Below are 1153433 nucleotides of genomic sequence, written 5' to 3' on the forward strand. Positions count from 1 at the left end.
AAAGAAGTCTCAGTTGTAGCCTCTTGTTCTGCAATACTTTAAATATTTCTTGCCACTCCCTTCTGGCTTCAAGTGTTTCTTTTGAGAAGTTGTATGTCATCTATTTGGGGGCTCCTTTGTAAGTGATACTCTTTTTTTCTAGCAGCTCTTAATATTTTCTCTTTATCTCTTAGCTTTAGTATTTTAATTATGATGTATCTTGGTGTAGATTTCTTTGGGTTTCTCTTAAATGGAGTTCTCTGTGCTTCTTGAACTTGTGTGACTTTTTCCTGCACCAATTTAGGAAAGTTTTCAGCTATGATTTTATTGAACAAGGTCTCTATCCCTTGTTCTTCTTCTTCTTCTTTAGGAACCTCTATGATGTGGATGTTGTTTCTCTTTAGGTTGTCACAGAGCTCTCTTAGAGTTTCCTCAGATTTTTTTCAGCCTCTTTTCTTTTTGCTGCTCCACTTCCATATTTTCATTTACCTTGTCTTCTAAATTGCTGATTTGATCCTTGGCTTCATCCAGCCTGCTTTAATTGCTTCTAATGTAGTCTTCATTTATGATATTTTATTTGTCATTTCTGACTGCTTCTTCTTTATTATTTCAGTGTTCTTTTTGATGCTTGTTATCTCTTTATTTATGTGCTCATTGTGTCCATCCATTGTTGTTCTAAGATCTCTCAGAATTCTAATAATCATTATTTTAACTCTGCATCCAGTAGTTTGCTTAATTACATCTCACTCATTTAATTTTCTTGGGGTTTCTCTTGTTGATTCACTTGGATTGCACTTCTCTGTCTTCTCATTTTGTCTGTGTATACTCTCCTCGTTTGGTAGTATTGTTTGTAGAACTGGCTAAATCTAGGGCTGGTGTTGTCTGCCTCCAATTTTTAGTTGTCAGCACCTGAAATTTGATATGGGCTAAGCCATGATGCAGAATATCTGGACTTTGGTTTTATACTGGGATTACTGAAGAGTAGACTGGACTTTTTCTTTGATGAAATAGATGAAAATGAGACATTAAATAGCTATCGGCAACCTTTCATCTCAACTTTGAATAAATCTTACTACAACAGTGTAAGTTTCTCCAAGTGCAGGTACAATAAAATGCTTTTATTTTTATATTTTTGTGCATGAAGTATTATTTATTTAAACAATCGTTTTTTAATTTATGATTTTAACTTGTGTTTACATAGATTCAAGTGTCCCATCAAATATATCTCCTTCCTTTATTCATGCTTGCTCCCCTATGCCTCTCCCCCCAAATGCTTTCCCCCCTTCCCTCCAGGATTTGCTGTTCTGTTCTCTATAATGCTGTGTTATGTATATATAATTTCATTAATCTCTTTCCATTCTCTGATCCCATCTTCTCTTATACTTTCCCTTTGACTGCTTTCCCTCTGGTTCCTTTGATTCTGCCTCTGCCTCCATTTCATTGCTCAGTTCACATTGTTCATTGGATTCTTCAAATGAGTGAGGTCATATGGTATTTTTCTTTCTCTGCCTGGCTTATTTCACTTAGCATAATAGTTTCTAGGTCCATACATGTTGTCCCAAAAGGTAAGATTTCCTTCTTCCTCACAGCCACATAATATTCCATTGTGTATATGTACCATGGCTTTTTAATGCACTCATTCACTGATGGACACTTGGGCTGTTTCCAGATCTTGGTTATTGTAAACAATGTTGCAATAAACATGGGGGTGCATTTCTTCTTTTGAATCAGTGATTTGGTGTTCTTAAGATATATTCCTAAAAGTGGGATGGCTCAAAGGGCAGTTCAATTTTTAATTTTTTGAGAAATCTCCGTACTGTTTTCCATGGTGGCTGCACCAGTCTGCATTCCCACAGCAGTGCAGGAGGGTTCCCTTTTCTCTGCACCCTCTCCTGCACTTATTATGTGTTGTTTTGTTAATGAGCGCCATTCTGACAGGTACAACACCATACACAAACATTACCAGAACCAGATTCAGAACAGTATCAGAATCAGGCTGTGCAGAGAGCATGGTTGGATGTCAGAGTGCCCAGACTTCCCAGTTAGACTTCCCAGCTACCCATCCTCATCTGGCTGCCTTTAAAAATTTTTTTTTAATTTACTAATTGATTTTAGAGAGAAAGGAAAGGAGGGAGAGAGAAAGAGTGAAACATTGGTTTGTTGTTTCACTTATTTATGCATTTATTGGTTGACTTTTGTATGTGTCCTGACCAAGGATCAAAACTATATCCTTGACATAGCCAGATGACATATCCAGACAGTGCTCTAACCAACTGAGCCCCCTGGCCAGGTTTGATGCTCAGCCTCCTGGGTCATCCCTTCACCTGGATCAATCTCTACTCTTAACCTCTCTGACCATCTCTCTTTTTGCTCTCATTAAAATTTTTCTTCTAAAGTGCACTGTGTAGTAGTCAATTCACATTAGCATATAATCCACAGTAAGGTGTATTCATTCCCATGACATCTATGTTTTAGGCAAGTCTTAGAAAAGAGTGTTGTCCCTATTAATGAAATTTCAGGTAGTAATGCACTTAGCATGCATCAATTCCTATTGTGCTTTTAGGTTAATGAAAGTGGAAACCATAACCAAGACCATAAGAGAAATTTGCTGAAGACAAAGGCAAAACCTTAGCAATTACCAAGAAGAAAGAAGTTTTCAAAGGAGCAGCCATGGTGCTAGAGACTGACTTTTCAATACAGAGAGGGGAACCAAAGAGAAATGCTGGGAGGGAAAAAAACAGCTCAAGGAGAATGTGTCACTCAAAAATGAAAAAGAAAATTGTCATTTTGCACAAGAAATCTCTAGAACCTGATTTAAAAGGTCAAGAGTAGCCAGAGTATGCATCTCTTTGTATGTAAACCATGCAGGATGTGACTTGGCATAGAAACAAAAGAGTATTGTGTATATAAGGGGCTTGGGCAGAGTAGCACCTGATAATGACATCCAGCCAGTGAGAAGTTAGTGCATGTCAGTCATCAAACAATGACTTAAATGCTAACGAAGAATTCTGTCCTGTTGAATTGGGAGAAAATTTCTTCTTTACAGGGATTAAGTTTCTAAGAGACAAGTTATCACCTATTTAACAGAAGAATGTGAAGGCAACAAAGGAGATGTCACAACTACATGCACTGAAAGTGAACATGAATGGAAATGGCTGAATTTCCAGAGGCCCATGATTTGGTTAATATGTTGTGGCACTGTTAAGTTTTGTTCTTTATAATTCTACTATGGTTTACTAAGATCTAAGCATTAGGGAAAGGGAGTGAGTAGTTATAACACACCCTTTGGCCTAATTTGTAGAGGTGCATCTAAGAATGACTGGTGCCCTGAGCCTGATGAGCCAGACGTTGCCTTACGGACTCACAGCCCTGCTTGCAGTCCCCTTTTGGTTGTTCCCAGCTCTTGCACACTCTCAAGAAACAACCTAACACAGTGTAATAAAATGAAAACATCACTCATAGAACAACATAGCAAGGATCCATGTCCACAGCCCTCCCTTCAACCCTAAGCAGGTCCCAGGCTACAGTCTCCAGAGAGAGGGTTGGAGCAGGCAAACCCAAGCTTGCTGTTCCACTGTCTGGCTATAGGATCTTCAAAGGACCTGGCTGCGGAGGCTCTTATCCTGCCACAACACAAGCAGAACTGTAAGCCAGGGCCGCCTCCTTGTTGTCTTATCTCCCTTACTGATATCTGGCAGAGGGACAGCCAGGTGCTCATGCAGATGCACATAAACAGCAGGGTCTGCATGCATCTCAAAAACTGCCCCTACATTTTTGTCTTCTTGGCAAAGGTGGTTCTTGTAAGACAATAGAGGTGTCAGTTTCAAGACCTTATCATTCACTCTTTGTGTCCTGAGTCATAGAAAATCCATGTGCTGTATTAGGTGGTTTGGGGCTGGGGCTTGGGCTGAAGAAAGGAAATAAGATGGCATCTATCACAACAAAAGTAGACTATTCCCAAGAAGTCCACATGCAAGATTTCCTCACCTCAGGGGCACATGTTAATGATTCCAGCTCACTCTCAGTTTTAGGTCTGTCTTGCAGGTTCCAGTAGGGACTGCTACTGGAACAGCAGTCCCAGTGGAGACTGTTCCTGGTTTATTAAATGATGGGGCTACTAAAACTCTCCATCAGATTATGCCAACACAGGTCTCACCATCCCCAGGACCTCCTGCCAATATGGCACCATGCCATGGAGCTGTGAGTGTCAACAGACCTGGGGCTTATTCTGAAAACACCATTTCCCTCCCTTCCTGCTGACACCTCCTTCCAACACCAGACCCCCTGTGATGGAGCAGTGGGTAACAGCAGAGCCCATGGCAACTGCTCTTGGATTCTTACGGTCTATGTAAAATGAGGTTAGCCTTCTCCCACACTCATTCCCAGAGCTCATTCTTGCACTAAGGAGTCGGTTACCACCAAAGCACAGATGGCCAGGTGAGGCTAAAGATGACCAGATGAAGGCGAATTCCCATACACCATCATGTTTTGGGAAACAGGCAGCCAACAAGAAAAATACATAAAATCTGTAGTCTGTAAAGTGGTGATTAAAAAAATATCCAGAAAAGAGGATAGAGAGTGTTTGCTGGGGATGAAATTTTAGAAAATGTTTCAGGGAGTTCCTCACGGAGAAGGTGAGAGTGGGCTGTGCTGATATCTGAAAGGACAGTGATCCAAGCAAAAAGAATAAGACTTGCAAATGGCAAGAGGTAGAAGTCTCTCTGGTGTGTTCAGGGAATGGCACGAAGGCCCATGGAGCTGAAAGCAGCAAGAGTGGGAGCAGGAGGTGAGGATAGTTATCTTGGAGTGTGAATGGGACAAAGTGTGCAGGATTTTGCAACTGCTGCAGGCAGAACTAATTTTGCTGAGGACAAAGTCAGAGAAGAGTTTGAGCAGAGGAGTGACATGCTTTGGCTGAGCTGTGAGGAGTGAAGAGAAGCAGGGCAAGAGTGGAGGCAGAGATACTAGTGAGGAAGCCACTGCACCAGACCTGGAGAGAAGTGTCGGTCTTCAGCCAGGGTGGGGGTGGCAGTGAGAATAGGTCGAGCTGCCGGCATCATGATGGATCAGATGTGGAGGGTGGAAATGAACAGGGAAGCTAAGTGTTTGGCTTCAATACCATTTACTGAGCAACTACCCTACAGTTATCACAGCCACATGTAAGTAAAGATGCACCATAAAATGTACCTGGAGAAATGCAAACCCAGAGAGATGGAATAATGTAACAATGCTCTATCGAAGATCACAAATATGGCTGGTCCAGTATTAGAACACACCCATCTCACCCGAGAATGCAGGCTCCCATTCTTTGTGGAGAGTATTAGGAAAAGCATGGAAAGCAAGACATTTAAACAGAACACTAACAACAACAAAAATCCGGGCCAGATGGCCTTCTTCATTCTCTTTCAAAGCACGGATGCCACCCAAGTGGCTTCCGAATTATGGAGGACCTAAAAGGAGTGTTTCCTTTTGTCATTTGCAACATTCAAGGGTCACTTTAAAACTGTGTCTTTGCACTCCCTCTTACTTTCTACCACTGTGTCATATTTTAGTATAAAGAAGATAGTATTGGAGGCCCTTGGGGGCTGCTACTGTGGAAGGATGTTTCATTGTATAACCATGAAGATCTGATAAAGGGTGGTGTCTGACACCCTGAAAGAAAAGGACGACAGTATGTACCTGATTTCAGTTCTGAAATGTTAACCCATTCATGCACAGTCACATACATAGCAAAAAGGGGGTCTGGGAAAGTCAGTATTAAAAAAGAGCCATTTGCTCTTCAAACATGTTTGTTAAAATGTCTACCCAATCCTACTTTGCATCCTTTTATGACGTTTTATTGGGACTTAGAAGGTGCCATTTTCTTTCATATAGGCGAGAAAAGTTTATCAAAGGCTGAGCTGAGCAGCAAGTAAATGAAGTTAAAGTGAAAAAAGATCCTGAACTCCACCCCAATTACACTAAATTAAATTATTTGGGCTGAGGTCTGAAACATCTGCATTTTGAATAAGCTCTCCAGATTACTAATATTTTTGTCTTTGAAACAATTTTATTTTAAAAATTATTTTCAGCTCTCCTCTAAACTCAGCTACTCAGGGCTGAAAAAAAAAATAACGAGGAGGAAGTTTTACACTTTAGATGACAGTTGTTTCTTCTTTTTTACACTCTTTCTCAAATGATGTTAATAATTTGTCCATGACATTTGTTTATATATTTATTTAACACTGTATTGTGAGCATTATGTTAGGTACTGAATAAATCTTCTTCATAAAATCATGTGGGTACAAAAAAAAAAAAGGCCCTGGCCGGTTGGCTCAGTGGTAGAGCGTCGGCCTGGCTTGCAGAAGTCCTGGGTTTGATTCCCGGCCAGGGCGCACAGTAGAAGCACCCATCTGCTTCTCCACCCCTCCCCCTCTCCTTTCTCTCTGTCTCTCTCTTCCCCTCCCGTAGTCGAGGCTCCACTGGGGCAAAGTTGGCCCGGGCACTGAGGATGGCTCCATGGCCTCTGTCTCAGGCATTAGAATGGCTCTGGTCGCAACAGAGCGATGCCCCAAATGGGCAGAGCATCACCCCCTGGTGGGCATGCCAGGTGGATCCCAGTCAGGCGCATGCGGGAGTCTGTCTGACTGCCTCCCCATTTACAACTTCAGAAAAATACAAAAAAAAATCATGTGGGGAACTAGATTTTTATAATGAAATGGACTGAAGTGACTTGATAGTCACATCTGCCTGTTGCCCAGATTAGATCTTCCTTGACTTCACATTAAATTTAATCTGAATAAATGCTATAAAAACAGTTTTTTAAAAATTAAATTTATTGATGTAACATTTGTTAATAACCAGATTATTTTGATATACACTAAGTCTGAGATACCAATAAGGCTGGATTAAGAACAAGAAAACTGAAGTTCTAGTCTTGAGAGAGCCTTGTGATTCACTTTTGGACCTTGAGCTGTCATTCTTGTCCCCTGGAACTTGCTGACAGACCTGGCTTTCAAGCAAACAGTGTATCTCCTGACTCAGGTGTAGGGCTTGGAGCTGACCTGTTCAGAGAGCCTACCTTTCCCTTCAGTCTAAACTGATTTTCACTCATCTCTACCCAGCTTGAAGCCTCAGCCCCTTCCCTGACCACAGCAGCTCATGAACTCATTACCTTCCCTGTTGCCACTGACCCATCTTCTTATTCTGAATTGTCTTTTTCATTGCTGATTGACATGGTAGATGTGGTGCTGTGGTGTAGTGTAGACTTGGAGCCAGCAGGCTGGGATGGAAATTGAGGCCTTGTAGGAGAGTATCTACCTCTCAGCATCTCAGGATGTCATCTGTCCCGTGGCAGTGAGACCTCACAGCGTAGTGCAAGGATGCAAAAAAGTAACAGATGGAAACTCCCAACACAGGATGAGAATCATCTGTTCTGCAAAACTTTGTGAGTTTAAGCTATACTAGATAATGCCCTTCTTTTCTATTTCTAGAAGGTTTGACATTAGCTGACATTTTCTGGTTACATGCTGCCTGCTAGGCACTGTGCTAAGTTCTTTAATGTCTTAATTAATTCTGTCATCACAGGCAGGTCCTATTATTATCCCCATTGTAGATAAGGAAAAGAAAGATTGGAGAGGTCAAGCAATATGCCAGAGGTCATATAGCTGTACATGTCAAGGGTCATGGATCAAACTTGAAGGCTCCAACTGGTTCCAGACTCCATGGGCCACTAGTACCTGACCATGATAGGTCAATTACTATGGACTGGCTGACCTTTAAATTTCTGGATGTTTTTTTGCGTCACTGGATACTGTAACAAATCAGCCAAGGTCTTAAGTTTCTATGGTTACTGGTTTCTTCTTCCCACAACCACAATATATGTTCTCATGATTCACTTCGATACCCAAATTATTTTCCTTCTAAAATAAATAGTAGTATAATAATAATAATAGTAATAATAATGATATATTATTTTTAATACTGTTTTTCTTTTCTTTAGTTTCTTGTTAGCAAATAAATATGAGAGTGAAAAAAAGTGGAACAAAAAGCTTGGAGAGCTGATGAGTTTACATTTGGCACCTGTCATCTGTCAGAGACGTCCATCCCACCATTTCAGGGAAAACTGGGGCTCTGGGAGGCTGAGGTATCATATTTGCTCCTCAATATGATTGTGAGAGTAAGGTTCCAATCATGGGAACTTAGCTGCCATCTCAATATTGTGATCATTGGCTCTGTGGCTGCAAATGTTAGTAAATGCTTCTTCCTTTCTACACATGCCAATCTTACCGGCCTCGTAGGGCTCTTAAAAAATAAAATAAACTGGTTCCTGTGAATGAGTTTTGCAAACTCTAACTTGCTTATAAATAACAGGTGTTATTGAATAATTCTAAATTTAGAAAGTGCTTAGTATTTACTTTTGGTTTTAATTTGAAATAAATATTTTAATTCTGTATTATTGAATTTTACATACCTACAGAAAGCAAAATTTTAATTTTTCAGGTTCATTTCCTGTAACATTACATACTCATTTGAATCAAATAATAAAGGATGGATGACAAAGAGATGTCATGACCTTTGCAGAAACACAAGTGCCATAGTCACACTTATTTTGGAGTCGAATTCCTTAACATTTTCCAACAACCAGTTTATATGATCCTCACATTTAGTAGCCATGACATTCTGTAGATGAGGATGTGAAGGAAAACCAGCCTTTTTCAGATAAGCTTGAATAGTACTTATCAAAAGAATTAATAAGAAAGTGCTAACAGCTTTAACTATTGCGTTCCAGAACCCCACCCTTCAGTCTCAGGGACTATGCACCATCATTTTGCAACTCATTCTGTCTAATCTCTTTCCTTGAAAGAATAAGTGTGATAACATAATTGTCAACTCTGTTTATGAGTAATTGTTAAGACAAGAAAAGGAGTTGTTCTACCAGTAGTACATTTATAAGAGTAAAGCATACAGAACTGATTTGAACAATATCCAAAAAATATACCTTTCAAAAAAGTTTACTTTTAACCTGCTAAAGTTTTCTGTTATCAGGATCTGAAAATTAATATCTTTTATAATATAAAAATTGTTTTGCAATTTTCATGTCATAGCAACTAGTTTCCCAGCTGTTTAGTTTCATCGGTGTCTCAGCCTAAACTAACGTGCAGAATTTAAATTTAACTCCATTTAAAGTTTAAACCTATCATAAAACATTTGTGGTGAGAAAAACCCTTTGTATTTAGTCTGGTATATGTTAGCACAAACTCAATTACAAACCAGTGAAATTCCTAAATTTTCTACTATAGACATTTACATATTTTATTGTTGTAATAAACTTTAAAAAGAGCAGAAAATAAAATGTTTGATATATTGTGCTATGCACATAAACAAGATTATCAAAAGTAGATAAAAATGATAATATTTTAATAGAAAATAAAAGTGAATGTACATGAATAATGTATTCTAAATTTACATAAATGTTATACAAAATATGCATAATATTGAGCATTATTATAAAAAGATAAGTAATGTGACTAATGTTCATTCTGGCTCATACATTTTCTAGCTATGTGTGTTGACTATAACATGCACTGCTCAATTAGGCAGCAACTAATTTTTTGAATTTAATTTTCAAGGAAAACAATATTACTGTAATTGCATTTTAAAATTACCTATTATATTACATCTCTTGATAATTCTTTCATGTTTTTTCACTGATTATATAGTTATTATCTTGTAATCCATAAATGAACTAGTAATTTTCAGATTTCCAAAAGAGCCTTCTTATGAGATAGTTATTGAAAACTTACTTTGAAATAAAAAAAACAACAACTCTTGGGCTGAATTTTTTTTAGCAAGCGAGAGAGAAACAGACAGACAGATAGATGGGGACAGATAGATTGGAAGGAAGAGAGATGAGAAGCATCAACTTGTAGTTGTGGCACTTTAGTTGTTCATTGATTACTTTCTCATATGTCTTGATTAGGGGGATCCAGCTGAGCCAGTGACACCTGGCTCAAGCCAGCGACCTTGGGTTCAAATCAGCGACCTTGGGCTTGAAACCAGTGACTTTTGGGCTCAAGTCAGCAACCATGGGGTCATATCTATGATCCCATGTTCAAGCCAGCAACCCTCCGCTCAAGGCTCCACTCTCAAGCCAGATGAGCTCGTGCTCAAGCTGGTGGCCTTGAGGTTTTGAACCTGGGTCTTCAGCATTCCTGAGGTCAACTCTCTATCCACTGCGCCATCACCTGGTCAGGCCCTTGTGTTATATTTTTATTCAAGTGCAAAGACTGCTAATTTGAAAAATGAAGGATAGGTTTCCTAGTTAATCTTTTATGTGCATTTAACCTTCTTAAATGTGACATTTCTATGACAAAAATTGAAAACAAGTTACACTGTTTGAAGACTCAGCTTATTTATGAGTAAATGATACAGCTACATCAGGTTTGCTATCCATTCTTCTAAGAATATTTTGCCAAACTATTATTTTTGAGAGTTCTCAATTTAAGGCTATAATTTAAAAATCTTTTGAAAATTCTTCCTTCTAAGATAACCAACTGTATTAGACACTAAGTAATAAATTTATTCTCATTATCTTTTTCCAAAAAGAATTATTGCACTAGGATGTATTGCATTGCCTTAGTAAAACATACAATTGCACAGATTACGTAAGAACTTCATTTAAGCATGAAAATGCTTGTGGGGAACAGGGAGGGCTGTTGAGAAATGTCAGTAATGAAAAAACCAGTGTGCATGTATCAGGCTGCTCTTGTCAATTTCTTTAACTGTATTTCTTATACCAGCTCATCTGGTTATATTTGTTAATTCATTCTGACATAGTCCAATATATTTTCTAATCCAGATAGTTTTATAAGAAATATATATAATTATGATTAAATTTTCAAAACAGATATTTGAGAAGTGACTTAAAAGCCTTACATTAATTTACTTTTATATTACTTTTTTTTTTAACAGGGACAGAGAGAGAGTCAGAGAGAGTGATAGATAGAGACAGACAGACAGGAACGGAGAGAGATGAGAAGCATCAATCATCATTTTTTCATTGCCATTGCGACACCTTAGTTATTCATTGATTGCTTTCTCATATGTGCCTTGACCTTGGGCCTTCAACAGACCAAGTAACTCCTTGCTCAAGCCAGCAACCTTGGGTCCAAGCTGGTGAGCTTTTTGCTCAAGCCAGATGAGCCCGCACTCAAGCTGGCGACCTCAGTGTCTCAAACCTGGGTCCTCCGCGTCCCAGTCCGACACTCTATTGACTGCGCCACCTCCTGGTCAGGCCATATTACAATTATTAAACAATAGAATTTAAAGGCTATGCTTAAAATACCAGTGGGCTTATCATTTAAAGGACAAACCTTTGTTGTATATTAGTACTTTTGAGTATATATTAGTATTTTTGATTACTGTAGAATAATGGTGAAAAACCTTGGTTTTGAATTTTGATAGATAAATTTCTGTTTCCTAATATGTAAAGTAAAGTAATAATGGTACTTGCTTCATAAAGATATTGAAAGGATTAAATAATATATTAATACTATATGTTAAAGTGCTTATTGTAGTTAGTGTACAATAAACGGTAGTCATTTTTAGTTTATGTTTATATGAGTTTATTAGGGCTACCATAATAAAGTTTTACAAACTGGGTGACTTAAAGAACACAAGTTTATTTTCTCAGTTTTGGAAGCTGGAAGTTCACGATCAAGGTGTTGGCAGTGTTGGTTTTATTCTGAGCTTCTCACCTTGGCTTGTAAATGGTCATATTCTTGTTGTGTTTTCACATGGTTTTTCCTTTGCACAGTTTTCTGTGTCCTAATCTCTTTTCATTAGGACATCAGTTATATAGGATTAGAGCTCACTCATATAACTTCATTTTACCTTAATTACCTCTTTAAAAGCCTATTTCTAAATATTCTCTCAGAAATCCTGAGTGTTAGGGTTTCAACATATGAATTTGGAGGTGAGAGAACATGCTTCAGCCCATAACAATAGTCAACAGTAAAATTTTGTAGTCTGGAGTGATGTGGCCATAGACAACTACTATCAGCCCCCATTTTACAGATAATCAAGCTGAGACCTGAAAGGTAAAGTGTTCAGCCCAACTATATATATATTTGTAGTTGAGCTGAGAATTGAGGCCTTATAATCTGGTCTCCTTTTAGAAACATTCAAAGCACTAAATAATTAATAGTTACTTCACTCAACCATTTTGTATTGTATTTTTCTTAAAAACAATTGAAAACTCTTACTGCTTCTCAACTTCATTTTATTTATTTATTTATTTATTTATTTATTTATTTATAATTTTTTTTTTTCTGAAGCTGGAAACGGGGAAGCAGTCAGACAGACTCCCGCATGCACCCGACAGGGATCCACCCGGCACGCCCACCAGGGGGCGATGCTCTGCTCATCTGGGGTCGCTCTGTTGCAACCAGAGCCATTCTAGTGCCTGAGGCAGAGGCCATGGAGCCATCCTCAGCACCCGGGCCAACTTTGCTCCAATGGAGCCTTGGCTGCGGGAGGGGAAGAGAGAGACAGAGAGGAAGGAGAGGGGGAGGGGTGGAGAAGCAGATGGGCGCTTCTCCTGTGTGCCCTGGCCAGGAATCGAACTCGGGACTTCCGCACGCCAGGCCAACGCTCTACCACTGAGCCAACTGGCCAGGGCTATTTATTTATTTATTTATTTATTTATATTAAATGAGAGTCAGGGACACAGAGACAGGCTCCCGCATGCATCCTAATGAGGATCCACTCAACAAACCTCCTACCACGGGATGCTCTGCCTGTCTGGGCAGCTGCTCTGTTGCTCGGCAACCGAGCTATTTTAGTGTCTGAGGTGAGGCCATGGAGCCATCCTCAGCCAGGATCAACTTTGCTCAAATAATTTGAGCCATGGTTGCAGGAGAGGAAGAGAGAGACAGAGAGAGAAAGAGAGAGAGAGAGAGAGAGAGATGGGAGGGTGGAGGAGCAGAGGGTTGCTTCTCCTGTGTGCCCTGACTGGGAATCAAACCCAGGACTTTCACACACAGGGCTGACGCTCTACCACTGAGCCAAATGGCCAGTGCATGCTCTCAACTTTAAAAGTCCTTTAATTTTTTATTAAAAGCTAATTTGGTGAACATTTGTTCTTACCTAATTTTATCTAATGTCTATGTCCTCCTAATTCATTACCTCGGATCATTTAGGCCCCGATGGTTTTTGCAACCTTAAAGGAAAGTAGTCATTCAGTACAGTTAAAGTAATGTTGGCCAAACAAACTTGTCAGCTCTGTTGCCAATGAGCTGTGTGGTTTGAGCAAATATCTTTCACTTTGTGGGCCTGGTCTTTTCATCTATAAAACCTGAGATTAAAGTTCAATAATTTTGTGAAAAGCTCTTACATTTAAGTGATCATCTGAGTCAATCTGTGGTTTGGTAAGGACCACACCACTACCCAGTTTCAACATTTGTCACCAGCATTTTCTACCCAGTGGATCAGAGCTGGAAGAGTTGTTTTTATTGCCCTTGTTTAGAAAGCCAGGCCAGGCTCAGGCTGTAAAAATATTTTCTCCATGACCACATACAATACTGGAATTCAGATTTTCTGGCTTTACTCAGTATTAGCTTTATTCATTTTGGTTTAAATTATTCTGTTTTTCTCTAAGAATTTTTAGTGTGTATAAAAAGTGGGTATTACCTATTATTTTCACCTTAAAACCCTCAGTCTTTTGGCTGAAAGCAAGGTTTTGTCAGCTACATTCAAAATCTTCTTAGAAATAAACTCTAATGGAAATCATAAGGAGATAATTGTCCAAAATATTTTAATATTTAGTGGAGAAAATCAGCAAATTGAGCTACAATGTTTGATTAAAGGGATTACCAGCTGTTGTACATGAGGGCCAGAAGTAAAGAAAAGAATAAAACATTGAAATTTCAAGCCACTTCTAAAGAGTGTCTTTAAATGCAGAATATTCATTAAGAATATTCATTTTTGCCTCCCAGTCTATGCAGCTGTGTTGGCTGTTCCTTTGACCATTTCATGTTTACATTTAAGATAGTAGTGTTAGTCATTCATCTACTCTCCCAACTTCCTATTAACATACTTATAAAACTGTACAAAGAAAAGCAAAATCTCAATAGTGCAAGAAAGTAGGGCTATTCGCCACATCAGAGAATTTCACTTATTTCATCTGTTGAATGTCTGGATAGATATGTCCTTGATCAAGATGTGAAAATATAGGAAAACTACACAGAAAGAGCTCATTATATTTAAGAGGCAAGAGAAAGGTATATCAGGATAATCATTTTATTGAGAAATATTAGGAAGTTTTAGAAAACATCTGATCATGTTCTTAATAAATCTCAAGAAAAAGGTGAACCTCACAAAGAAAGAGATAAAGGCCAAAAAATGCAAGCTGAGATGAAAAGCATGCTAGCAGTGGTGACTAAATAGGTAATGAAAAAACTTTCAAAAGAAACCCAAAAGGGTCAAGTTCAAGGTGAAGCCTGAGCCTACTTTTCCTTCCGGCCCTAATTCTGTGGCAATTAGTGAGATTTGACAAGAGCAAAATAAATCCATAGTGGGGCTGAATATATTGAGGACATTTTGAGGCCCAAGAGGTTGGACTGGTGGAAAAACCAAACTCTGCCTCATCCTCAGGAGCCAGAGATACTAGTGGAGACACCCAAGATGCTGCCCGCCAAGAGAAGGACGTCACCAGTGAGAGAACTGCATCTTTGGGAACAACTCTGAGTTAGCAAGAGCTCCCTATGGCAGTATTGACTCAAGAGAAAGACTCAAAGGCCTCTATAGGTTAACTTCTGGCTTCTACAGCAGAGACCAAAAAGGATAGAATGACCACTGTCCCCACTCATAACAATGGCAGAAACAAAACTGTGTAAGCCACTCTGTGCAGCAGCAAAGTCATGGAACATCTTCCACTCAGACTTGCCTGGGCTCACATGCTGCACTTGGAGACCAAATCCAAGTATCCTGGGTGCTCCTGGGCTTTAAAGAGGAGCCTGGGCAAGAAGAGCAAGGCACTTACCACTGCAGTAAAATTAAAGGGAGTGTTAAAAAAAACAGTAGCTGACGTCAGAGAAATGGTACTTTGAGGAGTGCTCCCAATACCTCTCCCTGAAACTTCAACAAATTTAACAACTAGAGACAGAAAAACAATCTCAGGAGCACCTGAAATACACATACATCAAAAGAAGGTAAGATTGGGTGAAAAGGTGGCTGAATATATAATCCACTCTGAAGAAAATAAGACGGAGAACAAAGTATTCCGCTTTCCTCACTGACCTGAGCAAGGGCTGCTTTCACTTGGAACTGAGAGAAAGCAAGGGCTGGGGGCATGGAAAAAGCCGGGTTAGGGTAGAGACTTTGAAGCCGAGGAGAGAGTGTGCCTGTGACTCAGCCCACGTGGAGCTAACGCCAGCCACAGACACCGGAGGAGGTGGGCGAGCAGTTGCCTTGTATACTCCTGGTATCCTGGTCGGCTAGCATGGGCAGTGTGTGAGTGGATTCACCTGGCACTTCGAGCATGGGTGCTCGTGTTCCCAAATGGAGGGGCTGAGTCGGAGACTGTCAGTAGTGGCCCTCTGTGTGGGCTGTGACCAGAGTTTCTGAATAATCCCAGCTTCCCAAACAACAGTGTGTGGGAAGTGCATGAAAGCTGGCTTCCCTACATTGGACCTGTCTGGGTGTGTTTTCTCCGCCAGCCATACAGGCTAACAAAGCACACTCCAGGGAAGAGAACTATGGAAGTGGTGGGGGGGAAGGGCATGCAAACAGCTTGCAGAGAGCCTCTGGAGAGCAGACCTGCAGAGTGCTGAGGCATACTAGACATGCCCGGAGGCTCATAGAAAGACACTTGAAAGATAATCAGCTTCCAGCCCTGCCTGATTAAGCTGGTGGCTCGGGCTGGCAAAGCCTTACCCAGAACCCTGTGTTGAGTTGGAATAGAGGGGGGATTTGGCAGCTCTTAGAGCCTCTTGCTCTCCAGGCAGTGGCTGGGGCAACTTCACAGCTGGGGCCCAGGCTGCTGGTTCAGGAAGGAGAAATTTGGGGAGAAGCTCCTAGAAAACGAACTCTCCCATTTTCAGAGCTTGCAAATGCTGACAAGCCCAGCCTAACAACGGGACTGAGGCCTAGTTTATGTCATCACCATAGTGACACTACAGCAAATCTCTGCCTAAGAGTGCCACAAGGGCAGAACCTGGGGTACAGAGCCACTGGCCAAAAAGAGAGAGAAGAAAGGAAAAGGAAGAAGATAACTTCTCAAAACCAGGAAAAATCCACAGTCTTTATAACTTTTTCCATTTTATTTCTTGTATTTTTTACCTTTTTTTTCCTTCCACCTTGGTCATTTGATCTTCTTTCCATTTTATTCTTTTCCTTTCATTTTGAACGTTATTACCTATAGGTGTTATATTTTTCATTCTTCTTTTTTTTCTATGAGTGTTACATTCCAAAATACTTAACTCAATTTTTCTCTCTCTCTCTCTCTTTTTTGCTTTGTCTTTTCTCTTTCACTTTTTCTCTCATTTGAATCTCACCCACGAACAAATTATTTTATTCTGGACTCAAATTATTTCTTTGTGGCACTTTGTGTGCTTTTTACTTCGCTTTTTATCTCTTTAGCATTTCCCTCAACTTCAGCTCTCCATTCTATAGTATTTGTGCCACTTAATACAATAGAATTTTCATTTTTCACTGTATTTTTTTCTTTTTATTTATTTTCTCTTACACTATTTCTCTCATTCAACCATCATTTACAAACAAATTATTTTATTCTTGATCCAAATTTTTTTCTTGTGGCATTTTATGGGTTCTTGACTCGTTTTCTGCCTCTTTGTCGCTCCCCTCCCAACCCAGGCCAACCTTTCTACATATTTTTGTTCCACTTAGCCAATAGAATTTTCTGTTTTTTACTGCATTTTCTCAAAAAATATTTATCAACTCTTATTAGTGTTATTAATAATACCACTCTCAAATGTCATTAAAGAAAAAAAAATAGATTATGAATACAAAAGGCAGTATTGTAGCTCAGGTAGATGAGGAAAAATCTATAAAAAAATTTTAATAGCTTAATAACCTAGGAGTTAAATGACAGAGAATTTAAAATTAAAGTCCTAAAAATACTCAGGGATATACAAGAAAACACAGAAAGGCAATTTAGGGAGCTCAAAGAACAATTCAATGAACAGAAAGAATACTTCACCAAGGAAATTGAAACTATGAAAATGAATCAAAAAGATAAGAAAAACTCAATTCATGAACTGAAAAACGAGGTAACAAGCTTAGCCAATAGAACAGGCCAGATAGAGGAGAGAATTAATGACATAGAAGACAGGCAACAAGAGGTACTACAGAGAGAAGAGGAGAGAGACTCACAAATTTAAAAAAATGAGATAGCCCTACAGAAATTGTCTGACTCCATCAGAAAGAGCAACATAAGAATAGTGGGTATATCAGAAGGAGAAGAGAGAGAAAATGGAATGGAGAACATATTCAAACAAATAATAGACAAGAACTTTTCAAGTCTGTGAAAAGAACTAAAGACTTGAATTCAAGAAGCAACAGAACACTGAGTTATCCTAACCCTAACAAACCTACTCCAAGGCACATCATAATGAAATTGGCACAAACCGATGACAAAGAAAAAATTCTCAAGGCAGCCAGGGAAAAGAAGAATACAACATGTAAAGGAAGGCCCATTTGATTATCAACAGATTTCCCAGCAGGAACTCTACAAGCTAGAAGAGAGTGGACCCAATATTTTAAAGTTCTGAAAGAGAAGAACTTTCAGCCAAGAATATTATGCCCATCAAAGCTATCCTTCAAATACCAAAGAGAAATAAAAATATTCACAGATAAGAAAAGATGAGGGAATTTATCACTAGAAAACCCCCACTTCAGGAAATACTAACAGGGGTTTCTGACCAGACACAAAGAACAAAACACAACAAAATTACAAGTAAGAGCTCCATCAAGATCACAATAAAAACAAGATTAATCTGTGACAAAGAAACAAAAAAGAGGAGAGGACAAAGATTAACAGTAGCAAAGGAGAATGGGGTACAGAAGCACTCATGAGATAATATACTACAATGAACATGATATGTATGCTTTCCATTACATAATGGTAACCACCCCTGAAAAAAACCAACACAGAAGTACATGGTTTGAGAAAAACAAGTAATAGATAAAAGAAGTATGGATTACAACCAAACAAAAACAAATGAGAGAAAAATAAAAGAGAAGAACCAAACAAGATACAAAACTATCAGAAAGCAATATATAAAATGGCAATAAGAAACCCTCAAATGTTAATAATTACACTAAATGTAAATGGATTGAACTCACCAATAAAGACACAGAGTAGCAGAATAGATTAAAAAAGAAAATCCAACTGTATGCTGCCTACAAGAAACACATCTAAGCTACAATGATAAAAACAAATTCAAAATGAAAGGTTGGAAAACAATACTCCAAGCAAATAACATCCAAAGAAAAAAGCAGGTGTAGCAAAACTCATATCTAACAATGCTAACTACAAGACAATAAAGGTAATCAGAGCCAAAAACGTTCATTTCATATTGAATCAAGAAGACATAACACTTCTTAATATATATTCACCAAACCAAGGAGCACCAAAATATATTAAGACAGCTACTGACTGACCTAAAAACAAAAACTGACAACAAAATAAATCATACTTGAAGACCTCAATACACCACTGATGGCTCTAGATTGTTCATCCAAACAGAAAATCAATAAAGAAATGTTGGCCTTAAATGAAACACTAGAACAATTGGATATGATAGACATCTACAGGGCATTTCATCCCAAAGTGCCAGAGTATACATTTTTCTCTAGTGTACATGGAACAGTCTCAAGAATTGACCTATGTTGGGCTACAAAAATAACATCAACAAATTCAGAAAGATTGAAATTCTACCAAGCATATTTTCTGATCATAAAGCCTTGAAACTAGAATTCAACTCCAAAAAAAGAGGTAAAAATCCCACAAATTTGAGGAAACTAAACAACATACTTTTAAAAAATGAGTGGGCCCAGGAAGAAATAAGCGCAGAGATCAAAAGATACATAGAGGCAAACGAAAATAACAATACAACATATCAGAATCTCTGGGATGCAGCAAAAGCAGTAATAAGAGGGAATCACTACCGGCCTATATGAACAAACAAGAGCCCAAGTAAGCCACTTAACTTCACATCTTAAGGAATTAGAAAAAGAAGAACAAAGACAACCCAAAACCAGCAGAAGAAAGGAAATAATAAAAATCAGAGTGGAAATAAATGAAATAGAGGTCAGAAACTACAGAAAAAAATTAATAAAATAAGGAGCTGGTTCTTTGAAAAGATCCACAAAATTGACAAACCCTTGGCAAGACTCACCAAGGAAAAAAGAGAAAGGACTCATATAAACAAAATCCAAAATGAAAGAGGAGAAATCACCACAGATATCATAGATATACAAAGAATTATTGTAGAATAGTATGAAAAACTACATGTTACCAAATTTAACAATATAGAAGAAATGGATAAATTCCTAGAACAATACAATCTTCCTAGACTGAGTCATGAAGAAACAGAAAGCCTAAACAGACCTATAAGCAGGGAGGAAATATAAACAACTATTAATAATCTCCCCCAAAATAAAAGTCCAGGACCAGATGACTATACTAGTGAATTTTATCAAACATTTTAAAAAAACTTGGTTCCTATTTTACTCAAAGTCTTCCAAAAAATTGAAGAAGAAGCAATACTGCCAAACATATTTTATGAGGTCAATATAACCCTCATACCAAAACTTGGCAATAGCAACACAAAAAAACAAAACTACAGACCAGTATCTCTAATGAATACAGATGCTAAAATACTAGCAAATTGTACACAACAACACATTAAAAAAATAATTCATCATGATTAAGTGGGATTCATCCCAGAATCACAAGGATGGTCAACATTCGTAAAACGGTTAACGTAATGCACCATATCAACAAAATAAAGAACAAAAACCATATGATCTTAACAATAGATGCAGAAAAGGCATTCAATAAAATACAACATCATTTTATGTTTAAAACACTTAACAAAATGAGTATAGAAGGAAAATATCTCAACATAATAATGGCCATCTATGATAAACCATCAGCTAACATCATATTAAATGGCATAAAATTGAGGACTTTTCTCCTAAAATCAGGAACAAGACAAGGTTGTCCTCTCTCTCCACTCTTATTCAACATAGTGCTGGAGGTCTTAGCCAGAGCAATCAGACAAGAGACTGAAATCAAAGGTGTTCATATTGGGAAGGAAGTAAAGGTTTCACTTTTTGCAGATGATATGATCCTGTACATCCAAAACCTCAAAAACTCTACAAAGTAAAGACTACTAGAAACAATAAACCAATACAGTAGGTCACAGGATACAAAATTAATATACAAGAGTCCACTGCCTTCCTATATGCCAACAATGAAACATCAGAAAATGAGCTCAAAAAATAATCCCCTTCATGGTTGCAAAAAAATAAAATAAAATACCTAAGAATAAACATAACAAAGGATGTATATAATGAAAACTACAAAGCATTGTTAAGGGAAATCGAAAAAGATATAATGAAATAAAAAATATTTCTTGTTCTTGGATAGGAAGAATAAATATTATCAAAATGACTATATTACCCAAAGCGATATAAAAATTTAATGCAATTCCCATCAAAATTCCAATGTCATTTTTTAAAGAAATGGAACAAAAAATCATTAGGTTTATATGAAACTATAAAAAAACCCAAATAGCCAGAGCAATCCTAAAGAAGAAGAACAAAGCTGGGGGCATTACAATACCTGACTTCAAATTATATTATACAGTCATGATAATCAAAACAGCATGGTATTGGCAGGAAAATAGACACTCAGACGAATGGAACAGAATAGAAAGCCCAGAAATAAAACCACATATATATGGTCAAATAATTTTTGATAAAGGGGCCAACAACACACAATGGAGAAAAGAAAGCCTCTTTAACAAATAGTGCTGGGAAAACTGGAAAACCACATGCAAAAGAATGAAACTCAACTACAATTTGTCCTCTTGTACTAAAATTAATTCAAAATGGATCAAAGACCTAAATATAAGACCTGAAGCAATAAATTACATGGAAGAAAACATAGGTACTAAACTGATGGACCTTGGCCATAAAGAGCATTTTGTGAATTTGACTCCAAAGGCAAGGGAAGGCAAAGATAAATGAATGGGACCACATCAGACTAAAAAGCTTTTGCACAGCAAGAGAAACAACAAAACAAACACCTGTTAGATTAGCTATTATCAACAAGACAGGTAATAGCAAGTGTTGGAGAGGCTGTGGAGAAAAAGGAACTCTCACCCACTGTTGATGGGAATGTAAAGTAATACAACCATTATGGAGAAAGTATGGTTGTTCCTCAAAAAACAACAACACAGATAAGGGCCTAATATCCAAAATATACAAAGAACTCATAAAACTCAACAACAAACAAGCAAACAATCCAATAAAAAAATGGGAAGAGGACATGAACAGACACTTCTCCCAGGAAGAAATACAAATGGCCAACAGATATATGAAAAGATGCTCATCTTCATTAGTTATTAGAGAAATGCAAATCAAAACTACAATGAGATACCACCTCACACCTGTTAGATTAGCTATTATCAACAAGACAGGTAATAACAAGTGTTGGAGAGGCTGTGGAGAAAAAGGAACCCTCATCCACTGTTGGTGGGAATGTAAAGTAGTACAACCACTATGGAAGAAAGTATAGTGGTTCCTCAAAAAATTAATAATAGAACTATCATATGACCCTGCAATCCTTCTACTGGGAATATACCCCCATAACTCAAAAACACTGGTATGTAAAGACACATGCAGCCCCATATTCATTGCAGCATTGTTCACAATGGCCAAGACATGGAAACAACCAAAAAGCCCTTCAATAGATGATTGGATAAAGAAGAAGTGGTACATATATATTATGGAATACTACTCAGCCATAAGAAATGATGACATCAGATCATTTACAACAAGATGGATGGAACTTGATAACATTATACTGAGTGAAATAAGTAAATCAGAAAAAACTAAGAACTATATGATTCCATACATAGGTCGGACATAAAAATGAGACTCAGGGACATGGACAAGAGTGTGTTAACCGGGGTGGGGAGGGGAAGGGAGGGGGTGGAGAGAGAGGAGGGCCACAAAGAAAACCAGATTGAAGGTGACAGAAGACTATATGACTTTGGGTGATGGATATGCAACATAATCAAATGTCAAAATAACCTGGAGATGTTTTCTCTGAACCTATGTACCCTGATTGATTAATGTCACTCCATTAAAATTAATAAAAAATAAATAAAAAAACAGTAATCCAGACAAATTGTATTTTAATGCCATATTTTAAAAGGACTAAATTAATACAAAGAGTGTCATGATGAAGTATCAAAAATTTAAATAAATTTACAATATATTTTAACAATTAAAATTTTTATTTAATAACTTTAATACTTAGTAATAATTCAATAATAACTTTAAATTAATTTAAACATAGACAGGATTTGCTTGTCAGGTCCAGAAATTTTCCCCATTGCAAATTACCTATCGATTTTAATTGTGGGGTCTGTCCATGTCTTTTGACCAAAATGTGGATTTCAGCTCCGGTGTGGGTAGGCTGCTGGCTATTCCCGTAGGAGATAAGCAGGGACAGAAGGGACTGAGGGTCAGGAACAGAACGGAAGTTTCTGCTTGGAGGAGAGAGAGAAATTTGCAGCGCTGCTCTGGCAGGAAGGTGAGGACTAGGTTGTACATAAAACCCCTGCAGCATGTCTATGGGAAAGGATCTGGGAGGAGGGGGGTTGAGAGGGAGGAGTTCAGATCTTGGAATGGTATCATCATGCGAGTGTTGAATATGTGGAGAGTGTGCCTGCACAGACAGCGGTGAGACTCTTTACACACATGCATCTACAAGAGAGCAAAGTGACTTAAATGAAATGCTGAAGAAGAAAATCAGACATTCAGGAGCACACCTGAAGTACACAGGGTGTGCACCCTGCTCCCGCCGCCCTGCACCCTGGCAGGAATCTCAACAAGAAAGGTTCAAGAAAGGGTACAAGTAAGGGCATGGACACATTTCTTGACCTTGAAGGACTTGCAGCTGAAAGAGGCACGAGGCCCCACAAGGAGCATCTGTCGGGGTTCTGTGACTGGAGTACGGCAGGCACCCACACAGCACAGCAAAGGCAGGCATGGTGTGTTCTCCCAGGAGGTGATGGTTTGGAAAAGTTTGTCAATGAGGTGAGTACAGAGGGTGGTAAACAAACTTAAATTGCCTTTACTTGTTAACATCACTTGAGACTCAAATATGCTGTCCACAGACCGAATTTTACTGTAAACAAAAGGTAGTAATTCACATTCTCATAGGTTTATTCAGAAAATCTGGTGGTCCTACATTCAGATTCCCCATGAACCTCCAGTTCTTCATCCTAGGAGTCTTCAGAAATGAAGCCTCAGGTTGAGGGAGAATGCTGTTCATCTTACAACACTGAGAAGCTGAGTCTGCAGCCGGTGTGAATTATTGCAGCAATGAGTACCTTTGGAAGCCCAGACCAGTGGACCTAGGGACAGTTCAGGATGAGTTTGCGGAGATTAGCAGGGTCTGTCACAGACATCTAACAAGGTTTGGTAATTGATGAATGAATACCGGTCTGTTATGTGTATACTGCTTATGCTAAGCCAACCTCAAAAGGGCCTGTGGGTACAATTAAAACTGATAAGAAAAAATAAAAATATATAAAGTCGAAGTGGTGAGATGCAGGGTGACCACCTCTGCTGCTGTCTGCAACCTTTGTGGCACTTGTTTGAATTGTGAGGTCAGTCCGTGCGGTGCCCAAGCATCCTGGAGCTGACCGCAAACCAACCACAGTCTTAAACTCTCTGTGCCCCCCTCTCCCACTGGGTAAAAGGAACAACTGTGCTGAATTGTTGTGATGGTTAAATAAACTTATATGAATCCCATAAAAGTAAAAGTTGTTAGTTTATTTATTTACTGTCTGTCTTCCCCTGAATTATGCACCTCAGTGTGGAATGCCATGTCTATCTGTCTCTCCACTGTTTGCCAGGTGCTTAGAATAGAAAGTATATGATAAATATTTGTTAAAAACCAGGGTTTCAGTTTTAAAACTATCTATTTCATATTGCATGGGTTATAAAAATAAAAAGTAAAAGCCATCATTTCTACGTTTCCTTTTAAGGACCCCTCAATTTTTGTACTTGCCCTCAGTTATGCTCACAGAGCCACATAGAGGGGCCAGGACTCCATGGGCACCATTTGCTTTAATCTGTGAAGTTTAGATTTATTGCTCAATTACAGAGGACACCTCAACCTATTGCCTACAGTGGTCCCTCACCAGTTGCTTTTTCACTAGGCACTCCTTATGGCCCCTCCTGATTCCGTGCTTACAGAGGAGATGGCGGGGCTAATTACTCATATCTGTATGCAATGCTTGCAGGAGAAGTGAGTGCTTCTGGCCCATCTCTGCACTGATGATCCCTTCCAGCCTTTCTCTACATTTGGCTCATGCTTTTTGATTCAGTTTCATTATCTGTGAAAGGAAAGTTTTGGGCTGTATTTCTGATGAGGGGAAGGGCCGGGAGGAGTAAAGAGACCCAAGGAAGAGGGCAGAAGGGTCAATGGCTGGGACCTGACACACCTCTCCGGCCAAAGCTGACACCCCAGGCAAAGCTGTTCTCTATATATGCTATACACATTGAGCTTTCACATGGAAGGAAAGATTATTTTGCTAATTCTTTTAAATCAATCAATTAATTAATTGCCAAAGCCTCTTAACTTGCATGTACTTGACTCAGTCTACTTCTATTTTAGAAATATATATATTTATATTTGTACACGCACACACATATATAAACATTTCTATTTTTCAATTATAGTTGACATACATTATTATATTAGTTTCATGTATACACATTACATAACTTATTAAGTGATCATCCTGATAAATCTCAGTTTTCTTACACCATACATAATTATTAGAATATTATTGACTATATTACCTAAGCCGTACTTTCCATCCCCACGACTACTCTGTAACAGCCAATTTGTACTTCTAAATTCCTTCACCTTTTCACCCCTCCCCTCATCTCCTTCTATCTGGCAACCATCAGTTTGTTCTCTCTATGAGTCTTTCTGTTCTGCTTGTTCATTAATTTTTTTTTGATTCAGCCGTTGATAGATATGTATTTACTGCCATTTTATTTTTTACATTGCTTTTCTTAAAAAAGATCTTTAACATTTCATGTAATACGGGTGATGAACTTCAGCTTTTTCTTGTCTGGGAAGCTCTTTATCTTTTCTTTGGTTCTAAGTGATAGCTTTGCCGGGTAGAGTAATTTTCCCAGCGAAGCTGGGTACACTCTTACTCTTCATCACTCTGAATTTTTCATGCCAATTGCTTCTGGCCTGCAAAGTTTCTGTTGAGAAATCAGCTGACAGTCTTTTGGGAGCCCCCTTGTAGGTAATTAACTGATTTTATCTTGTTGCTTTTTTAGATTCTCTCTCTGTCTTCCATCTTTGGCATTTTAAGTATGATGTGTCTTGGTGTGGGACTCTTTGGATCCATCTTATTTGGGACTCTTTGTGTTTCTTGGACTTGTATGTCTATTTCTTTTTAACCAGGTTAGAAAAGTATTCTGTCATTATTTTTACTAATAAGTTTTTAATTTTTTGCTATCTCTCTTCTCCTTCCACACCCCACGATGTGAATTTTGGAATGCTTAAAGTTGTCTCAGAGGCTCCTTATACTCTCCTCATTTTTTAAAATTTTGTTTCTTTTTCCTGTTCTGACTAAGTGTTTTTTCCTTCCTTACATTCCAAATCACTGATTTGATTTTGGGCTTTATCTACTCTACTGTTGACTCTCTGTAAATTAATTTTCACTTCAGTTAGTGTGTCTTTCATTTCTAACTGGTGCTTCTTTTTTGCTGTTGAGGTTGTCACTAAGTTCATTGAGCATCCTCATAAACAGTGTTTTGAACTCTGCATCTGGTAGATTGCTTGTCTCCATTTTGTTTAGTTCTCTTTCTGGAGTTCTATTCTTTATTTTGGGACATGTTTCTTTGTCTCCTCATATTGGCAACCTCCCTGTGTTTGTTTCTGTGTATTAGATAGAGCTGCTACATCTTCCAGGCTTGGTAGAGTGGCCAAATGTGGTAGATATCCTGTAGGGTCCAGAGGTACAGCCTCCCCTATCACTCATGCTAGGCATTTGAGGTGCACTCGCTGTATGGGCTGTGTGCACTGTCCTCGTGTAGTTGAGCCTTGATCACTACTGTTGGTACATCAATGGGAGGGATTTACTCCCGGGTTGAACAGCTGTAATCACTGGCTGTAACCACCAACCACCAACCTCTGAACACCATGAAGGATGAGCTGTGCGGGGGCCCAACACACAGAATAGGACTTATTTCAAAGAGGCTCTGGTGCCCACTGAGTCTGCTCTTTGAGTGTGGTGTTTGTTGGGGTGGTTGGGCGGAGATGCTTTGACATAGTCTGAAGCTAGCCATCCATTGGGTGCAATGACTCTGAGACCTCCCTGAAATGTAGGCCAAGGTCAGCCTCTGCCTGTATCCTGCCTGTGGTCACCTGGCATAAGCTATGAAGCAGTCTGCCCATGACTGCTACTTGTGATGGGTTTAGAGGTGCCCAGACTAGTCCAAGCTGTGAACCAAGGCTGGCTGCTCCTAGTGCCAAGCTTGGGGACACTGCGCAAGAGGTACAGGGCATGCTGAGGCCAGATGCTACTTGTTTGAGAGATTTTAGGAAAATCTGAAGCATGAGCCAAGACAGACCACTTGTACAAAAAAGCCACTGGAAACAGCTTGGGTGGGCACACAAATTGGATGGGAATGAGGCCTCATGTGGGGAAAACAGTGTGAGCCAGGTTGATGGAGACTTAGATATGGTGCCTGCCTACTGGCTCTGTGAGTGGAGGGCTTAGTAAAGGAACAACGACCTCTCTCATTGCCGCTGTCTGGGAGGAAGCTGTTTCCCTAATCTTGCCCTGATGCCAGAAAAATCCACCTCCTCCCTGTATGTCCCTGGTGCCTTTTGAGATGCTGGTCCAGTGCTGGAGCTCAGAGAAAATGGGTTGGAGTTAGTCCATGTATGGGCTCTTAAGAGGAACTGCTGGGGACTCCAGCAGCCTTCTATGTCACTCAGCCATAATCCCTGATGTTTTTTTACAGCCAGGATTTATGGTGACTTTTCTTCCTGGCATTGGAAACCTAGGCTTAGGGGCCAGGTCTATTCCCAAGCACTCTTCAAGTGAAACCTCCCCAGCCACATTATCCTTATTTTTATCTTCCACATAGAGTGTCAGATTAGCCCATTCTGTGTCTCTCGATGTGGCTTCTTTCATTCCCTAGTGGTAGCACTTCCATTCAGCCAGATTTCAGGTGGTCCTGAATGATGTAGTTTAGTTGTCATTTTGATGTGGTTGTGGGAGGAGATGAGTATCCTATTTACCAATGCTGCCTTCTTTCCCATAAGTCACATACACGTATTTTTATGACTTCAAAAATATGACCACAGGAAAACTGAGTTCAATATATAGTTAAATAGAAATAATGGGGTCATGAAATGATAAGTGATTTTTATCACTTTTGACAACAACATGTATGTACATGGCTATTCTCTTCCCTCCTGCCACCCATTCTAATCCTGTTCTTTATCCTGTATTGATTCTTTAATTTCAGTTAAACACGTCATCTCTGTCACATCCCCAGGTCGGGGCTTGAAGTCATTTTCCTTTCTCTCCCTCCTGCCCCTCTCCCATGCTCCCCCCCCAATCATACCATTTCACTCTGCATTGAAAGCCTCTCAACTTTGTGTGTGGTTTTCTAAATATGCCAAATCCTACCTGTTTTCATAACTCTATTCATATTCCCTTCTCCTGAAAATGGTTTTTTCTCATTGTGTTCCTGTTGAACATTCAGAGAGTTTGTGCTCTGATACCTGGAAACTACTTTTTTTTTATAGCCTCTATCATATTTAATTAGGATGACTTATGTGTCTATTTCTTCTCCTAAACTGTGAGTTCCTCCAAGGCTGTGACCATGTCTTTATTATCTATCGCAAGCACTAAGCAGGCACTAGATACTTAACAAGTGCACAATAAATGTCTGATGTATGCCAAGTGACTAGATGTGGTAACATATATCAACTTTTAAAGTTGATTTCTAGTGTCTGTGTTTGTAGTCCCCCACTAAGAGAAGATGACTTTGATGAGGCAGCTTCATGGGATATCTTGTAAAGTACAGTAATCCAGGGATTAGAAAACACCTGATTCTGAAGAGAAGTGATTTCAGGCAGCCCATGGAGAGCAATGTGGAAGGAGGGTTTTCCTTTTCAGTGTCCCAGAGAAGGAACTAAGAAATAAATTGTAGGAATTACCCAGGGAAATGACAGGTTCGATGAAGAAATGAGAATATTTAAGGGCATTACATTTTCAGATGTTTCGATGGCAACCATGTAAGTGAGAGGGTTTGTTCTACATTGCTCCACATTGCAGAATAAGGACCCATGGTGTTGAAGAATTGGGTGTAATGTAAGGAATACAGTGAAGGAGCGTGCTTCCAATGCACACCATTTGTGCTCGTAACCTCAGAGGGCCACTGTTCAGGACGTTAGCAAGGACACCCAACTTACAGAGCCAAATAGACTCTTTCTCCTCTTCTAGCTTCAGGATTTGGGGTCCAACAATTTGGGAGAAGAGAATTACTGAGCATAGACAACGAACGTAAGAAAATTATCTCTGGGAATTTTGCTATCCACAATGATATTAAATCCCCCATCCTCGAATTCTAAACTTTGCTTGGTTGCTCAAGATAGAAACAATCTGTGGATAAGACTTTGTCATAAAATGAGCTTTTCACTTCCTAAGCTTGTTTGAGCCCCAACCCTCAATCCATGAGATAGCTCAGCATTGTAGTTCTTTTTATTACTTTGGTGCAGGGGTCAGAATTAGTAAAAGGGGAATATCCCTTTTTGGCCCATTTTCAATTATCAGAAGATTTAACAGGCTTTTGGGAGGGACCCTGCTCATCTTTGCTATTCTGCAACATTCTGAGTCAGTCTCTTTTATCTCTTTCTGGATCTCCCACACCCCAGAATGCCACACTGCCCCGATTAAATAAACCCGTAAATCTAGCTTTTGTGTCCTGCTAATCCTTTTATTTCCTAAATCTTATTTAATCCGAAAGGCTTCCTTTCATCTTTTTAGCTGTCCACAGGGTCACTCTCGCATCTTATCTGCAGTCCTTGCAAACCCTGGATAGAACTGAAAAGTTTCCAGAGTCTCCCTGATTCTCATTAGATTCCAGGGGGGCCAGGCGACACCTGCTAAGTGGCACATTGGGGTAAGGTCCAGCCCAGCAGCACCTGCCACAGTCAGTGAGAGTCCTTGCATTGCCCTGCCTGCCAACAGAAGCAGCCACTCTGTTCTGAGTCACTCCAGGGTTACTGAAGGGGAAAAGGGTTACTGAGTCCCTGACCTCCGAAACAGGACCACAGGCTGATGACAAAAATCAGATGGGGCTAAAAGAAACACCAAAATGGCCAATTCAAACTAAATGAATGTTATTTTTATCTAATTTAAATAAGGATGAGCTTTGGGTTTGAGAAAAAAAGAAGAGCAATTAAAATGTCACTGGTTAAAGGGAGCCACCAGGCAAACCTTGTATATAACCCCAAACAAACGTTTCCATTTCAGCTCCTTCTAGATGCTGATTTGGAAAAAGGATGTAATAGAATAATTAGAACACTAGTCATTACAGTTATCACTTTTATTATCAAACTTCTTTTACTGACCTTTGTTTTACACTTTTATGCCCTTGTGCGTGGCCCCAGGCTTGCTTGCCCTCTGTGGTGTCCTATGCTCTTTCCTGTTAGAGATTAGCCCTCCCTGGTCTGTTCATATACTGTCTGGGTCAATTAATACTGTCTTCATGAGAGCAGTGAATGTCCCTGACTCAAAGTTGGGAGTGTGGGAGTCACTTAACTCTAATTTAGGCTTGTACCACCAATCTGTCTTTAGGCTACAGCCATGACAGCTTCCAGCGCTTCAGTTTTTTTCCCTGATAATCTAGAAAAAGTTAGGACTTTGCAGGAGGGCACAAGGGTTAGAGGATATAAAAAATATAAGGCAGCTGAAAACAGTGAGCCCGAAGGTAAAAAACAAACAAACAACAAATGTTAGTTTCTGCTGTCTACAAAGTTTTGTGGGGACTTGTGACATCAATCTCATGTGGAAGAGAATGGTGTTCCCTGTTTGTGTATGCATTGTTTACTCAACTGGATTGTAAAATGTGAGTTTTATGCATGGTAGCGAGGTGTCCTCCCACCCTTGCCTTGCCAAGAACCTGAAAATATACATATTAACGGGTACATGGAGAAATAATATCCCCACGGCCATGTATTTAGCAGCTGGATTCTAGTTTAATCAACCAACCTAAGAAACCAATTTAATGAAAGCCTCTCTTATCAGATGAGCCAATGGGACAGAGAAAATGGGAAAGATGGAGAGGCAGGTTGGCACAGCTCTCCAGGAAGGGAGACACAACCTCTGGAGGACATAAGCTCTCTGACCAACTGCAAAGTTTCATCCCACTCCACTGTTACCTTAGTGCAGTACACGTCAAGATAATTTGCTTCTCCTTTCTTTAAACCCACCATCAACAAGCAACCTTCTGACCACCCGTTCTCTTTTCCAGGCACCTTGGAAAGTGCACCATGGATGACAGTCCAATCCATGTAGAGCAGTGGCCCTCAACCTTTTTTGGGCCACGGACCGGTTTAATGTCAGAAAATATTTTCACGGACTGGCCTTTAGGGTGGGACGGATAAATGTATCATGTGACCAAGACAAGCGTCAAGAGTGAGTCTTAGACAGATGTAACAGAGGGAATCTGGTCATTTTTTAAAAATAAAACATCGTTCAGACTTAAATATAAATAAAACAGAAATGATGTAAGTTATTTATTCTTTCTCTGTGGACTGGTACCAAATGGCTTATGGACCGGTACTGGTCCATGGCCCGGGGGTTGGGGACCACTGATGTAGAGTTCTTCACAGTAAATTAACACTTTGCTGGTTTAGGCTGTAGATGAGTGTCCCTTGAGGTGGATCAGTGAGTCTACTACAGAAAGTCTGATCTTTGCTAGGTGTGCTGTTTCCATGACTGCCAGACTGAGGACCAGAACCAGATGATTGTAGTTCACCATGGTGATGCCATGGTTGGGATCCTTGAGGTAGTACCATATATCTGTCTGGGAGTATTTCTTCAATTTTAGCCAAAGCACTGAAGAAATCAAGACATTAATGTTTAGGTTTCTTGGTATTTCATACCAATTGTGTAGCACAGTGCTCAACATAAATAAGGAGATAAAAATTCCTGGTATGGAATAATACACAGATGACATAGGTGATATGGAGATGTAGGAGAGCTGCTGCTCTTCAGTGTGTTTAGAAGACACCCTGGATGTTCTTCCCTCTCTGAAGTAGAGACATCAGCTGCAAAATTCTTGAGTAATGACTTAATGCAGTGCGTGCCTAGGTCCACCTGTGCTTTGCATGGTGGCTGTCATTGTCATATCAGTGACACTCAGAGGCCTTCCTTAGGCATCTTTCCTACTTGTTTGTGCTAGTGAAACATCTTGATGTCACTTGTTTTGCAGAGCTTATTTTTTTCTTTATTGCTTTGTAAGTAGTTTTTAAAAATATACTTCTAGCTCCCCTTGGTTATCAGCTTCTTGATAAGGTCCACATCATATTCCATCTTGGAAATGCACTATCCAAAAACACAGTAAGAGCTCAACACGTATTTATTGAGGAGAATGATGCCACCTCTTGAATGCAACTCCCTTGGATTTCTCTAGTCTTGATGTTACTTTGTCAAGTATTAAAGCTGGATCTAATTTGTTTAGTGAGACATCAACTCAGGAAAACCTAAATTTGAGAAAAAATAAACAAACAAATCTAACCTATAGAATTCTATGAGAAATACTTGAAGTATATTTAAAGGTAAAACAATTTACTGATAGACTTCAGTACAGAGTGTTTTGCTTGTTTTCCTATTTCCACTGAAATCCTGAGCCATGCTGCAGCACCAGGTGTGGAGAGGCGGGGGGGAGGGGTGAGCAGAGTGGTGGCAACAGCAATTGTCAGTCGGGGGCAGGTCACTCCAAGCCTCCATCAGTCTGGTTGGGGAAAGGCCACACTTTCCCTTAAACTGTTTGTTGGACTGATCAAATTGTTATTTCTAAGGAGTTTTCAAATATCCAAATTTCTAATACTTTGAAGATTTTAATGATTTTTCTCCTAAGAAATAAGTTGTGTTTGTCAAATAAAACATGAAGCCAAAAATTCTCGCTGTATACAGTGTTTTTAAAAGATTTTATTTATTCATTTTAGAGAGAGAAGAGAAGGGGAGGGAGAGCAAGAAGCATCAACTCCCATATGTGCTTTGACTGGGTAAGCCCTGGGTTTCGAACTGGCAACCTCAGTGTTCCAGGTCGATGCTTCATCCACTGTAGCACCACAGGTCAGGCTAAACAGTTTTTTTATTAATAATAAAAGGGGAACTATTATTTAAGAACATACTGCCTCAAAAAGAGAAAGATGTTAACTCCAAAACAATGTACACAACATAGTGACAGCAATCTGCAAGCATGTACATAAATATGACACCTGGACAGAGATGGACACAAAAGTGTTAAGGTTTTTTTTTTAAGGGATTTGAACAACTGGAAACCTTTCTCAAATCCAGCACACGGTAGTCTGAGCAAATCAACCCTTCTAGTCTGACAAAAAGGAAAGCTGGATAGAGGTCCTGTGACCTCACAGAAGATTCCGCTCTGGACCCCGCACCAAGTATGCACATCACATGCCCAGAGGGCGAGAATGTGGGTGTACAGAGAGGGCTGGAGACTTAGGAAGGCTCCCCAGTCCAGACTCCAAGGGGATAGTCATTAAGTAAGTGTCCTCTAAATACCCCAAATAAGCCTGAGATGGGCAAAGCACTCTCATTACCAGTGCTACCAGTCTCATGAACTAGCCCAGTGCCCAAATGTTAATACCCCTTTGAAGAGAAACACATTGCTTTGTAGCTCTACAGTTGACTTAAACCTATTTTGTTATAGATGTAGTATTACTTAAATATCTACGAACACCAAATTATGTACAGTGTCCTTACACTCTTAATGCTGAAACCTGGAGGTGAAAAGACTAAGGTTTTTCAGTATTAAACAGATGAGTGTTCAAAATAAAAGTCAAATGTAGTTATAGAAATATGAAGTTGCATTTTTATACTCAAGTTTATATGACTCTAAAAAGTAAACCTGTATAAGACCTTCTAATACACATATAACCTTTAAAATTTTAAATCATTTTGGGTACCAACCATCGTGGCATGAGTGTCATTTGTTAGGAAATGTTAATTACATGAAAATAAAAGCATTTTTGTCCATAGAAAAGAAAAGTACTCATGGTGGAAAAAATGCATTTACCTGAATTCTTTGGGTTTACCAAGCTACGAAAATATTCTCAGGCATCATATTCCTCTTCTGCAAGATTTTTTTTTATCTCATTTAAGTATTAATCTAGAGAAATCACTTTTATTGGAAACTTTTTGTTTGTTTTAATCTTAAATCTCCACATGACAAGTGAAGGATAAAGCCTCTAGGAGGAGGGAATGGGAAGGGCCAACTTGGGTTTGCAGAATCCTGAGAGCACCACCCAACAGCTGAATGCCAGGCCTCTGCTATATCTGCCGGTGCCCACTGAGAAGATTGCACCACCCACTTCCCTCTGGAGGATCCAGGGTGGGGTCTGCAGGGCTCTGACCGCGGAGGAACTAACTCTCTACCTTCTGTTTCCACATCAGGAAAGGCACAGCTGCCTCTAGACTCATCTCTATTCATCAATGAAAACCTCTGCTTTACAGAAATCATCAACAGATAAATTACAAGTCCATTTTTCCTAGGGCTATTTCTTATTGTTTATATCTGTCCCTAAACTTGTACATTATAGCACCACAAAAATAACAGAATTCGAGTTTTTTTGTTACTATCAGCCACCTAGGAGAATCTTGCATCTTTCTCTTGCTGTTCCTCCTTTCTCCACAAAGTCTTCCCCCTGAAAACTACTGCCTAAAAGTAGCGGTGGGAAATGGAGAGGTCATGGAACGCAAGACTTTGGTATTGGTAGTGTCCAAGGGATGGGCTTCCTATTGCTCAAAAAGCAATGTGGGCACACAGGAAATCACAAACTCTGAGAAGAAGTGGGGTCCACATCCTGGCTTCATCTCTTGGACAAAATACTAACTCTCTCCTGCCTCCTGTTTCCACATCTGTAAAGTGGAGCTCACGGGACTTACAAGACAGTGAGAACATACCCACATGTTCCCTGGCATGCAGTCGGCTCTTGATAAATGCCATCTTCAACTCACAGAATTAATTTCTTTCTCTTTGATGATTACAACTGCTTTGGTCTCTCAAAAGGTATTGGAAATAATTCTTATTCTAAACCTTGTCTCCTAGCTTCACCACCTAAGTGGTCGCCAGCACTGTCACCTCATGTGCCAGAAAGTAAAGAATACTAATGGGGACCAGATCACCTGGAGCCAAGAGCCAGGTTCTTAAGTCAGTTAATACTGGAATATATGGGTACAAGAGGGCAGGGGCACAGCAAGGAAAGGCCAAGCAGTGAGAAGGAGGCCGAGAGAAGGCGTGCGGACAAGCACAAAGAACAAAGGCGGACGTGAAGGGCTTTGTTCACCCAGCACTGCAGTCACAGCTGAAGATCCTTATCCTCACACTTGCGGGGTGTTTGGATTCTGACTGTGAGGATGGGTGTCCAAGAGAGTCAGATGCACTCAGTTCATGTTAAGGGTCAAGCACTTTGCATATATCATTGCTGGCCCTCACTACACCTCTGAACTATTTTTGCCGCAGTGGATACTCAAGAGTTCAGTGATGTATCAAGGTCATGCCAGGTTGTGGCACATGGGGAATTTGAAACCAGAGCTGAGGACAACAGAGATGTTGCTCACACCACGACACCACACTCACTGCCTCTTGTTATGAGAGGCAGTCTCATCTCTCTTTCTTATTTTAAGTTTCTTGTTCTTCATTGGATTCCTAGTCAGTGTCCCATGTCTCCCTAGGAGGCTCTTAAGAAATGAGATGTAAAGTAAGCAACCAGAGAGGCCGTTTCCAATGTGAGTTTTTGAGAAACTATTCACACCCATGAGCATTCATACCAGTATGTGAAAACCAGAGGAATCTGTTCTGAGTGACATCTGCTTTAGACTCGGGGCACCTTGGGCAGAACCAGCCCTTGCACTGCTGGAGAGGCCTGTAGAAACGGCCTTAGCACACCCTCATTTTATACATAACAGAGCTGAGGTCCTCTTCTGGAAAAGGTTTTCCTTTCCACCCAACTTCCTGGGGAATTGACTATTTGTTCAGTGTATGCAACTTAACCTCTTCTTCCCTTTATTAGGGTGTGCAGAAGGCAGTGGCTTGTCCTCTGTCTAATGACAGAGGACAGGACCAAGCCTGTGCTTATGAGGAAACCCATTCCAATCCCCAGCCTTCTGAAGGAAACAAGGAGGAAGAAATAATACAGAGAATGCCAGAAAAATCAGCCCAAGAAGCCAGGAAGCCTGGGGCCATTGCTCAGCCCAGAGGCCACCACACACAGTGCCAGGCAGTTAGAAAGACTTGTGGCAGAGTTGTTGTTTTTCCAAAAGGCTGGGTGCATGGCTGAGAAGTTGCTGGAAGATGTCTCCCTGGCGTAGGGTTTCTCCGGATCACCTCTGTCTGTATCCTGGGTACATGAAGACAACAATGACGATAATATAGCTTGTTATGATGTCTGGGGACAAGGGAGCTCTTGGGTATAGGACCCCACTGCTGCTGAGGACCACTCTCCCCATCTGTCTTGTGACCTGGGAGGGGCCTTATCCACATGAGGTCTGAGATAACACACATTAGCAATGATCCCTGTCCCTCCACACTGGTATGGGGGGGGGCAGGCAACCAGAGACATGTACATGAATTACCTTACCCAGAAGGACCCGGACAGGGGTGACAGAGGGTGCCTGTGTACAAGTCACAAAGGAAAATGCCTCAGTGCCCACACCTCTTGTCCTGTCTGCTGCCCCTAAGTCTTTTCTGCTTCCTCTGCACTTCCAGGGCTGCAGCCTGCAGACAGCCTCCCTTCCCTCTCAGCTCTTACTTTGCCAGTTCCCCACTTCCCACAGGTCCGTGCCCACTCTCCCACTGTCCGCCTACCCTGCCATCCAGGGTGCCCCTGTGTGCACTGTGCCACCCATGTAATTCCCTGCCTTCAACTGCCACTTATAAGTTCAAAGTCCTAAATGCAATGCCCAGCCCAAACTCTTCTGTTGAACCAATGGTAACTCTGTTCTTAAAGGCCAACTGCCACCCCACATGGGGGCATGTGCACGAAGGACATTATCTTCTCCTCTTATACCATCCCTTCCTGTTTTCTGTCTCAGCAAATGTCCCCTTCAAGTACTCAGTCACCCCAGTGAGAGTCTGAGGGGCACGTTTTCTCAGGCTCGTCCTTTCCCACTTTCCTCTCGCATCCAGGGAGTGACTCAGCTGCCAGGGTTTCACTCTGCGCCTCTCACATGGAGCTGGTTGTCCTCTGCATTTTCGTTCTCACCTTGCCTGCCTGAACTGTTCCGGTGACGTGTGTCAGGGAGCATGAGCCTCTGCCTCTGCTGAATGGCCTTGCTCCTCTCCTCTGCGCACAGGACACTTTCCCTTTCATCTTCACGTCCTTGCCGAAGGCCACTTTCATCTTGAAAGCCCACGTTGTCCTCAAGAGCCCCTCCTGGACTTAGATCCTGGGCGCCTTGGGTTGTGAAGATCTGCTTGTGTTGCTGTCTCCCACGAAACGAGGGTCTTCCCCAGAGCCAGGGGCACCCGCTGCTGATCCAGCCATGCAGATGTGTGGCACGTGCTCAGTACATGCTTGTTGCTATGGAAGAACAGATGGTGGGTGGAGGACGTGCTTTTGGATAGAATAGGCACAGGATATAAAAGTGAACATTACAGCTAACACACTAGAGTCACTCCTATAGTTAGGAGTTTTATAATTTCTTATTCATCTGGGAATATTCTGAACACAGTTTCTGCCAGACACTGTTCTGGGCACTGCTGACAGTGATGGATGAAACAGAAACAAATTCCACCCCTTGTGGAACTTCGATTTTAGTGACAAATAATGAAGTAAAACTCTGTCAAATAATGGCAAACCAAGAAGAGGGCTATGCGTGGTGGGGAGGGAATGGAGGTGTTCACTGGGGCCGCCCCTTGGGAGGGGAGGGAGTTGTCACTAGGGCCGCCTCCAGGGAGGAGATGGAGGTGTCACTGGGGCCGGCCCCAGGGAGGAGATGGAGGTGTCACTGGGGCCGGCCCCAGGGAGGAGATGGAGGTGTCACTGGGGCCTGCCCCAGGGAGGAGATGGAGGTGTCACTGGGGCCGCCCTAGGGAGGAGATGGAGGTGTCACTGAGGCCGCCCCCAGGGAGGAGATGGAGGTGTCACTGGGGCTGCCCCCAGGGAGGAGATGGAGGTGTCACTGAGGCCGCCCCCAGGGAGGAGATGGAGGTGTCACTGGGGCCGCCCCCAGGGAGGAGGAGATGGAGGTGTGAGATGGAGATGTTTGCTGGGGCCGCCCCCTGGGGAGGGGACAGAGCTGTTAGTGGGGAGGCCCGCTCATGGGGGCTGCTGAGCCCAGTCTGAAGGAGGGCATACAGCAGGCAGATCTCCCATAGATGAGGCCCAGGTAACAAGCAATGTGGGAATTCGAGGTGCTTGTGTGCCTGTGGTGTTTCTGGAGCAGCGACTTATAGAAAAAGGGCCACTTGTCGTTAAAGTTGTGCAGTACATCAGGGGAAACGCATGCAAAAATGGACCCATTCACCTCGGTTCTCGGAAAGAGAAAATGTTTGTGCGGGGGAGGGAATGGTGAGGAAAAGACAAGGGAGACACTAACTCTCGGGGTGACCACTGGGGGCTGCAATTCCCCTTCCTCTTACCCTCATTACTGGGCAGCTTGCATCCCGGGCTCAGGTGACCACATCACTAGGGATTTTGCTGGAGCCTGGCCTCCTCGTCCAGCGGGGGCCGCCTGGCGGGGCCCATCAGGCTGGGCAGCCGCTCAATCGCTGTCTGTGTGCATCCGCAGGGGTCTGGACAAGAGGGCCTCAGAAAAGGAGTTGGCCACTAGCCCTGCTGTGGCGAAAAGAATTCAAAGGAGGGGAGGGTGGATTATTTCCAGTAAGAGAAGGAAGTGGCTGAAATAGTGAGCGCAGAGGGAGACTGCCCTCTTGGAAGTGTCTGCAGGGATAAGAACGTTCAGGGCCTAGGTCTCCTTACCTCTCTTCCCCAGGAAACCCGTCTGCAGATGGCCTCGGGGTGAGAACAGTCTTGCGTGTCCCAGGGCGCAGTCTCAGCCTCACTCTGTATGCACAGACGGATCGTGGTGCACGTTGTGGGAAACAGACTGGGCCGGTGGGCAAAGATGACAGGGACCCGGCTAAGTGCCACCCCCCCACTCCTACCCAATCCTTTTTATGCAAACCCACCCTTTTGTCCAGCTCTCTGTTCCCGGATGCCCACCCACAAATGACTCTTTTAAAATGCTAATAAATGACAAACATTCGGAATGAAACTCCCCAAGCTCAACTGTCCCCCCATAATTTAGTGTAAACTCATTGAATCAGATTCTTTCCTCAGGGCTCCCGTACCCTGGGGCACTGGGGACTTTACAGCATGGAGGAGAAAAAAGGGACATTTCAACCTTGGGGGAGGGGGGGTCCCAAAGTGAGATCCTGGAGAGGGAATGAGTGTTTCCCGGGTGCGGTCAAGGCCAGGCGGAGGTCCCAGACTGGCAGGCTTGTGTTCATGATTTCCCCAGGCCCCGACAGCAGTGCTTTGGGAGGGAGGGCACTGCTGGCTCCCAGCCCTACTCCATCCAGGGAGGAATGAGGGAGCTCTTGCTGCCTCCTCTTTCTGATGTGTAAACATGAATGCTAGGAGTACCTTTCTCAAAGGGCTACCTTGAAATGCAAAGAAATGATCCTTGCAAATGTTAAGTGTGGTGGGGGGCACTAAGGGAGCCCTGGGGAGGGCCCTGGGGAAGGTCGAGGCAGCCCACGGATAGGAGGAAGCCTGGTTCCACAGCCTGGGAGTGGGCCAGTGGAGCCCAGCCCTGGGGCAGGCCTGAGGCTGCAGTCTGGACCTCTGCCCTCTGGAGTCGGAGAATGTGCGCAGGTGAGTGAGGCTGCTGGTGGTCCTCCAATGGCCATGCGCAGGGGTTTTCTCATTCTACTCCCTCTACTGCCATGCAGACCTTGGCTTCGGCCTTGAGTTCTTCTGACCAGGAGCAGAGAAATCTCAGCTCCAAAAGAGCAAGGACTCCCTTTGAAACACGTGCTTGCAATTATTAAGCTTTAAATAAATTAATTTGGAGTCATTTTATCAAAGCTAAAATGCCTCCTCTCATAGGTATGAAAGACATACCAATATACTATGTTTTGAAAAGGATGAAAATATACTGTTAATTAAATTATAACATGCCACTGATAGGTAGTTGCACCCTAAATTTACAAACGTTAAAATATTAGGGAGGGAGCACATATAAGAATTAAAGAAATATGCTGAATTACATCTGGCTACGTTAGATAGCATCTTATATTACCAGTAATGTTACTGACAGTCATAAAAGTTTTGAAAATGTATAAACCATTTAAATTAAAAATATTTCTTCCAATAAATTTTTCTATGGATGTGAGAACTTTTCTCTCTATCAAGTATTATCAACAGCAGTGGGAATAGCATAATTGCATGAAAACGTGCAGAATTTCTCCCAGGAATAAACAGTCTGGGCGACAGGGGTAACCCATGTATTTAGTCTTGGGGTGGAGGCTTTGTGTCTGGAAGTGACAGAGATCAAGACCTTCAGAGATGAGTCAAGGCTTGGGGCTCCATAGGGCTCTACCAGCCTGACTGTCTGCCTGCACCAGCTCTCGTAGGCTGGGCAGGGGTGACTGAACTCCAGTCCGTTTCTTTCAACCTCTTAGCTGCCAGTACTGAACAGCAGCTTAGGAGATGGCAGACTGATTAAATTCAGGCATGATTGGAGTCAGAGACCAGAAGGCGGAAGACCCCAGAACCCTCTGTGTTTTCCAGACCTTATGCATTATAGAATATTTATAGAACACACACCCCACGCAAACACACACCCACACACACAAATCAGACACACAATTCACACTCGAGCACCTATCTTTACAACCAGCAGAACACTATGGTCTAGTTGAAGAGGAGAAAGGTGTTTCTGATGTCTGAAGATGGGACACTGTAATCATTCTGAAACCTCTTTGTTCTCCCTAACTCAAGGAGCATAAATTGTATCTGCTTTGCAGAAAACTTATTTTCTATTGAAAAAGGAAAAAAACACCTGTTGATAGTCTAAGTTATTGATGGGTTGTGGAAACTCTGAGAGCTGGAAAGAATCTTTGGAATTACACACACTCACACACACACACACACACACACACCTCACTCATGAATTTGTAATCTGAGACTGCCTTTATATTTCTTTCTTTTGATAAATAAATAATTGTTTTCTTCTGGATGCACAAACCTAAAAGCAAGATAGACAATACCAATTTTTAATTGTAGTTCCAGTTATTTTCCCCTTTAACCATAATATTACAAGAAACTTACACTGAAATATACACCATATTTTAATTAAAGAATGTCCATTTTTCTCTTGAGCAAGCAACTTCTCCTTATCTGTTTTCTGCATTTGTACCTGGGAATACAATATTGCTCTCCAAAACCAAACCTGAGACAAGTTAAGTCCTTGAAACAGTTCCTGGTGAGACCTCACCGGTGTGCAGAAGACCCCAGATGACCCAGGTTTGCCCAAGCTGGTGCACCAGGTGCACAAGGAGGCCATCTGGAGAAGGAAACCTTAGGTAGAAAGCGCATTTGGCAGCACCACAGCCAGTGGAGGAAAAGCATAATAAAGCAAGTTCACAGTCTCACGATGAGGCTGCTAGATTTTTACTCATGTTTATGTTTATCCATATTGATAAAATCCCAGTCCCAGGGCTCCAAACCTTTGGGGTCTGAACTTGTGGTGGGGGTAGGAAAGAGGGCAGAATTACAGATGTGGCGTCCTGGCTGAGGGACACGGCACCCTCTTCTGACAACACTTTAGAAACTCAACAATGCCAAATTTCAATCACTTAGTCCACCTGTGCCTTCTCCAGAAAAGAAGGGTCCTTGGGGAAGGTGGCCCGTGGGGCCATGTGTCTCAGTCAACAGTGCTCCTAGTCTTACCTCTGACTTTATTCGGGTTTCTGAGCTTCTGTGTGTACTAGAAGCACCGTGGGAGCAGTTAAAGAGAAATTCCCAGACATTGCCTCTTGAGCTGTTGATTCAGCACATCTCACATTTTTAATAAAGACAATGCACATAGTTCTGACATCGTTTGTTTAGTTCCTGAGTTTGAAATATTTCCTGACATGTAAAAAACTCCTAGAGGGAACAAGAAAAGAAAGATGAGAATCCAAAACAGTCAACAAGCTTCTCCTTGGTAGCAAACTGAACAGGTGAGCTGGTATATTTAACTATAGTTTTCAGTTCCTAATGACCTTCCTTTCCATCCATCTCCATCTAATGCATCTGCATTAAATCCATCAACATTTTACATTATTTACCTGAATGTTTACAGTGGGCTTCATTCAAGAAAGGATTTTAAAGCTTCCTACAAGCTGTATCATATATAAACTGAAATAAAATTTATAATAGTGGATTGAAAAAAACACAGACAAAGATACATAACTGTTGAATTTGAGAAACCAGTTGTTCATAAACTGTTCATTATCAAGTAGAAACATTTCAATTTAAATCTAATACTTCATTACTTCATAAAAATGGTCATCCTATGTACCAAGTATAATCATTTCATAGCACCATCCATATGAGCTAAGTGTTCTAGGAATTTAAAAAACAACAAGCTTTGATAGAGAATTAAGGTATTACCAGTACAGGAAGTTGAAAAATGATAACTTTAAGTGATTTTAGACAATCAACTTTAATATTAAGGCATGTTTCTTTCAATTTGGAGGTATATACAAACATGCAGATTCATAAAAATAAACTATGTCCTGGTAGGGGTTATGCAACAATATGTTTTCTTTCTACTTTACATAAAATGTCCAGAATAGGCAAAGTTATAGAGAAAGAAAGTAGATTAGTGGTTGCCTAGGACAGGGGTAGAGCAAGCCGCTGAGAGTGTCTGGGAAGTGACAGTGAATGGGTAAAAAGTCTCTTATTAGGGTAATAATGTTCTAAAATTATTGTGATGATTGAGCAACTCTGTAAATTTATTAAAAACCATTGAGTTGTTGTATGGCCAGTAGTTGCTGTAGTCACGACCATGCACATGCAGGTTCCCATTTGATTCAGGCAGACAAGTAAAGAAACATTGGAGCCAAAAAATGGTGGGCCATTCTTTTATTCAAGTCTCGGACCAGCCAACAAGCAAACACACAAGGCTCCCAAAGCCACTGACACATTCTCCAGTTCCACAACCAGGAGAATCTTCCCTGGTTTCTCCTAGAGTCAAAGACCCACCAGTCTCAGCGGAGTTTGCCAAAGCCCCTCACCTCTGGTTCCCCATCTGCATATCTTCTCCCTTCTCTCTGCACAAACTCTGCAAAAACATGGCTTCCTCCCTTCTCTTTTCAATACTTTCTAGCACAAAAACCTCTCCTCCAGTAAACATTAGTGAGACAACGGCCCTTCCCAAGCAGGAAGGTAATTTGCAGTTTCACAGATCACATACCTGGCGCTGCCCAGCACCATTTTTTAACACTAAAAGTGAGCAAACTCAAAAAATACAAATTTTACAAACTCATTTGCCCAACAGTTGTATACTTTAATTGCGTGAACTTTATGGTGTGTGAATTATATATCAATAAAGCCATTAAAAACATAAATTCCATATTTTCTTTGCAATTTTCTTTCATCACCTTATGTTAGAGTAAATATCAATTTATGTTAGTTTGTAGATAAAGTGTGAGCTTGTAAGGGAGATCACTTTGTTCCGGTCTGAAAACTTTACAAAATATCTAAAATAAGATGATATATATCATTCCAGAAAAAATTTTTTTTTTCTAAATTAACAAACACAGTAACAGCAGACATGGATTCATTTACTCCTTCATTCAATAACTTCCATTCAGCATGTCCTGCTAGACTTTGAGCACCCAGTGTGAGGCAGAGGACACTAAGGCCCGGCCCAGTGTCCCCAGGCCCTTCTCTCAGGGGCCACAGCAGGTGGAGGCACACAGGCCTGAACCTCCAGCTTCTCTCCTGCCAACCACGAAAGTAATTTGTTAGGCAAAATGTGAAAGGTGCATTTGAAAAGAAATGCTACAGGCAGATATAGATTCATAGAATTTCAAAACCTTAGTGGTCCATTACAACTTTTATAATTTGATCATTTTATGGACATGGAAACTGACCCACAGGAGTTCAGTGATTTGACTGAGGAACTATGTAGCAAAATGCTAACATCTAAAACCCACAGACCCATGTATACAATACAGAAAAACAATCATTTTTCTCTCTTGAGGCATATTTATAAGGCGGATTTTCTGAGAGAGTTCCAATTAGAGGTGGTCTTATTCTTTCCAAAGGCCATTTTAAATGCATAAGTATATAGATTTATTTTTATTCCTTTGTTAAGACTTATAAAAAAAAATAAATTCCTAAGTCAAAAGTGTTGTTTTTTTCAAAACATGTTTTTGATTCTTTTGTCAGGCCATATTTAGAGTTTATAAAAGACAATCATCATAGGCACATTGTTCTCAAGAAGAGTAGGCCATTGTGGCCTTGGAGTTCCGTGTCCTTTGCACTTGCCAATATCATTAACTTGCTAAACCTGAACTTCTGCTTTACTCAAAATTTTTAATTACTCCCTGCTTCTCTCAACCCCTTCATTATTACAAGCAATTAAATTGCAGAAGTAACGTCATCTTTTTTTACATCTGGAAGGTATTACCACACTAGTCTCTTTTCTCTCTAACCAAACTGCAGTCTGAGGCTGAGTGGGACTGTCCAGGCAGGGTCAGCACAGGGAGCTGGCAAGCCCAGAGTCTCCAGGTCACTCTATGAGTGTGGACAGTCACTCCACCTTGGGGCCCCGGATGCTGGCCTGGGAAATGAATGAGTCCGCTACATCTGTATCTCTCAGTCCCGGATGCTCAAGCTTAGGGACATGTGAAGACACAAAGGGCTATGTCTTGTTAGTCTTCCCGAAAAGTCATTATTTAATGGAAAACTGAAAACTATTATTTCATTAAAGCAATCAGATTTATTAAAAATAGAATGTCAGATTTATAAATTATTAAAACTAAAAATATAAGCTTTTTAAAGAAGTTCTACATTCAGCAAAAACTTGTGGTTAAACATGGAGCCTGCTGGGGCCCTTGGGGCAGGGGGGATGCTGTGAGAGCATTCTGAAGCTAGTGGGTTTTTTTTGTTGTTGTTGTTGTTTTATTTAAAGAATTAACTTTAACATGGTGACATTGATCAATAAGAGTACATAGGTAGCAGGTAAACATTTCTACAGCATTTGAACTGTTGATTATGTTGTAAACTCATCACTCAAAGTCAAATCATTTTCCATTACCTTATATTTGTCCCTCTTTACATCCTTACACTCATCCCCTCCTCCAACCCCCTCCCTCACATCCCCTTCCTCCTGGTAACCACTTCACTTTTATCTATGTCCATGAGTCTCAGTTTTACATCCTACCTATGTGTGAAATTATACAGTTCTTAGCTTTTTCTGATTTACTTATTACACTTAGTATAAGGTTCTCAAAGTCTATCCATGTTGTCATAAATGTCACTATGTCATCATTTCTTATGGATGAGTAGTATTCCATTGTATATATGTACCACATCTTCTTTATCCAATCCTCTATTGAGATACATTTTGGCTGTTTCTATGTCTTGGTCACTGAATAATGCTGCGATGAACATGGGAGTGCATATGTCCTTTACATACCAATATTTTTTAGTTTTGGGGGGTAGCTACCCAGTAGAGGGATTGCTGGGTCATATGGTAATTCTATTCTTTGTGTGTGTGTGTGTGTGTGTGTGACAGAGACAGAGAGAGAGACAGATAGGAACAGATAAGGACAGATAGACAGGAAGGGATAGAGATGTGAGACATCAATTCTTCGTTGCAGCTCCTTAGTTACTTATTGATTACTTTCTCATATGTGCCTTGATGGGAAGGGGTGGGGGCTATAGCAGAGTGAATGACCCCTTGTTCAAGCCAGTGACCTTGGACTTCAAACCAGCAACCTTTGGGTTCAAGCCAGCAACCATGGAGTCATGTGTATAATCCCACACTCAAGCCAGGGACCCTGCGCTCAAGCTAGTGAGCCTGTGCTCAAGTGGGTGACCTTGGGATTTTGAACCAGGGTCCTCTGCATCCCAGTCTGATGCTCCTATCTACTGCACCACCACCTGGTCAAGCTGGTAATTCTATTCTTAATTTTTGGAGGAATCACCATACTTTCTTCCATAATGGTTATACTAATTTGCATTCCCACCAACAGTGGATGAGGGTTCCTTTTTCTCCACAGCCTCTCTAACACTTGTTATTACCTGTCTTGTTGATAATATCCAACTTAACAGGTGTGAGGTAGTATCTCATTATAGTTGTGACTTGCATTTCTAGAATAGCTAGTGAAGATGAGCATTTTTTCATATATCTATTGGCCATTTGTATGGTCTCTTGAGAGAAGTATCTGTTCAGGTTTTCTCCCCATTTTTTAATTGAATTGTTTGCTTATTTGTTGCTGAGCTTTGTGAATTCTTTATATATTTTGGATATTAACCTCTTGGAGCTGTTGTTTGCAAATATAATCTCCCACTTTAGTTGGCTGCCTATTTATTTTGTTGTCAGGTTTTTTTTGCTGTGCAGAAGACTTTTAGTTTGATATAGTCCCATTCATTTATTTTTGCCTTTACTTCCCTTGTCTTTGGAATCAAATTCGTAAATTGTTCGCTATAGCAAAGTCCATGAGTTTAGTATCTATGTTTTCTTCTATGAAATTTATTGTTTCAGATCTTATATTTAGACCTTTGATCCATTTTGAATTGATTTTTGTGCAGGAGAACAAATTGAAGTCAACTTTCATTCTTTTGCATAAGGCTTTCTAATTTTCCCAGCACCATGTATTGAAGAGGCTTTCTTTTCTCCATTGTGTGTTTATGGCTCCTTTGTCGAAGATGATTTGTTCATATATATGTGGTTTTATTTCTGGGCTCTTGATTCTGTTCCATTGTCTGTATATCTGTTTTTCTGCCAATACCATGCTGTTTTGATTATCGTGGCTTTATAATATAATTTGAAGTCAGGTAGTATAACACTTCTGGCTTCATTCTTTTTTTTCAGGATTGCTTTGGGTATTTGAATTTTTTTATGGTTCCATACAAACATGGTAATTTTTTGTTCTACTTCTTTAAAAAATGACATTGGAGGCCCTGGCCGGTTGGTTCAGTGGTAGAGCGTCGGCCTGGCGTGCAGGAGTCTTGAGTTTGATTCCCGGCCAGGGCACACAGGAGAAGCACCTAACTGCTTCTCCACCCCTCCCCCTCTCCTTCTTCTCTGTCTCTCTCTTCCCTTCCCGCAGCCAAGGCTCCACTGGAGCAAAGTTGGCCCGGGCACTGAGGATGGCTCTATGGCCTCTGCCTCAGGCACTAGAATGGCTCTGGTTGCGGCAGATGGGCAGAACATCACCCCCTGCTAGGCATGCCGGGTGGATCCCAGTCAGGCGCATGCGGGAGTCTGTCTGACTGCCTCCCCGTTTCCAACTTCAGAAAAATACCAAAAAAAAAAAAATGACATTGGAATTTTGATGAGGATGCATTATATTTGTATATTGCTTTGGGTTATATGGTCATTTTAACTATGTTGATTCTTCCAATCCATGAGTATGTAATATTTTTCCATTTCATTGTGTCTCTTTCAATTTTTTTTAAATAATGTTTTGTAGTTTTCAGTATATAGGTCCTTCACATCCTTTGTAAAGTTTATTCCTAGGTATTTTTTGTTGTTGTTGCAGTTGTAAAAGAATTTTTTTTAGTTCATTTTCCAATATTTCATCTTTGGCATATAGGAAAGCAGTGGACTTCTGTATATTGATTTTGTATTCTGCAACTTTACTGTATTGATTTATTGTTTGAATAGTTTTTTTGGTGGAATCTTTGGAGTTTTCTAAATATAGAATTATGTCATCTGTAAAAAGTGATAACTTTACTTTTTCTTTTCCAATATGTATGTCTTTTATTTCTTTCTTTTGCTTGATTGCTCTGGTTAAAACTTCCAGAGCTATGTTAAATAAAAGTGGACAGAGTTGCCAGCCTTGTCTTGCTCTTGATAGAGGAAAAGCCTTTATTGTTTTATTATTAGTAGTATGATATTAGCTGATGGTTTGTCATACATGGCCTTTATTATGTTGAGGTACTTTCCTTCTATTCTGATTTTATTGAGTGTTTTGAACATAAAGGTATGTTGTATCTTATCAAATGCCTTTTCTATATCTATTGATAGGATCATATAATTTTTGTTCTTTGTTTTGTTGATCTGGTGTATTACATTGATCAATTTCCATATGTGGAACCATCATTGTACTCCTAGAGTAAATCCCACTTGATCATGGTGAATTATTTTTTTTTAATGTATTGTTGTTTTCCATTTGCTAGTGTTTTGTTTAGGATATTTGCATCTGCGTTCATTACAGATATCAGTCTGTGGTTTTCTTTTTTGTGTTATCTTTGCTAGGTTTTGGTATGAGGGTTATGTTGGCCTCATAAAATGTGTTGGAGAGTATTGTTCCTTCTTCTATTATTTGGAAGACTTTGAGACAAATAGGTACCAAATCTTCTTTGAATGTTTGATAGAATTCACCAGTGTAGCCATCTTGTCTTAGACTTTTGTTTTTGGGAGGTTTTTGATAGCTGTTTCTATTTCCTCCCTGTTTAAAGATAGGCTTGTTTAGGTTTTTCACTTCTTCATAACTCAGTCTAGAAAGATTGTATAGTTCTAGGAATTTATCCATTTCCTCTAGGTTGTTGAATTTGGTGTCATATAATCTTTCATAATATTCTACTATGATCTTTTGTATATCTATGATGTCTGTGTTAATTTCTCCTCTTTTATTTGGATTTTGCTTATATGAGTCCTTCCTCTTTTTTTCCTTAGTGAGTCTAGGTCTAGTCAGTGGTTTATTGATTTTATTGATCTTTTCAAAGAACCAGCTCTTTTTTGAATTAATTTTTTCTATAGCTTTTATTTTTGGTTCTATATTTCATTTAGTTCTGCTCTAGTTTTTACTATTTCTTTTCTTTTGCTGACTTTGGGTTGCATTTGTTATTTTTTTTTTGTAGTTCTTTAAGATATGATGTTAAGTTGTTTACTTGGGATTTCTCTCTTTTTTATTTAATATAAGCTTGTAATGATATAAATTTATTACTGCTTTTGCTACATCCCAGAAATTTTGATATGTGTGTTATCATTTTTATTTGTCTGTATATATCTTTTGATTTCTGCTTTTATTTCTTCTTTGACCCAGTCATTTTTTAGGAGTATGTTGTTTAATTTCCATATTTTTGTGTGTTTCTTTACATCCATTTTACAGTTGAATTCTAATTTCAAAGCCTTATGATCAGAAAATATGTTTGGTACAATTTCAATCTTTTTAAATTTGTTGATGTTAGTTTTGTGGCCCCATGTATAATCTGTCCTTAAAAATGTCCAATGCACACTGGAGAAGAAAGTATAATCTGACATTTTTAGACAAAATGTCATATAAATGTCTATTATATCCATTTGGTCCAGAGTGTCATTTAAGGCCATATATTTTTATTGATTTTCTGTCTTAATGATCTATCTAAAGCCATCAATGGTGTGTTGAAATCTCCAAGTATGATAGTATATTTGTCTGCTTCTATTTTTAGATCAGTTAATAGATGTTTTATATATTTTGGTGCTCTCAGGTTTGGTGCATATATAATAAGAAGTGTTATGTCTTCTTGATACAATGTCCCCTTTATCATGAAATTATCATCTTTGTTTCTGGTTACCATTGTTTTGAAGTTAGCATTGTCAGATATGAGGATGGCTACACCTATTTTTCTTTGGAATTATTTGCTTGGAGAATCATTTTCCAACCTTTCACTTTGAATCTACTTTTGTCCTTACATGCAGCTTAGATGTGTCGCATGAAGGTAGCATTTGATTTGGTTTTCCTTTTTGATACAATCTGCTACTCTGTGCCTCTTTATTGGTCCATTTATATTTAGGTAATTATTGATACTTAAGGATTTCCTATAGCCATTTTATGTTTGCTTTCTGATTGCTTTGTGTCTTGTTTGGTTCTTCTCTTTTTTGTTTCTGTCAGTTGTTCTTGTTTGGTGGCATTTTATACTTCTTTCTTCTGTTTCTTTTTATTTTTAGCTGTTCATTTCAGTGATGGTTTTTTGTGGGTGGTTACTACAGTGTGTCCATAAAGTCATGGTGCACTTTTGACCGGTCATAGGAAAGCAATAAAAGACGATAGAAATGTGAAATCTGCACCAAAATAAAAGGAAAACCCTCCCAGTTTCTGTAGGATGATGTGGCAGCATGTGTGTTTGCACAGATGATGATGTAACACTGTGTATACAGCGGGGTAGCCCATGGCCATGCCAGTTAAGATGTGGACAGTACAGAGGAAAGTTCAGTGTGTTCTGTGGCTCACTAAATTAAAACCCATGACCAAAGTGCAACATGAATATTGGCGTGTTTATAATGAAGCATCACCACATAAGAATAACATTACTCGGTGGGATAAGCAGTTGAAGGAAACCGGCGGTTTGGGGGAGAAACCCTGTTCTGGTAGGCCATCAGTCAATGACGAGTCTGTAAAGGCTATACGGGATAGCTACTTAAGGAGCCGTAAAACATCTGTGCGTGAGCCCACATCGAACTGCACTGAATAGGTATGAAACTGGGAGAGTTTTCCTTTTATTTGGTGCAGATTTCACATTTCTATCATCTTTTGTTGCTTTCCTGTGACCAGTCAAATGTGCACCATGACTTTAAGGACAAACTGTATTAGATTATTAAGAGAAAAATGTTCATATGTACAAGAGTCCTTTGTCTTATGAGTGCTTCTGCACTTCATCCCCCTTTGTTACTGAAAATCTTTATCCTCTCCCATTTTATGTTATTGTAGTCACAGATTATCCTTTGTTTTATTATGACCTTGTTGGAGCTTTTACTTGTAGTTTTGATTTGTTTTGTTCTTTATATCTGACCGAATAACCCCCTTGAGTATTTCCTGCAGTGGGGGTTTTCTGGTAATAAATTCCCTCAGCTTCTGTATGTCTGTAATAGTATTTATTTCTCCATCATATTTGAAGGATAACTTTGATGGATATAGTATTCTTGGCTGGTAATTTCTCTCTTTCAGTATTCTGAATGTTTGGGTCCACTTCCTTCAAGCTTGTAGAGTTTCTGTTGAAAATTCTGATGATAACCTAATTGGCTTTCCTTTTTATGTTATGGTCTTCTTTTCCCTAGCTGCTTTGAGGATTCTTTCTTTGTCATTGATTTTTGACATTTTTATTACAATGTGCTTTAGAGTAGGTCTGTTTGGATTGCAGTAACTCGGCATTCTGTTTGCTTCTTGGATTTGAGGTTCTAACTCTTTTCATAGGCTTGGAAAATTCTCACTAATTATTTGTTTTAATAAGCTCTCCATTCTCTTCTCCATCTCTTCTTCTTCTGATATTCCCATTATTCTCATATTTCTCTTTCAGATGGAGTCAGACAATTCTTGTAGAGCTCTCAGTTATTTTTAAATTTATGAGTCTCTCTCCTGTTCTCTTTGTAGCACCTTTAGCACCTCTAATTGCCTATCTTCAATGTCACTGCTTTTTTCCTCTATTAGGCTTGTTCAATTAGCTAAACTTGTTACCTCAGTCTTCAATATATGTATTGAATTCTTCATCTCTGTTTTTAAAGTTTCAATCTCCTTGGTGAGGTATTCATTTTGTTCATTAGTTTGTTTTCTGAGCTCATTAAGTTGCCTATTGGTGTCTTCTTGCATCTCAGTGAGTTTTTTCAGAACTTCAATTTTGAATTCTCTATCATCTAACTACAAGGTTTCCATGCAATTGAATTTTTTTCTGTAGATTTTTTTATTTTCTTTATGAACTATGTCTCTGTCTTATGTAGCCATGGTATTCAATTTATTCTTCATTGATGGCATTTGAGAATGGTATTGTTAAGAATCTTAACAAAAGAAAAAACTTAAAAAATATTAAAAATTAAAATAAAAAATACAGTAAAAATTTTAAAAATTATGACAAGAAGAAAAAACCACAGGAAAAATGATCAAAAGCAAGCAAGAAAAAGTCAAAACAAAAATAAAAAACAAATCATAACAAAAAATAAAATATATAAAATTTAAAGAAGATGAAATTCAGAAAAGAAAAAAATAAGAAGGAGAAAAGGGTAAAAAGAGAAAAAAATCAATGTTGGTTTTGAGAAGTTTCTTCCAGTAAGTGTTGCTATATTACAGCTTTCAGGTCTATGAACTTTCTGAGTTGTCCAATGATATAGATGAGGCTGCAGTTGCATTGGTGGGTGGGATGTGTTGTGAGGGGTTTACCGCTTAGGCCTTACCACTTCAGCTTTACAGCTTCACAGCTCTAGCAAAGGTGATCTCAGGTTCCGTGTGTTCCTTTCCATGTCTCAACAGAGCTGGGGGCTGAATGCGGAGCACCTCTGTTCTTCAGGGGAGGGAGTGGCTCTGGAGAGCTAGCTGTGGGGTTTGTCTCTGCAATTCCTTTTACTGCAAGATGGTGGAGCTGGGATCTGGGAGGCTGGGGGCAACACTTTAGTTTTCTCTGTCTCTGCCAAGTGTGGTCTGCAGGCAGATCATGGAAACACTGGGTGTTTAACCCCACACTCTGGCCACTTTAGTTTCTGCACCTCTATCTGACCGCTCCTCCTGGCAGAAAGAAACCCAGTCACTCCAGGTTTCTCTCTCTGTACCTCTCAAACAAAATTTAAAGAGCTTGAACTTTCTTTCTTCCGTAGTCCAGCAAAGAAAAAAAACCCTAGTCACTACAGGTTTGTGTCCTATCCTCTCCAAAGTCCACCATGAATGCATTTTATCTTCCAAACCTTTTTTTCACCCATCCCACCTTTAGTCCATTCAATGTACGGATATTTCAGGCTTGCCTGTGAGCCCAGCTGGGTTTCTTTCATTGCGTTATATTTATTCAATTTGTTGAAATTTCAAGGGGAGAGATCAAGAGCATCTCTTACGCTGCCATTATTCTGACATCATCTGCTAGTGTTCTTTTAAAGTCTAAGAGTTTACCAAAAAAAAAAAATAGACCTTGCACAGAAACCTTAAGGCAGTCTTCACTTCATTAGAGAATCAGCACCCCTAGAGAACCTCAAGGCATTAGTGCTCTTTCATTAAACTGAGATCTGGGTTTCTATCCAAGGAACAAACCCCTCCCAGCTCAGGGCAAACAGGTTCCCTTTATTCATGGCTTACTTCACTCCAGGTTGGTTCTGGGACTCCAGGCATCCCTGTACCCAGCTTCTCTCCTCTCATCATGGGAAGATTGTTCTGCAACGCCACACTTGGAAGTCTTTTTTGCTGGGCAGTATCCCCACAGTTCTGTGGTTCTTAGCCTCTCAGGCCAGGCTCCCCAGTATGAGCTGGAAAGATGAGAAAGAACCTGGAAGGAAGCAGAAAATAAGAAAAGGTGAAGCTAGCTGGCCTTGCCCTGCAGAACCAAGACACACTTCACTGGGTAGGGGCTGAAAGAGGTATATACCTGCAAGTGAGCTGTCTGCCTAGGTCAGGGGTCCCCAAACTATGGCCCGCGGGCCGCATGCAGCCCCCTGAGGCCATTTATCCGGCCCCTGCCACACTTCCGGAAGGGGCACCTCTTTCATTGATGGTCAGTGAGAGGAGCACATTGACCATCTCATTAGCCAAAAGCAGGCCCATAGTTCCCATTGAAATACTGGTCAGTTTGTTAATTTAAATTTACTTGTTCTTTATTTTAAATATTGTATTTGTTCCCGTTCTGTTTATTTACTTTAAAATAAGATATGTGCAGTGTGCATAGGGATTTGTTCATAGTCTTGTTTTTTTTTATATAGTCCGGCCCTCCAATGGTCTGAGGGACAGTGAACTGGCACCCTGTGTAAAAAGTTTGGAGACTTTCCTGCTGAATAAAGATACACAAGTGAATCTAGGTGACACAAGTCTAAGAAATCATTCAATCAACCCACAGAATTATGAGAAATAATAAAAACTTGTTTTAAACCACCACATTTTGGAGTGCTTTGTAGTAACATAAAGGCTAACTGAAATTAATGGGAAAATTGTGACTTTGACAAATTTACAGTCCCACCCTAGGAACATACCCTAGGAAGTATTAGGCACCAGCAGTCCTGAACACAGGGATTTGTCTGATGGTGGCCAAATGAATGAAGGGACTCGACAGGACAAGAAGGTTATAAAGCATAAGTTCTCATGGTAATCATTTTGAATTACTCACAAAATGATTGTCTCACTGCAAAATGAGAAAAATCAAAGCTCTCAAATGTTAAACAGTATAGGTAATGTTCAAGGTGCTGTCACTAGACAGACGTGAATTTGATATCTATCTCTGCCACAGTTAATGATGTGAGCTTTTCATCTCTCAGTTTGCTTATTTGTAAAATAAAGACAACAATATCAAACTATATTATTCTAATGAGGATTAAATAAGGGAGTATATAAAATACCTAGCCTAGTCCTTGAAAAGGACCCTCACTTTATAAATGATAGCTACTAAGCAACTTGCCAGGGCCGCATAGGTAAAAGTGAAGAATTAGCTTTGTTCTTTCCCCTGTTTGACTCTGAAGTCTGTGTTCCTTCACTGTATTTCATCTTTTATCTCTTTTATTCAGCTGGAAAACCATAAAAAACAGATTTTATTTTGTGTGTCTGCTCATACTCATTTATTTAAAAGATTTTAATTGATAGTTACTAAGAATCAGATATCAAATTTTACTCCAGGATAATGTCACCAATCAACAAAATATGAAGGTGTGTCAGAGGAGACACGTTAATAGCACAGATGACTCTAATTGTAAACCGTAATCAGTTATGGAAAGAATTGGACTACATTCCACAAAGTTGAGGAATAGGAATATTTTACCTAGACTAGGCACAGAACTGACCAAGGGAAGGTTCCCAAGGAAGTGACATCTAAGTTGATATTTCAAGAATAAATGGGAGGTAAAGAGGGTGTTTTGAGACAAGCTGGGACTATTCTAGTCAGAGGACAGCAACTTCAAAGATCCGAAAGCCAAAAGGAATATGGAACTTTGGGGAGCTGGAAAAAAGATAACGTAGCTAGGGGACGGAGAGCAAAGACGAGGCTGGTCTAAGGGGAGCCTGAAGAGGAAGCAGGGTCAGATCTCACAGGGTTTTGGGAGTCACTTTAAAGATTTTGATCTATTCTTACAAAGAGGGAAGCCATTGAAGAATTTCAAGTAGGAGAGTGATATAAACAAATTGATGAGATAACAGCTAGCATCTTGGTTCTTCTCAGAACAGCTAATGACCTATTAGTATCATTGCCCATGATCGTGGAAGATAAGAAATACCAGCAACTCATACCGAGGCTAGGTCATTCTGATTTAGCACACAATAGGCAAAGAATAAAAATCTATCAACAAATAAATGGATAAATGATTCTTTAGTGGTATACTTTCAAGCATCTTGATGGGCTAGCTAGGAAGGAATTTGGGAAGTGTGGGAGCTCTGAGCATGAATTCTCAAATTATATCAACAAGGGCAACTTATGCCGTCGTCTGTGGTTAGAGAAGAACCTGGCATGTCAGAGGCAGTAAGAGAAATGGGAGTATCTTGTGACCAGAGTCTCCCAAACTCTACCAAAAAGTATGTGAGTTATTCTTTGTTTAAATTTATGCTTTCCTCTAGATGTTTTATTTTGTAAATTGTCAGTTAAGTCTTCTTTGAACATGTTTATAAAGTGCTTATACAGTCTGAGATGAAAATCATCACAAAAACACTGGAAGTTGCTGCTTCTCCTCTTTATTGGAGGTGCTCCTGTGATTCTTTCTTTCTACCTCAGCCAATCTTCAAAGGAACGATTTATTGCTTAAAAAATAGAGTTGAACCATCCTGTTTTAGTGCCAGTTCTCCTGAACACAGGGCACTAGAAGAAATAAATGAATGGTAAAGAAAAGGAAATTCTTCAAACATCTTTTGCATGTTCTTCTTAGAGAAACCAGTTTACTTTACTCCCCATATATAACCAAGTGTACACACAGGGAAACATGCAGATAGACATTACAAAAACCCCCACTAAAAATAAACATAGCTCATTCTCCTATATATTTTTAAAGATTTATCTATGTAATTCAAGATCAGGCATTTAGAGGCAGCCACACTCAATGCCACACAGCTCTAAACTCAGCCAGCGTGAGATGAGTCACCCTGTAAGAGCAGGTTGGATGAAGGCCGTGTCAGAAGATACATTCCTCTCGGAAATCTATTCTTTCCATAATGAAAGGGATGTTGAGTTTAAAGTCACCAGTTATGGTGTTCTGAAGTGTTTTCTTGAAATAGAAAAGACGCTGGGAAAAATACACCCAGGGGTTCAAAGACATAAGTGTAGGAGGACTATGAAATTGCCTCTTCTGGGATAATAAGAAGCCAGTCGCATTCCCCTTTACTTGGTGACTTAACCTAAGAGAAAAAGAAAAAGAAAGGGAGGGGAAGCTTTATTTCAGCATCAGGCATATGGCTGGCATTCACCAAGTGTTTATTAATAATAATGACTTATGTATGCCAAACTCCCTTCAGAGCAAATTGTCCCAGATCCAAATTCCACAGTAAGCCAAAAATTTCAATGCCCTGGCAGGAAACTCGAAGGCTTTGGACCAATATATACAGAATGCAAACTCCTGCTTACACCACAGTGCATTTTCTCCACTAGCTCAGCTCTATTCTCCCACTCCCACCTCTAGTGGGGTGGCCCACTGGAGCCCTCTGCCCCATCTCTTTAGTTAATAAAAGGGTGTCTTTTTTTTTTTTGAACCTATATCAGACTTCTCACATTTCCTTCACAAGATAAACTAAGTTCTAAGTGGGTTCTTCCTCCCAAGAACATGCACAAAGAAGTAAGTCTTCATGAATGGGAAAAACAAAACAAAAATGCCTCAGTTGCACCGGCAGCAAGATGGTGGTGGGAAGGTCAGGTTAGTCCATCGGCCTGTTCTCCTCTGCTCCAGGCCCGGCCTCATCTTGATGAGTGTCCAACCCTTGAGATAATATACACTCGACATAGTGTTCCAAGTCTGCAGATGAGCAGACTGAGGCCACAGGTTTTTCCACCTTTTCTGCTTTTCAGAGATAAACACAAGATGATAAACTCCTGGCTTGGGATGGGGGATGAGCTGTATTCACAATGGATAAAACTCTGGACTCAGCTTGCAGAACTTCTGCTCAAACTTCCCCCTACTCCTGCCATGAACAGCATGAGTCACCTTCTCCTCTAAGAAGAGCAGAATAAGGTCCTTATTGTCACTTGGTTTGCCAGACAATAATGGATTTTGCCAACTTTAGTGCCTTTTCTTTCCTAAACACATTTGCTTTTACAAACACATAGAGCTTTTCACACTATCCTTACTATAAGCTGGTTTAATTGCCGTTTGCCAGAGTGAAAAGGGCGTGAAAGCTTTGTTTATAGATACAATAGACAAAGAGTTTGTTTTGTTTTTGTAATTGTTATTTGAACTTATTTTCAATAACACTAATTTTACTAAACTCTGTTGTGTATTAACATACATGGGAGAAATATATTAGTAACAGCCAAGGAAAAAGGAACTTCGTTTTTTACAGATGTGGTTCAATTTATTGCCAGTAAGAGCATGGCTCCTTCTCCTCAATATCAGTCAAAAAAACTCCTTCAACAAATTAGTCCTCTCATTCTGGTAAGACAATCTTATATAACCCTGAAGACACAAGAGCGAACAATAGGGATGCAGTCGTGGAGCTTACCATCAGTTTCATAGCAGGTAGAGCCAAATAAATATAAATAAAATGCAGTTTCAGTGTTCTGTTTCTTGATTTGATGTTGGCTACACAGGTATCTTCAATTAGTAAACATTCAATGATTTATACACGTAGCTGTGGGATATATGTGTGTGTTTATATACATCTACACATACACACACCTATATCTTTATCAAAAAGCTAAAAACACTTTCCAAATCTAATGACTAAATATACATATTATTGTATACCAGGGAAACAGACCTTTTACTGGGTTCTGAAGGTAATTCCCATAAGTCAATCTGTTATGGGGCAGAATATATTGAACAAATACAGAAAAGAGAAAATGCACAAGACAAAGGGCTTTATGTGCAAATAAAATGACCAACTATTATTTTGGTAAATGTAAAATAATAAAAAGGCAAGGGCTCTCTAAGTAATGTTTTGGGGTGTTTCAGAAATGGTCTTAAAGGGAATATGTCTGAAAGCAAGGCCTTCTAGACTGTCTGAAATAATAAAATATGGCGGGGGTGTCTGATGCTAGGCACAGCTCTGTTCTTCGAGACAAAGGGTTGGGGGTGCTGACCTTTAACAAATAAGTGGCAGAATATTTCTCCAGGAAGACTGGATTTGTTCGGGAACAACAAAGAATTGCAATTTTGGACATGCCGTTCTATGGCAAACCACACACAAGTCCCAGAAACAAAGGAGAGGCCACTCTTCTATAGAAGAGAAGAGGAAGTTGAGAGAGCATTTACAGAATTCTTCCTGTTGGGCTCCATGATCAGGTAGGGTGTGAGAGCTCCCTTTCTGGCCTTTTAACTTCATTTTAATTGAGTTTTCTATTTGTTCAATTTTACCATGAGCTTCTTATCTGGTACCTATGCTGGCCTGGACAGATGACCAGGTGAGTCCAAGCAAAGCATCAAGAACCCTGCCATGGTTCAAGGAAAGATCAGAGTCCTGGAATTCAAAGGCCAGAACAGAATGGTGAGAAGTTCCGGGGTGGCTGGTGAAGGGGGCGTTGCACTGTTGTTTTCAGGGGCTCTCTTCTATTTATGCATTTCACCAGTGACAAAGAAGAGTGAAGTCAGATATCAAGGTCGAAGCGTATATATATACTTTAGAGATTCTTGTCTTTGGAATGGGTAGAGGTGGGAGTGTTTCAATCCGTTATATGTTCTGTGTTTAAAGAAAAACACTTATTTATTAATGAAAAATATAACACATATAAATAAGTTGAAAAAGTAGGAAATAGGAGAGGAGGATGAAGGTAAAGCAAACAGGAAGATTATGGAGTGATGGTTAACCCAGAATTCACTCCGGAAGGTTGAGACTTCTGCATCCAGCCTCGATAGACTAGCAGGGATGGGATTTGCACTATCACCAAAATGAAGAAACAAGCAAAACCCAAACCTAAAACACTGAGAAAAATATTTGAAATGAGTTTCCAGACATTACCCAAGAGGAAGGACTGAGAGTGAGAGAGAGAATACACAAACAGACCATGGCCAGACTACAGACAAAAATCCAACTCTGACCCACTACCTGCAGCTACCAGCCCAGGAGGCTAACCTACTATCTGCAGTAACTGGTCCAGGAAGTGAGACCTCTATCTCTAGCAAAGTGTCCAGGATAACCCTTGTAACAATCAGCCCCAAATAGTTAAGTCTTGAGTAATAACTGACAGTTTCCCTGATTTTTGTCCCCACCTCCAACTTAAAACCAATCAGAGAAAGTCAAATTGTGAACCCCTAACCAATCAGACAGGATGTCCCAGTTCTAGTTATCCTGTTCACAGCTTCTGCATACCTACAGCCTCCAAGCAGAGGATTAGCTTGTTCTCATTTGGGTGGTCTTTAGTTATTTCCACACAGGGGAATGATGAGGTGAGGAGAATTTTTAGACCATAGCAAAGGGAGGGCACTGGAGTGGAACAGAGAGAAGGAGATTCTGGGGAGGATAGTCTGACTGGAGTTGATGAAGAAAATCTTGGAGACCAGAGAGCTACACAGAGAGAGAACAATCCGAGTGCAGGATCAGCCATTTGTCATGTGTGGCTCAGTGCCCTAGGAAAATCTGAACGGCATACCTGTATAGAGCATACCTCAATTACCCCTGCCAGAGGGTGAGAAATCTAGAGTATTTATCCTCCCTCTCCCCATTTCTGAGTTGCTATCCTTCCAGGGTTGAGAAAAGCCTAGAAAGACTTATAGCTGGCATATGGATAAGGCATTGATAATGACTGAATTACCTTTCCCTTTCTAATTTGCTAAAAGTTATTTTTTTCCTGAACTGACAATGAACTTTATTAAATGTCTTTTACACATCTATTGCTACGATCATTTTTTTTCATTTTTAGTCTATTAATGTGGTGACAGAGACAGATTTAATGGTGGGTACACTGGGCGTGAGCCCTGGGCCCCAACATCTGAAGGGCCCCGCAAAACCCCAAGTTTATACCTTTTTCTAATGTAAGGGGCCCAATATTTTCTTCTGCGCCTGGGGCCTCAACTGACTTTTTTTTCTCACCCAAAGTCAAATTGTCTTCTGTCACCTTCTATCTGGTTTTCTTTGTGCCCCTCCCTCCCCCCCACCCCCTCCCTCTCTTTCCTCCTCCCCACCCCCATAACCATCACACTCTTGTCCATGTCTCTGAGTATCGTTTTTATGTCCCATCTAATGTATGGAATCATATAGTTCTTAGTTTTTTCTGATTTACTTTTTTCACTCAGTAAAATGTTATCAAGGTCCATCCATGTTATTGTAAATGATCCGATGTCATCATTTCTTATGGCTGAGTAGTATTCCATATTATATATGTACCAAAGCTTTTTAATCCACACGTACTCTGACGGATACTTGGGCTGTTTCCAGATCTTCTCTATTGTGAACAATGCTGCCACAAACATGGGGGTGCATTTCTCCTTTTCAAACTGTGCTATGGTATTCTTGGGGTATATTCCTAAAAGTGGGATGGCTGGGTCAAAAGGCAGTTCAATTTTTAATTTTTTGAGGAATCTCCATACTGTTTTCCACAGTGGCTGCACCAGTCTGCATTCCCACAAACAGTGCAGGAGGGTTCCCTTTTCTCCACATCCTCGCCAGCACTTATTCTGTGTTGTTTTGTTGATAAGCACCATTCTGACTGGTGTGAGGTGATATCTCAATGTGGTTTTAATTTGAATTTCTCTAATAATTAATGATGTTGAGCATTTTTTCATATGCCTATTGGCCATCTGTATGTCCTCTTTGGAGAAGTGTCTATTCATTTCTTTTGTCCATTTTTGATTGGATTGTTTGTCCTGGTGTTGAGTTTTACAAGTTCTTTATATATTTGGTTATTAACCCTTATCAGACATATTGTCGAATATGTTCTCTCATTGTGTAGTTTGTTTTTTTATTCTGTTCTTATTGTCTTTAGCTGTGCATAAGCTTTTAATTTGATATAGTCCCATTTGTTTATCTTGTCTTTTATTTCACTTGCCTGTGGAGATAAATCGGCAAATATATTGCTGCGAGAGATGTCGGAGAGCTTACTGCCTATGTTTTCTTCTAAGATACTTATGGTTTAACAACTTACAGTTAAGTTTTTTATCCATTTTGAATTTATTTTTGTGAATTGTGTAAGTTGGTGGTCTAGTTTCATTTTTTTGCAAGTAGATGTCCAATTTTTCCAACACCATTTATTAAAGAGGCTGTCTTTACTACACTGTACGCTCTTACCTCCTTTGTCAAATATCAGTTGTCCATAAAGCTGTGGGTTAATTTCTGGGTTCTCTTTTCTGTTCCATTGATCTATGTGCCTGGTCTTATACCACCAGTACCAGGCTGTTTTGAGTACAATGGCCTTGTAGTATAACCTGATATTGGGAAATGTGATACCTCCTGCGTTATTCTTCTTTTTCAAGATTGCTGAGGCTATTCGTGCTCTTTCTGGTTCCATATAAAGTTTTGGAATATATGTTCTATATCTTTGAAGTAAGTCATTGGTGTTTTGATTGGTATTGCATTGAATTTATAAATTGCTTTGGGTAATATAGACATTTTATTTATTTATTTATTTATTTATGTATTTTTCCAAAGCTAAAAATGGAGAGAGACAGTCAGACAGACTCCCGCATGCGCCCGACTGGGATACACCCGGCACGCCCACCAGGGGGCAACGCTCTGCCCACCAGGGGGCGATGCTCTGCCCCTCCGGGGTGTCACTCTGCCGCGATCAGAGCCACTCTAGCGCCTGGGGCAGAGGCCAAGGAGCCATCCCCAGCACCGGGGCCATCTTTGCTCCAATGGAGCCTTGGCTGCGGGAGGGGAAGAGAGCGACAGAGAGGAAGGAGAGGGGGAAGGGTGGAGAAGCAGATGGGCACTTCTCCTGTGTGCCCTGTCGGGAATCGAACCTGGGACTTCTACACTCCAGGCCGACGCTCTACCACTAAGCCAACCGGTCAGGGCCAGTATAGACATTTTAATGATGTTTATTCTTCCTAACCATGAGCACGGTATATGCTTCCACTTGTTTGTATCTTCCCTGATTTCTTTTATCAATGTTTTATAATTTTCCAAGTATAAGTCTTTAGTCTCCTTGGTTAAATTTACTCCTAGGTACTTTATTTTTTAGGTTGCAATAGTGAAGGGGATTGTTTCCTTAATTTCTCTTTCTGACAGTTCATTGTTGGTGTATAAAAATGCCTCTGATTTCTGAGTATTGATTTTATATCCTACCACTTTGCTGAATTCATTTATCAGGTCCAGTAGTTTTTTGATTGAGACTTTAAGGTTTTTTATATACAATATCATATCATCTGCAAATAATGATACTTTTACTTCTTTTCCAATTTGGATGCCTTTTATTTCTTCTTCTTGTCTGATTGCTGTGGCGAGGACTTCCAGAACTATGTTGAATAAGAGTGGTGAAAGGGGGCACCCCTGCCTTGTTCCTGATCTTAAGGGGATTGCTTTTAATTTTTACCCATTGAGTATGATGTTGGCTGTGGGTTTGTCATAGATGGCCTTTATGATGTTGACATATGTTCCCTGTATTCCCACTTTGCTGAGAGTTTTGATCATGAATGGATGCTGGATTTTAGTATATGTGCTGCCGAAGCGAGCACAGATGCTGGATTTTATCAAATGCTTTTTCTGCATTTATTGAAATTTTTCTCCTTCCTTTTGTTTATGTGATGAATCACATTGATTGATTTGTGAATATTGTACCAGCCTTGCCTCCCCAGAATAAATCCCACTTGATCATGATGTATAATTTTTTCATATATTGCTAGATCCAGTTTGCTAATATTTTGTTGAGGATTTTAGCATCTATATTCATCAGAGATATTGAACTATAATTTTCTTTTTTTAAATTTTTTTAAATTTATTCATTTTAGAGAGGAGAGAGAGAGAGAGAGAAAGTGGGGAGGAGCAGGAAGCATCAACTCCCATATGTGCCTTGACCAGACAAGTACAGGTTTCAAACCTGCGACCTCAGCATTCCAGGTCGACGCTTTATCCACTGCGCCACCACAGGTCAGGCTGGACTATAATTTTAATTCTTTGTGTTGTCTTTGCTTGGTTCTGAAATCAGAATTATGCTTGCCTCATAAAAGGAGCTTGGAAGTCTTCCTTCCTCTTGAATTTTTTGAAATAGCTTGAGAAGGATAGGAGTTAGTTCTTCTTTGAATATTTGGTATAATTCTTCCAGATTGATTTTTGGAAGATTGTATGTTTCAAAAAATTTGTCCATTTCATCAAAGTTGTCTAGTTTTTTGGCATACAGTTTTTCATAATATTTTCTTACAATATTTTGTATTTCTGTTGTGTCAGTTGTTATTTCTTCACTCTGATTTCTAATTTTATTTATTCGAGTCCTCTCTCTTTTTTTCTTGGTGAGTCTAGTAAAGGTTCATCAAACTTGTTTACCTTTTCAAAGAACCAGCTCCTGGTTTCATTGATCTTCTGTATTGTTTCTTTAGCCTCTATGTCATTTATTTCCTCTCTGATCTTTATTATTTCCTTCCTTCTACTACATCTGGGCTTTACTTGCTGTCCTTTTTCTAGTTTTTTTAGATGCAGGGTTAAGTTGTTTATTTGAGCTTTTTTTTAGCTTCTTAAAGTATGCCTGTAGTGCTATGAACTTCCCTCTCAGTACTGCTTTTGCTGTGTCCCATAAATTTTGAGTTGTTGTATGCTCATTATCATTTGTTTCTAGGAATATTTTTATTTCTTCTTTGATCTCATTCTTAATGCATTTGTTATTTAACAACCTCCTATTTAGTTTCCATGTGTTTGAGAATTTTTGAGTTTTCTGTTGTGGTTGATTTCTACTTTTATGCCATTGTGATCAGAGAAAGTGCTTGATATGATTTCAATCTTCTTAAATTTGTTGAGACCGCTTTTGTGCCCTAACATGTGGTCCATCCTAGAAAATGTACCATGAGCACTTGAAAAGAATGTATATTCTGCTGCTTTAGGATGAAAGGTTCTGAAAATATCTATTAAATCGAGTTGATTTAGTGTGTCCTTTAAGTTTGCTGTTTCTTTGTTAATTTTTTTTCTTGAGGATCTACTAGTGATGTTAGTGGGGTATTGAAATCCACTACTATTATAGTATTGCTGTTGATCTCACCCTTTATATTCATCAAAGTCTGCTTTATATATTTAGGTGCTCCTAAATTAGGTGCGTAGATATTTATAATGCTTATATTTTTCTGTTGGATTGCTCCCTTTATCATTATGTAGTTAGACCTTCTTTATCTCTTAGGCCTTTGTTTAAGTCCATTTTGTTTGACATAAGTATTGCTACCCCAGCTTTTTTTTATTTCCATTGGCATAAAATATTTTTTTCCATCCTTTTACATTCAGTCTATGTGCATTTTTTGTTTTAAGGTGTGTCTCTTATAGACAGCATATTTACATGTCCAGTTTTTTTATCCACGCAGCTACCCTATGTCTTTTGATTGGATCATTTAATTCATTTACATTTAAGGTTATTATTGATATGTAATTGTTTATTGCCACTTTATTCTTTAAAGCTATATTCCTCTTTTGCTATATTCTTTTTCTCCTTTGATCTGTTTACAACAGGCCCCTTAACATTTCCTGCAGCATTGGGTTGGTTGTAATGAATTCTTTGAGTTTGTTTTGTCTTGGAAGCTTTTTATTTCTCCTTCAATTTATATGATAGCCTTGCTGGATAAAGTAGTCTTCGTTATAGGTTCTTATTCTGCATTACTTTGAATATTTCTTGCCATTTCCTTCTGGCCTCAAGTGTTTCTGTTGAGAAGTCAGATGTCATCCTTATGGGGGTTCCTTTGTAGGTGATAGCCTTTTTTTTCTAGCAGTTTTTAATATTTTCTCTTTATCACTTAGCTTTGGTATTTTAATTATGATGTGTCTTGGTGTAGATTTCTTTGGGTTTCTCTTTAATGGAGATCTCTGTGATTCTTAAACTTGTGAGAGTTTTTCCTGCATTAATTTAGGGAAGTTTTCAGCTATGATATGATTGAACAAAGTCTATATCCCTTGTTCTTTCTCTTCTTCTTCAGGAACCCCTATGATGTGGATGTTATTTTTCTTCATGTTGTCACAGAGCTCTCTAAGAGTTTTCTCAGACTTTTTGAGTCTCTTTTTTTTTCTGCTCTGCTTCCATGCCTTTGTTCAACTTGTCTTCCAACTCACTGATTCGATCCTCAGCTTCATCCATCCTGTTTTTAATTCCTTCCATTGTGGTATTCATTTCTGATATTGTATTTGTCATCTCTGACTGATTTTTTTTTAATATTTCAATGTCCTTTTTTATACTTACTATTTCTTTATTTAGGTGTTCATAATGACCATCCATTATTGTTCTAAGATCCCTAAGCATCTTATCAATCATTATTTTAAACTCTGCATCCGGAAGTTTGGTTATTTCCATATCACTCAGTTCATTTCCTGGAGGTTTTTCTTGTGGTTTCATTTGGATTGCACTTCTCTGTCTTCCCATTATGTCTGTGTGTTTGGGTGTATTGTTTGTAGGGCTAATTGAGTCTAGGCTTGATGTTGTCTACCTCCAGTTTTCAGTTGTGTTATTTCTAGGTCTTCTTGGGTTGGCATCAGCTGTTATTTGTAATCCACTGTGGTATTTGGCTTTTCTAGTAGAGCCGCTTTGACGTCTTGATTTGTTTGTTTTCTTCTCAGGTTCCTTAACATGTGGTAGTCTTGTTTACTGATCTCAGCAGTCAACCAACCTTAATTCACCTCTGTGTAGTGAATTTCATCATTTTCAAAGATTAAACCAATCCTATTTCCTAGAATAAATCCGACTTGTTTCTGATCAACTATTATTTTTTTAGATTATTATTTTCATATATTGCAGATATTCTCAATGTACTTCAAAATATACTATCCATCATATAGTATATATGATTTAAAGTATTTGCTAACATTTTATGTAGGGCTTTTGCATCTTTGTTTATGAGGGTACCTAACCTAAAATGTTCTCTTTCTGGTGTTTTTGTCAAGTTTTTGTTAGTTATTCTGGACTTAAAAAATGAGCTAGGAAGTAGGCCAGTGTTTTATATTTTTGGGAAAATTTTATGTAAAAAATGGAAAGAAGAATCTTTCTGGTTCTGGAGATTTGAGGAATGTGTTTAATTACAAATTTGAGTTCTTTCTTAAAAATAGTACTATTCTTATTTTCTACTTTTTCTAGAATCTGCTTTTGGAAAGTTGTATTTATCTAAATTGAAAAATATGTGTAGAGTGAAGGTTGGCAAAATATCAAAGGTAACCAAATTTAATTATTATTGCATATGTCTGAATAATAGGTTGATGACCTAGTAATGTTTTTAGAGGTAAAATGATAAAGACCCATATAATTAATATACTATTATAAATTTATTTTATAAAATTAATTTTTGCTTCCTTTCAGTGGAGTCACTAGTTATGCTTTCATAGCTAAAATTTTTAAATAATTTATATTCTGTTGTCACTAATGCCAAATGAAATAAACTTTCTTGAGTCATTGTAGTTATTGTCTTGACTTTAATTTGTTTCAATCTGGAGAGACTATTCTTCCAAGAGAATAGCAACTGGAATGTCAATAGAAATGTTAAACAAATTTGTACATTCAATAAATTTGACATATCATGGTGTATACATCACAATGGGTTGGAACAATTTCTATTTACAAAAAATTTTATTTTATTATGTAATTAGTGTCATTTATGCTGTGATTTTCACCATCTCTAACTACAAAGTATTTTAATTTTTCTCCAATGTATTCTTAAAAGAAAATTACATGTGAACAGAACACCTAAAATTATTTTATTTCATTCAAAGACCACAATGAGCTTTTTATTTGATAATATTATATATTTTTAAAAATTCTTCTAGTGCATGTCATATATTTTCTAAATTAAATCTAATTTTTGGAGCATTTTATTGGCATTCCAAACATAGAATATATCCAAAAGTGGCCATACAGTCATCTTTTATGTGTTTCATAGAAATGTTTCTCTTCAGCAGGGGCATAAATCAATGAATGAATGAAACAATCCATCAATCAATCATGGATAACTATTAAATTGTTCTGAAGAATGTCATCTACACCCACAAAGTTGCGACAGTGTCTCTGGTAAGACATTTTCTCTAGAAACTTTGTATTAACACAATAATCCTTTTGGATTTATGCTAAAAATTTTGGTGATACCTTTTCTTTTAATGACAGAGCTTTGCACATTCCTAGGCACCCATAGAAAGTCATTTTGTTTTCTCTTTACATTTTTTATTAATTTTAATTTAATGGGTTAAGACAGATTGAAGTGTTCCACTCAATATAACACACACACACACACATCCAGATGTCCCCAATTATATTCCGTTTGCCACCCTCCCCATAACTCCCTCCCTCCTTACCCTCTGGGATTTCCTGTTCCTTTATCTGTATCTCTGTGTTATGTATATATATAAATAGTTTCACAAATCCCTTCACCTTCTCTGACTCCATCCCCTCATCCCCCTTCCCTCTGACAACTGTCCCTCTGCTTCCTGTTACCCTGCCTCTGCCTCTATTCCATTCCTCAGTTTACTTTGTTCATTAGATTCCACATATAAGTGAAATATGATTTTTTTTCTTTCTCTGCCTAATTTATTTCACTTAGCATAATGATATTCAGGTCAATCTATGCTACTGCAAAACGTAAGAGTTCCTTCTTTTTCACAGCCACGTAATGTTCCATTGTGTAGATATACCACTGCTTTTTAATCCACTCATCCACTGATGGGATACATAGGCTGTTTCCAGATCTTAGCTATTGTAAACAGTGCTGCAATAAACATGGGGGTGCATATCTTCTTTTGAATCAGTGATTTGGTGTTCTTAGAATATATTCCTGAAAGTGGGATAGCTGGGTTAAAAGGCAGTTCCATTTTTAATTTTTCTAAAACACACCATACTGTTTTCCACAGTGGCTGCCCCAGTCTGCATTCCCACAAGCAGTGCAGGAGGGTTCCCTTTTTCTCCACATCCTTGCCAGCACTATTGTGTGTTGATTTGTTAATGAGTGCCATTCTGACAGGTATGAGGTGGTACTTCATTGTGGTTTTAATTCACATTTCTCTGATGATTACTGATGTTGAACATTATTTCATTTGCCTATTGGCCATCTGTATGTCCTCTTTGGAGAAGTGTCTATTCATTTCCTTTGACCATACTTTAATTGGATTGTTTACCTACCTGGTGTTGTCTTTTAAAATTTTTTTTATAAATTTTGGTTGTTAATCCCTTATCAGATATATTGGCGTATATGTTCTTCTATTGTGTAGGTTGCCTTTTTATTTTGTTAATGGTGTCTTTTGTTGTGTAAAAGCTTTTTAGTTTGATATAGTCCCTTTTTTTTTTTTTTTCACTTTCCTGTGGAGATAAATCAGCAAAAATATTGCTATGGGAGATATGGGAGAGTGTACTACTTATGATTTCTTCCAAGATGTTTATGGTTTCACAACCTACATTTAAGTCTTTTATCCATTTTGAGTTTATTATTGTGAATGGTGTAAGTTAGTGATCTAGTTTTAGTTTTATTTTTTTACATGTACTTGTCCAATTTTCCCAGAACCATTTTATAAAGAAACTATCTTTATTCCATTGTATGCTCTTACCTCCTTTGTCAAATATCAATTGATCATAATGTTGTGGGTTTACTTCTAGGTTCTTTATTCTGTTCTATTAATCTGTATGTTCATTGTTATGCCAGTACCAAGCTGTTTTGAGTGCAATGACTTTGTAGTATAACTTGATATCAGGAACTGTGCTATCTCCCACTTTATTCTTCATTTTGAAGATTACTGAGGCTATTTGTGTTCTTTTTTGGTTCCATATGAATTTTTGGAATATTTGTTCTATATCTTTGAAGTATGCCATTGGTATTTTAATAGAAATTGCATTGAATTTATAGATTGCTTTGGGTAATATAGACATTTTAATGATGTTTATTATCCATGAACACAGTGTATGCTTCCACTTGTTTGTATCTTCCTTGATTTCTTTTATCAATGTCTTAAAATTTTATGAGTACAAGTCTTTTACCTCCTTCATTAAATTTACTCCTAGGTACTTTATTTTTTTTGTTGCAATAGTGAAAGAGATAGCTTCCTTAATTTTTTTTCAGACAGTTTATTTTTGATGTAAAAAATGCCACTGACTTCTGAATATTAATTTTATAACCTGCCACTTTGTCAAACTTATTTATCAGGTCTAGTAGTTTTTTTTAACTGAGACTTCAGGCTTTTCTGTTTACAGTATTGTGTCAACAGGAAATAATTATAGCTTTACTTCTTCTTTTCCAATTTGGATGCCTTTTATCTCTTCTTCTTGTCTGATTGTTCTGGCTAGGACTTATGTTGAGTAAGAGTGGTGAAAGGGGGCACTCCTGCCTTGTTCCTGATCTTACGGTGATTGTTTTTAATTTTTGCCTATTGAGTATGATGTTGGCTGTGGGTTTGTCATAGATGGCCTTTATTATGTTAAGATATGTTCCCTTTATTCCCACTTAGCTGAGAGTTCTGATCATAAATAGATGCTGGGTTTTGCCCTGGCCGGTTGGCTTAGTGGTAGAGCATCGGCCTGGCATACAGGACTCCCAGGTTCGATTCTCAGCCAGGGCACACAGGAGAAGCGCCCATCTGCTTCTCCACCCCTCCCCCTCTTCTTCCTCTCTGTCTATCTCTTCCCCTCCCGCAGCCAAGGCCCCATGCTAGCAAAGATGGCCCGGGCACAGGGGATGGCTCTACGGCCTCTGCCTCAGGTGGTAGAATGGCTCTGGTTGCAGCAGAGCAACGCCCCGGATGGGCAGAGCATCGCCCCCTGGTGGGCATGCGAGGTGGATCCCGATCGGGCACATGCGGGAGTCTGTCTGACTGCCTCCCTGTTTCCAACTTCAGAAAAATACAAAAATAAAAAAAAACAGATGGTGGGTTTTATCAACTCCTTTTTTTTTTTTTTTTGCATCTATTGATGTTATCATGTGATTTTTATCCTTTCTTTTTTTTATATGATGAATCACATTGATTGATTTGCCAATTTGTACCAGGCTTGCCTCTTCAGAATAAATCCCACTTGATCATAATGTATGATTTTTTTTTCAAGTATTGCTGCATCCGGTTTGTTAATATTTTGTTGAGAATTTCAGCATCTCAGTTTCATCAGGGATATTGACCTATAGTTTTCTTTCTTTATAACATCTTTACCTGGTTTTGGAATGAGTATCATACTTGTCTCATGAAAGGAGCTTGGAAGTCTTCCCTTCTCTTGAATTTTTTGAAATAGTTTGAGAAAGATAGGTGTTATTTCTTCTTTGAATATGTGGTAAAATTTGCCCATTAAGACATCTGGTCCAGAACTTTTGTTTGTTGGGAGGTTTTTTTTGATAACTGTTTCAGTTTCATTTGTTGTAATCAGTCTGTTTAAGTTTTCTAATTCTTTCAGATTGAGTTTCAGAAGTTTATGTTTCTAGGAATTTATCCATTTCACCTAGGTTGTCCAATTTTTTGGCATACAGATCTTCATTGTATTTTCTTACAATCCTTTTTATTTCTGCAATGTCAGTTGTTACTTCTCCACTTTCATTTCTAATTTTATTTATTTGAATCCTCTCTTTTTTTTCCTTGATGAGCCTGGTTAAAGGTTTGTTAATTTTGTTTACCTTTTCAAAGAACCAGCTCTTGGTTTCATTGATCTTTTGTATTATGTTTTTAGGCTCTATGTCATTTATTTCCACTCTGATCTTTATTAATTCCTTTCTTCTACTTTCTCTGGGATTAATTTGTTGTTCTTTTATCTAGTTCTTTAAGATGCAGGTTGAGTTGTTTACCTGAGCTTTTTCTTGCTTCTTAAGGTATGCCTGTAATGCTATAAACCTCCCTGTCATGACTGCTTTTGCTGTGTGTCCCATAAATTTTGAGTTGTTTTATGTTCATTTTCATTTGTTTCAAGGAAATTTTTGGTTTCTTCCTTGATCTCATTCTTAACCCATTCATTATTTAATAACATGCTATTTAGCCTCTAGGTGTTTGAATGTTTTTTTGTTTTTCTATTGTACTATAGTTGATTTCTAGTTTAATACCATTATGATTAGAGAAGATGCTTGATATAATTTCAATCTTCTTAAATTTACTGAGACTCGTTTTGTGTCCTAACATGTGGTCTATCCTAGAGAATTTACCTTGAGACTTAAAAAGAATGTATATTCTGCTGCTTTATGGTGAAATGTCCTGAAGATATCAATTAAATCCAGTTGATCTAGTGTGTCATTTATTTATTTTTATTTTTATTTTATTCATTTTTTAGAGAGGAGAGAGAGAGAAGGGGGGAGGAGCTGGAAGCATCATATGTGCATCACTTCCATATGTGCCTTGACCAGGCAAGCCCAGGATTTTGAACCGGCAACCTCAGCATTTCCAGGTCGACGTTTTATCCACTGCGCCACCACAGGTCAGGCCTTAGTGTGTCATTTAAGGCCACTGTTTCTTTGTTAATTTTCTGTCTGGAGGATCTACCCCTGTTAGTGGGGTATTAAAATCCCCTACTGTTATATATTGCTGTTGATCTCACCCTTTATGTGCTTCAAAATATGCTTTATATATTTAGGTGCTCCTATATTAAGTGCATAAATATTTACAATAGTTATATCTTCTTTTGGATTGCTCCTTTTGTCATTAGGTATCTCTTGTTTTCTTTATCTCTTGTTTTAAAGTCTATTTAGTCAGATATAAGTATTACTACCCCAGCATTTTTTTATTTCCATTTGTCTAAAATAATTTTTCCATCCCTTCAATTTCAGTCTATGTGTTTTTTTTTTTGTTATGAGGTGGGTCTCTTGTAGACAGCAGATGTATGGGTCCTGTATTCTTATTCATGCAGCTACCCTATGTTTTTTGATTGGAGCATTTAATCCATTTACATTTAAAGTTATTATTGATAGTGTACTTATGATTGCCATTTTAGTCTTTAAATCTACATTTCTCTTTTTTCCTATCTTTTTTTATTTTCCTTTGCTCTTTTCACAGCAGGCCCCTTAACATTTCTTGTAGTACTGGTTTGGTTGTAATGAATTTCTAATTTTTGTTGTTTTTTGCCTGGGAATCTTTTCATTTCTCCTTTAATATTAAATGGTAGCCTTGCTGGATAAAGTAGTCTTGGTTGTAGCTTCTTGTTTTGCATCACTTTGAATATTTCTTGCCAATTCCTTGTGACCTCAAGTGTTTCTGTTGAGACTTCGGATGTCATCCTTATGGGGCTCCTCTGTAGGTAATTAACTGCTTTTCTCTTGCAGCTATTAGGAGTCTTTCTTTGTCTCATAAATTTGGCATTTTAATTATGATGTGTCTTGGTGTAGGCCTCTTTGGGTTCCTCTTTAATAGGACTCTCTGTGCTTCTTGAACTTGTGTGACTTTTTCCTTCATTAATATAGGGAAGTTTTCAGCTATGATTTCTTCAAACATGTTCTCTATTCCTTGTTCGTTCTCTTCTCCTTCAGGAACTCCTGTGATGTGGATGTTGTTTCTCTTCATGTTGTCACAGAGGTGTCTTAGAATTTCTTCAGTCTTTTTGTGCCTCTTTTTGTTTTGCTGCTCTACTTCTGTGCTTATGTTTATCTTGTCTTCTAAATCACTGATTTGATCTTCTGCTTCATCTAGCCTGCTCCTAATTCCTTCTAGTGCAGTCTTCATTTCTGATATTGTATTTGTTATTTCTGACTGGTTCTTCTTTATGATTTCAGTGTTCTTTTTTTTTTTTTTTTTTTGTATTTTTCTGAAGCTGGAAACGGGGAGAGACAGTCAGGCAGACTCCCGCATGTGCCCGACCGGGATCCACCCGGCACACCCACCAGGGGCGCTCTGCCCACCAGGGGGCGATGCTCTGCCCCTCCGGGGCATCGCTCTGCCGCAACCAGAGCCACTCTAGCGCCTGGGGCAGAGGCCAAAGAGCCATCCCCAGTGCCCGGGCCATCTTTGCTCCAATGGAGCCTTGGCTGCGGGAGGGGAAGAGAGAGACAGAGAGGAAGGAGGGGGAGAGGGTGGAGAAGCAAATGGGTGCTTCTCTTATGTGCCCTGGCCGGGAATCGAACCCGGGTCCCCCGCATGCCAGGCCGACGCTCTACCGCTGAGCCAACCGGCCAGGGCTGATTTCAATGTTCTTTTTGATGCTGTTTTTACTTATGTGTTCATTATGTCCATCCATTTTTGCTCTAAGATCCTTAAGCATCTTAAATATTATTATTTTAAACTCTGCATCTAATAGGTTGGTTAATTTCATTTCACTTAGTTTTTTTATGGGGATTTCTCTTGTTGATTCATTTGGGTTGCATTTCTCTGTCTTCCCATTTTGTCTGTGTATTAGGTAGTTCTGTCTGACTGAACATTTTTGTGGTGTCATTATGAGGAAGATGGGCTTGGTGGTATTGACCTGTAGGCCACCTGTTTTTCTTGTTCTAGAAATGCTTCCTGAGGATACTATTTTCCATCCTGTTGTCTGTGAGTATTGAATGCAGTTGGTCATTTCACGAGTACAGTTATCCCTTTAGGCTGGCTAGCTCTAAGGGTCAACCTTGATCATGTGTACTACACACTGTGCAATGTCTGTCTTGTTGGGTTTATTTATTATCCACAGTATCTGGTGCCTGCTAGACTCTACCTTTGGGCATGCTGCTTGTGTAGTTAGCTGAGTCTAGGGTTGGTGCTGTCTACCACCCACTACCAGTTGTGTTGGTTCTGGATCTTCTTGGGCTGGCATCAGGTACTTTTTGTAACCTGCTGTGGGCTACCTAGACAGGTACTACTATCTAGACAGGTACTACTACCTAGACAGCTACTGCTCTGTTTGCTGACTGCATTTTCTGTGCCTGATTAATGTGGGAGGGGCCAACCTGTGTATAAGGATTAGCTTCCTCCCATTTAGAGATGACAATAGCTCCATAAAATCCCCATGCTCCATAAGATTTGCCTCACTTTTTAGCTGCTCCAGCTCCTCTTAAAGCTGCCTGGTCTTCCCACAGAGTCTTCTGTAAAAAGACTGAAGTGTGGGCCCAAACCAACATCACCCAACCAACCCCTCTGCAGTTTATAATCTTCTTGGGTTAGGGCAGCTGAGTTTAGGAATACATTATTAGTGGGACTCCCTACTTCAGGGCTCTCTTGGTAACTAGCTCAGTATGGGGATTGTGGCCCCTACTCCAGAGCCTAATCCCTCAGCCACTGCTGGAAACTCAAATTTTACTACTCCCCAACAAGGTGAACAGCAGGTTCAGACTGAAGTGATGCCGACAGTCCTTTCTACAGAAGTTCTTACAGTTGATGAGACCCTGGTCTCAGGGAGGAAGACTGAGAGAGTCTTCTCCTAGAGCTGACTGTGCTCCTTCAGAAAGTGGCTAAGTTTCTTGACCAGATCCAACAATAGGCTCACAGGGACTCACACTTTAAATGTCCATGCTCCATGCCTCTCTCCTTCCTCCTGTGGAATCTAGCCCAGCAGGGCAGGATTATTCAACACCTGGGCTGTTTGACTGTGAAGCTTCACCCTATCCAAAGCACATGATCTGCTGTGCTGGTGCTGATCACAGAGAGCAAAATTCACCTCAGCTGGTCCAGGTTTGAGGAGCCTTTCCTTTGGATACCACTCTAGCAAGGGTTGTTAGAGAGCATCAGCTCTCTGCAGCTGACTACTGGTTGTGTCAGCCCTGGGCCTACCTGGAAGGAACCAGGCACAGACCATTGGGAGACACTGCTTGTGACTTGCCCTCAGCAAACTTCTTGGAGCTACAAGCAATCCAGAGTTTGTGGCAGCTTCTGCTGGGTCCAGATGCACATGGAAATACCAAGCTGCACACCTGGACTGGCTTTTACCCACACTGGGCCTGGGGAAGGTCTGCTTGAAAACCCAATGTTTCCTGAGTCCCATGTCTTGCAGCTTCTGTTTGCTGGCTGCTTGTATGTCTTGGCCACTGAAAGAACCTCTGGTTGAGTCTAGTGCTTGTGGCAATTCAGGGATTAGGAAGGGTGGTGGGTGTGGCTATGACCTCTTCAGGTGTCAGTCTGTCCAGATTTTTTTCACAGACCCCAGTAGGGTGTGGCCCCAGGAATCGAGTGGTGTGGCCTCTGAGAACCAAAAGTATGGTCTGCCTGGAGACCAGACAGTTTGTACTGAGTCTCCTGTGGGGTGGAAGCACCAGTCTTCAACTTGGGAGTGTGTGGGGGAAAGCTCCAGCTTCAATACCAGAAAACTGAGTTACTGAGGTGCCCCTACTTCCTGGCTTCTGAGCACAACTCTGTCTCCATTATTAAGGCAGGAGAGATTCCCAATGGCAGAGCATTTGCTTTTCCCCAGGATGATGCCACTGAGAGGGGACTGCTCCACCTAAGAAAGATTGCCACTGCATCTTTCTTGGAGAATGACTTAACACAGGGGTTCTAGTGGCTGTCCCCCATGGTGTCTCTCCCTGGGCCTCCAACTTTACATTCTTCTTATGCAACTCTAGTCCTCTCAGCTCTTCCTCTGCCAGAACCCTGGGTAAGTGGCTATGAATGAGATTTTCTGTGCTGGCCCTTTAAGATGGAACCTGAATCTCTGAGAGCTTCATCTCTTTCTCACAGACAGAAACTTCAGCTCTTTTTACCTCCAAATGCTGTGAGGATGCCTCTTCTAGGCTCTGGGACTCTAGGCTGGGGCTCCTAGCCTGAGGCTGAGGACCCACACCTTTCAGGCAACCCTCCCTGTCATGAGAGTCCCTCTGGACATTCAGCTGCCATTCGTTCCTGGGAGCAGGGCAACCCTTCTTGCATTTCCACACTTCCTACCAGTCTCAATGTGGCTTCTTCTGTGATCCTTGGTTATAGACTCCTCTTTGTTTAGTCCAAAGTTGGTTTTTTAAGATGATTGTTTTTAAATTAAGTTGTAATTCAATTTGGTCCTGGGAGGTGGTAGTTGGGATGTCTGCCTATTTCGTTGCCATCTTGGACTCCTCTGAAAGTCTTTTAAATCAGCGCTTCATGTTAAGAGGTTGTTTGGTTTTTTTTTAGATTTTAATTAACTCAAACTTGTACTTTTTATAACAAATGTAAAGCCAGTGAACCACTCAAGAATCCCAATATGTGTTTTTTTCCAGTACAACCTAGTTGAAATAAATAATATTTAATTTTTTAAGCTGTTATGCATTTTTTTTCTTGACCAAAAACTGTTTAAATTATATCTTCACAGTTTTTAAATATTTAAGCAAACCATCTTTTTTTTACTTTAAATAATTTTTATTTTTTAATTATGGTTGGCATACAATATTATATTAATATCACATCAGCAACCCAGCAATTAGACATTATATAACTTACTAAGTGATCATCCTGGTAAATCTTGCACTCATTTGACACCATACCTAATTATCAAAATATTATTGACTACACTCTCTGGGCTATACTTTACATCCCGTGACTATTCTGTACTACCAATTGGTACTTCTTAATCTTTTCACTTTTTTCACCCATCTTCCTAGTCTCCTCCCATTTGCAAATTGTCAAAATGTTCTCTGTTCCGAGTTCATGTTTATTCTGCCTGTTCTTTCATTTTGTGTTTTAGATTCAATTGTTGATAAATATGTATCTATTACCATTTTATTATTTATATTTTAATCTATTTTTCTTCTTTTTAAAAGAAGACCCTTTAGGTGTTTTTGTCTGGGAAGCTCTTATATGTTCTTCAATTCTAAATGACAACTTTGCTGAGTAGACTAATTTTAGTTGTATGTCCATGCTTTTCATCTTTGCAAATATTCATGCCAATTCCTTCTGGCCTGCAAAGTTTCTGTCGAGAAATCCTGACTATCTTACGGGAGCTCCCTTGTAGGTAACTAACTGCTTTTCTCTTGTAGCTTTTAAGATTCTCTCTTTGTCTTTAAACTTTTGCATTTTAATTATGATGTATCTTGGTCTGGGCCTCTTTGGGTTCATCTTGTTTGCGTCCCTCTGCACTTCTTGACTTAGTATGTGTATTTCCTTCACCAGGTTAAGGAAGTTTTCTGTCATTATTATTATTATTTTTTTAGTTAGGCTTTCAATTCCTTGCGCTTTCTCTTCTCCTTCCCACTCCCTCATGATGTGTATATTGGTATGCTTGAAGTTCTCCCAGAGGCTCCTTAATTTTGTTCATAATTTTTAGGGCTCTTTTCTTTTTTGCTGTTCTGATTGAGTGTTTTCTACTTTCTCATCTTCCAAATCCCTGATTTGATCATCTGCTTTATCCACCCCAATGTTGATTCCCTATAATATATTCTTCATTTTAGTTCATGTATTCTTCAGTTTCAGTGGGGCTCTAGTGCCCACTGAGTTGGCCCCTTGAGTGTGTTGCTTGTGAAGGTGGTTGGGTAGTGCTTTGACATAGTCTAAGGCTTTCCATAGTGTGCACTGATTCTGAACCCTTCCTGAAGGTGCAGGTTAATGTCAGCCACTGCCTGTGTTCTTCCTGGGGCCACCAGTATGAACTACAAAGTGATCTTCAAATGGCTGCTACGTATGCTGAGCTTGGAGCTGACCAGGAGAGGCTAAACTGTGAACCAAGGCCAACTGCTGCTAGTGTCATATCTGGGGACACTTAATGAAAGGTACAAAGCATGCTGAGGTCAGAAAGATTTTAGCAGAGTCTGAAATGTAGGCCAAAACAGGCCATTCATAAGGGAAAGGCACTGGAACAGCTTGGGTGGGCAGAGTCTCAGGAAATCCCCAGGGTAGGGTCAATAGCGTCAGCCAAGTTGATAGAGACACAGATATGTTGCCTGCTTGCCAGCTTTGTGGAGAGAGGGCTCAGCAAAGGAACAATGGTCTCTGCAAACACTTCTGTCTAAGAAAAAGCTGCCCTTCCAGCTCTTGCCCTGCTGCCAGACTTTTCAGTTTATCCCGGCATGTCTCTGATGCTTTTCAAACTGCTACCCAGTGCTGGAGCTCAGAGCAAGTGAGTCTAGTAAATTCAGGTAGCAGCCCTTTAGGATGAATGCTTAGGACTCCAGCAACCCTTTGTCTCACTCAGCCACAATCTTTGCTGATTTTTACAGCCAGTAGTTATGGAGACTTCTCTTCTGGCACTGGAACCCTAAGCTAGGGGGCCCGGTGTGGGGCTGGGACCCCTCATTTCTAAAGGGGGACATCTGCAGCCAATATATCTCTTCCAATTCTTACTTGTCACACTTAGGTGCGAATCCAGCCCATTCAGTGCCTTCACCCCTCCTACCAGTTTCAATGGGGCTGCTTCTTAATATCTTTAGTTGTAGGTTGCTCATCTACATTTCAGGTGGTTTGGATGATGGTTGCTGTGTAGTTCGGTTGTAATTTTTTTATGTGGTTGTGGGAGAATGTGAGTACCATGTTTGCCTATGCTGCTATCTTGACTGGAAACCCATATGACCTTTTGAAAGTGTTTTGAAAGTATTCTTTTCTTACCTTTTTTGGTCCTGAGCTCTACTTCTGCATTTTATCCCCCTGTTGTATTCATTTATCTAATTGAAAAGTTTAAAAATGTAGTCACTTTCAAATATGAGTAAATCTTCAATATATGTATATACCAGAATGAAATTAAATAAAAAATAAAACATTTTACATTATTTTATATATGTTTTCCAGTTACTTTTTTAAGATATCAAAAATTATCAACTGAAATCTAAAATCAAAATACATGACAATGAATTATAATTAATAAGTATTAATATTCTATATCAAAATGTGTTTTTATTTTATAAAATTTAAATGTTTTAAAATATTTTATTCCAACATTCAATGTTGTTTACCTATTAGTGTTATGTTTAGATGAACATATTTACAAATTTAAGAGTAGTAGAAAAACTTTTATACTGCAAATATTTCTTGATTTTATGCCCAATTCATAGAAATATATTATTAATTTAAGATGGCTTCTGAAATAAAAACATGGAAAGCTAAAAAAAAAATCAAAGCTAAAATGATGCTCAGTACTATTTGGTAATAATACTTCATTATATAAAAATTTGTTCTTTTTGAGAAGACAAATTTGACAAACAAGTTGATTTTTCTTTTTCTTTTAAGTTCTTCCATTCCTAAAATTGTTCCTAACACTTCAAATTAATGTCCTTCTACAAGATCAGCAGCAGCACAAACCAGAAACTTTTATGGAATTTTGAAATAGCTGCATATGGCAAGAGATATGCACAAGTATATTCCTGGGGCTTAAACACTCTCAGTCACTAGAGTGAACGTTTAGGTTAGTAATTTCACCTTTGTGCTTTGTAACATGCAAGGACCTCAAAAGTGTGAGGATCTAGGGTAAAGGAGTTCTTACAAAGTCGATGGATTGTACTGATCATGAAAATACTACTTAACTATATAATTTCATAACATATAGAGTGACAAATGATAGGACCAACATGAGATGTACATAACTCAACACTTTTAGTTAGAGCTTTTGATACACTCTAGTTAGGTCTATTAGATTATGTTAATTTAAGTATAACAAAAGATATATAAGAACTGAAAAATACAACTAATAATCTAAACCTAATAGATATATGTCAAACTTGACTGTATAACAAAGCTTATGGGGAGAAAAAAATAACTACTAACAAAAAAAAAAGTCAGTAAATAAAACTTGATCACTGTGGGGAAGCTGTGTTAGGCTTGCTTGTGGAGTTACCAGCTGCAAGCACTTTGCCTGATTGGTACGTTAAGTGCGTGGCTCTGCCACATGTGTATGGTCCTTTATATAAGGTTAGGGGAGCTTGCACTCAAGAGAGATGGGAGGTTGCAGGTGCACGGATTGCCTGCCCACCACTGTAAGGGGCCATTTTGCTGCTTGTTTGCCTGAGAGGTGGTTTCCCCTGCCTGGGTTCTTGTCTGCCATTGTGAGATTTTATTAAACAGAATTTCCCAACCCTTTCTGGCTCTGCAGTTTTTCTAATGTCTGCCCAAATCCAATGTGAAACTGTCTGGCCTTGGCCACTGGCATTCCAATCACACAAACAAAAATAAGAAAAAGTGGAAGTAATCAGATAGAAGAAATAATATCCATAAATTAATATGTAAGAAATAAAAAAATATTACAATAAACATAAAAAGACTAAATTTCCCTATTACAAACCAGGTATTTCTAGATTTTATTAAAACAAAAAACCCAGACAGATGCTGAAAATTAGAAAATCACTTAAAGCAGTGATTTTCAACCTTTTTTTTTCATGGCACAAACACACTCTAATTCCTAAGGTCAGTGCCCCTGACTAAATAGAACCATTTTCATCTCATGGCACAAATAAATTATAAATTAGTTACTAAAGAAGAAGAGGTCAGGGCCCCTTTTTCTTTAGTAATTAGTTTATGAGTGCGTGAGAAACAAAGGTTGAAAATCACTGACTTAAAGTAACAAAGAAAAATTTAAGATAAAGGGATAAGCAAGAAGATACACAAATGCAAAGAAAAAGATTAGGAGTGAAACCATTCCTTTTAAATTCTTGAACAATTTTATAAGAGCTGTTTTAAAGTCCCCTTTTGCTAATTTCACATGGAGGTCATCCTGGCATTGGTATTTATTTCCTTTTTTTTCCCTTGGTTGTAGGTCATATTTTTTATTTGTATGCCTAGTAAACTTTTATTGTAAATTGAATATTGCAAATGATACATGTAGAGACTCTGGATTTAGTTATGTTCTTTTGAGAAGTGTCAAGTTTTATTCCAGCAGGTCTCCAAACTATCTCTTTTGTGGTGTCCAGTGGTTAAAATATCTCAGGTCTTTTCACTTCTAGCTGCTTCATTTTCCAGGCCTCTTGAAATCTCCAATATATACAAGGTTTAATAGTTAGAAGAGTTTATTATTTGGGAAGAGTTTATATTCATATTTATGAGCTTTGTTTCTCTGGTTTCCTTTCTTCTGAAAATTTCCTCCTAATTTTTCCGTTATCTCATCCAACCTAAACTCTGACTTTTGAGTCCTTGAGCTTATATAAGACTGTCTGTCCTTGTAGTGCAAACTGGGGAGTGCCATCATGCAAAAAAAGCCCAAACATTTAAATTTCACTGTGGTAGGCAGAGTTCTAAGATGGTCACCAAGATTCTCATCCTCAGTGCACATGCCCTAGATCAGTGGTAGTCAACCTGGTCCCTACTGCCCACTAGTGGGCATTCCAGCTTTCATGGTGGGTGGTAGCAGAGCAACCAAAGTATAAATAAAAAGATAGATTTAACTCTAGTAAGTTGTTTTATAAAGATTTATTCTGCCAAACAGTGAAAATATGATGTAAATTACTTGGTAAGTTATTATTATATGCTTTAACTTGCTGTAACTCTGCTTTATAAATTTTATAAAGTAAAGTTACTTCCCTACTTTATAAATCACCATTACTGTGGAACTGGTGGGCGGTTAGAAAATTTTACTACTAACAGAGATACAAAAGTGGGCGGTAGGTATAAAAAGGTTGACTAGATGATCTCCTGCCTTTGTATGTGAGGGCAATGGAGAATATAATGAGATTTCACTTTCATAATTAGATTAAGTATATGAGAAAGATAAGGGAAATTTTTAGAATTAATAATGTTCCTAATAAGTTGATGGTAAATTAATGAGGACATAATCAGGTGAACCCTTACAAGAATTCAGAGAGATAAGAAACAGAGGATGTTCTTTTACTGGTCTTGAAGAAGCATCCTCCATGTTGCGGGAAGGTCACATGGCAGGACACAGTGGGCAGCCTTTAGGGCCTGATCATTTCAGCCCTAGTGCAAATAACTGGCTTGTGCCAACAACCCATGAGCTGGAAGGCAACTCTGGGCCTTGATAAGATTACAACTCTGGCTGTCACTTATTGCAGCCTGGTAGGACCTTAACAGAGGACCCAGCTAACATGTCCCCAGATGCGTTTCCTACAGAAACTATGACATACTAAATTTATATTGTTCTAGGCCACGCAATTTGTGGTGATGTATTATGCAGCAATAGAAAATGAATATATTTACCCAGTTCAGTTCTCATTTTTCAAATGTCAACTTTCCTTCAGTTTCTGCCTGGTTTTGGTAGTTCTCCAGTGGCTTTTAGTTAATTTTTTTTTTTTTGGCAGTATTTTGTGCAGATTTTGTAAATGTTCTCTGCAGGAGCATTCATCTGGTCAAACTATAAGTTGTTACTAGAAGACAAAACTCTTAACTTTTAATGGTTCATATTTATTTGGACTATAGAGAATGCACCTCTTTTTCAATAAAAAAAAACATCCTTATTGAAAAGAAGGTAAAACTAAATATTTGTTTTTAGCCTTATTGACCTTGAGAATACAAAAGAGCTGAAGCTCCAACAAGCACCCTTCAGAACTGAACAGGAGACAGTCCAGGAAAAGTTGACCTATGCACTAATTCTGCCTGAATGCTGACCCTGGAAATTTGATTTTTCTCCAAGAGAATAAACAGTCAACTTTGGTGAGAGTTGCAATCTGTTCGCCTCAGACTTCCCTCCTTACTATTTTTCTCCTGCTTACAAACTCTCCCTTGAGAACCATTTTAGCAGGGACACAAATCAGCGTGTCCTACGAAATGACAGTGGCTTGTTTAGTGAAGCACTTATGAAATTTGGTTTCCCAACAACTTCTTAGGAATAAACAAGTCAAATGTACTTTTCATTTGTGATGATCTATTATTTGGTAGGAAGGGAAACATAGCGTGCCAATGTTTTAGCTGGCTAAACAAATGAATGAGACCAGTCCACATAAATCAGCCCACAGGGGTTTGATAGGCACATTTGTGCGCAGTATGTTGGACACCAAAGAGAACAGTTAGCAAGCAAGAGGACAAGGTCTATAGGAAGCTGGTGGAAGATTCCCAAAGACTTGTCTGTGCTAGGCTTCATGTTATCATGTGTGCAGTAATAACGCTCTATGGCCTCTGCCAGGAAGCTTCTCTCCCAATCTCTTCCAATTGTGCAGGACTTAATGACTTTTTTCATTGGGAAAATGACTTCCATTTTGGCATGTGAAGCATTTGTTTATAGCTGGGCTCGCAAAAAAAAAGAATCTGGAATTATTTATTCGTAATTTGCACGTTACTAAATAACAGATGGTCTGCAAAAGACTATCTCTTTTGCAACTGGAAAAATGGTTGAATTTTAAATGCTTAATGTAGAAGAGTCTCACATTTTATAAAAACCCCTAAAAGGGACACCAAACTGCCAAGGCCAGGCAAATACTGAACCTTCAAGATAGCAAAGATCTACTTAAAAACCAAGAGACCCTCTCTCTTGACTTGGGGTAGTTCTACCCCCCCCTGTGAATCACTGTGTGTGTGATATATAAGAACAGTAACATGCTGGTGAGGTCCTCAAGCTGGAGCTCATCTCTGCATTTCTCCAAAAGGACTGAGTAATCACAATAATAACAGTTCGTTTTAATTCTGTGGACATGCTGCACCTAATGTTCTAACAAGAAGAAAGGGAAGGAAAGGGAAGGGAAGGGAAGGGGAGGGAAGGGAAGGGAAGGGAAGGGAAGGGAAGGGAAGGGAAGGGAAGGGAAGGGAAGGGAAGGGAAGGGAAGGGAGGAGAGGGGAGAGGGGAGAGAGGAGAGAAGAGAGAAGAAATGGAGGAGATGACTAGGAAGGAGAGGGAGGGAAGGGAAGAAAAGAAAAGAGAAGAAAGCAGAACAGAAGAGGCACACCCTGGTTTGTTTTCCCTGCATAGCTGCCTCACCTCTCCTGGTGGGGGTGCTCCTTCTAACCACAACTTATATGTGCGCATGTTGTTTGATGTGCTCTGTCTGTCTCCCTCTCAGTGTCAGCAGTGCTTTTTCAGAAAGCCCTGAAGCTGTGTGTCTACTGGGGACATATGCCTGCTCTCTTAGGAAGAAGCCAGACAACAGCATGCTGGGGGTTCTGAGACAGGACTACTGGAAAGGTGTTAGAGACCAGCTGGAGGGGGTGCCCTAAACACTAATGGGAGTACCTGTGAGATGCAAGAGATAGGGCCTAAGAGGGGAGAAATCTCCTTTCTTGCTTCAACAACATGCTAGTTCTCTGGTTTAGCAGCTTGGGGGAGGGGAAAGAGGAGGAGTGAAAGGAGGGTGAGAATCATCTGGAAAATTAAGAAAGGGCCAGCCCATTTTCTTTCCTTGGAATGGAGAAAACAGACTACAATGGGTTGACTTTTTAAACTGGGAACCCTGCAAGGGCTTAGCCATTAACTAGTAGGCTGGAGTTTTCTCGTTTCAGAAGAAAGAGTCAGTACTGATGTAAGAGGCTAAAATTATTGACAGCTGGCAAGAGGCCCAGTGGGGCTTTTTTTTTAGGCTAAAATATTTCTGATACCAAAAGGAAAAGAACTTGAGGTTGTTCTCAAGGACTTCCAGGATTGGTCAGGACTTCCACTTCTACAAGATTTTAATGGGAATTAGTCCTATTGAAACTACTTGGAATTTGAGGCTTCATGTGACTCTTACACCTCCTGTGTCCTCAGAAGTGTCTCGTTTTTGTAATAACTTACCCACTTATATTCTTAGTGTCTGAAAGACTTCTCTGTCCACTGTTTCACTGCATTGATATCATATTATCTTTAAAACTTTTTTCCAGAACACATTTATAAAATCATTACCACATGGAACACAGTTGAACACATCAGAATATCAGGGGAATGCTGGGATGTACTCCAAGGGTATTTCCAAGCAGAAAAAAAAAGAAAAGGGAAAAAATATATAGAGAAAGAACAAAATAAAGGAAAGGAGGAAGGAAAGAAAGAAGGAAGGAAGGAAGGGAGAAGAAAAAGTCTCTAAAATATACTCTCAGTTAATTCATTAACTAGAAAGGCTAAGTTGTTTCAGCTCTCATCAGCCCTGTGAGCTGGCGGGAAATGGGCTAATTTTATTCCCATTCTACAGATGGGCTAATTTTATTCCCATTCTACAGATCAAAAGGATCCAGGAGCAGAAAAGTGACCTACCTGCCTGGGGTGAGTGCCCTAGTGACACAGCTGGGCCAAGCTTCCATTTTACCAGGGGTGTCCCCAGACAAAATGGCCTGAGAAGTCTCGGAAAGGCGGGTGACATCATCTCGCCATGGGTCATTGAGGAAAGGGCATCTTGGAGCTCCAGGTCTGGAACCAGGAAGAAAGCTGATCGATCGCCTTTGCACCTTGGTGGTGGAGCTCATGACTTCCCACTCATTGAAATGGCAGCGAAGGCAACTTTTAGCATAGGGCTTGTTTTGTCATGCCTAGTCCTGTGGCTTTCATCCGGTGCAGTGGGTGTCTAAGGGAGAGAGAGTGAGGGAGACCCTGCCTCTACGCCAGGGGTCCCCAAACTACGGCCCGCGGGCCGCATGTGGCCCCCTGAGGCCATTTATCTGGCCCCCACCGCACTTCCAGAAGGGGCACCTCTTTCATTGGTGGTCGGTGAAAGGAGCATAGTTCCCATTGAAATACTGGTCAGTTTGTTGATTTAAATTTACTTGTTCTTTATTTTAAATATTGTATTTGTTCTCATTTTGTTTTTTTACTTTAAAATAAGATATGTGCAGTGTGCATAGGGATTTGTTCATAGTTTTTTTTATAGTCTGGCCCTCCAACGGTCTGAGGGACAGTGAACTGGCCCCCTGTGTAAAATGTTTGGGGACCCCTGCTCTATGCTATGCAGCTCCCACTCACTCACTTTCTCAGCCTGTTTCCTTTCTTCCTCCCCTCTCACTCGGGCTATGTTCAGTGGCTCCCGACCAGATCCATGGTCAGGTCCCATCAACAGTCAGTCGTCACGGCAGGGCACCCTCACACTGCCCCTCACCGCTGTGCCAAGCACCCTCCGCCCCGCCATGCCCTGGGTACTGCTCCCGGCCCTCCTCCACCGCAGCACCCCTGTGGCCAGCGCCCTGTTGTCTGGGAGCCACTCCCCCAAAGAGCAGCACATGCAGATTTGTCCCAATGAAGGATTACTGCTGTCCCTTTCCTTTTCCATCTGCAAGCACAGGAAGGAGGTTAAAGTAGGATTGGTTTATTTTGTAGTCCCTCATTATCAACTCTGCTAAACAAATAAACAAACAGAAAAAGGCTTGGCTTGGCATAGAAGGAATTTAAACGATTAGCTCCAATGGAGGTTCGGGGGATTATCTGTGGATTTCCCGTATTTGTTCTCTTTCCTCCTTGGTCGTGGCTAAGCCAAATTTGATGGCAAGTGGGGCATAAACTGTTCCAGAAAGCCCACAGAATACTTCGAAATGCAGAATCCCAGGCTGCTCGTGGGTGTATCTTTGTCACTCCTGGGTGTATTCATGCCCCAAGTCTGTGCCCCTGCTGCTCCATGCATTGTGCTGTTGAGTTTCCTGAGGCCAGATACAAGCAGTTTTTGACCCAAGACAGCTCTTTCAGGCCCACGATGCCAGTTAGCTCCCTCCAGGCGTCCCAGAGCAAGACATAAGTGTACCACAGACCTCTGCTCCCCACCAGCACACACTTCTGTTAGCACCCATGTCTTTCATGGCCCCTGAAGATGAAATAGTGATCCGAATGGTCATTTGCTCTCAGAATTTTGGAGGCTATGCCTGACTTGTGGTGGCGCAGTGGATAAAGTGTCGACCTAGAAATGCTGAGGTTGCCGGTTCAAAACCCTGGGCTTGCCTGGTCAAGGCACATATGGGAGTTGATGCTTCCAGCTCCTCCCCCCTTCTCTATGTCTCTCCTCTCTCTCTCTGTCTCTCCCTCTCCTCTCTAAAATGAATAAATAAATAAATAAACTAAGCTTTAAAAAAAAAAAAAGAATTTTGGAGGCTGGGATCAAAGCCTGTCTCCTGGGAAGGGATGATTCATTCGTTCTTCAGCAATGTCCTGGGCATATCATTAAGAGCTGCACCATGTCCTGCCCAAGATGCCCTTAAAATCTTTACAACTCCAGTTTAAAAATGCAACCCCTCAGAAAAATGTTTTCACAAAGGCAAAAGATAAAACCCACCACTTCCATGTTTTTCTTAAATTTTTTAAATCCCGAGGGCTTGTATGGATTTTCTGAGCATCATTCTGATTTAGCTCCTATGTCAAATCATTTACAACAAAGGTTTTTTTTTCTTTTGAATAGGTGTTATAGTCTTTTAAGCTCTGTGTGAATTACTATTGTTCATGTTTGAAAAAAAAATTTTAACTGTCAGGAAGAGAAAAGCAAGGTTTAATAAGTAAGAAAGACATTTTATTATAAAGTAGAAAGCTAGATCTATGTCATTCAAGAAAAAAAAAAGTATATGCCTGCACTAATTCCATGGTATATTTGAAAGCTGATTTAATTTAATCAGTGAAGAAAGACAGAGATAAAAAGGACTTATTTCTCTCCTAACAAATGAAAATCAACTGTGGATAAAATAAACCAGATGATCAGTTAAACTTTAGAGTTTGCTGGCTCAGGCTTCAGGGAGTGAAGTGAGCTGAGTGTGGGGTGTGTGTCCAGCCCATGTTAGGAAGGCTCTAGGCTCAGGGAACTAACTTTTTTTTTTTAATTTTAAGAACAAAAGTTAGGTTATACAACTGATTTTTGAAAGCAACACTTTCAGAGCTGGAAAAAAAAAACTTTTTTAAGAAAAGTCATGAGATTTTTAATTCTAGTTAAAATCTGTCCTTTAACATTCATGACTTAAAATCCCCTTAAGATACCATTTACAAATTTACAATAATTGCAGCCTTTGAGAGTTTCTGGGAGTGCATGTGAAATAAAAATACAGGCATATCTACTCAGAAATAAATAAATGCACTTTAACCAATTTTCTTTCTTTGTGAAACAATATAAAATGAAGTTATTTGAGGGAAAAAAAATGTAGGCAGCAGTAAAGATTCCAGAGGCCAGTGAAGAATTTACAATAGAAATATCATCATTACACAGTACTTGTTCTTGTTTATGAAACTCGGGTCTCCGCAGTGCTTGAAATGTTCTTCAGGGGCCCCCATCTGCTGGTTGTGCCTGTTGAGTTCAGCACTTTCGTTAATTCCACTCATTCTTTAGAGGCTGTTTGAGCTGTGCTTTAATGAAGGAACATGTACAGATTTTAATTTTTCCCTATGAAGACACCTTGGCATGGTGTGTAAACATTTCGGGGACATTGTTCATTCCACACGTTACACTGATCAATTGAACAGGAGCTGCCTTACTTTTCACAGCTGGGTCCCAAACTCTTGACAAAGGGCCCCAAGGAAAGACCCAGCACATTTTTTGTAACTTGTAGAAAAAATTAAATCACTACTTATTATTTTCTGCCTCCCCATCCCCAAATATCAGGCCACGGGCCATTTAATTCACCAGCGAGAACCTGTTGGATTGCTTGAAGGGACAGGCACTGGACCACACAGGTGAAGAGGAAATTAAGTTCCCTGCTCTTTCTCTGAATGGAAAATCAGAACTGACACCAGGATTTCAACAAACATTAGCAGTCAGTTAGAGTTGAGTCTAGCTTCAGATGTGCCACCACGCCAATATTAGCTGCCCTTCAGTCTGGCAGAAGGTTAAAAAAAAAAAAAAAGTTAACTCTCAGTAATATTAAACTGGAATATAACTTGGTTAGAAAAGGAAAATGATTATTAAGAATTTGAAATATAAATATATATTTCTATGAAACAGAAATATATAGAACTCCAATCTTAAACTCCTTTCAAAGTTGCCAACAGCACCAATCACAGACTCATACAGTCTTAGAATGAAAAAAAACAACAACTTTGAGGTCATTTATTCTCAAGTGCAACTTCTGTAACCAAGGTTTAGTGACCTTCTGGATGGAAAATTCTAACCCAGATTTTGGTCCTGACTTTTTAACACCTTTGCCAATATTTGACACTCCTGGACATCCCTTGTTTCACATTCTGGCTCATCTTGACTCCCACAGCACTGCTCTTGCCTGGAATCCTATGCCATTCTTGCTCACAACCCATCATCCCACGTCAAGGTCTTCTGTTTCTGTCTCCATATCACAGGTGCTGGAATTCACTAGTTCACTACAACTTCACCGGTAACCTTCTTTTCTCACACCATCTAATCTTCCTTGGTGATTTCACTCAGCTCCATGGTTTCAGCTACCCCCTGAAAGCTGGTTCTTCTCTTCTGGCTTTGATACGTGTTACCCAAGGCTTGCTGGATGTCTCCAAAGGATGTCAAACCAAATATGTCAAACTGGACCCATCTTCTTCCTTCACATTCTAGCTTCCCATTCATTTTCTTACTGGTAATGTCACTATGCTCCCCCTTTTACCCAATCCAGAAACCTGGGAGTCTTCTTTTTCCTTTGTACTCTTCAACTAAATGATCTGCAAGTCCCATAACTGTTTTTCCCTGTGCACATGCTGGATTATTTAAGTGGCTTTCTAACTGATCTTTCTTTCTCATTCCCCTCACACCACCATCTATCCCACTGCCTAAGTAATCTTTGTAAGATGCAAACAAGTCTACATCAAAGGTTCCAATAACCCTCCAAGGCTTGTATGATCATTTTCTAGGGTTTAATCTTTCATTACCTGGGTTCCATCTCATCTGTTCAAAAGAGACACCCTGGCCAGCATGTTGAGAATATCTGATCAGTCCCACTTGGTAGACTAAAGCTGCTTCCTGGAACCTGTCTGGCTAGCACAGCATTGCATACGGTGTACAGCAGAAGTAATCTGTATAAGCAAACAGTGCGGCTGCCAGACCAGGAGAAAAAAAGAGGATCCAAAAGAAAAGGTAAATATACATTTCATTATTACTTCATTTGCTGAGGTAAAAATCCTATCTGTTTTATGACTAATCAAACATTCTTGAACAACAAAGAGCAAGAATGCATGACCTCTTAAATCTCATATGGTGATTACATATTATATTTTATAACTCCTCTGCTTTGTGTTTCTAGCAGTTTAGACAGAATCAGTAATGCACCAGAATCTGGTTGTAAAGAGGTAGTGGCTGCAGTTTTGAAAAATAAAAAAATGCGTGCATCAGGACTGAAAGCATCTGAAGAAGGGAAAAAATGCAAGTGGCAGGGCACCCGCAGCAGTGGCCACAGGACACCATGCCAGCTGAGCTGCCAGGCTGGTGTCCCCCCACACCCGGGTGGAGGGCCAGCCCAGGGCGTTTCAGAAGTTCCCGCCAATCACAGTCAGTGTGGGAATAGCCTCCCTGACTGGGGAATGCGATGGCAGTGTAAGCTATGGACCCTTTGTGGGTTTAATATAACTTTTGCTTACATATACTGAGTTTTTAGAGTTTTGGAAATGCTTTCACAAGTAGATTCCAACAACTCATTCTACAAGGAAGGAAAAGCAAGTCTCATAAATAAAAATATCTCACCCAAATTCACCGGGCTGAGCAATGGATGCCCAAGGAAAGAGAAACGAGGGTTTCTGAATCTTACTTTGTAACACATGCAGATGTCTGATTGAACTGTATCACACACAGAAGAGAGGAGCATAGACAATGAAGAATTTGGTGTGTGTTTTATGCTATGTTAACGGGAAGTAAAGGGGCAAGTCGAGGATCATCATGCCCAAGTCTGCCGGTTCGGGCCCCGCTGGCACAGGGGTAGGCAGGGTAGAATGGCCTGGAGGAGATGTGGGCTTGTGCTGGGGGTACCCATTGGACAAGCCAGGGAAGAGAAGCCAGTGCTTTTGTTGTGGAGGGCTGTGGGCATGTCATCCAAAGTCAGAAAGAAAGTGCACCTGGCTTGTCTCGTGGGAGAAGGTCTGCTCTGGCCCATGACAGCATGTGAAACAATCGCATGGGCGCAGTTTCTCTGACAGTGATCAAATTATCATGGAATGACATTAGACCCCATCGAGCATCAGAACTTTATAAACACAGCACAAAGGCCCGCGAGAACTGTCTTCTAATAGTTTGCTTTTCACTCATGATTTTAAACAGTTCATGCCGCTCCCTTTTATCTTGTCATGACTATTTATTTTTCTGTTGTGTTCTGGTGGGAGAGCCTAAGGCAGTGTGATTCAGAGGGAGCTGGTGGCAGGCGAGGACTGCTCGGAACGGCCAAGGCCAAAGGGCACTGCCTTTTCCCAAGAGAGCAAAGAGCACAGTGGATGGTTAGGGCGCTGTTCTGGAGCCAGACAAAGCGGCATTTGAATTGTGCCTTCCTTTATGGAGTGAACTTTTACAAGTTGCTTATCCTTTCTAAGCCTCAGTTTTCTTGTCTGTAATAGCGGTAATTATAGCACCTGGTGTAACCACATCACACTTATATTGTCTTCTGTGATATGCCATTACTTCACTGAAGTCTATCTTCAACACATATTCACACACACACACATGTGCACATGTACACACAAGTGCACACAAGCACACACACACATGCACACTCTGAGTCAATCTAGTTCATCCCAAAAGAACTGCAAGTAAAGTGCAGAGGTTTTTCATGCTGCAGCTAATACCACTGCAGGAGTGAGCTGGACATTTATCTCTTTCTGTACAAGAGACTAGGTGGCAATAATGATGGTAACAGGACCAAAGAAACATTCGAATTCTACAGATTTTCTTGCCTCCCAGTCAGTTGTCAAAATTTATAGGTTTAAATTATTTTTATTTACTTATTCATTTTAGAGGAGAGAGAGAGAGAGAGAGAGAAAGACGGAGGGGAGGAGCAGGAAGCATTAACTCCCGTGTGTGCGTTGACCAGGCAAGCCCAGGGTTTTGAACCGGCGACCTCAGCAGTCCAGGTCGACACTTTATCCACTGCGCCACCGCAGGTCAGGCCAAAATTTATAGGTTTAAATCTAAGCCCTACATAGTTTTTTACAGCCTATGCGCTAAGAATGGTTTTTTACCTTTTTAAATCATTGGAAAAATAAAAAATATTATTCTGTAACATGTGAAAATTATATAAAATTCAATTTCACGTTCATAAATACCTGTTTATTGGTGCATAATTGTTCGTCTGGGTGTTATCTGCAGCTACTTTCACAGGACAGCAGTGAGGGTTGTTGTGACAGACTGCGATTGGCCCGCGCAGTCGGATGTGCTCACAATCTGCTGCTTGGCGGAAAAGGCTTGCCAGCCCTGATGGATGTGCTTAAGTCACTTAACCTTTTTAGGTTTTAGTTTGCTCTTCTGCAGAATGGAGGGAATGATTCCCAACTCAGGAGGCCATACTGAGGATTGGATGAGGTCTGTGTGACCCGTAAGGCAGCCACTGGTGCGTAATGGCCATGAGATGAATCTTGGTCCTTCTCTCTTCACTCTGCCCTACCACCTCCAACCAAGACACATTGCTACACATCCATATTTAGGGGAGGCTGTGCCAGTCTCCTGTGGCTGTGAGGAGTAGGCTGAGTGTGGCCTGGCCAGTGTGTGTGTGTGTGTGTGTGTGTGTGTGTGTGTGGCCAGAATATATATTTTATATATTCTAACTTCTGGAAGCCCAGATGTGGAGGCAGGATCCACATCTCGACCATGGGCCTTTTTCCTCCAGCACACCTGCTATTTATTCCACAGTACCACCACACAACAGGGACCCCAGGCATCAGTGGCATGTGACAATGTACATTTATTTAGCTCCTGAGCTCAAGCCGTTCCATGGATGTGGGTTGTGCTCTCACATCCCTGGGGCTTGGCTTGCTTTGGCCCTAGCATGGCCTCAGCTGGACCAGCAGGGGCTACCCAGGTGTGTGTCTTTCAGTCCCCAGCGGGCTAGCGCCCACGTGTTCTCATGACAATTGCAAAGCTGAAAGAACAATTGAGCGCAATCACCAAAGTGCCTTTCAAGTATTTCATCTGTCCCACTAGCCAAGAGAAGTCACAAGACCAAGCTCAGAATCGAGGGGCTGGTGAGTGGACTCTACCTCTTGATGTGAGAAGCTGCAAGGTCATGTGGGAAAGGGTGTGAATAGATCGACAAACTGACGGGACACTAATACAATGGATCTACCACTCGCGGGGTGGGGGTGGGGGGCTCCTAGACCAGAGCTTTTCTGTTTTCTTCCCCTTCCTCCAATCCATACCTATTTTCAAAGCAGGTTCTAAAGCCCATTCATAAACAAAAATAGGTTTTGAAAGAAGTAACAAAAATGTAAAATACAATACTATACCTATCGGTGGTATTTAAATTTTAACCGGGAATAAATTTTGAGTTGAAGGCGTCGCACTCCAATGGGGGAATTTTAGGTAGGCAGTGAGAAGCAGTAGTTGGTAGAACTGTGGGAGAAGAGAACCTGCCTTCCCGTTTCCTTTGGGGGCAAACAACTTAGGTGGTCCCCTGCTTGGCCAGCTGACAGCAAGAGTGGAAATGGAAGCTATTTACTCAGGGAACTCTGACCGCATGACTATTAAAATCTCTTGGAAACCTTGACAGCGCTCTCCTCGATACCATTAAAATGGCTTGAGCTCCCTTGCCAGCTGGTGGGCCTGGGAGTGACCCTCTTCCCACACCTATTCCCACATTAGAATTCTGCCAAGAAAAACATTTGTCCTTCAATTGTCATAGAATTCATAGAAAAATCTCCAGACATTCAATTCACTGATTCATTTAAAAGCGATCTTTTCGTGTGGCTGTGATTCTGATTTGGAAACCATTGTTCTAGCTGACTCATTTGTTTATCTGTAATGTTTCATTTTCTGTATATGTTCTGCCTCTTTTGGGGTAATATTGCCTTTTTTTTTTTTTTTTTTGCATATTCATGTCCAATAGTGGGAACAGAAACAATCGGTTCTAGGAATTCTGTGTATATGACCAGGAAATCACATACATATTCTTAAATAATTTTTTTTAATTGTGTGGCTGAGAGGTCCCCCAGAACTATTTTTGTGTGTTTTCCATGTCACCCTGAGCTCTTTGTCTTTCATTTTTTTGTTCGCTGAAATCCAGTGCACTTTCATTGGGCAACGGCATGCTTGGTATGTACTGCACTATTGATCCAAAAATTAATAAGGTGTGAATTTGTTCTTTAGAAACATAGTCCATTGACTACATTTTAAGACAATTCTTTCCTACATGGCTAACAGTTCTTCACCTTTCTGGTGTTCAGAGACATTTATCCAACTGAAACTATAGCCTTGCTTCTATCAGGACTGTGAGAAAACTGAAAAAAAAAGTAAGCCATTCCTTCTCTCGGCTTCCTTGGGAAGAGGGAGAATTTTAATCTTCACAGATCCCAAGATAAAGATCTCTCTTTCTCTCTCTCTGCTTATCCATCTAGTTCCCTTTACTGCTTTTTTTTTAGAGAGGATGAAGATGTCCAAACTCAGCCAGAATTCAGCCTAGTCCATTAAGTGAACATGAGGTTCCAGATGTATAGAACATGGTCTCATTGTCTCCAAGATCAGGGTCTGTGCGGGAGATCCAGTGTCCCTACCTAAATGGCAAGGCTGTGAATATACCTAAAATCCTCTAAGGACATAGATGAGGAAGAAATTGATGCTGACGGAGAATTATGGACTTAACGAAATTCCACAAAGCCTTTAGAACCGGCTTTGATTGTTTCCTTTCGTTGAATTCACTCAAACGTTCGGGCATTTATATAAACATCAGTGTTTCTTTCAGCTATTCTTTGGGAATTCTAAAATGTGCATCTATTTAGTCTAAGATGAAATACTGGTTATAGGATGAAAAAAAAAATTACACATGCATTCCTCAGAGCTCAGACCTCAACCACAAACTGAACTAACTAAAAGAGTCATTAAATCACTGTGTGCTTAAAGTAACAAATTTGAAAGAAAAATGTTCCAAGACATTAAACTTCAAAATGATCTCTGATTGTAACCCTTTCTGCACTTGGGTCTGTATGTCATTTGCGCCTCCCTAAAACATCCAGGGAGAGAGACTAGCAGGGGTCCCAGGAGTAGCACACATAGGCTATGTTGAGTGCTTGGTGTCCCCATACAATGCAACATTCTTGACAAATATTTGTGTGTGGACATCAGAGTCTAGCTTCAAAACTCATAGAAAAAAAATTTTTTTTGATGGTTCTGAGAAAGTGAAGAAGCAGATATAAGTGGATTCACTTGGGCTGGAGAGTAGGGATTCTTCTGTGCTGCCCAATGTGGAAATCATAAACTTACGTCCCTTACTTTTTTTTTTAAACCATTTCTTTTTTTTTTAATTTTTTTATTTTATTTATTCATTTTAGAAAGGAGAGAGAGGGAGAGAGAGAGAGAGAGAGAGAGAGAGAGAGAGAGAAGGGGGGAGGAGCAGGAAGCATCAACTCCCATATGTGCCTTGACCAGGCAAGCCCAGGGTATCGAACCGGCGACCTCAGCATTTCCAGGTCGACACTTTATCCACTGCGCCACCACAGGTCAGGCTTGTCCCTTACTTTTTTAATGTTCATCTGTGCAACAGTGCATTCTAAGAGTCCGTAGTAATGTCCATTCCATCCATAGGAGAAAAAAAATTGCAAGTGAGGGTGCCAATCAAGAAGCAATATAGAAATATCTTAAATAACAGTTTTAATGTTTTTTTCAGGTATTATTTAATATTTTTCATTAATATTTTAAAACCCATTCTTATAATCTAGTTTTGTGTATCTCTTATTTTTCTTATTTAAGTATTAAATGCATGATATAATAAACTGCCTTTTGGTATATCATATTTTGTACTTAAAACTATCATTAGAGCAGAGAGACGGTTGTTAAATTATTTGAATCCCACCACTGGTGAGGGGGTGTCCTTGGCTCTGGACCAGCTGAAAACCACGGGCAGGATGGGCAGGCAGCTGGGACAGTGTAAAAACTAGAAACTAGGTCTTAAAATGAATGTTTAAAGAACTAAATGTTTATTTCAGGCAAAAAAACAAAGGGTAGATGCAATGCTTCCTTCAGATGTTTGAAGCTCTATTGTTTGGAGGAGGAAAAAGCTTTGTTTTGTTTGGCTCTAGATGACAGAATTAGAGCAGATAGGAAGAGGTTACAAGGATCCAGGCTTTGAATCAGTAAAAAAGAGCATTCTACCAGAATTTAGAAGAGCAATAGTCATTCCCTAAAGAGGAAGGGATCCCATCTTTTTTTTTTTTTTTTTGTATTTTTTCTGAAGCTGGAAACGGGGAGAGACAGTCAGACAGACTCCTGCATGCGCCTGACCGGGATCCACCCGGCACGCCCACCAGGGGGCAATGCTCTGCCCCTCCGAGGGGTCACTATGTTGCGACCAGAGCCACTCTAGTGCCTGGGGCAGAGGCCAAGGAGCCATCCCCAGCGCCCGGGCCATCTTTGCTCCAATGGAGCCTTGGCTGCGGGAAGAGAGAGACAGAGAGGAAGGAGAGGGGGAGGGGTAGAGAAGCAGATGGGCGCTTCTCCTGTGTGCCCTGGCCGGGAATCGAACCCGGGACTTCTGCACGCCAGGCCGACGCTCTACCACTGAGCCAACCGGCCAGGGCCGGGATCCCATCTTTGAAGTGGTTCAGGAAGAGCTAGAGAAGCGCCTGTCAGGGATGCTGGAGGAGATACCCCTTCACGCCCCCTCCCCACTCAGACTTGGGATGGAAAGGAGAAGCAGAAGGCCTCCAGTGTTCTTTCTAAGACACGAGTTCATTGTTTGGACGTCAGCCATGGAGAGACCAGACCCTTTTCCCTGCTGACCCCTCTCCCCACCCCCAGGGAGAGGAAGGGAGGTTGATTCATCTGTTTGTCTACAGGGTGAGTCCTTTCTGAGCTGGCAAACGAGGATGCTGTAAACATTTTCTTACTCTGTCCCATATTTGTACAAACAAATGTGTTTTTAATGTAAATATGTGCTTACTAATGAATGCTCTTGCCCCAAGCACTAACCAGATTTCTTTTGTCAACCGAAATATCTAAACCCTGTTGTTTAAACATTAACCATTTCTCTTAAGAAATCCATATTTGTCTTAATTTTTAACTACAGAAATGATTGATAACAAATCTGAAGCCATAGCGCCTTCCAGGTGGGCAGGGAGGTAGATGCACTCAGAGCATAACAGAGTCTCAAGACCACACAGTATAGATAAGAGCTCAGCTTGAATGGGGAACTCGCATGGCACAATCCCACAACATAAGAATTGAGGGTTCACCACAAGAATGCTCAGCAATCTGGGTCATTGTTAATCCAATAGACCCACCAGTCACCAGGGAGCCAAGGGGCAGTTATAAGGGCATTGATCAAATCATATCTCAGTCTCCAAGAGAATAATAGAATAAAAGACATTTTGCCTGATAGGCTAAACACCAGAAGCAACCACATACTAGGACCATTCTACAGGGATTTAAAAATGACTAATAATTTTAAAATTTGCACAACTATTTTAAGAGAAGAATAATATGCCATGACTTATGGCTCCTGGTGATGACATAATACACAGGTTGCAAATGACCAGTCCATGACACCCCCTTATCTCTATGTAAGTACGGAAACAGGGACCTAGTGAGATGCATCACAATAGGTCAGAAGTGACTCCATCAAAGACTGGTTCATGTGGTGAGAGTCGTATGCATTTCATCCCCAAATGACCATTTCTTATTGAGCTGATAAGACTCTGGATTCATACAGAAAAGTTGAAAATTGAAACGGAAAGTTGTAGCAAGAGCAAACATAATATTGGCAGATGTGTTTGAAAAAGAAATTCAATCATTTTCCACAAACGTTTTACAACAGATTTGGATGATTAGTGGTCTTGCCAAACCCCTTCTCGTTCATTACACAGATTTCCCAGGAAATATTTCTATATATCTTCTACTATTACATGATGTTTCGGGGACACATATCAGGAATAAGTGAGGATTAAAAATTACAATATTTCAGTGTTAATCTATAAATCGACCTTGTGTGTTGACTTCATGTACACCAGTTTAGAAAGAACTTTTGAGTGGAAGGCCATAAATGTGAGCTTAAGTTTAGGGTCCCCGATTTACTGGGTGAGGAGAACCTAGTCCACATCCTCGTCTGTTAGGGGAGAGAGTAGCATCTAGCGTCCCCACACCTGCAGAGTTGCGTGAAGCAGCGCTGTGTGAGCACAAGAGAGTGTGAGACCGGTGAACTCAAAGAGCGCTGAGCCGCAGCTACTTGGTCTAGAATCCTGCTGCTCACCATTTAGTTACTGCTGATTCTTTCTAATGACACTGAGGTTTTTCAGTTTGAAAAAAATGAAGATTATAATCCTTAACTTTTAGGATTAAATGTAGTAATATTTAGATGCTCCCAGCAGGGTGATTTAAAATGGAAGGTGCTGAACACCAACAACGCATAGTAACTGACATTTATTAAGCACTTAATAAATTTCTGGCACCCTGCTAAGTGCTTTATATACATTCTGTCATTTAGTGTTTATGACAGCCTTGTGACTAGGTAGCATTATTAACCCCACATCATACATGAGGATATCAGGTATAAGAATAGCTTTGTAACTCATTGCACGTCACACCATTATTTCACTTTTTAAAGAAACACACCAGACATTCTTCTCAAAATCAAGCATAGCTACCCGAGGAGCTAGTGAATGGATTCTAACAGTTTACATCTGTTCCTTTTGGGAAGATATTATTAGAACTATTATATTAACCACAAAAAAAATTGAGCTTGTTATTTGACAATTATTTCTTTTTTGTTTTGTTTCTTTCCCAAAATGTTATCACCCAGACTGCTCACCTACCTTTATCACCAGACTCAGCTCAGAGTGAGTTTTTTTTCTACAACAAATGTAGACACCATTAAGAAAGACTTGCCATCACTTTAGGTATTCAGCATAACCTACCTTAGAATCTAAAGACTTTTACATAAGAAAGTTTTGAGCAATGGAAGCAAGGCAGAAATGAATTTAAGCTTCAAGGTGATTTGGATACTAAATATCTGATTTATTCTCTTAAAAATCACACATAAAAGTCCTCATCGTTGAGGTTTCCTATTTTCTTCCTGATGCTGTCGATCACTCCTCCTCTGGAAGCGGGGGTCTTGTCTCCCCTTCCATCCGTGGCTCTTGGCATGAGTCATTTCAAACCCTGACAGGAAGCTTTCCCTCTGAGCTGTGTGAACGTTCTCGGAAGACTTTCCCTTAGATTTTGTTACACTGTTCATACTCCCTTCGAAGTGCCTGTCCAGCTATCCTTAGTTTCAGTATGTATTTGTTTTCATATGCTTATGCCCCCTTAGACTAACATTTGCTATTTTATTTAATTATTTCCCACTGTCAATTTCGTAACATTTCCATTTTAAATGATATAGACCAGTGGTCCCCAACCTGTTTTGGGCCACGGACCAGTTTAATGTCAGAAAATATTTTCATGGACCGGCCTTTAGGGTGGGATGGATAAAGGCATCACGTGACTGAGACAAAAGTCAAGAGTGAGTCTTAGACAGATGTAACAGAGGGAATCTGGTCACTTTTTACATTGTTCAGACTTAAATATAAATAAAACGGAAATAATGTAAGTTATTTATTCTTTCTCTGCGGACTGGTACCAAATGGCCCACGGACCGGTACCGGTCCGTGGTCCGGGGGTTGGGGACCACTGATCTAGACCATCTCACAATAATTCCAATGAGATCAAGTGTTTAGCTCTGAAGAAACTGTTTTCTGGAGGTATGTAGAATTATTATTTTCTAGCTAGACACTTGAGTCCCAGAGAGGTTCAGTGATTGCCCTGAAAAAAAAAAAAGTTAAAACACTACAATAAATAAAATAAAATTTAAAAAAAGCCTGACCTGTGGTGGTGCAGTGGACAAAGCGTCGACCTGGAAATTCTGAGGTCTCTGGTTCAAAACCCTGGGCTTGTCTGGTCAAGGCACATATGGGAGTTGATGCTTCCTGCTCCTCCTCCCTTCTCTCTCTATCTCTCTCCTCTCTCTCTCTCCCTCCCTCTCTCCTTTCTAAAATGAATAAATAAAATTAAAATAAAATTAAAACACTACATGTTTTTAATTCTTACCAACATTCAGCTGCTTTTCTTGAATAAATGCTCTTTAAATTGTTGCAAGAAAATAAAAAAATTAAAAAAAAAGACACACAGCTTCTAAACTGTAGACCCAGAGTCAGCTCCTTCAGGACCTGAGTAAGGGCCTTAGCAAGTTGGCATTGATAATTTTGTATTCTTCACCTTTAGAAGGTCCCCGGAACTTGGTGAGTACTTCAGCAGCCTCTCTGCTTCCTCTGTTTCTCCTGTGCAGAGCTGAGCCCTGCTCTCTGCTGGGACGCGTGCAAATTCACCGCACATTGCGGGGCTATGGGGCCTCTTCCCTGCCGCAGGGATGCCTCCCTTTTTTGTGGGGGTTTTAGTTACAAAGCTCTTCCCATAGTGCTACCTTGTTTGATCCTCTTACCAACTCTGCAAAGTAGATTTAACAGACAGAGTCCTAAGAGAATCTTAGAAGAGGCTAAATGGTTTAGTGTTTTAGAGCTGGGTTTAGAATTATTCAGACAACTGTGGGTTTCTCATCTTACTTGACCTCCCTCCCATCTCTGAGCCTTACTACTTTTGTAAAGAGAATGGAGTTGCCAACAGTAGGTCACACAGGGTCAGTGTGGATTCACTGAAATATGGCTCAGAGAGACTAAATTTTTAGGCCACCCAGCTATTAAATAGTAATTCTGAATGATAGCCAAGTGTCCTCTCCACAGCGCCCTGCTCTCTCTTTGGTCACATCCACTTCCTTTAAGGATGAGGAGTAAGTGACTTGCTTAAGTCACAAACAAACATGGAGCAGATTTACTCTAACCTACATGCATGACAGGTAGTGTTGGGTGTGGTATCACACAACTCCCAGGGCAGTCTCTCTGGGTTTAAATCACAGCTCAATCTTTATTATAAGAAGTGTAACCTTGGCCTGACCAGGAGGTGGGGCAGTGGATAGAGCATCAGACTGAAATGCAGAGGACCCAGGTTCGAAAAGCTGAGCTCGCCAGCTTGAGCGTGGGCTCACCAGCTTGCGTGTGCGGTCATAGACATGACCACATGATTGGTGGCTTGAGCCCAGAGGTCACTGGCTTGAAGCCCAAGGTCACTGGCTTGAGCCCTAAGGTCGCTGGCTTGAGCAAGGTGTCACTCGCTTTGCTGTAGCCCCCAGTAAAAGCACATATGAAAAAGTAATCAATGAACAACTAAGGTGATGCAATGAAGAATTGATGCTTCTCATCTCTCTCCCTTCCTGTCTGTCTTTCCCTATCTGTCCCTCTCTGTCTCTCTCTCTCTGTCTCTGTCACAAAAAAAAAAAAAAGAAGTGTGACCTTGGATGAGTTACCCCTTCCACCTCAGCTTCCTCATATGGGACAATGAAAATGCTCACCCCAAAGGATTTGGAATATTGAATGAGTTATAATGTCGACTCTTATTACTAATCAAAGTGTCATGTATGCTGGAGGGCAGCTATCTGTGAGCTCCGTGGAATACTTTTCTCCCTTCCCGATCTATTCTTTCTGCCCTCACCCCCATGGCAGCCACTTTAGGGTCTTTAAGAATCTTGGGTGGGGGAGGGGAACATAAAATATAGTTACGGAAGGGGAGAGAGGAGAAACTAATTCTAATTCACCACATTTTTTAAAATGTCTGTGATGGATATGGTCAACCGCACTTATGAAGTGTCTGTGGTCATCGCTGGGGGAGGCTAGTGGTAGGGAATTCAGTGGCCATCAGCCACAACCCTGCCTGTCTGGGGAGCCCCAGCCCAGCCTCACAATCTTGTCTCTGGCACGTAGTGATCCCCTGTGGTTATAAGTGGGCTGTAGTCCACAGGCCCTGTGTCAATGTCTGCTTATGAAAAGCTCAGGCTCTCACTGCCCCTGGCTGCCTGGATTCACATATCTAACCTTCCAAGGGCCACCTCTTGCCCCTAAGTCTGTGGTTCCCAGCAGTGGGTGAATTGTGGTTGAACAAAGCAAAGGCCAGTAGTTTGGAAATTTGGGCCCCACTTGTTTCAGACTCTCCCGTACACCAGCCTAAGGCAACAGCCTTTATGGAAATTGTCCCAAGTAGGGCATCCTTTCCTAAAGCTATCTTTTGCCTTGCATAAATATAATTAAATGAGCAAGCCTTAATTTAAATGAAGATTTAACAGCACTTATTTCCTATGGTCATTTTTAATACAGGTAACTTAATATTGCTCATTTTAATATTAAGAGTTATGTTTTTTTTCTCTTACTATTTTAAAATTTTGAATGCACCCCCATAAGCACACTGCTAGTTACAGCTCTGTAAAGAATCCTTGGCACTGGCCAGTTGGTTCAGTGGTAGAGCGTCGGCCCGGCCTGTGAATGTCCTGGGTTCAGTTCTCCATCAGGGCCCACAGGAGAAGCGACCATCTGCTTCTCCACCCTTCCCCCTCTCACTTTTCTGGCAGACTCTTCCCCACCTGTAGCCATGGCTTAATTGGAGCAAGTTGGTGCTGAGTACTGAGGATGGCTCCATGGCCTCCGCCTCAGGCACTAAGACACTAAGAGCTCAATTGCATGGCCCCAGATGGGCAGAACATCGCCCCCTAGTGGACTTGCCAACTGGATCCTGGTTGGAGTGTATGCAGGAGTCTGTCTCTCTGCCTCCCCTCCTCTCACTGAGAAAAAAAAAAAATCCTGTGCTTTTTCCTAAAAGTGGATGGTAATCCAAGTTCTTTAAGTATACTTTTCTTGTCATGTGAATCTTTGTTCAAAGGAAACAATAGCACAAGTCATGCTTTCCTCTATGTTTCTCTTAAGGATACTGTCTTCTTGTCTGCTCAGGCCGCTATAACAAATCACCGTGGACTGGGTGGCTTCATAAACATCTATTTATCACAGTTCCAGAGGCTGAAAGGACAAGATTAAGATGCCAGCAAATCTGGTGTCTGGTGAGCCCTCTTTTTAATTTGTAGATGGCTGTCCTCTTGTTACATGATCACTTGTCAGAGACAGAGAGAGAGAAGGAGGAGAGAACATGTTCTATTCTTCTAAGGGCACCCATCCCATCATGAAGCCTCCCCACCTATAATTAATTACCTCCGGAAATCCTTAGCCTTAATAGTATTCCATGGGCATTAGGGTTTCAACACAAATGTTGGGGGAACGCAAACATGCAGTCTGTAACAGATACCCAATTCTGCATAGCACACCATTCTATAGTGCCAGGAACCAAGGCGTCCAGGGACTGTGCCCCGGGAAGAACTACGAGCAGGCCACTTGTGGGCACTGGTAGGGGTCTGCATTTTCCTCATACTTTCAAGGTCTTGAAATCCTCAGAATGGGGATTACTCACAAGTAAAGCCCGAAGACCTCCTTTCTTTGCTCTTAAAAGAAGAAAGATACACAGAAGAAAAAGCGCTTTTATTTTGAAAAACCTTCCAAATTCTGAGTCTGACAAACACAATATAACATGTCAAATACAGGGGTCCTCTGGTTACAACAGTCTCGACGTACAACGTTTTGAGTTTACCACGCTCACTCCCATAAAAACTTTAAAAAGTTGAGACGTAAATATTTCAGCTCACACGGTTATCATCGTACTTACAGACTACATGGGTGAACTGGCCCCAGACTAGCCTAGAACAATTTTTTTTAAGAAGGTAGGGAGACCTGCAACAGACCCTCTACATCAGCTGCTTCTCGAAATGAAACACTTTTAATACAGGTAGAATTATCTCCAGAGGCTCCTGCGTGTTCCTTAGGCAATCCTGATTCACCTGACCCAGGCTCTCCAGAACCTCCTGCAGGTTCTCCTGCCTCTCCAGCTCCCTCCTCCCAGGAGGCCAGTTTCTCCCACCTTGCAATACCCCTTCCAGTGTGCAAACCAACTACAGGAATAAAGGTAAGACATTTTTTACACTCATTTTTTTCTGTTACTACAGTATAATGTACAGTATATTTATGTCCTTTTCTTTTATTGTGGCTTAGTTGTGTTTTAATGTTCTAGATTGTGATTTTCTTTATTCATTCACACCTGGTTTATTGACTTTAGAAAGAGGGGAAGGCAACAGAGAGAGAGAGAGAGAGAGAGAAAGTCAGGAATAATGAGCTGTTCCTGTATGTGCACTCCTGACCGGGAATCAAACAGATTATGATTTTATAACTGTATTAGGATAGGAAAGTGACTAACGCCAGGGTGTGTTTTGACTTACACCAAAATTTGGGTTATGTCACTGTCATAGGAACAGAACTGTGTTGTAATCCGAGGATCCCCTATATATGTAAAATTACTTGGAGAGAGGTCTTGCCCCTAGAGCAGTTTTTAAAATATGTATGAAGTGGGCTGGGGTGGGAAGAGGAGTAGATAAGGGAAAGAAGAATACAGAGACATCAGAACCTAGGTAGACAATATCAAATACATATTGGAACAGATATAGAAAGAGAGTAGACAGGAAAAATATTTAAAGAGACAGTGGCTGGTAATATTTTTAATTAATGAGAGTCAACAAACTAAAGATTTTAAAAGCTCATGCTTCTGAAGAATGACAGGGTTGTGGAGAAGCCATTACACAGAAAGGAGGAGATCCAACCGCCCTTGCACGGTGTCACTGACCCCCCAGGACCGCTCTCTTTGGAGACGAGGCTGATGGTGAAATACACAGACCCACCTTCTCTGACTCGCATCCCGTGTCCTTGGATGCTCTTTTCTAGCAATTACATCTCTTCAGATTCGTTCTCTCTTTTTTTCTCCAGGGCATCCGCCATCCATAATCGCCACTCCTTGAAGTTTCCAAGTAATTGGTCTCCTATGTTATTTCTGCACTCTCCCTCCATTTTATCTGTTGTCTGAAGTGCAAAAACCTGAAACCCATTCTGCAATGATCTCATCCCTAGCAGTCGTTTCATTTCTGTTATTCATCGGGGGTCAGAGTCACTGTCCTTTTTAATGACATGACTAAAAATTCCAGTCGGTAAGTTTCAACCAACAAGCTCTTCCAAAGTAAATCATAATTGACTTCATGGCTAAACACTCAACGCGTTACTTTCTATGACCCTTAACAGCTGGATCATGGCATAGACAACAGACAACCACCATGTAATGGCCAGGGTCTTTGTAACTATGGCTCTTCCCAGGTAACTCCCATAAGGTTCATCTGACATCCTCTCTAAATCTGAGCCTAATGATCTGTCTCCAGGCCTTTAAACTCTTATTCTTTTTCCAAAACTCACAGCACATTATCTACTCTCTCCTTTGTATTCAAAAGTATATATATTTGGAATAAAATTCAGCTATTGTTTGTGGAGCACCTACCATCTGACAATCACCATGCTAGGTATTTTAACCTCAGGTCTCTGTACTCACACATCTCGATGAGTATTTGGCATTTTCTCACTTTTTAATTGATGTCTCACATTTAAGTAAAAAATGATGTCTCATTATCATTGTAATTCATATTTTCCTAATCAATAATTATTTTTACTATCTCTTTATATTTTTATCAGCCTTTTGCTCTATTCTTCCACAAATTATTTGCTTATATACGTCATTTGTTTATTTCCATGTTAGATCTAATCTTTGACTTATTTTTTTATATATTCTTATTTAGCATAGATATTACTTTATTTTTAGTTCACTTATTGCAAATATCTTCTATCATTCTATCACACTTGCCAGCCTTGTCATTGTTTCATTGTACATAAATCGATAGTGTTAATATAATAATATTAATCATTGCTGTGCCTCTTTCTTCTTTCTTTCTTTTTTTAAGTTGTATATCTGATAGACTGTTTCCCATGTGAAGATCAATAAGGTATTTTTCTACATTCTTAGATTATTTTATAGTTTATGTCTATGTTTTTTTAGGTGTCTTATCCATCTGTAATACATCTTTGTAAATGATATTGAGTCAGAATCAAGCTTTATTTTCTCCATAAAGTAAGCCTTCCACTGATGTTTTGGAACTGGCTTGAACCAGGTGGTAAAAACTGATTGTTAAATATACATATAAAGAAATTTTGCATGCTGGTTGTTAAATTCTTGGTTGTTTGGAATTGGCTGTCATGGGAGAATGGTTTACCAGTACACCATTAAAGTGATCTACTTAATCGTTCTTTTGCCATTAATCTGTATCACTACTTTATCATATATGAAGTTCCCAAATATACAGGGGTCTTTGTCTGAGTTCTGTTATTTCATTAGCCTATTTATCTGTTCTTGACCAAAGGCATACTATTTTTATTACTGTGCCTTTGAACTATATCTTAATAGCTTGTAGAGCAAGATTCTATTTTGTTTTCCCCTTTGTTACAGTTGACTAAACTTTTTGTAGACCATTAAATATTAGAATATTATGCCATGTACACTTTAAAATAAGTTTAAAAGTGCCTTAAAATATATATGTCTGGCATTTGAAGTTGTTTTGAAATTATAGAACAACGTTGAGAGAATTAATATTCTCAAAAACTTCATCATTGCAATCAAAAACAAGATAATTTTGCAATGATTCAAATTCTATTTTACAAAGTTTAATTAAAATACAATATTTTCCTAAACAGCTTTTATTCCTGATTTGTTCATTCTTGAGGCTTCACAGATATTATTACAATTTTGAATAGCGCTTTATTTTTTCTAGTATTTTCAAGTTGATTGTTTATCACCTTGAAAAATGTTATTGATTTTTGAAACTTGACTTTGCTGAACTCTCCCATTTTTTCTGTTGTGTTTTTTTTAATGTTTTATGATCATAGTGTCTGAAAATAATGATAAGTTTATCTCTTTCCTTTCAAACATTATGCTTTTTTTTTTCTTTATAATGACTGTCAGCACCCATAGTACTAGGGTAAGCTGTCACAAAAATAAGCAGTCAAGAAAACGTGACTTAGAAGTGATTCAGATATTAGAACTATCAAAGATTTAAATATGTTAAAGAATCTAGTACAACAGATGGACAACAAGCATAAACTTATGGGGAATTTTGACAGAAAAATGTAAACTATAAAAATATCAAAAAAAAAAGAAGCTAGTACTAAAAACATATCAGAGTTGAGGAACTTCTTCAATGTATTTATCAGTAAACTGAACACACCAGAGGGGAAAAAAATCAGTATAAACAGATTGATAAATAGAAGTTGCACTACATGAAACACAAAGAACAAAGAGAAAAAATATTAGAGTAAAATATATGAGTTGTAGGACAATATCAAATACATAGTGGAACAGATATAGAAAGAGAGTAGACAGAAAAAATATTTAAAGAGACAGTGGCTGGTAATATTTTTAATTAATGAGAGTCAACAAACTTTTAAAGATTTTAAAAGCTCAGGGAAACTGAAGCAGGATAAATAAAAAGAAAAACATATACAGGTACATCATAACAAAACTGCAGAAAACCAAAGATGAAGGCAGCCAGAAAATAAACACAGAGGATAAAAGACAAGAATTTTTTTATATAATTAATTTAATGGGGTGACATTGATAAATCAGGGTACATATGTTCAGAGAAAACATCTCTACGTTATTTTGACATTTGATTATGCTGCATTCCCATCACCCAAAGTCCAACTGTTTTCCATCAAAAAGACAAGAATTATTGTCAACTTCATATCAGAAATTAATTAAGCCTAAAGAAAACTGAGAGATATCTTTAAAGTATTAAAAGAAAAATGAATCAATCCAGCATTTTATATTTAGTGAAAATATTTTGCAGAAATTAAGACAGAACGAAGACTTTTTAAATAAATGAAACCTGAAAGATTAACTTCTAACAAGTATTGCAGATATTTTTTTAGAAAGGAAGAGTAGGATAGCATATGAGAAATTAGATGTACACAAAAAAAAGGATAAAGGGAAAAATAAAAATGATGTTAACTCTAATAGACATATTTCTCACTTTTAATATCTTTAGAAAATAACTGAATATCTAAAGTAAAACTATTAATGACATAGGTAGGAATAAACTGAGAGATAATAAAATTATAAATATACTCATTTTCTCTAAGAGAAGACTTAAATAATATCTAAAATCTTATAACATAATACACAAAATATCCAAGATGTAATTAAAAATCACTTATCATACCATGGGTCAAGAAAATCTTAAATTGAATGAGATAGACATTTAACAGAGGCCAACACTGAAGTGACACAGATGTTGAAATTATTGGAAGGATTTTACAGCAGCCATCACAAAAATGCTTAAACAGAAAATTATGAACATGTTTGAAACAAAAGATATCAAATCTCAACAAAAAAATAGAAAAAATACAAAAAATAAAGAAGAAACACATGGAAATTTTAAAACTTCGAGATTTAATGACAAATTCAAAACTATAGATAAGTTCAATAGACCAGAAAGAACAAAAGAAACGGTGAACTTGAAGAAAAAGCAATAAAAATTACTAAATTCTAATAACAGAGAAAAAAATTTTGAAAGAAACAAAATGAACAGAGCCTGAGGGATTCTAGTACTATAAAAAAGAAATTTAATACTTGTGTCATAACAGTCTTGTAAGAAAAGAAAAAAGAAAATGGGGCTTAAATGGCATTCAAGAGGGGGAGGGGCACAAAGAAAACTAGATAGAAGGTGACAGAGGACAATCTGACTTTGGGTGATGGGTATGCAACATAATTGAACGATAAGATAACCTGGACATGTTTTCTTTGAATATATGTATCCTGATTTATTGATATCACCCCATTAAAAAAGTAAAATTATATTAAAAAAATGGCATTCAAAGAAGTAATGATTAAAATTTGGCAAAAGGCATAAACCTAAAGATTCAAGAAGCTGTCCTGCCTAGTTACAGTATCTCAGTTTGTTCAGAGCGTTGTCCTGAGACAACAAAGTTGCAGGTTCAATCCCCAGTCAGGGGACACACAGGTAGCAACTAAAGAATGCATGACTAAGTGGAACAACAAATGAATGCTTCCCTTCTCCCTCCCCTCTCTCTCCCTTCCTCTCTCTGTCTCTCTGAAGCAATAAAGCAAAAGAAATTAAGCCCTGGCCAGATAGCTAAATTGATTGGAGTGTCATCCTGCAGCATGGAGGTTACCAGTTTGATTTCCTGGTCAGGGCACATACAGGAACAGCTTGATATTCCTGTCTCACTCTGGAAAAAAAAAAAAAAGATTCAAGAAGCTGAGTGAGCTCCAAACAATAAAAACCCCAAACAAATTCATGCCAAGACACAATGTAATCAAACTTTTGAAAACTAAAAAACAAAGAAAATATCTTAAAAGCAGCAAGAAAGAAATAACACCTTACTTATAAAGGAAATAATTTGAATACCAATGGATTTCTTATCCTAAACTGTGGAAGTCAGAAGGAAATGTCACAAGATTTTTCAAATGCTAAAAGAAAATAACTGTCAACCCAGAACAAATGGCATTCAGAAATGAAAGGGAAACCAACATGTTCTCAGATGGAGAAACACTGAGGAATTTGTCACTAGTAAATCTGTCCTGAAAGAATGGCTCACTGAAATTCTTGAAACTGAAAAGGAATGCTGAAAGTGGAAAAATTATGATGGATGAAAGAACATAGGAAAAGTAAAAATACAGGTAAATAGACTTTCCCTTCTCCTTTGAGTTTTTCTAAATGGTGTTGTTATTTAGGCAGATATATAACACTTTCTGATGTGGTTTTTAATGTAGATAGAGAAAGTATTTAAATTCATTCTATTATTAATGGGGAAGGGTAAAAGAACTTAAAGAAAGTAAGGTTTCTACGCTTCACTTAAATTGATAAAATGTCAACATCAATAGACTGTGATGACTTATATATGTATAATATCATACTTAGAGAAACTACTAAAAATCTATACAAAATTATATACTCAAAAACACTATAAATTAATACAGAATCTTAAAAATGTTTCAGCAACACATAGGCAGACAAGAAAATAAAAAACACAAAACCTAGAAGGAACAAAGAGAAAACAAAAAATTAAATAACAAACATTAACATATCAACATTACATTGAATGCAAATGATTTAAGTATACCAATTAAAAGACGGAGATTGGCAGAGTAGATTTTTTTAAATGTCCTAAATATATGCTGTCTAAAAGAAATTTTATTCAGAGCCCTGCCAGTGAGCTCAGTTGGTTAAGAGCGGCATCCTGAAATGACGAGTTTGTGGGTTCGATCGCCGGTCAGGGCACGCATGGGAAGCCACTGATGAATGCACAACTGAGTGGAGCAACAAATGAATGCTTACCTTCCCCTTTCCCTTTCTCCCTTCCACTCTCTGTCTCTCTAAACATCAGTCAATAAATGAAAAAAAAAAAAAAAAAAAACTCCTGGCCATATAGCTGGTAGGTTGGTGTGTCATCCCAAAGTGCAGAGGTTGTTGGTTTGATTCCCAGTCAGGGCACATACAGGAACAGATCAATGTTTCAGTCTCTCTGTTTCTTTCTCCCTGTCCCTCTAAAAAAATAAGAAGAAAGAAATAAAGAAGGAAAGGAAATAAAGACAAAAGAAAGAAAAAAAAGGAAGGAAGGAAGGAAGGAAGGAAGGAAGGAAGGAAGGAAGGAAGGAAGGAAGGAAGGAAGGAAGGAAGGAAGGAAGGAGAAATAAAAAAAATAAAGAAGGAAGGAAAGAAAGAAGGAAATAAATAAATAAATTCAACTATAATATAGGTAGGTTGAAAATAAAAGATATGGAAAATGATATACCATGCAAACTTTACTCAAAATAAAGCAGGAGTTCTTAAAGTATACTTCAGAGCAAAGACAATTACAAGATAGAGATTAGAGCATTATATATAATGATGGAAAGGTCACTTCACCAAGACATAGCAATCCTAAATGTTTAGGCATCAAACAATAGAGTCACAAGTTGTGTAAAACCAAAATTTATAAAACTAAAAGGAGAAAGAGCAAATCCACAATTACAGTCGGAGGCTTTAACACCTCTGTCTCAGCAACTGTTACAACAACTAGACAGACAATCAGAAGGAATATAGACCGACTCAGCAATACCATTGATCAACAGGTTGTAATCAACATTTATCGAACACTTCACCATTTCAGAATACATTTTCAACCTCTCACAAAACACTTAATATATAATGGGCCATAAAATAAACCTTATAAAATTAAAGAACTGAAATAATACAGAGTGTGTTCTCTGGCCACAACAGGATCACTAATAAGAAAATTAACAGAAAAATTTTCAAATACTTGGAAACTAACATGCTTCTAAACAATCCATGGTAAAAGAAGTCTCAGGAAAAAGAAAAACTTTTAAAAATACATTGAAATAAATGACAAAACACACAAAATTTGTGGAACACAGGTAAAGCAATACTGAAAAAAAATTTTATAGCACTACATGTTTACAAGACAACAGTCCAGCAATAGTCCTTGGAATATCATCCAAAAGTGAACATAAGTGGTATTTCAAGTTTGTGCATTTCTCATTTTTCGAGCCCCAGATATTCAAGAGATATTATTCTATAAAATGATCCTGTTCAATAATTTATTTGAATTTAGAAAGGTTTTCCCTGAAGGTTTATCATAGATGAACAAGCAATAGGTTGATTTTAGTAGACTGTTCTGAATCATAAACAAAGATGTAAAAAGATCGCTTTCTACCTGGTGATTTGTTTAGACATTTAAGGAGTTATCAGCTCAGAGTATCATACCCATTGCTAAACCTTGCCAGTGATAGAATGTAAATGTGATTAACTGAGGAAGAACTTACCCAGTAACAGGACGTCTCCATCCTCTACCTAAGGGATGGGTTTCAAGGGTATTTGTAATATCATAGGCCAAAGATTCTCAGTGTGATTGTGTATTTGCTTTGCTTTTCCGTCTAAGCTTAAAGGACAAAATAAGAAGTCTCATTTGATATGGTGGTCACAACACATTCTTAGTCCAGCAGAGAGAGCAATCTCTGACTTTTGGGTCTATTTTGCATTTGATTCAGACCTGATACTTATCAAGAGTTTTTAGTTTTTCAAGAATGCTGTCTAAACTATAGTAATCTCTCAATAAATGACTGCTCTCATTACTGCTATGATTAATGTTGTTATTAAAGATGACCAGCATGTGAGAAAAACTCCTGGCCATGGAACTAGATCAACTGAATGAGGAAAATGAAGTAGGGAGGGAGAAACTTGCCTAGAATCACACATGACCAGTTGGCTCAGCGGTAGAGCGTTGGTCCAGCCTATGGAAGTCTCAGGTATGATCCCCAGTCAGGGCACACAGAAGTGACAATCTGCTTCTCCCCCCTCCCCCTGTCCCCTTTCTCTCTCTCTTCTCTTCCTGCAGACAGTGGCTCAATTGGTTCAAACATCGGTCCCAGAAGGGGTTTCTGGGTGGATCCCAGTCAGGGCACATGCCGGAGTCTGTCTCACTACTCCCCCTCCTCTTAGAGGCGGATTAAGGTCAGTTGAGGCCCGGGTGCAGAAGAAAATATTAAGCCCCTTAAAAAAAGAGAGAGAGAGAGACAGGGAAAATAAAAATACATGTTAACCATATTTTTAAATAAATAAAAAATATTATGTACTATTAATGTTAAAATTGCACATATGAAACCAACTTGATGTCATTAGAAAAAGTGTCAAGTTGGGGTTTTGTGGGGCTCTTCAGGATGCACGCCCGGTGTGCCCGCTGTTAAATCTGCCTCTGCCTCCTCTCACTTGGAAAGGAAGGGAAGGGGAGGGGAGGGGAGGGGAGGGGAGGGAAGGGGAGAGGAGGGAAGAGGAGGGAAGGGGAGGGGAGGGAAGGGAAGGGAAGGGAAGGGAAGGGAAGGGGAGGGGAGGGGAGGGGAAGGGAGGGGAGGGGAGAGAAGGAGAGGAGAGGAGAAGGGAGGGGAGGGAAGGGAAGGGAAGGGAAGGGAAGGGAAGGGAAGGGAAGGGAAGGGGAGGGAAGGGGAGGGAAGGGGAGGGGAGGAGACTAGAGGGGAGGGGAAGGGAGGGGAGGGGAGAAGAGGGGAGGGGAGGAGAGAGGAAGGGAGGGGAGGAGAGAGGAAGGGAGGGAAGGAAAGGGAAGGGAAGGGAAGGGAAGGAAAGGGAAGGGAAGGGAAGGGAAGGGAAGGGAAGGGAAGGGAAGGGAAGGAAAGGGAAGGGAAGGGAAGGGAAGGGAAAGGAAGGAAAGGAAAAAAGAAAAAGGAGCACTGAGGTCAGTGCTCTGAAACCCTGGGCTTTCTGGTCAGGGCACATAAGGGAAGCAACTAGAATAAATTGATGCTTCCTACTCCTCCCCTGCTTCTCTCTATCTCCTCGCTCTAAAATGAATAAAATTTTAAAAATATTTTTAAAAATATGCACGATGCACTTTTAATGAATTTACAGCTTTAATGTAGTGAATAAAGGTTAGAATATGTCTCAAAGAAAACAAAGTAAATGGAAAACATATACAATTGAAATAAGTACAAATATATCCAGTAATCATGTTAAGTATAACTTAATTTAACTCACGTATTAAAAGAGAGATTGATTTTTATAATCCAGTTACATGCTGACTATGTGAATGAAAAGAAATAATTTTGAAAATATGATGTGCAGTTTAAAATATGAAGTTTACTAGGATGACACCATTTATATATAATTTAAAGACAAAACAATACTGTATATTATTTAGGAATATATATGTAATTGAAAAGTAAAAAAGTTAAACTGAGAAACACTCAACAAGTTTGTGACAGTGTTTTTCTGAAAAGGAGGTGAATGAGTTTGTACGTGGGTATCAAAGTTGGAGGCAACTCACTCATCTTCTACATGTTTCATTTTCATAATATTTAGAACAAAAAAAATGACTAAATGTTATCGTGAGTATTTTAAAGATGTATAGAGTCTTTTATAGTGAGTATTTGGGAGTTTCTACTTAAAAAGTTAAACTGGAAAGGAAGAAGACCTTTAGAATGAAAGCAAGCAGGCACTTGAGCACTGCTGAGGGTGGGGTTCAATGGAGAGATGATCTTAGTAATGTTGGGAGTTGGGAGGGTGGCCTTTCAGTGTCTCACCTAAAAGTGGGCATAAATTTGCCTTTTATTACTCTGGACATTAATACAACTGTATTATAGGAAACAGTACTGTACTCACTAGAAATAAAATATATGCAAGAAAAACATAGAGTCAGAGTCTTGTCTAGTTTAAAATTTCATCCCAAAGCACAACACATGCTACAGTGTAACCGTGTGATTCAGACAAAAGGCCCTCACCTCTATGGAAATTTGGGAAATTCACTAACCATTCCAACATTGTTTTATCATCTGAAAAACATTATTATTGATAGTTTGTAGAGTTATATGAGAACCAAGTGACACATTTGCAGAATTTTCTGCATTCACTAAAGTAACATATGTGTAGGTTACCACTTTGCGATTACTAAAGGTTAGAAGTACACAGTGATAGAATAGCCAAATCTTTGATTTCATTTTCATCTGATAATTTCAGATTATGGCCTTCACAAAAGTTATAGAGCACAGAGAACTGGTATTTTTTTGGTTAGTACAGAGAACCTAAAATGAACAAGGAAATAGTTTTTAATATGCCAGTGGCATTTCTGTGTTGCTAAGAAAATGCATTTGGAAAAACTGTATGTAAATGAAAACTCACTGAAAACTGCTTCTCACATCTAGCCAACTTTTCCTGGTTGAACGATTTTTTAGAATCACATTAAAGCCTATTCATTATTTTGATATTGAAGGCCAACTTCTCACAGACTCATCCACCCAGGGAGTCCACCATCAGCTATAAAAGCTAGGGAGATTTGGAACTGAGAAATTGAAGTAATTATCTCTGGCAAAATGTGAGTGTGAACACCATCTGTCCGCTTAGGGTGAGAGAGGGTAATAAAGAATGCTGAGTGAAGATGCAACCCTGGGAAGGGAGAGCAAATGAACCGCCAGCTTCTGCTATGTGATGCAGACACACTCACGCGCACACACACACACACACACACCTCTTCACACACATCAGTGTCCAAGTGTAACACAGAATTATCCAAATTGTCTTGTGTGTTTTTGCTTGTGGATTTGTTCTCATAATTTGATTCAATAATATCAAAGACTATGGTCCTAAACTCTTAATAAATAAAACCTGTTCATTTTTACCAACAGAATTAATGTCACAATGTCACATGTGAATGTATTTTACATGAGAAAATCAAACCCTAAAATATTTTCACTTGTATGCTCTGAAGGTTTCTCCAGGGACTGGAGGTTTCTTCCCCACATGTTGGAGGCACAATGTATAAATATGTGGGCTTCAGAAAAGATTAAAGGACCGCCTGCCCTCTCCCACATCCTGTGCATAGTAAGACATCACTGTACATTTCTCATTTGGGCTATTCAGGCTAATAAGGAGCAGATAACAGAAATAAAGCAATAAAATAGCCAGTTCAAAAACAATTTACATTTAGGTTTGAAATATGTTAAGCAACATTCATTTTATTTCTTAGTGACATGTCGTGACTATTTCAATAGGAAGATATCAATAATTTTGGATGTCATAGGACCTGGGGTCTTATCATACAGACATGGTCTATTCCCAGAAAAGTCCTAGGCCAGCAAAGCTCTGTCTCTTTGCCCAGCTGCTCCCTCAGTTGAGAATGTCATTCTCTACTTGTGTCGACGGGACTCATGCTCACCCATGACCCACACTGTTAAGTCCTGGTAACAACATGAAGGATGCATGTGCTTCTAATGTCAAACTTGAAACAACTAGGGCGTGACCCCAAATCTTCATAGCTCTCCTCAGCAGTACACTATCAATCACCTATTAATGAGTGAAAAAGTGGAGGTGATGCAAAAAAGGAAAGAAAAAATGCAACTTAAATATAAGAAGAAATGTTCAATCTCACTCATAGTAAAGAAAATTCTGGATAAAACAGCACTGAGATGCAATCTCTAATCTAGTAGTAGTTTGACAGTTTTTTCTGACAGTTTGATAAAACAACTATGTTTATTTAGGCTGTAGGGAAGAGGATATTTTCCTATAGAATTGGCAGGTGTATACATATGGAAAACAATTTGGAATGGCTATTTTAAAATATCTATTTAATTATAAATACCTTCATCCTTAGACCTAGAAATCCCATTTCCAAAAATGTATCCTACATATATATTGGAAGATGGGGGAAATAATATATGTACAAAGTTATCTAATACATTGTAACTGCAAAAGAGTGTGAACAACCCCAATGTCCATTAGCAGGGGATTGGTGCATTCACCAATTGTCTAAAATCTGTTATGCTGTATATGTACAACACAGTATGATCCAACTGCAAAAAGTGTAAGGAAGCTCTATATGTACTGACAGGGAATGCAAAATATATTGTTGTGCTAGGTACAAACAGCATAGGCAACATTACTAAAAAGTGGGCATAACGCCTGACCTGTGGTGGCGCAGTGGATAAAGCGTCGACCTGGAAATGCTAAGGTCGCCGTTTCGAAACCCTAGACTTGCCTGGTCAAGGCACATATGGGAGTTGAATCTTCCAGCTCCTCCCCCCCCCTTCTCTCTCTCTGCCCCTCCCTCTCCTCTCTAAAATGAATAAATAAATAAAATTTAAAAAAAATTTTAAAAAGTGGGCATAAGTATCTGTATTTGCTTATGCAAACGTGAAGAAAACTTCAGAAAAGATTCTGGAGAAGTCAATTATTACAGTTACTTGTTGCTTCCTTCTAATTTGGTAAAGGAGAAAACTGGGTAGTGGGGGTAATGTGTTGGAAGGAAGATAATGTATTTCTATATTTTTGGATTTGCAAAATATGTTCATGTATTAGCTAATAGAAATTAAACAAATACATTTTCAAATGTTGAAATAGATTTGCCATTTTGGGTGTTAACTCTAAACACTGGAATTTGCTGCTTGATGTGATGTTCTGAGCCTTCATCTGAGCTCATTGGGAAAAACTGCCTTCTTTTAGACTGAAATAGCTCTTGAAATAATAAGCTAAGCCCTTGCCAGTTGGTTCAGTGGTAGAGCATTGGCCCAGCATGGGGATGTCTCAGGTTTGATTCCCAATCAGGGCACACAGGAGAAGCAACCATCTCCTTCTCCACCCCACCCATCTCCCCTTTCTTTCTCTCTCTCTCTTTCACTCTCTCTCTCTATCTCTATCTCTATCTCTTCCTCTCCTGTGGCCATGGCTCAATTGGTTTGAGCACATTGGCCCAGGCATTGAGGATGGCACTATGGAGCCTCTGCCTCAGGTGTTAAAAATAGCTCAGTTTGGAGCATGACCCTAGATGGGCAAAGCATCGGCCCCAGGTGGGGCTTGACAGGTGGATCCAGGTCGGGGCATATGCAGAAGTCTGTCTCTCTATCTCCCCTCCTCTCACTTGGAAAAGAAGATAAATAAAATAGAATAAAATAAATAAGTTAAATAAATATATTACCATCTGTTTTTCTTTTTATTTAAACAAAAATGACCCATTTTTTAAAGACAAAATGGTATTATTTCATCATAGTGCTCTTGTGATTTGAGAAACAAATACCCAACGATTCATTTAATTCAGAATTGTAATGATAAGACCAATAAAACTGAAGAAAGAACCCGAATTCCCATTCCAGCACAACTGTGGAGGCCTGCTGTGCTGTTGGAAATCACTTAAACCGTCTGAGTTTTTAATTTCTTTTATGAAAAGTAGTAGAGTCAGCTATATATTTCTTGTTCGTCCTGCCAGGGTGTTATCAGATTCCACGTGACAATAGTCTGGGAGAACACCACAGTCAGGTGCCACCTCCCAAAATGCAGTGCCGTGGGTGTACTGGCACAAAGCTGCCCATTCTGGGCCTTTCTTACCTCCCTCAGGACCCTCGGGTGTGGCAGTCAGAGCCTCTCAGTGCCACGGGCAGACACAGTCCCAGCAGAGGGCAAAGTTCTTAGCCTCCTTCTCTTTCTGATAATGCTCAGCTCTCTGTTGGTCTTCCAGAGGATGAGGACGGTAAAACAATGGGCTGATGACTTTCAGAAGCACATTGACAATAAGTTCTAGGGACCAGGAGCTCAGAGGCCATCTAAGATGAAAAGAAAAATCTGCTCCCCAAAAGGCATTATTGTAGACTTTCCACACATAGACTCATTTGCCATGTTTCTCTGGGTTTCAGGGATTGGTGCTTAAATCATCCTTGGTCTTTTCAGCAGACATTATTCACACAGCAGGAGCAGCTACTCCACAGTCTTTAAAACAGACTTCTAAACACCCATGATCTGGCACATGAGTTTCTTTCCACCTGGCTGATGGTACTTCAAAACATCACAAGACAGTCTTGGAATCTTTGAAGCTGACAAAATGTAGAGCTGTACTCTTGAATCCTGATACACACATTATCACAAGGTTAGCGCCCGAGAGGTTTGAGGCTTTCTGTCGGTCTCTCCAGAGTGCATGTCATTGGTAAGATTTACCATCTTCTGACACACAAAACTATACTCTTATCCATAAGCATAAAAGGGAGTAGGAATGAATAAATCCTAGCCAACAAGTTAGGAAAAATTTACTGTTGGCTTTGGAATTTCTCTCACAGATACATCATATATATGCATATGTGCAGTTATTCTTCCAACTTGTACTTTGGTATGTTGAATTCCCTAGCAGACAGGCACCTTGAACTGAAAGAAAGAAAACTGACCAGAATTGAATTGGTGAATAAAATGAATCCCTCACACATTCATCAAAGGAACGCATGTGCTTAGAGAGAATTGATGGTCGCATGCCCCACCTGGAGACCCAGCATCCTTCCTACCTCTAAGATGAATTCCGTTCCTTCCCCTTGGGCACCATAGGCTGTAGGCATCACAGGCCTTGGGCACCACAGGCCGTGGGCATCACAGGCCTCACTCATCACAAACCTAGGGCCCCACAGGCTGTGAGCATCACAGGCCTCGGGCATCACAGGCTGTGGGCATCACAGGCCTTGGGCACCACAGGCCGTGGGCATCACAGGCCTCACTCATCACAAACCTGGGCACCACAGGCTGTGAGCATCACAGGCCTCGGGCATAACAGGTCATGGGCATTTAGAAGGTGACACCCACTGCTCCTCTCAGTGAGATCAGAGCCTGAAGGATTCTGAGGGAATATAATTAGCACCCTGTGTTCTGAAAAGGCCGGTGAAATGTCAGAAGCTTAACAGTGATATTTCCGTAGTGAGAAAGTTTTCCACCACGAGAAAAGAAAAAGTCCCCTCATTTTAGCTTTATGTCCTTCTCCAGTGGTGGGGTCACTGGACACACCATTTTGATTTTCAGATTAAAAGGCCCTGATGCTTTTGTGACTGGCTGAGTAATCCTTTGCCACACAGACCCATTGTCCCACTTGAACTCACCATAAATGAAGAATAAGCCCCTTCCATGAGCTCCTTAATTTCCGCAAAGGCTAAAAAACTCCCTGGCAACCCGGGTCCCCCTCTGCATCCATGCAGGGGGATCTGTGCAGCCAGGCCCCACACCCCTTCGCCTGCACACAAAAAGGCTTCTATTTTTTCAGGGATTACTTGGAGGGCAGAGAAAAGAGCAGCCGAAACACGTGATGCAGGGAGTAGTGTGAATAGCTGGGCCGAGCTGGGCGCTTAAATGAGCCTGTGACTAATTTACTGCATGGGTTTCCTTTCCCGGGGCTTTGAAGGAGTTGGTTGCACTCCACCCATCAAAGTCATAATAATGCTGCATATCCTGAACTGCTTGCTCAGTGTGCTGCTCACCCGGGGAACTCACACGTATTTCTATTTTGACTCATTTGAAATAAATAAAATAAAATACATGCTCATAGAAATGCTTATCCCTAGAGCCTATTGCCTCAAATCGAAGTTTTAGATAAGGCTTTTTTAAAATATCATCTATTTCAGTCGTTAAAGCAACTTCCATGGTGATGCCTGGCTTCGTTCCCAGTGGTCCCAGCGAGCCCGGCTCGTCCGCGCTGAGAGTGGGGAAGCACAGCCTCATCTCTCTGTCCCTAGCTTGGTATCTGGTAAGGGTCGGTCGCCAAGTCTCTCAGGGCCTTTCCGCGGAGCACAGAAGTCCTGAGCAGAAGGGGAAGCTCAGTTTGCTCTTTTGACTATTGATTTGATCGGAGCCAATGCCTTCCTCCGTCCCCGGAGGTTCAGCGCGCTGGAGAGAACAGAGCCTAAGGGGCTTAGACGTCCAGTGAGGACAGATGCTGAAAACCAACTGCGGGAACCGAAGAGAGGAACACAGGGCAGGGAGTCACGCATTTCAAAGGTAGCACCTTATTGTACTTTATCTCATCTCTAATTCTAGTGGAAAATTAGGAAGATGAAGGTGCTGAGTTTTAACTCCAATTCTAAAAGTGTACAGTTACCAGAATCTGCTAACTCCTTTTGCTCACAAATGTGATTCTTGGGGGAAATGGTTTAAACACATGTCAGTCTTCTAAAGTACCTTAAAATACTATTTTATTTATCAGTTTTCAAATTGGCATCGTCATGTCTTGAAATAAAATTAAACTCTATAATGTTGCGTCAGAGTTGCATTTAGAAGAATCAGTCAAGGAAAGACTGCTTATACCTGGGATTAGTGGTCATTCCACACTGTCTTCTACCTCAGAAATAATTTTTAATTGTAAGAGTTATCATTATTAAAGAAAACTAAATTTGGAAGCAAAAGATGGTCGAATTTGTACTGTGGTATTTACAACACGTAGTTATCAGGTATGCTATTTCTTCCTATTCTTCACACATTCTGAACGCTCTCATCTGTCATTTGTGTGACTATACTTTTAACAAAATGAAACTTTCAACAGTGCAATAGAAATAGCATACAGTGTTATTTTTTAATTAGGAGACTTGCATGAAACTTGACAACATGGTGGTAGAACTTCACAAATGCTCCTGATCGTTTGACTTATTTTAACCTTACCCCGTGGTTTGAAGGTGGACTCTGGAAATCAGAGCCTGAACCTAGAGTCCTGGCCACGTGAGAACCAGGGCTTGAGGGCCCCAGGCTCTCAGCTGGCTCAGTTCTCCTGACAGCAGCCTGCATCTGGAAAACATTAAATAGCCTCATCCTATGTGAATCCATTATGTTCTCTCGAATTCATTATCAATTATCAACTGATGGTGAAGAATGTTTTAAATCAAAATGAAGAGGAAATAATTAACGATGAAAAAAGAGATCTAAAATGTAAGCTGAGTTCTGGTGATGGTGACAAGGAGACAAGTTCTATGTGTTTCCTTAAATGCAGTGGCTTTTAGAGGACTTTTTAAATCAGTGGAAGATAAGAAATTAGGCTCTGTTGTATGTGAGAAGAAGCAAGGCCAAAGTCTAAGCTGATGTATATTTCAAATGGCACTCAGAAGGTTTGTGGCGTAGCCACAAAGCCAGGTTTTTGGCATATTGTTATCTACAAAGAGAAAACTTAAAAAAGAACACCCTCTCTGAGAATAAGACCCTCCCCCAAAGCAGTCTGGGCTCTCAAGGAAAAGTTTTCCCACAGACTCTGACCCCCAACTTCCTGACAGACCACTGATCTCAGAGCTGGAACCCCGTCATTCACAGAGGGCCTGCCCTCAAATTCACCCACGAACTGGGGATGGATACGGACCTTCCACAAGATAGCTGTTCCTCCTGTGAATCCACATCTGGCTTCTGAAAACTTTAGAGTTCAGTACCCAGAGCGTGTAGTCCTAGATTGGGCAGTAAGACTGGATTCTGTGCTAGGAAGACTGCTCGGCCCAACATCAGCCTGCAGAAACAAAAGGTGTGTCCACTGGAAGGAGCTAGCCTGAGCTTCCAGACCCTCTCCATGCGTTAACAGATGGTATGTGCATAAATACATGCGGGCCCTGTGGTGGGGAGAGGGAGCCAGCATGTTCCCCTCTTCAACTGGTCAGGAGGGCAAGACAAAAGTGCTTCCACCTCTCAGGCTAAGGAATAAACCGAGAGAGAGAGAGAGAAAGAGAGAGAGAGGGAGAGAGAGAGAGAGAGAGAGAGAGAGAGAGAAAGAGCGTGCCTGCGAGAGCCCTGAGCTTCATTATCAAGATGCCTTTCTTCCCCAGCCAGCTTCAGAGAACCATCTGTTGGTTTGGCCAGGAAATGCTGCCTGCGAGCTGACAAAGGAGCCCAGAGGTGCTGGCCGTCTGGCACCTGTGTAAATGTCTGCCACAGCTAGAGTGACCTACCCTGTAATCACCTTGACCTTGTGCAAGTAAAAGTTCCCCATCAACTGGAGCCTGATTGTAGCAGCCTGTCTGCTCCTTCCCCTCCCTGGGAGGGAGCCAGTGGAATCTCCCAGCTCACTGCATCCCCACAGCCCCGTGGGGGAGCTTCTCCTCCTCTCCCGAGGTGGGGGGAAGGGGACACCCCACTCAGTCCTGACATCAAAGACTTCACTTGGAAATACCCCAGCTGGGAGTTTTCTTCTGACTCGGACTCGTCAGCTCTCTCAGCCAGTGTGCTCAGGAGCCTGGAATCCATTGTTTGTAAAATAAATGCAGAGTCCAAGTTTACACACTCAGAAGAAAGGAGGAGTTTTTAAAGCACCTTTGAACTTCTGTGATTCTCAAATACCACCTTTACAACATTCCCACCTGCCCTGCATCCCCTTTCCTGCCCTCCCTCAGTCACAGGTGAGGTGATGTGTCATTTTTAACACATGTGAGGAGGATTTGTTACGTGCTGAGCTGAGGTAAGAAAATACTCATTAAGCCAATCAGTTAGAAGGCATAGATAAGTGCTCACAAGAAACACACAGGAGTGTGACCTTTCAAGTTTTTGCTTTTCTAACATCACCTATGCTGAGATAAAGAGAATTTTCCCATACAGATTGAACTTTAGAATTTAAAGTTCCATATGCTATTTAAATAAGTACACAGAGACATAAATTTGAAAAGTAAAAGTATCACTCCTCAAACGCAAACAATACCACTAATAATAAAGGAAATGAGAATTTAAGCAACTTTAAGTTATCATTATGATCATTATAAACCTAACCAAAAATCATCTAAAAGTAAACCATTTAGTTTTTGGTAGCACTGTTGTTCAATATTCTTTTTTTTTTTTTTTTTTTTTGTGAGAGGAGGGGAGGCAGAGACAGACTGCTGCATGTGCCTCTACTGGGATCCATCCGGCAAACCCACTAGGGGGCAATGTTCTGTCCATCTGGGGCGTTGCTCCATTGCTCAGCAACTGAGCTTTTCTTAGGGCCTGATGCAGAGGCCATAGAGCCATCCTCAGCACCTGGGGCCAACTTGCTCCAATTGAGCCATGGCTGGAGGAGGAGAAGAGAGAGAGAGAGAGAAAGAAGCAAGAGGGGGGAGAGGTGGAGAAGCAGATGGGCACTTCTCCTGTGTGCCCTGACCGGGAATCAAACCCGGGACATCCACACGCTGGGCTGATGTTTTACCATTGAGCAAACCAGCCAGGGTTTGATATTCCAGATGCTCCATAGATGAAGACTGTTGGGCAAACCAATGTGTTTCACATGTGAAACAAGTGTGTTTAGGTTTGCTTGCTTGTATTGGGGCAGCACCATGTGTGTATAGTTTATGGAAGACTGTGGGTATTTGCCCTCTATGGGGAGGGGTAATTGTTTGCTATTGTTTGCTGGAAAAGGGTATTTTTCCCCTAGCTGGTTTTACTGGAGAGTCAAAAGAGAGAGAGAGAGAGAGAGAGAGAGAGAGAGAGAGAGATATTTTTGAGGGGTTTGGGAGCCCTGCTGAGGCTGGTAGGGGCCTAGAGTCTGGGAGAGTCTGGAGAAGGAGTCAGGGCTTTGGGAGCCCTGAGTAAGAGAGAAGTGCTCTGTCTTGCCTGTTTGCTCATCCGTCATTATGAGACTTTAATAAAGGAATGGCCCACCGTTTTCCGGCTTCACTATTCCTTTATTGTCTGCTCACATCCAATGAGAACCTGCATGGCCACCACGATGGCAGTGGCCACTGGCCTTACAAAGAGACAGCTCATCATGCAGACTTAGCCCTCATCATTCCAAATAACCTACCCTCCACAGGAGTAACCTAAAAAAAATTAAAATGACTTGTGTCAAATTAGAGGAAAATTCTGCCAGACCAGGCGGTGGCGCAGTGGATAGAGCATTGGACTGGGATGCCGAGGACCCAGGTTTGAGACCCCGGGGTCGCCAGCTTGAGTGTGGGCTCACCGGGTTTAAGCAAAAGCTCACCAGCTTGGACCCAAGGTCGCTGGCTTGAGCTAGGGGTTACTCGGTCTGCTGAAGGCCCGCAGTCAAGGCATATATGAGAAAGCAATCAATGAACAACTATGGTGTTGCAATGCGCAACGAAAAACTAATGATTGATGCTTCTCATCTCTCCATTCCAGTTTGTCTGTTCCTGTCTATTCCTCTCTCTGACTCTGTCTCTGTAAAAAAAAAAAAAAAAAAAAATTAGAGGAAAATTCAAATCAACTCAAATATTGTCTAAACTGTTTGAATGAGAATAATGTCTTAGAGCTTTCAAAAGAATGAAAGAGTGAAGGTTCAATAATGAGGACACTGTTAAATGATGGTGTGTCCGGGTGATATAATGCAGTGAAGCAGGGGTGATGTGTATTTTCCAAACGAGCTGTGTCTACCCCACCAGGCCTCTCAAGCTGTGGGCAATAATGCCTATCCCTTCGGTGCTCAAAGTGGGAAGAACTCACTGCCCAGGAGGAGAGTCTAGGCAGCGCTAGGCAGGGGTTAAGAGCACCTGGGTTCCATGTGCTGGCTGTGTGATCGTAGACAATAATCTTGTGCCTCTTTTTTTTTTCTCATATACAGTGTGTCTGTAAAGTCATGGTGCACTTTTGACTGGTCACAGGAAAGCAACAAAAGATGATAGAAATGTGACATCTGCACCAAATAAAAGGAAACCCTCCCAGTTTCTGTAGGATGATAGGGCAGCATGTGCGCATGCGCAGATGATGACGTAACACTGTATACAGCGGAGCAGCCCACGGCCATGCCAGTCGAGATCTGGACGGTACAAAGGAAAGTTCAGTGTGTTCTGTGGCTCGCTAAATTAGAATCCGTGACCAAAGTGAAACATGAATATCGGCATGTTTATAATGAAGCGCCACCACATAGGAATAACATTACTCGGTGGGATAAGCAGTTGAAGGAAACCGGCAGTTTGGTGGAGAAACCCCATTCTGGTAGGCCATCAGTCAGTGACGAGTCTGTAGAGGCTATTCGGAATAGCTACCTAAGGAGCCCTAAAAAATCTGTGCGTGAGCCCACATCAAACTGCATTGAATAGGTATGAGACTGGGAGAGTTTTTCTTTTATTTGGTGCAGATTTCACATTTCTATCATCTTTTGTTGCTTTCCTGTGACCAGTCAAAACTGCACCATGACTTCACGGACACACTGTATAAAATAGCAAGAATAGTGGTGCCTTGTGAAGACTAAATATTTGTGAAGCTTCTAAAAAATTTCTAATCTTACCTAATGTCCTTGTTAAAGAATGTTCATGTAATAAATAAGCAATATTAAGGTAAACAAGATAGACTTTTCCAAATCTCCTCTCACTGGCCAAGAACTGTGGGCAGCCTCTAGGAGCTGAAAGCAGTCACCATCCAACAGCAAGCCTCAAAGCAAAGAACTCAGCTCTACAACAGCAAAGAACTGGATTCCGCCAACAAATGAACAAACCTGGAAGACGACCCTGAGCTCCAAATGAACACCAACGGTGTAGCTAACACCCTGACTGCTGACTTCAAAGACCCGGTGCAGAGGTACCAATCTAGCCACCCACGCAATGCCAGTCCACAGACATGTGAGCTAACAAAGTGTGAGCTAACAAAGGTGCTTTGTTTTAAATAGTTAAGTTTGTCATGATTTGTTACACGGTAATAGATACCTCAAACAAAGCAGGAAAGGTCTCAGCCCTATAAACAGATCTGCCCCTGAGTTCCTGCAAGGGTGAAATAGACAGCTCGTAGTGAGTGAAGAGGCTCCCTGGTAAGATGCAAGTTAACTTTTTCTTTTTTTGGAAAGAAACTTTACCAGCATGAAGGTGCAGAAACTGTCGCTGGTTCCAGTTCCCCAACAACAGAGAGATTTTGCAACTGACACATTAATTCCTATTTCTCATGCCAATGAAATATGAGAAAAAGAAAAAAAACACACAAAGAAAAAAAACAAGAAAAGCCAGTGAAACTAATCAGCAATATCAAAACTATCCTATAACACATCTCCACCGGGTCAAAGCTTCTACACAAATATTTACTTAAGATGAATATATGTAGATTTTAATAGGAACTAAGAGCAAATAATTATTGAATTATCTTTTCATTTTACTTCTTACTTTTATCAATGCTCAGTCATCTATTTTTATTTACTGTCATGTCTACATACTATGTTAATTTTGTTTTCTTTAATTAATGGTATTTCACATACATATACTATTCCATACCTTATTTATTTATTTATAGCAAGAAAGAGAGAGAGATAGACAGGAAGGGAGAGTGATAAGAAGCATCAACTCTTACCTGTGGCACTTTAGTTGTTCATCGATTGTTTCTCATACATGCCTTGACCAGGGGGCTCCAGCCAAGCCAGCAACCTTTGGGCTCAAGCCAGCAACCATGGGTCGTGTCTATGATCCCATATGCTCAAGCCTGAGACTTCACACTCAAGGTGGTGACCTCGGCGTTTTGAACCTGGGTCCTTAGCGTCCCTGGTCGATGCTCTATCCACAGCACCACCACCTGGTCAGGCTATAGTTGTGATCTTTCAAAGCCAGCAACTTAACAGCTCTGAGCTCCTTTCCTGTGCAGTAAGTACAGTCCTAAATGTCAAGTCAATATAGACTTAACGGATCTCCAGCCTTGTGAACTGGTAAGAGGTCTGCAAAGTGTGATTTTTAACTCTCTACAAGAAGTTTGCCAATACACTCAAATAGGATCGGAATAACGTCAGTCCAATGGCTGGGGTTTGTCTGCAGTCAGCAGGCCTCCTGGCAGCTTCCCGCAGTCCTGAACCTCCAAGAAAGAGAGAGCTGGCTAGCTGCACTAAGAGCAGAGGCTGCAGCTCGTGAGTGTGAGCCTTGGGGCTGCAGGTGACGTGTCAGTGCTGAAAGCTGGGGTGGCACCCATGGGCACAGGGTGTGAGCCCATACTCCTTGTCCATGTAGGAGTTCAACTCCCCCATACTCAGCCTACATAAAACATCCTAGCCCCCTGAGACATTTTCCTCTCATCCCCAGAGGGTCTAAAAGGTGAAGAGGAGAATCCTTATGATTCTGAGTGATAGAAACAGTTAGAACTATGAGTCTCAATCTTTCTCCTGTGTGACTGGCCCTTCCCTAATCCATGACACCTAGCAATTACTTTCCCATGTGCCATGAACACCCCACCCCCCATTCCCTGCCCGATGGCATCAGCTCCCACCCCTTCCTTCCCACTTAATGGAGTGAGTGAGAATACATTATCTAAGGGTAATGATGAGGACACTCCACTCACTTTAAAAAGTATATAACTTACAAGGTTTAATGAAATTCAGCTTTGGAATCAGACTCCACAAGTTCAATTCAGCCTTGGCCAGTTGGTTCAATGGTAGAGTGCCAACCCAGCATGTGATGTCCCAGGTTTGATTTCCAGTCAGGGCACACAGCAGAAGCGATCATCTACTTCTCCACCTCTCCCCCTTCCCTTTCTCTCTCTCTCTCTCTCTTTTCCTCTCCCATAGCCATAAATTGGTTTTGGGCACTGAGGATGGCTCAGGCACTAGAAATAGCTCAGTTACGAGCACAGCCCCAGATGAGCAGAGCATCAGCCTCAGACAAGTGTTGCCAGGTGGATCCTGGTTGGGGCGCATGTGGGAGTCTATCCCTCTATCTCCCCTCCTCTCACTTGGAAAAAGAAGAAAAAATAAAAAAAAACTTTAATTCCCAGCTTTTCAGCTTCTAACTACTTGCATTGGACAAACTGTTCATCCTCTCCGTGTCTCAGTTTCCTCTGCAGTAAGTGGGGAAATCAATGGCACTGGTCTCATAGGGTCATTGTGAATGTTAATAAAGACAAATATATACAGTGCTCACAGGTGTGGAGCACGGTAAGTGCTTAATGAATAGCACCATCCATTAGTAGCAGAAGCGTGAATGACGTAGCTGGGCCCACTGGTGTGTCACTGAGATGTGGGTACAATGGCTGTTCTCAGGAGCACCTGCCAAGCGGAGCAGAACCTCTTCCCTAGTGGGGCACTTCAGTCTGCCCTCATCCTAGAGCCCTTGGGCAATGGCTCGTCTCAGCTCTCAGCCACTCATCTTCCTCGGCTCTGTGTGTGTGCCCGAGAACTGGGCAACGCAGTGCAGATGATACGCCTAGAACAGAGAGGAGGGGCGCCGCTGTCTCAGTTCTCCATCTGTTACTGAAATTTACATTAAACAAGCTGCTGCTGGAGACCAGACAGGACCTGGGTGGCTGTTTTAACCGGGGCAGACAGAAACCAGGTTCCCCAGTCAGCGAACCCCTCCTTCTCCCACTTGTTCAGCCCTCAGTCCTCGTCCATCTGAGCAGCAAGTCCCCTCCCTATGGGTCACCTTCACAGCAGTCCCAGCAACACTGAACTTCTGTCGCCATCTCCACTCTCAGACAGCCTGAAAGGCCAGCCCTCAGGTCGTTCCCAAGGCCAGCCCTTTGCCAGGGGAAGGCCCTGCTGTGGCCGGGACTCTCTGGAGGGTGTTAGGAGATTATTTGGGTGGAAGGGAGTCCTCGAGTCCGGAGAGCGGAAATCAAGGAAGAGCTGCCACTCACCCAGTGAGTGCCCTGTGCGTGCGGGCACCGCTCTGTGCTTGTCTGCGCGTGGGTGCGTTGACTCCTCCATACCACAATTCCAAGGTGAGAGCAACGTGCCGTGGCCACACAGTCAGCAGCAGAATTGTGGGATTCAAAGGGCCAAGGGTCTTTTTACAGACTTTCCATTGCTGAGCAGGGCAGGGCAGGAAAAGGACTAGACTTTTTTTGTTTGCTATGTGTCGAAGGTTTTAATGCATGGGTTTTTTTTATTCAATTTTAAAATCTGAGGAGGTAGAAATTTTTACTATAAACCTACACACACACACACAAACAACACACACACACACACACACACAGACTCCTTATGTTCTTTCTCTGCTTTATTGTCCTCAATATATTCGTCACTAATGAGTACAGTGTATGTTCTACTTGGTTCTTTATTCATTCTTCCCCACGAGAATTTTTTCCTTTTTTCCCCCACTCTTGGGTTTCTCATATCTAGAACATGGCATGTGATATATTTATTATGTAATGTATTTATTATTATAATGTAATATGTTTATGTATTGGTGCCTAATAAGAACTGTAGAACAAATTCCCACTTAACAGGTGAGAAAACAAACGCAGAGCAGTCCTAGTGTTTTTCAACCAGTGTGCCGTGAGACGTGGTCAGGTGTGAGTATAAATACATTTAGAAACTATATTATTAACTATATGTATAATATGTACTGTGTTAGAGTGTCACTTTGTGTCATTTTGGCCTCGGATTTGAACGCCGGGCATCCTGACTGGAACCCCACACTCTTTTCTTCCCCTGTTGTAATCATCAGAAAGCACTAGTGTATGTGGAGTTGAACCTTTTTTATGGTATTTCTACTTATCACCACGATTACTATTCAGTGATAAAAATGAGTCCCACCCCCTTTCTCCTTAACAGACTTTGACGTTTGCCAATAGTTACCGTTCCCACTCAGATGTGGCCAGGAAGGACCTCATGTGCAGCCGCTGTTCCACCTTTCCTGTGAACACGATTTAGTTTGTCCTCCTAGAAGCGAGACACAGAGCTCACCTCAGGGTGCAGAGACACAGAAGAGCAGCAAGCCCAGCGGATGACCTCGTCGCTGGCACAGGGGTCCCCCTGCCGTCCCTCCACTCCTGCTGCCCTCCCACCTGCCCTGACAGTGGCCCCGCCCAGCTCTTCGCTGTTTTGCCCACTGACGTGGTAGGTTCAACATCGCAAACCGTGTACTATGTTCTCTGCCAAGACAGCATTACGTGGGCAGAAGGAAGAAAAGCCACTGGCAGCCTGGCAGTCCCATCTGGGAGGCAGAGGGCAGGCCGACCTCCTGCAGCTCCTCCAAAAGCCGAAATCAAGACTGAGCAGGCCTGTGCCAATGTCCTGTCCTCTCTGTGTTCAGACTTGGCGATACTGCATTCCTCACATAATTCCCTGTCCTCGTGCCTGCAAGGCATCGCTGTGTGGGAAGGGCACCCTTGCCTAATGAGCTGAGATCAATCCAGTATTTCATTCATGTGGGTGCCCCTCGCGCCCCTGGGCTCACATTAAAGGTGGCCGTTGAAAGTGGCTGTTGAAACTGTGCAAACAAGTATGAGATGCAAAACTGCTCAGTCAAGTCTGAACCCCGGTGAATCGCACATCACAGTTGTTCCTCTAACTTATAAAGGAGGCTGAAAAATGTTTCCTTTGCCTTTATCTTAGGACGGACGACGTTGCTAGATTTTGCTGGGAACAGGATCCCCACTTAAATTATCTTCCAAACATAGAGGGTGAGGCGAGGTTGCCCGCCCACAGCATGTGAAAGCACTGGGCGCCCCCGAGTTCAGAACGCCCTACCGATCCCCTCCTGTCACCGTTCTGAGAGAACCGTGGCCACGTGCGTACAGTGCTCTGCCTCCTCCACCAAATCTAGAAGCTCTCAGTTCCCCTTCAGTCCCCAACAACAACTCGAGTGGGAGCAGAGCCGAATGGTAGGGGGTATCTTATGCCCCCCAAGAGCGTGGGGTTCCAGTCAGGTGATTCTCAACCTTTTTTGAGCTGCGGCACATTTTTTCAATGCTATTTATTTTTGAGCTTTGCCTCTTTCAGGTAGAGTAGAACTCTGGCTTGGCAGACATTAAAAATATCCATTTTTCTAACAGGGGAAGTAGGTTTTTGGACATTAACAGCATTTAGAAACGACTTGGAAACGGCACCAAAGCAATTATTTTAAGTCGATGCGGCTGTTTTGATCTTGGGAGTCACCTGTGCAGGCCTCGCCAGCAGCTGTGCACACATGAGTCATTACTGCCAGCCTTCCACGGGCTCCTACCTGGCGCAGCTCTGGGCTCCAACCTGCACGTCTCCCAGGGTGGAAATGCCCCTGCCCCTTGGTGAAGCAGCTGGTATATACGTGACATTCTCAAGTTCACCTCAGAAATGGTAGTCTCCCAGTACCGGGTAGTTTGAATTACCCTAAAGCCACAGACTTTGGCTTTCCCTTCCAAAATGGAACACTAAGGAAGCTGCAGAGAAGAATCCAAATACCGTCTGCAGGAGACATGCAAAACATCACCCACACATTGGGCCCAGATCGGAATGTGTGGCCTCCGACCACCTGCAGTTGAGAGCAATTGCTTCTCTGTTGTTTCAGGCACTTCTTCCACTGCCCCTTGAGCAGCGACAGCAACATGGGTCTAGCTGGTCTCTACACTCCCACTTGGCTTCTCCATAATCTTTTTTCTACCCAGCAGCTAGAATCATTTTCTTAACATTTATTTCCTCACACACACCCCCTTCGCCCCTTTTGCTTCAGCTTCCTTTCAGAACACAAGTCACATTCTTCTTTGCCCTGATTTACCAGGTTCTACATGGTGAGACCTTACGCATCTCCCACCCTCCTGGGCTCCTCTCGCCCTGGAGGCCTCAGCACACAGGCTTGCTTTCTTTTTCTTTGAACTTGCCAAGCATATTTTCACCTTAAAGCTTTAACTCGCTATTCCTTTGGCCTAAGAATACCCTTGCCCTTAATCAATGCTACTATAGCGAGGGGATTGTGGCAGCAATGTACAAATATTTACTCATCTTCCCTGATCTTCACACAGTTGCTCTTCTTGCCTCAGTGGACAGGTCAACCCACCGGAGAGGCCTTTCTTGATCCTCCACACAAAGCAACCGAGTCACAGCACCCTGTTTTTATTGTGTGCCTTGCGCTTGCCATTCCGTGTTGTTTTCTTTCTTTGTTTATTATTGTCTCTCTTTCACTAGAAGGGTAAGCTCCATGAACACAGGCCAGTTTTGTCCTTAAGAGTTCAACAATGTCATGTGGCATAAACTCAATCACTCTTTTTTGAAGAACAAATAAACATATAGGACACTAGGCGTATTTCCCCCCAATTTTCAGTGTGCATATCACTCTCAACATGGGTACAATTATTTATTCACAAACTTATAAGACTGTGACTCTCTCCTGGTCACATACAGGAACTAACCTTTCAAACTCAATTGCATAATGTAAATGACCCTTTGAACCCCTAAACTGAAAATATATTCCAAGGACACCATCATAAAGACCATGTTTTTACCTTCAGGTATTAACACAAACATTCTATTCCTTAAGGTCCCCTAGTAGATACTCAATTATTTTGATGTTTAAAAAACAAAACGTGGCCCTGGCTGGTTGGCTCAGTGGTAGAGCATTGGCCTGGCATGCAGGAGTTCCGGGTTCAATTCCCAGCCAGGGCACACAGGAGAGGCACCTAACTGCTTCTCCACCCCTCCCCCTCTCCTTCCTCTCTGTCTCTCTCTTCCCCTCCCACAGACAAGGCTCCATTGGAACAAGGATGGCCTGGGCGCTGAGGATGGCTCTGTGGCCTCTGCCTCAGGTGCTAGAATGGCTCTGGATGCAACAGAGCGACGCCCCAGATGGGCAGAGCATTGCCCCCTGGTGGGCATGCCGGGTGGATCCCGGTCAGGCGCATGCCAGAGTCTGTCTGACTGCCTCCCCGTTTCCAGCTTTGGAAAAATGCAAAAAACAAACAAACAACAACAACAACAATAAACGTGCTTTCATGACAAAAATATATTCCATTTCATGTATCACTGATGTTTATGGGCCTAAAGGTATTTTGGTCTAAAATATATTGATAACTAAGGAACAAACAATTTTTAGGTCTTAAATTATTATTGAACATATAACTAAGAACTGAAAGGAAACGGTTTGTCTTTCGAGCTCAGAGATTATTTTAAACTCTTCTTACTTAACTGAGACACATAGTAAGAATTGCATTTTATATTATAACCTGGTATTCATACATATATGTCATTGAAATTAATGATTCACAGATAATCTGTACGCTTACTATATATAATAATCTCCTGTATTTTGTTGTGTTCTGTTCTACTCTATTACATTCTTCAAAAGGCTGGCCGTGCCCTGGCCGGTTGGCTCAGTGGTAGAGCGTTGGCCTGGCGTGTAGAAGTCCCCGGTTCAATTCCCCACCAGGGCACAAAGGAGAAGCGCCCATCTGCTTCTCCACCCCTCCCCCTCTCCTTCCTCTCTGTCTCTCTCTTCCCCTCCCGCAACCGAGGCTCCATTGGAGCAAAGATGGCCCGGGCGCTGGGGATGGCTCCTTGGCCTCTGCCCCAGGTGCTCAAGTGACTCTGGTCGCAACAGAGCGACGCCCCGGAGGGGCAGAGCGTCGCCCCCTGGTGAACAGAGCGTCGCCCCCTGGTGGGCGTGCCGGGTGGATCCCGGTCGGGCGCATGCGGGAGTCTGTCTGACTGTCTCTCCCCGTTTCCAGCTTTAGAAAAATACCAAAAAAAAAAAAAAAAAAAAAGGCTGGCCGTAAGTCACTAAAGTTGATTTCACAGCCCACTAATGGTTTATAATCCATTGTTTGAAAACACTGATTTGAGTACTACCCCTTTTTCTTGCAAAAAATCAAGTACAGCCCAAAAGTTATGGATCTCCCAGACTTCAATAGCTAGTGCAGAACCGGCCTAGAGGCCAGCATCAGGTTTGCAGTTTCTCTCTGACACCTGCTTCATCCCTCCATGTGCCTCTCTGATCGCCAGGGAAGAAATTCCATTAGTTTAAAGCAGCAATTTTTATACTTTTTTTTTATTTCATTACTAAAATTCTGTGGCACACCAAAAATATATATTTTTTGATCTAACGATAAAAAAAATTATACTTTTGACTCATTCACACCAGACAGCAATTGTACTGGCTGTTACTTTTTTTTTTTTTTTTTACAATTTAAGGAAAAAGAGGTCAGTGCCCTTGACTAAACAGTCAGGTATTGCATGAGCCTCTTGTGGCCTAAGGGTTGAAAATTGCTGAGTTAAAGTGTTGTCTTTTTTTTTAAGCCTGTGAAATTTAAGTAGTGCTCACTGAACAATTAGCAGTGTATAGACAAGGCCCAGTTGTTGACATCACGTATATGATGTCATTTCCTCTTGAACATGATCAGTCCATTTTCTCATCCAGAAGGACCCCCCAGAGTTAATGACACTCCTGAACGGCACAGCAGACCCTGAGCTTGGCAGAGTATGCATACATGCGGAGAGCACTGTGCCCCAGAGGGCTAATTACATTGAAAAACAGTGTGCTTTTTCACATTTTTCTCAAAGATAATGACATGCAGATCTAAGATCTTACACACGGAGGAAAGGCATTTTATGAGATGATAATCCCAGAAGAGAATTCCAAGGTCAAAGTTAAATGGCTAGATATACACTAGAATTAATATACTCATTAGTTCTTAATACGAGGTAAGCCCTAGAATTCAAAAGGGAATGTTTTAAACACTCATAGAAGGAATTCGAACCAATAACATGTCATATTTATTCTAGGTTTACAGGGAGAGCAAGAAATACCAGACTTTACATGTACACTCTTGGTGGGTGGTTTGATTAAAAGCACTTAGGTTCCTAGGAGGACAGATGTTGTCCCTGATTTATTCAGTAAATATGTCCTGAGCTGCCTAAGAGTGGCACCTCTACCTGGGGCAACTTCATACTTAGTAAATAAAAAGCACAAATAGCTGGGAATTGAAAGACACCCCCCCCCCAAAGGAAAAGTCAGCCAGGACAGACAAGCAGCATGAAAATCCCAAAACAACAAATTTGGCTCAGACAACAATGGCCACCAGTTCACCTGGGTCATTCAGAAGTGCCTCTGTACCCTTATCCTTGGCTACTCTGCTCTCCCAGGGTCCACACTCAGGGCTCCAGAGCATGCTTGCCCTGACCCAGGAAGCACGGACTGGATGTCAAGCTGTTCAGTCCAGGAGCTGTGTCACCTACTGTCTGAGCCTTCCTCCCACACAGTAGAGCCTGGGGCGCCGCACCTGAGCTATAGTGGGTGGGGTCCACATGCCAAGTCTGGGTGTAGTTGTTTGGGCAGGACGTGCCCTTGGGTACTGATGTTTAGAGACAAGGGAGCCAGGCAAGAGAAAATACCTTACCTTTTAAAAATCAAAATCAAAGGTGAGACAGTTCTTCCAAGAGAAGAGTAGGACAGACTGAAGAAGCCAGGTTTGAGGGAATCAGAGATGAATGGTAAAACCTGAAAGAATTCCTTGAGCCATGAGAATGCTCAAGGAATGGGATGGGGGGAGGGATGTGACTGGATGACGTGGGATGGGATGGGATGGGATGGGAAGGGAAGGGAAGGGAAGGGAGAGAAGGGATAATATAATATGTAGTAGGACATGGAATGTCCTGTGAAACATTCATTTCAGTCATATGTATGTATAAATACTGGATTATGATGTAAAATGCATCTTCTACTGAGGTTTTGTTAAGGAAAATGGGTTTTGGTCATCCACTGCAGTGTCCTTGGAAAGTTGCTTAGGTGCGCAGTTCCAGGGAATGGGTTCCAGCTAATAGCATGTCCCTAAGAAGTGACCAAATTTCACCAGCAGCGCACTCCTTGTAGCCTCAGAGATCAGGGGCCTTTGTTTAGTGACAGCAGCAGCACCTCCTGTTCCTCAAAGGGCACTTCTCTAGGTTAGCCCGCACTGAAGACAACATGATCGGCCTCTGGCCGACATCCATGTCCCCACCCCCAGGTCCCACAGGGCTGCTGCTTCTCACAGGGGAGGTCTGCACTAGCCAGGGCTAGTGACCTGGCAGTAACGGCCTTGAAGATATGATGCCTGGACCCTATGACACACAGCCACTGACAGGACAATAAGCCAGTGAGAAGTAAATACCTTTTCCCTCTCCGTTATTTTAAATCTTTCTCAATAAATGACTATACCCATGGATCTGCAGTTTTGTAATACCTGTTTAAATCAAGTTGTATCGACAGGGGCTCTACAAAAAATTCTTATCCAGTGTCCTGCAAAGCCTGAAGCCAGTCCTACTGAGGCTAATTTCGGCCTCAATTTTATCTTTAATCCTCCTCTTTGGTGGCCTCCTTCAAATTGTGTCCATCATGCCAGCACAGCACCCAACATCTAGCCCAGGGGTCCCCAAACTACGGCCCGCGGGCCGCATGTGGCCTCCTGAGACCATTTATCCGGTCCCCACCGCACTTCCGGAAGGGGCACCTCTTTCATTGGTGGTCAGTGAGAGGAGCATAGTTCCCATTGAAATACTGGTCAGTTTGTTGATTTAAATTTACTTGTTCTTTATTTAAAATATTGTATTTGTTCCCGTTTTGTTTTTTTTACTTTAAAATAAGATATGTGCAGTGTGCATAGGGATTTGTTCATAGTTTTCTTTATAGTCCGGCCCTCCAATGGTCTGAGGGACAGTGAACTGGCCCCCTGTGTAAAAAGTTTGGGGACCCCTGATCTAGCCAGTCGCCAGTAAGAATGTTCCGGAAAGAAGCAAGAACTGGTGACACTAGTCATCCTCTCGTGGTTTTTTTTTTGGTTTTTTTTAATCTCAAAAGCAGCATGTGATAAGGGACTTATCTTAAGCAGTGAAATAAAAGTGCTTCCAAAAGGAGACGAGTTTAAAGTTCAGATTTTAGGCAGACTTCAAAGTGAAGTTCAACTTTAGATAAAAGTGAGGTTCTCAAGCTAACGCAACTCAGAGACACCGTGAGGCAGGGTGTGGGGGCCAGATGTGCACAGCAGGGCACAGGAGCCTGTGACCTCCACTGAATGGCCGGTTTTACTACTGATTAGGAACGACTCAGGAGCCATAGGGACAGACACATTGGCTAAGGAACAGGTTCCTGAATGGGAACCCCACAAAGGAAAATACAAGTTTAGAAATCATAAGAGTTCCAGACAAGACCGCAGTCTTCAAAAGCAGCATGCATTTCATTACTAAGTGAATTTACTGATTTGTTTCAGTTTATGTCACTGGAAGGCTCTATCTTGGCAGGGTTTTCATGTTCAGATCACTCCGTGCTGTCACTGGTGATTTTTTCCTTCCTCAGCGGTGACCTCTCCCGGAACTGACAGCGAGCCACGCTGTTCCTGCACACGCTGCGATGCCAAGCACAGGCAGTCAGCCACAGGGTTGCTTTTAAAACTTCTCTGATCGCTTTTGTTTTTGAAATTTGAGTTGCATATAGTTTGAGAGCAAAGCACCTTTTATAAGCAGGGACCTAACCAGCACCAGCTTAAATTGCTGAAAAAAGTTGTTCTGGCTAAAAATCTGCGTTTATAAACACGTGCAGTCACAAAATATCTGCTGGGACCGCTGTCACACCCCTGCCTGCAGCCTGACTGCATTTCTGATTACCACTTCCCCTTGTCTGAAAGGCTGATAAACACTTAGCTTCTCAGAATTAAAGGACTGAGTCTCTCTCTTTTTTTTTTTTTTTTTTTTTTTTTTTTTTTACAGGGACAGAGAGAGAGTCAGCGAGAGGGATAGATAGGAACGGAGAGAGATGAGAAACATCAATCATCAGTTTTTCGTTGCGACACCTTAGTTGTTCATTGATTGCTTTCTCATATGTGCCTTGACCGTGGGGCTACAGCAGACTGAGTAACCCCTTGCTCGAGCCAGTGACCTTGGGTCCAAGCTGTGAACTTCTTTTTGCTCAAGCCAGATGAGCCCGCGCTCAAGCTGGCTACCTCGGGGTCTCAAATCTGGGTCCTCTACATCCCAGTCCAACACTCTATCCACTTTGCCACCGCCTGGTCAGGCGAGGACTGAGTTTCTTTTATTAGACAAAATTTCTTCCCAACTTTAAAAATGGTGATGGAGACTGTTGCATTTTCCAGATTGGCAATGATGACTGAAGTGATTTGTAGTGTTTGCCAGCTTCTGCTCATGGAGGCCGTGAATGCCCGTGAGCCTGACCCCTGGTGCAGACACCATTCAGGGTATCTTTGCTGGCAGGGATGATTATTATAATCTATAGTCATGCATTCCCTGAGGGTTTGCCTTTGCAGTGATCAAGAATGTGAGCTGGGGCCCTGGCCAGTTGGCTCAGCGGTAGAGCGTCGGCCTGGCGTGCGGGGGACCCGGGTTCGATTCCTGGCCAGGGCACATAGGAGAGGCGCCTATTCGCTTCTCCACCCCGCCCCCTCCTTCCTCTCTGTCTCTCTCTTCCCTCCCGCAGCCAAGGCTCCATTGGAGCAAAGATGGCCCGGGCGCTGGGGATGGCTCCTTGGCCTCTGCCCCAGGCGCTAGAGTGGCTCTGGTCGCAGCAGAGCGATGCCCCAGAGGGGCAGAGCATTGCCCCCTGGTAGGCAGAGCGTCGCCCCTGGTGGGCGCATGCGGGAGTCTGTCTGACTGTCTCTCCCCGTTTCCAGCTTCAGAAAAAAAAAATACAAAAAAAAAAAAAAAAGAATGTGAGCTGGTTTATGTGTATACATGTTTGTAGAATGAATTAGTGCATGAATTAAAGCAGCCACGGGCAACTCCCTGCCCTCTGGAGGATGAGCTCTATGGACCCTCGGTAGCAGGGCATATGAGGTACACTTGGGAAGAACAGAGGTGGAGCCCATGAGGAAGACGGAACTGTTCCAGCCTTTAGCAGAAACTACTTCCAGAGGTCCTGGGAGAAAGAGCTTACCCCTCTTCCCCTGTCCGTCTCCATGTGATGTCACTGATCCAGGCTGCCCAGTTCCTTCCTTCATGTCCACACAACGCAGCAAGACGCTCTCTGAAGTCTGGGCTGCCAGAGAATTATTTCCCCCAAAGAGATGCACTTCGTGGTGTAGAACAGTTGTGATGACAACTAAACACAAAGCACCCACGCCACACAAGTATTCCAAATCCGGAAAGCAGGGTCATCTGCAGCCTAACCGTCTCGGTGGTGCCTTGAAGCAATGATTCTGTAAAAGCTGAGAATTGTGGAGTTTATAGCTGGAGGAGTGTTATCTAGCCCAACATTCAGGCAGCCCAGGGATTTCCTCTAAAATATCCCTGGCAGGATGTATAAAACCTATGCAAGGATGAGGAGGTATCCAGGCCACACCATCAAAAGCCTTTAACAAGTTAGTAGCTTTCAAGTTAAGTGTTCATTAAGAGATGATTGGAGCCTGACCAGGTGGTGGTGCAGTGGATAGAGCATAGGACTGGGATGCGGAAGGACCCAGGTTCGAGACCCCGAGGTTGCCAGCTTGAGCACGGGATCATCTAGCTTGAGCAAAAAGCTCACTAGCATGGACCCAAGGTCACTGGCTCGAGCGGGGTGTTACTCAGTCTGCTGAAGGCCCGCAGTCATGGCACATATGAGAAGAGATGACTGGATAAAGATGGGGTGCATATACAACGGAATATTACCCGGCCATAAAAAGAAAAAACTTGGCCCTGGCCGGTTGGCTCGGCGGTGGAGCATCGGGCTGGCGTGCGGGGGACCAGGGTTCGATTCCCGGCCAGGGCACATGGGAGAGGCGCCCATTTGCTTCTCCATCCCCCCCCTCTCCTTCCTCTCTGTCTCTCTCTTCCCCTCCCGCAGCCAAGGCTCCATTGGAGCGGAGATGGCCCAGGCGCTGGGGATGACTCCTCGGCCTCTGCCCCAGGCGCTGGAGTGGCTCTGGTCGCAGCGGAGCGACGCCCCGGAGGGGCAGAGCATCGCCCTCTGGTGGGCAGAGCGTCGCCCCTGGTGGGCGTGCCGGGTGGATCCCGGTCGGGCGCATGCGGGAGTCTGTCTGACTGTCTCTCCCTGTTTCCAGCTTCAGAGAAATACAAAGAAAAAAAAAAAAAAGAAGAAGAAGAAACTTTACCATGTGCAACAACACGGATGGACCTGGAGATTGTTATGTTAAATGAAATAAGTCACATGGAGGAAGACAAGTACCCTATGATTTCACTTACATGTGGGATCTAAAGAACAAAATAAATAAGCAAAATAGAAACAGATCCATAGATAACAGAGCACAAACTGATGGTTGCTGCATGTGAAGGGGAGTTGTAAACTCGGTAAAAAAAAAAAAAAAGATGAAGGGATTAAGAAGTACAAATTAGTAGTTACAAAACAGCCTTGGGGGTGCAAAGTACAGCGTAGGGCTGTGATGGTGAACCTTTTTATAAAAACCACCCACTTTTGCAGTGCTGGTCAATCTGGTCCCTCCCGCCCACTAGCGGGCGGTCCAGCTTTCATGGTGGGCCAATTGTGGCGCTGTTTGTTGCTCCACTACCGCCCACCATGAAAGCTGGAACGCCCACTAGTGGGCAGGAGGGACCAGATTGACCAGCACTGCAAAAATGGGCAGTTTTTTATAAAAAGGTTTGCCATCACCCACATAGGGGATATAATCAATATTGTAATAACTGTATATGATATCAGGGGACTATTAGACTTACCAGAGGAAATCACTTCATAAGTTATATAAATGTCTAACCACTATGCTGTACACCTCAAAGTAATATTGAATGTCAATTGTAATTGGAATTTTTTTAAATTAAATATAAAAACTTTAAAAAAATTAGTAGATTGCATTTACTGAGGGCATACTACGTGTCACACATCAGGCTAGGTGCTTTAAGTATACTCTCAGTCTTCATAAGAAGCTTACTACATAGGAACTGCTAATGTATCCATTTCATAGATAAGAAAACTGAGGATCAGACATGCTAATTAACTTATCCTTAGTCACACACCAATATCTAGCACAGCCAGGATTCAAAACAGGTCTGTCTGGCATTAGAGCTAAACAAGTAACATAGGCTGTCCTTCCTCTGTTATGTTGTAGGTCATATAATAATGTCTTAACTTTCTCCTGAGGTCAAGAGGAGCCTGTAAAGGCCTGGAGAGCAAGAACATACCTCCTTCATGAAGATACTTCAGAATGCTGAAAACCTCTCCAAATGGGATATTCAAAATGGCCTGCCATTCTACATATACGACATACCATGGAACTGTTGCTTCCTTTGTTTAAGAAATACTCATAACCTAACTCTTTAATAATTGGCTGTAGAATTTTGTCCTCAATCTTTCTCACCTCTTTTGGAAGTTCAGACCATTTCGAATCTCCAAACTTTTGGCATTTCTCGTATGTTATTATAGGATATTGCCAGTAATATTATCAGTAATGATGTCAAAATCTTACCTTCAATTTTTATGTTTTATGAATAGTGTTATTACAATTATGAAAAAACAAAAAGCTCCTAAGGTGAATTTTTCTCTTCCTCAAGCAGTTAAGACATTTTGAATAGATTTTAACATACTTCCCATTGTGTCGATAAAAAAGTAGGTAACCTGTGCTTGTGTATGAACCATTTCTTTTCCATTAAAAATTTTTAAATTTATTCTACTAAAAATTCTCAGGAAATATGATATATTGTAGACCAACTTCACTTTTGTCAACTTTACTAACACTTAAATTTAAGTCATGGGGCATTTACATTTCAATGGGAATCAAGGTAATGGAACTCACAATTCTGGTCCCAGGGCAATTCTTCCAACAACACCATCAGCCTCCCTCTTGTCTATAGAGTAGTGCAGAATTGTTGATATTTGGAGATTGTTATTCATCCTCAGGAGTCAGGACTTATTTACAATTTGTAGTACATATAGGATGTCAGTGAACATCTGGTATAATCAACTGGGCCACCAAAACTAGCTCAGATAGGAAAAGCTTCCTTTGATGAATAGGTGGAACACAGAGATTTTTTTTCTCATTTTCCAAATTGAGAAGAGGGGAGATAGACAGATTCCCGCATGCGTCCTGACCAGGATCCACTCAGCAACCCGTGTCTGGGGCGGATGCTCTTCCTATCTGGGGCCACACTTGCAATGGAGCTATTTTTAGTGCCTGAGGCAGGGGCTCCATGGAGCCATCCTCAGTGCCTGAGGCCAAAGCACTTGAACCAATGGCTGCAGGAGGCAGAGAGAGAGAGAGGGAGAGTGAGTGAGTGAGAGTGAGTGAGAGAGAATGGGAGGAGGAGGGATGGAGAAGCAGATGGTCACTTTTCCCATGTGCCCTGACTGAACCCAGACTGTACACACGCCAGGCAGACACTACCACTGAGCCAACCAGCCAAAGCCAGAACACAGGATATTTTTAGGGCAGTAAACTATTCTGTATGATACAATGGTGGATACGTGTCTTCATTTGTCAAAGCCTAGAGAATGTGCAACTCAAAGAGTGAACCCTCCTGCAAACATTAGACTTAGTTAATAATGATGTATCAGTGTTGGCTAATCACTGTAGCAAATGTGCCACACCAGCTCAGGATGTTAATAATGGGGGAAATGGCTTGTGGGCAATAGGGAAACTCTCTGTATTTTTCCCTCAATTCTTTTTCTGTAAACTTAAAGCCGCTAAAAGAAAAAAGAATTTTAATTAAGAAAAAAAAAGACCTCCTCTTAGCTGGTGTACAAATTTCAGAGGGGGAGAGCAAGGGAGAGAAGGAAATATGGAAGCATTACATGACAAAGAACCAAATTAGAAAGAACACATAATTTAATAAATGGAAGAAATTCAAATGTAACTTAAGGAAAAGAAGAAATTTCCCAAGTGCTTTACACTACAGAATTTTGAAAACACACGTTATTACATGACCGTAGAATGTGGCTATGATCTAGCCAAGAAAAATGTAAAATAACACTGAATCTAACAAGGCAGTAGTAGAGAGGTTAATTAAATCTCATGTCACAGAATACACGGCAGTAACGTGAGCACAGTGCCGACTCCATCTCTCCGACTGGGATTAGCACCCAGAGAAGAGCAGAACTGGATCCCAGCAGTGAGCGCTCGGGGTGGGGGTGGGGGGGCTGGCTGTCAAGCCAAACCCCGCCTGAAAGTGACCAAACCCTATGAGAAAGGTTGAGCATGTTCTCCTGTGACTTGCGGAGACCACTCACTCTTGACCATGTAAAGTGCCTTTGTACAAATGTGAAAACGTTATCAGCTCTAGGAGAATAAACTGATGAATAAAAAGTCCTTGTGGCAGTTTCAGCCAGAACAAGGCAGCCACTACCAGCGGAACAATTCATGTGAGCACCCCTCCTCTAGGCTGATGTGTTCCCTTGCTAGGGCCATGGCTTGGCAGAGTAAGGCTGGATTTCAGCTTCCATGATACACCCTTGCAGATCCCCCGGTGTAGGGAGCAGCCTGAATATCTGAACCTGACTTCTTTACTTGGATAGCATCATCTTGCAAGGGTGTAATACCCCAGGCCTCCCAAGCACCAGTGCCTGAATCTTAGGCTCAGATCTCTGGTTGATGAGCAACAGTAATGTCTAGAATTTTTGATCCAGGAAACCCCAGTCCACCAGAGAAGGTACAACTACTCCTCTTTGTTGAATATAGAAATGTATTATTACATGGGGCTTTTAAAAATCAAACATAAAGTTATTAAAACTTACATGATTAATTATTTGTGATAAATATATATTTATAAGTAGAACAGTAAGATTTGTGGGTTAAACTTGAAGCCTTAAAATTAGATTTTAACAATTGTAATTTTAATCAAATATTGATTTTTCAGCCAAAAAATTTATAAAGAATTCTTTCTGCACATAAAATCACTGCTCTAACATTTTTTTTTGTTTTGTTTTGTTTTATTTTATTTTATTTATTTATTTTTTTATTTTTATTTTTTATTTATTCATTTGAGAGAGGAGAGAGAGAGAAGAGAGAGACAAGGGGGAGGAGCTGGGAGCATCAACTCCCATATGTGCCTTGACCAGGCAAGCCCAGGGTTTCGAACCGGCGACCTCAGCATTTCCAGGTCGACGCTTTATCCACTGCGCCAACACAGGTCAGGCCACTGCTCTAACATTAAAGAGAACTCCATAAAACAACAGACAAAACAAGGTTTGAAAAAAAACACAGATTGAGGATTATAGAATTGTAGTGCTGAAGAAATAAATTGAGTGTGGAAATAATACCATTACAGAACCAATAAATGGATCAGAAAGAACAAGAAACAAAATAGCTAAGGTCAGAAATCAATTACTAACATAAAAGAATGGCTTCAAATAATCAGAGTAAATAAAAAAGAAAAAGACAAATCAGTTACAACAAAGAGAGTGTAAGAAATAAAAAGTTAGTACCCTCAAATAAAAAAGTTGGCAAATGAAAAACTAAAAGTATTCAAAGACATATCAAGTAAAGAATGCAGGGAGAAGAGAACCTCAGGATCATGGGGCACAATTTCCAGAAAATTGATACAAAATGATGACTATTGAGACTTACTCTGGTTGTTATTAACCTCCAGGCAAAAACAAAAATTCTTCCGTCATTCAAATAGCGAAGCTCTAGGCCCAGGCTGGCCTCAGACTTGCCCACGACAACATTCACAGCCAAACACAGTTAAGCACTGTCATAAGGGGGAAAAGCATGAGCCAAGAATATTACACCCAACCAAGATGTCGTTCAAGTACAGAGTCCCCAGCATGAAAGCACTCAAGAAATACATCAACCTTGGGTCCTTCCTGAAAAGCGATGTATTGCTGTAACCAAGAGTAGATGGAGAAACTGAGGGTTGATATTTAAGGCCAGAAGGTAGTGAAGCAATGTTTACAAGAGTCTAAGGGAAAGTGATCCAGGAATATGACATCAGGCAAGTTTTCTTTCAGGTATTTAAGAATGAAATCTTAACCAGCCAACAAAGTGATAAATTAAAGAGATGGGGAATAGAATAGCTCTCAGGATAGAACTAATGGTGAGCAAGGAATTGTTTACAAAGAGAACTAAGGCTAAACAATCCATGGTTTCAATATGAAATAGAAACAGTATAAAACTTAAAATCACAAAAGAACATAGAAGAGCAGGAGGAAGAAGTGTAAAAACACTCAAATGGCCCATTTTTTCACAGCAAAAGTGAATCTACTCTGCATAAAAATAAAATGTATTTTAAAACAACTAATGACTCCCACTACTTACTGTTTTCCTGATCTTTTCATTAATCATGAAAGAATATCTTAAGAAAGAACCTTTTGGGAAGAAAACAGCAAAACATTGATCTGAATCCCTAAAATCCCTTTATTTTTAAATGTTTCCACTAAAATTTTTTTAAAAGTTAAATTTAATTAATTTACACTATAGCCTCCTGTGTATAAGATGTTGTAAGTCTATGTTTTTATTTATATATGTTCATAGAAAGATGAAAACTTTTTTACATAATGAATTATGTGTGATGAGGTTTGGGATAATTTTTTCTTTGTATTTTTCTGCATTGCTTGAATTTTCATAACAATTATGAATCACTTTTGCAAGAAGAACACAGTTATTGTCTTAAAAGGAAAATACATTGGCCTCAGGGGTGAAAAATTGGTAGATGGGGAGGGGGAGGGTTATACACACCAATAGGAGGGGGACCCTAGAGGCACAAAACTCATCTTTTTTTTTTTTAAAAGCATGATTTTTTTAAAATTCTTTTTTTTAAATGTTTATTTTATTGACTTTATTTTTATTTTATTTATTCATTTTTAGAGAGGACAGATAGAGACAGAAGAGAGAGACAGAGAGAAGGGGGGAGGAGCAGGAAGCATCAAATCCCATATGTGCCTTGACCAGGCGAGCCCAGGGTTTCGAACTGGCAACCTCAGCATTTCCAGGTCGATGCTTTATCCACTGCGCCACCACAGGTCAGGCCCAGAACTTATCTTAAAGGCAAGCAGAGAAGACACTTGCCTACCCTATGTGGTTTGAAGGACACAAGGAGACACCAGCCCATATGAAATTATCATTCTTTTGAATTATCAACTAGGGTTACATTGACATGAGTTCACTCATCAAGTCCCCTTTCAATCTGCAGTGGCGAAAAGACAAAAGTCCAAAGGGATGACAGATGTACAGACAGCCTGGACTGAGCTAGGAAAAGCAATACCCAAGGTCAGCAGGTGCCTGGGGAGCTGGAATCCTGGGAGAATGAAGAGAGAGGGAAGCAAAGAAAGTGGATAGAAGCTAAATTGGTCAAGGAACAGGTATTTGCAATCTAGAGCTTGCCAAAGACTGAATATAGTACAAAAAAAAAAAAAAAAAGGTCAGCTTGAGAACGAATCAGTTAGGAACTAAGAGACTGATAGGATGAAAGAATAAGTTTGAGACAAAGACTCGAAGAATACATTCCTTTGGACAAAAATCATTTGCCAGACCCTTCTTTGGGAGGCCCCAGGCTTCTAGTAAAGGCTCACCTTGCCAGTTGGGCCCCTGAGGTGTGTGGTGATAAGGCTGATATACTAGGAATGCTCTGAGAAGGGCTAAGTTGGATGGGGTCCCCTAAATAGCATGGGAGCAGCAAGAGATAGTTGAGTCTTCCCTGGGAGTGGGGCACAGCGTGGACTTGAAAGGAGGGCGCATGTGGAGGGGGAGGGGCAATGTGTAATTGTAATGCCAGTGGCTAAGGCCAGGTGGGTCCACAGTGGATTTGGGTAGATGGTGGAGGAACTGTGGAGCCAGGAAGCATTGAACCATTACTGTTTTATAGATTCTTGCAATGGTGGATGAGCAGACAGGCAGGGGGAAACCTCTTCTCCAGCAAACAAATAGCAAAAGTGGCCCCTCACAGTGGCAGGCAGGCAACCCACAACCTGCCATCTATAATCCCTCCCGGGTGGAAGCACCCATAGCCTTACATAGGCTATGCACACGTGCCTCTGCCATGCGCTCATGCATTGATCAGGCAAAGTGCTTGCAGCTGGTAAACCAGTGAGCAAGCCTAACACGGCTGTTTTTTCAACATTCCGCCCCTTTTGGCTTTAGGGTTGCTCACTTCATAATCTATGTGACAGGTATCTTCTGCAATGGTCCCTGTGTGAGGAGTGAGGTACTTTACATAAATAAATATAAACAGTGAAGACTACAGCAACCACATTACAAAGACATAAGCTATTACCAAAAATGAGAATTACAAAGGTGCCCTTCACAATGCTCCCTGAGCACTCTCCCCAGGGAGTTAATTGGAGGCCCACCTCTAATTCTGTACCCCACGGTAGATGGGAAGGCCTGTATAGTCCAGGGCCATGTCCACTGAAGAAAGTGTTTTTGGTGCATCTCTGCAACTGGGTGATAGCAGCTTTCCGGTGCAGGAGGGCCTCCACAGGTGCTGTGCCCCCCCAACAGGGTCTCTCATACTGTCCAAAAACAGCACATCCATCCAGCAAGAAAGCCGGTGTCCCCCTCTCGTCACAATCCAAGAGTCCATTACACAGCTCAGTGATCAGTCCATGATAGACAGCCCAGCTCTCTGCGCAAATCACCAAGGTAAAGGTCCATTACAGGCAACTAGCCACACAGTTCTTTATTAATGGACCTCAGCACCTTTCTTTAAGTGCTCTATCCATTGCCACAAGCCCCATCCAAACACCTCAGAGGTCAGGCTTGGAGTCTACTGATGGCAGTTTCATCCTGAACCTTCTCCTCCTCAGAAGAGACGTCAGAAATGCATGCTCCGGCTGACTCAGAGCCACTCCACTGGCATGAACGCAGCTCCATCTTCCACGCCTGCTTTGGCTCCTGCGGTTGACAGCTCTTGGCTCTTGGCCTGAAGCTGGAACTTGAGCTCTTGAACCCACAGTTGTTTCTCCAACATCTGTCACTGCCAATGTTCAGCTTCCAGGACAAATTTCAACTTGCAAACCTGTAACTCCTTTTCCAGAGATTGCTCAAGTTCCAGGTGCACCTTGTGCTCAGCCTGCGTCTCACACTGCATCTCTTGAACCCAGCTGGCCTTCCTCTCCAGTGCTCGGCTCCAGTTCACACTATCACTGGCTCTCAGCCTGCAGCCTGACCTGCAGTTCTCAGATCTGCAGGTCTTCCTTCCATGACTGTTCCAGCTTGTACCATTGTTGCCACACAGTCCACAGCTCACCCTGGAGCTCTCAACCTCAGGCAGCCTCTTGCAAAGAGCTCTTGGTTTCCTCTCACAAGGCTGTAAAAAGCACTCAGCCCACTTTCCGCAAAAGGACAGCCACAGGGAACCATATGCTGGAGAACAGCGACCACTTCTCTACGCCACCCTTCAAGAGTATTGGTGGCTCCATACCCATCTGCTCTGAATCCTGCCCACTATGCCAGATGTAATGCTGGTGGCTGAGGCCAGGCAGGTTCACAGTGGATTTGGATAGATGGTAGAGGAACTGTGGAGCCAGGAAGCGTTGGGCCATTGCTGTTTTATAGATTCTTGCAAAGATGGATGAGCAAACAGGCAGGGGGAAACCTCTTCTCCAGCAAACAAACAGCAAAAATGGCCCCTCACAGTGGCAGGCAGGCAACCCACAATCCGCCATCTGTAATCCCTCCCAAGTGCAAGTACTATAGCCTTAGAGAGGCTGTGCACACTTCCTCTGCCACGTGCTCACACATTAATCAGGCAAAGTGCTTGCAGCCAGTAAACCAGTGACAAGCCTAACACAACTGTTTTTCCAACAGTAATGAAGCCCTAAAGATCAGCTTTACAGTCTTCACCCCTCCCCCTATCTCCAGCTAGTCTCGCTCCGATTGAAACTCGTAAGGACACACCCCTTATGAAAAGTGAAGGCAATGATGCCTATGAGCCACTAGAAAAGGTATGTTCAGGTACCAAGCAGCTGGTGCCCACAGCCGTGTCCAGGACCCTAACCTGTTTCTGAAGTTTAAACTGGTTGATTCTAGCCAAAGGCAGAAAGCCTGCTTGGCCCCTGTGTGCACAGCGGTAGTAGCGTGATTGCACAGAGCTACTATTAAGCAAGCTGAGTCACGCTGAAACCCAGCATTTAGCTCCAATTAGCAGTGATGTTAAGAAGGAGGTGCTCCTCGACCAGCCTTGGAACTCTCCCACTGTGTCAACATGGTTCACAGAGACTGTGTTTGGACACATTCTTACACAGTGGGCCAAAAATGGAGATGAGATTAATTTCAAGCAATAGAAATCAGTTGAAAACCAACATTAGTCACTTTAGTGTACACCCAGAAACTGACAAAGGCCATGTATGCACCCTGCTTCACTGATGAGAAACTTAGAACAAAGACTAGAAAATCAGGCACGCACAGGATCAGATTAGCAGCAGTAAAAAGCCACAAATGAAACATAACATAGTAATGAAATATAATATAAAAATATGTACCCCTGCCCCGAAAAGAGGCAAGACGTCTCCCTTAAAGGAAGTTCAGGCCCAAAAAGATGTTCTGAGCTCAGCTGCTGAAAACAGCTTCTCACTACCGGTCCTGCCCACAGACCCTGTAAGGACCACTATGCAAATACCCTCCCCACCCAGCAGCTATGAGGAGGCAAAAAACCCACTAGATCAATCCTATTTGTAAATGAAAGCGGTAGAGTAGTCTGGTAGAAAAATGGGCGCTGGCAGGAAACGTTTCATTACAGCTCCTTCGCTGGTTTACAGTCTAGCCTTGGCCAATCATTTAAGCTTTCAAAGTCCCATTCTCCTCGTGTGTGAAATGATGCACTGTCTGTCACCACCAGCCACTCAGCCCCAAACCACGGGCCTGGGAGTCATCCTACGGTCTTCAATGCCTGGATTCTTCCGTTGGTCAGCAAGCCTCGTAGATCCCGCCTCTCTCTCCGTGTGGGTTCCTCCTCCCCCATCACACCGCAGACACCTGGCCTCAGGGCATGCCGGCTCTCGCTGGCTTCACCTTCACCACCGCAGCTTCCTCCTTGCCTGACTTCCACCCTCTCTATCATCCCCATGACTTTTAAGACAATTTTCCTAAAACATAAACCTTAATATATTTCCCCTTTGCGGAAGCCCTTTATTGGCTGCCCGTGGCTTTCTGGGTAGAGTTAAAGCCCCTTGACTTGGCCCAGGGGTGATAAGCATGTGAATTATGCTCACCTGTCCGGCAGCATCCCCTGCTGTTACCACGTGATCAACCATTTGGTTGCTTCGGGCCTGTCCTGGTGTTTGTCCTGGTTCTAGTCCTGTCCTGCATTCTAGGAAGCCTCCCAGTCCTTGTCTAACCAGGATAACTGATCTCTTTACTGGGACCCTTCTCTACAGCCCTAAGGACAATTTATAATCCCCAAAGGCCCCTGCATTGGGCCTCATCCTTGGTATTCCATAAACCTAGAATGATCCTTTGTGGGGTTTTTTTCCTCCTATAAAGCTAGATGAGCATCTCTTCTTCCGGCATAGTGGTCTCAAAGAATTAGCTCTCAACCAGCAAGTCCAGCGTTCCCCATAAATTAATTAGAAATGCAAATCCGTGAGCCCACCCCAGACATACTGAATCAGAAACTCTGGGGTGGGGCCCAGCACCCTGTTTTTTGTTTGTTTGGGGTTTTTTTTTTTTTCCTGAAGCTGGAAACGGGGAGAGACAGTCAGACAGATTCCCGCATGCGCCCGACCGGGATCCACCGGCACGCCCACCAGGGGCGACGCTCTGCCCACCAGGGGGCGATGCTCTGCCCCTCTGGGGCGTCGCTCTGCCGAGACCAGAGCCACTCTAGTGCCTGGGGCAGAGGCCAAGGAGCCATCCCCAGCGCCCGGGCCATCTTTGCTCCAATGGAGCCTTTGCTGCGGGAGGGGAAGAGAGAGACAGAGAGGAAGGGGGGGGGGGCGGGCGGAGAAGCAAATGGGCGCTTCTCCTATGTGCCCTGGCCGGGAAGCGAACCCGGGTCCCCTGCACGCCAGGCAGACGCTCAACCGCTGAGCCAACGGGCCAGGGCCCCAGCACCCTGTTTTAACAAGCCCTCCAAGGAATCCTGATGCTCCCTGAAGTGTGAGAACACCTGCCCCAGGAAACCTTCCCAAGTAGTGGCCACTCCCCAGAGCAGCCTGGCCCTTTTCCTCCTATGCACTACCATGAGGCTCATCACACGAAATTGCAATTATTGGCTGACTTATCTACCTCCCCAATCTGACGTCAAGTGTTTTGAAGGCGCTGTTGCACCTTCTGTTGCTTTCCAGGTAATATCAGTCTATGTTTACAAATCCTTGGAGGTTTTATTAACTCTTTTATCAAGGGAACAGACTTATTAAATTATAGTTAGTTTCCTAAGTCAAACTATTTTACAGAGAAGTGTGTAATCCTAGGAGAAAAGAATGTCAGAGAACGACAAAGGAGAAGGTGTTTACACGCTGCCTGCAAGTGTCGGTAGGAATGAGTTTTGCCCTAATTCTTATTAAAAGCCATCAGTCTCATTTAATTGTAATGATAAACATTCTTTTCCTGCTCAAAGTATTATCACTACTTTTCAAAAATACTTTATCCCTTGAGCTCTAAGGCTACACACAGATTCTTAGGCAAAAAAAAAAAAAAAAACTCTGGGAAACTCAAAATTGACATGGAATATTTCACAGCCTCCAAGTTTGCGTTGTCTTTGTACTAGGAAGAACCCACACTTTTGGTCTCAATTTAAAACACCGCCACATGTCTGCTATTAATAATGACAGCAATTTACTTCTGTTGAAATTGAAAGCCTTCAATTCTCTTTGAAAAACCTAAATGTATTTCACATGGTTTACAGACATGTTTCAAAGCTTTCTTCTCCTTTATAGTTTTTCTTTTTGTTTTTTAAAATAGACTTAATTTTCTAAGTGTATGATTGCCATTATTGTCTGAAGATACAGCTCTAAACACACACATACATGTGTGTGTGTGTGTGTGTGTTTACACTGATATTGAGATTTATATGTTGTGGTTAAACAAATAGTTTTGCCTTCTGAGACAACTTGTTATTGTTCATGTGAATATAATTTAACTTTTTTTCCTAGCACTTTTATTTGACATTTTAAGAGCCAGTGAAACTATAAAAAGAAAAAAAAAACTTTTCAATAAAGAAACATAATTGTTTTCAGCAAACCACATGTGACATTTCAGATGTAAGTTTTATATGGTATTGTCTTGAAAGAGTATACATTAGGGAAGACTTCTTAAAGTAAATCATTAGGAAGAAACCTAAAACAACTAATTAACATTTATCAAATACATAAGAAGAAGAGATGTGAGTAGGACCGCATCAAAGGTTCATGTTGTAACGGTCCAGTTTTATAAACTGAAGATTTAAAAATCAGATTCTGATTCAAAAAGATTCTGTCCTCCCCCAAACAAGTGCACGAGGGCTAATGTTGCTGGTGTCGGTCACGAAGACATCTGGAAGCAATCGGGCGAGACTTCCCCCGATACTCCATAGGAAGCGAATTCTATGCCAGGGCCGATTTCTGAAGTACGCAGAAAATTTAGGGTCAAATTTGGATTAAGTAGAAAGTTTTTAAGGCAATAATTTGGAAAATTCATTTAAAAATTTTCTTACAGCCACTAATAACAAAGTTTGGGATTTTGTATGGAATTTGTTCAGTTTGATCATTTTCATTGATCATATTTGTCAAAGTAGCTTAGTCATCCCATTTTGCTGAGTAGGCACAAAGTAAACCCACATGCAATCATGCAATTACCTACAATATAATTCAGCAAAAAGATGTTCTCTGTTTATGATGGATCATGAGCAATTTCACTTATTCATTTATTTGTTCATTACTGAAATGGTGTTTGGTTCTCTATAACAGTGGTCCCCAAACCCCAGGCCACAAACCGGTACCGGTCCATGGGCCATTTGGTACCGACCCGCAGAGAAAGAATAAATAACTTACATTATTTCCATTTCATTTATATTTAAGTCTGAATGATGTTTTATTTTTTTTAAATGACCAGATTCTCTCTGTTACATCTGTCTAAGACTCACTCTTGACGCTTGTCTCGGTCACGTGATACATTTATCCGTCCCACCCTAAAGGCTGGTCCGTGAAAATATTTTCTGACATTAAACCGGTCTGTGGCCCAAAAAAGGTTGGGGACCACTACTCTATAAATGCTCAGTAGATTGGATATTTCTAATTGCTTATAAGCTACTACAAATTCTTAACAGATACTATCCTGCTTGTTTCATTTAACTTTAAGCCTGAGAGTTGAACAGACCAAAGAGTTCAGGATTATCCAGTGCGGCTGTCAGCAGAGACATGACATGAAAGAGCATGCGCATAGATTGGGTGGTTATTCACGAGAAACTAGCTCGAGGTGACAGGAGATTGCTGGGTCAAAAGTAAGCAGGTAAATACATTAAAAATCCAAATGCAGCTGTATTACTAGCTCCCTAGGGTTCTATGATTAAAATTGAGTAAAATATTCATCATAAAGAGGTAAATTAAAATAATAGATTTCACTGAATATGTAGACTACATAAATCTTTGCGATAGAGTTGATGTGGCAAAAACACTCCCCAAACTTCCACTGGAGAGGATATTCGTTACAAAAGCCATTAAAAGAAAAAAGGAAAAAGCTCTGATATTATTTAATAACTCATTATTTAAAATGTATCAAAATGAGAAACTAAAAATAAGTCTTTTAAGAATATAGAAATTAAACAGGCTAGAGTTGCTCTTACTATATTCAACTGGTCATCATTTCTGTATATAATGTCTAATCTATTGCTACTGCCACTATCTATTTTTGATCCTCATTTATTTAAGTAATGTTTGAAAATATATAATAGTCAATATATTTACAAAAAGTTCAACATACATAAAATTATACACACTTTCTCAAGTTGATACTCTAAGCTTTGCGTTAACTTTTTATTTGAGACACAAAATTAGCAAAGTTCAGTAATTCCCTTGAAGTTTTGAATTTTGCTTAAGATGGGGCATGAAAGCAGCCTCTAACCAGTGGAGGAAAGTTCATCTTGCATTTGCCTCATTTGTAGGAAGAATCCAATTTCTTCCAAATTTATAGAACATCTAGAGCTGAAGTCTCTAAAAACAAACAAACAAACAAACAAACAAAAGAACTTTATTATGTTCTTAATAAAACATACAGAAAGACTATGATTTTAAAAGGATAAAACAAAACAATGTCTATTATTAAAGGTACAAAAACCTTTTTGCTTTATGATTATGCTTCTTTAAAAATATTTGCAATCTAGCCCTGGCCGGTTGGCTCAGCGGTTGAGCGTCGGCCTAGCGTGCGGAGGACCCGGGTTCGATTCCCGGCCAGGGCACACAGGAGAAGCGCACATTTGCTTCTCCACCCCTCCGCCGCGCCTTCCTCTCTGTCTCTCTCTTCCCCTCCCGCAGCCAAGGCTCCATTGGAGCAAAGATGGCCCGGGCGCTGGGGATGGCTCTGTGGCCTCTGCCCCAGGCGCTAGAGTGGCTCTGGTCGCAACATGGCGACGCCCAGGATGGGCAGAGCATCGCCCCCTGGTGGGCAGAGCCTCGCCCCTGGTGGGCGTGCCGGGTGAATCCCGGTCGGGCGCATGCGGGAGTCTGTCTGACTGTCTCTCCCTGTTTCCAGCTTCAGAAAAATGAAAAAAAAAAAATATATATTTGCAATCTTTAGTACTGTGTGAGAGAGAGATTTAAAGGTTTATCTTGATTATTCTTGGCTACAATAACTGTGAGGTTGAATACTCAAAATGACTAATTCCAAATGTTCTTAGTTTGTCTCTTTTTATTCAGTTGGAAATGGGTGGAATGGTGAATTGTTGGGTGTTCTAAATCATGACATTCACTTTTCAATCCTATCCACTAATTTATTCAAAGTTTTCATTGAAATTGCCTAAATAATATTAATTTCCTTATGTTCAAGATTTTTTTATGTTCTCATAAAGTGCAAACTAATCAGAAAGTTTTGCACTTTATGTTTGGGCATTAAATTGTACAGTTTAGAAAAATTTTCTCCAAATATTTATGAATAGAGATATGAGAGCTTTTATAGTATTTTAGCAACAAAATCATGTAGTGATTGAAACAATAGCAAATATATATTTTCAGTTTGGGGGAGGTTTTTTGGTAGCAAGAGACCCTTCTGAAAACCAGTTTCTTCCTCATTAATTTTTTAAAGTCACTCTTGCTTTGAGAGTAATATAACAAATACCTGCTATGACTCATTCTTTTGAGAGAGAGACAGACCTACAAGAAGAGAGAGAGATTAGAAGTATCAACTCCTCGTTGCAGCACTCTTAGTTGTTCATTGATTGCCTTTCTTACGTACCTGACTGGGGTGGCTCCAGCTGAGCCAGTGACCTTTGGGCTGAAGCCAGCAACCATGGGGTCATGTCTATGATCCTACACACGGAGTTTCAAACCTGTGTCCTCAGCATCCTAGGTTGACACTCTATGCAATACACCACAGCCTGGTCAGACAATACCTGCTCTTCCTTATTCTTGAGCCACGCTTACTCAAGAGATCATTTCCTTCCACCCCACCAAAATACAATAACAAGACCTGCTAAGTATCCTTCCACTGACATGGATTTATTACCACAGAAAAAGATACAGATGCCTTTTATTAATAAGAAAAAAACATACTACTTATTTTTATATTAGAAAACTCTCCTAATAGCTTTACAGTAAGGTGACAGTACATCTCAGGGTGGTATATAACACAAAATTTTCATGTTAATTCACAATCTCATTACAAAGGTTGGTAAATTTTTCCCATCTGCAGTTCTTAGCTTGTGAAAATGCCAGCTGCCAGCTGCAAGGAGCTGGCAGGGGAGCCAGAGAGAGGCGGAGCCGCTGCCTGCGCAGGGCCACGGGGGCTGTGCCTTTACAGGTGACTTGGGACCTGAAACTTCCCGATGCACAGACCAAATGAGGGTGACGGGTCAGCTTGTGTATGAAAAATTAGGACAACTTAATTTTTTCTTACTTTTAACATAAAAATAAAATCAGTAAAGGTGCTGCTATTTTCTTCTGTCTGCTCTCCCCCACCCCCCCCCCACCCCCGCCATGCCCATGGGGCAGGAAGTGCACCGGGATGCTTTGGAATCCAACCAACATCTTAGTGGCTTTCCTAATATCGTGTCCATGTGGGTCTAGCACCCCGTCTCCAGTCTGAGGTCTGGGAATAGGCAAAAGTACAACCAGGTGTATGATATCAAATCAGCGCAAGCCAGTTACACCCAGGAGAGCAGACGCTGGTAACTCTTTCCATAATAAAGACCTGGGTCAGGGAGGTGCTGGTAATCTTTCATGGACTTTCCTGGCTTCGCTTAACCAAGAGTTGAAGTTCCATGAGCGCCCAGTAGGGGCGCAAGGAGCTTCTTCAACCCTCCTCAGTCCTTTGTCCCTAAGGGTTGAGACAAAGAGTATCCCTGCCAGAGCCACCTGACAAATTATCCGATGCGCTGAGCAGCCCTCCCAGTGTCTCATGGCTCACCTGCTCAGGAGCACAGCCTGTGGTGCTGGGGTTTTGAGGTTGTTCTCTCTGCTAACCATTTTCTCCACATCCAGGGGTCTCTTCTTCCATATCCACCTCCCTCCCTGCTCATGGCTTTCTATTCCCAATTAGTTTTCCCTCCTTTGGTCCGTTAGATGCCTTCTCCTAGGAGGCTCACCAGTTTCTGCCTTCTGAGCTTCCAGGAAGACTGCGGGCGCTACAGGTAGGTGGACCAAAATAAAACTTGTGGGGAATCCAGAGCTTGGCCACCCATCCGGTCCTCAAACATTCCTTCTTAAGCCAAAGCTCCCACGTGCTGCGATCGACTTTGACCCCCACAGTGAATCAGGCAGCCCTGGAGAATAGTAGTGCAGAAAGCCTGAATAGCCCACACTTTCGCAAAGAGGAACTTCAAGAGACCCCCCCAAGGACACAAAACCAACTCACCTCCCCACTCAGCTTTATAACTGAAGCTCATGGTGACAAGAAGCATCCTTTAGGAATCCATTCTGGTTTGAGTGGGCCAGAGGGGCAGCCAGTCGGCACCTTACAGGGAACAGGGGCAGCAGTTCTAGCGGCCGTTTTCAGGGTCAACGGTATCCACAAGGCACTGTCTTTATCAATGCAGCTGTCTGCTTTCTGTTTCAATTAGCTACAGTTGCTCTCCAGCCCACAACCCTAAGTCAGACTGTTAGATTCCAAGACAAATGTGAAGAGTTGTGATCAGCTCTCACAGCAGGGTGCTAGCCCAGGCTGGCTCTGTTAGGGACATGTCTGGTCAGCTTATTTCAAAGGCTGCTCAACTCTTACCACTAACCACTCCTTTACTGACACTCACTAGGTGCCAGGCATCACGGGCAGAGCTTTACATGTCACCGTGTCCAAGCCTCACAATAATCCTATGAGATCCACGCTGCTGTTGCTACCACCTCACAAATGAGAAGACAGGGTTCTTGAAAGACTGGATAATTCCTCCAAGTTGCATCGCCGGAACCCAGGCCCATGGCACCAGAGGTCCATGCTGTGATCCTCCAGCCCCAGGCATTTATCTCCACGTATCATGATGTCTCTGACCCTGACTGGACCTCACAGTTTGATCCAGTATGAGCTAATTTTAAAATGGGTAGCAGTTTTCAACCTAGATTTTGGACCTCTGCTGCCAAAATGCAGGTTTGAGCAACAGCTGTCAAAACAGCCAGTTCCGATCACTGTAGATGTGGTTGTGACTTTCAGGGTAACTGAAAAAAAAAAATTCCTAAACCATTTTGACTCCATACCCGTAAGTCACCAGAAGAGAACCCTGTTTTTCACCATTTAGGGATCTGTGGTATGCTTTTCCGGGAGCCCATTACAGCACGCGGCCTCTGAGGCCAAATACTCCAGCGACGAATAAGGTGGCCTAGTGGTCTTATCTTACCCAACACTCACCAGGAGACACTGTCGGAGCTTTTGCTAAGCCTCTGATTAACTGCCTTTCTGTCTTGTCATAACTAATTCTAATCACATCGGTGCTACAGAATTAAGCAGCTTTTCTGTCATCTGTCTTGATGCTGGGCGCAGCCGTCACTGGGAGTTGGGACAATAGAACGTCAGTGCACTGAATGCTCATTGAATGCAGATACAGCCCCAATCACAACTCCCTACGCACTGGTCTTGAGCAGATGGTTCAGTTTAGTTTTACAAAGCCATGCTGTCCAATCTAGTGACACCATCTACACGCCACACACTTCATAAAAGGGATTGGTTCTAACTATATGGTTTTAATATTTCCTCTCTTTGTAGGAATGTTAAAATGCTCAAAGGAGGTTGTCAATGTAAGAAACATCCAAATCTGTAGAAATTTTTATGAGTTTCTTTGAGCCAAACCGATGACAATTGCTTGGAAGAAAATTTCAACAGATTGAGAAAATGCTCTGAAAAAATGGCAGTTTTAACACTTATTTTATACATCAGAATCAAAGGGGAAGACATAAGAGGGTTACTTGAAATCCACTGGTGACATAATAAGGAGACAGGAGAAAGCAAAACAGGGAAACCTCTAGGATTGAAGAAAACTAACAGACATAAATTTCTTTGACATTGGTGGGTATAGGATAGCTAATAGTTAACAATTAACATGATAATAGTAACAATGAGGGGACTTTTGGTCTGGCTCGGGGCAGTTGGTTGTGCTTTGAGAGGTCTGGAAAAAAGGAAATTACTTTGACATTCCTAAGGTATGTTATTGTACAATAGATACAAAGAAAAAAAAAAAAAAAGAAAGGACAACATACAGGTTCAGTTAAAGGGAAGATCAACTTTTGTTAGGGAAAAATACTGGCCCAGAACATGATTACCCACCATGAACTGCTTTTAGTTAGAACTTTTTACAGAGACAGAGAGAGAGAATCAGAGAGAGGGATAGATAGGGACAGACAGGAACGGAGAGAGATGGGAAGCATCAATCATTAGTTATTTGTTGCGACACCTTAGTTGTTCATTGATTGCTTTCTCATTTGTGCCTTGACCGTAGGCTTTCAGCAGACCGAGTAACCCCTTGCTCAAGCCAGCAACCTTGGGTCCAAGCTGGTGAGCTTTGCTCAAACCAGATGAGCCCGCGCTCCAGCTAGAGACTTTGGGGTCTTGAACCTGGGTCCTCCGCATCCCAGTCTGACGCTCTATCCACTGCACCAACGCCTGGTCAGGCAGTTAGTTTGAATTTTTTAATTTCAGACTATCCTATGTGGTTGGTTACTTTAGGTCTCTGAATTTGTATGACTGTCATGTAGGCCTCCCCTGAACATATCAGGTTTAGTATGTGGCCCCTTTTCGTCCATACTTTTTCCTTTTTGTCATAAATCAATCTAAAGTATTCCTTGATGATCAACTTTTTGGTTGCATAATGCAGTCCCACAATGTTAGGAAGGCTCATTCCTAGGAAGTCTCAGAGTCGGTGTTCGTCTTGCTGAACAACGAACGGCCCATTGGGGATGGGAAAGACCATAATAGTGGATGGAGGTCAAGGCCAAATTTTTCTCAAAAGTTAAAGCAGAGAAATAGGAGGCAGTCAGGTCACACGGGTCTTCATTAACGAAAATACTCTGGATCATTTCTCACCTATAAGTTATTATGATCCAGGTTGTCTGTCTGTCTCACTTCTCCGTGTTTCGCGTCTAGTATAACATTGACTTGCAGTTGAGGGCATATCATACACCTCTTCAGTTTTCCTAATCTGACCACAAGATGGCTTCCCATTTACTATGGCCCATCTATTTCCCATTGGAAGCACTCAAGGGCTATTGTTAATCTGATTTCTGCTAGTTGTGCAATTGGAATCTGCGACCTTAAGGTTTAATCAGAGCCAAGGCATGCTGTAAATTATAATTACCATCTAAAAACTCCAGAGTCCAGGAGGATAGTAAGAGTTTCATAAATAAATGTCCTGTGTCTCAGCAGCAGTTGGAGAGGGCCATGTTTTTATAGCCACCTCAGCTTCCACCTGAGTTGATATAGGTAGTAGTCCTTGTCAGGCTGGGTTCTATCGTTTCCCAATATTTCTTTTCCACTAACCTTATATAAGTTCCCTTGTTCTTAGTTTGTCTCTTTTTATTCAGTTGGAAATAATCAATTTATTAGGACAAACTACTTCCTTTTAACTTCTCTTAAAATATACACATTTCTTTCCTTCCTTTTGCAATAACATTTCTTTTAAATTTCAAAAGAGAAACCATAAAAAAGAGCATTACTGATAGTACAAAATCATTTTATACACCTTCAGCAATTATTAACAGTTGGGCTATATACACAAGGTTTGAAAAAAAAGCCTAAAGAACAAGTGTAACTATTAATATTATGATTGATGTTACCAGGCATGTAAAGACAATCAAAGCAATAAAGTTCAGCATCAATTTGTAGGTATACAGGGCCTTGTCAATGTCTTGGGATCTACCTCTGATGTCGGCGGCTTCTCATGCTTGAGAAGTGTTTGATTTCTGCTGCTGTTGGAGGCAAGTATCTGAGACAGGGGCAAATGTCCATTCATGGTGAGGCACCTGATAAGGTCCCATTTAACAGTGTTGGAGTCTTTAAATGATGTTTCTTCCAATGGACAAAATCTCCTCATTGTGTCATGGTCTTTGAAGTCTTTGTCCTCCAGGAGCACACTGTGAAATAAATGTCACTAATTTATAAGTCCAAACAAGTTGGTTAATAAGCTCTTGATAATAATGCAGAATGTCTCCTTTTAGTCAAGTTGATTCATATGTCCCTTAATCTAGACTCATAAGACAGCTGGTGACTATTTTGTAAGGAAAAAGGCTGTTTACTAAAAGAAGTATATTTTAGTCTGACCAGGTGGTGGCGCAGTGGATAGACTGTCAGACTGGGATGCAGAGGACCCCAGTTCGAGACCCCAAGGCCGCCAGCTTGAGCGTGGGCTTATCTGGTTTGAACAAAGCTCATCAACTTGAATCCAAGGTTGCTGGCTAGAGCAAAGGGTTACTCGGTCTGCTGTGGCCCCACAGTCAAGGCACATATGAGAAAGCAATCAATGAGAAACTAAGGTGTCGCAACAAAAAACTGATGATTGATGCTTCTCGTCTCTCTTTGTTCCTGTCTGTCTGTCCCTATCTATCCCTCTCTCTGACTCTCTCTCTGTCTCTGAAATAAATAAATAAATAAATAAATAAATAAATAAATAAATATAAAAGAAGTATATTTCAGGTTGAGGAGCAGTATAGAGAGAGCTTTGGCCAAGGGAGATTAAAAGCTTCTGAACATTTACCTAGTTGAGTTTTTCTTTTTTAATATATTTTTTTTATTTTTTATTCATTTTAGAAAGGAGAGAGAGAGAGAGGAGAGAGAGAGAGAGAAGGGGGAGGAGCAGGAAGCATCAACTCCCATATGTGCCTTGACCAGGCAAGCCCAGGGTTTCAAACTCACGACCTCAGCATTTCCAGGTCGATGCTTTATCCACTGCGCCACCATAGGTCAGGCTACCTAGTTGAGTTTTAATTATACCATTTATATGTTCCATCAACCAGAGGACTGGGGTGATAGGCATAATGAAAATATTCTATAATAGGATAAATATTACAAATGGATTACATTATTTGCTCAGTCAAATGAGTACCCCACTCACTAACTCAGAGAGAATTTCTTAATTGGGAATTAATTTTTCCCAATAATAATTACCTACCCTTAAGGTTGTTGCTCTCCTGCAAAGGAATGCTTTGACCCAGTCAAAAAAAAAATTCAAATACTAACACATATTTATATCTTTATGATGGTGGCATTTGGATAAGATCGAATCGCTATCCCTTAAATGGAACTAAAGGAGTGGGAAATATTCTTGGGACCCATGGATTGTTTTCCAAATTATATTTTGGACAGATAGAATATCTGCTATATACTGTATGAGTAACAGTAGGAGTAATATTGTTTACTTCGTGAAAGCAGCTTTTTAGGACCCCAATGTACATGTTAAAATAAAGCACAGGTAACTGAACACCTGTAGGTAAGATTGGTTTCTGATGAAGGTCATATCTGTTTGTTTGGGACCAAATTTGCCCCTTTTTGCTGCCATATCCTCTTTTCTTCTTTTGCAACTGTGCATTGGAACTATAAGAGAGAGTTTTTTAGTGATTTAAGAGGAGCAAGGAGCATCCCTGGGTCTGGATCATTTGGCTGTTTATTGCTGCCTGTCATGCTGCAGCATCAGCTAAATGATTTTTTTTTTTTTTTTTTTACTTCTATGGTGGCAACTTTAGAATGTTCTGGAATTCTGGTCATTGCCAATTGTTCCAATTTTTGTATGACATCTAATAATTATGCAGTCTATTTTCCATTCTTTATGGGCTGCCCTGAGAAAGTTAAGCTTCATTGCTTCTACAACATTCTAGAGTTTTGAGTTACACCAAGGGCCAAGCTACTATTGGTGTAAATATTGGCCAGTTGACAAGCCTGAGTTACAACAATTAATTCAGCTTGTTGGGCATATCTTATTCAGGTAAATAAAAAACTTCAATTATGTCCACCACAGAAGTTGTTGCATATCTAGCTCAGTAACACTCCTGTTCAAATTTCATTTATTTATTTTATTTTTTAAGTGAGAGGAGGGGAGATAGTGAGACAGACTCCTGCATGTGCCAGGATCAGGATCCACCCAGCAACCCTGCCTGCAGCTGATGCTCAGATCAACTGAGCTATCCCTTAGCGCTGGGGCTCACGCTCAAACCAATTGAGCCACTGGCTGCAACAAGGGAAGAGGAAGAGAAAGGGGAGAGGGAAAAGGATAGAAGCAGATGTTCACTTTTCTTTTGTGCTTTCACCAGGAATCGAAACCAGAATATCCATACACCAGGCCGACACTCTATCCACTGAGCCAACCGGCTAGGACCTTGGTTCCTATTTCAAAGATCCATCTATAAACCAAATTAAATCAGCTTTATCAATAAGAGCTTTCTGTAAATTATTCCAAGAAACAAGAAGGTGGTCAATAACCAAAACACAACTATGGAAATCTTCATCCCGCAAAGAAAGTAGCAAACTTGCTGGGTTAAGACTGTAACATCAAATTAAAGTAATATTAGGCACAGAAGGCAAGAGCTTGTTGATTGGCAGAGTGTTGAATATGATGGAAATTCGATAGAGATTCAACAGAATGAGGAACATTAACAAAGGAGAACCCATACCTATCTTTTGTTTACTTATATTGATATAATATGTCTATAGCAAAGATGGCTCTCATGCAGGGAGGAAGCCCTTTGGCTACTGAGTCTAGTTGCTAACTGTAATATACTATAGGTCCACGACAGTGGAAGTCAACCTGGTCCCTACCGCCCACTAGTGGGCGTTCCAGCTTTCATGGTGGGCGGTAGTGGAGCAACCAAAGTATAAATAAAAAGATAGATTTAACTATAGCAAGTTGTTTTATAAAGATTTATTCTGCCAAACTTAGCAAAAATCCGACATAAAGTACTTGGTAAGTAATTATTTTTATATGCTTTAACTTGCTGTAACTCTGCTTTATAAATTTTATAAAGTAAAGTTACTTCCCTACTTTATAAATCACCATTACTGTGGAACCGGTGGGCGGTGAGAAAATTTTACTACTAACAGAGATACAAAAGTGGACGGTAGGTATAAAAAGGTTGACTACCCCTGGTCTACAATGATCTCTAAGTTTTTGAGTTAAAACTTCTAAAAGTATTTCCTTTATTTTTATGTATAAAAAGTTAGAAAGTTTATAATTAAGGTGTCCTAGAGGGGGGAGATTTAGATAATTCTCTAGAGACTATATGACTTGTTTCCCTTCTGGGTTCCACTGAATTGGATCCAATTTAATTTTAATAAGACATATAGAGGCTGGGCTGTTAATGAAAAATTTGGAACCCAATTGTGACAGTAGTCAGTCAAACAGTTAGGAACCCTCCAAGCTGGTTTTTTGTTGTTGTTTTCATTTTTAGAAGAGAAAAGGATAATATGCCTCTGAGTCTTTTAGGGTTAATTAGTAACCCATCTTTACATATTAGATTACCAAAGTATTTTTCCTGGGATAATAAAATCAGAGCTTGTCTTTTGATATTCTATGTCCCTTTATGGCTAGCCATTGTAACAGGTAAATTGTGTCCTCTTGGGAGTCTATTATGTTCCAAAGCATTAACCTCGTGGATTAGAGTGAAATCTCTAGAAAATTCAGTGCCATTCAAATCACCTTCAGTATCTAAGACAATAGGTGGGACTCTCAACATATCCCTGAGTCATTACTGTCCAAGTAAACTTGTCATCTTCCCAGGTGAAAGCAAAGAGGCATTTCTGTCTTTTTTTTTTTTAACAGAAAAACTGCAAAAGGCACTACATAAATCTATTATAAAATTTTTGGTAGTCCACAGGAATAGCTAATAGGTTATATGGATTTTGAGTCACAGGATGTTTGGGAATAACTATTTTATTTATAGTTATAAGATTCTGTACAAATATCTAGCCTTTTCCATTGAGTTTCTTTACTTGAAGGATAAGAAAATTACAGGGCCACTTACATGGAATTATAAGCCCTCTTTTTAAAGTAATTTTGTATAATGAGCTTAATTCCAGCTAAAAAATATCAATGACTGGAAAAGTCCTGAGGTAGCACTGGAGCATCCTATAACAAATATTCAGTCAGTTCTTCTTGTGGATTTCCTTTAAAATCATTATTTTCTCTATTATTTTAGCATTTGATTTACAGATTTCTAAACACATTTCCTCTTCTGGAAAAAGATGTGTAAGCATCACTGGTTTCACAAAAATCTTACCCTGGCAGGTGATTTGGAGCAGATTTGGTTAGCAAAAGTATCATTCGAATTGGGAGGGAACAGGTACTGGTTTAAAAATAGTCATCGGTTGATTAAATATCCTTACCATTTGCACGGAAGCTTTCCTCTGAGTGAAGGACAACTTGGTCGATTGTGGGTAGGAACAGATAAAGTAGCCCAGTATCAGTGAGGCTCTAAATAGTTTCTCCTTTTTGTGGTAATTTTAATTGCTCCTAAACTATTAGTAAGAAGCAGTGGAAACGTCTTCTCTTAGTCCTCAGAGCAACCATATGCTTGCCTCTGTCTCTTTTCTCTCCCTAAATCCCTCTTCTGTTTCCCCTAACTGTTTAGGTGAGGTGACCTGGCTTTCTACAGTAAAAACAAACTTCTCTACAGGAATTTTTCCAGCAGACCTTATTCAGTAATTCTGTTGCTTTGCTTCCAGAAACCAGTAGGTATATTAATTGGAAGAGGCCAGAGTACTCAGGATCATATGTTCTGACAGTTAAATTCCTTTGTGAACCCATCAGGGTCCTGGAGAAAATTGGGGAGATTTTTAGGAAGACTCCTTAATTCTGTTGTAGTCCAAGAAACATATACAAGCGCTGGTTCGTCTCTGCCTGAGACCAGCTTTTCCAAAGGGAGCTGCTAGAATTCCTGGATTATTCTTGTCTGAAATCTTATTCTCATTTCCCTTAGGTTAGTAAGGAGTGGTAGAGGAGGAGATACACAGGAGGTTGAAGAGGAGGAAGGAGGAGAGGGCATGTCCAGACAAGGAAGCTCATAGAGCAGTGGTTCTCAACCTTTCTAATGCCGTGACCCCACAATACAGTTCCTCATGTTGCGGTGACCCCAAACCAAAATAATAATTTTGGTGGCTACTTCATAACTGTAATTTTGCTACAGTTACGAATCGGAATGTAAATACCTGATATGCATTATGTGTTTTCCGATGGCTTTAGGCGACCCCGCTGGGGTCGCAACCCACAGGTTGAGAACTGCTGTCATAGAGCAAAAGGTCTAGTGGAGGAGCCACAGAAGGGAAAAGAATGTGGTGTTAGCATGAATTAGCTTCAGCCTTATTTAGTTCCAAAGCAGTCTCTAAAATTTCTTATTAACTTCTTTTTCTTAAAAAAAGAATTTTTTTGGTGCTCCTCCTAGAAGCTTCTAATTTCCAATCAAAATATGCTTCCCATTCATTCAGTTTTAGATTAGACATTTTCTAATTTGGCATGCAAAAATTAATTTAGGTGCCCCCCCCCAAAGAAGCTTTATTTGAGCCATCTTAAGTTGATACGATTTCTAGTTAAACCTTCCCATTTCTGTATTTTCAAGTAAAGGCTTCCTATTTATAATAAAGAAGTATTAATGGGGGCTGGGGCTGTGAGTTGTCAGCCTTGTAAGGCACTATTTTTCATGTTAATTTTAGTTTTCTTTGGATATCTGCAGAGTCAAAACAAATTTCCAGGATAGTGTGTGGTGGATTGAAGTGTGCTCCTTATTCATTGGCTCCAAAGGGCTGTCACTTCCAAAGTCACATTCAACCCTCTTCAGTGTGTCGGATTCTCTCTCCAGCTGTCTAATACAGCCACAAGGACTCAGAGCACTAGGTAACCAGACTTTCTGGGCATGTCTTGGGATGAGTCAATTAAGTAATTACCATTCAGATGCCACCTGACACCTCCACAAAGATTCTCAATCACTTATGCATACCTGAGATTTGGGCTGGAGGGAGAAAGTGCCCCTTATCTTTGAAAGTGGAGTTCAGGGTCACATTTATGCAGTGAAACGTTTCTGTTTAGACTCTCGGAAAGCAATTCCAACTAAAAAGCCAAATTTTAAAAATACCCACCCATTTTTTCCTCACGTTCAGCCTTAGCCTGGGTTCTCTCAACCTTTAACCTTTAGCTCTACCTCAAGGATTAAAAAAAGCAAGCAAACAAACAAACAAACAAAAAAAGCAGCTCACATAAAATCAGAGCCTCTTACCTTACAACGGGAAGGTCCAAAGAAAACTCATCCAAGTTTACCTAATGCAAAAAAAGGAGCCAGTTGGGCACAACGAGCCCCTGCTGTTACCAACCATGGGTCGACAAGGTGGTCCTGGTGCGCTTCTTTGGAATCCTGCTGCGCTAAGCCAAGTAAATGTCAATGTAAGAAATGTCCAAGTCTGTATAAAATTTTTATGAGTTTATTTGAGCAGAACTGATGACAATTTCCTGGAAGCAAAGTATCAATGGATTGAAAGAATGCTCCCAAGAACCCCCAAACGGCAGTTTTACAACCTCTTTTATACATTGCAATCAAAGGAGGAGGTGAAAGAGTCACAATGAAATTCACTGGTGACAGATTAGAGAAGCTGGAGAGAGCGGAGCAGGGGAAATCTTTAGGATTTGGATAAAAAGTAAAACTAATGGACATACGCTTCTTTGACACAGGTGGGTATTAGATAGCTAATAGTTAACAATGAACATGATAATAATAACAGTGAGGGGAACTCGTCTCTCTCTGCTGCAGTCGTACTGTGAGGAATCTGGAAGAAAGGAAATTACTTTGATATTCAAAGGTATATTTTAAAAAAGCAAAAAAAAATGATGGAAGGCTCAATTATAGTAAAGATGAACCTTTGTCAGGGAAAATACCAGTCTAGGACATGACTACCCATCATGATCTGCTTTTAGTTAGAAAGTTTTAATTCCAGGTCATCCCATGTGGTTACCTGAGGTCTCTGAGTTTGTATGGCCCCAAGTTGGCTTCCCCTGAGCTTGTCAGACTTAGTATCTGGCCCACTCTTTTTGTCCACAGGTTGTGAACTGGCTGGCAGTATTAACTTTGTCTTGTTTTGTTTGTTTTCCAGTTTGTTCATATTATCATGTGTATTCTGTGAATATATTTAGATATAGCAGACAGCATACACACACACAAAGCTTGAGTGTTTAGCAGTTGACTGAAGATGGCTCATTGCATAGTAAGATACTCTGTCGGTTAGTACTATTATTATTTTTTGTTTGTGTGTGTCATGGACTGGTTTTTAAGCATTCTGCATATTTTATGAATTGTAAGTAAATCTGCATCCCCAAAAGCAAATGAGTTATTAAAGCTATTCCATTCCTTTTGTGTAACAACTTTTGTCTCTACTTGGAATAAAATTAACTTAATAAATTGAGGATGTCCATCTTTGTATTTCTAGAAGTGGTTCTACTTTGAATGAAGAAAATAAACAAAAAGGCAACTTTAAACAAACACGAACAGCCCACCTCTCAGTGGGACTAAAAGCAACTTTCCTTGCATTTCCTATCTCTTAAAGAGTCACAAGATTTACTGCAGTCAGGCAAAGGATTTTAGGTTTACTGTTTGTTTTCTGTTTTTCTTTCTATTTATTTTCACTTTAAAGGGTTTTGTACCTAAAAGGAGTAAAAATTGTAAAAAAAAAAAATTACTTTGGAACTCTGGCTAAGAAAAATCTCTCTACTTTCACCTGCAATAACAAACCTCTTTCCATAGTAAAAGAGGCAATTATTAGGCATCTGTAGGAGCCTGTCTTGTTGATTTATTTAAGCCAGGTACACTAATTCCTGTAATGAGCTATAAATAAGTTTGTTATAGTTGACATCGAATACCGAAGTCCCATATGTGAAAAATAGACTTATCTTTTCCTTAGGTAATACTGAAATATTAGAGTAATTTTGGGGGGGTCTTGTTTCAGCCATATACCAGCCCTGGACACCGTCACCACATTCAAGGTCTTTGGCCCATCTAGAGCTCTGCCTAGAGCAGGGGTCCCCAAACTCTGGCCCATGGGCCACATGCGGCCCCCTGAGGCCATTTATCTGGCCCCCACCACACTTTTGGAAGAAGCACCTCTTTCATTGGGGGTCAGTGAGAGGAGCACATTGACCATCTCATTAGCCAAAAGCAAACCCATAGTTCCCATTGAAATACTGGTCCGTTTGTTGATTTAAATTTACTTGTTCTTTATTTTAAATATTGTATTTGTTCCCGTTCTGTTTATTTACTTTAAAATAAGATATGTGCAGTGTGCATAGGGATTTATTCATAGTTTTTTTATAGTCCGGCCCTCCAATGGTCTGAGGGACAGTGAACTGGCCCCCTGTGTATAAAGTTTGGGGACCCCTGGCCTAGAGACTGCAAAGTCCCTTACGACACAAAGTGCTGCTTACCGGTGTCTTCAGCATTTTCCCATTCCATCAAGTGTTCTTGGATGTCACGATGGACCAGTAGTACATTCAACTATGGGACCACAGTCTAACTCCTGAAATGCATCAGCATCCCATCTACTCTAGGAGACCTCATCAGTGAGGCCGCTGGCCAGTGGAGAACAGGGACCAGGAATCTTGAATCTTCACCTTGCTGATGATAGAGAAATCACCACCAGAAAATGGAAGATAAGGCTCTCAGGGCAAAGCTTGGAATGAAAAGTATGTAGAGCTTTTGGTTACTGCCCTGAATGTCAAGTCTTGTCCCCAGTGATACCTTATAGAAGGTACTAGGACGGAACAAGTGAGAGGAAAAGAGAGAGGAATGGAAAGGAGAGAGGAGAGAGAAAGAGAGAAGAAAGGAGGAGAGAAGAGAGGAAAGGAGAGGAGATGAGAAGAGGGGAGGGGAGGGGAGGGGAAGGGAGAGGAGAGGGAACCATATGTGAGAAGTAAACAGTCCTATCTAAATAAATATGTATGATGATTATCTGTAACCAAATCCTACCCTTTCTCTTTGCTTTCACACGGGAAAGGGAAGGGTTTTGCAATTTGATTAATGTTTTAGATAATATAGATCCTGAATTTATATTACATAAGGTGGAAAACAGAATAGAACTAGGTAACATTTACAAGTTAGAACAAAACCAAAAGGCAACACTTCAGTGGCATTACCAAATTCTCCACCAGCAACTAAAGATAATAAATAAAACAATCAGAGCCATAAGGTAAATGCAAGAGAAATCTGGCTTCCCTGAGTTCAAAATAAACACCACAAAGCCAAGTCTTCACCACTCCCTCACTCATATTGTGACTGGGGAGTGAACAGCCTCTTAAACACAAGCAGAGGCTCAAGTATTGCAAGTCTTAGCAAAAGTGAGATGCCCCAGGCTTGGGGTGGTTCTTCCAGATGGTGGCTCTTTCACCAGTGCCCTCTACTTCCAACTGATCCCTGAAAGTCCACCTTTCCAGTTTGATTCTAGCTCAGGGTTTCAGCTGCAGTTTAAACGCTAACACTTTTGACTTACTGATTGTTTATATTTGAATGTGGATGAGTTGATGAGATCAACTCTTGTTTTGTTAAAGGATGAGGACAGAGGACATGAGGGCACTCTGGTGTTTCTGGGGAGAATGGGGCAAAGGAAACCCCACCAGAGAGGTGAGTGCCAGGCGTGGCAGAGAGGGGCATGTCTCAGGGCTGCACTGGGGAAGAGATGAGAAATGCATCTTTTTGAGAGTCCCTCCTCTAATCCTGATGCTCTTATGTGCTTTTCTTGTGAAAATCGTGGGCACTTATAGATAATGTCTGAAACACAGTGGCTGCTAAATAAATACCTATTGAATGACACTAAAGTAGACACGAAGGCCCTCCCTTAGCCCTTTGGTTCTGTTCCAAGCAATAATCACACTCAGAGACCCACAATGTGGGAGGATGTGAGAGGTAGTCCAAGCTACAGCCCCTGGGCAACCCCTGCAGGTTCCTGGTGCCTTAACATCCATGAGGTTACTGAGGATAAGCAGTGCGCTGAGTGATTTACATAATTCATGTCCTTGGGCCACCCACCAGCCTGAAGAGGTAACTGTTTCACTCTCATGGCTATTTCACAGATCAGAAGCCTAAGGCTTGGGTTGCGCAGGGCTCAGACACTGAGTGTTAGAGTCACAATTCTAATCTGGTTCTGACAGAACCCAAAGCCTGCCGTGGTAATCACAGGGCTACATTGCCTCTGTTGTTGTTGAAAAAGTAAAAATAACCTACCATGTGTATTATTATGCTTCCTTCTACTGTTATCACATCTGTTTGGAAAGGTCCTAGATATAATTTTAAAGGTCTTCATAGGGAATTTTTGGAAACCAATGTTTTTCAAATCAAGAGTATATCTGCCTCTGCACATTTGACTGTACTTGTATCTGCAGATTTTAATTTTCAAAAATATTCTAAGTGTTACATATATATTATATTTTCTAATGTGTAGATGCATGCATGCATGTATGGCGATGGTGCTCATATGTGTCTCTGTATGCACGTGTAAAGAGGAAGGCAGGAACAGAGAGAGCAAGTGTTGTGCCTTTGGGGACTATGTGTGTCTCATCTTTGACATCACCTCCTTTACAATGAACTGTCATAGGCACTTCTGACAATCATGGGGCACTAGGACTGGCTGATGGACAACGTGCATGGGTGTTCTGCTGGGGCGATCTTTGGCTCCTCGTCGTCCTGTCCTGCAGCAGCCACTTGTTTCTATGAACTGTCTCTCCCATGTGTGCTGCTGGTCTTCCTGCCCTGAAGACAGTTATGGTTTGCTCCATCTCCCAGGGAAGCGTACACGCCTGCGCAAATGCTCCTCGTCTTCCAAGGCCCAGCTCTGTGCCAGGTTGAACCCGTTACAGTGCAGCTGTTAGAGGCCCAGGATCTGGAATCAGAAATCCAAATCCAAATGCTGGTTCGGTCTCTTTTTAGCCTTGAAACTTTGGGCCATTAATACCTGTGGTAATGAATTTCTCTGTGGGTAAGATAGGGATGTTACTAGCTCATCACTCACTAGTTGTAAGAACTGTATCAGTGCTCTGGCCAGGTAGCTTAGTGGATAAAGCATCGAGCCAGTGCACCAGAGGTTGTGAAGGGATGTTAATAGCTCATCACTCACTAGTTGTAAGAACTGGATCAGTGCTCTGGCCAGGTAGCTTAGTGGATAAAGCATCGAGCCAGTGCACCAGAGGTTGTGAAGGGATGTTAATAGCTCATCACTCACTAGTTGTAAGAACTGGATCAGTGCTCTGGCCAGGTAGCTTAGTGGATAAAGCACCGAGCCAGTGCACCAGAGGTTGTGAGTTCGAGCTCTGGTCAGGGCACGTACAGAATCAATCAATGAGTACACAACTAACTGCAACACCTAAGTAGAACAACGAGTTGATGCTTCTCTCCCCCAGCCCCACACCCTGCCTCTCTCTCTCTCGCTCTCTCTCTCTTTGCCTCTCTCTCTCAAAAATCAATGGAAAAATCAAAAATTTTTTTCTTAAAAAAAAAAAAAGTAATTGGATGAGTTAATTCAGGTGCAGCAAGAGCTCAGCATCCAGAGGAACATGAAGGAGAAGGGATCAGATTTACTGAACCTGACTTATATGTAAATGTCACTTCTCTCTCTGACAAGGGGCACTGGGAAATACAGTAGTTCAGCAGGTCACATTCCCACCCCGAATAAAAGGATTCTGATACTAAGTCAAAAGACCAGATGAGTATTAGACAGACACCCAGCCGCTGTCACATTGGGTCCTGTGTTCTCCGTGTCTCCTATGCCCTAGTCATGTATATATAACCTTGATTCTCAACTTAAAGAAGTTGAATAAAAAATATCATTCTCTAACACCAAAAGTGATACCCTTTCCAGAACACAATTCTAAAGATCAGGAGTTCCGCTGTCACTGGCTTTCAAACACTATGTAGCAGAGTGCTGGGAAATGAAGACAACTTTAGAATTGCTCCTAGCTCCACGTTCTCCACCCAGCAATGCCAAAGCCACGTCCACATAAAAACTCTTCTGCTCCTCCCTCAGGACAGGACGCAGTACAGAGAGTGGACTAAGGATGCCCTCATCTCGTAATAGGGAAAGTGTTAGGAGCAGAACTGAAAATAAAACCCCCATTACCTCCTCATTGTCTCCCCGCTTTCACTGTGCCCTCATGTCAGCCCGGCTTAGGTTGTCAACTGAACGTGTCTAGGATTCTCATCGCCTTCTCACACTGGCTGTGAGCCACCAGAAACACATTTTGATTTCTAGCACTTAGCCAGCTATCTGGAACATAATATTCATTATTTCAATTATCTAGCAAACATTTATTTAATACGGAACTGTGCCATACCCTGTCCTGAATGCTGACTTGGGCCCTGCCTTCCCACAGGCATCCAATCATGTCAACAGCCATCATCAACACGGTCAGGGTTGCCATGGGGGGGCAAAGGAGGGACATGTGGCTTGAGAAAGGCTTCCAGGAGGTAGTGACATCTGAACTAAGATAAAAGGGATGTGTAAGAGGACAAATGCAACTTGGTTCTCAATAAGTATTTACCGAATAAAAAAGAAAGGTTTTAAATATTTTCCTTTCTTTTCTGTTTGGCTCTCTCTATATGTCAGCTTTATTCTCAGATTGCTCTGTAATGTAATTTTTCCTTATTCTTTTTTTTTGTTCCTGTTCTTTGACTTATTGGAGACAACATCTATTTGTTTTCAGATCATTTCGCCACAATCTGACTTCAGTGGTTGCCTTTGCAGAAGTCTCTGGTCACAGACATACTCCACCACCAGCTCATCTCTTTGAGTTAACTTGGCCAGCAAATGGAGCATCTAGATCAGCGTCCCTGATTATCCAAGGTGAAGAGTAAAGAGTGTTGGAGCTGGACAAATGCATGCGCAGACTGGTGGTTACTGTAATAACTACTTCTGTCTGCATAGTGCTTTAAGACTCCTCCGGCCCTGCACCCACTTTCCATACCTGGGCTCAGCCCTGCAAAAACAATCCATCTCCATGGTAGGACATTTCTCTGTGGCAGAGCAGTGGACGAGTGTAGGGGAGGGGAGAGGAGAGGGTCGTTATGCAAAGTTTTGTGCAGGGTCTAGATTGTAAACCTGTTACTGAATTCAATACAATACGTGGGGTCAGCCCTTTTCAGATGGCTGTCTCCTAGCAAGCAGCCCCACCCCTAGAAGTGTTATGTGTCATGAGGTCTGTCTGCTACAGTGGCTTCTATGGAATTGGTGACAAGTTAGTACCATGCTAAATTCAGCGTGGGCTGGCAATGCCTTAGTCTCAGTGCTGAGACGTAGGGAACCAGCCGCTACCCCTCTCCCTATCTGCCATGTTCTAGGGCAGTGGTCCCCAACCCCCGGGCCACGGACCAGTACCGGTCCGTGGGCCATTTGGTACTGGTCTGTAGAGAAAGAATAAATAACTTACATTATTTCCGTCTTACTTATATTTAAGTCTGAACAATGTTTTATTTTTTAAAAAAATGACCAGATTCCCTCTGTTGCATCCATCTAAGACTCACTCTTGATGCTTGTCTCGGTCACGTGATACATTTATCCATCCCACCCTAAAGGCTGGTCCGTGAAAATATTTTCTGACATTAAACCGGTCCGTGGCCCAAAAAAGGTTGGGGACCACTGCTCTAGGGGAGCTGCGAGGCCTAACTTCCTCAGCATTTCCAACTGTGCAACAACAGGGACAATGTCTTTCGTATTTCATTCTGCACTAAAATGCGGGAAAGATGTGGCTGATTACCTGGGAAGGTATGGCAGAATATGCATCAGAATGTAGCCTCTAATTTCTGTCCTTTGGCCATCTCTCCCCAGACCCGCTCTGCAGTGACCGTTCAGGAGTACTTCTCCCCGAAGTACTCACCCTCACAGAACCGCAAGGGCTAGACTGTAAAGAGGGGCCCGAGGGAATCAGCCGGTACCACGGAGACAGAGAAGAATCGTGTTACTTATCAGGTTCAGTGGATGAGCTTCACAATGTTAGACACTCGGATAGTGACTATGAACCGCGAACTTGCTGTGAAGTGGAAGATACTTGAGTTTCGGGACAGAAGAACCGAACACATCTCCAGAGCAGCAAAGCCAGGCTGATGCAATGGGAGAAGAATGAGTGATGCAGACATGCACTTAAGAGGAAATCCAAAGTACAATTAATTTAACAAACATCGTGCCTCATAAGGTTCTGCTTCCCAAATTTTTAGTCACTATGAGAGAAAATACAGATTTGTGAGGGGAAGATGCTATACAATGAGATGACGAACCGGGTATCTGCCCAGCTCCAGACCCAGCCTACAGCACGTGTGACTGTGGGCAAGTCTGACTTCAGGTGGCCTCAGTCCCCTCATAGTCAGAGCCCTCTGGCTGAAACCCAAGCTCTTTGCCACTCATCACAGCTAGTCTCCCCGTCCCGAGTTTAAGAGTCTCTGATTGGCTTTTCTCCCATCTACTTTATGGTCAGTTGTTTAACTTCTGACTACTTTGGAGTAGCTCCGCCCTTTTCAGCTTCCAAGATGAAAGGAGTGAGGTGTGTCCTAAATGCCAACAGCCCGACAGTACAGCTTGACCACCTGCTCCATCTCCGGAGCATCTGCGGGCACCAGGTGTGTTGGTGACTGTGAGCCACCCTCACTCACAGCAGTGCCATTCTGTCCCACAGCTGTATGGCCATCCCCATTGACACGGGATCAGACAGCTGGTCAGCATTAGACTCTTACACCCAGAGAATCCCTCCTACACAAGCTGGCCCTTCTGTTCCGGATGACCTTCCATTATGTTGACTCTTGTTCCATGAGCTAGGCTGGTGCACTTGATCCAGTTTCTCACTTCCTTGTATATTTCCCCGCATAATTTTCCCAGCATATGTGCAGCTATCCATTGGACTCAATGGGTCCATTGCAGGAAAATTCTAATCGCTTGAGAGTTTGGGGATAGCTCCTAATGTTGGTATTAGCTAAAGCATATAAATGATTCTAGAGACAAAATGTGAGACAATAATCTACGTATGCACGTGAAGTTTTCCTTGATTGATATGGTTAATTTATTTTCAATTGAACTCTGGTGCTTTTTTAGTGTTTGTGTCAATTTATAAAGATTTCCCCCCTACTGTCTGCCTATAGATAGAGGCGGTAAAAACACCAAGTTTCTGTATAAAAAAAATATAAGTGATTCTAAGTTAGGGCCCGAGGTGCATCCATACGAATAAAGCACACATTGCTAGCACCCGGACACACGGAATTGTGCAGTATTATGTGTCTTGAGGAGATCGTGTGGAGACAGTGTAAACCTCTCCAACCTCCAGCTTGCATCTCTGAATCAGAACAGCCCTGGTTGTCATCTGCCCTTCACAAAAGTGCATGAAGACCAAAAGAGAACAGGCATTCGAAAGCCTTTTGTGAATTACAAAGTGTTAACAAAAACTTGGAGATGAAGTATTGCTATGGAGTCCGTGACTTTGAATTTGGTGGCCCAGAGGATTATTTTGTTTAATCTCAGCTCTGTTTTAGGGACCTAAAGTTTAAGGTGGATGAAATGTGTTTGCACATGGCCATGTCTACTCAGCTCGTTGCTCTGAATATGCACAAGCCAAAACATGATCTTTCAGGCGTGTATGTTCTGAAAGGGCTAGCCAGGTCCTGCACTGCAAAGCTCGGGCCCACAGCAGCCAGCAGCCAGCATTTTAGTGACTATCTGATCCACCCTCGTATTTTATTTGCAATAATCTATCCTTTTTTTTTTTTTTTGCATTTTTCTGAAGCTGGAAACAGGGAGAGACAGTCAGACAGCCTCCCGCATGCGCCCGACCGGGATCCACCCGGCACGCCCACCATGGGGTGACGCTCTGCCCACCAGGGGGCGATGCTCTGCCCATCCTGGGCGTCGCCATGTTGTGACCAGAGCCACTCTAGCGCCTGAGGCAGAGGCCACAGAGCCATCCCCAGCGCCCGGGCCATCTTTGCTCCAATGGAGCCTTGGCTGCAGGAGGGGAAGAGAGAGACAGAGAGGAAGGCGCGGCAGAGGGGTGGAGAAGCAAATGGGCACTTCTCCTGTGTGCCCTGGCCGGGAATCGAACCTGGGTCCTCCGCATGCTAGGCCGACGCTCTACCGCTGAGCCAACTGGCCAGGGCCTGCAATAATCTATTCTAAAAACTAAACTGCTTGGACATTTTCCATATAAGATAGTGATGACACAACACACCTTCAGGTCTTAACTATAATAAAAGTCCAAATAGCCTACACAGCATTTTAGCTTGAATGTCTCAAAACATATCAAAATCAATATTCTACTTCTAAGAGGTAAAAATATTTTTTTTGCACAACCTTGGTGCTGAAAATAGCACCTTCCTGGGAATTAGAAAACCTACTGATTCTATCATATAAGTTGTACGATTTCCAGACAAACCACTGACTCTTTGGTCTTAGCTTTCTTATCTGTAAAGAGAGACTAGTATATTGAAGTATCTAAAGCAAAGATAATAATATTGAATGTGATATTATGTTAGGATGCTAGTCACATAAAATAAAACATATTTGATTTTATATAATAAAAATCTATCCAGTGAATTAAAGAAATTGTTATTATAAATATTTAATATATGATTAATTATAATAAGACTAATCTTATATGTTATTCCTCTAGTACGGTGTTTCTTAAACTCCTTTTCATGATTTTTTTGGAGCCCCCCCCCCCCAGTATCAATTTTTTTTCCTTGGAGGCAATTTCACCAATGTTGAGAATGTATGGTCAAGTCTAAAGTCATCACTATTAGTGAGTTATTTTTTAGGGTACATTTACATAGTGCTTGACTGCACGTAGTACATCCTCCTCCCTCTCATTTGATAGCTGTGTTAGGTAACATGCCTAAGGTCCTCCAGCTGAGAGGCTTGAGCCTGGTGCGTCTGGCTCTTTAACAAATGTGGCATACTGCTCCTCACTTGTCAACATGTTTGAGCGTTGCTATGTGTACTGTAACAGCCCAGGGCGTGCTCGGATTGAATACCAGTGTTTTTGTGTCTTCCTGTGTCTGTAGTTGTGTGCTGCAGTGGCTTTGGGTGGTGCTGGCCTCATAAAGACTCTTTCTTGATGGTCTGATCTTATCCTGCCTCATCTACTAGCCCAACAAATGCCCATTATGGAACGACTTGTGAAGGGGCTGGAGGGAGATGTGAACATAATACCCAATTTTCTTCCCACCCTCAAAGAGCCAAATAATCTAGTTATACAGATAAAGCAGCTGGATATACATGGCAACCGGCACTACAAGGAAGAATTTTATGACAGTCACATGAAAGTACAGACAAAAATGTTTCACCTCCTGCTTGAATTTTCCTCCAGCGATAAGTCTTCTCATCAGCCCCTCTAACAGACCTGTGGCAGAGGGTGAGCAGATGGTTAACCTAAATCACCCTCAGACATAGCTGTCTTTAGTTTTGGATGGTTGCACATGTATACCTGATACACAGTATATGTTGGTTGGATGAATGAATGAATGAATGAATGAACTAACAAATGAATGCTGAGCTTACATTTTTTTTTGTATTTTTTTTTGTTTGTTTTTTGTTTTTTCTGAAGCTGGAAACCGGAGGCAGTCAGACAGACTCCCGCATGCGCCTGACTGGGATCCACCAGGCATGCCCACCAGGGGGCGATGCTCTGCCCATCCGGGGATTCGCTCTGTCGCGACCAGAGCCACTCTAGCGCCTGGGGCAGAGGCCAAGGAGCCATCCCCAGCGCCCGGGCCATCTTTTGCTCCAATAGAGCCTCGGCTGCAGGAGGGGAAGAGAGAGACAGAGATGAAGGAGAGGGGAAGGGGTGGAGAAGCAGATGGGCGCCTCTCCTGTGTGCCCTGGCCGGGAATCGAGCCCAGGACTTCCACACGCCAGGCCGACGCTCTACCACTGAGCCGACCGGCCAGGGCCTGAGCTTACATTTTATTTGTTTTCTCTGATATCCTCCGTGAATTTAAAATGCAATGCAATCTTTACTTTCATAAGTTCAGAAGACTATGCCACTCAAAGATACATCTAAAACGACGTTTTATTTTCCAAATAGAGTTTGTTCTAATTAACATGTTTTTAAAAATATAACGCAGAAGTATGCCCCTTCCTAAAGACTCCTCAGGGTAATTTTATGAGCTCTGCCTCTGAGGAAGAGCTGTAAGATTGTTTTCAATTTACTGTCTTTACCATTTATTAAAGTCTTGCTGTGGGCAAAATACTGAGAATACTGGCATGGGTGTTTTTGTATTTTGAAAATAGGCGCTGAAAGGAGTATGGAGGTGATTAAGCACCACTCCTGTCCTCCAGATGTTTACAGTCTAGAGCAGTGGTAGTCAACCTGGTCCCTACCGCCCACGAGTGGGTGTTCCAGCTTTCATGGTGGGCGGTAGCGGAGCAACCAAAGTATAAATAAAAAGATAGATTTAACTATAGTAAGTTGTTTTATAAAGATTTATTCTGCCAAATTTAGCGAAAATCCAACATAAAGTACTTGGTAAGTAATTATTATTATATGCTTTAACTTGCTATAACTCTGCTTTATAAATTTTATAAAGTAAAGCTACTTCCCCTACTTTATAAATCACCATTACTGTGGAACCGGTGGGCGGTGAGAAAATTTTACTACTAACAGAGATACAAAAGTGGGTGGTAGGTATAAAAAGGTTGACTACTCCTGGTCTAGAGGAACTACCCTAGGTCTTGGGCTTGTACTGACATCTAGCAACTTTCCAGAAAAGTCCATTTATTCCAGTTGCCATATCCCAGCCTCTGAGGATGCAGAGGTAGTAAAATGTTTTCATCCATACACATAGTTAGTTGAGCATGATTTGAAATTAAGGCTTTCATCCCTTCTGACCCTTCTTAATACTATCATTTCCTCAAGGCCCGAAAGACCTGGCCTCTGAAATTCCAGATGATCTGTGTGATGGTACACCTTCAGATTAGCTTTCACAAGGACTGCATTAGGAAACCAAATTGTAACCTGTTTTTAAGGACACTGGTCCTCGTGTCTCCCCAGCATAACAATGTATTGGAGCTCTCTACCACTCTGTGTTCACTGAAGATTGAGACACTTTCCTAAGAAAATCAATCCGAGGTCATCACTCAAGCTCTGCGCCCCATGCAGACATACCAGAAAATCTGCCCGTGATTCAGAATGCCTGTGGAAGAGCAAAACTGGCTCTGACTCAGAGACTGAGCCAATTATTGAGGCTGTTTGTTAAGACCAGCAGGGCTCATGGGAAGGGACCACCTGGTAAACATGTGAGAGGTCTTGTGAGCTGGTGACGGAACAGTCACGGGGATTCCAAGTGTGCCTGTGATGTGCTATGTGGCGGAGAACTCGGCCCCTTTGAGCTTCTTCTTCCACATCAATGTGATAAGAGTTGTTTGTGGGCAGCTCTGAATATTCTAACATACTTACTTATTGATGTTAAGGGAATTCTGTCCAGCTGCCTTGGTCAGGAACTCTTCTGCTACAACCAGGGACTGGCTACACACACTCCTGCTCAATGCTTGGTTCTTATAAGTGGTCCGAGGAGATTCTCTGTAAGGGTTTCAGGTGGCCAGATTCTGAGTTGGAACTCACAATCCCATTCCTGGAAATGCCTTCCTCTCAATTTTATTATTCAAAGCATATATCCACATACAAGCACTCTAAGACAACTTACAGTGTATTTTTTCCCATTATTCTCCTGCAGTACACTAACAGTGAGAGTGAAAAGTCCTGCAGAAAGTGAACCCTTTAACTATAGTGTGCACCTGGTAGACAGGCAGAAGGCGATGGGGTTGTATCTGGGAGTAGCACCCCTGGCAAGATGTTATGTTGAAGGTCAAGAACTTAAATCTAATGACACTACATGTGGAAAATAAACTGGCAAAAGAAATTTGAAACTGGTGACATCATCTAGGCTGTGTTTATACCACACCAGTGAAACCAGTTGAAAAAACAAAAATTGAATCAACTTGACTGTCAGGATGACACAAATTACGGCTGGACTGCTGGTTTTCTTCTTCTTCTTCTTTTTTTAAAATGACTGAATCAAATAATTATTTAAGTAAATGTATTATCTAATTGTTCCGCTAATGTGATAAATGACCTTACATTTCTCAATTACTATCAACCCAGTTGCTTATACATAAACATACCATCTCTAACACTTTCTAATGTTGTTTGCTTCTTTCAAACGTACCCCGATGGACTAGAAGGCATCAAATGACTAAAAGGCCTAGAAAAGCTAGACCTTGCCTTGCTGTGTGCTTGGTGACGAGGCTAATGTTCTGCATAAGCAGCCAAAAGTGCTGTTTACATCATTTTCAACTGCCCCACATTCTCGAGGAAATCAAGTTCCTGCTTTAAGCTCGATTGATCCTTGGGCAACATTCAAACTCATGAGTCATCATCTGCTACCCAAACCTCGAAACAGAGACAAACAAGGACATTGAAGCCATAAGGAACAACGTTGACCTACAGAGATGCTTGAAGAGCAAGCCCAACATAAAAAGATAGCTCCTGATCACAGGCATTATTGTAACAACCTTCCTTTTCCTCACATGCAGGGAGTCTTTCATCTTCAAGATTTGCAAATACTAACACTTTAATCCTCACAACATCCTTGTGAGCTAGGCAGGTGGCATGAGTTATGATCCTCATATTAAAGGTGGAAAGATGATAATGACGGTGATAAAAATTAAAGCACATCAAACAGTATCAGCTCCATGGCATCAATGGATCCGTGGCTTTCTCAGAAAATTAAAAAAGTGAAAACTGTCAAATGTATTCTCATCTATTTTACTAAGTTTCACACCGATGCTTAGGACCCACTACTTTTGAAAGACTAAAAGCACAAGTTTAATTACTACTTTGTTTAAAGTGGCAAAAGACTCTCTTGGGAAGTCAGGCATCGTTTTTCTTAAGTGTTTTTATTTATAAATAACACCAGTACAATTGAGTCAAGAAATGTTCTTTTGATTCCATGTGGTCCTGTGGCTGCTCCTCAGCCTAGAGAGGAGGTGGTGACATTAGCCTAGGTAACTGAAAAAGCCTCTACCTGGTGGTCACAGAATGGCTGGAGGATCTTCCTGGCAGAAGATAGACCTCCAGATAAATTAGAGTCCAGGGCACTTCAGGCCAGCATGGGGGCCACCACTTATGTATGGAAAGCAGCTTGTTTGAGTCCTGGGGAATTAAGAGAGTGGAAGTTGTTTCTGCCTTTGGGTTGTAAAACCCAATGCAAAACTGAACATACACCCACAGACCCACAGAACATAAATAAAAATCAAGACTTGGCCTGGAAGAGAAGACTCACAGAAGGGGCCTGGGTGCACTTTCTTGGGGACTGACAGGGAGTCTTCCTCTAACATTTCTCCTTTGTTTCAACAGGTAATTTGCTTCCCGGAAGGATGGAGGAAGGGAAAGAGCTCCTGCTGCCTACACCATTCCCTTCCCAGACTGGGACCTGTGAGGGCTCTCACGCGCAGCAGAGGAGCCCAGGCACTAACCTATGGGGGGCACTGCAGCGCCCCCACCCTGAGCAACTTTCCAGGCCTCAACTCTTCTCTTTTCTCCTCTTCTTTTCTCTTCTATCTTCTATCCCATCTCTCTCTCCCTCTCTCTCTCTCCCTCTCTCTCTCTCTCTCTCTCTCTCTCTCTCTCACACACACACACACACACACACACACACCAATCTCTACAAACCCATTTTTCTCAGACCTCAAGTGAGACCCCCAGCCTCCCAGCGCCCCCCCCCCGTCCATCCTTTGGAACACCTTTCACAAATGGGGCATCCACCCCTGTCGAGGGGAGAGAAAAGGTCCCAAGTTACCCCGGGTGGAGGCAGGGAGCTAAAGGGCATGTTTTCTTTCCCTGCCGGCGGTGCCAAGGGCTGTAAGCCCTTCGAAGAAAGAAGCTCCCACGGAGTGGGCAGCTGGGGAGGAGGAGAAGGCTGCGCAGAGCCTGGGGCAAGAGAAAGGGGGGACTTTCGGGAGAGGGTGCTAGCAGCGAGGAGGGGAAGGGCAAGGGTGGAGGGAAGTGGGCGGCCGGGGAGGGCGGCGGGGGGAGCAGAGGCAGGAGGGGAGCCGCGGAGGGGGTGGCGGCGGAGGGAAAGGGGGTGGAGAGGGAGGCGAGAGCTGCGAGAGGCGGCGCCCGACACGCCCTTTCAAGTCCCCGCGCCCCCATCCCCCGCGGCGGCCCGGGGGCGGTGGCGCGGCGTCGCCTCCCCGGTCCCTCCCCCAGCCCCTCCTCCGCCTCGCGGCCCGGCCGCCCCGCCGGCGGCGCTCTGGAAATATGAAGAGACGCTGCAGCTGCGGCGGCGGCGGCGGCCACAGCAGCTCCGTGGGGCGCGCGCTGCGGCGGCGGCGGCGACCGGGACGGGACGCGGCGGGTCCGGGCGCAGAGAGAGCCGCAGCGCGCAGAGGGACAGGCCGGGCGCGCGGGGCCCCCCGGCGCCGAGGGAGCGCGCGCCCCGCGGCCCCCGTGCCGCGCCCCCCGGGGATGGGGCCCCGCGCCGCGGCCGTCTGATCGCCGGCCTGGCCCGGCCGCACACGGGCTGGGGCCGAGGAGCGTCCCGCCCCCGTGTCCCCGCGCCGGAGCACTCGCCCTGCTCGCGCCGACGCCTCGCCGTGTGGCCCCAGGCTGGAGGCGGGAGAGCAGCGCGCGCGCGGCGCCGCGGCGCTTCCCGGGGAGCAGGGGCCCCGGACGGCTCGCGGCTCGAGCGGTTCCAGGCGCGCGGGAGGTCCCGGAGGAGGACCGGAGATGTCCTGTCTGTGCCGCCTCCTGCTCACATACCTGTTCCCGGCCCTGCTGCTTCACGGTGAGTCCGAGGCGGGGGTGGCGGCGACTGGCTGCCCGCCGGAGCGGGAGCCGGAGCCGGAGCCGGGGGGCGGGAGCCCCGGGAGCCCCGGGAGCGGCAGAGAGCTCCCGCGGAGCCCGTCTCGGTCGCGGCGCTCCCGTCCCCGCCCGCCGAGCAGCTCCCGCTTCCTCCCGCTCCGCTCTCGACGAGGGGCTGGCGTTGCCTAGGCTCTGAGCTCCTCTCCCCTGGCAGCGCCCGGACCTCTTTGGCTGCTGGAGTTTTCTTTCAGGAAGGTTACAAATGTCACACACAACTTTTATCTCCTGAATCCATTGCCTCAAGTCCTAGGGAAAAGTTTTATCCACTGTTAGGTTTTCAAACTGTAGACTCATGAAATCACAGGCTTTGCGGTCCTGGTTCCAAAGTCTCAGCGCAGGAGGAGCTCTTGATGTGGTCCAAGCTTTTATGAGACTGAAAGAGAAACTACGATTATTTGAGCAGAAGAACAGCACGCGAGTGTATCTGTGTGCCTTTCCTAGGACTAGTGTTTTTTGAAAGGGTGGTGATGGGGTCTTCTCCCAAGTAGACTGGGTGCAGTTACAAGAAGCAAGGGATTCCTAATAGCCACGGTGTAATAATTAAAACCAGTCACCTAAGTTCTCTTGAACTTGATGCCTTATTTTCCTCAAGCCGTTGCTTGATCATTTTGTCTCTGTGCTGCATGTGCTACATTTTCTTAGGAGATCTAGTAAACACACAGAGAACATCCATAGTTTAGAAGAGTTCTGGGAATTGCCCTGAGAAAATCAAAGCAATTGCCTGGGAGTTGCCAAGGCAGATTTTGTGCTAGATTGATGTTCATCATCTGGACAGGCGGTGGCAGAACATATGGAGCCCATTCTGATGTCCTGAGCGAACTTTCCTTAATGGTGGACACCTGACTTCAGCCAAGTGTCTCCACTGGGAGCCTCCACCAGGAGTGTGGCTCTGCTTCCTCAGTACCTACCACAGTCAACCCACATCTCTGCAGATCAGATTACCCTCCAGGTAATCTCGACATTTCTGAGTAGGATCTGCAGCTGATTGGGGAGCTTCAGAATGCTTTGTAGTTAGCCCTGAAGATCAGGCTATGGCCATCGCAGAAGATTGAGGAAGGTTAACCTGCAAGCTGTACATGGCTATTTTGTTGGCTGTTTTGTTTTGTAGTCCTGCTTTAGGCAGGGGGCTTGGGCAGCACAGCCACACAGACCTTGCAAACATGTTGGGCTGGGCCAGACCCGCCTGATTGCCAAGGTGTGTATTCTGAACTCTAGTGATCCCAGACTTTAAAAGTCAGGGTGGAAGGCTTGCAATTCGAGGGCCAAAGAGAGAAGGTATAATTATAGGGTTGCACTCCTAGGCCCATCTGCTTAGAATTACAGAGTAGTTTTAATCTTTGGCTGAAACATGAAACAAATCAGAGCCAATGAACAGATCAAACAGCAGCTGCCACACACACCAGAAAAAAGAGAGCAAGAGAGATGAAACAGAGGAAACTGCTCCTCCTTACAAAAAACCTGTCGTAATATCTGTAAAGAAAAAAAGACAGTATGGTCAAATGACTTTAAAATGAAAAATTACTTGAAATTTGGCAAAAACAGATTTTTTTTTTTTTTTTTTTTGCATAAAACCATTGACTTTTGGACAATAAAAGCAATCCTCAGAGATGCAGCCTGGGCCAGTTTGTACTGAGATTCTTCTCCCTTCCTTGAGAGGTGGGGGTTGTAATTAGACTTCCTACCCCTCTAGTCCCAGCTGGGATTTTAATAGCTGGCAGGTAACAAGAGCTCAAGTGTGTCCCTAGTGAGGTCTGGATATAGCCCCAAATCTCTAAATTCAGATGTGACTTGGCCTGAACTCCTTTGGATCAGGGATTACCCAGACCCAGCTGTGCCTTCTGCCTGGAGAACAGGCTGGGCCGGGGGGAGAGAGAATGGAGGGGCAGCCCATGCCCTGAATGATAAATGGGAGGACTGTGGGGCTAGACCCAGTAGGCTTGTGTGTGCACGTGTGCTCACACTGTGTGTGTGTGTGTGTGTATATCAAAGAGGATAAAAGATTAAAAACAAAGGTTTGCAAAGTGTAATTGGATGACCTGGATAACCCTGCGAAAAGTTATCCTGTTTCAAAGTGAATCTGCGATGACAAAGTAGCACTCAAGTGTCCCGAAGATCTACTTAGATCCTTGTAAGGAATATCCAACTGGAGGGAAGAAAAGACACAGGGACTATTTGTTCACTGTATAAATCCTCGTGATTTAAGAAAGGCTTGTCATAATTCATTTGGATAATGTAAGAAAGACACCAGTAAAGAATTGGGTATTCTCCCTTCCCTTTTATTTATTTATTTATTTTTTGCCTGAATTTTACTTGACTGAAGTAGTTTTAATAGAAAATGGGTGTTAAACTAACCCAAGAGAGTGGCTGTGTTGTACTCTATAGGAAGGGGTTTTACAAGCATTTTAAAATTCAGTAGTAACAGATGGCACTTGATCATATATTGTAATAGATGCTGTAAGTCTGAAAGAAATTACCTGAAATCTCCTTAGGATAGTTGAAGGATTTTTTTTCCCTGATAAATAAGCGTTTTATTTTGCTAACCATAGAACACCATCTGTCTATTAATGGTAGTGATTAGTAGGTAAAAGCACACTTTCTGTGATTATAAATGTACTTGTGACAAACAGTTACGTTTCAGACACAGATTTTTTGTTACACTGATAAGTCACATTAATATGATTAAAAAATGTACAAGACCTTCATGAAGATTCTTTGTGAGGATGCCTTATGTTGGGCGTACAATTTTTGTCCAGATTTTTGGTTACTTTTATTTCAACTAATCGCAAGTTACAAATCACCTTTAGGTCCTGTTAGTGAATACATTAAGTTCCGGCAAGACTCAAGTCCATTGTTTACTTTTGCTATTTTTTTAAAGATGGAAATGCAGTGCAAAACTCAAATTTAAAATTTAATGGCATAAAAAATATATATGTCATTGGTACTGTCCTCTCCCGCAACTCTGAAAACAGTCGCATTTCCTAATCCAGATAAAACCTATTGGACGTTATGAAGGTATGCAGCTGGAAGATGTCCATTATCACTGTTTTCTTTGCTTAGAGGAAAAGCTGCAAAAATCATTCAGCTCTAAAAACACAGATCGGCACGAGGTATTCCAAAATCAGTAGTGCTTAAATGCACAGCAAAGTGCTAACTAACGTCTCTTTGATTTTAAGTTTTGGAGCTGATGTTGAGAGAGATGTTCTTATTCCCCAGTGCTGTTCACTTTTGTTCATTTACTTTTCTGAAAGGTGAAGACAGTTTTGAGCTCTTCCCTTTCATTCGAGCATCTATTCTATCAAAATATTTAAAAACTGTGTATATTACTGAATGATAGCTTAACCAACAAAATGTGAGGAAATATTCTGAGTAGGATAAAAGAAGAATCATTGAAATACCATTTTACGGAAGAGAGTTCTTATAAACAAGAAAACATTGTCTTTTTCATACCGTTTCCTCCTCAGTCATAAAATGAAATGTTGAAAAGAAATATGACTCATCTGTTCATAATGGGGCAAGGTTCTTGGACAGATGTTAATGTTATTTTGTGAAATAAATTGAGTTGCTTTAAACATGTGGCTAAGCAGATCTATGATCACCATGTTTATTCTTTTTCTCTCTAAATGAGAAAAGCACTAAAAATGAGTGGATAATAAGACTATAATTACACACTGTTTAGGGACAGACTGATAACTTTATATAATCAATTAAAGAGAAGCATAAAACGTTAGAACTAGAAACATAAAAAGATAAATTAGGGATTATGTACTCTATTGAAAGCTTGCATAGCAGGACATGTCAATAAACTGCCAGTAGAGTCGAAGTGATTACAGAGAAAACCTCAGTAAAAAACCTGCCATTCTCCAAGTGTGACTTCTCACTGTGTCAAGATTTTACATGTACAAGTTGTTTAGTTCTCTCCAGTTGGGGAATAAAATTATTCTGGAAAGTCACATGATCAGTATTTAGGTTTGAAAAAGAATATGGTGTCACTCCAAAACAATTAACAGTATTTTGTTCTATAGGGTTTTCCAGATTCATTCATTCACTAACCATTCATTCAACAGGTACATTTATTAGAACTGACTTCGTGCCAGGTGTCGCTGCTTGCCAGGGATAGGGGTTGTAAGGAGGAGCCTGAAGAGTCCTGAAGAATATCTAGAGGTTAAGAAAAAAAGCTATTGCAGAGCCCCAGAGCTGGGAGGATGATGTCACCCTATGGTTGACTGCAGTCTTTTCCCTGCTGGGACTCCTAGCATGCATGCACACACACCACAGACATGCACAAACACACCGTGCACACAGTTAGCACATGCACACACCACACATGCACACAGCTGTGCTGAAAAGCATGAATGTGACTGCAGCAGCCAGCTGCAAACCCATCATGCAACTTTAGCACTCAGTGGTTCAACCCCAGTGTTTGGGGACCATGGCATTAGAATAAAAACACAGAGAGAATTACTTCGTGCTCAACTAAAGTTAGATGGAGCCAGGAATTTTAAATATTGATTTCGTGATACATTTCATGAAGGGAAAATTCTTTTAGACATCACGTTTTAAAGATTGGCCAAAGCAGCTCTCTTTGCTTTTATAAAAAATAATAATAATAATAATGGAAATAGAAAGAAGAGGTTGGTAAGCACCGATTTCTGTGTACTAGTAAAATCCAGTATGTCTGTGCTACATACGTGCTTTTATTCCAAAACATGAAAAGCTGCCCTGGAGTTTATCTAGCAGTATCCACTTCAAAGCACACATTTACAGTAATGACTGCTTATTTAATTGGGCAGGGCAATTTCATGGCTAAGTAATTACCTGCATTTAATCTAATCAGTCTCATTTTATCTGCTTTAAGTTTTTAGGTATCGAACCAGTCCTAACTTGAGAATATTTTCTCACTCTGATTATCAAAGGACTACATGTCACATTGTATAAAATACAGAAACATGCAAAATGAGCCAGAAAAGAATCATTTAAAACCTTTTCCCCAGAGAAAACCATTATTCATGTTTTGACATTATACCTATTTAGCCTTTTTTCAGTTTTTTTTTTTAAAGCATTAAAGTACGTATATAAAGGCTAACCTGATCAAAGATTTGTTTTCAAAGTTTGCTTGAAAATTGTTTGCTTTCCAACTAATTTTACATTTCATTATCTGTTTGGAACTTTCGATTCTCAGTCTAGATAAGCAGGTGAAAAACCGCAGAATATATTTGGAAAAATCGGGATGAGGACCCTGGAGTGCGTTGTCCTTTCACTTTTCCTAAAACAGTGCTCCCTGCCTGAAAGATAGGCTCACACATAGTAGGCTCTCCGCTATTTGTTGAATGAATGAATATCAACTTTCAAAAGGCAAGCAGTCACTTAACCTTTCCCTCTTCCCCACCCTTCTGTGTTGTCCCATCAATGGACTGCGTTGTTTTTGAGGGCACCATGGGTTGAGAAACAAGCTTTGCTGTGGATGACTAGTAGAAGTACTGTATTTGTCCCCTTTGAAAACTGCACTAAGCACAGCTCTCTGAATGCATAATCTGGCCAGTTCAGTGATGTAAGTGATGTAAATAGTTACCTGGTCACTAAGCCTTTTTTTTTTTTTTTTAGCGTGTAAATCCCTGCATAAATGGTCAACCCTGTGCTTCCTTTCATTTCATGAAACCTGGTTTTTTGTTTGATAGCATTGGAAATTTTCACTCTCTGAAGAGTAGATTATTGCAATGATGGTAGTAATTAATATTGTTCTATAGTCATTTAGGATTACTGTTGCGGAGTAATTTATTCCTTGGGAGTAAATCACTCGTACAGATGCACACACATGCACGAACTCACACACTAACACACATGCACTCACTTGCATGCACGTGAATAAACTCTCCAGAGCTCCAGGATCTCATTTCATTCGCTGGAAGTGCTAATCTATAAAACTGTACTCTGAAGTCTTCAAGAATGAATTTGTTTTCAACAGGTGAACAATTTCCTTCCAGAGGAGACTTTTTTCTTCCACAGTTGTATTATTATTTGTCATAATAACTTGATCTTGTCCCAGGTCATGGACCCCTGAGGTTGGAGATATTTGATAACCTACCGGTATTTATTCCGAATCCCACTGGACAGGGAGCAGTGTTAGGGAGAGCTTCCAGCTGAGCTGGTATCACAGACTGGCTGTTTGTGTAACTCTTCACATTAAAGTGTGGTTCTCTATTTACTCCTTTCTCTACTCGTATAGTAACTATCATTTGATATATTAGATATAATAGGCATAAAGTGGATTGTCAAGTGTTACACAAATTTTAGTTATCAACACATTTTTTTTTTTACTTTATACAGGGAAAAAAGGCACATATCAGATAACCCAAAGCTACCTCAAAGACTGGAAACTCATAGCTACTTTCTTACTGGATAGTTGTTCATTCTTAGATGCTCTTTTCCTTGGACTTATTTACAGCAAAATCTTAATGAGAACCCAACTAATTAGTCTTCTCAATTAACCAAAACATCTAGAATCTTCAGTTAACCAAAATGTTTGTGTGTGCACTCACACACATGCTTTCACACTCTTGTCTTGTAAGAAAAATAAGGAGGAAAACCTTTCATGGCTTAAACAGAGCTGTTACCTGTTCAGTATCTCTTTATCCACACTACCGTCCCATGGACAATGATGTTTCTAATAATGACCTTGAGCCACTTTAAGAACTGCATCATCTGAGAAAGATCATCATGTCAACTGCACTCAACATACACTGGTAGAATTTTCTACAACCAAATATTATGATTGGCCAACACTTCAAATTATGCAAAAAGTCTAATTAAGTGGTTTAAAAAAGTTATTATATATAATAAGCACTTCTATTATTATAAATTATAGGTATATTCAGACAGGAACTGTCATTGTAGTTAGTTGCCATACCTAAGCACTGCATTAAAAAGTACCAGGATGATTGATGTACACAATTTAAGATGTATTAAAATAGGACATATAGGCCCTGGCCAGTTGGCTCAGTGGTAGAGCGTCGGCCTGGCGTGCGGGGGACCCGGGTTCGATTCCTGGCCAGGGCACATAGGAGAAGCGCCCATTTGCTTCTCCATCCCCCCCCCTTCTCTCTGTCTCTCTCTTCCCCTCCCGCAACCAAGGCTCCATTGGAACAAAGATGGCCCGGGCGCTGGGGATGGCTCCTTGGCCTCTGCCTCAGGCGCTAGAGTGGCTCTTGTCGCGGCAGAGCGACCCCCCGGAGGGGCAGAGCATCGCCACCTGGTGGGCAGAGCTTCGCCCCTGGTGGGCGTGCCGGGTGGATCCCGGTCGGGCACATGCGGGAGTCTGTCTGTCTCTCCCCGTTTCCAGCTTCAGAAAAATACAAAAAAAAAAATAGTACATATAGGTATTTCGCAAGATTTTTCTTCAGGTATAGTGCTAAATTAGTAGAAGATCCTTCTTTTCTCCTTCCCTCCTTCTCCCCATCTTTTTTTCTCTTTTAATATAACTTCTTGATAACACTTCTCTCTACAACCTGCAAAAGATGATCAGTAGCACTCCCAAGACTACAAAAAAAAATTTACTTCTGTTTGTTGAAAGCCGTTCCCTTTTTTGATCTTACTTATTCAGGCAAAATGATACACTGAACCATTACAGAAGCTTCATAATTGAACTTCTTGCTTCCAGTCAGCTTCTCATTCCTCCAGAACAGGGAGAAGCGGTTTTCCCAGTGGGCTTCTTCTCATGCCATTACATTGTTTAAAACCTTGTAGCAGTTCCTCTCTACCTTTCCTGTTGAATCCACTCTCAGTATGACACATGGCCTTCTTCATCCTGACCCTGTCTCTCTCGCTGCTCTTCTGTCCTTGGCCATCCGGTGATCTCCCTTCCCCGAGCCTTGTCTTGTTCCTTCTACACTCCTACCTGTCTCCTTATGTTTGAATGTGCTGTGTATTCTGCCTAGACCACTTCCATTCAGTCTTCAAGGCCTAGTCACCCCTCCATGAACCCCAAAGAGGATGAATTCAAGAGTCTGCTGCCTCTGTCTCTATGAGTCCCTCTGCAAGCCCACCTGGGGCTGGTTTCTTACCCAACTGAGAGAGACTCCCTCTAGGCATAATGTTTGTAGCTTCCATGCCTAGAAGAGTACCTGACACTTCTGAGCCTTTCTGACTTTTTGAATGAATGAATGAATGAATGAATGAGTTGCCAGCTTCGGTCCCACATTGTAGTTAACATACTCCTGGTGACACAGTGAACTCAGGGATCCTTGGGTTGACCAGATATCCAAGTCTGGTCTCTTTGGAGGGCACATCATTGCTGATCCTGAGAAGGAAGTCTTGAGTTATAAACATATATATAGCTGTTACAGTTGGCCTCCTCTCCTGCCATTGAACTTGGTTCTTCAAATGACCTTTAATTCACAAGAAGGCTACCTACATTTTCCACACCAGATGTCAGTGGGAAACCACTATCAGTCGACTGCAGACCTAAGAGGCAGTTTCTCCGACCTGTAGCGACTCCTGCTTTTACTCAACCCATTTAATTTTGCCCCTAAGGGTAATCAAGGTGATGAGTACTTTGAAGGGAAAAAGATAAAAAAAGGGGAAAATAACAACCCCACTTTGTTTTCACCCTGCAAATACAATGTCTCCCTGGAGTGTGAGCCTGAAATCACTGAGTCCTGTGTCCTGAGTACTGTGCTAACCGTGAAGTTCTTTCCCATCTGGCTGCTCACTCTGATATTCTTCTGTCCTGACAGCCTTGCCAGGTTCATGAGCTTTGCTCATTGTCTAATACGGGGGTCCCCAAACTTTTTACACAGGGGGCCAGTTCACTGTCCCTCAGACCATTGGAGGGCCGGACTATAAAAAAAACAACTATGAACAAATCCCTATGCATACTGCACATATCTTATTTTAAAGTAAAAAAACAAAACGGGAACAAATACAATATTTAAAATAAAGAACAAGTAAATTTAAATCAACAAACTGACCAGTATTTCAATGGGAACTATGCTCCTCTCACTGACCACCAATGAAAGAGGTGCCCCTTCTGGAAGTGCAGCGGGGGCCGGATAAATGGCCTCAGGGGGCCGCATGTGGCTCGCAGGCCGTAGTTTGGGGACCCCTGGTCTAATAAATGCAGTAACTAAATGGAGATTTTACTCTAGAAACCCAGAGCAATTTACTTATTTGCCTGCTTTCTGACGTTCTTTATTTCTTCCAACTCTGGGGAAACGCATAACTGTAGGCTTCCTTCCTGTGTGACTAGCCTTGGGAATGACCAGTGCACACCCTGACCTGCTCCTCTTCTGCCTTTGAACTCCCAGCTTCCTTCCTGGAGCCTTCTTCATCATCCCTACCTTTGTTCTCTGACATCTGGGCCACTGAGACCTTAACAGCCTCAAGGTCAGAAAAACTTGTCTTTTTTCTCTTTTATGCTTTTGGCTTCTAAAATACAGTGTGTCCGTAAAGTCATAGTGCACTTTTGACCGGTCACAGGAAAGCAACAAAGACGATAGAAATGTGAAATCTGCACCAAGTAAAAGGAAAACTCTCCCAGTTTCTGTAGGATGATGTGGCAGCATGTGCGCATGTGCAGATGATGATGTAACACCGTGTATACAGCGGAGCAGCCCACGGCCATGCCAGTCGTGATGTGGACGGTCCAGAGGAAAGTTCAGTGTGTTCTGTGGCTCGTTAAATTTGAATCCGTGACCAAAGTGAAACGTGAATATCAGCGCGTTTATAACAAAGCGCCACCACATAGGAATAACATTACTCGGTGGGATAAGCAGTTGAAGGAAACGGGCAGTTTGGTGGAGAAACCCCGTTCTGGTAGGCCATCAGTCAGTGACGAGTCTGTAGAGGCTATACGGGGTAGCTACCTAAGGAGCCCTAAAAAATCTGTGCATGAGCCCACATCGAACTGCACTAAATAGGTATGAAACTGGGAGAGTTTTCCTTTTATTTGGTGCAGATTTCACATTTCTATTGTCTTTTGCTTTCCTGTGACCGGTCAAAAGTGCACCATGACTTTACGGACACACTGTATACAGGGTAATAGTGAATAGGTATTTGTTAAATTTGGAGAACTTGTCAACAACCACAGAGACCCACCCCTTTCTCCTTCAAGGTTACCAAGTGCTCTGGCCCGAGAGCCCTGTGTCCTCATTCTGAATGCTCTGCCCTTCCCAGAACTCAGAGTGAGATGGCTATGGATGATCTTTACCATCATTTTAACTGTGCTGTTAGCTAGGAAAGACTTTTTACGAGCCATCTAAGAGCTTAGTTATTATTTCAAATAACAATGGCTAACATTGAATGAGAACTGTGTGCCACATCCTCTTTTAAAGAAAACAGTCTCTGTTAATCCTAAAACCAAGCCTAAGAGATGGGTAATGTTACTCCCTCTTTACAGATGAGTAAACTGAAGCTTGGAGATGTTAAGTAACTTAAGGTCACAATGCTAGTAGTTTTTCAGTAGTGATAAGACAGATTTTTTTTCATATTTTAAGATCTTTGCGATAGAGGCACATTGATCTTAAGGTGAATGGAGTCCATCCCTGTTAGCGTGCAGACAGCAGGTATGGGAACACTGCTCATCACCACACTCACTTCCTTGATGTGCATCGTTGGGCCTCTGTATCTTCAGTTTAGTTGCAAATAGTTTGGTTTTGAAACTAGAGTAAACATTTGAGCCAAGCATGTTTGGGTTTTTTCTCCATAATTTTTTTTTTTTAATTTATTTATTTTTTTAGATTTTTTTATTTATTCATTTTTATTAGAGAGAGAGGGGAGAGATAGAGAGAGAACAGGGGGAGGAGCAGGAAGCATCAACTCCCATATGTGCCTTGACCAGGCAAGCCCAGGGTTTTGAACCAGCGACCTCAGCATTCCAGGTCGACGCTTTATCCACTGCGCCACCACAGGTCAGACCATAATTTATAAATGACACTCAGCACAGGCCTCTCGACAGAGCACCGGAATGTCACTTGACATCAGTGAAGCAAATATTGATCACTGAAGGAAGAACTTCAATTCCATATCTTCGCACATGGCAACAATCGGTTGCTTAGAAAGGAAGATGCCCACAACGAGATGAGTTTTGTTATTGAGATAGGAGCACAACAGAGGGATTGCCTGTCACCTGTGAAGCAACGCAACTAAAGGCAAGCCATTACCACATCATTTTGAATAGATATCTTTTATCTACTGTCAGAGCAACCAGAGGTTGCTGGCATGGTTCATAAGTATCTCAAGACTGGTAAGGCATTATGCCATCATATAAATGGAAGTGTTTTTGCCCCTGGTAATAAAATGACAATGTATCTTAATTGTTGAAGTCTTGGATTGGAGGAAATCCTTGAGGGTGGCAATCTACTTTCAAACTCAAGAGCCTAACTAGAGATTTTTCACCCATATCCTCCAGCCTACCTTTACAGGAGAACATTTGCAGGGGGTAAAGAGGTTACAGATCATTTTTTAGAACATGGCTTGGTTGATAGTGAGTTGATGACATCTTTACTGAATTCCTAGTGACATATTTAAAGTAGAATCTTCCCCAACTCCCAGCGCCTCGTGACTTCAATTAAAATCTGTTTTAAGCTAGCCACATCATAATTGATCACCAGACAGCAGGTTGTAGTATGTTTTATTGCCTAACAGAGAACTTAGGAAATGCTTCCTATCATTAATTTAAGATAATATAACTGTTGGGATTGGCGGAGGTACCGTGACTAAGTACCCTTTTCACCTCTCTAGTTCAAAGCTAATTGGGAGATCGATACAGGTGTGAGGCAGATGGGGATTAAAACATTGCAAATCATGATAAATACTTGATAAGAAGATACCATACAGACAGCTTGTCCATGGTAGGGTTGCTAATGGTTCATTTCATTCCTGGGTTTCTACCTGGCGCAGTGCCATAACAAAACCCCTGAAGGGGACTCGTCCTTACTACATGGCAAGGAGCTGATCAAAATGCATGTAATTTACAAACAAGTTGGTTTTGAAAAGAGAAAGAAATGGGGCAAACACACTTGTTTCCTCCTTCATCACATACACTACTTCACTTGGAGGGTTGACTGAGGCATGGGGAAGGACCACCCAGAAGATTGCGGGTGGGTGGGAGCGCCTTCCCTGGGATGGAAGTACGAGGCCACAGCATGGGAGGTCGGCCCTTCAGAGCGCGGAGCCCAGTCTCAATGTTTTCTTCTAACTCCCGTCTGAGGCACCTGGTTTGGCTGAACACGTCGGCTTGTAGTGAGATTGCATTTGATTTGAACACAACACCATCATCTTTTACAGTCTCTTTTTTACAGTTTTCAGTTAGTGGAATCATGCACAGATAGAGTCTTTGCTTTGTTGCTTTTCGCTTTATTTAAGATCTTCAAGAACCATGTGAAACTCTTGTTCCATCCCAAGGTAGCATTTTGCTCAGAGGAAGACCCTGAGACTTCCCTGGTGGAGACTTGTCTTAGGGCTTGCAGTGAGACTTTCAGAAGACCCTCGATAGAACTCAGTGCTCTGGTCAACCCTCCAAACCTTGGCAAATGTCTGCCTATTTTACAAATGTCTGCATGTTATCAACCTGCAGGTCTGAGTTTCTTTCTCTAGCATATTTTCATCATGTTGGTGGAAGTCACTGTATTCTGGGTCTAACTTTTCATTTTCAAAAGATCTGTGATAAACCATAATTTCTTTTTTCAGATGTTTATTTAAAAACATATAATTACCTCCTCATAAATAGCATTCTACTGGGTACGTTTTATCTATTTTATTTTTGTGCATACGTCTCACTAATGTATTCCTTGCTAACATGGTGCTGAAAGCATGGTATAGCCCCAATAAAGACCTATCGATTTGTTAATTACTTCAGGAGTGAATCTCAAAGGAAACAGTGGGTTTTCAGATTATAACTCCATTTGTTTTCATTGCTTTGTTCTGAACACTGGACTGTGAGTTTACTGCTATTTGTAGGATAAACTAGTTGTACTGGGAATGAATTTAGATTTCTTATTCCTCTAGCTAATGGAAAATGAAAAAGGCGCAATCTTCTTCGATCACTCTTCATCTGAAGCTCTACACTAGGGGTCCCCAAACTTTTTACACAGGGGGCCAGTTCACTGTCCCTCAGACCGTTGGAGGGCCGGACTATAAAAAAAAAAACTATGAACAAATCCCTATGCACACTGCACATATCTTATTTTAAAGTAAAAAAAAACAAAACGGGAAAAATATAACATTTAAAATAAAGAACAAGTAAATTTAAATCAACAAGCTGACCAGTATTTCAATGGGAACTATGCTCCTCTCACTGACCACCAATGAAAGAGGTGCCCCTTCCGGAAGTGCGGTGGGGGCCGGATAAATGGCCTCAGGGGGCCGCATGTGGCCCGTGGGCCGTAGTTTGGGGACCCCTGCTCTACACTGTACATTTAGTCACTGACTTTGTGGGGATTAGAAGGGGCCAGACCTGGAGGATGGGGGAAATGCCATGCCCTGACTCTGCCGTAGGGCGGGTAGATGGCTTGCACCCACTTAGAGGGTTTGCATGTGGAGACCTGGAAGACCGGAAGGTGCCTGACCTGGTGTGAGTGATGGAACCACACGTGGAAGCAGTCACAGTTGGGAGCTTCAAGAGCTGTTCGCTGGGCCTTTCCCTATTCCATCAAAATTTCACATGCACTACTCAGCCATAAGAAATGATGACATCGGATCATTTACAGCAAAATGGTGGGATCTTGATAACATGATACGGAGTGAAATAAGTAAATCAGAAAAAACCAGGAACTGCATTATTCCATACGTAGGTGGGACATAAAAGTGAAACTAAGAGACATTGATAAGAGTGTGGTGGTTACGGGGGGAGGGGGGAGAGGGAGAGGGAAAGGGGGAGGGGGAGGAGCACAAAGAAAACTAGATAGAAGGTGACAGAGGACAATCTGACTTTGGGTGATGGCTATGCAACATAATTGAAAGACAAGATAACCTGGAGTTGTTATCTTTGAATATATGTATCCTGATTTATTGATGTCGCCCCATTAAAAAAATAAAATTATTTTTAAAAAAATTTCATATGCACTAAGGCTGGTCTCCTCACTCTTTCCCGTACTCACCTAAATGTGTTGCCACACATGTCACCCTTCTTCTCCCTTGAGTCCCATCTCCTCGTGGTACTCTGGAACGTGTCCATTTCTCTGCTTTATATCCCCTTGACTTTCATTTGTCTGCACTGCATGACTGCTCATTTAGATGCATGACCTTTTACCATTTCATAGATGCCTAGATTGGAGCTCAGGCTTTGCGAGGAACCAGCCAAGTGATCTGGTACAAGTCCATGTTCGTTATCACCACGAATCTCCGTGTTCTCACTTGGGAAATGATCTCCCAGGACATTCCCCACTTTGGATGTGTATTTATGGAAGCAGGCGCAGTGACAGAGCCTGGTGGGGCTGGGGTAGGGTAGGTGTGCATTTCCCACCGGCGGTGATTTTCATGCCACAGAGGTGGATGGGATGCGTGTCTGCTGTTACCCACGTTTCTGCTAACTTGCACTGTGTTTTCTTGCAGGGCTGGGAGAGGGTTCTGCCCTCCTTCATCCGGACAGCAGACCACATCCAAGGTCCTTAGAGAAAAGTGCGTGGAGGGCCTTCAAGGAATCGCAGTGTCACCACATGCTCAAGCATCTCCACAATGGTGCCAGGATCACTGTGCAGATGCCGCCAGCGATCGAGGGCCACTGGGTGTCCACTGGGTAAGAGAGCCAGGACAGCGAGGGTGCCTGAAGGACCAGGAGCATCCTCCTGTGGAAGGCCTGTCGTAGGGTCTCTCAGACTCATACAGGCTATACGTAATGTACGATGATGGAAGTGTTGTCTAAATCCTAACCAAGAGCCAAACAATGCTCTGAAATCCCGGTTGGCAAAGAAACAGAGCTCAACACTGTAGAAATCTTAGCTAAAGCAGAGGTGATACTGTACCACTGTTAGCCACAGGGTGTGAGTGAATAGGTCCTTGTTTACTGAACTCTGTGGGACCACTCCAGTATAAAAAGAAACCATTAGCAAGTGAAATTAGGAGTCTGTGTTTCCCCAACCCTGAAACATGACTTGCAAGTTTCTGATGGTCTAAATATTCCAGCTATATTCTGGTAATTGAATATACGGCTTCAGGGTTCTAAGAGCAAGTTAAAAGGTTCTCATGCTACCTCCACTAGCCAGGCTGTAGTTCTTGGATTCTTTTCCAAGGCTGTGGGGCTGAGATTTATCCCAGTTTGAGCTCGGGCTTATCTTCCATTAGAGCTTTTAAAAATAGCCGCCTAGAAGGCAGACTCGCAGTTTTTCTCCTACCCACTAAATGGTTCAGAATCAGCAAGGCTAACTCTGGGATCTGATCGCTTCTCCCCCGAAGTCTCTGGGTACCTTGGGGAGGGATCAAATAAATATGGAGAAGAAGAAAAAGGGATTTTATAAGATGATGAGGACCCAGAGGGGGTTCCCCCCCCCCATAAAAACGGGACTTCTCAAAATAAATACATGATATTTGCACAAGCCATTTTAACATGATGTACTTTTTAAGTCATTTATCATTTCATTGAGCAAATATTTATGTAGTAGACAAGTACTGAGTGTCGAGCATTATTCTAGATTTTGTGTTTATAACAGTGAGCAAAACAAACGTGGTCCCTGTCTTCAGGAATTTTATAAATAAACACACAAAGAAATATTATGATGAGGGAAAAGAACAACAGGTGCTGAAGGAGAATGCCAGGGGGTCCTATTTTAGGATGAGGTGGAGTCAGGAAAGGTTAGCAAAGAAGAGGATGCTGGGCCTGACCTGTGGTGGCGCAGTGGATAAAGCGTCGACCTGGAAATGCTGAGGTCGCCGGTTCGAAACCCTGGGCTTGCCTGGTCAAGGCACATGTGGGAGTTGATGCTTCCAGCTCCTCCCCCTTCTCTCGCTCTGTCTCTCCTCTCTCTCTCTCTCTCTCTCTCTGTCTCTCCCTCTCCTCTCTAAAACGAATAAATGAAATAAAATAAAAAGAAGAAGAGGACGCTGGAGCTGAGTTGTGGTTGGCTTTGCAAGAACTGAGGAAAGAGCTTTCCATCGGGAAGAACGAGAGGGCCTGGGTCGCCGCAGCACCCCATGGCTGGGCGGAGCACCGCAGGCAGAGCAGCTCCCGGTGAGCTGCCAGGCGGGCAGGGTCAGCTCCCCGGGCATCTTGCAAGCCAGCTCTCCTCTCTGAGTTTAGCTTTTTAATCTAAGAGAACTGAGGAGTCATTGAAGGGTGTTCCACAAGGCCCATGTTTAAGATGAGGTTTAACTCTGGCACGCTGGCTGCTGTGTGGCAGGTAGATGGTAGACACAGTGATTTGGGGACGACCAATTAAAAGACTGACAACAGGCCCTGGCCGGTTGGCTCAGCGGTAGAGCGTCGGCCTAGCGTGCGGAGGACCCGGGTTCGATTCCCGGCCGGGGCACACAGGAGAAGCGCCCATTTGCTTCTCCACCCCTCTGCTGCGCTTTCCTCTCTGTCTCTCTCTTCCCCTCCCGCAGCCAAGGCTCCATTGGAGTAAAGATGGCCCGGGCGCTGGGGATGGCTCTGTGGCCTCTGCCCCAGGCGCTAGAGTGGCTCTGGTCGCAACATGGCGACGCCCAGGATGGGCAGAGCATCTCCCCCTGGTGGGCAGAGCGTCGCCCCTGGTGGGCGTGCCGGGTGGATCCCGGTCGGGCGCCTGCGGGAGTCTGTCTGACTGTCTCTCCCCGTTTCCAGCTTCAGAAAAATGAAAAAAAAAAAAAAAAGACTGACAACAGTTCCCACTAGAGATGCAGGAGGCTTAAGGTGAGGATGGCGGCCAGGCCAACAGAGAAGGGAATGGACTCGCCGTGTGCTGAGCTCGGTGGCCAGGTCCGCAGATCAGCGGTGCTCAGATAAAATACTAAAAATAAGAGATCTTCTTAGCTTAATCACTGCTCACGTTAAACCTCTCTTTCCATGGGGCAGAAATTGTGGATCTTCTCTCACTTCTTTTTCACAGGTGATGAGCAGAAGTCCAAGTACCACGAGGGCTTTACATACACGTGGTGTTATTTGACGTCGGTTGACAAATCTTGACCTAGTGAAATGCATCCACTTCAACATAGTGCTAATTTCTTATCAGTTTAACCGAAAATGGGAATGTTAGCAGTTTTGAGAGTCACTGGCTTTTGGGATTCCAAACACCAGTGTTTGATTTAGCAAAGCTGAGTCAACTGACACTAGAATTATTATATATAATATAAATATGTATATGTATAGATATATTGTATATAATAATAATATGTATATTATAGATGTTAGTCAAACTTAATGAGATGAAAGTCATGATGTAACTGATGCTGAGATCTGGTAAAAGGTATGGACAGACGAATTCTGTGGCCAACACATGGAAAGAAAGCTTCACCCCTGCCTGGGTGGGCTGTGCTGCACATCTGAATTGATCACAATTAAAGCAGTATAAGGAACGTACCGAAGTTAGAACCGGCAGAGCCATTTGTGCCTTGTCGACCCAGTCCAAGTCTTCTGGCCCAGGAACAGCATTTATCTAAAGCCACAGCAGAGGACACTGTCATAGGCAACAGCAGAAAACCTTTATAACTTGTTATATTAGCTGTGTTTTAATAATTGCCTCTTTATGAATCTAGAGCAGGCGTCCCCAAACTACGGCCCGTGCAAGCAGCCCCCTGAGGCCGTTTATCCAGCCCCTGCCACACTTCAGGAAGGGACACCTCTTTCATTGGTGGTCAGTGAGAGGAGCACTGTATGTGGCAGCCCTCCAATGGTCTGAGGGACAGTGAACTGGCCCCCTGTGTAAAAAGTTTGGGGACCCCTGATAGAGGGAGAATTGGTTTCGATGGGCTGGGAGGCTGACTTTCTGATTGCCTTTGGGGGACGCCTCTCTAAGACCAGCACGACGGACTTCCAGCACCTGCCTACTCTAGACAAGATCCATAGAACAGAAGTGGTTAGGATATCAGTCATCTCTGAACTTGAATAAGGGAACTTCTTTATAGGCCAGCACTCTACTCTTTTTTCCTATTTCCTACGAGAAAGGAAGAAATTTCCCCGTGCGTTAGGCCCATGGGGGGAACGGCCAGTAGCAGGTTTTACTCTCCTGGCTTGTTCGTGAAGTGAGGGAAAGGCTTCTGGTGTAGTGCGATCGGCTCCTAAGCACAGGGGCACCGGGCCGACTGCGCTGGTTCACCGCCTGGCTCTGATGCTGGCTGGTTGCATGAGCATGTTTTTTCATCTGTTGTGCCTCTGTTTCCCCGTCTATAAAATACAATAATAACACCTACCTCACTCATAGGTTATTGTGAGGATCCAGTGAACTGGTATCTGTACAGGACTTAGGACAGTGTAAGCATTTTGTTGTTATCGTTACTGTAACTCTTTTAACACTGTAACGAATCTCTTATTCATGCCTTTGGACTTAAAAACTTCTTTCTTCCCCTTTTCTTCTTCAGCTGTGAAGTGAGGTCGGGCCCAGAGTTCATCACGAGGTCTTACAGATTCTACCACAACAACACCTTCAAGGCTTACCAGTTCTACTATAGCGGCAACCGCTGCACAAGCCCCACCTACACCCTCATCATCCGGGGCAAGATCCGCCTGCGCCAGGCCTCCTGGATCATCCGCGGGGGCACAGAGGCCGACTACCAGCTGCACAACGTGCAGGTGATCTGCCACACGGAGGCCGTGGCCGAGAGGCTCAGCCGGCTGGTGAACCGCACGTGCCCCGGCTTCATCCCTGCGGGAGGCGCCTGGGCACAGGACGTGCCGTACGACCTGCTGCAGGAGGAGGACGGCTGCGAGTGCACCCGGGCCGTGAACTTCGCCATGCACGAGCTGCAGCTCCTGCGGGTGGAGAAGCAGTACCTGCAGCACCACCTGGACCGCCTGGTGGAGGAGCTCTTCCTCGGGGACATCCACACCGACGCCTCCCAGAGGACTTTCTACCGGCCGTCCAGTTACCAGCCCCCCCTCCAGAACGCTAAGGTAACCCGAGGCCCAGTGCCCTTGCGGACCGGCAGGCTCCTCTGCGTGAAGTAGAATGACGGGCCTAATGGCGTGGGGTGTCAGCGGGGTCCGAGAGACCCCATGACAGGGGGAGAAGATAGAGCTGAGTCCTGAAGGAGAGACTGCTGGGAGGGGAGAGGAGTCTCAGGCCTGAGGGAGAGACCCATGGCCAAGAGTCAGGAGACCTGGATCAGCCACCAACTCGCTCTGTGATTTGGGGGCCTCGATTTTCCTGTTTGATGTGGGGAGTAGTTCTGGGTTTGGTGGTGTGGTCCTAGAAAATTCCTGGCCGGTTGGCTCAGTGGTAGAGCGTCGACCTGGCATGCAGGAGTCCCGGCTTCGATTCCTGGCCAGGGCACACAGGAGAGGCGCCCATCTGCTTCTCCACCCCTCCCCCTCTCCTTCCTCTCTGTCTCTCTCTTCCCCTCCCGCAGCCGAGGCTCCATTGGAGCAAAGATGGCCCGGGCGCTGGGGATGGCTCTGTGGCTTCTGCCTCAGGCGCTAGAATGGCTCTGGTTGCAACAGAGCAACGCCCCAGATGGGCAGAGCATCGCCCCCTGGTGGGCATGCCGGGTGGATCCCGGTCGGGCGCATGCGGGAGTCTGTCTGACTGCCTCCCTGTTTCCAACTTCAGAAAAATACAAAAAAAGAGAGAAAATTCCTGAGGCTGCTTTCAGGCTCACACTCTGGGAACTTTTCCTATGATTCTGAGAGGGAAGTGTGAAGGAAATATGGAGATGTTCTAACCACACATGGGAAAGAGACATGCACAGTGGCGACTCCAGCCCTGGGGGAGGTGGGAGGCCCCGGGGGCACAGCGGCAGTGCTGTTTGCCTAGGGCTGCAGACCCCATGAAGATTCCCCACCTACGCTGTGGCTTTCAGACTCCACAGCGACCCTCTGAGGCAGATATTCCCTCTCTCATAGGCAGGAGAGGCCGCTAAAGTTCAAGAGGTTAACCTCCTGCCCACGGTCCCCCAGTCGGTTTCAGGAAACTCGGACCCAGCCGTCTTTCTCCAGACCCTCCGCTTGACCACATTAAATGTAAAGCCAGTGCGGTCAGAAGGGAGGACGGAGGGATCAGGAAACAATTAAAACCTTCCAATGTTCTTTTCTTGAATGATCGTGCAATAATTATATTTGGAATTCAGAAAGCATTTCTTTCCCACGGTCTCGGTATTCATGTCAGCGTGCAGGGGGATCCTTCCCACCACGGGTGCTGGGGAAACTCGGGGCCGGGTGGACATGTGGGCTCTGGCCGTGGTGGGCCGGGGTGGGCCGGGGTGGCCAGAACTTTTCTCTAGAACGGCAGTTCTAACTGCAGGGCCCTGTTTGACTTTTGTTTGGCAGTTTGTTCATTTTTTTAAAAACGTTTTTCTCTCTCTTAGTTTTCTTAGTCCTTTGAGCTCATTCATGACTAGTGGAGAGATCACAGAATACTTCCCCTGCCAAAGACCACTCAGTGTTATCTTTTTTGCTGTGTTATTGTGAGCTCATGTAATGAGAGTCAGCCTTATTATAATTGTGGGAAATCTGCTGAGGAAGCCTGCTTGGCCGAGGCCGTTTCCTCTGGACGCGGCTGGTCAGGGATGGTCTTGTGAGGTGAGGCCACCTGAGGGCCGAGGGCATGGACCCAGCGCCCCTGGACCCCCCACACGCAGGCAGTAGCTCACCAGCCTGGCACGGGTGCCCACGCTGGGGGCAGCACCGGCGCAGGACAGGAGCCGGCTCCACGGCGCTCCGCCTCGGAAGTGTCATAGGCGCGGAGGGGAACGGTGAGTCAGGGCGGGGAGCAAGAGGGCACGCACGTTCATACCCGCGTCCAGACTTCTCTTGGGATGGGTGAGGAGGGAGGCTAAGCTCTAATCGTCCCACACGTTGAGGCACAGGCATCAGAGGAGAATTTTCCGCGGGGGGGGGGCACCTGGGTGATGGCCTGGTTTACGGAAAACAGGAGTAATGAGCTTCCAATTTCATCGTGGGACCTTTCTGGTGGGTAGCATTCTCCACAGTCTGTGTTGAGTGCTGCAACTGAATAGCACTGCTGTTGAAACCTTGGGTGTGCGATAGCCGGGGCAAGGGGGGTTTCATACGTATGTTTGGCTTCCTCTGAGTGCTGTCTAGCCAACATTTAAATTATCTCTGGTGATGGAAGGTAAGAGTATCATGAATAAAAATGGTCCACAGATAGTACAGAAAACTCACGTGAGCCAAGAACAGCAGCCCCTGGCTCACCCCAGACCTTATGAAGAGTCCGTTTCATCCCTCGTCACCGTGCAGGGGAGACGCTAACGAGCAGCAGAACAGCCAGAGCTCAGGGGCAGTGGGACAGGGGCTGAGGGAGGAGGAAGGAAGGAGGGGGCTGAGTCGCTCAAGGACGAGGCACGCTGCAGCCCAGGAGCCGCAGCTGGAGCTAGGACCCTCTCAGCTCCGAGCCTGACCTTGGGTTGGTCGTGTGCACACACTGCTTCAGATTCCACTTCCTCACCTGCAAGATGCCTGTGTAGGCCCTTTGATCTCTCTTTTTTTTTTTAAAAAAAATTTATTTATTTATTCATTTTAGAAAGGAGAGGGAGAGACAGAGAGAGAGAGAGAGAGAGAGAGAGAAGAGACAGAGAGAGAGAAGGGAGGGAGGAGCTGGAAACATCAACTCCCATATGTGCCTTGACCAGGCAAGCCCAAGGTTTCGAACCGGCAACCTCAGCATTTCCAGGTCAACGCTTTATCCACTGCGCCACCACAGGTCAGGCTTTTTTTTTTTAATTATTTTTATTTATTCATTTTTAGAGAAGAGAGACAGAGGGGAGAAAGAGAGAGATAGAGAGAGAGAGAGAGAAGGGGGAGGAGCTGGAAGCATCAACTCCCATATGTGCCTTGACCAGGCAAGCCCAGGGTTTCGAACCGGCAACCTCAGCATTTCCAGGTCAACACTTTATCCACTGCACCACCACAGGTCAGGCTTTTTTTTTTTAATTATTTTTATTTATTCATTTTTAGAGAAGAGAGACAGAGGGGAGAAAGAGAGAGAGACAGAGAGAGAGAGAGAGAGAAGGGGGAGGAGCAGGAAGCATCAACTCCCATATGTGCCTTGACCAGGCAAGCCCAGGGTTTTGAACCGGCGACCTCAGTGTTCCAGGTCGATGCTTTATCCACTGCGCCACCACAGGCCAGGCTCTTTGATCTCTTAATAGCTTTTTAGGACTCTAAAAAAAAATACTACTATAACCATTTCCTTATCCCTCTCTTTTCTCCCTCAAACTCACTGTTGTACTTCCGGTAGCATGGCTCTTTGGAAAGCCTGACAGGTAAACTCAGTCTCCCCGAGCCTTGTAGCTGCCCCTGGTTCTCTCTCCCTCCCCTCTCCTGGCTCTGGAGGAGGGAGTTCTCCTGGTCAGTGTCCCTTACTAACTAGAGCCTGGTTGTTGGGAGAGCAGAAGCATACAGGTGTGGCTCTAGGAGGAGAAATGTCTTGAAAGTGCGTTATTGGCATTGGCATGGAGAATTCAGGGTGAGAATTGTAAAGGCTGACCTTAGAATTTTTATAAACACAAAGCTGAAGAGTTTTTTTTTGTTGTTTTTTTTTAAACCCTGTGTGGATAAATTGGCGAGAATATGGACTTGGAGATGGTGGCCAGGCCTGGAATCCATGCTCCTGTGGCTGTCAGCGGTGGGCACTGGTGGTGGTATCCGACCTTTGGGAGTCTGCGTTTTTCTTTTCTGTAAAATGTACAAATAGAAGATTCAGTTGGGTTAATGTGCAGAATGCTGTCCGCTCTGGAAAGGGCCCTCACCAAAGCTCCCCGCCCCCGGCCTGGAGTAAGTGACCCTTCTGGGCATGTGGCTCCTAGAGGAAAGAGAAGGACAGTCAAGCAGGGACGACATCAAAGTGTTTTATGCACTTAGCAATAAAACTGTTCCTTCCAGTTTCTCCTCCCCCTTCTGCGAAGCCAGTTTCTTAAGTAAACTCTTTAAAGCCTAGGTCTGATTCCCTTAACTTAATATTCAAGAAATATTAAGGGTGGAAAGAACTTTGGGTCTTAGATATTAGCCAAGATGTACTGTTAAGTAAAAAAGAAAAAAAAAAAAGAGTAACAGAATAGCATGATGAAAAGTGTTTTGCCACTGTTGTAAAAGCTAACCATAAAAGAAGAAGAAAAGCTCACAGACAAATTAGTATTCGTGTTCCTGGAAGGTTACATCAGACATGTAAGGTTGTTTCTGAGGAGGGGGCTGTGTAGCTGGGGGACGAACAGAGACTTGTCACTGTATATCCAGGCGTCCCCAAACTACGGCCCACGGGCCGCATGCAGCCCCCTGAGGCCATTTATCCGGCCCCCCACCGCACTCCCGGAAGGGCCATCTCTTTCATTGGTGGTCAGTGAGAGGAGCACTGTATGTGGCGGCCCTCCAATGGTCTGAGGGACAGTGAACTGGCCCTCTGTGTAAAAAGTTTGGGGACCCCTGGATACCTTTCTGTACCTTTTGAAATTTGTGCCCGGATCTTAAGTTACCTAAATACAGTCACCACACAAAATTAAAATACATTTTAAAAAAAGTCAGGACTCCAAGGCTCAGAGCGCTGTGGCCACAGATGAAGATGGCGGCGGGGATGGGAGGAGGGGGGAGGGGACGCAGGCAGGCGTCCAGGGCCCAGCGTGTGCTCTCCGCGCCAGGACTGCCAGGGGGAGAGGGGCGTCCTTCGAAGATCGGGCCCCGAGGTCTGCGCGGCTCCGAGAGCTGAAAGGGCTCCTTCTTCTCTTGTTGTCCCTGGCATTGTACGTCTTGGCCTGCAGTGCGCGGCAGAGTCTTCAGGAAGTTTTTAGATCCTTTCCCCAGGACAGCTATGAGGAGGAATAAATGGACTTGGCCCCCAGTGCCTTTCCAGACACCAAATGCAAAGCCCCAGGTGCTCGCTCGCTGCCTGCTGGGCCGGCGGGAAGGAGGGGGCTGGGGGCGCATCCGGAAAGACCGTGTGCCCCGTCACCCCCTTCTTTGAACTCCTCGCCTTCTCTAATTGTTGGTCCATAGAGACCTGGCTGAAAATTAGTTTAAATGCTAAATTGAGTTTGAAACCACTAGTCTTGGCCCTTCTGGAAACGGGACACCATGTAAAAATAGAAACTTTAAATCATCTTGTTTTTCTAAGCTTTATACAGCTTTACTGTGAGGTTCAGAGTCCTTTGGCAAATAAATTATGTTTGAAGAAAATCAGGTGTGCTGGGAGTCTTTCAAGATGAAACCAGCTACTCTTCATTAAAAAAAAAAAAAAAGTCAAGGCCACCTAAAATAACCTGGAGAGAAGATGCTTCGCCTGGATTGAGTTTAGCATCTGGGCAGCCATTACCCTGAACCCAGATTCTTGTGCAGTTGAAGCGTTAGAAAGGCGCATTTTTTCCCATGGTAGAATCAAAGTGTAATTAAAAGCAAATGATTGCTGGGGTCGTTGGCAATGCCAAAGTCAGTATCTGACTTGTTAGCAAATGGAATTAGCCTTTCTCCAAAACTCCACACTGATTCAGCCACAGGGTCGTAAATCAAAGGGTTGGTCAGAAAACCAGACAACTTTCCTCAAGCTCTGTGTCTTACATGTTCTGCGCCAGCATGCGTACGTACCACAGTGGGTCTGCTCATTGGAGGCAGGGATGCACCAAGTGGTTTGAAAGTCCCTGGGCAACATACAGGAAGAAGGAAGTACCTGTGCGCTTGCTTGAATTCATGGTAACCTCCAGCTGTGAACAAACAGGCTTGTTCCTGAGGAATCTTGCCTTTCCAGGTCTTTTCAGAGTATGTGAACATGACTGATTAATTGTAAGATGTTCTGATACCTGTGGCATCAGAGGGACTTTGGACCAGGTGGCCACCGGCAGTGGACTTTCAGCTCGGCTCCAGGAGGCAAGTCTGCAGCAGAGCAGGGTCTCTCTCCCTAGGCGCGAGCTTAGTGTGGCCCAGGTGGGAGGGTGAGCGCGTATTGCGGGAGTAAGAGAAGCAGCAGCCAGGTGCTCCTAGAAGAATTTGTGTCCCTTCTCATCCTGTCAGTGCCGGTTAAGGAGAGGGCTTTGCAGAGGTGATTGGAGCAGAGAGAGGTGGTAGAGGATGAGCAGGGTTAGGGAGTTATGACCTAGAATGGTTTCAGAAGCCCCGCTTATATTAAGAATGACTCCTAAAGAAGATGGTGATCCTGCTCCCTGGGATTGAGTGTTTTAACACTGAGGCAGCAAATGTTGCACATTATGTGAGATTGAGGTTGAAGGATGGTTGACTCTGACAGGCTCACACTTATGTGGACATTTTTTTTTTTGCATTTTTCTGAAGCTGGAAACAGGGAGAGACAGTCAGACAGACTCCCGCATGCACCCGACCGGGATCCACCTGGCACGCCCACCATGGGGCGATGCTCTGCCCATCCTGGGCGTCGCCATGTTGTGACCAGAGCCACTCTAGTACCTGAGGCAGAGGCCACAGAGCCATCCCCAGCGCCCGGGCCATCTTTGCTCCAATGGAGCCTTGGCTGCGGGAGGGGAAGAGAGAGACAGAGAGGAAGGCGCGGCGGAGGGGTGGAGAAGCAAATGGGCGCTTCTCCTGTGTGCCCTGGCCGGGAATCGAACCCGGGTCCTCCGCACACTAGGCCGACGCTCTACCGCTGAGCCAACCGGCCAGGGCCTTATGTGGACATTTTATGGGGCCAGGTATGAAGTGTCACACAATTCACACTATGCAGATGCTGGCATATACTTTTTATTATTTTTTATTATACTTTTTTTAATATCAGAAACAGTTTCTTATAGCTTTTTTTTTTAGTTTTTAGTTTTTTGGATTTTTTTTTTAAGTGAGGAGAGGGGAGATAAGACTCCCACAAGTGCCCTGACCAGGATCCACTTGGCAACCCTGTCTGAGGCTGATTGATGGTCAAATCAACTGAGCTCTCCTCAGCGCTGGGGGCCACTCTCCAACCAGTCGAGCCACTGGCTGTGGGAGGGGGAGGCAGAGGGGGAGAGAAGCAGATGGTCACTTCTGTGTGCCGTGACCGGGGATCGAACCCTAGACATCCATACGCCGGGCCGATGCTCTATCCCCTGTGCAAAGTGGCCGGGGCCAGTTTCTTATAGTTCTGGATTCCACAGTATTTCAGCAGATAAACAGGCATGCAAGGTTACTTTATTTAGGGAATTAGCAGACCAGGAAATACTTGTTGTCAGGGACAGGGCAAGTGGTAAACATTTCATCCCTTAAAAGGCAAGAAAGCTGAGAGGACAGACTGGAGGGCTGAGCAAGCAGGAAGTCACCCGTGCAGAAAGCGGTGTGAGCCCCTGCCACGTGGGAGTGCCGGCTCCCAAAGCGGGCAGAGGGTGGAGAGAGGGGTGCACGGTGGGGTCCCCCGCATCTACAGTTTGCTTTAACTATTTAAATAAACTTAAATTAATAGGAGAAGAAGAAACACAAGCAAAAGATAAATAAAAAATTTCCTCTGAAAACATTTTAAACTAATTTCTATTAAAGAACCAGCTTATTATGGTTTCTTTTTATCTGGCTGTGGAGTCTATACACAGTGTTTAGGCATAGGCATGGTGGAGGCAAAACTATCTTTTGTGTGATTTTTTTTTTTTAATATCTTGTAAAACAAGAAAAAGGCCTTTGTGAGCTAATTTCTTAGATTCTAAGCTTCTTAGAAAACTCACTTCTGGAAATGTGTCGCTCCCCAGGGTAGACAGACTGCCTGTTCCCAGTGGTAGCCCCTCAAGCGACAGTTAACAAAACCCAACATGTACGACCGTGGCTATTCACCCTACTTCTTTCAAATGTGGAATCACCATGATCGCTTTAGGTGATCAAAATGAGCTGGAGATCATAAATTCTCAGGATCCCAGATCTGAAAAGCACCCCAAGAGGCTCCTTCTACCAGGCTAGTCAGCTGTCATCATGTGTCATAAATGCTGCCTTACTCTATTCATATTTTTAAATATCCAGTGATGTGTTTCTATGAGTCAGTCAGTTTAGAACAGCAGTTCTCAACCTGTGGGTCGCCACCCCGGCGAGGGTCCAACGACCAAACCACAGGGGTCGCGACCCACAGGTTGAGAACCGCTGGTTTAAAACCTTTGTCATACCCACTGCACTCTCCTAGATGTCATGGAAAATACGGAAAAGAGAGAATATATTGGTCTTGGCCTTAAAGAACTTATAATAAAATGGAGGAAATTTGGGAAGGATATCCGATAGGAATACCTACAACAGAAATTTAATCAAAGACATGGTGAATTGCAGTTGTAAAAAAAATTTTAACATCAATCATTGGCCATGGCAGGTTTGTGCCTGAGAAATATTATGTGTTTTTTTATCCCATGGAACAAAACTCGATAAAAGGAACTTTTTATCCTCTGTTCCCATTTCTCCTCCTCCTTGAACAAAACTTTTAGCCCAAGAAATGCTTTTTATTCAGCCTGCTTCTCTAGTTGATCTATTCACAGCAAGGTCATATCAAGTAATTTCTTCCATTCTGGGAAGATGCTGGAAACAAGTGGATGCTGTCAGCAGATGTTGAAGAACCAACTCTCCAGAAATAAATATTGGCAGGGCTAGGAGAAAGCCTGGAGAATCCCGAACAGTCATCAGCCAGAGAAGACCATTTCCAGGCCCTGGAGTCCTTTATAGGGAGACATGTGTTCTTTTCAGGACCTTGGCCTCAGAGGCAGCCGGGGCCAGGAAGTAGCTCTCAGCAAGCAGCAAGACCAGTTGTGTTCCATTTTCTACTCTGGGCTTACAAAGTGATCTGAGCCATGTTATTCTCTCTCCCTGCCTGGGTGGACTCCTCTGTAAAGTGTACCTGTGGTCTGTTTAGGACAGGGGTCCCCAAACTACGGCCCGCGGGCCACATGCGGCCCCCTGAGGCCATTTATCCGGCCCTCGCAGCACTTCCGGAAGGGGCACCTCTTTCATTGGTGGTCAGTGAGAGGAGCATAGTTCCCATTGAAATACTGGTCAGTTTGTTGATTTAAATTTACTTGTTCTTTATTTTAAATATTGTATTTGTTCCCGTTTTGTTTTTTTACTTTAAAATAAGATATGTGCAGTGTGCATAGGGATTTGTTCATAGTTTTTTTTATATAGTCTGGCCCTCCAACGGTCTGAGGGACAGTGAACTGGCCCCCTGTGTAAAAAGTTTGGGGACCCCTGGTTTAGGAGGTTGTGAAGCTTAAGGAGGCCATGTACTTGGACTCCCGCATGCGCCCAACCGGGATCCACCCGGCACGCCCACCAGGGGCAGCGCTCTGCCCACCAGGGGGCGATGCTCTGCCCCTCCGGGCATCGCACTTGGACTTCCTCAGAATCAAATGCCCTGTCTACGCAAGCTGTGGCTATTCGATATGTTATCAGAACGCTGGGCAGCAGTCAGACAGGAGAGTGGGGAGAACCCCACTCTTTGCCTAGAACATCGTTCACTTATAAAGTTTAAAGTTGATTTCTTGTTTTTAGAATAAGCTTGATTTATTTAAGAGATTAAATGTATAAGAATCTTTTTTCCCCCTCCCCCTTTGGAATTAAACCTTTTTATAGTTGATGAGAAGAATAGCAACAAGGAAACACGTTCTGGCCTGTCTTTTAATCTTCAGAGCTTCTGTGGACAGAAACCCTGACTTTAAAATAGTCCTTTCTAAGATCGGGGGGAGGGGTTGGGGGGGATCTCCCTGCCTGGGAGGCTGGGAGAGCACAGCTTCTCAGATGAGACTCCTTTGTCAGAGCGTGGCCCCCAAACAGAGAGTAACTTCATAAAGCAGATGGTACTTCATGGTAAAAATTACTCTCTGTGTTGAAAAATTCTTCCCTTCTTGAAAGACTACTATTTAAGAAAAGCAGTTTGGGAAAAAGAAACACTCGAGCCAGTATAGAGCACAATGTGGGCTTTTTAACTTCTGCCTCCCGTAGTTGTTCCTCTAGGTGTTTTTGATTTCTTCTGGTACCCACTAGAATAGCTATTAGGAAAAAAATAATAATTATTGATGAGAACATGGAGAAATTAGAACCCTGGTGCACTGCTGGCGGGGATGTGAAATGGCACAGCTGCTGTGGAGAACAGTGTGGTGGTTCCTCAGAAAGTTAAATACAGAATTACCGTATGATCCAGCAATTCCACTTCCGGGTATCTACCCAGAAGAATTGAAAGCAGGGTTTGGAATGGATTGTTTATCCATGCTCACAGTATTATTATTTACAATAATCAAAAAGTAACGGCAACTCAGCTGCCGATTAGCAGATTAATGAGTAAACAAAATGTGGTCTACACATGCCATGGAATACTATTCAGCCGTAAAAAGGAGGGAAGTTCTGACACAGGCTATAACATGCATGAACCTGGAGGACATTATGCTAAGTGAAATAAGCCAGTCACAAAAAAGGGGCAAACACTGTATGATCGCACTTAGATAAGAGACCTAGAGTAGTCAAAGTCATAGAGATAGAAAGTAGGATGGTGGTTGTCAAAGCCTGGGGCGGGGGGAAGAATGGGGAGTCACTGTTAAATGGATACTGAATTTCAGTTTGGGAAGATGAAAAAGTTCTGGAGATAGCCCGGGCCTGATCTCTGGGTTGGTTAGAGCATCATCCTGAAGTGCGTAAGTAGCCAGTTCGATTCCCCAGTCAGGGCAAATGCAAGAACAGATCGGTGTTTCTGTCTCTCTTTCTTCCTTCCTCTCTCTCAAAGCAATAAAATTCATCTCTAAATGAATTTCTAGAGATAGACGGTTGTGGTGGTTGCACTGCAATGTGAGTGTAGTATGCACCACTGAACCATACGTATAAGATGCTTAGGACGGTAAGTTTTATGTTATGTTTATTTTACCACAATAAAAAATAAAGTAAGCTACGTTAGGCATTTGGCATGACCAATACCGAAGGCACCTAAGGTCTTCCCACTCCCTTCCAACTTCTCACAGACCCAACTGAGGATGGCCAGCTTCCCCCGCGCCTTCTGATCAGCTCTTCTGTGCTGAGAAACGGAAACGCTTCGTCTCAAGACCATCACTCCCCTGAGTCAGCCACAGTTCAGCCAGGTCCTCATCTCAGAGCTCAAGACCCTGCCCCCTTGTCCCTTTTTTTTTTTTTTTTTTTTGCTTTATTTATTTATTTATTTATTTATTTTAGTAAGAGGAGGGGAGGCAGAGAGGCAGATTCCTGCATGTGCCCCAACTGGGATCCAGGGGGCAAGCCCACGAGGCGGCGATGCTGTGCCCATCTGGGGCTCCTTTGCTGAGCAATGGAACACCTAAGACACAGGCCACAGAGCCATTCTCAGCGCCTGGGGCTACCTCGCTTGGACCAATGGAGCCAATGGCTGCGGGAGGGGAAGACAGAGGGAAAAACGGGAGGGGTGACTTCTCCTGTGTGCCCTGACTGGGAATCAGACCCAGGAGGACATCCATGCACTGGGCCAACGCTCTACCACTGAATGAACCAGCCAGGGCACCCTGCCCCCTTGTTCTTGAAAATGCCACATGAACACCAGACACTACCAGGTTGAGTGTGGCACCTTTCCAGAACGACGTGGGTCTGACAGCTGCACCACGTCCCCTCCCCGAGCCTGTTTCTTTTTTGAGCTAAGAAGCTCCTGAGCAGCTTCTGAATTGCTGTTGGTATTGGAGGAAACAAACCTTTTCAGGGATTGAGATTCATGCCTTTTTAGAGTGGCCAGAAATGAAGTGGTCACAACTGATGTTTTTAAGTTCCCAAACGGCTGATAGCCAAGCCAGCTGTGGGGGATGGGAGGGAGAGGAGGTGCAGGCCGGGTTGGCCTGTAAGTAAACAGGCTGCCCACTTGGGCTGTTTAGGATGGGCTCGGAGAGCCATGGAGGAGCAGTCAGCAACTGGTTAGCGCCAAGTGGAGGAGCGTGGAGCTCTTCGTGGACCAAAGCTGCTGGCTTGCGCTCTGAGAGGGCCCGCTTGTCTTTGCAAGGTCATCCTGCAGAACTCAGCGTCCCTGTTTACAGGCACCAGAACGCCTCTCTCCTGTCCATGAAGTCTCAGAGATCTGAATCTGAGTACTGGGCTCGTTTTACTCAGATCATGTGGGGCTGGGGTTGGAGGCAGGGACAACAGGTGCAGTTTGATAAATGTGCTAACCCTTATGATGTTTGCTAGCAGTTCGGGGGTTGCTTCCCAGGTGCAGGAGATAATATGACGTGACACCTAAATCGTTAACTTCTCATCTCAGATTTCGAGTGTCAGAACTCCGTTTTAGAGAAAAAACACATTGGAACTTTTACCGCCTGGTAGTTTACCAAGAAAATACATCATGGCAAAATTACTGAATTTAGTGAGGCTTTATTTTAATTAAATGTGTCTTATGGTGGCACACAGACGGTGAGACACTCCCTTTAGTCTTCCTGTGAAGCGCCATGCATGCAGGTGATGCCCCCCCCCCACGCCACTCTGAGAAACCTCTCCTCATAGTGGGGCTGGGTTCAGAGTGGGGAAACTCCTTATCTACTGCTCATTTCTTGCAGCAGTTATGCAGGGTAATATGCGGATCCCCATTTTACATATGAAGAGATAAATAACTTGCCCCAGGATTGGTCATCAGCCATTAAGCGGCATTCCCTGCTGAAAGCTTGGGTCTAGTGCTGGCTGTCAGGACCTGGCTGGAACCCTCGCTTTCTCCCAGTGAGGGTGGGCACAGTGCTGTGGGCGTGTCCCCTCTGTGTCCTCATCGCAGCTTCAGCTCACTGCTGACCACAGGCTGCCCATCTCTTTGTAGGAGACTGTACACCCACAAATGCATTGGGACCCAGGACAGCGCGTCCTCTGCCTTCATCTCTCTCTCTGCCTCCGTCTACTTGATTTCATCATCTACACGTTGCACATGGTGTTAGCAAAGGAGCCCTTATCTCCCATGAGTTACAATGTAGGCTTGTCTAATGAACACAGCAATGAGTGAGTGAGCGCTAGGTCTTAGAGGAGGATGTGGGGGACTGGTGGCTGGAAGCCCCCACCCCCACCCCCCGCTTCCCACTCTCTGAGATGGCCGTGTGACTCACTGAGTGTCCATAGCAATGTCACATTGAGTCAGTGCTGGAGATGGAGAGGGCTTTGAGCTTTTGGGATTTAGAAAACAAGTGTGTGTCTGTCTAGAGTCCCCAGCTACCAGCAACCTTCTGCACCTCATGGACCCCCGGGCAGGGGAGCCCAGGGCTGGGGTCCGTGGCTATCCCCCTGAACGCTGAGCCTCACCTGTCACCCCCACAAGAGCACTGACTGGATTTGAGTCATGCTTCTAGCATGGCCAGTGCCAGCCAGCCCTGGCTTTACAGCCCCGAGTGGGAGGGAGAATGAGGCGACAGATAGATGGTCCCCACTGCCAGGGGAGGCAGGCCCTGGCTTGCAGGAATCTGTGACTGAGGTCACATAGCTGGACAATGGCAGGTATAGGTATGGTCAAGAGCCCAGCTCTCCTGTCCTCCAGACTGCAGCTTTTTATTAATCACTGAGCCCTGCGGGCCACCATCATTTACTTGACTGGCAGTGTCTGGCTACCCGACTAGTAGGTTTTCCAGCCACAAACCTAGAGAACCCCGTTCCAGAGTCTGTGTTAGTGTGGTAAAGCTGACTCAGCAAGAGGGAAGCTCCCGAGAGAGCCACAGCTAGCTTGCACTCATCAGATGGCTTAAAGCAGGGTTCCCCATACTTTTTACACAGGGGGCCAGTTCACTGTCCCTCAGACCGTTGGAGGGCCGGACTATTAAAAAAAACTATGAACAAATCCCTATGCACACTGCACATATCTTATTTTAAAGCAAAAAAAACAAAACAGGAACAAATACAGTATTTAAAATAAAGAACAAGTAAATTTAAATCAACAAACTGACCAGTATTTCAATGGGAACTATGGGCCTTCTTTTGGCTAATGAGATGGTCAATGGCCGGTTCCATATTTGTCACTGCTAGCCCTAACAAGTGATATGACACGCTTCTGGAGCTGTGACATGTGCGTCCTGCGTCACCGGAAGTAGTATTGTACGTGAGCGACGCCACGCTTTGCAGCGCCACCACATACAGTACTCCATCCACATCCTGTGCTACTCTCACTGACCACCAATGAAAGAGGTGCCCCTTCCGGAAGTGCGGCGGGGGCCGGATAAATGGCCTCAGGGGGCTGCAGTTTGGGGACCGCTGGCTTAATGCTATAGAGCAGGAAGCACAGTAAGAGCCCATAAACCTTCCAAACCCCGAGGCCTGCAGACACAAGCGGGTGACCGGTGCACCAGCCCACTTCGGAGGCTCTGCTCCCTCCTTCCGGCCTCCGTCACTCCCTCCTTCACTAGACAGCTCCCTTTCTCATCCTCAGCAGTTGGGTTCTGTCCTTTTTAAAAAATTGTGTCTTCTAATTTTTTTTTTAATGGAAAAAATCTAATTGTCGTAAAATGCACATAAAATATACCATCTTAACCATTTTGAGTGTACAGGTTAGTGGTATTAAGTATATTTTATATTGTTGTAACCATTACCATCATCCATCCACAGAAGTTTTTCATCTGTCTCCAATTGAACTGTGCTCATGAAACACTAACTTTTCCCAGCCTCTGAACCACCATTCATTCTATTGCCTATCCCTATGAATTTGACTACTTTAGGTCTCTCATATAGGTGGGATCACACAGCATTTGTCCTTTTGTCATTGGTTTATTTCACTTAGCATAATATCCTTAAGGTCCATCTGGGCTGTAACGTGTCAGAATTTTCCTCTCTTTAAAATTGAATAGTATTTCACTCAATGAGGATGCACATTTTGTTTAGTCATTCATCAGTCAGTGTGCATTGGATTGTTTCCATGTTTTAGCTCTTCTGAACACTGTAAGAGCTATGAACCTGATGAAAAAATATCTCTCTGAGATGCTCAGTTCAATTCTATTGGATATAACTCAGAGGTGGAATTACTGAATCATATAATAATTAGTTTTCATAGCAGCTGCAACATTTTACATTCCCACCAGCAGTGTGTGCACAAGGGTTCCAGTTTCTCCATATCTTTGTCAACACCGTTTGTGTGTGTTTTTTTATAGTAGCCATTCTAATGGATGTGAGGTGATATGCATCCGCCTTTTCGAAAGAGTGTCCAGCACGCATGGTCTGAAAATGTAATAGGATTCTAAAGAGAGTCCATATCTCTTTTATTTATTTATTTATTTATTTATTTTACAGGGACAGAGAGAGTGTCAGAGAGGGATAGATAGTGACAGACAGACAGGAACAGAGAGAGATGAGAAGCATCAATCATCAGTTTTTCGTTACAACACCTTAGTTCATTGATTGCTTTCTCATATGTGCCTTGACCGCAGGCCTTCAGCAGATCAAGTAACCCCTTGCTTGAACCAGCGACCTTGGGTCCAAGCTGGTGAGCTTTTTGTTCAAGCCAGATGAGCCCGTGCTCAAACTGGTGACCTCGGGGTCTCGAACCTGGGTCCTTCCGCATCCTAGTTCGATGCTCTATCCACTGCGCCACCGCCTGGTCAGGCGAGAGTCCATATCTCTTTATGAAATATTTAGGTAAGTTTCTAATGTCAGCCGAACACGTGTGCACTGTGAGCATACACAAACACGTGCGCGCACACGCGCCCCATCTGTGCCTTATAGCATGGCTCCAGGTGCTTCTTGGGTACTCAAGTCACAAATGATGGTGCTCAGGTCCCTTACCCACCCCTGCTGTGGTGGTCCCCGATTGCAAAAGCACGTGTACACTTCTCTCTTATGAAGACAGGTGGTCTCTCTTTGTGTTTGTGTCTTGACTGCAGAACCATGACCATGCGTGCATAGCCTGTCGAATCATCCACCGGTCGGACGAGCACCACCCTCCCCTCCTGCCCCCCAAGGCTGACCTGACCGTCGGTCTGCATGGCGAGTGGGTGAGCCAGCGCTGTGAGGTGCGGCCCGAAGTCCTCTTTCTCACGCGCCACTTCATCTTCCACGACAACAACAACACCTGGGAGGGACATTACTACCACTACTCCGACCCTGTCTGCAAGCACCCCACCTTCACCATCTATGCCAAGGGCCGGTACAGCCGGGGCGTGCACTCCTCCCGAGTCCTGGGAGGAACTGAGTTTGTGTTCAAAGGTAGGTCTCCTGCCTCTAGCCCAAGACAAACAGCCTAGCAGGTGAGAGTGAGCAGTTTTGTGACTTTTGTTGAAGCAGGACCTGAGGGCAAGGGCCTCTTATCCGCTAGAGATGCTGGAGAAGAGATTAGGGAATACTTTCTGCCCCAAGGTCATCATTTACCATAGCCTCTGAGCTCCGCTGTGCCAGCCAGGGTGAGGGGGCCAACCTGTAGACCGTCGTGCCCAGGAGCCCACCCGCTGTGCACGGCGTCAGATGTGTCCCGGGAAGGTGTTACCAGCAGTGAAATCTCAAGTCAGCTCGTTTCCTTTCTTATGCGCAGCTCGCGGCTTATTCTGAGCTGCCCCGTGATAACATCACACTGGCTGCGTGCACCTGCTTTCTTTAGTGGGAAGTAAAGAGTGGGGATTAGTCGGGGACTCAGAGCTGTCATTTCCAAAGCTGAGTTTGCCCTGCAGGGGGAAGTTTTCACATGCTCGAAGGTGAGAGGAGTAAGGATTTTTCGCTCCATAAGACGTACCTGACCATAAGACACACTTAGGGTTTTAAAGAGGAAAATAAGAAAAAAAAAAATCTGAACCAAATGGTGTGTTAAAATATTTAATAAAATATGGTAAATAGCAAGGAAGGTAAGGAACAAGACTCAGTGGGCTATTATCAGGAAGGGAGGTCTTTTGGTTTTTATGTCTAGATTTTTTTCTAACTGAGAGGAAGGGAGATAGACAGACTCCCGCATGCACCCCGCATGCCAGGATCCACCCGGCAACACTCATCTGGAGCCATGCTCGCAGCTGAACTATTTTTAGCACCTGAGGCAAAGGCTCCACAGAGCCATACTCAGTGCCCAGGGCCAGCGCACTGGAACCAATCAAGCCATGGCTGCAAGAGGGAAAGAGAGAGAAGGGGGAGGCAGAAGGGTAGAGAAGCAGATGGGCGCTTCGCCTGTGTGCCCTGGCCGGGAATCAAACCTGGGGCTTCCACACACCAGGTCGATGCTCTACCACAAAGCCAACCGGCCAGGGCTCTATATCTAGTTTTTTTTTGTTAAAGCTTGTACATCTTTGTAAGGTAGTGTCTGTCAGCCCTGTCATGGCCAAGAAAGACACCCTGGACAGTGGGTATGAACGCTTTCAGTATTCCATAGTTCAGTCTATTTAGTATGAAGTATTTCCGATAATTCAGGTGAGTCCAAGGGCATCTTAGCCCTCCTCATAGGAAGGGGAGATTTGCTCCAAGAAGAATGGAATTTTGATAGTTGTAGCCAAGAGCATGGCCATGTTTATCTGATTCCACCCCGAAGCTCCCTTGTATGCAGATGGCAGTCCCCTGAGAGGGCCTTCAAAAGAGGTGCACTGTCAGTGCTGGCGTTTGTATTTAATATATTTACTCATTTTTCTTGCTTGTAGCCTAATTTGTTTTAGTTGTTCAATTTGTGGGCCAGTATTAACTTTGCAAGACTTTTTAACTAGTATAGGTGTTTGATACCAAATCTATTTAAAAACTTTAACACCTTTTTTATAAAAAACAAAATTCTAGATTTTGTAAATATTTTGTCAATGTCAAAGAGTCATTGTCACCAAAGACAACTGCAGTCGATTGCAGTCTGGGCTCAGGGACTGTCTGCCAAATGTAGTTGTTTTGGGGGTTTTGTTGTGGTTTTTTTTTGACCACACACATTTGGTGTGATGGTCACTCAGGGCAAACACGTTGATCTTTCCACCTGAGAATGCTTTTCTCCGGCTGTGGTCCCGTGGGTGGGTATGGGGGTTGGTTTCAGATCAGAAAGCCTCGAGGAGGTGGCGTGCTGGCAGCGGGCGCTCCGTGGGCTGTCTGCACCGCCCCCTCCCTCCCTGAGGGTCACGGGATTGTCCCTCTCTCCTCTGCAGTGAACCACATGAAGGTTACTCCCATGGATGCAGCCACCGCCTCTCTCCTCAATGTCTTCAATGGGAACGAATGCGGGGCCGAGGGCTCCTGGCAGGTGGGCATCCAGCAGGACGTGACACACACCAATGGCTGTGTGGCCCTGGGAATCAAACTACCTCACACGGAGTACGAGATTTTCAAAATGGAACAGGACGCCCGTGGCCGCTACCTGCTGTTCAACGGCCAGAGGCCCAGTGATGGGTCCAGTCCAGACAGGCCCGAGAAGAGAGCCACTTCCTACCAGATGCCCTTGGTCCAGTGCGCGTCCTCCGTGTCCCGACCTGAGGACTTCTCTGAGGACCACAGGGCTCACCAGCACGGGAGCCAGGCGCCGAGGAGGGGCGCTTGTCCCTGGCTCCTCACCACGCTTGCCAGCCTTTGGACTCTGACGTACTGGAATGTCCTCAGATAGAAATATTTTTAAAAAATTATATTTTTCCAAACCAGGTTTTCCTTACAATTTATAGGTTGTTTTTTTTTTTTCCTCACGAAAAGAGAGGACACTTCTTCCAACGCGCTTGAGTGCCCAAGAATTGTGGTGCCTTTTCCCTCCTCCCGGCCCGCCCTCCCCGCCTGAGTCATGAGCAGCGCCGTTTGAAGATTCTGCTTTGAACTCTGTCCAGTCGGATCCTGGCCTGGGAAGCTCCACAATAGCAATTGCACTTTAAAACCGCAGTGTTTCAGGCTGGTGTGTTTGGTAGAGAGAGGGAGCAGGGTGAGAGCCTGGTCCTCTTCTTTTCTTCCTCTGAATTATTACTAGGTTGCTGAGGAGAACTTAGAAGAAATGAATAACAGCTACAGCTTTGACTGTGGTTTGCTTCCCGTTCTCCTTTGAAACTGTTTCCTCTCCCAAGTTTTTTTTAACCTGAAATCCAGCACAGAGTTGGTTTGGGACGGCGATCAAGACACCTTGTATTAATAAAAGAGACTTGGGTGTAGATAATGTACATAGGTAAAGACACACGATTTAGCTTAACCACCTTGACAGCCTTTAGGCAGAAAAGGAGAGAATCTGAACTTTGCAATGTTGAGTGGAAAAACACCTGTAATTAAAGTTTCAAAGTAATTTAAACTATTGTTTTAGCTTGCTGGGGAAGAGGATGGCGGGTAGACGCTGGTTTCTGGGTGGTTGGGGGCCGCGTGCTGCTCCCCTTCCTGCCGAGGAGACAAGGGAAGCAAGCATTGGACAGACAGGAACACGGGATGGTGGCAGTGTGTGCAATGCCATGTGAATGATAAAGTGCCCATTGTTGCCACAGTTTCCTCTTCGTGGGACCCTCGTCTTGGCTCACTCTGTGTCTGGCTGGGGTGAGCAGTTCTTCAGTCTGGTGTCTCTGCCCGCTTCAAAGATGAATGCTCAGAGAGCAAGCACACTTTGTTATTTATGGGCCCAACTGATCAAAGAGAATGTTGTAAGGCTGAGTGCTCCCTTCGGCCCTTGACTTCTGGGAAACCCAGGCTTTGTGTATAGTCTCCTTACCATGGAACATGCCAGCTTTCTGTCCCGCCATTGCCTTGGCTCTGTCACTGCAGTCTCTGGGTCACCTTACACAGACTCTGCGAGCTGCTTTCTCCCAGACAACGAGAGGGTGCACAAATCATGTCTGATTGTTACTTTGGATTATTACAAATGGTGCTATCTGAATACCAAGATCTATTGCCGGTAGAGACTGATGGAAGTGATAAACAGCGGGAACCCTGGATATAGCTAAAAATAAACATGGCAGCCGTGATCAAGGTCAAGAGTCATACCTGTATTTAAGAAATAAATGTATGAAATGTTATAGCATTCAATGTGGTGTTAAGTTATAAGGATGGCATGGAGTACCAAAATGCTTTATCTTTAGATTAGATTTTAAGTTGTGGTGCAAACTAAAGGGATTTATTCAAATGAAAATACTAACTTAATATCTGCCAAGTTTAATAAACAAAGATGTCAAAAATACTCTTCAGAAAATACATTTTTACCTGTGGATCTATTTAATAAATACTATCTTTAAAGGATATAATAAAATTACGTGGAAAACTAAGTTCACTGATAAAAAAATACCTCAGTGATTTACTATAAAAGTGGTACATTTATAGCCACTTAATTCACAACTATTCACCTAGATTTATGTATCTACTCACACTTTTAAAAAGTACATTACATACATATGTACACACACATATATGCACACATACATACGTATCCCCAAATATTAACATGTACATAGTGTAATATATATAAATGTGATGTAGGGATAGCATGAATTTCACATGGTTATATCACTTCTAATGCAGAGAATGACCAATATAGTTTGTCCACAAATTAGTAACACAATTTGATTTATACCTGTTGCTTACTTTATCACCTACATATACAGTCTTATCTTGCTTATGTCAGTCAGATTAATACCAATAAGTATCTCTGAAAGTAAGTACCCATGTATCCTGTGAAGATCTTTCCAAGTGATTTCCCATCATCTTGAAGAAAAAAAAGTCATTCAGGTTTAAGAGTCAGAAATTTTAACTTAAGACCATGGTGCTATCTCTGAAGATGGTATGACTGAGTCTAGAATATTTTATTGTAACCTTAAAATACCCCATAATATGTACTCAGGTGCTGGCAAGTCTAGCCCTAATTTAGTAACAGGCAGTTCTACTTCTAAATACTAGGTTTGGGGAATGTAGTAAATAATTAAAGGGTGTTCTAGACTTCACTGGCTTTCTGGGACTGGACATCTCTTCCTGGGTAGCAGTCTGATAACAGTAAGGGTTGGAAAGTTGTCCCTTGGGCAATAATAAAATTTGTCAGTGATCTAGGGTTCAAATTCTAAACTCCAAGTTGACCCTAGACTCAAAAAGGAGCTTCCTGGAGTCCAAAGTCTATCCAATACAGAACAAAGGTAGTTTGTTCAGATAGGACAAGTTGTGTCATGTGTTGTAGAGTAAACATCATAGCCAGCATCTGTGAATTCTGGGTGATATATATCCTAAAGAGTCCATCATAGTGCTCCAGTGCTATGGCAGCCCACCCGAATTATTCTGAGCATCCCAATCAAAGGATCTCAAGTAGAGAGGCCCTCGGTCCAGGACATCCTCGATAGGGTCTCTTCACACACTCTTTCTGGATTGGAATGAAAGAATCTTGTGGTTCCTGGTTGAAGGAAAAACCTTTAACAATAATATATTAAAGAGTCATTCTCTATTCCACCAACTTTCATATCTTGAAAACAAAGATGATGTTTGTAGCAGTCCAAGAACATTGCAATGTTTTGTTTTATAATGGTGAACCCAACCTCTGTTAAACTAGACATACGAGGTACCTGGCAGTGGAATATAGAAACCAAGAGGTAGCATCTGATTGAGCATTTCAGGATACTGTCCTCAAAGGAGAAAGCTGAACATCCCGAGGTGGCTTATGGGAGAAGGGGTGGTGGGCGGAGACAGGGAGGGTGAGTCTACTCTGATGCAGAGAACTCTAACCACACAGACCTGGCCTCTTTGAGATGTCTGAACTTTCATGAGTCCAAACAGCTTGCAGAAGGATTTATCTTCATCAAGAACAAAGGTAGCTTGGATAAAATTCCCCCTGATTTCTAGATTCATGAGAAAATGCATAAGTGTTCTTACCAGTAAGATAATCACATGTCCTACCATAGTAAGTGAATTCTTCAAATCCCTGTGGTGGCCCAAGGGTGACTTGCAGGGTAAACAATCTCTGGATGTACAACAGGCTCCTAGTTATTTATCACAACCTCGTTTCCCTAGTGTTCAGTTCAATAGACATACGTAACACTATCATGAGAAAAAATACTGGGGAAGTTATGACCTCCAACTTTTCCATTGGCTCAAGGGGTCATAGCCCTCGAGGGTCACACCCCTCCAGATGAGACCTAAATGACACCAAGTTATTGCCGCCAAGAGTGTGAAACTGCACAAACATATCTTGACTCAAACGCAGTGTCCTACTGGGAAGCAGGTGTCAGGTTCTGACTGGTAGCCTCTCATTCTAAGAACAAGGCTGTGGATTCCGTGGATTCATTTTAGTCTGTTTTACAGCCACCTCCACAGCCCCTGTGCCCTTTGAAACACCATCATATCCACTCCTTCATTTAAGGAATCTCGGGTAGCCATTACATTGGAATTCAGGGGCATGAGAGTTTGGGGAGACTTTGTGAGCACAGAATGCTGCATTTTGCAACCTTGGACCTCCAAAGCTCTGTTGAGCTAGCTCAGTCTCCATCCTGAGCTGGAGGAGCAACTGGCACTTTCGTTAGCATCTAAGGAGCTGCTCCAGCCTTTCTGTCTCTCATGAAGTCACTTTCTCCTAATTGATATTTTCCAAGAACTTTAGGCAGTTGAGACCCAGTCTTTTCTGCAGCTGATAAGGAAAAAATATGTAAGACAATTGAGAAGTTATGACCTTCAGAAAATCAAGGTGGTTGTAAACAAGTGTGGGCCACTGTGTATTAAGAGAGCTCATTTACAGAGTGTTTTCCTGACCTCTAAATAAAATAATCCAGGTTTTCACAGGTTGGGCTCAGGGTAATATACCTGTCCTGGAATCAGTTTATAGATTGAAACTTTTGAGATATCTGTTGCATTTGTGATTTTATTCCAACTTAGCTGAGAGTGAAGCTACGTTATATGTAGGTTCCAGCATTGCTTATGTGAAAGAAAAAAGTTAATTGGCCACATAGCATGCTTAAATCCTAGCTTCTAAGTAAAGCGCGCAAGCGCACACACACACACACACACACACAAATGTTTTAGGAAAAGGTCCATAGTCTCTAATGGGTTTCAGAGTGGAAAGAAAAATAGATTGCATTGTATTAGAAATAAGCAGCTTGGCCGGGTAAACCGGTGCAGGCAACAATGCTGTGAAAGAGACGTGTAGCACCAATACAGCCCTCCCCCACTCTTGCCGCCTTGCAAAATACCTAGAAATAAAAGGTGCCTTAGTAACACATAAAGCCTTATTCCCTGCAAGTACTAAACTTTATTGAAATGAACTCTCTTCCTAATATCAAATGGAGATTGCAGCAATACAAGTAACGGTCTTTTAAAAAGCAATAACATAGAGTTCTCTGCCATTTATGTACAAAGAGAAGCAATCACTGTCTAAATTCAGTGCAGACCTTTATCCATGCTCAATGCTTTTTCCACACTTTATCAATGTGAAGATGTTACTTTCCAATTATATATATATTTTTTCCCTGTACAAATCAATTATGTTGCCCAAGAAATTTGACCGGTGGTTAAATGTTTCTAAAAATAAAGCTAGTGACTAGACCACTGAATTGCTTGGAGATGTCACCCAGACCTAGAGAAAATCAAGATGGTATTATTAATCTCATTTTATAAATGATAAATGAGATGCTTCATGAGGTTAAGGATTAGAGAACCTAAAAGCTTTATTGAGCTGTTCTTTCCTTGCCCCGGAATTTCAGCCTGACTTTCTTAACAACACCGCTATTTCTTGAATGCACACTAAATATGTATATGGCATTGTACTTCGTTCTTTACATACACTGTATCGTTTAATTTTCACAACAGTCTTGAGTGGTACATTACAGTTTTGAATTTCTTACTGAAGAAAAATTTAGTTATGGTTTGCAAGGTGCTCAAGTTTAATTTCCTACAAATAAATGCCTTTATCACTGACCCTTCCGGAAGATGTGAAGATGGAGAGAAGAAGCTTACAAAGCAGATATCGCCTTCCGAACTCTGGGAGGATAATAAAGCGGAAACGAACAAGGCATCAGAGTCAGCGCTTCAGTTTCCCAGTGGGAATCCCCCATCGCTGTCCCCTTGAGCAGGCTTGGGAAAGCCAAGGAGCCTCTTTCCTTCCACACGGCTTCAGGAGCCATCCAGGCAGAACAGTGCGTGTCCCTCTGACACAGGTGGATAATTCCAACCTCCATCCATTTGGGGGCTTGCCTTCCCATTCCTCAGGCAGCCCAAGAAGGATTCCTTCCAGATTTTTCCTCGACTAAGGTCTCCCTAGCCCAGTGAGTGAAGGCGCCTTCAAGATGGGTTCCTGCACACATCAGCACACCCTTGATATTTCAAGTTCAAATGACAGATCTTTGGGCAGCTCAGGTCGGTTGGAGAGAGGTTTAGTTCACTTAATGAAACTCCTTGAAAGAAGCCCGAGTGTGCAGTGTGAAGGCTCCTCTGGGTGGAAGTAGGCAGGCCGAAGTCTGTGGTCTTCCTGGCCACCAACATGCTCCGGTGAATTACCATTCTAGTATTCTCCTTTCACTTTGGTCCTGGATTATCTACAAGTGGGTCAAAGTTGTTCATATGGAACATAAAATAATAATAAATAATAATAGAGGAATAAACTCTGTGTTTCACATACAACTGTGAACCCACCTTTGCCCCACCCTGTCTGTATCTGTCTTCATTCTCCGAGTCTTCCCAGAAAGACTAATGTAGTCACTATGACTTTGAACTAATTAATACTCTTATTTTCAATATAAAAAGCTCAATGCCAAGACATGGAGTATGTTAAACAAATATGTTACATTTTTTTATTGTAATAACATTCAGCAGGAGGTCTGGCCTTTTAACAAAATTTTAAGTGTACAATATAATCTTTGTTAACTATAGATACAATGTTATATAGCAGTTCTCTATAATTTATTAACCTTGGATAACTAAAACTTTATACCTATTGAATAACAACTCCCCATTTTCTCTCCCTGAAGCCCTGGTAATCACCATTCTACTCTCTGCTTCTATGAGTTCGTTTCTTTTAGATACCTCATGTAAATCGAATCACACAATACTTGTCTTTCTGTGACTAGCTAATGTAACAATAAATGTCCTTCTGGTTCACCTGTATTGTTACATTTTGTAGGATTTCCTTATTTTTAAAGGGTGAATAATATTCTATTGTATATATGTACCACATTTTGTTTTTCCATTCATCCATCAATGGACATTTAGATTGTTTCTGTATTTCAGCTATTGTGAATAATGCTGAAATGAACATGGGTGCATACTGATTTCAATTCTTTTAGATAAATACCTAGAAGTGGGATTGCTGGGTCACATGGCAGTTCTATTTTTAATTTTTTTGAGGAGCCACCATATTATTTTCTGTAGTTGTTGCATCATTTTACATTCTCAACATAGTGTGCAACAGTTCTAACTTTTCTGCATATTCTCTAACACTTGCTGTTACTTGTTTTTTTTATAATGGCCATTAGAGTGAAGTGGTTACCAGAGAAGGAGGGGGAGGGGAGTAAAGAGGGACAAATATACAGTGACGGAAAATGATTTAACTTTGGGTAATGGGCACACAACACAATCAACAGTTCAAGTGCCATATAAATGTTTACTTGAAACCTATGTATTCTTATGGACCAATGTCACCCCATTAAAGTTAATTTCTAAATAAAAGAAAGGTAAATGTAAAGTGATATCTCATTGTGGTCTTGAATAAAATTATTGCAATTTACCTAATGATTTTAGTATATTTGTTGGCCATGTGTATGTCTTCTTTGGAGAAATACCTATTGGAGTCTATTACCCATTTAGAAAGTAGAGTTTTTTAGAACAGTTTAAGGTTCATAGTAAAATTGAGGGGAAATTCAGAGATTTTCCATATGCCTCCTGCCTGTCACATAAGGGCCCTCCCCCATTACCCACATCCACCACCAGAACAGTACATTTGATACTAATGATGAACCTCTATTGAGTCATCATAATCACCCAAAGCCCATATTTCCATTATTTTTCACTCTCAGTATTGTACATTCTATGAATTTGGACATATCTCCATGATTATGGCATCATACAAAATATTTTCACTGCCCTAAAAATCCTTTTGTGTCTATTTGTCTCCTCACTCCTTGTCAACACATGGCAACCAGCAATCTTTTTACTGTTTTGCCTTTTCCAGAATGTCACATCTCTATAGTTGGAATCAAAAAAACCTTTTCAGATTGGCTTTTTTCATTTAGTAATAATGCATTTACGTTTCCTCTCATTTTTCTGGCTTGATAGATCATTTCCTTTTAGTGATGAATAATATTCCATTATCTGGATGTGCTACAGTTATTTATCCATTCACCTATGTTAAGATATCTTTGTTGCTTCCAAGTTTTTGCATGAATAAAACTGTTATAAACCTCCATGTGTAGATTTTGTGTAGATATAAGTTTTCAGCTCCTATGGATGGATACCAAAGACTGTGATTGCTGGATCATATGGTGTTTAGCTATTCAAGAATCTGCCCAACTCTCTTGCAAAGTGACTGTATCATTTTGCATCTCACCAGCAGTGAGTGAGAGTTCCTGCTCCTCCATGTCTTTATCGGCATTTGGTGTAGTCAGTGTTCCAGATATTGACCATTCTGATAGGTACAGTACGTAGTGGTATCTTAATGTTGTTTTAATTTGCATTTCAGCAGATGACATATGATATGGAGCATCATTTCATATGCTTATTTGCCATCTGTATATCTTCTTTGGTGAGATGTTCATTAAGGGTTTCATTTAGGCCCTGGCCGGTTGGCTCAGTGGTAGAGCGACAGCCTGGCATGCGGAAGTCCCAGGTTTGATTCCCGGCCAGGGCACACAGGAAAAACACCCATCTGCTTCTCCACCCTTCCCCTTCTCCTTCCTCTCTATCTCTCTCTTCCCCTCCCACAGCCAAGGATCCATTGGAGCAAAGATGGCCCGGGCGCTGGGAATGGCTCCATGGCCTCTGCCTCAGGCGCTAGAGTGCCTCTGGTCGCAACAGAGCGACGCCCTGGATGGGCAGAGCATCGCCCCCTGGTGAGCGTGCCAGGTGGATCCCGGTCAGGCGCATGCGGGAGTCTGTCTGTCTGCCTCCCTGTTTCCAATTTCAGAAAAATACAAAAAAAAAAGGGGGGGTGTTCCTTTATTTTCACGTCAATCTCCAGTTTTTCCAGCATTACTTGTTGCTCCATTGAATTGCCTTTCTGACAAAGATTAGTTGAGTATATATATGTGGGTCTATTTCTTGAATGTCCAGTCTTCTCCATTCATATATTTTTTGATTATTCTTCCCATGCCATGCTGTCTTGATTACTGTAAGTTTAAAGTAGGTCTTGAAATTGGGTAGTGTCAGTCTTCCAACATCGACTATTCTCAGTCTTTCTGCTTGCTATATAAACTTTAGTATCAGTTTGTTGAGATATACAAAATAACCTGTTGATATTTTATTGGAATCACATTGAATCTATAGATCAAGTTGGGAAGAACTGACATATTGACAATATGGAGTCCTCCTAGCCATGCATAATAGAATATCTATTTATTTAGTCATTTTAAAATTTAGTTCATTTTATAGTTTTTCTTTTTTAGATCTTGTACAATTTTGTTAGATTTAGAACTAAGTATTTAATTTTTATTATGTTGATGCAAATGGCATTGCACTTTTAATTACAAATTTTACTTGTTTGTTGCCATTACATACAAAAGTGATTGACTTGTGTATACTAACCTTGTAATCCTATAATTTTGCAATAATTGCTTATTAGTTGCAGAGATTTTATTGTTGATTCTTTTAGATTTTCTACACCGATGGCATGTAACCTACAAACAAATACAGTGTTATGAATATATTTCTTCCCAATCTACATGCATTTTATTTCTCTTTGACTTAATGCATTAGCTAGACCTTCCAGTATAATATGGAAAGGAATGATGAGAGACGATATCCTTGCCTTGTACTTGACTTTAGTAGGAAAACATCAAGTTTCTCACCATTAAGTTTGATGTTATTATAGGGTTTTGAAGTCTTTATCAAATCCTCTATGGCTAGTTTACTAAGAGGTTTTAATCATGAGTGGATGTTGGATTTTGACAAATGCTTTTTCTGTACTGATTAATATGATCATGTGATTTTTTTAAGCCTATTGATGTGATGGACTACATTAATTGTTTTTGCTTTTTGGTTTTTGTTTCTTTTTTTGCAAAAGACAGGGAGACAGACAGATAGGGACAGACAGGGAGAGAGATAAGAAGCATCAATTCTTTGTTGTGACACCTTAGTTGTTCATTGATTGCTTTCTCATATGTGCCTTGACAGGACAGGGGCGGAGGTGCTACAGCAGAGCAACTGAGCCCTTGCTCAAGGCAGTGACTTGGGCTCAAACCAGATGAGCTTGCACTCAAGCCAGTGACCTCTGGGTTTTGAACCTGAGTCCTCCGCCTCCCATGCCAATGCTCTATTTACTGCACCACCACCCAGTGAGGCTACATTAATTGATTTTTGAGTGTCAAACCAGCCTTGCACACCTGGAATAAATCCCACTTAGTCATAGTATAAAATTCCTTTTATCTTTGCTCATTTTGGGGGGTTGTGTAGCCCTTTATTAGCAACTAAAATAGAAAATATCTGTTGCACAACACAAGTAGTAATTGAATATAACTGGAGATTTATTATATTTTAATACAGATCACTTATAAATGCAATTTCTTATGAAAAATTTCCACCTTTTTTGTTTGTGTACAATTTGTAAAACTGTAGCAGAATAAATGGACACAACCCTTCAAAGAGTAGAAATTTAGGCCATGGTAAATGCTTTATAAGTTACTTTCAAAAACTGTCTGCCACAACTAGGCCTTGACACTGCCATTTTTTAAAAAAAAATCAAAATATTTGATGCCAGGTTGCCTTCCACTGACCTAAACTATAAATGTGTGTGGTTTTTTTTTAATGAATCGTAATTAAGGAAGGACTACACCTACTAGAAGAGTAGAAAGTTCTATTAGTTTGAGGTTTCAGAATTCCCCCAAACCAAGACCAGTATCTTGGCAAGAGCTAGGCTGGGATCTGGAGCAGAGCATGCGTACATGCAGGTGACCTCCCTGAGGATTCAGAGCTTCAGGGGACTGTGAGTACTCTAGCTGCATAACTCACTGAACAGTCTTACCAGTTTCTGCCCTGGCTTGACTGGAAACAACTCAAAAAGGAAAAGCTCATATTCATTGTATTCTTCTGTTGCTCTGTGATAGCATTTAATAATTCCCTGGGATGCCTTCCACATGTAGTATTATGGTATTTCTTCAGGTAATTGCTAAAAGATGCGGGTCACTCTATAATACTCATACTCATTTTATCTCGATGTTCAATGGATCTATAAATCTCTCTCTGGAATTTATTGCAGTAATTGTAACAGAACCTTTGACCGTTCCATGGCTTTCTTATAAGGCAAATGCATTTCTATGCTGTGTTCCTGTCATCTGTCTGCAGAAACTTGTGTTCAAACATTCCTGTCATCCATAGTTTTCTAAAAATCATTTGGTCAATACAAGGTCATATAGAGGTGTTCTATATATACCCACATTAGAAAAGTACACATCCGGAGAGAAGCACATCATGAGGGGGCCCAAAGATGAAAATTCTCCAGGTGCTAGATGGACCCATTGTCTGTAAGCGTGAGCAGCACAGGACCCACAGTGTGTATATGCTGTATAGGTACAGTGATGGCCCTAGCGGGTCTTTTTGTGGACTGGACTTGTGAAAGCCCTGCAGTCCTGAGGATGCATACCAGCAGCGGCCCACGGCTCAGTTGGGGAATCTTCATGCCTGCGTCCCAGATGGTGTGAGAGGATGAGTGAGGGGACAGTGCAGCAGGAGCAGCTACTGGAGGGGAGGAGGCACTGTTGGCCCAGCACAGGAGAAGGCGGCAGAGGGGAGGGGAATCATTCTGGCCCAGGGGAGAAGGATGAACAGGTGGCAGAGACGCGGCAGTAGCAATCTTCACAAATTCTGGTGATCATAGGAAGATGGGGACCATGGGGCGTCACTGAAGCCCAGCAAGCTCTAGCCCCGCCCCTGGAGTTGCCTCCGCTCTGCATTCTGGGATGGTTCCACAGAGCTGTTCTCATGCCTCCTACCCTACAGTGGCCTCTAGGAGCCACTGCCAGTGACTTTGGATCTATCCTTCCCCCCACCTCCTGCGGGACTCCTGCCCATTTTTATCTGATTATTATTATTGTTATTGGGTTGTAGAAGTTCTTTATATATTTTGAATATTAACCCCTTGTCAGATATTTTCTCCAATTTTATAAGTTGCCTTTTCACACTAGGAATAAACTAAAGAGGTGAAAACTTGTACATTGGATAACATAAATTAAAGAAGACACAAAAGAATTGAAGAGATCCCATGTTCATAGATTAGAGGAATTAATATTGTTAACATGTTCATATTACTCAGAGATCTACAGATTCAATGTAATTCTTATCAAAATCTCAACAGTATGTTTTGCAGAAAAAGAAAAAACAATCCGGCCCTGGCTGGTTGGCTCAGCGGTAGAGCGTCAGCCTGGCGTGCAGGGGACCCGGGTTCGATTCCCGGCCAGGGCACATAGGAGAAGCGCCCATTTGCTTCTCCACCCCACCTCCTTCCTCTCTGTCTCTCTCTTCCCCTCCCGCAGCCAAGGCTCCATTGGAGTAAAGATGGCCCGGGCACTGGGGATGGCTCCTTGGCCTCTGCCCCAGGCGCTATAGTGGCGCGCTGAGGATGGCTCCTTGACCTCTGCCCCAGGTTCTATAGTGGCTCTGGTCTCAGCAGAGCAACGCCCAGGAGGGGCAGAGCATCGCCCCCTGGTGGGCAGAGCGTCGCCCCTGGTGGGCGTGCCGGGTGGATCCCGGTCGGGCGCATGCGGGAGCCTGTCTGTCTCTACCCGTTTCCAGCTTCAGAAAAATACAAAAAAAAAAAAAAAAAGAAAGAAAGAAAAAGAAAAAACAATCCTAAAATGTATATGGAACTAACTATAGAGGACCCCAAATAACTAAACCTGTCTCAAGAAAGAAAAACAGAGCTGGAAGCATCATACTTTCTGATTTCAAAACATATTGCAAAGGCACAGTAATTAAAATAGTGTATTATAAACCAGTGAAGGAAAATAACCTGGCATAGAGACAAACACATAGACCAGTGGAATAGAATAGAGTCCAGAAATCAACCCACCATATATGGTCCACTGTTCTCTCACAAGGGTGCCAAAATGCATAGGAATACTCTCTTTAACTAATGATCCTGGGAAAACTGAATATCCAGACTTAAAAAATTTGACCTTTACACTATACACAAAAGTCAAATCAAGATGGATTAAAGGCTAATATATGGAGACCTGACACTTTAAAACACCTACCAAGAAAACGTAAAGAAAAGGCTTCATGACATTCGTCTTGGCAATGACTTTTTGGATAAGACTCTAAAAGCACAGGCAACAAAGCAAAACTAAACAAGTGGGACTATGTTAAAACAAAAAAATTCTGCATAGCAAAGAGAACCATTAATAGTGTGCAGAAAAACAACATATGGAGTGGGAAAACATATTGCAGACCATATCTCATAAAGGGTTAATATTCAAAGTATATATAAAAAACTATTACAACTCAATAGAAACAGACAGACAAACAAAAACCCATACACACCAACCTAGATTTTTTAAAACTGAGCAAAGGACTTAAATAGACCTTTTTCAAAAAATATATATATTTTTATTGTCTTCCTTAAATATTTTTTTTTGCCATGGAAACAACCGAATGATGTCACAGATGGATTTCATAAATATGGAAACTGAAGCTTCACCAAAGGGTTGGTTAAAGATGAGAAATAGCTCTAATTTCCAAATATAAATAATTTCAATAGCCAAGAAAACAAAGTCCCTAGTACAATAAAGTGCATTCTCTAAAGAATCTTCTTTGAGCGTGTTCCAGCACAAATATCTGTGTACAGTATTCATAGCAAACTCTAGCCAACCTCTGCATTTCCTTATTAACTTGAAACTAAATGGCAGGAAACACCCAGGGCACCAATAATACTTCAGAATCTTGTGCCAGTTTCAAACTGAGTAGTCTGTACTATGGAGCTAATTTCTAAACATTTTGAAAATTTCCATTGAAATGAGAGATAACGAACTTGAAAGGCAAGTCCTTTTTCTGAATTAATAAATAAAACATCAAAGTGATTATTGAGCCAAACATCCAAAGAAGTCATGTGTAATTTTCAGCATAATAAAGCAGCGAATATGAATTCTAATGAGCAGACTGATTTGAAGGAAAAAAAAAAACAAAACAATACTTTCTATTTCTGGAGTAACCATTCTCCTAGGGAATGCTGTGGGCATTAACATCACTGTACTGTACCCAACTGTTCACTTGTGCCTGGGTTCTGACAACAAAGAGCCAAGAAGTTCACTTTTCACTTTTAATTCACTCAAAGAGCACCAAGATGTTGGAGAGAACGGTGGTGCTAAAAATAATTTTTTTGTTGTTTTCTTTTGTTTTTACAGAGACAGAGAGAGAGTCAGAGAGAGGGATAGACAGGGACAGACAGACAGGAACGGAGAGATGAGAAGCATCAAACATTAGTTTTTCGTTGCGCATTGCGACACCTTGGTTGTTCATTGATTGCTTTCTCATATGTGCCTTGACCGTGGGGCTACAGCAGACCGAGTAACCCCTTGCTCGAGCCAGCGACCTTGGGCCCAAGCTGGTGAGCTTTTCCTCAAACCAGATGAGCCCGTGCTCAAGCTGGTGACCTCAGGGTCTCGAACCTGGGTCCTTGGCATCCCAGTCTGACGCTCTATCCACTGCGCCACCGCCTGGTTAGGCACTGAAAAAATTTAAAAGGAACTGAACTGAAACTCTGGAAGCCCAAAGTTCTTGTGACAATACATAAATTTAAGGACAAGAATATAAATTCTTTTACCTTTAGCTGACCCATCTAATGATTTGTAAGAAATCCTGAAAAACATATCCTGTCTTGAAAACTGCTTTCTCATTGTTGTTTCCTCTGAGCAGACTGGACAGAGCTGTCGTTTCCTATAGCCCTTCCACGCATGCCTCGTGCTCTGTGCTCCAGCTTTCTTAGACGTGTGGTGGAGAGAGTATGGGCTTTGGAGCCACACAGACCTGTGTTTGAATTTCTGCTTGCCTACACCCCTCTGGCCTCCTTTAGATAAGTCCTTTAGCTTCTCTTCGCGTGGCTTCCTCACTTAGTGTAATGAGAATTATAACCTAATAGAACTGCTGCTTTCATAACAGACCTACCTTCATTTACCAGGGTCTTGGATTCATGGACTCTCCGATTTCCTCAGGAAAATATACTGGCTGATGCCCATGGCCTGCTTTAGCACTTTGCTGTCTAGACAGTGAAAGGTCAGCATTGTATCATATGTGCTTTTATTATTATTATTTTTTTTAGATGTGTACATTCTGGTTATGTTTTTCAATCACTTTTATTTTTATAAATAAATTTTTATTAATGTTAATGGGGTGACATCAATAAATCAGGGTACATATATTCAAAGAAAACATGTCCAGGTTATCTTGTCATTCAATTATGTTGCATACCCATCACCCAAAGTCAGATTGTCCTCCGTCACCCTCTATTTAGTTTTCTTTGTGCCCCTCCCCCTCCCCCTTCCCCTCTCCCTCCTTCCCTCTCACGCCCCTCCCTCCCCCCCCAATAACCACCACACTCTTGTCCATGTCTCTTAGTCTCGTTTTTATGTCCCACCAATGTATGGAATCATGTAGTTCTTGTTTTTTTCTGATTTACTTATTTCACTCCGTATAATATTGTAAATACTCAGCCATAAGAAATGATGACATCGGATCATTTACAACAAAATGTACTTTTATTAGATATGCACAATCCCAGGCCCCATTCCAGATCTCCAGAATCAGAATCTGCATTTAAATCAAGCCTTTCTCTCTTTCTAGGTGATTTTTGTGCACACTGAAGTTTGAGAGGTATAACTTCAATTTAATTGCTGCCACCTGCTTAATTGTATGCCTATTACGTTTTTTAAATTCCCAACCTTATTTATGCTGGCTGTTCTTATTGTTGGGATTATAGAAATAATTTCAAAACTGATTTTTAAAAAGAGGGAAAAGAAAAGAAACATTAATAAAGTAATTATTAAAATTTTTAAAAAGAGTGTTGTGTTCTCCATGAAACCACAGTTCCATATGTTAGAAAGATAATATAAAAAGTGACTGTAAATATTTCTGCTGAATAAGCTATAAATAAGAGAACTGTAAGTTACTGGTTAGAATAGAGGACAAAAATATCAAAGGAATTTGTGCTTCAATGATTTCACAAGCATCTCTAAGTACTTTTTCCTCAGTAAAGAAACCAAAATGGAAATTGTGGGCTATGCTTTACAAGTGAGATGTATGCAAGAAATTGCTTCCTTATGAAAAGATTGATGACTAAATATACAGTGTGTCCGTAAAGTCATGGTGCACTTTTGACCGGTCACAGGAAAGCAACAAAAGATGATAGAAATGTGAAATCTGCACCAAATAAAAGGAAAACTCTCCCAGTTACATACCTATTCAGTTCAGTTACATGTGGACTCACACACAGATTTTTTAGGGCTCCTTAGGTAGCTATCCCGTATAGCCTCTACAGACTCGTCACTAACTGATGGCCTACCAAAACGGGGTTTCTCCACCAAATTGCCGGTTTCCTTCAACTGCTTATCCCACTGACTAATGTTATTCCTATGTGGTGGTGCTTCATTATAAACGTGCTAATATTCACGTTGCACTTTGGTAACGGATTTGAATTTAGCGAGCCACAGAACACATTGAACTTCCCTCTGTACCATCCAGATCTCGACTGGCATGGCCGTGGGCTGCTCCGCTGTATAGTGTTACGTCATCATCTGCACATGCGCACATGCTGCCACTTCATCCTACAGAAACTGGGAGGGTTTTCCTTTTATTTGGTGCAGATTTCACATTTCTATTATCTTTTGTTGCTTTCCTGTGACCGGTCAAAAGTGCACTATGACTTTACAGACACACTGTATATTTATATGTTTCTAATCAAAATAAAATATTCAAATTCATAAAAATCTTCCCTTAGGCCAAGGTCCATAAGTTTAGCACCTATGTTTTCTTCTATGTAATTTACTATTTCAGATCTGATATTTAAATCTTTGATCCATTTTGAATTAATTTTTGTGCATGAGTAGTAAACAGTAAAAGAGGCCAAATATATGGCTATGGAAGGTAATTCGACTTTAGATGATGGGCACACAATATACCGGTCATGTATTATAGAAATGTACACTTGAAACCTATTTGATTTTAGTAACCAATGTAATCTCGATAAATTTAAATTAAAAAAATAAATAAAATATGCAAAGTACATTCAGACAATTGTCTATGATAGTCTCACTTTGACTCTTGGTATTAGTTGAACAGCTATCATTCCTTGCACGTGATAACCCTGTCGTACCCACCTTGCAGAATTGTTGTAAAGATTAGAAATGATGAACATGCATGGCTCAGAGTAGTTGCTCAAGAAATAAAAATTATTAGAAGGTGGTCATGCTGCTTGTCAATGTGCGTCTTTGGGCTTTGATGCATCTTTGGAGCCCTTAGCCTTTGTGAGGCATTTTACTTTAAGGACTACTATATGTAAGGCATGGAAAGTGGCATTGTAAAAAATACAAAGAAATTAGTGCACCGACTCCAACTTCCAAGAGTTTGCCATTGACTACTGATAAAGTAACAGAAATAAACATCATTTAAGGCAAGATACTTTCTGTGCATTTTGATAGTTATTCCTTTCAGAAAAATTTTACACACAGTGAGGTGTAGACAGAAAATGGCCACAAATAACTTTTTAAATAAAGATGATTTTATTGTGTTTAAAGTCACATAACCTCAAATTCATCATCGTAACCACTTTAAAGTATACAGTTCAGTGGCTTTTAGTACATTCACAATGTTATGCAAACATAACCACTCTCTGGTTCCAGAACATTTTCATCATCCCAAAAGGGACCGATACCCTTTAAGCAGCCACTCCCATAACCCCTTCCTCCAGCCCCAGGATATCAACAATCTGATTTTGTTCCCTATGGATCTGTCTATTCTGAATATTTTATTTAAATGGAATTGTACAGTATGTTGCTTTTCTCTGCCTGGCTTCTTCATTTATCACGTTTTCCAGGCTATTCCATGTTGTAAAATGTATTAGTGCTTCATTACTTTTTATGGATGAATAATTGCCCACTGTATACCATATTTTGTTTATTCATTCATTGACTTATGGACTTTTGGATTGTTTTCACTCTGAAGAAATTGCAAATAGTTATCATATATATAAGTATACCTTAGAGCTGCTGCAGGTTCAATTCAAGACCACCACAATAAAGTGAATATCACAATAAAGTGATATTTTGGTGATTTGTTTGATTTCTTAGTGCACATAAAATTTATATTTACACTATACTGTAGTCTATTAAGTGTACAATAGCATTATGTTTAAATAAAATATAAATATATGCCTTAATTCAGGTGTCCCCAAACTACGGCCCGTGGGCCACATGCGGCCCCCTGAGGCCATTTATCCACCTCCACCCCCTCCGCACTTCCGGAAGGGGCACCTCCTTCATTGGTGGTCAGTGAGAGGAGCACTGTATGTGGTGGCTCTCCAACCATCTGAGGCCCTCCAACCATCTGAGGCCCCCTGTGTAAAATGTTTGGGGACCCCTGCCTTAATTTAAAGGTACTTTATTGCTAAAAATGTTACTCATCTGAGCCTATAGCTAGTCATAATCTTTTTGCTGTAGAGGATCTTGCCTCAATGTTAATGGGAATAGAGAATTTGTGAAGCCTAATAAAGCAAAGCACAATAAAATAAGGTAATGTCTGCATATAATTTACAAATATTTCCTCTGATCCTGTGGATTTTCTTTTTCTTTCTTGATTGTCTTTGATGCACAAAAGTTTTTAATTTTGATGAAGTCCAATTTATTTGTTTTTTTTCTTTTCTTGCTTGCACTTTTGATATTATATGTAAGAAACCATTTCCAAGTCCAAGGTCATGAAGTTTTACTCGTACCTTTCTTCAAAGAGTTTTATAATTTTAGCTCTTAAATTTAGATCTTCAATGTTTTTGAGTTAATTTTTGGATCTGGTGTGAGATAAAGGTCCAACTTTCTGTTGTGTTGTCTCAGCACAATTTGTCTAAGAAACTTTTTCTAATTGAATGGTCTTGATACACTTGTGAAATCAACAAAAGATGAAAGCTTATTTATAAAGTTTCAATTCTATTCCATGACTTATACATATATAATTTTACATATACCTTTATTTATAATATACCTTTATGCCAATACCATATTATTTTAATCACTGTAGCCTTGTAGAAAGTTTTTCAATGGGAAATATAGGCATTGCAACTTTTCTTTTCTTTTTCAATATTGTTATGGCCGTTTAGGGTCCCCAGCAATTTATGTGAACTTCAGGATTGGTATTTTCCATCTCTAGAAAAAAAAAGTCTATTGGAATTTTTTTTTTTTTTTTTTTTTTGGTATTTTTCCGAAGCTGGAAACGGGGAGAGACAGTCAGACAGACTCCTGCATGCACCCCACCGGCATCCACCTGGCACGCCCACCAGGGGGCGACGCTCTGCCCATCCCCAGCGCCCGGACCATCTTTGCTCCAATGTAGCCTCCACTGCAGGAGGGGAAGAAGAGACAGAGAGGAAGGAGAGGGGGAGGGGTGGAGAAGCAGATGGGCGCTTCTCCTGTGTGCCCTGGCCAGGAATCGAACCAGGACTTCTGCACGCCAGGCCGATGCTCTACCACTGAGCCAACCGGCCAGGGCCTATCTATTGGAATTTTAATAGGGATTTCATTGAATCTTTAAATGCTTTGGGGCATCTTGCCATCTTAACAATATTGTTCAATTTATGAACAAAGAATGTCTTTCCATTTATTTAGCACTTCTTTAATTTCTTTCCCCAATATTTTCTGGATTTTGGTGTACAAGTTTTTCACAGTTTCAGTTGTTTATTCTGAACTATTCTTTTTAATGCTATTATAGATTCAATTGTGGGTTTTTTAAGATTGTTTGTGGCTAGTGTTTAGAAATGTAACTGATTTTTGTGTGTTGATCTTGTGTCGTGCAACTTGCTGAATTCATTTATTAGTTCTAATCATTTTTATGAGGATTTCCAATTTTTTCTATATATAAAATCATGTCACCTGTGAATAAAGATAGTTTTGTTGTTTTTACAATTTAAATGCCTTTTAGTTCCTTTAATTGCTTAATTGTTCTGGATAAAACATCCAGTAAAATTTTGAAATAAGCTTCAAAAGTAAGCATCCCTGTCTTGTTCCTGATATGATGAGGAAAGTTTTCAGTTTTTCATCATTGAATACAATGGTATTTGTGGGATTTTTTCCATAAATACTCTTAATTATTTTGAGAAATTTTCCTTCTATTTATAGTGTAATAAGTGATATTTATCATGAAAAGGTGTCAGAAATCATCAAATGCTTTTTCTTCACCATTTGACATAATCATGTATATGGTTTCTTTCCTTTTTGCTCTATTAATATATTGAATTGATTGCTTTTCTTATTTTGAACCACCCTTGCATTTCTGGAATAAATTCCACTTGGTAATAATGGATAGTGTGTTAGGTATACTGGTAGATTCAGTTTGCTAGTATTTTACTAAGGATAACTGCATCTATATTCATCAGGGATGGAGGACTGTTATTTTCTTTTCTTATACTGTCTTCTTCTGGCTTTAGTGTCAGGGTAATGCTGACTTTATGAATTGATTTAAAAGATGTTCCCTCTCTTCTATTTTTTTTTAAGAATTCAAAAGTTTTGGATTTAATTTCTTAATATTTTGTAAAATTCACCAGTGAAGTCATCTGGTCCTGGGCTTTTCTTTATGCTAAAGTTTTTAATTACCGATTTAGTCTCTTTCCTTATTATACGTCATGAGAGTTTCTATTTCTTCTTCAGTCAGTTTTCATAGTTTGTGTTTCTATGAATCTGTTCATTTTGTCTAAGTTATCTAATTTGTGATGTGTAATTTTTCATAATTCTTTTTATTTCTGTAAGGTTGGTACTTTTCTGATTTTATTAATTTGAATGTTCTCTTTCATTTTTCATTAGTTTGTCAATTTTGCTGGTATTTTGAAAGAACTCTTTCACTCTACTTGTTTTTTTATTTTATTTTTCTCTATATTAATCATTATTATTTTTTCTGCTAGCTTTGATTTTAGGTTTTTTATTCTAGTTCCTAAAAGCAAACAGTTAAGTTACTGATTTAAGATCTTCCTCCTTTTTTAACACAGCTACTCAGTTATAAATTCACCTTGAGTACCGCTTTTACTTAATTCCATAGGTTTTAGCATGTCATGTTTTTGTTTTCATTTGTATCAGAGTATTTTCTTATTTTCTCTTGCAATTTCTTCTTTGATCGATTGGTTTTTAAGAGCTATATGATTCCATACATAGATGGGACATAAAAACGAGACTCAGAGACATGGACAAGAGTGTGATGGTTATGGGGGTGGGGGGGTGGGGAGGGAGCAGAGGGAGGGGGTGGGGGGAGGGGAGGGGCACAAAGAAAACCAGATATAAGGTGACAGAAGACAATTTGACTTGGGTGAGGGGTATGCAACATAATCAAATGTCAAAATAATCTGGACATGTTTTCTCTGAACATATGTACCCTGATTTATCAATGTCACCCCATTAAAATTAATTTAAAAATGTTATTTCTGGAAAAAAAAAGAGTATGTCGTTTAATTTTGACTTATTTGTACATTTTCTAGTTTTTCTTCTGTTATTGATTTATAGTTTCATCCATTGTGGTCACAGGAAATACTTAGCATGATTTCAATATTTTACAACTTATTGCTAGTTATTAGTGGCCTAACATGGCCATTCTGGAGAATGTTCCATGTGTGCTAGAGAAGAATATGTATTCTGCTGTTGTTGGTGGAGTGTTCTAGTCTGTTAGGTCAAACTGTTCATGTCTTCTGCTTCATTACTGATTTTCTGTCTAGTTGTTCCATCCGTTATTGAAAGGGAGGTATTAAAATCTCCAACTATTATTGTAGAACTATCTATTTTTCCCTTCATTTTCATCAGGTATAAGAAAGCCCTGTTGTGAAGTGAGTATAAATTTATGATTGTATCTCCTTAAAGAATAGACACTTTATCAATATTATTTTTGCTCCATGTAGAGTTTTGAGTTTCCCAGGAGGCAACAGGGTACAGCTGGACACCACAGGGCATGCTATGTGGTGTTGGCTCTGTGGGAGGTGTAAGTATGGGTCTTGATGGACAGTCAGGGATAAAATGGGATGGGATGAGCTGAGTGTCAGGGGTGGCTCACAGAATAGCTGAATCAAGATGCTGCAACCGCCTGACCAGGCGGTGGCGCAGTGGATAGAGCGTCGGACTAGGATGTGGAGGACCCGGGTTCGAGACCCCGAGGTTGCCAGCTTGAGTGCGGGCTCATCTGGTTTGAGGAAAAGCCCACCAGCTTGAACCCAAGGTCACTGGCTCCAGCAAGGGTTTACTCGGTCTGCTGAAGGCCCGCAGTCAAGGCACATATGAGAAAGCAATGAATGAACAACTAAGGTGTTGCAATGTGCAATGAAAAACTAATGATTGATGCTTCTCATCTCTCTCCGTTCCTGTCTGTCTGTCCCTATCTATCCCTCTCTCTGATCACTCTCTGTTTCTGTAAAAAAAAAAAAAAAAAAAAAGATGCTGCAACCATGATCACTCTCCCCAGAGAAAGTTCAATTCCGTGGTATCTTGGGAGTTCTATAGGAGTGGTCAGGGAATTTCTAGAATGAGAAAAACCTTGGTGTCCTGGTCACCGGAAGCCCGTTGTCTCAGACTCATCTGTAAAGAGTATGGCTCAGACTACCTGTCAGGTAAACCCCATGTTTTTCTTTCAGAACTTTAACTATATCATCTAATTGCTTTATGTTCTTCATTGTTTATGATGAGAAATAAGTTGTTTAGCTTAGTGAGTTTCCTTGAATGTGAAAATTAGTTTCTCTCATGCTTTTTTCAAAATTATTTCTTTGCCTATGACTTTTTTTTTAACAGAGACAGAGACAGAGACAGAGAGAGTCAGAGAGAGGGATAGATAGGGACAGACAGACAGGAATGGAGAGAGATGAGAAGCATCAATTATCAGTTTTTCGTTGTGGCACTTTAGTTGTTCATTGATTGCTTTCTCATATGTGCCTTGACCATAGGGCTACAGCAGACCCAGTAACCCCTTGCTCAAGCCAGAGACCCTGGGTCCAAGCTGGTGAGCTTTTTGCTCAAACCAGATGAGCCCATGCTCAAGCTGGCGACCTTAGGGTCTCGAACCTGGATCCTCTGCATCCCAGTCCGACGCTCTGTCCACTGGGCCACTGCCTGGTCAGGCTGCCTATGACTTTTGACAGTTTTTTTTATGTATTGACCCTATTTTTTTTATTTATTTTTTGTTTTTTTTACATGCCTCATAAATTTTTGTTGCAAATTGAATATTTGAATGCTGTAATGTCATAACCTTGAAAGTCAGATTTACACATCTGCCAGGGGTCTTTTTTGCTGCATGTTGTGGGTTGGAGTACTCCTTTAGTGAATTTTCTAAAGTATTAGTGGAAAGACTGTATTCATTGTCATACATGGTCACTGAAGTCTCAGTTCTGTTAGCTTTGTCATTAGAGATTTCCTTAAAAGTCTAAAAATTTAAAACAAAACAACAACAACAACAAAACACCACTTCCCTGGATTCACAGATTGGTTTTTGTTGGGATGTTCTTGTCATATTTAGCCAGGCTGTTGACAACTATGTCTGGCTTATCTGGAACCTAAAGGAGTATCAGAGGCGAAAACTCAAGGTCTTCTCAAATCATTTTTGAACAAATGTCTAGCCCTGAGAAAGAATTTGACCTCCTAGATTCCATGGTGATTGTTCATCAATGTTTTCTTCCTTGCCTTTACCTCCCAAAGACTCATGGTCTGTATGCTGTTTGCTTTTTAATGTCTGAAGCTAGCAGTATATTTGCCTTTAAATGCATTTGACAAATACTACCAAAGAGGTTATCCAATCTGACAAAGCTCCAATAGGGGAGCCCAATGCATGAGTTGAAGTTTAGAAATAAGAACAGTTTAGGGGGTTTCCTCTATAGAGAAGGCCTGGTATGTTCTTTGGCTAATCACAGCAAAGGATTTCTTAGGACCCCAGCACCCTCCAGGCATCTGTCATTGTGAGAAGATATGAGCTCTTGGCTACAATCACGTTACTACTTCCTTGAGGTACCCCCCAGGTGTTGTTCTTGGTGGAGACCGCATCTGTCCAGAAAGGCCTTTTCCAGGCCTCTGGCATGCCCTGTGAGCATTGGCCTGGCACACGTACTTGTCACTGGATACCTAATGAAGACTCACCTCAGATGATGGAGAAGACAGTCATCATTAGAAGATTCCTGCTCTGAAGAGTCAAATGGTGAAGCTGGATGATGGATACTCCTCCCCTCTCCCTTACCATGACATGAGGTACCTGCTGGGCCTCTGGAGCTCTGGGGGTGCTCCATGCTTCCTCTGCACGCAGGGCCTACACTCTAGCGCTGGAGGCCTAGCAGGGTACTCAGTAGTCTCCCTCCATCCCCTCCACCTTCCAAAGAGAAGCCTCTGGGGTGTGTTGAAGAACCTCTCTCTTCTGAGTCCTTTCAGTGAAGCTTAGGGTTTCTTTCCACAGGAACCAACAACTTGCATAGGCCTACCAGGTCCCAGGCAAAGCTTTTGACATGCTGGCATTTGGGCAAACAACAGTGCCTCACCTACCCACCATGGTCTCCACAGGAAGGGCTGCTAAGACAGGCCAGGTGCAGAGAATTCTAACCTAGCTACTGTGTCAGGGTTGACACCAGGCATGCGTACAGCTCCTGCACCACTTGGTGTCAAAACTTCTGCCTCCATGGCCTGCTGGGGACTTTGGTGCCTCTCCATAGAGACCTGGGTATGCCTGGACTCTTGAAGGCCTGACACACACCCCTCATCCTGAGAGCAGGACCTGGACCTGCAGCCCCGTACATTGTCCCTGTTTTCTCCAAGGAGGAGCCTGAGGTCTAGGGGGATCAAAGGAACCTGCATGAGGTCACGTGACAGGAAAAAGGCAAGATGCCGTTGAATCTAAGTAGTTTAGGTCTACTGTGAGCTAAAACCCCTGAATAGGGAGAGGAGTTGAGGTCTACAGGGAGAAGGAGATTGGCCTAAAGATATCTAACAGTATCCTAAATCCAGCTTGCATAAGTGAGAGCTAACCGACTGAGAAAGCAAAATCAGACTTGACATTACCACTCTCCAGACTGCTCTGGGGTTCTCCAAGGGCGAGCCTGAGCACCTGTGTGTCTGCCCACCTCCTGCTGTAAGAGAGAGAAGCAGTCTCTCTCCAGGGCAACACTTGGAAACTATAGGAGTCCTAACATTTTTTTTTATTGAGGAGTCTATTCTTACCCCTCATTCTGGATTTTCAAGGTACCCCAAGTCTTGGGATTTATTAGATCTAAGCATTCCTGACAGTGATAATTGTAATCAGTCTTCTCACGAGGATATACGTTGGCCTGTGGTCCACATGGCAAGATGAGTTACAGTGCCAGCAGTCCATTTGAAAGAAATGATAGGCAGCACCCATGGTAAATAAAATAAAAACGCCTCATTTCCACAACCCTGGTACACTAAAGGTGACCCTTCGCCTGTATCCATGTATTCTTCAATCATTGATACTGACACGTACACATGTACATGTATGCATGTGCGCGCGCGCGCACACACACACACACACACACACACAGAGCCATTCCCTTTCTCCTCCCCCTTTCTCTTTCTTCAGACAGGGAACTGGTGGCTGTGGCATGGAGGGTCACAAGCACAAAGCTGGACATCTTCAGGAGTCACAGTCAAAGGCCCTGGCGAAGTAGTTCAGTTAGTCTGAGTGTTGTCCCAATATGCCAAGGGGTCACAATCAAAAGCTTCCATAAAGCCAATACTTCTGTTTTCCTTGGAAGTGCCATTCCCTCAATCTGACTGTCCCTATATTCCTTATTCCACCTTTTTGCTGTTTTTCATTTTTATACATTTCTCTCTAGCCCACAATCTTCATCCATATTTGCCTCCTCCACTTCAGGGAAATATCCCTCTTGCTTTACATCCTAATGAGAATTTTTGATATTCTCCTCTTGAGTCTTGAGATTGTTCAAAGTTTTCTCTTACTCCTTAGGTAGAAGGCCTTTCACCTCCTTTTCAAAGCCTGAGATTTACAGATATTGCTCGTCTTTTCCAATTGTGTTTAGTTCTGACTTTGTTCTACTTTAAGTTCATTGAGCTAGTTGGATCTGGAAATTTATGTATCTCATCTTATTCTGGAACTTTGGCCATTATTTCTTCAAATACTGTTTCTGTGTCTTTCTCTTTATTTAATATTATCAGGCGTCCCCAAACTACGGCCCGCGGGCCGCATGCAGCCCCCTGAGGCCATTTATCCGGCCCCCCACCGCACTTCTGGAAGGGCCACCTTTTTCATTGGTGGTCAGTGAGAGGAGCACTGTATGTGGCGGCCCTCCAACGGTCTGAGGGACAGTGAACAGGCCCTCTGTGTAAAAAGTTTGGGGACCCCTGATTGTTATTTTTAAGACTCTTGTTATGCATATATTGGTATGTTTTATGGCCTCCCACATTTCTTCTCTGTTCATTTTTATTCATTATTTTTCCTTTCTCCTCCTCTGACTGGATTTCAACCAGTATCTTCAAGTTCACTGATTTTTTTTTTTTTGTTCTGTCTCCTCTAATACACTCTTGAAATTCTCTGGTAATACTTTTATTTTTATTGTTATATTTTTAAGCTCCAGGATATTTGTTTGATCTCTTTTTATAATTTCTATTTATAGTCTTTATTTGGTGGGAAATTATTCTTTTTACTTATAGTCTGTATTTTGTGGGAAAGTATTCTTCTGCTTTTTGTTGTTTAATTTTTTGTCCACTATTTTTTTAGTTATATGAGTATATTTAAGAAAGTTGATTCAAACTCTTTGTCTAATAAATTTAATATTTAAATTTTATTAGGGACAGTTTTGTTATTTTTAATTTTTCTTATGGATGGACCCTATGAATGGTTCCTTTACATACTTCATATTTTTTTTCTCTTTGCAAATTGGATATTTTTAACTTTATAATGTGATGATTCTAAAAATCATATTTACCCCCTTCCCTGGGTTTGTTGTTGCTGGAAGTTGTGGGTTGGAGTTACTTGCTTAGTGACTTTTGTAAATTATTTTTGTAAAGATTGTATTCTTTGTCACTCACGGTCACTGATATCTCAGTTCTGTTAGCTTTTTCATGAGGAAGAAATTTTCTTGAATGTCTAGAAAAAGAGGGAAATAATACTTTTCTATGTTTACAGGTAGATTGGCTTTTGTTGGGACACTCTTCATGTTTAGCCAGATGGTTAACAATTATACCTTTCCCTTGACTTCCTGCTTATCTGGAGCATGAAAGTTAGAGTGGAAAGCTGAGGGTCTTCTCGGGTATTTTCTAAACGTGTACCTATCCCTGGGCATGCATGTGGTGTTCTAGATCCCCTGGTGGACATATGAGGGCTTTTTAAAGCTCTTACTCCCCGGTGAATCTCCTTCCTTGGCTATTCCTTCCCAGGATTTTTGGTCTGTCTCTTTCTTGTTTTTTGATGGCTGATGCTAGTAAATCTGCCTTTAGATGTATTTGAAAAATTTGCCTTTAGATGCATTTGTTCACCCAGGAATCCATGCACTCTGAGAAAGCTTCAAGGTGGGAAAACAAAAGTTATCTCCCTGGGCTAATCCCTCAGGGAGCCCCCCAGACAGATAATGCCCACAAATGCAATTCTCTAAGAAAAAGATCGATGCACATTACCCTTGCTTGTGCCCCTGTACTCATGGCTACGTTTGCTGAGGTGCTGGTGATCATGGGTAAGTAAGTCAACATGCCACAATTACCTCTTACTAAATTTCAGAAGCCTTTTTCTTCTTTAAGCATCCCCCTGGTTTTGTGAGCTTTTAATTAGATTACAGAAATACGAAGAGTTAATTCTGACAGATTTTGCCAACTTAAGCATTGCTTTAAGTAGAGGCATCTTTTTCAATCATGTAATATTTTTTTTTAGCTTTCTTTGGAGCAAAAAGCAGACAGGTTTGCCTATGCCCATGATAAAAGGTTTGGATTTCTTAAACTCAGGGATCTTCAGATGTAACATAAACCTATTGCATATATACCATGACATTAATAATGTTTTAATCTGAATTTTTATAGAACTGTTATTCATGTTTTGTATTTAATAGTATAATTTATATTGAGCCCAGAAAAGATCTCCGTGCTGAAAGTCCAAGACCTTGCTAAACCCCTAAATCAAATTTTCTTTCTTTATTTTTTGATGAGCACTGAAATAAGGTGTGCTCCATATTATATTATGTCCTGATTGCCTCAAAATAAATTTATTCATTTATTGACAATGTCTCTAAAACTAAAGTCTTTTTTTTTTCTTATAACAAATATTAGGATCTGGTTCTGTAAAGTAGTATTGTTTACCAACAAAAAGCTGGACATTCTATTTATCATACTCTATCTCTTAGAAAAGATTCAAGAGTAGTCTTAGGAATGGGAATTTGGCTCTTTTAATACCCTGTTACTTATGCCAGGTTTAGGTGATCTATGACTTTGCAACTTTGCCCCTGAATCTGTGATTCTGACATCTTATTACCAGGCACTATGGTTAAGATGAAAGTAGCTCTCGCACAAAATTCTGCCACCCATGCCAACATCCATTAACAAACAAGTGTAAAAACAGTTTCAATCTGTTTTTGTGAGGTCTGTGAAGTGCCAGCGTCTTCCTTCAGGCTAATTACGTGGCCTGACTGCTTTTTAGTGGGAGCCATGCTGCCACACAATGGTGCATGTAGGTTAGTTCACCCTAGGTGTGACATACCTTATTCTAAAGCTTAATATTTATTTTGATAGTTACTCACTTATTTTTTACATGACCAACATTAAGTAAGTAGATTATTAGGCTATATCCTTCCACAAGTTAGAAATAACAAAAATGTTGCAACAAATAGAGGATTTTACATTCACAGGAACTTTGAATCTGTCTAGTCCTATCCCATAACCAACACAGTGGTATCTGCTCCTTGCTGTAACTGATGAGGACTTCCGGTGTCAGCTTGACACTTCCACAGACATGGCTGAAATCTTTGAGGCATGTCATTCCATTTCTGAACACTTGAAGTTAAAAGACATTATTATTGATATTAAGATGAAATCAGTTTGCTTCCACCAATAGTCTTATTTCTGTCAAAATTAATTAGGCTCTTCCCTTAATAAGCTTCTAATTAACTACCTTTCCCAATTTGGTTCTTTGGCAGAAGTGTTTTGGGTTTGTTTTTTTTTTCACACTTTTCTAATATGACTTTGCTACAGTGATTCCAATCCATTCTTTGTTTTTAAATTAAGCTTCAGTTTGACTCATTATTTCTCCTAAAATACTGAATAAAATATCATACACACAGATGGAGCAATGGAAATAATAGTACTGCCACTACTTCTCCTATTCTAGCCCATTCTTGTATAATCAATAAGTTATCATTTGAAAATTAAGACTTACATTCATTTTTGAAATTGGCGTCAAAAACTATACTTTCAGGGATCATTTTTATAGTTTGAAATTGGCATCCTCAGAGATTTGGAAGCTGAAGTTGTTTGTTTTGTGTTGCATTGTTATAAATATAAGGAGTAAAAAACAATTGCTATAGAACTTGAAAAGATTCAGAGTTTTTATAAAGAAATGATATATGTATGTATTTATTGTATCTATCTAGAAGCTATTCCAATGTAACATCAATTTTACCTCCCTCATGTCTGGCATCTAAGGTATGTGTCATATATAATCCCCCCAAAAAGAGATGTTGCATGAAGATACCTATTAAAATATTTACCTTTGACAGATTTTGTGCTTATCAAAAGTCACGGAAGATACTTAATTGTAATGAAGAGTCAGGTCAGTCTGCAGGGCAAGTCATTAGGACATGTTTGAGAATCACTGGAGGCAAGACAACTGGGTTTCATTTCCATAAAAGACCAAGAAGTTTTAAGAGTTTGATGTCTGTTCAGGGGAAGATAAAATAGAGAACATTACCTTGATCTGATAGCAAGAAGCTATATTAAGAGCAGAGTAGTGGTTATAAACTGATTCTCTGGCTCATTTTAGTGCTTTATTGCTTGTGCTTTGAATGGTTGAGCTGTATTCTTGGCTTTGATCTTACTGCATCGGTTCAGAACTTCCTGTATTAGTTTAGTATGCTAAAATTGTTTGTGTTCTTTAATTTGTAATCTGCGTTTATTTACTTATTTTTTTTTATCGCACTTTATTCTAAAAATGATTCAAGGCAGTTAACAGAAATACCTATAATTCAACAAGACCAAATAGAACATAAAAATAGCTGAGTGCATCCAGCCAAACAGAATGTAAGGCTAAGGCTACGAAAATAAGAACAATCCAGAAATGACCTGGATTTTATCAGGATGTGAGAGCAAGTCTTAGATCCTGGTTAAAGGAGAGCCATATTTAATGTCAAGCTTTGTAGAAGCCAAAGTGGCAATATGACTTAAAATTTCACATGACTTGAACAAGTTAATTGCTCAGGAAGAAGAACAACTATTTTTGACAGCAGAGAGAGAGTTTCTTTTGAGAGACTTCCCAATCTACTACACTCCCATTCAAGAATATGAGAGCTAGGTAAACTTTGCATGCTTATTCACTGAGCTGGGTGCCATTTGTATCTTTTAATTGATGTAGTAATAATGCCGGTGTGCGCATTCCGGGTCTGCATCACATTTGTTACCAGTAGTAAGGTTTTCACTTAAATTTAAAACTCTGGGTCCATGTGAAATTAGCCTTCCTTGGTCCAGGGGTCTTTAGAAAACATAATTCTCTTATTTGTGTGTACCTTTGATGTATGTGATTTCAATGTTCAATTATTTTAATAAATACAGTGATCTTCCTTTCTAGGGTTTTTTGTAGCAAAAAGTTGACTTTCATCTTTCAGTTAAATCTCATTAAGAAAATCAACTGAAGGAATGTTCCATAAAAGTGAGATGTTATTATGTGCTAATGAAAGGCAGATTGCCTCCTAGTTACATAAGACATAAACACAAGGTTGCATTTCTATTAAAAGGTCTTAGTTGTCTGTATCCAGAGTGTTCTCATGACAATGACTATTAACAGGTGTTAATAAATGCCCAAACATGCAGTCTGCATGCAGAATGTGTTCTAACAAATATTTAAAATGACAATTTTTGTTAGCCTATCTAAGTTGAAGACCCTAAATTGCTCTACTTCTTTATAGCAAATCTATGTACTTTATAATCTCCATGTACAAGTCTCCTTGCTTTTCTTATATATCCAAGGATGCTCTTAACAAACTCTTGTGGAAAGCCTGACCAAGCAGTGGTGCAGTGGATAGAGCATCAGACTGGGACACAGAGGACCCAGGTTCGAAACCCCAAGGTCGCCAGCTTGAGCGTGGGCTCATCTGGTTTGAACACAGCTCACCAGCTTGAGCAAGGGGTCACTCGGTCTGCTGTAGCCCCCAGTCAAGGCACATATGAGAAAGCAATCAATGAACAACTAAGGTGCCGCAAAGAAGATTGATGCTTCTCATCTCTTTCCCTTCCTATCTGTTCCTATCTGTCTCTCTCTCTCTCTTCTCTCTCTCACACACACACCCTTCAATTTGTAAAAACACAGTATACAATAAAAAAAAAAAAAAACTCTTGTGGAGGGCGGGAGAGTGGGGTGCCAATCAGGTCCATCTTACTGACCTCATCCCAGAAGGGTCTTGCTGTGGCCAGCCTCATGGGTCCCCTCTCTCTACCAAAGTTAATTTTCCTCAGTGTCACCCTTCTTACTCCCATTTCTCTCACACAATGGATGGCTTGGGAAATAACTTTTTTCAGCATTCCCCTGCCTAGACAGTCTAACCATAATCAGTTATACCAGATCTCAATGGTATTATTTTATATAGAGTCACAAAATATTTCCTTGGAATACCTCAAAGTGATGGGCTTTACCAAGACAATCTCTCAAAGGCATGCCATCTCTTTTAACTTCTCTTTCTTTTTTCTTTTTCTTTTTCTTTTTTTTTTTTGCAGAGGACTTTTTAAAAGTTATCAATCCAAACCAACTTCTCTGGGAATTAATTCCCTGCTCTCCCTAAGAGAGGTTTATGTGTGGGTGCATGTGTGTATGTGGGTGTTTATTTTGTATCACAAAGCATTTCTTTATCTTACAAACTACTGTCTTGGGCTTTAAGGAAAGGCTCCTTCTTGGCAGGGTTCCACTCAACTCTCAAACAGGAGGAAAAGGCACTGGCTCCTAAATGAGTGAAAAATGAGTTAAAAAGAGTCCTACACATCCTTTTTATCTTTTGCATCAGCACAAACTGGGGTGGATTTCATCATTTGAAGCAAACACCACGTTGCAAGATGAGCACTGTTTTGTTTTTCTTTTTCTTTTTTTACTGTAGAGTTAAGAAGCATCCAACCCTCCCTTGAAATTGCTAATAATTCAAGAATCAACTCAAGTTAGACTTTTTCTATTTCCAGTCATCTTTCTTTCTTCATTCCCTTCTCCCAATTAAAGTGTTTCCTCAGTTTAGCCTGTGGGGGCGCAGTGGACAAAGCATCAACCTACAATGCTGAGGTCGCCAGTTCAAAACCCTGGACTTGCCTGGTCAAGGCACATGCAAGAAACAACTATGAGTTGATACTTCCTTCTCCTCCTCTGTCTCTTTCTTTCTCTCCCTTCTCTAAAATGAATGAATTAAAAAAAAAAGTCTGACCAGATGGTGGCGCAGTGGATAGAGCATCGGACTGAGATGCGGAGGACCCAGGTTTGAGACCCCGAGGTTGCCAGCTTGAGCGCAGGCTCATCTGGTTTGAGCAAATCTCATCAGCTTGGATCCAAGGTCTCTGGCTCAAGCAAGGGGTTACTCGGTCTGCTGAAGGCCCGCGGTCAAGGCACATATGAGAAAGCAATCAATGAACAACTAAGGTGTCGCAAGAAAAAACATAATTGATGCTTCTCATCTCTCTTTGTTCCTGTCTGTCTGTCCCTATCTATCCCTCTCTCTGACTCTCTATCTCTGACTCTGTAAAAAAAAAAAAAAAAAAGTGTTCCCTCAGTTTATCTTCATGAATTACAATAACCACATATGAATCACAGATTATTCTAAAACCAATCATTTTAAAGAACAACTTTCAACTCTGAAAAATACCAGAGTTACCTGATGTTCTATGCCCCAAGTCTTACAATATTATTCCTCAATTTGCCATATTTTTAGGATTTGAGATGTAACTATAATGTGTGGTGAAGCATCATTTATTCAGTTGATAAGTGTTGAGTACCCGGTCACTTATCAGCAGTCCACATTCACACCTAAAGTAGAGGTGGAGTTCATGGGCACCAAGATCCAGTCTCAGGACCTCGCTTACCAATCCACGCAGTCTCTTCTGTAGAAGCTTATCTCTACATTTTCCCCGAGCTGTTTGAGATACATCATGACCATTCTTCCCTAACCCACCCTCAGACAGGTCCCATTCCCCTGGCAGCAGTTTCCATATTTGTAATTTTGTAAAATGTTATTTAATATCTGTCGCTTTGCTACAGACTGAGGTTCTCCAAGGAAGGTACCATGATTAACTTGCCCATGCTTTGTCTACATTGTGGGCCTCAGGGCTTTGCAACCATGTTCTGGATTAATAAGCAAACACTGAATGTGCTATTTCAGTCCCCGCCCCCCTTCCCCACCAACTATAAAACCTGAATTCATTAAAAACTGCCCTAGACAGAATTCAAAGTTACAGAATATTACTAAATCTGCAAGAGTCAACAGACTTTATTATAACTCTGGCAAATAAAGCCAGCAGGACTCTAGCTTCAAAAACAATCTTTTGATTCAATTCAGAATGTTTGATTATGTTACTCTAATTCCCTATCCAAAACTATTTTCAAGAGCAAAGTTAATCATAAGTGCTTCTCTATGCATATAGACCTTCAGTGTTTGTCTAAAGAACAGAAGGGGATTCTTTATTTCAGAGGCAGAAGAAAGGATCTTGTCTGGGCAAATTAAACACAGATAGTCCCAGCAACAAGTGAGAAGATGTATGTCTTCTCTGTTCAATGCCTGGAGAACAGGGCAACCAAAGCTGGTCTCTGGAAGCCGAGAGGCCTGACTCGGCCAAAGTTAGTCCTCATGAAGCCACCAGCCCTACAGCTTCTAGTGACAACCGAACTGTCTTGATAAATTGATACAAGAAAAATTAATGTTAAGGTTTTCTGTTTTTATAAGTTTGTATTTTTAATTAAAAAGATATAGATTATATAATTGAGTAAGAGAATTTAAATACTAAAGAGCCAATTTTAAATATTAAAGATTTAACCCTGCATTTTAAAGTCACCTGCTAGTTGGTGTTGACCTAACTTATAGGTACAATGTTGGACTTAGACATCAAAACTATAAAACTAAATTTCTACAGTGATAAATGCTGCAGCTTCCAGTAGTGCTTTGAGGTGATCTATTTCTTCAGGTAGATCACTCTTCTCTTATCCCACTGACCATAGGAGTGGGAATCTTTCTCTGTTTCAAGGATAAGCGAACTCTCTGGAAATGAAGAAAGAGTAAGTTGTTGCTAATGTGGAAGCTTCCTAGAGCGACCCTCACTACACCCACTCGTCTGTCTGTGCAGCTATCAGTGGTATATGTGTAGCCTACTAGATGAAAATTTCCAGCTCACTTGTCTTTCTGTCCCCAGAATAACCCGTGGTGGGTGGCAGAAAGCCAACCAAGGGCAACGAAAATCCATGAAAGGGATGCCTTCTAAAGGTAAGGAGGCCAGTGGGGAGATGGGAGTCAGTGGGGGCCTGCGTGCCCGGCCGGCAGAAGCGGCAGGGTCAGGCCTGCGGGAATGTCAGAGATGTGGGTCAGGACGCCGAAGGAAATGGAACACGTCAGAGATGTGGGCCAGGACGCCGAAGGAAACGGAACACATGACCCATAGTGACAGAGGGAGAAAAGGAAGCTTGGTTTTTAGTGGGAAGGAGGAGGACGTTATGGCTACATGGGTGCCCTAAGGAGGAGCTGCGGTCCTTGGGAAACAGAGGATAAGTCTGGAAGTCTCAGCATACAGACTAGAGTGCTGCCCAGTCCCCGCTTTGTTGGGGACACCTGAGTGTTGATTGAAGTCTCTCCCCTCCCAATTTTTGCTGTTTTACTTTTTGCTTTCATCTCTTCCTCCCTTTTTCCAAGCAGTGTGAAAGAACCAGCCGGGAAAGCACATCATGCAGAGCTATTTGTCACCACCCTGGGAACGGATGGACCTCCAGGTTCCCAGCTTGGGGTCCAGAGGTGAATTGTGAGAAACACGAAGAAGCACTGGAGGAGGAGACCCTCCCTTCGGCTCCGAGTTGGGCTCACCTGCTCCCATCGTGTTTCAGTGTGTCACCCCCCACTCATCCTGACCTCCCCTTCTCTTTGGGGCTGGGCAGAGCGTCATCCCCACCCTTCAGTACAGCAGGTGAGGACAAACACAAGGCCTGGCCAGGAAAGCTGGGTATCCTGCCTCTGGGAGTCTTCTTCTCCTTCTTCAATTTTTTTTTTTTTGGTTATGCTTTTTGTTTCTTTTTAGCCTCCATTCTGACTTTATTAACAGTTTTGGTTTTATAACACTTAGTAGGGTAAGCATTCCCCAGCCAGACAGAATATCCATTCCCATGTACAGTGGTCGACAAACTCAGTCAACAGAGCCAAATATCAACAGTACAACGATTGAAATTTCTTTTGAGCGAGCCAAATTTTTTAAACTTATACTATACAGGTAGGTACATTCCCTTTTGAGGTAGCGCCCACACGTGGTATTTTGTGGAAGAGCCACACTCAAGGGGCCAAAGAGCCGCATGTGGCTCGTGAGCCACGGTTTGTCGACCACTGCAAACATTTGAGTGAAGACACAAGTTATCTGCATAAGCCTGTTTAAACATTTCAATTTGCATAATACCATAAGCCCTTCATTAGGAGAATAACCATTATGTTCTCTCAATCTCAGTGTAGCCCGTGACGGGGTTTCACCAGTAGATTTTTGTACCACAGTCCATGTGGCCCCTATGTCAATGAGTCCAGAAGCTTCTCTTCTCACCTCCTGACCCTTTTACCCTTTCTGGTGCAAAGGCTTTGAGTCCCCAGTGAGGGCTTGAGTCAAGGGACCACAGTCTTTTTGTCAGCTTTTTTTTTTATTATTTTTTTTTTAATTTTTATTTTATTTATTCATTTTTTTAGAGAGGAGAGAGGGAGAGACAGAGAGAGAGAGCAAGGAGAGAGAGTCAGAGAGAGAGAAGTGGGGGAGGAGCTGGAAGCATCAACTCTCATATGTGCCTTGACCAGGCAAGCCCAGGGTTTCGAACCGGCGACCTCAGCATTTCCAGGTCGACGCTTTATCCACTGCACCACCACAGGTCAGGCTTGTCGGTTTTCATCTTGATTCATCTCCCTAACCATTACTCAAAGCAATTGCAGGTTAGATTTCTCATTATAGTCTTCAGGATAAGTAGATCGACTTATTCGGGACTCTTTAATCTTTGGGGTTCAGTAAGGGATTCTTTCAACCTGCACCAACTTGGGTAGTACTGTATTAAAATCTTTGCTTAAAGTCTATTTCATTCATACCTAACCATCAAGAGTGTGGGTGTTCATGTTCTGGCTAGGGCTGCTATGGTTGGGTTGGAGCATCGGCTCGTCCTCTGGGGAAGCTCAGTGGCATGGATTCTGAGATTAACCTAAGCAAAGACTGAGGGAATTCTTAGTCGCAAAAGCTTTGGGTGTCCCTGACAGCCACAATGGCTGCTTGGGACCCCAGTGGTGAAGGCTGCTGGGGTCTTCTGCTTGTCTTTTCCTTCACAGGGTGAAGTCACAGCTGAAGGGATCTCTTCTGGTGGCAAGCTATGTATGACTGGAGGATGGACTGACAGGTAAGTGCTGCCTATGCCTTTCTATACAACTGTCTTTGATTTTCATGCTCCACTGGGTGCTGTAGCACCTCCATTGTACTCTTTCAGCAGTAGGTAGCTGTTAACCATTATTTTTCTGAAGGCACAAATGCTGGGACCTCCTATTTCACCAATCTTGCTAATGTCATGCTCTTAAATGTTTGTCGTATCTTCCTGTTTTGTGTAAGAAATAAAGATGGTCCTTGAGGGACAGGAATTTTTACATGGTATTTACTTTAGTTGGGGTGGTATCACGGTGTTAAACTCAATTGGGACAGGCCAGGACCCAAGGAAAACTAGCTGGCTTCCAAAAAATTTGGCTCAGGAGACTCAGAGGACAGAAATTTCAGGCAATGATGAAAGTTAGAGAGATTTCTTCTTATAGAAAAATATAAATAACTGGTCTACTTAAACTGGAGCCCACCCATAGAAGTATTTGGAAATGTCTCTCAGCTTGGCAAGATTTGGATCACAGACCTTTCTCAAGAGCCATAGCTATGTAAGCCATCACGCTGAAGATCAGTCCCAGCCATACCTCCTTAACCAGGACACATTGGGAAGAGGTACTGATCTAGACTGCTGGGGTGATCGTCACCAAGTAAGGCATATAGTTATATAGACTGATTTATGTCATAGCAAATGGAGGCCCAATGAGGATCAGACATACCTAGACATATCTGTTGGAGATTGTAGGGCTGAGAATAGCTATGATGCATTCTACACAGAGACATCAGCCTTTCCAGGCTGTTTGATTTCAGAAGTCTTAGTTGGTCATAGGCATTCATCATCCTGGGATGGGTGTTCACAGAAGTTACAGATAAAGGGGTCTCCTCCTTCACTAAAATGATTGGGTTTGGTGCTTCCACTGCTGGATTTAGCGAAGTTTATAGTCGTTGCTTCCTCCTTTTGAGGCATTAGTTCTTGAACCAAGTCTTCCATAATACCTTTCAGAAGTAGAATGATCCACAGAGTGTTTCTGAGCTCCTGAATTTTGTCTGTCAGGAGTTGCTACATTTTCTTCTATCCATGAGGAACTACTGCAGTTGTTGAAATGGAATGGTGTGCTCACACAATGACATTTGTGCTTTAAGGAGGCTGTGCTGCAGAGTGGATGATGGATCTTAGAGGTCAGAGTGGTGGCTGGATGACTGATCCAGTGGTTCTCAAAGTGTGTGCCCTAGGAAATGTGTAGGTGTGCCCTATGGTCTTCCAGAGAAATATGTGCCTTTTGAAGACCAAAAAACCAACAGCGTTTTTGGAGTTTAGATTTTGGGGGACAGAGGTGTGGGGAATTGACTGTAAGCTAACAGTCTGCCCAAACTCCTCACCTCACTTGCCTGATAAAGTTGCAAAAGGCTGTTAAGCTGTGGTGCTGGATTGTTTACACTACCCCCCATGTACCCCAGAAAGTCAGCAGGCAAGTTTCTTCTATCCTTTGTTTGGTGTAAAGTTAAGATGATATGTATGGTGGGGGTTTTCTGCACTCAACACAATTAAGAGTAAAAAGAGAGGAATTCTTCAATATATTGATGAGGAAATGAGAGTTTGCCTTTCAAATATATGCCCAAACATTGAAGAAATCACTAGGACACATCAGGCTCATATTTCTCATAAACACAAGAATGAAAAAACTTAACACATTTGCACTGCAACCTGCTGAATTTACTAAATCTTACTAAGAATGTATCTATCTATATATATACATAAAAAGATAACATTTTGTCATTTTTAAAATTTTTTAATCCCTCTTTTTTATGAATTCTAAAAAGCATAACTCAAAAAACATAACATAAAAATGTTTTTTAATGTTGGAATAAATTTAATTTTGTTGTATTTACTTCATTTAATTACCATAAAACATGCTCAGACTTTATATTTTTTCTGTAATATTTGACTTAATTATTATAACATATTTCTCAGAAATTTGTATATAGTGCACCTACAATTATTTGTAGAATTTTTTTTTAACAGATACAAAGAGAGAGAGTCAGAGAAAGGGATAGATAGGGACAGACAGACAGGAATGGAGAGGGATGAGAAGCATCAATCATCAGTTTTTCATTGTGGCACTTTAGTTGATTGTTTTCTCATATGTGCCTTGACCATGGGCCTTCAGCAGACTGAGTAACCCTTTGCTTGATCCAGTGACCTTGGGTCCAAGCTGGAGAGCTTTTGCTCAAACCAGATGAGCCCGCGCTCAAGCTGGCAACCTCGGGGGTCTCGAACCTGGGTCCTCTGCATCCCAGTCCGACGCTCTATCCACTGCGCCACCACCTGGTCAGGCATTTCATAGGATTTTAAATGCACCCTGAATTTAAAAAGTTTGAGAACCACTGGACTAATCAGTAAGAGCAGGTTGAGAGGATGCCAATGGCAGCAGGGAAGCAGAGTAATGAGCTTTTACTTGACAGATTAAAGGATCAGCACATAACATGTTTTTGAATTCTGAGTTCTGTAAGTTTACTATGATAAGAATACTTTCTTTCTTCTTTTTTTTTTAAACAACAGTGGGGAGATAGTGAGACAGATTCCCACAAGTGCCCTGACTGGGATCTACCTGGCAATCCCATCTGGGGCCAATGCTTTAATCAGCTGAGCTATCCTCAGTACACGGGGCCGATGCTCAAACAATCTGAGCCATGGCTGTGGGAAGGGAGGAGGGAGAGAAGAGGGATAAGGAGGAGAACAGAAGTAGATGGTCCTTCTCATGTGTGCCCATTAGGAATCAAACCCAGGACATCCATATGCCAGGTTGATGCTTTATCCACTGAGCCAGCTGGACAGGGCCAAGAATACTTTATATTTTAATATTATCAGTACCTCAATGGTCCCAAGAAGTCTAATGCCATCATTGGAAGTGTCTCTTAAATACCTGTGACTGAAAGATAAGATCCCCTGGGGGCTATGGAGACCAGAGGACCATGAGTGCTTGAGAGGTTCTCAGCCTGGCTGGTGAGCTCTCAACTCCCCCATAGAGCCTGGATATCAACAGCTACATTTAAAGATCTTCTCCTTAAACTCAATTGTGCTGCCTGACCAGGTGGTGGTGCAGTGGATAGAGCATCAGACTGGGATGCAGAGGACCCAGGTTCGAGACCCCGAGGTCGCCAGCTTGAGTGTGGGCTCATCTGGCTTGAGCAAAAGCTCACCAGCTTGGACCCAAGGTCACTGGCTCGAGCAAGGGGTTCCTAGGTCTGCTGAAGGCCCTCGGTCAAGGCACATATGAGAACGCAATCAATGAACAACTAAGGTCTCACAACGAAAAACTGATGCTTCTCATCTCTCTCCATTCCTGTCTGTCTGTCCCTGTCTATCCCTCTCTCTGACTCTCTCTCTCTGTCCCTGTACAAAAAAAAAAAAAAATTGTGCTTAGTTGCCTACTGAGTTTCGGTCATCAACAAGATTGACAGGAGAAAAAGAAGACAAGTGTGGAGCTGTGCTAGCCATGCCTCCGGTGTCTCTGGAATGCCGGGCCAGCACGTCTTGCTCACTGAAGAGGCACATGTTTCATGGCAGCGCCGGCAGTGACCGGACTGAGAGGCTCTGCCTGAACCCGACTTGCCTGAGCTAGGGATCTTCGCAATCCTGAAGCCTGGGAACTCCCTCGTGAGTCAGGTCTGAGGGATTCTAACGTTTCTTGTGAGCTCAGAGAGGATTCTCTGCCCACATTTCTAAAAAAGTACCCTATGAAAATTAAATGCAGAGGAAATTAAATGCATTACTTAATGATGATGGTCACTATGTACCGAATGCTCACTATGTGCCAGTTCTGGGTCTGGTGTTTTGAAGGGTTCTTTGTAAAACTAACGTAGCCCCACAAGATAGGCACTTACTGCACTTGCCTGCTGCTGCTTAACCAACGACCCCAAATCTCAGTGGCTTAAAACAGGACTTTATTATAATTGTGTCTGATGATAGTGTGGGCAGGAATTTGGATAGAACACATTCAGAAGAGCTCACCTCTGCTTCCTGGTGTCTGAGACCTCAGCTGGGATGGCTCTAATGGCTGGAGGCTGGAAGAGCTGGGGCTGGTTGGGCACCTCTCCTTCCACACACAGATGTTCCCCCGCAGAGCTCAGGCTTCCTCACATCATGGCAGTCTCAGGGTAGCTGTGCTGTTCAGGGCTCCAAGAATGACAGGAAATAAGAGCTGCTCTAGTCTAAGGCCTGGGCCCTGGAGCAATATCACTTCTTCTATGTTCTGTTGGCCAAAGTCGGTATAGAAACTACAGCCTGGGGGATGTTCAGGGAGGGAACATACATTGCACCTCTCAATGGGGAGAGTTGTAGAGTTTTAACTGCCTCCCCCCCCCCCAGAGAGAGAGAGAGAGAGACACGGAAGGGAGAGAGATGAGAAGCATCAGTTCATCATTGCGGCACCTTAGTTGTTCATTGATTACTTCTCATATGTGCCTTGACTGAGGTGGGGGGCTACAGCAGAATCAGAGTGACCCTTGCTTAAGCCAGCGACCCTGGGCTCAAGCCAGCAACCTTGGGCTCAAGCCAGTCACCATGGGGTCATCTCTATGATCCCACGGTCAAGCCAGTGACCCTGCACTCAAGCTGGTGAGTCTGTGCTCAAGCCAGTGATCTCGGGATTTTGAACTTGCATCCTCAGTGTCCTAGGCTGACCCTTTATCCACTGCGCCACCACCTGGTCAGGCTTAACTACCATTTTTAATTCACCTCATTATTATCACCCTTATTTTATAGAAGAAGATACTGAGGCTGAGTAATTTAAGAGTTTGTGTTTCTATGAGAAACACAGCTGAGTTTGGAAAATATGAGTAACGACAGGTCAGTTCACTTTCCAGTCCACGGCCCTCAACACGTGAGTGAACATTTGGTATAAATAAGGTAAAACTGGTGAGGGGCAAACTGCTCTCTGACAAGATCAGAACCAAGCACAGAAAATCATCTTGCCGCCATCTCTTCTGCCATGTGTCATTACTGACAAGGCCACAGCCCGAGAATCCAAGGCTTCTCTTCGGTTTGAGAGGTTGTTCAAGGTAAAGGAAGAGGAAAAATACAAACGACCACACTCACCAATTTAAAAGAGAAATACCTGGTTTGCTGTAGGTTTCTTCCCCAGAGGATACAAATATATTTACATTATAAAATAAGCTGAATCCAATGGGAACTCTTTGTTATTATTAGATTTCCTCTTGGGAAGGATTTATAAATGGAAACATAACTTGCTATTTTAGTATTTTGTTTTTCAGGGGAGAAAAACCTATTGCAAAAACAAATTTAAAAAAGAAAAACTTACCCATTCAAGCACTTGTTTATTTACTTATCTGCCAGGCTAAAACTGTCTTCTTTCATCTCTGACTTTGTTGGGGGCTGAGAAGAAGAGGGTTGGTTTTTTTGTTTGTTTGTTTTTCTATTTTTTTATTTTTATTTTTCCTTTTTCCAAATCTGGAAAGTCCCTTCTCAAACGTGAGCAGTACTAAATCCTTCCTGGAGACCCGGGTGCTGAGTCCCAGCCTTGCACCCGCCCAGCCACGGCCAAGGGCTCCGTGCTGAGCCGTGGGGGAAGGGAAGGCAGGGCAGAGGGCTTAGGCTCCGGGCTTTCATCCGCGTTTCGGAGGCTTCTCTGCGTTGCTGCCATCAGCTTGCTCTCCAGACCTTTTATATCTCTTGTCTAGGATGTGTCCTGCCAAAGTGTTGCTATTCTATTTCCTCAGCTACATGAGAATCTTGACAAAAACTTTCCTGTCGCTGCTTTTGCAATCCTAGTCTACTTTGTGGGCTGGCCACGTTCATGTCTAAGTAAACTCCATCTCCCGGCCTGTGTGTGCTTCCTTAGCTTCCCTATAAACGTGTTAATTCTCATCTCAGAGGTAGCAGGAAGTAAGAGACGGGCTCCTGAAGATATTCAAACATAATCCAAACTTCGCCTGAATCTAGTCTTGACAAAAGATGTGTGTGTTGGCTCACTTGCTTAAGGGGTCACTCTGCTGTGTCCTCCTGGCCCTCTTGCTCTGTCTGGAATAAGCCAGGCACACCCTGCCCACTGACGTGTGCTGAGCCTATCAGCAACTCTCCCTGTCCCCACGTGCCATGGCCCAGGCCATCAGTTCTGCAGCTCTCATTCAGCTGTCACCTGCGCAGTGAAGTGACTACTCCTCCCCTCACACGCGTGCTGTTCCAGCTCCTCTTCCTTCTGTACACTCCCTGCAGTGTGGGTGCCCTCTAGCACTCCGTCTACATCTCCTGCTTGCCCTCCACCGCCCCCGTACTAGTATGTAAGCTCTGGGAGCAGCAGGAAGGATCCTGTCTCTCTTGTTCATGGATGCATCCCAAGACTGGAACAGTGCCTGCTATGGAGAAGCCAACCCATAAGTGTTTGTTGAATGAATGTTTAAAGAGTGAATAGTATAAGCCCGGTTCACAAGTCTTTATTCCTGACAACTCAAATTGTGCAATTCTTGAGGAATTTTTAATGTGAAAAATGCATGTTATTTTAAAATTTTCATTGATAAATTGAGGCATTATTAATATTTTATATTGTATTATTGAAAATTTGCATAATTTATATTTCCACAAAATGTAACTACATGAATATATTCCCCTGGCAATAAAATTAAATTATTACAATTTAAGACTAAAGTCCCGGCCTGACCTGTGGTGGCGCAGTGGATAAAGTGTTGACCTGGAAATGCTGAGGTCACCGGTTCGAAACCCTGGGCTTGCCTGGTCAAGGCACATATGGGAGTTGATGCTTCCAGCTCCTCCCCCCTTCTCTCTCTCTCTCTCTCTCTCTCTCTGTCTCTCTCTCCTCTCTGTCTCTCTCTCTCCCTCTCTCTCTCCTCTCTAAAAATGAATAAATAAAAAAAAATTAAAAAAAAAAAGACTAAAGTCCCTTTCACAGATATATCTGTGGGATATAGTCTTATCTTAGAAGAGAACATTTACTGGATAGAATTAGGTTATCTGTACATTGTCTAATAAAATATACAGTAGGACACAACTGAGCCAGCTCAGTATATTGGTTTCAACTTTCACTTAAAAATAGCTAACAGAGTAACTTCTATATCCTGTCTCTTTCTTTTTAAAGGTAATATTCATCAAAACAATTGGTTAAAGTGGATGTAAAGCTTGTTATTAAGAATATTAATGAGGCAGATCTTTCTAGTTTTACTGTACTCTAGACTTTTGAGCAACAATGCTTACCTTTGTGTACAAAATAGTGAGAGTTATCAGTTTCATGTAGAAAAGTCGGTTATGAAGGCAAAGGGTTCAAGAATCTCACTGTAATCCAAAGTAGCAATCACCTCTGTTTGATGACTTATGTCTGTAAAATCATGTGCACATGGTGCCACCGTGTGTTTGTTGAGAGAACTACAAGACTACAGGTAAAGAGGAATGGACGCCAGAAAGATGCCGCCTCAGAGGTAGAGACATTCTCAGGACAGTAGGCTCATTATGTTTGTTAAAGATGCTTCTTTCTCAACCATTTGGCAACTTACTTCAGTCATACCTAATAATAAACTCCAAAGTGCAATTATTCAATTATTAGTGAAATTTCAAAATAGTTACAGTACACTGTGGTTTTTTTAAATTTAAAAACATTTGAAAATCTATCATTGGCCCATGCAGCTAAGCAGAGATGCTATGTGAGTTGTTATTAAACTACAAAACAGAGGCCATTTTTCTGTCCATTATAGTGGCTCAGTTACAGATTTGGAGTCAAATGGTTTGGGGTTCCAGTCCTGTCTTCCATTTACTGATTATAAGAGCTTTGGCAAGTTATTTAGCCTCTCTGAGCCTCAAGATCCTTGCATATGAAATGGGATAGTAACAGTACTTCTAAGGTGGAACACATAATACACGCGGCAGAGTTTCTGACTGATGCTAGTTGCTCGATGGCCATTTGTCTCATAATTGCCAGGGAGCCCAGGATCAGAGTCTTAGCTGCTGGCCTCCGTCAGGAGCCTGGTCAGTAAGGCGAGCTGGACAGTGTGGGTCCACTCCCAGTACTGCCGTCACCCACCTCCGCCCCGCTGAAGCAGAGATGACTGTAGGACTAGGCTCCGTTGCTTGGGTTTCGGTTTCGTTACACTGGTCTGCGCTGCCCCGTGCTGAGTGCCGAGGACGGGCACGCCCGGCACGGTCCTGCTGGTCTGTTTTCATTTTCATACCCTCGCTTTCTTACTCTGTGTTTGAAATTCTATTGAAAATATGGCGAATTTAAAAATGATGACTCTGTGAAAGGGTAATGTAGGAGAGACCCAGGAAACCGTGGGGACAGCCCAGAAAGTAGAAGCAGATGACAAGCTAAAGAAATCACTTTGGCCCTGGCCGGTTGGCTCAGTGGTAGGGCGTCGGCCTGGCGTGCGGGGGACCCGGTTCGATTCCCGGCCAGGGCACACAGGAGAAGCGCCCATTTGCTTCTCCACCCCCACCCCCTCCTTCCTCTCTGTCTCTCTCTTCCCCTCCCGCAGCCAAGGCTCCATTGGAGCAGAGATGGCCCGGGCGCTGGGGATGGCTCCTTGGCCTCTACCCCAGGTGCTAGAGTGGCTCTGGTCGCGGCAGAGCGACGCCCCGGAGGGGCAGAGTATCACCCCCTGGTGGGCAGAGCATCGCCCCTGGTGGGCGTGCCGGGTGGATCCCAGTTGGGCGCATGCGGGAGTCTGACTGTCTCTCCCCGTTTCCAGCTTCAGAAAAATTAATAAAAAATAAAAATAAAAAAAATCACTTTGAAGAAGGGTCCCCCCCACACTCCTGAGAAAACAGCCTCAAAATATTTGAAGTCATCTTTCTGTTCTCCCATAATAATGCAGGCGAGTGTGGGGCAGACAGGGCAACCGTCAGACAAGGTAAAAGTTGGCACCATCAGGGTATCATGAAAGGACCCTGCATCTGCCTGTACAAGGGAGCGAGTCATCAGTTAAGACCACAAGCGTGCATTATGTGCCTGTTACCCTGTTACGTGTGAGACATTGTTCCAAACACCAGCAATAAATAAATAAATAAATAAATAAATAAATAAATAAATAAATCCAAAGACACCTAACCTCATGGAGCTTAAATTCCATGGGGAGAGACAATTAATAAAAACGTAATGAAACAAGTAAACGACCTCATGTTAGAAAAGGAACGGTACTATGTGGGGACGTAGGCCAGTAAGCGGACTGAAACTGCGGAGGAGAGGGGGCAGGCCGCAGTTATCCGTGGCCAGCTTCACGGACCAGTGAGGTTTGAGCAAACTGCAGGAAGGTGGGGAATCTTCTAGAAGTTCTCTGGGGAAATGTTCCACAGGAGAAAACATTGGAACAAAGGCTCTAAGGTGAAGTTTTCCTGCTTATTTAAGAAAAGGTGTGGCCAGTGTGAACAAGGGAAAGCCCAAGCCCAAGGCAGACCTGGAGGTCGTGCAGGCTGTTGTCAGGCCTTTGGCTTTTCCTCAGGAAAAAAAAAGGGAGTAATTGGAGAGTGTGCAGCCAGGAGTGATTTGATCTGATATCTTTGAAAAAGTTCCTCTGTGTTGAGAATCATTTGTGTGTCCCAGACAAGAAAAAGCTGAAGAGGTCATCACTCCCAATCCAGTATTACAAGAAATGTCAAGGAGACTTATAAGAAGAAAGAAATAAAATGAAAAATATGAATAATGTAATGGCAATAATTATAAGGTCAACTGGAAAGTTCTGTTGTTTTTGTTTTTTATTTTTATTTTTATTTTTTTATTTTTTCTGAAGCTGGAAACGGGGAGAGACAGTCAGACAGACTCCTGCATGCACCCGACCGGGATCCACCCGGCACGCCCACCAGGGGCGACGCTCTGCCCACCAGGGGGCGATGCTCTGCCCCTCCAGGGCGTCGCTCTGCTGCGACCAGAGCCACTCTAGTGCCTGGGGCAGAGGCCAAGGAGCCATCCCCAGCGCCCGGGCCATCTTTGCTCCAATGGAGCTTTGGCTGTGGGAGGGGAAGAGAGAGACAGAGAGGAAGGAGGGGGGAATGGAGAAGCAAATGGGCGCTTCTCCTATGTGCCCTGGCCGGAGAATCGAACTGGGTCCCCCGCACGCCAGGCCGATGCTTTACCGCTGAGCCAACCAGCCAGGGCAGTTCTGTCCGTTTTTATCACAACAAGTTTCGACACGTAAGCACATGTTTATTTGGCGCATGTGTGCCTCTCTATTTTTATCACTTAATGTATACATACTGACGTAGCAAATTAACTAAAACAAAGTTGATTCACGTCAGTCTTATGTGTGAAGCCATAGTGTACCCATGGCTACTGATAAAGTTCATTTACGCCACTGTAATTTTTTACGAATTTCAACAAGGAAGAAATGCTACAGAAGCATGTCTGTCACATCCACCATATTCCCCGGACTTAGCACCCTCCGACTATCACTTGTTTTTGTCCTTACAAAATTTTTTGAAGGGCAAAAAATTCAAAAATGAAGAAGATATCAAACAAGCACTGGTTCAATTTTTCGCATCAAAAGATAAACCGTTTTTCAAAAATGGGATATACAAATTGCCCTCACACTGGAAAGAAATCATTAATAATAATGGCAATTATATTATTTAATAAAGTTTATTGACAGTAAGAAAAATTCATATTTTGTTTTCTTCCAAAAACGGACAGAACTTTCCAGTAGACCTTACACTTTCCTGTCAATAACCACTGTAAAAGTAAATGGATTAAATGTTCCAATCAAAAATATAGAGTGGCTGAATGAGTAAGAAACAAGACCCTTACACATGCTGCTTACAGCATGCCCAGTTCAGATGATGGAAAAACACACACAAACAAAAAGTAAAGGGATGGGAAAAATATTCCATACAAACGAAAACAAAACAAACAAAACAGCTGACTAGTAGAACCTAAGATAGGTAGGGGAAGAGATTTTTTTCTATCCTACATTCTCTTACTCACTATTTTGTCCTGGGTGTCTAGGCGCAGGGCCTTGTGTGGAGTGGTTGCTCAGGAAATACTTAATAAATGAGTATGTGAACAAGTAAGGATGAGGCTGCAGACTTCTAGTGGAGATAACCTTAGAAAACTATCCGGGCACTTTTAATAGTTTTAGAAGTTGATGGCACTGCATGGTTAATCTAATTTCACTTAAAAATGTAAAGTTTTCCTGTTTGCTGACACAGGCACCAGCAACAGTCAGTCCTCTTGTACTTAACCAGTCATCCCAGAGCTATGTTGGATTGGAAGTCATCACAACCACCATATATTTCTTAAAATGTTCCTATTGATTTGAGAGAGAGAGAAACAGAAGCATCAACTCACTGCTCCACTTGGTTGTTCCATTTAGTTGTGCCCTCATGGGTTGCTTCTTGTATGTGTCCTGACCCAGGGTTGAACAGGGTATAAGTTGTGCAACCTCAGTGTGCTTAGATGACACTCTATCCATTGAGGCATCTGGTCAGGACCTAAGCCACAATATCTTGCGATTTCTTTATTTCCTCAACTCTTGAATCTAGACTTGCTTTGTGACTTAGTGTGGCCAGTAAAATATGGCAGAAGTGATACTGACGTAGTTTTGGGAGCCTAGGCCTTATGAACCTATAACTTCCACTTGTAATGCTGTCTCCTTCATCCAAGGAAGCTCAAGCTAGACTAGAGGGTGATGGAAGGCCTCATGCTTGGGTGGCACTTATACCCATGAGACTAAATAAGAAAGTGAGGCTAGAAAGGGGAGAGGGCCAAGGCCTGTTCAACCATTGACACTGGAGCAAAGGCAGGATATTTTGGAACAGATACAAGTAATTGGTTGATGGGATGATGAGGGAAATGGAAATTCTCTTCTAATTGCTATTTGTTGTTGTTGTTATTATTATTATTAAACAAGAAGTGAGAGCTGGCAGGTGGCAGGCAGGCAGGGAGACTGCACTGGAGTTTTGAGAAGAGAAAGGTGTATACAAGCATCCCGGGGAGTGCTGAGAGACTGACCAGGGAAATGTCGTGCAGCTGCCTGGCAGCACCAAAGGTCTCTGTGACGTTTACCACCATCACAATGAGTAATGTTAGCATCATGCTGGTTTGTTTTTCTCAAGCCACACCTACTTGCCCCAAAGTAGTTCCAGAGTAGGTGAAGAGTTTGGGTTTTTCCAGACAAGGAGAAAGAGGGGAGGTGAGAGGTTGAGGCTCTTTGGACAAACTAGCTAAATTGATGGAGCATGGAATTTATGCCAGATAAAGAGGGAGGGTGAATAAGAGCAGAGGGATAGAAAAAAAGGTGAGAGTTCTGTAGAAGGTGAAGAATTATTGGCACTAGGATAGGTGAGTTGGAATGACAGGAGGAGGTAGAGTGGGCTGCTTGAGGTTGACACTGTGGAGGACAAAGTTATTACAAATTAATAAGGTCTAGGTTATAATCCTGGAAATGGTGGCTGACCCTGTTGGGCTAGAAGCTTGAGAAGCTGCATAGACATTGCAGGAATCATCTAGGTGGATATTGAAATCACCACGAAATATGAACTGAGCCAACTGTATTACTATTATCTCTGCTAGATGGTCTCAAGCCATTCTAACTCCCTAAACTTTTCTTTCAGCTCATTCACCACAGTTTCTATTGGTCGTGTGATTAATTGACAGTAATCAGGAATAACAGTCTGTTTTTGCCTACTGACTGACATATAGTTATATGGTGACCAACTTTTTGACAATGAAAAGGAGGACAAAAATAAACTGAAGAAAACAATATTGTAAATAAAAGAAACATTTTATTCATTGCAACAATAATACACTATAATATGATAAATGCATAATAAAAACATTTGCAATATCTTATAATTATGCTTACATGCCTATTAATTTTTAGTAATAATTGTAAGAATAAATGAATATTTTTGTCAATGTATCATCTTGTAACAATATATTGGAAATATCTGAAGAAATATCCTTCATATTGAATTTTATGGCAAGTGCTGCAGCTAGAGTATCAACATTCAATCTTAATTTCTCACTTGTCCAAAAATCATTAGCAATTGAAAAAGCTCTTTCAACTGCTGCATTAGCTCCAGGGCGGCACAATGTAAATTGAACAAGAATAAATAAATTTTCACATGGAATATGTTCATTTTTGAAATGGCTGAATTCCACCCATCTTTTATCAATTTTGATGTGTTCATTTTCCCATTGTATTAATTTTTCAGAATTTATACGTATTTGGAAATTATTAAATAGATAATAAATTAATAAAATGTGAATTGTACTTAACTGTCTATGATTGAATACTCACTGAGAAAGAAATAATCGTGAGTCTACAATACCGTATGTGCTGTGCTGTGTTTCAATAAGAAGTTTCCAAAGCCATTTGCGAGCTCCGTATATCGCGCACTCTCTCAAGGTCTCATGTGCAGAGCGCATGCGTCTCCTGTCTCATACTCGCGTCTCACCGCACTGTACTGATCCTTGTCAAATCATCACGTCAAGAACAAATACATCACACGCAATGGAGTGACTCTGCATCGATCGAATACAGACATTTACAGATTAATTTTCCAATATCAAAAAGGAGAACATGTAAGAGGACACTTTTCAAGGGAAGACGAAACTTACAAAAGAAGGACTATCCTCCCTAAAGGAGGAAGATTGGCCACCTTAATAGCACTCAAAAGGCAAAATAAAAACTGAATACTCTTAGGTTTCATTTCTTTAACCCTGCCAGTAAGTCTGTTTCAGGGCTTGAAGCAGATGACCAACCGCAAAGGAATGTCTGATGTCACAAGAGAAGTCCTGACAAACTTCCATAAAAGACCCTCTTTGGTCCAGCAGCCAATGGGTTAACGTCCCACGACCCTTCTCACTCCTCCTCCCCCAAACCCTAAAAACCGAAGTCCCAGGGTGTGCCTGGCGCGACTCACCTTGCAAGCCAGCCGGGCAGGTTTTCTTTCAATAAAGCCTGTTACTCTGGTCTTGTCTGACTCCGATTAATTCTAACAAATACTATTCTAGCTATGGAACAAATGTAATAAATTATAACGCCCACGCTTTTTTTCACATGAATAGGGAGGGAAGGCTCCATGAGGGAGGCGGTTTTTGTCTGTTGTACTCCCCGCCGATTTTTCTGGTGCTTAGAGCAGTGCCTGACATACATATATGAGGGGTTCCATAAAAATTTGTTGAATGAACTACCAGTAAACGAGTGAACCACCTTTAGAACCCAGCCGCGCAGGCGCTAAATCCCTGGCGCGCTGCGCTTGCGCAGGGCCTTCCTGCCTTGCGCCCTGACAGGTGTCCGTTCCTCCTTTGCCTTACTAGATTTGAGCCCTGCTGGCCCCTGTAGCCGCTGGGTTGTGGCGCTGCCCTGGTTTCCTCCTCGGCGTTCCCACGCCTACTCAGCCAGCCTTCTCTTCTCCACGTCAGGGGCGGACTGGAGAGATGGCAGCACAGAAGATCAATGACGGGCTGGAGCACCTCGCCAAAGCTGAGAAATAGTGAGTTCGAGACTCTGATGTGGGCCTCTGTACGGGCGCTCGGGTCGTGCCCCTCGCAGGCCGGGTCTTAGCATCGCGGGGGTTGGAAGGAGGGAGTGACGGTGAGGGCGGCGGCGACGGAGGCCTGCGACGGGTCGGAAGCGCGGGCGCTGCGGGGCCGAAGCCCAGTCCCTCTCGGCGCACCCGCGCCGGAAGTCCTCGCGCGTTTTCGGGGTCGGTGGAGTGAAGGCTCAGCCGCTTTGACCCTAGACAAGGTTCCTGAAATTCTCACTGCGGACCCCTGTGCGTGGCGGCATCCCTTACTACGTGCCAGCAGTGTGTCTCCTCCCCCCTATTTGTGACCACCAGCGCTGTTCCTGGGGGAGATCAAGTCGCGCCGCCGAGAACCCCTGCCCTAAAAAGACTGCCTTGTGTTGGGGAGTGGGCTGGATTGACCCTGACGATTCCCCGGTGACCGCTGGTCATGTCCCATTGCCGTCTTCCTGGGGTCGAGAACTTCCTGAGTCATTTCATGTTTGTTTGGCCGGCTTATGATACGTCGGCACCCACAAATATCATATTTGCGGAACTGAATTGAATCTGCCTAATTCACACTCCCCTTCTTCTCGATTGCGTTATTACTCCCAACCAAGTTTTTCTTGGCAGTTCGAGATAATGGAAAGTGTGCATTGGGCTCTATATATCAGATGCTTCACATACCTAATCTGACATCTCCACGGCTTTCTAAATCGATTCTCATTACAGAAGAGAAAATGAGGCTTGGGGAAGCTTCCTAGCTTACCCAGGGCTACACAGTGGGAAGACACAGATTCGGTACTCCACCGGTAAAAAAGCCCAGGCTCTTTCTGTTGTACCACATCACTTCCGGCAGTGTGGAAGGTGCGACTTCCCACAGTGGTCTTGAGAACAAACACAACGTATTATCAGAATAGTGTGTGTGTGTGTGGACCCTGGCCGGATTGCTCAGTGGATCAGGTGTCCTTCCCGGCAGGCCGAGGCTGCAGGTTTGATCCCCCGTCAAGCTACATAGGCGAAGCAATCAATGAATGAACAATTAAATGGAACAACTAAGTGTAGCAAAAAATTGGTGCTTCTTTCTCTTTCTCTGTCCTGCTTCTCCTTCCCCACCCCTACCCCAAATCAATGGAAAAGTTAAAAGAAAAAAGAATAGTGTATGTAATAAGGATCATCCTAAAGCAGTGTTAACTATGCTTTGATAACTCAGAGGGAGAAAGAAGTTTTTTCTGCCTGGGGAAATTTAGAAACATGTATTAACAAAAGGTGATACATGAGCAGGGCCTGAAAAGTAAGACATTTAGAGGTGGGTAAATCCTGTGAGAGAATCTCCGCCCAGGATGTAGAATCTCTGCCTAGGATGTAGTTTGCACACAGGCCTGAAACGTGCTTGGGGAACGGTGAGTAGTTGAGTCCACAGTGTGAGCTAGACTTTGCTTGGATGGTCCTGAATCTTAGCTTTTCTGAGGGTCAAATAACCAGTGGGACATGGTTGGATATATTTTAGGCAAAAGAAATGTGGCATCCCTGGCCGATTGGCTCAGTGGTAGAGTGTCTGCCCAGCACGTGGATGTCTGGATTCAATTCCTGGTCAGGACACACAGGAGAAGCGACCATCTGCTTCTCCATCCCTCTCCTTTCCCCTTTTCTCTCTCTGTTTCTTCTCTCCTGCAGCCATGACTTGATTGGTTTGAGCTCATTGGCCCTGGGCACTGGGAATGGCTCCATTAAGCTTCTGCCTCAGGTGCAAAAATAGTTTGGTTGCCAGCATGGCCCAAGATGGGCAGAGCATTGGCCCTGGATGGGGTTACCTGGTGGATCCTGGTGGAGTGCATGTGGGTATCTGTCTATCTCCCCTCTTCTCATTTGGAAGAGAAGAAAAGAAATATGACAATGTGAAGAATGGACTGGGAGCAGAAAGAGTGAGAACCTTGGCATATTTAGTAAGCAAACATTTACAAAGTTGTCACCGTGTATCTGAACACCAGCTACTGTGGTTACTATGGTAAAAGGTGGTCTCTTCCTCAGATCTTAGTACTCATGGGAGGGTGGGCAAGTAAACAAATGAGGCAAAATCAGGTATTCTGTGCTAGAATAGAAGTACACAGTGGCTTCAGTTGAGATACAACGGAGGAAAGGTTGCTGTCCCCATAGTGGGAGGAATGGAAGAGGAGGGCAGGTGGGGAAGGTGACTTTCCCATTATAGGGCAGTAGGCCCTCCTGGGGAAGGCCTGAAATCCAGCAGCAGTGCAAGGGGCAGGGTTGGACAACATCCCTTAGAATTGAAAAGCTTGATGACTTGACTGGATGTGGAGGGAAAGGCTTGACCCCGGTATTTCTAACTTGGGAAACGAAACAGAGCGATGGAAAGACCTTCAGCAAAGCCAGGAACAGAGAGGTAAATGCATGTGATGGGTGGGCAGGACTAGGGCAGGGAGGTGTCAGATTAAGGCTTGAATGTGTTGTTTAAAGGTTCAGTTGGTGGCCAGTAAAGTGGGCTTGGAATCTAGGAGGGCTTGGAATTTAGGACAGACGATTTGATATTTATCTTCTAATGATAATAAGGTTCAATAGTGCCAAGTAGTTTTATAATTATAAAAAAATTAATCCCCTCAAACAGGTAGTGGGTTTTGTGGGTTTGGGTCCTCTGGAAATTGATTAAACTGTTGGGCCTCAACGGAATTTCTTTATTGAATCTTTTGACGAAAATAGTCAAAACAGATAGCCATTAAACTAAATTAACCAGAGTGCCTTCACACTTCTGTTAAAGATGCTCAGTTGACTGGGTATTTACTGTTTGTAAATCTCTAGCTCTTTCACATGTAGCCCCTTAGCACATGAGTGATTATACCTTGTTTTTTAAGGAATATTCAAAATTCTGTTGATACACAGAATACAGTGTGTCTGTAAAGTCATGTTGCACTTTTTTTTTTTTTTTCTTTTCATTTTTTCATTTTTCTGAAGCTGGAAACGGGGTGAGACAGTCAGACAGACTCCCGCATGCGCCCGACCGGGATCCACCCGGCACGCCCACCAGGGGCGATGCTCTGCCCACCAGGGGGCGATGCTCTGCCCATCCTGGGCGTCGCCATATTGCGACCAGAGCCACTCTAGCGCCTGAGGCAGAGGCCACAGAGCCATCCCCAGCGCCCGGGCCATCTCTGCTCCAATGGAGCCTTGGCTGCGGGAGGGGAAGAGAGAGACAGAGAGGAAAGCGCGGCGGAGGGGTGGAGAAGCAAATGGGCGCTTCTCCTGTGTGCCCTGGCCGGGAATCGAACCCGGGTCCTCCGCACGCTAGGCCGACGCTCTACCGCTGAGCCAACTGGCCAGGGCCATGTTGCACTTTTGACCGATCACAGGAAAGCAACAAAAAATGATAGAAATGTGAAATCTGCACCAAATAAAAGGAAAACCCTCCCAGTTTCTGTAGGATGATGTGGCAGCATGTGCGCATGCGCAGATGATGACATAACACTGTATATAGCGGAGCAGCCCATGGCCATGCCAGTCGAGATGTGGACAGAGGAAAGTTCAGTGTGTTCTGTGGCTCGCTAAATTCAAATCCTTGACCAAAGTGCAACGGGAATATCAATATCGGCGCGTTTATAACGAAGTGCCACCACATAGGAATAACATTACTCGGTGGGATAAGCAGTTGAAGGAAACCGGAAGTTTGATGGAGAAACCCCGTTTTGGTAGGCCATCAGTCAGTGACGAGTCTGTAGAGGCTATACGGGATAGCTACCTAAGGAGCCCTAAAAAATCTGTGCGTGAGCCCACATCGAACTGCACTGAATAGGTAGGAAACTGGGAGAGTTTTCCTTTTATTTGGTGTAGATTTCACATTTCTTTCGTCTTTTGTTGCTTTCCTGTGACCTGTCAAAAGTGCACCATGACTTTACGGACACACTGTATAATAGGTGTTTTGGAGTGGTGGGGGATTAAATTTTTATTGCGTCCTTCCTCAATTTTGTGGATTAGAGTGGACAGGCTGCAATTTAAAGTTTTTGTTCTGAGCAAAAATATTCTTGCTAAGCTTGAAAAATCGCTTTACAGATTTGTGTCTATGCCAGTATATACATGTAAAGCCAGTAGCCACCATCATGGCCATTCACATGCAGGTTCGGAATAGATTCAGACAGATGGTAATGAAACAACGGAGCCAAGAATTGGTGGGCCATTACCTTTAATCCTAGCTTGCACCCTACAGGCAAGTAAAAACACACACTGGGCTCCAAAACCCACTCATTCAGTGCTCACAAAGCTACTGACTTATCGGAGTTTCCTAGAATCAAAGGTTTCTAGCTCACCAGACTTATTCACCTCTGTTCCCCATCTCCTCTCTGCACAAACTCTGCACAAACTGGCTTCTCCTTTAGCATTCTGCCATCTTGGCTGCTTCTCCTGGCCTCCTCCACGTGGCCTTTCTGTACTCTCCTCTCTAATGCTAACCTCAGGAACAGAGAGCAAGCTCCCAGTCTGCCCCACTTTGTAGTGTAGATTCAAAACCTTTAATCCAATATATAAACTAGGAAATCTCTGATACAAAGTCACTTATCTGAGGCATAATGGGATTCCTCATGAGAGTGTACCACCCCACATCAAAAAGGGTGGGAAAGGTTTAGTCTTAAAACTAAGCCTTAGGCTATAAGGATCCTGCCTGCTTACAGCCTGTCCCCCAACACACATTAATATAATCACGCCCATCCCAAGCAAGAAGGGCAACTAATATCCATCTGAGTGACAGGCTTCCACGTGGGCAGCGCTATTTTTAACAAAGTGAGCATAATATATTTTATCTGCTCAACAATACACAAGTACAAATATAAATATATAAATTTAATTGGCAGAAAAATGTTTCTTTAAAGTTAGGGCCTGTGGGCCGTGCACACAGTTGTCTTAAAATGAAAGTGTGCTCCTGAGGGCTCTGGGGTTTCTCCATCTCTCAGGTAAGGCTGGAAGCTAACGCGTTACATTGAATGATGCGAACTGAATTGAAATTTAGAATCTAAGATGATGTTTATTTAGTTATTCTTATGCACACTCAGGCTTTATAGTCCCTAAATTTATGCAAAATTATTTTAAATTAAAGCAAGAAAATAAAATATTGCAGAAAGGGCAAGTAAGGTAAGGACTCAAACCTGAACGACCTTTGGTTTGGCATCTGAGAAGCCCATAGTGATCCTTGAAATCAGCTTATTTTCATAACATCCCTGTCTTTCTGGTATTCTTCCTGTTCACTGGTGGCTCATTTGCATCCTTTTTTGGTGACTCCCTTTGTTGCTCCTCTGAATGTTTGTATTCTATGGTTTTCTGCCCCCTCTCTAAGGTCTCCTTAGGGCAGGGGTCAGGAACCTATGGCTCACGAGCCAGATGTGGCTCTTTTGATGGTTGCATCTGGCTCGCAGACAAATCTTTAATAAAAAAAATGTTAAAAATATAAAACATTCTCATGTATTACAGTCCATTCATTTCTTTCTGCTCATGTTCATGGTTGCAGGTGGCTGGAGCCCATCACAGCTGTCCTCTGGGACAACACCAAATTTTTTTTTTTTTTGTATTTTTCTGAAGTTGGAAAAGGGAGGCAGTCAGGCTCCTGCATGCGCCCGACTGGGATCCACCCGGCATGCCCACCAGGGGGCGATGCTCTGCCCATCTGGGGTGTCGCTCTGCCGCAACCAGTGCCATTCTAGTGCCTGAGGCAGAGGCCACAGAGTCATCCTCAGCGCCCGGGCAAACTTTGCTCCAATGGTGCCTTGGCTGCAGGAGGGGAAGAGAGAGACAGAGAGGAAGGAGAGGGGGAGGGGTAGAGAAGCAGATGGGCGCCTCTCCTGTGTGCCCTGGCCGGGAATCGAACCTGGGACTCCTGCACACCAGGCCGACGCTCTACCACTGAGACAACTGGCCAGGGCCAACACCAAATTTTTATTGGATAATGTGGAATGTACATGGGTCATTGTATGGCTCTCACGGAATTACATTTTAAAATATGTGGCGTTCATGGCTCTCTCAGCCAAAAAGGTTCCCGACCCCTGCCCTAGGGGATCTTAATTGGGCCCTTGGCATAGCATATACTGATAACTCCATATTTAATCTCTGTCCTCTCCTGTGCTTCAGTCTCATAAATCCAAATGCTTGCTTGATGCTGTGCTTCAAGCTTTAATGTGCCCAGGGGCTTGTTACAGCCTGGCTTTTGCTGCCACCGTTTCTGGTTCAGTGGCTCCAGGATGGGACTCAACAATTTCCATTTCTAGCACATTTCCAGGTCTGGGGACCATGCACTGAGATTCTGTGCTATACTTGGATGTTATTCAGGCATTTCAGAATGAGGAAAACCATGTCTATGGCAGTGGAAAGGAAAATGGTGAGGTTGTATTAAATTGTAAAAATGGTTGGATGGAGATTGTCAGGATGGGGACTTGTTACCTGATGGCTCCTCTTCCTCTCTTTTTAATGGCCCATACAGCCGTTATAAGCAGACTTCTGACTTATAAATGTGGTTGGTAACCTCTAAGAGACATGTCTTTCTTTCATTTTAGCCTGAAAACTGGTTTTTTGAAGTGGAAGCCAGATTATGACAGTGCTGCTTCTGAATATGGAAAAGCAGGTATGGGTGACTATAGCCCTGTAACTCCCATGTGTAATCTTAAAGGAGGCTGATAACCTTTTCTTATACTTACTTACTCATAATGCTTCCTCTTAATGCTTCCTATAAGATTCTACTGATTAAACAACCACCAGCACCAGCCCAAGCCCTTGCAGTTTTTACACTTGTTAATTTCAAATGTGTTGAGGGCTGAGTCAGAGGTCTCCATACTTCTGCCTCTCGTAACAGCAGAGATGAGTAGGGTTGGCATAACATGGCTGCAGGTTTCAGCATTGTGTACATTCCTGAACTTCAGTTGTTTGCATATATTTCTAGTTTTGCCATCTCTGTTACTGAATAAAGATTTTAAGATTTTTGTTAATAAATTTTTTTAATTAGCTTATTGTGAACATCTAAAATCAGATGTTTGGTTCATGTTTTTTTTGTTTTTTTTTTTGTGTGTGTGTGTTTTTTTTTTTTAGTGAGTGAGGGAGAGGGAAAGAGACAAGGAAGGGAGAGATGAGAAACATCAACTTGTAGTTATATTATTTATCTCTTCATTGATTCTTTTTTATTTTTTGCCATTTTTCATTTTGTCATGTCACTGACTGAAGCAAAACAACACAACCTGCTGCTGCTTCACCCAAATCAGTGTTTTACTCGGCCCTTTCCTGACAGCTCAGTGAGTCATTAGCAAAAGGCCCAATGATTGCTTTAAAAAGGGGTACATTAATTGTCTCTCATGCGTGCCTTGACTGGAGGGCTCAAGCCAAGGCAGTGACCCCTTGCTCAAGCCAACGACCTTGGGCTTCAAACCAGCAACCTTTGGGCTCAAGTCAGTGACCGTAGGATTATTTTAATGATCCACGCTCAAGTTGGCAACCCCATTCTCAAGCCAGCAATCTTGGGGTTTCGCACCTGTGACCTCAGTGTCCAAGATCAACTATCTTCTGTACCACCACCAGTCAGGCCTTGGCATGTGTTTTTTATGAGCCTCACTTTGAGATATACTGATAACTGTTCATGAGTATTATCTGTATGTAAGATAAAAATGATCTGAAATATACAACAGACAGGCTTTACTAAATTTTTAGCATTTTAAATTATGGAATGATAGCTTTCAGCATATTGGATTATTTGGGGTATAAAGCATAATACGATTTGAAGTACCTGAATATATTTTCAGTTGTGTTTTGGTGATAGCCCTAATTACTTTTGTTATCCTGGCATAGAGATCATGTAGGAACTGTGCTTAATGACAAACTTTAGTTTTAGTATATCACTAAAGGAAAAAGAAATGGGGTAAATTGAAACTAATCAGTACAATGAAGGTGTAATTTTCTAGATAATAAAAGAAATGACAACAAATGAGTCATTAACCCTTTTTTTTTTAACCTTGAGTAAATTATCTCTGGTATTTATATATCATATTTAAAAGGAAAATTATTATTATTTTTTTTTTTAAATGTATTTTTTTAGTTTGCTCACTTTTTTTTTTTAGATTTTTTTTTTATTTATTCATTTTTATTAGAGAGAGAGAGGAGAGAGAGAGAGGGAGAGATAGAGAGAGAACAGGAAGCATCAACTCCCATATGTGCCTTGACCAGGCGAGCCCAGGGTTTTGAACCGGCGACCTCAGCATTCCAGGTCGACGCTTTATCCACTGCGCCACCACAGGTCAGGCAAAAAGGAAAATTATTCAAAGTTCAATCTTTATATAGATTTTATGGACACCTTGTATAAGAAGCCTTCGTAAGTGGAGGGCACAACAGTTTGCAAATTTCTACTAGGGAAATTTGACACAGTTGTTTTAGGAATTTCTGAGACCATGAGCTGCTTTCAAAAATAAATATTTCAGGTCCGATTTCCCTGTTAAAGCATTCTTTGTTTATTTTCTTTAAGAGTTTACACAAAATGTGTTTACAACAGAATAAATGTGGAAGTTCAGAGAGGGGGAAATAGTTTTAGAAGTTTATTTTCAATATCTTATTAAAGAGAATTTTAAGAGTCTTATTTTTTAAATTTTTTATTTATTGATTTTTAGAGAAGAAGAGGGGCAGCAGGAGCATTGGTATGTTGTTCCATCCAGGGGTCCCCAAACTTTTTACACAGAGGGCCAGTTCACTGTCCCTCAGACGGTTGGAGGGCCGCCACATACAGTGCTCCTCTCACTGACCACCAATGATAGAGGTGCCCCTTCTGGAAGTGCTGCAGGGGAGGCCAGATAAATGGCCTCAGGGGGCTGCATGCGGCCCGAGGGCCATAGTTTGGGGACACCTAAATACATTCACTGGTTGATTCTTGTATGTACTTTGACTGGGGATTGACCCCGACAACCTTGGAGTATTGGGGTGACACTCTGAGCTACCCTGCTAGGGCTTAAGAGTGTGTGTTTAATAAATAACTTTTTTTTTTTAAGTTGTATCCTTTTTATGTATTTGTAGCTAACCTTTAGTATGCTTACAAAAATCTCTAATACCATCTTTTATGGCAGTCCTAATTGTTTTGCTCTGATGATGACATTTTAAAACAGTGAGCAATGTATTTTAAGTCTTTAAATATTGAGATTTTTTTTTTCCCCACAGAAACCTATACAATGTAAAAAGCTTTAGTTTTAAAAAGCATTTTTAATTTTTTAGACATATATTTAAAGATTGTGCCAAAGAGGAGGGTTTATTGTAAAAGTAATGTATGTTCATTGGTCTTTGTTTCTAAATCATTGAGAAGATGGAGTAGGCTAGGAGTAGAGCACTGCTGGTGCGCTGTCATTTCTTTTTTATTAAATGTAAAGTCAGTGAAGCGAGGTACTGGTTTTTGTGACAGTACCTGTTATTTGGTGTGACTGATACAGTCTTAGTTTGTCAAAGCTTAGATGTTGGTGTTAGAAAGATTTATTGATTTGAGTGGAAGTATTACTGATTTTAGCAAATAGTCTATAATTAAAAAAACCTTTTGATAATACTTCTGAGTTATTGGTCATCAAAAAGTAAGAAAAATGCTTTTAGAAAAAGTAATACTTTATCATTTTATGAAACCGCCTAAGTATTTGATTAAAATAAGTATACATATTTTCTAATACTTTATACATGATGCAGATTTTGGTAATGATAAATTTGAACTCTTTAAAGTAGTGGAAATAGAAAGTCTTTTTGTTTTCTTTCAGCTGTTGCTTTTAAGAATGCCAAGCAGTTTGAGCAAGCGAAAGACGCCTGCCTGAGAGAAGCTGTCGCCCATGAGAACAACAGGGCGTATCTTTTTCAGCCTCTACAATAAGACTTGACAGTTTGCTGATTTTAAAAAAACACTTTATCTTCCCTTGTTATAAATTTGCTACATGTGGGTACAATGCTGTTAGAAAATGATCAGAAAAATATTCTTCCTTTTTAAACTCTGAAGGAACATTTGTAGAGATTTTTGATCATAGGGTCCACACTGCTTTGCAGAACTACCTTTGAGGGTTTATTTTTGTTTTTTTTCTGGATTTCCTTGACGATAATTTTACTGGGGATGAACTGAGGCGAACCCGTTGACAGGCTCTGAAGACTAAGGAGGAAGCATCAGTGGTAGGGGCGCTTAAGCTGCTGTAGAAGTATTTTTTTGTTTTTTAACAGAGACAGAGAGAGGGATAGACAGGGACAGACAGACAGGAACGGAGAGATGAGAAGCATCAATCATTAGTTTTTCGTTGCGCATTGCGACACCTTAGTTGTTCATTGATTGCTTTGTCATATGTACCTTGACCATGGGCCTTCAGCAGACCGAGGAACCCCTTGCTTGAGCCAGTGACCTTGGGTCCAAGCTGGTGAATTTTTGCTCAAACCAGATGAGCTCACGCTCAAGCTGGCGACCTCCGGGTCTCGAACCTGGGTCTTCTGCATCCCCCAGTCCGACGCTCTATCCACTGCGCCACCACCTGGTCAGGCTGTAGAAGTATTTTTAAAGTACAGTCTGCCTCAGGAACTTGAAATAAGATGTATAAGTCGTTTAAGACAATAACTTTTCCTGAAGGCTTTTAAAACCTATACTGAGAAATGCTTGTGGTGTCTCGCTGGTTACTGATAGCTGCATTTTAGTGAAACTTCAGACGAATGTGGGATGGAACTAGCTTAAAATCTAAGTGGCGTTTCTGTGAATTAGGGGGTTATAAGAGACATCAACAGGCATTAATTTATTTCTTTTTTACCTAATTTTAGGATTTCCTTTTTGGATCACAGCTGGGACACTGATTTAGTTACTTTTGTCTTTTAAATAGCACATATTTAGAAGTGGTTGATTTGCTTTTTTTTTCCTTAATTTTAACTGTTACACATCCATTCAGTCTTTTTCATGCTGCCAAGTAAGTAAATATTCTCCCACATTTTCATATGTTTGCAGATTGTTATGTTTTAAATGTTTTCCATAGGTCAGTAAATTCTTTCTAACATAAATTTGTAAAAGGTGAATTCTTTTGTATTGATTTAAATAAAATCATTTCCATTTATTTCAGTCTTCACCTGAACCTTACAAACTAAGCTCTCCTAAGATAAACATTTTATTCACTTAACACTTTTAGGACCATTTTGTTCAGTAACCTATGAAAAACCAAGTAAATTAGACTCTTTTTTTCCCTCTCTTTCTTGGTAGTCAATAGTGCCTATGAAGAAAAACATGGAGCTTTCTCTCTCCTGCTACTGGGGAGAGAGAGTACTTATTTGTTTCTGAACTTGGAGTTAGGCTTGTGAAATAGAAGCTCATTTAACCTTTCTGAGTCATACTGAATTTTGTATCTGCAAAATAAAATCCCTTCACCTCAGATGCCTGGTGTTTTTAAGGCATTACTGCCCATGAAAATGAAAAATCAGTATGTTGTGTGCTAATCCAAGCCTAAAGCCATATGTAGTGCCTGAGCCAGTTAAGAGTGAAATAACTTCCCTTAGCTGAAGCAGAAAGTTTCTCCTCCTCATTTCTTTAAGATCTCATCCAAGAAACTATATTCTCTTTGCAGAGCTTATGAGCAAGCTGGCATGATGTTGAAGGTCAGTAATGTTCTGTCACAACTGTTATATAGCTAAAAGGAATTAACTACATGGTGTTGAAGTAAACTTATGTTGAAGTTGAAAAGTGTCTTTGCTGTAAGGTAAGAGCTGTTATCCAAAGCATGCTAATTGGACCTGAGGGTGCCTTGTGTGTGTTATAAGATAGGGAGTTTTAAAAGTATATAAAATTTAGGAGAGAAAGTGTTGGAGGAAACTTGGCACCCCAAGGGTCTACATTTTGTAACCAGGAGAGAGCTAAACAAAGTGGGAGGTTTCTCTACTTTTGAGAACTTTAGGACATCTTAATGTAATAAAAATCTACAAGTATTTATTTTTTTACTACCCATGGGTTAGAGAAAGGAGAGATTTTGGCTTATTTTATAAATGTCAGCTGGCATTAAGAGAACCAAAGACTTAAGCTGTTGTTATTTAACTCTTTTTTTTTTTAATTGAATATTTTAATTAATATAGTTATGCTGCTTTTCATATTTCTGCTTATTAATAACAGGTTGGGAATTAACTTCCTGTTGTGAGACAGAACGTATTACGTTATGACATTGACTCTCCAAGTGTGCCAGTGGCAATTGAAATAGAACATTTTCCTTTCTATTTTTGTTCTCTAATATGGTAAACAGTTGTTTTGAATTATTTATTGTAAAGCCTTGTTTTAAGAACTTACTCTGTTTTTAATGTTTACAACTTCCATAATCTTAACTTACTGATTTTTGTAAGTGAATGCATGCTCATTGTAGAACACTTAGAAACAGTGAAATGATTCAGGAATGTTAGTTATTGCTGTTAGCATCTTTAGGTTTTTTCTTCTAGTTTTTTTCACATAAACATTTTCATTTATGGAGAAGACAGATAATGTTTACATACACTTTTATATCTTACAGCTTACAGTTAACCTTTTCAGGAAGGTTTTCTAATGTCATTTAAAAAATACTTTCATAATATATATCAAGGGCTTAAAGAGTTTCCATAGCCTTTGGCCTAGTAATTCTAATTCTAATTCTACCATAAAGAACTAGAGAGATAGCTTCCCCTAAGACAGGAAACTCCAAGATGCCTCATGGAATGGCCTGGACCTTGCGTCTACTATTAGGGTACACTGTCCCAGTACAGAAGTGCTGGAACACTAATCATGCATAATCTTGACAACCTCAGTTTATATTCTAGCAGCTGTACTAAGGCATTAGTTTTTATCAGGCTATTCAGAAATAATTTCCTTTTCTCTAATATCTTTAATGTGAGGATTTGAAAGGCGCTGCTTTGAATGAAGGTAGAAGAAACCTGTGAATAGAGGAAAAGATAAAAGAAAATGCTTTCTGGCATTCTCTTGTGTTTAAATTAAATACCTTTGAACAATCTTGGCACTATTAGGAGGTCTGAGCTACCTGTCCACAGTTCATTCGGAATGATAAAATTTCCACCATTTATCATACAAACCTTCATGTTCACCCCCCAGTGAGGCTCAGGAGGGGGCGGTTTGTAGATGGAGGCACTTGTGATTTCCTGTCCTGTTTGCTTCAGAGAAGCAATAAGGTGACTAAAGCACACAGGCCACTAAAAATAGGCATATTTTAATTTTGTTCTTTATGATTTTGCCATACTAGAAGAACACGTGAAGAGTATAAAATTGTATAACTTTTAAGTAGGCTGCCCGTTTTTTTATGGAGAGGTGTCAGTGTTGTGGTTGGGCCTCTGCTACTCTTAGTCATGCTTGATTTGATGCAAAAGCAGGAAGAGGCACTGAATTAATTTTTAAACACATAACTTAGATAATACTTACTTCATATTGCACTTTCACGTAGTGCTGCTCTGTTTTGTCTGCGAGGGCAGGACTTATGAAGGACAGTAGTGCCCCGTGATCTATTTCTTTAATCCCCCTCATTAGTTTTAGATTCTCGGTAGATATTTATTTAATGGATAAGTAAATCGGGGGAAGAAATGCTCTATAAAAGCCTAAGTAACCGTCAGCACTAAAGTGGGTGAAATAGATTTGTTAAGACTTACCTCCCCTTCCTACCAGATATCCTTCAACATATAAATACCATAGACACTTGAGTCTTTCCTTGATCTCTGGTTTCCATAACAAAAAGATTTTTTCACTGAAGGTCGAAGTTATAACCACTGATACCATTCCACTTGAGTTTGATAGCAATTTATTTTTTAGGATAGTGTTTTTTAGTCTGTTTACTGTTATAGATTTCTATAGCTAAATAATAATAAAAAAACATTTTAAAGTCTAGGAATGAGACCGGCAAGTTTTGCATCCTAAAAAATTTGTCAGCTTAGTGAGGGATTGAATTGGTATTGGTAGATTTGAAAACAATCCATGAGATGTCAGCATGGAATCTACTTTAAGATACAGCATGTCAACCCTGAGTAAATAATGTGTATATACTTTATATTGAGCTTTTAAGTGGATTTTTTAGTTTTTTAAAAAAGATATTAGACGTGAGGTCCACAGGGTGCTGAGGTTTATGGTTTAATGGTACAATATGGAGTGACTCTGTTGATAGCATTTGTCGTGGAAGGCGGTTGCAGACTCACATGAGCTCCAGGAGTCCGGGAGTGCTGCGGTGGGCCTGGGCGGGCAGTGCAGGAGGAACGGGGGGGGGGGGGGGGGGGGGGGGGGGGGGGGGGCACTGGGCGTGTAGCGCAGGAGTGCTGCGGTGGGCCTGGGCGGGCAGCGCAGGAGGACCGTGGGGGGGGGGTGCTGCGGTGGGCCTGGGCGGGTAGCGCAGGAGGACCGTGGGGGGGGGTGCTGCGGTGGGCCTGGGCGGGTAGCGCAGGAGGACCGTGGGGGGGGTGCTGCGGTGGGCCTGGGCGGGTAGCGCAGGAGGACCGTGGGGGGGGGGGTGCTGCGGTGGGCCTGGGCGGGCAGCGCAGGGGGAACGGGGCGGGGGAAGAGGGGGGGTGCTGCGGTGGGCCTGGGCGGGCAGCGCAGGAGGACCGTGGGGGGGGGGTGCTGCGGTGGGCCTGGGCGGGCAGCGCAGGAGGACCGTGGGGGGGGGTGCTGCGGTGGGCCTGGGCGGGTAGCGCAGGAGGACCGTGGGGGGGGTGCTGCGGTGGGCCTGGGAGGGTAGCGCAGGAGGAAGGGGGGGGTGCTGCTGCGGTGGGCCTGGGCGGGTAGCGCAGGGGGAACGGGGGGGGGGGGGGGGGGGGGGCGACGAGGCTGTTGCCAGGAGGTGGTTTGGTGGTATGCCTGCGCAGGACTGCTGCTGCTCAGCCCGGTGTGGGGTTGCTATGCTGGAATTCAAGCCTGCTGATTATATATATATATATTTAAATAGGAAGTCATAAAACAACTTGTTGAAGTATCTGATTTAAAAAATTCTGAATGGTTCAAACAACATGCTCTTAGAAATAAGATACAGCCCTTGGGCTACCAGTTTACAACCTTTGGCATAGGCCTTGTGTATAGTAGGGACTCAGTAGTGTTCAAAGAAGCTTGAATATTTACAACACTATAAAGAGCCAGTGTTTGGGTTCCTACTATTTGTATAGTTCCCTGAAATACTGTAAAGTGATGAGGAATTCTGTGTAGGAATGAACTGATACAGATTTGGTTTGGCTAACTAGAGCTTGATGGGAAAAATAGCCCTGTGAAGGCATTTCATTGCAGTGTATTTATCGTATAAGATTTAAGTCATTTCCTTTCATGAATCAGGGATAAAATAATTGAATTTCAGATGAACGTTGTCTTTCTCAAGTGGAAGCACTCGCTTCTCTGTGTGTGCCCTCCCTACAGGAGCTGCAGAAGCTGCCTGAGGCCGTGCAGCTGATCGAGAAGGCCAGCACCATGTACCTGGAGAACGGCACCCCCGACACGGCCGCCATGGCCCTGGAGCGGGCGGGGAAGTGAGTGTGCGGGCGCTCTCGGCACAGAAGCCAGCCTCTTTTTGTTTTAATGAAGTCCTTTGAAAAGCAAGTTTTCAGTTTCTCTTACGTCAAATTTTCTTGTCTGATTTAGGCTTATAGAAAATGTAGACCCAGAAAAGGCTGTGCAGTTATATCAACAGACAGCTAATGTGTTTGAAGTAAGTTGGAACTTTAGTTTTTCTTTAAGTGTTCTTAGAATGTTCAGAACATGTAGGAAAACAGAAACGCAGCAGCTACTTTTCAGAACTTTTCTGTGCTCATAGCTGTTTTTCCCCTTCGAGAGTTATAAATGGACAGCTGCTTTGGTGTTGCCTCCCAACCTCACCCCTCACCCCCATCTTGAGTGCTGTTATTTTTATTAGACGATGATTGGAGGAAGGAAGATTCCTACGTTAAAGCAGCCAACACTCTTCATTTGGTTCTTTAGAATGAGGAGCGTTTACGACAGGCAGTGGAATTACTAGGAAAAGCCTCCAGACTGCTGGTGCGCGGACGCAGGTGAGTTTCCCAAAACTGTGTTCATGTGTGTCCACACACATTTTTCGTTTGTGTTTGAAACTGTTAAGTAATTTTGGTGACAGCTTGTTAATCTTTTTGGTGTGAACCACAGATGCACCAGGTGACCCAGTAGAAAAATTGATGTCTATAAGATGGCACACTGAGTTAAATAAGAAGATCTGCTGTTTTTCTAAAGTGTATTCTCATGCATTATGCTTTTATTTTTTTTTTAATTTTTTAAAATTCATTTTAGAGAGGAGAGAGAAAGGGAGAGAGAGAGGAGATAGAGAGGAGAGAGAGACAGGAGGGAGGAGCTGGAAGCATCAACTCCCATATGTGCCTTGACCAGGCAAGCCCAGGGTTCGAACCGGCGACCTCAGCATTTCCAGGTCGACGCTTTATCCACTGCGCCACCACAGGTCAGACATGCATTGTGCTTTTATTGGTTAAGACCTGGCTCAGCAGGATGAGAGAGAGCAGATTTCTTGATGGGATAAATTATAATGTCTCTTTCATAAAGTGAAATAGTTATATAGACATGAGTAACAATGTGCCCTAAATGCTCACCCATGAAAACAGACAGCTTTTTGCTAGCCAGACTCATTAAATAGGGTATTTGCTTTTTATCCTTTAAACATATGGCTTAAAGCACAAATAGCTGGATCCCAGAAGCCTAGAATTCCTATTGAATTTTCCTTTGCTCTTACTGTACCTCAATTTAAGCTTAATACACAATTTCTGTCATTCATGAAATTCTGTTATCTGAGATCTCATTTAATAACATTTAAGATAAACACCTTTAGGAGACTCTAAGTCTGAAACTAGATATTTGAACTGAAGTTTGCTCCTAGCTGTCCAGTGGCAGGAAAGACCCCAGACACATTTTGTCAAGGAATTAAAAAGAATGACTGAAGGTCCGTTTCTGAGACAGAATTCAAGTTTTTTCTTCATTAAAACTACAGATTCTAGAATATGATTCAAACATTTAGAGTAGTATCAGAATAAATTAATAATAGAATTAATAACTATTAAATATTCTCAAATACAGCTTTGTAAGACTTTTTTTTAAATTGATTTGGGTGTTTGTTTTGGTCTACACAATAACATTTTTATTTTGCTTTTAAATTAGGACTTTGTATTAAACAATGAAGCAGAATCTAATTTACAGACCAGCCTTGGATCATTATCTTTATTCATCTTGATAATATTGGCTTCCTAGAAATGGAAGGAACTGAGATGCTAACTGGAATTGCCCGCTGATGAAGGGCGGTGTGATAAGTTGAGGCGAGTCTCGGACTGTGTCCTGAGGAACACAGCTGTGTGGTGCTTTCTGGCCGTTGCAGGGCCGCTGAACGGAAGGGTAGATTCGGCTTTGTGAGCAAGCCCCGCAGACCGGGCACGCAGAGACAGGAATGGTGTCTTTGACTCTTTTTAAATTTTCCAATAATAAAAATTGATTACAGTTTACTCAGGAATCTTAAAGAATTTGGTATTTTGAAAAGTGTCACCCGGGTACGTGTAGTATGGAAGAATTAAAAGTCACTGCCATAATAGTTCTATCAGGAGTTTAAGTAGTGCAGGGTAAGAAAACATGGAGAATTACTAATAATCGAAAGATGATTGAGGTAATTTATGTGCTGTTTGAATATCTTGAATTTATACTTTGATTATAATCTGACTTGAGGCTATCAGTTGCCCAAAAGAACTAAAACAGTGCTAATTTTATACTTTATAAATAACATCTGATAGTGTGGCATGAAATTTAAAATTTTGTTATCATTTAGTTAAGATGCTTATATTTTTACATTAACCTGAGACTGTAAGATTTAATTCTAACTAAATAATTTGTGTCTTGATATAGCAAAATTAAGTAACCTATTTAATGCAGTGATATTAGTCTCCTGTCTCTCCATCATTCTGGAGAGTCGTAATGCAGAAATGAGATTTTAGTTTAGGTCGCATCCAGGAGGCCTTAAATCAGTCCTAGATCAGTGTCCTCGTTTCCTCCTGGGAAAGACCTTTCCAACAAGTTGATCTGACTTAGCAGTAAGCCTTTCTGTTTCTGTGCCTTCCAAAGACCTGAGGCAGCTGAGCAGATTGGCACACTGTGTGGTTGGCTCTCAGTGACCCCAATCCAGAGACCTCTTTCCCTGAGCTGTGCTGGATCCCAGTGAGCAAGAGAATATGACGTTCATTTCAGTTTACCACTCTCAACCGTACCTCACTCCCTCTTCTAAGACTCACTTTGCAGAGGAAAGTTCTTTCCACTAATCATCTGAAACAGTCCCTGGATTCTAAACTCAGGGAGGGCTAGGGGCCTGTGGGGGGTTGGGCAGGAGAATACTAGCTGAGGATAATCAATGGGTTTCTATCTTGTGTAACCATCCCGTCCAGTGTGATGCCTAAGTTTGTTGTAGATGAGGATAAGCTTTGTTGGCAATGTGATGAATCAGCTGAAAAATTTTATAGAAAGTTAAAAATGTATCCTGGATTCAGGAAGTAGTGGGGGCCAGAGGAGGACTTTTGAGTCACTGTAAGGGAGGTGTCCATTGAAAGCTGGGTGGAGTGAGGTCCTTGACAGATTCCTGTCATGTGCATATAATTTTTATGGGGCTTACATTTTGTTTTATTTTTGAATTACAGGAAAATAAATTCTCTTTTCTTTCTTTTTTTTTTTTTTTTCATTTTTCCAAAGCTGAAAACAGGGAGACAGTCAGACAGACTCCCACATGCGCCCGACCAGGATCCACCCAGCATGCCCACCAGGGGGTGATGCTTTGCCCCTCTGGGGCGTCGCTCTGTTGCGACCAAAGCCATTCTAGCGCCTGAGGCAGAGGCCACAGAGCCATTCCCAGCGCCCGGGCCATTTTTGCTCCAATGGAGCCTCGCTGCGGGAGGGGAAGAGAGAGACAGAGAGGAAGGAGAGGAAGGAGAAGCAGATGGGCGTCTTTCCTGTGTGCCCTGGCCGGGAATCGAACCCGGGACTCCTGCACGCCAGGCTGACGCTCTACCGCTGAGCCAGCCGGCCAGGGCCTCTCTTTTCAACAAATCAGATACATTTTATTTCTTTAAGCAGAGGAGGGATAGGTGGTGATGGAGGGTGACTTGATATACAGATGATGTGTTGTAGAATTATATACCTGAAACCTATATAATTTTATTAACGTCATCCCAATAAATTCAATAATTTTCTTAAAGAATTAATGCTGTTTTATTATAAGCACTAAATAACTTTCAGTATACATTTGAAAATAGATGACTATATACCAAATTTATGGACTTATAGCAAAGTTGGTCAACTTTTTGTTACTACAAATCTATATAATGTAATGGTATTTTTATGCCATAGAAATAATTCATGTATGCAGAACATAGCCTTTATAGTTAAATTCATGAAAAGCTTAAAATACTGAGATTTCTAAATAGAATGATATAATCGGGACATTGTGAGCATAGAATGTTGTGATATAGTTTATTTTTTAAATCAGGCCTGACCTGTGGTGGCGCAGTGGATAAAGCGTCAACCTGGAAACGCTGAGGTCGCCGGTTCAAAACCCTGGGCTTGCCTGGTCAAGGCACATATGGGAGTTGATGCTTCCTGCTCCTCCTCCCTTCTCTCTCTCTCTCTCTCTCTCTCTCTCTGTCTCCTCTAAAATAAATAAAAAATAAAAATAATTTAAAATAAATCAGGATCTGTGATAAGCTCATGGTCACAATTAAAAATGATTTGGATACGTGTAATTATTCTGTATTGATTCTCCGTTTCTGCCTAACAGATAACCAGAATCCTAGCAGCTTAAAACCCCATTCACTCATCATCTCTCGGGTTTGCAGGCCAGGAGTCCCACACAGTTTAGCCAGATTCCCTGCTCAGGGTCTCTCCAGGCTCATATCACAGTGTCAGGTAGAGCTGTGACTTCATTCCAGGGTCACTGGTTGCTGGCAGAATTCCCTTCCTTGCATCTGTAGGTCACAGATCCCTGTTTCTTGTTGACTTTTGGGCCAGGGGCCACTCTCAGCTCTAGAGTACGTGCAGTTCCTTAGCACATGCCCTCGGAGTGACTTACAACGTGGTAGCTTGCTTCTTCTTTAAGGTTGGCAAGAGCACAGCTCTCTTGAAACCCAATCACTGACCTTTCAAGGGCTCACTGATTAGGTCAGGCCCATCTGGAAAATCTTTCTTTGATTTACTCAAAATCAGTTTAGTATTCTCACAGGAGTGGTATCCCATCGTATTCAGAGGTTGTGCCAGCATTCAAGGGGAGGTTATACAGGGACTGAATATGAGGAGCTAGAGTCTTGGAAGGCAGTGTTAGAATCTGCTACCATGCCCACCTTGTAAGTCAACTTTGTTCCCACAGTATAGCAAGTTGATCTTCGGAAATTCAGAATACATTTCTCTGATGAATACATTCTCTTACTTTATGAGACAGTGAATTGACAAGGCACAGCCCATTAAAATTCAAATTAATTTATAATGTCAGCTATCCCAAGCCACAGTATTTATTTTTGTATGCAGATATTTTTTAAAAAGTGATTAATATAGAAAAATACAGTGTGATGTTTCTGAATGTATGTGTGTTTTTAAAAACGTTTTATTTATTGATTTTACAGAGAGAGGAGGTAGGGAGGAGTGAGAAGTAGCAACCCATAGTTGCTTTACTTTAGTTGTTCATTGGTTGCTTGTCATCCTTGACCGGGCAAACCCAGGGTTTCAACCCAGTGTCCTCAGTGTTCCATGTCGACAGTGTGTCCATTGCGCCACCACAGGCCAGGCTCATTTCTGTGCTTTTAATTTAGTCATAGCAAGGCCTTTTTCTGTATCCTAACAGTACAGACTGCTCTGTTTGGCTGTTGAGATGAGAGAGAGGGGGAAAGACTCAAATTCACCCAGTCACAGATGTTAGGAAGGGAGTCCTGGAACTGAGAGCATACTACGGCTTTACTATGAAGATCTGAGTAGGATGTGATGAGGTATGGGTTGAGGAAGCAAGAAAGGGGGCCGCTTGGAGTGTCGGAGGAAGATTTTGGGGATCCTTTCCTCTCCTTCTGCCATTGGAGTGGGATGGAAGAAAAGGAAAGTGTGTGAGAGTAGACAGAAAGAGATGAGCATTGAGGATCAGACATGGCGGGAAGGACTTTGCTGGCCTCAACTGCCCGCCCTCCGCTGCTGCCCTTGTCTGCACCAGGTGCTGTCAGGGCCACCGAGGCAGCGGTGCGGATGCAACAGTGGGGACAGCGGAGAGGCTCTTCGGCGGGAGGCTGTGCTCTCAGGGATCTGGGTGGCCTTTCAATGGGAGGAAAGAAATCTGGGATGATTAAATTGAAGGCTGTTTTTTTTTTCTTTTTTTTAGCCGCTGGATAACGGCAGTTTTTTGTTTTGTTTTGTTTTGTTTTGTTTTTTGTTTTGTATTTTTTTGAAGCTGGGAACGGGGAGGCAGTCAGACAGACTCCCGCATGCGCCCAACCGGGATCCACCCTATGCCCACCAGGGGGCGATGCTCTGCCCATCTGGGGCGTCGCTCTGTTGTGACCAGAGCCACTCCAGCACCTGAGGCAGAGGCCACGGAGCCATCCTCAGCGCCCGGGCAAACTTTGCTCCCATGGAGCCTTGGCTGTGGGAGGGGAAGAGAGAGACAGAGAGGAAGGAGAGGGGGAGGGGTGGAGAAGCAGATGGGCGCTTCTCCTGTGTGCCCTGGTCAGGAATTGAACCCGGGACTCCCGCACGCCAGGCCGACGCTCTACCACTGAGCCAACTGGCCAGGGCCAAAGGCTGTTTTTTAATATATTTATAAACATTCATAAAGCAAGTGTTGAACTTGGTAGATACTGATTAATGATCGTTACCAAACTTAAAACTGTCCATTTGAAGTAACCCTTCCATAAGTTCTCTTGCTTTGCTGTCTGCTTGATGCCTACAGGAACAAGTTGAACACTTAAAAGACAAGCCAAATGAGCAAGGCTCATGGAAACAGGCTGGGGAGCAGTTGCTATAATGCCTGTTACTGTCTGTTTCTCTGAACACTGTAACATCAAATATGTTACAAGAAGACCTCTGCTACAGGGCATTTAGACCTACCTGCCTTTGTTACATTTCTTTGTTTTGTCTTCAGGTTTGATGAGGCGGCACTCTCTATTCAGAAAGAGAAGAATATTTATAAGGAAATTGAGAATTATCCAACTTGCTATAAGGTATGTTTTGAAAGTTCTTATTTTTGTCTTTATATTAGATAATTTGTCTTTTTTTTTTTAATTGAATTTCTTGAGGTAACATTGATTAATAAAATTACATAGGTTTCAGGTATGCAATTTAGGTATTTCTTATTGGCATAAATATATATTTATCTACAACTAGATTCCATGGCTATTTGTATATTTTTTGAAATAATGCTTTCTGGGTCTCCATTTTTGACCAAGTTGGAGTGAAGCCCATTGTACTGTAGCCTCTCTCTCCTGTTGATTACAACTAAAACTTCCAGACAAAATAGAAGAAGCAGTTCTCTGAAAACTGAATAGAGCAGGACGGCGGAGGGGAGTAAACACTTAGGAGAACCAGCCCAGGGCCGGGTTCCCAGGGTTTCCGCTCTCTCCTCGTGTGGCACTGACTTACAGGAAGCGCAGTCATGAAGCTGGGCAGCAGGGGTCCAGAGCTGAAACTCCCGGAGAGCCCACCCACCTCACTGTCTACGCACAGGAACCGGGAGGAGAGGCCCCATTGTTCTCCCCTCTCTGTCCCTTGGCTTTACTCTGGGGAAGCCCTAGTCATGGGGCTGTGCTGGTGGGCACAGGCTGGTGGGCACAGGCAGATGGCCTGCCAGTGGAAACCCGGGCTCTGTGACCAGAGCAGCTGGGAAGATGAGCTGAGCGAGCAAGGAGAAAACCCCAGAAGGGCGAGCTGGAATAGGGAGTTCTCCAGCGTGTGTGGCCCACACAGTCCTGGGTTTACTCTCCAGCGTGATATCGGGACAGGCCCGGAGGCAGAGCATGGGCTTCAAGAACTGCATTGAGGTTGAACCGCGGCCAGGGCTCCTAGCATCTTTGCCAGGCTCGTGCGGAGGGCAGAGCGCAAGCAGCATGGAGGGACTGAACTGAGACTAGAGCCTCTGCCACCAGGAGCAGACAGAACGCAGTCTGAGCCTGACTGGGCAGTCCCTGCTGGAGATCCAGCTCTCCTGAGAATGACAGGAGAGGCTGTGCAGCATGACATTCACGGGGTCCAGATGCAGTCCCAAATCACTGATGGGAAGAACCAGGAAAACACGACCAGTTTTTAAGAGAAAGACAACTGATGCCAACCCAGAGATGACCCGTGCAGTGCAGTGGTCAGGTCAGGCTTCGCAGCAGCTGTCGTCATTGCTGCATGAGGCAGACGTAATGCAGGTGAATGACTGGAGGACAGATTTTTTATTTTAATAGAAACTGTAAAAATGAACTAAATGAGAATATTAAAACCTTAAAAGCAGTATCTGACAAAATACTAGATGGGCTTAATGGAAATGAGAAGATTCAGGAAACTTAAAGTTAGATCAGTAAGAGTTATCTGAAAAATAGAAAAAAGATTAAAGAGCTATTTTGCCAGCAAGATCTTATCAGTCACGTTTGATCTTATTAATGCTTTTGTTGGCTAATAAATAGTATCATTTCTTTTATCGAAAGTTTTTCTTCTACTTTTTCCTAGTATCTATTTAAGAATTCCAAAGTATAATTATAGAGTTATGTTCCCACCCCCATTTTTATTCTGTTTTCAAAATGAAACCTATATAGGTTTTTAGAAGAAATTTTCTTTAAAATGTGTCATGGTGCCCTGGCCGGTTGGCTCAGTGGTAGAGCGTGGGCCTGGCGTGCAGAAGTCCCAGGTTCGATTCCCGGCCAGGGCACACAGGAGAAGTGCCCATCTGCTTCTCCACCCCTCCCCCTCTCCTTCCTCTCTGTCTCTCTCTTCCCCTCCCGCAGCGAGGCTCCATTGGAGCAAAGATGGCCCGGGCACTGGGGATGGCTCCTTGGCCTCTGCCCCAGGCGCTAGAGTGGCTCTGGTTGCAACAGAGCGATGCCCCGGAGGGGCAGAGCATCGCCCCCTGGTGGGCTGAGCGTCACCCCCTGGTGGGCGTGCCAGGTGGATCCCGGTCGGGCGCATGCGGGAGTCTGACTGTCTCTCCCCGTTTCCAGCTTCAGAAAAATACAAAAAAAAAAAAAAAAAAATGTGTGGTGGTATGGGCCTCAGACTGGCAGTGTCAGGACCACCTGGGAGCTTGTTAGAAACGGCAGGACCTCAGGCTTGCTCTGGGCCTGCTGACTCAAAGCCTTCATTCACTCTAACAAGACCCCGGGGTAGTCTGTGTGCACATTATAGTTCGAGATGAACTAAATTAGGGATCCAATACTTTCAGCCTTTTGTATAGTGCATTTTCACCAATGAAATAAAAGTTGGCTTTGCATCTCATTTGCATATTTGTACATCTTTCTTTGACTTCTCATTTGCTTTTCTGATGTTCTTGTTTAATAAAAAAAAAATTAAATGTTTTTATCGCTTCATATTCATTTTGAAATATCCCCTAATTTTTGTGAGCATCATATTTCAGGGTACTATTTTCTCAGCTGTCGTCTGGAAGTTACTGTAGAATTTGTAAATCTTGCTGTATAAAACCAAAACTTCGAAAGTTAAATTTCAGATGTGGGGAAATTGACTTTATTAAGTAGATACAAATCTGGACCATAATCACTCTTTTCTTTTAGAAGACAATTGCTCAAGTCTTAGTTCACCTGCACAGGAATGACTACGTGGCTGCCGAGAGGTGTGTCAGAGAGAGCTACAGGTATGAGCTGCAGCGCTGTCTTGGCCGGCCGTGGCCTTTGTGTTCATTTGAGATTACTGCCTCGACAAGTAATCCCGGCATGAGAGGAGCTCTGGACTCTATTTCAGTTCTTACAGCAGGGTTTTTACACATTACATTCTTTCTTGTGTTTCTCTCCTGGGAACGTCCATGGAAATGAACGACTTGAATGATTTTGTTATATTTGCTTTCTAAGAAAAAAAGAACAGAAAACAAAAGAAGGAAGGGAGGGAGAAAGGGAGGACAAAAACATCCTCAGAACAGATGTTACAGGAAGATCTGAATAAGTGATTTTCCTGTCAGAGATGTTTGAAGCAAGCAGTCTCAGACTGGGCACTGTTGACATCTTGGGCTGCAGAATTCTTAGGAACAGGTGGAGTGTGTGACTTGTGTTTGCTCCAGCATTCCAGGGTTCAACGGCAGTGAAGACTGTGCTGCCCTGGAGCAGCTTCTTGAAGGGTATGACCAGCAAGACCAGGACCAAGTGTCGGAGGTCTGCAACTCACCGCTCTTCAAGTACATGGACAATGACGTAAGTGGCCTTTTGGCTTGCTTTCTTCTTTCTTCTTTTTTTATTTTTATTTTTTTATTTTTTTACAGAGACAGAGAGTGAGTCAGAGAGAGGGATAGACAGGGACAGACAGACAGGAACGGAGAGAGATGAGAAGCATCAATCATTAGTTTTTCGTTGCACATTGCAACACCTTAGTTGTTCATTGCTTTCTCATTTGTGCCTTGACCGTGGGCTTTCAGCAGACTGAGTAACCCCTTGCTGGAGCCAGCAACCTTGGGTTCAAGCTGGTGGGCTTTTTGCTCAAACCAGATGAGCCCGCGCTCAAGCTGGCGACCTTGGGGTCTCGAACCTGGGTCCTCTGCATCCCAGTCTGATGCTTTATCCACTGCGCCACCGCCTGGTCAGGCTTCTTCTTTCTTTTTGAATGGAGGAGGCCTCTAATGAGATGCTGTCTCATGAACTTGTGAGATTTTTCTCTCTCTACTTTTTACCTGAAGATACTTACAGAAAGGGAACTTAGCATTTGCACTGAATTTCATTATAAGTTTAGGTTGTTTGAATGTTAACCATGTAGATTTACAGCCAGATATTTATGTATCTGTGTTGACCATACATGTATTTTTAAATTCAGCCCTAGTTTTTCAGCTTCTTTCATTCATTGTCCTCTCTAGGTGCTTAGTTTTATTACGTTTCTGTCCCAGTAGAGCCCAAGCTCTACGTCGATCAGGCGTCCCTGATTCGACTTCCCCGTGCAGTGGGACACTCCTGCTTATCAGCAGGGCTGGCAGCCTCTTGAGACTACTCTTGAGGCGGCTATGAGGATACTACTGTTAAGTGCCACCGGAGGAAAGATGCGACCGACACACAAATTAGTGGCAATAATCACACAGGCAATTTATTACTCACAAATCCTTTTGGTGTGCCTGGGTACAGCTTAAGGGGGCCTCGTCGGCTGCTCCTCTCAGCTGGCTTTGGTCAGAGCTCAGAGCAGGTGGAGACAGTCCACATCAACATCGGAGTCTGGGCGACTACCGCAGCAGGGGCCCCCTCAGCTTTAGTACCCTTTCTGGCCAACGCCTTCTAACAGGTGTCAATGTACAGGATTATCACCTCAAACCACCTTTTTGGGAGTTTCTCGCAGGGAACCCCCTCTATGTCAATCTACTGAAATGTTTACATTAAACCACTTTTAAAGATGTTCTTATTTTTATTAATTTACAAAGTTAATATAAATAACACCAAGCCACTTCTTATCTGTGTATAACTTAACACACAGACTACCTGGGCTCTGCTTGAAAGTCAGAGTCTGTTTTTGGTTCTCTCCTCTGCAGTCCCCTCTGGGGTAGATTGCTGAGCACCAGGGCCGTGGTTCTCTCCTCTGCAGTCCCCTCTGGGGTAGATTGCTGAGCACCAGGGCCGTGGTTCTCTCCTCTGCAGTCCCCTCTGGGGTAGATTGCTGAGCACCAGGGCCGTGGTTCTCTCCTCTGCAGTCCCCTCTGGGGTAGATTGCTGAGCACCAGGGCCGTGGTTCTCTCCTCTGCAGTCCCCTCTGGGGTAGATTGCTGAGCACCAGGGTGGTGGTTCTCTCCTCTGCAGTCCCCTCTGGGGTAGATTGCTGAGCACCAGGGTGGTGGTTCTCTCCTCTGCAGTCCCCTCTGGGGTAGATTGCTGAGCACCAGGGCCGTGGTTCTCTCCTCTGCAGTCCCCTCTGGGGTAGATTGCTGAGCACCAGGGCCGTGGTTCTCTCCTCTGCAGTCCCCTCTGGGGTAGATTGCTGAGCACCAGGGCGGTGGTTCTCTCCTCTGCAGTCCCCTCTGGGGTAGATTGCTGAGCACCAGGGCCGTGGTTCTCTCCTCTGCAGTCCCCTCTGGGGTAGATTGCTGAGCACCAGGGCCGTGGTTCTCTCCTCTGCAGTCCCCTCTGGGGTAGATTGCTGAGCACCAGGGTGGTGGTTCTCTCCTCTGCAGTCCCCTCTGGGGTAGATTGCTGAGCACCAGGGTGGTGGTTCTCTCCTCTGCAGTCCCCTCTGGGGTAGATTGCTGAGCACCAGGGCCGTGGTTCTCTCCTCTGCAGTCCCCTCTGGGGTAGATTGCTGAGCACCAGGGCCGTGGTTCTCTCCTCTGCAGTCCCCTCTGGGGTAGATTGCTGAGCACCAGGGCGGTGGTTCTCTCCTCTGCAGTCCCCTCTGGGGTAGATTGCTGAGCACCAGGGCCGTGGTTCTCTCCTCTGCAGTCCCCTCTGGGGTAGATTGCTGAGCACCAGGGCGGTGGTTCTCTCCTCTGCAGTCCCCTCTGGGGTAGATTGCTGAGCACCAGGGCCGTGGTTCTCTCCTCTGCAGTCCCCTCTGGGGTAGATTGCTGAGCACCAGGGCCGTGGTTCTCTCCTCTGCAGTCCCCTCTGGGGTAGATTGCTGAGCACCAGGGCCGTGGTTCTCTCCTCTGCAGTCCCCTCTGGGGTAGATTGCTGAGCACCAGGGCCGTGGTTCTCTCCTCTGCAGTCCCCTCTGGGGTAGATTGCTGAGCACCAGGGCCGTGGTTCTCTCCTCTGCAGTCCCCTCTGGGGTAGATTGCTGAGCACCAGGGCCGTGGTTCTCTCCTCTGCAGTCCCCTCTGGGGTAGATTGCTGAGCACCAGGGCCGTGGTTCTCTCCTCTGCAGTCCCCTCTGGGGTAGATTGCTGAGCACCAGGGCCGTGGTTCTCTCCTCTGCAGTCTCCTCTGCAGTCCCCTCTGGGGTAGATTGCTGAGCACCAGGGCCACAGTCCCCTCCTCTGCAGTCCCCTCTGCGGTAGATTGCTGAGCACCAGGGCCACAGTCCCCTCCTCTGCAGTCCCCTCTGCGGTAGATTGCTGAGTACCAGGGCCACAGTCTCCTCCTCTGCAGTCCCCTCCTCTGCAGTCCCCTCTGTGGTAGATTGCTGAGCACCAGGGCCGTGGTTCTCTCCTCTGCAGTCTCCTCTGCAGTCCCCTCTGCGGTAGATTGCTGAGCACCAGGGCCACAGTCCCCTCCTCTGCAGTCCCCTCTGCGGTAGATTGCTGAGCACCAGGGCCACAGTCTCCTCCTCTGCAGTCCCCTCCTCTGCAGTCCCCTCTGCGGTAGATTGCTGAGCACCAGGGCCACAGTCCCCTCCTCTGCAGTCCCCTCTGCGGTAGGTTGCTGAGCACCAGGGCCCCATTCTCTCCACAGTCCCCTCCTCTGCAGTCCCCTCTGCGGTAGGTTGCTGAGCACCAGGGCCCCATTCTCTCCACAGTCCCCTCCTCTGCAGTCCCCTCTGCGGTAGGTTGCTGAGCACCAGGGCCCCATTCTCTCCACAGTCCCCTCCTCTGCAGTCCCCTCTGCGGTAGGTTGCTGAGCACCAGGGCCCCATTCTCTCCACAGTCCCCTCCTCTGCAGTCCCCTCTGCGGTCCCCTCTGCGGTAGATTGCTGAGCGCCAGTGCATTTGATGTGGTCCTGCAGCTTTAGTCCTATGCTGTCAGGTCAGCTAAGACCTTCATTTTCTTTTAATCACAGTGTATAGAGAGGAACCATTTTTTTCCTGGATAAATTCTTAATAGGCTTTTGTAAATTTGTATGTATTTTTTTAGAATTTGTCCCTAGCTTACACTCTTCATTTACTCAGCATATCTTTATTTCATAGGAACTATGAGTATTACTTAATCAGTATGTCTTGATTATCGTCAGATTCCAAAGTGTGGCCTATAATTGACATTTTTGCTAGTTGTATGCTTGTCACAAGGCCACGAGCCAGATCTGAGGGCAGAGCAGTTGAGGTTGGTTGTGGTTGTGTTTTCCACCGTGTGGTGGTATTGTTTTTTGTGAGGTAGAGCTGAGATCTACCTTTTGTGCGACATCACACGTGGAGACTAGTTACCCAGCTTTTGAGGACATGTTTTTCATTGACAGTACGCCAAGCTGGGCCTGAGCTTGGTGGTGCCAGGAGGCGGAATCAAGAAGAAAGCAGCTGCAGCACCACAGGCCAAGCCTGAGGGTGCCTCTGCCACCGCGGAGGAGGACGAAGATGAGTACGCGGGAGGGCTGTGCTAGGCTCTGCCTCTGTGCCTCTGTGGAGAGGAGGGGACACCTGACATCAAGGACACGGGACTTGCCTAAGGGCATGCAGACTTCCCTGCACCATGGCTTTGAAAGCTAATGAAGACTAATGTTTTAGTTACTGGTTCCCCAAATCACCCATTGTACCCTCTACCTGTAAAATACTTTTTCCCCCAGAGACACCAGGGGGAATTTACAGAAAACAGTACTGTCACATTTTAGTACAGTTAATTTTAAAGTTTGCAGACCAAATTCTGGGCAAAGTATGTTGTAAACAAGAGGGAGAATAATAGGCACAGATGTTCTTTTTCTTATAATTTATTGTTAGAGAATTTTCCTTGCATTCTATTTAATTGCTGCTAAAATTGAAGTTTACTACTTAAACAAAATATTGTAAACATTTTTTATGTTTTGGAAAGAAAATTTATCTCCCATAATGTTAGTTATATTTAAATTATTAAATTAAATCATTTCAGAGGCAAGATTGGGACAGGAAGCTATTTTGATCCTTACAGTATTAATTAACCGAATAAAAGATGCAGTTCAAGTCTTGTATGTACGTTCGGAAGGTAGCATATGAGAGTGATGCTGTAAATGTCTTCAATTATCTGTGAAGTGGGTGTTCTTCCCACCAAAAAAAAACACATAGTGACTGTCTCAAACCCACTTGGTTTTTGACTAAGTGTGAACTGATGTGGGCCTTTTTCTGTGTCCTAACAAAGAGGTAATGTCTTCATCAATTTATTTATACATTTTTTCTCTCCAAAATAATTTGATTCATTTAGCCTTGTAACAGGACAGTAACGTGATACGGGAAATGCTTTATACCACAAGAATTTAGCTGAAATGGGAGAATTGCTTTTGAAGTGCTTACATTTAAAGGACTGCGCTTGCAACATTTTGATCCTTTGTAGGTATTCCTAGAAGGTGATGTTGAAGCATTCCTCTTTCACAGAACGAGGCTCCACACACCAGCCGGGTGCATTCTGCAGGCCATGCTGCCCAGACTGGCTCCCGTTCATTCGCGCCCTGTCTCTCCACATCTGTCTACCTCATGTGGGGGGGGGGGGGCATGGCTGTTAGGGCAGACATCTTGATTGAAGGCCTGATTCAGAACTCTAATAAATTTGATCTTTTGATTCCTTAAGTTGCGTACGTAGTTCAGTGGGTAGCAGCTAATTTTTGATAATTGTTTGGAGATTAACATTGAACAATCTCAGTAAAACTGTTTAGGCAGTTGTAGTTAATGACATTAATATTTCAAAGTTCCTATCATTGCTGTTGTACCCTTTAGTTCCAGGGAGAAACTTCCAGAGTCTTATTGGAGCTAATTAACAATCTGTTTAAACAGACCTGGGAGCACTTCAACAGTATTTGTCTATAGACCATATTACCCATTACAGCCTTGGATGTTTCTTTTTAACTTTTACTCTTTTCTTACATATTAAACAAAACCCAGGCCGGATTCAGTGTATTCTGTAGCAGCAATGCAAGTGAGTCTTCAACAACATAACGGGTTTATGCAGGTGCGACCTCTAACCACCCTCCCTGCCCGCATTTAAGAGCTAATGTGCAGGGCCTGTGGGCGGCAGGGCTATTCTCTGTGGTGTCCAGTAAAAAGCATCGGTTCCACGTGTGCATTTAATTTTCCACTTACTTATGTAAGTCCCTATTTTCAGAGAATAGAGTGGAAAACTTGTGTTTACAAAAGGAAAAATTGTTTTCCAGAACTTATGTCATTACTTTTACCAGAGTGGAAGTCTGCATGAATATGTTCAGAATCTAATATTCAATGTTCTATTAAACTGTAAGTACAGTCAGCCTACAAAATATATATATTAAATATGAAGAATTTATTTGTACATATGCAGAGTATGATATGTGTGCTTTATTCCTATTTTTTTCCAGCTCTTTGATGAATAGAATATTAAATGTTATTATGGAAATGCAATTGTTGCTACCTATGGGGAGATAATTATGAAAATAAAATCTGAAACATAAATGTGATTATTCTTTTTCTAAGACAGTATTTGACTATTGAGTTGCATTTTCTGCTCTCTGGGAGTTAGTTAAGTACCTTTGGGAATTACTTTAAACTATTTGGGATTTTAAGATACCGGTAAGTTCCTGTCATACCACATGACCTACTACATGGTGAGATAGATGACTTCAAAACATCTGCCAAAGAAATAATTGTTTCATGGCGTTAAGTGAGGTAAAAATGCATGATTAGGAGGCTAAGAAAACTTTGTGTGAAATGCCATTGTTTTGCATTTAAGCATAGTTAGCACCTTAATTACCAGTGGATCTACTTATAATTAATCAGATATTTTGAGTGCCTGCTGTGCGATACTTTCTCAGACTGGGAACCAGTATGATGTACTAGCTGACTGCTAGAAGGCAAAGTGCGAGGGGGGGAATGCAGGGAAGGAGCGGCACTTGGACATGATGTGAGTTAGCATTTCTTTCAAGACACCTTGGAACGTTCCGAGTGTACCTGTGGTCACCTTGGTATTTTATAGCAGTGGTCCCCAACCCCCGGGCCATGGACCAGTACCGGTCCATGGGCCATTTGGTACCGGTCCGCAGAGAAAGAATAAATAACTTACATTATTTCCGTTTTATTTATATTGAAGTCTGAACAATGTTTTATTTTTTAAAAATGACCAGATTCCCTCTGTTACATCCGTCTAAGACTCATTCTTGAGGCTTGTCTCGGTCACATGATACATTTATCCATCCCACCCTAAAGGCCAGTCCGTGGAAATATTTTCTGACATTAAACCGGTTCGTGGCCCAAAAAAGGTTGGGGACCACTGTTTTATAGCATTAAGGTGCAACAGCTAGGAAGAATGAACAAACTCCATCTCCCTCCACCTCGCCCTTTGTTTTTAATAGGCTGGTACCCATAAAGGGATTAATATAGACTTTAATTTGATGTTAAATTTAAGGACAGTAAAAATGTCTTGAAAGAAAAAGGACTGAAGCAAATATTAATTTTGAAAGAGGAGAACAAACTTCCATTTGAGGGCTTTTGTTTTTGTTTTTTAACAGACCTTTGTGCATAGGAGGAAATTATAGGTCTTAATTAGCATTCAAAGGCTGTGAGTACGATTTCCCTAAGTAATTAGATCCCATTAATAAACTAGGTTAATTAAATCCCCTTAGATTTTAAGGCTTAAACATTTTAAATTACATTTATAAATATTTTTATATCTGATTCTCCCAAAGCTTTCAAGGGATCTAATTATATGCACGCCTAAGCCGTGTGTATGGATCCTGGTGTAAGTGTCTGTGTGGAGGTGGGACGGGACAGTCAGGGTACGGAGAGGAAACATTCGGGGTGGAGGAAGCTGTTGAAGATGTTAGAAAGCCCAACTCAGCTGCAAAACCATCCCCAAATCCAGGAACATATCAAAACGTGTTGCCAATTCTACACTGTTCTAAACACCACAGCTTAGTTTGCTTAGTATATATGAGTGTATCACCCTGCTCAGTGACATTTTTACAATATCCTTAATTTCAAAAAACCATATTCAATCAAATCCCTAGTATTTGCTAAAAACCAGTTGTAAGGAACTACTGGCAGCAGAATGGAATCTACCCACAACTTCAATTTTGAACAGAAATGTAAAGGTGGAGTTGTACAAGCTGTCTATGCAATAGGCTTCTGCAGCACTGTCTGTCCTTGCGGGCAAGGACCTCAGTGCGAGGAATGTAAGCTGTAGGGTGTTCTACCTCTTGAACCGGAAGCCCAAATTCTAGAAAGGGCTCAAGAAGAACTTTTAACTGAAGAGCAAAGACAAGATTTTTGTGTACAAGTTCTATTATTGAACAGGGCAGTTCAAATCAAAATTGTTTCCGATTTCTTTTTCTCTCCCAATCACCATCCCTCCAACATGTCACCCTTGTGAAATCACAGCCAGATCACATCTTAGCTTCAAGCAATGAAACATTTTTATCGTTGGGCTCTTGACATTTGGAAAGCTTAGAACTCAAGATGCCCTTACTGGGCCCTGGGAGGCTGGGAGCTGGACCCCTTTCCAGGTGCTCACTTATCTCCAAGCACACCCTGAAATCCCAAATGCACCCTGGCCAGAGGTCTGGTCATCAGGTGTGAAGGCTGGGGAAACAAAGAGTTCTGTAAATTAAAGATTTTCATGACCTTAGCAACGTTAGATCAATTTGGTTTGAAAAGTGTTGGATAAATATTGGTTAATAGAAATTCAGAGTGACAAACTTAATTCTCAATAGAAAATCACTAGAGACCAGCCAATTTTAATAAAGTTTATTTGTTGAGTGCTTTTGTTCATGTATGTATTAATATTTATTCAGTGCCTACAATGTGCCAAGCACTGTTCCGGAAGATTCAGTGGTGAGGAAAGAATAAAGGTCTTCCCCCCATCCTGAATGTTTCCATATCCTGGCTATCCCATCCCACCTCCACACAGACCACTTACATCAAGGTCCATATACATGGCTTAGGCGTGCATATAAGTAGGTGAACATCCCACTGCAAACCAGATCATCCAGTCATCTTGCAGGCTTGTTTAAGAGGGATGTCCGGAGTTTATTTTCAGAACATTGGCTTAAATAATTTAAATTTCTTTTTATTTATTTATTCATTTTAGAGAGGAGAAAGAGAAAGGGGGGAGAAACAGGAAGCATCAACTCCCATATATGCCTTGACCAGACAAGTGCAGGGTTTTGAACCAATGACCTCAGTGTTCCCAGGTCGACGCTTTATCCACTGCCAGAGATCAGGCAATAGGCTTAAATAATTGAATGCTAGTTCAAACAGAGTCTCGACAAAAGAGTGGGCTGGTATCTGTGTTATCAGAGAAGAGTAGAAGGCTCAAGAAGAGGAAATGAATGGAAGGGAAGTGTTAGGATTTATCAGGACCTGACTGCCATTGAGACCTTGGAGAATCCTTACATCACTGTCCTTAATCATTCAGTAAACATTGATTGAGATGTTGTTATGTGGCTACAAAAAATCGTGAGCTATGATTCTTGTGCTCAATGTCTAGCAACTTTGGTCCTGCTCCCCATTTTCTGATCCCCTTGTACAAGCTGTGTGCCTTTAGACAGCTGCAGAAAAGACAAAAATAAAACAGCAACAACAACAAAAACCACGTCCAGGCACAGATTGTCCTGATGGTCATCACAAATTCAACTGTGGATAGGGACAGGATAACCTAGAGGAAGTCAGACTGAGCTGGGCGTCTGGAGGGAGTTGTGAATCATCCCTGTGCTGCAGAGCATCCAGGTCCATGGTGTGCACAGAAGCCGTTCACTCCCTGAATGACCTAGAACTTCAGGGTTCCCAACGGTTTCTCCACAGCGGCCTGAGATCACATCACAGTTCTCGTGCCTCCTACCCAGGTCCAGCCAGGCTGGAGTCTGGAGTTTGGAGGTGCTCTCAAGCCAGGACCGGCTATGATTTTGAGGGGCCAGTACAAAATATATAAAAATGCAGGGGCTTTAGAAAAGGGAAAAAGAGACAAAAGTGTTGTTCTTCTCTGTGCCTCTCTCTGCCAGTCAGTATTTTACATTGCTATTCAATGTCAGTCGTTTGGGTGCACGCCCTCCTGGGGACTTGCGCCCTGCCTGCAATGTGGTACAAGATTGCATTCCTCATGCTGACTCCCTACGCCCACGTCACTGGGGCAGAGGCAGCAGCAAGTTGGAGAGCAGGACAAGGAGTGGGAGGCCGAGAACATGACCTGAGGAGGTGGGCCCACAGGAGCCGAGGCTCTGAGCCCTGGCACACCCTCCATTGGCCAACAGACTTTGCTTAAAAAACACAAATATGAGGATAAAATTATTTAAGAAATACACCTGACCTGTGGTGGCGCAAGTGGATAAAGCATCGACCTGAAACGCAGAAGTTGCCGGTTCAAAACCTTTGACTTGCTTGGTCAAGGCACATATGGTAGTTGATACTTCCTGCTCCTCCCCTTCTTCTCTCTCTCTCTTTATATATCTCTAGCTCTCCTCTCTAAAATGAATAAAGTCTTTTAAAAAAATAGAAATGCAAGATGACCCCAGGTGCAGGACCCTCTGAATGTGCCCTGTACGACTACAGTGGTTCCCTGCCAAAGGCCAGAGCAGTGGCCACAGGCTTCAGCTTAGGTAAAATTTCCCCTCCTGATGAAGAGCTTTTACTTTCTTTTAAAATAGAATTCATTGGGGTATAGGTTTCAGGTGTGCACCTCAATAGAACCATGTCTGTGCCCTGGCTGGGTAGTTCAGTTAGTGAGAACGTCATCGTGACACGCTGAGGTTATGGATTTTATCCCCAGTTGGGCACATAGAAGAATGAATCAATGAATGCATGAGTAAGTGGAATGATAAACTGATGTTTCTCTCTCCCAAATTAATAAAAATTAAAAAGACATCTGCACACTGCATCATGCACCCATCGCTCCAAGTGTCTTTTTAATTCCCATTTTCTCCCCCTTTGCCCACGTCCACCTACTCCCCTCCCAATTTTTACATTTGAATGTGGACCAGGGAGTCCCTTTTACCCCCCAGCCTCAATATTCTCCCATTCTGGAGGAGTTCCCCATGGGCCCTGTTCTGTCGCAGGAGGGCAGGGATGGATTCATACCGCCCTAATGCTCAGTCCCAAACAGGAGTAGGTAGAGGCCTTCCAGGCTCTTTGCTGCAGGGTAAATAAGCACAAATAACATTTCTTATGATAATATTGATCCCTTCTCATAATCCAGCTTCCTGAATTATTAAACTAAGAGATACCATTGGGGGTAAAGGGAAAATACAACTATGTGGAGAGGAGAGAGGTTTAAGGAAGCCGATTGTATCGTACTACAGTAGCGGAGCCCTAGTCCAATTAGAAATGCAGAAGAAAGCCTGCTGAAAAGAGACCTGTGTTTATCAATAGATCCTGAGCACCGCTCACAGCTATGATCTAAGCTTGCCGGTGTCCACACATTTCCTTGCTCCCGTTTTGTTTCTCTTTTGCTTTCTCATTTTGATAGGGGAACCCAAAAGTTAGAAATTTGGCTTCAGTTATAAGTAGCCTTTTAGTTATAGTGAATAGGAGATATTTAAGGGTTAGGAAATAGTTAATCTGCTTGTTGTTCTCTCTTTTAATGGCTTCCTGGTCTTTACTTTGAAACGTAGCAAAAACTTACCTTTGTAGGAATACAGTGGTACCTTGAGATATGAGCAGATCAACATACGATCTTTTTAAGATATGAGCTGTGACTCAGTCCATATTTTTGTTCGAGATCCAAGCGAAATTCTGAGATACGAGTCCTGATTTGGGAAGCTGCCACTAGTTGGCGCATTGGCACACGGGTCCAGTATCGGCAGCACAACACCAGCATCTCGTTCTTTCTCACATGTTACCCGCATAATCAAGTTGAATCTCGTGCGCTGTACTCGTTCTTGCATCATTTTTGCATTTTTTACTAACTTTTTCTGTGTGCTATCATGGGGCCGAAGAAAGTGAATATAAAGGACAGTTGTAAGAAGAAGAAGAGAATGATGTCGATAGAAGTAAAGCAAGAAATAATAGAAAAACATGAGCGTGGTGTACGAGTGATTGAACTGGCAAGGCTGTACAACCACAATCCATCTACAATTTGTACCATCCTTAAATAAAAGGATGCCATCAAAAGCGCAAATCCAGTGAAAGGAACTACAATTCTGTCCCAATTAAGTACAAATATCCATGAAGAAATGGAGAAGCTTCTGCTGGTGTGGGTGAAAGAGAAAGAGCTGGCAGGAGATACAGTGATGGAGACTGTAATATGCAAAGAGGCATGTATTATTTACGGGGACTTGAAGAACCATCAACTTCAAAAGAGGCAGAAGATACGTATGTTTAAGGCAAGTCACGGCTGGTTTGAAAATTTCAAGAAGAGATCTGGCATCCACTCGGTGGTGAGGCATGGTGAAGCTGCGAGTGCTGGCATTAAAAGGCAGCTGAGGAGTACATCACACATTTTGCTGCTCTTATCACAAAGGAAGGCTGCATCCCCCAACAAGTGTTCAACTGTGACAAAACAGGATTGTTTTGGAAAAAAATATCCTGGAAGACTTTCATCACCACAGAGGAGAAGAAGCTGCCAGGCCCATGAAGGACCATCTGAACCTTGCATTGTGTGCAAATGCTAGCAGTGTCTGTAAAGTAAAGCCATTGCTAGTGTATCATTCCGAAAATCCTCGGGCCTTTAAGACTCACAAGATTCTTAAAGAAAAACTGCAGGTTATGTGGTGTGCCAATGCTCGGGCATGGGTTACGTGGCAATTTTTTATTGAATGGATAAATCTCATCTTTGGTCCTGCAGTGAAGAAATATCTCCAAGAAAATAAACTCCCGCCTGACCAGGCGGTGGTGCAGTGGATAGAGCGTCGGACTGGGATGTGGAGAACCCAGGTTCAAGACCCCAAGGTCGCCAGCTTGAGCACAGGCTCACCTGGTTTGAGCAAAGGCTCGCCAGCTTGGACCCAAGGTCGCTGGCTCGAGCAAGGGGTTACTTGGTCTGCTGAAGGCCCATGATCAAGGCACATATGAGAAAGCAATCAATGAACAACTAAGGTGTTGCAACAAAAAACTGATGATTGATGCTTCTCATCTCTCTCTGTTCCTGTCTGTCTGTCCCTATCTATCCCTCTGACTCTCTGTCTCTGTAAAACAAAAACAAAAACAAAAACAAAAACAAAAAACTCCCAATGAAAGCATTACTAATCCTTGAAAATGCTCCAGCCCTCCTACCTGGTCTTGAAGATGACATTCTAGATGAGTTCAAATTTGTGAAACTCTTCTACTTCCCACCCAACACGACTTCAATCTTGCAACCTATGGATCAGCAGGTCATTTCCAACTTTAAAAAGCTTTATACAAAGCACTTGTTCCGCTGCTGCTTTGAGGTGACTGAGAATACAATTCTAACCCTTCGAGAGTTTTGGAAAGATCACTACAACATCGTGATATGTTTACACATTATTGACTTGGCATGGTAAGAGGTTACAAGAATAACCTTGAGCTCAGCATGGAAAAAGTTATGGCCTGATGTTGTGGCAGACAGGGACTTCGAAGGATTCGAACCAGAGTTGGAGGAGACTGTGTCCCTCGGAAAGTCGATGGGTCTGGAGGTAGATGAGGGTGATGTAAACAAGCTCATTGAGGAACATGAGGAGGAACTCTCAACTCAGGAGTTGAAGGAGCTACAGATGATGCAACATACGGAGCTTCTGCAAGGAATTAGTAGTAAGGAGAAGGTAGAGTTGGAGGAAGTGATTTCTACAAGTGAAATTAAAGACATGCTGGCAATGTGGGAGAAGCTTTCAAGTTTCATTGAAAGGAAACACCCAGAAAGTTTCAACTGGTCATGCTTCAGCACTTTTTTTTTTTTTTCTGTATTTTTCTGAAGCTGGAAATGGGGAGAGACAGTCAGACAGACTCCCACATGCGCCCAACCGGGATCCACCCGGCACGCCCACCAGGGGGCGACGCTCTGCCCACCAGGGGGCGATGCTCTACCCCTCGGGGGCGTCACTCTGTTGCGACCAGAGCCACTCTAGCGCCTGGGGCAGAGGCCGAGGAGCCATCCCCAGCGCCCTGGCCATCTTTGCTCCAATGGAGCCTCGGCTGCGGGAGGGGAAGAGAGAGACAGAGAGGAAGGAGGGGGGGAGGGGGGGAGAAGCAAATGGGCGCTTCTCCTGTGTGCCCTGGCCAGGAATCGAACCCAGGACTTCTGCATGCCAGGCCGACGCTCTACCACTGAGCCAACAGGCCAGGGCCGCTTCAGCACTTTTTAATGACACCTGTTTGTCATATTTCCGTAACATTTTAAAAGGCAGGCAAAAGCAAACCTCTTTGGATAGATTTTTATTCAAAAGTCCTGCAAGTGAAAGTGTCGAAAGTACAGCCAAAAAGGCAAAAACAGGTGATGATTAAATGAAAAATATGTAATGTTAAGCTTAGGTTAAGTTTAAAGTTAAGAAAGTGCATTTTTTTACAATTAAGTTTTTGTGGTTTCATTTTAAGTAAAGAAAGTGTAGTTTTAGTTTTGTTTAAAGTAAAGAAAATGCAGTTTTAGTTTACATTTACTGTTAAGAAAGTGCAGTTTTAGTTTAGTGTCTACAGTGCCTGCATCCCTTCCTCCCTCCCTCCTCCTCCGCCATTCACCTCCGTTAGCAGCACTTGTCTGTCTCCAAGGTAAGAATACAGTACTAAATAACACTTTTTTCTTTTATTTCATTTATTTTGTTAGGTATTAGTAAAGTATACATGTGTGTTTCTTAATTAAAAACATGTCTTTTTCATAATTTAGGATGTTTTGGGGATGTTTCACAGGGCTGGAACAGATTAAATCTATTTCAGTTATTTTAAATGGGAGAAATTTGTTTGATATAAGAGTTGACTGACTTACGAGCTCAGTTACAGAACGAATTAAACTCGTATCTCAAGGTACCACTGTCTCAGGAAAAGCTTATATTGGGGGGAGGGACCTGACAGAGGAGTTTAAATCAATATTGTTGTTTGTAAAAGCTGAGCCACAGGATTTACAATGAAAACTTAAGGCCTATAAATTAATTAAAAACTTAGCTTACCAATCTTAAATCTTTACTTTGTATCCTAAGAAAATAGGGAGTCTTATCACAGATAATTCCCAGAGGCAGATGATGCCAGAGGCACCAGGCCCTGGCTGCTCCTGGGAGACTCCTGCCCGGCTGTCTTGGAGATTTACCAGGACACCAGAAAGAACCATCCTGATTGGGCTTGAGCTACAGCAGAATAACCTGCAGAGGAGATGTTTCTGCGACTGATCCTCTACCTCCTGTACGTTTGTACATGACTAACTGCACAGACTTTTTACTTCTTTTTCTTTTTTCCTCTGAACCCTATTAAAACTGCCAACATCAAGAGAGTGTTAAGGAAGCTTTGTGGACAGGACTCCCCAGCCTTCCAGGGTACTGGTATTTCGGAATTAAAGCCACTCTTATACTCAGTCTGGTTCATCTCTTTTGATGGGCTGAGTGCAGCGAGCTGCCCCGAACTGGCTTGTTCCAGTGACAATTTGGCCTTCTGGAGATGTCCCCTCCCCCAAGGCCATGCTGCCCCAGACATAGGTCTGTGCCGACACACGGCCTGATCACCCACACCTGTCCATAAGCCACCACTTTACAGGTGAGAGGGAGGAGAACACAGCAGGGAGAATGCATCACAGGTCCAACCGGAAGGAGCCACCACGGGGAAGACCGTAGGAACCTGGAGTGGGAATGAAAAAGCAGAGAGTAAAGAAAGGCCAGGGAAGCTGCCAGCCCATCTGGGAGACAGGAAGCTGGCAGGACCAAGGCAGACTGTGCTCCGCCTCTCCCCAGCAAGCTGGAGGCTAGGAGTACCCCCTGGGAAGCAATGCCACAGGGTTAACATCCCTGACACCTTCCCCAGATCTCACCTTGTGACAGCTCTGAAGACCCACCTCCTGCTGTTAGCCACCAGGAAACAGTTTTGCAATGTTAACCCCTTTATTTGCTGTTTATTCCTTTCCCCTCGTTTTTGGCATAATAATTTAGGTTTATCAAGGAGGGTCTCAGCTTCTTCAGGGTTCCAGTGTTAGAATTTTTGAAGCCGTTAGGTGGAGCTGTGGAGCACATTTAGGGTTTGCTGGGCAGGATACTGCTGGTCACAGGGAACCTCTCTGTTTGTGACCTAGGCCCAGAGTTACTTTACAGAGATCAACGCGAAGTTATTGTTGATAGAGACTGCAAACTACAGGATGGGTGAAGAGTTTTCACCAGATGAAAACTTGCAGCTATGGTGTCTATCTCTTTCTCTCTGCATCACGCACATATGCTTGTGTGCGTGCACACATACAGACACACTCTTTTCACAAAGCCTTGCTTGTACTTACCTATTGTTACTATCCTTGTCCCAAGCCTTACCATGACATCATGCAGTGGACAAGAACTGTCCTGTCCTTTGCTAAGGCTCTGTCCTGGGCTTCTTACATGGGGTTGTGCCGTAAGAATTTGGTCAGGACAATTCTTTGTGTGGACTTGTTTCTCTCATTGCAGGTCATTTAGCTTTCCCTGGCCCTTGCCCAGTAAATGCTAATAGTGTGACCAATCAACAATGCCCTTCCACACATGCGGTGACCCACCAGGGTTGGGGTATATTGTCCCTTGTTGGAAACCAAGACAGTTTTGAGAATACAGTGTCCCTCGGTCCTGCTTTCTAAACACTTACATAACATCACAGCATCCTGGCTCTAGGCCATGCTGTCCTTGGTCACACTAGTCATATCTCAGAAGGCATGCACACAGATAGCATTCTAGCATTGCAGAGAGTGCTGTTGGACAGTGCCAGTCCCGATCATTCTTTTGAAGTACAGCTGAGAACTGTTTCACGCCTGTACCACAGAACCCTGAGTTAGAGGGTCTGTGCAGGTGGAGCACCCGCTGACCAACCCTGGCAATCTGTGAGATGCCAGCTGCAGCCGCAGTCCCTCCCACCTGTGCAGGTGCAGGTACAGGTAAAGCAGTCAGAGTGTCCGTTTCTGCAGCTCTGCAGCCAAGTCTTGCTCATGGTCCTTCATTTGGCTCCCTCTGTCTGGTCCTGAGTCTGACATCCGCCTGGTGCAGGGTACATGTTGTCTGGGACCCCACGAAGCCTACATTTTCTTACCCAACCTCATTGGATTTATTCTTTCTCCTATGGGTTCACAGGTTCACTTCCATGCACAGCCCTTGCCCCTTTCTCCTTTCAGACTGAATTATTCATATCAGAAGAAGGCTTTTGCCTAACCTGTGGTGGCGCAGTGGATAAAGCATCAACCTGGAAACACTGAGGTTGCCGGTTCGAAACCCTGGGCTTGCCTGGCCAAGGCGCATATGGGAGTTGATGCTTCCTGCTCCTCCCCCCTTCTCTATCTCTCTCTCTCTCTCTCTCTCTCTCTCTCTCTCCTCTCTATAAATGAATAAATAAAATCTAAAAAAAAAAAAAGAAGAAGGCTTTCTAGGTTAGCAACCCAGAAACATTCAAAGGATTCTGTCAGAAATACTGTTTCCCCCAATACCAAAAACAGAGGCTCAGTTACACAGAACACATCAGGCATCGGGACGTGGGGGCTGGGACGGTGGGCACTCCTCAGGGAGACACTGTGGTGGCTTCGGAATGTCTGCCACCAAACGCTGCCTGTGTAAGTGGGTTTCCCAGTTACTTCAACAGGAAACCATGATACATGAACGAACCATTAGCAGAGAGAGGAAGACACATGCTTTAAACAGGATAGACATCTCCTTGCCTGGGAAAGGGACTAGGAGCTCCCAGCAGCCCGCTGGTGAGGATGTGAGCCTGCTGTGGAAGCAAGGCCCACCCAGGACTGTTTCATCTCGACTGTTTCTTACAACTTTCCAGCAGGTACCATTTCCTGGGTGTGTCACAGGTCATTATTCCCATGAGGTGCTCCTTGGAAAACGGTTCCCCCAAACAGCTCACAATGTTTAAGAAAAGCTGTGTGGTATCTTATGGAGCTCCACAATGCACTAGCGTATTAAGGGTTCTGAGAAGTTCTAGCAAGAAAAGAGTCGTGAATGTGTAACTCAGCATTCCCTGATGCATTTGACCCTATGACCTTCTCTTGCAGTGAGGGAGGAAGGACTGGAAGGGCTGGCTGAGTTAGTTCGAAAAGTAACAAACCACAGCTGTGCAGCCCCTTTATCAGCTCCTTGAAATAACTTGCAACACAAGCAAGAGAAACAGGATATGTGAACAGTCAAGGACAAATGGTTCGAACCTCCTCTCCTACCCCCACCCCTCCCAGAGCCACAAAAGTCACGTAGGCCTACAGACAAAGAAGTCAAAGAAATCCCTTGTCACGTGCAAACTAAAGCTGTAAAGGAATAAAAGATTTAGAAAAGCTAATTTGCGCCCTGGCCGGTTGGCTCAGTGGTAGAGCGTCGGCCTGGCGTGCGGAGGACCCGGGTTCGATTCCCGGCCAGGGCACACAGGAGAAGCACCCATTTGCTTCTCCACCCCTCCGCCACACTTTCCTCTCTGTCTCTCTCTTCCCCTCCCGAAGCCAAGGCTCCATTGGAGCAAAGATGGCCCGGGCGCTGGGGATGGCTCTGTGGCCTCTGCCTCAGGCGCTAGAGTGGCTCTGGTCGCAACATGGCGACGCCCAGGATGGGCAGAGCATCGCCCCCTGGTGGGCAGAGCGTCGCCCCATGGTGGGCGTGCCAGGTGGATCCCGGTCGGGCGCATGCAGGAGTCTGTCTGCCTGTCTCTCCCTGTTTCCAGCTTCAGAAAAATACAAAAAAAAAAAAAAAAAAAAAAAAAAAAAAAAAAACGAAAAGAAAGAAAAGCTAATTTGCGGGAGCTTGTGTTTTGTTGCCTTTTTTGGGTCACGCTGCTCCAGCAGCTCACAACCCCCACTTCCTCCAGCACTTGTCTGAGCATCTTTGCCCTCCAGGGGTCGCTTCTGTTGTTTCCTGCAACAGCAGAACCCCATCCACATGCTACAAACGAGGTACCTGAAAGACGAGCTGTTGTACGGGAGGTTATCTGCAGGTTGTCAGCCCAGGAGGGCCACGCCTCCCTCGTGATGACCACACTGGAGCCCACCTGCAAGAAACCCACAGATGCGGGTTTTACTGGGTGAGAAGGACCCATTTTAGAACGACCTCGCTGGTGAGGCCACTGACTAGTACAACAGCCATGTAGCACTTTATAATCTAACTCTCCGCAGGGATAGGGAGGACGTTTTTCAATTAGGGTAAGAACAATCCTAAATGTTCAGCAATTTGCCCTAGATCTACATGTCCTGGGCACTCTCATCTTTACCAGTCTGTTGTACAGTGACACCATTTGCTCAGGTTTCTTCTACTCATACGTTGCAGTTCTGTGGTCTAGATCGACAGAATGCAAATCTGTTTCTGTTTGCTGTGGTTGAAAGCAGAAACTTCAGAATTAAAGCAATGAGGATTTAAATTCCAAAGTCGTCCTGGAAAAGTTGCTAAACCCTTCTGAGCCTCAACTTTCTCATCAGTAATACTTTCTACTTTGGCTGGTTTCTGTAAGGACACACTCAAATGGAAGAGAGTATGACACAGTTCTCACTTCGAGGAGTTTAAAGGCCTAAGGGGAATGTGACTGATACTAACTCAGCAAGCAGTATGCATCGGACTGTTGGTGAGACTGGAGCCACTCCACTGGGGCTCAGCTTTGTAGGGCAAGTGACTCAACCTCTCTGGCCTCCGTTTTCTCATCTGTAAATGGGGCTCATATAAGTCCCCACATTCAAGAGTTGTTGGGAGGACAAAAGGAGATAATAATAGATTGTGGGGCAAATAAGTTTGTAAAATTTGTGTTATTTGATTTTGCTCACTTTTATTGTTAAAAATGGCCACTGCGCACAAGAATTGCAGTGCCCAGGTGATACTGATAATTACCTTCTTGTTTGGGAAGGGGCTTTGTTATGCTAATGTGTGCTAGAGGAGGGGTTTTCACGCCAAAATGTTATAAGAAGGAGAAGCGAGGGGAAGGAGGCCATGTTTTTTGCAGAGAGAAAGCAGCCAACATGGCAGGGTGCTGAAGGAGAAGCCAGTTTGTGCAGAGAGGAGAAGCGTGTAGATGGGGAACATGAGGTAACTGAGGCTACTGGGGCCTTTGATTCTCGGAAAACCAGGAGAAAGTCAGTGGCTTTGGGAGCCCTCAATGGAAAGGAAAGTATTTTCCCACTGTGTGTATTTACACTGTGTACCAGTGCGAGGCTGGAATAAAAGCATGGCCCACCAGTTTTCGGCTCTGCTGTTTCTCTGCCGTCTGTCTGAATCTAATGGGAACCTGCACCTGAACAGTGGCCATGGAGGCCACGACTACTGGCCATACATATGTATAAACAACTTAGAATGATGTCTGGCACATTTCAGAGATTTGAAGTAATGGGATGAGGAGGCAGTTTTAGAAAGGACATGGAACTATTGCTGGAAGAAAATAGAATTCTTCCTCAGTATCGCAGGAAAAGCGTTCCAGGGACACAGACATTGGAGGATTGGAGATATAGTGGCAAGATTTAGTGGAGAAAAACAAAAGACTGCCACCAGGTGCCCAGTGCTCATCCACAACCTGGTCGCTCAGCTCTGCATTGCTGCAGAGGTCTAGCCTCTGGGGAGGGGCAAAGGAGCCCCACTTGTCCCCACCAAGCCCAGGAGGAGGGCCAGGACCCCAAGCTTCCATTCCATTAGCCCAGCATCTGAGCCTCCAGTAATCCAGAACAGTCTCTGTTCCCATCTGACCACATGGCTGCTGAAGGCTGCTGAAGAGACAGGGCGCGCTAATACCTCGGGCCTTTGCTAACACTCTGTTTCTTATCAAGCTTGACTTGAAAGGGTGGGCTTTCTTTTGACTATCCAATCTCTCTCTCTCTCTCTTGCCTTTTTATTATTATTTTTTTTTTTTTTTTGGCAAGAGGGATGGGAAGAGAGAGAGATTAGAGGTATCAATCAACTCATATTTGGGGCAGCTTAGCTGTTCACTGATTGCTTCTCATACATTCCTTGACCAGATAGGGGGGAGCCCTCAAACTGAGCCAGTGACCCCTTGCTCTGGCCAGTGACCCTGGACTCAAGCCAGTGACCTTCCCAGTTTAAGCAAGCAACCCCACGCACAAGACTGAGCACAAGCCAGATGAGTCTGTACACAAGCTGGCAACCTTGGGTTTCAAACCTCGGACGTCAGCGTCCTAGGTCAACACTCTATCCACTGCCATACCGGTCAGGTCAAATTATCCAATCTCTTTGCTGGCTTTTCCTGGGACTACTCTGGTGCCTCCCCTTTTCTATTACTTTTCCTGGATTTTCCAGGGTCTCTGCCCTTATCCTATCCAGTCTTTCCCACAGGCTAGCCTCTTACCCTTTATGGCAGGAGTTGGGAACCTTTTTGGCTGAGAGAGCCATGAGCGCCACATAATTTAAAATGTAATTCCGTGAGAGCCATACAACGACCCGTGTACCTTACGCATTATCCAATAAAAATTCAGTGTTGTCCCGGAGGACAGCTGTGATTGGCTCCAGCCACCGCAACCATGGACATGAACGGTAGGAAATGAATGGATTGTAATACATGAGAATGTTTTATATTTTTAATGTTATTATTTTTTTTTATTAAAGATTTGCGAGCCAGATGCAGCCATCAAAAGAGCCATATCTGGCTCGCGAGCCATAAGTTCCCGACCCCTGCTTTACGGTCACCATTTTGGCTCCTACTGCGCATGTCTCACAGTTTTGCTTCATCATCTGACATTTACTGCACATCCGTCTGTGGAGGAATTGCCCCTCTCTGTTTATACTCACTCCCACCCCGTAATCTGGGCAAATGCAGTTGTTCTCAGGGAGATTGGAAAGTCAGTCTTTCTTGTCCACTCTGACACTAATCCTTCTGGCAGAACAATTCCGGCTGTGCCCTGCTGTGTCTGAAGTCTGTTGTTTCCTAGTTAATCTGGCTTAATTAGATACCTGGCTTCCTTCTCTTTCGTAAGTATCTAACTAGCTACATACTGTAACAGATTGAGAAGCAAACCTTGACATTTTTAATCAGTTGGTGAGGTGGAGCTTGGGTGGTGGTTTAGCAGGTATACAACACAGGATCTAGAGCAGGGGTCCCCAAACTATGGCCCGTAGACCACATGCGGCCCCCTGAGGCCATTTATCCGGTCCCCGCCACACTTTCGGAAGGGGCACTTCTTTCACTGGTGGTCAGTGAGAGGCCACAAAGCACAGCATCGCTCACGTACAGTACTACTTCCTGTGACGCGGGACGCATGCGTCAGGGTTCCGGAAGCATGTCATATGACGCACTTCCAGTCTGCGGCTGCGGTGCCCCACATCACCGGAAGCCGTGTGAAATAACAGCAGAAGTAGGAAGAAAGGCAAAGCACTATAACCAATTACTACACAGTACAGTGGCCCCCATACTCCCCCAAATGTACAACATAATGGCTCCTATAACCTCCCTTTGCCCAAAAGTCTCCCCCCACATTACTACACACCATGTTTCCCCTATTATAAGACCCTGTCTTATATTAATTTTACCCCCACAAGACAGGAGCTGTCTTATTTTTAGGAGGTGTCTTATAATAGGGGAAACATGCAGCAGTGGGCTTCCTATAGAGAAGGACCACCGCTGCTGCTGCAGATGTCCAGGACGCTGTATACACAGTGTCACAGGCTGATTACCACCATCCCTGAATACAGCACTGGAGGTGGTGCTGGGCAAGGTGGCATGTTTCCCAGTTGCCAAGCTAATAGCGTGCACTGGCAGACCATTCGTGGAGGGAGAATTTGTTAAAGAGTGCCTTCTTTCTGTTGCCAAAGAGATGTGTCCAGAAAAGGCAGACTTATTTAGTACAGTTAGTCTTTCAGGATCTACAATTACACGAAGGATGGAAGAAATGGGAGACAATTTGCATCAGCATTTGCAAAACTCTGCGAGAAAACTTTCTTATTTTTCCTTGGCACTCGACGAGAGCAATGAGGTTCGTGATTCTGCACAACTTCTAATTTTTATTCTTGGGAAGAATGACAATTTCGAAGTCACAGAAGAGCTTGCTGCACTGCAAAGCATCAAAGGAACAACTACGGGAGAGGATATCTATGAAAAGGTTTCCCAAACTGTGAAGGATTTGGAGCTGGACTGGGCTAAACTATCCAGTATGACAACTGATGGTGCGCCTAGTATGGTGGGGCCTAAGAAAGGAGTAATTGCTCGCATTAACCTAGAGATGGACAAACGTACCATTCTCATCCAATAGCCATACCCTGCCTCATCCACCAACAAGTGCTATGTAGTAAACCACTGAAGTGGGACTCTGTTATGAAAATTGTGGTATCTTGTGTTAACTTCATTAGAACTAATGCACTAAACCACAGACAATTTCAGGAATTTCTGTCTGAGCTAAATGTTGCCTCTGAAGATGTTCTGTACCACACAGAAGTCCATTGGCTGAGTCGAGGGAGAGTTTTGAGACATTTCTATGACTTACTTCCACAGATTACAGCTTTTATGCTTTCAAAAAACAAAGAAGTACCAGAGCTCAATGATGCAGAATGGAAATGGCACGTCGCCTTTCTGACAGATGTAACAGAACTACTCAACAGTTTCAATGTGCAACTTCAAGGAAAAGGGAAGCTCATCTGTGATATACAATCACATGTGAAAGCATTTGAAGTAAAATTAGGCCTCCTTATCAAACAAGTGAAGGAGGAAAATTTCTGCCATCTCCCCTTAACTAAAAATCTTTAAGCGGAAAAACCCTTGATTGCATTCCCAAAAGAAATATGTGTGGATTCACTGGAAAAGTTGCAAAAGGAGTTCCAATTCAGATTTAAAGAGCTTCATCTCCATGAACAGGACATACAGCTTTTCCATAACCCATTTTCTATTGACATTGAAAATGTGGGTACAATTTACCAAATGGAACTGGCTGAACTGCAGAATTGTGACTCTCTGAAAGGCGCATTCAAATCAAGCAGCTTGCCTAATTTCTATGCATCTCTCCCCTCTGAGACATATCCTAATCTCAGGATCTATGCACTCAAAATGGCAACCATCTTTGGCAGCACTTATGTCTGTGAACAGAATTTTTCCAGAATGAAACATCTAAAATCTCCAACCAGATCTAAACTAACTGATGCACACTTGCATCACTTGTTACAGCTAGCAGCGACAAATATGACAAAAGCAGGCCCATAGTTCCCATTGAAATACTGGTCAGTTTGTTGACTTAAATTTACTTGTTCTTTATTTTAAATATTGTATTTGTTCCTGTTTTGTTTTTTTACTTTAAAATAAGATATGTGCAGTGTGCATAGGGATTTTTTTTTTTCAGGGACAAAGAGAGAGAGCCAGAAAGAGAGAGACAGACAGGGACAGACAGACAGAAACGAAGAAAGATGAGAAGCATCAATCATCAGTTTTTCGTTGCAACACCTTAGTTGTTCATTGATTGCTTTCTCATATGTGCCTTGACCGTGGGCCTTCAGCAGACCGAGTAACCCCTTGCTTGAGCCAGCGACCTTGGGTCCAGGCTGGTGAGCTTTTTGCTCAACCCAGATGAGCCCGCGCTCAAGCTGGTGACCTCGGGGTCTTGAACTTGGGTCCTCAGCATGCCAGTTCGACACTGTATCCACTGCACCACCACCAGGTCAGGTGGCATAGGGATTTGTTCATAGTTTTTTTTTTATAGTCCGGCTGTCCAATGGTCTGAGGGACAGTGAACTGACCCCCTGTGTAAAACGTTTGGGGACCTCTGATCTAGAGGCTGATAAAGAGGCTAAGACTGCCCTTTCAGTTTCATGTTTCAAATTCCTGATTTCCAAATGAAAGCATCTGGTCCCTCAAAGGGACAGACGGAGAAGCAGCAGTGGGCTGGTATCTCCCCAAATGGGGGTGAAAATCTGAGGCCTAACCCTGGGCTGACCTGGCGGGCCTCCCTCTACCCAGGAATCTTCTTTTTTTTGTGCTGGACCCAGCTTGGTGCTTCCTGGGCAAAAAGGTTGCCCTCTTGGGCCAAGCATCTGCGAGTGTGGGTCAGCCACTGGCGTGCCTGGTCCCGGGCCGCAGGGAGTGACTGCACGTCCACAGCCAGGAAGAGGGAGCTGTGCTTCGCTGAGGGAGCCGGATGGTGACCATGGAGAGCGGATGCAGAACCAGTCAGGCTGGGAGTGGTGTTCACTGTCCCCTCAAGGGTATCAGTCAAGAGGAGGGGGTGAAGCTCCCTCAGATGCTGTCTCAGTTTCCCTATTCTACCTGTCCTGTCTCACCGGCCTAGTGCACGAAGAGCTGACGTTAAGCATTTCCTACTGCACTGCTGGTGTGGCCACTACCTTCCACCTGCGCTAAGGCAACGGCTCTTGCTTCTCATTCCATTCCACTTTCTACTCAGCAGCAAAAAATATAAGTGAATTTCTAAAAATATAAGTGAACGCATGTTATGTTCTTCCTTAAAGTCTTTTGAGAGCCTCTTTTTTTTTTTTTCTGAAGCTGGAAATGGGGAGAGATAGTCAGACAGACTCCTGCATGCGCCCGACCGGGATCCACCCGGCACGCCCACCAGGGGGGCGACGCTCTGCCCACCAGGGGGTGATGCTCTGCCCCTCCGGGGCGTCGCTCTGTTGCGACCAGAGCCACTCTAGCACCTGGAGCAGAGACCAAGGAGCCATCCCCAGCGCCCGGGCCATCTTTGCTCCAATGGAGCCTCACTGTGGGAGGGGAAGAGAGAGACAGAGAGGAAGGAGAGGGGGAGGGATGGAGAAGCAGATGGGCACTTCTCCTGTGTGCCCTGGCCGGAAATCAAACCCGGGACTTCTGCACGCCAGGCTGACGCTCTACCACTGAGCCAACCAGCCAGGGCCTTGAGAGCCTCTTCTTGAACTTAGAGAAATTCAAACTCCTTTATATGGTTTCATCTTCATTTTGTGCCAGTTGCTTTCAGAAATGAAGTCCATCTGGACTTGGGTGAGGACAGGCCTTACCAAATGAGGATAGTACATGTGTTCCGAGTATGAATTCCGTAGACCTTACTGCCAGGTTGCAGCATGGACACTGTGTATATTTTATAGAACATGCATTAATTTTCAACTTTGAAGCCTCATTCAGTCTGATGAGAAAAACAATCTAGACCAGCACTATCTAATAAAAAATATGATGTGAGTCACATATGCAACTTTAAATGTTCTAGTGTGGTAGGCAGTTAGACAGACATAAGCAGAGCAAGGACAGTGGGCCAGGTACAGCGGGTCACCAGAGCAAGGACGATAGGCCAGGCCTCAGTTCTGTTTCAGTTCTAGGCCCAGAAAAGCAGCAAAACCAGCCAAGTAACTCCAGGGCTGAGCTCAGGACCAACTGCGTTGAATAAAGACGCCCTGCCCTGGTGCCGACCGATCAGTGGAGACCATGACCTGGGGCCTCCCCTAAAACCCCTACCCTTAAAAGCCCTTGGCACAGAACATGCCCACACCTTCCCCTGCCCATCTCCCCATCCCCAGACCCATTTCTCCCTTCCTCCTAAGCCCCCCTCATATTGCCTCTATAACCTGTTTCCTAAAGCCTATTTCTTCTACCTCTGTAACTTCCTTAGTAAACTTTCTTTTGTATTTTGAGTCTTGGCTCTGAATTCTCATCTACTCAGAACTCAAGTACCGAGGCTGTTGAACCCAGGTTCAGTCTGCCCCACTGGTCTAACACCTGGTGCCAATTTCATTCTCACCGCCGCCAACTTTAGTAGTTATATTAAAAACTAAAAAGAAACAGGCAAGATTAAGTTTAATAAAAAAAATTTTTTTTAGCCCTATATGTGTTGCTCCGGATATAACTTGTTCCTATTGGTCCTAAAGTGTGTCCGTAGTTCACGCCAACCCCCTGGCTTGGATCCATCCACTGGCCCTCTGCCCTGTGGCATCCAGAGAGCCATCCAGGATCTCGCCCAGACCCTGGAGACAGGACAGCTGCTTCCCTGCACTGAGGCCCTTTTTGACAACCCCAGGACACTGGAGGCTCTCATCAGGCACTTGCCTGTCCCCAAACTTCTCACAATCTCACAATAATCTTACTTTTGTTGCAAAGCTGCCAATTCTTTTTTTTTTTTTTTGTATTTTTCTGAAGCTGGAAATGGGGAGAGACAGTCAGACAGACTCCCGCATGCGCCCGACCGGGATCCATCCGGCACGCCCACCAGGGGCGACGCTCTGCCCACCAGGGGGCGATGCTCTGCCCCTCCGGGGCATCGCTCTGCCAGGACCAGAGCCACTCTAGTGCCTGGGGCAGAGGCCAAGGAGCCATCCCCAGCGCCCAGGCCATCTTTGCTCCAATGGAGCCTTGGCTGCGGGAGGGGAAGAGAGAGACAGAGAGGAAGGGGGGGGTGGAGAAGCAAATGGGCGCCTCTCCTTATGTGCCCTGGCCGGGAATCGAACCCGGGTCCCCCGCACGCCAGGCCGACGCTCTACCGCTGAGCCAACCGGCCAGGGCACAAAGCTGCCAATTCTGAGGGTCATAATAGATCACTCTAGCCCAGAGGCTAGGGTCCACTGGGCTCTAGCAACCTGTCTTATCTGGGAAACTCCTACTCAGCTTAGAGGTGTCCGGGCAAGACCCAGGCACTGCAATTCCGTGTCCCCTTGTTTCCCCCACTCCCTCCCTGCAGGCTTCAGAACCGGCCGCCCCACTTGGTGCCACCTTGACACGCAGAGCATTTCAAGCTGAAAACAAACAAGGCCTAGAAGGCTCAGAAAGAAACTTGGACCTTTCTCTTTACTGCTGAAAAGACAAAGGACTTGCTCCAGACTGGGAGATACCATCATAGATAACTGCAGGTCAATCTGAAGTGGTGTGATAGACAGGAAGGAACCTGGCAAGGAGACCCGTTGGTCAAAGTCCTCTCCCTGTTCCATTGCTTCAAGATGCCAGACATAGACCCTGGCCGGTTAGCTCAGTGGTAGAGCGTCGGCCTGACGTGCGGGAGTCCCGGGTTCGATTCCCGGCCAGGGCACACAGGAGAAGCGCCCATCTGCTTCTCCACCCCTCCCCCTCTCCTTCCTCTCTGTCTCTCTCTTCCCCTCCCACAGCCAAGGCTCCATTGGAGTAAAAGATGGCCCAGGCGCTGAGGATGGCTCAATGGCCTCTACGTCAGGTGCTAGAATGGCTCTGGTTGCAACAGAGCAATGCCCCAGATGGGCAGAGCATCGCCTCCTGGTGGGCAGAGCGTCGCCCCATGGTGGGCATGCCGGGTGGATCCCGGTCGGGCACATGCGGGAGTCTGTCTGACTGCCTCCCCGTTTCCAACTTCAGAAAAATACAAAAAAAAATATATATGCCAGACATACACTTGTTTACTAAACAATAACTCTTTTCATCTCCCTGGGAAGTGCCCTACTATCCCCTCCTTAGAGCTGAAGGACATGTAAACCTCATTCTGATGCATTGTCTTTGGATTTTTTTTTGTGTGTGTGGCAGAGATAGAGTCAGAGAGAGGGACAGACAGACAGGAAGAGAGAGACAGATGGGAGACATCAATTCTTTGTTGCAGTTCCTTAGTTGTTCATTGATTGATTTCTCATATGTGCCTTGACCAGGGGCTACAGCAGACCGAGTGACCCCTTGCTCAAGCCAATGACCTTGAGCTGAAGCTGGTGAACCTTGCTCAAACCAGATGAGCCTGTGCTCAAGCCAGAGACTCTGGGGTCTCGAACCTGGGTCTTCCGCGTCTCTCTCGCTCTATACACTGCGCCACCACCTGGTCAGGCTGTATTTGGAATTTCATGCAGTGTGAATTCTCTGTGAGCACATACAAAAACTTGGTTTTCTCATCTGAAAATACAGTATGTCATTTTGTTACTGAGCGAGGACCTGTTTCCCAATGTGCATAAGAATCAAAACCATGACATAAGTCTTTGAGAAAAGAATCAGCTGTTGATTTACTGCTGAATCTTGCAGAAAGTGGGAGGCACTGCTCCCCACTGTCTCCTGGATCTGGGGTCTCGGTGAGGGAGAACAGTACAGCATGAAGCCTTGTGGCAGGCCTACGTTTGATTGGAGTGTTTGGGAACTTGACCAGTTATGATATATGGTCTAGAGGCGAAAGAAAGCAAAAAGAAATTTCAATGTGTCAAGGTTTGGTTGGTCAGTTCTATATTCGTCCATGTTTGATCTAAGCCCCACAGACTCTTTACTAAAGGACTCTCGTTTATAAAGGGCTCTGGTGGCCACAATTCTGTTACTTGAGTTCCATGGACTGAAGATTCTTGGTCCCAGGGTCATCTTAAGAATAGGGTGTCACATATGCACACTCTCTCTGTAAAATAACCCAAGGGTTGTATTCATCTCCAGTTTGCTCTAAAGGAATAGAACTAGTGTGCTGTTTCAATAATTTCAATAATCAAATTTCAATTTGATAAGTTAATGAGCCAGAAGAACTAAGAGGGGAAGAAAGAGAGTTCCCTCATTCCCAACAACTCTCTTCCAGATAGGGGTTTTATCTAATCTTAGGAGAGGTCATGGAGGAGGTCAGGCTGGGTGCTGGGTGGCAAGTTCCTTCACTAATTTTCACCAATGGCAGCCCTACTTCCAGCCCGTCTCTGTCCAGAGGCACTGTCCAGGGGTCCCCAAACTACCGCCTGTGGGCCGCATGTGGCCCCCTGAGGCCATTTATCTAGCCCCTGCTGCACTTCCGGAAGGGGCACCTCTTTCATTGGTGGTCAGTGAGAGGAGCATAGTTCCCATAGAAATACTGGTCAGTTTGTTGATTTAAATTTACTTGTTCTATATTTTAAATATTGTATTTGTTCCCATTTTGTTTTTTTTACTTTAAAATAAGATATGTGCAGTGTGCATAGGGATTTGTTCATAGTTTTTTTTTTATAGTCCGGCCCTCCAACGGTCTGAGGGACAGTGAACTGGCCCCCTGTGTAAAAAGTTTGGGGACCCCTGCCCTAGACCCTAGAGTAGGCAGGTCTTTGAACACTAGCTTACCCATGACTCTAGACTCGGTGCCATTTCTTCAAATAATAAACTCTTACTTTCTTGGCTGCAAACTCTTATTCATAGTTGATTGGGCTTTGATGCATGCAGACAAACGAACCTCTTTATTTGGTAGCATTATGTGCACCCTGGGAATGGATCAGAACCGGGGTCAGAGATGTAGGAGATTTACCACCAAGGATCTCTGCATAGCTGCTTGGAGAGTTGGATATTGGAGTGACTGGCATTAGAGATCTGGACACCACTTCCAGAGGCCCCGACCTCACTTCCTTCCCAATCCTTTTGAGCTTCCAGCTCTGTTCCTCTACATATCTTCTTGTAACCCCAGTTTTTTGGCTTTAATTTTTACCTCTAGCCTGACCAGGAGGTGGTGCAGAGGGCGGAGTATTGGCCTGGGATGCAGAGAATCCAGGTTCAAGGTCCTGAGGTCACTGGCTTGAACACCGGCTCATCTGGTTTGTGCAGGCTCACCAGCTGAAGTGTGGGGTTGCTGGCTTGAGTGTGGGATAATTAACATGACCCCATGGTCACTGGCTCCAGCCCAAAGGTCGTTGGCTTGAAGCCCAAGGTTGCTGGCTTGAGCCCAATGTCACTGGCCTTAGCTAGTGGACGCTGGCTCGGCTAGAGCCCCCTAATCAAGGCATATATGAGAGAGCAGTCAGTGAACAACTAAGGAGCTGCAACAAAGAATTGATTCTTCTCATCTCTCTCCCTTCCTGTCTGTCCCTCTCTCTGCCTCTGTTTATCTCTTGCTCTTGCTTAAAACAAATTTTTTCTCACCTCTAAGTGGACTTCTAAAATCTTTATCTTTAACCATGATCTTTCTCCAAAACTTCAACACCAGACATCTGTTGGTGTTGACATAATAGTCCATAGAACTAAGTTCACTTCCTCTTATTTCCTCTGAAATCTACTTATTTACTTCATTCCATGTTTAGTTTTTCCATTTCTTTTCTTGTCCCATTTTTCAAATCTTGATCATTATCACCACCACACTGTGGGCCAGGCATGGAGAGGGACTCAGACACAAGTAATGGGGATCCACTTGTCTTTTGGTGCTTGTATTATCTCTCTTCCTAAACTATGAACTCTCACATGACCTAGAAGAGTCTTTTGAGTAAAATGAGCTTGAACACCTGGGTATGGGTGAATAAAAGAAAAGGAAATTTTCTCCAAGTTCTTAGAGCAGTTGATTGGTGGAGGTTGAAACTCAAAAGAAATGGAGCTGGCCCTGGCCGGTTGGCTCAGTGGTAGAGCGTCGGCCTGGTGTGCAGGGACCCGGGTTCGATTTCCGGCCAGGGCACACAGGAGAAGCGCCCATCTGCTTCTCCACCCCTCCCCCTCTCCTTCCTCTCTGTCTCTCTCTTCCCCTCCCGCAGCCAAGGCTCCACTGGAGCAAAGATGGCCCGGGTGCTGGGGATGGCTCCTTGGCCTCTGCCCCAGGTGCTAGAGTGGCTCTGGTCGCAACAGAACAACGCCCCGGAGGGGCAGAGCATCACCCCCTGGTGGGCAGAGCGTCGCCCCCTGCTGGGCGTGCCGGGTGGATCCCGGTTGGGCACATGCGGGAGTCTGTCTGACTGTCTCTCCCCGTTTCCAGCTTCAGAAAAATACAAAAAAAAAAAAAAAAGAAAAGAAATGGAGCTGACTCACCTCAGTTTGTATGATATTTATACTTCTCCCTAAAAGTGGTGTGAACACCAACTATTTATGAATCAGAAATTCTATTAAAGGAGCACCTTATTCTTCAAAGAAATAATTCATAAAGAAAAGAATCAACTTCATTTTTCTTTGGTTTAAATTTTGGCTTTACAGTAACATCTCAAATTTTTATTTCTGTCAACTTTTTCCTCACAAAAGGTGTGTGTATGCATGTATGGATGTGTGTATAGGTATTATGGATGTATATATTCATCTACCTACATCTCAAAGAGAATAGAAACAAAAATTACCAGGTGCAGTTTTAATGGATTAATTTATGTTGCAAACACTCAATTAGCCCTCCCTGTGTACTAGGCATTATTTAAGAGCTTTACCAATATTACCTGTATTTAACCTTCAGAACAATTTTATGAAGTAGATACCGTTACTGCTTTGGATTTGGAAATGGGAGGAAAGGTAAGAGTCAGAATACCTTTTCCGTTGCCCAATTCATTGCTTATTGCTTGGTTATTGCTTTACTAAAATTTTTATTCATCTTGATCCAAATTCTACTCCCTCAAAACATAAAAAGGAGCACTTGGCATGTGTAAGCAATGCAGGCTGAGCTTCCTAGGAGATGCTACAACAACGTTATTGATTTTCCTGGGTAAAGATTTGATAAGATCTGTAGCAGTTTTATTACCATCATAATTTCCATTAAGAAGCAAATTGTACTTAGATTCAGCAGTTGGAGTACTTTAAGACTGTTCTCATTGCTTTTCATTGTATTTATGCATTAAATCTCATATAATATTGGGAACAAGTTAACAATCAACAACAAATAATAAGGGTAGAGAATAACAACAAATAATGTTGAAATTATTATAAGAATGGAATCAGGATGAGCAGCCTGACCAGGTAGTGGCGAAGTGGATAGAGCATCGGACTAGAATGCAGAGGACCCAGGTTTGAAACCCCGAGGTTGCTGGTTTGAGTGCGGGCTCACCAGCTTGAGCAAGGGGTTGCTGGCTTGAATGTGGGATCATAGACATGACCTCATGGTTGCTGGCTTGAGCCCAAAGGTCTCTGGCTTGAAGGCCAAAGTTCCTGGTTTGAGCTCAAGGTCGCTGGCTTGAGCAAGGGGTTCCTTGCTCTGCTGTAGACTCCCTCCCCAATCAAGGCACATATGAGAGAGCAAACAATGTACAACTAAAGAAGTCGCAACGAAGAATTGATGCTTCTCATCTCTCTCCATTCCCGCCTGTCTGTCCCTATCTGTTCCTGGCTTTCTCTGTCTCTGTCAAAAAAGAAAGAAAGAAAGAAAGAAAGAAAGAAAGAAAGAAAGAAAGAAAGAAGGAAGGAAGGAAGGAAGGAAGGAAGGAAGGAAGGAAGGAAGGAAGGAAGGAAGGAAAGAAAAGAAAGAAAGAAAGAAAGAAAGAAAGAAAGAAAGAAAGAAAGAAAGAAAGAAAGAAAGAAAGAAAGAAAGAAAAGAAAGAAAAAGAAAAGAAAGAAAGAGTCAAGCTGAGCAACTGTTGATTTGCCTGGGTCTGAAAATTTCCCAGGACACGAGAACTTTAGTTTTAAAACCCAGTCAACCCTAGAAAACAGGGCTGGTTATCTGCCCAGCTTTGGGCTCAGGCTTCTGACAGCAGAAGATGCAAAGAAAATTTAGGATCAGTGAGGTTTGTGATCTAAAAAATATGCCCCTAGTCTTCACTTGGGATCCCTATGATTAACTGAAGGATGATGTTGTGCTTAAAATGAATTTCTTGTCTTCTATAAGGTTTTCCTGGCTTTTGCTCCCTCTTGTATTAATGTAGCTATTCTGCATTTTAGATGAAACACATTTTTAAAAATCTTTTCTTAATCATTTTTTAATTTTTATTTTATTATTATTATTTTTTTTTGTGTTTTTCTGAAGCTGGAAACGGGAAGGCAGTCAGACAGATTCCCGCATGTGCCCTACCGGGATCCACCTGGCACGCCCACCAGGGGCGACGCTCTGTTGCGACCAGAGCCACTCTAGCGCCTGGGGCAGAGGCCACAGAGCCATCCCCAGTGCCCGGGCCATCTTTTGCTCCAATGGAGCCTTGGCTGCGGGAGGGGAAGAGAGAGACAGAGGAAGGAGAGGGGGAGGGGTGGAGAAGCAGATGGGTGCTTCTCCTGTGTGCCCTGGCCGGGAATCGAACCTGGGACTCCTGCACGCCAGGCCGACGCTCTACCACTGAGCCAACCGGCCAGGGCCTCTTAATCATTTTTTAACATCTCAGTATGGTTGATATTTGATATGTGGCTTCTTTTTTCAATTTCTGTTCAGCTGGCCTGCCTCTTTCTAAGGAGGTGTATCTCTTCACATGGATGGGTACAGCCAACCTGGAAGAATTTCTTTCAATTCTTCTGGCTTAAAGCTTTTTAATTTGGTTATCCCAAGAAGAAACTCAGCAATTTTTATCTTTCAGGTAAGTTTAAAGAGTCAGTTTTCCACTTTGATCTGATCACATGCATGAACACAACTAATTAGTTGTTTTTGTAGAACTAGAGCTTTTAGTTAAAGTGGCCAGAGAAAAGGAGCCACTAAAACCCAATTAAGAATTACCTCTATCACCTTCTCACTAATGGCTCCATATTCCTCTCTGTCAATCTCTTTCTTCCCCACGTGTCACTTGCTTAAAAAAGGGCAAATATATGCCAGTCACAGGCAAGTTAGAACAGCCCATCTCATCAGTCAGAAAATACATTTAGCCTGAACAGGTGGTGGTGCAGTGGATAGAGTGTCAGACTGGGACATGGAGGTCGCCAGCTTGAGCGCGGGCTCATTGGGTTTGAGCAAGGCTCACCAGCTTGGACCCAAGGTTGCTGGCTCGAGCAAGGGGTTACTCGCTCTGCTGTAGCCCCTTGGTCAAGGCACATATGAGAAAGCAATCAATGAACAACTAAGGTGCCACAACGAGGAATTGATGCTTCTCATCTCTCTCCCTTCTTGTCTGTCTGTTCCTATTTGTCCCTCTCTCTGTCTCTGTCACACACACACACACACACACACACACGCACGCACACACACACACACACACACAAATACAGTTAAAGACCCACTGTCTGGAGACCATCTTTTTCTAATTTTCTCTGTCTTGGTTGGTTGTTTTGGCATCCTGCTAGTGCAGTTTTAGATATTACCCTCATCCCCACCCCAGCACCCCCTGTCCTGGCCCAACAGTGAAGTGCAGCCTTCCTGATATCAAGAAAAACAAGGTAAAGGCAATTAGTTTTGTCAAATGACTGCATCATTTGTTGAAAATATTTAGATATCAGTTTAATCCATGAAACAAATAGAAATTCAAGTTGTGTTTTGGAGATGCTAAAATAATTGTTTTAAATTAGGATAATTCGAATAAACTGGTTTGAAATGATTGATTTTTCTAACTTGTTTTTGTGTGGATTCAACTACCATATTGTTTAACTCTGGACATCTGGCTTCCGATGTCACCTTTAAAATTACTTCAGACAGGAGCGAGTTCAGCTCAAACTTGGGTGAGATCTATAACAGTGAGAGCAACAATTCGGCGTTGCAGGGTTAACCTGGTCTGAAGTGACAGCAGTGGTGGAGGGGATTAGAGCCCAGTGGCTGACCCTCCAGCTGCGACTGTGGGTAGGCCACTGGACCTCTGGGTTTCATTTTTCTTTTCTTTTTTTTTTGTTAATTTTTTTTTGTATTTTTCTGAAGCTGGAAACGGGGAGAGAGAGTCAGACAGACTCCCGCATGCGCCCGACCGGGATCCACCCGGCACGCCCACCAGGGGCGAAGCTCTGCCCACCAGGGGGCGATGCTCTGCCCCTCTGGGGGGTCGCTCTGCCGCGACCAGAGCCATCTCTAGCGCCTGGGGCAGAGGCCAAGGAGCCATCCCCAGCGCCCGGGCCATCTTTGCTCCAATGGAGCCTTGGCTGCGGGAGGGGAAGAGAGAGACAGAGAGGAAGGGGGGGGTGGAGAAGCAAATGGGCGCTTCTCCTATGTGCCCTGGCCGGGAATCGAACCTGGGTCCCCAGCATGCCAGGCCAAACCTCTACCGCTGAGCCAACCGGCCAGGGCCAGGTTTCATTTTTCTTTTCTGTGAAAAGAGGGGGTAGGACCAGGTGCCCTTCAAGGTCTCTAAATATTGAAAACTTAGGTTTTATGAAAAAATGACCTAATGCCCTCTTCCCTTCAGGTTGACTTTAACTCCTTCTCTCTCCACTTTCACAGGTAAAACAATTCCATTTCTTAGATCTCATGTGCAATTATTGCACCTGTAGTCCCTGCGAAGGGAAATTAAGGTTGGCATTAGGCACCATGACAAACTGCTCCATGTTGATGGCTACCAGAAACCTGCTATGAAACCCATTGCTCCCAAAAGAGCTACAGGCTCGTTCTGCAGACTGATAGGTCTTCAGAGCGGTGACTCGGCCATCTAAGGAACTGGGAACACTCTGGTCAGGCTGGCAGAAGGGCCTCCACACCTTTGGTTAGGACTTCCTCATTTTTTTAAGGTCTTGGTCTTTCATCACCTCTTGTCTTCCATGAAGTGTCCAGTTTCTACTTCCCGCACCTGCACCTTCCTCCCTAGAGCATTCGCACATGTGCCCTTCATGGCATTTATCTAATTCTGCTGTCAGACTGGCTGGATGGTCAGTTACTTTAGGACAGGGGCTCGATTTTGCATTCAGACTTTCTTCTCATTGATGCACTCACTCGGAGAGTTTGTGTTGTGGACTCTCATCTGGAGTGTGGTCCCATGAGCCCTGACAACCCAGAGCTTGATCTGTGGTCTGAACCTCATGCAGACAGATGTTCTTCAGAGGCTGGCACTTGGTTTCCAGGCACAGGGACCTAGCTGTTTCCGGAAGCAGCTTATGTTTTGGGCCCTCTAGGACTAAGGGAGAGGCCTCAACAATGTGTTCATGTAAGTTTTTGTAAAATGTTCAAATGTAAATAAAGCACTTTAAAGACAATTGGGTAAGGCTGTCTCTTTCCATTCTGACCTCTCCTCTCCATCACCACCTCCTTGTGGGAAATTTCTGGCCTGGACAATTATAGGGTCCAGACAAGGGGAATGTTGCCTCGTTCCCTAGGGATGCTATAACAAAGGACCATAAGCTGGATGGCTTGAAACAATGGAGGCCCTGGCCAGTTGGCTCAGTGGTAGAGCGTCAGTCCAGTGTGAGGAAATCCTGAGTTCGATTCCCAGTCAGGGCACACAGGAGAAGTGACCATCTGCTTCTCTCCCCTCCCCCTTCTATCTCTCGTTATCTCTTCCCTTCCTGCTGCCATGGCTCAAATGTTCCCAGCACTGAGGATGGCTCCATGGCCTCGCCTCAGGTGCTAAAATAGCTCGGTTGCCAAGCAATGGAGCAGCGGCCCAGACAGGCAGAACATCACCTGGTAGGGGGCTTGCCAGGTGGATTCTGGCCAGGGCACAAGGGGGAATCTGTCTCTGCCTCCCCACTTCTCACTTAATAAAAAAATAAATCAATAAATTAAAAGGAAAAGAAAAAAAAAGAAACTGGAAATTTATTCTCTCGATGCTCTGGAGGCTGAAAGTCCATGATCAAGGTGACAACAGGGATATGGGAAGAAGAGAACTTCCACGCTTTGTTCTATCTTCCAGTGGGCTCTGAGGATGGCGCACCAGACTGAGAACAGGCAGTTGGATATGTGTTGGGATCTTTACAAGGGCATCTGCTCATCACCTGCACACAGCTCCCTCTCCCCTCTCCCTGGCTTGTCTTCCTGTCGCACCTAAATGGTGGCAATTAGTTGTAATGACTTCTTGGTCTGAAAATCTAGACTTCCTTTATACATGACTAGCTAAGCTTAAAAGAACAATGGCCATTTCCTCTTCACTTTGTAGGTAGTGCAATCTTTAAATGTTCTTTTTTTATCAAAATAATCTAGTATATCCAATTTAAATATTAGCATAAACTGTTATTCAAATAGAACATGCTATATTGAATGAGGAATTAGAGAAATATCCTAATAAATAACCACATTCATGTAGAGATATTTCATTTTTCCTTGACTGAGTTGGACAATACCATGACATCCAGAAAACCTTTCTGCTCATATATTCCTTACTAAACAAATTCTGGTTAATTCAAGTGCAAGGGAAAGGTGTTTTGGTTATATGTTACTGTGCTGTTATCTATTTTTATATCAATCTGGCTATCTTTCTGTTCATCACATATCCATATTTTTATCATCTCTTTATCACCATCATCACTACTAATTTTCTCTTCCATTTAACTGAACAGAAAGAGTCCAGAGTTAACCTTTTTGTGTTCCACAGTGCTAAGTCAGATCAGTGTCAGATACAAAATAACTACTAGTCAGTAACTATTTCCAGCTTATTTTTAATGAAAATTATAGAAATTCTTTTTATATAAAAAGCAAAGCATAGCAAACAACCCAAAAAATTCAAAGGAACCCCCTACCCCCGTTATTTCAAGTCTTGTCATTCAGAAGCAAACATTTCTTTTCTTTCTTTCTTTCTTTCTTTTTTTGTTTTTTGGTTTTTTTTGTTACAGAGACAGAGAGAGAGACAGAAAGAGGAACAGACAGACAGGAAGAGAGAGAGATAAGAAGTATCAATTCTTCATTGCAGCATCTTAGTTGTTCATTGATTGCTTTCTTATATGTGCCTTGATCGGGGGCTACAGCAGAGCAAGTAACCCGGAACTCAAGCTGGCAACCTTGGGGTTTTGAACCTGGGTCCTCAGTGTCCCAGTCTGACGCTCTATCCAAGGCACCACTGCCTGGTCAGGCCAGAAGCAAACATTTGTTTAGTGACTCTCACTCTGGTCTTCTGTAGATAATGCTGGTAAAAGGATCACTTGCTGTCCATGGGATCCTTTACTATTTTATTTATTCTTTGAGGTAAATTCTTTAAGTAAAAAATTGGAAATACCTTTAAGACATCATTTTTTTTCCAATTCTAATAAGCTCTAATTGACATACAGTAACTGTATATAAGTTTAAGGTGTATGTACAGCATAATGATTTGATATAAATATTTTGAAATGAGTACCATAACAACTTTAGTTGATTTATGTCATATAGATATATAAAAAAGAAAACAATGTTTCTTTCTCTTATGGGAACGCTAACGATTTACTTTTTAAACAATTTGAAAACATACCATCCAGCAATGTTAAGTACAGTCCTCACGGGCGTTAACTGCCAGGTGTCAAATATCCTGTAGCAGGAGGTTTGTACCCTCCGACCCCCTTCGTTTGATGTCTCCACCCCTCCTCTTATTTACTACTTTAAAATAAAGTCGCAAGACTTGATCTTCACAGGATTTAGTGAGACACGAAAAACTATATAAAGGAGTTGTTGAAATTCAGATACATGTTTCTTCACAAAAGAGATTTATTTTTATAAGATTCCTCTCAAATTTATTTTATTATTTATTTTTAGCAAGAGAAAAAGAGAGGGACAGACAGACAGAAAGGCAGAGAGAGGAGAAGCATCAACTCATAGTTGTGGCACTTTAATTGTTTATTGATTCCGTTCTCATTTGTGTCTTGACCAAGGGGCTACAGCCCAACCACTAACCCCTAGCTCAAGCCAACAAACTTTTGGCTAATGCCAGCAACCATGAGGTCACGTCTACAATCCCACAATCAAGCCAGCAACCTTGGAATTTCGAACCTTGGATCCTCTGGGTCCCAGGCCAATGCTCTACCCACTGCACCACTGCCTGGTCAGGCTTCCTCTTAAATTTGAAGCCAATTGGATTGTCTGTGCTTAACCAAACTTTTCCACTTGAGGCATTTTGTTAATTCCTGCTCTGAGATATGGTGAAATTAACACAACCTTTCATCATTATTCTTTATATGTCTTGATTTTTTAATTATTAATTTTTAAAGTTTATAATGTGTACAATCTATTCTTTAACTTTCAGTTTTTTATTGTTTTATATTAAATGAATTACCATTGTAATTTTTTTTAAAAAAAACAGTGTATACTAAAAGCCATTGTCTTGTACACTTTATTTTTATTTTTTTTTACAGGGACAGAGAGAGAGTCAGAGAGAGGGATAGAAGGGACAGACAGACAGGAACGGAGAGAGATGAGAAGCATCAATCATCAGTTTTTTGTTGCGAGACCTTATTAGTTCATTGATTGCTTTCTTATATGTGCCTTGACCGTGGGCCTTCAGCAGACCGAGTAACCCCTTGCTCGAGCCAGCGACCTTGGGTCCAAGCTAGTGAGCTTTTGCTCAAACCAGATGAGCCTGCACTAAAGCTGGCGACCTCGGGGTCTCAAACCTGGGTCCTCGGCATTCCAGTCCAACGCTCTATCCACTGTGCCACCACCTGGTCATGCGCACACTGTAATTTTTAAACGTAGTTTTTTCTTAAAAAAAATTTTTTTTTGGTTCATCCTTTGATTGGCTAGATTTCATCAAGTTTTTCTTTTTCCAATAAAGACTCACGACTTTCTTGAATTATTGCTACTTGACAGCATCTTTCTTTTGTCTGTTTCTTTATTTATTATTATTTATTTTTTACAGAGACAGAGCTAGAGTCAGAGAGAGGGATAGATAGGGACAGACAGACAGGAACACAGAGCGATGAGAAGCTTCAATCCTCAGTTTTTCGTTGTGGCACTTTAGTTGTTCACTGATTGATTTCTCATATGTGCCTTGACCCAGGGGCTACAGCAGACTGAGTGACCCCTTGCTCAAGGCAGCGACCTTGAGCTCAAACTGGTGAGCTTTTGCTCAAACCAGATGAGCCCGCGCTCAAGCTGGTGACCTCGGGGTCTCGAACCTGGGTCCTCTGCATCCCAGTCCGACGCTCTATCCATTGCGCCACTGCTGGTCAGGCTGTCTGTTTACTTATGTACAACTTGGCTAAGTAGGAAAATCCTGGGTGACACTTCTCCACTCAGAACCTTGTACATTTTGCTTCATCAACATCTGGCACCAACTACTGCATTGGAGGAACCTAAGCCCCGCCCAGTCTTTCCCCTTCTGCGTCATGTGGCTTTTCTGCCTGGATGAACACAGGAATCTTTCTGTGACTTGGAGGTCAGGAACTGTTCTCATATATATGTATATATACACATACATATGAGGTGGGGTAAAAGTAGGTTTACCTACTTGTGAAGCAGAGTGTATTCTCATATGTTATTTATTAATTATTGTATTGTTTTTCATTTGAACACTGTAAACCTACTTTTGCCCCACCTTCTATATGTGTAGTGCAGGATGTGTTTTCCAAGCTATAGAATCAAGTATGTCATTTCAGGAATGTTTAATTCTATTAAATGAGTTTATTATTTTCATCAGTCATATATGCACATCAGTTAAGAGTCAAATATACTCTGCCCTGCACTTTCTCAAGGCTCAATCCTATTGTGCAGACAACAAAATTCATGTTTCTGTTTCTTTTTATAGTTACTTCCATATTTCTAAATAACAGACCTATAATGCTTTCTTGATTTTTAGATTTTAGAAATGATTGAGTTTCTTCTTTTGGTAAAAGTAATTATTTCCTGTTCTCTTTGCAGCCCCCTTCAACTAACAAAGTTTTGATTCATTAGTGTCTTGTGTTTCCATTACTTGATATACGCATATAAATAATGTTTATGGCCTGTAAGTTGTTGCCTCAACTAACCTAGAGGCTTTTCCTATCTTCCTTATTATCTTCCTTACCCTATTCTTTTCTTTTTCTTTTTTATAAACTTCTCTTGTCTTTCCTCTCCTCAGGAACACAACCCAGGGACTTAATCTTAATTTGACTCTTACTGATGTGCATATATGACTGATGAAAATAATAAACTTAATTCGTCTTCTGAGCCTGGAACAATCAATGCCTGTGTAGAAATTGTTCCTCATTAAATTCTTGCCAAATGTGTAAGGGCTGAGAAAATAGAGTGCTATGATTGTATATTCTTTCCTGTGAAACTTTCTGTCTTCCCCTCACCCCACCCCGGATTAATAATTGTCTGGAATAGCTCATTGACTCACTTTTTTATTTCTTTGTAATGGTAATTGATCCATTCCGGAACTCCCAGAGGAGTCATGAGCTCTCTGACTGCTGTTTCTCAGGTCTCTCTGCGCCCCCGCAGCGTCCTGGTGCCCAGGACTGTGCCCAGCTGTGTGCGGGGCGGGGCGCTGCTCCCCGGAGCGCTTCTGGAGCCCCTCCCCACTGGGTCCATGCTTCCCGATCCCCAGTCTCCCTCTTTTTATTTGCTCATTTTAGTGGAGCGCATCTTCCAGTTACTTCCTGAAAAGGCGGGGGGGGGGTACTGTTTTGAGGTATTGTTTGAACTGCTTTTATTGTAATATTTGTGCTTTGGATGGGACTAGAGTTCTAGGTTGGAAATCTTCTTTCCTCAGAAATGTAAAGGCATCTCATGCGGCTGTTGAGAATTCGTAGTAGCCCCACCTCTATCCCTGTCAGGTTATTTAGGATATTCTCTTTAACTCTGGTGCTCTGTGTAGGGTGGTGGGCAATGGGGGACAGTCACATAGGGAATCCAGGCCGGGAACTTTGGCTAGAACCGCCCACAGCCAAGCGCACCAAAAGAAACTCCCCAGGAGTCCTTTGGAAAAAAGCGACCATCTGCCAGGCAGTGAGATTTCACCACGTCATATTAGCTCGACCACCCTAGGGACCGTTTAAATATCTCCCACACAGGTCACCCCATGAGACTTCCCTGGCCTCCATGTCCCCAGGACCAGGGAACCTCATCAGGCGGGATGTACTCTGTACTCAGTAAAGCCTTTTATTATTCCACACTTCGTGGCTCTGGCCCCTTCCTTCTTCCTCGTAGGGAAAAAGTACCTTACATTCTGAAATTTTACAATGATGTGACTTGGGGTTGTTCCTTCCACTTGATCTTACCCAACAAGCCAAGGAGCGATTGGAATAGTTCTTTCCATTGATTGTGCTGGGAAAAGAAATTTCTTCATTTCTGCAATGTTTTCTTTTCTTTTTGAAAAATAGTTTCCATTTTTTTCCCCTTTAGATTGCCTCCTGGTGGGATGTTGCACTTCCTGATTTAATCCTCTCATTTTATTATCTTTTCTCTCTTATTTTTCATCATATTGTTTTACATAATTGAGAATTTTCTCAATTTTATCTTTCACACTTTTTGTGCTTTTTTTTTTAAAGCTGCTATATTTTTTATTTCCACTGAGCCTTTCCCTCGTGTTTTCTAATTGTTCTTTTTTTTTTCTCTCATAACTAAAACTGTTACTAATTTTTTAATGCAATGTCATATTATCTTTTGGAAGATATTAATTAATGAGCTTCTCTGCTTCTGCCTCCGAGTTTCCATTTTTGGGTATGTTTTGGTCTTTCATGTCGGAGCCCCTTCCTGAGTGTCTGGTGATACTTTGTGACTCGAAATTTGAGAGGGAGGCACTAAAAGTTAGCAGGAGGAGTTGTTTGTGGGTGAGGCTTATTGATGAAAGGTTGTGTTGTAAGGAGATTCAGACAAGGATCCCTATATGTTCAGAAACTGAAGAGCTTTCCTCAGGGTCCACCAGGCTTCCCAGCGTTCTGTGAGAGAGTGGAGGAAGGGCGACGTCTCCCAGAGGCTTGTGGACTTGCACGTGGTCTTCCCAGATAGCCCTTCACACTATGTCTACAAATCCAGAGCACCTCTGAGGGGAACAGAGTTTCACCCAGGGCAGCACACCAGGACCAGGAATAGGGGGGTCAAGTAACCTCTCCTTAACCAGCATTTGGATCCATTTCCCTGTTTTCCACCTCTCACCTCACTCATCTGATTCCTAAAACATCTGGCTCCCCAGACTTCATGGGCTTGTGGCTGGACAGGCTCTCTTCTTGTCACCGTCACGTTCTACAGGCACTTAGGGCTCGGCCTCTCTGTGCTTTCTCCTCCTTACTTTCCACACGGCAGACTTTCTTACCATTTCTCCTCCAACACGGTTTCTTTAACATTTCCTTTCTTTGGAGTCTGAGCACTGCTTTACCCTCTCACTCTCCTTTCAGGAAAGCTTGGCAAGGGACCCGTGCTCTAAGTGAGCATTGTCCCCCGCCACGTGTCACCACCAGTGCTTTCATAATTGACTCTTTTCCACTTCGTCTGCTTTCCCGTCTTCTTTAGGAACAGCAGTGTGAGCACGTTGGATTTTCTTCCAAGTCCGCTCATAGCATGATGATCTTTCTGTGTTTTCATGAAGCTCCTGGTCATGCCCACCTTGTTTCTATTTTAAATCAGGCTGTCTGTCTGTCTATTACTTCTAATGCCATTCTCATCTTCAAAATTATTTTTGTCTTTTTTTTTTCTTGAAAAGATTGCTTTGAACCCTAATATCTTTTCATTTCCATGGTATAGCAGCTATAGCCTGTGCGTGTGTGTGTGTGTGTGTGTGTGTGTGTATCTTTAAGACTATGCAGAACTATTTATCTAAATTCAGTCTCTTTCTTATTCAGTATCTCTTATGATATACATTTGTCCTCTGACTTTCACTTACATTAATTTCCTTCTTAAAAATATCTATGAATGATTCTTTCTGATTATTACTCATTTTTAAGTATTACTCAATACTTACCTGAGGAGGGCAGTATTGCCCTTTATGATCTATTGTTGGCCCTGACCGTGGCTTGTGTGTGTGCAGCAGAGCGGCCAGCGTTTCCTACGTGCACTGAGGTTCGAGAGCCCGGCTTCTGCTCCCTGCGTTCTGCTCCGTGAACCCTACGGGAGATTTATTCCATTGGCTTTGTAGTACTTGGCTGTCAGTATTTCCAGAGAGCTGTCTCAGAAATTTGACTCATCGTACTTGAACTCTGGTGAGAAAATCCTACAAAGTATCACATGTGTAAATGTCAATAGGAGGAGTAATGTGATTGGAATGGGTTGGCTGACCTGCTGGCAGCCCTTGGCCGAGGCCTCACCCTCTCCTTCTTCATTCACGTGGGGCCTGAGCCAAAGAAAGGAAACCAGAGAGAGGCCTGTGGAGGGAGGGACCGCGTAAGCTCTGCAGAAGGCTGCTTCAGCCCTCCGAGGTGGCCCTCGGACTTCGCTCTTGTTCCAGTGCAGCACGGGTTGGGGCTGTGGCTACAGGGTGTTGTGAAGCTGGCTGGGCAGCACTTCCCCCACAGAGTAGAGTTGGAATAAAAGTAAGACTGTTCTACTTGTAAGTGGACAGCAGGGGGCATTGTGGCAGGAAGAGCTCCTTAGGGGGTTGGAACGTGCTTCTTCTGAACCAGCCAGAAGATAATAAAAACATATATCTGTCTATTGCTGTGTAACAAGGGACCACAACACTTCCTTAGTCCAGCACGCTATTGTTCTCTCTCCTGGTTCTGTGGATCGACCGGATTCAGCAAGGTGCTCTAACTTGGGGGCCTCTGGGCTTGCAGCTAGAAAGAGGCTGAAGTGGGAGTCAGATCAAGGCTTATCGACGGACTATCAAAAATGGCGCCCCTAGGCCCTGGCCGGTTGGCTCAGCGGTAGAGCGTCGGCCTGGCGTGCAGAAGTCCCGGGTTCGATTCCCGGCCAGGGCACACAGGAGAAGCGCCCATTTGCTTCTCCACTCCCACCCCCCCTTCCTCTCTGTCTCTCTCTTCCCCTCCCGCAGCCAAGGCTCCATTGGAGCAAAGATGGCCCGGGCGCTGGGGATGGCTCCTTGGCCTCTGCCCCAGGCGCTGGAGTGGCTCTGGTCGCGGCAGAGCGACACCCGGGAGGGGCAGAGCATCGCCCCCTGGTGGGCAGAGCGTCGCCCCTGGTGGGCGTGCCGGGTGGATCCCGGTCGGGCACATGCGGGAGTCTGTCTGACTGTCTCTCCCCGTTTCTAGCTTCAGAAATAAAAAAAAAAAGAAAAAGAAAAAAGAAAAAATGGCGCCCCTTCCTTGGCAGTTGATGCTGGCATGGGCTAGGGGCTCAGTTGCAGCTGTGAGCTGGAGCAGCTGCCCATGGCTGCCCACGTGACCCGGCTTTCTAATCACGGTGCTTGTTCCGAGAGGAAGTGGCCGAAGAACAAACATTCCAGGGGACTCCGGTGGGAGCTGTAAAGCTCGTTATAATTTCAGCTCAAAATCCCAAAGTATCACTTTATTTTCACACTATTGGTCAAACAAATGACTAAGTCCAGCCCAGGTATGTGTGGAAGGCAGTTAGATTCCACTTTCAAATGGGGAAACGGCGAGGGCAGATTATAGAAGAGCATGCGGCTGCCACAAGGTAAGACGAGGGAGCAGCCAGGAAAGCTAAGGCCGAGGCTACTTCCTACCTGCCCTCCCACAGCTGGCAGACTTCCAGACCACTCCTTACAGATTCATCCTGGCAGCTGCGCCATGGGAGTGGGCTGGAGCAGGAAATGACTGAGAAGAAGAGCTTGCAGAAGGGTCATTGTTCCTTCCTCTCCAAGACCAGCGTGTTTCCTTGGTTGTACCCACCTCATGAACGCAGAGAAGAACCCTGCTCCGTGACTTCTCCATGTCCGAGTCAGGGGTCTGGGCTCTGCTCACTGCCCTAGCTCTAGCTGCACACTTTGGACTCCGCATTGCATCTCTGGGTACCGAAGGAGAAAAACCACCCATGTTTGGAGTCCATATAGGAATCTGTGGATTTGCCATGGACCCCTTCACCTGCCCCCTGCCCTGTTCTTCTGCTGTTTCTCTAGTTGCATTGCCCATTGGAGGGATCCAACCCAAGGGAACTAAGAGAAATTCTGAACTTATGTAAAGCCAGTTGCCACGGCCACCATCAGAGCCGCCTGGCCCATGCAGATTTGCATTAGATTCGGACAGTCGGTAAAGAAACAACGAAGCCAAGAACTGGTGGGCTATTAGCTTTAATCCTAGCTTGCATCTGGCGGGCAAGTAAAAACACACACTGGGCTCCAAAACCCACTCATTCAGTGCTCACAAAGCTACTGACTTATCCGAGTTTCCTAGAATCAAAGGTTTCTAGCTCACCAGCCCTATTCATCTCTGTTCTCCATCTTCTTCTCTCTGCACAAATTGGCTTCTCCTTCAGCACTCTGCCATCTCGGCTGCTTCTCCTCTCCTCCATGTGGCCTTTCTCTGCTCTCCTCTAGCATGGGCTCCTCCTAGAACATAATCACTCTTCCCTTCAGAACAACGTGATCTCTCTTCCTTTTAAAACCTTTTTGGCTCAAAAGCTGTCCCCCAACACACATTAATATAATCACGTTCATCCCAAGCAAGAAGGGCAATTAATATTATCACCTGGGCAACGGGCTTCCACATGGGCAGCGCCATCTTTAACAAAGTGAGCACAATATATTTTATCTGCCCAATAACTTAACAGAGATCTTTTCTCCAGGGAAATTGGCCAGGATGAGAATGCAGAACCAGTGGTGCATAAGGCAAATATCCCTGGGCCCATCTTCCCAAACTTATTAATGTTATGAAGGCTTGGCCAGAGACAGCTGCATATAGAAATGTCTTATGAACTCAAAAGATGAGTTATTGCTTTGTCCTTTATGGGCAGGTAGAGCATGATGCCACATTCATAAACTAAGACCTGTTGTCATCCCTGGGATCATCTCACCTGGGTACAGGATGTCTTCATGAACAGGAACTGGCAAGCACATGGTTACCCAGGATGGAGGAGGGGGAAATAGAACTAGGTCTCTTTTTTTTTTTTTTTTTTTTTTTTTTTGCATTTTTCTGAAGCTGGAAATGGGGAGAGACAGTCAGACAGACTCCCGCATGCGCCTGACCGGGATCCACCCGGCACGCCCACCAAGGGCGATGCTCTGCCCACCAGGGGGCAATGCTCTGCCCATACGGGGCGTCGCTATGTTGCGACCAGAGCCACTCTAGCGCCTGAGGCAGAGGCCACAGAGTCATCCCCAGCTCCCGGGCCATCTTTGCTCCAATGGAGCCTTGGCTGCGGGAGGGGAAGAGAGAGAGAGAGAGGAAGGAGAGGGGGAGGGGTGGAGAAGCAGATGGGCGCTTCTCCTGTGTGCCCTGGCTGGGAATCAAACCTGGGACTTCTGCACGTTGGCTCTACCACTGAGCCAACCTGCCAGGGCCAAGTCTCTTCTTGGAACAGGGCCATAGACTGGGGGCCAAGGTAAAAAGCCAGCATCAGGAAATGGCATGCTCAGGGCTTAGAGGTGGCACACAGGAGCACCACTGGCAGGGAGGGGCAAGGAGTATAGTCAGCAGTTGTGCATGGCATAGCAAAGCAGCATTTCCAGGGATGCCAGGGTGCCATGTAGGGCTTAGCATCTAGTTCTGAGTCCTTGATTCCTGGGCCAGCCTACGAGAGAGGAGAAGTTTCAGCGAACATCTGATGGTTCTCACATATCATCTTCTGTATTGTCTTGTTAGGTAGGGTAGACAGATACCAGGGCAGGAAAAGGGGGGGAGAGGAAAAAAGGGTTTATCTCACCCACTGAAGGAGGGAGTCAACAATCTTAAGATCTGCGCAAACAAAATCACCAGATGTTCAAATGGCCTTGGCACCCTGTATGTTAGTCGCGATATCAGAGAAGGGGAGCCTTGAAACCCTATACGTTAGACCCAGTAACATCATAACAAAGCCTTGAAGCTAAGAGTATGTAACTCTTAAGACCCCTACAGGTCAGGCGCTCTAACTAGCTGAGTTGCCAGCTTGTGCCTTTTACCAAATGTGTAGCTTTGCTTAATAAACTGCTGGTTTTGCTTGAATGCTGCACCCTGTCTCTCATTTGAAGTCTTTCTTGAGAGCATGACAAGAACCAAGGACAGAGAAGCCTCCTTGGACTTGAACCTTCTCCAGTGACATCTCACCAACTGTTCCTTAGGGTACTTCTTGGTCTTTACTCCAGGAAGAGACAAAAGGGAGGGAGTTATGAAAAGAAAGGTGATCATCACTTAAAAACATTGTCTTGCTGAACATAACTTTCAAAATAAGAAACATTATCTCTATTTTGATCGATTAGAAACTGGGGCTAAAAAGTGCTCATGACTACTCAGCTGTGAAGTACCAGAGTCCTGCTAAGAAGGTAGGAAACTTCCTGTTCCCCGTCCTGACAGGCTGTCAATACCAGACCTGGCCTGAGGGCTGGATGGTGGGGTCAGTTCTTTCGGTTTCACTTCAGGATTGGTTTTCAGCCCCTGGGGAAAAAGAGGTCAGTGAGCCTGGCTGTGGGCTTGAGAGGAGGGGAGCGAGGGGGAGGGCACAGGTGGGACCCAGAAGTGGCCGTTCTGTGCCTCAGCGCCGTAGATGGCTCTGTGCTCCACCATGTCCATGGCTTCGTTTTTATGCTGAGTCTCCTCACTAAGGAAGCAAAGGATGCCCGTGCTCCCCATGTCGTTGGCGGTACAACACACTGAAAACTGATGTGGTTGACTCTCGACAAACAATGGAAATCAGTGAACTGCCCAGTACAGGTATTGATCGACTTATGACCTATGCAACTTGCGACTATTCGACTTTACGACCGACCACAATTGCTAGCCAAGACTGCTCCGCATCTGGCAGTGTAAGCGTTGCCCAGCTGGGCGTAAGACAGTGCGGACCAGCTTCCGGCAGCACTACCATCTCCGCGTGCTCCAATTCAACTGTTATCCCAGACTAGGTACAGCAATTTGTCTTTTGTGTCTTGGATATTTTTCATCAAACCCCTCCCAAGATGTCTACCAAGAGGAAATTGTCTTTGTCTTTGACTTAAAGATTTTTATAACATCATTTCACAGTACTGTACATATAGCCTACTCAACTTACGACCAAATCATGTTACGACTGGTCTGTAGGAACCAATCGTGGTCGTAAGTCAAGCACTTAGCTGTATAAGCTTTTTCTCATCTCTGGCCATCACTTTGGGACTTAATTGAATGTCTGTGGAAAATGAGCCCATGACCAACATGTAAACTTCTCTATCATTTTACCACAAAGAAATTGGTTAATTTGTGAAAATACAAATTCATTTTTTTCAAACTCAAGGTAAAATACCACATTATACTGCCCAGAAAATACAGTTTGGATGAATTCCAAAGCCAGTTAATGGGTTTTTCTTACATGTCTAAATAGTGTTTTGATGGCAAATCCTGCGTTTGGTTTAAAAAACAACATGGTTAACAACTAGAAGAGGGTTGTGAATTCTGTGTAAAAACAGACTCACATTTGGGGAAGTCATGTGAACGTGACAGGGAGAGCACAAGACCTTTAACTGTGGTAAGGTACCAAAGGATAGAAAAATTAATATTAATTTTAAGAGAAAAAGTTAGGTTTCTTATCCTCTCCTTTCTGTAGGGAGTGAGGGGAGAGAAATGTGAAAATTTCCTGGCTTGCGGAGAGATACTGTGTAGGAAACCCCCTTTTACTAGGAAGCTTAAAGGGCATTTTATAATTTGGGCTAAGCATACAGAGAGATTTTGTAAATATGATTTCTATACTTGTGTGTGATTTAAACCAGCTCAGGATGGATGACAGCATTGTGTTGTAAATAGAGAGATTTTGTGCTGGGTTTTGAGTGGAAGTGGAGAAGGAACTTGGATTTCCCCACACACACACCCACACACCTGTGAGGAAGAGGATAAACACTTAGCCAGGTGCAGGGGACGGGAAGAAAGATTAAGCGAGCCCTTTTCCTTCCCCTTTCTTTCTTTCTTTAATGAGCCATTCACAAATGCTTACCCCCTGGCCCCATGTAGGCTCCCCCACCCATCCTGAAGGCGTATAGTTAATGCATACACCTCTAGACAAAGGGGTAGCAGATGAACACTGAAAGATTTGGAAATGTCTTTTGATATGAAAAACAACATTTTTCGCTATTGTGTTACCTTATAAGTTTTAATATGTAAAAATGTTTTTTTTTATAGATCCTGTAGACGAATGTTATAAGCTTAATAATGATTATGTCATGCCCTCCTCTTTTCCCGCCAACCTGTGTGTGATCAAAGGTATATAACCTGCCTCAGGGCTATATTCTGCACGGCACGATTTGGGTCAGCTTTGCCCCGTGTTAGTCATATGCAGGCGGCATATTAGTAATCTCCTCATTTTAATAAAACTCCTTAAAAATTCATTTGGACTTGGTGCCTCTATGTAAACCCCGTGAAAGGTACTTTACAACATAACAAACTGCAAATTATTCTCCAGAGCTTTTAGATCCTCAGAAGAGACAAACCACGCAGGCTGCAGCTGTCTTAGCTGCAGGGCAGATGTGAATAAAAATCTGGACCCGAGAGCAAATCAGAGGCTAGAACTATCAAATAAACCAAGCTTTTTTTTCTCTCCTTTCTCTTTCCCATCCCTCCCTCTCTCCCTCCTGCCTTCTTTTTTCTGTGCTTCTTTGCTTTTTTTTTTTTTTGCTTTCTTTCTCTCCTCTTTCCCTCCCCTCTTCTTTCTCATTCCCCTTTCTTCCTTCTTTCCTATCTCTTTCCCTCTTCTTTTTCCTTTTCCTTTTCCCCATCTTTACCCCTCTTCTCACTTCTACCTCCTTTACCTTGGCAACTAATATTCCGGTTAATGGGAGGAAAACTGTCAAAATAACAAAAACAACTCAACCAACTGAGGCAGAAATATGTATCTCTGTATAGCCTCAAACTAAAGGGCAAAGCAATAAATTACATTTGTATTTTATCAAAGAGGGGCACAGGATCTCAAAATGCTGGGAATGCACCTCTATTTCTTACAATAAAGACTGTTTAATAACTTTAAGCCAACATACCAGTCCATTCTCATTTCTTCAGGAAGTCAAGTGATAGGTGCACAGTTTGGCAGCCAAGAGGCTTTGGACAAAATATTCATTGCTCAGTCCCTTGGAGTGAAGGTAAGCAAGGAACTGGGAGACTCCGAAGTGCAGGACTTGGCGTGTCTGCCCCAAAGAATGAGGGGTTAGTGGCGGGTAGGTTTGGTCCACTTTCTCCCTGTCCTTCATATGCTTTGTAACCTAATTGCCATCACAACCTACAAAGTTCCCAGAAAAACACAGAGTTCCCAGCAGCACCGACAGAGTTGGTTAGATGGATTATAAAGAGGTGTAAAGAAAGAGTTATAGGAAGGGAGTTTAATGTAATTTACCTAGATACCCCTATTATATTTTGAAGCTTTGCACTAAGTTGAGAACTGGTAGGTGCTCATTCACCTATGCCTCATCTATCTTATATATATTTTAAGCATCATCAGCTTAGAATTCAAAAGAAAATACAACAGTGTGATTAAAGAAGACTTCATCCTTTAAGAATGTGGACTAAGCCCTGGCCGGTTGGTTCAGTGGTAGAGCGTTGGCCTCGAGTATAGGAGACCTGGGTTTGATTCCTGGCCAGGGCACACAGGAGAGGCGCCCATCTGCTTCTCCACCCCTCCCCCTCTCCTTCCTCTCTGTCTCTCTCTTCCCCTCCTGCAGCCAAGGCTCCATTGGAGCAAAGTTGGCCTGGGTGCTGAGGATGGATGGTTCTATGGCCTCTGCCTCAGGCACTAGAATGGCTCTGGTTGCAACAGAGCAATGCCCCATATGGGCAGAGCATCGCCCCCTGGTGGGCATGCAGGGTGGATCCCGGTCGGGCACATGCGGGAGTCTGTCTGACTGCCTCCCCCTTTCCAACTTCAGAAAAATACAAAAACAAAAAAAAACAAAAGAATGTGGACTAAACCTCAAGAATGAAGAGGATGTGAACAAAAAAGGCATTGGGGTAGTGAGGCAGCAGAAGGAGGGAAATTTGAGAGGAAATGGCTGGAGCTACTAACCCTTCTATCAGTCTTAAAAAGCCATCTGTCCACATTTCTTTTCTTTTTTTAAGTGAGAGGAAAAGAGATGGACAGATTCCTTCATGCATCTCGACTGGGATCTACCTGGCAACCCCTGTCTGGGGCCAATGCTCAAATTATCTTCAGGGCCCGGACTGATGCTCAGACCATCTGACCTATCCTTAGTGCCCAGGGCCAGTGCTCAGACCAATGAGCCACTGGCTGCAAGAAGGGAAGAGGGAGAAAAGGAGGGTGGAGGGAAGGGACAAGAAGCAGATGATCACTTCTCTTGTGTGCCCTGCACAGGCCGGACTGATGCTCTATCCACTGAACCAAATGGCCAGGGACCACATTTCTAACACTTAGACATTCACACTTTATAATGCATATATTTATTTGTCAGCTCCCAGCCAACTAGTTTTGCTAAGTTTTATTTTTTTTCAAGGATTTGCCTACTTTATCTAGGTTGTCAATGTCTTTCTATATCCATTTTCCCCCTTCTGCAGATTGGATAATTTCTACTAGTCTTTTTTCTTTTTAAGTTTTTTTATTTTAATTTATTGTGTTTACATAGATTCAAGTGTCCCACAGAATATATCTTCCCCTCCATGCCCGTGTTCCCCTCAACACCCCCTTTCCCCCTCCCCCCAACACCTTCCCCCTTCCCTCTAGGATTTGTTGTCCTGCTCTCTATAACGCTATTATGTAGATATAATTTCACCAATCTCTTTCCCTTCTCTGATCTCATCCTCTCATCCCCTTTCCCTCTGACCATTTTCCCTCTGGTCCCTTTGATCCCGCCTCTGCCTCTATTCTGTTCCTCAGTTCACATTGTTCATTAGATTCCTCAAATGAGTGAGGTCATATGATATTTTTCTTTCTCTGCCTGGCTTATTTCACTTAGCATAATAGTTTCCAGGTCCATCCATGTTGCAAAAGGTAAGATTTCCTTCTTTTTCATGACTGGGTAGTATTCCATTGTGTATATGTACCACTGCTTTTTAATCCACTCATCCACTGACGGACACTTGGGCTGTTTTCAGATCTTGGCTATTGTAAACAATGTTGCAGTAAACATGGGGGTGCATTTCTTCTTTTGAATCAATGATTTGGTGTTCCTAGGATGTATTCCTAACAGTGGGATAGCTGGGTCAAAGGGCAGCTCCATTTTTAATTTTTGAGGGATCTCCGTACTGTCTTCCACAGTGGCAGAGGGAATGAAGCAGCTGCGGCAGCCAGGTGCTGGGGCTCCTTCGTTTCCCCCTCCCTGGTATGGGAAATGAGGCCTGACACTCTTAGGTCATAGGAGCCTGTGGGTCTGCATGGCCCAAGTGCAGATGTTGATGAAAAATGGCCTCTCCTGGGCCCCCTCCGCACATCCACCTGCCCGTGCTCATGGGGCACAGTGTGCCTGAGAGTCGGTGAGCGCCAGCCACAGGGAATGCCTCTTCAAAAGTGAAGCCCCACTCAGGGGTAGCTGTGGCAATGACTTGCTGATGCTTTTGTTTGGGAAAAAAGGAAGGGCTGTCCCAGCTCCTGAGTGCTCCACAGGGATCGGCAAATCTCAGCTGCAGCTGTGTGGCTGGGCCAGCTTGTCCCTCTGCCTCATCCTGCCTTCCTTGCTGGCCAGGGTGACTCCTGGGCCACTCACCCCCATGTCCTTGGGTGACAGACCATCTCAGGGGCTGTCTCCTGAGAATCCAGTCAAAGGCAGCAGCCTGCTTTCCTACGGGGCATTCACTGGGGCAGGGCAAGCACTCACCTGAGGTTTAGAATGCGGCTGGTGACAGCCTGATGATCCCTTCATGCTGTCACATAAAAGAAGTTTGGAGAGGGACAGTGACCAGCTGGGCTGAGCCAGAAGCAGAAGTCAGGCAACCTCACTCTGTTCCTGCTCCACTCCAGTGCGTGTCTCTCTGGAAGGGATGCTTTCCTAGTTATTGTATGTTAATCTTCTGTATGTTCATGTGAACAATAAAAAAAGGGGAGGTCTATAGAAAATAACCTCACAGGGTGATATGACCATGCACTACTCACTAGGCAGGTCATGGTGGGTAGTCAGGCTATAAGCCAGGGGTCGGAAACCTTTTTGGCTGAGAAAGCCATGAACGCCACATATTTTAAAATGTAATTCCATGAGAGCCATACAACGACCCGTGTACTTTACGCATTATCCAATAAAAATTTGGTGTTGTCCCGGAGGACAGCTGTGATTGGCTCCAGCCACCAGCAACCATGAACATGAGCGGTAGGAAATGAATGGATTGTAATACATGAGAACGTTGTATATTTTTAACGTTATTTTTATTATTATTAAAGATCTGTCTGCGAGCCAGATGCAGCCATCAAAAGAGCCACATCTGGCTCGCGAGCCATAGGTTCCCGACCCCTGCTGTAGGCATATAACTGCTTTAACTAAAAGGCTTATCTTTGCCTTAAACAAGCCCGGTCCATTGTTTCTGTACATCTAGGTTAACACACCTTTGAAATAACCACACCAAAGCACATAATTCTGTTAACTATCCTGTAATCCAATCCCCACCTGGCTTTCTCCAATCCTCCTCCTGTCCTCTCCTTCATTTCAAATGCATAAAAGAAGCCGTGACACTGTTATTCTCCAGAGCATCTGAGATCCTGCTCCCCAGCATGTGTTTGGCTCAAATAAATTTATAAAAAATTCTCTACAGGTTTGGATGTTTCTTATGTCAACAGCTTCTATATTTCTCCCCTTTATACAATGAGAAGCTTTTTTTTCTTGAAACCCAGAAGTTATTTTCTTGAGGAATGTTACAATTCTGATATACTTTGACCATTATACCTTTTTTATTTTCAGGAGCATTTTCCTATTTTTCTTTTTCCTAAATGTGTCATAATGTACTCTCTGGAAATTCCCTGTTGACATTTTTTAAAAGAAAGAATTCAGGACCAAAAATGTGCACAATGATTCTTCTCATTGTAGGGAAGTCAGAAGGTGGGCCACAATGTAAGTGGTTCAAGTTTAGTGTTTCAGGGTTTGAAGCCATTGATTTCCGCAGACTGGAAGCATGCGGGCTATAACAGTTAAACAAATATCCACTAATTCTCTAGAACACAGTGAACATCATTTGAACTCTGCTATTTTTTTTAAAGCCCCATAATTACTGTAATAGTTTTTTTTTCCCAGAAAGTAATTTGTTTACAGTTGCCTCCTGCTTCTATTATTCACAAAGAGTACTTACATGAGAAAAACACCCCAATCAAACCAATAAGAAGCGAATTCTTCTCTCAGGTGACTTTTAAAAACTCCTTGTACACATTTAAAACAATTTTCTCATTTCGTGCGAAAAGGCAGAATGATGAGTATTCTTAAAATGACTTTGCAAGATGTGCTTTATTTTAAGCCAGTCCTGAACCCCAAACTACATAGGATCATTTTTTGACATATTCTAGTCCATTCAATAATTCTTCTTAGAAACTGTGTTTTAATATGGAATGAAAACTACATTTTAGTCATAAATTTCCATGCTACATTGTTATTTAATGAAGAGGCTGTATTACCAATAACAATAATTTAAGAAAAGGCCTTTTTTTTTTTTATTTCCCCAAGCTCAATATACATATTTCTTTCATAATTATGAACTTAAAAAACCCATCTCGGATGTAAAAATGTGAATTGGAATATGTAAACTCTTTGATATATCTGAAAAACAGGAAGGAAAATTGTCACTTACTGGAAAAACCATTGCCTTAAATCATCGAAATGGGGAAAAGCATGTTAAGGGCTGGGGAAGGTAAATGAGTGCTCATGACCTCACTTAACAGTTACAAAGTCAAAGTACTTCACATCCGCCAGGTGGCGTTTTCCTCTCTCTCATGTCCTGCCTGGGTTTCACTGGGAGCAGTAACTTTCTGAAGTGGAACCGCCACCACCATTGAAGTGGGTCACTAAGCTGGGCCTTAACAAAACCAGTGCCCACATATTTGTTTTGCTGCTTTTTTTTTTCCTGAGAAGTCACTGGTGTTTAATGGAAAAAAATTTTTTTTATTAGTCTTCAGTTAAGATAAGGCAGTAAGAGTGTCACTAAGTTATCTTTTTGCTTAGAATGAGGTGTATCCATCCACTGGCATCTTTGAGGGTTTGGCTCCCTCTTTCTTCTCCTCCTGGGAAAATGTTTAGGAAAACGGTCAGCCTCCTATTGCTGTTGTGTATTTGGGTCGTGCTGAGGCCCATCTGTGTCCTCATAGTGGCTTCCCCCATCGGGGTCAAGCACTGTGGACTGCATTGCAGCGGCTCTTCAGGAAGGCTGCCACCCCCCCCCACAGGAAAACATGGCGTCTTTCCTTCTTACGTCTTCTTTTCTTCTGTTTCTCTGAGGGGGTGGGGGGAGACCATCAACGATTCCTTCACGTAATCTATCGGAATGCAAGACACTATTGATTAAAACATAAACCAAGTAGCCCTGATTTCAGAGAAATGGAAATACAAATAATTTTTTTCAACAGTGCCTTAACTTGCAAGGTAGCTTGGACGACAAAAGGAAGTCAATTCCTTTCAGCCACCTGTCAGAAGAGACACCATTTCCATTGAACTATCAATAGAAATGCTTTAGCTCTTATGAGAATATTGTGCTTTTTTTGGTTTTGTTTTGAAAATGCAAATATTAGCTTGATTTGTAGTCTGTGTCCCAAGGTATCAATTTGTTTTTTCTCTGGTCCATTTGATCATAGTCTCTGGTGAACGGTACAGGAAGATTAATTTGGCATAGAGATCTTCCTCCAGTTCCAGCTCCCCTGTCTCTCGAACTAAAAAAATGTCTGTGCACAACTTCAGAATTCTATCCACATTTGGGAGCTCTTCAAACATGATGGAGTGAGAAATCCCACTGAAGAACTCACGGACGAACTTCCCAATCACAAGGACAACGGAAGCATATAATCCCATGATACTGAAAAAAAAAACAATTAAGTAGAAATTGTATCTAGCAGTTAAATATGGTTAATAGAACAAGTCTTAAAGAAAAACATAGCATTTTCCTTCAAAATCCATACAAGATATAATAAACTTATTAAAGCTTAAAGTTTTTCCCTTTGTTGAAGACATTAATTTTTTCCCCCAGATAAATAAAGGTAATTCATGCTCTTTCTAAAAAAGTTACATATTACAGAACTGTAAGACTTAAAATATCTCACACTTTGGAACTTCCCAATGTTAACAGTTTCATGTACGAACTTTATGTGGTTTTTACCTCATGTAATACATGTACAAACCCCATAGTTTATTTGGTGGAAATCCAATTGTACTATATGTACTTTTCTGTACTTAACACTCTTCATTTTAATAATACTATTTCCCCCAGAGTTTCATTTTTATAATAAAACTTTGGATAGACAATGATTTCTTAAGAGGCTCATTCTGGGAAATGAAAAACTTTCTACCTGGGCTTGTAAGAAATGTAGGTGTCATAGAATTTTAATTATCATAATGTGGTTAAAGGTTAACAATGGACTTGCCTAAAACTGTGGTTTCTAATTGATTCTAGATCTGCTAAGGTCATATGAATATCTAAAAAGAAAGAGATAATTGTATGCCAGTTTCTAAGTTTAAATACTGAAATGCATCAAACTATGCCATAACATGATGATATAGCTAAAAAGTAGGAAATATATCTACTAAGTCCCATTACTAACAGGATTTACACAAAGCATTGTGTCTTTGGGACTCTGGTTCTTCATTTTAAGATGAAGGGTCAAGGATCTGTGAATTTTAATATTTCAGCTATACAACTGGAAAATTTTAAGAAGATAAATGTCTTTCCATCTTCTATTTTATATGATACAGAAGTAGACTTTTTTATGAGAACAAAAATGCTTTCATTTTTTTTTGTATTACCTTAAATTTTGTTTTTCAATTACAGTTTACATTCAATATTATTTTGTGTTAGTTTATGGTGTACAGCATAGTGGTTAGCAGAAGCAGACACTTGCAACTGTTGATTGTTAAATGAGTCCTTACCCATAGCCAGCCAGGAAGCCCAGACTGGGGGGGCTGACTTTGTCATTGAAGACCATCAGCTCTAAGGCCTGGGCATGCTGATTGTATAGCCTAGTTCCAGTCAGATTGAGAACCCACCACTCACTGTTAGATTTAGCTGTATCATCTCTGAACAAAATGATGGTGATATTCATGAAATTATTATCTGGAAGAGAAGAAAATGAAATCAAGCTACCATGAGAATTTTAGGATTTAATGCACATCAACAAGTCTTCAGAAGGCTAAACCTGGTTCCTGTCCATAGCAGTTGATTCCAGGATGTCTACATGGACATGTTAACAGTGTAAGTGGAAAAGAGAGTGAAGGGCCTAGGTGTGAGTGGAGTTTCTCATTTCTACTAAAGAGGTCAGTCACTGTTGTAACACGTGCAGGACAGTCAAATCACAGGAGAGGGAAAGACCCATCATCTGAGCATCTTTGCTGATAATTTCAAACAACTAATTAGGCATTGAAAAACCCAAGCCACTGGCTCTTGATTGAATTGACTGGTTCATTCATATTCCCAGCATTCATGAGTATCTAAGAGAAAGGCACTCTGTTCGGTGCTGAAGAGTTGTAAATTTGCATACAGTGTGGTTCCTTATCTCGATGGGAAAAGGGCATGCATACAAGCACAATTGATGGGTATGTGGAGACCACCGGGAGACCTGCATTGAGAAGCTCTACTAGTGTGGAGGGACCTCTTTTGGTTGGTGTGATCCATGAGGGCTTCTCGGAGAAGCCAACATCTGAGCCGAGTTTTGCTGAAAGAAACCATCAATAGGTAGAGATGGAGTGGGGAGAGCAGACCCTTTCGGGAAATTGCTGGCATGAAGCTCTGCTAGGTTCTGAAAACCCATAATGAACAGTCAGTGACTGCCTAGGGTGAATGTAAAAGAGCAGTAAAAATAGGGTAAACAAGAAATGTAGAGTGACATCGAGTGCAAGTCCTGTGGTGGTCTTTTTAAGGACAAGCAGCCTTTGCTACTGATAATCGGGCCGCCGCTGAGACTCATGATGGGAGGCTGTAAACACTGTGAGCTTAGGACTATCTTTCCATTATTTCATGTCAAATTCCTAGATCATAGGAATCTAGGATATCTGGCAATAAACATCTGTCTGTCGGAAGGAAGGAAGGATGGATGGATGGATGGATGGATGGATGAAGAGTGAGGAATGACAGGAGGCAGGTAAAGATAAAGTCCTTACCCAGAAAACACTATGAATTACCCAGCATGCTCAGGAATAGGAAGAGCCTTGATTCTGAAGTCTAGAGATAGTTCGAAGGAGAAAAATCTGGCCCTGGGCCCACACAGGCCCAGGTTTGGATCTAATTCCTACACATGCTGCTTGTACAACCTCAGCTGAACGTCTCACACCTGAGCCTGTCTTCTGTCTGGTAACCTGGTGATAACCATCAGGTTCTGCTAAATGTACCTGTGGTGAAGATTAGAGGTGACTCAGCCTAAGCTCCTGAGATAAGCAGGTAGGTTGTTGTGGACAGGATCTGAGAGCACCACAGCCATGTGGTCTGAGGAACAAGCCTTCGTAGGCTGGACCTCAGATCACTTCCCCACAGACAAGTCGGGGTGGGGTGAGGACAGACCCCTGAAAAGAGGAGGGGAGAAAGTACACTGTGGGAATGAAGGCAGGGAGGGGATGGGTCCAGGGCACAGGGAGGGGCTGACCTTGTGAGGGAGTAAGGACACGTATTGCTGTGAGGCTGAGAGGAAGGAGGAAGGAAACTATGCAAATATAGGTCATTTGGCCACGGAACAAAAGGAAGCTTAAAAGAACTTCCCTGGCCTGCAGGGTCCCGCTCTGGAAGCAGCAGGGAGGGGCCTGCGGAGGGACAGAAAGGTTTTGCAGAGCAACGGCTGAACAATCTGTACTCTCAGATTAAACACTCATAGAACTACTGTGATCTGGATTGAAAGGGAAATACCAAAGTTCTCAATGCATCTTGCAATTACCTTGTAAGACATACTTATTTCCTGTTGAAGAGAAAAAACACATAGGTGTGGGATCTGGCCAGCACTCCAGGGGTCGTCAAACTTTTTATAAAAACCGCCCACTTTTGCAGTGCTGGTCAACCTGGTCTTTACCGCCCACTAGTGGGCGTTCCAGCTTTCATGGTGGGCCAATTGCAGCGCTGTTTGATTGCTCTGCTACTGGCCCACCATGAAAGCTAAAACGCCCACTAGTGGGCGGTAGGGACTAGGTTGACCAGCACTGCCAAAGTGGGCGGTTTTTATAAAAAGTTTTTTGACCCCTGCTTGGGCCCGCTATTCTGCTTTTATTCCTGGTAATTGCTGTGGGAAATTCTAATTGATTACTTACATACAGTTTCATCTTTACAGTGACTATGGCAAATGAATGAACATGATCTTGCATTGTCCTTCTACCTTGACCAGATGTATTGATTAAGCTAATTGATTAAGTCAAACAGTGCTTGGTTGTTAAAAGAATCCAAAAACATCATTTCGCTCCCATCGTGGTTGTATGGAGAAAATACAGTCCCTCGAGTACTACTGTTTATATTCACTCACCTGGGGGCTAAATCAAGTTTCCTGCTATCTTCACATTACTCTTTTTTTTTTTTTTTGTATTTTTCTAAAGCTGGAAATGGGGAGGCAGTCAGTCAGATTCCCACATGCGCCAACCGGGATCCACCCGGCATGCCCACCAGGGGGTGATGCTCTGCCCATCTGAGGCATCGCTCTGTTGCAACCAGAGCCACTCTAGCACCTGAGGCAGAGGCCACAGAGCCATCCTCAGTGCCCGGGCCAACTTTGCTCCAATGCAGCCTTGGCTGCGGGAGGGGAAGAGAGAGACAGAGAGGAAAGAGAGGGGGAGGGGTGGAGAAGCAGATGGGTGCTTCTCCTGTGTGCCCTGGCCGGGAATCAAACCCGGGACTCCTGCACGCCAGGCCGACGCTCTACCACTGAGCCAACCAGCCAGTTCACATTGCTCTTAGTGTGAGGCCTTCATATTTAATGTGGTATGAGGCAGTTTTCTGCCACAGATATGATTGCCAAGAGAAACAAGCAAACAGACTGACTAAGCAGTAACATAAGACACTAAATATGAATTTGAGTCAATTAAGTTCTATATTAATAAAAAAAAGAAAAGAAAGAGGCCCTGGCCAGTTGGTTCAGTGGTAGAGTGTCGGCCTGGCGTGCTGAAATCCCGGGTTCGATTCCCGGCCAGGGCACACAGGAGAGGCGCCCATCTGCTTCTCCACCCCTCCCCCTCTCCTTCCTCTCTGTCTCTCTCTTCCCCTCCTGCAGCCAAGGCTCCATTGGAGCAAAGTTGGCCCGGGCACTGAGGACGGCTCTGTGGCCTCTGCCTCCGGCGCTAGAATGGCTCTGGTTGCAACAGAGTGATGCCCCAGATGGACAGAGCATCGCCCCCTGGTGGGCGTGCTGGGTGGATCCCGGTCGGGCGCATGCAGGAGTCTGTCTGACTGCCTCCCCATTTCCAGCTTCAGAAAAATACAAAAAAATAAAAATAAATAAATAATAAAATAAAAGAAAGAAAAAGAAATAACATGGCTCCCAGGTGAGTGAACGAGTCTTCTGGCTGATAGCTACAGGCAGGAGCCTTATCCTTGCAAGCCCTGTCACTTAAGAGAAAGGAAACTGGAAAGGAGCTTAATCAAGGCTGAAAAATGTGAGCTGCGAAGTTGACTAAAGAAGGATTAAAAAAGAATTCTGCATGAATTCCTTCCCATTCTTACCAGATAAAAGTTGCTTTATAGGTTTGGAGTTAGAATCACTAGGTGCTCTCACGTAATACGGGTAGATCTTTTCTATGGTCCTGTGCATTAAGAAAAAACAAACAAAAAAATAAGTTTTGTTGTTTTACTCACATAAAATAGATTTTTGTTGTTGTTATTTTGACCTCATATCAAATAAACAATGGTGAGAAACTTCATCTGTCTATGTGATGTATAGTCATCAAAATTTATGGGTTTCTAGTTTAATCAGAATTCTCTGAAGCCAAAAAACTCACCAGGTTCTATCCAACTAACTCATGTAACCGCTATACAGAAGCTAGGTAATGCTACAAAAATGCCCCAGAGATTTCCCCATGTCTGTGACTATTTCTGAAGCAAGGGGCTGCCTTTCTTGATAGGAGCCTATCATTTGTTTGAACAACACTGAACGCTCTTCTCATGTTAAGTTTTGGATTCTAAAAATATCTATATCAGGTGGACTACATTTGATCAGTGATAAGAATGAGGTGTGAGGAGAAACTGGCGACCTGGACCTTTTCCTGCCTCTGCAGATATGAGCTGGCTGACCTGAGAAGGTTATTCCATTATTCTAGACCTGTTTCTGCATCTGGAAAGTGATGGGGGAGGATGTGATGATCTTTAAGGGCCTTTCCGCTTTAGTGATGAACACAGGGTATTTTAGTCAGGGATATGTCTAGGGGCTGCGCATGGTGGTTCCTACATTCAACTCCAACAATGGGGCCCGGGCAGCCTAGACGCTAGACTGGGAGATGCTGGTGGACGTTATGAATAGGAAATACTCCATTGAGCAGTTTGATGGCAATGGCAGTTTTCTCTCTTGCTAGATCTTCCATTAGAATCTAAACATCACGACTTGGATGTGTTTGAAATGGAGCACTTACATGGCAGGATACTATGTTAATATATCATTTTTCTCTCAAATTTCTGTTTATGTTTTGTCCCACCGCCACCCAAAATTCACTAGCTAGGCATTCAGTGACCTTGAAGCAGGAGTAATAAAAAGAGGTCTTGCAGGGTCTTTCCCTGGCTATTGGTGATTATGGTAATAAAAGAGCAAGGCTTGCAACTCAGGGACGAGAGCAATACTCCCTGGCCAGGTGGACAGAGAGTGAGAGGGAAGAGAACACAGCTGCATTAATCTAGCACAATGAGACCTCCAACTAGAAATTCACTGCAGGTACCAAAGAATGACTGAAGTCGCATTTCTTGCACATGATGAATTTGTAGGTAGAGATTCTCTACCAGATACATATACCTAGTAAAGCTATATTAACAGGAACAATCAACTTACACGGGTGTTGTTGAACTTGCTGTGTCATTGCCAGCTATCATTTTAGCTATACTTTCTCGTGTATTATTTTTAAGAGGAAAAGAAAGCTTATCTGTTGCTATTTCTGCTTTTGCACCCAGAGTCATGTTTCTGTGAAGAAAAGAAAAAACAAATTTAAAGTCAATGATTATTCAGAAGTTGGGAAGAGAAATAAAAAAACTCACTTGACTCTTTAATTTTATTAATTTCACCACAGTTTTATTGGGTTCAAAATTGTCAACCCCTACCCTTTCTGTCCATTTTGCTTTTGTGTCCGGCTTCTTAGACAACCAAGTTAGTAAAACCCAGAGAGGCCGCAGACACCTTAAAACAGACAGCAGGTAAGGAGGCACGTTGCTGACCAAAGGAGGGACTATCCTGCTCTCTGATAGGAATTTCTAAAAATGTCTTTATATTAATCCAGTGAGGTTGGCACAGCGGTAAAGTATTGGCCTGATGTGTGGAAGTCCCAGGTTCTATTCCCAGCCAGGGCACACAGGAGAAGTGCCCATCTGCTTCCTCACCCTTTCCCCTCTCCTTTCTCTCTATATCTTTCTTTCCCTCCCACAGCCAAGTCTCCATTGGAGCAAAGTTGGCCCGGGTGCTGAGGATGGCTCTGTGGCCTCTGCCTCAGGCGCTAGAGTGGCTCCAATTGCAACAGAGCAACATCCCAGATGGGCAGAGCATTGCTCCTGAGTGGGCATGCCGGGTAGATCCCAGTTGGGCACATGCAGGAGTCTGTCTGACTCCCCACTGCTTCTCACTTCAGAAAAATACAAAATAATAAACCAGAAAAGAATGTTCAATCAGAAGTTGATTTTTAAGGTTGTTGTTCTTTTTTGGTAGCTCTTGAAAGAAAGACTAAGAAGTAAAATTTTTGGTAGTGCAGAATTCCATATGATGAATTTAGGACATTAAAAGCAGAAAATAAGATGAAAGAAGTTCTTTAAATCTGAACTGCCGCTTTAAAATATATTTTTACTATTTCCTTGTGAATTTACTTGAGATTCTAGCAGGCTTTCTTCTGTACCTATCATATAATTCTTTTTTGATTCTGTGTGAGAAGCTAGAATCATGGATCCAAATGAACCTAAAACTTGACTGACAAATAAACTTGTATAGAGTCCTCAGTCACAACCGTGATGAAAAAAAGCTAAACTAATCCACTGGTATATTGTGTAGAGGCCCGTAAATGGCTTCACTAACATGTTGAGCTTTGGGATGCTGTAAGGCCAGGGGCTGCTGCTGCGGCCGTGCAGATTCTCTTTGGATTTGGGCAGATGGTAAAGGAACTTTGGAGCCAGAAAATGGTAGCCATTCCACTTATTAAATTTTAACGGCAGATGAGCAAACAGGCAGGGAAGATGGCTTCTCTCTTACTCAGGGCACCCAACGCCCTGACTCATTCTCCGCCTTTACCAGATTCATAGGCCCCCACCAGTGTCTGCACTCCCCAGCCAAAACAGGCCAGGCTCTGAAATCCCTCTCTCTCTCTCTCTCTCTCTCTCTCTCCCTCTCTCTCTCTCTCTCTCCCCTCTCCTCTACTCTCCAGCAAAACAGGCTGGGGCATGCTGGGAGGAAAACCCCCTTCTCCAGAAAACAATAGCAAACAATCCATAGACCATACACACATGGCGCTGCCCCAATACAAGCCCCAATACACACATGTTCCTGCCCTAAAAAACACTTGATACAAACCTGTTTGCCCAACAGATACACAATCTTTTCCTAAGATCTGCTCTATCTGAACAGGAGAAGTAGCAGCTGCATGCTGGCCACTGGCTCGGGGCTCCCTCCTGGGTCTGCCCAGCTGCTCGCACACCTCAGAGATCTTTTCTCACTTGGAGAAAAGATGTTGGAGACATGCAGGCAGGTAGGAAACACCCAGCTGGGGTTCCAGAGGCTGCATGTTCTTTATTACGTATTAAGACCAAACTTCAACTTAGAAGTCCTTAGTTTTGTCAACGATTTCCAGGCAAACCATTATTTAATAAACAAGAACATTAGCTGTGGCATTGAGTGAATGTTCCCAAACTGAAATGTGAACTAAGGTCCACATTAATTTAATTGTTCTATCCTTATATGCCCCCACCCCACCCCACGTTTAGACTGGGGAGAAGGGAAATTATGCACGGAAATGCAGTAACTACCTCTGAATACTCCATGAAAAAACAACAGAGAAGCTACTATTGGGGTCCATGAGTTCGTGAATCATTTTCTGCTTACTGGGAGGGCTGATGGTCCATAAAGAATTTGAGTTTCCTTCCAGTTCTGCTACTGTTATGTCTTCTTTTTCATAATTTTCCAGAAATTGCATAGCACCCTGTATGCACACAAATACACATGCATAAATAGATCATATACGTCAGTGGTCCCCAACCCCCAGGCCGCGGACCAGTACCGGTCCGTGGGCCATTTGGTACCGGTCCACAGAGAAAGAATAAATAACTTACATTATTTCCGTTTTATTTATATTTAAGTCTGAACGATGTTTTATTTTTAAAAAAATCACCAGATTCCCTCTGTTACACCTGTCTAAGACTCACTCTTGACGCTTGTCTCGGTCACGTGATACATTTATCCGTCCTACCCTAAAGGCCGGTCCGTGAAAATATTTTCTGACATTAAACCGGTCCGTGGCCCAAAAAAGGTTGGGAACCACTGATATACGTGATGATGTATGTATAAAGAAGGCTATTACTTTTGTAACCCACTGTACAGAAAGACTTTCTTCCTATGAAAGGAAAATTTCTATAACAGATTGTCTGGGTGATTCGCCGCGGCTCCCAGCACCATCGTCAAAGCCCGGTGGTGATGCTGCCGCACCAAAGCAGCTATGGAATCATTCCGATTCAACAGTTAGAAAAATCTAACAATTTAGTGTCTTTCCCCCTTCCCGCTAAGAAGAAAATTTATCAACTAGCGGGAAACGTCCCTTTTGTGAGAGAGTCAGATTGTACCGACCCAGGACATCCCAGCCCTGTCCTCCTAGCTGTTTATCCTCAAGGTTGGTTTTGACAGTGTGCATTATAGACCAATCATTTTACAAAAGAGAAAAGCCTCTGTTTGCCTAATCACTTTAAAAAAAATTAAATACAAAGTATTGTTTGTAAAGCAAACTTTATGTATGAAAAATAATGTTATAATGTTGTTAAAAGTTGGAATGTAGAGAAAAATAACAGCAGCCACAGCTCTGCCTCAGAACTCCAGCTGCTCCATGCTGCAGGGGGTTATATCTTATTTTTTATCATTAAAAAAGTCGACATTTCTTATCACTTATATTTTATCTTGAAAAATGATCATGCCATGTATAGTCTTTGTGATGATTATTACAAAATAAGTTCTTTGGAAACAGAGGTGGATTAAGGTCAGTTGAGGCCCTGGGCACAGAAGAAAATATTGGGCCCCTTAAAAAAAAAAGAGACAGGGAAAATAAAAATACCTGCTAACCATATTTTAAAATAAATAAAAATACTATGCACTATTAATGTTAAAATTGCACATATGAAACCAAACTTGGTGTCATTAGAAAAAAGTGTAAAGTTGGGGTTTTGCCGCGCCCTTCAGAAGTCGGGGTCCAGGGTGCGCGCCCAGTGCATCTGTTGTTAAATCCGCCTCTGCTTGGAAAATATTCAGACAACGTGACATGTAAAGAAAATATAAAGGGAAAATCCCCTTCCTCTCCTATGACCACCCTAGGGAAGCCAGTGCCAATCAGTTCACTTCACACTGTGTGTGTGCTATAACTTAACTAGTTCCTACTTGTTGAATCCAAAAGTTGCTTCCAGTTTTTGCTAATACAGGGAATGCTCTCTGTAAGCTCGGTGGGCAATGGGGAAGGTCACGTGAGGAACCAGACCCAGGAACTTCGGCTGGAACCGCCCACACCCATGCAAGCCAAAAGGAACTTCCCAGGAGCCCTTTGGAAAAGAGCGAGTGTCTGTCAGCCAGTGAGATTTCACCACCTCATATTATTAACTTGACCACCGTAGACGAGACTCTTTAAATGTCCCCCACGCGGTTTCGTCCATGCGACTTCTCTGGCCTCTGTCCCCAGGACCAGAGAACATTGTCCTGGAAGCGCTGTACTAAATAAAGCTTTTACTGTTCCACACTTCGTGGCTACGCCCTTCCTTCTTTCTCGACGGGGAAAAATACCTTACACTATCAGAAGTCAGTACCAACATAGTGCTCTTCCCACATTTTGAATCACTCCTTCGGATAGATTCCCAGAGTAGACCCTCTGGTGAAAAGGATCAATATGTACCACAATTTTTAAAAATTTAAAAATTTAAATGGATCAATACCACTGAGTTTCCTTAAAAGGTTCTGAAATAAAATTATATTTGTTAACACCTATATCCAATAATATAGACGTCTTAGATCCCTGGCTGGCAAACTGCAGCTCGCGAGCCACATACGGCTCTTTGGCCCCTTGAAAGTGGCTCTTCCACAAAATACCACGTGCAGGGACTATCTCGATAAGGAATGTACCTACCTATATAGTTTAAGTTTAAAAAATGTGGCTCTCAAAAGAAATTTCAATCATTGTACTGTTGATACTTGACTCTGTTGACTAGTGAGTTTGCCAACCACTGTCTTAGATGATCAAAGTGGCCAGTGGCTAGGAATCTGCTGGTACAACTAATAATCTGTGAAAAGCCCTTCCCCCCACAGGCTACAGCAAAGCAGTGAGTAATATGACAACCACTCAGTTCACCTAGATGAAAGGTCTTCAGGGAGATTTATTATACATATTTACTTACAGTGTCCTTAGAGAAACGTTTTGAAAATTCAGAAAACTTTGTTTGGTTCATGACTTTCAGCTGGCTTTGCTGGGCGCTCATTGTAAAAATAGGCTGGAAAACAAGATACACAGTATGGTCAATATTCCAAAGCTCTTCTCTGCATCCTGGGTTCTCAGTATACTAACTGCATAGCATGTCACCCACTGAATACCCAGCGGCAACTAGCCTCAGAGATTTCTTTTTGAAGTGGCTATTTTACAATCAAAACCAGAACACACATTCACACACACACACACACACACACACACACTCAACACACACACAACCCAGAACAGAACTATCCTTTCACTGCCTTCTGCACCTTATTTCAAACATCATGTATTTCCTGAGAAGTCAAAATTTAGACAGGAAATATGGATCAGCAAAACCTAACTGAAGGTCCTCTAGGTGGTTATCAGGAAAGATTAATGCACAAGGTGAGGTACTCGTAGGTGACTGAGACCTGGAGGAAGTTCACAGCGATTACCTGGTAACCTCCCAAGGTGATTGTGACCGAGACATCCAGGGGCTGGTTGATCACCCCGGCAACAGATTTGATGAGAGACATGAAGAGAAGAGGAAACCAGACGATACAGATAAGCAGGACGATGATCATGCCCCCCATGCCATACTTCACCACCTTCTTCTTCTTCTGCCCCCGGGGCTGAGGGTATCTCTGCAATGGAAGAGTTTGCACCAGGTTCAGACTACTGTGCCCTGAGAAGCAGACGAAGGGGACGAGTGCTCTTCTCAAGGGGTTGTGACTCGATTCAGTCCTGGTTCTGCTCTGTTTGCTCTGAAGTGGGGAGAGCAGCCTTGTCACAGCCTGGGAACTAAGTTAAGTGGTGACATGAAGCTATAATGAGATTCCCTACATGTCCTCACCGTGGTGCCACAAGACACCAACAGGACCTGAGCAACCTTTTCCTTATAATTCTGGTGTGAGTTTTGCTGGTGATGAATCTAAGGACCGATGGATCAAATATTCTGCTAAATAAAGCTTTGGGTTTTATGGGATCATGTAGGAGAAAGGCATTTTACTTTAAATTCCTGAGTGTTCAAAGCTGTGTCTTTCAACTGACCCCTCCTCCCCTTTGGTAGGTGGAAACACTTTTTCACTTCATTCATCACACACATTGTCAAAACAATGTTGTTCAAATATGATAATAAGATTTGTAGGATCAGGCCAGCCGTGTGTTGGAATTGAACTCCACAGGGGTCCTTGGTTGGGTGCTGTGCTGAGCGGGGAGGGGTAGGCGTGGTGGTAGGTGTGTGTGTCACCCAAGGGACTTGCTCCTTCCTGTACAAGGGCAGTGCACTTGGCAAGGCTGGAATCACTTTCATTCATCTTACCAAGTGCCCACTAAGCTCTGTCTTAGAGGCTATGGGCAAGGTGGAAAGAGCCAGCTTTGCTGCCCAGTATGAAACTGCACCAGCTCTCTATGCATATTTCTTGCTTAAATGTTGCTTCTCAGTGACCTAATTACTTATTCCTTTCCAGGGTGACCCTTGAGGTTAGGCTACGTACATAATGGGGCGGTCATCCCCCTCCCCAACCTGGAGCTCACACTTCCTTGGGATATGTTCATTCAGTAGGTTAAGGAAGGAAAAATAATTCATGTTCTACCTGTAAGCAAAGAGTTCTGGGTTACAAACCTAGAAAGAGAGGTCTCGAAGCCAGCAGAGACCTCCCTGAGGACTTTAAAGGATACTGGTAAAGGGCTCTCTAAGCTTTGACACTCAGTAGCTCCTGAATATGAACTTAGAAACACAGGACATGAAGGGCAGATCAGAGCCAGCATGGAAGCATTATTTACTCAGTGCACAAAAGATAATGTGTTTAAATTACTCTGGGTTGTGAAGTTGCATGAGGTTCATATTAAGGACTATAGTTAATATCTTTGCACTAGGATTTGAGATCATTGCTTAAAATTTTCTAATATGAAAGAAAAATTAGAATATTTGAAATATCTATTCATACACACACAGATTTGCTTTTTCTTTATTTTCTCAACGAGGCAAGCTTAGACAATGGGACATTTTATCCACTCCAATAGCACCATAATATCACATAATGAAGAGTTCTGTGAATTTAAAGAGATACAACTATTCTGTCAAGAACAGTTTGAGTCTCTTCTGCCTGAAGTGAAACCATGTTGGTCCCTCTCCCGAAGGCCAGTGTCCTTGACATTCATGACAACAGCTCCTAGAAGCCCCGAGTGTCCTGCAGAGCATGCACTTCCCAGGGTGGAACAGGGCCGAGACCTCGGGCCTCACTGATTGTGAGACTCTCTCTCCCTTCACTTTCGCAGCAACCTCCTTGCTACCTTCTCGACCTATGCTGCCCCATCACCTCTTTCCTACGTGACTCACTCTCAGCCAGGTTTCCCAGTTGGCAGTTGCTGTCATGCCACATTTCCTGACTGTGTAAAGTGTTTTGGGCAATGGCTGCATGGAAATCATTGTGCAAAATGACTAGGAGGGAGTAGCCTGCACTGTTGCTCATGCTAACGTTGGCCGTTCAGAAAATTGATGTTTCTTCCTAAAGTGCATTAATAAAACCCAAGGAGAGCCCTGGCCGGTTGGCTCAGTGGTAGAGCGTCGGCCTGGCGTGCAGGAGTCCCGGGTTTGGGGCTCCATTGGAGCAAGGTTGGCCCCAGGCGCTGAGGATGGCTCTATGGCCTCTGCCTCAGGTGCTAGAATGGCTCTGGTTGCAGCAGAGCGACACCCCAGATGGGCAGAGCATCACCTCCTTGGTGGGCATGCCGAGTGGATCCTGGTCGGGTGCATGCAGGAGTCTGTCTGACTGCCTCCCCGATTCCAGCTTCGGAAAAATACAAAAAATATATATATATATAAAACCCAAGGAGAATATTACATTCAATATAGACTAATCCACAAGAAAAGTCACTTTTAAAAGGCACTCTTCCGCATCATACTAGACAAGTGATTGCCACTGGTAAGGTTTCAGTCTCTTATGGGATGAAGTAGAAACTAGAGTCAGATTTCCTTAGACTCCCTAATACTTACTTCCCACATACCTACATTTCTCAGGATGTTTGACCATGTTTGATTTAAATAGCCATAGACATAGCATAAGTTAGAAGCACATGCCCTGCCCAGGTGGCTCAGTGGATAAAGTGTCATCCGGGTGTGCTGAGGTCATAAGTTTGATCTCCAGTCAGGGCATGCACGAGAAGCAGTCCATCAGTGCACAACTAAGTGGAACAACGAGTTGATGCTTCTCCCTCCTCTCTTCCCCTCCCCCTCACTCTGTCTCTCTCTTCCTTCTCTCTCTCTCTCTCTCTCAAAACAATAAAAAATTTTACAAAAGGTAAAAAGTTAGAAGCATATATGTAAGTAAAGGCAATACATTAAAATGAGGCATTTATTTTTATTGAGTTTACTGGGGTGACACCGGTTAATAAAATTATATAGGTTTCATGTGTGTAATGCTATAAGACATCATCTGTATATTGTACTGTGTTCACCACCCCAAGTCGAGTCCTCCTTCCATCCCCATTTACCCCCCTGTACCCTCTGCTCCTCCCCCACCCCTTCCCCCTCTGGTAATCACCATACTGTTGTCTGTGTCAATGACTCTTTTTTTGTTTAATCCCTTCACCTTTTTCACCCAGCCTCCGCCAACCCCCTCCCCTCTGACAGCTGTCAGTCTATTCTCTGTATCTATGAGTCTGTTTCTATTTAGTTTGTTAGTTTATTTCTATCATTAGATTCTACATACCAGTGAGATCTCTGCCTGGCTAATTTCACTTAGGATAATACTCTCCACGTTCATGCATGCTGTTGCAAAATATATGATTTCCGTCTTTTCTAGGACTTAGTAGTACTCTACTGTGTAAATGTACCAGAGCTTTTCTTTAGCCACTCATCTACTGATGGGTATGCGGGCTGCTTCGAAACCTTGGCTAAGTCATAGAAAAGGAAATCATATATTTTGCAAATAATACTGCAATGAACATGGGGTACATAGATTCTTTCAAACTCGTATTTTGGGTTTTTTTCGGATATACTCCCAAAATTGTTGGGTGAGGCTTTTATTTCTTAATCATAAATAAAAATGAGAAAAGTATAATTGTAAGTCCTTTGTTGTGTAGAAATACCTACTGTTCTAAGCCAGAATGACCCTGTCCTTTATAAGAAGGATGGCCGTAACACAGAGGCCACAGTACAGTGGGCCCCACAACTATAAAGCAGAAATTCCCAGAAGAAACTGCAAAGCACAGAAATTATATGGACTAGAGGGCACTTTTCCAATAAGGGTATTATGGAGATAAGTAAAGAAAGATTTCATGCCACCTCTGCCAATGTTGCCTGAGTATTTCTATTGCTACTATGCAGCTGGCTCCTGTTTCATGTTAAGCTTGAAAAATCCGACAAAGAATCATAATTCTATCCATACTTAACTTTAATATTCAATCTGGCAGAATAATAAAAAATTTGCACTTCAATTTCTTTTGCAAAAAGCAGTTCTATGTCTATCCCTCATCAAAGAGGACATTAGGTGGTGAGCTTGGGTCCAATCCACCTGACCCCACTTTTCCCCCCTCAAAGCACATTCCCCTCCTGTTCCCAAAAGAGTCATATAAGAATTATTGGGTCATACAGCAGTATGTCATTTCTTGTTTTAAAAATAACTACAATATACAGTTGCCAAAAAAAAAAAAATACATCTGGATGCTATTGTCCAAATTTCCCAACTCCAGTGGGGCGAAAAGCAAAAGACATTTATAGGTCCCAGTATTTTTTTTTTGCCCCATCTCCATTTATTTGGCCACAAAACTTGCAGAAGTTCACAGTAATCTTATAACCAGCCTGTATCTAAGAGACACAAATAAGGAGAAGGGATTCTTTCTTGGCTTACTTTTTCTGACTCCCGCCAACACTTCAGGATGAATATGTGAGCGTAGATGTCCTCCACACAGATCCAGCTGGAGAGGCTCAGAGTCGTGTCTGTCCACACCCAGTCCATCACCGCCCTTAGCTCAGTCAGAAACGGGACGAGGCGGAACCTGGAGGAAACCACGTCTTGTTAGAGCAGTGGTTCTCAACCTTTCTAATGCCGTGACCCTGCAATACAGTTCCTCATGTTGCGGTGACCCCAAACCAAAAAATAATTTTGGTGGCTACTTCATAACTGTAATTTTGCTACAGTTATGATTCGGAATGTAAATACCTGATATGCATTATGTGCGACCCACAGGTTGAGAACCGCTGTGTTAGAGAGACCTTGTGAGATGGCCCCCAATACCTAGCCAACTCTGCGAGCTCATGTAGTTACTTATATTTTTTAGCCCTTAGATCTTAGGAAAAATTCTCAAGGTGATCCACGTGGTAAAATCCAACTTGGCACACAATTGCTTTTCATTAGAAGTCTAATAAATAGATTGGTATTTTTCATTCTTTTTTTTTTTTTTTGGCTGATACAAACTGGAATTCCCTTTTAAAATGTTTAAAGATAATCTTCAAATTTTTTTAATAAGAAATTGGGCAAATCTTTCATTTCTTTGGTTAAGTTCATTTCTAAGTACTTTGTTCTTTTTGATGTTATTGTAATGAGAGAATTTTTCTTCGTTTCATTTTCAGATGTTTTCGTCTTAAAACATAATTGATTTCTGATTTTATATCCTGCCACTTTACAGAATTTGTTGATTAGTTTTAAAGTTTATCAGGTGATGAGTTTTCAGAATTTTCTATATATAAAAATCATATCATGTGTACTCAAAACATGTATAATTTTGTTAATTAATGTCACCTCAATAAATTCAATACAAATTTTAAAAAATTAAAAAATCATATCATTTGCAAATAACCACTATTTACCTTTCAAATGCATTTATTTGTCCATATTACAAGTCTCTGTTGGTCATAAGATTATTGTGTTGTTGGGGCTTTGCTGTCGAATGAGTTGGGAAAGGTAATACACCTGGTAAGTGAAAGGTGAGGGCAAACGAGAGCCATCAGAGGGAAGAGGACGTCATCGGGGGCACACAGGAGGGCCCACGGCCGATAGACCTACTAGATGACTAAGGCTAATAGGACTCTGGCTTAGTCTATTATATTTAAATTGGGTAGGCTGGTCTGGGTTCCTTCTCCAGTCTGGGAAACAGTTCCTCTTTCTTGACTGACATAGAACTTCTCCAGGTTGGAGAACCTGGTTCATCTGACGGCCCTCACAACAGCTTGGGTTACCACTTGGGCTACTCAGCCTTGTCACGAGAGCATTAATTCAATCCCTTGATGAAATATCAGTCCCTCTACCCCTACAGGATGGCACTAAGCAAAACACTGTTCCATATAGGAAGGTTTATAACATCTGAGCATGCTCCACACCTCTTCTATGACTAAGTCCCCAGTCCCGGGGACTGTTTCTAACTAGGAGCCAGCTGTGCCAGGAGAAGACTAACTTTTCATGCCCTAGTCTAATTTCTGAGGGAACAGAGAGGAGTTGCTACCAATGAAATTCTCACATGGAAGACCTATATGCTTCCTTTGACAGCTAACTTACCACTGGGAATTAGACAGTTATGTGACATTCCTATTGATGTTAAAGGGAATAAACAATCTTTTTCGATGGATAAACTTATTGTACATGCAAAATTCCAAAGATAGTTTGGAATAGTCTAGGTTCCAGACATTCGGTTCTATTGTACCCAGAAGCATATTAATACTTAAGGATCATGTATTCCAAAGTATTATCACAGTAATTATACAGGATACAGAAATAGAAAATTAATCCACATGGACGATCCTAGAACAACATCCTGGCCAGGTGTGTGGCAACTACACATAGTATTTCAAAAAGCATAGTTGTTCTTTGCTAAACATTGTAAGAGTTCTATAATGATCTGCATTCTTGTATGTCAGCTTTCTTCCTCTTCCTGTTCCTTCCAGTAGGAAGCAAAATGCCTTTTCATTGCCAGCCCCCGCTCTGTGAGAGGCTGTGATGACAGAGAGTGTGTCCTTACCCTTGAAACAAGAAGAGGTTGACATAATTGTAGCTTTTTGTGAGGAAGTTTCCAAGGACTCGTGTTGGGTAGCCACAACGGATCTGATAGGCAGACAACCCGAAGTAAACACATTTCACAAAATACCAGAGCTGAGCAACCAGGTTCTGGCTGAATTTCCTAAAATACAAAAATTCAGAAAATTGAGAGAATAAAATATTCCTCTAGTAAAAAAGAATACCAGTTTAGGATTTTAGAAAAAGCCTAATTACCCATCTCACATGAAAGTCAATTCAGTCAAGTCTAAGGAATTCACTATACATAGTTGTTTAGGCGATAATTAAAGTAAATTACTGTTAGGAAAACTTACTAATAACATTTTCTCACAATATGGATGGTGATGCTACCCTGGTCCAAATTAAAGACCAGCAAAAACAAACAAACAAAAACAAACAAACAAAAAAACGCACATGCACAGTGTTTTACAGTTCATGAATGTTAGCAATAAGTTCAAGCAAAAACAGTGGAACTAAATATCCCACTAGAAAAAAAATTTTGGAACAGATTTTCAAAGAATGATGAGACATAGTATTTTTTTTTACTCTGATAAATATAGCATTCTTCAAGAGTCTTAAATATGGTCACTACAGATTTAAAAAAAAACTTTGTTTAAATTAAGAGAAATACTTGATATTTCTTTTAATCAAGCAATGTATTACTCAATATTATATTTTGGTTTTGTCTTAGTAGCTTTTAAGTTATTCATTTTTTGTTATTAGGAGAAAACATGTATTATTTTAAAATTGAAAATAGCTATTCTCAGTTGAAAAGCTCTAAGGACAAGCCAGGAATGCATTGGCCCATGTATCTGGAGGACATAGGGACCTCTACATAGATGTCAACAACTAGAGAATTCAAAAAATATACTTATAAATGTCTTTCCTATAGAATAATCCACCTTTGGCATTTCAGAACCTAAGGAATTAATTTAACTATATTGAAACATAATTTAACTATATTGAAGCATGATCTAGCCAGTTATCAATATAAATGTGAGATATTTTATAGAGAGCTCACATATACTACTCATTCCCTCACTCTTTTTACTGTCCTTATTGATAGAGTATTCAGAGAAAATATTCCTTTAGCTCTCCAGGGAAATGCCCTTAGGTATTACAGGCAATTGATATAAAAATGGCATGGGGAAGAATTCTTCTATATCTATCAAAATTATAGTCAAGGACATAAAACTGTATGGCCTTCTATTCCTTAGGAAAGGATCAATCCATGATTCACCCATTAAAAATTTTTCCCTCCCATGACCTTAAAGTGTGTTAAAAAAAGTAATAGTTAATCTGTGGTTTTTGAAGCAATTGTATTACATCTAACTAGGGACATTGAGGGTGGCTTGCACGGGAAGGTTTCTTTGGTGGTCTCCGTGTGTTTTGTTGCTGGAAGTTAGAGTCAACTCTATGTCTTCCATAGCACCTGCTGTGCTGCTTTGTAGACTGCAGGCAATCCTGGGATGTTTGTGGACTAAATAATGGCATATCTACAGAAAAATCCATTTATTGAATTAATTATTAATTAATTATTCAAGACACTAGAGCTTCCTAATGCTCAATATACGACTGGTAGCCATAATATATATATTTTTTTACAGAGACAGAGAGAGAGAGAGAGTCAGGGAGAGGGATAGACAGGGAGGAACAAAGAGAGATGAGAAGCATCAATCATCAGTTTTTTGTTGCGACACCTTAGTTGTTCATTGATTGCTTTCTCATATGTGCCTTGACTGTGGGTCTTCAGCAGACCGAGTAACCCCTTGCTCAAGCCAGCAACCTTGGGTCCAAGCTGGTGAGCTTTGCTCAAACCAGATGAGCCCGCACTCAAGCTGGTGATCTCGGGGTCTTGAACCTGGGTCCTCTGCATCCCAGTCTGATGCTCTATCCACTGAACCACCTCCTGGTCAAACTGGTAGCCATAATTTTTTCCTGTATAGCTTAAAAGACTCCTAATCTATTTTTCCCTTTATTCTTTTATTTGTTTTGAAAAAGACTTAGAAAATATGGCTATTAAGAAATGTTTTCTTTACACAATAAATTTTCGATAACAATATTTGAAAGAAGTAAAATGAATTTGGAATGTTAAGTAACGGCAGCATGATTTGAAATGTCAAGAAATTATGTTGTCATTGATATGCTGGTGATGGAGGCCAAAGGCTCCCAAACCCAATATATCTTAAATTAAATATACAAAAAATAAGTATAAGGTAATCTGTTTCATTAAGAATGGCATTCAGGTGAGGCCCAAAGGTGAGATCTAATAGAGACATGATCGATCTCTGTGGTCATAGTGTCATGAGCTCTGGGAGCCCACTGAGTGGGCCGTCTCACATGGCGATGAGTCCATGCTATATATATATATATTTGTATTTTTCTGAAGCTGGAAATGGGGAGAGACAGTCAGACAGACTCCCGCATGCACCCGACCGGGATCCACCCGGCACGCCCACCAGGGGCGAAGCTCTGCCCACCAGGGAGCGATGCTCTGCCCCTCCGGGGCGTTGCTCTGCCGTGACCAGAGCCACTCTAGCACCTGGGGCAGAGGCCAAGGAGCCATCCCCAGCGCCTGGGCCATCTCTGCTCCAATGGAGCCTCAGCTGCGGGAGGGGAAGAGAGAGACAGAGAGGAAGGAGGGTGGGGGGGTGGAGAAGCAAATGGGTGCTTCTCCTACGTGCCCTGGCCAGGAATCGAACCCGGGTCCCCTGCACGCCAGGCCGACGCTCTACCGCTGAGCCAACCGGCCAGGGCGAGTCCATGCTATATTTATGTTGGTGGTATGCCCCTTTTCACTTGGTCTACTGCCCTGGGCATAATAGGTACTCAATAAATATAAAGTGGGATTGAATAGGCATGATTGTAAATCACCTCAGGAGAAGAAGCTTTTATTCATGGAGTCATTATAACTAACATTTCAGCAATATTTTATTTGGAAGGTGTTGCCGCCAGGCTGCTAATTTCTTCAAAAGCCTGGTACAACCGCATGGAAGACAGAAGGACGGCCCCCCACAAAGATGTGTATGTCCTGATCCTCAGAATATACGAATATGTTACCTTAGATGGCAAAGGCAACTTTGCAGATGAGAGTAAGGTTAAGAACCTTGAGGCAGAGTCCTAGATTATCCCGGTGGCCCCATCTAATCAATGAGTCCTTAAAGGAGAGAGTCTTTGTCAGCTGTGGTCAGAGGGAGACTTGACAACAGAAAGGTCAGAGAGATATGATGAGAGGACCTGACCCTTTGTTACTGGTTTTGAAGATGGAGGAAGGGGCCACGAGTCAAGAAATATGGGCACCTCTAGAAGCTAGAAAAGGCAAGGAAGGGGCTTCTCTCCTAGAGCTTTTAAAAAGAAAAACAGCCTTTGCCAGCACCTTAATTTTAATCAAGTAAGACCTGTGTGGAACTGCTGACCTACAAAACTGGAAGATGATACATTTGCATTTGCATTTTTTTAAGCTCTAAGGGTGCAGCAATTTGTTCCAGCAGCAATAGCAAATTAACACAGGCAGGAGCCAGGGGCGATGAAAATACACTGCTCACAAAAATTAGGGGATCAGAGAACATGCAGATACTCCAGTACTTTCAGCCTTTTGTACAGTGCATCTTCACCGATGAAATAAAAGTTGGTTTTGCATCTCATTTGCATAATTGAACTTTCTTTGACTTGTTTGCTTTTCTGTTCTTCTTGTTTAATAAAGAAAATCAAAATGCTTCTTTTTTTTTTATCACTTCATATTCATTTTGAAATATCCCCTCATTTTTGGGAGCAGTATATTTGGTGGTTTGATCCTGCTAAAAGTGAATCTCTGTAGCTTCACAACTGTGGTATATTTGGAAGCACTGGTCTTTTTGGAGGCTCCCCTGTAAGGACAAGGCAGAGACCCTTGCTCTGGGGGCTCTCTTCTAGGACTGGAATGGTCAAATTCTTGACACTGCACAGTGAAATAGATGGCTATGTGTTTTTAAAAGATCTGCTTGGAAGCAAGTATGAGATGCCTCCCATGAGGAGAGGGGTACCGCATAGAGTAGGTACAGTTACAGTAGGGCCCAGAGGCCTGGGATGGGGAGTCTGGTCTCACCAACAGTTAGCTGAGTGACAAAGAGCTTGCCTTAATCGGAATTATTTTTATTGTCTGAGATACATTTACTCTCTCAAAATACAGTGTGTAACAGAAGACTTACTGGGCTCCTGGGGATCTTCTAGTTAACAATCTTTTGTTTAGTTAGTACTACTTTACACTCCAGAAAAATGATCTTAATTTCTTTTTTTTTTAAGTGAAAGAGAGAGAGAGAGAGAAAGAAACAGAGAGGGAGACAGAGAGGAACAGACAGGGACAGAGACAGGAAGAGAGAGGGATGAGAAGCATAAATTCTTTATTGCAGCACCTTAATTGTTTATTGATTGCTTTTGCATATGTGCCTTGTGGGGGGGGGGCTCCAGCTGAGCCAGTGACCCCTTGATCAAGCCAGTGACCTTGGGCTCAAGGCAGTGACCATGGGGTTATCCCGCGTTCAAGCTGGTGACCCTGTGCTTAAGCCTGGGCTCAGGCAGTAATCTTGGGGTTTCAAACTTGGGTCCTCACTGTCCCAGGCCAATGCTTTATCCACTGCACCACTGCTTGGTCAGACTTAATTTCATTTTTACTTTGAAAATATTTTGCATTGCTACCAGTTATTAATATAAAGCAATACTTTTTATACTAAAATTAAAAGGTCAGAGACTAAACATTCAGTTAAAAACAGACATTTAGCTCCAGCATCATTAGAGCTGGATTTCCTCATTAGGAATTACACTTCAGTCCATTTATGAGCAAGGCAGCTAAAATCCATTTTCATTATTTTCTATTCACACTTCTAAAAAATGGTATTAGTGGCCCTGGCTGGTTGGCTCAGTGGTAGAGCGTTGGCCTGGCGTGCAGAAGTCCCGGGTTTGATTCCCAGCCAGGGCACACAGGAGAAGCGCCCATCTGCTTCTCCACCCCTCCCCCTCTCCTTTCTCTCTGTCTCTCTCTTCCCCTCCCGCAGCCGAGGCTCCACTGGAGCAAAGTTTGCCCGGACACTGAGGATGGCTCTGTGGCCTCTGCCTCAGGCACTAAAATAGCTCTGATTGCAGCAAAGCGATGCCCCAAGATGGGCAGAGCATCCCCCTCTGGTGGGCATGCCAGGTGGATCCCGGTCGGGCGCATGCGGGAGTCTGTCTGACTGCCTCCCCGTTTCCAGCTTTGAAAAAATACAAAAAAAAAAAAAAATGGTATTAGTTCACCTCATTGACACGTTATACATAAGGCTATGAATGACTCTGATTAATGATTCAGTCAAATTAGTGTTGCACATAAAGACTTCTAATAATATGTTTATTAAAAATATCATTCCTATTGCATTAAACGAACACTTCCATGTTCCCCTTCTGTGGGCCCTTTACTTTCATAACCTAACAGAACTGATAGTTCCTGTTTATAGCTGTCTCCCTTGCATTATCAATCAACACATTTATCTGTTCATGCATTAAGAACTCAATTTGTCCCAAATATTATTTTGGGTAGAAGTGAGTGGTGGAAAGACCTGGGGAAAAATGGTATCAGGGTTAAGATGTAATGGGCACTGTGGGTTGGAGGCTGGAGAGAAGGGGTGACAGCAGAAGAGCTTTGAGATTTGGGATGACATGGTACCCTTGGGAAACTGAAGAAGCTCAACACAGAAGATGCTTAGGGTTCCAGGTGATGCAGGGGAAAACGGTGTTAGCAGCCTTCTAGGATCTTAGCAGGCCTCTCACTCTCAGACTTTAGGCTACTCTTTTTAAATCTCCCATCTCTAGCCCGTCTTAACCGGAAGCAGTAGTTGTGGTAACAGCAGCAGTGTCGTGGCTTCTTGGGTCTGCATTCCTCCCTCTCTGTGCGCTGAGACTGTTCCTGGCGCTCCCCAAACGCTGCTACTCGGCCCGCACACTTACCCTGCGTGGCAGACACTAGTATCATCTGCCCTCCACCATCCTCTGCATTTTCTTCTACCAGTTAAACAGTCTGCATTTTTCTCATCCACTTCTCATATGACAGTCTCGTGTCCTCTCTTCCTAAGACTATGTCCCAATACATGCATCTACAAGGCAGCAGTTTGCAACCTGTTTCATCTCACAGCATACATAAACTGATTACTAAAGTTCTTTAGCACACCAACAAATATATTTTTATTGCCGATCTGACAAAAAAAGAAGGTATCATTTTGATTCATTCATACTGAGGAGCTATTGTTGTATTGGCCCTTGTCATTTTTTTATTTGACAGTCTAAGGGAAAAGAGGTCAGTGCACCTGACTAAATAGTTGGGTATCCCATGTTTTAAAAATTCCTGTGGCACACTTGTTGAAGATTGCTGTGTTAATGTGTAGAAACAATCACAACATAATAACCTTTGATTTGCTCTGATCCTTAAGGTTGTCACCTTTGTTGTTCTGAAGACCCTATTTCTTTGAATATATATATATATATATATATATATATATATATATATATATATGCAATGAAAAGATTTTGCAGAATGTGTTTACACTTCGGATGCACATTGAATTTAACAGTTATTAAACGCTCCAGCGTCTCCTGCCCATGGAGCCGCGTTGCCATCCCTCGGCCTGTGCCTGGTGACTCTGCTGTGCATGTGGAGCGATAACCTTCCGAAATTCGTTGCATTGTGGGTCCTTGGCTCCAGCTTCCGAAGATCTTACCTCTCTGTCACACCAGGCAAGATGAAGAACATCCAGAAGTGAATTCCAAACACAAGAATGACCTGGAAAATGACCTTTCCCAATACGGTCTTCCTGAGGTATAGGGCTCGGTCCACCACCATGGTTCCAAACTGGATGAGGACCATCACCAGAAACGGCCCAGGAACTTGGTCTTCAGACAGGGAAGAGGTGATGTCTGCTGCTGCTGAGTGTTTCTGGGGAGAAGTCAACAGATTCGGGCCTGAGTGGCATTTCACACAGAAGCATTGCTATTAGACATTGTCTATGTCAGTGGTTCTCAACCTTTCTAATGCCGTGACCCCGCAATACAGTTCCTCATGTTGCGGTGACCCCAAACCAAAAAATAATTTTGGTGGCTACTTCATAACTATAATTTTGCTACAGTTATGATTCGGAATGTAAATACCTGATATGCATTATGTATTTTCCGATGGCTTTAGGCGACCCCGCTGGGGTCGCGACCCACAGGTTGAGAACCGCTGGTCTATGTGGTGGCCTTCACCTACCCCAAAGGCCCAAAAGCCAAAGACGATGATGATGAAGTCAACAGTGTCAGCCAGGAACATAAGCACATACACGTCTGTCACGGCACTGTAGTCCGGGTGGATGAGGTTGTAGAAGAACTGTCTGATGGGCACATATATTTGCAGTGTCCTGCAAAATAGAGACCCGCCCACTTGCTTCAGGAAAGGCAGAAGTGAAGAGAAGAGCAGATACCACAGTCACTCGGCTTCTCTGCACTTCTCTTTTCAATCAGGCTGAATGTCTCTCTCGGCATCAGGACAGTCCTGCTGGGCGGCGGCTCCCGCTCTAACTAGGTGTATTGTATACAAGCTTACTACCAAGGTGGGAACTACAGCCCTTTTTGATGGTGGGAAGACAGACCTTTTCTCTTGCCTGATATGTAACAGAATGATACAAAGCCCTGAAATTTAAAAGAACAATTTGTCACCTGATTCAATTACACTCCACCTGTGAGACCTTGAGCATGCTATTGAACTCTCCTTGTTTTCATTTTTTCTTCTATAAAATGACAGAAATCCTCAGACCTGAAGCACAGGGCTGGGATGAGAAATCAATGGGAATACTTAGAGCGTAAGTGCTGATCAGGCTCCAGGTCATCGTTAGGAAGCCCTGTCCTCCCCTTTCAGGGTCTTGGGCCTCCCTCGGTTCCCAGGTGGTGCCCTGGGCATTGAGTTCTCCTTGCTCTGTCCTGTGTTACCGTCTCCTCCTGGCCTGGCTTGTCTGCCCAGCTTCTGCCCTATCTTTACTGTGCTCTGGGTTTTGCCTTCAGTTCTAGGCCATGTTCAGGTATAGATGACCCTCCTGGTCTCAGAACCCATATTCACAACCAGCCCTGCTTTGTGTCCTTTATTTTGCCTTCTCAGTGGTTGCTTGTCTGGGTTCTTTTTTTTTTTTTTTCTGAAGTTGGAAACGGGGAGGTAGTCAGACAGACTCCCTCATGCGCCCAACCAGGATCCACCCAGCATGCCTACCAGGGGGCGATGCTCTGCCCATCTGGGGTGTTGCTCTGTTGCGACCAGAGCCATTCTAGTGCCTGAGGCAGAGGCCATAGAGCCATCCTCAGTGCCCGGGCCAACTTTGCTCCAATGGAGCCTTGGCTGCGGGACGGGAAGAGAGAGACAGAGAGGAAGGAGAGGGGGAGGGGTGGAGAAGCAGATGTGTGCTTCTCCTGCGTGCCTTGGCCAGGAATCAAACCCGGGACTTTGTCTGTGTTCTTGACACTTGTGAACAACCTGTATATTTGCTGGAGACCGACTATATGACAATGGACAAACTATTTCTCTACCATGTGCCTCAGTTTCCCCTCACTAGGATGAGATTGTGTGTCTAAAGCTTTGACATCAAATTCTTCTCTGCCCAGTACACTTTCCCATGATAATGCCTGGAATTACATACTGTGAGCTTCTGAAATTACTTATTTATCCTGTTCAAACAGAAAATGTGTGTTTATAAATGCAGTGAATATAAAAATGAATCACACTTATTAAAAATTGATTTTTAAGAATAATATAATAATAAGCCCATTTTTTCATGCCTTAAGAAGATGATATGTGTGATATGAGGAAACACTTCTCTGTTCACTTCAATGAATTGTTATCAATTATTTCCCAAAGTTCCCCAGCCCTAAAATAAAACCTACAACCCAAGGGTTTGCATGCACTCACTTATTTATGGTGAATGCTTTTGCTTTGATTAAATGTTCTTGAAGCTTTTCCATATAAAGTTCTTTTTTGCTTTTTTGCTTGATGCTCAAAACGCTGCTTCCTTTTTGACTGCTGTTGCGGGTGCTCGTGCTGCCTGGAAAGGAAGAGACCGAGACGCACTGTGAGGCACGGGCATGTTGACACGGGGGCCACAGGAGCTCCCGGGGCCCACATGGCAGATGGGTGGCTGGACGCTGTTTCAGAGGGAAGAACACACCAGCCTGTAAGAACAGTGACTGAAAAAGTGGAATCTGCTCTCTCTCTTTTTTTTTTTTTTTTTTTTTTTTTTTTTTTTTGTATTTTTCTGAAGCTGGAAACAGGGAGAGACAGTCAGACAGACTCCCGCATGCGCCCGACCGGGATCCACCCGGCACGCCCACCATGGGGCGACGCTCTGCCCACCAGGGGGCGATGCTCTGCCCATCCTGGGCGTCGCCATGTTGCGACCAGAGCCACTCCAGCGCCTGAGGCAGAGGCCACAGAGCCATCCCCAGCGCCTGGGCCATCTTTGCTCCAATGGAGCCTTGGCTGCGGGAGGGGAAGAGAGAGACAGAGAGGAAGGCGCGGCGGAGGGGTGGAGAAGCAAATAGGCGCTTCTCCTGTGTGCCCTGGCCGGGAATCGAACCCGGGTCCTCCGCACGCTAGGCCGACGCTCTACCGCTGAGCCAACCGGCCAGGGCCCGAAATCTGCTCTCTCAACTGTGTCAGCAGTAAAATGCATCCGGGGTTTTTTATACCCAATGCTGACTTTTCCCTGGATTATTATGTGACCTCTGTCCCCCGGAAGAAATACATTCAAAGAACAGCTTTTGTAGTGCTAACTGGGGTCCTAGGTTGCAGGCTTTTCAGATTGGGTCCGTGACTCAACCCTTTTTTCATGTCCTAATTTCCCTAACTGTAAAAAGCATATGAGATGATGTTCTAGCATCTGCCTGAAAAATATCTTCTGATGAATCCATTCATGCACCAATTAATGACACATTAATTGGGGGTACATTCTGAAAAAATGTATCAGTAGGCAATTTTGTGGTTGTGTAAACAACAGAGAGTGTACACAACTCTAGATGGTACAGCCCCCTACATAGCTAGGCTTTATGGCAGGGGTCCCCAAACTTTTTACACAGGGGGCCAGTTCACTGTCCCTCAGGCCGTTGGAGGGCTGGACTATAAAAAAAAAAACTATGAACAAATCCCTATGCACACTGCACATATCTTATTTTAAAGTAAAAACAAAACAAAACGGGAACAAATACAATATTTAAAATAAAGAACAAGTAAATTTAAATCAACAAACTGACCAGTATTTCAATGGGAACTATGCTCCTCTCACTGACCACCAATGAAAGAGGTGCCCCTTCCGGAAGTGCTGCGAGGGCCGGATAAATGGCCTCAGGGGGCCGCATGTGGCCCGCAGGCCGTAGTTTGGGGACGCCTGCTTTATGGCATACCACCATTGTGTATGTGGTGCATCATTGCCTGAAGAGTCATTATGCATGGCACGACTCTACACAGCATTTGGTAAGTTTCAGACAGAAGTGCTATAAATACAAACAGGCAATCACTCCTAGACTGGCAACTGTAAGGCATATATTCTGATTGTATTCACTGTTTAGTAAGAAATTCATAATTAGGTGGGAAAATTACTAGATAGTGTGGCTAAAAGTTCCAGTCAATAATATCTAAATATGTTCTTGAATTAAATTGTGATTTCCAGCACTCTGGACAGGCTCAGCAGAATGTGTGGTTATGATTTTAAAACTATTGTGGGTCCTACGTTTATTAGGTCCCAAGCTGTACGCTGGTCGCTTTTCACAATTATCTGAACTCCCTGTCCCAGAAGGAATCTGCTATTTGGAGCAATAATATGACTGCCCCAGGTCACATGTGCAACTAATCCAGGATCTGACTGGGGTTTGTCTGATGTCAAAGCACTTTGTTTTCACCTGTCTCCTTGGTAGCACCCAACAAACTCCCCTACCCCAGACATACTGGCACCAGGAAAAGGAGACACCTCGGTTGGCATTTCCAGCCCCGGGATACCTCTTTGGGACCTATTTGAAGAAAAGCTGGATCTCTGGGATATCTGGGAGCCGCTGCCAGAACGCTTCCTTCGGACAGCCGTCGGCTGCTCCGGGAAGGACACGTGCACTGACTCTGTGGACGCGGCCAGGTTGATGGATTTCAGAGAATCAGAGGAAGCCCTTCTGCCGTGACTGAGGGATAGCTCGTCATCCGAGTCTTCCTTGTCGGTGCCGCTGTCGGTAATGTCATCTTCATCCCATAAGCCGTGGCACTGCGGAAGCAGGGGAGGGACACTTCAGAGTGCCATTTCAGGAGAAGGCGCGTGTACTCTGACCTACAATAGCTCATCCAACAAACTGTCTCCCGAGATTAGAAAACCGAAGGTAAAACAGAGTGACTAGAGTTGATTGTGTTGTGTTATTATCTGTTGCTATGTAACAAATTCGTGGAGAGAGTGGAACTTAAATGTTCCTGTTAAAAATAAATTTGTGAGGTGATGAGTGTGTTAATTAACCAGATGGGGGAGTCCTTTCACAATGTATATATTTATCTAATCACCATGATGTACAGTTTAAATATTTTATAATTTTATTTGTCAGTTATACCTCAATAAAGCTGAAATTAAAAAGAAAGGATTAGAAAACCAGCGATGGAGAGGGATTCTGGGAACTCTTATTATATATAATTTTATGCTAGTCTCAGTAGAGTGGAAATGAGTGGGTGTGGATGATAAGAGTTTGGCCGATTAACTGAGATGGAGACAGATGATTTGGGCAGATGGAGAAAAGGCAAAATTATACGTAATCACTTTACTTATTCTTTGAGTGACAGCACTTTCCGGAACACATCTCTATGCTTACAACTAGTATTCCAAGCATCAACTTGAAGTATCAGTGGGTGAATTTAGCCCTGCTGCCCCGTTTACCAAATGTCTGTGCTTGAACAGTGCTACTGTCCCCTCCCAAGCCTGTATAACAAGATGTGAATACCTGAGTCATTCATGGCTGACTCAGAAACAGAGCTGAAATACTTTACTTAAGAAATGTCGGCCCACATGTGAGACAGAGATGATGTTGCATTCTACAGAGCCCAGATTTGCCTCAAAGAAATGGGATAAAAGGGGCTGATTAAGAGGGGAGAATGCAGGAGCCTTGCTGGAGTAAGATGCTTCCTGGACTGAAAGTCACCCTTACAATGATGACCTTGCTGCTGTTGGACAAGGCTCCCCAGTGAGCTAGCTCACCGCCCGACTGCCAGGCTCTGCATCCATTCCCCAACGTTTTGACCAATCCTCCCTCTGACATACTTCTGCAGAGAAGAGCTCCAGGCCAATTTGACAAAATTCAGTTGGTCAAAAAAACCAATTCACGTAATTTAATTATTTTTAAATACATATCTATCTATCTATCTATCTATCTATAGCTATATATCTATATATAGATATTATTATTATTTTTACAGAGACAGAGAGAGAGTCAGAGAGAGGGACAGATAGGGACAGACAGACAGGAATGGAGAGAGATGAGAAGCATCAATCATCAGTTTTTCGTTGCAACACCTTAGTTGTACATTGATTGCTTTCTCATATGTGCCTTGACTGTGGGGCTACAGTGGACCGTGTAACCCCTTTCTCGAGCCAGCGACCTTGGGTCCAAGCTGGTGAGCTTTACTCAAACCGATGAGCCCATGCTCAAGATGGCGACCTCGGGGTCTCAAACCTGGGTCCTCTGCATCCCAGTCTGATGCTCTATCCACTGCACCACCACCTGGTCAGGCTATTTTTAAACATTAAATAAATGCATTTTTATAAATAAACATTTTAGCTATCATTGAGATTTTTTAGTTTATACTGATTTTTTTCAAATCACTTTAAAAGTTGTTTTGTCCTTTGCCAACATTTTAACATTAACATTTTGAGTCTTTCCCTACATTCTTAATAGTATATTTAAGTTTATTAATTCTTCTAATTATTTATAAAATTGCAGCACTTAATACTAAATAGGATAGGTTTAACTACTTTTCAAAGTTTTACATAGTTTTTATTGTTTGGTTTCCATAGCAGCATTTTATAAGAGGTTTTTCTACCAAAAAAATTGGAGGGTAGTTTGGTCTTCTCATGAAAAGAATTATCATTCCAAAAGTATTTTTCATATGATTATCCAAAATTTCAGCATAATACCAGTACCTCAAATCTCATATACATTCACCATGTAAATGAAATTTTCAGTGAAGAAATCAGAGTAAGTATATCAACACAAAACACTAAAATTTTGTTTATTGTATACTTTAAATGTAAAATTGTAACTTTAAAACATTTGACTATTTGCGAAAAGTAGTAAAAGTGCCTAAAGGTTTATAAAAATTTTTAAAGGACATGCAAAATGTTACAAAAGTTGCAAGATAATTATAAAGTGGCCAAATTATATCATTATCTTTTAAATATTGACTATATTTTAAATAATTTCTAGAATGAAAAATATAAGATCAATATATTCAAAATTTAATTAGTAAAGTGGATTAATTCAGAAAATTAACATATTCATCAGCAAAACCAAAGCTTTCGGGAATATTCAATGTTGGCTAACTGGTTTTTTTGAATAACATACCTTTGCAAACCTTGAACTTTGAAATAGAGTAGAACAGAAGTTGAACACACTATTACATATGTATGTGTGCATGTGTATATATGTGTGTATATGTATTAATTTAGGTCAAGCTTGTTCTAAAAAGGAACTAATAAAGATACTACTTATTAAATTAGTTTAAATGTTTTATAAAAGGAGACAAGGTTAAAGTAAAGGAAGAAAAGTAAGGTTGTGACAATAACTACATCAACACATAAAATGTATACTATGCAATAATTTCTAATATTTATCATTGCGTAGCATAGTTTATATATTTACAAGCTTAGCTTATAGTTCATAGTGTACAAGAAGAAAAAAACCTACATAGTTGCTCAGGAGGATGACAAGAGTTACTTAACCTGAGACAGGTCATTCTGAGGGCAAGTCTTGCCAGAGCAGTGTGATAGTTTTCGTAACAGAGAGCTGATAGGAAGTAAGACACAGCACTGGCCACACCAGACCGATTACTGAACAATCTCTCACTAAAGCGAATGGTTTCCCAACAAAGAAAATACCCAGTGAGAGAAATGCTACCAGAAGAAGGCAGGCACAGGATGGGATGGAGATGAAAAGCAATATGATCCACTTCACATTGTAACTCTCTGATGTTTTGCCTGAAACTAGGAGTAGAAATTAGTATATCAGGCATTAATTATTATATGTTTAACACAGGATAGAAATATGGGGAAATCTGCTCCCAGATTCATTATAAGTTCCATTACTGAGCACAGAACATTAGAGAAAATATCCACTAAATGAATAAAATGAATATAACCATTAAAAAAAAAAAAGCATCCAAGAAGATGCCACCCCCTGGTCCCTCAGCACTATCACCAATCCTAGTGTTCACATTCTCTAGGAATATTACAGGGACAGCAACTATCAACATGCCCTGGTTAACTGTTAACGTACAGTACCTTTAAAATTGATCGATGGAAGAACAGAGCCAGGAGCTGAATGAGATCGTAAAGAACATAACCGTCTTTCTTTTCCACACCTATGATATTAGGTGGGTGGTAAGGTTTATCCTTGTGTAACTCCACACGCTTATTCCAGGGGAAAAACCCAAATTGGAAGAAATACTTGACCACAATTGTCACCTACACGTGGATGATAAAAAATAAAATTCTTTGTAAGAATAGTTATATAGTAGAAACAGCAATACAAAAAAGGAAAAGAAAAACTAAGAAAAATCCATTTCACAGTTTTGATGATGGAATGCACACAATTATGTGGAATAATCACATTATTATTCTTATAGATGTCAGAACAGCAGCTAAATCTTACCCTGGGGAGTGCCTTTGATCATAGAAGTATCAGGGTCAGTCAGATTACTCATGACACTGCTAAAATAATTTCCTCTATTTTTGAGGAGTAAGCTCTGATTTAACTGATACATATATAATTATCCAACTATTAAAATACAGTAATTAGGATACAAGAAAAGAATAATGTTTGTCTTCATTTTTTTATGTATTACACTAATTTGTAATCTTTATGAACATATCATACTTTTGATGCACACAATTTTCACTGTACTCCGATCTTTTTCTTCCCACTACTTAATTGTTCACTAGAATTTCTTCTCAAGAATAGAAATAAACAAGACAAACTAGCCAGTTGTGCTGGTGTAAATGTATAAATGTGTAGAAAAGAGGTATGTTGAGAGAGAAGGGCAAATGAGAAAATTGACGGGTTTCATTTAGGCATACCTCTATGTCTATTGGGAGTTCATTGCAACATACACAATTCATCAATAAAAATACTTTTAAAAGCCCTCTCTTCTTCCTACAGCTCTTCTCTCTCTCGTCTTCTTAGTCAAACTTCCGCAAAGAACAGTCCTGTTTTCTTATCTTAGTGAATGACATCCCCACATACCGAATTCCAAAGCAGAAAACTGCAGGCCACCCTTGCCTCTCCCCTTCTCCCCTGCACCCTACCTAGTTTTACTCAATTACTAAAACCTCATATACCCACCCATCTTCAGCCTCATCACCACTGCATCCAGACCTTATTACTTCTCATGCAGGTAGTTACAATGGTGTCCTAGCTGGTCTCCATGTGCTCACTTTCATTCTGTACAAAAACTTGCAAAAACACAAATCCGATTGAGTCATGCCCCTGTTTAAACCCCTCGGTACTGAGGGGATAAGTTCTAAGCATAAACCCTGTGGACTTTCTCAAGCTCCTGCTGCTGCGCTCTCCACTCATAACCTGCCTTCCAGCCATCGTAAACCACCTGTCATTCTGGGCATTTGCCAGGTCGTCATATGCCTGTGTTTCTTTGCATGGGTTATTCCCAATGACTGGTGCTCTCTTTGCTTTTCTTCCTTTGGTGACTTTATACTCATCTCTTAAGATTCAGCTCTAAGCTCTCTTCCACTGAGAAGTCACTCCCGTGCTGTCTAACCTCTCCCCACATTCCCCCAGGCTGCATGAGGCACAGCTCCAGTCTAACTCTGTATCTTCTCTGATAGAGTTTTGCATCAATTGTGGGGCAATTCTTATTTACATCACTTCTGTTTGCCAGAGGAGTTTGTGAGCCATTGGGAAGCAGAAATAGCTTTTTCTTTTTCTTTTTTTTTGTATTTTTCTGAAGCTGGAAACGGGGAGAGACAGTCAGACAGACTCCCGCATGCGCCCGACCGGGATCCACCCAGCACGCCCACCAGGGGCGACGCTCTGCCCACCAGGGGGCGATGCTCTGCCCCTCCGGGGTGTCGCTCTGCCACGACCAGAGCCACTCCAGCGCCTGGGGCAGAGGCCAAGGAGCCATCCCCAGTGCCCGGGCCATCCTTGCTCCAATGGAGCCTTGGCTGCGGGAGGGGAAGAGAGAGACAGGGAAGAAGGAGGGAGGAGGGTGGAGAAGCAAATGGGCACTTCTCCTATGTGCCCTGGCCAGGAATCGAACCCGGGTCCCCCGCACGCCAGGCCAATGCTCTACCGCTGAGCCAACTGGCCAGGGCCAGCTTTTTCTTTTTTAAAAACTCAACATTGTATTCTCATGCTGAGCATAATTCACATTGTGGAGTGAATTAACATCAACTTAATTTTTCACTTCTTCTCTTCTCAAAATGGAGAACCCAAATTTAACTTAACCAGGAAGATTTTTATTTTTATGATGAAAGCTGCATATAAGTAGCTCTTGTCCCATTCTGCATTCTCAGTACCTGCTCTTACCTTACTTCTGGGTGAGAAACTCCCTCTCACTGAGATGTTAGAGGGTGTAGCCATTCTCTAATGAGGGAGTCATTTACATCCTGGATCATAAAATGACGTAATGGAAGTAATATTTAAGAACAATTCTTTTGGCAAGATTGTGATAGGCTAATTAAAGTAATAGATATACATTTGGCTTTACAGCTTTTATTTTATTATGAAAATAAGGTGCACGATATCAATACTTTAAATTGAATACTTTTGAGATGATTTAATATGTAACTTTGTTTTAATTTTACTGTTGAAATACTTATACATCTACACAATTTCTAGACTCAGATGGTACATCCATGCTGAGTACTAGCCTTTAAGAAGAAAGCACCTTTTAGAATTAAGTACCACTGTTAGTGAAAACCCTTTCCTTTTGCATAAACCTAACACAAAGATCCAGCATAGCCCAAGGCATAAAGTCTATAGAGCTTCCTTTTATTTCAGTTTTATGGTTGTCATGGGAATTTCTGATCTTCTCTGCATTTGATAGGGCAGGATAGAAAAGCAGGTACAATTGGATACTGTCTTTTGTCCCCTCACCTGTGATAGAAATAGGCTGGTAATTCTCCATTTTTGTCATTCAGATTATTTCTCTATTTCTTTATTTATGTAGTCATTAAAATTTATTTATTTATTTATTTATTTATTTATTTATTTATTTTTTAAGTGAGAGGAGGGAAGATGAAGATACAGACTCCTGCATGTGCCCTGACCAGGATCCACCTGGCAACCCCCATCTGGGGCCATGCCCACAACCGAGCTATTTTCAGCTCCTGAGGCAGAGGCTCCATGGAACTATCCTCAGCACCTGGGGCAAAGCACTTGAACCAATCGGCCATAGCTGCGGGAGGGAAAGAGAGAGAGAAGGAGGAAAAGAGAGAAAGAGAGAGAGAGAGAGAGAGAGAGAAAAGGGGAAACAGGGGAGAAGAAGCAAATGGTCACCTTTCCTGGGTGCCCTGACCGGGAATAGAACCCAGGACATCCACACGCCAGGTTGACACTCTACCAGGGCAGTCATTCAGATTTTTAAGTGGGTTATTATATAACTTGTGTTTTGATGTACGGAAACTGGCCCAGGTTTGAAAATGGGACCTATCCTCGCTGCTGTTCAAAGCGCTCGCTGCATTGTTTAATTCAGCACGCATTCGGGGAACTGCCCCGGCCCCAGGCACTGTGCTGGGTTCTGCCCTGTACAGCTCCGCTGTTACCTTCGTGGTTCCTGTCGCAGGACAGCCAACCAGGCTCCAGGAGTCCGCCCCGCCACTCACCCGCTGGGTCACTTTGGGCCAATTATTTAACATTATTAGAGCTGGTTCTTATCTACTAAATATGAATGATATTAGCACACCTACCTTGTGTGAGGTATGAAATGTCAAAGATATCTAGAATTACCAGCACTAGATAACTGTCACTGATATTCATTTGTCTATCTAAGACTGTCTATATAACTGATTGTTCTGTGTAACACCATGAGGGGGTCAGGCAGGCTCACCTAGAGGAAATGTCCGAGCAGCATACAGGAGGGGTCTGTTCAAAGCTCACCTCTGTGTAGACAATGGCCATCATCCAGAAGCGTCTGCTGGGCCTGGGGACAGACAGCATGGCCCAGAGGAAGATCAGAATGGGCAGCACCAGGGTGATCATGGAGGCAGAGACCATGTGGTTGAGGATAATCACAAAGTAGCACACCATTTCCGAGCGGGCCACCAGCGTGTTGTACATGGCATAGAAGAGCAGCAGGAACCGGGGCTGGCCCACATAGAACCTCTCCGACTCTTCAAGCTCGTCGTCGTGGAACATCCTGCAGAAGAAATACGACCACCTAGGTGTCTGAATTCTCCAAGGTACTGATCCCCACTTTGCAGCTCCTTCCCCCCTTCCTCTGTTGCAGAGTGCTTCGGAAAACACAGCACTACATCACAGGAAGGAATGTGAGCAAGAGCCTATTGACAGGTCTTGCTGGTTCTACTGCCCAGCGGCAGAGGCACTGGAGCTAGTTTTGTGTTTGCAGAATGATGAATAATGAAGGCTGCATTTGCTGCAAACATGTAGATGAGCATTCTGAACATGTGGGTTTTTCCGTGTGCAACCACCCATGCCCACCCCTGGATGCTCTTACTTGTTCAACAGCAGCTCGCTGGCTGTCAGCTCATGTGTCAGGGGTGGTAAGATGCTGGACTCCAGCCTGTCGGAGCGGCTGTCGTCGGGACTGACAGCCATGCGGCTGGGACCCGCAGAATCATCCCGCGAGTCGAAGGACAGGCGCTCGAAGCTGACCGCCTTGCTGTAGGACGGCGGCACTTCCACGTCGCCCTCCTCGGTGGAGGACCGCCGCAGCGCAGGGTCTGGGGTGAGGCCAGCCTCCTCGGCCTCCTCGGCCTCTTTCTGCCCCTCCTCTTCAGGCCCCTGGAGCCCACCTGAACCCATGTCCACCTCGGCCTCACTGCCCTCGTCGTCGGTGTCTTGGATCCCCACCTCCTGGTCCCGCTCAGCCTCCTCGTCCTGCGTGGCCTCCACCTCATCCTGCTCGGCCTCCACCTCTTCTATGGTTTCCGTGGTCCCCTGGCGTGAATACAGCATGGTGCACTGCGTGGGCTCGCTGTTGGGAGAGAGGGGCGGGCACAGACCTGGCTCAGCAGCAGCTCCTGCGAATCCCTACACTCTCAAGGTACCTTTTTAGAGCTCCCAAAGAAAAACATCAAGACACCACATTTCCTCTTCCTGCGTTCCACCTGCACCGTCCCTTCAGCATAGTCGCATCTGGCCTGCAGACTGCAAGCAAGCTCTCTTAATTTCAAGAGCTGACCGTGTGCACACCGGTGAAAAACCAGAGAAAGTCACATGGCTTGCTAAACCCACCTGTGCATTGAGGTTTCAAACTCATAGCGAGATCCGCAGCCAGGGGTTCCAGTATGTCTCTCCAAATCAGGATGTAGTAGAGCATACCTACTGTTATATACATTTTAAAGCAAGCTGTATATGGGAATGAGCAGCCTTGCCAGTTTGGGTCTGTTGGTGCTGACCAAGTAAATACCACCCTTGGTCCTATGCAGAGGGCCCACCTTGATCCAGAAGAGGATGATAGGAATGACAAAATGTTGGCTAAAGAACTGCATGCTTTATTAAAAAAGGGCACACTTCTTTCATCTTTGTTCCTTCTCCCTGTTTTTTCATCCTTTGCTTTTTTTCTTATTGGTGCTTATTACATTTGACTGAATTTTCACCATCTTCAGCTCCAACCATCTCCCACTGAACTCCTTCTGCACAGGGATATGCCCACCACTTCCCCCGCCCCTGTGATCCCTCGGGGTTGCTGGCTCCACCCTCAGCTCCCTCCTGCTCTCCCTCCTCCCCTCTACTTCAGCTGATCTTCTGCAAGCTCCCTTCCAGTGCTCCCTTCCTGTCAGCTCTCTACCCTTATGTTCACTGTCTCTTTTTGGCCTCTTGTTCTTGTCCCTGGCATGCCTCCTGTCCTTTTTGTGTTTTATTTTCTCACTGTCCCTGCCAGGTCCATGCAGGATAAGGTGGAGATGGAAACAGAGCTGCCACACCAGGGAATGTCATGGCACGTGCTTTTTAATATTGTCTACCTCAGACACATCCAGCCCCCAAAGGGGGGAGGGACAACAGTCATCTGGAGATGTGGAATCTGTGGATATAGAACTATAATTTATTAGATTCTGAAATACACGCTGTTATCTGAATGGCATACACGGGCCGTTTGGGTCCATAAACACTGAGATTCTCAACTGCACAGATTGCATCCATTTTCTTGGCATTGACATCAGTGTAGATATGTGAATGAACAGATGAATGAACAAATGAATGAGACTGGCTGAGTCCTGAGGCTGAAGAATCAGATTAGCGTGAGTTCTTAGTATGTGCTCAGGTGTTTTAATAGTCCCAGGGTTTGGCCCTAAGTGTGCACATGTAGAAGGCTCTTGGAATGCCAAGCCAAGGAGGGTTTTTGCTAAGACTTACCTCTATTAGATACAGTCTCCTGGGAAGGCCATGAAATGGACTGATCACCCCAGGGAATTTCCAGACCACTAGAGCCAACACCACAGGAATGCTCTCTATGGTTTTGGATCTGGTCTGTTCCTGAAGGGATTCAACAAATCCTGGTACCTTCAGGAATCAACAGAGTGGAATAGCACAGCACGTGTCAGCCAGGGGACATCTCCCATTGCCAAGGCATCGTCGCCATTGCCCGGCTCCAGCATACTGCAGCACTGTATTAAGAGTGTAGCTGCCAGCTAAGGGAAGTTAATGACCCTCTGATTTTCCAAAATTGATATTAGTTTTGGATTGGGTTATTTGAGTGGCAGGATAACTACCATTAACTGATGCTTCTGTTCCCTGTTGATCATTCAAAAAAACTCAAAAAAGAGCTTTTGGATCTTATGCAAATAATTTCATTTTTAAACAATTATTATTTTATGGTAGGATTTAATGAGGACACTTAAGCCCAAATTCATCTTTTTCAAACAAAACAAGTTACAGTCTACAAATGTGGCATATATATATATATACACACATACATACATATATATATATTAACATTCTTTTAAAAGAATCAATAGTAACCTATAGTCTGACTTTTTCTGTCAGATATACATATAAAATGTAGGCAGATTTATTCTGTTTCAGAAAATGACCATGTACGGCACATTTTCAGATTTTTTTCCCCCTATGGCATGTATGATTTGATAGAATCATGAGAAAACTGTTTCTTCCTTTTTGGACACATTTTCCCCTGTGAGGACGACCTACATGAGCTCTTAGTCAAGCAGGAAAGATGCTTAGTTCTCTGAAAGTGAAAAGTGTAAAATACTTACGAAATGGAGGACAATGTTTATAAGAATAGTTTTTAAGAAACTTCTAACAGACAAAAACTCAAGAGCGGTTAGTTTACTAGAATGCTGGGAACAACCAGTTATGTCCCAGAAAGGGTAATGGTTATGCTTTGGTTATTCATGCAAATTCTTAAAAAATAAAAGAAAAAGAAAACATACATCACATGAACTTATATTTGCAATGACACAAGGGAGGGGGGACACATATGATAAAATGACAGAACAAAGCATGCACAAGTTAAGCACCTTGATGCTAAACTGCCACTGTCAGCTGATGAGGAGGACATATCCAAGCTGAGCATTTTACGGAGCCTAGGTCGAGCACGCTCACTTGTTTTAGGAACAGTTTCTGGTCCATCTAAATCATCAAGGGTAGACTGCCTTGAGAACAGCATGGTTGCTTCAGTGTAGCAGCTAGCAGCGCAAACAGTTACAGAGACACAGGGTTAAAACACCAGTGGTAAATCAGTTTACACATGGATCAATTGACCAACACACTGCCATGCAGCTAACGACACACGGACACCAACACCGCTGACAATGACGACCGCCACAGCGGGGCTCAAGGACAGGGAGGGACCTGCTTGGCAGGACAATAAAATACAACAGTACTGGATTGACCAAAATATAATGGCTAGTGATACAGTACGAAATGTCACTCTCTGGGTGGGACATGGAAATAAGAATAATTAGAAGTCCTGACACCTTCTCTCACAGAGAATTCATGTTATTATAACTTTGCAAAACTGAATTATTTTAATTGAGGAAAAATATGGTTTATTTGGAGCTCCCTGAGTTCATGGAGAGCATTTTGTAACCAAATTGCTTAAGAAGAAATAGCTTTTCTTCATGTAAAATTTATATAAAAGATTAAAAAATATTTTAACACAGTCTCCAAAATGAGAGAGGGAAGCTCAGGGATGACCACAACAAACTGAATTTTCCACCCCATTTTTCGAGTGATATTCAGTGAAGCCAAACTCGATGCCTTGCATGTTGAAGAGATGCTGGTTTGATATGCAACTGGATATAAACCAACATCAAAAAAAAAAAAAAAAAAAGAAAAGAAAAGAAAGAAATTGGTACAAAGAAAACAACAAAGGAAGTCTCGCAATGGCAGGGTTATTTTGTCTGTTAACTTTTCATTTTGCCTAATGAATTTTATCTTCTGGATGATGTTTTTGGTCTTGATGGATATCTTTAAGCTGAGAACCCATTGGCTGGAACACCCTCAGCTCCTGGTCCCCGATGAAGCAACAATTGGGGAGGGGATGGTGGCAGAGGCAGGACTGAGATGCTACTGAAGGAGAAGAAGCTAAAAGAGTCAGGACATAGACATGATCTCTGTTCAGAAACACAGCTTAACCCCCAAAAGGGTGGTTACTGGAGTACCTATCTTCCGGCTTGAATGCTAATGACTTGGCTGATCCAGGAGAGCAGGCCCCTGTGATACAGGATGGCTGATTTACCAGCTGACACTGTTAAGCTGAACATCTTCAGCAAGCGACCTCACTAGGAGGCCTACTCTATGCCCAATGGGCACAGCCTGATGCCGCCAGGTAATGATTGTGAGGCAGAAATGGACCTCATTCAGGATGGAACCATCGCTGGGAACTGGGGAACAGGGACTCTGAGTCACTCACTGATGGAACCAGTTAAGGGCTTTTTTTTAGGTTTCAGGTGCTTTAGCATAATCCCACTGTGTACCAGTGTGACCATCCTGCTGCACGTGTCATAGCTACGTGGCCAAGACAGGGCCAGGACAATGAGAGAGGTGAGCATATAAGCATCCAAATAGTCTTTAATGACGCAAAGGCTGATTATCTTAAAGAGGGCCATAGTTCCTAAGGATGTCACCATGTCCTGAGCCAAATGGGGAGATGACAACGAGGTAAACTAGAAATGCATGAACAAGCATAGGGAGGACTGGGTTTGAGCCGCCAGCTGGACATTAACTGGCTGTTGAGTGTCAGGTAAGGCAGTCTCTCATTTCGGGTCCCAGTTTTGCCATTTATGAGACGGAGGAACTGGATCTGTGCATTTCGGTATTGCATATTTTAGAGGTACAGCCCCACAGCCTTTTTGGAGTTTGTAGGAAGAGACTTGTGCACGCTCTCCTGCAGCACTGCTCAGATGTTCTGCACAGGAGCCATTCTTTAATAATCCCCACTCATCTCCTTCATTCTTACCTTGAGTTCTATTGTCCCATCAGCCCACCCACCTTCAGAACCCAGGCGATTGGGTTGTTCGGAGTGTGACCTAGTTGCTGTCCAATCCAGGACAGTATTAAACATAAAGGGGAAATGGAGAATCTTTATAAAAACAAGCCCTGATGACAGGTTTAAATGGATGGTTGTCACCTTGCAGGGCCATATAGCAACCTCTAGGTCAGTGGTTTTCATCCTTTTCACACTTGGTGACTGGTACAAACAGAAGAATTATTTGGGGGACCACTAAGGCAGAAATCGTCCTGAGCATAAGCGAATTTAGTGAAGATCATTGGGTCTATAATTGTCACACAGCAGCAGGATGGTTAACTCTCTTTCGCGGACCGGTACGGAGTTTCTGGTGGACCAGTCCGTAGACCGGTGGTTGAAAACACTGCTCTAGGTGACATTCTCAAACAACAATCAGCCCCTTCATATCTAGAAATGCTCTTTAGGATTTCACTAATATTTCTTGCAGGAATTTAAACCAATGTATTTTATGAGAAGGTAATGATTTCTGATTTTCTACAACAACCATTAAAAAAAATGGCCATTTTACACCTGGATTTGAAGGACCTCATGACTATTCTAATAAGTCAAAGGGAATACAAATTCATTTGGTAGGTTCCCACCCAAACCTCATCTACTGTAAGCCCAGATGTAAACATGTGTGACATGGAGGCAGAGCAGGAGCTGTGACAGGTGGGAGGCTCCACCCAGGCTGGGTCTTCTGTAAAAGCGGCGGGGTCACACTGAGCATGTCACACTGGGCGTGTGAGTTCTTACTTGGGAATGACGCTAGGCCTTGCCCAATGGCACAGATATTGAGAACAAGCTTCTATACTCAATACCTTCTAGGGGAGATTACTGCCCTTCCAGCAATCAGTATGCCTTACTGTTGACTCTAATGTAGACAAATGATAGGCAGTTGGAAAATTTCCTAAAGCAAAGAAGCTAGGAATGCAGCTCAGCCGTTAATAAAAGGAAAAATATGTAAATTTATTTCTTTTCTTTTCTTCTTTTTTAGCAAGAGAGAGAGAGACAGACAGACAGACAGAGACAGACAGACAGGAAAGGAGAGATGAGAAGCATCAGTTCTTTGTTGCAGCACCTTAGTTATTCATTGATTGCTTTCTCCTATGACGGGGGGACTCTAGCCGAGCCAGTGACTTGTTGCTGAAGCCAGGGACCAGGGGGTCATGTCTATGATACCATGTTCAAGTCAGTGACCTCGCACTCAAGGTGGTGAGCCCATGCTCAAGCCAGTGATCTCAGGGTTTTCAGCCTGGGTCCTCAGCGTCCTAGGCCTTCACTCTATCCATTGCACCACTGCCTGGTCAGACATGCAAATTCATTTCTTAATGATAGAGATATAATGATATAGTGAACCTCATTGCATTTCCTTTTTCTTTAGGTTGAAAATAAAAAGTGAAAATTAATTTTAAAAATACTGACTTTTTACTAATATATTTATTGATTGGGTGACCCTTTTTAAATTTGGGGGGTATTTTGACAGTCTCTGCTAAAAGGCAATTCATGGATTTAAATATCTTCTATCTCAAAATTTTTGATGATGGATACAGTTTTATATTGTAATTTTGGGTCAGATGAACTGTTTTAAAGGGTTTTTTTTTCTTTTTCTACTATTTTATCTTTTCTGAGTTGTGATCTAGAATTTTAATTAATTTCACATTGCTGACCGCTCACGAGTTAACTCATGTTTGCACTTGCATTAGTTTTTTTCAATTTTTGAAACTCAGGGTAATGAAGGATTGTTGTATTTGTGACTCTTCGCTCTGAGGGTTGAAGTTTGAAAACTAGCACACGGTTCTGTATTCTCACACGGACTCCTTTTCTTCCCACTCTTCCCTCTTCCTCTTCCCACTCCTCCAGGCGTGAGACCGCAACATCGAAGTTACGGTAAACAAACACAGTGTCGAGCCATCTAAACTTGGACTATCTTTTAACCGCTTGCAGTTAGAACATACTACCAAGGATATTGTAAAGTCTTTCCTCGTCGTGTTCAATCCAACGAGAACGTGTAAAGTGTGTGTTTCAAAAGGAAAGTGCAGCGAAACAGATATATTTGCAAAACATGTTATGTACCATTACTAATAGCTGATGGCTACACAGTATACCACACCAAAAAAAAACAAACTACTAAAATGTATAATATGTATAAAATATAATATGTAGCAGATATATACAAAGTTTTATTTAAATTAATTATGTATAAATAAAGTATACTGAAGTTTATTTAGATTGTTTCACTTTCATACTTAATTATGAAAAAAATAGCTGGTGACATGATATAACCTCTGTGTGAAATTGCCGGTCAACAATGTGTTAACTGGCTATATTATTAATTATTGTGCCATTGAATGTTGCTAATACGGGAATTATATCTGTTTATTTCATGGAAGTTTGATTTTCAGTTCACTGTCTACCATTCTCTTTGCTCTCTCTGATTAGTGTGATTCAGAATCTGGCTCTGGAGCCCTTACTCTCCAGCCTGGCTCATGTGTGATATTCAGGAGGCTTGTGAAATCCTCAGAAATTTCTGGAAAAAATTGTATTTCTGTACACTTCTCCCTTTGTGAGAAAGTATATAACTTCATGAAAAATATTTTAAATTATTATTTATTTATTTTTTTATTAAGGGAGTGTCTTTTATTAAGAGAGACAGACTCCCACATGTGCCCCCACAGGGATTCACCTGGCAAGCCCCCTACCAGGCAGTGCTCTGCCCATCTGGGGCCACTGCTCAGTTGCTCTGTAACTGAGCTATTTTAGCGCCTGAGGGAAGTCCATGCAGCCATACTCAGCACTATCCTCAGCATTATCCTCAGTGGCTGGAGCCAACTTGCTTGAGCCATTTGAGCCATGGCTCTGGGAGGAGAAGAAAAAGAGAGGGGGAGGAGTGGAGAAGCAGATGGTCACTTCCCCTGTGTACCCTGGCTGGGACTCAAACCCGAGACTTCCACATGCCAGGCTAATGCTCTACCACAGAGCCAACCAGCCAATCACTGTAAGTGTCATTGCAAGTTAATGAAGAAAGGTTAGTTCATCCAGTCCCCTTTTTACTTGCCAAGTTTAGGGATCAGGTAACAACAACAGCATCCCTATATTATGAAGCAAGGCAAGAAGGGAGGTAAAAAAAATTCATTTCAAAATATTATAATTCGCCTGACCAGGCAGTGGCGCAGAGGATAGAGCATTGGACTGGGATGCGGAGGACCCAGGTTTGAGACCCCGAGGTCACCAGGTTGAGCTCAGGCTCACCTGGCTTGAGCAAAAAGCTCACCAGCTTGGACCCAAGGTTGCTGGTTTGAGCAAGGGGTTACTCGGTCTGCTGAAGGCCCATGGTCAAGGCACATATGAGAAGGCAATCAATAAACAACTAAAGTGTCACAATGGCAAAGAAAAACTGATGATTGATGCTTCTCATCTCTCTCCATTCCTGTCTGTCTGTCCCTATCTGTCCCTCTCTCTGTCCCTGTAAAAGAAAAATTATAATTCACATTATGGAGCATCATGTGTTTTGAAAAACAGATGCAAATATAAAGTAACCAAATATATACTATGCATGTATACAATTGTATTCTTAACTCTGTGGGAGGATATATTTCCAGTAAAATATAAACATGACTTTCAGTTAAGATAAACAGTTATCGTAAGCCGTTTATTTTTAAATTCAGAAAGAGGAAAACACAGTTTGCCCCAGACTTTATCCATATTCTATATATGCAGAGCAGAGCTATCCAAACTTGAGTGTGTGTGTGGGGGAATTAAATATGCTATAGACAAATAAAAAACAAAGGGAATATGTTTTAGAAAATGTACATCTAGAGTATCTCAGCTGTTTTCTTCTTCAGTCTCCCATTTTTAAAAAAATGGTTGTTGAGTCATAAACACATTATAAAGCATGAATTTGGAAACTTTTCGATTCCTCGGTTCATTTTCATTCACCCTATAGCCAGGAAGTAACAGTATCTTGAACATTCACTACATTCAGACAAATATTGCCTCCCTCACCTTGCTGACATGTCCAACCACTTCTGCAAATGTACCTATGCAGTCTCCTCTCATTGTAAAAGAAATAGGCTCTGGCTGCTGGCTCAGTGGATAGAGCTTTGGCCTAGCATATGGACATCCCGGGTTTGAGATGTCCCCTCCCATCCTGTTCTCTTCCTACAGCCTGTGGCTCAATTGGTCTGAACATCGGCCTCAGGCACTGAGGATAGCTCAGTTGATTCAAGCATCAGCCCCAGATGGGGGCTGTCTGGTGGATCCTGGTGAGGGTGCCTGCTGTCTCATTATCTACCCTCCTCTTACTTAAAAATAAATAAATAAATAGAAATAAAAGGAATTGCTACCATGAAATAACTTTAAATATATGAGAGTGGGTGGAATGGGAATGAAAATGAACTTTTACTTTTAGCATGAAAATGAATTAAAGAGAAAATAATTCAGTTTAAATAATTGATCTATATATATATATAGAGAGAGAATTGTTACAAGAAGAACACATTTAAGAAGGCTGGAAACTTCCAAATAAGACAGGTTTTATGGCTTGCAAAAATATAAGAATAAAGTATAAACAAAAGTGACATTCTGTTTCAATGGAGTCTGTCAAAGCAGACTGAATCTCTCCTTTTAAAAATGCTGATTGTGGGTCGCTTTCAGGAAGGCAGCTGGGAGGCTCAGCAGCACTCCCAATGCAAGGACACATGTATGTTCACTCTGTAACTGATATCACCAATAGCTTCAGAAATTAACTATCGAGAAATGTGTAGTTGCTTGGGTAGAAAGAAAGTAAAAATTTAAGTTTTATTACCATGTACAATGTTTTAATAATCCATTATTTTATTCTAGGAATTAAAAGCATTTTAGACAGCATTTCAAATAGCAAATAAATGCTTTGACCTTGAAACTCTTAAGAGTTTCTGTCCTAAGTGTTTCTTCTGTTCACAAAAATATAGAATAGCTGAAATATATCTACTTCTTTGATACTTATAAATAAGCAAGGATTATTTCCAAATTAAATGAAAAAAAAGATTCCTTTTATTATTCCTCAAAGGATTTTAAAAGAATCAATACCTATTTGGGGGGGACTGGAGGGGTTATATCCATGAAGAATTTTATCTGTACAAAAATCAAATTTAAATCAACATATATATATGAGTACATATATTTTTAAAAAAATAAAAATAAGATTTTAGCATATATATTATTTTAAAACTTGAATTTTGTTTTATTAAATATTTATATATTTACTAAATATATATAGATATATGTATAAAACATCTTTCCATACCAATTAATTCAGATCTGCATCAAATAGATTATTAGAATTAAGAACAGGTACAACTGGAGTAGGTTAAATACAGCAATTCAGCAACAACTAAAAATAGCACTTAATGGTAAATTGTTTTTTTACCCACTTCTCCCCATTTATGTTGCAATTTCAACTTCTAGTTACTTATTTTGGGTTTGGTTTCTTGGTATTGATAAAATAGCCTTAGTCCCTTCCCCCGTTTCATCTGTAACATGTTCAGTATTTGTGAAGGACAAATAGTCCTGGTGCCTTGCTCAGCACATGGAGCTTCTAAACCAGCAGTGGGAATGTCCTCACACAGCAGGAATTTTAGTCCAGAATTCCAGAGATAATCTTGTGGGTGAGTCTTTCTTCCCAGGCTCAAATCACTTAGATATGACTTATCTTTATGTGTCTATCTCAGAATCAAGGCCAGGATCTGGCATGGAATCGGTGCTTTTTAACATGTTTAATGAAAACAATAAATAAGTGAATGTCCTCAGTGATAACAATTCTTTACCTATGAAGATGGATACAAGGTGTAATTCATTCAGTCTAGCTAATTACCCTAGGCATGTTATTTTTCTCCTAAGACAGGACTAATGCTTTAAGTCAAAAAGCTAGATCTGTATGCTTGACGGCAGTGATCTAGAACTCAGTGGTGCAGAGAATCCGAGGCTCTTCTGGGGGAGGCAGTAAGAAAGACAGGCCTGGAGTGCAGAAGAGATCATGAGAGGCAGTAGTACACTTGTTACTTTGAGAGGTGGTAGAGAAGTTGGGCTCTGAGCTAAACCAGATGGTTTTGGATTCTGAGTCCATTTATATAAACTTTCAAACTGTGTGACTTTGGGTCTGTAGCTAAACTTGGTCTTCTGTCAGAGGGATGATAACATTGTGCACCTCATAGGGTAAAATAAGGTAACCCACACATAGAACTTGGTGCTGGCCCATGGCGAGTGGTCAGTGTAGAACCACTGTGAGACAATGCACATATTCCCACAACACAGGGAGATGAAAGCTGACAGAACCCCTTCTTGGACTTTCATTATGGACCATGAACTAATAATTCTGAAAGAAAAAGATCAAAGATAACAGCAGATGTAGAAGATTCTAGTATAGGAGACATTTTGTGGAGCAACATTTTAAAAAGAATGAAAGATGCAACCCTTGACACCAACAGTAATTTTGTCATTAAAAAGGTTCATTCTTACTTGCTTCCAGCTTGGAAACCTCTATGCTGTGCCTGTGAATCATACAGGTGTTCCTAATAGCTTTTTCTTTCTTTTTTTTTGTATTTTTTCTGAAGTGAGAAGTGGGGAAGCAGAGAGACAGACTCCCACATGTGCTCCAACCAGGATCCACCTGGAAAGCCCACCAGGGGGCAATGCTCTGCCCATCTGGGGTGTTGCTCTATTGCAACCAGAGCCATTCTAGCACTTGAGGTGGAGGCCATAGAGTCATCCTCAGCACCGGGGCCAACTTTGCTCCAATGGAGCCTCGGCTGCAGGAGGGGAAGAGAGAGACAGAGAGAAAGGAGAGGGGGAAGGGTCGAGAAGCAGATGGGCATTTCACCAGTGTGCCCTGGCCAGGAATCGAACCAGGGACTTCTACACGCTGGGCTGACACTCTACTGCTGAGCTAGCCAACCAGGGCCCTAATAGCTTTTTATTGCTACCTGATTTTATCTGGCTTGGTCAAGGGGAGAACAACATTCCTTTGGCTTGCAGCACACATGGAGATAACTTGAAGAGGACGGGGATCCACATAAGTTTTGATTAACTTTCAACTCACACATTCATTTCTCATACTGATAAGGTCCACCTCTTTTACCTTTGTCAAAACCAAACCCATTGTTTAGAACGTGAAATACCTGGAGATACTGTCATGGGAATCTAAGCTATCCATCCTGTGGGCTGTCTGTGCACCTGAAGCAGCACCAGGACAATCGTCAATTGTGTCCAGTCCAGACTCTCTGGAAAGGTTCATGATGTGGTTCTGATAGTACATGTGGATGCTTTCCCGAGTGGGCACGTTGCCCTGCAGTGAAGGAGAGAGACAGGGCACAGTTCTTATTCACCTCTGCAGCCCCCTGACATTTCTCAATACTGACAACTCTCAGTCACCATGCGCACCTTGAGTAGATTAATACAAAGCTGGTGAGTTGGGCATTGACATCCTCTCATTGAATTAATTGTACTCATTATTGGATTATGCTAAATAATAAATCCCTCTTGTTTATGGCTAAAGACAGTTAAAAACTACAAACTTCAAGTTGTAAAATAAGTTAGTCATGGGAATGTAATATACAACATGGTGACTATAGTTAATCATATTATACTGTATATGGGAGTCCTTTATCCACAAGGGGTACGTTTCAGACCCCCAGTGGAGGCCTGAAATCATAGACAGTACTGACATAGTATGCTTTTTCTTATGCATACATATATATGATAAAGTTCAATTTATAAATAGGTATGCTAAGGTATTAAGAACAATAATAAATTAGAAAAATTATAACAATTTACTATACTAAATGTTATGTCAGTGTGGTTTCTTTATATCTCAGCAAAGTAGCACAGATTTTTTTTCTCTTTCTTCACAATTTCAAAATAGAAGATTTGTTCTTACATAGATCTTAGCAAGCTTAGTATATGATTTTTTTTGTTCCTGATTAAATCAAGAACTCTTTTCCACTAAAAGTAAACACTTTACTGCTTCTATTTGACTTATCTGAATTACCAGCATCTCCATTCTTGCACTGTGGGGCCATTAGTAAGTAAAATAAGGGTCACTTGAACACAGCACTGTGACACCACCACCACAGTGGATCTGATAACCCAGACAGCAACTATGGGATTAATGAGCAGGAAAGTGTACACAGAGTGGACATGCTGGACAAAGAGATGGTTCACATCCTGGGTAGGAGGGGTGAAGGCATGAGATTTCATCACTCTACTCAGCACAACAGGCAATTGAAAATTTATGAATTGTTAATTTCTGGAATTTTCCATTTAGTATTTTTGGATATCAGTTGACCGAGTGTAAACCAGAAAAAGTGAAACCATGAATAAGGGGGACTACTGTATTTGTAAGTTGTTAAGAGAGTAATAGATCTAAAAATTTGCAAGAAAAAACCATCTGTAACAATGTGTAGTAATGAATGTTAAGTGGTGGTCATTTCAAAATATACATAAATATCAAATGATTATGTTTTTTACTTGAAACTAATATAATGTTATATGTTAATTATTTTTCAATTAAAAATTTAAAAGAAATCCCTTCTTATATGTAATTTCATACCTATATATAAATATGTATATAATAGTAACTTTTCCACAAATAAACTATTATTTTTAAATAAAATATAGAAACTTATATAACTATATTTTGTTACTCTTCATATATTCTAAATTTTTGTATGATAAACTTAAGATTAAACTTTTCAGACTAAACAATGTGATCCTTTATGACACATGGCAGTCTGGGCACCTGCAAACTTCAATGAAGTGAGGTGACAGAATGAATAAACTGACCAGTATTCTAAGACTTGCAGGACTGTGTGTATTTGTGTGTAGTGTTTGATTTTAATTTTGAGCATGGAACGGATTTAAATATGTATAAAAAAGGGGGGTTATGTAAAGATGGTCTGGAAAGAAAGGATTTTGACTTTTCATACTTGGAGTTATGGATATTGATTGTCACAATCTTTGTAATGTGAGAAAAAACAAAACCAATTATTCCAAGAGTGTTACCTTTTTAATTTCTCTGGTCAGCATGCATCTTTCAATTCTCAGAACTGTAGATATATCAATGTGCTCCCTTGAAATGGAATTAAGCCAAGTTGTGAAACTATCCACTGTAGCCAGAAAAAGGACCCAGGTAAATTTCAAAATATTAAATATCCTCTTGATGATATTGTCTAGGAGGAAGAAAAAGAAACTAAATTTCAAAAGAACAAAATACCATCAACCATTTTGCAGTGTGTAGCCAGTGATGTTTGACCAAAGGCAGACCCGATTTTGGCCCTGCATACCTCATGCGGAGAGGGGCATGTGACACTCAGTATAAGGGGGAATGGGAGGCCCCTAGAGTATGGGAAGCTACCACTGGTCTTTCTACACATGCAGTGCCAACATCCAAACCAAGGTAGGATAGAATTATTAACCTTTGATCAAAACATCTGTCAGAATACATTCACATACAGAATTAGATTAAAAGAAGAGATTGCATTCAAAGCTATTTCTGTTATTGACACAGGGCTATAAACAGTCTGTGTTTATCCAGGGAATTGGATACTTTATATGGCAATTGCATTTTAATTAAATCATCTTAAAGCTATTCTATAAAGAGTTTAGTACATGTACTGAGAGTATATATCTAACCCTGGCCAGATAACTTGGTTGGTTAGAGCGCTGTCTGGAAGCATAGAGGTTGCTGGTCAGGGCACGTACAGGAACAGATTGATGTTCTTGTTTCTCTCTTCCTTCCTCTCTCACTAAAATCAGTAAATAAAAAATAGAAAAAAAAAAGGGTATATATCTATACCACTGAACTATCATTATTCTTAATTATACTAAACTGTGTTAAATACAAAATACTGCACATGGGACCAAACTTTCCCAAACCAGCAAAAGTCATGAAATTTCTGCCATGCTTGGGTTCTCTTCCTTATCTGTGGCTGTGACTTGGGGAGCCCAGGACAGCTGCCCGGTGTGAGGAGCTCATCTGCAGATCGCCACTGTGTCCCTAATGTGTCCCAATACAGCACATGGTTATCTAGTGCCCTCAGAGAATTCAACACAAGCTACCTGATCATTGATCAGGTTTGGAGAGACACCATAGCTATATGGCTTAACTTTTTTTAAGGTTTGCATCAAAACAAAGGAGGGAAGATTCCATATTAAGTGTTGCTCATTTGTTTGCGTAAGCTAATGGTTTCTCAGCCGGAATACAAGAAACCCTTCAGAACATGCCATCAAATTTTCATCCGTGTGTACTTTTTAAAAATATGGCATTTTAAAAATTTAGTTTATTAACTATTTCAAACATTAATTTCAATAAAGCGAATACTTGGTGAACATGACAATGAATTATCATACTGTTTGTTAAAGACAAATACCAACAAGAAAACAACTCTTATCTCTCACCCTTCCCTTACCAAAAAGAAAAAAGAGAAAGAGAAAAAAGATTCAAGTGTCATAATAAAACCTTAATAAATTTAGAATTAATGGCAATAGTTTAAAATTACAGTTTACAATCATTCAGATAGCATGTAGGAAAGGGTATAAGCCTTTAAGATCTTGTGCAGGGCTCAGCATGTAGGAAAGGGTATAAGCCTTTATGATCTTGTGCAGGGCTCAGCATGTAGGAAAGGGTATAAGCCTTTATGATCTTGTGCAGGGCTCAGCAAGCCTTTTTCTGACTCATGAACACAGAGAACAGTGTGGTGAATGCCGGAGGGCAGGGACGTGTAGGAAGGTATCAGGGGCAAATGGCGATGGATGAAGACTTGACTTGGGGAAGTGAACATACAATACGGTGTACAAGGTGTGTTGTAGAGCTGGGTACCTGTAAACTGCATAATTTTGTTAACCAGTGTCATCCCAATAAATTCAATAAAAAAAACCCTTTCTTCTGGACAGGGCCTAATAGTAAAATATTTTTGGCTTTCCAGGCCATACTGTCTCTATTATAACTAATCACTGCTGTTGTAGTGTGCAAACACCTGTAGACAGTGAATGAATCGTCTATGAACGGGCATGACTGGGTTACCAATAAAACTTCATTTATGGACACTGAAATTTGAATTTCATAATTTTCGTATGCCATAAAATATTCTTCTGTTTTTTTTTCAGTCATTAAAAATATAAAAATCATCCTTTGTTAACCATATAAACACAGGTGGCAAGTGGGACAGTTTCCTGACTTCGAATCCAGTATAATCAGATATGACCTTTGGGAGACTCACCCATGATTTCCGTACTCCTTTCTCTCTGCTTTAATTCTCACACCACAGCATGAGTTAAGGATTAACTTTGCAATGGTGAGAAAGACGAAAGAAAGAAAGAAAGAAAGAGAGGAAGGGAGAGAGAAAAAAAGAAAGAAAAAGAAAGCTAGCTATCTGTGAATCCAGTGGCATAGGACAAAGGCAGTCTTTCTCTAGGTAAATGTTTGCTCTTGTCAAAGGAGAAACTATCAGAGAAAGCATGGCTTTATATGGGATGGCGTCCAGACAGAGTCCAGGTGGACAAGAGGGACAAAGCAGAGTCAAACAGTTCTATCTGTGGGAGCAACAGCATCTAGGAGTGGCCAGTGGGCAGCTGGGAAGAAAACTGGGAATATGGGGAAGGAGATGGGAGAATGATTAAATGAGAAGAACCTGAAGGGATGGGGCCCTGAGCTACAGAGACAGCAGCTGGGGAGAGATCTGATAAGTTGGGTATCTTGATTACTGGCTGACTTTCCCTTTGAGTAATTTCCTGCTGTGAGGGCCACTGCCTCCCACTACCGCCCACCCAAACCTTGGTAAAAACTGGGTTACATCTAACACAGAAATGAGAGAGTAATCTTCACTGAGCAAAGACGCCCAGTAAGGGAGCTGCTGATCTGTGAGTGTGCTGAGTTGTGGGAGACAGCCTGTAAATTGACAAAGTTCTTGGGCTTAGTTTAAGACTAAGCTCTTCCCCACACCCTTTTAAGACTAAGGTCTTCCCCACACCCTTGACTGTTGCATGGTGGGGGGGATGCATTTTTATGAGGATTTCTGTTTATGCCTCAGATGTGTGACTTTGTTATCAGAGACTTCCTTATTTGCATATGGCTCTGCACCATATAATAAAAGATTTGCTTTAGCTCTGGCAAGCTGTGGGCTGTGTGGAGACCTCCTGATTCCATCCTTTTTCTCTCTGAGTTTATTTCTTCATTCCGCACCATTTTCATTCAGGACCTGGACAATTACTAGCCACACTGGTTTGTGGCAAGTGGTGCCTGAACGGGGACAGGACCTGAGGAAGAGAAAACTAAACTAAAGGCAGGTGACGGAACTCCCCAAGTGTGCACAGTGAGTAAAGTTTATAGGGAAAATATAGTCAGGAGTAATAAATTATGGGACAATTAAGGTCAAAAGTAAGGGACCTTTTTTTAAGAATAGTTATGTAGCTAGAATGCTTTTTGCGATATATTCAAGATGTGTGCCCCTGGTTCCCAGAGGGAGGAAATGGTTAGTTCTGCTACAGGGGAGCAAGTAGGTAAAGTTCTGAAAAGGCAGTGGTGTGAGGAGACTATGGCGGGTTGTGCTGTATTTTGTGGTTTGGGGGCCAAGGAACGTGGGACAGTGTAGCTGCTTCTAGTTCTCTCTGGCTGCTTAGTCTGCTGCTCAGCTAAAATTGAGGTAGAGGGGAAGTCTTGTTGCGGTCAACCTGAGCCCCCAGTTACACAACTATGGAATTTGAGAATGGCTAGGAGACTCAGCTATTAAAGTCACAGCTTTTCCTGTTATTGTCTGATTTTCTTTAATGTTTTAGCAACAATCCTCTGAAATATTATTTTGTTTCTTTCTTATTCTTTGCCTGGAAATTTAGGCAGGGGACCCCTGGTGGATTTGACTACAAAATTTCCTGTGCAGCTGCCGAGAGCAAATTTTCTTGGGGAGATTTTGTTTAGTCTCATCCTTCAGTCCCTCTGTCAGAAAATGCCCTGGCTGAGAATAGGCAGGCAACTTTCTGGTCTGGTTGTGCTCTGAAATCCCGGGTTTCTCTCTAGTTTGTCTGATTCTAGTTTCTGTTTAGTTTTTGTCTGATGTTTAAAATGTTATCTTTTAAAGCCTAAATTAAGTTCTTGCATGCAAAAAATTGGAAATGCTGGCTCTTATATTGAAGAAATAAAATAGTTTCATCCCTACATTTTTGCTTTAAAATTGGAACATGTAAAGAGTTCTTATTTAAATTTAAACAGAACGGACTGTAGAGCCTAAAGACTTGCTAATTTAGTTGGTGCTTTGTAAGGTGTGTTCTTTGTTTTCTGAGTTGAGAGTAAAATAGCAACTCATGTATTAGGATTAATCAGATTTAGAGCATGTCCATCAAACACTTAAAAGTCAGTTAAAAAAATAAAAAGGGGGGACTCATACCTTGAAACTCCTGCAAATCTTCTTTATCATGTTCTTTTTACTTTAAAAAAATTTTGAATGCTGATGTACAGGGCCATTCAGTAGCTTAGAGACTCTGGAATCCAGCAAGGAAAGCCTTCCCTGAAGTGCGATGGAAGGACCCGCTCACAGGAATCTGGCAAGGGCCAGACCCTGTTCTCTCATGGGGCCAAGGATATGTTTGTGTTTTTCCTAGGACTGCTGAGGCTCCTTGGTGGGTTGCTGAATGTTTGTTGAGACACCATGAGCCAGGAGGAAGACTTACTCCACAAGCACAATCATATAAGGCTTATTTTACTCCACTCTCATCCCTCTCTCTGTTAAACCTATTCCACCTGGCAAATCCTCTTAGCACACCCCAAACCTCTTCCTCCTGCAAATTATACTGTCTCTCTGTCTTCTTCCAATCAGCCCCTGATATACGGAAAAAGCTTTAAAAGGCAGAGGAGGGCCTTCAAACCCCTCAACAAGCTCTCTTGAGCATGGTTTTTAAGGTCTATAATGACCAAGAGGAACAGGAGAAGGCAGACAGAGCCCAGAGATCAGGCAAAATACCAGCTCTTGGCAGCCACCCTTAAAGGCTCCAATGCCCCTAAGGGCCCTCATAAGACTCCATCTGGGCCCTACTTCAAGTGTAAAAAGGAAGGTCATTGGACTAAAGCCTGTCTGGCTTCTCGGCCCCCACCAGGGCCATGCCCTCATTGTGGGAAAAAGGGACACTGGAAGGTAGATTGCCCCTTTGCTTTTCCAAAGGGTTCAGTCTCTTCCAGCCCTACCCCAGCCACCTCTGACCTAACCTTGCCCAGCCTACTGGAACTCGCCCCTGAAGACTGAAGGTGCCCAGGGCCGTTGGCCCCATCTCATATCATCATTGATGAGCCTAGTGACCATCCAAATAGCAGGTAAGCTGATCTCATTTTGTATAGACATGGGGCCACTACTCTGTTTTGCCCAAATATTTGGGTCCTGCTCAAACCTTAAAGATCTCTGTTGTGGGTGTTGATGGTCTTATTTTCCTCCCTGTTTGCCATGGATCCACTGCCTTATCTAATACATGGTGTCTCCTTTACACACACTTTTTCTTCTCCTGCCTTGGTGCCCCAACTGTATTTTAGGCCAAGACCTACTCTCCAAATTCAGAGCCTTTCTTTTCTTTCACCTCCCATCCTCAGAATCAACCTTGTTGCTATTCTCACCCAGCCAGATTTACCTATTTCTGTTACAAATTTACCTCTACTATGCAGCATAGTGAATCCCAAGGTTCATCTCACCACCCTTAAGGCTGCAAAACTTCAGGAAAAGGCTCCCTGCTTTCATCTCTCCAGGTTAAAGAAAACAAAAATCTCCATCTCCACATATGCCTACACATGGCCCTTTCAGTCTACCTGAATCATTGCCAGAAACCCAGAATTGACATTAAGCTTGTGACAAAAGCTTAATGTGCTGGAAGCAGTGGTCATGGGACTTGGAGGCCAGCTGCAGAGTGTGGAAATGTGACAACAGTTGTTCCAGTGCCATGCAGACTTTCCCTGGATGTGTGTGACTCCTGCTCCTTGTGACAATTTTCAATGGGACTGAAGTGGGGTTTGATTGCATTTGCAGGGAATATGGAACAGTGATGTGTCAGCATGGACTTGGTGAGCATATTAAGGACATTCAAAACAGCAAAATCTTTATTACGGATCCTGCTATATTAGCTAAGAATTTGCTTAATGATCTAAAAGGCTTTAATTCCATTAATGTATTAAGACACTTGTTTTGGTATCTGTTAACATTGGTTATACTAATTTTGTACTTATTCTGTATTTTTCTAATCTGCCTCTGAATTGGAATCTGGGAAATCAGACGAGTGCAAATCTCAGCACATGAGCTAAAATTTAAAAATAAAAAAGAGGCATATATGGGAGACAGGCTGTAAACTGACAAAGTCCTTAGAGCCTAGGGCTTAATTTAAGACTAAGCTCTTCCCCACACCCTTCCAAGACTAAGCCTTCCCTACACTCTTCCAAGACTGAGATCTTCCCCACACCCTTCTAAGACTAAGATCTTCCCCACACCCTTCTAAGACTAAGATCTTCCCCACACCCTTGACTGTTGCATGGTGGGGGCTGGTGCATTCTTATGAAGATTTCTGTTTATGCCTCAGATATGTGATTTTGTGTCAGAGACTTCCTTATTTGCATATGGCTCTGCACTATGTAATAAAGTAGACTGGAGGCCTTGCTTTTGCTCTGGCAAGCTATGGGCTGTGCAGAGACCACCTGATCCCATCCTTTTTCTTCTGAGTTTATTTCTTCATTCTGCACGGTTCTCACTCAGGACCTGGACAATATTAGCCATGCTGGTTTGCAGCACTGAGTGGCTGCAGATTCCACAGAAGAGCAACTCTGAGCAGAGAGCACTGGGAATGCCCACACTTCTCCCTCAGCCCCCAGCTCCTGTTCTCCTCCTTCTGTTTCATTATTGAGCAAGGCATGCATTTCCCCCAGTAATTCGGATGGAACCTCAAGCTGTTTTATACAGACATCAAAGGCAACCTGGATCCCTGGAGGCTGAAGGATTTGAAGTTAGTTACAACTGTACTGCTCACAAAAATTAGGAGATATTTTATCGCTTCATATTCATTTTGAAATATCCCCTAATTTTTATGAGCAGTAGACTAATCAACATTAGCAGCATCTTATATTTTTGGCAACTTAATTTTTTTCTCATATTCACAGTTATTTCCTTAGAAGAGTTAGATAAATATAATATTTATGAAATACATGTATAAAATACAGGTAAATATAAATATAATTATTTCATAGTTTTGCTTATGGTGGTCTTGATGGTAAAACAAATAGTTGTGTTAAAGACATGTATAACATGCACTTTATTAACTTGTGTGATTACAAACTAACATGTGAAATTAGTATTTTTATTTTTACTCAGGGCATTGTCATCAAAGAGCACAAATTCTGGGTTTAGACTCCTTGGGTTCAAATCCTATCTCTACCTCTTAGTAGCTATCTAGACTTGGAAAACTTAGCTAGTCTATTTGTTCCTCAGTTTCTTAACTGTCAGATGAACAAGAGGGTTTTTGAGGTGCTTAAAGAAGTTAATATGCCTAAAGCTCTCGGAAAAGGCTTTGAGCAATATTAGAATACTCGCTTCACAGACCTGTGAGCAGAATTGTCTGGAAACGGAGGCTGGGTTTAAGGATATTAGACAGCCTTCAGAAAGTCTCATTTTGAGCCAGCAGATGGCATCCTTGAAAGTATTTATGTCCAGAGAAAAGAGCTTGAACATCCAGCTTGTGATCTACACAGGAGTTCCAGCCCCGTGCAATAAAGAAAACAGCGTTCTTACAGAACAAGAGAAGCATTTGAGTTCATTTCATGTGGAGATTTTTGTTATGTCTCCCCCACCCCCCTGCATAGAGAAATCCTCCTCCCAATCACATACTATGTGGAGCCCAAATTGTACCACCACTGGGCCAGGAGTTAGAAGACAGGGGTTCTGTCCCTGACCGTAGCTGTGGAATCCTGGGTAAACTCACTGGGATTGGGTTTCGCTCATAAAATGAGGAGGTTGGCTCAAGCATCCAGAATACCTCTCATTTCCCCCATTCTACTTAGCTCCCACTTCTTCCTTCTCTGTTCTTTAAAATTAATTGTCAACATTTTTTGTGTCTCTATTCTGATAGCTTCTATGGGACATTTATAATTGGTGCCCCCACACTCCCTTTCCTAGGTACTTGGATAAAAGATTTAACAAACTCACTCTTTATTTACTCCCACAGTGCAAGGGGCAGATTGATCAACTTTTAGGAGTCAGTTTGCAATTTCACTGGAGATATCAAAGGACACATTATTATTTAGGCATAGTCCAGAAATAGTATTTGATGGATTATTTTTAGGCAGCCTTTCATTACATAAACATTTGGGCAAGTGACATTTTCAAATCTCTGCCAGGTCATATTTGTCTTTATCTTATTACCTGGCCCATCCGACTTCTTTTTGATTGGTTCATCTTCGTGGCTTTCCCACTCCACAGGACCTGCCAAGTGTGTTCAATAAACATGAGTTAGATTCATTTAAAGTATATTAAATTTAAACACGACTCATCTAAATTAAAAGAAATTTTTAAAATTAAGTCTCAGATAGTCAGCCTATTTTAAGAGTTTCTGGGGAAAAGTTGTAAGAATTCACAGCTTTCAGATTCTCTTCCCTCCAGAAGAAGAATCAGGGGCCCCAAGGAGTAGGAAGATTACAGTCCCCTGGCCAGATCTCTCCTGCTTCCTGTTGTTAAAAATGGCCTGTTGGCCTGACCTGTGGTGGCGCAGTGGATAAAGCGTTGACCTGGAATGCTGAGGTCACCGGTTCAAAACCCTGGGCTTGCCTGGTCAAGGCATGTATGGGAGTTGATGCTTCCTGCTCCTCCCCCCTTTCTCTCTCTCTCTCTTTCACTCTAACTCTCTCTCCTCTCTAAAATGAATAAATAAATAAATAAAATTAAAAAAAAAATGGCCTGTTGGGTTTAGAATGGTTTTTATATTTTTAATAGTTGAAAAATCTTAAAAAGGAATATTTTGTGCTCATGAAAATGACATTAAATTCAAATTTTAATGGAACACAGCCAGACCTATTCATTTATGTGTTACTGATGGCTGCTTTCAACCTACAATGGCAGAGTTAAGTTGCAACAGAGACTTATGACCCGCAAAGCTTAAAATAGTTACTACCTGACCCTTTACGAGTTTACTGACCAATGTTAAAAATTTTAGTGTGTCACCCCCTAAAATGACATAGAAGGTGGTCAGATCTAGCAAATACCAATGTAGAATGACCAATTAAATTTTAATTTAAGAAAAACAACAAAAAAATTTTTTTTAATTTATTCATTTTAGAAAGGAGAGAGAGAGAGAGAGAGAGAGAGAGAGAGAGAGAGGAAGGGGGGAGGAGCAGGAAGCATCAACTCTCATATGTGCTTTGACCAGACAAGTGCAGGGTTATGAACAAAATTTTTTTTATAATTTTTTATTTTGTATAAATAAGTCCCATGCAGTATAGCCATATTATTAAGCTAAAATAATATTTGTTGTTTATTTAAAATTTTCAAATTTAATTGGGTTTCTTGGATTTTCTCCAGCAACCCTATCAAAGACCATTAATGATCAAACTGCACTTCATCTTCTCAAACTATTTTTCTCCTCCTCTGTATCACATCTTGTTTCCACCAGCTACGCCGACCTGCTCGTGGTCTTGCTTTATTCTACCAGACTGTCAGGCTCTGTTCATCCGCTGTCTTTTTCAAGAGGTATTACATTCCTTTTTACTCTTTTACTCTCAGTCATCTTTTCTCCTCTGGTCCCACACTATGTTATCTGTACTTGTATTTTAAATGAACCTAGGCAGTTTCTGTGTCATTGGGGTCTCTCCTTTCCCTATACTTGTGTTCCTTACTGGTTAAGATAGAAGGATCTAGAGCCAGGATGCTTGTTTTGAATTCCAGATCCACCGCCCACTGTATGTCTGTGTGACCTTAGGCAAGTTTCTTCATCCTCTTGGACCCTTTTCCTCATCTGTGGGACACAGAGGAGGAAATGGCCTGGGCAGTGGTGAGGACCAGGTGAGTTACTGCATAGAAAGCACCACAGACCTGGCACATCAGACAGAGTGGATGTGCTTTACCTCCCTAGGGGAAACCTGGAAGAGGTGACACCTGGTACCAAGAAGGTGCCGAGTAAAGATTTATTAAATGATTAAGTAAAAAATGATTTCAGTCCCGATATCTTTGAACTGTTGTTGCCTTTGATTTATAGGTAAATGGTGCTCTATCTGCACATGAAATAACCCTCACAATACAGAGTCATGAAACATTTATGATTGAAGGATACATATATATAGAACTGGTCAAATAATTTTGGAAGAACAAATATTTTACTATAGCAAACACAATTGTAAAGGAAATAAAATGGAAAGTGAGGAGAGAATACAACATAATTAGCTCTGTAGTTACTAGACTAAAAAATATATGACATTGATAATATTGTAATAACAGTGTATGGTGCCAGATGGGTACTTGGAATATCAGGGGAACACTTTGTAAAGTATAGATTTTCCAACCACTGCACTGTACATCTGAAACTAATAGAAAATAATATTGAATATAAAATGTCATTGAAAAATTTAAAAAAATTAAATTATAAAAAGTAAAAAAAGAAAAACACCAACCAACCAACTAACAAATATATGACATTGGCCTGGAGTTAGTAGATAGTAAGACAGTGAGTCAGTATTCAGAATCCAGAAACATTTCTAAGAGTAAATGAAAGCATGATATTGACAAAAGTAGCATTGAAATTTAATAGAAAAAAAAGAAGAATCATTTAACCAACAGGGAGTGCATAACTGTCTATCAACCTAAAAGTAAAAAGTAAATAAACTAGATCTCTACTTCATAGAATAAAAAATTCAAAGTATAAATAAAATTAGGAGGAAATAAAGAAAAACATTAGCATAATATTTGGGGGGATTTCCTAAGCAGAGTGGAAACCTAGAAAATGCAAAAAGAAATTTAGACCTACTTGACATCATAAAAAATTAAAAATTGTTTTGATAAGTGCCTGACCTATGGTGGCCCAGTGAATGGGGCATTGACCTGGAATGCTGAGGTTGCCAGGTCAAAATTCTGGGCTTGCCTAGTAAAGGCACATAGGGAAGCAACTGCTGTGATTTTATGTTTCCGTTCCCCACCCTTCCTCTCTCTCAAATCAATAAATAAAATCTTTATTTTTTTTAATGTGAAAGGAGGGGAGACAGAGAAACAGATTCCCACATGCACCCCAACCAGGATCCACCCAGCAACCTCTTCTAGGGCCAGTGCTTGAGTACTGAGCTATCTTTAGCACCTGAGTTGGAGGATCCATGGAACCATCCTCAATGCCAGGGCCAACTCACTTAAACCAATCAAGCCATGGCTATGGGAGGAGGAGAGAGGGAGAGTGAGAGAGAGAAAGAAAGAGAAAGAGAGAAGGGGGAGGAGGAAGGGTGGAAAAGCATACAGTCACTTCTCCTATTTGCCCTGATGGGGAATTGAACCTGGGATATCCACATGCTGGCTGACTGACGTTTTACCACTGAGCCAACCTGCTAAGGCTCGTAATCCCACTTTTGATAACGTATTCTATGGACAGTGCATGTTTTTCCTGACTTTTTGCTATGCATTTTAATATACATGCACGTACATGTATATACATTGTTTTGATCAGGGATATCTATGATAGCATGGATCATTGTTTCAAAATCTGGAAGCAAACTTTTGTCCATTAGTGATGGAACAGTTGAATAAATTATGCATATTCATATTATAGAATATTTTACAACTTAAAAATGATATGGATTTATAAATACTTAATTGGAGAAATGTTCATGATGCATTGCTAATGAACATATAAGAGCAGTTGGTATGACATGAACTCATTTTAAAAAACAAACAAAGGAAACCAAGCCTGCACACATGTGCTATGGCCAAAAGAAAGGAGTGAAAGTGAACATACATATTGGAAGTATTTGGTAGCTTAGTGGATAGGTTTCTTGGGCAGCTTGTGTACTTATCTCTTACTGATGTCTTGTCATCAGTTCTGCCTTAAGTTTATCTTATTAAATCAATAAAATAAAATAAAATGAAAGTTACCAGGAGATAGCAGGGGGCAGAATGATAAAAATGGTGAGAGGCTTTACAATTAGAACTCTATCAGAAATTATATTTTCCTTTTTATTTATTTTTAATATATTTTTGATTTCACAAGGAACATATATACATTTTCTTTATAAAGCATAAAAATGTAACAGATAAGCCTAAAGTTCCCTTTAATCATACCACTTAATTCCAGTCTCTCCACTCCTCCCCCAGAAATAACCACTGTTGATAATTTTCTAAGTATTCCTCCTGATCTTTCTTTTGCATTTATACACTATTATATACAGCCATTAAAATACAAAATATTCTCTTGAGGTTTCCTTTGTTTCATAAATGATTTCATAATGTCTATGACATTTTGCAACATAGTGCTTTTCATTTAACAATATGTCAGGAATTGATCTCCAAGTCAGTTCAAAGTAATCTCGTTTTTTGAAACTACTGAAGAGCATTCCATTATATTTCCATTATATACTGGCGGCATAATTTACTTGAGTCTTCTTCCTGTGAGCATTTAAGACGTTTCTAAGTTTTTGTTATTAACACATAATGTTTGAGAAATACTGATGTATCCTCGTGTGCATGTACAAATCCTGCTTCAGGTTAAGCCACACACCTAGAACTGGCACTGGTATCTAATAGGATATGTACATTTAAATTTTCACAGATATTGACATACTAATCTTCAAAGTGGATGTATAACTCTATAACACCATTCAGAGTCTGTACAAGCACACAACTTGCTACTAGTTCCAAACGGTGATGTTACAAATTGTTTAGTTGCTTGCCAATCCTGGAGGTAAAAAATCAAAATGTCAGAATACTTAGTTTGTGTTTCTCATACTACTAGTGTAGCTGAGCTTCTTTGTAAAGGCCACTTCCGTTTTCTGATTTATGAATTGCCTTCATATTCATTCATACTAACCTTTAGTCAGATTTATATAATGAAAATGTTTTGCCTGAGTGCCCCTGTTGCACTTTAACTTTGCTATTGGAGTGTTTTGTTGTGGTTTGTAGTTTTATCCCCCTTAAAACTGTGTTCCTGTCATTTGCCTTCAAATGCATCAGCATAATGTTGAATACAGCGTTGGTAGTTATGTTCCATTTTTGGTTCCTGAATGCTATTTAAGTGTGCTTTCCCTTTTTTCTTGAGCAAATGTTTATTTTCTTATTAGTTTTTTCTAAAAACAGGTTTTCACATAATGATAAGGTCTTGTCTTGTACATATGCTCTGTAACTTCGTAATATCCCCCTCAAAATTGATTTTTTCTTTCCACTTTCTTTGGGCTTATCTGACCTCTCTTTCCATTTTATAAAATGCACCTTAACTTAAATTCATGTTTTAATTTCTTCCAAGTGTGAGACACAGCAATTAAGGACAAGTAAAAAGCTTTGCCTTCTTTAGAACTTAAGAATTTGATTTCTCCAAAGATTCTGTTTTTGCACTTCCACTGTCTTCCTCCGGGCCACAGAACCTGAGCATGCTGGCTAGACCTGCCCACCCGAGCGAGACCCGCCCACCCGGGCGAGACCCGCCCACCCTGTGACACTCACCCTCCCTAGAGCCTTTTCTCCTTTTCTGTTCTTCTCTGGCAGACCTTTTTTTCTCTTTGCGCCTCTGTCGGAGTGCTGTTTTAGGGTCGGTAATCCAGGCTTGATAAACAAACTGAAGGGAGAGAGTTCGATTATTTTTCTGACTTTATAATAATTTGATGTAAAAGAAAAGGGACCAACACCAAGCGTCCTGACTTCTGGAAACATTTTTTTATTTTTCCCAACACAAACTTAAATCTCCCTCTTTCATATCCTTTCTCCCCCGCTCCTCCCCATAGCCTTTCATATGCTGAGCTGCCCTGTGCTATTTCTTTTGTTAATAACAGATCAATATGGATACATAGAAATATATAGATTTCAGCTGGGATCACAGACGATCATGAGAAACTTCCGGTGTGTACAAACCAGCACTTCTCCCATGTCCTACCACCATCTCTGATACTTAACTAAATCTTTCCCATTCCACACAACAGGAATAAACTGGAAGCCTCACAAAGTATCATTAGAATAGTCTCCCATCAAAAATAAACTTTGAGTCAGGAACAAAATAATATCTTTTACTCCTTTACTTTGGGAAATAGTTTTGCACATTTGATATTTTCACTTGCAAATAACAGCTATTACCAGCAACTTGACAAAGGGTTTTGCAGGCTGATTAGTATTTGGAGAGGAAAAATAGTATGATATTAAGATTAATAAGTTATTTCAGATGGTTTGGAAGAAAAACATGTGCTTTTTGTTTCCTTTTGTCATTTTCATTCAAGAGCTGAAAATAGTTGCATTAATATAAATATTATATATTATAACCGATAACCACGATAGACCCACTTTGAACAGCCCGCCCACCAACAGTTTCCCAAGTCATGCAGAAAAAACAAAAAGAAAATCTAGATATATAAAGTCAGCCACCTAGAACCACGAAGCCAAGCAGGCATGCTCCTCATGCACCCACCGACACACCTGGGTCTCAGGGAAGCTGGGTTTTCTATTATCATCATAGAGTTAAAGCAACATTTCGCAGGGGTGCTTGTAGACCAAAACACTTTCATTTTATTGTATATAATGTTCAGATTTCTGGAATCTTTGAAAAGCACAGTTTTTAAGGACACCATGGGCACTGAGATGTCAGTAAAAATAAAGAGGAATTCAATGTTTCCATATATGGTAATGTAAAATAAATCCAGAAGACAAAAAAAAATATTATTTTATGCCCCCAAATCGCATTTTGAAAAATCAGAAAAACTGGAATTTGAAAAAGAAGGACCAAATAAAGGAATTTATAGTGGATCTTTATTGAGCAGATTAATTGGGAATTCTATCAAGAATATCTTTGAGGCTTAGTATATTAATAAGCAAACTTGTTTTCATAAAATATTCTTTGAAAAAACAGCTATTCTTCTAAACGTAAATAAGTTTTCAGGCTTAAGAGCAAAATATGGTGACATTTTACTTTAAAAAGTTATTAGAGCATTGCTTTTAGAGAATGCAAGAATCCCCAAAATAGAAAAATTTTAAAAAGTTCAGGATTTATGAATGTATTAAATTCACAGCTGGAGTTGTTGTTTTGCTCTGAAGAAAATGAAGACTGGACGAGAAGGTGGGAGAAGAGGAGGTGCTTAGAATAGACTTGCAGAAGTCTTGTAGAATGGCAGAGAGCCACTGAAATCTGACTGCTTTAAAAGGGAACTCCTGGTTCTAGACACACACCTAAACAATTAAGTCTATCAGTTCTTTCTCATTGAGATAAGAATTTAGATAACGCAAATAGGAGAGAAGAAGGGGGGGAGAAAGAATCATATGAAAAGTCCTTATCCATAGGTAAGCTATCTCAATGTTGATGTTTGGAAATGCAAACCTTTTACAGTTCCAGGTACATTTCTCACAGAGGGTCAGTTTGGCCTAAGTTCAACTGTTGGAGGAAAAAGTTGATAAGGAAGGTAGAAGAGGAAACACCTCATTTCTTACTGAGTCAAGAAATGGAAGTTTCTTACTGAAACTTCTCAATTCTGACTTGGTGGCTGTAGCTATCATCCATCTGAAGGGTCTCTAGGTAATCAGACATGAGCAGTGGTCCCCAACCCCTGGGCCATGGACCAGTACCGGTCCGTGGGCCATTTGGTACCGGTCCACAGAGAAAGAATAAATAACTTATATTATTTCTGTTTTATTTATATATAAGTCTGAACGATGTTTTATTTTTTAAAAATGACCAGATTCCTTCTGTTATATCTGTCTAAGACTCACTCTTGACACTTGTCTCGGTCACGTGATACATTTATCTGTCCCACCCTAAAGGCCGGTCTGTGAAAATATTTTCTGACATTAAACTGGTCCATGGCCCAAAAAAGGTTGGGGACCACTGGACATGAGGACTACTAACCTTAAGTAGCAATTTACATGGAAATGTATTTAAATGATCTTTGTCTTCTCCAAACTGCACAGTCACTGTACTCTCAACTTTATAAATTTTATCTTACATGATTTTATCTTAAGTTTTATCATATATATATTAAGGAAAATGGAATTCATTTTACTGAAAAGTTATTATACAAAAAATAATTTAATCTTTAAAACAGGAAAGAACTTCATTGATGTGGAGATCCTCATCTGTAATTGGTTGTGTCATAAACATTCTTTAATTCAGGTGCGGCCCAGAACTAGAATTCTTTATGTTGTCTGTAAGAAGATTTTTTAACCCTTTGAGCAGTACGAATGTTCATGTATGTCCTCGTGCTTCCTGACCAGACAGAGTACGATTGTACAAAAATTTTTTTATATATATATATATATATATATTTTTTTTTTTTTTGCATTTTTCTGAAGCTGGAAACAGGGAGAGACAGTCAGACAGACTCCCGCATGCGCCCGACCGGGATCCACCCGGCACGCCCACCAGGGGCGAAGCTCTGCCCACCAGGGGGCGATGCTCTGCCCATCCTGGGCATCGCCATGTTGCGACCAGAGCCACTCTAGCACCTGAGGCAGAGGCCACAGAGCCATCCCCAGCGCCCGGGCCATCTTTGCTCCAATGGAGCCTTGGCTGCAGGAGGGGAAGAGAGAGACAGAGAGGAAGGCGCGGCGGAGGGGTGGAGAAGCAAATGGGCGCTTCTCCTGTGTGTCCTGGCCGGGAATCGAACCCGGGTCCTCCGCACGCTAGGCCGACGCTCTACCGCTGAGCCAACCGGCCAGGGCCTGTACAAAAATTTTTATTTTAAAAATGTGTAAGGGAGCATTAAAAAAAGGGCAAATGTATGTTCTTCTTGTTTCCATAAATTGGTTATCAAACAAACATGATTTTAAGTTAATAAAACTGTAACTGAAACTAATTTCATTTTTTGAAAAAAAAAACAAACTCACTCCGGGAGGTCAGGGAGCATGAAAAAAACTCACTACTCAAAGGGTTAAAAGAGTAAGATGGGGGATAATTACATTGTAATCTTTCATATAAATGCTTTTATAGGGATGGAGACACTCTTGTGGTAGTCACGAAGGAGAAAAGACAAAGAGTCCTAGGGAAGTGACAACAGTGAACATTAAACTAAGGACTAGAATCCTGGCATTTAAAAAATGGTAGGAACTAGAGTATTATTAGATCATGCTGCTCAAGGGGGACCGGCTGCTTACACTTCACCCAGGAACTTGCTAGTGTTACAGAATTTCAGGTCCCACCCAGGCTTTCATTTAAATGACCTGCATTTAAGTAAGCTCCCCAGGTCCAAACCATTTGCTTAACTCTGAGGAGCATAAAGATCTAAGAGTTTTAGTGCTTGCCTCAGATTAACTCAAGAGAAACAGTTTTCATTCAAGTATAGAGTAATTCATTGCCTATGATTTTCAGCAATGAAGTGACAGCAACAGAGGTAGCTGGACCAAAAGAGTTTATTCAGCGCTGTCACTGAGGACCTGGGAGAGCCGCAGCAGACGGCACAGGGCAGCACACTCTAGTGCAGACATTGTCCGGAACTCCAAATGGGAAACGGAAGAAGACGTCCAGTTTAGGAAGATGGAGACTTTACAGGAAGCCAGAAAGGAGCTGGAGCAACTGAGTCTTTATTAGCTTATTTGTAATTTAACCAGCTTTCTGAGAAAAATCATCAGACTTTTCACACATCATAACTGATGCATGCAACCAGATGTGACCCTTTTAAAGTGAGATGTGACTTAGACAAAACTACACAAAGGACAGAAAGTAGATGTGTATCTGCATTTTCTCTTTCTATTTTTCCATAGGCTCTGGTGTTAACGGAAAAAAACAGGAATAAAATAATAGGAACTTTGGCTTCTCAGAACTCTTTGTGGAAAAGTTTGCCTAGTATTTTAAATTCTTATCATTCCTTCATGGCCTGATCTATAGAACAGGGAAAATGCAGACACAGCACAGGGGTCTGCTTGTCTAAAGATCTACGGAGCAGAGGGTCACACACCACACACCAGGAAAACATCAAATACCTTTGCAGCTCTGATTAAATACTGAAGAATAGTTTTGGGAAGTTTAATGACAGACTTTGGCAAGGCTAAAATGGCTGAAGCAAACTTCCCAATAGCTCTCTATAAAGAAGGACAAAGCAAGAGTAATTAGTAGAAAAAACCAAAAACTAATAATTTAATATAAGACGTCAGTAAGAGTTTGTCTCTACAATTACATCAACTAGGTTCAAATGTGTCAATTATTGAAGCTAGAATAAAATGTGCTCTGCTCATTTAGGAATAAAGAAAATAGTCAATCATTGTAAGTAATCCATAAAAACAGTGAAGATGATCACGGTCTCTCCTTTGCTGCGTGATGAGTGATGGTTAGAATAAAAGTCATTAGAATAGAAATAAACAAGTCAAGTCATTAGTATTTGACAGGACAGCTGTACACGTGCACACAGACAGTCATCGAGAAACACACAAAGTTAGCAATGCGGTCAGTGAGAAAGCAGCACAGCAAAGAGTCTCTGTGAATAATTCAGTTCTTCAGTGTCACTGGGAAAACAAGTAGAGAAGACATGGCTGGCAGATCGGTGGGGGCTTCCTCATTGACATATTATGTAATTCTAGGTGCTTGCAGTATAACAAATGGGAAATGATTCCTAATAGGTGGCTCCTTCATAAAATGTATATACGTTTAAATACATATCAAGCTTCCATTCCATATATAACTCTTCTGACAAATCATCACATTTAGGTAGCATTAATTATACATTCACTGGGTACACTATATTTAGGTTAATGAGCTATTCAACTGAGAATGATCTGGCAGGTTCTAGAAAAAGCAGGGCAGTTAAGCTGAATAAAATCAGAGCTATGCTAGATATTTTCATTTTTCCAATACATTCTCAACTCTTTTGCAATACAAACAAAACTGACTTTCAAAACTAAGTAACATTTAAATGACTATTTGTTTTAAAACAAAGCAAGTATTTTATTTTCATGCTACATATCAAAATATAAATCCATTCAAGCAACCCAGAGCAATGCCAGAGAAGTCTTCTTTATCTCCTACTTTAACAGAAAAATAACATTCACCCAAGGAAGTTTAACTTTTTGTTTATAGGATCAGAAAATGTTTGATGTAAGTGAATGAAGATTGAACTGGAACAGTGTTCTTGCATGGTCGTAATTATGGCAATGCTGAGAGCAAGTAGCATTAGTTTAATGAAGAATAAACTATTTTAGGTGTAGGTTGGAGGCTTGTTGGCACTCTAACATGTATGAACATGGTGAAAGTTTAGGCTTGTAATCATGATCTGTCAAAAAGTAGACTCAACTAGGAAAGGACATGATTTCCCAAATCCTATAATTACCTGGAAAGCTGACTTTCTTGGGGGTTCTTCATCTTCCTTTTTAAATTCTTCCTCTTCCTCCTCTTCACTATCCGTTTCAAACAAATAATAGTCTCCACTCCTGACCACTAAGCAAAACAAAATATTTACTTATTTCTTGAAAGAGATAAAAGATAATCAGAGGCTTATTAATGAAATGCCCCTCGAAGATACACATAAATTGTCCATAAAAGGATCACAGCAAGAGACAGGTAGGGAGGAAAAACAAGAGATGAAGAAAATTCATTCTGGGCTATGCTACGTGTTGCTGGCATGCCTGGGTCTCCAAAGCATGAGGCCTTGTCTATGCCATAAGAGAACTGGCCACTACTGGGTTTATCTGGTATTTTCTTCCTTCTTCATTGCAAATTTTATACAGATGCATCAGATGAACTCTGCAGCAACCAGTTTTGTTACTAAGATGGCCAATATAACTGAAAACTATTTCATCATTCAGCAATCTGGTCCCTTAGAGAAGACCAAAGTAAAGTAGGGGGCTGGTGTTGTCTAAATGGTCCAGACTTGTAAAAAGGCCAATCAGGAAGATTCCAGGCCAAGAATCAGTGTCACCAATCTTCTACTTTATTGTATACTGTGTAGACCTCACTTTTACGCACATGACACAAAGGGACATAACAAACATGGCGTTTATAAAGGAGGTGATTTTTTTGATTGTATGTATTTTTAACAGCACATTGCCATGAGGAAGAAATGGGTGGGTAACATGAAAAGAAGAACACAACCACAATAGCACCCCCCCCAGGCTGTTTATACATGTGGCACGGACAAACTGGGGCACAGCAGACATGGTTTGTACAGTATAGTGCTGTTAGGCTTCTGGTCAACCAGGAGCTCTCCAGTTACTTCCTGACATTTAAGGAGACCTGGATTGAGCATAAGACACAAAGCGCATCAGTATAGATTGTTCTTGCCTTGCTTACTTCTTTCCCTGCAAGAACATATTACGGTGCTAAGATTGAAGAACATATTACTACTGTCCAGAGATTTAAAGAAATTTGAGGATCCAATTTTTATCAGTTTAACCATTATTTTAAGTTTATCAGAGAAAAGAGACCCAGCATATACATTTCTGATGCTACAAGAACTGCACAATCATTGCAGGAAAGGATTTTTTTTTTCAAGCTATGTTCAAGTCTTCAAATGCTGAGTTATCTTTTGGGTGACATAACATAATGTGTTCAGTTATCTTTTGGACTTATCGTAAGATAATGGGGAACCTTGGCTTGTTTAATATTAGTTACTTGAATATCACTAAATATGGTCAAAAGTTAAATAATTTTGCCCGTGATTTCAGACGTATCTGAGGCCTCCATCCATGAAGACACAGAGTGAGTGAATTGGGCCTTATATCCTTGAACAGAAGCACTGTAATTTGTGATTTTTATTTTGAAGAAAGAACAGGGCCCAGGTACTGGGTCCAGGTCTGAGGAAATGAATGCAGTAGAACATAAGGTGAGAGTAAGCAGAAAAAACCAAAGTTACAGCATTACATTTGACAGTGAGAAGACCATTAAAGTAATGCCTTCATGTAAGCTCTGAGATTTGCAGGAAAGTGACATGGACTGTAATCACATAGTCATTGGTAAAAACAAAATATTATAAGATTGAGCATTTTACCCTCATTATAGTCTCTAAAATCAACAGTTGCTTAAATTGTATTCAATCATACCTTCTTTAACTTTCATCCATGTGAACTGGGAGCCTAAACAGCTTTCATCTCAAGTAGTCATAACATTGATTTTATAAATTAAAAGAAACTACTAATTTGTATGTGAGAAGTATAATTAATACATTTAAAAAAACATTAAATGTTTTCTATTCTTTTATAAAAAGTTACTGAAATAAAAGTAGGAAAATAACAGAATATTCTTTAGTGCTATCTGCTAATAAGTGGAGAAGCTCTCATATACGCCTTTGTTAGTTTGGATAGAGAACTTGTCTACAGCCTGCGTCCATATACGTATTGTGGATGTTGATGCTATTGCTGAGCAACTAAGCATGAAAAGAACATTTAAAATCCCGCCTCCTGAAACTGGGCCTTTTATTTCAGATATCTAACAATAGAGATTTCTAATTGATTTAAACAGTACTGAGTTGACATGAAGACATACCACACTGAAACGGAAGGTATCATTGAACAGCAATAATGCAATCGTATGTGTGAACACAGGTTTGGAAGTGGGAGATTTGTTATCTGCAGTCTATGTTAAGATCTTGAGTGCTTACCAATAATATGAACAACATAGAAACATTATTATATTCTCAATGAATTTATATAAGGGTATGCTAACTACACTTATTTTTATATTTGATACCTCTAAGAAATATTTATTCCAAAGCCCAGTTACTTTTAAAGAAATAAGAGCTTTTAATAAAGTGCTTCCAGATCTGAAGATAAGTTTTAGAACTTGTTATGGTCTAAAAATTAAAACCACATATTCATTTCTTTCCTTTTCTCATAAGCTTGTAAAGAAAATGCACTTTGTGAAAAAAATTTAACACTATGCTGAGAATCTGACTCCAATCTATGAATTGCACACACTCATGCATTATTGCACCATACGGTATTGTAACAGGCACGTTTAGTTTAATACCAGTCTTCAAGAATTTGATATAATGAGGGTGAAATGAATCAGAAAATCTAAAGACAACCCTCATAGAAAGTGCTTTAAATTATTCCCAACTTATAAGCTGATTATCAAAGACCATATCCAAATCCTTCCAAAATGCAGTGTTTAGATGAGAAGGGAAATACAACCACAATGATTGCATTGGGAATTTGCCCCAGCTGAAAGAACCAAACATTTAGTATGACACAGTTTTGAAATGGATAGGTCTCTCTAAACTAGCAAAGGACCCTTTAAAAACAGAAAGATAAGCATAGTTTACTTGTGACTTGATAGAAAGAGGCATATACTGCAATGCATTGTTCGATTGTTAACATGACTAACATACCAATGGACAATAAATTAAAGAGTCACATAGAATTTCAATTTGAATCTTTGTCTTTTGACTTGGGAAGCAAATAAAACTCTTAATAACTCATGGATTTTTTTTCCTGCCACAATGCTAAAATTCAATATTTGGAATTAAATTTAATTACATACATGTATACTGAGCACATTTTGAATACTGTTTCATTAAATTTGCTTAGCAATTTCTTTTTTTTTTTTTTTTTTTTTTTTTTGTATTTTTCTGAAGCTGGAAACGGGGAAAGACAATCAGACAGACTCCGCATGCGCCCAACCGGGATCCACCCAGCACCAGGGGGCGATGCTCTGCCCCTCTGGGGCATCGCTCTGTTGCGACCAGAGCCACTCTAGCACCTCGGGAAGAGGCCAAGGAGCCATCCCCAGCGCCCAGGCCATCTTTGCTCCAATGGAGCCTCGGCTGCGGGAGGGGAAGAAAGAGACAGAGAGGAAGGAGAGGGGGAGGGGTGGAGAAGCAGATGGGCACTTCTCCTGTGTGCCCTGGCCGGGAATTGAACCCGGGACTTCTACACGCCAGGCCGACGCTCTACCACTGAGCCAACCGGCCAGGGCTTTGCTTACCAATTTCAAAAATGATTCCTAGAGACAGAGAAGCCAATATGGTATCAAGGTTACACTAAGAATTAGGTATGGAAAAAGAGTCTGATCAATTTGATTTCCTAGTGATTCAAAATATCCCATTAGCAGAGCCCCTTCCATTATCGTGTGATGTTATGGGCCTTGGTGATATTTTTTGTCTGATTATATTAGCTACAGTTATTGAAACACAGTATAAGACATAAAAGACTAAACATACTACAAATCATTTTCAAAATAATTAATAATTATTCAGTATTCTACTCCATTTAAGGAGGGCTAGATTCAAATGGATCATTCCATTAAGATACCATTGGCTAAAAGTGGGTGACAGTTCTTTTGCTAAGCAGAACAAATATAGCCACAGAGTTTCATAATTCCTCATCAGTTTTTGTGATCAGGTGGGAAAAGAACTCATTCTATGGAGATATCAAGTTCTGCTTTTCAAAACTTTGCTCTTAGTTGGTCATGGCTTAGCTGCTGGTGGCTCTGAGACCACAGATTAAGAGTTGGATTTTTTTTGTTGTTGTTGTTATTTTTCTTAAGTTGGAAACAGGGAGGCAGTCAGAACAGACTCCCATATGCGCCCAACTGGGATCCACCCGGCATGCCCACCAGGGCGCAATGCTCTGCCCATCTGGGGCATCGCTCTGCTGCAACCAGGGCCATTCCAGCGCTTGAGGCAGAGGCCATAGAGCCATTCTCAGCGCCCAGGCCAACTTTGCTCCAATGGAGCCTTGGCTGCAGGAGGGGAAGAGACAGACAGAGAGGAAGGAGAGGGGGAGGGGTGGAGAAGCAGATGGGTCCTTCTCCTGTGTGCCCTGGCTGGGAATCGAACCTGGGACTCCCGCACGCCAGGCTGACGCTCTATCACTGAGCCAACTGGCCAGGGCCAGGAGCTGGATTTGAAGTGTGGTTTCAGAGCCTTTTTGAAACTAGAATGAAGACAGAGTGACAAAGTAAATAATTTTAGGTTGTCCTCATTTTTATATTTAATAAATTGCAAAAAAAAATCCTTAACATAAATAAAATCAAAGCTCTGGGATGAGGGTATGGGAGGCTCACTGGCATTCATGCCTAGTGCCTTACAAAGAGGGTCACAACACTTCAGACACAACGGCTGTCCTTAAATCAGAGACTCAAGAGGAGCAGAAACATATTATGGTTAAGGGGTTTAAGCCATAAAACAAACACACATCAGCAGAGATCTGGAGCTCAGACGTGGACAATGGAGTAGTCAATTATTCTTCCGTTTTTAAGCCCATAAATGGTGCTCAGAAGTGTGTAAGCCACACGTTGGGCTTTCTTCAGCCGGGATGCTAATCAGATGATTTATCTGGAAGATTCTGTAGACAGGCTCAGAGACCCATTTATATTACAACTTTCCTATACTCTGACCCCCTATCAAGTCACAAGGATCAAACCATGCATGGAACACACAGGCCATGGGGACGTCTGAATTCTGGTCAAGGATATAAGGGTTAGAATTGATGAAATTGTAAGAGGATTGAGCAAACCTACTGGAAGCATGATCAACCCAAGGCCGCCACCACTGCTTTTTTTTGCCCTTGGCTTTCTGTTTGTCTGCTTCTCCTAAAATAAAATATGTCCAAATATTAATTCTTATGAAGTGAGAAAAACAAATTTTGAAAACTATGCTTTAACAACTCAATTGCCAAAATATAGATAAGTTGCAAAAGTACATCAGAGGTCAGGAAAAAGAACTCTACTGAATCCAAGAAGCTGACATGTTTCAGCAGATAAGTACTGTGTTCTTTTAACATTATGCCACGTTTTCACTTTCTTTTTAGTAACAGAGAAACAATATTAAAAAAGATGGGGTTATCTGTCAAAAACGTATTTCTCACTGACTTGTCTATTAAATTAACAGAAAGGAAGCATCATCCAAAATTTATAGAACAACTTAGTGGCAAATAATTTGTTAAAATGCATATATTCTCATAACCAGACATTTTTCTTATAATTATTTTAATGCATGGTTGAAGAAATATATATTTATTGGTGATTAATAGATACTGTCATGCATTATTTCTTTATTCCCTTTAAATAGAAAAGCATGCAAACATCTATAAGAAGACCTTTAAAACTTAATGGGATATAAAATATATTAGATATAATAAATATATATTTTATCTTATGTTTCATTGGAACAGACAATAATTAAATAATATTTTAATTACCATTATTAAGTACCACATAAATGCATACCTACTTAGCTTTTATATAAAGTTTATAGAAATCAAAGATTATAGTAGATTACATATCTGAAACATCTTCTCTGAAGGAACAAATTAAGTAAATGTATGCCTATTTCCTTTAGAAACATCTGTGAAACAGAAACTAGGTTATGTGTTGATAAAAGTTGTCTGGTTGAAGGGGAGACACTTGTAAAGTTATAGATTCATTAAATATGTACTTTATGAAACAAATAAAGGTATCCTGTTCACTGAGAAGGGAAAAATTAAGGTAAAAAGAATACATTGATAATATTGCCCAAATGAAAAGTTATATATTTTATGCCCTACCCAGTATCATGCTATTATTCAATGTCAAGGTACTTGAATAAGAGGAAAATATCTTGACATACTTTCATCATCTTCTTCAGAGGGTTTTTGGATGTCTTGGCCTTCCCCTGACTCCTGGGTCAAGCTCAGCATCCTCTCCTTACCCTTTTTGTATTTCTGTTGCCTGGCTTTGATGCGATCCATCCTGTAAGATGCAAGAGCAGCAGCAATGCAAGAGCACGGTGGCAGTTATCACACGGTCCTACGTTAGGGTTCACACTTTTATGTGTATAGCTAAAAGCGTGAACAAAGTGGCCAATATTTTGGATTTGTGAATGGTTTCTTATTAGGAACAGTATGTTCATTTTTTTTAATACACCCATGTTAATTTTCACTACACAGATGTTAGTGTTAATACTAGCAATAATAATGGTCTTAATACTGACCAGTAATAATTATGCTAAAGTGTGATATGCGATAGTTTCTGTCTACTTACACCTTGTACCACAGCCATTCTGAACACAGCTTATTATGAAATATAAGTCCTTTATTCTCCCAGGGTTTGCATTTTTATAATATCTGTCTACCCTACACAGTTGTGACTATCATATATATGAATGTGAGAACTGCTTTGTAAACAGCAAGTCACTCCCAAATGTTCTTTAGTATTTTGTTAGAACATATGCCTCTTCTTTATTTCAAATCCAATTTCTTATTGGTTGTCGGAAAATGTATTATTGTATCTTTAATTATTGATGCACTACCTTTATTTTGTCTGCTTATTCAGGAAGTCTCTTCAGAAACTCCAATATTGAACTCTATTTCCCAGATCTGTCCCCTGAAATGTTTCATTGCTTCATTTAATGTCTTAAAATTTTGGATATAGTGCTCAAGTCTTTAAACTGCTTTAAGATTTAAGCACTATTTCTGCTTTGTGCAACTTAAACAACACTTTCAGTTTGTCTTTGCAATGATCACTGCCTCCATTTTATTCTGCCCTTCTATTGGTTAAGCAAATGAACAAATTCAGTGAAGTAAATTGGAGTAACAGGCCTTGCTTATGGGAACACATTCTAAATGGGAGTCCAAATTTGTTTCTCTAGACTTGACTTGCATAGTTAGAAACCACACTAGCAACAGTTGCACTGTATTACACTCTATATCTCATATCTTTGATTGTAAAAATAACCATGCTATGGAATATTGTAATTTATACTAGCAAATATGAGGTCAGAATGGAATGAAGCAGTCTTAGCAAACTCAGAATTCTTCTTGTGGGCTAACAGACGTCTCCATTTTCTTGGGAAAAGTGGTTAGATTCTCCATTCGAGGCCATCAACTCTTAAACCTGGCCCCCAAACACAGGGAGGCTACCAATCCTCAGAAGTTCCATTGATTGCTGGAAATGTCACTCTAAGAGAATTCTTTACAAATGTGTTAAAAACAAAAAAAACAAATATCCCTTCCAAAGAATTCAGAATTCTCAAATCCCTAGGATGAAGTCAGTCCCTTACTGGGCTTCTCCAGAATGTTGTTGTGGAAAAAATCTTAATTGAATCTAGGGAAATATGGGTTTAGTACTGCTTTTAGTTAGTTGTGACTTTTAAGTTATATAATATGGTGTGTCATTATTTCTTCCTGAAAAGAGTCTATTATATTATCTCTAAAGATCCTTCCAGAGCCAGGAGTCTGCATTTGTTCCCTTCACCCACAGATCTAATGATCATTTATTCCAAGTGCCTGCCACTGAGCAAGATGCTATCTCATTCATTAACTTGTTTATTCTTTATAAAAACTTAGGTAGAATTGTGAGCCCTAAACGTAGGACAGAAAATTTAACCTCATAGAATATGAATGACCTGCTTAAGTTTCCAAAGTAAAGAGCCGAACAAAGACTTGACCTTGGCCTTCCCCAAGACGGCTCCCTTCCTACCACCTTGCAGCCATCTTCCTTTCTAACAGCTCCCATTTGCAGTCTATCAGGCACCAGAGTGAGTAAGCACCTAGGAAGTTGTGAAAGTTAACAGGAATACCATATTTTCTGCTCCATAAGATGAACTTCCCCCCCCCCAAACGTGAAGGGGAAAATGCCCGTCTTATGGAGTGAAAAATATGGTATTTTATTAAATATTTTAACACACCATTTGGTTCAGAATATTTTTCTTCTTAAAACCCTCAGTGTGTCTTATGGTCAGGTGCATTTTGTGGAGCGAAAAATATGGTAGCTTTTTTGGGAGGTTGAGTTCTCGAGAGCTGAGTGTGTCTGAGTGGGATCATAGAGACCCAGAGTAAAAGGCAAGGAGGAGAGTAAAGGAAAGCATCCTTACTGCCTCTTCAGCTGATCCATTGACTTCTTCTCTTCCTCAATTCTTGCTTTTACAGCCTTTACAATTGTGGCCTGGAAAAGCTCAGCCCCTCTAAAGGAAACATGGAGACATAGAACAAGTTAGCATTTCTATTGTCATTACTCACCTTCCCCTAAAATGATTACTTAGGACTAGAAAACACTTCTTGCTGGGCTGTTTGTTGACTGAAGTTTCCTGCCTGGGGGTAGGAGTCACATGCCCTTTCTAGAAGCCTCTTCCCTGTGGACAAACATTGTGCCACCTCTCCCAGGAAGGAGTAGCTGCTCACAACCCCGAGAGAGCAGCGAAAATAAAATGGTCTGCATTTTCTAAGACATTAAAAGCCACATGCCTCTTCAAACCTGTCCCACAGAATGTTGTAAGCGAAGTGTTACTCCCCTGACCTTATTCTAATTGCCGCACTAGGGAGTATTTGCAAGCAGTGAGACCAGGTTAGTTTTCTACTCAATAAACAGAAAAGGTTATGTAGCGAGCTAAGGACTCCTTAAGGGAATGTACAAAGTTGGAGTGCAAACACCATCAATGGGATTTTCAGTCTCTGGACTCTTTGATTCTCTTCTTTCTATCCTTCCCCTCCCTTCTGTTTTTTCTGATATTTCAAGCCAACTCATCAATCTCTCTTAACATCCTCAATTCTGTCCCATTGTCATAGGGCACAGTCGCTTGGTAAATTGCTAGTCTGTGGAATCCCAATGGTGGCTAGCCCTGTGCTTGGATGGGCAGTCATCCAGGTGCAAAGAACACATGCTGGGCAGACTGCACCACACTCTGGAAACCCTTCTGTTCCTGTCTAGTGGCTATTTCAAACTCTTCCTTTTCTCAAATCTTGAATTCTGTCAAGGGCTTTTTAATCCCACTAAATGACCTGGCTTCTTCCTTCCCAGGGAGAACATAAGTCATGAAGCAATTATTCGCTCAGCTTATTGTCACCTACCCTGTGGGTGCCCTTTTTTTTTTTTGCAGTGACAGAGAGGTGACATTCTCCTGCCTAAGGCCTGCCTGGTGCTCAGGTCCCTTCCCCACCCACTGCCGAGGGACTCTATACTGCTTTCCTTTCTTCCTTTCTGCATTTTCAACCTTTCCACTGCTATGAAACCTGCTTATAAGCATGCAAATATTGTCAAATCTTAGAAAAACACGTACCCTGTGTTTTTCTATGTACAGCCTTACAGCACTGCCCCCGCACAGGCCAATATCTGGCACTCACTGTCTCCAAGCCTTTACTTTCCACCTCGGCTCACTGGTGCTCAGCTCTGATTCTCACCTGTCAAGGTCACTGATTTCACAATTCAATTGGCCAGCGTCTCTGAGGTGGGTACAGCCGTCAAGGGATCATGTACCCAGCCATTGACACCCCCATCTGAATGGCTTTCCTTTTAATACCTAGTCATCTTCCCAGTCTTTCCCCCTAAACCTACAAGACCAGGGACAGAAACTGGAAGAAGAGTGGAGTCTAGGAGAAGTCTGCCCTACCTCGATGCCAGGATCTGTGAAGCTTTTATATCAGCCACAACATGCAGGAAGTAGTAACTCATAAAAACTCTCCTCTGCAGCAGGAGGAAGGCAAAACATATACTGTCCCAAATAATTCCTGCTTCACCACTGGGGAGTTTACATGAGGAGTCATCATCAGCTGCGGCAAAAAAATAGACAATGATTAAAATGAACATCCATTTGTTGTTATTTTATAAAACCTGGTGTGATCAGGCTTAGAAAATCACACAGGCAGGAAACCAATATTCTGACCCAACAACTCACTTGTGAGTTGATTTATCTACAAGGGAGGCGAGGCACATCATACCCAATATGAACATTGATTCATAAGACTGACCTCAAGCAAACTCATGGCAATGTAAGGAATAGGAGGGGCTCTTTGCCAAGGAGACCTCCTGAGTATGCCTCTCTTTTAGGGAGAAAGGGATCCCTTCCCTCAACCCCCAACAAAGGCCATAAAGAAATAATGTCAGCATGTCTCAATGCTCTGGGACAAGAAAAAACACCCTTTCTGGGAGTGGGTTCTACCCAGAGGTAGGCAGCACAGTGGGGTCTCTTAGAAAAAGAGGTCTTGACAACACATCTGATCCTAAGTCAAAACAAATTCCCAGTGACTCTTCATCCTTGGCAAAGTGTAGCCTGGACTGGCAGACACAGTGTGAGAGCATCAGGATGAAGTTGCCCCCATTCTGGGTATCATGGAGGACCATGTGTGATGTTTCCCTGGGTTCTGGTACTAGAGGCAGAGAGACGGAAATGGGACTTCTGCCTCTGGCTTAGCGGTGTCTAACTCCAGAAATTCTGCAGTCCTCCCCACTTGTTTCCTTAATTTGAGGTTCTATGAGCTACGTAAGGAGAGGAGAGCCTGGAAGTCAGAATTATGTTGATGACTCAAGATTCTAACTGTAACAGCCACAGGTTTAAGTGGGCTTCTGTAACCCCCCCTTTTTTTTGTATTTTTCTGAAGCTGGAAATGGGGAGAGACAGTCAGACTCCCGCATGCGCCCGACCGGGATCCACCTGGCACGCCCACCAGGGGTGACACTCTGCCCACCAGGGGGCGATGCTCTGCCCCATCTGGGGCGTTGCTCTGCCGCGACCAGAGCCACTCTAGCGCCTGGGGCAGCAGCCAAGGAGCCATCCCCAGCGCCCGGGCCATCTTTGCTCCAATGGAGCCTTGGCTGCGGGAGGGGAAGAGAGAGACAGAGAGGAAGGAGGGGGTGGGGGTGGAGAAGCAAATGGGCGCTTCTCCTATGTGCCCTGGCCGGAAATCGAACCCGGGTCCCCTGCACGCCAGGCCGACGCTCTACCGCTGAGCCAACCAGCCAGGGCCAACCCCTTTTTTTTTATTTATTCATTTTAGAGAGGAGAGAGAGAGAGGGAGGGAGGGAGAGAGAGAGAGAGAGAGAGAGAGAGAGAGAAGAGAGAGAAACGGGGGGGGGGGAGGAGCTGGAAGCATCAACTCCCATATGTGCCTTGACCAGGCAAGCCCAGGGTTTCGAACCGGCGACCTCAGCATTTCCAGGTTGATGCTTTATCCACTGCGCCACCACAGGTCAGGCCCGTAACCCTTCTTAATCATAACTCAGAAAAATTTAGGGAGTTACCACAGGCCACACCCAGCCCCAGACCTGCAGGATTTGACATGTTTGGAGATAAGGATCCAAGATGTCTAGAACAGGAGCACTTCCCGTCGTAGACAACAGATTCACAAAGCAGCGCAATCCCATAGCCTCCACGTAGAGATCAAATTGAACTCCACTTTTATCTCTTTTCTTTACATGTTTTGGCTCAACTTTTAAATTAGAACAATACAGCTGTCCTTTCTTCTTTGTTCTTCCACTCCCAAATATGCTTTTTATACTTACGCATTTTATAGCCCTTGACTGTGCAGGCCAGGCTGAAAGCTTGGATCAACCAGCAACTATTTTTAACCAATTTTTCAATGTATCCACATGCTCCAATCTGAAAAGCAAATGGGAAAAGCAAATTCTGAAACTCTGCACTCAGAAATGAAGCTTGATGTCTTTTGATCCCACATATGCAAGAATTCACAAAATCTCAGTGCCAGTGATAGTGGGAAGTACTGATAATACCTAAATTAAAGCCACCACAGGGGCAGTGCAATTGATGCTTCAGAAGCACCATCATTTCCTAAGGAAAATTGAACCCATTAAGTAAAAGGAGAGTTTAGTGTGATGTTTCTTCACTTGGAAGCACCTCTCTTTTCAAAGAGCAAATCTTGAATCATCATAGAGAGAAGCTGAACTCTGTGATAGCAGATGGGTCAGCCTGAACCCAAGGACTTTGATTTTGGTACAGTAATTTCCTGGCAAATCAGACATATTAAACCCATGCTATTTTCCAGGACATCATCACAAATATAAGCTGCATGATACATAATTCTCAGAATAGGAGCAGAGTATGTGTTTTGAGGATTTTTGCTCAATTCTCTGTAAAGCAATAATTTTGTTAATTTGCATGTAGTTGTCTCATATCAATGCTTTATTTTCATACATTAAATTCCATCTTGAGAGAAGAAAATTTTAAATAAAAATTAACCATTGGAAGCCAACACATAAAAGCAATGGCTGAATGATGTATATTTCCCGAGAACATGTGAGATTGAAAAATATAATTAGGATTTGCTCCCAAATCAGCAGTTACTCAGCATTAGTACCCAACCAAACATGCTTTCTGAATTCATGTTTCAGTCCTATACAGCCATGCTTTTGCCCAGGTTCCCTATGTTTGAAATATTCTCTCCATTTTGTCCCCTTGGAAGATACCTTCAATCTCTGATAGGCCCAAATGGCATCACCTCCAAGAAGCCTGTTTCCAACTTATCTAAGTAATATATTAGGTACCCTTTTTTTTGTCTTGTTTTCCTGAACTGTTGTAATAATTAGTATCAAAACATATATTATGCTTATAAGTAGGTTCAGCTTCCCTTTTACAATATGAGTTCCTTCAGCATAAAAATTGAATACTATTTATTTTTAGCTCCTCAAGATATAAAACAATCCCTAGCAAAAAACAGTGCAATATAGGTTCACAGAATAAATGAATGAACGGAGTTTGTAGCTACACTCCGTTCTAAAAATGGCGGCAGGGGTCAGCTTCTAGTAATGGATCCTCATCATCAGACGGGCTTCAGGATGAAATGGTATTCTTTTGTCTTGTCTCATACCCTCTCCTATAGCTCCCAATAGTACCCCAAATGTACACAAATACTGGTGGTAAAAGTGGTAAATAAAAGTCACTTTTCGTATCAACTACAAAATTAATATTTCAGTGGACTATAGACAAAATAAATTATTAAAATACATACTCATGTTTACACTGATTTCCTTTCCAAGACTTCTAAATGCAGCAATGAAAGTGCTGCTCCTCCTGTCCCTCTCAAAAAAAAAAATCAAATGTTTTCAAAATTAAATTGCCTGACTGGTGAGCTCATCTTTAAGTAATTAGGAGGGAAGAAGCAGGAAGTAATTATATACTGTTCTTTTAATGCATTATTAGGTATAGCCTAGGCGTAGCAGGATTAACTTTAAGTTAGGGCTGACTAGAGATGTATTAACTCCTTCAGTTCATGAAAGATTTTTGTTCAATATCCTGAAATAACAAATAACAAATAACTGGTATCCAAGAGTTTTTGTGACTCTGGGATTAGAAGGGGGCAGTCTGATTATTTACCAGATCAGAGGAAAAAACTGTGCAATGTAACATGGAACTTTAAGAGCAGAACAGTTGAACTCTGTGGAAGAAAAAGATGGGTTTTGTTTCAACTCTACGTTGTCTTAGCTGGACCCTGACCAGAATGCCTGTGCTCAGGGCAGCCATGAAGCTGTGACTGCCTCTGTGATTAGCCACATTTTATGTGTACATAAGACATTCATGCTTTCTATTTTCTCCATTGATTTGAGGGGAGTGGAGGGAGTGAGGGAGAGAGAAAGAGAAGCATTAATTCATTGTTTCATTTAGTTGTTCTATTTAGTTGTGCACTCATTGATTGCATCTCATATATGCTCAGATAGGGGTGGGGGAAATCGAACCCATGAACTCTGGCATGCCAGGGTAAGCTTTATCCACTGAGCCACTTGGCCAGGGCCCATTCATGCTTTCAATACCCTATTTCATCTCATTCCCTACCCCACACAGCATTATAGAGAACTATGCTCATTTTATTTAATACTTCTATAACTCTTTCTTTTAGTCAACATGATATGACTTTAAAGAACTTTCATAGTATAGTAAGAATGATGATAAATTATTCCTCAGAAGAGATGAGAGTTTAATAAAATATGTTTTAGAATTTATTCCTATGAATGTATATCCTCTCATCATGTGACCTTGAGATGGTGGGAATAAGCAAAAAGTATTCTGCTTAATATTGCAAAATTAATAAATGGTTTTTGAATTCTGAATTTGCAGCATCTCATTTGGGGCTATTAAGAGAGCAGTGTGATGGACAATGGGTTTTTAATAACTGCTGAACAGACTGTTTACTGTTATACTGCAACCACAAATGTGTTACACGATGGGAGCCACTTACTGACAGTATGTTTTTCATTGTAATCACAAAAACGTTGTATGCAATCAGCCAGTCCCAATAACGCAGGATGCTCTTGATAGGTTTCAATAGCAAATCACCCCCAAAGAGTAGGAAATAGAAGCAGGCCACCAAGTAACCCATGCAAAAGATGCTGATTCTTGTTGTCCCGGTGATGAAGATGATTGTGAGGACAAACCAGAAGAGGTAGCTGAAGATGATCACTTTGGACATGTCTAAGTATGATCTGGAAAACAAAACAAAACCATCGAAGGACAACAACAAAAACAAAAAATTAAATTGAGAGATTCTGCTTTATGGGAAAAGCAGAATCCTTTAACATAGGAGCACTTACTATAAATTTGACTCCACTTAACAAGGCATACTGTGAACTCTTCACTTTTCATTTGGCACTACCTGATCTATAACAAATCTTCATTGAAATAGTATTGGATGAATAGGTAAGTTAGATAAGTTGTAAAAAACTATGTGCATGTTTATCATATCTGATTTGGGCCACATTTCCACAAAACAGCAACATTTTATGTCTACTACTACTTGAGTACACAAAAGTCCTCTCTTTCTATAGGAGGCATGAGTAAAGAATATTCTAAAATACAGATGCCTCCTGGAGCAAGAGAACAGTTAAGAATTTTTTTTTCAAAGCTAAAGGAATTCATCACCACCAAACCAGTAATACAAGAAATATTAAAGGAGTTTCTTTAAGGAAAAAAAAGGGGTGGGGGGGAGGAACATAAAATGGAAATACCTATAACATACCTATATACCTATCAATAATCACTTTAAACATAAATCAATTAAATGCTCCAGTCAAAAGACATAGAGCAGTTGAATAAATAGAGCAAGACTCATCCACATGTTGTCTTTAAGAGACTCACTCAGATTAAAAGACATACACAGACTGAAAGTGAAGGAATAAAAGATATTCCATAAAAATGGAAGGTAAAAGAAGCTATAAAACAAAGACTATAATAAGAGACAAGAAAGGACATCAATAGTGATAAATAAATCAATCCAACAAGAGGATATACACCTTGTATACATTTAGGCACCTAACACAGGAGCATCAAAATAAGTAAAGCAAATATTGATGAACACCAAGGGAGAGATCAGCAGTAATACAGTTATAGTAGGGGACTTTAATACCTCATTGACAGACTCTCCAGATTAAAAATTAAAAAAAAAATAGTTGCCTTAAATGATACACTAGATCAACTGGATTTAATTGATATTTTCCAAACATTTTACCTTAAAACAGCATAACATACATTATTTTCTTTTTTTTTTTATTCATTTTTTTTAGAGGAGAGGGAGAGACAGAGAGGAGAGACAGAGAGAGAGAAGTGGGGGAGGAGCAGGAAGCATCAACTCCCATATGTGCCTTGACCAGGCAAGCCCAGGGTTTCGAACCGGCGACCTCAGCATTTCCAGGTCGACGCTTTATCCACTGCGCCACCACAGGTCAGGCTAACATACATTATTTTCAAGTGCATATGGAACATTATCCAGAATTGAATAGATGTTAGGCCACAAAACAAATCTCAGAAGGTTTAAAAAAATTAAAATCATATCAAGCATTTTCTCCATCTACAATGACATGAAAGTAAAAATCAGTTGTAAGAAGAAAACTGAAAAACACTCAAGCACATGAAGGATAAATTAATGCTACTAAACAATGTATAGGTTAATAATGAGACCAAGAAAGAAATCAAAAGATACCTTGAGACAAATAAAAATGAAAACACAATGACCTAACATCTATGAGACACAGCAAAAGCAATCCTAAGAGATAAATTCATAGCATATAGGTTTACCTAAAGAAACAAGAAAGATCTTAAAAAATAATCTAATCTTATACTGAAAGGAACTAGAAAAAGAACAACAAAGTCCAATGAGAGTAGAAGAAAGGAAATAATTAAGATCAAATTGGAAATAAACAAAATAGAAAAGTAGATCTGAAAAGAACAATACAAAAGGTCAATGAAACCAAGAACTGGTTGTTTGAAAAGATAAACAAAATTTATGAACCCTTAGCCAGAGTCATAAAGAGAGAGAGAGAGAGAGAGAGAGAGAGAACCCAAATAAATAAAATCAGAAAGAGAAGTGACAACAGATACCATAGAAAGACAAAAGATTATAAGAAAAACACTTTGAACAACTATATGCCAACAAATTGGACAACCTGGAAGAAATGGATAAATTTCTAGAAGCATATAAACTTCCAAGACTGAATCAAGAAAAAACAGAAAACATGAACAGACCAATTACTACTATCAACAAAATTGAATCAGTAATAAAAAAACAAACAAACAAAAGACCTGAACTGGATGGCTTCTATAGGTCAATTTTATCAAACATTCAAAGAAGAATTATCATCTACCCTTCTCAAATTATGCCAAAATATTCAAAAGAAAGGAAGGCTCCCAAGCACAATGCCAGCATTACTTTGATTTCAAAACCAGACAAAGGAAAATAGTTATAAGCCAATATCACTGATAAAGGTAATGCAAAAATCCTCAACAAAATATTATCAAACGGAATTCAGCAATACACTAAAAATATCATACACCATGATCAAGTAGGATTTATTCCTGGGATGCAAGGTTGGTTCAATATTCACAAATCAATTATGGTGATACACCACATAAACAAAATCATATCAACAGGTACAGAAGAAGCTTTTGACAAAATCCAGCATCCATTTATGATAAAGTAGGAATAGAGGGAACATATCACAATGAGATAAAAGCCATATATTACAAACCCACAAATAACATCATACTGAATGGGAAAAATCTAAAAATGTTTTCTTTATAATTAGAAACAAGACAAAGTTATCTACTTTTACAGTTTTATTCAACATAGTATTGGATGTCCAGCCACAGCAATCAGAAAAGAAAAAGAAATATAAGGCATCAACATTGGAAAGGAAGAAGTAAAACTCACTATTCACAAATGATATGACACAATACATAACCCTAAAAATTCCACCAAGAAACTATTAAATAAATAAATTCAGTAAAGTAACAGGATACAAAATTGATATTCAGAAATCATTTGTATTTTTTATACCAATAATAAACTATCAGAAAAATAAACTTAAAAAAATGAACTATTTAAATACCTAAAAATAAATTTAACCTGAGAGGTAAAAGACCTGTACTAGAAAAATTATAAGGCATTGAAGAATATACAAATAAATGAAAACATATATATGTTTCTCATAGATAAAAAAAATTAACATCATTAAAATGTCCATACTACTCTAAGCTATCTATATATTCAATGCAACCCCTATCATAATATCAATGGCATTTTTCACAGAACTAGAACAAATAATCCAAAAATCTATATGAAATCACAAAAGACTCTAAATAACGACAACAATCATGAGAAAGAAGAACAAAGTTGAAGGTATCATGCTCCCTAATATCAAACTATAGTATAAAACTATAGTAATCAAACAGCATGGTACTGGCATTAAAATGGACACATATGTCAATGGAACAGAATAGACAGCCCAGCAATAAATCCACGCTTATATGGTTAAGTAATCTATGACAAAGAGTCAAAAACATACAATGAGGAAAAGACAGTCTATCCGATAAATGGTGTTGGAAAAATTGGACAGATACATGCAAAAAATAAAACCATACAGACTTCTTATACCATATCCAAGAATAAACTCAAAATAAATTAAATACTTAAATATAAGACCAAAAACTATAAAATACTAAAGAAATACATAGGCAGTAAACTCTGACATTGCTCCTAGTAACATTTTTTCTGACATACTTCCTCAGGCAAGGAAAATAAAAGAAAAAGAAGCAAATGGGAAGCAAATGGGATTACATCAAAGTAAAACGTTTATGCATGACAAAGGAAACCATCAACAGAACGTAAAGACATTCTACTGAATGGGTATAGATACTCACCAATGACACATCTGTGTTTAATATCCAAACTTTGTAAAGAACTCATACAACTCAACACCAAAAAAAGCAAATAATCCCATTAAAAAATTGGCAGGAGACCTGAATTGACACTTCTCCAAAGAGGACATACAGATGGCCAACAGACATATGAAAAGATGTTTAATGTTACTAATCATCAGAAAAATGTAAAATAAAACTGTAATGAGGTATCACTTCACACCTGTTAGAATGGCTATCATCAATAAATCAACAAACAAGTGTTGGTGAGGATGTGGAGAAAAGGGAACATTGGTGCACTGCTGATGGGATTACAAACTGGTGCAACCACTGTGGAAAACAGTGTGGAGTGTCCTCAAAAAATCAAAAATAGAATTACCTTATGACCCAACAATTTTTCTTTTGGTTATATAGCCAAAGAAATCTAAGACACTAATTTGAAAAGACAAGATGCATCCCTATGCTCATTGCAGTAATTTCTAATAGACAAAATGTGGAAATAACCCAAGTGCCCATCAGTAGATGATTAGATAAAGAAGACGTGGCACATGTAAAGAATGGAATATTAGTTATAAAAAAAAAATAAAATCTTACCATTTGGAGTAGAGGGTTTCATGCTAAGTGAAATAAGTCAGATACAGAAAGACAAATACCATATAATTTTAGTATATGTGGTTCCTAAAAGAACAAAATCAATAAACAAAACAGAAAGAGACCCATCCAGTGAGCAAACTGTGGGTTGCCAGATGGGAGGGAGTTGAGGGTGATGGGTGAGAAAAGTGAAGGCAGTAAGAAACCACAAAATAGTCACACAGATGTAAAGGACAACATAGGGAATACAGTCAATAATATTGTACTAACCGTGTATATTGCCAGGTGGGTAGTAGAGTGATCAGGGAGATCAATTTGTAAATTAAATAATTGTCTAACCACCAGGTTATACACCTGAAACTAATACAAATTATAAAATTAAAATAAAAAAATTATTTTTTGATGACTGAGGAATGAAGAGATTAAACAATTCCATGTTAGATGTAAAGGGTTTACTAGAGATAAAAGGCTCTCCCTGGAGTTAAGACAGCCACATGTCTGACAAAGCAGGTACAGCCACGTGGTGCTCGTATGCTCTGTCCAACACTCTTGTCTTTGCCCATCTCTGGGTAGATTCTAGCTCAGGGGTCGCCAAACTTTTTACACAGGGGGCCAGTTCACTGTCCCTCAGACCGTTGGAGGGCCGGACTATAAAAAAAAACTATGAACAAATCCCTATGCACACTGCACATATCTTATTTTAAAGTAAAACAAACAAACAACAACAAAAAAAACGGGAACAAATACAATATTTAAAATAAAGAACAAGTAAATTTAAAACAACAAACTGACCAGTATTTCAATGGGAACTATGCTCCTCTCACTGACCATCAATGAAAGAGGTGCCCCTTCCAGAAGTGCGGCGGGGGCCGGATAAATAGCCTCAGGGGGCCACATGTGGCCCGCTGGCTGTAGTTTGGGGACTCCTGCTCTAGATTCTTTTTTAGGGGGCCGTTCCTCCGCTACACCTTCCCGAGGGAAGTGAGGCAGACTCAGGGCTCAGTCGCCTTGCTGAGAGTTTCCCTAGCGCAGTTTCCGACACTGACAGATGTCACGCCTGGACCTGCATAATTAGAGTTGTTTGTTTTAGAGGTTTTGCTTTTATTGCTTCTCTTCCCAGGTTTGAAGAGAAACACAGAGGAGCCAAGAGGGGTCAGTTCTTTGATTAAAGAGTTGCTATTTTTTACGGGTTAATAAGTAACCTCTGGATGAAATATGCAGTGCATTTGACATACTTGTTAGACAATAAACTGTGCTTTAAAGGTACAATGTCAGCTAAGTGAACTTTGGAATTTTACTTTTTTTAGAGTACCATCCTCAACACTTAAATGTTTTCGTATTTTTTTCCTAAAGTATATTACACTGTTTCTTGATTTCACCCCCAAGGAAAGTTGACAAAATGTCATTTTTTCTGTTTCCCAGGATCATCGCAGGTAGAGCTAATGATTCAGTCCATTCTTAACATCGGAATGCAGACAGGGTCTTCTGACGTGTGTGTGTGTGTGTGTGTGTGTGTGTGTGTGTGTGTGTGTGTCACACCCATTTGTCAGACTTGCACACTGAGAGTGAAGTTGAGTCTGAAAGGCTTTACAGGATGAAGAAGCTGTGGGGGGCAGATGGGAATGCTCTCCACAGGGGGGTGTCAGGTGACAGAAACTCAGAGGACTTGGGAACCCAGAGACTGCAGAGGGAATTCACAGTGAGAAGTTTATTTGGTTTATACACAAACTCTGTGGAAGGGATGATCAGGCTGCCAAGATCAGCTGTCACAGACAGAGGAGGGCAGAAAACGTGCTACAGAGGGAGCCACGCCCAGTCACGGAGGAGACAGGGCTCCAGGAGGGCGCTAGCACGGGGCAGCGGTGACCAGCTGTCCTCCGTGCCTACTGGATATGGGTGATGAGGCGGAGACAAGGAGGATGAGGATGAAGGACAGAGGATAAGGAGGAAGGACCAGGGGTGAGGAGGAGGGATCCCTGCTAGAGAGCCAGAAAGCAGTATAAGAGTACATGTCAGTTTGTGTATAAATAAAAAAAAAACACCAAATAAATGAGGCATAAAAAAGTGTGGTTAATGGTGACAGAGCAGAAATTGACCTCCAATTCAGAGGCTCAGCTTCCTGACTACTGAGTCACCCTGTCCCATGTTTATTAGTTTCATGTGTACAATAACCTGCCCACGTCCCAAGACTGGCAGAGAGAGTGGAAGTAGAGATACACGACCCTAAGGGAAAGGCAGCACCAAAGCGCTTTGAGACCGCTGCCCTTACCTGCAGTGAATAAAATCCGGCACGGGGTTATGCTGGCTGAAAGAGGCGGCGTCCAGGTTCATGCAGATCTCAACATTGTCCCCGGCCATGATGCGCACTGCCGCTTTGTTTTCGTCCTCAAAGATCTGCCGTTGTAAAGAGGCACACAGAAGGAGCATGAAGTCATCTGGCAAGACAGAGGGGAGACAATGACACCTGGGTTCGCACACGGAGAAACAGTCCCCGCACGGTGTGAGCTGCCCCTTGACTCCTAAGGGAGCTGTGTCCCAAAAATTCCTCCTGGAGTCCAAGGTTGGGGCTCTGTGCCACATTCCCTCCCCTGGGTGTTGCGAGAAGGACTACAGACATTCCAGGGACTCAAAGTGGGACAGTCCCGGACCGTCTGCACATGGGTGAGTGAACAGTGCCAAGTGCTAACTGTTGGCCTTCAAGGCTCTCCTATGCATTCGTCTTTCTCCAAGGTTTTGAGGAGACCATCTGAGCCCCTTCCCCATCTTTAGCTTCTTACATTGGTAGAAGCAGACAATGCTGATTTTTCCTATCCTCTCCACGCCCCTTTTGTATTTGTAATCAAAGACTCTTCCCAGTGCACACACTGTAGCGAAGGAGAGGTGACAGCAGATGACAATTACAGGCCAATCTGCAAGAGTGGAGAAGTCTGACTAGCTGTTCTTGTGTCCAACAGCCCAGAGCAGGCCCTCACTCCAGCTGGGCTGGCAGCCTCCAGCCCAGGTTTCTTTGCTGTTCTTTAAATTAAATCTGAATTTGTTTAGGCAGTGAAGTCGCTCTTTGGTTTTCCATAGCACCCAGCACCCTCTATTGTCTTAGGTGGGGCACCGTAACTTTGACCTTCAGTTTATCAGTCTGCCCTTGGAAGGGCTGGGAGCTGAGGCCCAGCTCAGGAGCATGGGCAATTTGAGTAGCATCTTCCTGGCAGTCTTACCTCCAGATTTGGTCAGCCTGTGGTGGCAGCCAGAAAACAGCCACTTCACACAACCTAAGACCTCCCTCTCCAGTCTACCTTCTGGAAGGTGGGTGTGAAGGGGTGTCAGGTGGGCATGTGTGTGTTGGGAGACAAAATTATGAAAGCAATTATGGCCCATCAATGTTTATTAATTTTGCAAGTATAATAGGGCAAGTAGAAGCCATTAAGGACCTGTGATATTAATGCATTGAAACAAGCCTTTTTGCATGATTATAAAGTGCAGTGGAAGAAGGAACGACACTAATGCATAGAGCATGAAGATGGATTAGCGGACATAAAACCAAATAACAGTGCTCTGTGGCCCCACCCGAGGCTGCAACACTTACAGACGAGAAACACAGGGTTGGGCCGCACAATGAAGTCTGGGAAGTAGAGCCACTTTATGATGTTGTCGTTGAAGCTGGAACCCTTGAATCTCCATGGGTAATCTGCAGGGAGGGAGGTGGTGAGAGCAAAATCAACATGCTTCTTTGCAGCCCTTTGCCCTCTGCGGGCGGGGTAAGGGTGGCCGGGAGAGCAGTGCCCGGGGACGCACGCTCACCTTTGCAGGGAGCCGGGGGGATGCCGATGCAGATGAAATACTGGAACGTGATGATGCACGCCAGGAAGCAGCAGTACTTGGGCCAGATCTCCGCTATGGCTTTTCTTCTGCGTCGATATAAGACAGCGATCAGCCAACAGGCGTGGATCATGGCATAGAAATCCATTCGCTGACCGATTACGTTCACTGACATTAGGAAACAGGTCTGTGTAAGGATGAAAAGAGGCAATAAAATTGGGTTTTTAGGGAAGGGAAGTGCTGTCAGGTGTCAGTCCTCTGCAGGGGCAGAGATCTGCATCTCTAGGATTTCTCTGTAAATGTTCACCAGCTCTTGTCTTTTTGGTGTGTTTTTTTTTTTAACCTGAAGACAGAAATACTGTACAAATTACTTCTGAGGGATAAACTGACTACATCATCACTGACAAAACCCACTGCAAACTATGAAGAGAACTACAGCTACGATCTTTCATGAAAATCACTGTTTAAAATTCATTTTGTGAAGAAGCAGGCACTACCACAACCATTCCAGGTCAAAACAGTTTATTTTGGCTAAGGCAACATTTTCAGAATGCACAAAACAGAAAAAAAAATTACAACTTTTTTTTTTAACAAGGAACTAGTTAAAATGACAAGTGATGGATATCCATGTGTCTATAAGACTACAGGGGTCCAGAGAGGCTGAGTTCACTGTTAGAAGGGGGTCAATGACACTTGATCTTGGAAAACTTCCAATCAGCCCAGGCAAACCCTTCAGCAGAATCTCCTGCTGACCCCTAGGGTCAGTAACCATGGAGATGCACAATGAAACTACAAGCGGCCAACTGGCCAAAAGCAGCGATTGGGATTTTCACAGAAAACCGAGAGAAAACGTGTCACAAGGAAACTCACCTCCAGACCAAACTTGTAGAAGAAGTAATTTATGAAATATTTGGCACAGTTAATAAGTCCATCATCTAGATGGTGTCTCGTGATGTCATGAAAGATAGTTTTCGATACGGGGGCCGTCAGGTTGTTTCGCCCTCGGTAGTACTGCTGATGGCGGTAAACGGTGACCTCGAAGGCCAGAATGGCCAGCATCAGCAGGTTATTCTACGAAGAAGGAAGCAGCTATGTGATACTCACAATAAATACAATAAATCATTTGATTCCATTCTTGATGTCTAATAGGACAATGCTTTATAAAATCCCACCTCTATAAAATACAGTCTTGAAATCAATGTTCATTTTCCCTTGTTTTACGGTAACAAGGTGAGTTATCTCCAAATTAGGATAATATACATAATGCTAAGATCTAGAATCTCCAGACAAAAGCCTGTTCCTGAAAAGGTACACACACCTGTACCAGGAAAAAAAGTGTACAGCCACTTTGGGAAGGCAGTTCAACCTTATTGGGAACTAGAATTATAAAATACTTCTACAGTGTTCTACAAGAACATCCTGGGAAACAGACTGAGATGCAGGAGTGGGATAAACATTTGAGGGGAAAGTTTGGAACACTTCTGAAATCTGGCTAGAGAGAGCAATATTGAGATGCTTGAAGTTAATATAGTAACAATACCAATAGTGATGATAATAATAAAATAGTTAACATTTACAAAAACATATGTGCCAGACACTATTCTAAATACCTTTTTCAAATTTCAGTTTATTTTATACATAAAACAGCTCTTTATGGTAGATATCATTCATATATTACATGGCAGAGATGGTCAATCCCATTTATAAACATTAGAAATGGTATCAGCCATATGGTTTGTCAAATGAAATCTGCCACAGTCAAAGAAAAATGGGCTGTTTAGTACATTTTAAAGTTCCAGGTGTTGAATATAAATGTTTCATTTTTAAGTGCCTTGTCAGCATAATATTACTAAAATTACTCAGATTATCCATCAAAGTAAAATGTGAAAAATTTGAAGTCTATTCCTTTCATTATATTTCTCACAACTGCTTGCGAAATTCCTTTTTCAAAGATATGCTCTTTATTTGATTATCCCCAAATGCCCTCTATTAAAAACTGTAAAGAAACAATTTAGATAGCAAAAAATTATTTTAATGCTATACCTATTTTTCAGAAATAATTATTGCTGATGATTTGGTATATTTTACTCCTTTTTTTTCTTTGTATCTAAAAGAGATTATACTACATACAGTGTTCTAAATTTGTTTTAAACTTAATAGATTTTGGATATCGTTTAATGTCTGATATTACCAATCTCAATCTTGCAGTGGTTCTATAATGTGCCAGTGACTCTATCTGTCATGTTTTATTCAATTAATCACAAAGTACTTGATGAATTTCTTTTCAGCACAATATGATACTGATCTTACTATTTAGTCATTTGTCTAGAAGGTGATTCTCAATGCCACGTAAGATGAGGCTACTATCAAATGCGATTTTCTAGAAAATAACTGCAGAGGCACCCATTCAACACAACAAAGCCTTTACCCTCAGGTAGATGAGCAAAGGTGAAGACTTCCTCAGGCCAACCCACTCCGTGGGATCAACTGGAGCATTGTAGAGTACAGACTTGTTCAACTGGTGGAGGGGTATATCTGTTTCGTTTTCATTTGGCTGAAAAGAAAAGGGAATAGAAAATGGCTCCACAGATTAGGAGAGTTCTGAAAATTCTTCAGTTTTGAGCATAAGAACATTGGGAATAAGGAGGGAAAGACCCATTTCAAAGGGAAAAATCTCATCAGGAATAGAGACTTGAGTCCAGCATGCTGGGTCAGAATACAGCCAACCTGCCAAGGTAACTTAAAGGCCAGGTGGAATGTGCTTGGGGACATAGGTTCCCCAAGATCACCCTTATTTCCCTAAATGCCACTCAGAAAGATTCCCCCATCTGTGAGGCTCACCAAGGAACAGTTAACAGAAAAATTTTCAGGCTTAATGGTTTGCAGCTGGTACAACATTTTGCAGACGATGATCACACATGTCCAGACAGTGCAGATGCTTGAAGCCAGACGGCGTAGCTTGGCGTATGGCAGAGCAAAAGCCCAAGAAATCAAAAATACATAGTTGAACACAGACACCTGAAAACATAAAATCAGAAACGGGGACAAAAATACATAACATGGCATAACACCCATAAACATGGCAATATGATTTATTCAATTCAGCTCAGTGCAGCAGAGGTTGACTGAGCTCTGAGCATGGATAACACATTGTCCTAGGTGCTAAGACAAATCACTTGTATGGCAGACAGATATGTAACCAGATGGTGTCAATATAACGTAGGAGTAATAAACTAGATGCAAAAAGAGAATACCCAGAAGGGGTCCTTGACCCAATCTGGAGCTTCAGGAAACATTTCCTGGAAAAGAAGATGCTGAGCTGAGCCTTGCAGGATGCATAGAGCCAGCCAGGCCATGACAGGTGAAAAGTGCCTTCAAGGTGAAGGGTATGTGGGCAAAGGCGGGACAGCACGAAGGAGCGTGGCAGGAACAGGTGACCACAAACACCTGTGGGCTCTGAAGTTGGAAGTGCTGAACTGCAGCGGTAGTGAGGCCGGAGATGCAGTGGGAGCCGTATTTTGATGAGCCCTTTACATCCATGCTATGGCCCATAACCCCTCGAATAGAGAATAGTGAGCCACCGCAGGGCTCTACGCAGGGAAACTTTAGGCAACGATCAGCATTTTGTTTAGTGACATGTAACTAAAGAATGGGGGTGCATCAATGGGGGTTAGACCAGAGGAAAGGAGACCAGCTCACAGGCACTGTCACCTCCCCCACCCCAAGGAGAACAATGCGAAGGGCCCACACTTGGACAGTGGGGCAGAGCTAGTGGGAGGGATGCATGGATTTGAGGGCGGACGTTAAATTAGCTGGATTTGATGACTTGGAGTGGGTGCTGGGTAAGGGAGAAAGTGTAAGAATGCCTCCCAAGGTTCTGGCCGGGGAGTGAGAGTCTTGAGAGAATTAACCGGGCTGCCACTGAGACAGAATCTGAAGCCAGAGGCAGGTGTGAGAGGGGGGAGGCAATGACTTATTGATCAGGTGAGCTGTTCACTCATTTTTAATAATTCTCTGTCAATAATAGTTCACTGAATGGCGTACGCAGCCATGGAGAATACTCATTTATTCTGGGTATTGTTAAAATAACATCTGAATATTGTTAAAATAATACCCTAGGAATATTTAAAATTCCCAGGTAAAAATAACTGCACAGAGTCCACGGACAGCCTCAAACATGCTCCCAAGTGCTAAGCGCTGTGGGCTCTGGGGATGGCTCCTGTGCGGCTGCAGATCGACACAGGAAGCGTGGAGACTCCAGGACACTATTTACTTTGGCAGTTTGTGACCTACTACTCTTATTACTCTTCTACTTAACTACTTGACACTGTCCAAAGCAAGGAACTTCTTAGAAGTAAGTGCTGAAATATTAGGGTAGTAAGAGATGCCTTATGGAGTTGAGGGTGAAATGTATGGAGAAGTACCTGGTAAAATAGAAAGCACTCACCGACATAAATGCTACATTGACCCAAAGCAATTTATAAATTCAATGCAATACCAATTAAAATACCAATGACATACTTCAAAGATATAGAACACATATTCCCAAAATTTACATGGAACCAAAAAAGAACACGAATAGCCTCAGGAATCTTGAAAAGGAAGAATAAAGTGGGAGGCATCACACTTCCTAATATCAAGTTATACTACAAGGCCATTGTACTCAAAACAGCTTGATACTGGCATAAGAACAGGCAAACAGATCAATGGAACAGAACAGAGAACCCAGAAATAAACCCGCACCTTTATGGACAACTGATATTTGGCAAAAGAGGTAAGCGCATACAATGGAGTAAAGACAGCCTCTTCAACAAATAGTGTTGGAAAAATTGGACAGCTACCTGCAAAAAAATGAAACTAGAACACCAACTTACACCACTCACAAAAATAAACTCAAAATGGATAAAAGACTTAAATGTAAGCCGTGAAACCATAAGCATCTTAGAAGAAAACATAGGCAGCAAGCTCTCCGACATCTCTCGCAGCAACATATTTGCTGATTGATCTCCACGTGCAAGTGAAATAAAAGACAGGATAAACAAATGGGACTATATCAAACTAAAAGGCTTCTGCCAGGAGTCCTGGGTTTGATTCCTGGCCAGGGCACACAGAAGAAGCGCCCATCTGCTTCTCCACCCCTCCCCCTCTCCTTCCTCTCTGTCTCTCTCTTCCCCTCCCGCAGCGAGGCTCCATTGGAGCAAAGATGGCCCGGGCGCTGGGGATGGCTCTGTGGCCTCTGCCTCAGGTGCTAGAATGGCTCTGGCTGCAACAGAGCAATGCCCCAGAGGGGCAGAGCATTGCCCCCTGGTGGGCATGCCAGGTGGATCCCGGTCCGGCGCATGCAGGAGTCTGTCTGACTGCCTCCCCGTTTCCAGCTTCGAAAAAATAAAAAAAAAAAAAAAAAAAAAAAAAAAAGCTTTTGCACAGCTAAAGACAATAAGAACAGAATAAAAAGACAAACTACACAATGGGAGAACATATTCGACAAGACATCTGATAAGGGGTTATTATCCAAAATTTATAAAGAACTTATAAAAAACTCAACACCATGAAGAGAAATAATCCAATCAAAAAATGGGCAAAAGAAATGAATAGACACTTCTACAAAGAAGATATACGGATGGCCAATAGGCAGATGAAAAAATGCTCAACATCACTAATCATTAGAGAAATGCAAATTAAAACCACAATGAGATATCACCTCACACCAGTCAGAATGGCGCTTATCAACAAAACAACACAGAATAAGTGCTGGAGAGGATGTGGAGAAAAGGGAACCCTCCTGCACTGCTGCTGGGAATGCAGACTAGTGCAGCCTCTGTGGAAAACAGTATGGAGATTCCTCAAAAAATTAAAAATCGAACTGCCTTTTGACCCAGCTATCCCAGTTTTAGGAATATACCCCAAGAACACCATAGCACTGTTTCGAAAGGAGAAATGCACCCCTGTGTTTATGGCAGCACAGTTCACAATAGCGAAAATCTGGAAACAGTCCATGAGTCCGTCTGTGGACGAGTGGATTAAAAAGCAGTGGTGCATATACACAATGGAATACTATGGGGCCATGAAAAAGAAGGAAATATTACCTTTTGTGACAACACGGATGAACCTGGCAACTATTATGTTAAGTGAAATAAGCCAGGCAGAAAAAGAAAAATATCATATGACCTTAACCATTTGAGGAATCTAATGAACAAATGGAACTGAGGAATGGAATTGAGACATAGGAGGGATCAAAGGGACCAGAGGAAGAGAGGACAGAGGGGAAGGAGATGAGAGGATGGGATAAACCTGAAGGGAAGGGGGGAGGGTGTAATGGGGAGGGGGGTAAGGGAGATGTTGAGGGGAATATGGGGGAGGGGGGATGCATTCAGGGCAACACTAGAATCTATGTAAACACAATAAATTAAAATCAATAAAAAAATATAAAATAAAATATTTTGACCAGCTAGATTACTCCTCCTCCTTGGTATTCAGCAAGTGGGATGTTAGAAAGCAAATTCTGTTAAGGATACTATGACATTAATTCCCTTTGTTATTTTTATTATTTATTTAAGGCATTAAGTATAAAAACAGTACAAGAAATTTACATAAAACTAAGTTTTTTGTGTGAGAAAGGGAAAAAATTAATATCTTTAGTAAAAGTCCTAAGTTGTGTGGATCCCTGCCCTCCAGAAACACAAAGGGTCATGCAAGTGAGAACTACACGGATGACCTCTGCTAATGGGCTAGGAAGATGACAGGAAGAGCTCTGCTGGGTGAGCCGAGCTGCATGGGTGCACAGAGCTGATCCTCTAACCCAGCATTGGGGGAAACTGCCCAGAGGACTTGAGGTCAAGTAGGAGTTAAACTGGCAGAGGAATTCTGGTCCAAGGCTTTACAGGCAAGACAGAGCATGTGGTGGACATTTTTAGAGCAAGCAAGTGCTTTGCCAAGAGAGCAATGTGAGATGAGGCAGTTTAGAGGGTTTGCAAATTTTCCAGGCAGCTTGGGTGTGTAGAAGAGGAAATGGCGAAGTGGTCTAGGACCAGATCATGAGTTTTATATCATGTTATTGGGAGGAGGACAGAGAGCTGTTGCAAGTTTTCAAGTAGAAGATTAACGCGATCATCATACTCTGAAAAGATTATTCTGACTGTATGACAGAATATGTATTAGAAGGAAGAAGGATTAAAGTAGAGTCAAGAAAATGTTAATTGAAAGGGAACTGCTATAGATAGAGACATTCATGAGTTCAGTCTTAGAGACATTTAGTTAAAAAGGCTTTGGGGACACACAGTCACCTTCAATGGTCACTTGGGGATATGGGGATGGAGCTCAAAGAGGGGATTGGTTGAAGATATAGATTCACAACTCGTTGCGCACAGATGGGAAGTGAACTACAGGAGCTCGTGAGATCACCTAGAGTCCAGTCACAGAAAAGGGGTCTGCACATAGACCTTGAAGAACCCAAAGACAGAAGCTGCAGGAAGAGAAGAAGGAACCCCTGTGAATGAGCTGGAGGGGGGCCAAACAATGGGGAGGGGGGGAACCTGTGCTGATGTGGAAAGGAAGAGAAGGGACAGTTCTGAGGATGAGAACATGATCATTAACATCTGCTGTCACAAAGAATCAAGTGAAACAAGGACTGAGAAGACTCTGTGAGGTGGGTGTTTTTTATTTATTTATTTTTATCAATTTATAAAGTAGAAAACAGGCTCAGATAAATACAATATTTTGTTCAGTGCAAATGTGGTTGCTGATGGTGATAGGAATTCCACAGAATGACATTAAAAAAAAAAGACAAATACCTGGGCCTTGATTAAGACCTGGTAAATCAGAATTCCTAGGAAATGATTGATAATACTATAGAAAAAGTATCCAGGTGACTTTTACTATCACGGAATTTTGGACAATAATTTTATGGTGTAATATCTTCCCAACAAAACATTTTTACACAAATTGTCATTTTATCTGACCATAAACTAGTAAATTGAAGCCACTGCCTTGAGAGAGGAGCCCCTAGCACTGTGGGTCCTGGCCCTCTGCCTACCCAGCCCTGCCCTTCCTTCCTCAGGGAACCCACCATTTCAGTGCCACCTCCTGCACACAAACCCCCTCCCTGTGTGCCCAGAGCTCCTGGGGACATCTGTCACCCAATAGTAAAGGTGACTTTGGTTTTATGACCAGCCATTACTATCAGACTGCAAGCTGAGACAGGAAATGTTTTTAATGCTTTTGCATCAGCATCTAGCACAATATAAACATTCAATTTATTGTAATTTATTGTAAGTGTATAATAAAGGCTAAATGCACACTTAGTGAGACTGAAACTAATAGTGATGAGATATCAACTGACAGCTAAGAAGAATGTCAACAGACGTCTAGGAAGAACCGCAAGTTGTGGTCATTCCTTTTCTTCCCTCAGCCAGCAAACATTCACTGAGTCTCTGCAGCCAGCCTGGTGCTCTGGGGTTACTAAGGACACGAGGAGACATATTTGGTCCCTTTCCTCAGGAACAACTTGGCCTCACAGATCACTCTAGGAACCTTTAGAAATGAAAACCATGCCTGACCTGTGGTGGCACAGTGGATAAAGTGTTGACTTGGAACGCTGAGGTCACCAGTTCAAAACCCCAGGCTTGCCTGGTCAAGGCACATGCAGGAAGCAACTACTATTTCCTGCTCTTCCTTGCACACCCCCCCTCCTTTTCTCTCCTCTCTCTAAAAAAAATCAATAAAATATAAAAAAAATTTCCCATTTAAAAAAAAGAAATGAAAAAGGTAGTTGTGTATAAAAAGAAGAGAACGGTGCATGTATTTTTTAATTAGGTCATTCAGAAATGGTATCACTTCTCAGCAAGAGAGGTTGATAGAAGGCCAAGGTTTCAGTAACAAATTCTTTCTCAGAGAGCTCTTCTCCCCTGGATGAGCCTAATGGTAACCTTGGAAGGCTTAATATTTGTGCCAGAAAGGTTGTGAAAACAAGCACCCTGGCTGATGGCATTGGGTGAGGGAAGTTTGAATCTAAAGCAGGTGGCCACACACCTTGAAGATTTAATAGGGGATTCTGACTTTGTTCTCAGTTTGCCAGGTGTTGATCTGAAAATTTTCAGAAAGGATATATTTTGCATCAATCAATAGTAATAATCTACAAATACATATATATATATATATATATATATATATATATGGTCTACCGGAAAGTTCTGTCCGTTTCTATCACAACAAGTTTTGACACGTAAGCACATGTTTATTTGGCGCATGTGTGCCTCTCTATTTTTATCACTTAATGTATACATACTGATGTAGCAAATTAACTAAAACAAAGTTGATTCACGTTAGTCTTATGTGTGAAGCGACAGTGTACCCATGGCTACTGATAAAGTTTATTTAAGCCACTATAATTTTTACGAATTTCAACAAGGAAGAAATGCTACAGAAGCATGTCTGTCGCATCCACCATATTCCCTGGACTTAGCACCCTCCGACTATCACTTGTTTTTGTCCTTACAAAATTTTTTGAAGGGCAAAAAATTCAAAAATGAATAAGATACCAAACAAGCACTGGTTCAATTTTTCTCATCAAAAGATAAAGCATTTTTCAAAAATGGGATATACATATTGCCCTCTTGCTGGCAAGAAATCATTAATAATAATGGCAATTATATTATTTAATAAAGTTTATTGACGGTAAGAAAAATTTGTATTTTGTTTTATTCCAAAAACGGACAGAACTTTCCGGTAAACCACATATATATATATATATATATATATACATACACACTGCTCAACAAAAATTAGGGGATATTTTATCACATCATATGAAGCTATAAAATATCCCCTAATTTTTGTGAGATATATATACTGTATACACATATACATATACATTGTAAGTGGCATTGCTGGCAGCCTTCTCCCATTGAGAGGAGACAAGCACTGGATGCAGAAGAGGCTCCTGCAGGTATAAACTGGCCTCTCAGGGGTGCACAACCTCAGCACTGTTGTTCACAGGTGAATGTGCCCCTGGAATTGTACAAGATAGCCACCCTGAAGTGGACAGCTATACCCTGTCCCTTGTTATAACTGGGTAAAATACAGACACATCACATGCTAGACTGACATATGGCTCCTTACAAAAACCATATACAAGAGTCAATGTTTGTCTCTCTTCCCCAGTCATACTCGGTAGAGAAAGGTGTTAAGTCAAAGTGTTGTGAGACACCAAGTTATAACAGATGGTGATTTAACATCCCAAAACCAGGTGCTAGTCAACATGTAGAAATTTCAGAACAGTTGATGAGAAACCACTTGGTCGTCTTTAATGCCCTCCAGGAGGAAATAAATGGGGTCAAGATAGTGAAGATGACATTGTGGGGGAAGTGTGAAAAAATTTCTTAGTAGGGAGATGTCGTTGTCCCCCTTACCCAAGGAGGATGGGGTGGTGTAAAGGGAGGCTGCATTCTTTTCCCCAAGTCCTGAGTGAGAAATACGTCAGAGTTTGGGCACAGAGTTTTGTCGCTGAAGTCTAACTTCTACCCAGAGAGTCAGATGGCAAGAAGAGAGGCTGCGGTGGTGGCAGAACACAAGGGACTGACTGCTTCCCTGGGACGCGAGCGGAGCGGACTCCTCAGTGTTGCCCTGGCACCGGACCCGACACAGGAGGGAGAAAGCCACTTCTGCATCTGGCTCAAGTAGACTGCCTGAGTGAGGGCCAGGTCCCCGGCAGCAGGGTCCCAGAGGGAGGGTCCTGGGAAACCGGGCAGAGGAGCCTCCCTGAGAGAAAGGGTAGGTTCAACTCATCCAGCTGGTTTTTATGAAATGGGAAGAAGTTCTAGCTTAGACTGGGGAGCTCAAACTAAGCTTTGTCCCTTAGTTACCTATTTGTGAAACATTTTAGGTTTATGGTTTTGTAGTTATAATATTAATTTATTATGAGACTTTAAAAAATGTATAATTTTTAGAGAGTCAAGACTCTGAACTGTCACTCAAAATAGTCCAGGGAAATTAGAAGTCTGTGAAAACTGTTGATTGAATAAATTGATAAAAAACTAATTTCTCCATCGTAAACATCAAATGATTGTTGGTTGAATGATAACTCTCCTCTTTACAGATGAGAAAACAGATATGCAATTAAAATGTGGAAAGACTTTGTGTCTTAGCTCAAAAAAATCCAGTGACAAACCAGGTGAGCTCTACTAAAAGTTTTATTAAATTTTGGAACCCAAGTTTACTTTTTGGTAACATAAACTATTGTTTTTTTCTCAAAGAGAATTTAGATAGATAGATTCTCACTTGTAGTGCAGAAAAGCAGCTTACTCTCACACACTTCAATTTGAAAATAAATAATCTGTGTGATCTGACCAAGCCAAGTAGGAACTAAGCCAAGAGCCTCTTTCTCCCATTATCTTCCCCTCTTCTCAGGACAATTGTCCTTCATTTTTTTTCTGTAAAATAAAGTGTATGTGCCTATCTTACAGTCTCAATATTCTAATGTAGTAGGAATTGCATTTCAAAAAAATTGTGGACAGTTGGAAAAGTAAAGTAACAACCCACTGCTGTTGTGCTTGCCCTGATGATACAACCAACGTCCACTTGCCTCTTTCACGGAAACCCAGATAATGTATGACGAGACGATTTTGATGATGTGCAGCTCCAAAATCCACCACATGAACACCTGCAGCTTGTGAAAATACTCCAGGAATTTTAAGAAGAGCACAGTGAGGCGGTCAATCACCAGGTGCCATTTGTTTCTTAAATCTGCAAAACAGTCATTTACCCAAGGGCATAATAAGGTTTTTATATTATTTTTAACTGAATTTATTGGGGTGACACCGGTTAACATAATTATACAGGTTTCAGATGCCCAAGATACAACACACCTCTGCACACGATACTGCGTGTTCCTTTCCCTCCCAAGTCGAGTCTTCGTCCATCACGATTTATCTCTCCCACATTCTCCTCCACCTGTCCCCACCCCACAATTACCACAGTTTGTGTGAACACAAGCCTTTCTCTCTCTCGCTCTCTTTTTTTTACTTTTTGGTCCTTTTTGCTCAATCCTTCCACCTCCTCACCGAGCCCCCCATTCCAACAGCTGTCTGCCCGTTCTCTATGTATGAGCCTGTCTGTATTTTTCTTGTTAGTTCCTTTTGCTCATTAGATTCCACACATGAGTAGAATCATACAGTCCTTGTCTTTCTCTGACAGGCTTATTATGGTCCTTGTCTTTCTCTGACAGGCTTATTTTTGGGCATTATTATTTAAAGCATATCTTGTAACTTTCAGTTTGGAATAAAAAAGATATAAAATAAAAGTAGTGGGTGAATTCTAAGACTATCCAAGTCTAATGCAAGGGTGGTCTAAGAATCCCATGTTGTGAAGATGACTTAGACATCCTATACTGAGACTCTGAGGGGCAAGCTTACTTTTAGCTACCTTTTAATTAAATTAGTGTGAAGAATTTGGACTTTATTGATTCTTTATTATTTTTTTTGCTTTAGAAAGGAATTCTTTTATATAAAAATTTAACACTATTAAAAATATGCAAGTATCAATTACTAGAAGATGCTCTAAGACAGGACCATTGCAGGTGGGCATTCACAGGGCAAGACGTGGGCCGTGCATTGCACATGTATCGCCACATATGCCCTGGAGACAAAAAAAAGGGACGCCATGATGGCAGTCGCTGAGTCTCCTCTGTGCCTAGCTAACCACTGAGTCAGGTGTGGAACAGCATAAGGATGAAATGTGCCCTTCTTTTCCGCAAATCTTAGAGCTCAGGCATGCCTGACACAGACAGGTACTTGGATATATGAATATACACATATAATTTAAATTCAGGCATTTCATATACATTTATACATTATAGATGTGCAAAGTATGTGTGTATACTCAGATGTATATCTATTGACAATTATATATACATACAGTTTTATCTAAAGCTTTAGATATGAATACAGCTCACATAGTATATACATAAAGCAGACATACAGAGGTATTTGGGTATATGTATACACACATGACCTTATTTATTGTTAAAGCTGAGCTATCAGTATATTTCCTTAATATCCTGGGAATGTTAAGTAACATGAGCTCCATGTAAATGACATCTTGCTTGCAAAGTATGTAGTGCTTCTGCAAATGTCATTCTCTTTCCAGGGCCTGGGCTGGAGAGTGGGCACAGCCTCCCCGGGGGCTGAGGGTCCAGCTGGGCTGCGCTGCCCCAGGCAGGAGAAGCCTGGTCCTCCGCCAGCTGAAAGCAAACCCAAAGCCTCAGCTCACAGAGTGTGGTCAGACTCATTGTAATCATCACTTTTAATCAAATTAGTCATTTTCTTCTTTCCACCTTGTGCTAGGGAGTATTATTCATTGACTGGGGTAATGCTTCTGCCTGGAAGGACTGTCCTGGTTAATATGAATGACAGTCACCACAGGACTGTTTTGCGAAATCAAACATTACCACATTCATAGGCAAAAGCTCTCAAGCCCAGTCAGATGATGAGAGCTAAGCGCTTCTTGTGTGGTTGAATTAAGTACGGTTTTAGTTACTGTGAAAAAAAGTTCCTTTGCGGCTCTGATGATAGTCCAAAGATTTGCATCATAACTGGGCACAGCGCAGAGGTGCAGATGACAGGTGCAGAGACAATAGGTAAAATCCAAGTGTTGGTGACACTCTGTTAGGAGGGCTCCAACCTGTGCTGAAGCAGTATAATCAGTGGTGGGATTCAAATAATTTAACAACTGGTTCTCTGCTGTAATGACCATTTTAAGTATAAAAAAAAAGATAGAATGGTAGTTTATTATTTCATGCATTTAATATTTAAATAAGAACAACAGGCCCTGGTCAATTGGCTCAGTGGTGGAGCTTCGGCCCAGCATGTGGATGTTCAGGGTTCAATTCCTGGTCAGGGCACACAGGAGAAGTGACCCTCTGTTTCTCCAACCTCCTCCTTTCTCTTTATCTCTCTCTTCTTCCCCTGCAGCCATGACTCAGTTGGAGCAAGTTGGCCCGGGCACTGAGGATGGCTCCATGGCCTTGCCTCAGGCACTAAAATACTTTGGATGCTGAACTATAGATCAATGGCCCCAGATGGGTAGAGGGTTGACCCATAGGGCGCTTGCCGGGTGGGTCCTGGTAGGGGGGCATGTGGGAGTCTGTCTCTCTGCCTCCCCGCTTCTCACTTAAGAAAAAATAGAAAGAAAGAAAGAAAGAAAGAAAGAAAATAAGAAAGGAAGGAAAGAAGGAAGGAAAGAACAATAAAAGAGGTACATAAAATTAGATTATAAGAAAGAGTTTTAAAATATTGAATAATACCTGACAAAAACAATAAAACTATTAAAGGTATTTCCATATTGCTTCTTTGTTTTTCCATATTGCTTCTTGATTGGCATCCTCACTTGCAATTTTTTTCTCCTTTGGAGGGAATGAACATTACTATGGGCGCTTAGAATACGCTGTTGCGCAGATGAACATGAAAAAAGAGTAAGGAATGTAAATTTGTGATTTCCACATTGGGCAGCTGCCCAGGTGTCCACCTTAGAGAGAACCCTGATTAGAAGTGCCATTCTAACACCCAGTTTGCTGAACTTAAAAAAAAATTAGCTATTGGTTCTGCTGAACCAGTGAGAACCAGCTGAATCCCACCACTGAGAGTAATCAAATTCTCACCCTGATTGCTTGGTCCCACAGAGCTTGTTTCTCCCTTTATACTCAGGGAATACATGTTGCTCAGAGACAAAGAACATTCCTGGGCCTCTCCTAGGATATCTCCTGAGACAGGTGGAGTGGATGAAAGGTCCAGGTTTGAGGAAGTTTGTTTTTGGGAGGGATCTCCCACCTCATGCTTTTTTATCGTCAATAATTTATAAAGCACAGAGCACAGCAGAGAAGGGAGCATTTTACTGTCACTGCCCCGGAACATCAACCCAAAGGCTCTATTCTGGTTCCTCCCTCACTTTTTGGAAACTACTGACAAACTAAGCTTGCTCCCTTGCAGACCCCCTGTCATACAATGTGTCATGATCACTGAGGCCATCTAGACTCAGCACGCCCTGTTCAAACATTATTTCAAGTCTATAAGAAAAAAACAGAAAAGAAGAGCCTAAAGAATAAAAGGAAAAGGTCTAAATAACAATGACAACAAAACATCCCTAGAAATTGACCTGAAATGATAATTAGCCAATTGTTCATTTTCTCTCCTCCAGTTCCCATATCCTGAAACATTAGGGCAGGGTGAGAAATATATTGTCAATGATTAGTTTCCTGGAAAAGCCTCAAAATAATTTCTTCCAGCATGCATTTGGAAAAGCCATGTCTAGAACTCTCAGAAATTCCATCTAGCCACCCGGTTCTGCTTCTGCAGGAAACGTCTTGGCCGACACTCCTGTCTGAGTGAGGGTCAGAGCCATGCCCCTCCAGGCTCGTGCCCGGGCCGTACTGCGGAGCGGCAGCTGCTTACCAGCCACCAGTCTGCTTCTGCTGCTCAGTCAGAATTACAAGGAAATCAGTGGAGCAATTGGAACAGAAAAAGTATCACTGTAGCAACCAAAACACCACACCCTAAGTTTCATCTCACTGAATGGGTCATATATATATATATATATATGTGTGTGTGTGTGTGTGTGTGTGTGTGTGTGTGTGTGTGTGTGTTTGGCTCCAAACGCACTGGTCTGTCAGCCACCATTTTCTGAGCAGCGACTGGCAGTGTGGATGGATTACCTGATGTCTCTTCTTCTTCCTCTTCTTCTTCATCCTCCTCATCCTCCTTGCTGCCCTTCCCAAGCTCACCCTTCTCCATGTTTTCGGAGCATCCTTCCGGTTTCTCCTCACCAAACTCGGCCAGCTGCTTGGCCTCCGGCTTCTCCAGGCTGGAGGTCAGGTTCATCATGGCGAGGTCGGGCAGGCTGCCTTCGGGGTGGGCCAGTCTGTTGGCAGAGAGCGGCTGAGTCAGGAGTGGCCAGGGTGCTGGCAGACATTGGAGTGAGGGTCAAGTCAAAGGAGAAGGAACAAAAAATGAACATCAGTGCATGTGCACAGGCCTTGCGATGCGGGCTTGTTGGTGTCTCGTCCCTCTTGTTTTTTTTTTTTAAAGATCTTTCTAAAGACAAACTGTAAATTCACTTAGGTTTCGTTATCTCTTCCAATTCAGGGTGTAGCGATTGGTCAGTATTGAGATCTATCAACACCTAAACTTGGCATTTTTCCCGGAGGAGAAATGGTCAGAGTTTAGGAGGCAGAAGCATGAAACAGCGTCATGTAGAGCAAGCGTTTCATGGCTTCACAGGGGGACTTACTCATTTTGGTGGATTGGTAATTTTTTCTTGATGCTGCTCAAAGTAATTGAAATAGAAAGGGGGGAAAAAAAAAAGGAGATGAGAACAGAAGAATTATAAGGGCTATCAGAGATCACACATCATGCTACACATCATCCACTGGCGCATTCCTGTTTGCCGGTTGCGGTGAAGCCCTGATTCCTGATGCCAGTGCATTCCGGGGTGGCATCAGGGGCGTGCTTTTGCCAGGAGCCCTATGCTTGGCCACTGATGTGAGAGTGGACGGGACTGCAGGTGGTAAGGGAGAGAACGTATAAACTACCGAGGCAGATCAGGTCATGCTTTCTTTAGTGATGCAACAAACCATCCCGCAAGAATCAAGTCATTCACATTTTAAATAGGTTTATACAAAAGTTCTGAACTCAGTCAACTTTTGCATAGCCTCATCCCATTCTGCCATTATGTGCAGTGAACGCAGCGGATGCTAAATGCTTTCCGGAGAAGGAGTCTGCACTACGTCTCCATTCACGGACATGGATGTCGCCTGCTGCACTAGCCATTGAGGATGACATGTGAGCCCAGAGTGAGACGGGGGGAAGGGTGCGGGGGTGCGGGGGGGGAGGGTCAGGGCAGCCTCACTGAGTCTGGTGGCAATCAGGGCACTACAACTTATTTCACAGTGGACAGTAACAAGTGTGATCCTTCTGCTGATTTTTTAAAAAAATTCTTTTTACTCATATTCAAGTGAATGTTTGAAGGAATGTTTGTGGGCAGTAAAGTAGGTATTAGGAAGAGCTCTAGTGGAAACCCTGGTGGCCTTCTCCATTCGTCAGAAGTAATCTATACATATCAGCTTCGCTGCAATGGATGGACAGTTAATGCTGACCTATCTGCATAATTGTGGGCTCTGAGTAAATTATGTAACTCCCTGGAATTTAATTCTTTTTCTATAAAATGGGACAGCTTGGCTAGATAAAAAAATATCTAATCTTACTTACAACTTGTAGGTTTTATATTTGAAACACACCTATGATGTTGGATAACTATTGTAATGAATCTACGTCATCCTTTGACTTTTAGACAGCTTATCATTCAAAAGTAATTCCTTTTAACAGAGTGTTAAGCAGGTAAATTAAATAGTGCCAGAAACAAACTATTCATTGAATGAAGAAATGACATTCTAAGGACGTTTGTTTAAGTATTGGTGGAAGGAGTAGTGCTGATACATTTTATTTTATTTTATTCATTTATTTATTTATTTTGTATTTTTCTGAAGCTGGAAACAGGAAGACAGTCAGACAGACTCCCGCATGTGCCCAACCGGGATCCACCCGGCACGCCCACCAGGGGGCGATGCTCTGCCCATCTGGGGCGTTGCTCTGTTGCAACCAGAGCCATTCTAGTGCCTGAGGCAGAGGCCATGGAGCCATCCTCAGCGCCCAGGCCAACTTTGCTCCAATGGAGCCTTGGCTGTGGGAGGGGAAGAGAGAGATAGAGAAGAAGGAGAGGGAGAGGGGTGGAGAAGCAGGTGGGCGCTTCTCCTGTGTGCTCTGGCGGAGAATTGCACCCGGGATTCCTGCACGCCAGGCTGACACTCTACCACTGAGCCAACCAGCCAGGGAGATACATTTTCTAAAGCTAGTTCAGTGGCCCTTTCTGCCTTTGGGAAAGAAAGTCGCCATTCTTGAAACTGCAGTAGCGACTCTTACATGTCAGCAGTGCACATCACGGCTCAGAGCACATGGTGCTGGTGCTGCTTTGTCAGGACTCTATGTGTTAAATGGTATTAAATGTAAAAGCAGTCAGGAGTTACATATTGTCAATATTTATATGTTCTCTTCAGCATTGCCAGAAGATCGCATTTTGTAAGTGAGAAGATAAACTTTTTCATTATGACAGGCATCTGGTAGCTTTTATTGTAGAAGTATGGCCACCTCAGAGTGCATTTCTAATGTCTACATAGATGCGGCCACGACTTGATACTGACAAAATGACTTTCTAAGAAGTCAGGTTATTTATGGAGTAAAATATAGAGAAGAGGCTGTCTCTGAACCTGCCACTGGGGCTACGTAACAAAAATCGTCAAGCAACGAGGCCCAAAGGTACCCTTCCGCAAGAGGTAGGTTGAGGGGAGACTATTGAATGAAGAATTCAAAGATAAACACTGGAGTTAACCTTTTAAAAGTACATCTAGAAGATGTACTTCTGGAAGCTGGTCTACAAGAGACCTGGGACTAGATAATGCAGTGGGGAAGAGAATGTAATCTCTGGGTCTAATGCTGCTAATTTTTCTCTGCCGTGATCCTTGTGAGAAAACAGGGACTGTGACAGCTGGGGGCCCCTCGTGTAGTCCAGCCTCATGAGCTTGTAATAAATGACAAAAAGACAGAGAGAAAAAAGAAAACATATATCTGTCTAATTATTTACTAATCTAGGAGTTTAACTATCTGAGAAATTTCACTGAGAAAATCTTCATGTAGAAAATGTGGATAGATAAGAATATTTTCAATGCATGATTGGAGTTTATTCTTTTTAAAAGACACCTATGTGAATCCTTTCATTTTTCTTTCTTTCTTTTTTCCATTTATATCAGCATTTTGGAGGTAATACAGAACACTGTTAAAAGCATGTGCTTTGGAGTCAGAAAAACTTAGATTCAAGTCTCAACTAGACAACTTACTAGCTAGGTGACGTGACAGAACTCCTTACACTGTCTGTTAAGCCTCACTTTCCTAATCTGTAAAATGGAATAACAGTGCCTACTTCACAGGATGTCGTGAAAATTATGGTGATTTGTGTTAAGGGCTTAACACAGTGCTTGGTACCCAATATTTTTAATGTAAGAAACTATCTCCTAATGATAGATTTTCATACCCTGTTTTGCTAACCTGCATTGTAAATTCAGGTTAACGAAGAGGCACCATTAGAAACATGCCTTTGAAAGGGACCACAGGGTTCCAGTCACCAGGGAAGGTGCTATGTTCGAATTGTAATTCTGCCATCGGGACATTCTTAAATAAAACTCGTGTATTAAAATACCATTCAGAAGAAAAAGAGTAAATGTTTATTCCTTGGGAATCTGTCTCCAATACTGTCAACGCTCTGAGCACTCTGCTCTCTGTTACCTGTCGCCACTGCATTCTGTGACACAGGTGCTGCCGAGGTGGGTCTGTCTGGGCAATGCTCACAGACCGCTCTAGCTAATAGTGTGCCAACATCTCTATGGCTTATCCAGGAAAGAATGTACACTTTAAGTTAGCTTTTTCCACCCTAGCATATTTTTTAAAAAGGATCCTGATTTTTTTTTTTAAAGCTGTATTAAAAATTTCTCTTTAAGTAATAACATTCTCTGAAATGTCTAGTTAAGGAACTTACAGTGCTGGTTAATTTTCCACTGATTATCATGTACAAATGACCTAATTATCATAGGATGGGTTTCTACTTTGGGCCTCCAAACAGACGTGGTAATAATGAACTGGATTCTCAGAGGAGCCCCTCCCTCCGCCTCCACCCCCCCACCCCCACCCCCATCCCATTGTTTCTCCTGCCTTTCCCTATGGGGAGTTCATTTCAGTTCTGTGTTTTCTACAACCAACGCCTATAACTTTGTTGCCTTGCTTTTATTTTAATACAGGCTCTGAGCTGTCATCCTCTCACTGTTTCCTAAATCAAATAAGATCCTCTCACTGACTGTTTCTCATTTTGCACTCTAACACAACAGATGATATTTATCTGTTTATTCACCCACTCTCTCCTTCATGCTCATCAGTCTTTCTTGTGTGTGTTTCTCTGCATCATTTTATTCTAATGATGGTTCTGAGGACTCTCCCCCTGGAGGGCAAAAATCCAGCCTTACTCTCCTCATCTCCACTGCATAATGTAGCATTGTGCTTGGTATACACTATGACTCACTGAATGTTTGGTGGATAAATTCTACGCCTGGTGAGGCATTCTTATCTGAAACAGAAGAAACCAATTAGGTTACATGGAGAATTGAAGAGGTTTAATGCTATACTGGAAACCTGACTTTGAAAAGCCACATATTAAGCTAGTTACCATGAAAGAAAATGGATATTTTGCCTTTGTAAAATCCCATCTAGATTCCATTTATTTATAACTATTCTGGTTTAGAAAATGTTGTAATGTAAACTTCACTCACCCCATTTTTTAGAATACTAGAAAAAAGATGTGTTTGGAATTTATAGTGTTTATAATATAAGTAGTATTTAAACTAGAATATTTATACTGTTTAAGATTATTTTCTAGAATTTACAGACACTTTTAGAAGACTGTATTCACAGAGGAGCAAATGATTTGTAAATTTAATATCACATCTTAAACGTGTGTGGTACTAATTCCTCCCAAATAATCTACCAGATAGGATGGGGTGGGTGCAAAGCCTTCCATTTCTATTTTTTACAGAGGAGAAATAAACATTAATCCTGTTAAAAGTATTCTAATACATACTGATTACTAATTCATTTGAATCTTCCCCACAATTATTTATATCATCAAACTTTTATTAGTCGCTCACTCTCCTCAACATTGGTCCCATCTCGCACCTTAGATGGTAACACATAATTTAAACAACCCAGAAGTTGAATGTAGCTCACCCTCTTTCATTGAGAACTTGCATTTATAAGCACATTATTCTTCTTATAAAATAAAAATAACAATGAGCATAAAGAAATAAATTATGAAAATAAGTAAAACGTCTTTACTTAATAAAAGCATTCACCTCCCCAATCTAATCAAAAGTAAGCCCTATTCAAAACTGACCACACACACTGCCTTTCAGAAGCACACATTATCTAATGAGAGATGGGTTTGTTTAGCAAGGTTTTCTCTGGGGCGTAGCTCTGGTCTTTATTAACATGCTAACATCAAGGCAAAAATAAGAGATTTAACTAGGAAGAGAATAGTGCCAGTGTTAAAATGCTTCAAGTTTTTAATTATTTTGGATGACTTTGAATCTTAATCATTCTACATCTCCTGAGTTAATTCAATGGCCTTGAAACTTGAGGTAACAGGCGTTGGTTTCTCTCAAGAGGTAAGTCTGGGACAATTAGGGCCAAAATTTGTATCAGGCTCAGCCAACCAGGTCCATCAAACCAACTCCTGTTTTCTTTATTGTCCCAGCCATCTTCCAAAAAGCAAATGGTAAATATGAGAAACACACACAGAGAAAGAGAGGATAGTCCCTTATGTTTGGAGGGATGAGATTTAAATAGTTGCTCAAGATTTCTAGGTAGAGTCTATCTTTTACTTCTGCGTCTATCAGCTAAAAACCTGAGGTTCACTTTGCTCTCTCAGGTTGTCAACAAACTGGCTTCCAAAGGCAACCATCCAGCCCTCATTCCTCCTTTCTGCGATCTGCACAATGAAGCACTGATTTTGCACACGTCTTTTTAGAAGCACTACCTACGAAGGTTTGTGTTTTGGTTGTTAGCCTTAGGATTTTACCTCAGAGATAAGTGAGTAGAATAAAACTTTCAAAGAGTTATATTGTTAATTGAATTTATAGTAAAATAAGTGTTTCTATTACCTAAATTATTGGTTTTATTACTAATTCCATGAGGTTATGGGAGTAGATATTTTAATTCACCTAGTTAATAAGGTAAGAATAGTTTTAGTAAATGAAATCCCAAAGGATCTTTACTCTGTACTCTTGGGGCACTTGAGGACAAATATATACACAATATTATCAATTCCAACTCTTTATTATGTGTGATCATTTGCATTTTTTTCTATCTCCCCAGCTAGGTGACATGCATCTAAGATAGGGTCATATCTTAGTGTTCACCTTGGTGCCTACTGTGGTAAGCAAATAAACTGTGAAACTGGTGATATAAAATACCATTCTTCAATATGTTGATCTTTAAGTAGACACATATTTGAATAAACTGATGTTTTAATTTTCTTTCACCATATATTGTGACTGTTTTCACTTCATTTAGTAAGTATCGACTGAGGGTCAGCTAATTAGGTAAGGCCCCAAGGTAGGTGGTAAGTGGATACCTTGGTGATTTATAGGGGACTCTAGGCCTGAGGAGCTGATACCTCTGGCCAAGGAGATAAGACAAGCAGGCAGCTAGAGGGCTGGGAGGCAAGTGTCAGGAGGCAGCGATGAGAAAGAGCTACAGGAATTCAGAGGAAGGGCAGTGACTTTTAGCAGGGCAAGTTTGTGGAGGAGGTGGTTCTTGAGCTGAGCTCTCAATTTATGTGTCCAATAGAAAGATGAGCTCTCAGGCAAGCCTTGAACTAATTCTACCAAAGAATAAAATTAGTGGTGCATGCATTTGAACCCAGACCAAAGCACCAGCTGAAGAACCCTGTCAACCTCCAAATCTGCTTGGCGGCACCATTTGGTATAAGCACCAAATGGTTTGATTTGCACAATAACATCCATGAGCATACCTGAAGACCATCATCCACTCTCTGATGACATAGTTTTTCATTTACAAAACAGTACAATGTCTTACAGACCCAGAAACCATTTTTAAGAAAATTCAGAGAGAAAACACTGAAGTACCCACCTATTTATTATTAGATAGACACGCCCATTGACTTTGGCATGGCTACGAGGCGAGAGACGGAAGCACAGGTGGCATGCGGTGGCAGTGGGAGACAGGTGGAGAGAAAGAGGAGACTGTTAGGCAGAGGCCAGTGCAGCGGACTGTCTGTGAGCTTTACCCGCTTTACCCGCCCGGCGTGTCTTCATCACGCACGTTCACGCACTCAAGAGTAGTCTAGATAGTGAGATCCAGTAGCAACATAAAGTTAAACACGTTCAGGAAAAATGCTTGAACATAACAAGTCTTTCCATTCTTCTTATCCCTTCCCATCTTACACACGTTATTAAAATTTTATAATGATTAAATTTGCCGGGTACACTGATTAAATAAAATACAATCTTTAATTCTTGTTCCTTTCCCAGAATTTAAAAAAAAAAAAGAAAGTTACTAAGTCACCAAATTCAAGATATTGTTCTCTTAAGTTTTTCTATAACAATTTTAGAAAGTCTTTGTTTTTCTATATGCATCACAATATATTCTAAAATAAATTATGGACCAATCATAGTGATAGATATTTAAATACCTAGTGAATATTTAGCACATTTTTTATTAAGTATATATCAGAATTATATTTGTGGTATAATTATTACATAGTTTATCAATAAGAAAGTCAAATGATAGTCCTGAGAATACCAACTTAAAAATAATACTACTTTCCTCTTATGTATATCATAAGACTTCTTCATAATGCTAAGTTGACAAATTCTGTCACAGTGAGTGGCTCCAGACACGTGACGTTTCCTTGCACTACCCCTGTGAACAAGGCACGCAGCACACACACACCACAGACAGGAACAGGACGGGAAAATAACACCGGATGTTTACAGAAACAATAACGTGTGCATCGACTTAAGGAGCACAGTGAATTGACTGCTCCTGGTTTGTGGGCCCTCTTTGTTAAAGCATCTACCAAGGAAATGGCATTGTGAAAGAAAAGCATGACAGTCATCCCCACACTGAACATATTTCTTTTTCTCCATCATTTCATCTCTAATATAGTCAATCATTAGGACTCCAGAGACAAACAAGAAAAAAAGAAAAGAAAGAAAATACTGTGAGGTGAACATTATTAGTAAGAAAAATACTGCAATGGGAAAGATTTGCTAAAAAGATAAGGGAATATATCATATGTCTGAAGTTAAAATTTGAGGACTTTTAAATTAAACTCTGGTATAAAATCCCAAAATACTAAACCAGAGTGAGTCTTTCAAATTCCTTAAGGTTCCAGAGACTTTTTTCCACAAAAGTAAAAATGAAATTCCATATAACTAAACTCTTCAGATAGCTGACATTATAGGCTCTCTCCTCTCCCTTTAAATTTTATTGGAAAATTACTTGTGAGGGGAGTGCTTAGAGGTAAACTGAAGCGCTCAGGAAGGCAAGCAGAGAGCTCACTCTGCTACAGTTCCTAGACTGTCTTCCCTGGCTGTGGTCTGGGAGGAAGGGCTGGGAACGCAGCAGCTGAGGAAACTGGGAAAATGTATCTTAACATGAGGCTGTAGTCCTTCCCCAGAACACATGACTAAATAATATTCTATATACTTAAAGGGAATTCAGTTTTCACATACCCTTCACCTAAAAAAATTATGATTTCTTAGGCTGGTAAAATCTTTGCTGAGGTGTATTGTTTCCTATAAAAATGTGGTCCTGAAAATCTCTATTTTTCTGGAAAAAAAAGTGACTTATTCTCTATTTGATTGTGTGAGAGAAGACTCAGATGTGTGATAATAAAAATAATGGCAAGTGCCTGACCAGTAGTGGTACAGTGGAAACAGCATCAATCCTGAGATCTCTAACTTGAGGGAGGGCTCATCCAGATTGAACATGGGCTCACCAGCTTGAGTGCAGGGTCACTGGTTTAAGCACAAGGTCACTGGCTTAAGCTCAATATGATCCTGTGGTCACTGGCTTAAGCTCAAGGTTACTGGTTTGAGCAAGGGGTCATAGACTCAGCTGGAGTCCCCTGATCAAGGCATGTATGAGAAGTAATCAATGGATAACTGAAGTAATGCAACTATAAGTTGATGCTTCTTATCTCTCTCCCTTCCTGTCCCTTTCTCACTAAAAGAAAAATAAAATGAAATAATAATAATGACAAGCAACAGCTCCTACAAAGTGGAGAAACTTCTACCAAAAAGAAAAGATGCAAAGGCAAAAGGCATTTAGAAGAAAAAAATTAAAAAGGTATCATTAGCAATTAGTAATAGTTACATTTCTTTCACAATCATTTTAATCTACTCTGCTGACTAAAATATATTTTTTTATTAATGAATATGTTACATTGTCAGAGTTAAATATCAAATACTAGTTCAATCCACAGGTATCACAAGTAATGTCAAAAATCATCAAATAATTTTTATAATTATTGACAACTCACTTTTCTATGCAGGCATTGCTTTTAGAAATTTTTAATCTTAAGGTTATTTCTCTTGCCAACAAGTCTGCCTACAAATAATCTTTCCTAGGGATCTTCAAACATCTTATTTCTTACACTTCTACTTTTTTTAAAATTTATTTTTCAATGACATTAGATATACAATATTGTATTAGTTTCAGATGTACAACATAGTGATTCGACATTTACATTCCTTACAAAATGATTATCCTGATAAACCTAATAATTATTTTATTTTTCTGAATGTCATTGAAGGAAGCCACTTACCCCATTCATACCCTTCTCCTCTTAAAGCATTGAGAGGAGAAAGTTTTAGTTGAGCTTGATTATTTATGGTAGCAAAATAGGATAAGAAATAATGACTGGCTGATACCTCTTGATTCTATTGGTTGGGGGCCATTGACACACTGACAGTCATCTGGAGTTCGCTCAGAAGAAAAACTAAATGAAACCGTAAGTTCAACAAAATGCAATCAGAAAAATCAATGTACTGTTCAGAAGTAAATAGATAAAAATTATAAAATGTTTTTCATAATAAATAAAAATGTTTTGGAATTATCTGTAATTCCAGCTCCTACTACAGCAGAAAATGGAAACTTTGGTATTTTATAAACTGTGCATGATGAAAAACTTCATCTTTTTTTTTTTGATGAACTCATTTTTTCCCTTGAAAAAGAGTTAAGAAGAATTTTCAGCTGTGGCATCTGTGTGCTTTAATGTAGTCCTTGGCTTCCTTAGTTAAGGAACAAGTGTTTTTCCAAACACTGAATGATGGAGTGGAGAAGAACATCCATATTGACATTTATTAGAAGAATGATGGTCATTTTCCTGAGATACAATAGATTGAGGAATTTATAATAACCTATTGTGGTTTCAACACACATGGACAGGGAGAGTAATATCCCCTCTGTTACTTGTAGACAGTTTCTATTTATTTATTGATGCAAAGACAACAACAGAACGCTAATAAAAGATGTTGCCTTCACTTTCTCTTCTTAAACATTATTCTAGTTACTAGTCGACTGCAGATTCTATCCTTTTAGCTAAGGCTCACTTCCGAAAGGAAAGGGAAAATTCTGCCCATCATCTTTTGGTATGCTCTTCCTCACGATGACTCATTACTGGTTGTCAGCACCATAGGAAACCCATTCTTTGAATTAGCTAGATCTTGTAACTTTCCCAAAACACATCGCCAGTCTTGACACAATATGCATCACCAACTCTGAGGTATTTTCGTCTGCACAGCTACTCTGAATCTACTCAATGACTACAATCAAGGTCAATTTAATCAGTCATAAATCACTACCGATTGTTTAAAAAATGTCATTAAATGTCCCATATTTTTTTTTTTCACTCACAGGTTGATACTCAAGGTCGAAACTCTAGGTTAAATTATTGGCTTTTTGCAAGGCAAGCGAGGGAAGGTGGGGAATTAAATAAAGCTGCCTTCCCATCGAGTTCTGTGCTTCCTGCGCTCCCTCACCTGTAGATGGCGCTGTCTTCCTTGCTGGGAATGGAATTAAGGTCTGTGAGTTCCAGGAACCGATCATGGAAATAGTGAAGGTGTAAAATGCACACCAGCAGAAAGGAGGTTGGGATGAATATGCGAGTGAATAGTTCAGCCACAGTGAACTGTTTTAAGCCAAGATCCTCAAGCCTGTAAAACAAAACAAAATAAAAAAAAATCAGGAACTTTCCTTAGGAAATGAAGACACAGTCTCTTCACTATGAATTCCACCCCGGTCTTTCCCCTTCACCAGGCTCACCACTGGGCACATCTTTCACTCCCACACATTCCAATCTGGCTTTCCTTTCCAGAGTCCAATGTACCTGGTGGTCAGTAACAACCCCAGTGTTGCCAAATTCGGTGGCTGCTGCTCTGTCTTTGTTCAGTCTTGCCTTTAGTCCTTGAAACAGTCCTGGTTTTCCTTTTTGTCACTATCTCCTCCTTTGTATCGGACCTCCAGAGGCTGAAGTACTCCCAGGGCTCAGTGCTGAGCTTCTCTAGCTGGTTTTTCTCTAGGAAATCTCCTTCTTCCTGGGGACTAAACACCATCTTTACATCGATGGCTAATGTACATTTAAAGCCCAGGCATTTCCTGTGGATTCTGATACTTAAATGTCCACTGGAAATAAATCAGTTGTTTCATAGTTATTTCATATTTAGTGTTTTCAAAACAGTGTTCTCGATTTCCCTCGTTTCCTCCGCCAAGCTGTTCTCCACCCACTCTCCCTGCTTAATCTCCTCTGGTACAGCCGCCTAATTCCATGAGCCAAATTCCAAAGTCAGGAGGAGGCCTTCCTTGATCCTTTTTTTGCCTTCACATCTCGTTCACCTACTTTTTGCTCACTGCCCAAACCATCTCTGGAAGCTGCGCACTTCTGTTATCCATGTCTACTGCCACCTCTGCTGGGCGAAGCCACCAGCGTGCCTCGCGGTTTCACGGCTATTGCTCACTGAGCAGTCTTCTCGTTTTGATCCTGCCTCCTGACACATCCCTTTTTCTCTGCCAGTTCAGAATGCTTTAAGGACTTAAAAATTTCACCAAGAATGAAATACCAACCACGGCTACCAATTGCCACGTGCGATGTCCTAGGTGCCTGGCTGAACTCTCCCACCTCTTCTCCTCCACTCTCCACCCCTTTGCTCCTGCCAGGAGAACATTCCTTTAGTTCCCCATATCAGCCAAATTCCGTCCTGCCTCAGTGTGTTTGCATTTGCTGTTGTCTTTGCCTGGGATGCTCTCCCACATTTTTCCTAAAGACAAGCTCTTTCTTAGCTTTCAGGTGGGGTTTAAATGACATCCGCTTAGTGAAGCCTGGCCTGACCACTCCACTTATGCCTCGCATTCCTCATTATTTACTAACCCAGCCTGTTTTTTTTTGTTTTTGTTTTTTTTTTTTTTGTATTTTTCTGAAGCTGGAAACAGGGAGGCAGTCAGACAGACTCCCGCATGCACCTGACCGGGATCCACCCGGCACGCCCACCAGGGGGCGATGCTCTGCCTATCTGGGGCATCGCTCTGCTGCAATCACAGCCATTTTAGCGCCTGAGGCAGAGGCCACGGAGCCATTCTCAGAACCCGGGTCAACTTTTGCTCCAATGGAGCCCTGGCTGCGGGAGGGAAAGAGAGAGACAGAGAGGAAGGAGAGGGGGAAGGGTGGAGAAGCAGATGGGTGCTTCTCCTGTGTGCCCTGGCCGGGAATTGAACCTGGGACTCCTGCACGCCAGGCTGACGCTCTACCACTGAGCCAACCGGCCAGGGCCTAACCCAGCCTGTTTCTGTTTCCTTCACAGGCCTGTCATAATTTGTAATGGATTTATTTGCACATCAAGTCTTTTTTTTTATTTGTTTGTTTGTCTCCTCTACCAGAAAACAAACTGCAAAGGGCTCAGATTCTGTGTCGCTGCCTGTTGTGTTCCCAGCACAGAACAGTGTCTGGCATCTGGAGGTCGTCCAATAACTATTTGTTGAATAAATGTTAACTATGTTTCAGTCTAGCTCCTTGGTGATCCTTTCCTTTTAATCTTTTCTCTTAGCCACCAAAGTATATTTACTCTATGCCCAATTCTGGTTGGATTTCTAAATTATTTTCAGAAATTCAAAGAAGCAAACTAAGGGAAAGGATAGAGTGCCATTTATTTCGTGCACAGGAAAAATTATTTCATTTGTCACTAGTCTATACGCACTTAAATTTCTTTTTCCGGTAAGTCAGCTACTCTTTAAAACCTTAGCATAAGCGACACAAATGAGGAGAAGTTGCCACTTTCTCAGTCCATGCGCCTAATGACAGACTGAAGAGCTGAGCTCCAATTTGGAAAGCAGAAAACACGACTGGTTCATACGAAGCAAGTCTGAGTCACATGAAACTGACATTAGAAAATGTCCTTTCATTAAAATGAAGCTAACAATTCCCTTTCAGTCAGTTTGCTGTTCAGTCAATATTCACAAGTTCTTCCTATGTGCCGAGGTCAGGGCTAGATAGAGAAGATACAAAGTGACTAAGACATAAATCCTGTTTTCAAGGGACTTACAGACATTGATGACATCATATTATAGTAAACTCTTCCATAAACATATTTTGAACAAATACTCATTCAGGTCTTCACCCTATTTGTCACTTTGACTCCCATCACACACCAAAATTGCTTACTTTTCTTTTTTCAAGCCAGTCATATTTTGCCACAGGCCTGGGAAGTTTTCAAACTGATATGTGTATATAAAGATAAGCACCAGCATAGTGTAAATAACCACAGACATCCAAAAATATTTCAGAATTTTCCTCCACCATTCATAGTGCACCTGTGAGTCAGATGTTCAAAACAAACAAGAAAAAAATTGGTTATAGGAAAACTCGTAAAACAAACAAACAAACAAACTGGTTTATTCAACTAAGACAGTGATGATATTTACAGATATTTAAAAATAAAGTCTATTTAATTTTTAGTTTTTTCTGTTCCTCGTCAAGTTAAGTGGTTCTGGGTTGGAATCTCAGTACGATCAGAAGTTGCTGATTGTGTCTTTGGGTGGGTAGCTGGGCCATACTGAGCTTCAGTCTCCTCTTCTGTAAGTATCTACTTTGAAAGTTATTAAGACAATAATGTAATATTCATAAAGCTCGCAGCACAAGCTCTGGTCTATAGGAATCATTCAAGGAATGGTATGGTAGATGCTGCCATCACTCTGTTTCTTGCTAGAAGAAAAGTACCGGGGGTTTGATATTCAATGTGCTACTATATGATTAAAAATGTGAAACCACCACGGAGAGAAACATCTCTCTGTAGCACAGCCTGTGGATATTCATTACAGAACACCTTCCTTATTTCAGCTGAGATATTTTTACCTCCACAATAATATACTCTTGTTTATTATAGTTGCTTTGTATCTTTTCTTGGTTGCTCACAAAAATATTTTACTGTTGTACTTGTTTCTATCATTGGGTTAAAACTTCTATTATTGGTTAAAACTGAAATTGTGGAGAGGCTAATTAATTATGATATAATCTTTTATAAATTCTAATTAATGAAATACTAAAGTAGTTGATGCATTACACATATATATGTAGACGCATACCAATATTTTCCAATTCCAGAGTGTAAAATACATGTGAACTGGGTATCGTACAGTATTTTAGATTATTCAGCCACTGTTTTTAAAGTACTATTTAAAATTAATCTAATGATACAGTCTTCTTTTTTTAATTAAGAATTTTTGAAAAAAATCACAAACTATTTTTTTATTTACTTTTTAAGAACCTACAATTTAAAAACAATGAACAAGAGGAAGATAGTCACTTTCCATTTAAGAATTCTTAATATGTAGCGCTTGAATCGCATATCACTTAAATGACATGTGCATAGGATTAAAGTAACTTAGAATGCTAAGGAAGCTCACATATATATATATTCCTGGGGTGGGTGTGAGGATTAGAAATGGAGGACAATGGTTTACGCACCTGATACAAGGCCACACAGAACAGAAACAGCACCATGTAGATGATTTTGTACATCACAATTTTACCCTCGAAGCTGACGAAGAAGAACATCCCTCCACAGACGTAGATCCAGTACTTGATGAACATGGCCACCACCAAATTGCCCAGTACTTTCATGATGTCCTGGTCATCATCTTCTTCTACTTCCTCCTCCTCTTCTTTCTTACTCTCTTGCTTCTCTGTCTTTTCTTCTTCTTCTTCTTCCTCCTCCTCCTCTTCAGCTTCTCCTTCCACTTGTATATCTTGTTCATCATCTTCAAAACAAAAGACCGTGCCATTAATACCTTGCTGGTCCCCATGTCCAAATCCACACTTTGACAAGGGTCATGTGTGGACCATGGAAGCATATATTTTATGTGTTACTGTATATGATTTGAATGATTTTAGACTGTTCTGGTAAACAAGGCAGCATTTATAACTAATCATAGTCAATTTTTAGAACCTCCCTGAGTTACATTTTCAAGGAGATATAGTTGATAATATTTTAATTACTCTTTTCATATAACACTTATTTTATTTTCAAGATCCACAATAGCTTTAAGTATAACAGGTTCTAGAAAAATAAACAGGCACTAATGAACACAAACCAAAACTACTATTTCAATTTTGAACTCTGGTGACTGTCCCAGTGGCACCTCAGAGGCATCATTTCACTTCTCGGAGGCCTATTCCTTCTTCCCTTCAGTGGGAATCACTTTTGTGAGGATCAAGTGATACAATATTTTTCAAAAGCTCCTTTTTTTAAATTTTATTTATTTATTTTTTACAGAGACAGAGAGTGAGTCAGAGAGAGGGATAGACAGGGACAGACAGACAGGAACGGAGAGAGATGAGAAGCATCAATCATTAGTTTTTCATTGCACGTTGCAACACCTTAGTTGTTCATTGATTGCTTTCTCATATGTGCCTTGACCGTGGCCTTCAGCAGACTGAGTAACCCCTTGCTGGAGCCAGCGACCTTGGGTTCAAGCTAGTGGGCGTTTTGCTCAAACCAGATGAGCCTGAGCTCAAGCTGGAGACCTCGGGGTCTTGAACCTGGGTCTTCCACATTCCAGTCCAACGCTCTATCCACTGTGCCACCGCCTGGTCAGGCTCAAAAGCTCCTTGTAAGCTCTCATGTGTACGCTAAACCTTATGCACTCTAACACTGCTATTTATCACTCCAGGTTAATGTCAGCATCCTTCTGTTCTGGAACACAGTGGCTTTTCCTTTGTACTTGAGGGGCTCTTTCTTTGTAATTGTGCTGAGCACAAGATATCTCCCGTCACACACTGTACACACCAATTTACCTTTTTCTTCAGTTTCCTGAGTTTCTATTTTGACTTCAGATAAAAAAGCTTCCTTTTCCCGAAGGGCTTTCTGCTCTGTGAGGTGCTGCCTTAGCAGGAGCCAGAAAGTAATGGTGAAAAGTATCTGCAAGCAGAGAATTAGCACAACAAGAATGAAGCCACTGTTTTAAGTGTAAGTCCATTTCAACAAATACAACATGTTCTCTCCATTTCAGTGGGAGCCGGCTCGGTAAACCTTTGTATTTGAAACAGAATCAGCGCCCGCTTGATTTCAATGGGCTTTCTCAATCCCCTTTCCCGAGGACGCTAGTGTGCATGCTCAGTTGCAGGGTCACATTTGGCACCGTGCAAGGCCCGGGTAAGATGCACTAGACCAGGGGTCCCCAAACTATGGCCCGTGGGCCACATGCGGCCCCCTGAGGCCATTTATCCGGCCCCCGCTGCACTTTCGGAAGGGTACCTCTTTCATTGGTGGTCAATGAAAGGAGCACATTGACCATCTCATTAGCCAAAAGCAGGCCCATAGTTCCCATTGAAATACTGGTCAATTTGTTGATTTAAATTTACTTGTTTTTTTATTTTAAATATTGTATTTGTTTCCGTTTTGTTTTTTTACTTTAAAATAAGATATGTGCAGTGTGCATAGGGATTTGTTCATAGTTTTTTTTATAGTCCGGCCCTCTAATGGTCTGAGGGACAGTGAACTGGCCCCCTGTGTAAAAAGTTTGGGGACCCCTGCACCAGACAGTCTACATTACTTTCATATTGTCCAAAAATCAGTTACGGCAATTGTCCTCATGGAGTTAGCCCTTGATTTCCTGTCCTGACTGTGACATCAGCACAATTGTAACAGGAAGACATACTTCTATAATACTCATTGACTCCACAATTTCCTTATTTTGAAGAATTCTGCAGACAGGAAAAACAGCATTTCATCCTAGAAAATATCCTTCATATTCTCAATTATCTCTCAAAATCAAAGAGAGAATTATTTTATGACATGTACATTACTATTTGTAAATTAATGCGTTTTTTTAGGTCTAAGAGAGAAAAACTTATGATTTGCCAGCTTTGTTCTTCAGAAAATAGAGAGCCTGATAATTTACATGCATACAATTTGCCCATTTAAAGTGTACAGCTCTATGGTTTTTAGCATATTTATAGAGTTGTACAACCATCACTGCGGTCAATTTTAGAATATTTTCATCACTCTCAAAAGAAGCACCATAGTAGTCACCCCTTCTTCTTCCCACCTACCACTAGTGGTAAAATGTCTTCTTCTTAGTTTGTGTTTTTTTTAAAGTGAGAGGAGGGGAGATAGAGAGACAGACTCATGCACACACCCAGACTGGGATCCACCCAGCAATCCCCTGCTTGAATCAACCAAACTATCCTCAGCTTCCGGGCCAATGCTCGAGCCACTGGCTGTGAGAGGGGAAGAGAGAGTGAAGGGGGAGACGGAGGAGAAGAGAAGCAGATGGTCGCTTCTCATCTGTGGCCTGACCAAGGATCAAACCCAGGACGTCTGCATGATGGAGTGATGCTCTATCCACTGAGCAAACCGGCCAGGGAGGGCCTACTTTCGGTCTTCTATAGATTGCCTAATCTGAACTTTTTATATAAATGGAATTATGTATGTATTCTTTTGTAAGTAGCTTTTCCTACTTCATAATGTTTTTAAAGTTTAGCCATGTTGTAACATGAGCTGGTACTTCATTCCATTTTATTATAAAATAATATTCAAGTGTATGAAAGCAACATTTTATTTATCTATTAATCAGTTGATGAACATTTAAGTTGTTACTATTTTGGGGGGACTATTATGAATAACACTGCTATGAGGATTCAAGGATTCAAGGACAAGTTTTTTTGTTTTAGGTTTTGTTTTTTTAGATTACATACTCTCAATTTTACTAAGAAAATGTGGTTTGACATTACTTTTGGCCAAATTATCTATAAAGATAAAATATCTTTATATCTAATCCAACACTAATAACCTATCTGCCCATACACATGCCTAACATACTTCAGTTAGCATTAACTGATTAAATTATCAACTATGCGTACTGAGTAGCAGCCTTTGTGATTCAAGACCTACCCATTTAAAGGAATAGCTTTGTAATTTTTTAAAAAAAATATTGGCTCTGGATGGTGGCTCAGTGGATAGAGCATTGGCCCAGTATATGGATGTCCCAGGTTCAATTCCTGATCAGGGCACACAGGAGAAATAACCATCTGCTTCTTTCCCTCTTCTGCTCCTAAGGCCAGTGAATTATTGGTTCGAGCATGGCCATGGGCACTGAGAATAGCTCCCTCAGAGTGCAATAGCCTCAGGCACTAAAAATAGCTTGGTACTCAAGCACTGGCCCCAGACAGGGTTGCCAAGTGGATCCCAGTCAGGGTGCATGTGGGTGTCTGCCTCACTATCTCCTCTCCTCTCACCTAAAAAATATTATTGAATTTATTGGGGTGACATTGGTCAAGTACAATTTTTTATGTGAACATAAATTTTCAGTTCTCTTGGTTACATACCTAGGAATGAAAAGCTGGGTCACATGGTAACTCTGTGTTACACTTTGAGGAACTGCCACATTATTTTCTAAAGTGGTTGCATCATTTTACATTTCCACTAGCAGTATATGAAGGTTCCAATTTCTCTACCTCCTCATTAACACCTGTTACTGTCTATTTTTAACTCTAGCTATCTTCGTGGGTGGGATGTGGTAACTCATTCTGGTTCATAGGATTTTAATAAATACTTGCCAAAGAAATGAAAAAATAGGCAAACGAGTGGGTCATTTTTCCCTTTGAATAAGTACCCACTTAACCAACCATAACATCCACTTATTAGTTACCTTCAACATAAACCAGTGCCAATTAGTCCTGGTAAACATGCTTAACACCCAGTGAAATCAAGAACTGGCATGCCTATACTCTTGAAAATTTGGAATTAGACTTTTAGAGGTCACAATAAATTAAACTATAGCTGCAAGTTGGGAAAGAAATTGGTTTCTCGAATGCATATGCATGACAGCCTAGGAACAGCTTGGGGCAGATGGGACATCTTTCCTGGGAAGGAGAGTTGAAAGCGAGGCTTTGAAGGCAGTGGTTGGTGGGCTTTGGTGGAGCCAGGAGCGAGAGAATGCTGTGCAGTGGCTGAGTTTGGCTCTACCAGAGGCGTCCAGACCTTTGAGCACCCAGGCCATATTCTTTCTTTCTCTCATTTTCTCTCACAGTAACCCATCCAGTACTCTGCTACCAGTGTGTGTTCAATAATGTCTTTGGCCAATGTTACTGTGATGGAGATTTTATGATCTTAGAGTTGTACTATTATCAATGACAGAGCCTTGCACTTTTTTCTTTCTTTTTTGAGCTCCTGGGTACATTAAAATGTAAATGCAGACCTTAGTCTCTTGAGAATAACCTTTTTTTACGCGTAATATATTTATTTTTCCAAAAATGTCTCCTTCCTCCAAAGAACTTTAATTTTCGGTTAGACAGGGAGATAATTCAACTAGTTAGATGACATGCCATTAATGAGAAGTCTGACCAATATTTTGAGCTGGGTTGTAATGGCTCAGATCACACTATATTATAGTAGGAAGTTAGATAATTAACAAAAAAGGAGGGAACAAATGGAACAACCACCTGGGGATGGCATCAGTCAGCTGTATTAACAGGGGAAAAAATGGCAAGGAAAATTCCTTTTACCAAGTGCATTTGCAGTAGAAGCCAAAATGGTGACTATCAAATGGGGAGGGGAAAACCTAGGAAAATCTGGGAAAGAGATCTGATAGGGTAAGGGCACAAGCCCCCAGGAAATCCAGGAAGGAAACTGGATAGCGGGAAGGCACAGGAAAAGCTTGGGAAAAGCCAGGGAAGATACTGGGTAGTTTGAAAGAAAGCCTGTTCCTTCCCAAACCCCAGCAAACACATGGAAACAAGATGAAGAACCCAGTGCACCCTCCTTGGAGCGTGACCATGCCCTTCATTCTCACAGGCTTGTACTGTCTGCCTTCTTTTCTCATGAACTCTAAGGGTCCCCAACCAGGGGAGCAGCGGCCAGTGGCAGAGGGCTCTCCTTTTGCCTCTGTAACTTCCTTTTTGTGTGTGACAGAGACAGAGAAGGCAGAGAGAGGGAAAGATAGGGACAGACAGGAAGGGAAAGAGATCAGAAGCATCAATTCTTTGTTGTGGCATCTTAGTTGTTCATTGATTGCTTTCTCATACGTGCCTTGAATGGGGGGCTACAGCAGAGCGAGTGACCCCTTGCTCGAGCCAGCAACCTTGGGCTCAAGCTGGTGAGCCTTGCTCAAACCAGATGAGCCCGCACTCAAGCTGGTGACCTCGGAGTTTTGAACCTGGGTCCTCCCAGTCCCAGTCCAATGCTCTATCCACTGTGCCACTGCCTGGTCAGGCTGCAACTTCCTTTTCTGAGTTCACGCAGCTGCTAGCCTACAGTCTTCCCACTCTCTGCTTCTCCAAGAGTGTACTGACTCTAGTCACTTTTTGCTCTGATAAGTCTTGCCGCTATCACTAAACGGCTCCTTGATGAATGTCTCTGAAATTCTTTTCCCTTGACACTACTGAAGAACATATTTTCTCCCCTAACAAGAGGATGAGGGCCCTGGCCGGTTGGCTCAGCGGTAGAGCGTCGGCTTGGCATGCAGGAGTCCCAGGTTGGATTCCCGGCCAGGGCACACAGGAGAAGCGCCCATCTGCTTCTCCACCCCTCCCCCTCTCCTTCCTCTCTATCTCTCTCTTCCCCTCCTGCAGCCAAGGCTCCATTGGAGCAAAGATGGCCCGGGCACTGAGGACAGCTCTGTGGCCTCTGCCTCAGGTGCTAGAATGGCTCTGGATGCAACAGAGTGACGCCCCAGATGGGCAGAGCATCGCCCCTGGTGGGCGTGCCGGGTGGATCCCGGTCGGGCGCATGCGGGAGTCTGTCTGACTGCCTCCCCGTTTCCAACTTCGGAAAATGAAAAAAACAAAACAAAACAACAACAACAAAAAAACGAGGATGAGTTTTTAAATTTCTTTTATAAAAAGACTAACTTGGCAGTTGTGTGTGTGTGTAAAGGGAAAGATGGAAAGGGAAAGAATAAAAAGAATAGAGTGTCAGTTAAGGTGACTTCTGAGTGAGAGTATTATGTGGGCTTTTAGCAGAGAGTAAGGTTTGGGAGAAAAGGTGCAAGTAAGGTAGGTATGGGAGTTTTATGTGACTGAATAAATGAATGAATAAAGTTGTCTTGGTCCATGAACACAGGGGATTATGATCTAATTGTCATCAGCATTCACCTGTTAAGATTTCTTCCTTTATCCCAATAGTCTTTACCAAAAAGTCTGTTACAAGAACCAGTCTTCAGTATAGCCTGCTCAATATCTCATTTATGCCTGAATGCCTTAGTTATGGGCTACTTGGAACATGTAAAAAAGTTGGATTTCATGGGATGTAAGTAAATGTCTCTTTCAGAGAGCCGTTCTCTACCTAGAGAAAGGTTTCCAAGGCTCATTCATAATTACACGGGATTACCTTTCCTGTCCTAACACAGCCATCAGCACAAAGGGGAGATGGATTCCCAGTGTGCTACTCTGTTCACAAAGCAAAACACTGAGGCACCTAATCTTCTGAGGTAGAACTATTCAAATGGGACAAGAAAACAAATGGATAGTGAAAGGTTACAAACTTCCTAACTGCAGATAAAGGCAGAGTGTATGATCAATAGAAAAAAAAGCACATCATATTTGATTTTTGCCGTTAAAAACCATTTTAAGGATGTAATTGGAGAAGAACAATGTTTTCACTAATAATCAGTAAGTGCCTGTAGCAGCCATGCTTTCAGCCTGTTCTGCAAATTAATGTCAAAGTCTTCTAATTCTTTGATACATTTTACATTTTATTTTCCTATTGCCCCATCTAACTTCTACTATGTCATTGATTTTCAACCTTTTTCATATTATGGCACACATTAATTAATTACTAAAATTCCGTGGCACACGAAAAAAGGTAATTTTTGTTGACCTGACCAAAAAAAAAAAAAAAAAGGCATAATTTTGATTTACTCACATTGATGGCTATTGTTGTGTTGGCTGTTGCCATTTTCTTTTATTTGACAATATAAAGGTAAAGAGGTTAGTGACCCTGACTACATAGTCAGCTATTGCATGGTTTAAAAAATCTTGCACCACACCAGTGTGCCTGCCACGACACACCTGTTGAAAATTGCTGTTTTATACTATAATTTATACTAAAAATAATTTAGACTATCTTTTTTTTTCTTTGAGTGGAAAGCACTGTCACTTTAAAATAAAATCTAAAAGCACGATGTAATATTTGTTCAATTTGAAATTTCAGACACCTCAAAGCAATATAGATTATTTCTTATAGATTCACATCTATTCATTTTTGTAAAGCAGTCAATATTTGGTACCTGTTTTTATAAGTGTTTGCTTAGGCATGATTATTATAATTATTGTGGGTATAATGTTTTGTTTTCTTATTTTCCCATTCACTTACTTTTGAGGCAAGTTCTCCTGGCTCTTTCTTTTCTAAAAATCCCGGGACCTTTTTAATTTCCGGAAGTTCAAAACTCCATATATACTGTAATATCAGCAACAGATTTGCATAGACAACCATGAAAGGAGAGCTGATCATAGCGTATTTTCTTCTGTTGCGAATCATCCAAAGAGTGCACGACCAAATTAATAGCACAAAAGTCAACCAGCTGTGATAGGTGATGCTCCAAGCCTTGAGGGAGAAAGGAAGAGAACAAACAATGTTCAATACGATGTATGGCCCCCAACTCTGGTAAATTAAGCTATCCATAGAGAAAAATTTAATAATATAAGAGAGTTGTGCTGAAATCATGGGAAGAGATCCCAACCTGTGGCATGGGGAGAGAAGAGAAGAGAAAGACAAATTCTTCTGAAGAGAACCTGCTTTTCCACTTCCTGTGGGGAATCCAGTTAAAGGCAAGGGGGGGGGTGTCTTTGTTCCATGTCCTTTTCCCTCAAACCTCAAGGGTCTTCATTTTTACCCTACTTTGCAATATTAAAAGCAACTGTAAGGGCCTTCTCCCCTCTATTACCAAACTTGCTTGGAGTCAGCAGTTACTTAAGGGTGCCGAGTGTGGCTCGCAGCTGGGCTCAGAGACGGAAGCTGTGGGAATACCCAGGGTGAGCACACTCGGTGGGCTTCAGAGATCGATCACGCTTAGATGATTCAAAAAGATACACACGTTAGAAATTAGAAAATGTACACGAGGAAGTTGTGTGTTAGGCTTTTGTGCACCCCAAACAAGAAAGCCAAGTTAACTTAAAAACCAGCCTTAGCTTTTGTCCTGTAAGGCAGTGGTCTCCAACCTCCGGGGCCGCGGACCGGTACCAGTCCATAGGCCATTTGGTACCGGTCCACAGAGGAAGAATAAATAACTTACACTATTTCCGTTTTATTTATATTTAAGTCTGAATGATGTTTTATTTTTAAAGAATGACCAGATTTCCTCTGTTACATTCATCTAAGACTCACTCTTGACACTTGTCTCGGTCACATGATACATTTATCTGTCCCACCCTAAAAGGCCGGTCCGTGAAAATATTTTCTGATATAAAATGGGTCCGTGACCCAAAAAAGGGGTAGGACAAAAGAGCCCTCACAACATTTTGACAAATGATCCTCACACTAACCTTTTGAAAATTCAGAAATATATCTCAAAGGGCAGCTACCAGACAATCTGTAAAGCAGGCTCATAATATATATTAATAGTATGAACTTCAGGAAATCTGCATGTTTTATTATAACCTCTGATATAAAATTTTTGTGAAAAGACCTTTAAAAACACCTTCTAGATATATTTTAGGCTAACTATAATCAAAAATATTCCTGAAATATCATTATTATCAGGAATTAGTTATAAAGTCTAAAATATTTTACAAGTTTGTTTTGCTTCTGGAAAATAGGTAAATATCAAGACAAAGAAAGTCATCATGAACAAAGGACTATTTCCTCTTAGCAATTTACAAATTTGTCCTAAAGCACAGCTAGCTTTTTAAGTGACAAATTATTTAAAATTGTTGGTTAAAACACATAGATATAAACTGAAAATTAAATGTTTTTATTAAAATTAAGTTAGTACCTGACCAGGCGGTGGCGCAGTGGATAGAGCATCGGACTGGGATGTGGAGGACCCAGGTTCGAGATCCCCGAGATTGCCAGCTTGAGCTCGGGCTCATCTGGTTTGAGCAAAGCTCACCAGCTTGGACCCAAGGTCACTGGCTTGAGCAAGGGGTTACTCGGTCTGCTGTAGCCCCATGGTCAAGGCATATATGAGAAAGCAACAATGGACAACTAAGGTGTCGCAACAAAAAACTGATGATTGATGCTTCTCATCTCTCTCCGCGTTCCTGTCTGTCTGTCCCTATCTATCCCTCTCTCTGACTCTCTCTGTCTCTGTTAAAAAAATAAATAAATAATTAAGTTAGTGACTGATAACTATGATCAAGTCTGAATTGTTTTCATAAAGATTTTATTTCTTGGAAGTAGTGTTTATCAAAGTTTAGGTAACATTTAATATATATATATATATATATATATATATATATATATATATATATATATCTACATTAAATAATGAATTTAATGCATTTATCCCAGTATGAAAGGCAGATATGACTCCCATGTTTGTGTGTGTGTGACCCAGGAAAATAAGCTCCACAGATATAATTCCCCTGCATGCTGTTCTTGTTTGGGAAGGCGAGAGTGGAAGAGGGAGAAAGGTAAGTGATGAGGATTCTTTACAAACATCCTTCCCCGCTATTGGTTAAGTTACACATGGGAGATGGGAAGTAGCCTCTGCATTATGCTGCTTCCTGTGTTCAGGGTCTGGATTTCCTGAGCATCCAATATTCTGTACTTTGTATTTAAGCAGAAATACACGTATTGTTCTAACAGACACAGCTCCTTGGGCCTCCTCTTCCTGTCTGTGATTCAGTCTGCCGCCCTGGGCGCTTCCTGGAAGGCAGGCGCTTTTGAAACGTTAATACTGTGGCTCTTGCCTGACCTGTGGTGGCGCAGTGGGATAAAGTGTTGACCTGGGACGCTGAGGTCACCTGTTCGATACCCTGGGCTTGCCTGGTCAAGGCACATGTGGGGGTTGATGCTTCCTGCTCCTCCCCTTTCTCTCTCTCTCCTCTCTGAAAATTGAATAAATAAAATCTTTAAAAAAAAATACTGTGGCTCTACTAAAACAACAGAAGTCACATCAGATAAGGGCACGTCTTTAATACGGGCGTGTCTTTCCTGAAGGATATGTCTCTTGTGTTGTTTCCATAATAGATTTTTTTTTTTATAAAACGTGTATTCAAAAAATGTTAAAGCCCTATTTACTTACAAAAAGGGACCAGACTTAACTGGCTTATTTTTAGAAAGAGAGGGGTGAAAGTGTGTATACCCTTTTGAGTTAAGAATCAGATTTGTAAGTTTCATTTATATGTTTGATAGTTTAGAATGAAAAATTTGGGGTAGAGATTGATATATAGAAAACATTAAAAAGTATCCCAAAGAGCCCATAATTAATGTTATTTAGAGAACAGAGTTTGCAGTTGCCAGAAGAGCCACGTTTAAGTTGGTGGGGTTTTCTGTCCCCCAAACCTCTCTCAGATATGTCAGTGTCCTCACCAGAGCCGAAGTTTGGAAGGAACCTGAGTGCCAAGGAAACTGTGTAGGTATTTTCCTCCTCGAGTTATAGAATATTTTCATTTTTATCCTTAAAGATGTCCATGAGATTTCACCACTGACCACAGAATTCGGAAAAGACTTGCGTTAAAGAAGAGTTAGGTCTCTTGAAAATAAATTAGATTTCTCACGAAGGTTTATTTTTAAGAAAGGTAGAAATTAGACTTTCTGTTATCATCCGTGTACAGGCCAGAGATGCAGGACGTACCCACAGGTGAAGAGAAACATGTACCAGCCGAGTGCTCACAGCGGGAAAGGCACTTGGGAACTCTGGTGGCTTGATGTTCATACTGGTAAAAATTTATTGCAGCTAAGATACAAAACAGTCTCACTCAAATCTAAGATACCATGTGAATCCAATTCTCACTTTCTGAAAGAAATATAAGCAATCTGTGTTCATCTTGAACACCTTCAGTATCACTTAGAAAAACTACCCAATACGTCCTTTTAAAATGCCAAAATAGGGGACAAGTGTGACTTGATAGGCTAATTTGGGAGAAATGTATTAAAATTTAAAAGGAGGCTGAGTAGAAGAGGACATGATCTTGAAATCAGTAATATAAAAATCCCATGAAAAATTATATATAAGCAAATATTCTCTGCCAAGACGTTGGGCAGATTAAGGCATCTCTGTTGTCCCCGGGAGGGTGGAGGGGCTCCCAGCCAGCGGGCCACATGGGGTCGCTGCTCCAGCGAGCACTCAGGCCTCCGTACCTACCATCATAGAAATGAGGGCGCAGATGTAACTCTGTTTCATAATAAACTGGAACACGGAGACCATGGCGTGAACTTTCACACTTGTTTTCTCCTCGCAGATCTGTCCCTCTTCAAATTCATCTTTCTCATCCTCTTCTTCCTCTTTCTTTTCTAGATAGACAAATATTTTATATAACTATTAATGCAAGTATATACATTTTATTTAAATGTCCCAAGCAATGCAGCTTATGTATGGTTTTAGCATGGTCTTTTTTTTTTTTTTTTTTAAGACTTTGGAGATTATTCCAATTAACGAAGCCCTTAGCATTCAAACGGATTCATTACGTTCTGCTGGCTGAGTGTGATGTGAGCGGCACTCAGAAATCACAGGAGAAAGGTTCAGATGAGAGAGAGTGGAGGGACGCCTCTCAGCTGGCCGTCAGTGAGCCACCTTCTGCTGTGCATGGCCTGCTCAACTCTCTTTCGACCCGTGGGTGGGACCATGCTGGACTTTTAAAGAACGGAATACTTGAGAAGGGATGGAATACTGCCAAGATGGAGTTAGAAAAGACTAAGGCTTTCATTTGGAGTCCTTTCTCTCCTTCTCTCACTCTGGGCAAAGCCAGCTGCCAAACTGTAACTGCCCTATGGGGGGGGGGGCAGGTGGCAAGGAGCCGATGTCTCTGGTCAGCAGTCAGCAAAGGCTAAGGCCGGTCAATATCCATGTGAATAGCCATGGAAGCAGACCCCGGTCCCTGGATGGGACCAAGGACTTGGCTAGCAGCTGGACTTTAACCTCAGGAGAGACCCTGAGCCAGAGAACGTCAGCCTAGTTACAGAGGATTCCTTATTCACAAAAGCTGTGACATTAAACGTTTTAAACCCCTAAGTTTGTTACTCAGTAATAGATAAGTCATACAAAGAGTATACGGGGTACAGGCACAGAGAAGATGCAGAAAGCCAGGAAAACAGCCAGCCAAGCATCCACTGTGCCAGAGCAAACACGGTGGCCCACAGTTTGCTTCCAGGTCGTACTGAAGCAGAAAAGCAGAGAGAAGTGGAGTCCGCATGGCGCAGACCAGGGTCAGGAAAGCGCTGATGTGGGTGGGAAGGGTTCTCTTCCAGCTCCCCCGCAGCTGTCAGGAGAGCCACTCTGATTCTACGGATGAAGTAATGAGTGACACACTTAAGTAAAATGTCCTGTCTTTCTTTCTTAAATTGAATCGGCTATATAAAAAGGGGTTATATCCCAATTAGGGAGTTGCTTCACACCATGAAGAGGAAGCATACATACATCACCGAAACCCAGTGCCTGAGAAGGCTGAGAAGTGGGCCTCTAATGGAGGCTGCAATGTTTCTTCCTGCAGAAGCCCCTGGCTGCCCACCCCTCCAGTGTGGGGTGGGATGAGCCCAGGGTGTGCTGGGAGGGCCACGGAGACAGCAACAAAGGAACTAAATTGGATGGGTTTTATAATTACTGGCATGCTACTTCTCTAGCAATAACATTTTTTTTTTTTTTGGATATAGAGATTTGAATAAAAAAAATAACCAACTTTTGTTTTACTTTTGAAAGTTCAATTTATGATTTTAGTATGTGTGGGTTTTTGCCTTGTCAGCAAGTCAAAAATTCTCTTCATTTCTTTTCACGTTAAGTAATGTGGAAATAGAAGGCTATTTGGCTGTGACCGGAACTTCTCAAACATTAGAAGTCACAAATGCTGGTTCTTGGGCCTGCCTTTGTGATTCTAATGCCGCAGGTCTGAAGACCACGCTTCAGAAAGTAGTGTGTTTCCCGACACATTAAGTAAGTGAAGACCTGGGTTGCAAACTGAAACATGCATGTAGAAAGGAGAAATGGGCCAGTAATCAGCAGAGTTTGGTGCTCTCCAGAGATTGAAGATGCTTCTTGGGGCTGGGTGAGTGAGGAGGGCCAAGGTGGGGCGGGAGAACTGAACTGATCTGACCTGGCTGAGGAGCGTTGGCTAATGTAACTAACCATTTGCTCTGCGCAGTGGATGCAGGGTCAGAGGCAACTGCGGGGAAGCACAGATAAGGATTAAGCAGAACAGAGCATTAGAATAAGGCCGATAAAGAACGGTGAAAAAAAAAGTACAGAAGAGTCAGCTCAATGTACAGATAATACAGATTGGAGGGTTGCTGGCTGTTTACTAAGCATGGGAGAATTTATAAAAACTCAGTTTTAAGTCCATAAAAACAGAGAGAAAAACCCACTATAACTCTGTAGCCACTTTGCTGCTACCTGCAGGCATCCTGCTTTGCCTTCTCAGTAGTAAATGTAGCCGATTCCGTCGGTACAAGTTGGTGATGGGCGTGGCCTCTAGCAGGGCAGTGACAGCCCGGGTCTGGCCAACTGCTGCCTGGCAGAAACTAGGGACTGCTTTGCCAGACGCTTACTTCTTCAATGGATTCCAGAAATTTTCATTTCTGGGTTAGAGCTTCAGCTTTTAAAATATTGTTTACTAGTTGATTAAAAAAAAAAAAAAAAAAAAAAAAAAAAAAAAGGCCCCGGCCGGTTGGCTCAGCGGTAGAGCGTCGGCCTGGCGTGCGGGGGACCCGGGTTCGATTCCCGGCCAGGGCACACAGGAGAGGTGCCCATTTGCTTCTCCACCCCCCCTTCCTCTCTCTCTCTTCCCCTCCCGCAGCCAAGGCTCCATTGGAGCAAAGATGGCCCGGGTGCTGGGGATGGCTCCTTGGCCTCTGCCCCAGGCGCTAGAGTGGCTCTGGTTGCAGCAGAGCGACGCCCCGGAGGGGCAGAGCATCGCCCCCTGGTGGGCAGAGCATTGCCCCTGGTGGGCGTGCCGGGTGGATCCCGGTCTGGCGCATGCGGGAGTCTGTCTGACTGTCTCTCCCCGTTTTCAGCTTCAGAAAAATACAAAAAAAAAAAAAAAAAAAAAAAAAAAAAGATGCTCTGTAGGCCAGAAAAGCAAGTGTGTGAGAGTAAGACTTCTTCCCCCCCCAGGCCTCCTTTCTGCTTTCCTTCATCATAACAAACTGTGGGGAGAAAGGGGGGGGGGTGGCCTGGACACGTCTGGACCCTCTCTACTTTTTTAATAGACAAAAAGAACAATTGCTGAAAACATTCATCCATTAACCTGGAGAACTATTGATCATGATTTACATTCTCAAATTACGGAAAGACTCAAACATACATACATATACACAAGTTGACATCCTAAAATCATTTTTTACCTTCTGTTTTTCAAAGTTTGCCCTGCTTACGCCTCTTCAGTAAACAAGGATAGAACACACCTAGCCATAGGTTGGGCTAGAATACAGGGAGAACGGAAGGAAATGAGCTTAATTATACCGACCATGGAAGACAACACTTGTTAGAAGAAGGGAAAAAAATCCCAAATCCAGTGAACAATTATAAAAAGACAGTGATGCCAGGCTGAGGCTGTGCCGGGGAGAGACCAATGCCTGGTAGGCCCGCGCCCTGCAGGGCTTGGCCCCTCACCTGTGGAGTCGTCCGAGGGTTCCCACCTGTACTGCGGGGTGGAATACAGCTCGGCTTTGGCGGGGCCGTTTTCCATGGGAAGACTGGGGTGGATGGTGTGGTAATCCACAGGATTGCCATTGACGGTCACCAGCAGGCTCTGTGAGGGAGTGAGGGGCAAAGGCACACCTGTGACCAAGGAGCTGCCATTTTTGATATGGACATCCCGCCTCTTTTCCTTACGCTAAGGCATAGCTCAACAGTGAATTGCTGATTGACAGTTGAAACAACTTACTTAACTATCCACTTTCATGAGATGAAATCACGTCTCTTTCCTCTTCAAACTTATCCTCCACAGAGAGATCGCAATACCATGTGAATCTGACCCTATCCCCCCTCTGCTGAGGCACCCCCTGCTCTCAGCATGCAGTGAGAGCTCTGGGAAAGGCAGGCAGGCAGGCAGGGGCGTGGTGACTTGGTCTGGTCCTCCAGTCTCATGGCTGTCCCCCTCCCAGCCAGTCCTCTAGCTATAAGGAACTCCAGACCTTTCCTGGGCCCTGCCCAGGGGCATCCTGCCCCACCCCTCCCAGTCCTGTGCACAACCCAAGGGGCTTTGCACAGGCTAACAGCACGGGCCTCAGCTTAGATGGCTCCCCCTCTGGCATCTCTGCCTGATGCTTCCAATTTATCTCCTTTACTGCAGCATGTTGTATGCTTAGTACACTTTCTTTTTCTCCCCTCCTCTATTTCTTTGGCTTTACAAATTTAAAGATATACATATAAACATATACATATACGTCTGTGTGTCCACAGACAAGTAAGAGTTCCTATTTAAACTATGTAACAGGTATATCTACAGAGCAAAATGCTTTTAAGAAACCATCCAACATGGCTTTTTAAAAGTTTAAATTCATTTTGTATTATACTCGAGCTCATATGAGCCAGTGTTTTAATAACAATAAACCAGATATAATATTTATAAAATGATTATTCAAAACCTTATAGATATTTTATAGATCACTCAAATATAAGCAAAGGAGCCAATTCCACTTATGTCATTTCTACATCTCTAGTGCACGCACAAATAATAATGCTAAGGATATACTAACATCAGATGGTTTGTAGTCATCTTGGGTCATGGATAAAAGCTGCAAAAAGCAATGCAGGACAGCATGTTAATATATAAGCCGAAAGCACTGTAATGTTTATACACATCTATACGATAATCATATCCATGCTGTTAAACTAAATCAATGTCAGTCTGTTAAAACAGCCATGCAAAATATACAGGAACAAATATTCAGTTGGAATGTTGCTATTTATTATAACCATTTTCCAGCTTCTGATGTTAACTTTTCATTAGAACAGCAAATAAGCCTCAATAAACTACGTCATTACAAAAGTTAATTATATTTTCCAAGTGTTCTAATAGTTTAAACTGCTTGATTTTCTATTCCTAGAACCATCTGAGACAGCTGCAGGATTCTCAGTGTTCACTTTTCAAGAAACAGAAGTTTCATAATGAAGAACTATTAGTTTGTTGTGTGATTTGAGTTTTAAGATTTTCATGCTGTCGCCTGGCCTGTGGTGGCACAGTAGGTAAAGTGTTGACCTGGAAATGCTGAGGTTGCCGGTTCGAAACCCTGGGCTTGCCTGGTCAAGGCACATATGGGAGTTGATGCTTCCAGCTCCTCCCCCCTTCTCTCTCTCTGTCTCTCCTCTCTCTCTCTCTCTCTCTCTCTCTCCTTCTCCTCTCTCAAATGAATAAATAAAAAAAAAGATTTTCATGCTGTCTACAACAAAATAATTATCATATGACTATTTTTTAACTATATGAGTGCCATAGGGTTAGGGCTTGCCCTGAATAATAAGCATTTGCTGTGACAATGCCCTGAGGCTCCCCAGGCCTTTTAAGTCAGGATTCATTTACATTGTAACAAATCACTGGGAGTCCCAAAGTGTTTTTATTTATGTGGGTCTTATTGATCAATATCTGCCACATTAGAAATTAAAATTGAGGCATTTAAGAATATGTATCTATTAGTTAATTAAAAATGAAATAGCTATTATATGTTAACATAAATTTTATTCAAATAGCTATATATTTTTTAAAAAAGCAGTGAAAAGAGTAGCATTGTTTTATGCTTTTGTGTATCTTTATAGTGTCTGATTTAAAAGAAGGCAGCTAGATTCTCATATCTGTTTCTGCAGTCAATCTGTTGTGATATGTAGTTTTGGTCGAAGTGTCTGAAGAAAATCTGGTTCATGGAGACATGCAGTTGGAAAAGAAAGAAGTATTTCAATCATCTATCCAGATAATCGTGGATAGTTTTCTTTGCTACTAGACCAAACTCGTCAAGTAGTAGGAACTTGAAGGTTAATTGAAATGTGAAATTTGAAACCAGATCAACAACCTTAGCAGTTTGTTTCATCACAGCCCACTGATATGCGGGCACACCTGGGAGATATCGCGTGTTTGGTTCCAGACCACATCAATAAAGCGAGTATTGACATAAAGCAAGTCACCCTCTTTCTGCTGGTGGAGGGTCTCGTAAAAAACACCACTTCTGTGAAGTGCAATGAAGCGAAGCACAATAAAGCAAGGTGAGCCTGTATCTTGCACCTTCTGTGGATTTTGTACCCACACATCACAATACTGAGTGTGGCGATTTGCTTCAGTGAGTCTTACAGCCCTATGGAGTACTGACATATATTTCATTACACATTTAAAAAGCACATTGGTTAATGTCACCACTGATTTCATCAAGATAGTCCTTAGCATGGGGAACTTTTCCAGCTCTCAGTAGTAGATAGAAATTTTCCAATATTTGAATTTTCACTCAAAAGTTCAAATTGTATCATTGGCAACAATGTTGTGTGAGTCCATGTCTTGAAATAAAAGGGGTTCATTTCATTTATTTTCCAGGAATTATCTGCCAAATACATATCCCAGTATAGCCACAATCTATCTGTCTGCGGGCTGTTCTTTCAAGTAAACCTGCTGTTGGATGGAACGTGGCCAGTTCAGCCCACACTTCCAGTGATCGGCCGAGTGCTTTTCATTCCACAGTTGTCCTACCTTGGATGTGGCACTCTGTGTGGACTCCCTGTTTTGCCACACAAAATATTAAAAAGACGTGTGCTCTAAGCTTGAGGTTTAAAGAAATGAATAACTATCTCTGGTCATCAAGGCTATATTTAAGTGTAACTGGACTTTCTGCTTTGTGTCCTGTGAGCGTGTGGCCTTGAAGAGCTGACCGTGAATGTAGTGGTTCGCGCCGCTGCCTTGGTTTGTGTTTTTCTACCATCAGAGAAAATATAAGCACAATGAAAGGTAACTATTTTACCAGTTATGACAGTAACAGTTTGGGGCTGGTGAATTGCTCTAAGGGTCTCAGGAATCTCCAGAGGTGCAGAGACCTCTCTTTGGAAACTGCTGATGATATCATCACTTAGGGAAATGGGCAGGATCACCAGAAACAGTGCAATGGGAGAGATGAGGGCCCCCGGGAATCCTCAGACTTCAGGGCACCACATCTGCTCCACTCTGCTGTCCGCTCCCTGAAATAGCGCATCTATTGTCCCCTCCCCTCTCCCAGCACAGGACAACCATGCTCAGAATAAGACCACGTGCCTTAGGGAAACTCACCCACCACCAAAAAATTCAGAGAATCTACTCCTCAATTCTCTAACTTGCTCTAAAGCAAAACACTGACCCTATTTGAGAAACATAAGATTATTTGTCTTTAGAACATTGCAAGTAGACCATTTTTGGTTAAGTCAGTACAGCACTGATTGAGTGGAGTTTAAAATGGTTAAATGTGATCAAAATGTTACATGAATTACCAAATTGTAGATCACACTCCTGCTTCAAAGTAGTAAGAGTCACTTAATTATATTCACATAGATTGTGTTGATCTTCTTAAGTGGTTTCTTGAGTTATTTTTGTGGCTGGCTACTTAATAGAGTGAAAGTATTTTCTGCAATGTATTTCAACACCGACTTTTGCCACCCAGTCCTAACAGAGTACTTCATCATTTTTTTGTTTTTACAAATCTAAGAATGTTCTTTCTCTTTAGAATTAAGAGACTTCACTAGAAAGCACAGAAAATGGCATCTCATAGAGTATGATGGAGCCATGGTATATCTTTTGGAAGCCCTGGGTTCCCATCTTAAAAAGAGCTTTCTGATTCTAAGACTTGGAAATCAAGTTATTTCTATAAACTGAGCAATTTGAGTTTGTATATTATATTATATTATATTATATTATATTATATTATATTATATTATATGACTTATATTCAGCGATATAATATGAAAAGAGGAAGATATGGTAGAAAACAGAAATTCCTTTCTTAGGGACTTACTTTTCTCTCATCGGTTGGGTAATGGGTTGCATACCACAGACTCCGCCTCCTCTCGGCTGTCATTGGGATGGGGCTACAAGCCAGGGCTCTGTCCTCTTCCTTGGTCCTCTCATCCTGCACCTGAGACACAGAGTAACACACAGGATCATTCCTGCTTCCCTTAGCAGTTCACTCAACAACCTGGGTAACCAGTGAAACTTTTCATCTTTGCTTCAATATGATTATGTTTTTTAAATTAATGTATATAATATACAAAATTTTATCAAGATACTTTTAAAAATGACAAAAAAAACCTGTTCTTTAACTGCTAAGCTCATCAATATTAAATGTTCTTGATTGCTATTAAGCCCCATAAATTATAGAGATATGCTCTAATGTATTCATATAGCCTCTCAATGTATATTCTAAACACTAGGAAGTAACTGTACAAACTGTTCTTGGAAGAAGAGTTTTCCAAAAATGTGCACAGTTAACTATGTAATCCAGCCGTGGAAAGTCTTTAAGAAAAAAATCTATTAAAGGCACAATCAACTAGAACTTACATACACTATTAACCAAGAATATATCTTATGCACAAAACTATGATCTTGCCTAATAACACACTGGCCTAAATTAGAGCATTGGTCTGGGAGAGCTGATAGAGGGTATAGGAACAGGAGGCACTTGTGTATTTAGTTTGGCTTCTCAACACTGACGGCCCAATCAAAAGGGCGTTAACACACCACCGCTTCTGGAGCAGGGGGAGGGGACACAGCCTGGTGTGCCAGCAGCAGCTGTGGAAACACTCAGACACACTAGTAGGAATTCACTAGTGTGTCTAGTTTGCCAGCAGGGAGTCCATAGATTATATCTGTCTTGACACTTGCTTCTCTCTCTTTTTCAAATGTGTATCATAGACTTTGACCTCAGAACTTACATTTGCCACTGGCATTGTTCACAAAATGTGCCAGGTCATCTGGAACTGTGATATGAGCTGCCACTCATCTTCCAGCACTGCCTCAGGGGTCATTCCCCTCTAGCTCTGTGCTTCGTGGTTCTGCAACTAACTGTGCAGGCTGGGACTTCGCTTGTCTTCCTCACTGCCTTCCTTTGTCCCCAGATGCCCTGCGGCGGCTAAGGAAGCCCACTGGGCCTGAGGGTCAGTGACAGGCTTCCCCTTCACTACAGCATGACCTCCACAGCTCAGGAGAACGTGAGGTTCCACGAGTCTGCTCGAGACACCAGTAAACGCTAGGGCACTTAGAATGCTGATCAACTCAGATAGCTTCAAGTACTCTCCAACATTTTAAAACATTTTTCGGAAACTATTCCCATAGTATACTGTAATTTTTCACGTTTTTACTCATACATAGATACTATCCATATCCATATGTGGCTCTGTGGCTGAAAGAAACACAATAAACAACTTAAGGAATTTTACCATTTCAGAAGGGAATTGGATAAACAGGTTAATAGATGGCAATTTGGGCCTCCTATGACCCTATAAAGATTCTGCTACTATGCAACTGCCATCAGTGGGCCCCAAAGAAAGGTGAAACACTATGGTTATTTGGGAATGTAGCATCCATTAGTGAGCAGTTAATAGGCATGAACCAGTTCACTCGGAGTTTCCAGGTTACTTTGCAGACAAGATCACAAGAACTTTTTGATCCTTACAAGGGGTTCCTGTAGCCAGATGCGGATCAGAGTTGCCAACGTGTAGTACATCACCAGCAGGAGGATGGGGTTGGCATGGTGGTACCATGACAGCTCTGGGTTTGCTATGATCTTCCACGTGTTGGAACAGTCTATCTGAATTACTGATTTGATGCCAAACAACCTGTTTAAAAATAAAGAAAAATATTAAAAATATATAACAAAGATCCATGTCCCTAACTCAGAAGAGAAAAATCTTGTTTTTAGTACGTTCTGGAGCTCTTCTCAGGTTAATCATCTTATTCGGATAGTTCATTACTCTTCTGTATATGTAACTACATATTTAAATAGTATATTTACTTATATATACTATATATATATATATCCTTAAATCATATATACCAGAATGTTCCTTCTATGATATAATCAGCTTGTATCTAGTTATATAATGGGAATATATGTAAAATATGATTTATTTAAAAATTCATTTTATATGGGTTTTTTTCTAAGGACTCTACTAAATGAATAAAACTTTAATGTTAAGTGAGTTTTCTTTCTGTCATCTGTATCTCATGTGTTCTTCCTTTGATTTTTATGCTACATTATTCATTCAGTTATAAGATCTTTCAAGACTAATTATTTCTCACTTGTAAAACCTTTCAAGTTTATTATTGTTTTCCATAACAAATCAAGTACAGTACTGGTGAATTTATGAACATGTTTTTAAAGTAAGCTACATAGAAATTAAACTTTCTTTAAAGAGAAATTAAGGAAACAATCCCCTTCACTATTACAACCAAAAAAATAAAGTACCTAGGAGTAAACTTAACCAAGGAGACTAAAGACTTGTACTCGGAAAATTACAAAGCATTGATAAAAGAAATCAAGGAAGATACAAACAAGTGGAAGCATATACTGTGCACATGGTTAGGAAGAATAAACATCATTAAAATGTCTATATTACCCAAAGCGATCTATAAATTCAATGCAATACCAATTAAAATACTAATGACATACTTCAAGATATAGATCACATATTCCAAAAATTTATATGGAACCAAAAAAGAACATGAATAGCCTCAGCAATCTTTTTTATTTTTTTTTATAAAAATTTTTTATTTAGCCTCAGCAATCTTAAAAAAGAAGAATGAAGTGGGAGGTATCATACTTCCTGATATCAAGTTATACTACAAGGCCATTGTACTCAAATCAGCCTGGTACTGGCATAAGAACAGGCATATAGATCAATGGAACAGAACAGAGAACCCAGAAATAAACCCACAGCTCTATGGACAACTGATATTTGACAAAGGAGGTAAGGAAATACAATGGAGTAAAGACAGCCTCTTTAACAAATAGTGTTGGGAAAATTGGACAGCTACTTGCAAAAAAATGAAACTAGATCACCAGCTTATACCACTCACAAAAATAAACTCAAAATGGATAAAATACTTAAATGTAGGCCGTGAAACCATAAGCATCTTAGAAGAAAACATAGGCAGTAAGCTCTCGGACATCTCTCAGAGCAATATATTTGCTGATTTATCTCCACGGGGAAGTGAAATAAAAGACAGGATAAACAAATGGGACTATATCAAACAAAAAAGCTTTTGCACAGCTAAAGACAATAAGAACAGAATAAAAAGACAAACTACACAATGGGAGAACATATTTGACAAGACGTCTGATAAGGAGTTAATAACCAAAATTTATAAAGAACTTGTAAATCTCAACACCAGGAAGACAAACAATCCAATCAAAAAATGGGAAAAAGAAATGAATAGACACTTCTCCAAAGGGGACATACAGATGGCCAATAGGCATATGAAAAAATGCTCAACATCACTAATCATTAGAGAAATTCAAATTAAAACCACAATGAGATATCACCTCACACCAGCCAGAATGGCACTCATCAACAAAACAACACAGAATAAGTGCTGGCGAGGATGTGGAGAAAAGGGGACCCTCCTGCACTGCTGGTGGGAATGCAGACTGGTGCAGCCACTGTGGAAAACAGTATGGAGATTCCTCAAAAAACTGAAAATCGAACCGCCTTTTGACCCAGCTATCCCACTTTTAGGAATATACCCCAAGGACACCATAGAACGGCTCGAAAAGGAGAAATGCACCCGCATGTTTGTGGCAGCATTGTTCACAATAGCGAAGATCTGGAAACAGCCCAAGTGTCCGTCAGAGGACGAGTGGATTAAAAAACTTTGGTACATATATACTATGGAATACTACTCAGCCATAAGAAATGATGACATAGTATATCGCTTCTTTTCTGTCTCTCAGCACTAAAGACACTCCCTCCGGGTACACACAGGCACACGCCCTCTCATCTCCTTTCACACTCTCCCTTCTTCAACTCTCACTAAAGACGCTCCCTCCGGGTACACACAGGCACACGCTCTCTCATCTCCTTTCACACTCTCCCTCTTACTAAAGAATCACAGCAACATTTTTTCTTTTACTCTCTCTTCATGTTATTTGTAAATCCAAGAGTGCTTTAAGTTATAATTTATAAATACAATACTGTTAATGTTAAGTGTCAGGTAAAATCAAAAGTTATACACTTTATAATAAAAATAGACTTAATTACAAGTTCAATCACTTTCTACAATGTGTTTCCTTAGCTATCCCTGAGAACTACTTTAAAAAATACCTATCTGCTCTGTACTGATACATTTGTAAAATACAATAAAAACTACTTAGTAGAAAAATAATCATATGCCTGAATAGCACAACAATGTCAAACTGCTATATTTTTTCAATGCTGTCTCTCACTTTCTGTATTTAACTTGTTAAAAACTTGTTTCAGATATTTAATGCATGAGCACATCTGCTCTTTTGAATAGCAATGACTTGGTGTATCCAGACATTCTCATCTTAGAATATTGTCAAGAGTCTTTTATTAATGGCTTGACCATCTTCAATTAATACTTTTCCCCAGCTGTATAATTTAAAATAAACACTTAACATTATTCTTCCCATATAATTGATACTATTAAAATTACCCGTACAATCAATGATAGTGATTAAAATTTCCTTGTGTGTGTATGTGTTGGGGTGGGGAATACCTAAAAATATCTTTGAGGAAACATAATTCCTATCGTGCTTTGTACTGTAAGGGTCTGTGAAGCTAGCCGAAAGGGAACCCCCTGACCTTGTGTTTCATAAGGAATGGTGGCACACAGCACTTCCTGCGAAGTCCAGAGCCTGCAAAGTTCAGGAGAAGCCGGGGCAGGGTCTGCTGGCTCCCACCCGTCTACGCAAACTGCTCTGCTGGGCACCGGAGAAGGAGCAGACTGCGTGACTAGAGAGCTTGCTAACTTTTGTCGTACGTACTTTTCACTGGGGGTTATCAACATTTTTCTTTGCAATTTTGTATTTCATGTGTATTGGTTGAAAAGCACTAAGGTGCTCATTAGTGTCTACTTACCAACTTCTAGAAGGGAGTATAAGCCAAAAGATGGCAAAAAAAAAAAAAAAAAGAAGAATCCCAATACTTTTGATTACACTAGCTTTCATAAATCAAACTTAGACTAATAAATTTGAAGCTCAACAAACTTTTGTAATTCAGCTAGACTGAAATCTGTAGATGTCTTATATGTTCACTATTTTGAAATAAACAGACTACATTTTAATATTAGGATATTTCTGAATGTTATATAATTTTTTCATGACTCAGAAATAAATTAGAATATTTCATGACCTTGCAATCAACTTTAGAAACATCAGTTCCTCCTGACCAGGTGGTGGCACAGTGGATAGAGCGCCGGACTGGGACGTGGAGAACCCAGGTTCAAAACCCCAATGTTGCCAGCTTGAGCGCAGGCTCATCTGGTTTGAGCAAGGCTCACCAGCTTGAGCCCAAGGTCGCTGGCTTGAGCAAGGGGTCACTTGGTCTGCTGTACCTCCTCGGTCAAGGTACATATGAGAGAGCAATCAATGAACAAACAACTAAGGTGCCACAATGAAGAATTGATGCTTCTCATCTCTTTCCCTTCCTGCCTGTCTGTCCCTATCTGTCCCTCTCTCTGTCTCTGTCACACACATACAAAAAAGAAACATCAGTTCCATTATAGGAAACTGCATTGTTATAGAGGTGTAAGAATTTGCACTGACCCTTTAAATATCTGAGAAGTTTGTTTATTTTTTGAGACAAAAAAATCCTGTTAATTAGTTCTAACAGTTTTTTCTTTTTTATTAAAAATTAATTTTCTCTTTCACATTTTTAAATTTTGAATAAGTAGGGATTTTCTGTTGTACATGTGACCCTGAATTACTTATTGCATACTTTGAAGACTCCTTCCAGCAAGAACTACTGGCAGGGTCTGACCTGTGGTGGCGCAGTGGATAAAGCGTCAACCTGGAACACTGAGGTCATGGGTTTGAAACCCAGGGCTTGCCCAGTCAAGGCACATATGGGAGTTGATCCTTCCTGCTCCTCCCCCCTCTTCTCTCTCACTTCTCTCTTTCTCTTTCCTCTCTAAAATAAATAAATAAAATATTTAAAAATAAATAAAACTCTTACTTAAAAACAAAACAACAAAAAAACTACTGGCACTGCTGGCAGCTTCTTCTCCCCCCTTCACAACTCTGATGCATTTTTAAATTGTATACTCAACAATAAAAGTATTTAAGAGAAATAGTACATTTAACTCTGATTTTTTTCTTCACATACACTACTGATAGAATTAAAGCATCATCAGTAATTAGTGTGTGTGGTAAATAAAAGACAGACTCAGAGCTACGTACTATTTTTGGTGAATGCTTTAGGGAATATTATTTTTTGTGTGTGTTAGTTTTCAGTCTCATATGTGGCCTTATTAAATTAAAAAATAAAATAAAAGGAAAGGAATAAGAAAAGAACAAAATGGAGAGAAAAGGGAGAAGAAAATCAACTTAGGTACGATAAGCAAGCACAGATGCAGGCAGAATAAAGTCCATCTCTGAAGTACAGGGGGAAAAAACCCTATAATAACGAAATAACAACAACAACAAAAAAACAAAACAAAAGAAAACTCACCTCATAGCCACAAACAGTATGGTGATTAACACAGAGAAAGGAGGATGGGGGAGGGAGAAGAGGGGAACGGGGGTTAATGGTGATGGAAGGAGACTTCACTTTGGGTAGTGAACATACAATACAATATACAGATGATTTATTATAGAATTGTATCCCTAAAACCTATATAATTTTATTAACCAATGTCACCCCAATAAACATTAAAAATAATATTATAATAATTTGTCAACAATACAAGGAAAGAACTGAATCACATATAAGTAAAATGACTTTAAATTTTAACAAATTAGATGTAAAAGATAGAACTTATAAAACATCCACAGATACCCACTGCTCAGGTTAAAGAAATATTAACATTTAGCCATATTTGTTTCTGCTCTCACACTTAAGAAAAATAAATAAAAAGTTGTTGGCATAGCTGAAGACTTATGCAATATTTTTTTGCTCCTCCTCCCCCTTCCTTATGAACGGAATCCTAAGGGGTTAATGTGTATCATTCACAAGAATGTTCACCCACTTTTTAAATAATTCATATTATCGTTGTATGAATTTTACTTTCTATACATGGTCATATTTGTATATATTCTTTTTTGTTGTTGTTACAGAGACAGAGAGAGGGACAGATAGAGACAGACAGGTAGGAAGGGAGAGAGATGAGAAGCATCAATTCTTCATTGCAGCTCCTTAGTCTCCTTAGTTGTTCATTGATTGATTTCTCATATGTGCCTTGACTGGGGGGCTACAGCAGAGTGAGTGGCCCCTTGCTCAAGTCAGTGACCTTGAGCTTCAAGTCAGCAACCTTGGGTTTCAAGCCACCTTGGGCTCAAGCCAGCAACCATGGGGTCATGTCTGATATCATGCTCAAGCCAGTGACCCCTCGCTCAAGCTAGAGAGCCCTCGCTTAAGCTGGTGACCTCGGGGCTTCAAACCTGGTTCCTCTACATCCCAGTCCGATGCTCTATCCACTGCGCCACCACCTGGTCAGGCTGCATATATTCTTACACACGTATTAAATAAGAGTTCATTTTATTTCTGAGTAGTATTCATTGTATAAATAAACCAACTACTCTAGAAATGGAATAATTTACAGGAGTAAAAAGATAGAAGTATCATTAATGCATGGGGAAATATACTAAAACTAAAGGCAACATAAAAATTATATAAAGGCCTTTAAGAACTCAATATTTTCAGAGCCTTTGTTTCCTATATTTGCATTTCAAAGTTTCTTTAGATTTAATGCTTTAGAAACAGACAAATTCTTGGGAGGAGGGAGGAGAGAGAGGGAGTGGGGGGTGGGGAGGGGCACAAAGAAAACCAGATAGAATGTGACAGAAGACAATTTGACTTTGGGTGATGGGTATACAACATAGTCAACTATCAAAATAACCTGGAGATGTTTGCTCTGAACATATGTGCCCTGATTTATTAATGTAACCCCATTAAAATTAATAAAAGAAAGAAACAGACAAATTCTTGTAGATGTGCATACATCTAAATACCATGGTGGGGGATGTCTAACGAAGTATGTCATGTCTATGTATTTTATGGAATAGTATGTAGCCATTATAAATAATAAGGAATATCTATATATGTTTTTCATAGAAAATATTCCAAAGTATATTTTAAATTTTAGAATAATTTTAAATTTATAGAAAGGTTGCAAAGATTGTACAGAGAATTTCCCACACCCAGTTTTTTCTATTGTGAACATTTTACATTAGCATAGTGAATTTTTTGGCCACTAGTACACCAATCCTGGTACATTGTTAATAACCAAAGTCAATACTTTACTCAGGTTTCCTTAATTTATACCTAATGTTCTTTTCCTTTTCTAGAATCCTATTCAGAATATATAAATAGCATCACTATTAGTCATCATGTCTCCTTAAGATACTCTAGACTGTGACATGTCAGATTTTTTATGACCTTGTGACAGTTTTGAGTATTGATCATGTATTTTGTAAAATGTCTATAAGTTTGGTTTGTTTGTTTGTTTATTCATGGCTAATGAGAGCTATGGATTTGGAGGAAGAACACCACAGAGGTCAAGTGCCACTCTCATCACATCATCTCGAGGATATGTGCTATCAATATATCTTATTGCCTGACCTGTGGTGGCGCAGTGGATAAAGCGTTGACCTGGAAATGCTGAGGTCGCCGGTTCGAAACCCTGGGCTTGCCTGGTCAAGGCACATATGGGAGTTGATGCTTCCTGCTCCTCCCCCATCTCTCTCTCTCTCTCTCTCTCTCTCTCTCTCTCTCTCCCTCTCTCCTCTCTAAAATGAATAAATAAAATTAAAAAAAAGAAAAAGATGAGCATCTTTAAATATATATTATTACTTTTAATAATAACTTTGATCACCCAATACAGGTAGCTTTTACTAAGTTTCTCCACTGTAAAGTTAGGCTTTCCCTTCCTTCCACTTTGCACTTGGGCAGGAAGTTACTATGTATAATCCACATTCAAGGGGTGGGATGTCATGCCCCACCTCCTTAAAGGGTTAGTATCATTACAAATTATTTAGAATTCTTCCATATGGAAAAAATTGTCTCTTCTCCCTCATTTATTTAGTAAACCATTTACCGATATCTATATGGACTCATGGATTTGTATTTTATACCTTGGTTTGTACTCCAGTACTGCTGCTTTATTTATATTGTTGCTCAAATTGTGCCTGTTTGACCATTGGGAACACTTTCAACTTGCTCTTTATTCCTTTGACAAGTCCTATAATTTTGTTTATTTTCTGGCACTAACAGCTGCCCCAAGCTCATTTTGTATAGTCCCGAACCAAAGCTTGGAGCCTGCCTTTCTCCAAGGAATACTGGTTCCATTTTACTGGAAAATGGTATTAAAACCAAGATCTGGACATTCGGTACCCTATTGCTCCTGGGAGGGGGGTCAGTGCCTCTATGCCCTCTGACCGAGCAAGGAAATGCATGTATGCAGACTTCTCCATGCATATACACACATGTGAATTTTTATATATACCATCTGTATTTAGATGAGTTCTCCAACTGTAATTTGTTTTCACAAAGTTCTGCCCTTGCCTATCTGTAACCTTTCATTCAAACAATGAGAAAGTGGCTCTCCTCTCTGTCATCCATTTACTTATTTGTTTAATCCCAGTACACGTGTATAGTGGTCTTAGAATTGTTGCCAGTACCTCCATGGGAAACAATTTTTAATTTTTCCACTCATCTTTTTTAATTTCCACTCATCTTCAAAGTTACTTAAGTAGCATCTTCCTCTTTATCCCCAGTGAGATTATAGCTACATTTGTAATGCAGTTAGATTGTTTCATCACAATCTCAATTCCATGATTTAATCTTCCAACGTCCTAAATTTTTAAATTTGCAGTGAACCTTGACGTTCACTCTTTATGCTATAAAGTTCATTCAGTTTTGACTAATGAATAGTGCCATGCATCCAACATTATTGTATCATACAGAATAATTTCACTACCTTAAAATGTTTCCATCAGGCCCTGGCCGGTTGGCTAGGTGGTGGAGCGTTGGCCTGGCGTGCAGAAGTCCCGGGTTCGATTCCCCGCCAGGGCACACAGGAGAAGCGCCCATCTGCTTCTCCACCCCTCCCCCTCTCCTTCCTCTCTGTCTCTCTCTTCCCCTCCCGCAGCCGAGGCTCCATTGGAGCAAAGATGGCCCTGGCGCTGGGGATGGCTCCTTGGCCTCTGCCCCAGGCGCTAGAGTGGCTCTGGTCGCAACAGAGCGATGCCCCAGAGGGGCAGAGCATTGCCCCCTGGTGGGCAGAGCGTCGCCCCCTGGTGGGCGTGCCGGGTGGATCCCGGTCCAGCGCATGCGGGAGTCTGTCTGACTGTCTCTCCCCGTTTCTAGCTTCAGAAAAATACAAAAAAAAAAAAATGTTTCCATCATTCACCTTTCAACTTTCTACTACTCCTCCCCTCAAATTTCTTGAAAACACTGATATAGTTACTATCCCTATAGTTTTGCCTTTTCCAAAATATCAAATAAATGGAGTAATATAGTATGTAAGCTTTCAGAATGGCTTTTTCACTTAGACATATGTATGTAAGATTTACCCTCCGAACCTTGTTCTGACCTATATATATATTATTATGTGTGGGTAAATATATAAGAAAATATTTGGAAGTATACTTATTATTGACTTCAGCTAACTCTGATAGAAAAGAACTAAATTATGGATAGGGACAAATTAGAGGGGGGAAGCTTACAATTTTACTCTCTCTTTTTCTCTCTCAGATATAGCCTCTATGATTTAGACTTTTTCCAATGAGCATACATTACTACTGTCATTTTAAGATTATTAATATTTCATTCTATGTCACATTTGTTTTCCTTCCTTGTTCATGCCCTTGTATATGTCTTAGGTTTTTATTTCTATAATTTATACAAGTATTTTTTAGTAAAAGCTATTACAATATACAAGCAAAGCTACCACTTCTTTTATCATGCGTTTGCCTATCTCTTGATGTTTAAGAAAATTAAAACTGAGTCCAGTTCTCCTTACTTAAACAAACACTTGCCTCCTTTCTTTATTTTTCTCTCTGATAATTTTTTTTTTTTTTTTTTTTTTTTGTATTTTTCTGAAGCTGGAAACCGGGAGGCAGTCAGACAGACTCCTGCATGCGTCCGACCGGGATCCACCCGGCATGCTCACCAGGGGGCAATGCTCTGCCCATCCGGGGCGTAGCTCTGTTGTGACCAGAGCCACTCTAGCACCTGAGGCAGAGGCCACAGAGCCATCCTCAGTGCCCGGGCCATCTTTCTCCAATGGAGCCTTGGCTGCGGGAGGGGAAGAGAGAGACAGAGAGGAAGGAGAGGGGGAGGGGTGGAGAAGCAGATGGGCGCTTCTCCTGTGTGCCCTGGCGGGGAATCGAACCCGGGACTTCCGCATGCCAGGCCGATGCTCTACCACTGAGCCAACCAGCCGGGGCTCTCTGATAATTTTCTTTTTTCTTATTTTTCTTCTTTTATATTGCCCCCTCTCACCCAAGGCTTACAAAGATGGTTCTCAAAAGTACTACTCTGAGGATTGCCAAAATGTGATTGCATCAACCATTTCAAGACAAAGACATGAAAAATGGCATCATCTTCCAACAGTTTCAAGTACAAGTGTAGGAGCAGTCACAGGTAAAGACCACTACAACCTTGGATGAGACCACAGTCACATTCCCCGCTCTTCTCTCTGCTCCATAAAAATCTCTCAACCCAATTTCAGCCTAGGGAGCTATAGTTTTGAGGAGCTTTTTATACAGTAAATGGAAAAAAAATTTAACATCTATTTGAGTAATTTAACTATTTTTTTCTTGATAATGTTGAAAACAATTTAGTTTCTGCTTAAAAAATAATTTCTCTTATGCAAAAAAACCTAAAAGAACTAAGAAAAAATCAATTAAATATGATGGGCAGGTTAATAGGTAAACAGATTTTATAAGCTTTTTACAAAGGCACAGTAAGGTCATAAAATATTGCTAGCTTTGCAATGAATAAACCTGAGAAAACCTAACTACCTTTTAATTAAAGTAAAAACAATCTCATAAATAGTAACATGTCACTGAACTTTAAACTTCAATTGTTTGAGACAGGATATTGAAGTATTACTTGATATAAACTTTCACCTTTCTAAAAGTTTGGAAATAGGCCCTGGCCGGTTTGCTCAGTGGTAGAGCATCGGCCTGGAGTGCAGAAGTCCCGGGTTCGATTCCCAGCCAGGGCACACAGGAGAAGCGCCCATCTGCTTCTCCACCCCTCCCCCTCTCCTTCCTCTCTGTCTCTCTTTTCCCCTCCCGCAGCTAAGGCTCCACTGGAGCAAAGATGGCCCGGGCGCTGGGGATGGCTCCTTGGCCTCTGCCTCAGGCACTAGAGTGGCTCTTGTCACAACAGAGCGATGCCCCGGAGGGGCAGAGCATCGCCCCCTGATGGGTGTGCCGGGTGGATCCCAGTCGGGCGCATGCAGGAGTCTGTCTGACTATCTCTCCCCATTCCTGGCTTCAGAAAAATACAGAAAAAAAAAAAAGGTTTGGTAATAATTGAACGTTTTCCTAAGCCTTTACAATTCAAAGTTGTTAGGTTTTGGAGACCCACTAACCAAATTGGGTATTGGACAATAAATTCATCAAAATGAGAAATTAAGCTGTTGCCTGTAGAAATCCTTATTTTAACAAAATGGTTGGTGTTTTTGGTGCATGTGATAGCTCTTCTCAATCAAGGGACTCAATTTTTCCTTCCCATTTCCTAAATGATGCTGGAAGAACTGTGAACCAAAGGTAAAACAGGTACAGAGAGAATGAGTTTGAGGTGGACCATGGAATTATTGCAGAGTGTGTAAAATGCTGATGCCCAGACAGGATCCACAATGCCATGTGGTAAACAGCAAACTGTGATTGTCCTCACTACCAAGGTTATACCATTATTATAAACACACAGGTGACAGTACTGGATCACTTGCTCAGAGAAATTCTGACATCTGAAGTCTGAGCACCCATGAAAGTATATATATCAGAGCTTTGCAACGCACTCTCTTCCCTTAGTATCTAAGGCTAAAAGTTGCATCTCATCCCCCTCAGTGCCAGGTGCTATGTCCCCACTGTTCTGCTGGATTCCCCTTGGTGCTTTCAAGAGTTCACTGGATGCTGAAATAAATGACACAGAGGTTGTGGAGCACACGTAAACTTGTTTTTCATGAGCACTAATGAGCGTTCTTTTTCTGTCTGGCCTTCGGTGATTAAGTCCCACCATCTTCTACCTGCTTCCCAAAATGAACCTATATTCCGGTCAGGAAGCCTGGTCACTGTCCCCAACAGCTCTAGGTCTGAGCCATCTCCCCTCGATGACTCACACCATTTCTCCTCACTTGGAATTCCCTGCTCTCTCCATAACAAACCTTCTTCCGGGTCCAAGCTGCTCACTTCCTCCACATAGCACCTCCTGTCTGCATCAGTCTCCTTTTCTCTCAGGGTTTTACCCCTTACTTAGCTCGAATGTTGAGTGTTCCCTTGCATTTTTATTGTTATTTATAATTGGTACCCTAAGTTACTTCACATGCCTATCTTATTCTGTTGGCATTAATTTCATAGGTTTATTGAATTCATCTCAATGATCCCTGAGCTTTTCTTTTTTTTTTTTTTGTATTTTTCTGAAGCTAGAAATGAGGAGAGACAGTCGGACTCCCGCATGCGCCCGACCGGGATCCACCCGGCACGCCCACCAGGGGGCGATGCTCTGCCCACCAGGGGGCGACACTCTGCCCCTCCTGGGCGTCACTCTGCCGCGACCAGAGCCACTCTAGCGCCTGGGGCAGAGGCCAAGGAGCCATCCCCAGCACCCGGGCCATCTTTGCTCCAATGGAGCCTCGGCTGCGGGAGGGGAAGAGAGAGATAGAGAGGAAGGAGAGGGGGAGGGGTGGAGAAGCAGATGGGCGCTTCTCCTGTGTGCCCTGGCCGGGAATCGAACCCAGGACTTCCGCACGCCAGGCCAATGTTCTACCACTGAGCCAACCGGTCAGGGCTTGAAGTTTTCTTAAGGGCAGTGTTTAAAATTTATGCTTGGCATCAACTCAATTTTTCTCCAAGTGGGATGTTTGGGTCACTTGGAGAAGCTGTGGAAAGGCCAAGTTCCAGTTCCCGGCTCCAGGTACTGTGTGTTTTCATCGGAGAGAAGCTACTTTTAAACTTGTCCTTCAGTCCCCAACCTTAGTAATTTTTTTTTTTAAAGAGAGAGAGGAAGGGGGAGAGAGAGAGAGAGAGAGAGAGAAGAGAAGAAAGCATCAATTCATTGTTTCACTTAGTTGTGCCACTTCTCATATGTGCCCCGACTGGGGCTCAAGCTGGTGACCTTGGGGTGTTGAATGTGGGACTTCAGCATCCCAGGTTGATGCTCTATCCACTGAGCCACCACTGGTCAGGCTAGAACATTTCTAATTTCCAATTCTCATTAGAGTTGAGAGGAAGAAGACTACATGTGAAGGAAAGGACTCCTCCATGCAGACAAGGTACTGGGAGTAGCAATACAGGGGTTTTCTTTTATTGCGGCTCTCCAGCATTACTGTCTGTGACCTGTAGGATGGGTACTGTTATTGTACTGATTTTAAATATAAGGGAACTCATTCGCAGGGTGGGTGATTTACCCAGTTCACCTAGCTCCTAGTAAATGGCTGAGCAATGTTTTAATACAGACCAAATTGGCCCTATAAAGAGGGGAGAGGTATTTTATATTAAGATAGATGCTTAATACAGTCATCCCTTGGTTCCTGATATCAAAATTCTTTTTTTTTATTTAATAAAATTTTATTTTTCAAAATGTACAGCTGGTAGGACCTGTTTTCATGCATCTTCACCAGCAGCTGGGGCATCCCTATCTTTGGTGTTTCTGGTGTAAATTACTTGAGCTCCATGCTTTGAAACTAGTTGGTTAAGTCCTTGACTAAGGAGCTCCTGAAAGGCTTGCCAAGGAACCAGGGATCTTTAGTCTCTCAGAAACAACAGCTGTCTTGAATTCTTGAATGCTCAAGTCCCTTAGTCTGCCCTGTGTGTCCGTGGGTTCTGCATCTGCCCATTCAGCCAACCTAGAAACCCGTGGCTACAGAGCTGGCTGGCTCTTGGTGATGGCAGAGGGCTCAGAGCACACTAGTCCAGGGAAACAAGACCCTCAGGGCTGAAGGAGGAGTACAAGTAGGAAACGGACCCCAGGCTCTGATAGGAAACGGTCCCCAGGCTCTGACATCCCTTTCTGTGTGCTTCTTCTCTTTTGCAACTTCAAACCATTATGGCGTCTGTGGTGTCTTTCCCCTCTCCAGTTGGAGTCACCTTGGGATCCTTCAAAGTGCCACTACCTGGCCCTACTTTGGACCACCTGGAATCTCTCTGGGTAGGGCTAAAGGTGACAGAACATCTACAAAGCTCCCCTGTGGGTCTTATTTGCCGTGAAAGTTGAGAGTGACCTCTCCGTGACTAAATTTACTACAAAGATAACTAAAACTATAGTACAAGTTGTACACAAACAAAACAAGTTGAGAAGATATCACTTCATAGAGGCTCCAAGAGCCAGCTCACTAAGTCTATACCCAACCCTTGCTCAGACCAAGCTCACCAAGCTTCTCAGGCCTCTAGGAGAGTCTCCTTCCCCTTTTCCTCAGCTTCAGCTCACATATGTTTTCTTGCCTCAGTTTCAAACTTGAAATTCAAAAACTACTCACAAAAATGTATATGCAAATTCTTTGTTTGGAGAACTCATTAGTTTACTCTTTCCTGAAAGCAAGAGTCCCTTGTAAATATATACATCTTTAGCCCTGGCTGACAGTCCTCTCTGACCCTTGTTTTTACGGCTTCTCTGCAGAGCTCATTGCGTTTCTGTGAGGTAGGAAAGTGGTATAGGCAGTGATTCAGAGCATGGGCTTCAGAGTTAAATTTGAGTTTAAACTCTGGCTTTGCCTTTCCTATTATGTGAGTTGGGGAAATGAGGATAATGAAACCAACCTTATCAAGTTGTTGGGCACATTCAATGAATTAGAACTTGATGCTGATTAGTATTCAAGAAACCATAACTATGCAAATGATCAACCCAGTCCCACTATATAGAGGCGGTGCCTCACTTTCCTCTCACATTTCCTCACGGAGTCATGGAGCCTTCTTGGGAGAACACAACAACTAGGGACTGAGTTTTATCAGATGCCAGGCACTGTACATCCACAATCTGGTAAGCACCTCACTGATTCCATGAAGTAGATATTATTCAACTAAATACAAGATGAAGAAGTCAAAACCATAGTCTCACAATGAGTAAGCCAGGCCAAATGGAAACCCACATCTGTTGGAATTCCAAGGTCCTTCCCCCTCCTGAGGCCAAACTGCCAATAAAAGGTAGAGCGCCTGGAACAGTCACATGAGAAAGACTTTTCCTTCTTGCTTGAGCAAAAAGCACCCAGTTCCCTTTGCTCACACCCTCCTCCACCTCTTTCACTTTTACAAGCACATTATTATAGACTCTCCTAGGATAAGGGCCACATAATGACCTCAGTCTCTTTGGTAAGAAAGTGAAGATACAGCATGAGAAATAGATGTTCTAAAATTAGAATATTGAGCAAGAAGCCACTGAAAAGTGTTTATGGTCAAACATAAAACAGATCTTTCTATAAAGACAGAAAAACTTTCCAGATACCTGTTCTATATTTTTCCAACATTTGTTACATCATCAATTTATTTAAAAATGTACGTAATATTATACTGTCAATATGCCTATGAAAAAACTACACAATAATCTCCCAAACAAGTTCATACATTGATCATTTACATTTTAGAAATTGTTACTAAATCTTACTAAAAGTAGTATCTTTTTTAATTTTAATGGGGTGACACTGATCAATCAGGGTACATAGATTCATCTCCAGGTTATTTTGACATTTGATTATGTTGCGTACCCATCACCCAAAGTCATAGTCTTCCGTCACCTTCTATCTGGTTTTCTTTGTGCCCCTCCTCTTCCCCCACCCCTTCTGTCCACCACCCCCCTAACCACCACATTCTTGTCCATGTCCCTGAGTCTCATTTTTATGTCCCATCTATGTATGATATCATATAGTTCTTAGTTTTTTCGGATTTACTTATTTCACTCAGTATATTGTTATCAAGGTTCATCCATGTTGTTGATGTCATCATTTCTTATGGCCGAGTAGTATTCCATAGTATATATGTACCACATCTTCTTTATCCAATCTTCTATTGAAGGTTTTTTTTGGTTGTTTCCATGTCTTGGCCACTGTGAACAATGCTGCAATGAACATGGGGCTGCATGTGTTTTTACGTACGAGTGTTTTTGAGTTTGGGGGTTATATACCCAGTAGAGGAATTGCTGGGTCATACGGTAGTTCTATTTTTAATTTTTTGAGAAACCACTATACTTTCTTCCATAATGGTTGTACTACTTTACATTCCCACCAACAGTAAATGAGGGTTCCTTTTTCTCCACAGCCTCTCCAACACTTGTTATTACCTGTCTTGTTGATAATAGCTAATCTAACAGGTGTGAGGTAGTATCTCATTGTAGTTTTGATTTGCATTTCTCTAATAGCTAATGAAGATGAGCACCTTTTCATATATCTGTTGGCCATTTGTATTTCTTCCTGGGAGAAGTGTCTGTCCATGTCCTCTTCCCATTTTTTTTATTGGATTGTTTGCTTGTTTGTTGTTGAGTTTTATGAGTTCTTTGTAAATTTTGGATATTAGGCCCTTATCTGTGTTGTAGTTTGAAAACATCATTTCCCATTTAGTTGGCTGTCTGTTTGTTTTGTTGTCCATTTCTTTTGCTGTGCAAAAGCTTCTTAGGCTGATGTAGTCCCATTCATTTATCTTTGCCTTCACTTCTCTTGCCTTTGGAGTCAAATTCATAAAGTGCTCTTTGTAACCAAGTTTAGTATCTATGTTTTCTTCTGTGTAATTTATTGTTTCAGGTCTTATATTTAGGATTTTGATCCATTTTGAATTAATTTTAGTACAAGGGGACAAACTGTAGTTGAGTTTTATTCTTTTGCATGTGGTTTTCCAGTTTTCCTAGCACCATTTGTTGAAGAGGCTTTCTTTTCTCCATTGTGTGTTGTTGGCCCCTTTATCAAAAATTATTTGACCATATATATGTGGTTTTATTTCTGGGCTTTCTATTCTGTTCCATTGGTCTGAGTGTCTATTTTTCTGCCAATGCCATGCTATTTTGATTATTGTGGCTCTATAATATAACTTAAAGTCAGGTATTGTAATGACCCCAGCTTCATTCTTTTTCCTTAGGATTGTTCTGGCTATTCAGGGTTTTTTATAGTTCCATATAAACCTGATGATTTTTTGTTCCATTTCTTTAAAAAATGACATTGGAATTTTGATGGGAATTGCACTAATTTGTATATCACTTTGGGTAATATAGTCATTTTGAGTATTTATTCTTCCTATTGAATATTTATTCTTCCTATTCAAGAACAAGGAATATTTTTCCATTTCATTATATCTTTTTTTATTTCCCTTAACAATGCTTTGTAGTTTTCATTATATAGGTCCTTTACATTCTCTGTTATGTTTATTCCTAGGTATTTTTTTGTTGTTGTTGTTGCAACCATGAAGAAGATTGTTTTTTTGAGTTCATTTCCTGATGTTTCATTGTTGGCATATAGGAAGATAATGGACTTTTGTATATTAATTTTGTATCCTGCAACCTTACTGTATTGGTTTATTCTTTCTAGTAGTCTTTTTGTGGAGTCTTTGGGGTTTTCAACGTATAGGATCATATCATCTGCAAAAAGTGAAAGCTTTACTTCTTCTTTCCCAATATAAATGCCTTTTATTTCTTTCTCTTCTCTGATTGCTCTGGCTAGGACTTCCAGCACTACGTTGAATAAGAGTGGAGAGAGTGGACAACCTTGTCTTGTTCCTGATTTTAAGGGAAAGGTCCTCAGTTTTATGCCACTTAATATGATGGCCTTTATTATGTTGAGATATTTTCCTTCTATTCCCATTTTGTTAACTGTTTTAAACATAAAATGATGTTGTATTTTATCAAAGGCCTTTTCTGCATCTATTGATAAGATCATATTGTTTTTGTTCTTTGTTTTGTTGATATGGTGTATTATGTTAACCGTTTTATGTATGTTGAACCATCCTTGTGATTTTGGGATGAATCCCACTTGATCATGATGAATTATTTTTTTAATGTGTTGTTGTATTCGATTTGCTAGTATTTGTATAGTATTTTAGCATCTGTATTCATTAGCGATATTGGTCTGTAGTTTTCTTTTTTTGTGTTGTCCTTGCCAGGTTTTGGTATGAAGGTTATGTTGGGCTCATAAAATGTGTTTAGCAGTATTGCTTCTTTTTCAATTTTTTGGAAGACATTGAGTAGAATAGGAACCAAGTCTTCTTTGATTGATAAAATTTACTAGTATAGCCGTCTTTTATTTTTGGGGAGGTTATTAATAGTTGTTTCTATTTCCTCCCTGCTTATGGGTCTGTTTAGGCTTTCTGCTTCTTCATGACTCAGTCTAGGAAGACTGTATTATTCTAGGAATTTATCCATTTCTCCTATAGTGTTAAATTTGGGGGCATATACTTCTTCATAGTATTCTACAATAATTCTTTGTATATCTATGATATCTGTGGTGATTTCTCCTCTTTCATTTTAAATTTTGCTTATATGAGTCTTTTCTCTTTTTTCCTTGGTTAGTCTTGCCAAGAGTTTGTCAATTTTGTTGATATTTTCAAAGAACCAGTTCCTTGTTTTACTAATTTTTTCTATAATTTTTCTGTTCTCTATTTCATTTATTTCTGCTCTGATTTTTATTATTTCCTTTCTTCTGCTGGTTTTGGGTTGTCTTTGTTCTTCTTTTTCTAGTTCCTTAAGATGTGAAGTTAAGTGGTTTACTTGGGCTCTCTCTTGTTTGTTCATATAGGCCTGTAGTGATATAAACTTTCCTCTTATTACTGCTTTTGCTGCATCCCAGAGATTCTGATATGTTGTATTGTTCTTTTTGTTTGTTTGTATGTATCTTTTGATCTCTGCATTTATTTCTTCTTTAATCTACTCTTTTAAAATTATGTTTTTTAGTTTCCACATTTTTGTGGGTTTGTTTACTTCTTTTTTGCAGTTGAATTCTAGTTTCAAAGCTTTATGATCAGAAAATATGCTTGGTATAATTTCAATCTTTCTAAATTTGTTGATGTTATTTTTGTGGCCCAACATATGGTCAATTCTTGAGAATGTTCCATGTACACTAGAGAAAAATGTATACTCTGGCACTTTGGGATGAAATGTCCTGTAGATATCTATCATTTCCAATTGTTCTAGAGTTTTATTTAAGGCCAATATTTCTTTATTGATTTTCTGTTTGGATGAACAATCTAGAGCCAGCAGTGGTGTATTGAGGTCTCTAAGTATGATTGTATTTTTGTCAGTTTTTGTTTTTAGGTCAGTCAGTAGCTGTCTTATATATTTTGGTGCTCCCTGGTTTGGTGCATATATATTAAGGATTGTTACGTCTTCTTGATGTAATGTCCCCTTTACCATTATGAAATGACCGTTTTTGTCTCTGATTACCTTTGCTGTCTTGTAGTCAGCATTGTTAGATATGAGTATTGCTACACCTGCTTTTTTTGGATGTTATTTGCTTGGAGTATTGTTTTTCAAACTTTCACTTTGAATTTGTTTTTATCCTTGTAGCTTAGATGTGTTTCTTATAGGCAGCATACAATTGGATTTTCTTTTCTAATCCATTCTGCTACTCTCTGTCCTTTTATTGGTGAGTTCAATCCATTTACATTTAGTGTAATTATTGACATTTGAGGGTTTCTTATCGCCATTTTATATATTGTTTTCTGATAGTTTTGTATCTTGTTTGGTTCTTTTCTTTTATTTTTCGATCATTTGTTTTTGTTTGGTTGTAATCCATACTTCTTTTCTTTGTTACTTCTTTTTTCAAACCATGTGCTTCTGTGGTGGTTTTTTCAGGGGTGGTTACCACTAAGTAATGAAAAGGATACATATCATTGTAGTACATTATCTCATGAGTGCTTCTGCACTCCATTCTCCTTTGGTACTGTTAATCTTTGTCCTCTCTCCTTTTTTGTTTCTTAGTCACAGATTAATCTTGTTTTTATTGCGATCTTGATGGAGCTCTTACTTGTAGTTTTGTTTTGTTTTATTCTTTGTGTCTGGTCAAAAAAACACCTTTAGTATTTCCTGAAGTGGGGTTTTTCTGGTGATAAATTCTCTCATCTTTTTTGTATCTGTGAATGTTTTTATTTCTCCTTAGTATTTGAAGGATAGCTTTCATGGGTATAGTATTCTTGGCTGGAAGTTCCTCTCTTTCAGAACTTTAAATATTGGGGTTCACTCTCTTCTAGCTTGTAGAGTTTCTGCTGAGAAATCTGTTGATAATCTAATGGGCCTTTCTTTATATGTTGTATTCTTCTTTTCCCTGGCTGCCTTGAGAATTTTTTCTTTGTCATTGGTTTGTACCAATTTCATTATGATGTGCCTTGGAGGTTTGTTAGGGTTAAGATAACTTGGTGTTCTGTTTACTTCTTGAATTTGAAGATTTAGTTCTTTCCACAGGCTTTGGAAGTTCTTATCTATTATTTGTTTAAATATGTTCTCCATTCCACTTTCTCTCTTTTCTCCTTCTGATATACCCATTATTCTTATGTTGCTCTTTCTGATGGAATCAGACAATTCTTGTAGGGCTATCTCATTTTTTTTAAATTTGTGAATCTCTCTCCTCTTCTCTCTGTAGTACCTCTAGTTGCCTGTGTTCTATGTCACTAATTTGCTCCTCTACCTGGCCTGTTCTATTGACTAAGCTTGTTACCTTGTTTTTCAGTTCATGAATTGAGTTTTTCATCTCTGTTTGATTCATTTTCATAGTTTCAATTTCCTTGGTTAAGTATTCTTTCTGTTCATTGAATTGTTTTTTGAGCTCCCTAAATTGTTTTTCTGTGCTTTCTTGTATATCCTTGAGTACTTTTAGGACTTCAATTGTAAATTCTCTGTCATTTAACTCCAAGGTCTCTAAGCTATTAAATTTTTTTCTATAGATTTTTCTTCATCTATCTGAGCTACATCTCTGTCCTTTGTATCCATGATATTCGATTTCTTTTTCTTTAATGGTATTTGAGAGTGGTATTGTTAATAACACTAATAAGATTTGATAAAAGAATGTTTTTTGAGAAAATGCAGTGAAAAACTGAAAAATATAGTGTGCTAAGTAGAACAAAAATACATAGAACAGAGGGCCTGGGTTGGAGGGAGTGACAAAGAGGCAAAAAGTGAGGCAAGAACCCACAAAATGCCACAAGGAAAAAACTTGGATCAAGAATAAAATAATTTGTTTGTAAATGATGGTTGAATGAGAGAAATAGTGTAAGAGAAAAGAAAAAATATATACAGTGAAAAATGAAAATTCTATTGCATTAAGTAGCACAAGAACTATAGATTGGAGAGCCAAAGTTGGGGGAAATGTTAAAGGGATAAAAAGCAAAGTAAAAAGCACACAAATTGCCACAAAAATAATTTGTTTGAGGGTGAGATTTGAATGAGAGAAAAAGTGAAAGAGAAAGGAAGAAACAAAGAGAGAGAGAGAGAGAGAGAAAAAAAGAATTGAGTTAAGTTTTTTGGAATGTAACACTAATAGAAAAAAAAGAATGGAAAATGTAACACCTATGGATAATAATGTTCAAAATGAAAAGAATAAAACTGAAAGAGAGTAAAATGGCCAAGGTGGAAGGAAAAAAAAAGATAAAAAACACAAGAAAAAATGGAAAAAGTTATAAAGACTGTGGATTTTTCCTGGTTTTGAGAAGTTATCTTCTTCCTTTTTCTTTCTTCTCTCTCTTTTTGGCTGGTGGCACTGTACCCCAGGTTCTGCCCCTGCGGCACTCTTAGGCAGAGATTTGCTGTTAAGTCGCTATGGTGATGACATAATCTAGGTCTCAGTCCCATTGGTAGGTGGGGCTTGTTAGCGTTTGCAGGCTCTGAGAATGGGAGAGTCCATTTTCCCGGAGCCTCTCCCCAAATCTCTCCTTCCTGATCCAGCAGACTGGGATCCAGCTGTGAAGTTTCCCCAGCCACTGCCTGGAGAGCAAGAGGCTCTAAGAGCTGCCAAATTCCCTCTCTATTCCCACTCAATGCAGGGTTCTGGGTAAGGCTTTGCCAGCCCAAGCTACCAACATAATCAGGCAAGGCTGGGAGCCAACTGCCTTTCAGGTGTCTTTCTATGAGCCTCCGGGCATGTCTAGTATGCCTCAGCACTCTGCAGGTCTGCTCTCCAGAGGCTGTCTGCAAGCTGCCTGTGCACCTTCCCCCCCACCACTTCCTCAGTTCTCTTCCCAGGAGTGTGCTTTGTTAGCCTGTATGGCTGGTGGAGGTGCTGCCAAGTCCAGGTGTAGGGAAGCCAGCTTTCGTGCACTTCCTACGCGCTGTTGTTTGGGAAGCTGGGATTATTCAGAAACTCTGTCACAGCCCACACAGAAGGCCACTACTGACAGTCTCCAGCCCAGCCCCTCTGTTCGGGAATGCGGCACCCATGCCTGAAGTGCCAGGTGGATCCACTCGCACACTGCTCGTGCTCACCAACTGGGAGACCGGGAGTAAACAAGGCAACTGCTTGCCCACTTCTGCTGGTGTCTGCCACTGGCATTAGCTCTGTGTGGGCTGAGCCACGGGCATACTCTCTCCTCAGCTTGAATGTCTCTGCCCTAGCCCAGCTTTTTCTCTCGACCCCAGCCCTCCCTTTCTCTCAGTTCCAAGTGAAAGCAGCCCTTCCTCAGATCAGTGAGGAAAGCAGTTTACTCCATTCTCCGTCTTATTTCCTTCAGAGTGGATTATATATTCAGCCACCTCTTTGCCCAATCGTACCTTTGTTTGATGTATGTGTATTTCAGATGCTCCTGAGATTGTTTTTCTGTCTCTAGTTGTTGACTTTGTTGAAGTTTCAGGGAGAAATATTGGAAGCGCTCTTCATAGTGCCATTTCTTTGACGTCAAACCAAGAGTAGTATCTTAGCAAATGCTTGATTACAAAGATCCAATAGAAATTTTCATATTACTTTCCTTTATGGAAAAAACATCCATTTACTCTGATAGTATAATGAATACCATTGTCAGAAACAGATATAAATGAATCAAAATAAGACAATGTCACTTATGCTTCAATTTCCTTTCTATTTGAATATGAAAGAAAACTGGTTTTCTAAACACTTTGTAAGATTCTCTCAGTTGTTGGGTTACAATAAGAAATTCCCACAAAATAAAATAAAATAAAATAATTCTCATCCAAACTTTATTACTGAAATCATTCCCTTCATTTCAAAATTTAAGAATCCTAACTTTTACTACTTTTCCTGTCCCTGACTGATTATTACTGGAATTTATAATGCTAAATCTCAACAATGAGTAATGAAGCTGCTTCCATAGCAGCAAACAATCTGAAGGCTACTTATGTACTTATTTTAGGGCTTGGAGATCTATGTCAAATCACAAATATTTTTGAGCAAAAAAAATACCTTAGCAATCTCTAATCCCAACCCCATCACTCATATCTCCACCCAATAACCTACCCCCTTTCAGGCTCAGCTATGACTTGCTCAGGTCGTATACTACATTGAAAAAAAGACTAGATCTAGAAAACAGGATTCTTGAAAACAGCTACCAGTCCATTAGTAATGCCAGTACATTGTTGCTAATGACTAGATAAAGGTAATGAAGTATATTATAGAATGCATATAAAGCCATATCACATAATGCATCACATAATAGCTGCTCAAGAAATTCTGGCTATTACTATTATTATTGTTACTGCCATTAAGTATAACATGAACTTGGTTTATGCCAGGTCACAGCTCTTTTTATGATACATACTTCTGTTGCTGGAAAACAAACACAGGTAAATGTCCTCTGTTAAGATGGAATAGAATCTTAATTATCCTCAATAAAAAAAACTGGGTGGTAATATTTGGCACAGGTTTGGAGAGTTTGGGTGAGGTAGTAGGAAAAGTGTGCAAGATTTTACAACATCATGTTATTAGCATTAGGTTATTTATCAAGAAAAATATACTTATTTCATTTGGTAATGTGATTAAAAAAGGGAGAAGACCAGTGAGAATACTCTTACACATTCATAATCCACACATTAGTTTCTGGTATTAAACAAAGAAATGCTGTCGACACAGAAATGACCCACAACTACTTTCTAATCTGAGAAGAAGGTGAATGAGGTCAGGGTGATATAGAGCCTTGTTTGGGATAGTAATGGGACATAGGAATCAATGCTTCTGCTGGGCTTGATTTCAACAGTTTTCATTAACTTTGTTTTTTATGATTTTTCAAGCCTAGAATAGAAAATGTCTGTGGATTCAGTGATCTTCAAGGAGAAAAAGAAGTTCTCTCTCAGGGGAAACACAGAACCTCCTGTGGTCACCTTTTCAAACTGCACCCTCTTTCCTGCTCTCATGCTCCACTTTCATCTTTCTGATAAATTTGCTACACAATGCTCCAGCACCCTTGAACTCCTGGGATGGGTGGTGAAGTGTATATTGGGAAAGGATGATCCCTGAGATTGTTGGGCCATCAAAGAAACTTGAGAACTACCAGGAGATGGTGTCTGAATCTCTTCCCAATCCAAGATTCTATAGTGCTATCAGGACCAGTAAAGTGCTCAAAACTAACTGTCAACTGGGGAAGACAGTTCGTGTTCACGTACGAGTGAAAGCAAGGACACACACTGTCTAAAAGGCAAGGGAAATCAGGTGTCCACAGAAAGCAAGGTTTGTGTTTCCAACCCTTTTAAAACATTTCCTCTACACTAGACAAATGTCTTTGCTGGAACAAGATTGAATCTGGTCCAGCACAGCTCTTTCTTTCTCATGGCATCCCATCCATATGAGCATAATGCTGCTTTTTACACACGAGTTTTTGCTACTTTGGCTTCCAAGTCCATTTTCCCCTGTATTGCATCATATGAAAAACACAGCCAATGTTAACCATCCTTTTTCATTAGTCTCTTACTTATGCTTTAAACACATTTCCATGCCAAACCTTTAGACACTTTTTGTGTGGGAAAATTGAAATCTGACAGGTTTCACACTACATTGTTTTTTTAAGCTTAGAAAAACTTTGCATCGAGTCCCCTGGGCTCTGCATCATGACTTTGAAGTCTTTTTTTTTTTTTTTGGTGCATATATGTCTTAACTATTTTCCAATTTTCTGTAATTGGACTTTATGCTACATGTGCAGAACACTGCCTTACAATAAAAGTACTCTGTCCAAAATACAGTTTTGTACCAGGTAAAAGGTGTCTTGTCTTCAGAACTATGATTGTCGATGGACAAGTTTCAGCCATTTGGAAGTTTCTTTCCATTTAAACTGTTAAAAGCACTCCACCTTCTCTGATGTCACATCCAGGGTTCATAAGAGAACATTTATATTCTATGAGCATTTTAAATATATGGTCTATTTCCTTGCCTGAACACATTTTCACCTCTGAGAGAAATGTGAAAAATCAATCAGGAGCAGTCCTCCCAGGGCCAGTTTCTTGTCCAAGCTCCTTCCTGCACTGCTTCTTATGACAACAAAGCCAAGCTCAACACATCAGCTGTGCAGCCTTCCATGACGGGGGCACAAAATACTGTAAGAAGTAGTAAATGTAGGCACTTCTATTACCTGCAACTATAACTTTCCCCAAAGTAGCTACAATGTAAACATGGACTTAAATACCTCATTTTTAGTCCTATATAGTTCATAATTGATAAAGTTACAAGGCGGGAGAGAAGGAGACCAACACCAAAGAAGTGGTCCCTCTGATGAATCAGGTACTGTTTCTGATGAATCGAGTACTATTTGCTATTGTTTTCATTATACATAAAAATTTTAGGGACAAATGACTGAAAAGGTAATAAGTGGTGAGGCTTATGAAACCAGGTCTGCTAGCTTCAAAGCACGTCATCTTATTTCTTGGAATCAATAAGTGGTCATATAAGAAAACCCTAAGAGTATTAGGAAACCCTAAGGAAAAGGCATTAGTCATAGGGAAGTTCCATTACAGTACTCATTTCATCCTTTTATTTGATGAGTCCCTCAGTCCTGACTCTGTGTTGGGTACTCCAGTTATACCTAGGGGAATTGGCACTGACTTGTTTATCCCATAAGAAGATGATTGTCAATATTTTCCTCCCTTAGAGTTGCTTTGCCTGGATGGTGGGTAGGCAGGGATAATGCGTTGCCTCACCACTTTCTGAGCATCAAAGCAGCAGGAATTAATCACTGTGACGTGATACAAGACCACAGGAGGGGATTTCACTTCCTAAGAGAATAGCTACTTCTCTGCTCTTGCATCTTAATTTATAGGAAGGACACCAATGAGAAACCTGAAAATTAATGACCAAGGAGTTTAATTTAGTGTCAGAAAGGTCACAGAAACATAAAGGAAAAGGCTAGATATCTATTTATAAAGGACTGCTCTGAGGAAAAGCAATAAATCTGTGAGAAAAGTTGTAGCTAAATTAAAGTTACTCAGGGAAGAAACAAACAGAACAATAGGTGATCCAAGACTGTGTCAGAGTAGCTGCCTCTTCCCAGGACCAAAATGGAGATACAACTAAATTTAAGAACAATCATCTTGAACAACCAACTCAAGACTAAATGAAGAGAAATCTTATAACTGAAGATTCACAGAAGAAGCCATATAGAGACTGGTAGAAAGGGCAAAGACACAAAATGGGCCGGCTCTGCTCCCACAAGCAGGAGCTGAGGCTCCCAAGAGATACTGCAGCTGTGGCATGGTGATGGGGTTCACCTTGAGAACGTGGGGTCTAAACCCCAAGCCAGGCTTCTCTGCCCAGGACACCATGCTGGTAAGTGGTACCCACATAGCATTCAGCTGTGAAAAGCAGTGAGGTTTCTGTCTACTAGAAAGAGATAGGAGTCTGCAGAGTCTCATAAAAGGGCTAATGCACAAAATCTCATTCATAGCACTTACTCTGGATTAAGGTAGAAGGATGGCTGAGCAGACTAAAGTCACAAGAGGTGAGTCTAGGGAATGCTTCTCTGGGGAGAGACACAGAAGGGATAGCCACCAAGAGCACTGTGCTGACTCACTGTCCCATATCATAGTCATCACATTTCTTGGGCAGAGTGCTCCTCTCAGTGTGGCATCAGCCTTGAGGAAAGCAATTTCCCCATCCACTAAACTTCCTCTTGCCCCACCCTGTGGAGGTTAGGCCCTGCTGAGGAGTCAGTGCCCTTGGTCAGGGGGTAGAGATCTGGACAGTCTCAGGGGGTGATAGTGACTCAGTTGTCTGGCTTTGAGGTGGGGGCCAAGGCCCCACCTGCTCAATTCTTAGTAGCTCTGCCCTGCTGAGGTCAGAGCAAAATCTGAGACAGACTGAGACCTGAGGCTGTGGGGTGGAAGCCACAACCACCACCTTCCCTGAAGCCTAACAGGAATCTCTCCCTGAGGGGAGATCCATTAGCCTCATCCTATCACCTCCACTAGAGGCTCTTACAATGACAAAGACTAACAGGCAGCCAGCAGGTGGAGGCAGCCAAGGCAGATTTGGGGCGCCTTGGAAATTTTGCTGACCTGCCTCTCCTCACGTCCAGTGCTGGCAAAAGCTGGCATTGGTGTGCAGCTTGGTTCTTCCCAAATGCACCTAAGCCCAGCAGAGTTAGTCATAAGTTTTGGATTGCTTGTGGCTCCAAACAGGTTGCTGAGGGTCAGTCACACACAACATCTTACATTGGCTTGTACCAGGTCCCCTCCCAAGAGGCCCAGAGTCGACATACCCAGTGGCCAGCTTCAGTCCATACCAAAGCAGGATTCAATTAGCTTTATAAGCAGTATATCCAGAGGAAGATCTTATCAGGCAGCAAACCCAGATGAGGTAAATTCTACTGCCTGTGATCGCACCTGCACGCACAGCAGCTTGCATGCTTCGGTTGAGGTAGAGCCTCACAGTGAGCCAGCCTGAGGGCCGATCTCATATACAATGGGTCAATAGCCATCAAGACTCAGTTACAACAGGAGCACCGACAAAATCCACACAAGGAACATTTCTGAAGCACCCAGCTCAGGTGATAAAGGAAACTGCACCACTGGAGCCAACAGAACGCCTACAACAGAAAGATACCCTATGAAGACTGGAAACCATAGCAGAACTCTCTAATAAATGGAAACAAATACACAGAGGCAGCCAAAATGGGGAGAAAATGAAACAGGCCCCAAATGACTGCACAGGAGAAATCTCCAGACAGAGCTGAATTAAATAGAGGCAAGCAATTGATCAGATACAGAGTTCAAAGTAATGGTTGTATGGATGCTTGATGAGCAAAGTGAGAACTTCAACAAAGAGATAGCAAGCATTAAAAAGGTCATATAAATCATAAAAAGGAACTAGACAAAAATGAAGAATAAATATCTGAACTCAAGAAGATGCTGGGAGGATTAAACAGTAGGTTGGGATAAAAAAAAAAGAATCAAATCAGTGATTTGGGGAGACACGGAAGAAAAAAACATGCAATCAAAGCAGCAGAAAGAAAAATGAATTAGAAAGAATGTAGAGAGCTTAAGTGACCTTTGGAACAACATGAAGCATAACAACATCTATATCATAGGGGCACCAGGAGAAGAGAGAGAGCAAGGGATCAAGAAGCTATTGAAAATATATATATAGACCAAAAATTTCCCTAACCTGTTAACAAAAGAAACACACAAGTGTAAGAAGTACATAAAATCTCAAACAAAATGGACCCAAAGAGGTGCACACCAAGATAAATCATAATTAAAAGACAAAATATTTATACAATCGGAAGAGAAACCAGAGTATGACACATCTTAATTAAAAATGGCAGTTTAAAGAAAAAGAATCTTAAAAACAGTGAGAGAAAACCAGTTAGTTACCTACAAGGGTAAGACTGTGAGCTGATTTATACACAGAAATATTTTACCTTGAATTGATTGGGGTAATTAAAAATAAATTAAATAATGAAAAAGAAAAAAGGGAAGAAATAAACATATTTAGAAAGGGAAACAATTGTTAGAAGTCTAAATAAAATCCAGATCTTTTCACTTTAGGTTAAATGTTTCTGTGTTTTCTGGGATAAAGTCCTAAGTTTCTAATGTTCATGTTGTAAGAAATCATCGAAACTTTCCATAAAATATTCTTGTAACATGATTCAACAAAAGTATAAGCTGAATAAATCATTTCTGATAATTTTCTGTTTTAGGAATTCATAAACATATTTTAATCTATAACATGTATCATGAAAATATAGCTCAAAGGAATTTTTTTTAAAAAACAAAGATTATCTTTATGGAAAAAATCACATTCATTAGTAAATGTCTAGTAAGTAAATTGATTTTCCCCAAAATAATTTATTATTTGTTTGCTATTTTAGAAATAAAATTAATATATGATTTACTCTTTCATGTCATGCATATTAGTCTCAGATGGGATTAAAAGGTTTAAAGGAGTCAAATATTGACTTAGTAGCCACATTTAACCAGTTCCAAATCTAAAAAATCATCTTAATAGATGTTAGAACAGTTTTTTTCTTTTTTAGTGTAGCAGTGGTCAGGAAGGTGACTATAAAAATTTTTTATCAATAGTAACTTCAAGCATGATTCCTCAACAATTTAAAATAAAATCAGCCCTTTTAATAATCGATGGGGAAAACTTAGCTCAAAAAGCAAAGTGTCCTGGCTGGTTGGCTCAGTGGTAGAGCATTGGCCTGGTGTGCAGGAGTCTCGGGTTCAATTCCTGGCCAGGGCACACAGGAGAAGCACCCATCTGCTTCTCCACCCCTCCCCCTCTCCTTCCTCTCTGTCTCTCTCTTCCCCTCCTGCAGCCAAGGCTCCATTGGAGCAAAGTTGGCCCAGGTGCTGAGGATGACTCCATGGCCTATGCCTCAGGCGCTAGAATGGCTCTGGTTACAGCAGAGCAACACCCCAGATGGGCAGAGCATCGCCCCTTAATGGGCATGCCGGGTGGATCCCGATTGGGCGCATGCAGGAGTCTCTCTGACTGCCTCCCCATTTCCAACTTAAGAAAAACAACAACAACAAAGTATGTATACTTTGTAAACAAGTACCCTCAATATCTGATTTTGACAATAAAAGGCTAATAATTGCTCATAAATGGTGTGATGGGAAAATACTGGAATTAAATACATTAAGTCACTCTGAATGACATCTACTGAAACAGATTAGATCAGCTGTCTGAACCAAACTTATACCTCCACACTTGCCAGCTTCTCCCTGACAAGTACCTTTAGGGGTTAGAGACCAGATCCTCCAAAATAGTCAGAAAAGTACATACATTTCTGTTGTCGAATAGATTTTCACAAGGTTTTCAGGTTTAGTATACAACTTCTTTGCACCAGTGATGTCACAGATATACTAGTTAAATGTTTGCTGTGAGAAAAACCTGCATGTGACTGATAGAGAGAAAGGCTCCTTCACTTGTTTGCCAGGATTAGGATCTGACATGATCATAGAGGAAGGAACAAACAACATTCAGAACTTCTGTCATCAGCACCAGTATTTACACAAAAATTTGTTTCTTGTCAAGATGAATAAGAGAGATTGAATTAATATTTCTGCAGAGTACAACCCAGTGCACATATGTGAAAAGACTATTTCAGACTGCCAAGAGAACCACCAGAAAGGATTAGAGGCAACAGTACCTGCTGCTCATACATGACAGGGAAGAGTGCCTATCTCAGGAGCCAGAGTAAAAACTTTATGATCAGGGAGCACTGGGTAGAGAACACAGAAGGTCCTTGACTCAATAGTGAGGAAATTCATCTGACATTCAACACTACATTTGTTCCTATTAACAAATCTTAAAAATAAAACCTCAAAGGCTCAAAACTTTTCCATTTAATTTAATTTCCTCCCAGAACACACCTTACAAGTAAATTTAGAAGTAACAAAATATTTTGCACCCAACCAAATAAAAATAGCAATGTCTGGCATCCAAGCTAACATTACCAGGCATACAAAATTACAAGCTATTTAAAGAGTAGAAAAATCAATATTGAAACTTACCCAAATTTGATAGAGTGATAAATCAGTAAACAAAGTTAGCTAGACATATTCATGTATACAAAAAGTTAAGTAGAGACAAGGAAGATAAAAAGATAAAAAGCCCACCACTCACTTCAGCAACACATACACTAAAATTGGAACAATGCAGAGAAGATTAGCATGACACCTGCAAAATGATGACATGCAAATTCATGAAGCATTTTATATTTTTACTGGATAGATACATGCAGAATATTGAAACTAGACCATATTCTTAAACCATATTGAAGATAAATTCAAAATGAATTAGACTTAAATGTAAAACTTGAAAATCTATAACTCCTAGAAGAAAATATAGGCAGTAAACTCTATAATACTTCTCTCAGCATTTTTTTCCTGATATATCTCCTTGGGAAAGGGAGAAAAAGAAAAAAAATAAACATATGGAACTAAATCAAACTAAAAGATTCTGTAGAGAAAAAGAAACCATCAACAAAACAAAATGACAACCTACTAAATGAGAGAAGATATTTGTAAATGAAACAGTTAATACCCCAAATTTATAAAGAATTCACACAACTCAACACCCAAAAACCTTTCAGTCAATTCAACCAAATAGTGGGTAGAGCACCTGAGTAAACAATTGGTCAAAAAGGACATGCAGATGGCCAATAGATATAAGACAGTGCTCAACATCACTAACCATCGGAGAAATGCAAATTAAAATCACAAGGTGATATCACCTCATATCTGAAAGAATGGCTATCATCAATAAATAAACCAAAACAAGTGTTAGTGAGGATATAGAGAAAAGCAAACTCTTGTGCACTCTTTGTGGGGATGTAGATTGGTGCAGCCACTGTGGAAAACAGTAATAGATTCCTCAAAAAATTTTAAAAGCTGGAACTGCATTGTGACATAATCATTCCACTTCTGGGTATATGTCCAAAGAAACCCAAAACACTAATTAGAAAAGATATATGCATCCCTATTTCTACTGCAGCATTATTTACAATAGCCAACATATGGAAGCAACCCAAGTGCCCATCATTAGACCAGTGGATAAAAGAGTGATGTGTGACACATATATACAATGGAATATTAACTGTAAAAACGATGAAAATATTACCCTCTGTGACAACATGGTTGGACTTAGAGTGTATTATGCTAAGTGAAATAAATCAGACAAAAAAATACAAGTAGTACATAATTTCACTTTTAGGCATAATAAAAAGTAAAACAGGAACAGATTCATAGATACAGAGAACAGACTTATGGTTGCCGATGGGGGTGGGGTGGGGGGGGGATCAGGGTGATAAAGGTGAAGGGATTAAGAAGTACAGATTAGTAGTTACAAAATAGTCACAAGTACAACATAAGGAATATAGCAAATAATACTGCAATAACTATGTATGGTGCCAGTTGGGTACTTGAAATATCTGGGGGATCACTGTGTATATTATAAAATATTTGATTGTCTAATCATTATCCTGTATATCTGAAATTAATATAAAATAATACTGAATGTCAACTGTAATTCTAAAATAAAAATAATAAACACCCTAAACTTCTATTGGTAAAAACTTTAATGTGTATGAAGGAAAATATAATATAGTTGATGGTAACAGCAGATTAGGTGTTGCAGGAAAAGTATTAATAAACTTGAAGTAGAAAGTATACTAAATTAATTCAAAGAGAAAAAAAGGAATAATAAAAAAGACATAAACCTACCAAAAAGAAATAACCTGAGTACTCCTATGTCTATTAAAGACATTAAATTGTATTTAAAACTTTCTCATAAAGAAAACTTTAAGCCCATAGGATTTCATTGGTGAATTCTACCAAACATTTGAGAAAGAAATAATAAAAATTCTAAAGAAGCTCTTCCTGGTCATTGCAAAACAAAAAATACTTCCCAAATATTTCTCTCTGGCTAGCATTATCCTATACAAAAACTAAAAATAACCTAATAAAAGATAAGTACTGGTCATTAATGACTATGTCCATGGGTGTAAAAATTCTAAATAAAAATTTTCAATTCAAATTCAACAATATATAAAAAGGATAATACTGCCTGACCAGATATGATATATCTAGAAATACCAGGGTGGTTTAATATTTAAGAAAATCAATTCACCATATTAACAGACTAGAAAAGAGTAAAATATAATGATCTAAATAGAAAACTTTTGACAAAATCTAATATTTGTTGTGTATAAAAATGCTCAGAATAGATGGAGATTTTTGTCAACTTGATAAAGAAAAGCCTACAATCAGTATCATATTTTATGATGAAAGCCTAAATGCTTTTCCTCCCATTGGAGAACAAGACAAGGCTATCTATTCTTGCCACTTAAATTCAATATTAAGCTGGAGTTTTAGAAAGTGTGATACAATAAGAATATATATATATATCTTCAAATTGAAGGGTATCCAAATTGAAAGGATGAAAGTAATGAAGGTAGAATATCTTTTGAAAGTTTAAAGACCTGACAGAATTCATAAAAATTCTTATAGAACCAATACATGTGTTTAGTAAGGTGGCAAGATACAAGATCAATATGCAAAATAAATTATATTTTAATGTACCAACAATGAACAATCAGAAATGGAAATTAAAATTACCATTTACAATGGGCATTAAAATTATGAAATACCTAAGCGATAACTTGAACAACAGCTGTGTAGGACCTGTGTATTAAATTAAAAAGCACTGCTGAAAGAAATTTGAAAAGACCTAAATGAATGGAAAAATATATGTACTCATACATAGAAAGACTTAATGCTATTCAAAAGCATCATACAGATTCAATGCATTCCCAACTAAAATCCCAGTAGGCTTTGCTATAGATATTAAAAAACTGATATGAAATTCATGTGAAAATGTAAATGATTTATGAATGCCTAACCAACTTCAAATTTAAAAACAAAAAGGGGAAGGACTGATCATCTGAGTTCAAGACATTATGAAGCTATAATAATTATGATAGTGGTGTAAAGATGAATAGATCAATCGCATATATATGGACACGATTTTTAACAAAGGTGACAAAAGAATAGTCACTTTAATAAATGATTCTGGAACTATCTGACATAATCAGCAAAAATTAACAAACTTCTAGAGGAAAATACAGAAGATACCTTTGTGAGTTTGGGTTTGGCAAATACTTCTTAAATACCACATCAAAAACATAATTCTTAAGAGAACTACTATAAAGTGAACTTCATCAAAGTTTAAAAGTCTGCTCTTGCAAAGGCAGTGTTAAGAGAATGATAATTCACAGAGGGGGGAAATATCTGCAGAATTATATATCTGATAAATAACTTGTATCTAGATTTTCTAAACTTGCGCAACTCAATACAAACACAGTTTTGATGTTTTTTTTTTGTTTTTTGTTTTGTATTTTTCTGAAGCTGGAAACGGGGAGAGACAGTCAGACGGACTCCCGCATGCGCCCAACCGGGATCCACCCGGCACACCCACCAGGGGGCGACGCTCTGCCCACCAGGGGGCGATGCTCTGCCCCTCCGGGGCGTCTCTCTGTTGCGACCAGAGCCACTCTAGCGCCTGGGGCAGAGGCCAAGGAGCCATCCCCAGTGCCCGGGCCATCTCCGCTCCAATGGAGCCTTGGCTGCAGGAGAGGAAGAGAGAGACAGAGAGGAAGGAGGGGGAGGGGGTGGAGTAGCAAATGGGCGCTTCTCCTATGTGCCCTGGCCGGGAATCGAACCCGGGACTTCTGCACGCCAGGCCGACGCTCTACCACTGAGCCAACCGGCCAGGGCTTGATGTGTTTTTTTTAAAGTAAAATATTTTAATAGACACTTACCAAAAAGATATATGAATATAAATCAGTTCATAAAAAATATTTTCAGCCTCATTATTCATTAGGGAAATGCAAATTAAAACAAAACCAGAGTGAACTGCCAGTCCACATCTACAAGAATGCCTAAAATTTAAAAAGAGCAACCATTACAGAGAGGGGAGAAACCAGAAGAATGCAGGAGAGGGGGCCTGCAACGTCTGTGAGTTTACATTTAAGCCAGTAACCTCAGTGTTTCGGACTGAGGGAGGAAGGGCTGACTGAGAAATTTTGAAAAGTAACAAACCACAGCTATAGTCCCTTTATCAGTTCCTTGAAATAAACTTGCAGCACCAGTAAGAAAAATGGGATATGTGAATAGTCAAGGACAGACAGTCCAAACCTCCCCTCCTACCCCCTCTCCTCCCAGAGACACAAAGGTCATGTAGGTCTGCAGACAAAGAAATCAAAGAAATCAGGCACTTGTCCTGTGAAAACTAAAGCTGTAAAGGCATGTAAGATTCAGAAAAAATAACTTTGGAGAGCTCGTGCTTTGGTGCTACTAGTCTCACATGCTCTGGTAGCTACTAATAAATTCTTCTTCCTCCATCCAGTTGTCTGGACGTCTATTATCCTCCATTGTGGGCCATATCCTGCTGCAATACTGTTAGTGAGGATGTGGAAGAACTGAAACTCTCAACATGGCTAAGTCTCAAACTAACTAGGCATAGTGGAAGAAGCCAAATCTGGCCCCTGCCCCTCACCTCTGGGAAAATTAATAATTATAATAGTCATCATCAATATACTGCATGAGTCCATTTATATAAAATCCTAAAAAATGTAAACAAATCTAGTTACAGGTAGCACATCAATGCTGACCTTGGGGTGGAATCAGTGGTGGCAGTCAGCCGGTTCTCTCCAGTTTGGCAGAATTGATACCTAATTTTTTGTTGAGCTTGGCGAACTGGTTGTTAAAATGGTACTTGAAATCAGGGTTCTCTCTCAGGTGGACACCTGGCCAGCCGCCCAATGTGGACATCACAAATTTACATTCCTTAACTCTTTTTTAACATTCATCTGCACAACAGCGTACTCTAAGCACATGTAATGTTCATTTAGTCCACTGGTAAAGGAATGGGACCCTATTCCTACAGTGAAGAAATGGTTAAGGAAAAATCACTCAGCAGTGATGCTTGGATAAAAGCGAAGAAAATTGCAAGTAAGGATGCCAATCAAGAAGCAATATGGAAATATCTTAAATAACAGTTTTATTGTTTTTTCATCAGGTATTATTTAATATTTTTACATTAATATTTTAAAACTCTTTCTTATACTATAATCTAGTTTTGTCAACCTCCTTTATTGTTCTTACCTAAGTATTAAATGTATGAAATAATAAACTACCTTTCAGTGTATTGTGGTTTTTTTTTTACATTTAAAACAGTCATTAGGGCAGAGAACAGCTTGTTAAACTCTTTGAATCCCACCACTGGGTAGGATGAGGAGAGGACAGAAGGGCAGGAGACAGTGAAATAATAAAGGATGTGAGGAAGCTTGAGGTCTCATAGGTACACTAATTAGCTTGATTGTGGTAACGGTTTCATGGGTATGTTTTTGTTCAAACTTACCAAATTGTATACTTTAAATATATTCAATTTACTGCATATCAATTATATCTCAAGATAGCTATTAAGGAAAGCAATATGCTACTTATACCAATAATGCATAACTAGGAAGTTTATAAAAAACTTTGGTCAATTTTTTTTTCAGCAAAAAGCTCTTTTAGAACAACTCTGAAAGAAAAAAATAAAAAATAAATTATTTCTCATTCTCAGAGCTAATCCTTTGTCCTTGAGTCAGAGTTGCTTAGAACTAAAAAGGAGATGAAATAGCAAATGTTATGCATAAGCAACATTCTGAACCATAATAAGCCAAGCAGTTATGAGGCAATATCATTCACTATTATTTATTTTCAAAATACTTCACAAGTCATCCAGCTTGGCTTATTTACAACCAAACTAAAAATTAATGAGGTGTTGCTGCAATCAATTAAAATCCAGACCATGGATGAGAATCTTAACTGTAATACATAAGATGGTCACACTTTCCAATAAAATGTTTGATAGCTAAATAATTGTTTTGTTCCAAAATGCCCTTTCTCAAAATGATCACTTTAGATTTAATTTTTCATAAGCTGTTATCTTAACTTGAAGGAATAGTCTATCTTTTCACCACAAGAAATTCTATTTGCTATTAATGTTCAAAGTTGAAAGAATCAAAATGTACTATTCCAGGCATAGTTAGTAATATGGTCATTAATACCAATCATTTGGAGTAAATTAAAAATATTTATATAACTTTAACTTATGTCTGGTCTTTATTCCTCTTCATATTGTGAAAGATTAAGTGAAAATGAGTCATTTGTTTGACCTAGCAAGTGGTCACTAGAGCCTGGGGCACGCCAGACATGGTCCCAGATACCAAGGGAACATAAAGATAAATTAGTTACGTGGTTACTACCTTTGAATGCTGGGCAAACCGTCTAACACTGCTCTTTGCCTGGATCCAAAAGCTATGTATCCAGAGGGACTAGCTTAGTCCTTGTACATTACGTCCACACCAATAGGCTACCTCATGTCACTATGGCTACATATGTTCCTCACAGGGGCTCAAATTAGAGTCCCTAAACTTCTAAGAGTGAAAGAAAATACAAAGACTGAGTGACCAACAATTGTTTTAGAACCTGATAGTGTGAGGAGATTGTTTATACGTATTTGAGGAAGACTACAGTTTTACTGATTCGTGAAGGTGGTTATGCTCAGTATAACCAATATAGGACACAAGGTTTGGAGTCAGGTAGGATTAAGCCTAAATCCTGGTCTGTCATTTAATAAACATGTGGCCGCAGTGTGTTACTCAACCTCTGTAAATTTCAGTTTCTGTCTTTTAAAGAGTGAGTATAAAAAGAACAGTACCTACTGCCTCCTAGGGTTATTATGAGAATTAAATTGGAAAAGCAGTTAGCAAAGTGTCTCCTACAAAGTAACTGACAAAAATTATAGCTATTTCTAATCCTGTAACAAACACCTACAATTACATTGCCTAAAACCAAAAGTCTTGTTTGAACTCAAAATTTACAAATAAAATATATAAAAGACTACACTTATATATTGTTATTAAAATTCTAATCAAAGGCTTGAATACCTAATTTACTATTAAGACAACTTATTTAACAAATATATCTAATATTAACCTCTTTACAGTTCTTAATATATTCTAGGATTTGTTTTGCACAAATATTAACTCATTTAATTTTTATTTTATTTATTTTTATTTTATTTATTCATTCTAAAGAGAAAAGAGAGTGAGTGAGAGAGAGAAAGAAGAGAGAGAAAGGGGGAGGAGCAGGAAGCATCAACTCCCATATGTGCCTTGACCAGACAAGTGCAGGGTTTTGAACTGGCGACCTCAGCATTCCAGGTCGACACTTTATCCACTGCACCACCACAGGTCAGGTCTAACTCATTTAATATTGATGACAAATCTGGGAAGGTACCATTATAATTATCCTCATTATATAACATATATATGTTTAAAACACACACACACACACACACACACTTAGGTTTGCTTAAGAAATATGTTTTCTGATATAGAGAGAATACCAAGAAACAAAATTAAATAGTATTAAACTTTTTCAAAGCCCAGACTATGTTTTTTGTATCATTAATAGTGAGACTTTTAGTGGAGGGTGACAGAAGAGTTATTCTGGAATGGATTTTACTGAACTATTAGATGCCACATAAACTGAAAATCAGCAGATACAGGAAAATATTACTCACCAACCATCACATATAACAGTTTATTTAATTTGAAAAATCACACTGTGCATGCTTTCTACACACACATATGCACAGACACACATACACACGCACTACAAAAGAAAGTAGAGCTAACCTTTCTCCATCACCTCTGTGATCGGGCACGGCAGGCCCTCTGTGCATCCTCTCATCGAAGCTCACCACAGCTCTAGAGCAGGGACGGTAGCCCTATTTTTAATACAGGGCCCCCCAAAGTCTCAACAATAAGAGAGAAACCTGGTCCCTGAGAAACATACTGAATATGAATGAAAATCTCTTAATTCCTTCAAAAGTGAAAGCTACTTACTAGTTTAACCATGTTTATTTTAACCATCAGGGATAAAAAAAATACTCTTGAATTTTTAAAATAAATAAATTGGGAACCATCATTTGTCTCAAGTGAAAAGAAATACTTGTCAACACGACACTAACGAAGCCACACTATATACCATAGGCTCTTTCATCTCTCGCTGCACTGGATACTTCATACCTGGAGGACATGCACCACAGTGAGGCTGCGTTAAAACTGGCCGTGACCTTGCTGGGAAATAATCTGCATGTACCTCTCACAGCCAGTGGGCACATCTGGGACTGGGAGTTCAGGAAAACCCTAAGTAAGTTTTACATGATTTTGATATACAAGTAGATAAATGCAAAAATTTTAGAAGACAGCGAGAAAACCATCCCGGACAGGGATTTCCTGAACAGCCAACTGCATGGTCAGCAGTGTCAGAGCCTGGAGTGCCCAGGCCCCGGGCCAGCGCCTGTGGGAAAGGTACATACTTCAGTGGACTACTGTGGCCCATGTAGCAAGTGCTAGAAGCAAGTCTGCATAGGCAATTGCCCAGGAGATAATTCTTATCCCTCATGGAAAAAAAACATGGAAGATTTCAGAAGGTACCAATGCCAGGTGTGAGGAAAGAGTAGGAGCAAGCAAGATGAGGAAGCAGAAGAAGGACATTTCCAGTGGAAAAAATAGCACAGGCGGTCGAGTAGCTCACTATGCTCAGGGAACAACACGGGTGAGGCCAGGGGAGGCCATTAGCAGAAATGGGGAAGTGAGTCTAAATAAGAAAAGTATTTGTGTTAACATGACTACAATAATAAAATCAGTTCCATTTATTTATTTATTTATTTATTTATTTATGTATTTAGTATTTTTCCAAAGTTAGAAGCAGGAAGACAGTCAGACAGACTCCCACATGTGCCTGACGGGGATCCACCTGGTATTGCCACCAGGGGGCGTGTTCTGCCTATCTGGGGTGTTACCCCATTGCAGGCGGAGCCATGGAGGCGTCCTCAGCACCCAGGCCAACTTTGCTCCAATGGAGCCTTGGCTGCGGGAGGGGAAGAGAGAGATAGAGAGGAAGGAGAAAGGGAAGGATAGAGAAGCAGATAGGCGCTTCTCCTGTGTGCCCTGGCTGGGAATCGAACCCAGGACTTCCACCTGCCAGGCTGATGCTTTACCGCTGAGCCAATCAGTTCCTTTTAAATAATCACTCCACATTGTCATGCACTGTGTACCTGTTTTCCTATGTAACACAACACTCACTCTTCTCTTAGAAAGGCACTGTTTTCATTCTCAGTCCTGAGCTGTCCAGCTCCAGAGGATGCACCTTCAAACATCAGCATAATGCCCTCAATGTCACCTTATGAGAGAGTGGACCCCATTTTATCTTTGACAGCACTTGGACAACAGGTCCTGCCCTGTGATTATATGTGTGCAGGTGAGCTGCGCTTGTAGATTTGAAGCCTCTAGAATGAGTCTGCACTGTCAGGTACCAGGGGTTCTAGGTCCCCACAGAGAACAGGGCAAATTCTCCATGAAAACCGAAAGGGAGGCTCCTACTGGGAGCTGCCGTCAACAGGCAAAGGGGAAGAAATCTGAACCACAACAGTGCAGCATGGCCGAAATTCCAGAAGACCAGATTAGAAAGTTTAGTTCTCTAGGTTAGAAAGACAACCTGTGCGTAAGCTTGTCTATCTGGTAGGAAGCGGTAGCTGCTTTGGTATATAAATGGTGGGGTGGGACACCTATTTCTCAGGGTTCCCGGGCCCACAACACAAGTGGCCAGAAGGTTGTAGAGAATTGCTGAAACGGACTCAGGGGTTCCAGTATTCATGTCCTATTGATCTTTCATTCATCTGTGGCAAGTGAATTAATTTTTCTTTAGGCTTCTATTTTTCACCTTTCAGACGAGCACAATGAATTCTGTGTGAAGCCTGCGGAAAAACTCAATCATTAAGGATGTTTTCAAGGTGAAACCAATATTTTGGTTATCAATATATCATCTACCAACTCTACAAAGTCAACAACTATAGACTGACCACGAGTGCCATCTTCTAAAACAATGGTAAGGAAAAGTTTTACCTTTTTCGGTGAATTTACATTCCTTAGCATTAAAACAACCTGCTTTACATTTATTTTTCCTCACATACTGGACTGCTTTCAGGTGAAGTTCTTGCCAACTGTTCTCCATTAAAAACAACTTAGTCTTTCTGGGCTGTTTCTGTTACTAAAGCTCAGATCACTCTAATGCAGCACAAGGCACACCATAACAAGCCTGGCTAGGCTGTAAAAGTACATTCATTTAAATCACCTGGATTACATAACCATTTGCAAAGCAAACTGCAGCAGACCTATCAGAACTGGTCATATTTGTTTCATTTTCTAAAGGACCCACTGGCTTCTCCAAACTAGAAGAAAAAGACATACAGCATCGAAACCTTTACTAACTTGAGATCTTGCACATTACTGACATTTTTATGACTAGTGTAAAATAGCATAGATATAATAAATAATATTGTATTTTTAATATTTGTTTTTTTAAAAAAAACATTTTTCTAACTTGTCAAAGAATAGTTAACTTGTGATGCTGGGATTTGAGCCTTTGCTTTGCTTTTTTACATTTTTTTTTTTTTTGTATTTTTCTGAAGCTGGAAACGGGGAGAGACAGTCAGACAGACTCCCGCATGCGCCCGACGGGGATTCACCCGGCACGCCCACCAGGGGCGACGCTCTGCCCACCAGGGGGCGATGCTCTGCCCATCCTGGGCATCGCCATATTGCGACCAGAGCCACTCTAGCGCCTGAGGGAGAGGCCACAGAGCCATCCCCAGCGCCCGGGCCATCTTTGCTCCAATGGAGCCTTGGCTGTGGGAGGGGAAGAGAGAGACAGAGAGGAAAGCGTGGCGCAGGGGTGGAGAAGCAAATGGGCACTTCTCCTGTGTGCCCTGGCCGGGAATCGAACCCGGGTCCTCCGCACGCTAGGCCGATGCTCTACCGCTGAGCCAACCGGCCAGGGCCTACATTTTTTTAAACACTGAATTAAACAGAAGTTTTTCTTCACTAAACATAGTGCACTTTCTTTTTTTTTTTTTTTTCTGAAGCTGGAAACAGGGAGAGACAGACAGACTCCCACATGTGCCTGATCCCACCTCCCTCACCTCGTGGGGTACACAGAGAGTAACAGAGACAAACCCCACAGCTAGCTCTCCATAGCCACTCTCTCCTCTGAAGAACAGAGGTGCTCCATGTCTGGTACCCAAGTCTATTGAGATGTGGGGATGATCACTCAGAAGCCTGAGATTGCCATTGCTAGAGCCATAATGTGAAAAGCTGAAGGCATAAAGGCAAAGCCTGAAAGCCCCACCCACATAATTGTTACAGCAATATTTCAGCGAAGGACAGCCCAAGAACTTCACAGAGCTACAAGTTGTAATACAGCAACACCTACTGGGAGAAACCTCTCAAAATCAAATTTTATTTTTCTTTTTTCCCCCTTTTTCTTTATTTTATTCTTATTTTTTCTCTTTTTCTTTTGAATTTCATTTTCTTCAAATTTTATATTTTTAATTCTTTTTTATGGGTGTTTTGTTTTTTATTTTTTGTTTGTTTTCAATTCTTTGTGTTTTTTCTTGTCATAATTTTTAAATTTTTTATTGTATTTTTTTATTTTAATTTTTCATATTTTTAGGGGGTTTTTTTGGTTAGAGTTCTTAAAAATACCACTCTAAAATCCCATCAAGGAAGAAGAAATAAAATACCATGGCTATACAAAAAAAGGCATAGTTCAGAAAGAAAATGAAAAATCTCCAGAAAAAAACCTTAATCACATGGTAACCTTCAAGTTAAATGACAGAGAATTCAAAGTTGAAGTCATAAAAATACTCAAGAAAACACTGATAGGCAATTTAATAAGCTCAAAAAACAAATTAATGAACAAAAAGAGTACTTCACTAAGGAGATTGAAACTTTAAAAAAGAACCAGCGATGCAGAATTCAATACATGTATTGAAAAATGAGGTAACAAGTTTAGCTAAAGGAACAGGCCAGATAGAGGAATCAGTGAAATCAAAGATAGGCAACTAGAGATGCTACAGAGAGAAGAGAGAGACTCACAATTAAAAAAAAATGAGAGCACTCTACAAGGACTGTCTGACTCCATCAGGAAGAGCAATATAAGAATAATGGGCATATCAGAGGAAGAAGAGGGAGAAGGGAATGGAGAGCCTATTGAAACACATACCTGATGAGAATTTCCCAAACCTATGGAAAGAGTTAGAGCCTCAAATCAAAGAAGCAAACAGAACACTGAGTTACCACAACCTAAACAGACCTACTCCAAGGCACATTGTCAAAAATTGTCAAAAATCAATGATAAAAAAAAAATCCTCAAGGAAGCTAGGGAAAATACAAAAATAACATATAAAAGAAAGTCCGTTAGGTTATCATCAGACTTCTCAGCAGAAACTCTACAAGCCAGAAGAGAGTAGACCCAAACATTCAGGGTACTGAGGAGAGTAATTACTGGCCAAGAATACTATATCCATCAAAGTTATCCTTCAAATATGAAGGAGAAGTAAAAGCTTTTACAGACATACAGATGCTGAGGGAATTTATCACCAGAAAAAACCCACTGCAGAAAATACTCAAGCGGGTTATTCGACCAGATACAAAGATCAAAACAAATCAAAACTACAAGTAAAAGCTCCAACAAGGTCACAATAAAAACAAGAATAATTTGTGACAAAAATAAAATAAAAGGGGAGAGGATAAAGATCTGCAGTAGCAAAAGAGGATGAAGTGCAGAAACACTCATGAGATAATGGACTCTTGTACATATGAACATTTTTCTCTTAATAACCTAATGGTAACCACCCATGAAAAATCCACTACTGAAATATATAGCTTTATAAAAGAAGAAATAGGGGAAAGAAGTACGGAATACCACCAAATAAAAACAACTGACAGAAACAAACAAACAAAAAGAACCAAACAAGACACAGAGCTACCAGGAAAGAAAACGTAAAATGACTAGGGTATCCTTAAGTGTCAAAAATTACCCTAAATGCAAATAGACTGAACTCAACAATAAAGAGGCACAGAGGAACAGATTGGATCAAAAGTAAAACTTAACCAAATGCTGCCTTCAAGAGACACATCTAAACTGCAAGGACAAAAGTAGATTCAAAGTGAAAGGTTGGAAAACAATTCTCCAAGCAAATAATATACAAAGAAAAGAAGGTGTAGTCAGACTCATATCTGACAATGCTGACTTCAAGACAACAAAGGCAACCAGAGACAAAGATGGACATTTCATAATGATAAAATAGACACTGTAAAAAGAACATAACACTTCTTAATATATATGCACTGAGCCAGGGAGCGCCAAAATATATAAGATATCTACTAACTGATCTAAAAATAGAAGCAGACAAAAACACAATTATACTTGGAGATTTCAACAAACCATTGATGGCTTTAGATAGATCATCCAAACAGAAAATCAATAAAGAAATATCAGCCTTAAACAACACACTAGACCAAATGGACATAATAGACATTGACAGAACATTTCATCCCAAATATACATTCTTCTCCAGTGTGCATGGAACAATCTCAAGGACAGACAATATGTTGGGCCACAAAATTCACAACAACAAATTCAGGAAGACTCAAATTATACCAAGCATATTTCGTGATGATAAGGCTTAGAAATTAGAGTTCAACTGCAAAAAGGAAGTAAAGATACACACAAAAATGTCAAAATTAAACAACATACTTTTAAAAAAATGACAGGTCAAAGAAGAAATAAAAGCAGAAATCCAAAGATATATACAAACAAATGAAAATGACAACACTATGTATCAAAATTTCTGGGATGCAACAAAATAATAAGAGGGAAGTTTGTATCATTACAGGCTTATATCAAGAAACAAGAGAGACCCCCCAAGTAAGCAACCTTACTAACATCACATCTTAAGGAACTAGAAAAAGAAGAACAAAGGTAATCCAAAGTCAGCAGAAGAAAGGAAATAGTAAAAATTAGAACAGAACTAAATGAAATAGAGAACAAAAATAAAAAATTAATATAACAAAGAGCTGGTTCTTTGAAAAGAACAATATAATCAACAAACCACTGGCTAGATTCCCTAAGGAAAAAAAAAGGTAGAGCTCATATAAACAAAATCCAAAATGAAAGAGGAGAAGTTACCACAGATATCTTAGATATACAAAGGATTATAGTAGAATACTTTGAAAAATTATATGCCACCAAGCTCTACAACCTAGAGAAAATGGATAAATTCCTAGAACTATACAATCTTCCTAGACTGAGTCATGAAGAAGTGGAAAACCTAAATACACCTATAAGCAGAGAGGAAATAGAAGCAACTACCTAAACCTCCCAAAAAACAAAAGTCCAGGACCAGATGGCTACACTGGTGAATTTTACCAAAATTCAAAGAAGATTTGGTACCTATCCTTCTTAAAGTCTTCAAAAAAAAATAGAAGAAGCAATACTCCCCAACACATTTTATAAGACCAACATAACCTTGATATCAAAACCCAGCCAGGACAACACAAAAAAAGAAAACTACAGACAAATATCTCTAATGAATACAGACACAAAAATCCTAAACAAAATACTAGTAAATTGAATACAACAACACATTAAAAAAAAATAATACATCACCATCAAGTGGGATTCATTCCAGGAGCACATACGGAAATCGATCAATGTAATACACCACATCAACAAAACAAAGAACAAAAATCATATGATTCTATCAATAGATGCAGAAAAGGCATTTGATAAGATACAATATCCCTTTATGTTTAAACACTCAATAAAATCGGAATAGAAGGAAAGTACCTCAACATAATAAAGGCCATATATGACAAACCATCAGCTAATATCATACTAAATGGTGAAAAAATGAAGGCTTTTCCTCTAAAATCAGGACTAAGACAATGCTGCTTATTCTTTCCACTATTCTTCAACATATTTCTGGGAGTTTCAGCCAGAGCAACCAGGCAAGAGAAAGCAATAAAAGGCATCCAAATCATGAAAGAAGAAAAGGTATCACTTTTTGCAGATGATATAACCCTGTATTGAGAAAACCCCAAAGACTCCAGCACAAAACTATTATAAACAATAAACCAATACAGTAAAGTTGCAGGATACAAAATCAATATACAAAAGTCCACTGCTTTCCTTTATGCCAATGATGAAACACTGAAAACTATTGTACAATGAGATACCACCTCAAGCCATTTGATTAGCTATTATCAGTAAGATAGGTATTAACAAATGTTGGAGAGGCTGTGGAGAAAAAGAAACCCTTATTCACTGTTGGTGGGAATGCAAAGTAGTACAACCATTATGGAAGAAAGTATGGTGGTTCCTCAAAAAATTAAGAATAGAACTTCCATATGACCCAGCAATCCCTCTACTGTGTATCTACCCCCAAAACTTGAAAACGTTGGTATGTAAAGACACATGCACCCCCATATTCATAGTAGCATTATTCACAGTGGCCAAGACATGGAAACACCCAAAGTGTCCCTCAATATCAGATTGGATAAAGAAGATGTGGTACATATATACAATGGAATACTACTCAGCCATAAGAAAAGATGTCATAGCGCCATTTACAACAACATGGATGGACCTTGATAACATTATACCGAGTGAAATAAGTAAATCATAAAAAGCTAAGAACTCTATGATTTCACACATAGGTGTGATATAAGACTGAGCCTGTTGAACACAGATAAGAGTGAAATGGATACCAGGGCGGACAGGGATGTGGGGGAGGTAGACCGCAGAGGGGGAAGGAGGAAGGATATAAAGAGGGACAGATATAAGATGATGAAAAATGATTTGACTTTGGGTGATGGGTATACATAATCAACAGTTGAAATGCTATAGAAATGTTTACCTGATACCAAATCAGTGTCACCCTGCTAAATTTAATATTCTAAAAAAAAAAAAAAGACAAAATATAAAGAAGCTTCTCTACTGAAGTCTAATTACACATAAAATCACAATATATTTAAAGTGTGTAACTTGATTTAATGTAAATATACAGGATGGGGCAATAGTAGGTTTACTGTTGTGAGTATGCAAACCAGTTTATTCTTATATTATATTTATTAATTATTATATTATTTTTCATATGAAGTAAACTTACTTTTGCCTGCCCTGTACATTGTGAAATGATTACCTCAATCAATTTAATCAACTGCCACCTCACATACTTCTTTTGTATGTGAGAATGTTTAAAATCTATTTTTATTTCCAGTATACAATGCCGTATTAATTATAGTCACCCTGCTGGACATAAGATCTTCAGTACTTATTCATCTTAGAACTGAGTTGGTACTTCTACCAACCTCTCCATATGGCCCCCACCCTACTGCCTGGCTACCAGCATTCTGCTGTCTGCTTCGGTGAGTTTGGCTTTTCTGTTCAGATTTCCACATATGTGGGTGGTGCCATACAGGTTATGTCTTTCTCTGTCTGGCTTCCCCCACTTAAGCACCCATACCACTTTACAGAGACATATCAAAGAGAAGACTGGCACGGTTTTTCACCCCACCCTGCCATTCTCTCCTTCCATTTCTTCTTCTTTTGTTCAGTGAGAAGAGGGCAGATAGAAAGACTGACTCCCACAGGCGCCCCGACTGGGATCACCCAGAAACCGCTATCTCTAAGCAACCTAGTCATCCTCAGTGCCTGAGGCTGATGTGCTTGGATTAATGAGCTATCCTCAGCATCTGGAGCTAAGACTCGAACCAGCTGAGACACTGGCTATGGGAGGAGAAGAGGGAGAGAAGTGAAAGAGAAGCAGATGGTTGCTTCTCTTTGCGCCCTGACCAGGAAGCGAACCCAGGGCGTCATAGGCGGGGCTAATGCGCTATCCACTGAGCAACCAGCCAGGGTCTCTCTCTTCTACCATTTCTGTTCCCTTTTATTTTTTTCTGTAACTTTTAATTATGAAATTTTCTACATAAAAATAAAATTTTAAGTAGGACAATGAATAATCCAATGACAGTCAACTAGTTTTTAATACTTTTATTATTTTCTACTATTTACTAAACAGTAGAAAGTGTAGACATCATGATACTTCATTCCCAAATAATTTACCATGTATCTCCTAAAATAGTGACATTTCCCTGTAAAGCCGCAATATAATCATGCATCTAAGAATTAACAAAAAATCTACACTATCAGCACATAATCACTGAATATTGAAATTTCCCCATTTAACTTCAGAATATCTTTTAGAGATTTGTCATGGAAGCAGGACGTAATTTAGAGTCACACTTGTGCTGGTTTTAGAGCAGGCCAGATCATCTGCCTTGTAGAATCCACATTCTGGATTTTATTTTCTTGGGAAGGCATTCAAATTACTATTTGATCTTTTCTATTTTCTGTAAATTGAATGTTAGTTCTAGAGGCTTAACAATACGATGCTGTTTATCACGTACTGCATCACACCTAGGAGTGTGAAATGTTGAACTATCTCATGTTTGGTAATGTAATTTTTGATCAATTGGTTAAGGGGTTGACCACGATCATAAGGGTTTGGCTTTTTTCTTTGCAATTAGCAAATAATCAGTAATGTTATACTTTGTCATTATTGCGAACATCCTTTGTGCCAAGAACCTTTTTAAGTAATGCTTTTAGTTTGTGAGTAGAAACAAGGATTTCATTAAGAATTGATAGGCGGTAATTTTCTAATTCTTTTATTTCTTTACCTTTTATTAGCTGGTGTTATTCTGGAAAGAGGATTTTTCCCTCATTAACTGAGAATGGCCTAGAGTTCCTCTAAAAAGTCAGAGCAAATGCTGGATTCTTTTATCTTTAATTCCCATTTTTACAGTAAGGAGTTGGTGTAATAGTAATCTCTATTTGAAGCAAATTACATTTTTTCTCTCTCTCAGCATAGACTCATTTATTTTTATTTTAAAATTTTAAAATCTATTATTTATTGATTGATTCTCAACATGTTACTTAGTTCAGGAGAGCTCCTTCCAGCTGGATGCTTTAACACAGGTGAGACCATGTATCTATCCACCTTGCTACAAACAGCAGCTTCCCCTCTTTACTGTCCCAGCAGCACGTTCACCTGAACAGACCTTCTACTACTTTCTAGACTGTCATTCAATAAATGTAAAGCACTAGACTGCTTCCCCCACCTCTATCCATCCTTTGCTTTACACACCAACGGCATGAAGAACCCCTGCAAATTCAAGCAAGAGTATAAAAGGAAGGTCAACCCCCCTGGAAATACCTTAATGAATTCTCTTCTCTTACCTCGCATAATAGTCATTGGGTGGAACTGCTTCCTGAAAGAATTGGAACTGGTACAAATAAAGTCCAATCAAGTGTCCTGCAGTAAAAATAGCCAGGAGAACACAGAGACAGCTGAACAGCAACGGATCAAATGTCCGGCACCAGGACCACCAGGTGCACAGACCCAAAAATACAAAGAAGTAGACAGATGAGGTCAAAGATGGCAGCATCATACCTAGGGAAGACGAAATACAATTAGGAAAAATTGCATAGAACTAGAAAATCATTTGCCATTCAGTAATTACTAGTACTGGAGATTACATAAATTTCCTTAATATGGTTTCAGGAATTGATCAGGTCTTTATAACAGTCACATTTTATTTATAAAATCAGAATTGATGCTATTTTTATTATGCCAAAGGTCTCATATAAAGCGATATTTATTAATATGAAGAAATATCAAATGATGAAGAAACTCTACCTATGGTATTTGAGCTGAGTAAACATCTACTTTTCATACCAGTAGAATTCAGCATATTTATTGGCCTATTTCCATCCTCTATTTCTCCCTAAAATTTTTAGGACTACTGTATGTCCATTCCAACTTTCCCTGATACCACTTTTAAAATAATAATTTACATTTTTTTAGTCAAATAGGATTCATAATAATAATAAATTTTGTGGCAGTTAAAGTGTCACTAAAACATTCTATCTGATGAAAACTGATTTTCAGTATTATCAAAAAAGGGAAATATAAATGAGGTAATTACTTTACAGGCATTTCTTTTTTTAAGTGAGAGGAGGGTAATAGAGAAACAGACTCCTGCATGCGCCCCAACCGGGATCCACCTGGGAAAACCCCATCTGGGGCTGATGCTCAAATCAACTGAGCTATCCTCAGCACCTGGGGCTGATGTTCCAACCAATCAAGCCACTGGCTGTGAGAGGGGAATAGAGAGAGAAAGGAGAGAGGGAGGAGGAAGAAGCAGATGGCCGTTTCTTTTGTGTGACCTGACTAGAAATCGAACCTGGGACATCCATGTGCTGGGCCAATGCTCTATCCACTGAGCAAACCGGCCAGGGTCCCTTTACAAGCATTTAAAAATATATTTTTTTGGGGGGGGAGGGTAGGCATTTTGAAGTGTCTCCTTACTAAAATATTGGGTTATATTTTTTGGGATTCTATTCTCTTTTCCACTTTTTAAATTTTTCCATTACAAAAACAACAACAACAAACAAACCAGTTAACTTGTTTCATCTTGTGAAATTTCAAATAGGCAGTACTGAATAAACTTCACAGGGGCACTGAAGCAATAGTGAACAGCAAAATGGAAGGGGAAGAAACCAAGATAACACAGTTATGGTAGAAGGAGTCCAGAGCAAAATTTAAAGGAAGTGAGTGTCTGTGCTGAAAGATTACAACCTCATTTAGGAGGAAAAATAGTAAATCCTGGAGAGTTAAATTATGATTACTAATGAATCAATGTAAACAGACAAGCTCTTGGGATGCACCTATGTAGCTCTGTATGGTTACATAAAATTGTTCACTGTAGGAGGGCACCATTCACAGGCTCTGAGCAAGAATGGTTGGTTTATTTTTTTAATCTACACAGAGAAAATGATGTCACTTAACACAATGGTCCCCAACCCCCGGGGCCGCGAACCGGTACCGGTCCATGGGCCATTTGGTAGTGGTCCACAGAGAAAGAATAAATAACTTACATTATTTTCATTTTATTTATATTTAAGTCTGAATGATGTTTTATTTTTAAAAAATGACCAGATTGCCCTGGCCGGTTGGCTCAGCGGTAGAGCGTCGGCCTGGTGTGCGGGGGACCCGGGTTCGATTCCCAGCCAGGGCACATAGGAGAAGCACCCATTTGCTTCTCCACCCCCACCCCCTCCTTCCTCTCTGTCTCTCTCTTCCCCTCCCGCAGCCAAGGCTCCATTGGAGCAAAGATGGCTCGGGCGCTGGGGATGGCTCCTTGGCCTCTGCCCCAGGCGCTAGAGTGGCTCTGGTCGCAGCAGAGAGACACCCCGGAGGGGCAGAGCATCGCCCCCTGGTGAGCAGAACGTCGCCCCTGGTGGGCGTGCTGGGTGGATCCCGGTCGGGCGCATGCGGGAGTCTGTCTGTCTCTCCCCGTTTCCAGCTTCAGAAAAGAAAAAAAAAATGACCAGATTCCCTCTGTTACATCCGTCTAAGACTCACTCTTGATGCTTGTCTCAGTCATGTGATACATTTATCTGTCCCACCCTAAAGGCCAGTCTGTGAAAATATTTTCTGACATTAAACTGGTCCGTGGCCCAAAAAAGGTTGGGGACCACTGACTTAACAGATATGGATAAAATCTGCTTCATAGAGGTCAACAAAAACCATCTAAAATATAAAAACTAGAACTGCACCAGAAACAATATTTTTGTCTGTGTGGTTTGTACACACGGCCGCTTCTACAAATGCTGTAGTTATTATGTTGGTGTCAAGAAATAGAATTATTTCCTTTATTTTCCCTCTGGCCACTTATTGTTTTCCAAAGCATCTCGTGTGCTCCAGCCGGTCCTGGGAACTCTCACCTGAAGAACCGAGTAAGATCGTCACAACAACCTTTCCAGCAGTGGTTATCATGTTGCCGATAAACTCCTTCAGCCTGGAAGCCACGAAGGCAAGCCTGCGGAAGATTTTTAATTTTGTGCTATCTTCCCTTTCACCTTCAATACCATCTCCTTTGTCGAAATCTTCTTCATAGATTAGTGCCTCCTCTGAGTCGATTTTTTCTCCTCCAGACTAAATTAAAAACAAAAACAGAAAAAAAACTGTAGCCCAGAACATGGCCTATCCATGCAGCAGATTATACAGTGTAGTAATTTATGGGTCAGTCAACGAAGTGATTTCACAAATCTGGAAAAAATGCAGACAATTACTTAAGACCCCCTCCCCCCATTCCCAACACACATACCAGGTTTCTGATAGTTCCTGTATAAGCTTAAGGAACCCTAATCTTTTCTGGTGAAGTAAACAGCAAACATCATTGATCATAGGGCCACTAATTGCATGTCATTTTACCGATGTGAGCTCATTTTTATAGGAAGAAGAAGAAACTGTCTGAAATATCTATTAATAATCTTAGCTTTCATCAATTTGGGTTTGGTTCCTCAAATTTATAGAGTTTTCCAACAAACTGGAGGGAGATTTAAGTATCCAGGGCTTTAGCAGAAGTGGTGGGCCAAATAACTGCTTAGAAAATCATTTGTGTTCCTGAAGTTTATGTTTGTTCACTATTTTAATATTACCTGATCATGAGGGGATAGTCTTGGGCTATTTGGCTAAATATATGGTCACTTCCTACTGTATTCTTTCAGAATATACTGGTTCAATCCTGGACAAGTCAGCAGCTCAGTACAATCATTAGTGATTTAGGGAAGAAATGTATGTACAGAACATATATATATTTACATGTTGTATTTTAAACTGGGTATAATGGGGTGTTTTTGTTTGTTTTATTTTTTTTAAAGACTAGATAGAAATTTTTTGGCAAATTAGAATCTTTCCCTGGAAGGGTTCAGATTTTTGTGGAGGAGGTATAATAAAAACCATGACATTAAGACAAAACGGGGCTATTTAAGATGTCTGAAATCTTGCATTTGACCCTAGGCTGGCAGACCTGTTTCTAGCCACATTGGCTTTAGATGCTGGCTGCAGAATCGGCAGGTCTCCAGGCTCTGTTCACCCATCTATATAAGGCTTAAAGAGTAGAGCCTAGCCCCTGCATTTCCCCATCTTAAAAGTCTTTCTTGATATACACAGTTTAGATATTTACATAATATTCAAGAACAGTATCTGAACTTCTACCAATGTCCAAGTTCACCGGTGTGAGGCAGGCATAGGAAGGCTGGTACAAAGTTTAAGTAAGTGCTGAGTGAACTTGAGGACTCAGAGGGCTTCTGTTTACCTAAGAGGGTACAGACCACTTGTGACTTAAGTTGGCTACTGATGCACTCTACTGCCCTACACACACAAGAACATACACACACACACACACACAGAGATTTAATTCCAGGCCTATTCAAGTTTATACACCAAAATTGGGTTCTATTCTATTCCATCATGACACATTTGTATTTTTTCCTGAAAGAAAAGGAATTTCTCATGCTTATTCATTAAGATTTTTCTATCTGTTCAAAGCCAGGTGTGTGCTAGTATCTCTAGTAAAAGATACAGCAAAGGACATGTAAATAAGTGAAGAATAAACAAGCTAAATATCTCACAGTGATAAAATGCTAATCAGAGACACATAGGGTGATGTGATTGTGAGTGACAGGGTGGCTATTTTAGATTCTGAGGTCAGGGGGGAGCCTCTCTGAGGAGGTGACATTTAAGTTAAGATATGAATGTCACAGAGTCACCAGTCATGTGAGAGATCCTATGTAAGAGCTTTTCAGGAAGAGAAAAGAACTAGTCAGGGTTCCATGGTGAGTTCGAAAAGAAGGCACATGTCCCTAAACTTACTTCTTCTACCTCCTAACCTTCCCATTGTCAGCTGCTGACCCCACTTCTTACTTCACTGAGAGAAGAAGGGTGAGCTTGGGCCAGTTCATCAGCACACCTACCTAAAGCCCACCAGCAATTCTACTTCTGGATATTTGTTCACAGAAAATAAGAACACTAATTCAAAAAGCTGTGTGCACCTCTATGTCAGCTATTGGCATTGTAAATAGCATTATTTACAATAGGAAAGATGTGGAAGCTACCTATTGTCCCTAAATGTATAATAGATAAAGAAAATGTAATTCACGCACATGCACACAGACACAATGGAATATTACACAGCAATAAAAAAGAATGAAATCTTGTCATTTGTGACAACATGGATGGAGAGGGTATTATATTAGCTGATGTAAGTTAGGCAGAGAAAGATAAATAACATATGGTTTCACTTGTATGTGGAATCTCAACCAACCAACCAACCAAACAAACAAAGCAAAAACAAGACTCATAGAAACAGAGACTAAACGGGATGGTTACCAGAAGGGAGTGGGTAGGGGACAGGCGAAGAGGTGAACAGGAATATAGTCAACAATACTGTGATAAGTTTGCATGGTCACAGATGTGTACCAGAATAATGGGGTGATCACACTGTCAGGTATAAAAATGTTAAGTCACTACACTGTACACCTGAAACTAATATAACCAATATAATATTATAGATCAACTACTAAAAAAACAACAATACAGCCCACCTGTGGAGCAGATCTCGGGGCCCTCCCTCCTGTGGCCGTGGATGAGCTGCATGTGCTGGGACGCAAAGGAAGACAGCCCAGCCATTCTCCCCGCTGCCCTGCACCACCCTGGGCTCCATTACTCTGGGTCACAGCGTCAGCAAACAACAAGCCTTCTCATCTCCCTTTAGAAAAACACATTCCTTCCAGCCCACATTCGCCTTGCAAAGCGAAACTAAGAGTGAGCTACTCCCCCACACTGAATTTCTCTCAGACGCACTGGAGCGGGATTTTGATTGCCAGCCACTTCACCTAATGAGGGTTGTGACGGTCTGGTTTACAAGGTAATTCCAAATAACAACCGGCTCAAGGTTATGCTGTGGTCAAGCAGCGGGGAGAAGCGGGACTGGGGAGAGGTCTGCCTCCGCGGTGTCTGGGAGTCCCAGTCAGCTGGACTAGCTGGGACCTGCCACGAAGGAGGGACAGAGAATCAAAGGCAGTTACATGTCTTTATTGATGAAGTGGAGACAATTGGAGTGGGGTGGGTCAGGGAAATCCAACTCTGAGATGCCTTTCAGTGTCCCCCATGGTGTCAGCGGGCAGCCAGTGGAGCAAGCTGGACTGCTACAGAGAGGTCAAACGGGAGACGTGTATTTGAGGCTCACTGGCATAGGGGTGGTTTTAGAGTGGGGTCTGGTGAGATTCCCGAGGTGCTAACACACCCTGGAACCAGTCTGTCTCTCCACCTTTAGGCTCAGCTCTTTGTTGGGAAACGCCATACCTGGAAAACCATTTGGGGAACCCGGAATCCACGGGCTCTTTGCTGGGGAGCATGCTGTCCCTTGCTCGGCTCCTGACCCAGCTCACATGCCAGGTCTTCCCTCCACCCGCCATCTTCCCCAAGCAGAGTCAGGAGGGAGAGGAGGTCAATCCCGCCACACTGTTGCCATGGCACCCATGCTATGTCCCCATATAAAGGACCTGCCCATGGGGCATCTGCTGCTTAATATTCCCTCACAGCAGGTGAGCAACACATTAAAAATCCTTCTGGGAGGGGGAAGTTTGGCCCAAACCTTCAGTCACCACACTTAAAAAAGGAGACAGAGAGAGAGAGAGAGAACCCAGCGAGAGCTGACTGGACCACAGCTGGAAACACACTCATAACTTTCATAATGAATGACTTATTATTCAATTTCAAAATTGCTACAGATGTAGATTAAATCGAGTAAAAATTTCTGGACAAGTACTTCTGTGAGGTTCAACAAATGCATTTTCCTGACCTCTCTTAGGCGGGGACTAGGGCCCCTGTGATTTTTATAAATATACCACTGTACTTGAGGGTTTTCAGCATTTTTGTACCCAAATCCCTGAGACCCTCAGTTGGAAACACTTTTTTAAACCTTTCAAGCTGAGAGAGAGCCTTGAGTGAGGCGTGTCTGACTGTGCTTCCCTGTGTCCCCGCGGGGCCAGACTGCCATGAGTCAGTCCCACTGTCTGGGTGACAGGCGGGCCTTCTTCCCCAAGGCTGCGCAGGTGGAGCAGAAACATGGCCGCCCTGGGGGAACATCGCTCTGGCGTATTCACCAGCAAGCACCTGTGTGTGGCGGTTGTAACCTGTCCACACTGGTGCTCAACTTGGTTCTGGCCTTGACGCTGAGAAGCAGCTGTAAACACTGATTTTGTTCCCCTGGTGTCTAGGGCTACCTTAGAAATGGAAGGCCAAGAGAACCCTTTATAGCAGGAGTCCCCAAACTTTTTACACAGGGGGCCAGTTCACTGTCCCTCAGACCACTGGAGGGCCGGACTATAAAAAAACTATGAACAAATCCCTATGCACACTGCACATATCTTATTTTAAAGTAAAAAAACAAAATGGGAACAAATACAATATTTAAAATAAAGAACAAGTAAATTTAAATCAACAAACTGACCAGTATTTCAGTGGGAACTATGCTCCTCTCACTGACCACCAATGAAAGAGGTGCCCCTTCCGGAAGTGCGGTGGGGGCCGGATAAATGGCCTCAGGGGGCCGCATGCAGCCCGCAGGCCGTAGTTTGGGGACCCCTGCTTTATAGTTTCAAAAGCCCCACAAAGTATTACATATCATTATTGTCTATGGCAACATCTAAAACTCAGTTGAAGAAATGTACGCCCTTCAACTCACCTCCTTTCAAAGTTCCTGACATCGACGTGCTCCCGCACCCATTGTGGTGGCACCTCTCCTTCTGGAGAGGAGCTCTCAGGGGCAGGGATGCTGCAGCCCGGTCAGCTGAGCTGGTCAGGCCCGCAGCAGACCAGACCCTGCATTGCCTCTCACACTGCCATCCCTGACGGCGCATCCCAACAGTCACAGCATTACCAGTCATTTCCACTCAAATTTAGACACAGAAGACACAATATATTACTTTTGGCAGTACCCAAACATCCATATTTTTCCCCCCTTGTATTTTTCTGAAGTTGGAAATGGGGAGGCAGTCAGATAGACTCCTGCATGCGCCTGACCAGGATCCACCCAGCAAGCCCACCAGGGGGCGATGCTCTGCCCATCTGGGGCGTCACTCTGTTGCAACCAGGGCCATTCTAGTGCCTGAGGCAGAGGCCATAGAGCCATCCTCAGTGCCCGGGCCAACTTTGCTCCAATGGAGCCTTGGCTGCGGGAGGGGAAGAGAGAGAGAGGAAGGAGAGGGGAAGGGGTGGAGAAGCAGATGGGTGCTTCTCCTGTGTGCCTTGGCCAGGAATCGAAACCAGGACTCCTGCATGCCAGGCCGACGCTCTACCTACCACTGAGCCAACTGGCCAGGGCCAAACATCCATATTTCTTTACCTCCAAGGGCTTGGAATAAATACTAAGGATCACCTGGGACTCTTTAAGAGGACAGATTACCCAGCTCCATCCTAAATCTGAAATTCTGGGAGTGAATATTCATGAATAAGACGCTGCCTTAGGTGACTCTGAGGCCACCAGCCCAGATCATGCCCTGAGGACATCTGCCACCACTGAGCCACCAACTCTACATTCAGTTGACGAGGCAAAATCTGAAATATTTTGTTGACTCATGTCCATGGCAGACTTCCTTAATTGGAGAATATATCGAAGTGATATTTGTCTGGAGTGTCCTTTAGTTTTCAGATTTTAGACCAGAGCCTTTCAGCCGCCTCATCTCTTACCCTCCTCTTCATGGTTAAAACCAAGCTATTACAAACATTTCAATGAAATTGTATCAGAGGCATAAATAATGAGTCAAAAGATCTGGGAGGCAAGGGGAGTCTTTTTTTAAAAGTACATTTTTTCAGGAGTTGCTTATCCATTGTTTATTATTGAAAGTTAACAATTTATCTCACCAGAATGGGTTCATCTCAACAGAAGAGCCCATGGCATGAAGAGACAAGTGTTGTGACTCACTAAGGAAAATAAATGCCGTCCACAGTGTCCCCACAGGAGTGAGCAGTCAGGGGGAGAAAGTCCCTTGTTTCTGTGGTGTCATGTACGTTATGTAAGCTTAATGTGATAGCATTGGACAGATAAAGCAAATATTTTATTCTGTTGCTACACTTTTTTGATGAAGATTATTTTTCCAAACTTCGAAGAGCAGTTTAAATAGTCTCCTGTTTTATTTAGTAAAAAGTGAGTATGTAGATGTATTTGCTTGACCACCTTCTCCAGAGGAATGAAAATTGAGCAGAGGACAGGTAGAGACAAACTGAACTAGCCAACAATAACCCATGAGGTTAGTCAAGATGGCAGGATCCATGGAGCTTTAAAAAAACTGCCCTAGTTCCGCCCTCCCCGCCTTCTCCTGTCTTCCAGAGATATTGATTATTAAGTCTGGGATGAGCCTGGCATCGGAACCTTAAAAAAGTTCCAGGCCAATTTACTGATGAGAGCCATTCTCACAGATATTACTTTAATTGTCATTCCTCTGATAATCAGTGATGTTGAACATCTTTTCATATGTCTGTTGGCCACCTGTATGTCCTCTTTGGAGAAGTATGTATTCAGATCCTTTGCCCATTTTTTAATTGGACATTTGTTCTGCGTGTGTGTGTGTGTATGTGTGTGTGTGTGCATGTGGTTTTATAAGTTTTTTTTTTGTTCTTTTTGGTAGAGGCAGGGAGAGAGAGACAGGAACATGGAGCTGCTTCAGTATGTGTCCTGACCCGGGAATTGAACTGGCAACCTCCATGCTCCAGGATGATGCTCCAACTGACAGAGTTATCTGGCCAGGGCTTAATTTCTTTTTCATTTTCAGAGAGACAGAGAAAGGAAGGGAGAGAGAGGAGAGGGGGAAGGGAAACATTCATTTGTTATTTTACTCAGTCATGCATTCATTGGTTATATTCTGTGCGTGCCTTAACCTCGGATCAAACCTGCAACATTGTTGTTTAGGAACAATGTTCCTTTTTTTTTTTTCTGAAGTGAGAAGCAGGGAGGCAGAGAGACAGACTCCAGCATGCGCCCGACTGGGATCCAACCGGCATGCCCACCAGGGGGCGATGCTTTGCCCATCTGGGGCGTTGCTCTGTTGCAACCAGAGCCATTCTAGCGCCTGAGGCAGAAGCCATGGAGCCATCCTCAGCTCTTGGGCCAACTTTGCTCCAATGGAGCCTTGGTTGTGGGAGGGGAAGAGAGAGACAGAGAGAAAGGAAAGGAGGAAGGATGGAGAAGCAGATGGACACTTATCCTGTGTGCCCTGGCCAGGAATCAAACCCGGGACTTCCACACGCTGGGCTGATGCTCTACCACTGAGCCAACTGGCCAGGGCAGGAACAACGTTCTTAACTGACTAAGCCTACTGACCAGGGCAGAAGTTTTTTAAAATAAATTTTAACCCTTACTACATGTATTGGCAAATTTATTCTTTCAGTCATGGGTTGTCTTTTCATTTTGTTGATGGTTTCCTTTGCTGTGCAAAAACTTTTTAGTTTGATGTAGTCCCATTTGTTTACTTTTTCTTTTGTTTCTCTTGCCCACAGACATATATCAGAAAAATGTATTGCTATAAGAAATGTCCAAGATTTTATTGCCTATGTTTTCTTCTAGGATAAATCAACAAACAATAAGTATTGGCAAGAGTGTGGAGAAAAGAGAACCTTAATGCAACCTAGGTAGGGATGCAGATTGGTGCAGCCACTGTGGAAGGCAGAATGGAGTTACCTCAAAAAAATTAAAAATGGGCCCTGGCCAGTTGGCTTAGCATCGAGTGTCGGCCTGGCATGTGTATATCTGGAATTCAATTTTCAATTTCCATCAGGGCACACAGGAGAAGTACCCATCTGCTTCTCCACCCCTCCCCCTCTCACTTCTCTCTCTCTCTCTTTTTCTCCTTCTCTCTCTCTTTTTCTGCAGCCATGGCTCAATCGGAGCAAGTTGGTCCCAGGTGCTGAGGATGACTCCATGGTCTCTGCTTCAGGCACTAAAAAAATAGCTCCAGTTGCAATGGAGCAAGGAGCCTAGATGGGAATAACATCGCCCCCTAGTGGGCTTTCCACATGGATCCTGGCCGGGTGCATGCCAGAATCTGTCTCTCTGCCTCCCCTCCTCTCACTGAATTAAAAAAAAAAAGTAAAAATCGAACTGCCTATGACCCAGTGATTCTACTTCTGGGAATATATCCAAAGAAACCTGAAACACTAATTCAAAAGAATATATGCAGTCCTATGTTCATTGCAGCATTATTTTTTTTATTTTTATTTATTTATTTTTATTTTTTCTTTTTCTGAAGCTGGAAACAGGGAGAGACAGTAAGACAGACTCCCGCATGCGCCCAACTGGGATCCACCCGGCACGCCCACCAGGCTCTGTTGCGACCAGAGCCACTCTAGTGCCTGGGGCAGAGCATTGCAGCATTATTTACACTAGCCAAGATATGGAAGCAGCCCAAGTCCCCATCAGTAGATAAGTGGATAAAAAAAGCTGTGGTTCATTTACACAATGGAATACTTGTGAGAGCATGATGGGCCTGGACTGCATTATGCTAAGTGAAATAAGCCAGTCAGAGAAAGACAGTACCATCTGATTTCACTGATAGGTGGAATCTAATGAACAAAATGAACTAACAAGCAAAATAGAGACAGATTCATAGATAGAGAGCAGGCTGACAGCTGTCGGGGGAGGGCAGAGGATTGGCTGGGGAAGTGAAGAAATAGAGTAAAAGTGAAAAAAAAAAGGAGAGAAAACTCATGGACACGGACTGCGGTGTGGTGATCATGGGACTGGGGAAGGTGGAGGAGGGCGTGTGGGGGAGAAATGGGGATGGGCGGAGACTTGACTTGGGGAGGTAAACACACAATGTGGTGTCCAGATGGTGTGTTGTGGAGTTGTGTATGGGAAACATGCATAATTTTGTTAACCAGTCTCACCCCAATAAATTCAATTAAAAGGAAACAAATAAAATAAGTTAAAATAAAACTTCTAGTCTTGTCACCAAGTTAAAGATTGAAAGTCTTTACGTATCATCTGAAATATCATTCGAAAGGGAAATGAACAATGGATATTAGACAAACTGTATTGACCATTTATCTTAATTTCTTTTAATTTATCTTTTATAAATCACTTCATGAAACACTATACAACCAAACTGGCACATACACACACACACACCCCTATATCACCTACTCAACCTTTACCTTTGGTAGCAGAGATTATTACTAACTCTCATCTCTTGTAAGAACCAACTAAGTTTAGCTCTTTCAAATGATACACTTTGGGGCTCCCTCTAGAAATAATTCAGACACTGATGAGAAAAGCAGCATTTTGAGGGCAAGCAAATCCTTCCTGTTGTTCAAAAGTTTTCCAAAAGATTCAAGAGCCATATCATTCCTTGTGATAGAACTAAAGTGCAAGAAAACACACGTCTTTGTTCATGAAATGTTGAACAGCTGAGCGGTGCTGTAGCTGCTCTGGCACGCACAGCACGCCTCTCATCCGCCCATTCCTGGTCTCCCTCCAGCCAGGATTTCTTCAGGGGCACGAGTTCTGCTCTGGGCAATGTGCCAGGTTCAGGGTGGGCTACAAATGTGGATCCACCGTGGAGCTGAGAGGAGCTGCGATTGCACAGAGGAATAAACCTGGTATGTATCAATAACTCTTTCTAAATGAGAATACAAGGTCCTGAGAACACTGAGAGGAAGAAGGAATTACTGCTACTTGCAGGGGTTTGGGATACACTGTTTTAGTTATTCCCAAAGCCCGTGTGATGAATAAAGAGACAAAGGTTTGGAAAGCAAAGCAAGAAAATATAAAATAGTCTTTGTTAGATAATAGTCTTGACCATCCTGACACATAGCAGGTAATGAACAAATAAGCATATCCGTAGATAAACCCGCCTCCTCCATCTGCAATCCTGGCATGGAGAGGTCAATCAAGGCAGACATGTGGGTATGCCCTGCTTCTGCTGAGTGCCCTGTGAGTTCTGGGGGAGAAGCACCTCTTTGCAGACAATCCTGGCCCAAGGCTGACCTTTCATGCTTTGTCACTTTAGTTTTATACTTTGGATTGCTTTGCACAAGCCTCCATGTTAATTAATTGATGGTCAACCAATTAATTTGATAAGTATATGAGCATTACTATGTATACTTTGTAATTTAAGATTTGCTGCAATGGAGAACAGACAGGTGTGACCCTTTCCGTCACGAGCTTATAGCCTGGTGAGGGGTACAGAGAGCAGATCATACAACAAAGCACTACAAAGAGTAACTCACATTGTGATAGCTGCTATGAATATAACAGGGCAGGCACAGTCAGAGGAAATAATCCGGGGGGAGGTCAGCAAAGGCCTCTGTGGGAAGGAGGTAACTGATGACGGAGAAGGAGGCAGCCATGCATTTATCAGGGAGTGAATGGAAGAGCAGAAAAAGAACTTGTCAGCTCTGGGGATGGAGAGGAGGGCAGTGTGACCACAGCCCAGAGAGGGAGAAGGAAAGAGACAGGGTGAGTATGCAAAGCCAAGGCGTGGCCTGGCCGCGCAGAACCACGGCTCTCAGAAGGAGACACCTGCATTTTATTCTTGTTTGATGGGACATCAATGAAGTGTTTCATGAAGGGAAGTGGCATAATTCTATTATACTTTTACAAGAATAATCCAGATGCCGTGTGGGTATCAGTGAGACAGGGTAAGAACTGAAGCTGAGTGTGGGATTTCCGTTTGGACATTATTTCTGGGTCTGACTGAGAAATGGTGGTTGCTGGAACGAAACCCTGGTATAATTCTTGGTTTCTTGAGTCCCTTGCCCATCACCAAGGACAAGTCTTATGGGAACTATGTTCAGACTTTGTCGGATTTTGGTCCTCTTTTCTCCATCTACTACGCCACAACCCGCATCCTACAGTAAAATCTCTGATGTTTCTCTTAGCAATACTTTTTTTCTGATATATCTCCTCAAGCAAGGGAAACAAAATAAAAAAAAATAAACAAATGGAACTAAACCAAATTAAAATGTTTTTGCAGAGCAAAAGAAATCATGAACAGAATGAAAAGACATGGCCAAGACATAGAAACAACTAAAATGTCCCTCGACAGAGGATTGGATAAAAAAGATATGGTGTATATATAATAGAATATTACTCAGCCATTAGAAATGACAATTTATTGTCATTTATGACAACCTGGATGGACCTTGAGAACATTATGCTAAGTGAAATAAGTAAATCAGAAAAAGCTGAGAACTATATAACATCACACATAGGTGGGATATAAAACAGAGACTTGAGGACATAGATAAAAGTAAAGTGGTTACCAGGGGAAGGGGAGTAAAGAGGGACAGATATATGGTGACAGAAAATGATTTGACTTTGGGTGACAGGGACACAACACAATCAACAGTTCAAATGCTGTAGAGATGTTTACCTGAAGCCTATGTATTCTTATTGACCAATGTTAGAAATTTAATTTCTAAACAAAAACTAAAATAGAATCAGTAGAATTAAAAGCTACACCCAAATTGTGAATGGGTTACCCAGAGAAGGCAGTCCAAGTGTGCTATATTCTGAGGGACATATGACAGTTCTGTCCGATTTCTGACAGTGATCTTGAGAGGCAGCAAAAGTACTGAAATTCAGGCTTTGCAGGGCAGCGGGGCAGCCATCCAGAGTCTCACCATTCTGAGTGGTTCGTTTCAGATGATTATGTCTGTGTGCCTGAAGAAGCAGGGCCTACACACTTTAAAGAGGGTGCCTAGCCTAAATCACAGGAAAGCACCGAGCTGAGCAAATGCTAAATGCCCAAGTAGAAGGTGACAATAAAAAGGTTTCTTTTTTTAAAGGAACTTGAACTTCATAGCTAAAATTTGAAGCACAGCCCAGTTGGTCATCATATAAGTATGTGGAAACCCAGGTGCCACCTAATGGACATTATGTATTAGAAAGGCCAGTGCAGTTTTTTTTTTGTTTGTTTGTTTGTTTGTATTTTTCTGAAGCTGGAAATGGGCAGAGACAGTCAGACAGAATCCCGCATGCGCCCAACCGGGATCCACCCGGCACGCCCACCAGAGGCAACGCTCTGCCCACCAGGGGGCGATGCTCTGCCCCTCCGGGGTGTCGCTCTGCCACGACCAGAGCCACTCCAGCACCCGGGGCAGAGACCAAGGAGCCATCCCCAGCGCCCGGGCCATCTTTGCTCCAATGGAGCCCCGGCTGCGGGAGGGGAAGAGAGAGACAGAGAGGAAGGAGGGGGGGTGGAGAAGCAAATGGGCGCTTCTCCTGTGTGCCCTGGCCGGGAATCGAACCCGGGTCCCCCGCACGCCAGGCCGACGCTCTACCGCTGAGCCAACCGGCCAGGGCCGCCAGTGCAGTTTTTGAGGTTCAGAATGAATTTCCAATATTAGCAGGACTTAAATGTTGAATTCCTGAAGTTTTAACAGATCATGAATGACTTATGCTGGCATATTCTTTTTATGCTTCATATTTGATTTGGGAGACTATTTAGAAGATGCTTCTTTAAGCAAACCAATCATGACTAAAATTCCTATTTGAATAAACATTTAATTTATCATAAATTTAGTTTAATAATATATTAAAATACCGTTTGCTTCAAAAATAAGGCCTGAAATCTCATTAAACAGCTGGATAAAGATAGAAGCATAAAAATATACAAGATTAATGTCAGTTGGGTGAAATTTTATCGTGTTTCATCACACAGGTAACCTTTTTCTACACAACTTAATTTTCATAACATAACTCATTTTGTTAAATATTTAAGAAGAGGAATCTTTTCCCCAGCAATGTTTTGTAGATCTGTTTATGAATTAAAATGAACAAACCAACAAGACCACAGACGTGTCAGATGAAAAAAAGAACATTTGATGGCACTTGAATTTGTTCCCTTTCTGAGATCTGCGCTCCGATAATGGAAGGGAAAGTCAGTCTCCCACCTGCTGCTAGTCTCCCTCTCTTCTGGGGCCTTCAGAGGGATCCTTGGGTATGTGATGCCCTTTAAAACAGCAAACTTAGGCCCAGGCCGGTTGGCTCAGCGGTAGAGCGTCGGCCTGGCGTGCAGGGGACCCGGGTTCGATTCCCGGCCAGGGCACATAGGAGAAGTGCCCATTTGCTTCTCCACCCCCCCTTCCTCTCTGTCTCTCTCTTCCCCTCCCGCAGCCAAGGCTCCACTGGAGCAAAGATGGCCCGGGCTAGAGTGGCTCTGGTCGCGGCAGAGCGACGCCCCAGAGGGGCAGAGCATCGCCCCTGGTGGGTGTGCCGGGTGGATCTCGGTTGGGCGCATGCGGGAGTCTGTCTGACTGTCTCTCCCTGTTTCCAGCTTCAGAAAAATACAAAATAACACAAACAAACAAACAAAAAAACCCAGCAAACTTAGGCTCATCATCAAGTCCACAAAGGTTAGGGGAGACTCAAGAATCCTCCACAGGAATTAATTGCTACTTTAAAACAATGCAGAATTTGAAAAGGAACTCTCCCAGGCACCAGTGGATTAATCTTGCCATTTCTCCACTGAGATAAATGAAAGAAGAAACAATGCCAGTAAACACTATTCTTTCAAAGGATCCTCCAAAAACCAAACAATCTAAAGTGCAAACGCCAAGATTTATAAGTAGCAGGAAGGATGTTGGGGCCTTCAAAACAAAATAAATTCTCCTGCTTATTTTGGCTGCGTACTTCTTTCTAGACTTGGACCAGTAAACTCACAAGTAAGAAAACATATCCTTGAGGATTTATCTCAGAAGATTCACTCACCAGCCTGTTCCTGCTAGGTCAACTGGTAGGTTGGAAGATGCTAAGAAAATACAAATTAATATCTAAATAAAATCAGAACAAATATAGCTGATAGGAAATCAACCTCTTAATAATGATGCAATGGTCTATCATTAAAAGCAGGGGTTAGGTTCCGGAACCCCTTACGATAAGCTAAAAATCTGCGAAGTAGCGACTTTATATTTATTTTGTTATTTATATATATTTTAAGGCTTTATAAACGCCCCCCACACTCTTATAAACCTTTCCTACACTGTTGTTAGTCTTTCCCAAACTTATTTTGCTTATTTTACCACAAAAATAATTAAAATAATAAATATATAAAAATATCTGTATATTGCAAACTCCTGCGATATAGTGAAAAATCCGCAATACAAAATTAGACATATACAATTTAAAAATCCGCGATACAGTGAGATCGCGAAAAGTGAACTGGGATACGGCAAGGGATGACTGTATTTAGTATTTTCAAAGCCCCAAATAAGCAATGGTTACAGTACCTATCCCTCTTATTGTCATTATATAATTGATATAATTGTGATTAATAATATACGGGGCGCAGGTACTTAAATTTTAAGAAGGAGAGAGGTGCCACAAGTTTGCCTTTGAGAAAAGAATAAAAGCAGTAAGGAAATATGGTTTGTTATTTCCTCAGTGTAAGAGCTTGGTGTCTCTTCTTCACAAATATGTACACTTCACTATAACATCCATCCTTCTGTTGGTCAATGTAGGTTTTCCCAGCCCTATGGCAAAAGAGCCTTTGTCCTTGCAGACAAAAGTTATTTTAATACAAAGTGTTGTAATTTATTCATGATTGTCTGTTAAGAATAGCATGGAAAGGATTCTTTTGCTGAATGTGATGGCTTCAAACATATTATCCAACTTCCTAACTTCCTAAAAACTCTGAATTTGCAATTTTAAAAATTGCATTATACAGATGATTTATTATTGTTGAATTGTGTGCCTGAAACCTGTATAATTTTATTAACCAATGTCACCCCCCAATAAATTCAATAAAAAAATCAAAAAGAAAAAAATTGCTCTAATGCCTCTCAAATTGGAGAATAGCAGAATGAAGAGCAAGTAGCATTTTATTAAGAAACCCAAAGGAGGAGTCACTGTGTTGATGTTTTTTACTTGAGGTTTCATTCAGTAGTCACAACTCTGTGATGTAGGCATTATTATTTTTGCTTTGCAGAAGAAGAAAGAGATTAAACAATTTATTCAACAGCACACAGCCACTATCAGATAGCTTCTAAGCTGAACGTCAGAGTCAACTCAATTTCCAATAAATATCCTTTATTCTTCACCTATAATATGAGGATCGTTGAAAAGCAAGCTTGCCTTTATAACTTAAAAATGATAAAAATACCAAAAGCTGGAGAGTTTGCGTTAATAGGTTTACTTACACTGAACTTTGACACTTTTTAGGAATGATTATTTAAATGAAATGATTTTTCAAAGCTGTAAGTACTATAAAAAGAAAAATTAAAATGTAAATATAGATATTAAAATTAAAAATTTTCTGTCTTAAAATTGTAAAGTCAACAAGAAGAAACAGCACTTTCATAGTTTTATTCTTAGGGCACTGACAAATTGATAGGTTGCGAACTTGAATGCAAGATGTGGTTGGTTGCTATCATGCTATGATTGTTTTTTACACTGAGTTCCTTTTTAATGTTTGTCTTAAAGATAGCATAATATTGACATGCAATGTTATTGCATACCTTTTACCCTTAAGGGTTTTAGGCAATAATATCATTTCTAGTTTGCATGGGTTTACTGAATTATATACTTTCTTTATTGTTTTGTTTTTGTTAGTATAGAAGACAATTTGCTGCCTAGTTGTAAAGCATGTAAGTCATTTACTGTAACAGAATTTTCTGTATTTGATGTCTTTGTGGTTATCATTCTCAATATAAATTTTAAAACTTCAGTGTTACAAGTTTAGTTTCTGCCAAAGCTTATGAATGAAAATATTTGGTAGTTGGGTCTGTGTCAAATGTCCAAATTAAGTCTTTTTAGAACTTTTTCTTTATAAATTTCATTTAATGACTAAATCAATTACTTTTCAAATCAATGTCACCTAAGCTCACATAACAAAGTACAGTTATAAGAACATTGGGTGTTCCAAAGCAGGTCGGGGGACAGTGTGACATGCTAGCCAATGAGCTCTCTTTCACCAAGGATTGAAATCTGACATGTTCCCTTATTTAAAAGCTCTTCCTGAGACCCTTCCCCATAAAAACATAACTCAAAATTAATATGTATATATTTTACTCAATTTTATTTTACCTTTTAAAAATTCCTATAATTTTTCAAATGTTTATTACCTTTTCTCTGGAGCACTTTAAAATAACTTGATCAAAGCATGCTGAGATGACATAGCTACTCTGAAGAGCAAGGTACAAACACCAAAAAGCTTTCCTTAAAAGTGAAATTAATTTTTTCCCCTAAAACTACAAGGTGTCCCTACTTCTCCAAATAATTTGCAATAACTAAGGTTCTATACCAATGGAGCCTAACACTATGAACTTAAAAGTTTAACCATCTGGCTAATATTAGATGATAATTTGAGATTGTTGAAAGGATGCTGGGTCAAGTCCTGGCCACATGGGATGAATGTCTCATGAAGGGTGGCACTCATGTCCCCTAAACTTGTCCTCATGCCAAGGTATGGATGTGAATGCCTGTTCATCAGGAGTACATGGATTTAAGCCAAGCACAGTAAAGCTTTTAAAGCATAGCGCACACTTAGCTATTACTATTATACTTCTACACCCATTAAAAAGTCAAGGCGGTCGGAAATCAAAGGAAGAGTCACGAAGTCAGACTTACCACTTCTTCACTGTCAAACTCCAGGTTATTCTGAGCTGCTTCTTCTGTCACTGGTTTCTGCACAATGTTTCTGCAGATGAGCCAGATGGCCAGACTAGCAATGAACATCCCGATATCAGGTACAAACACTCTGATCCCGTTGCCGGCATCGGCTCCCTTTAAGCTGTGGAGGGAAAAAAAGGGGGGAGGAATTTAGTTGTTTTTATATTTCTATGGTTAAACTACTGTAAAGTACATTTGAATCTTCTTAATGATTTAAAATAAAAGATATCCAGTTTCTGCTCCAAAAGGTACCAAACAACTTTTCATTGAGTCTTAGGTAATCTAACGTTTAGGAAGACTTCAGGATTCCCTGGAGTTTCAGCAATATTAAAAAGAACCTAAATCAATTCTCATTCTCAAAACATGCGAATGAACTATATTGTTACTAAATAAATCACATGCCTGGCACAGATACAGGTGTTTGCACTCTAGCTGAAGCAATTAAAAACTAGACAGGTATTAGTGGCCTAGGAAGAGATTTTACCTTATCTATAAATTAAAGCTAGAGGGGAAAAAATATGAGAAAATGTTGACGTAATCCTTGAATCCAGGAACCTCTTCATTATTTGTAATACTTAGTTGATTTTGTTTACCTTACTATTCCAAGAAAGGCAGACCTAGTATGTTTGTTTGTTTTTTTGTTTTGTTTTTTTTTGGTTTCAGTCTTGGAGAATTAACAATGAATTTAGCAAATTTGGATTCAAGTGTGAGTACGACACCAACGCCGATTGGCTGCATTCCCCTGAAGGAACTCTCAGCCGTGTGCTCTTCCACTGTGCAAAAGAGATGATACTATTTGCCTTCTTTATTTCATTGAATCAAATGAAAGTGAGTCAGTATTATTAGAAATAAAACTAGTTGAAAGACAGGAAACAGAAAATAGGCATAGATATCATGTAAAGATATGTTTATTCATATATACTTTATGTAATTAAATACATACTGGATTAAATACATAGTCATTTTTATTGTATATGTTATATATTTTGATAAGAACAGAAAAATGGAATAAATAGCAAGACCACTCTCCACCTAGAAATAATCATTGGTATCATTTTGGTAAATTAAAGAAGTAGTAACCATATCTACCACTATGGAGCAATTGCTGTATGCTAAGGGTGTGGCACTTGTTATTTAATGCAACTTACTACCATGTAGAGCAGGGGTCGGGAATCTTTTTGGCTGAGAGAGCCATGAACACTACATATTTTAAAACATAATTCCATGAGAGCCATACAACGACCCGTGTATGTTATGCATTATCCAATAAAAATTTGGTGTTGTCCCGGAGGACAGCTGTGATTGGCTCCAGCCACCCGCAACCATGAACATGAGCGGTAGGAAATGAATGGATTGTAATACGTGAGAATGTTTTTTATTTTTAATGTTATTATTATTTTTTTATTAAAGATTTGTCTGTGAGCCAGATGCAGCCATCAAAAGAGCCACATCTGGCTCGTGAGCCATACCCCTGATGTAGAGTTAGGCGCTATCATCTAACCTTCTCTTAGATATGAAAATACTAAATCTTCAGAATGCAAACTAACTTCCCTAACATCATAGAAATAGTCAGAGAGAGAACAGAAATATATTCAAGTTCCTTGAAGTCCAAATTTTGTGCTTTTAACGACTGTGTTCTCAGGTATGTATCCAATGGCCTTCACTTCCAAACTTCCTTCCATGCATAGATGTGCACAGAGTTCAAACTAACTCCATGCTCTACCTATTGTTTTGAAACTAATTTATACAAATCACATGCAAACATTACCATGCTCATGGTCAGTTAGTAGTATTTATTTAACTAGTCCACTACTGTTATACATTTACCACTTTTCCTACCATAATATACCTAAAAGTAAATATAAATTGAATAAAGAGTATTCTAATGTAGGATATTCTAGGAGAAAATCCTCAGACTAGTCTAATTTTCTTTTTCTTAAAAAAATAAAAGAATGGTCTGGAAAAGGGCATGCCCTGCATAAGCTTCATTTCATGAAAGTAATAAGTGACTCCCTTACCCCATAAATAAAACAAACATGATTGTGTGAGAAGCTTTTTAAGTTGGCAGATTCTTTTCCTTTGGAGCAAGAGTAAGAGAGTTCAATTAAGAAAACCTCTTCCAAACTAAATGTATACTGACATCCGATGGTTGATTTCATCATAGGAAAAATGTAGGTTCATTGTATGCTTTTAACGTGTGCTTGATGTGATCAAAGAGCACAAATGAGAGTTAATATCACTAGAATACGAAGGAAGGGGATCAAGGCAGATTTGGTGGGATAGGTTACTATTGCTCCTTCACAGAAAACAAACTGACCGTGGCGTTTTATGGAAAGCACCAACTGAATGAGTTGAGGGGAAAGAGTTACTAAAGGGAAAGAAAAGAGACCACTTTCTGTGGCCTCAGCTGTTAAGTGCAGCACAGCAGAGACTTAGGAAGCCAGAGAAGAGCCTTATGCCCCTCCACCCCCCCTCCCCCGTGGCCTGCATTCAGCTCCCAATTTGCAAACAGGCCCTTTGAGACAACAGTCTTAGCTTTGTGCTTCTTGATCCCAAAAGAGACATTTTGTAGCATTCATATATTAAGGCAGTAAATGAATGCAGTTTGCAAAAGCAACCACAGACACTGGATCCAGGATTGGGCTGCGATCCCAATTTAGAATGGAATTCAGCCACAGAGGTGCTATCCCATTAACTACTACTCTAGGATCACTGAGTTAACAAAGCAGTGCATTCCTACTACTGCCATGCAGACACAATGAGACTCTGAAGAATCTATTGAAGATATAATGAACGGGTCATAGTCTGAGTGGTATGTCATTTGGGACTGTCTTATCAATAAAATGTCCTTCACTGTTTAGATCAGTGTCTACTAAAGTACATTAATCAGAATGCTCATCCTCAGAAATGCTCTGAATTAAAACAAAAGGCAAAACAAAAGAAAAAAAAAAACAGTCTTTGGTCCAAAAATGTTCTGTAGTAAAACAAATTTAAGTTCATTTAAGTCTCTGTTTCCCAAATTTATTTGACCACAATTGTTTCTTCAGAATTTTATCTAACACCTATTTTATTCTGCAGAGCTAATAATGTTTATGGAATAGCTTTTAAGAAATGCTGGGTGACAGTCTGCTCATGGGTCTAGATATTTGATAGAAATGAATGGGCCCTGGCCAGTAGGCTCAGCGGTAAAGCATTGGCCTGGTGTGTGGATGTTGCAGGTTTGATTCCTGGTCAGGGCACACAGGAGAGGTGATTATCTGTTTCTCCATCCCTCTTCCTCCCCCTTCTCTCTCTCTCTCTCTCTCTCTCTCTCTCTCTCTCTCTCTCTCTTATCCTCTGGCAGCCATGGCTCAATTGGTTTGAGCACATTGGCCCCCAGGCATGGAGGATGGCTCTATGGAAACTCTGCCTCAGGTGCTAAAAATAGCTTGGTTGCAAGCATGGTCCCAGATAGGCAGAGTTTCAGCCCCAGACAGGGGTTTGTAGGTAGATCCCAGTCAGGGTGCATATAGGAGTCTGTCTCTCTATCTCTCCTCTTCTCACTTAGAAAAGAATAAAAAGAAAGAAAGAAATGAACGGGTAATTTGGAAACTATATATTTAACATGTAGCTAATCCTTATACATTTGATTTGCAATAGGCCTGTAACAATTTTAGAAATCAGTGACATCTCATTTCATTTCTTTATCCAATCACCCAAATATCTACCCATATACCCAGTAAATCATTGCAATTATGAAAATGAAAAAGAACTATAAACAGTCTTGTCTATTTTCTCATCTTACATATTATAAACGCCAACGAGGGGAAACGTTAAAGGATTGGCTCAACCACACAGTTAGGGACAAAGCACCTTCTGCTCAGAGACATCTTCTGGGCCAGCCAACACTAACTGCCCCTCCTTACCTGGTGCATCTTCTGCTTCCTGCAACAGGTTCCCTCTCGAGAGCAGAGCTCAGACAATGCCTTGTTGGGGTTACCAGCCATCTCCCAACTGCCAGACCCAAGTGACCCATTCCACCTCTGTGCCACACTTGACAAGCAAGATTACCCCTCTCCGCTCTCAAATCCTTGGTTTTCTCACCTTTCTCATCTAGTTCTCTACCTGCCTCTGAGTATTCCTAAAAAGTCACAGTACTGGAAAATCCCCCTAAGAAGTGCTAGACTGGGTTGTACCCACCACTCTTCTTCCTACCTCCTCCTTAAATATGGATGAGTCTGCAAGGCTCTGCTCTCCACTTAGTTTTCTTCTCGCTCTGCATAGTAAATCCGAACACCACCATCTGTAGGGTTCCAATCAGCATCAACAGGACCTGCAAGTCTACAGATCCAGTCCAAGAGTGTCTCCCGAGACACACCAGCAGATACACACTTCCTACCAGATGTCTTCACATCAGTATTCCATAGCTTTTCAAAGCTAACAGCTCTCTGTATTTCAAAATGTGCTCTTTCTCTTATATGGCAAACCTTAAAAAATGGGGCTTTCCTCCATCTAGCAACCAAAACAGAATCTGGGCCCTTCCATTCTCTCCCTGGAAAACTGGATTCTGTCTTCTTAACATTTCTTTTATCCACCATCCTCTTCTTCCTTATAGCTCGGTTCTGACCCCTGGATTACTGCCATATCATTATTTTGTCCCAGGTTGTTCCCTCTGCCAGCCAGGCCTCCACACTACCACCGAAGTTTAATTTTAGAGGCATCAGCCTGAGCACGTTAAACACACCGCCTACAGGAAAGGTCCACATTCCTGAGCATGAGGTGAGGGGCTCTCTGCTTTCCAGGGCCTGTTTGCCTTATCTCTTGCTATCATGTCCTTGCACCTCAAATTACAGCCATCCAAACTGCGTATGTTCAGAATACGTAAATGTTTTTCCCTCTGAGCTAGTGTGTAATCTTTCCCCTTGTCTAACAATGCCCTTCTTCCACAACACTTTCATCTCCTCCTCATCCTTCAAGGCCCACCTCCCGCATCTCCACTGAGAAGCTCTTCCACCAACCTTCCTGTAACGGGAATCGACCATTTCCTTTCTTAGTGTCTGCCACGCCTTGCACACACCCCGTCATAAAATGTTTTAATAATTTATCTCACTCACTTACTTACAAATCTGCCTGGCAGAGCCTCCTGTCTATTTCCTCTTTGTTTCCATGAGGTCTATATGTGTATGTATAGATATATAATATGTTTGCATCTATACACACACTACATTCTTAGGATGGGCTGGTGGAACACGTGTTATCTCTACATATTTATTCTTTACTTCCTATGACAGTAGTTTGTCAAAGTACCATTGAATCAGAGAAGACATGTCACAGAGAGCCCTGTCATTTAGTTATGGGAAGATAAAATGCAAACATAAAGGGAAGAACGTGTCACTATTTGAGGTGACATGGAAATCAGGGGAGTTCAGGAATAACGTCTCAGTAATTTGGACATAAAGATTTAATTGTCCAGTTGGAAGTTAGACGTCATTAAAATATGCATATTCAAGTTTATTAATACATATATTGGAGAAAACATTTCAAAACCAAGTAATATAAAGCGTGTCTAATGAACATTAAATGATTCAATTTGGCATATATATGTTGATTTATTAAAAAATATTTATTAAGCATCTACCGTGTGCCAATTATTGTCCCTGGACACTGAGTGTTGATTATGAAGGAGTGTAAAAAAGGGTTACAGCCAGGCTCTTCCTGGGCTTGGATTTGGGGCAAATAATTCACATAACCAGAATTACTGAAGGCTTTGGAGCAAAGAAGAAACATGATCATCAGAAAAACTGAGACACAGGAGAGATGATGGAGTGAGGTGTGGAGGTGGTGTTTTCATTTTAAGTGTGAGGTGTGACTTAGAGCAGTGGTCCCCAACCTTTTTTGGGCCACGGACCGGTTTAATGTCAGAAAATAGTTTCACAGACCAGCCGTTAGGGCGGGATGGATAAATGTATCACGTGACCTAGACAAGCATCAAGAGTGAGTTTTAGATGGATATAACAGAGGGAATCTGGTCATTTTTTAAAAATAAAACATCATTCAGACTTAAATATAAATAAAACGGAAATAATGTAAGTTATTTATTCTTTCTCTGCGGACCGGTACCAAATGGCCCACGGACTGGTACCGGTCCGTGGCCCGGGAGTTGGGGACCCCTGACTTCGAGTTCATGCTGGGAGCCACAGGGGACCTCTGCCTGGGAGAGGGCCATGGCTGACGGGGTCAGTGCGAGAGTCTTCTTCTCATATATGTTGGCTAACTCAATACAGTGAATTAGAGTGTCCAGGGACCATGAGTAATATATGTGTAAGGCCCACTAAGCTAATTACAAGTATACATTACAGGGTATTTAACAATAAATTCAGTTTTATTTTGAGTAAATTCTGTGTTTGGAATCAGGATAACCAGGTTTTGCACAGAAGTCCTGTCTTATTAAATTAATAAGATCTATGCAGACATTTCTACATAAAATATCCTAGATCGTGTTGCTTTCCAGGCATATGACAATTACATTGTTTTTATATCTAAAAGCAGGTACTGAACTGCTTAAGACGTCATATTCTCTTAAACAGGTAAAATGTTTCCTCTCTGATTTTGTTATAGTCACATTGATCTCATTTGTTCAGCGTGATTATAGCTCTCAAAAGGGAGTTGCAGGAGGTGGTAATTGGGAATAACCTATATTTCCGTCAAAAGGAGAATGAATAGATTAAGTTAGCATACATGCATGAGATGAAAGAAATACTACAATACATATCAATAACTTAGTGTAAATGTATGTGTGACCTAGGTCTACATCTATGTATCTCACAAACATAATGTTGAGAAAAAAAATATATAAAAAGAAAGACAAAGAAGTAGCAAATATTTAGAATATTAATCACTTAGGAATTTGAACCTAAAAACTACATGTAAATAACAGTTATTTCTGGACAAAGGAGAAGAATAGAGTCAACTGTATTGGTAATATTCCAGCTCTTAAGCTGGTTGAAAGAGAGCTGGTAGGTGCAAAAGTATATCTTTCTTATTTCAAATTTTTCATAGTCAAAACAGTCATTCTGCTTCATTGTACAGAACATATTTGAAAAACATTAAGTCAGTACTCTGTCTGGTAAAAATGATGATCAAATGATGCTATAGTGGTCATGCTTATATTGAATATTTGGTTTGATTGACTCATAAATTAAATTTAGTTACCATTTTCCTATCAAATTCCAGAGAAGAAGAGAGATGGGTATGTATATTCATGGGCAAACTATTTTTCTAAGATTGTTTCCTACTGACAAAATGACTCCAAAGGGTCTTCTCAACTGTAATGTTTCACTATGATTAGAAAAATCCAAAATAAGAAGGCAGTGAGAGTGAGGTGGGGGCCAGGAAGGACTTCGCTTCGGGAAATGCTGACAAGGAGCCTCTAGGTACAAACACAACCACAGCCGCTGTAAGAAGTTCAAAAAGAACACTTCCATTTATACCACTCTTTTTGGAAAACAAGTCCTTTGGTTCAGAATTAGTAGGAAGGTCAACTTCAATTGCATTTCAGTAAAATGATTTAAATATCAAATGAACATCATTAAATGAATATAAACTATTAAAATGGTTGCACTAGTTCACAAGTGGCCTCTGAAGTCCATGCACTGAGAGTTAGTCTACTTTCTTCTGTTTTTTTTTTCTTTCTTTTTTTTTTTAGCAAGACAGACAGGCAGGGAGAGAGATGAGAAGCATCAACTTGTAGTTGTGTTACTTTAGTTGTTCATTGATTGCTTCTCGCATGTGCTTTGATTATGAGGCTCGAGCCAAGCCAGTGAGTGACCCCTTGCTCAAGCCAGTGACCCTGGGGTTTCAAATCTGGGTCGTCAGCGTCCCAGGTGGATGCTCTATCTACTGTGCCACCACGAGTCAGGCTGATCTTGTTTTTTTTTTAAGCTGAAATGTGACTGCATGATTCAGCTTCATCAGTCACTCAGATCTAATAAGTCATCCCAGGAGCAGAGTAAATGTATATCTATCTAATAGCAAAAACAAAGAACTAGGACTCTGATTTCAACTGCTTCCCACTTGTCTTGACAATAGGCACAAAGGCTATTTTTTATTTAATATATTACCTCATACGGTGAATCATATATGGCAGGACTAATATATTTTTATGTGAATGGAGAAACATTTAGATTAGAAACTCTGGAAAGAAATGCACATTTATTGAGAATCACTTTCAATATGCGACTCAAGGGAACTCCCAGTTGATGCATTAGAGAATCCAAACAATTAGCTCATTTTCGTGAACTTCTACCACTAAAATGGCAATTAAATGCCAATTTCCAATTTCCTACAGGTGTGAGTTGGGGCTGGATTTTCAGGATACTTTTACATTAATGGCTGGATTTGTGTACTTTAAAATTCAAACCCCGCTAGTCCATTTTAATCAGATCTCATTGGGAGAAAGTGCTGCAACACACACACTTCATTTTCATACCAGGATACAGCTGGCTTTTCACATTGTTATTTATGAGGTTGAGGGTCAATTAAGAGAGTCCTAAGGTCCTTGCTTTGACTTAAGACACTCCCAGTGCTGAAGGGGAGCGAAGGGGAAGACAAGGCCTTCACATGTTCTTGGCTGTTCAGGAGTGTGCTACACCTGGCTAGTCCAGCTCCGTGTTCAGTAACCGGGTATGACTAGCTCGAAATTGACCACAGTGAGAGTATTTATGTCATGGAAGTTGGATAATGCTGAAAACTGGGCACTTTCCCCCCAGAGAGTTAGTTGTTTAACATTTACCAGTACACCAGCACTGCTATCAAAATACTAGAACAAATAAACAAAAAACAGCCCTGGCCAGATGTCTCGGTGGATAAACATCAACCCAGCATGCCAAAGGTCATGGGTTTGAAACCCCAGCTGGGGCATGTGCGAAAAGCAATCAACGAGTACGCTACTCAATGGAACAACTAAGTGAAACAATGCGTTGATGTTTCTCTCTCTTCTTCTCTGCCTTCTCTCTCTCTCTCTCCCTCTTGGGCTTTCTCTCTCTTTAATCAATGAAAAATGAAAAAAAATAAATAAATAAAACAAAAAGCCCAGAACAGTAAAGATACAACTTACTCCTTTGGCCATGTGACTCTTTTGAGCAAGACTAAAAAATTACCCTAAAACCAATAACATCAAATCCAAACTCCTCTACTTGGTGTTAAATCTTACTTCTTGTTCCCTCACACGTCTACCCCTTTCTCTAGAGCCCGCACCGTCCGGGGACAGTGTCACAGTCATTCCGCCTTCGTATCTTCACCGACGCAGTTTCTACCACTGTGAGCTTTCACCCTCCTTTTCGACACGTAGCCCAATCAAAATAACACATGCGCTCTTTCAAACTTGTTGATGGCAACCTTTGTGTAAAAGGTCATACATTCTATCCTCTTGTCTCATGTTTTGTCAAATCCTTTAGGCCGCTGAGAGGTCCTCACATGCTTCGTCTGTACTGATTCTGTGACCACACGAGGCCCTCACCAGGGAAATCCCCTCAGAAATACTTTCTTACTGTCAGGAGTAAGAATGAACCTGCAAAACCTACTGACCCATGGGCTCTCCATTTCCCTCTGCTCCGTGGTAGGGAACTTGCATGTGCCCTGACTCTTGCATTTGTCTTTTTTTCTTGCTTATTTTCTCTGAGTTTGCAAACAATAGTCCATCTTCCCACAGGGCACAGATTCCTCTAGATCACTGTTTAAAGTCTCCAAATCATGTATTCATAACAGAAGAGAAAACTCTACCATAACACTCGTAAAAACAGAGCTGCGCTGCCCGGAGCACATCCTGCGTGCTCTGCGCTCCAAGTTAAAGACAAAACATTGGTCCAAGAGCCCAACTGTTGAACTATCAGGTTCTGCGGGAGGCGGGGTTACAGGGACAACAGAAAAAAAAAACAACCAGAAATCTTCATTCTTTTAAACCACACTGACAATAAATACAACCTGTCATATCAGGTGTTCCCTCCTTCTTGAATTACAGGTACTGAAATACTTGGAAAAATGGATGACATCAATTTTTTAAAAAAGAAAAAAAATAGACACGTGATGAGTGGCTGCAGCAGGGTGGCTGCTCGTCTTTCATAAACACTGGGTCGGAGATAAACAAGAGGCTTTGTGTGTTACTACGGATGACGGCGCAGGATAAAGAAAACAGCATGAACTCCGGACCTGAAGACCTCAAACTGAACCCTGTGTCTGCTAATCTAATTCAACCAATACGGATGCGTATCTGTGAGGTGACAGGCATGTGGCCAGGTCCCGGGCAGGCAGTGCCGAGTAGTACACCGTGCCTGTCCATAATGAGGTGTTCGCATCATAGGAGAGGCTGAAAAAGGCAAATAAATTCCCGCAGAGTGGTGAAGGCGGTGTGACACTTGTGTGGGAGCTCTGGCGGAAAAGGAACTGTGAACTCTATTTGTCCGGGAGGTGACAGAGACGGTTCCCTCATCTGGCAGAGTGTGAGACAGGTTTTGAAGGATGTGGCCAACAGGATGGCATGCACAGAGAATTGTAAGCAAATTGTTTTTTTTTTCTTTTCTTTTCTTTTTTTTGTATTTTTGTATTTTTCTGAAGCTGGAAACGGGGAAAGATAGTCAGACAGATTCCCGCATGCGCCCGACCGGGATCCACCCGGCACGCCCACCAGGGGCTACGCTCTGCCCCACCAGGGGGCGATGCTCTGCCCCTCCGGGGCGTCGCTCTGCTGTGACCAGAGCCACTCTAGCGCCTGGGGCAGAGGCCAAGGAGTCATCCCCAGCGCCCGGGCCATCTTTGCTCCAATGGAGCCTTGGCTGTGGGAGGGGAAGAGAGAGATAGAGAGGAAGGAGGGGGGTGGGGGTGGAGAAGCAAATGGGCGCTTCTCCTATGTGCCCTGGCCGGGAATTGAACTCGGGTCCCCCACACGCCAGGCCGACACTCTACCGCTGAGCCAACCGGCCAGGGCGCAAATTGGTTTTGTCATGATACAAAAGAGAACAAATGAGAGTAGGTAGGTTTGAAAGACAGTAGGATCCAGGCAGGAAGGCCATTGACCGTCATGTGGACACGGAAATGTTATTGGGAGAGACAGTGCTCAAAATTCATAGTTGACTTGCTTTTATGTGAACATAAGTTATCTAACTTCTCAGTTTCCTAAATTATAAAAAGAAGACAAGACTATGTTCCTTACAAAGGGGTGACAATAAATTGAGATGTTTACTGTGACCCACTCCTGCTGGGCCAATTTTGGGTGAGTGGCAAAAGCTGGACTTAGGAATGCACAGGGCAGAGGACTGGAGTGGAAGAAGACCCAGTGTTTGATCCTATTCGAGTATGTGGGTTTAGAAACAGGGTGAAAGTGAGATGTCAAGTCCAAGGAGTCCAGTGAAGAATGAATCCAGGTCTGAAGAAAATCCTAAGCAAGGGAGAATGCATAAATAGAACAAGCAGTCTTGGAGACTGACGAAATATCAGATTATGCAAGAAGCATGAACACGCACATACCCAGCACAGTGTACATCAGGCAGGCGGAAGCTCAGTCTAGGTACAGGAGTCATGTGCTGATGTTGTTTTGTGCATTTATGTACAATGTGTCAAGACAAGATATTTTCATTTTGTGTCACCTCCTTCTCTGTACACCTGTCTGTACTTCCCCAAATCAAAGCCCCCCAGCCCTCTGCATTCCCACCATGTGTTGTTCCTGATGAGAAACTCCACACGGACACAACACTGTCATCAGATGCACAGACCCTGTTCCAATGTCACCAAACGTGCCAACAACACCTGGTCCTCCTGGTGGGCCAGGGCCCTGCCCAGGTGCACTTAGTTGTCACGTCTCCTCAGTCCTCTCCCACCTGGGACAGCTCATCTTTCTCCATCCTTCACGCCCCACACAGGCTGAACGAGGACAGTTTTCCTTACGTAGAACGACCCTCAGCCTGCCACAGGCTTTACACAGTTACAAGAAGCAACCCCACGCTCCTCTCAGCGCACCAGCTAGGGCGCACGCTTCCACCACGACCCACCCCTCTCACTTTGTCACACTGCTGAGTGCCAGCTTTCTCCACCGTGTTGCCATTTCCCCTTTTGTATTATCATCATATTTTGTGGGGAGATACCCCCAAATTTCATCAATGTCCGATTCCTTGTCAAAGCCCCATCCACCAACCTTAGCCGTCATCAGTAACTCCCTCATGGATTGATCACCATTATGAGGGCGCCAACAATGTTTAAGTACATGCATCGTTATTAATTAGTGTTCTACTGCAAGCTAGCACTTCCCCTTAACTCCAATTAATTAATTACTGGGCTAACTAGTGTCAGTATGGATCCCCGGATTCCTTTGTTAACAGATGGGTTGTATTTTGAAACTACCATTATTATTTTGAGCTCAGACTGAGATAGGAGAGTCAGCCCCTTGAAGTTGGGCCCTGTGACATGTCCCTATCATCCATTAAGCATTTTTGTATTTTCTGATACAGTCAAGTTTTCAGGCTCATCCCCTATTTCCTCTACTTCCAGCCCTTCTCCTTTCAGGAACTGTTTCTCCAAAGAGCCCCTTTTTCAGTGGAGGGCGGTATTCAGAACTGCATCCTCGAGGTCTCATTGTTGCTGGCATCTCATTACTTCTGGGTCCTCTCACTCAATGGAGGGAGGACACTGATGTCTGTATTTATTTTAACACACTCAAAGCTACGTTTATAACTATTTCTATATCTATTTTTTTTTCTGAAGTTGGAAATGGGGAGGCAGTCAGACAGACTCCCACATGCGCCTTACCGGGATCCACCCGGCATGCCCACCGGGGGGCGATGCTCTGCCCATCTTGGGGCATCGCTCTGCCGCAATCAGAGCCATTCTAGTGCCTGAGGCAGAGGCCACAGAGCCATCCTCAGCTCTTGGGCCAACTTTGCTCCAATGGAGCCTTGGCTGCGAGAGGGGAAGAGAGAGACAGAGAGGAAGGAGAGGGGGAGGGGTGGAGAAGCAGATGGGCGCTTCTCCTGTGTGCCTTGGCCGGGAATCGAACCCGGGACCTCTGCACGCCAGGCCGACGCTCTACCACTGAGCCAACCGGCCAGGGCCTATTGCTATATCTTTCTATGCATATATATAAATATTTCCAAAACCGTGAGTTCATTCTAAAACTTCCATTTTTTTCTAGTCTCTGCTTTCCATGTTTATAAATCTTTGCTGAGATGGTAAGAAACCTTCCCTGGATGGATAGCTTGATTGGCTAGAGCTTCGCTCCTAAGAACAGAGGTTGCTGGTTCGATCCTGGGTTAAGGCACATACAGGAACAGACCAATGTTCCTGTCTCTCTCTCCCCCATCTCCTCTTTCTAAAATCAATAAATAAAATTAAAAATAAAAGAAACCTGAAAGTCATATTCTCATTATATTTAGAAGTTCAGTCAATTTTTCTGTTTAATGTAACTAATTTCTAAACCACTCCAGGAACCTCATCCACCTGACGTTTCTGAAATCTGTGCTACAGGATCACTTTGTTACACTGGGGACACCCCCACCATGTCCTCCTGTGACCCTTCCCTAACAGGCTCCCACAGCCAACACCTGAAAGGGACTTCATCCCCTAATGCAGGGGTGAGGAACCTACAGCTCACGACCCGGATGTGGCTCTTTTGATGGCTGCATCTGGCTTGCAGACAAATCTTTAATAAAAAAACCAAAACATTAAAAAATATAAAACATTCTCATGTATTACAATCCATTCATTTCCTACCGCTCATGTTCGTGGCTGCGGGTGGCTGGAGCCAATCACAGCTGTCCTCCAGGACAACACCAAATTTTTATTGGATAATGCGTAACATACACGGGTCATTGTATGGCTCTCATGGAATTACATTTTAAAATATGTGGTGTTCATGGCTCTCTCAGCCAAAAAGTTTCCCGACCCCTGCCCTAATAATGTATGCACTTCATGGACACCAATATCTAAATGCTTGATGGGAACTAGATAAAAAGAAAAATAGGCAATAAAAGATGGAAGGGACTTCACTGATCCGTGAGAACAGGGAGAATGAAAAAGAGGCTACAGTTAGGAGAGGTGAGAACACACCCCACTGAGCCCTTTGTGCCCATGAACTTCTGTCACCTGTCACGCTCTAGGTTCCAAATTCAACTTTGCCTTCCTCCCAAGTATGCTTGGTTTCTCCCCAGTCTGTGCCCTGGCTATTGAATAAAGTACCACTGACTGAATGGTTATGGGGAACAGCAGCAAACGAGTCTGAACCAAAGACTGTCTAATAGAAGTCAGAGTGGTTTGATGAGATTAGACTGAGACATCTATTTTTGTTTTGATAACAAATTATTTTTAAGCTTTGGAACAAATGTTTCACTTCTCTGAACTATAAAATTCGACTATCATGTCTCTGCAAATTGAAGAAATTAATCATGAGCCTTTACAATTAAGTTTCTGAAGACAAAAGGTAAAGATATATAGAATAATAATCAGCAGTTTAGAGTAGCCTCCTAGGTATGAGGTTGGGCTGTATCAACTTTGTTAAAGTGGGGGCTCTTTCCAGAATCCTGACTTTGCAAGCATTCTGAATTAGACATGTCAAAAGAGATAGCTGTGCATGACTCGGAAGGTGTAAGTGCAGCAGGCCCACTGTTCATAAAGGTCTTTTCAGAGCTGGATGCAGTGATGGACTAAGGAAGAGATGTGGAGAGGTCCTTCTTACCACGCTTCTCCTCCACTCCATGCCCAGACTTCTTTCTGAGAGTTGGTCCCTGGGCCACAGCCCACCAGGCGCACGCAGCACCAGATGCCTGACCCACAGAAGTGGGGCAGCACAGACAGAGCGCAGAGCTTCCCCGGGGCCTGCTCCCCACCCCTATCAGGGTCTCCCTTCACCCCCTGGACGCACCCGCCTCCTCAGACCGACCAGGTCACCCCTTCCTTTGCTCTGGGACCTCCACTTCTCGCCACCACCCTCCCCTGTGTCCAGTCCAGCCCTGGAAATCAAGTCTTCCTCTCCGAGCAGAGTAACCCGCTCCCCCTTCGCACACCCTGATTGACACACTTCGACTGTAACTCTCTGACTGGCTCGCAGAGCTCTTGTGAATTATTGCAAAACGTGAAGCAGGTCAAATCTGCTCTGCCTGAAGTGCAGGCCACATCCTGGAGGTCGGCGCTCTACTCCAGGTTACGGGCAGATACAGTCTTGAGGCCTCCGTTGCTTGAGCAGACGTGAGAGGCCTATGACTCTGATCCACACCCAGTCCTGAGGCCCAGCAGCGCTCATCGGTCAATGTGACAGTTGTGAAAGATCACATCCATCATCGCTGCAGGGAAGAGATGACTCACAGTAAGCAACAATCCAGGGATAAACTTCTCATTTGCTTCCCAGCTTACTGCACATCCCGCTGAACTTCGCCCTGCAGCTCAGGGATTCCCAACTGCAGGCCATGACTAATCCATTCATTATGAAGTGAATTTAGTGGCCATGCACCAGCATTTTCTTTTTCATGAAACATAGAAGAATGAAATGAGACAAAAAGTATAGAGAGTCCACTGCATGCAGTAAGAGTACATATTGTGTTTTGATACTGTATATATTTGCATTGAACTGTATTTGTATATCATGACATAAAGTGAACTAGTGTGGTCACAGTGAAAAAATGCTTAAAAATCATTCTCTATGGCCCTGGCCAGTTGGCTCAGCAGTAGAGCGTTGGTCTGGCATGCGGGGGACCCGGGTTCGACTCCCGGCCAGGGCACACAGGAGAAGCGCCCATTTGTTTCTCCCCCCTCCCCCCTCCTTCCTCTCTGTCTCTCTCTTCCCCTCCCGCAGCCAAGGCTCCATTGGAGCAAAGATGGCCCGGGCGCTGGGGATGGCTCCTTGGCCTCTGCCCCAGGCGCTAGAGTGGCTCTGGTCGCGGCAGAGTGACGCCCCGGAGGGGCAGAGCGTCGCCCCCTGGTGGGCATGCCAGGTGGATTCCGGTCGGGCGCATGCGGGAGTCTGTCTGACTGTCTCTCCCCGTTTCCAGCTTCAGAAAAATACAAAAAAAGAAAAATCATTCTCTAGCATCGTAGGACAGTTGTGCCCAGAAGAAGGTAATAAAAATCCTTTCTCCAAATCTCTCAGAGCCCAGTGTATTTCAAAATTTATACTTTTCCATATTTCAGAAAGGCGTCCCTTAGAAGACGAAACCATGCTGGCTGCAGGCACTTAGGCAGGGGACCCGTCCTCACGCACACACCTGGAACAAGTCACACTAACTGCAACGCTCTCTCATCAGCTCCCAGGTAAGTTCAGGTCAGGTAAACCCAGGAAATGAAGAATTCAACTTGTAAAGCACAAATCAGAGTGTGACAGAACTACACTGCAAGCATGATTGCCAAGGAATGTCTCTAAATATACTTCCCAGACAGTTAAAATGTGATTTCGTCTTCAAAAGTTTGTTCAGTAAACATTTTGAGTATTGCAGGATCATTAACTGGCAAGCAGATTGAAAAACAAAATAATTAAGAGATTTTGGGATTAAGAGAAACAAAAATATATGTCCACACAAAATCTACATGCAAATGTTTACAGCAGCTTTATTCATAATCACTAAAAATATGAAAAAAAACCCAAACACCTCCAACTGGTCAATGGCTAACTGTGCCGATCTGTGCAATGGAGTACCATTGGCAATGAGAGGACATGAGGAGGGACGCTTCCCACTCCATGGTCGAACCGAACAAGCATCAAGCTAAGTGAGAGGAGCCTGGTACTAAAGGCCAGATACGTGATGAGTCCACTCACATGACTCCTGGAGAAGATGAAATTGTAGAAACAAATAGCACATCAGTGGTTGCCTGAGTTGGGGGAGAGGGGCGGGACAGAGACTTTCTGGGACAGTGCAGATACATATCTCGAACACAGTGGTGCTTACACGACTATATATGTTTGTCCAATTCACAGAACTACAATCCTAAAATGGGGAAAATTTCACTGCATGTAAATTCTACCTCAATGAAGCTGATGAAAAAAAGAAAAGAGAGCCCTGGCTGGTTGGCTCAGCAGTAGAGCGTCGGCCTGGTGTGTGGGGGGCGGCGGGGGGGGAGACACCTGGATTTGATTCCCGGCCAGGGCATATAGGAGAAGCGCTCATTTGCTTCTCCACCCCCCACCCCCCTCCTTCCTCTCTGTCTCTCTCTTCCCCTCCCACAGCCAAGGCTCCATTGGAGCAAAGATGGCCCGGGCGCTGGGGATGGCTCCTTGGCCTCTGCCCCAGGCGCTAGAGTGGCTCTGGTTGCGGCAGAGCGATGCCCCGGAGGGGCAGAGCATCGCCCCCTGGTGGGCAGAGCGTCACCCCTGGTGGGCGTGCCCGGTGGATCCCAGTCGGGCGCATGCGGGAGTCTGTCTGACTGTCTCTCCCCGTTTCCAGCTTCAGGAAAAAGAGAGAGAGAGAGAGAGAGAGATTGAGGGAGTGCTGGAGTGATCCACTAAGAAATGAGAAAGGCAATCTTGATTTATGGAGAACTAGAGAGGAAAACCAAGTCTGAGACAAAGTAAAAGATAAATGATAAAAGCACTCGATACAAATCAAGCTACATCTGTAAATAATGTAACTGTTGAAAGTAACACCAAAAAATGTTCTAAATGGTAGATGTTATTCTGTGACATCTCAACACTGGAGAAGAAAGATGGTCCCAGAGGCCCTTGAGCATCTCACTGTGATATTTCCACAGGAGCCGCTTCCTTGGCCGCTTCTCCCAGGGGATTTCCCTCCTAGAAAAATTTATGGCAAGGATAAAATTAACAGTGCTGGATGCAGAGGAAATGGTTTCTTTTGTGAATCCCTTTGCTGGAAATTCTGGGAAATTATGTTTCAATAGTTCAAGACCTATTACAAAATCACCGGTTTATGGGATTTATGGCTATGTTATTGAGGGACTTTCTGATAAACAAAGATTTGTGGTTTTATTTTTTTTAAATAAATATAAAGTAAACACTCCTAGCGCTAGCGTGAGCTGTGGCCATTTGAGATTTTGCATGCCTACTAATGTGGACAGTGCATCTTTCTCTCCTGTTCTTGGGATATAAGCCTTCTGCCCTAGTAGAGCCAGATTTCTCAGTGATGTTCATGGAAGTCGTGCTTACTCCTGTCCTTGTTCCCGTCACTGTCCCCCACAAACCCTTCTCTCACCTGTGCAAATATTAAACCCCTTGGATTCACCAAGATGAATCCAGTTTTCCCCATTAGGTCTCTCCCTTCCTGTTCAAACCTATGGTCTCTGATTCAATAATAATTAACACAGATGCTCTCCATGTTGACATGGAGCTTTTGGGTGTCAATTTGAGAACAGGTGAGCGATTCAAGATGAGACTATTTTTTATGCTTCTTTCCCACCCTCTTCATGCCTGCTTCAATGCTGTATATGAGATATTTATATAATAAATACCTCTTTATTGAATGGTACAAGAAATTATCATTTTTTATAGTTAATAAATTTGGTGGGACTGATTGTTTGACGATAGCTGTTTATGCTATAATGAAGTTCTCATCTTTTTATGCAATTTAACAAGCTCTTTAATTAAATATTTTTGGAGTGCCTGTTAAGTACAAGGCATTGTGCTGGCCCTAGAGCTTCCTCCTGGTTACACAGGTATTTTATTTTTATTTATTTATTTGTGTTTTGAGAGGGGCGCAGAAAGGAAGGGACAGAGATGAGAAGCATCAACTCAGAGTTGTGGTCCTTTAGTTGTTCACTGATTGCTTTCTCACATGTGCCTTGACCGGGGGGCTCCTGCTGAGCCAGTGACCCTTTGCTCAAGCCAGAGACCTTGGGCTTCAGGCCAAGACCTTGGGCTTAATGGGTCATGTCCACAATCCCATGCTCAAATCGATGAGCTCACACTCAAGCCGGCGACCTTAGGGTTTACAAACCTGGGACCTCAGCTTCCAGCAAACGTCCCATCCACCGCACCACCGCCTGGTCAGGCATGTACACAGGTATTTTAACATCATATGTCTGTAGATTCCACAATCCCTCTCTCTCTTCCCTGAGAGGAAATTCCCCAATAGAGAACAGAGTGTGGCCCATGCTTCTCCCTGGTTCCTCCTCCCCCTAAAGCTGCAGGCAGCTGTTATTTTCCCAGAGAGGACCTGTGTCCCACAGACACTGACAAGCCACCAGTTCTGGGTTATTCCTGGATTGTTTGGTAGAGAAAGTCAGTGACCTTGTGAGGCTGTTTGGCTCCCACATGAGAACCACCAACAGGATAGGGTGCCGAGGAGGGAGGGTGGTGCTGTTGGTCTAATACATGAGCAGAGTCAGGGTCTGAGCGGGGCTGGTGATTGTGGGGCACCTAACAACCCAGATGGTTACAGAGTGAGAAAGAAACATAGCGTCACCACTGGCATGAGTGCACTCCCTCTGACCTAGATGGTTTCTCTCTACCTCATGCCTTTCAGTAACAGATGGTGTGGGGTTCTGGGCTTCTGTTTATTTATTGGGGGGCCCCTTCCCTAAAAGTAATTCGGGGCAATGTGTGGATGAGTAACACACAACAGCATTCCTGGGGAGAAGGGGAAGTGGTGATGGATATTAACAAGGACCATTTGCTGATCTATCCTCGTAATGAATGAGTCAACAGAAAAACATTTATATCAACACCGTTTTCCTTCAAGAAGTTAAACGCCTGTTTTCTGAAAAGTGCTGGTCACTACCTAACAGCTAGGGGCAAATCATGAGCATTTGGTTTCCGATTTCTGAGGATGAGGCTGTCCTTATCCTTCCCAGAAGATCGTCAGTATCTGTTATCATTCTGATACAAAATACTAGCAAATTCACAAAATGATATCCACTCCAGCATAGAATCAGATTATTTGTGTGGATTTCTGAGTAAATATATTTCACCTGTTAGAGCAGAGAGCCAAGAAGACTTCAAACCCAAACATTTCTCATAATGACCAAGTGAAAACAATTTCCTCTCTGTTTATGGCAAGCGGGTCAATGAACAGCATCCGGTATAAGCCATCTGATGCTCTCTCTGAGATTCCCCTGTCTTCTCTCATTTACTGTTTGTACTACCCAGCGCTGTCAACTCATTAACTTATCGGCGTTTACTATATTTGCTCTGCACAAAACACTCATCAGGTATCTTACTGCTCAGGAGATGAGGGCAGAAATATATGACGCTAGTTACCTGCTCTGCTGTGCTAACACCTACCCTCATGTGTGAAGAGACAGATGTTAGCGTTGTTTGTTTCTGCTCACCATCTACTGTGCCACAAGAGTCGTGGGGAGACAGGTCCGGAATTACATGGTTCTCTGGTATGTTCCACGGAAAAAAATATCTCTCAACCTCTCGGGATAAGATGAGCTGCTCTCCTCTTATGGATGATGCAGTATTAGTTTCAATGCAGAATTAGTCTCAAGCTCTGAGGCCTCATGTGAAAAACTAAAAATACTAAACATCACAGCCATGATTGCTAATGGGTGTGCTACTAGAATAATATTCATGTTTCCCATTTCTAATGGCTTTAAACACGTTTCAGTGTGCACAGATGACTTCTGAAATGGTGCTTTACCGCCAAAGAAAAATACAATCTGTGTTACCATCAAATTGTATTTATTTTATATGTTCTTTCTAAAATGAGAATAACAGCTCTTTTATGTAATAAAATGATTTAAGTATTTTTTAACTACCATCCCTCTTCCATGGGGAGAGATTAAACTTGTTCTTCATAAAGTATTCTGTCATTAGAGCTTTCCCTGCTATAGAATGACATTCAGGCAGGCGGATGCAAACTCTGCAAGTCCTATAAAGAAGAAGCACTTTTTGGATCCAGTTCTAATTATAAACTTGGTATGAAATTCAATACAAGTATTATTTTGTGTCTGCTTTGCATAAGGCATCGTGCTAAGTCCTCAGTCATGAACATAGTACTCTGTTTTGGCATGAATACTATCTAAAAGGTAGAAGTTTTACTGAAGTGAAATCATATATTTATTCAGGATAAAGAGGTGTCAGAATGGGGTGACTTGATACACAGGAGATACTCTAAATGAATGGCAAGATTTTGACAGTAATGCCTGACATCATAGGTGTTCCAGATAAAGAAGAAGGCTAGAAAGTGCAGACTGAATTCAGACTTCAGTTTCAGCAAACTCACATGTGTGCAGAAGGAGCTAGTGAGTGAGACAACTTGACTGCAAACATGGATAAGGACCGAATTTAGAAAAGTTTTGAATATTAAGTTGGAGACTCAGAAATTAATTCAGTAGACAACTGAATGATTTCATTATGACTCTGTTCTAATATAAGTAATTTAGTTTACTGTCTAGCAGAAAGGAACTATGGAGAAATTGGAATAGGGCAGTAAAATAAGGCAGAAGCCATTTCAGATGCCCAAGGAGGGAGGGCCTAACCCTAAATTAGCAATGATTGTAGGCTGTGTGCAGCGGGAGAAGTGGACAGCAGAGAATTTCAAAGTAAGGGAAGAGTTTTTCTCACGTGTAAATCAGCACCATACAGGCGTGAGCAAGAGGACCCGGAGAAAGGTTTACATGGCACGTGGAGGTGGGAGGCCTGCCTGATCAAAGCTACCCTGGGTCCCCTTAGCAATGAGGGATGTGATAAACTGAGGCCAAGAAAGAGGGGGGACAGAGAACACAACCAGTGATGTTTATGCAGAATCACCAGTCTAGATGTCAAGTGTGGTAGGATTGCCCTTGATATATAAAGAGGCCTTCACGATGCCTACACAAGATTAATAAGGAGTGTAGACTTTCCAATAAGAAAGTCCTCACTGCCACCTGCTCATCTGTAAAAAAAGTTACTTAACCATTTTGAATCTTCTTTATAAATTACCTATGCGAATCAAACTACTAGGCTATAGAAAGGCGCAACGTTCTTAATTGCTATTTCGAATAAAGTTAGACAGCTTTGTGTGTACCGATACATCAGAAACAAAGAGCGAGAAGGAACTGTTTCCACTTTGTTCATCGAGGACAATGTACAGTGTGTCCGTACAGTCATGGTGCACTTTGGACCGGTCACAGGAAAGCAACAAAAGACGGTAGAAATGTGAAATCTGCACCAAATAAAAGGAAAACCCTCCCAGTTTCTGTAGGATGATGTGGCAGCATGTGCACATACGCAGATGATGATGTAACACCGTGTATACAGCAGAGCAGCCACGGCCATGCCAGTCGAGATGTGGACGGTACAGAGGAAAGTTCAGTGTGTTCTGTGGCTCACTAAATTTGAATCCGTGACCAAAGTGCAACGTGAATATTGGCGCGTTTATAACAAAATGCCACCACATAGGAATAACATTACTTGGTGGGATAAGCAGTTGAAGGAAACCGGCAGTTTGGTGGAGAAACCCGTTCTGGTAGGCCATCAGTCAGTGACGAGTCTGTAGAGGCTATACGGAATAGCTACCTAAGGAGCCCTAAAAAATCTGTGCGTGAGTCCACATCAAACTGCACTGAATAGGTATGAAACTAGGAGAGTTTTCCTTTTATTTGGTGCAGATTTCACATTTTTGTCGTCTTTTGTTGCTTTCCTGTGGCCGGTCAAAAGTGCACCATGACTTTACGAACACACTGTATTTTCAAATATTCCAGTGGGAAAACTGAAACAGTCCCTAGAAAATATTCCTTTTTTTTTTAATAGAGAATCTTTTATTTTATTTTTTTATTTTATTTATTCATTTTAGAGAGGAGAGAGAGAGAGAGAGAGAGAGAGAGAGAGAGAGGAGAGAGAGAGACAGGGGGGAGGAGCTGGAAGTATCGACTCCCATATGTGCCTTGACCAGGCAAGCCCAGGGTTTCGAACCGGCGACCTCAGCATTTCCAGGTCGACGCTTTATCCACTGCACCACCACAGGTCAGGCAAAATATTCCTATTTTATATGTCACTTTATTTAAGCAATAATGTCTTCGTCCTTAGCTAAACTCGGCTATGAAAAAGACAGTCTATAGTAGTTAGAGCTTGAAAGAGCTAATTTCAGACTCGTGAAATACAAAACCAATAAGAAATCTGAACCCTACACTTGTGAGTATCTGACTATTAGTACAATTCTTCAAAACATACCATTTTATAGACTCAACATCCAAATTTTACCCCCATATCAAACAGCATAAATTTCCTATTATTCATCATGCTGTCTACACCAAGACTTGAAATCATTAAGTGATATATTATACAGTTCATTTGGTCTTGTCACTAATGAAATCTAAAACATTCCTGCTGTTGCCTCTAATTTTGTGTAAAGCAAGGTGCCAAGCAAATCACCCGGAGATGCGGGGGTTTAGTTCAAGAATGCACTGGTCCTCTGTAGGACCTGATCTTTATCATTTGCTAACTCAAACATTGTTTATCTTAGTCATAAGGAAACAAATTAGTAAAAGGGTGGAGAGAACAAATCAGGACACCTCTTCTTCCAGCCACATTTTGAAAGAAAAAGAAGCTTAATGAAAGATTTTATCTTCTTTTTTTTTTCCAGGAGAAAAATGGATTTATTCACCAAATACTTATTAAATGATGTCAACTATGTTTGAATAGAAAAGGTTACTTTTCAAGTCAGAAGCTAAAGTCCCAGGTAAAGCTCTCAACAGCTTAAGAAATGTAAATCACCTACTTCTGTCACACACACATACGTATATTAATCTGTAGCTTTTCATCTGTTTTAGTACACACACGAAATTCTGATAGAGCAAAGAAAACATCAGATTTTATCCATCCTGTGAGAAAAGTTTAATGAGTGTGATTATATGATATTATATAGATATAAAAGTCCCAAATATAAAAACTTTGAACTTTTCTTCTGACTGTGTGGAAATTATCAGCACTTGTTATGGACAGATGCTTGTGTCCTCTTAAAATTATGTTGAAACCCTATCCTAATCTGAATATAATGGTATTAAGGGGGTGAAGCCTTTGGGAAATGATTAGGTCATGAAGGTGGAGCCCTCATGATGGGATTAGTGCCCTTATTAAAGAGACCCCAGGACCCTGGCTAGGTAGCTTGGTTAGAACATCATCCCGATACATCAAGGTTGTGGGTTTGATCCCCTGCCAGGGCTCATACAGGAATCAGCCCATGAATGCATACATAAGTGCAACAACAAATCAATCTCTCTTTCTTTCTCTTCTCTCTAAAATCAACCAATCAAGCAATAAAAATAAAAGAAGAGAGACCCCAGAGCGCTCTCCTGCTTTCTCTTTGCCATGTGAGAACACAGTGGAAGGTGGCCATATGTGAATTGAGAAGCAGGTATCCACTAGACTCTGAATCTACCAGTGCTTTGACTTTGGGCTTCCCTGCCCAAGGACTGTGAGAAATAAGTGTGTGTTGTTAGAGCCTGACCAGGTGGAGGCGTAGTGGATAGAGCATCGGACTGGTTTGTGGAGGACCCAGGTTCAAGACCCCGAGGTTGCCAGCTTGAGTGCAGGCGCATCTGGTTTGAGCAAGACTCACCAGCTTGAGCCCAAGGTCACTGGCTCATGCAAGGGGTCACTTGGTCTGCTGTAGCCCCAGTCAAGGCACATATGAGAAATCAATCAGTGAACAACTAAGAAGACGCAACGAAGAGTTGATGTTTTTCATCTCTCTCCCTTCCTGCCTGTCTGTCTCTATTTGTCCCTCTCTCTGACTCTCTCTGTCTCTGACACACACACACACACACACACACACACACACACACACACACACAAAGTGTGTGTTGTTTGAGCAATTGCAGTCTGTGGCGTTTTGTTACAGCAGCCTAAACAGATAAGACGACACTTAGCAAATGCTTGTGGCAAGAATAAATGACATGTTCATTCATGATAAAATGTGCCGATCTCATGACAATGGGCCTAAATAAAATCTAACTCTCAACCCTTGTCATTTTGCAGGTGTGCTTTGTCAGCCAGAACTTTATCTGGACTAAAGATAAAACCAGTCAGCCGCTCTTAGTCATAACATAGCCATTTTCTTAATGGTGCCTAATGAGACTGCTAGCTACCATATCCTTGCAAATCTTTGGTGTACGCATTGTGACCCCAAATGTTGACCTACCCCTACACGAGGTTGGGCATATGAGGATGATCACCCCGGCGAAGTTCAGAGTATCGCTGGGAATGGAAAATGGAGACAGATGTGCTTCCACTTCTACCTCCACATTCAGGGCAGACATCTGTTCTACGTAACCCCAGCATTCATTTTTACCTTAAAAAATGTTTTATTGATTTTAGAGAGAGAAGAGAGAGAGACAGAGAAAGAGAGAGAAACATCGATTTGTTGTTTCACTTATTTATGCATTCATTGGTTGATTCTTGTACATGCCCTGACCAGGATGGAACCTGAAACTCTGTGGTCTCAGATGATGCTCTAACCAACTGAGCTACCTGACTAGGGCTAAAATTCTTTCAACTGAATGCTCTAGTCAGCCGCTAGCAATGATCTGAGTTGTTTGGATACACGCTTATGCAAAATACTATCATCACTGTGCTTTATTCTAATTTTGTAAAGGAAATAAAAAAGGAAGAGAAAAAATAGATTTCTTTAAAAAACAAAGTCCATTAGTGCAGAGAATATTTGATATATGCACACTAGCCTTGTTTGAGAAAAGTGAATTTTGACTTTATTATAAGCTTAGCAAATGCCAAAGAAAAAGGTGACCAACTTTTTTACAATGAGAAGGAGGACAAAAATAAATCGAAGGAAACAATATCATAAGTAAAAGAAACATGTTATTCATTGCAACAATACACTATAATATGATAAATGCATAATAAAAACATTTGTAATATTTTATATTGTATTATGCTTACATGCCTATTAATTTTTAATAATAATTGTAAGAAAAAACTACTTATTTAGTAAAACTAAATATCAAACAAAACTACTAATTTGGAGTGATATCCGGGTGTATTTATCATTTTCTAATTTAAAAATGTCTGTTTTATGCAACTATTTAATCAAAATATGTTATTAATAGATATGATTTGAAGTAAGATTTCCACTTTAAAACTCAAATTTCAGAAAAATATTTGTAAATAAAATTATATGTATTCGGAAATTATTAAATAGATAATGAATTAATAAAATGTGAATTGTGCTTACCTGTCTATGATTGAATATTCACTGAGAAAGAAATAATCGTGAGTCTACAATGTCATATGTGCCGTATCATGTTTCAGTAAGAAGTGCACAAAGCCATTTACGCCCTCGGTACATCTCGTGCTCTCTCTAGGTCTCCCGTACAGAGCGCATGTGTCTCATAATCGCGTCTCGTCACTCTGTACTGATCCTTGATGAATCGTCATGTCAAATACTAATACGTCACATCACACGCAATGGATCGACTCTGCATCGATCGAATACAGACATTTACAGATTAGTCTCCCAGTATCATGAAGGAGGACGTGTAGGAGGACACTTTTCAAGGGAGGACGAAACTTACAAAAGAATGATTGTCCTCCCTAAAGGAGGACGATTGGTCACCTTACAAAGAATGATGGTGCAATAAAGGAAGAATCAATTCCATGGACTTCTCTGGCATTTTTCCAAGCTTGCTTCATTATATCAAGGCAAAAGAAGTCTAGGTGTTCATTTTATAGGAGGAGGATAGCAATAGAATTGCTGCAAATGCTTGCAACCACAAGAACTATTTCTTCGAATTTCAAGGCTCTCTGTTTGTCCTTTCTGTGGTGTGACAAGCAAAGGCTCTGGACTGTGTATGTGTAGAAGGGCATGAAGCTGGGAATGTGACTCATCTTTTGTTAATACACAAATGCATGTGTAAGCATGCAGAAGCGGAATTTAGAGTAAAGGACATATGACAACTGTCTCTATGATACAAGGCAAGAAAGCAGGTTAAATGTAGTGTTCAGAGTTTAAATCCACTGTTTACTACCGTAGTGACCCCTTTCACTTTCCTAGGTTTCAGTCACCCTAGGTCAAGCATGGTTTGAAAACATTAAGCGGGAAATTCCAAAAAGAAACACTGCATAAGTTTTTAACTGCACAGCATGAGCAGTGTGCTGTGCCGCTCCATCCCACCCAGGGCGGGCCTCTTCCCCATCCAGCCAGCATCTCCATGCCATGTAAACTTCCCGCCTGTCAGTCACTGAGTAGCCATCTCAGCTACCAGGTCTGCTGCTGCAGTATCTCAGTGCTAGTGTTCAAGCGATCCTTATTTTGCTTAATAATGGTCCCAAAGCACAAAAGTGGTGATACTGACAATTTGGATATGTCAAAGAAAAGCCATAAATTGCTTTCTTTAAGTGAAAAGTCTGTATGATGTATGTATGTATAGGAAAAAAACCTGGTGTATATAAGATTCAGTACTATTCATAGTTTTAAACATCCACTGTGGGTCTCAGAATGTATCCTCCCTGGTTAAGGATAGACAGGACCCCCATGACTACCGGGTGGAGGTGCTCTGAGCCTTGGTTTCCATATTCATAAGCTGGATGGTGCTAACAGCCACTTCAGTGTGTTGCAAGTTAAACAACACTGACACAGACACAATATTGTCTGTAGTGCTTGGTTGAATATTATTACTGTTATTATTAATATAATTATTCTTATTAAATGGTGTCAAAACAAATTTATTAGTAGTAAAATTCCATCATTAAATTTATTAAATACAAATTCAGATCCGGATTTTGACCAATCCAGGTTTTCTAAAAAATCCTATTTCCAATAATTCTGCTTAGTTTTTCTGTGTTTCAGGGTAAGCACATGTAAAAGAAAGAAGAGGTTCTGTCTGCCTTCTGGAGCTCTCCAATGGCCTAATTTTGTGACCTATGTTTAATTCCTACTGCCCACCTGCTTCCAGGTCATCGACAGTGAAACTTTTTGTAAAAACCACCCACTTTTGCAGTGCTGGTCAACCTGGTCCCTCCCACCCACTAGTGGGCGTTCCAGCTTTCATGGTGGGCGGTAGCAGAGCAACCAAATGGTGCATGATTGGCCCACCATGAAAGCTGGACCGCCCACTAGTGGGTAGGAGGGACCAGATTGACCAGCACTGCAAAAGTGGGCAGTTTTTATAAAAAGGTTCGCCATCACAGATATAGGGGAAGGAACATTTGTAGATTTTATAATTTGCGAAAGAAACACAATGATGTCCTTATCTAAAACTGGTCTTCTGACAGGTTTGTGTTTCAGAGGCTCTTTGAGTTCCTGAAATTGTATGTAAAATTTTTTTGTTTATGTGTGTATATGCATTTTTCTTCCCTAGGGATCTGTGATATGACACTTGCCCCTCAAAAATAGAATTATGAACCAAGAATTTCTAAAGGTTCATAATTGTTGATCAAAAACAATTATACTACTATAAATAATAGTGTAATTTTGTACTTTTATAGAGTAAACCCAGGCCAAAGGTAAAATCATAATCCAAGAGTTTTAGTTTAGTATCAGTTAGGATAAAGTTTAGAACTAGTATCTTAATTCAGATCCTTGGGGGCAGACAGTTTATTTGGGAAGCCCTCCTGTAAAGGACAAGCAGGAGAATGTGACAGTATTGTAAAAAGAGAAGTCCACAGAGCGTATTGTGTCACTGCTGTAAGGAGTTCTGAGGAAGCTTTTGTAGAACCCGATGGAATGTGCTTGAATAGGGTGGCTGGAGCATCTGTCCACTCACTTCTGCTGCTGAGGATTTCATCTCAGACCCTTCCAGGCTGCTCTAGATGTGGAAGGAGCAAATCTAGAGGACCAGAGAAAGCCGTTGGGCAAACAAGCAAGAGCTGCAGGCACGGGACTGGAAGACAGCAGCAGCTATAGGGTAGAATCGACCCGTTGGGTATGGCCCATTCCAGAACCTTTCTTCTGCTACACAGCAACATTCAATCATTCACCAAGTCGTAACCTCAAATGTCCCTTCCTGAAGGGACACATTTGGTATACATCCTCTCTATCACAGTCAATTGTCATTCTCAGTTCAGACATTTGTAATCACTCTCTTGATAGCCTGCAATGCTTTCTAGCTGGTCTCCTTGCTAACCTAACCCATCTTCTGGTCTCTACTGCTGCCTGTCTGACATTTCTGAAGGGATCTCTTCTAACAATATCTTCCCCAGGCTTGATACCCTTCAACAGCTACCAACACTATCAGATAAGACCCAAACTTCTTGGCATTGTTTGTAAGTTTATTTCTGATGCATTTTCATCCTGTTCTTAGTATCACTTTCATTCTCATTTGTGCCTTCATTGGATGGATCAACTCCAATGTAATCATTTTTCAGAATCCTGCCCAGGCAGCCCCTGATGTCAAGCTTTCACAAGCCCCTTTTTCGCCATAACCAGACAGCCAAGTCTCATTCAGCAGCCCCTCCACCGTCACACCTAGATGCACATGGCCCCATCCTTTTCTCTCCAGTTCTGCACTGCATACATCATCATAATGGTACCTTGTGCATAAATAATTGCACGAAATGGTAGCAGGTAACCCACTATGTTATATTTTATGTTTAGATATTAGTATCTTTTATAAGATCAAGACCATATCCTCCCATTCCCTGACCCCAAGCTGCCATTTAATGTGAGCAAGATATACACCTTTGGTCTTACAAGTCAATGAGGATTGAAGTGGTTAGTTAGCTCAGCATAAGTCAGCAGATCTACACTCTAGAACAGTGGTTCTCAACCTTTCTAATGCTGTGACCCCACAATACAGTTCCTCATGTTGCGGTAACTCTAAACCAAAAAATAATTTTGGTGGCTACTTCATAACTGTAATTTTGCTACAGTTATAATTTGGAATGTAAATACCTAATATGCATTATGTATTTTCCAATGGCTTTAGGTGACCCCACCAGGGTCGCAACCCACAGGTTGAGAACCACTGCTCTAGAATGTTCTCAGAATTAAATTAATCAGATAACGTATTTAGCAGAGGGGCCAGCCGATGATAGGTTTCTCATGATAAAAGTATCTTTCCCTTGTCATGTTGGTTAGAACACCCAAATCAAGCCCAGGAGTGGGCACAGCGTGGATTGACAATATTCAAATGAATGAATAAACAAATAAACGGGGCTTAATTTTAAACACCCAAGTACAGAAACATGTTTTTCCTCTAGTCATTTCCTGAATATAAATCACTGTGACAAAAATTTTATATCATGATTTCGAAAAAGCTTGCTAACATTTCCAGGAATATTCAGATGCAGTCTGAAAGAAAGGAAGCATTAGAAGCTCAGCTTTCAGGAAACCAACACAGCCACAGGGAAATTGTCAAATAAAACCCTGAATTGTGCACCTCTATATTCAAAAACACTGTGGACTTACGGGCTACAGATTTGACAACACATTAGTAAATTCCAACGAAGATTTCCTTTATTTAACTGCCTAAGCCACAAGGTGATAGTAACGGTGTGATTTGAATGTAATATTTTCTCCTTTCTGTATACATCTCAGAGAAGCAATATGTAGAAATATGTGTCTTCATCAAAAGGAATAGGTATTCCAATGATCCATTTTATGCTACAGACTTATAATTTTAACCTAAAAACTTCAGAAAAACATAGCAGTAACTAGAGACATTAATATCTTTATTCCTATCACAACTGATTTAACCATCTCATTTCTTAGATATAAGTTTTCATATAGAAAAGCCTATCAAGAACCATGGTCGGAGTATAGTTTTTCATTATTTCTCAACATTTAACGTAACATTACCTAAAGAAACAGCATGCATTTCCATTGCACAGCTAGTGAGTTATACATAAATCTGGAGGATATAAAATATTTTAACAATTGGCCATAAATTTCGCAAAGAATCCATTCCTTCTTCAAAGGAAAGTACCAATCAATAGAAAAGAAAATTAATCAAGCAAAGTATATTCCATGAAAGTAGATGCTGGGCCAACAAAGAAATGACATACTAATATTTATTTAAAAGGTCATTTATTTATCAAAAATTTATTAAGTGCTTATTTGTCAATCCCTGGGCTGCCACTAGAGGTTGTAAAGTGGCAAGACATATGACCAGTCCTCAGAAGCACAGGTCTAATAAACAGAGTGAGCAAACATGGGTTTGCAGCTGTGAATACACAAAACACAGAGTTTATTCTTATACATATTATTATTTATTAATTTCTGTATTATTTACCATATGAAATGATGTCCCATATGTAGGATATATGTGTCCCAATTATGTAGGACACTAACAAGTCATCTGGTGGCTTTAATCTAAAAGAAGGCAGGAGGTGACAGGAAGACAGAAGAGGGACCCTGAAGAGTGGTGGTTGGTGGAGTACAAGAAAGGTTTTGGGAGGAGGTAGGGTTCTAGCATAAACAACGGCAGTGTCTTGAAGGAAACCGTAGGTAAGAATGGAGGACAGCCAATGAAATGTGGTACCGAAACATTTGCTAAGAATGTGGCCACAGAATCAGCTCCTCACTCCTTTAGTCACTTAAGTGATTTCGGTACAAGATGCCTCAGTAGGAGTGACGTCACGGAAATGGCGCCGTGAGCAGCGCGTCCGACAGCTCTCCCCTAAATCACAACAAATTTATCAACTAGAAACAGAAAAATTTATCTTCGGAGCATTCCGGAGTTCCACACAAACTGATAGCGAAAGGACTGTTATCACTTGAATCTGAGAGACGAGGGTGTGGAGGAATCTACCACAGGGACGTTCTTTCAAACCGCAAGGAAGTCCGCCTGTGGTGAGTCAGTCCATATACTTGGGAACCGCAAGCCGCGAGCGGCCGACGCGAGCCGCCACCGCGAGCCCCCGCGAGCCGCCGCCGTGAACCGCCACCGCGAGCGGCCGCCACGAGCTGCTGCCGTGAGCCACCGCGAGCAGCCGCGCGCGCGCCCGGTACGGTTGAGCACCGCTGACGTTCCCAGCGGCCCGCACACTGTGAGTGGGGGTCGCCGGCCACCGGTGCCCGGAGCGCCCCATTCGCGCCCAGGGCGCCCTGCTGGCCCGCACACCCAGGGGGCTCCATTATCCTGCGCCTGGTGCGGTCCAGCCACCAGCGGCGAGCGGGAGAGGCTTGAGAGATTCTCTCCATGGGCGGGGCACCTCACCCAGCCATTCAAGCTAACAATCAAGCGTTGGGGGAGGGGCACGCGCAGGCAGCCTAAAATACCTTCGGAAGCACAGCTGCGACCCAATCACTGAAATTAGCTTAACCCATAAAATCTGCGCACCCTCGGTTCTAATTGATAAGATCTCTCTCAATTCAGCGTTCCAAGACAAGAGGCGTGATATTTTTTAGTGCCTCTCGCTAAAGGGGCGGGGGCAACTTCTGATTAATAGAGCCTCCATATTTAGGGATAAACGCTAACAAGAAGGACTTGGCAGATAAAAGGTCTATACTACACTAGTCGTAAGCAGAGACTAGTGCCTCTTCTTCCCTGCAAAAACAGGCTACAAAGTGTGGAAAGCCTGGGTTGAGAGGTCCAACTAAATGATAGGCGCTGAACAGTCACCTTGACAACAATTGACTCCCACCCCCGCCTGATTACACTGGAGGCCCTGACTGTCAGAGCCTTTCCCAAAGCCTTGCACTGAGTGGGGATAGAGTGGGGATTTCCCAGCTCTTTGAGCCTCTTACTCCCCAGGCAGAAGCAGTTGCAGCCTTATAGCTGGATCACCAGGCTGCTAATTCAGAAAGGGGGGACTAGGAGAGAGAATCCAGGAAAGCAAACTCTCTCATCGTTGGACCCTGCAAACGCCAACAAGCCTTTACTTCCAGCAAGACTAAAGCCAATTATATGACATTGCCATAGAATCCCATCAACTGCAAATCCCTACCTAAGAGTGACATAGGGGCAGAGCCTGGGGTACAGAGTCACCGACCAGGAAGAGGGAGAGAAAAGAAAAAGGAAGAAGTTAACCTCTCAAAATCAAGAAAAACCCACAGACTTTACAACTTGATCCACTATTTTTTTGTTGTTGTTGTTGTTTGTTTCTTCTATCTTTTTGCCTTTATTTCCTCCACCTCGGTCCTTCTATTCTCTGCCCATCTTATGCTTCCCCTTTCTTGAACTACACTACCCATGAGTGTTGCATTTTATTTTTCTTCTTCATCCTCACCCTCCTTTAAGGTTATACTCCAAAACACTTAACTCTCACTCTCTCCTCTTTTTTTTTTTTTTGTCTTGCTTTATTTTGTTTTTTTCTCTTCCTATTTTATTTCTTCCTTCGTTTTTCTCTTTTTCTTATTTTTTCCTTTCTATTCGTTTTTTCTTTTCTCATTTTACTTTCCTCCCATATAATCCTCAATCACGAACAAATTAGTTAATTTGGGACTCAAGGCTTATTTTTGGCTTTATTTCTCTTTTTTGCTTTTGTTTTTATTTTTTTTTCTTGTTTGTTTATTTTTGTGGCATTTTGGGTCCTCCCAACCCAAGGTCTCCATTGTATTTAGTCTTCGCTCCACTTAATACAACAGATTTTTACTTATTATTTTTATTTTTTCTTCTTTATTATTCTTTTTTGGTCCTTTTTTCTGGTTCCCTCTTATCCCTTTCATTATATCTCTTAGTTGACCATCACATACAAGCAAATCATCTTATGCTTGTCTAAGATTTTCTTCCTTTTTTTTTTTTTTTTTGCATTTAGTAGGTCCCTACTCCCTTTTTTTTTGCCCCTTGAACTCTTCACCCCAAATCAGGCCCTCCATTATAGGCACGATATTTCCCTGAGGAGGGGAGAGGAGGGAAAGAGAAGAGAGAAAAAAAGGGGGAAATAATAAATTATTACTGTTTTTTTTTTGTGGGGTGTTTTACCTTTTTTTTTTTTTTTTTTACTTTGTACTCTTTATTAATTCTAATTAGTGCTATCAATAAGACCACCCTCAGATGCCGATAAGAAAGAGGAAATCGAATATTATGGATACAAAAGAAAGAGAGGTAACACAAATAGATGTGGAAAAATCTATGGAGAAAAGACTTAACATATTGGAAGCCTTGGAGTTAAATGACAGAGAATTTAAAATAGAAATCTTAAAAATACTCAGAGATATACAAGAAAACACAGAAAGGCAATATAGGGAGATCAGAAAACAACTCAATGAACACAAAGAATATATTACCAAGGAAATTGAAACTATAAAAACAAATCAAACAGAAATGAAAAACTCAATTCACGAGCTGAAAAACGAGGTAACAAGCTTAGCTAACAGAACAGCCCAGATTGAGGATAGGATTAGTGAAATAGAAGACAAACAACTTGAGGCACAACAGAGAGAAGAAGAAAGAGACTCAAAAATAATAAAAAACGAGAAAGCCCTACAGGAATTGTCTGACTCCATCAGAAAGAATAACATAAGAATAATAGGTATATCAGAGGGAGAAGAGAAAGAAAATGGAATGGAGAATATACTCAAACAAATAATAGACGAGAACTTCCCAAGCCTGTGGAAGGAACTAAAGCCTCAAATTCAAGAAGCAAAGAGAACACCAAGTTTTCTTAACCCCAACAAACCCACTCCAAGGCACATCATAATAAAGATGACACAAACCAATGACAAAGAAAAAATTCTCAAGGCAGCCAGGGAAAAGAAGAGTACAACATATAAAGGAAGGCCTATTAGAATATCATCAGATTTCTCAGCAGAAACTCTACAAGCTAGAAGAGAGTGGACCCCAATATTTAAAGCCCTGAAAGAGAGGAACTTTCAGCCAAGAATACTATACCCATCAAAGCTATCCTTCAAGTATGAAGGAGATATAAAAACATTCACAAATACAGAAAAGATGAGAGAATTTATCAACAGAAAGCCCCCACTCCAGGAAATACTAAAGGGGGTTTTCCAACCAGATTCAAAGAACAAAAGAAAACAACACCACAAGTAACAGCTCCACCAAGAACACAATAAAACCAAACTTAAACTGTGACAACAAAGGAAAAAAAGGGGGGAGAGGATGGAGATTAACAGTAGCAAAGGATGATGAAGTGCAGAAATACTTATAAGATAGGGTACTACAATGAATATGGTAGGTACCCTTTTCATTACTTAATGGTAACCACCCTTAAAAAAACCACCACAAAAACACTTGACTTAAAAAAGGTAGCAACAGAGGAAAGAAGTATGGAACACAAACAAACAAAAACAAATGATAGAAAAACAAAAAAGAAGAATCAAACTAGATACAAAACTAACAGAAAGCAATTTATAAAATGGCAGTAGGGAACCCACAAGTGTCAATAATTACACTAAATGTAAATGGATTAAACTTACCAATAAAAAGACACAGAGTAGCAGAATGGATTAAAAAAGAAAATCCAACTATATGCTGCCTACAAGAAACACATCTAAGCTACAAAGATAAAAACAAATTCAAAGTGAAAGGCTGGAAAACAATACTCCAAGCAAACAACACCCAAAAAAAAGCAGGCGTAGCAATACTCATATCTAATAATGCTGACTACAAGACAGAAAAAGTACTCAGAGACAAAAATGGTCATTTCATAATGATTAAGGGGAAGTTGAATCAAGAAGACATAACAATCCTTAATATATATGCACCAAACCAAGGAGCACCAAAATATATAAGACAGCTACTTATTGACCTTAAAACAAAAACTAACAAAAATACAATCATACTTGGAGACCTCAATACACCGCTGACGGCTCTAGATCGGTCATCCAAACAGAGAATCAATAAAGATATAGTGGCCTTAAACGAAATACTAGAACACCTGGATATGATAGACATCTACAGGACACTTCATCCCAAAGCGACAGAGTATACATTTTTCTCTAGTGTACATGGAACATTCTCAAGAATTGACCATATGTTGGGCCACAAAGATAATATCAGCAAATTTAGAAAAACTGAAATTGTACCAAGCATATTTTCTGATCATAAAGCCTTGAAACTAGAATTCAACTGCAAAAAAGAGGGGGAAAAACCCACAAAAATGTGGAAACTAAACAACATACTTCTAAAAAATGAATGGGTCAAAGAAGAAATAAGCGCAGAAATCAAAAGATATATACAGACAAATGAAAATGAAAATACGACATATCAGAATCTCTGGGATGCAGCAAAAGCAGTAATAAGAGGAAAGTTCATATCACTTCAGGCCTATATGAACAAACAAGAGAGAGCCGAAGTAAACCACTTAACTTCACACCTTAAGGAACTAGAAAAAGAAGAACAAAGACAACCCAAAACCAGCCGAAGAAAGGAGATAATAAAAATCAGAGCAGAAATAAATGAAATAGAGAACAGAAAAACTATAGAAAAAATCAATAAAACAAGGAGCTGGTTCTTTGAAAAGATCAACAAAATTGACAAACCCTTGGCAAGACTCACCAAGGAAAAAAGACACAGGACTCAAATAAATAAAATCCAAAATGAAAGAGGAGAGATCACCACAGACATCATAGATATACAAAGAATTATTGTAGAATACTATGAAAAATTATATGCCACCAAATACAACAATCTAGAAGAAATGGATAAATTCCTAGAACAATACAACCTTCCTAGACTGAGTCATGAAGAAGCAGAAAGCCTAAACAGACCAATCAGCAGGGAGGAAATAGAAAAAACTATTAAAAATCTCCCCAAAAATAAAAGTCCAGGCCCAGACGGTTATACTAGTGAATTCTATCAAACATTCAAAGAAGACTTGGTTCCTATTCTACTCAAAATCTTCCAAAAAATTGAAGAAGAAGCAATACTTCCAAACACATTTTATGAGGCAAACATAACCCTCATACCAAAACCTGGCAAGGATGGCACAAAGAAAGAAAACTACAGACCAATATCTCTAATGAATACAGATGCTAAAATACTAAACAAAATACTGGCAAATCGAATACAACAACATATTAAAAAAATAATACATCATGATCAAGTGGGATTCATCCCAGAATCTCAAGGATGGTTCAACATACGCAAAATGGTTAACGTAATACACCATATCAACAAAACAAAGAACAAAAACCACATGATCTTATCAATAGATGCAGAAAAGGCTTTTGATAAAATACAACACAATTTTATGTTTAAGACTCTCAACAAAATAGGTATAGAAGGAAAATATCTCAACATGATAAAGGCCATATATGATAAACCATCAGCCAACATCCTATTAAACGGCATAAAACTGAGGACTTTCTACCTTAAATCAGGAACAAGACAGGGTTGTCCACTCTCTCCACTCTTATTCAACGTGGTGCTAGAAGTTCTGGCCAGAGCAATCAGACAAGACAAAGAAATAAAAGGCATCCATATCAGAAAAGAAGAAGTAAAGCTATCACTTTTTGCTGATGATATGATCCTATACATCGAAAACCCGAAGGACTCCACAAAAAGATTATTAGAAACAATAAACCAATACAGTAAGGTCGCAGGATACAAAATTAACATACAAAAGTCCATAGCCTTTCTATATGCCAACAATGAAATATTAGAAAACGAACTCAAAAAAATAATCCCCTTCACGATTGCAACAAAAAAAATAAAATACCTAGGAATAAACATAACAAAGAACGTAAAGGACCTATATAATGAAAATTACAAAGCATTGTTAAGGGAAATCGAAAAAGATACAATGAGATGGAAAAATATTCCTTGTTCTTGGATAGGAAGAATAAATATAATCAAAATGGCCATATTACCCAAAGCAATATACAAATTTAATGCAATTCCCATCAAAATCCCTATGAGATTTTTTAAAGAAATGGAACAAAAAATCATCAGATTTATATGGAACTATAAAAAACCCCGAATAGCCAAAACAATCCTAAGGAAAAAGAATGAAGCTGGGGGTATTACAATACCTGACTTTAAACTATATTATAGGGCCACGATAATCAAAACAGCATGGTATTGGCAAAAAAATAGACACTCAGACCAATGGAACAGAATAGAAAGCCCAGAAATAAAACCACATATATATGGTCAAATAATCTTTGATAAAGGGGCCAACAACACACAATGGAGAAAAGAAAGCCTCTTCAACAAATGGTGTTGGGAAAACTGGAAAGCCACATGCAAAAGAATGAAACTCGACTACAGCCTGTCCCCGTGTACTAAAATTAATTCAAAATGGATCAAAGACCTAAATATAAGACCTGAAACAATAAAGTACATAGAAGAAGACATAGGTACTAAAATCATGGACCTGGGTTTTAAAGAACATTTTACGGACTTGACTCCAATGGCAAGAGAAGTGAAGGCAAAGATAAATGAATGGGACTACATCAGAATTAAAAGTTTTTGCTCTGCAAGAGAAACTGATATCAAAATAAACAGACAGCCAACTATATGGGAACTGATATTTTCAAACGACAGCTCAGATAAGGGCCTAATATCCAAAATTTACAAAGAACTCATAAAACTCAACAACAAACAAACAAGCAATCCAATAAAAAAATTGGAAGAGGACATGAACAGACACTTCTCCCAGGAAGAGATACAAATGGCCAACAGATATATGAAAAGATGCTCAGCTTCATTAGTTATTAGAGAAATGCAAATCAAAACTACAATGAGATACCACCTCACTCCTGTTAGATTAGCTATTATCAACAAGACGGGTAATAGCAAATGTTGGAGAGGCTGTGGAGAAAAAGGAACCCTCATTCACTGTTGGTGGGACTGTAAAGTAGTACAACCATTATGGAGGAAAGTATGGTGGTTCCTCAAAAAACTGCAAATAGAACTACCTTATGACCCAGCAATCCCTCTACTGGGTATATACCCCAAAACCTCAGAAACATTGATACGTGAAGACACATGTAGCCCCATGTTCATTGCAGCACTGTTCACAGTGGCCAAGACATGGAAACAACCAAAAAGCCCTTCAATAGAAGACTGGATAAAGAAGATGTGGCACATATACACTATGGAATACTACTCAGCTATAAGAAATGATGACATCAGATCATTTACAGCAAAATGGTGGGATCTTGATAACATTATAAGGAGTGAAATAAGTAAATCAGAAAAAAACAAGAACTACATGATTCCATACATTGGTGGAACATAAAAATGAGACTAAGAGACATGGACAAGAGTGTGGTGGTTACCAAGGGTGGGGGGGGAGGGAGGATATAGGAGGGAGGGAGGGAGAGAGTTAGGGGGAGGGGGAGGGGCACAGAGAACTAGATGGAGGGTGACGGAGGACAATCTGACTTTGGGCGAGGGGTTTGCAACATAATTTGATGACAAAATAACCTAGACATGTTTTCTTTGAATATATGTACCCTGATTTATTAATGTCATCCCATTACCATTAATAAAAATTTATTAAAAAAAAAAAAAAAAAAAAGATGCCTCAGTAAACAAGACAGACGCAGCCTCTGACCTCATCAGGTCCTCGATCCTGATGCAGGGATTCTAGCCTGGGAAGCAGCCGGTATCCTGCTCAGAACATCAGACTCAGTAGTTTGAGAAGAGAGATTCAAAAATGCTCTGTCGTTGATATGAAGGTCATTGCATTAAGCAATTGTTCACAATGACACACAGAATAGAGCCCTGCCTCCCTCCCTGTACTGTCAGGAGGAGCCAGCGCCACCTGCAGGCTGCCCCATCCTCCCCCCAGGGGCTGCGATGTGGTGATAAAAGACACCAGGCCCTGGTCCCTCACCTCTCTCAGAGGCCCAGTCTTTCACAAGCACTCTTGTTGGTCAAATAAGTTTGTAAAATTTGTGTTATTTGATTTTGCTCACTTTTATTGTTAAAAATGGCTACTGTCTACGTGAATTGCGTTGCCCAGGTGATACTGCTAATTACCTTCCTGCTTGGGAAGGGGCTTTGTTATGCTAATGTGTGCTGGAGGAGGGGTTTTCACACCAAAAAGTTTTAAGAGAAGAAGGAGAAAGGGAAGGAAGGAGGCTACATTTTTTTTCAGAGAAGCAGCCAAGATGGCAGGGTACTGAAGGAGAAGCCGGTTTGCACAGAGTTTGTGCAGAAAGAAGGAGATGGCAAACCAGAGGTGAATAGGCTGGCGGGGGCCTTTGATTCTAGGAAAACCAGGAAGTGTCAGTGGCTTTGGGAGCCCTGAATGGAAAGGGAAGTGTTTTCCCTCTGTGTGTGTTTACTCGTCGGCCGGGTGCGAAGCTAGAATAAAGGATGACCCAACAGCTTTTGGCTCAACTATTTCTTTACCATCTGTCCGAATTCAGTGTGAACTTTCACTTGCTTGGCAGTGACTACTGACCATACAACTCTTCAACCAAACCCACGTACGCTTCTCCATCAAGGATTCAGTCAAGTACCCACCAAAGTCTGGCTAGCCAGCACACGCCTAGCAGTGCCCAGGGCACCAGGGTGTCAGGAGGGCCTGATCCTTCATGTCTCAAAGGAGGAGAAACACAGGACAAGTTCCAACACAAAAGTGTGGTACCATAATAGAAAAATGTAAAAAGTGCGGTGAGGTACAGTCCTGAAGGAAGTCATAAGGAAAGTCTTCAGAAAAGCAATAATGTGTAAAATGTGAAGGGTAGGGCCCTGGCCGGTTGGCTCAGTGGTAGAGCATCGGCCTGGCATGCAGGAGTCCCAGGTTTGATTCCTGGCCAAGGCACACAGGAGAAGCACCCATCTGCTTCTCCACCCCTCCCCCTCTCCTTCCTCTCTGTCTCTCTCTTCCCCTCCCGCAGCCAAGGTTCCATTGGAGCAAAGTTTGCCTGGGCGCTGAGGATGGCTCTGTGGCCTCTGCCTCAGGCACTAGAATGGCTCTGATTGCAGCAGAGCGATGCCCCAGATGGGCAGAGCATCACCCCCTGGTGGGCATGCCAGGTGGATCTCGGTCGGGCGCATGTGGGAGTCTGTCTGACTGCCTCCCCGTTTCCAACTTCAGAAAAATACAAAAAAAAATGTGAAGGGTGGGTGGGAGTTTCCCCAAAATCTATGCAGAAAGATAAGCCTGGCAACACACAGGCTGCAGAGGGTTTGTCAGCACCCGAAAGACAAAGCCATGCCTTTTGAATTATGTCTACACAGGGGAAAAAATTCTAGAAGTATGTGTTTCATCAGAGCAGGCAGTTTTCAGGGTGGTTTACATTTTAACATATTCTTTGAAGGGGCAAGCTATTTCATTATATAATCCAAGTACAACATCAAATAGAATCATGTACAATATTGTTTGTAATGATGTAATCTGAGGCACTACGCTGATTATATAGATTTATTAAAAAATAACTTCATTGCTTTTTAACTAAAAAATGAGAGGTCAGTAAAAGATTGGTATTTTGAAAGAGGCAGCAGTAAGATTTCCCAGCAATAAAAACTTGAAGGTTACTATGCATGAGCTTATTTCCTTGCTGAAATATTTTGTCTCAGATGTAAAGTGTAGCTTTGGAAAGAGAAAACCATGTTCAGACCTTACTCAAAGCTTACTGTCGTAGACACTACTACAGCTTTCTGATATTTCTTCTTGTCCTCTTCCTGCATGCATGGCAAAAGAACATATCTCCTACCTATGCATTAGCAAGGTGACTTGCTTTGGGACAAGCTGTAAGCTTCAGTGACAAATGTCACTTCAAGGTGGAAACATTTAAGGTTCAGTGTGCAATTCTGCAATCTCTCCTTCCAGGCTTACATAAACACGGGAACATCGAGTTGAGAGGAAGCGTTCCAGACTGAAGCCAGACTGGGACCCACGGCACAGGGCTGCTCTTGGGGAGGTGTCCGGCCTCCTCATCAGTTTTTGCATGAGTGAGAAAGAAACACTGAAAATTGGACTATTCCCTAGCTGATAAATTGTTTAGAACCTACAGGGTATTGATACCCACCTGCATTGCCTTAACCCGAATGAATGAATATGATTTGTAAATATTTATACTCATAAATTCAGAAAATCTGCACAGAAAGTTAAGCTTTTTAACTGAAATCAAAATACGTTAGACACAGACATTTTTTTCTCTAAAATAAAAAACAAAAATAGAATAACAACACAACTGAGTCTTCTTTTGTTATGTAGATAGCAATATTGTAACAACTAGAGATGGGAGAGGGTTGTTAGAAGTGCCAACAAAAATATATGACTTTATATCTTTCCTATGTTACAACACACTCCTATAAGGAAGTCCTAAAATAAACTCTTGGTGAACTCACAGAGGCTAGGATGATGGTTCTCATGGTGAACATAACAAATTATCAGGAATTCACCCACAGAATTCAACTGTAACAATGTGTATTTATTCTGAAACAATGCATATAATCACAAGGTTTTTAGAAAGTGAATGGGTGAACACCATCTTACTGCAAGGAGGGAGGGTGGGCAGGGCAGACTCTTAGGTCTTCCGTTCAGTTATAAAATGTACAGTGGAGGACATCTCCACTTTCTTATCCTTGGAGAAAGCTTTGAAGCTTTAGCTGACGCAGTTACATTTTTTCCTTTAGATGTAACCACTTTAAGGTAATCTGCTAGCAAAGAGACTGATGGGGCAAACTTCAAAGGATACAGCAATGAAAGGATCAATATCTCTTAACAACTGCTCTAAAGAATCAGATAGTTTCATTTAAGATATAATTGACATTTCCTTTAAGAGAAAGAAGAGGTTAAACTTGAGGAAAAAAAAGCAAAGCCATATTTGAAAGCACTGCTTAATACGGACTTTGCTACTACAAATGTGCACTAACCCCCAAAAGATCAATATCTCTTCTATGTTTTAAGGTAGCTGGTGTGATGCAGGCAGTACTCTCTGCCCTTAAATAAGAAAACATGGGACGATATGGAAAAACACAGGATGACATTTTCACATAACATCTAAAAATCAGGATGATCACAGAACTGAGATGACAATTCAAAAACAAAAGCATAACACTTCATAGATCCCTTAACAATATTTTTAGCTGTGCATCTATTTGGAAACAAAAATTTTAGGGAGGCACTATAATATGGAATTTATATTGTCTGGATCGATTTAAAATATTCATAATATGAGAACAGCCAATAAAACTTGTGATTTGAGACCATGTCATCAAATATATAGGAATAGAAAAAATAAAACAATACAAAAGAGGAGACCTATAATTCAAAAACCCAGCATAATTTGGTGTAAAATTTCTTAAGTCTTTGAAACCAGGCAAACCTTTACACAGATGGATAGCACTGATTATACGAGTAGACTACTTGGTTTTCTTTGAGATTCTTTATCTGAGAGATGGCGACCATAGTCGATAGTGGCGGTCAGTGGTGGTCAGCAGCCAACTCCTGCCAGTTACCTGTTTTTGTTAATAAAGTTTTATTGGAATACAGGCATACCCAGTATTTACGTTGCTTTCTGTTACAATGGCAAAAGTGAAATTGGACTAAAAATTGTATGGCCTGTGAAGCCTGAAATGTTTACTATCTGTTCTTCACAGTGTCTACAGTACTTGGCACATGGTAGCTGTTTTCATGAAGTCATTATTCAAGTAAACAAAGGTTAAGGTCATGTAAGCTAGGAAGAAAATATTTCCATTGCTGCATCCTGTTGATCAATGCGTCTTTAACCATCTTAGAGGAAGCTCCTGCCCAAAGTGCTTCGCTTAAGAGACAGCACAAATTCTCAACCTGTTCTAGATGAAAATATGACCTAGTTCCTAGGATAAATTCAGGTTAAAAGGACACTGAAATACCATTTCTCACCTGTCAGACTGGCAAAAATCTCAAGGTTGACAGCACACCCTCTGTTGGCAAGGCTCTGGGAAAATAGTTATGCTCATGCCTGGCTGATGTGAAAAATTGTTGAAACTCTAGGGATAAAAACTTGGCAATATTTAAGAAAATATCTTATGAATTTATTGTTTGGTTATATTTGGTAATTTATCCCTAAGATATCTGGCAAAAATACAAGTGTGCCTAAGGTTATTCATTACAACTTTTTTTTTATATAATGGCAAAAGACTGGAAGTAGCCTAAATATCCCTCGTAGAGTATTGAAGGAGGAATTAAAGCAAATGGTCTGTGATTCATTTCCTCCTACTTATCATTAACACACTGGGAATGGGGGGAAAGGTAATTGGCTTGGTTAAACTCCCTGTAAACATATTAACTCGATCCCTGGACAAATAGATTAGTGAATGTTTTGCTCAGGATCTGGTCCTCATCAATGGAATGCTTCAGACAAGGAAATCCCTGGTTTAGCATGTACGGTAAACAAATATTTAATCCACTGAGTTATAAAGCATGACTCCTTAGAGAATATCACATGAGCTATTCCAATTTCTTAGGTATAAAATTGGGGAATGCTGCAAAATTAAATATCCCCGCTATGGGAGGGACCTGCAAACATCATCAGAAACTTTCATCTATCATTCTGAGCCAGAAAACATGGATACAGAGTGAACAAGGAATCCTGGGCTTCTCCCTACAGTACCAGCGTCCCTGAATCACTTGTAGTCTTGAAATTCTTAATAAAACTTGATACTGATAAGATCCCTGACTTGATTAATTTCATTCCTTGTGTTAGCTCCTCCACACAAAGCAATGCCCTCTGCAGGTTAATGAGGTGAAGAACATCTATCTGTACACTCTACTGTAGAATCATCTCTTCGATATACTGTCAGTAAAAGAAGAAACAAAGGGCAGAAGAATGTATTTAATACGACACGCTTCCTGCAAGGACAGTGCATGGATACAGATAAGTATTAGCGTGCATACGCAAAAGCAAACATTGCAAGGTTAAACCAAAAGCTAATAAACATGGTAGCTATAGAAGAAAGAAGGAACAGGGCACGAAGGAAAAGAATGAATGTGACAGTTTTGTGAATAAAACTCTGTCGTATAATTTGTACTTGGAGACCTAGGTTATACATTCAAAAATTAAAAAAAAAAATCTGCTGAAATTAAAAAAGATTCTACAACACATGAACCAAATCATATATAAAATTTATGCTATGACCACACCAACAAAATTAGGCAACTTTAGTTTTCAGTCTTTCACTTGTACATTTTTAATAAAATATAAAATTAAGAAAAAGTGTAAAAATTTAAAACTTCATTCAGTAATCTTATAAGAGGTAATATTAGTGTTAATATTATTTTGAACATATTACAGAGCCATTAAAATGAAACATGTAATCTTAGAGAAATTATTTAAAATATATATATATTTATTAGCTCCATCTATTGAAAAGGCACAGAAACAATGCTATTTCTGAATTAAAAAGCACCCCTAGTATTTAGATTATGGTTTCTAAATACCATTCTCCACAGAGAAGGATGGTCTCCCTAGAGAGGGTGCCTGACTTGGTACCTATCTAGTTGTGCTAGAAACAAGGAAACTATAAAAGATCAAAGGGCCTGTGTCAGAAGGACAAGAAGTCAACATGAATTTGTTTCTAATGCCTGGAAGGGAGCCATTTGAGTTTGCAAGAACAGGGGAACAGAATAACAAGTAAAACAATACCACAAACAGGCAAATCCAGAGTGTGGGACATTAGAATGTCTTGTAGACAAGACAGCTGACCTGGCTTCAACAGGAGTCAATGATGTAAAGAAGAGCAAAATGAACTGGGTAAAACCATCTGAATAAAGAGTAATCAAAATGAAAGGTGCGGGCTTTAGTGGAAGGCTGATTCAAACTAACATCTGTAAGATGACAGTTATGAAATGATCAGAATATTTAAAATTTACTGGGTAATAAAGGATACTAAGGATCTATTGTTATTTGTCTTCAGTAAGATAGTGGCTTTACAGTTTTAGAAGAAAACACCCATTTTTTTTCAGAGATGTATCCTGACCTCTGTAGAAACAAAAGGATATAATGTCTAACATTTTCTTTAAACTATATCAGGCAAAACAATAGGTAAAGCAAACAAGACACATCTTCTAAAAGCTGGGAAATGGATATATGACATTCAATTTGCTTTTCTCTCTCCTTTTGTATATGCTTGACATTTTTTCAGAATTTGAAAGAAGAATCAAGAAAAAGATGCTTTGGAGAAAGATTTCCCAGGAAATGAGGCTGCACAGAATTTTCCGTTCTTTGTTTTAAGTGGCCTTCGGGATCTGCCCATTCAAGCCAATCCCCCCAATAACCATAGGCTTACTGTGAAACCCAAAGCTGAGCATCATTGTTGAGTAGAATTGTGTGTAGAGAAATAAAATAAATCTTTGAATCAACTAAAAAATGGTACCAAAAAATAAATGCTATAACAGCCAGCCTGGTGATGAGCTATTCTCTCTCACTATTGGGGAAATAATGCATTTTAAAATATTTTATTATTTCTTTTGCATGCTGTAAGCACTCTGTCAGCTTGATCAATACACATAAAAAACACCCTTTCAAAATGATGAAAAGAATGAGGCAACATCTACTTTTCAAGAAAAAAATTAAAATTACTTTTCTTTCAACAGCAGTATCAAATCGCAAGTTCAATACAAGATGGCGAATGCCACTGGGAGAACTCTTTCTGATATGTTGCCACTCAGTTACAAGGGCAGGTGGTTTAGTGACCACGGATCCCTCTTCTACATTTTCTGATGTTATAATGAATCGTTTTTTTTTTTTTCTTTTAGGGACATGCAAGTGCAGAAATGTTTAAGAGTGATGTCATTTCAACCTTTCACTTAGAACTAATATCTAATCATTTTAATATTTGGAAAGATATCAGTATCAATATAAATATCTCCGCACTAAAACTATAAAACTGAACTGGACATTTGAGGTGAATAAGTTAGAGGAGAGGAAATTCAAATTCCTATAATTCTTCTAACTATACAACTTACCTTTTTATAAAGTTTTGCAGTTTAAGGAGTGTTTTCAAATAAGTTGCTCCATTTAATCTTCATGCCCACTCTGTAAGCAGGTGAGGATTTTCTAGTGCAAACCTCTACAGAGAAACTGGGTTTCAAGGGGCAAAATGATGACTTCCTCAAGGGCACACACTTACTCACTTACTGAAGTAGTGGTAGCAAAACCATTGACTTGTAATCAATAAATTTACTTAGAATAAAATAGGACATTAGTTGCTAAAAGTGGAGACATGCTAAATCCTGCTTACCTTTCAAAGCCAATCTGCCGAAATGTCTTTTCCCAAGTTGAGCCTGTAACAGAAAGAAGAAACATAATTAGTGCACATCAGGTATTTAGATAGTTTTGTTCTGTTTTTAAACATCCTGCTAGATATTTGGTTTTATTTTTTTATTTTCTTTCTTTTTTTAAAAATATTTTTCTGAAGTTGGAAATGGGGAGGCAGTCAGACAGACTCCTGCATGCGCCCGACCAGGATCCACCCGGCCTGCCCACCAGGAGGCGATGCTCTGCCCATCTGGGGCGCTGCTCTGTTGCAACCAGAGCCATTGTAGCACCTGAGGTGAAGGCAATGGAGCCATCCTCAGCGCCCGTGCCAACTTTGCTCCAAAGGAGCCTTGGCTGCGGGAGGGGAAGAGAGAGACAGAGAGGAAGGAGAGGGGGAGGGGTAGAGAAGCAGATGGGTGCTTCTCCTGTGTGCCCTGGCCAGAAATAGAACCCAGGACTCCTGCATGCCAGGCCAACACTCTACCACTGAGCCAACCGGCCAGAGGCCGATATTTGGTTTTAAATTTAAGTTTTCCCTAGGATGCATCACTGGTTTCCCCCAGCCCCAAATGGCCTTTTAGCATTCCACTGTGGGACTGAATGGGACAAATCTCTACACTACCTTCCTGGGGTAAAGCAGTCCACTAACTCATTCTCTAAACATCTGTGTTTGATTCAGAATAATATGAGCAGAACACCCCTGTCAAAAAATAACAGGCTCAGTGGTAGAACATTGGCCTTGTTTATGGAAGTCTCAGATTCGATTCCCAGTCAGGGCGCACAGGAGAAGTGATCATCTGCTTCTCCATCCTTCCCCATTCTCTCTCTCTCTTCCCCTTCTGCAGCCATGGCTTGAATGGTTTGAGCAAGTTGGCCCCAGACACTGAGTATGGCTCCATGGCCTCGCCTCAGATGCTAAAATAGCTCAGTTGCTGAGCAATGGAGCAGCGGCCTCAGATGGGCAGAGCATCGCCCAGTAGGGGCCTTGCAGGGTGGATCCTGGCCAAGTGCATGCAGGAGCCTGTCTGTCTGCTTCTGCCTCCCCACCTCTCATTTAATTAAAAAATAATAATAATTAAACAGCATACTGCACGTTGTACTCTCTAAAATTCAACTTGTACTTTTGTGCAACAAATAAAGAACTAGATGACACTGTAGGGGAGCATAATCTGCCACTCTCAAATGTGTCACTTTATCATGAAGATAATTTTAGGCTGATTATTTATAAGAAACAGAGGGTACCACAGTTTTTCTTTTTCCTTCCGGTTTTTAGCTGCCTAAAAGAATTTAGACACGCTAGTGCCTACACCTGGAAAAGAGCTATTTCCAATGACAACTTCTTTTTACATCAGAAAAAAATCATCTGCATTTATTTACCAGACATTTGCTCTGCGCTCTTCACATCTCCATGAACTGTCTTCTCCCTGTGAACTCTCAGCCCCATGCCTCCTTCTCCTTCAACCACAATAATATTTAAATTTCTACTACCTAATTGCCTAGGAGCCTCATATCTTTGGGGTTCCAAAATTTATAAAATTAAATTGTTTTTTTTTCTTTTGTTAATTTGTATTATATTAATCTAATTAAACTAGCTCAAAGAACCTCGAAGGATAGAGTAAGATTGTCTTCCTCAACAAATCTCTCAATTTCTAACTCATTATACACTATGCCTTTATCTCACTAATGTTGAACCACAGGATTAATATTTGATGTTTTAAGCTAAATATTTCAATCAGAAGTCTCCTAAATGCAAAAAATGCTGCTTCAAGTGACATAATTTAAAGAGCAGTATATCCAACTCCACAAAAAAGCAGCTGAGTTTAAAAGTGACTTTTTTATACAAAAGTTAAGGGTTTTTGCTTAACCCATAGTTTTACATTTTCATGATGTTCAGTCAGTGGCAAAAATATTTTAATTTTACTAACCACTTCAAGTAAACACCCATCCATCCCCAAATTTATGAGTTGCTCTTTCTACTAGTTGCCTGATAATCACAGCAGATAATTATTGCTTTTCTGTACAATTTAGTTCTGCAAACAGGATGTGGTGGACTCAGCGTTGGTCTGCAGGGACAGCTAAAAAGCTACCCTGCTTCTTTTCCTAAAGTCATAATAAACATGGCTGGTTGCTTATGTTTCTTTCTTGAGAACTCTACCTCACCGGTTTTGTCTTCAGGTAGCCACTCGGTGTCTCCTCAAGGTGAGGTAGACTTTCTGGAAAGATGGAGATTATGCAGCAGTTGTTTCTTTCCTGAGGGCAGAACCAGTCCCAGGAAAGCACAAATACGCTTTTGCTCATGGGGTTTGGGTTCATACTCCTTGGTTATGAGAGAACATTTTAAATACAGTGTGTCCGTAAAGTCATGGTGCACTTTTGACTGGTCACAAGAAAGCAACAAAAGACTATAGAAATGTGAAATCTGCACCAAATAAAAGGAAAACCCTTCCAGTTTCTGTAGGATGATGTGGCAGCATGTACGCATGTGCAGATGATGACGTAATACCGTGTATACAGCGGAGCAGCCCACGGCCATGCCAGTTGAGATGTGGACGGTACAGAGGAAAGTTCAGTGTGTTCTGTGGCTCGCTAAATTCGAATCCATGACCAAAGTGCAACGTGAATATCGGCGCGTTTATAACAAAGTGCCTCCACATAGGAATAACATTACTCGGTGGGATAAGCAGTTGAAGGAAACCGGCAGTTTGGTGGAGAAACCCCATTCTGGTAGGCCATCAGTCAGTGATGAGTCTGTAGAGGCTATACGGGATAGCTACCTAAGGAGCCCTAAAAATTCTGTGCGTGAGCCCACATTGAACTGCACTGAATAGGTATGAAACTAGGAGAGTTTTCCTTTTATTTGGTGCAGATTTCACATTTCTATCGTCTTTTATTGCTTTCCTGTGACTGGTCAAAAGTGCACCATGACTTTACGGACACACTGTATTTTTTATAAATAATAAAGGACTACATTTCATTATGCATTACACACACACACACACACACACACACAAATTTAAAGCAGATTCAAGTCTATCTCCAGCTACTCACTATTATCCAACTGAATTCCAATATGCTTTGCTGAAGAGTAAATGATATGGAATTTTAGTTAATCAGCCCAAGAATTTCTCATGGCCCTGGGCCCAGGGGAGCAGACCCCATATGAATGTTATCTGTCCTGTGAGTCACACGCTCAACAGCTAAGAATCTCTATCTCAGGAATTCTTTGAAGACAATTATACTTGCCCCTAAGAGCCTGGCAATTAAGATGCTGGCGAAGAATACATAACCTGAGTCAGAAACCACATTGTATTCCAGGATAGCTGGCAACTGCCCGGCCTAAACTAAGAAGCAGGAGGGACTGACAGTCTCCTGCCAAGTGAGAACCAGACAGTCTGAATGCCGACCAAGTGGGAATGGTTCAGGGGTAGGTGGGGGGTGGGGGGTAGGTGGAGAATGAGTTTTATATTTTTTGTTGTTGTGGGTTTTTTTTGTATTTTTCTGAAGCTGGAAATGGGGAGAGACAGTCAGACAGGAGAATGAGTTTTAGATGCTACTTTTTTTTTTTTTTTTTTTTTTTTTTTACATTTCTTACTTCCAGTGAGAAACAGAGCACCTTGCATTTTTAAAAATATTTTCTCAGATTTTTTTCAGTAGCTTTCTAAATTAATTTTGAAACGAAATTTAAAGGAAAAGCCCTTTTCAATAGATCCTTTATTTTCAAAGTAAAATAAAAGTAAATGAGTTTGCTACACTGCACTATCAGGCTTTTAGAGCCTGGAGCTTTGATTAAGAAATAGGTTCCACCTTATTTCTGAGAAAAGCAAACAATACAGACGATGAAATAAATTCCTTCTAGTCACTAGAAATCAACTGAATTAATCATTTCAGCATCTTACGTACCATAGGCATCCATCAACATCCACGCTGCTGGTACTCTACTAAGTATCGTGACACGTTAGGTATGGAATGACTACATTGAAATACGGTTTCTAACTCAAACACCACATACCCTAGTAGAGGGTTAAGTTTTTAATGCCTTTTGTGAGCACTTAGTTATGATGAAAAAAAGAAACACACAATAAATGGAACAGACATATCCAGATCCTTTGGCACCCAGAATGTTTTTGGCAGCCCATTATTCAGTTGCTGGGGAATTCTTTTAAAGCCATTAACCATGTTTTACATGGTAAGGTAATATTCTTCTCCTTTGCCAGAGCAGTCCAACATGGAGAGAAACGCCGGGAAAACAAAAGGAGCTGGCAGGTTTCCTTGATTCAACACTTTCAAAGTGAGGTTTAGGACACAGAGAATGCTAACACATGCTACAGTCTTCAGGAAAAAGCAAACAGCAACAACAAAAGGAAAATATATAATGCAGAGAGAGGGATACAGTCCTTAAGAGGGTTTTTTTCCTTTCCATTCCTCCTTGTAGTTAGAAATGACCATGATCCTTAATTTTTATAAAGTTGCCCATTAGAGCACAGCCATCCCAACAGCAAAATTGAAATCAAAATTGTGAAGGATCATAGAGACCAGAGGCTGGAAACAAACCCTGGACTAAATGTCGTTCAGTCTGTGGACCAAGTGCCGGGATCCCAGCCCCTGTGTATAAAGGTGATGAACTATCCCTTCGGCGCTGTCATCCCCAGGACTCCAAGGGGAATGGCCACACCAAGGTGTGGGATGGTCCTTCCTGGACACCAGTATTTGCTCTTTCACTTAAGTGAATGAAGCTCCATCCTTCCATCCTCACTCTCCCACTTCCCCTCTCCCTCCCTCCCGCAAGCTCTCTACCTATTAGCTCCTGTCAGTTTTGGGTTCCCTTCCTCTCTCCATCGCAGAAAGAAGTTATGGAAACTTCCTTCCTTTGGGAACCACTTTCCCCAGGCCGATGAGTTCCTACCGGGTCCCCTAGTCATCCTACCTCTCCTTCCCCGGCCACAGAGGCAGCAGGGCAGGCTGCCACTCCTAGCAGCATCTGTCTTCCAGGCCCCAGGTGATCAGGACGGGCATGTGATTGGCTAGGTCAGGCCGAAATCGGACCTTTCATTGGCTTCATTTGATGGGTAGTGAGCTCTCTCTCTGCTCCCCTGTCAGGAACCAGGATCATCAGGTGAGCCCAGCCCTGACCACATTCACAGAGTGGCCATGTTCCCGCTGCATAGGGAAAGCCCGGGTCAGAGGAGAGGAGATCCTGGGGAGCCTGGGGAGACAGGCGAGGGGCTGCTGATGGCGCCGGCCTGCTCCCAGCTGCTCCGGATGCCCTCACCTTACCGGCCAGTCCAGTTCTCATACAGGAGACAAGCAGTCTGTGTGCTTGGTTTTAGGTCTAAGTTCACTCTAGTCTTATGTCTAGATTTAAGCCTGATGTTTGTTTCTCAAAGAGCACTAAATAGAAACAATAAAAACAAAATTTGAACAATACCTTGAGTATCCAAATTTTAGGTGGGAATAGAAACATTGAAAATACATCCTAGAGGACTATGCTTTCAGGGATCGTTTCTATATAGTTTGTAAAATACATCCTATATGAGTTTGTTTGTTTTTTTTCTTTTTTACCATATTTTAAATCAAGAGAGTAACCATTCTCCCCAAAGTTACCAAGGCAGTAAAAACAGCTTTCACTTCATGCTAACTTCAAATATATTAGCTAATCTAATCCTCCCAGCTACTCCATGAAGTCAGGACTATCATCATACCCCTTTTGCAGGTGAGAAAGTACAGGGTAGAGAGTCGGAACTCCAGAACCAATGCTCCTAACTTCTTTACTCACTATTTTGTCCTATGTTGGGGGTGTACTGTGGTCTTTTCTTCTTTCTTCATTTTCCTTTTCTTATTCTCCTTCTTAACATTTGTCTTTTGCCCCCATTTGGCTACAATAGGGAATTCAATTTTTTTTTAATTCCACACTTTATCTTAGCTAAAAGGCTGAGAAGCAATTTTTTTCATTCCATAGAGTTTTTGTGTCTGTTTATCGATTTTAGAAGCATCGTAGCACCTATAGTTGAAGTATCTGTCATCAAACACCTTCTTCCATCACCTTTCTTTCATCTAGGGCCTATGAGTTTCCTATGTTAACGTTAACACTCTGTATGCCAATCAGGACCCCAGTCTGTACAAATACATGTGCAGAAGAAGGCCATGCACCAGCATGTGACCCGAGGATGATGGAACAGGGCCGATGACTTTTTCTTTGTTCTAGTTCTTCTGTAGTAGTTGTGCAAAATTATAGGGCTTTGTCTGTTACTTAAAACCAGACATTTGCACGCTAACAGGTCTGCCTCTCCTCTGGTCATCTGTATTTCTTTACACAAGTCACTCTTGGGTTTTTCTCTTTCTTTAATATAATGTTAAGGGTTTTTTCATCAAGTCACTCTCTGTTTGTAATTTTATTTTTTCATAAATGCTATTGAAAGCAAAAAGCTTTCTATCTTTATGTTGTAAATTGGCTGCTCACTTTATTAGCACTTTTCCTTATGGGTTGTTACATTTATCCATCATTCTTTCAATCAACTTGTTGCTCAAATTCTAAGACGCAATAAAAGGAAACTTAATTTAATTACAGGTTAGCAGTGGTGAAACTGGTGGTCAAAGGAGGCATAGATTTTCTTCTAATCATACAGTTTTACACCATCTCAGATGTTCAGAGCCACTGAACTTGGATCTGCACCTCTGCTTTTTTCCCAAAATAAATAGAAGAAAATGAGTAATAATTCATGAAAGTTATAGGTTTTTCCCAGCATATTCCTATAAAAAATTATTTTCATATATTTTAGGGGTTGCCAAGCAGCTGGACATGCAACCTGGCACAGCAATTTGTGATGAAACACTCAAATATAAGGAATTATACCACTTACACATTTTCTAATGGAAGCTTCGTTTATATTATCTTTAACTCTCGACAGGAAAAGATTTTCATATCCAATAAGAGTCAAGATTTTATTACGCATTGAATGTTGAACATAATGTGAAATTCTAAGAGAAAAATGGAATTTTCATGATTGTTTACTTTGCAAATATTAAGATGCACTTGTGGTGACCTGTAGCTGAAATCTTTTACACCTCAGACATGGCTGCTCTAATGGATGATAAGCACCCAAGTAATGCAATTTTCCCAGCTAATAAGCAATTTCTGCATTTTGGATTAAATTGTGAGCTCTGTAAAATTTTCTGAGTCTTAATTCCCAGAAGATATTCATCATTAATGGGCTAAAAGTAATTATAAAATATAGTGGTCAAGAAAATCAAAACATGTTTTTACCATCCTTTAATTAATAATTTTCATATTAAATGACCTCTATATTTTTAAAAACATAATTTTCACCTATACTTAATATTCTTGTTTAGTAATGTCCATTATCTCCTGCTCTGATCTATGACACTCTTCTGTGGATATGGTAACTGTCATTAAATTGCATACTTTGATTTTCATCCTACTTATACTTTGTCAGTTCTTTTTATAATATGCCTTAATTTTTCATCATCAGAAGGTGATCACTTCATTTACCTTATTTATATAAATAATATAATCACTACAAAACATAAAAATACTTACATTTTAAAAATTTTTTGCATAAACACCTTCCCAAACACACTAAGTCTCTCACATTCACATATGCACACATAAAATAGGGTCATCCTATTTTTAAACCTACATTAATCACTTAATAATATAAATAAGTGTAACCCTTTCCATGTCAATAAATAGAAGCATGTAATTATTTTAATGCCAGTAAAGTGGTCCATATCTAACAAAATACAAGTACTTATTAATTAATATATAAATTATATCTACATTTTTTTATATCATACATACAATGTGTGGAACATTCTTACCATTTCAACTTTTCAGTTTTCCATTTACAAGTGTGTTGCCCTAATAGGTGGGAAAAAATATTACATTTGTTTCTTTAATCCTCATGAATTCTCTAATATCCAAATATCTCAACTACAGGAGCTCTTGAATGAGCAGAATCCACATTTCATTTTATCATCTCAGTTAACTAGGCCTGGTCTGGGAAACAAACAGACAAACACCACCACAATTCACTCTGTGGTGACTAAGACAAGCCTAGTCACAAACTTTAAACAAGTCTATTCACAAATATGCAACACTCTATGAATGAAGGATGCTACACCATCTTAAAAGATTTTCTTTCAAAGAACTACCTTCAAATTATTCTAAAATAAAATAGAAATTCTAAATAATTATTTTCCTTACCAAATAATATATTTTTAAAGATATCTGATTATAAAATTTCTGGCTTAAGATTGGGTCTGACTGGCAGTCTGTGATGTTGTTTTTTTTTTCTACCAACATAGCACTGACATGGTTATGGACACACTGGAAGGGAGAAACACAAATACACAAGCACACATATACACACAAACTCTGTGTTCAGGAATCTGAGAAGAACTTTCACAGGTAAGTTAATTGAATTGAACTGTTCTATGCATGTGTCTCCCTTGGAAACCAAAAAACCCAGCTAGTCTTAAAGAGAGCAAAATATATAGATACAGATAACAGGACAGCAAAGCCCAGAGGAAAGGGGGAAGGGACCCAGGGAGAGGGGGTAGAGGGGGGTAATAGGGGACATGGGGGTAGGGGGTGAAGGAGCCATATTGAGTGGGACACTTGAATCCATGTTAACACATAAATTAAAATTAATAAAAATTAAATATATATAAATATAGAAGCATGTAATTATTTTAATGCCAGTAAAGTGGTCCATATCTAACAAAATATAAGTCCTTATTAATTAATATATAAATTATATCTACATTTTTTATATCATACATACAATGTGTGGAACATTCTTACCATTTCAACTTTTCAGTTTATATATATATATATAAAGAAAGAAAGAAAAACTACGTTTCATTCTTTTCCCACTGCATTCCTCCTAGTCCAGAGACACAAGATCCATACCAAACAGAAAATGCGCATTGTGCATTTTATGAACAGGATGTCTCTTTCTGAACAAGCCAGACTTTTGTTTCTGTAATTATCATCATCATCACTCTGTCTTCCCCTGACTTCCCTATCTAGTATTATTTGACAACCAGTCCAACTCTCAGAAACAATAGACAATAAGAGTTTTTGTGTGTATATTTGTGTTTGTGTATTTGTTTCTGTCTATGCATGTTTGTATGCGTTTATATTTGCCTATATATGTTTATATTTGTGTATGTGTGTGTTTGTATCTGTGTACACATGTGTGCATACGTGTGTGTGTGTGTGTGTGTGTGTGGAGAGTGACAGACAGGAGGGAAGGGGACAAATGCCCCATAGTTCAATGTCTTTTGGGATATATAGTCCTTGCCAATGAAAAGTTACAGGAATAAAGTCTAAAAATCCCCGGACACTACTCATTCTGAGCACTAGGAATAGCATAAATATGCAATTCTTATAAAATATTTATATACAGTTGAATAGCATGTGACTTTAAAATTAGATTTTGATAAAAAGCATTGAGATAACTGAGACTTGGAATCTTTATGGAACTTAACTGAAATTACAGTTGATACAATGTCACACTCACTCATTTAAATCCAGGTTTCCATGACTCCAAATTATTTTTGCTTCTTTTTCAGCAAGGAGTGTTTAGAGAATAACATGGTCAAGAATAGAATCTGGGAAAAACTAACAATATTTAGAGAGCAGGTCAAGAAAGATGATCTAGTAAAAAAAAGGTATAAGAATGTGAAGGGAACAATTAAAAAGAAGACATCAAACAGAGTAGAGACTAAGTTCAGAAAGAGGCGATTCATGAATTTTAGCCTTTCGGTGAAAAATGGTAAAGTGTGTGAGAAAAGTTTCAGTGAGATTTTAGAAACGGTAATGTGCAGGAGGAGTGAGCTGAGAACTAAATGGAAGATCAAGAATTGCAGACAGGGGCCCTGGCCGGTTGGCTCAGTGGTAGAGCATTGGCCTGGCGTGTGGGGGACCCGGGTTCGATTCCCGGCCAGGGCACATAGGAGAAGCACCCATTTGCTTCTCCACCCCCGCCTCCTTCCTCTCTGTCTCTCTCTTCCCCTCTCGCAGCCAAGGCTCCATTGGAGCAAAGATGGCCCGGGCGCTGGGGATGGCTCCTTGGCCTCTGCCCCAGGCGTTAGAGTGGCTCTGGTCGCAGCAGAGTGACGTCCTGGAGGGGCAGAGCATCGCCCCCTGGTGGGCAGAGCATCGCTCCTGGTGGGCATGCCAGGTGGATCCCGGTCGGGCGCATGCGGGAGTCTGTCTGACTGTCTCTCCCCATTTCCAGCTAAAAGAATTGCAGACAGGGAGGGAAGACTTCTCTTTTTAAAAGACAGGCCATATTGGATGGGGAGGGATGAGAAGGAAGGGAGGAGCTCAGAGTGAGAGCTGGAAGAAGAGGCCAGGACAAAGGATGGCACGGCATCCTTGGGTTAACATTGTGGCAGTTTTAATAAACTAATGAGAAGGAAGCGAGGTGTGAGCAGAGGGTGAAGGCACAGAGAGGAAGGGTATTACAAGATTCCTAAGTGACTCAGAGTGGACCGAAGATCCTGAGACTGGAGGACACAGACAAGAGAGAATGCTGCGGGACCATCTTTGCAGCAGAGGATGGGCAGTCTATGCCCCGCTCCTTAAAGAGGGCAGGGAAGTGAAAAAGAAAGCAATCGGTACATGAAAACACATCCTGGTGGTTGCCTATTTGGATAAATGCAGTTACTGCACAGTCCATATATAGGTTACTCTTTACAAGGAACTGTATCATATAAATCAACAAAATTGTACAAAAAAAAAAGCCATCTTTTTTAGAAAATTTAAATGTTTTATTTATTTATTTATTTTGTATTTTTCTGAAGTTGGAAATGGGGAGGCAGTCAGACAGACTCTCACATGCGCCTGACTGGGATCCACCCGGCTTGCCCACCAGGGGGCGATGCTCTGCCCATCTGGGGTGTTGCTTTGTTGCAACCAGAGCCATTCTAGCACCTGAGGCAGAGGCCATGGAGCCATCCTCAGCACCTGGGCCAACTTTGCCCCAATGAAGCCTTGGCTGCAGGAGGGGAAGAGAGAGACAGAGAGGAAGGAGGGGGGAGGGGTGGAGAAGCAGATGGGCGCTTCTCCTGTGTACCCTGGCCGGGAATCGAACCCGGGACTCCTGCACGCCAGGTCGATGATCTACCACTGAGCCAACCAGCCAGGGCTGTTTTAGAAAATTTAGAAGCGACTTAAAGACACATCCATGTTTTTCATTATAAATAATAAATCTTTATTGTAGAAGTGTGGAATGTCGGGCTGCCTCTGAGCGGGCCCCATGAAATGCTCTGAAATCAACTTTAAATAAACAAACTTCTGATATCCATTTGTTAACTTGTTTTCTGTCTCTTTCTCACAAACGTGACTATAATAGACATTTCTGGTAACTCTAATTTCAGTTGTTTGGAAGCCAGATGAATGGGAGTTTCCTGCATAGTCGCATAAGTATTTATTACATTTGCCCCAAAAAACTGCTTAAACTTGACTTCAGACTTTTAAAACACTATACTCCTTAAACACATCTGTTCTCTAGTTTACTTGAAGTTCTTATGCTTGTATAAGATTTAATCCTGCTCATTTTTATATGAGTTTCATGCTATAGTTTTAATAAAAATTTAATAAGCTAAAAATCTATAGGAAAGTCACTTAATAAGTGGAAAATCACTAGAAAGTGCTGATGGTGAACCACAGTCTGCCATCCACCCCTGGTAGAGTTCAGCTTTTGCGAACAGAGGTGGGACACAATGTACTAACAATTTATAAACAGCCCAGCAGAAGAAAGGCCTGAGACCAAGGAGACCAAGTTAGAGAATCTCCCTAATGTAGGCATCAGGGACCTGCCTAAGTTGATTCATATATGTTACAACATTTTTTTTTTTTTTCATTTTTCCGAAGCTGGAAACGGGGAGGCAGTCAGACAGACTCCTGCATGCGCCCAACCGGGATCCACCCAGCATTCCCACCAGGGGGCGATGCTCTGCCCATCTGGGGCGACGCTCTGTTGCATCCAGAGCCATTCTAGCGCCTAAGGCAGGGGCCACAGAACCATCCCCAGCACCCGGGCCATCTTTGCTCCAATGGAGCCTCGGCTGTGGGAGGGGAAGAGAGAGACAGAGAGGAAGGAGAGGGGGAGGGGTGGAGAAGCAGATGGGTGCTTCTCCTGTGTGCCCTGGCCGGGAATCGAACCCAGGACTCCTGCACGCCAGGCCGACGCTCTACCGCTGAGCCAACTGGCCAGGGCCTACAACATTTTCATAAGTTAATATTTAATTCACATGAATTTATTTTCTCTAACAAAATTTTCTATTCTACTTCATAAATATAAACTATAAAATATACAACATATTTTATATAAAATTTTACATTTCAGTGTCAATGTTACATAGCTTTTATCCTTTCCTTAACTAGTTTGCTATTTCATATATTTTGAGTAGATAATACCAATGATGTTAAATTTCCCTCTACTTCAGGGTGTTATTTTTCTATCAAAACCAAAAATGAAGTACCTGAAAATTCAACAGGGCAGATAGTGATAACTCTCGCATCAAAATAACTTTGGCCTTGAATCTCTGCTCTGCTATTTGTCACGGTCTGCTATGACATTGAGGCATTCACTTTAGGTATATGAGTAGTTAGTCAAGGTATCTTCACAGTGAGGATTAATAGCACCTGCACACAAATACCATAAAGACGTGTATTTCAAGCATCTGTGCAGTAGCTGGCACAAAGTAGATATGTAGTGGAATAATCCATCGTGTGACCTTGAATGGGAACACAGCCAACAAGAAAAGAATGTTTTGCCAAGAGAATTGTTTTGTATTTGAAGGCAAGTCACTGAAACAAGTCTATGTGACCGAAGGCGGTTGCTAGACTCTCTTCTCAGTAAAACATTCTCATAAGATTTTACTGCTCCCTTCCAGGCTATTCCTTGAGATAAAGAAAGGAGTGTTGTGAGAACCACAGAAGCAATAGCAGTTAAGGCCTTTTGATATTGTATTGTTATTAACCTATCATGCAGATGTATTCCATGTATCTTTAAATAAAAGTTATGCTTGATGATATGCCGATTTCTAAGTAAACAAGCTTTTTGAATTCTTGTGAATAAAAATAGGACACAGCATGAACTTGGAGCCATTTGCCTGAGCGAGCTGGGTCCTTTGCTAGTTCACTGACATTTCGTCTGCTGATCTCTCTCTGCACCCCTGACTCACAACAACATAGATGGTAGATAACCGGTAGCCACTACTAATATAAGGCTCTCTACTACTATTTTAAATGAACAATGTTGCAATGTAGGCAATTTTGGGGAGTTTGGGGCCCTTAAATATGCAGAACAACCAGAGCCCAATCTCCCCTCTCTATGTTACAATCTCCCGCCACACACACACAAACACACTTCAACAAAGCGTGCATGTCAGTGTAGAGAAATATGCTTTCAGCTTCATTTCTCTTTCTAATTTGGCATATTGTTTTGTTTGGTGGTTTGTTTCCGTTAATCCATGTTGTATTATACACTTTTCCTTTTAGTGTGTGTTTGCCAAAACTCCCCTAAGCTTACTTTATAGGAAAAGGTATAGAATGTGTATTTAGGTTAACCCCATAAATAACTTCATTCATTTAAACTTAATCTCTTCATAAAAAGCTTACAAAGCTTATAAAAGTATTGTTTGGTGTTTATGAGGTTGTCTCTTAAAAATACACGTGAGCACATGATTGCATGTAAGAAATTCTCTCATTTTTGCAGAAGCCAAAAGAGTAGAATCACTATGCTGCCAAGCCCAGCAGTACACTCCACAGAGGATAAGTGCTGAAATGCAAAGTTGACCAGCAAGGTGTCTTAAAACAAACTGGATAGTTGACCCGTGAACAAGTAGAAGTTAGGGGCGCTGATCCCTGTGCGTTTGAAAATCATATCCACATATAACTAACTCTAACGCCTCAAAATTTAAGTCATTCTTCGGTATCCACCGGGAATTGGTTCCAAGACCCCTCCAGGGGTGCTCAAGTCCCCAATATAAAGTAGTATAGATAGAATGTATACCTCTGGCCCTCTGAATCTGCAGATTTCCAACCACAAGCTGAAAATTCTACAGGTATCTATTTTTAAATATCTAGGCCTTGGCCGGTTGGCTCAGCAGTAGAGCATTGGCCTGGTGTGCGGGGGACCCGGGTTCGATTCCCGGCCAGGGCACATAGGAGAAGTGCCCATTTGCTTCTCCACCCCCCCCCTCCTTCCTCTCTGTCTCTCTCTTCCCCTCCTGCAGCCAAGGCTCTATTGGAGCAAAGATGGCCCAGGTGCTGTGGATGGCTCCTTGGCCTCTGCCTCAGGTGCTAGAGTGGCTCTGGTCGCGGCAGAGCAATGCCCTGGAGGGGCAGAGCATTGCCCCCTGGTGGGCAGAGCGTCGCCCCTGGTGGGCGTGCCAGGTGGATCCCAGTCGGGCGCATGGGGGAGTCTGTCTTTCTCTCCCCGTTTCCAGCTTCAGAAAAATACAAAAAAAAAAAATCTACATATAAGTGGACCTGTAGAGTTCAAACCTGTGATGTCCAATAGTCAACTATATTTTCCCAATAAAAATGCACTTATATTCTTTTGAGAAAAGGAAGACATTCGAGTTCTTTTGTTTTTCGTACTTGCCAGGATTTACAGAACACTGACAAGTACTCCATGGAGGATGCTGAGTTGTGCAGGATAAGGATTTTCACTTTTACGTTCCTGTGGGAATCTCAGGCAGCATTTCAGTCATTCATAGGGTTTGAGGCTTTCTTTACACTAACTGCAAACTCCCCACTGCCAGAAGTATGTGCCAAATAGTGATGTTCACTTGTAAAAATTAAGTAGAAAACCCTGGCAAACATTTTGATAGATGAAAATTTTATGAAAAAGAAAAATTAATGAAGCATATTTAGGTTAAACTTGCAAGAGCGGTTTATTCTTGTTTTCCCCGAACATGGGTCAAATACAAAGTTTAGACAAAAGACAAATATTTATTACATGGAGGGCCAGGTGATTTGTTGTTTTCATATTAACACAGTTGATAAAATATATACTGTGATATATAAAATATTATATGTATATAGAAAAATCTCATCTTACCATGTGTCACACATTTAAATTTTTTTGGCATTTGGATCATATATTTCTTTTTTAAAGTATAGCTGACATACAATATTATATGAGTTTCAGGTATACAACATAGTTACTCAACATTTATATGCATTATAAAGTGATCATTCTGATAAATCCAGTACCCATCCGTCACAGTACAATTATTATGGTACTATTGATGATACTCCCTGTGCTGTAAATTGCATGCCTGTGACCTATTTATAATATTTGATAACTGGAAGTATATAGCTCTCAATCCCCTTCACCTTTTTTGCTCATCACACCTCCCCTCCCCTGGCAACCATCAGTTTGTTTTCTATATCTGTAAGTCTATCTGTTTTGTTTTATATGTTTGTTTTGTTTTTCAGATTCCACATGTAAGTGAAATCATACATAATTTGTCCTTCTCTGCTTGAGTTATTTTATTTAGCACTGTGCCTCTGAGGTCCATCCATGTTGTCACCAATGGCAACATTTCATTCTTCTCACGACTGAGTAATTTTTTATTCTATAAATATATCATATCTTCTTTATCCATTCATCTCTTGATGGGCACTCAGGTGGCTTCCATAGCTTTGTTATTCTTATTTGTTTGTTTTTTTGTTTAGATTTTATTTAGAAAATTAACTTTAAATGTTCTTATTGTGACATTGAACAATAAGAGTACATAGGTTTCGGGTAAACATTTCTATAGCATTTGAACTGTTGATTATGTTGATTATCACTCTAAGTCAAATCATTTTTGTCACCTTATATTTGTCCCTCTTTACACCCTTCTCTCCACTCACTCCCCCATGTGCCCACGTCCCCCTCCCCCTGATAACCACTTCACTTTTATTTATGTCCACGAGTCTCATTTTTATATCCTGCCTGTGTGTGAAATCATACAGGTCTTAGTTTTTTCTGATTTACTTATTTCACTCAATATAATGTTCCCAAGGTCCATCCATGCTGTCATAAATGGCACTGTCAAGGCACATATGGGAAGCAACTACTACAAGTTTGATTCCCGCTTCTCCCCTCACTCCTCTATTTAAACATACATACACACATACATACATATATATACACACATACATAAATAAATAAATAAATAAATAAATAAATAAATAAATAAATAAATTTAACCTATTCATATCTTGACTATTGTGAATAATGCTGCAATGAACATAGAGGTGCATATACCATTTTGAATTAGTGTTTTTATTCTTCTTTGATTGATATCAATTGCTGAGTAAATGATAATTCTATTTTCAGTTTTCTGAGGAACCTCCATACTGTTTCCAATAGTGGATTCACCAATTTACAATCCCAGCAACAGTGCACAAGGGTTCTCTTTACTCTACATCTTCACCAACACTTGATATGTCTTGTCTTTTTGACAACAGCAATTCTGACAGGTGTGAGGTGGTATCTCATTGTGGTTTTGATTTGCATTTCCCTGATTATTAGTGGTGTCGAGCATTTTTCACGTGTCTGTTGGACATCTGTATGTCTTCGTCGGAAAAATATCTATTTAGGTTCTCACCCATATTTCTAGTTGGATTGTTTTTGATGTTGAGTTGTATTAGTTCTTTATATACTTTAGATGTTAACCCCTATTGAATATATCATGTGCAAGTATCCTCTCCCATTCAGTGGGAGAATATCTTTTGCCATTTTCCTTTACTGTACACTGTAAACTTTTCAATTTAATGTAATCCAATTTGTTTATCTTTGCCTTTGTTGTCCTTGTATGAGGGGGCATATCCAAAAAATATTTCTTAGACCAATGTCAAAAAGTTTATTGACTGGTTTCTTTTCTTACTTATAAGTATTTAATGCACTCTGATTTATTTTTGTATTTGGCATAAGAAAGTGGTCCAGATTCCTTGTTTTGCATTTAACTTTATAGTTTTTCCAATACCACTTATTGGAGAAAACTGTATTTTCCCCATTGTATATTTTTGCCTTTAATATAGGTTAATAGGCCATATAAATGTGGGTTTATTGCTGGGCTTTCTATTCTCTTATATTTATCCATGTGTCTGTTTTTGTGTGTGTGTGTGTGTTAAAACATTTACTGTTTTCATTACTATAGTTTAGTAATACAATTTGAAATCAGGAAGTGTGATGCCTGCAATTTTTTATTCTTTCTCAAGATTGCTTTGGCTATTCAGGGTCTTCTGTGATTTTTGTACAATTTTTAAGATTATTTGTTTTAGTTCTTTGAAAATATCAGTAGTATTTTGATAAGGATTGTATTGACTTTGTAGATAGATTTGGGTAGTATGGACATTTTAACATATCAATTCTTTCAATCCAGAACATGGTATATATTTCCATTCATTTGTGTTGTCTTCAAATTCTCTCATCAATGTCTTATAGATTTCAGAGCACAGGTGTTTTGCTTACTAGGTTAAGTTTATTCCTAATTATTTCTAAGTATTTTGTCTTTGCATTTGTAAATGTTACTGTTTTCTTAATTTCTCTTTGATAATTTGCTATTAGTGTATAGAAAAGCAACTCATATTTATATATTACTTTTGTATCCTGAAACATTATTAAATTATTTTATTAGTTCTAATAGTTTTTAGGTAGAGTCTTGAGGATGTTCTATATATGTATAGTTCCATATTATCTACAAATAATGACAGTTTTACTTACTAGAATTTTTTACTTACTAGAATTTCTATGACTATGTTGAATAAAAGGGATGAGAGTAGGCATCTTTATCTTGTTCCTGATCCTAGAGGAAAAGCTTTCAGCTTTTTACCATTGAGTATAACATTAGTTGTGGGTATGTTGTATAAGACCTTTATTTTGTTACAATATGATCCCTTATACCCATTTTGTTGACTTTTTATTATAAATAAATATTGAATTTTGACAAGTCTGTTTTCAATCTCTATTGAGACTATCATGATTTTAATCCTTTGTTTTGTTGATGTGATATATCACATTGATTGATTTACAAATATTGAATAATTCTTGCACTCTTTAAATAAATCACAGTTGATCATAATGTATGAACCTTTTAGTATTGTTGAATTTAAATTGTTAATATTTTGTTGAGAATTTTTTACCTATGTTCATCAGGGACAGTGGCCTATAATTTTCTTTTGTAGTGTTTTTGTTTAGTTTTGTTATCAGAGTAATACTGGCCTCATAGACTGAGTTTGAAAGTGTTCCCTCCTCTTCAACTTGTTTGGAATAGTTTGACAGGTATTAATTCTTATTTAGCCTGACATGTGGTGGCACAGTGGATAAAACATTGACCTGGAATGCTGAGGTTGCCAGTTCGAAACCCCGGGTTTTCTTGGTCCAGGCACATATGGGAGTTGATGCTTTCTGCTCTTCCCCTTTCTCTCTCTCTCTCTCTCTCTTTTTTTTTTTTTTTTTTTTTTTTTTTTGCATTTTTGCATTTTTCTGAAGCTGGAAACAGGGAGAGACAGTCAGACAGACTCCCGCATGCACCCGACCGGGATCCACCCAGCACGCCCACCAGGGGGCGATGCTCTGCCCACCAGGGGGCGATGCTTTGCCCATCCTGGGCATTGCCATGTTGCGACCAGAGCCACTCTAGCACCTGAGGCAGAGGCCACAGAGCCATCCCCAGCGCCCGGGCCATCTTTGCTCCAACAGAGCCTTGGCTGTGGGAGGGGAAGAGAGAGACAGAGAGGAAGGCACGGCGGAGGGGTGGAGAAGCAAATGGGCGCTTCTCCTGTGTGCCCTGGCTGGGAATCGAACCCGGGTCCTCCACACACTAGGCCGACGCTCTACCGCTGAGCCAACCGGCCAGGGCTCTTTCTCTCTCTCTTGCTCCCTCTTTGTCCCTCTCTTTTCCCTCTAAAATGAATAAAGTCTTAAAAATATTTTTTTAAAATTCTTATTTAAATGTTCAGTAGAATTACTCTTTAAAGCTGTTTTGTCCTAAACTTTTGTTTTTTGGGAGTTTTTTGATTACTGATTCAATTTTGTTAATAACAGCCAGTTTGTTTAGAGATTTTCTGTATCTTGCTGATTCAGTCTTGGAAGATTGTATGTTCCTAAAAATGTGTACACTTCTTCTAGGTTGTCCAATTTGTTAGTGTATAATTGTTTTTAGTAGTGTTATGATCCTTTATTTCAGTGGTGTCGAGTATCACTTCTCTTTCATTTTGTATTTTATTTATTGGACCCTTTCTCTTTTTTTCTTGATAAATCTGGCTAAAGGCTTATAAATTTTATCTCTTCAAAGTACCAGCTCTTAGTTTCATTGCTCTTTCCCATTATTTTTTTTTAGACATTATTTCATTTATTTCTGCTCTGATCTTTATTATCTGTCTAGTAATATCTGGCTTGGTTTGTTCTTTTTCCAATTACTTTAGGTGTAAAGTTAAGTTGTTGATTTGAGATTTTTCTTGTTTTTTTTTTTTTTTTTGAGGTTTGCCTGTATTGTTATAAACTTCTCTCTTAGGATGGCTTTTGTTACATCCTATAGATTTTGAAACATTGTCTTTCAGTTTTCATTTATCACAAATTTTTTTTTCCTCTTTGATTTCTTTGTTGACTCATTGATTGTTTAGTAGCATGTTATTTAGCCTCAACCTGTTTGTGTTTTTTTTTTCTGATTTTCTTTTTATAGTTAATTACTAGTTTCTAACATTGTGGTTAGAAAAAATGCTGTAAAAATTTCAATCTTCTTAAAGTAATTGAAACTTGTTTCGTGGCTTAGCATATGATCTATCCTGGAGAATATTCAATGTACATTTGAAAAGAATATATGTTTTCCTGGGATAGAATGTTCTATATGCATCTATGAAGTTCATCTGATCTAATGTGTCTTTTAAGGCCAATATTTCCTTATTTTTTATCTGGAAGAGCTACCCGTTAATAAAAGTAGGGTGTTAAAGACCTCTGGTATTATTATACTACAGTCAATCTCTCCATATATGTCAGTTAGTATTTGTTTTATGTATTTACGTGTTCCTATGTTGGGTAATATTTACACGTGTTCTATCCTCTTGATGGATTAATTCCTTTATCATTATGCCCTTATTTATTTCATGTTACAGTCTTTGTGTTCAAGTATTAAAGCACTGCAACTCCAGGGTTCTTTTCATTTTCATATGCATGATATATCTTTTTTTCATACCTTCACTTTCAGTTTCTGTGTGTCTTTAGATCTGAGTGTGTCTATTGTAGGGAGCATATGAATGGGTGTTTTTTCTTTTTTTAATCTATTCATTCACCCTGTGTCTTTGGCTGCAGTATGTAATACATTTACATTGAAAATAATTATTGAGGAGATGATGTCAGAGTAATGGCGGGGTAGGAAGCGATACCGATAAATCTCCCCCAAAACTCAACAAGATCTTCAACCAGAAACAGAAAAACCTATACTTGGAGCTTCCAGATGCTTCACAATACACCCAAAGGTATGATTGAGTGAAAAATTGGCTAAATATATAACCAAACCCTGAAGGAAATAGGGAGTAAGAAATGCTCCACCTTCCTCACTAACCTAAATAGGGCGGCTTTCTCTGGTAACTGTGAATATCATCAGAAAACCCCCACTCCAGGAATTACTAAAGGGGGTTCTCCAATCAGATACAAAGAACAAAAAAAAAACAGAGCCACAAGTAAAAGCTCCAAGAAGAACACAATAAAACCAAATTTAAACTGTGACAACAACAAAAAGAAAGAGGGGGAGAAGATGGAGATTAACAGCAGCAAAGGATGATGGAGTGCAAAAGTACTCACAAAATAGTTCGCTACAATGAACAGGGTAGGGACCCTTTTCATTACTCAAAGGTAACCACCATTGAAAAAACCACCACAGAAGCACATGAGATAAAAAAGATAGCAACAGAGGAAAGATGTATGGAATACAACCAAATAAAAGCAAAAGATAGAAAAACGAAAGAGAAGGATCAAACAAGACACAAAACTAACAGAAAGCAAGATATAAAATGGCAATAGGGAACTCACAAGTATCAATAATTACACTAAATGTAAACGGATTAAACTCACCAATAAAAAGGCACAGAGTAGCAGAATGGATTAAAAAAGAAAATCCAACTGTATGCTGCCTACAGGAAACTCATCTAAGTAACAAGGATAAAAACAAATTCAAAGTGAAAGGCTGGAAAACAATACTCCAAGCAAATAACATCCAAAAAAAAGCAGGTGTAGCAATACTCATATCGGATAATGCTGACTACAAGACAGGAAAAGTACTCAGAGACAAAAATGGCCATTTCATAATGGCTAAGGGGACACTGAATCAAGAAGACATAACAATTCTTAATATATATGCACCAAACAAAGGAGCACCAAAATATATAAGACAGCTACTTATTGATCTTAAAACAAAAACTGACAAAAATACAATCATACTTGGAGACCTCAATACACCGCTGACGGCTCTAGATCGGTCATCCAAACAGAGAATCAACAAAGACATAGTGGCCTTAAACAAAACACTAGAGCACCTGGATATGATAGACATCTACAGGACATTTCATCCCAAAGTGACTGAGTATACGTTCTTCTCCAGTGTACATGGATCATTCTCAAGAATTGACCATATGTTGGGCCACAAAAACAACATCAGCAAATTCAGAAAAATTGAAGTTGTACCAAGCATATTTTCTGATCATAAAGCCTTGAAACTAGAATTCAACTGCAAAAAAGAGGAAAAAAATCCCACAAAAATGTGGAAACTAAACAACATACTTTTAAAAAATGAATGGGTCAAAGAAGAAATAAGTGCAGAGATCAAAAGATATATACAGACTAATGAAAATGACAATACGACATATCAGAATCTATGGGATGCAGCAAAAGCAGTGATAAGAGGGAAATTCATATCGCTTCAGACATATATGAACAAACAAGAGAGAGCCCAAGTGAACCACTTAACTTCCCACTTTAAGGAACTAGAAAAAGAAGAACAAAGACAACCCAAAACCAGCCGAAGAAAGGAGATAATAAAAATCAGAGCAGAAATAAATGAATTAGAGAACAGAAAAACTATAGAAAAAATTAATAGAACAAAGAGCTGGTTCTTTGAAAAGATCAACAAAATTGACAAACCCTTGGCAAGACTTACCAAGGAAAAAAGAGAAAGATCTCATATAAACAAAATCCAAAATGAAAGAGGAGAAATCACCACAGACACCGTAGATATACAAAGAATTATTGTAGAATACTATGAAAAACTTTATGCCACTAAATTCAACAACCTAGAAGAAATGGATAAATTCCTAGAAAAATACAACCTTCCTAGACTGAGTCAAGAAGAAGCAGAAAGCCTAAACAGACCTATCAGTAGAGAAGAAATAGAAAAAACCATTAAAAACCTCCCCAAAAATAAAAGTCCAGGCCCTGACGGCTATACCAGCAAATTTTATTAAACATTCAAAGAAGACTTGCTTCCTATTCTACTCAAAGTCTTCCAAAAAATTGAAGAAGAAGCAATACTTCCAAACACATTTTATGAGGCCAACATAACCCTCATACCAAAACCAGGCAAGGATGGCACAAAAAAAGAAAACTACAGACCAATATCTCTAATGAATACAGATGCTAAAATACTAAACAAAATACTAGCAAATCGAATACAACAACATATTAAAAAAATAATACATCATGATCAAGTGGGATTCATCCCAGAATCTCAAGGATGGTTCAACATACGTAAAACGGTTAGTGTAATACACCATATCAACAAAACAAAGAACAAAAACCACATGATCTTATCAATAGACGCAGAAAAGACTTTCGATAAAATACAACACAATTTTATGTTTAAGACTCTCAACAAAATGGGTATAGAAGGAAAATATCTCAACATGATAAAGGCCATATATGATAAACCATCAGCTAACATCATATTAAATGGCACTAAACTGAAGGCTTTCCCCCTTAAATCAGGAACAAGACAGGGTTGTCCACTCTCTCCACTCTTATTTAATGTGGTACTAGAGGTTCTAGCCAGAGCAATCAGACAAGACAAAGAAATAAAAGGCATCCATATCGGAAAAGAAGTAAAGGTATCACTTTTTGCAGATGATATGATCCTATACATCGAAAACCCCAAAGAATCCACAAAAAGACTACTAGAAACAATAAGCCAATACAGTAAGGTCGCAGGATACAAAATTAACATACAGAAGTCAATAGCCTTTCTATATGCCAACAATGAAACAACTGAGAAGGAACTCAAAAGAATAATCCCCTTCACGATTGCAACAAAAAAAATAAAATACTTAGGAATAAACATAACAAAGAATGTAAAGGACTTATATAATGAAAACTATAAACCATTGTTAAGGGAAATCGAAAAAGATATAATGAGATGGAAGAATATACCTTGTTCTTGGCTAGGAAGAATAAATATAATCAAGATGGCTATATTACCCAAAGCAATATACAAATTTAATGCAATTCCCATCAAACTTCCAATGACATTTTTTAAAGAAATAGAGCAAAAAATCATCAGATTTATATGGAACTATAAAAAACCCCAAATAGCCAAAGCAATCCTAAAGAAAAAGAATGAAGCTGGGGGCATAACAATACCTGACTTCAAACTCTATTATAGGGCCACGACAATCAAAACAGCATGGTATTGGCAGAAAAATAGACACTCAGACCAATGGAACAGAATAGAAAGTCCAGAAATAAAACCACATATATATAGTCAAATAATTTTTGATAAAGGGGCCAACAACACACAATGGAGAAAAGAAAGCCTCTTCAATAAATGGTGCTGGGAAAACTGGAAAGCCACATGCAAAAAAATGAAACTGGACTACAGTCTCTCCCCCTGTACAAAAATTAACTCAAAATGGATCAAAGATCTAAACATAAGACCTGAAACAATTAAGTACATAGAAGAAGACATAGGTACTCAACTCATGGACCTGGGTTTTAAAGAGCATTTTATGAATTTGACTCCACAGGCAAGAGAAGTGAAGGCAAAAATTAATGAATGGGACTACATCAGACTAAGAAGTTTTTGCTCAGCAAGAGAAACTGATAACAAAAAAAACAGAAAGCCAACTAAATGGGAAATGATATTTTCAAACAACAGCTCAGATAAGGGCCTAATATCCAAAATATACAAAGAACTCATAAAACTCAACAACAAACAAACAAACAATCCAATAAAAAAATTGGAAGAGGATATGAATAGACACTTCTCCCAGGAAGAAATACAAATGGCCAACAGATATATGAAAAGATGCTCATCTTCTTTAGCTATTAGAGAAATGCAAATCAAAACGGCAATGAGATACCACCTCACACCTGTTCGATTAGCTGTTATTAGCAAGTCAGGTAATAGCAAATGTTGGAGAGGCTGTGGAGAAAAAGGAACCCTCATACAATGTTGGTGGGAATGTAAAGTAGTACAACCATTATGGAAGAAAGTATGGTGGTTCCTTAAAAAACTGAAAATAGAACTACCTTATGACCCAGCAATCGCTCTACTGGGTATATATCCCCAAAACTCAGAAACATTGATACGTAAAGACACATGCAGCCCCATGTTTATTGCAGCATTGTTCACAGTGGCCAGGACATGGAAACAACCAAAAAGCCCATCAATAGATGACTGGATAAAGAAGATGTGGCACATATACACTATGGAATACTACTCAGCCATAAGAAATGATGACATCGGAACATTTACAGCAAAATGGTGGGATCTTGATAACATGATAAGAAGCGAAATAAGTAAATCAGAAAAAAACAGGAACTGTATTATTCCATACGTAGGTGGGACATAATAGTGAAACTAAGAGACATTGATAAGAGTGTGGTGGTTACAGGGGGGAGGGGGGAATGGGAGAGGGATAGGGGGTGGGGAGGGGCACAAAGAAAACAAGATAGAGGGTGACAGAGGACAATCTGACTTTGGGTGGTGGGTATGCAATATAATTGAATGACAAGATAACCTGGACTTGTTATCTTTGAATATATGTATCCTGATTTATTGATGTCACCCCATTAAAAAAATAAAATTATAAAAAAAAAAGAAAAGAATTATTGATAGATATGTACTTATTTCCATTTTAAAAATTGTTTTCTTTTTATTTTTGTAGTTCTCCTCTGTTCCTTATTCTATTGCTCTTTGGCCTTGTGTTTTGATTAGTTTCTTTAGTGTTAGGTTTGAATTCTTCTGTCTTCATTTCTTGTGTATCTATTATAGGTTTTTGGTTTGTAGTTACCATGATATTTACATATAATATCCTACATACTGCTCACAAAACTTTGGGGATATTTCAAAATAAATATGAAGTGATAAAAAAAAAAGAAGCATTTGATTTTTTTTTATTAAACAAGAACATTAGAAAAGCAAACGACAAGTCAGAAAAAGTTGTTTGATTATGCAAATGAGATGCAAAACCAACTTTTATTTCATTGGTGAAAATGCACTGTATATAAAAGGCTGAAAGTACTGGAGTATCTGCATGTTCCCTGATCCCTTAATTTTTGTGAGCAGTATATATAACATAGTACTTAAAATTGATGGCCATTTCTGTTCTTAAGCATTTCAAAGCACTGCCTTTATTTTCCCACTTGACATTTTATGTTTTTGACATATTTTACATATTCTGTTTGCACCTCTTTACTAATTGTTGATATGTATGATTTTACTACTTTTCTCTTTTAATCTTCATACTATCTTTATCAGTTCTTGATCTCCTACCTTTACTTTATGTTAGCCATATCAAGAGAAAATTTTCTTTTATATGTGTGTGTGTGTGTGTGTGTGTACACACACACATAAATACATATAGTTTTAGTTTTGACATTTTCTTTTCCCACTAAAGAAGTCTCTTTCACATTTCTTCTAATGCTGGTTTAGTAGTGGTGAACTCTCTTAGCTTGCTTGTCTGGGAAACTATTTCTTTTAAAATTTTGAATGATAACTTTGCCTGGTAGAATATTCTTGGCTACTGGTTTTCTTCTTTCATCACTCTGACTATATTGTGCCACTCCCGTCTGGCCTGCAACATTTCTGCTGAAGAATCAGCTCATTACCTTATGGGGGTTTGCTTGTATATAACTAGTTTGTCTTTCCCTGTTTTGTTGCTGCTTTTATGATTTGCTCTTGGTGTATAACTTGACATTTTAACAATGATTTGTCTTGGTGTGGGTCTCTTTGTGTTCATCTTTGGGACTTTCTGTGCTTCTTGGTCTTAGATGTCTGTTTCTTTTGCCAGGTTAGGGAAATTTTCAGCCACTATCTCTTAGAATAGACTTTTTGTCCCTTTCTCTCTTTTCTTTTTTTTTTTTTTGACCTCTACAATAGCAATGTTAGTATATTTGGTATTGTCCCAGAGGACCCTTATACTCTCTTATTTTTATTTTTTATTTTATTTTATTTATTATAATTATTATTTTTAGAGAAATAGAAAGTAAGAGAGAGAGAGACAGGAAAGAGAGGTGAGAAGCATTGACTTATAGTTGCATCATTTTAGTTGTTCATAGACTGCTTCTCACATGAGTCTTGACCAGGTGGCTCAAGCTGAGGCAGTGACCCCTTGCTCAAGCCAGCAACCTTGGGCTCAAGCCAGCAACCTTAAAGCTCAAGACAGAGACCTTGAGACCAGACTGATGATCCCACACTCAAGCCAGTGACCCCACACTCAAGCTAGCAAGCCTGCACTCAAATCTGATGAGCCCATGCTCAAGCCAGTGACTTTGGGGTTTTGATCCTGGGGCTCTACTCACTGCACCACCACCAGTCAGGCTACTTTACTATTTTTCAAAATTATGCTTTTCTTTTTGTTCTAATTGGGTGATTTCTACTACCCTGTCTTCCATACTGCTGATATGTTCCTCTATATCAGGGGTCCTCAAACTATGGCCCGCAGGCCACATGCCACCCCCAGAGGCCATTTATCCGGCCCCCGCCACACTTCCGGAAGGGGCACCTCTTTCATTGGTGGTCAGTGAGAGGAGCACAGGATGCAGATGCATCCGCATCCTGTGCTTCTGGAGTACTGTATGTGACGGCCTCGCACACGTACAGTACTACTTCCGGTGACGCGGGACGCACGCATCAGGGCTCCGGAAGCGGAAGCGAGTCATATGACGCACGTCCAGTCTGCGGCTATGGCGCCCCACATCACCAGAAGCAGTGTGAAATAACAGCAGAAGTAGGAAGAAAGACAAAGCACTATAACCATCACTACACAGTACAGTGGCCCCCATACTCCCTCAAACATACAACATAACGGCCCCTATAACCTCCATTTGCCCAAAAGTCTCCCCCCACATTACTACTCACCATGTTTCCCCTATTATAAGACCCTGTCTTATATTAATTTTACCCCCAAAAGACAGAGGCTGTCTTATTTTTAGTTCCCATTGAAATACTGGTCAGTTTGTTGATTTAAATTTACCTGTTCTTTATTTTAAATATTTTATTTGTACCCGTTTTGTTTTTTTACTTTAAAATAAGATATGTGCAGTGTGCACAGGGATTTGTTCATAGTTTTTTTTAATAGTCTGGTCCTCCAACGGTCTGAGGGACAGTGAACTGGCCCCCTGTGTAAAATGTTTGGGGACCCCCGCTCTATATCATCTAATCTGCTGGTGATTTCTTCTAATGGATTTTTCATTTCAGGTATGGCATTCTTCCATTCTGATTGGTTCTTTAAATGTTTTTTAATTTATATTTTGACATTCTCTCTGTGTTTATACTTCTAAATTCAGTGAGCATCTTTATGATCATTACTTTGAACTTTGTATTTGATGGACTGTTTATCACTCTTTCATTTAGCTACTTTTCTGGATATTTTTTTCTGTTTTTATTTTTCTTTTTTTTTCATTTGGACCATATTCATTTGCCTCCTTATCTTGCCTAAATCTAAGAATTGGGATCAGTTATGCTTCTAGGTATTGTCAGAATGGACTTATGTAGAAGGTGTCCTCTGGGGACCAGTGGTGCAATACCCCTGATCACCAGAATCAAGTAAACCAGCAGTATCCTCTGTGTGTGTTATATGCACACTTCTGTTGTGGTTATAGCACAACTGCTGTGAGTGCACTATTGCATGGGGTTGGCCCCAAGTCCAGCTGTCTTTGGGACTTGGCCATTACTGCTACTGGTATGCATTTGTGTGATGCAGGCTTCTGTGTGGGGCCCTGTCTCTACTGTGTGGGTATGATGATGTACAGGGACTGGCCCTTCCAGAATTGGCCACTTTAAAAGGGCTCAGGGGGCCACCCAGAGTACCCCACCAGGTACTTGATGGATGGAGCACTGCCTTGAAGTGAATTTGATGCATACTGGTTGAGATGGGCAGGTTAGGGAAATGCCAGGGTGGGACAAACTGTTATCAGATTAATGGAGAGTGTCAAAATTGATGTCTGCCAGTGTGATCACTCCTGAAGAAAGTTCCAACAAATCCTTGCTCTTCTAATGCTGCCAAATTAGTCAGTATATCTGCTTCATGTATGACCCAGGCACTTTTCAAACTGTTGTCTCTGCAGTAGGATGCAAAGTGAGTACATTTATGCTCAAGACCTGTAAGAGTAGAGGTTCCCCATAGGCCCTCAGCTCTTCCTAATGTAGATCTCCTCAGCTGGGAAGTCCAACATGGGTCTCAGATGCCTTGATCCTCAAGGGTATCTCTAGAGGTATGATATTCCTCTCACTTGTGGGATGCCACACTGATGGTGTGGGTCCTGCTCAGACCCTGTCTTTGCCCCTCTTATCTGTCCTATTGTGACTTTTTCTTTATATCCTTCGTTGGAGAGAGTTGAAGAGAACCTGTTCTGCTGGTCTTCAGGTCATAGTCAGGGAGAATTTCTGTCTATGTAGTTGTAGTTCCAGTGGCTCCATCAGAGACAGAAGCGCAAGATCTCATGAGTCTGCCATCTTGACTGGGGAGTCACACATTTTGAAATTTTGATTTTTAAGCTTACCTTATTCCCAAGAACACCACCTAGGTCTCTAGATGATTAATTCTGTGATAATCTTTAATAATCTTTGCTCTAAAATGTCAAATATTATCTTTGGGTTGATATTCTAGAAATAAAATAAAATCACAAGCTGATAACATTTATGAAAACAAGTAAAAGTAAGTTATTTATTCATCAAAGATTTATTAAGCTCATACATATACTAGGCAGTGGGAATATTAGCAGTGAAGATGACTCGTACAGTTTACTGGGGGAGAAGTAGTAAAAATAATCAGGATATATATCCACACTCACACACATACTATGAAGAAAATAAAGAGGAGAATGGGTTAGCAAAATAAGAGTTAAAATGAAAGATTTCTAGAAAAAGTAAAAATTTTATATTTTGGAGGTTTCTCTGAGCCTACTCAAGGAGGGTGATGAATGCAGTCTGAGGTTTGACTCATGTTGTCCTTCACTCATTCTAATTAGTACACGCTCTTCAACTGGTTGTCATTATGTGGGATCTGATTTTTTCACTTCATATATTAGAAAGTGCCTCCCAAGGCTTTCCATTTTGGCTCAGGTCTCACTTTAGGGTAGAGACCTATAATGGAAGAGGTACAGAAAATGAGTGTCTTTCAATGTCAGCCTGAGTGAAATGCAGAAGGTCAGGGTCTGACCTTCAGGGGCACTTTTGGCTGACCACAGCCTGGGGACCAGGGGTTGCTGGAGGCCTCTGGCACCTGCTCCGGACCTCTTGCTAACTCCTCGGTCAGTAGTACCATGTTCACAGTGTAGAATCATCCATGAGCAGAGTATTTATACCATGGAAATTGGTAATGTACAAACCAGGCTGTTACAAATTCCCCAATGTATTACTAGGTGAGACATACTTCTGGTGACTGTCTTAGCTGGAAAGGCTCTGTTCAATCAGGCAGATGAAACAGGCTAAAACAGGGGTCCAGTAAATCAACCAGAGAGAAAAGCAGGTTACAATGAACCTAACTAGGTAGAAGCCTCAATAATCAGACTTCCATTTGATACCATTACTTTGCCTTTGGGGGGAGGAGGGGGGAGAATAATTGAAAATGAAACAACCTAAAAGCAAGATTTCATAAAAAATATTGAGTCCGGGGTATTTTCTGCACATTTAACAAAATAGCCCACTCCTCTCTCCAGGATAAGCCTGCAAACATTAATAGCCATCAGTTCTTGTTGGAACAGTAAGATGTCGACATGATACAAAGATTTGAAACAGCAGCTATCTACAAAGCTAATTATCAGTTGATTGGAAAATACAAACTAAATACTCCATTGAACTGGTCCTATTTCTGAGGTTTTATTGAAAATGACCCAGTAACTATGTAGTCTGACAAGTAAACATACACCCCATATCACACAGCCCTCATCCAATCTGCTTCAGTGAAAGAAAAATTAAAAAATATTTTGCTCGTTGCTATTTTTCACTCAGTAGCCACAAGGAGCAAGGGGCAGCCGTTGTTTGTGTGTGGGTCACATACCCAGTAGAAGAAGGCAAGCTGCATACTTCCTGAATGTCTTTCCTATGCATCTTCAGCTCTCTCCAGGGACCAGCAGCCGCTTTTCCAAGTATTGTTATCTGATTATCGTCTAACTCTCTCAGATGTCGGGGTTTTTCTTTTCTTTTCTTTTTTTTCCATGACTTTTTTTGATGGAGACCTCTTTTGAAACTTGAATTTTTGGCTCCAAAAGAACCCCTAGGGAAATCTAATTTCCACACAGAAACTTGAAATTGGTTAGATGAGGAGATAGTTGGGGGGAGTTTCCAGACCACAGATGGGGGAGGGTTGCTCAGGCCCCTCTGGGCCACGGAGCTGGCCTGATGTCACAGAGTTCTCAGACAGCCAAGCTTTTCCTGCAGAATCCTGCTTTTTACTGATAAATATTGTGAACATTACATTCACATATAAGAATGTCTGACTAATCTCTTGGCACCGAGCAGAATCCCTGAGTTTTAAATTTGAACGAGTTGAAAAGCAATCAATACACATTTAAAGAATGCAGCAAATATCAGAACTTTAAAAAAATCTGTGTGTGTGTGTGTGTGTATGTATGCACGCGTGTGGTATTTTCAAATTTGCAGTACTTAGTAATACCTAAAATAAAGAGTAAAGCTTTCTTGGACAAACTACAAATTCTTTTTCTCATCGTGGTTTTCCAGAAGTCTAGCTCAAATCTAGCCAGACTAACGCTGCTGCACACATTAGTTTTTCTGGGAGATGATATTGATGGCAGACTTCCTTTATTTTATTGTATACTTTCTATGCTTTAGGTCAAGTTGGAATATGAAAACTGCATTTTTAGGGGGAATAAAATGTTTATGATGAGAGCGGTAGACTAAAACTCATAGAACTTAGATGTGGATTAATGAATTTAGTCTGGAAAGGACTCAAAATTTCATAAGCATATGCTTCCTTAATAATAATACCAGGCCTTCACACGGCGACACATGGCTCCTTTCAGATGCGGTTCCACATGGAAGCAGTCACGGCAGGCACACAGAGACCGTTAACAAAGAGGATCAAGTCCTCCCCAGCCTTCGGCTTTCAAACAAATACCCACACGTTTCCATTTCACAGAAAGGAAAAGGAGGACCATGAAGGGAAACCAAAATTCTTCCCAAGGAAGGACAACCCATGAGTTCTGATTCAGGAGTGCCAAGTGACCAGGAAAGCCTTTCATAAGACACCTCCCACGGCCAGCATCCTAAACACAGAGAAACAAAGGCAAGAGCTCACGAGCAAAGAGGGGCTGCGTGATGGTCACCCCACTTAACGCACCAAATCAGGTCCCTGCGGAATGATGTAACACAGTGGTCCCCAACCCCCGGGGCCGCGGACCGGTACCGGTTCGTGGGCCATTTGGTACCGGTCCGCAGAAAAAGAATAAATAACTTGCATTATTTCCGTTTTATTTGTATTTAACTCTGAACGATATATTATTTTTAAAAAGTGACCAGATTCCCTCTGTTACATCCAAGACTCACTCTTGACACTTGTCTCGTAAGTTCGACCATTATATTTAAAAATATCACAGTTTTTACACCGGTCGCATAATTTTATTTTGTGCATTTATCCATCCCACCCTAAAGGCCAGTCCGTAAAAATATTTTCTGACATTAAACCAGTCCATGGCCCAAAAAAGGTTGGGGACCACTGACTGATGTAACAGACCCGTCCGCCTGGTTTGCTGGCTGTGACTGCTCCGCCGCATCAAGCACTCCTCACTTCCCTTTGCAGAAGTAGATGCCAGAGTTTTATTCTATTTATTTCGTAATCCACAGTTCTTAAAGAGTACCTGGCACATGCACTCTACAAATAAAAACTGGAAAAGGGGCTATTGTGAATGAATAAATGTGATAACCATGGAACAAATGCTTCTGAAAGCTGGGTCCTGGCCTGCATGCCATCGCCTCCCAGGCTCTGGGTACATAACAAACAGAGCAGGTTCTTTTCTGGCTGTAGCATTACAAGAGCCAAAAGTCCCCCGACTATTAGGAACCTAAAAAGATTTGTGGCCACCTTCCTTAGAGCATCCGTTTGTCCTGCACTTTACCGGCCAAACGTCTCTTCCCAGGTTGTAATTCAAAGTGGAGGAATGTTTGGAAATAGCACACGAAGTGTTTGGGACGAAGGATGCAGGAGTAATACAAGCCTGTTACCGTGGCCCCAAAGCTAAACATTTCCCTGTCCTGTTTGTGCAAAACTTTTACAGCCCTTCACCTTCATCTCTGTCTAATGGTTTAATTCAGATGCATTAACGGCAAGAGGAACCTTCTTGGTTTGACTTAGTGCTGACTCAAAAAGATTTGCAGTACTTTGCTGAGGTTTTGGCTGACTGCGGTCTCCCAGCTGCTCTCGAAAAGGGATCCATGCATCAGTCTTTATGTAAACACTCACCGGCATTAACTACAGCTGCAGTGCAAATTAGAGCCACAGAAAATATCCCTCTTTCATGGATGAGGTGGAGCATCTCAACTCACCACCCTGCTTCAAATACAGAGCTCAATAAAACAAACAAACAAACAAACAAACAAAACAAAACAAAAAAAAGTAAGAAAAGGTGTGACAAGCGCTGCACACGTGCACAGATAACATTAGGGAGTCTGGTGCTTCAGGAGCAGGGAGGCCCCCCAGTCTGCTGTGTTTACTGAAAGGATTCAGAAACGTAACAAATTGCCACAGACAAAACAAATAATAATAATAATTCTGAATTGTTTTGGCCAGATAAGATGGGAAGGGTTGAACAAAAGGAAAAAATAAAAGGTCATAACTAACAACTTACTGAAAACAATAACGTTGCATTTCAGAAGTCTCACAATTTGGGCCGTTTCAAATTAGGTACAGGTAGGAAACTGTTGCTATACACTAGCTGCTCACTTCTGAAGGGCTAGGAAGAAGGCCATCACTAGCGAGTTTGTGAGAGAATGTCTTCTCTGCTCTCGAAGGCCCCATTTACTGCTGGCCCTTAGGACAGAGGCTGCTCTTCTTGCCAATAATGGAAAACAATTCTTCTGTAGTGTTTAACAGAGTTTGACACAATTCAGTAAATGGATGGAATGTTAGGGCAGGAGTGCTTGACTTGAGATCCCGAGTTTACAGAAGTTCTGGTGGGTTCTTAGAAGGGGTGAGGAGGGCACTAATAATTACTGAGTCCCGTTAATATTTTTATGGATGGCACCTACACTGTCTGATCACAGTTGCTTTTTGAAATTCTGTCTATACTCTGAAGGCAATAAAATTATAACTCTAAAATATTTTTCAAAAACAAATACCTAGGGAGTTATTAAAGATATGATTTTTATAATTCTGTTATAAAGATCAAATATGCCTTAAGCTCAGAAAAGTAAGGGACTGGATGTGCCTATAGGTAATCTCTTTATCATTTACCTAAAAGCACCATGGTGTCATATCAGGATGTTTTACTTGATTGTTCTCAGCCCTTTGAGTTTAAAATAAATACAAAATAGCTATTTTAAATTGTAGAACTTAAGATTTACTACCCTAGATTTCAATTATAAATTAGAAACCCTATTATGTAACTGTATTAAATACAAATTGCTTGTAATTTGGTAGGGCCTGAAGTGTAGATCTCAACTGAATTATAATTCTACCCTCTCTTCCCTATTTATCTATCATCTCCCTAAACATATCTCTATCTATAATTTTAATAGGCTCTAGAATTTAATATTTTCAAATAACTTTTCCTTATTTCTCCAGTGATATATATTTATTTAAGTCCTTAGTAATCCCACCATCTAGAAATTAACCATTGATAATATGATGGTATATACCTCTCTGGACTTCTTTTTGTTCTGTGTGTGTGTGCGCGTGTGTGTGTGATGACAGAGAGAGAGAGAAATCATACTCATTGCTGTGTAATAGACTTCTCTTCATGTGGTAAATGTTTTTGTCAAAACATGTTATTTCTTTTTTCCATTGATTTGAGAGAAGAAGGGAAGGAAGAGAGAGAAAGAGAAGCATCAACTCATTGTTCCACTTAGCATTTACTGTGTACTCATTGGTTGCTTCTTATATGTGCCCTGGCTGGGGATGGAACACATGACCTCAGCACACCAGGAAGTCACTCTATCGACCTTAGACACCAGCCAGGGCTAACGTATTCTTAAACATAACAATTTTTAATGGTCATAAAGTATTCCAGTGCATGGATGCACACTTTCGTTAGCTAGTTTTCTGGATTGGACATTTAGACAGTTTATAAGGCTGTGAGTACAGCTACCCCTTTGTATATCTTTATATATATATATATATATATATATATATATATATATACACATTATATATATGACATTTATATAATTTAATATATATCTTTTCTGTATATCTATATGTGTATAATCTTTAATATATATTTTATATATCTCTAAATATATATATAAAAGATATATAGTAGCCATCCTATATATATATACTATATATGTATATACTATAGACATCTATGTCTTTTAATACTTATAGTTAAAAATACCCTCTGAAAATTACAATTATAAATTGAACTTTATAAAATTGGTGACAGCTGACCATTTTACCTATAAAAACAATTTCACGTGATTTGACACACCAAAAGCGTAACATTTAAAAAAAAAATCTTGATAACTCCACTTTATTAATTCACTCACCCAGTGGAAAACATAAACAGAGCAACTACTAAATATCATACTAAGCATTACATTAGGTTCAATGTATACATTGGGGAACACATAATCCATGATCCCCGCCCAATTGCAGGTTACAGTCTAGAGTGGAAAGGAAGCAAAAAAGACAGTGATGTGATTAAAAATTACAGCAAGTTTTAAGAAGCAAAAGAAAGGGAGAGAAAACTTGACCTTGGAAAAAGAGGAATTTAAACAGAACAAAGAGTGGGGGAAAGACCTTCCAGACAAAGGAAAGAGCAGGGAGATGACCAGGAGGCAAAATTGCCTATTAGCACAATCAGAAACTTGCTGAACAGAGGCTGGAAGAGTGGAAGGTCCTAACCAGGGACAAGAGTGCAGACTGCAATGTTAGCAAGTGGAGAGGAGGGTGGAGGGTTCACTTTTCCATCTCTGTCAACTTTATAGGTAAAAAAAAATGATATGTAATTATTTTCTTTAAATTATATTTCTTTAATTATTTATATAATAATGCAGAACTATTTTTTTTTTCATTTTTCTGAAGCTGGAAACAGGGAGAGACAGTCAGACAGACTCCCGCATGCGCCCGACCGGGATCCACCCGGCACGCCCACCATGGGGCGACGCTCTGCCCACCAGGGGGCGATGCTCTGCCCATCCTGGGCGTCACCATGTTGCGACCAGAGCCACTCTAGCGCCTGGGGCAGAGGCCAAGGAGCCATCCCCAGCGCCCGGGCCATCTTTGCTCCAATGGAGCCTTGGCTGCAGGAGGGGAAGAGAGAGACAGAGAGGAAGGAGAGGGGGAGGGGTGGAGAAGCAAATGGGCGCTTCTCCTGTGTGCCCTGGCCAGGAATCGAACGCGGGTCCTCTGCACGCTAGGCCGACGCTCTACCGCTGAGCCAACCAGCCAGGGCGATGCAGAACTATTTTTAACATTACACTGGCCATGTAAATTTTTTTAATTGCCTATTTTTGTGTTTTCTCCATTTTTTCTATTGGAGTGATCATTTTCTTGTGCATTTTAAAGGTTACATATTAGAGATATGAATAATTTTTCATTTACTCTGCACTTCTTTCTCCTTGTTATTTGGTTTTCAGTGTGCAGTTAATAAGGTATACCTTATGCAAGATATTGTGCTACGTGTTGCCAGGATCCCTACTTCCATGGTAACAAACTATATCAGACATGAAAGTAGTCATTTGTTCGAGATGATGGAATTGTACCTTCTCCATATCCATCTGAAACACTTCTCGGAGGAATTTGAGAACCCTGCATACAATCACCATTACTCATGCAGACATGTCTTGTAAAGGGTCCCTTCCTGAGTTCTAATTAAGGTGAACGGATGGCATGATGTAACTATTTTTCAGTCTGAAAAATATCAGCCTATTAAGGTCATTTGTGACTTCATTAACTGTTACATGCCACCATCAAGGTTCCATTAAAGTATTTTTATAAGGAAAATTATTGAGTGCTCACTGAAAACTTGTCATGTTGTAAGTCCCCCAGCAGGATTAACTACTGTAATTTCCCAGTACCTGAGTGAGGAACAGGCGGCATTATGACGTGTCCATGTGTGTGTGTGTGGGGGGGGCGGATTCAGCCCCTCACTGAGGGGTCCGCAGGGGCTGGACTAAGTCAAGCATTGAGGCTCTTGTGTTCCCAGACTCCGCATGTCTCTCATGCTGAGTGCACTGCTGTGGGAAGGTATGAAAACAGGCTACTGTGACCCCACTCCCACCCTAAATCAGGCAGAAAAGCCATTTTAATCCCCACTTTTAAAATTACATACAGCATTTGCGGATAGGCTAAGGAATTCTGATTTCAGTGGGTAACTTGAGTCTCATGAAAAGAATTAGAAATGAGGAGTGCTAGGAATTGTCAATACGATATAAAAATATATTATATGTATTTACAGACCGTATATTACTTTTGGCAAACATACAATGCCTTCACTGATACATTTTTTTAAGTATGTGTTAGGTCCACTGGGCATGGCAGAAAGCGACTAAACCCAAACTCTAGAACAATGGCTTACTTTAAGGTTCAGCTCTTTACTCCTGAGACTTGGTCCAAAAGGACAATTTCACCTTTGGTCTGCTCTATGAGTCCACTCTTTAACTGTTCCCTATCAACTTCTAAAGGAATAAAAAGCCTTTCTTCTTAATCTACTCCTTCCCTTCTTTCTTTAATTTCATTGAATAGGTCATTACATAGCACTCACCATGTACAAGGCATTATTGTAAACCTTTACAAACATTAAATAATTGTGTTTAATTCCCCTATCTATCTTGTGAGATAGACACTATTATTACATTCATTTTACAGTTGTGGAAACTGAGGCCACAGAGAGGTTAACTATGTAACTTGCCCTGGGTCACACAGCCATTATATGGAAGAGCCAGGATCCAATACCAAAAGTCTGACTCTAATGTCTGTGCTCTAACCACTATGTGATATGCTGCTTCCCTTATCAAAATAGTTTGTTTTGATCTTTACATATCCCAATAAACTATTCCATGATAAAATAAAGTATGTCATTTTTCACAACTGAGAAGACTATCACGGTAGAATTCCTGGTTCTCTTCTTGGGGACAGCAATGCATTCAGAAAACGCTCTCTGTGATGCCCCTTTTTTTTTTTTTTTTTTTTTTTACAAATATTTGATTGACTGAAGGAAGCCTCCAGGGGTAGTCAATCTTTTTCTAAAAACTGCCCACTTTTGCAGTCAACCTGGTCCTTACCGCCCACTAGTGGGCGGTCCAGCTTTCATGGTGGGCCAATTGCAGCGCCATTTGGTTGCTCTGCTACCGCCCACCATGAAAGCTGGAAGCCCACTAGTGGGTAATAGGGACTAGGTTGACCAGCATTGCAAAAGTGGGCGGTTTTTATAAAAAGTTTGATTACCCCTGGTAGACTATAATGGACCAAGAAGGAAAGCTTGGTAGCTTCTTTCAAATATTCCAATGTGGTTAATTCAGAAGAGATACGGGGCTGCTCATCACCAGTCAGAGTGCAGAAAGAGAAGTCGTGGGTGAAAATGACAACAGAGGTTGATCGTGCTCACCCGATAGGACAATTTTCCATCATCTCAAAAAGGACTCTGTTAGCGGTGACGTAGATAAATTCCTTGTCGAGGTAGTCAGGATGGCGCACAGTACTCTTTCAAGTCTTCATGACATAAAATTTTTATAAAAAGGAGCTTTAGTGCACTTTAAAAAAATAACCTGGTGAATTATAACTATGATCAAATCTTGGCTTTAATTAAGGCAAACTTTGTCCAAAAAGAGCAATTTGGGATTGCTTATTCATGAGCCAGGACTCTGAATTCTACCGCTGGTAAAGCACAGCCCATTGGTTAGTGAGCCTTCTCTCGTCTCCAGCACAGCCCATTGGTTAGTGAGCCTTCTCTCGTCTCCAGCGCAGCCCATTGGTTAGTGAGCCTTCTCTGTCTCCAGCACAACTGCAGCCACTGCTCCTGGACTGACCGCTGCGCACCCCACCGACAGCTGTCACTTGCAGGGATAGTCATCTGCCGAACGGGAAGCTTTTCCAACCCACCCTTAATTGGAAAGAGACGCCAACTCTCAGAACTCTCTTTTTTACTATTCCTTTTGAGAAAGGATTTGACAGTGTGTCGTAATGGGAAGTGGTTAATTTTAAATGGTCCTCTTAAAATTTTCTCTTCTATACTTTATCCCTACTTGATATCTTTGGAGATATCCTGGACAGTCCTTGTATAGGAACTGAAATCCCAACTACTTTTCGGAACAACAACAGAAGGAGATTCTGTGGAGGTGACTTGGTGCAGCAAGCTGGTATGTCCTTCCCAGCGATGAGCTTTCCTTTTTGAAGCAGTAATGCCTCTCCTTGGGGCCTTGCCTTATTCTCTGTGAAGAGTCTCAGGTCAGAGTTCTGACATTTCAATGTCTCAATAATTTCTTTTCCTTTTTAAAAAAAATATGCACATTTTATAGCTCATAAACCTTCCTTGGATTTATAAAAGTAGAACTTTCTTTGGAATGTCTCCTGGAGTCTGTACTCATTGAGATGGCTTTTTTACACACTTCTTCAAAAAAGAAATAAAGAACAAGAAAGTTTCAGCATCGTTGAAGGGTGGCTTCATAAGCAAGCAGGCTGCAGCAAACCCTCACTCAGTGTGGGGCCACTGATATAAAAACCCTGCCCACCATTACCGCTTCGATTCTGCTGGTGTGCTGGTTAGCTAACTCTCCCGCCCAGGGGAAGTTCAAGGCTAGCAGCTACATTGTACAAATTTTGCCAAGACTAAAATACCTGGGGCTAGAATTTCAGTCCCTGAATGTAGGAAGGAAATAGTGTCATTTCTACAGGACAGGCAATCACAAACTTAACCCAGTGAAATACATCTCTGCAAGAGAGAAAAAATAAAAAATAAATAAATAAATAAAAATAAAAAAAACAAAACAAAACAAAAAAACATTGTGAGCAAAGTTCTAGTGGGTTCTGCTTGGAAGGCTGTGTAGACACAGCCAACAGCACCCCTGACCATGATGCGGCTGCTCTGGCCCAAATCCTGTGGAGAACCTGTGGAGACCAGGAAAGTGTCTACACTTGTTTAGATTGTTCATTTGAGTCTACTCTGGTTTCTTCACACTGACAACTCCTAAAACACAGTGACAATCCAGCTCTCTGTCAAGAGAAATACAAATTGAATTTATAAAGAGTAAACTATTGGTAATGACCAGGAGATGAAACAAAATTAAATACTTCTTCTTGAGATAGCTGAAGGGAGCTAACAATACCATGAACTACAATGTGAATAAATGAAAGGTGACCTCTTGTTTCCTCAGCACCTTACAGATCTGCGTTCTTGCTTAACAAAGAAAACAAGGTTTAATTCTTCTGACTTTGAGTTTGACATCTTAACGAAGTCATCCTACACCTTTTGGAGAGATGTTCTGTGGACAAGTTTGGGCATGTGAAAACACCCTCCTGTGTTCTGAGCCTTCTGTGCTAGTGGTGAATGTTATGTGAGGAGGAAAGAGCCAATGCTTACCCAGCCTGTGGCTGGGATGGGGCAGATAATTGGGAATTCTGGCAGATCTGCCTAAACATCTATATGTTTTCTGCCCTATATACCAAGTTACCTCATTATAATATTGCCCTTCTAGTCCATGAGACCCGTGAAAGCAATTTAAAAATAGCCCTGTATTACAGTCAAAACTGGATTTCTACAAAATTGGGTTTTTTCTTTATTCCTCTGATTTTTCTAATATTACATCTCCCAAATTTTGGGAGCATTCTTCCAAGTACCGAACCCTTTAAGGCCACATCTGGTGTCTCCTACGTGGTTTACTGCATTCTAGATGTCTTATTCCTCATCTCCTTCCCTGGCACTCTCCTCAGTTACTCTCAGTATCCTCAAAGGCTAGCTCAGAAAACGGTAAAGAAAGCTACATTAGAGTGTTCATTTAAAACACTCTTTTAATTACATTGACTGGGACACAAATAGTGGGTTATAGAGAGCAAAGCAGATACCAGAGGTATGACTTTCTAAAAGAAATTGTGCAGGTAAACTTCAAATAAGTCTCAGACACCTAAGGAAGGCATGTCTCGCTTTTCATATACAAATAACAGCTATCTGAAATGGCATATAATGTTTTCACTGTAGAGTCAATTCTACTTCATCATTCCCTCAGATGGGAAGCGAGGCATCAATGAAGTAACAGAAAGAAAAACCCTGGAATCAGAAGATCTATGGTTAAATCCTAACTTAAGCCACAGACTATGTAACAGTGGCCACTGGCCTCATCTTTCTTATCCACAAGACGGGCTTTGATAAGACTCGCTTCATATCGTTCTTAGCATTAAACTGAAATAGCAGTGTGAAGAGTGTTGTGCAGAGAGCTCAGTGCTACACAAATGTAAGATATTCAAGAAAAGTTAGTACATTAGGTGGCTAATAAGTGTTAATAGCAGCAAGGTCTGACCACAGGCAAACACCTATTTCAATCTGTGACCCGTGCCAGAAATCCTGGGGTCAGACAGAGGAAGGAAAGGCCCACAAATCCAACAGTCTCCTCAGGAAGTCAGCAAAGGCTTAAACATTTTTTTTAGCTTCCAATTTAACTAGCATTGAACAACTCCATAAAAATATTAAAAAAATTAATTATTTAGGCTTCATATATCATGAATAAAATATATTGTTCTAATAGACAATAAATATCTGGAAAGATTCTTTATGACCAATAAAGAGAATACTCCATGCATTTTATACACAAGTTCATTTTATAAATGAAGATGAGTTTTCGAAAAGCAAATTTCCAACACAGAAGAGATAAATAGGCAATGAGGATCCACATTTTAAAAAGGGGTATATATTCTTAATACAGCTTCAAGGAGAGACTCTTTAAAAAGTAAGGACTTTAGTGAATATTATATTATGGGTTGTACCAAAATTTAATTCCAAGCTACTTTTCAGCTCCTGGATGCATGTGCATTTATGTCAGTAGAAGAGCTGAGACTGACAAGGAGAAGCTGAAAAGCACACACATCACAACGCACACAAGTGATAACCATGCAACAGAAAGTGCAGCCTTGGTACGGGCTCGGTAGTTGAAGCTACAACTGCTTCCACGTTGGCCGTGTGAGATACGCATGTGCTAACTGATGTGCATCTGTATCTCAGGACAGTCTGTCGCCCTCTTCACAGTCATCCACTACAGATGTGATTAGCTAGCATTTCCTGCAAAAAAAATCACACTCCACAAGAGGCAAGCAGTGCTTTGGCGTCTTTATCTCAGAGTAACACAAGAATTTATTATTTAGTAAAATAAACATTAAAGTGAGTGTTCATTGGTGAAATCAGCAGTGTTCAAGCTTTGTGGACTGGTACACACAAGGCAGAGCTCTTACAAAGCTAGGTAATATGATCACAGTGAGCTCTCTCCTCCTTCACCCTCCCCGGGCGGCACATTTGCAGCTGGGAAAACTGATTCAGCAGTAGTGCTGTGGCTGGTTCCCGAATTCATAGGATTAGTGCTGCACCAGGACCAACGAGTCCAGATGAATATTCTACCTATAAAACATCCTGGTACTTCATGGACGATGCACTCAAAATTCCTTTTAGGATTAGGAACAGGGACTTTGTGGACTTTGTGAAGAATATGGAACAGGATATATTACTGCTTTTGTGTCTTTTGATAATAAATGTTTACCTCTCCAAAAGAATTCAGTCTGAGATACTAAAAGACATAACTCTCTAGAAAGGTTATAGAGAAAAGCCATATAGCTCTAGATTTTCTCAAAATATCAAGAATTATTGCTCTTTAACTAAAAATAACTTAGTTGTTGTGCATGACCAAATTTTATTGGGTCCATTCACCACACTGACATATTAATTTGGAAATATCAGCTGTGTCAAAATTTAGATATCTAAACATAAGGGCTATCCACAGTACGGGCAACTAGATATGCTGAACAGCTCTCCCAACTGAAAATTAAAAGGACAAATAATGTTGAGTTCAACATTCTAAAAGACATTTAAATACATTAGTGATCTAAAAAGAAAGTAAGGAATACTCAGAAGCCCTCAAAAAGTGAAGGTTAGGCTGCACTCAAAACAGTATTGCACCATTGTAATACCACATCACCATACAGAGTGCTAGGAAATGCTCATGTGTCCAGAGAAACCCATACAAAAACACACCCGCTTACGCTTCAGAAACCTAGACAATGAGGAACGGTGACTACGCAGAGTGAAATGATTTACTTGTGGGGAAGACCAATTCATACTAGGACAGTTATTTCATCTAAAACCAAGGAGTTCAACCAGAGGAAGAAGCACAGATTTTTTTCACGTACTGAAAGGAAAGAAATATTGATCATGAATTCTATGTCTGGCAAAAATTTATTCCAGGAATAAAGGAGAAATAAAGACATTCTCAGATGAAACAGTAGTAGGAGAATCTATATCTAACAAATCTATCTTTTAAGAATGACTAACAGACATTCTTTTAACAGAGCAAAATGATAACAGAGGAAGGCTTGAAAAATGTAAGAAGAAAAAGAACCTGGAATGGTAGAAAAAAAAGCTAAATATAATTGACCATCCTTCTAGAGTTTTGTAAATCTTACTTGATAACCGATGCAAAAATACTACCATCATTTAATGTGGTACTCAATATATGTAAAGAAAATAATTAAGATAATTAATTATATTTTAAAAGGGGGATGGAAAGTAAAAGGACCTAAATGGAAATGATCTTTCTATGCTTCATTTTAAGTGTTAAATCATCAATACCAGTAGGCTATGATACAATAGGTTATGTATGTATATTGTAATACCTAGAGCAACCAGTAAGAAGACTATACTGACACATTCAAAACATTATAAGTAAACCAAGATGCTCATGGGAAAGTAAAGACAAAAATAGAAAAGGAAGAAAGAGAGGAGGGAGGGAGGAAGGGAGGGAGGGAGGAAGAGAAGAAAGAAGGGAGGAAAGAAATAAGGGAGGGAGGGAAGAAAAAAGGGAGAGAGGAAGGGAGGAAGGAAAGAAGGGAGAGAGAAAGGAAGGAAGGAAGGAAGGAAGGAAGGAAGGAAGGAAGGAAGGAAGGAAGGAAGGAGAAGGAAGGACAAATAATAAGGTGACAAACCCTAGCATATTGATAATTACTTTAAATATAAAAGCTCTAAACACAACAATTAAAAGTCATTGGCAGAATAAATAAATCTTATTTTTTTAAAAAAGAATGATTTAACAATAGGCTATCTATGGCATCTCATTTTGAGTGCACTATAGGGAGGATGAAAATGAAAGGATGGGCCAAGAGATACCCCATAAAAACCAAGCAAATCTGTGTGACTTCTTCAGACACACAGATGCTAACGTTCACCAGCATACTGTCACAAGCAATATGAAAAGAAGTTCCTTCAGGTGGAAGGAAATGATACCAGGTGAAGATGTGGATATATAAAGAGAATAAAGAGTGCTAGGAATGGTGACTATCTGGGTAAACATAGAAGACAGTTTATATATTATACAGATCTCTTTGAAAGATGACTGTTTAAACAAAAATAATGACGTGTTGTGGGCTTTATAACACGCTAAATAAAATATATGGTAAGAATAGCGTAGAGCTAGGAGGGGATAAATTCTAATATACTATAGCAAGATTCAAAATAGTAAAGTAGTATAAATACCCCATGAAGGTAGATTGTAGCAAGTTAGAAGTGAATATTACAAACCCAAAGAAATGTATATACATGTCACATGTCACATACCACAAGGAGACTACAGTTAACAATATCACACTGTATATTCTTTTTTAAATTTATTCATCAATTTTAGAGAAAGAGGAAAGGGAAAAGAGAGAGAGAGAGAGAGAAAGACAGAGAGACAGAAACATTAACCTGTTTCGGTATGTGCCCTGACCAAGGATTGAACTGGCAACTTTTCATAAGAGGACGATGCTCTAATCAACTGAGCTATTTGTCCAAGGCTCACTGTACATTTCAAAGTGCTAAAAGAGTAGATCTTAGAATTTCTTATCACAAGAAAAAATTGTAACTGTATGGTAATGGATGCTAACTAAACTTATTGTCTTAGTAATCTTTACACAATATATAAAATCATTATGTTGCATACCTAAAACTAGTGCAGTATTATATATCAATTATATCTCAATAAAGCTGGAAAAAAACATTAAAAGAATAAAACAAAAGTTTTGCTACTAAGTCAAAAAATGGGATACAATTTAATTAAAAAAGCTAATCAATCCAAAAGAAAAAAGTGGGGGTGGACAGATTTTAAAAATAGAAAAAAATAGTGAAGGATAGCCCTCAGTTTAAATATACCAATTATCACATTAAATGTATATGGTCTCAAGATTGTGGAAGGGTACACTTGAGACTTCTAAGATACATAATGTTTTAGTTACATTGTCAATCTTTATATCTTACACATAATTCCAAATTTATAATAAAAATTAAAATATACATAGAAGTGTTTTTAGATCTCATACTAAGAATTACTGTGACAATCTGATGCATACACATTGAATTGATTTTATATTTTGACCAATAGCTATTTATCACAGATTATTTATGGGATAAAATTTTGTTAAATTAGAAGACTTTTCTATAACAGAGGTATTCTCAAGAAATCTTATGATGCATGTTTTTTGATCAGTGTAATCTTTGAATACCAACAAATGTCAAGTAACCCTATTAAACTAAATCTGCCTTAGTTGTCAAATTATTACATTGGTGATGTTTTAAGATTGATCCATTTTTTTAGTTTTTTTTATTAAAATGGGTGCTGGGAGTGTGTTCACTGGTAAAAGTGAGGGATGACAGAAATCAGTATGGTATAGACATGCACAGTGTGTGGGGATTGTGTAAAGATTTACGCTCCCGAAGGGGAAAATATCTGGAAATAGTTATAAAAGATCAGTCGATTCTTTTTCCAAACTGTCATCATTTCTTAATAGTAATTCACAAACATATGGTCCTCTCTGCCAACTTTAAATTATAGAGAATTTTACTTTAGATTTTATTTTATGACATGGATGTGCATGCACCTGTGTGTTCATTTGTCTATTAACAGAAATAGAAAGTATGCAAATAAATAAAATAGTGTTTTGTATAGATGCATGTAGATGCATGTATTCACTCTCCCCAGGATATGTGTGAGGGTGTCACAGCCCATTTATAAACTCCAGCTTCTCTAACCAGGCTGATTTGATGCAAGCACCTACTATTTATTCCACCAAACAGGAGGAATGTCTCCACTTCAATGCAAGAAAAGTCCTTAAAAGGAGGCGGAATAATAGAACTCTGAGTATTAACACGGAGATAATCATTTATTGGTTAGTAGAAATGGTAATAATATCTATTTTGAGATAGAATTCTCCAGGGAGCAATAACATAAGTCTTGAATTTTTTAATTGGCTCATGACTGGGAAATAGGAACCTTATTTTTTTCTCTTATTGCACACCACTGTGTAGCAACCTGAATCAATACTAATTCAGCATATAAGAGAAAAGACTGCACATTTGCCCTTCACATAAGCAATGCAACAAAGCTCCACAAGAACAGGAAAAATCAAGCAAATTACATCAGAAGCATCCTAAATACGCCCAAATAATGTTTAAAGAAAGGAGGTTGAACAAGAACGTTATGGGACTGAAGTCTCACTTCTCAAAGACTCTTCTTAGAGGTCATCCAAGGGCTGTTGTTTTCTAAGCCAGATGGGGGCGGGCAGGGAGAGAAAAGCTCCAGGAACTCGAATCCCCACCCTCCTTCTTCCCAGAGTAATGGGGGCTTCCGAGAGAACAGGAGCCATTCCAATCTGGGGCCATGCAGCAGCCCTGCACACAGCTTCTCTATTTCATGTGGACAAAAGCTTCCAGAAACGCACTGAGTCTGGCTGTGACCTCAGCCACAACTGGCAAGAAAATGACTGCACTTACTCAGCTAGCGAGGCCAGTTTACAGTGTCTCAGAGTTCGTGGAGGAGGTGCTCTTCTTCCCAGGGACTCAAAGAAGACATTTGTCACATACTTCAGAGTGGGAACTGAAAATCATGCAGGTGACTGGGGAACTGATGTGGTCAAGTTCCTCTTCTGTTTCTCAGTTTATATCTTTCAAAATAAATGGCACTGATAACAGAACTGAGAAGCAGGAAGAGGCAACTTCCTCTGGACCCAAATGCTTTCCAATAGTCTCCTTGAGCGTCTGTCTGCCCTGCATATGAAAGTCCTGGGTTCAATTCCTGGACAGGGCACACAGGAGAAGCACCCATCTACTTCTCCACCTTTCCCCCTCTCCTTCCTCTCTGTCTCTCTCTTCCCCTCCCGTAGCCAAGGCTCCATGGGAGCAAAGTTGGCCCGGGCACTGAGAATGGCTCCATGGCCTCCACCTCAGGCGCTAGAATGGCTCTGGTTGCAGCAGAGTGACGCCTCAGATGGGCAGAGCATCGCCCCCTGGTGGGCATGCCGGGTGGATCCCGGTCGGGTGCATACGGGAGTCCATTGCTGACCCTCACTTCTCACTTTGGAAAAATACAAAAAAAAAAAAAGTATCAGATGAATAGGATTGAAGCAGGAGTATGGCTTTTATTAAATCTAAGGAAAACAAATATTTTTTTTTTATTGAAGAACCAGGGATTTAACTCAATTTATATTGTTAAGTGTTCTAATTATGTTGGCTTCACCCTACATATTTTAATGAGGTTAACAGTGAAAAATTTGGAGGGGCATGTAAAGGTGAAGGGATTAAGCAAAATAATTTATAGACAACAGACAACAGTGTGGGGATTACAGGAGGGAAAAGAGGGTGGGGGGAGGTGGAGGAGGGGGACAGATGGTGATGAACGGAGACTTGACTTGGGGTGAGAAACACACAATGCTCTATACAGATGATGTGTTGTAGAATTGTACACCTGAAAACTATATAATTTTATTAACCAATGTTCACTCCAATAAATGCAATAAAGGTTCTAAAATAAATAAATAAATAATGAGCTAGATTTTAACTCTAACCAGAGAGTTAGCACAGACAAGACCACTTTTTTGCTGTTCTTATAAATTAGCGTGTGGTATATAATGAGACAGGAGAAAGGTTAATAGATAGTGTAACAGTCAGTTTGTCACTTAAAACACATGTCTACTGTGTGCCAGAAACCTTACTTAAAGCTGATGGTAAGAAAAAAGTAAGCTTCTGTGAAGGCATTCAGCACCTCATGGAAGAACACACAGAATGACATCTGCTTCCGCAACAAACAGAATGAGAAACAAGGAACGAGAAAAATATATATTGTGAAAGCTGCCTCATGATATTTTACCATTGCAGCTTTGATTTCTGACCACCGGCTGAGTATTGCTCATTCATGTCTTCAGCTATTTTTTTTTTCAACCAGAGAGCAGCAAACGTAAATTACTGTAAAGGCAGCTTAATCTATTACCAGTACCCTGATAAGTTCATATCTGCGTCTCCAAGAGGTCTCTTCTGAACCATAGATCCATTTACACAGTGACCTGTTTAGCCCCACAGACGCATTGATCTCAGGATTTCAAACACTAAACTGACACACAGCTTCCCCTCTTCCTCTCCTTCCTTCTCTTCCCTACGTCGAATCTGAGCTTCCTCGTGTGGTCCTTAGACTACTTACATGGTACCTCCGTCCACTGAATGAGCCTCTCTTTCTCCTTCCTCCACATTTAATTAGGCAATACATCGTATTTCTTGAATGTCTCTTCTAAAATTTCTTTGCAATCTCCTTAGTTCAGGTTCTCATCACTTGTAATGCAACAGTCCCGACCGGTCTGCCCACTGCCATTGCCTTCATCTGTCATCACACACATACGCACACCACACAGAATTTACACTGCGGTCAGAATGAGCTTCCTAAAACATCATTTGCTCATAGTTCCCACCACCAGTGGGCTAAATAAATTCTAAACACCTAGAAATGATGCCCATGACCTTCCAAGTACCTGGATTACTTTCCAGGCCCCTTAGCTAGAGCAGTTCTCCAGTCACCCTTTTGGGAATCACTTTACCTCATAACTCTATCTGTGACAGTTTCATCATGTGTTATTGCAGGGGTCTGTCTGTATGCCAACCTTTTATCTTGGGCATAGGACTCTGCGGGGCAGGCACAGCAGTTTACTTATTTGTGATTCCCAGAGGCTGGCACACAGTATCCCATGTGGTCAATAAATAGTTGTTAAATAAATAAACAAAGAAAATATAAGCTATGACATTGTTTCTTTTTTTTTAAATTAATTTACTTATTTATTCATTTCTTTAGAGAGGAGAGGGAGAGACAGAGAGAGAGAGAGGAGAGACAGAGAGAGAGAAGTGGGGGAGGAGCTGGAAGCATCAACTCCCATATGTGCCTTGACCAGGCAAGCCCAGGGTTTCGAACCGGAGACCTCAGCATTTCCAGGTCGACGCTTTATCCACTGCGCCACCAAAGGTCAGGCGACATTGTTTCAAAATGTTATCTCATTTGGGCTTCACAGCAGCTCCTGAGTTAAGCAATCATGGTCCTGAGCCCCAGTAGACAGAACCAGTGTCCACTGCTCTGACCCCTCCACTCTTCACTAAATGCCAACACATGTGAGGAGGAAAATTGAAACTTGCTATAACTAGGGTCACTGGCTTTTTTCAAAACACTTTCCTCATTAAGGTATCATATATAAATTAAAATGTACGGGTTTTTTTGGTGTGTATAATTTTTCAAGTTCAGACAAATGCATTTAGTTATATAATTACCACTCTGTCAAGACACAGAGCAGTTTCATCAGTCCCCAACCCCCCCCCAAGTCAACTACTGCCCTGACCCCAAGCCAATGGTGACCACTGATCTATTTTCTGTCCTTAGAGTTTGACCTTTCCCAAAATATCATATAAGTAATCATAGAGCATGTTGTATTCTGAGACTAGCTTCTTTCATTTAACATAATACCTTAAAGACTCAGTGATGTTACTATGTAAATTGGTGGTTTGTTACATTTTATTGTTGACTAATACTCCATCCAGTATCCACAGTTTGTTTATCCATTTAACAGCTGGAAGATTTTTTTTTTTCCAGTTTTGGAAAATTAGAAATTTTCCTAAGTGCAAACACTTGCTTAAAGCTTTTTGTGTGAACATAAATTTTCACCTCACTTGAGTAAATATCCAATAGAGGATTGCTGAGTTGAATAGGAAGTATATAGTTAACTGTATAATATACTGACAAACTATTTTTAAAAGTGGCTGTATGGTCTTGCATTCCCACCAGCAATATATTTGAGCTCTAGTTGTTCTATTTCTCTAAATCTTCATTAGAACTTGGCATTATGGGTTTGTTTTTCTTTTTTGGCATTTTAAGAGGTGTTTAATGGTAATCTCATGTTTTTAATTTGCATTTCTGTAATAATTAATGATATGAAGTATATTCTCATGTGCTTATTTGATATTTGTATATCTTCCTTGGCCATGTGTCTGCTTATTATTTTTCTATTTTTTTAATTGAGATGTGTGTTTTGAAAATTACATATCTCATACTATTGAGTTTTGAAAATTATTCATATATTCTGGATACAAATAGTTAATCAGAAATGTGATTTTAAAATATTATCCTTCAGTCTGACCAGGCGGTGGCACAGTGGATAGAGCATCAGACCGGGATATGGAGGACCCAGGTTCGAGACCCCGAGGTCGCCAGCTTGAGCGCGGGCTCATCTGGTTTGAGCAAAAGCTCACCAGCTTGGACCCAAGGTCGCTGGCTCGAGCAAGGGGTTATTTGGTCTGCTGAAGGTCCATGGTCAAGGCACATATGAGAAAGCAATCAATGAACAACTAAGGTGTCGCAACGAAAAACTGATGATTGATGCTTCTCATCTCTCTCCATTCCTGTCTGTCTGTCCCTATCTGTCCCTCTCTCTGACTCTCTCTCTCTGTCTTTGTAAAAAAGAAAAAAAATTATCCTCAACTCTGGCTTGCCTTTTTATTGCCTCAGTGAATTTTGAGAAGTCCTTAATTTTGACAAAGTCCAATTTATAAAAAAATTTTTCTCTATAAATCACGCTTTTGGTCATATTTAAGAAATATTTTCTTTTGTCTAATACAAGATGAAAAATCCTATATTTTTGAAAGGGTTTTAACTTTTACATTTAGGTCTAAGGTACATTTTGAATTAACTTTTGTATGCGGTACAAGGTAAGAATTAAAGTTCTCCTCCACCTTTATCTCTTTCCTCTTCTCCCCTTCATTTATTTTATTTTATTTTTTTATTTTTCCAAAGTTAGAAGCAGGCAGGAAGTCAGACAGACTCCTGCATGCGCCCAACTGGGATACACCCGGCATGCCCACCAGGGGGCGATGCTCTGCCCATCTGGGGCATCGCTCCATTGAGGCCAGAGCCATTCTAGCGTCTAAGGTGGAGGCCATGGAGCCATCCTCAGCGCCCGGGCCAGCTTGTTCCAATGGAGCCTTGGCTGTGGGAGGAGAAGAGAGAGAGATAGAGAAGGAAAGGGGGAAGGGTGGAGAAGCAGATGGGTGCCTCTCCTGTGTGCCCTGGCCAGGAATCGAACCCAGGACTTTCACACGCAGGGCAGACGCTCTACCGCTGAGTCAACTGGCCAGGGCCATCTGATACATTTTTGATGTCTTTGAAAATTCACGGCTTCTTTCAAGGAGACTATTGGAAAGCATTTGGGTCCAGAGGAAGTTCCCTCTTCCTGCTTCTCAGTTCTGTTATCAGTGCCATTTATTTTGAAAGATATAAATTGAGGAACTTGACCACATCAGTTCCCCAGTCATCTGCACGATTTTCAGTTCCCACTTTGAAGTATGTGACAATGTCTTCTTTGAGTCCCTGGGAAGAAGAGCACCTCCTCCACGAACTCTGAGACACTGTACACTGGCCTTGCTAGCTGAGTAAGTGCAGTCATTTTCTTGCCAGTTGTGGCTGAGGTCACAGCCAGACTCAGTGCGTTTCTGGAAGCTTTTGTCCACATGAAATAGAGAAGCTGTGTGTAGGGCTGCTGCATGGCCCCAGATTGGAATGGCTCCTGTTCTCTTGGAAGCTCCCATTACTCTCCCCCTTCATTTTTTAAGTATAGATACCTAATTGTTCCATTACTATTTGTTGAAAAATCTTTTCTTTGTCCACAATATTGCTTTCATATTTCTGTTGAAAATCAATTGACCACATATGTGTGGGTCTATTTCTGGACCCTCTTATTCTGTTACATTAATGCATACATCTGATTTTTTGTCAATAGCAAACTAGCTTGACTGCAGTAGTTTTATAGTTTTCTGATTATCTCCTATTCATCCTATTAGTGAGGGAGGACCTCCTGCCTTACATACAGTGAGTTGGTTGGACATGCAGCACACAATACTGGGCAGATCAGATTGGCAGCACTTTCTCAGTCACGTGTACTCACAACCCTGGCAAGGATGCCACATACCATGCAGGGCTGCATGGGATTGCACTTGGGAACAGAGTTGAATGGGCGGGTTGCAGGGGGCAGTCTCTGGAATATAAGAGGGTAGGGTAGTTCCACGTTAACACAGGAAGACACGATTGGCTTGTATGAGTGATTATGTGGAAGGACAGGGAACAAACGAATGAAGGCTGTTAGGTTGAAGACGGGTACAGTGTGGGAACTGTTTGGGTTTGTGGGCATGTATCTGGTCAGAGCAGGCTAGCTCACAGTTTGGCATTTGTGGCCCTATGAGGCTCAAAGATGCAAGGCAGCACATGCAATTTTAGGTCTCACACTACAGAAGTAAGACGTGAAATCATATAGGGTAAATATTTAAACTTTCATTTTTCTTTTTCAAAATTATTTTGGCAATTCTAGTTCCTTTATTTTCCACAGAGATATTAGAACCAGCTGGTTGATTTCTACAAAAATGCTCTAAGTTTCTGGCTGGGAATGTGTTGAATTTATATATCAGTTTGGAGAAAAATGATATCTTAACAACCATGATTTTTCAACCTATGAACAGAATATATCTCTCCATGCGTTTAGATTTCATTTGATTTATTTCAGCAGCTTATGGATCTTATGTATATTTTGTTACATTTATATCAAAGTAGTCTCTGTCTTTTGGTGCTATTGTAAATAAGCCCATTAAAAAATCTATATCCAATTGTTTGCTAGTAAGTATATAGAAATACAATTGATATTTTTGTGTGCTGACCTGTAACCTTAATTATTTGGACTTTTCTACACAGATGACCTCTCTGCCTGTGAACATATTTCTGTGGGTATGAGAATCATTTATATATGGACATTTCACACACTGATGCTGCTCAACCAGAAAACAACAAACAGAAGAAAACAATAATGTGGTCAGTTCAATGAGTTCTCCTCAGGTTCATGAACAGTTACTTGACAGTAGGTTTTGTTCTGACTTCCAGTCAATAAAGAGATTGGGAATTTGGCAATGCTGCTGACTCATCCATATACACCTGTGGTACATTCAGAGCCTGGGTGACCGTGACACAAACACAACAGCATGCAGAGCCTGGAGTCAACTGAAAATGCTGTGAGAGGATGGGAACAACCAGGGATCCAGTAGATCTGTTTCTTGCATCTTGGCAAGAAGCCCACCTGGCAATTTTGGAAGCTACATGTTAGAGCCCCAGGACACTGAGCCTATTGCTCACATTTCTGGGTCAACACCTTGTTCTTCAGATGCCTAGTGCTGGGCTTGAGCCATCTCTACATCTCTACATCTATACAGACAATTCCCTCTGGAGACTTAAGCACTTAAACAATAACAACGAGAAAGAGAAAGAGAAGTGCCTCTTTTTTCATCCTTCTCTATATGTATTCATTTATTTTCAAGAGGTAAAAGTGATTCGGGGCTGTTTTCCACATTTTCAAAAACTATCAAGTATTCATGACCCTACCTTGTCAGTAAAGCTGACACATATACTAGACCAGGTTGGTGAGTCATGAGAGCAACAAAAAAAAATCTATAAGGGCTCTCCTCTGGGGAGAGTTTGGCAGACCAGATCAAGACAATATGAAACAATGCAGAAAGTTATGCTTCACCTTCCTTCTCCAGCCTCTGCAGAGGGAGGCTGGCAGTGACACACGTGTCTGGATCGGAAGATCACATGTGCATGACCCACTGAAGGTGCAGTTGACATGAAATGTGACACATCCACACAGACATAAAGAATAAATTATTCAAACTTATTATGAAGACTCTGCATCTCACTTTGTCAGCTTCTCAACACCACCAATGCCTCTGCGAGACATCCAGTCACTTCGTTTGCTTCCACAACTACCCTTTTATTTCATAAAATCACAAAGTTAGTTGAAGTATAGAGATTTGCCCCAGAAAAGAGAGTCAGAAGATTTTTTAGACTTAGCCAAATCTTCATATAATATATAGGTCTTAATATAAGTCATCTACATCTCTTTAAAAAAATATTCTTTTGACATACTTGTAATAAAGTTAGATAAGTGATATAAGCTTTTATTTTACCACAAAGTATTTTATAATAAGGCTCTATTTTATCCTAGTACTTAGAAATAAAGCAAAGACTCTCATGTCACAATACTGATTATTTCCTGAATAATTATTAGAGCTGCAATATTACTTGTTTCAGAAATTCTTAAATTTATTTTTTATAGATACTTTTTAATATTTGTAAAAGTCCAAAATTTATCAAACTGAAGTAAAATTAAACTTTTTATTAGCTTTGGAAATTTGGAAATCATGAGGCTCTGAGCTTGGTCTTATAGAAATGCAGTTTCTGTTTTTCATCTTTTTATTAAAATTAGAAAATCTTAAAAAATATCAAATTAATATAGTATATACTTTAAATATTAACCTTGGTTTTACTCAGCCAAATGCTCTAGAACTCATTTAAAGTATAGCTTTAAAAATTTAGCTCTAGTAACAAGAAGTGAAACTTCTTATATGTCCAATTTCTAAAATATTTTTCAAGGAACATTTACGGCCAGACTCTAAAAAAGAAGTAGAAATTCTCTATTTTTTTTTTTTTTAGAAATTCTCTATTTTAAAAGCTATTGCTGCCTGACCAGGTGGTGGTGCAGTAGATAGAGTGCTGGACTGGGACGCACAGGACCCAGGTTCGAAACCCCGAGGTCGCTGTCTTGAGTGCGGGCTCACCAGCTTGAGCAAGGGGATCGCTGGCTTGAGCATGAGATCATAGACATGACCCTACTGTCACTGGCTTAGACCAAAGATTGCTGGCTTGAGCGTGGGCTCGCTACCTTGAGCCCAAGGTCACTGGCTCGAGCAAAGGGTCACTTGCTCTGCTGAAGCCCCCTCACCCCTACCTTGCATAAAGGCATGTATGAGAAAGCAATCAATAAACAACTAAGGTGCCACAAAGAAGAATTGATGCTTCTCATCTCTTTCCCTTCTTGTCTGTCTGCCCCTATCTGTCCCTCTCTCTGTCTCTCTGTCTCACTCTCTCTCTATCAAAAAATAAATACATTAATTAAATAAATAAAAGCAATTGCTTTTTATACTATTGCTTATTTCCATTTAAATTCTAAAAAGTAATTAAAAACAAGAGTAGCATTTCCAGCCCTAAAAAAAGTTTATCTAATGACTTCAAGAAAGCAATGAAATAATAACAATTATACCATGACCACAGAAAAAAACTTGAGTTTTCTCACTTTATAGTGAGCATCTATTGTTACTTAATTGGTTTTTATAAATCAACATTGTGTTTGTTTTTTCTGAGTTGATGAATTAGAGTAAAAAATGTCCTCTAACTCTTCTTTTAAAATTATATTTTCTTAGCATGTTACTCCAAAAATTCGATAAACAATAAAAAAATAAAAAAATTATATTCCCATTTTTTCAAAAAAATATTTCTAGGTGAGCACTGGACGAGGTGTCCTAGTGCAGTAGTTACAATCAGCTCTCTCAGTGACCCTAAAAAATTCTCATAGCTATTGTGTTCATCCCTAAACTGAAAAGTTTGGACTGCATAGCCGATAACAGTCCACTTTGTAGAAAAGCTCATTCTGTGGATAGGGACATTTCAAAATGAGTCAGTGAGTGCCTAATATAATTCCCAGGAGACTGCCGTTTAGAATGCTGCTTCCAGGTAGCCTCTTAAGTTAACAACGAAGATAGGCAGATTTGCACTCTTACCTACACTACTCAGGATTGAACTCCACCGAGGAAACTTGAGTTCAGTAGAGAATCTTAAATGTAAAAAGTCAATATGGCTAGATGGCTGTTATGTCTGAGAGGAAATAAAGTTAAACAAATAACAAATAAATAGACACCAGGACTTTCCCTAGAGATGCATTAATGAAAACATCTCACAAAAGAACATCAGCATCAAGAGTGTTGGCTTCCCCTGGAGGATGTATATAAACGTAGGTGAACTGCCACACAATTTTTAGGCTATGCGAAAAGCAGTCCAGAAACACACCCTAATTCTCAAAACACATACACATCTTTTTCCCCCAAGAACTTAGACCAAAGATTATAACTACATTAGCAAGACAATAAACTCTATCCTATTTGGGGCTTATTCTGTTCCCTCATATGGCGACTGAATTAGAATTCTTTCCAGATGCTCTGTTCAGTGAAAGTCTCAAAGGGCTGTGAAAGAATGACACCCCCAGCTGTTTGTAGGAGGTAAAATACGCAGTGATTGCTTTTCTGCCCATCTACCTGGCATCTTTCCTCTGCTTGCCTACAGCCTTTCCTCGGGACTCACTGCCCTCCTGCTCCCCATAACCCCGACTGACAATCGGCATCTTCTTCCCATGCGTTCTCCATTTTCCCACAGTGCCCCTGTAAGTGGGAAAACGTTGAGACCGGGAGTCCTGGAGCTGTACACAGGATTCACTCCTTACTCTTCTGTTTTGGATTCATGATTTTCACTCAGACTATTCAGTTATGATGGTTTCTCTGCAATCTTCCCGCCAGTTCAGGTGGCCTCTTTTATGTTGTAGAACTAGAATCTGCTGCTTCTTCATACAGCTGTGCTACAATTTCCCTCCTTCTACCGTCCCTTTCTCCATAGACACTCTTCTGCAGGCACCCTGAGATGCAGCACCATCTCCACTTTGGACTTGTAATCCCATCCCCAATATATGTCAGTTATGAAATCTTTTTAAATGGATGAACCCTTTCTAGTGACCCAATTCTATGAATACATGTTAGTAAGAGAAGGGATCACTTTGGCCATTAAGCTATAAACAGATAGCGACAACCAGGAAAGTTCCATTCTATCATAAAATACATATACCTGTACCATTTTAGGAACTCTCAAATATTAGAATTGGCTCTAGGTCTATAAAGACATTCAGAAATATTCCTCCAATCAAGATTAAATCAGTATATCCTTAGAAAGGATAAGTTTGCTGTGAGATAACCAGACAGCTCTTAAGATATTAACATTTACTCTATGGACTAAAACACAACGTGTCTGCATCTCTACATGGAGTCTAATTGAAGAATTTCACCAAACACATATCAAATTTTACATCAAAGTTATGACCAGATAATATCGAGAAATAGTCAAAGAAGGTTTTCCATGTTAATTAATTATACTACACAGCAATGAAAAAAAAATCTTTTCTACATTTATCTTCTGTTTACCCTAAATAGATAGCAGTACTGATTAACATTGCTATCTACTGACATAATTAATGGAAGAATGACAGGTAAAAACACCTGGAAATTAAGAGGGAGCTGAGTCTAAAAATATACGGTATAATATTACCTTTACCAGAAGCTATTTTTCCATTTTATGGTTTTATATTGATACATACACACAGTTCCGTCTTACTCTGAAATGAAGAAGGTGGAGCATATCAGTATTTGTCGATTCATGCAATTATCATCTGAATTTCTAAGTCATCAAAGAGCTATGTTTTCTACCTGCATTTTGTTTTTCAGACTTCTCCAGAATTGTCTCCAAATCAAACCTCAAGTTTCACAATAAAAAGAAATAGGACACTGACCAGGCAGTGGCACAGTGGATAGAGCGTTGGACTGGGATGCTGAGGACCCAGGTTCAAGACCCCAAGGTCGCCTGGCTCATCTGGTTTAAGCAAGACCCTGAGGTCGCTGGCTCATCTGGTTTGAGCAAAAGCTCACCAGCTTGGACCCAAGGTCTCTGGCTCAAGCAAGGGGTTACTCAGTCTGCTGAAGGTCTGCAGTCAAGGCACATATGAGAAAGCAATCAATGAACAACTAAGGTGTTACAATGCGCAACAAAAAACTAATGATTGATGCTTCTCATCTCTCCGTTCCTGTCTGTCTGTCCCTGTTTATCCCTCTCTCTGACTCTCTCTCTCTGTCTCTGAAAACAAAACAAAAACAAACAAACAAACAAAAGAAATAGGACAGAGAATAGAGTGCAGGAGAAAACGGAAGCACAAGAGAAATAGGGTATATTAAAGAAACAAACTACAAAGATACCTAAAACGCCAACTTTCTGCCAGAGCTCAGAGAACAGTGCCTTGTGCATGAGCAAGCTCATCTAGTGGTAGCAAATGAAGGGTTATTCAACCAATGGTGATGGGAAAACCCAGTAGCCATTTGGGGGGGAAATTCACTCTCCAAAGTCTCTATGCAAAATAAGTTCCAAATGAATTAAAGAGTTGCCTAGATATTAAATTATATAAAAAATAGAGTATAATACATATCCACTTTGTAAATTTACTGCACTGAAACAATCAGGAAAAAAATAGAAATGATGGATTATAATAATGGAGTATTTTTTAAAAATTCAATGTAATACAAGTTAACAAAACTTAATTTTAAAAATAAACCTTGTAAAATACATTTACAAAGAATAAGTAATTACATGAGCAAGTCTTCCACAAACATAAGTATTATTGGTAACATATAAATAATAAAAAATGTTTGCTTTCATCCACAATTATTTTTTAGAAAAAGCACTAGATTATTTAAAATCTACTGAGGTTGCAAAAGTGCTTTATTCAAATGCTGATGAAATGTCAGTGAATATGATATATTTTTAAAAATTATTTTTCCTTTGTTGAGATAAAATTCATGTACCATATTATTAACTATTTGAAAATGAACAATTCAGTGGCATTTAGTATATTTACAATGTTATACAACCACTTCCTCTATCTACTTCTAAGCATTTTCTTCACCCCAGAAGAACACCCCAAACTCATTCAATAGTGACTCCCCTTTGCTCCCTCCTCACAACCTCTTGCAGTCACAAATATGCCTTCCACCACTATGGATTTGCTTATTCTGGATAGCTCGTATAAATGAAATCATACAATATTTGAACTTTTGGATCTGGCTTCTTCACTTAGCATAATATTTTTGAGATGAACTCATGTTGCAGTTTAAATCAACTTTCATTTTTATGGCTGAGTAATATTCATACATACACATGTTACATTTATATATATTTATACATATATCACATATAATATATCATATTTTGTTTACCCATTCCTCTTTTGATAGATATTTGGGTTGGTCTCACCTTTGGACTATTGTGAATAATTGTGCTATGAACATTTTAAGTATCTGTTTGAACACCTGTGTTCAATTCTTTTGAGTGTACACCTAGGAGTAGACTCGCCAGATCATATAATAATAGCTCTGTTTAATATTTTGGAGATCCACAAAATGGTGTTCCATAAAGACTGCAACATTCTCTCCATCAGTGTATGAGGATTCCAATTTCTCCACATTGTCACCAACACTTGTTATTGTCTGTCTTTTTAATTATAGCCATTTTAGTGGGTGTGAGGTGGTATATCATTACAGTTTCAATTTGTGACCTTATTGATTATTGATGTTGACTATTTTTCATGTATTCAATGGCCATTTGTATATCAGAATGAGGCTGTGAGTGAAGATTTTCTGAGGCTTTATGGGCCCCAAGACTTTGAAGCTTATGATACAGTTTAAAAACCTACCTATGTAGCCATCCATCCATCATTTATTTTCTTTTACAGGTGGCAACTCCAAGAGATATAAACACACTGATAAACAATGTGATCAGTATAGGAAGAGGGAAAATAATGTTCAAATTCTTCAACCTAGGAAGTCTACTTCTAGAAATTTATTCTAAAACAATAAACAACATATTTCAATGTCTCAATACTCACAACAGCATTAAAATGAAAACCTCCCAGGGAAAAACTTGAAACATTCTCATGTATCAACATGAGAGAAGATTGTGCCAGAACTAAAATATTTATAAAGATTATGTAGAAATATGAAAACATAACACAATAACAAAGAGTTATGGTTCTCCTCCAGGTTATCCAGATTTGATGCCAGTCATAGAGACACAAATTGAAGGACATATAAGGTCCATGAGGGCAGAGATCCTTGATTTGTTCACTAAAGTAATCCAAATAAAAAACAATGTCTGGTGTATAACAGTTTATCAATAAATGTTTGCTGAATGAATCTATACATAGTTGAATTAATAATTACAGAATATAAATTAAAATATATATGACATGTGAAATGTAATACACAAAAAGTAAAATATTCAACCAGGTCTCTCACTGACATCTGGACTTCAACCCAAACCTTTATCCTTCCCACTGGAATTCTTTCTCTCTTATTTCAGTAAGTGCACTATTCTCTAGCTCCCTAAGCAGAAACCTAGGGACCACTACCTTATTCTCTAATACTCCACTCCTAAGCTATTCATTCACCAAATCAGTGATTCCTCCTCCTTTAATATCCTTCCACTGTCTTCACTTCCCTCCTCCATCATCACCATCGTTATTTTCCCACGGATTACTGGTATAGCATACAAAACAGTTTCCTGCTTCCAGTCTTGTCCATTTCAATCAGTTCTTCACACACATGGACAGTGTGCATTTTTCTAAAGCACAAATCTTAACACTTTACTCCTTTGCTTAAGAGTTGTCAAAGCATTATTACCCATGAGAAAAACCCACAGTTCTTCATAGAGTTTACATTAGAAGCCCTCCATTTTGAGTACAGGTTAAATGATCAGGGTAGTGTTTAAGCAATACTGGTGCCCAAGCCCATCTCAAAGACTCAGTTTCAACTGATTTGGGGTGAAGCCCAGGCATGGATAACCTTGCAGGTGACTCTAGGATTCAACCACAGTTAGAACCCGCGGATTTATACAGTTCTGTGTACTTCGGCTACTACTCACCTCTTTGTGTGCACTTTGGCTACTCCCAACGTCACATTTCAAACCTCAGCTATCCTGTCTCTCTTCTCCATTTCTCCAGCTGTGCTATGATCTCTCTTGTTCCTAAGTCTCTACACTTCTTCTGCCTTCAATGGAGGATGGGCTTCCCACTCTTTTAGGCAGGATTGTTCCTTCCGGTTCCTGATTCAACATCACTTCCTACAGGGAGTCTTCCACCCAGACTGAAGTAGGTACCCGTTATGTACACTTCTACCATTCTTGATATATTCTCAAAGCAGTTCTATGTCAACTTCATTACTGTTGTGCATTTATCTGTCTGCTCTGCCTTTCCCCAGCAGATGGTAACACCTGTGACTGAGGTCTGATGGCCACTCTTTGCTAAGTACAGAGTGAATGCACACAGTAGACATTTAATAAATAGTTAGCAAATAAACTAATAAATGACAGAATCAAAACTAGTTTTCTTTATGGTTGGTGTAGTATCTACTTAATGAAAAAATAGTTTCAAAATGAACAATGCAAGATATCATAATCATCATTATAATTTGAATATAACATTCAAATTTCTCAATTAAGGAAGTAAATATAGAAGAATATTTTTTGAGGAGTACGCGGCTCCATTGCATGTCCCCAGAGCAGTAGGAGGCGCAGTTACCCCCTGCACTCCTGATCATGCACAGGGAGACTCAGGGCCGGCAGCGGCCCTTCAGGCCCGCCCACAGCACCTGGGAATGCAATCCACTGGGCGGGGGGGGGGGCGGTAGCAGTGACAGCAGCACTGCCCCAGTCTAGAGACAACCGGAAAGAGGAAAATGGCTCCAACCACCTGCTGCTCTTTGCCTTCAAGGTGACAATGTTTTCAAATAGTAATGAAGCTGTAATCAATTAAAACAATAACAACAAAAAACATGCCCAAAGAACTCCTATAACAGCCTGGAATGTTCTGGCTCTGGATGGCAGTCACTGGCAGCGAGCTGACCCGTTTGATTTCCTGAGGGACATAGAGGGCTGGGTGTTGGAGAATATTTCAAAAAGATGTGAGGCTTTTAAGGAAAGTTAAGTCTTTGTGGGTGTCTTGGAGTGATAGATAATGCATGAAAGACCTTTCCACGAAAAGGCGGGGACATGAAGTACTCAGTTTGCATGGCTATCCAAAGACTAAAGAGGTGGAAATGGTTGCCTATGGTGAAGTGAAGTGAAGCAACCAAAGAAGCACTTTGACAGCAAGGCCAGGATTACCAACTGAATCTTCCTGTCCCAGCCACCTGCATCAAAGATGGCAAAACGCTGAATGGAGGAATTGGGAAGACATTCCACGCACCGGTTACACATTGTTTATTTTAAATCTTTCTTTGAGATCACTGTTAACTTTTAATATACGAAAGTGTTTGAATGAAAGAAAAAATAATTATCAATGTGACATACATGTTTGTAAAGTAAATACTTCTCTTTTTCAAAAGATAAATAATAAAGCAATATGTAAAACATGTCCATAAATGTAGTATAACATTGTATAGTAATACCTTTAATGTTAATGTTCTATAGATACCTATATCTTGCAGTAGGAATCTGGGAACTGTTTAAATGTCTTTAAAAATTAATGTAAGAGGTAAATTGTATTAGCAAGTTTTTTGTCAATCTTTTACATCGCTGAATATTTTTTATTACGTAAAATCAAAAGGAATTTTCTAAATTCAAACTTCTATTTTAAGGAAATAATGGTTTTCATGGATGAATCCATATAGCTAAGCCCTAAAATATAGATCAGTTTTGTAAGTGTGAAGGATAGCTAAACTTGTGTTATACAATTAATATTTTCTGGAATCTGAGGACTCTACATGGCCCGATTTCACTGCCTCCATTATGCCTTTGAAATATCCTTGCATTATACCAGGAGTATGAAAACACTGTTATATAGCCTTATGTTGTCTGTCTATAATTTTGAGGTTAAGTTTTCTCCCATACCACACAGACTCACCTTAGTGCTTTTATGGTAAATAATTTACACTAGAAATGCTGCATCATGAAATTGATTCTAGGGAAATTGTTATTTAAGCAAACACAATCGATCCAAAGTCATTTTACATTTCCTGTACTTGATTTATCTTACAGCAAGGGTTGCTGGGAGCAGACGCGCTGGGGAAGAACGGCCTCCCTAATTATCAATGAGGGGCCTGCCAAAGCCCCCGCCCCCACAGCTCCCTTTCTCCTCCCCCATCCTTGCTACTTTCAGCTTTGTCTTTTCTATTTTCATTCCTAACTTCCCCAAATACAAATGGAAACTCAATTTCCTTTCACAAAGGAAGTCAATACTAACTTTCTGTATTTGATATCTATTTTTTTAAGAGAGATAAACGCTCTCCTGTAAGAGTCAGTCTCATATTTCTCTAGAAACTGAAAAGAGGGGAAATGACAAAAACTCCCAGCAAGAGTCTCAGTCAGCGGCATCTGGAGGCAGAGAGAGGACACTCATACACGGCAGTGGCTCTCACTGGTGGCTCAGCCATGGAGCTAGACGGTGAGGCAGCCACTGAAAACTGATCACCAAAGAATCATCCAATTCCATCTTTGTCACTGTAAGGTCGGTGGATAGACGGCTGGTCACGTGGGGAACCTAGGCCCGGGAACTTTGGCTAGGACCGACCACAGTCAAGCGCGCCAAAAAGAAACTTGCTAGGAGACCTTGGAAACAAAAGCGATTGACTGTCAGCCAGTAAGATTTCTCTACGTCATATTAGCCCGACTGCCCTAGAGGGACCCCTTTTTAAATATAACCGCGCGATCTCTCCGTGTGCGATTTTTTCCTGACCTCCATCTTGCACGCCAGTGAGTCTCCTCCAGGGAACGCTTTGTACTGAATAAAGCCTTTTGAACTTACCACACTTGGTGGCTCCGAGACCAGTTCCTTCCCTCTTGGCGGGGAAAAATACCTTACAGTCACTTTATTTTTTGCTGCTTTTAATTCAATTATTCATTCTGCAAACAATAATTGAGCAGTATACTGTACATGGGTCTCTGTGGTAGGTGCTCAAGTTACAAAAATAAATAAAATGTGGTAGTCCCGCCTGACCTGTGGTAGCGGTGGATAAAGCGTCGACCTGGAATGCTGAGGTCACCAGTTCAAAACCCTGGGTTTGCCAGGTCAAGGCACGTATGGGAGTTGATGCTTCCTGCTCCTCCTACCCCCTTCTCTCTCTCTTTTCTTTATCTCTCTTCCTCTCTCTCTCTGTAAAATGAATAAATAAAATCTTTAAATAAAAAAAAATATGGTAGTCCCTACCTTCAATTTGACCAAATTCTAATGGGAGAATATATAAAATTCGTGATTATAACTCAACATGAAAGGTTCAATGACCAATGTTTAGAGTACCTGTGGAGCCCAAGGGCACCTGGTCAGTTGGCTCAGTCTCCTGAGGAGGCAGTCAGTACTGCAGGATGAGTCTACTGCAGGAGGGAAAGGCTGGCAGTGTGGGTGAGAACGTCCTCCAGGAATAAGAAGTCCAAAGGTATGGGCAAGAAATAGGAAGGCTGTAGGCTTCAGGAAGGGAAGGCAGAAAGCCAGTGAGGTCGTCTTCTGACCTTCCTGCAGCTCTTCTCCCCTGTCTAGGTAAGCCCGCTGACCTACACAAAGTGGCCTCAGGGAGCTATACACTCCTTGGTGATGTTGTATGCTATCGTCACATTTACCTTTCTATCTAAGCAGAACTTAACTCTTCTGTGGCTGCTCATTTTATCTGCAAAGTGTAAGACATCAAGTACCTAGCAGAATTATGATGAGGAATTGAGATGTTATAAACGCACTGTGCCTGGTACGTCATGGGCAGTTATACACTAAAGCTATTATCATTACTGATTGAGAGAAAAACAGCCAAAAGGATGTTGTATATAGAAAACAGCAAACAAGAAAAAGCTGGGAGTGAGCTCTGGTGGCAGAGAAAGAATGACAAGGTTTTACTGCAGTGCTTGAGCTGTGTCAGGAACTATACACATTTTACTTCATTTAGGGGCAGGATTAAAATGACACAGAATGGAAAGAGGCTGTACACATCGGTAGAATCCAAATCCCACATCTGATTTAAAAGAATTAGAAGTAGGATTTTACAAGCAATAGATCTGACATTTCAGGTAAGAAAATATCTATATTACAAACATACAATTTGATGGAAGAAAGGACAGTTACCAGAGCAAGAAGAGTCACAGCCCCGTGATGTCTGGTGTCAGTGGGCCACAGCTGCCCCACCTGATAGGACACCAATGCTCTCTCACCCAATCATCTATATAAGACACTGATGAACTGAGGAGATAGCAGAGGGGAGGGACTCAAGATGTATCTGAAAAAAGACTTAGGTGTGATACACAGCTGCTTCAAAATTTTGAAATATTCTTTTGTAGAGAAAAGATTAGACTATATATGTGTAAGATCCAGGGTCTCAGGGGCTCACATTTCAGAGATTCCCACATACCAATAGAAATTCCACACACTCTTTTTAATTTATTAACTGATTTACATCTTCAGGGAAAAAAAAAATGTCTCCAATTTTCTCAAGCTTTAAAAATGCAGAGTAAAACCACTCACAGGCCGGAAGGATTTAGTGGTTAACAAGCTGACATAAGGCCTATGGCAGGAACCCTCCCCCCCCCCGCCCCCACCACCAAGCACGGTCACAGCAGGGAAGTGAATCAGGCAGCACCAGCACCCCCTCCCCAGTGGTAATGCCCATGCATGCAGCCAGGCAGCACCTGCAGCGGCCCATTGCTCTCTCCTAGGGATGAAGATACTCTTAAAGGCTAATATTTACCAAGTAAAGCACACTAAGTTATTAACAACAGCGAATACCTTACCTCGAGTTAATATATCAGATTAATCATCCTCTTACCCAGCACACCCCCAATTTGCCTGTCCTATTCTTCAAAATCTAGTTAACCAAAGCCCAATTTCTCTAAAAAGTGTTACCCGAAAACTTATGAGGCTGGATAATGTACTGAAAAGGATATGAGCTGTGGGGGCCAAGAGACCTGAATCTGAATTCTTGCTTTGCCACCAATCAAGGACCTAAGACAAGATACTTTCTGCCTCTGGTCTTCAACTCTCTTAGTAATATGGTAGGGAGAGCTACTACTTTTCGGAGTAGTACATTAAAATGAGATGATATATAAAGTGTCAGTTTATTTCACACACACACACACACGTTAGTTTCTTCTCTTCGTAACATTTCCAACCTTTATTGCTTTCTTCTAAAATTCTATCTTATAGAAAGAATAATAGAGTGAATAATGCTATATATTCCTCTGTGATGGAGGGCATGACATGCATGACAAGCTGTGGGGTAGATAAGGGAATGAGGAAAGAACCAAAATGCATTCACAAATCTAGGTCAGACTCTACACTACAGCCATGTAACAGGTGGGCTGAGAATTCCCAGTGGGGAAGTTGCTGAAGAGGAGAAAAAGGTGCTGAACCATTTCCCACTATTATTCGGGATCTTAACTGCACAACATAGAGTAGATATATACCCAGTTAGTAACAAACTGAGATAAAGATAAAGATTATAATAGAGAATTATTTGGTACCACATAAGGTTCATGTGTTCCATAATTTCCAAATGCCACCCACATGGTTGTGTATAATTTGGAGATGGAATTTGGTTCTGAGTTATTTCTGCTATCTTGTAGCGTGTGACCTTGGGCAAGAAATCTGACTTATCTAATAATAATAGCAATAATAACAATAATAATAATAGCTTATACTTATTGAGCACTTGCTATGGGTCAGCATTGTTAAGGGCATGGTCTATATGAACTGAACCTCCACAACACTTTGAGATGGCAACTGTCATCATTTATCTTCAGTCTACAGTGAACAAAACTGAGACAGAGATGAGTACCTTGCCACAGTCACGGAAGGTCCTAAATTTACTCACATACTGGATAGCATAAACGAGTCTCATGAAAAAGTATTTCTCACAATAAAATGAGATATTCTATTTTAAAAATGCTGCATAGCTCTGGCCAGTTGGCTCAGTGGTAGAGTGTCAACCCAGTATGTGGAAGTCCCAGGTTCGATTCCCAGTCAGGGCATACAGGAAAAGTGACCATCTGCCTCTCTACCTCCTACAGGTATGGCTCAAATGGAGCAAAGTTGGCCCCAAGTGCTAAGGATGGCTCCATGGCCCTAAAATAGCTCATCTGCTGAGCAGTGAAGCAGTGGCACCAGATGGGCAGAACATTTCCTGGTACGGGACTTGCTGGGTGGATCAGTTGGGGCACATGTGAGAGTCTGTCCTATGCCTCCTTGCTTTACACTTAATTAAAAAAAATTTTTTTTAATGCTGCATAAGCTAAGCATCACTACATGACTGTCCAAGAGAAATCAAGATATCAACAAGGCATTGGCCTAAGAGAGTTTCATTCTGATGTAGTTTCTCTTCCACACGGTCCACCTGTCTGTTCTCCCTAGGGAATGCAATGGCGGAACCAATCAATCCTAAATACACGATAAAGAATTCTACAAAGAGGAGGAAAGACTGTGGAAAGGCAGGCACATCAATGCCCTCAGCCCAGCTCAGTTGTCTGGTGGCTTTGGGCAAATCATAGAGCCAGTTTCTTCATCATGAGTCACCCTCACTGCTGCCCTCATCCCCACTTCATCCATCATCACTCTCAGCCCTACGTCAACACAACACGCAGCCTGGGCATTGTGTGTATATGAAAGAAAGGTACCTCATGAAGAGAGATCATAAAAAGGCACAGCCCTACAGGTAGGTACAAGTCTTGGTCAACAGACCATCCTCTTTGTAGGAATAAAATGATTCCCTGTCTCCAGCCGGACCTGGAGGGAAGGGGGTGCCCAGCCAGAGCTCAGTGACGGGAGAGCCCACAGCTCCCACTCACTTCCGCAGGCCTGTGGACAGCACACAGCTCTCCGTCTGCACAGCCCCACCCACCCTAGGATTGTTTAAAAACTGGAATGGGATCGTGGGTATGGAGCCCCCTCCTTAAAGGATAGTGAAGCCAATTTGTAACTAGAGAAGTACAGTCATTAATTGGAAAAGGAATATAATGACCCCTGAGGCCCTATCGTTGGTAGGTGCTCTACAAACAGTAGCTATTATCACCATGACTTTTTCCTTTATAGTTTTGAACTCAAAAGCCTCTTTCAATCAATAGCATGCTTTGGCATAGCACAAGAATCCAGGCTGGTCTTAAAGTTTCACCGCTCAGTCAAACAAGCTACTTCTGTGGAATCTGTAATGATATAATTGAACCCGGGTTTACATTTATTTAAATAGTATAGTTTTGATGGAATGAAAATATTTTAGTAAGCAGTACGACACATGTTTGAGGAAAATTTACAGAGGTTCACCCCTACCCCACTGATTTCCTCACTTACCTGTATGAGCACCGTTTTAGAAATGAAAAAAAAAGAGGGGGAGGGGAGGTGTGTTAAGTTTCAAGTCCACACAATGGCACCTTTAACAGACCTGCCAGCTACTCAAAAACTAAATAGGCTGGTTTGAAAAGCTCTTTACTGCTGCCAGTTAATATTCACAGGGCTCTGGGGATACAAGAACTCCCAATGACTCAATATTTATAAATGCTACTGTTGTTTCCCAAACATGTGTCTTCGATTCCTAGGGGATCCTGGGAGCTTTTGCCATAATAAGGGTGAGGGTATGTGAGTTTTAAATGGGGAGACTAGTTAGGAAAACAAAATGAAACACATAAAAAACGAGCACTTGGTGATCCTGAATTTGAATACCGCTTGAATATGATTGGGAAACAGGACCTGTCTGGGTTACTTCGCTTTCATTTACCAATGTCTTAAACATAGAAAAAGCATTCAAAACGCACAACGCTGCTGGCCAAGGCGCTTTCTGTCTTTTCATTTGAAATTTTGCTACTTCACATCTACCAATGCCAAGAAAGGCTAAAACTTCCAATGCGGGATACCAAAACAGCTGAGTTTGTGTTTACAACCCTGATGCGGTAATTGAAACTCCAAATGCTCAAGAAACAATAACATTAGTGAGGTGAAGTCAACTCTAAATTAAAAGTCAGTGTTTCCATTACCCACTCTAACAGTATTTTCAGGATTTTATATAACTTGATCATTAAAAACCGCTCTAGCCTGAAAGCCTAGAGTCTGTGTCCCTCTTGGACTAAAGTAGCTTGCAAAGCTCTGAAGTTTGCTTTCCCCTTCTCTTTTACCCATTTTCAGGAATGTATTACTTTTAAATGCTGCACATGAAACTAACCAAAAAAATCTCTGACACCCACGGAGCCAACACTGTTGCATGCATCGCTCGTTTTTTCAGAAGAAATTTATGACTTCTGTAAAACTCCCTTTCAAGGCGCTTATGACGGAAAGTAAAAAGCTCAAATTCCTTTTCTAACTCAATCTTTAGTACATCCTTTCTCTGTCAGCTACTTCACCAAAAATACCCAAACTTTCAAATTGGAATGTTCACTTTTATAAAAATAAAAACTTCAAAATAGTATCTTACTTGGTAAAAAAAAAAAAAAATGAAGTTGCTCTTACGACTTTATTAGATTGGCTCTTCACGGAACAGAAGAGTTTATGTTCGGGAACGTCAAAAAAGAAAGGTGGGACAATACATTAGATTCAGATATGATCAGTGACATTGCGGGATATCAGTAGAGGGCAGTTGTGCGTGGATCAAAATATCTCCGAGAGAGATAGAAAAATATCTTCGTATCTGGAAAGTTCAACTGTGTAGGCTGTGAGGTTAGGACAAGCAGATCTAACTCCCCAAGATTAAGTTGCAAAGAATACTTAGGAAGAGGCATGCCAAGAAGTCAGCTCTGACTGCACGGGAGATGCTCTCCACCCTTCACTGCTGAGAATACAGACTTCTACATAATATTAATGTAGGAACCATCCAAAGTACCTGGGTAATTTGGATCCTTGCCTGGGAAGAAGGAGACAAAGCAAGAACAAACTTACATGTGTATGTATGTTAAAGTTTGTATGTCTTTCTTTTTTAAAATGTTTTTTTATTGAGCCTGACCAGGCGGTGACGCAGTGGATAGAGTGTCTGACTGGGATATGGAAGGACCCAGGTTTGAGACCCCAGGGTTGCCAGCTTGAGCGCGGGCTCATCTGGTTTGAGCAAAAAGCTCACCAGCTTGGACCCAAGATCACTGGCTCGAGCGGGGGGTTACTCAGTCTGCTGAAGGCCCACGGTCAAAGCACATATGAGAAAGCAATCAATGAACAACTACAATGTTGCAAAGAAAAACTAATGATTGATGCTTCTCATCTCTCTCCGTTCCTGTCTGTCTGTCTATATCTATCCCTCTATCTGACTCTTTCTCTGTCCCTGTAAAAAAATTAAAAAATAAATAAAAAATGTTTTTTATTGATTGATTTAGAAAGAGAGGACAGGTGAGAAAAAAAAAAACACAGAAACATCCATCTATTCCTGTATGTGCCCTGACCGGGGATCGAACCTGCAATCTTTCATATTGGGATGAGGCTCATACTAACTGGGCTATGTGGCCAAGGCTTGTATGTCTTTCTGTCTGCCTGCCTCTGTCTGGACCTTATAGGGGAGAACTTATATACAGTAAATACATTTATAAAGGTAAAAAAGGAAATATTGTTTTAATATTTTAATGTTACATTTTTAAAATTTTAATTCTTGTAGAATTGTGAAAAATCAAAATTTTGAATGGAAATCAAAATAACCTTGACTCTCTGGGCCAGAAGAAATGATTGGTTTCACTTCCTAATTTAGATACTTCCAGTAAATCCTTTCTACAATTTCACTCAGCATCTGAAATTATTTTTAAAAACAGGCAAGCTCTATATTTATAAACTCAAAATTTAAAAATCTGATGAATTGTAAAATACCTGTGATTAAACCCAGTGATAAAGTGCTCATTACTCATGAAATAGCCTTTCATTTGGACACTTATGGTTCAAAAATTCTTTCTTATGATTCTGGGAATGAGTTATTAACAAATATGCAAAAGATTTGTGATTGGAGAGTACTTTGAAATATCACTGATATTATTTCTATTAAGTACAAAAAGATTTGAACCTGGCCACATATAATAAATACTCTTTGTCAGTATAAGTTCCATTTATATTTAAACACTGTATTTTATCAAGTTTATAACAAAGTGACTTCTATCAAACATTTAAAAAAAAAAAAGCATATCTGGCCTGACCAGGCAGTGACACAGTGGATAGAGCGTAGGATTGGGATGCAGAGGATCCAGGTTTGAGACCCCGAGGTCGCCATCTTGAGCACGGGCTCATCTGGTTTGACCAAGGCTCACAAACTTGGACCCAAGGTCGCTGGCTCGAGCAAGGGGTTACTTGGTCTGCTGTAGCCCCCGGTCAAGGCACATATGAGAAAGCAATCAATGAACAACTAAGGTGTCTCAATGAAAAACTAAATATTGATGCTTCTCATCTCTCTCCATTCCTGTCTGTCTGTCCCTATCTATCCCTCTCTCTGACTCTCTCTCTGTCTCTGTAAAAAAAAAAAAAAAGCAAGAAAAACCCACATCTTAATAATGAAATATTATAAAGCTATGAAAAGAAACAAAGTACTGATAAATGCTACAACATGAATGAACCTGGAAAACGTTATGCTAAGTGAAAGAAGCCAGATGTAGAAGGTCATCTATTGTATAATTCCCTTCAGATGGAATGTCCAAGATAGGTAAATCTAATAGAGGCAGAAGTAAATTAGTGGTTACATAGGGGCTGGGTAGAGAGGGAGTGAGAATAACTGTTCGTGGACACAGGGCTACTATTTGGAGTGATTGATGAAGGTATTCTGGAATTTTACGTTGGCAATGACTGCACAACCTGAAAACCACTGACTTATATTCTTTAAAATAAGTAAATTTTATGACATATAAATTACATCTCCATTTAAAAAATAATAACCAGATCCTAAATCAAAAATAATTTGATAGGTATTACTATCCAAGGAACTCTGAACTCAATGAAATGGACAGAAGGAATGCTAACATTAGCTCTGTAATGTTTAGCTCTCTAAAGGTACCCAATGAGAAATACTGAATAGTTCATAAATATAGTTTCACTAAAGACTCTTTCACTACGTATATGTTAATAACTCTTTGATTTGTAAAGAATTTTGAGCCCCTTTGTATTTTACAAGGAAGCATAGAGTTACTTCAAATTACTTGTAATTGTACTTATGAAAAATCAGGAAATAGCAAACTCAAATGAGTTTTTCAAAAAAAAAAACCTGGAAATTTAAAACTGTTATTATAGTCTATTTCAAATATCTCAGGGTTTCTTGAGGCTTAACTTAAAACATGTCAATTTGATTTTGCCTACCGGAAATGCTTCTGTTTTTTTTTTTTTTCAAATCACAATCACACATCCTACAAAAACTGAAATAGAATTTATCTGATGGCAGGTTAATTTTTGAAAGATGATGCTACTTAGATAAAGCATATCTATGTTGAATTTTTATGATCATGAATATAAAATATAAAGTATATAAGACACTATTTTCCTCTGAATAGAAACAAAGCACTCCCAGTTTTAAAAATAAAATTATATATCATTACATTTTCCCCATAAAGACATATACAGTCTTTATGCTTCAGAATAAGTTTTTGGTCACTAAATGGTAAAACGGTATTCTACTTTTATATTCTTACTTATCATGTTAGAAATTGTACATGTCATTTGCTGCATTGTAAGCACCAGGGACTTGATATATTTTTTTAGTATGCCCAATGAAAACGTCTTACGTACAGATAAGGGGTCAAATATCTAGTCTATGTTGAAGATTCATTAAGTTGCTAGCATTACCCAATTCTCTATGGCATCATTTCTTTACATGTATGTATAGTATATATCAGATTGCCAAATGACTAAGTACCACCATAAATTTGATAAGATAATTATATATTACATAGATTTCTATAAAAGTTATGACCTGTAGGCCCTGGCCAATTGGCTCAGTGGTAGAGTATCGGCCCAGCAAGTGGAAGTCCTGGTTCGATTACCAGTCAGGAGAAGCAACCATCTGCTTCTCCACCCCTCCCCTTTCTCTTTCTCACACACTTTCTCTCTATCTCTTCCCCTCATGCAGCCATAGCTCAAATGGTTCAAGCAAGTTGGCCCTGGGTGCTGAGGATGGCTCCATGGCCTCATTTCAGGCACTAAAATAGCTCGGTTGCCGAGCAATGGAGAAACAGCCCCAAATGGGCAGAGCATCGCCCAGTGGGGGCTTGCTGGGTGTATCCTGGTCGGGGCATAGGCAAGAGCCTGTCTGCCTCCCTGACTCTCACTTGATTTTTTTAAAAATAGTTATGATCCATAGCTTTATGATACACATACATAATATGAAAAAAAAATAGTACTCACAGTTGTAACCAGGTACAATACGCTGTTGAGCTTCAAGGCTAGCCAACGTGATGTGAAAAATGATGTGCAGGAACAGGAAGGAAAGACTGGTGAAGCACAGAGACTTTAGTAACCGTCCCGTATGCCCTAGGGGATAAAAGCAGAGAGACTGTGAGAGAACTTCAGGTGCAACACACTCATTCTCACCTTTCTGTAGTTCCACATAAAACATGTTTCCATATCATATTATATAAACTGAATCAAAATAATATGAAGGGGGAAGGGGATGTGAGGAGAGGGAAGGGAAGGGGTTGGGGGAGGGTGTAAAGAGGGACAAATATAAGGTAACAGAAAATGATTTGACTTTGGTTGATGGATATACAACATAATAAACAGTTCAAATACTATAGAAATGTTTGCCTGAAACCTATGTACTCTTATTGATCAATGTCACCCTGTTAAAGTTAATTTTCTAAATAAAATTTAAAAATTAAGAAAAGAAAACATTAAGTGATAGAAATAGCAATTGTTGCTGTTATAATATATAATAGAATATTATCAAATTAAAATAAAATGAATTTTATTAACAAAAAAACTATATTGAATGCCAACTGTAACTGAAAATAGAATAAAAAATAAATAAAATAAAATGTAAGAAAAAGGCCTGACCTGTGGTGGCTCAATGGGTAAAAGCATCAACTTGGAACACTGAGGTTGCCGGTTCAAAACCCTGGGCTTCCCTGGTCAAGGCACATATGGGAGTTGATGCTTTCTGCTCCTCCCTCCCTTCTCTCTCTCTCTCTCTCTCTTTCTCTCTCTGACTCCTCTCTCTAAAATTAATAAATAAAATCTAAAAATAAATAAAAATAAAAAAATGTAAGAAAAAGTATATGAAGTGTAATGATTACTCTTAATTATTAGTCTTAAGATGAAAACTATCTTATTTCCTTTGTAAAAATTATACAAATGACATTGATTAAAAATTCAATGTAAAAGAAACATGCTTTTTTATTTATACTGATTTGTTACCACAAAATGAAACCACAAAACTCCCCTGGCCCAGAAATTTTATTAGGGAGTTCTGCCAAATTTGAAGGAACAGATAATCCCTATCAATAAAAGTAGTTCCAGAGAATAGAAAATAAAAAGGCAAGTTTCCTAAAACATTTTATGAGGATAGCATAACATTAGTTTCCAAATTAAATAAGTTTAGAAAAGAAAAGGAAATTATAAGTCCATTTTACTTATGACCATAGACACGAATTATTAAGAAAGATATTCGCTAACCAACTGAAACAGTGTAGAAAAATATAATTCACCATAATAAACTAGGGTTATTACAGAAAAAAAAGTGTGGTTTAAGATGAACAAATCTTTAAGTGTTAAATCACACACTAGTGGGCTGAATCATGATTAACTCAATGGATACAGAGTATTTCATAAAGTTCAAAATCTCTTCATAATAAAAGAAAATATCACACAGAAAAATAGAAATAGGAGGAAATATTCTGATTATGACAAAGGATTTATACAAACTAAAGCAAACATCCTATTTATGGTGGAATTTTAGGCATAGCCCATTAATGTCAGCTAATGACATTTGATATCCTTCTCACTTAACATAGCTCTGGGTATACTAAATTTACAGATAATATGTAATTACGTGCAGATGACATCCATATAGAATGCCAACTGAATCTACAGACCAACTATTAGAACAAATATAAGAAAATAATTCAGGCACAATATCATCTTACAGAAATCAATACAGCTCCTCTACATTAACAATAATCAAATAAAAAAACAAGATACAACTTAAGTTAACAATCAAAACTGTACTGTAATAGTTTTATCAATGTTTCAGTTGGCTGGGCTATAGTCTCCAGTTACTTAATCAAAAACTAATGTAGATGTTGCTGTAAGTTTACAGATGTGATAAAAGTCCATAATCAATTGACTTTAAGCAAAGAGATTATTCTTAACAAGTAGGAAACCCTAATACAATCAGCTGGAAGGCCTGAAAACCAGGCTGAGGAGTGAGGGGTGGGAGTTGGGGGGGGGGGGTTCTGTTACCTATGGGCAGTAGCTTCAAACTATGCCTAAGAATTTTAGCTTGGTCATGATGATGAGCCTCCCTTCCCAACAGCAGACTATATCCTATGGATTTGGGGCTTTCTTAGCCAGCTTATGTAATCAATAGTGTAAGCCAATTCCTATAGGTTGAACCTTGACTAATAAAAGTATCTAAGAATTAAACTTAATGAAGAATACACAAGACCTTTATGGATAAACTGTAAAACTCAATAGTAAAACAAATAAGAATACCTTAATAAAGAGATTTGTCACATTCATGTATGAGATTACATAAAATGAAAAAATGTCAATTGTTTTCTAAATTTAGTCTGTAAATTCAATATTGTTTCAAATAAAATAGCAAGAGAAAATCTCAGGCCTTCAACAAACGTATTTCAAAATACATATGAAAAGATTTTTTTTAAATATTTTTTTTTATTGATTGATTTTTTTAGAGAGAGAGGAGTGAGAGAGAGAGACATAGAGAGAGAGAAGGGGAGGAGCAGGAAGCATCAACTCCCATATGTGCCTTGACCAGGCAAGCCCAAGGTTTCAAACCCGTGACCTCAGTGTTCCAGGTCGACGCTTTATCCCACTGCGCCACCACAGGTCAGGCTGAAAAGATTTTTTGAAAAAGCCAACGAACTTATTTAAAATATATATTTGGAAAAATATAAGTTTATGAATTGCTAGGTCAATTTAAAAATTTTGAGAAATAAGTCTAAAAGTGGGTGAAGTTTGTGTGTACTAATAGACATTAAAGTATGCTATAAATCCATAAGTTAAAACACAAACAAACTTAGATTTCTATGAAGAAGAAGAAAAAAGTCAAATGGAATACCATATGGAGTTTAGAAAAACACTATCTGTGTTTTTAAACGTTTACTCCTTAAGTCAAGAGGAAAGAATGGGCTACCTAGCAGATGAAAAACTGGCTCAATATATACAGAAAAGCATGCTGGATCCCTGCCACAAAGGTGACTCCAGATGACTAAAGACCTAAATGTGAAAGGTAAAATTCTAAGTCAATAGACAAAAATTATGTAATAATTACTTTGTGCTTTTGCTGTGAGAATTGCCTTATAAAACAAGAACTAAAAAATAAACTTTAAGGAAAGAAAAAAAAGAGATACATTTGACTCAGTTAAAATTGAGGATTCAAAAATGACATATTTGAATTACTTATATTTTAAATAAAATTTATACACAAATGATTAGTAGGGGCATCCAAGAGGTACAATAATTAATATTCAGAATAAAAAATGTCTGCATGAGGCCCTGGCTGGTTGGCTCAGTGGTAGAGCATCGGCCTGGCGTGCAGGAGTCTCGGGCTCAATTCCTGGCCAGGGCACACAGGAGAAGCGCCCATCTGCTTCTCCACCCCTCCCCCTCTCCTTCCTCTCTGTTTCTCTCTTCCCCTCCCACAGCTAGGGCTCCATTAGAGCAAAGTTGGCCCGGGCACTGAGGATGGCTCCATGGCCTCTGCCTCAGGTGCTAGAATGACTCTGGTAGCAATAGGGCAATGCCCCAGATGGGCAGAGCATTGCCCCCTGGTGAGCATGCCAGCTGGATCCTGGTCAGGCACATGCAGGAGTCTGTCTGACTGCCTCCCTGTTTCCAACTTCAGAAAAAAATACAAAAAAAAAATGTCTGCATGTCAAAAAAAAGAAGGATACAATCCCAAATTATTTGATATACAAAAATCAGGAAAATACTGCCATTCTCAAATCCTAAAATTACCAAGACATTGCAATATTTGAAAATAATTTTCAAACCTCCATTACAACCACACTCCTGAGGTGAAGGTGAACAATTTTGAAATTAATGAAAAAAAAAAAAAAAAACAGAGTTGTCATTGGAGAACTAGAAAGTTAAATAAATAAATAAATAAAATGTTAGAAAGATACTATATCTGAAATTTAAAATTCACTTGATAGACTCAGTTGTAGAATAGAGATAACAAATGAATGAGTCAGTGAACTTGGAGTGATTAATAGAAAGTATCCAGTATGAGTAACAGAGGAAAAGATTCAATTAAAAATTAATAGGCTCTCAGTAACTTGAGAATTAAAAGGTCATTTGTCACTAGAATTATCAAAGGAGAGGAGAAAGAGACTAGTGGATAAAAAAAAAAGTGTTAATAGCTAAAATGTCCCCAAATTTGGTGAAGACATTATTTACACATTCAATAAGCTTAGCAAACACCAAATAAAATGAATTCAAAGAAATTACTCCAAGACACATACTAAGGAAACCAAAGGAAAAGAAAACTTTTAAAGCAGCAAGACAGAAATGTCACACACATACAGGAGGACACATACTTTTAATCACAAGCCATGAAAACCAGAAGACAGTGGGACATCTTTAAAATTATGAAAGAAAAGAACCATAGACCCAGAATTATGTAACCTGTATAAATATCCTTCAGGAATGAAGACAAAAAAAGATGTTCTCAGTTGACAGAAAACTAAGAGTATTTGTAACCAGGAGATCTGCTCTAAAAGAAATGCTCAAGTAGAATAGGTTTTACAGGCTGCTGGGAAATGGTACCAAAGGAAAACTTGGAACGTTAATCATAAAGAAGAGTAACAGAACAGAAATGTATGAAAGATAGTTGTTTACACACACACACACACACACACACACACACACAGCTAATTACAGTCATGCTCTAATTAATTCATGGTATTTCTAGAAATGTTCTCTGGTTTGGGAAATATGTGTGTGTACGGGAATAATTGAGGATATTATGTTGTCCATTTGTTTTAAGTACTTACCCTTATTTATACTAGAAATATAAATTATCCAAAGATATGTCACTAATAAATAATCCCTCTTAATTAGAAACATAAGAAAACTGGGCATAGGCCCTGGCCGGTTGGCTCAGCGGTAGAGCGTCGGCCTGGCGTGCGGGGGACCCGGGTTCGATTCCCGGCCAGGGCACATAGGAGAAGTGCCCATTTGCTTCTCCACACCCCCCCTTCCTCTCTGTCTCTCTCTTCCCCTCCCGCAGCCAAGGCTCTATTGGAGCAGATGGCCCGGGCGCTGGGGATGGCTTCTTGGCCTCTGCCCCAGGCGCTAGAGTGGCTCTGGTCGCGGCAGAGCGACGCCCCGGAGGCGCAGAGCATCGCCCCCTGGTGGGAAGAGCGTTGCCCCTGGTGGGCGTGCCGGGTGGATCCCGGTCGGGCGCATGCGGGAGTCTGTCTGACTGTCTCTCCCCGTTTCTAGCTTCAGAAAAATACACACACACACACAAAAAGAAAACTGGGCATAAATTAAAAAGGATCAAAAAATAGGTATAGTAACTTTGACATGATGTGCAAAAATAATCTAGATAGCAGATTGATAAAATAGAAAATTTATGGCCAGAAAGACATAGCACCAAATTGTACATTCATACACTATTTTTCTATGATTATTAGAATGCTGAAGCAAAAGAAATTTAATATTAACAGAAGGATTAAATAATGAGGAATGGAAGTACATTTTTTTTCAATAAATTTTAACTTGAGTTCTATTCATTGATTTTGTTCATTTGTAATATATTTTCTCAAACAGAGCTTGCAAAAATAAAATATTGTCGCTTCATAAATTCCATCCAAGAACTGGATTTTAATCATAAGTATAAATCTAACTCCTCTTACTATTCTTTTGGAAGTTAATTCAGAGGCTACTGCTTTAGCCAACATTTCCAATTCTCTAGCTTTCAAGTGATTTTAAATGTGACACACATGATTGTAAGCTAATTTACATATTTTTAAGCTAATTTGGAAATTTTTCACTTAAGAAACAATCTAATCCAAAATCTTAGCAATTCTTAAAAAACAGTCTCTGAGCCTTATGGTAATTTTCCTTTTCGTAAAAATGCAACAGCAAAAAGGATCTATTTTTATAGATAAGTTAATGAATCAAATTCAAATTTTGCATAAAGCCAGAATTTGAAGAATTCTCTATATATTTCAGACTTCAGCCTATGCCAAAGATACATATTTATTTATAACTTAGAAAAATCTCTTAGAAGTATCATATAGACACTGTGTGTGTGTGTATGTGTATATATATATATATATATATATCACTTAGAAAAACATACCTTGGAAAGCAAGTATTTATATTTAAAATATTTCCCACACTTTTATGGTCCAGAGAGAATAAATAAAAAGCAAGTTGAGGTCCTGGTTGGTTGGCTCAGTCGTAGAGCATTGGCCTGGTGTGTGGATGTCCCAGGTTCAAATCCCAGTCAGGGAAGAAGCACAAATCCCTACACAGAAGAAGCACCCATCTGCTTCTCCACCCCTCTCTCTCTTGCTTGTCTCTCTCTCTCTCTTCCCTTTCTGCAGCCATGGCTCAATTGGAGTGAACTGGCCCTGGGTACTGAGGATGGCTCCATGGCCTCTGCCTCAGGCACTAAGAAAGGCTCAGTTGGAGCAATGGAGCAATGACCCTAGATGGGCAGAGAATTGCCCTCCAGTGGGCTTGCCAGGTGGGTCCCTGCCAGGGTGCATGCAGCAGTCTGTCTCTGCCTCCCCTCTTCTCACTAAGTTTAAAAAAAAAGAAAGAAAGAAAAAGAAAAGAAAAGCAAATTGATGCATAAAAATGAGGGTTTTCTTTTCAATTCACAATGAGGTTAAATATAAACACCTTTTAGCTAGAAAAAGTGTGCCAGGATGTCAGAATAAACTAAGCAGTCAGGCTTTTAAATTGATTATACAAAGTTGCTAATACTAAGCACTTCACTGAAAAGAATGGCCATTTCATTAATACCAAACTAAGAGAAATGGAGAGAAGACATATAAATCTACTACATATTCTATTTGAAATCTCATTCGGGTCATCATTCCAGCACTCTTCAAACCTGAAAGAGTGAATCAGAGAGAGGCTTCTGGGAACACTACAAAAACCAATGGAAGAATGAATGACACGTTCATTACCTACCTCCACAAATTGCACTAAAAGCTTCCACCACAGGTGTCCAAGTGAAACTTGGAATTTCCCACTGCAGCCCACCATTTAATCCTCCCTTGCAAAAGCTCAATTTTCTATTTCCCATATTTTTATTGGCATATTATTGGGGCCCCAAAAGTGTTTTTTCCTCTCTCCCTTCCCATTTGGATCTTTTACTACCCTGGCTTTATGTGTTATTATCTAATAACTTTTAAAGTGTTATAATCTCTTCTGAAAGGTTCTCCACAATGAAACTGACACCATAATCAGAGAGAAGAATGATCCTTTGAGTGTACAGAGGAATGACAGGTAAAGGACAAGGGAAAAGGACACGGTGGTGCCAGCCTCACAGGTATCCACTCCACCCTCCTTCTGAACTCATCAGTCATGATCATGTCTCACATCTTCTACAACATCTTTGACCCACAGGGACCTCGTCCTAACTCTTATATTGCAAACTATCTACATCTGACGCTTGGGGATATATATATATACTGTATATATCTCTTTTAAAGTTAGTTGCTCTCCTAGGTTGGGTGACCAGGAAACTGACTGAAATTGAGATTGACATTGCAAGAAGTTACTGGGGACACTTCTCTGCCACAGGGCCAACAGGGAAGTGAGGGAGGAGGGGCTGAACCAAGGGAGGAGCTGGGCAGGGATGCACTTGCAGGGGAGCCCTCAATGGGTCCTTGGGGAGCCCTGGAGCCAGAATAGCCCTTCAGAGTTCTCTCGAATTGCAGCAAGGGGCTGAGCCTTAGATGTGACCTGTCTCTAGATATGGGTGCAATGCAGCTTCCTAGAGTTAAAGCAATTTTGGCTGAAAGCAGTTAGAGTAAACTGTAGTCGTTAAAGCAGTTTTGGCTGTAAGGTCCAGTCAACTCTCCAGTAACCGAGACTAGAGGAATAAGTGCCAGAGACATAGAGGGAGAATGGGATGGCACACCACAAAATAACCAGGTCATCATGATCTAGACCAGGGGTCCCCAAACCTTTTACACAGGGGGCCAGTTCACTGTCCTTCAGACCGTTGGAGGGCCGGACTATAAAAAAAAACTATGAACAAATCCCTATGCACACTGCATATATCTTATTTTAAAGTAAAAAAAACAAAATGGGAACAAATACAATATGTAAAATAAAGAACAAGTGAATTTAAATCAACAAACTGACCAGTATTTCAATGGGAACTATGCTCCTCTCACTGACCACCAATGAAAGAAGTGCCCCTTTCGGAAGTGCGGCGGGGGCCGGATAAATGGCCTCAGGGGGCCGCATGTGGCCCGCGGGCCGTAGTTTGGGGACCTCTGATCTAGACTGTTATTCTCCTCAGCTGGAGCACAAACATTCATCAGGCAACTTAGCAGGGACCTCGTGGCCTAACATCTCCAGGGCAAGAAACAGGCGGAGGGGGTGTAGCAGCAGGGTCCTCTGCAACTTCAGAAACACTGGGGAGCTAGGAACTCCAGGGATGGGGTAGTTCTTATTTTGAGGTGTCTCTTTTGCTCTCAACATATAAAAAATAACAGATAAAGTATGAAGTAGATACCAGAAAGACATGCCAGACACCAGCATAAACTACAGTGTTTCCCCATGGAGAAGACACACCCCTTTTTTTGAAAAATTTTGGGTCTAAAAACTGGATGCGTCTTATACAGTGGTTGTAGATTTTTTTTTACTTGCATTTTCTGCTTTTTTGTGCTTGTTTTTGCCCTCATTGTCGTAGATTATTTTAGTTGGCTTTCCCGTTTTTTCACGCTTGTTGTCTTTGCGCTATCGTCTCGCACGTGTTACCAGTATATTACAGTCGGTTACGTTTTGCCATGTTCTGCCCAGAAATGGCTCAGAAAAGATTTTCGTACAGTGCTGAATTCAAATTAAAAGTGATCCAGTTTGCAAAAGTGAATGGAAATCGTGCTGCTGAACATAAGTTTGGTCCTCCTCCAACTGAAAAATCAATCCGAGACTGGCTACGGGAAGAAGAAACCCTACTGAAAACGCCACGGCAGAAGAAGGCCATGAGAGGCAAGTCAGCAAAATGGCCTGATTTAGAGAGGAAATTGAAGATATGGATTGAAGAGCATAGGGCAATTGGAATTCCTGTGTCCACAAAGATGGTTCAGCATGAGGCAAGAAGAATTGCTGTTGAAAAAGAAGCTACTGATTTCAAAGGAGGACACAATTGGTGCTTCAGGTTCATGAAACGGAATGGACTAAGCATGCGTACATGCACCAGACTTGCCCAAAATATGCCTGAAAGCTATGAGCAGAAGGTTCTTGAATTTTATCATTTTGTTATTTAATATCAAAGGACACATCAGTTTGAGTTGGGACAGATTGCAAATATGGACAAAGTGCCCCTTTAATTTGATGTTGATAAGAAGGGGGTAAAAATTGTAACTGTGAAGACAAGTGGACATGGAAAGAGCCAGTATAGAGTTGTTCTAGCTTGCTGTGCTGACGAAACCAAGCTGCCTCCTATGCTGATTTTCAAACGCAAAACAATGCCCAAAGAAGACATTCCTTGAAGAGTGATTGTCCACGTTCATGACAAGGTCTGGATGGATCAGGATGGGATGAAGATCTGGTTTGAGAAAGTTTGGAGAAGGAGACCAGGTGGGCTCTTACACAAACCTGCCCTATTGGTGCTTGATCAGTTCAGGGCACACATAACAAAAAAACACAAAGAAGATTGCTGCAGAGCAAAAAACAAAACTTGCCATCATACCTGGAGGCTTGACATCCCAGCTCCAACCTCTTGATGTCAGCATTAACAAACCCTTCAAAGCTGCCATGAGAGACGGATGGAACCAATGGATAAAGTCTTCTGGGGACAATCTGACACCAGCAGGAAGAGTGAAGAAACCAATTATAGGAGAAGTTTGTGCCTGGGTGAAAAGATCCTGGGGTAATATCAAGATTGAGATCGTTTTCAAGTCATTTAAGAAGTGTGGCATTTCAAATGCCATAGAGGGAAGTGAGGACAAGGCAATATATGAAGACAGTGATTTGTTATCAGACACAGATGAGGACAAGCTAATGGATGAGAGTTTTGACTGTGATAAGGAATTGTATAGATTTTATGATGAATAAAACTTGACTTCAGTAACTTCATGTAATACATTTTTTTTCCTCAAATTTCAGGCCCCAAAATTAAGGTGCATCTTATACATGAGGAAATATGGTAAGTATCTCTAAGGGTCAGAAAGGGAAGAGAAATGCAAAGCTATCTGCAGGCTGGCCCTGAAGCAGGCAATGGAAATCAAAGTTGGTTTCTTGGTGAACATTTAACCACATGCTCAGTGTAAATAAAGAGAAAACTGTTAGGAACGCTGATTAAAACAAGGGTTTGGATTACAAACCCAAGCTTCACAGGCTTTACAAGGATTGTGGAAAAGAATCTCCTTTGGGCACTTTATGATCTATAGTTTACATGGAGCTATGTACTCTGCAAGGAGGGAAAACAGAGCTAGGACCTACTGAGCAAGCCCAAATCCCCAAGATCACTGAAGGGCAAATCTCTAAACCACCAGGATATGACTTAATTGTCCACTAGGGTCCCCTGTGTCCTGGTGGGAACAACTGCAAAAGTGAGAGAGATAAGAATGTGGTGTAAAGAGAAGGCTGGAATGACAGCAAGAGAGGGGAAGGCGCTGAGACAAAGAAACACATCTTGTTCCAAATAAACCACAATTCAAAAGCACACAAGGAAGCATAAAGCTAGAAAGAATGACTGGGATTTGAACCCACTAAGAGTAAAATGACAATTATGAAATATACTAAAAATGACTTAAAACCAAGTGGCTTGAGATCCTCAAAATGATAAATTGTATCCTGAAAGGTGAACAAAACTATATATTTTTAAATAGACAGAAGTGAAATTAAGCAAATAACACTTAAAAAGCACCTATAGGCCCTAGCCAGGTGGCTCAGTGGACAGAGCATTGTCCTGGTGCACTGATGTCACAGGCTTGATCCCCAGTCAGGGCACAGATGGGAAACACACAATGAGTGCACAACTGAGTGGAACGATGAATTGATGCCTCTCTCTCTGTCTCTCTCTCTCTCTCAATCAACCAATGAAAAAAATATAAAAAGTAATTCTGCATGGAGGAACCTATGGATGGTAATTAATGGGAGCAAGTATTGAGTTCATTCCCCTTCAACGCGGGCTTATTCCCCTTTGGAGCATTCTTCCAGCAATCAGCTTTAGATGCCTCTTGCATAGTTATTCTGCAATTCCTTTAGGAAAACAATGCATTTGACTCTGAAAAATGTCTACCCTTGCTACACTTCATCTTCTTACACCCCATATAACTTTGCCTTTGTCTCTTTTTTTTTTCTACTCCTGTTTTCAATAAGTCTAGTTCTCCATTGACTGTCAGGCGTGAGGAACCACATAAAGAAGGAGTTCTATCCTTCAGCTTTACATTGATGGAGCTGCAGAACCTTGGGTGCTGGGATGTGTCACCACACAGCCGAGACTGGTGCTCGTCAAAGGCAGGTGTGGATTAGGGACTGTCAATAGTGTTTCCGGCTGCTCACCACCTTCAACTTGGATGTCTGCTTTTCCCTTGGCACAGTATGACCAGCTTAGTTGGCCAGGACTGTCTTTCTCATCAGGAGATGCTTCATGTGCTGTTATCTTGTTTTTTCCCCCACAGGGATCATGCACCAGGTTACTATGACTAAGTGCCTTGTGACCTGCTGTTTATTCTCTCTAACGCGGAGCTCCCTTCTCAGGCTGGGGAGCCAGGAGCGGCAGCTGTCAGCCAGCACTGCCTGCTGTTTGCTGTTTGTTCTTACAAACAACAGAGAAGTGACTCATCTACAAAGGGGGTTTCCTCTAAAAGGCATTTATTATCCTTATGTTTTCCAGAAAAAGCCTAACAGGTTTTTAAAAAAACCAGCCTTTGAATTAACTTTTGACCATCACTACAATGGTATTTTTGTTTAGCTGTGAAACTGACAAGAAGACAATGCAGTTTCTCTTTTTAGAGGGTCCCAGCCTGTCTCCTGCCTTTTGCCGAGGTCTTCGATCAGCTGTTTAGAAGTTCCATGGTCATTCCAGCTAAAGCAGACACCATCTCCAGGTGCTCCTGATCATATTATCCTATTTTATACACCTCACTATTTGCAATTACTTTATTCATTTACTTCTTTTTTTTTATCACCTGTCTTTTTCAAATGTAAGTTTCACAAGTTCAAGGGTCCATTTTGTCCTGCTGGTTATCACTTTATTCCCAATGCATAGAAAAGTGCTTAGCAGATAGGTAGCATACAATAAATATTGGGTAAATGAATGAAGTAACAGTGAACCTAATAAGTCATATGGTAGTGTATAGCTGTTAACAGAGCCATGTGGAGAACATAATGTAAAGTCTTTAACTTTCACCAGGGTAAAAGATCGAAGAAGCGGGACAATGCATATAGCAGGAAAAGAAATCTGATAAACTTGTTTCCTCAGAGTTAAATTTATTGAGATAATAAAATTACTAATTATTATTCTTGCATTGACGTACCTACATAAGCTATAAAATATAGCAGTCAAGTTCACAAATCCCTCCTTCCCATCAGCTTCAAGTTCATTCATTCTCTTCCTCCCTTTTTCTCTTTCCCATCTTCTCTCTAACACACACACACACACACACACACACACACACACACACCCCAAATCTTAAGATGTTTCCCTTTCAGTTTTATCTGTTATTTGACTCTTGAGTATATTCCTAGTATACAGATCCTTCTCTAATACTTTAAAGTGACCTTAAATTTTCTTTCTTTTTTATATTACCTGTTTCGTTCTGTGTTATTTTTTTTTATTTTAACCAGGACTTATATCACTTAGAAGATAAGAATACATGCAGATATTTAAAAAGTGTCCTAAGAAACAAAATGATAAATTGACTTCTCAGACCTAGTCATAATACACTCACTTATTAAGGAAAATGAATATAGATAGCTTCCATAGATTACATAAGAAGCTTTAAATTACTTATCTAGTCTGAATAAAATAAAGTGTATAACTATTTAACATAAAATTCACTGAGTTTTGGCCCTGGCTGGTTGGCTCAGCAGTAGAGCGTCGGCCTGGCGTGCGGGGGACCCGGGTTCGATTCTGGCCAGGGCACATAGGAGAAGCGCCCATTTGCTTCTCCACCCCCCCTTCGTCTCTGTCTCTCTCTTCCCCTCCCGCAGCCAAGGCTCCATTGGAGCGGAGATGGCCCGGGCACTGGGGATGGCTCCTTGGCCTCTGCCCCAGGCGCTGGAGTGGCTCTGGTCGTGGCAGAGTGATGCCCCGGAGGGGCAGGGCATCGCCCCCTGGTGCGCAGAGCGTCGCCCCTGGTGGGCGTGCCAGGTGGATCCCGGTCAGGCGCATGCGGGAGTCTGTCTGACTGTCTCTCCCGTTTCCAGCTTCAGAAAAATACAAAAAAAAAAAAAAAATTCACTGAGTTTTGGGAAATGCCTGCAGCTGTGACATCACCATGACAAGATCTAGAACACTGACACCACCCAAACTGTTCTTCATGCCCTTCTCACTCCTTCTAGAAGTAGAAGAATCTCAGTTGAGTCCTAAACATAACCAACTCAAAGAGAAATGACTTTGAGATGCATTCTAGTCAAACTATTGAAAATCTAAGATAAAAGAAAAAAAATTTAAGGGACCAGAGAAAAATAGCAGATAAACAATGGCAAGGTTTATGACTGACAGCATCAAAAACTTTGGAAGCCAGAAAATATTAGAGTGATGTATTATTCTGAATGAACAGACAAAGAACTTTATTTTTCAGTCAAAAATTCTTTGTCTGGTTAACCTATCCTTCACAAATGAAGAAAGATATAAATCACAGTTTTGGACAAACAAAAATCCAGAGGATTCACAAGCAACAACCCTGCCAAAACTTCTCCAGGACAGGACACCCGCACTCACTGGCAGCTCAGATCTGCAGGGCAGAATAAAGAATATGCTAAATACATGACTAAATATAAAAATCTGCCTCTCCTCCCCTCTTCCTATCTGGAGCTTGGCAGAGTCACGCTGGTTCCCGGCCTTCAATGGGGATGTCTTCCCCCTCACATGGCAGGTGCAGGGTGGGTTTGACAAAGGGCTAACTCGTGTGCATACACAGAGAAATGCATAACCCTGGGACTCCTTTGACCCAATGTTTTCCCATTCATTAATCACTCATTGGGCATCGAACACTTTGAATTTAGAAATAATCTGTTAAGAAAAGGAATCTTTTGATCATTTAAAATGGTCAAACTACACATGCCTTTGTGCCTGCAATATGTGGCCCAGCCACAGCAGGGGCCTTGTGCTAATCACCCAAGGCACTGTCTCTGCATTGGAAACAGCCCAACCATAGCACAGCACAGGGTTCTGCCCAGCCAAGAAATCCCAAACACATGCCTTCATCTTAGTTACTTCATGCTACTAGTGGCTAGTTAACTCTTGTGACTGCCTCCCTTCCTGGCCACTGCACATTCTGTGGCTCAGTGATGACTTTCTCAATTCCTCGGTTGCTTGCCCGTGACTGTCTGTCTCTTGCAATTCACTGGGCCCACCGTTGATTGGGTTCCCTGGCTTCTGCCTCATATCTCAGCTTTTGACCCTTCATAACTGATAGACTTCCAGCTCTAAACTTATAGATCCCAAATCACTTTTATGTTCCAAAGTTCCATCTTTTGAATATCTCTTAATCATTCTCTCATCCATTCTAACATCTCCTGGCTGCATACTATATACATGCCAGTTATAATGGTTGTTATGATGACCAAGGTACACAACATACAGTCGCCGCACTGGAAGTACTCACATTTCCAAAGGGGTGAGGGGCCAGCTAGTTGATTTAAGGATAGAAGAAATGACAAGGTGTTCTGATGGCTTAAGGTTCAAAAAACTGCGTGCTAATCGTTAAAAACTTAATCAACAATTATAAATATTTTGGAGCACTCTTGCTATAGATAATAAATCTCTCAGCTAATTAACTCAATAGAGACATAGGCATAAAATTTTTTTTTTCATTTTTCTGAAGCTGGAAACAGGGAGAGACAGTCAGACTCCCACATGCACCCGACCGGGATCCACCCGGCACGCCCACCATGGGGCAATGCTCTGCCCACCAGGGGGCGATGCTCTGCCCATCCTGGGTGTCGCCATGTTGCGACCAGAGCCACTCTAGCGCCTGAGGCAGAGGCCACAGAGCCATCCCCAGTGCCCGGGCCATCTTTGCTCCAATGGAGCCTTGGCCGCGGGAGGGGAAGAGAGAGACAGAGAGGAAAGCGCGGCAGAGGGGTGGAGAAGCAAATGGGCGCTTCTCCTGTGTGCCCTGGCCGGGAATCGAACCCGGGTCCTCCGCACGCTAGGCCGACGCTCTACCGCTGAGCCAACCGGCCAGGGCAAAAATTTTTTATATGATAATAATTGCTTTTATTACATTCTTATATTATCCCTTCAACTGGGTTGAGAATTCAAGTCCATCAGAATCTCTGTAACTTTCTTTTGCTACATAAAATCAAAGACTGCCTCAAAACAGAAATTGTGGTCAGGTGTTCTTGAGGTGTAACTGCTATTTAACTGGACGATGTACACCAAGGGTTCTTATTACATAATGTTTGGCTGACTGTGGAGTCTCGGAAGGTTGCTGAGATGCACAGAGGTTTCTTCCTGAAAGAAAGTCACTCTGGGGCCTCACATTGCTCGGCACTGGGTCAGAAAATGGGTGTGTTGTCAAAACTCCTCAGGTAATTCCACAGTGAGCCGGGGCTGAGAACCACTGTGCAGAAGGTTCCAGATGATGCTAGGTTAGGCTTGACTCAGCAAGTAGATTGATTGGTCAAGGCAAATTGTGGAAGTGTTGTATAAGTCTTCATTTTCAAAGATTTTTACACTTTTATATTTATACAAACTAATAAAATAAGTGGGTGCTGTAAAAATGATTTCTGTGTTATGGGTTGAATTGTTTCTCCTCCAAATTCATATGTTGATGTCCTAACTCCCAGTGCCTCTGACTGTAACTACATTTGCAGTTAGAGTTTATAAAGAGATCATGTTTTCTGTAAGTTAAAATGAGGCCCCGTGGGTGAGCCCTCATCCAATCTGACTGCTGTCCTTATAAGAGGAGATGAGAACCCAGACACACACAGCGGGAAGACCATGTGAGAACGCAGGAAGAAGATGCCCATCTGTAAGGCAAGCACAGAGGCCTCCAATGAAACCAACCCTGCCGACACATTGAGCTCAGACTTTCAGCCTCCCAAACTGTGAGAAGTAACTTTCTGTTGCTTAAGCCACATATTCTTTGGTACTTTGCTAGGCAGCCCTATGAATATATGTGGACGCTGCATAAAAAGATTATAAAGGAACTTCTAAACCTTCATGATTTTTGTAATCAATAGATCTCTAACCAAAATCACACTTCAAAGTGCTTTGTAGCTTTAATTCAATAAATATGTCCCAGATATCTACTAGGTGTCGGCATTGTGCTTCAGCTATGGATAGCAACTGTGTTTGAGGAATACACAAACCAAAGGGAAATAGAGGCCCTTAAAGAGATCATTACTCTACATTTGGGTTTTTAAAGTTTTAAAATCAAATCAATCAAAATGCTGCCGCAGTGCTCCCCAAAGTACTTGCAAGATAGTGATTTCATGCTTGTAAAATGCTCTTGAGAAGAAGCCGTGCTCCATAAAACTCAGGCATGACAGACACCTCATCACACAGTTCTCTGGAAGTCACTCTGACTCCGCACACTGCACGCTTGTCCACACCCCAATACTTCTGGGAGTGGAAGGGCACCGAGAAAAAGCACCTGCACTCAGAGTGCATAGGAATCAAGTCACTGACTCAGAAGGTCTTTACTCACTGACCTTCGTTTATTCTCTACCTCTGTTTTCTCTAAAACACTCACCGACTCGGAATAGGTAGCTTTGAGAAAATGGGCAAAAAACTATAAACGGACATCTGTGGGTCATTAAATAATACAAGAGTTTCAGTATATTGGCCATTGTTTAGCCTCCATGGTAACTGCCAGGAGCTTGAGGCTCCTGTCTATCTTCCATGTGTTTATATATTTAGCCCAAAGAAGACTTGGTCCTAAGAGAAAGCCAAGTAAATATTTTTTAAAAGAATAATTATATTATGAACATATTATAAGAATAATTATATTACTAATAGACAACATCTAGTCATTGTGCATTTATAATAGACGACATTATGCTATGTAGTATGAGAAAGAAAAAAAAGCAGAGAAGGCATGATCCCTAAGTATAAGCTGTCATTTCTAGTCCTTTAGTCCAGGGGTCCCCAAACTACGGCCCGCGGGCCACATGCGGCCCCCTGAGGCCATTTATCCGGCCCCCACCGCACTTCCGGAAGGGGCACCTCTTTCATTGGTGGTCAGTGAGAGGAGCATAGTCCCCATTGAAATACTGGTCAGTTTGTTGATTTAAATTTACTTGTTCTTTATTTTAAATATTGTATTTGTTCCCATTTTGTTTTTTTACTTTAAAATAAGATATGTGCAGTGTGCATAGGGATTTGTTCATAGTTTTTTTATAGTCCGGCCCTCCAATGGTCTGAGTGACAGTGAACTGGCCCCCTGTGTAAAAAGTTTGGGGACCCCTGCTTTAGTCATAACATGCAAGAAGCCTCCTAATAGAATGAAAGAATACAGTACCTAGAAACTTTTAAGGCACACTTTCTCTCTCTTTGACATTTTATTTTTCAAATTAGACCTTTTATTTTTTTTATTCACTCATCTATTTGATAAGAATTTGTATATCTAGTAAAAACATATCTAGTAAAATTTAAATATAAACAAGTACATCATTAAAAACAGGCACGTTACCCATAAATTCCATTGTTCTGATCATTTTGCAAAAGGAAATTAATGAAGGTTTAGAGGAGAAGTCAGCAGGTTGTGCTCTATTCTTAAAGGCAAAACATTTTCAAGGCTATCTAAACCTGAATGATTGTTTCTTATGACTTCAGAAAACCATTTTCAGCATCCTTTTTAACTCCCTAAATGCTCCATTATGACATCTAAATGTCGACTAAAGCACCCATGCACAACAGTTAACAAGCATGTGTTTTCTCAAGTGTGACAGGTCCATAAACTAATGGCACAGGAATGTCTGTATTCCTAGCACTTTGGGCACTTACAGCAGTTCAGTCCTTGTCTGCCTCCTACCCGATCTCCACAAATACTGTGAAAAGTCTATCATAGGACTCTAGATTCTAACTTTTAATGAAGCTTAATTTCTACATAATAATGAAATAGATGTTAACACTTGTGTGGGCAATTGAAATGTAAATTTCTGGTTTTCATCATATACTCAGAGGATGCCAGCTCAGGTGGGTGATTTCGATTGATTTTTTACATTCCCATTGGTCTGAAACCAGTATTATTTGGTTTTATCTTATCTGGCACTAGGTATTGCTGCATTCTTTTGAAAGGTTGTATTATTCAGATATTGTAAATTTTCTGATTAAATCTTTTATTTCTTCATTATCCATTTGAAATGTTATTTGGCAGAATAATGACCCCTAAAGATATCCTTGCCCTAATCCCCAGAATCTGAGAATATGTTTCCTCACATGGAAAAAGGACTTTGCTGATGTAAATAAGTGAAGGATCTTGAGATGGGAGATGATCTTGAATTATCCACGTAGGGCTAATATCATCAATAGTGTCCTTACGAGGGAAAGATGGAGGCAGAAGAAAGATGGCATCATAAGAACTACAGTGGTGCCTTGAGATACAAGTTTAATTTGTTCTGTAACCAACCGAGCTCGTAAGTCAGTCAACTCGTATATCAAACTGCCAATACTGGACCTGTGCGCCAATGCGCCAACTAGCGGCAGCTTCCTGAATCACAACTCGTATCTCAGAATTTCGCTCGGATCTTAAACAAAAATACGGACCGAGTTGCAGCTCGTACCTTAAAAAAGTATGTTGGTCTGTTCGTATCTCAAGGTACCACTGTACTCAACAATTGTTGACTTTGAAGATAGAAGGGGTCATGGGCCAAGAAATGCCCTGAAAGCATCTAGAAGCTGGAAATGACAAGAAAATGAATTCTATCCCAAGCCTCCAGTAAGGACCATAACCCTTTATTTTAGAACATTTCAGACTTCCATAACCATAATACCTTTGTGTGGTTTTAAGACAATTTGTGGTAATCTGTTACAGCAACAATAAGGAAATAAGGATTTGTCAACATTTAATTTGATTTTATTATTCTTTTACACTTTAATCACTAATTCTGCATTTTAAAGCAATTCGAGAGGCTGTGAATAACACAGATGGACTAGCTGCTGCCCCTGCCAGCTCTGCAGTGCTAACCAACCAAGGGGATCAATGAGATGCAACATTCTCATTCACTAAGGACAATACAGTCCATGTGGGTGGTCTGATGTCATTTCCTAGTCAGAAATGAAATGAACCTTTTAAAGTGGTGATACAGGAACCCCACACTAAGGTGAAATGTCAAACAGCTTTTTCACAGTTGAATTGTCCCAAGGATTGTACTGTTTCAATCCTCAAATATTCCTCAAATATGTTATTCCTTCTAAAATAGAGATCATTCAAAAATTCTCCAAGTTCTATAAAACTAATACGAGAGAGCTAATGTGAATTTAAGAACATTGCAACTGGCGGTCTGACCTGTGGTGGCACAGTGGATAAAGTGTCAACCTGAAACCCTGAGGTTGCTGGTTTGAATCCCTGGGTTTTCCTGGTCAAGGTACATACGGGAGTTGATGCTTCCTGTTCCTCCCCCTTCCCTTCTCTCTTTCTCCCCCCCTCACCTCTCTAAATAGAATAAATAAAATTAAAAAAAAAAAAAAATATATATATATATATATATATATATATATATATATATATATATATATAGCAAGTGGGCCAGAAATCCAGAGAAACAAAACAGTAAATGGTGGTTTTTCTGGGTCAGAAATAGAGTGATCATCAACTCAGTCCCTGATGAAATCCATAATGGCTGCTGGCATCAGCAGTTTGCAGATAGCATCATCTGTTCTAGGTGCTGCTATAAATCCAAATAACAGAGACCTGGTCCCTTCCCCCTACCTCAGAGAAGGGGCCTCAGCAAGCCTCCCTGAGTTCATGAAGAAATCAAAAAAAGAATATTCTTTGGCAGTAAGATTTCCCAGTTTCCCACACTATTTACTTGGTTATTTGATCCTGAGGGGAAAGGGGCATAATTGCTATGTACCCTAAGCTACAGAACAGACAAACTCTTGTAGCCCTGGTATGTACATTTCATCTCTGTTTATTTGCATGGCCCTGTATGGCAGACTTGAATTTCTTATAGAAAATTAAAGACCAGCAAAACACACACAAACCCTTTAAGATTAAAGGACAGGTTAAATCAGAACCGATCACAGGTACACGTATATTCAACTTCATATTTAAAATATCATTCTGAAAATAAAAACCTTCCCAACTATCTTGTGATGCTTCTTTGTTCAACCACAACTTCAGTCACTGAAAACTATCTCCCCAGCAATGAGAAGTCACTATCCATCCAGGGCATTCTGGTGACACTCCTCTTCCTCATGCCCTGCTCTTCTTTCCATCCCCTCTCCTTCAGTTCCATTTTTTACCCTCTTTCCCCAACATTCTTGTTTACAAAACCCACCAGGACAACAGACAATTTTTATGAACCTATGTGCATGTATCAGTGTAGCACATGGCACCAGGACCCTAGGCAGGAGGCAAGAAAGAAGCCTTTGACTCTTCTTTAGGAAGCTGTAATGCCACAGGAAAGAAACAGGCAGCGGAGCTGGAGTGGGCAAGAAAGGATGGCAGCGGACAAGGTCATAATAACAGGGTAGATAGCCACAGGGAAGGAATAGAAAGCAAGGTCATATAGCAAAGGCACAGACAGAACAAAGGAGAAACCGAGAGAGCATAAAGGCTGAGATCCAGACACACAACATGGAAATACAAACAGAAGTCCAGTCAATCAATCAAAAGCCTGGAGAGAATGTGAGCGCTGGGGGGCCTCTGCATGAGCTGAGGGATGGGGGCGGCAAAGGGCTTAACAGAGAGGAGAGCCAGAGACAAGTGGGTAGTCCATCGAAATCAGGCAGCAAGGTATATGTGGAAATGAGCAGGTGAAGAGAGAAGGGACATAAAAGCCAGGAATACGAAACAAGCCCTAGAAAAGGCAAAAGCAAAAGCATGTAAGAACATGGTATTGAAGAGATCACATTTAATTATAAATCCAACATCAAGAGATAGAATGTATTTCCTTTTCTTTCTTCCTTTTTTTTTTTTTTTTTTTTTAGTGAGAAAGAGACCGACAGACAAATGGGGACAGAAAGACAAGAAGGGAGAGAGAATGAGAAGCATCAACTCATGGTTGTCGCATGTTAGTTGCTCATTGATTGCTTTTTCATATGTGCACTGATTGGGGGGCCCAGCTGAGCCAGTGACCTCTTGCTAAAAGCCAGTGATCTTGAGCTCAAGCCAGCAACCTCTGGGCTGAAGCCAGAGACCATGGGGTCATGTCTATAATCCCATGCTCAAACCAGCGACTCCGCGCTCCAGCTGGTGAGCCCACGCTCAAACTGGAGACTTTGGGGCTTTGAATCTGGGTCCTCAGTGTCCCAGGCCATCATTCTATCTACTACACCACAGCCTGGTTAGGCAAAAAATAGAATGCATTTTTGCCAAAGGCATATTTTTTCCCAATTTTTGTCCACATGCATGTAGATTTTATATATTTATTTCACTTTTTATTCTTCAGGTTATAGTTGGGAGATGTTTATCTTTTCATGCTCAAAGCCTTTTGTCATTTTGTTCTCCCCATATTATTATTTTAATGTGGACACTGTGACATACTGATGTTTAAACATGGAGTTGGGAGAGCTGCCAGCAAGCTGAGGGAGGGTCAGGGAGACCACGCAGTTGGTGGCAGCTAGAAACACTCTCCAATAGAAAAATCAAGCACGCCCTGCATGGAGACAATTCTCACCAAAAGTGGACACGGCATTCACATATCACAACGGCCTTTTGGATAACAAGACATGAAACTTAACTTTGAGATTTTTCAAAGGACATAGTTCAGGGAAGATGCTGAAGTAAACAAGAGACATGTTTTTGCTCTCAAAGGCCAAAATTAAAATTATTAAAGGTCCAATGAATGGGCTACCCTGGAAGCCAATGAGATCCTTATCTTACTGGAGGTGTTCAAGTAGGAATTGAGTGACTCGTTCATGATAAGGGAGGAAAGAAACACTCAGAAGAGAGTTCCTCTGGAGATAACCTCTCTTGTACCTTAAACTTCTGAAAATGGATGGTATTTTTAATACTCTAAACAAGTGCAAATATCCTCACCATAATGCATTTCAATACAAGTAAACCCAATCATTAATTAAGTATGAGTGCTTTTTATTTATACTCTCTGGGTGTGTATAATATAATATAATCATGCAATATCTCTTTCAGTCATTACAAGGGATAGAAAACATGCTATTAAAGCTTGTATTTATTTAAATTCTCAGGGATTATGTTAGTTGCCTTCCAGAAAGATTACTAAGTGTAAATGAATCAGTGTCATGCTACAAACTGAAATGCTCTTCCTTCTGCCTGGAACGTTCTCCCTTAGTGTCGGCACTGATGGATTCTTTCCAGCCTCAGAATCAGACCTCTTCCTCTGAGCTCAGACAGAATCTTGTATCAAGCCCCTGCTGATGGATTAAATTAGCTTCTTGTGGCTTCCATAGCATAGGACTACAAGCTGGGTGGCTTACAGAAGCGCAGGGCTGCACAGTCCTGGAGGTTATAAGTCCACAAGCAAGTTGTCAGCAGGACATGCTCTGTCTGAAGGCTCTAGGTAAGCATGTTCCTTGCCTCCTCCAGCGTCAGTGCTGGCCGGCAAGCCTCAGTGTTCCTTGTCTGGCAGCTGCATAACCACAACCTCCGCCTCCGTCATCGCAAGGTGGCATCCCGATGAGTGTGTGTCAGCACGTGTCTATGTGTCTGTGTATAGTTGTGTCTCCATGTCTCATCTCTCTTCTTATAAGGACACCAGTTGCATTGAATTAGGGTGCACTCTACTCCAGTATGACCTCATGTTAACTAATTACATTCGCAATGGCTCAATTTACAAATAAAGTCACACACCAAGGTACTGGGGGTGAGGATTGGAACATATCATTTTGAGGGACACAATCCAAACCATAACAGAAATCTTAAAACATTACATATCTAAAGTAAATCTATTAACTCTGTCCCCAAACACATCCTAACCTACTATTTATTTGATTTCAGTAGAAGTCACTGTAACCTATCCAGTTGATCAAGATAAAAACTTAGGAGAAATCCTTGATTTTTCTGCCTTCACCATAGTCCACATCCATTCCATCAGCAAAACTGCTGTTATGTCTCCGCAATGAACATCAATCCATCCTTCCCCATTTCCACTGACATCCGCACTGAGAGCGAGCCCTAGCATTTGCCACCTTTGTCCTGGGCCATGGAAGCTGATGGCCTTTTCAGGGACTCCCTGTCACCCCTCTAGCTCCCTTGCCAAAAATGTACCAGAGAGGTATTTTAAAGACATAAATCTTTTCATATAATTCCCCACTTCAAGTCCTTTAGGACACTTAAAATCCATTGCACTGAGAATATTAAAACTCCTCACCAAACCTACAAGGCCCCACTGTCTTCTTTTCTACTTGCTTTCATATTGCCCCCATAATCCACTGGGCTACTCACCTTAGAACGGGTAAGCCTTTCTAGTACCTACAAGCTTTTGCAATTCCTGGATGATGAACTCAGCCCTTGCACGACTGGCTGTTTTTCTTCCCTCCGGCTTCACTTTAAATATCTCCTCCTCGAAGAGGTCTTCAGACCTCGCACCACATAAAACACTTTTCTAGTTTCCCTGATGATTTTGGAAGGTCCCATTTGTGGCTCCCTCGTAGCAATGTTTCATACCGGAACCCTTGCCATGTCTCAACCTGGGCAGAATTCTGTCCTTCTTGGCCCCTAGACACACAAGTGAGCAAGAACACTAATTTTTGTATGTCACCAAGATATTGTGATTGGTTGTTATGCAGCAAAAGATGACTGGTACACTTTCTATCTCACCATCCTGTTTATTTTCTTCCTAGCACTAATTATGATCTGTAACAAAATTATTCAGGTGATTATCTCCTTGTCTGTCAGCTCTCACTAGAGCAGCGGTTCTCAATTCCGATGGCTTTAGGCGACCCCTGTGTTTTGGTCGTTCGACCCCCACTGGGGTCGCAACCCACAGGTTGAGAACCGCTGCTCTAGAGAGTAAGGCCATGAGGACAGGCGGCACTCAGTGCTGCGTAACCAGGATGTGACTGTGTCTGCAGGGCCCACACCTCCCTGGGGAATGGATACCTCACCTCCTGGCAGGGCTGACTTTATCTAGTCTTCATCTGGCCCAATATTCTACTCTCTTTTGAAAAAAAAAAAAATGCTTTCTATGAAACAAATTAGAAACTTCAATTTTCTGCTTTTCAAAGTTTGGTTTTGGGGGACTGGTTTAAAACCAAAAAACAAATTCTCTGCTCAGCAAGAAAACACAGAACAGATCACTTTAAAAAAAGATTAGATGTGACTTTTAATTATACTTTATGCAGTTCCATAGTTTGTAATACTTGAGACCTCAGCCCTTCTCTGTCTGACGGGCTCCATTAACGTCTCAGAGTCCCCATCAGAGCTCTGAGGCTCTGTTCTCGATGAGTCAACAGTCCTCAGCAAATGACTTCCAGCAACATTTCTGCTTGACTTAAGCTGAATTGGCACTTGGGGTATAATTATTTCCCATCATTAGAGTCAAAATGCACAATTAGGTATTTCTGATTTGAACATTTGCAGACCAGTTGTTTTCCTGTGCATGCCTGGCACTGCTGAATTAATATATTTTTCTAGAAAAAAATTCTCAGAGCTCTTGGGGTTGTGGACATGACTGTGGCAAACGACCCGTGTTCAAATTGCCCAATAATTGTAGAGTAGTGTCTTGAAAACATTAAATTCAAAGGTTTCTAGCAGTTTGCTAACCACTAAACAGAAGTTATATTTCACAAAATAAGCCTTTTCTTTTTAACCAATTAATGGGTCTCACTAATACAATTTTTCTAGAAGCCTGGGGTTTCCCAGGCAGTTTGAAGAACACTGTAAATTGAGAGTTACTATCCTGCTACTCTCTTCTTCTGTCTTATACTTCAAGTTAATTTCTGTGGTCTTCAAAGTGAAGAGACAAAGAAACAAATGTAAGCCCTAAAGAAAACCAAAGTAATGAAGGTGAAAGATAAGGACAGATGGGGAGTAAACTACTTTGTTACTCCCAGTGGGCATGCTTGCTGGGCAGAAAAGCACCAACAGGCCCTGGCTGGTTGGCTCAGCGGTAGAGCGTAGGCCTGGCGTGCGGGGGACCCGGGTTCGATTCCCATTCAGGACACACAGGAGAAGCGCCCATTTGCTTCTCCACCCCCCCTCCTTCCTCTCTGTCTCTCTCTTCCCCTCCTGCAGCCAAGACTCCATTGGAGCAAAGATGGCCCGGGTGCTGGGGATGGCTCCTTGGCCTCTGTCCCAGGTGCTAGAGTGGCTCTGGTCGCAACACAGCGACGCCCCGGAGGGGCAGAGCATCGCCCCCTGGTGGGCAGAGCGTTGCCCCTGGTGGGCGTGCCGGGTGGATCCCGGTCGGGCGCATGTGGGAGTCTGTCTGACTGTCTCTCCCCGTTTCCAGCTTCAGAAAAATACAAAAAAAAAAAAAAAGAAAGAAAAGCACCAACATGTGTGTCTCCACCATAGAAGACAGCTTTTTGGGGCAGATAAACCCACACTCTGCTGGAGTCTCGATAATTATCTTCTGTTCCCAATGAAAGAAATTCCAATCATCTCTACCTGTCCCCAAACCACACTCTCACCTAGCTCAAATGTCAGAGCCCCACTCTCAGGTGCCAGTCACAGCTTTCAAGGAGATGGCCAACTCTATCCCAAAGAACTCAAAATGAATTTTTCACTGAGCCAAATGGAGACATGATGTTCTCATTTTCTAGTCTCCTCAATGCTGGAGAAAACACTTTCTGTGCCCTTCAACCAAAACAACATACAACTTGTAGTCTGTGCGGTCTGGGTGTTCCTGCAAGAATTTCTCCTCTTTTTCTCCCCAACTCATGGGATTCAATGTGCTTCCCTTTGCTGGTGGAGGCGTTAGGAATGTGAGCTGAGCTTCTGAATGTACCCTCATGTTCCACCCTCTCATGGCTTTCCCTGTTCACCATGCATTCTCTTAAGGACCAGACCCAGCTGCTGTTACAAAAACCCTTCACCGAGGCTTCTTTTCCACAGATCTCACAATCTAGAACACAGATCATGCTGAACTATGCTGAGGAAATCAATGAAAAAAATGCATGTCCTTGTCATCCATGCCTTCATTAGTTCCTTCTTAACGGGTACATTTGAATACTTATGGTGTTCTGGGCAGGAGTCTAGACACCACGGATAACAGACACAAATCAGTGAATGTCTGGCCCTGACACTGCTCCTTTCTCCTTAGTCTTAACAGGATTGTCCAGGTGTTGTATTTTCTTGATAGCATCCTTCACTCTTTCCCTTTTCCCAGTCTGAGAGCAGAAAAGATAGCCCGGGGGAAGGGAAGGGTGTTCACAGTTGAATAGACAGTGTCCATAGTTCCAGTTCAGTATTTCACGGTCCCTCGAGGGGCATGGCTCTCATCTCATGCACAGCTACACACAGTGGTACAGCACCCTTTCTGTGCAACCCCAGACTTTGGAAACCATATGACAGTAGCAACATCTTCAAATAAACTGTTCAGTTCTTGTTCAGAAAAAAGAAACGGACTCTAGAAAAAAAATACTTACAGCCAAGTCAGTAAAAATTAAGGCAGCATAATAAGCATATTTCTACCAATTTAGTCAGTTTTGACTGCCATAAAAAAGTACCACAGACTGGGCCACTAAAACAACAAAAGTTTTTTTCATCACAAAAACAAATGTGGAGGCTGGAAGTTCAGGATCAAGGTGTGGGCAGGGTTGGTTTCTCTTGAGGCCTCTTTCACTGGTTGGTACACAGCTACCTTCTCACTGTGCCCTCACATGGTCTTTCTTATGTATGTGCCTCCCTGGTGTCTCTTCCACTTTTTATAAGGACACCGATCCTACTGGACCAGTGCCCTATCCTTATGACCTCATGTAACCCTAATTATTACCTCCTTAAAGGCCCTGTTCACAATGGGGCTAGGACTTCCATATATGAATTTTAGGGGACACAATTCAGTCCATAAGAACTACATGTTACTATACCTTGCATTTGAATAGAATTCTGAACATTTATAATGCAAAATTCCATCTAATTATGTAAATATAAATATATATGGACTGGGCTGTGAAAGGAAAGGAAAGAAAGAAAGGAACAAAGGAAGGAAGGGAGGGAGGAAGGAAGGAAGGAAGGAAGGGAAGGAGGGAGGGAGGAAGGGAAAAAGGAAGGGAGGAAGGGAAGAAGGGAGGAAGAAAGGAGGTTGGAAGAAAAATAAGCTTTAACATCTAGGTTTTTTTTAAAGTAATATTTATGATATTTGATTTTTGCTAACACGTTGAATACACAAGACAGCCACTGTGTGAGATGAAACTCCAGTTTACTTCAAAGCATTTCTGCAGGGGACATCTCTCTGAAGGGACCCACTGTGGTGGTGAGGAACGCAGGCTTTATGCCGAACTGCCTGCGTTCACATCTCGGTTCCTGTATTTAAGAACGGTGACAAGTTAACTCTCTCTGCCCACTTTCCTCATCAGTAAAATGGAGATGACAATTAAAATATCCTCCTCATTTTTGGGTTACAATTAAAATAATACTCTTGAAACAGTGTCTTTTAACAAATAAGCCATCCATATATATTTCATATTCTTTTTTATCCTCACAAGTCTTATGCGAAGCAAACAAGGAAGATGTCATTACTTGCTGCTTTACAGGATATATTTAAGGGTCTAAGTGGATTGCTCAGGGATGCATAACAGGTCCCCAGAGGAGTCTGGGCCAGAATTCAGGTTGCCCAACTCCAAGTACTTGTCTGAGCACAGGGCAAGCTTGGAAGGAGGCAGCAGGCTTCCAAGGGGAAAGGAGCGCTGGCAACTTAATCTCATCACCCCCGTTACCCAGGAGGCTTCATGCCAACAGGAGGACTCAGGGGATCCCGCTCCTCTCTGTCCCAGGACGGATGCACTTTGTGCCATTCTAGAATCAAATGACTCTTTGTTTCTAACTCTGACTTCATGAATGCACGGCCTTGAGGACACAGACACGGAATGAGGCCCCATCCCTCAACGAGCTCAGAGCTTATGGTGGCAATTGTACAGAAAATGGGAATGACTCACATAATTTACCTTCCCGCTGGGAGGCGGCTGGGGGAAGAGCTTGCTGGCCCAAGTGCGTCCTGCACAACTCTCGCTGAGTAGATAGGGTGGAGGGCTGAGCTCGGCTTCGCTCCACAGACTGGTTCTGATCGCAGCATTGAGCCCCAGGAGCCACCCGTTCCACCTGGGGTCCCCTTTAGCAAGCTGCTCCACATGGTCGCATAGTAGGAAGCAATGAACCTCTCAGTTGTTGTCAATTAGTTGGTCGTGAGACCCAGGAGAACACCCTGCCTTCTAAGCTTCCAGGGCCTGTCCAACTGTTCAGCTGTGAGTTCGGGGTCACTCTGCATGAGCATGCTTTTTTATTGCAGGGGCCAGCGCTAATATCCATGGCCAGCAAAGAAACGAGCAAGTAGTAGGACCCGAGTTGCTCTGGGTGACTGTCTTCTAGTTTTTCACACACTATTCTTATTTTTATTAACATTTTGAAACTGTGGTTACATTTAGAGCACATCACACAGCCAAAAATATAGAGGCTTAAGTGTACCAGGATGGAAACAGTGTTTTTACTCACCTCCCTGTTTCTAGCCCTATCTGATCTCATCCACAAAAAGAAAATTGACCTTCTGCTCCTTTGCTTGGCGCACCACTGTGGCTTCCTAATGCCTCAGCTAGCTCTGTGCTCCAGGGCACACCTTGTGACCTGGTCTCACCTACATTTCCGTCTTCTAGAACTCGGGCTTACATCTACTAGCAAATCAGGAAAACAAGCTGGAAGCAAGGCCCTGGTGCACATGCACCTTGCACTCGGTGCTACTGTGGGCACCCTGGGCGGACCCAAGTCTGCACACATAACTGCTGCTTGGCCTTGCGGGAGTGCTCCCTCTGCCCAGAACGCCCTGCCACTGCCCCTCACCTGTTCAACCTGCTCATTATTCCCGAGTCTCCAAAGGCTCAAAGCCCAACTTCTGTTTCCCCAACCCCCTCTTCCAAAATCTAATGCTCTATTGATGTATTAAATATTATAGAGTATCTGTTCATGTGTCTGTTGCCCCATGTCACCCATAAGTGCTTAGATTAGAGACCACATCATATTTAGCTCTATTTTTTCAGCTCCCAAACAGAATGGAGAGAGAAGAGGAATTACAAAACGTGTGTGAAACTGAACCACACACCGGGAGAGAAGAGAAAAACAAAAGACTACTGCCCCGGAAAGAACCAATCACAAGCATGCAGGGCAGACCTTGAACCAGTGTGAACCCCTCCAAGTCTGTACAGCAGTGGTCCCCAACCTTTTTCTGGGCCATGGACTGGTTTAATGTCAGAAAATATTTTCACGGACCGGCCTTTAGGGTGGGACGGATAAATGTATCACGTGACCGAGACAAGCATCAAGAGTGAGTCTTAGACAGATGTAACAGAAAAAATCTGGTCATTTAAAAAAAATAAAACATCGTTCAGACTTAAATATAAATAAAATGGAAATATCTAAGTTAATTATTCTTTCTCTGCGGACTGGTACCAAATGGCCCACGGACCGGTACCGGTCCACAGCCCGGGGGTTGGGGACCACTGCTGTACAGGGTTTATGGTTACTAGTTTTGACTGCACTGCAGAGCATTTTACAAACTATCTGGTGACACAGATGAACACACAGGAAATATCACAGAGCAGTCAAAAGCTCAACTGTGTGAGAAAGGGTGGGAGCTCAGTCACACTGTAATGATAAAAGATTTGGACAAACTAAGGTAGGTACAGAATTCATTGGGGTGAGGATGGAACTTAAACAGATCTCAGAGTATGAGTGAAATTTGAAGAGATGAAAGTGAACAGCATTTGAGGTGAAGAAACAGAAGGTGCAGACGGTGACCCCTGATATCTGAGCTCCTGTCTTGGTACAACTGGACTCTGCTGAGTGTATATATGAACAAAAGAAAGGCCGCGCTGACCAACCAACCAGGCAAAGACTGCAGGGACCGCCAGGCCAGAACGAGGGGCCAGGAAGGGGTGCTGCAGTAATAGGCCCAAGCGGTTAAAAAACAGAGGAAGGTCAAATTGACAATGAAACAGTAAAATACCATTGGAAATTTAATTTTCAAGAAAATCTAGGCTTCACATGAGAGCCATACCTAAAAGTCATCTGGAATAATCTTCAACCACATTGTATATGTATGATTTTCTTCAGAAACCATTGCTGGTGTCTTTTTTAAAATTTTTTTTACTGAAGAAAATGTAATTTAAACATCTGTCCTAGGTAATTGGTTGATGGACGAATGGGAGTTCAGTGGGGTTAAGTTCCATTTGGGATATTCTTTCACAATTAGGCAGTACAAATAAATGTAAAAATCATTAACATGAACCGAAAATAGCCATTCACTGTAACTCCCGGACTAATAGTGATCTTGATAGATCATGTAGAGTTTCAGTTCAATACCGAAATTTCAGTTTATGCCTTGGGAAGTGGTTTTACCCTTTGAGAGGTTTTTGTGTTGTTTTGTTTTCTTAACAGCAGAACAGTCTTAAAAAAAATAATAATGTTATATAAACTAAAAGTTTTACTAAATTAAGTTAAATTCTTCAAAAAGAGTACCTGGGAACGATGTTCACAGAATCAAAAGACTTGATATTCATGATCAGTTGCAGGGGTCTCCAAACTTTTTACACAGGGGGCCAGTTCATTGTCCCTCAGACCGTTGGAGGGCCACCACATACAGTGCTCCTCTCACTGACCACCAATGAAAGAGGTGCCCCTTCCGGAAGTGCAGTGGGGGGCCGGATAAATGGCCTCAGGGGGCTGTATGCGGCCCCTGGGCCGTAGTTTGGGGACGCCTGGTTTAGGGTGACTGGCAAGGGTCCCTAAAGTTACACAGGTGCTGCCACAGAAGGACAAGCAACAGTGGCTTACGCCTACAGACGCAATGCTCACATCCATATTTACTTGTTGTAACACCATGAGATGTAAGTTCTAGGAACTCTAGTTAATATTCTGCTTTCAGAACCCAATGCCAGTAAAAAATAAAAATAAAATAAAAAAGTTAGGCTTTGCAGCATCCAGCATCTCGTAGAGGGAAGGGGCATCGTGTACTTGGGATAGCATGGCCGTGGGCACCACCTTTGAGGTTTACCTCCATGTTTCCTGTGACACGTGTGACAACTTGAGGTGGAGACACTGAAAGTCCGCAGTTTTAGGGATAGCTGTTTCCTCAGATGACTCTTCACATATTCAGGGAAGAGAAAGGACTAATAGTCGAATCAGTTCTGAATGATACAGGGGCCGCCTGGAGCTGGCCACAGGGCTGAGAAGATCATCGGTTCTGGTCTTTTTTACTGCTTGTGCTGTCAGACTACCTGTCGGTTCATTTTGACAGCTAATGCAAATATCCATCCAGGCCTCTCTGCCACAGACCTCCTTTAGTGTCAAAGGAAACGGAGTTGGAAAAGTGCTCCCTATGGTGGCACAGGACAGGCTACCTTGCATCCAAAGCACTACCAATTAGTGCACCATCAGATACTTAGATAACTCAGGGAACAGGACGTTAACTGTAAAATTGCACTAATTTACCATCACGTAAGATTACCAGAATATTACAATAAATCTTCGCTGTTAAAATTTAATCGAGGCCTTCTTCATATCCAACTTTAAAATATATCTGAATGTGGCTCACGCGACAGCACCATGTGGAGGATCCCTTGCCAATTCAAACACATCACGTCCAAAAAGGAACTCTGGCTTTTCCTCCACCGACGCTACTGTCCCCTTCATCGCAGCAAATGTGTACCACCACCCAGCCAATTGCTAAAACTTGAAACCAAGGACTTTCTTTAATTCCTCTCCCATTCTCCCTACCACATTCCATATCAAATCCATCTGCAAGACTTGTTGATTTTTCCTCCAAAACAGATTTTGAATATATGTTTTTTTATTGCTGCGGCCGCTGCGCTGGCCCCGGCTGTGCCCTCCTTCCAGCAGCTCCCCAGCTCGTCTCTCCACCCGCTCTGGCCTCAGATGGAGCTCTTTTTCTTTACAGAGAGATAATTGACATGATATGAGTTTTAGGTGGACAATATACTGCTTTTCTATCTGTATACATGGCAAAGTGATGAGCAGAATAAGTTTGGTTCCATGCATCACCACACATAGTTACAATCTTTCAAACACACACAAAAAAAATGGTCCATATCATTCCTCTGCTTAAAACCTATCAATGGCTCTCCATTGCACTTAGAATAAAATATAAACTTTTTGGTACTGCAGAAAGCCCTGTCTTTGTTCAGGCCTCAGTCCTCAGCACCTCTCACTCCTCTGTCTGCTTGTCCCTTCAGTTCCTCCACAGGCCAGTGGGCATTTCCATTCTCTCTCCCAGCCTCTTCCCTTGGCTGGCTTCTCTTCCTTCTTCAGAGAGGCTTCACTTGACCCCTAATCAAGGTGGATCCTTCCATCACCTGTGTCCTCTACCACAGCACTTAATCCAATTTGTAACGATCAGATCATTGTCACTGTCTTTCTTTACATCTGACCCTCGCTAGGCTGCAAGCTCTATGAATTGATCCAAACAACCTTAACTAGATTGAAAATATATTCATCTCCTGAACAATTTTTGTGACTTTTAGTTCCTCTAAGTAATTAAAAAAAAAAAAAAAAAAAAAAAAAAAGCAATGCGCTTCATACTCATCTTTTAATCCCAATGCTTCTCATACTGGTATTTCTGAGGAATTTTAAATAACAAATTATCACCCAAAGAAACCAAGCCCCTTTTAGTGTGAATAATGTAAATAAATTCCACTAAGGTTTCAAGTGTCTGAAGAGATACTGACCTTCATGGCCAAGTACTCAGGTTTGAGGGCCATGAGAACTGGGAGGCAATTTACTCCTCAATTATAAGATGTTTTATACTTTCTAAAATTCCAAAATAAGAAAAAAAAATGTATCCAGGAATCAAGGACATACAGTACTGGCTTTTACTATTCTCTATAAAACATGCTTTAGTTTTGGGAGCACATTTCATATATTATCTGAAAGAATTCCTAAGTACTCCCTCACTTCAGTGATGAGAAAACAGGTACAGAGAAGCAACTTGACCTACCTTTCAATGGCTTTTGGAAGACCTGATTAACAGCCAGAAAGCTCTGGCATTTATTTGCTTGATAGCTCTGTCAAGTCTTCTGAACGCTAAACACAATGTCCTCTCGGCTCTTGTCCATTGAAGAGCTCGAAACCCTAATCTCTCCGGTTCCGTAGTGAGGACCCAGGCTCTCCAGGCAGGAATGGTGCTGCCCACTTGTGGCTTCCTGGTAAAACCTAGTCCAAGATTTCTCATTTATTGGGCCAGTAAAGTATGCCCATAAAAACAAGCATCTTAAAAAAAAAAGGTACTTGACAAAATAATCACATTTCTAACTAAGTTTAGCTGGACTCCCTCAGCAAAATGCATTTGAATTTTTAACAGGATCTGAGATGCAATCTCAAATATACCGCTTCACTGCAACAAAACCTCGCTTTTGTAATTTTTTTTTTTTAAATTGCCCCATCAGGATCTTGAGTAAACTTATTTTTGTCACCAAACAACACATTTCATACAGCATAGCTTTTAAAATTACACTCCACTGTTAATTCTTAGATATTACCTCAGAAACAACTGGTGAATACTACTAGAACTTTTTAAAATTGGCTCCCTAATTTCTTTAAAAATAGCTGAATTTTACAACTCTGGAACTTACACTGTTCTGATATTTTAATCATCTTCACAGAGGGGATATTCAAATTTTACTATTTTAATATTCTTATACTTTTATACAGGAATAATATTTAAGATGTTTAACCACCAGCCTGACCTGTGGTGGCGCAGTGGGTAAAGCGTCGACCTGGAAATGCTGAGGTCGCCGGTTCGAAACCCTGGGCTTGCCTGGTCAAGGCACATATGGGAGTTGAAGCTTCCTGCTCCTCCCTTCTCTCTCTCTCTCTCTCTCTCTCTCTCTCTCTCTCTCCTCTCTAAAATGAATCAAGTCTTTAAAAAAATTTAAGAATGAATACATAAATAAGTGGAACAACAAATCAGTGTTTCTCTCTCTCTTCCCATTTCTCTTTCCTCTCTCTCTCTCTCTCTCTCTCTCTCTCTTTCTCTAAAATCAATAAATTTTATTTTAAAGATGTTTAACCACCAGCCTGAGCTAGACACCAACTACTCAAAATTAAAGCTAGCTGTATCACTGGGGCAGGGCTGTGAAGGTCCTCAGATGAACTGGGTAACCCGCAGGCTGCTGTCTCATAAGGAGAGCTCATGGTCCTGGGAGAGACTCTAGGAGATGGCGCGTTAGAGCAGTGGGATACAGAGGCGGGACTTGGCCGGCTCAGAATTGTTGTTTATTAACCTATTGGGTCTATTTCAGTATTATAGAAGCCATCTGGTCGTACAGGTGCATGTCAGCTGAATTTCAGCACAACCCTTTATTTTCACCATCCTATATATCCAGACATAAGACAAAACTAATTCTCTCTCTTGAACACACATGTACAAATACAGCTGATTCTCATAAGGATGACGATGATGCCAAGAGTAATAAGAAGAACTGACATTTTTGAGAGCCGATCAAGTGTCAGACATATTTGACATTAACTATCTTATTTCATTTGAGCAGCAAACTGACGAAGTGAAAAGCTTTTGTGAATGGCAGGAATTTAAAACTCAAATGGAATACAAACAGCAGAGAGCTTTCTGTTACAACATTGATTTTGAGGTCTCCAGTATGGTCTGAAAACCAGAGGACTACCTATGAGACAAACGCGGCTCAGAGGTCCCTTAACTAGGCCACTGAGACTGCTGCAGAGGAGTAAGTGCCATTTACACTGCTCCTGATCATTCATTTCCGCGTCTGCAGACAGGAGGTAATAGTGTCTGACCATTCCGTCCTTCCCTCACCTGGGAATAAAGACTTGCTGAATTTCATCCCAGGCTCTCTGAGTATAAGGAGCTACTCTTGGACTGCTCTAGAGTAAGAATAAATACTTTAGCCACTGCGGCTGGTGTATGGACAAGGAGTGGGAATTACATTTACCTTGCTCTTAAGAGCACCGGGGGCAAACTTAAATGCCACTGGAATGATTTTTGAAATATTAAGATGGGTTTATGTTCATTCAAATAAGTAGTATGATCTAAGCCATAAGGCAAGTGTCTTTTAGTCGTAAAATACAAATACTTTGTGCACAGAAACAGAATATATCTCCACACACTACATGTGTGTGTGCACATGCACATGAGACCTCGAGTTACCTAGAAGAAGAACATTATTCCAAACTACTCTCCTTAAATGCCCACAGTTAACCTTGGAGCAGTGTGGGTGTTGGAGTGCTCACCACCCACAACTGAAGTAAAAAATACATGTATAAATTAAGCTGGCCCTCTGCATCTGTGCATTCCCAACTGCAGATAGAAAATACTGGTTTCGATCTGTACTTGCTTGAGTCTACAGATGCAAATCCTGGGGATACAAAGGGCCCACTATATATTTATTGAAAAAAAAATGCGTATGAGTGGGCCTTCCCAGTACAAATCCCTGCTTTGTTCAAGGGTCAACTGTATAAAAACTCTTCTGGCAGGCCCTGGCTGGTTGGCTCAGTGGTAGAGCGTCGGCCTGGTGTGAATGAGTCCCGGGTTAGATTCCTGGCCAGGGCACACAGGAGAAGTGCCCATCTGCTTCTCCACTCCTCCCCCTCTCCTCTCTGTCTCTCTCTTCCTCTCCCGCAGCCAAGTTTCCATTGGAGCAAAGTTGGCCCGGGCGCTGAGGATGGCTCTGTGGCCTCTGCCTCAGGCGCTAGAATGGCTCTGGTTGCAACAGAGCAAACGCCCCAGATGGGAAGAGCATCGCCCCCTGGTGGGCATGCCAGGTGGATCCCAGTCGGGCGCATGCGGGAGTCTGTCTGACTGCCTCCCCGTTTCCAACTTCAGAAAAATATAAAAACAAACAAACAAACAAACAAAAAATCTTCTGGACCTTGCCTCTGTATGGAATTCACATAAGAGGCCTGAGAAGGATTATTTAGGTAATTTTAAAAAGGGAGATGTTGAGGGGAATATGGGGCAGGGGGGATGCATTTGGGGTGACCCTAGAATCTATGTAAATGCTATTATTGATAATTAAATAAAAAATAAATATATAAAAAAGAGAGAAGAGAATAATATCTGACACCCTTCTAGCATGCAGTCGTGCTCACCTCACAGTTAAGGAAGATAAAGAATGAGAGGGGTTGATTCCACCTGCCTCCCAGTCACTAGTACAAGTTTTCATCAGTCAGTAGTACCAGTGACTACTGATGCCACACTTCCATTCTTCTTCTGACTGATCAGATATAAACAGCCAGAAACAGTAATAACTAACACCCTTTAAGCATCCACTCTGAGCCTGAGATGTGTCATTGAGTGCTCTCTACAATTTGGAGGCAAGCACTGCTCTTAACTTCGATTTTTAAAATTTATTCATTTATTTAGTAGTATCTGCTAGGTGGTATAGAAACAAACGTGAGCAAGACAGTGAGAGCTACCATCAATAGAAGATTCCGCATTCCATTCTCTATCTATTCATTGTATCACCATCGACACAGTGGCCCAAACTACAAAGCTCAGCATCCTTCATGACTTGCCGTCTCTTTTTTTCATTGAATTTTATTGGGTGACACTGTTTAACATAATTGTACAGGTTTAAGTTGCCCAATTCTACAACACATCTTTGTACACTGAATTGTGTGCTAACTCCCACCAAGTCAAGTCTTTGACCATCACCATTTATTCCTCATATACCCTCCTCCCCCTCCCATACCCCCAGCCATCACCATTCTGTTGTCAGTGTCCATGAGTTTCTCTCTCTCTCTTTTTTTTTTTTTGCTTAATCTCTCTACCTCCTTCACCTAACACTAGCCCCTCAGACAACTGTCAGCCTGTTCTCTGTGTATGATGAGTCTGTTCCTATTTTGCTTGTTAGTTTATTATGTTCATTAGATTCCACATATAAGTGAAATCATAATTATCTCCAAGTCCATCCATGATGTTTCAAAGGGTAAGATTTTCTTCTTTTTTATGGCCACATGGTACTCCATTCTGTAAATATACCACAGCTTTTTTATCCACTCATCTACTCATGGGCACTTGGACTGTTTCCAGATCCTGGTTACTGTAAATAATGATTCAGTGAACATAAGGATGCATATATTTTTTTCAATTAGTGTTTCAGGACTGCTAGGGTAAATTCCCAGAAGTGGAACCACTGGGTCAAAAGGCAAATCCATTTTTAATATTTTGATAATTTTTTAAAATTCATTTTAGAGAGGCAAGGGGGAGAGAGAGAGAGAGAGAGAGAGAGAGAGAGAGAGAGAGGAGAGACAGAGAGAGAGAAGGGGGGAGGAGCTGGAAGCATCAACTCCCATATGTGCCTTGACCAGGCAAGCCTAGGGTTTTGAACCGGCGACCTCAGCATTTCCAGGTCAACGCTTTATCCACTGTGCCACCACAGGTCAGGCATTTTTAATATTTTGAGACAACTCGTACTGCTCTCCATAGTGGCTGCACCAATTTGCATTCCCACCCACAGTGAATAAGGGTTCTCTTTTCTCCACACCCTCGTCAGCACCTTGTTGTTTGTTGATTTATTGATGACAGCCATTCTGACAAATGTGAGGTGATATCTCATTGTGGTTTTAATTTGCATCTCAGATGATTGGTGACATTGAGCATCTTTTCATATATCTATAGGTCATTTGTATGTCCTCTTTAGAAAAGTGTCTGTTCATGTCTTTATTCCAGTTTTTAATTGGATTTTTGGTTTGTTGTTTCAAGTTTTATAAATTCTTTATAAATTTTGGATATTAATCCCCTATCAGATATCCTCCCATTCTTTGGGTTGTCTTTTCCTTTTGTTGTTGGTTTCCTTTGCTGTGGAAAACCTTTTTAGTTTGATGTAGTTCCACTTGTTTATCACTTTTCTATTTCTCTTGCCTAAGGAGAAATACTTTAAAAAATATTTCAATAAGAAATGTCCAAGATTTTACTGACTGTTTTCTTCTAGAATTTTTATGATTTTAAGTTTAATATTTAAATCTTTAATTTGAGATTATTCTTGTGCATTGTGTAAGAAGGTGGTCTAGCTTCTTTTTTTTTCTTTGCATGTATCTGTCCATTTTCCCCAACACCATTTATTGAATAGATTGTCGTTGTCCCATTGTATGTTCTTGCCTCCTTTGTCAAATATCAATTGGCCATATAGATACGGGTTGATTTCTGGGCTCTCTAATTTCTTCCATTGATTTATAGGTCTGTTTTTATGCCAGTACCATGCTGTTTTGGTTATACTGACCTTGTGGTACAGTGAGATATCAGACAGCATAAATTCTCCAACTTTGTTCTTCTTTCTCAAGATTGTTGTGGCTACTTTGGGTTTCCTATCATTACATATAAATTTTTGAAATATTTGTTCTAGGACTGTGAAATACATCATTGCTACTGTGATAGGAATTGCATTGAATCTATAGATTGTTTTGGGTAATATGGACATTTTAATGATGTTAATTCTTCCTATCCAAGAACATGGTATACACTTCCACTTGTTTGTATTTCCTGCTATTTTTTTCTTCAATGTCTTATAATTTTCTGAGTATAGTAACATCCTTGGTTAAATTTATTCATACATATTTTATTTTTTGAAGCAATTTTGAATGGTACTGTATTTTTGGTTTTCTTTTCTGATAGATCATTACTGGTGTATAAAAATGTAACTGATTTCTGGACCTGGCCAGTTGGCTAAGTGGTAAGGCATCGACCAGGTAGGGTGTGGATGTCCTGGGTTTGATTTTCGGTCAGGGCACAGAGGAAAAGTGTCCATCTGCTTCTTCACCACTCCCTCTCTCACTTCTCTCTCTCTCTCTTTTTCTCCTGCAGCCATGGCTTTGGAGCAAGTTGGCCCCAAGAGCTGATGATGGCTCCGTGGTCTCTGCCTCAGGCACTAAGAAGAGCTCAGTTGCTGAGCAATGGAGCATTGACCCAGATGAGCAGAGCATCACCCCCTAGTGGGCTTGCTGGGTGGATCCCAGTTGAGGCACATGTGAGAGTCTGTCTCTGCCTCCCCTCCTCTCACTAAATAAAAAAAAATGTAACTGATTTCTGGATATTTATTTTGTATGCTGCTACTTTTCTGAATTCACTTATCAGTTCTAGTCATTTGCAGGGGTCCCCAAACTTTTTACACAGGGGGCCAGTTCACTGTCCCTCAGACCATTGGAGGGCCGCCACATAGAGTGCTCCTCTCAATGACCACCAATGAAAGAGATGACCCTTCCGGAAGTGCGGCGGGGGGCCGGATAAATGGCCTCAGGGGGCCACATGTGGCCTGCTAGGGTTTTCTATGTACAGTATCATGCCACTGGATAAATGGCCTCAGGGGGCCTCCAGTGGTCTGCTAGGGTTTTCTATGTACAGTATCATGCCACCAGCAAATAATGACAGTTTTATTTCTTACTTTCAAATTTAAATGCCTTTTACTTCTTCTTGTCTGATTGCTGTGGCTAAGACTTCTAGAACTATGTTGAATAAGAGTGGAGATAGTAAATATCCCTATCTTGTTCCCAATCTTAAAGGAAACACTTGTATTTTTTACCCACTGAGTATAATGTTGGCTGTGGCTTTGTCATTAATGGCCTTTATTATGTTGAGGTATGTTCTCTCTATTTACACTTTGCTGAGAGTTTTTAAAATAAATGAATGCTGAATTTTATCAAATGCTTTTTTCATATATATTGATATAATCATGTAATTTTTACCCTTCATTTTATTTATGTGGTATATCACATTTATTGATTTGTGGATATTGTACCAACCTTGGATTCTCAGAATAAATCCTATTTGATCATGGTGTATGACCTTCTTAATGTACTGCTCGATCCAGTTAGCTAATATTTGGTTGAAGATTTTAGCATTTATGTTTATCAAGGATGCAACCCTATAATTATCTTTCTTTGTAGTGCCTTTATCTGGATTCCAATTAGGATAATGCTGTCATAAAATAAGCGTGGTAGTCTTTCCTTTTCTTAAGTTTTTTGGAATGCTTTGAGAAGGATAGGTATTAATTCATCTTTGAATGTTTGGAAAATTCACCTGTAATGCCTTTCAATCCAGAACTTTTGTTGGTTGGGAGTTTTTGTTTTGTTGTTTTGTCTGTTCGTTTTAGTTTTTATTTTTGTTACTGCTTCAATTTCACTTTCTGCAATGTCTATTCAGATTCTCTGAATCTTCCAGATTCAGTTTTGGAAGATTGTATATTTTTAGGAAGTTATCCATTTCATCCAGATTGACCAATTTGTTGGCATATAAATGATTGTAATATTTTCTTACACTGCTTTGCATTTCTTTGGTGTCAGTTTTTACTTCTCCTCTTTTATCTCTGATTTTACTTATTTGGGTCCTCTCTCTTTTTTTCTTAATACATTTGGTTAAAGGTTTGTCAATCTTTTTTTGTCTTTTCATTTTTTTTTTAATTAAGTGAGAGGTGGGGAGGCAGGAAGACAGACTTCCTCAAATGCCCTGATGGGGGCTGTTGCTCTGTTGTTCAGCAATTGAGCTATTTTAGCACCTGAGGTGAGGCTATGGAGCCATCCTCAGCACCTGGGGCCAACTTTGCTGGAATCATTCGACCCATGGTTATGAGAGGAGGAGAGAGAGAGAGAGAATGGAGAGGGATGAAGAATCAGATGGGCACTTCTCCTGTGTGCCCTGACTGAGAACTGAACCCAGGACTTCCACATGCCAGGCTGACACTCTACTGCTGAGCCAATTGGCCAGGGCTTTGTTTGTCTTTTCAAAGAACCAGCTCTTGGTTTCATTGATCTTTTATAGTGTTTCTTTTTTAAAGTCTCTATTTCATTTATTGCTTCTCTTTATTTTCTTTCTTCTACTCACTTTGGGATTTTTTTAGGTGTTCTTTTTCAAGTTCCATTAATTATAAAGATAGATTGTTCATTTGAGATTTGTCTTGTTTCGTGAGGTAGGCCTGTAATACTATAAATTTTCTTCTTAAGACTGCTTTCACAGTGTCCCATAAATTTTGGGTTGTTATGTTCTCATTTTCATTTGTTTCAAGTTATCTCTTCATTTGTTCCTTAATCTTGTTAACCCAGTCATTGTTTATTTTAGTAACATGTTGTTTAGCCTCCATGTCTTTATGTGCTTTTGGGTTTTTTGTTTTGTTTTGTTTTTGTGGTTGATTTCTAGTTCCACACCATTATGATCAGAGAAAATGCTTGATATATTTTCAAGCTTCTTATATTTATAGAGATGTGCTTTGTGTCCTAACATATGATCTATTCTAAAAAAATGTTCCATGTACACTTGAAAAGAATATCTATTTTGCTGCTCTGGGGTAAAAATTCTCTAAAGAAATCAATTAAATACAGCTGATCTAGTGTGTCATTTAAGGCCTCCATTTCCCTGTTGATTTTCTGTTTGGAAGATTTATCTATTGATGTCAATATGGTGTTAAAATATCCTACTATGACTGTATTGCTATTGGTCTCTTCCTTTATATCAATTAAGATATACTTTACATATAAATTTAGGTGCTTCTACATTGGGTGTGTAAATGTTTACAAGGGTTATACCTTGTTTTTAGATTGCTTCCTTTATCATTACATAGTGTTCTTCTTTATCGCCTACTGCAGCCTTTGTTTTAAAGTCTATTTAGTCGAATATAGGTATTGCTATGCCAGCTATTTATTTCCATTTACATGAGATATTTTTTCCATCCTTTTACCTTTATTCTGTGTGTATCTTTCATTCTAAGCTGGATCTCTTGTAGACAGCATATACATAGGGTCTTGTTTTTTATCCAGTAAGCTACCCCGTATCTTTGATTAAAGCATTTAAGCCATTTGCATTTAAAGTGATTATTGACATTTTATTTTTTGAACTAAGTTTCTCTGTTGTCTTCTTCCTCCTCTTCCTCTTCCTCCCCCGCCTCCTCCCCCCCCCCCTTCTCCTTCTTTTTCATAAAGCGGGCCCTTTAACATTTTCTTGTAATACTGGTTGGGTGGTAACAAACTTTTTTAAGGGCTTCTTGTATAGAAAGCTCTTTATTTTTCTTCCAATTTTAAATGATACTCTTGCTGGATCAAATAGTCTTGGTTGTAGGTTCTTGTTTTTCATCACTTTTAATATTTCATGCCAATCCCTTCTGGCCTGAAAAATTCTGTTGAGAAATCAGCTAACAGTCTTATGGGAGCTCATCTGTCATTTTAATATAATGTGTCTTGGTGTGAATTTCTTTGGGTTCTTCTTGTTTGGGACTCTCTGTGCTTCCTGGACTTCTGTGTCTTTTTCCTTAATAAGTTAGAAAAAATTTTGGTCATTATTTCTTCAAATAGATTCTCTATCTCTTGTTCTCATTCTTCTCCTACTGGTACCACTAAAATATAAATGTTGTTATGCCTTATGTTGTTCCAAAGGTCCCTTAAATAATCCTCATTCTTTTTCATCCTTTTTTGTTTTTGCTGTTCTGATTGGTTATTTTTATTTACCTTATCTTCTAATTCACTGATTTGACCCTCAGCTTCATCCAACCTACTGTTTATTCCTTCCTGGTTATTCTTGATATTGGGTATTGTATTCTTCATTTCTGACCAGTTCCTCTTCCTGGTTTTTATGTCCTTTCTTATGCTTGTTCTCTCTTTGTTGACATTCTTTCTTTGTTCCTTGAGCATTCATATGACCATTACTTTGAATATCTGATAAATTGCTTATCTCCATTTCAGTTAGCTATTTTTCTGGAGATTTCTCCTGTTCTGTCATTTGTGGCCTGTTTCTTTCTCTTCCCATTTTGGCTGCCTGTTTGTCTTGTTTCTATGAATTACATAGCTTTTCTATGTTACCCAGTCTTTATGAGGTGGCCTTATGTAGTAGTTGTTCTTTTGTGTCCAGTAGTGTAGATTCCTTCATCACCTGAGCTTTGTGTTCCAAAAATGTCCCTTGTGTGGGTTATGCGGCCCTCCTATTATAATTAAGTGTTGGCCCATTGCACATGGGATTACCCTTCAGGCTGGCAACTGTGAGGCTCTACCTCACCCAGTGTGTGTGAGATGCTGTGTAGGTGCCGATTACAGAAAGCAGATTCACCTCAGCTGGGTTTGGTGCCTGACAAGCTCTCCCTTTGGATATGCTGCTTATAAAGCTAGTTGGATCCTGCACTAATGTTGTGTGAAGCTGGCCACTGGGTGCGTTGGTTCTGGGGCTTTGGGGAGGGAACCTGGTACAGGCCAATGTAAGACACTACTTATAATTGGCTCTCAGCAACCCATTTAGAGCTACAAGCGAATTACAGTTTATAGCTGTCTCTGCTGGCCTTGGATACACATGGGAAGAATTGATATATCCCCCAAAATCTTTGCTATGGCTCATGGGAGCTGGCCAGCCCATTAGGTGTCTGTGCCTGTCCTACCAGTCCGGATATGGCTTCTTCTGTGAATCCTGGATTATAAAACTCCTTTTTATTGAGTCTTGAGTTAGTTTTTCAGGGTGATTATTCTTAAATTTAGTTGTAAATTCAGTTTGGGCCTGGGAGAAGCTGGGTGTATCATCCTTCTACTCTGCCACCATCTTGGATCTTACCTTCATTTTATAAATGAGGAAAATACGATTTAGAGTCACAAAGTGACTTACCGAAAGCCCTGAGGCGAGTCAGTGGCAGAGACGAGGTTTCATTCTAAGTTCATGTAATCCTGAGTCTAGACACTAGATAAGCAATTTTGAAGCAAACTTCTATGCTCTTTCCTGCCAATCTAACACAAATATGGCACTGAATCTGTGCAAGAGTTCTGTCATGTATTTATATTTACAGTGTGATTAATGTCAAACTTAGCATAATGTTGACTTAGAGAAAGGTCTATTTTGCATGGTTTTGACAGTACTGCCTACAAGATGCTGGAGGAGCACATTCCATGACAAATGTTTGACTTCTAGAAACTGTCCTTGATGCCTGATGTCAAAATAACTACATTTCACTAAAAAAGCCAGTCTCAAAACATAAACAATATAACAAGAGTCAGACACATTATATAGCATATGCCAGAAATAAAACACTTTCTGTCATATGAACTGGCTATACCAAGAGTATAAGCATTGCTCTCCCAAGCTCTCAGAGGAAGTCAAAATTTGATTTAAAATTGGTATACAATTTACCAGGCTAGGGATGCTCAACATATTTAGAGGCATAATCACTGACTGCTAAGCATGTGCAATATTAACAAAGTAATGTTTTTCCCAACATCCCACCAAAATATTATCTGCAGATTGTATTGGATTGGGTTATAATTCAGTATTTGAAAAACTTGAACAGCCTAACATTGTGCTAAGTTGAAACTGAAGGGAGAAGAAAATTCCCATTTTTAATTTTGAAACATTTTCAACGTCCCAAACCTTGGACTGGGTTTCCCATCAGCCTCCGCTCATCCTGTGCTGCGCTGCATGCAAAGGGAACCTTGGACTGACACTTGTCCTTCAGTTATACAAAGGTCCCATTGTTTCTCTCTCCTGAAATATAAAGTTTTATTTAATTCTTTTCTGACTCTATTAGAAAAGGAGTAGGGAAGAGTAAAGTCTATTTATTCAATTAAATGTGCCATCTCTTTAGTGTATCTCTATTCAGCACTTCTGATTGTCTTACAGCCACCGTTAGTGGAGCCAAAACAGACACATAGGCATCCATCCAGGTGCTTAAAGTATGTTCTAGTATCAAGTTCCTGTACTCATACGAGAACTGTACTTCCTGTCCGCCATGCAGATTTCTTTTGCACAAACACTAGAAATGAGGTAATCCAAGACCTTCTTTACCTCGTGAAGCAAAAGCAGAAGCAACCCTAATTCTCAAGTGCATGGGAAGCCAGTTTATCTGAGAGAGTAAATCATTGACTACCGAGTATAGATGGATAAAGCTGAGGATTTCTGTGACTCTTCCTGCGAGAAGTGAATACACAGAGCATGCTCAGCAGGTCCCACCGAGAGGGAAGGCTACAGGCTAATTATCAGGAAGTAGAAAAAAAAATCTGTACAAATAGGAATTCACTTTTATACATGAAAAATGTCCACAGAGGGTTAGAAAGTAAGATAGTGATGAAGAAATCAATAGCCCACAAAACAAATGACCTGTGGGAGGATGCATTAAACAGATGCAGCAAGGCAGCACATATTTATAATAAACTAGTTCTTAGAAACACACCACCCAGACTAAGAAACCACAGGGTTCTCTTCCAGTGAGCAGCAATGATATCAGAACTCCAGGTTATCTGTCCGAGCACAGAAACTCAGAATTTCGGCCACTTCCTACCTGCACCTGTGAGCAGAGGGCATGTCTAGAAGCACATTCCTGGCAGAGCTCTGGAACACCCGGGAACCATCAGAACCAGCAAGCTGCTTCCGCAGACAGACAGCTGGATCTAATTGGAGGCCATGCACAAGTACACTAGGTGATTCCAATGTGACCGCAGCGTTGAGACCCTAGGCCTAAGGCAAATGCAGTCCTTTGTTCCCCTTAGAGATTCTAACTTTTATCTTATGCAGATAATCAGCAGGGAAGTCCCCGTGGTTATTTTCTTTACTAAAAAGATGGTTAAGAATGGGGTTCACAGCATGGCACAGTGTTTCCTTCCTGGGGATGGATGAGTAGACTGACCCCTAACATCTAAACATCAAGACTTCCCATACTTCTGAGAATGAGTTTCATCTTAAGGACTCTGAATTCTTTACATAACTATTTCCCTCTCTGACTTGGCTGCTTAAAACACTTGGAATTTCCTATGGACTCACCTCTGCTAAAGTCTGCAGAACCTTGGTTATTAATTTTATCCCTGGATTTGTCTTTTTTTTTCTCCTATGCTATGTATTATGCAATATGTTATACTATACATATTTTTGTAAGCCATTTTATATCCTAGTTGGAATAAAGTGAGATATTTTTAAAATGAAATATTTATATTTGATAAAAAAGAAATAAGTGTCCTATAGAAAACTTTTGACAGCCTGAAAGGCACTGCATTATTGAAGGCTAGTTTCATCAGTGTGAACAGTATTCACGATTAAGTTTGTCCTATGTGAAAATTTGGAAGAAAGTATCATTAAAGTCATAAAACAAATTACATTGATATTTTCTTGATGCTGAATTATTATAATAATGGGTAGCTGTACACTAGACTAGACCAGTGTGGGGGAAAAGAGCTGTGTTAGGCTTGCTCGCTGGTTTCCCAGCTTGCAAGCACTTTGCACAATTAGTGGATGAGCATGCAGCAGAAAGCCACGTGTGTGTCTCTATGAAAAACTGTGGGTGCTTTTCCTTGGTGGTGATTCTTCCAGATCGCTCTCCTGTCACTGCGAGGTGCAGTTCCCTGATTTCCTCAGCCACTACCATGAGGGGCAGTTTTCCTGGTCCCTTGCCCTCCACTGTGAAAAGCAGGTTTTCCTTTGTTTCCAATAAATGGGTAACAGCCTAATGTTTTCCAGCTCCGCGGTTCCTCTACCATCTGCCTGAATTCAGTGTGAACCTGCCTGGCCTCAACCACCAGCATTACAACCGGGTTCTCCAGTGGTCACTGATATGTCCTACCGTCAACAGTGATGAATCAGCCTGGCCTGTGGTGGTGCAGTAGATAGAGCACACACCTGGAATATGACGTCACTGGTCCAAGGCCCCAGGCTTAACCAATTAAGGCACATACGAGAAGCAACTACTAAAAGTTGATGCTTCCCACTCCTCCCATCTTCCTCTCTCTCTCTCTTCTCTCTCTGAAATCAATAAATAAATCTTTTTTTAAAAAAAAAAGAATAATGAATCAAAATACTGCAATCCTACTATAGTAGATATAAACTTTAGTCTAGTACTTCATGTTGGCAGTTGGAACTTTTAATAATATCCATGGCCTCTATCTAATTTATGCAACAGAAAAGTCTAATAATACAGAATCATATCGTAACGCATGTCACAGACGAGTTACATATTTACAACAATTCATTTTTTTCTGATTAAAGTACAGTATCCAAAGTGTCCCTTGATAGAGGATTGGGTAAAGAAGCTGTGGTACATATATATATATATACAACGGAATACTACTCAGTCATAAAAAAAGATGACATACTGCCATTTGTGACAACGTGGATGAACATTGAGAATATTATGCTAAGAGAAATAAGTCAGTCAGAAAAAGATGACTGTATGAATTCACTCATATGTGGGATATGAACCTGAGACCCATAGACAGAGATAATAATATGGGTTAGCAGAAGAGAGGGGGGGGTAGCAGTGTGTAAAGGGGGCTAAATGTACAGTGATGGAAGATGGTTTGACTTTGGGTGGTGGCCACACAATGCAATGTACAGATCACGTGTCGTTGAAATGTACCCTTGAAACCTATATGATCTATTACCCAATGTCACCTCATTAAATTTAATTTAAAAAAAAATAAATAAGAAACTGAAATGGAAAGAAAGTGTCCTAAAAGACACTATGACAAATAATGGGAGAACAGGAGACAGAAATGAAAATTTATATTGATAATTTAGAAGTTTGCAAACAAGCTAAACTAAAATAAAATTATTGGGCTCTCATTCTGTGCAATATGAAAGAGTTATAATAAAAGAAAAATGCAATCTGGTTGGAGATATATAATTTACACTTATCAAAAAATTCCAAACAATTAGAGACATATGAGGTGTCCTAAACTATGACATTCAGACTTTACATCCTATAAGGTTTCAGAAGAGAGAGCTTATTATAGATTGTAGTGAGAGGGCATTTCACACAGGGAGAAAACAATATCCTTTATGCTGTTTTAGAAAGGACCCTTGCCTGATCAGGCGGTGGCACAGTGGATAGAGCGTCAGACTGGGATGCAGAGGACCCGGGTTCGAGACCCCGAGGTCGCCAGCTTGAGCACGGGCTCATCTGGTTTGAGCAAAAATTCCACCAGCTTGAGCCCAAGGTCGCTGGCTCCAGCAAGGGGTCACTCGGTCTGCTGTAGGCCCGCGGTCAAGGGACATATGAGAAAGCAATCAATGAACAACTAAGGTGTTGCAACGCGCAATGAAAAACTAATGATTGATGCTTCTCATCTCTCCGTTCCTGTCTGTTTGTCCCTGTCTATCTCACTCTCTGTCTCTGTAAAAAATAAATAAATAAATAAATAAAAAAAGAAAGGACCCTCTGTGTTGCTAGCCCTCCAGAAACCTCATCTGTCACACACACACAGGGGGTACAATAGGTAGATTGCTCTTGCAGGCTGTTAGATACAGTGTCCTACCGAAGACAAAGAAGCAAAGTCCGACAACATTTTCCTGCCTTTCTTCCAGGATCATACTTATGTGTTGAAGCACCGGAGGCTTTGGGAATAACTGGGTCATCAGCAACTTCTTGGATGTGAGATAATGGGTAAAATATTATGACTTTTTCATCCAGATAGACACAGTAAACATTTAAATAACTTTTACAAACAAAATTTTCTTTCCAAGTTTGACTTTTCCCAAATAAAACCCCTTCTGGTCAAAATATGGACTCTAAATAAAAATCTAAATGCCCCTTTACCGCACATATACATAGAGTCACATACATCTAGAATTTTCAATTAAATCAAACGAGGTGAGAAGTAGCATAAGGACAACAGCACACATGTTTTTCATTAACTCAGGCTCTGTAGAAGAAGCCAGCACAAGCTAGGAGCGCTTGAGCAGCATTCGGGCCTGTGTAACTTTTCTGCTCCAGATCCCATTCATATAACATAGCCATAAAAGTCACACTGCCTGCTCACATAGAATTCATCATATTCTATTTGGATAATGTAAATTACTTGCAAGGAAAAAAGCCACAAGCCTTCAAACTACTTAGCTGAGCAATATTATGCCTAAATTCTATTTTCTTTCCCTAATTTTTAATCCAAACTTACTCAATGACAGGAAATTAAAAGGTAACCATTCCTATGCCACGTGGAAGATAAGGCGCTTATTTAAGAATCTCCATCCATTCCAAAAGCTTCAGGTCCAGTTCAAGTTTTTCTCCTCCTCCTTCATTTTCAACACCTATGAAGACCTGGGCTTTCGTGATCCTTATGTCAAGTTCCTGAATGAAAACTGGAGCAGCTCCGGGATAGTGGCACTCACAGGGTAGGTGCACAGCAGCACGGTAGTCAGGAAGGAGTGCTGAATCAGAATTTAAAACTGAGTTTCTATATTGCTGCTGCCACTTTCTTACTTCATCTTGCTTTAAATAAATTATGTAACTTCTCTACATTTCAATCGCTTTGTTGGTAAAACACAAAAGAAGGCCCTGGCCAGTTGGCTCAGTGGTAGGGCATCGGCCTGGCATGCGGAAGTCCCGGGTTCGATTCCCGGCCAGAGCACACAGGAGAGGCGCCCATCTGCTTCTCCACCCCTCCACCCCCTCCTTCCTCTCTGTCTCTCTCTTCCCCTCCCGCAGCCGAGGCTCCATTGGAGCAAAAGATGGCCCAGGCGCTGGGGATGGCTCCTTGGCCTCTGCCCCAGGTGCTGGAGTGGCTCTGGTGGCGCCAGAGCGACGCCCCGAGGGGCAGAGCATCGCCCCCTGGTGGGCGTGCCGGGTGGATCCCCGTCGGGCACATGCGGGAGTCTGTCTGCTTCCCCGTTTCCAGCTTCAGAAAAATACAAAAAAAAAAAAAAAACCCACAAAAGAAAAGAAACGTGATCAGCTCCAGGCAATATTTAAGTATAGTTGTGAGGGACAAATTAAATAACATATGAAACTTTAAAAAATTATTTAGGGCTATGCTTAGTTTTTTCATTTTTATAAAATTTATTCGAGATAATAGAGAAGAGAGGAATATTAATGAGGATGGTGAAACCCCTATAATCTTGCCTAGGAATAGTTTAAAAGGTGCTGGATGTGTCTGTCCTTAAACCAAATGCCTGACCCAGAGACAGTGTATAGCCTGTTTAATTTTCAAAATTAGTCCTAACAAAACGCCCACTGTCTGTAAGATGTAATGCAGAAAACGAAAAGAAAGTAGGAGAGGAGGGGAGGGAAGAGACAGGACAGGAAGAAAGTGAGGATCCTCACACAGCTTAGAGTAATGAGTAGAAATTCATTAGCATGGTCTGCATGCACAATGCCCACGTGCAGTGCTATATTCAACCAGTGATTAGGTGAGAGTAGTACACTTTGCAGAAGGTAACACCCAAGCCCTGACTTGGCTTCTTAGACAAACAGAACATTCTATAGGCAGAAAGGGGGAAAAAGCTTTACCAAGTTCCAGAATATGGCACAGACATCATTTTAACAGATTTCTTTTAAAACCAGTCTGCTTTGGGGAAGACTTTTGTTATGCTCCAGTTTCTGGCTCTATGTTCCAAATAGTACCCTCCTTTCAAATACTCAGGCAAGTATTTTAAATTCTCCTTTGTCATTCTGTCTTCTTTTGACCTAAATAACCCAATATTAGGTTGGATCTGCTTTATTTATTTTTTCCAAATAAAGTTGGATTTATTTTAAATAGACATGCACACATACACACTTTTCCCCCCTTTCCATCATCACCCTCGGAATTAAAAATGAGCTAAAACACTCGATATGTTAAGATTCCCCGAACAACTGCTCTTCCTGATACTTTATTATGATTATGAATAGGAAAGGTAACTGCATTAACCTCCCAATTCTCCCTGCCTCCTACAAACACACAGATAGACTCACACTTTTTAACCACGAGCTAGACAAGTCAGAACAGGCTTTAGATAAACTGTAGCCGAGAAAGTTGCATACACATCTCTGTACAGATGATGTGAACCTGCTTTAACAATACAGAGAGTTGTTGTGGTCAAACACAATCTGCAGGAGGGGATAAATATAATCATGTCAAATTACAATAGGAACTTTCAGTACATGCTCCTAACCAATCAGAACAAGTCTGCCTTCTGTAATTATATAACAGTAAACTCAGTTATTTGTGATATTATTCCTATTATTGACACGATGTTACTCTTATTCAGTCATTATTTCCAAACATAATCTCAGAATTAGGTTGTAAACTACTTGAGTTTAGAGACATTGGCTTATATGTATTTCTTTGTATCCTAAGTCCTAATTTATAAAATCCTCAATAAAGATTTTATAGGTAATGGGTATAACTGTCATCCTCACTATTGGTAAAGTAATTTTATCAAGCGTCTATGATATAATTAATTAGTTACATAAGCAGATGTTTTGCTCTATTCTTGAATAATAGCACAAAAGCATTTAGCATAGAATGCTTTGTAATGTTCAGGATTATATCATTCATGTAGAAAATATATAATTTAATATTATTTATGTACCTACATATATGAAGGTTACTTTCAGACTTTAAACTTATAGTAGTGCATACTTATTTTTCTGAAATCTTTTCTCCTACCCTTTGGTCCTCACCCCCATACTTAACATCAACATTGAGGAGAGCGTATTTTGGTTTTATCATGAAGTCAGTTCTGATATTAGTGCTACTTTTCTTTCCAGTAAGTTTGATTTTCATGAAACTGGATTCCATCAGACTCCTTTCCAAAAACATTCTTGTCTTTTCACAACTTAAAATCAAATAATACTCAAAATAATTATTTTAAATGTTATTTTTCTAAAAAAAAAATGTATGAATGAGCCCAATTAATGGGGTAAATGGGAATTGTCCTTGAAATTCCACAGTTGGTGAATGCTTTTGGACAAAGTGACTCCCTCTGGTGGAAACAGAACCCTCACTCTGGACAGACACATTACACAACCAGACAGTAGGGTGTCCGATGAAGATGTCAGAGCAGAGAGGAAGAGTCCACCCTTGGTATTTTGATAGTCTGTGGCAGGTGGGGAAAACTGAGAAGAAATCTAAAACCTGAATCATTAAATGACTTGCTTTCAATTAAGCTGCTCTAATAACTGCCCCAAAGCCTCTGGAGTAATTAGCCAGGGAAACCCCAAACAGTGAGGTGCATGCATGAATATATGCACACTTGGAATCCAGGGAACGGCTCCCCCGCCACTGAGTTGATGGTACCACATCATTCATAGGTTTTCCAAATTTAATTGCAGGGCTCCAGGCATGAGGAGAAAGAGCAATTAAACACCAAGCTCAGGAGCTGTGAAAGGTCTATGCAGATTGGAGGAGGAATGAGCATAGGCAGCTCGGCCTTGAGTTCATGAATGAACAAAGGCCTGATTTCAAAGCAAAAACATCACTACAGAATTCGTCCTGTGTTCCAGACAGCCATTCTCATTGTTTCTAAAGGTCAATGGGGTTTTAAACTAAATAGTTGGAACTGCAGGAAATGGTAATGTTAGTCATTGTTTATTTTACCGTATTATCTCTCCACATCTGTGGTCTTTCTGTGTTTAGACTAAATTTGTTCATCAATTTTCCTATGCCAATTATATGGATCTCTCTAATGTGAGAAAACATTACAAATTGGTTGTTGCTTTAATACAACTTATAAAAATGTAAGTGGTTATTTAATTTGAAAAACGGAGTAAAAAATCCTGTATGGAACTAATCTATTTGTTTCTTCTTCATAAAATTCTCCAACAGAGTGACATTTGTTCACTCAATATCTATATTGCAATTTAGTGCGTAATCCAGTTACATTAAAAGTTATACCTGAGGGGTGGGGGTTGCCTTACTGGTGGTGGTGCAGTGGATAGAACATCGACCTGGGACGCTGAAGTCCCAGGTTTGAAACCTTGAAGTCGCTGGCTTGAGTGTGGGCTCACCAGCATGAGCGTAGGGTTGCTGGCTTGAATAAGGGATCACTGGCTTGGATGGAACCCTCCCCCAGTCAAGGCATGTATGAGAAGCTATCAGTGAGCAACTAAAGTGCCACAAGTACAAGTTGATGTTCTTCATCTCTCTCCCTTCCTCAAGAAAGAAAGAAGGGAAGGGAAGGGAAGGGAAGGGAAGGGAAGGGAAGGGAAGGGAAGGGAAAGGAAGGGAAGGGAAAAAAAAGAAAAAAGTTATAATTTGGCCCTGGCCGGTTTGCTCAGTTGGGCATCCCAAAACACTAAGGTTGCAGGTTTAATGCCCAGTCACCAATGAATAAATGCAGAACTAAGTGGAACAACAAACGAATACTTCTCTCTCTCTCTTTCTTTTTCTCTCTCTAAAATTGATCAATAAATCAAAAAAAAATTTAGACCTTGAACTGAGCAGAAAGAGTTTCTCTTCACCTGCTACAACCATGTCTCAACTGTCTTTGTCTAGATGGTATTTGATTTGAGCTCCTAATTGACTAGAATCTTCTGTTTGTTACATTTATTGCACACGACTCATGAAAGGCTCAATGTTCTCTCTAGGAAAGATGCTCTCCTTGGAAAGTGTTTTGTGGAGAAACAATATGGAGCACCTTGAACCGATCTACCCCAAAAGTTATATCGCATGCTTTCATTCAGGTCAACCAAAGAAAAACCTGCCCCGCCAGAGCGAGACGCTAACAAACGTGCTCTGTGGAGACAACTTCCAAGAAGAATGACCCTGGTGTCAGCCCCAGACATCGTCCCTTCCACTCTCAGGAGGATTCGCAGGCTTCATGGCTCAGTCACACCGGCTCAGCATCCCACACACTCAGGCTTCCTGGCTGGGGGACTGACCGTTGTATGGACAAGTGTCAGGAAGCCAGTGTGGGAAGAGGAAGTTTTGCTGCATTCCAAGACTTGCCAGAAAGTGAATGAGCACCACCAATGACTACTCAGGGTCTTGTCCGCAGAACAGGGAAGCCATGGGGGGAATACGGCCTGAGATGGATGTACTCGGGGAGATTTCTGGGGCAGGGGCAGAAATGACCTGTGTCCTGCAGATGTGGACCTCCTGAGAGCCTGGCAGGAGGCTATTGTCAGAAAGTCAAATGTCACCGTCAGCAGGATGGGTGTGTTTGGTGGGGATTCACTCAGGGGTTGTCATATACTTGTGGGATGCAGGAAAAGAAATACTGGAAATAAAGCCCACAGTAGTTGACTCACTGTTAAATGTCAGTAGGTACATCAAGCTAGTAAAATAACTCAGGGACCCTAGCCAACCTACTAGGTTGCATCAAATTTATAGTTAAATGAGATACAGAAAACACTTCTGCTAGTAACTTTTAGTTTTATCAGCTTAAGAGGCTTTAACCCCAAAAACATTTTATCAAAAATTGTGGGGCATACAATGAGAAAATATTCTAGATGCAAGTTTAATCAGCTAACTATAATCTGAGCCTAATCAAATTTCCAATATGTTTTGTTGTTAACATAACCTGTCAGTATAAATGAGTAATTGGTAAATCAATATTTTGTATTATCTTGAAAATGAGGGTTTACAAATATTTACTAAGCCAAGCTAATGGTGATTTGAAAAAGTAGGAAATATCTCCTCTTTACATACACATACATACCACATATGTATAATTATTAGAGTTGTCAGATTTAGCAAATAAAAATGCGGCACATTCAGTTAATTTTGAATTTTAAATAAAAAAAATGAATAACTTAATTTTTATAAGGATGTTCTGTGCAATTTGGAACAAAATTATACTTAAAACATTTGTTGGTTATTTGAAATTCAAATTTGACTGGCCAAACTGCATTTTACCTAGTAATCATAACACTGGGGAACAAAAGTTTTGTTGCATCCACTAAAACACTTGTTCTCACCTAATTCGAGTGTGCTGATCTCAAATCTGACATTAGTTTTTCTCTGTAAGCTACAATTCTTTTCGCAATTCAAGATTTTAGGTTTTCATCTTATTGTAAAAAATTTTCAACATTTAGTTTAACATAATGAAGTAGAATGTCTTCTTGAACATCATCTTTGTAAAAATATAATAATTTATATAATGCAGTAAATACACTAATACACTAAAAGATATGATTACATCAGAATTTGTCTACAATTTTGAAATAGAACATTAAAACACTTATTTTAATCATAAAATTTGCGCAAAACTTCTTTAAATTCTATTCAGGCAAAAATTTGCGTTTGTAGCTCTTGCGTTTGTGTACTTCTTGAGGACAATCTTGTTTGATGCTCCAGCAGTAGTCTGCTCATCACTAACAGCTCCAAGATTTTTGGGAAACTGATCAAGGTGACTGTTGAGGAAGTGAATCTTAATGCTCATGTTATATCCAATGTCTTGGAAAGCCAATAGCATCCTTTGAACCAGAAGTTCATAGTTTTCTGCTTTTTTGTTGCCAAGGCAATTCTTTGTTACTGCCATGAAAGACTGCCATGCTGCTTTCTCCTTCTTATTCAGCTTCCTGGCAAATTCTTCGTCATGTCGAATTTGAGGTCCATCGAATTCACCAGCTTTTATCTTCTCAAAAGACAAGGCAGGAAGAGCAGAAATAATATGTTGAAAGCATTCACTTTCTCTATTCAAAGCCTGAACAAACTGCTTCATTAAGCCAAGTTTGATGTGAAGTGGAGGAAAAATGATCCTGTCTCAATTAACTACAGGTTCACTCACAGTATTTTGCATCCCTACTTCCAGAGCTTCACATTTCGGCCACTCCTTCTGTGTCCAGTGTTTCTCCCGAGCTTGGCTGTCCCACAAACCAGAAAGCAAAGATACTTTGTAAAACCTCTCTGTTGTCCTAGCAGGAAATTTACCATTTTAAGATCCACACAAGTGATCCCGTTATGCTCCTCATACTTCAGAAAGTCAAGGATAATTTTTATGTCATTCTTACTAAGTTATTCAATTCAGGTTGGCTAAACTGCTGAGGTGTTAATGACTGCTTGGCATCAGAAGAAGACCCTTCAGATTCTACAACCATTTCCTCATGCATCTTATCAAAATACACTTGATCACCATGTTCACTTTCTTCATCCTTAGAATAAATAAAACCATTGAAAACTGGAACTGAGAGTGTCTCAGAGTGTGGGATAGGTCATATTGCTGAAGGAATATTAGGATATGCGATCATATGCTGTTTTTTCTTGCCGATGCCCTTTGTATGGATCAGACAGAAATAACAGTCACTGCTGTGGCCCTTAGGTTCACATCAAACCATGGGGATACCAAAAGGCATTCCTTGTGTTTTCCTTTTGTCCAGTCACGAAGCATTTTCTTACAATTATGACACACAATATGAGGAGCCCAATTCTGTCTTAATCGCCAAAGGGAACTTGAAAATAGGCAATATATGCACGTGTCACAGATGATGAAATATTGCGCCTTTGACATTGAAGTGTGTAACAGCCACATATATAACAGAAGGTGTCAGGACTATTCTTACATTTACGCCTACTCAGAGAAGCCATGATTCAATCTTAAAATAAAAGGGTGTTTATATCAGATAATAATGTTTTACATTTAAAAACAACTACAATTATGTAAAAGTGATGTTTGCAAAACATTAATTGCCTTGTGGTTATGTTCAATCCAAGAGTCACTGCCCTTTAACTGCAATTTAAAAACCAATGCATGCCATTACTGTAACAAAAAAAATTTAAATTGCATAAAAACTAGAGCATGTACCAAAATATGAATTTCAGATTTGGAATCAGTGGTGCAGAAATATATATAAACAGTTCTAAAACCTCATGCAACATAAATTGAAAATAAATTGTTCCCCAGTGATTACATATACATATGTATGTATAGACTATATATAATTTGTATGTTATTCTGGGAATTTTGCCTCTGTGTAGGAGAGAGGTTAGAGAGAATGAATATATAGGTTAAATAAAAAATGACAATAAGAAAAATTCATGAGAAACAGTATTATTTTCTTCCTAATCCCATACACTTCCTGAAATAAACAGAGAGATTACTGATATTTTTAAAATAATGCTAGTATAAATAAAAGTGTCTCATCAATATACTACTAGTATTAACATTATTCAGGATTCCTACTAACATTTCTTTCACACATTTCATAACTGGGATACATTAGATCCATGATCAGGAAACAAAAATTTGGGAGACCAATTTATACACAGACACACAGACACACACACACACACACACACATACACACACATAAAAAATATGACAAACATCTAGCAAATTAACCTGAACCTATTCCTCAATTTTATGGTGGAAAAATAATAAAAATAATTCTCTCTTAAGATATTTTTGTATTATAAGAAATAAAAAAAGCAAAAAGTTATACTGTGCAATATAGAGATCATGTATCATAGAAATATACACTTGAAACCTATATGATTATATTAACCAATGTCACCCCAGTAAATTTAATAAAAAATTTTCTATAAAATGTGAAAACGAATATTATTAAATTAATGAATAATTTAAACAAGTGAAAATATAAAAATGCAAGCTTCATTCACACCCTTCTTCTATACATCTGCCATAGTGTGGCACTCCCAGAAATAGACCTGGGTCTTAAGATGAAAATTCCAGGCCTTTAAAAAGAATAAAAGTTCAGAAGAAACACTGTTAATTACAAATCAAATACAGAGAACACTTTATCAAAGGAAAGGTTGTGACAACTTTAGAAAAGTTCTCCTTTGGTCACACTATATTCTAAGCTGTCTGTTGTAGTAATATAAGGTTATAGTAATTAAATATAGAAATATAAAAATATGGAAGATATATAAAAGTAATTAAATGATATTAAAAATAATAATTAAAATTAAATAAAGTTATGCCATTTGGATAGGAATTAATATAGAGGCTTAGTGCCATAACTCTGTAATGTGATAAACAGACTCTGACTTACAAGCAAAGCCCAATTAGTATGTGTGTGAAGGTATACATAGATAAGAAGTGGCTTGGTGTTATTTTACATTAATTTTGTAAATTAATATAAATAAGAACATCTTAAAAACTGGTTTAATGTAAACATTTCAGTAGATTGACATAGAGGGGATTCCCTGCGAGGAACTCCCAAAAAGGTGGTTTGAGGTGATAATCCTGTAGATTGACACCTGTTAGAAGAAGTTGGCCAGAAAGGGTAGTAAAGCTGAGGGGCCCCCTGCTGCAGTAGTCGCCCAGACTCCAACATTGATGTGGACTGTCTCCACACCACTCTGAGCTCTGACCAAAGCCAGCCGAGAGGAGCACGCCGACGGGGCCCCCTTAAGCTGTACCCAGGCACACCAAAAGGATTTGTGAGTAATAAATTGTCTGTGTGATTATTGCAACTAATTTTTGTGTTGGTCATGTTTTTCCTCCTGTGGCACTTAACAGTAGCATCCTCATAGCCACCTCAAGAGTAATCTCGAAGAGGCTGCCAGCCCTGCTGATAAGCAGGAGTGTCCCACTGCACGGGGAAGTCGAATCAGGGACACCTGATCGACGTAGAGCTTGGGCTCTACTGGGACACTGTCCTAACTTAACTCACCATAAAGAAGGTTCTAACTTAAATGTTTAAGAAATCACTTGATGAAATCTCACCATTTGCAACAACATAGATGGCCATAGAGGATATTATGCTAAGCAAAATAAGTCAGACAAAGACAAATACCATATGATTTCACTTATGTGGAATCTAATAGACAAGTAAAACAAAAACAAACTCATCAATACAGAGAACAAACTGGCGATTGCCAGATAGGACGAGATTGTGGGGCTCAGTGAAAAAAATTGACGGGATTAAAAAATGCAAATTGGTTGTTAAAAATAGTCACAGGAATGTAAAGTACAGCAGAAAGAATATAGTCAATAATATTGTAATAACTATATATGGTGTCAGGAAGGTATTTGACTTATTGGGGGAATCACTTTGTAAGTTATATAAATGTCTGACTACTATGCTATACACCAAAAACTCATATAGTATTAAATGTCAACTATAAATGAAAAAAAATTTTTAATTAACTTAAGAAAAGAAACCTCTTTAAAAAAATATGGTACTTATACTCTCCTCCTTCAAGCTCTGTGTCAGTATAATCCTAACACTCACATTCTAGTGCAAAAATGTATATAGTTTATTCCTGTTATCTGAAGTAGGTAGTTGCCATGAACATTGAATTAGAGAATACAGCATTTTCATCCACTGATCAATATATAACTTTGTTTGATGTGTGTGTCTGTTTAAAGACACCTTATCAATATATATTGTTAGTTCTTTAACATTGAAATCACAGCCAACAGCACTGACTCATGCCTGAATGAAGCTTCTCTGATAAACGCATCATAGGGCATACCACAGCATTCTTGCATTTAAGAACACTAGACAGTGCTTCAGCACTATGCTGGGGAGTTATTATTATTTATTTTTAGATTTTATTTATTGATTTTTAGAGAGAAAAAGAGAGAATGGCAGTGGGGGAGGAGGAAGTAGTGCCTTGATCAGGGAAGCCCAGGGTTTCGAACCAGCAACCTCAGCATTCCAGGCCAACACTTTATCCTCTGCTCCACCACAGGTCCTGGGGGTGGATTTTTTTTTTTTTTGTATTTTTCTGAAGCTGGAAACGGAGAGACAGACAGACTCCCGCATGCGCCCAACCGGGATCCACCCGGCACGCCCATCAGGGGGCGACGCTCTGCCCACCAGGGGGCGATGCTCTGCCCCTCCGGGGCGTCACTCTGCCGTGACCAGAGCTACTCTAGCACCTGGAGCAGAGGCCAAGGAGCCATCCCCAGCGCCCGGGCCATCTTTGCTCCAATGGAGCCTTGGCTGCGGAAGGGGAAGAGAAAGACAGAGAGGAAGGAGGGGGGCGGGTGGAGAAGCAAATGGGCGCTTCTCCTGTGTGCCCTGGCCGGGAATCAAACCTGGGTCCCCCGCACGCCAGGCCGACGCTCTACCGCTGAGCCAACTGGCCAGGGCCCTGGGGGTGGATTTTAAAGGGCAAAATCACCAAAACAAAGAAAATTTGTAAAACAGGACACTAATAGACTGTAAAAGGAACAACATGACACTAACAGACTGTGAAAGGAACACTTGCTCATAGTCTGGTTGCTGAAAGAAGAAGGCAGAGAATCCCTGCTTTGTTCTTTATCAACTGGGAACAGCATGGTAGACAATTCCAGTTTTTTGCTCCTCTCCTCATGTCTGTGAATAATCATGAATGCACTGTGCAGGCATTATTTGGGGGATACAAATAAATTTTATTGGTTAGGCATATTCACAAATACACACTGGGAATAATGAGGATCAACTGTATGTAGACTTGACTTTAGATTGTTTTCTAAAAAACTAAAGTTATAATTTAGCATCACTAACTGGCTAGTAAGTTTCTGGATTATGGGGCTCTGTTTATTTTTGCTTGCTGTTATATTATGAGTTCTTTTTCTTTCTTTTCTTTTTTTCCAAGTTGAGAGGAGGAGAAATAGAGAGACAGACTCCCACATCCACCCGGACCAGGATCCACCCGGCAACCCCTGTCTGGGGCTAATGCTCTGCCCATTTGGGGCCACACTCACAACCAAGATATTTTTAGCACCACAGAGCCATCCTCAGCACCTGGGGCCGATGTGTTTGAACCTAATCGAGCCATGGCTGTGGGAGGAAAAGAGAGAGAGAGAGAAAGAGTGAAGAGGAAAGGGAAGGGTGGAGAAGCAGATGATCATTTCTCCTGTGTGCCCTCACCAGAAATCAAACCCAGGACATCTGCATGCCAGGCCAACACTCTACCACTGAGCAAACCAGCTAGGGCCATGTTACTAGTTATTTACAAAGAGTAAATGCCTCATAAATATTTTTCAGATGTCTGAATCAATCAATTAACAATCAGTCAATCACTACTTTGTCCAGTCCGCCGTTCAATCTAATTATATGATAGGTGGCCCCATGAATAAATGTAGGGGACTTGTTCTTTTAGATTCTGTTAGGCTATTATACACAAAGTCAAAAAAATCAGGAAAACTCTGGACCAGAAATATTTTTAAATTTTCCAGGTTAGCATTCCTCAGCCAGCCTCCTCCTTCCAGCTAGCTGGTGCCCTGTTTCCAAACAACAAGGCCAAGCCAGGCACTGCTTTCAGAAGCCAGTCTCTTTATTCCCTAATGCCTTTGCAAAAGCTCTGGCTGCTGAATATTTGATGAGCAACATATGGTTGAATGTTGAAACCAGTTATTGCTATTCAAAGACAGATGCAGCCCAGTCAGCACCTTGTCATAGTTTTCAGCTCACTCTGATGGACAAGTGTTTGCTAAACACTTATTTCTTACATATATAAAAAAGTAATGGACAGAGCCAGCATCCAGGATCATGCCTTTCTAATAACCTGGCTGGTGAATAAGCCTGGAGGTAAACAAGTAATTAATTCTCACCTTTGCACAGGCCCTTTGGAAGTAATTGTGGAAAAAAAAAAAAAAAAAGAGCGCAGGGCGGTAACATATCACATGACTGGGAAGACCCTCATCCAGCAGTTTTATTGCCCATTATTCAGCTCATCAAGGAATAACCATTAGCCTTACCATTAGCCACTTTCTCTGCTCACTCTGTCTCTCATGATCTTAACAACCCAACCACTTTCTACTCTCAATATGTGATAAAGCAGTGATGGATCATTGTAATCATTTAGTTCTGCCTGGCAAGGCCGCTGGAGGAGGGGGCTGGGGGGGGGGGGTGCCGAGGCAAGAGCCTCCCACCGATAGCCACACAGTGTGCTGAGGTTGCCAGCATTGCTCAGGAATTGAAGAATCCAGGAGGAGGCATGTACAGGGTCGCTTTGAGTAAGAGAGGGCTCATCTTCAGGAAAATCATTTATTGGGTGGGAGCTCCAAACCAGCCCACCCTGTGTTATCTGCAGAGGTCTGATCGTATCATCATGGGCCACTTCCCAGGCTTGACAACTCAGGCTCCAGGCCACCTGAAGAGGCTGTTAGTGACTTTCCCCAAATATTCCTTAAGGGTACACAGAACTGACAACTTGAAATGCAGAAAATATATTTAGGCAAAAATATATATATTTTTTAAATGGAGAGAGTGAGTCTAAAAGGGAGAAAAAAAAGGAGAGAGGGAAGGAAGGAGGGAAGACTAAATGATGAGCTGTGAGATCGAAAGGACCGATTTCAGCATTGCTTGTGGCTCTAGCCCACTTCAGACACTCAATAATGCTTATTCCATGAAAAGAGAAAATGAAAGGCATATTTTATATCAATATCCTCAGTGTAGTCATTCCTACTTACTGCTTAAGAAATATACTAATAAGTGGCTTAAAGTGCAATAATTGCTCACTTATATTGCAGTAAGGCAACTGAACAACATAAATAATCTCTATACTTATTTTCTCTCTATAATAATTTTGTAATAAAATGCAGTCAAATGAGGGAAATGCCTATGGAGATAACTGAATTATTTATATTAGAAGCTTTCACTCATTGAATCAATTTTAAGAATTCTTTGTTCCAGGAAGTATTCATTGGCTCCTGTGTGTTTATCAACTTCCTATCTGTAAAATATAATCACTACCACCTCCCTCGTATGAGTGTCGGTGCCTGGCTCAGAGCAAGCCCTGTGGGTGTGACCTACTCATTCTCCTTAAACTTGATAATTAGCTCTGTTTGAAAATTAAATTAAGTTTTCATTCCCAAAAGGTAACTGTACATGGATCTGCAAATAAACATGAATCTGTTTAAGAGAAACAGTTGCACACAAAGTAAGGCTCAAATTCTCTAACAAAGGAATCAATCTGAAATTGGGCTCGTCCAGCCTTTGAAGGAAGCCAAACTTCAACACTGAAATAAGCTGACTCAAAGTATAAAAACAAGTAAACCCAAGTAAGTCAAACATTTTTAAAGGGAAACCGGATTTAAAAAGGAAGAGAGGACCTATGATTTCCTCCTTGAGAGCTCTTGTCCCTCTGTTCGGCACATCTCACATGAGCTGGTCCCCACAAACATGACTCAGACAGGCAAATTTCTTAATGTCTGTCCTGCACCAGTAACAAGAGCACAACCTATGAGGAAACCAGGACTGAGAAAATTTTTTTTATTCATTTTAGAGAGGAGAGGGAGAGACAGACAGAGAGAAAAAGAGAGAGAGAGAGAGAGAGAGAGAGAAGGGGGGAGGAGCTGGAAGCATCAACTCCCATATGTGCCTTGACCAGGCAAGCCCAGGGTTTTGAACCGGCGACCTCAGCATTTTCAGGTCGACGCTTTATCCACTGCGCCACCACAGGTCAGGCCAGGACTGAGAAAATTTAAAGCATTTGCCCAAGACAGTGCTATTAATAAATGACAGAGCTGAAGATGTATCCTGAGGACAGACCGCCTATCCTATTTATCTTTGTATGTCCAATTGCTCAGTGCAAGGCAAACTGTGTAGGTAGGCACCAGTAAATGTTTGTAGATTGCATAAACAAAAGACTACTAATTTGAAGAGTGTATCGCAAACTGATACCAATTCAAGTGAAGTACCTCATGGTAATGATAGGGCAGCTGTTAAATCACAGGTGAGATCATATTGTATATTTGTTTTATTGTAGCCAAACAAAGCAAAAAGTTTGGGACTTCTAAAGTCTTAGATAATATTCCCAATGTTTCCTGAGCTGAGAATTACATATATGTGTGTTGCCTGAAAGTCCCTCTGTCTGACTGAATAGTGTTTGCTAAATTTAAAGTAACAATGGAATAAGATATCTCTACCATCTTCAGAGAAGACAGATTAAAATAATCTAAAAGACCTATGATGAATTTAGTCAAAATTTTAAGAAACAAGCATCTAATTATTTTTGATAGCGCTTCCTTTGGTAGTAAGCTGATATTAATAATAAAAAACCCAATAATTCACTCAGTTAAATATTTTCCTGCTTCTTTTTATATTATGACATAATAAAACATTATAATAATAAGCTTAATGGTATAAAGACTAACAGTGTTTTAACAAAAAACAGATGGTAGCAGTTCTAAATATCTGCTACTACTTCCTCTCTGATGTCTAAACTTGTCTTTACAAGTTACAGACCTCTTTGCCTCTTCATGCAGGCAAACTGAACATCATTTTTCTTTTCCCAGGATTCCTTTAGTGTATCCTGGGTCAGAAGCTTAGGGGAAGTCTTTTACAGTGACTATTTCACATACAACACACACACAAACACACACACACAAGGATTACTTATGGTTAGTACTATATTTTCTTAAACTAAGACCCTTATTTAGAGATGAAGAGAATAAAATTTCTCTTTTTTTTAACTTGGCCTGCCCCAAATATAACACTGGCTGACAGTTGTCACCAAAGCATAATTAAGCTTCTCCTTTACTATACCTTTCTAAACATAAAGCCTTTCTTAATTGTTGGAAAAGATCCAACAACCAGTATATAAATATATATATATATATATATATATATATGCTTAATAACTTTTCACTGTAAATGCAAACAAATATTATATATCAGGGAAATTGCTAATTTGCTCAAAATAACAATGCAAAGTTAATTAGAAAAAACAAAAACAGCCCTGGCCGGTTGGCTCAGTGGTAGAGCGGCAGCCTGGCGTGTAGAAGTCCTGGGTTCGATTCCTGGCCAGGGCACATAGAAGCGCCCACCTGCTTCTCCAACCCTCCCCCTCTGCTTCCTCTCTGTCTCTCTCTTCCCCTCCCGCAGCCGAGGCTCCATTGAAGCAAAGATGGCCTGGGCGCTGGGGATGGCTCCTTGGCCTCTACCCCAGGTGCTAGAGTGGCTCTGGTCGCGACAGAGCGATGCCCCGGAGGGGCAGAGCATCGCCCTCTGGTGGGCAGAGCGTAGCCCCTGATGGGCGTGCCGGGTGGATCCCGGTCGGGTGCATGCGGGAGTCTGTCTGACTGTCTCTCCCCATTCCTAGCTTCAGAAAAATACAAAAACAAACAAACAAACAAAAAAAACACAAAAAATTAATTCAGAAACCCACTCCTTTTATAGCAGGAAGGAGAAAATCTCCACAAAACCAGATATGGAAAATTATTGTCATCCCTGGTCAGTAGCTCAGTGGATACAGCGCCAGCCCTGCATATGGACGTCATGGGTCAGAGCACACAGGAGAAGCAACCATCTGCTTATCTCCCCTCTTCCCTCTCTCTCTCCCATCTCCCCCATCTCTCCCTCTTCCCCCTTTCCCCTCCCACAGAGAGCAGCTTCATCAGTTTGAGCATGATCCTGGGCACTGAGGATAGTTTGGTTGGTCCAAGCATGACAGCCTCTGGTGCTAAAAATAGCTCAGTTGATTCAAGCATCGGCCCAAGATGGGATTGCTGGGTGGATCCCAGTTGGGGCACATGTAAGTGTCTGCCTCAATATCACCCCTTCTCTCACATAAAAAAAGAAAAAAGAAAAGTATTTTGAGGGCAGAGCTTGACAGGGCTGGCAGCATGCAGTTCTGCTGTAAGTCCTCTGGCCATTGGCCTGTCCCCATCAGAGTTCCACCTCTGTGGGAGGAGCTACCGCTGCGCCTGAATGGAGAAGATGGACCTCTGCACAAGCCCCAGAGTCCCTCCCATTCCTTTGCCTCTGGGAGTTTTGTTCTCATCATTTACAGTGCTGGCCAACCTTAGAAAACATTCAACATGAAAGAGTATGGGTCCTTAGGCAAAAAGACATCTTTGTCATTAGAAATAATTACACACCTTAGACAACAATCATCTTTGTATGTGTGTGTGCATGTGTATATCACAAGCAATATGTGTGTACTAATTAGATGATGTTACTTCTAAGATATTCTTGTTGTAAGGTCAGTGACTCATGTTGTCCAGGAAATGCTGTAGTCTTGTAATTCGGAAAATAGTTTTTTGTCGAGCCCTCGGGAACAGTGAATCTCACATTGGGCAGCAACTTTGTGGGAGGGAGCTCCATGGACACACAGAAAGGCTTTAAAGAGACAGACTGACAACGGGAAATAAGAATCTAGACTGGCCACCATGTGACTAGATCTCACTAATATAGATTTCTCACCAATTCCTTAACAGGAAGAGAAAGCTTTAATATCAGTACCTCACTTTGTAGCATTCTTAGTGTGTTAGGTGACTTTATAATCCAGGAAACTTCACAATAAGTGTTTGGGGTATTTGTTGTTGTTGTTGCTTTCATTCCAGAATGGAGGTTCTTTTTTTAATAAAGAATTTTTTATGCTCTAATTAAATGAGTTTGTATGGGGAGTGCTTACAATGGTGCCCGGCACACAGGAATCATGACATAGAAGTTAGCTGCCTTGACTATTACTAAAACTCTCAAGTGAAGCACTCTGGTCTAAGTAGGTGCTGCCTGGCTATTATAGTCAAGACTCGAGAGTAAAACTACTTAATTCTTCCTTCAGGGTGCTACCTTCTCATCCCACTACCTCATTTCATAACAATATCGTAAATCATGGGTATCATACATCTATCATGGAAAGATGTTTCACATATATTTATGTCTTGTACAAACCATGGTATTCTCATACAAATAAGCTTTAAAACTCTTCATTTTTAATAAATGACTTTCAGGCACTTTGTTTTATATTAAATATTCTGGGTTTTGTCTTTTTTAATATAAAATTGATTCAACTAATTTCATCACCAGTTTTTCCCCATTAAGCTTGAGTTCAAATGCCATACAAAGCAGGTCCTTCTTAAGGACAATGGTTTACCACCATTGAGTCTATTCAAAAAATTCTTATGGCAACTGCAAAGGAGGAACTTGAGATCAATTCAGAGAAATGATAGTGTTGCCAAAATAGGTCTATGACTTCCTAAAACAAGGTTCGGGAACCTATCGCTCGTAAGCCAGATGTGGCTCTTTTGATGTCTGCATCTGGCTCACAGACAAATCTTTAATAAAAATAATAACGTTAAAAATATAAAATATTCTCATGTATTAAAATCCATTCATTTCCTACCCCTCATATTCATGGTTGCGGGTGACTGGAGCCAATCATAGCTGTCCTCTGGGACAACACCACATTTTTATTGGATAATGTGTAATGTACACAAGTCATTGTATGGCTCTCATGGAATTACATTTTAAAATAGGTGGTGTTCATGGCTCTCTCAGCCAAAAAGGTTCCTGACCCCTCTCCTAAGACATCACCTTTGGAAGAGCTACCTTTTATTAAGACACATAAAATGCAAAACCTTTGAGAGGCTACTCCAGGGAAGAGCTATGCTTTTGCCTCCCTTTTATCCTCCACAAATTTAAATATAGTGTTTTCTGAAAAGTAGTCTTTCAATTACTATTTATTGAAAGAAATAACTAGTCACATTTAATATGATGTATTTTCTATATAACATACACGAAGGCCATCACTCTGCACCAATGTACATTAAAATATCTCCTTTAAAAATATTATCTCTTCAGATCATGTGCTCGGGCCCTGGTAATCTATCAGCCAACAAGTATTTATTAAGTGACTAGGTTTACCTCTCCTTTTGCAAATCTCCAAACAATGGTTCTGCCCAGGGCATGAGTCAGAACTGCCTCAGCTCTGAGCATGGCCACCCACTCAGCACCTGTGTCTTCCGGGGCTTGTTCTTAACCCACCTGGAACTCAATTTTCATATGTAATTTGAGGATTTATAATAGTAGTTTTTTTATTTTTTTTTTTATTTTTACAGAGACAGAGAGAGAGAGTCAGAGGGATAGACAGGGACAGACAGACAGGAATGGAGACAGATGAGAAGCATCAATCATTAGTTTTTCGTTGCATGTTGTGACTTCTTAGTTGTTCATTGATTGCTTTCTCATATGTGCCTTGACTGCGGGCCTTCAGCAGACTGAGTTACCCCTTGCTGGAGCCAGCAACACTGGGTCCAAGCTGGTGAATTCTTGCTCAAGCCAGATGAGCCCATGCTCAAGCTGGCGACCTCGGGGTCTCGAACCTGGGTCCTTCAACATCCCAGTCCAACACTCTATCCACTGCGCCACCGCCTGGTCAGGCTATGATAGTAGTTTTTAATAATAATAGAAACTCCCTCAAAAGGTTGTGAGCATTAAATTAATTGACACATGTAAAGAACAGCTTGTACTTTGTAGGCAGTTCTACTGGATCTCTATTAACAGGTTACTTAAATATTATTTAACAAGAGACCTTAGAAATCACATAATTCTTAGCTGATATTTACAGAGCACCAGAAAAGTCCTGAGATAATGACAGTCTATGGGCATACACATGAGATTGAAATTTCTAAATCTAATTCATTCTGATGTTCAAAGTAATTATGGTATATTTTTAAATAATAATAATAATATTGTAATTAGCCAATATATATTGAACACTTACTGTTTCCTTCTTCCGTATCTTATATGTTTTATATTTATATTCTTTTTCACCCCAACAAAATATAAACTCTTTCACCGTGTTGACCAGTGTACTGTATGTATTCAATGTATCATCAGATATAAGAACTCTATTATGTGTATGGTTAAAGAATTTAATACCTCATCAGTTTGGAATATTTGGGCCACCTGAAGTTAATTAGAGATTAGTTAATTAATTTAATGGCATGCAATTTCAATTGAATGTACTCTATTACACGAACAGCGAAAGATGTTCTTTCAATAGTATCATAGGCATTGCCTGCTTTCAAAAGTTCGCTTCACACCACTTCATTTTTTACAAAGACCCACATTAGTCCCTGTTTTTTGCTAACTGAAAGTAATCTGAAGATGATTTTGCATTTACTATAAAAAGGTGACAAGCAAAGATAGCGCTCAGTGTTTGTTTTGCAGTGTGTGCCCTGTGCCGGGAAAGTGGCCCTACCAAGCTCCCTTCCCAGAGACCACACTCAGCATCTCAGCGTCGAGCCAGCACAGCCACGAACTGCCTGTGAGGATCTGTGTGCCCCGTCTCCATTGGTTTTGTGCATTAGTCAGTAGGACATGTCCTAAGGCAACTGCTTCTTCACTTTAGACCAGTGGTCCCCAACCCCCGGGCCGCGGACTGGTACCAGTCCATGGGCCATTTGGTACCGATCCGCAGAGAAAGAATAAATAACTTACATTATTTCCGTTTTATTTATATTTAAGTCTGAATGTTGTTTTATTTTTAAAAAATGACCAGATTCCCTCTGTTACATCCATCTAAGACTCACTCTTGATGCTTGTCTCGGTCACGTGATACATTTATCTGTCCCACCCTAAAGGCCGGTCCGTGAAAATATTTTCTGACATTAAACCGGTCCGTGGCTCAAAAAAGGTTGGGGACCACTGCTTTTGACCATTTCAGCTTAAGAAAGCTTTCATAGGTATGCTCCATTTTGGATAGCGGGGGAAACTTGTACATCTAAATAAGATGTTTATTGTTGTAAGTAAAAGCATAAAATATTCAATTTATTTAATTACCTAAGATCCTCTAATTTTAATCAAATAGAAAATAGCCAAATCCCATGGCCTATCATACCCTAAACTTTTATCTCCGGGGGACGGGTATATGCAATAAACTGTTGTGTGATGTTTGCTATTACAGGATTACAGCTGTGCACATGAATGCTTCCAAAACACTTGACACTGGAAATAAGTTGATTCCAGAAATAATTACTTAGTGTTTTCAATACACCAGGCACTGGTCTAGGTCCTGGAAATACCGCAGTAAACAAAACAGCACAATCGTTGCCATCTTGGAGTTTACATAGTAGAAGGGGAAGAGACACAGTAAATAAATGCACGAGCATGAGACTGTGGCTCTATTTCATTAAGGGCCCAAGGCGGAGGGACCACACCACCTTAGTGGCAAACAATGCCTTGTTCTCCAATAAACACGATGGCAAAGGAGACTTGTTTTCAACCCGCGATTCCTTGCCCCGTGGAGAATACGAAGGAGAATATCGGAGAAGTGGAAAGCATTGGACACTGTTGAGAGAATTCCAAGCCTAGTGACAAGGCTTCAGGGAGATAGCCTCTGAGCTCAGGGGACGTGTTCCCCCGAAATACGACTCCTGCTTGAGAAATCCAAAGGTGAGGTTCTTGCTGAGGGTGGAAACTGCACACTGACTGATGGCATATTGAAGGGGCTTGTTCCCCATGACATGATTGTGTATGCTCGTGGTTGTGTGTGTGTGTGTGTGTGTGTGTGTGTGTGTTCGTGTGTGTCAGGGAGATGGGGAGAGAGACAGATACCGAGAAAAGAGATAGAGAGAATAACTCTCCTGGAGCCAATCTAACCTCATTTTGCCCAAGAAAGACAATGGGAAAGGGAAAGGCGGTCAGCACGGGGCCGAGAGGATGGAAGGGAGTCCTAACTGGAGTGGAGAGTGCGTAGGACTTTCCCAGGAGATGGGCTGCTCTCTGTGCACCAGTCGTATTTCAGAAGATGAACGGCCAGCCAGCTGTGACACTGGAGAAGGGATTCCACTGCTGGTGGCTGGAATGTCCTTAGCAATTCCTAAAAGCTCTTCTGGCTCTGACTTCGGCAGTTCAGATGACTCCCACAGGTAAGTTCTGTGTGCTGAACCCCCAAGCAATTGTCCTCACTCAAATTTCTTTTTAAACTTGATAATATTTCAACATATAATTGACTGTTTCCAATCTTCCTCTATCCCCACACGGTCATTTCCAGCCTTACAGCAAATCTTTGTCTAATCACAGAAATGGGGAAAGCCTCAGTCACACATTCAGATGATCTGTGTCCTGCTCATGGCCCTGAGAGCTCAGTAAGAAGACAGTCCTGTCCTGAACAACCACAGTGGAGAGACTGGGCTTTCACACTCAAGTCACCTCAATATCCACCAAAGATCCACCCTCTCCATTAGAGCACTGAATTCTCCCACCTACCACGCCCCTCTGTGGATGTATTTACAAGAAAAATAGCCACACACGGAAACAATTCCCACAGATCAAATGGAGCGCAGCGGGTAACGGAGTAACTTTCACATATATGCACCGAACATCCGGGTCAGGGGGACTCGGCGCTATTACTGGTCCTGGGGCCATGCGTGGAGGCCTGAGCAGCTTGGGAGGCAATTCGAATTTGCTTGGTATTTCAACACAGAGACTGTCTATGAGTAGGTGGTGCCGAGGTTACTAACAGTTCTTCTAATTTGCCAATTTGTTTTCTTATCAATTCATGAGAAATGAGTGTGAGCATGGGTTGGCAAGTCCGAGTGTATTTGAGAAGCTGCACTGTCGTCACTCCTCCAGGTCTCACTGTGTGTTCGTTCCACACAGGCCTTGAGGGTGGTCCTGATCACGCACCACCAGCAGTGCCCAACGTGAGATATTTCACAACATAGGCTTAGAAGCACCTGGCTTGTACTTCCTACGTGTTCAGAGAAAAATAAGAAGAATGAGAAGTCCTTTCCTAGAGTCCTTCTGCATTGCCGTAAACAAACAAACAGATAAATAGGGCTATGTTGAATAATAGTTGTTCTTTTTGGCATTAAAATGCAGGAAAAGGAAAATAAATAATCACAATTCTGCTTCCAAATAGTAACTGAAAAGATGCCTGTGGGTTTCCCTAAGAAGCACAGTCCTCCCTTCCTGTCCCATTAGGAACAGTACCCGCAGACATCTGTGTACTTCTTATGCATTTTACATTTCAACTATGAGTTTTGATCATAGTGTCAGTCCCTGATGCACTTGGTCATAAAGGATGGGACTGGCCCTGGCCAGTTGGCTCAGTGGTAGATAATTGGCCAAGCGTGTGAAAGTCCTAGTTTCGATTCCCGGCCAAGGCACACAGGAGAAGCGCCCATCTGCTCCTCCACCCTTCCCCCTCTCATTTCTCTTTTCTCTCTCTTCCCCGCCCGCATGCAGCCAAGGCTCCATTGGAGCAAAGTTGGCCCGGGCACTGAGAACGGCTCCATGGACTCCACCTCAGGCGCTAGAATGGCTCTGGTTGCAACAGAGCAACGCCCCAGATGGGCCGAGCATCGCCCCCATGGTGGGCATGCCAGGTGGATTGCATGTGGGAGTCTGTTGCTGCCCCCCACTTCTCACTTTGAAAAAATACAAAATAAATAAATAAATAAAGGATAGGACCGCTGCCATGCACTTCTGATAGTTGCGCACCCCATCCCTACGGAGACTGAGGCAGCCTGACAGAGAGCAGGGCTGGTTATCTGGGAAGAGGGCCAAGCAGGCACTGTCACCTAACAGTGAAATGGGAAATCCCAGTTACCTGATTTCCAAATAAAACAATAAGGGGACAGACACCCTGATAGAAAAGCAAAAGATAATTTGTTTGAATATACACAAGTACTGTAGTTTATTCTGAATGTGGCTGAAACCTTTCTTTGAAACACGAACTCTAAGCCATGAATGAGGAGCTGCCTGTGTGTTTAAACTTGGTTCGGAGTCCGGCAGCTATTCTGTGTACACGTCTTTGTTTATGCTGAAGTCTAGGAAAGAGGCTGAGGTGGGTGGGGTCACATCAACAACGTATTTTTGGTTTAAATGAAGATTTGTATAAACTCACATTTCTCTAGCCCTTCTTAACTTTATGTATTAAGGACTTAAATGACTTAGAAGAGCTATTATTTAGATTCTCCCCTGAGTCAGGAAAGTCAACACAGCATCTACAGTCATAACGATTAGGATGAACAATCATAATATGCACAGTAAATGTAATAGTTAAGGGGAGAAATGGAAAAGAGAGAGTCATTATTTGTTGCTCTGGACACCTTCATCCTTGCTTTCTTTCCTGAAGAGGCATCACTATGAACTGGCAGCTCTGACCAATGGCTTCTCCCCCCACCACACCATAGCTAGGGCCAACAGCTTCCTTTTCCTCTCGTGTAAATGTACAGCCATCCTACTCACCTCAGGCGTTTGGCACAGCCCTTATTTCTTATAATTGTTTTGCCTTCTTTTTTATTTTATTTATTTATTCATTTTAGAGAGAAGAGAGAGAAGGAGAGAGAGAGACAGAGAGGGAGAGAGAGAAGAGAGAGAGACAGGGAGAGAGAAGGGGGGGAGGAGCTGGAAGCATCAACTCCTATATGTGCCTTGACCAGGCAAGCCCAGGGTTTCGAACCGGCGACCTCAGCATTTCCAGGTCGACGCTTTATCCACTGCGCCACCACAGGTCAGGCTCTTATAATTGTTTTGGTTTGAAAAACAATTTATCAAATTAACAGTGTGGTTTAATTTTAATACTTGTGGAAGAAATTCAAATACATACATAAATTGACAAACCAGACCATGCTTCCGAATCAGAGCCTTAGGAGATATGGTCACTATTCCTTTCTATAACTTCAGGTTCTTCTAGAGAAATGGGAAATAGATCTAAAGTTTTGTAGTAATATGCTTGAGAAACTATCCCTCAAACTCCGATTACTCGCTCTCAGTACTTGGTAGAGGCTATGCAAGAGATCTCAATGGATGTATGAACAAGTCATGACTAGGACCAGGTTTTCTTCCCAGTTCTCTTGCTAGGTGGCTTAGAAACATGTCACCTTGCTGCCCCTTTTCTACTTATCACCACATTCTCCCCAGCGATCCAATATGCCCATCATGTGCCAATCTTGTCACGCCATCTGCCTTATTTCATTGACAATTCATTAAGTTAATCTTAACTAGCCAAACATTCTAGAGTATTGCAAGCCTGGTAATATGGAGCTAATAAGAAACTTGCATGGGGACATTAGCTGTGTAAGTGACATATGTCACCAACATGTTCCATATCGCTCTGCTTGATGAAGCTCTTCATGTATGATACCTGGTCCCCACTGGACCAGCTTGCTGCACAGACAACATCTATCCCATCAGATAAAGACAGACCCAGGGGCCTGACCAGGCAATAACGCAGTGGATAGAGCATTGGACTGGGACGCAGAGGACCCAGGTTCGAAACTCAGGTCATCAGCTTGAGCACGGGTTCATCTGGTTTGAGCAAGGCTCACCACCTTGAGCCCAAGGTCTCTGGCTTAAGCAAGGGGTCACTTGGTCTGCTGTAGCCTCCTTGGTTAAGGCACATACGAGAAAATAATCAATGAACAACTAAGGTACTGCAACGAAGAATTGATACGTCTCATCTCTCTCCCTTCCTGTCTGTCCCTATCTGTCCCTCTCTCTGTCTCTTTCTGTCTCTGGCACAAAAAAAAAAAAAGAAAGAAAGAAAAAGACGGCCGCAGGGAGCTCAGCAAGTGCACTCAGGCCGTGGCACAGACTGGCGTTGACTCTTACCTTGCATCGTTGCTCTTGTTGGCTCTGAGAACAGAGGGATGAGCAAGAGGTAGATGAGGTAGACGAAGGAGAGTCCATTGTACCGGAACGCACATGCTGTGGGTGCAAAGAGGGAAGAGAGGGAAAACTTGTTAATTAGGTAGGCTAACAGAAAACATGCGATTGTTTGGCGACACCACCAAGCATCAGTGGATCAAGCTAAATAGATACATCAATTAGGGAGTAAATTTGCGCATTTATTCTGTGTTCATCACTATATTAAGGGTGATAAAAAATATAGAATTAAAATGCATGGTCCCTGCTCTTAAAATCTAACTAAAAAGGCAGCATCAAGATATCTGAGTGAAGGCAGGTCATAAGTAAATCATAAATTAAGCAGGCAACTTAAAATTGCTACAGAGATATAAAGAACAGTGAGATTAGTGAGATCTTACGGTGTCAGATAAGGTTGTCAATGGAACTGAAGAGAATGAAAGGAGAAGAAAAATATTTATTATATGCTCTATGGAAGGGTTTTGTACCAGTTCTTTTATTTGATCTTCTTTTTTTTTTTTTTTTTCATTTTTCTGAAGCTGGAAACAGGGAGAGACAGTCAGACAGACTCCCGCATGCGCCAGACCGGGATCCACCCGGCACGCCCACCAGGGGGCGATGCTCTGCCCACCAGGGGGCGATGCTCTGCCCATCCTGGGCATTGCCATGTTGCGACCAGAGCCACTCTAGCGCCTGAGGCAGAGGCCACAGAGCCATCCCCAGCGCCTGGGCCATCTTTGCTCCAATGGAGCCTTGGCTGCGGGAGGGGAAGAGAGAGACAGAGAGGAAAGCGCGGCAGAGGGGTGGAGAAGCAAATGGGTGCTTCTCCTGTGTGCCCTGGCCGGGAATCAAACCCGGGTCCTCCACACGCTAGGCCGACGCTCTACCGCTGAGCCAACTGGCCAGGGCTTGATCTTCTTTTTATAAGTAAGAACACTCAGGTTCAGAGAGACTCAATCACTCACCTGAATTCTACCAGCTAGGATGTGATCGAGTTCGAATCGAATTCAGGTCCACCATGCTTATACCCTTTCCTTTGTATTACTCATCTTACCCCAGCGTGTGCCTTGTCTCTCCAAGCTCCATTTTCCTCATCTGTGAAATGGGTATGATAATTATCTCTAACTCACAGACTTATTATGAGTAATAAATGTTATCTGTTTAAAACACAACACAGGGGGGAGGGAAAGAAGGAGAGGGGGAGGGGGAGGCGGGGCACAAAGAAAACTAGATAGAAGGTGACAGAGGACAATCTGACTTTGGGTGATGGGTATGTAACAGAATTGAATGACAAGATAACCTGGACATGTTTTCTTTGAATATATGTACCCTGATTTATTGATATCACTCTATTAAAATTAATAAAAATGTATTAAAAAAACCCACAACACATGGTATATACATATCATAAAAAGCCCTCAAAAACGAGCAATTGTTGTGAACATTCTCATTATTACATCAGGAGAAGAAAGTGTGAGCATTCCAAGTGGGAAGAAAGTGAGCACATTCTAGCAATTTAAAAAAATACTGTTTGGATGAATGAAGACAGACTAAAGATGAGAAAGAGTAAGTATGAGTTTGTAGAAAAAGGAGACCAGATTAATATTTATAGATGCCACAGGATAGAGAGAAGTTAGTAAGGGACAACATAGAGGGAGGGAAATATGGAGTTGAGAATTTAAAAAGTTGTCACAGATCATTTGGATCAGGAGGAAACACTTCAGAAAGATTGCTCTGGTGATTATACACGAGCTATGTTGGTGGGAAGCAAAACTTAAAAGTGTGGTAACAATGTTGGGGTATAAATGAGGACTTGAAGCCATGTGGTAACAATGGGAATATATATTTTTTAAAGCAGCCAATAGGAAATCAAAAGCATTTTGTAAAGTAAATACGGAATGGTATAAAGAGAAATTATATAAAAGTAACTCCAAAGCTGACAACCCAGGTAATGATAAGCCATGGAGAAGAATACGACATTTGAGAAGAAAGTGAAAAGTTTACTTTTAGTCACATGTATGGAATCAAACCATGGGACTTAGAACTAATGGAAACAGACACTAAGAGTGTAGACAGCATTTCTGCATGAGTGAAGGAGACCTGGGTAGAGGTTAAGAAATGACAAGAAGGGGTGAGTTCTCTAAAGGCAATGAGGAAGCTCACGGGCGGAGGCACACCATGGCTGCTGCCCTCGTGCGTGAGGGCAGCGAAGGAAAGGTGGCATGCATGAGGGCAACAAGCAGCAGGACATTTCAGACAGACGTGAGAAAAAACAGAAAAGTCTGTTTTCACACAAGGACAAGGTGATTTTTTTTTGTTTTTTGGGGTGGTTTTTTTTTGTATTTTTCTGAAGTTGGAAACGGGGAGGCAGTCAGACAGACTCCCACATGCGCCCGACCGGGATCCACCCGGCATGCCCACCAGGGGGCAATGCTCTGCCTATCTGGAGTGCCGCTCTGTTGCATCCAGAGCCATTCTAGCACCTGAGGCAGAGGCCACAGAGCCATCCTCAGCACCCGGGCCAACTTTGCTCCAATGGAGCCTTGGCTGTGGGAGGGGAAGAGAGAGATAGAGAGGAAGGAGAGGGGGAGGGGTGGAGAAGCAGATGAGTGCTTCTTCTGTGTGCCCTGGCCGGGAATCAAACCCAGGACTCCTGCACGCCAGGCTGACGGTCTACCACTGAGCCAACCGGCCAGGGCTACAAGGACAAGTTTTCATGGAAGAAGTTCTCCACAACATAGAGATAAATGTGTCATTTGATGTCCTCACAGGCCTTTAAAGAAAGCTCAGCACAGAGGAAGGAGGGAGCTGAGCGCTGGAAGAGCAGAGGCAGCACTGTTATAACCAGCAAGTAGGAAACAAAACCTGGGTGCTCTTATTTATGGATCGTGGGGGGTTGGGGACCACGGGACAGTCCCGTGTGGGATGCATGTCAGGAGAAGAGATGCAGTGCCCAGCCGGAAGACCAGATCAGGAAGTGCCAGTCCCGAGACAGAGCCTGGACAACAGGAACGAGGCGAGTGCAAGCCCAGGGCCCTGCTGGCTCTAGCAGCTGGCCGTGGGTCAGGCAAAAGGAAGGAATGTGAGGGCCGGGGTGTAGGGGAGGAAGAAATCAACAAAAGGAGCTTTTCATCCCAAAATGATCCTGTATATATTTGTAGCTTTTAATGCCATTATTGACATTCCCAACCTCCTTTATGAAAGAAAGACCCAAAGTAGGAAGAAACTGTCACCCTAGGGATGGGACTGACAAAAATATATAAATGAGACACTAGAAAAGAACAAGGACGTATGTTTGAATCGTCCTTCTAGCTTTTTTCCTTCTGCTTCTTAGTTCTCATCCAGAGTTGACGTTCCCTAAAAACAATCCAAAGACACTCATTCCGTCAATAAATACTTTTGAGCGTGCCCTATGTGCCAGGGCCAACTGAGGTCACTTCCTGCCTCTGGGGGCTCACCTTTCGGTGGGGAGATACATCATGAACAATAACACAATAAAAGGTCAATGACAGGTATGTTGGAAGATAAGTGCTACATAAACAAGAAGTGAGCAGGAAAAGGGGGCCAGAGGTACACAGGGTGAGAAAGTCCAGCAGCAGCACTTGTTAGGAACACCGAAGGTAGACCCTCTGTGAGAAGGCGCGGTTTGAGCCAAGTGGTGAGGTAGGTGAGCAAGCTGGCAACCCACCTCGTGGGGGAGCGTGTCAGGCAGGCCGCGGCTCAAGCCAAGGCCTTAGAGCAGAAGTTGAAGCATACCAGCCTGTTCGACCCGCCCAGGACAGCCTGCAGAGAGCCCCATGTGCAGCCCAGTCCTGGATTGAACCAGTTCACGCGGGCCTTGCCAGGGCTCAGAGGATGGGGGTTTTTTACTCTGAGATGTCAATTCAGTGATGGTTCTTATCCTCAGTTCAAAGTCACAGACCTGACTCCTGTCTGTGCTTACGGAGTCATTACCGCCAATGCGCATCCTGTGCTCTGCGCTGCTGCCCAACTCAACAGCCAGCATCTCCTATCTGCTTTGCTGCTTCCTGCCTTCAGACCTCGCAGGCACCAGTCCCTGCCCTCCATCCAAAACATCTTCCTGTTCTTCCTATCAGGCATAGTCCCACATAGCTCACATGTTTCCTCTTATAGGAAGTTGTCCCTGTCCGTGACTTCCCCCAGCTGAAGTGCATTTCCCTCCATGGTGTCTCTTCCAGAGTGCCTCTCATTCAGCGTCACCTGCATCTGTTTGTGTGTGTGACCGTGTCTGTCATGTCCAGTGCCCAGTGCCCAGGAGGTGCTCATGCTCACAAAAGAAATGAACAGTGAAGAAATGAAATGACATGAAATGAAAAAGACAGGAGGACAGGTAAAAAGGAAATTAAAAGGTATCCAGGTGTACAACATTCTTCATAGCATAGAAACATCATGACTGACATTGTCCAAAATAGACAATCAACTGGGGTGTTTCTTTGCTTTTAGCTTTAGGGTATTATTTTTAAGGTTGATTTGTTTTGTGCAGCCAAATTACCTAATTCTGTGCATTTCTTCTGGGTAAAGAGGACAGTAGAACTTACTTGTATAATTGTATCACTTGAGATAGCATTCATGGCGCATTTATCTGCTGTGGGTTTGTATCCATCATAGCTGACACCGGTGTGCCTGCTATGTGTCAAGCCTGACCTGTGCACTGCACATAGGAACTCATACGATTACTATCCTCCCTCTACAGGTCCTATTTTGTTCTCTTTTTACACATGAAGAGGAGGCACAAGGAGAAAGCACAGCTAAGTAGCAGGATGAGGGTTGAGCCTGGGAATCCAGTTTCTGAGCCTGCACCACCATCAGGAAGCTCCAAAGAGTCACCCCTCCGCGCATCCTTACCTGTCTACCTTGTCCCCACATACCTGCCAAGAGCTCAGTGAGCCGATGCCTTCCCTCCACAGCCTGGCAAACATTCTGCATGTATTTTGACCTCTCAGTTTTATAACTCTGTTCTCTAAAGCTTTATATTATGCGCGGTAGAATGTGTACTGAGGAAACTTCTGATGATTAACTTTGAAGGAGGGGAAAAAGGAGCCCACTCTCGATTTCTCGCAGCACAGCCTTTAGTTACCATTATTTATAGCAGAGTCCCGAAGCTTAAGGAAGGACAAGAACAACTCATGGTGGCAGGTAGCCTCTAAAGGCCCCGGAACTGTCTCCTCCTGGTCGCAGCGCTGGTGAGTAATCCCTGCTCTAAGTGTGGACTGGAGCTGTGACTCACTGCCAGTGAGCAGACCAAGTATGTGCATACTACCGAGTGGGTTTAGTCCGGCACCCCCTCTGCCTCCGCTCTTGTCACAGATGCCAGCCTGTGAGTTGTCCAGGGGAGAGGCTCACGTGGCAGGAAACAAGTCTCTAGCCAGTGGCCAGCCCCCACCAGGCAGCAGCCACATGAGTTAGCATGGAGGTAGCGGCTCGGACCCTGCACCCTGACCAAGCCCTTGACTGCAGCTTGTGAGCCGTTCCTGACTACCAGATACTCTGAGATAGTATTTGTTGTTTTAAGCTACAAAATGTTTAGATAATTTGTACGCAGCAATACATGATTAATACAAACTTAAAAAAAAAACCAAGCCATTTCTAAAAATCCAACTTTATTTTTGTTTGCAACCAGTTGAAAGCAGTGGCCAAACTGCTGAATTTTCCTCTTTATATGTGAAGTTGCCACTCGGAAATTACCCAAGCACGTGGGGACTTTGGATGCTGTATCTAAGTGATTTACCCCCACCTAGGCCAAAATATACTTTTGAAATTGACAATAAGGGACATTCAAGGAGAAAAGCCTTAAAAGGCAAAGCAGCTGCTCTTTGATCAAGCGCGATGTCTTTGTTCAGGACTTGGGAGACACATCTTGCGTGTTGGTCAGTATTGATAATGAGCTATCATATTCTGGCTGCACAAAGTTCTCCGACAGTCCACACCTCTCTGACAGTCCATTCTCTGGGACTTCTTCTGTCTTTTGCCTCAGGAATTTCACTGTTGACAGTACAATTCTTTAAAACGCTGCTCAAGGTGTTCAAAGAAAGAAAAGATTCTTTCTAGCCCTGGTTGGGTAGTTCAGATGGTTAGAGCATCACCTGTCCAGAGACACCGAAGTTTGGGGTTTGATCCCTTATCAGGGCACATACAAAGAACAACCAATGAATGCAGAAATAAGGGGAACAACAAATTTGATGTTTCTCTCTTTCCTTTCCTCTCTCTCTCTCAAAAATCAACAAATATTTTTTTTAAATTATTTTCTATACCTACACATTCACTATAGTTTCCAAGATTCCTACCTGGTTTAACCATCCAATTTATTATTATTATTATTATTATTATTATTATTTTTGCGACAGAGAGAGGGACAAATTGGGACAGACAGAATTATATGGAAATTTCCCTTAAGGGATAACAACTACTGACAATAATTTCCCAAACAAAAGACTATCACTGAAGTACTTTATAAACATCAGTGCTGCCATTCGAATAGTTAAACAACTAGCTCATCTAATGAACTTCATTTTCTGAAGGTGAAAAGTGACATGCAGTGTTGGAGAAACTCTCTACTTAGGAGACATGCTAGATTTGACTATGACAACTTAAAAGTTTATGACTATGGGAAGGAGACAAAATTTCTTGCAATCATAAAACAGTTTAGATAGTCACATAACACATAAAAAATACTTGTGTTGTCATAGACATATGATAATTGCCCTATTACTACAATAAGATCATGGAGAGGTTTATGCACACTTTAATTACTTTTCCATAATAGTTGAAGGTAATAATTTTAGATTATCTTATTAAAAGCAAGTGCTCTCAAAGCGGAATTTTTAGCAAGATGTGTCCTTCTACTTCCGTCATACACTTTAGCAAGGCCAAACAACATCTCACTATTAATGGCCTGGTAGACAGTATCTTAAATGTTTAGAACCTCCATTTCAACTAAGTACATTCTAAATTATCTTTATTGCCTCAGAGAGCTTCGTTTCTTTTAGTAGATGCCAGAGCAGTAGATAGACATATTCAGAATAAGCAACTTCAAAACCAAGTGACAAAATCATTCTATCAATTTCATTTGACAGAACTTCTTGTTTATACTTTTAATTTTTTTTTTTCTTCTGTACTCTGATCCCATCGATTGCTTTTAAAAGAATGTTCTCAAAATTTTGGTTATTTTATTAAAAAGAAAAAACACCAAAAATACAAACAGCTGCAAAGTATTGACATGAAACAGGAAGAAAAATTAAACAATCGTAGGTGTTTTTTTTTCTAAGGAAGCAAAACTATAAAAGAAATAAAAGGCAGGAAAAAAGGCTGTTACGTCACCTGATTCATTGTCTATTTCTGTAGCACTCTCTCACCCATTATATACTTCTGGGTTTTACATCCGGTTAAGTTTATAAATGTCTCAAGTAATGGTGCTTTAGAACAACCCACAGTCAAGACAAAAGCATTCTTTTTCCTTTTCTTTTATCTGACCTCCTCTTTCACCGGAGGTCTCATCCCCAGTGCTTCCTTCAGAAAGTTACAGAAATTATTTCATCAAGAAAGGTATGCCAGAAAGTCTTTCTCACTGCTGTCCAGAAGCACAAAACATATGTTCACCCACTTAATCTTAGAGTATGTTCTTCATGTATATCATAAGAATGTCTATATATTTGTCACTCAAAAGGCTAATATATATATTGTTTAAATAAGAAAACATTATGCTTTCAAATGTAGAGACAATCCCTACATTTTAGCATTACATTTTTATAGAGATGTATGAAAGTTGACTTTGTTTTAGGAAGTTTGTGGGCATAAGATTGAACCTATCAGTCCTGTATTTCTCACATTTGAAGAAATAGAAATATTATATTGCACATTAATTCATTCAAGAAGTTGGTTAAAAGAATGTAATTTTAGAGTAAAGCCTCAAGGAGAAACAAGACTTTTACAAGGTAATCGATTACAAGGACTTAGAATGAAATTGCATTAGCAAAAAATCATAACTCTTGCTCAGTTTATTAATATTGTGAAGCCAGCCTGACCAGGCGTGGCACAGTGGATAGAGCATCAGACTGGAATGTAGAGGACCTGAGTTTGAGACCCTGAGGTCGTCAGCTTGAGCTCAGGCTCATCTGGTTTTAGCAAGGCTCACCAGCTTGAGCCCAAGGTCGCTGGCTCGAGCAAGGGGTCACTCAGTCTGCTGCAGTCCCCCTGGTCAAGGCACATATGAGAGAGCAATCAATGAACAACTAAGGAGCCCTAACGAAGAATTGATGTTTCTCATCTCTCTCCCTTCCTGTCTGTCTGTCCCTATTTGTACTTCTCTCTGACTCTTTCTGTCTCTGCCACTAAATAAATAAATAAATAAAATAAATAAATAAATAAATATTGTGAAGCCAATCTAAGGAAAAATCAGTTAAAAGCACTTCATTTGTAAAAGATAAAAGCTTTTGGTCTGAGTGTCCTACTTTTTCAAAACAATCTAAGATACCATTTGTACGGGGTTGGCCAAATGCGTTTTAAAAATTATTATCTTTTTAATTATTATAACAAGGTAGGGTTCTATTTTCTATTTTAATTAGTGTAATACATGTATATCAAATTAAATATTACTAACAGTTATTAGCAGTTTAACTGAGGTTTATAAACTCATCCTGATTGCAAGTTTTGCATAAAGTAAATTTTTAAGAAAAAATAGTGTTAAATTTTCCCTCCATTAAAAATATCTTTTAATATGTTATTTATCATTTTAACAGGTGTACAAAAGTTGCATTTAAAACACAAATCCTTATGCTCATGCTGGATCGTGCTCCTGCCATGAAACTTTCGTCTACCCCCGAGAAAATACAATATGACAGTCTCACATGATCACAGATGAGAAAACAAAGCTTTTATGTTCAGAGACGATTTCTAAAGCTATCTGAAAATATATATATATTAGACATCGGGTCTATATCATTCTACATATGAAGAGCTCTGGATTTAAATCTACAGTTCCTAAGGTCACCCCAACTAAAACTTGCTCTCTTAACATTGTGATGAACAAGAAATTAGGGTGCCTGAGTGAAAAGGTCAGATATTAACGTTATTGACTTGTCCCCCCCCCCCATCTTAGTAGCTCTTTATTGACTGAAGAGGAGAGTTAGGTATTTGTAGACTGGGAGACTGGAAGTTAAGATCTCACTAGTATGCTCAGGTTTGTGTCATGGTATTGACTGATTTAGAGTCACTCATCATCCTTCACAGACACATTTATTTCTCATGTGCAGACGGTACTTTTCAACTTAGTCTTAATTTACTGTTGTATAATTCAACAGTGAACAAAACCATGGATTAATATACCTCTCTAGTAGTCTATTATTAGCAGAATATAGACCATTTCTTAGTATCTTTAATTAATTGTAATGAATCTTAGTGTGCAAAAAGCTATTAATCTTTAAGAATTTAAAACCTTTTTTTCTCAGTAAAACATTATTTTCAAAGAGAACCGATTATCACGTTCATTTAATTTTATACTTTTTTAATTCGTTTTTTTTTTACTTTTAATTAACTGTCTTTATTGCCTTTATTTATTTTTTTAATTAACATCACTTTTCTGTAATTTTCCTGAAGGTTAACTTCACCTTCCTAATATACAGGGTGGAACAAAAGTAGGCTTGGAGTTGTTCACGTGGAAAAGAATACCATAGTTAATAAATAATAATACAGGGATAAATTTTAGTGTACTCACAACTGTAGACCTACTTTGCCCACCCTGTATATAAATCCTACTATATTACAAGTTAACTGTAGTTTGATTAGTTTTAATTTTTCATCATTGTTCTTCTGAAAAACCAAAGAGAAGTGCTTAGGACCCCTATAATAAAGCAAACTTTCTTACTGGACTTTTGTAAAGAGAGGTGCTTAGGACCCCAATAATAAAGCAAACTTTCTTACTGGACTTTTGCTTACTTAGACTTGCTAATGCCACAATTTATTTCACAAGATTATTTTAACACAGTGGTCCCCAACCCTCGGGCCGCGGACCGCTACCGGTCCGTGGGCCATTTGGTACCGGTCCACAGAGAAAGAATAAATAACTTACATTATTTCCGTTTTATTTATATTTAAGTCTGAATGATGTATTATTTTTAAAAAATGACCGATTCCCTCTGTTACATCCGTCTAAGACTCACTCTTGATGCTTGTCTCATAAGTTCAACAATTATATTTAAAAATACCACAGTTTTTACGCCGGTCACATAATTTTATTTTGTGCATTCATCTGTATCCGTCCCACCTTAAAGTCCAGTCCATGAAAATATTTGCTGACATTAAACCGGTCTGTGGCCCCAAAAAGGTTGGAGACCACTGTTTTAACAGACACATCAAGATCTCAGATTAGGAAAGTTACCCTTGCATCAATGTTGATATCAGTATTCCTAAACTATTAAGTTGAACCATCTAACAATCAGGGGTCGTCAAACTTTTTATAAAAACCGCCCACTTTTGCAGTGCTGGTCAACCTGGTCCCTACCGTGCAACCAAACAGCGCCGCGATTGGCCCATCATGAAAGCTGAAACACCCACTAATGGGCAGTAGGGACCAGGTCTACCAGCACTGCAAAAGTGGGCGGTTTTTATAAAAAGTTTGACGACCCCTGAAGGCTTCATAGGCCAAAATGATTAAGTATTAACAAGCTTAGACGATTCAATCTGAAATAAGTTGGGACTTTACTTATTACTGGACTGTGTTACACCTGGAGAATAAACGTCATTTTCATTTTCAGAAAAAAAGAGAAATCAATCAGCTTCAGTGTTGTTTTATCCCCTGATGTTCAACTGCCTCCATATTCTCATCCCTTCAGTAACTTCTTGCGGCAGCTATGGTTACAGGCTGGCCGGCAAGGACAAAATATATAGTAAGTGTATGTGTCTGTGCGTATATATGTCGGCTTTATGCAAGCGGCAGTGGTTTTTTAATAACAGGCTTAATTTACGGCCTGCCACAGTTTCCTTCTTTCAAAAGCTTAGTAAAGCCAGATTTTTTGGTGAGCTTTTACTGTAGGCTTTGGAATACTCTATATTATTCTTGGCAGCATCCTCCCTGGACTGATGTGTGTATTAGCATGAGAAGAAATCAATTCAACTAACTTTAATGAAGTCATATTTCTTCCATCTTCGCTACATGATGCTGCCCAACGTTGTGTTTTGTTTAACAATGAATACAGCTTAAAATTGATTTAAAATGATTGTTTTTTATCTTGATAAATGTGCTTTGATATCCTGCCTGCTTCTCCCTGAGAACACCCTCTTCCCTGACATATATGGGACTATTGCTATTGGCTTCAGATATTTTTGTTGCTGAAGAAGTAGAAACACCTTTTATGGCCTGAATTCAGCCTTCAACTGTGTCTGGGGGGTTTATGCTTAGGATACCACACTAATGAGGAGCAGCTTCTGACCACAGTGTGAAGACCCTGCTCCCAGAACAGCATCCAAAATAGCAATGAATTGGACCGATGCCACAAAATTAGCTTCTTCCTCTAGATCTCTCTGCTCGATCTCTTAACTACTCAGAGTCTTTTACCTTGCATTTAGTTTCTTCCTCAACACTTCAAATGCTAATCACACAGAAGTCTGTGTTACTAAGAATGGAGTGGGGTACAAAGGAATCCTTGCAGTGAGCAAAGGAAAGAGAAGTTTAGGCTTGGCCTCCCGACCTCATCCCACACCCTGGGCTGCTCAGCCTTCTGCTCTTGGTTTTTCTACCCTTCTTTTCCATATACTCTACATCCTCCTGCCTCACGAAATTAAGCTAGTTTAAAAATTGCTTGTGAGAATGAGAGTAACTATTCCACTAACATAGTTAAGCCCACCACAGGTGTTTTCATCAGTTCATGGCTTCAACCTGAGAAAGCATTTGAGTTTTGGTCAATAGATAACAAAGTCTCAGATTTCTCTTTTCCTGATTCACTGTTATGCCCTCTATTTACTAGATAATCCATAATTATCAAAATCCCCCCCAAAACCTCAGAACTGAAACTATTTGGTTATCTTAGTCTATCTCCAAAATGTAGATACAACTCACGAGCCATGATTAGGCTAAGCCGATGGTTCATATGAAAATTCTGGGGAGGCTGGTTACCGCCATGAGCGTCTTTGCTCGGTCACTTGACAAATCTTCACTGGGGACAGGGATGCTGCCGAGCCCTTTCCACTCTTGGCCTGTCTTCTGACAAAGCTCAAGCAGCAATGGGCTTCCTTAAACACTCTCCCTCCCCTTCTAGCCAACACCCCTATCAGCCAGTCCCAAACATGCATGTCAGCAGGCTCTATGCCCCTTTGGAACTTGAACTCTTTCCTGTTCACTATTCTGTTTCCTGTTTCTATTTCTACACATACTAAGCATTCAATAAATATTTACCAAAAAAGTAAATAAATTCCTGACTCTTCCCTTGCCAATCTGGAATACCCTCTGCCCAAAAATGTATTCCAAATTCTGTGTGTGTGTGTGTGTGTGACAGAGACAGAAAGAGGGATAGATACGGACAGACAGACAGGAAGGGAGACAGAGGAGAAGCATCAGTTCTTCATTGCAACACCTTAGTTGTTCACTGATTGCTTTCTCATATGTGCCTTGACCAGGGGGCTACAGCAGACTGAGTGACCCCTTGCTCAAGCCAGGGACCTTGGGCTCAAGCTGGTAAGCTTTGCTTAAACCAGATGAGCCCACGCTCAAGCTGGCAACTTCAGAGTTTCAAACTTGGGTCCTCTGCGTCACAGTCTGGTGCTCTATCCACTGCGCCACAGCCTGGTCAGGCTGTATTCCAAATTCTTAAGCATCCTTCAACCTAGCTCAAATAGCTACTCCCAGAGAGTGCCCTCATCACTCCAATAAAAACTAATCGTTTCTGAATAAAAAAAATTATGTCTAGCAAAAGGGGAATAATAATTCAATATGCATTCCATACCATACATGTGAAAATTTGGATTGTTGCATATGTAAATGAATACTGAAAGCTGTTCACAGTACAATCAGTAAAAAACAAATAGATCATAAAACAGTACACAATGTGACAGACCCATGAGGTACTAATAATATCCCACACTTTCAGGAAAGTAAGGCTCAAAGGATAAGTAACTTGTTCAGGGTCAAGGTGAAACTGGAATTTAATGACAGTCAAGCTACCTCCAGAGTCCTTATTCTTGACCACCATGCTCTGCCTTGGCTCTGCTCACAGATAACACATCTGTACTCTTAGTCACCACACTCTGCCTCCTCTCTGCACACAGAAAACATCTGGGCTCTTGGCCACCGCTCTCTGCCTCATCTCTGCACACAATAAACATCGGTAGGAATGTATCTGGCTGTCAGCAATGATTGCCTCTGAGAAGAGGTACTGAAGAGAGAACAGTAGCTTTTTATAGTATAATGTCAACATTTCTTACAATGTGTATATTTTGTGTTTTAAAATAAAATTAAACCTAAGAAAGTATAGTCTCTTTCATTTCTGAATACACACTATATTTTGGCTTTATCATTCTTTTGACATAACTACATATGGCCTTTGTAAGAATTTCAAATTGTAAACACGCTACTTCCTCGATTTCATGGTAAGCCCCTTCAGAACAGGGCTTTGCCTCGTTGTGTCTTTGGGAATGAACTTCGATTGCCCTTAGAAGCAGAAGGTCAGAGAAGACTATCATATCTGACTAGCGGTGCATATGTTTAATAACTTTCACTGAATAAATTATTCTGCAATACAAAATCTGACTAACTTAATGACATGGCTACAACAACAATATTTAAAAAGAATGACATGAAAGTGTCTGTTGGAAAAATATCATTTAGGTAATAATTTCCACTGCAGCATCCAGGAACACACAAGAAATAAGCCTCTTGAATCACGAACCTTTTCTGTCACAAGGAAGTTAGGCTCCAGGAAGCTTCTCTTGGAAGAAAAAGTGTGTGAAGTTAAACTCCAAGCCTTAACTATATTTTTCTTACAAACGGAATCAGTGCAAATTCTGCTTCAACATAAGAGGCTCATGAGGCTTGGTTAGCTTTTGGGAGCGAAAAGACATTTATTAATCCAACGTCCTCCTTTGGCGAACAGTGAGCCTCAGCACTCTCCGAAGGGGACAGCAAGAGGAGGAAATCAAACGCTAATCCTAGGAGAGCTGCTATAGGTAAATCCATTTGCGCCAAGCCTCACACATCCTTCACGGAGAAAGCAATCAGCCAGGTGTGACTTTTTATGTAACTAGAGGCTAGAGCAATCCCAAGGGCTTCAATGACACATGGGATGAGTTGCAAGGACTTCACAGACCTGAGTCATCCTGGGGTCACTTCTCTGCTAGCAGGACCGAGTTCCCAGCTCAGACAGTGCTCACCAGGGCGAGCTGTGAGCGAGACTCAGATGTCTATATTGGGGATGAGGGCTGAAGATAAATTTCTCTGAGCAGAGGAAGGACTGGAGCGGAGGGCTGAAGGCAAAAGGTTTCCCTTCAGCGACTTTATTCATTTATTTATTTTTAGATTTTATTTATTCATTTTAGAGAGAGGAGACAGAGAGAGGAGAGAGAGAGAGAGAGAGAGAGAGAGAGAAGGAAGGAAAGAAGGAAGGGAGGGAGGAGCAGAAAGCATCAACTCCCATATGTGCCTTGACCAGAGAAGCCCAGGGCTTTGAACCGGCGACGCCAGTGTTCCAGGTCAATGCTTTTACCCACTGCGCCACCGCAGGTCAGGCTCCTTCAGCGACTTTAAAGGGAACATACCCTTCAGGGCCTCAGGTGTTATTTTTTGGCCTTTGCTCCTTCAGCTAAAGATGAGAAAGAACCTTTCAAAACCCAACTTAAACTACTTGGGGCAAATCACACGCTGGCCAACAATCAAGTAACATTATACCACATCATCACTAAGAACCAACACGGTAAATTCAATTAAAATGTCATATCAACAACATCATTAGGAGCAGGTCAAGGGAGGAAAAATACAGACCACAAAGATTATCTTCCTTTTGAATGTACAGCATTTTGAAGTTGTTTTGTATTTTTTTAAGTCTATTAGCCCTTCCTCGGCACAACTGAATCTTGAAGAACAAATAATTTTTTTTTTCTCAGCTATCATCTGGAACCTGTTAGGTTTTGTAGAAGACCATCTAAAAATACAACCTGGAAACTAAAGGAACTCAAACTCCAACCTACTTCTTTATAATTTTCCTTAGAAGGACACCCTGAGCGCCGTCCTCCTCCCCTGAGCGCCACCCTCCTCCCCTGAGCGCCGTCCTCCTCCCCTGAGCGCCACCCTCCTCCCCTGAGCGCCACCCTCCTCCCCTGAGCGCCACCCTCCTCCCCTGAGCGCCATCCTCGCCCCCTGAGGCTTCTCCCAGACTTCAGGAGTGGAGGTTTCAAAGGGAAGAGGGCAGTCTGATCCTAGGACCTCCATTAAGCGCAGCCACCGGGAGGCAGGGATGTCAAAATGCACTGGACTGAACCAAGGTGATGCTTCCTGTGAGTCAGATGTGACACCAGCTGTCCCAGAAATTCACTTAGTGATCGTTAACTTCTTCACCCTATAGAACCCACTCAAGTCGCACCCGGCAGCTCACACCATCGACCAACCCACACAGCTCACAACCTGAGACCCCAGCCATCATTCTTTTTCCATCAGCCGGTAGAAGAACAATCTTCCCACTCAGGCAAGTGTGAATACGATCATTTACAGATAAACATTACATAGCAGAATACATTCTATGTTTTAACTATATTTTATGTCCAGCGACTCTAAAAAGTAACTTACGTTTTATTACAAAATGGAAATATTTTTATTTAATTTAGTAGCTAGAACCAACATTTCTCTTAGGAAGAGAACTACATTTGTTTGGATGTTTTCTGTAATAAACATTGGGGGTAGAATGAGAGATCTCAGGGCTTCCAGGTAAGGGCACAAAAGCTCCAGGCACAGGGGACAATGCTGTCTGGGCTTCAGAAATGGAGGGAAAATCGAGAGAGAACCTGAGCATGGAGGTGAAGCCACTCAGAGGTCTCAGTCCTGCAGTGCCTGGTGTGGCTTCTTCCTGGGATGGGAGAACTCAGGGCAGGTTTGCTGCAAATGCCCGAAGGAGCTGCTCTTCACATCCAACTTGACATGAGGCAGAACCAAAGGGGGACACAGATGTAGAAAGCCCCAAAGCAGGAAGAGTTGGGAAATTTACAATAATCATCCTTAGAGAGCTCTGGACTCTCACAGGTAACACAACAGGGACTCAGGGGACAGGCAAGCTTTATATGACAGCCACTGTATATGTGTTTGATACCAAAACAACCAATCTAAGTAGTTCATTTTGATTGAAAAGTCAAGCAATTCAATTAAGAGAAAGGGATAGTTGATAGAATTCATTTTTCTCTTTTTAATCCTTTGTTGAATTGTCTGACCAGGCGGTGGCGCAGTGGATAGAGCATCGGACTGTGTGATGCTGAGGACCCAGGTTCGAGACCCCGAGGTCACCAGCTTGAGCGTGGGCTCATCTGGTTTGAGCAAAGCTCACCAGCTTGGACCTAAGGTCGCTGGCTCGAGCAAGGGGTTACTCGGTCTGCTGAAGGCCCGCGGTCAAGACACATATGAGAAAGCAATCAATGAATAACTAAGGTGTCGCAATGCACAATGAAAAACTAATGATTGATGCTTCTCATCTCTCTGTTCCTGTCTGTCTGTCCCTGTCTATCGCTCTCTCTGATTCTCTCTCTGTCTCTGTAAAAAATCCCAACCAAACAAATAATAATAATAATAATCCTTTGTTGAATCAATCAAATTTCATAGAGCATATCCAGGAGCTAGGGAAAATAACTTGCTAGCACTGTTCAGGTGACAAAGGCTTTGTCTTATTTGATGCACTCCACAGTCCTGTGAATTAGAACTCGCGATCACTCCCTTTTCAGAGGGCACAGAATTGCAGGAGGATTAGCAGGTAAAGTCAGAACTCAGAGTCTGTATTCTAGCTGCTTTCTCCCCCCACTCTGGCTGCCCAGCACCATGGAGACCAACCACAGCCTTCTCCCGCTGCACCCCTCCAGCTTGAGCACCTACTTGGCTTGGATTTGGGTCCCCAAGTGATTTAATTTCTTACCCTTGGCAACTTTTAGCCTACTTTTGTTGCCTATTCTCTGACGTGAATTCCATTTTAGCGATGGGAGGTGGTGGAAACTCCACTAGATACCACACCACCTGCAAATTTTAGCTTCTCAGTTCTGATTTTCAAGAAATTAGGTTTGAGATTAAATGAAAAAACTATGTTTCTGGTATCATCTTTCTAGAATATAAATGTGATCGCATCTCTCCTTTGCCTTCAACTACTTGTGGGAGAGTAACAATAAGAACAATTATTAGTCACGTACATGTTGCGTCATCTATTGGAGATGTTACATTTTGCAGCTTTTCGGTTGGCCAGTTTTATCTCTCTCCCCTAGAATGAAGCTGCCACATAGTTGCTAAGTGAATAAGTAGATCACAGCATAAACACATGAATATATTTTTTGCATCTTCCCAAGCCCCACAGGAATTGTCATTTTTATTTTGAAGATGAGCATGAAAGTCTAAAAGGATAAATATTTGCCCTAAGTTATGTCAGTAGCTGGAAGATAATAAGACAAGAATCAAAGCTGATTCAAGCTTTGAATTTCAGACTCCTTCTGCTTCCTTCCACGGACTCTCACCCACGACGTTCCAGGCCCCTTAAAATCTGACAAGCCATCTCTGCAGCCTCTGGCCTCATTGTGCCCAAACTCGAAATAATCACCCACTTAATCAAAATACTTCCAGAATGTTACATTCTTCTTTTCCTTTTGATGTGATGTCCAACTTCCTGAAATGCCTCTTCTCATCCTTGCCTTTCACATGTGTCTGGCTAAATCCATCTTCAAGCCCATTTGTTGAGTAAGCATCTTCAACTCAGCCTCCCACATGCTCACTCCAACCGAGGGGGGCTCTTAGTACACCTACATTTTGCTTTTTAAACTGTTTATTGGTCAGAAACTACGAGCCAGTACTCTTATCTTGATAAATTATGAAATGACTCTCTTACCCTTCCTTCTTCCTGAGTCCCCTCCTCCCTCCTCTATTAAGGCTGCAATTTCCTAGACATTAATGGAAAGCTAAATATAGAACAGCAAATAACACTGTGAAAATATAAGAAAAAATTTTTAAAAGCTTGCTTGAATTGTAATGCTTCCTGGCATACACACACAGCTGCTTTAGGAAGGAAAAGAGGAAGGAAGAAACAAAAGAAGAGGAGGGAGGGAAGGCATACCCCCCCCATAAGCAAAACCTTCATGGTGTGTAGTGATCTAAGGCCCTGTGAACTACCCGAGACAGAGGCTATAAATCACCCCCTTTGCATTCCAGCATCTAATACAATATCTGGTAAGAAGTGAGTGGCCAATAAATATGTGTATGCTGTATGGAATTGTATTGACATTGCATACAAGAAAATGATATTTATTATCATGTACGGATTATTGAAGATTAGCATGTCAGCAGTACGAAATGTTAAAATTACTAGTTGCCATAAAAATTAAGTTCATGAGACTGATAAGTAAGTGGAAAGAAATAAATAGGAGAAAAGCCTGGTGTTATAAAATACCTAAACAATAAGAAAAAAAATTACAAATTTGCCTGTAAACTCTAGTGAAGAAAGTGATAGACATGAAAAACACTATTATGTGCTAATAATTAAGCTCTACTCCTTCAGCCAAACTTTCTTATAATGCAGCAATGAGGGAAATAAATCATTCAAGTTTCACTTTAATGAAGAGGTGATGGAGCTGCAAATGTCATATTTTAAAGAAACAGGATTTTTAATTTAAAGCTATATCTCAAACTCCAAGATTATTTTCGGGAAATGAAGTAAGTCTCTGGACACACGAGTGACCAGTCCTGCCTGTGGAATGTCAGAGCATTGGCCAAACCCACCTTCAGTGCCATCTGCAGCCCCGAGCACACGGTCTGAGAGGGGACTCCGAGCGCACGGCGCCAGTTTGCCTCATCCACGGGCAGAACCCTCCGCGCACAAGGGCCCCTCTCTGCCAAGCGACACAAGTGGCCTGTATGCATTTTATTCAGTCTAAATAGATTTACTTTACCTCTCTTTAGAAAATGCTAGTTGGTTGGGTTTTTTTTTCCTACAAATAACTAAAAACACCGTGCTGGCACTCACAGGGTGTATAATCTGGATACACAGTGAGAAGAAACCAGCTTTACGCCGCAGTGCTTTCTATGAACGCGAGAATGTTCCTTCCTTCCTTAGTTCATGTCTCACTTCACATCCCTGAGGACACTCTCTCACTTTCTCTTCCTCACTCTTTCCACAACTTTTCTTCAAGAGTATAAACCCCTCCACACCCGTTTTCACGCGTGCTTCTGTCTACCAAGTAACATTTTCATCTTTCTCCAGGGATCCCACTGCACCTGAGGCCCACGTGGCTCTACGAGGGCTTCCCGTGGGATCAGAGGCTGTGGCTCTGCTTTCTCCCTGTTCGCCTGCCCGCTGTGCTCAGCACCTCCGGCGCCACTGACTGAGGACAGCCCCTGTGGCTGTCGCTCCTTTTCTGGTTCTCTCTTCACCTTTAGATTAAAATATACTGATTCCTCCTTTCCTTCATGATCAGCTCAAGCATCACCTTCGGAAGCCATTTCTCGAATTCCTGATGCTGAGGCACTTCCCTGGCTGTGTTCCGACAGGCCTTGGACAGACCTCTGAGTACTCACAGCACTTGAACTACTTGGTTATAGGTCTTGCTTCCTCTCCTCAATAGAAGTAAGTACCTGGAGGCAGAGACTATGTCCTATCACTTTCTGTTTCCCCAGGGACCTAAACCAGAGAAGGTCCTGAAATAAACACAGCTCAGCAGAATTCCAAGTCAATCAGAATAATGAAATTCCACTTTGATACTCTCCAAATAATTGTTCTATTGAGGAAATCTAGACACAATGAAGCACTTCAGCCCATTTTCTTAAATGAGAAGTCTAGAAAATTCTCTGTGATTCTCTAGTTATTGGATTCCCAAATTAAGCAATACTTCATCTCTACAGTGCCGAAATGAGGACTTTAACATACTGAAAACTCTTAAGTTATACAGATAGGTTTTATTCTGTTCTGGTATTTTTTATTCTTTGAGCCCTATCATAATGAATTTAGCAATTGCTTCTTCTTTTCTCTCTCTCTCTCTCTCTCTCTTTTTTATCATGTTGCATTCCTTAGATAGAAATGAAGCAAACTATGTCAACCAAGGTCCTAGCAGAACACAGGGCGTACACTCAAATCAGATAACCAAAGACAGTGTAACGAAGGGACTGCCTTCGGTGGTATCATCTGGATTATAAAAAGGTACCGTGCATAGTAAAGAATCTAGTGTTATGAACAGTACAGAGCCACCGGCACTGGTCTGCTCTCTCCTGCCTTCCGATCTTGTGCCAGCACCTCCCATTAACCCCTCCAGAAGCCTCTGGGCAGAAAAGCACAGTAAGTCAGCCTTTACAGGGCAGTCTCCCAGTGCACAAAAGATGGCCAGTGACCTGGTGCAGCAAATGGAAAATATCCAACACAGTGACTAATCCCCACTGAGACCAGGAACTGCAGGGAAATGGACTGTCCGTGGAAATTAGCCCATAAAAATAACATCTAGTTTGATCTAGTTATTATAGAAACTGCTCACTGGTATACTGCTTATAAATCAATGACAGCAAGCAATGGTCTGCCTCATGTAAATGATACATGCACGTATGTGTATTCTCTTCACTGGTCAGTGGTCCTCACAACAGGCCTCCTGTCAGAATCTTCTGGATAGTTTCATGCACACCTACGGGGTCCAAATCTCCAAAAGTAGCACCTCAGTCAGCAACTATATTTTCCCAAAGAGTTTCAGGTAATTTACATGAGTATAAGGTTGGTAATCATCCATATAAGCTCTCAGAGTTTAATTTAACTTAACTCATTTTGACAATAGAATGCTTCACAAAATACACTGAAGACCTACCTAGTAAGACTTAAAAACTTATTGTTGAATTGAGCTAAAATACAATGTGTAATTGAACCTTTTCAACAGAAAAGACAACTGAGTTCAATAATTCATTCACTTCACCCAAAAAATAAAGATCCTAAGCAGTGGCGACTGCTGCCTCTGTACTGAATTACTGATGGCCTTCCTTCATTCATAGCACCCCAAGCTGCCTTCCCATCCCAGGACTCTGAGAATAACGTGTACAGTAATTTGGTTGCTCAAACTTAAAAAATTGTCTCAAGAGACAAGCTTGTGTAACCAAAAGATAGGGGTCGGGTGAGTCATTCCTTTTCTGAAGAATAATAACCATCAACTAGTGTTTGGGAAGATGAACTGTATTCTAGTCACCTTGTCAAATCCCTATAGTGTTCATCACAACTGTCTAATGTTGTCCAGCAGAGGCTACATCTCAAATGTTCTATATGGTCAATGAGTGTTTTACCAAAGTTCTCATAGGACAAAAAAAGAGCCTTTCTTTTCCCGGTCTACAGGGCCTGGGAGATGAGCTGTGCTTCCAACACAGATCTCTCCCAGCTCTGTTCAAAAGAGTGTGTCCTGCCCCAGCCCCTCTCCACAGCCACAGTGTGGGCTCTGACAGAAATCACGGCACCTCTCCACAGCCACAGTGTGGGCTCTGAAAGAAATCATGGCACCTCTCCGCAGCCACAGTGTGGGCTCTGACAGAAATCCATAGTGTTTTCAGTCTTACGAAGAAAACCTATTGACCTCATAAATTATGGTTTTATGAGGCATCATAAAATCATGACAAAATATGTCAAAGTTTTTCCAATTTCTCTTCTCATCACAGGGAAAGGAGTGCACAAAAAGTTTAATTCGAAAATGTGCCTTGAGGTGTTGGCCGGCCAGCAGAGCCCTTCTGAGCAGAAAGGATGGGAAGGCAGAGCAAAAGCTAGTGGTCCTGATGCCAAACCCTGCTTGTTTGTGCCTGTTGTCCAGCTCAGCGTGCCAAGGTTTTTCTTTCTATTGATTCTGCATTACAGCATCTGTAATGTGCCCTTTTCCTGGAACAGACTGCAGAAGTCTCCCTCTGACCTCTGATAAGCCGGCTGCCCAATTTGGTCTACCAGATTAAATGGCAAGGAAGTAAGGAGAGTGAGGGAGGGAGGGAGAAACACAAACTGCTGTGTAAAAATCAAAGTGAAAAAGAAGTATCTCTATCTGGCTTTAAGCTTTGAAATGACAGTGAACGCGCGAGCACTCGATGTGGGACGCACCAAGTTAGAGGGCTTTGCAACATCCACTGACCGGACCGACAAAGGCTACGGAAACCTGTTTCGGAACCGAAGGGGTGGGGGTGTCAGGGGGAGGGAAAAGGCAATGGAAGTCAATTACTTCTAGGCAAACTGCCCAATAAGCTTTAAGTATAAATACAAGGCAAAAAATAGATGGACAACCATTTTATCTCTCCAATCAAAGTTTCACAACCACATCCCCAACTTCCTTTTAAAAGTCCATGCAGGGTGAAACCTCCTTTAAAAGACAGAACCATTCATTTGCGCAAGGAAGATAAATTTGCCAAGAAAGCCGTAAATATAAGGGTTCAGGGGTCACCGTGTTAACATACATGAAATGTCATCTCTCTAGCCCTCTGTTTAAAATTAAATAAGAAATATTCCCTAATAAGTGAATTGGCATAGTGGAGAAAAATGATAGAAATGGCAGGTTGTGAGTTCTGGCATTGATAAGTGATGTTTATTTTGAAAACTTATTTAATGACAAAGATGATTGCACTAACAAGTCATTTAGCAATAACTCATTCAGCATGAATCTTTCTGGTCTTATTATCTCATCTATAATGTAGGAATAAGACGGATACATGTTTCATAGGTGACGAGGGAAGAGTTAAAAAGATGTGAACATACCGAGAAATGGGTGGCCTGTCATAAGCACTACAAATGTGCTTGCTTTCGATCATGTTGTTATTATTGGAAATCTTCTCCTGGCACTGGGATAAAAATTTGGAGACGGCCAATCCTTGATTCAGCTCTCAGCGTCAGGGTTAGTGAAAGTACGCCAGCTCCCAAAGACAGTAGCCCCAATTCAAGAGCACAAAGCAAGTCTTTCTTGTCAAAGTAACCAGCCAGACACAATACTTGTCACTTCAACAACCTCCTAAAGCAGAGCAGCCCTGACACCCAGTTCAGTAATGGGAACACCAGTGGGTTTCCCCACGCTGTCAGTGAAACATAGCCAGTTTGCCACTGAAAGATCTTTTGGAGAGTGTGGCTAATATGTCTTTGTTGCAGGCTTATCACTCAGAAAGGTAAATGAAAAAGCAGCTTTTATCTGGTACGTTGACTATAGAAAGACATTTGAAGATGGAGAATAATAGAGCATATTCTGGTCCAAGATCAAAAAATACATCATCTCAAGCACTATTTACCAAAGCAAAGAATTGGAAATAATAATAGGAAAATGGTTTAAAATATTAAGAAAAATCTATATTATGGATTACTGTTCATTCATTTGAAATCAGGCTGTTGATAAATATTTACTAATATTTAATTTTATTAACATATAATGGAAGTGATATCTAAATTCATATGATAAAAGCTTGAATAAGGAGAAATAAAAATAATAAAAGTAATCATCACTCAGAACTATAAATATAATTTATCCATATTGGATCTTGAAGAAATTTGAACAAAAAGGATTATAGGGGAAGAGATTCACAAATGGGGTTCAGTCCTTGCCTTTTAGTAACTGAGCCTACGGAATCAGGGCGAGAACTGAGAAAACTGCTGAGCATAAAGCTCCTGCCTGCGCCTTGCCCAACCTCACAATACCCACACGCCTGTCCTTTGAACACGCAGCAAATCACACATTTTCTCTGGCCTGTTAAAACCTGTTCTCAGAAAAAAAAAATGCTAATATTTGTCTAAGGCAGGTGTCCCCAAACTATGGCCCATGGGCCGCATGCAGCCCCCTGAGGTCATTTATCTGCCCCCCCACTTCCAAAAGGGGCACCTCTTTCATGGGTGGTCAGTGTGAGGAGCACTGTATGTGGCGGCCCTCCAATGGTCTGAGGGACAGTGAACTGGCCCCCTGTGTAAAAAGCTTGGGGACCCCTGGTCTAAGGTGTACATTGAAATCATACAATTCTTACTTACCCTAAGGCTTGACAATCCTAAGAACTTAAAATATTTAATGTTTTTGAGGTCTGGGCCATTTGGTTTCCAGGTTTCTAGACTTTCAAACTAGAGAATAATTTCTGGAAAAAAATTCTAATTTCAGTAACTTTAATTAGCAATGATACAGAGCTTTAATTAGCAGGGATACTAATAAAGAGTAGATTGTTAAGTAACCTGGAGGAAAACAGTATCCTTTCTGTCTGGTCTGAAGTTACTCGTCACTTCCAGAGTTGTTATAAACCCTGAATAAAGTAGGATCACCGTTTTGGGGCAATAGCCCCCCCCACCCCACTAATGCTGGTACCCGACCAAACCCTCCTTAGAAAACAATGTTGATTCAATACGAAGATGTTGAAACAATCCTAAAAATCACTTCGTTTTACTGTAAATAATTTAATGAACAAACAGTAATTGAATATGAAGACAAGATAAAACCACCACGAAGAAAATAGGTTAGTTTCGATGTTGTAATAAAAAAATTATGGTCAATTTAAGTTTGTGGTATCACATAATCTCTTTTATAAAATTCTCCCTTTGGTGATTCTGGGTAGATGCCAAAAAAATGGATTTCTCACAGTATCAAATCTATTCACTCAATACCTAGAACTACCTTAACGAGAACTTTACATTTTTAAATCTTTAGCATTACAGGGCTAAATAAAAGTCTTCTCTCTGACTGTAAGTACCATGAAGGCAAATAATATATCATATTTGTTCACCTCCATACTGTCAGCACCTGGCACAAAGCCTAGTGCAATGCAAACACTCAGGAAATGGGTATTAAGTGACAGAATGTTAAATGAACAGTAGTATAAGTCTACTGAATTATCAGGCTATAAGAATTCAACTTTTCCACTCTAATAATTTGAGAAGTTCTTTTGTGTCCAACCTTTCACATGCATACAATAGTTAACTGTCCCAAAATCACTGGAGAAACTATTTATTACTAAAATTTTACAATTGAAAATTTTATGGCACCTTGGCTGGTTGGCTCAATGGACAGAATATTGTCCTGGCGTATGAATGAAAAAGAAAGAAATGAATGAGAGAAAGAAAGAAAGAAAGAAAGAAAGAAGAAAGAAAGAAAGAAAGAAAGAAAGAAAGAAAGAAAGAAAGAAAGAAAGAAAGGAGGGAGGGAGGGAGGGAGGGAGGGAGGGAGGGAGGGAGGGAGGGAGGGAGGGAGGGAGGGAAGAAGGGGGAAGGGGGGAAGGAGGGAAGGAGGGAAGAAAGGGAAAGGGAAGGAATGGAAAGGAGAGGAGAGGAGAGGGGAGGAGAGGAGAGGGGAGGAGAGGGGAGGGGAGGAGAGGAGAGGGGAGGGCAGGGGAGGGGAGGGGAAGGGAGGGGGAGGGGAGGGGAGGGGAGGGAAGGGAAGGGAAGAGAAGAGAAAATAAAATAAAATAAAGAATGACTGTTGTGAAGTGACTTTCATAAAGTCACAAAGAGAGAAAGTAGTGTTACAGGAGGAGTCAAACCCAAGCCTTTGACTCCAAATTGATGACTTTTCTACTATGTATTTTAGAGCTGCCTCCATAGATGAAGAAACTTCATGCTCTTAAAGACTTGGTGTCAAAGTACAGGGAACTCAGTTATAAGTGCCTGGAGGTAACAGTCCCATTCCAGCAACACTCCAAAATCAATTTATTTCTGCAGATGCTGAGAACCTGCCATTCTCCTTCTGAATACAAGCACCCCTATCCTTCCTGCCCAACTCAAGCCGTTCCTTCGCTTCTCTAATAAAGTGCAGACACTCGTTCTCAGTATTTCTGTACTGATTCTAAATAAGAAAGGAAAACAGAAGCTGGATGAAGAGATCATTATTCTACATAAATTATAAAATATTTTTAAACATTGCCTGGTTTTCTCTTTCAGTTCTCATAAAAACGTCTCTTCTTCATAAACATTAGTCTGCAAATTTAGAAGCACTTAATAAAACGTCATGTGAAGCACCACAGAGATGGCTTCACTGAAAACTGCCTCAGGAGCTCCGTCAGCTCACCAGAAGGCAGCCCCCTTTAGTGTGAACCCTGTGGGCATCATGTGGGGGCTTCAGGGGACTGGTTGGGGCCCCACCCACTGCCATGCTCATCCCTCCACAGAGGGACTTCTGTCCGTGCCAAGGAGACACTGGCTGTGTGCTCCTGAGCAGGAGAGAGGCTCTGGTCAGAGCCTGCTGTGTGGAGTGGGTTAAATGGCTGCTCACTGTGGAGACTCAGGGGAGAGCAGCCATGCCTGTTCCCTCCAAGATCACAAATCAAAGTATAAACCTAATCAGCCCCAGGAGCTGAAGTCTAGACATTGGCCTCCTTCCCTTTGCTCCTGGGTCCAGTGAGAAAAAAATAATCTCCTTCCTCTCCATGACAGGAGATACAAACTACTTACCAAGAAAAATGCCCTAACTCCACGCTGTGGAATCACAGACTGTTTAAACTAAGTGGCTTGCATTATAAAAGTGAGGAATTTGATATTCAGTGAAGCTCAGTGACTTGCCCCAGGTCCGAGTTAACTGAGATCCCAGGTCAGTATCAGCTCTGCACCCTGTTTACCCCATCCCATCCCACACACCTTTGTTCCTCTTCCATTTTAAAATTAATTCAATATGTGACCAAAGATATTTCTGAACAATACGGAAAACATAACTCATATAACACTAGTGAAAATTATTTTATTTATATCAAGTAAGAATCAAATAGAAGTGAAAAAAAAATAGGCATATCCTGTTGTATAGTTAGTAAAAGTTAACCTCAACATTAACCCCCTTGCATATAATAGCCGGATCTAAATCAGGATGTCAACCGATCTGGAAGAAAGTCTTAAAGCCCTTGCTGTAGATTAAGGGAGCGATAGAGATGAATCAGTCTCCTTTTCCCTTTACTGGCCCCCATGACTTCCAAAAATAATACTCGGGTCCATCTGCTCAGTAAGAACTTTAGTTTATTTGTAGTTAGTTGAAGGAGAAGACTATAAATTAAACTCAGATGCCGTGAGGGAGAAACGTCAATCCTTCCAAATTCAACACTGAAAAGCCTTTCTTGTTTTTATGCTGAATGAAAGACCACTGGGGCCATGGCGCTTTGACCCAGCATTCCCTTGCTCAACTCCAGACATGAAGGACCAGAAGAAAGGGGACTTGTCCTAAAATGGTGCATATTCTCTAAGTCAGCAAACCAACCTGGGCCCCTTGTGTTGATCCCCAAGGCACCTGGGCTGTGGCAGATCCCCTCGAGAAGTGAATCAGTGTCTGAGGCACCCGCCAAGCTCCTGCCTGTCACGGTGTGTGGCCCAGGTGACGCAGCCACAGGAGAGGGGCCGCACCTGTCCAGCAAACAAACCCCATGGGCTCCGGGCACTACGTTGCAGTCCTGCCATCAAATACCATTTCATTGGCTTCTGTGATGTTTGCTTAATTTTGAATGTTGAACCCTGTCCAAATTAGGAGAGGTTCGAGGCGGGAACACCGGAGCCTGAATTCTGGGGTCCAGCCCGGCTCCACCACCAAAGGAACGGGCACCCTGAGATACACACATACCACCGGTTCTGTATTTCAATTTCCTCATCTATAAAATGAAGAAGACTTGAGCGAACTATGTGGCCATGTCTAGTTCTTTTCAGTAAGAATTTCCCAGGGAAACAGGAAGCGGACAACCTCTGAAATGTAACTTCTCAGACTGATGCTTTCTTTCCTGTCCTTCACCACACCCTCTCCACCTCTTGTCCTCCACACGAAGTTCACCTGAAGACTCGGGAAAAGAGGCAGGGACAATTTGTCACCTGTGTCACGCAGGAAGAACAGACCAACGTAGGAAAAAATCTGTCCTCTGTGCTTCCTATCTTGAAACTGCCAGCTGAACTGGAAGCTTGCCTCTCTGCCCGCCCACCAAGACCCAGCGCAGGAGCCGCGAGCTGGAGGTGGGTTTTTACTCGCTTTGTCCAAGAAAGATTTAAACACCTAAAGTCAACACGGTGCTTCCGCTAGGACACTGTCAGACAAAAATAGCTAATGAGTTAAATCCGCCTTCAGCGCCAGAGGTTTCTTTTGTTTATGAGGCAGTTTCATCCTTTCCTTGGAATCGCTTTCTCTCCATTTTCTGTGACAGGTGACACCAAACTCCATCCCTGTGGACCAAACCCTGTCCCCAAGCTAAAAATGGTGTTTACATTTTTAAATCATTGGGGAAAAGTCAAAAGAAGACTATTTCATAAAACGTGAAAATTTCAGTTGTCCATGCATACACTTTTATGGCAGCACAGCCAGCCACACTTTTTCTTGAAAACAGTCTGCAGCTGCTCTTTGCTAGGACAGCGGAGAGGTACCTGACAGAGCCTGCGTGGTGTGCAAAGCCAGAGGTATTCAGTGTTCCGCCCTTGCAGAAAAGGTTGCCGAGCCAGACAGCAAGGGATGGCATCCAGAATGTAATGCAGAGCCAGCACTGAGCTGGGGGCCCTTGGACGAGAGAGCGCAGCGCTCGGCCAGGCTGGTTCACAGTGTGAGGAGAGTAAAAGCTGTTTAAGGAGAAAACAGCCACCCCACCACCAAATAAGTCGTCATCACAGACCTCTCCTCTCTGCTCATTAAGCTTCATTGCCAACCCACTTCAGTTCATTTTAACATAAACTGCCGCCTGACCTGTGGTGGCGCAGTGGATAAAGCGTCGACCTGGAAATGCTGAGGTCACCGGTTCGAAACCCTGGGCTTGCCTGGTCAAGGCACATATGGGAGTTGATGCTTCCAGCTCCTCCCCCCTTCTCTCTCTCTCTCTCTCTGTCTCTCCCTCTCCTCTCTAAAATGAATTTAAAAAAATCAAAAAATAAAAAAAAATTAAAAAAAAAAACATAAACTGCCTCCACTCTTACAGTAGGAATACCTCTGTTTACCCATTAGAAAGATTATTTTGTTACTAAATGATTGATTTTGCTCAGATATACTGTTTCACGGTAGCAGGCATCCCCAAACTACGGCCCGTGGGCCGCATGTGGCCACCTGAAACCATTTATACAGCTCCCGCCGCACTTCCGGAAAGGGGCACCTCTTTCACTGGTGGTCAGTGAGAGGAGCACTGTATGTGGCGGCCCCCCAACGGTCTGAGGGACAGTGAACTGGCCTCCTTTGTAAAAAGTTTAGGGACCCCTGCGAGAGGAATATTCTCCTAGGTCAGAAAGTCTGCCCACTTGGATGTTTTCTGAAGATATCTGTAGACTCCTGTGTTTTGCCCTTAATTAAAATGCTACATGTTGGTAACACAGGGAAAATGTGAGCCTTTTATCTTTGACCTGAATGTCATGTGTGATTTTTGAAATTAAAATACATTAATTATAACTATAAACATGAACTAGTAATTAAACAAATGCTCATATCTATCTATCTATCTATCTATCTATATATACTGCTCACAAAAATTAGGGGATATTTTATCATTTCATATTCATTTTGAAATTATCTCCTAATTTTTGTGAGCAGGATAGTTTAATCCAGTAAACTTAATTCTAGGAATTTACTTTATGGAAATAATCAGAGACACAAGCATAGATTTATGTATCAGTATGTTAATCTCAGCATTATTGGTAAGACAAAAATTAGAAACAACTTAATATCCAACAATATGGAACAATTAAATTAATTATGATGTTACTCTGGGATAGTGTGGGGCAGCTGTGTTAGGCTTGCTTGCTGGTTTACCAGCTGCAAGCCTTTGGCCTGATTAGTGCGTGAGCATATAGCAGTGCCAACTGTGTTTGACCTGTATAAGACTGTGGGTGCTCGCACTCAGGGGACTGTGGATGCGTGGATTGCCTGCCCACTGTAAGGGGCCATTTGGCTGTTTGTTTGCCCAAGAGGAAGTTTCCCCTGCCTGTGTGCTTGTCCGCTGTTGTGAGACTTTATTAAACAGGTATGGCCCAACCCCTTCTAGCTCTGCAGTTTTTCTACCATCTGCCCAAATCCAATGTGGGCCTGCCTGGCTATGACGGCGGCCACCAGCATCACCATGGAAACATCTGAAGTCAAACTACATGCACAGACGTGAAAATATATTCAGGGGTGGGGCACACATAGGTTCACTGTTGTGAGTACACAAAATATAGTTTATTCTTGTATTATATTTATTATTATATTATTTATTATTATTAACTGACTTTTGCCCATCCTATGATAATGAGAATATTATTCCAAAATGGTAAAGATGATTACATGTAAGTGGTGAAATTATGGGTGACCTTTTTTCTGTTTTTCTTTTTTTCTTAGGTGAGAAAAGGGGAGATAGTGAAACAGACTTCTACATGTGCCCTGACCAGGATCCACTCAGCAACCCTGTCTGGGACTGATAATCAAATCGGTCGAGCTGGTTTTAGTGCCTTAGGCTCAGTGGGATCAACTGAGTTGTCCTCAGTGCCCAGGGCTGACACTCAGACCAACCAAGCCACTGGTTGTGGGAGGGAAAGAGGAGAGAAGGGGGAGAGAGAAGGGAAGAGAAGCAGATAGTTGCTCATCTTGCATGCCCTGACCAGGAATCAAACCTGGGATGTCCATATGTCCATATGCCGGGCTGGTGCTCTATCCACTGAGCCAACAGGCTAGGTAGGATTCGTTATGTTTCTTTATTGTCCAATTTTTAAATCTTTTTCTAATAAAGTAATAAATGCTCTTTATAAAAATTCCAAATATTAAAAAATTCATTGAAAAAAAACTCCACCCACTCCACCCTCTACTTTGAATTTCATTCTTCTCAAGTATTCATTCTTAACTTTTAGAGTGCATTCTTCCAAATCTATTTCCTTTTTACAAAAGTAAGAGTATATTATTGATGACATTCTGTAACTTGCTTTTTAAAATAAACAATCTATTTATTATGCCAGGACATTCATAGGTGTTATATACATTTCTTAAAATACTGCAGTTTCCATAGATACCATGATTTATGTAACCAATCCCCTAGACTGGACTTTAGGTTTCAGGCCTGCATTCAACATTCTTTACACATCTCTGCTCATTTGTGCCAATATTACTATAGGTTAACATCTTACTGGAAGATAAAATGAGCATATTCAAATTTTCAGTAAATACCCCCCTTTTCTCCATAAAAGTTGAAAAACATACTCTACATAAAAATTCCTTGTTAAGTGTACCTCTGCAACCAAATCAGTTCATTGAGTTTGCCATTTATTTTCCAAGGGGCAAGGTATAGAACAGGGGTCGGGAACCTATGGCTCGCGAGCCAGATGTGGCTCTTTTAATGGCTGCATCTGGCCCGCAGACAAATTTGTAATAAAAAAAATAATGTTAAAAATATAAAACATTCTCATGTATTACAATCCATTCATTTCCTACCAATCATGTTCACGGTTGTAGGTGGCTGGAGCCAATCACAGCTGTCCTCCGGGACAACACCAAATTTTTATTGGATAATGTGTAATGTACACGGGCCGTTGTATGGCTCTCATGGAATTACATTTTAAAATATGTGGTGTTCATGGCTCTTTCAGCCAAAAAGATTCCCGACCCCTGGTGTAGAATCTTATCATTTTAATTTCTATTTTTATTACTAATGAATTTGATTTTATTTTTCTATAACTTATTGGTAATTTGTACTTCTTCTTTTGTAAGTTTATCAATATCATTTCCTATTTTTTATAGGCTATCTTTTACCCAGAAGAATTGTTATACTGTTTTATATACGTATTCTAGAGAACAAAGCTTTGTTAAATATACTACAAATGTTTTCTGCTGGTATATATCAGTCTTAGATTTTGTTTATGATTTCTTTTATCATAAAAACCTTTTAATAATTTTGATAGTAAGAAAATTAACAGTATTTTTAAAGCTTCCAATAAATATGGATAAAATGGAAAATTGAAGCATCGTTACATTTAACATGAAGTTGCATCTTGTTTTGCAAGGAAGATTTAAAAATTTAGACTTGAGAGTTTCCATAATTATTCAAAAAGAATGAGAGTTTTAATTGAATACACTCATTGCCCTAAATGCACAATCATTTGATTTTCTTGTTAAAATAATCAATGTTCCAAATAATTATCCCTTTTTATTTTTCCTTCCATTTGAATGCTTTTTAAAAAGTGAAATTAATTATCACAAACATATTCATGTAATAGTCAAATGTCATTGAAACTAAAGTGATGATTTAGATGAGCTAGCTGGCTGGAACTTAGCCAGGTTCCATCATAAATGCCAAGGACAACATTTTAAATATCTGTCCTGCCCAATGAAAATTTCAACTTATATCTTATCTAAAGGTGTTTCCTTATACACCGTGATGCCTCCTTTGATTCTTTCCAGGGTCATTGCTCACCTCATTTTTACTTCTGTAATGCTCAAACAAATGCCTTGGAAACACCAGGGTCATGCAGAGGTGGGTAGAGAGGACGAACTTAACCTCAGGTGGCCATAGTGAACTCTTGAGTTCACTACGTAAAGGCTGGATTTCCATCTGTATATACAATTTTGGAAACTATTTAACGATCAAGGCATTCCCAGGAGTCTAGGAAAATCCCATAGGATCTGGATTTGGTTCTGACTCTCCACAAACCTCCCCAAGACTAAGTGGAACACAGTTTTCTCATGGGCATCAAGAGTTCTAAGTGTATTTGCATAGAACCAACACTCACCATCATTTGGCAAGAAACAGCTTGACTAAGAATGATAATACAGAAGAAAGTAGCGCCAGGAAATGGAGAAAAAGAAGTGAGATTTGGACCCCAGGCCTTGCCGTATTGAGGAAGTGCCAATAAATCTACCGCTTTCTTTAATCAAGACTTTTTTGTTTGTTTGTTTCTGAAACTAGCAACTAAAAACTATAGTTCTGACCCAAAAACATACCAACCAAAATAGACTGTCATCCTTTCTGACAGTGTCTGGGTGGCAGGGAACTTAAAGATCAGACTTCTTCTAGCCTGTGGACCAGACAGAAACTCAGCTACTCTAAATAGATAAAAAAAAATATGCCCCATTTTAAAAATGTTGTAGGGATGTGTGATCAATAGCTTGACTCAGAAGCTCGTCCGGGACGTCCTGTCATCGTCGCAGCACACCTCTGCTCTTAGAGCCCCCGCTTGCCGTCTGTCCCTAGCACAGGTTTATCTCATTCTCTTCACTTCTTAGTCTCTTTGAAAACGCGGTGTGTCAGGGGTCCCCAAACTTTTTACACAGAGGGCCAGTTCACTGTCCCTCAGACCGTTGGAGGGCCGCCACATACAGTGCTCCTCTCACTGACCACCAATGAAAGAGGTGGCCCTTCCGGAAGTGCAGTGGGGGCCGGATAAATGGCCTCAGGGGGCCGCATGCAGCCCGTGGGCTGTAGTTTGGGGACGCCTGATAGTCATCCACAGTGCTTGAGTCTGACCCACACGGTCCCACAGAATCTGAAAGCCGTTACAAAGCAGTCTCCCAGCATCGCACGTCCTGCGACAACCTGAACCCAGGAGCCTTTCGCTGAATGCCAACACCCCTTGAGGTTTAACTGTAAGGCTCCCTGTCTGCAAAAAAACCCCTGTGTTATATATACAATATAAGCAAGTTGATGTTGGACAATAACCAGCGATGCATTTAGATTGATTCTCCGGCCAGGCAAGGTTCGGCTGGAAGCCCCAGTGACCCTAATGGACCACATACATCCTGAATACCCAGTCCCTCTGCTGGGTGCTTATCTGACACATCAGGTCCTTTCAAGAGCTTCTGAAAAGCACCAAAACCTTCTGTTTATTTGAAAAGTTTTAGTTTCATTTTTTTTTTGGCACCTGGGAGAAAAAGTAATTCATAAACAAAGTTCTAAAACATCTTTGGTCATCTTGCCTAAACATATCTGAAAAACGCAGCTTTAGGACAAAACTCACACTGCAGGTATTTTTTTATCCTGCCAAGGGGCCCTATTGAAGCTCCATCCCTTTCATGTGTGAAGTGTAAGGAGGGTGAGTGGAAGGGATGCCTTCACCATAAACTTAGAAGCAACACCCACGGAGTTTTTCCAGAAACCCGGTGTGGGGTGGGGTGCGGGGTGGTAGGGTGGGGGCAAAATGGCTTAGGAATAGCTTCCCCGGTGAGCCACTTCTAAATACTGCTCCAGGACAAGCTGCAGGTCCCAGGGACTGGAAAGGATGATGTAATGCTGCTCAGAAACCATCTCAGGGAGTGTCCTGAGCCCTGAGAAGACAGACCCCCAGGAGAGAGTTCTTTCTGGGAATCAGGCAAACGTCCAGTTTGTCAAAAACCCTTTTTGATGGACCTCCCAAGGGTTTGTCCTCTGAACTCAATTGTTGTAACTTCATATGCCCTTTGGGGGGAGGAGAATAAATAAAAATACTACTATCTGATTACTTTAACGATAGACTATATTTCTGAAGGTAGAGAAGAGGAGCACATGACTAGGGTGCATCCTAGGGCAGTTATGAGGCTTAAATAAAGTGAAGGTCTTAGAACAATCTGTAGCCTGTCACACAAACAAGCGAAGGTGTTTGCTATTATTTTATTTTTCTTTTAAGTGAGAGGAAGGGAGATAATTGAAACAGTCTCCTGCATGTGCCTTGACTGGGATCCACCCAGCAACCCCTATCTGGTGCTGATGCTCAAATCAACTGAGCTATCCTCAACACCTTGGTATGACACTTGGACCAACTGAGCCCCTGGCTGCAGGAAGGCAAGAAGGAGAAAAGGGGGGAAGAGGAGGGGGACAGAAGCAGAGGGTCGTCTCTCCTGTGTGCCCTAATGGGGAATCAAACCCAGGACATCCACACTCCTGGCTGGCGCTCTATCCACTGAGCCAACCAGCCACGGCTGCTATTATTATTAGACTGCCAAAATATTGTCATAAACTTGCTTTAATCTCAAAATATGAAAAAAATGTGCCAGGAGATTTTATTATATTACCAGCTTTCTGGAATTCTGGGAAGGAAACAATAAACTAAAAATAAACAGATAAAATTTAAGTATTTGAATTAAATTATATATAAGAATCTAGTGGGTAAGAGAATTTCTTTCTGCTTCTCCAAAGTAAAACATCAAAAACCTAGTAGAGTTAGTTGTGTTTTTTTCTTCTAAATAAATCTGTAAAAATTTATGTACAATGTTATGTGATTTATTGGGCTATAGTCAGTAGATAATTTTCATAGTCTTCTGAACAATGCCATTATTGGACATACAAAATTATAGAGACTCAAGCTTCATATTAGTGAATTTAAAACCCTGGCCCTGCCTAATTTGTGGGGAAGTCATTAAAAATCCCTTTGATTTCACATTATACTTAGATAAATCGTAAGGTAATTTTTGTTTGGATGAGAGGGGCTAGAAGTATCATTTAATTATAAAAGTTAATATTTTTAACTTTTTAAAATTTACTAATTTTAGAGAGAGAGATATTAAAAGAAAGAGGGAGAGAGAGAAACATCAATTTGTTGTTCCATTTAGTTATGCATTCATTAATTGACTCCTGTATGTGTCCTGACCAGAGACTGAACCTGCAACCCTGGTGTATCCAGACGACACTCTAACCAACTTTGCTATCCAGCCAGAGGAAAGTTAATAATGAAGTCAGAAGCAAAATAAAACAAACAAAAAACACAAAGCTTCTCTCTGAGATTCTGCAAAGTGGTGTAAATCCAGATGCACATTTGTAGTTGAACAGTGGCTTCCAATATACAATACACATGACTAAATTCAGAGCCTTTATATTAACTTGTTCTGATTTAACCCGCAAGTAGAGTAGATCTGGGAGAAAATCAAAGTCACCTGGGTTCCACAAAAACAAGCCACAAAATTCATATTCACTAGCATTTATTATAATAACTTACTTGAAAACTTGTGGTCATTACTTTGCCCCTGAAATAAATTCTATAGCGTTCACACTGAAACACCATGTCCAGTGTATGAGTGTAATCTGCATTTGTTCAAGGAAAAATGTAGAACAGAATACCCATATTCAGCCTGACCAGGCAGTGGTGCAGTGGATAGAGTGTCAGACTGGGATGTGGAGGACCCAGGTTCGAACCTCGAGGTTGCCAGCTTGAGCATGGGCTCATCTGGTTTGACGTGAACCCGCGGTCACTGGCTCGAGCAAGGGGTCACTCAGTCTGCTGTAGTCCCCCAGTCAAGGCACATATGAGAAAGCAATCAATGAACAACTAAGGAACCACAACAAAGAATTGATGTTTCTCATCTCTCTTCCTTCCTGTCTGTGCCTATCTGTCCCTCTCTCTGACTCTCTCTCTCTGCCACAAAAAAAAAAAAAAAAGAATACTCATATTCACCATACACATTCAGATGTGTAGCCTCAAATACAAATGATGATATTTTGATTCTGGAAAATAGGCAGAATTTCAGAAGGGAAAAACATCTCAACACAATCAAAGTGCTAACCAGAAAAAGTTGTATACCAGAAGTGCAAGAGTAATAAGTGACATTTCATTTTAGTTTAAAACATGTCTTCACATAAGTTATCTAATTTTATTCTCATGACAACCCTGTGAGGCTGGTCTGTTTTTGTTTTGCTTGTCTGTTAGCTAGTTAGTTTAATAATTGATTTTATCGGGATGACATTCGTTCGCATAACCATACAGGTTTCAAGTATACAACTCAATACACCACCAGCTGCCCACCACGTCATGCAGCCTCCACCCAAAGCAAAGTCCCCTTTTGATGCAGGTTGAGATGCAGAGCGTTCATGTCACATCATAGCTGCTAAGTGACGAGAAGCACAGGACTAGCAAGTTGAAGAGAGTGCTCTTTCCACTGTGCCCTGCTGCTTCCAACACATCAGTAAGGAGTATCACCAGCAGAAGTGTTACATAGTCATGTGGATTTTTTATTTATTTATTCATTTTAGAGAGGAGAGAGAGGGGGAGAGAGAGGAGAGAGAGACAGGGGGGAGGAGCTGGAAGCATCAACTCCCATATGTGCCTTGACCAGGCAAGCCTAGGGTTTCGAACCGGCGACCTCAGCATTTCCAGGTCGATGCTTTATCCACTGCGCCACCACAGGTCAGGTGACATGTGGATTTTTTTCCTGCACAAGAACTCTTTCCAAGAGATTTTCAACAGAACAGGGTACCCTCTCCTCGGACCAAGCACAGCCCCACGGAGGTGGGATGACGCCCCTGCCCACCATGTCTGCAATGCCAGAGGTGCCCCGCCTCTAGGGACCTGAGAAAAGGTGACATCGTGCCAGGGAAGCAGTAATAACACGGACCACATCTCCACAACTCCTCGGAGCCCACGACCTCACACAGGAGCAGGTGAAGGTGTCATTAGTATCTTGTGGTCCACATGATCCTTTAAGGAGGGTCAAAAGCTTTGCGGGCCAGAGGTTTGCTGAACTTAACAGCATTAGTGAGTGCCTGTGAGATGAAAACCACTGTACTAGGCATGTACTTTAGTGGCCCCGCGCTCTGGCAATTTATTTGACAGGTGTGTAGCCAGGGAGTAGGGCTTTACTTCATAAATGGAAAAAAACAAATTTAATACCAAGAAAGAAAAAGTTGTATGCATCTGTCAATTCCTGATAAAGATGAGTTGCCGAAACCTTACTAGTGCTTCTTGTCTTGTGTCTCTGTTGCTAAGATTTCTAGTTGGGTTTGATTGAAGCTTTAAAGTGAAACAAGTCATTTTTTTTTTTTTTTGTATTTTTCTGAAGCTGGAAACGGGGAGAGACAGTCAGACAGACTCCCACATGCGCCCGACAGGGATCCACCCAGCACGCCCACCAGGGGCAATGCTCTGCCCACCAGGGGGCGATGCTCTGCCCCTCCGGGGCGTCGCTCTGCCGCGGCCAGAGCCACTCTAGTGCCTGGGGCAGAGGCCAAGGAGCCATCCCCAGCGCCTGGGCCATCTTTGCTCCAATTCCAATGGAGCCTTGGCTGTGGGAGGGGAAGAGAGAGACAGAGAGGAAGGGGGGGTGGAGAAGCAAATGGGCACTTCTCCTATGTGCCCTGGCTGGGAATCGAACCCCGGTCCCCCGCACGCCAGGCCGACGCTCTACCGCTGAGCCAACCAGCCAGGGCCAAAATAAGTCATTTTTTAAAAATCATAAGAAAAAGTGTTGATGGCTAGAGTGAAAACAAAGTTACCGTTTTGACAACGTGAGTACTGACACCGGACTCCTTCCTGCTCCAGCAGGTGGAGGGAAAGGAGACCAGGGAGAGCCAGAATCCTTCACTTCCAGGGACTCCGGCCTTCCGCACCACTGTCCTAACAAACCCACGCATGCAATGTCTGAAAAGGTCAATCTTCATTCCGTTTCCTCTCCTACAAAAATATCCTAATGTGTAACAAGAAAATAGGAAGACCACCATTCTATGCATGTGTTTTCTCTGGAACACACAGCGTTTGCCGGCACAGTGTTTTAAATTTGAATTATTTGCCAAAGCACAAAGTCCGGGAGTTGGCTGGATCATCTATGGCCCATCTGGCGTCACTGCCACCCCTACCTAAGGTCCGCTCTGAACAACAAGGGGAAGCCAGGGCTGCTCTGCCCAGAGTCACCTCCTCATGTGCCTCTGTGTGAGACTCTGCACACAGAGAGAAGGCACGAGAAGCTGCGATGCTCCAGGGAAAACGTATTGGACAGACAGGCCAGAGGGCAACATGACGGTCTCAGCAGCCTCCCTTGGGCCCCTGGAAAGTACCCAATCCAGGGCTGCAGAGACAGTGGACAGTAGCTTCCTCTGGCTTCTGGAGCATGGGTGCTGCCAATGGAGAGAAAGGTAGCGGTTCTCAAGGGGTCAAAGATCGGTCAAGGGAGCCTGCATGAACCTTGGTACCAAAGATGAAGAACTGTCGGTTCTGTGAGAATTTCCTCCGCTCCCATCCTTCTGAAATGGTATAGACCTGAACTTCTCTCACGTAAAATGGCTTCTGTTTTCCTGATCACTCCCCAAACTGACATAATATTTCTTATAACCACCCTAGATTTTCCATTCTTTAAAAACAAATCATGTCATCCGGCAGACCCAGGCTCACTTGCCATGGGGTGGCAGTGGGCTCCAGCAGCTCATCCTCCCATCCAAGTACTAACCAGGCCCGACCCTGCTTAGCTTCCGAGATCAGACGAGATCGGGCACGTTCAGGGTGGTATGGCCGTAGACTAGCAGCTCATCCTGAGAGAAAAGCCCTCTTCCTCCAGGGGCCAGCCTCCCCCAAATCCGGGACGCTGCGACCACCCCCTGTGCCACCTTCCCCTGCCTGGCAACCTCTGGGCACTTGCATTTGAAAGTTCTGACCCAGCTCCTCTCCTGCCAGCTCCCCTTCCCTTCTCCTGCTCTCAGATGACACTAATCCCTGCTCAGACTCAAGTGGACACGACTTCCGGAACCAGGCACACTGAACCAGGCACCAGTGTGCTCTCAAAAGCACACAGCAAAAGCATGGCCAATATCCCTGAAGCTTCGTAACTATATAGTTTAGTTTTGATGCAAAGTAATTTAAAATACTATTTTTATTTAAAAAACAACTATGGATAAGTTCTAAAGTAAAAAAAAAAAGTGTGTCTCTTTTAAGATAAAACACAAGATCTCATAGAAATTGTTATCTTATGCTGGCACGTCATGGGTGCCCGTGAGTCGCCACTGTGATTCCCACTGAAAATTGAGGCTGCTCACTGGGTCTGAGATGCCCAGGCTGAGGCTTTGTCCTCCTGGTAGTAGTTATGTGAACAAAGAACTCCTCACACCTGAAAGAATTAGAATAGAGTAAAAGGAGATAGGATGTCTAGGAGGGTGGTAATTCCTACAAACACAAAATATCCAGATATTCCTATTTATGTACGTGTGTATAGTTTATCTCTAAACATTTCATATCTACAGGACTAGATATATTAATAGTATTTGGATATTTTTAAATATAAAAGTGACTTTTTAAACTCTGAATAAACACAATATTTTTAGATATCAGGAAGAGCTTTTGAATTTAAAATCAATTAAAACAATTGTTTGAAATGACTGCTTTGGTCAATTAGTGACTTCCTAACCAAATCCATTGTCCAACTAAAGGCATAGGCTGCCTTTTCCGAGAGCAACTCCTCAGTATTTCAATCACCATGAGGAACTCAGCGAGGCCAAGAACCTCAGAATCTATGTCAAAACCAAAATACACACTTCAACAACATCATTTATTTAAGTGATACTATTGAGGTTCAAGTCCCAAATTGCACAGTGACTAGTGAGTCACTGTAATTGACAAAGTTATCACACGTTGGCCTTACTGTAGCTACGGAAACCACTTAGATATTTCATATTAGTCAGGGTCTCACTAGAATGGTGAAAAGAGTTATGCACTTAGTTATAAATCAACATTTTTCAAATTAAGTACAGAAAAATACCTAAGTAAAATTTTTAATTATGCTGAGGACACATCTATTCTGTTCTCTCTTGGGAAAATGTATAATGTCCCAGGATTCAACCAGAAAGGTGGATCCTATTTCTTCTTCTTCAGATAGTGCTCTGTAGGGAGAAAGGGGTGCTACAGAGAAGAAGAAACAAGCCCTGCCCAGGACCCAAATATCTTGATCCTCAGATACTCCAAACATAGTCTCTGGGTCCACTGCATCTACTCCTGTCTCCTCAGGGTTTCCATGGAGCCAATCTGATCTCTAGGTTCAAACCTGGAGACAAAGATCATGGTTTATTTATTTGTTTCTGCCCCTGACAGTGTGCCCAGTACAATGTAGGCACTCAAGAATTGTTGACTTGAACTGACCGATTCATGAAACGCCAATAAAGTGCAAATAAAGCGACAACGTGAAACCTCACTCCGGCCCTGTGCCCCGGAACACAGCAGCAGTTAGGACTCGCCCGCGGGGGAGGGCACTGGGTGGGAGCCAAGTCACACTCCAGAAGTAAAGGAGCAGGTAGCAGATTCAGGTGATGCAAAAATCAAACTTTAATATTGTATCCTTTTAAAAAAGATACCATGTAACCATATGATATAATGTTTGTATATATGAAACCTCCATGTTTGTTTAACGTGACCATTCAATCTAAACCAATGTACAGATGTACAATGAAGAATTTAATGCCACTTTCCCAACACAGTGTAAAATAACAGTGGGATCTGCAAACATTTCATATGAACAGCTTCACTCGCTGCCCGGCACAGCTGGCTTCAGTAACCAATAGGTACTGGAGCCAGGGGTTGAAAGTACCTTTAAAAATATGTATGAAAGTTGTCAGAAGTAATGTTACTAAAGTAGATTTATTATTTAAAAAAAAAAGGAAAAAAGGAAAAGGAGATCTTCTCACCCTTTTGTGTTCCAGAAAATGGCTCACTCGGCCTTCCCACGACGACTTCGTTTCTGAGATTCAGGAAGGGCCTTTTCGAACCTATGCCACAGTCAGACACAGAGCCACTATGGCCCCATTCCCTGTCTCACATTATTAGCTGAACTGCTTGCTTCCATTAATTAATTGGAACAAAATACTCACTTACCTGCTCATCTCACTCCCCAAACTCTGGGTTACATGTTTACTTCTCCCTAGGAGAGAAAAAAGTCCTTTCTTTTTGACCTGTGAGACCCCGGCAGGTCTCATATCAGACCATCCACTCCATTGCTATAGGTAGAGCGCAGAGCGCATTTCTAGCAGCTGTGGCTGATGCAATGCTGTGAGAATACTCCAGCACCTGAAACCCTCCTAGGCATACCCAGAAGGGAGCTCGCCCGCTCTAAGGAAGTAACTCAGTGCCAACCAGGCAGCTCCCTGACGTTTTCAGCCATTGGCTGTGAAGGGCACACTGTAACACCCTATAGGCTGAACCTGTGTATATAAGCTAGCTTACTTCCTGAATAAAGCGGATCTGCGTCACTGAACCTGGTCTCCGGAGTTGGATCTCTGTGTCTCCGTTGTCCTCACCCCCGGTGGGCCTTGTCCACAAATGCAGTAGTCTTTTCAGATAAAATCTCTCCTTATCCAACACAGAAGAAATTACTCAAATATTAGCAAATAGGTTATACCCTCAGCACATTACTTTACATTATATTACTACAGTGCAGTTTCTCCTCGCTATCGTCTCCCTAGTCTGCTCCCAAGGCATGATAATGAGGAAAGGCCAATAGTGGACAGAGTCAGAAGCAGAGAACGCCCCAGTTTGTGTCCAAATTTTGTTGATGTTTTCCTGACCATATAATTCTTTCAGACATAACTTTTTAGTATTTATCGCACCAATACATTGACAATTACAAAATATTCATGTGGTTTCAATAGCTATAATAAAGCCAAATCTATGACAATTTTGTTGACGCACAATGTAGCTCACTACATTAATGTGATGGATACACTAAGTAATCAAAAATCACTGTAGGTTGATAATCTCCAAAATGTATATGCCTCTCTTATGATTCATAAACTAGTCTGGTTGCATTACACAGTCTTAACATAAACATCTCAAAATGTTCAAGTTGAGGGAGACTCTAGCACTAGTATAATGGTAACCCTTTGCACAAACTCCAGCTTTCTTAGCATGGCTCTCAAGGTCATCCAAAACCTATTCTAAAACTATTTTTCAAGCTTATCTGCCAATGATACTAGATGCATTACAAAGGGCTATCTGATGAGGGAGAATGTGCAACTATCCTGAGCAATATGGGATTTTTCCAAAGCTACCAGATGTTGACCCTGAGAAAGAAAATTCCAACCAAGAAGGGCTCTTGGTAACTAACTCAAATTATAAAACAGAGCCTAGCAGCCATTTCTAAACAGGAACCTTTTGAGCAAATTGCACTTAGGGAGAAGCCTACACTGAACTGCTTGCTGCTTACACTGAACTGCCTGCCTATACTGTGTTAAGGATCTGGGCCAGCCCTTATTAAAGATTTCCTGGAACCCTATTTCAACAAACAGGATTGAGGATTTTCCCATCCAATCAGACTCATGCAGCTATTATGGCATCAGCATCTTCACCAACCAATCAGAGTGGCTCCTCTGGGACCAATAAGCACAGTGCTCTTTGGACCAATCAAACTTGGAGGATTACAAGTCCTCATTTGCATTAAGACAGACCAATCAGGGACCAGGACCAAGGACTTCTCTATGTACAAGTCAGCACCCCTCTGGCATGGAAAGTGCACTTTTCTTTTCCACCAAAGACTGAAGACTGCCTTTTACTGGCTGGAGTTGAAACACTGAAGACATCTCTCCACACCAGAGTGGAGCAGACCAGAGCAGTCTAGCCAGAGAAAGACCTTGATGTTACAATTTTTTTTATGCTTCAGACTCGCAAGGAATAAGACACATCAGATGAAAGTAGTATAAGCAGAGGGCTGAAACTCATAAGGCGTAATCAGCCCCGAGAAACTGCGCCACTGCATATTTATTGAGTTTCAAAAGCCACAGCTCAGCAGATAAAGCTAGAAAGCTACAAAAACCTTTTTTCCCATCCCCAATCCTGCACATCTACTGTTTCCTTCATGATCAAGGACATGAGAAGAGTCGGAGTCTCAGAGCTTATCAATCACAAAGGACATCTGGTTCTTGAAGGTATTCCTCCAAGAATCCTGTGTACTTGCATTCAAGTAACCCCAGGTCAGTCTCCTGTTACGGTTAACACATTCCAAGATCTCCTGTCTCCAAGTAACCCCTGCTCTGAAGTTAACTACCATTTATATGTATATTTGTGCAGGGTCTTTCTCTTCACCTTGACCAAAGACCCCCTCGCAACCACACTGTTCCACAGCCATGCTCTATCATGTGATTGAGCTATTTGCACTGAATAAATTTCCCTGTTCACCACACCCCAAATTGGGGATTCTTGTTGTTGCTGAACTTCCATGAATGACACTTGGTTGACACAGATAATAAGAAATTATACAAGGAATCATCTTTTAGCCACAGACACTCAAATCTAAGGTCAGGAGCCTTCATGAGACACTCATAAAAACAGTAAAACATCCTTCAAATGTCACCTGTTTTTCAGTGACTTCCCTTTCTCTGTGCAGCTCCATTGAGAAATCCCAAGAGAAGATCCCTTCAAGTTGGTTGGTCAACATCCTGAAGAAGTATTTCTAGTAGCCATAGCTCTGCAGCAAGTACTTCAAAGTCCTATCACATTTTGGTCACCAGTCTGTGTGTAGCTGTCTTTGGTTCAGGAAGGAATTGCGTTTTGATTGACCAGATCAAATTGTAGGTTTGATTTTTCTCAAAAGAAATGGCAACACTCATACTAACAGCACTCATGATAACAGCATGGTACTGTCATAAAAGCAGGCATATATGTCAATGGGTATAAATAGAAAGCCAAGAAATAAACCAACACCTTCATGGTCACAAATATTAATATTTGACAAAGGAGGCAAGAACATATAATAAGGTAAAGACTATCTATTCAATAAATTATGTTCAGAAAATTGGATACAAGTAAAAAAATAAAAGTAGACCACTTTCTTACACTATGCAAAAGAATAAACTCAATATGAATCAAATACTTAAATGTAAGTCGGAAAACCATAGAAATCCTAGAAGAAGACACAGTAAAATCTCAGACATTTCTTGTAGCAATATTTTTTCTGATATATCTCCTCAGGCAAGGGAAACAAAATTTAAAAAAATAAACAAATGAAACTATGTCAAACTAAAAAGTTTTGGCACAGCAAAAGAAACCATCAACAAAGCAAAAAGACAACCCACTGAATGGGAGAATATATTTGATATAAGTTCATACCAAAAATTTATAAAGAATATATAAAACTCAACACCAAGAAAACAAATAATTCAATTGAAAAATGGGCAAAGGACTTGAGTAGACACTTCTCCAAAGAGGGCACACAGAAGGTCAACAAACATATGAAAAGACACTCAATGTCACTAATCACCAGATAAATGCAAATTAAAACCACAATGAGCTATCACCTCATGCCTGTCAGACTGATTATCATCAATAAGTCAACAAACAACAATTGTTGGCAAGGATGTAGAGAGAAGGGAACTCTCATGCACTGTTGGTGTGAGTGCAGATTGGTATAGCCACTGTGGAAAACATTTGGGTGTTTTCTCAAAAATTAAAAATAAACTGTCTTATGACCCAGCAATTCCAATTCTTGAAATATATCTGAAGAAACCTGAAACACTAATTTGAAGGACTATATGCAACCCTATGTCCATTGTAGCCTTATTTCCAACAGCCAAGATATAGAAGCAGCCCAAGTCCCCATCAGTAGATGAATGGATTAAAAAAGCTGTGGTACATTTATACAATAGAATACTACTACTTGGTTGTAAAAAAAAAATAGAAGGAAATCTTACTTTTTGCAATAGCATGGATGGACCTGGATATAAGTGAAATAAGCCAGTCAGAGAAGGACATATACAATATACAATGTTACTTATATGTGGAATCTAATAAACATATAAACTAACAAAATAGAAACAGACTCATAAATGCAGAGAATAGACTGACAGCTGTTAGAGAGGAGGGAGGTTGGGAGGCTGGGTGAAAAAGTTGAAGGGATTATCAAAAAAGAAAAAAAAAATCCCAGACAACTGCATGGTGATTTCCAGAGAAGGAGGAATAAATGGTGATGGACGACTTGACTTGGGGTGGTGATCACACAATACAATATACAGATGATGTATTATATAGAATTGTACAACTGAAATCTACATAATTTTATTAACTGACATAACCTCAACTTCAATAAATTCAACTTTATTGGCCCGGGTGCTGAGGATGGCTCCATGGCCTCTGCTTCAGGCGTTAGAATGGCTCCAGTTGCAATGGAGCAATGCTCCAGATGGGCAGAGCATTGCCCCCTAGTGGGCATGCCAGGTGGATCCTGGTCAGGCACATGTGGGGAGTCTGTCTCTCTGTCTCCTTGCTTCTTACTTCAGAAAAATACTAAATAAATAAATAAATAAATAAATAAATAAATAAATAAATTCAACTTTAAAAAAGCATCTGTAGATGTCTTTGATATAAGACATATCTGCTGACTAATCTAACCCAAGATTAGTCTATGGAGCTGATATCTGTTGTTCTACATAATTTTTTATGTCTCTCCGAGAGAGACAGAGACAAAGAGAGGGACAGATAAGGACAGATAGGCAGGAATGAGAGATATGAGAAGCATCAATTCTTCGTTGCAGCACTTTAGTTGTTCATTGATTGCTTTCTCATATGAGCCTTGACAGGGCAGGGGGGCTACAGCAGACTGAGTGACCCCTTCCTCAAGCCAACAACCTTGGATTCAAGTTGGTAAGCCTTGCTCAAACCAGATAAGCCCACACTCAAGCTGGAGACCTTGGGGTATTGAACCTGGGTCCTCTGCGTCCCAGTCCGACACTCTATCCACTGCACCACCACCTGGTCAAGCTGTTCTACATATTTTATACTTTTTCTTTTGTAACACTTTCAACTTATCTTGTTCATTATTATATATTTTGAAAATCATTTTAAGTCCCTTTAGAACAAGGCAGGATCCATATTTATTAAGTCACTAATATAAAGTAATATATGCTTTCAGTATAGAACTTGAAATTAATTTTATCTATGTATAAGAAAGATGCTGAATAAACTAATTAGAAAAGAAGGAAGGGAGGGAGGAAGAGAAGGAGGGATGAAGGAAAAAGGGAAGGAAGGGAGGGAGGGAAAAGAAAAAAGAAAAGAAAAAAAGAAGAAAAAAAGAAAAGCAAGCAAGCAATGGCAAAAGCCCCAGGTAGTTTATGCAGAATAAAAAATCCTAATGGTTCTTTCCAAGAAGCAATCATAAACTCAACTCCAAGAGAAAGTTCCTCCAGTGCCTGCCTACTTTTCACCCCTAAGCCTGCCTATACGCCAAAGCAGAGGGCCAGCTTCTCTGATTCCTCACGCCCAGGATACTTCTCGACCTCTGCTGCACACTGTTGGCACCATTTGCCACCTTCTTATGTTTAACATCCTTCAGTCAGGAGCTCTACTATCTGACCAACTATCTTTTTATTGCTTGTCTGTTATATACAGCTTGCCTTTTTTTTCTGCAAAGATTCAAGGGAGCCTATATAGAGCATTTGCAACATTGTAAACAAGAGTGACTGCAAATCAAAAGAAAACACTGCAAGTGGCTATATGTTTATCAATCATTTTAGTGTAATCAATGCAAAGAAAAGTGAAAAATATCACATTAATAGAGATATATTTTGTTCAGTTGAATCCTGGAATTGAGAAAACATACTATAACACTCTTGGTGAGGGGAGCAGTCTAGCACATCTGCAGCTATCCACGGATACAGTATGAAATGCTATCAAGTTATTACTTCATATCTAGAATGAAAGCTCAGTTTCTGCCTGACCTGTGGTGGCACAGTGGAAAAGCATTGACCTGCAATGCTGGGGTCGCAAGTTCAAAACCCTGGGCTTGCCTAGTCAAGGCACATATGGGAGTTGAGGCTTCCTGCTCCTCCTCTCCTCTCTCTTTCTCTCTCTCCCCTGACTAAAATAAATTAATTAAATTAAAAAAGAAAAAGAAAGCTCAGTTTCTGATTAAAGTATTTAATTTTTCTTTGTAAATTCCATGAGAAGAAAATAAAGTGACTAAATGACATATTAATAGTTAAAAATACCAACTTAAGTTGGGAATGACTTTATTCTAAAATTCAGTACTAAAATCAATTTTCATAAAAGCACAGAAAAATATTTAATATATGGCTAAGATGTATTTTAGAACATTAAGTCCTTTAGGGCACAGAATGCCTTAATTTCAAATTAGACAAATTTTATTGAGTTTGAGAGACACACATATATTTGCTTATAAAGTTGAGCAAATAAATTTAAATTTTGATTCCGAACAATTCCAATTTCTCAAATTTTTTTCCTACCAAATTGAAATCCAAGTCATATTTTATATCTAAAAATATTCTAACTGGTGTAAAAAATCAAAACTGGTATAAAGATGGTTTAAAATTATAGTTTAGAAAGGTGAGTTTATCAAACTTTTATATGATCCCAAGAGATAAACTTTTAAAATAATTTTACAAAAACTTAATTAAATGTTTTTCCTTGGGAAAAATACATATAATTTATCTAGAAAATCATGTTATACATTATCAACAAAGATTAATTCTAATAATTAATACAGTATTTACAACTTTTTAAAGTTTGACCTAATGTAAACTACAGTCTTTAGGCGATAACGATGTATCAATATAGACTCATCAATTGTAACAAATGGACCAGTCTAGTGTGAGATGCTGATAATGGAAGTCTGCCCGTGTGTGAGAGCAGAGCGTATATGGGAACTCTCTGTACTATTATGAAAAACAAGTGTGTGAATAGACATCAAATCATCTTCCATTATCTTTTCATGCCAATGATAGTTTGAGATTCTATGAGAAAAAGAAAGTGCACTGTCTAAACTATTTCTCTCAACTACACTAATTCCTCCCATAAATTCATTCCTCATCTAGTCTTAAAATTGAATAACAGTTTTTGAATGCCCTTACACTGATTTAATTATGCAATACTAACATACAACAATGACTTTGGAAATCTTTTTCTCAAATACCATATGATCTCACTTTTGTGTGGAATCTAAACAAATAAAACCAAGCAAAAAATGAACTCAAAAGTACAGAGACTAGATGGGTGGTTGCCAGAATTGGGGAATTAGGAAGTAGGGCTGAGTGGTCAAAAGGTCACAAGGTGCCAACTTCAGGTTGTAAAATACGTAAAAGTCTTGGGATGTAATATACAGCATGATAACATAGCTAATAACACTGTATTGTATATTTGAAAGTTGCTAAGAAAGTAGATCTCAATAGTTCTTACCACAAAAAAAAATCATGTATAACTCTGTGCGGTGGTGATGGATGTTAACTAGACATTATGGTGATCATTTTGCAATATACACATATACCAAATCATTTGCAACTAATGTGTGATTCCAATTACATCCCAGTCTTTTAAAAAGCAGTTTTCTCATCCTGAAAGCTCTCAGCTGAGGTGAAGAGACTGTGGCCATGCTTACCCTAGCGCAGCACATCACCAGTCACTTGGAGCACTTGGCCACACAAGCACGTGAGCCTTGCTCTCCGTTTCTGAGTCGGAAACTCCAGGGTGGAGCTTAGAAATGCTCATTTCTAACAAATCTGAGGCAATGTTGATGCTGCTCATTTGAAAGTTGAGACCCACTGTCTTTATATATATCAGGAAACTCCAAGAGCTTTTTTATTTTGATATATATGAAGCAGCAATTCATATAAAAATTCTGAAGTATGTACTTTAACAAAATTCTAAATAACTATGCAAATATATACACATATATGTATATATTTTCTATATATGCATATATAAATACATTATGTATGCATACACATATATAATTTATATATATATATATAATTATATAAAATAAACAGTTACAATTCCCCATGGTATTTCCAGTTGGTTACAATAGGGAAATATGTATTCTATTTAAGGGTTTGTTTTTTTTTTCCTCTAATGTCAATCAAGTCAGAGTTATATTTTTGGCAGATGGCAGTCAACAACAGCTAGGCTATATACTCTTCCCTATCGAACATAAAAAAATTTCACAGATTATCCCAAACTGTCACCAAGAATAAGATAAGACCAGCGGGCTTCAGAACCATCAAAGAAGCTCAAAGAAGTTCACAGACGCAGCTCTCTAATTTCTAAATTCACAGATTTCTAAATCTGTCAAAACTTTGATCAGTTCAGCTATGTAATCAACAACAAAGGAGCATTTAGTTTTTCTTTGACTCACCTAAATCTAGTTATAGATCAGAACAAACAGAAATATTCATAACTACTAAGATATTTTCTTTTTATTCTTCTGTCTCTCCCTAAAGATAACGACTTACAGGTTAATCAATTACTTGCTACATTTTAGGGTACCTAAAGATCTGGCTACTTAATGTTGAAGTTTAGTTATGGGCAGTAAAATGAGGACTCATTGGAGATACAGAACTCAGAAATAAATGCTTAGATTTTAAGTGTTGAGTGTTTTAAAACATTTGATGGCCCTGGCCAGTTGGCTTAGTGGATAGAGCATCATACCAGCGTGCAGGCTTCCTGGGTTCAATCCTTGGTCCGGGCACACATGAGAAGCGACCATCTGCCTCTTTCTCTTCTGCTCCCCCTTCTCTCTCTCTCTTCTCCTCCCACAGCCAGTGGCTTGATTGGTTCCAGCATGGGTCCCCGGGCTCTAAGGATAGTTCAGTTGGTCCAAACATTGGTCTAAGGTGCTGAGGATAGCTTGGTTGACTTAAGCATTGGTCCCAGACAGGGTTGCTGGGTGGATCCTGGCCAGGGTGCTTGCAGGAGTCTGTCTCACTATCTCCCCTCCTCTCACTTAAAAAAAAAAAGTTTCTTCACTTATTGCACACTTGGTAACTTACAATTAACTTTTATAAATGGTTATTAAGCTTAAAAAGAGACTACAAAATAAGAAAATATTATAAAAGAATGATAATACTTATTTGTGTTTATTTTTATCTATCCTGAACTTTCTAAATTCCTTTGAGGTCAAAAAAGATAAGTTTTAGATTACTGCTGTAAGTAAAAAGTGTTGAAACTGCCTAAATGACCAAAATAGGCAACAGTTAAATAAACATATTATTTAACTTATGTTAATATTATACAGCCATTCAAATAATAACAATGAAAATTAGGTAGCAATATAGATATTATTATGAAAGACAAAGAGTATAAAGTTTATATACATATAATGTCACATTTATGTATAAAATATATAAATTTGGAGAAAAACATATATAACCTTCCAAAATACTTCAAGAAGCATACTATACTAAAAAATTGCATTATTTAACTGAAAATCTTGTATTTTTATCTTGCAACCCTAATACTAAACAAAATGCCTGTACTAAATTATAAGCATTCAAAATATTTGTGTTATACTTAAGTAAACAAGTTTGTGTACTAGTGGAGAGGGTCAGGTTGAAGAAGAGCATCACAGACTATTAAAAACAACAAAAACAAAACTTGGTTCCTTAAAATGACAAAATACAAATATACATAAACATTTGGAAAAGCAAATTGAAATATCAATAGATATTTTCACTTGTTGGTTTGGAATAAACTTCTCAGAGCTATTTTAGAAGAAAACATAAGCAGTTGTAAGGACAATATTTATATTGCGTTTAGAGCTGAATAAACAACATAATAATAAGCTTGTAAAGGTACTTTATAAAATACAATAGCTATAATAATTCCTACTTTCTAAAAATTATCATAAGAGATTTCAAAAGATGTATGAAAGTGAAAAATGGCCAATGTTCAGGGTATGCCATTGCTTTCAATATCTGCCCTTACATATCTTATTTGGCATTTGTTTTTGGAAACTTGCAAGGGTGTGGGGCTCCCAGGAGGGGCAGTTTCTCTAAGCTTCAGACACTGATAGAAGATGTGCATAGAAACCTTAAGAAAGCTGCTTCCAAAAAGTGTGAAATTGCCGCTTTATAATGCTTGGCTGATTTGTTCCTTGAGTGTGAATAAATAAAGTTTTCAGATTTCTTTTCTTATCCCATGGTACTGAGTTAAAGATTACTTTTTGTGTGAAAGCAAAATATGATATCTAAAGTTCAATGAGCTGGTTAAATCCTAGGGAGGTCTTCAATCTTGAAAATATTTGGAATTCAAGCAGATACAGATGCTGGCAAGCCAAGTTGACTATAAGATTCAATATGGCTGAAGTTATATGAGTGATAATTTTATTACCATCTAAGGACTCTAAAAAATTATTCCAGTACACAGGTTTCACACTTTGATTTGTAAATAGCCAACACAAAGGATTTGTCTGACTAGTTATGAGCATACATTTTGGTCTTTGGAAACCCTCAAGCTATAATTCCTCCCCAAAATTACAAACTAGTCATGGTATTCATGCAAGTAGGGTTATCAGTACAACTTGTATCCATGAATAAGGAGATACAGTACAAATAGTGTCATCAGTACAACTTGTATCCATGAATAAGGAGATACAGATCTTATAATGATTTATATAAATTCAACATCATAAAATGAGTCTGTGTAGAATGTTTTCCCTACACTTTACTTACTGTCTACATCAGTAAGGTCTTAAAATTTCCAAAGCTTAAGAATTTAAATATTTCTAGTTGAGACAGACAGAATATCTGCCGTGGGATGTTTGTCTAGGGGATCAAAATGTGTCATCTACTTGAAAGTCCCAACTAACCTTTTAAAAAGGTTGGGTGGGAAGAGGCTGTGGGGTTCTTGAGGTGTCAGGAGCTTCACCAGGTCCAACACAAGGATGTGAAGTCAGTGCCCTCTGCTTCCAACAGCCTGAATTTCGAGAGGACACACACGCTCAAATACAGCCACTCCAATGCCAATGGACACAGAGGCTGCATTCAAAAACATTCCTAAGAGCAACATCTCCTCTTGGCGTCTCTTATGTTGACTCAGAATACCAAGCTTTCTGTTTATTTACTGGTTGGATAGCTAAGAGTTTATGTTGTCAGCACAGAGGTGACAACTTTTGTTTTCTTCAATCCCCATAAACTTCTGTACACATTCCACAGAATTGAAAATTATTCATCTGTCAAGTCCATCCTCAACTCATTCTACTTTTGTTATATTATTTCTCGGGGTACTGTTATCACCACAAATTGGCACATCTGAGGCAGAGATTACATAGATTTTCCACCATCAACAGCCAGGTGTGAACCCAAGCGCTTCTTTCACTGTGTGTGATCCTAACTACTACACAGTCTGCCTTTCTGATGCTGTGACTGTGAGGGGCTCTGGGCCACAGGTGTTATCCAAGGCTTGTTCTCTTCCACATCTGTTTCCTTTTTATTTCATTGCACAATTGGCTGAGATGCCTAGAGAAGGAACTCCAAGATGTCTTAGCATCATTCATTTCCAATTGGCCTGAGATGAGAACAAACTATTCCACGCAGCATTAGAACATTAGACACAATAGTAAGGCACAATCGATTGCACCTAACTGTTGGATCTCATTCAAATGCCAAATAATGTCAGAGCATTTTATGATAGAAATAAGGTAAAAAAGAGAAAATGCCATCAAGATGTAGAATAAGTACGAGAAACACCTTACATGCCCTCCTGTTATTGTAAAACAGTTTCTTTAAGGATAAATGACTGATCCAAATTCTGTTTGGATACATTATCTCACGGTGAGTTTTTAACTTTAAGAATTAGTCAGATCAGGTTAGTTTTAGCAAAAAAGAGACTTAATCACCTGACTCTGTTGGAAAAATTTACAGTTCAAGTAAATAGCTTAGATGTGATGGTAGGCAGAGTAAAACCAGGACAAAAAAAAAAACACAAACACTAGTCCACAGGAGAATTCTCAGTTCTTCACTGTGAGAATAAACTGGAGCGGACACAGTCTACCCCTACAGAAACCTGGCTCCTGTCTTACAGTTAAAGAACTGTAGTTTGCCTTGCAGAACCTCTAGCAGGTGTCCCCAAACTATGGCCCAAGGGCTGCATGCGGCCCCCTGAGGCCATTTATCCAGCCCCCTGCCACACTTCCTGAAGAGGCATCTCTTTCATTGGTGGTCAGTGAGAGGAGCACTGTATGTGGCAACCTTCCAACGGTCTGAGGGACAGTGAACTGGCTCCTTGTGTAAAAAGTTTGGGGACCCCATGGGGAGTGAAGAGAAAGTTATGGCAGTTGAAGGTACATTCTCACTGATTTTTAACCATAATAAAAAGATATAAAGAACATTTCTTTGAGTGGTTGGGGTATAAGCAAACATCAGCATTTGATTACAAATAAACTATTATGGATCAATTACAGATCATCAACAGATAATTGTCTTTGCTTAATTATGTTTTAAAAGATGGTGTTTGTGACTTTCTCTACTAAAAACTAATATGGCCCTTATGTTTTATATTAACAATGAAATATGAAGGTAGCAGGTATGCAGAGTAGAGAGAAGGTGACTAAACTTGGTCCTTGAATATCAATGCCACCTTCAAACCACCTGTTCTCTGTTGCAAACACATCTAAACACTGCCTCTGGTCACGGCTGTGCCAGGTCACACCAGGCAAATAAATGTAGAAGGTGATTTTTTTTTCTTCAAAATGACCTTCTTTTTTGTGGCTTAAAGTATGCTAGGCTATTAGATTTAGAGTTTTTGGCACTAAATAAACAATTGAATGAATGTGAATACAAAGAAAAAACAACCACAGCCTGGAATTACTAAATAGTTCATACTTCATAAAATTGCAGTGGTTTTTGTGAATCAAAATGTAACTTTAGAGCAGGATGCAGCCCACGGGCCACGAGTTTGAGACCCCTGCTTTAGAGGTTGGTTTTGCCCCATATTCTCATTTGAAATTATCAGATAATCTGGATATTCAAATTGCACCAAAAAGAACTGGTCAGAATTGCATAGGGCCCTGAAGAGCTAGCTAGCTATTGTTAAAATGATCCCTGCCCACAGTACACCTACCCAGAATTACACTAAGTCACACTGGGTTAATAAATCACCCAGCCTTTTAAACTTTACAACTGTCACAAAGCACCAGCAATATTAGATCACATGACCTAAGCACAGATTCGGTGGCATCTTTTTCATGAAAATACCACAAAATAGGTTTTCCTCAAAAGGACATGTTAATATTGCTTTACATTATTCATTAAATTTTCTTTGGTGCAGTCTTCACATTATGAGGAAAGTTAGACACTTCATTTAAACAGGAGCAATGCACAAATCTGTACCCATTTCCTAGTTCCCACCCAGGAAACTGGCAGAAAGAAAATAATGCAAACATTTCATTGAGTGTCAACTAACTGTGTTAGACACAGGGAGCTGTGGTGCGGGGCAGGTGGGGGTGGGGTGAGTGGGAGGGTGGGAATGGCTCTCAAATAAGAAAATAAACAGCTCATTCAACCCATCACTGATTTAAAAGACTGCTAAGCAGCCTATGCCCCAAAAACCTTTTTAAGAAAACTTCAAAGAAGTACCAGCAATTCATGGTAGTTCTAATTATCCAAATCAAATCTAAATCAAATGACATATTTTTATAACCATGACTACAGGCTCTAAGGACACTCCTGTACATATGAATCAAATACCTATCTCTGCAAAGCCACGTTACTATTTATTTCTACTGTAGCTAAAACCACCTGTGGTCGGAAAGATAATCTATCTTTTCTGTTTATAATTTGCTTAGATATATTTTTTAAATGACAAATACCTGCAAATCAAATCACATTTTATTTTGAACAAATCACATTTATGAAGAAATATAAAATTATATCAAAAATATAAAATTCAATAACATTATGTCAATTTAATTTTTTTCCATCAATTAATAAAGTTAATAAAATATTGATTTATTCTCACATCTCTGAGGAACTCAGCTTACTAAATAATTGCTTGTGCTCCCAACATTCTTAAATTTATCTTTTGGCTGGTTGTTCCTGTAAAATATTACAGTCTGAAAGGTCAAAGTCTTCTCTAATATCAAATTCGTTAAGCAACGAAATGGCAGCAATGAGAAGACATATATGTACATATTCCCATGACCAGAGTATAGGCGTGGTCAACCTCTCGTTGATCTGTAAATAGTTTTCCTTGTTCTGTTCAATTATCAATTTCAATTATAAAATGAATTGAGTGTATAAACTTCATTATAAAATCATACATCAAATCAAAAGACTTCTTTCAGTCTCATTTAAGACTTTCTAATTCTTTCCAGTACCAGACAGACATCAAGATTTACCTTCCAAAAGTTTTTTATTCAAACAGTTAGCTACGAATTGTCTGATAAATTCCTACAGCAGATGTGAATGACGATGAACACCGTTATGAAGAATTTTATTTCACAAATTTCATTGGGAAAGCTAAAGTTATAATTTTTCTTTCTCTACATTTTGGTCCAGGAATAAATACACACCTTCCATCTTCACAATCAGCCCCTTTATTTTAAATCTAAGGTCATGGGAATTCGCAGGTACTATATTGCAGAGGACACAAACCAATGTTCTGAAATAAATTTTTCAAAATAATTATTTATAGGTAGATTTTAAATAAGGTGAAATTTATTAGTTCCCTTAGTGAGGAAGGAAGGTCTCAGAGATCTTGTCCATGAATTCAGCAAGAATTGTCTTCATGATACTTGGAACAAATATTATTCATCTAAGAGTAGCCAGAGTTTTCAGAATTATAATCTGATGGTTTAATTTTTGTCAAATTCTTAAATATTGGAATTTTAAAGCAATTGATGTCTTAATCATTTAATTCCCTGAGAATTAAAACTGGTCAATATTCCAGACAAGTAAAACTTCACCAAATTCAGTTAATGAGTGCAGACCACTCTGTATTAGTGTAAAAGCTAGCTACAGAATAGGAATGAACCCTTTCTTTTCAAGGACAAAAACAAATTCAAGATAATTTCTGCACAGTCTTATTTAATATAAAGGTAAACTGATCAGAACATAGATAAGTAAAGGTATTGTGCCTGGGAGACAGGTATCTTCAATACCTATTTGTTGAATAAATGAATGTCTAATAAGGGACATTTCAGGCTAATGGCAGTTGAGTATGTGAAGGTTACGAAGTAGACTAAGCCACCTGAAATTAGATCACTTGGTGACTTTCTATTCCTCTAGGATCACAATGGCTGCTACGTAAGGGCCCAACATGATTGAAGAAAACGAATTCGTACATTTAATTCCTAGTTCCTCCCAACAATTTTTTTTGTATACTCCAGTAATTATTTATTGTATCAGCCCATAGAAATATAAAAGCATTGTTCAACAGAAAAAATACCCAAGAATGCAAGCTAAAAATATTTACAGAACACATGTGAGGGCACAGACGGCCCCTGAAGAAATGTGCAGAATGCCGAAGACCTCAAACCTTAGCAGTTAAAGCCAAGGGTTCTGAATGCAGCTAGTTATCCGAGAAGACATGCCATGACCTTACTCCATCTGCCCCTTTAGACAGCGGCCAGGACAAACATCAGAACGCCAGTAGAAGCTTCATTCCAAGAGGGTGCTAGCCCCAGGATGAGGCCCTCAGAGAGACGATAGTACTGTCCTTCCCGTTGGTGGAGTAAGAAAAACTCCAGCAAGGAATCCGGGCCCCTTTACACAGCCAGTCAGAATAAATGCTGAATCCTAATCTAAAAGGGAATGCTATATTTTAAGCATTGGACTGTATGTGGACTTAAAAAAACTCACTCTGGCAGAAATTAAGAAAAGAGCTGGAAAGATCCAAATTAGGAGCATTTGTGGGAGTTAGTCTTATAGAGAAGTACTTTTCTGTAGCTGAATATATACTAGGCTAAAAACTTTAAAAAGAACAACTGAGGTGCAGGCCCAGGTCTACCACTCTCTTGATGTTAGGCCACACAAAGAGAATTTTTCTGAGTTTCCATTTTCTCATGTTAAACCTATTTCCTCTTTCCCTTTCCTTGTATGTCAATTTAAGATAGTAATGCCTATCTCACAGAGCATTTGCAAGTATTAAATGCAAGAACAGCCTGACCTGTGGTGGCGCAGTGGATAAAGCGTCGACCTGGAAATGCTGAGGTTGCCGGTTCGAAACCCTGGGCTTGCCTGGTCAAGGCACATATGGGAGTTGATGCTTCCAGCTCCTCCCCCCTTCCCTCTCTCTCTGTCTCTCTCCTCTCTCTCTCTCTCTGTCTTTCCCTTTCCTCTCTAAAATGAATAAATAAAAAATTAATAAAAAAAATGCAAGAACACCTGTATGTACACATATATACACACATATATGTGTACACACACACACACATATAGTGAGTCTTCTATCTGCCAGCCACCAAGGGTGGGAGATGAGACGAATGCTAAAATGAACAAGAAAACCACAGTCCTTCCTTCTTAAGCTTATAATGCAAAAAGTACATAGACATGCTTCATAAACTGCAACATGTCTGAAAGATAAAAGGCTGCTATTAAAGTGATCAGCGTTGTTACATCTCTTTGCAATGATGAATGTGGCATTCCAGCAATTATAAAATCCAACTTTTGCCATCATCTCAAGATACTTGAGGAAGGAAATCAGCTATCTCTATCACATACACAACTTCATCTCTGTTTAGCCAACAGTCATGCTTAGTGCTAAAGACCAGAACACTTCATTAAACTGTTACATTGTTTCCTCAACATGTGTGAGGAAACCAAGACACATTCCATTCTAAATACAGGACTACCCTCTCAGGAAGAGCCTTCTGGTTTTATGAAGTCCTGTCGTAACCACAGGAAAGAAAGAAATTTAAAAGCCATATATATATAGCAGCTCCAGCTTCATGCCAAAGAAAGGACTCCAGTCCGAGACAGGATCACCTTCCAGTCCTGGCAGAGAGGAACTTGGGGTCATCTTTTTGAGCACCGTTAGGTTTTCTGAAGTCTTTGCAAGCATTGACTTTTCTTTTCTTTTTTTTTTTTCTCTGAAGCTGGAAACAGGGAGAGACAGTCAGACAGACTCCCGCATGCGCTCGACCGGGATCCACCCGGCACGCCCACCAGGGGGCTACGCTCTGCCCACCAGGGGGCGATGCTCTGCCCCTCCAGGCGTCACTCTGTCGCGACCAGAGCCACTCTAGTACCTGGGGCAGAGGCCAAGGAGCCATCCCCAGCACCCGGGCCATCTTCGCTCCAATGGAGCCTTGGCTGCGGGAGGGGAAGAGAGAGACAGAGAGGAAGGAGAGGGGGAGGGGTGGAGAAGCAGATGGGTGCTTCTCCTGTGTGCCCTGGCCGGGAATCGAACCCAGGACTTCTGTACTCCAGGCTGACGCTCTACCACTGAGCCAACCGGCCAGAGCCAGCATTGACTTTTCATCAGCTTGACTGCATGAAGTGGCTGGCATGTCCGAGAGAAGATAAACTAAGAGAAACACAAAAGAGTAATTCACATCTACTAATGCTTGGACTTCTAGCCATGGAGTGCTATCCTCACCCCAAACCAAAGTATGTGGAACTCCACTTCTCTCCCAAATATGCGGGGTTTCAGCCTGTACAAGTAGGACAGCTGGGCAGTCAATTCCTCACAACATCAGGACCAGCTGGGACACCGGCCCCCTCCCCTCTCCGTTCACAAAAGGCCTACAGCACGGTGACCCAATCATAAAACTCCACAACTGAGACTTGTTTCTCTGGTTCGTCTTTGTCCCCTGCTTTAATGTAAACATTTACAGAAGTGTCAACACAAAGTCTTTTCAGCCACTGTTTCGTGTATTTTGGTATTTCATTATCTGGAAGGGGGTCTTTGGGGCGAGGGGTGTTCTGTTTAGCCAGCCATTACTTCTCTACCCTCTAGTTTCCTTGGCTTTTCATTTATTCTAGGACTCATCTCACTGAACTGCACTAGCCTGGGAGCTCCCAGTCGGCAAGTACTATGACTTTCTCATCTTAGAGTCCCCTAGGCCTAGGCCAGTGGTTTTCAACCATTATACACATGAGGACTAGTGAAAATAGGAGAATTATTTCAGGGACCGCTAAGGTAGAAATCACCTTGAGCTTAAGTGAATTCAACTAAGATCATTGGGTCTATAATTTTCATACTACATCAGGGTAGTTAACTCTTTTGCCGACGAGCACAAAATTTCTGGCAGACAAGACAGTTAAAAACAACAACAAAACATTGCCCTGGGCCTATTAAAGGGTCATCATTCATACTAGGAACTCCTCATACATTTGGTTCAGCTTCTTGGTCAGTTCCCACCATCATTCAAAATGCTCAGTGGCATGACATCATCCAATGGACACCAGTAGCAATTTTCCATTCTGAGTACTACAGCGACTCTGTGTTTCCTGAAGTTTAAGCAGAACCTCAAGGGGAGGAACTGTGCGTTATACACATTTTGTTTTCACAGACTCTAGTTATAATGGTTGACCAATAAATTAATATTAATGAATCAATGAAATATCAGCATTATAATAATTATATTTATTAAATGCTTACAATATGCTAGATACTATGTGCACACTTTAAATACAAGTCTTCTAAAATTCTCCAATCACCCCCACGAAATAGGTACTATTATTATCTCCATTTCACAGACAAGGAAACAGACACAAACAAATAGAGGAATTAATGGACATGATGAAGCCAAATCCATTGTTGTCATGTAAATATTAATGTATGTATTGAATTACTGTGTGGTTACTGTCGGGAAAACTCTTAAACTTGCTGAATTCAATGTCTGGAGACTTTCAATGTCTGGAATTCTCTACAACAGGGGTCCCCAAACTACGGCCCAAGGGCCGCATGCGGCCCCGAGGCCATTTATCCGGCCCCCACTGCACTTCCGGAAGGGGCACCTCTTTCATTGGTGGTCAGTGAGAGGAGCATACTTCCCATTGAAATACTTGTCAGTTTGTTGATTTAAATTTACTTGTTTTTTATTTTAAATATTGTATTTGTTCCCGTTTTGTTTTTTTACTTTAAAATAAGATATGTGCAGTGTGCATAGGGATTTGTTCATAGTTTTTTTTTATAGTCCAGCCCTCCAGTGGTCGGAAGGACAGTGAACTGGCCCCCTGTGTAAAAAGTTTGGGGACCCCTGCTCTACAAGAACCAATGGAGACACTTTCCTATGTCCACTGTCCACTATAATAAACCCCTGGCCTGTGCCTGTTAGAAACAGTCTGGATGGGCAACAGAACAGAGCTGGAGTCTTTGAAATCTTTGCTTCACTTTTACATAAAGCTATTACCATCTAAACCTCGTTGTCTTCATCTATAAAGTAAAAATGAACACCTACTTCAGGGAGTTGTAAGACTGAGAAGTAATGTCTGTAAATGCCTGGTCGGAACCGAGGGCAGATGGTTCCTTTCTGCTCATCTGTCTCATCAGCATTCCTCACAGTCAGTGGCACAGCCACGTGCACAAAGCAGGTCTATTACATTTTATGAAGAGATTAGATAAATAATTCATCACTTCAAGTTTTCTACAGAAAAGGTATTTCATAAACTCTAGATATTTTACTTATTCAGGTTTGAAACACACCAGGTGCTTTTAAGTTTAATCCTCTTCGCAATCCTATCAGGTAGGTCCTATAATTATCTCCATTCTATGGACGGGACAGCTGAGGCGCAGCGAGTTCAATGGCGCCTTCCGCATGCAGCTGCAGAGCTGGGACCACAGCAAGGTAGGCTAGCCCTGTCCTAGGCGCTCAGCCGCCAAGACAATGGTGACTGTTTAACTCTGTGTAGTGACTTTCAGGACATCATATAAAACGGACGGTAAGGAGGAAAATTTCAAAAACTGGTGAAACAGAGAGTGAGAAGCACCCATAAATCTCTTTCTATTTTAAACAGAATCAAGGTCTGCCTTGATCTGACCCAGTCTAGAACCACCCAGATTAATGGCCATAACTGCATGAAAATGGGTATGAATTTTGCAAGGATGATTGTGTCAGTTATTCTAATGAAGATATTAGGTCTAACATGTAGCCCCATGTTCATTGCAGCATTGTTCACAGTGGCCAAGACATGGAAACAACCAAAAAGCCCTTCAATAGATGACTGGATAAAGAAGATGTGGCACATATACACTATGGAATACTACTCAGCCATAAGAAATGATGACATCGGATCATTCACAACAACATGGATGGATCTTGATAAAATTATACGGAATGAAATAAGTAAATCAGAAAAAAACTAAGAACTGCATGATTCCATACATAAGTGGGACATAAAAATGAGACTAAGAGACATGGACAAGAGTGTGGTGGTTACGAGGGGGAGGGGGGGAGGAAGAGAGGAAGGGGAGGGGGAGGGACACAAAGAAAACCAGATAGAAGGTGACGGAGGACAATCTGACTTTGGGTGAGGGGTATGCAACATAATTGAATGACAAAATAACCTAGAGATGTTTTCTTTGAACATATGTACCCTGATTTATTGATGTTACCCCATTAAAATTAATAAAAATTTATTTTAAAAAAGATATTAGGTCTGAATTAACAAATTATTGTTTTCCACACTGATGGAATATCCAAAGTTCTACTTCTTTATACACTTATTACTTTCCCACAGAAAAAAATTGGCTTAATATCCAGTAGGTAATTACGACATGTTTTCCATTCATTTTAATACATCACAGGAGATCTGTGATGAGACTTATGACCCTTAACATCTGTTCCTGGAAATTAACAGGATCCTACATTTGTAATATGCCTGCAGGCTCTGCTATGGAATTTACAACAAGGTTGTGTAAGACATTTGGTGAAATTGCAAATGCAGATTTAAACTTCAGGGCAATATTAAAACTTCATATCACTGATGATCATATAACTCATTCTTGCCTGCATTAGGAGTTGAGGTGAAATAGCATAGGCCACTGTCCTCAGGTACTAGAAACTTCTCTGACACACAGCTAAAAATGTTCTTCTTAGTAGGAATGTTGACATTTGTTATGTAAAAAAGTTCTTGACACACTCAAGGTATTTAAAATATCATTAAAACATTAAATTAAATTAAATTAACACAAAATTATTAGCTCCACTAATGTCTTTCACCTTACTACAAAAATTATTAATTTATTATAGAGGAGTACAGTCACATCGGTAGCATGTCTTTGAAGTTTTTTAATGAGCAAAGTATGATAGTATTTTACACCATTTTAGAATTCTCAATATTTGAAACAGCTTGCAACTATTACAAAAATCATTCATTCGTAATTCTTTCAAAATGTTTAAATAAAAAAAGCACAATTATTAAATCTATCCAACTAAGACATCCTTAAGTAAACCTTAAAAATATTCTTTGAAGCTTTCTTTAACACCTAATTGAATTAGAATCAGGTTGTAAAGGCAAAGGAAATTATACAATTCCAGTCATTTTTTTAATGAAATTACCTGAGTTATGGTATCACTTACATCTCAAATTGGAAATAGTTCATTGAATTCAAGTATCCCAAGAATTACAATCAGGTAGGAAAATTAAGATTTCCAAAATTTAAAATATAAGATGTTTTATGACTACTAATTTCAATGTTGGAAATTACAATAAGAAAAAAAAATAATCAAGAAATACAACTCAAACATTAAATACATGGCTGTGTTATTTAATAAGATATGAAAAAAAGTTCTATTTACTACATATTATATCAATACTGCTTAACACAGCAAACCTGAAATATTTCACTATTCAACAGCCTTCACCGACACCTACCATTATTTAAGTTGGATCTACCTCCTTTCCTACTCTTCCTGTCATTCACTAAAGTGATCACTTCAAAGAATTACAACTGGATTTAAAACATCACAAGCTTCTCAGAAAACCTACTTTACGGTCATGGATAGAAATATAATTGGTCTAATTTTTATCCTCATAAGTCACTTAATTTCCTTCCCCTGAAACTCTATCTTTCTAATTCCTAGTTAAAAACAAGCGTCCCCGGGAGGGAAACACATGAGCCCATAACACATTCCCTTGATGTCTTACCTAATCCCCAAAACTACAAATCACAGGAGCCAGAGCCACACTGCGGGCACAGTGTTCAGGAGACAGGCGGGGTGAGAGAGGTCCAGACACTTGGGAGGAGTAAGGAAGAGAAGTGAGAGAACATTCGGTTAGCCCTTAATTTGTTGGCACTGTGCTAGGCGCCTGATTTACATCCTTTCATTTAATCCTTCCTATTAGTTTTCAGATGGAGGTGATGTTTGTCATTTTTTTTCAGGTTGGGAAACAAGCTCAGAAAAGTTTGGCAACTTGAACTTGTCTTTATCTTATCATCAATGGGAGTTAGACAAAAGTTTGAAACCTGGTCTGATGAACTCGAATGCCCATACTTCTTCCTCTGCCCTCAACCAGCTAGAGAAGTCCCGGAAGCCCATGGAGGAGGAGACAGGAAAAGGAGGAAGGTGTGGAAGCAGTAGTTACTGAAGGGCAAGAGAGGGAATGGGAAGGTACTGAACTGTTTGGACCTGTGACATTTTTGCCTGGTGGATCAGCTTTACGGGGAAACCCTGTCACTCTAAGAGTCTCTATCCACTTTAAACCTGGTCTTGATGAGAGACATCCATACCTTGTATTTATGTAAATCACTTGTCAAATGGATACCTGACACTCTCTAGACTCAGAGAAAAATGTTGAAAACAAACCAAAACCAATGTTAATCAGTCTCATTCAAGGAACAATATAAAAAGAAGACAGAAGAACTGTGGTTGTTAAATGATGAGTGTGCTTACAAGCAACCGTAATTTAATTATTTTTGCTAGAAATACACACAAAAGAACGAGTGACTAAATGACAAAGACCTTTACTGAACACCTACCAGCTGACTGTTAGCACAAAAGCCAGGGCCTGGGGTCAGCACTGAGAACAGACACCTGCAAACATGACCTGCAGATCTCTCTCTTTTTAAAATTTTACTATATTTCTTGAGGTGACATTGGTTAATAAAATTATATAAGTTTCAAGTGCACAGTTCTGCGATACATTGTCTGTATACTGTATTGTGCGCCCACCACCCAAAGGCAAGCTTCTTATCTGTGTCCTTGTGTTGCTTAATTTTCATTGGAAAAAAAAATTAGGTAACCAAAACTATGTTTTATGATTTTATCGCGGATTGAGAGAGAAATGAAGTGCCAGTGATTCAGCCAGGAGTACACAGACGAAAAAGCCAAAAATGAGGATATTTAGAGAACTGAAGATTTTAAAAGTTGTCAGATTCCTCGAAAATAGCCAAAAAAAAGAAACCTAGAAAGCAATAATCTCAATAGTGATACAAATAAACAGAAGAAAACAGACATGAGTTCTCTCTGACACTGGAATAAACAAAAGCCAGTGCCTATTTTAAGATAGAGAAGTTTGGGCGTGTCACAAAAACAGTTTGGGGTTACTAAATTATTTGAGTGAATTCTGAGAAATGTATGATGGGAAAGGGCAATAAAAATTGGTCAAAATTAGAGATTAACCAAAAAAAAAGTGACTGAAAGAAACAAAGTCACGAAGGAACTATTAAAACCATACTTCAAATATGTCGTTTTAAAGAATATGCATTATCTGCATATTCAAATTTATTATATATTATTAAGGTGTGCAAAGATACTTTAAACAAAGTTTGTTTGACTGGCACACTGCATCCTCTTTGGAAGACCAGCATTCCATTTAAATATTCTTTTCAGAACTAGATCTAATATGCAAATCCAACTATGGATTATTGTTGGAATAAATAATATCTGAGATTATCTTCCTTCTAGGTAGTAACTTTGGAAACATATGTCCTTAAAGATAACGGCTCAAGATATTTTTTACATCCACTTAAAGAAATACCTTTGGAGCCTATGCCACCATCCCTTTTAAATGACCTTGATGGTGGGAAATTATTGCAAGTGGAGGATGGTTTCAATGTTTGAAAATAGCCCAAAGTAATGCTCAGCGGAGCCCAGTAGATGAGGTGGGAGCTGTCAGGCAATACCACCATGGGTCAAAATACAATGTGACTCTAAGGCAACAGCTAGAGTGATGATGCTTTAAAAAGCATTGCTAAAGAGGTTTGTGGTTGCTAATAAAAACTTCCAGGGAGCTGGAGGTTTCTGGAAAATACTGGCTCACCAGAAACAACCTCCCCTCCCCCCCCTTTTCCTTTTACTATCCCTTTTCCCATGGCCCTGTAACCTAATCTTTAATGTTTTCTCCTAAGGATGACCCACCAGAGGCTGTGTGCTACATACAGCAAGTCAGGCTGGCACTGGGATGGTGAGCCTGGCAATGACCTCTGGCCCAAGGACCCACAAGGGCCAGGATTAGCCCAGGGCGGGCAAGCTCCAATCTCTAGTTTGAATAAGTTGGAGGAGCCTGACCTGTGGTGGCGCAGTAGATAAAGCATCGACCTGGAAATGCTGAGGTCGCCGGTTCGAAACCCTGTGTTTGCCTGGTCAAGGCATATATGGGAGTTGATGCTTCCAGTTCCTTCCCCCCTTCTCTCTCTCTGTCTCTCTCTCCTCTCTCTCCCTCTCTGTCTCTCTCTCCTCTCTAAAAATAAATAAATAAAATTAAAAAAAGAATAAGTTGGAGGAAGAGCGGGGAGGCTCTTAGAGAAGAAAAGAACAGGAGGAAGAAGAGGAGGTGGAAGGTGGGGGGGGGAGTGGGACAGGAGAAAAGGAGGAAAGGACTGAGGAATAGAGGAAAAGAGTGGGGGGAGGGAAGAAGAAGAACAGGAGGAGAGGGGGCTCTGAAGTGCCGGAAGCTCGCTGGGGTGCATAGCTAGCTCACTTGCTCTGAAGCCAGGTGACAGCAGCAACTGTAAGCTGATACTCATTCTCTCCCTCATACACCTGCAGTTCTTGTGGGCCCTCTTTTTCCTTTGCTGAATGATACAGACTCGTCCAACTGAAATCTCATAAGGTCTAGAACAGCGGTTAAATATGTATTTTCCAATGGCTTTAGGCGCCCCCTGTGTTTTGGTCGTTCGACCCCCACCGGGGTTGCGACCCACAGGTTGAGAACCTCTGGTCTAGAATGTCATTGAAATGCTATATATTTTTTTTTTATAAAATGCAGTATTTGACTCAAATATCTTTTTTTCTGACTCAAATCTGGTTTATACAGTTCTATGCCCCTGAAATTTGGTTTGGTTTTCTTTACAGGCATGCCTAATCATAAACTATGAGTAGTAAAATTCCTTTATTTCTGCAAAGCTACACACAGCTCATTGTAAACGAGTTTTCCTCTCCTTTGGTGGTTCTGCTGGTTCCTGCCACCAGTGCTGTTTGTGCGGCCACGTCGGGAGCGAGTGACGAATCACAAAAGTATTAGAATCACCAAACCCGAGCTAGTCCCTCTCTCCTACATACCTGAAAAATCCTCAATGTAATACCTAACATGATTTTAAAAACTACTTTCCTTATCAGTTTCTAACACTTCTTTGAGGTCAAGTGTGAAATAATGTAAATAATGATGGTTATTAAGAGACCCGAACAATTTTTTTTAATTTTTTTTTATTTATTCCTTTTTGAGAGGAGAGGGAGAGACAGAGAGAGAGAGAGAGAGAGAGAGAGAAGGGGGGAGGAGCTGGAAGCATCAACTCCCATATGTGCCTTGACCAGGCAAGCCCAGGGTTTTGAACCAGCGACCTCAGCATTTCCAGGTCGATGCTTTATCCACTGCGCCACCACAGGTCAGGCCGGAGACCGGAACAATTTTGATGAAAATATTCTGGTGTGTTGGCTGAAAAGTAGTGCCTTATAGTCATATCATCGAATATTGACAAAATTATGTGAAGAAATATGACTGTGAAAATGGATGAAAATATTTCTTAGCCTTGAACACCTCATTTTCTAGATGATATACAGTGTGTCCGTAAAGTCATGGTGCACTTTTTTTAAATTATTATTATTATTTTTAAAGGCTTTATTTATTCAATTTTCAGAGAGGAGAGAGAGAGGGAGAAAGAGAGATAGAGACAAGGGGGAGGAGCAGGAAGCATCAACTCCCATATGTGCCTTGACCAGGCAAGCCCAGGGTTTCAAACTGGCGACCTCAGTGTTCCAGGCTGGCGCTTTATCCCACTGTGCCACCACAGGTCAGGCCATGCTGCACTTTTGACCGGTCACAGGAAAGCAATAAAAGATGACAGAAATGTGAAATCTGCACCAAATAAAGGAAAACCCTCCCAGTTTCTGTAGGATGATGTGGCAGCCTGTGCACATGTGCAGATGATGACGTAACACCGTGTATACAGCGGAGCAGCCCACGGCCATGCCAGTCCAGATGTGGACGGTACAGAGGAAAGTTCAGTGTGTTCTGTGGCTCGCTAAATTCGAATCCATGACCAAAGTACAACGTGAATATCGGCGCGTTTATAATCAAGCACCACCACATAGGAATAACATTACTCGGTGGGATAAGCAGTTGAAGGAAACCAGCAGTTTGGTGGAGAAACTCCATTCTAGTAGGCTATCAGTCAGTGACGAGTCTGTAGAGGCTATACGGGATAGCTACCTAAGGAGCCCTGAAAAATCTGTGCGTGAGCCCACATCGAACTGCACTGAATAGGTATAAAACTGGGAGAGTTTTCCTTTTATTTGGTGCAGATTTCACATTTCTATCATCTTTTGTTGCTTTCCTGTGACCGGTCAAAAGTGCACCATGACTTTATGGACACACTGTATTTTGAGGAGTAGAGTTTCTGTGACTTGGCAAAGTCACAGCTCGTTATCAAGAGGATTGAGATATGATCACGAGACCTCAGCCCAGGGGCCTCATACTGGTTGCCCATATTCTCCAGCAGGGGCACATGTCCAGTGGCAACGACAGAGCAGCCCGCTGCTGGCAGCCAGGTACAGTCTGGGAAATGCAGAGGGATGGAAGAAATGGCCAGAGCAGGCACTACTCAATTCTGCACATATCTATAACTCAATTCCATGGAACTCTGTTGCTAAATTATCAGCTTGTTAAGGTTCTGCATTCTTCCTCCTTTCCTGTACCTGTAGCCAAAACTGCTGCTCCAGCATATCTGACCATAACAGAAAAACAGATCGATTTGGGTGGTTCCAGGAGAGCTGAACACATTTTAAAAAATAATGTGCACTTCAAGGATGACGCTGTCCTCAAGCTTTACCGCTCTCAGATGATCTTTTTATCTATCACTGCAGAGCAAGTAAAAAGTACTGACTGCCATAATGACAAAATTCACACTTATGAAAGTCAAGAGAATGTAAATTGGACAGGTATGGATTTTAGGTTCAAAGACACAAAAACAAATACCTACCTATATGATGCTAGGCCTAACTCTACTTTCAAACCTCTGAGATATTAAAAAATATATTTAGTGCATGAATTCATTGATTAATCAATTGGAAAATATTTCTTCAGTATTCACTATGTGTTACAGCCTTTGCTGGACAGCTAAAATCTAATGATTGGACACAGTTTTGCAGTCTGAAAAACATACACATGTATGTATGTTGTATATATAAATAATTGTTCTTGGTATCCAAGGGGCATTGGTCCCAGGACACACACACACACACACACACACACACACACACACATACCACAATCCAAGGATGCTGAAGTTCCTTATACAAAATGGTATACTACTTTTATATAATCTATATACATCCTCCTATATACTTTTAATCATCTCTAGATTACTTAGAATACCTAATACAATGTAAATTTTATGATTGTATGTAAATAGTCGTTATACTCTATTGTTTAGGAAATAATGACAAAAAATAATTCTGTACATATTCAGTACAGATGCAACCATTGTAGCCTAACTATATAGTACACATCAGCAACAACATAACTGTTTTCAAACATTTTCAGTCCTGGGTTGGTTGAATCCACTGAAGGAGAACCTAGAGATAGAGAGGGCGGACTCTATCTGTTATATGGTGGGCAGTAATTTAGTGCTAGGTATATCAAGAATTGCATAAGGCCCCTGAATTTACAGATCTATGGAAGGGAAGAGGACAATCATATATTTAAGTACAAAACTGTGATAATATGAACCGAGTGTCAGGTGAACATATAGGAAACAGTTCATTTCTCTTGGAAAGGAGACTTAAAGACGGAAAGAATATGTCACATTGTTTCAAAGGTTAACAATGAACAACTGCACAGAGGCCTTTCAAAAACTCTGATTGAGGAAGCAGGAGGGACCAGACAGTCCTCATTTTACAACATTGGGACTCCAAAGTATCTGCCCATGAAACTAGGTTGCAACATATTAGTCAAAAACTAATAATGAGACCTAAGATTTATTGAGTATTTACCATGGGTCGGGAACCACACCAATCACTTTATAAGCAGTCATCTAAGCCTTGCAACAATCCTCTGAACTAGATACTATTATCATCAACTCATTTTACAGATGAAATCACTGAAAAGAGAGATGAAACAACTCCGTCACACAGCTAGTATGACAGGCCTACATCTGTACATAAGCATTCAGGCTTTAGAGTTGGGGCTCTTAATCAAAGCAGTATGTTTCCCCTAGAATGTCAGAAACCCTACTGATATAAATAAAGGAAGAAGGAAGAGAAAGAATCTTTGTGTCCTGTTTCCTGTGTATAGAGCTTACTAGCCCTAAGAAAGATATACTATTTTTGGTATTGGAACTCATCTTGGTAAGCCCTAAAATGCCCAATGATATTATGACCCCCTAAAAATATCCCTGGGATCTAGACCATACTTACCCTACACCCACCATTTAATAACTCTCTTCCCCATTCAATTAAATGTCCATTTTATCCTAACTATGTGATAGGAAGAAAATAAGCTATTTGAACTTATGCTAACATACAGATAGCAAATTGTCATCTTTCCACAAATATTTACATTTAATTGAAGAGACTTATTACTCAAAGACATGGGGTGGGGAAAGAAAAATGAATATGTAATTGGCAGCACAATGGGGTCTTCCTGAGGGGACCTAATCTGCTTTTCTGCAGTTAAGAGTAACTAGGGCTTTTCTCTGTATCAGTTATAATCTATCCTTACATCAGTCTAATAAGGCAAATGATTGTTGCCACTCCCACCTTCAATACCACACTCGACTATCAACCCAACAAGTTTCTATTCTTGTCCTGGTAATAAGTAAATTATGTACTTTATCCAGTTGAGAAGTGGCCCTTGTAGCCAGTTCTAAGCAAAATCATTCTGTTCTTCACAAGTTCTTTTAAAGTTTCTGGGTCTGTAAACTGGTTCAAGTCTGGGATTTATTGAGGAGCAATGACTCTTTGTGTTGCTAAGTCAAATCAGACTTTTGTTCACTTTATCTATTTCACTTCTAGGAACACTTCTAGGAAATCAGTCCACTTATTTCACTCTTAGGAACACCATGATCCACAAGCTAAATGCCATAGGTCTTTTGGAGTCAGACTATTCTCATTACTGCTTTGACTTCACTGTCTGTTATGGTAACACAACCATCTTGTTTTGGGCAATTAGGTAGACCAGTTGGTGGCCCCTGCCACCCAGGATCTAATGTTCCCATTGCATTTAAGGGATTCTAGTTTATTGGCATCAATTTCCACTGTAATTTCTGACCTACAGAGGAGAGCAAGCACAGAGTCAGGATACTGAAGCTCCCCTTACAAATGAATTTCTCACACTCGTGGTGAAAGGAGTGTCTTCTGGACCCTCCAAAGGTGGGTAAGAAGGTCTTACATGATAAATCCACTCTACCATTCAATCCCTAAGCCTTTAGATCCTTTCTTCTAGAGCAGTGGTAGTCAACCTGGTCCCTACCGCCCACTAGTGGGCATTCCAGCTTTCATGGTGGGCGGTAGCAGAGCAACCAGAGTATAAATAAAAAGATAGATTTAACTGCAGAAAGTTGTTTTATAAAGATTTGTTCTGCCAAACTTAGCAAAAATCCAACATAAAGTACTTGGTAAGTAATTATTATTATATGCTTTAACTTGCTGTCACTCTGCTTTATCAATTTTAAAAAGTAAAGTTACTTCCCTACTTTATAAATCACCATTACTTTGGAACCAGTGGGCGGTTAGAAAATTTTACTACTAACAGATACAAAAGTGGGCGGTAGGTATAAAAAGGTTGACTACCCCTGTTCTATAGCATAACAAAGCAATCTGACATTTTAAGTTTCTTTAGCATAGGTCACCTTTTGGTCCATGTTTCAGACAAACTGTTCAAGTCCCATCTAACCCTTAAGCTATAATAGTGAATCGAGAATCTCTGAATCTAACTTTATGGTTCTTCCACCATTTTCCATACATTTGTCTCTGTGTAAATCCGAGACTCATACAATTCTTCCAGCGTGCAGGGCACCTGCTCACGAATCACTCTGTATGTCACATTTAGGAGCTTGTTGGTAGTTGTGTGTAAGTACAAGTAAAGTGGGATGGGGGGTAGAAAAATCAGCAGTGTGAACAAAGCACATTAAGTTACCTTCATCCACAGGAGGCACTGGCTGATGTTGGTACGTTACTATCCATTCCCTCTTTCATTATCACTGCAACACTTTATCATTTCCCTTGTTTGTAGCTGAGCACATTACCAGCCAAAATAAAGCTGACATTTCTCAGCTTCCCTTGCAATTAGGTAGGTGAATTATATTATTAAATGCAGGCTAATGGGATATGAGCAGAAGTGATTCCTGTAACTTCCAGATTGTGTCCTTAGCGAGTAAGGAAGAAATATTCCTTTCGTATTTGCTCCCTCCATCTTTCAGCTTCACGAGGGCAGGGGAACAGGCTCTCAGGAATTCATTACAGAGATGAATGCCAGGCAGCAGAGCCATGCCAGCCACCTTGGGCAACCTCATGGAGCATAGTTAGCATACCAGCTTCGACTCACCTACAGCTTAACTAGCATGTGAGGGATATAACATTTATTTTATCTAAGTCACATTACTTTGAGAAATTTATACTGCAAAGAGAACTTGTGAAAAACAGGATTATCTTTGCTTAGAACTGGCTGCAATGGCCATCAATCAACTGAAGAAAATAATCTACTTGCTAGCAGGACAAGAAAACAAGCCACTTGGCCAGTGACAATAATTTCTGTCTTGACTGAGCGAAGGCTGGAATGTAACTGACCCTGAGAAAAGCCCCAAGTTGTCTTAACTGCAGAATAGATCCTGCAGGGATTTGAGCAGTAGAAAGCACATCTGGCTCAGAACACAGGGAGGAGGTAAAGAGGCCCAACAAGTAGGCTTGAGGTTTTCCAACACTGCAGGACACACAGGATGTGAACCAAGACAACTCTCGTGTTGGCCAAGGTGAAAGAGCACTGAGCTCACGGAGACGGCTGCAGGTGGAAGGCGAGATGCTTGGTGTTGGCAGAGTCAGATCTAATGAGGGGAGGGAGAAGGATGGAGACTTTAGAGTTGGACAAAGCACTTAGGGGAGATTCATCTGAGTGTGGGTGATAGAATAAGAAACAATGTTAGAGAACAGTTAAAGTCTTAACAAAATCTCTACCCCCATACATCCCCCAGATGTGAAATTGCGGCAAAAAAGTCAGAACTAAGCGCACAGATACAACAAATTCATTCCTTTGTTATAAAATATATTTAAATTTTTAAATTTTAAATATACAAAAATGTTTAAATATGCTCATCCATAATAACCTAGTTTAATTCATATTTGTACCAACCAATACAACAACAAAAAAGAGAATTCAAAAATAGCAGATTATTAATCGGAAAACATCACCACGCTATATGATAAAAAACAAGGCAAGCAAAATTGTATATTTTGAAGGAGCCTGGAAAAACATCTTTTAACTGGTACTATACGTACTTTAAAAAAAATACACCCAAAATTTTAAAAAAAAGTAAAATTGAATGTTATCAATCTTAAATTTTAAAAATCACTTAGTTAAATGTTCTGTGCCCATCAAATAATTATTGGACAGATCAAAAATTATGATGTTAAAAAAGCTGTATGTCTAATGGACTCTCTCTACAGATATTTATTTAATATGCGGCTACAAGTCTCCGCATCCTTCTTGATCCTGCCATGTCCTCACAGGCCTGAGAGGCCAGATGGAGGGTCTAGTGCAGGGGTTCCCAAACTATGGCCTGCGGGGCCGCATGTGGCCCCCTGAGGCCATTTATCCGGCCCCTGCCGCACTTCCGGAAGGGACAACCTCTTTCATTGGTGATCAGTGAGAGAAGCACATTGACTATCTCAATAGCCAAAAGCAGGCCCATAGTTCCCATTGAAATATTGGTCAGTTTGTTGATTTAAATTTACTTGTTCTTTATTTTAATTATTTATTTATTTTTAAATTATTTACTTATTTATTTTTACAGGGACAGAGAGAGAGAGTCAGGGAGAGGGATAGATAGGGATAGACAGACAGAAAAGAAGAGAGATGAGAAGCATCAATCATCAGTTTTTTCTTGCAACACCTTAGTTGTTCATTGATTGCTTTCTCATATGTGCCTTGACCATGGGCCTTCAGCAGACTGAGTCCCCTTGCTTGAGCCAGTGACCTTGGGTCCAAGCTGGTGAGCTTTGCTCAAACTTAGATGAGCCTGCGCTCAAGCTGGTGACCTCAGGGTCTCGAACCTGGGTCCTCTGCATCCCAGTCCGATGCTCTATCCACTGCGCCACAGCCTGGTCAGGCTTGTTCTTTATTTTAAATATTGTAGTTGTTCCCGTTTTGGTTTTTTACTTTAAAATAAGATATGTGCAGTGTGCATAGGGATTTGTTCATAGTTTTTTTATAGTCCGGCCCTCCAACGGTCTGAGGGACAGTGAACTGGCCCCCTGTGTAAAAAGTTTGGGGACCCCTGCTCTAGTGAATGTGATAAGCCTCATATAGGTTTGTCTCTCATGGCCATTTTCCAGACAGCTCTGCATGTACCCTCAATTCAATGAGATGTTTGCTTTATTTTGTTTATTCATTCCCTGCCCACAAAGCAACTGTTTAAATCTACAAATCTTACAAATTTAATGTTTCACATTATATGTTGTTTTTAATCAATCGCTCATATATATCTAGGTGTGCTTACATGATTTTAAGTTCTCCTGGAAATTTATGGGAAAAATAGTATATTTTTTGTTACTGTGTCACTTCATATGTAATTAACCATTAGTAGCATAAGCTTTAAAAGGAAAATGTCATGTGAAAATAAGTAGATAAATAAATAAAATCATATTAAATAAAATTTAGTCGTCATGAGGTTCCCAGGAACGTCTACTCTTCCTCTTCCCCAAAGCGGCCAGAGGTGACCTCTGAAAACGGGTCACCATGTACCCGATGCAGAAAATCATGCAAATCAAGAGGTTCAAATCTTTGTGTTCACTTTAAGAACATGTGTGAAACTTCCTAGGCCATCAAGGGTATGCATGTTTGAAAAGCCACCAAGTATCTGAAGGATGTCACTTTTCAGAAGCAGTGTGGATCACTCTATTGTTACGATAGTGAAGTCAGTAGGGGTGCCTAGGCCAAACTGTGGGGCTGCATACAGGGTCAACGGCCCAAAAGGAGTGCTGAATTTTTTCTGCACACACTGCAAAATGCAGAGAGTAATACTGAACTGGAGGGTTTAGCTGTAGATTATCTGGTCATTGAGCACATCCAGGGGAACAAAGCTCCCAAGATGCAGCGCAGAACTTCCAGAGCTCACAGGCACGTTGCCCCTCACATGAGCTCTCTCTGCCACACGGAGATGATCCTCTCTGAAAAACAGCAGACTGTTCCTAAACTAGAAGAGGAGGCTGCACAGAAAAAAAAAAAAAAAAAAAAAAAAAAAAAATAAATATATATATATATATAAATATATATATATATATATATATATATAAAAGAAACTAAAGAAACAAAAACATATGGCCTAGGAATGAGTTCAGCATAAAAGAAATACTAATAGAAGTAAAAGCCTGTACAATTAGCTGGGGAGCGTTCCTGATGTGCTAAGGTTATGGGATCAGGTTGTGGGTTCGATTGCCACAACTAGGTGGAGCCAAAAGACCCTGTGTGTGTGTGTCTCCCTTCCTCTCTCTCTGATCAATTTAACAAAAAGTAAAGCCAGAAAAAAATCTGTGAAGATTATGATATAATGTCAGAAAGAGGAAAGTGAACACTGGCAACATAGTTCTGTGGAATATATATATATTATTATATATATTATTTATTATTTATATTATTATTATATATAATATATAATATATATTGTATAATATATATATATTTTTTTTTACAGAGACAGAGAGAGTCAGATAGATAGATAGATAGATAGGGACAGACAGGAATGGAGAGAGATGAGAAGCATCAATCATCAATTTTTCGTTGTGACACCTTGGTTGTTCATTGATTGCTTTCTCAAATGTGCCTTGACTACGGGCCTTCAGCAGATCGAGTAACCCCTTGCTCAAGCCTGCGACCTTGGGTCCAAGCTGGTGAGCTCTGCTCAAACAGATGAGCCCGCCCTCAAGCTGGCGACCCCATCTGGGTCTTGACGCTGGGACCTCCGTGTCCCAGTCTGACGCTCTAACCACTGCGCCACTGCCTGGTCAAGCGACAATATATTATTTAACTAGAAGGCAACTGCAGTTATATAGGATATTGAGTAAAACTAGTAAAGAAAAAAATTCCTGATAATTAAAAATCCTCCTGCCACACATACAATTTTCAATAGAATATTTGTCTCTAGAAAGTTTCTAAATTGCTTTCATATAAATCCCACAAATCATATCAGTCTCCTCATGATTCATGTAACTGGCTGTTAGTCTGTTAATTTCTACTAACACATTCCTCAAGCATCCTTGCTCTTCCACTCATCTTCACAACTGCAATTATAATGCCCGCTGTTTGAGCACCAGCAGAGCGTCAGGCGTTATATAAGGCATGTAGTGCACACTATTTCACCACCACCTAGAAAATGTCAGTCTCTCTAATGTACAGAAAGAAAAGAGAAACAACAAAAACAATTCTGGGATCACACAGTAAAGGGCAGAGCCTGGATGCGAACAGAGGCCTCTTAAATCACCAAGTCACAAGGTAAAATTTGTATGCAAAAAAGTTTAAATACGCTCATCTATAATGCCCTAGTTTAATGCATATGTGTACCTACAAAGACGGCAAAATTTTTTTCAAAAATAGATTATTAATCACAAAGCATCACCATCCTATATGATAAAAACAAGGCAAACAAAAATTGTATATTCTATAGGATCTTACCCTCAAAATCCCGCTTCCCTCTGGATCTGTGCCAGCACACGCTGCCTAGAAAGCAACACGTCCATGACAGGACAGAACATGGCTCCATCTCACGCTGCTCAGGTGGCAAAATGATTATGCCCGTTTCTGTTTATGAACTATTTTCTTTTAAAGTTAAACTACAAATTTCTAATTCTTTTTTAAATTTTTTTTTGTATTTTTTTTTCTGAGGCTGGAAACGGAGATAGACAGTCAGACAGACTCCCGCATGCGCCCGACCGGGATCCACCTGGCACGCCCACCAGGGGCGACGCTCTGCCCACCAGGGGGCGATGCTCTGCCCCTCCGGGGCATCGCTCTGCGGTGACCATCTTTGCTCCAATGGAGCCTCGGCTGCGGGAGGGGAAGAAAGAGACAGAGAGGAAGGAGAGGGGGAGGGGTGGAGAAGCAAATGGGCGCTTCTCCTATGTGCCCTGGCCCGGAATCGAACCTGGGTCCCCTGCACGCCAGACCGACGCTCTACCGCTGAGCCAACCGGCCAGGGCCTCTTTTTTTAATTTACTTCAAGTGGTAAATATACTCTCCCCATATAAGCCAGGAAGATGTGACAAGAGAAGAAAATGACTTTAAGCACCACGAACATGCCCTCAGGGACGGCAAGCTCCTAGGCCCCAGAGCCAAGGCAGAGGCTGGTGAGACTCTGTCCTCCGATCATGCTCTATTTCTAACTCTTGGGGTGTGTGTATGACTTCAAAATGGCAGGCGCTACATAGAGGGAAACAGATTGTACAACAGAGAGAAAATGATGTTTACATAGCCTTATCCATACATATTTTAAAAGTGATTCCATGTTTTTGCTCAAATTTTAATCCATTTCTAAAGGGAATTTTAGAGATTCTTCTTGGATTTACACTATCATCCAAGTGTGACTTTTTTTTTTCCTCAAAGTACTATTTAGTTGACTGTGAATTACATTCTCCTGTTGTGTTCTGTTCTTTCCTAAATTCTGGTCACTTCATTTAGGGGGAAATAGAAGCTATTGATGCCACCTGTCCCTCCTGGACCAATCTGTTCCATCCAAGCCAGGCTCTCCTCCCCTTCCCTAGAAGACATTAAGGCAGGGGTCCCCAAACTTTTTACACAGGGGGTCAGTTCACTATCCCTCAGACCGTTGGAGGGCCGGACTATAAAAAAAACTATGAACAAATTCCTATGCACACTGCGCATATCTTATTTTAAAGTAAAAAAACAAAACGGGAACAAATACAATATTTAAAATAAAGAACAAGTAAATTTAAATCAACAAACTGACCAATATTTCAATGGGAACTATGCTCCTCTCACTGACCACCAATGAAAGAGGTGCCCTTCCAGAAGTGCGGCGGGGGCCGGATAAATGGCCTCAGGGGGCCGCATGTGGCCCACGGGGGCCGTAGTTTGGGGACCCCTGCATTAAGGGAACTCCAAGCAACACTAGGCAAGATGAAATGAATGGGTTAGGAACAGGTAAATAAAAGTACTCCAATCCATTCCCAGAAATAGGCTCACTTAAAGATGGGTGGGACAGTGGAATTACGCTAAAAGAAAGTAAATGTAAAAGTTTTTCTAAAATGCTAAATAATGATCAGTTATTATTACAATGATTAAAGATTGCATGATATTATGAAAAGTTTTATATATATTTTTTTCATGTATTAGATGAAGGAAAAATGTCAGAATGGCTACCCAGTAGTCATAAATAATTTAGGAGATCTTTAAAATGTTTCCCTTTTTATTGATATAGAAAAATCTGACACTGGATGTTCATTTTGAATGGCAAATGACATGTTATATTATATTATGGTTTTGCCAGGCTTTTAATACTCAAGAGCCCCATAACACCTGCATGATAAAAGCCTACAGTCATTTATCATGTTTCTGTAAATTTTCTTCTGCAAGGAAAAAAAAGAGAAGAAATCTTAAGCATCAGATTAAACAAAATAGCGGTTAATTTTTAACATCCATCATTAGGTGCAAAGGCCAGAGCATCTGAGTGCAGAAAATTTTCAACAATGATGTTAGACAAATGGGTTTAAAGTGAAATACATAAGCTTCTTCAAAGTGTCGGCTTTGAAGGCTGCCTTGCCCAGATATAAAAATAGATAGTTAAAACGTAAAAATCGATTCTGATGGCAAACAGATCGCTGCACTCTCCATGCCCAGGATATTAGGAAAACCTGAATATTTGATTTAGTAGCACCTGGGGAGTAGGCAGCCTTGAAAACCCTCCAATAACCTTGAAAATATCCACTTCCTCTATAAATGAATGCACCAATGAGGCCACCTACCCAGCCCCCTTTTGTCCCTTCAAGTACGATGATTAGAAGGAGCCATTGATCACGGTTAAGTGGTTGTCTTTCCTAAGCAGCAACCAAGGAATGAGGAGGTGGGTGTGCGGGGACAGGGCCTCTGGGCTTCCTAGGAGCCCTCCTCTCTTACAGTCAGGGAGTCACGGAGGAAAGTTCCGGGTCTCTGTCCTGCACCTCTCCCTAGGTTAACTTTCCACGAGACGGGTGGTGCAGAGCAACTGGCTCTAGACCCAGCAGGGGCCCTCCACTGCCTAGGAGCCTGGAGACGGCAGGTCAACCATCACAGCGCGGGCGCGCACGCACGCACACACACCGCAGGCACGCACACACGCAAAGTCAGGTTAGTTTCTTTGCGCCCCAAAGACGCCTGGGAATCCAGAGAAATATGTTGGAAAGGACAGAGGGCTGAGGACCGTCCAGGCCGGGCTGACTCCACCCGTCCAGGAAGCCAGGAAGCAGGACGGCAGGCGGATGGGTCTGTCATCTCTGAGTCCCTGAAAGCAGATCCAGGAAGGTGGAGACCGCGCAGCGCACGTGCGCGTCCCAGTGCTGAGCAGGACTACTTCTGGGCCCCCAGCCTACCAGCGAACTGCTGGGGGCTCACAGGGTCCCTAGAGGAAGCCCGGGAGGGAGGGGGCAGAGGCCGGACCGAGTCGGGACCACATTTGCGGGACAGTGGTGACTGATCCGCCCAGAGGCCCCGGGAGCCTTCCTCAGGGCTCTCTGAGGCCGCCTGCTCAAGCCTCGCGCCCCGGGGCGCCGGAGTCGGGAGTGCGGCACCCCCAGTCCTCTGGAGGGCAGAGTTCCGCAGTCCTGCTGAAGTGAAGGGCTTTGCGGTGTAGACCACCGACCATTAGTCAAAATTACAGTACCCCAAAACCAAACCAGCGGTTCCGGAGCATCGGGGGCAGACGAGGTGCAAGGGCCTAAGCTCGGGGAGAGGTGGCTGGCAGTCAGCGGGTAAATCCGTCTGTTCTTTCACTCCACTAGACGTGCGAGTGACGGAGTGGACCCAGGGGGCAGCAGGTAACGAACGGTCAGACTGACTCTTCCGACTGTCCCCACTAGCTGCGACCGGGTGAAGAAGGGAGGGTAAGGGGAGGAACAGGAGGGAGGAGGCGGTGGGAGCAGGTGAGGCGGGATGAAGGGGCAGCGGAGATGGGACGAGGGTGTCTTTATGACTCTAGTGACATCACCCAGGGGTCCTCCCCTGTTGGCACGGATGACCACACACCGGCCTCCCACCGAAAGCCCCTTGTTAACTTGGACACTGGCTTCCATTCGGCGTGTGTTCAATGTGCCAGGCGCTTCAGACACACAGACGGTCCCTAGACCAGGCCACGACGTGCGTGTAGCCAATCAGAAGTAGTCAGGCCCTGTTTTCCCCAACTGCTTCCCAAAGCCTTTTTTTCTTCGAACTTAAATCAGCTGGCAGAGAGGTTCTCTTCAGCTTCCTGGAAGATGCACTCTTCATCTACACGGGTGATTTTTAAAGGCAAAGATCCCTGCAAACTGGTTTTGCCCGGAAACTGAAAGGACGCCCCAGAGGCCAAGGCCAGCAGCAGATACGCGCCAGCCCCTCCGGCTCTGCGCGCCCCCCGGCGACGCCACTGACTATTCCCGATCGAAAAGCCGTCTCGGGTTTTCCGCGGGTTCCTCTGGAGTCCCCCAAACACTCCACTCACTCACTCAGCGTTTTAATTCCGACGACTAAATCCTCCAGGTAGCGGAGATCGACCCTCACGAAAAAACGATAGAACCCTTCCTTCCATTGGTCATTTTGCACACAGAAAACAACACAGGTGTGATGCTGAGTCCTCAACATCTGGCGAATGCAAAAAGGTGGCTTTTTCTGAGAAGGCCACGTTCTCTTTATAAATGTAATTGCTATTTAGTAAAAAAGGTTCTGTTTTCTAGATCTCCCGAGGAAAAGGGAAAGTAAGGCGCTGTCAGTCATTCTTAGGAGCGAGAACCAATCTCAGAGGCCCCGTCTCCCGGAGGAGAAGCACAGCCTCGCTCCAAGCGCGCCGCCAGGGTCGTTGGACCTGACACCACGTTGTTGCAACACTGCCAGCCCTAGAGAAAGAGGGAAATTCTTGACTGAGAGTCCACGAGGCTCTCGCCTGGCCCTCCAATAACCCTTGCCGGTCCCAGAAAGAGGCAGTCCCGCCGTTGAAACCTTTAAAAACCTGGAAGAGCAGGAGCCTGTCAGGCGAGACTGGGTCTGTGTCCGCACCCATCACTTTCCTAGTAGGGGCTTAGGTGGAAGTAAAGCACAGTAAGCCACTCCAGGGCACTGTTTCCCTGTACGTCTTCCGTCACAATTCTGGAATTTGGGGGAGAGATGGCCTCGATACCTTCTGCGTGCGCCCTGTGTTATGTGCGTCCGGGGACAGGGGGAGGAGGGGACTCGAGTACAATTCTGCACGGCACCTGGGAAGGGGGGTCTACCGCCGCCTTCCAGCCAGGCTGCATTCTTTGTGCACCAGTCAGCACTCCACGAAGGAAATTCCACTTGTGACTAAATCCAACACAGTCTCCAGCACATGCCTCCCGGGTCTCCCGGGCTCGGCAGCGGGGCCGTTACGTGAGCCCCACATCGGGAGCCCCAGCGCGGGAAGTGAGAGGGCCAGGCTGGTTCCCGCTCCCGACGCCTTGGGCATCTGACGCTGCCGACGCCGGGACCCCAGCGCGGTTCCCGAACCGAGTCCCGGGAGTACCCAAGTCCGTCACTTCGGACTGCTCGGAAGCCCGCCCGCACCCCTAGGCGCCCCCTCAGCCGCCCAAGTCACCTCGGTGAGCGGAGCGCACTCACCTACTGCCAGGCAGATGGGGAGCAGCAGCCTGAAGATGAGCCCGCACACCACTTCCGAGGCCATCACGACAGTCCCGCGGCGGGGCGCAGAGGGGCGTGGCTCAGGGGTCCCTAGAACCGGGGTGCCAGGCCCATGCCCGCCTAGCGCCTCGCGGCCGCGCGCAGCCGCCCGGGCATCGCCTCGGCAGGGGCCGCCGCGCCGTCCGCCCCGAGGGCGCACTCAGCAGGCTCCCGGCCAACCCTCACGGGTCTCGGCGTAGCCCCTCGCCAGCTGTCCGACCGCCCCCGGCCGGCCCATGAAGTGCAGTCTCCCCGATCGAGCGGCAGGCAGCGGCTTCTTCAGCGGGCGGCTGGGACCCGCGCCCCGCGCGGAGGCACCCTGGTAGGGTCCCGGGAGGCGGCGCGGCGAGGGAAGGGGGAGAGGACGGGCTGTACTTCTCCCTGGTGCTCAGGGCGTCGCTCAGGAGCGTCAGGGGAATTTTCTCGGCGGAACCTCCTCCGATGCCGACGTGCTTCGGCCGCCGGGCCGGGCCCTGTGCCCACGCAGCGCGCTGCGCGACCCCCGGCAGGGCCCTTGGAGCTGCCCGCGGGCCCGAGCGCCGCGCTCCGGCGGATCCCCGGCGGCGGTGCGGCTCAGCCTCTGTGCCTCCCAGTTTCGGGCGGGAGGCACCCGTGCGGGAGCTGCCGGACGCACAGAACCATCCCTCTGTCACCAGAAAAGAACTGTGCGAGCGTGGGCAGAAATCGAGACAAAAGCTCGCAAGGAGGTCAGACTCCAACTCCCTCCTCCACGGTCTCAATTGAAAAAATAGAAATAAAAACTCAGCGCCGCCCAGATGCCAGCGCGACCCCCGCCCACGGCGGTGCAGCCTCGCTCGGGCAGCGCAGCCTCCGCTCCGCTCCGCTCCGCAGCGGGCGCGCACTTCTCCACCTTCAATGAAACTTTCGAGCACTCTCCCGGGGACGGGCGTGCCCCGCGGCCAATGGGACGGCGCCGCCGGAGCCGGCGCGCCAGAGGCCCGCCCCTGCCAGGCTCCCGAGGCGGGCGCAGTCCCGGGGCGCGGAGGGCGAGCCTCCGAGCGTGCAGGGGCGGTGCAGGGAGAGGCCCAGGCTCCCCAGTCCCGTGGACTTGACGCTTTCGCTCGCCCCTGCTCCGCGCCCTCGACGGCTGCTGCGTCCCGCAGACCCGTGGCTCTGCCAGGTCCTGTCACTGTGCTGACACAGAAGGCACGCGTTCTGGCATCCTCTCCTCGAGGCGCGTTTCTGAGCTTACCCAAACACAGGGAACCGTTTAATGCTCAATGAAAAATGCACAGGAGCAACTCTAGAGCAGTCGGGAGCTTGAACAACTTTGTGGGATTGTCACTCGTGCTAGAACCATACTTACCCACTTGTATTGATTAAGAAGAATAGAACCAGACCAGTGATCCTGTCCTTCTTTAACCTTGTGTCAAGTTTTAACTCTGAATGGACTCTGGGAAACCCTGGTTCTCTCCAAGAATAAGCATCAGTGTTCATATGTGCATCCACTTTGGACATTTGAGAAAATCTTGTTTTGCCTCGAGTTGTTTTGTTGTTTGTCATGGCTCTGGGAAAAAAGCATATACATCAGGGGTCCCCAAACTACGGCTGGAGGGCCACATGCGGCCCCCTAAGGCCATTTATCCGGCCCCCGCCACACTTCCGGAAAGGGCACGTCTTTCATTGGTGGTCAGTGAGAGGAGCATAGTTCCCATTGAAATACTGGTCAGTTTGTTGATTTAAATTTACTTGTTCTTTATTTTAAATATTGTATTCGTTCCCATTTTGTTTTTTTACTTTAAAATAAGATATGTGCAGTGTGCGTAGTGATTTGTTCATAGTTTTTTTATATAGTCTGGCCCTGCAATGGTCTGAGGGACAGTGAACTGGCCCCCTGTGTAAAAAGTTTGGGGACCCCTGATATACATAGTTCCCCATTTCTCCTAATAACTCTCTCTCTCTCTCTCTCTCTCGTTTTCAATTCTTGTTCACTAGGTAAAATATAGAGATATCTAGTTCTAGCGGAAAGAGTTTAATGAGTCCCTTATTTCACAATTATCCAAGTGTGTGGGAGGTGTGCTGAAGCATAGGTGGGGGCCTCAGGACCAGAACTCAGAACTCAAATGATGCTTGCAATCTGTACAGAAGACCATTCAGAACTGGTATTTGCATCAAGAGAACAGAAGAAAGAATTTGACTTCCATTCTGCACCAGCATTCTGGGCTTGTAATGGTCTGCAATGACGCAAAAGTCTGGGGATAAACAGTATGCAAACATTGATTCTGTCAACCCATAGTCATTGGTGTCAATTCAACACCAACAGAAATCCCCAATTAGGGGTGCAGTGAAGAAGGAAACTTTATTCAGTGCAAAACCGCTCCAATTGTGATGTAGCAGTGCTGTGAGGTAGCCTTGTGGCCAGACTCCTCTGGGCCACACACCTCTACTCTGCTGATGGGTGGGCTGGTCTGTTCCTCCGCTCTAGTGAGACAGCACCTTCCTGTTTAAGCTCGGTTAGGGAGGGGCAGTCATCAGTGGAAAGGGAAAATGAAGGAGAGGGAGAAGCTGGCTTATATGAACAGAAGCCCCTGCCCCTGGTCCCTGATTGCTCTCAGGAAAATTAAGGACTCCAAATCCTGACATTTTGATAGGTCCAAAAAGCACTTCTCTCATTGGTCAGAGCTGTGCAGCTTCAACTGAATCTGGGAAGCCTCAGTCCTATTGGTTGATAGGAGATTCCAGGAACTCCTTTATAAGGAGTTGCTCAGGTGGCAAAAACACAGGGCAGGCAGGCAGTTCAGCATGGCTTCTCTGTGAAGTGTTTTTTTGCTTTGTTGTTTTTTGTGAGTTTTGGTTTTTTTTGAGAGAGAGAGAGACAGACAGACTGGAAGGGAGAGAGATAAGAAGCATCGACTGGTAGTTGTGGCACTTTAGTTGTTCATTGATTTGCGTTCTCATATGTCCCTTGACCAGGGGTGGAGGGGCTCCAGCTGAGATTGTGACCCCTTGCTCAAGCCAGCAATATTTGGGCTCAAGCCAGCAACCCTGTGTTCAAACTGGTGAGTCTGCACTCAAGCTGATGAGCCCGCGCCCAAACCGGTGACCTCCAGGTTTTGAACCTGGGACCGTAGTGTCCCAGGAAAACGCTCTATCCACTGTGCCACCCCTTGGCCAGGCTCAGGAGCCCTCTTTAGTAGGTGTTTTTTTTCTTATGATTCACAGTCCTATGTGTTAACCTTCCTCTTTTGAGATACAGTAAGCTTGTATTTTGAGCTCATGCCTTCACAGATTCTCTGAGAATGACCAAAACACTGTGAACCATTTTTTAAATGAAGACTAGAGGCAGCAAAATTTTGTAGAAACACCTCGAAACTTAGAGCATCTATGTGTTCTGGATTCCTCAAGAAGATTGACTATCTAAACCCCGGACATAATCATAAGACCAGCAGTAGGGCTAGAGATGATAGGAACTTAAATTATCAGCAAATTATTGACAACTATCAAGAAAGGTTTTGTGTTTTGTAGAAGCCTGGTGTGTATCTGCACTCATTTCTCCAGAAGTCTAGCTTTTTGGTGTTCATAGGTGGTGTTCTTCTTTCTCTCTCTGTACAACTCTTCTTGGGGACGTAATTAAGAGCTCCTAAACTGTTCCTGAATTTTAAATTATATTATATCATCACACAAATCCTCAGCTTTTTTCCCTGAATATATTGTTGTGTTTTCAGCAAGTTTCTCATATTAACAACTGTCTAGATTCCTTCAAAATAACTATCTTGAATGCCAAAGTAGGAGATAGCACAGATACGTGATCTTACCATATATACTTTCTGCTTTTATTTATTTATTTATTTTTAAATTTTTCTAAAGCTGGAAACGGGGAGACAGTCAGACAGACTCCCGCATGCGCCCAACCGGGATCCACCCGGCATGCCCACCTGGGGGCAATGCTACACCCATCTGGGGCATTGCTCTGCCGCAATCAGAGCCATTCTAGCACCTGAGGCAGAGGCCACAGAGCCATCCTCAGCGCCCGGGCAAACCTTGCTCCAATGGAGCCTTCGCTGCGGGAGGGGAAGAGAGACAGAGAGGAAGGACAGGGGGCGGGGTGGAGAAGCAGATGGGCGCTTCTCCTGTGTGCCCTGGCCGGGAATCGAACCCGGGACTCCTGCACGCCAGGCCGACACTCTACCACTGAGCCAACTGGCCAGGGCCGTACTTTCTGCTTTTTATGCTATGTTATATGTCAATTTAGCTGTTTAATTTTTTAGAGATTTTAACAACTGCAACTTACTTCTTAGTCTTACCAACACATATGCTGAAGGCAGAGTTTCAATTGTCTAGACTACACCTACAGAGGGGTCTCTATCCTGGCTACATGTTATAGTCACCTGGAGAGCTTTTTGTCAGAACAGGGAACTACTGTCTTCATTCACATAACACAATTCAGGCAAACAAATCCATCTTTCTGGAACTGTATTTTCACACTGGGGTTGACTGATTTCTCAATGACATATCAGTAGCCAGTGGCAATATTTTACAAAGACTATTTTACCCTAAAATTGCCCTAATCTGAGGAAGAGCATTGCTGTCTAGGCAGATTTGTTTGAGGACTGTCCAACCCACTAGGTTATTGGTCCCATTGTTCAGGAGTCCTGTTGGCGTAGTGACCTTCGTCATCAATCCGAGCATGATCTTGGCTGAAATCTGATATAAGGTAGCAAATACTTCAGGAAGAAATTCAACTCTGTAGAATACTCATAAACACATTATTTTGATATTTGATGAGTACCTAACGCATATGACCACACGTTTAGCACAGGTCATGAATTAAGCAGCAGTCACCCTGTGTCTCTCTGCATCTGCAAGACAATGGATGGTTTCTCTTGATCACTGTTGACATTTTAGTGCCTTGAATTCTTCTTCTGTAAGTTGAAGAAAGCCATCAAACTTATCTCATATGTAAAGCTATATACAACTAGAGATAATTTATAGAGTGCTTACAGAAGGACCTGGTAATAATATTGTTGTGGTTAACGTTGAGAACAAGGGCTGGTCCTACATTTCTGAGACTGTTATGCTGAAACACAGCAGCCAACTTTTACGTGCAGAAAGACATACTGGCTCTTTGTAATATGTTTAAAAAGTATGACATAGTTGAGCAATAGATATTCTTTAAGTGTTTGAGTTTTAGCCATAGGGAATGTTGCTTTGTGCCTTGCACTGGTTTCATCTTACCTGTTTAGCTTTGATCTTTTCTGAACTTGGTTTAATGCTACACAGTTTACAAAATCTTTCAAAAACACCATCTTTGTTCCAAATGATAATTTTCTCTAATATACTCAAGATGCAAACACAAAGTTAATAAACTTTTTTTGTCCTGTGTTAATTATGATTTTCTCAAATATTATAATAGCTCTTTTGGAAGAACTCAGGGGTGTCAAAATGGTAACTTTATAAAGCAGTATCTCCCAAAGGAATAAAAAATATGTCAGCCTGACATTTTTTTCTCCATCTGAAATCTGTCAAAATCCATCTGCGCCATCTAGCCTGTAGAGACTGTGGTGCTTCTTGCCAACTTAGGGAAGTCTTCTAATATTGGTAACATGTTATCCTTATACATATACTAATATAATATTTTAGATACATACATTCTATGTTTTTATTTATAAGTAACAGTATTTGTTTAGAAGTTACTTTCATTGAAAGCCACATAGTTTTTGGCTCTTATTCTTGAAAAAACGAAGAAACAGAATGAAAGTGTTTCTTCCTTTTGCTAATATATTCTGTGGTTGCACTTTTTTTTAAAAAAAGCTGTTAATCTAGTATTTACAGAAGTATTTTCAAGATTTCTAAATTTCAAAAACTATACAACTTCCAATACTTTGTAGAAGACTTTATCCCAAACAGCTTTCCCCACAGACATCCACAGAAAAAAATGTACAGGACCTTCATCTCTCAGGTCACTGGCCCCGACATAAAATCTTCCTGCTGGGGAACATGATGTTTATAGCATATCCTGAACTACAATTTGTGAGCTGTAATGTGGATGCAGAATCAGAAGCAGATTGCTAATTTGTGTCTGTCACTCAAGAACCTTGAAAAATCAGCTAACGGACATGTGTGTGTGCATATTTTTCCAATCAAATTGTAGGTTTTCAGGGTATGGTCATATTTTGTCTGTAAAATAAAGCAATCTATAAAGCAGGCTATATAGCAAAATATTATTTCCAAACAATATTTTTATCTTATTTGCTTCTCTTTCTCTTTCTCCCCACCCTCTCTCTCTCTCTCTCTAACACACACACACACACACACACACACACACACATATGCTCGCACACACAATCCTTAACAGGGTAACAAAGATCACATATAAAAATATAAGAGCATAAGTAATTTTGTTTCATTTTTTTTGTAAAGTTGACACATAAAACAAGAGATTATGAATTTGTGGGGAGGGTGCTCTGTTGAAGTTGGTGACTTGCCTTGGGCACACAGGCACCCAGATGGCTGACACTAAAATGTGGAAACCACCATTCATTATTCACAGCAAACATCATGAATAGATTTTTATCACCGAGGTTGTCTAGCTGCTTTCTGTAATTTGCTTCTGAAGCTATTGAAGAGGTTTCTGGTTTTAATGTCATTTCATCCAAATAGGTTTATTAAAATGTAGGAAATGTTTTAAGAAAGAAATTGGAATTGGGGACAATTTATCAGTAAAATGTAGTAATTTGAAGCAGGTTAGTAAGCAAAAAAAAATCACAAAGTTTTTTTTTTTAATTTATTTACTTGTAACCACTGAAATAGGGAAATCCTCCGGGTATATATCCTAGTAGATAGTGATTTTAATAAAGACACATTTCAGAATGATTTGGATTTCAGTTGTGTTTGTTGGAACTCCATCAGTATCTCTTCAGTGGTCACAGAAATGTTAATTCCCTTGGTAAGCCTAAGTGATATTTTTATTCATTGGGCTTCTTAAGAGATTTCAAATGTATGTATACATGTGAGTGTTTGCAAGTTTTTGAATTGGCTATCTCTAACTATTAACATTAACCTATAACTAGAACTCACGGATCCCATTCAATGACTGTTCAGTCAATCTGAAGCTTCATTCACTTATTCTCCTGCAGTGCCACCTTTTGGTTAAAAATGTATTGAAAAATATACAAGTATGTAGAGTCAAAAGCAAGCACAAACAGAGGCGGATGTAGTGGTGGGCACACCAGGTGTGTACCCTGGGCCCTGACTTCTGAAGGGCCCCACAAAACCCCAACTTTATACTTTTTTCTAATGACAACAAGTTTGTTTTCATATGTGCAATTTTAACATTAATAGTACAAGCCTTGGCCAGCTGGCTCAGTGGTAGAGCATTGGCCTGGCGTGCGGAAGTCCCAGGTTTGATTCCCGACCAGGGCACACAGGAGAAGCACCCATCTGCTTCTTCATGCTTCTCCCTCTTTTTCCTCTCTGTCTCTCTTTTTCCTTCCCGCAGCCAAGGCTCCATTGGAGCAAAGTTGGCCCGGGCACTGATGATGGCTCCATGGCCTCCGCCTCAGGCACTAGAATGGCTCCAGTTGTAATGGAGCAATGCCCCAGATGGGCAGAGCATCACCCCTTGGTGGGCTTGCGGGGTAGATTCCAGTCAGGCATATGTGGGAGTCTGTCCTTCTGCTTCCTTGTTTCTCATTTCAGGAAAAAAAAAATAGTACATAATATTTTTTATTTATTTAAAAATATGCTTAACATTTATTTCTATTTTTCCTGTCTCTCTCTTTTTTTTCAGGAGCCCAATATTTTCTTCTGTACCAGGGGCCTCAACCAACCCTAATCCGCCTCTGACAATCAACAAATTCTGGCAGTCAGTGATCTGCAGATAGGCTCAGAAATGATGCTGCCATGAGCAGAACCACCATAACCACTGCCTTCATGGAGCAGCCATCTAGTAAGGAAAGGCAGACTAATCAAATAATTATAAATAAGTAATTAATACATGTGTGCAGAGGACTATAAAGAAGGCATATGGGAGAGTATAGACAGGGCATCTGACTGCCAGGGACTTAGGAAAGGACAGATTGCTCAAGAAGGTGGTGTTTTTCCCATCTGGAAAGATGACTATGGATTCTGCAGAGTGTAAGCTCCATGAAAGCAGGGAGTTTTGCTCTGTTTATTGCTGCATACACAGAACCTGAGACAGAATGTGGTCCATAGCAGACGCTATGTGAATACCTGTTGAATGAATGAAGAAGTTATCTAGGTGAGAAGAGAAGGGTTACGTTGTAAGAGAGAACACGCAGCTTCCTGGAGGCAGAGGAAAGCACAAGCTGCTAAAGGAATTGTGAGCGGTCTGTACTCAATTCCAATATTCCACCGAGTGGGGGTCCTGCCCAGCTGAAACAATTTTCCAGATCAGATGGTTTCCAATGCACATCCTCTCTCTCTCTCTTCTTTTTAACTCAATTAAAGAATAATAAGCGCTTTTTAAGTACAAGTAAAATAACTGATGCAGGTAGGTATATTACAGGAGTTAGGACACCGGGCACCGGGGGAGTTTATGGGTCCACAACACTCCGAGGCTGTTCACTGCACACTCGAGATTCAGTCTACTCCCTGCAGAGCAGTCACAGGTTTGGCTCATGGGGTGGCAGCTCTGGCCACCTCTTGCTGAAATTATGCTAAATAAATTGCTTGACCTTTCTGGATTTTTGTAAGTTTTATCCCCCACATTGAGGTTTGTGTGTTTTTAATCTACATTTTAAAAGTCTTTATACAGAGAGAACATATTTTTCACATTCTCTGGGTTTGTGGCAATGCTGTCGCTATTCTTCCGCCCTGAATTTATCTGTGTTGTACATTCACTTTTCGGTAGATGAGAGGCGCCACGGGCAACGAGCAGCGCTCTACCACACTCACCAGACAAGCACAGCAGACACTGCACTCAGCTTGCTGACTCTGAAAGCCCAAGAAGTTTTCTCCAGTGTGAAACTTTCCCTGGCTTGCCCAATGATGACATAAACACAAAAAGTTTTTTCAAAGATTCTTTTTGGGCTTTCAAACGACTGTTTTGTTTGTTATTGGGATGTGAGGATAGAGTCCTTCTTACTAAAATAAACATGAGACACCCCTCTCCTTTCCCCAACATCTGAAGAGGATCTCCAGGTCAAAGTTCCACCGAGAAAAGGCTCTTTATTCTTACTGTCACATAGCCAGTACCTGGGTTTCCTAAGGGGAAGGAGATGTCTTTTTTATTTTTTCTGTTAGAAAAACTGAAAAAAGTAAGCATTTAAAATATGAAGCATGCTAAAAAATTAACAATGAATAAAGCATGAATGGTATAAAATATCTCTTCCAAAATATAAATTTCTAATGTTTATACATCTTAAAATAGTAACAACTTTTTGAGATGCCCTAAGACAACTGGCCCCCCAACTTAGATGAGTCTAGGGCCAGCTGTCCAATTTGTAGACACCAGTGCAAAAATGAAAATGTAGATTCCTTCTTCAAAAGGCAGAAAAAAATTATGCTAAGGATGCAAAAATATAAAACTTTCCCCTTTCTTCCAAAGTCTTTTGTTGAAATTGCTACAGTATTTTTTATTTGGCACTTGTGCTGTTCTACGTGAAAATAAAATTATTTAAATCATTAGTACGAATTTAACCACAAATCTTTATATTCTGCAATGCCAGTTTTAAGTGTGAAATAAGAGTGATTCATATACAGAATCACTGAATCATTAGAATCATATTTTGTAGCTCAAAAGTACATTCATATTTTGTTCTTAGCAAAACTGTTGACATGCACAAAACCAAGTCAATCTTGGATTTCACTTCTTGGTTCACTTACACGCTACCAACACACTTAACTTTCAACTTACTTATGAGTAAGAAAGGATTTAGGCCTTGACCAGTTGGCTCAGCAGTAGAGCATTGGACTGGCGTGTGGAAGTCATGGGTTCGATTCCCAGTCAGGGCACACAGGAGAAGTGACCATCTGTTTCTACAACTCCTTCTCCTTCCCCTTATTTCTCTTTCTCTCGTTCTCTCTCTCTTTTCCCCTCCCACAGACATGGCTTGAATGGTTCGAGCAAGTTAGCCCCAGGCGCTGAAGATGGCTCCATGGCCTAGCCTCAGGCATTGAAATAGCTCAGTTGTTGAGCAACAGAGCAAGAGCCGCAGGTGGGCAGAGCGGCGCCCTATAGAGGGCTTGCCAGGTGGATCCCAGTTGGGGTACATATGGGAGTCTCTCTCTGCCTTCCTGTCTCTCCTCCTCTCACTTAATAAAAAATTTTAAAAAATAAAATGAAATAGAGGACAGAAAGGAAACAAAACCACAGGTTGTCTTTCTCTTTTCCCTACACCATAATTTCAGCATATTGGCCAACACAAGAAAGTACTGCAGGTCTTTGAATAATGTCATTTGGTTCAATGTTGTTCTACATCACTGATGAGATGTTGAAGAAACTTAACTCTTGTTTATATAGTGCTCACAAAACTTAGGGGATATTTTATTACTTCATATGAAGCAGTTATCAATGAGTTATATATCAATTAGCCCATGGTAGCATTGGTTTCATAACATGTAATTTTGCTTAGAGTCACAGAATCTATCAATGATGTTAAATGAGGAGTTACTATAACACGCGTAAGAAAGGACAATGTCACGGCCTTCTTTCTTACTTCAAAGCAGATTCTTGCTCAAACAGAAAGAGTGGCCTCTGGAGGCTGTCAGTGCTTCCCTCCTTTACTCAGTCATAGGTAACACTGGTCTTGTACTCCCTCACATAGTGGGTTCACAGGAATTCCATGCTCATGGGCATCAGAAATATCAAATGTGAACGGAGGGGCAGAAACAATGGACATGCGTATCACATGTTTTCCGTGCTTATGGCATGCTCCATCATCCTGTGGATTTCACTTGTAAAAAATAAGTTCAAAGATAAAATTATCAAAAATTATAAGACAAAAAGGGCCGATCATTAAAACAAGTGCAGGACCCTTCTGGGGACAAGGGTGGTGGTAGGTAGGCTCTTTGACTTGTTAAAGTGCATCCATGAAGCCAGTCCCAAATGAGTAGGTGTTATTTTCCTGGCCCCTCAAGCAACAATTCTTCTCTAGCAGTGTGTCTGTGTGTGGTTCTTCGTGTCAGTTCACCTGGACACGAAGCTAGGACAGCCTAGCTCCATTCTAAAAAGACTTCCAACAACTCACCTGGTTACAAGCTACCATACTTTACCAGCTTAGGATCCAACTATGAGTTCTGGGTTCTAAAAATCTATATTTCTAGATTCCCATGAGAGCACACATGGGCCCCAGGAAATTATCTCCTGGTACCCTCATCTCAAGCATGCTTCAGCCTCCCTATAGCTCTCTCATCACCTCCACCTTTAAATAGCTGGACCTACACAAACCTGCTCATAAAGTTTTAAAATATTATTGGACTTTAAAAATTCAATAACAAAAATAAGTATATAATGGAATTAGCATCATGTAAATATAAACTAAAGGAAAATTACAGACTGAGAATATTCACAACATATATGACAGTGAGTTGCATTGCTATCCATATTGCTTAAGTCATGAAATTTACTTAGGAGAAAAGAAACGAAGACACGAGAAGATACTCCACCTTACTAAAAGAATAGAAAAATTTTCCATTAAGTTCAATTTTTCACCCATGATATAAATCATTAACTTTTAATCGTAATAACAAACATTATTACAAAACAGAACATTTGTTTCTTATTGCATCCCATATAAATTTCAGGACTCCTTTTAATCAATATGTCATAGGTGGAATTGTAACACAGTTTGTTTAACCTCATTAACTTCCTTGCAGTTTCAAAAAGGTTAAGGAAGCTATTTCTAATCCTCTACAGTAGAAAAATAAGAGTGTAGGGAGTGGGTGGAAGGGATTTGAAGTTAAACAAATCTACATTCAAATCCCAGCTTGTGCACTTAGAAGCTATACAACCTAAGACAGTTTACTTAAATTCTTATTTTATGTTTTTGTTAAAATAATGAAAGTGAAATGTGGCCAGAGAACAGAAAACTTGCACTATGTATAGAGAGCAAGGATCTGGCCACTTGGGTAAAGGACTGGTGGAAAAAGAAAAGTAGCTTCATTTTCCCAAAAGTGTGAACATTAAGCAGAATACAGTGACTATAATAGTGATACCTCGCATTTACCTTTTTCCTTTCTCTTAAGAGCTCAGAGAGCTTCTTAGACATTATCTCATGAATTTGCAAAGCATTCCTAGGAGGTAAGTAAAACTGAAGCCAGATCAAAGTTTCTAGCTTATCATTTTACCAAAAGCCAGAGATTGAAATAGCCTTTCCAGGCAAGTAGACCCACTTCCTGTGCATGGGAATACTATTGCACAGGTCATACACCAGATAACCAATCTGAAGATTCTTGTAATCTTTAAAATAACACATGAATTTCATAAGTTAAGTTATTGAATGGAATTCTTGATAAATGAAAGTGTTTATGGAGATTTGCTTCCGAAAGTAAAATGGGAAAACAATGAAATTAATATATTTAGTCCATCCTTGTAAATGAGATTTCTCCCCAGCACATAACAATGATTGGAGTATGATTGCCCTTCAAGAACTAACTGTAAAATCAACACAAAATAAATGAGGTCAGAAATATGCAAAGTCGCCTTTAATACACAAAATAAGACCCGAGCCAACATGATTTAAGCACCCTGCCTGAAGATATTAACCTATCTAAAAGAAAATGTCGCCTGACCTGTGGTGGCGCAGTGGGTAAAAGCGTCGACCTGAAATGCTGAGGTCACTGGCCTGAAACCCCAGGCTTCCCTGGTCAAGGCACATGTGGGAGCTGATGCTTCCTGCTCCTCCCTCCCTTCTCTATCTGTCCCTGTCTCCTCTCTCTAAAAAATGAATAAATTAAAAAATTTAAAAGAAAATGTCAACTAAAAAGAATAGAAAAGTACAGAGAGCGGGAAGCCATATTTCCCAGTGACCGATAAACATTGTGCATTAGAAAAAGAGACGAGATCGATACACTGCCAATATTTGTCCCATTAGCAAAGCAGTTCCTAGAGGTAATGTTTTACTTGACAGTTTTTGGCACAAGGATGAGAAGGCAAACATGAGGTCCCCAGACACACAGAGTCTGGAAATAGGTCTACAGCTGGGAGGACAGCCAGGCAGAGCAAAGTCATGTCCAGAAGAAGGATGAACCCTGCTGTAGGTCACTTTCCTAGAAGCAGAGCCCAAGGGGGTTCTGGGGCAAGTGCTAGACTGCGGTATGTCCATAGGAGCAGACGGGAAAGGGAATACTAAGGAAGGTTGAGGCTCAGTGGAAGGATAGAGACCGGCATCAGTCTGGTCACAAAGAACACTGAGAAATGCACGTTATGTAGCAGAGATGGTCCCACTTGGAGAAAGGGACTGCTCTTACACCCCATTGTCCATTAGTCACTAGCTGTGAGCCACCCAGGGCAGATGGTGGGAGCACATCCTTCCTGGAGATGTGGGCCCCATTCAAGGCCACTGGGACCACTGGCAGCCGACACTCAGAGCACGCTGGTGAGGGGATGAGGACCAGGTGCGGAGACATCCCCTGGGTCTACTCTGGCTCTGCTCAGTGGCCAGGAAACTCGGGGTACTGGTGGTTTCTCTCAGAGCACACATTTATTTATTTATTTTAGAGACAGAGAGAGAGAGAGTCAGAGAGAGGGACATACAGACAGGAATGGAGAGATGAGAAGCATCAATCATTAGTTTTGCATTGCGCGTTGCAACACCTTAGTTGTTCATTGATTGATTTCTCATATGTGCCTTGACTGTGGGCCTTCAGCAGACCGAGCAACCCCTTGCTGGAGCCAGTGACCTTGGGCTCAAACTGGTGAGCTTTGCTCAAACCAGATGAGCCTGCGCTCAAGCTGGGACCTCGGGGTCTCGAACCTGGGTCTTCCACATCCCAGTCCAATGCTCTGTCCACTGCACCACCAGTCAGGCTCAGAACATACATTTTAAAGGAATCATTCTTTCCTCAAAAAAATCTTCTTTTATTTTCTAATAACACATGTACAGGCTACTAGTAAGTACACTAATAAAACAAAATAATAAATCAGCTTGTCAGGTGAAGCAGGTGTTCAGTCAACCTGATGAAATTCTCTCTCTTCTCAAAGTACGATGACTTCTCATCTCCTCCCCTTCTCTCCACTACCCTCGATTCTGTGCATTCACTTGTGCAACACTTAACCGTTTGAGCCTTCGTTCTGTTCTCAGCACTCTCCTCGGCTCTGGACACTGTGCTGAAGCACGGCGTCTCTGTGCCCCTGTCCACTTAGGGGAGGACCTTTAAGGAGGCATCTGCCTGGCGTGCACTCCAGGCCCCATTCTCAAGTACTGAGTCACAAAACCAGAGTTCCCTCCTCCTTAACTTAGGTCATTTCCTGATAACACTCATGTGAGGCCTTTCATGCCCAAGTGGACAGTCGCCAGTTAGGTATGCTTCGCTTCTCTGCAAGATGCAGACAGACGCTTTGAGTTGGGCCATTCCTGTTGAATGAGTCGCAGCCAAGCTGGTCCCACACGGCAACCCAAATGTGGTTTGCCAAATCCTCCTCAGATGAGTCCAAGCCAATGACGAGTACGATTTCTAATGTACTTTCTATATTAGGGTTAGAAGAGGGAACTGGAACTGGCCAAACGCCTTGCTCCTTCAACGAGGCAAATGGCTTTGATTTCGCTCCACATGAAAACACCATGTTTGTTTGGTTTTTTTTTAAGGCTTCATATATCTGATTTCTCTCCCCAAAAAGCTCATCATCCCAGTCTTCCTGTGAAGGTCCTTTTATCTTTTTTCAATCTCGGCTTCAATCACCTCCTGAGAGAATCCTTTCCTAACTGCACAATCTGTAGCTTCCATTCCCACCTTCTCGTTATTCTATTTTCAACAGCATGTGCTTTTTTCCCTAGCACTTATCACTGTTTAATATTGTGTGTGTTTATTTCTACCTGTCTGTTCCCCTAGACCGGAAGCCCCGAGGGGACTGCAAACGTGCGTTTTGTTCATCATTCCCATCAGTTCACAGCAGAGTAACTGGCATAAGAAACATGCTGACGAAATATTCGGGGTGACAGTGTGGCGCAATGATGAAGAACATGGGCGCTGGAGGAACACGACCCCAGTCTGAGCGCTGGCCTCCCACTCAGCAGTTACTCAACCTCTAATCCCGCTAAACCTCAATTCCTTCAAATTTCCTCATCAAAACAGCAGCTATGATTTTATGTTATGCTAACATTTAAATGGACTACTTCAGGTATTGCGTTTACTTAAGTACATGGTAAACAATGTTTCCAGTTTGTGTTACAATTTTGTTTGTAGCTTGCCACAAGAAGTGAAATGTGTAAAAACACTTTGAAGTCATGCCTTACTAATACCATAGGCATATTTCCACGAATCAATTGAATCAGAAAAATAAACTCTTTAAGACTCACTATTTAGTATTTTCCCTGAAACCTTTCAATGATCTATTACCGTTTTATGATGAGATGAGAACATGAACTCTTGATTGTCTGAGGTGCGCCCCCTGCTGGCCTCACTGCAAAGGGCTGAGAAGCAGAGGCATGAATGGAACCCACAGAAACCCTTGCTTAGTAGAGCACTATTAAGTGCCACACTTAACATGTGGCACTGTTCCCAGCACCACACAGGCTGATAGTCACTAAAGCAAGTGAGACACAAGCTCCCACATGCCTGAGCACTCCACGAAAGGGAACAATCGGTGCTGTTCCCCATAAAATGCCTGCCTTGTGATCGGACCTCGTAAGCACAAACACAAAGGAAAACAATTCTTTGCAAACGGAAAAAAAAAAAAAAAGATTAAGGGAGAGGAATTTATTTTGATTATACATAAAGAAGAAATAACACCTCTGGAGACACAGAAAAAATATCCCTGCCCACAAGACATTTATAATCTAGGAACTCAAACTGGGCTAAAACTAGGTTGATGTCTGCCGCAGGAGAACACAAAAAAAATGTGAGAGTTTGCCTGACAATCATGAAAAGCGTTTGCTTAGCTGAACCATTTTGCCTTCATGAAAGGCTTCCCTATGCTTAAGTATGAACAGAATTCAGGTTCTTGATTTAAGAGGCAGTATCTGTGGACTTTAAACATATTAGTGAAGTTTAAACAAAGTTCTTTTGATGAGGGGCCACTTATTTGCAACTGATCTGATAAACCTAGGTTTCTGAAATCGAACAGCAGGTGAGTAACCCTGCTATTGCTCTATCTGTAGAACAAGCAGATTGCCGGTGGTGACTGAGGAGAATCCTCAAGGCACTGTGAACAGAGGGCCCTCACAAATACTAATCACGAAAAAGTGAAGACTACACAGTATATAGAGATCGTTCCCTCTTTTCTTTATTTCTCTCTCTCTCTCTTTTTCTTTAGAAATCCATTTGGTCATTCTTCTTGGAGGGAGACCCTGAACCTGAGAAGCTAATTACTTTAGCTTGATCTGATGAGACAGAAGAGAACCGAATGAGTCCCCTTGGGCAACTTGGAGCAGAGAGTGTGAACAACACAGGCCAATGAGAGAACATTAGGGAAAAACACAAAGTTTGCCTTGTCTCCATTCCAACTCCTGATCTCCTTGGTCTTTTCCCCTTAAACCCCCTATATCTCTTCTCTCGTCTCATATACCTTCTTATTGTACAGAACATCCCACTCCACGTTCTCTTGTATGCTCCTTCTGAAATTATTTTCCATGTTAGAAAAATAAGGAAAAGCTAGTCTTTAGATCATAATCAGAAAAGTATAGCTCATAGGCTTAGTCTAAGCCACTGCTTGTTTTTTATAAATAAAGTTTTATTGGGACATAGAGGCACATTCATTTGTTTACATATTATTTATGGTTGCTTTTTTGCTAGAACAGTAGAGTCCAATAGTTAGTGTCAGCAGAGACTGTATAGCCTGCAAAACCTAACAATTATCTGGCTCTTAATAGGAAATGTTTGCCAATCCTGCTCTCGGTCCCCTGGTGTTCAGTGGATGATGTTTACTGCAGTATAATGATCTGAATAGCCATGCTAGACCAAAGTATCATTGAAGGCAGTGTGGTGTTTCCTTTATTATTTTATTTCTTCCACACTAGTGACATTGCTTAATAAATGTTTCATGGAATCAAATGATCAAATTAAACTAATTAAGTCCACAAAGAGTTCTATTTTTTTTATTGTGTTCCTACTCAAACCTTGTAATAGGAGCTAATCATACTAAGATCAATAGGCTCTCAGTCTCTGCTTTGGATAAATTCACAGATTAAGTACTAGCTCATGGTTTTACATCAAACTCAAAAGTTTCTGCTTAGCAAAGGAAACAGTAGCATGAAGAGACAGCCCACGGAATGGGAGAAAATATTTGCAAACCGTACATCTGATAAGGGTTTAATTTCCAAAATATAGAAAGAACTCAAAAAATTCAATAGTAAGTAAACAAAAAAAACCCTGATTTTAAAATAAGCAGGGGAACTCAGCAGATAGTTTCCAAAGAAGACACATACAAATGACCAAGAGGTATATGAAAATAATGTTTGCTAAGAACCATTTCCTGCTAGAAGGAATACTGACTCAGAGAAGAAGTGGCGACTCTAGGTCAGAGGCAACAAACTACAGTCAGTCGTGATATCTGTGCTAAACAGCAAATGCTCAGAGAGTGATGAGACATGACCAAGTGACCCAGGAGATAGTTCGAAGGGACCCCCACCTTGCCCCTCTCAACTTGGAGAATTCTGAACATTCGTGAAATAATCAGTAGAATGAATTGTAACAATTGTAACTGAATAAATAATCAATACTATAATTCAAAACATTAAAAATTGGAGGCTAGAAAGAACATTTTTCTTTAGGTATAAAAATATATAAATAATAATAATATAAAAAATGATGGGATCATGGGATCTGAAAATGACCACTTTGTGCAAACACATAAGTGCACACAAACATGCCTATTTGGCCAGGAATCATTAATATAATCTAAACCCCCTAGGTGAAAGGAGGAAAGAATGTTGTTGGAGAACAGGTGATACAAAATATCACTTGGAAGATTATTTGTCAGTTGCTAAAGGAGAGCGGAATATCTGGCAGTCGTCGCTTTAACCAAGTCATCAAATTTAGTATCACTAGTGAAATAATCTGACATACATGCCTCTTGATGTGGTGCCGTATGAAGGATCCAACAAAATCACCTTTGAACTATTTAAACTGAACGTAATGAAGCCTCTAGACTTCCAGTGTAAGTGAAATTCAGGGAATAGCATGGACAAATCAAATGATACCATGAAGAACCAGTCAGACAAACCTAGGACATCCAAAACAAGGGTGAGACATTTACAAGACAAAAAGAAAAACACAATAACCAAATGCAACACATGAACTTTGATGGGGATGTTAGTTCAAAAATCAGTTATAAAAAACATTTTGGGGGCTTTGGACGATGCTTAAATGTTATTTGGATATTAGATGATATTGTTAAGTTATAGGTATTTTATTAGATACAATAATTATAATATAGAAGAAGAACCCAATTCTTAGGAGATGCCTGCTGAACTACTTAGGAGTGAAGTTTCATCATGTCTGCAGTTTATTTACAAATTATTAATAGCAACAATGATATCTATATCTACATCTACCTCCATGTTTGTATCTAGACATATCTACCATATTTTGTGCTTCATAAGACACACTTTTTTCCAAAAAAAAGTGGAGGGAAAAATGTCTATGTGTCTTATGGAGCAAAAAATATGGTATTTTCACCCTTATAGGCTCCAACGCCCCAAAGGAGTCTCATAGGATGCCATCTGGGTCCTGCTTCAATAGTGGAAAGGAAGGTCATTGAGCTAAAGCCTGCCAGACTTACATGACTCTGCTGTGAGGAAACAGGGACACTGGAAGGTAGGCTTCCCCCTCGCTCCTCTAAGGGAGGGTTCAGTCTCTTCCAGCCCTGCTCCAGCCACCTATGACCTAACCTTGTCCAGAATGCTGGGGTTTGCCACTGAAGGCTGAAGGTGCCCAGGGACGTCGGCCCCATCTACGACACTGTGGACGAGCCTAGGGTATTTCTTCCCAGAAGCAGGTAAACTGATCTCATTTGCACAAGGGCCACTTAACTGTGTCTTGCCTGAATAGTCAGGTTTTTTATTCTTCCCTCAAAGATCTCTGTTGTGGGTGTTGATAGTCCTATTTTCTGCTGCTTTGTTTAATATATAGTGTTTCCTTTATTCCTCCTACCTCAATGCCCCACTTATATTTCAGGCTGGGTCCTACTCTAATTTAGAGCTCTCTTTCCCCCTTTTGCCAACTTCTATTATGAATGTACCTTTGCCACCCAGCTTAGTGTATCCCAAGGTTCTCTTTACCATGCCACAGTTGCAGAGCTCCAGGGAAAAGCAACCTGGTCTCATCTCTCCAGGCAGAGGAGAACAGAAGCTCCATCTCCACACATGCTGCAGATGGCTTTTCCAGTCTACCCGAATCATTACCAGCTAGAAGCAGCAGTCATTGGGACTTGGACATGAGCTGCAAAGTATAGAATTGTGACAACAATTCCAGTGCCATGTGGACTTTTCCTGGATGTGGACTTTTCCTGGACTCCTGCTCCTTGTGACAGCTCCTAACAGACTGAACTGAGGTTAGTTGCATTTTTCAGGGATTTGGCATGGTGTTGGGGCCAACTTGGACTTGGTGAACATGTTAAGGACACTACTCTTTTATGGATTCTTGCTGTATTGGCCAAGAGTTTGCTTAAAGGTTTTAATCACTGTAAAAAAAAAAATAGAAGATTAGATAAAGAATATGTGGCACATATACACTAGGGTATACTATTCAGCCATAAGAAATGATGACATCGGATCACTTACAACAAAATGGTGGGATCTTGATAACATTATACGGAGTGAAATAAGTAAATCAGAAAAAAACAAGAACTGCAGGATTCCATACATTGGTGGGACATAAAAAATGAGACTAAGAGACATGGACAAGAGTGTGGTGGTTACGGGGGTGGGGGTGGTTACGAGGGGCAGGGGGAAGGGGAGGGGGAGGGGGAGGGGCACAAAGAAAACTAGATAGAAGGTGACAGAGGACAACTGACTTTGGGTGATGGGTATGCAACAGAATTAAATGACAAGATAACCTGGACATGTTTTCTTTGAATATATGTGCCCTGATTTATTGATGTCACCCCATTAAAACAAAATTTTATTTATAAAAAATTTAAAAAAATAAAAAAATATGGTATTTTATTAAATATTTTAACACACTTCTTGGTTCAGAATATTTTTTTTCTCATTTTCCTCCTTAAAACCCTAGGTGTGTCTTACGGTCAGGTGCATCTTATGGAGCTAAAAATACAGTATATTATGTAGTAGATCTATTATATCTATATCTATATGTAGATAGGTATAGCTATAGGTAATGTAGGTATAAAAAATATAGGTATAGACAGTAGAGAAAAAAATGTGGTGAATGTTAAAAAACTATTTGATCTACTTCACGGATATGTAAACATTTATTGTATTATCCTTTCAACTTTTTCTTTATGTATAAACACTTTGAAAAGTTGGTGATATTTTTAAGGGTTTCTGTTAAGCATGAAATAATTCTAGAATAATATAAAAATAATGTTTTTTTATCAAACACACAGAGATATTCCACAAAGCTTCATTCATTTTAAAATATTTGCTTTTAAATTAATTCTGTGCAAGTGACAAGCTGCTTACAAGATTAAATTATTTGAGAAAAACATATTCCATAAATATCTAGACTTTAGAAAACTATGAAGCAAAATGTCTTAATTTTCAGTTTGTCTATTTGCATATGCACATTTTAAAGTGACTAACATGTTTCATATGTCTCATTTATAGCTAAAATAAAGCTTCTCTTGACTTTCAAAACTGTAGAAAGATTAAAAGATAAAAAAATCATTTGAAGAGGTTTTATGAAGTTTAGGAAAACTGTACAGCAATGTTATGACTGTGTAGATTGGCATGCACCTAGAATTTTGGTTTGGTAATTACAGAGCTGTGGTATGTAACATCATATTTTTGCAGTTTGGTCATTGTGTTATGGTATTCAGCAGCCAACCAAAAAGGAGCAAGTTATTTTTCATCCCATTTTTTTCCCAAAGGAAAAGAGAAACAATACCATGACAATGAAACCACTTATTAACGTAAATTTGGAAACTCAATAAACAGTAGCTCTTTCTAGCTTTCAAGCTCCCTTGCTATAATATGTTCCCACGATTCCCCATCACATTTTTTTTTCCTTTTCCCGTTTTCCTCTGCCTGTCTGTCTCAGTTCACAGCTCTCACTACCATATTTAAATTCAGCCCCTTCGGAGTATCTTCAAAACTGGAGATGAGGCAAACATGCCCGGGAGTATTCTGTGAAAGAAGGTTACAAAAGGAATTATTTCTGGGAGATCACAAATCAATAAAGCTCAGGAGACACAAATTGGCAGGTGAGAAAACTAATTTACTTCTGTATCCCTGGCCACATGAACCAGGTCTACTGTTCACTGACAGAGCAGTCCTTGCTCTATTCACAGACCTCTCTGTTTTCTGTGCCTGCCTCTCCTTTCCCCTCAATTTCTTTCCCTCCTTCCCTGTCCCACTGCCATTGCCAATTCAATACGCAGCATCATTGAACCCAATGACAGCCTCGTGTGCCATATATAATATCACCAGTACCAGGTTCTCAGGCCCAGCCCTTCCCTGGCCCTCCCTTCACCCCTGAAGGCCCCAGATACGCTCAGAAGTCACAGAGTCATCAGCCCAGGAAGAGAGGCATGAGGCAATCTTAGAAACTAAAATGTTTTGAAAAATTCCCTCAGGGTGACTTTCCACTGTATAGCTACACTTAATCTATTCAAATTATTAAAAATCAGTCTATGAGACACTAACTTTATCTTAAATGATATTTTATTTTACAGGAGAAGTCTTATATAAGTTCAGTGCCTAGGTTTATGGGAAGGACTGAAGTTATTTGCAAAGTAAAGGAAATCACATAATCACTATTATTCCTGTTCTTGCCCTTAAAAATCACATAGTATATCAAACGCAAAGCAAACACTGCACTTTATTCATATGAGCAACCAAGGAGAGAGATGGAGTTCCAGAACAATTCCTAAGTTCCAATAGTGTAGGGCTCTAGAAACCTTAAATTATCACTGCTGCAACGCAGACTGGCTTTTCATAATGTCTTACACCTGTAATAGCAACTTCTGATGTGTAACCTTGGCCCCAGCCACATCCCGGCAAGTGCCCCCAATCCAGAATAGTTCAGATTAAGTGTCTCTAGGAGTGCTTGTATTTCTCAGGCTGTGCCACTCGGTGAATTCCACGATGTTTTGGCAGAGCCCCTCCACGGGACTCTCAGGGTCTCCAGCTGAGGTGAGCCCACATGACTCAGACCGTCCCGGTCCCACCTCTCCTGCAAAAGCCATCAGGAGTCAGGGCAAAGCTGAATCAAGCTCAAGAGAACCATCAGGTGATAATGCATTTTCCTTGGAACATCGGTTCTGAAATAACCTCTTCGAGGTCCAGGTCAGAAAATAATTCCCCCTGGAAGCATCAAACAGGCATTACAGCTTGAAAAATAGAAAACTGGACTGCCCTCAAGAAGGAACCAAATTAGCAATACCACAAAGCCACAAACAAACCTGCCTCCTTCACCCTGTGGCCTTTTCATTAAAAACATCAGTAATATGTACAGTGTTCAGGAAACATTTACTGAGTACCGACCGTGGCTGGGCAGCCTTCTACTTCCCCCTCATTACTGGCAACTCATTACACCTGCCACCCACCTCCGAGCTGTATTATGCAACTTCTCTCACACAATTGTTAACTCCCTATTTACTTATTGTACTCCCACTCCTTTATACTAAATGAAAAGATGCTAAGGGCCATGTCTTATCAAACACTATACCCAGCACATAATACAGTGCTTAGTACACAGCAGGCACTCACTGAATATGGTTGGATGCATGAATATTCAATGGAGGACTTCTCAGGCACTCTGTTGTAATATGAATGAAAAAAAAATCATTTTTGAGCTCCTGCTGTGTGATAGGCAATGGTTTCAGAAATGTGTTACATTGTTTTATTTAGTCCTTACCAAAGCTCTGCAAGGCAGGTGCCATTATCCCTGGATCACCAAGGTGGTCATTAAGAGGGAAGATATCAGATATTACAGCCAAGGTCACACGTAACCAAAAGTAGAATCAGGATTTAAACATCAGACTCTCTGCTACTCTAGACCTGGGGTCCCCAAACTTTTTACACAGGGGGCCAGTTCACTGTCCCTCAGACCACTGGAGGGCCGGACTATAAAAAAAAACTATGAACAAATCCCTATGCACACTGCACATATCTTATTTTAAAGTAAAAAAAGAAAACGGGAACAAATACAATATTTAAAAAAAAGAACAAGTAAATTTAAATCAACAAACTGACCAGTATTTCAATGGGAACTATGGGCCTGCTTTTGGCTAATGAGATGGTATTTGTCACTGCTAGCTGTAACAAGTGAGATGACGCACTTCCGGAACCGTGACGCGTGCACTCTGCATCACCGGAAGTAGTACTGTATGTGAGCAACATCATGCTTTTCGGCGCCGCCACATACAGTGCTCCTCTCACTGAAATGAAAGAGGTGCCCCTTCCGGAAGTGCAGCGGGGCCAGATAAATGGCTTCAGGGGGTCACATGGCCTGCGGGCTGTAGTTTGGGGACCCCTGTGAGACACTCACTATCCTCAAGGAGCCACTGATACTTGAAACAGGGCATCTGGCCCCTGTAACAGTAGTGGGGTTCAGCTGGTTCGCACGGGGTCGGCTGAACCAATACTTAATTTTTTGTTTAGTGAGGTGAATCGGTTGTTAAAACGCACTTGTAATCAGGGTTCTCTCTAATGTGGGTGCCTGGGCAGCCACCCAAAGTGGAAATCCCAAATTTACATTACTTAATCTTTTTTAACATTCATCTGCACAACAGCGTATTCTAAGCATCCATACTAATGTTCATTGCGTCCATAGGTGTAAACAAGCTGCTGGAACTATGCTTGATATATTTATTTATTCATTTCATAAAACTCATAATAACTTTGATGAAATACTACACTTTAATTCCCTCACTATTGTTACTTCAATAAACAAGCTTATATCGTAAAGAGAAGAAGTACCAAACAACCAAGGGGTGACAAGCTATCATCTTAAATAACAGTTTAGTTTTATTGTTTTTTTGATCAGGTACTATTTAATATTTTTTCATTAATATTTTACAGCTCTTTCTTATAAGACAATCTAGTTTTGTGTACCTCTCTTATTGTTCTTATTTAAGTATCAAATGCATGAGATAATAAACTACCTTTTGGTATATCATTTTTTTTATATACTTTAAATGGTCATTAGGGCAGAGAACCGGTTGTTAAATTATTTGAATCCTACCACTGACCTGTAATGTTTGGGGTTGAGGCCAGGCAGGTTCACATTGAATTCTGGCAGACGGAACTGTGGAGCCAGAAAGTATTGGGTGATTACCTATTTATTGGAGGCTCACAGAGACAGGCAAGTGAATAAACAAAGAAAGACCACTTTGCTCAGTGGAGGGCCAAAAATCAGGAAAACTGCCTCTCATGATGGCAGCTGAGAGAATTAGGGAACCGTACCTTGCAGAAAGGAATCTGTGAGAATTGCCCACAAGGAGAAGTACCCATAGTTTTTCATAGAGACACACACACATAGCTTTCTGCCACATGCTCACACACTAATCTTGCAAAGTGCTTACAGCCAGGAAACCAGAAAGGAAGCCTAACACAGCTGTGTTCCCCACATTCCACCCCTTTAGGGTTGCTCACCTCACAATCTACGCGATAAGTATCTTCCGTGATGGTCCCTGTGTGAGGAGTGAGGTACATTACATAAACAGAAACAGTACAGACTACAGCAACAGAATTACAAAAGCACAAGCTATATGACAAGAGATGGTGCTCCGGCCTGCTGCTAAAGATGCCCACCTTTCTTGGATGGGGTTACCTGTTTGGCCTTCTACCCCTGGGTCTCCTCCACCAGGGTATGCAAGGCCTGGCTTACAATGTGCAGTAAGCTATGGGCGAAAAAGAAAGAGATGTCAGCGGCACCAAGGGAGGCAAATTTCCCTGTAGAATACAGGCCAGAGTTTTGTCCACAGAAAGCACAGTGCAGGTACCAGAGGCTGCCCCTGGCAGGCATACTAAACTTCATTGGCCTGCACACCAGGATCTGCTGGTTTAATGTGTAATAAAATGGGAGAACTCATTATTGGCCATAAAGAAATTACAAAGGTACCCTTCATAATGCTGTCCCCCTGAGCACTCAAGGGGTAATACACTTCTACCTTAGGTGGCCAGGTGCTGGTTGCCCAAGGAGTTAACTGGAGGTCCACTTCTAGCCCCCTACTCCACGGTGCCACAAGGCCACCCATCGTAGCCTATACAGTACAGGGTCATGTCCACTGAGGCCACTGGCCTTTAGGAGGGCTGTTGGGGCAGGCAGGAGCTCATTGCCCTGCCGTCCAAAGCCCAGCTTGAGTAAAGTGTTCTTGGTGCATGTCTGCAATTGGATGGGAGCAGCTGCCCAGTTCAGGAGGGCCTCCACCAGAGCTGGGCCCCCATCAAGGACTCTCACTCAAAATCCAGAGTACCATACACAAGTGGTACGTCCATCCAGTAAGGGAGCTAGTGCTCCCCTCCTGGCTCAGTCCCTGCTTTAAAAGTTTATCATACTGCTCAATGATAGCAGCAGCTTATGGGTGGTAGGGAACATGGTACTTCCAGTTCACCTTCAGATGTTGAGTCCATTGCTTCACCACAGAACAAGTAAAATGGGTACTGTGGTCACTTTCAAGGGCCAGCGGCCACCTGTACACAGCACTCAGATGTTCCAGAGCCTGTATGACTGCCCTCTCGTCTGGGTTATGGGTGGGGTAAGCAGCAAGCAGACCGGTGGCAGTATCTATACAGGTGACTGCATACTGATGGGACCCATCAGACTTTGGTAAGGCTCCAGTGATGTCTATCTGCCACCATGTCAGTGGAACATGACCTCTCTGGATCTGTCCAGGTAATAGCAGTTGTTTTTGAGGGTGTGCTTTGGAACACACTGCACATTGATTACATGCTACAAGTACTTCTGCATAAGATATGGGCAAGTTCCACACCTTAACCATAGCTCGTATAGTTTTCTGTCCCACATGGAACAGACCCCAATGGAGCCACTGTGCCATATCAGCTGCGGGTGCAGTCTCCAACCATCACACCCTGGCCAAGGTCTCTGCTTCATCATTCCCAGGATGGGCTATAGGGGCATGCTCTGTGACATGATATACTGTCACTTGCTTCTGGTGTCCTATTTCCCATAAGTCCTGCCACATGGCCTGACCCCATAGCAAATAGTGCACTACTGTCTGCCCGAATGTAGTATGAACCTGCCTGGCCTCAATCACCAGCTTTACACCATCCACTGGTTAATGTGCCAAGTAGCTATCCGAAGGGTTAGTCCATGATAGCCCAGCTGTCAGTGCAAATCACCAGAGGTGAATTTTCATTATAGGCAACTAACCACACAGCTCTTAATTTTGCCCATTGGCTGCTTTGGCTCATACCTTTGTCCATTCAAATAGTCTCAGTGGCTGCATTGAAGGCTATAGCTATCTACCTGGTAAGTTGGCCCCTGATAGAATCGTCAGTATACCGGACATCCTTGTGAAAGGGTGTCTGCCCCTCCTGGTAGAGACTGACTTCAGGTTCTGCCTCCTGAGCCCCAGCTGCTCCTGAGTCTAGTATCACATAGGTGACTGGATCCAAGACTTCCTGCAGTTCTGCCCTCAGCAGGCTGGTGCTGAGAGCACAGCATTGTTGCAAGTATTGATATATACCCCACTTGGCCAGGGTAAAGGTTTGGGCTATACTACTACCTGGTTTGGTTGTCCAATCTCTCAGCCATCCTGCAATGAGGTTTGTTGTTTTGACCGCAACTGGAGTTGTAATCCTAATATTCTCAGTGGCTATGAAGGTGGCATACACAGCCACCAACTGTTTTTCCACTAATGAGTAGTGTACTTCAGCGCCTTTCCACAATTGGGACCAAAACCCATAGATGTTGTAAGCACTATGTTTGTTGCCACAAGCCCCATTCAAACCCCTCTGAGTTTTCTGTCCCACATGGAACAGAGGCCCGTGGAACATCTGAGGTTACATGAACATCAAGCTCAGAGGGCCTGGTGGGGTCAAACATATTCAAGGGCTGTGCCAACTTGGCAGCTCTCTTAGCTGCTGCAAAAGCACCTTGTGCCTGCTCAGTCCAATCCCAGCAAAGCTCCTTCCAAATAAGGTGATATAAGGGGACACAGTAACTGAGCCAAATGGGGTATGAATGCTCACCAGTACCCCAACAGACCTAGGAATTCCTGCAACTGTTTTACCGAAGTGGGCACGGGAAACACCTGAATCTTATCTATAACTGCATTGGGGATATGCTTGCTCCAATTCTGCAAGAGTTACTGGTTAGCATGATATCATCAATATAATGGTACATGTGAACTACCTCTGGCTGTTTCCATTTAGCCAGGTCAGCAGCGATCAGTCCATGACACAAGGTGGGGCTATAAAAATAGCCCTGGGGTAGTACTGTAGAGGTCCATTGCCGCCCTTCCCAAATGAAGGCAAATTGGTCTTGATTCTCTGCAGCTATAACAATACATTAAAAGGCATTAGCAGAATCTACCACAAAGTGGTATGTCCCCCACTCATGTCTTAGCTGATCCATCAGGTTAGCTATCGAGGGAATAGCAGGGTGCAAAGGGGAAACAACATTATTAAGTTCTCTATAATCTACTGTCATTTGCCAAGTTCCATCTGACTTTCACACAGGCCATACCGGGGAGTTGTAAGGACTGTGTGCAGACCGGATGATCCCCACCTTTTCTAGTTCAAGGATCATCCTTGGGATTTCTTCATAATTGCCTGGCATGTGGTACTGCTTTGTGCCGGACATGCACTGGGGAACAGGTAATTGCAGGGGAGGGGGATGTGCTGTGTGGCCCCACAACATTGCCTTTATGACCCAGACACACAGGTGGAACTTCCCCGCTGTGGTTTTTAACCAGAGTCCTTGTAAGACATCTACCCCTTGAAGATATTTCTATATATTCAGGGATAGGAGTACATATACCTTGTATGGCTTAGGAGGCAGTCTTCCTATCCCCAATGGAATAGTTATTGCCTTCACTTGAATAGTTTGGCCCCCATGACCATCAATGGCCACTGGGATCCCAGCAAACCACTCTAGGTCTCCATAGAAGAGGGAACATTCTGTACTTGTACCCACCAAGGCCAACACCATTTTACATTAGAACGGGACCAGTGGATTACCAATTCCAATGGAGCCTCCAGGCCCCACCCATCCCTGTTAGGTCCCTCGGCTGTCCCTCTATTCAAGCTAAAACAACAGATTTTGGGAATCTTCTTTTCCCTTAGCTGTCTGCATCGTATAATCTTGCAACAGTGCCGTCTGTGAACCAGTCATTTTATCGGTAGCTGCTGGGGCTGTTCGTTTCAAAGGCTGGAACCTCTGTTCTGGTTTAAGCTTCTGCCAAAGCTCCAAAATAACTTCATTAGATATGCCATCTAATTTCTCCCTATCTGCACTGGCTGCAATTAGACATACCCAAATCTGTGTGTGGGTAACCTTTACAAGCCTTTTTCTCCTGTTAGTCGGGGGGAACAGCATGAGCAGCATCCCACACAGCCTTATAGCTTCATGCTGCCTCTACTTCCACCCAATCTGCCACTGTCTGTATAACCCCGTTGATGGGCTGGCCCACACTGGGGCTCAAAATAGCCACTAGTGACCCAAAAAGGGCTGACAGGCCACTACAGAAAATAAGGTTTCTCATCCCTGTCATAAATAATTTCTCATCTGGCCCATGGGACCTCAGGTTGAAAGCAGCATTTTTCATACCTAGTCCCTAAAATATCTACTACAGCTCCGTAGATGACTGCCACCAACTCACTTCCCCCAGAAAGTCTCCAGCATTCTGCCAGACCATACGAATAGCATCCATCACCCATTCTAACAGGGTATGTTCTCCTGGATTGTCATGACGGTTCTGAAGACGCTGCCTCAAGGAGGACTGCATGGTAATGACAGCTAAGTTTTTCATCCCTGTTCCAAAGAGCATAAGTTCATCCACCCCTATGTCCCAGAACTGTAGTAACCAAGCTGCCAGGGGCTCGGTGGGTTTCTGTCTGAATTTTCCCCCTAACTCCGTCAGCTCTGTCTGGGTGTAGGGCCAGTCCACACTGTACTCAGCTACCTGAAAAAGGGGTTGTGCCTGTCCCTGAGGTACTCTTGGCTGCTAGGATTTTACCTTCTGGGTTACCACTGGCCGGGATGGCAGTTTCAGCCCAAACCTCCTCCTCAGAAGAGGATTTGGAAATGCCTGCTACTGCTGACTCAGAGCCACTCCACCAGGATGAATGCAGATCCTTCTTCAGTGACTGCTTTAGCTCCTGTGGCTGCCAGCTCTTGGCCTGAAACTGGAACTCAAGCTCTTGAACCCACAGTTGTTTTTCTAACAACTGTTGCTGTCAGCATTTTACTTCTAGGGAAAACTGGAGTTCTCGAACCCATAATTCTGTCTTCTGTGACATTTTCAATTCCAGGGGTCACTAATGTTCAGCCTGCATTTCACACTGCATCTCTCGAAAGCTGTTGACCTCCTTCGCTAGCATTCGTTCAAATTCAAGCCATCATTGATTCTCAGCCTGTAGCCTGAACTAGAGTTTTCAAATCCGCAGCTCTTTCTCCAGCGACTGTTCCAGCTCATGCTGTGCTGGCACTCAGTCTGTAGCTTATCCTGGAGCTTTGGACCTCAGGCAGCCTCTTGGACAGAGCTTTCAGTTTCTTCTCATAGGGCTGTAAAAAACACCAGCCCATGGCTCTCAACAGGCTAGCCGTAGGGAACTATATGCTGGAAAACAAGGACCACACTTCTGTCCGACCCTTCAAGGGTGTTGGCGGCTGCATACCAATCTGATCTAAATCCTGCCACTACCCCAGATGCAATGCCAGTGGTCAAGGCCTCGCAGGTTCACATTGAATTAGGCGATAGAGGAACTGTATAGCCTGAAAGCATCAGGCCATCATCACCCATTTATTGGAGACTCGTAGAGACGGGCAAGAGAATAAGCGAAGGAAAAACTGCTTTCCATAGTGGAGGGCAAGGGATCAGGAAAGCCACCTCTCACTGTGGCAGCTGAGGGACTCAGGAAACCGCATCTTGCAGTGGTATGAGAGTGGTCTGGGAAAAAGCACCCATAACTTTTCATAGTGACACACATGTGGCTTTCTGCCACGTGCTCATGCACTAGTTGTACAAAGTGCTTGCAGCCAGGAAACCAGTAAGCAAGCCTAACACAGCTGTTGCCCCACAGGACCCAATGGCAAAGTGCTGTGATAAGTGGTGTAATTAGTTTTCACTCAGATTTCCGTGAGGCTGCAGTGGAGCTCACTGCTGTTAGGAGGATGCAGGAAGGAGAAGTCTAAGACATGTTTAATCTGAGCTGTGAAAGACAAGTGGGGAATTTGGCGGAAGTTCATTAGCAGCAAAGACATAAAGAAGCAAGTTTAGGGAAACAAGGTGGTTCTGCTTCTGGAGGACAACTCCCATTTGGGAAGGCCGACATCGGAGAAGCCATCAGGAGGTCACAGGAGAGAGCCTGACGGGGGTCACAGAGAGGTTTGACTTCTGTTTGACAGAATAATATTTTTTCTTTTCTTTTTTATTTTTTTTCTGAAGCTGGAAACGGGGAGAGACAGTCAGACAGATTCCTGCATGCGCCCAACTGGGATCCACCCAGCATGCCCACCAGGGGCGACGCTCTGCCCACCAGGGGGCGATGCTCTGCCCCTCTGGGGCATGGCTCTGCCGGGACCAGAGCCACTCTAGTGCCTGAGGCAGAGGCCAAGGAGCCATCCCCAGCGCCCGGGCCATCTTTGCTCCAATGGAGCCTTGGCTGCGGGAGGGGAAGAGAGAGACAGAGAGGAAGGAGGGGGTGGGGTTGGAGAAGCAAATGGGCGCTTCTCCTATGTGCCCTGGCCGGGAATCGAACCTGGGTTCCCCGCACGCCAGGCCGACGCTCTACCGCTGAGCCAACCGGCCAGGGCCTGACAGAATAATTTTCAAAGCAACAATACAGAGTTGATCTTGGTGACAGAATATGGAAAAGATTTCAGCTAAAACCAGGAAGAAAGATGAATGAATATGGGGCGTGAAGGGCAGAAAAGACTTAAAAGACCACATTTCTTCTAAGGGGTGAGTGAAGAAGGACTCAAAAAGCTTGATGAGTCAATAAAGTAGCAGATGAGGTCAGATAAATTTTTTGAAGAATTACCTTATGTATTGTGTTTTACCCTGTGGCTCTTCTCATTGAGATATTGCTCAAAGGCCCCAGGGACGCAGGAAGCATCGTGACAGCCGATCTGATTTGTTGCTAAATAAAACCCCTGATGGAATAAATGGTTCAGTAGTTCTGCTTCCTGATCCTCTGGTTGTGTGGTGCTTTGCCAATCACAGCTCCTGGGCTTGAATGAACCAGGAGAAGACATCAGAGAACACAAGTGACATGGTGGCTTTCCCCTATGGTATAACAGCATGTGAATCCAGGCTCAGAGAGGAACACAGTACTGTGACTAGGGACTCTTGTTAGCCAAGGCAAGGGAGTGTGAGAAAGCGACAGCTTTTGCTAAATTTGTTAACAGTAGAAGGAAGAAAATACACATTGGTTTAAAGCAGCCTTTTTTTTTGTGCCCATGCAGAACTGGCTGGCTGCCCTAGGATGCTCCTACTCAGGTCAGCGAGGGGCACTCAGGCAAACCGGCTCCAGTCCACAGGAAGCCCTCTGGGATCAGCAACAGCAGGATGCCCACAGTTAGGTAGTGGCTCAGTTTGAGATGTGGTTTTGGAAAGGAGCCAGCTGATGTGGGGATGGAAAGTCTCCCGCTTTGTCTGCCCTGCTGGGGTTGGGCAGAAGGAGGCACATTCTGCTTGAACCCGTGAGGATGGAAAGTCTCCCGCTTTGTCTGCCCTGCTGGGGCTGGGCAGGAGAAGGCACCTTCTGCTTGAACCCGTGAGGATGGAAAGTCTCCCGCTTTGTCTGCCCTGCTGGGGCTGGGCAGAAGGAGGCACATTCTGCTTGAACCCATGAGGATGGAAAGTCTCCTGCTTTGTCTGCCCTGCTGGGGCTGGGCAGAAGGAGGCACGTTCTTCTTGAACCCGTGAGGATGGAAAGTCTCCCGCTTTGTCTGCCCTGCTGGGGCTGGGCAGAAGGAGGCACATTCTGCTTGAGCCCAATGCTGGCCTCTAACAGGTCGTGCAGCACGAGCACGGGATGCAAGGGCACGCAGGTGTGGGTCCTGAAACGGCCTGGACAACCGCTGTAGAGCCTCATGTTGGCCTGGCCTACTGGATAACAGGTGGAGCTTTCCAAATGACCAAAAGAAAAGAAAAAAAAGAAAGAAAAGAAAAGAAAAAGAAAAAAAAGAAAAGAAAAAGGACACTCTTTTGTTGGAATCAGCCATTCAGCATTTCTTTCTTTATTTGAAACCTTTACTTCTGCCCTTCATAGCTAAAAGTTACAAGGAAATAAAGGTGGCATTAACTGTAGAATAAAATATTCATGTCCCAACACCTGTGGTTTAAAGAACAACTAGCCATGAAAGCATGAAATGGCCCCTTTCATGAACGAGAAAGTACAGCTAAACACAGGGGGGATTTCTGGGTGAGCCCTATAAAACAGTCGACAGTGCTTAAACCCAGGCTGGTGACTCCACAGGGTGCAAAACCAAGTGGGCACAATGATTTATGAACCTGTCAAGCTCCCAGCAGTTTGGGGGGTTGTGGGGGCAGAGCAAGCAAGGCTGAGCGGGTAAATCCCTGTTACTGAATGCTGGAGGTGGGGGGCTGGGCTTGCACCCTGCCCCCCCCCCCAGGCTCACAGACCTTCTTTGTTGAGCTTGGCAGTTAATTGCAGTAGATCCTACAGCTCTTATTCCTCTTGGAGTTTACTTTCAATTTGACTTAGAAAAGAAAGAAAATCAAAAGTTTTAAAAAATCATGTTTGGCTAGTTTTTTTTCACCCAGACATACTCAGTTTTAGGAAAACAAACTCATTTTCAATTTACACAGTCTTTGTCCGTTTTATCAAAGAATCCATATCAAAACGCAGGAGTAATTTAACAGGACTGGTACCCATTTATGTACACTCATAACATAAGCTTTGTTTTGAAAAAGAAATTAGATTGCAAAGGTCTCTAATGATTCTTAAAGCGTTATCACAACAGTAAATCCACTCAATTTACTAGTATAATAAATACCATCAGTAGTAATATTTATGAGACTAATCGATCTCAAGCATCTAAGAGAAAAATAAAACAGCAACATGATATATGTTCCAAAAATTTAATTATATGTCAGTAATTTGTGATTTAAATCCAAAGTATGAAGAGGTAGATTACGACTATATCAATAAACAGGCCAATTTATTCAGGATAATTTAATTCATTATACAACTAAATTATAGTACTTTAAAAACCTAAACTTCATTTAAAACAATTATTTGTGAAGTAAATGGCTTTACGGTCCATTTCAGGATAACAGGAAATAAAAGGAATTCCCCACACCACCACAGTTGGAGCACAGCCCCTGGGAGCCTGGGCGTGAACTCTGAGCCCAAAGCTGCTGAGTGCCCTGTAGCAATGACTTCTCTCACCCTGGGGTCGGGGTTGGGGAGCGTGCTCCAGCAGGGAGACCAGGTGGTCAGCTTGGGGCTTTATGGGCTTAGGATCTTAGAATTGAAACAGGGCTGGGGCCCTGGCCAGTTGGCTCAGCGGTACAGCGTCGGCCTGGCGTGCAGAAGTCCCCGGTTTGATTCCCGGCCAGGGCACATAGGAGAAGCGCCCATTTGCTTCTCCACCCCCCCTTCCTCTCTGTCTCCCTCTTCCCTTCCCGCAACCAAGGCTCCATTGGAGCAAAGATGGCCCGGGCGCTGGGGATGGCTCCTTGGCCTCTGCCCCAGGCGCTAGAGTGGCTCTGGTCGCGGAAGAGTGACACCCCGGAGGGGCAGAGCATCACCCTCTGGTGGGCAGAGCGTCGCTCCTGGTGGGCGTGCCAGGTGGATCCCGGTCGGGCGCATGCAGGAGTCAGTCTGACTGTCTCTCCCCGTTTCCGGCTTCAGAAAAATACAAAAAAAAAAAGAAAAAGAAAAAAAGAAACAGGGCTGGGGAAGTGCTAAGAAGCAGAAGCAGCTCTCCCCTTATTCCCTTTTCTAATTCATTCTTTCCCTGGCCGTAGCCTGGCAACTATTTAGTTGAAAGATTGATTCAAAAGTGAGAATTGAAAGTTTTTCCCATATTGCACAAAGTATTTAATTAACTAATTATAATCATTATAATCATTGAATGCCCTCTTTTCGACTAGGATATCAGGGACTCTGGGACCTTACCTGTCTCATCTTTGCTGGCCACCAGCTCAGATCTTTCCTTGCCCACACTGACGCGTTTGCATTAATGAAACAAATGGAAAGAAATAAGTGAAATAATGGGTGTAACTGATGACAATGGAGGCTCAGGAGGAATTTGTAGATTGTTATATATTTCCTTCTGGCATTAGAAAAGTCACCCACAAGACCCATTGTCATCCTATATGTGAAGAAGAGAATTTACAAAGGCTTGAAGTACTTCACAAATAAGATTCCCATATACATCTCAGGAACCCCCAAAACAGTTCTGAGTCACACTGGGTGACACTGGAAGAGCTGAAGAATACACTTAAGATCCCAAATATCAAGACACCGTTCAACTACAGGAATGTCTGTCAGACTGCATTGAATTGCAGCTGCACCCCCCCCCCCACCCCCTCCGCCATCGGAGATGCCTTCCTTGAAAGCGAGCACAGCAAGAAACATTACGGTTCTGGGAAATCAGACCTTTTCGTGGACTGTTTATCAAATCTTGACTTTTTATCGATGTAGCCAATTTCTTCTTAGAGAAGGCTGGGCTTTGATCCAATTTGTTACACTAACCACATTCTTACATTCAGACAAAGGTGTTTCCAAAAGAGAGGTCCACGTCAGAGGGCACCTAGGTACAAGCAAAGTGAGCGCTGCACTGGTACAATCCCTCTAACCACCCACAGGTAGGGAGGAAGGCCCCCCGCAGAGAACGGGCCAGCAGACCACTGCCTTCCGGAGCACTTCCGCTTCCCCACCCCCATTCCCCGTCCATCAGCCCAGTCTTAAACAGTTCTGCACGAGTGAAATCTCTTCAATTTATACTCAGGAGGTGATACACCTGGGGGAGCTTATTTAAAGAGAAAAGAAAACAACTTTACAAACCGCAGAGAGGCACAGGCATGTGTACTTTTTTTAAAAAAAAAGGGGCCAATTTTGAAATGGTTCGGACACCAACTCCAGAGTAATCACCTTCAAGCCCTTGCAACTGCAACCCATTGTAAGAAATACATTTTTAGACCACACATGCATACACAGGTAACCAGAAACAAAATTTTACTGAACAGTATTTATTCTCACTATATACCCTATTTGCTATTCCTTTCTATTGCATTAAAAAATATATTCTTTTTGGTTGTGACCCATTAATGCAGTGGTTCTCAAACTTTTTGAAGTCAGAGCACATTAAAACCCTACAAATAATTGTAGGCGCACTATATACAAATTTCTGAGAAATACGTTATAATAATTAAGTCAAATATTAAAGAAAAAATATAAAATCCAAGCGTGCTTTTGTGGTAATTAAATGAAATAAATATGACAAAATTAAATTTATTCTGACGTTAAAAAACATTTTTATGTTAAATTTTTTCAGTTATGCTTTTTAGAATTCATAAAAAAGAGGGGTTAAAAAATTAAAAAGGGACAAAAAGTTATCTTTTTATATATATATTGATAGATACATTCTCAGTAAGATTTAGTAAATTCGGCAGGTCCCAGCACGAATGTGTTAAGTTTTTTCATTCTTGTGTTTATGAGAAACATAAGCCTGATGTGTCCTAGTGATTTCTTCAATGTTTGGGCATATATTTGAAAGGCAAACTCTCATTTCCTCATCAATACATTGAAGAATTCCTCTCTTTTTACTCTTAATTGTGTTGAGTGCAGAAAATCCCCACCATACATATCATCTTAACCAGGGGTCCCCAAACTACGGCCCGCGGGCCACATGCAGCCCCCTGAGGCCATTTATCAGGCCCTTGCCACACTTCCGAAAGGGGCACCTCTTTCATTGGTGGTCAGTGAGAGGAGCCTAGTTCCCATGGAAATACTGGTCATTTTGTTGATTTAAATTTACTTATTCTTTATTTTAAATATTGTATTTGTTCCCGTTTTGTTTTTTTACTTTAAAATAAGATATGTGCAGTGTGCATAGGGATTTGTTCATTTTTTTTTTTATAGTCCGGCCCTCCAACGGTCTGAGGGACAGTGAACCGGCCCCCTGTGTAAAAAGTTTGGGGACCCCTGATCTTAACTTTACACCAAACAAAGGATAGAAGAAACTTGCCTCCAGTCTTTCTTGGGAACATGGGAGGTAGTGTAAACAATCCAGCAACACAGCTCAACAGCCTTTTGCAACCTAATCATGCAAGTGAGGTGGGGGGTTGGGCAGACTGTCAACTTACAGCCAATTCCCCACACCTCTGTCCCCCAAAATCTAAACTCCAAAAACCCTGTTGGTTTTTTGGTCCCCAACAGGCACATATTTCTCTAGAATACCATAGGGCGCACCTGAAAATCTTCTAGTGTGTACCAGTGTTCCCTGGTGCATACTTTGAGAACCACTGCATTAATGACTTAAGACCTCTAGCTTAATAAACACTTTTAGAAAATACTAAAACCTGTATCCAAGTTTATTTAGTGATCAGATTTTCCTCTTGATTTCACCACGCTGCATCATAGTCATCACACCCACTGTGTCCCAGAGCATATTAAAAATTATTCAGCCGATTTTTCTGCTCAACTATCTTTGAGGCCAATATTGTCGTGGGCAAGAGTTTAAGTTTCATTATTTTTTCCTGGCACCTTAGATAAACGAGTTGATTTGTAAGTTCTAGTTCACAGCACATATGCTACAGATCAAAAGTATAACATAGAAGAGAACTGAGCAAAATTCTTTAAAAAATATTGGTTACAAGCATTTTGCTTATATTTCTAAGATATTAGAGTCTTTAGAATATTTAAAAGGACAAATAAAATGGGACTATGTAAGGGTGATAGGAAAATATATTAAAACAATAAAATTATTTCTCATTGTGCACTGTAAAAATTATTGAATATTATAGTTTGGAAGGTATCTTATAAATACTCAAGTTCCATTTCTTTTCATTATCCTTTATAAAATTATATGATCCGAACTCCTAGGAGTGGCTATAAAATATTTACAAAAGCAAAGATGTTCAAAAACATATTATATCCTGTATAGTGAACCTTTTGAGGCTCAGATAATATGAAACCAGAAAAAAAGGACTTATGAAAACACTTTGGACTAGTCTCCTAATCTTCAACTCAAATGCTTAATTTAGCTTCTTGAAATATTTAGTCTCAGCTAAATAATGCGGAAAAACCAAATATTCATAGACAGATATGCAAATTTCTACTTATTAACATAATAGATTCACTTTAACCTTTCTAATTAAGAGCAATAATATTAATAATAAACTTCTTGAAACTTTGCATCTTTAAGAGTTAAGCAACAGTATAGCGGCTAAAAGGAGCTCTTTTTTTATATATAATTTTATTTTTTTAATGAGGTGACATCAATAAATCAGGATACATATATTCAAAGATAACAAGTCCAGGTTATCTTGTCGTTCAATGATGTTGCATACCCACCCACTACCCAAAGTCAGATTGTCCTCTGTCACCTTCTATCTTGTTTTCTTTGTGCCCCTCGGGGGAATGGGAGAGGGTAAAAGGAGCTCTTGATTCTGAATACACGTGGTGAAGACAAGAACCATATGATATGTGGGCCAGTGGCGCAATGGATAACGCGTTCAACTACGGATCAGAAGAACCATATGATTTCACCTATACATGGAATCTAAAGAACAAAATAAATGAACAAAATTGAAGCAGATGCACAGATACAGAGAACAGACAAATGGTTACCAGAGAGGAGGGGAGCTGGGGGACTGGGTGAAAAAAGGTGAAGGGATTTAGAAGCACAAATTAATAGTTACAAAACAGTCATGGGGATGTAAAGTACAGCATAGGGAAGATAGTCAATAATATTATAATAACTATGCATGGTGCTAGGTTGGTACTGGAAATGTACCCTTAATATTTTGCAAAGTATGTGATTAACCACTACGATGTACACTTGAAACTAATATAAAATAATATTGAAAGTAAACTGTAATTGCAAAATAAAATGAAAAATAAAAACATTTTTATTAGGGGAACATTTTGCAAAGTTTGTGATTAACCACTACGATGTACACTTGAAACTAATATAAAATAATATTGAAAATAAACTGTAATTGCAAAATAAAATGAAAAATAAAAATTAATAAATAAATAACCAAGCATGGTATCCTATGCTCAGTCTTTAATGCCAACCACAAAACTAATCAAATGGCAGATATTTAAAAGCTAAGAATTAATTAATAATTCTTGAAGCTTTCATTGTAAGGATTTTGGTTCTAAAATAACAAAATATATGGACAAGAAAGGATACTGTTGACAGGTTTTTCACTAATAACTACCCAAAGCTAAAACATTCAGCAGCACAAGTTATCCAATCACTATGCAGAAATTTCCCAGAAATATTCTGCGAGGAGAGGAGAAAATATATTTTAAAGTTATCAAACTAGAAGTTCTCTTGATAGTACATAGGCAAAAATATACCATTGTTTTCTTAAGGAAATACCTCTAGAAATGTATCATATGACCAGAAAATTAAACAATCAATAAAATATAATGCATTTGATTAATTTTGGCCAAAATTGCTAAGTATGTAAAGTCCAGCTTTAACAATTAAGAAAATAAATTTCAGCAAGAAAAGTCCCACAATGTCCAAATAAATCTGTAAGGGACCACAGTGAACTGAGGAAACTCACAGAAAATAACAGAACTAAAAGTATAAAGTCACTACTTGTTATTCCCAACATAATTCATGACTTATTATAGAGGAAATACTGACTCGAACACTATTCAATAATGCTGATTAATCTGTTGGGTGTGTAAAATTTTACACATTGCCAAAAAGACAAAAAGAAAATTAAAACACTAGTATACTAAATAACACATACAGGCTTTTCAAAGGAAAAACTTCTATTTATAATGGAAATTATGACTTTATTTAGAATGACAGATTGGAAGTTAAATATTTATTGCCTTCCTATAAAAACAATTAAAGTACAGTGTTTTTTTAATCTAACTTAATAATTAGAATTAGAAATTAATAGGGCCTCTCTTCCCAAAATCCTATCCAAGTTTTAGATTATGACTCTCAGCATTTGGAAAATCATTTATTTCTATCACTCAGCTAAAAGGTTTCCAGAGCTCAGAGAAGCTGGGTCATCAGTCTGGAAAGTCATGCAGTCAAAGAAAAGTTAACCACAAAATGCAAACTTGCTTTTAAGTTCACAAGGCAGTTTATAAAGATTACTCTCATACTTACTGCAAATTGAATCACACAAAAGTCAATACATAAGAATATACTGCCTTTGTTCCATAAGGATGTTTTCTCTGCCCAAGCCAATTTTTCACATAGATCTGCCAAGACAGCAAATCAACAAGGAATTCAGCCCAATGGAGTCTTACCTCACCTTGGGGTGAGGGTGAAGGAGGCTATAACAATAACGGGACAGCCTAAATATTCAATAGCCTAAGAAAATTTTATTTAGCAGAAATCATAGTGAGGGATGCATTATAAGAAACCCTTTAGGTAGCTGCTTTTGTTTTTTGCTTGTTTTCTAATGACAATAACTGTGTTTGTACCATAGGTAGAACATATATATTATTCAAATATTGTATTATTTATGCCAGGAAACCAAGTGCTAATATATAAAATTAATATACTCCCATAATTAGTTAATAGGAGAGCTTGTGAGAAATTCTGAGTTGAATAGCATACACATTGTGAACTTTATTTAGGGACAAAAATCCACAGTGATAAAGGTAGCAATGAGCACATTCAAATATGTCAAAATTGTTCTTTCTTCTTTCTTTTCATGCTTATCATTTTGTAAAGCACCTGAAATGTTGACTGTTTGTCTTTGGGTCACGTGTGTTGGGTTATACGTAAGCAGCACCTTGGTCATTGCTGGTCTTTAGCTGAAAGATATAGACTATGTGCAGTGGCCAGGCCTTAGTGTATATGCAATGACATCTTCTAAGATGGTTTCTTTGCCAAGTAACCTGAGACGATGCAGCCACATTACAAGGACCGATGAAAAAGAAAGCCAGAACTTTCTCTAGAAGTGTTTTATCAAAAGCAAAAATTGGTGAGAAATGTCTTCCTTTCTTCTCTCTCTGGTACTGGTTTGATTTAGAACTTTGGTTTGATTGTTAGTCCTGTTGGCTGGGCTATAGTTGTCTGTAGGTTACACTTGTACATAATCGTTTCAAAATCAATTGTTTAATTTCTGTTAAGCAAATCTTTAGTTAGAATACTGCAGTTGAAAAATCATTAGAGTTAGAACACTTGGCCCCTATGTCCTGATTACTAAGCAGAAAAATTATCCCCAAGATTTTCACATACTAACTCCCAGAGGCTATGGAGCTTAAGACTTGTTTGGAGGTTCTAGCAGGGGAGCGCAGCTACTCGTATACCTTTGACCAAAGAATGGTCCTCTCCTCTAGCGGGGAAGGTTGTCCTCTTCAACCGAGCGTGCAGCTTCAGGAGGGATGCACATGGGGCGGTGAGGGAGGAAGGGGACACCCACCTAGCCAGCCAGATCAGCCAAATCAACCCTGGCGATCAATGGGGTGACAAATGTCGCAGCCAGATCGCCCTCACATCCTACCAGAGGCTATGAATAGGTTAGGTAACACAGATGGCAAAGGAGAAGGTAGGGTCACTATTAGCTGGCCTTAAAATAGGGAGATTATTTTGGATGTTTTTTTTGGAAGGACGAAATGTAATCATAATGATCCTCAAAAGTGGAAGAGGGAGGTCAAATAAAAGAATTAAGGAAACAAGGGTGATTGTGATGAGAGAATCAGGGTAAGAGAGATTCTATGTTGCCGATTTGGAAGGTGAGGGAGGGGGCCACAAGCCAAGGAATGAAAGTGGCCTCTACAAGCTGAAACAGGCAAGGACATGGAGTCTCCTCCAGCCTCCAGAAGGAACAGCCAAGCTGACATTGTGACTGTAGCCCAGGAAGACCTGTGTTAGACTTCTGAACTACAGAAGTGTAAGAGAATATACTTTTGTTGTGTTAAGCCTTTAATAATGTTATAATTTATTACAGCAGCGATAAAAATCTAATACAAGCAGTCTGCCTGCTTTCTAGAGACAAAAGTCACAAAATTTCTTTGAGACCCAGTTCTATTATCTGTCAGATGGGTTACATTAGCCCATCTGAACTCTGAAAACAGGAAATACAGTGAAATATTATGCCCTCTCAGTTGTCAGGACCAAATATATAACAGAAGAGCTACCTGCTGCTATTTCCTATAAGTCCGGGGAGAAAGTATGGTTTCAAATACAATGAAGAGCATAGATGCTAAGAAGGGCAACTACTCAGTCAGGGCAGTGTCCCTCATGCTTGAATGTGATTTTCATAATATTAATCTTTACTGATTAATTACCATGCATCAGACACTGTCCAGTGTCCTTCCCATATATTTTATCAATTCCCCAACAACCTTATAAGGTAAACATAACAATGATATCCATTTTGTCTATAAGAAGACTGAGGCTCATTAGCAGTCTTGTCCCAGGCCATACACCTCCTATATAGCTGAGGTGTGATTTGAATGTTGATACCTACATATTGAGCCTACCTTCTCAAACAATCTATGATTCTGCATGGCCAATGGCTTTTAATATTTTAAAAAAACCATGTTTTGAAGATTTGTTTTAGAATAGTGAAGTGTGACTATGGCAAAAAGCGTACATTCCTACTTAATATATTATTAATGAAGTGGAAATGAGCTAAGAATGAGAGACTATTATAGATATGATCCTTTGACTCCTGAGTGGTACTATTCTAGCTGAAGTTCAGTAGAAAATATAAGTCTTTTAAATGAGAAAAAAATCTTGGTTGTATGTGGTGGGTGGGGTTTTACCAACAAATTTTGAGTTTCCCTCAAAAATGAACATTAGAAATTATTTTCTGAGGTCATACTAAATGTTTCTAGGAATATGTACTCCCTCTGCTAAGGCAGCCAAGTATCATCTTTGGACAAGATCTTTCCTCTTATGAAAAGAAAACCACCAGCAAGATTAAGAAGGAAGGGTAGGCTCCGGCCAGTTGGCTCAGTGGTAGAGCATCGGCCTGGCGTGCAAGAGTCCCGGGTTCGATTCCCAGCCAGGGCACACAGGAGAAGCACCCATCTGCTTCTCCACCCCTCCCCCTCTTCTTCCTCTCTGTCTCTCTCTTCCCCTCCTGCAGCCGAGGCTCCATTGGAGCAAAGATGGCCCGGGCGCTGAGGATGGCTCTGTGGCCTCTGCCTCAGGCGCTAGAATGGCTCTGGATGCAACAGAGCGTCGCCCCAGATGGGCAGAGCATCGCCCCCTGGTGGGCATGCCGGGTGGATCCTGGTCAGGCGCATGCAGGAGTCTGACTACCTCCCCATTTCCAGCTTTGAAAAAATGCAAAAAAAAAAAAAAAGAAGAAGAAGAAAGGGGGCACTGACTCCTGGTGAGTGTCCACGTGCAAATAGATGCCTTTATCTACATGGACCGAATCAGGTCTGAGTGAGCTCTGGTTGAAAAGCTCCAAGCACCAAAGCACCCAAGCACCCAGCTCAGTAATAGGGAAACAGGAGAAGGGGAAAGAAGACCCTAAGGAATTATCCTTAAAACTAAAAATGTAAGCACTACAAAAACTCCTAAGATACTTAAGAAAATAGGTGATTTGTTTTCTCTGCAGCATTGACTATTTAAATGTTTGAATTGAAAAGATAATTATAGCAGGAAACGTTTGCTTACCTCATCTTCTCTGGGAAGGAAGAACATTACATTAGAAGATAACTAAAGAAAGTGAAGAAAGAGGCTTTTAGTGTTGGAAATCTACTGTTCAATTGCAGCGAAAAAAAAAATCCAGATGGGAGTCTTGTCAGCAGTCACAAGGCCTCCACAGGAGGCTGAAGAAAGTGCACGGCAGGCATGCTCAATCAATGGTTCAGTGAGGATTTCAGAGCAACTGTAGGTACCCCAGCCTTGGCAGTATCTGGCTTATCTAAAATGCATGTCTATAAATTTCTGTAGGCTGCTGACCTAAAAGTTATAAAAAAGGTTGTGCTCATTAAGTCAGGAGTGCCACAGATGAGGTAAGTTACTTGTTTAATTTTAAGATAAATAGGATTAATCTGAAATTTCCACATTGACTATGTATATGGAAAATGTGTCTCCATATAGATTACTTTTACATATATTTCTACAATTAATGTATATGTATAATAAAAATTTTGGTGGGCTAAGGAATATTGTGGTTTTTAAAACATAATTTCACCACAGTCTGTTTAATTATTTCAACTTAGTTTAGTAATTGATTACCTGAACATGAATGAGAATTGTATTAAAAATAAATACTAAGAAGAGTCTATTTTGGTATATAATGAAAAACATGACAATTGCCATTTACAGGAATTTCCTGTGTGTGGATGAGAGTGTGCAAGGAAGCTATGATAATAGACCCTTACTCATCAGTGTCCTTACACCTTCCTTGGCCCAACATTGTGAGACAAAATTACCAATATCAAAAATAAGCCTGACCAGGTGGTGGTGCAGTGAATAGAGCGTTGGACTGGGATGCTGAGGACCCAGGTTCGAGACCCTGAGGTCACCAGCTTGAGCATGAGTTCATCTGGTTTGAGCAAAGCTCACCAGCTTGAGCCCAAGGTCACTGGCTCGAGCAAGGGGTCACTCAGTCTGCTGTAGCCCCCCGGTCAAGGCACATATGAGAAAGCAATCAATGAATAACTAAGGTGCTGCAACAAAGAATTGATGCTTCTCATCTCTCTCCCTTCCTGTCTGTCTGTCCCTATCTGTCCCTCTCTCTGACTCTCTCTGTCTCTGTCACAAAAAAAAAAATGAGATAAGTGACATCACAATAGATAATATAGATATCAAAAGAATAAAAAGAAGAACATATGAACAACTTTAGGCCAAAAATTAATATGTAGAAGAAATGGACAAGTCTTCGAATAAATGTCCCTTATAAACATAAATGCAAAAATATCTAACATCATAATCTATAGAATTCAAACAAATATAAAAAGAGTGAATAGCATAAAAAAGGAGATGCACAGGGATAAATCTGACAAAATGTTGTACTCCAGCTCGCTGGGAACTCCGAATGTTGCATGGAAAAAAACCTACTCAAGACACAAACTTATGTCAAGAGGAAGAGGGGGAGGCTTGCCTTGGGAAGCAAAGAAGACCTCCCGAATTTTCTTCTCCCTTAGCTTTTATTGGTCAGAAGCAGAACAGAGGTAACAGGATTATAAAGAAGAGAGATCAGGTGATAAAAAGAATGATTAAGGGCCATTTTGCTGACATGAAGGAAGGGCTTATTTGGGTCAATTAGTACATTCTTTTTCTTTTGCTAATTAACAAGCACAAGGGAAGGGGCAATCTAGAAGCTCTAGGGCTAATTTTCTAAAGCCGTTCACAACCATTCCTTTGTGTCTGCACAAAAGTCACACACACAGTTTCTTGGTGTTTGCATCCAAGAGACATTCACTCAGGACTTTTCATTAAAGTTCCCCAATTCAAGTCTTTGAGGGTTCAAGGTTAAATGAGTGATTTCCAACAACAAAAGATGTGAAACACCTATACACTAAATACTATACACCACTTCTGAGAAAATCTAAAGTCATAAATACATGGAGAGATCTACAACTCTGTAGATCAATTTTCAATAAGGTTAAGATGTCATTTCTTCCCACACTGATTTATAGGGTCACTGTAACCTGATGAGAATCTCAGCATTTTTTTTTTTGTAAAAATCTAAATGCTGATTCTAAAATTAATTTGGAGAGGCAAAAGGGCTAATATAGACAAACAACTTTGTAAAAAGAACAAAATTCATGGACTGACATTACCCAACTTGAAATCTTGTTATAAAGCTACAATAATCAATTCTGCAAGCTATTGGTACAAAGATAGATAGATAAATGATATAGAATACAATCTGGAAAACAGACCCATACCTATATGATTAAATTCTTTTTATCAAAGGTACAAAGGCAATTATTCAGTAGAAAAAAAATAACTTATTCAATAAATAGTACTGGAATGATTGGGTATTTCTGTGCAAAAAGTGCAATTTAAACTTCACACCTTATATAATTATTAACTGAGTGTGTAAAACCTACAACAAAAAGCTTTGAGGAGAAAACATAGGACTAATTATTTGTAATACTAGATTTTTGTCGACATATGTGGTTTATTTCTTGGCCATAAAAAAGCATAGGAGCAGAATTTCTGAGTCACATGGTATGTGTATGTTTAACTGTTAAACAACTACTGAATTATAGCATAAATAAAGAAATTATAAATTACTAGAATTTATTTATACTATTCTACTGATTTTCCAGCAGGATATAAACAAGGGGCAATTATACAAAAAAGCAGCAATAGAAATATTAGCCTTCAAATAAAAAGACAGTATATCAAAATAAGTAAGACATAGCTAAAGCAATGCCAAATGAAAAATGTATGGCATTAAATTCTACATAAAAAGAAAAGAAAGGTTTCAAATTATTGATTTAAATTCTTAATAAACTAGAAACAGAAGAGCAAAAATACTCAAAGAAAATAGAAGGAAAAAGATAATGATAAGAAGATAAATCAATGCAACTAAAACCAGGGAAACAATTGAGAAGTCAATGAAACAAAACATTTTAACTATAATTTAACTAAAAATCAATTTTGTAGTACTATTCAGATCATCTGTTTCATGTTGATTAAGTTTTGGTGATTTTTTTTTTGAGGAATTTATTCATTTCTTTAAGTTGTTGAATTTATAAGCTTAGAATTGTTTAGTATTACTTATCATTCTTTTTTTAAAAAAAAATTTTTATTAATGTTAATGGGGTGACATCAATAAATCCCGGCACATATATTCAAAGAAACCATGTCCAGGTTATCTTGTCATTCAATTATGTTGCATACCCATCGTATAATCCCTTGTTTCATTTCTAATACTGGTGATTCCTTGTCAGTATTTCTAGATGTTCATCAATTTTGTTAATTCCTTTTGGAAGAACCAATTTTAAGAATGGCTTTTATGACATGCCACGGTACTCTGCAGAAGTCTGGAGATCTTCACTGCAGAGTTTTCAAGGCCTGTGGCAAGTCTTAAGCTTCACACAATTAATTCATACATGAAAGGCAGCTTCCCTTGACTGAGCTGAAACAACCCAAAAGAATTAAAAGACGTAATAACTACTCAGAACTCACAGAGGGTCAGAAATAGTCCTTGTTCTGACCAGAGTGGAAAATTTAAGGAGGAACATGGTGAAGGGTTTCCTGGGTTCTCTTTTATCTTTCAGATATCCCAGGTCAGGTACAGAAAGGGCCTCCAACTCAGAATTACCAACAGAAATAGATTTTTTTTTTATTAAGCACAAGTACAGTATGGTCTCTCTGGCTAAAGGACTGGAAATGGGACTCCAGCAAGGTCGCCTCCTGGTTTTCTACTCAGCGGAAGAAGGGTACCCTGCCCTGGCATCACCTGTGACAACAATGGCACAGAGTTATCAAATGCTGGCTTTTCCCAACACACCGTATCTACCCTCTCTTCTTTTTTCCCTGTCAGTTTGAATAGATGATTTTCAATTACATTTTTATTAAATTAAAAATACTTTCTATCCCCTCTCCACCCATTTCCATGGATTACTTGGTATGCTACTTCATTTTCAGATCTTTGGAGATTTTCCAGGTATTTTCTGTTATTGAACTTTAAATTATTTTCACTGTGGGCAGAGAACACAGTTTGCATGACTTGGATCCTCTCAATTTGGGGAATTTGTTTCATGGCCCAGAATAGGGTTCATCTTGGTCAATGTTCCAGGTGGACTTCTAAGCACTTGACTCGATGCCCCATGAATTATGAGGTGTTCCACTCTGGCTGCTGGGAACAGGAAATATTCCCAGTAATGTAAGCTCCAGCTTCATTTCCTCTTTTCCTCTAGGGTGGGTCTTTCCCCAGCACTGGGTGTTTTCTTTACATTCATACTCAGCTGAAGACTCAGGGATAAAACTCTCCAGAGCTTTCTCTGTGAAGCTCTTTCTTCCTGCCTATTCCCTCTCTCTGAAGTGTAGCTGCTTTGCCTTCCCCAGGCTCAGAGCTCGCTCCTTCACTCTGCAAGACCACCCTGGTCCCCAACCGTGGTGTGGCTACCTCACTTAACAGGGTATAGTTGAATTCTCATATCTGCTGGCACATTCAAAATAGTGTTCAGAATGAAGAAAATCTAGCTTCACAAAGATGTCTAATGTACTTGAAAAATACAATATTATTTCAATAGTTTTTCCTGATTACTATAAGTAAATATTTTGTTACATCAAACTTCATTGTTCTGTCTTTCACTTGGAATGGATCATTTATCTATACGTAATTTTGTTAATCATGAATTCATCACTTGGGAAATACTGACTCACAGAGTTAAAGCTGATACTATAAATGTTGATACATTTTATTACACAATATATTAAAAAACTCACAAGTTTTTTTTATTTTATTTAGAAAATTAAATTTAACAGGATGATATTGATCAATAAGAACACACAGGTTTCAGGTAAACATTTCTATATCATTTGAACTGTTAATTATGTTGTATACCCATCACCCAAAGTCAATTTATTTTCTGTCACCTTCCTCCACATCCCCTTTTTTTATAAAAATCTAAATGCTGATTCTAAAATTAATTTGGAGAGGCAAAAGGGCTAATATAGACAAACAACTTTGTAAAAAGAACAAAATTCATGGACTGACATTAACCAACTTGAAATCTTGTTATAAAGCTACAATAATCAATTTTGCAAGCTATTGGCATAAAGATAGATAGATAAATGATATAGAATACAATCTGCCTCGTCCCCAAAACCCTCCTCCTTATAATCACTTTGCTTTTATCTATGTCCACGAGTCTCAGTTTTATATACCACCTATGTATGAAATCAATACACAAAAGAACACTACAGACCAATATCTTGAATGAATACAGATGCAAAAACCCTAAACAAAATACTAGCAAAGAAAATACAACAGCACATTAAAAAAATAATACATCACGACCAAGTGGGATTTATTCCAGGAGCACAAGTATGGTTAAATATATGGAAATCAATCAATGTAATATACACCACATCAAGAAAACAAAGAACAAAAACCATACGATCCTATTAATAGATGCAGTAAAGGCATTCAATAAGATACACCACTGCTCTATGTTTAAAACACTCCATAAAATTGGAATAGAAGGAAAGCATCTCAACATAATGATCGTATATGATAAACCACCAGCTAATATCATACTAAATGGTGAAAAATGAAGGTTTTTCTAGAATCAGGAACAAGACAAGGCTTCCCACAATTGTTTTTATTAGAAATCTTATACATTCTTTAAAACCATGAAAAGTTCAGGCTCACAGTGCCTATTAGAAGTTGTCAAGAATTTTAATTTTTACTGGAAGCTTTCAATTTATTATTGGCAACAAACACTGTCCTTTGTTTCCTTTAAAGGAAGAAACAGAATCCCTTTATTTTTGAAAAAAAATTTAGCCAAAACCCAAGTCTGAGACAGTGCAGTTTGTCAGTTGCTGTTTCAGTGACAATTGCATTGATTACAGCTGAAGTCATCTCCTAAGTGATTTTGCACAGGCCCGGGTCTTCCCTACACACAGCATTTCCCATTCTCCACACAAAGTATCACAAAGACATACTCAGGGCAAATTTCACCTAATTAAGAGTAGGAACATTTTCACCAGTGACATTCTTAAGTGAAACTGACATTCCTCCTCAATTGTGTGTGGCAGTGACCAGCACAATGACACCTTGTATCAATATTTTCTGCCACTGCCTAGATTTTTACTAAGGTGTTAACATCTCTTCTCATCATTGAAATACAACGTCAACATGGTTAAAGAAGCAACTAACATTTTAGTTTTATTTTTGTCCTCACGAATTTCTTGAAAATTTTATAGAAACTCCAAGAGTCCAAACTTTCAAATCCCACATTGAGAATTACTAGCTTAGGAAAACTACATATGATTGCACTCTGCAACAATGAAATGAATCAATACTCTTTTGAGTAGAAATGACTCCCAGTTCTGTTCTCCACCCCATCCCAAATGTCTCCTTAATCTTACATATGCTTTTTGGTATAGTTATGAAGAATGGGGATGTGAAAGAGATGAATTCAATTCTTCTTTGCAGCCAAGTCTTCACCTCTACCACCTTTTTCTTATTAGTTTTCATGTCATTCTACATTCTGTGAGTTCAGAGTTAAAAGAATAAAAAGCATTATTTTTTTCAGTGTCAGAAACTTTACCACCAAAAGCCAGCTAAGCTATTATCAAGCAGAGTTTTCTTTCTTTTTATACTAAGGCAAAAGAAACAGACAAACAAAAAATCCAAACAGAAGACATCTAGATCAAGAGGCTTGATACTGCTGCTGAATTTTAATGTTCAGACACTCCATCTTGCCAGAAATCTGACTGCCAGCCACTGATTACTGCCAGGTCAAGTTCTTTTGCATTATGTCATTTGTAAGTCTGGTTTGGTGGAAAGGAAAAGATGTCTTTGAATTGGGGAAAATATGTATTTTTGATGAAATTATTTAAAGTTATAATTATTTTTTTATCTTTCTTTTTAGATGAGAGGAAGGGGAGATAGTGAGGCAGACTCCTGCATATACCCCAACCATGATCCACCTGGCAACCCCATTCGGGGCCAATGCTCAAGTACCAAGCTATTTTTAGTGCCTGAGGCTGATTTGCTCCAAGGGAGCTATCCTTAGCACCCAGGGCCATGCTCGAACCAATCAAGCCACTGCCTGTGGGAGGGGAAGAGCAAGAGAAGGCAGAGCAAAGGGAGAAGCAGGTGGTTGCTTCTCTTGTGTGCCCTAATCCAGAATCAAACCCAGGACAGCCACATGCTGGAGTGACGTTCTATCCACTGAGCCACTGGCCAGGGCCTGAAGTTATAGTTATTACTACTAAGTTTAATTAAGAAAACATATTTGTGTAAATATATACTTTAATTATTTTAAATGAGACATAAAAGATAAATTATTTGAAGGCTAACATTCCATTTGCTTTTTTTTTTTTTTAATACCAGCACCTTTTGTTTATGACCCGCTGGAAAATCCTGGCCATCCCATCCGAGAACTCAGTGTTCTATACCACTGAGCCTTGCAATCCCAATCCTTTCCAAATGGTCTTCACTTGATTGAGAAAAGGAATCTTGGGCCAACTAACAAAACCGATTCAATACATAGACATCTTCTTACTGAAACTATCAATATTTTGAGGGCTCCGTAATTGTCCCTGAAGTTTTTTTTAATGATTATTATTTTGAGTTAAGATACTGATGTCCCATGAAACATCATGTTTCATGTTACTTGGAAGAAGTAATACTACAATATTACTCTTCACATCTAAGATGAGAGATACCGAAAAGTTTAGCTAGTCACCTAGGAAGATCATGAAATGCGGGAGACAAGACAATTAAAGGTTAAAGAGTATAAGGAGCAGAGGGTACTGCATGGGAAATCTATGGTATCTTATTTTTAGAGTCATTCAGGCAACATCTAGTGTTTTGTTAACAGAAATGTGAGTTACCAACAAAGTCAGGTTTTTATTAACACCTGACTTAACATGTAAACAATTTAGAGATATCATTAAATATAATATACCCCTATTTTTATAAAAATAAAACAACTCTGTTCACGCCCATTTTATAGGGTTATGAAATAATTTTTAAGGAAAAAGTTTTTGCTTTTCTTAAAATTTTACTAAGAGCTGGAAGCTTGTAGAATACAAATAATAAGAACTTCTATGAACTGTAGCTAAAATATTAAACACTCATTTTCTAGAAATGAGTAGAAGACCCAAACCAATGTCTTTTCTACTCTCCAATGCTACATGTATGCCCAGACCTTTCTTTTAATTTATCAGGATTTCTAAATTGAACTTTTGACTTCTTTTGTAGTCCAGACTGGCTCGTGCTTCCCAGAACCACAGCTGTGGTGACTGGCTTTGGCTGTCAGGTGTAGTATGTTAGTGTATGGACAGAGTATGCGGAATGGGGTCATCAGGCACTTTGCATTGGGAGGTGAGAAGGAGGAGGCTGGCTTTGCCCATCTGGCTATTACTTACTGCCCTAACCAGCCAAGCACTGATTAGGATAAAAGCAAAGGGAGTTGAGAACATGAATGCACAGAGTAGGGTAACGGGGAATCCTCTGAGTCTTTACTACACTGAGATTCTTTCACTGGCTCTGGGTTTTTTTTTTGTTTTGTTTTGTTTTGTTTTTCACGGAAAGTAAGGATAACAGACTTCTCCTGGTCTTTTCTGTATGTTAATAAACAAAAAGCAGTAAAGTTCTCCTGAAATTAGAGTTGGTTAAAAGTACACCTTTATCATGTTATCAAGATCTCACCATTTTGCTATAAATGATCCGATGTCATCATTTCTTATGGCTGAGTAGTATTCCATAGTGTATATGTGCCACATCTTCTTTATCCACTCATCTATTGACGGGCTTTTGGTTGTTTCCATGTCCTGGCCACTGTGAACAATGCTGCAATGAACATGGGGCTGCATCAACAAGATAACCTGGACTTGTTATCTTTGAATATATGTATCCTGATTTATTGATGTCGCCCCATTAAAAAAATAAAATTATTTTAAAAAAGAAAAAAAAGTACACCTTTATAATTTACATGGATATCAATTAAAATACTACAGAGTTGTGTCTAAAATGAGTTTTCTTACTTTGAAGGGAAGACATAAAATGTTTTATTTTTGAATAACAAAATTAATTTTTATTTATTTGTTTGTTTGTTTGTTTTTGAATCCCTGGGCAGCATGGACTCTGGGGCAAGGCAGACATGGTAAGCTCCTTTGCTACTGCTGCCCTCACGGATACCACAAAGTTAGAGGCTGAAAACCACACCCACACTGATTCTCTCCTAGTTGCAAGTCAAAAGACTGTCACAGGGTGCTCATTTTGTTCTCTGCCCTGAGCTTCACATGCCCAGGTCGAGCTGTGCACAGAGGGAGCAGAGCTGTGGTCCTTCCTAGACACTCTGGAAATGACTGCTGAGCCACGCTGGGTGTTGGCTGTTCAGTTCCACGTTGTTACAGGACTGAGGTCCCCATTTCCTTGCTGGCTGTCAACCAGCAGTCATTCCCAGCTTCCTTGACTCACATCTTGAAAGCCAAATGTGACAGTTCAAATTCTTTTCATGCTTTGAATTTCTCTGACCTCCTTGAGTTATAATCTCTGGTGGGCTCTTCTGCTTTCAAATATCACATGATCCCATTGGTCCCACCTGGATAGTCCATCATGATTGTTCTGTCTTAAAGTCAACTATTTAATAATCCTAATCAGATCTGAAAAGTCTCTTTATAACAGTACCAGATTAGTGTTTGATAAACAAGGGTTGGGAATCTTGAAAAGGCATCATTAGAATTCCACCCATTGTGATGTGAATTAGAGGATGTGAATACTGAGTGGTCCTTGACTAATCCATTAAATTCAATAATCTTTTCTTCCTTTTATTTTGTAAAATGGAATTAAGATATATTTTATAGAATTGCTATAACATTAAATGAGACTACCTGGATAAGGTACTTAACACAGTGACTTGGCAAACAGTAAGAAAATCAATAAATCATATATATATATATATTAGTACATAGTAGTAATAGGAATATAAATTGTAAAAGTACCATACCTCGACCAGAGTAGTTGCTTAATAAATGCTTATTTTCATTCTTCCTACATACACCAGCTATAAGCAAGCACTAAGCTTTCATGTCTTAAAGAATCTTCCAGGGGAGATCAGAATCTAACAGTCCTGGAATGCTCTTTATAGAGTATTCTCTTGCTCTCATTTATTTAACTCCATTGCTGGAACAATGACAGTTATAATTGTATAAGAGTAGTCATGTATCCAAGTACAGAAAGATAAGCAATATTTTGAGACATAAAACAAGTTTCAATAAATTAAAATAAACAGATCCAGCCTGACCTGTGGTGGTGCAGTGGATAAAGTGTCGACCTGGAAATGCTGAGGTCGCCGGTTCGAAACCCTGGGCTTGCCTGGTCAAGGCACATATGGGAGTTGATGCTTCTAGCTCCTCCCCCCTGTCTCTCTCTCCTCTCTCTCTCTCTCTCTCCTCTCTAAAATGAATAAATAAAATTTAAAAAAATAAAAAATAAAATAAACAGATCCAAATCATACATTGTATATTCTGTGAGTATAATGGAATTGAATTAAAAATGCCTAAGAGAAAGATACCTGGAAAATCTCTAAATATTTGGAAACAAAGTAACATGCTTCTAAATAAGCCACGAGTCAAAGGGAAAATCAAAAGAGTGATTAGAAAATACTTTTAAATAAATGAAAACAAAAATACAAGATATCAAGATTGGTGGGATGCTGTTAAAGCAGTACATGGGAGAAATTTACATTATTGTTTTGGAAAAAAGCAAAGGTCCCATATTAATAATACCAGATTTCACCTTAAGAAACTAGAACAACAAAATACAATCAAATTCAAAGTTAGAAGAAAAACAGAAATGATAATGTAGTAAGCAGAATTTAAGACAGCATCCAAACAATATAATATTGTTCAGCCATAAAAAAATGTGTAAATCTTGCCATTTGTGACAATACAGATGGAACTTGAAGGCATTATAATAAGTGAAGTAAGTCGGTCAAAAGATATATATATTATGATCTCATGTATTTGTAGAATCTAAAACCAAACCAAAAGAAAACAAAATTTCCCAAACAAACAGAAACCAAATATAAACACAGAGGCACAGAGAACAGTTTGGTGGTTGCCAGAGGTTGGGAGTAAGAGGTGGGCTAAATGACTGAATGTGGTAAAAAAGCAGACTTCAAGTTGTAGAATAACTAAGTCCTGAAATGTAATGTGCAACATGCTGACTTAGTCAATAATACTGTATTGCATATTTTGAAAGTTGCCAAAAAAATAGTTTTTAAAAGTTCTCATCAGAAGAAAAAATATTGTAACTATGTATGGTGAGGAATGTTAACCACATTTATTGTTATAATCATTATGTCTCAATAAAAAGAAAATTATAGTTGGAAAAGAAAATAAAAGAAATACTTTTTTTTTTTGTATTTTTCCGTAGTTGGAAACGAGAAGGCAGTCAGACAGACTCCTGCATGCGCCTGACCAGGATCCACCCGGCATGTCCACCAGGGGGTGATGCTCTGCCCATCTTGGGGCATCGCTCTGCCACAATCAGAGCCATTCTAGCGCCTGAGGCAGAGGCCACAGAGCCATCCTCAGCGCCCGGGGAAACTTTGCTCCAGTGGAGCCTTAGCTGCGGGAAGGGAAGAGAGAGACAGAGAGGAAGGAGAGGGGGAGGGTTGGAGAAGCAGATGGGCGCTTCTCCTGTGTGCCCTGGCTGGGAATCGAACCCGGGACTCCTGCACGCCAGGCCGATGCTCTACCACTTAGCCAACTGGCCAGGGCCCAAAAGAAAAATTTTTTAACTCATTATATAAGCTAACATTAACCTGACACCAAAACCAAATAAATACATTATCTAAAAAGTGAAATGCAGACCAATATCCCTTTGAAACAGGTGAAAAATTCTAAGTAAAATTCCAGCAAATCCAATCTAATCTGTATAAACTGATAATAAATCATAACCAAACAGAATTTATCTGAGGAATGAAAGGTTAGTCTAACATTTGAAAATTTAGCAATGTTATTGCCTATATTAACAATCTAAAAAGTCATATTATTCATTTAATATGGTCAGAAAAAAGCATTTGGCAAAAATCTAATATTCATTCTTGATTAAAAAAAACAAACTGTTAGCCAACCAGAAATAACAAAGAACTGCCTTAACCTGATAAAGGAAAATATGAAAAACCTAGAGCTATTAGCATACTTATTAATAAAAGACTGAATACTTTTCCTCAAAGAATGTCTACTCTCACCACTTTTATTCAGAAATGTGCTGGAAATTCTAGTCAGTGCAGCCAGGCAAAGAAAAGAAATAGCACATGTCCAGATTGGGATGGAAGAAGAAAAACTCTTTTTACCCTCAGATAATGTGGATGTCTGTAATAGAAAATCTGATGAAATATACAAAAAAAATTTATTGGAATTAATATTTGTACTTAACAACATGGCAGGATACAAAAATTTGTTTCTGCTCACAAAAATTTGGGGATCAGGGAACTCCAGTACTTTCAGCCTTTTATATAGTGCATTTTCACCAATGAAATAAAAGTTGGTTTTGCATCTCATTTGCATAATCAAACAACTATCTTTGACTTGTCTTTTGCTTTTCTGATGTCATGTTTAATAAAAAGATCAAATGTTTCTTTTTTTATCACTTCATATTCATTTTGAAATATCCCCCAATTTTTGTGAGCTGTATATTATAAATGGATATTTGGAAATTTTATAAAACTTAGAGATCAATCTGATAAAATATTGAAGAAGGCTTGTACACTCTAAATTAATAAACATTGCTGATAGAAATGAAAGAAGACCTAAATAAATGACAAAGTATACTATGTTCATGGCTCAGAAGACTGAATTAATATTGCTAAAAGGTCCCTCCTCCTAAAGTTGACTTATAGATTGAATTCCATCCCTGTCAAAATCCCAGCAAGCACTTCTTAAATTGAAAAGCCAACTCCATAATTCATGTAGAATGGCAACATATCAGGAATAGCTAAAATAGTGTTAAAAAAGAACAAAATTGGAGTACTAACATTACCTGATTTCAGTACATATAAGTTACAGCATGCAAGACAGTGAGGCATTGTTGTCTTGATAGAGAATTTGATCAACTGAAGTGAATAGAAACTCCAGAAAGAGATCCACTTGCTTACAGACAACTGATTTTCGACTAAGGCACAGAGGCAACTTGGTGGAGAAAGGATGATCTTTTTAATAACTGGGATTAGAAAAAGTGTATATTCACAGGCAGAAATGTGAAGTTCAATTAGTAGTTTTTACCATTTATTATAATTAATTCAAAATGAATCTAAGACTTCAATACAAAACTTAAATCTATAAAACTTGTCAAAAAACCCCAAACAAAACAAGAGAAAAACATTGTGACATTGCAGCACACAAGTATTGCTTAGCTATAACACCAAAACACAATTTGTTTAAAAAGTTGATAAATTGGCCCTGGCCAGTTGGCTCAGCAGTAAAGCATCAACCCAGTGTGTGAATGTCCCAGGTTCAATTCCCAGTCAGGACAAGCAGGAGAAATGAGCATTTGCTTCTCTACCTCTCCCTCCCTTCTGTCTCCTTCCCTCTAACTCTTTTGCCCCCTTCCTCCTGCAGCCATAGATCAAGTGGTTTGAGCATGTTGTCCTGGCTAAGGATGTTTCTATGGCTTCTCCTCAGGTGCTAAAAACAGCTCAGTTGCTGAGCAACAGAGCAGCAGCCCCAGATGGGCAGAGCATCGTCCGATAGGAGGGCTTGCCAGGTAGATTTCAGTAATTCTAAAAGTCAGTAAGAAAGAAACCACCCAATACAAATGAGCAAAATATTTTACCATACCTCAGCAGAGAAGATAGCAAGTAAACAAGAGTGCTCAACATTGCTAATTATTATAGAAATTCAAATTAAAATGACAATAAGATAACACTCATTACAATAGCTCTATTTATGAATATTGACCATAGCAAATGTTGATAAGGATTTGGAAGAAACAGAATTCTCATATACTGCTGGTGAGACTTTACAGTGGTATAAATACTTTTGAAAAAAAAATAACCGGCAGTTTCTTAAATAGTTAAGCCTACACTTTCCACATGATCCAGCCATTTAAATTCTAGATAGTGCCCTGGCTGGAAAGCTCAGTTAGTTAGTGCAGTGGTTCCCAACCCCCAGGCCTCGGACCGGTACCGGTTCATGGGCCATTTGGTACCACTCCGCAGAGAAAGAATAAATAACTTACATTATTTCCGTTTTATTTATATTTAAGTCTGAACGATGTTTTATTTTTAAAAAATGACCAGATTCCCTCTGTTACATCCGTCTAAGACTCACTCTTGATGCTTGTCTTGGTCACGTGATACATTTATCTGTCCCACCCAAAGGCCGGTCCGTGAAAATATTTTCTGACATTAAACCGGTCCGTGGCCCAAAAAGGTTGGGGACCACTGAGTTAGAGCATCATCTTGAAGAGAAGTTGCCAGTTCAATCCCCAGTCAAGGCACATACAGACACAGATTGAAGTTCCTGTCTTTCTCTCACTCTTTGCCTTCCTCTCTCTAAAAAAAACAATTAAAAATTTTAAATTCTGTGTATTTACTCAGAAAAAATAAAAGCATGATCCATACAAAGACTTGTAAATAATGTTCACAGTAGTTTTATTAGCAATAGTCAAAAATGGAATCAATTTGCATGCTCATTAACAAGTTAATAAATAAACATTTGTGGTATTTCCATACAATGGAAAACTCAGCAATAAAAAAACTTGAACCACTAATGTAAACAACAACATGGGTAAATCTCAAAAATTTATGCTGAGTTAACAAAGCCAGAAAAAACATAGTTCTATCACTGGGAACAACATTTTTGTTGCATTCACAAAAAAACTTGTTCTTACCTAATTTGAGTGTGTTGATCTCAAATCTGACATTAGTTTTTCTCTGTAAGCTACACTGTTTTTGCAATTCAAGATATTAGGTTTTCATCTTATTGTAAAATTTTCAACATTTAGTTTAATATAATGAAGTAGAATGTCTTCTTGGGCATCATCTTTGTGAAAATATAATAATTTATATAATGCAGTAAATATACTAATATACTAAAAGATATGATTGCATCAGATTTGTCTAAAATTTCAAAATACAACATATTAAAACACGTATTTGAATTATAAAATTTGTACAAAACTTCTTTAAATTCTATTGAGGCAAAAATTTGCGTTTGTAGTTCTTGCGTTTGTGTACTTGTTGAGGGCAATCTCATTTGATGCTCCAGCAGTAGTCTGCTCATCACTAACAGCTCCAAGATTTTAAGGAAACTTATCAAGGTGACTGTTCAGGAAGTGAATCTTAACGCTCATGTTACATCCAATGTCTTGGAAAGCCAACAGATGTTCATAGTTTTCTGCTTTGCCAAAGAATTTCTTTGTAACTGCCACAAAAGACTGCATGCTGCTTTCTCTTCCTTACTCATCTTCCTGACAAATTCTTCGTCATATATGATATGAGGGTTCGAATTTGAGGTCCATTGAATACACCTGCTTTTATCTTCTCGAAAGACAAGGCAGGAAAAGCAGAAAAATACTTTGAAAGCATTCACTTTCTTTATTCAAAGCCTGAAAAAACTGCTTCATTAAGCCAAGTTTGATGTGAAGTGGGGGGAAAATGATCCTGTCTCGATTAACTACAGGTTCATTCACAATATTTTGCATCCCTACTTCCAGAGCTTCACGTTTCGGCCACTCCTTCTGTGTCCAGTGTTTCTTCTGACCTCGGCTGTTCCACAAACACAGAAAGCAAGGATACTTCGTGAAACCTCTCTGTGTCCTAGCAGGAAATTTACCATTTTAAGATCCACGCAAAGGATCCAGTTATGCTCCTCATAATTCAGAAATCTGAGGACAATTTTTATGTCATTCTTACTAAGTCATTCAATTCAGGTTGGCTAAACTGCTGAGGTGTTAATGACTGCTTGGCATCAGAAGAAGATCCTTCAGATTGTACAACCATTTCCTCGTGCATCTTATGAAAACACACTTGATCACCATGTTCACTTTCTTCATCCTTAGAAGAAATAAAACCATTAAAAACTGGAACCGGGAGTGTCTCAGAGTGTGGGGGAACCCAACTCTTGACTTGACCGCCAAGGGGAACTTGAAAATAGGCAATATATGCACATGTCACAGATGATGAAATATTGCGCCTATGACGTTGAAGTGTGTAACAGCCACATACATAACAGAAGGTGTCAGGACTATTTTTACATTTATGCCTACTCGAAGAAGCCATGATTCAATCTTCAAACAAAATAGGAGGCTGTTTTAATCAGATAATAATTTTTTACATTTAAAAACAACTACAATTATGTAAAAATGATGTTTGTATTATAAAACATTAATTGCCTGTTGGTTATGTTCAATCTAAAAGTTGCTGCCCTTTAAATCCAATTTAAAAAATAATGCATGCCATTAACTGTAACAAAAAAATTAAAATTGCATAAAAGTGAGAGCATGCACCGAAAAACTGATTTCATATTTGGAATCAGCGATGCAGAAATATATAGAAACAGTTCTAAAACCTCATGCAACAGAAAATGAGAATAAATTGTTCCCCAGTGTTATATGATTTTTAATAAAATTCTAGGAAATGCAAATGAATTTAGAATGACAGAAAGCAGATCAGCATGTACTTCTTGAGAAAGAGAGGAATGAAGGGAGGATTACAAAGAAACCTGAGGATACTTTTGGGGATGATGTATATGTTCACCCAACTCATTATGGGTTCCTTTAGGCACAGGTGTTTTGGTGATGACCTATGGTCACTGACTCCAGAGCCCTACAGCGTGCAAGAGCTTCTTTCTCGCTGGTGTTGAGTTTTCTTCAGCAGAAGCATGGTTTTGCTGCAGAATTCCAGAGGACTGTACTCTCACTCTCCAAATAGGACTTGTCCTCTTTGTGTACCACAGATATCTTTGTGGGGTCTGCCATTGGTACAAAGGACAGGGCTATTTGTATCCCAGCATGAACTTCCTGCAGAACCTTCTCTCTTGTGAATTCTCCTTTAAAAACTGGCAACCTTTTGGGTCACTTGGCATATCAAGTAAAACAAAATTCCAAAATGTATATTTGCTGGTTTTAAAACCTAAAGGGGTTTTCTAAGCATGATGCTTTTCTCTTGGGGAGAGGAGCCGCAAAGTTGAGTATGTCCAGACATTTCCCAAATCATTGGACTTCGTTGGTGTGACAGTTGCCTCAAACTTCATAGGGTTTATATACCATTCACTAGCTGATATGTACTTAACTGTGCATTCTAACATGGCAATACACACGATGGCATCAATATAGTGAACCAATGGATATTCTATGAAATATTGAGGTGATATAAGGCAATAGAGAGCAGAAACATTAACATAACTAGAAACGTGTATTGCTATCGTTACTTGGTGATTCTTCTTCTGTAGGGGAACTGAAAATCATTCATTCATTAGGTCAACAGCCTCATACCACATTGATCTGTTCTCATATCATCTGCGATATGAGATTGTGGCCACTGATTTATTGTTTTCAGTGGTCCATTGCCTTCTGCCATTTTCTTTCCTTCCCTTCCTTCCTTCTTTTCTCCCTTCCTTCCTTCCTTCCTTCCTTCCTTCCTTCCTTCCTTCCTTCCTTCCTTCCTTCCTTTCTTCCTACCTTCTTCTTTTCTTTTTTTGTAATTGAAGCCTGTGAAATACCCCCAGCTGTAGCAAGATGGTGAACCAAAAACACCGCCACATCCCATGTGGAAAGGGACAGATTACTGTGGCCCTCAAAGACGGAAAAATACAGGGTGATTTTCACCAATACATCTATGTTTCATTCACCAGTCTGATACCAAGATAGAAAGTTTAATTGATCCTATAGGCCATAATCCAATAATGCTCTTAACAAAAGGTCTTATAAGAGTTCACACTCTTATTAGTATCTTTTCAATATAATCATGCTTGCTGATGTACTTTGTGGTGAAAATTATACCTCTCAATTCAATAGACACCACAGGAAGAAAAGAATAAATATTGATGTAAATTTTCTACTTAAAACTAGTTCAATAAAAAGGACTCACAGTCAAACATCAAACCTACTTTTGTGGCTTGGACATTAGACATGTTCTTTCATCTTAGTGTGAGAGCAGAATGCCCTCGGTGTTCTGTTTAGATAAAAAAAAAAAAACTCATTAGAGAAAAAACTCAACTGAAATGAAGGCCATCTGGTCCTGGTTTTCCTTCCATGTGGTGAAAGTCAAAAGGCATAGTCTATAAGTAACAAGGCCTAATTAAAATGGGTTTATGAAGAAGAAGAGAATTTTACAGAAATACAGACTAGCAGCTGCAGAGCTGGCCTTCAAGAAAATTTCACCAGGTACTCAGTCTAATATCTTAGTCTCTCCTACTCTCATTGTTGGTTTCTTTTCTGGGCTAGCTTCCCTCCCCTTCCTGAAAATGGTAAATCTTCTCCACAGAGCATGCAATGCACCACAAGCAATCGTAGACTCATCCTTCTGATTCATCCAGGCCCAGAAAAAGAACTACTCACCCTCTCCACCAGCTCTAGTTAGAAACATTCCAGAGAAGCTCACATTATCCTGGCTTAGATCCTGTCCACCTCTTGACTCACCCTGTGGCTAGGAGGTTAGGACTGTCATCAGCCCACCTCTGTTACATGTTCTCATAGGGCGACAATATGTTATTAAAATCATCGGAAGAATCAGTGATGGGTAGTCAAAAATAATAGGCATCATCCATGTTTTTTATTTTGAGCTGACAAGAAACTTTGGAATTATACTAAACAAGTGTTATATCCTTGTGTATATGGGTATCCCCCCCCCTTTTTTTTCTATGTGGAAGGCACTGTAAAAGTTGCAAAGATAAGTATCAGTGTATCTCAAAATATCCTCAAGTAGTTTAACATTTCATAAAGAAAATAGCAACAATAACAACAAAACTGACACTGAAGGGATAATAAGCCAAGTGCTTTAAGAAATATACAAGAATCTGTTGTAGTCCATTGACTTTGATGGAGAATCGCATATTCATCTATCCACCCATCTATGCATCAGAATCACCCATGGAGCTTTGAGAACTACAGATTACAGGTCAACTTTCAGAGATGCTGGTAGGGCTAAGACACTGTATTTTTAAGAACTTTTCCAAGACATGGGGCTAAACCTACAGGTTCAGTCGGTGCTGACCAGTGACACTGGAAACATGAACTTGGGGACAGTACACACCTAGGGTAAGCACCTAACAATAAGCTTTTCTATTGTAATGCAAGTGCCTGACTTTAAACTTTTGACTGCCAAGGCGTCTATTTTTAATCAACATATGCTAGCTATAAAACCGAGCTACTGAGAAGCAGGCCAACTAGGTAAGGAACCAGACCACTCCTATCTGTGAATTCTCCTTTCAGAAAGCCCTAAGGAACCTAGACTACCAGCCATTGGAGCCACCTACTTTTCCCTTCAGGCTCCCTAATGCTTGCTCTTACATTTTAAACTTGCCAGTAAAGAATGAACCCACAAAACCTAGTCACCTCACCCTTGACTTCAATAAAGGCAGAGTACCAGATCTGTTATCTCTTTCTCCCTCTCTCTCTTTTCTACCTGTGACCTTGTGATGTGGCTCCAGTCATGCCATGTACCCTCCAGGGCTTGTAATAAACCTTGATTTTTCAAAGTTCCCTGCTGTTTGCTGTTGAGGTGCATCTTGCAATCAGAATAAGAACCACAAAGGCCAGTCCAGCCACAAGGTTGGCTCCGGTCGGGGAAATGTCTGCAGGGCTGCCACAGATAGATGGGCCAGGTAAGTGCCCAGGCTTTCCTGGTTGATAACATCATATGGATAGGCTGAGACTGATAGTTAACGTGCACTCTGTGTAACATTTGTATAATTTTCTTTTTTTTTTTTTTTCATTTTTCCGAAGCTGGAAACGGGGAGGCAGTAAGACAGACTCCTGCATGCGCCCGACTGGGATCCACCCGGCCACCAGGCATGCCCACCAGGAGGCAATGCTCTGCCCCTCTGGGGCATCACTCTGTTGCATCCAGAGCCATTCTAGCGCCTGAGGCAGAGGCCACAGAGCCATCCTCAGCACCCGGGCCATCTTTGCTCCAATGGAGCCTTGGCTGCGGGAGGGGAAGACAGAGACAGAGAGGAAGGAGAGGGGGAGGGGTGGAGAAGCAGATGGGCGCTTCTCCTGTGTGCCCTGGTCGGGAATCGAACCCGGGACTCCTGCACGCCAGGCCGATGCTCTACCGCTGAGTCAACTGGCTAGGGCCAACATTTGTATAATTTTCGAGTAAGAAATTTGTGGGAAAATGGAACAGACATTGTAAGAACTGTTAGTGCTGAGTTTGCAATATTTTAATAAAAAGTATAAACTGGTGTTAATGGTATTACCTCCAACATTCAAACTATATTGGTTATAAAAGTATATATTTGAATTGTTTGGTCCTGTTGGTACCCATTGCAGCAATAGGAAGTTATTATTTGTTCTCAGTTTGTAGGTTTTCTACATTCCTCCCTAAATAGCTCATTAAAAGAGATAACACTGGCATAATGGGGCAGTCAGCAGGAACAGATGCTTGGAGCGAGTCTAGGTGTGCTTCTAGAATACAATCCCAGATTTCGCCTCCCACAGCATCCAGGGTCCAGTGGCGGCCTAACTGCAATGCTAGAGAAAGAAATCCACTCTGTTTTCAGACAAAATATGATTAGCAGGTGACAGGAGTCCAGTTTAGACTTAGTCGTAACCAGGAAATCCGGAAGAAAGCTGCACTTCAGATTTGGTTGATGTACTTCTTTCACGATTATATCTAGGACTCAGGTGCTTTCTGTCCTTCTGCCTGTCAACTATATCCTTATATCATTATAAAGCTGCCCTCTTCCATGGTCATAAAATATAACAAGTGTTTCTCCATGCTTCCCTCTTCATGAATGGCCTGAGGACAGTGTGTACTGTCCCCAGATCCATGTTTCCGGTGTCACTGCTCAGCACCGACTGAACCTGCAGTTTTAGCCCCACGTGGGAGATGGGGTCAGGAGCCCAGCTTGTGTCTAGAAAAACCTTTCCAAGAGCCTCCGTCAAACCATCCCTCATGACTCATTGACTAGAATTGGGTAATAAGCTTATTCTCAAGCCACAGCTGGTGAAGAGAACAGGATTTCCAATCAGGCTTACCTCGTGAGCTGGAGTGACTTACTCAAACCACATCGCCAATGTTCAAGGGAGGGAAGAGTTTAGCAGATATTACCTTTGTCTTTCTACTTCTCCTCTTGTGAGAGTCTAGAGTAAAAACCTAGGCATGAAGACAATAAAGTAATGTAATTAGTATTTTCATTATGGTTGCAAAAAGAGTAAAAGAACCATATGCCTAAGATAAAGGCATAAAATCTTTTCATCTTTACATTCTGGAAGTCCACCTGTCTAAGTGGAAAGGAAAAAAGACACATTCCTGACCTTGTGGAGCTGACAGCCTGACTCAAGGTATGATGAGCATCTTCATGTGGGAGGCTTCAATAGAAATGGGCCTGCCAGGATTGGTAAGGTGTGGACATGAATACAGGACTGAAGACACTTCATGAGGAAAAGACAGCATTTGTACAATTGTGGTGATGGTAAGCACAGGCTATGTTTGAGGACAATACAAAAATCCAACATATCTGTGGGACATATACAAATGAAAGAGGACTGGAATATAAAAATCAAAAAAGTCACCTGAAAGATTTTGTGGCAAATCTTAGGCATCAAGCCCCGGCTGGCTAGCTCAGCAGTAGAGCATTGGCCCAGCATGTGGAAGTCCTGGGTTTGATTCCCAGCCACCAAAGCTCCATTGGAGCAAAGTTGGCCCGGGCACCAAGGACGGCTCCATGGCCTCTGCTTCAGGTGCTAGAATGGCTCTGGTTGCAACGGAGCAATGCCTCAAATGGGCAGAGCATCACCCCTTGGTGGGCATGCTCGGTGGATCCCAGTCGGGTGCATGCAGGAGTCTGTCTCTCTGCCTCCCCACTTCTCACTTCAGAAAAATACAAAAAAAAAAACCTACAAAAACCCTTAGGCATCAGACCAAAGAATTTGTACTTTGTTCAAATGTAGGTTATGTAAAAGCAATGAAAGTTTTAGAGCAGAAACATTAGATGATCAAATCTGAGTTCTTAAGAAATAATCTTGCAGTGAATACAAGTGGTGTTAGATAATGTAAAGGTAATAATTGGAGGATGTAAATTATGATAATGGTAGTGGACAGAGAAGAGCAAATATAACAGATGTTATTGAAAGTATTATCAGTGGGACCTGGAACCTGATCAGATGATGGGGCAGATACACAGAAGGGTTAAGAGTGATTCCAGATTTCATGCCTGCAGGACTAGAAGAAAGTAGGGCTTTTAAAAGAAAAAAAAGTTAGGTCTGGGCCAGAAAGTGAGAAGTTTGATTTCATTCTCCAATGGCATAATCATATGGTAATAGAAAACTGCTGGTTAGAATGTTGGGAGAGAAACCTTCACTAGTCACAGATTTTCACTTTTGACAAGGCAAGTTAGGTCTCTGAAGCTTCAGGAGTGCGCAACAGAATCGGTGTTTTTAAAAGCATTGCCGATGGTCATGAGGCACGGAGTGTTGATAATCACCAGGTAAGAGCTAGTTTGATTGATACGGCTTCTGCATGAGGGCTTCCATCATACTGCCTCTCCTTACAGGGTGCACTTAGATAAAATGTTCTCAATATATTTATGTCAAACATCTATTTAGTATATCCCACTGAACTTTTTTTCACAATATATTGAGCTCATGAGAACAATTTAAAGGCCTATCACTTTTCTCAGTCTTCAGCACTTTTAAAAATTGATTATTGCAATTTGGGTACTGTAATGTCATAAACAAGTCGAGCTCAACTGCATTCTTTAAATTGGTTTGAACAGAGTATAGATTATAATTACTATTCCTAGACTTTTGGGAAGAACAGAAATGTAAACAACCCACATTCTGCGTACTCTTTGGTAAATAGTACCAGCACACCATAAATTTGAGTGAACAAGTCTGACTCACAAAGTGCCATATCTAGAGGTTCCCATAATTTTTACTCTGTGACCATGTGTTGCTGTTTCATGCACTTTTCTATTATATCAGAAAAGATATAGATCCTAATGAATGTATCTGCTTCACAGTTTTACCAAGAGTTGATCTTACTTCTGCCCAACACAGAGAGAAAGCAGTAGCCAAAAGGAAAGTGTTAATGAGACTAATATGGATTAACAGACAAAATATTTATATCAGAATACATAAAGACACCTACAATGTATATTAAAATAAAGATACATAGTATTGTACTGATGTGGGTTACATATATGAAATAGAAGGCCACTTAAGAAACAAAATAAATAGTCTATAAATAAAATATAATATGCTGAAATTACAAGTCAACAGAGATATGCATACTAAGGCAAAAGAAAACTATTTTTTCACTAAACATATTGAAAAACTTTGATACTTTAATGCAATTAAGAATGTGGAGAAGTTGGTGGTTTTGATATATTATTGATGGGCCTGTAATTTGGCACTCTTTACTCTGTTTAACAAATTTAAAACATTTATCCCTTCTATCTCAGAAATTCATCTTGACCAAGTCTAATTCGGAGAAATCCTCATTCATGTATAAAAAGACATACATTAAAAAACATTATTTATAAGGGTGACAAATAAACAATAATCAAAATAACTAATTCAGAAAAACTACGATATAGAATAAATTGCAATATATACATATTATAGAAAATCATGGATCAAATCAACATAATGAGTTATATCTTTATTCTAAATACTTATGTTAAAAATGTTCTGTGTGTGGGGAGGAACATATCTGCTTATAAAAGTAGGAGCCCGTGTCTTTTTATAAAAGAATGAAAAAAAAAGTGTGACAGGATTCCATAGTCCCTTTTGGTGAATGGGGAGAGGGCTGGCGTTTAGGTCGGTAGTCAAAAGGAACTTGAATCTGATTTATAACACTGAAATATTGCATCAAAATAATTGGATTTGTGTGTTACTTGATAAATAAAAGACTAATAATTCAAAAATACAAAACTGGTTGTGGGTTTTACGTGGTGGGTGTGCACACCTGAAAAAAAATGAGATGAGTCTCACGTGTTGAATGCTACTCTGCAGAGCCTCCCATCTTTTGCCTCTCAGATATTTTTTTCTCTCCTTATACTTTTTAAGTAACTAAGTACTTTCAAATTTATCATCTCATTTTTACTCCTAATTTGGAAGTAAGACAAGGAAAGAGGCTTAGGGAAGTTATGTACCTTGACTAATATCAATGGCAATTAACTGGCAGACTCTTAATTAGAATTGAGATTATTTGAGATCAAGTCCATTATGTCATTTTTGCTTCTCACATCTACAATTCATAAATTTAACATAATCCCTTTCAGAACTTTTGTCCTAAAATCAGTCCTACATGGACACATACCAAAGACTGGAACACACATACTTCATTAACCCCAGAGTTATACAACACACAGCGTACTCATTAGCACATAAACAAGCATGAACTCACTTTTCATCCCTCACTCAGCCTGCAGGCGAATACAGCCAGATCCAAACACATTCTTGCATGCTGTGCTGTGGAACTGGCACAGGGCTCACTAACCCAGAACTCTTGGCGGTCAGATGATAGGCCCTAAACCCAGCTCATCCTGTGATCACCGCACTGGATCATTCAGTCCAAAGGAAAACAGTCCACATTAACATCTAATGAATAAGAATCTTTTCTCCAAGTCTATGCAATAAGCAGAGAGAGGACCTTCCAAACTTCTCATCATATTCACAGTATTATACAAACAGATATATGTGGAGGTGAGGAATCCCACCAAGATCTTTCAGGCTTATACATTTCTTTAGAATATATTAACTGTATTTCCCACCCTCTCCCGAATTACATAGCTTTATATCATTGAGCTAGACAGCAGAGTTTTTCCCAGGAAGAAGCCAGCCATAGTGGGCAGACTGCATGTTATTTAAGGACTAAAAAGGAAGCTACAATCCCTTTGGCATCCTACTGCTGTTTTATAGCCTCTCAGAGGAACAGAGGACAGACGTCTTGGAAGGACTGGGCCCCTGGAGAGATGGTACGATGACCTCTTCTCTCAACTTAATCTGATGTTGGCCAAGGCCGAAAGACACAGTGGAAGACAGTGAGCCATGAAAAGGATGGCAAATAACACAAGTGATTACGTGTCCAAAAAAATGTATCATGAGAACCTCTTATAAGAGTGGATGCAAGTAGTACATGAAAGAAAACATACTTGGAAATTTTTAAAAGAAAAGTTGTTACTATGAAGGTCGGGAGGCAACATGGGGAAAACCCTACTGTTTCTGCTGGACAAAAAAAGAAAGAAAAGAAAGAAAAGAAAAGAAAAGAAAAGAAAAGAAAAGAAAAGAAAAGAAAAGAAAAGAAAAGAAAAGAAAAGAAAAGAAGGGCCTCAGCGACATTCCCTTGCTATGCAGGTCACCTTGGAAGCAATTCTCCCTCATTATCCATCTATTTATAGAGAAAGAAAAAAAATGTGTCAGTTGTTGCCAGAGTCCAATTAAATATTTGTGCAAAGATTAGTTATTATTGAGGAAGTTTCTTTGTAAATCCCCTGGTATCATCAAATATACATCTGTGAGGAAAGCTACTTTGAAAATTATTTACACTGTGGTTTCTCTTTTTTTCCCACCGAAGTCTACTGTTTTTATCATTTTATTGCCTGTTGTTTTCTAATACAACAATATAGAATAGTCTATAGAATCTCAAAAAGACTTTGAATCATAGCTTTGCCATGATATAATCTTAGGAAAACTATTTAATTGTTCTACACTCCAATTTTTTAATCAAAAAATTGGGGGGGGGAGGGAAGTAGAGCTTAACCCATAGCAATGCTATAGGCATTAAATAAGTGGTACATGCAAAGTACTTTGTACAGTGCCCAGCACATAGTGAGCATCCAATAAAAGGAACAATGATGTAACAATAATGATGATTTAGCAAGCAGTGAAGGGAGGCTAAACTGGCTTTAGTGTACAGGTAGTCCCTAGGTTAAAAATGGGATAGGTTTGTTTTGTTCTTTAGTTGAATTTGTATGTAAATTGGAACAGGTACATTTACCTATTAAATGCAATTTAGACAGATGTTTATCTTAACATAGTATTTATTTTATCTTTCTGTGCATATAAATACTTAAACACTTTTAATACAATCTTTGATGATGCAGAAGATCAGGAACTTGTTGGAGAGGATGGGACTGGTGTTAGAGTCAGGGTTTGATTCTCTTGCTGGAGTCAGTTTCTTGAAGTAGGCATCAGGGAGGTTTGTACAGAGCTTTTCTTTTTCTCATTAAAAAGGCCCTGTAGCATCTCAGGCCTTTGAAAACTCTACGGTAAACTTTGGTGGACCTCTCTGTATCAGGATCTTGGTCCTCTAACTTTAGCATTCTTGCTTCAATTAGATGAAAGCATCAGGTAACTCTTATGTAGAAAACTTTTTATGTTCTGGAGTTTCTAGGTCCCTGTTCTCTTCCCTAATTACTATCACCTGCTGCTCTAGTTCCATAGCTCTTCATTGGTTAATTCTTTGCCACGGAAGTTGAGCAACTCTATGGTATCATTTTCACTGATGTCCAACTGCAGTTGATTACCAATAGCCGTTATGGTGCTCCATTCATAAGTACAAGTTGTACGTAAGTCAGATGTTTATAACTTGGGGACCAACTGTATTTAAAATTGGCCCATGCAGGTCATATCAACATAGCAGAACATCCCTAGGAATGCTACAACTCTATTACAGAACCAATTAACAGAGGCCGAACTTGAGAATCAGTAGCACCAGGATACCTCAGCCTTTTCTAAAGTGCTAGAATTGTTCTTTAATCACTGTTTGTTGGTTGTTTATAATACCACAGGCACAGGTGATTCAAAAGACAATGTATATAGCATATATTGGTTTCTGCTTGTCTAACGAAGAGAAAGAATGTAATTGCTTAGCCACACAAACAAATGTACAATTAAACATAAAAAGGGCCAAAAGGAAGTTAAGCAGGGCTGTAAATTCACACATGGCTGGGGGTGAGCCTAGCCATGGTGGGATTTAATGCAGGATGATGGTAGAGGTCTGAGTGGGGTTGTGGAGTTAGAAGGGGATAATTAGCTTGCCCAGAAAATAGTCCATGGAAGATCTGTGGCAAGGTGGCAAATGGCATGTCTGAGAGAATAAAATACAAAGCTTGACTATATGTTGTCTCTAAGAAATTTACTTTAGTTATAAATATACAAATATATTAAAAATCAAAGGAAACACCAATCAAAAGAAACCAGAGTAGATATATTAATTTCTGATAAAACACATTTCAGAACAAAAAAAATTATCAATGATAACAAGGGACATTATACATATAATGATAACGGAGTAATTTCTCCAAGAAAATATAACAATTCTATACACATATGCACCTAACAACAGAGTGTAAAAACAACAACTGAGAACAGAAAGAAGAAATAGATCCATTACGTGGTTGCAGACATCAATACCCATGATTTTGGTAATTGCTAGACCCATAAGGGAGAAATGATTAAGGATAGAGTTGAACTGAACAGCCATCATTGAACCAGATAGACCAATATAGACCACATTCTAGGCCAGAAAACACATCTTAACAAATATAAAAAAATAAAAATCATATGAAGTATTTCCATAGACCACAATGGAATTAAACAAGCAATTAGGAACAGAAAGATAGCTAGGATAGTGCAAAAGATTTCATAATTAGTAGACTTCTAAATAGCTCATAGTCAAAGAAGTCTAAAGAGAAATTTTTAAATATTTTGAATAAATAAAATAAAAATACAACTCTTAAAAACTTGTTGGATCCAGTGACAGCAATACTTAGAGATAAATTTATAGTAATAAGTTCATATGTTAGCAAAGAAATATCTGAAATCAATAATCTAAGTGTCTACTATAGGAAACTAGAAAAATAAGGCCAATTTAAGCTTAAAGCCATTAAAAGTGAAATAATAAAAAGTAGAGCAAAAATCAAATAACAAGAAAATAGTAGAGAAAACCAACAAAACCAAAAGCTAGTTATCTGAAATAGTTAAATTGGTAAACCTCTACCCAGACTAAATAGGAAAAAAAAATTGAGAATATACAGTTTACTAATATAAATGAGAGATCAACACTAATGATCCAAGATCATTAAAAAAAGGAAATAATAAATAACTCTATATTAACAAATTTGATAATTTAGATGAAATAGACCAATTCCTTAAGACAACACACTATGAAAACTCACACAAACCAAAATAGATAATCTGAATAGAACTAGATCTATAAAAGAAATTTAATTAATAAATTACCTTCCACAAAACAAAACACCAGGCTCAGATGTTTTCTCTGGTGAATTCTACCAAATACTGGGTACGGCAAATGTAGGTCTACTGTTCTGAGTATGCGAAACACACTATTATTTATTAATTGTATTATTTTCCATATGAACAACTGTGGACCTACTTTTGCCCCACCATATATTTAAGAAAAACATGACCCTGGCCAGTTGGCTCAATGGTAGAGCATTGGCCCTGTGTGTGGAAGTCCCGGGTTCGATTCGCGGTCAGGGCACACAGGAGAGGCGCCCATCTGCTTCTCTACCCTTCCCCTCTCCTTTCTCTCTATCTCTCTCTTCTCCTCCCACAGCCAAGGCTCCACTGGAGCAAAGTTAGCCTAAGCACTGAGGATGGCTCCATGACCTCAGCCTCAAGCACTAGAATGGCTCCAGTTGCAAAGGAGCGACGCCCCCTGGTGGGCATGCCAGGTGGACCCTCGTTGGACACATGCAGGAGTTTGTCTCTTTGCATCCCCCACCCCCACTTCTCACTTCAGAAAAATACACACACACACACACACACACACACAAAATGAAATAAAAAAAGGAAAACATGATAGCAATTCTCTGAGAGAATAGAATAAGAAAGAATACTTTTAACTCATTCTAACAGACCAGCAACACCCCAATTAAAACTAAAACCAGATGAAAACACTATAAGAAAACTAGGGAAAAATATTCCTCATGAGCATAGAAGCAAAAACAAAACATTAAACATAACATTAGCAGCTTTATTTATAATTGCCCATAACTGGCAGGAACCAAGTTGTCTTTTAATAGGTGAGATAAACAAACTGATGCACGGTACAATGGCGTATTACTCAATGATAAAAAGAGGTTAACTATCAAAACACAAAAAAGGAATGGAAGAAGCTAAAGTGCACATTACTAAGTGAAAGAACTTTATGACATTCTAGAAAAATATTTTTTAAAAAGGACAAAGATTCTAAAAAGACATTTCTCCAGAGAAGACCCTCAAATGATAATGAGTACATGAAAAGATTCACGGCACCATTAGCACTGCACACACACTGGAATGACTCCAGTCTCAGAGGCAGTCAATAACAATGTTGGTGAAGGGAAATTTAAACCTTCTAACTTTTCTGTTGGAAATGTAAAATGGTAAAGTCGCCTTGGAAAACAGTTTTGCCATTCCTAAAAATAATAAACACAACTTTTATATGATCCAACAATTTCACTCCTAGGTCCACTTTACCCTCAACCAGAAACAAACATGTACTTTCACATAAAAACTTGTACACAAATGTTTTTTCTATTATTATTATTATTATTATTATTATTATTATTCAGTGAGAGGAGGTGAGGCAGAGAGACAGACTCCTGCATGTGCCCTGATCAGGATCCACCAAGCAAGCCCACTAGGGAAGATTCTCTGCCCATCTTGTGTGTTACTCTGTTGCTCAGCAACCTGAGCTCTTTTTAGCACCTGAGTCAGAGGCCATGGAGCCATCCTCAGTGCCCAGGGCCAACTCGCTCTAATTGAGCTATGGCTGCAGGAGGAGAAAAGAGAGAGAGAGAAAGACAGAGAGAGAAGTGAGAAGGGGAAGGATGGAGAAGCAGATGGGTGCTTCTCCTGTGGACTCTGACAAGGAATAGAACCCAGGACATCCACAGGCTGGGCTGACACTCTACCACTGAGCAAACTGTTCATGGCAGCATTATTCGTCATATTGTATAGAAAAAATTATTTACCCAAACGTCCATCAACTGATGAATGCATAAATAAAATGCCGTATATCCACATGATGCAGTATTATTTGGCAATAAAAAGGAAATGAAGTACTGATATATGTGGCAACATGGATGAACCTGGAAAACATTATGCTAAGTGAAAGAAGCCAGTCACAAAATATCATATATTGTGTTTCCATTTCTATTAAATATCCAAAATGAGCACATTTACAGACAGAAAGTAGGTTCATGGTTGTCTTGGATTAAGAGGGTGGAGGAATAAGGAGTTACTGATAATGGGTTCAGAGTTTTGTTTTGAAGTGATGGGAATATTCTAAAAATAACTTATAATTGTTACACAAATCTGTTAAAATACTAAAAACTTTTGAATTGTACACTTAATTGGGTGAATTGAATGTGATGTGAGTTACAGCTCAATAAATCTATAAAAAATTTACCATAAATACTTTAAAAATATTTTGGATAGAGAAGAATTTTTCCTATGTAACCAGCAAGCCAAAACCAGAAAAATTATGAGTAGTAGACTTGACTATAAAAATATTTTAAAATTATTTTAGGCAAAATATACCACAGAGTTAAAAAAAAAAAACCATAGACAATATTTAAAATATACATGACCAATAAAGGTCTACTATCCATAACAATAAAACTTTTTTACAAATACAATAATAAGAGAAACAGTTCAATGCAAAATGTGTAATGAAAAGCAATTGACAAAAGAAAAAATAAACTGGACAATTAGAATGTAAAAAATGAATCTTATTTTTCTATAACCAAAGAATTATAAATAAAAATAACACATGAATATATTTTCCTACCACTTGGAAAATATTTTAAAAGTTTGTCAATATCCAATAGTAAAAAAATGGAGAAATGAAGCTAAATGATCTGTACAGAGGGCAATTAGAAATAGATATCAAAAATTTTAATTACCAGAAATTTTACTTCTTATAATGCATTTTAAAAAAATAATTGAACAGAAAAAGATATAAAAAGATATATAAAGAATTGTTATGCAACACTGCTTATAAAAGTAAAAACTCCATACATGAGAAAGTTCATGAAAAGGAGTTGATTTTTTAAGAAGTATGTTTATGAAATAAAATGATGCTTACACAAAATGCTTAGGTTATATTGTTAAATAAAAGAGTGGTTCACAAAATGTTAGGTACAGAATTGTGTCATTAATGTTAAAATATAATGTATGGGTATGCAGAAAAAACTCCTGAACTGACATATACTATGGGCAGTAATCATCTATGAATGTAGAAGTTGTAAGTGATATTTACTTTCTTCTTTTTTTATTTGTAAGTTAGTTTCATTTTTTAATAATATACCAATATTTATTTCTAAATAAATAATAAAAAATTTCCAAAAATCCAGTTGTATTTATGTGAAACAGAAAATCAAAAATTAGAAAGATACAGCAATGCATAAACAGAGAAAATTTATACTTCCCAGATGTTATCTTCAGACAAAGAAAGATGCACTTTCTGATCTTAACCCAGGATGTTACTCGACAAGTTTGCCCTTTGGATTCTCTGGTGCAGCATGTATCCTCTACAGCAGGGTTTGTTTATTTATTTATTTATTTATTTACTTATTTATTTTATTCAGTGATAGAAGGGGAGGCAGAGACAGACTCCTGCATGTACCCTGACCAGGGTCCATGTGGCAAACCCACTAGGGAGCGATGCTCTGCCCATCTGGGGTGTTGCTCCATTGCTCAGCAATCAAGCTCTTCTTAATGCCTGAGATGGAGGCTATGAAGCCATCCTCAGCACCCAGGGCCAACTTGCTCCAATGAAACCATGGCTTCAGGAGAGGAAGAGAAAGAGAGATGAGAGAGAGAGAAGCAAGAGGGGGAGGGCTGGATAAGCAAATGGGTGCTTCTCCTGTGGACCCTGACCAGGAATCAAACCCAGGACCTCGACTCACCAGGACAATGCTCTAAGCCAACCAGTCAGGGCCATTTATTTTAAGCAAGAGAAACACAAAGAGAGAAAGAGACAGAGAGAGGGACAGGTAGAGACAGACAGTAAGGGAGAGATATGAGAAGCATCATATATTGTTACTGCACAGTAGTTGTTCATTGATTGCTTTTGCATATGTTCCTTGACCAGGGAGCTCCAGCCAAGCCAGTGACCTCTTTTTCAAGCCAGCAAAATTGGGCTCAAGCCAGTGACCTTGGGCTTCAAACCAGTGACCTTTGGTTCAAGCCAGTGATCATGGGGCCATGTCTACGATTCCACGCTCAAGCCAGCAACCTCAGGGTTTCAAACCTGGGTCCTCTGTATCCCAGGCTGATGCTCTAACCCTCTATCCACTGCACTACCACTGGGTCAGGCTATATCCTTCACAGTGTGGTTTAAAATTAATGGCAATATAGGATGCAGAGGGAAAGTCTTAAGCTCTAGTACAGCAGTGCTAGGAACTCAACTATTTAGAATAAAATATTCCCTAAGTCCACAAAGCATGGAAAGAGTAACATCTATCCAGTGGGAGAAAATAATATAATATAATATAATATAATATAATATAATATAATATAATATAATAATCTGAAATGTGGCCCCAGCTGCATGAGCGTTTGCACATCACTCATAAAGCATTCCAACCGGAGTTCTAGGCAAAGTAAGAAACGATCTGAAAGCCTCATCTTAAGCACAAGCAATGGAATCAAAGGGTGAAAATGTTTCAAGTTCATTAGTGGTAGCTTGTTTTACATAAAACATATGAGACAGGATTATATCTTTTGTCAGGAATTGATTTTGCCACAATACATTCTAATCAAGTTTGTGATAAAAAGTATAAGTGAACTGTAAAAACTCAGCTGGACGGAGTAGGGGATATCCAGGCATGGTGCAGGGAAGTACAAGGGACCGTGCCGTTGTCCTGTGACTGGTGCCCACCCCTGGACCCCTCCAGCTTCCCAAGCTGAATGCCAGTGAAGCCAGAGGTCCAGGCCAACATAGAGGGTGAGAGAGAGCCAGTCGAGACAGTTCTTCCCACAGATGAGGAAAGGTGAGAAGAAAACCTAGAGGCAGGCCAAGCTCCTGAATTTAGGCAGCTGCTGTCTAGGGAGTTTGATGGGAGGTAGTAAGGCCCTAGATGTCTGTGTGCTGGGGAGGGGATGCTCAGAAGATTGGTGAACAAAGGGGTAGCCCACTCCTAAAGGACCTGGCCTGACAAAGGGACAGAAGACCTGTTGGGCTACTGCAAAAGAAATGCCTAATTTAAGAACTGTGACCCGACCTGTGGTGGCACAGTGGATAAAGCATCAACCTGGAAATGCTGAGGTCGCTGGTTCAAAACCCTGGGCTTGCCTGGTCAAGGCACATATGGGAGTTGATGCTTCTAGCTCCTCCCCCTTCTCTCTCTCTGTCTCTCCTCTCTCTCTCTCTCTCTCTCTCTCTCTCTCTATCTCTCCCTCTCCTCTCTAAAATGAATTAAAAAAAAAAAAGAACTGTGACCCAAGATTGAAAGAGCTAGTCTGCGGAGTGACCAGAGCCTGCACCAGGCACTTTCGGGCTTTCTCCGGCAGCCCCTGCCTCGGCCCAAGAGCTGTGTGGGAGCCAGGACAACAGAACGCTGAGAATGCAGATGGAAGCCAAGGAGACCAGTTTTATGAGGGAAGTAAGTGACATTTCAGTGTCTTTTGAACTTATCTATTAAAAAATAGTTATGATTTCTGTATAACAAAATTAGGGGTGTAGAGAATTGGCTAAGTAAAAGCTAAAAATCTTAAAAATAAGATAAAGCCCTCAGATTAAACAGGGTACTTACAGCAAAACCTTTGGAAGCAAGATGGTTGAAGGCCCTTCGGTCCAGCTCTTCAGGTCGGCAGTCGGCCACGGCCATGCTGTGACTTCATATTGGAGTACTCTGCATTACTGAGTCACTCCCAACCAAACTGAGCTGGAACATGGGCCCTGGGGAAGGCTGGCCAGTGTCACTGCTTGAGCAAGAAAGGAGTGGTTCCGCTGCAGAGTGTGAAAACTGTCCCTGAGTGCCAGCATTTCCATCTGGGAGCCATTTGTAAAAGTGCGTGCATAGCATTATTTAAAACTTTCTGTGTCACTGTGCACCAGTTTTAGTGCACAGTGACATGGGTAGAACTGGGCCTGTGTGTTTATAAAAACAAGGCTATTTACTCTGAGATAATTTACGTGGTTGCTTACTCTTCTCTGCCCGACCCTGAAATCACTCAAAAGCGTTTTTAGAAGGGCTGTTCCTCTGACTGAGTGGAGGCCTGGCTGGTGGCCGTAAAGATACTCATCAGAATCTTCATGGGACATGCTCCCTTTGCAAAAGCACAGGCAGTTTTGTATAATTTTATTTTGGGAAAAAGTTGTAAAGCCTATTGTCATAAACCCAGTGACAAAAAATAAAAATTAATAAGAACTTTTAGACAGGAATGTTTTGGTAGGTCAGCCAGTTTGACTTCTTCTTTTTTTTTATTTTATTTATTTATTTATTTATTTTAATTTATTCATTTTAGAGAGGAGAGGGAAAGACAGAGAGAGAGAGAGGAGAGACAGAGAGAGAGAAGGGGGGAGGAGCTGGAAGCATCAACTCCCATATGTGCCCTGACCAGGCAAGCCCAGGGTTTCGAACCGGCAACCTCAGCATTTCCAGGTTGACGCTTTATCCACTGTGCCACCACCGGTCAGGCCCAGTTTGACTTCTTTTGTGGTGTCACTTGCTTGATTTTCAGTATTCTCCATCCCACCAACCTCACTGGGTAATGAGTTTCTTGAAGACAGACGAAATAAAAACAGAATGCTTTCTTCATTGGCCCAGGACTTAACAAAATGTTCAAGAGCAAACTCATGGCTAAATACCTCACAGTGAGGTGAGTCGCTGTATAGGTACTGTAGCCAAATGGCCTGTGTGCAAATCCTGACTCCACAAGGCCAGAACTGCATGACCTTGAGCAAGTACCTTCATCTATAACAGGATGACCATAACATTACATCGGGTAGGGTTGTCGTGAGCATTAAATAACTTATGTACACAAAACACTTAGAGCAGTTGTGGTCTTCTAGTAAGCCAGGTGCATATATTGGCTATCACCATGTCACATGTAACTTATTGTGACATGTACATGTCTACTTATATCATCCTTATACCAGCCCAATGATACTTTACAGGAAGTTAGCTCCATTTTACAGAGGAGAAACTGGGCTTCAGGAAGTCTTGCCTAAAGCCTTATAGCTACTGAGAAACAAAGCTAAAATCCGTCTCAGTTCTTAAACCATTGCTCTAAACAAAACCCATGGTACATTTTATTGTAATTCATGCCAAGAAATTCTTTACTAAATCTTGTCAATAACTTTAGTCATTTTCAGGCCATACCAATCTAGGTGTAAATTAGGGTCAAACAACATTAATAAAAACAGTATTTTTCTGGCCCACCCTCATCAACAATGTGGAAGATTCCAGCCTCATATAATCCATTTGAGGCCCTGACTGGATGGCTCAATGGATAGAGTGTCAGTCAGGCATATGGACATCCTGGGTTCAATTTCTGGTCAGGGCACACAAGAGAAGCAACTGTTTGCTCCTCCCTCTCCCTTTCCCACTTCTCACTCTCTTCCCCTCCCCCAGACAGTGGCTCGGTTGGTCTGAGCATTGTCTGGAGTGCTGAGGATAGCTGGGTTGGCCCCAGTGTTGGCTCCAGGCACTGAGGATAGCTTGGTTGGTCCAAGCATCAATCTTAGGCACTGAGGATAGCTCGTTGATTCAAGCATTGGCCCCAGATGGGGTTACCAGGTGGAGGATCCCAGTTGGGGTGCAAATTGGAGTCTGTCTATCTCCCCTCCTCTCACTTTAAAAATAAATAAACTAAATAAAATCAACTTGAGCTGGCCTGGTAGTCTCAGGGTAATGTAATATTCTTTCACACAATTCCTCCTAGCTCTAACTTAACAAGTGAACTTTTTACCCATTGACTTCACCTACTGTGGGACAGTTGTCCATGGGACACCGTTGCCTCTGCCAAAGTTGCCAACCCACAAGCCTGCTCCAATTTGTTCTCCTTGCCAGGCAGCCTGCAGGAAGGCTGGGCAGCTACTGGCCAACCTTACTTCCCAGCTCTCTGCCTGGATCCACACCCAGTGCAAACAAGGCTTTGTCTGTGACCCATGTTAACACAAAAAATCGAGAACTTCATTCTTGTTTTTATCAATATGTCAATTTCTTGTGAGTAATAAAATGCTAAGGTATAATTTTCAAAAATATAAAATCATGACTCTCAGACAGATATAAAGTGAGTATATGTCAAATATTTTATTTAACTCATTATCTAGTGAGGAAACAAATAAAATGTCATGAGCAGTTTAGAAAGCATTTTAGAAGCTAAAGCATCTACAGGAGGGTGAGATTGTTCACTTAGATGTGAAGCTGGATGATGCCCATGAGGACTACGCACAAAGCAAAAATTTTTCAAGTGAAATATGAAATCTCTTCAATTAAGCAAGTGACAGAAAGGTAAAAAAATAACTTTTTACATTATGTTGAGTTCAGTGATAGAGTGTTGGCCTGGCACATGGATGTCCCAGGTTTGATTCCAGGTCAGGTCACACAGGAAAAGCCTCCATCTGCTTATCCACTTCTCCCCTTCTCTCTCTCCTTTCCCCTCCTGCTGCCATGGCTCAACTGGAGCGAGTTGGCCCTAGGCACTGAGGATGTCTCCATGGCCTCCACTTCAGGTGCTAAAAAGAGCTCAATTGCTGAGCAATGGAGCAATGCCCCAGATGGGCAGAGCATCACCCCATATTGGGTTTGCTGTGTCGACCCCAGTAGGAGCACAGGCAGGAGTGTGTCTCTGTTTCCCCCCTTCACTGAATTAAAAAAAAATAGTGAGTTCTTAGATAAATTGATTATCTTAGTAGAGAGAAAGCCAAATTCAAGTTATTGTATTATATATAGTATATGTACTTTATAACAATATTTGACAGTAAAAGTTCACAAGGATTTTACTCTTTCTTATGAGTAAATACATCAAAAAAGCTAACTTTGGCCCTGGCCGGTTGGCTCAGCGGTAGAGCGTCGGCCTGGCGTGCGCTGGACCCGGGTTCGATTCCCGGCCAGGGCACATAGGAGAAGCGCCCATTTGCTTCTCCACCCCCCCCTCCTTTCTCTCTGTCTCTCTCTTCCCCTCCCGCAGCCAAGGCTCCATTGGAGCAAAGATGGCCCGGGCGCTGGGGATGGCTCCTTGGCCTCTGCCCCAGGTACTAGAGTGGCTCTGGTTGCGGCAGAGCGACGCCCCGGAGGGGCAGAGCATCGCCCCCTGGTGGGCAGAGCATCGCCCCTGATGGGCGTGCCGGGTGGATCCCGGTCGGGCGCATGCGGGAGTCTGTCTGACTGTCTCTCCCCGTTTCCAGCTTCAGAAAAATACAAAAAAAAAAATTAACTTTGGCAAATTTTTAATACTTTTTATTGTATCCTTCAGAGTCAAAGCAAATAAAAATTCCTTTCTGCTAACCTCCTACAAATTTCTATGTCCATTCAGATATATTATACTATCTTATCTAGAAATCTAGACCAGGCATTTGTAGACACAACACCACTCTCTGTTAACTTGCCAAACAAGAGCATATTACACAAGAATCTATTCTTGACTTTCAGTTGTATTTCTGTTACCATTGCTCATAATGGAGTCTCAACCACCTATATTTATTATAACTTTTATACAAATTAACTACTATTACCAGAAAAACACTAGAAGGTAGGAAATTGAGAACTGTCTGCCACGTGCAAGTATTTCAGCAGACTAGCAAAGTTAGAAGATACAACGCAACATTCCAAAGCTACACATTCTTTTTTCCAAGTGGCCAGTTTCAACATGGCATTATAATATATGAAGATAAGAAGCAATAGTATGTAATTTTAACTTACACTTAGTAAGGTCTCAGTAAAAGATTATTTAGTAATTATATTGATTTCCTATTATATCAAATTGTTAAGTAATCCAAGGATCTTGGATTATTTAGGCTGACACACAATAAAACATAATTACTTTTGCTATAGAACATTTATCAGAATAATGATTAAACAGGATTATTTTTCATAATCTTAAACAGGATGTAGCAGCAGTAATTGCCTTTTTTTTTTTTTTTGTATTTTTCTGAAGCTAGAAATGGGGAGAGACAGTCAGACAGACTCCCGCATGCGCCCACCAGGGGGCAACGCTCTGCCCACCAGGGGGCTATACTCTGCCCCTCCGGGGCATCGCTCCGTTGCGACCAGAGCCACTCTAGCGCCTGGGACAGAGGCCAAGGAGCCATCCCCAGCGCCCGGGCCATCTTTGCTCCAATGGAGCCTTGGCTGTGGGAGGGGAAGAGAGAGACAGAGAGGAAGGAGAGGGGGAGGGGTGGAGAAGCAGATGGGCGCTTCTCCTGTGTGCCCTGGCCGGGAATCGAACCTGGAACTTCTGCACCCCAGGCCGACGCTCTACCACTGAGCTAACCGGCCAGGGCCAGTAATTGCTTTTTGATAAGTAAACTGATATAAAAGTTTGGGAGACTCAATATAAAATAAATTGTATGAAAAATGTACACTTGTGTTATTTTTAACATAAATCAGAGAAAAGATTTATAGCTGTTTTTTTCTTAAACCAAAATTATTAAACCAGTCTTTTTTTTCTAAGATTTATCTTAATTATACAGAGTTTGATGTTTTAAGACATTTCTGAAGTAGCAGTTTTTGGAACAATGTTTAAGTTCTTAATGGTATATCACATTTAAAGTATTAGAAGTTCTGTTTTTTTATTTTCTATGATATTTGTGGATATTGCATTGATGTGTTTATTCATCTCTATAAATCAATCAGAACAGTCCTTTAACTTAAGAGACATTGTAATCTAATGTATTAATACCATCTGGTGGTAAGAAGATATTTCATGTGACACAATGAGTCAAAGGTCTTTCTAAATTACAGATATAAAGATGCATAAAGGTTGCAAGTTTACTTCTACACTTTTAGCCACAGGTCAACAAAAACACAAAATTCACCAGTCCAGATGTCGGAGTTGTTCTTCTTTACAGCAAGCACAAAAATTTTAATCGGTTTGAGCACCCAAATAGTCAAACTGATAAACAAAGAAGAGAGGCTAACAAACTGCATTTTTTGTCATCTCTCATCCAACAGAGAATAAATCTGTATCATTTATCTAGTAGATACCACCAAATGGTCAAACCATAAAACCAGATTCTCAAATGTTGCTGCTATCCTTTGGAATAACTTCCAGCCATATATGAATCAAAACCAAAATGAAATTATCAGGGGTAAGCAAAAAAAAAATTAAAAAAGCGAGTCAATGAAGCACAAGTTTTATTGCCACTTGGGATTCACCCAGGAAGGCAGGAAAAGATATCAGGGCTTAAACAAACTATGAGGTTTATGTCGCAATCTTGGTCCAAGTTTGAGGCATGGTATAGGTGGCTCAGTCCAGTTAGTATATCTGGGCTTCTTGATGAACCTTCAAACAGTAAAAATATAAAAATATATGTTTCAAAAGAGTAAAATCATGACTTTCTTGCAAATATTGTGGGTGGAGTGCAGAGCACATTCTTAGCAGCTGTTGCTGATGCAATGCTGTGAGAATACTCCAGCTCCCAGAACCCTCCTGGGCACACCCAGGAAGGGAGCTCACCCGCTATAAGGAAGTGACTTTGTGCCAACCACACAGCTCCCTGATCTTTTCAGCCATTGGCTATGAAGGACAAGCTGTAGCATCCTATTGGCTGAACCTATGTATATAAGCTAGTTTACTTCCTGAATAAAGTGGATCTGTATCACTGAACCTGGTCCCGGGAGACAGGTCTTTGCATCTCTGTCGTCCTCACTCCTGGCAGGACTTGTCCACAAATATAAAAAGAATATACATTTATATTGAAATTTTTAGTTAAATCACCACATGGTAAAGAGTTATGGACTGAACGTTTGCTTTCTCAAAAATTAATATATTCTTTTTTAATTGTTTATTTTATTGATTTTAGAGAGAGGGGAAGGGAGAGAGGGATTGCAAGAAGCAGGAACATCAATTTCTTCCTATATGTGCCCTGACCAGGGATTGAGCTGGCAATCTCTGAACTTCCAGAGGATGCTCTAACCAACCAGGCTATCCAACCCCATGGTGTCATAAATTTCATATATTCCTTTTTTTTTTTTTTTTTTTTTACAGAGACAGAGAGTGACTCAGAGAGAGGGACAGACAGACAGGAACAGAGAGAGATAAGAAGCATCAATCATTAGTTTTTCATTGAGTGTTGCAACAACTTAGTTGTTCATTGATTGCTTTCTCATATGTGCCTTGACCGTGGGCCTTCAGCAGACCGAGTAGCCCCTTGCTTGAGCCAGCGACCTTGGGTTCAAGCTGGTGGGCTTTTGCTCAAACCAGATGAGTCCATGCTTAAGCTGGTGACCTCAGGGTCTCGAACCTGGATCCTCTGCATCCCAGTCTGATGCTCTATCCACTGCGCCACCACCTGCTCAGGCAAATTTCATATATTCTTATGTTGAATTCCTAACCCCCAATGTGATGGCATTAGGAGGCAGGGCTTTTGGGAGGTGTTTAGGTCATGAGGGTGAAACCCTAAGAAGGAAATTAATGCCCTTATACAAAAAGCCAAGAACTCTCCTCTCTCTCTCTCTCTCTCTCTTCCCCTGCCACTCATCCACCCCCATTCTGAGGAAACCAAGAAGAGTGCCCCTCACCAAAACCTAATCATGATGGTTCATTGATTATAACAAATGGACCATATTAATGAAATATATAAATAATAATAAATAATAAGGGAGATGATGGGGCAGAGACAGAGTAGGTATATGGAAGTTTTCTGTATTTTTATGTAAACCTAAAATTTCTCTAATAAATAAATAAATAAATAATTCCTTAAAAAGTAATTGAAACAACAATTTGCAAAATGGACTAGTTTATATCTTATCCTTTGACCCCAACACAAGATAAAATATCCACCAACAGTCATGTGATTTGACTTAAAACATAGGGAAACCAATTACTCATGCTTTTTGGAATGTAGGCATGTTTGACTTCAATTGTTCACAGGTTCAGATTATAATAAAATCTGTTCCTTATGAAAGAGGTTCAGAGGCGGGATCAAAGATGAGTTTTTCTAACACTCCACGTAGCCATGGGATCTTGCGTACCAGCCTGAGACTTCTTACTGCTCTCTCCTCCTCCCAAGACAAGGGTACAGTAGAACCTTGTGGAATGAAAAAGCCACATTAAAGTGTACTGAAGTTTAGATGGAGGTTGGAGATTAAAACTAAGTTTACATATGTGGAATGTGTCTCCCCCAAAAATAAGTTGTGCAAGTATGTGGGTGTATGTGTGTTTGTGTTTGAGTGTGCATGAGCACATACATATGTGCACGGGCACATGCATTTTTCATGGTCCTATAATTATGTATATAATCTGAAAGTTATCATTTGAATTTCTTTGCTGCAGGAATGATTTTCTTGCGACCTAGAATTACATGACTGTGATTACTATTTCCGTTGACATCTGCAGAACCATGGTGTCAGCATGTGTAAGGGCTAAGGCACAGTTCCGGAGAAGAGGTAGCAAGACTCTTCCGACTTTCAGCTCATTGTGTTTAAGGAGCCAAGAATAGAGAGAAATATTTTATACAGAACAGAGTCGACTGTAAGAAAGAGAATGGAATAAATTAGAAGTAGTGGATGTAGAACAATTTGGAAAAAATACATGACCAGTAGAGGAGTTAAATTTTACCCAAAAGGCTATAGAAAGACCAAGAGTTGTTCATTTTAGAAATAATGTCCAAAAAGAACAAAGCAATCTAATTCTTTAGTAACTGCATACCTGACATTATAAAAAAGACGAAACATCGCCTATAAATTCTGAATAAAGATGAGTACACTTTTCCCACAAGACCTTTGAGCAGAAATATATAAATTAAATTAAAAACAGAAAAAATAAAGTCAATAAAACAAAAAGCTGATTCTTTTTTTTTTTTTTTTGTATTTTTCTGAAGCTGGAAACGGGGAGAGACAGACAGACTCCCGCATGCGCCCGACCGGGATCCACCCAGCACGCCCACCAGGGGCGACGCTCTGCTCACCAGGGGCGATGCTCTGCCCCTCCGGGGCATCGCTTTGCCGCAACCAGAGCCACTCTAGTGCCTGGGGCAGAGGCCAAGGAGCCATCCCCAGTGCCCGGGCCGTCTTTGCTCCAATGGAGCCTTGGCTGCGGGAGGGGAAGAGAGAGATAGAGAGAAAGGAGAGGGGAAGGGTAGAGAAGCAGATGGGCGCCTCTCCTGTGTGCCCTGGCCGGGAATCGAACCCGGGTGCCCCCGCACGCCAGGCTGACGCTCTACCGCTGAGCCAACCGGCCAGGGCAAAAAAGCTGATTCTTGAAAAGATGATTTAAATTGATATGCCTCTAGCTAGGCTGACAAAGAAGAGAGATGACACAGATACCAAAAATAAAAGCTAGCATACCAGTTCAAACTTATAGACAGTATAAGAAATATAAAGAAATATTTCTAACAACTCTATACACATGAATAAAAAAACTTGAAAAAAGCAAGTCATTTTTGAAAATAGGAAAAATCAGTGATAAAGTAAACTCACCTAACATAAAATAAACATTTTTTTAATTAAAAATATAACACTGCTGGTATCATTTCTATTACTACCTAATACTTAAAGAAGTAATAACACCAATTCTACATTAATCTGTTTTAGGAAAAATTAAAAAAGAAGGAAACATTTTATTCAGTTAAAATATTTTAAATTTCCCTTGAGGTTTCCTCTTTGACCCATGAATTTTTTAGAAGATGCTGCTTAATTTCCAAGTATTTTTTTATATTTTTTCAGTGATCATTATGTTAAAGTTCACATAATTTTAACATAACAGCTAAAATGCTAAACAAAGATGTTGTGAAAAAGTTGTTTGCACACATTTCTTTTACTACTGGCTGTTTATGTATTTGAAGAATCAGAACTCTTCATATTTGATATACTTTATAAGTCTGAAATTACCAATACTAAAACCAGACAGGAAGTTTCAAATAAAGACTATATACAAATATCCCTCATGAACATAAAAAATTTATCAAAAAATATTAGCCTATCATCTGACCTGTGATGGTTCAGTGGATAAAGCATCAACCTGAAGTGCTGAGGTTGCCAATTTAAGACCCTGGGCTTACCCAGTCAAGGTCAAGACACATATGTGAAGCAATTAACTATAAGTTGATAATTTTTGCTCCCTCTTGCCTCTCTCTCTAAAACCAATAAATAAAATCTTTTTTAAAAAATTAGTTTGTCAAATCTAGGAATAGATAACAAGAATAATACATCACGGTCAAATAGGATTTTCCTGAGTAATGCAAGCTTGGTTCAACACTCAAAATCAATCAGGGGTAACCCATCAAAATTAATAATCAACAGTTCAAATGCTATAGAGATATTTATCAGAAACCTATATATTCTTATTGACCAATGTCACCCCATTATATTTAACTTCTAATAATAATAATAGTCTAAAGAAGAGAAAATCATGAGATAATATCAAATAAAGTAGAAAAGGCATTATAAAAAATTCAACATCCATTCATGATAACAGTTTTCAGCAAAAAAATAAAAAAACAAAAACTAGAAAAAAAAAACAGTGGGAAATAACTTATTTACCTGATAAACGGTATTTACAAAAGTCCACAACATAATGCTTACTTGGTGAAATACTGAATACTCCTCACCAAGATTGGGGAGAAGGCAGGTATTTTTAATCTTACCACTCCTATTAAATATTGTACTTAAAGTCCTAGTCAGTGCAATAAAACAAGAAAAAGAAAGTTTAAAGATTGATGAGGGAAAAAAATTGCTATTGTTGAGACAACATTGAAAACATCAAGGACTCTACAAAAAATTTTAAACTGATCTGTGAGTTTATCAAGGCCACAGTATACAAGGTCACAGTATACATATTTCAGAAATCAATTGTATTTTATATAATAATAAAGAACAGTTGAAAACCAATATTTAAAAAAATAATATCATTTATAATAATCCTTTAAAAAATCTTCAGTATGTATCTAGCAAAATATGTTAAGATCTATATGCTAAAAGGTACTTGAGAAGATATAGACAAAAAGGTCAATGAAATAAAATACAGAACTTAGAAATAGACCCACCCAAATACCCCCAAACGGTTTATGATCAAGGTGAAAAAAGAGCTAAATTGAGTAAGAATAGTTTTTTTAAGAAAGAGTTCAAAAAATTGTATAACTCTGCAAATCCATGAACTTCTATCTAACCCTTACAGGTTATACAAAAATTAACTCAAAATGATTCATAGATCTAAAAGTAAAAGATAAAACTATACAACTTTGAAAAGAAACTAAAAAAAAAATCTATTTTACCTTGAGTTCTTAAATTTAAAACTTAAAGCACAATCCATTAAAAAAAACAACCCAATAAATTGGACTTCATTAAAATGAAAAATATTTGCTCTTGAAAAGACACTGAAAATGAAAAGAAATGCTAAAGATAGGGATAAAATATATATATGTAAATCACATATCTAACATAGAACTTGTATCCAGAATAGATGAATTCTGAAAACTGAGCAATAAGAAAATAAGCCGGAAGGACAAAAGATTTGACAAAAGTGACATGTAGATGGCAAATAAACTCAGAAACAGATGTTCAACATCATTAGCCATTAAAGAAATGAAAATTATAGGATACTATAAATGTATCACTACCCACATATTAGGAGAGCTAAGATTTGTTTTTTTTAGTGACAGTACCAAGTGTTGTTGAGAATATGAAGCAATTGGAACTCTTACACATTGCTGGTGGGAATGTAAAATGGTTAGCCACTCTGAAAAACAGGTTGGTAGTGTCTCACAAAGCTGAACATGAAGTCAGCATATGACTTAACAATACCATTTCTAGTTATTTACCTTAGAAAAATAAACACTTACTTAAAGAAAAAAAAATCGGTACCCAAATGTTTATAGTAGCTTTATTCATAATTGTTGAAAACTGTCAAATGTCCGTCAATGACTAGATGGATAAAATAAACTGTAGGACCACAAATATACAATGAAATATAACTCAACAATAAGCAAGAACAAACAGTTCATACACAAAAGAATGTGCCTGGATCTCAAATATATTCTACTGGGTTTCTTTTTTAAGCCATCCTTAAAAAGTTCCATACCATATGATTCCATTTATGTAACATTGTGGCAAAGGCAAAACTATAGAGAGGGAGATTGGGGATTGCCAATGATTCAAGTACAGGTGAGATTTGAACACAAAGGGAGAGCATAAGAAAATTTGGGGGAGCTGATAAAAATATTTTGTATCCTCATTGTGATGTTGGTTACAAGAAGCAAGATATATGATGAAACTTAGATTGGTACACCTATAAAAGAGCACATTTTATTTTACGTAAATCTAAAAGATAACAGTGTTTTTTTAAGACACCAAAAATTATAGAACCCAAACAGTTACCTTGAATAGCTCAACAGATATAAAGCATATTTTTAAAGGGAAAGGCATTGTTTTTGTGGATAGATAAGAAGATAACTTGAAATAGCAATAAAGAGATTAAACAACTTTCATCATAGCATGTTACAACCACTGGTATGAATTGAGACAGCAGATGGGGAACAAAGGAAAGACCACTGTTGTTGGTATTCAGGATTTCATGAAGAGGAGCTGCAAAGGAATGAGCAGCAACAATACTGCAAGTGGAGGACCCCAATCTCTCCAGGATGGAGGTGCCTTGGAGAGATCAGCTATCCAATTTATTAAGCAGAAACATGACATCATGCATGAGAAACTTACAAGCAGAATACAGTGTACAATTTTATTATTTAATTTTGCAAAAGGGATTAGATTGCTCTTGCGCTTTCTGAGACCTAACCCCATACCACCTGCTGTCTGATTCCTGACCTGCAGAAAGCTCCAGCAGGGCCAAGCATTTCGTCCACGAGGCCTTCCCCGAACGCGACTGCCTTCAGTCATGTGTGCTTGGTCTCAACCTTCACTTTCTCAGGATGGCAACAGGAAGTCACTCGGTGCTTTGGCTTTCCTCCAACAGACCACCAGTCTTGCTCCACACACCCCCAGAAGAAAAGGGAAGTAAGAAGTGTTAATGGATAGAAAATTTGTGACAGAAGTTATAATCAATTCTCTTATTATATGTCCTGGTCCTAAGTCTCCTGAATGCAGTCTTGTTGCTTTCAAGTGACTTGAACTTATAAAAAATAAAAGTAATACCAATGTGTGTACCGGATGCTTAAATTATTGACTCATTTATTTGTTTAGGTGACTTTATTAATCAAGTCATTCAGTAAATATTTACAGAGCACTTGCTATTTGTCAGCCTGTAATACAGTTATTGAGAACAGAGCAGAGAATACAATAAAGTCTCTGGTTTCAGGGGCTTACACCTATAACAGGTGACAAAAGGTGCTCTGAAGAAGAATGCTACAGACTAAAAGGAAGGGAAAGATAAGCAGGTGCTAATGGTTGTTATTTGGAGTGATCTTAGAAGGCTTCTCTCATCAAGTGACACATGAGTGAGACCCAAGTGAAGCCAGTAGGAGAGGCAGGGGTATATCTGGTAGAGGATTTTCAGTCTAAGGGAAGAAATAACAAAGATTGTAAGGAATGTGTGGGCTCAACAAGTCCTAGGAACAATAAAGAGATCATGGAGAGTGGAGTGAGAGATTGAAGGAGAGAGTGAGAAAGAAACAGAGGAGTAGACAGGTGTCATATCCAGTAGGACTTTGAAGGCCATAGTAAAGACTAGATTTTTCTCTCTAGGGTAAAACTCTAAGGTTTTGAAAAAAGGAGTGATAGCTCTGAGTTATGTTTTAAAATAATAATTTTGGATAAAATGTGAACACTAATCTTCAGAAAAATAAGAGTTGAAGAAGGAAACAGCCGGGAAGTGGGCTCAATAGGCTACTGAGAGATGCTAGGTCCTGTACCAGAGTGGTAGCAGTGGAACAGGAACAAATACAATATTTAAAATAAAGAACAAGTAAATTTAAATCAACATACTGACCAGTATTTCAATGGGAACTATATTCCTCTCACTGACCACCAATGAAAGAGGTGCCCCTTCCGGAAGTGCAGCGGGGGCTGGATAAATGGCCTCAGGGGGCCGCATGCTGCCCGTGGGGCTGTAGTTTGGGGACCCCTGATTAAGAGATCAATCTAAGTCTGTTCCCACTGTGGACACCAGTTACAAGTTCAGGTTGTCATTTGTGCTTCTGACCAACTGGCTGTAAATAAGAGGTTCTCATGACCCCCTTATTGGTTTTGTTTGCTAAAGAAGCTCACAGAACTCAAGAAAGCAGCTTACTTATGATAATACTGGCTTATTATGAAAGAGAACAGCCAGATGGAAGAGAGGCAGAAGGCAAGGTATGGGGAAATGGCAGAAGCTTCCATGCCCTCTCTGAGAGGGAGCCACTCTCTTCCAATTTCCATGTGTTATGTAGGTCTCTGTGCACAATTAATTAATCAACCAATTAATGGTTGATTAATTCATTGACTACTGATGACTGATTCACTCTAGACCCCCTCACATCTTGGAAGGTCAGGGGAATGGAGCTAAAAGAAGAAAAGGCCTTGGTTAGTTCTCCTGGTGACAAGTCCCATTCTTAGGAGCTTTCCAAAATTACCTCATTAGCCTAACAGAAGACACCTTGAAAGCTCTCGTCACTTAGGAAATTCCAAGGAAGGGGCAAAGATCGAATCCATGTTTCTTATTATAAATCACTGTAACACAGGTTACATTTGGATGTGTTGCAAAATTATATGCAAGATAATTGCTGTAAAATTAGTTGCGGTATGTGTGGGTTAGTGGTGGAATAGTGAGTGAATTTCAAATTTTAAAGCTTACTCAACTAATTGGGTGCTAGAAGGAGCAATTTAATGAGGTGAAAAATAATTTGAGAGAAGCAGATTTGGAAGGGATCAAGAGTTCAATTTTTTTAAATATATATTTACAGTCAATTTTATAGCAGCATTATTCACAATGGCCAAGAAATGGAAATAACAAAAGTTCAATTTTAACCTTGCTAAAAATGAAATGAGGATTAAGCAACTGGACAAATTTTCCATGTGAAAATGACAAGTAAGCAACTGGACAAATTAATAATTAGATAATTTGAAATGGCAAGTTTGATAATAATAAATAATGTGTTAGAAAATTAATTTGTTATTTTATAAACACAGATTGGAGAGCGAGAGTCTGCAGGTGATAAAAACCCTGAGGAAAAGTGGCAGTGAGCCTGGCATTGAGAGAGGAGGAACCTGGTACCGTTGAGCATCAACGAGTAAAGAAAAGAAGGTAAGGAACAGGGAGGAAGGACTATCAAGGCAGTGAGTCAAGAATAACTCTTAACGTGGTAAGCCTAAATTACTGGAAAATTTATGTTAAATCAGACAAAAATGGGAGAATAGAGAGGAATTTGTGTCCCCCTCCCAAAAGGGATGGATTAATTTTTAGATAATTTAAGGTAATAGAAGAAGAAAGTTTAGATAACCAGTTAGAGATGTGGGCCTAACACTAAGTAGAGGGTGTGAGGACGTTAATCATAGTTAATACTTAATAACAATATTAAGAACTAACAGTTATTGAAATCTTACCATGTGCCAACCATTGTTTCCTTGTTTTAGTCTTTTTTTCACGTATTAATTTAGGGCTAACAACTGTTCCACAGGTAAGATTTTTTTATTATCCTTAGTCTAAAGGTGAGACAGCTGCAATGACCAGAGGTTAATACCTTGCCCAAGTGTGAGGATTGTAGTTATGGCAGTTTGACTCTGGAGTCCCTGTTCTAATCACAGTGACATGCCCTAGGTTGAGCTAGTTGAATATAAAGCTTATACAGGTATTAAACAACAAAAACAACACCCACACACAAAGAATAAAATGGTAGTGTTTTCTTTAAGCTTAGCCATACAATTTATTCTTCTAAGAAGCTTGTCTAATAATCTATAAACTTTAAATATTTTTTTCTTTGCCTTTAAACCTGCCCATGTGAGAGTCTGAAAACAGGGCCACTAACTTTGAAATAAACTTAAAGGCTGCTAAGAGAGGACCATGCAATGTGTCAGAATCCTGAGATAAGTTTCTCTGGTGAAGAACCAGCCCACTAAAAAAAATTGTCATTATGTATGGATTAAGTTTGTCTTGATATATTAAAAAGCATCTTGTCACTCTTATTGGATCTCAGTAAAATCCAAACACCTTTTATTAAGATGAAAGAAAACCCTTTTAACAAGACAGGAGGCTGAACTGGAAATAAAAAAATAAATTTTAAAAGAAAGGATATCACCATGCAGAAGCAAGACCTCAAAACAGGTTAGAAAGGAAAATAGTATTCCTGTAACAGGAAGTTAGCTTCCTCGATCTGACACAAAGCAGAATCTCCTGAGAAATAAGGAGCGCCGTAAATCCCCTGTCGGGGAGAAGTCCGGCCATGAAGAAGGTGGAAAGTTGGCACCCGATGGACCTGCACAAACACACTCTGCTGAGATAACTGTTATTTTTCCGTTAGTTTCCTCTACATATTTACTTTCCCACAGTTTGCCATCCCTCGGAAGCCCCCAAACCTGTTTCCTTTATCACATCTTTATAATTTATCTCACTTTGTTGAAATAATAGGTAAGCTCTCAGGCCTATCCACTTCTTCAGATCTTCATTCTTCCCTAGAAAGATTCTCTCTCCTTACAAGAAAATTAATATAAAAATAAAATGTGTATGCTTTTCCCTTGTTCATCTGACTTTTGTCAGTCTAATTGGCAGGGGCCCTTGGCTATGAACTGAAGAGGGTAGAGAAGGTTTTTTTCCTCCCCTACACATGCTAATTGGACTCAGTTGAATTCATACATCTAGATAATTCATCAAGGTAAGATTAGGGAGAGTACAGACACAAAAGCTTTGGGAGTAATTCAGTGTATCAGAGCGATGTGGTAAATGAATTCCCGACATTGGCAACTTCCCACAGAGAAAACCCCTCCTGCAAAAGAGACACAACCAGTATGAGTTTCTAGACACAGGGTTGAGCTGTGAGGGTCTTGGTGATAGTAGAAATTCATCCCCATACCTAAAAGTCAGCTCTGACATCACTTGGTTGATACATTATTTGTGGGACAGATCAACCATTTAGACACAAAATACTCTTAAGAGGAGGGATATCCTGGTTTAAGAGTAATATTTATAAAGTTGGCCAATAAATCAAAAGGGAAAACCTTAAACACAGTTGTTGGAAGCCTTTAATGAAGAAAACTGTTTCTGGAAAAAAGTAGTCAACACTCAAGAATTGAAGACTTTTGGAAACCAATTCAAGAATTTGATAAACATCCCAGCATGGTGGTTGGTATTTTGTACATTAATTAGCATTCTCTTTTGTACCAAAGGGATGTCATGTCATCATTTAATCAATGTCAGTTCCTCCTTTTTTAAAGCAAAAGAACTGATGTAGATGATTACTGCAAGTTTTTTTTATATCAAAGTCACTAAAATGTACTTGAGTAAAGAATATTAAAATACTTCTTTTGTATTCTTGATACAGAATTGAATTAAAAAGACTTTTCTGCAATTAGGAAGAATTTATTTTTTTTATGGGAGGAACACACTAGACAATAGACCAACAAAAAATCCAAATTTATTAAAGGATGTAGAATTTCAATTTTAATTAACCAACCAATTACATCCTCCCTCAAGAAAATACATAGAAACACACACACACACACACACACACACACACACACACATCTTTCTGTGGTAATTCTATCAAAAGTGTAAAATATTTACCAGGACAGAGCTGTGTAACAAGAAATTAATACCAATAGACTTATGGCTTACTCAATGCTTGTCCTAAATGTCTGTATAAACAGTCTGAAAACCATAGGCCCGTACTCTATTTCTAGATAAACTGATGGAAAAAATAGCAATGGGATAATAGCCTTGCCATAAATCCAAAAAATTAATGGCAGAAAAGAACAGTAGGAGAGTATTTCTAATCATGTTTCTAAAGAAAAAACTTTTATTTGCTTGGCTCAATATTCTTGTTGTCATTTGCCTGAATGTGTTGAATAGCTATCTTCTATATGTGGAATTGATATTAAAATTTACTGGTGAAAGATAGAGTCAAGACTTGAATATATTCAAATAAAGTTTCTGTAACTCATTGAAAATGAAAAAAAAATTTATTTCTCATAAAATTCAAATCAAAATCTTAATATTTAGCTAGTTGTTTTTTGGTGTTTTTTGTTTTGTTTTTTGGAGAGGGGTCATAACTCTACCAGTTTTACTATAGCAACTAGAACTAGAGAGCCCAGGTCCCTTGAAATGATCTGTGGCACTTTGCATGCAGGTTCTGGCCTTCAGTAGTGAGTACTGCTCCAACCCCTTTCTTGAAGTTGGTTCTGGCAAACCCAGCCTATATTCCACAACTAATAAATCTTGCAAAGTTTATGGAAATACCATCTACAAAGTGCCTCATCTCTAAATCTGGGCTGCAGACAGTTTTCTATTTGCTACTAATTATCTCCAGTTGTTGGAGAACAAAGGAAAAAATACTTCGACTTAAAGCATCAAATAAATATTCTTCATTCCCCTGGTGCACAAAGTTCATTCTGCTCATCTGAATGCCACAATTTGGAAGGGGCATTAAACAACATTGAATTCACACTCAAGCTTCATGGGAGAACAATGAGACTCAGATATTATGAGTTATATGCCCAAGGTCAAACTTTTGATTAGTAGTAGAAGACACTCTGAGTCTAAAGGGATGGTATAGTTTTAAAAACATTTTTCTAGTTTTTTAAAAAAGAGTTCTAGAAAACTATGACCTACTCTCAGTTGTTTACTGCAAAGGAATGTGTGTGTGGGTGGGGCACGGGTAAGAGTAAGTGAGGGAAGAGAGGAAAAATAAAGGAGCAGCATGAGTAAGAGTGAGCTCTACAGGGACCAGTAGGTACCTGCTCGATCAAACCATTTCCCAGAGCTACTGGGAAAACAAAATGGCCATTTTGAGTTTTGCTTCTTCTTCCTGCTCTCACCACAACCTCTCATGGAAATAATGTAATGCAGTGAATTGGACAAAGGATGAGCAGTTAGAAGGGAAAATAAGAGAAAGGGATTGGAATCCATAAAGTGCAGCCCCTCAGTAACTGAGTTTTGGCTGCAAGGTTACATTTGGAGAGTAGTGAAATGCCATCAAAACTTTGGTTAATAGAGTCAGGAATTAATGTCAGCATTTTGCTCAGTCATAATTTTAGGGTACTAGATTAATAACTAACTTGTCTCAAAAACTTTTTTTAGGATACTGAGACACACCTCTCATTAGGAATTGCAAATACTTGGGTACATACTCCAAAAACCATCAGATCTGTGTAGTTCACTTAGTATACAATAAGGAGCATTATGTCATCCATTTATAGCCCCATCTCTTACTTCTAGCAATTTGGCAGCAGCACAGTTGAGACATGAGATTACTTAAAGGGATCAAAGCAAGTCCACATCCCACTCTCCAGCACAGAACCACTGTGAAATTATGGTAAATTATGTCAGCACCTCTCCCTGTTTTTCCAAGTTCTCATCTGTAAAATGTTAACAGTAATCTGTGAAATACAAACCCTGCATCTTTTTTTGTGTTCTTAGGACATAGTAAGAAGGATTTGTGAGATCGTGGCTACCAAAATGCCCACAGTTATTGTGGTGCCTGCCATCGGGTTGGGACCTGCCATCCTGGCCAGTGGTGATAACGACCTGGGTTCTTTGATAAATCCTCACCCTGCCACTCTTCTATTGTTGCTGATACAGGTTGCTTTAAAAACCACAGATGACCTGGTTCTGTCTCTCTCTCTCTGTCTCTCTTTCTCTCTCTCACACACACACAAACACACACAAACACACACTCATCATATTAGATGTTTATGTCTGTTGTTTTCACTACATTGTCATTATCTCAAGTAGCTAGTACATACCTGGTGCCCATTACAGTAAATGAGTGATGAATGAGTAAGTGAATGGGTTTTCCACAAGGATATTTACTTGGGAGAGGCATTATATAAATCAGGGATAGGCTGCCTTTAATCTGAAGAGTTCCCAGAAGTAATAATCCTCTGACAATTTATCCATCATTCAGTGAAAAAGTAGAATCGACACTTTCACGTTAACCCATTGTGGCTCTCCCCTGACACACACACACACACACACACACACACACACACACACACACACACATACACATGCCTGAATGCACACTCTCATTCCATTTCCTGAACCTCTGTGGTTTCAGCAAAGTCTTTGCTTTTGGACACACATCCACATAAACAAAACAATTACTGCTGTAAAGTATGTAACACATAACTTGAGCAGCAGAATGATACAGTGTCTCCGCACACTCCCTGGTAGCCTCTGCTTTCGAGTTGAAATTAAACCCTTGTTGGAGCTATTTTTTGCAAATATCATTTCCCATTTAGTTGGCTATTTGTTTAGTTGTCAGTTTTTTTTGCTGTACAGAAGCTTTTTAGTTTGATGAAATTCCATTCATTTATTTTTGCCTTTATTTTCCTTGCCTTGGGGTCAAATTTTAGATTATTTCTACAGCCAAGGTACATAAGCTTAGTATCTATGTTTTCTTCTACGTAATTTATTGTTTCAGGTCTTATATTTAGGTCTTTGATCAATTTTGAATTAATTTTTGTGCAGGAGGACAAACTATAGTCAAGTTTCAGTCTTTTGCATGTGCCTTTCCAATTTTCTCAGCACCATTTATTGAAGAGGCTTTTTTTTCTCCATTGTGTGTTTTTGGCTCCTTTGTCAAAGGTGATTTGTCCTCATATATATGTGGTTTTATTTCTGTACTCTCAATTCTGTTCAATTGGTCAGTATGTCTGTTTTTCTGCCAATACAATGCTGTTTTGATTATCGTGGCTCTATAGTATAATTTGAAGTCAAGTAGTGTGATACCTTAGCTTCATTCTCTTTTCTCAGGATTGTTTTGTCTATTTGGGGTTTTTTATGGTTCCATACAAACCTGTTGATTTTTTTTGTTCTATTTCTATAGAAAAATTACATTAGAATTTTGATGGAGTTTGCATTAAATTTGTATATTGCTTTGGGTCATATAGCCATTTTAACTATGTTTATTCTTCCTATCCAGGGATGTGGATATTTTTTCATTTCATTGTGTCTCTTGCAATTTCTTTCAATAATGCTTTGTTGTTTTCAGTATATAATAGGTCCTTTGTATCCTTTGTTAAGTTTATTTCTAGGTATTTTATTTTCTGTTTATTGCAATTGTAAAAGAAATTATTATTTTTTAGTTCCTTTTCCAAAGTTTCATTGTTGGTGTATAGAAAAACAATAGACTTTTGTATATTGATTTTGTTTTGTTTTGTTTTTCTGAAGTTAGAAGTAGGGAGGCAGTCCGACAGACTCCCACATGTGTCTGACCAGGATCCACCCAGCATGCCCACCAGGGAGCGATGCTCTGCCCATCTGAGGCATTGCTCCATTATGGCCAGAGCCATTTTAGAGCCTGAGGTGGAGGCCATGGAGCCATCCTCAGCACCTGGGCCAACTTTGCTCCTATGGATCCTTGGCTGTGGGAAGGGAAGAGAGAGATAGAGAGGGAGGAAAGGGGGAAGAGTGGTGGAGAAGAAGATGGGTGCTTCTCCTGTGTGCCCTGACCAGGAATTAAACTCAGGACTTCCACATGCCGGGCTGATACTCTGCTGCTGAGCCAACAGGCCAGGGCCTGTGTATTGATTTTGTATCCTGCAACTTTACTGTACTGGTTTATTATTTTTAATAGTTTTCTGGTGAAGTCTTTGGGGTTTTCTATATACAAGATCATGTCATCTTCAAAAAGTGATGCCTATACTTTTTCTTTCTCCAATATGAATATCTTTTATTTCTTTCTGTTGTCTGATTACTTTGGCTAAAATTTCCACAACTATGTTGAATAGAAGTGGAGAGAGTGGGCAAACTATATTGTTCTTGATTTTTGAGAAAGAGCTTTTATCTTTTCACCATTTAGTATGATATTCGCTGATGGTTTGTCATAGATGGCCTTTATAAAGTTGAGGTACTTTCCTTCTATACCTGTTTTATTGAGTATTTTGAACATAAAATGGTGTATCTTATTGAATGCCTTTTGTGCATCTATTAATAAGATCATATGATTTTTGTTCTTTGTTTTGTTGATATGGTGTAGTATGTTGATTGATTTACTTATGTTAAACCCTTCTTGTGCTCCTGGAATAAATTCCACTTGATGGTGGATGTATTATGTTTTAATGTGTTGTTGTATTTGATTTGCTAGTATTTTGTTGAGGATTTATGCATCTGTACTATTTAGAGATATTGGTCTGTAGTTTTGTGGGGGGTGGGGGTTTGTACTGTCCTTGCCAGGTTTTGTTATCAAGGTTATGTTGGCCTCATGAAATGTGTTAGGGAGTATTGCTTCTTATTCGATTTTTAGAAGTCTTTGAGAAGGATAGGAACCAAATCTTCTTTGAACGTTTGGTAAAATTCACTAGTGTAGCCACCTGGTCCTGGACTTTTATTTGAGAAAGGTTTTTGATAGTTGTTTCTATTTCCTCCCTGCTTATGGGTCTATTTAGGTTTTTTATTTTTTTGTGACTCAGTTTAGGGAGATTGTATAGTTCTAGGAACTTATCTATCTCTTCTAGGTTGTTGAATTTGGTGGCATATAATCTTTCATAGTATTTTACTATGATACCTTGTTTATCTATGATATCTGTGGTAATTTCTCCTCTTTCATTTTGGATTTTGTTTATATGAGTCATTTCTCTTTTCTCTTTATTGACTATAGCCAGAAGTTTGTTGATTTTTTTCTTTTTAAAGAACCAACTCTTTGTTGTATTCAACTTTTCTATAGTATTTTTGTTTGCTATTTCATTTAGTTCTGCTCTAATTTTTACTATTTCTTTCTTCTGTTGACCTTGGGTTGCCATTGTTCTTCTTTTTCTAGTCCTTTAAGATGTGATGTTAGGTTATTTACTTGGAATTTCTCTCATTTCTTTATATAAGCCTATAATCATATAAATTCCCTTCTTATTACTGCTTTTGCTGCATCTCAGAAATTTTGATATGTCATGTCATTTCCATTTGTCAGTATTTATCTTTTGATCTCTGCTTTTATTTCTTCTTTAACCCAGTCATTTTTAGAAGTATGTTGTTTAATTTCCACATTTTTGTGGGTTTCTTTACTTCCGTTTTGCAGTTGAATTCTAATTTTAAATTTTTATGGTCAGAGAATATGATTGGTATGATTTTAATCTTCTTAAATTTGTTGTGGCTAGATTTGTGGCCCAACATATGGTTTATCTTTGAGAATGTTCCATACATATTACATATATATAATTATATATATAATTCATTTTAGAGAGAGGAGAGAGAGACAGAAGGGGAGAAGAGCAGAAAGCATCAACTTTCATATGTGCTTGACCAGGTAGGCTGGGGTTTTGAATCGGTGACCTCAGCATTCCAGGTCAATGCTTTATCCACTGCAGCACCACAAATCAGGTCTCAGTGCATATATATTAAGATGTCTTATGTCTTTTTTTTTTTTTCATTTTTTCTGAAGCTGGAAACAGGGAGAGACAGTCAGACAGACTCCTGCATGCGCCTGACCGGGATCCATCCGGCACGCCCACCATGGGGCGACACTCTGCCCACCAGGGGGCGATGCTCTGCCCATCCTGGGCATCGCCATGTTGCAACCAGAGCCACTCTAGTGCCTGAGGCAGAGGCCACAGAGCCATCCCCAGCGCCCGGGCCATCTTTGCTCCAATGGAGCCTTGGCTGTGGGAGGGGAAGAGAGAGACAGAGAGGAAAGCGCGGTGGAGGGGTGGAGAAGCAAATGGGCGCTTCTCCTGTGTGCCCTGGCCGGGAATCGAACCCGGGTCCTCCGCACGCTAGGCCGACGCTCTACCGCTGAGCCAACCGGCCAGGGCCTGTCTTATGTCTTAATACAATGTCCCCTTTACTGCTATGAAATATCCTTCTTTGTCTTTTGTTACCTTTGTTGTCTTAAATTCAGCATTGTCAGACATGAGCATGGCTACACCTGCTTCACTTTGGTTATTATTTGTTTGAAGAATCATTTTCCAACTTTTCACTTTGAGTTTACTTATGTTCTCATAGCTTAGATGTGTCTCTTGAAGCCAGTATACAGTTGAGTTTTCCTTTATGATCCAATCTGCTATTCTGTGTCTATTTATTGGTGAGTTCAATCCACTTGTATTAATATTTAGGGTAATTACTGACACTTGAGGATTTCCTGTAGCAATTTTATGTTTTGTTTTCTAGTTGCTCTGTGTCCGGTTTGGTTCTTTCTTTTGTACTTCTGTCAGTTGTTTTTGTTTGGTAGTATTCATACTTCCTTTCTCTGTTTCTTCTTTTTTTAAGCTATGTTTTTCTGTGAGTGGTTTCCATTAGATTATTGAGAGAAAAATGTTCAAATGTACAAGAATCCTTTGTCTTATGAGTGCTTCTGTACTCCACCCTCCTTTGCTATTGTAGAACTTTATCCTCTTTTCTATTATTGTTGTTGCAGATTATATTTTTTTATTGTGACCTTGTTGATTATTTTTAATTTTTATTCATTGTAATTTATTCTGTTGACATAGATTCAAGTGTCCCACTGAATATAAAACCCTCACTCCCCACCCATGTGTCCCTTTATATATCCCTTTTGCCCCCCTCCCCCTAACTCCTACACCCCTTCCATTTAGGATTTGCTGTCCTGTTATCTATATCTCTGTGTTATGTATATGTAATTTCACTAATCCCATCACCCTCTCTGATCCCATCCTCTCATCCCCTTTTCCTCTGACTGCTGATCCTCTGGTCCTAGCGACCTTGTCTCTGCCTCTATTCTGTTCCTCAGATCACTTTGTTCATTAGATTCCACATATAAGTGAGATCATATAATATTTATCTTTCTCTGCCTGGCTTATTTCAGTTAGCATAATAACTCCAGGTTCATCCATGCTGTCGCAAAAGGTAAGATTTCCATCTTTTTTACAGCCACATAGTATTCCATTGTGTATATGTACCACTACTTTTTAATCTGCTTGTCCGCTGATGAACATATGGGCTGTTTCCAGATCTTGGCTATTGTAAACAATGCTGCAATAAACATGGGAATGAATATCTTTTTTTGAATCAGTAATTTGGTATTCTTAGGATATATTCCTAACAGTGGGATAGCTGGGTCAAAATGCAGTTCCATTTTTAATTTTTTGAAGAAACTCCAAACTGTTTTTTCACAGTGGTTGTACCAGTTTGCATTCTCACCAGCAGTGCAGGAGGGTTTCTTTTTCTCCATACTCTTGCCAGCACTATCATGTGTTGTTTTGTTAATGGGCGCCATTCTGACATGTGTGAGTGGTATCTCATTGTTGTTTTAACTTGCATTTCTCTGATGATGAGAGAAATTGAACATTTTTTCTTATGCCTATTGGCAATATATATATCCTCTTTGGAGAACTGTCTATTCAATAATTTTGCCCATTTTTTAAATGTTTAATTTAAACATTTTTTAATATTTACCTTCCTGGTGTTGAGTTTTACAAGTTCTTTATGAATCTTGGTAATTAATCCCTTATTAGGTGTATTGGTGAATATGTTCTCTCATTGTGTGGGTTGTCTTTTTATTTTGTTAATAGTGTGTTTTGCTGTGCAAAAGCTTTTTAGTGTGATATAAACTCATTTCTTCATCCTGTCCCTTATTTCACTTTCCTGTGGAGATAAATCAGCAAAAATATTGCTACAAAAGATATAGGAGAGTTTACTGCTTATGTTTTCTTCCGAGATATTTATGATTTCATGACTTACATTTAAGTCTTTCATCCATTTTGATTTTATTTTTTTGAATGATGTAAGTTGGTGGTCTGGTTTTATTTTTTTGCAGGTACCTGTCCAAATTTCCCAATACCATTTATTAAAAAGACTGTCTTTACTCTATTGTATGCTCCTTTCTCAAATATCAATTGACCATAAAGACATGGGTTTATTTCTGGGTTCTCTGTTCTGTTCCATTAATCTGTATGCCTGTTCTTATGCCAGTACCAAGCTGTTTTGAGTACAATAGCCTTGTAGTATAACTTGATTTCAGGAAGTGTAATACCTCCTACTTTGTTCTTCACTTTCAAGATTGCTGAGGCTATTCATGTTCTTTTTTGGTTCCATATAAATTTCTGGAATATTTGTTCTATATCCTTGAAGTATGCCTTTAGTATTTTAATAGGAATTGCATTGAATTTATAGATTTCTTTGGGTAACATAGCCATTTTAATAATGTTTATTCTTCCTATCCATTAATACCATATGCTTCCCCTTCTTTCTATCTTTCTTGATTTCTTTTATCAGTGTTCAATAATTTTTTGAGTACAAGTCTTTTACCTCCTTGTTTAAATTTACTCCTAAGTACTTTAATTTTTTTGTTGTTGTTGCAACAGTGAAGGAGATTGTTTCCTTAATTTCTTTCTCAGACAGTTCATTGTTGGTGTATATAAATGCTAGTGATATCTGAATATTAATTTTATATCCTGTCACCTTCCTGAAATCATTTATCATGTCTAGTAGTTTTTTGACTGAGACTTTAGGGTTATCTATATACAGTACTATGTCATCAGCAAGTAATGATAGTTTTACTTCTTCTTTTCCAATTTGGATGTCTTTAATTTCTTCCTCTTGTCTGATTGCTATGGCTAGGACTTCAGGAACTATTTTGAGTAAGAGTGGTGAAAGAGGGCACCCCTGTCTTGTTAATGATATTAAGGAGATTGCTTTTAATTTTTGCCCATTGAGTATGATGTTGGAGGCTTTGTCATAGATGACCTTTATCATTTTGGGGTATGTTCCCTGTATTCTCACTTTGCTGAGAGTTTTGATCATAAATGGGTGCTGGATTTTATCAATTTTTTTCTGCATATATTGATGTTATCATGTGATTTTTATCCTTCCTTTTGTTTATGTGATGAATCACATTGATTGATTTGCAAACATTGTACCAGCCTTGCCTCCTTGGAATAAATCCCACTTGATTATTATGTATGATTTGGGGGGGGGGTATTGCTGAATCCTGTTTGCTAACATTTTGTTAAGAATTTTAGCATCTAAGTTCATCAGAGATACTGGCTTATCGTTTTCTTTCTTTTTGGTGTCTTTATCTGGTTTTGGAATGAGGATTATGCTTGCCTCATAAAGGTAGCTTGAAAATCTTCCCTCCTCTTGAATTATTTGAAATAGCTTGAGAAGGATAGGTGTTAGTTCTTCTTTGAATACTTGGTAAAATTTGCCTTTGAAGCCATCTGATCCAGAACTTTTGTTTGCTAGGAGCTTTTTTGATAACTGTTTTAATTTTACTTGTTGTGATTTGTCTGCTTAGGTTTTCTGATTCTTTCATGGTGAGTTTTGGAAGATTATATGTTTTTAGGAATTTATCCATTTCACCTAGGTTGTCCAATTTTTTGGCATACAGATCTTCATAGGATTTTCTTACAATCCTTTGTATTTCTGGGTTGTCAGTTGTTACTTCTTCGCTTTCATTTCTAATTTTATTTATATGAGTCCTCTCTCTTTTTCTAGTTGAGTCTAGTAAAAGGTTCCACAATCTTGTTTACCTTTTCAAAAAAACAGCTCTTGGTTTCATTGATCTTCAGTATTGTTTTTTTAACCTCCATGTCATTTCCACTCTGATCTTTATTATTTCCTTCCTTCTACTTCCTCTGGGCTTTATTTGCTGTTCTTTTTCTAGTTCTTTTATATGCAGAGTTAAGTTTTTTATTTGAGTTTTTTCTTGCTTCTTATGGTAAGACTGTAGTGCTATGAACTTTCTTCTCAGGACTGCATTTTCTGTGACTCATACATTGTGAGTTGTTTTATGTTCATTCTCATTTGTTTCAATGAAATTTTTTTCTTCCTCACTGTCATTGTTAATCCATTCATTACTTAATAACATGCTATTAACTCCCTAGTGTTTGAATGTTTTTTAGTTTTTCTATTGTAATTGAGTTCTAGTTTCATGACATTGTGATCAGAGAAGATGCTTAATATGATTTCAGTCTTCTTAAATTTATTGAGACTCATTTTGTGTCCTAACATGTGGTCTATCCTAGAGAATGTACCATGAGCACTTGAAAAGAATGTATATTCTGCTTCTTTAGGGTGAAATGTTCTGAAGATATCTATTATATCCAGTTGATTTAATATATCATTTAAGGCCACTGTTTCTATGTTAATTTTCTGTCTGGAGGATCTATCTATTGATGTTAGTGGGGTATTAAAATCTCCTACTATTATAGTATTGCTGTTGATCTCGCCTTTTATGTCCATCAAAATCTGCTTTATATATTTAGGTGCTCCTATATTAGAAGCAGATATATTTACAATGGTTATATCCTCCTGTTGAATTGCTCCCTTTATTATTATGTAGTGACCTTCTTTATCCCTTACTATAGCCTTTTTTTAGTCTATTTTGTCAGATATAAATATTGCTACCCCAGCTTTTTATTCATTTTGATTTGTATGAAATATATTTCACATCCCTTTACTTTCAGTCTATGTGTATCTTTTGTTCTGAGGTGGGTCTCTTGTAGACAGTATAGGTAATGGTCCTGTTTTATTTTCATGCAGCTACCCTGTGTCTTTTGATTGGACATGTAATCCACTTACATTTAAGATTATTATTGACATGTAGTTGTTTATTGCCACTTTATTCTTTAAATTTACTATCATCTTTTTCTTGATTTTTTTCCTTTGCTCTTTTTACAACAGGACCCTTAACATTTCTTGCAGTACTGGTTTGGTTGTAATAAATTCCTTGAGTTTTGTGTGTGTGGGGGGGAGAGGGTTGGGTAACATTTTATTTCTCCTTCCATTTTAAACGATAGCCTTGCTGGATAAAGTAGTCTCGGTTGTACTTTGCATCACTTTGAATATTTCTTGCCAATCCCTTCTGGCCTCAAGTATTTCTGTTGAGAATTCTGATGCCATCCTTATGGGGGTTCTTCTGTAGATAATTAACTGCTTTTCTCTTGTAGCCTTTAGTATTCTTTCTTTGTCTCTTAACTTTGGCACTTTAATTATGATGTACCTTGGTAGGCTTCCTTAGGTTCCTCTTTAATGGGACTCTCTGTGCTTCTTAAACTTGTGTGACCTTTTCCTTCATCAATTTAGGGAGGTTTTCAGCTATGATTTTTTTCAAACAAGTACTCTATCCCTTGTTTGTTCTCTTCTCTTTCAGGAACCCCTATGATGTGAAAGTTATTTCTCTTCATGTTGTCACAGAAGTTTTTTAGAGTTTCCTCAAACCTTTTGAGCCTCTTTTTCTTTTTGTTGCTCTGTTTCCTTGCTTTCATTTATCTTGTCCTCTAAATCGTTGATACAATCCTCTGCTTCATCCAGCCTGCTGATAATTTCTTCTAGTGCAGTCTTTATTTCTGATATTGTATTTGTCATATCAGACTGGTTCTTTTTAATGATTTCAATGTCCTTTTGATGCTTGCTATCTTTTTATTTAGGTGCTCATTATGTTTATCATTGTTGCTCTAAGATCATTGAGCATCCTAAAAATCATTGTTTTAAACTCTGCATCTGGTAGTTTGGTTACTTTTATCTCATTCAGTTCTTTTTCAGGGTATATCTCTTGTTGATTCATTTGGGTCACATTTCTCTGTCTGCGTATTAGGTAATGCTGTCTGACTTTGACATTTTGTGGGGTCTTTATGAAGAAGATGGGCTCAGTGGTACTGTCCTCCAGGCCTCTTCTTTTCCTTGTTCTAGGACTACTTCCTGAGGGTACCATTTTTCCTCTAGCTTTATATGAGTATTAGATGCATTTGGTCCTTCATGAGTATGGTTATCCCTTCAGGCTGACTGGCTCTAAGGGTCAACCTTGGTCGTATGTATTACACACTGTGCAATGTCTGTCCTTTTGGATGTATTTATTCTCCACAGTGTCTGGGGCCTGCTAGACTCATCCTTTGGGTGTGCTGCTTGTGCAGGTAGTTGAGTCTAGCCTTGGTGCTGTCTGCCAACACTACCAGTAGTGTTGGCTCTAGTTCTTTGGTTGGCATCAGCTGTTGTTTGTAACCCTCTGTGGGCTACCAGTCTGCAGCTACTGCACTTTTCACAGTTTGTTTCTGTGTTTTCAGTGTCTGGGTAGTGTGAGAGGGGCCAACCTGTGTATAAGGATCAGCTTCTCCTTGCTTAGAGATGATAGCTGCTCTGTAAAAGCCCCAAGCTCTGTTAGATTTGTCTCCACTTTTCAGCTGCTCCTCTTCCTCTTGCAGCTGCCTGGTCTTCCCACAGAGTCTTCTGTAGGAAGATAGTAGTGTGGGCTCAGATTGGCCCCACCCAAACAACTCTGCTATAGATTGCATACTTGGTGGGTTAGGGCAGCTGATGTTGTGAATACAATGTTTATGGTTCCCTCTACTTCAGGGATCTCTGACTCTGGAGCTCCATACAGGGAATGTGGCCCCTACTCCAGACTTGATCCCTCAGCCACTGCTGTATACTCAAATTTTATTTTGTCATAACTAGGTGAGCAGCAGGTACAGACCGAGTGTAGCTGACAATTCCCTCTGCAGAAGTTCTTTCATCTGTAAATACCCCAGTTTCAGAGAAGAAGACTGAGAGAATCCTCTCTTGGGGCTGACTATGCCCTTCCTGAAGGTGGATAAGCCCCTCATAAAGATCCAACAAGAGACTCACAAGGACCAACAGGTTAAATGTCCATGCTCCATGCCTCTCTTCTTTCCCCCTGTGTAATCTAGCCTAGAAGGACAGATTATCTAGCACTCAGGTTGGCTGACTGTGAAACTCCACCCTATCCAATGCTCATGAGCCACTGTGCCAGTGCTGATCACAGAGAATGGAACTCACCTCAGCTGGACAGTTGTGAGGAGCTTTTTCTTAGGATATCACTCTAGCATGGATTGTTAAGTCCTGAACCAATGTTTTTCACAGCTGGCCCTTGGATGTACCAGCCCTGGGCCTCTCTAAATGGACCCCAGTGCAGACCAGTGGGAGACACTGCCTATGACTGGCCCTCAGCAATCTTCTTGGAGCTACAAGTAATTCATAGTTTGTGGCTGCCTTTACTATACCCAGGTGTACATGGAAATACCAAGCTGCACTACTAGGCTGGATTTTACCCTCACTGGACCTGGGGAAAGGTGCGCTTAAATGGCCAAGTTTCCCTCAGTTCTGCCTTCTGTAGCCTCTGTCTGCTTGCTTCTTGTTGGTCTTAGCCACTAAAAAACCTCTGCTAGAGTCTAGAACCTGTGGCAATTCAGGGATTAGAAGAATGGTGGGTGTGGCTCCACCTCTTGGCTCCCAGTGTCAGACTGTCCAGATTTTTTTTTACAGACCTCAGTAGGGTAGGGTATGGCCACAGCAGTTCATTGGGTGTGGCCTCTGAATCCAGAGGTGGGGTCTGCCTACTCTCTGGACTGTTTTAATTCTGTCTCCTGTGAGGTGAAAGCACCAGTCATAGACTCGGGAGAGTGTGGGTAGGAGCTCCGGTTGTAACACCAGAAAAGTGAGTCACTGGCACTCCCCTTGCTTCTTGGTTTTACAGAACAACCCAGTTGCCATGACTGGAGAAGGAAATACTCCTGAGGGTGGAGCAGTTACTTCTCCCCAGGTTGGTGCCACTCAGAGAGGTCTGCTGCACCCAAGAAAGATGGCGACTGCAGTACTGGAGAATGGCTCAGCACAAGGGTTCCAGTGGCTGTCCCTCACAGTGTCTCTTCCTGGGCCTCCAACTTTTCTTTCTCCTCATGCAACTCCAGTTCTCTCAGCTCTCCCCTACTAGTGCCCCAGGTAAGTGGCTGTGAACAAGTTTTTCTGTGCAGGCCCTTTAAGATGGAGTCTGCATCTGAGAGTTCTGCCTCTTTCTCAGACAGAAACACCACTCTTTTCATAGCTAAATGCTGTCTGGGCAGCTCTTTTAGGCTCTGGGGCTCTAAGCTGGGGCTCCAGGCCTGAGGATGAGCACCCACACCTCTGAGGGCAAACCTCCCCACAGTGAGAGTCCCTCCAGATCCTCTGCTGCCTCTCACTCCTGGGAGCGGTGCAGCCTTTTCTGCATTTCCACCCTTTCTACCGGTCTCAGTGTGGCTTCTTCGGTGACCCTTGGTTGTAGACTCCTCTTAGTTTAGTCCAGTGTTGTTTTTTCAAGATGATTGTTCTTAAATTAAGTTGTAATCTAATTTGGTCCTGAGAAATGTCAGTTGGAACATCTGCCTATTCTGTTGCCATCTTTGTTTTTTTTCTCCTTCAATTTTAAATGATAGCCTTACTGGATAAAGTAGTCTTGGAGTCGTGGTTGTAGGTTCTTGTTTTGCATCACTTTGAATGTTTCTTGCCATTCCCTTCTGGCCTCAAGTATTTCCATTGAAAAGTCTGATACCATCCTTATGGGGGCTCTTCTCACCCCCATAGAAGTGGCTCCCAATACCAGAAGGTGTGGATTAGGATATCAAAATTAGCATAGGGGCCTTGGTAGCTCCTGCTACCCCAATAATTCATTGTGCTGACCCAATTACTTAGAAATCAGATAATCCTGTATGGGTAGACCAATGGCACCTTTCTCAGGAGAAACTTAAGGCAGCTGCTCGATTGGTACAAGAGCGGTTGCAGCTTGAGCACATGGAATACACCTATATTTGTTATTAAAAAGAAATCAGGAAACTGGAGGCTATTACAAGGTTTGAGAGCAATAAATAAGACTATGGAAATTATGGGTCCTTTCCAGCTAAGACTTCTCCTACTGCCATTCCATGCAATTTTCACCTTGTAATTATTGACTTGAAGGATTGCTTTTTTACTATTCCTTTAAGCCAAGGGTCCCCAAACTTTTTACACAGGGGTCCAGTTCACTGTCTCTCAGACCGTTGGGAGGGCCGGACTATAAAAAAACTATGTGACTTTTCCTGGACTTCTGCTCCTTGTGACAGCTCTTAATGGACTGAACTGGGGTTGGGTTGCATTTGCAGGGATGTGGAATGGTGATGGTGCCAACTTGGACTTGGTGAATATGTTAAGGACATTCAAAACAGCAAAGACTCTTTTATAGATCCTATTACAATTGGCTATACTAATTTTGTGTTTATTCTGTATTTTTTCAGTCCGCCTCCAAATTAGAATCTGGGAAACTAAAAAATCAGATGAGTGCAAATCTCAGCACACAAAAATAAAAAAGGGGGAATATATTGTAGACTATAAGTGGCAAAAAGCCTTTGTAAATTTGAGGCTTAGCAAAAGGCTAAGTTCTCCCCCTCCACCTCCATATTGGCTATGATGCTGAGTATTTGCACCCACTTCACTTGCTTGTTTAAGTTGCTAAAAGCAAGTTACATGCCCTTCCTCTCACTCTTTGTTTGTTAAGATGTTGGTTGATTTCACTTATGTATGGTAGGAGGGATTCTTATTTATGCCATGGGAGAGTTCCCGTTTTTGCCTAAGATGTATAACTTTGTATCAAGGACTTCCTTGATTTGCATATGGCAATATAATAACGCAAACTGGGGTTATGGGGCACTCGGATATTGCCATCAGCATTGAAGAGTCCTCCTGATCCCATCCTTTTTTCTTAATAAGTCTGTTTTCTTAATTCCACACCGTTCTCACTCAAGACCCAGAATTACAAACCATGCTGGTCCGCGGCAGCCAACCCCTGTATAAGGATCAGCTTCCTCCTGCTTAGAGATGACACTCTTCATAAAAGCCCCAAATTCTGTAAGATTTGCTTCCACTTTTCAGCTATTCTACCTCCTCTTGCAGCTGCCTGGTCTTCCCACAGAGTCTTCTGTAGAAAGACTGTAGTGTGGGCCCAGACTGACCTCACCCAATCAACCCTTCCTCAGGTTGCAAACTTGTTTGGTTAGGGCTGCTGAGGTTGGGAATCCAACATTAGTGGCACACCCTATTTCAGGGGTCTCTTGGTTAGTAACTCAGTATGAGGAATGTGACCCTTACTCAAGAGCCCTATCCCTCAGCCACTGATGGATACTCAAATTTTATTTTTCCCCAACAAGGTGAGCAGCCCGTTTAAGTCAAAGTGTGGCTGACAGTCCCCTTTTCAGAAGTTCTTACAGCTGGTGAGAACTTGGTCTCAGGGAGGAAGTCTGAGAGAGTCCTCTCTGGGGCCTGATGTGCCTCCACAGAGAGTGGCTAAGCCCCTTGACCAGATCCAACACTAGGCTCACAGTGACCCATACTCGAAATGTCCATGCTCTATGCCTCCCTTTTTTCCCTCTGTGGAATCTAGCCCAGCAGGGCAGGATATCCAGCACCTGGGATGGCTGACTGTGAAGCTCCACCCTATCCAATGCACATGAGCTGCTGTGCCTGTGCAGATCACAGAGAGCACAATTCACCTCAGCTGGGCCAGGTGTGAGGAGCCCTTTCTTTAGACACCACTCTAGCAGGGGTTGTTAGATCCTGAATCGATGCTCTCCACAGCTGGCCACTGGATTTGCCAACCCTGGGCCTGGATGGAACCCAGCACAGACCAGTGGGAGACACTGCCTGTGACTGGCCCTCAGCAACCTTCTTGGAGCTGCAAGCAATCCAGAGTTTGTGGCTGCCTCTGCTGGGCCAGATGCACATGGAAATACCAAGCTGCACACCTAGGGTGGCCTTTACTTACACTGGTCCTGTGGGAAGTTTCCCTGAGTCCTGCCTCCTGCAGCCTCTCTTTGCTTGCTGGCTACTTATTTGGCTTGGCCACTGAAAAAACCTCTTGTAGAGTCTGGAGCCTGTGGCAATTCAGGGATTAGAAAGAACAGTGGGTGTGGCTCTGCCCCTGCCCTGGATGTCAGTCTATTCAAACTTTTTCCACAGACTTCAGTAGGGTATGGCCACAGGAGTCCATTGGGTGTGGCCTCTGAGACCAGAGGTGTGGTCTTTCTGTACCTGGAGTTTGCAGTAAGCCTCCCATGAGGTGGAATTATCAGTCTTAGACTGTGGAGCATGGCGGCGGGGAGAAGTTCGGCCTCAACACCAGCAATCAGACTCATTGATGTGCCCTGCCTCCTGGTTTCTCAGAACCACCCAGTTACCATGACTGGAGCAGAAGATACTCCCGAGGGTGGAGCACTTACCTCTCCCCCTGGTTGGTGCCACTCAGAGGGGACTGTTCCTCCCAAGAAAGATGGCAACTGCAGTACTGGAGAATGACTCAGTACAGGGCTTCCAGTGGCCACCCTCAGTGTCTCTTCCTGGGCCTCCAACTTTTCACTCTCCTCATGTAACTCTAGTCCTCTCAGCTCTCCTTCACCGGAGCCCCTGGTAAGTGACTGTGAATGAGGTTTTCTGTGTGAGCCCTTTAAGACGCAGCCTATGTCTTCGAGAGTTCTGTCTCTTTCTCGCAGACAGAAACCGGGCTCTTTTCTCAGCTAAATACTGTCTGGGCACCTCTTCTAGGCCTGGGGCTCTAGGCTGGGACTTCTAGCCTGGAGCTGAGCACCCACACCACTCAGGGCAACCCTCCCTGCAGTGAGAATCCCTCTGGAGCCTGAGTCGACACTCGCTCCTGGGAGCGGGGCAGCCCTTTCCATATCTCTGCCCATATCCTGCCAGGCTCAGTGTGGCTTCTTCTGTGATCCTTGGTTATAGACTCCTCGTAGTTCAGTCTAATATTGTTTTTTTTTTATTTAAGATGATTGTTCTTAAGTTAAGTTATAATCCAATTTGTTCCTTGGAGGTGGGAGTTGGAATGTCTGCCATCTTTGAATCCTTACTTGAAGTTTTGATTTGTTTTGTTCTTTGTATCTGGTCAAATAACCCCCTTGAATACTTTCTGCAGTGGGGATTTTCTGGTAATAAATTCCCTTTGGGGGCTTCTTATGTGAGGTCTTACTGTAGGAACTTTAAATCACTCTTTCTTGACAAATACGCTCATTTTGCAAAATTCTGATTTATCAGGTTCAAGAAACCCTTTAGGCAAGAATCAGAAATTTTAAGTATTTCATGGATTCTTTTTGGTGAAATTTCAGAGAATTCACTTCTCTCATATATTTAATTCTTTCTCTCTCATCACTTTCTCTACAGGAGACCCTCTCCTATTCCTAGAAACTTCAAATTATAAATTTTTTTTGCATGTGAGAACATTTAGAATTTTTTTTTCAGTATGATCATTTAGTAAAAATGTCAGGCTGAACAGAAAAAAAAATACAAAGTAGGACAATCACAGGTTGATGTGCTAAATCCTCCACTTCCTCATGGTTGTACACACCGATAAAGACAATTGAGATCAGAATCACATTATTTCATCTGTTAAAGTATACCTAGTTAAGACTTTGAATTTCTAATAACATATACTCACTTTAAACTTTGTAAAGCATACCAGCATTCTTTTTTTTTATTTTTTATTTTTTCTGAAGCTGGAAACGGGGAGAGACAGTCAGACAGACTCCCGTATGCGCCCGACTGGGATCCACCCGGCACGCCCACCAGGGGCGACGCTCTGCCCACCAGAGGGCGATGCTCTGCCCCTCCGGGGCGTCGCTCTGTCGCGACCAGAGCCACTTTAGCACCTGGGGCAGAGGCCAAGGAGCCATCCCCAGAGTCCGGGCCATCTTTGCTCCAATGGAGCCTTGGCTGCAGGAGGGGAAGAGAGAGACAGAGAGGAAGGAGGGGGGGGGGTGGAGAAGCAAATGGGCGCTTCTCCTATGTGCCCTGGTTGGGAATCGAACCCGGGTCCCCCGCACGCCAGGCCAACGCTCTACCGCTGAGCCAACCGGCCAGGGCCCATACCAGCATTCTTATGATGAAAATGCTGGGAAGTCAGAGACCAAGAGCTAGGTAGTGATTAAACTTCAGGCTCAACTGGAACCAGACTCAACAGATATCAGGAGTTTTTTCTCCTTCTCTCTTCTCTCTCTATTTGGGTGTGTCTACATTATTCATTCTCTCCATAGTCAGCCTCCTCTGCTTCTTTGGTTGGCTTGGACGCCAGCTGTTTCTAAATTTCATTTCATATCATTGAATAGAGACACTCAGAAGAGATGGATTTATTCTTGTTTTCTTTTTTCAAAAAGTCTTGAAGTCAAGATTTTTATTAACCTTCACTGGATCTCATACCTACTTCTAGATAAAGAAATGATGACCTAGAACTGGTGTTACCTTACTGATATGGTAGTTCCCAAAATAGTTAGATAAACAGAGATTACAATCCTGGGTTTAATTCCTAGCCAAGGAACACAGAAGAAGTGCCCATCTATTTCTCCACCCTTTCCCCTCTCCTTTCTCTCTGTCTCTTTCTTCCCCTCCTACAGCCAAGGCTCCATTGGAGCAAAGTTAGCCTGGGGCACTGAGAATAGCTCCATGGCCTCCACCTCAAGGTGCTAGAATGGCTCCAGTTGCAAAGGAGTAATGCCCCATATGGGCAGAGCATCATCTCTAGTGGACTTTTTGGTTGTATCCTGGCCAGGTGCATGGAAGAATCTGTCTCTCTGCCTCCCCACTTCTCACTTCAGAAAAATACAAAAAAAAAAAAAAAGAAGGGCCATTTTAAAAAAAACATTTTGGGTAAAAATTACCATCTCCATTATGGTAACTCTTGATGTATCTAAAAGTAAAAAGTGTTTACCTCCGTATGTTCTAGATATACTAAGATACATTGTAAGTTATATTTTTTGTTAAATTTTATCTTCCTCCCTAGACCTAGCTTAAACCAGCCTCCTTTTTCCCCTGCAGAGGTTCAGGAAACAGAATGCAAGTGTGCACACAAGCCTGTGTGTGTTTGTGTGTGTGTGTGTGGGGGGGGGTTCACAATGGTGATAAATGTAAAAGTGATTTTACAGAAGATCACTGTTTTCACTGAATGATAGATAAATTGTTCAGAGAAGTACTTCTGAGAACTTTCTGATTAAAGGCAGCCTATCTCCAATTTATATAATGCCTCTCCCAAGTAATTATCCTGATGGAAAATTCATTCAATTATTCACTCATCATTCATTTACTATCTAATGTAATGGGTACCAGGTAAGTACTAGATTCTTGAGATAAAGATAATGTAGTGAAAACACACACACACACACAGAAAGCCATTCCCATATGCAGGCCAGAGAGCATGACTTGGGAAATTACTGACCTGTATGACTAAAGAATTAATAAATGTTACCAAATAAAATTTTTTTCTTAAAATTTTAAGCAAATGAAGTCTGAGAAATACTACCCCATGATCTTTAGACCAGTTGAATATTTTGTCTAAGAACTTCATTAAATCTTTATTCTACCCAAAAAGCTGACTTCATGATTTTTTTTTTTTTTTTTGCAAAAAATGCCTAAAAACCAAAAGAGATAACAGTGTTTGGGATTTCTGGTATAGTTGTTTCTTCTCTCTTCATGTTTCTCAGTTGGTAAAGCAATTTCCATCAAATATTCTATGTGCACAGTTCACTCATCCAAAGTTAGAAGCATGTGTGACTAAATTTCTGTCATCATGGGTGAATAATGCCGTGTGTTAGAGTAGGATTCACTGGGTGATATATTCCATTATTCTCTAATAGATCATTTGCAAAACAGGAATACATCTTTATTATAATGGTCTTCTAATAAGATAATAAATAGTTCACACAGGAAAGCACAGAAGTTATATAAGGAGTTCAAAGGAGCTATGTTGGAAGCAGAGACAAAAACACATTTTGGCCAGAAAAAGAAAAGATATGAATCTAACAGGACAGAGTTATTTTTTTTCTGCTGTCCCAAGGTGGGCTAAGGTGCCAAAGTCTGAGATCACATGTTAGATGCCAAGTCTGATCACAGGATAAAAGAGGCCAATAAACTTCCTACAAGTCCCTTGCTAAGAGACTATACAGGAGTTTTTATAACACCTGCAAACTGTGTAAGAGACAATAAGCCATTTCTCATAGATACTTTAAAAGACAGCAATTAGAATTCCTTTGCAATGTCACTGGACCCTGTGCCCTCCTCCCACCCCCACAAGCACAGACATATGCTCCAAGTGAAGGTGGTTTCCAGAGGACCACAGCTTAGAATCTGAAGGACACTTAGCAGCTAACACCAGTGAACTGTAAAGATGGGTCACTGGCTGGCTGCCTTGAGATGGCAGGCAGAGGGAGAAGAAATAACACTCTGCGACAACAGAGTTAACCAGAAAAGGTTGTGCAAGTTCCGTGGCTCAGATAAACCCTCTCATAAAGATCCAGGTTAAGTCATCTGAGAGTCACTCTACACAAGAGGATCGCTGGAAGGTAAGTTACACTCAAAAAAAGATGAATCACAAGAAACGAGAGTCTATCAAGGAAATTTAAGCAGCAAACTGAAAGAAAGAATAACACACCCAAGAGAAAAGATTTTCACTAGTAAATATAGTTTTTTAAAGAATCCAGAAGATCCCCTAGGAAAAAAATCAACTCTTGAAATCTGTGAGACCCAGATTGCAATTTTACTAGATAAGAAACGTAGGACCTAGGAAGAATAAATATAATCAAGATGGCTATATTACCCAAAGCAATATACAAATTTAATGCAATTCCCATCAAAATTCCAATGACATTTTTTAAAGAAATAGAGCAAAAAATCATCAGATTTATATGGAACTATAAAAAACCCCAAATAGCCAAAGCAATCCTAAAGAAAAAGAATGAAGCTGGGGGCATAACAATACCTGACTTCAAACTCTATTATAGGGCTACGACAATCAAAACAGCATGGTATTGGCAGAAAAATAGACACTCAGACCAATGGAACAGAATAGAAAGTCCAGAAATAAAACCACATATATATAGTCAAATAATTTTTGATAAAGGGGCCAAACAACACACAATGGAGAAAAGAAAGCCTCTTCAATAAATGGTGCTGGGAAAACTGGAAAGCCACATGCAAAAGAATGAAACTGGACTACAGTCTCTCCCCCTGTACAAAAATTAACTCAAAATGGATCAAAGATCTAAACATAAGACCTGAAACAATTAAGTACATAGAAGAAGACATAGGTACTCAACTCAAGGACCTGGGTTTTAAAGAGCATTTTATGAATTTGACTCCAATGGCAAGAGAAGTGAAGGCAAAAATTAATGAATGGGACTACATCAGACTAAGAAGTTTTTGCTCAGCAAGGGAAACTGATAACAAAATAAACAGAAAGCCAACTAAATGGGAAATGATATTTTCAAACAACAGCTCAGATAAGGGCCTAATATCCAAAATATACAAAGAACTCATAAAACTCAACAACAAACAAACAAACAATCCAATAAAAAAATGGGAAGAGGATATGAATAGACACTTCTCCCAGGAAGAAATACAAATGGCCAACAGATATATGAAAAGATGCTCATCTTCTTTAGCTATTAGAGAAATGCAAATCAAAACGGCAATGAGATACCACCTCACACCTGTTTGATTAGCTGTTATTAGCAAGTCAGGTAATAGCAAATGTTGGAGAGGCTGTGGAGAAAAAGGAACCCTCATACACTGTTGGTGGGAATGTAAAGTAGTACAACCATTATGGAAGAAAGTATGGTGGTTCCTCAAAAAACTGAAAATAGAACTACCTTATGACCCAGCAATCCCTCTACTGGGTATATATCCCCAAAACTCAGAAACATTGATACGTAAAGACACATGCAGCCCCATGTTTATTGCAGCATTGTTCACAGTGGCCAGGACATGGAAACAACCAAAAAGCCCATCAATAGATGACTGGATAAAGAAGATGTGGCACGTATACACTATGGAATACTACTCAGCCATAAGAAATGATGACATCGGAACATTTACAGCAAAATGGTGGGATCTTGATAACATGATACGAAGCGAAATAAGTAAATCAGAAAAAAACAGGAACTGTATTATTCCATACGTAGGTGGGACATAATAGTGAAACTAAGAGACATTGATAAGAGTGTGGTGGTTACGGGGGGGAGGGGGGAATGGGAGAGGGATAGGGGGTGGGAGGGGCACAAAGGAAACAAGATAGAAGGTGACAGAGGACAATCTGACTTTGGGTGGTGGGTATGCAACATAATTGAACGACAAGATAACCTGGACTTGTTATCTTTGAATATATGTATCCTGATTTATTGATGTCACCCCATTAAAAAAATAAAATTATAAAATAAAAAAAAATAAAATAAAAAATAAAAAAAATAAAAAAATAAAAAAGAAACGTAGGACCTGTTCCTTACCTCACTTTCCAACTTTCAACTAGAATTTTCTATGGTTCCCAAAATAGCAACTGAGTGGCAGAGAAAGTGGGCTGGGAAGAGAAAACCAACAGCTGTCATCCTCTCCTACTGCAGCCTGACTGATCTGGCTCCGTGTGTGAATGAAACCCAGATCTGACTGTTGATATTACAGTGCACTGGAGTTTAGTACTTGGAAAGTAGAAGCTATTCTGATTTTTACCTGATAGTGATTGGAAAGTAGTGAAAATTGCCTAAAATTGCATCCTCAAAATGGATGCAAAGAAACAGTGATGAGAAAGAACAGTTTCTGATTGCCCTTCCAAAGTTCTGTTTGTCCAGTTAATTGGTTACACTGAAGATTGCTTTTTATTAATTGCTTGCCTGCATTTTAAACACTCTCCTGTAGCTTTTTTAAGGATGCTCCAGGACAGCTGTCGGAAAACTTTTTGGCTGAGAGAGCCATGAACGTCACATATTTTAAAATGTAATTCTGTGAGAGCCATACAACGACCCGTGTATGTTACGTATTACCTAATAATAATTTGGTGTTGTCCCAGAGGACAGCTGTGATTGGCTCCAGCCACTGCAACCATGAACATGAGCGGTAGGAAATGAAAGGATTGTAATACATGAGAATGTTTTATATTTTTTAATTTATTATTTTTTTTTAATTAAAGATTTGTCTGTGAGTCAGATGCAGCCATCAAAAGAGCCAATCTGGCTCATGAGCCATAGTTTTCCAACCCCTGCTCCAGGAGGTATGGCACTGTACTCTTGGGTTTCTCCCATATGTGAAAGGAGGGATGAAGGTGTCCCTCTAACATTGTTTGAATAATAAAAATACATAGTATCTGTAAGCATTTTCAGATTACCTACATCAGAAAATTTTCAAGCTGTCACCTATCTCTTTATCTGGGCTTACCAGTGCCATCCTCTATTCAACCTTTAAGAGATCAATTTGATAAGAAAAATATATCATCAAAAAAACTCTCATTTTGGAATTTACAGATGCCCTGTTTTGACCTCCCAATCTTGACGCTATTATTTAATTAATGTCACCTGGATTTGCATTGTCTTTGGAGGCGGTAACATCACATTGCTGACAAGTAGTTAAAAAATCTCTAATGTGTTTCACACATGATTCTATTGGCAGTTTATGATTACTCTGTTCTTAAACATTAGTATTTTGAAGGTACAAAAGCTTGTTTTTATATTTGGTTCTGTTAAAAGTTATTTTGCTCTCTCAATCCAGTGACACCTTTTACATCTTTATATAATTTATCTTCTCTTTAGCTATACCAATGCCACAGAAGAGAAGCATTTAACCCCTGTGTCTTAGTCTCTTTTTAAGTTACTTGTAAGATGAAGATGACATTATGGAGACTGTCAGGTTAGTGATTGGGTGAGTATATCCACTCAGAGACCTTACCAAAGGGCTCCAAAACCCCAGCTCCATAACTCACTCTCTGTGCTACCGTGGGCAAGGCACCTAATCTCTCTGGCTTTGCTTCCTCATTTGAAAAATGGTACTAAGGGAGTCACCTCCACAGGTCTTGGGAAGGTTGAAAAAGATGATGTATATACAGCAAACAGAATGCCCTCTGGCCTCTGGTAGTTTCCTAATAAATCTTAGCTATTGTTCTTGTGGCTTCTGACCACAGAACTCTTACTCAACCTAAGAGACCAGACACCAATTTTAGAATTTAGTCACTTTTGGAAAACTCTGACAATTTAAATTTGGAGTTCAAAAATTCAGATAAAGAGGTTCTTGATTTTTCTGATGATTTCCTATTCCTAGTAGGCAGCATAGTGACTTGGGGGTTAGTGTTGTGGGGTGGACTCCAACATCCACTCATCTCTGACCAGTCTGTCCACTTTATGGCTCCAGATGACCAGATCACTGAGACCTGTAAGTGATGTGAAATGCCTGTAGAGAATGCTATGTGGTTTCCAAATTGCCGTTCCTGGAAATTTTGCCTTTCTGTCTTCCTGCTTGATGTTTCATTGAGAGTCAGAGAATGTCATAGGTGTATAGTGCCATTAGCTGTTTGACCCTGTTTCTGCTTCTGAACTCGTAACTCACAGAGCTTTACTTATTTTATTTTTCTTAAATAAAATAGTGAAAGAGAAAACAAAGTCCCAAGGCATCATCCTATTATAAACATGATCCTGTCTACCACACAGGAGTAGATTCCTAGTTCTTTAATTATGCCATCTCTAATTCCCAGTGAACCTGAAGCAGGAGAAAGATGTGACATAAGTAGCCTTGGACAGACGTCAAGGACAGTGCAAAGATGACAGGATTCTCTTGATAAATCCTTAAGTTCCTTAAATTCCTGTGGTCATTGTCCTTACACATGAGTTTCATTTTACAAAATTGATACCAACCATTTTATTGACACTTTACATCTCAGGATGACATATGAGCATCTTACAAGTCAATCAGTAAGGAACTGCCTTATAAGTGATTTGAAGTATTGGCCGATGTTAAATTAGATTTACTTTGAAAGCACTTGGATTTATTTCATTATGATGTAAGCTAAATTAATTACAAAAATTTATTCCTGTGATTAAATGTCTGTTTATTTTGTTATAAAAAATCAATCCAGAATACAATGACAAGGTTTGTGATGTGTTAGCCAGAAAAGTGGCAAAGTGGCTAATGAAATTGAAGCATTATGCTTATCTTCTCAGATATAATATCATCATAGTTTAAAGTCTTCTATTTCCCACCCATAAATTTAAAATGTCAAAGGCTAATATTAAACCTATCAGAATGACATTAATTTGTGTCTACTATGAAATCAAAGAAACGAAGCCAAAAGTGTTCACAAAATAAATGCTTTTTACTTTTTCCTTCACTTCAAACCTTTCTTTACATTACTGACAATTGAATGCTTTACTCCAATGATAAAATAAGAAATGGATATTATCTTCCACCTGCAGTACTCACTAATATCCTTGAAAATTTTTCTGAGCATTGCAGATTTTTCAGTCTTGGGACATGGTTGTTTCCCTAATTCCAGTTAAAACAGCTAAGGGAGAAGCTAATTATAAACAGTGAACAATGGTTGCCAGTTTTAGAGTAAAACGTGCTTTCATTTCAAGACATCAAAATAGGTGTTTCATACAAAATGGTAAAGTTTTAGTGCTTATTTGAACCTTTCATCAACTGATATTTTAGTTATGCTTTTTTATTTTTTAAATGCCAGAATGAAAATAAATTATGTGAATTTGCCAACAAATAGAGAAAAGCATTTTTTGTTGTTGAATCATTTGATCTGATTGACTATTTCCAATGACAAACTTGAACTCCACTTTTAGGTGCCATAGCTTTGTGTCTCAAGAAAGAATAGTGATGTCTGATTAAATCATACCATGTCAAGAAAGTAGCCATAACATGTTCTGGAATGCAGAAAACTTAGAACTTTTATGTCTTATAACCAATGATAATTTAACTTCGGTGAAGGGTTATTTTTTCATCCTAAAGCTTTACTGTACTATAAAAAGTTCTTCTGTAATATTGAGTTTTTCTATAAATCATAGGATTTTTTCTAATTCTTAATTACAATATAAAGGGATTTAAGGTATTGAGATTTAAAGATTTAAAATAAAAAAAATACTTTTTTTTCTTTTTTTTTGCAACAGAGACAGAGAGGGATGGACAGACATGATGGGAGAGATAAGAAGCATCAGTTCTTCATTGTGGCATCTTAGTTGTTCATTGATTGCTTTCTCATATGTGCCTTGACTAAGGGGCTACAGCAGACTGAGTGACCCCTTGCTCAAGCCAGTGACCTTGGGCTCAAGCTGGTGAGCTTTTGCTCAAACCAGATGAGCCCATGCTCAAGCTGGCGACCTCAGGGTTTCGAACCTGAGTTCTCCGCATCCCAGTCTGACACTCTATCCACTGTGCTACCACCTGGTTAGGCAAAAAATACTTTTTTAAAACATATGTCTGGTTCATCTGTACATGCTGTCACAGCAATGGGAAACCAGTGCTGTGGGCATGACTGTCACACAAGGGTTTGTTCATAGGTGTAATCCATGGTTTCTTTGAAGCAGAACTATGGAAAATATATTCTCATCTTCAAGCATTACTTCTCGAATATAGCACCAACAAGAGGTGAAGCTGAGAATTACAAAGTATGTCTTTAGCATCCTTCCATCTCTCCTATCAGTGCTCCTTTTTCTACTCCCTGCTGTGTATGTGCCTTTGCTTTTCTCATCTCCCCATGTGGCACACCGAGGCCTTTCCTTCCTGAGCCACTTCGGAATTTCCCATACTCCAATTACTCACAGACCTATATGTATGTCTTTCTATTTATGGGAAGCAATGGCCTTGCCCATTGCTCTCTCCCCATGGGCATCTGGAGCATGTCCCCGATACAGATATCCTTGGGAGACCCCACAGAGAAGCCCAGCAGATGTCCAGGAAAGATTTAGTAAGACTTGGAGGCCAAAGTGACGCTTCCCTCTCTCCTACACCAGCACCAAACAATAAGCATGGGTTTCTTGACTACTTTCAATGCCCTACTTTAAATTGCTGTTCTCACTTATATACTTGCCATGCAAGTCATGCTTGTAATGCCTTGTCTTTCTCTCTTTTAACTCTTTTTCTCTCTCCTCCATTTCATATTGATGCACTATTTTACTCCACTGCATCCCTAAGCCAATATACAAATATGTGTGTGTGTGTGTGTGTGTGTGTTTCTTTTCCCCTTGAGACTTTCAGAAGTGAAATAAAAGCAAACATAATTATTTGCAATGAAGTAAAGCGGTAGGGACGTAAAATGGAACTTAAAAGGAAAAAAATAAAAATATACTGAAATAATGTAAGTACATGGAGATAGAGTCAAACGAGTAAAGAAAGAAACCCTAACTAGTAGGCATTGCAATTGCAGTTATATGGGAATTTAATTTTAAAAAAGTAAAAAACAAAGAAAACAAGAAACAGAGCAGGACGCCTTTAGAGAGGTAAAATTGCACAGAGAGGAAATCTAGAACACAGCTCATTTCCATCTGGGATTAACTGCCTGGTACCCTTGAGAAAGCTCAATGCTAATTAGAAGTAGAGCATACGCCGGAAGGTTCTTCACTGTGGCGTTTCAGTATGAGACAGAGCAAACACCCAGTTTTTCGCAACAGGATGGATGAACCTTGAGACTATTATGCTAAGCAAAATAGCTCAATAAGAAAAAGCTAAGAACTATATGATTTCACTCATATGTGCGATATAAAACTGAGACTCATATACATAGACTAAAGTAAAGTGTTTTCCAGGGGGAGGGGGCTGGCGAGGAGGGAAGAAAAGGCGGTCAAATAGGCAGTGACAGAAGGTGTTCTGACTGAGTGTTGGGCACACAATGCAATGAATATTTCACATGAATAGTACATGAAACTATGGACCAACATTACCTCATTAAATTTAGTTACTGAATTAAAAAAAAATTAATCCAGTTTCCAGTGATCACTTCCGATCTTATTTTTCACTGCTCTGAGTCCCTTACAAGTTTCCAACTTCCACCTCTCCCAATTTTCTATTCAACTCCTTTGCACATTCCTTTTAATATTTCATTGTTCTCTTGAAAGAGGGAGGAGCAGCATCTGTGCCTATTCCTTTTAATCGATTTGTTGTGGCAATTATACTTATTTTGTTTTTACTCCAGAGGATGCTAAAGAGGCTGCTGCTTCCCTGAAGGCAGTGTTTTAAAGGTCTGTGTAATCCAGCTGTCATTCTCCCCATGCCACTCCTGCCGTGTCTCCAAGAGAGTTTGCTGTGTTTGTGAAACTCTAAGTTTCTATGGGTCTTGCGGTTGATTTCTAAGACCTGTTTCAAGATAAGGCCACCTTCGTCTTCTAGTCAGGCCCATTGACTAGTGATTGAGTAATAACTCAGGAAAAAGAGTACTCTGGCCACAGGTTTCCTTTAAGAGAAGGTCTTGAGAAAAATCCAGTTTCCATGAACATGATGGCCCAGTGGCTTCTTGCCCTTCTCAAGCAAAACTACAGAGCACTAACTCTTCCCTCTTATCTTATGAGTAGCTAATGAGCCCTTCATCATAGTACATTTAATGTTTTCTTGAGGCTTATGTTTTCAGATTTAGAAATAAGTGTTGCAAGTAACATTGAGTCATTTTACAATGTTATGTTCTGGACATTTCATAAATCTAAATGTGACAGTAAAATGCAAAATAGGAAAATATCAGATAGAATTATGTTTAATTTAACATCTTAGCAAACATTTCATCCTTCTTCCCTCTGTTTCCTTCCTTCCTTCCTTCCTTCCTTCCTTCCTTCCTTCCTTCCCTCCTTTCTTTTCTTTCTTCCTTTCAATTCTCACCAATCAAAATAATTCATTCACTCATAAATATTAAGCATATATCACATGATGGGAACTGTTTGGATACTACAGATAAAACAAGAAGCAAAACAAATTGGGAAATAAAGGAATAGTCTGTGCTTGCATCTGGAAGGGAGAATTCTGGGCAGAGGAGCAGTCACTGCAAAGACTCCAGGAGGTAAGTGTGTGCATGGCTGATATAAGGAGGCAAAGAAGCCCACAGCCAGGGGCAGAGGAGATACAGTCCGAGGGGCCTGTAAGGACTTTTGTGTCACTCTAAGTAAGATCGGAAGCCATTGGCCAGGGTTAAGCAGAGAAAGACGTGATATGGCTTAGGTTTTAACCAGGTCACTATTGCTACTGTCAGAAGACCAAACTATAAAGACTGTTCCCATCACATTTTGTAACTGTCCTCATATTTTAAACTTTTTATTTATTACCCATGCCCAATCACATCGCTATATTTGTGTACAATATCCAAAATTATGTAATATATAGTTATGCTGAAGAAACTGGTGACTAAAAAAAAAATATTATGACTTCTTTGTAAAAGCAAAACAGCCTCTGTTTTTTTGCTCTGTTTTGTTTTGTTTTTGCAAAGTACAGCAAAGATTTGATTCTGGGCCATATCAAAATGAGAGGAGATGCTCTCAAACAGAATTATCCAGACTCAAAATCCTAGCCAGCATCATACAGAAAGGAGAATGGGCAATATTTTCATAGGCTCATTTTTTTTTTAAATAGTTTACATGTTGGTGTGTTGGCCTGTATTATTTTACCTATGTTAATTTTGTACCATTTCTCTCTGTTATTGTCCCAGTCTCCTGGGCACATTCATAAAGTAAACTTGTCCCAGGAAAGATTTTAGACTATTGGCCAAGTCATCCTGCAAACACAAGACCTTCCCCAGAACTCCTGTTATTGTAATAATTAAACTCTCATCGGAGAGCACTGTCTAACACTGAAAACATTTCAAAATTTTTCCCCAAGTGATTGAGTTGCTTCTTTTTTCCTCTGCAATCCTCCAGCCAGGAAGGCAGCTGAGCACTGGGCTTTAGACACCAGAATAACATTCCTACACCTGGGAGCAGCTATAGCCTTCCTTAAGCAGCACAGTCAGCTTGTCCACTCAGCCTTTTGGAAGTGATAGGTACATTTGTATGAACTGAGATTTTTGCATTTAATTAAATGAAAGTGAATATCTTGGCGACAAACCATAAATGCATTTACACATTGTTCCGTGGTAAGCTAACACCACTAAATGATAATTTAGGAGATCTGGGCAGCTAAGCTTGCTGTCTATGCATTAAAATCAGCTTGGATGCGAGGTACAAATGTCAAAGGTGTTATTCATGGCGCACTTTATCCAGCCACTGCTCACGCCTGCTATCCTCTGGCCAGGAAGGGTGGTGTTCGCTGAGCAGCACAGCACACAGTCTGTATCTAGCAACCTCTGGTCCCCAAAAATCCTAGTCTTGACCAGAAACAGAGAAGCAAATATTCACTTTAGGGTTTAAAATTTTTAGGTAGAAATGAAGAAAGGAACAGTTTCCTGTTCCAGAGACCTGCAGAGATGCTTTGTTGATGGCCTGGGTCCCTGACCAAAGGAAGATTCATAATTGACATAGTTGTCTGGGGCTGTCTCAGTTACTCCATCAATGCCTTCATTTTGTTTTTCTTGTGAATTTTTCTCACACAGGTTCTCAGCCATGTAAAGTAACTATTATTTTAGAAATAGGCAGTGGTTAAGGGACATGAATGATAAGAATGGACTATATAAATAGTAAATTATTATTGACCTTCTTCTGCCTTTCAAACAGCCCAGGAAGGCATTCCTTAAAGTTTTATGCATTGCCTACACTCTAAAGTCAAACTGAAGGCTCTAGCTATTAAGTGACCATGTCTAACCATCTTCTCCCAGCAAACTGTAAACTCAAAAGGGTAAGAATTTTTACCTCTTTTTATTCTTTGTTGTATTCACAATTCTTAAAACAGAACTTTAGCACAGAGGCTCAGAAGTGTTAGTTGAATAAATAAAATCAATGCAGGCACACTCAGCATGATGGGGAATAAATCCCAAGTCACGATCTTTCAATTTCAGAGACCCACTGAAATCCTACTGGATTATGTACCAAAAACCTGGTGCTAACATCACCAAGCCTTGCTTTCTTCACAATTTAAATGGATGGACTACTATCTACCCTATAAAATACCAAGCATCATTTTTAGTATAAAATAAAATATCAAAGAAATAAATATTAATTTATCATTTGAAAATACTCTGAAATAAGTACAAAAACACAAGCTGCTCTTATTATCTTTATTATTATTATTAAATTAGCTATTACTTCCATATTAACCATGGCCTGGGTTACGCTAGTTAAAGCTCATCTTCCTTAGCTTTCTCCTGTTTTTTTGTTTTTTTTTTGCCTTCCAAATTCACTGTATTTTTTTTTATTCTTGCATTGATGCTTATACTGGGTATTTCGTGTGTTATTCATTCATTTATTCAACCAACACATCTGAAACAACTATTCAGAAACAGAAAGGTGGAAGGCACAGTCCTCTAGAGAGGCACAGAACTGCCTGAGCGCATAGCCCTGAGAGAGGAATAGTTGTATGCAGTCAACATGGAGGAGGATGTCCACTTCCCAATTTACGCTCCTTACTTGCCAACAACTAAACTTGGGGTCGTTAACACTGGGCTCAGTTAAAATAGAGAACGCACAATAAAAACTGCCTGAAGTGATATTTTGACATCTGTCTACATTCCCCTCCCTCATTGTCGGAACCTTCTGCTCTAAATAATATATTTATTTCCAAAAGTTAAAGAGATTTTTACCAAGTTCTTGAACATATTACTTCCATGACATGCAAGACTGGTGTACGGTGTCGTTCCTTAAATCATAGACTACTCTTTGTTAGGTGCCATCGACATGGCAAGGTCTCTGAAAGTATAGCCTTGTGCACATTCCTCTATTTAATAACAGAGAGGCAGGCAATCTGGTAACCAGTCCTCAAACTCTGAGGACAATGGCAGCTCTGTCACTTACTAGTTGTGCCTCACTTTCTCACTTCTAAATTGGGAATTATAATAAAATATGTACGTCAAAGGATGTTTCTGAATATCAAGTGAATGAACGTAAGTCAAGTTAGTAAGCGCATGGGACATACCAAAAATACGGGAAGAGAGTAAGGGGTGTATAAAGTTAGCTGTCATCATAAATCAATTACCTTCTTATCTATAATTCTCACAACAAATATGTATCCTGTTTAGCTGTTATAGTTTAAGGAACTGAAGCCAAATTTGTCACACAAGGAGGTGATTATTTTGATGTTATATTTACAGTAAACCCAGAGTTAAATAGGTTGAATTTAAAAGATTGATGAAGAAACTGTTCTAGTCAAACTAGGATGTGATGTGTAGAACAAGGATACAAACGCAGTGCACTGGGGGTAGTGGGATGGAGACTTATTTCAGCATTGTGCTTGGGCGTGTGGGGGGGAGGACTGGAGAATGATCCAGGGGCATCCATGGAGAAGGTGACATTTATATTGGCCCGGAAGATGGATACAATTTTCAAGGGTCTGTAGAGTGCAATAAGAAGTGCATAATGAACAGAAGGTACAGTCTGAGCAAAGACCAAGAGGCTGGTGCAATGCCGGTGGCCAAGGCCAGGCAGGTCTACATTGGATTCAGGCAGATGGTAGAGAAACTGCAGAGCCTGAAAGCATTGGGCCATCCCATTTAATCAAGCCTCACAACGGCGGACAAGCACACAGGCAGGGGAAACTGCTTCTCAGGCAAACAAACAGCAAACATGGCCCCTCACAATGGTGGGCAGGCAACCCGCCATCCCCAGTCTCTCTTGAGCACACGCACTCATAGCTTTATATAGGCTACACACACGTGCCTCCGCCATGTGCTCACGCACTAATGAAGCAAAGTGCTTGCAGCTGGTACACCAGCGAGTAAACCTAACACAGCTTCCCCCATTTTACCCCTTTAGGGTTGCTCGCCTCACAATAGATACATTACATACATTCCAAAAATGACCATTACAAAGGTGCCCTTCACAACGTCTCCCTGAGCACTCTGCCCAAGGAGTTGACTGGAGACCCACCTCTAAGTCCCCACCCCACAGTGCCAACAAGGTCACCCATCATAGGTGGGGGGGCCTCTACAGTCCAAGGCCATGTCCTTTGAAACCCAAAATGTCCTTGGTGCATCTCTGCACCTGGGTGAGGGCAGCTTCCTGGTGCAGGAGGGCCTCCATTGGAGCTGTCTCTCATACTGTCCAAAGGCAGTATGTCCATCCAACAAGGGAGCTGGTGACCCCTCTGGTTGCAGTCCAAGAGTCAGTGCATGATAGACAGCCCAGCTGTCTGTGCAAATCAACAAGGTAAAGGTCCATTACAGGCAACTAGGATCACAAAGGGCCTCAGGTCTCCCTACTCATTGCTGCCATCATGGCAGCTCTGAAGACGCTGCTCCAAAGAGGAGCACATGGCAACAGTGGCCACCCTCACCACCTCTGCTCTAGAGTGCACGATGCCATCCACCTCTATGGCCCACAATTACAGCAACCCTGCCAGGGGCTCAGTGGGTTTCTGCCTGAATTTCACCCCAACTCCCTCAGCTCTGCTCGGGTGTAGGGCCGGACCACAGAGTGCTCCACTACCCGGGGAGGAGGCTGTGGTTGCCGCTGGGGGACTCTTGGCTGCTGGGTCTTTACCCTCTTGATGTCCACTGGCTGAGCTCCGAGTCTGCAAATGGCAGTTGTAGCCTGAGCCTTCATCTCAAATGAAGGGGAGTCAGAAAGGTCTGCTCCTGCCAACTCAGAGCCACTATGCTGGCAGGAATGCAGCTCCATCTTCTGTGCCCACTTTGGCTTCTGTAGCTGCCGGCTCTCAGCATGAGGCTGACTCTCGAGCTCCTGAACCCCCAGTTGTTCCTCCAACAGCTGCCACTGCCAATGCTCAACCTCCAGAGCAAACTGCAGCTCAGGATCCCGTTCAGCCTCCTTCTCCAGTGCTCGCTCCAGTGCAAGCCGTTGCTGCCACTGGGTCCACAACTCACCCTGGAGCCCTGGACCTCTGGACCTCAGACTGCCTCTCTCACAGAGCTCGTGGTTTCCTCTCATAGGGCTTTAAAAAACACTCAGTCCACAGTTTCCACCAGGAGAGCCACCAGGAACAGCCACTCTTCTATTCCACCCTTCAAGGGTGTCGGCGGCTCCATACCAATCTGCTCTGAATCCTGCCCACTACACCAGCTGTAAGGCTGGTGGCCAATGCCAGGCAGGTTCAAAATGGATTCGGGCAGATAGTAGAGAAACTGCGGAGCCAGAAAGCGTTGGGCCATTCCATTTAATAAAGTCTCACAACGGCAGATAAGCAAACAGTCTGGGGAAACTGCCGATCAAGCAAACAAACAGCAAGATGGCCCCTCACAGTGGCAGGCAGGCAATCAACACATCCACAATCCTCAATCTCTCCCATATCCATATATATATATGGGCTATGCACACATGCCTGTTCCATGAGCTCATACACTAATCAAGCAAAGTGCTTGCAGCTGGTACACCAGCGAGTAAGCCTAACACAGATGCCCCACAGCTGGGAAGCAGCATCTACATTCAGAAGTCATGTTTAGGTGTTCAGAAAAGCTCAGGGTGCACACGGGAGTGAACTATACTAGGAAATGAGGCCTCGAAGTTAGTTTGGCACCATTTTTTAAGAGATTTTATTTATTCATTTTAGAAAGAAGAGAGAGAGAGAGAAAGGGGTAGAGAGTGGGAAGCATCAACTCCTATATGTACCTTGACCAGGCAAGCCCAGGGTTTTGAACCAGCAACCTCAGCATTCCAGATCGACGCTTTATCCACTGAGCCACTGCAGGTCAGGCAGTTTGGCGCCATATTAAGACAGATCTTAGCTAAGATGAGCTTAGCTTTATTCTTACGGCTTTAAGGGTTGAAGAGGATCCAGTGAGACATCAGGGCAGGCAGTCTGCCGGGCAGGGTCTGGGAGTTGCTCTTATGTGGTAACAGTTAGCACAGTGTGAAAAGATAACCTGAGAATAAAAAGTGTTATTTTAATGTGGAATCACAGGTGGAAAACCAACAAAAAGTCCAACTCAGAAGGAACCACCATGGTGACAATAGCAGGAAAACCTATCCCAGGATGAAAGTTGAGGTCAAAGAGGGAAAGTGAGAGGAGGAGAGGAGGGCTGATCTGACTACTGTAGAGGCACAGCCATAGAAAGGCTGAAGGAAAACCTCTTGGCAGGTAAGAGAAACATTAGGGCCTGGCCAAATAGCTCAGTTGGTTAGAGCATCGTCTGGAAGCACAGAGAGGTTGCTGGTTCAATTCCCAGGTCAGGGCACATACAGGAACAGCTTGATGTTCCTGTCTCTCTCTCGCTCGTTCTCAACTCAATAAAATAAACATTAAAGTATAAATTAAAAAGAAGTGCCAGGGAAGAAAGCTGAATTTAACAATTCCTCCTATTGCATTAACTTGAGAGAAAGACAGCCAGTCAAAAAGAACTCTTGAAGTATGCTTTAATTGCAAACAAATACCTTTGGAGACATGTAAATAGTTTTGAATGTCATACTATTTAACTAAAACAAGTAACTGTATAAAATATTTAAAGTCATAAATCGTATGAACTGGTCTAATCATTCCATTTACCTCTGTTCTCCCATAAAAGTTGATTCATTCATGGTGGGTGTCATTTACACATTAACTTAGTAACAATGTATGTTTCTACCCATCTCCTGTGCCCACTGCTAAAACACCAAAAGAATAATTCTTTAAATTGCTTTTTTAAAAAAAAAAAATCTTTGGGAACTGTTTGTTTATCCCATTGAATTTTGAAGTAGTTGAAAGAGGAAAACAGTTGGTAATTTGTCTGAAATAAGTGTGTTTTTTTTTTAAAAAAAGAAAAGGCTCTCAAGGGAACATTTTAATACTATTGAGCATTTAGTACGAAAAACGTTCCAAAAGAACCAACATCAGTGGAATTGTGGAGCCTGCAAATCTGTTACTGAGTTTCAAAGGAGAACCAGGTTAAACTCAGGGGAGGGTACAGTGGCTAAGTCTCTCTTGCCTTCCTAATCAACTTCACCTGTTAAAAATGTAGACACATCATTCTGAATGGCTCCTGATAGCTAAGTGTTCACAGCAGAGAGTTTGTTCTTAACTGTTTTTCTTTCTGCCAAGTGGTGCTCAGCTGCAGCATTTTAAATGATGTGCTCCGTGATGAAATTGGATGCACTGCTCTTAGGGTTCCGTCCAGCTAAGATCATGTTTGGGGAGAAGCCAACTGTCAATGCAGTTTTCTACCTACGTGCTGGAAACTGGAGAGTTCACGAAAGTTCAGGAAGTTCAGAAAGACAAATTACAGGGAAGGGTAGACGTGCCTGTTCGGCGGTGGCTCACCCCAGCTGGCCCAGGTCACCGGGCAGCAGTGTAAGGAAGCACGATCTTCTCCTCTCCCCAGCTGCACGCCATTTCCTTTCTCATGGAAGACCCTCAATAAATATGTATTAACTTGGTTTTATCTTCTGAAGATATTCCATATTTTGGTTCCAGAAATTCTTATTTAGTTAAAATAGCACTGACTTTCCAGAAAAAAAAAAGACCCCCCCAAAAAACATCATACTCCCACATTTTTATCTCACTCTCACTGCAATGTAGAAACAACTGCAGGGGTTCATCAACTCCAATCCACCTCCCTGGCTTGGGAAGAAAATAGCATTTTAACACATTGACACTTGACAGCTGCCTCTTAGCGACTTTAGGGGATGGACACTGTGTGGGGCAGCTGTGTGAGGCTTGCTCGCTGGTTTACTGGCTGCGAGCACTTTGCCTGATTGGTGTGTGAGCACGTGGCAGCGCCACGTGTGTGTGGCCTAGATAAGGCTATGGGTGCTTGTGCTCAGGGGGATTGCAGATGTGCAGATTGCCTGCCCACCACGGTGAGGGGCCATTTTGCTGTTTGTTTGCGTGAGAGGAGGTTTCCCTTGCCTGTGTGCTTGTCTGTCATTGTGAGACTTCATTAAACGGAAAGGCCCAACCCTTCCCGGCTCCGCAGTTTTCCTACCATCTGCCCGAATCCAGTGTGAACCTGCCTGGCCTCAGCCACCAGCATTACAAACTGGGTTCCAGTCCAGACTTGCACTTATATTGGAAAATTAAAAGGGCCTTTGAAAGCAAACCATAGTATGTATAAGCCTAGAAACAATGATGAAAAATCTTACATATAAACTCTAAATCTAAAAAGCAAAGACGTTAACTTTAAAAACTAAAGTTTGTCGTGTTGCCTGACCAGGCAGTGGCTCAGTGGATGGAGCTTTGGACTGGGATGCGGAGGACCCAGGTTTGAGACCCCGAGGTCACCAGCTTGAGCGTGGGCTCATCTGGTTTAAGCAAGGCTCACCAACTTGGACCCAAGGTCGCTGGCTCCAGCAAGGGGTCACTCGGTCTGCTGAAGGCCCGCGGTCAAGGCACATATGAGAAAGCAGTCAATGAACAACTAAGGTGTCGCAACGAAAAACTGATAATTGATGCTTCTCATCTCTCTGTTCCTGTCTGTCCTTATCTATCCTTATCTCTGACTCTCGCTCTTTCTCTGTAAAAAAAAAATAAAAAAAAGTAAAAATAAAAACTAAAGTTTGTCAATGGTGAGGGAATGTTTTCTATATAGGAAGCCTGTGCCCAGGGTGGATGGGTGGGGGTGGAGAAAATAAATCTGCCTGCATAGTTCTGTACTGCAGTTCAAGTCTGGGAGTTGTCATATTTTTTATGCAAAGGTATGAACTTCAAGCTTGCGGGCTATATGATGCAACTATTCCATTCTGCAATTGTAGTGTGGGAGCAGCCCTGGGAGATGTAAACGAATGAGCCTGATTGTAGTGAATGAACTTTCTTTACAAAACACAGCAGATCCCTAAGCTGGTATATCTAACATTACATCATTTATTCATACCTTTCACCCTTTCTTTCTTAATATCTTCATTACCAAAAACACCTTGAATTGAATATTGGAAGATCTTTCAGTTGTTTAGCTTCATAAAACCACAGCACTGGGCCTTAGTTTTATTGGTAAACCAAAAATGTTGGCAATTTTATAAACATTTCACCAAAATCTAAGCTGTGTCAGATCTTTCTACAGAAGGTTTTTTTTTTTCTTCACCGAGAAGGAAAAGCAGTTCTAGGTACCTAGGATCACAGATTTGAACACAACCTTGCGAGCATCTGCCTCAAGGCAGTCTCTCCTCACTCAATCATTTCTGCATCTAACTGCTTGTTTGAGAACAAGCTACAAATCTACTCCATGGACTGATTTTCAAAATATATATTACTGGTTTTTCCAAGATGTATGTAATACCGATGGTTGAGACCAAGAAGGTCCACAATGGATTCGGGCAGACGGTAGAGGAACTGCAGAGCCAGAAAGCATTGGGCCATCCTCGTTTAACAGAACCTCACAATAACAGATGAGCACACCAGCACGGGAAAACCACTTCTCGCAGCAGCAGGCAAACACACAGCAGAACAGTCCCTCACAGTGGTGGCAGGCAACCTGCAATCCCCCCAGCAGCTAATGCCTTACATAGACTGTGCGCATGAGCCTCTACCACCTGCTCACGCACTAATCATGCTAAATGTGAGCAGGCAAGCCTAACAGAGCTGTTTTCCCAATAATCCACCTTTTTAGGGTTGCTCGCCTCACAACCTACATGACAGGTATCTTTTGTGATGGCCCCTGTGTGAAAATTGAGGTACGTCACATAAACAAATAGAGAGTGCAGCAACAGCACAAGTTTTATAATAATTAAAATAATTACAAAGGCGCCCTTCACAATGTCTCCCTGAGCACTCTTCCCAGAGAGTTAACTGGAGGCCCACTTCTAGCCCCTTATCCCACAGTGCCAACAAGGCCACCCATAGTAGGGGGTGGACCTCTACAGTCCACGGCCATGTCCATTGAAGCTGCAAAGTGTCCTTGGTGCATATCTGCAACTCGGTGAGAGTAGTTTCCCAGTGCAGGAGGGCCTCCACAGGTGCCATGCCCCCTCATCAGGGTCTCTCATACTGTCCACAAGTGGTCTGTCCATCCAACAAGGGAGCCAGTGCCCTTCTTTTGTGGAAGTCACATGCTCAAGAGCCATCATACCACTCAATGATCAGTCCACAAAAGCACAGCTGTCTGTACAAATCACTCTGTCCATTGCCAGAAGCCTCATCCAAACCCCTCAGAGGCCCAAGCTCATAGGGCCTGACGAAGTCAAACACACTCAAAGCCTGTACCACCTTGACAGGTCTCTTAGCTGCTGTTACTGCTGCAAAAACAAAACAAAATAACCCCCCCCACACACACACACACAAAAACAAACAAACAAACAAAAACACCTATTATAGTCTAAGGCCAACACGTGCTGCACATTGAAAGGGGATCAGTGGATCGCCAATTCCACATGGAACCTCTGGCTTCCCCCACTCATCCCTGTTAAGTGAGTCCCTCTATTCAAACTGGTTTGGGGGTCCTCCTCTCCCTCAGCTGTTTCCAACAAGTCATCCTGCAACAGTGCAACCTGAACATCAGCCATTTTCTTGGCAGCTGCCGGGGCCACCCGATTCCCCCGTTTTTTCAACAGCTGGAACCTCTGTTGCAGCTTAAGCTGCTGCCAAAGCTCTAACAGGACTCTATTAGACCTGCCATCTAAGATTTTTCTATCTGACCTGGCTGCAACCAAATCTGCCTACATCTGTGTTTGGGTAACTTATACAGACCAGTTTCTCTTGTTATTTGGGAGGCAGCATAGGCAGCAGCCTGCACAGCCTTATGATTTCATGCTGCCTCCAACTTCCCCAAATCGACTACCAACTGTGTAACTGGCATTGATGGGCTGCTTCACATAGGGGCTCAAGATAGCCACTAGTGACCCCAAGAAGGGCTGACAGGGCACTACAGAGAATAATGTCCCTCATCCCTGCTGTAAAATACTTCCTCATCTGGCCCACAGGACCTCAGGTTGAAAGCAGCATTCTTCATACCTGGTTCCCTGTGGACCAGCTGCAGCTCAGTATATGACTTTCACTGACCCACTGCTCCTGGCAAGTCCCCAGCATCCTTCCAGACTGTATGAAAAGCAGCCATCACCCACTCTAATAGGGCATGGTTCCCTGGGTTGTCATGGCAGTTCTGAAGATGCTGCCAGGCCACAGAGTGCTCAGCTACCTACCTGTGGAGGGGGTTGTGCCTGCCCCTGAGGTACTTTTGGCTGCTGGGTTCTTACTTTCTGAATGATCACCAGCCAGGCTCTGAGTCTGTGGACAGCAGTTTCAGCCAAACCTCCTCCTCAGAAGAGGATTTGGAAATGCCTGCTGCTGCCGACTCAGAGCCACTCCCCTGGCACAAATGCAGCTCCTTCTTCAGCACCCGCTTCAGCTCTTGTGACTACTGGCTCTCAGCCTGAAGCTAAAGCTGAAACTCTTGAACCTGCAGTTGTTTCTCTAACTACTGTCACTACCAATGTTCTGCTTCCAGGGCAAACTCCAGCTCTCTAAAACGGTCAGTCTCTTTTTCCAGCAACTGTTGCAGTTAAAGCAGCTGTTGGCGCTCATTCTGAAGCTCATCCTGGAGCTTTTGACCTCTCTTGGCCTCTCGCACAGAGCTTCAGTTTCTTCTCACAGGGCTGTAGAAACACCCAGCCTATGCCCCCCAAAAGGACAGCCACAGGAAATCATATGCTATAGAACAGTGGTAGTCAACCTGGTCCCTACCGCCCACTAGTGGGCATTCCAGCTTTCAGGGTGGGCGGTAGCAGAGCAACCAAAGTATAAATATAAATAAAAAGATAGATTTAACTACAGTAAATTGTTTTTATAAGGATTCATTCTGCCAAACTTAGCAAAAATCCAACATAAAGTACTTGGTAAGTAATTATTATAATACTTGCTGTAACTCTGCTTTATAAAGTTTATAAAGTAAAGTTACTTCCCTACTCTATAAATCACCATTACTGTGGAACCAGTGGGTGGTTAGAAAATTGTACTACTGACAGATATACAAAAGTGGGCGGTAGGTATAAAAAGGTTGACTACTCCTGCTATAGAACAAGGGCCACTCCTCTATCCCACCCTTTAAGGGTATTGGTGGCTGCATATAGATTTGATCCGAATCCAGCCAACTACCCCGATGTAATGCCTTTGGCCAAGGCCAGGCAGGGTCACACTGATTTCGGGAAGATGGCTGAGAAAGTGTGTAGCCAGAAAGCATTGGGCCGTTCCCGTTTAATAGAGTCCTGCAATAGCAGATGAGCAAAAAGGGGAAAACCACTTCTTATGGAAGCAGGTGAATGAGCAGCAAAATAGACCCTTGCAGTGGCAGGCAGTCAATCCACAATTCCCCCAAGCAGCTCTAGCCTTACACAGCCTATATACACATAGTTCTGCCATGTGCTAATGCACTAATCATACAAATTGCAAGTGAGCAAGCCTAACACAATTGTTTTCCCAACAATGTTATAAAGGTCTGAGTTTGTTTACTGTGAATTTCCATGTTAGTGCAAACTTTCCTTACAATATGGAACTGATGAGCTCTAAAGAATAAGATTTGGAGCCCTGGCCAGTTAGCTCAGTGGATAGAGCATATGAACCTGGTGTACAAACGTCTCAGGTTTGATCCCCAGTCAGGGCACACATGAGAAGTTACCATCTGCTTCGCCCTCTTCCCTCTCCCCCTTCTCTCTCTCTTTCTCTCTCCCAGCCAGTGGCTTGATTGGTTCCAGTGCTGGCCCCAGATATGAATTGCCACGTGGATACTGATTGGGGTGCATGTGAGAGTTTTTCTATCTCCCTTCCTCTCACTTAAAAAAAAAGAATCAAACATTCTAGCCTGACCTGTGGTAGTTCAGTAGATAGGGTGTTGACCTGGAATGCTGAGGTTACTGGTTCAAGGCCCTGGGCTTGCCCAGTCAAGGCACTATAAGTTGATGCTTCCTGTTCCTCCCCCACCCCCAACCCCTGATTTTTCCCCTCTCTCTCCACTCTCTAAAATCAATAAATAAAATCTTCAAAGAAAAAAAAGAATTAGACATTCTTAAACAGCTCTCTTGTGTTGATTTATTCAGCTAAATGCAATTATTCTTAAGAGCTCATATAAACAAAGCAAAAAGTTATAAAATATAAAATAAAGTTCTTGACATTTTAGAAATGCCTAGGTTATCAATTCCCACTGGTTTGTTTGTTTGTTTTTCATGAGAAATTAAATTGATCAAGAAAAATGAAAACTTGCTTCCACATAATTCTTATCTGAGAAGTTCTCATTTACTTCAGTTTTATGCATCTACTTGAACTGACGTCTGGTTAGTATCAAATGTTGCTTTGGAATGTTTTTCAAGGAAGCTATATTTTTGTAAGAAAAACAGACTATGTTAAATACCATAATATCACTGAATAAGGCAATTTTTCTCCAACAAGTAACAGAACCCAACAGTTAAAAGTATCCTAAATAAGAACCTAGTTTTTTTTTAAAAAAAAATCTTTTTAAAAATAAGAAAAAAATGTACTTGTGAGAATGTGTCAATCTTAATTAAATTTATTTAATGCCATGTGATTTGATCTTTCAAATACATTATAGCTTTTTAAAAAAAAAAAAAAAGATTTGAAATATAAGAACATATTTTCCGAAGTTCAGTTGTTAAAATTTGAGGAGATAATCTTAAATATGTTTAATACTCCTCAAGTCCTTAATTACAATTCATATGTTTAGATTGCCTGTGGGTAACAGGTAACAGAGGAACATACAAAATTATTTCGTTGGGTTGACTGATTCCTTCCTATATGATCTTCTTTCTTCTCAGGAATATTTTTCATTTGATAATAGTGGCAGAACAAAATGGTATGCATGCAAAAAGTTTTTTGTTTTTGTTTTTTATTAAAGTTTAGTTGGCATGCAATAGAATATTACTTAATATTACTTTCAGGTGTACAATGTAGTGGTTCAGTATTTACATACCTTATGATGTGATTGAGAGTAACCATCTGTCATCATACTGAGTTACTACAATATTATTGACTAATTCACTGTACTTTACATCTCCATGGTTTATTTATTTTATAGCTGAAAGTTTTTTTGTTTTTGTTGTGTGTGTGTTTTTTTTTTAACACATGAGGCTCCACACTGACAGGGCCATTGAGGAGGGTGAGGCAAAGGCTCCCTGGCCAGGCACACCTGAGCTCTTAGTCCCACGCTACAGCCTCTTCCATTTAGACAGGACTACTGTCTCGAACCCTCGCTTCTTTATCTGTAAAATAAGGGTGAGAATGCCTGCTGTGAAGAATTAGATTTACATTCATTTAAAAGGCCTGACCTGTGGTGGCACAGTGGATAAAGTGTCAACCTGGAAACGCTGAGGTTGCCGGTTCAAAACCCTGGGCTTGCCTGGTCAAGGTACATATGGGAGTTGATGCTTCCTGCACCTCCCCCCTTCTCTCTCTCTCTCTCTCTCTCTCTCTCACTCTCTCTCCCCTCTCTATAATGAATAAATAAAAAAATCTTAAAAGGCAATTGACATTTTCTTATGGATGCTCTGACCCCACCGTTTTCTCACTGACCTATCTTTAGCAGGTTGCTTAGTCTCTCTGCGATTCGGCTTCCTCGTGTGTGAGAGAAGGATGTCCCCAGACCTATCTCTCAAGAAGAGAGAGGGTTAATGAGAGGAAGGTGTATAAACAATACACCTTTAAAACAATACCTTCACACATGGTAAGTGCTCCATAAATATTAAATATTACTGTTGTTGTGATGATTATTTTAAAAGTATTTTTAGTGGTGGCCAATGGACAACTATATGTGAGACTTACAGCCTAGCATAGAGGAGAGACCAAAACTACCAATGATGCTCCCTGACTTGTGCTAGCACCGAGGAGAAAGGGTAACCTGGAAGCAAAAGGTGGGGTAGAGTTATCAACCTGAAAGAAATGCCTCCTGCACGGGAGCCTGAGGGCTGAGCGGGAGTTCACTGAGCACAGTGTCCCTGGGGTATTGCAGATGCAGACAGAACACGTGAATGTGTCCATGGAGTTCGGAGGATCAAAAAAACTAAAAGGCACTTATTCAGTTACTTTAAAATATGAAGTACAGGGGGTCCTCGGGTTACAACGCAGTTCTGTTCCTATGGCAGTGATGTAATCCAAACTTTGTTGTAAGTCGAAATACACCCTAGCCTAAGTCACTTACCTATCCTGACACAGTTGTAAAATCATAATCTAGAACATAAAAACACAACTAAGCCACAGAAAAAGGAAAAGGACATAAATATACTGTACTGTACACTGTACTGTTATTAACAGAAAATCAGCGTAAAAAATTTTTTTACCTTTATCCAGTGTGGCTTGCACACTGGAAGGGGCATTGAAGTGTGGGAGAAAGTGACCCATTAGGAGGAGGAAGCTGGAGAGGCAGGAGAACCTGCAGGGGGTGCTGGACATACTGGGTCAGGTGAACCAGGATTGCCTAAGGAACATGCAGGAGACGCTAGCAATGATTCTAGCTATACTACAGGTGTTTAATTTCAAGAAGCAGCTGATGTAGAGGGCACAGGATCTGCTGTAGGCCTTTCTACCTTCTTAAAGAATTGTTCCAGGCTAGTCTGGGAGGTTGATGATTTCTTCTCTTCCAAAATCTGCCGAAAACACTGCAAGGCATCCACAACAACTCTGTAGACCTTACTGAATCTGTCATCGCTGGGGTCCTCAGCCTGAAATTTTGCCAACCCATCCTCTACCATAGAAAAAAAAAACCTTCTGCCAAACCATTGGCACTAAATCTGTTGGGTTCTGGAGTTTCTATTTCTTCCTCTTCAATCAGCTTCTTCTCCAGCTGAATAAGGTCCTCAGCAGAGAGCGCCTCTCCATGGGAGTGAGCATTGTAAACTTGAAACGTCATATGTCAAGACTGTCATAACCCGAGGACCCCCTATTACAAGGGTTGGGGCCAGGAATGAGTGTCAAAAATAAAGCTGAAGGAATAGGTAGAGGCGATATTATGAAGGGCCCTATAAATCTTATTAAGTTTTTTTATTTTTATCTTGACCATTATGGAAAGCCAAAAAAAGAGATTTACGTGGGAAATGGAAAGTAGTTTCCTCTGGGAAGCATTACAGACTGCATTTGCAAGACTCCACTGGAAGGACAGAACTGGAGGCAGAGGAACCAGAGAAGAGGCTAAGGCAGGGACGTATGTGGGGGTCTCGGATTACAGATTCAGGTAATGCAAGTGGGGATGGAGGGGGCATATTTGTTAAATGTGTAGGAGGTAACTTTATATATCAGCTAAATTTATTACTGGTATGGAAATATACATTTATTCAACCAGTAAGTTGGATTGTAATAAAAATGGGCTAGTAGTTGAGACATGATCCATTACAACATTATTGCACTGATGATAATAGTAAAGTACCCAGATGTTTCACTTTATACAAGAGCCTGTGAAAGACACTGCTTGCACTCAATGATGCCTTTACTGGCATTAACTTTCCCAGTAATGCCTGTCAGGAGCCAAGCAGGATCCTGGGGCAGAGGGAGGTGTATATCCAGGATCTGAGAGGCAGAAGGTCTAGGGCTTGGGACACAGTGAAAAAAAGAGCCTTAGGAGGCCCCCAGATCTCATTATGTAAAGCTAATTCAGGCCTGCCTCATTTAGGGTAATTTTTAGCAAATACATCATTTAGGGCAATTTTGGCTACTAACAACAGACTAATTCTAATTACTTTTTAAAAGGGAACTATGAGGCCAGGGGCCACCGCCGCCGCCATTGTGGCTATTCTCATGCAGGTTCTCATTGGATTCGGGCAGACGGTAAAGAAACAGAGGAGTCAGAGGATGGTGGGCCGATCTGTTTATTGGTGTCTCACCAAGACAGGCAAGCCACCAGAAAGCCAAGGGAAAAGCAGAAAACCTGCTTTTCCCATGGAGGGAAACGGGTCAGGGAGCCGAGAAAAAGAAATCCTGGCGCACCTCTCAGTGGTGGGGGCAGAATCTCTCCTCCAGTAAACATGAGCATGATGGGCCTTCCCCAAGCGGGAAGGCAGTTAGCCGTTTCACCAGGGCAGTGGCCATTTTTAACAATAAAAGTGAACAAAATCAAATAACACAAATTTTACAAACATATTTGCCTAACAATAACGTTATTATTTTACAGTTTTGTTTACGGAAGTATTTTGACAGCCTCCTCCACAGCCTGGGTTCACTCTTCTCTTTCCACCTTCTACTTTCCCCCTCTTGCTAGCCTCTAGTGGTTGCATAATGGCATTTCCTGCTCCAAACATCCAGTCCTCACTTCCAGACACTAGCAGGCATCCCCAAACTACGGCCTGCGGGCAGCATGCGGCCCCCTGAGGCCATTTATCCGGCCCCCCCGCCGCACTTCCGGAAGGGGCATCTCTTTCATTGGTGGTCAGTGAGAGGAGCACTGTATGTGGTGGCCCTCCAACGGTCTGAGGGACAGTAAACTGGCCCCCTGTGTAAAAAGTTTGGGGACCCCTGAAGGGTAGTCAGACAGAACACCTGTCCTCTGACCGGGGATAGCATGGAAAAGCTTTCCCAAGACTGTGCCATCTCTCCCCTTCCTTCTTGGTGACCAGACATCACCCCATGCCCAAACCAAGGCTGGCAGGTGAGTAAATATCAGGATTGCCTTTAACTAATAAGGGTTTGGCCCTGAGACGGGGTGGGCCCAGACTTTCCTGAAGTGCTTGGCACCTGAAGGAAACCCAAGTGCTATCTATCATTAAGAAGTGGGTAAACTAACAGCAACTGCCCCAGCCAGTCTGGTCATCGGGCGGCTACTGGCTGAGGGCAGTATTGACCCAGACATGAGAAAAGACTCCTTATTGATCTAGTCAGCAAACTTCAGTGACAAGCTTTAAATTTTCTAGTTCAAAAGTGCTCTCAGTTCTCCCCCGTGTTGCTTAACTTTTGGAGGGTTAACAACCACCATCAGATCTGTCGAGACCTATGGATCCTTTCCCCTCAGGAAAACTGTTCATGAATTCATACATACAAAATTTTACATGTGATTTTAAGGGGTCACGATCCTCCTGAAGCATTTTCATAGACTACCAGGAGGTACACACCCAGGCTTCCTGGTTGAGACCCTTCAGGCTCTTCCAAACCCTTTGCGGTCACTTAAATATTAGAAACTAAGTTGCTAACTAAAAAAAATTAAAATAAAAAAAAATGTGATCTGATTCAGACATTGCTATTACATATATTCCTGTAAGAGGTTTATCCATTGACTCAACTATTCAAATGAGACCCACCCTCCTAAATTGCACAAAAAAAAATTTAAGTTTTCTATTCTGGTAGCTGATACTTAAAGCATTTCATACACTTTCCCTCAAGATTTTGAATGTCCTCTCCCAAACTGTGCTCAAATGGAATGACCTCCACCCAGCTCCTAGCTCTACAACGTATCTCAACACATGAGTTTGGAATTTACACCCTTGGCTTTAAACGAGAATTTTTTTTTTTTTTTTTGTATTTTTCTGAAGCTGGAAACGGGGAGAGACAGTCAGACAGACTCCCTCATGCACCCGACCGGGATCCACCGGCATGCCCACCAGGGGCAACGCTCTGCCCACCAGGGGGCGATGCTCTGCCCCTCTGGGGCGTCACTCTGTTGCGACCAGAGCCACTCCAGCGCCTGGGGCAGAGGCCAAGGAGCCATCCCCAGTGCCCGGGCCATCTTTGCTCCAATGGAGCCTCGGCTGCGGGAGGGGAAGAGAGAGACAGAGAGGAAGGAGAGGGGGGAGGGGTGGAGAAGCAGATGGGCGCTTCTCCTGTGTGCCCTGGCTGGCCGGGAATCAAACCCGGGACTTCTGCACGCCAGGCCAATGCTCTACCACTGAGCCAACCAGCCAGGGCCAAACGAGGCTTCTTAATGATTGGCCGTCTGATGACTGGGGTGGCATTGTCTGTAAAACTATTGTTCAGTGTGTTGAGAGATGATTCTCCATGGGTTTCTAGCACCTTTGCCCATCTTACAAAACAAGCACTGACTGCATTTATTCTGAAGTGTCTTTTCAAGGATGTTTTCTATAGTGAACAGTGTTAATAGATAAAGATCGTGTCTTCCTCTGGAACGATAGGCGGTCATGACTACGGTTCAGCACATAAGGTCTGGCCGCTCAGTGCTCAGGCTCCAATCTGCAATGCAACCCACTGTGTGTGCAGGCGTTCTCTGCTCCTCTCTCTGCCACCCTGGGGAACGTGGCGCTCAGGGAGCCAGTGCAAGAAAATACCAATTCTCTGGTTGCTGTTGCTGTGAGTGATGAAGTCCTTTTGTCTCTGGCCCAGCCATCTCGTGTCTTCTGTCGGCATCCATGAAACTGTGACCTTCTAAGTTATCAGCTTAGCAGTAGTAGAGTGAAATCTCACATTTTCACATTTTTTTTGACACAGTGCCCCTCGTTTAGAGAGATATATATGGTCAGAGAATTTGTTGCCGGTAAAAACCTGTCGTTTCCAAACAAAATGCTTGCTTTTTTGGCATTCAATGATAAAAAATATGCAACCATCACTTTTTTTTTTTTTGCCTTAACTGCTAGGAAGCTCAACAGTAAATTAACATTTAATTAAAATAACCACATGTGCATAGGCTTAAGAATAATTATCTTTCATTTGGTTATATATCATCTTCATGTTAATATATCCATTTTCCTCTAGTAAACTGGTAAGCATTATAGAATGAGGGAAAAAAGGCATTTCTTCTGGTAAGTGTTAAACGAATAAATAGTTCAGAAGGTGATTAACTTAGACTATTATAGTATCTAAGAACTAGTTAAATAATTATTCCAGTTGAAAAATGCAACCCAAACACCACCAGCCCTCTTCGTTCAGAGCGGGAACACTGCATCCAGAGCCTTTAGTGCAGTGGTCCCCAACCTTTTCTGGGCCACGGACCGGTTTAATGTCAGAAAATATTTTCATGGACCGGCCTTTAGGGTGGGATGGATAAACGTATCAGGTGACCGAGACAAGCATCAAGAGTGAGTCTTAGATGAATGTAACAGAGGGAATCTGGTCATTTTTTTAAAAATAAAACATCATTCAGACTTAAATATAAATAAAACAGAAATAATGTAAGTTATTTATTCTTACTTTGCGGACTGGTACTAAATGGCCCATAGACTGGTACTGGTCCGCGGCCCGGGGGTTGGGGACCACTGTTTAGTGAATCCATGTCACAGGTCTAGGGCGAGCCAGACTGTGAAATGACCCCGAAGGAGGGGTCCTGATGGCTCTCAGAAATGTAGGTTTATATAACCCCGTTCCTGGAAGCAAGGACCAAGTGTCTAGAGAGGTACAAGGTGTAGATTCAAGAGGTGGGAATGATCAGGGCAGAAACTCTGCGCATAAGGGGCACTGAACACAGATTCCAGCACTGGGGCATAAGCAACAGTGCTAATGTGGTCCTGGGCCTAGTGCCCTAGAGGCAGAGCCTGGGGCAGGGTTGCAAGTGGGTCTAATTTACTGAGAAAATTCTATTCAGAAAACACTGAGATGAGAGAAACAGGATAAGGTAGGGGTGGCCTTAGAGAAAGTCCAGCCTCGGCCTGATCTTTGTCAGGTGTGGGGGAGGGGAGAGGGAGGATGGCCTCCAATAAAGCAAGTGTGGCAGCTTGAGGGGAGGCCGTGCACAATATGTACCTGCCCCTGAGGTCCTACGGCTCCCCTTCGCCCAGAGACAGTTCTCCAGAGAAAGGCAGCGGTGAGCTGTTAGAAACCAACACTCCCAGCATGAAGCAGGGGATGTACCATCTCCATGGAGGAGAAAGTGGAGGACACCAGCAGCACCTACTACCACCTACAGCAGGGATGCTGGGGTGAGGAGTCAGACTGTGGGGGCCGGCGGGGTACAGGACAGCACAGAGCACGTGGTGTTACTGTGACAGCGGTTCACCTGGCTATAGGTGATGGCAGGTTGTTTCTATGTTTGATATCGATCATTTGTAAAGTCTCTATACTCACATTATCTACAAACGGTCTCTTCAAGAATTAAAGCCCATTAGCCCCCCATTCCACTTTGCAGCTCTGCAGTTCTAACTTATGTGGAGTCGTGGTGTTGGTGTCTACCCATTTTCCTTCAGAAAGAACACAGGTTGCCAGAAGAACCTGCAGTAGTATTTTTTTAAAAAGCATGGCAAAGTGGTTCACACTGAACAAAGAAGATTGAAAAGTGCCCATCAACTTTTTCCTGCTGATGGAAAACACAAGTCAGGAAGTAAAATTACCTGCTTACATAGTCAGTGAAGGCAGGATGACATCGCGCTGAACTTCTATCACCAACACTGGCTTGTCTTTAAAACTTTGTAAATAGTGTCGCTGCCATCACATCTCTGGGGAGGCCATATCCTCCCAGTCACCAAGTTATATTTTAGTAAATTCTCAAGTGAAACTTGGTCCTCAACTTCTACACAATGAGACTTTTGAGAGTCTAAGGAAATTTTTGTTTTGCATGTTACAGGTCAAAAGTACACTGTGAGGGGAAGCTGAGAAAAAGCATCAAGCCATACAAGCACAAAATTGTTTCTTTAGATCCAGAGATCTTTATTTTTTTAACATTTTTTTAAACTTTAAAAAATATTTTAGTTATTTATTTTAGAAATGAGAGAGAGAGAGAGAGAAGGGGGGAGAGGAGCAGGAAGCATCAACTCCCATATGTGCCTTGATCAGGCAAACCCAGGGTTTCGAACTGGCAACTTCAGAGTTCCAGGTTGATGCCTTATCCACTGCACCAGAATAGAAAACTTAAATTTTTTGTGCAATTTAGGGGGGTCTTATTTGAATAGTTGATTCAATGGATAAACCTCTTACAGGAATATATGAAATAGGAATGTCTGAATCAGATCCAGATATCTTTAGTCCAGAGAATCGTAAATGAGTCCATGGGGGTTGAGCTTTCTGTGAGAAGTAACCATTGCTTGTACACTACAAGAATCCCTGATAATGGGATCTACTACTAATAAATGCCCAATTGACATTTTATAGCCAGATAAACAAAACAGCGCAACAAGCCATGGATGATTTCAGCCTTTTTATATCACAAAGGCCAACACCATACTCCACCCACCACCCAAGCTGGGTCATTCAAAATTAACGTCCCATCTACAGTCAGTCATCTCCACAGTGGGTCATCTCCATGTTGGTCATCTCCACGGTGGGTCATCTCCATTGTGGGTCATCTCCACGGTGGGTCATCTCCACAGTGGGTCCTCTCCACGGTGGGTCCTCTCCATGGTGGGTCATCTCCACAGTGGGTCATCTCCATGGTGGGTCATCTCCAGGGTGGGTCATCTCCACAGTGGGTCATCTCCAGGGTGGGTCATCTCCAGGGTGGGTCATCTCCATGGAGGGTCATCTCCACAGTGGGTCATCTCCAGGGTGGGTCATCTCCACAGTGGGTCATCTCCAGGGTGGGTCATCTCCAGGGTGGGTCATCTCCACGGTGGGTCATCTCTACGGTGGGTCATCTCCAGGGTGGGTCATCTCCACGGAGGGTCATCTCCAGGGTGGGTCATCTCCACGGTGGGTCATTTCTACGGTGGGTCATCTCCACGGTGGGTCATCTCCACAGTGGGTCCTCTCCACAGTGGGTCATCTTCACGGTGGGTCATCTCCACGGTGGGTCATCTCCAGGGTGGGTCATCTCCAGGGTGGGTCATCTCCACAGTGGATGCAGTACACCAAGTGGCCTTCAGGAAGCGTATTGCTGGGCCTGAAAGGCAGTGAGAGAAAAACCAGGTCATTGAAGAGAAAAGGATAGTCTGAGAGATTTTGAAATGTTTTGAATTTAAGGCCATAAGCTGTGTAATACCTGCCACGCTCTTCTGGACGCACCTGTTCTCTCCGCGGCTGTGTGACCCACTCTTCCCAGAAGGAGAGGGTGAACCATTGGGCCAGTAAACGCCAATCTACTTCCTCAGCAATAACAGATAAACTACACCTCCAAAGGTCAAAGGCATAAAATACTTTGCAAAGAAGTCCTTTTTTTTCCTTTACTCTATTTTTAATTTTCTTTAAAGGAACAAACATTAATCATAAAATCATAAAATGTAAATAGTAGTGAGCGCTACAGATGGAAAATGTGGGGAGCTACGGCTGTATTTCCCAAGGGTGTCAGACTCCAGTCCAGACTTGGAGCGCAGGGGGAGCTTCTGCAAGGAAAGGCCCCTTGTAAAAACAAAACAAAACAAAACTGAGCTCAGAGAGTAAATAAAATTTTTAAAGATGGGGCAGAGGAGTTCAGCATGGGTTCTGAGGCAAACCAAAGAAAATGAAAAGGAATGCATGGGGTGGCGAGTGGGAGAGGGGGAAGGACCACGGTGAGCCACATGCAGGCAGGTCACAGATTTAGGATTGCATCTCTGACAACAGAAAGACAATAATGAGTCGGAAGCCAGAAGAGTACATAATCGTATTTGCATCCACATGGTAGGCGGGAAGATCTAATGCAGAGAGAATGGTCAGGAGATGACTGAAAAAAATGTAGGAAAATATGATAGTATTTGGACTATGTGGTGGCAATGGAGTTTATTTATTTATTTATTTTTTGGTTTTGTTTTTTTTAATGGGCGGATTTAAGAGCTGTGCTTAATTAGAGCAATCCTCCCTAAAAAGAATTGACTTTTTCTTATCTATGCAATATTTTTAGTTTTGTGCCAGGAACTCTGTAAGACATTTATGACGAGTTACTCAAGGGCAAGTGTAACGTCCTTCCTGTTTGTGTCCCCAGTGCTCGGCACCTGTGGAGATCGCCACTGAGCAGTCCTCCCTGGAAGGGTGGAGGTGAGGGGAGAAGACTGGTGACTCAGAGGAGTGGAGTGAGGGAGGGTGTGTTTCACAGGAAGAGTCACAAACAAAGGACCGACACAGGAGCTTTTAGTTGGGCAAAGATAAGAGGGAAAATGTTAAATGGGGAAATGATTCCATGGTAAAGAGAGCTTTAAAACAAAACAAACAAAACAATACAAAAAAGTAGTCATCCCAATTTTTTGTTTGTCATGCTGTGTTATATCCAATAATTCATGTCATTCCCGGTAATAGTCCCTTCAGTTTGCTATGTATTACAGTTCTCCTTGCACAGGGGTGTCTGTTCCCATTCTTGAACATGAAGTAGAAACTCAAAAAGAGTTATCAGCCCTGGCCAGTTGGCTCAGTGGTAGAGCGTCGGCCTGGCGTGCAGAAGTCCTGGGTTCGATTCCCGGCCAGGGCACATAGGAGAAGCGCCCATTTGCTTCTCCCCCCCCCTCCTTCCTCTCTGTCTCTCTCTTCCCCTCCCATAGCGAGGCTCCATTATAGCAAAGATGGCCCAGGCGCTGGGGATGGCTCCTTGGCCTCTGCCCCAGGCACTAGAGTGGCTCTGGTCGCAGCAGAGCAACGCTCCGGAGGGGCAGAGCATCGCCCCCTGCTGGGCAAAGCGTGCCCACTGGTGGGCGTGCTGGGTGGATCCTGGTCGGGCGCATGCGGGAGTCTGTCTGACTGTCTCTCCCCGTTTCCAGCTTCAGAAAAATACAAAAAAAAAAAAAAAAGAGTTATCATGCCCTTTATTAACTACAAAATAAAAGATTTTCAAGATGAGAGCCTCCCTCCGTACTGTGGTCTCTCAAATATGCTAGACCTTCTTGGGCAACATCTATGTCCATAGTCATACTCTCTGAATACTGTACTTGCACTGCAGGGTCTACACAGGCTAAGGGACTCAAAGCTCATTCGCTCTCTCTTCTTAACACTTGTGACTTCCTGTGTTCTCACTCACCCCACAATGGGGCATGTTTGCAGTGGCCAGGGCGCAAAGGCCACAGACCCGAGGGCAAGCGCAATCAGTGCAACTCCACTGCCCAAGGCCCCCCTGTACCCGGGGACACAGATAGAACTCAGCAAGAATCCCAGCCCATTTGTGCCATATCATCATCCACGTCACATTGTTATAGACCAAATTACAACTGTGACAGTGTTTCCATGATGGAGAGGAAGGGTTGGGTGTCAATGAGCTAGGCCTATGTGGCCTTCCCTCCTCTCCTGTCCTGCAGACGCATTCCTGATTCCCACCCAGACACTTTCTGCCTCACTTTCCAGAGCATAAAAAATCTTGGAGCTTGGCTTTCCTTGACGCCTAGTAATTCCCCTTCCGGCAGCCTCACGCACTGGGACTTTTGGACTTTCCCCTTCAGCCCGCTCCCTCTTCCATTGTCCTTCCCTCCACTCTCTGACACCAGCACGTGCTCCGGGACCAGAGGCACTGGAGAATTTCTATGTGGGAGAGACTTCACAGGCAGCCACCTCGAGGACAATGGTGCGGTGCTGGGAATGAAGGCTTGAAACTGAGTCTGCAGAGACAGTGTGGGGTCTTCCTCAAAGAGCACTGGGTGCAGCCGGCACTCAGCCAAGCACTGACAGCCACCTCCTGAGCTCCACCTCTTTGCCGTCACCTGCTAGCTCGAGGGGCAGCCCCAGTGCACTTGTGCTGGATATCCCGGGAGGAAACCCAATGAAGGACGCTAATGAAACAGCAGGCTGAAATCTCTAACCCCTAACATGCACAGGTGTTGCTGGCTCTGCAGGCTCTTTTTCAGTCTCACCCCACTTCTCTCTTCTCTCCAGTTTTCTGTTAGAGTGGAGCTGGGTCCCGACTCCAGGGGCAGCCAATTGAGAGAAGGCCTGGGGGATGAGAGAGCCATTGCTTCATTTGTTCACTCTCTTGGCAATCATTTATTAAATTCTTCCTCAGGCAAAATGCTAAGAATATAAGAGTAAATAAGACAAAAGCCCTACTCTCTCAAGGAGCTGAGAGCTCAGTGGAAGAGGAAAGAGTGGCTGTGACAGAGGTGGTCACAAGGTGCTGGGGAACCCAAGAGAGAAGCCGGACTCAACTTTGGGGACCTGTTGGACCTAACTTCTGGTACCCCTCAGTGCTCTTCTTTATCTCCCAAACATCCACTTGGAAGTGAGACAGAACGTGGCTTTGGAAAGCAAGGCTTGCCCTGGTCAGACCATGTCCCACGGTTTGTTCATGCTTGGAAATGCAGATGTGAGGGGAGGGGCGGGGGAGGGGGAAAGAAAGGGGAGGGGGGAGGGGGGAGGGGAGGGGAGGAGAGGGAAGGAGGTGCCTGTGTTCCCCAGTGCATACAATGAAACATTTGGGTGTGTCCAAACCTCTCCCAACATCCGCTTTTGTTTTAATCTAATAATAAATAAGGTTTGGGCTTCTTTCACATCCAACGTGAACAGACACGTGGGTCCTCACCTGATGTGTGTGTCAGTCACTGTCACAAGAGGTGGTGGGGCACACCCCTCCTAACTGGCTTACTTAGCTTCATGCAATACATTGCTGGCTACATTTGCTGATTATTTCATCTACATTTGACTGATCCCAGCAAAGGAAATCACAGAGTAAGACACTTGTGATATGAGCTCAAGTGAACAGGAAAGTCGAGGAGCTAACACTCCTAACAGAAGCCACCTGGGCAGTTAAAAAATATTCCATAAATTTCTATTTTACTTAAAATGTATGTACGATGGGATTTTCTCAAATTTATAAATAAATAAGTTCACAATATGTTTAAATGTTTCACTGATAGCAATTTTTCATTATAAATGCATGTGGATCCCTGATTTAGTTTGCAAGTCCCTGTCTCAAAGCAGACAGCTCATCAGCGTCAGGTAGCAACTGCGTCCTGACTGGTAGGCTACCACTTGCCTCTCCTCCAATGGGGCCACACCAGCAATAGAACAAGGAAACCAAAGCAATGTCTCAGGTAGATTGCCAACAGAAATCCGGAGAAACTCTTTCTGTTTCCTAGCTGAAATTCAACCAGTATGAAAGCTGATCAGGTGGTGGCGCAGTGGATAGAGTGTCAGACCGGGACGCAAAGGACCCAGGTTCGAAAGCCCAAGGTCGCCGGCTGGAACACAAGCTCACCAGCTTGAGTGAGGGGTCGCTGGTTTGAGCATGGGATCATAGACATGATCCAAAGGTTGCTGGCTTGAACAAAGGGTCACTCATTCTGCTATAGCCCCCCAGTCAAGGCACGTAGGAGAAAGCAATCAATGAATAAGTAAGGAGCCGCAGCAAAGAATTGGTGCTTCTCATCTCTCTCCCTTCCTGTCTGTCTGTCTCTATCTGTTCCTCTCTCTGTCTCTCTCTTCTCCATTTCTATCACAAAAAAAATTAAATTAAAGAAAGCATCAGAAAACTCTATACCTTCCTGGATGCGGCAGGCCACCGTCCACTGAGGTAACAGACACACTGCTCACTTCTGCTGGGAGGTAGCTCCAAGATCTCTTTGATTCGGCTCCTGCTGCTTTGCAGTTTGAAGTCTTACCTTGTTCTGGATGGAAACCATGTAAAAGTATCACAATCTGTGTTGTTTCCATTCTAAAATATGAATTCATTGGCACGCAGCCAAACCAAACCTCAGCCCTGATTTTTTCAATATTTGGCTCAGATTTATAAACCTCAGAGAACCCCCCAGCCAACCTGACATGGTTGTAAACTTTTACCCACATTTTGCACAGCTCTGCTTTTAAAACCAGCAAGTCTAGAATCCACTGCTCAGGAATCCCATAGCTGCCTTCCAGTGGTGTTATATGTAACTTGCGCGTTGCTTGTTTCAAAAAAGAAAGAGTTCTTGATTTAAATTGAGTGAGTTTAATATAACCATAAGGATCTTGACAATTATTTTCAAAGTTGCAACAGTGAATCATTGTAGATCTAGCTATATATCCTGATAGACACATGGAGAATATTAACAAAAATCGTTCCACAAAGTTTCTTTTAGAGCTTGTATGCAATTTGCTAAATGTTCACTCATGTTTTCTGTAGAAAGGATATGATCCCTTTTAAAATAAACACTTTAATGTTTTCTATATATTGTATTTTAAAATATATATGCATGTTTGCAAAGTCCCAAGTGGAAGCAATATTTGCACATGGCAACATGTCTCACAGTTTGACATCATGACATTGCGGAGTTCACAGCACCTGTGAACAGTGCTGGCTCTGTAATGAATGCTCATATTGTATGTACAGGAGAAATATGCCATGTGTATTACACCCTATAAATGTAATACAGGAAATTAACATAAAGGCATTTGCAGGGTGAAAGTTTATGTATCTCTCTCCCACGAAGTGTCTCAATACTTGACTTCATCCCTGAAACACTGGGCGAAGATGCTGCATAAGTCCCAGTGTTGTTTCTTCTGCGGTCCTATAAACATGCCCAATACATGGGGAGAAAGGGTCTCTATTTGTTTTCCTTTCCTAGTATTTATTACAGCACCTGGGACACATAAGCAAGAGCCAGGGATCAGCCCTTTGGTCAAATTCAGAGACTAAAGCATACGAAAGCATGTGCTGCTGCCTCCCACGTGGACCCTGCTGGAAAAGAGGTAGAAGAGTGTCCCACTGAGGCTTCTTGTCCAGGTTTCCTGTGGCTGGCTGGAGACTAATGCTCCCAGCTGGGTTCAGTCTGTAGTTTAGATGTACACAGACAGGATAAACAGAAAGGATGTTGTTTTAGGTTCTGCGGCGGCCAGGCAACATGGTCAAAGAAAGTAAGTCTTTAACCACAGGCAAGAAAAAGAATAAGGAGAGACAAGGTAAGTCCATGTATACCACAGGCTAAAGCAAAACCCCTTCAAGCAGAGGTTTAGAAACGAGGGTCAGAGGACGGGCATGTCTTTACCTACCCAGGTTATGTATGTAAATACTACCATTTCACTGCAAAGCGCAAAACGTTCCATTTCACACTGTGGTATAGGAAGTAGATACAGACTTTTCTTCTGCGTGAATTTCTCAAACGACCACTGTCCTTATCAAGGACTTTGTTGATTTTGAGTCTGCGTTTCTTATTCACCAATCAAGCAGCAAGTTGAAATGCAGATAACTAATTTTTTTTTTAATTTATGGATTTTAGAGAGCGAGGCAGGGAGAGAGAGAGAGAGAGAGACAGGAACATCAATCTGCTCCTGTATGTATGTGCCCTGACTGAGAATTCAACTGGCAACCTGGCAACCTCGGTGCTTCTGGACAATGAATGGTGCAACCAAGCGAGCCATCCAGTCAGTGTGTAGATTCCTAAATTTAATGAGGGACCACTGGAGTGGTTCATCTCCTAGAAGAGAAAATGAAATGTCTTGTAGTTAATTCATGGCCTCACCTCACTGTCCTCAATCATCTAACACAACTACTGTCATTCACCGATTCTAAGATATCATGGATGGCCACACTAAGATTTTTGTTCTTCTGATCCATTTAAGTGTCTAACAATCTCCCATGTGACATTGATGCTTCTAGTCTTTGGATCATAATTTGAGTGGCAATACTTCAAAACACTACCCATACTTGGAATTAAAATGTTACTGGGAAGTGTAATGCTTTAAACTAAAGACATAAAGGGACAAAATCAAGAAATATGTGGACAAACTTTGGCCTAAATCAGGGGTCGGGAACCTATGGCTTGTGAGCCAGATGTGGCTCTTTTGATGGCTGCATCTGGCTCGCAGACAAATCTTTAATAAAAAAATAATAATAACATTAAAAATATAAAATATTCTCATGTATTACAATCCATTCATTTCCTACCGCTCATGTTCATGGTTGCAGGTGGCTGGAGCCAATCACAGCTGTCCTCCGGAACAACACCAAATTTTTATTGGATAATGCTTAACATACATGGGTTGTTGTATGGATCTCACAGAATTACATTTTAAAATATGTGGCGTTCATGGCTCTCTCAGCCAAAAAGGTTCCCGACCCCTGGCCTAAATGCTATATTAAACTAAGGGTATATGCAAAAATCTTCTGTATAAAGAGCTTTATTTACAGATCAATTTAGATAATAGACTTAAGCTCTTATTCATATTCTCAGTTCATACTTTATATGAGCATTTATGATAAAGTTTCTTGAACTGAGAAAACACACGATGTGGATGAGGATAACAGATGACAATATTATAAACGAGGACTGTCATAAAAGTTTGAGATATGTGACCCCAGATAGCTGCTTTCAATGGTCGATACTTGTGCTCAGTCCCACAGTAAAATCTCTGGTTTTTGAATCTATAAAAATGATTTAAATATTGTTTTGGAAAATCACACTTGCCTTTTCTATCCAGGATCCTAATGACTCAGTAATAAAGCACGTATTTCCTTTCTTTTCCTTAAGAAAGAGTGTGCTATTAATATTAAAATGTGATTCCCCCTTACTCTACCCCCCCACACATACACACACCAAAGAGCCTCCATTACTATCACTCTTTCAGACAAATAGTTTGAAAGGTAGCGATGGGGGTGAGAGGATGGAAGAGCAGGGTCAGGCACGATGTCACTGCCAGAGGTCAGTATCAATACCATGGTTTTTAGGGACAAGTCAAGCTTTTCTTTCAGACATCAGAAATAAGATGTAGAGGTGCTGATTTAAAATTATCCTACATTATAAATGGACTGTAATTTTTTATTCTATACCTTCCTTTTATAAAATTAAAAGGGGTGTAGGTAGTTTATAAAAATACATACAGCCTGACCAGGCAATGGCACAGTGGATAGAGAATCAGACTAGGATGTGGAGAACTCAGGTTCTAAACTCAAGGTTGCCGGCTTGAGTGCGGGCTAATCCGGCTTAAGTGCAGGCTCAGCAGCTTGAGTGCGGGGTCGCTGGTTTGAGTGTGGGAACATAGACATAACCCCATGGTCACTGGCTTGAGCCCAAAGGTCACTGGCTTGAGCCCAAAGGTAGCTGGTGTGAGTTGAAGGTGGCTGGTTTGAGCAAGGGGTCACCCACTCTGCTATAGCCCCCGGTTAAGGCACATGTGAGAAAGCAATCAATGAACAACTAAGGTGCTGCAATGAAGAACTGATGCTTCTTATCTCTCCCCTCCTGTCTGTCTGGCCCTATCTGTCCCTCTCTCTGACTCCCTCTCTGTCTCTGTCAAAAAATAATAATATACATACACATTATAACAATATTTAAAATAAAGGTTCTGAGGAAATCAGAGAAGAAGCAATAAAGTGATGACAGCAGCTAAGCACCAGTAAAGGTAACCCTCAAATCCCTGCCATGAGAGCTTTCATACTTCAGAGAAGTATAATATGTAAAAAAAAAAGATTCAGCCCATTTTTGGCCACTGATTGAAAGAGGGCAACAATAATCAGTTATATGACTTAAAATGCCTAAAAGATAACAGTAACCAGTTGGTCGGGACCACCTCTGCTACCAGGGCAAACAGCAGTTCCTTCTTCACATAGAAGACACAGAGAGACAGGCAACAACACAGAGAGTTACCACTGTGGTAAAGACAGCAACAAGTGACATAAGTCTCCCTGCACACACTCTCTCAGACTAGATAATACTTAGTATCAAGACAGAACAGAAATGAAAAACAGTAATTTTACACCGCTGTCCAATATGCACAATAAATTTTATAGTATCAAAAAATTCATTGATTGACATTTCTCCAGGCAATTATCTCTAAGTATTCCTCATGATATAGTTCTTGTTGGGTAGAGAAAGACAGTGGTTCAGGTTAATACTCTGAAAACAGCTGGCATTGGGTATATTGTACAGAACCATGGTGTTCAAAAACCAAGCCACAGCATTAGCTGACCTGAGGACAGGGTAGGACTAAGGTCTTCCTGGGAATGCTGACAGCATGATAAAGACAGAACTTAAACACAATGTTGCTCCCCTCTTTCCATATGTGGACAAAGGGTCTACATATGAAGAGCCACAACTTCCTTAAGAATCAATTTAAGTTCGTTATGACAGGCATTGGAGGAGTCATCTAGTTACTAAAGTTCTGGGTCAAAAAGCAGTATTTTCAAGGTTTTTATAGCAATTAAGCCCTTTATTCAATTAAAATCTAATGTGAATGCCTAATATCTATCAAGCTAATAAAGACAGCTGTCCCTGTTGAAGCAGGACAGATGCCCGCAGCCACACCCCTCCAGTGTTCTGTGGACTACGCATAGTGGCCCAAGGCAACTTTATAGCAAGTCCAGAATGAATAACCCCATGGTCATTTTATCAACAAATTACAGAAAGCGGTTTCCTCTGAGGTTAGCAAACACAAACAGAAATCTTTAAAATTAATAACAAACATCTCTACTTGTAATTGAAAAAAAATCAATAAAGTTCACATAGAATATTTCATCAAAGCAATAAAACTTCTGATGTGTTCGCCAAGATAAAATATATAGTTGCAAAGTGTATGTCTGGGCAACTAAAAAAGTTTGGTAACTCAAAGGCAAAAAAGTGCTTGTGGATGCCTAATAAATATGATGTAATTTGATAATACTGTCAATTGACTCTTAAAGCTTAATTGATGACATAGAACTCAAGTCTTTTCAGTTCATTTAAAAGAAAGTTTTTCTGTTGTATTTTATAAAAAATAAAGTCATTCAAGAGATCTTTTTTTAAAAAAATGTTTTTGAAATATTAAGTGTTTAAAAGTTTAAATGTTAGCCTGACTAGGCTGTGGAGCATCGGCTTGGAACACTAGGACCCAGGTTCGAAACCCTGAGGTCACTGACTTAAGCTCAGGCTCATCTTGGATCATAGACATGAACCCATGGTTGCTAGCTTAAGCCCCAGTTTGCTGGTTTGAGCCCAAGATTGTGGGCTTGAGCAAGGGGCCACTGGCTCTGCTGGAGCCCCCCCCCAATCCCTAGTCATGACACATATGAGAAAGCAATCAATGAACAACTAAGGTGCCGCAACTGTCTGTCTGTGTTTCTCTCTCTCTGTCTCTTTCTCTCTCCCTCTCTCTCTCCCTCTTTCTCACTCCCTAAAATAAATAAAGTTTAAATGTTAAAAAGTTTCATTTTAAAAACAAACAAAAATTTAAAAGTATTTTAGAATAGATTACTATTTGACCTCACTGAAGTGGTTTTCTTGTCTTTCAAAAGATGGTACCTATCAAACTTGACTTTCAAGTTAATATAAAATACAGACTCTAAATTAGGGTCAGAAACTGGGGAAGTTGAATTGAACCTCTACAGCAAATTCCATTATAAATACAGTGTGTCTGTAAAGTCATGGTGCACTTTTGACCGGTCACAGGAAAGCAACAAAAGACGATAGAAATGTGAAATCTGCACCAAATAAAAGGAAAGCTCTCCCAGTTTCGTACCTATTCAGTGCAGTTCGATGTGGACTCACACACAGATTTTTTAGGGCTCCTTAGGTAGCTATCCCATATAGCCTCTACAGACTCATCACTGACTGATGGCCTACCAGAACGGGGTTTCTCCACCAAACTGCCGGTTTCCTTCAACTGCTTATCCCACCGAGTAATGTTATTCCTATGTGGTGGTGATTTGTTATAAACCCACCGATATAAACGTTCCACTTTGGTCACAATTCGAATTTAGCGAGCCACAGAACACACTGAACTTTCCTCTGTACTGTCCACATCTCGACTGGCATAGCCGTGGGCTGCTCCGCTGTATACACAGTGTTACGTCATCATCTGCGCATGCGCACATGCTGCCACATCATCCTACAGAAACTGGGAGGGTTTTCCTTTTATATGGTGCAAATTTCACATTTCTGTTGTCTTTTGTTGCTTTCCTATGACCGGTCAAAAGTTCACCATGACTTTATGGACACACTGTACATGTCCACAGGTGCAAAAATTGAGGTAAAATTAATAAAGATACTATCTTATGTCAACTTTAATATATATCTCCATAAAATTAAAAGGGACCTAACAGTGTCTAGATTGGAGTAACCATGTTGGCATTCTTATTTACCTGAAAAACATTTTTAAATTCATTTAAGATAGAAGATGGCATCATTTGAAAAGAATATCACCTCAAGGAAATAAAAAAATGATTCTTTTTTTTTTTTTTTGACAGAGACAGAGAGAGAGAGGGACAGCAGACAGTAAGGGAGAGAGATGAAAAGCATCAATTCTTCATTGCAACACCTTAATTGTTCATTGATTGGTTTCTCATATGTGCCTTGACCAGAGGTCTATATAGCACAGTGAGTGGTTTCTTGCTCAAGCCAGTGACCTTGGGCTTCAAGCCAGTGACAATTGTGCTCAAACTCAGGACCATAGTGTCATGTCTATGACCACATGCTTAAGCCAGTGAACCTGCGCTCAAGCTGGTGAGCTCATGCTCAAGCTGGCAACCTTAGGTTTTGAACCTGGGACCTCTGCATCCCAGTCTGATGCTCTATCCACTGCGCCAACTCCTGATCAGGCAAGAGAGAGAGAGATGATTGATGGTCTTTTAAAAAAATAGAGCAAACTAGACATTGAATTCACCAGGATTCAATATTTTTTTGTACCACCAGGTAAAATATCTGTTTGTACCACCAGGTACAAACAGGCCTAAATAATTATAAAATTGACAAAATAAACAGAAATGACCAAGAACAAAAACTATGTTTCCAATTTGACTTTGAACTGTTTCAGAAGTAGAAAACCTTTCTGTTTAGTTTATAAACTTGATTCAGCTGCTCAATGGAAAAAAACTATTCATGCAGTAGCAAAGGAGGCATGAATTACTGAGGGCAGGTTATTGCTGGGAAGACACTTGAGTCAGTACATCATACACTTTATCTTACAGGTGAGGGCAGATGCAGGAAGCAGAGGTTGAGGAATATGGAAAATATATATATATAACTAGCAAATTATTTGTTTAAAAAGACAAATATGTGACTAAATAAAGGATTTCACAAGTTTACTTTATTAGCTATAAAATGCAACCCCAGTTAAAAGTTGGTACTGCTTTTATGAAATGTGAAATATTAATTCTAAAGTGTGTGCGAGTGAATGTGTGTAGAAAATAAACCAAAATTGCCAAAGTATATTTTTCAATGAAGTAGAATAAGGGTAATGATAGAAATTAAAACACATTAAATAATTACCTTAGTGATAAGAGTTCACAATTGGAACAGAAGTAAACAGTCAATAAAACTGGCTGAAGTCCAGATATAGTACATCCATATACATAGAAATGCAATACTCAATAATTGTACTATTTCACCAAATCATTGTGAGATATTATTAATAAAAATGTTTTTAAAATGAAATATAATTTTTGAAAAATAATAAATTTGATTCCTGCCTCACATCATAGAAAAAAATAAAAGAAGTTCTAGGTATAGTAATTATCTACATATAAAAACAAAACTGTAAAAAAACTAGCAAAAAATATTGAAATATGTTTAAAAGGTAATCATAAAGTGAAAAAACCTCTCCTAAGTAAGTTATAAAAACTGAAATTCTTAAAGAAGATAAAATTTAAATATGTTAAATATAAAACTTTTGAACAGTAAAAATAACATTTAAAATTAAGACACAGAGGATACTGGGAACTTAACATTAATTCTTATTTTAAAAGTAAATCAGAAAAAAAGCAAACAGAAATGAACTAAAGCCAAGAAAATGTAATTTTTGCCATATCACATTAGCACAAATATACAAAATTTGATAATAAATATTTCATTTATTTTTATTGTAACATAAACTTCCATTGCATGGATATACTTCATTGTATTTATCTATTTGTTAGTTGATGGCTATTTGTATTGTTTTCACTCTCTGGTTACTATGGATAATACTGCCATGAACATTCATGAACAAATTTCTGCGTGAACACATTTTCAATTCTCCTGAGCATGTACCTAGGAATGGAATTTCCGAGTCACGTGATAACTCTATTTAACTTTGAAGAGACTGTCAATTTGTCATCAAACTGATACATCATTTACACTCTCACCAAATTTCAATTTCTTCACTTTCTCACCAGCACTTAACTATACTTAGGTTTTTGGTTTTTAACTCTAACTATCCTTGTGGATATGAAGTGACTTTGATTTTGATTTCTGTAATAACTAATAATGTTGAACATGTTTTCATGTGCCTGTTGGCCATTTGTATATCTTCTTTAGACAACTGTCTATTCAAGTCTTTTGCATATAAAAATTTTTAATTGTAGTAAAATACAGATAACAAAATTTATCTTCTTAACTATACTTAAATGTACAGTTCTGTGTAATTAAGCACATCCACATTGTTGTGCTGCCATTACCTTTACCCACTCACAGAACTCTATCTGTTTTGCAAGATTCTGTACCTATTAAACAGTATTGCCTTTTCCCTTCTTCCCCCCAGCCTCTGGCAAACATTCCACATTTTGTTTTATCCATTCATCTATTGATAAATACTTGATCTGCTTTCATATGTTGGCTATTGTGAATAATGCTATTACAAACATGGCTGTGTGCATACCCAGAAGTGGAATTGCTGGATCATATGGTAGGTCTATTTTTAATATTCTTGAGGAATATTAAACACTGTACTGTTTACCATAGCAGCTGTACCATTTTATATTCCCACCAACAGTGCACAAGGGTTCTAGTTTCTTCACATCCTCACCAAATTGTGCTAATTTTAGTTTATTATTTGTTTTATAGTAGCCATCCTTATGGTTGTAAGGTGCTGTCTCCTTATGACTTTTTCATTTCTTTAATAATAACGTTGAACATCTTCTTATATGTTTATTGACGATTTGTGTATCTTCTTGAGAGAAATGTCTACTTGAGTCCTCTGCCCAATTTTTAAATTGGGTTGTTTTTGTTTCTGTTGTTGACTTGAAAGTGTTCATTATATCAATATATTCTAGATATTAATCTCTCAATAAATATATCATTTGCATGGTTTTTTTTCTATTCTGTGGGTTGCCTTTTCACTCTGTTGATTGTATCACTTTTTTAGATAACAGAAGTAATATTTTTTAAAATTGTTATTGAGTTTTTTGGGATGACATTGGTTAATAAAATTATACTGGTTGCAGGTGTACAATCCTATTATACATCATCTGTATATTGTATTATGTGTTTACCACCCCAAGTCAAGTCTCCTCCCATCACCGTTTATTCTCCCTATACCCTCTTCTACCTCCTCCACCCCTTTCCCTCTTGTAATCTCCATCGTGTTGTCTGTGTCTATGAGTTTTTTTTTCTTTGCTTATTGATAGTATCCTTTCTTACACGGAAGTTTCAAATTTTGATGTAATCAAGTTTGTCTGGTCTTTGGTTGTTGTTGATGTCTGTGCTCTTTGCATAGTTTTAAATGGGATTGTTTGTCCCTTTGATGTAAAATTCTAAGAGCACTTTATAGATTCTGAATATTAAAACATTTTCAGATGTATATTTGCAAATACTTTCTTCCATTCTGTAAATTATCTCTTCATGATCTGTTTTTAAATTTTTAAAAATTACTTATTGATTGATTTTAAAGAGAGAGCAAAGGAGAAAGAGAAAGAGAGAGAGATTTTGATTTGTTGTTTCACCCATTCATGAACCCACTGCTTGATTCTTATATGTGCCCTGACAGGGAATTGAACCCAGGACATTCATACACCAGCCCAACACTCTATCCACTGAGCCAGCAAGCCAGGGCCATATGCTATATATTTTAAACTTACACAGTGTAACATGTCAATTCTATCTCAATAAGACTGGAGAAAATAAAAGCAAAAAATATTCAGTATTATAAAATTATTTTTATTTGAAGATCTATATGATGTAATTTTGAACTTAAATAGCTCCAAAAGATCCTAAAAATTTAGAGATGCTTTAGTTTGTTAGCTGTCGTTAGTGTGGTAAAATCATATTTATAGACAATCCACAATTTAAGAAAGTAAATTAATAATCCAATGTCCTTATACCACTGCATTGCAATGTTATGACTCTTAGTTATTACCATAGTGAATAATAATAATAAATGATTCCCAGAGGATCTTTTACTAAGTTTCAGGACAGTAAATAGAGTTATAGAATAAAAATAACCCTAATTTTACAGTTGGAGCTTTGTGTAACTAACTAAAATCTAAAGTAGGAAGATGAAGAGGAAACAGAGTGGGTGGGTGAAAATTGTGTGTTGAACGTGTCCATTTTGAGCTGCTTATAGGAAATTCAAGAAGAGAGGTCAAGTACACAGTTGGTTATACAAATTTAGAATGCTGTGGAAATTTGGTCAAGAGATATAAATATAGGAGTCATCAGTATATAAATAGTACTAAAGTTATGGGAGAAAATATAGACAAAGACAAAGAAGGAGAAGGCCTGGGGTTCACTGCCGCATACACTTACAGTGCAAAGCGAAGGGGCAACAAAGCCGGTTTTGCTCGTGCAGGGTTTTCAGCCATCTTCAAATCAATAGGTTCGTGAATCCCCTGGCTTCTTGGGACCACTTAAAATGTGTGACTAAAAAGACTTTAGTGAAAGGGTATTTACCAATGTGCCATCAGGATTATAAACAACAACAACATATGTCAAAGCACCCAGGATTATGCAAGCACTACCATACCCAGCCCTGCCTCACCTTAGCCCAGAGAGCAGGGGACATAAACACACTGCCCCCTCTAGCCTCCCGTGTCTCCTGTTGACCAAACCCAATGGAAACCAATACTCAAGGCACTGCTGAGACAGCCCTACAAATCAGCCCCCCAGGACACAGGGCAGAGGGAGTACCAGAGAGAGTAGATAAAGTAAAGAAGACTAGAAACACCTAGCACACTTTATCAATATAAATAATTACAATTAACCCATAAAGGGGGTTTCAGTCTGCTTTTAGACACCAGTAACATAGCATTTATATGCCATTCAGACTTTGTCCTTCAAATAAGAATACTTTGCAAACTGAACCAGGATACTCTATTTCAGTTTTGCCCATCATCATCTGTATCTATAAAGTCGTATTTGTACCGTATCTTTAATATTTTGAATTTTTTATTTTTATTTTTAGAAATGATTAAAAATAGAAATATAAAGACCGATACTATTGATTTAAACACAAGCCTTATAATTTTATACTATTGTAATAAAAATAGAAATCATTTGATGTACTAATTAGGCCCGTGTTGAGTAGCTCAGTTGGTTAGAATGTCTTCCATCTGCCGAGGTTGCAGGTTCCATCCCCGGTCAAGATACATACAAGAATCAGCCAATGAGTACACAAATAAGTGGAACAACAAATCAAGTGTTTGTTTCTCTCTATCTACCTCTATCTCTCCTTCTCTTTCCCTCTAAAATCAATCAATAACTTTTAAAAATTTAGAAATCATTAGATGTAATAATTATTAATTTTAGATTTCAAGCAGAAAAGCAGTATAAGAAAAATAAAATTAAAGAATTTGTATGGGATGCATAATAGTATGTCTAAAATGAAAAAAGGTAATTAGGAATTTTATAAAAATTTTGGTTTTCAGCAGATTTTTCCCCCATCTCATGTAACCTGCAGATGGCCAATAGACATACGAAAAGATGTTCAACATCACTAATTGTCAGAGAAATGCAAATCAAAACCACAGTGAGATATCTATGTGTATTTCATGGTATAATGTTATATATATGGAGTTCAATAACAATTTATATCATTATTACTTAAATGTAAAAAATCATTAAAATCATTTTTTAAGTTAGTCACTAAAGAGCATCTCAAAGATCTCTCCCTAGTCACACTTCCTTGGATCTCTTTGAGGAAATGATTAAGATGAAAATATAACACTATATCTTTTTTTTTTATTGAATTTATTGCAGTGACCTTGGTTAATAAAATTTTATAGGTTTCGACTGTACGGTTTTATCACACACCATCTGTAGTATATTGTATTGTGAGCTCACTATCTAACGTCAAGTCTCTTTCTGTCACCATTTACCCCCCCCCCCTTTTTTTTTTGTATTTTTCTCAAGCTGGAAATGGGGAGAGACAGTCAGACAGACTCCCGCATGTGCCCGACCGGGATCCACCCGGCACGCCCACCAGGGGGTGACGCTCTGCCCACCAGGGGGCGATGTTCTGCCCCTCCGGGGTGTCGCTCTGTTGCAACCAGAGCCACTCTAGCACCTGGGGCAGAGGCCAAGGAGCCATCCCCAGCGCCCGGGCCATCTTTGCTCTAGTGGAGCCTCGGCTGCAAGAGGGGAATAGAGAGACAGAGAGGAAGGAGAAGGGAGGGGTGGAGAAGCAGACGGGCGCTTCTCCTGTGTGCCCTGGCCGGGAATCGAACCTGGGACTGGGACTTCTGCACGCCAGGCTGACGCTCTACCACTGAGCCAAACGGCCAGGGCCCCATTTATCCCCTTTTCATCGTCTTCTAACCTCTTACTCCCTTTTCCTTTGGTAATCACCATACTGACGTCTGTATCTATGTATACTCTTATTCTTTATTTCAGACAATGGTGGAAATAAAAGCCTTTTCTTTAGTTTAATATTTTTAAAACATATTTTAAATGGATTTTATAGGGATTGCTTGATTTTTCCAGTCATTGTAATGATGAAAGAGGGTAGGAAGATTTCAAGAGCTACCTGATATGGAAGGCAAACACTGTCCTGTGTACCAGACCCTGGCCAGTCCTGAAATATGACTTTTGAGTCTCTCAAAGCAAGAGGTGAACAGAGCCAGAGCCATAGTGCTCACCAGGGTGGTCACCAGGGTCTACTTAAAACTCCGTGGCCTCAGAGTCCTAGAATAGCTCCCAGTTTTCCAGTTTTTTCCCAGTGGGACAATCCTAGAGGAAGGAAAAGAAATCATACTTTAAAAGTTAGTCTTTCAATTTTGTTGCCCTGAGAACTCAAGATACAAGCACATAATTGTAAAAAATATATTTGACCCTGTGTTACTGCACTGTCAAATACCAGACATTACTAATATTTTATATTGATTCTATTCTTGTTTCCAGAGGATTGTATCACATTAACCACATACATTATTAGCATAATGGCATAAATTAATCTTGTCGACTATAGTATTAAATTCTGAGGAATTGCTGACTGTGCTTCAGAAAGCCAAGAATTTTTCTCATATGTAGGTTTTCTAAACTCAAGTCAGATTTTTTCATGGGTCATATATCAAGTAGTCATGTTCATGGGACAAGGGTCAAATAGCTTATGGCATCTTTAGGCAGGTTGACAATATTTATAACTCTGATACAGTTATGGGGACAGTGGGATGTTAGAAAGGGTAGCAAGGGAATGTATAGTTTAGAAACTCAAAATTTCTTTTTTGTTAGTATCAAAATGATTGACTAGTTTATGCAAGAAGTTTAGTGATCTGTAAGAACCACAGATGTTTCAAAATCTGGTTGATTCAGAGTAGCACAGTGCTTTGCAACCTTCCTAGAGCTAAGGTTTAACTTTGTGAAACATGTATGCTAAGGTGGACAACAAAAGCAGTCTACATTTAACATTAACCGTAGAATTATGGGTGATGTGGGAGGAAAGAATTATGGGTGATGGGGGAAAAAAGAGACGCAGGGCCAGAGCCTCAGATGCAATGAAGCATCTGCCAGTAGTGCTCCCCCCACCCCTCTACACGGGGCAGATGGCACTGGTGGGAAAGTCTCAGGTTTGACCAGGGTGCTGCATTATAGGTGTCCTTAGATTCAACTCCTGATTTAGCTACTAAACACCTTTTCTTAGGGGAAACATTTTTCTCTATACAATGAAGACAACATGCTATTTTAAAATCAACATTGATGTAGTTAGTTCTGATCTAACTCCTATGGTTCCTCATGAAGCTTGAGACCTAAGAAGCATATGGTCTATTGCAATGACAAAATGACTAATAGCAAAGAAAGGTCTGTTACTAACACAACAAGTAGTGATCCAACCGGTGGAGGAAGTTCTGCAGATTGGACTTAAATTTTTTTCTTTTTATTCATCTTACAGAGGAGAGGGAGAGACAGAGAGAGAAGAGACAGAGAGAGAGAAGGGGGGAGGAGCTGGAAGCATCAACTCCTATATGTGCCTTAACCAGGCAAGCCCAGGGTTTCGAACCGGCGACCTCAGCATTTCTAGGTCGACGCTTTATCCACTGCGCCACCACAGGTCAGGCCGATTGGACTTAAATTTAACACGTTTCAATCTGGTAAATTTTTTAACTTACTGTTGAGAATAGTTCTAGTCATTTACCAGAAAAATAAGAAAGATGGCAAGATGGATTATAACAGGAGTTCAGACCTTTCATAATAGATCAGAACAACATATAGAATACCAATTACTCAAAGCAGGTCTTTTCATGGAAAATTCAAGTACCTTCAGGCTGTAGCCAAATGTAAGATGACTATGACAATTATAGTTAGTTGAAATTATACTGTTGGAAGGGGGAGGCTTCAGATACTACTGCTATGTTAAAAGATGAATGTGTTCCTAGCAATAAAGTTGAAGATATCAATGAAAAAAGAAAAAAAAAGTAGAAGGAATCCAGAGCTCTTATTACACTGCAAATTCTTGTGCTGTTTTTTGCTAGCTGAATTTGGAATACTTTCAGTTGGCATGATTTTGAATATAGTACAGGACTGAGAAAGTGCAATGATTCTAGATTTTTGGAGATACTGGGATGGGGTGAATACAGTTTGCATGTGAGAAGAACATGGATCTTTGGGTGCCAGAAAGTAGACCATCCTAGACAGAAAAATGTCTCCACAAAGATGTCCATGTTCTCATCCCCAGAATTCATAAATATGTTAACTCGCATGGCAAAAGGGACTGTGAAGATGTGACTAATTTAAGAATTTTGGGATAGAGAGATTATTCTGGATTATCTGGCTGGGCCCAATGGGATCACTGGAATCTTTGTGAGAAAGGCAGAAAGGTCAGAGTGAGAGATGTGATGTGGAAGCAGAGGTCTGAAAAACAAAGAGAGAGAGAGGAAGACACTGAGGCCAAGAGACAGGTAAGCCAAAGAATGTAGAAGGCCTCTAGAAGAGGGAAACAACAACGAAACAGATATTTTCCCAGAACCTCCAGAAAGGACACCTTGGTTATAGGGTTTCTGATCTCTTGAACTGTAAGATAATAACCATGTTGCTTTAAGTCACTAAATTTGTGGTAACCTGTTATAGCAACAATACTAGAAAAATAATACACAAGTCTTTAAAACAAACACAAAAGTTTTTGTTTTACTCTTGACTTCCTGGTCTCAATGGAACTTGGAAATGAGATACAGATTCTCCACGATAGCAGATATTGGAATGGTGGAGTTATCCACTGAAGAATAGAACCTAATAATTTGCAATTCAGCCTTGAAGCAGGTTCAGGCAACAGTAGTTTGTTTTCTGGCAGCTGTGACAGCAATTATATTGGGCTGGATTCAAGAGGGAACATACTATCTTGGCCATTCCACACATGTATGATTTAGCAGAGTAGTAACTACCTCCATTGAATCTCTTCTGCAGGGAATAATAATAGTGGGGATTATCACTGGTCCAAAGAAGAATGGGATAAATCCTTATAATGTCATTATCTCCACGGCTGCTAGTTTGGCAGTCCTATAAATTTCTATATTATCTTGAGTAAGTCAAGATCCATACTCCTATGTCAAGACCTACTGTGACATATAAGTCATGCCTTTTTCTTGGTTTTAACTCCTACTTAAATTGTTAAAGCTGCCACTCAGTCACAAGATTGATTTTCTGTTCAAGCTGGGAACCTACCTTAACAGCTGTGGCTAAAAGAGACATTGAGCCTTATGATGAAAATGACCTTTAAAAAAAAAAGGAATTTTGTGTTGAACCAGAATGAAAAGTATTCATGCTGCCTTTCATAGAATAAATAATAACTGACATAAATAACTGATCAATTAAAATAACTGAATCTTTAAAATCAATTAAATTGGAAAGGATATAGAATGTTTGCAAAGACTAACTCTTAAAATAACTAGCTCATAACAGAAATCCACATTATTATTGTGTTACTGGTAATACACGGTTAGGGGAAATAAAGCATTGTTCTCACAGATGTGTTGCATTGCAAAGCAAGCTATAAAATGGAAGAGGCTCGATCACACCTGTAATAGTTTTAACATACCCTCTTCCCTGTCAACCGAGGATGAATTTATCTATTACTTGTAGCTAAGCTAACCTAAAAGCTTTCTGTTTAGCATAAGATAAAATGACATTTCTCTGCATGTACTAATTACCATGGAAATGTTCTTGAAAGATAGCTTTTTAAATATTTAGTGGCTTTGAGAGGTCTTTAATGAAAACAAGGTATCATTTTTGACTATCAATTTGTTAAAGGATCATTTTTTTCCAGAAAACTTATAAAGAGTCAAAAACAAAAGTTAATCTGAGCTTCATATCATTCCTAAGAATAAGACGTGGTGAAAAATCATACATGCTAGTGTGTGTGTGTGTGTGTGCATGTAAGAAAGAAAATGGATTTTAAAAAGTTTGGAAAATTAAACCTTGCATTGTTGATAGAAAAAAATCATAAAGCTATTGAAATATTATCACTATGAAGTTATTTAACATATTTCATTGATATACTTTTGTCATTTGCTCCAAAACTTTTGCTGCTGGTGGGAATTTAGGACTTGTTACCTACATAATTAACAGTGTGGTTTTTTTTTCTTCTTAACTAAAAAGAAACTGTACTAACCAGGGAAGATGGTGGAGTAGAAAGTGTCAGAAATCCATATCTCCACCCAAACAACAATTGTAATGGAAGAAACTGTCTGAAGTACTATTTTGGAATTCAGGAGTCTACTGGAGGCTTATAGATTCCAGGGGGAAGACTGGTTGGTAAATTGTGATTCATTTCAGCATTTGGAATGACAGCAGCAACCCAAACCTTACTGCTCAGCTGCAAAACAGGCAGCCATGCATGAGTCCCTGGTGTGACTTTCTAGAGCCAGGGTGAGCAACAGAACCTTTTCTTCCAAATATTGGGTTTCTGTGATCTTATTGTTGATGACTGACTTTGACTGGAAAGATGCAGGCACAGAAACTGACTGTCAATGTCTCAAACTCTCCCAGCTTAATTTGCTTCCAGGTGATTTAAAGGTCAATCATCTGCTTTCCGTCCTCACCTTTCCCTTTTTGGGAGTCTGATATTTGAAGATTAGAACATCAAAAGCAACTGCATATATGAGCATAATTTACAAAGCCACTGCACATGTGCAGAGAAATATAATAAGCTCAGGAATAACCTGACTAGGCCATAAGCCAAATATATATATATTTTATATATATTTGTGACAGAGAGAGGAACAGACAGACAGGAATGGAGAGAAATGAGAAACATCAATTCTTTGTTGAGAAACCTTAGTTGTTCATTGATTGCTTTCTCATATGTACCTTGACCAGGGGCTACAGAACACTAAGTGACCCATTGCTCAAGCCAGTAATCTTAGGTTCAAGCTGGTGAGCTTTGCTCAAACCAGATGAGCCAGTGCTCAAGCTGGCGACCTTGGGGTTTTGAACCTGGGTCCTCTGCGTTCCAGTCCGACACTCTATCCACTATACAACTGCCTGGTCAGGCTAGACCATAAGCTTTTCTTTCAGACTGATCCCCAGTACAGAGACAACATTTAATAAAATAAATAGCAAACACTAGGGAAAGAGAAAAATCAGATTTAAGTGTTCAGTTTTTAACAAAAATATAATTGCAAGGTGTTGGGAAAACAGCTGTGTTAGGCTTGCTCACTTGTACTCTGCAGGATTAGTGCGTGAGTGCATGGCAGAGCCTCTTGTGCATAGTCTATGTAAGGTATAATACAGGTGGCCAAGACCGGCCAGGTTGACATTGGATTAAGGCAGATGGTTGAGGAACTGCATAGCTGAAAGTGTTGGGCCATTTCCATTTAATAGATTACACTGGAGAACAAAATTTTTGTTGCATCCATAAAAACACTTGTTCTTACCTAATTCAAGTGTGCTGATCTCAAATCTGACATTAGTTTTTCTCTGTAAGCTACAGTTTTTTTGCAATTCAAGATTTTAGGTTTTCATCTTATTGTAACATTTTCAACATTTAGTTTAACATAATGAAGTAGAATGTCTTCTTGGGCATCATCTTTGTAAAAATATAATAATTTATATAATGCAGTAATACATTAATACACTAAAAGATATTATTGCCTCAGAATTTGCCTACAATTTCAAAATAGAACATATTAAAAAACTTATTTTAATCATAAAATTTATGCAAAACTTATTTAAATTTTATTTGACAAAAATTTGCATTTGTAGCTCTTGCATTTGTGTACTTGTTGAGGACAATCTTGTTTGATGCTCTAACAGTAGTCTGCTCATCACTAACAGCTCCAAGATTTTCAGGAAACTTATCAAGGTGACTGTTCAGGAAGTGAATCTTAACACTCATGTTACATCCAATGTCGCAGAAAGCCAACAGCATCCTTTGAACCAGAAGTTCATAGTTCTCTGCTTTTTTGTTGCCAAGGAAGTTCTTTGACACTGCCACAAAAGACTGCCATGCTGCTTTCTCCTCCTTATTCATCTTCCTGGCAAATTCTTCATCACGTATGAGGGTTCAAATTTGAGGTCCATCAAATACACTTGCTTTTATCTTCTCGAAAGACAAGGCAGGAAAAGCAGAAATAATATGTTGAAAGCAATCACTTTCTCTATTCAAAGCCTGAACAAACTGCTTCATTAAGCCAAGTTTGATGTGAAGTGGGGGGAAAATGATCCTGTCTCGATTAACTGCAGGTTCATTCACAATATTTTATATCCCTACTTTCAGAGCTTCACGTTTAGGCCACTCCTTCTGTGTCCAGTGTTTCTCCCGAGCTCAGCTGTCCCACAAACACAGAAAGCAAGGATACTTCGTGAAACCTCTCTGTTGTCCTAGCAGGAAATTTACCATTTTAAGATCCACACAAATGATCCATTTATGCTCCTCATACTTCAGAAAATTGAGGACAATTTTTATATTATTCTTACTAAGTCATTCAATTCAGGTTGGCTAAACTGCTGAGGGGTTAATGACTGCTTGACATCAGAAGAAGACCCTTCAGATTCTACAACCATTTCCTCATGCATCTTATCAAAATGCACTTGATCATCATGTTCACTTTCTTCGTCCTTAGAAGAAATAAAACCATTGAAAACTGGAACCAGGAGTGTCTCAGAGTGTGGGATAGGCCATATTGTGAAGGAATATTAAGATATTCAATCATATGCCATTTTTTCTTGCCGATGCCCTTTGTATGGATCAGACAGAAATAACAGTCACTGCTGTGGTCCTTAGGTTCATGCCAAACCATGGTAATACCAAAAGGCATTCATTTGCGTTTTCCTTTTGTCCAGTCACAAAGCATTTCCTCACAATTATGACACACAATATGAGGAGCCCAATTCTTATCTTGATCCCCAAGGGGAACTTGAAAATAGGCAATATACGCACGTGTCAAAGATAATGAAATATTGCACCTTTGACGTTGAAGTGTGTAACAGCCACATATATAACAGAAGATGTCAGGACTATTCTTACATTTTCGCCTACTCAAAGAAGTCATGATTTAATCTTAAAACAAAATAAGAGAGTGTTTTTATCAGATAATATTTTTTTTTACATTTAAAAACAACTACAAGTATGTAAAAGTGATGTTTGTAAAACTTTAATTGTCTTGTGGTTATGTTCAATCCAAGAGTCGTTGCCTTTTAACTCCAATTTAAAAACCAATGCATGCCATTAACTGTAACACAAAGAAATTAAAATTGTATAAAAACTAGATCATGCACCAAAAAACAGATTTTAGATTTGGAATCAGTGATGGAGAAGTATATAGAAACAGTTCTAAAACCTCATGCAACAGAAAATGAAAAAAAAATTGTTCCCCAGTTATTGCAAGGGTGGAAGAGCAAACAGGCAAGGAAAACCGCTTCTAATGGCAGCAGGCAAATGAATAGCAAAATGGCTCTTCACAGTGGCAGGCGAGTGATCTGTGCAAAACTACCCTGAGTCAAAGCACCTATAGCCTTACATAAACTATACACATGTGCCAAGCACTCATGCACTAGTCATGCAAAGTGCAAGCGAGCAAGACTAACACAGCTGTTTTCCTTACATTTTGCCCCTTTAAGGTTGCTTGCCTCACAATCTATGTGACCGGTATTTCCCGCGATGGTCCCTATGCAAGGAGTGAGGTGCATTACATAAACAGAAACAGTACGGACGACAGCAACCGAATACAAAGGCACACACTACACCAAAAATGACAATTACAAAGATGCCTTGACAATGTCTCCCTGAGCACTCTGCCAAAGGAGTTAACTGGAGGCCCACCTCTAGCCCCTTCTCCCACAGTAAGTGGGAGGGCCTGTGCAGTCCGAGGCCATGCCCACTGAAGAAAGTGTACTTGGTACATCTCTGCAACTGGATAAGAACAGCTTCCCAGTGCAAGAAGTCCTCCACAAGTGCCGCCCAACCCCTGTAAAGGTCTCTCATACTGTCCACAAGCAGCATGTCCATCTAATAAAGGAGCCAATGCCCCCTTCTGGTCATAGTCCCTGCTTCAAGAGTCGATTACACTGCTCAATGATCAGTCCACGATAGACAGACCAGCTGTGTGTGCAAATCACCCAACGTGAAGGTCCATTACATAAGCACTCTGTCCATTGCCACAAGCCCAACCAAACCCCTCAGCAATCTCACAAGGCCTGGCAGGGTCAAACACATTCAAGACTTGTGCTGCCTTGACAGTTCTCTTACCTGCTGCAAAAGCACCTATTATTTTCTAAGACAGCATTGGCTGCACATCAGAAGAGAACCAGTGAATTGTCAATTTCACATAGGGAATCCACCCCCCCCCACCCATCCCTGTTAGGTGGGTCCTTCGGCCTTCCCCCTATTCAAACTGGGACAACAGGTCTTGGGGATCTTCCTCTCCCTCAGCTGTCTCAATCATGTAATCTTGCAACTCATGCAACACGAACACCAGCCATTTTCTTGGCAGCTGCCTGGGTTGTGCACTTTCCTCACCTTTTCATTAGCTGCTGCCAAAGCTCTAAAAGGATTTCATTTGACCTGTCATTTAATTTATCTTTATCTGTCCCAGCCACAATTAAATCCACTCACATCTGCATCCAGGTAACCTTTATAGGTCTGCTTCTCTTATTATTTGGGGAGGGAGCACAGACAACAGCCTTATAGTTCCATGCTACCTCCACCTCCCCCAAAATGCCACCATCTATGTAACAGCATTGATGGGCTGTCCCACATAGGGGCTCGAAATAGACACTATTGATTCAAAAAGGACTGACAAGGCACTACAGAAAATAAGCTCCCTGATCTATGCCATAAATACTTCCTCATCTGGTCCATGGGACCTCAGGTTGAAAGCAGCATTCTTCATGCCCAGTTCCCAGAGGACCTGCTGCATCTCAAAATGTGACTGCTGTTGACTCATTGCCCCCTACAAATCTCCAGCATTCTGCCAGATCGTACAAATGGCAGTCCTTACCCATCCTAATAGGATATGGTTTCCTGGCAGTTCTGAAGATACTGCATCAAGGAGAAGTGCATGGTAATAGCAGCTAATTTCTCCATCTCTGTTCCAGAGAGCATGATGCCATATACCTTCTATGTCTCACAACCACAGCAAGGGACTCAGTGGGTTTTCTGAATTTTTTCCCTAAGTTCATCAACTCTGTCTGGGTGTAGAGCCAGACCACAGAGTGCTCCACTACTTGTGTAGGGGGTAGTGCCTACCCCTGAGTCACTTTTGACTGCTGGGTTTTTACCATTTGGGTGACCACCAGCTGGGCTCTGAGTCTGTCAATAACAGTTTCAGTCCAAACCTCCTCCTCCTTCTTCAGCAACTACTTCAGCTCTTGTGGCTGCCAGCTCGCAGCCTGAAGCTAAAACTAGAACTCTCGAACCTGCAGTCGTTTCTCTAACTGTCACTCCCAGCATTCTGCTTCTAGGGCAAACTGCAGTTCTCAAATTCACGATTCCTTTTTCAAGTGACAGTCCCAATTACAGGCACCATTGATGTTCAACCTGAATTTCACACTGGAGCTCTCAAAAGTGATTGGCCTCCTTCTCTAGCAACTGTTGCAGTTCCTGCTGCTGTAGGCACTAAGTTTCAAACTCACAATAGAGTTTTTTACCTTACCCAGCCTCTCACACAGAGCTTTCAGATTCTGCTTACTGGGCTGTATAAAACACCCAGCCCACGGTCCCCAACACATCAACTACAGGGAACCACATACTCAAGAACAGACAGTTCTCCATTCTACCCTTCAAGGATGTTGGTGGCTACACACCAATCTGATCTGAATCCTACCCACTATGCCAGTTGTAATGCCAGTGGCCAAGGCCAGGCAGGTTTTACATTGGATTTGGGCAAACAGTAGAGGAACTGCTGAGCCAGAAAGCTTTGGGCCATTCCCATTTAATAAACCCTTGCAAAGGTGGATGGATATACATACAGGGGAAAACCACTTTTCACAGCAGCAGTCAAGTGAATAGCAAAACAGCCACAGTGGTGGGCAAGCAATCTGCAGTCCAGCCTGAGGGGAATCACCCATAGCCTTACATAGGCTATGCATGTTCTCATGCCCTAATGATGCAAAGTGCAAGCGAGCAAGCCTAACACAGCTGTTTTCCCTACGTAAGTTTTTATTGAGTTGTTTTCTTCTTATTGTTGAATTACAAGATATATGCATACATATAAGGTAGGTGTGTGTGTGTGTCTATATATCCATGCTAGTTCTAGCTCTATGAAAGTTTTATAATAAGTTAATGTGTCTCTGCTAACTTCGCTATATTTTTTCAAGATTATTTGCATATTCAACATTTTTTCCTTTCTGAATGATTTTGAAATTAGCTTTACAACGTCTCTGAAGAAACTGTTTATTAAGATTTTAGTGACACTGCATTGTCTATAAAATCAGTTTGGGGCACTGCAGCTTAACAATAGTGAGTCTTTCAATCTATTAATTTAGGTGTTCTAAGATTTCTTTGTATTTTTTTTGCAATTTTCATTAATATCAGTATTGCATGTATTTTATTAAATTTATTTCTAAGTATTTTAGTTTTTAATACTATTAAAATAAAATTGGTTTTTATATTTTCATTTAAATATAATTCATCTTTTTAATAAAAATTATATCTTGCACACTAGCTAAATTTGCTACTAAGTTTTAGTAATTTTTATTCCAGATTCCCTATGATTTTCTATATATAAAATGATGTCACCAGCAAAGATAATTTTCCTTCTTCTTATTTTGTTTTTATTTCTTTTATACTTTTTATTTCCCTTATTGAACTGGATATACAATATAGATTAAAATAGGTTGCTTATTCCCAAAAGGGGAAAAATAATGAAGAGCTGAGCTAAGTAAGCCCTGATTAATATTCTTAAATCTACTGATCTTGTAAGTCAATCCATCCCCCCTGTGCTGCAGTGGGTAAACAGTTGAAGGAAGCTAGAAGTGTTATACTGATTGAGCTCCCTTGACATGGTAAAGCAATATCAAGAATGGAAAAGAAGCAGTCTACCTTAATCATCAGGACTAGGTAAGATTAAGAAATATAACAGAGGTTACTGAGTACAAAGGATGGCAAAAAAAAATTAAATGTCCCTACCTTTTCCCCAAAGTAATGTAAGCCCCAGCCTCCCTTCCCACTCCCAGGAGAAAGTATCATAACAAAAGAGAGATAGCAGTCTGAATTAGGCCAAAATTTGATTCAAGGGTCAGCTTTGAAACCAGATGATACCGCAAACTGCCAAGAAATTGTTTTGTTATCAACATGAAGAGGGGCCAAAGTTACTTTCAGTTTTATAAGAAGAAGAAAGGCACACCATTGTATATCTCATTGGTGATTTAAAATTTTAAGCCATGACTTTGAAAAAAAAGAAATAAGATTTTTGCACTCTTGATTTCTGAGAAAGACACTACAAAAAGAGAAATTCAAACAAAGCCTTCCACCTTGGTTTCTAGTTACATTTAATGAAAATCGTTTGGTATAGGTAAACTCTGCTAACACAGGTAACAAAATACTCAACACCAATGATCTCAGTCAAAACAGACTTAATTCATTAATTACCAGGCTCAAAGAAAAAATATGAGTTAAAGTAGACTTTTAAGATGTAGCATTCTGCAAGTGACATATTTTATTTTAAACTCTATTTTAATATATACTATGGCCAGATCCTTTCTTGATGGGTGAGGCAGTCATCACTCACTGCTGAAAATGTTACCTGCTGACTATTCATAATTGCATTCCACCTTGGGAATTCTCCTCAGCCCCAAGGGACCACCGCACCCAGGTTAGGACTGCATCAATGATTGGCTGGTGCAAACTGTCAAAGGTCTGCCAGTCTGCCCAATTTAGGACACCTCTGAAGAGCCATTCCAGTTCCAGAGTTCACAGGGTTGGATGCAGAATGACTTGCAGCTGTGTTATGAGTCACACATAACTTCCCCTCTGCCCTCTCTCATAAGTACATGTCCTGAGAGTACTCCTCAAAGATCTTGTATGAAATGTATGTTTCTGATTCTACCTTCAGGAAACCCAGTCTAAGAAGGTTGGTACCAGGAGTCAACCTAGAAAACCGACTTTAAAAAGCCGTCTAGGGTTGGATCACTCACTGGCAGGCTGGCATTGAGGACACCACTTCTGGAGATTGGTATAATGTTCATAGCCTTCACCATGCCCTAGTGGTATAACTGTTCGTTTTTTCAGTGTCGACTTTTAAGGTCACCATCCTGGCTGGTAGAAATATGAACTCCTAAGGTTGAGGGAGTTTCTGAAATTGTTTCTTCTGCTCCTCTGGGTGTTTCTTTCCTGGGTGTGTGGCTTTCTCACATGCCTGTGATAATGGACCTGAACTCAACGTGAAGACTACCAGAGCACTTTCTCTCTGGGGCTTTCCCTAATCTATTCTCTGTTGTGTGAACTTGCGCAGCTGTGTACTCCCCATGTCCCCTGCCCCATCTCTTCAAATCAAGATGGATGGCTAAGCAAATTTGGGGATATTGCAGTCTGGAAACTCTATCCAGGCAGTCAGATGGGGCGATGGTGAGCTCACTTCATTCGTTAACCATCTCTCAAGGATCAGTCTTGTGCTGCCTGGTGCCAGGTATATAAAAACCATTGTTTTATATATTTTATCCTGGTTTTTTATAGTTGTTTCATTCGAAGCAATAAATTTGTCCCTTGGCTGAGAGTAGAATTGCTCTAAATTAAGAAATTTTTAAGGAAATTGTGTGTGTTGATTTTAGAGAAATCTCTAAATTTTTTGCATATACATCTCCCTGATATCCAACAATCACAGTGTATTATACTGACGTTTCATGTGATAAACTCATACAAAGTGAAAAGTCAATGCCTTAATAAACATGAATGACAGCATTGAAGAAAAAGAAACTAAAACTCCTCTTAGACAAAATAATGACATTTTAAAATTATCAGAGTTCTTTGTTAACATTAAAATTAGAAAAAAATCTATAACAACAAACACTCTCTTAGATTAGTTGTGGTCAATTACTTTGTTTTAGATTTAGAGCATTCAAAATAATCTTGGTTGGGGGATTATTTTAATAATTTTACATAATAATATTTATGCAATGAATTAATTTTCATTAGTGCTGTTTAGAGATCACCTAAGAAAAATGTACACATATGCCTGGAATGACTCTTAATAAAAGGGTTTTGTTGAGACCATGAAATAAAAAACCTCCTAAAACTAAAGAAATAAGCTCATTAGAAATAAAATCATTATTTCTCGAATTAAAATCTGTCAGGGACAATGATAAGTTACTCCACTTTTCTGTCTTGAAGATAGTAGAAAAATACTTTTAAATCCTAACTTCCTTTAGTATAATAAAAAATTTATTTTTAAAACATTTTAATTTAATTTTTAGCCAAATACTGTACTTATTATATATATATATAATTTTGATTGAATAAAAGTATTGTTGTACAATTAATATATTTATATATTTTTTTCTCTTTATATGTAAAGATTTTCTATTTCAAAGAGTTTAAACAATTTTTTTATGTTAGGATCTGTTTCTACACATTTCATTACCAATATGCTATACAGCCTGAAATATTTTGAAGATCATTATATATGTACAAGTACATTAAGATTTAGTGATTCACTTTTGGTTCTGAATATACCAAGTGATTGTTTCATTTATTACATAGAGATTAAGAATGCACCCACTAACAATTCAGGTTCATATTTTAAAATAAAGAAACATCTTTCTACTTTTAGTTTGTGGTTATTCATTCCAAAGTGTTCCAAAACTCCTTTTAATAAATTTTATTCACTGGCTACTAACTAAACACTATGAAAGAAATTTATCAATATGCTCCAATCTGTCATGATTTTCTACCAAGTTTATTATTTTGTTCTTTTTCAGGGGAGAGGTAGGTCAGATATAAGATAAAACTTCCATTTTTAGCATGAAAATAGCTAAAATAAAGTTTCTGTAACAGCTTGCATTACATGTGGAAATAAATAAGGCTTTATTTTTTAGAATGGAATTATTAAAAGCATGTTGGTGCTCTAGAAACTCTTTGGAATTTCATCTCTTTATTTCCTCAGCGAGTCCATCACATTTCCAGTTAGCGTTCTGGGATTTGATCCTTGTTATTGGTCAAGTTTCCAAGAGAAGGAGGTGGCCAACCCAGAGAAGGGGACATGCATTGCCTCTTAAGGAACCTTCCTCACCTGGGGCCTCTACATGACCCTCAAACAAATGAGTGGGGTGGGTTTAATCTTCTAACAAGAAGTGGGCTACTTTTGTAGGCCCAATGAGTTCAAAAGAATCTGGGCATTTTAAATACCTAATTGCATTTACGAGATAATCCTACTCCAAGTTCCATTATCCTTTTTTTCACTATTGGATCTCTGATCACAATGGAAGAGATCTGCTTGTCTAAGAATTCACCCTCTGGAGCTCTGCTCTTCTTATGATGGAGACTAGGGTTTGTGCTTCACTCTGTCTTTCAGCCTTAGGAGATAAAGTTTTCGTTAAGTACTCCCAAGGGGGCTGGCCCTCTGGCTTTCCCAGGTTACTTCAAGTTGTTCATTACTCATCCTGCCCTATTATTATTTCTTTCCAATAAGCCAATGTTGCTCCCACATCCATGCAAGTTTACAGTCTTCATATTTCCTTCATATCCTTCAAGTGCAGGAACACGTCCAGTGTTTTCATCATAGCACATTTGTCACAGACATCTTTGCCTCAAGCATTTTTGCTGCAAACATTTTTGCCTCATAACTAATTGATTGTAAGGAAATTTTGCCATAAAAGAAATAAATAACTGGTTGACAGCCTTTGTTTGTTGGGTTTAGTGTCTCCATTGATGAATTAACCACCTTCAGCAGGCAATGCATTTAAGATATATAGTTGTAAATTTGGTCTCATTTTTCCATTGATGAAATTATTCCAGTTACTCCCACTTTTATATTATGTATAAATTTTAGCTAGCCCTTATAGAGGTCTATACAGTGATGAGTATATGTGGCAGTGGCCTTAAAATAGCATTTCTTCCAGATGATGATGATTTGCCCCCAGTGTTGGTTTCTTATTTTGAAACACACACCACTGGGAGGAGAAAGAGAGGTCAGGGGCCTTCTTTAATGTTGCTAAATTCAACCAATTTCTTATAGAATGAAAACTTACTGTATTTTTTGCTTCATAAGATGCACTATTTTCCCCCAAAAGTAGAGGGGAAAATGCTCATGCATCTTATGGAGTGAAAAATATGGTATTTTATTAAATATTTTAAAACACCACTTGGTTCAGAATATTTTTTTTTATTTTCCTCCTTAAAACCCTAGATGTGTCTTATGGTCAGGTGCGTCTTATGGAGCAAACAATATGGTAGGTGTGACTCACAAATAAAAAAGTTATTTGCGCACTATTGCCATGAATCTTCACACATTTTAAATATATTAAAATATTTTGTATTTTATGATAAAGACTTTTTTATTTCATTTCTTTTTAGGCCCTGGCCGGTTTGCTCAGTGGTAGAGCGTCGGCCTGGTGTGCAGAACTCCCGGGTTCGATTCCCGGCCAGGGCACACAGAAGAAGCGCCCATCTGTTTCTCCACCCTCCCCCCCCCCTTCCTCTCTGTCTCTCTCTTCCCCTCCCGCAGCCAAGGCTCCATTGGAGCAAAGATGGCCCGGGCGCTGGGGATGGCTCCTCGGCCTCTGCCCCAGGCGCTAGAGTAGGCGTGCCGGGTGGATCCCGGTCGGGCGCATAAGGGAGTCTGTCTGACTGTCTCTCCCCGTTTCCGGCTTCAGAAAAATACAGGAAAAAATAAATAAATAAATAAATAATTTCTTTTTAATTTCATCCTTTTTATTATTATTATTAAGTGAGAGGCAGGAGGCAGAGACAGACTCCCACATGCTCCCAATAGGTATTCACCTGGCAAGCCCCCTATCAGGCAATGCTCTGCCTGTTTGAGAAGCTGCTCTGTTGCTTGGCAACCGAGCTAGTTTAGCACCTGAGGAAAGGCCATGGAGCCCAGCTGCAACTTTGTTCAAACCATTTGAGCCATAGCTGCAGGAGGGGAAGAGAGAGAGAGAGAGAAAGTGTGGGGAGAAGGGGTAGAAAAACAGTTGGTCACTTCTCCTGTGTGTCCTGACTGGGAATCGGACCTGGGACTTTTCACATGCCAGGCTAACTTTCTATCCCTGAGCCAACCAGCCAGGGCTTAATTTCATCTTTTTTTTTTTTTTTAACCACAAAATTTCCATGTAACCAATTAGTTATATGGGAAAATTATTTGTGACAAGGATGTCTACAGCAAATGCTGTAGTACTAGAACTGTGTGAGAGACAGTGCATCAGCCAGAATGTCATCTTTTATTGGTGTGATACCCCACTGCATGGCAAATCAGGTAAAATACTCAAAGGGGTATTTTACTCACAAAACTTAAAATTGAGGCCCTGGCCGGTTGGCTCAGCGGTAGAGCGTCGGCCTGGCGTGCGGGGGACCCAGGTTCGATTCCTGGCCAGGGCACATAGGAGAAGTGCCCATTTGCTTCTCCACCCCCACCCCCTCCTTCCTCTCTGTCTCTCTCTTCCCCTCCCGCAGCCGAGGCTCCATTAGAGCAAAGATGGCCCGGGCGCTGGGAATGGCTCCTTGGCCTCTGCCCCAGGCGCTAGACTGGCTCTGGTCGCAATAGAGTGACGCCCTGGAGGGGCAGAGCATCGACCCCCGGTGGGCAGAGTATCGCCCCTGGTGGGCATGCCGGGTGGATCCCGGTCGGGCGCATGCGGGAGTCTGTCTGACTGTCTCTCCCCATTTCCAGCTTCAGAAAAGTACAAAAAAAAAAAAAAAACCTTAAAATTGAGCCTTGACAAGATCAATTGTTTCTAAACCAAGCTCAAGAATATTTCCAGGAATACAAAAATATTCAACACCGAGCAAAATAAATTTCACAATATAGGTCACTCCAGTCAGATCTAAACAGGCCCATGCAAAGAAGCAGGAAAATGCAATCCATAATGAGTGGATCAATCCTTCAATACAAACAGACAAGAAATGGCAGAATTAGTAGAAAAGAACATTAAAATGTCATTATGTCTATAATATATGTATTAAAGAAGTAGAGGAAATATTGAGCATGTTAACTAGAGATACAGAATTACCCAAAGGAGATTCTAGGTTAAAAACAAAGCAAAACAAAACACATACACACAATGCCTAAAGTAAAATAAATAAATAAATAACTGAATAGGATAAACCAGTGGTAGTCAACCTGGTCCCTACCGCCCACTAGTGGGCATTCCAGCTTTCATGGTGGGCGGTAGCAGAGCAACCAAAGTATAAATTAAAAGATAGATTTAACTATAGTGAGTTGTTTTATAAAGATTTATTCTGCTAAACTTAGTGAAAATCCGACATAAAGTACTTGGTAAGTAATTATTATTATATGCTTTAACTTGCTGTAACTCTGCTTTATAAATTTTATAAAGTAAAGTTACTTCCCTACTTTATAAATCACCATTACTGAGGAACCGGTGGGTGGTTAGAAAATTTTACTACTGACAGAGATACAAAAGTGGGCGGTAGGTATAAAAACGTTGACTACCCCTGGGATAAACAGTGGGTTAGACACTACAGGAGAGGAGACATAGCAATGGAAACTGTCCAAAATGATAAAACACAGGGGAAAAAATACTTAAATAAATAGAGCACCAGTGGGCTATATAGAAGAACTTCATGTGTCCCATAGGAGTCCTGTAGAGGTAGGCTCAGAAAAAATATTTTAAAAATTACCTAAAGATATTCAAGATTTCATGAAAACTGTAAAGACACCATAGTGCCATTAATGTCTGTACCTAAAGACTTTATACATTTTGTATATATGACATAAAGTCTGTAAACATCTCTTTACCTAGCAAATTCTGTTAGAAACTGGGAGGATGGAGAAACATAAACATGAATTAGATTACAGTAAATTTATCACCAAACTACTGATTTTGAGAAACCTTATAACTTCAGAAACTTCTTTTTCTTTACGGTTAGAGAGCCTTTGATACCAGTTCTACATAAATCTGTTCTGAATTCTGTCAGTGTTTGGTGAAGATTGCATGTGAGTTGAAGTTTTGTTTTTGCTTATTGGTTTGTTGATTTTTAAAGGAAAAAAAAAAAAGAGAAGCAACATAAGTATTTATTTTACAAAAGTATAATCAAAATGAACAAAAATTGGGGGTGATCAGTGAATTTAGATTTTAAAAAATCCAAGTAGTAAAAAGACAGGAATTTGTGAGTGTCAGTGCTCATGTTGTTCACTGTGCTAAATGTTGGAGCCCACCTGCTCCACAAGGGATGGTGCAGGTAGCGAGATTCCTAAGGTGTAAAAAGCACAAGGTGCTGGAGGAATATGAGACGTGCTTTATTCCTTCATTCTGTGCTGTCCTATACCCCTTTCCTAATGTCATGCTGTCCTTCAGTTCCCTTCTCTCCTAGAGTTCTTTCCTCATTCCATGTTGTCCTGTAGCCCCTGTAGCCCCCCCCCCCCAGCAGCACCAGCATGGTAGATATAGTGTTTAGGGACAATAGTGGCATGGGGCCAGCATTACATCAGTAAGGTGATGTCAGTTGCTGGGTTAGGCAACCCAAAGAGTCATGGCTGCCCTCAAAATGCATGGGAGCTTGAGCTGAGGCAAGCAGCCCAGAAAGGCATAGGGGCTGGACTGCTTCTGCAGTTTATGTTGTTAACCAAAGCTCACATCCTGGATATCACCATTAGGGTCCCCACAATAAGATGATTGACAAGCTGAGTTCTTCCCAGATACCAATTTACTCATAAATCTGTGTAAATATTTCTGATATCATGTGGTTAAATGGGAAAAGGAACAGAATGTGAAAATCATAATAATTAACATAATTTAATGCATCCTGTATGGCAAGTCCCTTTTGAACATTGTAATATTGAATCCTTAACATAACTGTGTCATGTACTAGTTATCAGTCCTGTTGTTCTAGAAGTGAAGCCAGGCTTTAAGAAATTTCCGCCCTGGCCAGTTGGCTCAGTGGTAGAGCGTCGGCCTGGCGTGCAGAAGTCCGGGGTTCGATTCCCGGCCAGGGCACACAGGAGAAGCGCCCATCTACTTCTCCACCCCTCCCCCTCTCCTTCCTCTCTGTCTCTCTCTTCCCCTCCCTCAGCGAGGCTCCATTGGAGCAAAGATGGCCCGGGCGCTGGGGATGGCTCCTTGGCCTCTGCCCCAAGTGCTAGAGTGGCTCTGGTCGTGACAGAGCGATGCCCGGAAGGGCAGAGCATCCCCCCTGGTGGGCAGAGCATCGCCCCCTGGTGGGCATGCCGGGTGGATCCCAGTCAGGCGCATGGTGGAGTCTGTCTGACTGTCTCTCCCGGTTTCCAGCTTCAGAAAAAAAAAAAAAGAAATTTCCACATATGCTGCAATTTCAGCCAAACCAAATATAAGGCCCAAAACAAAGAATGCCATGACCATCTTCCCAATGAGAGAATTTAACAGTCATGTCTCTGGTTTATTTCCACTTTTTACACTTCATTTTGAAAGTCTCAAGTCCTGAAAGAGTCTCCCTGACAAACATATATTTATTGATTTCTCCTCAACACCCACAGGAATTTTTTATCAGAGTTCTTCATAGTTTGGAGTTATTTCTGTATATGTTTACTTGTTTATTGTCTCAATAGACTTAAGCCTCATGAAGAAAAATACAGTGTTTTCTTCACTTATCACTTACCGCTGTATACCAGTACTGCTGCCACTAGTAATAATAGTAACAACAACTGTAACAGTAACAGAGTACTGGACTTTATACCACACAATACTTGGGTATTTACATGGCCCAGATATATGAAGGATGGAGTGAAAGACTATCTATTTTTATCATTTTGATAAAAACAATAAGAAAATAAGAAAGTCAAAATATATCTACTGTGATAAGAAGAGAAAGTCATTTCAAATTTAAAAAATTTGAACAACCATTCATGCATGCCCTTTAGCAACCTTTCCATTAGATATAGACTGTTTCAATAGAACTGGCCATTCGCACTAGAGGTATCCATTTTCAATATGTGAAGCCCTGTTTTTAATTCAAAATAATCTTACCGGCTAAGCACTGTTGCCTAAGAGAGATATAACTAAATAAATCTCCACTTTATGTTTTCTAAGAAGTCTATACAGTGTTTTAAAAGCCATTAAAATTTTTGTGGCTTTTGGATATTTGATATCATTATGCCAACAATCTCCGCACCCTTATTTTTCTAATTCTCCCATTCCAATATTCGTTTAGATCACCAACTGACTTACAATTTCATTTAATGAAATGCAGAGCTCCATAAGTACATAACATAAAACACATGGTAATGCGCACACCCAGAAGCAATTAAATCAATAAAAAATTCAGAATGCACTCCATTTCCTATACCTTGGAGTTCCAAAAATGTAAATCAGCCATACTCGGCTAAGACTACTGTGGATTGCGTGGATGGAATGGGATATTTTTATAAAAATAATCACAGAAGAGATTCCTTAAAGTAACAGATTTGTGCAAAGAATATAAACAGCAGTATAAATAGCTTTTCTCTTTCTAATGTACAATAAATTAGAAGCCACTCTTTTTATTTTAGAGGTAGCTTCAGCTATCCTTTAAAATGATGGACTAAACTCAGTCTATTTTGTTCTGCAATTTTACCCAAAGCCATTACTGTTTCTGTGCTTTAAGTAATAGCCTCTTAGCCCAAATAAATTTTACTCCTTAACACCTACTTATACTTTAGATAAAATAGAACAGAGGGGGAAATATGGTGATTTTCATTCCCCAACCCTGGTTTTAAATATTTGCTCTCTTGCAACTTTAAGTTCATTTTTATTTATAGGATTTTTGTGGGATTAAGTCAAGTAAAGACCAGCAGGTGATTTTTATTCCCCAATCCTGGTTTTATATCTTTGTTCTCTTGCAAATTTAAGTTAATTCTTATTTATAAGATTTTTGTGAGATTAATTCAAGTAAAGACCAGCAGGTGTTACAGGCCCAAAATTTGTGTGTCCAATGCTTCAGAATAAAGGCCAACATTCAGCAGATCAGAGTTTGGATCAAGGAAACGTTTATCAGTCATGAAGGCTTTGTTCAAGAAGATGGGAGAATTCATTCTCAGATTCATTTTTAAAAAGCCTAGAATCCAGGCAACTTTTATTGTGAAGGGAAGGAAAGAGGGGAGGGTCCAAGGGCTGAGCTGGGAATATACGAGTGGGCAGGTAGGCAAAGAAAGTGATCCAAGAAAGAGTGTGAAACTTCTTGGTTCCTTTGTTCCTAATTGGTTGGTTGACTGATGATTGGAGTCCCATAACAGAGACTCCTGTGAATCATTGAAAAATAGTCATTACTTTGTGTATATTTCTTCACCTCTCTCCTGACAAGGGGCCTGCTCAAGCCTCAAGCAGAATTTTCTTAGTTAATTAGCATATTTGTAGCGAAGATATTATCAGCCTGCAGACCATTAGAGAAGAGGAAGCATCAGTCGCCAGTCACTGTCATGGAAACAATCAATGAATTTAAAAATATGTCAATAGAAATTTCCCAAGCTGACATGCAAAAAGAAAAGAAAAAGTAGAATGGGAAAATAGTAATGAAATATCCAAGAACTCTGAGACAATTTTTAAAAGTATAACACACACAAAATAGGGATATCAGAAGAAGAAATAAAAAGAAATAACTGAAATAATAATGACAGACAACAATTAATGACAGATATAAAATCACAAATCCAAGAAGCTTGAGAATACCAGGAAGGATGAGTACTAAAAAAAATCTAAACCTAGGATACCATATTAAAACTGAAGAAAATAAAAATAGGAGAGAAAACATGAAAAAAAAAAACCAGGGTAGAGGCAGTAAGAGAGCATGAACATCACCCCTACAGGAGTCAAGATAAGAGCTGTGCTGGGCTCCTCTTCAGAAATCATGCAAACAAGAAGAGATATTAAAGACTGAAAGAATATATACCACCAACCTTAAATTCGGTATCCAGCAAATATTCCCCTAAAGCAGCGGTTCTCAACCTGTGGGTCGCGATGGCTTTAGGCGACCCCTGTGTTTTGGTCGTTCGACCCCTGCCGGGGTCGCGACCCACAGGTTGAGAACCGCTGCCCTTAAGTGAAAGATAAAGGACTTTTTCAAACAAACCAAATACCTTGAGAAAAATTAATGGCCAGTAGGCCTTCTTTGATTAAAATGTTAAAGAAATCCTTCAGAAAGAAGAAAAATGATATGTCACGAACACAGATCTATGTAGAAATGCAAGAGTGAGGAGAAATAAATACAAGTAAAATAAAATTTTATTTTTTAATTCTTTTTAAAGATTTTATTTAGAAAATTAAATTTAATGGGATAACATTGATCAATAAGAGTACATAGGTTTTAGGTAAACATTTCTATAGCATTTGAACTGTTGATTATGTTGTACACTCATCACACAAAATTAGATCATTTGGCCCTGGCCGGTTGGCTCAGTGGTAGAGCATCGGCCTGGCGTGCAGGAGTCCCGGGTTCAATTCCCAGCCAGGGCAACAGGAGAAGTGCCCATCTGCTTCTCCACCCCTCCCCCTCTCCTTCCTCTGTCTCTCTCTTCCCCTCCTGCAGCCAAGGCTTCATTGGAGCAAAGTTGGCCCGGGCGCTGAGGATGGCTCTATGGCCTCTGCCTCAGGCGCTAGAATGGCTCTGGTTGCAGCAGAGCAACGCCCCAGATGGGTGGAGCATGACCCCCTGGTGGGCATGCTGGGTGGATCCTGGTCGGGCACATGCGGGAGTCTGTCTGACTGCCTCCCTGTTTCCAGCTTCAGAAAAATACAAAAAAAAAAATTAGATAATTTTTTGTCACCATATATTTGTCCCTCTTTACTCCCCTCCCCTAAACTCCCTCCCCCTCGTAATTACTTTACTTTTATCTATGTCCATGAGTCTCAGTTTTATATCTCACCTATGACTGAAATCACATAGTTCTTAGCTTTTTCTGATTTACTTATTTCACTCAGTATAATGTTCTCAAGATCCATCCATGTTGTTGTATATGGCAATATGTCATCATTTCTTATGGCTGAGTAGTATTCATTGTATATATGTACCACATCTTCTTTATCCAACCCTCTCTATCAAGGGACACTGATTGTTTCCATGTCTTGGCCACTGTGAATAAGGTTGCAATGAACATGGGAGTGCATGTGTCTTTATATACCAATGTTTTTGAGTATTTTCTTATTTTTAATTGATCTAATAGATAAGTGTTTGTTAAAAGTAATAAAATAACAATGTATTGGGTTATAGCATATGGATAAGTGAAATAAACGACAGCAATGTTACAAGTAACAAAGAGGGAGGATTGAATATACTCTGTTATAAGGTATGTGCACTACTTATAAAGTGATATGGTGTCATTTGAAAGTGGACTCATATCAGTTACAAATGTATATTGAAAACTATTACAACCATTAGTGTTACTTTAAGAGAGGGAATGAGTGAGAGAGAATGGAATAAAAAATTCAGTTAAAATCAGAAAATGCAGAAGAAAAATTTAAGAAAAAAACATAGGACAAGGTCAACAAATAGAAACACGGTAGATATTATTTCAACTGTATGAATAATCACTTTAAAGATGAACGGTCTAAATACAAGTATTAAAATCAAAGGCCATCAAACTGAAAAACACAAAACATAACTATATATTGTCTACATGAGATACAGTTAATATTTAAAAAACACATTGAGAGTAAATGTAAAGAGATGGAGAAATATATACTATGCTAATGTTAATAAAAAGAAATCTGGGACAACTACATTAATTTCTTTTTTAAATTTATAATTGAATTTATTGAGGCAACTTGTTATTAAAAGTACATAGGTCTCATGTACATAATTCTATAATATATCATCTGTATTTTGTGTTCACCACTTAAGTTCACCACTTAGTCTTTTTAAGAGACTTAAGAACAAGGAAAATAACCATAGATAAAGAGGAACAATTCATAATGATAAAAGTGTCAATTCTCAAAGAAGACAGTAACAGTCCTTAATGTGTGTGCACTTAACACAAAGCATCAGAATACATGACACAAAACTGATAAAACTTAAAGAAGAAATAGATGAAAGAACTAAAGATTCTTTAAGGAGATATGTAAATAAAAAAAAGCAAATAAGAAGTTGTTCAGTATCATATGTAATTAAGGAATTGCAAATTAAAACAGCAATAACATTTCACTACACACCAATCAGAATGGGGAATAAATACTGGTCAGATTGCTTATAGGAATACAAAATTCTACAACCACTTTAGAAGACAGCTTGGCAGTTTGTTACAAAGCTAAACATATGCTTACCATATGATTCAGCTATCACAGCCCAGATATTTACTCAGATGACTTGAAAAGTAGGTTTACACAACATTCTATACAGAAATGCTTATGGAAACTTTATTCATAACTGAAAAATCTGTAAGCAACTTAATGTCTTTCTTTAGAAGAACAGATGAACTGTGGTACATCCATTCAATGGAATATTATTTAGTGCTAAAAAGAGATAAGCTATCAAGACATGAAAAATCACAGAGGATCTGAGTGCATGTCACTCAGTGGAATAACTTTGCCTGGTTACATATTATATGATTCCATTTATGTGACATTCCAAAAAAAGCAAAACTGTAAAACAGCTAAAGTTTAATGTTTTCATAATACAGGGAGAATTGGTGACTCATGAACAGATGAAGTGTAGGGGCCATTTTTAGCACAGTAAAATCATTCTATATTATAATGTAATAGTAGATAGATGATCCTGTAGTTTTCAAAACCCATAGAATTGTACACACAAAGAGTGAAGTCAAATGTAAACAGGGACTTTAGTTAATAACAATATACTAACATTGGTTTATTAATTATAACAAATGTTTCACATTTATGCAACAAATTAATAATAGGTTAAACTGTGATGGGAAAGGAGAAAACATGAGAACTCAATGCTGTATGCTCAATTTTTCTGTAAATCTATAATTTTCTAAAAAAAATAATAGTTTACTAATTTAAACAAAAACTTAATTTCCCCTGTATCCTGAAATAAAATTAATCACAGAGTTTAATGCACTTAATAGACACAACATCTAATAAATTCATGGAAGACACAGGAAAGATAAGGGAGAAGAAAATGTTTTACTTTGTAACTAACCATGGAGCACATGAGTCTTCTCACTGAGACTCAAGCCAACTTCTTAAAATAAGCAAATAAAATGTGTAACTTTAATAATCATAAAAAAAACACTAACAAAAAGTCAGCTAGTTTACATGTCTCGTAGAGCAACCAAAGCAAATAAGATTTGATTGGTTAAGATCCCAAAGGACAGCACACTTAGGTTAGTTCAAATTTTTGTTTCTCTACCTCTGAAGACAACTCTCTATTGGTAAGCAGAAAGAAATATAAGGACTGAGAAAATTGCTCTCCAAAAAGTGGACAACATGTATAAAAAAATAAATAAATAAAATTTCATCTAAGAAGTGGAAATAAAGTCAAATGAAAATGATTAAAATCAATGTAGTAACAAAGATTAAAAATCTCTTTGGTCCATTCATCAGTACACTTGACACAGTTAAAGAATCGATGAACTTAAATAGGTTAAAATGCAGAGCAATTACAGCTCTCAAACATTGCTAGAGGAAATGTAAAATGGTGCAGCCACTCTCAAAAATAGCTTGGCAATTTATTACCAAATTAAATATGCACCATATGACCCAGAAATCACACTAATGGACATTTTCCCAAATAAATTATAATTGATATTTACACATAAAATTTATATACAAATGTTCACAACAGCTTTATTTATAAAAGCAAAATACTGAAAACAGTCCACATATATTTCAGTGGGTGAATGGTTGAACAAACTATATACATCCATCCATGCATCTATTTGAATAATACTCAAATAGAAAAAAGAACATACTATTGATATATACAACAACTTGGCACTATGTTTAGTGAAAAAAAGCCAGCTTCAGAAGAGTGCATACTGTATGATCTTATTTATATAACATTCTCAAAGTGACAAAACTATAGAAATAAAGACCAGATTAGCAGGCATCAGGGGATAGAAAGGAACAGAGAGAGGGGTGAGTGTCAATAAAAAGAGATAGCTTCAGGGATTTCTTTTGTGGTGGTAAAACAGTTCTGTATCTTGATTGGGGTAGTGGTGCTAACACAAATCTATACATGGAATAAAATTGCACAGAAATACATATATACATACATTCAGACATATGAATAAATAAATGAAGGCTTTAAAATTGTGAACGTTGAATAAGTCTACTTAACTCTAATGTACCAATGCTAGTTTTCTGCCTTTTATATTATACTATAACTAGTAAAATTTTAACCCTAGGAGATACAACATGAAGAAAAGATGGGACCCTTTCTATTATTCTAACAACTCTTTTAACTCTGTAATTATTTTAAGTTAAAAAAATAGATCCTGACCTGTGGTGGTGCAGTGGATAAAGCGTCAACCTGGAAACGCTGAGGTTGCCGGTTCAAAACCCTGGGCTTGCCTGGTCATGGCACATATGGGAGTTGATGCTTGCTGCTCCTCCCCCCTTCTCTCTCTGTCTCTCTCCCCCCTCTCTATAATGAATAAATAAAATCTAAAAAAATTAAAAAAAAATAGATCAATAAAATTATTCAAACAGGAAAAACAAAGAGAAATAGAAGAAAGATAAAATAAGACAGAGTAGGCAGCAAGATGGCAGTGGAATAGGTGGACATTCCAACTTCCACCTCCCAGAACCAAAGTGGATTACAACTAATTTTAAGAACAATTATCTGGAAAAACCAACTTTGGACTAAACTGAGAGGATTATTTAACCAAGGGTTACTGAAGAAGCCACACTGAGACTGGTAGGAAAAGCAGAAAGGTGGAGAGGGTTGCCCGGCTCCTGGGAGTGAATGGCAGCCTGGAGGGACTCGTGTGGCAAGAAGTGAGTTTAGCGGAGAGGGGAGGGTCCTGGGCCCCAGGAATGAAGCTCCAGCCTGCAGCCCCAGAGCCTAGAAGAGACATATGGATGGTATTTAGCTGAGAATCCAGGGTACTGTTTGCAAGAAAGAGACAGACTTCTCAGACCCAGGGTTTTCTTACAGGGACCATGCAGAAAACCTCGTTTACAACCACTCACCAAGGGCTCTGGGGAACAGGGAGAGATGAGAGGACCAGAGTAGCAGGAAGAGAGAGTAATCCAGGAAGCACAGAGAGAAACACTTTGAGGGACAGCCACCTTAACCTCTGAACTGAGTTACTCCCCAAAACTAAAGTGAATATTTTTCCTGGAACCAGCAATACCAGCAAAAAAGAAGCAGGTCACCAGCCAAACAGAAGCTCTCCTGCTGCACTCAGAGCAAAGTCACTTAGAAGCTGAGAGCTATCAGGGATACAGTATTGAGTGCTAAGGTCTGAGCTGCATTGCCCCTCCGACACACACACACTGCTGAGGGCTTGCCGGAGGGCAGGCAGTGGTGGAACGCAGAAGCAGGTCCCATGGGCAGGGGCAGAAGCTGGGGTCTGGCTGCGGCTGTGGCCCAGATGCGAGTGTAGTCCTACTTGCAGGAGTGGAAGTCAAGGAAAGCCACAACAGAGGCCCGGCACAAGTGCAGTCCCACTAGGCAGGGGTGGAGGCTGAGGGTGACCATAGAAGCAAAATGGGCACACGAAAGCAGTTCAACCCACAGCTGCGGGCTGGCAAGCGAGAGTGGTCCCACATGCAGTCCCACCTGCAGGGGCAAGACAAAGCCAGGGAACTGGCTGAGACATGCGGCTGAGTGCAGGAGTGCAGCCCCACCCATGGGAGAGGTGAGGAGGCCAAGCTGGCTAAGGCTTGCAGCACGGGCACTTGAACACAACACTACCCATGGAGGCGAGGCGGAAACTGCAGCGACCACCACTAAGGGCCGGTGCAGGCAAACCTGAGGCAGGAGCAGAGGAGGTTGCGGGCCTGCAGACAGACCACACCTAGGGAAAACAGAGGCCACACCCATCAGACTCCTGTGCCACACCCTTCTTATACACAGACAAAATAAGAAGGCAGAGATATTCAACCCAAATGAATCAAGAGAATTCCCCAGAAAAAAATTTGAATGAATCGGAAATAACCAAATTACCATATGCAGAGTTTAAAATAATAATTTTTAGGAAGCTCAAAGATCTTAGAGCAACAATGGATCGACATAATGAGTACCTATATAAAGAAATAGCAAATATAAAAAAAGACATTGAAATAATCAAAAAGAATCATTCAGAAATGACAAATACAATATTACAAATAAAGACCACACTAGAAGAAATTAAAAGCAGAATGAATGAAGCTCAGGATCGAATCAGCAAGTTAGAGGACAAGATAAACAAAAGCACAGAAGCAGAGCAGCAAAAAGAAAAGAGGCTCATAAGTCTGAGGAAACTCTAAGAGAGCTCTGTGATGCTTGGCCAGGTGGTGGCACAGTGCATAGAGCATTGGATTGGGATGCAGAGGACCCAGGATTAAGATCCTGAGGTCGCCAGCTTGAGCGTGGACTCATCTGGTTTGAGCAAAGCTCACCAGCTTGGACCCAAGGTCGCTGGCTCGAGCAAGGGATTACTCAGTTTGCTGAAGGCCCACGGTCAAGGCACACATGAGAAAGCAATCAATGAACAACTAAGGTGTCACAACGTGCAACCAAAACCTAATAATTGATGCTTCTCATATCTCTGTTCCTGTCTGTCTGTCCCTGTCTATACCTCTCTCTCTCTCTTTCTCTGTCTTTGGAAAAAAAAACAAAAAAAAAAAATGCAGCTCTGTGACAACATGAACAGAAATAACATTCATATCATAGGAGTTCCTGAAGAAGAGAAAGAACAAGAAATAGAGAATCTGATTGAAGAAATCATAGCTAAAAACTTCCCTAAATTGATGACAGAAAAAGTCACACAAGTTCGAAAAGCAGAGAGAGTTCTATTATTCATTCCTTAAGGATGAATCCAAAAAGGTCAACACCAAGACACATCATAATTAAAATACAAAATAAAGACATAAAAAAAGAATACTAAAAGCTGTAAGAGAAAAGCAGTCTATTACATACAGAGGAGTCCCCATAAGGATGACATCTCACTTCTCAACAGTAACATTAAAGGCCAGTAGGGACTGGCAAGAAATATTCAAAGTAATGCAAAACATGAGCCTACAACCAAGACTTCTCTATCCAGCAAGGCTATCATTTAAAATTGAAGGAGAAATAAAAAGCTTTCCTGTGGTGGCGCAGTGGATAAAGCATCAACCTGGAAACACTGAGGTTGCTGGTTCAAAACCCTGGCTTGCCTGATCAAGGCACATATGGGAGTTGATGCTTCCTGCTCCTCCCCCTTCTCTCTCTCTCTCTCTCTCTCTCTCTCTCTCTCTCTCTACCTTTCTTTCTATCTCCCCCCTCCTCTCTAAAATGAATAAATAAATAAATATTAAAATTGAAGGAGAAATAAAAAACTTCCCATACAAAAAAATAAAAAAACTTAAGAAATTCATTAAAACCAAACCAATGCTGCAAGAAATGTTAAGGGGCCTTCTGTAAACAGAACAAAGGGAAGGAAAATCTAGTAAAAGAGGAATGGAGATTTAAAGGATAAAATGGCAATAAACAACTACTCATCAATATTAACCTTAAATGTAAATGGAATAAATGCTCCAATCCAAAGACATAGGGTAGCTGTGTGGATAAGAAAATAGAACCCATACATATGCTGTCTACAAGAGACACACCGCAAAACAAAAGATACACATAGACTGAAAGTAAAGGGATGGAAAAAAAATGTTTTATGCAAATTAAAATGAAAAATAAAACTGGGGTAGCAATACTTGTCTCAGATAAAATAGACTTTAAAACAAAGGCTATAGTAAGGGATAAAGAAGGTCACTACATAATGATAAAGAGAGCAGTTCAACAGGAAGATATAACCATTATAAATATCTATGCACCTAATATAGGAGTACCTAAATATATAAAGCAGATTCTGATGGACATAAAGGGAGAGATCAATAGCAATACTATAATAGTAGGGGATTTCAATACCCCACTAACATCACTGGATAGATCATCAAGAAAAAAAATTAACAAAGAAATAGCAGACTGAAAGGACACACTACATCAACTGGATTTAATAGATATTTTCAGAACCTTTCACCCTATAGCAGCAGAATATACATTCTTTTTGAGTGCTTATAGTACATTCTCTAGGACAGACCACATGCTAGGACACAAAATGAATCTCAACAAATTTAAGAAGATTGAAATCATATCAAGCATCTTCTCTGATCACAATAGCATGAAACTAGAAATCAACTACAATAGAAAAACTAAAAAGCACTCAAACACTTGGAAATTAAATAGCATGTTATTAAATAATGAATGGGTTAACAATGAGATCAAGGAAGAAATAAAAAATTTCCTTGAAACAAATGAAAACGGACATACAACTCAAAATTTAGTGAACACAGCAAAAGCAGTCCTGAGAGGGAAGTTTATAGCACTACAGGCATACCTTAAGAAGCAAGAAAAAGCTCAAATAAACAATTTCACCCTGCATCTAAAAGAACTAGAAAAGAACTGCAAGTAAAACCCAGAGGAAGTAGAAGGAAAGAAATAGTAAAGATCAGAGCAGAAATAAATGACATAGAGTCTAAAAATATATAGAGAGAATCGATGAAACCAAGAGCTGGTTCTTTGAAAAGGTAAACAAAAGTAATGAACCTTTAACCAGACTCACCAAGAAAAAAAGAGAGAGAACTCAAATAAATAAAATTAGAAATGAGAGAGGAGAAGTAACAACTGACAGAGCAGAAATACAAAGGATTGTAAGAAAATACTATGAAGAACTGTATGCCATTAAATTAGACAACCTTGGTGAAACAGACAAATTCCCTGAAACATATAATCTTTCAAAAATTAATATAGAAGAATCAAAAAACCTGAACAGACCGATTTCATCAAATGAGATTGAAACAGTTATCAAAAAACTCCCAACAAACAAAAGTCCTGGGCCAGATGGCTTCACCAGTGAATTTCACCAAATATTGAAAGAACTAACTCCTATCCTTCTCAAACTATTTCAAAAAATTCAAGAGGAGGAAAGACTTCTAAACTGCTTTTTTGAGGCAAGCATAATACTATCAATAATTCCAAAACCAGGCAAAGATACTTCAAAGAAAGAAAACTATAGACCAATATTCCTGGTGAACTTAGATGCTAAAATTCTCAACAAAATATTAGCAAACCAGATACAGCAATACATGAAAAACATCATACATCATGATCAGATGGAATTTATTCTAGGGAGAAAAGGCTGGTGCAATATGCACAAATCAATCAATGTGATTCCTCACATAAACAAAAGAAAGGAGAAAAATCACATGATAATATCAATAGATGCAGAAAAAGCTTTTGATAAAATCCAATACCCATTTATGATCAAAACTCTCAGCAAAGTGGGAATACAGGGAACATGCCTCAATATGATAAAGGCCATCTATGACAAAACCAAAACCAACATCACACTCAATGGGCAAAAATGAAAAGAAATTCCCTAAGATCAGGAACAAGGCAGGGTGCCCCCTTTCACCACTCTTATTCAATATAGTTCTGGAAGTCCTAGCCACAGTAATCAGACAAGAAGAAGGGATAAAAGGCATCCAAATTGGAAAAGAAGTAAAACTATTATTACTTGCTGATGATATGATACTGTACATAGAAAAAGCTAAAGTCTCAGTCAAAAAACTACTGGACCTGATAAATTAATTCAGCAAGGTGGCAGGATATAAAATCAATACTCAGAAATCAGTGCCATTTTTATACACCAACAATGAACTGTCTGAAAGAGAAATTAAGAAAACAATCCCGCCTGACCTGTGGTGGCGCAGTGGATAAAGCCTCGACCTGGAAATGCTGAGGTCGCCGGTTCAAAACCCTGGGCTTGCCTGGTCAAGGCACATATGGGAGTTGATGCTTCCAGCTCCTCCCCCCTTCTCTCTCTCTCTCTCTCTCTCTCTCTCCCTCTCCTCTCTAAAATGAATAAATAAAAAAAAATGTCTGTTAAAAAAAAAAAAAAGAAAACAATCCCCTTCACTATTACAACAAAAAAAAATAAAGTATCTATTAGTAAATTTAACCAAAGAGAGTAAATACTTGTACTTGGAAATTATAAAACATTGTTAAAGGAAATCAAGGAAGATACAAACAAATGGAAGCATATACTGTGTTTATGGATAGGAAGAATAAATATCATTACAATGTCTATATTACCCAAGGCAATCTATAAATTTAATGCAGTTCCTATTAAAACACCAATGACATACTTCAAAGATATAAAACAAATATTCCAAAAATTTATATGGAACCAAAAAAGAACACGAACACCCTCCAGCAATCCTGAAAAAGAAATATAAAGTAGGGGATATCACACTTCCTGATATCAAGTTATACTACAAGGCCATTGTACTCAAAACAGCTTGGTACTGGCATGAAAACAGACATACAGATCAATGGAACAGAACTATTCCATTGTATGTATACTACACATAGATTTTTTTCAACATTTCTATGTTATGTATTTTACTAATATATGTACTATGTTATGTGCATTATGTATTATGTATTTTTGTTGTACTGCCAGATCCATTTTTTAAAATATTTTATTTATAGGTTATCAATATTTATAAGTGATACTGATCTACTGTTTTTAAATTGTGTCCCACTTTTTTGGTACTATTAGTGCAAAGCAGCACCAGAATGTTACTGGCAACTGGACCTCAGTTTAGTAACCTCAGTGCTTGAGTTCTGGTTAAGAAAGAATTCAGAGCCAAGGCTCAAATACAAGCGAAAGTTTATTTAGAAAGTCACTGAGGTAGAAGAAGTGAGCTGCAGAAGTGAACCATGGAAGAAATGAGCCAGCTGGGCTGCATGGGCTCAGGAAACAAGTTACAGAGGCAAAAGAAGGACCCTTGGAGCTTAGGGGGGAAAAATAATTAGGGAAAAATGTGCCTGGGGGAAGAAGAGGGAATGGTTCGAGCATGCTTCAGAGGGGGAGAGAGAGCTAGAGAAAGCTTCAGGCTTGCTTTCCAGAGAGAAAGTCATTCTGACTCTCATTTTATCTACTCTCTAAGGTAGTGATTTCAGGGAAGGTCCCAGAGGAGGATCTCAATGGAATATTCATCAACTTTTCCAGGTGTGTCCCTTTAGGGCATGGTCTCTACTGATTAGTTGCCACCAGGACAGGGGGTCATTAATCATTGCAGTGGGTTCTGATGCCATCCATGACATTAACATTAATATTTTTAAGTTACACTTATCTTCAGTTTTTATATTATGTGCTACTGTTTTGGTACTGTTAGTGGCAAAATGGCACCAGAATTTTTTTTTTTTTTTCATTTTTCTGAAGCTGGAAACAGGGAGAGACAGTCAGACAGACTCTCGCATGCGCCCGACCGGGATCCACCCGGCACGCCCACCAGGGGCTACGCTCTGCCCACCAGGGGGCGATGCTCTGCCCATCCTGGGCGTCGCCATATTGCGACCAGAGCCACTCTAGCGCCTGGGGCAGAGGCCAAGGAGCCATCCCCAGCGCCCCGGCCATCTTTGCTCCAATGGAGCCTTGGCTGCGGGAGGGGAAGAGAGAGACAGAGAGGAAAGCGCGGCGGAGGGGTGGAGAAGCAAATGGACGCTTCTCCTGTGTGCCCTGGCCGGAAATCGAACCCGGGTCCTCCGCACGCTAGGCCGACGGCACCAGAATTTTAACAGTCAAGGCTCTACCTGGCCTTGCAGCATTTCTGCACCCAGAGCAAAAACACAAGTGAGGACTAGATATAATCTTCAGTTTGATCAAGGCACTGTCTCTGTGGTCAACAGAACTGAAGCTTTGTTCCTAAGATATTGGATTCTGGTCAGAACCTCATTGTCTTGGGAGCTTAATGTTTAAGGGAGTGGTAGTGCGATGGCTTATATAAGAGTCACACGACACTATTGCATGGCCCCTTTGTTCTTCTTCTAAGAGGGTCTACCATATGATCAATAATATGCTAGGGGAGGAAAGGTTACCAGGGGTGAGGTCCCACCTAAAACTGTCTGGTGCTGGGCACCCAGGGTATTTTGCCTTGGTGACCTCCTGTACCTGGCCTCTCATTTCTACTAGGCTCACATCTGTCTCACTGCCTGCTGACAGTATGGCTTTTGCATAGGTGTTGTAAGAGTAATCAGAATGTAAAAAGTAATCTGTATTTTTTAAGTTTGGAAGAATTTCCTCATTAAGTTTTTAAGATTGAGTAGAATGTTTTTGGTTAGCTCTCTCTCTCTCTCTATCTCTCTCTCATCTGTTAGGTGATTAGTTATATACTTTCATTTTATCCTATATTTTATCTTGTTAGGGTAAATGTCTAAAAAGTTCATTTAATCATTATCTTAAATTTCTCTATAATTGGTCTTTTTCTTATTCTTCTTTGTAATTTGGCATTCTTACACTCCTCCTTTTACCCTTTTTTTGATTTTTTATCTACTAAGTTTTGTCTAATTATTACTTATTGTTCTCTTGAAAGTATAGCCTCTGATATATGCACAAAGTCTGTTAGTTTTCCTTTTCTTGACTTACTTTTATAACTTTATTAACTTTTCTCTTCTGCTTTTCATAGATTTGTATTCTGTTACTTTTTAACAACATAAGTTTTTATTATAAATTCTATTTTCCTCTGAGTATAGGTTTGGCAGTAAGTTGTGGATTTTTATTTGGAGTTTTCCTATTATTGTTATTTTCTAAATATTCTGCAATTTGAAGCTTGACTTTCTCTTTGATCTTAAAGTTATTTTCCAGATGTTTTTATAATTTTAAAATGCTTGGGGGTTTTTTTGTGTGTGGTGGTACTTATTTATAGTATTGCTGCATATCCAGTAACATACAAGTTTTACTATCTTATTTACAATTTTATTTCTTTGTAATCTAATACACCGCTAGATTTTATAAACATTCTATGAACATTTGAATTGAAATTCCAGTGTCTGTTTATATGGTAATACATTTCAAAATATATTAGATCTACTTGGTAAACCTTACTAACCTTAACGTTTTACTCAGATGTTCTATGTGTATACTTACTATATTTTTGGTTATTAAGAACTGAGAGCCTGACCTGTGGTGGCACAGTGGATAAAGCGTCGACCTGGAAATGCTGAGGTCGCCGGTTCAAAACCCTGGGCTTGCCTGGTCAAGGCACATATGGGAGTTGATGCTTCCTGCTCCTCCCCCCTTCTCTCTCTATCTCTCTCCCTCTCTCTCTCCTTTCTAAAATGAATAAATAAATAAAAGTAATTTAAAAAAAGAACTGAGAAAACTGTGTTGAACTCTCCTATTTCTTTATTTTTTCAGATATAACTTTTATTTTTTTTAAATCAGTAAAAGAAACAGGGTTTTTCTAAGAAGATGCAGTGATCTAAGCAACAAGTCTGTGCATTCAGCAGTTTTTTGGCTTTTGATTAAATGATCTCACTGCCAGCACATTTCTTTTAAATAAAGTTCTGCACCATACATACTGATTATAGTGAAGTTATCTCCATCCCAGGGAAACAAAACCTAACCTGGAAGACAATCTTTACTGAAATTTCACTAAACTTCAGTAAGATGGACTATGACAAAAGTATAAATAATATGAAAAATAATATTTTAACATCTGGTCATCTACTTAATGAAATGGTTTATCTAAACAAATTTTTTTAAAGTTTTTAAAAGTCAATACAGTTTTTCCTCAGATGAGTTGAAGCATAAGAGGCAGAAGAGAAAGGAAAGGCACGCGCCGCGCGCCGACTTCCCTCTCTGCAACACCGTCGCTGTGCCAATGTTAAAAGGACTTCTTCCTGGCTCAGATTCAAGTTTACATCCCCTACTTCACAACTTACTTAAAATCACCTTTTATTTTTCTGTTCGGTTCACTTTGAATAGATCAAATTTAACAAGTGAAGTGAATGAAGCCAGGGTCCTAGAAACTGAGTGTGCTTTGTTTGGCTGGTGGGGGGAGGGCGGGGGGTGCTGCAGTGTCGCCTTCCACCTCCCCCCAGCCACGGCCACGCAGTCCGCGCTGGATCCTCCCACAGGGCCGCTCTGCCGGTGGAGACAGGCGTCAGCCCAGCCCGCTGCTCCAGGGCTTACCCTCCTGAAAAGTACTCATTTTATGCCAACAGTAATAAATCTTAATGAATAAATTGCCATCTCCATGATAAAGTAAGGAAGGTATCTTGACCCAGAGATCCTGGTATCAGACTGTTTCTGATGCCCACCCCTCTCGGTGCCGTTCCTTTTTTAGGAGTGCTCCCCCCAAAAACATGCAGGGAAAGTCTCATCGGATCTTTTATTTAAGCTGCAAGGGAGAATGCCATTTTTCTGGACACACCGTGAGAGTGTGTGGTAACGCTCACTGAGGCTACCACGTGCTCAGCCCTATTTCTGACTCTGCCACGAGCTTGTCCTCTAGTAGTAAGAGCTCACCTTTTCTAAATGCCAATGCTCAACCAGTTGATATCAAGAAAGAGTGGATCATAAACAGTCTCACCACCAGAAAAAGACGTTGTGACTCTGTGTGGTGATGGATCTTAACTATTGTGGTAATTGCTTCACAATAGTATATGCAAATATTGAATTATTATGCTGTACATCTAAAAATAATGTCATGTGTCAATTATATTTCAGTTTAAAAAAAAAAAAAGATTTCCAAAAGTCACACAGATACTGACAATGGAGTGGGAATTTGAAATCAGGTCCGCCTAACTTCCATGTGACAATGTTTCTCAAGTTTTGGGGTACACGAGAATCACCTAGTGCACTGGTTTTCAGTTGCTGGTCTGTGGACCAGTCTGCCAGAAATTTTGTGCTGATCCATGAAAGAGTTAAGTAAGCACCCTGATGATGTATAAAGAACATAGTGTCAGCTCTTCCCAGACTAATTCCCTGAACCTATTTCCAAGGGCCCCTCCCCTTCTCTCTGACTTCCCAGGAAGCCAGAGCAGCCTTGCCTAGTTTCTCTTTTGTTTCTCCTTCTGTCTTAAGCCTTCCTTGTTTCACTTTAATAAACCCACTCTCAAAATCACCTGGACTCATGCTGTGAAATTTTTCCAGCACAAAGTCAAGAACCCACACATTACCAGGTGGCCCTAGGCAGACTGGAAGGGCCAGCTCCCCTGTCCAGTAGCATCATTACAATATCTAAGAAAGATTCCTTTCAATCAACATAGTATGCGATTTATTACTCATATTACAGGATTTTTAAAAATCACACCCTCAACTCAAAGTTAATCAATATCGTTTTCTCCCTTTACACTTGCAAAGACAAATATAAAGTGTTAGAGAAAAAAAAAAGCAGAACAATAAAAAACTGAAGAAAATATTTTTCTTTTGACAGAAGATAAATATTGTTGCATCCAGGGCCCCTCTCCCAATCCACCTCTTTCTGGAGGATATTTTTGTTGAATACAGAGAGCTCTTTATTCCCTTTTTTAGGTCCTAACAGGAAAAATAACTTGGGTGACTGTTTGACCCTTACCAGTTAGGTAACTTTATTTGATAGAAAAATACAAGCCAAATATTTAACAGTGAGTAGCAGCAAGTGACTGGTCAACAACACTTTTGAAAGGAAAGACCACAAACTGCAGCATGCCGGTTAATCGAGGCACAGCTCATTCCTCAATCTGGACGCTTCGCTCAACTTCCCTCAGAAGGCTCACTTTTCATCCCCACGACAGAAAACAACTCAAGAGCCCAGAGTTTAGATTGAGGAAATCTAGAGGATTCCTGTCTCTCTCTTTTTTTTTTTTTTTTGTTTTGTTTTGTTTTGTTTTTATAATTTTATTTTTTTAATGGGGTGACATCAGTAAATCAGGATACATATATTCAAAGATAACAAGTCCAGGTTATCTTGTCGTTCAATTATGTTGCATACCCACCACCCAAAGTCAGATTGTCCTGTCACCTTCTATCTTGTTTTCTTTGTGCCCCTCCCCACCCCCTATCCCTCTCCCATTCCCCCCTCCCCCCCCGTAACCACCACACTCTTATCAATGTCTCTTAGTTTCACTATTATGTCCCACCTACGAATGGAATAATACAGTTCCTGTTTTTTTCTGATTTACTTATTTCGCTTCGTATCATGTTATCAAGATCCCACCATTTTGCTGTAAATGTTCCGATTCATCATTTCTTATGGCTGAGTAGTATTCCATAGTGTATATGTGCCACATCTTCTTTATCCAGTCACCTATTGATGGGATTTTTGGTTGTTTCCATGTCCTGGCCACTGTGAACAATGCTGCAATAAACATGGGGCTGCATGTGTCTTTACGTATCAATGTTTCTGAGTTTTTGGGATATATACCCAGTAGAGGGATTGCTGGGTCATAAGGTAGTTCTAATTTCAGTTTTTTGAGGAACCACCATACTTTCTTCCATAATGGTTGTACTACTTTACATTCCCACCAACAGTGTATGAGGGTTCCTTTTTCTCCACAGCCTCTCCAACATTTGCTATTACCTGACTTGCTAATAACAGCTAATCGAACAGGTGTGAGGTGGTATCTCATTGCCGTTTTGATTTGCATTTCTCTAATAGCTAAAGAAGATGAGCATCTTTTCATATATCTGTTGGCCATTTGTATTTCTTCCTGGGAGAAGTGTCTATTCATATCCTCTTCCCATTTTTTTATTGGATTGTTTGTTTGTTTGTTGTTGAGTTTTATGAGTTCTTTGTATATTTTGGATATTAGGCCCTTATCTAAGCTGTTGTTTGAAAATATCATTTCCCATTTAGTTGGCTTTCTGTTTATTTTGTTATCAGTTTCTCTTGCTGAGCAAAAACTTTTTAGTCTGATGTAGTCCCATTCATTAATTTTTGCCTTCACTTCTCTTGCCATTGGAGTCAAATTCATAAAATGCTCTTTAAAACCCAGGTCCATGAGTTGAGTACCTATGTCTTCTTCTATGTACTTAATTGTTTCAGGTCTTATGTTTAGATCTTTGATCCATTTTGAGTTAATTTTTGTACAGGGGGAGAGACTGTAGTCGAGTTTCATTCTTTTGCATGTGGCTTTCCAGTTTTCCCAGCACCATTTATTGAAGAGGCTTTCTTTTCTCCATTGTGTGTTGTTGGCCCCTTTATCAAAAATTATTTGACTATATATATGTGGTTTTATTTCTGGACTTTCTATTCTGTTCCATTGGTCTGAGTGTCTATTTTTCTGCCAACACCACGCTGTTTTGATTGTCGTGGCCCTATAATAGAGTTTGAAGTCAGGTATTGTTATGCCCCCAGCTTCATTCTTTTTCTTTAGGATTGCTTTGGCTATTCGGGGTTTTTTATAGTTCCATATAAATCTGATGATTTTTTGCTCTATTTCTTTAAAAAATGTCATTGAAAGTTTGATGGGAATTGCATTAAATTTGTATATTGCTTTGGGTAATATAGCCATCTTGATTATATTTATTCTTCCTAGCCAAGACCAAGGTATATTCTTCCATCTCATTATATCTTTTTCGATTTCCCTTAACAATGGTTTATAGTTTTCATTATATAAGTCCTTTACATTCTTTGTTATGTTTATTCCTAAGTATTTTATTTTTTTTGTTGCAATCGTGAAGGGGATTATTCTTTTGAGTTCCTTCTCAGTTGTTTCATTGTTGGCATATAGGATTCCTGTCTCTTACCTGGTTGTTTTACTTTGCGCAAGTTGCCACATTCTCTGAGCCTCAATTTACCCTGGTGAAAAGGAAAACATGTTCAACACATATTATTGGGAAGAATAAAATGAAATAATATATAAATGTTTCCTCCTCCAACCTTTCTGATTAGCTTCTGGTCTTCAATGAAATAACAGAGATAGCACAGCCAATCCGGGTTGTGACCATTCTTATCACATAGCTTTGTAGCTCTACTTGGATAGGCACTTGTTATTCCCCCGACATCATTCAGCAATTCCTCATCCTCATAAAGGACGTGCAGCCTAGTATACGTTGTTAAATATGGCTTGTCTACCGCACTGTTCACATACGTATGATAGGTAACTTGAATAGAGAGAGAGCAACTAGCAGTGTGGGAATGCAGGAGTCATAGAAGGCCAAGGTCTCTGGTTCAGAACTTCAGACTTTCAGGTGCTATGGTAGGAGGGGCAAGGTGGGGGACGGTAAGGAAGTGGGATGCACTCTTTGCTCACAATTCTATTAAACACAAATTCAAATATATCAGTTCTGTGTACTTGGTGTCTGTGTTTCTTCAAAGAAATGTTTTTTCACTAAAAAATCTGGAAGACCACTAATGCTGTCTGCCCTTTCCATCCAAGGAAAGAAAGGTAAGACAGTTGCCAGTCCACATGTCTCTTGATATCAATGTAGGCGTAGACCCTGAGTGTCCCAAGCCTGTCAGTTTTCTTTCAAAGCCAGTAAAGATTCTACATATATCAAGACACAAAGTGGTCATGGGTTTGTCTGGAAGAGGTGAAGCTCCATGTATGACACAGCAGAGAGGGGTTTGGCTTCTGTCTTCTTCATATCCAGCAACGTGGGAACCATCAAACGGTGCATTTCTGAGACGTGAAAAAATAGACTTGCTCTTTTTAAAGGGAGCTTGTGATCCAAATTATGTTTATTTGGAATGTTTTATTTTTTTATATGAAGTGTTTATTTAATAAGCTATTGCATGGCCTGGCTACATGGCTCAGTTGGTTAGAGCATCGTCCCAAAGCACAGAGGTTACCAGCTTGATCCCCAGTCGAGGCACATACAGGAACAGATTGATGCTCCTGTCTCTCTCTCACTCTCTCCCTTTCTCTCTTTAAAATAAATAAAAATACACATTTTTTTTAAAAAAATGTGTTTAAAAAAAGTTATTGCAGTGGAAGAACATTTAACTTCCCAAAGTACATGCATGCCTGAGTTCTGTGAATAATACTGAATGAGTCTAAGAGTTGCATTCTAAAAATCACAATTTCTATGTTCATTGAAAATCCTGCCTCACATGACATAGCACCTTGTAGTTTTTCTCTCGGAGTAGTGGGGGTGGGGATAGCCGGAGCAAGGAAGAAGAACAGGAAGTTTAAAGCAGTCAAATATCACCATCTCAAAACATACACATTCACACACACACACACATACAGAAATAAAAGTCCTGGGCTTCAGTGTACTTCGTTCCTAATCAAAGTTTGGTTTCAGCCATTAATCTCTGTGCAGGGGGCTGAGGGAGCAGGTCCATAAAGCTGGAGGTTTTTAACTGACACTCATTATCAGTTTTGTCACCCGATTGTGCCACATCACTGCAAAGCCCCAACATGCTGAGCAAGGAATTAATGAGTAAGAGTTCAACTTTCTAATCATAAAGACCATTATTAACCGTTTTTCTTGAAATCATCACATTTGTTCTAGTCTAGCTCAACTCAAGTTGAGGGGAAAACTATTGTATTCAGGGAAAAAAAGAATTCTGTCTAGCAAAATGAGGCAGGCAGGATGAGATTAATCTATTGCTTCAGGAAGGTTGCAATAGAAGCAAAACCACCAGAAACAGGAGAAAAGCATAATAGAAGAAAAAAGTTAACTGAAAGGCAGTCCAAAACACGTTGGGTTAATATGGTTCTATTTTTCTAATAAAAGTATGACAAATAATGCATCTGCGGAATACCTTTTTTTTGTTTGTTTGTTTGTTTTTGTTGTTGTTTTGGAGGGTTTTTTGCCTATAAATTAGTTGAACCAGAATTTCATTGCTTGGTGTCATATATAGAAGATTTGATAGTTTTGATACCTTGATATCTTGGAACGAGAATACGGATTCATGTAGTGACTGAGACATTTAATTACTGCTTCCCAAAAGATTGCTGAGACTTCTTCAAATAAATGATTTTGGTATCGATACTCCATAAGATCTGAGCACATCATTAAGTGAATTATAAGACAGTGAAAGCATCCTTGTGCTGAGTTCCAGCAGGGCACTCTAAAAAATACTGTGAATGAAGCCACTTTAAAATGAAGCTGTCACCCCAGAGGAACTGCCTGGCATATCTTCTGCCTCAAATCTTTGGAATATTAAATCTGGGCAATGTAACCTTGGACTGGACCTAAGGAACATTGTATCCCACACAGCTGTTTGCAAAGATACACAGAAAGCAGATGTTAGGACTGGATGGAAAGTTAAAAACATTCTTTAGAAGAACAGACTGATGGTTGTCAGAAGGGAGGTGAACCGGAGGGATGGGTGGAAAAGGTAAAGGGATTGAGAAATACAGGCTGGTAGTTAATGGATAGTCAGGAGGAGTCAAGCACAGCATAGGGGGTACAGTCAATAATACTGTAATATGTTTGGTGCCAGGTGGATACTGGAAATGTCAGGAGAAATACTTCATAAAGCATATAATTATCAAACCACTATACTATACTATACCTAATACAAAATAATATTGAATGTAAACTGTAATTTTAAAATTTTCTAAATAATAAAAAAACTTGCAAATAGGAATTAAAACAACACCAATATCACCAATAAACTACCTTAGACTATAAATATTGGAGCAGAAAAAAACCCCATTTTTTAGAATTAGCATTGCTATGTTAGCTTATATGCAGCTGTAGAAACTCCTTCCTTTTATTCACATAATTGTTCGTCTTCCCTTCTCATAATGCCCCTTGCCTTCCCCTTCTGATCAGAACACTGGGTTTCTGCCTCAATCAGTGCTATTCTTTTGGATTTCAAATAAATGCTTGTGCCTCTCACTTTGGCCTTTTATGTTTAGGTTAACGGCTCAAGAACATGAACAATCGTTTGGAAAAGATTTAGAGAGAAATGATTTGTAAAGCTGTGGAAAGAGAATAGGGAAACCATAGGGGCCCTAAAGGCCCCAGGACTGATGAAAGAAGCCTGACTTGGAAAGGACGGAGGCAGTTGCCAGGATTGGGAATGGAGAGGGCTACGGAGGAAGCTGAGACCTGCCGTGGGGAGGCACAGCCAGAGCGGCCAGCCAGGAAGCACGCCGAGCCTGATTCTCCTTCTTGCCTTCAATCTCCTTCCTGTCCGGGCTTCCCATTGGCCAAACCTGAGGGAAGTCAGAAATCAAGAGAACCCGTGACTGCAGTGAGTGCTTCCAGGACCCTCCCGGAGCGGAGGAGACTGGGAAAGACCAGCGTGGTCCAGAGAGAATGGAGACACTGTGGCTCCCAGCAGCCATCAGAGTCTGAACGCCATCTGGCTGGGTGGCTCAGGACAAATGATTTAAGTTTAGGGAGCTCAGTGTCCCCACTGGTGGTACAGTCACCATTCCAGAGGATTGTTTAAGAGTGAAACAAGTTACAATTTCTACTGCACCCCAATGAGAGCCTCAACACATTAGGAACAGGACATCTTAGCTGACTTCAACACTCTCTGATGGCCCAGCTGCGCTGCCTGGTGTCCCGCTGTCCTCTGACCAGTACAGTGCACCCAGGCCGTCCACCGCACGAAGAGCTGCAGGGGAGACCCACGCGACGTGGGTGGAGACGCAGCCAAGCAGGCTACCGTTTGCTGCCACAGACTGCAAGGTTGACAGTCGTGGGTTCCGCCTAAAGCCGTCCTCAAATACGAGTGCACAGGCGAGCAGAGGCACTGTCTCCAGGCCCTTCAGGAAGGGGAACAGCTTCTGTCTAAATGCCCGGCAGGTACAAGGCTGCCGTGTGTTCCTACAGTTCACTCAGTGAAAAAAAAACCTTGCAACAACCTAATATGCAAAACGATAACTTCATCTAAACACAGGAACAGTCTGCCAGTTACTTCTGAGGAAAGTCCTCTAAAATCCTTTTAATGGCCAGGCAGGGTTTAGATACATAACGGGTAACTGCGCACAGAAGACCTCTTTGTTTCCCAGCCCGGAATGACCCAAGTCGTGCTGCAGACCCAGGCGCTGCCCCGGAAGATCACTGCATTACTCAAAACTGCTATAAATTCTCCATCAGTCAGAACATTCTCTGTATCTTGTTTCAAAGCGCCTGGTTATCCTGTGAGACTTTTTTTTTTGTGATGTAGTTAAATCATGGGTCAATTTATAGACCATCCAAGCCTCCGAGAGGTTGCAGGGCAATCGCCTTCAAGCTAGTTCAAACAGTCAAGCCCTTAACTGAAAGAAAAATATTTTCTTCTCATTCAGAAAACTCCTTCAGCTTTGGTAAACAGATTATTTATTGCTTTAGGAGCTATTTCTAGATGTATCCTGTCTTCAGAAGCACAACCAAGGGAGCCCCATTTCTCCAACGATCTGTGACTCTGAGACGCAGAGGCTCCACATTGAGTTCATAACACTGGCTCTGCAGAGCGCTGTGCTTTTGATGTGGGTCTTGATGTGTGTGTACCACTTGAGAAACACAACGTACCTGTTGTGTTAGGCATGGTGTTGGGCAATGAGAACAGAGAGAGAGAGAGAGAGAGAGACATAGTCCTGGGCTAAAGGACTCACTGTCTAGTTGCAGAGTTTATCACTCGAGGATGTGAGAACGTCTACAATAAAGAATAAGGTAAGTCAGAGTTATTGGGAGAAGCTGACAGAAAATGCAATGAATTTGTAATCTTTTTTGTGTGTGTGTATTTTTCTGAAATTGGAAATCGGGAGGCAGTCAGACAGACTCCCGCATGCACCCAACCGGGATCCACCTGGCATGTCCACCTGGAGGTGATGCTCTGTCCATCTGGGGTGTTGCTCTGTTGCAACCAGAGCCATTCTAGAGCCTGAGGCAGAGGCCATAGAGCCATCCTCAGCGCCCGGGGCCAACTTTGCTCCAATGGGGCCTTGGCTGTGGGAGGGGAAGAGAGAGACAGAGAGGAAGGAGAGGGGGAGGGGTGGAGAAGCAGATGGGGGCTTCTCCTGTGCGCCGTGGCCGGGAATTGAACCCGGGACTCCTGCACACCAGGCCGACACTCTACCACTGAGCCAACTGACCAGGGTGAATTTGTAATCTTTATAATAAGTTCCAGGATTGACATTCTGAATAACCAATGTTTGAGCTATTCAGGGAAACAGACAAAATTCTTTTTTAAATGATATTGTTCCAGGATCATTTAGACTAGAATAAAAACTGAAGACAAATCACTTTTAGGATAGTACTGCACCTCATGGAAAGGTTATTGTTCATGATTAATTTTTTTCATTTTTATCATCGCTCTGGGCAGGCTCATTTCTGAGGCATTAACTTGTTTCTTTCAACTTGTATAGTTAATTGAAATAAAGAAATGTAGTTGAGATCATAAAGGAAATTTTTCTCATAGTAAGGAAATTAAGGTTTTTGTTTTATTGTTATGACTATCATTATAGTTAATTGTACCTTATTAGTGATATTGCAGGGCTAATAAAAAAAACTAGGATATTATGAGCTATAATACTTTATTTATTTTTATTTATCAGGTAAGGCAAACCAAAAATGTTAAGGGTAAAGGAAGGAAGAGAGACAGAGACAAAGGGAGGGAGGGAGGGAGGGAGGGAGGGAGGGTGAGAGTTGGGGAGTATTCTTTCCCGTATGATCATGAAAACACACCAAGCCCATGTGTACTAGTGGAGTAAAGCTGGTGGATGGCACAGAAAATCAGAACTCTGTCTGTACTATCTTGTGTACCAAGATTAATGACTTCCTCACTAAGACTAGTAAAACAGATGCTCGTAGGTGGACAGGAAGACTAGCTATGGGGTGTTGTAAGGAAACTCAGAAGCTCTAAGTATCCTGGCAACCTCTCTTTCCAAGATAAAATCAGTTTGAGCTTGAGGGTTTTGCAAGGACGTACAGATGTTCTCAGTGTGCCAGTTAGGCCTCTGGCGAGATGTCGGGAGAACACTCCTCCTGATGATGTAGAGAGATTTATGAAGGCTATTTATTATACAAAGGTCCAAGAAGCCAAAAGAGATAGTGCCTAAGCCAGGCACTAATAACATTGAGGAATCTTTCCATTAGGAAGAGCAAGGACAAGAGCAATCTTTGGAGGGAAAGAGAGAGTAGTAGGGGGAAGGGAGATGGAGGGGAGAAGGAGATGAGAGAAGTCTTTGATCAGAAGTAGCCAGAGCAAGATGATTTTAAGAAATGAGTAATGAGCCAGAGAAGGGAGCTGGGAAAGAAAGACCCTTGGCTTCAGCCATCTTTGGCATCCAGGACAAAGGAGTCTCCAGTGCACTCTGCATAGGCCAGTGTCCCAGGAAACAGAATGGAAGCAGGAGTGCTCCAGAGGAGTCAATGGGAGAGATCTGGCACACTCATCCAACAGCTGCTAGTTATCCCCTGTGCCAAGTTTACTGAATTAGAAAGACGTAGGTTGAGAGGGGCTGCAGTGTGGATGTGCAACTGTGGAGAGACCAGGGCTGGGGGAGCCAACATTTCAGACAATCTCATACTTAGTAGGATGACAACAGACATTAAGTAGTTCACCAAGTAGTTCCAATCCCAGGAACACGATTTCCCTAAAAGAAGTCTACAAGTGTCAATGGGGAATCCAGAAGATCTAGGGGCAGGTGACATTCTGATGTCCAAGCAGATTTCATGTTCTAGGAAGTGACCTTGCTAGAAAGGTCACAGGAAGAAAGGTGGTTCTAAGTCTGAATGGAGGATCAGGTTTGGGGCAGGTTTTCAGGGTCTCAAAATCCCAAAAGAGATGAAAAACTTGATTAAAGCTAAGATTTGAATTCATTTTGAATGAGCCAATAGTTTCTTGACAACATATTTAAAACATGTTTTATTTCATCTAGTTTCAAAACAGCTATTGACGTGATAGGAAAAGATAGATGAGCCTCTTTAAAAACAAGATCTTATTCTTTACTCAATAGAATATTAGTGAGCACCTCCTCTCCACTGGGTACCATGCTAGGTGAGGAGGATAAAAGGAGAAACTAGACTAAAACAGGTTGTCATGAATCTTACACAATGAAGGCTCTAACACTACTTGAAAAATACTTATATATATTTTTATGCAAGACTGGATTGTTATTTTATTAAAAATAGAGATTTGGTATGTATTATGACCAATCACCACAAGAGGTGCAACATTTACCAAAGTTGGTCTCACTAAAAAATAAAAATGAGATAAAAGGGCACCTTTATCTCTGCCCATTCTATTTGTTGAGGGGAAGGGTACACGTGGCATCCCTACTTTGCTGACTTGTGTATTCAAAATTCTACACAAATGTCTTTTCAAAATTAATACCTGATTGGAGGAAAACATTTCCAAAGGCATTCATATTTTAGAAATCTTTTATATCTTTGCTGCCTGACATTTATTCCTATTAATTTTTTGAAAATTATCACCTTTAAAATGTAGCACTACAAACTGCCAAATTTTTAGCACATTAATTTTTCAACTGATCATGTAATAATGGTCTTTAATCTTCCAACCTTGACCTTGTTGGTTTACTCATCGACAAGAACTATAACAAAGTTATTGACTCCACATGACAAAGTAGTTTTTCTGAGACCAGGTGCTTTCATAGAAAATGAGGAATGGTTTTTGGCAGTTGTCTTGAAAAATCTGTACAGCATAAAAATTGATAACACTTAGTCACCGAGTGCAGGAAAAGGGAAATTGGTAAAACATTTCTTATAAAGAGAAATTTTCTAAACTTTTTGTATTTGTTTCTCTCTTGGAAATAACAGCAGTTTTGTCTACCTTGATAGAAAATGATCAGAAAGACCCCATTTTTTAATTGAAAAATCACTTTTCAAGAATTCTGACTTTCCAGATCTTCGCTATTGCGTCCATCAGTAGACGAGTGGATTAAAAAGCAATGGTACATATATACAATGGAATACTTTGGAGCCATGAAAAAGAAGGAAATACTGTATTACCTTCTGCAACAACATGGATGGACCTGGAAACTATTATGCTAAGTGAAATAAGTCAGGCAGAGAAAGAAAAATATCATATGACCTCACTCATCTGAGGAATCCAAGGAACAATGTGAACTGAGGAACGGAATTAAACCTGAAAGGAAGGGGGGAGAGAGCTGCTGGGAGGGGGGCAAGGGAGATGTTGAGAGGAATATGGGGGAGGGGGCTGCATTCGGGGAGACACTAGAATCTATGTAAACACAATAAAAGAAAGAATCCTGACTTTCTGTATCCCCAGGGAATTCAGGGGTGAAAGCCAAAATGAAGGAAATCTTCAAATTCAAGGAAAACTCCAGCAGTCAGCCCTATTCAGAATATGAACCCTTCATCTCTCTGTGAGCTAAGAAATAAAATAGAAATTCAGGCACTGCCATGGACACTTTTTTGAAGAGTTATGGCAGTTTCTACAGTTCACTATTATCCCCGGTGTGAAAACAGAAAAGAAATCATATGATTCATGCAGCTGCTGGAAAAGATTATCTATAACGTTACAGAAGGAAAATAAAAGCCAAACCGATAATAAAACAAGAATGGGAGAATTGAGTCTTGCTTAAAATTCACATAAAATGTGAACAAGTCCTGGAGATTCTAGGGGTCTTCTTTAGTTTATTTTGGGAGAAGAAACAGTATCACTATGAAAATTGAACTAAGTATTTCTTTTAGGTCTTATGCTAAGGGGTGAGAATAGAGAAGATGAGCATGTAATTGTTTAAACAACGTAAAATAATTATTTGGATTCAAGGAAATGTCTTGAAAAAAAAATAATGCAATATTACTCTTGATGATAGACAAATAGATCTTTCCTTTACCCATGTATAGATTTCTCTTTGGGAAAATAATGAGCTTATTTTGGCATTGTTTTTCTCAAAGGATCTTTAGGAGTCAACTCGCAGGTTGGGAAAGATGAAATAAGCATTAATTTAATATGGACAACATTAAAAACCACCAAAAAAATTGTTGCATGTTATCGTTTGCCACAGAGCCATATGGAAATGTTGAGAACTGAAATATTTTTGATTAAAATAAAATTTTTTCAACTACTCTCCTGGCTAAATGTCTACTACTTGCTTAACAATTTTTTAAATGTAATTTTTAACTATTACTCTATTACAAACTAAGAAATTCTCTAATGCTCGAATAAAACTAGGGATTTTAAAAAACATATGTTGATGGCATTATCTGAACAATGAATATTCTGCAAGCTTCCATGTCAGAAGAAAAGTTTTATATAATTTAATTTTGAATGCATAGGAAAGGAGAGAAAATGTAATATTTAAGAAATGCTGTCACTTAATTTATTATTTTATCTGGACTTTTGATGATATTTTTAAAATTAACTGCTTTATTTTACCTTAAGCAAAATTACAAGCCTCGATCCCATGGCTTCCAGTAGTATATGGTTCAAGGTTAAAGCAAAGTGGTGCAAAAGTAGGTTCACCGTTCTTTGTATGGAAAATTATATAATAGTACAAGAATAAACACTGTATTTCACATTCTCACAACTGTCAACCTACTTTTGCCAAACCCTGCATATGCAGTATTATCCAATTTTGGTAAAATATAACAAAATAGAAAAATATGTTAAATTGTATATAACTTGATAAAATAAGTATTTAGATGATATGTTTATATAAGCATTATAGTATATATGCATGCAGGTGTGATTGCATATATATTGTTTAGCACAGGAGTCGGGAACCTATGGCTCGCGAACCAGATGTGGCTCTTTTAATGGCTGCATCAGGCTTGCAGACAAATATTTAATATAAGAATAATAACGTTAAAAATATAAAACATTCTCATGTATTACAATCCATTCATTTCCTACCGCTCCTATTCAAGGTTGCCGGTGGTTGGAGCCAATCACAGCTATCCTCCAGGACAACACCAAATTTTTATTGGGTAATGTGTGACGTACATGGGTCATTGTATGGCTCTCATGGAATTACATTTTAAAATATGTGGCGTTCATGACTCAGCCAAAAAGGTTCCCGACCCCTGATTTAGCATATGTCATTTGTATAAAGATAAAAACAGGAATAGAAGAAAGACTGGAATGACATACACCAAAATAGTTATTTCAGGAAATATTACTCTTTTGTCTTTAGTTTATCTACAATTTTCTAAAATTTCTGCAAGAAACATATATAAGTTTTAAAACTGAGTACGAGAGATGCCCTGTTTGCCTTTTGAGATCACTCTTTTATACCCTGCTTTGTTCTGTGGGTGACTGAAATGTATGGACTGAACCCATGGGCTCAAATAATTGCTTTGGCTATTGAATTCCAGTTTGGTTTGACAGCAGGGGACATTTGCAAGAAACCCTGGAAGAAGTCAGAGTGAAGCTGGACATTTATTTCCCTGGTCAGTGGTGTCATCAAAGATGACTCTACCCCTTGACCAACGGTCATAGCTCCTAGCAGGTTGTTATTTGCAAACATCCTTCCCTCTCTCTATGGATTTTTTTAGTAATTTTTTAAACTCCATTTTTTTTACTAGTCTTGGATTTTGCACTCTCTCTATATCAGGCTCACACCTTTTAAATAATCTCTTCAATATCTCTCAACAAATGACACAATTACATGTGTCATATTGTTGCTACTGGAACATACGTAATTGAAACATAAGGATAAGTCCTATAACTACATTTTGCTTGAGCTTCACTATTAGTGATGTTTTTGGGACTTCACTTATCATGGGAATTTATTATATAAACAGAGCTCAAGATATACTTACATACCATTATATATTGCAATGAAATTACTGTTAGAAAAAGCAATGCATGAAATAGAAGCATTAGGATAGAGTTGAATTATGAATATTTCAGTCTTTATCAAAACATAAAGTCATTATGAAAATTTTTAGGGTCTTGGGTTGTCTTTATAACAATTTCAAAATGAATTTATTTTCTCTCCCACTTCCCAACTTTAATCCGTTTTACCCATTGTCTTTCTTAATATCGCCAATGCCATTCTGGTTCATGTTGCCATATGTGCTGGAAGCATGGAAGAGATTCTGTACCAATGATAAGAATCAGCTGGCATAGGAGCACTAAAAGAGGGTTCTGATATTTAAAAATAAACAAAACAAAACAAAGCAAACTCTCGCTCCTGACAATAACAAAGTAACAGGGACATGAATTAACCCCCTGCCTGAAACAACATGTTTGAGAAGACTGTGGGAAGCTTGCCAAAGCAGCATTGCAAAGACAAATGAAGTAATTCCTGGAGTTCACACAGGTCCAGGAATCTGGTCTGTCATCACGAGTCAGATGGGAGAGCCCTCACAGTACACAGGGCAGAAAGATACGGTCTTATAAGGATATTGTCTCAGTAGTGAAATCAATTAGTCCCATGCTAAACACTAAACGGATGTTGCTTGATAAAGCTTAAGAGCAAGCTTTAAGAAAATGAAACTGTTCCCAAGGAACCTAAATGTATTTCAGAAAGGAACTCATACATACTTATAAGAACACTAAAAATTTCAGGAGTCAACAAAAGAAAATCATAATTTTGAGAGTTCATTTTAAAATTACTTTTATCTAAAACCTATATACTCTTATTGATCAATGTCACCTTATTAAATTTAATTTTCTAAATAAAAATACAAAAACAAATTACCAGGTATGTAAAGAAGCAGGAAAAGCAACCCACGGTGAAAATAATCAATAAAAATAGACTTGGTAATGATAAAGATAATAAAACTAGTCGACAGGAAATTTAAAACAATCACTATGTTCAAAGGGAGAGTAGCACATGTGCATGTTACGTAGAAAAATAAAAGATAGTCTAAAACCCCAGATTGTATATCTAGTGATGAAAAATAAAATAGCTTACATGAAAAATACTTTATGGGATTATCTGCAGATTGAACAATGTAGAATAAAGGAGCAAAAAATTTTTAAATGTACCAAAATTAGAAAATGTAGCAAAACAAACTATCAAGAATGAAATAGAGCCTGACCGGGCGGTGGCGCAGTGGATAGAGCGTTGGACTGGGATGCGTAGGACCCAGGTTCGAGAACCCAAGGTCGCCAGCTTGAGCTCGGGCTCATCTGGTTTGAACAAAGCTCTCCAGCTTGGACCCAAGGTCGCTGGCTTGAACAAGGAGTTACTTGGTCTGCTGAAGGCCCACGGTCAAGGCACATATGAGAAAGCAATCAATGAACAACTAAGATGTCACAATGAAAAAACTAATGATTGATGCTTCTCATCTCTCTTCGTTTCTGTCTGTCCCTATCTATCCCTCTCTCTGACTCTCTGTCTCTGAAAAAAAAATGAAATAGAGAGAGACAAAAAAGGGAAGAACAATTTCAAAAGGAATAATATAGCTAGAATTGTAGTTCCAGAAAGAGAGTGCATAAGGAAACACTTGAAAATAATGACTAAAAATAATGGTCCCAGACCATTAATTAAGGAGGCTTAATTAACTTTAAGTAAAATAACCATGAAGAAAACTACACTAAGGCATAAATTATATAAGAAAACAACTGATAAATTACATTTTATTAAAAGTTTAAAACTTTCTCTTCAAAAAATACTGTTAGAAAAATAGAAAAGTAAACCACAAGCTGGAAGAAAATATACACAAAACATTTATTTGAGCAAGGACTTGTATCTCAAATATATAAATAACTTTAATAAATGAATGATAAGAAACCAACCAATTAAAAAACTGGTAAGAGATTTAAGCAGACACTTGACCAAATAAAATATAAAGAGGGCACATAACACATAAAAAAAATGACCAGCATCATTAGTTGTCATAAAAATATATAGCAAAACAATAATGAGACACTACTATACTTAAAATGTCTAACTTTTTAAATCACAGATTTTAAATTTTTTTTTTAAGCGAGAGAGAGACAGGAAGAGAGAGAGATGAGAAGCGTCAACTCACAGTTGTGGCACTTTAGTTGTAAAGCATCTAGAATTTTAAATTTGGCAAGAAAAGAAGCAACTGAAATGTTTATACAGTGTTGATGAAAGTGAAAAAAATGGAAAAAAAATAGTTTAGCAGTTTCTTAAAAGTTAAACATAAGCTACCATATGATACAGTGATTTCACTCCTAGGTATTTACTCAAGAGAAATGAAAGCACACATCCACACAAATACTTATACACAAACATTCATAGCAGGTTTATTTGTAAAAGCCAAAAACTGGAAACGACATTATGTCAGTGATTGCCTAAATTGTGTTACCCTAAAATCCGTATGTGGAGGTCCTAACCCCCAGTAACTCTGAGTGTTAGTATATTTGGGATAGAGTCGTTAAACTAAATTAAAATGAGGCTGTGAGGGTGGACCTTAATATAATCCCACGATCCTTACAAGAAGAGGAAATTTGGGCACACAAAGAGACAACTTAGGTCTGGCCTGTTGGCACAGTGGTAGAGTGTCTGCTGGGCGTGTGGATGTCCCGGTTAGATTTCCAGTCAGGGCACACAGAAAAAGCACCCATCTTCTTCACCCTTCCTCCTCTTGCCTCTCTCTCTCTCTCTCTCTTCTCCTCCTCCCCTCCTGCAGCCAAGGCTTGATTAGAACGAGTTGGCCCCAAGTGCTGAGGATGGCTCCATGGCCTCTGCCTCCAGTGGTAAAATGGCTCCAGTTGCAATGAAGCAAGAGCCCCAGATGGGCAGAGCATCGCCCCCTAGTGGATTTGCTGGGTGGATCTCGGTCAGGGTGCCTGTGGGAGTCTGGCTCTGCCTCCCCTCTTCTCACTAAAATTAAAAAAAGAAAAAAATAGACACCATGAATACATTTACACCGAGGGAAAAAAAAAAGGTAGAGAGAGGCCTTGTAAGAAACCAAACCTGACCACACCTGATCTCAGATTTCTAGCCTCCAAGACTAAAAAAATAAAATTCTGTCTTTTAAGCCACCCAGTTTGTAATATTTTGTTATGGTATTTCTAGCAGACTAATAAAATATATTCAACAGGTGGATAGATAAATAACTTGTGACACATTCATGCATTGAAATACTACATGGCTATAAAAAGAACAAACAATTTATACATGCTACAGTGTGAACGTATCTCAATATTTTTGTGTGTGTGTATTTTTCTTAAGCTGGAAACGGGGAGGCAGTCAGACAGACTCCTGCATGTGCCCGACCAGGACCCACCCAGCACGCCCACCAGGGGGCGATGCTCTGCCCATCTGGGGCGTCGCTCTGTTGCGACCAGAGCCACTCTAGCACCGGGGGCAGAGGCCACAGAGCCATCCCCAGCGCCCAAGCCATCTTTGCTCCAATGGAGCCTTGGCTGTGGGAGGGGAAGAGAGAGACAGAGAGGAAGGAGAGGGGGAGGGGTGGAGAAACAGATGGGTGCCTCTCCTGTGTGCCCTGGCCGGAACTCGAACCCGGGACCTCCGCACATCAGGCCAACGCTCTACCACTGAGCCAACCAGCCAGGGCTCAATATTTTTATGCCGAGTGAAAGAAATCAGAACCAAAAAAAATTACATATTAGATAACATTTATGTGTTTTGTATAAACTTCTAGAAAATGCAAACATCTATAATGACAGGAAGCAGATCTGTGGTTGCCTGGGGATTACCAAGGGGCATGAGAAAATTGTTGGGGTGGAGAGTAGATATACTCATTATTTGATTGTAGGTCTCCTGAGTACACACAATTTAAAACTCACCAAATTATTAACTATACTTCAATACAACTATAACTTTTTTACAAAAGAATCAATTGACATAAGTCACCTGATATTTTTCATCCACAGAACCTGCCACTCATTCTCAGGGTAACTATATAACCAATGGGAAGATGGAAACTGCAACTGGCAGTTATAAGAATGTCATTTCTTTCATTGGGCTGCCTTTCCATTTTATTCAGTTCGTAGTGGTTTCAAAAGATGCAAGTCCCAAAGTGATCTGCCTAGAAATATAAAAGTTGAGGAGCCGGAAAAGAGGAAAAATAAGAAAAGCCAGTAGAAAGAAAGTAAAGACACCATAGCCACTGCAGAGAGCTGGCTTGAGTGGTGCCAGGCCATTAATGGTTCCCGAAGGGAAAGACCTTGCACAAATATAAACAATAGTTAACTTCAGAGCAGGGGTTACTTGGAGACAGGAGGAAATTGGCCTGTTGTCACTTGAATGCAAGTACGCAGAATTCTTGGAGGAATACCATCAAGAACTAGCTGTCCTTTATGACTGATAAACTCTGAGACTCTGATTCTTCTTGTGACCTTGCTCATGAAGGAAGCAGTGGATGTGCAGGATTAAGGATGGTTTAGTTGGGAAAAAAGGCTTTTGTAGCTTTCTGGTTTCATCTGTTGAGCTTTTGCTTTTGGAACTCTATAAACATGCAGTGGCACAATTTCCCGGGGCTGATTCTGCTTCTGAGTTTTAGCCCTCTGCTTGTACTACTTTCATCTAATGTGTCTTATTCCTTGTGTGTCTGAACCGTAACAAATCATAACATCTGGCGCCCAACGTGGGACTCGAAAAGAAGTGAGTTATAGTCTCAGGATCATCAGACCGAAGGGGAAAAAAGTCCGCTCAGTGGTAAGCGAAACCTTTGGAATATTTTAGGCAGAGTCATGGGGAATTCTCCATCTGTTGAGACCCAGTATATAAAATTACTGCAAGTATTGTTAAAGGGGTCCAGTATAACTGTTAAAGATAAAAGTTTTAATTTACTTTTTAAAAATGTTAGGAAGCATTGTTATTAATTCCAGCCACAAGGAAAAGCTGCTTTAAGTTTGGAAACATGGAAACATGTAATGAGAGCTTTACGGCATGCTCATCAACAAGGAAATACTATTCCTCTTTCTGTTTGGTCTCTTTGTCATTTAATTTCCTTGGCTTTGCAACCATTACAGTCTAATTCTGAATCCTCATGGCCTCCAGCTCATAAAATAATATCTAATATTAACATAATCGAGGTCATAGATGTTGAGGCACATACTTATAAGTCTGCCAATGATATTTTAGGAAGACCTCTTCCTCCTTTTCCCATTAATAAGAAAGGCAAATGTCATAACTATTCAAAGATTGAATCTTCAGAGTCTTTTATTGAATCACAAGGTAATTGTCAAGAATAGTCTGATGAGGCAGAAAATTTAGATCAAATTCCAGGGTCTAAAACAGCTTATCTGCCCTTACAAGAACAGATCAACAAAAGAAATAAAAGGCTTAAGAAGTTAGTTATAGGAGTTCAAGAAATCAAGTCCCTAAAAAATAGTCCATGTAAATGTATAAATGCAGCTGAACCTACGGCACCTCCTTATCAACTTAAAGGAGAATTCTATGCAGAATCATTTCAAAAGACATTTCGAGTTCCTTTAAACTCTATGATGCAGACTGTTGTAGAAGAGCAAAATGCTAACTATCTTGATGCTAGTCCTAGCAGGTTGGCTCAGCGGTGGAGTTTCAGCCCGGTGTGTGGAAGTCTTAAGTTCAATTCCTGGCCAGGGCACACAGGAGGAGCGCCCATCTGCATCTCTACCCCTCCCCCTCTCCTTCCTCTCTGTCTCTCTCTTCCTCTCCCTCAGCCCAGGCTCCAAAGGAGTAAAGTTGGCCTGGGTGCTGAGGATGGCTCCATGGCCTCCACTTCAGGTGCTAGAATGGCTCTGGCCACAGCAGAGCAATGCCCCAGAGAGGCTGAGCATAGCTCCCTGGTGGGCGTGTTGAGTAGATCCCCATCAGGTGCATGCGGGAGTCTGTCTGCCTGCCTCTCCCCCACTTCTCAAATCGAAAAAATACAAAAAAAAAAAATCCTGATGCTTATGGTGTTTCTATTGGGGCTTCTACATACCCTGTTACTGTAATACAGCATCCTCCAGATGCTCAGTATCCTCAAGAATATATTCAATTTGACCATCAGCCCATCTCTTTTAAAGTAAAGATTTGAAACAAGCAATAGTACAATATGGAATGCAATCTACTTATGTTAAAGGACTATTACAAAGATTGGCTAACAAGCATAGGCTCATACCGTACAACTGAGATGTGTTAGCTAAAATTGTTTTAAATGCTGCTTCCTTTTTACAATTTTGAACCTGGTGGAAAGATGAAGCAGACCAAATTGAATGGAGAAATTAGGCTAATGATGTTTTAACAATTAGTGCTCAATTTACAAGGATCAAGACAATGGTTTGAAATACAAAGACAATTACAATATGGTGATACTACTATTGTACAAACTCATATTTGTTGCATAAAAGCTTGGGAAAAAGTTGAGCCACCAGGTAAAAATACTGCTTCCTTTATTAAGATTCTTCAGTCTCCAAATGAACCATATGTGAATTTTATTGCTTAACTGATTGATGCTATTAGCAAGACTATGGCTCAACCAAAATGAAGGGACATATTAATGCAGACTCTTTCATTTGAAAATGCTAATCCAGAGTGCCAGAGAGCAATAAGACCTTTAAAAGCAAAGGGAGCTCCCCTTAATGAGTATATTAAAACTTGTATGAATATAGGCTCAGAATCATATAAGCTAATTTATTAGCTGCTGCATTAAAAGGAACTTTTAATCAAAGCACAACTAAATATTTTCATTGTGGCAAATTAGGCCATGTGAGGGAAGACTGTAAAAAGAGGCAAAAAGATTATAACCAAAATATAACTTCTAAAAATAAACCAACTTCTCCCAAACTATGCCTTATCTGTAAAAAAAGAAAACATTGGTCTAATAAATACCATTCTAAATGGACAAAAAAAAAGGCCGACCTATTAATAGGTCAGGAAATGGGAGGTTGGGCCCAGTAATTTAGGGCCCTATGACAAACAATTTGAGTGACCAACAATACTCAGTGGGCGACAGGCAGGAATATGCCATTATGTCAGCGACCTCCTTCATGCCACCTCAAGTAATGCAGTCTTAGACATAACCTTATTAAATAATATTAAACTTTCACCCTATGAAGCTGTTACCAAAGTAACCACTGGAATTTATGGTCCCATTCCTTTTGTAACAGTAGGACTAATAATTGGTAGAAATAGTTTAACATCTAAAGACATTTTTGTCCATTTAGGAGTGATTGATTATAATTATACTGGAGAAATATTGGTAATAATGAGTGCTAAAACACCTGTTCAGCTTGCAGCTGGACAAGATATTGCACAACTCTTACTTTTACCTCATATTAAAAGAAACAGTGCTCCAATTCGGAAAATGGAAGGATTTGGGAGCACAGATAAATTTATATTTTGGCAAACTGCAATTAGAAAAAAAAGAGACCTCAATTGACATTAAAAATTCAGGATATGAAATTTCAAGGTTTAATAGATACTGGAACAAATATTTCTATTATACAAAAATCTAAATGACCATCAAGATGGGAAATAATTGAAGTTCCAGGTACTTTTACTAGAATAGGTTCTTTGACTGAAGTTTGGCAAAGTGCCTTGCCCCTTAAATGCACAGGACCTAAAAATCAACAAGGAATTATTCAACCATATATATCTGACATTAATATCGTATTATGGAGACATGACTTGTTGACACAATGAGAAACTACCTTGAACATTCCTACTTTACCTCAAGCTAAAAATATAATGACCAACATGCATTATACATTCTTAACAAAAATAGAAAAAGAGGAACAGGGGGAAACACCAATATTCTTCCTACAAAACAATCAGACCAAAAAAAATTAGAATTTTCAAATTTTGAATAGCTGCCACTCAAACAAGCTTCACCCTTGCATTAAAATTATTAAATAAAAAACCAATATAAGTTGAGCAATGGCTGCTAAAAGAAGAGAAGCTTAAAGCTTTATATCAATTAATACAGACTAAATAAAATTTGGACATATAGAGAAATCACAAAATCCTTGAAATTCTCCTCTTTGTAATAAAGAAAAAATCTGGAAAATGGAGAGTGCTTACTAATCTTCAGCAAGTTAATTCAGTAATTCAACCCATGGGGCCCTTACAACCAGGTCTTCCTCAACCAAACATGATTCCAAAAAAATTGTCAATAATTATTATAAATTTATTATAAAATATTTTTTTACTGTTTCTTTACAATCACAAAATAAAAAATTTTTATCATTAAATGATGTATTTCTTACCAAAAAATATCAATGGAAAGTGCTTCCACAAGAAATATTAAATAGCCTGACATTATGTCAAATTATATAAATCAAACTTTAGAAAAAATTCATCAAAAATATCCTCAATCTTTAATAATCCATTATATAAATAATATATTAATAACTTATGAGAATAATGTTGAACTTTCAGTCATCCTTAAAAATGATTCTGAAATCTTAAATCAATACAGTTTAATAATAACTGAAGACCAAATTCAAACATCTTGTCCTTTTAAATATTTAGGGCATATAATTGAAAATCAAAAATTATTCCTCAAAAAATCAATTTATGAACTAACTCCTTAAAAACCTTAAATGACTTTCAAAAATTATTGGGTAATATTAATTGATTAAGACCCTCCTAAAAATCCCTACTTATTACACTAACAAATTTACTTAATATTCTTTAAAAACTCTAATTTAAACAATCTTAGACAGTTAACAAAAATGACAAAACTAAAGCTATCACTTATCAAAAAAATTATGCATACTGCTTATTTAAATTTTATTAATAAACCTATACAACCTATTCAATTAATTATTTTTTCCTCAAAACATTCTCCTTCTGACATTATATGGCAAGAAAACAAAACATTAGAATGGCAATTTCTGCCACATAAGACTCAAAAAAAACTATATACCTACTTAAAGAAAATCTGTACTTTAATTACTAAAAATAAAGTTAGAATAAGACAACTTGACTGGAAGTAATCCAAATAAAATCATTGTACCCTTAACATGTAATCAAATTTCAACAATTGGAAATCAAATATTAATTGACAAATTGTGTTAGCTAATTATTTTGGTACCATAAATAATCAATATCCTACAAATAAAAGAATTCAATTTTTAAAAGGAATGCAATGAATTTTATCAACTAAAGTATTGGCTCAGCCGATTCAAAAGACTTCTACTTTTTATACTAATGCAAATAAATTGAGTATAGCTAAATATACTAGACCAGTGACAAAAGTTGTAAAAACTTCATATATATATCAATTCAAAAAGCAAAGTTATGTGCTATATTATTACTTCTTAATAATTTTCCTTGCCCTGTTAATATTGTTACTAATTCACAATATGTAGAACATACAATTAAACTTATAGAAACTGTCAACATTTCAAATAATGGTTCCAAATTACACAAATGATTTCAAGAGTTACAACTTTTATTGTGGGAATAAAATTCGCCTATCTATATAACTCACATTCATTCTCATACAGCTTTACCAAGTCCTATGTCTAATGCAAATAATGGAATTAATCAATTACTTATTAAATCTATAAAAAGAGCTGCTAAATTTCATGCAAAGACTCAGACAAATAAAAAAGGTTTAATACAAAATTTTAAATAACCAGACAAGAGGCTCAAAATATTGTCAAAAATGTCTTCAGTGCAGTATTATAAATGCTCCTCCATTACCAGGAGGAACAAATCCTAAAAAAAATAGCACAGTAATGAACTATAGCAAATAAATATAACTCATATTTCTTCCTTTGGAAAACTATCTTATATACACTGTTCTATTAATACCTATTCTTTCTTTCAATGGGCCACACCTTTGCCTGGAAAAAATTATGTCCTTCAACATCTTATAAAAACTTTTACTGTTATAGACATTCCTAAAACAATTAAAACTAACAATAGTCCTGCTTATACATCTGCAAAATTTCAACAATTCTTAGTGTTTTGGAATATTAAACATACTACTAAAATCCCATATAATCCACAAGGACAGGCAATTATTAAATGCAATAATCACACTCTGAAAAATATATTACTTAAACAAAAAGAAGGAGAAGAAAAGAGATTATCCCTTAGAATTATATTACACAAAGCTTTATTTACTTTAAATTTCTTAAATACAGCAGAGGATAATTTGCTGCAGACAGACATTGGAAAAAAAATAATAGTTCTAAAATTAATCAACCTGGCCTGACCAGGTGGTAGCACAGTGGATAGAGCATCAAACTGGGATGCGGAGGACCTAGGTTTGAGACCCCAAGGTCGCCAGCTTGAGTGCGGGCTCATCTGGTTTGAGCAAAGCTCACCAGCTTGGACCCAAGGTCGCTGGCTTGAGCAAGGGGTTACTCGGTCTGCTGAAGGCCCATGGTCAAGGCACATATGAGAAAGCAATCAATGAACAACTAAAGTGTCGCAACAAAAAACTTATGACTGATGCTTTTCATCTCTCTCCATTCCTGTCTGTCTGTCCCTATCTATCCATCTCTCTGCCTCTGTAAAAATAAATAAATAAATAAATAAATAAATAAATAAAATTAATCAACCTTTGCATTATAAAAATGAATTGAATCAATGAGTACCTGGTGTAATACATCATTGGGTAAGAGAGTTTGCTGTGTCATTTCAGAATCCAACGAAGTCCTTTGAATTCTTGCCTGCCGAATTAATCTAACAACATGAGCAAAAGAAATAGATTTTCTCCATATCCTCCCATTGCCAAGATGGAAGCACTGAACCTTGAAAAAATAACCTTAAAGGTGCCTCTGCCTAGTACTGAGAAGGCTAAAATACCAAGTTGAGCTCAATTTAAAAAACTGACCTTTGAGGGTAAAAAGATGCTATAAACTACTGGAAAAGAACAAAATGCTACTAATCTGTTCTTAGCAATGATTGCCTTGGTAACAATTCCTGTAAATATGGTTGAAAATTTTAGTTACTGGGCGTACATCCCTAATCCTCCATTAAGTAAAGCTATTCATTAGAAAGATAGTGCCGTTTCTATTTTTGTTAATAACGCCAATTGGCTTCCAGGACCTTTTGATGATAGAGGCCCCTTAGTACCTTTGGAAGAAGGAATAAGATTAGAGAATTATACAACAGGAGTTAAGGAATTACCTATATGTATAGAATATGAGCCACATTGTTTAAAAATAGAAGCTCAAGCTTGGCTCTCTATTGTAAAAAATAACAGTAAAGGAGAAAGAAAAAAACATTTGTTTTTGTTACAAGGATATGAATTTAAAGGTAATAATACATTCATACATGGTCCTGAACCTCTACCTAATTTACCATCCTGTCATACTGCAATTGTTAATCAGCTAAGTAAATGGGTACATTGAAAAAAACTGCAGAAATAAAACTGCTTGGGTTTTACTTCATATTTCCTATGGAAATGTCATAGATTGGAGCCCTCATGGTTCTGCCTGAGTTAAAGGGCAGGGTGCTGATTTAAGGTGGCATAAGAACAATGGTTCAATTACAGCTGATGGTCAAGGTAATCACACTATCATATGGCATGGAGGAGGGATGTCACCTCAAGCTTTTCACATAAAATATACTCCTATACAATATCATTTCTGGAAAATAGCTATGACACTTAAACATATGTCAGCATGGAAATAAGAAATCTGGAAAAAAATCATTCTTCTAATCAAACTATGTTAACCTTTAAAAAGAATGAAACACATTTTATATCTGCTTGTGTTAAATCACCTTATATGTATATTATTGATGAAACCAAATAAACAGCTAAAAATTATTCTATAACTTGCAACTGTACTATTTATACATATAATTACTCTTCTGTTCCTTTTGATAAAAGTAGTCAAAGTCTATGCATTTTAAAAGCCAGAACAGAAATGTGAATTCTAATACAAATGCATAGAATATGACAGAATTCCCCTTTTATAATGCTGTTACAACATCTTATTAAGTCTTTGAAGCAAATCAAAAGACTAGTTGGACTGGTCATTACCATCATTATAAAATTAGTGGCTATAACCACCATGACTACTGTATCTGTAATTACATTACATCAAAGTATACCAACTGTGGACTTTGTACAAAAATGGCATGAAAATTCTGGACAACTATGAACTTCTCAATGATGTATAAATAGTGAAATTATTGCTAATGTTAATAATTTAGAACAGACTGTAATTATGTTAAAAAATCAAATTGTTAGTCTTCAAAGACAAGTTAAACTAAAATGTAATTGGAATATTACTACTTTTTATATTACCCCTATTCCTTAGAATCATACTCATTTCCCTTGGAAAAGTGTTAAAAACCAATTGCTAAATCGTGAAAATTTAACTATGGAAATTTTAGATTTACAAAAACATATTAACACTACTTTTAAGAATCAGTTAAAATTAATTGATAAAGAAAATTTATTAACTACTATTTGAGTAATTTAAATCTTCTAAAACAGCTTAAAATTTTTGGAAAAACTATAAAAGGCATTATACTAATCATTTGTTTTTGTTTTTCTTGTTTGTTTGTTTTTTGTGAGGTTTTTTTGGTATTTTTCTGAAGCTGGAAACGGGGAGAGACAGTCAGACAGACTCCCGCATGCGCCCGGCACGCCCACCAGGGGCGATGCTCTGCCCACCAGGGGGCGATGCTCTGCCCATCAGGGAGCGATGCTCTGCCCCTCCGGGGCGTCGCTCTGTTGCGACCAGAGCCACTCCAGCGCCTGGGGCAGAGGCCAAGGAGCCATCCCCAGTGCCCGGGCCATCTTTGCTCCAATGGAGCCTCGCTGTGGGAGGGGAAGAGAGAGGCAGAGAGGAAGGAGAGAGGGAGGGGTGGAGAAGCAGATGGACGCTTCTCCTGTGTGCCCTGGCCGGGAATCGAACCCAGGACTTCTGCACGCCAGGCCGACGCTCTACCACTGAGCCAACCGGCCAGGACCATCATTTGTTTTATGTTTCTTTTATTATATATAGTCAGAAAAAGAAATCGGCATCAAAACAAAATAGAGCAACAATCTGCCATATTTTCTCTTATGCTACATAAAATGAAAGCTAAACAAAAAAGGGGAAATAAAAGGAAAGACCCTGCACAAATATGAACAATAGTTAACTTCAGAGCAGAGGTTTCTGGATACAGAAGGAGATCTTGAAGTGTATTAACCATAACAGGAGACTGGCCTGTGGTCCCTTGAAGGCAAGTACGCAGGATTCTTGGAGGAATGCCATCAAGAACCAGATGTCCTTTATGATCAATAAACTCTAAGACTGATTCTTCCTGTGATCTTGCTCATAAAGGAAACAGTAGATGTGCAGGATTGAGGATAGTGTAGTTGGGGGAAAAGGCTTTGGTAGCTTTCTGGTTTTATCTGCTGAGCTTTTGCTGTTGAAACTCAAATAAATATGTAATGGCACAGTTTCTTGTGGCTGATTCCACTTCTGAGTTTCAGCCCTCTGCTTGTACTACTTTCATCTAATGTGTCTTATTTTTTGTGAGTCTGAACCATAAAAAAATCGTAACAGGTTTCCACAGTTATGGGATTACTGATTGGTTCTCCAAAACGCTGAAAAAAATCATCTGTCCAACTTTATACTGAGAATCAAAACAAGTGGAAGCAAGCAAAACAAATCCTCTGTAGCAAGGTATTATCTGTTTCCATGAAGTACTGCAAGTCTTAAATCTTGTGTCCCTCACTCCATAACCCCCTTTTTTCTCACCCCTTCCCATGCAAAACAGTACTCATAGGCATGTCTGTGCTGAGTGAGGATCACACAGTCAGGGGAGTTGATAACAAATGTGAGCAGTGGAATTAACAGGAAGACTAATAACTTAAACTCTTTCAGATACTGTTGCTTCTTAACAGACATTGAATGTGTATTAACTCATTTGACTACCACAAATTGCTTGGAAAGCAAGAAGCACCTGCATAATCACGCCAGTGTGACTAATAAGGAGAGTGGAGAGAAGAGGCATTAAGTGGACGAGGCGCTCTCATCACGGCCAGTTCAGGTGTGGATGTCTGGAATGGGTTAAGGTAACCCTTCTTACTGGTTACCTTGAGCCATTGGGGTTCCAGCCTTGACCTTTGAGATTTGTTAGAGTCCTGTGGGGGAAAACTCTGTTGTCAGGAACTGTATTGGAATTTGGTGCTAAATATTTATTAAATGAGAAGTTATGCATTTAAGGAAACTATCAATGCAAAGATAAAAACAAGGAATCAAAAGTGAAGGCATAAGCCAAACTGTCCTCTGTTTGTTTGTTTTTTCCTATGCATTAGCAGAAACCAAAAGTGTAGTCAGCATATTTTCAACTGAGAAGACGCCGCATTAAAGGACTTCCGTGAAGCACTTTGATGAGCATAAATGTTTTTAGTTAACAACACAAGAGTTGATACTTCCATTATTGTGAGGTTTTTTTCCTTCAGCATTAGTGCAAGCATCTCCAAGCTGGAGAGAACCAGAGACTTCTGCTGCTATAATAAAAACATACATAATTAAAATAATGTCTTAGGCTGCCCCTTCCTTTAACATTTCCCATCCAAAGAGGCCACAAATCACTTCAATGAAAATGCCTCATTTTTGTAAACCCCAGATCTGTATCTAGGTTTATGTGCTTCCACTAAATTTATGCATTTGACACAGGAAAAAATAAGTTGATTGCCTGGTTTACAGTGTTTTAGATATGTCACCACCACACAGTACTTCCAGCAAAGGGTGGTCACAAAAATAGACTTCACAGGAGACAATTTACAACTTTCTGTTGGGCATATAATTTTGTAAAATCTGTATTTTGGGGGTTTGCTCACTTTTATTGTTAAAAATGGCTGCTGACCTAGCGTGCGGAGGACCCGGGTTCGATTCCCGGCCAGGGCACACAGGAGAAGCACCCATTTGCTTCTCCACCCCTCCGCCGCGCCTTCCTCTCTGTCTCTCGCTTCCCCTCCCGCAGCCAAGGCTCCATTGGAGCAAAGATGGCCCAGGCGCTGGGGATGGCTCCTTGGCCTCTGCCCCAGGCGCTGGAGTGGGTCTGGTCACAACATGGCGACGCCCAGGATGGGCAGAGCATCGCCCCCTGGTGAGCAGAGCTTCGCCCCTGATGGGCCAGCCGGGTGGGTCCCGGTCGGGCGCATGCGGGAGTCTGTCTGACTGTCTCTCCCTGTTTCCAGCTTCAGAAAATAGCAAAAAAAAAAAAAAAAAAAAAAAAAAAAAATGGCTGCTGACCACTTGATTGCATTGCCCACGTGATAATGCTAATTACCTTCATGCTTGGAAAGGGGCTTGGTTATGCTAATGTGTGCTGGAGGAGGGGTTGTCCCACCGAAAAGTTTGAAGAAGGAGTAGCTAGAAGGCCATTTTGGCAGAGAGACCATGTGGTTTCAGGGAGGCAGTCAGCAAGATGGCTTCGGGAGCTGAAGGAGAACAGAGGTGGGGGCCTTTGGTTCTAGGAAAAACCAAAAAGATTCTCCTGGTTGTGGAACCGGGGAACATGTGTATGGGTTTGGTGTCCGTGTGTTCAGTTTTACTCGCTTGCTGGTGTGAGCTAGAATAAAGGATGGTCAACCAATTCTTAGCTCTGCTGTTTCATTATGATCTGTCCAAATCTAATGTGAACCTACATGTGCCAGGTGGTTGTGATAGTAGCCATGGCTACTGGCTTTACACTTGTTTTTTCTTCTGGAAATGTCAACCCTCTGTGCTCTGAACCAGATTATTAACCATAATTAATTAACTCTCGTTAGGGAGTTCTTTAAGGTTGAGATAGAGTGGGAGCAACAAGAGCAATAACTATAGCCTACTAAGTGCCTGGTACTTAAGATCCTTTATTTCATCAAATACTCAAACATAATCATGAATGGTTAATTCTATTTTCTCCATTTTGCAGACTTAAAATGGTAATGGACTTGCCTAAATCCTCATAACTAATTAGGAGAAACTGGATTTGCATCAAGTTCTCTCTGACTTAAATATTTTATCAATAAAACTCTTCTTTAAAAAAATTTAAAAGTTGACTCTGGTCCAATTAGTAGAAAAGGATCTATCAATTGTTTCAACCATATCTTCAAAGCAAGATTATAACCATTTATTGAGGCAGCTGGGAAAGCATTTTTTCCTTAACTTCTCTAGAAATTAACACAAAAATTTCTCAGAATGTTTTTGTGTCCAACCTTAGACTATTCTATAGATGTAAATTTAGTTCTGAAATGTTGCTCACTCTCTGAGCAGTATCTTCTAGTTCTACTTAATTCCATTTAAACAGCAGTCAGTGATAGTAACAGGTAATATATACAAATTATAAGAACATGACACAGCTAATCCACTCATTTCAGGCAATTTCTCAGCCTCTATGTATTGCAAAAAGATGAATTTTGACATAATAAGTATAATAAATTATAGGCATTATGGAAACGCAGACAATAAATAAATTTTGAAGTCAGATTTACTTAGATTCAAATCCTAGTTTTATCACTTAAAAATTGATTGACCTTCAGAAAATCTCTTAATCTCTCAAAATATTTATTTTCTTATCCATAAAATGGATTAATACCACCTTCCTTATACATATTGATAGGAATTTTAAAAGAGATAATGCAAGTAAGATGTTTAGTGATATTTTAATGGTTATAACTATTGTTATTATTATTATTATAGCATATATATAAAATCCCAATCAGTCTACAGTTAATTGTGTCTCACTCTATGGATACATGTAAACTTACTAGTAAAATATATCTCAACATATTTCTCCAAACAATTTTCATTTGTGAGAGACCAGTGCAGTATGGACTGAACTAAATTGAGGATGTATTGAACACTATAAATATCCCAAATTTGGAAGGACAAGGATAATAGGAACAAAACAGATTCACATATTTTTATTCTACAATAAAAGGATGGAGCAAAAAACAGATGTCTTTCAATTGTTATTTTTCTCTTCTAACTTGACTCTCTGATACCATCATGCATATTTTTTGACATGTGCATAACATCCCCCTAATCTGGAGGAAAGTGCTAGAAGTAAGAGATGAAATTTAAAGTCATTTTTAGCAGTTGAGTTTCAATTTGAGTAAATACAGACAAAAAAAGTACACATGTGAATACCTCAAACTAAATCTTTTGATCTGAAGACAATCTAGTTAAAGTAACTTCAGTTTTCTGAGGGTTACATGACATGCAATATCATTAGAGTCAATGCAAAAGTAGCTGCTATGAAGACCCAGCTGTTCACTATTAAACCAGACAGTGAAAGAGATTTAAAAAAATGCAAATGAAGTTAAGTAACTTCATGTCAAAGTAGTCCATCCACCTTCAAAGTGGGGAGAAGAAATAAAATTTGAGGGGATTCTGATTCCTTGGGTACTCTAGTAGGAGAAGAAAAATATTTTTTCTGTATTCTTCTAAATTCTTGGCTGAGACCTTGGTAATAAAAGACAACCTAGGAAGAAAAATACATACAGAAATTTATTTATATAGACATGGAGAGATACACAGGAAAAATGAATACCTCAAAGAGGTGGCTTAGAACTCTGGTTTATATAACAGTTTTAGCTAAGAATAAAAAAAAAATTTGAAGAAATGACAGGACAAAAGAAAACAGACTCAAACTTCCAAGGTCAGCAAACTGTGTCAAGGTGAAATAATGGTAAACAAAAGGTAGGTATTAAATTTGTTATATAGATTTCTCTTATGCCATCTACAGGCAAATCTAAAATTATGTCCAGTTATGAACTTTCATCATTCCTGGTAGAGAGTGGCTAAAAGGACTCCTTTGAAATGGCTGTCCTCCTTTTAGACTAATAGGGAGGGAGCAAAGAGCTTTTTTTTGTCTGCACCCACTCAATCGCTGTCAGGTAGAAGTAATCCTTATGCCAAAAAGGCATATTGTGGAGTGGCATATTCTGTTCATCCTCATGCTTAACATAGAAACCCTAAATGTTAGGCAATGAATTTTTACAAATACCAAGAGAAAGCACTTGAGTAACAAAACTCTAGGACTTCCATGTGCCTTAAATCCCAGCTCTTTCTCTACTTCATTAAGAGCTTAATGAAAGAATTTATTGTTTATCAATCAGGTGTCTTTTTATCTCAGACAACTCAATTTACACTGGATTAAATAACAGGAATGGCCAGTTTGGGGGTGGGGTACAGCTGCTTATTGACATCATGCCTTCACTAAGTCCCCTGAAGTTTGGTAATCACAGAGGAGCTGCAGGAACAAAGCAACCACACTAGTGAGTGGTTATTTTGATGAAAATAATAAAATATGTTAATTGACATAAGCCAAAAAGACTAACCTGGAGCTAAGGATTGGTTTTCTCCTAAGTATAGAAGCTTGACTGGGGGAGGAATGGATACACTAATGAACTTCTGGGACTATTTGAAATGCGTGAAGGAGGAATGAGTGCTGGGTATGTAAACAAAGAATGCACTGAGGATTGTATAAGCCATCATTATATGGGACTTCTCTCACTTTAATGGCAAAATCTGAACTACTCTCCTTAACTAGGAAATGAACCCAAGAAAAGCAGGAAAAAAACAGTGAACTATACTATATTGGAAATATGCTAAGGTAAAACTCCTCCTTTCTTAAATAAATGAGAAAATATATATATATATAATTTTCATATAAATATATACATTTTTCTATTCACTCATTTATGTATATCACATGTCAGTTAAGAATGAGTTGGGTTACATACAACAGAACAACAAAATAAATTAAGCAAGATAGAAGTTTATTTTTTTAATGTTAAAGAATATAAAAAAAAATCTGGTATTGTTACTCCATGAACTGAAAAAAGAATTTAAAAAAATACTGAAAATATTCTAGCTCTTATTTTTCTGCTTTTCAACACTGGCTTACACCTTCAAAGTCACCACAAAGTCTAAGGTACCTGTTAAAACTCTGTTGCTTCCACATTGCAAACAAGTAGAGGAAAAAGAAGTAGAGTAAAACCAAAGGAATACTTACCCTTTCTCCTATGGATGAAAGAATCTTCTTGAAAGTTCTATGCTTTCATCTAATTGGCTACAAATTGGTCACATGACCATATTTATCTAAAGAAATTAAATGATTGCAGAGAAATGTAGTCTTTTAGCAGGTTACACTGCCCATGCCTCAGAACCAGAGGACAAAAGGAAGAATAAATATTGAAAACTATTGGTGGTATAATTGTCAAAACTTATGAATATGACTCAGAATAGCCAAAACAAATTTTAAAAAAAAGTTTGGAGAACTTGTGCTATTTTTTTTCAAGTATTACAATAAAAGTAAAATGATCAGAAGAGTGTAGTACTGGCATAAGAATAAACATATCAATGAAACAGAATCGAATATGCAAAAACATATGCAAACATATATAGCTAATTAATTTTTGGCAAAGTTTCCAAGGGATTTTCATGGGAAAGAAAAGTCATTTTAAAGAATAGTTGCTGTAACAACTGGATATTGGTTTGGAGAGAAAAAAATTAACCTCAATCATTACCTTCCAACATATATAAAAATGTTATAAAATGGAACATAGAAGCTAAATGTAGGAACTAAATTTCTACAATCTCTACAAGAAAACAGGATGTGATATAGTTAGACAAGGATTTCTTAAAGAGGACACAAAACTCACAAACTGTGCAAGAAAATATAATCGAATCAACTTTATTAAAACTAGAAAATTGTGCACTTCAAAAGATACAGTTAGTAAAATGAAAAAAAGATGATTTACAGAGTGAGAGGAAGTGTTTGTGTAACACATTTCATACAAAAGCAATGAGCCCAGAGTTCAAAGGAAAACCTTACAACTTAAGAAACCCATTCACTAAAAAATAGGACAAAATTTTCAACAGACACCTTATAAAAGACAATATAAGAACAATCAATAGAAAATAAAAAGCTGCTCAATATGGTTAGTAATTAGGACAATGCAAATTAAAAAAAAAAAAAAACAATGAGAGATTACTACCAGGTCACTTGAATGACTGAAGTGTAAAATGTGACAATATCAAAAGTTGGTAAGGATGTAGAGAACTTGAAACTCTCATACATTTCTTATGGTGACATAGAATGTTGCAGCCTCCTTAGGAAACAGTTTGGAACTATCATAATAAAGTTAAGCATACACTTACTGTATGAACCTGCTCTTCTACAGTTAGAATTTGTTCCAGAGAAATGAAAACATCTGTCCACACAGATCTACACATGAATATTTATAGTAGCTTCATTCATGATAAACAATAACTAGAAACAATGCAAATGTTGATCAACTGGTAAATAGACTAACAAATATGGTATATTCATAGTATGAAGTACTATTTAGACAAAAAAAATTTTAAAAAGAACAAAATATTGATACACATAGTTATATTATGCTACGTAAAAGAAGTAGAACACAAAATACTACATACTGGCCCTGGCCAGTTGGCTCAGCGGTAGAGCGTCGGCCTGGCGTGCGGGGGACCCGGGTTCGATTCCCAGCCAGGGCACATAGGAGAAGCGCCCATTTGTTTCTCCACCCCCCTCCCCTCCTTCCTCTCTGTCTCTCTCTTCCCCTCCCGTAGCCAAGGCTCCATTGGAGCAAAGATGGCCCGGGCGCTGGGGAAGGCTCCTTGGCCTCTGCCCCAGGTGCTAGAGTGGCTCTGGTCACAGCAGAGCGACGCCCCGGAGGGGCAGAGTATCGCCCCCTGGTGGGCAGAGCGTCGCCCCTGGTGGGCGTGCTGGGTGGATCCCGGTCGGGCGCATGCAGGAGTCTGTCTGACTGTCTCTCCCCGTTTCCAGCTTCAGAAAAATACAAAAAAATAATAATAATACTACATACTGCATGTTTGTATATATATGAAAAAATTATAGAAGTGACAAAATATAGCTATAGAGACATAAAATAAGTCAGTGGTTGCCTGTGCTGGAGGTTGAGGAAAAAGTTCTGGTTGCATGCAAGTACAAGGAAACATAGATTTTGATGATGGTCAGAAGACTGTACGCCACTGCTAAAATCTATCAAATGTAAAATGGGTGAATTTAACTATATATATATTCTACCTCAACAAAGTTGGGTGAAAAACATTAAGAAATCATGAATAAATAAAGTTATGAATAGCTGGTGGTAAATGCTAAGTCTAAGTATAGAACAAATTTTAAATAATCATTAATAACTTTAGTTGATAAACAAAATTTAGATATTATAATTCAAAAACAATGTATGCAATGGAAACTAAAATAACTATCATTTTAATAGAAACAATTTCTAGACCATGCCTTTAAAAACATAAATAAAAAATAAAAATAAAGGAAATGTAAAGTTATACACTATAAAGTTCAAGAACAGTAAGTGCTAGGATTAACTGCAAGAAGAAAAAACCATAATCCACAAATATAGTGAGACATTTCTTTACTCATTTCATAGTAACTGACTGAATAAGCAGAAAGAAATGTAGTGAGCATACAAAAAAATTGAATACAAACAACCAACTTGACCTGGTTTATATTTTTAAAATACTCAACACAAGATCAGAACTCAACAGTACAAGAATCATTTAGCAAGATAGAATATACTCTAAAACAAATCTATACATATTTTACGTAGTTCTTATAAACTATGTTCTCTGTCACACTAGAATTAAATTATAAATAAAAAACATCGGCCAAAAAAAATCAGCAAAGTCAACAAATATTAAGAAAGTACATAACATACCTCTAGGTAACCTGTAGAGCAAAGAAAAAAAATCAGATAGTAAATTTAAAACTATTTAAATAAATGAAAATGATACAACATCTAAAAATTTTGGAGATGCCATTAAAACAGTATTTAGGAGAAAATTATAGCACTAAATATCAATTTTAAAGAAAAAGTTTTCAAATCATTAACCTAAGCTTCCACCTTGACACAATAGAAAAAGAAGTGCAAATTCACCCAAGCAATAATAATAATAATACCTATTAAAATTTAAAAAACCATGAATTAGGAAATAAGAGCACATTGAGAAAATCAAGAAGCAAATAGCTAGTTGTTTGAGAAAATCAATAAAATTGATAAACTTCTAGTCAAACAAATCAGAAAGAAAGAATACTCAAATTACCATTATGAAGAACAAAAGAATTAATATTATTACTATTATCACACATACTACAAGAATAATAAGGGAATATAATGCACAGTTTTATGCCAGTATACTTGAGTTTGTAGATCAATTATACAAATTCCTTGAAAGACACACACAGTACCAAAACCCATTCAACAGCTAGAGTAAACCTATTTATATTGAAGAAATTTAAATCATATTTTCAAACTTTTCTACAAAGAGAACACCAAGCCAAGATGATTTTACTTGTGAAGTAAAACAAACATGTAAGAAAAAATAAAACCATTTATGCACAATCACTTCCAGAAAATAGTTCCAAACTCATACCATGTGGCCAGCATTGCCTGAAACCAAACCCAGATAAAAATATTATAAAAAAATAAAACTACAGACCAAAGGTTTTCATGAAAATACATGCAAAAACTCCAAACAAGATTTTAGCAAATAAAATCCAAGGATACAAAAAGGTCCAACTGACATTTATTGCAGAAATATAAAAAGTAAGTGTAACAACTAGAAAATTAATTACTGTAATTTTGCATATTACAAAATCAGAAAGAAAAAATCATGTGACCAAATTAATAGAGACAGAAAAGTACTTAACAAAATTTATCATTTATTTCTAATAAAAATCCTCAACAAACTAAGAATAGAAGAAAATTACTAACCTCATACTTAATTGATGAAAGATGAAATGCTTTTGCTCTAAGCCAGGGAACAAGACAAAGATGCTTGCTCTCATTACTTCTGCTCAATATTGTACCAGAGGTTCTAGCCATTACAATAGACAAAATAATGAATGAATGAATGAATGAATAAATGAATAAATAAATAAATAAATAAATAAATAAATAAATGGAATCTATGTTAGAAAGGCAGATGTGAAGCAAAGGACATGATCATCAAAGTGGAAATCTGAGAGAAATGTCAAAAAACCTACTAGAATTAATAAGTAATGAGAGTACAGGACACAAGCTCATTATTTAAAACTAATATATTAACTACAAACAATCAATTTGCAATAGCATTAGAAATATAAAATATTTTGAAATAAATTTAACAAAAATGTGTAAGAGTCATACATAAAAAGTGCTAACATTGCTAAGAGAAATAACTAAAGACCTAAATATATGGATAGATATAACCTGTTTATGGTATTGATAAGATGTCACTTCTCTCCAATTTAGTATAGAGTCCAACAAACCCAGTCAAAATATCAGCAGGCTTTTTTTGTTGTTGAAATTGTTGCAGTAATTCTAAAATTTATATGAAAATGTACAGTATACAGAATAGGAAATACAACTTTTAAGAAGAACAAATTTGAGCTCTTATACTCTCTGATTTCAAGATTTATTAAAAAGGATCATTAATCAAACATTTTGGTATAGGAATTTAAGATACACAAATAAGTCAATGAAATGAAATAAAAAGTTGAGAAATAACCCATATGAATTGGTCAACTGTTTTTTGACAAAACTGTTAAGGCAATTTAATAGAATAATTGGATAACTATTAACCACCCACAACACCCAAAAACCTCAATTTATACTAACTATACTTTACCTAATATACAAAAGTAACTCAAAATTATTATAAAAACTTGGCTCAGCGGTAGAGCGTCGGCCTAGCGTGCGGAGGACCCGGGTTCGATTCCCGGCCAGGGCACATAGGAGAAGCGCCCATTTGCTTCTCCACCCCTCCGCCGCGCCTTCCTCTCTGTCTCTCTCTTCCCCTCCCGCAGCCAAGGCTCCATTGGAGCAAAGATGGCCTGGGCGCTGGGCATGGCTCTGTGGCCTCTGCCTCAGGCGCTAGAGTGGCTCTGGTCGCAATATAGCGACGCCCAGGATGGGCAGAGCATCGCCCCCTGGGGGGCAGAGCACCGCCCCTGGTGGGCGTGCCGGGTGGATCCCGGTCGGGCGCATGCGGGAGTCTGTCTGACTGTCTCTCCCTGTTTACAGCTTCAGAAAAATGAAAAAAAAAAAAAAATTATTATAAAAACTAAGGGTAAAACCTAAACTACAAAATTTCCAGAAAAAAATTAGAAGAAAATTATTTCACCTATCTTAGACAAAGACTTCTTAGATAAAACACTAAAAACAATCTATATGATCTTATTAACCAGTGTCACCCCAATAAATTTTGTTTAAAAATAATAAATAAACAAAAATAAACACTAAATATGATACATGATGCATCAAAAAAAATCAAAATTAGTAAAATGAACTTAAGATCTTTTATTTTTCCAAATAGAAGAAAATGAAAAAATAATTCAAGGCCTGGGAGAAAATATTTGTAAAACAAAGGGTGAACATAGAATTTTGTACCAATTATCCATTGTTGCATACAAACACTTAAGCTACTTAAAACAACACATTTATCATCTCACATTTTCTGTGGGTCAGAAATCCTGGAATGACTTAGCTTAGTCTTCTGCTTCAGAGGTTTTCACAAGGGTACAATCAATGTGTCAGCAGGAATGCAATCTCATCTGATGGCTAAACTGGGGAAAGATTTACTCCAAAGCCCTCTCATATATAATAGTTGTCTGCAGAATCCATGTTCTCAAGTGCTGTTGCTTTGAGGGCCACAGGATCTCCTTAGCAGTTGGTCAGAAGTCATCTAAAGTCCCTTGCCATGTGGGCCTCTCCAGCTTGCCCATCAGAGCAGCATATCAGAGAGAAAGTACGGGTCAGACAGGATACGATTAAAAAGAAACTCACAATCGTTTGTAACCTAATCTCAGGAGTTATACCTCATTATTTTTGCCTAACTGATTACTAGAAGCCATTCGCTAAGTCCAGCATACATTCAAAATGAAGAGATGACACAAGGGCATGCACACCTGGAGGCAGAATCATCGGGGCCAACTTCTAAGTGCTGCCTACTATAGACTACTTTCTTGAATATATAAAGTACTCTCAGGACAACTTGAAACTAAAACCAATTAAAAATGGACAAGCAATTTAAACAGATACTTCATATAAAGATATATTAGTGGCACACAAGCACATGAAAAAATCTTCAACACCATTGGTCATTAAGGAAATATCTATTAATTAAAAGTTCAATGCAATACCACTGAAAAGCCGTTAGAATACCTAAAATTAAAAAAAAAAACTGTATACAACAAGTGTTTGAGGAGATAGAGGCAACTGGAACTCTCAAACACTGCTGATGGTACAATCCCTTTGGAATATCATTGGCAGTTTCTAAAATCTTAAACATGTAATTACCATATAATTCAGCCATTCCATACCTAAGTATTTCCTCAAGACTAAGGAATGTAAAATTATATCAATGTAAAATTCTACTATACCAATATTCATTGAAACCTTATTTACAATAGTCAAAACCTGAAAATAACCCAATTTCCCATTAGCAGATGAAGAGATGAACAATTAATACACTCAAAAAATTAAAAATTTTAATGACTTGTAAGTATTGTGATTGTACCCCTGAAATACCAAGAATTTCAGTAAAATCTGTGAATTAGTGGATTGAATAAGGGAAAATGGCAAAATGAATAATTATAAAATAAAATTAAAAAGTTAAAATTTTCAAAAGTATTATTAAATAGGTAGAAATAATTATGACTAAAACTGTCTTTTCAATACCAAAAAATCATAATATACAGAGATGCACACATACCGTGAATTGTCTATGGTTCATAAAGGAAAATACTAGAAATATACAAGGAAAACATCTAAGACTTACCTAAATTAATAGCTATAATTTATTCTTGGATCAGTAGACTCAAAATTGAAAAAATTCTAAGTCTCCTCAAAAACTAATTTACAAATGCAGTGGAATTCCATTTTAAATTTAAATGTTATTGTAGGGGGAGAGTGGTGTCTGAAAACTGTCAGTCTGATTTTAAAATATTACTGAAAGACAAATGCATGGGGAAAGATTTTGAAAAAGTCAAATAAGCTAGAACTTGTGCCATCAGTATTAAAATATACTTAATAATTTAAGTTATATTAAATTAATTATTTAAACAGTACAGTTATTGTACAAAGCAGAAAAATAAATGGAACAAAATAAGACTTAAAATATATTGAATTATATTCATGGCATTTCAAATCTATAGCGGAAAATGGATTATTCAATAAAAAATGTTGGAGCAAATGGTTGGTCATTAGACACACAATGAAAATGGATGGTTATTATACTCTTCCAACATAATGTACTCCAGATGGATTAAATTGGATATGGAATAAATGACTATATAAAAAGTACAATAAGAAAATATAGCTCAATGTATTGGTGCCCTGGAAATGTAAAACCTTTTCTAAGTCTGACACTAAGTACAGAAACTGTAAAAGAAAAATTATAAATTTAACTATATAAAATGTTTAATTTTCTGTTTTTAAACATATTTTTGTAAAATATAATGACAAACTGCAGAAATATTTTTATTTTATAAGCCAAATACATATAGCAGTTAATGTTCAGAGTTCTTACCAAAGAACTGGAGTGAGAAAGTCTTGGATTTGATTCCTGGTAGGACACACGGGAGAAGCACCCATCTGCTTCTCCATCATTTCCCCCTGTCCTTCCTCTCTATCTCTCTCTTCCCCTCCAGCAGCCAAGACTTCATTGGAGCAAAGTTGGCCCAGGCGCTGAGGATGGATCTATGGCCTTCACCTCAGGTGTTCGAATGGTTCTGGCCGCAATGGAGCAAAGCCCCAGATGGGCAGAGCACAAATTTCCTGTTTTTATGTCAGCCCCGTGAAACACCTGTATCAATAGTTGCCATTCCTTCACAAGGAAAAGGGAGAAGTTGGGGTCTTTGAGTGCTCTTGTTACAATGTTACAAGAAGAATTGCAATTGCTAAGAAAAGCCAAAGAAAATGTCTGTGTAACTGGAACTGAAGAATTCTTCCAAATAACAGTATCTTCTCAATTTATTTTATTATGTAATGTTGATGTGCAAACTACAAATCCAGGCAGTGTGAACTTCTGGTTTCACTACTGCACTTGAGCAATCAAGCACCAAACTCTTGCCAGAATTTAGACAGTGCAACAACACTGGAATAATGTCTGAAATTATTAATGAGACCAAAACCTAAAGAGAAAGAAAACTGTCAAAAAAACTGCCTTATTTATAAAGTTAAACTATTTCCTGGAATGTGTCCACAATGGCCATTATTGAGCAGGGAAATCTTGACTGCTATGATCAAGCAACTCAGATCTGCCTCATGTGCATGATACAGAAGCTGGTTCTGTCTCATGCTGATGATATGAATTGCAAAAATGTATAAGAGTGTGCTTGATAAAATCTATACTTCTTTAATCAGTGTCCTTGAATGAACTATTAATTACAGAAACACAATAAAATATTTCTAATGGCATTGTTACCTAATTATATTATACAATGTTCAATTTCATCATGTGTACTTATTGCTCATTAATTACATAGGAGAGCAATGTGTATATCTCTATCAGTTTATCTTTCATCCTTGTCTCTCTCAGCTACACTGCTAACTTCTTTACACTCCCATCTTTTTACATAGTCCTTGCTGGAAAAAAAAATTGTAGATTAAGCTGTCTCAAAGCAGAATAAGTGCTCTCTCTATTCTTCACTTTTAACTCTCTCTTCAAGATACTCAGCCAAATAAAATCCACTCCAACCTCAACATTCAAAATAATGAATCTTCTCATTTCCATTTTTCAGTTGGAATCAACCCTCTCAAATACAGTGTGTCTGTAAAGTCATGGTGCACTTTTGACCAGTCACAGGAAAGCAACAAAAGACAATAGAAATATGAAATCTGCACCAAACAAAAGGAAAACTCTCCCAATTTCATACCTATTCAGTGCAGTTCAATGTAGGCTCATGCACAGATTTGTTTAGGGCTCCTTAGGTAGCTATCCTGTATAGCCTCTACAGACTCGTCACTGACTGATGGCCTACCAGAATGGGGTTTCTCCACCAAACTGCCAGTTTCCTTCAACTGCTTATCCCACCGAGTAATGTTATTCCTATGTCGTGGCGCTTCGTTATAAATGCGCTGATATTCATGTTGCACTTTGGTCACGAATTCGAATTTAGCGAGCCACAGAACACACTGAATTTTTCTCTGTACCATCCACATCTCTACTGGCATGGCCGTGGGCTGCTCCGCTGTACACACGGTGTTACGTCATCATCTGCACATGTGCACATGCTGCCACAGCATTCTACAGAAACTGGGAGGGTTTTCCTTTTATTTGGTGCAGATTTCACATTTCTATCACCTTTTGTTGCTTTCCTGTGACCGGTCAAAAGTGCACCATGACTTTACGAACACACTGTAGTTTTTACAAGTTGGCTGCGTGAGCACAGGACTCTATAATTCACACATATCAACTGTGTCCTTACAGATCTTCCTCCACTTCGCTGCTGCCTGACCCTGCGTCTCACCTAGCCATCACAGCTAGATAATCTTTGTCACCTCTTTTAGATCTGATTCTTGTGCTCCTGTGACACAAATCTCCTTGCTGCTTGGACTGATCTATTCTTTTACCTGAAAGGAAAACTTCTTTTTAAAAAGGCAATGAAGATGAGCATCTTTTTATGTACCTCTTTGCTGTTTGTATGTCTTCAGGGAGAAGTGTCTACTCAGGTCCTCTCCCCATTTTTTAAATTGAGTTTTATGAGTTATCAGTCAGAAAAAAAGATAAGAGCCTTTTTTCACTCATATGTGGGATATAAAACTGAAACTCATAGACATAAACAAAAGTATGGTGGTTATTAGAGGGAAAGGGTAGGGAGAGAGGTAGATGGGTAAAAGGAGCCAAGTATATGATAATGGAAGATCATGTTCCCTGGAGATGAACCTGAAACCTGTGTGATCTTATAGACCAGTGTCACCCCAGTAAATTTAATTTCTAAATAAAAAAATTTTAAGGGACAGAATATAAAAAAGGCAGTGAAGAGAAGTGAAAAGAGCAGGAAACAAGGTCCTGGTTCTTGAAAATAATATTTTGTTTAGTAAATTACCATTAGTTTTTACCACTAATGCCTGACCTATGGTGGCTCAGTGGATAAAGTGTGGACTTGGAATGCTTAGGTCACGGTTTCGAAACCCTGCACCTGCCTGGTTAAGGCACATAAGAGAAGCAAATTGATGCTTCCTGCTCCTCTCTACCTCCTTTCTCTCTCTCCTCTCTCTAATAAATCAATAAATAAAATCTTTAAGAAAAGAAAGACAATGAGCACTTATTATACCATCAATACATGAAACCAAAAAACACTGGTGAGTTTTGTTGTTTTCTAACAATAAAAAGTGATGGAGTCTACAATGAATGAGTCTACAAATACTGATTAATATCAATATTGAATGAATAAAAAGCTTGAAGGAAATAAAACCCATTCAAAACTTGTTTAGCCAAAAGGTTAATCCACCACATTAAAATAAAAAGCAAATAAAAAGCACTTAATGACTATTGAACAAAATACATATTTTAAAAATGATAGACTACTTAGAAATTAATTATAGTAATATTCATAAAATGTGGCCATTATCATTTCTGATTTAGAAAAATATTACTTTTTGTGGTCTAATATATTATTTATTTTAAAAATATTTATATATTTAATGAACATGGGAAAGTCATTATATACAGGATAAAAAGTTCATGTGCATTTATTATAACTACTCACACAATTTACAATGGTTTTTATGTAAAACTTTAGTAATTTCTTAAATTTTTAAATCTTCTATTTTCTGTACTGTCTTAAGTCTTAGATTCTGAGAGAGCTGTTTTAGAATCTCCAAATGCTATTGTGTTTCTGTCAATTTCCCATTGAATTAGTAAGATTCTTGGCTTTATGTACATATTTTGATGTAATTTGTTTTAACACAGTTTCAGAGAACTTATATTAATAGAATGAGTATTTATCACTTTACTTTTAATTTTTATTTATGTATTACACAATATTTAAGAAATATAAAGTTATAAAATAATGCAAAAACATTTGAAAACAAAAACGTTGACAACAGTTCATTTATCTTTGTGATCTCTCACCCATGGCTAACTATCTTCCTTCCTCCACAATTGAAACCTGTATGCTGCCTCTTAAGTCTATATTTCTCATAAATTTTTTTATACTTCTGTTAGCTATGGACCCAAACAAACACTATTACAGTATTTTTTTGTAATAAAATTTATGCAACAATGAAAACAAATGACATTAAGACATTTCAAGTTGTATGAATATCAAAACAATTTAGAAACAAAGCAAATACAGAATAATATATACAGTGTGAAACCATTTACAACATGTTTTAAAACAAGAATTGTATTTTATTTGTATAAAATAATCCTTTTTCTCCCATTTAAGTCTTTTTCATCTTATTTTTTACTATTAAATATTTTTTTATGTCTGGTTTATTTTGTTTCCATTTTTATGATTTATAAATGACCATGCTTGTGCTTTTATGCTTTTTAAGACAATTTTTCTTTAAATGTGTTTATTTAAACCAGTTTTATCTTATATTTAATGTGAAAGACTGTCTTTTCATAAGGTAGTTCAACCAGTCAACATATACAGCTGAAATATTTAGATACATTTTATCTTGCTCTTTTTTTCTAAATTGAATATTATTGGAGGGACACTGGTGAACATAATTATACAGGTTCAGGTGCCCAATTCTACAATACATCTCTGTACACCATATTGTGTGTTTGCCCCAAAGTCTAGACTTCATCTATCACCACGTATCACCCCATACCCTCCTGTACCTCCCTCTGCCCCCAGCAATCTCCACACTGTTTTCCATGACCACGAGTAAGGTTTTTTTAAAATCTTTTTTGCTGTGTCCCTCCACCTCCCTTACCCAACCCTATCCCGCCCAACAACTGTCAGCCTGCTCTCTATGTGTAAGTCTGTTTTTATTTTGCCTTGTTTGTTGGGGACTAAATAAATAAACAATCTGGACAGAGGTGCTGGGCCCAACCTCACCTCATTTGCCTAGTTAACAAAGAGCTACACCTGATTCTCATTTGTCTCACCCATGTTCTCTGGAGGAGGCTGGAAGCTAGTTTCTTATTAGTGTAAAGTAGATTTGGATGGTATGGTGGGGGTTGTCTTTGAGCTGCCTTGGAAACTTCATTGAATTGCTGATGAACCACATTTTTTTCTATGAATAAAAGTGGATGTGCTTCTGGGAGCACGGACATTATGGCTAAGGAACAGTGGAGGCTGTTTGCCGTGGCGTCCTCCTGAACCCATCTGTATATATACAGTGTGTCCGTAAAGTCATGGTGCACTTTTGACTGGTCACAGGAAAGCAACAAAAGACGACAGAAATGTGAAATCTGCACCAAATAAAAGAAAAACCCTCCCAGTTTCTATAGGATGATGTGGCAGCATATGCGCATGGGCAGGTGATGACGTAACACCATGGATACAGCAGAGAAGCCCACGGCCATGCCAGTCGAGATGTGGACAGTACAGAGGAAAGTTCAGTGTGTTCTGTGACTTGCTAAATTTGAATCTGTGACCAAAGTGCAACGTGAATATCAGCGCGTTTATAATGAAGCGCCACGACATAGGAATAACATTACTTGGTGGGCTAAGCAGTTGAAGGAAACTGGCAGTTTGGTGGAGAAACCCCGTTCTGGTAGGCCATCAGTCAGTGATGAGTCTGTAGAGGCTATACGGGATAGCTACCTAAGGAGCCCTAAAAAATCTGTGCGTGAGCCCACAACGAACTGCACTGAATAGGTATGAAACTGGGAGAGTTTTCCTTTTATTTGGTGCAGATTTCACATTTCCATCGTCTTTTGTTGCTTTCCTGTGACCGGTCAAAAGTGCACCATGACTTTACAGACACACTGTGTGTGTGTGTGTGTGTGTGTGTGTGTGTGTGTGTGTGTGTATTACAGTACTTTTTCTCTCACTGGCTTATTTCACTTAGCATATGATATGTTGTTCTTTTTATGTTTTTAAATTTCCTTGTTGTTTCTTTTGATTTTGTTTTCTTACCAAATAAACTATATGACCTTTATTTTTATCACAAATAGATGATACATAGTCAATATTTTCTTGTTTTCAATTTTAACTACCAGTTATTTTTAAGGTTTTCAAAATTACGTTTAACCTATATTTCTTAACCTATGCTTCTTGAATTTTCATAGTTAAAACAAAAAAGTGGGTTTTGAATTCTCTAATGAGTAGATTATTTTAATACACTTTTATTTATTTACTCACTCTTTCCTCTCCCAGTCACCACTGGAGTCTCTTAGTATAATTAATAAGAACTTTTTAATATATATTATTGTTATATTATTATTTTAAATATATTTTCTTTTCTTGGAAAAAAGCTGGTATTTGCATTGTTTCTAAGTCAGTGATAGAAGTTTTCTGTTTACTTAATTGCTTTACCAACTTCCCATTTGCCATCTGTCTCTGTACTCTGTTTTCTTCCTTTTTCAGATTAGTATAGCTATATCTTTCAAAAAAAATGGATAACCTTGAAATAGATATTGCAAGCAGGTGCATGAAACTTGTGTGAGCATGGGTTTATTTTGCCTTGACACAGGTAAGAAGGTGCATTTGGTGAAGTACAAAATCCTGAGTCACAATATTAACCTAGAAGATTTTGAGGATAATGCTCCAGTGAGCATAAACAACTGCATCAGAGAAACCTAAGATGAGCTTGGCTGATTTCTTGTGTGTGTGCGATCAATTTCTCTTTCTCCCATTCTCCATCTCCCTCTTCCTGAATGATTATAAATGTTCATTTTATTCTTATAACTAGAAAATGCTTTCAGGCCTTTATTGCTGAGATTGTGTGTTAAAACTTCAAATCTGTAAATATAGCTCTGAAAAGTTGTTCTTGTCCCGTCTCCACCATATATTATAGTTGATTATTACTTCTATTAAATTACTTCAGTTTATCTCCAGGACTGCTAACTATATCTGTATCAGGACCTTGTCATTTTCATATATATTTAATATTCTCTCTTAATTTTCATGTCTTTACATTTTTTTATATTTTGTGGAAAAATTCCCAAGTTTATATTTTTCATTAATGATACTATTTCCTAAAGAACAAAATCATTTTTAGGAACGATTTTAATTATGAAATTTTTATCACCTGTACAACTCTTCCTTTTCTCATCATCTTTCTTTCCATTTCTTCTGTTGATATTTATCTAAGTTGCTTTCTTCCTTATATTTTATTTTTTATATTTTCCTTTACTGATTACAGGGTTTTAAAATTTTTATTCTTCTAGATTCTCTTTAGATCTGTGCATGTCCTATGCTTCAATTCAAACGTTCTCTTTGCTTGGTTTTAAGGTATATTTTTCAAGGGTTAATGATTTATTTTCCAACTCATTCATCTTTAAAGAAGGCCTAGTGCAGTGGTTCTCAAACTTTTTGAAGTTAGGGTGCATTTAAAATCCTACAAATAATTGTAGGTGCACAATATACAAATTTCTGAGAAATATGTTATAATAATTAAGTCAAATATTAAAGGAAAAATGTATAAAGTCCAAGTGTGCTTTTATGGTAATTAAATGAAATAAATATGACAAAATTAAATTTATTCTGACATTAAAAAACATTTTTATGTTATACTTTTGAGTTATGTTTTTAAGAATTCATAAAAAATGGGTTAAAAATTTTAAAAAACAACAGAAAAGTTATCTTTATATATATATAGATAGATACATTCTTAGTCAGATTTAGTAAATTCATGCAGGTCTCGGCATGAATGTGTTAAGTTTTTTCATTCTTGTGTTCATGAGAAACATGAGCCTGATGTGTCCTAGCAATTTCTGCAATGTTTGGGCATCTATTTGAAAGGCAAACTCTCATTTCCTCATCAATACATTGAAGAATTTCTCTCTTTTTACTCTTGTGTTAAGTGCAGAAAACCCCCACCATACATATATCTTAACTTTACACGAAAGGATAGAAGAAACTTGCCTCCAGTCTTTCCAGAGGACATGGGGGGTAGTGTAAACAATTCAGCATAACAGCTTACTAGCCTTTTGCAACCTAATCAGGCAAGTGAGGTGGGGGATTGGGCAGACTGTCAGTTTACAGCCAATTCCCCACAGCTCTGTCCCCCCAAAAATCTAAACTCCAAAGACTCTGTTGGGTTTTTGGTCCCCAACAGGCACATATTTCTCTGGAATACCATAGGGAGCACCTGGAAATCTTCTAGGGTGCACCAGTGTGTCCTGGAGTACACTTTGAGAACCACTGGCCTAGTGTTTGTCAATAAACTAGGTTTATGGATATTTCTTTTTTCAACCCTTTGCCACCACAGTCTCAATAAAGGATACCATCTCTAATTATCAACTGGAGATCAATGAGGATTGATGCTAAAGTTTGCAAATTTCCTTTGGTTTCACCATTCAAGGATTTTCTATTCTATTGCTCTGCTTTCTCAAGTCTACAATGAGGAGGAAAAATATAATTATATCAAGCTTCTCTTCTGTAAAGCTACTCAAGTAATGACTTTCTTTTATGCTCTTTGACTGCTTCCATCTGAAACAAAAATGTATTACATTAAAAACAGCAATCTTTAACATGCCCTAATACCAAGGCTTCTATATATCAATGACCCAACCCATAAGCAATTTCCTTAATAGACTATATTTCCCTGAATGAATTTAACTACCAATATTTTAGGGGTTTTATATCCTACCTGGATATAGAAAGATAGTTAAAAAGTGGGAGAGAAAAGGTGATTAGCTTAGAAAGTCAATTATAATGAATGATGTAGGTTGACTGGGTCATTCAGCACCTGCTCCAAGTCACTTATAACTTCCCCTGTTGGGGAAAGTTACACTACCCAGTTGGGAAAGCTGGACACTACCTTTCCCAATCTCTTTTAGAGTTAAGGTTTCCTCTGAGACCATGGGTGCATGGAATTACCCATGTAAGAATTCTGAGATGGAAGTGAAGGATGAGGTGGAAGCCATGAAGGGAGATGGTCTTCTGGCAAACCCAAGATAAAAAAATTTGGTAGTTCTGCATCTATTGTATTTCAGTTACTAAATCTTCTCTATTGAATGCCAGCAGTGACAAGCTTGGGTTTTTTGCCAGTGAAGACTGGGTATTTCTTGTGACTCTTTAGATCCTGGCTGTACAACATCTAAGCCTAATTCTCTGATATACTATTTACACTACTTCTTTCATGTTATTTATAAGTAAAAATACATGAAGATACAGTGATTGATATAGTAGATGTGGTTTTAAGCAATAGACTAGCAAGGAAATGAAAATATCTGATTGGTTATTTGATATAGTTAAGTGAAGGTAATGTCACCAATCACTATTATCTTCTATAATCTCCTGGAATTATTTATTTATTTATTTAATTTATTCATTTTAGAGAGGAGGGAGGGGGAGAGAGAGAGAGAGAGAGAAAGGGGGGAGGAGCAGGAAGCATCAACTCCCAATATATGCCTTGACCAGACAAGTGCAGGGTTTTGAACCAGCAACCTCAGTGTTCCCAGGTCGACACTTTATCCACTGCGCCACCAGAGGTCAGGCATGTAATCTCCTGGAATTAAATGCTTATTGAAGTCAAGTCTTCAATAAATTGAGTGGCTACTGTTATAAACCATTATTCTGAGCAGTGGGAACACAAGGCCTAACATGAGGTGGCTGCTCTTCACTGTGCTAAAGAACCCAAAGTAATGAGATAATCAGGTCAAGATCATAAGTATTTGGTTAAAGGCACAGAGATTCTAAAACTCCTTGCCTCTTTTAACTAATTCAATGCAGCCAAATATCATTGTTGAATTATAATGTAGTGTGGTTTCTTTGTTTATTTAGTTGGTTTTTGTTGTTATTTTTTTATTTTTGTATTTTTCTGAAGTGAGAAGCAGAGAGGCAGAGAGACAGACTTCTGCATGTGCCCAACTGGCATGCATTCACGCAGCAAGCCCACTAGGGGGCTATGCTCTGCCCCTCTGGGCCATTTATTGCAACAAGAACCATTCTAGCACCTGAGGCAGAGGCCATGGAGCCATCCTCAGTGCCTGGGCCAACTTTGCTCCAATGGAGCCTTGGCTGCAGGAGGGGAAGAGAAAGATAGAGAGAAAGGAGAGAGGGAGGGGTGGAGAAGCAGATGGGTGCTTCTCCTGTGTGCCCTGGCTGGGAATGAAACCCAGGACTTCCACAGGCCGGACCGATGCTCTACCACTGAGACAACTGGCCAGGGCTTATCATGTAGTTTTAATTTGCTACTTATCCATACCTTTCTCTTGCAGTTAGAGCACTGAATGAGAAAGAATGAGACACCAAGAATTGGAAAAGAGAAATTTAGAATAATTCTAATTACCATGAGTACATCCAAATGCTAAACCCCATAGAAATTTTCATGTCAGCAGAAGCATCCTTTCTTCAACCAATTGATAAAGCTGGTTTTGACTTGTTTGAGGGCCTTGCAATGATGTTATCTATATCAGTTACCTTCCAAGGAAGTGACAATTCTCTTTGCATACCCAGATAAACCCCATGTTGGCAGATCTCTCAAAGGCATAATTCTCATTTTAGTCTATACAAATAGTAACTCCTACAATTGAGGATATGCAAACCATCCATCCCTACTACTCCTCATTTCATAAAGACTATGAGTCAAATCCAGGAATATACCAAGGACCAATTACAAAATGAAACCTGAGAGAGAATGGTACATACTCAAAACATCATAATATTTCTAACCTACTATATTTTTGCCAAAGTTTGCTATTTAAAAAAAATTGCAAAATATTGAATGGTATAATGGAGTATTATAAACTTAATCAAATGGTGATTCTAATTGCTATTTTACTTTGGACCTCTTTCCTGGGGTAAATCAACATATAGCAGGCATTTATACACACAGTAAGCAACTCTTGACTCTTAAGAAATTTTTTCCCATGTCTTAAAAAAATCATAAAACACCAAAATTTATTTTTTTTACTTGACTAGAATATCAACATACTTTCATATTCTTATTTCAGAATTACTCAGTTCTATAGCTCTCTGTCATACTTAATTAGATTGTCAGGGGCCTTGATCCTATTACACCCACCCACCCATACACACACACACACACACACACACACAGGTTGGTCTACTACATTGATGACATCATGAATATGAGAACTGATAATAAAATAATGTCAGATACCTTACATGTACTGGTAAGCATCTACACATGTGTGACAAAAGATGAACAATAAATCCTATAAAAATTTAGAAGATTCAATGGTCTGCAACATGTCCAAATACCACTTCCAAAGTCAAAAACAATTTGGGACATGAGAAACACTTATCATTAATAAAAAATATTATGCTTAATTGTACCATTTAAATTAAAAAAATATTTAAATGTTAAGAAAATATTTTATATTTGAGCATTCTGCTCTCATATATGATATAAACTTTTGGACTATTAGGCAAGATGTTATTCTACTTAATTTTTATGACTTCATACATTAAAAGATCTTCATAGTGTCTGTAGTTTATTGGAATGCTGTATAAAATCTGTGGCAAGTCCTAGTAGGAAAATCACAGAGGAAGTCTGTGAATTTGGTAACAAAGTTCTACCTTCCTGACCACAAGCAGCAACAACAAAAACTAAAAGGAAACAGTTTTTAGTTTGTTATTGGGTCCTAGTTGAGACTAATTGACTGATCATGATACAAGTTATCAAGTAATCTGACTTGTTATGAATGAAACTGGTGATTTCTATTACACCAGACTGCAACATCTAAATCACATTTTGAGAAAAATAGGGCTCATTATATGGCCTTTAGCTAGGACAAAAAGGTAGATGGTTCAGCAGTCTTTCTTACCTGGAGAGCCAGAAAACAGAATGTGGAAAACTGTAGCTATTGAATATAGTGAGATAACCTTGGAACAAAAAGAGTCCAAAGAAGAATTCCAAAATATATTCACCTACCTCTTTGAGAGACTTCAGAACAGCTAGACTCAAAGTCTAGCTAACAACAAACAATTGGAACTAAGAACAGAGTTACCATTCAATAAAGTTTTCAGCTCAAGTTCAATCAAGTTAATTGCCTTCCAAAAACAAACAAGCATTGAGGAAAAAGGTACAATGTCCAAAATACAATTCAAAATTATCCAAAATATGCCCTGGCCAGTTGGCTCAACGGTAGAGCATCGGCCCAGCATGTGGAAGTCCCAGGTTCGATTTTTGACCAGAGCACACAGGAGAAGCACCCATCTGCTTCTCCATCCTTCCTCCTCTCCTTTCTCTCTGTCTCTCTCTTCCCCTCCCACAGCCAAGGCTCCATTGGAGCAAAGTTGGCCCAAGCATTGAGGATGGCTCCATGGCCTCCACCTCAGGCACTAGAATGGCTCTGGCTGCAATGCACCAATGCCCCCAGATGGGCAGAGCATCACCCGCTAGTAGGCATGCCAGGTGAATCCTGGTCGGGCCATGCGAAAGTCTATCTCTCTACCTCCCTGCTTCTCACTTAAGAAAAATACAAAAATAAAAACAAAACCAAAAATAAAAAAAACAAACAAAAAAACAAAATACAAAGAACCAGGAAAATAAAATACATTCTCCAAAGAATATAAAATCAACTGTGAACTACCCCAAAATGTTTCAGATGTTAGAGCTAATAAAAATAGCCAAGGATTTTAAAGTGGCTATGACAATTACTTTCAATGAAGTACAACAAATATGCTCTGAGAAATACATTATAGGAAATCTCATTATACAAATATAAACAATAAAGATGAACCAAGAAGAAATTCTTAAAGTGAAAATTAAGTATTTGCAATAAAATTTCCTTTTAAAAACCAGATCTTGACTTGGTATTGTAACTGGGAATAAATATAATATGTTACTGATTTAGTGATACTAGTCTGACTAACCATAAAATAGACCTAAATAAGAATGTACTAACAAAATAAGCTTATAACAGAATTTCTGTAAAACATTAAATCCAGTTTATTGCTCTTAAAACCATGATTCAATATCACCAGTTTAGTATTCTGTAACAAATCAAAAGTATATAATCAATCTTATGCTTTCACCTCTGGCCAAGTTCTCATTACAATTGAAAGGCTTGTTCTCCTATGACTGATATAAATCAAGGGTTAGCATCTGAGTAAGAAGAAAAAGCATAAGCAGGAACTATACCACTCCCCTGACTCCACTTCATCCCCTCCTTTTCCTCACTCCCGCTACTCAAAGGCCTGCATTTCTGATTCTCACTCAAGGCCAAGAGGAGACCCTAACTGTGAAAATATGTGAAAACCTGTTCCACAATTATTGGTTGCTCATCATGGCAGGCAGCTGAACCCACGTTTTGGTAACAGTTAGTTTCTACTTTGGATCTTAGCTGGATAAATCAAAAAGCTGCATAGAGATGACAGAGAAAAGTGTAACTGATCTTTAACATAGATCAATGAACATTACCTAATGTAAAAAAAAAACAAACAGAAATAAAAGTTAAAAAATAGAAATCATAAACAGAGTATCAAGGACTTGTTAAATGATACAAAAACAATGCAACATATATGTAACTGGAGCACCAAAAGGCTTTCAGAGCAGAGATTAGAAGTCAGCATGTTTCTTGGAGCATTTCATCTGGTCTCCAGGTAGTTCATTGTTGTCGCGACAAGTGGTGCCCCACATGAGGTACCAGAAGAAATGACCCCACAAAGCCTGGCAAAGGAAAAAGACATACACTCGTCCCATTTGGTAAGGGATACAACCAGCAGGGGAAAAGCTGTTGAGTGCTTGTGGTGAGGTCACTTTTAGGGATCAGGTCAAGGGATTTTCCTTTCTCTTCATTTCACCTTCCTCATGGGAAATTCCCTTTCCCCTGAGCAGCAGAGTCTCAAATTACAGCTACAGGGTCTCTTCCAAATTGCAGGGTGTTGGATTAGAATTTAACTGCCCTCTTGCTCACAACCTGACAACAATGCCCTTGGTATCCAAAGGAGGGAAGTTTAGAATTAGAAGATTAGGAAAGCACTCTTAAGAAGGAGATGGTTGAAGCAATAGGGATAGGATATAAAATGACCTCTTGGAATAAGAAAGGGCTTATAAAAACTGTTTTCACCACCTAGCCCAAGTCTCAGACCGGCCCCTCTCCTAGATCTTTCACAGACCCTAACCAGCAGGAAGTAGCTACAGAAGAAAAGACTTTTTGCCTTTTTTTCTTAAACAACAAAGGGCTAGAATGTTAGATTTAGGTCCAGAGCTCCTTTAAATCCAGAGTCAAATTTCTCTCACCCAACCTCCCACTAGGACAACTTTATTAAGCATCTTGTTCACCCAACCTTCCCCTCACCTTAAGTAACTCCCCCTTCCTGGGAAGGTACTGGGAAGTGTCCTTGGGACAAGGCCTTCAGAAGGAACCTAAGAGTTGGGAAAGGCGGCAGTGTGTGACCAAGGCCACAGACCAGCAAAAACTTTGCAAAAGAAGGACATTTTCAGAAAGATTACAAGCAAAAGCTAATAACAACTATGTAGCTTGACTTTTGTGTGTGCCCTGAGGGGCTAATTGAAACCCAATCTAAAAATTTCTTACCAAGTTCCAGCAAAGCAGATTGTAAAAAGCCAATATGATCAATTATTATTTTTATTGTGTTTATGCAAATCACCAGGTGAAGTTAAAACTGGACTTAACACTGTATATAAAATAATCTTAATTTGGCTCTTTAAAAAAATAATAACTAAGGGTAATCTTAGGAAGAAAAAAAAGAGAATCTAAGTCATGTAAATATCTTAAAGCCTTCTCCTAGAGACCTAGAAATGATTGTAATCCTAAAAACAATAGGAGCATTAACAACTCTCCAGACCCTATGCAGGCTGTAAAAATGGGAGGGGTCATGCCAAGACCTCAATGTAAAAGGGGAAAAAAGGGGGACACCTTTAAAAACCTTTAGCCTATCCCTTTGCTCAATAGCCTATCTTTCTCTTCAGTCATCACAGAAGGCTGCCAAAAACAAATAAAGAGTCTTGCCTTGGAGATCCAGAAGATGGCGACGGAGTAGACAGACGTTCCATCTACCACCTCCCAGGACCAAATTGGTTACAACTTAAGTTAAGAACAATCATCTTGAAAAACCAATTTAGGACTAAACAAAGAGAAATCTATAACCAAGGATCACAGAAGAAGCCACAAAGAAACTGGTAGGAAGGGTGGGGATGTGAAAAGGGCTGCCCCACTCCCAGGAGAGTGGCACTAGGAGGAGAGTGGCACTGAGAGTTGTGGATCCTCAGCCCCAGGCCTGAAGCCCCAGCTTAGAGCCCCAGATCCTAGAGGAGGCGCCTGGACAGGGTTTAGTTTTTGAAAAGAGCCAGATTACTGTTTGTGAAAAAGAGACAGAACTCTCAGACCCAGCCTCTGTCTTAAAGGACCCATGCAGAAAACCTCCTTCACAGCCACTTACCTGAGGCTCCTGTGGTGGGGAGAGCTGAGAGGACAGGAGTTGTGAGAGGAGAGTGTAAACTCGGGGGCCTACCGTGGGGAAAGGCCACCCCTGTGCTAAGTCATTCCCCAATACTAAAGTGGCCATTTTTCCTGGGAGAAGCAACACCTTTCAGCAGCACCAGCAAAGGGAAGCAATTACCCTGCCCATTGCAGTCTCTCCTGCTCCAGGGCAAAGGGTTGCTCAGAGGCAGGGAGCACATCAGGGACACAGATTCTGGGTGCTGAGGCCAGAGCTACACTGCCCCCCAAGCACTGTGGAATGCTCGTGGGGGGACAGGAGGTTCATACATGGCAGAAGCAGGACAGCAGGCAGTACACACCTCTGACTCTCAGAGGCCACATCCTTTGGACTCTTGTAGGCACTCTACTGAGGTCTGAAAAAAAAGTCTGAATAGAATGACTTGGGGCAAGGGGCAAGCCATACCTACTACCCTTCCTGATCCCTGAATTATCATTCTGAACCCAACAAGCAGCCAGCAGTAAGAGAAGGCAGAAAGCAGGGCTGAGGGGACCCTAAACTTTTAAGTAAACTTTCCCTAGGTCAAGAGTAGATAAAAGCCAGTTTCAATAAATTTAAGAAGATTGAAATCATATCAAGCATCTTCTCTGATCACAATGGCATGAAACTAGAAATCAAACAATAGAAAAACTGAAAAACATCCAAACACTTGAAGGCTAAATAGCATGTTATTAAATAATAAATGAGTTAACAATGAGATCAAGGAAGAAATAAAAATTTTTCTTGAAACAAATGAAAATAAACATACAAAATCTGTAGGACACAGCAAAAGCAGTCCTGAGAGGAAAGTTCATAGCACTACAGGCATATCTTAAGAAGCAAGAAAAAGTTCAAATAAACAACTTAATTCTGCATTTAAAAGAACTAGAAAAAGTACAACAAATAAATCCCAGAGAAAGTAGAAAGAAGGAAATAATAAAATTCAGAGAAGATATAAATGACATTGAGGCTAAAAAAACAATACAAAAGATCAATGAAACCAAGAGCTAGTTCTTTAAAAAGGTAAATAAGATTGATGAACCTTTAACCAGAGTCACCAAGAAAAAAGATAGAGGACTCAAATAAATAAAATTAAAATGAAAGTGAAGAAGTAACAACTGTCACCGCAGAAATACAAAGGATTGTAAGAAAATACTATGAAGATCTATATGCCAAAAAACTGGATAACCTAGGTGAAACGGATAAATTCCTCAAAATATATAATCATTCAAAATCAATATGGAAGAATTAGAAAACCTAAACAGGCTGATAACAACAAATAAAATTGAAAGTGTTTTTAAAAAACTCCAAAAAAACAAAAGTCTTGGACCAGATGGCTTCACAGGTGAATTTTACCAAATATTTTAAGAAGAATTAACACCTGTCCTTCTCAAGCTATTCCAAAAAATTCAAGAGGAAGAAAAGTTTCCAAGCTCCTTTTATGGGGCAAGCATGATCCTCATTTCAAAATTAGGTAAAGACACTAAAAAGAAAGAAAACTATAAGCCAATATCCTTGATAAATTTAGATGCTTAAATTCTCAACAAAATGTTAGCAAACCAGACCCAACAATACATGAAAAAATCATACATTATAATCAAATGGGATTTATTACAGGGATGCAAAGTTGGTACAATATTTGCAAATCAATAAATATGATATATTACGTAAACAAAAGGAAGAATAAAAATCACATGATAATATTAATAGATGCAGAAAAAGCATTTGATAAAATCCAGCACCCATTTATGATCAAAACTTTTAGCAAAGTGGGAATACAGGGAACATATCTCAACATGATAAAGGCCATCTATGGCAAACCCACAGCCAGCATCATATTCAATGGGCAAAAATTAAGAGCAGTCCTCTTAAGATCAGGAACAAGGTAGAGGTACTCCCTTTCACCACTCTTACTCAACATAGTTCTGGAAGTCCTAGCCACAGCAGTCAGACAAGAGGAAGAAATAAAAGGCATCCAAATTGGAAAAGAAGAAGTAAAACTATCATTATTTGCTGATGATATGATAGTATACATAGAAAACTCTAAATTCTCAGTCAAAAAACTACTGAGCCTGATAAATGAATTTGGTAAGGTGGCAGGATATAAAATCAATATTCAGAAATTAGTGGCATTTTTATACACCAACAATAAACTGTCTGAAAGAGAAATTAAGAAAAATATCCTCTTCACTATTGCAACAAAATAAAAAACAAAGTACCAAAGAATAAATTTAACTAAGGATAGAGAAGACTTGTACTTGGAAAATTCAAAGCAATTCCTATTAAAATACCAATGGCATACTTCAAAGATATAGAACAAATATTTCAAAAATATGCATGGAACCAAAAAAAAGAACACGAATAGCCTCAGCAATCTTCAAAATGAAGAATAAAGTGGGAAGTATAGCACTTCCTGATATCAACTTATACTACAAAGCCATTGCACTCAAAACAGCTTGGTACTAACATAAGAACAGGCATACAGATCAGTGGAACAGAACAGAGAACCCAGAAATAAACCCATGCCTTTATGGTCAATTGATATTTGACAGAGGAAGTAAGAGCATTGTATGTAAAGACAATCTCTTTAGTAAATGGTGTTGGGGAAATTGGACAAGTATGTGCAAAAAAAATGAAACTAGACCACAAACTTACACCATTCACAAAAATAAACTCAAAGTGGATAAAAGACTTAAATGTAAATCATGAAACCATAAGCATCTTGGAAGAAAACATTAAGCGATAAACTCACCTATACCTCTCGTAGCAATATTTTCGCCAATTTATCTCCATGGGCAAGTGAATTAAAGGACAGGATGAACAAATGAGACTTATTAAACAAAAAAGCTTTTGCACAGAGAAGACACCATGAACAAAATAAAAAGACAGCCCACACAATGGGAGAACATATTTACCAATACGTCTGTTAAGGTGTTAATAAGCAAAATTTAAAAAGGACTTGTAAACTCAACACCAGAAAGATAAACAATCCAATTAAAAATGGGCAAAAGAACTGAATAGACGCTTCTCCAAAGAGAATATACAGATGGCCAATAGGCATATGAAAAAATTGTTCAACATCACTAATCATCATAGAAATGCAAATTAAAACCACAATGAGATACCACCTCACACCTGTCAGAATGGCGCTCATTAACAAAAAACACACAATAAGTGCTGGCAAGGGTGTGAAGAAAAGGGAACCTTTCTGCACTGCTGGTGGGGATGTAGACTTGTGCAGCCACTGTGAAGAAGAGTATGGAGTTTCCTCAAAAAATTAAAAATAGAACTGCCTTTTGACCCAGCTATCCCACTTTTAGGAATATATCCTAAGAATACCAAGTCACTTATTCAAAAGAAGATGTGCATTCCTATGTTTATTGTAGCACTGTTTACAATAGCCAAGATCTGAAACAGCCCAAGTGACCTTCAGTGGACGAGTGTATTAAAAAGCAGTGGTACAGCCTGACTGGGTGGTGGCACAGTGGATAGAGCGTCAGACTGGGATGCGGAAGATCCAGGTTTAAGACCCCGAGGTCGCCAGCTTGAGCGTGGGCTCATCTGGTTTGAACAAAAGCTCACCAGCTTGAACACAAGGTCGCTGGCTTGAGCAAGGGGTTACTCGGTCTGCTGAAGGCCTGCAGTCAAGGCACATATGAGAAAGCAATCAATGAACAATTAATGTGTCACAACGAAAAATTGATGATTGATGCTTCTCATCTCTCTTCGTTCCTGTCTGTCTGTCCCTATCTATCCCTCTCTCTGACTCTCTCTCTCTCTCTGTATCTGTAGTAAAAAAAAAAAAGCAGTGGTACATATACACAATGGAATACTATGCAGCCATGAAAAAGAAGGAAATTTTACTTTTGCGATGGCATGAATGAACTTGGAGATTATAATGCTAAGTAAAATAAGCCAGGCAAAGAAAGACAAATATCATATTATCTCACTTATATGTGGAATCTAATGAACAAGGTGAACTGAGGAACAGAATAGAGGCAGAGGTGGGGTCACAGGGACCAGAAGGACAGCTGTCAGATGGAAGGGGATGGATGAAGGGATAGGATCAGAGAAGGTGAAGGGATTTGTGGAATTATATATACATAACACAGAGAAACTTATAACAGGACTACAAATCCCAGAGGAAAAGGGGGAGGGTGTGAGGGGTAGAGGGACAAAAGGGGTATAAGTAGGAATATGAGGGTGGGGGTGAAGGTGTTATATTGAGTGGGACACTTGAATCTATGCAAACACAATAAATTAAAATTAATAAAAATTTTAATTTTTTCATAAAAGAAAATATTATATATACATATAATAAAATATTATTTAGCCTTTAAAAGAAAAGAAATCCTGGTATTTGCAACATGTGTGAACCTGGAGGACATTATGCTAAGTGAAATAAGCAAGGCACAGAAGGATAAAGATTACGTGATAACACTTGCATGAGGATTAAAAGAAACTCATAAAGCAGAGAATGGGTTGGTGGCTGCCAGGGGCTAGGGAGAGAGAGAAAGGAGAAGAGTCCGAGGTTTCAGTTATACAATAAAAAGTCCTAGAGACTGCTGTACCACAGAGTGCCGATAGTTAACGATGCGGTTGCATATTTTAAAATTTGGTGAGAGTATAGCTTTTATGTTGTGTTATCACAAAGAAAATAATAATAATAAATAAGAGACTGGGAGGAAACTTTGGAAGTGACAAGTAGGCTTATGGCCGGTGATGGGATTCAAATAGTTTAACAACTGGTTCTCTGCCCAAGTGACCTTTTTAAGTATTAAAAAATTATACACCATCCTCCTACACTGATGGTAGGAATGCAGACTGGTGCAGCCTCTGTGGAAAACAGTATGGAGATTCCTCAAAAAATTGAAAATCAAACTCCCTTTTGACCCAGCCATCCCACTTTTAGGAATATACCCCCAAGAACATCATAGAACAGTTCCAGAAGGAGAAACACACCCCCATGTTTATAGCAGCATTGTTCACAATAGCGAAGATCTGGAAACATCCCAAGTGTCCGTCAGAGGACGAGTGGATGAAAAAGCTTTGATACATATATACTATGGAATACTGCTCAGCCAAAAGAAATGATGACATCAGATCATTTACAATAACATGGATGGACCTTGATAACATTATATGGAGTGAAATAAGTAAATCAGAAAAAACTAAGAACTATATGAACCCATGCATAGATGGGACATAAAAATGAGACTCAGAGACATGGACAAGAATGTGATGGTAACAGGGAGTGTGGTGGAGGGGTGGGGAGGGGGCGAGGAAGGAGAGGGAGAAGATAGGGGGAGGGTAGGGGCACAAAGAAAACCAGATAGAAGGTGACAGAAGACAATTTGACTTTGGGTGAGGGGTATGCAGCATAATCAAAGGTCAAAATAATCTGGAGATGTTTTCTCTCAACATATGTACCCTGGTTTATCAATGTCACTGCATTAAAATTAATAAAAATAAGATTTAAAAAAACTATACACCAAAAGGTAGTTTATTATTTTATGCTTTTAAAACTTACATAAGAATAATAAAAGAGGTATACAAAACTAGATTATGAGTTTTAAAATATTAATGAAAATATATTAAATAATACCTGACAAAAAACAATAAAACTGTTAAGATATTTCCATAATGCTTCTTGATTGGCATTTTCACTTGCAATTTTCTTTGTTTTTATCCTAGTATCATCACTGTGTGATTTATCCTTAAATATCTTTTCACTGAAAGAGTAGAATCCCATTCCTTTACCTATAGACCAGTGGTAGTCAACCTGGTTCCTACCACCCACTAGTGGGTGTTCCAGCTTTCATGGTGGGCGGTAGCAGAGCAGCCAAAGTATAAATAAAAAAAGATAGATTTAACTATACTAAGTTGTTTGATAAAGATTTATTCTGCCAAATTTAGCAAAAATCCAACATACAGTACTTGGGAAGTAATTATTATTATATGCTTTAACTTGCTGTAACTCTGCTTTATAAATTTTATAAAGTAAAGTGACTTCCCTACTTTATAAATCACCATTACTGTGGAACTGGTGGGTGGTTAGAAAATTTTACTACTAACAGAGATACAAAAGTGGGCGGTAGGTATAAAAAGGTTGACTACCCCTGCTATAGACGAATGAACATTACTATGGGCGCTTAGAATATGCTGTTGTGCAGATGAACATTAAAAAAGAGTAAGGAATGTAAATTTGTGATTTCCACATTGGGCAGCTGCCCAGACGCCCACCTTAGAAAGAACCTTGATTACAAGTGCCATTTTATCAACCAGTTTGCCAAACTCAACAAAACAATTAGGTATTGGTTCTGCCGAACCAGTGCTAACTGGCTGTATCTCACCACTGTTTATAGTGTAAATTGTGGTGATGGTTTCACAGACACAGAGTTTTCTCCAAAATTATCAAGTTATATACATTAATTATGTACAGCTTTTTGCATGTGAAAAAAGAGTTAATTTTCTCTAAAAAGAAAAGTGTACATCTATTCTCTTCTCTCCTTCTTGAGTACCTTAATCCAATTCTTTACATTCTCTTATCTGTATGTTGCGATTTTCTGTCTACATTACTGTGGGACCTTTCTAATGTGAAGGTAAGTCCCAATATTCTTAGTATGGCATTCAAGGCCCCTTATGAATAGATCTCTATCTTCTAATATGTTTTCTTTTCAGTTCTTAGATCACATTTTGCTCTTAAAATTTAAAACTGTAATGCCTACATAAACTTTTATGCCTCTTGACTTTATTCATGCTGGTGAATTGTTCTTCTCCACCGTATTTGTGGAACTACCATACATATACTTCAAGACTCAGATTAGGCATCACCTTTCCTGACTAATTTATGCTGAGTTTAGTGTCCATCATCTCTGTTCCTCTTGCCTCTGTCTATAACTGTATTAGATCATTTACCACATTTTAATCATATTTATCTTTTATTTCTTTCCATCTCCAAAGTATGTGCTATTATTAGCATATTACAGATATAGCACCTATATCCAGCGTAAATCTCACATAGACACTACATAATTTTTTTTTTTTTCTGAAGCTGGAAACGAGGAGAGACAGTCAGACACCCGCATGCGCCCGACCGGGATCCACCCAGCGCGCCCACCAGGGGGCGACGCTCTACCCACCAGGGGGCGATGCTCTGCCCCTCGGGGGGGGGGGGTCACTCTGTTGCGACCAGAGCCACTCTAGTGCCTGGGGCAGAGGCCATGGAGCCAACCCCAGCGCCGGGGCCATCTTTGCTCCAATGGAGCCTCGGCTGTGGGAGGGGAAGAGAGAGACAGAGAGGAAGGAGAGGGGGAGGGGTGGAGAAGCAGATGGGTGCTTCTCCTGTGTGCCCTGGCCGGGAATCGAACCCGGGACTTCTGCACGCCAGGCTGATGCTCTACCACTGTGCCAACCAGCCAGGCCTACATAATTTTTTTTTAATTTTATTTATTCATTTTTTTTAGAGAGGAGAGAGAGAGATAGAGAGAGAGAGAGAGGAGAGAGACAGAGAGAGAGAAGGGGGGAGGAGCTGGAAGCATCAACTCCCATATGTGCCTTGACCAGGCAAGCCCAGGGTTTCGAACCGATGACCTTAGCATTTCCAGGTCATCGCTTTATCCACTGCACCACCACAGGTCAGGCGACACTACATAAATTTTAAAATCCCCCCTTTCATATAAGGAGAACAGAATTTTTATGCACTAAACTGCTATAATTTTCTCTGGCAAATTAAAGATGTCATTTAGTTCTTAACAATCCAGGAAGCTTCAATTCACAGAACCTGGAGAATTGCCTTATGATTAGCACTGGTGTGGTTAACCTAGAACACTGTATACACCCTCAAAGGTACGCTCAAACTAAAGCACTGCATTACACTCATCACTTGTGTGCTGAATTCTAACCGTCTGGACGAGAACAAATGACATTAGCCAGTAATTGCCATATCCAGTTTCAACAACTCAAACCATTTGCACATCAACACTATAACAAAACTGCATAGTGTTTTAAACTTCTCAAGTGAAATGTTCTAAATGTAGAAAATGCAAACCCCTGTGTATTTCTATTTTTAAAATGTATTGTGAGCCTCCATCTGATACATCTGATTAAACCTACTTTATACAGTACCCAGAAGGCAACACACACCCATGAATGTCTGTGACTGAGTCAGTAACATGGATAGTTCTCATGGATAATTGTTTCATATTTCTCTGGTTGCTACAAATAGTAACAATTTAGTGCAATGATCAGATGAAGGTAGATATATCTATGGAGAAAAAAAATGTGCACTGTTGGCATTTCTGAGCTGAGAAACATTTTTCCAAAAGGATGAATTTTTCAGTTCACTGTATGACTCATTGTGGAATTACTGATGCCTACTTAAAAAAAGTCTAGACCCTCACCGGTGGGGTTTGCTTAAGACTGAGTGGTTTCCCCAAGACAGCATCTGCACATAGCAGATCTGGCCCAGCCCAGAACTGCCCTTGTGGGAGTGCTGACCAAGAACCATTGGCTCTTCTGATCAGCAGATCCTGAATGTCTACATACAGGGCAGGCTTTCTCCATTTGCTTCCTGTTTTCATCACATTTGAGATGCTTTACTTAAATCCAGCACATTAGAAAGGTGGGCATGTTTCAGAAAGTGAATGAATTAAAAATGTATGTCATTCTTTAATCAGGTTGTGGATAACCCCTAGAAAGGTCAAATATGGGGGAAAGGAAGTAATTCAACAAACGATTAACCTCTCTAGCACACAGTTGAATCCCTTGTGTGCAGTATATTATTATTATTTTTTTATGCAATCTCTTGGCCTTACCGACCTAACTTCTCAGGCATTTACTCTGAGAAATATTTATTTGTGCAAGGTCTCTCATTACAAACTGGAAGGCGGATTTACAGAGCTTTTTCTCCATGCTTCTTTCTTTGTGAGTAATTAATTAGAAGCTTTCAGGATTACCAGAAAGATTTTAGGAAGATGACACAGATGGTATTCATTAGTATTTATGCTCTGCATTTTGATCATTTAAAGGAGAAAACTAGGAAACTGGGCAGTTGGCCCAGCCATCCATACCATTCACGAGAAACAGCTGACTGACAAAAGAACAAAGCAAACCCTATTTTTTTCCTGGCAAATACAAACAACAAGCAGAGAGTCTCCAAATAAAATTACAACCCCTCCCCCCGACACACACACACACATTAGATGCAGATCTCAAACCAGGAGAGTAATCCAGAAGAGAAGGTGGAGGTAGCAAGAAAGTCCCTGCATGTGCAATCCATTATTGGGCTGATCTTCAGCCAAACCCCCAACGGAAAGGGAAAATTAAACTTCCAATCAATTCATTATATCTTAGTTTTTTAAGAAAGTCAGTCTTTCTGAGTAAAAGGGTTCTAAGAGCACCCCCTTTTTCTTTGGCCCCTTGGGGACAGCCTGCTGTTCCAAGCAACCGGATGGCTTTCTCTAAGCCAAGCTTCAGAACAATTAATAGAAAAGGGGTCACGGTGAGGTTATTATTGCTCTCACTTCTTCTCTACTTGTTTGGGAGCCACATAAAAGTGTTCATGCTCCAGAAATATCATCCATACATTTTTTTATTATAAAAATAAAGCAGAGTAGAATGTTAAAAAAACATTCATATATCCCTTCCAAAGAATTAAGGTACGATTTGGCAGTGGTGCAACTTCCTGAAACGAGTCATTGTACCTCCGTCCAGTGCTCCCGACACAGTCCGCGGGCGATACAGTTCAGAAATTCTGAAAAGCTAAATGCCAAATGCCATCATAGTAATGCGATTCTGGGCCTGGGAGGAGACATGTTCTGGTGTAATCCAGAGGTTAGAAGACCTTTCAGACCCTCTCCCATTCCATAGGACAGCCAGGCTTATGGCCTATGTCACACTCTCTCAATTTCTGCTCCATTGCTGCTACTATGCCATGAGGCAACCAAAACCCCAGACTCAAGGGTAAGGCTTTGCATATCCAGTTAATAAAAATGGAGGATAAGTGAAAAGTTGGAGGGTATTGGTTCCTCTGGAAGGTAACAAATTGCCACAATCAGTGTACTTAAAACAACAGAAATTTATTCTCTCACATTCTTTGTGTCCAAAACCAGGGTGTTGCCAGAGCAGTGCTCTCTCCAGAGGTGCTAAGGAAGGTTGAATAGCTTTCCTCATCCAGCTGTGGGTGGCTGCCAGCAATCCTTGGTTTGCAGCGGCATCACTCCCATCTCCACCTCCATGGTCACCTTACTTTCTCCTCTTCTATTTACATGAAGTCTGACTGTGTCTCTCTCTTACAAGGACAGTTGCAGTTGGTTTGGGGTCTGTCTATATAATCCCAGGAAAATCTCCTTATGTCAAGATGTTTCACTTGAAACTTTTCCCTGCTAGAGAATACTTACTGGTTCCAGGAATTAAGATCTGATGTCTTTGGATGGCCATTATTCAACTGACTATAAAGGGTAAGAAAGAGTGTTATTTATTTAATTTAATCTTCTCTTATTGATGTCCTAGTCTATTCAGATTGCCAGAACAAAGTACCATAGACTGGGTGGTTTATATAACAAAAATTTATTTTCTGCCAGTTCTAGAGTCTGGAAGTTCAAGATGAAGGAGCCAGTCTAGTCAGTTTCTAGTAAAGTCTCTCCTCCTGTCTTGCAGGTGGCCAGCTTCCTACTGCATATTCACATGGCCTCTTGGTGTGTGTACTGGAAGAAAGAGAGAGCAAGGTTTCTGGTGTCTCTTTCTCTAAGGCAGGGGTCCCCAAACTTTTTACACAGGGGGCCAGTTCACTGTCCCTCAGACCGTTGGAGGGCCGGACTATAAAAAAACTATGAACAAATTCCTATGCACACTGCACATATCTTATTTTAAAGTAAAAAAACAAAACAGGAACAAATACAATATTTAAAATAAAGAACAAGTAAATTTAAATCAACAAACTGACCAATATTTCAATGGTAACTATGCTCCTCTCACTGACCACCAATGAAAGAGGTACCCTTCCAGAAGTGCGGCGGGGGCTGGATAAATGGCCTCAGGGGGCCACATGTGGCCCGCGGGCCATAGTTTGGGGACCCCTGCTCTAAGGACTCTAATCCAGTTATGAGGACTCCACCCACATGACCTCTTCTAATCTCAATTACCTCCCCCACCCTATCTCCAATACCATCTTACTGGTCTTTAACATGTGAATTTGGGAGGGACACAAACATTCGATCCATAACACCTAACTCTGTGCTCAAACTTGGGCTATAATGTATAACTACAAATCTCAAGAAGAAATATAATTCAGGACCCCAGTGTCATCCTAAGAGTCTCTGAGTGCCTGTTCCATCAAAGATGGATCTAGCTGAGTGCAAAGTAGAATATTATTCCCTTTCCAGAGTGAAGATGGTATATCAGATTTCCTGGCACTTGAGTGGGATTAGAATAAACACTGCAGGACAAAAACTTATAACACTACAATTGCCCTCAAACCAGCTAGCATCACATTCTCTTTCAGTTAATAATACAACTGTAATGAAAAAATGCAAATATTTTTAAATTAACTTTTTTATAACATCTAGATCACAATAGTTTTTGAGACCCAGAGGTCTCATAACTCATGAGAATTCCAAACCATATGTTCCACATTTCTTCCTACAATTTTACATTCTAGATATACATCTGGGCCTAATCTGAAAACATCATGTAATCATTCTGCAGTGCAATAAATTTTTAAGACAAACTGAAGAATGCAAAACCATAAGCTAGCATTAAAGCACATATTTTTCACTTCTAAAAAGTTTCATCACTAATCTTCAGAAATCAATAATGTAGCCACCGTACCTCAATTACCTCCATGTTTTCTCAACAAGGAGATTCATAAATATCAATACTTCTTACACTTTTCTGTGGTCTGTATAAAGTAAAGGAAATCACAAATATTTACATTGGGCAGTGCCCGTGAAGATCACTACAGAGCACATATTAAAATATCCTAAGTGTGAGAGAGACAGAGACAGAAAGAGAGAGAGAGAGAGAGAGAGAGAGAGAGAGAGAGAGGGGGGTAAGTATGTTGAACACTTGGAACAAATCAATAAAACCATCTCTGGAGCCAGCTGGCCTTGCAGTTGAACCTTTAAACTGTTTGAAAAATATGTTTTATGATATTTATGGAGACATTTTTTCAAAGATATTGCTAAATTCTTTTTGAGATTATTTGGACCATCTTCTGTTTCTAAGGAAATAAAAGCAATGCACACTTTCAAAATAAGTAATACACAACAAAGACTAAAATCACTAGAGCTTTTTCTTCCCTCTGAGAGAACTAGACTTTAAAACAGTCAAGCTCCTTCCCTTTTATGTATGTGGAGTCTTTCCCACATCCCTAAATTGGTTGTTATTGCTGAGTGCTATGAAGATGGAGTCTTCTTTTTAGATGTATTCTTTTTCTTTCTGCAAAAAGCACAGAAGATTATGATGAGTATGAGGGGCAAAATAGTTGATAAGTCAAACATATAATGCTGTAACTTTTAGACAAATAGCCTGAACTGCTAGAATACAGACCAAGTATAGGCTTTTGTTTTTTTTAATAACCACATAGAAACTGCTGCTGTGATACCTGTATTGCCACTATAAGTGGACTTGTAAAGGTTTCATTGGGGAAATACTCTGACATGGTATATTTATAAGTAAGTTTACATATAATTAGCATGATTTGCATTAAGTGTAGCTCCCAACCTAAGAATGGAATGCCCTCCCATCGCTCTTTCCTAGCTTGATTGTTCACCATTAAAGACTCTTTCCCCAGGAAACCACATGGTGGGTAGACTACCTGGCCAGCCCACAGAAACCTCTTTTCCCAAAACTGCTGTTGAAATGGTCCTGAGCAGGACAGTGGCTCCTCCAGCTGTGACTTTGCAAGGAGGAGGCAGCCAGAAGTCTATTTGCACGGGCTGGAGGCTCATAAATCAAGGATTTGTGAAGTGAGGACTGCCTGTCCATGCTGCCTCTCTGTTGACATGCATATTCTTTAGTGGTAGAAAGCCCTACATTTTTTATAAACACCAGATTCTCTCAGAACAATGAGATGGGTAAGAAAACAGTGTCTCAATAAGACCAGTATCTTTCTGCTTTTGAAACTATTTTTTTTATGTTTCAATTTATTATGCTTTCATTACATTACTTAAAAATGAAAAACAGTTGTGTTCTCAAAATAGTAACTGTTAAAAACTTAATAAGACAAATTCTGTCTGAAGAATAAATTGGCCTTTATAACTATGGAAATTCAGAACTCTCTAGATGAACAAATTTTCTGAAGTGACAAAAGTATTTGCTAATATCCACCCGCTGAAGATATAAACGTATGAAAGGCAAATGTTTACATCAAATTCGCAGCAGATTGGCACCAGCCCCTTGCTGTCAGCCTGCCTGTGCAGTGGCTTGATGATTGCTATTGCCTGTATCATCAATTTATATTTACTCTCTTCCACTTTCAAGTGAAAACAAGTTTATTGCCTAAACCACAAAAGCCTCTTGTTATCTTTCTCAGTCAGGCATTAATAATGCATCCCGACATCCTGTTCATCAATGCAAGTGCATTTACAAACTTTACATTAACCATCGAGGCCCCACAGGGCCTGATGCTCCCTTGCAGCTAGCAGAGGTGGAAGAGCTGGAGTCTCTCTGCCTTGGCCCAACACTTGCCTGGCCACAGCCTCTAGCAGACCTGGGTTCCCCATAAGAACCCCGGTGATCTGAACTTTGGTGCTAACCAATTTATTGCTTTCAAAGAAAGGATAATTATTTTGATAATTATTCTCAGAATTGTATTGCTTATCTCACAACCATGGGGAACCAAGGCCATCAGGCCACTTGAGACATTGACTAAAGTTCAGACATTCTTCTCTTTCGATTCAACTGAAGTCTTGTAGGAAAAGAAAACCAGTGCTCTCGATGACATCTGCACCTCTTGCTCTTGTCACAGACAAAACACGCACCTTGGCACAGAACCCACGGGAGCGCCCCTTTGTTTTACCCCTCCCTCTTCTCTATCCTGACGTTAGTCAGGGGCCTCCGTAAGACTCAGTGTTTGGAGTTCCAGGCTGCTTGGCCCACACAGTTGAAAGTGCTTAGAGAAGATACTATAAATAAATCAAATGGATTTCTTCTTATATAAGTTTAAGCAGTTTTTAATTTATGTATTTTCATTGTTTATTCCTTAATTCACTCAGAAAATATTTTTGATCCCCCTACTTTTGAATACCAAAACTTATGCTAAATGTTAAGTGTATAACAGTGATTAAAGCAATTTTTCCCATTTTATTACTTATTGCATAAATAGCACCAGAATTACCCTTACAGAAACCAAAATGAAGAAAACTATACAGAACGCTGCATCGCTATTTTTTTACTTTGTGACTCCTTACCCTTCGAAGGCTACCTATTGCTTTCATCATAGAAGACCACGCTTTTTACAAGTCTTAGAGCATCTTTAAGAATTCACTTTAGGTAATTTTTAAAAAGATAGTCTAATGCAGAAGAAATGTACACAGTAGAAATTTTACTTTTTATTCCACAACTCTTTTTCAACCATACCAAATAGAATAATCTGAATGGTTTTATAGAATGTGCAGGGATTATATAGTCAGAGATGCAAGTCAATTCAATTTAGAAACCCCAAGACAGTGGTGCATTAATTCTTAGAAAAGTAAGAAGTATAATGGTGAGAAGAATTTAACAAGATGAAAACCTCCCAATGTTTCAATACAACAACTGCAAATGTACCTTTTAGGTTTAAGTTTGAATATTTAAAAACTGGAAGAATCTAAACAGATTCAGAAGGAAGTCATACCTCATGCCAGTTGTCCTACATCCTTGTTGATAACTGTGATCTGGCAAATTGAATAGATTTTTATATTCACAGGCAGAAATGTTATTATAGGGTTTTTTTTCAGTTATTTGTGTGTCACTAAGTCCTTTAGAAAGGTTTTTTATTTTTTCCTTGAAAGTAACTAACTAAGCTCAATTACTTGTAAGCCTAAAACATACACCAGCAGATTTTTAAAAAATCTTTAGTTTATTTTGGCCAATTAAGGATAATTTATTCATGGAAGACTCAGAAAAAACAACAACACTAAAACATTTATTCAGCCATTCAACAAAGCATGTATTATGTGTTTACCATGGGCCAAGCACTGTTCCAAGTACTTCCAATTGAACCTGAGCAGAGTCTCAGAGCTCCTGGAGCTCTTGTGTGGAGTCAGGGGACTGATTCCAGCCCACTCTCTGCAAACTTGCTGGGTAAACTATGACAGGGCACATCACACTGAGGAACCTCAGGTTCCTCATGTATAAAGTGAAGAGGCTCTCAACTCATACTTCCTATGGTCCTTTACTCTAAATAGTACAATTTAAAAATGCCCCAGGTAAGAGGACATGATATTGGTAATAAGAAACATTTTCCCATTTAAGGGGATGAATGTCCACAAACTGACTTACATGTTCTTCTAAACCTCTTCAGAGGTTACCAGAGTAGATGATCCCTTGTCCCAAGGATCCAAGGTGGATGGATTATCAACTAGCTTTAAACTCATTCATCTTAAATCCTAAGCACCTAATTTACAGCTAATTTAATCTACCACAGAGCTATTTTCATGGACAAAAGTTAAATTAAATGTAATATTTACTATGTAAAACAATTCAACCACTCAAAATATTTGAAATGTTTAAATCGCATCATCATTATTAAATCAAAATATGATGTGCTCAGTAGGATAAGAGTGACACGAGGGTAGGGATTTGCACCTGTTTCTTCAGTTTTTTAGCCCCAACAACTTAACACTACTTACATATAACAGTCACTTGATATGTATTTACTGATTGCATGTACTTTAATTGTCAATTAATATAAGTAAGTTGATAAATCTAAGTTATGAGGGATGGATGATAATTCAAAGATAAGTGAAGAATTTGATGCTTAAAGAGTATCCTCTCTGGACAATGCAAGCAGAAAGAGGTTTCCTGAAAGAGACAATCTTATGGAACCTGTTTCAGAAAGGAAAGAGGGAGTTGGGAAAAAGATTTCAGTAGTTACTAACTATAAAGTTTCCTGTGACAAAGGAAAGAGATGTAGGAAAAATCACAGAGGAAAGACCTGGATTCACATGTTGCCTTTCTTTTCATGCTCCTTGACAATTAGATTTTAAATTTTATTTATTATTTATTCATTTTAGAGAGGAGAGAGAGAGAGAGAGAGAGAAAGGAGGGAGGAACAGGAAGCATCAACTCCCATATGTGCCTTGACCACGCAAGTGCAGAGTTTTGAACCGGCGACCTCAGTGTTCCCAGGTCGACACTTTATCCATTGCGCCACCACAGGTCAGGCGACAATTAGATTTTAATAGGTTTTATATCTTCAGTACTTACCATATGCTTACCAGGTTGTATGGGACTAAATACATATGTGATTAGAGGGTGAATGAGTGAGTAAAAGAGAGATGTATTTGGTCAAATAAACCACTTCCAAGAGCAAGTCAGCTATTTCAGAATCTGAATAATTGAGCCACTCACGTTTATTTGATTACACCAGCATATGAATTGCTCTACTGCTCCAATTCATCCCACATTCAGGGTATAAAATGAATCCAGAGTAAATTTGGCATCGTCTTCCTACACTCTAAGTCCCAACCAGAAACAACATTCATGAACTAGATCAATACCAGCCACACCAAGCTTATTTTTTACATCTAACTTTTACATTAGTGATCATTAGTCTCTGTTAAACCATCCTCCTCAAGTCTATATGCTTATTCAGTATCAAAATTTTAACTATTTTGTTATAGCTTAATTATCTACAAAGCTAATTACATTCATGGACAATGCAAAATGTGAAAAAGTTAACTTGATAACTGGGACCAAAATTCCTTTCGGAAAAGAAACTGCCTTAGTTCCGAAATACCTTAATACATAGTGTATAAGGGAAGGGAAGACCTGGGTGTTGAATTATGCCAAGGATTCAGAAGAGACCTATTTTCTCTGTTTGAGACACATAAAGGGAGGACATTTTTATTGCTCAGGAAAGAGTGTGGGAGATCTGAGACGGTGCTCTGTGGGACATATATAGTTAGAAGAGCCGCTCCTGGACAGAAAGGCAATGGGCAGTTTCTGGTGAGACTCCAGGCCCATCAGAATGGTAATTACACCTTAATTAACATCTATCAAGCTGATGAGCTACTTGCGTGACTGGAATTGTTTTTGTTGGAAACTAGTAAAAAGCTGAAGAGTAAAGGATGGAGCCAGTACCCCCCATATGGAACGTTAACGTCCAGAGAGTACTGTGAGTACACAGGCCACAGTGAGCGCACAGAAATCTTGAGGAGGGCTTTAGAAATCACAAGATACTGAGTGGAGATACAAAGCAATCTACTTAATCTCTCAAGTGGCTGGGAGGCACCAACCGAAATGCTTGTCTCTGCGTTTGCTTTACATTTTGTTTATGGCAAAAGTTTCTTTTTCATAATGTGACATTGAGATGTGTACATTCTGCTCTTCCTAGCTTTCTCTGACTTGCTTGCTGGCTTTGAGATATTTTCTTACGACCATTCCACACCTAAATTCTCATTTACTTTTGCTTTCTCATACTGCCAGACCCATAACCCTTTATCTGACCACTTCTGATACTCTGACCCTTAACAGGTTCTTTGCTAAGCCCCAGGTTCAACTCGATTTACATCAAAGCTCAATAAACATCAAGTAAACGCAGAAATCTAAATCATTCCCAAGAAATGTGGCATGATATTGTATACAAAGACCAAAGATAAAATTCTAGAAGAAGCAAGGAATATGAACAATCATATATCAAACCACAGTATTTGAGATATACAATAGCATTGGATTAAATAATACTTTTTAGAATCTCTAACAAAAAAACTGAACTATAAATGAACTAAAATTGAACTAAAAATTGAACTATAAATACTATATTCACCCTCATTATGAAGAATTTATACACATGCTTCAACAAATATTTTGTTGCACATTAGATAGGAAACACCACAAATTAGAGAAGTGGAAAAAGAAGTTGAAATAAAAAGGATTTACTCATACCACGAGTCAGATTTTTGTCCAACGGCTGTGCATGCAAAACCTAGTGGATCTTATTATAAAAATTTTAAAAGCATTTAAAATATCATAAAATCCAATTGCTTAGGCCAGTTAGTCAGAGGATAGAGAAGAATAACAAACTGTCTTTAAATACAACTATAAAATTAAAATGATTGACAGAAGTTCCTGCAGAACTGTCGTATGATAAGAATAAGGATACACTTTATTTGGAGACTGAACCAACTGCTTCTAGAACAGAGGTGAGAACTTTAGAGCTTTGTAGAATTAGTTAGAGGGTTTTCAAAGCAGTAAGTCTCACAACAGTGGGAAAGCCTGGTGGATATGATTTCATGTCAGAGAATAATATAAGCAAGGGCTGTACAAAACTGAACAAAAAGATTTATTGCAGAATTTTATATGAAGAAAAAAATACCCAGACAGAGGTGTAACAATTTTTTTCATGCCTTCTTGTTCTAAACTACATTACATGCTCATTACTGTGTCCTTTTAGCAAATTACTATTGATTATTTTTCTTTTTATAACATGAAATTTATTTTAATTTATTGTGTTTACATAGTTTCTAGTGTCCCCCCCCCGAATACATCCTCCCCTCCCCTGTGTTCCCCAGTACATCCTCCTTGTCCCCTTCCCCATAATGCCCTCCTCCCCTCCCCTCCAGGATTTGCTTTTCTGCCTTCATCTCATCCTATCAGTCTATCATCCCCTTTCCCTCTGTCAGCTTTCCTTCTGGAACCTTTGATCCGCCTCTGTCTCTATTCCACTCCTCAATTCATATTGTTTGTCAGATTCCTCAAATGAGTGAGGTCATATAATGTTTTTCTTTCTCTGCCTGGCTTATTTCACTTAACATAATAGTTTCCGGGTCTATCCATGTTGTCGCAAAAAAGTAATATTTCCTTCTTTTTCATGACCCCATAGTATTCCATTGTATATATGTACCACTGCTTTTTAATCCACTCATCCACTGACGGTCACTTGGGCTGATTCCAGATCTTGGCTATTGTAAACAATGCTGCCATAAACATGGGGGTGCATTTCTCCTTTTGAATCATTGATGTGGTGTTCTTGGGGTATATTCCTAAAAGTGGGATGACTGGGTCAAAAGGCAGTTCGATTTTTAATTTTTAGAGGAATCTACATATACTGTTTTCCACAGTGGCTGCACCAGTCTGCATTCCCACCAACAGTGCAGGAGGGTTCCCTTTTCTCCACATCCTCTTCAGCACCTATCATGTGTTGTTTTGTTGATGAGCGCCATTCCGACTGGTGTGAGGTGATATCTCATTGTGGTTTAAATCTGCAATTCTCAGATGATTAGTGATGTTGAACATATTTTCATCTGCCTACTGGCCATCAGTATGTCCTCTTTGGGGAAGTGTCTATTCATTTCTTTAGCCCATTTTTTTTATTGGATTGTTTATCATCCTGGTGTTGAGTTTTACAAGTTCTTTATAAATTTTGGTTATTAACACCTTATCAGACGTATTGTCGAATATGTTCTCCCATTGTGTGGTTTGCCTTTTTATTTTGTTCATATTGTCTTTAGCTGTGCAAAAGCTTTTTAGTTTGATATAGTCCCATTTCTTTATCCTGTCCTTTATTTCCCTTGTGTGTGGAGATAAATCAGCAAATATATTGCTGCGAGTGATGTCAGAGAGCTTATTGCCTATGTTTTCCTCTAGGATGCTTATGGTTTTACAGCTTACATTTAAGTCTTTTATCCATTTTGAGTTTATTTTTGTGAAGGTGTAAGTTGGTGGTCTAGTTTCATTTTTTTGCAGGTAGTTGTCCAATTTTCCCAACACCATTTCTTAAAGAGACTGTCTTTACTCCATTGTATGTTATTACTACCCTTGTCAAATATTAATTGTCCATAAAGGTGCAGGTTTATTTCTGGATCCTCTGTTCTGTCCCATTGATCTATATGCCTGTTCTTATGACATTACCAAGCTGTTTTGAGTACAATGGCCTTATACTATAACTTGACATCTGGAAGTGTGATACCACCCACTTTATTCTTCTTTTTGAAGATTGCTGAGGCTATTTATGTTCTCTTTTGGTTCCATATAAATTTTTGGAATATTTGTTCTATATCTTTGAAGTATGTCATTGGAATTTTAATAGAAATTGCATTGAATTTATAAATTGCTTTGGGTAATATCAACATTTTAATGATATTTATTCTTCCTAACCATGGACATGGTATATGCTTCCACTTATTTCTATCTTCCTTGATTTTTTTTATCAATGTTTTATAATTTTCCAAGTACAAGTCTTTAATGTCCTTGGTTAAATTTACTCCTAGGTACTTTATATTTTTTTGCTGCAATAGTGAAGGGGATTGTTTTCTTAATTTCTCTCTCAGACAGATTATTGTTGGTGTATAAAAATGCCTCTGATTTCTGAGTATTAGTTTTATATCCTGCCACCTTGCTGAATTCATTTATCAGGGCCAGTAGTTTTTTGACTGAGACTTTAGGGTTTTCCATGTAAAGTATTATATCATCAGCAAATAATGATAATTTTACTTCTTCTTTTCCAATTTGGATGACTTTTATCTCTTCATCTTGTCTGATTCCTGTGGCTAGGACTCCAGAATTATGTTAAATAAGAGTGGTGAAAGGGGGCAGCCCTGCCTTGTTCCTGATCTTAAGGGGATTGCTTTTAACATTTGCCAATTGAGTATGATGTTGGCTGTGAGTCTGTCATAGATGGCCTTTTTCATGTTGAGGTATGTTCCCTGTATTCCCACTTTGCTGAGAGTTTTGATTATAAATGTGTGCTGGATTTTATCAAATGCTTTTTCTGCATCTATTGATATTATCATGTGGTTTTTATCCTTCCTTTCGTTAATGTGATGAATCTCATTGATTGATTTGCAAATATTGTATGAGCATTGCCTCCTGGAATAAATCCCACTTGATCATGATTTATGATGTTTTTCATGTATTGCTGCATCTGATTTGCTAATATTTTGTTGAGAATTTTAGCATCTAAATTCATTCAGGGATATTGGCCTATAATTTTTTTTTCTTTGTTTTGTCTTTGCTTGGTTTTGGAATCAGAATTATACTCACCTCATTAAAGGAGCTTGGAGTCTTCCTTCCTCTTGAATTTTTAGAAATAGCTTGAGAAGGATAGGAGTCAGTTATTTTTTGAATGTTTGGTAGAATTCGCCTGTGAGGCCATCTGGCCCAGGGCTTTTGTTTCTTGGGAGTTTTTTGATAACTGTTTTGATCTCATTTGTTGTAATTGATCTGTTTAGGTTTTCTGATTCTTCCAGATTGATTTTTAAAAGAATATATTTTTCAAGGAATTTGTCAATTTCACCTAGATTGTCTAATTTTTTTGGCATACAGTTCTTCACAGTATTTTCTTACAATCCTTTGTATTTCTGCTGTGTCCATTGTTACTCCTCCACCCTCATTTCTAATTTTATTTATTTGAGTGTTTTCTCTTTTTTTCTTGATGAGCCTGGCTAAGGGTTCATCAATCTTGTTTACCTTTTCAAAGAACCAGCTCCTGGTTTCATTGATCCTCTTTATTGTTTTTGTAGTCTCTATCTCATTTATTTCCACTCTGATCTTTATTATTTCCTTCCTTCTACTTCCTCTGGGCTTTACTTGCTGTTCTTTTTCTAGTTCTTTTAGATGCAGGGTCAAGTTGTTTATTTGAGCTTTTTCTAGCTTCTTAAGGTATGCCTGTAATGCTATGAACTTCCCTCTCAGGACTGCTTTTGCAGTGTCCCACAGATTTTGAGTTGCTGTATGCTCATTTTCATTTGTTTCAATGAAATTTTAGATTTCTTTCTTGATCTCATTGTTGACCCATTTGTTATTTAATAATATTCTCTTTAGTTTCCAAGTGATTGAGTATTTTTTAATTTTTCTATTGTAGTTGATTCTAGTTTCATGCCATTTTGGTCAGAGAAGATGCTTGATATGGTTTCAATCTTCATAAATTTTTGAGACACATTTTATGCCCTAATGTATGGTCTATCCTAAAGAATGTACTATGTACACTTAAAATAATGTATATTCTGCTGCTGTAGGGTGAAACGTTCTGAAGATATCTATTAAATTCAGTTGATCTAGTGTGTCCTTTAAGTCTGTTGTTTCTTTGTTAATTTTTTTCTTGAGGATCTATCCAGTGATGTTAGTGGGGTATTGAAATCCCCTACTATTGTAGTATTGCCATTGATCTCTTCCTTTATGTCCATCAAAATCTGCTTTATATATTTAGGTGCTTCTATATTAGATGCATAGATATTTATAATGGCTATATCTTCCTGTTTGATTGCTCCCTTTATTATTATGTAGTGCCCTTCTTTATCCCTTACTATAGTCTTTGTTTTAAAGTCTATTTTGTCAGATATTAGTATTGCAACCCCAGCTTTTTTTTTTTCATTTCCACTTGCATGAAATAGTTTTTTCATCCTTTTACTTTCAGTGTATGCATATCTTTTGTTTTGAGGTGGGTCTCCTGTAGACAGAATATGTACAGGTCCTGTTTTCTTATCCATGTAGCTGCCCTATGTCTTTTGAATGGAGCATTTAATTCATTTACATTTAAAGTTATTATTGATATGTAGTTGTTTATTGCCATTATTTTCTTTAAATCTATATTTCTCTTTTAGTAGATTTCCCCCCCACTTTGTACTGTCTACAGCTGGCCCCTTAACATTTCTTGCAGCACTGGTTTGGTTGTGATGAATTCCTTGAGCTTTTTTGTTGTTGTTGTCTGAGAAGCTTCTTATTTCTCCTTTCATTTTAAATGTAAGTCTTGCTAGATAAAGAATTTTTGGTTGTAGGTTCTTTTTCTACATTACTTTTAATATTTCTTGCCATTCCCTTCTGGCTTCAAGTGTTTCTGTTGAAAAGTTAGATGTCATCCTTATGGGGGTTCCTTTGTAGGTGATTGACTGTTTTTCTCTTATAGCTTTTAGTATTTTTTCTTAATCTCCTAGCTTTGCTATTTTGATTATGATATGTCTTGGTGTGGGTCTCTTTGGGTTCTTTTTAATGAGGTTCTCTGTGCTTCTTGAACTTGTTGACTCTTTCCTGCATCAATTTAGGGAAATTTTCAGCTCTAATTTCTTCAAACAGGTTCTCTATTCCTTGTTCTTTCTCTTCTCTTTCAGGAACCCATGTTATGCAGATATTGTTTCTCTTCATGTTGTCACAGAGCTCTCTTAGAGTATCCTTAGACTTTTTGATCCTCTTTTATTTTTGCTGTTTTGCTTTCTTGCTTTTGTTTATCTTGTCCTCTAAGTCGCTGATTCTATCCTCTGCTTCATCCAGCATGATTTTTATTCCTTCTAGTGTAGTCTTTATTTCTGATACTGTGTTTGTCATTTCTGTCTGGTTCTTGTTTATGATTTTCTTCTCCTTTTTGATGCTTACAATTTCTTTATTGAGGTGTTCATTAAATCCATCCATTGTAGCTTTGAGATCCTTAAGCATTCTAACAATTATTATTTTATACTCTGCATCTGGTAATTTGATTACTTCTGTTTTATCTAAGAATTTTTCTGAGGATTTGTCCTGTTGAAGCATCTGACTTGTTTCTCTGTCTTCCCATTGTTCTGTGTGTGGCTTGCAGGCTTGTTCCAGTTGTGGTCTCCTTACCTAGTAGAGCCACTTTGAAGTCTTGATTTGTTTGTTTCCTTTCAGTTTACTTATCTTAGTGGTATGCTTGTTTACTGATCTCAGCAGGGGGCTTATCTGAAACTGTATCCAGGAATGAGGTGGGTGTAGCTTCTGAGAATCCGAAGGCAAGTTCTGCCAGCTGCTCTTGGGGAGCAGGGTACTTTCTCAGCTTCAGTAGGGGATGCTGTATCTCAGATCTCCCTGGAGACCTGAGTTACTGCCCCTCTACCCCGCTTCCTGCTTTCAGCTGTGTCTTTCATGCTGATTGGAGGTGGAGAGCTTTCTGGAGGTGGGTCACCTGCAACCACTTTAGGCTTGTGTTGTGTTTAAGGATCAGCCTCTCCCCCAGCTATGGCCTCCACTGTACTAGATGAGTCAGCTTCTCAGTCATCCCAGGCATTCCTCTGCCCATCGCCATCTGCCTTGCTCTCCTCACTTTCCTTTTGGAAAACAAGCCAGTCCTCTCAGCCCTTCTTGCACTCAGGGCCCCAGGCAAGTGTCTGTGAGCAATATTTTCTCATTTTTTTTCTATTCCCTCTCTTTTCACTATTCGTCCTGCCCAAGAATGAACTTGAACTTGATGGCCATGTGCTCCATTTTGCATAGCTAGACAGGGGGAAGTGTTTTATTTAATAAACCCTTTGATGATAATAAAATAATAAACATTTCTGCCATTCCACATATATAGCAAAGACTGATTAGAACATCACCCATCCTTTCTCCCTAGGCTGTGACATAGCTGACATTTCTAAACCTTGGTGTCAACATGTGACAGTAGTGTCCAACGGAAGTAGTGTGAGGCAGAAATGATTCACCCTTCTTCTAAGCCTGGCTCATTAGATTCCTCTGAGCAATGATCCACTTTCCCTTTTCCCTTCACTTAAGTCTGAGACAGAGCAGCCAGCAGTGAACTCTGAGGCCTAGGGATTAGGCATGCCATATGGTGGGAGGAGATTGGGTCCCTGCATTGCAGTGTATGGGACTGCCTCTTGAACACCAGCACCAAACATTTATGAATTCAAAAAAGAGCCTTTTATACTGCTATACCACAGTACCTGTGGATGCTTGTTATTAAGGAATTTATTTATCCTAAGTAAAATAGTTTGTTACTCTGACAATTTTGATCAGTCATATAATGCAGTGCTTTACAAACTATCTGTGGTGAAAAACTAGATTTTGTTTGCTTGTTAAATTTCTAATCCAGCCTGGGGTGACTATTTTGTTAAATGTAATAAAAATGAACTACTTGAAAATAAAGTTAAATGGTAATAAAGATATCCAAAATACAAATGCAAATTTGTTATAGAGTTAATAGATATTATCATATTACTATCGAGTTTCTAAACTTTCTTTGTTTTAATGTATTCTTTTATAATATTTTTATAAATCAAGGTTCTTATAACCTAACAATAAGAAAACAAATAATTCCATTTAAAAATGGGCAAAGATCTAAGTAAACAACTCACCAAGGAAGATAAACAGATGGCAAACAAGCATAGATATTCTACCATCACTTATAATTAGGTAAATGCAAATTAAAATAATGAAAAGGAAAGGCAATGAAAGCAAAAAGAACAAGTGAGACTATACCAACCTATAGCAAAAGTACTTGTATAACAAAGAGCCAACAGCAAAATGGAGAGAAAACCTACTGAATAAGATTAAAAATATTTCCAATTCATATACCTGATAAGGGGTTAAGATCCAAAATATAGTGAGCTGATACAACTGAATAGCAACAACAAAAAAGCAATCCAAAAAAATCTAATTTTAAAATAGGCAGAAGGACTGAATAAACATGTTTCCAAAGAAGAACATTTAAATGGCCCATATGAACATAATGCTCAACATCACTAATCAGAGAAACTCAAATCAAACCACAATGAGAAATTATCACCTCATATCTGTTTGAATGACTATTATTAAAAAGAAAGAAAGAGAGAGAGAGAGAGAGAGAGAGAGAGAAAGAAAGAAGAAAGAAAGAAGAGGAAAGAAAGATTCAGTATTAATGAGGATGTAGAGAAAAGAGAAACTTGGTGCACTATTGGTAGAGAGGAAAACTGGCACAGCCATTATAGAAAACAGTAGTGAGTTTCCTCAAAAAATTAAAAATAGAACTACCATATGATTTAACATTTCCATTTCTTGGTGTTCATCCAAAGGAAACAAAATCACTGTCGCACAAAGATATCTGTACCTCTGTATTTACTGAAGTATAATTTACAATAGCCAAGATACAGAAACAAAGAATCTATTGAGGGATGACTAGATAGAAAAAATGTGGTATACAAATACAATAGGATATTATTCAGTCACAAAGAAGAAGATATTTTTGCTCAGTTCCAAGATGGTGATGAGTAGACAGATGTTTCAACTGCCACCTTTCAGGACCATATTGGGTTACAACTTAATTGAAGAACAATCATCTTGAAAAACCAACTTTGGACTACACTAAGAGGAGTCTATGACCAAGGATCACAGAAGAAGCCACAACGACACTGGTAGGAAGGGTGGAGACACAGGAGCAAGCAGCGACTGAAAGTCCAGAGGGACTCTCACTGAAGAGAGGGTCATCCTGAGAGGTATGGATCTTAAGCCCCAGTCCAGCAGCTCATGTGCATTGGATAAGGTAAAGCTTCATAGTCAGCTGACCTGGGTGCTAGAGATCCTTTCACGCTGGGCTATATTCCACAGGGAGGAGGGAGAGAGGCTTGGAGCATGGACATTTAAAGTGTTGGTCCCTGTGAGCTTATTGTTGGATCTGGTTGAGGGGCTTAGTCACTTTCTGAGCCTAGAGCCCCAGAGCCTAGAAGAGGTGCCCATACAGCATTTGACAGTAAAAAAGAGCCAGGTTTTTGCCTGCAAGAAAGAGACAAAGCTCTCCAAGACACAGGCTTCGTCTTAAAAGGCCAGTTCAAAAAATCTTGTTCACAGCCACTTTCCCAAGGCTCTGGTGGAGGGAGAGCTGAGAAGACTAGAGTTGCATGAGAAGAGTATAAAGTTGGAGGCCCAGGGAAAGACAAAGTGGGGAACAGCCACCAGAAACCCTGTGCCGAGTCATTCTCCAATACTGCATTCACTGTCTTTTTTGGATGGAGCAGTCCCCTCTGACCAGCATCAGCATGGGGAAGAGCAACTGCTCAACCCTCAGGAGTCTCTCTTGCCCCAGTCATGGAGACAGAGTCATTCTGAGAAGGCAAAAAGCAGGGGGTGCATCAGTGACTCAATTTTCTGGTGTTAAGGCTGGAGCTTTGCCTGCATGCTCCTGAGTCTAAGACTGTTGTTTTAGCCTCATGGAAGTCTCAGTAGAAAGTGTCCAGAGAGCAGGCAGACCACATCTCTGGGTCTCAGAGGTCACACCCACCAGACTTCTGGGGGCCCACCCTACTGAGGTCTTTGAAAAAAGTCTGGACAGACTGACACTTGTGACCAAGGGGCAGACCCACGCCCACCACCTTTCCTAATTCCTGAATTGCCACAGGCTAGACTCTAGCAGGGATATTTTTCAGTGTCAGAGCCCAACAAGCAGCCAGAGGCTTCAGGATGCGGGACTCAGGGAACCTTGGCCTTTTAAGTGGTCCTTCCCCCAGGCCCAGTGTGGGTGAAAGCCAGACTAAGTGTGTGGCTTGGTGTTTCCACGTACACCTGGGCCCAGCAGAGGTAGCCACAAACTCTGGATTGCTTGTAGCTCCAAGAAAGTTGCTGAGGGCCACTCACAGGCAGTGTCTTCCACTGGTCAGCACCAGGTTTCTACCAGAAAGGCCCGGGGCTGGCACATCAAGTGGTCAGTTGCAGAGATCATCAGTTCAGGACCTAACAACCCTTGCTAGAGTGCTATCCTAAGGAAGGGCCCCTCACATCTGGCCTCACTGAGATAACTTCCACTCTCTCTGATCAGCACCAGCACAGCAGCTCATGTGCATTGGATAGGGTAAAGCTTCATAGTCAGCTGACCTGGGTGTTAGAGATCCTTTCACGCTGGGCTATATTCCACAGGGAGGAGGGAGAGAGGCTTGGAGCATGGACATTTAAAGTGTTGGTCCCTGTGAGCTTGTTGTTGGATCTGGTTGAGGGGCTTAGTCACTTTATGAGGGGGTACAGTCAGCCCCAGGAGAGGACTCTGTCATTCTTCCTCCCTGAGACCAGGGTCTCACCAGCTGCAAGAACTTCTACAGAGGGGAAACTACCAGGAAGCTAAACAATCCAATTTAAAACTGGGCAAAGAAACTGAACGGGCACTTCTCTAAAGAGGACATCCAGATGGCCAATAGGCCTATGAAAAAATGCTCAATATCACTAATCATCAGAGAAATGCAAATTAAAACCACAATGAGATACCACCTCACACCTGTCAGAATGGGGCTTATTAACAAATCAACACATAGTTAAGTGCTGACGAAAGTGTGCAGAAAAGGGAACCCTGCTGCACTGCTGTTGGGAATGCAGACTTGTGCAGCCACTCTGGAAAACAGTATGGCATTTTCTCAAAAAATTAAAAATAGAACTGCCTTTTGACCCAGCTATCCTACTTTTAGTAATATATCCTAAGAATACCAAATCACTGATTCAAAAGAAGATATGCACTCTCATCTTTATTGCAGCATTATTTACAATAGCCAAGATCTGGAAACAGTATAATTGTCTGTCAGTAGACAAGTGGATTAAAAAGCAGTGGTACATATACACAATGGAATACTCTGTGGCCATGAAAAATAAGGAAATCTTACCGTTTTCAATGGCATGGATGGACCTGGAGATTTTTATGCTAAGTGAAATAAGCCAGGCAGAGAAAGAAAAAAATCATATGATCTCACTTATAAGTAAAATCTAATGAACAAAGTATACTGAGGAATGGAATAGAGGCAGAGGCAGGGTCACAGGGAGCCGAAGGACAGCTGTCAGAGGGAAGGGGATGAATGAGGGGATGGGATCAGAGAAGGTGAAGGGATTTGTGGAATTATATATACATAACACATAGACACAGATAACAGGACAGCAAATCCCAGAGGGAAGGGGGAAGAGAGCTAGGGGTAGAAGGGTAAAGGGGATGTAATGGTGGACATGGCAGTGGGGGGTGAGGCTGTTATATTGAGTGGGACACTTAAATCAATGTCAACACAATAAATTAAAATTAATAAAAAAATTTTTAAAAGAAGATAATTTTGTCATTTGAACAACATAGATGGACCTTGAGTGCATTATGCTAAGTGAAATAAGTCAGACAGAGAAAGACAAGTATAGCATTATCTTACATTTTTGTAAAATATTTAAAAAAAATAAAACACCTCATAGAATACAGAGAACAAATTAGTGGTTTGCAGAGGCCACATCATTAATGCTGTATACCTAAACTAATACAGTGTTATATGTCACTTATATTTCGATTTTTTGAAAAACACATACTTTTTTATTGTGTAGAGTTACCACTACACATTTAGTAGAAGAGCTAGAATTCAGAAGAATGATAATGCCAAATGCTGGTGAGAATATTAAGAAACAGAAACTTTTGCCTGACCAGGCAGTGGCACAGTGGATAGAGCGTCGGACTGGGATGCCGAGGACCCAGGTTCGAGACCCCAAGGTCACTAGCTTGAGTGTGAGCTCATCTGGTTTGAGCAAAAGTTCACCAGCTTGGACCCAGGGTCACTGGCTTGAGCAAGGGGTCACTCAGTCTGCTGAAGGTCCACGGTCAAGGCACATATGGGAGAGCAATCAGTGAACAACTAAGGTGTCACTATGCGCAGCGAAAAACTAATGAGTGATGCTTCTCATCTCTCCATTCCTGTCTGTCTGTCCCTGTCTATCCCTCTCTCTGACTCTCTCTTCATCTCTGTGAGAAAAAAAAAAGAAACAAACTTTTATTCATTACTGGTGAGAATGCAAAATAGTACAGCCACTCTAAAAGACAGTTTGGCAATTTCTTAGAAAGCTAAGTATTGCCATACAAAAAAAAAAAAATCTAGCCTTTATATTTACCCAATTAAGTTGAAAACATGTCCACATAAAATCAGCACATGAATATTTTTAGCACTTTTATTTATTATCACCAAAAATTGAAAGCAGCCAACATATGCTTCAGTTAGATAAGTAAACAAACTGTAGTGTATCTATACAGTTCAGCAATTTTAATAAATAATATATGAAGCCATACAAAAACATGTTTGAATCTTTTTGCAAAGTGAAAGAAGCCATGCTGAAATTACTATTTAGTATAGATTTCTTTTACTTGAGTCCTAGAAAGAAAACACTATAAAGACAGTAAACTGAGGCCCTGGCCGGTTGGCTCAGTGGAAGAGTGTTGGCCTGGCGTGCAGAAGCCCCCTGTTTGATTCCCGGCCAGGGCACACAGGAGAAGCGCCCATCTGCTTCCCCACCCCTCCCCCTCTCCTTCCTCTCTGTCTCTCTCTTCCCCTCCCGCAGCCAAGGCTCCATTGGAGCAAAGATGGCCCGGGCGCTGGGGATGGCTCTGTGGCCTCTGCCTCAGGCGCTAGAGTGGCTCTGGTCGCAACAGAGTGACGCCCCGGAGGGGCAGAGCATCGCCCCCTGGTAGGCGTGCTGGGTGGATCCCGGTTGGGCACATGAGGGAGTCTGTCTGACTGCCTCCCCATTTTCAGCTTCAGAAAAATACAAAAAAAAAAAGATAGTAAACTGATCATGGGATGCAGGAGTGTAGGGGGTGGATTGAGGGAGGCTGGGATGGATGGAGCACAGGGGACACTAAAAGGCAGTGGTTCTCAAAGTGGGTGCCAGGGTGCATGCACCCTAGAAGGTTTCCAGGTGCACCCTATTGTATTCCAGAGAAATATGTGCCTGTTGTGGACCACAAAATCAACAGGGTTTTTGGAGTTTAGATTTTGGGGGACAAAGGTGTAGGGAATTGGCTGTAAGCTGACAGTCTGCCCAACTCCCCACTTCACTTGCCTGATTAGGTTGCAAAAGGCTGTTAAGCTGTGGTGCTGGATTGTTTACACTACCCCTCCATGTTCCCTGGAAAAACTGGAGGCAAGTTTCTTCTATCCTTTGTTTGGTGTAAAGTTAACATGATATGTATGGTGGGGGTTTTCTGCACTCAACACAATTAGGAGTAAAAAGAGAGGAATTCTTCAATATATTGAGGAGGAAATGAGAGTTTGCCTTTCAAATATATGTCCAAATATTGAAGAAATCACTAGGACATATCAGGTTCATGTTTATCATAAACACAAGATAAACACAAGAATGAAAAAACTTAACTGTGCTGGGACCTGCTGAATTTGCTAAATCTTACTAAGTATGCATCTATATATATAAAAAAAGATAACATTTTTGTCATTTTTTTATTTTTTAATGCCTTTTTTTTACCAATTCTAAAAAGCATAACAAAAAATGTAACATAAAAATGTTTTTTAATGTCAGAATAAATTTAATTTTGTCATATTTATTTCATTTAATTACCGTAAAAGCATGCTTGAACTTTACTTTTTTTCTTTAATATTTGACTTAATTATTATAACGTATTTCTCAGAAATTTGTATATAGTGCGCCTACAATTATTTGTAGGACTTTAAATGCGTCCCAACTTCAAAAAGTTTGAAAACCACTGCTTTAAGGTGATGAAACTCTCTAGTGGTGGATCCATGATGCCACACATATTGCATAACTCATAAAACTTTACAGCAGAACAAATGAACACTAATGTATACAAATACAAAATTTTTTGACACATCTATTAGGAGATAGAACGATCGATCACAGGATGGGATGCAGAGTGTGTCAGAAGTATCTGACATATTATTGAATACAAAGGTATGAAACAAATCCACTGAAAGGGGTAGTGGATCAAGGTAATGATTTACCTTTGGAAGTAAGTGGAGTCTGTAGATGAAAGGCCAACTGACAGGTACATAAAGCACTGTCCTACAGCTGAGAAAGCCATTTTCCACAGAAGCACAAGTTAACACTTCAGGAATCATGTAACCTCTGCACTGGAATGGATGTAAGGAAGAGAGTATTGGGAGAATACTAGACCAGACTCATAAAAGCTAACTTGACATACTCAGTATTTCAAAACCATCAAAACACTTTTTTTAAAACACAATATGTAAACTTTCCTCAATTACCTTTTGCATATCCAAGAAACAAGAGACTCTGGAATTAAACCCCAAGTCTAAATTTCAGTGTGAAATTTAAATAGCAATGTTTTTTATATCCCTTATAAATATTGGGGAGAAGTTATATAGTATATTTCAGAATAAATTCAGGTGGTATGTTAGTTTACTAAGGCTTCCCTAACACAATATCACAGACAAGATGGCTTAAATGACAGAAATTTATTTTTTCATAGTTCTAGAGACTAGAAATCCAGCAGTGTTGGCTTTTGGGGAGGCATCTCTTGCACATGGCCTTTTTTTGCTGAGTAAGCATGGGCAGAGAGAGCTCTCTACTATCTCTTCTTCTTCCGTGGACACCAGACTTACATGATTAAGGCCCCTCATTTAACATGAATTACCTCTCCTTTTTTTTTACTAAATGAGAGGAGGGAGGTGGGAGGCATGGAGGCAGAGATAGACTCCTGTATGCACCCCCACCGGGATTCACCTGGCAAACCCTTTATGGGGTAGTGCTCTGCCCATCTGGGGCCATTGCTCCATTGCTTGGCAACCAAGTTATTTTAGCACTTGAGGTGAGGTCATGGTGCCATCCTCAGTGCCTAGGGCCAAATTGCTTGAACCACTCAAACCATGGCTGTGGTAGGAGAGGACAAAGAGAGAGAGAGAAGAGAAAGAGAGAGAAAGGGGGGAGGAAAGGAGATGGTCACTTCTCCTGTGTGCCTTGACTGGGAATCAAACCTAGGACTTCCACATGCCAGGCTGATGCTCTACTGCTGATCCACAGCCAGGGCCATAACTTACCTCTTCATAGGCCTATCTCCGGATACAGTTACATTAGGAGTTATAGCTTTAACATCTAAATTAGGGAGGAAATAATTCAGTCCATAACAGATGGGCAACTAGATCTCAATTTGGGGTCACCTTTTGCTCATTATGTTCTCAACGTATTAAGACTTTCTAGTAAAATGAAATATAAGGACTAGAATTCCAGTACTACATTCTGTCATTTCTTTTACACATTTAGAAATTTCATGCTTTCTTGACAGTGATAAATATTACTTATGTTCATATTGCAAAAATTAGAACATACTTCTTTTATTTTACTAGAAAGAATTTGAAATATATATATTATATAACTTATTCAATAACGCCTCAGAAAAATAGCAGTGTAAAATTAAGACTGAGTATAGCAAACCTTCCTAATCACATAATCCTGGTTTTTTGTTTGCTTCTCATAACACTCAACAGTTAAACACAATATGAAAACTTTTACTTCTAAATTCTCCATTCATTTAGAGAACACAAAAGATTCTGTTTTCAATTATTATCTAGGCCGAGTCCATTAGGAGTTCTCATCCCACTTCTTTTTATTATATAAAGTAAGAGGATTTAGGGGCTCTAGAGAGCAACTGAACTTATTTGGGTAGTGGGGCCATTCTTGGAAGAGAAGTCAGGAATCTTCAACTTCAAGCCATTTCAAGGAAATTATTGAAGACCACAGAGTATGCCTAGAACACTTGGGTTCATAGATTCTTTCAGTCTGTTGAGATTATATATGCTATACTTTGAGGTAATGTAATTATTATGTGGATACCTACAATCATCATTTGATCCTAAAATATTATAATTATAACATTAGTAATTGAAAGAAAAATGTGGTAGCACCTTTGGAAAAAATATGAATAATCGCAGTATATTAAGAAAAGTGAAATGATGTGAAGAAGAGTGAGAAATTCCATTAAAAAATCATTTTTGAAGTCTCTCATCAATTTTCATTGGGTGTTTTGCTGAAATAAATTGCAAATTTGTGATATAGACTGATTTCAGCAGCCTGCCCAGTAGGTGTGGGGTGAATCTCTGAATCAGTCAACTAAAAGCTGAATATGGCATGTATTTTAGATTTAAAATTTTCAAAGGGCAACAGCCCACTTGACTTTCTGTGTATCGATGTCATCTCTCAATTTTCACTCTCCAGGCCGATCTTACTTCTGTGGGGACAGGCTGACAGAGCCACAGTGAGTCTGCTTCCCCTCCAACCACTTAGTGTCTGTGCAGGAAGAGGTCTGCATTCTTGCTTCCTCAGCGTTCCACAGAGTTTGCTGTTTCAGTGGCGTTTCAGATGTTATGTTTAATTAAGTAACCACTCTATTCCTCTAATCCTTTTATGCTACCCCCTGGAGACAAAACACATTGGTAGAATTGGCACTTATTCTCTGCAGTGTCTGTGTGTGCATGCACATGCCTTCGTATTTGTTATAAAGATACCACAGTGTGCGTTTGAGCTACTTGTTCACCATGTTTAGATGATAGAATTTTTAAAATAGAAGGAATCTTAGATATTATCTAAGCCAAAACTATCATGATGAGAAAACTGAAGTCAGAGGATGAAGCAACATGTGTCAACTCAAAAATGGTCTAATCAGTATCTTGACCTCCACACTTCTCCTTTGGCCCATCAGAGTTGATACCTCCCTAGTTTCTTATGAATTGTATCCGCTTACCTTCTTCTAAGTCTCTATTGTGGCTCTTCTCCTCTGTGCTTTTGTGGGTGGAGCGCAGAGCGCATTCCTAGCAGCTGTGGCTGATGCAATGCTGTGAGAATACTCCAGCTCCCAGAAGCCTCTTGGGCACACCCAGGAAGGAGGCTCACTCACTATAAGGAAGTGACTCAGCACCAACCACGCAGCTACCTGATCTTTTCAGCCATTGGCTATGAAGGACACGCTGTAACATCCTATTGGCTGAACCCATGTATATAAGCTAGTTTACTTCCTGAGTAAAGCGGATCTGCGTCACTGAACCTGGTCCTTGGAGTCGGGTCTCTGCGTCTCCATCGTCCTTACCCCCGGTGGGCCTTGTCCACATGCTTTCACACAGTTCTACCCCCAATCTGGTTTCATGCTGAAACTGTCCTCAAGTGATTTTTGTACTAATCACTTCAGTGATCTCATCTGCATGGGAGAGTCTTAAGTATTTTAGCTGGGGCTTTCTCCTTTCCCCAGACTTCAACTGACAGAGATCTCCAGCAGGGCCAATGTACTCTTGGAAATGGAGTTCTCCTCTCATATTCTTGCTGTAGCAAATTCCTTCACTATTCCAGCCATTCTCTCAAGTCAGAAACCTGAAAACAATTAAAACAATTCTTAAATCCTCTTCTACACACATGCACATACACACCATTCAATTAGTGACCCATTTTCTTTCTAAGTCCCCCTGGACTATACCTTCTCTTTTTTATCTCCACCATCACTTCTTCAGTTCAGGCTCTTCTCTCCTGTGACACCTCTTTTTTTAATTGAATTTATTGATGAGGGAATACACCTCTGTTTCCAGGGGCCTCCGGTGGTGCTCTCCCTCCTTACTTTAAATAGCCAGAACAATATGTCAACTCATGGGACTGAGTTTGTTCCTCTGCAGGCATGAGCATTCTCCTAGCGTGAGTGCCTCCTGAGATCACAGGCTTCTGAAGAGAAGTGCCCCAAAGTTCCATATTACAAAGCTGAATTCAGAGATACCGCATGAGCTGATTAGTACCTTTTAATATAAAGATTAATTTCATCACCCTCTATTATATTATTGCAAACCATGATAATGAGCACATATCTTTTTCACTAGTATTATCATTTGAAACCATACAAAATCCTAGAAATGCCACTGCAGTTGAAACAGTTTTTTAAGATTTCGTATTTTTTCATCATAAATTTACTCAGCTTTCCTTATTTAAAAAGTTTAATTGAGGCCTAATAATTTAAGTGTATAGTTTGATGAGTTCTGGCAAATAAATTCACTCATATGATCACAACCATTTGCAAGATGCTGATCACTTTCACTACCCAGAAATGTTTTTCACTGCCTTCTGCTATTTGCCTACTCCCTGTTCACACTGCCACCCCAGTCTTAGGCAACCACTGATCTACTTTTAGTTTTGACCTTTCTAGAATTTTACATAAATGAAATCAAGCAGTGTGTAAGTTAGTGTGACACTTCTGGGACTCCACATCGTTGTGTGTATCATCAGTTCATTACAATAAAAACTAATGAACTGATACACACATTTATTTTTTTGTTGTTTTCTAAAATGTAATATTTTAAATCATTTATTACTTTTCAATTATAATGCAATAACAATACAATATTATATTACTGTCAATATAATATAATATTGCCATACAATATTATATTTCAGATGTATACCCCAGTGATTAAACAATATATAAATTATTAAGTGATCACCCTAATGAAAAGGCAGAAACCACGGGAGACAAACCAAAAATGTGAGGCTTGCGTGTTCCAAAAAGAAAGTTTCTTTTAAAAATGGCTGGATACTAGCCTGACCAGGTGGTGGTGCAGTGGATAGAGCATCGGACTGTGATGTGGAGGACCCAGGTCGGAGACCCCGAGGTCACCAGCTTGACTGTGGGCTCATCTGGTTTGAGCAAAGCTCACCAGCTTGGACCCAAGGTCGCTGGCTTGAGCAAGGGGTCACTCGGTCTGCTGTAGCCCCAGGGTCAAGACACATATGAGAAAGCAATCAATGAACAACTAAGGTGTCGCAAACAAAAACTAATGATTGATGTTTCTCATCTCTCTCCATTCCTGTCTGTCTATCCCTCTCTCTGACTCTCTGTCAGTGTAAGTAAAAAAATAAAAATTAATTAATTTTTTAAATTAATTTTTTTTAATTAATTAATTAATTTTAAAAAATGGCCAGGCACCCCTGACCACTCAACCTGACCTAGCTGCTAGGGATGTGCCGGGAATTCTGCAAGGCCTGCCCTGGGCGCCGGCAACTCAGTAGGCTAGCACCTTGTTCCGGATTGTTCCACGCCCTGGAAAACTGGCTCCAGTACGACCCTTCACACACCCAGAGTTACTCCCTGGGGTTTGCTCCCTTATCTCGCTCGACTCCTCTCGCCCTGGAGACCTATACTCCTCAGTCTCGGGTTCTTTCTTCGGATGGAATGGCCGAGCAGGTGTCGACCCTTCTCTGACAACTCCCGGCTGTCTATCCGACCCGTCACCCTCCCCCCTTAGTCTATGCCTTGGGATACTCCTGCCCCGCTTTACAAGCAGGTCTGATCTTCCAACCAGAACCTCTACAGTCTGTGTTACTGAACTCGGTGGTGTGTCTCCTTAGCACCACACTCCCCAGCAATTAACCTTATCTCTGTATGCAGAGGAAACTTTTCCATTTAGTTCTCTTTGTTTTTAACTTGAAAACCATTCACCCGCCTTAGCGTTTGGAAGAGGTTTCCTAGACTCGCAGCTGCTGGAAGGACGTAATCTGCCCCCTGCTGTAGAGGCTGCCTTTACCCAGAACAAAATTGCGGTTGGTTAAATTGCGATGTGGTCATGTGACAAGGGTGGACCTCGGTGTTACTATGTGAAGTTTACATGAATGAATTTAAAAATACTCTGCTTTTGATGATATGATCCTATACATCAAAAACCCCAAAGAATCCACAAAAAGACTACTAGAAACAATAAGCCAATACAGTAAGGTCGCAGGATACAAAATCAACATACAGAAGTCAATAGCCTTTCTATATGCCAGCAATGAAACAACTGAGAAGGAACTCAAAAGAATAATCCCCTTCACGATTGCAACAAAAAAAATAAAATACTTAGGAATAAACATAACAAAGAATGTAAAGGACTTATATAATGAAAACTATAAACCATTGTTAAGGGAAATCGAAAAAGATATAATGAGATGGAAGAATATACCTTGGTCTTGGCTAGGAAGAATAAATATAATCAAGATGGCTATATTACCCAAAGCAATATACAAATTTAATGCAATTCCCATCAAAATTCCAATGACATTTTTTAAAGAAATAGAGCAAAAAATCATCAGATTTATATGGAACTATAAAAATCCCCGAATAGCCAAAGCAATCCTAAAGAAAAAGAATGAAGCTGGGGGCATAACAATACCTGACTTCAAACTCTATTATAGGGCCACGACAATCAAAACAGCATGGTATTGGCAGAAAAATAGACACTCAGACCAATGGAACAAAATAGAAAGTCCAGAAATAAAACCACATATATATAGTCAAATAATTTTTGATAAAGGGGCCAACAACACACAATGGAGAAAAGAAAGTCTCTTCAATAAATGGTGCTGGGAAAACTGGAAAGCCACATGCAAAAGAATGAAACTGGACTACAGTCTCTCCCCCTGTACAAAAATTAACTCAAAATGGATCAAAGATCTAAACATAAGACCTGAAACAATTAAGTACATAGAAGAAGACATAGGTACTCAACTCATGGACCTGGGTTTTAAAGAGCATTTTATGAATTTGACTCCAATGGCAAGAGAAGTGAAGGCAAAAATTAATGAATGGGACTACATCAGACTAAGAAGTTTTTGCTCAGCAAGGGAAACTGATAACAAAATAAACAGAAAGCCAACTAAATGGGAAATGATATTTTCAAACAACAGCTTAGATAAGGGCCTAATATCCAAAATATACAAAGAACTCATAAAACTCAACAACAAACAAACAAACAATCCAATAAAAAAATGGGAAGAGGATATGAATAGACACTTCTCCCAGGAAGAAATACAAATGGCCAACAGATATATGAAAAGATGCTCATCTTCTTTAGCTATTAGAGAAATGCAAATCAAAACGGCAATGAGATACCACCTCACACCTGTTCGATTAGCTGTTATTAGCAAGTCAGGTAATAGCAAATGTTGGAGAGGCTGTGGAGAAAAAGGAACCCTCATACACTGTTGGTGGGAATGTAAAGTAGTACAACCATTATGGAAGAAAGTATGGTGGTTCCTCAAAAAACTGAAAATAGAACTACCTTATGACCCAGCAATCCCTCTACTGGGTATATATCCCCAAAACTCAGAAACATTGATACGTAAAGACACATGCAGCCCCATGTTTATTGCAGCATTGTTCACAGTGGCCAGGACATGGAAACAACCAAAAAGCCCATCAATAGATGACTGGATAAAGAAGATGTGGCACATATACACTATGGAATACTACTCAGCCATAAGAAATGATGACATCGGAACATTTACAGCAAAATGGTGGGATCTTGATAACATGATACGAAGCGAAATAAGTAAATCAGAAAAAAACAGGAACTGTATTATTCCATACATAGGTGGGACATAATAGTGAAACTAAGAGACATTGATAAGAGTGTGGTGGTTACGGGGGGGGGGGGAGGGGGGAATGGGAGAGGGATAGGGGGTGGGAGGGGCACAAAGAAAACAAGATAGAAGGTGACAGAAGACAATCTGACTTTGGGTGGTGGGTATGCAACATAATTGAACGACAAGATAACCTGGACTTGTTATCTTTGAATATATATATCCTGATTTATTGATGTCACCCCATTAAAAAAATAAAATTATAAAAAAAAAAAAAAAAAAAAATACTCTGCTTTTTATCTACAAGAAAACTGGCTCTAGATTAAAAGACTAAAGAGATATAATAACCAAATGAAATATATAAAACTCAGTTGGACCCTGGTTAGAAAAAAATAGATATTTGGGGGAACAACTTGGGAAGTTTGAATATGTACTCAATATTAGATCTTATGAAATTATTGTTAATTTTTCTAGGTGTATATATATTGTAATGTAGTTGAGATGCATGCTGAACTATGTAAAAGTGAAGGGTCATGACATCTGCAACTTCCAAATATATTTTTTAAAAGATTTTATTTATTGATTTTTAGGGTGGGTATGGGGCAGCTGTGTTAGGCTTGCTCACGGGTTTACCAGCTGCAAGCACTTTGCTTGATTAGTGCGTGAGCACCTGGCAGAGTCACGTGGGCATAGCCTATATAAGGCCATGGGTGCTTCCCCCTGGGCTGCAATTTTGCTGTATCACTTTTGGGGCACACTACCCTGAGGTGTGGTTTTTCTTGTTCTCTTGCCCTTACTGTGAATAGTAGATTTTCCTTTGTTTATTAGCTTTTTCTCTGTTGTTTATTTGCTCTCCCGTCTTTGCAAGCCTCCAATAAACAGGTATGGCCTGAAAAATAAATAAATAAATAAATAAATAAATAAATAAATAAATAAATAAATAGAAAAAAATGCCTGGATACTAGATACAAGCGGGCTGAGACGAGCAAAGGGGTGTCATCCCCCACAAATAGCTGTGGGAGAGAGCATTAGATATAGGAGTTACTGCAGGCACTTGGACATACTTATATTGGCATATCGGGGTTGGTTGCCTTAGTTACAGAATGTCTTCTTTTTCCAATTGTCAGGCCCCTCGTGATGGCCTTGTCTCAAGGCTATTTTTCAGAATTTTGCCAGGGTGAGGGGGGAGTTACGTAAAGGAAGGGGAGAGTTGGGCCAGAAAATGTTTACCGAAGGAGTTGCTGGGAATTGGGTGAGCGGAATTTGTAAAGGAGCCAATTTAACCCTAACACCTAGTAAATCTAACCCATTTAATTCCATACTGTTCTTAGATTACTATTGACTGTATTCCCTCTGCTATATTCACATCCCTGTGACTCTTCCATGACTACAAATTTGTACACCTTAATCCCTTCACTTTTCACCCATGCCCCCAACACCCCTCTCATTTGGCAACCAATAAAAATGTTCTCTGTATCTGTCTGTCTGTATATGTTCTGCTTCTTAACTAATTTTGTTTTTTTAGATTCAATTTTTGATTGATAGATAGATAGATATTTATTGCCATTTCATTATTCTTATTTTTATCTTTTTTTTTTCATCTTCTTTTTAAAGAAGACCTTTAAATATTTTGTGTAATACTGGTTTGGTGATGATGAACTCCTTTAGCTTTTTCTTGTCTAGGAAGCTCTTTATCTGCCCTTTGATTCTAAATGATGACTGGATTGGGTAATCTTGGTTATAGGTCCTTGCTTTTCATCACTTTGAATATTTCTTGCCAGTCTCTTCTGGCCTGCAAAGCTTCTGCTAGAAAATAACTGACAGTCTTATGGGAGTTCCCTTGTGGGTAAGCTAACCACTTTTCTCTTGATGCTTGTAATATTCTGTCTTTAATTTTTTACCTTTTAATTATGATGTGTCTTTGTGTGAGCCTCTTTGGGCTCATTTTGGTTGAAACTGACTATATTTCCTGGATTTGTATGTCTATTTCCTTCACTAGGTTAGAAAAGGTTTCTGTCATTTTTTTCAAGTAGGTTTTCAATTTCTTACTCTCTGTCTTCTCCTTCTGGCACCCCCATGATGCAAATGTTGGCATGCTTGAAGCTGTCACTTTCGGATTCTTTTTTCTTTTTGATGTTCTAATTTAATGATTTTTTGCTTGTTTTTATTCCAAATCAATGGTTTAATTCTCAGCTTGATGTACTCTACTATTGATTCCCTTTAAATTATTCTTCATTTCAGTTAGTGTATGCTTCACTTCTGAGAAACTTCAGTTTATTTTTTGTGGTTCTCATGTCTTTTTTCATGCTGTTAAAGTTCTCACTAACTTCATCTATTCTTCCCTTAAGTTATAACCAGTGTTTTGAACTCTGCATCTAGTAAATTGTCTCCATTTTTAGTTCTTTTTCTGGCATTTTGTTCTGTTCTTTTATTTGGGACACTTCTTTGTCTCTTCATTATGGCAGCCTCCCTGTATTTGTTTGCTGCTGCATCTTTTGGTCTTAGTAGTGTGACATTACGTGGTAGGGTTCTGTAGGATCCAGTGCCACAGCCTCCCTAATCACTGAAGATGGGCACTCCAAGTGCTCCCTTTCCCCACAAAGGTTGCTTACACCCTGTTGTTATAGTTGAGCTTTGATTGCTTTCAGCATTATATGGGAGAAGCTTTCCCTCAGTCTCATTGATTACCACTGGGGAGCATCAGCCATGCAGAGGCCCACTTCATGGAGCAGGATTTACTTGACTGGGGCTCTGGTGCTCTCTGGGTTTACCTTTTGGGAATGTGCCTTGTGGAGGAAACTGGGTGGTGCTTCGATGTGGTCTGAAGCTGTCCATTGGGTGCACTGGCCCTGGGGCCTATCAGGAGCTGTAAGCCAAGGTCATCCACCACCTGTGTTTTTCTGTGGCCACCTGGCACTAGCTCCAAAGCAATCTTCAGATGACTGCTACTTGTGCTGGAGTTGGAGGTGCTCAGGAGAAGCTACACTGCTAACCAAAGCTGGTGCTCAGTCTGGGGCCACTTAACAAGAGGTATGAGATATGCCAAGGCCAACTGCTGCTTGTCTAAGAGATTTTAGGAAAGTCTAAAGCATGAGCCAAGACAAGCCATTTGTATGAGAAAAACAAAACATTTCAGTGAAAATAGCTTGGGTGGACCCTCAGTTTGTGTGAGGCAAGGCCTCAAGAAATTACCAGAGCAGGGAAAACATATTAGCCAGGTTGATGGAGACTCAGATATGGTGCCCCATTCTGGCTCTGTGGAGATAGGGCTCAGCAAATGCACAATGGCCTCTGCCAAGGAGAAAATTGCCCCTCCAGCTCTTGTCCTGATGTCAGACAATTCAGTTCCTCTCCATTTGTCTCCGGTGCATTTTGAGCGGCTGCCCCAGTGCTGGAACCCAGAGGAAGTAAGTCTTAGTAAGTCCATATGTGCACTCTTTAAGAGAAAGGCCTGGGAGCCCAGCAGGCCTTGGTGGTATTTATATCTAGAAGGTATGACTACCTCTCTTCCTGGCATTGTAGCCCTGGGCTGAGAGGGCCTGGTATGGGGCTGGAATCCCTCCTTCCTTAGAGAAAACCTCTACAGCTGAGCTATTCCTCCTGATTTTTATCCACCACACATAGGTTTGAGAACATCTCATTCTGTATCTCTGCCCCTCCTACCAGTCTTGATGTGGCTTCTTTTTTATATCTTTAGTTGTAGGACTTTCATTCAGCCAGATTTCAGGAAGTTCTGGACGATGGTTATTCTGCAGTTTAGTTGTAATCTGGTTGTGGTTGTGAGAGGATTCGAGCACATTAACTCATACCGGGATCTCAACTGAAACCAGTACATGTTTAACTTGAAAACAAAGTTCAAAACTGCTTCCTGAAGTGGCAGTATCATTTTCTCACAAGCACTAAATGTGAGTTAGTTTCACATCCTCGCCAACATTTAGTACTGTACTTTTTTTTTAATTTTGACTATTCTGGAATGTCTAGCAGTTTTAATATTTCTTTTCCTGAAAACTAGCATTGTTGACCATGTACTATTGGACCTTTATATCATGTCTTTTGGTGAAATGTCTCTTTAATTCCTTTGTGAATTTTTAAAAGCTTGCATCTTCTTATTGTTGAGGAAGATTTTTAAATACATATTTTGAATAAGTCATCCTTCCGACATGTGCCTGGCTAAACATTTTCTATTTTAAAGAAAAAGTTCTTAAATTTCAATAAAATACAAAGAATCTTTTTATGTCTTTTATGGTTTATTTGTTAAAATTCTACTTGAGATATTATTGCCTACCTCGAGGTCATAAAAATTTGTTTCTGCATTATCTTCTGAAAGTTTTATATCTCTTAGAGTTGTGATACATAGTCTATAATAGGTACATTGTTGGCTTTTTTTTAATTCATATATCCAATAGCTTTAGTACTAATTTTTGGAAAGATCATGCTTTCACCATTGAATTAATTGCCTTATATCCTTTGCCAAAAATCAATTAAACATATATGTAGGTCTATCTCCAAAATTTATTCTGGTACATTGATTTTTATATTTATCCTTTAAACAGCACCACATTATCTTGGTTCCCATAGCTTTGTAATAAGTCTTGAAATCAGGTAGTGTAAATTCACCAGCTTTGTTCTTTTTAAAATAATTTTGGCTATTCTAGATCTTTTATTTCCATATAAATTTTAATGATCAATGTCACCCTGTTAAAATTTATTTTCTAAATAAAAAAAGAAGAAAAATAATTTTAATGTCATCACTTGACACTTTCTACCAAAGCTCACTATACTTTTGATTGGGATTACTTTGAATCTTTAAATCAATTTGTGGGAAATTGTCATCTACCATGTCTTCCAATATATAAGCTGATATATTTCTCCATTTTTTAGGTCTTTAATTCCTCTCAGCAAAGTTTTGTAGTTTGTTGTGAGTAAAATGTGTATTTTTCACATATCTGCTAAATTTAATCAAGGGATTCTTATTTGTGCTTTTGTAAATAAAGTTGTTCAATAAACAAAGTTGTGTTTTATTCCAACATCCAGGAGATCTTTGCAGGTACATACAAATGCAATTAATTTTTTAAGTTTAATCTCAATCTTGTAGTTTTAAAATTTACTTCTTTTCTTTTGCTTTTTTTACAGATATCTTCAGACCTAACACATACATAGCCGTATAGACAAAGTTAATAATATTCATTTCCAATCTGCATTTCTTTTACTTTTCCTTGCTTTTTAGGACTTCCAGTAATGTTGACAGGACATAGTGACTTGTTCCAGATCTTAATTAAGTACAAAGTATTTAGCCTTTACCATTATGTATAATGTTAGTTGTAAATTTATCATAGTTGTCCTTTATCAGGTTGAGAAAGTTGTCTTTTGTTACTAGTTCGCTGAAAGTTTTTATTGTTTCTGTTGAATTCTATCAGGTGCTCTTTTGACCTTTATTTAGAAAAATCATGTTATTTTTGTCTTTTAATTTTATATAAAAAATATTATGTAAAAGAAAATATAGTGAAATATATTGGTTGGGTTTCAATATTTAAGCAACCATACATTTTTGAGATAAAAAACCATTTCCAAATTTTTATTATTGTTTATTTTAATTTGAACATTTTTTTCTTCAGGATTTTTGCATATATATCCATGAGGGATATATTTCTCTACTTCTGTTTTCTTGTAATTATTTTGTTTGGCTTAAATATGAGGGTATAATAGCCTTATAAAATGAGCTAAGAAGAATTAATTTACCTTAATTTTATGTGAGAACTTTTGTAGCTTTAGTGTTATTCCTTCCTTAAATGTTTGTTACAATTCATCATTGAAACCATCTGAGTCTGGGGATTTCAATTTGGGAAGATTTTAAATTATAAATTTAACTTCTTTTATTGGTAAAGGAAAATTCAGGTGTGTGTTTCTTTCTCAGTTACTACTCATAAGTATGATTTTTCAAGAAATATGACCATTTCATTGACACTGTCAAAATATTTTATTTTATTTTTTATGCCTTCAAAATAAAATTGATGTCCTTCTCTTACTCTTTATACTTGAAATTTCCTTTGGTTTAATATGCTATCATTTCCTAACTTCTTAAGATAAAATTTTAAATAATTGTTTTTAGGTCTTCCTTATTTAATATAAATACTAATTTAATAAACAAACTCTCTAAATACTGTTTTAGCTATATCTCACAATGTTGAACATTTTGTACTTCCATTGTTATTAAATTCAAAATGTTTTCTAGTTTCCTTTGTGATTTCTTCTTTGGCTAGAAAGTTATTTACAAGTGTGTAGTTTAATTTCTAAGTATTAGGATTTTCTTAATAGCTTTTGTTGTTTATTTATAATTTAATTTTTGTGACTATAGAACATATTGAATTTGATCACTGATTGAAACTGTATCTATTATTAAATGCCATAAATTATTTTGAGACCTAAAATGTAATAAGTTGTCATAAAAATATTCCATTCAACAGTGAACTGAACAGAAGAGTTCCTTCATCAAAAATAAATGATGCATTCAAGACTATGTTACAGAAGAATCCACTGCAGATATCCATTGCTTACATAAGCAGGTGACAACTATGTGTTTAAATCTCCCTGATAGTTACTTAACCCATATATGATTTATTATTATTATTAGGTGAGAGGCAGAAAGGCAGAGAGACAGACTCCCACACACGCCTGACTGTAATCCTCCCAGCAAGCCCCCTGTGAGGTGATGCTCTGATAATCATGAGCTGTTGCTCTGTTGCTTGACAACTGTGCTATTTTAGCACCTGAGGCAAGGCCATTATGTTATCCTCGGTGACCAGGGCCAGCTTGCTCGAATGAGCCATGGCTGCAGGGGGGGGGAGAGGGAGAGCTGGAGAGAGAGGGGGGGGAGGGGTGAAGAAGCAGATGGTCACTTCTCCTCTATGCCTTGACTGGGAACTGACCCCAGGCTTCCACACTCTGGGCGAATGCTCTACCACTGAGCCAAATTGTATGTCCCAACATACAATTTATCTTGGTAAGTATTCATGTGCACTACAAAAGAATATGCACTATTTATTGCTGTCTAAAGTGCTCTATAAATTTTATTTATGTCATGTTGTTTGATAGTGTTGTTCAAGTCTCTATCATTACTGTCTATTTCTATCAATTATAAAAAAATAACAGTCTTGAAATATCTGACTATAATTTGGCTAACTCTTTTGTGAACTTGCATGAACTTTCTCACAGACTGATCCATGGACCAGCAGTTGAAAAACATTGCTGTAGCCCAAGAGTTAATATTAATTCATAGCACATTTTTGTTAATATCACTTAGTTTCTCTGATACTTGGAACATCACTATGAATTCTATTTACTGAGTAGTTTGACCTTAACTTTCTAGAGTAATTGTCTGTCCACAGCAGGCCACAATGTAGCCACCTTTGTGATGAGTGTTGAACCTCCGCTTCAAGTTGCTTTCCATCAACCATGATGCCTCTTTAAAGATCCTCCAGTATTCTGAGACTCATGGTCATAGATAAAAGTAAAGTGGTTACCAGTGGGAGGGGGTTGTGAGAAAAGGGGATGAAGAGAGGGGAGTAAAGAAGGACAAATATACGGTGACAGAAAATTGTTTGACTTTGTGTGATAGGTATGCAACATAATCAACAGGTCAAATACTATAGAAATATTTACCTGAAACCTATGTATATTGACTGATCAATGTCATTGATCCTGGCTGGTTGGCTCAGTGGTAGAGCATTCGCCCAGAGTGTGGAAGCCTGGGGTCAGTTTCCAGTCAAGGCATAGAGGAGAAGTGACCATCTGCTTCTTCACCCCTCCCCCCCCTCTCTCTCCAGCTCTCCCTCTCCCCCCCCCCTGCAGCCATGGCTCATTCGAGCAAGCTGGCCCTGGTCACCGAGGATAACATAATGGCCTTGCCTCAGGTGCTAAAATAGCACAGTTGTCAAGCAACAGAGCAACAGCTCATGATTATCAGAGCATCACCTCACAGGGGGCTTGCTGGGAGGATTACAGTCAGGCGTGTGTGGGAGTCTGTCTCTCTGCCTTTCTGCCTCTCACCTAATAATAATAATAAATCATATATGGGTTAAGTAACTATCAGGGAGATTTAAACACATAGTTGTCACCTGCTTATGTAAGCAATGGATATCTGCAGTGGATTCTTCTGTAACATAGTCTTGAATGCATCATTTATTTTTGATGAAGGAACTCTTCTGTTCAGTTCACTGTTGAATGGAATATTTTTATGACAACTTATTACATTTTAGGTCTCAAAATAATTTATGGCATTTAATAATAGATACAGTTTCAATCAGTGATCAATAACAGGCTAATATTTGCCTCTCAAAAAAGGGTATGCCTGGTCACTATCACAGGCAACGTCCTAATCTAAAATATTAAGTGGCTATCACTGATTGGCAATCAGGGGCTTTATTAAGCATTCATCTGGTCAGCAGGAGTATCTGTTGTTTACACATTTACTATCATTTCCTTGAATTATTTTTAGGTTGTTTTTAGGATTACAGCATGTATTTTTAACTTTTAGTAATCTATGTAAATTTAATTTTTAATTACTTTTGATGTAAGGTAGAAACTTTACAATAGAAGTTTATAAAAACTGAAAGTAAATGACTGTTCCTATATATACACTTATATTTATTAACTATTTCTAATGCTCTTTTTTGTTGTTGTTGTTGAGGATAAAATTATCATCAGGTATCATTTTCCTTCTGTTTGAAAGAACTTTTTTTAGTATACTTTGAAATACTAGACTGCAAGCAATTAATTATTTTTTATCTCAAAATGTTTTAACATTTCAATATTGAAACATAGTTTGGTGGATATAGAATTCTTGATTATACTTTTTTCTTTCACTTTTTTGAATAGGTCATTCCAACCACTTCTGATTTCTGTTGTTTCTTTTGAATTATTTCCTGTTAATCTAACCACTGTTCACCTGTATGAAGCATGCATTATTTTTCTTGATGCTTTCAAGATTTATTTTTTAACATATGGCTTTTTGATGTTTGATTATGATGTACTTAGTCTGACTTATTTGTATTCAGTTTATTTGGGATCTATTGAGTTGATTGAATCTATATATTTCACCAAATTTAGGAATTTCAGTTATAAATTTTCAAATATTTCTATCCCTCATTCTCTTCCTTCCTTCCTTTTAAAGCTTCAATTTCATATATATTGGGCCTTTTGATATTGTAAACCTTTGTTTATTTTCTTTAATCTTTTCATAGGTTCACAAAATTGCATAATTTCTAATACCTATCTTGAAGTTCACTGATTTTTTTTCACTGCCAGATTTTTTATTAAGTCTATCTGGTAAATTTTTTTTATAGATGTACTTTTCAGCTCTAGAATTTCCATTTTTATAGTTTCCATTTCTCTGTTGAGATTTCTTATCTGATCACTCATTATTCAATGTGTTGTTTCTTTAATTTTTTAACATATTTTAAATTCTTTGAACATATTTATAAAACCATTTTATATCCTTTTTGCTTGTTTATTTATTTGTTTCTTTTGTTTTTTAAGTGAGAGGAAGGGAGATTGTGAGACAGACTCCTGCATGCACCCTGACCAGGATCCCCCAGCAACCCACTCTGGGGCTGACACTTAGACTAATCTGGCCACTGGCTGTGAGAGGGAAAGAAGAGAGAAGAGGAAGAAGGAGTTAGAAAGAAGTGGATGATCGCTTCTGATACATACCCTGACCAGGAATCGAACTAGGAAATCCATATGCCGGGCCAACACTCTATCCACTGAGCCAACCAATGAGGGCCTATTCTTTGTTGTTACATGCAACTGAGGGCTGCTTGGAATCAGTTTCTATTGATTTTTTGTAATTATAACACAAATGTTTCTATTTATTTTCATATCAATAAGTTTTGTTCCAAAACTGGACGTTATGGATAATACCTGTACACTGTACAAACTCTGGAGTCTGCCATATATTTCTGAGGTTTTATGGGAAGGATTTTTGGTCCTAACAGGCAGTTAATTTGTCTGGGACCAACTGTGACATCTCTCATGTCTCTGTGTGCAGCAGCTGATGTGCAGCAGCTGGATTTGGGTAAATAGTTGTTGAATGTTTTAGGTTGGCCCCTGGAGGGATCTACCCTACACCTGTGTGGGATAACAATCAGACAAAGATTTATGCACAGCTAACACTCACATTCTGAGGGTTATCTTCTCAGTGCTTCCCTTGACTCCAAGTTTTGTTTCCTAAATTTCTAGTTGTATGCCAAACCTAAGTGCTGGGCTATGACATTTCCAGGCAGTAAGATTTTTACTTCTTACAGCTTTCACTAGTCACATGCTGGCAAATGGACTAAAAAGGACTGAAACTCAGAAATCTTACCAGAAGAAGTTGTCATTTTCAAGTGGAGCCTACGAAATTCCACCTACTTTTCTTGCAGCTCTCCGGAATCTTTGTGTGCATACACTGTTCCATACTCACCTAAGGATTGGGACAGGATTTATGCTGGCTCAGATTTTGGATTTTTCCCCTTATGATGATCTTTTGCTTTTACATTTTTCCTTAAAATTTCCAGCTGCTCTGCTAAACTATCATTTGCCCCTTCAAGTCACTAATGTCAGTGTCTGACTAAGGGAATTGTGGAATGGCCCTAGACAGGAAAGTCATTGTGATATTTTTTTAACCCCATACAGTAATAGCCTTTAATGAGTAAATTTGTCTCCAGTTTTCTCTTGTTTTTGATCATTTTCCAATTTTTGTCCAGTTTTATCATTGTTGTCTGTGGGAAGAATCCCTAAACCCTTTACACAATGTGAATAATTTACACTCTCCATTTAGTTTCAAACACTTTTTAAATTTTATGCTTATTACTTGATCTATGAGTTAAAGGAATTTTTAAAGTTTCAAAAGTATGGGGAATATTATATCTTATTACTTATTTCTAGCTTAATGACACTATGGTCAGATAAGATGTTCTGTATGATACTTGATTTTTGCTGTTAATATTTGCTTTATAGTTTGCTACATGGTCTATTTTTATAAATATTCCTTGAGAGCATGAAAATAATATTGTCTAAATCTTGAGTGCATGTAGGTATTCAATCACACTTGTTTTTCAAATGCTTTTTATTTTTACTAATTTATTTTTGCTTGAACTATTTTTTACTTACTGAGAAAATTGTACCTAAATATTTCACTTTTATAGTGCTTCCCCTTAAGTTTTAATATAAATATATTTGATGAACATTCTATAAATATATTAAATATCTTTATCCTTTCAAATACTGCAGGACTTTAACTTGCTTTATATTTAATGACCTTCCTCTTAACTGGTTTTTGTTCCTCCACATATTATCATTATTATCTCTGTTCTATTTTATCAATAGTTTCTTGATTGTTTGACTATATATTGCATTTAATTTTGCTCTATTTTTGTATCAAAGTGTTTTGTGAGTATTTAGTAGCAAGAATTAAATGTTTATAAAATTCAAAAGCAGTGAATATATTTTCTTAAGCACCTCTGGAAAACCGTACATTTGAGTAAGCAAGAATGAAATTTTATTTCTTAAAAAAATTTCAACTCCAAATAGGTTCTCTGAAGTAAAACTTCATTTTCCATCATTCCATCATTTCATTAATTTTATATCTATAATAATAAAAATTAAAAGTCTTTCTCCCATTCTTTATTATAAAATCATTTCTCAGTAGTACTTCTGTTACATTTCTTACATGTCCTCACAAAAATTTTCTTTAAATAGCCAATTATAATATGTAGTCAATACATAATTAAATTTACCCATATAAGTACCACCTTCTCAATCATCATTTATAATTTCACCTGAGTCATGTTTTCTCGGTTGCATTTTCTTTCCCTAGAGTAAATCCTTTAACAGTTTTATCAGTGAGGGTCTATTAACTGTCAATTATTTCCATTCTTTTCTGAAAATGTCTTTATTTTATCCTTAGTCTTAAAATATCATTTAGACATATAGAATTATACTTTGCAGTTATTTTTTCTGACAAGTTGGATTGCAATTTTTATTGTTGAAAATTCTCTTCAGTTATTACAGTAGTTTCTTTAATTGGTCACATTCCCTATAGACTAGCCCCAAATATGTTGCATATTCTACTGTGCTACTAAAATAACCTTTCTAAAACACAAGACTGATTCTATCACATCTTTGTTTGAAAACTTTTGTGCGACTTCAGTCAGCTAACAGAAAATGTTTAAACTTTTTTCTTTGGCACAAAAACAAGGTTGGATCTGGCACCAGTCTCATCTCCCTCAACTTCTTCACAGGCATACTCCACTAACTACCATATACTGTACACTCCAACTGAGTCAAACTTACCAAACTTCTATGCTTTTCTATATACATCTACATATTTCTCTCTGCAGTTTTCACTATTCCTGGACTGTCATTTCCCACCCTCTTTTTTTAGCTAGGTTAAATCTCAGTCATCATACAAAACTTAGCACCATTTCCTTCAGAATTCCACCAGTATAATTTAGATTACTCCATTCTGAGCTCTCATAACATTTTTACACAACATAGTCATTGATTTAATTGTCTGTCTCTCCCATAAACTTATTGGTGGCAACGATGATGTTTTATTTCACTTCTTAGCCTCAGATCCTGGGTACATTATAGTGCTAAATAAGTGTTTGTTAGGTGAATGAATAAATGATTCAGTGACAAGTGACTGCAACCCAGGAAAAAAGTTTTCCATTAGTCTATGTGATCACTGGGTTCTCCATAACACCAGGAAATCTGGGCATGGCCACAATAACAAATGATTAGAATTCTTAAATCATTTTCATTGGATAATTTGTAGTTAGGTATGAAGATATTGTGAAGTAAAGGCAATAGCCTACAAATAAAAAATAATAATAATAAACTGGATCCCGTTCCTGATTGCCCATAAACTCACTATGCATGAGTCATCTTATTATAATTCTTCACAGCAATATTTTGTCATTCAATTTAGTAATGACATTAAGAAGTGCTTTCATGATTCATCACATAATAAAAGAAAATGGGTCATTTTTTAAACTTACTAATCATTCCACGGATTCTAGATGTCAAGTGTATTGGTTGAAGTTTGCCTTCTAACTCTTTTAAAGCATTAATAGAACTTGCGAAGAAAATAATGAAGTATAGTTCTAGCCTTCCCTACACTTTTGTTATCCATTCAGTTCTATGAATGGAACTATTATCAGCAAGTTACTTTCTTTCACCCACAACTTGGGAAAGATGTGATATTGTGTGTTGGAGGATGGGTGTGATCTATGTCAAAGTCCTTACCATGCAAACAGTGGCAGAAATAGCTCCCATCATGGTTACTGGAAACATGGGACTCCAGCTCACAAGACTAGAAAAACTGGTGACTTAACTGATTCTAGTTTTGAAGATTACAGAGATGTGTGTGTGTGTGTGTGTGTGCGTGTGTGTATGTGTGTGTGTGTGTAAGGGCTGCTCATGGTGACTGCTATTGTTGGAAGTAGTAAAAAGGTTCAATAGATTATTAACTTCCAACTGTTGGAGATTTGTATTGGAAAGATTGTTGGGAGAGGCGATCTTGCCATCTCACTAAAGGTATAAATTTCTTGTTTATAATGTTCATCTAGAGTGAGGTCAGAGAAACCTTTTCTCAAAGAAGCCAGACAAAGATCTTAAGCTGTGCCAGGTAGTTGTCTCTGTCTCAGCAACTTAACTCATGTTTATGCAAATCGGCCATAAATTATGTGTAAACAAATGAGCATACCTGTGTTTCAATAAATTTTTATTTATGGACACAGAAGTTTGGATTGCGTATAATTTTTATGTGTTATGAAATATTTTTTTTATTTTTAAAGTCACCTGAAATGTAAAAAATCACTCTGAGCTAACAGTCCCTATGAAATAGGCAGTGGGGCTGATTTGGTCCCTGAGCCCTCTCAGCTCCTGAGCTAGAATTTCCTTTGGGCTGTAGTGCAGACTGCTCTGATGAAATCTTCTGTACCTCTATGAGCTCTTAGGTAGACTAGAGCAGGCTTGTTTTTCTCCAGGAATTCTGAAACTCTAACATGTTCCAAGATTGTGTTGATGTTGTCAATTTATGTTCCTTGTGCATCCCAGAGCATGTCAAAATAAGACCTTGTTCTTTAATTTGGTTTTTAAAGATGCCACTCAGGCTACTGCAAGCAAGTTTTCTCCAGCTTTCTACTTATTTCCAACCCTCCTCTTCTCCACCCCAAAAGTTGTGAGTTAGCTAGAGGACAAGAGTGCTGCCTTCAGTCTACCACCACTTGACAACACTTTAGCTAAGAATGTGCCTAAGGAAACTCCCCTGAGTGATGCTTGCAATGAGACTGTAGGGAAGAGGGAACTCAAGTTCCTCTAGCCTGCCTCCCAGGACCGGAAGAGGCTGGAGTTTAATAAATGCTGAAGGGATCATCTAGGAATAGAAGAAGTATGGACTTGAGCAATATACAGACTTAGGTTTGAAACTACCAGAATTACCTCACACTATGAACCCAAAGTAAACTATGTCAACCTTGAGCCTCCATTTTCTCATGTCAGAAGTGAGGGTAATGATGCTCACCCACCCAGGCTCATGGTGAGAACCCAATTAATGACATTCGCCGGCAAATATATATACATGCTATTTATGCCTGACCTTAAACCAAAGATTCATCTTAAAAACAAGAGAGTCTCTGTACTCATGGAGTTTACAGTGTAGCAAAAAAGACAGAAAAATTGAGCAAATATTAACAAAAAACTGAGAACAAAACTAGAGAACACTGAGAAAATACACCAGGAAGTCCAGCCGTTCTTAGGAGCCAGAGAAAACCTCAGTGAGCAGGTGCTGTTTAAGTTAAAGGCTTGAGACTGAAGAACAATAAAGAGAAAATTTAGTCCTGGCCTCAGCAAATATTCTTATCTTATACAGTGCTCTGTGAAGCCCCAGACCCAACTTATATTTTCTAAGGAAGAAGAGCAAATTGGTTACAACACTAAAGCTAACACTAACTAGTCATGAGCTCCAGGGAGATTGCCTCTTCTTTTCACTGAAGCAGAGCAAAATTAAATTGTTACACATAATCAGCTTTGCTCTCTTACAGCAGAGAGAAGGTTAACACTTAAGCTTGACAAGGATTCATTTCCTTTAGCCTTCTAAAAAGTTTGCAATTCAGGAATATCGACCTCTCTAAAGTAGTATGTTGGCCTTTAGTAAGCAAGCTTTTCTTTTGAAAAGCATAAACAATCTCTTCTCTGCCAAAGATTTTGTTTTATTATATAAGCACCCAGTGCCTTTGGGAAGGCTACAGACCAGTGATCATCTTGCATTCCACTAGGAGGAATAATAAAATA

General features: G+C 40.6%; 3 protein-coding genes, 5 non-coding genes and 1 pseudogene across 9 annotated transcripts; 3 read left to right on the forward strand and 6 right to left on the reverse strand.

The window, feature by feature from the left end:
- Positions 1–182315: 182315 nt before the first annotated feature.
- On the forward strand, positions 182316–227559 carry APCDD1 (APC down-regulated 1). The gene is made up of 5 exons (XM_066246413.1): positions 182316–182507; positions 197129–197312; positions 201065–201596; positions 217394–217715; positions 219602–227559. Exons 1-5 carry the CDS (start codon positions 182450–182452, stop codon positions 220051–220053), a joined length of 1548 nt encoding a protein of 515 aa, XP_066102510.1. The 5' UTR covers positions 182316–182449; the 3' UTR covers positions 220054–227559.
- TRNAT-AGU (transfer RNA threonine (anticodon AGU)) lies at positions 208202–208277 on the reverse strand. The gene has a single exon. It is a non-coding gene; the product is annotated as a tRNA-Thr (tRNA).
- Positions 227560–230492: 2933 nt separating the features above from the next.
- On the reverse strand, positions 230493–231195 carry LOC136315061 (protein MEMO1-like; annotated as a pseudogene).
- A 39552-nt stretch (positions 231196–270747) lies between these two features.
- On the forward strand, positions 270748–302321 carry NAPG (NSF attachment protein gamma). The gene is made up of 12 exons (XM_066246918.1): positions 270748–270935; positions 277490–277557; positions 280700–280784; positions 281855–281872; positions 282521–282551; positions 286309–286418; positions 286531–286597; positions 286867–286937; positions 293051–293129; positions 295671–295750; positions 296171–296300; positions 300184–302321. The coding sequence occupies exons 1-12, from the start codon at positions 270880–270882 to the stop codon at positions 300322–300324; spliced, it is 936 nt and encodes a 311-aa protein (XP_066103015.1). The 5' UTR covers positions 270748–270879; the 3' UTR covers positions 300325–302321.
- On the reverse strand, positions 278128–278261 carry LOC136315826 (small nucleolar RNA SNORA21). The gene has a single exon (XR_010727604.1). It is a non-coding gene; the product is annotated as a small nucleolar RNA SNORA21 (small nucleolar RNA).
- Positions 302322–352115: 49794 nt separating the features above from the next.
- Positions 352116–842919, reverse strand: PIEZO2 (piezo type mechanosensitive ion channel component 2). 2 transcript variants are annotated; one of them, XM_066247150.1, is made up of 53 exons: positions 842630–842919; positions 760744–760839; positions 686424–686549; positions 613203–613245; positions 566295–566457; positions 549610–549820; positions 547060–547273; positions 498231–498393; positions 496575–496694; positions 493317–493355; positions 492229–492367; positions 488773–488921; positions 484839–485069; positions 478322–478445; positions 476993–477285; positions 475691–475839; positions 473019–473192; positions 462012–462217; positions 457890–458050; positions 449153–449329; positions 448740–448865; positions 447182–447382; positions 446294–446498; positions 446079–446180; positions 444768–444933; positions 437958–438201; positions 435271–435367; positions 433382–433541; positions 431870–431959; positions 429626–429747; positions 428539–428610; positions 423413–423519; positions 422073–422171; positions 417624–417735; positions 412365–412424; positions 403993–404159; positions 402111–402277; positions 389980–390459; positions 389403–389661; positions 385568–385750; positions 382045–382297; positions 379966–380098; positions 378283–378430; positions 377756–377970; positions 370999–371157; positions 368895–369042; positions 364497–364685; positions 363989–364081; positions 361373–361545; positions 359205–359333; positions 357893–357972; positions 354136–354319; positions 352116–353068 (listed from the first exon to the last, which is right to left on the reverse strand). In XM_066247150.1, the coding sequence occupies exons 1-53, from the start codon at positions 842691–842693 to the stop codon at positions 352816–352818; spliced, it is 8418 nt and encodes a 2805-aa protein (XP_066103247.1). In that variant the 5' UTR covers positions 842694–842919; the 3' UTR covers positions 352116–352815. The 2 variants fall into 2 exon arrangements, with proteins under 2 accessions (XP_066103247.1, XP_066103246.1); XM_066247149.1 differs by lacking the exon at positions 422073–422171.
- LOC136315793 (U6 spliceosomal RNA) lies at positions 528922–529024 on the forward strand. The gene has a single exon (XR_010727580.1). It is a non-coding gene; the product is annotated as a U6 spliceosomal RNA (small nuclear RNA).
- Positions 842920–924446: 81527 nt separating the features above from the next.
- TRNAP-GGG (transfer RNA proline (anticodon GGG)) lies at positions 924447–924522 on the reverse strand. The gene has a single exon. It is a non-coding gene; the product is annotated as a tRNA-Pro (tRNA).
- A 136685-nt stretch (positions 924523–1061207) lies between these two features.
- On the reverse strand, positions 1061208–1061283 carry TRNAI-GAU (transfer RNA isoleucine (anticodon GAU)). Its single transcript has one exon. It is a non-coding gene; the product is annotated as a tRNA-Ile (tRNA).
- Positions 1061284–1153433: the final 92150 nt, after the last annotated feature.

Source organism: Saccopteryx bilineata, chromosome 11 (genome assembly GCF_036850765.1).
Source record: "Saccopteryx bilineata isolate mSacBil1 chromosome 11, mSacBil1_pri_phased_curated, whole genome shotgun sequence".
Classification (NCBI taxonomy): domain Eukaryota; kingdom Metazoa; phylum Chordata; class Mammalia; order Chiroptera; family Emballonuridae; genus Saccopteryx; species Saccopteryx bilineata.

Excerpts from the sequence above, each read along its gene's own strand:
- APCDD1 (XM_066246413.1), top strand. The coding sequence starts at position 182,450 with ATGTCCTGTCTGTGCCGCCTCCTGCTCACATACCTGTTCCCGGCCCTG. Across the intron at positions 182,508-197,128 it reads CCCGGCCCTGCTGCTTCACG|GGCTGGGAGAGGGTTCTGCC; the intron begins GTGAGTCCGAGG and ends GTTTTCTTGCAG. Across the intron at positions 217,716-219,601 it reads AACTGAGTTTGTGTTCAAAG|TGAACCACATGAAGGTTACT; the intron begins GTAGGTCTCCTG and ends TCTCCTCTGCAG.
- NAPG (XM_066246918.1), top strand. The coding sequence starts at position 270,880 with ATGGCAGCACAGAAGATCAATGACGGGCTGGAGCACCTCGCCAAAGCT. Across the intron at positions 282,552-286,308 it reads AAGCTGGCATGATGTTGAAG|GAGCTGCAGAAGCTGCCTGA; the intron begins GTCAGTAATGTT and ends CCCTCCCTACAG. Across the intron at positions 293,130-295,670 it reads ATTATCCAACTTGCTATAAG|AAGACAATTGCTCAAGTCTT; the intron begins GTATGTTTTGAA and ends CTTTTCTTTTAG.
- PIEZO2 (XM_066247150.1), bottom strand. The coding sequence starts at position 842,693 with ATGGCCTCGGAAGTGGTGTGCGGGCTCATCTTCAGGCTGCTGCTCCCC. Across the intron at positions 485,070-488,772 it reads GCGCCCTCATTTCTATGATG|GCTTGGAGCATCACCTATCA; the intron begins GTAGGTACGGAG and ends TTCTCCCTCAAG. Across the intron at positions 462,218-473,018 it reads GAAGACAGCGCCATCTACAG|ACTGGCCCACCCCGAAGGCA; the intron begins GTGAGGGAGCGC and ends CTCTGCCAACAG.